Here is a 1,153,433-nt window from a genome sequence, read left to right as displayed (position 1 = left end):
TTTACATTTTGTTTAGAAAAGATATATGGATTGACTTCAATTTTAAGATTGAAATAACCAACTATAGAAGATGAAGGTTATAATTTGGAACATCGGTCAATTTCGTTACCATTAGTCACTCTGCGTTATTAGGGAAGTTCCTTTTGAGATCTTGAAAGCCGGCACTGACGACATTCGGATAACAATTTGGAGCCTCACATACAAATCTATTTCGACTTACTTCAGTAGTGATAATCCCTCTCCTTTTCTACTTTTAAAGCAGTAATATGAGCATGCCATGAAGCCCTCAAGCTTCTGCATCCAATAATGTTACAAATTGTTTGATACACCAAATTTAAGATACAGCCACTAGTCCAGTATAAAAACAGGTACTTGAATATCAATAATTTCGGTCGCTTATTTCAAAAATGCTTCGAAAGGTATATAATGCTGCAAGCGTTCGGTGAAGTTTCAAAATCTCAATCCCATCCTGCTAGTCTTCCTGTCAGGTAATTTCGTAAGACCTGTCTCTACTCTATGATTATATACAAGGGAGCTGGATACTAGAGATGAGGATGGCGTATTTCTCTGAGGAGCGACATATGCGTTTCAAGCTATCAAAAACGATATAGGTCTGTTCGAACCCAATTTCTGCGACTGTAGCCCAGGAGTCCGCGCTCATTCGTAATTTTTTACTCATTTCTAGTGTAAACGTACGCACTAAATGTAGATTGTGATGCGCTGAATACTATAAAATGGGTCAATGATAGTCGTAATGTTCGAAGGTTTTTTTTGTATTTTGATCCACACTCAAGATAGAAAGATAGTAATGAACAGATGTGGTTATATCGAAGCTAGAGATTACGGTATTTTATAATTAATATTGATATTGCAATTATGATCTCATAGCGACGTCGTTCGCATTAAACCGCTGATAATCTAGTGCCCGATGTAACAGTGTTCGATATTTGTCTTCGTGCTGTCATGCCTAACACGCTTTCTCTCGATCTTATCATTATATCCTTTGTATTTGCCGAACAGGTGTTCTCGGGGCTTTTTGTAACCAGCGATAGAGGAGACTCCAGACAAACCACCAACGCTTCGGAGCACGTCACAGTTGAGAATCCAACCGCGATCTCTCTCGTCGATGGCGTTGAATCTATATTTGCTAGATATGATGTGATTCCAGTTATGTGATATTTTACTTGTATTGCTTCTTTGGTGGAATTGCTAATGAAAATTGTAGCCGTTTGGTATTAGTTCTGCCGATATGTTAGAAGAGGACGGTTACTGTCCTCCAGGAACTTCTGGAGCCAGATGCATTGTAGTTAGCATATCACAACGAAGGCAGGCGCAATTATACACATCAACCAATTCAAGTCCGATCAGCATCATAATTCCTTTGGTTCCCAGCCAATCCAAGAATATTACAAGGTAATGAATGAAATTGCACTTTGGCTTCAGAATGCTGTACACAGTACACATGACTTATCTTTCCATCTGTGGTCACACCTGGGCGGTAAACAATGTTCCCTCCAAGCTGCGCACGTGCGCGAATGCGCAGTGCTAAAACGATCTCTGCGCACAGAAAATCTACGCTACGCACAAAATATAAGAAATGATGTTTTTTTTTTATAGTTGTTGCGTACTGTTGTCCAATGGACCACGCAGGCGCGCAGATTCGTGAAAATTAAGATGGAACATTGCCAGGGCCAAATACTGTTATCACTGAAGTCTGAAACCGAGGTACAAGTGCGCCCCGCAAAGGTAACTATTGCGCTCCGTGAAGAAATGAGTTCACAATCACCTGCGCCTCACGGAAGATATTTTTTTAGTATGGCCTCGTACACGTGAGCGATACTGATATCATTTCAATAGCGCATTATTTTCTGGGAATGGCGAAATAACATGGTTTAACAAAGTTATAAATAACAATGGGCTAGCTCAGTGGTTCTCAACCGCTGTGCCGCGGCACACTAGTGTGCCAATTGGACTGCTCAGGTGTGCCGCGAGCAAATGTGGTAAATATGTCGAAGTATAAGAAAATCCAAATTTTGAGTGTGTCATTGTTTTATTATTATTGAATTTACCCGATCAAGACACGCGTTGCACAATCCGATGCAGTGAACAGATATAAGGATGTCGAGGCGACCGTAGTTACGGTATCTCAATTTAGTATGTCAATCTGACATCCCCAGCATTAATGCATTAGGTCATGGATTGGGTCTCTCTCTGGGCTTTTTATTGTTGAGACGCTCTGAACACAGCAGCGTATAGGGGCGGAGAATCTAATAAAGCTGCGACGCTTCATAACTAGCTACAGCACTGCCATGAATCAGACAGGGGCCTCCATCGTCAATAGGTGTGATACGCTAGTTTGCCCAGTGCCCACACATAGTAGCATTTAGGACGGTGATAACTAAACCTGGGCAATTGAGGTGTTGCCGAAGTGTTCACCTTTTACTTGCCACCCCCACCAGAACCGGAGGCAGAACAGGGACGTGACACAGGTTGATGAACTAATTTTTGTTTCTATTTCTACTCCTATTCTTGTCATGTCTTCGTCATCGACGATCATTTTACCCCATACCGATATTACTTATTGCACGGCCCACTTTTTGTAAGACACTGCTTTTGCAGATCGGGGGACTAGTAGTAGGCTTACCATATTTTGGAAATGTAAAAAGAGGACACTTTTTCAGAAATTTGCAAGATGCAAAACCCGAGTAGAAATTTTCCCCACTTTGTGATCGGTTGACTAAAAAAAAAAGGTCATCTCTTCCGCTCAGAGCTCAAAATACCGTTTTTCTCTCCACATTGTCAGGTGGATGATTAAAAAAAAGAACAGGTCATCTTTTCGCTCAGAGATTAAATCATCGTTTTTCACTCCGAATTACCCGCCGGAGCTTCACTTCTGTGCTAATTTGCGGCATATCACTTGCAATTTGCTCTGAATCTTACCTAAACTTTCAAAAAAGAGGACAAAATCTCAAAAAAGAGGACAAAAGGGCGTCCTCCGAGGACACTTTCATAAAAGTCAAAAAAGAGGACAAATCCTCTTAAAAGAGGACGTATGGTAAGCCTAACTAGTAGGAGCCTACATAAACCTAGGAAGGTATTCTCACCACCGAGAAATGAACTCATTTGGAGGTGATGTTCACGTTTACAAATTAGAATTGCCAACACAGCCATTCACATGGCGATTGTTAGGTAGCGTGCCAGTGCAGTAAATTGATCACATTATATCAGTTACAAATTTACCCGCCGCTGAGGTTTATAATCCCGGTTTATTGGAACTACAATTGAACTGCGGGTGGCTGCCAGTAACACTATTGAGGTATGCTATGCTCAAAGGTGCTATTACACGATCTGCGCCTCCTCGCCACCTCATCCCGTCAGCGGTGTCTTACAAAAAGCCTAGAGGTGGGCCGTGCTATAAGTCGGCAGTTACGGAAATTAAGAAGAATATCGGCCTGGTGTAAATGACCATAGTAGTCGAAAAACACCATGAACACCCCAAAACAAACATAAACACGATCTGCGTGGAAATGCGTTTGGCATCCATATATAATACACCTCTACGCCTTTGTATTTGTTAGTTGCGAATGTGATTGGACTCTTCGAAGCGACTGTTAATTACATCGACAACGACAACGCGGTAGTGGGCAGACTTTAGTGTCAAGCGAAGCCAATCTTATGAAATTAAGCTCAGCCTGAAGTTCAAACGAGATCTCAGCAGGTCAGTTATTTGGTTACAGAGATAATAGTTGATAATTCAAAACCTCACACGGAAGCGAAGAAAGTTCTTCTTCCGGCCTGCAATAAAATTGTAAAAAAATGTTTGAGGAGAATTGAAAACGATTCCCATGTCAAATGATACCATTCGTAGACGTGTGACATGTCCGCAGAAATAAAAGGAAACTCAAGCAGAGAAAAGCCTACTTATGTGCTCCGAAAAGGTAGAAGCACTTCGTCAGTGACCACCTCTGTAAGATTATGGTTGCTGCTATACGCATTCTGGTAGTTTGCCTGTGCCGTAAGCCAAAAGAGTTCAGAACCACTGTGCTAGTGTGCCGCGAACTATTTCTCATTGCCAAAGTGTGCCGCGAGGTCAAAAAGGTTGAGAACCACTGGGCTAGCTCGTAGTTAATCTGCGAGAAACTAACGAATGATAGTCTTATCCGCGTGGAATGAACATTGCGTAAGATTTACTCAGGACCGTAACTTTCGCACCCCAAACCCCCCAATTGGAGGGGCCGAGCTCGAATGGGATCCAAAATTATTTCGAGAATTAGCATAAATCATGGTGTATTTTTTTTAAATTTTTCATGATTTTTTTTACGCGCTACACGCGTTTTATTGTTGCGAGATATCTGGTTATTGGGTACCCTTTCCCAACAAAAATTAGGCATGATTTATAGAAATGGGCAGTTGGGCGTCGGCCATTACCGCACCATGACGCGCCAAGACATATGAAGTTAAAGGCTATGTAACATGCGAATCCAAGAAGTGCGCCAGAACGATCAGCAGCGAGAAAACCTTGTCCGAAAAAGACTGCCCCGGTGCTGACCGAAAACTTCGATATATACAAATATATGTGTAATTGTCCATGTCCATGGGCGCCTAAATGGCTGGCGCCGAATGTTCCTGTCCTGGCGATCCGAGTCCCAAAACAAGACAAATGCCATATCGAGGGAACATTATTTTCCAGTTAATAAATACCAATTTGAAATCGTGTACGTCTTTTACTTTAGTACGTTTTGTCGATTCCAATATCTTTCGACATTGCAGATAGGCGGTCACGACATAGCATCATGTATAACGAAGTCATTATATCAACGGGTACCCCCGAAGATGTTTTATTATTATTTAGAGGGCCTATCTATTCCAACACACCTCACTGGATCAGCTCTACCGGTAAATCTGATTATGTGAGCAGGGAGGGGATAAAAATTGATAGCAATATATATATGTAATTTCCGATCATATTGGCCGATGCAATCATGAATTAAAGAATTTTTTTCGCGCCTGGCGCGTTTAGGGACGCTACTACTAAATGGCCACCCAACGTACATGATGAGTACCGGAAGAAGCCTAGAGACGTAGGGGAGCCAGTACTTAATTTTATCACCCTATTGGGGGGTGGTTGCGCACTGTTGTCCGAGGGCCTGCGCAGTGAGTTGGCGTGTTTGCGCAGACTCTTGAAAAATTAGAGGGAACATTGGCGGTGACCCAATGTTACTATGACTTTTTTTAAATAATAAGCACTTTTTCCAATAGAATTTTTACCTTGACAATGCTGATTGCTCCAGATACTTAAAAGGGTCGTTAGGTCTGAATAAAAAGTACTTCTCGCAACTCGCACGGCGCGCAGTAAAATTTGAAATAAACGTTTGGTCAAGTTTCAGACGGAGTCCCAGAGTAACCAACGTGATGTCGTTTGCTACAGCTCACGCACTTATTTGTAATGTATAATAAAATCATTGCGTTTTCTGGAATAATGGTAAACTTAGCTCAAAATGCCAAAGAGGCAAATCGTTAAGTGTGCCGTTACTGTTGGTATACCTTAGGTCAGGGGTGGGCAATTATTTTCCTCCGCGGGCCAAATTAGAAAAATAAACACGTTGGCGGGCCGAGTGAAAATTTTTAGCTATATTCTCCAGCGTATTTTAAATTTTATTTCTAAATTACATTGTTAATAAATGCTGCTCAGTGAATGTGTTGATATTAGGTAATGAGAAAGTGGCGGTTGATTAAAAAATATCTATTTGCTGTGACGATTCGAAACAATGTTAAACATGATACAGTTTACCCCTCTTTAAACCCCTATCCACGTTCTTCTATTAAGACTCCAAAACAGTGGTTCTCAAACTTTTTAGACACGCGTCCCTTTATGGTAGTGAACAATTTCGCGCCCCTTATCATGATATCACAAAATATGAAAAAGTGCAACCAGAATGCTAGCAATCCCAACGGATAGTTTGATGGCATGGAAGATTATGGCTGTTGATGAGAGAATTGCGAAATATAAGTCGGACAGTACACAGAGGACAAACTATAAGCTGAGGGTGTGGCGAGATAGCGCAGTGGTATAATCGGCGGCTGCAACACCAATGGGTGCGGGTTCGAGTCCGACCGAGGTCGACTTCCGAATTCCGATACCTAAGTGTTGGAGGTTTACCTAGGCTCCTCCTCGCCACCTCATCCGCGTCAGCGGTGTCTTACAAAAGCCTAGAGGTTGGCCGTGCTATAAGTCGGCAGTTACGGAAATAAGAAGAATATCGGCCTGGTGTAAATGACCATAGTAGTCGACAAACACCATGAATACCCCAAAACAAACAAATAAGCTGGGGGTATATCCCGCCAAGCGCGAAAATTTTTTTCAATAAACTTCGGCTTTTCGCCACCTTCTGATGCTTTCACGTCATCTAGTTCGAGAAATACTGCACTGAAATGTGTATGCATATGCAATAGTACAAAGCTTATTTTCTTGGTCGTTGCCTTCCGAGCAGTGCGCAGCTTAAATGGCCTTAATGTTAAGCGAAGCTTGCAATGTTTCTGGACTTTTCTCTCTCTTGACAGAGTGCTTCGTGTTATCGTCATAAAACCGCCATTAATTACAATTATTAATCTCTGCGACATACGGTACTCGGCAAAAACTGAAAGGACGGGTTTACCCCCGACTCCTTTACGGGTGATGGATATGATGAGGCATATAGTAATCGCGAACACTGATTGACTTGTTTTACGAAATAGAGATTTGGAAACATATCACATAATAAATTGAAACACATACAGTATAATGCGTGATGTGACAATGGCAACAAGGAAGGTTTGAACTAAACTATATGGAAAGAGGGATTTCCTGTGACTTCAATTTCTACTCATACTTTCCCGGATTGCCTTTATTTTGAATCTGGACTACGCATGTCAGGTACGTAGGCAGCGTAATCGTGGCATATTAATGAACAGGCTTCAAAGTAAACAAATTTCCCGTTCATTTGATACAGCCTATATGGTTTTAGTCATTCAAAATGCAAGTTTTATGTTCTGAATTTCAAGCAACCTTTCGCGGGCCGCACAGAATAGCTTCCCGGGCCGCATTTGGCCCGCGGGCCGCACTTTGCCCAGGTCTGCCTTAGGTGTTAGTTTTACCAATATTACGATGCGTTATTGATGGTTTTCTGAAACGCATAATACATCGTTCTAAGAATGCGTTCAAAACATTTGCTCCGTCTGTCCGCCATTGTCTGTGGTGACTTCCGCTTCACCTATAGGCGTTCAAAATGAGCTAACATTTGTGATAATTTGGTATTAAAGTGGGCTGCGAGACAGACCGAAATATGAAATGATTTGGCACTTCTTAGATTATTCCTTTCGAAGACCCAGAATTTTTAACGGTATATTTAATTTTTTATTGTCGGGGACTGTGACGGAATACAAGGAGATCGCGATGTCAGTTCTTGAAAAACTATTCATCGTCATCAGATCCGTATCACTGAGGTTCAATGCAGCAACATATTACATTAGCATTTTACATTCAAAGCGAAATTCGATGACAAATTTAGTTTACTCGTGGAAGTACACTCAGATTCCAGCAAACCATTTTCTGAGACACCGTGGGCAGTGTTTTGTTGTGGTAAATACCATCGCCCACTGGCGCAACAACCCTATTCCCGTTAGGGTACCTTCGAATAGCATAAAATAAAATGTTTCTGGGGAAGGAAAAATCATCGAAGAGGAATAATAGTTTATGAAATTAAATCATCCAAAATTCATTTATTTCAGCTTGCTTCAAAGTTACGAATAGGTGCAGTATATTAGGTAAAGAGCCACGGGATTCCAACCATGGGCTATAATTATACATACCTATACAATGGGCGATCGGCTCATAGGTAAACAAAATGTACAGTACACATATACTTTAATTCTACGCGCTAGCAATTCAAATCATGTGGATACATAATTAAGGCATTTGAAGAGACTTTTGGGGGTACAGAACTTTAATATACATTTTAATAATATATTCATATTAGAAATATATTAAAACCCGAAGCTTTTCGAGCCAACACTCTTCAGGGGTAATCGTCGGCATAAAGAGAATTTCAAAAACTTGCATATAACATTGCATATAGCCAATTGTGACGTCATAGAAACAAAACAACATCAAGTGCAGACAAACCGCGAGCGCAGCTAGTGGCCAATTTTTAGCTGAAGCAAACGTTCCTTCTGTTGGCATAAGCGTGGTTGATGGATCTTTATGAATGTCGATTCCAGCGCCGACAAGTGGAAAAGTGTGCGGCCTCTACCTAAAATTGAGAATCTGTTGTCACTATAGTTATTGGCGCAAGTAGCATGCTCAGCTAAATGCCTGCCAATGGCAGAGTTCATTGCCACGGCCTGATTGTGTTCCAAAACCCTTAGGTCAGTTTCAGTTTCAGCGGCCTGTCCCTGGGAATTTAATGTACGTAGTCTAATAACGCGCGGTACATGTTGTTTGATACGTTCCTGCAAGCGCTGAGTTGTTCTTCCTACGTACCGACAATAACAGTGGCACTTAAATTCGTAAACTATATTGCTTTGTTGAGAATGGTATATATTTGGCAAATACTTTGAGATCATGGAGTGTAGAAGTTCCGATTGTTGCAACTAATTAGAAATTCTAGAACGAGAAGAATAATGATTTTGCACCGTTGGGCATCCTAACTCGGCATGCAGCGAAACCGGTGTGAGATCAAATTATTTTTTCACATATCACTCCATTGCGTTTATAGTTTTTTTTTACATACGATGGCGTCTTTGAAAACAACTAGTAAAGTAATTGACTGAAATAGGCTGTCTCCAAATATCTGGCTAGCTCTGAATAAGTTTATTCGTAATTAACAAAAAACGCTCTCGGACTTGAAACATTTACGTCTGAAATTTGAAATAGTATCAGAAATAACTGACTCTATACACGGGAAATCCCAGTGGTGAGAAAACGTAGTCGCGCGGATAGAAATCAGGGCTGTGGAGTCGGTAAATTTTAGTACCGACTCCAACTTCAACTCTGACTCCACACATTTTTAATGGACCGTTTCCGACTCCGACTCATGAGTCTTTAAACCCAACGACACCGACTCCGACTCCAACCCCGACTCCAACAGTATCACCAATTTACTTCGAAAATTATATGCCACAGTAACGGGTAAATGACTATCATATAACCATTAAATATATGCAAACATATGATTAACGATGGCATGCAAAGTTGCTTCATTGTGGCGCAGCTCGAATTATTCACTGTGCATGACAAATAGCCTTTCTAAATATCCTTCCTTTTTTCATATTTTATCAGTTTTGATAACACGGACTCTCTAATGACCTAATATCTAAGAATCATTTAAACATAACATTAACCCCATCCTGTATGATTAAAATGCGGATGAAACAATCAAACTGTTGCTCATATCTACGATTTCGCAACTACTACACAGATTCGTACGCCCGATTTTATCCGACCCATGTGGGCTTTGGCCTTTCGCCTTTCGAAAAACTCCTCATCGTGAATGCCTCCCTATCAGGGCGGTCGCAACATATTCGCTATTTTTGAATACCTCGCTATCATGACAGTCGATGTTTTTGTTATGACATCGATATTTTAAATGGTTCGCAATGGTGACACTCAGGTATTACTGTTACTGTGAACTTCCAAGACCAACCAAAAATTTGATGAGACTGACCGCTAAATTTGGGATGCTGATGACTTACGTATACCAGCTCCGACGCATTGGCGAAGCCAGATGCCAGCAACATGTTTCGTGGATCTCCGTATATGACCATAAAGTAAAATATTTCGTGACATATTGATACGACTTCATATTTATCTTAGCATTTCCTGCGAATTACTGTCATTCAATTTCTCGCTTTTAGTACACGTCCATAACATTACAAATACGCCCGATGTACCTAATTGAGTTTGGCTAATATATTCGCAATTGTTGGAGAACGTGGCATACAACATCCGGCTTCGCTTCTGCACTCGCTGTGAGATGGTCGGCGACAAAACCTTGGCACAAAATGGTAGACGTATCTTCACCGAAATCTTCGATATTTATATGCCCGAATAATCCTGTGATTGCCATATGAGCCCAGCATTGGCATGCCGAGGCGACCCGCAATATATGCAAGTGACATTAGTATTGGCCGAACTCATTCATTAACTTTCAAAAAATTTCGCGCTTGGCGCTATTAGGACATCAGTGCACTAGGGCTTGGCAAAATCGAGTATCTGAGTGCTTCGATTCTGAATCACATAATATGCTTCGAGTTGAGTCGAGTAATCAGGTATCACTCAATATGACGTCATAACAGAATCTAATATGTCAAAGTTCAAATACGTACCGTTTATGCCACCACAAAGAATATAATGAATGTTATCCAACATATTATAGATAATTTGGTATTTTTTCGACCATACCGATTTCATTCCACTTGGTGACAATGTTGTGAGATGACCATGACTTCAGAAATGTGCTGTTTTCAGTAACGTTCGTAGCTTTGTACTATATGTTTCGTGTGCTACTATAGAGCCAATCAAGGTTTCAAGGCTTCAACAGTGAAAATTAGTATCAGAACAATAATTCTCGTTGATAAATTAGCTTTCAGTGAGGAGGAGCGTATAATTTCAGTACTCGAAAAAATCGCCTTTTATTACTTGACTCGAATCATTAAAATTAATACTCGATTCAGATTCGAGTACTCAAATCATTGTGCCCAGCGCTAGAGTGCACTATGCACACTGTCTTTTCATGACATAATTGTTATCGATTTTGATGCGTAGTAATTTAATTCTTGTTTTCATCGTTACCTAATCCGGTTCGGAAATATAAAAAAAAGTTCATCAAAATTTTGGTGGACCTTTTAAAGATTCGCAAATCTCATGCGGCCCTTTAGTCGAAAAGGTTGGCCGCACCTGATGTAAAACATTATTTAAAGCAGTGCGTCCCAACGTTTTTTGATTCGCCGTCCTCTTATCAATCTCAACATCTCTTTATCTCCGCCGTGAATACCTGGGGTTATCAGTATGGCTATCTTTCTTCTTTCCGTACTATCCAAGTAGGATGTATCAACTTACTCAAGTATTTTTACTTGTATACATATTACTACCATTCAACACCTCTCATACTTGCCCCTCGGGGACGACACTTCGGACACCACTGAGTTAAAGATCTCCCTTATTTGTACTATGTGGATCGATAATATATCGCTACTATTACCAATTCAGTAACAATAGCTTGGGTTGTCGCGGTTTTATTATCAGAGGATTCAAGCATTTCGTGTAAGACACGTGTTTGCAGTATTCTCTTCATCCTTAATCCTTACTGTAGGAGAATTCTTTGTATACGGGCCTACTTCATCTTATCATTTGTACATCATCCCGTGTCGTTTCGCCAAATACAATGTATTTCTAGAATGGGTCAAGTGATGCAATATAATGACATGGCGTCATAAGGCTGCGTGCTCGAGGGATTCTGTCCACCATAGACCCGTACATGATATAGGAATTCTCGGTACACGACTACTTATTCTTGTAATTCTGACATCGTCCAGGGTCGTTTCATCAAACATAAAGTGTTCCTATAGCTAGGATTATCCTAGTGATATGATATGACCGCATGACGTCATAGATTTGCTTCATCTCTATCGTGTTGAATACAATCAATCATAATTTTGCCGCTTATGAAATAACTACCATGTTCTCTGTGATGACGAGCCGTTCATAACGTTTGGTGCATTTGTAGGCAAGAGCATTACTAATCCAACTTCACCCCGGTTCAAGGATCGTCTCCCGGAATAAATAAACTACTTCAAAACATTTGAATTTGATTGCGTGTGTTACTGTAATTAAAAGACGTGCTTTGCAGCGAAGTTACAGTGATATTCGCATAGTTATTCGTATGTGTGTCCGTCATCATTGCGCGTCGATATTTTAATTGTTCTCCAATCCGTTACAACATCGTCGCCGTATTCGTTCCTCGATCTCTTTCTGATAGAGGCGTCCGGAGACACGTCGCCAATAGAATAGTTAATTCAATGCTGGGTTGAAAGGCAGATCAGTACGCTGTCGTTCTCGTTGTGGATTCCCTGTAAACGAGAGATATTAGCAAACTATAACTCGAGTATTATTGTTCGTCAAATGTGTGTGGATATTTAACCAACGGATGAATTGGTGAGAGGTAAATTCATATGGTGTATTACATTGCTCAAAATGAAAAAAAGGCAGATTCTCGTTATGCGAATATTATATGTGTGAATTATATCAAAATATGGACTTTTTATGGGGCAATTTTTAGCACCATAACAGGTTAAATTATGTATGGACTCAATAATACGATCCCACCTGTCTTTAACATAGGTTTACATTATTCTGACCGATTCTTGGCTGGACAGGGTGGAGTAGTATTTTAAAGTTTTCCTGGATATAAGTAACCCATATCTGTGATAATGAATAATGATTTTTATGGAAACTGTTATATTGCAATTGCGTAATGGCCAGGGCTTTGGAGCAGCCGTAAATTTAAACAGCTCCAGCTCCGGCTCCGGAGCTCTCTTCTATCATACATTAGCTCCGGCTCCAGCTCCGGAGCCGCATTATTACCACTGCTCCGGCTCCAGCTCCGGCTCCGGCTCTGAAATTATCGAATGGGCCTGTCTATATCAGGGGTGGCCAACCCGCGGGCCAAATGTGTTTGCGTTGCGCGTTTGCGCTCGCATAAAGATCGTCGACGGTGAAATGTAGGCACAACATGATTGTCGTATGTTATCGGAGACCTTATCGATGTGACCAGACGCCGAATAGTCGTGTCCTTGCAAACTGAGCCTAGTAGGCGGTATACAATAGACCCGCAATAGTCACGTAATAATATTATTGACCTAGTTTATTTATAAACTTAGAAAATTTTACCCGCTTGGCGCGGCTAGTGGACCGCACACTCGTTCGTCAATTGCATGTGCCACTTTAGCCGAAAAGGTTGGCCATCTCTGATCTATATAGATTACTAATCTACCCATAGGTTAGTTATCGATAGTAATCTAGAGTCTGTCAGCCGTCAGTAACATCCGATGTGCAACGAAGACATAAAAGTGCCGCCGTGCCGGCTTGTGACGTCATACTGAATACTTGTCAATTGTCGATAACATCATAGTTGTACTAGAACGCACACTATGCCATTGCTGTGTACAGCATTAAAATGCAGGTCTGCTGTTCAATAATGTTAAATCAGCAGATGTGGTTGTTGCATGTATATAATGGCATGTCAGGAAATAGGTCGGAGCCGGAGCTACTCCGCAAATAACGGGCTCCAGCTCCGGCTCCGGCTCCGGCTGAATTTTATATAGAGCTCCGGCTCCGGGCTCCGGCTCCGGCTCCAAAGCCCTGGTAATGGCCGCTTATATTAGTAAAATTGTGCACTGATTTCCAAACCTTACGCATTTATCATCCGTAAATCAATTTACTGGGTCTTGAGATAGCATCTCGAAAGCACCGTTTCATCGTGACATAACGTTACGTTGGACGACGAGTTTGTCGCGTTACAACCCATCAATTCTGCATAGGGTTATAACTGGACAAAATGGGATGTAATCATTCCAATTTCAGACTGTAGCGCGACGCTACTGGTAAATTATTATGGTAAAGACCGAAGTGACCAACTGTCAAATTTCAGATTGTCATATCATGTATTCCCGAGATACATGAATATCCGTCTTTTCAAAAAATATTTATGGACGTTCAAAATTTGTTGCTCGAACGTGTCATCGGTCCCCACCCGGTGGGTCCAATGACACACGACCCGGGGACCTATGACACATATACCCTAAAAACTCAAATGTGACTACTTTTCTAGTTCAGTATTATAATCTAAGCTACAGCAAGCCAGAGAAGAATATTTGGTCGTAACTGTCAAAAAATAGAATGAATATTAACTCAAATGTTGTCATAAAATCACGTTTCGTTTTAGGCTCGGACTTATAAATTTGAGGGTACATAATATTGCCCGAAAATCGACAGTGTGACTTCCAAAATACCTCGTTATAGCGATAAAACATCATATGCAATTATTACATGAAGATTTTCTGTACGTAGGCATGTTTCATTTGTTTCATGATTAGTATGCTTGATTATTTTGCTTGATTTGGCTATTGTATCATCGGTCCCCACCCTACGAAATTTATACATGAATCGAAAAAAGTCCACTCAAGGAAAGTACTGAAAAAAATAATAGGTGCAATTATATAGCCTGATACAAGCCCTACACTTCACAATAAAAATGATTGCTGGTTTGTTCGTGTTAAAGGTTACAAAGAAAAAGGTATATGTCGATCTAAATTTAGTTTACACCCCCTAAAACAAAAATCATCTGTGAGAGACCCCATTGCTCGCGCACGTCGAATTTTTTTGCATATGGGGAAAGATTTTGCCAGCATGCAATTGTAGACAAGTTCACGGAGTGTAATCATGGAGTTATCATAGAGAATTTTCAAAGTATTTTCGGTCCCAGTGATCCATCGGTACCACATCTCCCCTACCTTACCTTTACACGACGTTTTTGTAAAATGAATACTAATTTTAATGAAAAATAAAAATTATGTACTCAAGTAGGTTTTTGTCCCTACGTGACTCTACTAATTGTTTCGATTTATTCTGCCCGTTTTAATTTAAGATAAGGAAGCCCATTTCACTCAATGTATCGATGCCTACGGTACTCTACGAAATTTTCTGATTAATTCTCACTATGTTAATTTACCACAAGAAAGATAATTTGACTCCCAAAGTCCGAAATACTTGTTCGCTTGAGCTAAGCCGCAGCGCCTGGAGTGGAATTTTATAGTTCTTGTAAAAAGTTGTTTGTACACAATATATGTTTAAGGTAAGTCCTACACATTCATGATTTCGTCCGAATTTGTATTTTAGTAGTATATACTAATTTACGATACCGCATTTTTAATTTGTGCAAGTACAGGAATATCATAGTTTTTTGTAAAAAAGCTGTATGCGCACAATATATGTTTATCATAAGTCCTATACATTCATGATTTCGTCCTAGTTTGAGTTTTAGAAAATATTATACCGGCATCGCGACATCTTTCGAAAACAAAACCGTGGTCAATGCTTAAGAGACCATTTTTGCTATTTTTCATCGTCATAAGTCATTCTGGACCGCGAAAACGCATTGTACGATATAGATGAAACTTATGCAAATCCTAGGATCCTCATTTTCAAAGTAGCTTAGATCTCGAAATAAGATCTGACTCGCTATTCTCCTCAAAGCATGGAATCATCAAGAGTATCACCTTCGATCACTGAAGAAAAGGATGAAATTATATCCGAAGCATATTCCTTGACCAGGAATTTTATCATGTACGAACTCGACGGCTCATGGGTTAAGGTAAATACGAAAGCAGAGAGAACCTTACGTCGAGTTGGGGGTGAAATGTTCGAGCGACATCGAACTGTCTTAAACGCAGTCTCCAAACGTCTCCGCTATGGTGATGTCGAAGTCAATGAAAAATTTAAAGAATATTTACCCGATGAGCGAATGTTCCTGATGATAGCTGGTGAAATTTGCAAAGATACCAAAGAAAATTGGGGTAGGATTGTCTCCCTTTTTGTGGTCGGTAGCATTCTTGCTCGCAAGAACGAGGATGAACATCACGGGGAGCATATAGAAGCTATCATACAGACAGTCGGATATTACATTGCTAGCAAAAGACTAAAGTGGATAGTGCAAAATGGAGGATGGGTAGGTGATTTACATGCTTTGCTTAGGATTTATAAATTATCTTTTTGCATGAGATATATTGTGTATCTGCTCTCCAGAGCCCATATCATCTCTCGATGATGAAACTCAGCTTTACCTTCCAATTCGGTTCCCGATACGATAACTTTCCTCCGTACGATCATTGAAGCTTCTATTTTTTGTTGCAGGATGGCTTTGTAGGATTCTTTGATAATACCGCTCTCGACTACAATAAAGTTTGGAAGGGACTCGTGTTCGTCGGAATCGGACTGACATCTATAGCAATGGTATTATCAAGATAATGGATGTTCGCATGTTTTGTCTATGTAATATTTTAAGAATAAAATTTACTTATTCATGACATAATAATAATTCTACTTGTCCACTTTTTCACATTTTATAACACTTTAAATAGTACTTAGCAGTTTCAGTTTTAAATAAAATACGGAATATAAACTAATCGAAAAATTCGGTAACCAATTTCGCGTAGGCTATGCATACAAATGAGGAAAGTTACATCAACGCGTGTTAAACTAGTTGTATCGAGTTATCGAATGATTTTTTCCTTACATCAAACAACGAGAATGTGTAACTACATTAAAAACTTATCTAAATGAGCTCCAGGGCATGGGTATTCATTGAGTTGTATAAGCATAAAAAACATTCCCGCGCGCTTCTTAGGATTAGGTGGTAGGGTTAGGCAGAGTTAGGTTTAGGAGCGCGCGGGAATGTTTTTTATGGTTATACAACTCAATGAATACCCATCGGCATGCTTACTACATTTTAAATATTCTCTCCGCTATTGTGTACACAAGAATATACTTCTCTTAGTAACCAATTTCTCGTGAATTCCGAAACACATTGACCTACATCTTGGATATTATCCAAAACCACATAAAATTTCGCTTCGAACGAGGTATCCTTTAAAATAAGGTAGAAGTAGTCATTTCCGAGTAAGTAAAACGTTAGTACTCTAGGTCTATTTCTGTTCAATACTCTAGCTATCATGAAGTTGATGTACTCCAATATCATAAGGACTTGAGAGTATTTGGTGCATGTAGGCAAAAAACCTACTTGGGTATTCTCAAGAAGTACGAGTACTATACTTAACAACTCTGAAAGTTAGCGCAGTTTGCGGCATTTGTATGCCATCGAAATTTGCGTGCTTCTCACTTACCTTATGTTAATGGTTTTCCTTTTCTATCTACTTTACAAGATTCTGTGTAGAAGTTTACTGAAAGTGTAAGAGTTTAGCAAAGCAGTTATTGATAATAACACTTGTCAAGGTGATACAAACTTAACCTTAAACTATTTTAAAATATACAGTCCTAAAAGTAGGTAGTTTCTCCTGAAAAACCGTTAAGTAGAAGTGTACATATCCTACAAACATAACCACCTATATCAGTTACTTTTCATCCCTAATTATACTTGTATTCCAGCAAAATTACGAATCGTTGAGTATCGAGCGATAGCCTCTATCATACTTGCGGAAAATAGGGATTTGGTACACGAGTATCAAATTAGAGTAAATTGACTAAACTTGAGGGGTTATTAGCAGTGTTGGGATGACTCGAGTCATGACTTGACTCGAGTCATACTCGAGTCAAATTTTTCGCATGACTTGACTTGACTCGAGTCACTTTGGGAAATGACTCGACTTGACTTGACTCGGAGCTTCAAAACTGTGCATTGACTCGTGACTCGGAGCAAAATTTACGAGTCAATTTCAAGTCATCAAGTAAATGACGACGAGTAAATCACTGTATCTTGCGTATGTTCGGATGGTTCGAGATACGCCGGTGTCACTTGTGAGAGCAACCAGTCATTCACTGATTGTACGATACACGGATTCTCGATTGTTAGATCACAAATAAATTGACCGCAAAAAAAAATCAATCACAGCTTACGTTGTCGTAGTAGTAGGCCCAGTAGAAGATTAATCTAAATAGCAATGTGTCTCTGTTTCTTATATGGCTCTCAATGCTTGCGCTACGCAATGCTCACCTTTAACAACCATCCTGTATGATCTAAATCGAACAAATATAGTTTGCGCGTTTATATTCTCACGGATGTGTAGATGTTTAGTGTAGGCCATTTTGCCATATCAATTTCTTTCAACTTCTCGAAGCTTCGTATTAGGACCTATTTTTGCTGATAATAACTTACTATAGCATGTAGCTGCACACGTGCACAGTTACGCACTTATGTTATCACCAGTTCTACGTGTGCGTGAGGGATACAACGTCTTTTTGTATCTATATTTACCTAAATATTCGTTATGTGATTCAAGATAAATGATCAATTAATTTATCTTTCACACAGTTAGAAAAATGTAACGACTTTGAATCTTCACTCATACTTCGAAAATTCAATTTGACTTGAATTTTGACTTGATTCGTGACTTGACTTGACTTGACTCGACTTGACTCGAGTCACCTCCAAAAAACGAGTGACTTGACTTGACTCGAGTCACCTTTGAAAATCGATTGACTTGACTTGACTCGAGTCAAAATCTGCAATGACTCGAGATGACTCGTGACTCGAAGGTAGTGACTTGATCCCAACACTGGTTATTAGTGATTCTGCTGGAGTTTATATGAAGGGAAGTCCTGATAAAACCTTGATTATTTTAGTAAAGAATAGAGGGCTTCTTTCGATATTTTGATAGTCTCCGTCGTACTGTCGGATGTCATGAAATTGTATACAGGCCATCTAGTACTACGGAAAATGTCAAGGCTGGTACTCAATGGTCCTGTTAGCAGTGTTGGGATCAAGTCACTACCTTCGAGTCACGAGTCATCTCGAGTCATTGCAGATTTTGACTCGAGTCAAGTCAAGTCAATCGATTTTCAAAGGTGACTCGAGTCAAGTCAAGTCACTCGTTTTTTGGAGGTGACTCGAGTCAAGTCGAGTCAAGTCAAGTCAAGTCACGAGTCAAGTCACAATTCAAGTCAAATTGAATTTTTGAAGTACGAGTGATGATTCAAAGTCAATACATTTTGCTAGCTGTGTGAAAGACAGATTACTTGATCATTCATCTTGAATGAAATAACGAATATCTAGTTAAATATACATGCGAAAAGACGTTGTATCCCTCACACACACGTAGAACTGCCAATAAAATACGGGAGTAACTGTACAGCTACATGATACAGTCAGTTATCATCAGGCAAAATATAGGACCTAATGCGAAGCTTCGAGAAGTTGAAACAAATTGATATGATACAATAGCCTACACTACCCGTCTACACATCCCTGAGAATATAAACGCACAAACTATATCTGTTCGATTTAAATCATACAAGAGGGTTGGTAAATGTGAGCACTGCGCAACGTAAGCATTAAGCCGTCTAAGAAAAAAGACACATTGCTATTTAGATTAATCGAAAACTGTGATCAAACAATGGAGGATCAGTGTAACGTGAATCAGAGAATGACTGGTTGCTCTCACAAGTGACACCGGCGTATCTTGAACAATCCGAACATACATAAGATACAGTGATTTATTCGACAGCGTTTACTTGATGACTTGAAATTGACTCGTAAATTTTACTCCGAGTCACGAGTCAATGCACATTTTTGAAGCTCCGAGTCAAGTCAAGTCAAGTCATTTTTTCAAAGTGACTCGAGTCAAGTCAAGTCATACGAAAAAATTGACTCGAGTCTGACTCGAGTCAAGTCATGACTCGAGTCATCCCAACACTGCCTGTTAGTAATTATATGGAATTGGAGCGTAAAGTATACTCCTATGGCATAGAGCCCTACGAAATGAGTCCACATAAACCGTAAAATTTCACTCCAAGCGCTGCGGCTTAACTCAAGCGAACAAGTATTTCGTATTTTAGGTGTCAAATCATCTTTCTTGTGATAAATAAGCATAGGGAGAATTAATCAGAAAATTTTGTAGAGTACCGTAGGCATCGATACATTGATTGAAATGGGCTTCCTTATCTTACATCGAAACGGACAGAATAAATCGAAACAATTTGCAGAGTCCCATAGGCTTCAAGACATAGCTCAGGCTGAGATTACAGCCTAATAACGAGGGCATAGAGTGGGATGTTATAGGAAGCAAGACGAATCATTGTAAAAGTGTTGAAACTTAAATACATCTGTAATTCCATCACTAACGTTGATCACGTATAGGTACGTGCTACGCTCCCGCAAACAGATTCACGCGAAGTTGGTATAGAACTGCGTTAGTTTTAAAGGTGTTCCATCATGAAATGTGTGATGAATTTCCATTGTCATAATGTCCTACACCTGTGAACCAATCTTCAAGTTGCGCATTCAATGTTTAGCTCGGTAATTCCGTTATTAAAGTTGAGTATGCATAGGTACGTTCTACGCTCCCGCAAAAGTCGGCATGGAACTGCGTTAGTTTTAAAGTTGTTCAATCATGAAATGCGTAACAAAATTTGACATGGTGCATTGTCATAATGTCTTACAACTGCGTACCGAGTTTCAAGGTGGGGAGTCGATTTTTAACATGGTAATTCCGTTATTAAAGTTGGCTACGGAAAAACAGATTTAGCCAAAAGTCTGTATAGAACTGCGTTGGTTTTAAAGGTGTTACATCATGAAATGTCAGACGAAATTTGGTATGGTGCATTGTTATTATGTCCTACAACTGCGTGCCAACGTTCAAGGTGAGAATATAATGTTCAGAACGCTAATTCTGTTAATAAAATTGAGTATGTATGGGTATATGCTATGTTCACGAAAAACAGATATGCGTAAAAGTCGGTATTCGACTGCGATAGTTTCAAAGGTGTTCCATCATTAGATGTGTGATACTTCGAAAATTCTCTATGATAACTCCATGATTACACTCCGTGAACTTGTCTACAATTGCATGCTGGCAAAATCTTTCCTCATATGCAACAAAAATTCGACGTGCGCGAGCAATGGGGTCTCTCACAGATGATTTTTGTTTTAGGGGGTGTAGACTAAATTTAGATCGACATATACCTTTTTCTTTGTAACCTTTAACACGAACAAACCAGCAATCATTTTTATTGTGAAGTGTAGGGCTTGTATCAGGCTATATAATTGCACCTATTATTTTTTTCAGTACTTTCCTTGAGTGGACTTTTTTCGATTCATGTATAAAATTCGTAGGGTGGGGACCGATGATACAATAGCCAATTCAAGCAAAATAATCAAGCATACTAATCATGAAACAAATGAAACATGCCTACGTACAGAAAATCTTTATGTAATAATTGCATATGATGTTTTATCGCTATAACGAGGTATTTTGGAAGTCGCACTGTCGATTTTCGGGCAATATTATGTACCCTCAAATTTATAAGTCCGAGCCTAAAACGAAACGTGATTTTATGACAACATTTGAGTTAATATTTATTCTATTTTTTGACCGTTACGACCAAATATTCTTCTTTGGCTTGCTGTAGCTTAGATTATAATACTGAACAAGAAAAGTAGTCACATTTGAGTTTTTAGGGTATATGTGTCATAGGTCCCCGGGTCGTGTGTCATTGGACCCACCGGGTGGGGACCGATGACACGTTCGAGCAACAAATTTTGAACGTCCATAAATATTTTTTGAAAAGACGGATATTCATGTATATGTGCGCGATAGGTAGAGCTTGTATCAAAGTGCTGAGCCAGCAAAAGATCTGCTGTTTTTGGCTGAACATTTCAGGGCCAGCGATCATTTTCCGATTTTTGATCCATCGGTACCACATCTCACCTACTTGCACATTTCGGAGTACTCAAGTATAGGTATTGTCAGCTTATTATATGCTCAGTATATTATATGTCAAGAATTGTTGAGAATTTATGTGGATCTCCGGGGTGCTCTTCATTGAGTGTCCGTGTTGGGCGATAAGTTTAATTCGCAAAATTAGTGTGTTCAAATCAGGCCTGTCGCCAACATAGTGATGTCGCATTAGCCCTAAATACACATGATAGAATATCAAGGAAAGTATCATCTAACGCAGGGGTGGGCAAACTACGGCCCGCGGGCCGCATGCGGCCCGCAACACCGTTCTGTGCAGCCCGCGGAGTCTAAAAATTCTTATTAAAAATATTGATAAAACGCGTACTAAAAATCAAATTAATGCAGGGACTTGATTAAACTTTTTCTTAGTACATTTCACCATGATAATTATAAGGTAGTGGGTCTCAACCTGGGGTACGCGTGCCCTCCTTGGGTCATGAAAGCATCTAAAGGAGATCGCGAAGCTGAGCTCAACTGAAATTTTTTTCCGCGCTTCGCGCGATTCCCTTCCAATTCATATTCATTGCTCTGTATTTAGTATGAATTTCATATTTAAAATACTCTCATCAATAGTCGTAACCTCCCATGTCACCCAACTATCCGTTAAGTCTGCTATAGCATCCTGGTTGCGTTTTGTGATATGACAATAAGGGGGCGCGAAATCTACACATATAGTAGAATCGTGTTTGAAGCTAACATGGTTATGATGCTGTAAGCATTGTGTGTCCTGGAACTGAACCCAAAGCGGAATCAGTAAATCTATGAACAGATCACTGCTCAAGCTCACAGATTTAAATTTCAATCCTGTTCTAAGAATCGGGACAACAGTTTTGACAAATGGGATATTGAGGTCGACCAGCCTATGAAATCTCGCCATTATTTCTGGCGTGTGTACGACATCATCATAGCAATGTTTGGTTTGTTTCAAATAAGCATATATATTATCTCCATGTCCTCACTATATAATCAAATATTGCGTTTTGGTTTATGATCCCAATTTTATATAGTGCGGCCCGCGAATGGATTCAGATGTTGAATGCGGCCCGCGAGCTCAAAAGTTTGCCCACTCCTGATCTAACGTATAATGAATGTTATTTACTTCTCGGAAGCAAGTTATTATCAAAACATAGTGGTCAAAATTATCGCAGAGCAATACCGATTTTGCGTAAATTCCGTTATGCGTCTGACTACGTTGCTAGGGATTATGTAGTTAGTTAGGAAATTAGGAGTCATATCTTCCCAATCGGTATGGAACAACATCAAAATCATCACAAAGCAATATCGACTTTCGCATGAATTCTGTTATGCGTTTTACTACGGTAGTATGCGCACCTGCTTACAGGTGTCCAGACGTGGACTTTCTACTATATTCGCTCCTAACATTATAGCAGCACCCGACGCTGCTTACATTATTACGTTATAAGACGCCAGCGGCGTTTCACTGTCGATTTAATTACCCCCATTCTAGTGACATGAAAAGGACTGAATCGTATGAAATGTGGTCACTACAAGAATCGAGCGAAAGCGCTGTTTCACGCCGTCTTGCATCGGTCACGATCAGTTTTACATTTCAACTAACTTGTTTTCTGTCGTTATATTCATTAGACTCGCTTTCATGCGGCTAATTTGTCCCTATCATTATAACGTCGGGGATCGCGTACCTGCGGCGAAGGTGTTCGTTTAATTATAGCGACGAGAACCAGGCCCCTGCGGCTAGTCTGTTGGCATTTTAGTGCTGAGTTAAATACCCTTATCCTCGACATGCAAACATTATACTGCGAGCTGATAATAAGGCTTAAAATGTGGAGACCTCGGAAATCGAAACCGCGATCTGTCTGCACTCAAAATCGCATTTTATATTATTCTAGGGATTACTATTATCAAGTCGCATTTAGGTAATTAATTAGTGATGATGCATTTATCCGTGCGATATCGCAGTCTTCGTGAACATACATACTCTGACAACATCAAAATCATCACAAAGCAATATCGACTTTTGCGTGAAATCTGTTATGCGATGTCATTTCTCAAGTGTTCTCGTGAACATAGATAGCCTTAAATACACATACAATCATGCGAAGTTGATCGTGCGAAATGTGCGTGGGATTTTAATATATCATCATAAAAATCGCGCCTAGTTCAACATCGATGAGTGTTATCTGAGACGTCATATAATATCCGCGAAAATAAAAAGTCCTAAATACACATAATAGAATATCTGGCGAATATAGTCTTGTATAGACATCATAGTTTTCGAAATTTATGTATAATCTGAATGTTATTGAAGCATGGACCGGGCATAGTCCAACGTTAATTATATTATGAGAGTGTTTACATTCTAAATAGCCTGAGGGGCGGGGCGTATAAAACGGTTATAACACTACTACCCTCCTCCACCAAATATACTTAGACACATACCGACTTTGGTACCTTTTAGACCAGTGGTTCTCAACCTTTTTGTCTTCGCGGACCCCTTTTGTACCGTCACGGACCCCCGCGGTCCCCCGAAGTTATAGTTCAAATTTAGCTTAATTATCGTCCAATCGTCATCTGCTTTGTGCAAATATTAACTGTAGGCTAGCGATAAATAGCAACAAAATGACTTTTCGTGAAAATAACATAATACTATTCATGTAGAAATTGGGTTGACTTTTATTATTTCATAACGAATTCTAAGACTGCATTTCTTGTAAAACGTGGTCGTGTCTTTAAAATCCGCGCCTTCGATGTCATATGAACGACTGCTAAAATTCCATTTATACTGAGAAAGGTGGTGGCGAATGTAAACGCGTAACGCTTCGGACGACACATTTGGATATGATCGCAACAATTTTGAAGCCAAAATTGACCAACAATTTATTTTATATTGAACATATAACGTCAAGTCTGTTCATTTTTATCTAGCCGCTCATCTTGAAGTTATTATGGAAAACTAATTATGTATAGGCCTAGGCCCTGTATTTTTGTGAACATTTCGAAGTCACCGTGATTGACTTTACTAATTCAACTATTTATTTTTTACACAATCCCCAACAAAACATCTCTATGCAGCAAAATATTTGTATCAGTAGGCTATTGGCAATTTAGCAACTAAAATGAATCTGCACAGAAGGATATTTCATCTCCTACGGCCATTCTGTTGATGTGAGTTCTACTAGTAATGAGCAAAACTGCCTCGTGATCTCCCTAATTTAATAAACTACAAATTAGTTTATCAATTATTTTGTAAATTTAGTGGCTTCGCAGACCCCCTGAAAATGCTTCGTGGAGCCCGGTTGAGAACCACTGTCTTAGACCTTTCATTTCTTTTCTTCCATTTCGGAAAAGAAGTCCTTTACATCATGGCAATAAGGAAGAAAAATAGTTCAGAAACATATTTTCTTGATTCCGATAAAATGTGGCAGTATATCCTAACTGGACAAGAATTAGAATGATGAGCACACGCGTTCGAGTTGGCAGGACAAACAGAATAATGATGATAAACTCGTTCAATTTATCATGATAAACAGTTTGGTTCTTTGGAAAAGCCGGCATCCTGTGTCTTTTCATGTTTTAAAGCAAGCTTATAGGATGACACCTTGTGCGATAGTGAACGATTCTCTTCTACATTATATATGGACAATGTAATGTTTGTTGTTTTAACATTTTACGTTTCACGAAATAGCAGTGTGCTCTGTCACAAAATGTAATCGTCGATGAATTTTGCAGGGCAGATGTATAATGATAACGGTGGTACTAAGTTATGTATGAAACTACTGAACACAGTGTTTAACCAATAGTGATGTTTAAAAATAATACTGCTTTCAACAGTAAATTCATATTTATTGACTCGAAGAACTTTTCGCGTGCCTCCAATCAAGAGCAACTGGCACGATAAAGGATACAGAACAGAGATGGATTCAAAACCAAATGGCGAATTGTGACGCAATAATGAAAATTTATAAATAATATGAATGGAAATTCAACCATAGCAACAATGCGGCGTATATAGCAACATGCAACTTGAAGAAGTAGTGCCCGTGAGGAATAACATACAAATACAATGAGACAATGCAGCAACACAGAAGAATAGAATTGTACGGAAATACGGAATACGGTGTGAAATTTTAGGATTATACAAAAATTCTTTCTGGCGACAAAGGACCGGGTTGTTTAGTTTGATGAAAGTGGATTCCAAAGCTGTTAAATGAAATATGGATCTACCCTTGGATAAAACTGAAAACATGTCGTCTGAATATTTTGTTTGAGGCGCAATACGGGTTGTCGACCAAATGCTGGCCAATTGAAGAACTGCATGCCAACACTTGGCTGTACGATTGGGATTTTGATGCGTGTTTCTGTTTATATTGCTGAGTGATATTTACAGAATCAGGAGACTGCGAAGCCGATCTTATCCCTTTAGGAACATGCCATTTGATACGTTCTAGCAAGCGTTGGGATGTGCGTCCCACGTACCGACTGTCACATTGGCATTTGTATTCATATATTAACATACTTTGATGAAAAGCAGGCAGCACATCTTTTCGCGTGTTGGGCAAAATTTGTTTCGTTGTATATACAATCCTCGCATTAACAGTGTTGTAACATGATTCGACGCATGATCTGATTGATTTAGTGAAACGGCATGAAACGGCAACGTAATTGTTAATCCCATAGATGACGACCCGAGCGCTCAAATGTAATAATTTGATCTTATTTGAAAGCTACAGTCGCGCTGGATGTTGTATTGGATGTTGCAATGGGTGTTGTATTGAAAGCTGCTATATCTAGACCAGTGTAATCAGCTAAATGCGCCGGCTCAACCAACCAATTGACAGTGTAACGAAATTGATGAAGAGGATGCACCGTTGCATGAAGTAAAAATATTATACTTGTGCATAAATACACGAAGACGTCTGAGGACCTCAATACGCTTCAGACTGAGACTTAAAAACGCATCTATTTGGTGCCCCGAGTACTTTATAAATGTACACGCGTACCAGTGTTGGGATCAAGTCACTACCTTCGAGTCACGAGTCATTTCGAGTCATTGCACATTATGACTCGAGTCAAGTCAAGTCAATCGATTTTCGAAAGTGACTCGAGTCAAGTCAAGTCAGTCAATTTTTCGAGGTGACTCGAATCAAGTCGAGTCAAGTCAAGTCAAATCACGAGTCAAGTCACAATTCAAGTCAAATTGGCTTTTCGAGGTATGAGGCGTGATTACGTCATTGTATTTTGCTAGCTGTCTGAAATACAGATTGAGTGGTCATAGATTTTGAACCGATGAGCGAATTAGAGGTAAATATACACGCAAGTAAGGCGCTGTATCATTCACATATAAGTAGAACTAATTAACTACGTAAGTAATTGTACAGCCTCAGTTTATAGTTACCAGCAAAAATAGGGAATAGAGAAACGAATTGATACGATGCAATACATTACCCTTTTGGAAATTAATATGATGCAATTCGAGCCTGCGCCAATGGTTGAGGAATATATAAACTATTTTCTAATTTAATTTCAATAAAACAAGAGGTTTGGTTAAGTTAAGAACACAGAACAGAAATAGACGGTTTGCTATTAAATGACTTTACTATACTATAGTTTACGACAACGTAGGTTGTAAGCTTCGATCACTTCGTTTGCGATCAATATATTTATGAGAGAACAATGGAGGCTCACGGGTTACACCAGCGTTTTGCGAACAATCCGAACATATGCAAGGTACAGGGATTTTTATCGACACCGACTACTTGATGACTTGAAATTGACTCGTGAATTTTGCTCCGAGTCACGAGTCAATCCACATTCCTGATACGCCGAGTCAAGTCAAGTCATACGAAAAGGTGACTCGAGTCATTCCAACACTGACGCGTACACACTTATATCATTATGCAAACGCCGTGTTTGGAAATAGAATTGTGGGATTTGAGGTACGTGTTCATCTTCGCGTTCAAATCAAGTAGAACCTTTCAGGAGTTCGCGCCCTCCCCCATTTCCATTTACTCGTAATCGCGTAATCGATTACTGAGACATTTTGCTGCAACCGTGATTGGCGTTTCCGAAATAATCGTAGTAAGTAGCCTACTTATTTTTTACAGACCTCAACTCTGCTGTACCGATCAGGAATGACAAAACGTTCGAATCAATTTCAATGGCGTTCAGGATTTCCATCATCTTCGTCGTCATACAAGTACATGCTCATGTACGTGAGAAATGACGGTGGTTCATCTTTCGGAATATATAATGAACCAAAATCATATTTCTCTCATGGAGTGATGTGCGAGAAAGAGACCTGATCATTCGTTACAACTACAGACGAAACGCCGTCGACGATCCGCTGAACGGAGAAATCTGATCTAAATATGTACACCCTGTTATTAACGCGGTTTTGATGCAGAAAATAAAGTAATAAAGACATTCGCTCTGATGAGAGTCAGTCGAAAAGCTTCGAGTGGATTGAATTTGGTAATATGAACGTATTGTTTGCTGTACTAGTGAGGTTCTGTACTTCCAAAAGCCTATTAAAGAGAGATGCATCATAATGACGAATAAACGAGTCGAAGCTTCAAAATGTTCCAATTGCTTAATGTATACTTTGGAAATTCCTAATAATCAGACATGGTCAGTAACGAAGTACTTCTACCTTTTCGATGTACTCAACTAGCTTTACTCTACTTTTAGCACCGCCTCTTTAAAATGTGACATCATGTGCATATTACGCCTCACAATGCCTCAATTGTCCAACTTCAAAACGGACTGCTTGTCGTCGTAACGATGTTCATTGTAGCTACAACTCGCGCTAATATGTTGTATAAGCAGATAGCTATCGTGCAGTGACGGCTCGTGACAATATCGCATGGTGGTACAAGCGGTGCACGCGATGTTTGTTGTCAAAATGACGTCCCCTTCAGCTTCAGATCTTGTTAGGAGTGAGGTCAAATTTGTCTTCAAAAATTCTAGCAGCATCTACTCTAGTTCCACCCATAGAGTTGATAGAGGGTGAAAATATTATAATTTTTTCTTTATAAAATTACAATATGCTGATAACATACAACATTAAAATGTTAGAAAAAACTGAAATGCTGGTATTATTATTACAGCCACCGAAATTGGCGAAACAAAATAGACGTAATTTTGAAACTGTTTGCAGAAAGTCGAACAGCTCTCGGCGTCATAAACTACAGAGTATTCCTTCAAAATAGCATATTACTCGCTAAACTGTACCGTACATCTAGTTTTCACCCACCTCCCGTACCAGTTGCAATTCCAGCCTACAGCATTTACCATACACAACTGCAACCAAATTACCAGACTGCTATGTCGCGAATGGCGCGCGCCTAAAATTTCCAGAATAGTCTAGAAGTCACGCTTGGATATCCACGTATAGTAAAGTGCACCCATTTGATATATTTAGTTATATTTACTCGGAATGAAACTAGGATCCATGCTCAGCTAGCGAAATGGACGAGACTCACGAGACAGTGAATATAGGCGATATATAATGATGACAGAAACTCAGAAAATAAACTTTTCGATCGAGTAGCACGAATTTATACTGATGAGAACACCCTTTTTAAGCGCAACGCTATCTACAGGACCCAAAGTGCTTACCACATCAGAATACTTACCACCAAATTGGCATTTATCCCGAATAATTTGATCCTCAAGATCAGAGGTCTCAAACTCAAATGTGCTCGCGGGCCAGTTTTCCAGTTTTGACGACGCCGCGGGCCGCAGCATTTATAGGGTATGCTATGTCTTGCCAAGTAGGCCTTATTTGGCGGGAATGAATTGTCCTATTGAAAGTGAGCCGATCCAGCAGACTGACATTCAGCTCAGGCCATCGTTCACTGCCGTTTGCAATATGGTATTATTGTGTGGGGATCTGCAACCCAAACTATTTTGAAAGCACTGTAAGTACTGCAGAATAAAGCGATTCGGGCCATTGCTGGACTGACCATCTATCATCGCTTATCTCCATATTATAAGAAACTTCGCATTCTTAAAGTTGAAGACATATATATTTTTGAATTAGCAAAGTTCATGTACAAGTTTAACAAACAAGAAGTTCCAAATTCACTTGTAAACTACTTTGAATACTGCATGCATATACACAACTACGGTACTCGATCTAAGAGCTCTTCCAACCTATTTATGTCTAATTCCGACAATGCTTATCCTCCCTTGAAGCGTGCTGTAATCGATGTGTGGAATAAATTGCCCCCGCGACTGAAAAGTATATGAGTTTTCCGTCATTCAAGGCGGGGTTTTACAAACCACCATAACTAGTGAGCATGAGTGTATGTATCTATTCTATTCTATATACTTGTTTCTAATCTCCTAGGTTCCGGTTTGACATGAACATCGTAAGGATCATATCGCCGACACCCGTCTAATACCGTTATCAAGCCAGTTACATGCTATTATTACTGCGTATGTGTTGCTATTATTACTGTGTTCTTTTGTTTTGTTATGAGTACTATTTTTGCATACTCATTCTGTTTATTCCGGTTGACGAAGAAATGAATCTCTCTCTCACTCTCTCTTTCTCTCTCTCTCTCTCTCTCTCTCTCTCTCTCTCTCTGACAGTAAACACACATCGTCAAAATGTGATTTATTATTGTATTAATTCAGGCCTGGCACGAAAAGAATCATCACATTTATAACTATTTGAATAGAATCGTTGTTGTACTTGATATATATTAATTATAAGATATAGACACCATATGGGCGGAAAAATATATGATGCCATTATAGAAGCTATCGGGTCATAATTTTGCAGCTACTATTGAATATTTTGAATAACAGATTGATAATAGAGACTCATCTGATATCAAAACATTTTAGGTTGAGCTGTGATTCCAATCCAAGATTCGGGTATACTTCTGATAAGTGGGCCATTAATATCATGGTCAAATATCTTCAAATATAGGAGCAGAAAAAATATAAATATATTAATGAATGTGTCGTAGTTATTGAGATGTCGGAACGCCGAACGGCCCATTGTTGGTACATCGTTAGAGTGTATCACATACGGTACTCGGTACCTTTAAGTGGCCTTAATAACATGGTTTAGCGACCAAAGATGTAACTAACAGAATGCCAATGGTTGCCATAACCACTTGCTTAGTTAGCGAAATACCAATCTGCCACCTTCTGATCTATTATCCCCTGATACGCGATTAGTTTGTTGCGTCCATGATTCTAACAAATTCACGGCATTCCGAGTCACTCTGAGTAATTCTAAGAAAGGTCGCGTCAAAGTCAAACTCACAGATTTCAGTCACGAATCGTCTAAGGGTCAGGTTTTGTCATCATGAATGGGAAATGTGGCGAAATAGTGAATCTTTCACTGCATATGGTAGCGTTATTTGCAATTGATGCAATAGTGAAGTTAGCTGCATACCTTCAGGCTTTCGGAGCAATTTAAGAGGGAATTTTCACTTTATAACCTGAAAAGATATGTGACACTTACATATTGTCAAATTAATAAAAATCTAAAGTGTCGTCGCGGGCCGCACAAAATGCTCTGGCGGGCCGCGTGTTTGAGACCTCTGCTCAAGATCATCATTTCTACGTATTTTAAACATACGTCTGAAACATAAAATGGAAACCGTAAAAGAACCCTTCGAAACCATCACGAAAGGTTCTTTTACGGTTCTGCGTTTGCTTGGATTTCACTCACATAAAACAGCTTACAGGTTTGGAACCACTGATAAAGTAAGGTGGTGGGCCTCACCTTACAGAGTATTAAGAAATTGCACATTGTGCAGGGTGTCACGACTCATGTGAGCTGTATGAACAATTTGATTTGAACTGTGAAGCAAACTTACAAATACTTCCAACAGCTCTTTGTGACAGGAAATCACGACCAGGGTTGGGTAGTTAGGCAGAGCTTAGAAATGGCAACGCTGTCTTCGACACGTTTCGGAGGAGAGGTTTGCACGGGTGTTGCTGGATTCGAAACTCATATCTGAGTACAATGTAGCCTACAGTACATATATGTCTAAAAGTTGTCACATTATGCTGATTAATGAAAATCGTAAAAGTAGATATCTCTGTTACGTAAAACGGCTTACAAAAACAAATTGGTTCGAGAAATGCCGTTCTTCTCGGCACCAGCGGTGGAAGCACGATTGACTATAGCTGAAGTCGACATATGGAACGGATTATGCGGTAGCCACGTAACCATAACATGCAAACATACTCGTGAACAGCATATAACAAGTTAACAAAGCACTGACAACAAGGGGGATAATTTTCGATTTTAAAGTAATTGGAAACCGATCCAACATCAACAGGATCATGTGTCAATATGCGGTTCAAACGAGAGAGATAGGGATAGATATCATCAGCTACATAGTGCTATTATACACGGATATCGAGTGGCAGATGTACATTCGGAAGGAGGCAGACTAGGATGTAACCAATGATATATATACAATGATTAGCAAAAGCAACGGAATTGATAGGCTTCTTCGTTGCATAGCCTACTCTTATTTTTTTTGCGGCTCGCCGAAAACCCAGACCATCGTAGTCCCCTCTCCACATCTGTTATGGGCAGTGTTGGGATCAAGTCACTACCTTCGAGTCACGAGTCATCTCGAGTCATTGCACATTTTGACTCGAGTCAAGTCAAGTCAATCGATTTTCGAAGGTGACTCGAGTCAAGTCAAGTCACTGGTTTTTTGGAGGTGACTCGAGTCAAGTCGAGTCAATTCAAGTCAAGTCACGAGTCAAGTCACAATTCAAGTCAAATTGAATTTTCGAAGTACGAGTGATGATTCAAAGTCATTACATTTTGCTAGCTGTGTGAATGACAGATTGGTTGGTGATATCTCTTGAATCAAATAACGAGTATCAAGTTAAATATACGTGCAAAAAGGCGTTGTATCACTCACGAACTCTTAGAGCTGCTAATAAAATACGTGAGCCAAGATGGAGGATCGAATACGAAGCGGATAGAAGTTGAAACAAATTGATATGGTACAATACACTACCTATCAACACATCCGTGAGATTATAAACGCATAAACTATATTCGTTCGATTCAAATCATACTAGATGGTTGGCTAAGCTGGGCATTGAGCACTGAGCCGTCTTACAAACAGAGATACGTAGTTATTAGATTATTCTACAGCTAGTACATAAACGTAAGCTGTGATCATTTCGTTTTCGGTCAATATATTTGTGATGACATGCCGCCCTATTTCTTGTCGCTTTCTTTTTCTATACCATATTCTTTACTTTCATTCAGTGTGCATGCCTCCTCTTTACATCGCCTAGGCCAAGGTGGGTGTCAGATTCCATAGACTACTCCTTGTCGCTTCGACATCTTCCTGTCTTTTCATTGTATCGCATTTTTTGTGGTGTATTGAACTGATAAAATTGCTAATAAACCAATGATGATGATGATGATGATGTAACAATGGAGGATCAGTGAAAGTACAATCTGTGAATAACTGGTTGCTCTCACAAGTCACACCGGCGTATCGCGAACAATCCGAACATCAAAGAGATGCAGCGATTTAATTGACACCGTCTACTAGATGACTTGAAATTGACTCGTAAATTTTGCTCCGAGTCACGAGTCAATCCACATTTCTGAAGCGCCGAGTCAAGTCAAGTCAAGTCATTTTTGCAAAGTGACTCGAGTCAAGTCAAGTCACGCAAAAAATTGACTCGAGTCTGACTCGAGTCAAGTCATGACTCGAGTCATCTCAACACTGGTTATGGGGGCGTCCTCCGGTTTGGGGGTTTTATGTTCGTTCTTTTTTTTCTCAACTTTTAACGGATATATTTTTTTTTAATTGTTTTTTGATTACCTAACTCATATTTTATATATATGTTTTTTGTTTGCTCAACTCGTCTTTTATGTATAATTAATTTTTCTAGGCACTCGCTGGGCCCGATGATAACTTGTGTTGAAGATCGTTCAGGTCCTGTGGTAAATCGTTTTGGTGTGTTAGTCGTTTCCTTATTGAGTTGCAAGTTTTGTTGTATATTTCTTTTATCATAAATTCCTCGTTTATCTCTTTGATGTATTCGTGGTCCAATTTCATTCTGTGGTGAACGGCGAGTATTATTTTTGTTTGGTTCTTGTTTTTCTTTAGTTTCACTCACTTTCACAACATTCTCCGTTGTGAAGATTGTATGTTTTTGGTTTTTCTCAATCGTGAGGCGCTCGAGTCTTTCTAAAATCTTTTTTGCTGTTGGACAATCAAAGACGATGTGTTTTGATATTTCTGTGTTGTTTCCAAATTGTCGGCAGTTTGTTAGCGCTTTTGGCCCTGGCTTCATGTCTAGTAGACCGTTTTCTTTTCTTTTCACGTCAAAGAGGCCTCGTTTGCTATCCTGTAGCTCGCTATTTTCTCTTTGTTTGTGATTGTACCGTTCACGTAGATGTTGTAACGGTGTATGTTCAGCCAGTTCGCTTCGGCTTTGGGTTTTCTGTATGTTTCGTACTTTTTCTTCATATCTAGATATATTTGCTTCAATGTGCTTTCCGCCCACTGTTCTTTCGTCCACTCTAGTTTTTTTATCGATGTTTTTTAGTATTTTCCAATCTGTGGTGAGTGTCATTCTGTGTGGCATGCTGTTGGTGAATAGAGCTTGTTTCCATCTTTTAATTGTTGGCCCCAATTTGTACAGGTCGTGGTGGTGCCATAGCTCCACAAGCTCTTCCAGCATGGTGAGTATTTTCATCTTTTCAATTTTGCTTGCTCTAATTTTGCTTTCTATGTGGGAACGTCCATGCCCCCAGTTTTCTTGCTTCGTATGAGTTTTAGTCTTGTCATGATTTCAATTTTTTCTGGATGCCAGAGGAAGTTGAAAAAGAGTTTGTTAAACGTTCTTACAGTCTCTCTCGTTGGCGTGAGGGTTCTTGCTTGTTATATTATTTTAAGGGTTATGATCGTGTTTAGGACGAGTTGTTTCCCATACCACGTGAGATATCGTTTGGAGTGTTGGAACAGTTTCTTTCTGATGGATTTTTATTCTCGGCTTCATTTGACTTTCCAAGGATTTTTCCACGATGCAATGTTTTGTTTTATTGATGATGAGTATTTCGGTTTTATTTTCATTTAGTTCTTGTCCCGTTGCCTTCTTTAGTAATTTGAATACTTCAAGGATATCTTTTATTGATGTAAGATCTTTTGTCATTGTAGTGATATCGTCTGCGAATTGTTGAACTTTGGTTTCGTGTTTTCCGAATTTGTCTCTTTGGATGTTTTTGTTGTTTTAATTTTCTCCGCTATGGGTTCACCTGTGAATATGTGCAAATATGTGCTGAGGGAACATCCTTGTCGGATTCCCCTTTGCATTTCGATGTTTTCTGTTTGTGTCCCGTTTACGGATATCTTGTTGAAGGAGTTGCTGTATATCGTGCTTTTTAGTTTTATCGTGTTTGGCCCGAAATTCATTTTCTCCATTCTGGCAAAGAGGTAGTTGTGGGATACTAGGTCAAATGCCTTTCTTTGGTCAAAATTCGCAATGAAAATGGTTGTTCCTCTGTCTTCTGCTAGTTCTTTGGCTGCCATGACGTTCCGTAGAACGTCTGTCTGTGATTTGTCGGTCTGGGACAGAGCATTTTTGTGTATATCCCACAACATCACCAATATTTTGCTTTATTCTATTGGCGATGATTTTTGCCAGTATTTTAGAGTCTAAATTGCAGAGTGAGATCGGTCTCCAATTTTCTTGGAGTGCCGGGTCTCCCTTTTTGTGTATCAGTGTCACTAGGGTTTGGCCCCACGATTTAGCAATTTTTGCAAAGCAAATAACATCGTTGTAAAGCTGTAGAAGGTCTTCCTTGATGAGTGAGTAAAAGCTTTTGTAAAATTCACTGGATAATCCATCAGGCCCCTGGTGTGTGTTGGTTGTCCACCCATCGCTTCTTTGATTTCGTGTAGGGTTATTAGAACATCTTGCATGTCACTTTGTTCGTGCGTAAGTTGTTTCTTCACACAGGCAATTATTTTTTTTTGTGTTGGGTCGTTGTGTGCCCGTCCCCACAATTTGTGGTAGAAGTTCCACAAAGTGCCCAGTATTTGTTTTTCGCTTTCGGTTGTTTCTCCACTTTCGTTGGTTACTCTTTTTAGAGTTTTGTGGTTTTTGTTGATTTTCAACTCGGAGTAGAATTGGTGAGTTGGTTTCTCCTGATGTTCCATTGTTTCTCTGTAGTGTAATTTCACGAGAAACTCCGTCTTCTCCTTTTCGAGTTCTTTGAGCTCCTTTATTAGGAATTTCTTTTCTTCAGGTGTTGTGCTCGGGTCTTTTATTTTTCTTTTCTAGTTTGTTTGTGTTTGATTTCGTGTTTTTGATTCTTCAACCCCGTATGCGATTGATGCATCTTTTGTTTTTTGTTTGAAGGCATCCCAACATTCGTCTAGGCCAGTGGTTCTCAACCTGGGGGGCGTGAAAGTATCTGAAGGGGGCGCGAAGAAGCGGTCAACTGAAAAAATTTTCGCGCTCTGCGCGATCCACCTCCAATGCACCCACGTTTCTCTATATATAGAACGAATTTCAAATTTTTTAATTCTCTAATCAACAGTCATAACCTTCCATGCCATCAAACGATATGTTGGGGCTGCTATCATCCCGGTTGGATTTTTTGATATGACGATTAGGGGGGGGCGCGAGATTTTTCACTATCAAAAAGGGAGGCGTGTCTGAAAAAAGGTTGAGAACCCCTGATCTAGGCCATCGGTTCTCAACCTTTTTCGTCTCATTACCCCCCTATCCAGCACAAAACATTTTCATCGCCCCCATATAAGAAGGCGACCCAAATCTGAGTTTCATTGACATCTTGTGACCATTGTTCCCTGTAAGCTACGCGCGTGTGCAATTTTCGCAGTGCTGACACGGTCTCTGCGCACATAAAATCTAAGCTTCGCACAAAAATCCGAAGTGATGACCTTTTTTTAGTCAGGACCACAAATTTAACGAGAAAGGTGGATAATTCGGCATTCCAACCGCAGTGATGACCTTTTTTAGTCGTTAAGCACGGCTGTCCAAGGGACCGCGCACAGACTCGTGAAAAAATAGAGGGATCGTTGCTCGTGACTAAAGACTCGCAGTTAGTATATGCTACATTCCTACAGGCATGCATGACATAGAGGTGCTGACAACCATACACCCTACGCATCGGTTCATTACAAAAAATGTCGTCGGTTGAGATTGATGTCACTGAAATATCTCCTTTATAGTATTTTACATTTTTTTGCGCCTAACTTAGCTCGGCAACGTATCTAATCGTTCATCACTGCACGTGACGTATGCAACCAAAAGAATGTTGCCAAAGTATTTTATAAGATGTTTTTGCTGCCTTCAGTCAATATGTAACATCGTTTACGAATATGTGCGACTCTTAAAGTAAGTAAACTGGGTACGATAGTTTGATAATATAAAGCGGCACATTCTGAAATTATTTCGCTCTCAAGCATGTGCATATAAACGCGCAGCACTCGCACGCCAGTAGGCAAGCTGCAAAATCAGACAGCCACGATGATTTTCAAGGATCACTTCGTATATTGCAGTGGCTTCCAAACCTAATTTCTCGGCTTAACATCCCCTCACTCCAGATATGCGACTCCAAGAAGTGTGCCAGAACGATTGGCAGCGAGAAAACCTTGGCCGAAAAGGTCTATGCCCTTATGCCAGGGGTGGGCAAACTACGGCCCGCGGGCCGCATGCGGCCCGCAACACCATTCTGTGCGGCCCGCGAGAGTCTAAAGAAACTCATTAAAAATATTGATAAAATGCGTACTAAAAATCGAATTAATGCAGAAACTTGATTAAACTTTTTCTTCGTATATTCATCATTATAATTGTAAGGCAGTGGTCCTCAAACGGGGGGCTTTGGGGCATGAAAGCATCTGAAAGGGGCACGAAGCTGAGCTCAACTGAATTTTTTTTTGCGCTTCGCGCGATTTACCTCAAATTCATAACTATTGCTCTGTATTTAGTCTAAATTTCGTATTTGAAAATCTCTCATCCACAGTCGTAACTTTCTATGCCAACAAACTATCCGTTAGGTTTGCCAGCATCCTGGTTGCGTTTTGTGGTATGACGATAAGGAGCGCGCGAAATCTTTTCCCATCATAGGGGGGTGGGCGTGCCTTAAACAGTTTGAGAACCCTGCTCTAAGGTAAAAACTTCCTATGTTATTGTTTATGTTCAATTTCTGGCGCGACATCCCGATCTCGAGGCCCACGAAGTTTGAAAGGTTTCAACTAGGGATGGTGTGAACCTGAGGTTCACGTTCGCGTTCTGTGTGTGAACCTCGGAAATTTAGAGGTTCGCGTTCACAACAGAACCTTGGTAGGTTCTGCACTGTGAACCTTTTGGTAAATTGTAATTTTCACTCCATTATAAGATCTTTGGCTCAAATTTATTGCATTTCAACTGCGGGCCACTCCATGCATGGTGCTGGCAGCATAAAAAATCAAAGCTAAACGAGCATGCAGCATGCACCCCGACAACCTTAAAAGTTTTACTTGCTTTGTTGCAAAAATTTTCTCGGAAAAACCAGCTTTCCGTATGTGAATATTTAGTGACTCTCTGCTGTGAGCTTCACCCGCAATCACACAACAACACGAGCGATATATACGTAGTCAGCGAATGATGCTTTTTCAACCAATCAATGACATTGATATTGTCTTCTGATGTAAAAAATCGAACGGGCGTACGGAGTTAATCTTGACTTCATATCTTTACTGTATCATTAAAACCAAATCCGTGCGATGCTTGCTACTGCTTGCTACTGCTGCATAACTTGTTGTTGTTTGTGGTATCGGTAGCGAGTATAGAGACCCGTTGTATACTCTGCTCAATATAAATGTAGCAATACTCAGACTCCGAACACATTGTCCGGTCTGGCTAAGACCGTTAAGGCGTAAGCTTATATTCCTTGGTAAGTTCTCGTCGAAATTGTTGGCAAAGCGACGGAATGTATTGATTTTATGCAATTATTATATCCTTTGATTACCGCGGTTGATACATTTAGCGACGTTTAAAACGCCAATATGTACTTCAGCATTGTGGCATTATGTGGACCGAGTCTTCGCTAGGTATCGTGTACATCAGAGGTCTCAAACACGCGGCCCGCGGGCCGCATGCGGCCCGCGAGAGCATTTTGTGCGGCCCGCGACGTCATTTTAGAATTTCAAGTTTTCAACAATATATTCAGGGCCATATATATATATATTAGATATAAGAGCTTAAAGTTCAATCTAAACTACTATAAAAATCACTGGAATCTCAACAAACTTCACTATCACATCACTTTTAAAAGCTACCATCCGGTAGAAGATCAGCTATTACGTCACATTTCTAGTTCATGGCGATAGAACATGACCCGTTGCTAATTCGTGACTGCAAATTGTGATTTAGTTTGGTGCGACCTTCTCGTAAAATTACTCGATTTCGGATTGACTGGGTCATTAAATAAAAATGACTCGAGTTGAGTCGGGTCAAACGTTAAAATCAGACAAGGACTTGCGAATCGGAACGGTGGCTTGTTAATCCTACGGACGCAACAATCTATCAAACTGTCATGGAGAACAGTAATATATCAAAAGGCCGTAGCTTGCGCTGCTTAGGGTATATAACTATCTAATCAGGTCAGTGTGGTAACCATTGGTATTCTATGACCCCCGTGACGTATAGTTGGTTACATGCTGGGTGTTGTTTGTTCTCTTTATCCATGTTATTATCGGTGGCGAGTAGGGTAGCAGTACGGTCTACAGCTGTAACACCAATAAATTATTCGCAGATTGGACATTTCTATTCCAGGGATTCTTAACCAGGGTCCGTAGACCTCATCGGGGTACGAAGCACCACACCAGGGTGTGCAAGATGCATTGTGGAATTAGGCCCATATGCTGTGGACTATTTTCTTGGCCAATTTATTGAACTGGAAAATAGTCTTATGTGAATGGGCTTTCTGATTTTAATATAGGTAGCCTACCATCAGAAATTGTGTTGAAATGGATAGTCGCTACGAGAAATCTCATTGGAAGCACAAGGGGAACGATCGCTAAAAAGGCTAAGAAGCAATGCTATTACTATGGCTCAATAATTATTATATTTAAGTTGTTATTGATATGTTCCAATAATAATCGAAGGCAAAATCTAGAGCTGATTTAATTGGACTTTGGCAATGACAATAAAAATAGCCTATATTTATCACGACTTTATCAAAACCAGGATTAGGCTACACCGCTCAAATGCTCCGATATAAGATCAATCTTCAGTATATTTAAAAATATTCTACATAAAATTCTGCCACGTCAAAGGTCCACTAGCTGCAATATTATATCCCGACAATTTTACGATGTCATGATTCATCCTCTCGTGCGATGTCTATAACTTATTAATAAGAAAAATTATGCCCGGCAAAAAAAATTATTCAAATATTTGAATATGTGATTTTTTTCGTGTAAAGCGTGAATAATGCAATAGTAACTTACATTTCCACGATGTTTGTGGAATGCCTGTCTGCAAGGTCCCGTCAAGTAAGGCCTTGGAAATTACACATTGAATATCCCTATTATTGATGCTGCGGCCCGCGGCGTCATCAAAAACTAGGAAATGGCCCGCGAGCACATTTGAGTTTGAGACCTCTGGTGTACATTAATATAGGCCAGGGGTCTCCAACACGCGGCCCGCGGGCCGCATGCGGCCCGCGAGGTCATATTTTGCGGCCCGCGACCTGATTTTGAAAATTCGGAAGAACGCTTGGTAAAGCATTTTGAAATGCATAAATTGATTTCAGTTTAAACATATTGTTGTTGTTGTTCAGAGTAAGCAATATCACTATTCGTCAATGGCTGATACGGCTTGGGGTACGTTAATATCATTCCATGGATGAAGAACTTGCCGATATGAATGGGCATATTGCCTTGACTTGCCAAGACCGAGACGCTTAGAAAACGACTTCAGGCCCCCCAAAACACCAAGCTTTACGAGGAGATAGTTTTCCGGCAAGTACCATGTCTAGCTAACGTAACCCCAATATTGATTCTTAGTCCAGGGGTGGCAAATCTGCGACAGTAGAAGGAAAATTATGCGGCCGTCGACACTCATGTCGATTAGGATGTGATGGCGGCCGTCAACAGGCAAATTAAATTTGCGAATTGACTCCCTAATTAGTGAAAATTTTCTTCGCGCTCGGCGCGGTTCAATACGAGTGGATTTTCGATATAAATATAGTAGTGTCCTTTGTAATCTAATCCGCACAGTACAGATAAGAACAGCAGAGGAAATTGATGCGCCACGTAAAGAAATACCAATTTGTGATCGTGTGTTTGGGAAAATCCGATGTAGTTCCAATATACTCACAATGCTGAAGGGATGTCAAGAAATAACAACATGCAGGCAACAAAGAGGACTAGGCTGATAACAATTGGCCAACTCAAAGATGCAGCACAGTATTTATAACTTCCCTGAATTTTCGAAGACACCCCCTGCATCAACTCTAGTGGTGAATTTGAGCACATGGGCTTACAAAGGATAAATATCTGATGGTAATATGTGAAACTATACCTGTATTAATGACGAAATTCACTCAAGAATATAAAAACATTTTAGCGCTTCGCGCGACTAGACGACGGATGCCTGTGCTTATTCTTAACATAGCTACTCACGATTTGGGTGCGCACAGTAAGCCGATATCAGTAAATAGATTAGTCCGGAGTTTACCGGCAATGGACATGGGCAGTTTAACGTGGGTATTTGGCCTCCAGTAGTTCATTACGACTATGCACTAGAATGCAGCCGTAGTCAACACAAGTAATCGAAATGCGGCCGTGAATAGCAAAAAGGTTGGCCACATCTGCTTTGTATATGGTTGCTGACGCGTGTTGTCAGGTATCGTGCGGAGCTCATATCGCTAAAAATAGATGAAAGCAATGATCATCATTTATTTGTTCTAAGGCTATTTGTATTATTAAAAATATGATTTCTTTTTGCGGTAACTATACCCGTCGCCCATGTTAGAGAGAACAGCGTTGTACTGACGTAGAGTTATCATAACGTGGCTGTTAAACTATGCATTTCCTATTATATCTCGACATTGAAGACATGCGGCCCGCGGGCTCTACGAATTTTGAAAAGTGGCCCGCGACCCCATTTGAGTTGGCGACCCCTGATATAGGCTATCACTTCAATAGAAGATAGGGTTGGAATTAGCAATATGACGTCACGTGACGTCACGAGGTTCACGCTCGTGTTCACACAGAACCTTTCAAAAAGGTTCGCGTTCACACGAACCTGAACCTTTCAGAGGTTCACACCATCCCTAGTTTCAACTGCTAAACATCACAGAAATCCTAACAGCAGCGGTCAACTTGAATTTTTTTTTGCGCTACGCGCGATTAACCTCAAATTCATGGTTATTGCTCTGTGTATATAGTCCGAATTTCATATTTCTGAATTATCTCATAAACAGTCATAACCCTCCATGTCATCAAACTGTCCGTTGGGATTGCTAGCATTCTGGTTGCATTTTGCGACATGACGAAAAGGGGGCGCCAAATTTTTCACGATCCCCGGGCGTGTCTAAATAAGTTTGAGAACCACTGAATTAGGGTATTTATATTTTATCTACACATAGTAAAATCGTGTTTGAAGCTAACATGGTTATGATGCTGTCATTATTGCATGTCCTGGAACTGAACCAAAAGTGGAATTAGTAAATCTATGAACAGATCGCTGCTCACAGATTTAAATTTTAATCCTGTTCTAGGAATCGGGACAACCGACTTTCATCTCTATAGTTTGACAAATTGGTTATTGAGGTTTACCAGCCTATAAAATCTCGCCACTATTTCTGACGCGTGTACGATATCATCAAAGCAATATTCAGTTTGTTTTAAGTAAGCATATATATTATTCCCATGTCCTCACTATATAATCAAATACCAATATTGCGCGTTGGTTTATAATCCCAAATTTATATAATGCGGCCCGCGAATGGATTCAGATGTTGAATGCGGCCCGCGAGCTCAAAAGTTTGCCCACCCCTGCCTTGTGCTGACCGAAGAATTCGTTATATAAACAAAATACATATAGGTTTAATTGCGTCCATAGGTGCATAAATGACTGGCGCCGAATGTTCCTGTCTTTGCAATCTAAACCTCACAAGACAAATACCATCCCACTGGGAAAAATTTTATGCCAGTGAAGAAATACCAATTTGAAATCGTGTGCGTCTCTTAGTTTAGAAGCCTACGTTTGGGCGATTCTATATTTTTTGATATAGCAGAATGAAAGTCACGAAATAACATCATGTAACGAAGTCATATCAACGGGTCCGCCCGCCCGAAGATGTTTAAATATTATTTACGGTCCCTCCCGTTTTCAAGACACTTCACTCAGCTCTACTGGTAAATTTAATTACGTGAGTAGAGAGTACAATAAATTGATAACATAATATAGATGCAATCGCCGATCTGATTGACCGATTTTATCATAATTTATCGAAAATTTTCGCGCTTGGCGCTGGCTCACAATACAGTACAGATGACTTCGTGACGAACGCGAACAACGTGATGGGGGGGGGGGTCGTTTTATCACCCTATGGTAGCCCAAGACCCATGTTTCTGGGGGCCTGACGAGGTGCTGTTTCGTTCCTGCCAACGAGTATACGCCCGAAGATGTTTAATTATTATTGAGTGGTCCTACCTTTTCGAACACACCTCACTCAGCTCTACCGGCAAATCTGATGACGTGAGCAGAGAGAAGATAAAAATTGATAACAATATATATGCAATTCCCGATCATACTGACCGATTCAATCATGAATTCTATAAATTTTCCGCGCTTCGCGCGCTTAGGCGACGAAAGCTGAATCACAAAACGAACCCCTTATTGCAATGATGAATAGCGATAAACAGTGTACGGTCGGAGGGGGGTCTGGGGGGCGAGGCCCCCCAGAAGTTCGGTCTATAACCCTATGGGGGGCCCAAGAACAAAGTTTTTTTGGGGGCCTGACGAAGTGCTGTTACGGCCCTGGCAGTGATACATTGTCATCCAGGCACTGGCAGTGATACATTGTCATCCAAAATAAATTCATCTATTTGTAGTGAATGTTCAACCACAGACAAAATTGCAACAAGTTGTTGAAGAACTTCAGAGCTCATGTCATCAATACGACGCTGAACTATACCATTGCTAAGCGATACAGTACCTAAAACCAAGGATGCATTTTGTTTCATGACTGTTTCAATGATTTTTCTTGCAGCCGGCAGCACAAGCTCTTCGCCAATAGTGTGTGGCTGGGCCGTTTTTGTTATCATCAATGAGATATTGTAAGAGGCAATCAGACCATTTACTTGCCTTATGTCAGTTTTGAAAACGAGACTTCGAATTGTTGGTTGGTTGTTCAATTTTTAATTTCTAAGCTTCTAGAAGTCGCTACCAATTTTATTGGGATGCATCCTTTTGAGGTGGTCTTTCAGCCGACTAGGCTTCATTGCCTCATTAGACATAACAGAGCTGCACACAAGGCACATTAGTCGAGTGGAATCATGTGGAGCAATACCAAAACCAAATTTTAAATATACAATTAAATAGTATATTCATATTGAAATGAGCCCGAATATTTTCGGCTGACACTCGTCAGGGGTAATCGTCAGCAACTAGTAGAGAATTGGAAAGAACATTGTATATCAACAATCGTATCACAAAATACGACGTCACCAGCATGAAATTTTGAATGAGAGAGCGTTCAATGTACTATTTTTAGGTGGTACACGAACTCCTTTTGTTGACAGAGTTTTGGTTGGTGTATTTTGATAAAAGTTGATTCCAAGGCACACAAATGGAATTGTGAACGGCATCGCCCCACGATTCGAAATCGGTCGTCTCGATAATTATTCGCACAAATCGGATTATCCAACAGATATTTGCCGATGGCAGAATTAATGGCCTTTGATCGATCACCATCAATCTTAAGTGGATGAGTTAAGGGTGAGCTTTTCACATCGCGTGACGCACGTGTTCTGATAAATCTGGGGACATGTTGGTTTATGCGGTCCTGCAGACGTCTTGACGTTCTTCCCACGTAGCCACAATCACAGTGGCACCTATATTCGTACACTACATTACTTTGTTGAAGTGCAGGAAGCACGTCTTTGCGTGTTGAAGGGAGCAGTTGTGTTGTTGTAAAAATCACATTGGTTTTGACTGTGTCGTAACATTTACCGACAGCAGAAATCAATTGTTTTTCAAAGCGGGTGGAAATAAGGCCAATCCAAGGTAGATGGATATAAACATCTGTTATTGTTCGTGCGGTGGGCTCTGTTCGTTTTTCTTCTGTCCGCTGCATGAGACTATTGATATTTGTGCCAACGCGCTGTACGGTGGTAAGTTACCACCACCATCAATCCCGCGTAACGTCTTTTGCCCTTTTCATACCGGATTTACGAAACTCTTTCGGGAACAAGTTCCGAAACAGGCGATGTTCACATAGAGATAAAATTACCGAAACAGTTCCGGGAAACGAGCGCGTTCATACCTATTTAGAGTTACCGCGAACTTATGTTCATACAGGTCGTTTTTTCGGTAAATTCGCGGGAAATTATGGCCAGTATGAACGCGATTCTCCGTAAGTGTTGACAGTTACGAAACCATGTCTGTGGGGTGTTCCAGTTGTAATATGCTTGTGGAAAACGATATGAAAGAGGCATATTCGTGAGATGCGGAGAAATTGGCTCCAACTTTTTGCTATGGGATGTTGCGGATATGCCTTCTCGATGTGTATGGGGCTCTATTACTCAATATACCTGACCTGCATCAGTAATAGAGCCGACTGCCCGAGCATGTTCATGGCTTGTATATGATCAACCGAAGCTGTGAGCAGAAACTGAAAGCCAGCAAAGAGGATAGAGTCCTGGAATGAAAAGAACCACCGATCACATCTGCGTACGACAAAGTCAGTTTATCTTTGTGATTGCTGTATAATAATAATGGTTTTGGTAAATCTAATCTTATGTATACTGTACAGAGAAACCAGGGAATTCTAGAAATCCGTGATAGAAACATTTGGTATACTCAACAACAAGCTCCGAGACCATAACGAAAAGCAGCCAGCAAATTATTGGAACTCAATTTCTCTTGATTGCTGAGTAGCTGTCGCTCTTTGGATGCTAGCCAATGAAGCCAATCGTTTATAGATCCAGGTAAACATCAGATGTATTTTATGAAGGCAACTGTCACAAGTTCATTTTAATAAAAATAATTGCTGGTGCCTAGAAGGGCTAGCCACAATGATTCGAGTATACTCGAATCTGAATCGAGCATTAACTTTATTGATTCGGGTCGAGTAGTAAAAAACTATTTTTCGAGTACTGAATTTATACTGAAAGTTGATTTACTAATGAGAATTATACCGTAGTTTTGATACTATTTTCCACTGAGTAAGCCTTGTAACCTTGATTGGCCGTGTTGCAACATACGAGATATAGTACAAATCTACGAACGTTGCTGGAAATAACACATTTCCGAAGTCATGATCATCCCATAACACTGTCAAGCAGTGCAATGAAATCGGTATGGTCGAAAAAACACCAAAGTATCTTTAATGTGACGGACAGTAGGCATTATGTTCTTTGTGGTGGCATAAAAGGTAGCCTACACATTTGAATTTTGGCATAGTACATTGTGTTGTGATGTCATCATGATGATACTTGACTCAAAGCGTAATAAGTGATTCGGAAGCGAATCACTCAGGTACCCGATTTTGCCATCCCTAGTGCATTGTAATATTTCTATATTTGTCATGGCATGGCGGAACATCAGCCAGTTTTTGAATAGCATACCGTAGCATACCACTACAAGAATTGATGGAAAATAGACTTAAACTGGAAACTGAGCAGTCAACACAATGACTTGGACTCGGACTCGAGTCTTAAAACCATGACTCGAACTCAACGCTCTGCTTGATGAGTTGGTCTCGGATTTGACTCGGTGGTGAATTCTAAATGACTTGACTTGAATCTAGTCAAAACTATTATAGACTTGTGACCCTGCTCACTCATTAAGTTGGTTTTAGCCACTAAAACTAAGTAGTTCTAGTTGTTGATTTGAAAAAGTGAATACTTTCTGGTTTTAGTTGCGGAAATTTGAAAGTGAGTAGTTCTAGCTCTAATTGCAGATTTCGAAAAGTTGATAGTTCTAGTTCAGGGCCAGCCTACCCGTGGCCTGCGAGTTAATTTCCGAAATAAGTAGTATCATCAAAAATGGATTGCACAGATTGTGAACTTGCAAGGCCAATCAAAAATTTGATTAGTCTGGCCGCAACACTTAAGATATGATGACTGAAATATCAGTTCCGACGCATTGGTAGATCCATGAGCCGGTCACATTTTGGTAGATCTTCGTACACTACAATAAAGCAGAGTACTTTGCGATAGATTTGTCAAAAGTAAAAATTTTCTACACGCTTAGCGCAACATCTTGTAACTCGATTTCTTGCTTTTAATCTTGTTACCTCTTTGTGAAAATGAAAAAAACGCCTAGTGTATCAGATTGAGTCTAACTATATATATTCGCGACCTCCCGATTACGCTCGCAGAAATACCGTCGACTATGAAACCTAGGCAAAAAATGATTGACGCATGTTGGACGAAGCTTTCGATATCGATATGTCCAGGTGCCGAATAGTCCAGTCCTTGCAAACTTAGCCCAGCAATATACAGCAAGCTTGCAATATAGTCAAGTGACAATATTATTATTTTATCAACTTAAAAAAATTTTCGCGCCTGGTGCGCGCCTAGTGGCCCGCAGAATAGTTTGTCATCGAATGTGGCCCTTTGACTGAAAAGGCTGACCACCCCTGTTCTAGTTGCTAGTTCGAAAAATTGGGTAGTTCTAGTTGAAGTTGCGCATTTTAAAATTCCGATACTTTGTAAAAGTCTGAGTGCTGTGGGTGGGTAAAAAATTACCACAGCAACATTTGTACCAAGCATGCATTTGCTGCATTCAAGTTTGTCAGGATGACTTCATGATTGGAAGCCAGAGGTTTCCGTACTAGCCTAAACTGATGACGCAGCCTATCCCTTTCATCCTCGGCTCATGAAGCCTTTTCCCTGAAACACAGCTGAAGCTAATTTCAAATATGTAATATAAATTTCCTTTCTGCTGCCCTTAAAATTCACAATTGCTTTTTCAGAAACTTAGCAAAGCACACATGAAGGTTGAAAGATTTTGGTCGGCTGAAGGCGCGGTGTCTGGCTTCTCTCAGAAACTGCAATCCGCTAAGGCCAGAATGATACAGAGGATGGTATACGCAATGAAGTACTGGTGGTGATCCAAGTATCGCTGGCCCAGACGTTGGAAATGCCCTGTGTGACTTTCTCAATAAACAATGCTCTTGCTTAACCAGATGTGTTTGTGCTGTTTCATTTTATTCACGAGAGAAACTTTACTGCACACTTGCACAGTTCCACCTTTTTCATCAGTATCCTCCATCTAGACCTGCGGAATAATCAGATTAAGTTACACTTGCCTAGCATTGCATAACAAAGGAATGACATGGTTGTAACAAGAAAATGAAGGCATAGGTGAAAACCAAATTATGGCTTGGATGATGCACGACCGTTGGTACAATTTGAATTTTGGTTAGTGAGTCAGAGCTAAGGACATCATTCTCTGCTGTGCTGCCACTATCAAAGCAGATGTTACTAAATCCTCTTCAGTAGGCGTATATGACGGTGACTAACCTACGCACAACATATCCGTGGTTAGAAACTTGCCTTTGATGTAACAAATTTGGTTAGGGTTAAGATCACCTACCAAATTAGTGTTGAAGTCCTAAAGTTTTCAGGCAACTCACCCAATGCTGCATCATTTGGAGTTGGAGATGGTATTCTACCTTATTAGCCGTGCTCTGTTTACAAAACCACAGCAAAAAGAAGCTGACTAGTAGTCAGTGACTACGTATTGTGAGCATACAGGATAGAAATCCAAGAATAATACATTCCCAACACCATTACACTAGAAGATCAAAATACCGCAGGTAGCTGACCTCGAAATAAAGGCAGTCGGAATGAACAGCACGTTACCGTAACTAAAAGTTTGATTGACAGCGTTCCGGGAACCCAGCTGGGCCATTCGTGTTCATACTTAGTCGGTCCCGTAAAAATCTCCGAAAATAAGTGCGTTCATACCGCCCCGAAACACCAGTGTTACGTTCACATAGAGGGGTTCCGGTAAACATTTTCGAGAAATGTAATTCCCGGAACCCCGGTATGAAAAGGGCCTTTGTTGAACTTTTACAAGCGGCAACTTGCTCCGTGGAATTTAGCTTTAACGAGGTCATGTTTCGCCAAATAGACGGCTTAGCCATGGGTAGTCCCCTGGGACCTATTTTGGCCAACATTTTCGTAGGGTATTACGAGGGCGAGCTTCTCTCCCAGCGTGAGTCCGCCAAACCACTATTGTACCGCCGATACGTAGACGATACATTTGTGATATTCAGGAATGAATCGGAGTGTGACCAATTTTTCATTCGCTTAAACTCGCCTCACCCGGCATTGCAATTCACAATAGAAAAAGAACGCAATAACTCATTATCATTTCTGGACGTATTAGTTGAAAAGCGCAATGCCAACAAATTTGAAACGTCTGTTTTCAGGAAACCGACATTCACAGGCCAATACCTTCGCTGGAATTCATTCAGTCCTCGACGCAGAAAAATTAACCTCATAGGCACACTCGTGCATAGAGCGTTGGTGATATGTTCGGGTAACAAACTGAGTTTAGAACTTGACTACATCCGAAAAATCTTACTTGATAACGGTTACCCTGAACACGTCATCAGCCGCGGCATGGAGAGGAAATTAACGCAATTCAACGCAGAAAAACGAACAGAGCCCACAGCACGAACAATACAAGATGTTTATATCCATCTACCTTGGATTGGCCCCATTTCCACCCGCTTTGAAAAACAATTGATTTCTGCTGTCGGTAAATGTTACGACACAGTCAAAACCAATGTGATTTTTACAACAACACAACTGCTCCCTTCAACACGCAAAGACGTGCTTCCTGCACTTCAACAAAGTAATGTAGTGTACGAATATAGGTGCCACTGTGATTGTGGCTACGTGGGAAGAACGTCAAGACGTCTGCAGGACCGCATAAACCAGTGGTTCCCAAACGGTGGGGAAATCCCCACCGGTGGAGAATTCAATGGTTTCAGGTGGGGAATAGACGCATTTGTTCAAAATTATATACAGGACAGTCTACATATTCACGGAGACACATGCGCAATCACCGTTACCAGTTAACTGCTCTGGAATGTATGTATCGAAAATTATACTGCGTGTTGTTCACAAAACCTCATTTTTAACTCTGGGGGGCCAATGATGGCGTCACAAACGCATCCAGCACGACTATAGTTTGACGTGAAATAACACTATCTTGAAATTTTGAGCGTTACTGGTATCGGTTCACAATGCGTTTTATGTTGCAGTTACAGGCGATTGACCTACGTACTGATGTGGTTGGGTGTCTTGTGTAGTCAAACCAGCAAATAGCTGCTCTGTGATGACAAAGTGATGGGTAGTGGGGAGCAGGACCGTAACTGCCGCACCCCAAACCCCCCAATTAGGGGGGCGAGCTCGAAGGGGCCTAAAATTATTTCGTGAATCAACATAAATTAAAGTATTTTTTAAATTTATGCCACTTTTACAAAAAAAATTCGCGCTTGGTGCGCGATTTAATATTGCCGAATATCTGATTATTGGGTACCTTTCCCCCACGAAAATACGTAGAATTTATAGAAATGGAGACTTCGGCGTCGGCCATTATTGCGCCACGACGCACCAAGGCATGTAAAGTTATAGGCCATGTAACATGCAATTCCGAGAAGTGTGCCAGAAGGATCAGCAACGAGAAGACCTTGACCGAGAAGGAATGCCCTTGATATATATACAATACACATATATGTTCAATTGGCTAAATGGCTGGCGCCGAATGTTCCTGTCTCGGCGATCTGAGCCCCAAAGGACAAATGCCATCCCGCAGGGAAAAATTATTTGCCAGTAAAGCAATACCAATTTGAAATCGTGTGTGCCTTTTACTTTTGGCGATTTCCATATCTTTTGACATAGCAGATTTAGGAGGTCACGAATAGCATAATGCAACGAAGTCAATATACCAACGGGTCCGCCCGAGGATGTTCAATTCTTATTTAGGGGTCCTTCCTTTTCCAACACACCTCACTCAGCTCTACCGGTAAATCTGATTACGTGAGCAGAGAGGGAATAAAAAATTGATAGCAAAATATATGCAATTCCCGATCATATTGGCCGATTCAAACACGAGTTATATAAATCTTTCGCGCTTCGCGCGTTTAGTCGAAGTAATGCGACGCACTAAACAGTAGACCCAATGTAGCTTATAAGTTACAGGGAAAAAGCTTACAGGCTCAGCGGGGCTGAGGTGGTTCTGGGGGCCCAATACCAACGTTTTTTTGGCGGGGCTAACACAGTGCTCTTACGGTCCTGGTGGGGAATGAAGGCTCGGAATAGATCTGAAGTGGGGAATGAAGACAAAAAGGTTGGGAACCACTGGCATAAACCAACATGTCCCCAGATTTATCAGAACACGTGCGTCACGCGATGTGAAAAGCTCACCCTCAACTCATCCACTTAAGATTGATGGTGATCGATCAAAGGCCATTAATTCTGCCATCGGCAAATATCTGTTGGATAATCCGATTTGTGCGAATAATTATCGAGACGACCGATTTCGAATCGTGGGGCGAGGCCGTTCACAATTCCATTTGTGTGCCTTAGAATCAACTTTTATTAAAATACACCAACAATAGTACATTGAACGCTCTCTCTCATTCGAAATTTCATGCTGGTGACGTCATATTTTGTGATACGATTGTTGATATACAATGTTCTTTCCAATTCTCTACTAGTTGCTGATGATTACCCCTGACGAGTGTCAGCCGAAAATATTCGGGTTAATTTCAATATGAATATACTATTTAATTGTATATTGAAGTTCTGTACCTCCAAGAAGCTCATCTTCAAATTTTAAATAGCTACTGTCGTATTGCCGCACTTTTGTCTTTACGATCTTCTACAACTTCGGAGGGGTTTGGGAGGAGCTATCGTCGTGAGATGATGCCGACGACATGCTTTGATACTTGGACCTCAATAACCTAACAGCGTTTTGCCTAAATCCTGAACGTTCGACGATAAGTTAGATGGCCATTACAGTGCTATTCGGTATCATAACAACTTAATGTCCTTCACAAATCTAACCGCACAGGATTAGCAACGTTTTGGCATTGAAGTAACAAGTAGGCTATACAAATTAGGCTACTACTAGTAGGCTATAAAATAAGGCTACTCTAAGAAGCAATGCTATTGTGTTAATTTTAAAAAGTAGACCAATTACAACTAGATCGGTGATTGAAAATCAACTGTTTCGCTTCGTTCAGATGTCGTCGTTCAGATGTCAATCATAAGTTTCCTACAGCGGGAAGGCTCTCCTGGGAGTCAAATATTTCATAACATGATGCCAAACTGACTGAGATATAACCAAATTATCTTCATCGTTCGAGGTGTCTTTACGTGGTAATAGAAATCAGTTTCAATGGTTCATTTACGCAATTACGCTGCAAGAAAATAGGCCGCACTATGATGGAATTCATTTCCGTGCGCATAAGGTCAATTTACATTTACAGACGTCCTAAATTCTACGACAAAGTCGCATGAAAACGAACCAGCAAATCTTCCAATATATCAGCTTGCTTAGATACATCACGAATTATATATACGTCTTCAAGATCTAGACTCGGGGCGGATTCATAAATCCCAGCTAGAGGGTGGTTGGTAGCCTGAATGATAACATGAATAGCAAATCGGCTTTTGCAGTGGGTAGCAGATGAAGTGACTCAGGACTTATAAGATCGATGTAATATAGGACAACGATTTATAGGGAGTAATACCCTAGTATGCCTACTGCAGGCCTAAATTATGTTAAGTAACCTCAAATAGTTCCTTGCGTGCGAGAGTACGTAGCACTTGATACTCATCTAATATGCTGAAGACAAATTTTCACAGTGAGGATAGCTGAAGAAAATCGAAGGAGCGAAAATAGTGCCAACGTGCCAAACTCGAAATTCTGGTGCCCACTAACGTGAAATGTGTCAATATTCCCAAATTTGGCCGTGATCTGCGCCAATTAGCAACACTGGATACCCCGCTACGACACACAAATTAGTAGTTTCAACAGAAAGTGTTTGTGCTTGCTGGGTCACGCAGAAACAGCTGGTATTTGATTAGGATGTAACAACTGCGGTAATCCATTGAGGATAAACGTACGCCAATAGCCCGATGGTACGAGGTTGAGAGAGTTCGTAAACAAGTGAAATTGGTGTAGTATGAGGCGAATTTACGTGACTTGAAATCCTTTTCACGTATTGCAGGCTGGAATGGGTCAAGTATTGAGCCACTTTTCTATCAATATCGATCTCACATAAATTGAACAGAGCAATAAACCAAGCATAAAATGAATCATATTTGACTTACAGTTCCAACGTTTTCGCCCTCCTATCGCCCCTTTGTCCGTTTTCGCCCCCTTCGTTATTTTCGGCCTTCTATATCGCCAAATCGCCCCCTGGGAGGCGATATCGCCCACGTTGGGAACCACTGGTCTAGGCTTTGGTACTTCGCCTTCTGTAGGTCATGTTCGCCGTATATGTTTTCAACGTACGCTCTATATTTATCATGCTGAAAGTGTGATTTGTTGTTTTTCCAGCTTCCCGGTCCCCATTTACGATGTTTCTTGGGTTTGATGGTGATAAGTGATCACCATGTAGTAGTTGTGGTCGCCTAGATAGTTGATTTTATATTCGCAGTTTGTTACGTTCATCGCAAGGTTTTTAAATGGGTATATTCAGTCTATTCGTCTAAGGCCGGGGTCGGCAACCTTTTGCTAGTCGCGGGCCAAACTTCGGGTGTACAACCTTTTGTCGGGCCAGATTTTTTCTTAGTACTATATTTTACGCTCACTTCGGTATATTATCCTACATTGCTGCAATCGCAATCATACCAATCCGAAGACACATGTATTTACACTTCAACGACACAGAATAATTGTGACAATTGACGCAGCTTGCTTTGTGAAAGGTTTTCAACTTCTGGTAACAAGTCAGATGAAACAAGAATCAGGCCCTATTCAAAATGGACGTCCGAAATACGTGATCATAGCTTGCTCTTCGTGAATTTCATTGTTCAAAACTATTGTTCACATGCGTACGTGCTTCCAAAAATCGATGCAATTTCTTTTGCATTGCTGGTCAAGCTGGGATGAAGACCAATTTCAAGAACGTACTCTTTGTCGAAGTCATGCAACGATATGCTCTTTGTATGAAATTTGTCATTCAATTCAACTGCATCGCATTTCAGAAAAGCCCATTTGAAATTTTCAGGCAATGGTATTGGCGTCCACATTAAACAGAGTACTGAATAGTCAGAATTCATTTTGTAGAGAAGGAATGTCGGAAAAGCGGGTGAATATTCAGTAGTTAAATTTCGTATCACAGTAACAAACGTAATGTTGGTACTAGGTTCTCTCCTCCAGTATAGGAAAGTGAGCATAATTTTCTGTGTACTGTTGACATTTCCAGAGTCACAGATTTGTTTTGAATGCGCCTCAACATCTCATGTATGTAGTTGTTTTCCCCCTGAAGTTGCAAGTTCAATTTGTTCAGATGTGACGTTAAATGTACCAGGAAAGCAAGATGAGATACCCATTTTCGATTACAAGATTACGAGTCGGCGATATTTGTATTTTCGAGGAAAGTTGCTATTTCATTTCTCAGTTCATACACTCGTGTAAGCATAGCTGCTCGACTCAATGAGCGAACATGACAGATATAGGCCTACATGACATCGCCATATTGATTCTCTGCTTCTAGTAATATCTGGCGTAACTGATTCAGTTGATGAGACAAAAATCTTATTAACAGTTTTCCCCATTGTGACCAAAACACTATTCAGGTTTTTTGTCTTGGCACACAATGCCTTCTGGAAAATCAAACCATAGACAGGCTATCTAACATACGGAGGCTAGTTATCTATAATTGAATAGTTTGAGATTCCGTCATTGCGTCTGAGATGCTCCAAGCGTTTTTGAAGCAAAGGAAGAACACCTTTATTGTCACACCCCGTTAGAGTGATTAGCCCTTTAAAAAATCATGGAACACCTTCGGTTGCGAGATACACCCGATTGATAAGCATAAGCACTGATCCAGTCTAGTCTATCTCCATTCTCGATCTCCTACTTCAACGAACTTCGTTTTATGGCGTAACATTAGACTAATACGATGTAGGCTACTATAATATCATAGCAATGCCGCATTTTTTCATGCAGCGCTGCACTGCAGATTGAAACTCATTATGAAGCGGCGGGCCGTATTCTCGTGATAACTAATTATTATGTCGCGAGCCGGACGATTTCGCTTGGCGGGCCGGATCCGGCCCGCGGGCCGTAGGTTGCCGACCCTTGGTCTAAGGTATATCCTGTCTATTCGACCAGAGTTGAGGGGCTTCGTGGAGGTATATATTTAGGTGTGTGGTTGTCTCGTGATCTAAATATGTAAACGTAATTGTTTACATGTGTGCAGTTTTTCCATATGACTGCTGCTTGTGTTGGTTTCGAGTTGCTTTTTCTCATGGCATCAATTTCGGCTGTGATCATGCTGAAGTCTCCGGCTATAATTGTCGGTTCTTCTTTGTTCATTTCCTGTGTGAGTTTGTTGTAGAATGCTGTTTACGTTAATTTGCTCGGTTGTGCGTAGAGGTTCCAAATGTTAAGTTTTGACGAGTTTTCTTCACGACACTTATTTGATGAGCCCTGTGAGGTGTTTGGGTGAAATGTCTTATGTTTGTTGGATGAAATGTCATATGTTTGTGTTTTCTGGTATCCAACTTTCCTTGACTAAAATTAGGGTTCCCTGGAAGTAGAGTTTTGTTTTATCGCACCACTCGTCTGATTTATTGAGATGGATGCTAAAAACATTGTAGTTGTTTACGGTGGCCCAACTACGAAGTTTGGTTTCCTCAACTCAGTGCGTCTCTTGGACGCAATAGGTGTCATGTTGATGTTTTTTAACAAAGACTTTAAAATCATTCCAATGCCTTTCTGGACCGTTGATATTTATAGAGACGAGGCGGGTGGGATGCATTTTGAACATTTTGCTTATTCGGGGGATGAGGTTATATTACTTGACTGGTGCCGCCTTTCCTTCTAAGGTGTTTCGGTTTGGGCAGGGCATTTGGTTTGTTTGCCTTGTCGTCATTTGGTTCCGGGCTGCTCTCGTAGGGTCTTTTTACCGGAGAGGCTGCAAGGCATTCGAATAGGTTTTTGGAGTGCCTTTCAGGTATGGAGTGGGCTGTTCTACCTCTGAGGTTGGATTGTAGAGGAGGTGATGTAGTTATAGGTGTTGGATCTGAGGTGGTCGTTTCGGTTAAGTCCGTCCACATCGATGTTTGGTTGTGGCTTCGGGATTGTACCTCTTGTTTCATTATGTTTCTAGTCATTTGTGTTGGTAGGTTTTCTTCATCAACGTCTTCTTCTTCTCCCACATATTCTACTCCTTCTTCTTCGTTGTGTCCTGATTTGTCTGATTTGTCTACATGCCTTGTTTTCATCGAGGGAAAGCAAAGGCGCTTATGAAAGTGGCGCACGTATTCCGTGTTTCAGAAGGGATCCATCATCATTGAATACAAATATAAAGCTTAACAATGTCTCTATAATTTGTGTGGTCTTATTGGGCTCAGGTTGTACTATACTGTTGAAGCGTTGAATGCTCTATAGCAGTGGTTCCCAACGTGGGCGATATCGCCCCCCCCCCCCAGGTGGCGATTTGGCGGTCTATTGGGCGAAAATGACGAAGGGGCGAAAATGGACAAAGGGGGCGACGGGGGCGAAAATTAGCGAAGGGGGCGATATGGGGGCGACGACGCGTCAAAACGGCTGACCTTTTTTTTAGTCAACCCACGGAAATTTAGTTACAAAAGGGTGTCAAATTGGACATCGAGCCGAAAATTTGACCTTTTTTTCAGTCAACCCGCCGGTGATTACAGTTTGTACGCCCAATTTTAGGTACACAAAATTTGGGGGGCGATGATAGGTGTTGACCTTGAAAAGGGGGCGATGGGTCGAGAAAGGTTGGGAACCACTGCTCTATAGGAATCGGCTGAATCAGCCGGTTATGCTTGGCACCTTCATCAAAATGAATTCCCTTGCAAGTATTGTCCTAAATGATGACGCAGAAAAGAGGTGCAAAAGTAAGAACATACTATGCCGGATATGATAAGTCAAAGTCCCTAATGATTGTGCGACAAAGAGATGTAAAGGTAAGCAGTAGGCACATACTTTGCTGCATAGTATCCAGCATAGTTTGGATATCATATCCAACATAGTCTGTGCTTACATGTACACCTCCTTTCTGCAGCATCATTAAGGACTTTGAGAAACACTTACAAGTGAATTGAAATTGCTGTAAGCATCTGATAAGTGCCAAGAATAACCGGCTGATTCAGCCGATCCAAAACTTCAACTATATAGTACAACCTGAGCCCAATAAGATCACACAAATTATAGAGACATTGTTAAGCTTTATATTTGTATTCAATGATGATGGATCCCTTCTGAAACAGAGAATACGTTCACAACTTTCATAAGCGCCTTTGCTTTCCCTCGATGAGAACAAGGCATGTTGGCTACAGCGCTTTCCTTCACAATAAACGGTCACGCTTTAGACGATTTTGTGCAGCAGCTGTAGTTTGGTCATTATGTATTTCGTACCTCAACATGCCCTCATGTATTTCGTACCTCAACATGCCCTGAATTAATCCTAAATCATTATCCGCCAACCTACCCACAATGCGCCGCCGGTAGCAGACTTCTCGATCACCTAATCAACCAGCTGCTGCTGTCGTGATCATTGAAGCATTGCCGATTAGCCAATAAAGAGCCGTGATTTCGTGATTACTAGTCTTCTCGCCGTTCTATGGGCAGTTGCACGCCCATGCTTCGGTAGCTACTTTCAAACGCTTTGCACGAAATCTTAACGACTTTCCTGTGAGCTACTTTTCGGCTCATTGCTGTTTTTTTTAATCAATAATCTATAGAATCAGACATTACAACGGAGCATTTGTATGATTTTCCAAATTATGGACAACCCTAGTATACATATTCAATTCAATGTATGATAGAAAAGCTATTACGTCGCCGTACGATGGTTCAATAATTTACAAGTTGTGGAGACACAGAAATAGGAGGGTTGTCCGTGTGATCTTCGAATACGTGTGCTAGACAGGCTTCGTGGTACGTCAGTCAACCAGCCGTCCAGGCTGGGACGCCGGTCCGATCGGAAGATATACGCAACGAATGCTTCAAGTAACTTTCTAGAGTCAGATTACACAAGTACAACATCAACTAACATTCGCTCTGCGTTAAAGTGAATGTACGAATAACGCTTCCGACGACACTTTTCGGTAGGATCGCAAGATATATGGCAACGAGATTGAGAAGCAGATTTTTGTAATGAACATATAATGACCCTGCTAGCCATTTCCATCCATAGCAGCTCCTCATGAAGGTATTCTGGAATAGTGGTTATATGTATATTGCAGTAGAAAATTGATTTTCTTTAATGCATTTTAAATTGACCGTTATCGATCTTACTACTCCAACTTATTTTTCCACAAACGCAAACAAGACATCTCTGAACTAAAATAGGTTTGCATCAGTTCGCAAATTTGCAATTAAAATAAGTTTGCATAGTAGGAGATTTACTCTCAGACTACCATAATGTTGATGTCAGTAATGAAGTGAAACCACCTATAGTGATTTTCTTGATTTAGAAAATGAAATATTAGGTTATCAACCATTTTGCAAAATCTGAGCTTTTGCGGAATCCCGGAAAAAGCTTTGTGGACCCTCGGTAAAGAACCACTATAATTGCGCCAGATATTATCACAAAAATAATTTGTACAGTAGGGGTATGACTCGAAAAAAAAATTGCCAGTAGCAGGAATTAATGAAAACTTTGGTATAAATTAATAAAATTATAATAATTTTGTTCGAATCGAAAAATATGTCCCGCAATCATTTTGTTCAAATCGCAAAAAATGTCCCGCACAAACTAACTTCAATTTTCGACACTGGTCCAAATATTGTAAAAATTTACAATTCAAAGGTATTCTTTGCTACAAGTTTAATCTTCAAATATGTCCTTTTGCACTTCTGGTGAAGTTCATCCATCAATTTGACTTCCCTTTCCGTTATTATGTTAGTGTCATGGATATCTACAGCTGAAATATCGGACTTCCAATGGATTCTTAAGGCACTTTATCGCTGCAGGACATTCGAGCGCAAGGATAGCAGCAAATAATCATTGGCATATTCAAGAGCCCAACCGATATTAGATTTTTGGGTCGATACCAATAGAACTGATATTTCACACCTTGACCGAGAACCCCAATACATTCAGCCGATATTCAAAAGAAGTTGGATATACATATGCACCTTTTCAAAGCTTCAGATTATTCATTTGAACATCTTCACAGCCATCGTTATACTTGAACATGAAAAAAACTAGAAAGGCTACATCTGGACACCTGTTAAGTGTAAGCTATGTGAAATATATCAATATTCTCAGTCTAACGGTCAATGATTATAATTTTCCGACTTCCTACCGCCAAGTTGTGACGTCACGAAAATTGCCGATAATTTTTCAGCTTCAATAGCCGATAACGATAATTCTTTCAAAGTGTGATATCGTCTCGATATTATCGGTGAACCGATAATCGGTCGGGCACCAGTATATTCTATCTATAGACATCTGGTTAGAATACCAGACTTCCTGACGCGCATTTTCGATGAATAAGCATGATAGCTCATGAGTTACTCTCCACATGGGGACTTGGCAGTATGGAATTATAACCCTTGAGCTCCATCTCGCATTGGGTAGAGATGGAAGTTTATGCCATTTGATTAGTGGTAAGCTACTATTTTCTCTGAAAGAGCGGCATGCGCTTCACAGCAAATAGATAAACTTAAAATCATCCCTCCGTCCTCGGTTTTTTAATATTTTCATTTGAAATTTTGGTTTGATGAATTGTACCAAGTTTTCGTAGTGTTTTACCATGTCATCTACAAATTTGTAACTGAGAGTTGGATTTGTTGGGAATGTTGGATTGAAGAACTCTGATATATGCTTTAAGAATCGATAATGTTATGTAGGCAACCAATATATATTGTGACTTATGGAAACCCTTGCTGATCATTGCATTTTGCAGTTTCACAACAATGTCATTCCACCACCCAGTATCAACAGATGCTGAGTCACATATGATATGACATTTTCAAATTTTCATCATATTCCTCTATTCGGTTTTCTAGACCGCTGAATATATGTTCAGTTGTTCTACTTTCGCCTTTTCGAACAACCATTTCGATTTGTGTCAGACAAATTGAAATTATAAGATATTTACATTCTAAATCTAAAATAATATTTATTTATTAAATATTTAATTTAGACTGTAAGCAAGAAAACGATCGAATTAATCCAATCTGGTCAATCACAATTTACCAAAATACTATTTTTAACCTTCGCAATTGGAAATTTGTCAGTTAAATTCAAATCAATCGGTATAGATATCATATAATCTGTATCTACAAACAAGCCTATCATTCATACAGTGAAAACTGGAAACGTTTTGTGCGGGGGGTCTTAACTTTTGTTAATTTTGAAATCAGGACACAAAAGTCCATCGTTTGTGACTACAGGACACAAAAAATTTCGAATTTTTTTTCCAGTCATAACCAACATCACAATCGGACGAATTTGGTTTTCATTGTACAATAAGGATATCAAATTTATATAGTTCCCGTACGCCTGACAAGTTTTTTACAGTAGACATCGATGCATTCTTGAGATCAATTTCTACCATATAAATAATCGATTGGTTGACGAAGCGTAATTCGATGATTTCCTGCTTGTAGTGTATCTCGTACTCATGATTGTGGGCAAAGATCACCGCAGAGAGCCGTAAAGATTCACGAACGGGAAGCTTAATATTCCGAACAAATTTTCGAGAAAATAAAATTAGAAATTGGCCAGGTGCGTGCTCGTTGAATAGAAAATTTCTTTTGATGCTGCCAAGAACTTCAACTACAGGCGATTTGATGACGTGACAAATTGTAACACATGAAAAAGGTTCACAGTGCAGAAACTACCAAGGATCGTTTGTGAACGCCAAATTTCCGAGGTTCACACAAAGAACGCGAACGTGAACCTCATGTTCACGCCATCCATAGAAACTGGTATCACGGTCCTACTGGCATCTGTCACCCATGTATGACAAAAGATTAGCACGTTATATATTTACTTGAACGAGTAACTCCGTAATATCCTGGGGTACATTTTCACCCATATTATGGGTCAACTGTAATACCTAAGAAAGTTCCACCGTTCTTGCACGGATTATCATTGGCCTGGCAATAATGATTGTAAAGAATAGGCCTACATTTCAGTATTGTTAGAATTTCACATAGCTTTCGCCATCATGCAGTGACAGGCGATCTTCCTCGGTGTACTTTTCAATGAGCTTCCCGCGTGTGTACTGCTGATTCCGGGGTAGAAAATATTAGCGAAAGTATACTCAGTATTAGTTTTATTCTCCGCTATATCTATGGTTTTATTTAGAAAATACAGGTTTTCATTAGGAATATGTAGATTCATTGCCCTTTTAAATTTGTATCAATCATACAATCATGCTGGATTCAATAGACCCTCAATTCCTCACCCCTGAGAACGTGGAAGGAAATCTGCAAATGATCCACAGCGAGCCAAATATTTGAATTGCAATACCAACGCAGTATTGTGGTTAAACCTTGCGGGAGATATGCGTAGTGTACGTAGGTAAAATAGTGCGACTTTTTTGTATCTGGAAAGATAATGTCGAAATCAAGAATATTGACGACATATTTTCAGATTCGCATATACATTTAATTGCCATGTTGGTAACTTCCAACATTCTGATACAGCTTCTTTTTAGCGATTCCTCGAAACAATACTTTAATGGTATTTGGAATATCACCGCTAGAGTGAAGACTACATAATATTATTTGGAATATCACCGCTAGAGTGAAGACTGTTGAGCCAAATATGAAACCTCGCGGAATTAGGTAATAGTAATTGTAAACAGACAACCAAATGTCATAATTCAAATGAAAACCCATGAAAAATATTTAACGTCGCCATAATGTATTCGTAGTTAGTGATTCCCGTCTTGCGTCGGCGCGAAATTAATTGAATATGATCATTACATTTTGTTAACCCTTGGTATCTTTGTTTTATAACTTTCTCCCTGAAACTCCATCATTGATTAATATTGAAGGTGTCATTCGACTTTTATTGATATTGATATTCAGCTTACTGCTGCATGTGTCTCCGTAAAATCCATCGACGCATTGGCACGAGTAGGCTACCTTGAAATTTCCTCTGCGGTACATGTTCCGCCATCCATGCATTCAGGCGAACAGTATTGATCCGAAACAATTAATATACATTTTGACACAATATTGTTAGAGAGATAGATAGATGAGATTTATTTCGACTGTACTATCGAGATGCTTTGAAGATGGCGATGCGATGCTCTTTAAGCAAGGTCCGCTAGTTAAATATTTGAAGTTCATATCAAATCAACTGGCATTTGGTTTTATGTATGGATACAGATGCGTACATCATTTCGAGTGGCTGGATCTCGCTCAACTCCAAGCTCTTTCTAAACTAATGAGATGACATGAGTCTTGTTATGTTCTTGATCTTGTATGAACAATAACTCATACGACGAGGTTGCAATATGAAAACAGTATATTATCAGCAGAATAACTTTAAGACAGGCGACACGATCCAGAGTGCAGTTAAATGAAAAGACCGGTAGACAACAGAACACAGGGTATAAATACGAAGCACGACACACGAAGAAATAATGATTGGCGGTAATTACTAATCCTAGACAAATAAGAGGCAAACGCTACCAACGTAAAATTCATGAACATAACAGTCCTCTTCTGTACGTTAGGAGTACGAGGTAATTTACGTTGGGCGATAGAAATCAGTTTGGGTCCTTATTCTAAGCGGATAACGTCTGCCCGACGTTCGAGCAGGACTAGCTGCAGGGCGTTGTGCCCTATTCCTGACCAATGGTTGCTCAATACTCAGCTTGGGGCTGTTGAGGCTGAGCAACTTCCTGTGTGGCTGTATCATTACTTGTGGAAATCAATCGTGGTTGGAGTTGGTTTTTATGCCTTCTCCAATACCCATGATCTGTTTTTATAATGTACGCAACACGCCCCAGTATTTCCGTCACCACACCAGCAACCCACTTTGGTCCGCGTCGGTAACTGCGAGCGTAAACAGAGGAACCAATCTCGAAATGAGTGACGGATTGTCTAGGCGTGACGGGTTTCGATTTATCGAAGGGCGAGCACAAACTTAACGAATTGCGCGGCTGCCGACCATGTAAAATCTCAGCAGGCGTTTTCCAGTCTATGCCCGAATGCGGTGCACATCAGTAAGTAGCGAGAAGTGTTTGGAGCGCGAAGTTGAGATCTTTTCCCTCGTCGCAATTTTTTATCAATCCAGCTTTTAAAGTCTGGACGAATCGCTCCGCTTCCCCGTTCGAGGTAGGGTGAAAAGACGGTGATACGATATGGCTGATTGCCAAATTAGAACAAAACGTATCGAATTCATTCGATGTGAATTGAGGTCCGCCATCCGTGACAATTGTTATGGGCAAGCCTTCAATAGAGAAGACTTCCCTCAAAGCGTTGACTACACACAAGGTCGTGGTAGAACCGACATTCATTACTTTAACGAAAGGATATTTCGAATGCGCATCGACGATGACAAGAAACATTTTATTGTTTATTGGACCTGCGAAATCCAAGTGAATTCGTTCAAAGCTTTCAGAATTGTTGGCCATCCGCGATACTGACGATCAGGCGCTTTCATCACTTTGCGGCAAGCGTCGCAACTCTTCACGAGATTTTCAATGTCGCGATTAATGGAAGGCCATGCGATGCAACGTCGAGCCATCTGCTTCATTTTCGCGATACCCCAATGTCCTTCGTGCAACAATGATAAGGCTCGCGAGCGAAGTGACTGCGGAATTACTGCGCGTTGAAAACCATCAATATTGAGCATGACTATGTCTTCGTGCGGAGAAAGCGAATGTTTGCGAGTCGAAAACCAAGAAAAATCATCTATGTGCGTCGTTGGATTCCAATTGCCATGAGTGACAGATAATTTTACTAGTTTCATGGTTTTGTCCTTCAGCGTCGCGTGGCGAATTTCATTGCGAGTTAACGGCAAGCCATCGAATGCCATATTAATAGCGTGAACGATCTCCGCGTTTTCACGAATTTCCAGTTCGTCAAACTCAGGGTCTGGACCCTTTGGTAGGCGAGATAAACCGTCGGCGTTTCCGTGCTGATTAGTCGGTTTATAGCGAATATCGTATTGGTAAGCCATGAGCGTTGGTGCCCATCGCTGTAAGCGTTGCGCTGTAATCATGGGAATCTTCTTGTCCGGCGAGAAAATAGCTAAAAGCGGTTTGTGGTCCGTTACGAGCGTAATTTTTCTACCATACAAGAACTGACGAAATCTAGTGACTCGGTAAATGATTGACAGAGCTTCCTTCTCTATTTGAGAGTAGGATTTTTGCGAATCGGAAAGCATTTTCGATGCGTGCGCGTGCGCGATCGGTCTCTCTTCGCCATTGTGCTAGATTGAGACAGGGATAGAAAGTTTTAGAAATCCCTGGATTGAGAGGACCGCGCCGATTCCGAATTGAGAAGCATCAGTTGACAAAATGAGCTGCTTGTTTACATCATAATGAGCTAACTGCGTAGCGTCGATTACGTCGTTTTTGAGAATGCGAAAAGCTGCGTCACAGTCCGCATTCCAAATGAATTCCGCGTCTTTTTGAAGAAGACGGTACAAGGCAGCGGCTTTATTCGTGAAATTAGGAATAAACGCGCGATAATAATTGACTTTGCCCAGGAATGCCTGTAGCTGGCGAACATCCTGAGGTTTAGGCAACTGCTTGATTGCTTCAACGGATTTGTTAGACGGGCGTTTGCCATCCTCGTCAATTATGTGACCAAGATACTCGATACTACTTTTGAAAAATTCGCATTTCGCGAAGTTGACGGTGAAACCGTATTCGGTGAGGCGCTCAAATAGTAGCGATAAGTTGCGAAAATGATCGCGTTCATCAATGCCAGTAACGATTATGTCATCGATAAAACTAGTAACACCGGGTAAGCCGGTGATCATGGCATCAATACAGCGTTGAAAATTTGCGAGACTAGATGCGACTCCGAAACACATGCGTCGATAACGGAATAGACCGAATTGCGTGTTGATGACACACAAATACTTCGCATCATCATCTAATTCTAGCTGAAAATAGGCATCGGCAAGATCAATTTTCGTGAAAATACAACCACCCTGTAACTTGTGAAGGATTTCATCCAAGGAGGGCAGGGGATGTTGATCTATCTGAATTTGTTGATTCAATGCTTTGAAGTCACCACAAATGTGTACTGATCCATTAGACTCAGTGACGGCAACAATTGGTGCTGCCCAATCACTGTAATTGATTGGTTCGAGAATACCTTGATTGACTAATCTATTCAATTCGGTTTGAACAGCGATTTGCCTTGCGAAAGGAAAAGGACGTGGCTTGTTAAATACGGGCTTGGCATTAGGTTTCAAGTGAATTGTCACCTTTGTCTTCGTGCATCGTCCTAACACATTAGAGAAAACGGAGGAAAATTTGGACTGAAAAGATACCAATTTGTCGTTCGAATCAGAAATGTCAATAGTATTACATGATTGCGATTTGACCATCTGCGAGGAAATTGCATCCAAAGCAGACGTCCCCTTAGCGGTTATGGAGAAAGCATCGCTCCTATCGAGACCAAAAATGTTTTGCCCACGGTGTTCGTCGAGAACCACCAATTTTAAGCCAACTCGAACTTCAGAACCCACCTGCACGCTTACAGTGCAAATACCTTTCACTTTCAGTGGCTTGTCGCCATACGCTACGATAGAGCAATGGTATGCTGAGAGTTTCGGAGAGCATAAAGTTTTGTACCCAGTCAATCCCACCATGGCGGAGGGTGCATCAGTGTCCCACTGTGTCGGCAACGGAATGCCGTTGATGCTGGAGTTCATCCAGACCTGGTTTCCTACTCGTCGATATAGTTGATCGATGTCGAAGGAGAGGAGTGGCACTAAGCAGAAATTGACGGATGTGACCTGTTGCGTGATGGTAGGTTTTATTAGACATGCACACAGGTTTGATATGACCTTTACGACCACATTTCTGACATATTGCATGTCGATATTGACAGTCTTTTCTCTGGTGATCGATGAAACAGCGGCTGCAGGATTTCAGTCTTTCCGGGAAGTTGCCCTGGGTGGATTTGGAAGGTTTTCTCCCCTTCTGATAACTTCCCGTCATTTTGTTGACGATGGAAGTGTCTTTACCGCTACTTTCGCCCTGGATAACCATATCAGTTTCCAGCGTTCTCACGTGTGTTGCGGCTACTTTGAGAACGTCGTCAAGGGATGTATTGGTTTGAGTTAGACAATGCCGTCTCACATCCGCGTGCGGCGTTTCCTTAATGATGAGATCGCGCATTAGCTCATCAACGTAGCTCTGATCACAGCCTTCTCTTGAGCATGTGAAGATGCAATCCTTGGAGATTCCCCGTAGAGTAGCGATCCAATCGGCGTATGACTGTCCCGGCTGCATTTTGCAATTGTAACATTCGTACCTGGCAGCTTGCACATGAATTGAATCCTTGAAGTGTGTAGACAACTTCTCAGTCAACGCGTCGAAGGATTGCGCACTGACATCAGCAGTCCCAAACAAATTACGTAGGAGCGAGTACGTTTCAGGTCCGACCCATGAGAGTAGACACGCTCTTTTCTTCTCCATGTTGGAAATGCCGTAAATTGCAAGGTGATGATTGAATCCCATTTCTCCTTTGATTTTACAAACGAATCAAACTTTGGAGCGGTAGCTTCAGATGTTGACGCACCAGGACTCAACCTCTGCGTTAACTGTGCCATTTCTTCTTTGTGTTTTTTTTTTGCTGTTCCAACCCAGCCATGACTTTCGCCATTGCTTCGTCATGCTGTGCGCGTTGTTGCTCCAAATCTTCTCTGTGCCGAGCATTCTGCTGCTCCATATCTTCTTTACGCTGTGCGCGTTGTTCCGCCATCATTTCCTGCTGCTTCTCCAGAAGCTTCAAAATACCCGATTCCATGATATATATTCGTCGCAGAAATAACTATGAATCCGACTTCTGACACCAATTGTTATGTTCTAGATCTTTTTTGAACAATAACTCAATGCGACGAGGTTGCAATACAGAATCAGTATATTATCAGCAGAATAACTTTACGGCAGCGACACGATCCAGAGTGCAGTTAAATGAAAAAGACCACGAGGCAACAGAACACAGGGTATAAATACGAAGCACGACACACGAGGAAATAATGATTGGCGGTAATTACTAATCCTAGACAAATAAGAGACCAACGTAAAATGCACGAACATAACACAATAACTCCGCTTCCACTGCTTGGAATTGAGCCAAATCGGTTGAGCATTGTTTCTATAGACAACCTAACAATTTAATGGGTGAACAGAAAATTTTAATTTTTTTTTATTCATGTTCATATAGGCCTAATAAGTAAAAAACTTTCTTCTCCTGTAGCAATGCGGATACTGGTTGGAATCGAACCAAATTTGGTGTGCAGGCTTCAATTAGGTAACCTAACAATTTTATCAGTAGCCACACTGTAAATATTTTAGTGTCTTCAAAAGCATAAAAGATATCACGTTTCATGTTCAAAAAGATATCACAATAAAATGTGCTTGATGCTGTGTATATTGTGATTTAAGATTTATGTGCTATATATATAGTGCTTCATGATTCTAGCGCTATCTGAGCTGTGCTACGGCTTGATATGGATTACTAAATAATCTGGCGTACTCGACGACTTATCCTCTTCGAAACCAGCAATATATGAACATTTTATTATGAACGAAACAATGATGTTCTTGCTTTCAAGAAAACATGTTATCAAAAAAATGCACTTGTAGACATTAAACGAAATTTACAAATCTTGCACATATACCTGAATGTATAGCATATACAGGCCAAGATTGAAGAACAAACTTAAAAATCAACGGGCTAAGCAGCACTGAACTATTTGACAATACTTCCATTATGTCATGTCAAGTCATGCCAGACGTAGAACTTCAGAGGTGCAAATAAGTTATAGTACTTACTGATATCTAGATGTCATGGCCAAAGTGGAACAAGTATAGACAAAAGATAAGGGACACCGAACCATCAAGTTCCTGGGATACTTTCCATACTAGATTGCTTGTACAAGCCAGCACTAGAACTTCAATAAGTACGAGGTGGTGCAAATTCAAAAGTATTGACTGCCTTCACAGTTAGATGCCAAGCTAAAAGTAGGAACTAGCATAACGAAAAGATAAGCGACACTGCTGGAATATTTGCAATGTCAGATTACTTGAACATTATATGACAAGACATGAGTAGAATTGCCAACTTCAAATGCGAATGGACCAACGAATGATTGTAAAACCTAATGGAATGCTAACAAAGGTCTTCTGCTGCAGCAGACTGTCCGAATTTATGAAAAAAATCAGTTAGTTTGGTAGATACATATTGATTATTCTTGTCACCGACAACGACATACTGCATGAACTCCAGGAGCTGGAATTCTTTGGGCTAAGACAGGTCCCAATATAGATATATCGCCTTTCCATTAAATAAAAGGGCAAAAGAGCATGAAGATAATCAGTTTTGGGCCCTTGTTAAGCGCCTCCAGCGTGGACGATCGTGGGCGTCTTCAGGCGATAGCCCGCGATGCGCTAGCTCGTTCTCTATTGTCGAGCGCCATGTGGTTCTATTCCAGCCACCTCTGCGCCATGGCTACGTCGGAATGTGGTTGATGATGGCGGCAACTTGTTGGTCGTCTTGATGCCGCACTAGATGACCGATTAGGCGGAAGCGTTGTTCAGCAGCCAGCAAACGACATGGGACCGTTTTTGTGAGTTTGCGCAGTGCATTGGTGGATATGTGCTCCGGGTGGTGGATGCCGAGAGTGCGTAGCGGAGGAGTACATCGTAGTTGGCGTTGAGCGTCTTAGCCAGCTTTTCTGTCAGCGTGAGTGCTTCTATTCCGTAGAGAAGAGCCTGCTCGACAGTGGCACAGAAAATGCGGGTCTTGAGATGATGTGAGGCACTTGAGTGGAAGAGGCAATGTAGCCGTGTTGCGCCCCAGGCCTTTGCTCGTTTGGCCATCAGCCAGAATCCATCCCTGTATCTTTCAATTTCCATGCTTTGAAACCACCAAATGTGGAGCTTGGGACGTTTTGCTGTTGATGTGAATGTCATGGGCCTGAAATGTAGGCAAATTTTTTATTGTAACTACTCCAAACCATTTCGAGGGCCACGGGTTTACCGCCCCTGGTCTGCACAATTAACAGAAGGTGCTACGAAACTCATTGACATAACAACAATAATGCTCACAATAAAAACCTTCTTAAGGTCATCATTAGGGGCTAGGGCAATTTTTTTTTGACATGTAAAAAAAAGTCTAAATTAGGTCAAAATTGTAGCGTTAGGTCAAAATTGTTTACAAAGTCAAACATTTTTTCACCTCTGCATTTCGTTTGTATCGTAGATTTTGCGCTGTCAGTGAACTTATCATTTGATATTTTACAGCTTGTAGCCTACTTTATAGGCCTACCGTTGTAAACGGACCATCGTCTGCTCATTGTGAATCATAAATGGTCAAATGAAACAAATAGTGACATGGTTTATGGTCAACGTACCGCAATATCCTAGCTGAAGCAAGACTCCTTGGACATTGCATGGTTCTTATATCAAGAAGCGCAAGCTGAAAAATTGTGATATAGACAACATTGTCAGAATGAAGCAACACGGTTTGTCACCAGCAGTGTGCGCACAACTTGAGTGCTGTCAGCCAACAAATGCTGCTGTTGAACGTTCTTGGCAAGCTACGTAGTAAGGACAGACACTTTCTACCCGAGAATGTAGGAAAGGATCTTTCGTGTACTACAACAAATTTTAATTATTTCCACCAGAATACGTAATGTAACTACTGGAATTCTTCATTAGGGCCAGATTTCGTTAAAATACTAGTTTTTCATGTAAAAATCTGTCAGTTTTTGAGCCAAAAACGTTTTTTCATGCCAATCTACTTTGTAAGGACAGACAGTTCCAACCAGAAATGAAGATAAGTAGTACAATTTTAACAATAAACGCGAAAACACCTAATTTGCATACATGAGGTCAAAATTCGGTCAAATTTCAGTTTTTTTAGGTCAAAATCTTCCGTTTTTTAGGTAAAAAAAAATTGCTCTAGTCATCATAGTTATCAAGCTATTGCATGATTTTAAAATCATACATTCGTTATAAACTGAAAGTTATATTAATCTTATAAACAAGTACCTGTTGTACTGATAACGCAGATATTGCGGTCTTCTTTTTCGAGTTTATTCTCAGATCGGTAACTTGTGATTGTAATTGTTGCAGCTTCACTTCATTAGTATTGGACTGAAAACATTGAATAATTGAGGGGTTATTATCAATCAAATTTAATTCAGAATGGAATTGCGAGTCCGCATTTACCTAAAATATCTTATCCAATATGAGCATCATTCTTTCGTAGTATGTTCTGATCTCTTCAACTGTGGTTGGTGCGATCAAATTCCACTTATCTTCCCTTACCTGTGAGAGAATGCATGTGTCTAAAAGAATGATTAGAATATGATCAGATCTATGAATATAGTCATACAACGGGGTTGTAATGACTCGAGTCATGACTCTATTCGAGTCGGACTCGAGTCACGATTTTCTGATGACTCGACTTGACTCGAGTCAATATGTGTATCGACTCGACTTGAACTCGAGTCATTACGCATGACTCGAACCAAGTCATATGACTAGAGACTCCAACGGCCAAGAGCGACGTTTCCATGTAATCTCGAGAGTAGTGAAGTATAACCACCCAATTGAGAGTTCATCTATTGGTACTTGAAAATGTAACCAGATAGATACCAGTGTTGGGATCAAGTCACTACCTTCAAGTCACGAGTCATTGCAGATTTTGACTCGAGTCAAGTATAGTCAATCGATTTTCAAAGGTGACTCAAGTTAAGTAAAGGCACTCGATATTTGGCGGTGCCTCGACTCAAGTCACATTTCAAAAGTCGCCTTTTCGAAGTATGAGGCATGATTACATCATTGCATTTTGCTAGCTGTCTGAAATACAGATTGAAAGTGAAATTTTCGGCGGTCTCGCCTGGGCGTTACCGAAATGGGAAACTGTCTCAAATTTAGGCGACATGAATTAATGAGGCGATCAATTTATATAATGTTGGACGCGGTCGTGCTTGGCAGGGGTAGCTGAACTTCTTGCTTGCAAGCCATTGTGTCATAGATAACTTTGAGATGCAGATAAACCATCATATAGTGCCACTTTGTTATTTGAACCAAATAGAATAGAACCATACTAGAAATAGTTTATAGCATTATCAAAGCACTCCTTCCCATTTTTCTCATTATTTGATCAAAGCGGCAGTAAAAATTGGTATGAAAACGAGAGAAAAGTTGCAATATAAAATCCCTCCAAACATTATCTAGGAAGCTGTCGGAATCTGTAAAAAAACTTGCACTAGTGATCATTGATTCCGAACCGATGAACGAATATAGAGTTGAATATACCGGCAAGAATGCGCTGTATCGCTCACATAAACGGAGAACTGTTGAACTACGTAGATAATTGCATAGCCTCAGTTTATATAGTTAACAGCAAAAATAGAGAAACGAATTGATAAGATGCAATACATTACTCATTTACAAATAGATACGATACAATTCGAGCATGCGCTAATGGTTGAGGACAATATAAACTATGTTCAAATTCAATTTCAATAAAACAAGAGGTTTGGTAAAGGTATGAACAGAGAACAGAAATAGACATTTTTCTATTTTATTGGTTTACTACTAGAGTTTACGACAATGTAGCTGTAAGCTTCGATCACTCTGTTTGCGGTCAATCTATTTGTGAGAGAACAATCGAGGCTAAGTGAAACGCTCGACCATTGAATGATTGGTCACTTTCAAGGGTTACACAAGCGTTTCGCGAACCATCCGAGCATATGCAAGATACAGTGATAAATATCGACACCGATTACTTGATGACTTGAAATTGGCTAGTGAATTTTGCTCACGAGTCAAGAGTCAATCCGCATTTCTGATACGCCGAGTCAAGTCAAGTCATTTTAGCAAAGTGACTCGAGTCAAGTCATGACTCTATTCATCCCAACACTGCAAGATACTATTAAAAGTGAGGAAAATTAGTATATCATAAATGCGAACCATTCGATATCACCAAACAGAGTTGTAACAGTGGGTTTAACAAGACGTTATCTGGAAACTGAGCAGTCAACACAATGACTCAGACTTGAGTCATAATTCCCATGACCCAGACTCGAACCTCTGCTTGATGACTTTGACTCGGTGGTGGCAATTGAAAATGACTCGACTGGACTCGAGTCAAAACTAAAAAAGTGACATTGACTTGCGACTCGGAGCCTTGTGACTTGGTTACAACCCTGCCATACACATACAGTGAAGAAACAGCCTTGGCACATAATCTCTATAACAAAGCAATAAGAAGTTGTCATAATTGCATGCATACTAGGGATGGTGTGAACCTCTGAAAGGTTCAGGTTCGTGTGAACGCGAACCTTTTTGAAAGGTTCTGTGTGAACGCGAACGTGAACCTCATGACGTCACGTGACGTCATATTGCTAATTCCAGCCCTATATTTGAATGAAGTGATAGCCTATATTAATGTACACGATACATAGCGACGACTCGGGTCACATAATGGCACAATGCTGAAGTACATATAGACATTTTAATCATCGCTAAATGTATCAACTGAGGCAATCAAATGATATAATAATCCCATAAATCAATATCATCCGTCGCTTTGCCGACAACTTCGACGAGGACTTGCCAGGGAATATAAGCTTACGCCTTAACGGTCCAGGCCAGACCGGAAAATGTATTCGGCGCCTGAGTATTGCTACACGGATATTGAGCTGAGAGTAAAAACTATACTTGCTACCGCTATTACCCCACTAACAAGTTATACAACAATAGCCAACACCCCAATCGCACGAATGTCGTTTTTATGATACAGTAAACATATGAAGACAAGATTGACCACGTATAAGCTAGCTATATTTTTACATCAGAAAACGATATCAATTGAATAAGCATCATTCGCTATCTACATGTAGTGTGTTTCGCTCTTGATGTTGTGTGATTGCCGGTCAAGCTCACAGCAGAGAGTCACTAAATATTCATAAACGGAAAGTTGGATATTTCGAGCAAACTTTTGTTAGAGAGCAAATGAAATTTTTGAAATTGTTAAGGTGTTGATTGTTTATGCTGCCAGTGCCATGCATAGAGTGGTCCACAGTTGAAATGCAATGAATTTTAACCTAATCAGTTATAACGAAGTGAAAATTGTAATATATATGAAAAAGGTTCACAGTGCAGAACCTACCAAGGTTCTGTTGTGAACGTGAACCTCAAAATTTCCGAGGTTCACACACAGAACGCGAACGTGAACCTCACGTTCACACCATCCCTAATGCATACTCACTAGTCTGATGTCGCCCATTGTAGGGAACGTTCCAAGAAATCTCTTTCTTCGTTAGCTGAGAAAGCCGGAGTCCGTATTGATGCTTGAATAGAGACAAGCCTTTGTGCCAATTGCGGTCTACATAAGCTGTACGAGTGTACGTGATTCGATCGCTTGCTGAACTTTGAAGCTGAATACCAGCAAGGGCATTGGAGCAATGAGTTCAGGGTCTTTGGGACTGCACGACGGCTGCAATATTGATGGAAATATAAGATAGATTCTTACTAGAATTATGCGGATAAATACCATAACATCCACATGGAGATCTGCATTGGTTGCTCCGGCATCTCCCCGAGATACGAGCTGCAGACACAGACAGGTAAACTCAATTCATAGCAAAATATTACAAAATAATGATTACCGGTATTGGCGTGGCTGAAGGTCCAATATCCTCCCGGACTGATGGCTCTATGGGTAGGGTGGTATCTGACTGCGCGAGTGATTCTACATCAATACGGAGCGACTCATCCACAGGCAACGTGGTGTCCGACTCTGCGAGTGACGCTGATTCACCGCACGGATTGTTTGGGTCTGCGACTGAGAAAGATTCATGGCGTGTATTGTCTGGACCTCCATTAGTTGCTAGTTTATCCCATAACTGTAACAACAAGATTTAGTTGCATGAACGGAGCTTCCATAGTTAATTAGCTCGTACATCTTGCAGTCTCAATAGACGCCAGACGGTACGTCATTTGCCAAAGGTCTTTATCACGAAGCTTGGTGAAAATATCTGAATCTATGTCATTCTCTGAGATATGAAATAATTTTGAACATAACATTAATTGACAGAGCTTGCATGTATAAATCAGACTTGACGTTTCAGCAAATGTTTTGTAAGCCGATCTGAACTCCCAACAAAGGGGCACAACCAGTAACAAGACTGTCCGTTAGACATTTATCAAAAGTACACGCTAATAATAACCTAAGCTGCATAGTAACCATTCTAATAAATCACAATTGGCACCAGCATTCAACCAACTCCACACAAGATGTACTGAATATAACTGCACAAGCTGTCTCGATTAGCTAGTTAACAGGGCACATTGCTGAAGCTATATTACTTATATACTTACCGTCCAATTTCTGGATGTGCTGCCATGCAATACCGTTACTCGCCAAGAAAGCTTTAAAATCCGCATGCTGATTCCCTGTCATCGCGATCACACCACATCGCAAAAGAGCGAGAAACGGCCGAGAAAAGAGGAAGTTGAAGAACAGCACTAAAGGTCACTCCCGGTCGTGGCGCTTTAGCACGATATTGTGCTGCCACAAGCGGCAGATTTGGCGATTGCACTTTATCTCATTTACAGTGCAGTACGATTTGAGAAAGAAAGTCATTTTTGAAGACCCTAGTGCACATATCAGATGACTTGAGAGTTTAGAATCCAATCCAAATTGTCAACTAAACGTTAATACCTCATGGTTATTTTTTAAATTTTAGGATGCTATTATACAAGATCATTGTCAGGGCATATCAACCCAGTCGACGTCGCATTGAACCGTAAAACCGTATGCTGCGAAACAATGATGGATCTTTATCAAACAGCACATATTGCAAGGTAATCATCAGCAACCAGCTAATTTGCTAATTTTCATGTATGAGGCAAGTCAAGGTTTTCTAATCAGACCAGTATCTGTGGTCGCTTTGAATCCATTCTGAAAGTTAATATTACCCAACCAGGAAACGTTTCGTGTTTTGGATTAATACCAAGTAGTCAAATTTAAATCAAGTCCATGCATCTCTTTCTCTGATTTTCTTCAAATTTTAGGATGCTGCTTAAAGACTGCATGCTGCAAGAGCAAGATTATATCACAGGAACTAACCGAGTTTAAGAGTTTGCTGCGAAAACCGAAAGACTCGTTATCAAGCCAGCAGGTACGACAACTTTATTAGCTACACCTGATGTCAACTTTCGTAGTCGCATATATGAGGTAAACCAAAGCAGAGATGGTCAAAGTTACCAGCGTTGCTACTCAAGTCGATGTAGAAATACCGTCGTCAATTTATACTCGATTACAAGTAGATGCAACAGTTCCCAATACAAGTCAAAGCTACGTCAAGTAGAAGTAGAATACGAAATGTCGGAGAAATAGACAAGTATGGTAAGCAGTTTTTCGGAGGTTTCTAGTTTGAAAATTGCGATATGAATCTTCGCAACTAATATAAAATTACTAATGGCATATGACACTACTAACAGAAAGAATCTTCAAAATATATTCAGTTATTCCTGATACACGCGGTGTTGTCAGACTTGGACAACTATAGATATTCTAGTTGTCTAATTATACTAATTGAAGCTATTCTAATTTGTGAAATGTTTCTAAGCTCTAATTCCAATTCTAATCGAATGTATGAAATCTTTCTATGGCCTAGTTTTAATTCTAATCTAATGTCTGGTTTTCCTGGAAATGCTACAGGAGAACTGCATAGTGCGAAACAGGCCAAGCTTGCTGTACAGTAGGGGTGTTAAAAATGACTTTATTTTCAAATTCTACTGGCTACATGATAAAATTGTTAGATTACCGAATTGAAGCCTACACACCAAATATGGTTCAATTCCAACCAGTAGCCGCATTGCTGCAGAAGAAAGTTTTTTTATTTATTATTTAAAAATGAGTGAAAAAATTCAAAATTTTCTGTTCACCCTGGAAACTGTAAGGTTGTCTATAGAAACGATGCCCACCAAATTTGGCTCAATTCAAACCAGCCGAAGCGGAGTTATTGATGTCGAAAAATTTGGAATTGAATAAAATAGTATTTACGGGGGCAGAATTGTAATTAGGGCTGGGCAAAATCGAGTATCTGAGTGATTCGATTCTGAATCACGTATTATGCTTCGAGTCGAGTCGAGTATTCGAGTACCACTCGTTATGACGTCATAACAGAATGTAATACGTCAAAGTTCAAATATGTACCTCTTATGCCACCACAAAGAATATAATGCCTGTTATTCATCACATTAAAGATACTCAGATATATTTTCGACCATACTGATTTCATTGCACTTTGTGACAATGTTGTCGCATTATCATGACTTCGTTAATGTGCTATTTCTAGTAACGTTCCTAGTTTTTTACTATGTTTTGTATGCTGCGATACGGAAAATCATGGATTCATGGCCACCACAGTGGAAAATCGTATCTTAATTTTAATTCTCGTTAATAAATTAACTCTCAGTTGCGAAGAGCGTATAATTTCAGTATTCGAAAAAACGGTATTCTACTACTCGACTCGAATCATCAAAATTAATACTCGATTCAGATTCGAGTACTCGAGTCGATGTGCCCAGCCCTAATTGTAATAAATGATCAAAGAATCGGCCCCCGTAAATGCTATTTTATTCAAATCCAAAATTTTGCGACGGCAATAACTCCGCTTCCACTAGTTGGAATTGAGCCAAATCGGTTGAGCATTGTTTCTACAGACAACCTAACGATTTGATGGGGTGAACAGAAAATTGATATTTTTTTTTATTCTCATATAATAAATAAAAAACTTTCTTCTCCTGTAGCAATGCGGCTACTGGTTGGAATCGAACCAAATTTGGTGTGCAGCAGGGGTGGGCAAACTTTTCAGCTCGCGGGCCGCATTCAACATCTGAACTGATTCGCAGGCCGCACTATATGAAAATTGTAATTCTAAGCTAAAAGGTAATTTTTTATTTGATTATATGAAGCAGTGGTTCTCAAACCACTTTGACAGCGACCCAAATTCTAGTTTTAGTGGCATCTCGCGACCAAAGCCTCACACATCAAGTCGTGTGCATTTTTAATATAATTATGCTGCATTTCACGGGCATGTATACGATATAGAGAACGTTCAGACTTCCGTCGTACGCAATGCAGCTCTATGGAGCATGCCTGACTCACGGGATTTCAAACTAGAGTGTATTATTTGACGACGCGTCGCATTTATACTAGTTTTCTACTCAGACTATTATCGGTACCAACCATTTCGACAACCGGACATATCAATATCGAAGGTATTAGCCAACCTGCGACGCTCATTTAGGTTTTATCGCCGGCAATGTTTGGCACCGTACTTCACTTATCGATATGCAGGCCAAAACATAATGCCTTCATGTGTGCTGGTGCGGTAGGGGTTGACCTCCCAAGTCCCCTCTCTCTTATAGTCCCGCACCCGATCGTTTCATACCCCTATATACATTAAAGAAGCGGTTCTCACACTTTTTAAGACACGCCCCCTTTATGCTAGTGACAAATTTCGCGCCCCCTTTATCACAAAATATTAAAAAGAGCAAACAGAATGCTAGCAACCCCAACGGTTAGTTTAATGTCGTGGAAGGTTATGGCTGTTGATGCGAGAGTTCATTGATATGAAATTCGGACTACACACAGAAGTAAGTCGCGCGGAGCGCGAAAGAATTTTCAGTTGACTGCGGCTTCGTGACACCTTCAGATGCTTCCACTACCCAAGTTTGAGAACCACTGCACTAAAGCATCCCAACGATCCCCGACAGTGTACTTCATAGAAACCATAACAAATCTTGTGGTGGATTCAAACTAATACAAAGTTCGGCAAATTTTTATTGTCAAGCCAAGTTGTTGTGATGACTTTTCTACGCGTCTCGCTGATTGACCTATAGTTAAAATAAATTCAACAAATATTACATATTAAAAATTCGCTCAGATGCCATCGCGACCCAAAATTATAACCATCGCGACCCATACTTTCAGGACCCTGATACAAAGTAACCGAAGACGTGGAGATAATACATATCTATACATATGAATGTATATTGAAACAATTTAAATGTCGACTTGATGATAACGCACATATGCGTCTGAAACATTACCAGGATTTTGAAGAGCTTCTTGGAGGTACAGAACTTCAATATACAATTAAATAGTATATTCATATTGAAATGAACCCGAATATTTTCGGCTGACACTCGTCAGGGGTAATCGTCAGCAACTAGTAGAGAATTGGAAAGAACATTGTATATCAACAATCGATTGTTTTACTATTTACTATTGTCTCAAACAATTCCGTTGATTTGTTTCGCACCTCATTATTTGATAAATTGTGCCGATAATTCGGATGTTTGGATTCAAATGGTGTTTTGAATTGCAGCAGTCAATTCATTATAATAATGTCATATTATGACAAGTAATATATATTGCCTTGCCATCGACGCCGGAACAGAAGTAGGTCTACTTATAAGTTGATTCTTTATTGATGTCAGCACCATTCATCTTCAACTTTCGGATTTTTGTATTGCTTTGGACTCTCGTTATGGATGAGTTGCGACCGAATGATTTGCAACTAACGGCGCATATAGAGATCGAATCTATCAACACACGCATGAATCGATTTTTCCAATTACAGTACTGGAAATTCTACTCTAAAATCACAATTGGGATCCGAGCTCACTCATTTCCGTTTTGATTGTCTTTAATATTTAGCAACCGAAGCATTTCAAAATGCTTAGGCCCCTAGGTTGGGCTGGGCTATTGTACTAACAATAAATAAGAAAATGCAATATTAGGATTTTAACTTCATCAATTTCATGATGAAATGCATTAAAAAAAGTTCTATATAGTCGCTCTAGTAATTGGATTTTTTACTGAACATTTTCATCAATATTTCCATTACGTTTTTCGACTCCTTCGCGGGCCGCACAAAATGTTGTCGCGGGCCGCATGCGGCCCGCGGGCCGTAGTTTGCCCAACCCTGGTGTGCAGGCTTCAATTAGGTAACCTATCAATTTTATCATGTAGCCAGTAGAATTTGAAAAAGTCATTTTTGAACACACCTATTCGACAGTAGGGTTGTTCAAAAAAAAAACTTTTTTTCCAAATCTCACTCACTTACTGACTAAATTATCAGGTTGTCTAAGAAAACGATGCACACCAAATTGACTCAATTCCGACCAGTAAAGGCCGTGCAATCTTGAATTGAAAGTAGAAGCAGAGCTATTTGAGTTTTTCGTTTCGAATTATCAACGAAAAACTCAAATAGCTCTGCTTCTACTAGTTGGAATAGAGTCAAATTTGTTTTGCATCATCTTTGGAGACAACCCAACAATTTCATGATGTTGGCAGGAAATTTTTAATTTTTTTAATTTTTTTCCTAATAAATTAAAAATTTCAATTCAAGATTCCACGGCCTTTACTGGTCGGAATTGAGTCAAATTTGGTGTGCATCGTTTTCTTAGACAACCTGATAATTTAGTCATTAAGCGAGTGAGATTTGGAAAAAAAGTCTTTTTTGAACAACCCTACTGTAATGTGTACAGACATTTGCTATTCTCATGCTCATAAGATGAACTATGATTTGATATTAACGGAGTTTTATTTAACTTTTCGCGATTTCAGTAATGCTAATTCTAATCTAATTTGAAAAAAAAAACAGTTAGAATTATAATTTTATTCTAATTTCAAACTGTGTAGCTATAATTTTAATTCTACTTTAATTCGAAAAAAATCTAATTTGGAAAAAGGGAACGTTTTCTAGTTGTCCAAGTCTGCCTGGTACATGCGGTTTATCCATAAATTTCCATCTTGTCAATGCCTAATTGCCCACACATACAGTGATCGTGTGTGAATGTGTTTCCTATAGCGGTAAGTTCACCATAGCGGGCCACAGTCTGTACTGCAATGCCTTAGCAAGTGAAACATCTGATTTTTTGTAAATACTTTGTGAAAATATATATACTTGGTGGACTTTCGTTAAGTTATCAATCTTCCAGTTTATGCATGTTAGCATATGTGCCTGTGTTTGGGTTGTGAATATGTATTTTGATTTTAGGATGATGCCACAAGTTCTTGCTGAAGATAATGACTCCCAATATTACAGGGGCAATGTTCTTCGAGCAGTATTTTCAGTGAATTTTTTTCTCCGTCGCTGGGATCTCTGTTTTTCTTATTTCACGAAATATGTTTCCATTTTATGTTATTATGGTTCAATTGATATCGAATATATGCAATCAAGAATGTTTATTTGCAATAGTGTGCCATTTGGAAGAAGATACAGGGTTTCAAGTAGGGTGTATCTGTATATATTGAAATTACGCCCCTATCAATTCTAATGGCTAGGGTGAAATATCCGATGTACACCGCAAGGAATGGGGTGGATTCTGGTCATATACACCCGCAGGGTTACGTAAGTTCTGTTTTCGTATACCACCTATTGGGGCGTGTATACCCACTCTTTTCGCTAAGAGTGTAGTAGGAAAATTTGTACGATATTATTTTTTTCTACAAGCAACTCGACAGGTATCATGTCTACAGTACAGTCATTTTGGAGTAAAATATGTCTCACTTAAAATTCTCGTTGAAACTAGAGGCCACGGGTCGCTAACTTAAAACGGGTCGCGGGCCACTTTTCAAATTTCTTAGAAGACCGCATGAATTAAATATCGAGGTAAAATATGCCGCACATCTTAACAACCACTTTTTAATAAATGTACGTATAAGAACAAGGCTGTGCTCTGTAATATGGGAAGCGGACATAGTTACTGCAAATGAAATAATATTTTGATAAAGGAATACAAATACAACTAATATATCATGATCATCACTTTCATTCGATTTTGAACTATGAGTTGCGCACTATACCTGACAAAACTTTCCAGCGACTAATAATCGATGTTGGGGTTAGTTAGACAGGGTACACTCGCTGGAAAACTATTTTCTAGAAATGCTTCAACTTAGGGTGAATAAGTCCCAGATCGTTTTCTACGCGTCTTGATCAGTGTCTGGGCAATTGCACGCCGAGACGATATGCCCATTCATATCAGCTAATTCGTCCTCCGTGGGATGCTATCACGATCGCAAGAGGCGCATCACCTAATGAGAAATAGTGATGTTGCACGCAGAAGAATATAGCTTTTTTGAACAATAAGAACAACAATATATTTAGACTGAAATCGATTCCAGCATCTCAAAACGATTTAAGCTTTCTTCCGAAGTCTCAGGTGGCGGGTGCAAAATATGACCTCGCGGGCCGCGTGTTGGTGACTCCTGGTATAGGCAAACAGAAATACACGACATCTGGGCGACCTCGGAAAAACGTTCACTTTACGTGATAAAAAGAGGAAAAATCCTCATAAAAAAATAACAAGCCGACAAACGAATCAAGGAGTCTTCCCACCAGGCATTGGTGGATCATTTAATTAATTCAATTATTTGAAATGTTCATAACAGATAGCCTGCTTTCCGTGCGCTTAGCAATCAAGTAGGTCTACGAACTCAATCTTCACGGTGCTCCTCACAACTATTGGTTACTTAATGGACTTCAAGGGATGATTGATAAGGCTCGCCTTCGCTGTTACCTATTCCGACGGAAATATAGGTTCTTAGTGTTATTTTTGTGTCTGCAACTACTACAGAAAACCCATGATGCACATTGCGATATATCTAGTTTGAGCCATATGTTAACAGATACCATCTGAATTGCCGTGAACGTAGGGTATTTGTAAACCTCTCTCGTCTGGAGCTAATTCGATAAACATTGTAAATATCTAATGCCGTATTCGCCGGTTAAAGTCAATAAACACTAGACTCGTGAGCATAGGTTCAAGCAAAATCGAAAACCAGAGACACTTTATGCGTCCACGATGAATATATCGCCAGTTCTACATCGCATTCAAGAATATTTGATATTCCCCGACGATATCTATTTTATAGCACTTTGAGACAATGCTGTGGGTCGGCCACAACTTTGCAGATATGTCATTTACAGCAACGTAGCGTAGGTTTTTACTAAATGATTCGTATGCTGCTTTACGACCAATCGCAGTTTACAGCCTTCCGCAGTGAAAAATAGTATCGAAACTACAATTCTCGATAGTATATTAACTTAGTGGCAAGTAGCGAATAATGTTAATAATAAAAAAAACATATCAGTCGACTTGAATCGTTAGACGCAATACTCCATTCAGAATACAGTAATCAAATCATTGTGTCCTGTCCTATTTACTCACGGTAATCTACGCCATCACTGCTAATCTTTACATCACAAAGCGATGCTAATTATCGAACACAATCGACTAACTGGAACCAACATCTCAGAACAAAACTACAGCATATCAATTAAGCTGTAATTCTACACATCAGAGCCGATGTATCCCTGTTGCTAATTCAAGGTCGGCCTATTTACCCAGACTGGCACAGGACCTATTTTGGAAGCTGATAATGTTCAACATCTTCGCGAACCCACGAATAAAGGCAAACCACCCCCAGGTTTAAAACCACTACCTTTGTTTTTAGAGCATCCAAACGACCTAAACCGACTCTATGAATATACCGTTATCATGTAATTGTGATTACAATTATACTTATCCTTTATTTCATGTATGCATTGTATCGCTGACTTCACGCCGTCAACACCTAAGCTCCACATTTTACCCACTTTGGCTCGCAACAGAAATATATTTTGTCGCCCAATACACTGAGACCATGATGGGAAGATCGGAAACTTTCTGCGGGCCGCTCAAAATCTCGTAGCGGGCCACATGTTGCCCGCCTTTGATCTACACAATCGTAGGACGCTATCGTAAGCCACCAACTTGTGCTTTCGCGGTTTTATTTTCATAGTATGCAACATGCAAGTGCTTATTGTAAGGCACCGGATTCGGCGTAGAATACGCATGCACGCAGTATTTTCTTCATCCTGGATCCTTCTTGTTGATGAATTCCATGTATAGGGGGCTTCTTCATATTACGATTTGGACATCATCCGGGGTCGTTTCGTCAAATACGTATTTCTATAATTGGCCCAGTGACGTGATGTGATGTAATGTAATGACATGGCGTCATAAGATTGCGTGTTCGACGGATTCTGTCCACCCTACTCTCTCACACAGTATAGGAATTCTCTGTACGGGGCTACTTAATCTCGTAATTCTGACATTGACCAGGGTCGTTTCATCAAGCATAAAGTGTTCCTAGCTAGGATTATCCTGGTGATATGATATGACCGCACGACGTCATAGATTTGCTTCATCTCTATCGTGTTGAATACAGTCAATCATAATGTTGTCGCTTGTGAAAAAACTACCATGTTCTCTGTAATGACAGCCGTCAATAACGTTTGGTGATTCTGTAGGCTAGGAATTTGTAATTCATCTTCACCCCAGTTTATGGATCGTCTCCCGGAATGAATAAACTACTTCAAAACATTTGAATTTGATTGCGTGTGTACTGTGATTAAAACACATGCTTTGCAGCGATGTTACAGTGATTTTAATATAGTTGTCGATAAGTGTCCTTGTCATCATTGCGCGTCGATATTTTTAATTGTTCTCCAATCCGTTACAACATCGGCACCGTATTCGTTTCGATATCTCTTTCTGATAGAGGCGTCCGGAGACACGTCGCCGACAGAATTTGCGTACTCCATTCTTGAAGGGTGCGGGCTGGAACGAATGTCAGTGAATTCTATGCTGGGTTGAAAGGCAGATCCGTACGCTGTCGTTCGCGTTGTAGATTCCCTGTGAACGAGAAATATTAGCCAATAATAACAACTCTCTGGTTACTGTGAGTCAAGTATGTGTGTATATTTAACTAACGGGGGCACTATGGTGAGAGGTACATTTAAATATTGCAATACATTCTCAAAACGAAAAAGGACCGATTCTTATACGAATATTATATATGGGAATATATCAAGGTATGGACTTTCTTATGGGACAATCTTTACCCCCCTAACTGGCTAAATTATCATTTAGTCAAGTCAATGTGATTCCGCCTGTCTTTGCCATATGCTTCCATTATTCTAAGTCAGTGGTTCTTAACCTTTATTCATCCAGCGCCCCCTTTCGAAAATTTTCGTGCTCCAGCGCCCCCCACTTCATATTGTAAGGACTGTAATAATGACAACGGGTGAGAGGGAGGGCCGTAACAGCACTTCGTCAGCCCCCCTAAAAACGATTGTCCTGGGCACCCATAGCGTGATAAACCAAACTCATGAGGCTTCGCCCCCCAAGAACCCCGTCGCGTGATTTCGAGGGTCAGCATCTTTATGTGGCCTGGTCGCCCTAGGAGCCAAGATTTTGTATAACGCAAGGATGAAATAGGTTGTAAATGCATATATATGTCTATATAAACTTTTTATTCTCTCAGCCCACGTAATTAGATTTACCAGTAGTGCTATATGAACTGTTGTATTGGAAAATGAAGGCCTCGTGATTAATAATTGAACATATTCGGGCGTACCCTTTGGTACAATTAAATTGTTACATGTTATTTTGTTACCTCACGTCAGCTATATATAGTCAAAAGATATTGAAACGCATAAACGAATTGGACTAAAGTAAGCACACGATTCACGATTGGTATTTTGTCACTGGCAAATCATTTTCTCTGATGGATGTTATTTGTCGTATGGGGTGCAGATTGCGACGACATGATTATTCGGCACGAGCGATTTAGCACCTATGGAAAAGGAGACTTATAAACATCGAAGTTTACGCTCAACATAGGGCAATCCTATTCGGCTAAGGTTTTCTCGCTGGCGATCTTTTTGACACACTTCTCAGAGTCCCTTATTCACCGGAACTTCATGTCTTCGTGCATCGAGGCGTGGTAATGCCCGGCGCCGAAATGCCTCTTTTTATTTTCTGTAATTATGCTTATTCTTCCGTGGGGGAGTCGTCAACACATGATGTTTAATTTATTTTCATTCCCTGAAATAATTTAGGGCCCCCTTCGAGCTAACCGATTGGGGGTTTGGGTTGCAGCAGTTTTGGTCATGGTAAGATGTCAAAGTTCAGTCGGTCTTTTTGGGACTTTGGTATTGGAAATATTCCGCGCTTTAATCGCGCTCGATGACCAGCCGTCTATAATAAACCGTATATAAATTATGTGTTGTGTATTCAGGGTCAAATCCAGGTTGTTATAACAACAATCGGGTACGGTCTCATAGCCTGTGGTTCGAACCCTCCCGAATTCACATCGGCGATTGGAGATATGGGGAAATTAGAGGTATTAGATTTTGTCTTAGTGCTTTCTGTAACTATAACTAAGTCAACTAAGAATGGGATGCATATATCTGCTCACATTGAATTTAGTACTCTATACCCAGTTATTAATTTTACCATGAATGTATTCCAAACAAAGCAACTCATATTATGTAACGTTCATGTGAGGTTGTGAAACACAACACGAGATAGTATCATCCTTTATGATACGATGAAGAGATATTCTGATGATTTAATTTTGTAGCTCTCAAACCTATTTTATGTACAAGGGGCTGTCACTATCAAAATTGATATACAGTTCCTCCTTCTTCGATTTTCACACGCTGTGCGCTGCGGGATATAATACCTAATCCGAAATATTTTGTTGAAAATAACCCTAGCAGGCGTGACGGCGGTGTTTTAACATAACGGGAATTTGGCGATCTAAAAGTACGCGCAATTCGTTGTATATGAATTATAATAACCCAATGTAGTCCTCTACATTTATGAAAACATATGTAGCAAACATCGTCGCGTAGCGCAACCACAAATTTCGGTATTTGACATGTTTTGTGGAATGTTAATTTGTTCAGAATACTCATTAAGGATATTTCCTACTATCACATTATCTACGGTGAAGCCATTTTTCTTCAGCGCCCCCTTATCGCCCCCCTGAGCCCAGCGCCCCCCATATCGCCCCCTGAGCGTTTCCGCCCCCTTCAAAATCGCCAGCGCCCCCTGGGGGGCGCTGGTGGCAAGGTTAAGAACCACTGTTCTAACTGAATCTAGGCTCTCTACAGCAATGGTTCTCATTCTCTATCGGGGGTCGGCGAAGCATTTTAACGGAGTCCGCGAAGCCTCAAAATAGTTGATAACCTAATTTGTATTTTTTTTAATTCGGAAAATCACGAGGCAGTTTCGCTTCATTACTAGTAAAACACCAGAGATCACATCAACTGGATGGCCATCTGAGATGAAATATCCTACTGCTGAGCACACTCCACACTATTTTTATTGCTAAATTGTCAATAGCCTACTGATAGAAACAATTTGCTGTCTAGAGATATTTTGTAGTTGTTGTTGTTCCATCTTCTCCTGTGATATACATAACCATTCTTCCATAATAACTTCAAGATAAGCTGCTAGATTGAAATGACCAGGCTTGACGCTATATGATCATTGAAAAAAATTGCTTGTCAATTTTGGTTGTATATTTGCTGTGATCAACACAAATGTGTCGTCTGAAGCGTTACGCGTTATTATTACATTCGTCACCACCTAGTTGTGGAAATGGATTTCGGTACTCTTTCATATCCAATCTAAGGAGCGGATTTTCAAGACACGACCACGTATTTCAAGAAATGCAGTTGCAGAATTCGCTTTGAAATCATAGAGGTCGATCCAATTTCTACATGAATAGTATGATCTTGTTTTCAAGAAGAGTCATTTTGTTGCTGTTTATCACTAATCCTACAGTTATCATTTGCACGTGTCTGATGACAATTGCACGATAATCGAGCTACATTTGAACTGAAAATTCGTGGGGGTCCGCGGTGTATGTGACGGTCCGAAAGGGGTCCGAGAGCACAAAAAGGTTGAGAACCACGGCTCTACAGTGTTTTAAAGTTATCGTGGATATGAGTATCCCATGTTTGCGCAAAGTAATTATGAACTATATTGAAACTGCTATATCGCGATATCATTATGACTGGTTATGTAGTTAAATTGTGCACAAATTTCAAAACTCTACGCGCCGGGAAACATTTGAGCACCACCGTAAATTGCAACGCTCTTACTCTCACCTGCTTCGCTTTGATTCTTTGCTGCTACCAAACCCAAGTTTGTCATAAATGGTTGAAAGCTCCCTTCGCACTGTGAGACGGGCTTCGTTATTTCTCATCACGTACAGTATCAGGAGAAAGAAACCTGAAATATTAAATGGGACACGAGAATGAAGTCCAATTTCATTGATTGGATTTAAATTCAATTTCTAAATACCGTTACCATGACACAAATATCATTATATGTTCTTATAAAGGACTCATTGGTTATCCCGGTGTGACCAGACAATATACCGATTTTAAAACCCACAGCCACGATCAGTCAACCTAGAACTTCCAATCCAATATTTGAGGATGGACGCACAATACAACAATAGAGAAAGTATGGCGGTTAGGAGTCCTCGAGATTGGATCATAAAGTTCTATATGGTGTGGACTAGGGATGGCGTGAACGTAAGGTTCACGTTCGCGTTCTGTGTGCGCACCTCGGAAATTTATAGGTTCACGTTCACAAACGAAACTTGATAGGTTCTGCGCTGTGAACCTTTTCCTATATTACAATTTTTCCTTCATTATAACATCTTTGGTTGAGATTTATTGCATTTCAACTGCGGGTGACTCTAAGCATGGCGATGGCCACATAAAAAAAATAGAACACTAGACGAGCATGCACCTTGACAATGACCAAAATCTTGCTTGCTTTGTCACAAAGGTTTGCTCGAACATAGTGACTCTCCGCAGTGAGCTTGACCCGCAATCAATCACACAACATCACAGCGAAACAGCTAAATACGCTACATGTAGGACTGTAGGTAGTTAGCGAATGATGGTTATTCAACCAATTAATGAAATTGATATCGTTGTCCGATGTAAAAATAAATCTAGCATGCGTACGGGGTCAATATTGATTTCATACGTTTAATGTATCATGAAACCAAATTCGTGCGATTGGAGTGTTGGCCACTACTGTCCAACTTGTTAATGGGTTAATATCGGTAGCAAGTCTATAACACGTTTTACAATCTCCATAAACCAACGTAGCAATACTCAAACGCCAAATACATAATCCGGTCTGGCCTAGACCGTAATCTTATATTCCTTGAAAGTCCTGGTACAAATTGTTGGCAAAGCGACGGAAGATATTGATTTTATGGGATTAATATGATATCATATGATTGCCCCAGTTGATACATTTGGCGACATTTAAAATATTTACATGTACTTCAGCTTGTGGCATTATGTGGCCCTAGTCGTCGCTAGGTATCGTGTACACTGTACATTAATATAGGCTATCAATACACTGAAATGTAGGGTTGGAATCATCAATATCAGTGGTTCTCAACCTTTTTCACCTCGCGGACCGGTAAAATTTCAAAAAATGTCTTGGCGGACCGGTGAAATTTCAAAATTGAAATGAAGCCAAAATGCTAAGTATGCAACTGTTTTCTGCAATTATATGGTACTAGAGAGAGGGATATTTAAACGGTTTTGATCGTAATTAATTATCTTAATGGTGGCATCCATGTGATTTTATGGTAGTCAGTCTGATGAGCCGAGGGTAAAATTGCCTTGTTCAGTTAAACGTGCTCTCGCTGAGAGTCGTTAACAGTCTTTCGCGCCGAAGGCCGTGGGTTTAACCAACCTCACCAACTAGAATAATATCCTTCTCTTTGACAATATCAAGAGAAAAAGCGTTTCGGAGTCTAACCAAGCATCTTGTCGTGCTACCTTGTTCATTGCCCACCGCCACCCGACGCATAGGCTACACTGGCAACTACGAATACAATGCGTGCCGCAAGAAAATACCTTACAGCAACTATACCGGCCATCCGCCAATCCGTGTCGAAAAAGCACTTCGTCAACCCTCCTCCAAAACGTTGGTTTGGAGCCCTCACAGAGCGATAAGCCAAACTTCCAGGAGCTTCGCACCCATACCCTACAGTTGGGTGGATGTTTTCATCTGTAGGCTACTTGTGAGCACACTCATTCTACTCAGTGTAAGCAGAGAGTTTATGTAGCTTAATCGCACCAATAGCGAAAATTTTCCATCATTCATGACTGAATCGGTTTTCTCGCTGCCGAATTTTTGGCACACCTTTCGGAGTCCCATGTTAGCCTGAACTTCATTATGTGTTGGTACGTCGTGGCGTGGTAACGGCTGACGCCGAAATGCCTATTTCTATAAATCAAGCGTATTTCTCGGAGAAGGTCACCTAATAAGCAATAGACAGTTAGTGACACTAAATTGCGCAAAGCGCGAAAAGAAACGGAAAAATGTTGGAAAAAGTTTCAATAAAATACGCTATGATTTATGTTCATTTGCATTATAATTTTGGGCTCTTTCCAAGATCCGCCCCTCTCCAATTGGGCGGTTTTGGGTGCCCCGGTCACGGTCCAGCACAAAATGAATGAATCGAAAATGAATGAATCGAAAACGAATGATCGCGCAAACTGCGCTGTTTAGCGATGAGTCAGCTCATACCTGTACTGTACTTGTCGCTCGCATGTTGTCAAATGACACGTCTTGAACTTTAAGTCAAATCGAACATGTGTCCAGCCCTAATGTTACCTCACAAAGTTTTGAATCAGTTTACAATTTCATGTTTTGTTTATTTTATCAATGGACAAGTCTTCAACATTGCATCTTGAATTTAAGGTATAGAATTGTAATATACCTGGCGGACCGGCAGGAATGTTGTCGCGGACCGGCACCGGTCCGCGGACCGGCGGTTGAGAACCACTGATCAATATGACGTCATGAGGTTCACGTTCGCGTTCACACAGAACCTTTTAAAAAGGTTCGCGTGCACACGAACCGGAACCTTTCAGAGGTTAACAACATCCCTAGTGTGGACCCCAGCAAATCTCACAGCTCAATGAAATTGGTCTACATCACACTTTTCATTCGGCCATGGGCAATCAGACGGTAAGCTTTTACCGGCTTGTCGAGCATTAAATTTGCTAAAACGGATATCAATGGAAAGCTATCGCTGTACTGATTACGGAAATATAAATTTTATCCTGCTCGTGGTTCTCCTCGTGCCCCCCCCCAAATCAGCCCCGAATGTTTTATTGTAGCGAAGTTTGGTATCGTGATGCAACGATGCCGTCTCGGCAGCTGAGGAGCAAGTGCGCACAAGAGTGAGAATGTGAATGCCTAATCGGTTGCGCAACAATGACCAATACGTTTGCGGTTTGCGCTGCTTCTCACTTGCTCCTATACGGCACGGTTGCGTCACAATACCAAACTCCGTTGCAATGCAGCTGATTTTGGGGGCCCCAGGACCACAAGCAGAATGAAACTTATATTTTCGCAATCAGTACCGCGGTAGCTTTCTATTGATACCCGTTTTATCAAATTTCCTGCTCGGAAAGCCGGTCAAAATTACCGTCAAATTGCCTTTGACCAAATGGACTGGGTGACATAGATCAATTTCACTGAGCCGCGATGTTTGCTTGTATCCACACCATATAGGACACTATGGTTGAATACTCGTCAGAGTTTGGGAGAATCACTGAGAAACAGCTTTTTCCCAAAATGTGTACATCTGCACAATGACCATTACCTACTCTGATTACACCGCGATGATATATTCAATGCAATATGATATATTTCTTGCGTAGCGGAGGCTGTTGATTAGTTTTAATGTGTTTCGACATATATGGTAATTGATCATTCATACTACGTCACATGCTCCTTCTTGGACTCCCGACTCAATTCCACGTCAGGGCCCAACTTCCTTCTTGTCTTCTGTAACACCTCGGACCCCCGAGGACCAATGTTCCCTCTAATTTTTCACGAGTCTGCGCAAACACGTTAACTCACTGCGCAGGCCATTGGACAATAGTGCGCAACCAGCCCCCCACATAAGGTGATAAACCGAAATTCTGGGGGGCTGCGCCCCCCAGACCCCTCTGTCGGGCTCTACGCTTTTTGTCGATACTTATTATCTACATCGGGGGACGCTTTGGTGGTTGTGTCGTCTGAACGCACGAAGCGCGAAAATTCTATATGATTCATGATTGAATCGGCCAATATGATCGGGAATTGCATATATCTATTGCTATCCATTTTTATCCTCTCTCTGCTCACATAATCAGATTTACCGGTAAAGCTGATCGAGTGGGGTGTGTTAGAAAAGGTAGGTCCTCGAAATATTAATTAAACATCTTCGGGCGCATCCGTTGGTATATTGACTTCGTTACATGATGCTATTTCGTGACCTCCTATCGGCTATGTCAAAAAATATTGAAATCGCTCAAACGAACTAAACTAAAACACGAACACGATTCAAAATTTGTATTTCTCTACTGGCAAATAATGTTCCCTCGACATCATGGCATTTGTCTTGTTGTGGGACTCGGATCGCTAGCCATTTACGCGCCTATGGACAATTAAACTTTTATATGTATGAATCGAAGTTTTCGGTCAGCATATAGGTCAGTCCTTTTCGGCCAAGGTTTTCTCGCTGCTGATCGTTTTGGCGCACTTCTCGGACTTGCAAGTCACATAGCCTTTAACTTCATATGTCTTGGTGCGTCGTGGCAAGGTAATGGCCGACGCCCAAGTGCTCATTTCTCTTAATCACGCGTATTTTTTGTTCTGGGAAGGGTACCCAATAATCAAGATATTTGACAAAATTAATTCGAAAAATGTTTTGAAAACTCCCCAAAAATTACACCATGATTTATGTTAATTCACGAAATAATTTTGGGCTCCCTTCGATCTCGGCCCCCTAATTGAGAGTTTGGGGTGCGCCAGTTACGGTCCTGAGGAAATCTTACGCAATGTTCATGACACGCGGAGAAGACTATGCGCTAGTTTCTCACAGATTAACTTCGAGCTAGCCCATTGTTATTTATAACTTTATTAAACCATGTTATTTCGCCATTCCAAGAAAATAATGCGCTATTGACATGATGTAAGTATCGCTCACGCGTACGAGTCCCTACTAAAAGAAAAGATTTTTCGTTAGGCGCTCGTGATTGCAAAGTCTCATTTCTTCAAAGAGCGCAATATTTACCTTTGCGAACCGCACTTGTACCTCGGTGTAAGACTTCAGCGATAACACAATTTACCCCTGGCAATGTTCCCTCTAATTTTTGACGAGTTTGCGCGCCTGCGTGGTCTCTTGGACAACAGTGCGCAACGACTTGATAAAAAACATCACTTCGGATTTTTTGTGCGCAACTTAGATTTTCTGTGCGCAGAGACCGGTTCAGCACTGCGCATTTGCGCACGTGCGCAGCTTCGAGGGAACATTGCCGAGGACCCCCACGAATTTTTAGTTCAAATTTATCCCAATCATCGTGCAATCGTCATCGGTCTTGTGGAAACTGGTAACTGTATAGCCTCACTGATGAACATCAACAAAATGGCTTATCTTGAAAATAAGATCATACTATTCACGTGGAGTTCTAATTTTTCAAAGCGAATTCTACAACTGCATTTCTTGAAATAACTAGTCGCGTCTTGAAAATCCGCGCCTTCGACTTGACTAGAGCGAGTGCATAAAATCCATTTACACCAATATAGATGGTGGCGAATGTATATTAATAACGCGGAACGCTTCCGATGATACATTTCGCTATGATCAAAACAAATATGGCACCAAAATTGACAAACAATTTTTTTTTAAATAAAAATCTAACGTCAAGCCGAATGATTTTTATCTAGAAGCTTATCTTGAAGTTATTATGGAAAAATGTATGTAACTATGTATGTATCACAGGAGAAAATGAATTTCTGTAAACTTTTCGAAGATGCCGTGATTGACCTTACACATCCTAGTTTTTTTCCCACAATCACCAACAAAACATCTCTAAACAGCAAAATGTTTGAATCGGTAGGCTCTTGGCAATTTAGCAATGAAAATGAGTCTACAGAGCGGGATATTTCATCTCAGACGGCCATCCTGTTGATGTGAGCTCTGGAGTTTTACTAATAATGAAGCGAAACTTCCTCGTGATTTTCCGAATTGAAAAAAATACAAATTAGGTTATCAATATTTTGAAGCTTCGCAGACCCCCTGAAAATGCGTTGCGGACCTCCAGGGGTCCGCTGACCTAGAATATATGCATTGAATACTTACTTTTGATTTACTTTAGAATTGCTACTTTTATTTTACTTGAGTATGAAGTGATGGCGTTACTTCTACTTCCACCTTGAGTATGGACGATGAGTAGTTTGACCACATCTGGCTATATGAGAGTTGCCGAGTCAACCTCGGTGCGTCAGCATGAGTCCGTGACCCAATGATATTGCAGTACTGGAACATAATACTGCCAGGCTAAGGGACGAGAGACACGCATTTTGTAACGGAAAAGATGGATTGGTTGGAAATACGTTATGCTACCTTGCAACGAATTCAGTACTGTGAAAATGTACGCGAATACGAGGGCCGTCGTTTCGTCTGCAATGCCTGCCAGGAAAAATCCAAAGACCCACGTCAGTCCCAGCAACGTCACAATGCTGAGGTTGATTCCTAGCTTCCTCTTCTGAGATTGCCTGGTTGCTCGCCAAGACTTGCCCTTTAAATATTATCAAAATATTTCTAAATTTGCGCCACGGCTACCCTTGCTAAGAGACGGAATACGAAGAAAGTTATCTTATACTTCGCCTTGCATGTCTACATCACAAGGGCGTGTGCAAGCCACAGTGTGTTTTCTGTTCAAACTGAGCAAAGCGCACCCTAAGATTCATGAGATTGTCACGCCATAGATGTTGCCTGTTCCATCAAAATATCTGTGTGAATGCGGGTTCTCAACGATGTTATTTCGAACGACAAAGCAGTGCAATGTCTGGAATATTCAACATCACATGCGAGTGACTGTTTTCACAATCACCGCAGCAATTACGACATTATCAGGGCCAAACCTAACTCAACAAGCACATTAACTTAATATGTAATAAGCCTAACTACTTAAAGTATGCTATCTTGTGCGTTATTGTTGTCGGTGTTGGTGGTATTGTAATATCGTACTCGGCATCAATGGCCTTGTCCATCAGGTCGATTCTATTTACATTATGCGATTAAATATCACTTCGGGTTGGCAAAACAAATTATATTTCTAGGGAAATAGTGGTGGGATAGCTTGTCGGCTGTATTAACATCATTTAAGCATTCTAACAGTATGTTACTATATCAGCTATTTTCAGTTGAAATATTATTTTTTAACTTTGTTCAGCTAAAAGTTGAAAATAATGCGGGGCCATTGACGCTTCGAAATTCAAATGTACAATAAAATTAAAAATTACAATGGTATGAAGAAACGGCGGTGAACAAGTGGTCTTAATCATGATCAAAAATAAACTCTAAGGCAGCGTCCATGAATGTTTTACCCTGTTATACGCCTTTAAACTCACATATCCAACCTACAGAGTTAAATTATCTTACAATATTACAATCTCATTTTCATATGACATCACTAATTAATAACTGATTACTCACCCAACCAGATTCACGATTTCTGCATAGATGATACGATAGCACGATGTAGGCGATGAGATTGCCGCTAATCATTATGGCGGTCGGTATGACAGCAAGGTAAATAATATAGTTTGGCTGAATCCAGCATCTGGGTGAGATACACAGTACGTTGCTTTTTACGGTTGCAAGACTTTGAAATGCATTACTTACGTCACTGTGGCTCCTTGGTCGTATGGATATTCGTAGAGACCGTAATCCGAGATTGCAACTATCCCCACAAATATTGCCGGCATAGCCCACCCCCATGCAACTGACGCCCAAACCAACTTTTGATTTCTCAAACGTGTTCTTGCCCATAGAGGCTGATAAATGTATAAATAAATTCATTATACATTAGGATAGCATACAGAGTTAGTCCGTATACATTTAAATTGTTTTCGTTATATTCGTATACTTGTCATTGCCAAAATTGTCCGGCACATTTCACCTTTTCTTCATACTTAAGATCTTCTACATCACGGAGGAGTTAGCAGAACATTTGACGTTTGTACAACCACGTACACGTCACAAAAATGCAAAATTCGTGGTTTTCGTGATATCATTACATCATGACAGTACGAGACATATTTCTAAGAGGATGTTAGCATCAGGATCAGCATCTGAGGAACCTAGGTAGTCCTCCGATGCGGAGCAGATAGGTGAAACTATCTCGGAATGGTGTCATGGCGATTGTGTTTTACAATTACACCTTTCGCCACCGTAATAAAACTGAGACAATATAGATTTTGACACTGCATGGCGTTTAAAACACGGAAACAGTGCTATTTGACTCATTCGATTTACTCAGGCGGCAATGACACAAATACATCTCTCACCTTCACCACCGCCATGCAAAGAGTCGACGCTTCGCAGTTCATCCATGCGCACGAGGCAAGCAGGAAGAAATGTAATATGGCCGCTATGGCGATGCACGAGGAAGCTATGTCGTCGTAGTTTACCGGATTAGCGATGAACGGCATCTCGCTAATCAGTAAAGTGATGTTGAGTCCGAGAAGGGCGAGAGATAGGTTTACCAGCAAGAATGCAGCTTGGAATTTGCGTCCTGAGCGGGTTTTTCTGATTAAGAAAGAGATTATGTGTTTGTTATATCGTGTGTCGGGCTTGGCAAAATCGAGTACCTGAGTGATTCGATTCTGAATAAAGTATTTTGATTCGAGTCGAGTATTACTCATTATGATGTCATAACAGAATGCAATATCTCAAAGTCCAGATATGAACCTTTTATGCCACCATAAGAATATGATGTCTGTTATCCATCACCTTAAAGATACTTTGGTAATTTTTCGACCATACCGATTTCATTGAACTTTGTGACAATGTTGTGCGATGATCAGTACTTCGGAAATGTTATTTCCAGCAACGTTCCTAGCTTTTTAATATATGTTTCGCATGCTGGGACACGACTAATCGAGCTTTCAAGGCTTCTACGATGGAAAATACTATCGAAACTATAATCCTCGTTGAGAAATTTACTTTTAGTGACGGGGTTTATAATTTCAGCACTCGAAAATATTGTAATCTACTACTCGACTCAAATCAATAAAATTAGTATTCGATTCAGATTCGACTGCTCGAATCATTGTGCCCAACCCTAATTGTGCGATGAGATTAGTGAAATCACGAGGCAGTTTCGCTAAATAGCCGATACAACTTCAGGGATGGCATAAACAGAATAGCCCTCTGAGATGAAATATTCTACTGTGTGAACTCATTTTAAATGCCAAATTGCCAATAGCCCACCAATACAAACATAATGTTGTTTCGAGATGTTTTGTTAAGTTTTTTGAAAATTTTGTTCACAAAAATCCATTTTGTTTAGTGTTATACATAGCCGCTATTCCAGAATAACTTCAAGATTCGCTGCAAGATAGAAATGACTAGGCTATATGTTCATTATAATCTGTTTCTAAATTTTAGAGCCATATATGTCGCGATCATACCCAACGGTGTCGTCAGAAGCGTTAAGCGTCGTCTTCACTCATTAATATCAAATACACGGCTTGGATTTTCAAAACATGACCACGTATTTCAAGAAACGCACCTGCAGAATTCGCTTTGAAATAAAAGCTTCCCAATTTGTAAATAAACAGTATGATGCTATTTTCGAGAAAATTGATTTTATTTCTGTTTATCACTAGCCTACAAATAAAATTTGCACAGGACAGATGACGGTTGCACAATATTTGAGCTAAAACTGAACTAAAACTTGTGGGAGAGGCCCACGGGGTCCGTGACGGTGCAAAGTGGGTCCACGAAGACAAAAAGGTTGATAACCATTGACTTAGTGGTTTAGCCCGTGGTTAGTCGGCATCAGTTGAAACTTCTCAAAGTGAGCACATTTCTTACCGCTGTGGACGTTCCGCCTTATTCCGGTAAATCCACCTTCAATATAGATAGCTGCCACCGACGAATTTACCAACATAAGTCTGAGATCCCTCATCTCGAAATACTGCTTCAGTTCAAACTAATGATTTAAGTAGTTTTAAGTAACGATCATTTTCTACCTGTATTAGTATTATTTGCAAATTTCTGCTTTTTGTGATTCAACCGATATTCACGGCAATATATTTATTTGTACATTGGTATCATTAAAACTACTAAGTTCATCTCGGCATTTTTAGCTAAATATCAATTAAAATCTAATCGGGTATGAAAACCTAAAATCAGGGTTGTAATGACTCGAGTTGCGGTTTTCCGATGACTCGACTTGACTCGAATCATTTTCTGAAAATACGGAAATGACTCGACTCAACTCGAGTCAATCTGTGTGTTGGCTCGACTTGGACTCGAGTCATTGCGCATGACTCGAACCGAGTCACATGACTAAAGACTCACATTGCCAAGACCAACATTTCATTGTAATTTCGAAGAATAGTAAAGTAATCACACTATTGAGATTTCGTCTAGTGGTACTGGTACTTGAAAATGCGATCAGAAACTGCCCAGAGGAAAATTAGTATATTATAATTGCGAACCATTCTATATCACCAAACAGAGTTATAAAAAGTGGGTTCAACAAGACTTTGACTGAAGTATTTGGTTGTATTAAGTTAAGAGGCCTTGATTGGTTACTAATTAGTACTAATTACTGGTGGAAAGGTGTATGAGTTACGCCTGAACGGTAACCTTACGACGGAATAAAAGCTGTGTGTGAGCTACGCATGAAAGGTAGCGAGGTAGCGACAGGTACGACGGAAGAATTGGACATCGAGTAATCACTAATTGTCGTACACTGGCATCTCTGCCTCACAATTCATAAGTGATAGCTGCATACAACGAAAGAGCTGGACATTGTATAAAGACACTGTATTATCACAAATTGTTGCACACTGGCACCTCTGCCTGACAATTTACAAGTGATACTAACGATATAGTTGACCCGTATAGAGGCCATTGTGTCTTCACAATCTATACGCTGCTGTCATAGCTATATACTCAGGTGTAAACCCTGTTCACAATGACTTGGTCTCGGAGTCACGTCATAATACCATGACTCGGACTCGACCCTCAGCTCGCTGACTTGGACTCGGTGGTGAATTTAAAATGACTCGACTTGACTCGAGTCAAAACTAAAAAAGTCAGATTGACTTGTGACTCGGAGCCTTGTGACTTGGTTACGACCCTGCCTAAATCTATCCATGATATGATGACTCTCATCGCTATGAATTTGCATTTTGGATTAGTAATTTCTACAGTAAAATGGACGGATATATATGCCAGATTAGCGGTGCTTTGCAGCAAATCACTCCGACATCAATTCTACTGAAATAATAAATAAAATGTACTTACGGAACGCACAAAAATATCATGACGAGTATGAGGAGAGCGCAAGTGGAAATAGAGCATCCAACAATGGTAATAACGTTGAGCGCTTTTGCCGCGGGTAAATCAAGCGGTCTCTGCAAAATACCCAAAAATATTAACGTGGTCGCTTCAAATTCTCGAACCATCGAAATAGTGGGTCGGATTCAGATAAACACTGATCGACCGAAGGTTCTCTGAAATTCATTTAAGAAGATATCAATCGAATGGTTTTGTGGCGCGATTTCAAAATATCATTCACTAAAATTAGTCCTTTATACCATAAGCGTCTCAGATTCAAAGAAGTTCGAAGTTGGATTCGAGTGAATGTTCATTCACCCTGGTCAAGAGTAGAGAAGAGCAACAACAGCAACCTCAAGAGCAGATTAGTAATGTAATAATGTAGCGTGGATTTAAAATAACGAGCGTCAAAACAGATACATTCAAAATAGTTCTGGGCTAGATAGGGTAAGGGGTTCGTTTGTTGGGTTCGAGGGTTAGGTTAGGGTACAAGTCAGGTTAAAGCTGAATTATAATTAGAGGGGATGTATTACAGATGGATTATATTTCGGGTTGCATTTATAACATATGATGTTTTAAAAAAACGTGGTTATAAACATATTTTGAACCGTGTTTTAAAAACCTGTCATTAAAAAAATCGTTTTCCAAGTTGTATTATTATACCATATAGGTGTAAATAAATACGAAAAAAACATCTAGTATGAGCGATTTGCATCCAATATAGTCGACCAAATATGTGATATGGAATGGCTCAAACACATTTTTATTCTGTTTAAGACAAGAGTCGCAAGCCTTTTTCGTTAAAGCAGTCATCTTCACCCTATATATATTCAATTATCAATGTCACTCCATTGTGCCCGCACAATTAAAATTCTCGTGACGCCATTGGTAAAAAACACAACAAAGACGTGTTCTAAATCGATTTTTGTTTTAAATCAGGGGCGTCAAACATACGGCCTGCGGGCCGCACCCAGCACGCCAAGCGGTTTCATCCAGCCCAAGAAGCAATTCAGAGATTTTAAGTAACAATATTATCATTAAATAATCCCACAATATGGCAATTGTCGAGCATGCTCATACGCCGCATTATAACCATCAGCGAGCGGCGTTGTGGTTTCACTGTAGTTCCCATTAGGAGCAAGTCGGTGGTATTGACACCCAATTCCAAGAAAACAAAATGGACTCACCGAGTTCAGACTTTTATAGAAATATGGATCAAAACGTAGTTGTTCGCAGATGCGAAAACGCCACTACGAAACCGTTATATGCCGGCTACATAGAGACTGGAACAGTTATACAAAATACAAACAAAATATGCGTGGTCGCACTATGTTTATAATATTTCTCACAATACATACGCAGGGCTAACGCGAGGGCAAAGAGAGCACAGAAATATGCAAACTCACATCGTCGTTAGAACCACTATTTTTAACCAGCCAATTACCTTATTTTGCCAATTACCTTATTTCCAAATCACGGTGTGGCTATAGAATAGAATCCCCATGATCCTTTATATGAAAAACAAGGGCTTGGAATCATTTGATTGGTCTGGCCCGCGAGCTGTCTGAAGGTTTGAATCCGGCCCGCGACTACAGTTGAGTTTGACACCCTTGTTTTAAATGAAACCCTAATTATATTACTTCCATTCTGAATGACTCTTCATTATGACATTTACTCTTTCCATACCCATCATTTAGAAGGCTGGTCTTCTACTAAGGTGTGTTGGCACCAGGGCTTTGGAGCCGGAACCGGAGCCCGGAGCCGGAGCCGTGCATTTTCACCGGAGCTGGATCCGGAGCTCTATATAAAATTCAGCCGGAGCCGGAGCCGGAGCTGGAGCCCGTTATTTGAGGAGTAGCTCCGGCTCCGACCTATTTCCTAATATGCCATTATATATATGCAACAACCACATCTGCTGATTTATCATAATTGAACAGCAGGCCGGAATTTTAATGGCGTGCACAGCAATGGCATAGAGCAGTGGTTCTCAACCGCCGGTCCGCGGACCGGTGCCGGTCCGCGACGACATTCCTGCCGGTCCGCGAGGAATATTTCAATTTTATACTTTAATTTCAAGATGCATGTTGAAGGCTTGTCTTTTGATAAAATAAATAAAACATCTAATTTTAAACTGATTCAAAACTTCGTGAGGTAACATTCGGGCTAGAAACATGTTCGATTTGACTTAAAGTTTAAGACGTTTTATTTGACGACATGCGAGCAACAAATACTGAACAGATACGAGCTCACTCATCGATAAGCAGAGCAGTTTGATCACTGGTTTTCGATTCATTTATTTTGTGCAGGACCGTAACTGGGGCACCCCAAACCGCCCAATTGAAAAGGGGCCGAGCTTGAAAAAGGCCAAAAATTATTTCGCAAATGAATATAAATCATAGCGTTTTATTTGAAACTTTTTCAAACATTTTTCCATTTCTTTTCGGGCTTTGCACGATTTAGTGTCCCTAAATGTCTTGCTTATTAGGTGCCCTTCTCCGAGAAATACGCATGATTTATAGGCATTTCGGCGTCAGCCATTGCCGCACCACGACGTATCCACACATAATGAAGTTTAGGTTAACATATGGGATTCCGAAATTTGGGCCTAAAATTCGACCGCGAGAAAAGCGCTTCAGTCGTGAATGATCGAAAATTGTCGCCATTGTCACGATAAGCTATACGTAAACTCTCTGCTTACGCTGAGTAGAATGGATGTGATCACAAGTACAGGTGAAAGCATCCACTCAAGTGCAGGGTCTTGGGGCGAAGCCCCCGGAAGTTTGACTTATCGTTCTGTGGGGGCCCCAAGATCAACGTTTTTAAGGGTGGGCTGACGAAGTGCTTTTTCGGCCCGTATTTGCGGATGGCCGGTTATAGCTGCTGTAATGTGTTTTCTGGCGGCACGCACTGTATTCGCAGTTGCTGGAATAGCCTGCGTCTGGTGGCAGTGGGCAATGAGCAAGGTAGCACGACAAGGTGCTTGGTCCGACTCCGATAAGCTTCTTCTCTTGATATTGTCGGTCGGTATTGAGTTGGCGTGGCCGTTTAAACCCACGGCCTTTGGCGCGAAAGACTGTAAACGACACTCAGCGGGAGCACGTTTATCTGGACAAGGCAATTTAACCTCGACTTGGCAGACTCACTATCATAAAATCACATGGATGCCATCATTAATATTATTAAATACAATCAAAACCCTCCAAATGTCACTCTCTAGCATCATATAATTGCCAAAAACGGTTGCATACTTTACATTTTGGCTTTATTTCAATTTTGACAGTTCACCGGTCCGCCAGACATTTTTTAAAATTTTACCGGTCCGCGAGGCGAAAAAGGTTGAGAACCACTGGCATAGAGTAAAAAGCAATCTAGTGCAACTATGATGTTGTCGACAATTGACAAGTATTCAGTATGACGTCACAAGCCGGCACGGCGGCACCTATATGTCTTCGTTGTTATATCGGATGTTACTGACGGCTGACAGACTCTAGATTACTATGAGTAGATTAGTAATCTATATAGACCAGGAATGGCCAGCCTTTTCAGCTAAAGTGGCACATGCAATTGACGAACGAGTGTGCGGTCCACTAGCCGCGCCAAGCGGGTAAAATTTTCTAAGTTTATAAATAAACTAGGTCAATAATATTATTACGTGAGTATTGCGGGTCTATTGTATACCGCCCACTAGGCTCAGTTTGCAAGGACACGACTATTCGGCGTCTGGTCACATCGATATGGAAGGACTCCGATAATATGCGACAATCATGTTGTGCCTACATTTCACCGTCGACGATCTTTATGCGAGCGCAAACGCGAAAACCCTTTCTCCCGTAATTACGAATACAGTTAGACTCAATCGGGTAAATTAGGCGTTTTTTTTCATTTTCGGTAGGAGGTAGGCTACCAAGCAAGAAATCGTGTGACAATTAAACATGCGAAGCGTGAAGACAAATTTCGCTACTATTTTAGTTTATTGTAATGTACGACGTTTTACTGAAAATGTGACTGGACCCTGGATCTGCCAATGAGTCGGAAGTCGGAACTGATATTTTAGTCAGCAACATCCCAAGTGTCGCAGCCAGAATTGTAATTTTTGGTTGGCATTGCAAGTTCAAAACCTGAGCAATTCGTTTTCGATAATATAACAGGAAATTACCTCGCAGGGGCCACGCAAAACCTCTCGCGGGCCACATTTGGCCCGCGGGTTGGCCACCCCTGATATAGACAGGCCCATTCGATAAATTCAGAGCCGGAGCCGGAGCTGGAGCCGGAGCAGTGGTAATAATGAGGCTCCGGAGCTGGAGCCGGAGCTAATGTATAATAGAAGAGAGCTCCAGAGCCGGAGCTGGAGCAGTTTAAATTTACGGCTGCTCCAAAGCCCTGGTTGGCACCGGAGACACTTTTATTTTAACTGGATCAGATAGACCAGTGGTTCCCAACCTTTTTCGACACATCGCCCCCTTTTGAAGCTCCAGACCGATCATCGCCCCCAAAATATTAGGAGCCGAAAAACAGCACTTCGTCTGCCCCCTCCCCCCCGAAAAAAAACGTTGGACTTTGGTCCCATAGGGTGATAAACCAAACCTCAGACCCCCTCAGCCAGTGGGCTTTTTTCGCTACATATCAGCTATACCAGGGGTTCTCAACCGCCGGTCCGCGGACCGGTGCCGGTCCGCGACGACATTCCTGCCGGTCCTTCAGGTAAATACAATTTTATACCTTAAATTCAAGATGCAATGTAAAAGGCTTGTCCATTGATCAAATAAATAAAACATGTAATTTTAAACTGATTCAGAACTTCTTGAGGTAACACTAGGGATGGAAACGTGTTCGATTTGACTTAAAGTTCAAGAAGTGTCATTTGACGACATGCGAGCGACATGTACCGAACAGGTACGAGCTGACTCATCGCTAAACAGCGCAGTTTGCGCGATCATTCGTCTTCGATTCATTCATTTTGTGCACGACCGTAACCGGGGCACCCCAAACCGCCTAATTGGAGAAGGGCTGAGCTTGAAAAGAACCCGAAATTATTTTGCAAGTGAACATCATGGTTGTAACCAAGTCAAAAGGTTCCGAGGCACAAGTCAATCTCACTTTTTTAGTTTTGACTCGAGTCAAGTCGAGTCATTTTCAATTCCCCCCGAGTCAAGTCCGAGACCAAGTCACTGAGTAGACTGTCGAGTCCGAGTCATAGTGTTTTGACTCGAGTCCGAGTCCAAGCCATTGTGTGGACCTTTCAGTTTCGAGTTAATGTCATGTGAGACCCACTTTTCACAACTCTACTCGGTGATATCGAGTGTTTCTCATTCATAATATTTTCATTTTCGATACTTTTAACAGTTTCAGGTAGCATTTTAAGTACCAGTATGGATAGACGAAATAGTATCAGCGTATAATAACTTTACTATTCTCCGAAATTGCAATGAAATGCCTGTCTGGTAGACCCAGTCTCGAGTCACGTGCAATGATAGGAGTACAAGTCGAGTCAATACACAAATTGACTCGAGTCATTACAACCATGATGACCATAAATCATAGCGTATTTATTTGAAACTTTTCCCAACATTTTTCAATTTCTTTTCGCTCTTTGCGCGATTTAGTGTCACTAAATGTCTTGCATATTATAATATGTCTATAGGGCTATAGGTGCCCTTCTCAGAGAAATACGCATGATTTATAGAAATAGGCATTTGGGCGTCAGCCATTACCCCGCCATGACGTACCAACACATAATAATTGAAGATTAGGCTAACATAGAACTCCGAAAGGCGTGCCAAAAATACGGCAGCGAGAAAACCGATTCAGTCATGAATGGTGGAAACTTTTCGCTATTGACGCGATTAAACTACTTAAACTCTTTGCTTACACTGAGTAGAATGAATGTGCTCACAAGTACAGGTGAAAACATCCGCCCAACTGTGGCTTTATCGACCTGTGGGGCACAAGATCAACGCTTTTCGGGGTGGGCTGACGAAGTGCTTTTTCGGCACGGATTGCCGGTATAGTTGGCGTGGTCGGTTAAACCCAGCACGACCTTCGGCACGAAAGACTGTAAACGACTCTCGGCGGTAGCACGTTTATCTGGATAAGGCAATTTTACATCGACTCAGCATCAGACTGACTACTATAAAATCACATGGATGCCATCGTGAAGATAATTAATTACGATCAAAACCATCTAAATGTCACTCTCTAGCATCATATAACTGCAAAAACGGCTGCATGCTTTACATATTGGCTTAATTTCAATTTTGAAAGTTCACCGGTCCGCCAGTCATTTTGTTGAAATTTTACCGGTCCGCGAGGTGAAAAAGGTTGAGAACCACTGAGCTATACCCTATTTCATGTACTGTTTGGTGAGTCACCGTGTTTCGCGTAAACGCGTGATGCGCGAAAATATGGTCGATGTGATATGTTGGAAAAGTTAGGACCCCTAAATAATAATTGAACATCTTCGGCTGAATCGTTGTTATACTGAATTCTTTACATGATGCTATTTCGTGACCTCTTATATCTGCTATGTCTGAAGATATGGAAATCGTCAAAATGTACCAAACTAAAAGATGCACATGATTTCATGTTGGCATTTCTTTACTGTCAAATAATTTTTTCCTTGCGGGATGGCATATGTTCTGTAGGGTTAATATCACCAGGACAGCAACATTCGACGCCAGCCATTGAGGCGCCTATGGACAATTAAACATATCTGTATATATATCGAAGTTTTCGGTCAGCACAAGGGCATTCATTTCGGACAAGGTCTTCTCGCTGCTGATCGTTCTAGCACACTTCTCGGAGTCGCATGTTACATGGCCTCTAACTCCACATGTATTGGTGCGTCGTGGGCTCGTGGCGCAGCAATGGCCGACGCCGAAGTCTCCCATTTCCATAAATCATGCGTATTTTTGTTGGGTGACGGGGACCCCAACATCAAGATACATGAAAATAATAAATCGAGCGCAGCGCGAAAACTTTTGAAAAAGTCGCATGAATTTTAAAAAAATTACTCTATCATTCATGTTAATTCACGAAATAAATTTGGGCTTCCTTCGATTTCGGGCCCCCCACTCCCAATTAGGGGGTTTGGAGTGCGGTAGTTACGGTCCCGACTCCAAGACATAGCCGTTTTAACGCGCCATCGCCCCCCTATCGCCCCTTCGTTGTTTTCGCCCCCCATCGCCCCCTCCTTGCGTTTTCGCCCCCCTATCGCCCCCTTCGTTATTTTCGCCCCCCTAGACCGCCAAATCGCCCCCTGGGGGGCGATATCGCCCACGTTGGGAACCACTGAGATAGACAATCCTCATATAGACCACAATGATTCAACAATAAAATTCTCACCAGCAGGGCAGCGAAATTTGTTAAATGATCACATTCGCAAGACACCGTCGCCTCGGAACTATTCGTTAAGAAACATCCAATATCGCTCCATTCGTTCGTCGACTCATTCCAAAACTCGCACGAGATAGCCTTGTTCTCCAGATTGTTCGGCAAGGGCAGCTGTGTTACACATTAGTTGAAATGATACGTGTAGATCAAAATAGCTTATGCATGCCACAAAAATGCAAGAACACTGCGCTGATGTATAACCCTTGTGTTATGCTTAAAGATTGCTCACAATACATCTCTGGCAGCATTACTATAAGACGCACGTGGTGGAAACAGTAAATTCATTACTAACGTACGTGAAATGTGGGATTTTATGTTCGGTACCATAACGACCGATGCGTTTTAAGGAAAATGCACACAATACCTTAAAGGGTGACTCACCGAGTATGTCAAACGGTTGTCTACTGCCAAATTTGAAATAGATTGATTTTCGACTGTGGCCGAAACAATAATGTCTGATACGTCTGCGCCACTGGATTCGTTACTTGCGAATAACTTGTTGTTGCCGAAAACGTAGAATGAAGATTTGGACGCTGAAGGACAAGATTAATAAAAATTTAGAATTTAATATCATATTAAATGAATAGGCCTATATACTTACATTTCTCGAGCGCAATTTGAGGGATAAAAACCGCAGACTGCACCCTCTGGCCATCCACTACACTTCCCGACGACACAGATGAATTACTACTCGTGGTGCTAAATTGATCGCTTCGAAATCCAACGGAACTTGTATTCGGTCGTACAAACATTTGCAGACTCATTCCGCCTAGCGCTGGGTTGCCTATATAGAGATATTATGAATAAATGAGAATATTTAATGGTAACAGAGCATTTGATCGTTGGTAGCGGTGCAATCACAAGTGCTAGTATATAAATTCATGACGAACGAATCTCGAAACTTCCGCGCCAACAGAGGTCTTCATCTGTAAGGAACTGCTACTAGACTGCTTGGATTTCACTTTCAGAAAATTCCTGCCCGTGGTCTCAGCAATATGACACTGGCATAAAGCATTTTAAACAGTTTACATTGATTCAGAAGACTATCGTGAATTTAAGAAATACAATTTATGTCAAGGGCTCCAAACTAGGGGTCACGGCCTCAATGGCGTCGTTCGCCTATTCTTTGGGATCGTTGTGACGAAAGTTAAATATCAATGACTATTACAGGAATGCCAATTAAGCATATGGTATCGGCGGCTGATTTCTGAATATTTTACTTCATTTTTCAAAATAGAAGAAACACGGCCACTGTTGAATGTAGACCCGGTAAACAAGGTTAACGTTGGTTTCTGGTCACTAGATTAAGTGTGTGCAGATTAACACTAAAGTGTGAGGAGCATAAAAAAAGTTCAAAATTGTTCCTCACAGGAAAACTGCAGTGACTGGTACTGTTATGTGTTAATGGTATAATACATACACCCACACTCGGCGAGTCCAATTAACTCACAGATCGTTATCTGCATTACGCGCGGCGCCTACATGACTACACCCGATTGAATACAGATGGAAATCATTACACGTAGCTAAAATCTCGATTGAGTTTCCTAAACTGTAATGGCGGAGGAAGACGAGTTCATACCGTAATTGCTATTGCTGAGCAAATAGTCGCCAGATCCACACATAGACCGTGAGTAGGTTTTGGCGAAGGTGCTGACAATTTTTAGTAACCAGCAAGCCAAATCAAGAAGTGTGGTCGCGCAACATTTTCAAATTGAAATTTGGGGTCGCGACGCTCTGATTTATGACCAATAACCAGTCTTTATTTTGTAAGGTAATGTTCTTCGAATGGTCATATTTCACGTATGCACGAGTCATTATTATGATCGTATTTGAATCATTAGAAATTGCTTCAATTGCTCCGTGAGTCAGCGTTTATGTCACGGCAAGAAGTCGAATCAGGCAAGTAGCTTTTAGATAAATAAAGCCAACTATAATATTGAATATATTGATGTATGATGTCTTCTTCATCAACAACTGTCTGTAGTTGGTCGCTGTAGGAATTATCATTATTTGAAGACATTCTTAGATGTACATTGTACATAATAAATCGGAGGTACATTATCATTACCATTGATGTTAGTTAGCCATTGCAGCTCGACTTGACCTTATAATTATGGTCCTCGATATAACAGGTCTCAATATTGATACCAGAACAACGGAAACAAGAAGATCGCTCAATATCGACGATACTCACTTTGTGTCACCACCATGGAAATGTTATTATTGACCGCGAAATATGGCTCTTCGTTATCTAATGTCACGAGGGACGCCACAATATCCAGCTGCGTGAGTAACCTGAATCGAGAAAATTGTTTTTGGCCAAGTTCATGACAATACAACATATACTCACCAGAGATCGCATTCAATAATGAGGAGATTGCGCAATTAGACTAAAGTAGCATTTCATAATAATCGACCGTCATCAGTATTCCATTATTTTCATTTTTAGTTTTTCAACGCACGAAGTAATTTATTGTTTAAGTTAAATAGTGCCAGCAAATATTACAATTCAGATTACTTCATTCAGCAACTAACTTTCATTCTCTTGCTCGGGTTTACTTCAATTTTTACTCGGATCACGTATTGAAAACTTTACTTACTGGGATGCTTGACCACTGCTGGAAAGTCCGGGGGATTCCATAACGTTGCTGATAGTCGCCACCACGGAAGTTGCGGTCTGAATTGAAGAGGATATTAGACCGTCGTAAATCGATGTGAACGAGATTAAGGGCGGGCTAGGTTTTCGGCTTGGTGGTCCAAATGCGAAAGGGTAAAGAGTAACATAGTTATTGCATCTATTCTGAGTAATAAAGTTTTTTTTATCACAAACCACTTACTTGGTGGGTAACGTTTATAATATGCCTCTGATGTATTTTGCTTGACAGTCTGGATTTTATTTATTATCAATTTCAAACGTGAATGAAAGTTACATATCCAATAATATTGTCCATGACAGAAATCGCCTTATGGTTCAGCGTAGAACTAACGGACTGTAACCAGTAAGGTACTGCCAGTTTATTATTCATGGTTTTTCGATATTCGGCAACCATAGTAATTTACACAACCTTGATTTTATTACTATATGATCATTGATCATGGTACTGTCGGTGAATATAGCGAGGCACAATTCCATTTTAGGCTTTGTGTAAGCGGTGGGACTCGAATCCGGAACCCATATAGGTATGCAGCCGTGGAACGTACCATTAGATACTCGCCACCGGCAGTAAATTAAATGTACTAATCAGTCCAGCCGTGTTAATTTTGCTCGTTTCAATTAGGTGAAGTGATCTCTGAATATATTGGGAAGTAGAAATATAAATGTACTGTTTAGGGCCGAGGAAATAATTTTAATTTTTTTTAGTCCGTAACAAAACCCTGATACGTGACACAATACAAACACACACATTATCCACCTGATGGATATCTGCAGAAAAGTGATTTTGAAGTTCATTTCCTGCTATACCAGCAGCGACATCAAACCGAAAGCTACTATTCTTTTGACGTCCGTTTTCGGATTAAAATGGCAACCATTAGCTGCATTCGCTATTGAAGTCGCGTGGTAAATCACTACGAAAATATTCACTCACAGTCGTTGTGATATTGGTTGTGTTTGTCACACTGGCGATTGCTTGGGTCGTTGACATCACGTCCGTGCTGTCAATGTTCTGTGGATCTGAGGTCAGGATTTGTAAGTTTGCGGACACGGACTGCCTCTGCTCTTCAGTGTCAATGGGCTGAGTTGCTATTGCCTGAACATAACAATTATTTCATGGAAAATGGAATTGAAAAATGGTCCATCGCGACGTAGCAATTAGTTGACATCGTTGTATGGTTCTGTGGGAATAACAATTGAAACGTAGGGCGGACAAAAGCAGACTTGTACAAACTACCAAACTACTCATTTGACTGATCAACTAACTACTGGCTTTTTTCAGTAGTACCAGTTCAGTTTTAGTGCGGATTTTAAAAATGAAGTAGTTCTAATTCTAGTTCTAGTTGATCAGAGCAGTAGTGGTCAAACTGCGGCCGTAGAATTTAATTCATGCGGCCGTCGACACGTAATTCAATTACTATGTGTTGGTTGCCGTCGACATGCAAATTGAATTTACTAATTTACTCCAGAAATTTGGAGAGATTTTCATTATTCTTGAAATTTTCTTTGCGCTAGGCAGGGCATGGTATGGTATGGTATGGAACGAGAATTTTCCATACTCCATACTTGCCTTACTCTCTCCATACCATACTTGCAATTTTCCATACCATACCAACATTGTTCCATACCATACTTGATACATTTTCCATACTTTCAAATACTTCAATATCATAAGATATAGTACCTTTTATAGCACCTATATTATTGATATTTCGGATGTCATTATTGCTTAAACTAGCCATGATGCGAATCTAATTCTGGTTATAGTTTTACAGAGTCTGTTTAGATGAGGTTTAGTTCACGGTGGTTAAGTGCCGTGTGCGTCTACTCTACAGCTTCCTCGAGCAAAATGAGACAGTCAGCAGATTGTTATCTAGGTCCGTCCATAAAAGGGACTGGCAACATACGGCCTTGGCTTTGAAGTGTCATTGCTGTCGATAAAATACAATCATTAAATACGATTTATTTCTTGTATATATGGGCGAGTAATTTATCCATTCAGCAATCCCGCCAGCCAAGCCCCTGCTCCATCAGAATATCATCGCATTTCCGGTACATTGGCATGAGGCACATGTAAGTCTGAAGTAAATACTCGAAAAATAATTTATAATATAGGCGCACCCATAAAATATCCCAGCTGCAGGCGATCAATACTGCAGCGATCTGCGTGATTGTTAATACAGTATTTGGTTGGGGTTAGCGTGGCGAGAATTCCAAACTATATCTACCTCACTCCCTGCTCTATAATTTTAATGCGAGAGCGTTTGAAATATGACCAATAAGATATCTCGGTATGTAAATAATTTAAATGTGCGGACAATGTTTCAGAAAAAATGTAATTATCAATCACTTTGAGCATTTATTACGTTGCATCATGATTGCCTGTAAGCTGTCGTCACTCAAGGAATGAGGTAGTTGGAGTAGCCTACATTACCAATTATTGCGTCACATGATAGACTATGCTCGGAGACGTCGTGTCTCGACACGAAAGAATATCGAATCGACTTTACTGTTGTCATTATTACATCACAAAATCATGTCATTCCTAGTGCTCCTAAAACCGTTGCACAAGCGTGTATTTGTTCCAACACAGCTTTTAATAGTTCATGTTCTGTTCACACAAAACACAAGCGATCGTATTCCGTGAACAGCGAACAACATACGCTTCATGAAGCTTGCACAGATCACGATAAAATGTATAAAACACCAAAGTATGGAAGTATGGAACTGTCGTTCCATACCATAGATTAAAATCTTCCATTCCATACCATACTTGCATTGTTCCATATTCCATACCAAAATATCGATCCATACCATACCATACCATGCCCTGGCGCTAGGTGCGATTCAATGCGACTTCATTTTTGGAATTTAATTAGTAGCGCCCTTTTTAACACTAGAACGATCAAGTGGCTTTTTTGACGCATTTTCATATTTGAAGAGCTGGCATTCAGTCAAATCTTACGCTGTTCGGCTGAAACTTCTTGACTTTTATTTATTTTATGTAGGTCACCTTGTAACAGACCTCCGTCTGTAGTTGTTCACACACGATTCAACAACTGCTGCAGAGACTTTATTATACGTCTGTCCGCCGAAGCGGCCAGAAGCAAAAGAGGAAGTGAAAGCACGATGCGATAATACTAAAACTGACGTAAGGGGCAGTATAGAGCACGGCTGTCACACTATTCCCCACCAAACTTGAGAAGTGCCTATAAAAGCACTCTCACAAACTACAATAAATAAAAAAAAACAGCAACATTAAAACCGACAAGTTCAAAATCACCAACAAAATCGCAAACATCCGCATGACCGCATCACATTAGCAGAACACTAACCCTAAACTAACATCAATGAACAATTCCCTAAACTAAAACCCTAACAACGCCGCGCCACATTAACGGGAGAGTCACATGCTCCATCCCCTCTTCATAACATCGGACAGGGAGAGTCACAAGCTCCATCCCCTCCACGCGCGCTCACATCAGTTCCGCCAGTGAAACAGTCATTACGAAGTGAAGCCATCAGTCAAGTCTTCAAACTTCTCACATCGATGCAAAACTGCTTCTTCAATGAGTTCAAATAGCCAATGCCGTAATCGAATTTCCGCCCATCTTTCAGCATACTGGTACTGTCCAGGAATCTTCAGAATTGCAGCCAAATTAATGAAGTAACGTTTTTAGCGTGCTCGCCATTGTAAAAGACCTCCGTCTGTAGTTGTTCACACACGATTCAACAACTGCTGCAGAGACTTTATTATACGTCTGTCCGCCGAAGCGGCCAGAAGCAAAAGAGGAAGTGAAAGCACGAGGCGATAATACTACAACTGACGTAAGGGGCAGTATAGAGCACGGCTGTCACAACCTTACCTGTGATTTTCATCACTCATCTAGTACAAATCAAAAAGTTATACTCAGAACTACCTAGAACTACCGAGTGGCTTTTTTGACGCATTACAGTTTTTGTACCTTCAGGCATCGCGGTTTCATATTCTTGAAAGTGGTCATGTATCTGATAAACGTAGAAAAGCCGTTTGTAACAACAGAACTTTGTTAATATCGACTTGGTCTAACTGTGTTAGCAACAACATCCCTTGTAAAAGAAGGCCCTGGATCTTCCTCGTTCCGAGTCAACAAAACTCTGTAATATTATATTTCTGAAGCTCAGCGTGTTACAGGACATGACATTTGAAATGTACCATTGGACCAAGCCGACATCTGTATTGTCCATACTAATATACTAAGGTTGTACAAGGGCAAAGGGCCTTTGCTCCGGTATATGAGATGGATCTTCGGGGGGAGAGTGAGCTGAATCTAGTGAATTGAATGCATATGAGGACTGAGGGCATGGGTGCATTATGTTCAGTCAGGCCCTCTCGAAGAACAGGTTTATGGAAGTCATGAGCTTTCTATTGACATAAGGAGTAAAAAAAGGGTGTGGACTCGATAAAGATAATATTGTTTTCGTTCATTCCATGGTCGAATTGGCAGCAAATATTTGGGGTAAAATGTCAGATGGTGGACGCTGCTGCTACCAAGTATCTGTACAAGGGCGTCTCATATTTAGGCAAGGATAGCACAGGACACCTCTTCCATAATCTATACATTTGCCAAGCATAGTAATATGAAGAATCTGATGTAATCCATCTCGAAACGATGTTACGTGAATGTGACAAGCATTGAATACCCACTATGCTGCGTTCATAACGGATGACAAAAACAGCGAGCGAGCCTCCTACAAGCCGTGGAAGATCACCGGAACAGATATGCAGATTTCTCGAAATCAACCATTTCATCCACCTGATTTATGTAATATTTTGCCAAGTTGATCTCTTTCTTTGCCTCATTTTTACGTTTCCTGCGATGTTTATTATGTGGCTGTGAGTGGATGTTACATTTACAGTTGTATTCTTGCACATGGGGATCCAGGAAATTGATGAACAGAGCCGGGTAGGTTTGAGGAGTGTAGAATATGTGATCCAAGAAAATGACTATCAGTTTTAGGTAGTTTTGAGCAGTTCTACACTGTAAAAAATAAACCGTGTATTTAACGTGTTTTTTGCATGTTTTTTCCAATAACACGTTAAACGACGGAAAACGCCGACGTGTTTTTGAAATAAACAAGTTTAAAACCGAAAACGCGACGTGTTTTCCAATTAATCAAGTTCAAAACTGAAACGTAACATGTTATGTAAAAAACATGTTGCGTTTCAGTTTGGAATAACGTTGCTCTGATTTGAAAGCTACTGTCGCACTGATTCCGAAAATATGCAATAAAATCTAATCAGGGCAATGGAACGCCTTCGAAATACACCCAAAAGTATGAAATTCGGCATTATTCCGAACCACGCGTTATAGGGCTGCGTCGCTGCGATTGTCTGGAACAATGCTGATTTTCAGATTTTGAAGGCTACTTCGGGGTAATTCCATTGCCCTATTGAAATTTTAATGTATATTTTCAGACGGACACGGAAATAGTGTCAGGGACAGGGATTCTGCGCAATGTTGATACAGTGCATGGGACCAGATTCGGATTTTATTGCAACATAATTGCAACATAATTGCTAATCCTATCGCTGACGATCCGAGCACTCAAATTAAAAAAAGTTGAGCTTATTTATAGGCTACTGTCGCATTGATTCCGAAATATACCTTAAAATCTTATCGGGGCAATGGAACCCCCTCGAAATGCACCCCAAAAGTCTGCAAATCGGCATTGTTCTGAACGATCGCAACAACGCAAAGGCCGTTGTTATGGTGATTGTGCTGCATCGCTGCACGATGCCGATTTTCAGATTTTTAGGCTATTTGGGGTTAGTTCCATTGTCCTAATGAAATTTTAATGTATTATTTTCAGAATCAGCGTGACGGTAGCTTTCAAATAAGATCAACTTTATTTAATTTGAGGGTTCGGGTCTTCAGCTATTGATAACCGATCATGCTGCGTTCATATTGCTGAGCACTTCAGTAGTCAATTCCTCACGACGAGCAAGGGTGATGATGGGTGGTGCGAATCTATGCGTAGGTTAGTTATCTATAAAAAAAAAAGACATTTGAGTATTGGTCTTGATTGGTTGAAAAACTGAGGTATAATTTCAGTTCACAGCTCACACGATTTCCGAATCCGTGGTCGGAAAACAGGAAATTTTAGTTCACGGTCCTCGATTTCAGTCTCCGTCGTGATTGGTTGCAGAACGACGGTAAAATTTCAGTTCACCACTCACACTATTTCACGATCCGACGTGATTGGTTAAAAAAACGGAAGTTCTACTTCACTGCTCACGTGATTGCCGTATGCGATTATGCCGCATATGATATGTGATTGGTTAAAAAAACGGAAGTTCTACTTCACTGCTCACGTGATTGCCGTATGCGATTGGTTTGAAAAACTTTCAGTGCCGGGAAGCCACTTCCATCGGCGATCACTACGCGTCCAGCAAAGTTGGCGAAACTGAGTGTAGAGTTTATTACCGGCTGACGGTTATTGATCGTATTTGTCCAGTTAGTAGAGGATGCATTTCACATCAGTTTTCATCGGGAAAAGTCTTTCCGATTCATATGCGCGCCTACGGGGTGTGCATAGTTGGTGTGCTGCATTTAACTGCAGTACGGTAACGTGTGGCGTGTGGAGGCAGCATATCGTTTAGCACTTACCATATATAGCTTCAGAGTGCATACGGTAACCAGTCGATTACAGTATATCATGTTGGGGAATGTCTTAGCTTAACTATGTAAATAATGAACCTAAGAAAGTTGAGCCAGTTGATATGTTAGGAGGATGTGTATACCATGCCAATATGTTGCATTTTGTCGAATGCAAGATATGGAGGGACAAGTTTGCTCTGTAAAATTATGTGACAAATACGGCAAAAAAGAATTCCTGTTGTCAAACAGGATCAAGATGGTAAAATATTTTTCTATGAAGATTTTGACGGGCACTGTCACATTTGTGGTATCCTCAAGTCAGGCTTTGGGCGATATTTACACTGTTATTCCTGTGAGGCTATGACAGAAACCGGTTTCCTTTGTGTTTTACAACCTGGTGAAATATTTTACGAGAGACTCCATAATTTACCGGTATACTGTATTGGTAAATTACAGTATGGTGAGCAATGTTCCCTCTAATTTTTGACGAGTCTGCGCACACTCACGAACTCACTGCGCAGACCCTTGGACAACAGTGCGTAAAGACTAAAAAAAAGGTCATCATATCGGATTTTTTGTGCGCAGAGACCGTGTTAGCACTGTGCATTGGTGCGTGTGCGCAGCTTAGAGGGAACATTGATGGTGAGATCGCTACATTAGACTGCATCATAGAATATGTTTCGAAGTTTATTAGTGAACTATATGCCGATAGAGAAAAGTACCGGTAATTAAAATGCGTAATTTTGAACATGACGTTCTATTTTTCAGATTCATCAGACTGGTTAGCGATTTATTACTCTTGTGCTATTAAATATGAAAATGCTGATCATCCATGGTAATATTAGAAAGGTGATCACAGTTGATCACCTATCTGAGATTTATGATGTTGTGAGATGTGCAGTTCGTAGTACCATCTAGGACAGAAATTTCACTACGGAATATTACGACAAGTCGCTTGAATTGAACGGCGATTTCTTTGAATTGTCTGCCAAAGATCTGGGACAATATGACTGGTTTGACGATGGAAGTGAGTAATTATATTCTATGCATGTCAACAGAATTATCGTCATAAAGCGATGATCATGGTAATCATACTGTACTAAAATTATCTTGTCTTGTTCGATATCTGTAATAGAAACGAATATAGATTTTTAGCCAAAATCACGCCGTATTATGCAGGGCTTTAGAGCAGCCGCAAATTTAAACTGCTCCTGCTCTAGCTGCTGCTCCGGCTCTGAAATGATCGCATTGGCCTGTCTATATCAGGGGTGACCAACCCGTGGGCCAAATATGGCCAGCGAGAGGGTTTTGCGTGACCCGTGAGCTAATTTCCTATTATATTATCGAAAATGAATTGCTCAGATTGTGAACTTGCAATGCCAACCAAAAATTACAATTCTTGCTGCGACACTTGGGATGTTGATGACTAAAATATCAGTTCCGACGCATTGGCAGATCCAGGGTCTAGTCACCTTTTCAGTAAGTCGTCGTACATTACAATAAAGTAAAATAGCAGCGAAATTTTTCTTCACGCATCGCGTGTTTAATTTTCGCACGATTTCTTGCTTGGTAGCCTCCCCCCTACTGAAAACGAAAAAAAAACGCCTATTTTATCCGATTGAGTCTAACTGTATTCGCAATTACGGGAGAAAGTCTTTTCGCGTTTGCGCTCGCATAAAGATCGTCAATGGTGAAATGGCGATATCGATGTGGCCAGACGCCAAATAGTCGTGTCCTTGCAAACTGAGTCTAGCGGGCGGTATACAATAGATCCGCAATACTCGAGTAATAATATTATTGACCTTGTTTATTTATAAATTTCGAAAATTTTATCTGCTTGGCGTGGCTAGTGGACCGCGAACTCGTTCGTCAGTTGCATGTGGCTCTTCAGCCGAAAAGGTTGGCCATTCCTGGTCTATATAGATTACTAATCTACCATAGGTTAGTACTTTTTTGTTTCCCGAATAGAATATGTTGGAATATGTTGATATGAACTTCTTCAACGAATATGTGATGTTCTCCTAGGGTGATTTTATTTTTATCTAAAAACCGAAGATTTTGACCGATAAAATCTGACATTCTGTCAATTTTGACATTTTTAACCCTAAAAATCTTAATTTTGATGAAATTGTGATCTCGTATATGTAAATTGCCTGTTTTCCCCCATTACCTTAGAATTTTAGGCTACTGCTTATCTTCATTTCTGGTCGGAACTGTCTGTTCTTACGAAATAGTTAGGCCTAAAAAAACTTTTGCTCTTTCTGCAATAAATTGACTCGCTATTACCGGCAAGCTGATAATTTGCTGGGCTTTAATGAAGATATTTATTACAGAGTCAACCTGCATCGGTATATTCTCCAGAAGACGAGCGCAGCATCGAGGTACAGCAAAAAGCAATAAGTGTCAAGTGGACGAAAAGACTGCGTCACAAGAAAAGATTCAGGTTAGGATGAAAAGAACATTTGAATCGTGTCATGAGGCCATTTTGAATGGGATATCAACACAAAGTCTGTTTGAGATTTAGCCGATGTTGATCGATGCGCATTGGGCAGGTATAAAGCAGTGTTGGGATCAAGTCACTGATAATGACATCCCCTTACCACGTTCATGCAATAGGCTAGTCCTACAACGTATGCAATGCATGCACCAATTATTGACGATTATTATCAATGTGTAATATCATACAGCAGGGGCGGCATTAGATTCCAATTTTTCAATGTTGGTGACACACATCTCAGAAGTTTGTCCAAACTTAATCCAAACCTTTCTTCAACTATTCCACATTGCAGGGATCATGGAAAGACAAGCTCTGCAACAAGTTGAGGGAATGGAGAAGACACCATGAAAAAGAAGTTCTCGTCTTAAACTTGGAATAGCAGAAGCATGGACGCTGCGGTAAACGGAAATCTCAGCAGCTTGTGGAAAAATCTAGTCAACGCTGCAAGAATTCTCGAGTCACAACATCCAATGTGAGCATTTTAGTATCTTGCTTTCTTGATCTAGATATCTTCAATATGAATATTTTTATATGATACTGATAACGCCAACAGACAATGTTACGTCTAATTTTTCTCGTGTCTGTGCGCATGCGAGCAGCTTAGAAGGAACATTGGCAAGAAGTAGCACCTTGCACCGATAACCGGTCATGTTTTGATTAGGATCTATTTTGTCCTACAGAGTCAACATGTATACTCTCCACAGACGACGAGCGCAGCATCGAGATACATCAAAACGCAATAAGAGGCAAGTGGAGAATACCTCACAAGGAAACGATTCTGGATAGGATGAAAAGAACATTCGAATCGCGTCGCGAGGCCATTCTGAATGGGATGTCAACACAGTCTGCTGGAGATTTACCCGATCTTGATCGATGCGCATTGGGTACCGTAGGTATAAAGCAGTGTTATGATCAAGTCACTGACGGCACAATCCCTCGGCATGTGTGGCATGCGCAATCATTTTTCATGACACAACAAATGACATATATATTATAACTAGGGCCATTTTTATATGACCTTAGAAAATCAATAATATGACTTTATTTTTTGGAAAATATGAATTTATGTGAAAATGGTGTATTTTTACATGCAAATATCGGCACTGACGGAACTAAAGAGTAAAACCTATGCAACAACAGTTATACACGTCCATTTTTTATTCTAAATCACTGTTGCAGTACAGTAGTAGTGTGAAATGTTAAAGTCTTTGAAGTTACGATTCGGACGTAAAATGACTTTGGTAAGGAAAGTGAGAGCTCCACAGACGCTGATGTGGGTTGCCACTTCTGCAGGGGTGCATAAAGCGCTAATGAAATGTCTTGTATTTGCAGCTCCATTATTTGTTAAACCTCGTTTTTGTCCAATCGCTTCTTGATGTAAATTTTGAGCTTTATGACCTAATCAGGAAAATGTGACTTCATAGCTTTAATATAGCTCAAAGGGATACGGTTTTGTGTTGAAATTGATTTCACGACTTGCTGATGCATAGAACAAAATATGGCTTTGAATGGCCCTAATTATTACCATGGGTTAGCAAAAAGTGAAGTCAGTTTTCAAAATGTATAAAACTCGTCGGTGACCTAAAGATACTTTTTAAATTAACATACATTGTCATTTTGGGCAGATTTTAGTTTTCTTGAATTTTTTAATCGCACATACTTCCAGACGTAGACATTTCTTCCTTAGATATAAGGGCGACCAACCCTCGGGCTGCAAGGCGATTCTAGAAATTGATTATAATATTTATTAGTACTCGCAGAAATATTGTCAGCGGTGAAACCTTTGCACAACGCGATGTACGCAGCCTCGCCGCAACCTTGATATTCATATGTCCAAGCTTTGAATAATCCTTGTCAAATGAGCCCAGAGGTATACAAAGGCGACGTGCAACTCCTTGCAGGACATGACTGCACACTTGGTTGTCGTAACATAATTGTCATCGAATTTGCTGCGTAGTAATATATGTCATGTTTTCACCCTTGCCCAACCGTGTTACCTCCTGTCGGATGACTGAAAATCTTTATCAACATTAGAGCGGCCCGCGCAAGGTTTCAAAGTCGCTGATTTACTTTACGACGTCGCAGTCGCGTCAAAACATACATTGAGTTGATTTCTGACACCACTCGTTCAGGTCGTCAAAAACTGGGGTGGATGGTCGGGATCCCAACGATCTTCAATTCTTCAATGACAACTATGGCAGCTTCCTGTTTGTTGACAAAGTAAGTTGTTTGGTGTATGTGTAAGCATTATGTCACTGTGTTGTGGACACAAGCAAATCGCATGGCTCACTGCCATCAGGCTACATCATTCACATCATACAAAAAAGGCAATTTATGGCACTATTACCACTGTATTGCTGTATTAACACTGTATTTGATAAAAATTGGTATCTCGACAGGTCACTGTAAATCTTTAAGAATGATGTAATCCAATATCAGTGAGTAACGAGATTTTCCCGTGTCCATGCTACTGTAGGACACTATGGTGAAATTGTCACTAGTATATGGCGTCCAATCAAAGAAGATGATGTGAAACCAATATTGGCCCCTCCTATTTCACTTAGAAAGTTGCAGTGTTACGACTGATGCTAAAATCATTCCACTCTGGGTACCATTATGCTCGCTCGATATCCTTGAAAGCACCATCACGTACGATCGTTTTCTTACCTCTTTGCATGACCCCGACTCGCGCGGTAATGACTTATTAGGTAGGCTTACCATATTTTGGAAATCTAAAAAGAGGACACTTTTTCAGAAATTTGAGACTTGCAAAACCGGAGAAGAATTCTCAAAAATCGGTGAATTTTGCCCACTTTGTGACCGGTTGACTAAAAAATTTTTAAAGAAGGTCAACTTTTCGCTCAGAGCTCCAATCACCGTTTTTCACTCCGAAATACCCGCAATAGAGTCACTTCTGTGCTAATTTACGGCATATCACTCGCATTTCGCTCTAAATGTGACCTAAATTTTCAAAAAAGAGGACAAAAGGGCGTCCTCCGAGGACACTTTTAAAAAAGTCAAGAAAGAGGACAAATCCTATTGAAAGAGGACGCATGGTAACCCTATTATTAGGCCTCATACTCAACTCAATTCTTGATCTCAGACCACATCGATAGTACTAAGCTAATATCATTTTTATTTATCAGGAGCCAAAGAATTATATCCGACGATCAAGTACAATACGATCCTGAATGAATGGAAAGTTCTCTTCTATGGCAAAGTTATCAAAGGGGTCAGAAGCTTCCATCATGCTATGGCCATAATACTGGCAATATACTGGCTGTTCAACATCAAGTTCGCTCCATCAGCCTCTAATTCATGGTCCGTCGTCATGAACTCTCCTTCGAAACTTCCAAACGTTAAGTACACTGCGGCTGTCTCGAAACTTTGTAACGTTAGGTAGACTTTGGCTGTTCGTAGTAAATTGATTTGAATAATTCACCAAGGACAGGTCAATATTTTTAGCCGTTATAATTCTTGTGTCATTGCATTAGGTACTCGGCGCCTTTCACTGTGACAATTTGTAATAACTTAATTAATCGAGGACCGGTCAATGTTTCAAGCCGGTATATTAATTCTTGTTTCATTACATACGTTTCGAAACTTTCTAACGTTAGGTGTGGCTGACTGTGGCTGTTCATTGTAATATAATTTGATTAATTTATTGAGGACGGGTCAATGATTTTAGCCGTTAATATAATTCTGGTTTCATTACATATGTCCAAAACTTCAAAACATTAGGTACTAGGCGGCTTACACTGTGGCTTTTTGTAGTAAATTAATTCATTGATGACGGGTCAATATTTTTAGCTGTTGTTGTAACAATTCTTCTTTCATTGTATAAATTCCAAAACTTCTTAACGTTAGGCTCTCTGCGGCTTACACTGTGGCTTTTTGTAGTAAATTAATTAATTTATGAGGGGCCAATATTTTTAGCCATTGTTGTATATAACTCTTCTTTATTGCATAAGTTCCAAAACTTCTTAACGTTAGGTACTCTGTGGCTTTTTGTAGTAAATTAATTCATTGATGACGGGCCAATGTTTTTAGCCGTTGTTGTAATAATTCTTCATTATCATTGCATAAGTTTCAAAACTTCTTAACGTTAGGCACTCTGCGGCTTACACTGTGGCTTTTTGTAGTAAATTAATTCATTGATGACGGGCATATATTTTTAGCCATTGTTGGAATAATTCTGGTTTCATTACATATGTCCAAAACTTCGAAAAATTAGGTACTATAGGCGGCTTTCACTGTGGCTTTTTGTAGTAAATTAATTCATTGATGACGGGTCAATATTTTTAGCTGTTGTTGTAATAATTCTTCATTCATTGCATAAGTTCCAAAACTTCTTAACGTTAGGCACTTTGCGGCTTACACTGTTGCTTTTTGTAGTAAATTAATTCATTGATGACGGGCCAATATTTTTAGCCGTTGTTGTAATAATTCTTCATTCATTGCATAAGTTCCAAAACTTCTTAACGTTAGGCACTCTGCGGCTCACACTGTGGCTTTTTGTAGTAAATTAATTCATTGATGACGGGCCAATATTTTTAGCCATTGTTGTATATAACTCTTCTTTATTGCATAAGTTCCAAAACTTCTTGACGTTCGGTACTCTTCGACTTACACTGTGGCTGTTAGTAGTAAATTAATTGCGCCATGACATGTCAATATTTTTAGCCGTTATAGTAATTCTTATTTCATTACGTATTATCCGAAACTCTCGCCATTTCAGAATTTTTCTTGTTTTGATGCATTTGTTCTCAATATACCATCATTTGATCCAACACTGATTTGCTTGTTTTAATTCATATCCTGGCTACAGATTTTGTGCCAGTCGGTCCAAGGTGAAAGGTCAATTGAAGTCTCAGGTCAGACGTGTTTTCGAGATTACATGACGGGCAGAAACATGTTAGGCAACAGGTGGAACTAAACCTGTCGTATGGTTTTACATGACGGACATGTATTAAGAGGTACCAGGTGTAAACATGTCTATGGACACCTTTATTTTTTACAGTGTAAGGCAGTGTGGGACATGGAAATGATATCCTGAACTAGGAATGCCTTATATAGTGGGGTTTTGTAGCACTCCAAACCGCAACAGCTGCATAAATCCATGTTATATGTCACTTTAACTAGGCTAGGTAAAATCGTGACACTCAGATTTTAGGGGAATCCCCTATTTTCAGCTGCTATTCTTCCAGCTCAATGTGCACACGGATGCAGGGGACGAGTTACAAAAAAAAGTAGCCAGAATATGTTTTTAAGGTATAAGGCATGGGAATCGGACTGAAAACCTGGACTTTTTGAAAGTCGGTCAATTCTGAACAACCCTAATGCATGATAAGGCATTTTTGTTTTACTTCTAATCCAATTCCTGGTTTTCCTGTAAAGGCTACTGCAGACCTATTGTGTGATACAAGCCAAGTTTGCTGTACGGTACAGACATTTGCTATTCTCATCTCCATAATAAGAATGGACCATGATTTGGAACTTGATGCGATGTCCAAGTTTTCTCGAATTTAGTCGTTTTAATCTAATTTGTATACAAACTGTAGCTATAATTCTAATTTAAATTTAATTTGCAGACAACTGCTGTGTAGCTATAATCCTTATTCTACTCTGATTCGGAAATATATCTAACTGTAATTCCAATCTAATCAGGAAAAGCTAAAATATTTCTAGTTGTCCAAGTCTTTTTGTAAAGTCCTTGCCGGGTATGATCGTTGCACTTGAATAATTCTGTTTGTATATTATGATTTCAGATAGCTGAATTCAGCTCAGTTGGAGGCGACGCAATTGGCCAATCTGTCAGATCCATCATGAAAAGGGTCGCTACTACCCGTGTTTGGAGCAGTTACAGCCGTGTTGGGAAATGTGGAAAGGAGGCTTTTAACGAGCTCGCGTTGTACAAGATCATATATAGTGAGCAACATTTATGTTTACCTTCGAACCTATCCATATGTGTTCAGTACAGTACACCCCATGTAAATGTTGAGCTAGCTCAGTGGTTCTCAAACTTTTTTGACACGCTACCTTGACAATAGCTAAAATTTATGCCACCGCCCCTTTATCGTCATATCAAAAATATTAAAACGAGCAGCCAGAATATTAGCGAATGTTATGTTATATTGGCATGAGACTGACATAGGGAAACTCATTTCAAGCCCAAAAAACATCGAATATCTCGATGGGCATCGCGCCTGCCCTGTGATGCTTTCACACCTCTCAGTTTGAGGACCACTGAGGATTTACACTAAATATGAATACTTTTGTGATTTTTAAATAGTACCAGTAATGTTCGTGATATAGCTTTTTAAGGACCTTGTAAAAGGATCCATGGTGAGGCTGTGACCGAAAAATCTTACATTCATGTTGTCATGGAGGCGCTGCGCCACTTCTCTCATCAGAAAGGCGGATGTCAATGGAAGGTATGATTTCCATATGCATACTTGACATGGTCCATGGACTACTGAGATGTTACAGTTCTTAGGCTTGACTGGTATTCATTCAAGTACGGCAGGCCGAAATAAGTTATAATATCAACAACAAATAAATTACCCGGGTAATTTATCGTTAACTCGCAAGACCAACCGCAAATTTGATTAGCCTCACCGCGGACTTTAGTCTGTTAATGACTAAAATATCAGTTCCGACATGTAGGCGTAGCCAGGAGCCATTTTCGTAGATCTTCGTATATGACCATAAAGTAGAACATCTCGTAACGGATTTATTTGTCTTGATATTTTTTTAGCGCTGCACTCGATTTATTGCCAATCGATTTCTTGCTTTTAGTATTGGTGTCTCCTCCTGAAACGTCTTATTTACGGAATTGATATTAGCTTTATTGGCAATTATGCGAGAGCGTGTCGTCCGACATGCGACTTCGCGTCTGCACTCGCGAAAAGATCGTCGGCGATGAAATCTTTGCACAAAGTGATAGACGCACTTTCACTGAGCTCTTCGATATTGATATGTCCAAGCGTTGATTAATCATGTCCTGGCCAAATGAGCCCAGCGGTTTACAGCGTCGACCCACAATATATGCTACTAACAATGTTTTATTGACCTAATTCTTTCATTAACTTGAATAATATTTTTGCGCGACTAGGACATGTTTTCATGACATAATTGTTAACGATTTTGATGTGTGGTAATATGAGTCCTTTTTTATCGTTACCTATAGTCCGGTTCGCTCCTATCGAACGACTTAAAAAGGACATCAACATTCAAGTGGTCCGCACAATGGTTCGCAAATCTCGTGTGGCCCATTGGCCGAAAAGGTTGGCCACCGCTGATGTACGGTATCAATAAATTTTTGTCAATCATTATTAAACCGATTAACCAATTCAATGTCATGGTTCAATTATTCAAATGTGATACGATGCAATGTTATTCAACAGAATATTATGTAATTTAACATTGCAAGTCTATTATGGTTAGTGCAGCGGTGGCCAACCTTTTTCAGAAAGTATATTATGGTTTGTGCGGGGGTGGCCATTGGCCAACCTTTTTCAAATTTTTTCAAAGTTCATGAAAGAATTCAGTCAATGAAATAATGTTGGTTGCATATATGTGGGTCGCCGCTGTATACCGCTGGGCTCATTTGGCCAGGACATGATTAATCAACGCTTGGACATATCAATATCGAAGTGTTCAGTGAAAGCGCGTCTATCACTTTGTGCAAAGGTTTCATCGCCGTCGATCTTTTCGCGAGTGCAGACGCAAAGTCGGATGACATGTTCTCGCATAATTGCCAGTATAGCTAATATCAATTCCGTAAATTAGACGTTTCAGGAGGAGGCACCAATACCGAAAGCAAAAAATCGATTGGCAATAAATCGAGCGGAGCGCTAAAAAACATCAAGACGAATAAATCTCTTACAAGATATTCTAATTTATGGTAATATACAAAGATCTACGAAATGTGCTCCTGGCTACGTCAATATGTCGGAACTGCTATTTTAGTAATCAACAGCCTAAAGTCTGCGGTGAGGCTAATCTAATTTTCGGTTGGTCTTGCAAGTTAACGATAAATTACCTGGGTAGTTTATTTGTTGTTGATATTATAACTAATTTCGAGAATTGCCTCGCGTGCCACTGAAAACGTTCTTGCGAGCCACATTTTTCCGGTCCCGGGTTAGTGCCGGATTCACAGTGTACCCAGTCTTGGGGCAGAGATAATAAAGTTGGGTGATCTATCAAGTCAGTCATCGCATTCCTCAGGATTTAACAACCCGGGATTTTTAATAACGGTTGATTTAGCAAACCTGAGCACACTACAGATAACTAGTTATCTATAAACGGACTGTACAGAGTACAATGCCTAACATTCGTACTCGCTAATATATCCAATAATGACCGTAACAATCTAACCTAACAGTCATAGGTGATGACTTCACTTACCAATCAGCCAATCATGCACAGTTGCACACACAATTGCAGAGCGATGTATCTATATTCTGTAAACACTTTTGTCGCCATATAACAGGCGAGCCTACCCGTGACCCGCGAGGTTTTGAGTGGCCCACGAAATTCTTGAAATTAGTTATATTTCGTAAAAATTATTACCAATGTAATTTATTGTGAATTCGCCGACCAACAATTTCATTTGCTTGAGCGAGAAATTTGGGATGTCAATGACTAAAATATCAGTTCTGACGTACTAACGAAGCCAGGACTTTTTGTGCGCAGCTTAGATTTTGTGTGCGCAGAGCACCGCACATTTGCGGGAGGGAACGTTACTTGTAAGCGCCTTAACCGAAAGTGTAGATGTTTATACGTCCAAGTGCTGAAGACTCCTGTCCTTGCCAAATAATCCCAACGTTTTATAGAGGCTACCACAATATATGCAAGTAGCACTGCTTTTCGCCGAATTCATTAATTAACTTTGAAGAACTTTTGCGCTTAGCTTGGTCAAGACATAAATGCACATTGCACATTGACTTTTCACACTTACTGATTTAGATGCATAGTACCAGTGTTGGGATCACGTCATTACCCTCGAGTCACAAGTCATTTAGTCGTTGCAGATTTTGACTCGAGTCAAGTCAATCGATTTTCGGAGGTAACTCGACTCAAGTCAAGTCACGATTCAAGTCAAATTGAATTTGCCAAGTATGAGTGCTGGGTAAAAGACGGATTAATCGGTCATTTATCTTCAATCAAATAATGTAAAGTTAAATATAAATGTAAAAGGCGTTGTAGAACTGCTAATAGCATATGTGAGTAACTTTATATCTACAGTTCTACACGCTACGGTCTATTATCAGCCAAAATAGAGGATCGAATACGAAGCCTCGAGAAGTTGCAATAAATTGATATGGTACAATATACTACCCATCCGTGAGAATAGAGACGCATAAACTATATTCGTTCGATTTAAATTATACAAGCGGGTTGGTAAAAGATAGCACTGCACAATTTAAGCACTGTGCTGTCTGAGAAACAAAGATACCTTGCTAACAGAATAAACTACTACTACGACGACAACGCAAGCATAAGCTGTGACCGTTTCGTTTGCGGTCAATTAAATTATTATGTAAGAATGGAGGATCAGTGAAATGTGCGATCAGTGAATGGCTGTTTGCTCTCACAAGTGACACCGGCATATCGCAAAAAATCCGAACGCACAAAAGATATAGGGTTATTTAATTGACACCGTTTACTTGATTACTTGAAATTGACTCGTAAATTTTGCTCCGAGTCGCGAGTCAATCCACATATCTGGAGCGCCGAGTCGAGTCAAGTCATTTTTGCAAAGAGACTCGAGTCAAGTCGAGTCATACGAAAGAGTTGACTTGAGTCTGACTCGAATCTAGTCAAGAGTCGAGTCATCCCAACACTGCGTAGTACTAAGAACTATCTAAACAGGATCGAGCATGTCTTTAACATTCAATGTTGTTGTTTCTCTGTAGGGTTCTATGGGGAAAAAGGCAGAATGCAGCTTCTTGTCCTCGTCGTCAGAAGATGAATAAGACACTCACTCAGTTGGATTTTGGACCATGATTATTGTTTCGTTCTATTATTTTTTCATTCGTTTCGTTCTGAGTTTCTTTGACACTGTTTTCTATATGAATTATAAGTTCATCAAATGCAATGTTTAGTGTGATACGTGTATGTGTCCGCAGCCAGCCTCAGGTATGCCTAAATATGGGAATACAGTGATGTTAGTATGCCGGGATGTTTTTTTGACCATCGATTGTACGTTCTAAAGCATTGTAGATACAGAGTTTTATCTACGTTTTATTAACGATCCCGATTTGCGTGAAGAACGCGTTAAAACGCGTCGACACAAAAACCCACTTAAAACTAACCTGCCAGTCTTTAATATGAACTAAATAAAAACGTTTTTTTTTTTACCTCAATGGGCTGTTTCGTGTATAGTGTTAATCCGCCCCGCAGTACAGATGCCAACAGCAGAGGAAATGATGCGCCCAATATAGATATACCAACTCCGAATCGTGTGCTCCTCACGAAGTAAAATTGTGGTTCTGTTATGTTTGGGCGATTCCAATATATTACCACTATAGCGACAATCCGGATGGGAGGTCAAGAAATGCATACAACAAAGTGAACAATAACAATTGGTCCACCCAAACATGCATCATCATTTAAACCTTGCAGTAAATTCTGAAGACACCCCTTGCATCAATTCTAGCGATGAATCTGATCACGTGGGTTAAGAACGGCTAGATATTTGAAAGTAATGATTGAAACTACTAATTTAATAACGAAATTCATATGTGAAGCTATAAAATGTTCGCGCCTTGCGCGATTTCGATGCGTACAGTATGCCGTTATCAATTATTAGATTAGTCCAGAGTTCACCGGAAATGGACATGGACAGTTTAACGGTTATTTGGCGCTCCCCTAGCTCATTTCGACTATTTCCTGAAGTGCGGCTGTAGGCTACATGACTAATCGAAATGCGACCGTGAATAGTAAAAAGGTTGGCCACCCCTGGATTAGATACCACGTGATGCAGTTTGGCGTGAATGGTGATGCCAGTGTTATGTTGTTGTGATGTCTTTCGAGGAATACCTAACAGCTCAGAGTCATTCTACTAAAGGTGACGTAGTCAGGGGATGGATCTTGGGGGTGGAAGCTATTGTATTGATGCTCATGTGACAAGCCGATCCGATTCCGATAAAATGAAAATAAATGAGTTCATTCAGTAATGAAGCTAGTAAGTTGGGTTCTAGTAAGTTCGTTGCTAGCTTTTAAACATCGTTTCTCATTCTAGTTCTAGTTATATTTGCGCCTTCTGAAAGTCCAGCAGTTTGTACAAGTCTGCCAATGACTCTTTTGACGAAACAGGTTCTCGTCCCAGTTGTATAGTGTTATAGAAAACCTATTAAGTTGCAACTTCCGATACTGTTTAGTATCGACGTTTTGTGCTGAGATTTTCATATTAAATGTTTCAAATATGTTTTATAAAATTGGATTGGATTAAGAGTCCAACGCTCTACCGACTGAGCAAACCGGGCTAGTGGCAACTTACAGGTTCAGTCTGAATATGTTGAAGTGCTATTTTCTGATGATCACAATCGCTTTATTGAAAACGGAATTGAAAGTTATCGCAAAATGCATATCGTGAAATAATGCCGAATTAGCACACAACAATCCATGACAATATACCGTCATCCCGATTTTCTTGCAGCATGTTGGCAAGTGTCAACGAAAGTGCGAATTAATGGGTTCTTGCTTTTGAACATTTATACCAAACTGCACCCTTTGATTAGTTTATCACAGTAGATTTGGTAACTTAACGATGTAATCAGTGGGGTGTTTGAATACGATCGACATATCGCACATTTAGATTACGCGTTTCCTGAACTATATTCAGTACAATGTTGTCGGTAATAATGACTGGTGATATACCGGGTGCCGATATAGCAATGCCTGATCAAAGTAGTAAACATTGCTATCCGAAAAGATGAAGTAGAAAAACGCGGTAAATTTCAAATCAATCACAAATTGAAATAGCTATTTTCAAGACATGTCATAAGTACTTTAATTAAAAAAACACAGCGAAGGGTGTGAGCAGTAATAAACTCAGCAGTATGAATAAGTTATATTTGGTCGATTTGTAACAGCTTATATCATTACTCGACCAGTGTCGTTATTTGTGGAATTTATTACTTTGTAATCGATTTCGTTGTGATTCCTTATCTTTGTGCTATGTTTAGTCTCCACTTAATAGGATAAAGGGAGTTCGTATTACCCGTAAGTCAATTAGATCCGTGTAAATTTGAGCGCTAGACACTTTAAGTATGCGTTACTAGGGAAGGGTTACCATATTTCAGCAACCCAAATTCCGGACACTCTTTAGCGCCCACTAGTGGATTTCAAAATGAGTTTATGATGTCACACTAGCAAAGCTTTGCTCATAGACCAGTGGTGGTCACGATCCGCTTCATGAGTATGTGGCTGTGTGTTGTGAAACCGGGACCGAAAGCACATGTTTTCAGCCCCCTCCCGCCCAATTAAACAATGATTTTGAGCCCACACATAAGGGTAATCGGATGCAACTTCTGGGGGGGGGGGTGCTTGCTATATGAATCTGGTTGCTATATGCATCTGGTCGTTAAATTATTTGAATGAATTCTGTCAATAATATTGGTCGTTCCATATTTTACTATATAGATACTACTCTCCGCCCACATGATCATAGTTAGCGGTAGAGCTGGTGGATGATGATGAGTTCGAAAATACGGGGAGCGTGATTTCTTCATAAACACCCCACATCCACTGGTTTCCAACCTTTTATGGTCGCGACTATATCTCCAATTTTAAAATGTTCCGTGACCCCGATCAAAATTTGACGAGCTGATTACTAAAAGAAGTCAGCACCTTTGCCCTGACTTACTCACGGGCTATTTTGAAAGCTGATTACGTTCAACATATTCGCAAACCCCAGAACAAAGGCAAACGAGCCCCCGTTTGGAACCACTATCCTTGAATAAAGCATTTAAACGGCCTTAACGATCTCTAGGAATATACTGTTCTCCTATAATTGCGATGACAATTATAGGCTTACTCCAGTAAATGAAGGTTGTTTTTATTTATATTTTATTGCAGTTTTTGCGATGGTGGTAGTCTCCGTAATAAAATTTATCAATGTGATAGTAAATCGCGCGCAGCGCGAAGAAAAATATCATGCATCAACATAAATATTCCCAAAAAATGTTGTTTTTATGCTGATTTACGAAAAAATTATGAGCCTACTTCAAGTTTGCAAAATTCCGGACATTTGGCATATTTTAGAAATTCCTACCGGACGCTAGTTTGAACAGTGAAATCCCGGACATGTCCGGGAAATTCCAGACGTATGGCAACCCTATACTAGGGCATGAGAGACTTGTATACACGTGGTTTTAAGTTAGCGTTAGGGTTGAGTTGCGTTAGGTCTCGGATCAGGTTAGGGATCGCGTTCTGGTTTATGTAGGAGTGGATGTCGATGTCAGGTTTAGTTTTGGAGTGAAGAAGTCACATGCCTAAGTGACGCATTCTTGAATGCCGTTTATCACTGCGTCGCATGACAATTGTTTGAATTAAAATACTTGAAGATGCCAATATTCGAATTTTGCGGTGGTTGTGTTCTGGTGATCTATTAGTGGAATTTCCTATTTTACACTAATATCTCACATTTTATGGGGTATGGTGAACAATGAACGTATCTGTAAATAGTCTTACCGATAATCCTTCTCCACACGATTGCAGCCACGTTACCGCTGCCCACGAACCATCAAGATTGCAAGCTCTGGATCCCAAAGGTCTTCCGTCTGTGTCACAGTATTGGCCGTTATCAGCGTTAACGAATTTATGAGTAACAAAAGAAATATACCATTTGTGGTACCAGACCCACATGTAGTGTCTGAAGTTGATGTAAAACCGCCCAAAGTTTCGGGAAACGTGACATTCGTGAGTCCTGTGATGTTTGCGCTATAGCAAAGTTCAAAAGGTAGCGTGTTGCATTGAATAGCCACAATTGGACACTCGACTGTAATGAAAGAGCAACGTTGATGGTACAACTTTTCTATAAATTGCTAATTTCCTTTGTATTTTTTATTAATGAAAAATTACTGATTTAAATTCACATTAGCTTTGGATACATTATGGGCATGACATCCGCTGTTACTCTACTCGTTCCTATAGAACCTGCTACATTCGTCTTCAGTGCTAACAGTATATAAGTTACTGTTTCCATTCAAACTTTTATCTACAACTACCAAGGAAATGTATATTCCTTATATTTACTTGCCGGCAAAATGTCCTCTTTTTGGGTGCCGAGAATATGGTAGGCCTATACCAGGGGCGGGCAACATACGGCTCGCGAGCCGGATCCGGCCCGCGAAGTGATTTTGTCCGGCCCGCGGACAGTTTTCCGTCTTACATGATAATGTGGCCCGCGGCCCCAGTCTACCGAGATTCCCCACTACTTGCTTACTACGTTAAATTTTAGTGACTGTAATTTAGCAACTGTATGTAGAATGTAGCGTGCGAGAGTGCAGCTTACGCGAAAGTTCGTCGAAGCGAGAAGACTTGCATTATCAGCATTTACGATGTACTCAACCCTAAAGTCGGTAGTGGTAATCGTGGTGTTCGTCGACTAAAATGGTCATTTACACCAGGCTGATATTTCTTAATTTTGATTCCGTAACCGCCGAATTGTAGCACGACACACTTCTAGGCTTTTGTAAGGCACCGCTTATGTCAGGGGTCGCCGACTCAAAACGGCCCGCGGGACACTTTTCAAATTTCGCAGAGGACGCGGGCCGCATGAATTTCACATCGAGATTAATATTAGGCCACACAGTTGAACAACGTCGCTATTTCGTAACCCACTCAACCAAAATGAATTGATATCTTGGTAAATTTGGGGTACCGGGCCCATCTAACGCCATGAAATCTTAATTACGGATTGCACCGTGTGTTGGTTGATAAGAGAGATGCAGACATGACGGCGCCTGTATGACAATGCTGTTCTCAAATCCACATTGCCTTCGTCAATTTCGGCGTGAAATGGCTTTGAAGTAACATTGCTGCAGGGTTGTAACCAAGTCACATGGTTCCGAGTCACGAGTCAATCTGACTTTTGTGGTTTTGACTCGAGTCGAGTCGAGTCATTTTCAATTCATCACCGACTCGAGTCCGAGTCCAAGTCACCGTTTTAAGGGCCAAGTCCGAGTCATAGTGTTATGACTCGAGTCGAGTCCAAGTCACAGTATTGAAGTCATGTTCAACTTATGTTTTCAATCTTGCTTGGGTGATATCGAATTCCTTGCTTGCCAAACATGCTTATTTTGTCCCTATCATAGTCTTGGCACATGTTTATTGTTTATTTAGGCAGATAACGGACAGTTCCTGGCCTCATTTACCGATGCTACAGACACACGAGACAGGCCGCCAATACGATCATTTTACTAATCTTAGAACTTTAAATCAAATATCTGTCAGTCTGATATATCACAAATGCAAGCACTCAGTTTTTATTACTAGCACATCGACGACCGATCACAAATAGCTTATAGAGAATTAACGAATTCACGTCTACATACTATCTGATAGAGAACCTACGAATTCACGTCTAGATACAAGCTGGTAGAGAATCAACAAATAAACGTTTATGTAGAGGTACTGTTTTTCTTTCACATTAAATCAGGTGGTTGACCAGAAAAATGTCAACTTTCCTGCTCAGCTCCCGAAGTAGTCGCCGGAGCGTTACTTTAGTGCTGATTTACTGTTATCTTAGTCGAATTTTCCGTACATTTACCAAAAATTCTCAGAAATGAGGGCAGAATCTTAAAAAGGAGGCTACTTCTTAAAATTGTTAGATTATCTGAAAGAACTTAAATTTGGCTCAATTCCAACCAGTAGAAAGCAATGCTAAGAGAAAATATTTTGAATTAATTACAAAGAGACTTTCGAATTTTACCGGCTACCTCATGATATTGTTAGATTGTGTAAAAGTATGATTCATAGCAAATTTGGCTCAATTCCAACTAGAAGAAGCGAAGTTATTAGAGTGGAATATTTTGAATATGAAAAAATAGTCGACTTACCACTAGTATGTAATTATATTATATGAAATCATTTCTCACTAAAAATACTCCATGTATTTTCAAATCCAATATTTTCTCCTCTCATATCATTGATTCCACTATTTAAAATTAAGCAAGATTCAGTGTTCTTTTTATGCAACGTAACAATTTTATCAAGTAGCCACCATGTAGAATAAAAAATAAGTAGCTTTTGATCGGCCCTATTGTACAAACATCACAAAACATTAGCCATTCATTATTAATCACGTGCACGATGCACATATCTAACAATACGTCAAATGGACGGAGGGTATTGTGTGTTTAATAAACACTGTTTATACAGACAGCAGATCAAATCAATGAGTTATACTTGAAAAATACTAAAGTGGAAAGGAGATTCTCATATATGTTGAGGCGGCATGACCTTAGAATAAATCCACATCCACTGGATACACGTTCCGCTGGTGCATAAGATGCAGGAGTTGAAAAGCAATTTTGAACCACACTGAAGAGCATTAGATACTCATCCATTCTAGTCGCCCAAAAATACAAAGAATCATCGCCTTCAAATCTACACATGAGCTTATCAGTCTCTTCCAAGTAGGCTACTTGACCATCTGAGTCATTTCATTGGCTCTAATTGGACTTTGGTTCGATTGTTTGCTTGTATAATTGAAAAGTCTTGAGTATTATTACCTCTTCACCACGGGATTATTTTGTACAATGCACTGCTCTTTGCTACTATGTACCATTGTCTTTTGTTTTTACGGCGGCATATCTGATATCAGACGAGTGCAACGAAAGCAGTGGTGACAAATAGCGATGTCGACAGAATTCGTCACATGCGTTGATCTAATCATTGTAATTCCCAAATTTCTTCACCTTCAAGTCATATAAAATAAGCCGAGTCAATGACTTGAGTCGAGTCATGCGTAATGACTCGAGTACAAGTCGAGTCAATCCAAATATTGACTCGAGTCGAGTCGAGTCATTTTCCAATTTCAAGAAAATGACTCGAGTCAAGTCGAGTCACAAAAAAATCGTGACTCGAGTCTGACTCGAGTCGAGTCATGACTCGAGTCATTACAACCCTGCATTGCTGTCGTTAAAATATATTCATTAAGTACGATTTATTCCTGGTATATGTGGATAAATGGGTCAATATCGTATCGATTCAGTAATCCGGCCCGCCAAGTACCTAATTTTCCCATATCCGGCCCGCCGACTGGAGAAGTTGCCCGCCCCTGGCCTATACTATACCATCGGTAAGGTCAATGTTCCAATATTTTTCTCAGTTGCATAAAACTATGCCGTAGCACATAACAGCAGAAGCTGTTGCGACTCAAAGATATTGAAAATCGATTATAGATGATTAGACCACGACAATACTGTGCACAGATATTTGCTGTGACTTTAAGACCAGGAAAATTAGACTGCAACAGGAAATATATCCTCACTTGGTACGCACACGCCTTCACTTGACTTCGTGTAGCCGGCGATACAATCACAGATATAGGATCCAACTGTGTTCACACAGCGTTCAGCATCCGTGCACACTGGTACTGGTTGTACGCATTCGTCGATATCTGAAAAAAGAAATGAATTGGAATGGTATGAATTGTCTAGCACATTGTTTAACTGGAAATTAGCCGGCTTTCACCCCAATTTGAGACAATGTTTTAATTGCTGTTTTGTTGGTGCAGGGAAGAAAGTAAACTCAAGATTAAGAAGCAGATTGTTGATGCACCAATACTTTTACTATACGGTGATTCATTTCTATTCCTATATTGGAGTAGACCAAAGGATGATACGTTTATACAAGTTTTCTTATCGCCCGTCTATGAAAAGGGATCATGTCCCACAGTTGATAATCAACTGTGCTATTTTGATGAAGCCCATCACAAGTTACGGCATGGTCATCTAACCTGCGTTTCGGGTAACGTACAGATCGATCTGCGACCGATCAACTTAATTGTCCGGAAGAGTATCAGCATATTATATAAGTAAGATATTGGAAAACAAATACATTCAACTCCGCTTAGTTCAGACAGTTTGATCTCGCTCTATGTCTGCCGAATCAGCGGAGAAACGGCATTTTTTCGATTTAAGCGGAAATCAACTGATAGCCTCATGGTCTTGATTGAATCCAGATAACGCATTCAAAATGTGGTGTGCTTCGCAATAAATAATTTGCTGCTGCGCGATACCGCAGTAATTGCCACATATCGCATGAAACTTACATTTTTGATACTTCCAGGTTAGTTGCAATGTCAATATTTTCGATACTTAACCATTCAACAAATACTCTATGCTGTAGGCCTATTACTGTGTTACACACGCATATAGGCCAATCGGTCAAATAGTAGGCTATTCTGTCGACTAAAGCGTTTGTCTGGATTATCCGGTGTCCGAATTAATCGGTGTTGAGTGTACGAACAAATACTAACCAGAACATTGTTGGCTTGGATCTCCCGAATAACCAGGAACACATGAACATTCGGTAGCGCTATCATAGCACCCGGCGTTATCACCACAGTTCTCCGATGAGCAGCGATTTTCTAGACCGACGAAAGTGGAATAAGTTGCAGGAATCTAGTGCTGGAAGAATTCTAACCTGTGCATGTTCCGTCTGCTTCCCGTATATACCCGGGGATGCAAGTACACTCGTATGTGCCAGGGAGATTAACACAAGATTGCCCATTTCCAGTGCAAGTTTGGTTCGTATCGCAGTCATTTATGTCTGTAAAAGGAATGCGGATTATGAACAGGAATGCAGAGGCAGCTGTGTGAAGGCGAGTCGAATCTAGTTACTGAAGTCGCTGTACTAAAGTGTGCCTTCAAAGACACTTTTTATCTACACAAAGAATGATAGGCTCCTGGATTGGAATTATGGAAATTCAGTATACAATTGAGTAACGCGTTCATATTGAAATTTATCTGTGAGGGGTAATCGTCGGCAACTAGTAGAGAATTGCAAAGGACATTGTATATCAACGACCGTGTCACAAATGTGGCTGTATTATCTTGTATTATTAAATACAAGATAATAGTGACACAAAATCCCTTATTCCCTTCAGCAATCGTGTTACACGGAAGTCATATTCGGCAGTGGACGTGATGATTGAGTCAAAAATACAATACTTCCCAATTATCAAAAGAAGTATCCACCGTATGTAGCTAACACCTTTTCTGATGCAGACAGGAAATGAGATTAAGTTGGCTGCTAATGTATAGTTTTAGATGAGAGCAATATAAAGCTATTTACAGTGAAAAATTTGTCATGGCTCCACCCACGCGTTCCATTCCACTGGTATACCAGTAGGGCAGATGTGGTACCGATGAGACACTGGGACAGAAATACTTGAAAAATTTTCTGTGATAATCCCATTAATTACAGTACGCGAATTTCTTTGCGATGGCATGCTTGCAGAATCTTTCCTGACACACAAAAAACGTCGACCTGAGTGAGATATGGGTTTTGTGACAAATGATTTACGTTTTAGGGGGTGTAAAGTAGATTTGGATCGACATATACATTTTCCTGTATCACCTTCCAGACTAACAAACCCGCCATAATTTTTGATTTGAAGTATAGGGCTTGTATGACGGTACATAATGGCACATATTTTTTGAAGCAATACCATCCTCGAGTGAACTATTTTCAATTCAATTACAATATTTATACGGTGGGGGACCTACGGTACCGTAGCCAAATACAGCAAATTAGATGAAACAACTAATCACTTAACATCAGAAACACGCCTACATATATAGAAGCTGTAAAGCATTTACCTGTGGTGATTTGTCGCTATTACGAGGTATTTGAAAGTCAAAATGTCGATTTGCGGGTAATATGTATGGGACATTATTTTAAAAGTTTGGGCGTAAATCAAAACGTGATTTCATAACACTATTTGAGCTGTTATATCCTATTTTATTCTTGAAGGTGGCGACGAAACATTCTTGATTGGCACTGTAGCAGGGATTATATTGCTCAACAAATTTTTTTTTTACAAATTTGAGTTTTTGAGTGTATATGTCCAATAGGTCCCGTGACCGTGTGCCTTTAGACTCACCGGGTGGGGCCAATGATACGTTCGAGCAACAAACTTTAAACTTTTATAAATATTTTTTGAAAATGCGGATATTCTTGTAACTGTCCGCGATAGGCAGAGCTTGTATCGAAGTGTTGAGACAGCAAAAGATCTGCTATTCTCGGCTGAAGATTCGAGGGCAAGAGATCATTTTGCAATTTCTGATCCATCGGTACCACATCTCCCCTATACAACTGTATAACCGTTACATCCCGTATTGTTCCGAATAAATAAGTGAAAACACTGCGTTGTGAACAATATTTACCATTTTGGAAAAATAATCTGCTCGGTGCTAAATATATAAAGCTGTCTTACCAACGCAATTTGTTTGGTCTCCACCTAGTGGTGCCTCGTATCCGAATTCACATCTGCATTGCAAGTTCACGCACTCGGAGTTATTTCCGCACAGGGGACAAACTGAGAACGGACACAGAGTCAAACTTGATTACACGTTAGACCAGTGGTTCTTAACCTTGCCCCCAGCCCCCCCCCCCAGGGGGCGCTGGCGATCTTGAAGGGGGGCGGAAACGCTCAGGGGGCGATATGGGGGACGCTGAGCTCAGGGGGGCGGTATGAGGGGCGCTGGAGGAAAATGGCTTCGCAGTAGACGATGTGGTGATAGGACATATCCTTAATAAGTATTCAGAGCAAATTAACACCGAAAACTTCGTTACATATAGCCTTAAGAATACATATAGGTTTAATTGTCCATGGGCGCCTAAATGACTGACACCGAATGTTCCTGTCTTGGCAATCTGAACCCCAGAAGACGAATTCCATCTGGCAGGGAAAAATTATATGTCAGTGAAGAAATACCAATCTGAAATCGTGTGCGTCTTTTAGTTTAGTACGACTGGGCGACAGGGATATTCCTGTTAAGCGATATCCCTGTTGAGCGATTTTATATTTTTTGATATTGCAGACGGGGGGTCACGAAATAACATCATGCAACGAAGTCATACCAACGGTTCGCCCGCACGAATATGTTTAATTATTAGTAACGGGCCCTACAGTTTCCAAGAAACCTCACAATGTTCGCTTTAAGTTTTGATGAGTCTGCGCTGCGCACACTCAACAACTCACTGCGCTGACCCTTCGACAACAGTGCGTAATGACTAGAAAAAGGTAATAACTCCGGATTTGGTGTGCGCAACGCAAATTTTCTGTGTGCAGAGACCGTGTCAGCACTGCGCACGTGCGCAGCTTAGAGGGAACATTGCATCTCACTCAGCTCTACCGGTAAATGTGTTTACGTGAGCAGAGAGAGGATAGAAGTTGAATAGGCGAGAATAGCTGCCTCAGTAAATGGACACCGAATGTAGATACCTATTAGGCTATCAGCAAATAGCGGACAGCCTAATAAGGGTCTTGGAGTGAAGTCCCCCGGAAGTTTGGTTTATAACCCGATTGGGGCCCAGGACCAACGTTTTTTTGTTTGTGTGTGTGGGGGGGGGGGCTGACGAAGTGCTGTTACGGCCCTGGTAACGAATAATTGTACCTATGCGGGCACGCCCGAATATGTTTAATTAGTAATTACGTGTCCTGTATTTTCCTATACAACAGCTCACTCAGTGGTACTGGAAAATCTGATGACGTGGGCTGAGAGGATAAAAAGTTTATAGCGACTTATATATGTAATTACCACCTATTCATTCATGCATTATGGAAAATTTTGGTACCTAGGGCGACCAGGCCACACAAACTTTGCTGACCATCCAAATCACGATACGGGGTTCGTGGGGGCGAAGCCCTCAGAAGTTCGGTTTATGACGCTATGGGTGCACAAGGGAATCGTTTTTAAGGGGGTTAACGAAGTGCTGTTACGGCCCACCCTCTTACTCATTGTCTTTATTACATTCTTTACAATATGAAGTTGGGGGGGGGGCTGGAGAACGATAATTTTTGAAAGGGGGCGCTGGAAGAAAAAAGGTTAAGAACCACTGCGTTAGACTATACTAAACGAAAGCTTATACCTTCAGTACAAATGTCACTGATACATGAGCAGGTGTAATTCTCTCTACAGGTATCATCACAAGTGTCTGCGCACGAAGGAGCTGTAACATCATAGTAAAACTTCACGTTAAACCAGTGGCTCCTAAAGTAGGCACCAGCCCTTCCTGGGGATGTTCGCGATCGTGAAGGTGGCGATGGTTATGAAATGGGCGATTGGGGGCGGTGGCTATAAAATTTGGCGGAGACGGGGCGCTAAGAGCATATGGGGCGGTGTAAGTTTAGAACGCAACTGCTGCGTAATGTTGGAACGAGTGATGAATAAAGCAGCTAAATATGCAGTTTAAATGCTAATTCGATTCACTCAGGGCAATTTAGAGTCATCCGTCCATTTGATAAGCGGTACCGGAAAAGCCCATCATAATGTCGATCCTGACCATCAATGGACTAATTTTGCACCGAGACAGAATCCTTACGAAGTATTTGAGCAGTTGTTGCTCACTTCACGGTGTGATGAATTTTCGAGGGAAATTGTCTTGCGTGATTATAATCTTTGCTTCAAACGATCGTGGCTTATCCACAGTGTTGCGACTGCGACTAGGGTTGTGTTTAAAATAAAAATCAATTTAAAGCAGACATGTTTAAAGCAAGGCCCCTGTTTAAAACATGGTATTTTTGTTTTGTATTAAGCCATGGCATCACGCATATTAAATTGTGACATCATAGTGGATGAATATTCGCAATTGAATAAATTCGGTAAATATAGCTCCTTTGACGGAATAAGCTTCACACCCGTGTTGTATTAGGGTGGAGTGAAAATGATTTTTTTTAAATCGAAAAATGGGGATTCCTAAATCCCGACAAATGACCTGAAACTTCAATAAAAATTAAATTAAAGGGATTGGCCCATTTTCCAGCCGGCTACCCCCAATTTCTGCGCGCCAGGGGGTAACTCTGCATATCTCGGCAACCGCTGGTCGTATAGTCATGAGATATAGCTCAAAATATGCAGAAACAAACATAATGTTTATATAAGTTCTAAAAGGAAAGTTTTCTCTATTGTTAACACAAAACTAGTTATAGCAAAAAAAAGAGTAAACTGCGAGTACATAGCGGGAGTAACTACATTGTCAAATAAGTTTGGGCTGCGGGGAGCCCATCTTGGTGACGTGAGGTACCAGTGATTTGCAACCGAGGTAAATATAAGGCTGCAATAAGAAGATCCTTGCCTAACAGGGATACTCGGTGGGTTGCAGTCAACAGGCCGGGGAGTGCCGCTGACAACATCCGATTGGTTGATGTAGCTAGAATATGGCTTTGGAAGAGGGCCCTGAGTAGTCGTCGGACACCCTTGAGTGTGGCCTCCCAACCCCCTGGGACTGTATTAGTCCTTGAACTGAGCTCAGGGACTAAGCGTTCAAAGGTACGTACAAGATGCGCAAGGCATGGGACGTAACGAGGTGTGTGGGCGTTGTCGTGCGCCAAATCAGTAAAATGGGCTGCGGTATCGAATATATCGGGTCAGCCATGGCATCCTACCCTCGTCTAAGGAAGAGTTAGTCTCTGATGGAAACGGAATAAGGTCTAAAATAAAGCCGGAAGGGGGAAACAAACGTGGCCCCGCTTGTAAGATGAATTAAGGTGTCACGATGTCGGCTCGGCCGGCAATATGGAGGTCATCGGAGTGCGGACGCAGGCAGGGGTCGGATGCCTATTAGGCCAACTACGATTTCATGAAGATTGCCAAGCCCTGGGTGGAAACCAGTGGGACCCGCAGCGGGTCTGGACTTGCGTTGCGACTGTGTCCTGCCACCCCACTCGAAGGGGGTCTGATGAAAATTCAAGGTCTCCTACCACAGCCATATTCTAGCTAGATTAACCAATCGGGCATCGCCAGCCTCACTCCTCCGCCCGCTGACGGCAACCCGTCGAGTATACCTGTTGGACAGGGACCTTTTAATTGCAACCGTGTATTCACCTCGGTTGCAAACAACTGGTACCTCACGTCACCAAGATGGGCTCCCCGCAGCCCCAAGACACTTGAGTATGTAGTTACTCCCGCTGTTTACCCGTATTTTTTACTGTAACTAGATTTTTTTTTTCACAATGGGAGAAAACTTATTTTAGGACTTAAACATGATGTTTCTGCATTTTTTGAGCTCAATCTCATGACTCTAAGACGAGCGGTTGCTGAGATATGCAAATTTGCACCCTCGCGTGCAGAAATTGGGGGGTTGCCGGCTGGAAAATTGGGGTAATCCCCTAAATTCAATTTATATTGCAGTTTCGGGTCATTTGTCGAGATTTAAGAACACCTTTTTCCGATTTAAAAAATATCATTTTCACTCCACCCTACTGACCCAAAATATCTGAACTCAGGACTACAGTGGCGTGTAGCATTTTTACGGTTGGCGGTCATCATCGTCAGAGCATTCATTTCGTATCAATGATCTATACCCACGCGCAATATAGATGTTGAACCGACTATTTCGCAGGCTCCAACCATACGTCGTATACGTCGACTGTATCCGGTGATAATCGTGGTCGTGGTCAGTTATTGCATAATTATACAACTTGAAAAAACACAATTTTTTTAAAGCCGTTGTATAAAACATGTTTTGAACAAAGTGTTTCAAACAACCATTTGTTTTAAATGCAACCCTAGCTGCGACCGAAGCCTTCAACACGACGTTCTGGTTGCGAGAAACGATACCATTACGATACCATACGATACTATTCTAGGTATCCTTGACGAGCGTATTCACCAAAATTTACGAGTAGGATATTTCCGTTCCCAGTAATAATGAAACCTGATAAGGATGAAAACGGCACTCTCTGGATTCAGAGATAAGCCCGTGATGTTTCACCATAATTTTGCGAGACGTGAACTGCTGTAATTTTCAACTTGAATGAGCTACCGGTCCAGCTAGAATACCCGATTTTGACCAAGACGCATAAATCAATCATCTTCGAAAACTGCTCAAAGACATGGTGTTTTGATTCCAGGATATATTTCAAGTATACATTCCGTACCGGATTATCAATCCTTTCGGTAACGTTTCGGAACATGAAGTGATTGAGGACCTGATTACATTATAGTGTTGGTAGGACAATTTTGAGTTCAATCTGGAGCTCAATATCTCCAATCGATCGTTGTGAATACGCAATCAAATCAAACAGACAACTCTCACTGGAGTCGGGTCGAATTTTTTGTCGCTGTCCTTCCCCGCTCACATGTAATGTTTTCAGTGCCGTGACAAGGTTTCTTACCCGCAGCATGAACTGACTTTACAATACGGAACGTGGAGACTGGGTATTTTCGAAAAAGATTGTTCTTATCAAGACTCAAACCCTAGATAATATTACACCAGCTTGACCCGTGTCATAATTAGCCGCAATAAATGCAAATAACTTTTGTTTCATTTAGATGTGGTGCGGGAGGGTCGGGGGCGCATGCCCTTTATTCATTGTCTAGGGTGGCGGTAGCTTAAAAAAGTTTGGGAAACACTGCATTAGACCGTGACAATATTCCAGGAGCGGTATGCCAATGCGTCGTATGGCTCTTGGTATATTTTATATATTTATTATCTAAATTTTCAAAACTTTTTATTTACCTTCCGTAGTCGGCGATGGGGTTGTAGTTGATTCTGTAAATACAGAATGTATCCTGTTTAAAATTGACCATACTCAAGGATCAACTGAGCGGTCATATAATATCAATGAAATTAGGAATATAGCGTCAGAAAACATCAATCCATTGCGCGGAAGGTCCCGTTATTTTCGAAGGTACATAAAATAAAAATATCTTAGGGGTTGGACGGTATGGGTATGCGAAATAATCCCGAAATCCACCATTACTGATCATGAGTAGTTTTAATATGGGAAAACTCCGCATTAAGGTAGGTCAGATTCGTTAAGTTGTCGTGAAACGTCGGAAGACCCTTCCAAATGACGCTCTAGTACAGCGGTCACCCGCGGTTTGATTCCAGATTTTGGAAAAACGCTAGGTAAAGCATTTTGAAATGCTGAGATTGATTTCAGTCTTAAAATGTTGTTCTTTTTGTTTCAAAATAACCTACTATCATCCGCCCAACATCGAATTCCGCACTAACGAAAACGGCTACTGCGATGGCAACAGCATGCCATCAAAGGAACATCAGCTGACGTGTTTAGACACATTGCAGTGACGCGCAATTTACCAGAAACTGCCAAGATCGAGACGCTTAACGCTTCCCAACAAGATCAAGTTTTACGATTAGATACAGTACAGTGTTTCTGCAGCCCCGGTGTCGATTCATCAAGTCCCTGAAAAGCGTTGTCAGATATTGTACGCAGTTCATAGTTCAAAATAAAATGAAATTGATGGTAGTGATATTTGTTGTTGTATTTGTATTTCTTCAAGAAACGATTATTTCATATGTGTTAACTATGCCCGTCGCCCATGTTAAAGAGCACAGCGTTGTACTGACCGAAAGATTTAAAAACACGTTTTGCAAAAGGGTGGCCGATTTGTTTCGATAATTCCAATCCTCCTTATTGTTGATTCTCCAAACTGTATGCGTTCAGTTCACATAGACCGTGTAGTCACCTACGGGTTATTATGCAAACTGACACTAGTATTTCTTTAGTAATTAGCTTGTAGGTTCGTCCTAAAAGAGATATAATTGTGTAAATCAATTTCTCCTAATGCTCGCGTTTATATAAACATATTTATTATAATAACGCTAATAACCCTTTTACCAGAAAACGAATCCGACTGTGTATTTATTTCAGTGACTGTTGTGAATGAAGCAGTGAATGTGGTAGAAAAATCTTCTGCAAACAAATATAACAGGATTAAACTGACGTCGTATTATCCAGTCCTAAAATTATTTGAAGAATGAATTCAAAAATGAATCATTCATTTAAGATCTTCTTAAAATTGCGTTCTGTAACTCTGAAAGTTCTGACTTGATATTAGGAAAATACCAACCATCCGTTGTGAGTTGCGGTGTACTTGTCCCAATAAATGTTGTAGAACCTGGAAGGGATCAAAATCGGTATCAGATCAACGATATTTAACTGCTACACGTCTTCTTATCCAATTCCTCTAAACCTTAATTATAGGTGTGGCTCATCCGCGTCCCGCGGGTCGCATGTAGCTCACAATACAATGTTCATATTGAAATGAACCCGAATATTATCGGCTGTCACTCGTCACGGGTACTCGTCAGCAACTAAAGTAGAGAATTGGAAAGAATATTATACATCAACAATCGTATCATAAAATCTCGTTCGTGTACCATATAAAAATACTACATTGAACTTCCTCTTATGCGAAATTTCATGCTGGTGACGTCATATTTTGTGATACGATTGTTGATATAAAATGCTCTTTTCCACTCTCTAGTCAGTCTCTACTAATTGCTGACGATTCCCCCTGACTAGTGTGAGCCGAAAATATTCGGATTCATTTCAATATGAATATTGTATATTAAAGTTCTGTACCTACAAGCAGCTCTTCAAATATCGGCAAAAATAAATTACGCATACAATTTATTGTTAACTTGCAAGGTTAACGAAACCTTTGATTAGCCTGACCGCGAAATGCAAGATGATCATGACTGGAAAAGCAACAGTTTCGACGTACAAATTACCATATAGTATAGTATTTAACGGTGGCTTGATTTCGCTGAAATTTTGAGCACTTTACGAGAATATATGACACCTCCTGATTTCTTGCTTTCAGTAACCGTCCGATAAGATGAATATACAGAATTGAGTATAACTGCATTCGCAATTATCAGAGAACGCAATAATTCCGGTATCATTTTCGACATGCATGGCCCGGCAACGATACCGGCATTTCAGTGACAGCCATCTCCTAGCCAGGTGAGTGAGCTCCCAGTAGGATCGTCAACGATTTAATTTTGGACCACAATGATGAAAGTGGGATGGTCTTTCCAGGCAGCCAATACCCCCATACATTGCAATCTGAGTCAACCTGTACAAATGCCAGTAGCAGTACATGCGGTACCTACGATATAATTGACCGATTTATTTTGTTAACTTTGAAATGTGTTCGACCTTCCCATGAATGGTACATGTACGCACACTTATTCTTAGGAGATAAATGCCAACAATTTCAGTGCGTAGTGAGGTAACTTGTAGCCCATCGCATTAATCAGTCTCCCTGAATTAACTCTTGGTTTCAAAACTGTTGGTGACCCCTGGTCTATACACATATGTAGTCATGAAGCATAGAATTCTAATATTCCACTGGAGTACAGTGAGCATAGTAGTCACTATACTCCTAGCTAGGTATGTTATCACGATAATACTTTTTTTTAAATAATTGGAAAGAGATGATGATATCGGACCGATCCTCATGTTGAAGCGAAAGTATAAATCTCGGTAACGCGTATATGCCACAATTTAGTAGCCTTGGCGAAATCGGAATTTTACCTGTGATATTAGACGATGTAGTTGGCGCAAAAGTTGTTTCTGCAATCAGAAAACGCATTCGCTTTTCAGTCTATAATGACCACCCAATGTACTATGAATATTATGACCAGTACAATGTTTTAACAGGTCGGGAGAGCCCCAGCGAAGGATAAACGTTGAATGATGAATATTGACGCGTTAGAATGAAAATTTGTACAATATTCTCACCCGTTGACGTATCAGACTGCGTACTCAAACCAGTGACTGTGGTATCTGTTAAAGTTTCACAAGTGACACTAACAACATGGAATATGAGGAAGTTAAACCAAATCATTCTGAAATCAATAGCGAAAAACAACATGCGAAATACATATACAACACTTGAATAAAAGATGTCACCAACCTATTTCAGGATATTCCGTTGTGTTATACGTTTCTGAAAATATTGCAAATGAATAGAAACGTGTATTTTTTAGAGAATTCCATCGGATTTGACGTCAAACTTGTAAAAATGGGTGAACCATGAACACACTGATACGTCAATGTTGAGCAGGAGCATATATGCAATGCTAGTAAATAATTTTTAGTCACTTTGAGTCGATTTTGGATCGACTGATAAGGTTTTAATACAGGTTTAACTATACGCAGTAACGCCTTATGGTACGGAATGGTACGCCCTAAGTGTTTGAGGTTGATCTAGACTCGCCATCGCATCCGCGTAAGCGGTGTCGTAGAAAAACCTAGCAGTGGGCGGTGCTACAAATCGCAATCAAAAATAAGGAATATCGGCCTGGTGTAAATAGCCATAGTAGTCAACAAACACAATGAGTACCACCAACAACTGAAAAGAATCCCTCATCAAGTACGCGATTCCATTTAGCCAAAACGTGTTGATTTACACCAGTGGTTCTTGACCTTGTCTCCAGTACCCCCCAGGGGAAAAATGGGCGGGCGCTGGGCTCAGGGGGGCGGTAAGGGGCGCTGAAGAAAAATGGCCGCGTAGTAGGTGGTGAAGTAAGGACAGCTCTATATATCCCTGAGTTCTCATTGCAGACTAACATTCGACAAAATCTGTCAAATCACAACGTTTTTCGTTGCGTTAATCGCGAAATACCCACCGGCGATGTTTCCATGAATGCGGTGGTTTATTTTAATTCATGTAAAATGAATTTGGCTTACTTTTGGATTGCCTATTCCCCGTTCGAACACTCCCATAACGCTAGCTACTCCAAGTCGTTTCGAAACCTTCCTATCTTTACATTGTATCTCAGTTTTGTGGTGTTTTGAAATAATGAAAATAGTAATAAACTGATACTTATACTGATAGCACGGATTATTTTCCGCAAAATGTTTTTTAATTAGGTATTGTTACCTGCAGCACACTGCGTGTCGAAATCGAAAAGGCAGTGTACAGTTTTTGAGAGTGATGCCTTCTGTACATTAAAGGTGTTTTGAAGCTTTTTGGCCAAAAATGATACTTGTATTTGAGAGCTACAAAATTAAATCGTCAGAATATTTCTTCATCGTATCATAAAGGATGATACTGCTTAGTATTTTGGTCTGAATTCATGTTAAAGTTAAGAGCTTGGCGCAGTACTGAATTTAATGTGAGCATAAAGATCTCTACCTCATTCTCAAATGATTTAGTGGTCACACAAAGCAATAAAACGAAACCCAATACAATTAACTTCACGATGCTGCCAGTCGCACAGGAGAATTCGGGATGTGTACAACTCTACATCGATCTCGAACCAAATGCTATGACCCATTACTCGATGGTTGTTACAACAACCTGGATATTATCCCGAAATTAGCACATGCAATTTATCAAGTCGCTGATAAGCGTTCACAGTTATTTTACGCAGTTCATAAGTTGAAAATGAAATGAAATTGATAGTGGTATTTTTGTTGTATTCGTATTTCTTTAATAGAAGATTATTTATTTTGTGGTAACTATGCTCGTTGCCCATGTTAAAGAGCACAGCGTTGTACCGACCGAAATATTTAAAAACACGTTTTGCAAAAGGGTGGTCGAGTTGTTTCCATAATTCCAGTTCTCCTTATTGTGGATTCTCCAAACTGTATGAGTTCAGTTCACATAGACCGTGTGGTCACCTACTGGTTATTATGTAAACTGACACTAGTATTTCTTTAGTAATTAGCATGTAGGTTCGTCCTGAAAGAGACATAATTGTGTAAATAAGTTTCTCCTAATGCTCACGTTTATATAAATATATTTATAATTATAACGCTAATAACTAGGGCCATTTTTATATGACCTTAAAAAATCAATTATATGACTTTATTTTTGGGAAAATTTAACTTTGTGTGACTTCATGTGAAAATCGTGTATTTTACATGCGAACAACGTCACTCGCGGAACTAAAGAGTAAAACATACGCAACATCACAGTGTTACACATCCATTTTTATTTTAAATCACTGTTGTAGTATAGTTTCATGTAGTGTGGAGTATTAGCGTAGGCCTATTTGAAGCTACGATTGGGGCGTAAATGACATCAGTAAGGAAGATGAGCGCTCCACAGACGCTGGTGTGGGTTGACACTTCTGTAGTTTTGCATAAAGCGCTGGTGCAATGTCTTGTCTTTGTAGCTCCATAATTTGTTTCCGATCGTTTTTGTCCAATCGCTTCTTAACGTAATTTTTGAACTCAAGCGGATCTTTTCCGAAATTAAGGGCATTTAGATCACCATAGGTCTCTTTGATGGTGTACGTACAACATTCCATTTTGAGTATTAAGTTTGAAATATTGTTATAGTAGAGGCAACTGAATTTTTGACATTCTTTACAATACCTCGTACGCCTTCCTATTCATGGGCTATTTCCTTCACTTGTGGAAGTCACTCAGCATAATATTGAGCAGCATTCATAACCAGCTACCCCAACGAGTAACTGCCTTACTTTCTTAGTGCTTAATTGCTTCACCGCTAAATTGGTACTTTTAATTTAAACTAAACAACGATATGAATTTATAACTCAAAAATATAACTATATAACTTGAAAATCTGATTTATGACCTAACCATAGGAAAATATGACTTTATATGATTTCATAACTTTCTTAATATACCTCACAGGGATGCAGTTTTCCCATTAAAATGGATTTCACGACTTACTGATGCATAGAAAAAAATATGACTTTAATGTCTTTAAATGGCCCTACTAATAACCCTTTTACCTGAAAACGAATCGGACTGTGTACTTATTTTAGTGATTGTTGTGTCTGTAGCAGTGAATGGGGTAGAAAAATCTTCTGCAAACAAATATAACATGATTAAACTGACGTCGTATTATCCAGTCCTAAAATTGTTTGAAGAACGAATACAAAAGTGGATCACTAATTTAAGATCTTCTTAAAATTGCGTTGTGTTACTCTGAAAGTTCTGACTTGAAATTAGGAAATACGCACCGTCCGTTGTGAGTTGCGGTGTACTTGTCACAATATATGTTGTAGAACCTGGAAGGGATCAAAATCGGTGGCAGATCAACGATATTTAACTAGTACACGTCTTCTTATTCAATTCCTCAAAACCTTAGTTATAGGTGTGGCTCACAATACAATATACATATTGAAATGAACCCAAATATTTTCGGCTGACACTCGTCAAGGGTAATCGTGATCAAATAGTAGAGAATTGGAAAGAAAATTGTATATCAACAATCGTATCACAAAATCTCGTTCGTGTAGCATATAAAAATAGTACATTAAACTTTCTCTTATTTGAAATTTCATGCTGGTGACATCATATTTTGTGATACGATTGTTGATATAAAATCCTTGGTTGGTGGATAATCCAAGAATTATCATCGAAAAACTTGAATAACTCCGCTTCTACGACTTGGAATTGAGTCAAATTTGTTTTGCATAGTCTTTGAAGACAGCCCAACAATTTCATGAGGTTGGCAGAAAAATTAAAAAACAAAATTATTTTGCGTTTTTGGGCAAATTCAAAATTTTCAAACTCTACGAAAACCGCGAATATTGGTTGGAACCTTGGAATGAATTCAAATTTGCTGTGCGTCGTTATTTAAGGTGACCTAGCGATTTAATCACGTATAGCCAGCAAGATTCAGGAAGCAAGGTTATTTTTGAACAGCCCTAATGAATATACAGAATTGAGTATAACCACATTCGCAATTATCAGAGAACGCAATAATTTCGGTATCATTTTCGACATGCACGGCCGGGCGACGATATCGGCATTTCGGTGACAGCCATCTCTTAGCTAGAACACAATAAGATATTCAAAATGTCAGCAAACATACGAATCCACGAGTGAGTCCCCAGTAGCATCGTCAGCGATTTAATTTTGGACCACAATGATAAAAGTGGGATGGCCTTTTCAGGCAGCCAATACCCCAATACATCGCAATCTGATTCAAGCTGTACAAATGACAGCAGCAATACATGCGGTACATACGATATAATTGACCGAATTATTTAGTTCACTTTGAAGAAATATATTCGAGCTTCGCGTGAATGGTACATGTACGCACGCTTAATCTTCATGAGATAAATGCCAACAATTTCAGTGCGTAGTGAGATAACTTGTAGCCCACCGCATTAATCAGTCGCCCTGAACAAACTCTTAGTTTCAAAACTGTTGGTGACCCCTGGTCTATACACATATGTAGTCATGAAACATAGAATCCTAATATTCCACATACTGGAGTACTGTGGGCTAAGTAGCGAGTATACTCCTAGCTAGGTATGTTATCACGATATAACCGACTTTTATCATAATTGGAAAGAGATAATGATATCGGACCGATCTCCATGTTGAAACGAAAGTATAAATCTAGGTAATGCGTATATGCCACAATCTAATAGCCTCGGCGAAATTGGAATTTTACCTGTGATATTAGACGATGTAGTTGGCGCAAATGTTGTTTCTGCAATCAGAAAACGCATTCGCTTTTCAGTCTATAATGAGTAATGACCACCCAATGATCAGTGTTGGGATGACTCGAGTCATGACTTGACTCGAGTCAGACTCGAGTCACCTTTTTCGTATGACTTGACTTGACTCGAGTCACTTTGTAAAAATGACTTGACTTGACTTGACTCGACGCCTCAGAAATGCGGATTGACTCGTGACTCGGAGCAAAATTCACGAGTCAATTTCAAGTCACTAAGTAAACGGTGTCGATTAAATCACCCTTATGTATGTTTTGGTTGTCAGCGATACGCCGGTGTCACTTGCGATAGCAACCAGTCTTCAATCATTGTAAGTTTCACTGATCATCCATTGTTACATCACAAATAAATTGACCGCTTACGAAACCATCACACCTACATTGTCGTAGTAGCTAGGGATGGTGTGAACCTCTGAAAGGTTCAGGTTCGTGTGAACGCGAACCTTATTGAAAGGTTCTGTGTGAACACGAACGTGAACCTCATGACGTCACGTTACGTCATATTGCTAATTCCAACCCTATCTTTCATTGAAGTGATAGCGTATATTAATGTAGGCTACATGGTACCTAGCGACGACTCGGGCCACATCATGCCACAGTGCCGAAGTACATGTTGCCGTTTTAAACGTCGCTAAATGTATCAACTGAAGCAATCGAAGGTATGATACTCCAATAAATCAAGATCATCTGTCGCTTTGCCTACAATTTCGACGAGGACTTACCAGGGAATATAAGCTTACACCTTAAGGGTCTAGGCCAGACCGGACAATGTATTCGTCGTCTGAGTATCGCTACATTAATATTGAGTAGCGTGTAAACGGGTTTCTATACTTGATGCCGATACTACCCCATTAACAAGTTATCCAGCAGTAGCCAACACCTCAGTCGCGAGGATTTGATTTTAATGATGCAGTAACGATATGAAGTCAAGATTGACCCCGTATGCCTGCTAGATTTTTTTGCATCAAAAACGATATCAATCTCATTGATTGCTTGAATAAGCATCATTCGCTGACTACGTATTTCGCTAGGTATATTGTGTGATTGCGGGTCAAACTCACAGCAGAGAGTCACTACATATTCACAAACGGAAAGCTGGATATTTCGAGCAAATTGTTGTTACAAAGCAAGTAAGACTTTGAGATAGTCAAGGTGCATGCTCGTTTAGTGTTGATTTTTAATGCTGCCAGATCCATGCATAGAGTGGCCCACGGTTGGAATGCAATAAATATGGACCAAAGATGTTAAAATGAAGTGAAAATTTTAATATATGAAAAAGGTTCACAGTGCAGAACCTACCAAGGTTCTGTTGTGAACGCGAACCTTCTAAATTTCCGAGGTTCACACACAGAACGCGAACGTGAACCTCACGTTCACACCATCCCAAGTAGTAGCAGTAGATTTGTCTAATCGCATCGTATCTCTGTTTCTTAGGCAGCTTAGTGCTTACATTGCGCAGTGCTCACCTTTACCAACACTCTTGTATGGTTTAAATCGAACGAATATGGTTTATGCCTTTATATTCTCACAGAGGTATAGGTCGGTAGTGCCTATTGTACCATATCAATTTGTTCAACTTCTCGAGGCTTCGAATTCGATCCTTTATATTGGCTGATAAAATCAAACTGTAGCATGTAGCTCACGTTACTCACGTATTTTATTATCAGTTCTACGTGTGCGTGAGCGATAAAACACCTTTTTGAATGAATATTTAACTTTATAATCGTCATTTGATTCAAGATAAATGGCCAATTAATCTATCCTTCACACAGTTAGCACACAGTCACACAGTTGGGTCATCACATATACTTCGAAAATTCAATTTGACTCGAATCGTGACTTGACTCGTGACTTGACTTGACTTGACTCGACTTGACTCGAGTCACCTCCAAAAAACGAGTGACTTGACTTGACTCGAGTCACCTTTGAAAATCGATTGACTTGACTTGACTCGAGTCAAAATGTGCAATGACTCGAGATGACTCGTGACTCGAAGGTAGTGACTTGATCCCAACACTGCCAATGATACTATCAATATTATGACTAGTAGGCCTACTATGTTTTAACAGGTCAGGAGATAGGATAAACGGATAGGATAAACGTTGAATGATGAATATTAACGCGTTAAAATGAAGATTTGTACAATATGCTCACCCGTTGACGTATCAGGCTGCGTACTCAAACCAGTGACTGTGGTATCTGTAAAAGTTTCACAAGTGACACTAACAACATGGAATATCAGGAAGTTAAACCAAATCATTCTGAAATCAATAGCGAAAAACAACATGCGAAATACATATACAACACTTGAATAAAAGATGTCACCAACCTATTTCAGGATATTCCGTTGTGTTATACGTTTCTGAAAATATTGCACATGAATAGAAACGTGTATTTCTCAGATAATTCCATCGGATTTGACGTCAAACTTGTAAAAATGGGTAAACCATGATCACACTGATACGTCAATGTTGAGCAGGAACATATATACAATGCTCGTAAAGAATTTTTAGTCACTTTGAGTCCATTTTGAATCGACTAATCAGGTTTTATTACAGGTTTTACTTTACGCAGTGAGGCCGAGTTTAAAATCGAATTACGTTCAGGAGGTGCGATCGATGTTCCCCATTTCTCTATCCTATACCGAGCGAGATAGTGTAATGGTTATGCGTCCGGCTTCTCGAGCGGTAGGCCGTGGGTTCGATTCCCAGCCGGGTCATACCAAAGACTCGAAAAATGGTATCCGCAGCTATCCTCCTAGGCGCTCACGGATAGCATGGAGGAGAAAAAAAACGGGGGCGCAGACTAGATGACCTCATGGGGCCGTATCGCAACTCCGTCGCCAAAGCATCTCGATGGTGCAGGCGAGAGAGAGAGAGAGAGAGAGAGAGAGAGAGAGAGAGAGAGAGAGAGAGATATGATATTCTTTCTCGCCTGCACCATCGAGATGCTTTGGCGACGGAGTTGCGATACGGCCCCATGAGGTCATCTAGTCTGCGCCCCAGTTTTTTACTCCTCCATGCTATCCGTGATTGCTGAGCACCTAGCAGGATAGCTGCGGATACCAGAAAGAATATCATATCTCTCTCTCTCTCTCTCAGATGTGGCGTGGCATTAATCGCTATTCCCAATCCGACAACGTATATGCAAATCCCACAGTGTGTCATTCAAGAAATAGAATGTGAATATTTGGTAATCCTGCTCTCTTTAACGGGTGAAAACGTACTTGTTGTATCACGACCACGATACCTGGACTCCAGAATTCCTACCTAAGGGTGGAGATAATAGAGTTAGCTCATCCGGGAGCATGCTAATCATGTGATGAAAAACTGCTCATCGGGACGCTGTTAGGCGAAGATAATAAAGTTAGCTGTTCCAGAAGAATGCTAATCGTGTGAATAAATATCGCGATGCATACAGTTGAAAAAGGTTACGCGCGATGGTTAGTCGAGGTGTCCCGAGTTTTCAATTAAATGGCGTTATCTGTTGCATCATAATGTGAAAACGCGTTATGGGCTGTCAGTTGTCAATTTGTTGAATGAAACAGCAGCCTGTGATAGGTAGAATTATCATCATCGCGAATGAACGGCGAGTCCAATTAGCACGGTACAGCTAAGAAACAGATTATAATATTGATATCGTTCTGCAATGGTGGGTGCATAATTCATTGATTGTTTAGTGAAGCCATTACTTAGGGGACAGTCGGCACGGTCATTATCGGGAATATTTGTGCGTAGGAATGGACATGGTGTGCATTTTACGTAGTTTTTATAGCTTACTAGTTGCCATTTGACAAATCATGACTTTAACTCCAACTTCATGCGCTGCAATCAACCGGTTCCCTTAATCCTGGGTTGATATATCTTGACGAACGCGACAATCGACTTTACTGCTAATACAACTTTATTATCTCCCCCGTAAGTGTTTGAGGTTTATGTAGACTCGCCATCTCATCCGGGTAAGCGGTGTCTTACAAAAAACCTAGCAGTGAGCGGTGCTACAAGTCAGAATCAAAAATAAGGAATATCGGACCGATGTAAATGACCATATTAGTCAACAAACACCATGAATACCACAAACAAACGAACATAACTCCTCCTCGAGTACGCGACTGGATTCAGCGAAAACGTATCGAGTTACACGGGTCCTTCGATAGCTCAGTTGGTAGAGCGGTGGACTGTAGTGTCAAACAGCGGTAATCCATAGGTCGCTGGTTCGAATCCGGCTCGAAGGATTTTTTTAGTTAGAATTCGAAATTTTACCGCATTATGCAATATTATGACATTTTCCTTCATGTCAGGAGTTAGAAATTACGTGAGTACGCAAGAAACGTCTTTCTTCTAGCACGGTAACAATATTATGCCTCAACGATTCATAACAACGTTTATGTGCGAAGCGAGAAAAAGTTTAAGGTTACTAAATGTCGCTGCTTGACGTAATACATGAGCCTATGCATTGCCGCGTAATGTGTGACGTGTAACGTGTAACGGCACTTGTGTCGTGCATAGGATGTATCACCAACTACACATTTCTCAAAAACTAGGGACACTGCAGAATTTTTTTTGTGTTTCAGTGATTGGTTTGGAATGGCAAAACACAATACATACAAATTTTACTCAACTAAAATTTTGCAAAATTTTGTTACATGGTGTTATTTTTGGTCCATGATAAGAGAAGACTTCTCAATTCACAGATGCAAGTCATGCAAACAAAACCACTTCTGACGATTTTTAAAGTGTTGCAGCGTTGCATGATGCATGAGTAAGCTATATTTGTTCATAGTATTTTTTCATTAGCGTTTTCTTACGTCCAATACAGAATTATTGGGACTAATACGGAGCAATTGTGACTAAAATCAAAAATTAGAAAAATTGACATTTCTCAAAAAATTGGGACACTTCAGGAAAAATTTTGTTATTTCGGTAATTAGTTTGGAATACTAAAACATAGTACATGAAAATTTTCAGCCAACTACAATTTTTGCAAAATTGTTTTACATGGTGTAATCTATGAGACAGGTGTTTTTCATGAAATTCATTGCAAAGTTAGCGGTCAAGTGCCAGAGATTCTTTTGGCCAAAAATTATTTTTAGAGTTAAAACTAGTTATGACTGCCAGCAGAAGGTCGCACATTAACTTATGTTTTACATTGGTAATAAGGAGTACGCTAGTGGTTCTCAACCGGTGAGCACCGGGACATGATCGTTTCAATTGGACTGCTCAGGGGTGCCACGAGATAATGGGGCAAACGAGGTCGACGTAGAGCAAAAATTACGGAATACAAATTCTGACACTATGGCATATTCACCGGTTCTATTATTTTATCCGCTCAAGACGCGCAATGCATAGCTGGATGTGATGAGCAGCTAGAAGAATATCGTTACGACCGAGTACGGTCTCTCGATCTGGCATCCTCTCATATGTATTCCCTATCTAATGGTGTCCGATCTAGGACTCGACTGTTCAAGGCTTCCTCGCTCTTTTCATTTTCTTTCTACAATACGTTCTTGATCGGCTTTATCTCTGGGCATTCGTTGTAAGTCCAATGTACGCTCAGGGATGTGTGGTATGAAAATCTCCGCTAAACGTGCGACGCAACGGGGCGTACTAGTGCCAAGAATCAGACCTGGGTCCCCGCTGTGGAACGCCAACTCACGCACATATCATGGTGACATTTAGAAGGTGATAACTCGGACAAGTTTTTGCAACATTTTGACAGATTCCCGCAGCTTCCTAGATACTCAGACGTTATGTAGAATGGTGTTTTAAGCTGTTTGAAGGATTCTTATATCGCAACTTTTTGCAACTTTTCGCAGTTTTTTTCATGCAACTTTTGCAAGTTTTTTTTCAGATTTTTGATTCAATCAACGTTTTACTGGCAATATTTGGCACTATATGTAAATAAATCGCTTGGTCATTTCACTGTCGTTTCAATTTGAGGACCTTTCTGATATGACGTACATTCAGGCTAGACCACCGAAAATCATATTTCCATCGGGTCAACTCTTTCAGGCTATGGATTCTCTTTGAAGTCGCCAACACTAAGTTTTGCTACATTGCTTTGGATACGCATCGATTCGAGTATCTGATACCCTAATAAGTTCAAGCAAATTGTCCATAAATGCAACTTTCTAGTGCAATTTTTGTGAAAAATAAATGCAACTTTAACTGCAACTTTTGTGAAAAATAAGTGCAACTTTCTAGGAATTTGACCGCAACAAAAACTTGCCCTAGTGGTAACTAAACAATTTGTCATCACCCGGGTAATTGGGTCGTGATGTTGAGGTCTGGTAATAGTGTTGACCTTTTTTTCTCGTCACTATAGCCATAAGAATCTCGGGCTTAACAATGACATGACGGAATTAGATTATCCCTTTGTCTTTTACACTCGTCATCTTGCCAACTTTTGCACTCGGGGTAGCCAACTCGGACTCGGACTCGACCACGCAACCAGTTTGTATTACAGCGGTGCAACGTATCATTAGTTCACTACGCAGTATCCTCAGACATGAAATTCGAAGTGCTGGGGGTCCGCGAACTACGTTTCCATTTCAGAGGGTGCCGCGAGATCAAAAAGTCAGAGAACCACTGGTGTACGCCATGAATGTTTTGAAATCAAAACAGTAGGCAGTTACTAAAAGTTAGAGAACCTATGTTCTATGTGCTCGCACTTCGTTCGATAACTTTAAATCAGTGGTCACTAACTCAAGGCGGATCGCGGGACACGTTTCATGAATTCAATATCGATTTCTAATAGGCAACCACGTTTTGAAACTCTACGTCAGTACAGCGCCGCACTACCTAACATAGGCGATGGGCATAGTGACCACAAAGGAAGTAATATTTTAATAAAGGAATACTAATACAACAGAAAATCATCATCATGAATTTCCTTTTATTTTGAGCTCTGAGGTGTGAAAGACACCTGGAAAAGCTTTTCAGCGACTAAGGAATCGATATCGGGGCTAGCAAAATACGTTACTTGCTGAAAGACCATCTCCACGTAAATCTTGATCTTGTGGGGAAGTCAGTGGTTCTCAAACTTTTTAAGACATGCTTCCTTTAATGATACTGAAACATTTCGCTCCCCTTTATCGTCATATCACAAAATGCAACCAGAATGCACGCAGTCCTTAACCACCTTTACCACAAACACATTTGCAGTGAGGTTTATTTTTATGTGATATTGATCAAGTGGCAGAAACTGGGAAAACTGAATGCGTTTTATTGCCCGTTGCTTACTACAACTATCGCATTAAGCTTCCTTTATAAATTTGGTAATAGAACAAAATACTTACCACTTGTTCCAATTCCTGTTGTATTCTGCGTTGCGTAAAACGTTGTTATGCCTGTCAACATACGAGAATCATTCGGATACTGTAATCTCTGTGATCTGAGACATATATATGGCCATATTCAAACAATCGCTTAGATTGGGAGTGGTACATGACAATATTGAGTCCCACTAAATATCCGGACCAAGGGTCTTCCTATTTCCGAAAGTTATCAGATACAGAGACCCGCTGACATATTGACCCGTCTGTCGCGGATGTGCCTCTTATCATAAAAGGATTGTAAGCGATGCGGTGTGATCATAACGTTGTAATGGCCCCGTATTTAATTATAGCGTGCCAACACATGTTAGGAGCAACCTTTGATAGCTCAGTTGGTAGAGCGGTGGACTGTAGCGGCTTAGTGCGGTTATCCATAGGTCGCTGGTTCGAATCCGGCTCGAAGGACTTCATTTTAGTCATATCCAAGTCGTGTTGCATTCAAAGCAAATGGGGTTTGAAGACTTTCTTTAAACATGTTTTGAGCAATATTTTAAACGAAGGCCTATAAAAAATTGTTGTTTTTTTTTTCAAGTTTTATAATTATGCCATGACTGTTTAAATACTTTCAAAAACGTTATGTATGAGCGTACGGACGACGATTACGACCCGATATAGCCGAAGTAACGTAATCGGATTGTTGGAACTCTCGAAATAGACGCGGTTTTACTGCTATAATACGTCGATATATGTCATTGGCACGGAATGAATGTTCAATATATTTGAGAATCCTAATCCAAGAAAATCTGCATCCCCAATCTAACCCTGATTTTCCACCGTCTGGATGATGTCTTCAACAAAGTTTAGTGAGTGACATATTTAGTTTTGCTGATACAGTGTCCATTTCAATCTTGTAAAATAGAGATTTTACGAGCAAAGGGCAACATATAATATAAAACCGACGTTAAGACGTTAAATAAAATATTTATATGCTTTTTGTTCCATCCTTTTCGTTAAGAAATCTGTATATAACCTAGTACTTCACCGAAGGAAAAATTTAAATGTGTATGGTAAAATGTATAATTGCAATGGTTAGCAGAATGCAATGTAAACCCTTTCGCCTACCTGTTTCTTTTGCTGCTGCTATTCACATAATTGTTTATTTTTATCTGGTACTTTACGTGTGTGTGTGTGTGTGTGCGGAGGGGGTTGGGTGTCAGTGCCTCATCTGCCATGAAACTCACAGCACGCCACTGAATTTGTATATTTAAAACAAACCAAAATTGATTTGATGATAAAATACACTCGCCATAAACATTGACGAGTATTAATCAGATAGTCGTCCTCATTGTTCAAATTAGGGATGAAATCGATTGTCCCGATTCTTAGAACTGAGAGTAAAGTTAAGTTTGTTAGCAGCGATATTTTCATAGATTTGCTGATTGTAATTTTGGTTGAACTCCAGAAAGGAAAGGAAAGGACGTAGTTTATTTTTGTCCTTGATGTTTTTGCGGCATATACACCGACGCATGATACACATACAGGCGATCTGCGCATATGCATACCATGATTACATGATGTGCATATGCCGCTGGACAAGGAAGTGCAGATATAGCCTTTACCGCTTTCTAAGTCATGCACCACCCCTCCATGCTGTCCCAGTAATGCATGAGCGCCAAGCAGGGAAGCCATGGATACCAGTGTTACCAATCAGGTCTTTGGTCTGACCCCGGCCGGGAATCGAACCCACGACCTACCGATCAAGAAGCGGGACGCTTAACCATTACGCTATCTTGTCGGTGATTACACACGGAACACACAGAACACACAATGCTGACTGCATCATAACCAATTTTCCAATTTAACCAATTCCATCGATGGAAACCATTTATAGCAGACCTGGCTAAAGTGCGGCCCGCCAAAGGTTGTTTGGAATTCAAAACATAAAACCTGCTTTTTGAATGTTAATGCATGGACTAAAACCATAGGCTGTATCAACTGAACAGAAAATTCGTTTACTTTTAATCCTGTTCAAAGTTCATTATTACGCCACCATTACGCTGCCTACGTACCTCGCACGCCTAGTCCAGATTCAAAATGAAGTCAATGTAGCAAAGTATGAGTAGCAATTACAGTCGCAATGTAGCAAAGTACGAGTAGCAATTAAAGTCACAAGAAATCACTCTTTCCATATAGTTTAGTTCAAACCTACTTTGCTGCCATGGTCACATTGCGCATTATACGGTCTCTGTGTTCAAATTGTAACGTGGCACGTTTCCGAATCACTAATTCGTGAAACAAGTCAATCAGTGCTCGCGATTACCATATGACTTATCATATCTATCACTTATATAGGATGAACGGGCATGTCAAAGAAAGGATGCCGGAAGCTGAAATTCAAAGAAGGTTTAGTAGAGCACTAAATATTTCTTTACTGTAGACCAGGGGTGGCCAACCTTTTCGGTAAAAAGGCCACATGCACTTGAGGAAAAATTTCTCGCACCACTAGCCGCGCTAAGCGCGAAAAACTTTCGAAGTTTACAAGGACCGAACTATTCCACGCCTATGGATAAATCGATATCGAAAGCTTCGGTCAAGGCTGGCTCATGGATCTGCCAATGCGTCAGAACTTATATTTTAGTCATCACATCTCAAGTGTTGCGGCCCGCGGACAACGGGTTGGCCGGTCCTGCTGTGGAGAGAGGTAAACATTTTAGTTTGTGTCGCGCACGTCGCAAAGAATAATGATTTTAAATAAAGTCGGTCTTATGACAAAAACACGAAGACAAACACTCGGCCAAGGGAAGGCGAATTTAAAAAAAACAGCAAGTTCGCTCATCATCATGGCTGCCTAATCTGCACACTGCTCGCTGCACGCTGCGCTCTACTTTGTACTATCCCAAATACATTTAGGTTCAGTGGTTCTCGAACCGGGGGGATTAGGTCATGATTTTCCCCTACTTGTGGAAACCCCCTCATAGATGACATCATTTTTCGTTTGAAATCTGGACATTGCCAATTGGACGCCCATTTGTTTAAAATTGGAATAACTGAATCTCCTTGTTATAGTCACTGGCGATACCCCGTAACCGTCGAACACTTTTTAATATGTTGTCCAAAATATGCTTTTCGTCCTGAATTTCTTATAGATAAACGTGCGCAATTGAAAGTGAATTTTTTTTATTGCCGATTTACTCCTTGATCCTCAAATAACTCTTTATGTCATTGAAATTGTGTTATCGGGCAACCGCAATTTGTAACTTGAGTTTATCATAGTATTCAGATATTTGATTTGTTTTCTTCTGTAATCGCCTTACCCTTGTGTTCCTGTGAAACCACCTGTTATGATTTTAGTGTATCCAATTTATTCCGTTTCCGCCATTATTCATGTACAATGTTATTGGCCGTGGCGCAAAAGGCCGTCAGGCGATAAGAGTCATTCTTTATGTTTAATAAACAACAACAACAACAACAACAGATGATGTAGCTGACACAAAAGTAGTTTCTACGAACAAAGAAAACATTCGCTTTACAGTCGATAATAACCACCGATGATACCATGAATATTATGACCGGTAAAATGTTTTAACAGGTCTGGAGCCGCTCAGCGAAGGATAAACGTGGAATGACCAATATTGGACGCGCTAAAATAAAGATCTGTATAATATTCTCACCCGTTGACGTATCCGGCTGCGTACTCAAACGAGGGACTGTGGTATCTGCAAAGTTTAACAAGTGACACTTACAACATGCAACACGAGGGCGTTAAACCACATCATTCTGCGATCAATAGCGACAAAACAACATCCGAACTATACAAACAACACAGGAATGGAAGAGGCCACAAACCGTATCCAGAATATTCCGCTGTGTGATCCGTTTCTGAAAAATTGCAAATGAATAGAAACTTGTATTTTTTCCAATAATTCCATCGCATTTGACGTCAAACTTGTAAAAACTGGTAAACCATGAAGACACTTATACGTCAATGTTGAGCAGGAGCATATATGCAACGCTCGTAAAGAATGTATCATCAATTTGTCTCGATTTTGGATCGACTGATTTGGTTTTATTACAGTTTTTACTTTACGCTGTAACGCAGAGTTTAAATTCCAATTAGGGGAGATGTGGTACCGATGGATCAAAAATTGGAAAATGATCGCTGGCCCCGAAATGTTTAGCCGAAAAGAGCAGATCTTTTGCTGGTTCAGCACTTTTATAAAAGCTCTACCTATCGCGCACATACACATGAATATCCGTCTTCTCAAAAAATATTGATGGACGTTTAAAAGTTGTTGCTCGAACGTTTCATCGGTCCCCACCCGGTGGGTCCAATGGCACACGACCCGGGGACCTATGACACATATACCCTAAAAAAACTCAGATGTGACAACTTTTCTTGCTCAGTATTATAATCTAAGCTACAGCAAGCCGAAGAAGAATTTTCGGTCGCAACCGTCAAAAAATAGATTAAATATTGACGCAAATGTCGTCATAAAATCACGTTTCGATTTAGGCTCGGACTTATAAATTTGAGGGTACATACATATTGCCCGAAAATCGACAGTGTGACTTCCAATGACCTCGTTAGAGCGATAAAACATCATATGCAATTATTACATAAAGATTTTCTGTATGTAGTCATGTTTCATTTGTTTCATGATTAGTAGGCCTACGCTTGATTATTTTGCTTGATTTGGCTATTGTATCATCGGTCCCCACCCTACGAATTTTGTACATGAATCGAAAAAAATTCCACTCAAGGAAGTACTGAAAAAATAATAGGTTCCATTATATAGCCTGATACAAGCCCTAGACTTCACAATAAAAATGATTGCAGGTTTGTTCGTGTTGAAGGTTACAAAGAAAAATGTATATGTCGATCTAAATTTAGTTTACACCCCCAAAACAAAAAACATCTGTGAGAGACCCCATAGTTCGCGCACGTCGAATTTTTTTGTATGTGAGGAAAGATGTTGCCAGCATGCAATTGTAGAAAAGTTCACGGAGTGTAATCATAGAATTATCATAGAGAATTTTCAAAGTATTTTCGGTCCCAGTGATCCATCGGTACCACATCTCCCCCGTGCAGGATGTGCGGTCGCTTTCCCCATTTTTCTATCCTCAGATGGGGCGTGGCATTTTAATCGTTAGTCCCTATCTTACAACGTATATGCGAATCCCCCAGTGTGTAATTCAAGAAATGGAATATTGAATATTTGGTGGGCCTGCTCTCTTTAACGGATGAAAACGTACTTGTTGTGTCACGAACAGGATACCTCGACTTCATAATTCCTACCTAAGTGTTTGAGGTTTATCTAGATCAGAGGTCTCAAACACATGTATGCTCGCGGGCCAATTTCCTACATTTTGATGGCACCACGGGCCGTAGCACCAATAATAGGGGAATTCAATGTATTTCAAAGTGTGCCTTACTTCCGGTTTTCGAGCAGAGGCCTACTCCTGATAACTAGACTATATTGATCATGCCATTACCGAAGTCAAATAGAATCAGCGTTTAATTTTACCTACGAATGTTGGAACAGATGTGCCATTACGATAGAAATGTGCAATCGCCGAAGAATCCATAGGTGTTACAGCTGTGAAGCGGAGGCTACGACTAGTTAATATTCGCCAAATTAAATTTAAATGAACATATATAAAGATACCCAAGATTACACAGGATGTAACCAACTATGCATCGAAGGGGCAACATAATCCCAATGACGGTTGCCATACCTACCTGCTTACATATCTAAATAAGCTACGCGACCCAAGCTACGACCTTTTGATATTTTACTATTTCTCCTACCAGTTTGATAGTTTGTTCATAGTGTCCTAGATGGTGTTGACACAAGCAAGTCTCACGGCACAGGGAAATTGGTCTACGTCACACTTTCCATTTGGTCAAAGGCAATTTGACGGTAATTTCTGACCGGCTTGTCCGGCATTAAATTTGATAAAACGGATATCAATGGAAACCAACCACGGTCTGATTGCGAAAATATAAATTTTATTCTGTTCATGGCCCTGAAACTCGCCAAAATAAGCCTCGAATGTTCCATTGTAAGTGAGTTTGGTATTGTGACGCAGCCATGCTGTCTGAGGAACTCAGGAGCAATTGCACAAGAGAGTGAGAGTGTGAATGATCATTGCTCAATGCTCAATCACCTACGCAACAATGGCCAATACGCTTTCAGCTTGCGGTGCTCATCGCCTGCTCTCAGACGTCATTGCTGCGTCACAATACCAAACTCACTTACAATGCAACATTCGACGCTTATTTTGGTGAGTTCAAGGACCTCGAGCAGAATAAATGTAGATTTGTGCAATTAGTACCACGGTAGCTTTCGATTGATACCCATTTTATCAAATTTCATGCTCGACAAGTCGGTCAAAAATTACCGTCAAATAATCTTTGACCAAATGTAAAGTGTGACGTACACCAATTTCACTGAGCCATGGTATTTGCTTGTGTCCACACCATATAGGACACCACGATTTGTTGCGTGCGTGGTTGTACGAAGTCGCGGCATTCCGAGTAACAAAATTCCTTCTCTGATGTAACGTTTAACGTGACGAGTACGAGTACGAGTACGAGTAATTCTACAGAAGGTTGCGCTCAAGTCCAAACACAATTTTCAGTCACGAATCATTAACGGGTCATGTTTTATCATCATAAACAAGTGATGTCTAATAATAGTTGATCTTCCACAACGTGGCGACTTTTTTCAAGTGAAAGAGGCCTATTAGTAAAGTTTGATGAGTAGATCCAGGCTTCTGAAGTAGTTTTAGAGCGAATGTTAAGTTCTCAAATTTAAAAAAAATGGGTAGTTAAATATTGTCGAATACTTCGAAATCCGAAATGCCGTCGCGGGCCGCACAAAATGGTCTCGCGGGCCGCGTGTTTGAGACCTCTGATCTAGATTCTAGACTCTTCCCCGCCATCTCATCCGCGTAAGCGGTTTGTTACAAAAAGCCTAGAAGTGGGCCGTGCTACAGGTCGGAAAATACGGAATCAAAAATAAGTAATTTCGGCCTGGTTTAAATGACCTTAGTAGTCTACAAAGACCATGAATACCACACACAAACGAACATAATTCCTCATCAAGTACGCAATTTCATTTACGGAAAACGTGTTGATTTACGCGATGAAGGGTCATTCGATAGCTCAGTTGATAGAGCGGTGGACTGTAGTGTCAACCAGCGGTAATCAATAGATCGCTGGTTCGAATCCGGCTCGAAGAATGTGTTAGTTATAGTTCGAAATTTAACGCATCATGTACTATTATGCTTTATGTCAGGGGTCAGAAATTACGTGAGTACGCGACAAAAGTCCTTCTTCCAATAACACTGTAAAAATATTCTACCGCAACGATTTATTACAATGTGTATGCGCGAAGCGAGAAAAAGTTTAATGTTACTAAATATAGCTTTTATTGCTTAATAACCATGTGACGTAATACATGACCCTGTGCATTGCCGTGTAATGTGTGACGTGTAACGTGTAACGACACTTGTGTCGTGAACAGGATATGCCTCATCAACTCCGCGATTCCATTTACTGAAAACGTGTTGATTTGCCAAAATGAGGGCATTGCCGTGTAACTTTACTTGCCTCAGCTACAGTGATTTTGACTAATTGCTGTTTCTCTACAGACACGGGTATGAGAGTTGTTCGTAGCCCACTGCATATCTCGGATTATTTCTACCAGAACCATAGTTATTTGCTTACAATCAATCATCCTTGATTAGCAATATTACAATCGTCTGTGTTTTACTTGTGTACAGGGATGAGTGCAGTTTATGGGACTATCGACGATCTGTGCGAAGCGGTTTTTCTTGCAAAGTGATTTTGTATTGCTCTAGACCAGAGTCACTTTCGCGGGGACCAATAGCACGATACCTCTATTCATTGTAATAATCTACTAGACAGGTGTTTTTAGAGAAATTCGATGCAAAGAAAGCTCTAATTGGACTGCCCAATGGTTCTGCGGGAGGATGTTGCAAACGAGGTCTGTGTATAGCAAAATTAGTGAATCCAAACTCTGACTATAGTCAGCTATGGCATATTCATCGGTTCTATTATTTTATCCGCTCAAGACGCAAGAGGTGCAACGCAGTGTGAGAGAACACATAGGAGAATATTGAAACGATCAAGTACATTCTGTCAATCCGGCGCCCCTCAGTTGTATTCTAGATGTAACGGTGTTCTATCTTAATCTCTCTTGTTTTAGACTTCCTCGCACCTTTAATTTTCTTTCTGCAATACGCTCTTGATCAGAGGTCTCACACACGCGGCCCGCGGGCCGCATGCGGCCCACGAGAACATTTTGTGCGGCCCGCGAAGGCATTTTTCAATTTCAAGTATTCGAAAATATAATCTAGTGTCATATATCTTTTTTTAGATTTAGGAACTTTAAGTTCACTCTAAAACTACTACAAAAACCTGAAATCTAAACAAACTTCACCATCACATGACTTCCTAAAATCTACCATGCAGCGGAAGATCGCTATTCCGTCACAGTTCTGGTTCATGATGACAAAACACGAACCGTTGATGATTCGTGACTGAAACTTGTGATTTTGTTTGGTGCGGCCTTTCGTCAAATTACTCGATTTTGGATTGACTGGGTGATAAACTAAAAATGACTCGAGTTGAGTAGGGTCGAACGTTGAAATCAGAGAAGGACTTGCCTGTCGGAGTAGTGACTTGGCAATCCTACGGACGCAAAAATCTAGGAAGCTGTCGTGGGGAATAGTAATATATCAAAAGCCCGTAGCTTGCGTTGCGTAGGATATAGAAATCTAATCTAGTCTGCATGGAAACCATTGGCATTATGTGCCCCCGTGACGTAGGCCTATACTTGGTTACATCCTGGATGTTGTTTGTTCTCTCTGTCCATGTTATTATCGGTGGCGAGTGAGATAGTGGTACGCTCCACAGTCCACAACTGTAACACCATTGGATTCTTCGGTGATTAGTCATTTCTATTCCAGGGGTTCTTAACCAGGGGTCCGTATCCCCTTCGTGGTACAAAGAACCACATCAGGGGGTACCAGATGCATTGTGGAAATTGGCCTATATGCTGTGGAATATTTTCTGTGCTAATTTATTCAACTGGGAAATATTATTCGCGCTACGCGCGTTTATGTGAATGGGCTTTCTAATTTTTAGAGGTCCCATCAGAAATTGTGTTGAAAATCAACAGGGGTCACCGGAAATCTTAATAAAAGTACAAGGGGCACGATCGCTAAAACGGTTAAGAAACAATACTATTACTATGGAACAATAATGATTATATTTAAGTTGTTATTGATCTGTTCCCAGTGGTGGCTTTTGGGGTGGGCGAGTTGGGCGGTCGCCCGGGCCTCCCTGGTTGAAGGGCCGCGCTATTCGGATTAAGCGCTTTTTTCAAGAATAATAACGAATAAACACGGAAATCCGTGTACCAAGCAAGAATATGATTCCATCATCATCAAATCTCTGCATTTGTTAGAAAAGTCCCATATCCCGATAATTATCACGTCTCTGCATGCGGTAGAATTACTTAGTTTTGATGTAGTCTATCCTTGTACACATGGAATAATAGATATGGCCAGCCCCTGGCCAACCTCGCCGTGGTGAAAGATCGATAATAATAACAGATGCTAAAGGGGGGTCTGGGGGGGGCGGACCCCCCAGAAGTTACGGTTGGATATTTATATCCCCCCCGGTAAGTCTCGCCCAGGGCCCCCGGTTCGTAGGCCCACCACTTTCTGTTCCAATATTAATCAAAGAAAACCTAACGCTGGTAACGCTGACTTTGGCAATGACAGTAACAATAGCCTACTTATCACGAGTATATCAGAAATCCCGATTAGGCTACACCGCTCACATGCTTTGATATCAGATCAATCTTTAGTGAATTCTAAAATATTCTACTTCAAATTATGGCATTTAAAAGGTCCAATAGCTGCAATATTACAATTCGACAGCTTTTACGATATCATCATGCGCCTCTCGCATGATGTCTAAACTCATTCCCTAACAAATTATGCCCGGCACAAAAACTATTTTATTCAAATATTTGAAAGTGTGATATAATAGTAAATTACATTTTCTCTATGGTTGTGGAATGCTTGTCTGCAATGTGCCGTTAAATAAGGCCTGGTTGCATATTATAAATTGAATACTCTATTTATTGATGCTGCGGTCCGCGGGTTATCACAAATTGGGAAATTTACCCGAGAGCACATTTGAGTTTGAGACCTCTGCTCTTGATCGAGTCCATCTCTGGGCCTTTGTTGTTAGTCCAATGTAAGCTCAGGAACGTGTGGTAGAAAAATCTCAGATAAACATTCGGCGCTTCGAAACGTGCTAGTGCCAAGAATCAATCCAGGGCATCCACTGTCATTGGCAATAGAACGCCAACTCACGCAGATATAGTAGCCTTTAGAAGTGGTTCCAGAGCGGTGGGGAATGCAATGGTTTCTGGTGGGGAATGGACGTTTTTGTTTAAAATTATCTAAAGGACAATCTTCATTTTCATGGAGACACATGCGCAATTACCGCTACCAGTTAACTGCTCTGGTATGTATGTATCGAAAATTATATTGCGCGGTGTTCACAAAACCTCATTTCAACTCTGGATGGCCAATTATGGCGTTACAAACGCATCCAGCACGACTAGTTTGACGCGAGATAACGCTTTCGCGAAATTTTGAGCGATACTGGTATCGGTTCACAATACATTTTACGTTGCAGTTATAGGCGATTGTCTGATTGATTGATTGTGGTTGTGTGTCTTGTGTAGTCAAGCCAGCAAGTAGCTGCTCTGTGATGACAAAAGTGTTGGGTAGTAGGGAACAGGGCCGTGACTGACGCACCCCAAACCCGTAAATCTGATTACGTGACCAGAAAGGGGATGAAAAATTGATAGCAAGATATATGCAATTCCCGATCATATTGTCCGATTGAAACATGAAATATATAAATGAAGGCTCGGAATAAATCTGGAGTGGGGAATGAAGACAAAAAGGCTGGAAACCACTGATTTAGAAGGTGATAACCATACAAAACGTCATCACGCGGGAAAGTGAGTCGTGGTGTTGAGGTCTGGCGACTCCTTCTTTAAGTCGCTATAACCATAAAAATCTAGGGCCGAACAGTGACATATCGGATTTATATTACCCTTTTTCTTTTTACAACCTTAATCTTGCGAAGTTTCGCACTCGGGTTAGCCTACTCATTGTTTGTTCCTGGCATTTCGGTATCTATGGTCATTTTACATCATTGCTTATCATGATTCCTGAGTGGCCATTTTAAAGCGTGAACCAGTTTCCTTCCAGACTTTTTGTTTATCGGATGACGCGAAGGAGCCTATAGAATAGATAAACCACCAGCACAAAGGAAGGGATTCTGCAGCACTCGGCCACCAAACCCGTTGGTAATTACAGCGGTGCAACGTATCATTAGTTCATTATGCTGCATCCCCAGGCATGAAACTCGAGGTGCTAGGGTCCCGCGAAATATGTTCCCTTTCAGAGGGTACCGCGAGATCAAAAAGGCTGAGAACTACTAGTATACGCTATAAATACTTGTAAATCAAAATGGGTACGCAGTTACTAAAGGTTTCAGAACATTTGCCCGGTGTACCCGCAATTCGTTCGATCACCTTAAATGGTGCATTCTTCAGGTAACTGACTTAGAGGCTCAAAACGTGTGAGCACCGCTGTTTGACGGTATCACCAACTTCGGATATAAACTCTATGTACCTTGTCATGGTAATTGTATTATTGTTGGTCGGGTTGCGGCAATGAGCGCACAGGATTATCATACAGTATATTTGGTCAGATTTGTTAATTCATATTAAGTCAATAATATTAAAGTCACCCGTAGTTGCCCTGGTTTTTACTTTGTGAATATTCAGCGTCTTTGCCACAAACACATCTATGGTGAGGTATAATTTTATGTGATATTGAGCAATTCGGGCTGAATCTGGGAAACTGAATGTGTTTTATTTGCAGTTACTTTCTATCACTATTGAGCTAAGATTCCTTTATACCAGGGGTCGGCAACCTTTTGCTAGTCGCGGCCAAATTTCGGGTGTACAACCTTTCGGCGGGCCGGATTTTTTCTTAGTACTATATTTTACGCTCACTTCGGTATATTATCCTACATTGCTGCAATCTCAATCATACCAATCCGAAGACACATGTATTTACACTTCAACGACACAGAATAATTGTGACAATTGACGCAGCTTACTTTGTGAAAGGTTTTCAACTTCTGGTAACAAGTCGGATAAAACAATAATCAGACCCTATCCAAAATGGACGTCCGAAATACGTGATCTCAGCTTGCTCTTCGTGAATTTAATTGTTCAAAACTATTGTTGACATGCGTACGTGCTTTTAAAAATCGATGCAATTTTTTTTGCATTGCTGGTCAAGCTGGGATAAAGACCAATTTCAAGAACGCACTCTTTGTCAAAATCATGCAGCGATATGCTCTTTGTATGAAATTTGTCATTCAATTCAACTGCATCGCATTTCAGAAAGGCCCATTTGAAATTTTCAGGCAATGGTATTGGCGTCCATATTAAACAGAGTACTGAATAGTCAGCATTCATTTTGTAGACAAGGAATGTCGGAAAAGCGGGTGAATATTCAGTAGTTAAATTTCGTATCACAGTTACAAATGTAGTGTTGGTACTAGGTTTTCTCTCCTCCAGTATATAAAAGTGAGCATAATTTTCGTTGTGCGGTAGACATTTCCAGAGTCACAGATTTGTTTTGAATGCGCCTCAACATCTCATGTATGTAGTTGTTTCCCCCTGAAGTTGCAAGTTCAATTTGTTCAGATGTGACGTTAAATGTACCAGGAAAGCAAGATGAGATACCCATTTTCGATTACAAGATTATGAGTCCGCGATATTTGTATTTTCGAGGAAAGTTGCTATTTCATTTCGCAGATCATACACTCGTGTAAGCATAGCTGCTCGACTCAATGAGCAAACATGACAGATATAGGCCTACATGACATTGCCATATTGATTTTCTGCATCTGGTGATATATGGCGTAACTGATACAGTTGATGAGACAAAAATCATATTAACAGTTTTCACCATTGTGGCCAAAACACTATTCAGGTTTTTCGTCTTGGCACACAATGCCTTCTGGAAAATCAAACTATAGACAGGCTAACTAACAAACGGAGGCTAGTCATCTATAATTGAATAGCTTGAGATTCCGTCATTGCGTCTGAGATGCTCCAAGCGCTTTTGAAGCTAAGGAAGAACACCTTTATTGTCACACCCCGTTAGAGTGATCAGCCCTTCAAAAAGCATGGAACACCTTCGGTTGCGAGATACACCCGATTGATAAGCACTGATCCAGTATAGTCTATCTCCGTCTCCTACTACAACCACCTTCGTTTTATGGCGTAACGATTGACTAATACGATGTAGGCTACTATTATATCGTAGCAATGCCGCATTTTATTTTCATGCAGCGCTGCACTGCAGATTGAAACTCATTAGGAAGCGGCGGGCCGTATTGTTGTGATAACTAATTATCATGTCGCGGGCCGGACGATTTCGCTTGGCGGGCCGGATCCGACCCGCGGGCCGTAGATTGCCGACCCTTGCTTTATACAATTGGTAATAGTATAAAATACTCGCCACCTGTTCCAATCTGTGTTGTATTCTGCGTAGCGTAAAACGTTGTTGTACCTGCAAACATATGGAATTCATTCACATACTAAAATCTATGATATCTACATGCATATGGCCATATTCAAACTATCGCTTGGATCGGAGTTCATGATATTTTTTAGTCGTGCGAAATATCCGGACAAAGGATCTTCCTATTTCCGAAAGTTATCATATACAGAGATCCGTTGACACATTGCCAGGTCTGTCGCGGATGTACCTCTTATCATGTAAGGATTGTAAGCGATACGGTGTAATGATAACGTGGTAATAGTCCCATGTGGGATTACAGCGTACTAACAGCTGCTCGCAGCGTCCTTCAATAGCTCAGTTGGTAGAGCGGAGGACTATAAAATCTAATGTAGAAATCCATAGGCCGCTGATTCGAATGCGACTCGAAGGATTTCGTTTTCACTCCAATCCAAGGGTGGGCAATTATTTCTCCCGGCGTGTCAAATATGAATCTGAAAATACGTTGGCGGGCCGTGACACCATTTTAGACTATATTTTACTGGCGAATTGATGGAATTGTTGGGTTGACAACAAAAGATACTGCGCGTCAAATTTGGTTCTTTTTTAAGTTGTAGGAGCGGCGCTAAAATAGTAAAATATGGATTTGTGTTTTCAAAAAAACTTTTAATTTGTTTATTTTATTTCTAATTTTACTGACTACTCCATGAACTAATCACGTTATCTGCAAAAACGATGCGTAACAAATTTGGATCAATTCCAGCCCATCAAGGTGAAGTTCTGTGACATGAAAATTTACGATTTGATATAAAATAATATTTACGGTGGCATTTAGCTATGCTTCTCCAATAAATTCTCTTCTTCGGTTTAGAAATTAGTCAGATTTGCTACGTATCGTTTTTTAGATAACGAAGCAATTTCATGGTGTGAAGTTTGAAAAAATTGTAAAATTTAAAAAATAGAATTGTAACAGACCTATAATGTCCTGCCAAGCTAACACGCATGCAATGTCAGTTAGAAAAATGTAAGCTACTCACTACTCGTGGCGACCAATGTTGTATTCACCGTAGTGAAAGGTGTAGTTGTACCTGTAACACAACATCCCCATCAGCGTAGTGTCGGCATAAGGGTTGTGTGAGAGAATGGGGAATTAATTTTAATGATTCGAAATGAATCATGAGACATGATATTTTCTAGTACCGAAGTGATATGTCTCTTGCCACTATGGGGGAAATTATATCAATCAGAATTGTGCTATCCCTATTTTCATTGTACCGTTCGGGCCCTCAAACATCAATTGGCAAGTTCGTATCATTCACAATCACAGCAGCCAGGGTTGCACCAAGTCACAGGGTTACTTGCTTTGATTCTAGTCAAATCGATTCAATTCTAATCCACCACCGAATCAAGCACTGGGTCAAGTACGGAGGGAAGGGGTCTAGTCCAGACTTGGACAACGTTATGATTCTAGTTGTCCAATTTCACTAAAGTAGAGCGAAATGACAGTAATCTAATTCTAATCTAATTTGGAAAGTTTCTAGACTCTATAATTTTAATTCTTATCTAATTTATTGTTTTCCCGAAAATGCCATTGTCCGAGGCATTTTGCAGCGAGTTAACAAGAATATCAATCTTGCGGAGGGAAATCCGGTGCCAAGCCGCCGTCTCCTTACTTAGTAGTTATTGTGACGGATAACAGCCTGCTAGCATAGTAGCTTGTAGTCTCTGCGAGCAACATTCTAGTTTTAAATACTTTATATTAGTACAATGCCGTGCTGACTAACATGGGCGTTACTCATGATAAGCACAAAAGAAGTAATATTAAAGTAGTGCAAATACAACAGGAAATAGCCTATCATGATCAAAAACGTCATTTATTTTGAACTATGAGCCGCGCGCGTTACCCGACAACGCATTCCGCCGACTAATGAATAGATATTAGGGCTTGCCAGACATGATACTAGCTCAGGAGTTCTCAAACAGGTGGGCGCGAAGCTGCGGTCAACTGATAATTTTTACCGCTCCGCGCGAATAACCTCCCATTCATAGTTATTGCTTTGTGTACTGTACAGTCCTAGTTTAATATTTGACAATTCTTTTAACAGTCATAACCTTCCACGCCATCAAACTATCCGTTGGGATTGCTAAGATTCTGATTGCATTATGTGATATGACGATAAGGAGGCGCGCAATTTCTTCACTATCATAAAGGGGGGCGTATCCAAAAAAAAATTCAGAACCACTGTACTAGCTGAAAGACTATCTCATCTTAAAGATTGATATTGTGGGGGCGTCCTATGCCGTTTTCTAATCGTCTCGGTCTTGGCAATGTCCGGGCCATTGCACGTCAAGGCAATATGCTAATTATAATCAGCTAACTCTCCATCGATGGAATGCTGTTGCCATCGCCGAAGCCGTTTCCCCAAGTGTGGAATAGTGTTGTTATGGACACAGGCGATTAGGTCAATTTGAAACAGAGTTGGATCAATTACATTATTTCAGTTTAATTACAATTACAATTACAATTACTTTCATGCATGTTTCAATTACATTACAATTACAATTACTCCATGCTAAAAATATCAAATTACAATTACAATTACAATTACTCCTTGCATGCTTTAATTACATTACAATTACAATTACAATTGCTGCTGTTGAACATGTAATTCAATAATCATAAATTCAACCGTGCTCCTTAACAACCGTAGCGTCGTAATTAACAACAATTCAAGTATTCATGTTTCATTCATGATGCGCAAATACCCGTTAATTATTAAAAAGAAAAAACGTTTTCGAACTATTCCAGTATGCAGTATGTCGTTGAAAAAAAGTATTATAATATATACACGTGTTGGATTTGCGTATATAGTATATAATTAAATAAATATTATTATTTTTATCGAGGGACGTTGGAATTAGGATGAGGAGTAAAAACAAAACCGTGCTTTGTCAGATAAGACGTTATATAATATCCAGTGGTCTGGTTAGTTAGCCAGACGAAGTAACGATGCAGCATCGTGATCTGAAATCGTATTGTAGATTGCCAACCCATGGATAGATGCGCAAGATGTGAGTCACATATGAATGCACCGACAAACGTACTGCAGAGCCGGCTAAAAGCAGCAAACTTTGTAGTCCTAGAGCTGGCGATCCAAATTTGATGCATCTGGTCTTTATCGTAAGCTATTGATGCACTAATTCCGAAAATACAAATTACAATCTCGTCAGGGCAATGTAACTGCTCCAAAATAACCGTTTAAGGCTGACTGTTCTGAAAAGTGAGAGCGCCGCAGCAGCATGACCACAACAATGACCAATTACGCCCAGCGATTGTTCAGAACAATGCCGATTCCCAGACTTTCACGACTATTTTGGGATGGTACCATTGCCTGGAAATATACTTTTATTGCGGAATCAGTGCGATTAGGACCATACATATCAATTTCGACGCTTGGATCGCCAGCAATTGGACTATCAATTCTGCTGCTTTTAGCCGGCTCAGCAGTGCGTATCTCGGCGTATTCAATCGTGAGTCACGTGTTACGAATCCATCCGTTGGTTAGTAATCTAATAATTGTATACAATGGCAGCCGAGGCCAGCATAGCGGTAAAATAAAAAAAACTTCGCCTGCAAGGGCGCAGTCAAGGGCTTCCGCGAATGGATCCATCAAACCCCTTGTCGACATTTAAAGAGAATGCATTATAAGTCAATTATTTCATGTTGTGCTTGTCAGGTCTCAATAGCAATTTAATGTAATTGAAATTGTAATTGAGCAAAATTTTTGTAAAATTACAAATACAATTACAATTACACAAAATAAAAATGCTTCCATTATAATTACATTGAAAATGTAATTAATTACATTCAATTACAAGTACAAATTACAATTGATCCAACTCTGATTTGAAACAACAACAACAACAATATTAGTAATAATTTGAAACTGAAATCAATTTTAGCACTTCCAAGGCTTTGTTTCGCGCTCTTCCTAATCACAAATCATATCGCAGGCCGTGATTGCGGTGACTCCTTGAATAGTACAAAACGAGCCAAGATTGGTGTAGAGACATTAACCATTCTCATTGTTATGGGAATGAATTGTAATTTGATATGAATTTTGCTGTATTTATTTCACATTCACACTTTCATTCAATTTCCAAGGTTTTCGGAACTCGGTTTCTTCAATTCCAACCTAACTACTAAAAAACGTGCAGCTCTAATTCTAATTCTAATCTAATTTGGAAAAACTGTGTAGCGCTAATTCTAAGTCTAATCTAATTTGAAAAAAAAACTGTGTAGCTCTAATTCTAATTCTAATCTAATTAGAAAACGCTGTAAATTTTCTGGTTCTCCAAGTCTGGTTTAGTCCGAGTCGTAGTGTCCACTGTGCAATTCACGTTATGAATTCTTGGGATCAAAGGCCTTGCATTCATGACGTACTCATTCTTACTCTCAACACGTTTATTCAAGCACGGTAAAGACATTCTTTGGGCCTATGTTCAAGCACCGGCTCTGACGAACGAGACTTGAATTCAGTCATACGGAATGTTTTGAGTCATAGGAATTGATCAAGTCATGTGCAATGACTCGAATACTAGTCAAGTCAACACACAAAGTGACTAAGTCGCGACGAGTCATTTTCCGTTTTTAATAACAATAACATGATTCGAGTCAAGTCAAGTCAACGAAAAATTGCGACTCGAGTCATTGCAACCTTGTTCACAACGTATAGCCCGATCCTATACCCACATTCGCGAAAGCGATGCTTCTGCAAATTACTGATCGATCTTCCGCATTGCTAAAAAAACGATCTGCAATAGGTATATTGTTGAAAACTCGATTGGAAGCTTGATATATTAGGTTCCGATTCGATCTAAATAGCTATATGAATATCTCCTGTCATACATAGTAAATGTGAGGGAGACTTGAAAGGGGGGTTAGTTACCAATCAGGCCTATTCCTACACTGAATTGTTTCGTACACTAGCAGCTGCATTCACAGCTTATTTATGCGGTTGTTCAGGATCTGCGTTCGGTGAGAACGCGGGGGCAGAACATACAAAAGACGAAATTAAAACAAAGTTAACGGTATAAAAATATCAACGAGAGCTCGAATTTGGTTACAGTCGAACTGAATTACCTGCGGCAGTAGGGTTTTGGACAGTCGGAAACGTTGTGTTGGACCCTGCATTGACAGAAACGTTGCATGAGAATGCATTGGCTATATCAAAATTTACTGCACAGTACTGATGACGTAGCTAATTTTACTGGTGTGGCTGGTCAGTTCCGTCTTCGCGAAGTGTAGGCCTATCTTACTGCCATAAAGGCATAAATCGGGGTGGGCACAGGTACACTATAGCCAAGCTACTCCTGCAATACCCGTATACTGCCTTGTAACGATATACCAAGGAGCTTTCGGTGGGAGCTATCAAACAACCCTATGAGGACGCCTTGAAAGTATCCTCATGGAGGTTCGAATCATCCCTTTTAAAATTGAATTTGTGTTACCCTGCAACCGTAATTTGTGATTAGCCGTGAATGCGTCCTTTTCAACTGCTCTGTAAATTCCCTTTTCTCGCCTTGATATATATTCTTTCGTATCACTGAAATGCTACTTTTTTAAATGTCTATCCAATACGTACTCCATCATAGACTGATTTTCATTTACTACGCAATTCTTGGTCGTGGTGCAAAAGACCAACAGGTGATCAGCGCCAAATCTTTCTTTTTAATAAACAACAACAACAACCCTATAAGGTAATGGAATAATTATTTACCTTCTGCGCTAGTTAACGCTTGGGTGGTCTCGGCAGTAGGTCCTGTAAAATAACAATTATATAATAGCTTGAGAAATAGATAGCATCTGTTAAAAATGTCCACTTCCATTACACGAGATCTTTGTCAAAGGGAGATATCTAATTACCTCCACACAATAGCAACCTAGCTAAGAACTCTATCGACTACTCAGGACCTATCATCTGGAATGCATTACCTCAACATATCCGTGAATTGCCCTATAATGGATTAAAAATGACCTACTTAATCACCTCTTGTCATTATATTAACACTGTTGTCCTACCTCGCCCAGACATTGTTTCTTAGATCAATTGCTACCATCGTTAACTATTCTTTTTTATTTTCGTAATTACCTAACATTTATTACGGCCAGACGGCCAGAATACATAGAGCAGTGGTTCCCAACCGGTGGGGAATTCAGCGGTTTCTGGTGGGGAATAGACGCATTTGTTAAACATTATTTACATGTACAGGATAGTCTACATATTTACAGAAATACAGTTAACTGCTCTGGAATGTGCGTATCGAAAATTATTTTGCGTGTTGTTCATCTCTCTCTCTCTCTCTCTCTCTCTCACACACACACACTCTCTCTCACCGACTCAGGGCTACAACCATGGGCTCTTCCTCATCGATATTGTTGAATATATATTGAGACCGTAAGTATGTATTCAAGTGCAAATAAAGTGAACAAACAAACATTTTGATGGCCTCTTTTTTGAATAAATTGATGTTGCGTCCGTCGGATGAAGCATATCAGTCGCATAGACACCGAATGGTCATGTCCGAATTCTGTAATACTATAACGCCGATGTCATGACGGCGTGCCAAAAACCGCTGTTCGTATCCTTCGATAGCTCAGTTGGTAGAGCGGTGGACTGTAGTGGTCAACTGGCGGTGATCCATAGGTCGCTGGTTCGAATCCGGCTCGAAGGAGTTAATTATATTTCGGCCGAGATTGGAACTCTGATGCGATCGGTTACGGATATTGCGGTATTGGTAGCTCACTACCGATCCGTCCATATGGTTAATCAATGACCGTCGACATTAACCGAAACGGTAATCTATCATAATTAAGAAAAAACTAAATCCGTTAGAGTTCGGAAAATTCGGGCGCTATGACAAAATCAAAAAATAATATTAAACATTATCCGGTGGCTACTGGCCTATGTAAAATGTACATATAGCTCCGTTATGAAAATATCTAGCGTTTGCCCAATGTAGTAAAGGAAGCTGTGGTCTCGGAAGTATTAAACCCTGCAAATATATCACCTTTGTCAGTGCTTTACACAATTCACTATAACGCGTATGATAATCATACCGCAACTCATCGTAATGAATAAACTTATACGTTTGTTGTCGCTTTTGGTATCCATTGTGATTCAACTAACCGTGGCCATTTAGACTAGACCGATCTTCCTTATCATGCTCCATGATCCCCACTCACTTTTGTTCTAAGCTTTTTGTAAGACGTGGCGACGACGAGCGTAGGAATAGATAAACCTGACCAGCGCTTGTCGAACTTCAACCCGTCACTCATTGAAAATGTGGAACGTGCCGCTGCGCTATCTCACCCCTCGTACGTGGTTACGTTTAAAAGCTAGCCGTGGACCTCAATACCCTGCAACCCAACTGTCACATTACACGGGTATAGGGATTTATGCTTAGAATGTTATTCAGGACCATGGTTATATATTGATCTCGAAATTGCTGTGTATAGGCCTACGATAGCATCGCTACCGTATTGGCATATCTGAAAGCTACACTAGGGCATAAAGCTATCACCGCGGTGCTAGTTTTAAGCTTTCAATATTCATAGGGAATTCATCAAAATCTTGATTAGGGGACGAGACAGATTGCTAACTCATGTCAGCTAACCTGCACGGTATTCCATGGTATCTGTTAACAGTAAATCAACTTCTACCGTTGCGACTCGCGCACACGACTGTAAGAACTGCGCTATCGAAGGATACATAACGAGTAACGATAATATGAGATCCCAATAATCACATCACTGATAGGTAGTTATTACAAGAATTTGGTTCTACGTAAGACTACGAATCTGGGATCAACAATGGTGGTTTCTGAATAACGAAAGTGAATAAAATTGCTTGCGCCATGTCCATAAATACCACCTGAGAGAAATGAATGCGCTAAGCCATATATGTCCACCATTTATGTCAAATTTGACCATTGATAACGTACATCAGATGGACATTTTAACTACGCGCCGCTTTCGTATTAGTGCCGGTATAGTTATATCCGCCATATCGATCAATCAATGTATAGTGAGAATTGCCCAATTTGTTACAAGTTGTTTTACGAAGGACCCTACCTATTTAACATTTACCCTCCAAATAATATAGATATGTGCATTCTCATTTAAATCTAACAACTTGTGAGTTGGTTTCGGTGAGCTATCAAATTCCAGTAGACATGACTTTGACATGTGAACAAATTAGATTTAAATGGTGGGCATGCGCTTTAGTGCGTTCGCTTCCCTCCAATATTCTTTTTCGCAGGGGTATGGCTCAGGCAATTTCAATCACTTGAGCCACCTAAACACACGAAGGAAAATGACTGCATTTCAATCAACATCTACTACTACTATCCTCTTATCGCATATTTTTGTCGCAAGCATATAGTCAACACGTACTACGAGAATCATGGATGAGCCAATTATCACCAATATCACTATAATGTTGTGATACGGCAGACCTATATCCTTCGATAGCTCAGTTGGTAGAGCGGTGGACTGTAGAGCGAGAATGCGGTTATCCATAGGTCGCTGGTTCGAATCCGGCTCGAAGGACATTATTGTATGTATTATCGAGACCGATATTTGGTACCTTCCCGATTATCGATATCGGCGTATCACGGTCGATATTTTATATATGAAAAAATTCAAAAATATTAGAAATTCAATGTTCCGTGTTTTCAATCTCAAGAAATCGATATGTGACAGATTTAGCCTTGCAGGACGAGATTAAGTGGGTGAACATGCAGAGACACTATGCTTCCTGCATTACAATCTACCTTTACTGGACTGAACTGCAATTATGTATCACGTTTTGCTTTTTGGGCTATCTCAGATTTCAATGAATGTGCACAATTAAACAAAATTCTTTTTAATTTCAGATTTCTCGTTTGTTGTTCAGCTTTCTGTGGCATGTACAAGTGCCATCCTGCCTAATATATAATATTTTTAGCGAAATGGTTCTCTTCTCTTTCCATATTTATACCGGCCCATGATGTCGGTTATCGGCCTTGTCAATGCGTCGATAATCGGTATCGTTATCGGCCTGCAAAACTCAATATCGGTCGACATCTACGTTGAAACTGGTTTGACAGGTCAGGATCAGTATAATGATTGATGAGCGCTTGGCGAATCGATGTCACTTCAGTTAGGTATGCACAACGTCGTAGCCTCAAGAGGAACAATCTTCCTTAATTAGAGATTGAGGAGCAGTTCTGCATTACCAACACATTACGAATATCTTACCAGCGTTCGAGTACTAGTATCCTAATTGAGTATCAATTGTAATTATTCGGTTCGTTATTGAGAGTATCGAAAATATACGTCATTCTCAATAATAGATATTTCATCAATGCAAAATGGGGTTAGATAAACCTATACTTAGCCTACTTCACTCTGTTAAGGCCGCCAACCCTGGTTTGGTCGTAGTTCGACACCCAAAACATTTTGCAAAATCCCAAGAACATTCATGAAAACCTCAGTTTTGAGAAGTATAATGATCGACCCGCGTGATTGTCACAAAGCGTTATGAAATATTCAGCATTATCCAAAAATATGAATTGATGATGACGTTTACAGGGCATTATATTCCCTTAGGGCGCAAAAAAGGTAAACTGTGGAACTTTTCAGGACATTGTTACTGTTATCAAGTCATAATAGAGTATTCGTATATTCGGCTCAACTCGAAGCTAAATACGCTAGTCGGAATCGGATTCCGCGAAAGCTTACAGATTAGCGTAAATGTGTCCGCAAGTAAGTATAGGTTACGAACCAACCATTATTACTCAAAAAATTGCCTTTCAAATAACATAGCGTACTCACCACCCGTTGTGATTTCCGTTGCGTTGTCGCTAGCGGAGGGTGTCGATGTACCTGTGATTTTTTTACGATCGTTGTCAGCATGTACACTGTATGCCACGATATGGAATGGTGCAAGTCTTAGAAATTATTACTGTTTAAATTAGATAAAAAGTTTCGAGATTGTAAAACGAACATGTGATAAAGTGGAATAAATTCAATTGCGAGATAACAATAAAGTATTTCTACATTAAGTTATATGATTTCTTGATAATATTTTTACTCAGGAAATAGGCAGGAAATCTTATATGATTTGTTGTAGCTGGATCAGTAATGTTCACGATTTAGTAATATTGGAGTTGCAACAGCAAACCGTGCAGATATTCAGTCTTAAACCCATATCCATTATCATAACATATGACGCAGGGAGGCATGGCACTATCGGGAAGAAGTATTATTACAAGGTCAATGTGCATGTACTGTACGATGTACATGTACATATAGGAATCTCACCTGGGGAGGAAACAGACTGAGTGCTGATCTCAGTGACCGTGGTACCTGTAAATAGTAAAATTACTTGTATCAGTTCGACAACCGGCACGTGGAATGCTAGCTTGACGTCTGTCGTTCCAAGGTTGCAATAGGAACGACTGACGCAGATGGGCTTACCAAACTTTATCGGCCGGCGACCCCATATTGAAGCGGTACAACGAAAGGCGAATTTCACGCGTATAGCCAATATCCATATGGGGATGGGAATAATTCTTGACCCATAAAAGTTTATTTACGATAGAGGTGTTAAGGTGTTAGCCCAAGTATTTAGCTTTTCGGAACACTTCATGCCTGTCAAGCTTATCGGACTATGTCGCATGCTAAATTTATGGACAACCTAGCTTTCAATGCAAATCTGGTACACTGGTTTCACCAATCCACCGTTCCCACAACAAGTAATGGCATAACGACTTTGACATCATCAATATCTTCGTAGAGAGTAATACCTAAGCCATTCATGCAAAGAACAACTTGTTATGGCGCGACTGGTCTCGATAACGGTTCACAACGTTGTCACTTCTTAGTTATACAAGTGGTCGACTATCGATTTTATTCGTGGTTTAACAGCGGATAATGTTTGATTTCATCATTGTTTAGTAATCCGTGATTAAAGTATACACAATATAGCAGAATCAGTGAAATTTGGCACAAACCGAAGCCTGAATATTCCGATGCAGTCTCCGTTTCTGGAAAATATTGAGAAATACTTGGTCAATGGGAATTTTGTGAACTTCTTCGCGTTTCACAGAGAAATTCGATAGCTCAAGCAATAGACAGGGCCTAAACGAACACCATAATCGTTATATTTAGATTCGAACCCTTGTATCTATAATTTGAGAGAGTATACCTACTGAGACAGGAGCACAATAGCAGCTCCTAGTTAACGACGATCCGTGTTTAAAACAAAAATCAATTTAAATCAAACATGTTTAAATCAAGGCCCTTGTTTAAAACATTTTTGTAAACCATGACGTCACGCACATTGAATTGTGATGTCATAGTGGATTGATATTCACAAAATATAGGGTAAATATCAGTGTTGGGATGAATCGAGTCATGACTTGACTCGAGTCAGACTCGAGGGTCACCTTTTTCGTATGACTTGACTTGACTCGACTTTGCTGAAATGACTTGACTTGACTTAACTCGGCGTATCAGAAATGTGGATTGACTCGTGACTCGGAGAAAATTCACGAGTCAATTTCAACTCATCAAGTAATCGGTGTCGATAAAAATCACTGTGTCTTGCATATGTTCGGATTCTTCACGAAACGCTGGTGTAACCCGTGAGAGCGACCAATCATTCAATGATCGTGCGTTTTACTGAGCCTCCATTGTTCTCTCTCAAATAAACTGACCACAACCGAGGTGATCGAAGCTTACGACATACTTTGTCGTAAATTAGTAGTAAAGTAATTTAGAAGCAAAATATATATTTCTTTTCTCTGTTCTTACCTTAACCATACCTCTTGTTTTATTGAAATTGAATTCGGATATGTGTATTTTATAGTCCCCAACCATTGGCGCAGGGTTGAATTGTAACATATCAATTTCTAAATGGGTAGTGCATGGCATCTTATCAATTCCTTTCTCTATGCTCATATTCTGACAGGTAACTATGAACTGAGGCTATGCAATTACTTACGTAGTTTCGCAGTTCTACGTATAGGCGCCCATGTGAGCGTTGCAGCGCCTTCTTGCGTGCATATTTAACTTCATATTCGTTCATCGGTTCTAAATCAAAGACCACTCAATCTGTATTTCAAACAGCTAGCAAAATGCAATGACTTAATCATGCCTCATACTTCGAAAAGGCAACCTGACTTGAATTGTGACTTGACTCGTGACTTGACTTGACTTGACTCGACTCGCCTTGAATCGAGTTGCCTTCAGAACTCGAGTGACTTGACTTGACTCGAGTCACCTCCAAAAATCGATTGACTTGACTTGGCTCGAGTCAAAATGTGCAATGACTCGAAATGACTGGTGACTCGAAGGTAGTGACTTGATCTCAACACTGGTAAATATAGCTCTTTTGACGAAATAGTCTTCCAACCCCTGTCATATAGCTGACGGATCAAAAATATCATAACCAGGACTACAACGTCTTGCAGCATTTTACGGTCGTTGGCGGTAATCATCATCAATACAGCATTTATTCCGTGCCAATGATCTATATCTACGTACTATAGCTGTTGAAGCGACTATTTCGAAGGTTCCAACCATCTCATATCGTATACGTCGGCTATATCGGCTGGTATATAATCATCGTCCGCAGGCTCATACAACTTGTTTTTGAAAGTATATAGACCATTATGGCATAATTATACAACTTTAAAAAAAATTGTTTTTATAAGGCGTTTGTTTAAAACACTGTTTAAAACATGTTGTAAACAAAGTGTTTAAACCATTTGTTTGAAATGCAACCCTAATGTTAGACATGCGGTGTGGTACGCTTGACTCTTTCCGATGCTTCATTTCCGACACCATCTACTTGTGATAGTAAAGCGATGGAAGTAAGACTTATGACCATCCACTATCCCATATTTGTGGGGACAAGTTTAGGATTTACGCACGACGAGATTCGTTGATGACCTACTTACGAACAATGATCTATGACGTTTTTATGCGGCAAATAGTCATCCTTCGATAGCTCAGTTGGTAGAGCGGTGGACTGTAGAGGCTGTATGCGGTAATCCATAGGTCGCTGGTTCGAATCCGGCTCGAAGGACATTTTTAATCTTGATCGGTCCACTCATAGCGAAGTGACCTCATGCACATCTATATGGCGATCGGACATTTTTATACTATTTTCGGTGTTATTCTGCTATTTTTAGTCTTCAGCTGTATTGCAATGATGAAATCGTGGGAAATAAATTAAATTGAATTACAGCCTTAATCTGTACTTAGCTTGCAATTGAAGCACAATTCCGCAACATTATCCAATTGTGCGAGGCTTAAAAATGGTAGATGTTGAAATGAGATGAAACATCCCGGTTCGACAAACGCATGTGCCATCAAGCACAACAAATATAAATTGATGTGAGCAGCACCACAAACGCAGGAATCTTCATTGATCAGTCATATAACGCGGTAGTAAAGAAAGGACGTGCTATTCAGACCAGGGCAAAGCGCGCCCCGAGGGCCAAATGCGACCCCCAAAGTAATTCTGTGCGGCCCTCGAAAGGTTGCTTGGAATTCATAACATTAAACCTGCTTTTTGAATGTTGATGCGCGGACTAAAACTATAGGCTGTATCAACTAAACCGGAAATTCGTCTACGTTCAAGCCTGTTCAATGATATGCCTCGATTACGCTGCCTACGTACCTCGAATACGTAATCCGAATTCAAAATAAAGACATTGTCGCAAAGTATGAGTAATAATGAAACTCGCAAGAAATCACCATTTCCATATAGTTTAGGTCAAACCTTCTTTGTTGCCATTGTCACATTACACATTCTACGGCACGTGATTCAAATTGTTACGTGATGACTTTCCAAATCCCTAGTTCGTAAAACAAGTAATTCAGTGCTCGCGATTATTCTGTGACTCGTCATATCTATCACCCATAAAGGCGATGAACGGGCATGTCAAAAAGAGAAACCATAAGCTGAAATTCAAATAAGGTTTAAAGCACTAAAAATTTGTATACTGGAGTTTGTTGCAAACCCGTCCTTTTAGTTTTTACCGAGCATGTCACGGAGATTAGGGATTTTAATTATGACAAAAAACTAAACAATCGACCAAGGGAGGTCGAATTTCAGAAAAACTGCAAACTTCGCTCAATATCAAGTCCATTTGAGCTGCACACTGCTTGGAATGCAGCGACCAAGACAAGCATTGTAATTTCCCATATTCCATTGCAGTTGTTCTCGAACTGGGGGACGTGACAGCTTCTGAAGAGAGACGCGAAGCTGACGATAAATAAATAAAAAATCGCGGTCTGCGCGATTTACCCCCAGCTTATATGCAGCAACGTTATCGCTATGTGTATTGTTCGACTTTGATATTACTGAATTCTGTCATCAACAACCATAACCTTCCATACCATCAAACTATCCTTCGGGATATCTAGCATTGTGGTTGCTCTTTTTGATATGTTGTGATATCTTGATAGTGCGGTTCGGTCACTGGGTGCGAAATTTTTCATTATGATAAAGGGGGCGTGTCTAATAAAAGTTTTAGAACCACTGTTTTAGTGTCATAATAGAAGAAAGTGAATAGGTGTTTTGACATTGTTTCGAATCATGGCGGCAAATAGTTATTTTTTTAATTAACCGCCATTTTATCATTAGCTAACATCAACACAATCACTTAGAAGCATTTATTGCCCAGGTCATTTAGAAATAAAATTAAAATTTGCTGGAGAATATAGCTTAAATTTTTCACTCGGCCCGCCAACGTATTTTCTACTTCTGATTTGGCTTGCGGAGGAAAATAATCCCCCCCTGAATTCAAATGTTTTTATCTCTCTCGTAGTCCCAGATGGTCTAGGGGTGAGGATTCCTGCCTTTCACCAAGGGGGGCCGGGTACACTTCAACCACACTTGTCGCAATTAGCAATTATCAACGTGTGAGAATCGCTGGCTGTCGCCAAAGCGCCCCGTGAGTTATGCCCGATATGGAAATTATTATTATTATTGGCATTGCGAAACAATACCATTCATGCAAGAACGATTCGTACAAATATTTGTGCATTCTGAATTCGACCCACGGATTTCATAGTGCATTTTAGACCAATGAAATCATGAATTGGGAATAGGTTTGCAATAGGTCTGCTATAGGTCAGCACCTTCTTACGCATCCAGAGTGCGCAAAATCGTATAACGATAACAGATTTTCAATTCTTGCTCGTGGACGTAGTCAGTTCCATTCAAAGGTTCTCGAATCGACTATAATAAAACTCGAGCAACCGATTCTTTGTCGGCAAAAGGAACGACTCTATTCTCTCCGTGTATTTCATTATTGTTGCGTCTCTGGCTATATATTATAGCTTATTTGTATTGCACTAATTGCATTTTCGCTTAACGTTCTCGTTTTGTGAAATCTCTCGTTGTTGTTGTTATACCATTCTTACGTCACACGACCTATTTTATCTTTACATTTCGAATTGCAATCGCCGTATTATACTGACGGCCACTACCGATGAGGGTCAGTTGAAAAGCTTATAGTGAATAAATTGCGAACATGTCGCTTCCTTTTTCTATACTATCTTCTTTACTTTCATTCAGTGTGCATACCTCCTCTTTACATCGCCTAGGCCAGTGGTTCCCAACCGGGGGGGGAGGGGGGGGTTTTGAAATTTTTAGGGGGGAATCAGGCTTTGGCTTTGTATCGGAAGATACACTGGGTTCGCATAGTGTGGTGAGATAGCGCAGTGGTAAATTCAACGGCTGCAACACCAATGGGTTCTGGGTTCGAGTCCGACCGAGGTCGACTCAAGAATTCGTATCTATGTGTTGGGGGTTTATCTAAGCTCCTCCTTGCCATCTCATCCGTGTAAGCGGTGTCTTATAAAAGCTTAGATGTGGCCCGTGCTATAAGTTGGCCGCTACGGAATAAAAAAAATGGAGGAAATTGGCCTGGTGTAAATGACCATAGTAGTCAACACACACTACGAACACCTCAAATAACCGAACTGGGTTCACAAGGTTTTTAGATTTTTATGGTAGAACTGTTATGTATAAAATAATTTTTTACAACTGTGTGTTTCTTTGGTGGATTTTCAGCTGAGTGTATGTTTAAATGCCTTCCGTAGATATTACACCCCTGATAAAGTGAGGCTCGCGAGACGATTTCGTGGGGCCCGCGACAGCCTCCCGACCAATTGCTACTAAGCAGGAAAAAGTCAAGCCGAATTCAGCACAAGGCCGCTGATGAAATTGTTTACCTTTTCAAGTCAACATATGAGCTAATGTGAAAAGCATATCAGATTTTTTCTGCCAGTGAAGCGGACCTAGTGATTTAGTTTTCGTCATCGGCTACCCGACCGTTAAAAAACAGGTCAAATTTGTCTGTAATTCACCACAGTGTAGTGCAGTCCGCATTCGACATATCTGAATATGATTGTCCAGTAATTGCTCAATCAACAAATGGTTGTGCGTTAAAAAGCACCTTTTTCAGTCACACGCAAATTTGTCACAGGAGGGGGGGATTTCGGCTCAAATATCGGCCAAGGGGGTCACGAGACTAAAAAGTTTGTGAACCACTGGTCTAGGCCAAGGTGGGTGTCCGATTCCATAGACAACTCCTAGTCGCTTCGACATCTTCTTTCTTTTCATTGTATCGCATTTTTTGTGGTGTATTGAACTGATAAAATTGCTAATAAACCAATGATGATGATGTTGATGATGAATGTGTTGTTCGTTGCAATATTCAAATTCTGTACCACAAGGAACCTATTTGAATTGGGAATTCTACTCCTCTCACGTATTCCCAGATGGTCTAGGGGCCAGGATTCCTGGCTCTCACCCAGGCGGCCCGGGTTCGATTCCCGGTCTGGGAATTATTATTTTTCGATTTCACGATACGATGTATTAGATGTGGGTATTTTTATCTCGCAATGTAGGGTGATGCCCATCCTAAACAGAACAATCTGCGAATTCAGTAAAAATTAATAGCGCATCGTGGCCATTCATCCACGCAACGTATAGTTCCACCATTTCCCCACATAATCCATCCTGATATCAATCAATCAATCAATCGACAGATTATATTTTCATCTACTCAAGACACACACACAATGTACAATGCGATATACAAGACACACAATGCGATGTAATGAACAAATAGGGGGATGCCGAACGACCAACAAGTTAGGGTCTCTTGAACTGGTATCTACCTCGACCTATAGTGTCCGGTGTCATTCTTTTTTTGTCGGTATTTTTTTTAAGTTATTGCTTGCTCTTTTTGTTCCTTTACCGGGACTTTTTTCTGGGCTTTTTTGTCACCGGAAGAACAATTACAAAACAATGTCAATGCTGAAAATTCTTTTAACAATGTTCAGGACGATACGAATCGGAAATAGAATATATTAAATATCCATTACATTTCTTATAACTAGGGCGATTTTTTAACCTAAAAATTGGAAGATTTTGAACGAAAAAAATAAAATTTTTGATATTTTCTTACCTTAGCAAAGTTCATTTTGACAACATTTTGACCTCGTGTATGAGAATTAGGTGTTTTGGCGTATACTGTTAGAACTGTACTACTTGGCTTGGCTGTCCTTACGAAATAGTTTTGCCTGGAAAAGCTTTTTTGACTTGAAAATTGACCAATTTTTACATGAAAAAACTTTCACCTATGAAGAATTTCAGGAGTTAGTCAACGGATGATGGTAGGAATAATAAAAAAAAAATTGTAGTACAACGAAAGATACTTTCCTGAACTTCCGGGTAGAAAGTGTCTGTCCTAAGTAGCTTGCCAAGAATGGAGAAAGATCATTCAACAGCAGCAGTTGTGGGATGGCAACACTGAAGTTGTGCGTACACTGCCGGTGACACACCGTGCTGCTTCATTCTCACAATGTTGTCCACAACACAATGTTTCATCATGCGCTTTTTGATATAAGAACCAATGCCCACGCAGTCTTGCTTCAGTTAGGATATTGCGGTACGTTGAGCATAAAACCATGTTAACTTATTTGTTTCATTTGAACGTTTATGATTCACAATGAACAGATAATGTGCCGTCTACAGCCGTAGACCTGTAAAGTAGGCTGCAAGCTGATAAATGTAAAATATTAGGATCACCGACAGTGCAAACATGTACGATACAAATCAAATGCAGGTTTCCAAAACACCCCGTCGTAATCCCAGATGGTCTAGGGGTCAGGATTCCTGGCTTTCACCCAGGCGGCCCGGGTTCGCACATATGCTAAAGCCAGTAATTAAGATACTGGGCTTATACCACGGAGAAAGCGAACTGCAAATGAACTTCGACAGACTCTGGCAAGGAGTCGAGAAAAGCGTAAGGCATATTAAATCAAAACGGCTTTCGTGGATCGGTAAAATAACGGCGATTAAGGCATACATAATTAGCAAAATAACTTATACATATGCCAACAAGCAAATTCCAGACGACAAGCTCAAGCAACTCGAACGCCTCGTCTACGGCCTACTGTGGAGTCCTGAGAAACTCGAGCAAAAAAGCAGAATGCAACTGATCAGACCTATAAGCCAGAAGGAGGGATTGATATGCCAGATATCGAATCTGCAACACACGCAAAGAGAGCAAAAAGACTACAACAACTTAGTCGACTCGAGCACCCGATTGATATCTGGCATGCAGAAGCGATATACAATCTGACAACGAAGGTGAGCGATATAAATTGCAATTTATACAACAACCTCTACCCTCACAGAAATACATTGACGGAGAAATGGAAGAAAGAAAAGGAAATATTCGACGTAATTAAAAGTCAATCACAGGATATACAAGAACTAAGCCAGAAAGAAATGTACCAGATCCTTGTTAAAACAAAGACGCAACAAGAAGGAAGCCGCATGGCGGACTGGAAAGAGATATGGCTATACCAGCCCAATATCAAAGATCACATTGACAACAAGAAACGTGAGATTTCCTATCGCATTAACACTGAGAGCTACTTTACAGGCTCCAGAAAAACCAACGCAGGCTGGGTACGAAGAAAAGACGCCTACTTGAAAAACAAATGCAAATTCTGCCAACACGCCGAAGATACTCTGCGTCACACCTTCGCCGAATGCGCAACTTACAAAAAACTGTTCTCTCTTGTAATACAGGATCTCGAGAACGACCTGCAAACGACTATTGACGCTACACCCGACGAGATCATACGCAACGTCTACGACGGACCGCAAGCTCCGACTATAATAAAAGCTTTTATGAACGTGAAAACCCTTGTGTGGGAATGGAAAAACGCACTCGACATACAAAATGAATACGCCCAAAATATTGACCAACGCATCTACGATATAAGAAGTAAAATATACCGAATAATTTAGGCGAGCCATTTAAACGCTCGCGCGATAAATCATATTGCATTTATCGACCCACAATACGAAACCAATCCACCTACAACCTATCCAAACCACCAAACCTCCCATCCCACTCTACCCCACCCCTAATCCAACACCTACTCCCCAAATCTACCCTGTCCACCACCCCCAATGCCCTATTCCTACCCACCCACCCCTACCCTATTCCTACCCCACCCTCCACCACTCCACCAAATTTATATGAAAATCACACGCAAACGAGCGCCAAGTACTGGTGGCTCCTTCTACGAACGCGACCACGAATCGACATCGACTGCTGCGATGAGATGAGATGAGCCGAGCGACTACGAGCGCCAACTTACGACGGCGTCTACTACGACCGCGTATACAAATCCTACTTCGGCAACGGCTGAGACGAGATGACCCGATGATGGGGAAAGATTCTCTTTATGAAATTTTTGAAATTTTATGTACATATTTGAATAAACATCACAAAAACGGTTCGATTCCCGGTCTGGGAATTTTTATATTTGATGTCGTGATAGAACAAGGGTCGGCAACCTACGGCCCGCGGGCCGGATCCGGCCCGCCAAGCGAAATCGTCCGGCCCGCGACATAATAATTAGTTTTCACAAGAATGCGGCCCGCCGCTTCTCTATGAGTTTCAATCAGCAGTGCAGCCCTGCTTGGAAAGAATGCGGCATTGATACGATATAAGTTGCCCAAATCGTATTAGTCTATTATTGTGACGCCACAAAACGAAGGCGGTTGAAGTAGGAAATGGAGATTGTTTAGAGTAGACTAGATCAGTGCTTATCAATCGGGTATATCTCGCAACCGAAGGTGTACCATACTTTTTGAAGGGTTTACCGATGGGGTGTAACAATAAAGGTGACCTTCCTCTGCTACAAAAACGCTTGGAACATCTCAGACGCAATGAAAAAATATCAAACTTGAACTGTTTAATTACAGATAACTAGCCTCCGTAGGCTAGTTATTCATAGTTTAATTCACCAGAAGGCATTGTGCGCCAATACTACAAACCTGAAGTGTTTTACCACAATGATTAAAACTGAAAATATGATTTTGTCTCACATACTGAATCACCAACATTGTTACGACAGATAACTAGAAGCATAGAACCAATATGGCGATGTAATGTATTTCTGCCAAGTTCGCGCATTAAGTCGAGCAGCTATGCTTGCACGAGTCTATGAACTGAGAAACGAAATAGCATCTTTCCCCGAAAATACAAATGTCACCGACTCATAATCTTGTAATCGAAAATGGGTATCTAATCTTGCTCTCCTGAACTGATCTGAACTGAACTGAACTGAACGTCACATCTGAACAAATTGAATTTGCAACTTCGGGGGGGGGGGGGCAACTGAATACATGAGGTGTCGAGGCGCATTTGACACAAATCTGGGAATGTCAGCAGTACAGAGTAAATTATGCTCACTTTCCTATACTGGAGGAGAGAAAACCGAGTACCAACACTATATTTGTAACTGTGATACGAAATTTAATTACTGAATATCCACCCGCTTTTCCGACATTCCTTCTATACAAAATAAATTCTGATTATTCAGTACTCCATTTAATGTGGACGCCAATACCGTTGTCTGAAAATTTCAAATGGCCCTTTTTGAAATGCGATGCAGTTGGATTGAATGACAAATTTCATACAAAGAGCATATCGCTGCATGACTTTGACAAAGAGTACGTTCTTGAAATTGATCTTTATCCCAGCTTATCAAACGATGCGAAAGACATCGCATCGATTTTCGGTACCACGTACGCATGTGAGCAATAGTTTTGAACAATGAAATTCACGAATAGAAAGCCAAGATCACGTATATCGGACGTCCCTTTAGAATATGGTCTGATTCTTGCTTCATCTGACTGTTACCAGAAGTTGAAAACCTTTCACAAAGCAAGCTGCGTCAATTGTCATATTTATTCTGCGTTGTTGAAGTGTAAATACTTGTGTTTTATGATTGGTATGATTGAGATTGCAGCAATGTAGGATAATATACCGAAGTGAGCGAAAAATATGATATTAAGAAAAATTCCGGCCCGCCAAAAAGTTGTGCACTCGAAATTTGGCCCGTGACTAGCAAAAGGTTGCCGACCCCTGTGATAGAATGTCATAGATGTTTATCTCGCAATGTAGGTTGATAGTTATCCTAATTATAACATTCCACGGATTCAGTAATTTTTTAATAGTGCATCGTAATAGTTCACCGATGCAACGTAGATTTTCACCTAGGCGACGCGGGTTCGAGTACCGTTCCAGGAAATACCATTTTTCGATCGAAACAATGCCAAGGACTTAGATTCTTTTCACACAATATAGAGGGATTGATATCGAATTAGAACATATTATTTATCCATTAAAGTTCTGATAGCGCATTTTAAGAATAATTCATTTATGAATTCTACAATTACGTGTCTCTCTCGTAATCCCAGATGGTCTAGGGCAGGGCTGTGGAGTCGGAGTCGGAGTCGGTGGAGTCGGAGTCGGAGTCTGGGTAATTTTCGCTTGATGGAGTCGGAGTCGGAGTCGGAGTCGTGAAAACTATAATAGCTGGAGTCGGAGTCGGAGTCGGAGTCAGTGGAAAATACTGACTGGAGTCGGAGTCGGAGTTTGTGAGAATGACCCTGACTTCGACTCCGACTCCGACTCCAACTTCTCTATCATGAAAACATTTGCTTTCAAAGAATTTTCAATATAATTTTTATGTACCACTTATCACTGTTATTAATAACCATACAGATCACGTGCGGCAAGCCCATGGAACGCAGGCCAAATTTGGCACACGAGACGGTTAGGTGTGGCCTGTGAGGTAATTCTCGAAATTATTTATGACATCAGGTACAATTGCAAGGCCAACCAAAATTTGATTAGCATGACCGCGAAATTTGATGATGACTAAAGCAACAGTTCTGACGCATTGACGTATCCAGGGGCCAGCCACATTCATCCCAGATCTTCGTATATGACCATAAAGTAGAATGTTTCATAGCTGATTTATTTGACGTGAAATTTTTCTCTATACTTCGCGTGATTCATTGTCACTAGATTTCTTGCATTCATTAGGCCTATTTGAGCCCCCTTCTGAAAATTATAAATACATATTATTCACAGAATTGAGTCTAACTATATTCGCAAAAAGGAGATACGGTTTCGCTTGTGCACTCGCAGCAAGATCGTCGACAAAACATTTGCACAAAATGATGGAGGCATGTTCACTGAAACCGTCGATTTTTCTATGTCTAAACATCGAATAATTCTGTCCTTGCCAAGTGAGCCCAGTGGTATAAAAATGCGACCCCCAATGTATGTTAGCAACATATTTATTGATATAATTCAGACATTATATTGCAAAAAATTTCGCGCTTCGCGCGACAAGGGCCTGATTGCGGACTACACAGTTGCATGACATATTATCAATTTTAGAGCGTAACTATTGTTTGCAATGTTACCTAATTCGGTTTGCTCATATCGGACGACTAAAACAAGGTTATCAACATTCCAGTTGCCCGCGCAATGGTTCGTAAATCTCATGTGTCCCTTTGGCCGACAAAGTTGCCCACCCCTGATATAGATAAAATTAGACATTACTTACTACATTAATTACAACTCGGTTGCACAGGGGAAGAAAATCGCAAAATGCGTTTTCGCGATGCAGTCGAAATTGATGCAATTATTGGAATTATACCATGATACTGTGACAGAGCAAATTCATCGGCTGAGTTTGTAAAATTGTAAAAATGATGTAAATATGACCAAACGATGCTTCCCGCTTGACAAAATGAAAAATATTTGTAGCGTAGCTTAGCTGTTTGCGTCGAACAAATGATCAAGAAAGACTGCAAGTCCCAATCCTTGAATACTTGATTAAGTACGTGTAGACTAGAAATAGGCTATGGTCTTTGACTACTTAACTAAATTCCATTTATGACCAATGTCTATTAGTAGTTAGAGTGTGTGTGTTTTTAATCAGGATAGTGTGCAATGACAAAATTAGTAAGTTCAATCTCTTTTATTAGTTGCTACCTCATACACAAGAGCTACACTTGGATTTTTTATCTACATTTTATCATACATTATTGGATATCTGTCATATTTGAATGATTCATACATTTCAGGATATTAGAGAGTCCACGTTATAAAAACTTGAAAAGGGAAGGATATTTAGCAAATCTTTCTTTCATGTTAATTGCATAGTGGATAATTCGAGCTGTTCCACAATGAAACAATTTAGCATGCCACCGTTATTCATATGTTTGAATATGTTTAATGGTTATATGATAGTCATTCAACCGACAATGTGGCATATCATTTTCGAAGTAAATTGGTAATATTGCTGGAGTCGGAGTCGGAGTTGGGAGTCGGAGTCGGTACGTTTAAAGACCCAGGAGTCGGAGTCGGAGTCGGAGTCGGTACGTTCGAAGACTCAGGAGTCGGAGTCGGAGTCGGAGTCGGTATATTGAAAATGTGTGGAGTCGGAGTCGGATCCGGAGTCGGTGGTAAAATTTACCGACTCCACAGCCCTGGTCTAGGGGCCAGGATTCCTGGCTTTCACCCAGACTGCCCGGGTTCGATTCCTGGTCTGGGAAGCACCCTGGTCGTTCGGGATTCCCCTGTCTGTTCGTTACATCGCCTCGTATATCGCATTCTACATTATGTGTGTGCCTTGTTCAGATGAAAATATAATCTGTCCATTGATTGATTGATTGATTGAATATGCTCCGATAAAGTAGTTAATAACGATGGACCCGACCCGACCGAAGCTAACCAGCGAGAACCTCATGCATGAACATGGATTGTACGATTAAGAACTATGTGCGATATGTATTCGAAGACACCACTACAGGCAGTTCCACGTGTTAAATCTGATCACGCGGGGTTACAAAGTATAAAAGATTATTAGTAACATATGCAAGTACCATGGTCATTGACAAAATAATCACTATCCGTGCGGCTAAGGCAAAGGTGACAGAAGAGCGAAATGGTTGAACTTATACCAGTTATATTAAAATTCGGAAATCTATCACATTACGGGAAAGCGATTTCAGTCCGTTATTGAGGCGAGTTATTTTGAGGTGCAAATAGATTTACACGTCGAGTAGCTTCCAGCTCTTTCATTCACTGCATGCAGTGAAAAGATGTGTTAGATTGTAAATGTTTTGTTATGTCATGTTATGCATTTCAATTACTTATACTAGGGGTGCCAAACATACGGCCCGCATAGCGATTCTGAATAGATTGAAAAATCATGTGTTTTTCCCCACATCGGCGACAATTGTTGAGATTTTCAGTGATAAATACATCCAATAAATAATCTCTCAAGATGGCAAATGTCGAGTATATTCATAGACGGTATTATAACTTCCATACAGCGGAGTTCAGGTGTAATTCTGTTCACCATTAGGAACAAGTCAAAAGAAAATTGACCAAAAAGGAGTTATTCACAGCAGCGGAAACGCCAATGAGAGACCGTCATATAAGGCTACATAAAGAATAAAAATGGTTACACGAAGGTATACTTCAAATATATGTGGTCGCACTGCGGTATTACTTTCTGACTAAAAATATTACGGATTCCAGCAGTGACACCAGGATCGCGATTAAATAATAATGAAACAATTCCTACGTCCGCTCTTACAGTGAAATCTTTCGCATATACGCAGGGCTAAAGCCAAGAGTACGACTAAAACAAAGGAAACACAGAAATATTCCAGCTGTTCTCTACAGGTCAATCGTCGTATTCTTGCCGATTTCATTGTTTGCAAACATAGGCGCTGCTAGAATAGAACCCCTGGTATCCGTAATAGAATGCAATTTACGATTGTGTGTACAGGATTAATAATAAAGTCGACCTATATAAGTGAAAAACGGGCACGGATTTTGATGCCCGACGTCGAAAACATTTGACTGGTCTGGCCGGCGAGCGATCTGAAGGTTTGAATCAGGCCCGCGACGCCAGTTGCGTTTGACATATCTTGCGTATACTTTATGCAGGGTTGTAACCAAGTCACAAGGTTCCGAGTCAGAAGTCAATTTCACTTTTATAGTTTTGACTCGAGTCAAGCCGAGTCATTTTCAATTCACCCTCGAGTCAAGTCCGAGTCCAAGTCACGGAGTAGCTATCGATTCCGAGTCATAGTGTTTCGACTCGAGTCCGAGTCCAAGTCATTGTTTTGACTGTTCAGTTCCGAGTTAAAAAATCGCGACTCAAGTCATTACAACACTGACTTTATGTAACATTATTTGTAAGGGCCATACATGCAGATAAGTCGAATGGGATACACAATTGAAAAAATGTATGAGATATCCTACCGTCCTATACTGTACAATGTGTACATCGTATCTACATTGCGGGATGAGGATTCCGCCATACATTGTATTGTATAGCTATACCGAAAATGCTGCTCCCAGTCCTGGAATCGAACCCGGGCCGCCTGGGTGCAAGCGAGGAGTCGTCCTGACCCCTAGACCATCTGGGACGACGGCAGAGAGAGAGAGAGGGACAAAATGGCCAAACTAATAAGTGTATTGCTTTTGAATGCGCTAGAAGTTTTAATGGATATTTAGAATGTTCTAATTCCGATATGTCTCCTCCTACATTATGTGAAAATCATTTTAGTTCTTGGCATTGTCTTGCGATGCCGAAAAATAGTATTTCCTACACTGCGATCTAACAATACCCGCATTAGGGTTGTTCAGAATTAACCGACTTTCAAAAAGTCTAGGTTTTCAGTCCGTTTCCCATGCCTTATACCTTAAAAACAAATTCTGGCAACTTTTTTTTGTAATTCATCCCCTGCATCCGTGTGCACATTGCCGTTTTCTCATGCACCTAAAAATTTCTTTGGAATTAGGGAATTCCCCCGTTGTCAGTGACTCGACAGGAATGGCGTGTGTTCTCATTGACGTGACGCGTATGTTTTAGCGCTGATGAAGCGCTGAGCGCGGCTGTGAAACGGGGATCATTGATTAGTCAGGTGCCTTGCTGCTTTGTTGTTGATGGACTGTGTTTACGATTGAGGTGCAGGACTTATCAGGCGGCGTTTTGACTCATGCTATTAGCGAGTTTAGCGCGTGATTAGTGAACATAGTATTATAGCAGTATACAACTATTTGATATAATAGACCTGATACTCTTTTCCTTTCTACTGGGATAGAAACAAAGCTTGCAAATGTCTATTCCAGTGACTGGGGAAAACCGCCAGTCGGTTGCTCTAAATTGTTTGTTACGGTATATCCCAAGATATCAATATCCTGGTATGAGTTTTTCCAATTTAGGAATAACTAACTGGATCTAATCTGGCTACTCCTGTGCAAGTTATGCAGTATGTGTTCAACCTAAAACTCTAAAAGAGCTGAAATGTTTTCCACTATTCTTCGTTGCTCGACTGAGTTTATGTATATCTGTTTTTCTAGGATTAGCTGTAGTGCGAAATGTCTGAAAAAAAAAGAAAATCGTCATCTAGTGCAGCAGTACCGAAGCAAACTAGAAGAACACGATCGCAGACACAGCATTTCTTAGTTGGGCCATCTGAGGAAGCCATTACGGGATCGAAGTTGCCCACTCTGAGGCAAGTTATGCAATATGTGCTACACCTGAGAGAGCATTCATTTTTAAAAAATGAACCAGTCAAGTCACACATCCAGATCGCAGTAGATGAAGTGATCGGTTTTTGGTTACTTGCTGGCATAAAGACTATCACAAAAGTCAATGCCACTAAAAGATTAGAAACAGTATGGAAACAATGGCTGTAACTAAAGAAAACTGCAGGCCGGAAATATGTATCAAAAAAACAAAGCGACTTTGAAGCCAAACTGAGTAAGCTATGGGATATAGGAGCCCCTGACGCGATAGCGACAATTGAAGCAAGTAGACTTCTTTCTGACGATAAAAAACGTGAAGACATAGCATTTTATCAGGATCAAAGGGGTCCAAGATTAGCAACGATCGGTGGCAAAGATAAAGTGTTGAAAGCGAAAATCATGCAACAAAAGAGACGGACCATGAGTGCAAGAGAGTCTGCACCAGCATCAAGTAGCGAAGGTGAATTTACAGAGAGCTCATCTATATCTTCACAGGTAGCTGACACTTCTCACAGCACTGATTTTGAACTTGGCACAGTCGCATCTGGTCATTCCGCTAAATTTGTGACTCTAAAAGCTCCTGTAAACCTATTCAGCGACGAAGACCTATGCTAGGTTTTTGATCGCTTGAAAGTCAGTGATAATGTCGCTACCATGATAACTGCGGCACTGATTAAAGCTTGCGATGGCAACCCTAATGACTTCCATCTTTCAAGATCTGGGACCTATCGACGACGCATTGCAAATCGTTTGAAAATTTCCGAATCTATCTTTGAAAAAATATCCACCAATCCACCAGAGCACATTGCATTGCACTGGGATGGAAAGCTCACTAAGAGTCGTCTAGGATATCACTTTGAGGCCTTGGCAGTGCTCGCATCGTCTGCGTATTCCGGCGCATTTAAGAAAGGGAAACTTGGCATTCAAACTCTGGAAAGTGCTACAGGAAAAGCACAGGCTGATGCATCATTTGAACTGCTGGAACTTTGGAATTTAACAAAATCTGTTAGAGCTCTTGTGTTTGACACAACATCCTCAAACACGGTAAAAACAAAGGTGCGGTTCCGTTACTTGAAGAATTGATTAACAGGAAAGTTTTCTACAATGCCTGTCGCCATCATATTTATGAACTGATCATTCGAGAGGTTTGGAAGTGTTTGTTTGGATCGACAACCACAGGCCCTGAAAACACGGATTTTAATACCTTGAAGAAGAAGTGGAAACATATTGATAAATCAAGAAGCTATAAAACGCGGAAGTTTATTGAAGGCAGCTGGTTGGCGATGAAAGCTGATGAAGCAAGGCAAGAAATAATTTCACTGATGAAACCCAATGATGGAAAGCAGAAAGAAGTCTTGATAAGAGATGACTACAGAGAATGTGCAACAGGCACCTTGGCGATTTTGGATGACAAATATGTTGATCATCGTTTTCGCAAGCCTGGTGCTACTCATAGCGCTAGATGGATGAGTCAAGTCCTGTACTGTCAAAAAATGTTCATGTGGAGTGAGCAAATGGACTATTCTGAAGAGTTCATTGAAAAGTTGGAACGAATCAATACATTCATTGCTTTGTTTTATGTTCCAGCTTGGTTGAAAACTGATATTGCATGTGACGCACCTTGGAATGATCTCAAATTCCTTCATGACATGAAAAACTTTTCATTATGCGATCTCACTGTTGCTGATGTGGCATACAAGAAATTGCGAAAACATCATTGGTATGTAACTGAGGAAATGGTGGTATTTACCATGTTCTCGGCTAATCCAAAGATTCCTGACAAACTGAAGGAAGCGATGGCTGCTAAATTGCTGAAAATGCCAATCCCTGAAAAATTTCGCAGAGGTATGCCTCTCAGTCTGATCTCTGACTCTGTCTCTGAGTCAATGAGTATGGTCGATTTGATTTTGCCAGAATCGTGGTTTCTATTTGATGCTATACATGTGGAACATGATTGGTTGAGTCTTCCAGTTTCGGAATGGCATACTGATCCGGATTTCGTGACTGCTCAAGAATTTGTGAATACTGTTGAAGTAGTTAATGATGCAGCAGAGCGTGTGGTAAAATTGAATACCGACTATGCTGCGTTCATAACGGATGACAAAAAACTGCGAGCGAGCCTCCTACAAGCTGTGGAAGATCACCGGAACAGATATGCAGATTTTTTGAAAGCAACCATTTCATCCACCTGATTTATGTAATATTTTGCCAAGTTGATCTCTTTCTTTGCCTTATTTTTTCGCTTCCTGTGATGTTTATTATGTGGCTGTGAGTGGATGTTACATTTACAGTTGTATTTCTGCACATGGGGATCCAGGAAATTGATGAACAGTGCCGGGTAGGTTTGAGGGGTGGAGGATATGTGATCCAACAAAATGACTATCAGTTTTAGGTAGTTTTGAGCAGTTCTAAGGCAGTGTGGGACATGGAAATGATATCCTGAACTAGGAATGCCTTATATAGTGGGGTTTTGTAGGACTCCAAACCGCAACAGCTGCATAAATCCATGTTATATGTCACTTTAACTAGGCTAGGTAAAATCGTGACACTCAGATTTTAGGGGAATTCCCTATTTTCAGCTGCTATTCTTCCAGCTCAATGTGCACACGGATGCAGGGGACGAGTTACAAAAAAAAGTAGCCAGAATATGTTTTTAAGGTATAAGGCATGGTAATCGGACTGAAAACTTGGACTTTTTGAAAGTCGGTCAATTCTGAACAACCCTAACCCGCATCTATGGCATTGTATCGCGATATCGAAAAATATTAACTCCCAGACCGGGAATCGAAACCGGGCCGCCTGGGTAAAAGCCAGGAATCCTGACCCCTGGACCATCTGGGATTACGAGAGAACGGAAGAATGATTGATTTCATACATGTATTGTTCTTAAATGTATTGTAAGAAATTCAATAGATATTTAGTATTATTTCCGATATGTATCGTCCTGAAAATTGTTAATAGAATTTTAGTCCTTCACATTGTTTGGGGATATGTGGTGAAATTCTATGTTGTGTGGATGAATTACTACGATGCAGTAGAGATAATTACAGAATTCGCAGATTGTTCTGATTGGGATAGGCATCATCCTACATTGCGAGATAAACATACCCACATCTATGGCATAGTACTGCGATATCGAAAAATAATAATTGTCAGACCGGGAATCGAACCGTTTTTGTGATTTTTATTCAATTATGTATACATAAAATAGCAATAATTTATTAAATGCAATTCTCTCGGTTTGGTTCGTCCCCATCATCAGGTCATCCTGACCCCTAGACCATCTGGGATTACAAGAGAGACAAAAATAATTGAATACCAACAGCACGTCTCGCCCTTTACTTTTATCTGCTACTGTGTCATATCACTTCTCCATGACGATTCCTTCCTTCACCGTGCTGTTCGCATCAATTTATATTTTATCGAACGTATGTTTTTCGAACCGCGACTTTCTCATCTCATTTCATCATCAACCATTTCTATCCCTCGCATAATTGCATAATGTTGTCAAAGTGTGCTTTAATTGCTAGCTAAGTAAACATTAAGGATCAGACGCGTTGAATAACACTGAAAATAGTATCAAAACGTCCGATCGACATAAAGATGTGCAGGAGGTCACTCAGTCTACGTTGCGAGTTGATCGATCGAGATTAAAAACGTCCTTCGAGCCGGATTCGAACCAGCGACCTATGGATTACCGCACTCTGCCCCTACAGTCCACCGCTCTACCAACTGAGCTATCGAAGGATGAGTATCGACTGTATCAGGACGTCATCATTTGGTAGTTGCTAAGTAGGTCCTCAACGAGTCTCGTCGTACGTGTTGCTTAAACTTGTCACCACAAGTATGGGATAGTCCCTTCGATCGTGGATCGCGTTATCTTAATTCCATTGCTTAAATATAAAAATTCGCTTGAAATCTGGAATGGAGCATCGGAGAAAAGCGAACGTATAGTAAGTCGCATGCCCAACGTCTGAATTGAATTTGAGCACTGATATCATACATCAGACAGTCGTCAACTAGGCGCTGCTATTGTGTTCCTCTCCGGATCGGTATACCGTATCAAATAGTAAAGATGTGTAAGGGAGGAGTGAAAATGACTTTTTTTTTCAAATCCAAAAAAGGCCTTCCTCAATCCTGACAAATGACCTAAAACTTCAGGAAAAAGTGACTTCAGGGGATTACCCCCATTTTCCAGCCGGCAACCCCCCGATTTCTGTTCGTGGGGGGGGGGGGTAAAATGGCTCATCTCGGCAACCGATGGTCGTAAAGTCATGATATATAGCTCAAAATCTGCGGAAACATCATGTTTTTATCTGTCTTAAGAGGAAAGTTTTCTCTATAGTGAACATAAAGCGATTTATAGCCAAAAAACAGTAAAATCGCCATTTTTCCAAATTTTGAAGTTGTACAGTGCAGTTATTTACTCTTAATAAGCCATGTTTTGTTTTTAAAGATTGTTACGCTACACCTAGATACTTTACAAAGTAGCCTATCGTAGGATTTATTGGATTTATGATCACAATTATGGTGCGAATTAGACGAAGTGGAGAACATATCAAGATTTTGCATGGTGGCGAAAAGTTTACTGGCTGTGAAAAGTTTCCACCTGGTTTACTGCCCACAAAACGGCAAGTGATAGAGAGAATGCTCCACTTTAAGAACTTTCGCACTAAAAAGCTGCGTCAAAAGTTGCGAAAGAAATCTATGACATATGGGTGTTTTGCAATGTTTATCCTTTGCACCAACGTAGCATAACCCGAAGGATTCAATCGCTGGTCATAGATTTTAGTGAACTCGACCGGTGGCCAAAAAGCAAACGTACTGAATCGTACTTGGAAAAGCAAGCAATTTTTTTTATCCAATGTAGATGAATTGTATGACATCTTCTGTACAGACGAGGATCAACGAAAAGAGTTGGAAAAACAGCATAAGTTGCGAATGACTGAGGAGGATTGGAAATTTTACAATGATCAAAAGGGGCCACGTGCTGGAAGGTGTCTGGATAGTATCGTGCCTTTGGACTCATCTGACCAAATGTTTGCACGCCGGTTAACATCACAACTGAACGCCAGAACTTCCGCACCCGCAGCCCAAAGTGAAATGGAGGTCGAACTGTATGCTTGGCATGCCTCAGAGTTTGAATCAACAAGCACAGATTCTTCCACAATTCACAGTCACCTTTCCAATATTTCCAGCTCTTCATCCAAATCAACTGAATTCCCAACCCAGAATCGAAAAAAATGGCTGAATCTTGCCAGAATGTGTGAAAGATTTCAAATATCGGACCGAGCTGCAGCTGCAGTTGCTAACAGCGTTTTGGTAGATGTTGGATTGGTTACCGATCATGATAAAAATTTGGTGATTGACCGAAGCAAGTTGCGAAGAGAACGTGACAGATGCAGAGAGGCACTACGGCAAGAAGAGCAACAAAACTTCAGTATGGTGGATGGTATGTACTTTGATGGTCGCAAAGATGCCACACAAATGGTTATGCACGGTCCAAACGAGAAGTACTACAGATCTCTTCAATTGGAAGAATACTATACTGTAGTTGGTGAGCCAGGGAGTTATTACCTCACCCACCTTTCTCCTGAAGATGGAAAGGGCATAACCATAGCTCAACATCTATTCAATGCAATAAAAGATACAGAATTGCAAGATAAACTGGCAGTTGTCGGTACTGATGGCACTGCATCCATGACAGGAAAACATAATGGATGCATAAGAAGCCTGGAAGAGTTGCTGAATAAGCCACTTCAATGGATAGTATGTCTGCTTCATGCTAATGAATTGCCTTTGCGGCACGTGTTTGCAAGTCTCGACGGTCTTACAAGTGGCCCAGATACATTTGCCGGTCCAATTGAAAAAAAAACTACATGGAAGTGTATCTTGTTGGCCAGTTACTCAATTCAAAAAGCTCTCGCCACCACTTTTGGCCTTTCCAAAGCTCCCACCCGAAGTTGTGAATGACTTAAGTACGGACCAGTTATATGCTTATAAAATGTGCTGGGCAATTATTCAAGGAAACGTTGATGATGATCTCGCTTATTTGGAGGTTGGACCAGTTGTGCATTCAAGATGGCTAACTTTGGGATCCAGAGTTTTACGGCATTGTGTGACAGTTGATGAACCGTCTTTGAACCTGCAGATTCTGGCTCGTTTTTTTTGCCTTGAAGTATATTTCCCGACTTGGTTTGAGATCAAGCTAAACAAATATATAACACATGGATCCAGAAACTTCTTCAACTTGATTCAAAAGGTTTTGAATTTCTCTGACCAAAACGTTCGGAAAATTGCCTTGAATGTCGTGATAAGAAACGGGTATTTCGCACACCCCGAAAATATTATGATTGCAATGCTGGCAGATGATAATGCAGACATACGAATTAAGGGTGTGACCAAGGTGCTTGCGATTCGAAAACATGCCGCTGAACAAAATTCACTTATGGACATTGAAAGTCAGAGCAGTTCCAACCAATTGAACTGCGGTCCTATTCGTTTATTCTATGTCCCTAAGTTGAACTTGGAAGCAAAGGCATACCACGAGTTGGTTAATATTGAAGCTTATCAACAACTTCCTCCAGCGATTGAGCACTTAACTGATGCAGAGTTGGAAGAATGCCGCGAGAAGCCCCTGATTTTGCTTCATCCATGTCACAATCAAACAGTGGAACGACATGTAAAGCTGGTAACAGAAGCATCAGCACAAGTCTCCGAATTTGAAAGACTAGATGGCCTCATTCGCCAAAAAATCAAATCTCGTAAACTGATGAAAAAATTTGACACAAAAATGCATTTTTAATATGTCGTTAAATGTGAATGTTTTGTTATGATGTTTGGAACCGATTTAAAAAAAAAAACTGTGTTGTGAATATATTTGTGTTATGGGCCCAATATTCGGTATTGTCAGTGTATTACTTTTCTTTTCAAAAAAACTGATGACGGATCAGAATTCGTCAAAATAAATGCTGAATTTCAACAAAAATGTGCTTATATATTGTTTTTTGGCTATAACTCATTTTGTGTTCACAATAGAGAAAACTTTCCTCTTAAGACAGATAAAAACATGATGTTTCCGCAGATTTTGAGCTATATATCATGACTCTATGGCCAGCGGTTGCCCAGATGGGCCATTTACCCCCCCCCCCCCCCCCACGCACAGAAATTGGGGGGTTGCCGGCTGGAAAATGGGGGTAATCCCCTGAAGTCACTTTTTCCTGAAGTTTTAGGTCATTTGTCAGGATTGAGGAAGGCCTTTTTTGGATTTGAAAAAAAAAAGCCATTTTCACTCCACCCTTGTGTGTTTTCAGGGATAGGGAATTGGACAGAACATAGTATATCAAATATCGTATCACAAAATATGACTTCAACGGCATGGAATTTCAAATATTCGAGGCGTACAAATGGCTTAAGGAAGAGAAATTCCACTTTCGCGGCTGCACCATCGCCAAATAAATGACTACTGGCATATCCGGGGTACGCATCACCATAATAACACCCAACTTACCTGTTGATATGGCTGTAAATGTCGTTACGTCAATGGCGGTTGTGGAGTCTGCGTCAGTTGTCATTCCTAAATTCACGAAATTCGATGCAAACTTAATATCAACCCATCCCTTTCGTCACCATAAGTTGAATAGAAAAGATATTATAACATTCAATACTCACCAGATCCCGAAAACGTTGTTGCACCTGTCATACCTGTTGAGGAGAAGCGTGTATTTAAAAAATAATCAAACGTAATCATTCGCTAATATGACTGAAGTGTGGTGGTCAAACTACATACAACAGGAGCGCCAAACTCAATTTCAGAGCGGGTCACATCAGAATAAAGCTGACGTTATATATTCTGATATATTACTTAACGTAAGATAACACAGATGTAACAATGACTGCTTGATAAACAAGCTCGGAATCATTCTTGCTACGGTACCATCTTTCTGCCTTGAACCAGGGGCTCTACAATAGAGGTACGCGAGCAACTTCATTTTTCTGGTACTGTGACAATTCTCTGCAACAACGCTTTTAACGTGCATGGGACAAGCAGAAAAGAAGTCTGAGCTTACCAAATGCTGCGTTAAAGGCTTAAAACACGATGCTTTTACATTGATCCAGTTACAGTTGTGAGCAAGGATTCTCAAGCGTGTGCAATAGGCATAGTGCATGATATGGAACAAATTTCTTGCCAGTCGTTTGGTTGAACAATATATATCACGTCTTTGCGCCATTCGATAATGCTGTCAAGGACATATTTACTCTTACGACCCAAACGTGTGAAAAGATATATGAAAGTATTCGTCTTTTCAGTTGCGTACACTCTGTGCTACATCATTTTGAAGGGGTACGCCATTCATGCAGATAAATAGAAAAAGTACGGGGTTCGAAAAAGTTTGAATACCCTCCCCCTCCCCCCTTAATAAACCGTTCAGTTTTGGCATCTGAGGTACATAGGATAGCATGAGGTACACATGAGCACATATCATGAGTGATTCTGCAGGTTTCCAAAACTTTAGGACAGTTGTTTTCAGAGATAGTTTATTGTCGGCATCCACCTTAAGATGCTCAGATGAGAAGTGACATGTCTTGCGTCCACCAAGCGTTCATTAACAGTTCTAGTATTAGACGCTTGATAGACGAAATAGTAGTCCATATAAATCAGGGCTGGCCAACCTTTTCAGCCAAAGGGCCACATTCGATCGACGAAATATTGCGCGGGCCACTAGCCGCGCGAAGCGCGAAAATTTTTAGAAGTTCATAGTTTGTCACTTGACTATATTGCGGGCCTGCAGTATATCGCTGGGCTCAGTTTGCCAGGACTGGACTATTCAGCGCCTTGACATATCAATTTCGAAAGTTTCGACCAACATGCGTCAATCGTTTTGTGCCTAGGTTTCATAATCAACGGCCTTTCTGCGAGCGCAAACGCTAGGTCGCATGTATGTTGAACGACACTGTCTCGTAATCGATAATATAGTTAGACTCAATCTGATGCATTGGGCGTTTTTTCATTTTCACAAAGGGGTAACAATATTAAAAGCAAGAAATCGAGTGACAACATGTTGCGCGAATCGTGTAGAAAATATTTACTTTTGATAAATTTATCGCAAATTATTCTGCTTTATTGTAGTGTACGAAGATCTACCAAAGTGTGACTGGCTCATGGAAATGCCAATGCGTCGTAACTGATATTTTAGTCTTAACATCTCAAGTGTTGCTTCCAGACTAATCAAATTTTTGGTTGGCCTTGCAAGATCACAGTCTGTGCAATTCATCTTTTATAAAATTACCAATTTTGGAAATTACCACGCGGGCCACTCAAAACCTTCTCGCGGGCCACATGTGGCCCGCGGGCCACGGGTTGGCCGGCCCTGATATAAATGCACCCCTAATAGGTGTGATTTCACAGCCAGCACCAAATTTTGTTCTTGTTAAGAATAACGTTAAAAATTATGAAACAGGCGTGCACTTAAACATTTGATACTGACCCTAATTATTAATTTCGCAAAACACAAATATCGATGCAATTTGATCTGGATCTCGTACAGCCCACGCCGCAATTGAATTTTTATGTATTTGTACTTAATAGCAGAATTAACGACATAATCTTAACAAGGATGTTAATCATTGATTTGAAATTTTCCACACTTGTGCCAATATTTGTACGCGCTTTTTGATAATTTTATTAGTCATATATTTTCGCATATCTTCATTGATTTTTCGTGGATTGTTAGAGATTAGTATCGCAATCTCAAACATTGAGTAGTACATACATATTCCTGTTTTAGGTCAACTTATTTGAGTGAATGTGTGTTTTCTTTTATGGCTGACTGTCTTCTTATAACTCGTAACCACAATCGCCACTCTTATCACTGACTCGTTCGCGAATGACAATCATTCGAAATCATTAATGCCAGCATTGCGACGCAACGATGAAACTCAAAGGTGAAAGCCTCAGTGGCATGAGAATTTAACATCGCGCGTGAGCAGACATTAGCACATAATATGCTGTACAAATAGGCTTTCATACGAATATGAAAGTAAGACACCCGCAATGTAAACAATTTCGTGTGCAAACCAAATACCTTCAAGCTCCCGCTAGTCCAAGTTCCTGCTAGGCACGTGCATAGCATGATAGTGACCCTTATTGAAAGTTTTGGCAAGGAGTGTGCAAATATTTTCACGCGGCGAAATGAGAATAACTTCGTGAAAGCATAGGACGAAGATCCGAAACTATTTTTAATAGTTTAATAGACCACCATCTCATTCGGAATTGATGACTGTGATGACAAGACGACTGAATGAAAAAATCAGTGATGTCTACTCAAAACAATGTGAACACCTGAAGGGAAATCACGCAAAAAGAGAAATACAGTTTCAGGTTGTCATCCAATTTTCTTAAACAAACATTCAACTGCAAAGTAGGTAAATGAATACTTCAGTGAATTTAACGTTATTTTGGCCGTGACGAAACATCGATATCGGCAATTACAGGTAAAAAATATCGTCGATTTTGGTAACGTCATAGCATGGTAATGAAGAATCATAGAACTATAATCTGTGACTGCGAGACCGAAAATAATGATTTTTTTAATTCAGCTTACAGAACGAGACCGTCCAAGTAGTCGTACAGTTTCTACTCGTGTAGAAGTAGTAGAAGAGGGTATTACCAAAGCAAGTTTTAAATAATACCCACCTGAGTGAGATAGTGCCCGTAGGAAAAACCTACCAAGTAGCCTACATCCTTACTGACCACATCTGCTTACAAGTATGAAGATACAGTCTTTCTCGTTTATTTCCTGTATAACCAAGCATAGCAATTGCTGCACAGCTGTTCAAATAAATGCTTCCAAGTTTTTTACATGTACCTTCGCATATATGCGATATCCGTTGAATAGCATAGCATATATATTTTGGCGCTATTGGTGAAGGCAGGACCGTAACTGCCGCACCCCAAACCTCCCGATTGTGGGGGGAGCTCAAAGGGGGACCAAAATTATTTCGTGAATTATTATAAATTATTTTCTATTTTTTTGAAGATTTATGGAACTTTGTACATTTTTTCTGCGATCGCGATTTGCTGTGAGCAAGCATATATATCTTGAATATTGGGGACCCTTAACCCAAGAAAAGAAAACGCGTGATTTATAGAAACGGGTATTTCTGCGTCGGCCACCACCGCGCCACGACGCACCAATACATGAAGTTTTACACCATGTAATATGCGATCTCGAAAAGTGTGCCAGAACGATCGGCAGCTAGAAAAGCTTGGTCGAAAACTACTGCCCTCACGCTGACCGAAAACTTCGATTTATATGCATAAATGTTTGATCGTTCATAAGCGCCTAAATGGGTGGCGCCGAATGTTCCTGTACTGGCAATCGGAACCACACAAGACAAATGTCATCTCGCAGAGAAAAATATTAATTTGCCACTGAAAAAGTACCAATTTGAATTCGTGTCCGTCTCTTAGTTTAGTAGCCTACGTTTGGGCGAGTTCAATATCTTGTGATATAGCAGACAGGGGGTCACGAAATAACATCATGTAACGATGTCATTATGCCAGCCGGCTCGCTCGAATTTGTTTAATTATTGTTTACAGACCCTACATTTTCCATGACAACACCCCCCTCAGTTCTACCGGTAAATATGATAACGTAGGCAGACACAAAATAAAAAAGTTCATAGCAATAAATATATGCAATTCCTGGTATTAGTGACCGAGTCAAACATGGTTATAGAACAGGTTCGCGCGTCAAACAAGCTGACACGCTAACTAATATAACTGATCACGGTGACAAGAGGCGGCAAAAACGTATGCCAAGATGGGTGGAGGGAGGGGTCTGGGAGCCGAAAGCCCCCAGAAGTTTGGTTTATCATGGCGTGGGGAGTCCAAGACCAACGTTTTTTTTTGGGGGGGGGGGTGACGAAGTGCTATTTTGGGCCTAGGTGAAGGTACTAGATATCGGTTTATCGGTATCGGCTCAGCAATACGATATTGGTCGGGATCTATTCTCGACCACACCAAATCAGAAACCAAACGTCACATGTAGGTTTTTCGGGAGCAAGAACAATCTGAACGACAGCGGCAAGATTTACCTTCATATCGTAAATTTATGACACCTGCTGAAATTGATTCCGTATGCTTAAAATATGGCTTTCAGAAGCAAAACATGATCATAACGGAGATCAAGATGATCAGCGTATTAAGCCAGAATGATGTATTTCGGGATGCGTGCTATCTCAAAACTATATGACGCAAATATCAACGGATGAGAAATAAAAATCTCCTAGCCGTCAATAATGATCCTAACCCGACGAACCAAACAACAAGATTACGATGTGATATGAATTACTCGTAATACAGAACCACTGGCGTAGCCAGAGAAGGGCGAACGGGGCGATCGCTCCCCTCAAATTTTCCATAAAGTAATATAAAGTAGATTTTCTGAGGCAGATTTGCAATTACTGATATAACTATACCAATGCGAGGTGCGATATTAAAGGAATCTCTACAGGCCACATGCCACCGCACCTTTACAGCGATGCCATTAGTTTAATTAATTATGTATGTATATGGTTCGCTGAGCGCGACCGCAGACTCTTAGAGATGGGGATCTTTGTTGGGTATAATCGGTATAATTGGCGGTTCTATTATTTTAACCCGCTCAAGACATACATGGTACAATGAGCTACACGCAGCAATGCTACGTAATGACTTTAGGTTATATTGAAGTGGATGGGTATCACATATTAGTACATTTATCTGATGGGCAGTTTAAATGGTGGGTTTGTTGTGGCGAGGTATTTTGTTTACAATAGATCACGAAGCAACTTGCTTGCCGTGTAGATAGGAGGTGTGAAGCATTCGTTGCCGTGTAGAGAGGCCTTGAGGATTGTAATTGATTTGGATTCCGCATTACGTTTCAATGTCAAAATCGAAACAAGCAAGACTTGACAGCTTTTTCTCTGCAAGGAGTCGGGATGCGCAGCCAACAGAAGGAATAGTAAGTTGTGTTCCTTCGCTAGTAGAAGCGGCAGATATAATTGCCGATACACAAGAGCCCCAGAAATCATATGAGGTGGGAAAAGCAAACGATATTGGATATATTCTTGAGCACCATTCGCAGCTTCGCGATGCTGAGAGATATAGACTTCTGACTTCGGATGCTTTGAGAAACGTGCCACTTCTTGATACCATCAGGCAAGATCGTCGCAAGTTTCTTAAAGTGTGGCTTGATGATGATGATGATGATAGATATTCCAAATGGTTGGTCTATACCAGGGGCGGGCAACTTCTTCAGTCGGCGGGCCGGATATAGGAAAATTAAGAACTTGGCGGGCCGGATTGCTGAATCGATACATTATTCGCCCATTTATCCACATATACAAGGAATAAATCGTATTTCATGAATATATTTTAACGACAGCAATGTAACTTCAAAGCAATTTCTCGCCAATATAATGACGAGGACAATGTGGATTTGAGAACAGTATTGTCATACAGGTACCGCCATGTCTGCTTCTCTCTGATCAATCAACACACGGTGCAATTCTTAATTAAGATTTTAAGGCGTTCGATAAGCCCGCGGTATCCCACATTTACCAAGAGTAGGGTTCATTCGGGTTTGGTAGGTGACGAGATAGCGTGGTTGTTCAACTATGTGGCCTATTTTTATCTCGATATTGAATTCATGCGGCCCGCGGCCTCCAGAAATTTGAAAGTGGCCCCCGACCCGTTTTGTGTCGGCGACCTCTGGCATAAGCGGGGTCTTACAGAAGCCCAGAAGTGTGCCGTGCTACAAAGTCGACGGTTACTGAATCAAAAATAAGAAATATCGGCCTGGTGTGAATGACCATAGTAGTCGACAAACACCATGATTACCACACAAATGACATTAGGGTTGAGTACATCGTGAATGCCACTAGTGCAATAAGTCTTCTCACTTCGACGGATTTGCGCGTAAGCTCCACCCTCACTCGCTACGCAGTGCGCATTAGGGTTGTTCAGATTTGAAAATTTTTCTGGAATCCTCGTTCGCCGTATTCCAAATGATAGTTTAGTACATAAAAACACTCGTCCTGATCTTCTTTCCGCTCAAAGCCCCCAAAGATCGAGGGGGCAATTCTCCTTACTACGTGATATGTAGTGTTGACCATGTCACCGGTTTATTGCTTTGTGACGTTATCAGTTGAAAACAGCCGCGTGGAGATGGGATTTTGCAATAAAATATATATGTTTTCAATACTGTACTTGAATGCAGTCCTATAAAGTGCCATATGCATCTTCATTTTGATCTGCACAACCTGTATGTCATGGAAAGAATGTATTGGTCGCACGGTTGACATCGATTTGTTTTGGATCGTACATTAAAGAAGCGCCGGAGGGTTGCAAGTCGAGAACAAATGCGGATATTACCTGCTAGTTTTCAGCAAGAAGATATTAATAATATTTTCCAAGCTTCAAATCAACCATAAAATACCCAGTTATCTTATTGTATGGTAGACTGGCCGGCATCAGGTCAGAACTTCCCAGATTATTATGAGACAAATAACACTAAAGCAATCACTGATGTTTTACTGAGAAGAAAGATCACTATCTTTTCAAGTAGCAACATTTTCGAGACCGCAATCAGAGTTCACCCGAAGTCATAAAACAAACTTACCAAAGAAAACTAAATATTGTGAAACAGACCATAGCCCGATGCAGTGGCGGCTCGTGACAATATCGGGTGGTGGGGCAAGGGATGCAAACGACTTTTTATCAAGATGACGCCACAATGGCGTTTTCCAACGTAAACAAGTAACTTAATGATGGTACGGTAACATGAATTTCCCGACATCAGTAATTTTAACGTATGTGCCGCGAGAGGTCTGCCGGAGAGCTGTGACTTGAAGTGTGGTAACTGCGTAAACGGGGTATGGAACAAAGATTGAACACGGTTCATGTTCGCACTTGACCTGACTAATTATCTGCAGAAATGGAAGTGACTATAACCAGAGAGATTGCCTAAGTAAGTCTAACTGAAAAGGTCAACGAGTTCGGACGAATAGGCTGATCAAGTGATCACCTGTTAGCCGTCATCGCGCTTGACAGGGGGTTGTAAGCAAATGGCTTGAAGGCCAAGACATTTGAGAATATAAAATAAAAGTAAATATTTGAATGCAAACCGAGAATGTTAGTACACTGTTTCATGATATCATCATCTCATCACTTATCTCAGTATGGAACACAGTTAACGTTAGTACAGATACACCGGCTTTTGCGTGAAATCCGCAATGCGTTAGGTAGGCTAAAGTGTCAGATCAGCGCATATCTCTACCATACTCGGCCTTGATAACACAATTGCTGCCCTAATCATTGAGTGTCAACCTTGAGACTTGGCACAGCGTTCGATACTAAAATCAAGACATACCGTACAAAAGCTCATGACGGATCTAGGTATAAGGAGCATCGTTAAAATCAATAGAGACCAATACCGCCTTTGCGTAAAATCTGTTAGCGATAAATGACCAGTCAGCTCTCACTCGACTTAGGAAACGGAATTACTACTAACATAGTCAGTGACAAACTTAAAACTTGGTACAGCGTTCGATACTAACATTAAGACTTACCGTGCCAAATGTCATGACCTATCTCGGTATGGAACATCGTCAAAATCAATGGATACCAATACCGGCTTTTGAGTAAAATCTGTTTGCGATACATGACGGATCAGCACACACTCAACTTCGGAAACGAAATTACTACCCTAATCTTTAAGTAGAAACCCTGAAACTTGGGGCAGTGTTAAATACCACCATCACGACATAACAAACCAAGTTTCAAGAATGATCATGGTGTGAAACACCATCAAAATCGACCTATACAACAAAGGTCGACTCAACGCATATGACGGTAACGAAGTTCAGATATAGATACGATTGTAACATTACATCTTAAGGGCAACAAGGCTATGTTGCCCCACCTGCTCGGTAATTTTATGAATAGTAGAGAGTAAATCACCGTTTCTTTATTGTGCGCGGCTTTGAGAGAATAGACAGTGAAAGCTTGTTTTGAGCGCTACCGGGGCATGCCCCGGCTAGGCATTCGCAAAGCGAAAACACGGAAGAGACGATTTTCGCAGAGACTTCGCTATATATGGGCATTTACAAGCCAAAGCCAAAGAAGAATGCGATTTTCGCTGTGACTTCTGTATATATTGATTGCTGTGCGTCTATAAATGATAAATAATTGTTATTGAACAGAATTTTAGCTGGGGCAATGCCCCAGTTGCCCTATAGGACGAGCCGCCACTGGCCCGATGATACCTCTTGCGGCTGGCTGTTTAAATGGCGTAATAGTCTAGACTCTAGAGAGCGATATCTTTAATCTTTTTTTACTACGATACTCCGTACACGCCGCGATAAAGCATGCAATTTTAGTGAACCGACTCAAATTCGAGGAAAAGTAAGAGATTTCAAAAGGGAGGTATATTTGTCTATAGGCTCCTACATCAGATGGTGGTATCTTATAACAAACACTCTGTAGCTCCCTTTGACTCATCAAAAACTTCGCCCCCCTATTTTTTTTTTGGCTACGCCCTTGTACAGAACGGCTATAATATTCATTTTAAATTATTTTGTAGTGTCAATAGTCTACCATCTAATTCAGGGGTGGGCAACCTGTGGCCATGGAGGCGAAATTGTGCGGCCGTGAGCGCGTGATGTAAAATGCATGTGTTGGCGGCCGTGCGTTGATGGTCATATGCTGAATGTATGGTAAAACTTATACGACTTTGAAGGGTATAATTAATTCAGTGTACTACTCTCCTTCACTGCATAGTCTGTGACTACGTTTCCAGTGACTTCAAGCGACATCATATGATACTATAGCGACTAAAAGACGGACCTGCCGGTGTCGTGCACTTTCGGATCAAACTCACTACAGTCTTACGAAGAAAATGTGTTTTTGGCCCGAAAGTGCACGAGCCCCGTCCAGGTCCGGGTTCGTAAAATTAAAATTTGCCTATTAAGCTTCCGGCACTACGCATATGCGACGATCTTGCCCGTCAATATCTTCGACATACACTGACATATGACTGTTTCATAAATGAAAGTGGTACGACTAATGTGGTTCAATTACTTAAAAGTTTGGAAGTAGATGAAGCCATACAAGAGAGTATAGTATAATATCGGTTTATCTATCGAACATTCGTATTATTGTAATGTGTGACTGGCCGTAATACTTTAATATTTCTTTCAAAACTACATTCATCGCCGCAGAATTTATCTACTCCAAGACTTCCGTGTGCGCCTTATCAAGAGTTAACGGCACAATAATGCAGTCAACTATCATAAAATTGACTAATCCTTATTCATGTGGGCAGAAAGAGTTTCAATACAATCTTGAAACTTTCCATTAATATATACCGCCAATTGTCTGTGTAACGCGTTACGTGAATTGGATAATTTTATTTCCTGTCGTCTCTTGTTATGACCACCGGTGATACAGCTGACTTTGCCTAGTTCCATTTTAATATTGCAGTATTACGACACAGTTTGCCAATTTAGGTTTCGCTCGAACCTCTTTCCATAATTATGCTTTTGTGCCGTTAAGTAGGCTTACCATACGTCCTCTTTTAAGAGGATTTGTCCTCTTTTTTGACTTTTTTGAAAGTGTCCTCGGAGGACGCCCTTTTGTCCTATTTTTTGAGATTTAGAGCAGATTTAGAGCAAATTGTCAGTGATATGCCGCATATCAGCACAGAAGTGAAGCTCCGACGGGTATTTCGGAGTGAAAAACGGTGATTTTAGCTCTGGGCGAAAAGATGATTTTTTTTTTTTTTTAGTCATCCACCTGGCAATGTGGAGTAAAAAATGTTATTTTGAGCTCTGAGCGGAAAAGATGACTTTTTTTTTTAGTCAACCGATCACAAAGTGGGGAAAATTAACCGGTTTTTGAGAATTTCACTCCGGTTTTGCAAGTTGCAAATTTCTGAAAAAGTGTCCTCTTTTTTGATTTCCAAAATATGGTAAGCCTACCGTTAAGGGACACACGGAAAGTCTTCAAGTTAATAAATGCTGCAATTAATGCAGTTCTGAAAGCAATATTTCTATTATTGTCGAGTATGTGGAGGGACTAAGCTTAGTCAACCTTGTCACGGAGTCTAAATGTTGGTAGGTTATTGGCGTTACTGCGACAGGTTGAGCCGTAGTCATAATAAAGCAATGGTAAACGAATAACATTGTGTGGGTGTGTTGAGCAAATGGAAAGAGAGTAGGCTACATTGAGACAAAACCTTTTCATCAGCCCAATTACATTATAAAGTTAGTCTACATTGTATTAGGTTCGTAAAACGCAAAAGAACAGTAACAGAGGAGAGAAGGGCATTTAATCCCAAATGAGAGTTGGATTATTTCATGGTACGAGTGTCAGGTTTCCAATTTGCAAGTTTGTCTTCTCGTAGTCAAAATCAAGGAGGTCACTGATTTCAATGTTACAGACTTTCATCGCTAAAATCATTTAAAAACGGGTTTGATATTCATTAGATTAGATATTATAAGATTACTAGCTATTAAGCAATGAAGTATTCACGATTGGAATACCTTACGACATACGTCCTCCTTTAGGAGAAATTTCCTCGTTTTTTAATAAAGCTAAAATGCCATCCTAGGACAGCCAACTGTCGTCATTTTTGGCAATTCGTCCTCCTTTATGCCAGGGGATTGGACAAATAATGCCATAGTTGAAATGTAGATTTCGGTGCTAACGCGGGCAATGGGGCATGGGGCATGGTTGACTTGGTCAATCCAAGTTAACCGGACCTGTAAACGTAAATTTCGGACTTTGAGCGGGGAAATGACCTTTTTAGTCAGCTCACCTACGACTGGCGGCCGTATGCTGTCGAAATATTCGAAATGCGGCCGTGGACAACAAAACGGTTGCCCGCCCCTGATCTAACTGATCCAGTTGAGACTTTGCTTTTCGTGGTTTGGTAAGATCTACACGAGGGGTCTTTAGCCAGGCACCAAACAAAGGGGCAGGTACAACATTTATGTGACATTATACGCTTTTTAGGCTTTTTCCTTATGGATATATGTAACAAAGCATTTATCAACAAGCATCGTTTCAAGTTGGTTAAAGGTCAACAATAGTCGACTTTCCAACTGAATGTTGAATATATCTGTGCGTTGTTAATTGCGTGTAACGCTCTTTTTAACATCCATCAAGACATTCAGTGTTGCTTATAATTAATCGACTGGCCCTCGATACAACACGCAAATATATCGTTATTCTAAAACAATCGTACGTTTTATTGGTGCTACAAATTCCTATATGCAATCTGCCATAGAGCCCGGGATAGATTCAGACACCTCAGATGCTCAGATAATAATTCAATTGCGCGGGTGGAGCGCCAGATATAGTTTCACCGAAACGAATGCATTGAATGAATTTATACTATATATGGTTATAATGGTATTATGATGTCAAGACCGTTATGATGGCAATTAAGGGCATACCGATGGTATCTTGTATGTGATGTTACAGCTGATGTAATTATATAACCGTATTGAAAACGTGAATGAGAATGAAATCAAGCAACTGAATGATTATTATTGGACATGTGGTCACTTCTCGGTGTGTCTGATAAGATCATAATTATTGGGGGAGGGGACATATGCTAAAATTTTGACTCCCAGTCATGAGTCGTTATTGTTTGTGATATTAGTGGTATTTTTATGGTGCAATGGTCATTTACACCAGGCCGACGTGCTTGATGATGCCTGATTTGCCGACTTGAAGCACGGGCAATCGGGCATGTTCAAGGATTTTTAAGACACCGCTTACGAGGATCAGGTGACCAGGAGGAGCCTAGATAAACCTTCACAATTATAGGCCACGAATAAATTCACATTTCTCGTAAGACCAGTGTCAAGTGAGTCAAGTCAAGTCAACTCATTTTGGGGCAGTGACTCGATTCAAATCAAGTCGTTCGAAAAATGAGACTTGGGTCACGTCATTACTCGAGGCATCCCACCACTGAATAAAATACTGTTTGTAATCCAGGAATTGAGATTGATTGCTATTATTGCAATGGTATTTACGGCCGCAAGGCATTATAGTGAGCGCCAGAAAATATCATAAACTCTCGAAGGACATACGAAAACTAAAAAGGTTAAGGAGCACTAATCTACGTTGCAGTGAATCGCTAATTTGTTATTGGAAGCCATAACGGTATACTTCGTGATACTTGATGTTATCATTTCGAACCAAGCCTATTTTGTATGCTTTGAGTTGGCGAAAGCCCCTCCTGAGATTATTCTTTCTATTGTGTTACTGTCTGTGACCTGTATTTCTAACATATCATTATACCTATACAGAATAATTTTTCTAACACAATTGACGCATCTGGTATTCATTAACGATTAGCATAACTTCACAATGTTCATTGTGAGGAGGTCAACATGAATTTCCCAAGTGTTTTGGCGGTATAAATATGTACTGAGCGAACGCAACGTGGTTCTTTGTCCGTTCAGAATAATTATTTGCCTCTCGACAACAATTCTGCTCAGATATTATGACAGGTTTTGCAGACACTACTCAAATACATTTACCCATTCCCAAGGTCGGAAAAAATAGATCAAGTGAAATCAAAACAAGACAATGATAGTTTTGAATTAATTCAAGTGGATTTAAAATGTATACCGCGTAACGGGGTTTCCCTAACTGCATATCAACAGCCAGTCATGTACACTGCAGACGGATTTCGTATTTATTCACTAATTTGTACAATAGCCCAATAAATTTCGATTTCTGATGCAGAGTTTTTCTGTTACACTTAATTTAAGTGGGTTCAAACGAGACAAACACACCGATCCGTTGGGATATATATCCAGCGGATGAAGCTGGTTCCGTTCTCGTGTACTATCCCGAACAAGACGCCAAAAGGTGCTATACGTCGTAAACTGAACCCAGCTTTTTAGTCATCTGTCAACTGTTTTTTTTCGTATCGGGATGAATTTCGACTGCAATATTGGTAAAATGGGTTTGTGGGGCCAGGGAACAAGGGAGCAAGTGGCCTGAATGTAATTAAAGTTTGAAGATTCAATAAAATGGAAACGCTTGGCAATACGATATGAATTATAGCTACACAATTTCTTTTCAAATTACAGTAAAATAAGACGTATATAAACACAAATAATTCCAAGTACGTTCAGAATTTGAATGACCGAATTCGCGTAAACATTGAGTTGAAGCAAGTTCAACTCCGATCATTTCAGAGGTAATTCTCATCAGCATAAGAACGGCGAATGTCCGTATATCAAGTTAGGCTCGTTTTGCACGATACAGTTCTTCTGCAGGATATTCAAGAAACCCAGAAAGTACATTCGAATTAATGTTTGAGCATAGAAACAATTCACAAATGAGATTACAATTAGATTATCGACTTTTCGCTCTAATTAGTCTAATTAGCATGATAAAATAATATCTATTCTCATCGTAATTACGTGTCCGTGCCGCAAGTGGGAATTAAACGGAAATTTCACACTTTTCGCGGTCTAGCCCATACAAAAATCTACAAGCCGGAATTTCATATATGATCGTAAATCGCCTCATGAGTAATATACTAAATATTCACGCTCGTTGCGCGGTAACAGAGACCTTAATTGTTGCACAGATACCGAATTTAATAAACTTGGACGACCATGGATACTGTCAAGGCCGTGTTTAAATTAATCAGAATATTCGATGCGTAATTATCTCCGTTAGGCCGAGACTAAACCAGCATTAAACCACCATATATCTGTAATGCAACATTCTTAATAACATACACGGAATTAATCTACTTAGTATATCAGACACATCATGATCCGTATAACCTGAATAATAAAAACAGATACATATACTAAGAATCATACTGTCGATATAATGAAAAACTTACCTTGACAATATGAACAAATTAGCAGTATCTTCACCCAAGATGACACACGACAAAAGTACTCCATACTTCCCACTTCAATAATCAGCTCGTAAATCAGAATTATGAGTACATCAGAGTCTTGGTATGGTCGTAATGTCCAACTGATTGGTAAAGTACAGAGCGATGTATAAATACATTGTCTACATCTAAACTCGATTTGAAAAGCGGAATTGGCAAAAATATTTTTTCAAGGAAACAATACCATGTTCTGACTAACACAGATACTCAGTAATAATCAGCAACGCTGCCTATTGTTACACTTGCTATTGTCCATTAATAATATACTTCACTTCAACCGAGTATAGCGGCCATCAAGCACGCGTGACTAGCTTGTATGGTTTTTCCCGGGTCTCAAGAAATCTCAACTACCTTAACAAAAGGGGTATTTTATGACATGGGCTACAACCTTACAAATCAGCTCTTCGAATTCGTATTGTACGAGCATACGAGTCGGCTGTGGATCTGATCTGCTCTCCGTACAAATAAGAATGGGCATGTACACACAATCTAAGTATCGAGAGTATTAGTTTCACTTCACTGATATGACAGTATACAGCAGGGGTGGGCAAACTACGGCCCGCGGGCCGCATGCGGCCCGCGAGAGTCTGAACAAACTTTATAAAAATATTGATTAAATGCGTACTAAAAATCGAATTAATGCCGGGAGTGATGAAACTTTTTCTTAGTCTATTTCACCATGATGATTCTAAGGCAAGAGTTTTCAAATTGGGGGTCGCGAAGCTGAGCTCAACTTCATAATTATATTGCTCTGTATTTATTCTGAATTTCATTTTAAAAAATCTCTTATTCACAGTCGTAACCTTCCATGCCATCAAACTATCCGTTAGGTTCGCTAGCATCCTGGTTGCGTTTTGTGATATGACGATAAGGGGGAAGGGCGAAATCTTGCATCATCATAAGTTGGGCGTGTCTTAAAAAGTTTGAGTACCACTGTTCTGAGGTAATTACTTCCCATAATAATATTTGTTCTTGTTTTCTGGTGCGACAGCCCGATCTCAAGGCCCACGAAGTTTGAAAGGTTTCAACTGCCAAACATCACAGAAATCCTAAACGAGATTGACATAATTCGGATTACAAGTGTGATTCCAGATTGGCTTCTCCACTTTTAATTATTTCAGTGATGTGCTTACAAAATACGATTCATGCGTGTCCTAGGTAGATTCGGTCTCTCTATATTCGTAGCATTAGGGTATTTATATTTCATCTACATATAGTAGAAGGGCGTTTGAAACTAACATGGTTATGATGCTGTCAGCATTGTGTGTCCTAGAACTGAAACAAAAGCGGAATTAGTAAATCTAGTAACAGACCAACATTGCGTTTTGCTTTATAATCCCAATTTTATATAGTGCGGCCCGCGAATGGGTTCAAATGTTGAATGCGGCCCGTGGGCTCAAAAGTTTGTCCACCCCTGGTATACAGTGTCTCGTAATGATTTTGTATTCCAACAATGATTATAATGTTGCAACGATGCAATGACGTGAAAATGCAAGCCAAGCCTTCCGATTCAACTTGTAGTTACGGATTTAAAAAAAATGACTTTAGTTGTCGAATAACAAGAAAGCGATGGTAGTCGTTCGGGGTGAATCGTGATACCCGTGTTCTGTTTTGTGAGTCAGCTGCTATCTCAGAGTCACCACTACTAACGGGGACGCAGCAAGGAGGATATCGTAAGGTCGAAAGGCCTCCCATTGTAAACTTGTACTTTTGTTCATGTTGAACGCAGATCCGCAGAAATAAACTGGTTCAGAATTGAATCTAGTTAGATGTGTTTTAGGTAAATTTTGCGGATTAATAAATGTCGTGCTAGTTCTAGTTGCTAGTTTTGAAAAATTAGTAGATCTAGTTCTAGTTGCGCATACTGAAATCCCTATAATTTGTGCAAGTCTCGATGCGTTAGTCATCTGTCATATATAGGTCTGTGTACACTGGGTCTACTTCCATCTACTTCAACCGCACACTATGTCGGATTTAGTTTGCAGTACCATGGAGTTAAAGAATATAACTATAACTCTCATATGAACTGCGTTAGGACAACATGCGACTATAGGGATGGTCACAATGAATCGGGTTTTAAGAATAATTTGAGTGAAGTAGCGAGAGATAATTCCTACGAGTGCTGAATTTACGTTTGTTGCCCCTACGAATTAATTTATCAACGAATGATAGCTTCGATAGTATATTGTCTACTGTGAAAACCTTGAAACTAGAACTATACTTAAAGTTCCGTCAAAGTTAGTGCAACCGTCATCTAACTAAATGTGTAGTTTGTACATGGCTGATCCAAAGCATTGTCACAAAGTGCATTGAAACAATCATTGTCGCGAAAATACTAAATTATCTTTAATGTTATGTAGAATTGACTTGACTAGACTAGAAGTCTGAAACTCAATTCAAAATCGAATCCCTCAAGTACTCGATCTTGTCCAGTCCCATATAAGACATGTGGGCAGTTTTGGGAATAATGTGATATGTGACAAGAGGTTACATTTCGACGCAACCGCCCGCCGCCTGTTCAATAATCCAGTGGTTGGTGTTACGGTATGTTGCGACAATACTGGCCTTCCTATTTGTTTGTGGTTTATTGCTTTAATCAGCTTAACTTAAAAAACCAATACAGTAAGTTCATGGTCTGCTGAGGTAGACAAAGTAGTCATCGTTGTAACTCAAGCAGATGTAAAAGTAGTGTCGTAAATTGATACTAAGTACAAGTAGAAGTATTAATTTCCAAGTAATGAAAAAGTAAGTATCCCAGGTCCATATTTTTTTGCATAACATATTGGAGATGGGTAGTAGAGGTGGAAGTAATCTAATATCGTAACCACTTGAGTAAGTAATCTACTTGAGCACTACGAAAAAGTGTAAGTACTCAGTCACTAATAATAGACTCCGGTATTCCCAGAGACGGGTTTATTTCGTATCTATACGTACACTTGTGAGCAACCATTTTCCTCCAAGCCAACTGATAGGCTATGCACCCTTAGGGTTTCTGCGTTCTACATGCCGTTTGTGTTGTAATTACATATTGAAAGCCTTGAGTGGCCACAGATGTCAATGGGAATTTATTGAAGTACGCTATGCTTTGATAAATTCATAAAATTACACTATATATTAATGGAAACATGATGTGTACATAAAACAAGACTGCTTCCTTGTATAGGCTACATAGGCTACGTGATTAAATAAGAGTTATATATCAATTGCGGAATGCGGCATCGAGACGCTTCAGTTTCCATCGTCCGCCTGCCAAATTAAAACGTTGCACACCGCTGCTATGATAGAGATAGAATGATGATGTGAAAAATCAACTTGTATCTGCACGCGCTGTAAATACAAAGGATAATTCCCGCATTTATCAGATTTTCACCATCGCGCGGGGTGTAAATAATGCCATCGGCACTTCCTGGTATGCATATTTTGCTCCTAACTACTACATCTAATGGAGATATATCCAACGGGTGAATCACCTTTTCGGGACTTCTTGGGGAGGTTCACAAAACAGATGCCACTGCTCGATTTCCGTTTACGGTGCGGAATAGAGATGATATGATATACATTACAAATTAAATATGAAAACGAATTCTAAACGATAAAGCGACGTCCGATACAAATACGACGTAAACCAAATTATATAGTCACATTGCTACATGTCAATATCCACGGGGCCAAAAAGCATTACTGTTCTTGTTAAGCTATACTTGTTTAACCACTGCGCTTCATATAACGCAATCCCTTGACCGCTATATAAACAGCAACGCCTCACTAATAAATATAGGAGTTGGAATTAGCATTTTTGAAACAGTCCATCGAGAAACATTATTCCTAATACTAATATATGTGTACAGTGCACATTCTACGTTGTACAGTTTTAATATTGTTCTATACACGTGCTCCGTTTTCGAGTGCTCGGATTCTGCTGCAAACCAGTTGCGTGGAATTACACTGATATGAGCTTCCTCACTGCATATGGAGATTACGATGAGGCTATCCACAACAGAACAGTAATAGAATTATTAGCTGTGCTTACGGACGCAACTTAGTCAATGTATAACAGAAATGCTCCATATATTATTCCTTTGTACGGAGGTTTCTTCCATCGTAATAACTGAGATTTATTCGTTGGACATTGCCCGATTTAATTTATGTGATAGTATAGTTCGGCAATTTAATGATAAGTCGTAGACTGGACAAAGTAAATAGGAACGTGTAGCTGTAGACAATGTTGAGCTTCAAATTCATTGTATTCCAATATTTGTCTACAGCAGTCGCAGAGAACCATGAGACCATTAGTAACTTCTATAGTTATATCGTGAGTTGTGTTTGGTAACATTCATGTTGAAATTGTGATACTATACGATAGTACGCCTACACTACAGTGCTTTCCAGTAATCGTATTTGGGACGGGTTACATATGAAATAATTACAAAGCAGTCGAAAACGATTAATTTAACCCTTTTAAAATCTCGAGCCTCTGAAGGAGTTTAACAACTTCATATGGTCATATCCTAATTTGTGTGCGTGCTAGAGGCCTCGTATTGGTTTGTACGAAAAGCTAGCAATCTTCTGATTTATATGATACCTAATTCGAACGTATAAGGCATGAAAATTTTCGAGTACCGACTATCTTACATGGTACCGACGATCTTGCAGTAATTGCTGAAGAGATAAAAGACTATTTTCCCCTGATAGATTACGCCACAAAACAGTAGAAAATCTATAGCAAAAAGCTTTTAGCTAGGCAGAACACTTTTCGGTACCATTTTGTTCTACACAACGGACGCAATAGTAAAGAAATAAAAGCGACTATAAGGCTGACACGGCCTTATATGAGTTAATTGTGCATGGATCGACATTTTAATTTGCAATAGAATAGAGTTAACTAATTTTGGGAATCTGAGAAGAGGACATATTTACAAAATGTTCAGACTTATAATACCGGAGTGAAATCGTGAAATTGGTAAAATTATTCCGACTTTGTAGTTGGTTGACTAAAAAATAGGTCGTCTTTCTGGATCAATTCACGAAAGACCCGCCGGATCGTAACTTGAGTGTTCATTTCCTATATCTCAGTTCAATTTTGATCTACATTTAAACAAAATTTAAAAAAAGGACAATTTGGCGTCCTCCGGGGAGACTTTCAAAAAAGTCCAAAAAGAGCACTTAAGGTAACCCTATAGGCTATGATAGAGCGAACAAAGTACTGTTTATTGTGCCATAACCGAACGATAGGGATTGCGAGCATGCATCCGAGTTAACCAGAGTTTTTACGTGCAATTTTGACGTACGTTCATTCCGTTCCTGAGCGTTTTCGCCGAATAATGCGGCTGTGAGGACTATCCGGAGTCAAAATTAAGCGGAGTCGACTGTAATCGTAATCCTGACCGAACACTACGAGAAAATTCCAAAGAAGCCTACTCGTATCGAATTGCGTGATCAGTCAGTTGACTTTCTGAATAAACATGCCTATCACGTTTTTCCAGATGTGAATTGTCCGGGCTTCAACCCTTTGCTTGTAGCCCAGCTGTCTTACTTGAAGCTAATGTGAAATCGTGTCACAGCACTGGAAATCCTTCAAATATCTCTCAAAGTTGGAAGTGAACATTGTTACGATTAGGGCTTGGCAAATTCGAGTACCCGAGTGATTTGATTCTGAATCACGTTGCTTCGAGTCGAGTATTCGAGTATTACTCATTGTGACGTCATAACAGGATGTAATATGACCAAGGTCGAATATGTACCTTATTTTATGCCACCACAATGAATATAATGCCTGTTATCCATCACATTAACCATACTTAGCATATTTCGACCATACCGATTTCATTGCACTTTGTGACAATGTTGTGGGATGACCATAACTTCGGAAATGTGGTATTTTAAGCTTTGTACTAGTATTTTATACCCTGTTTTGTATGCTGCGGTACGGCCAATCAAGGTTTCATGGCTTACACAGTGGACAATATTATCGAAGCTATAATCTTCGTTGATAAATTACCTTTCAGTGGCGAGGAACGTATAATTTTGGAACTCGAAAAATGGTATTTTACTACTCGACACGAATCATTAAAATTAATACTCGATTCAGATTCGAGTACTCGAATCATTGTGCCCAGCCGTAGTTACGATTGATCGCAGCGTGCTATAATGCACTATTGACGCAGCGTGTCGATTGTTTCCTCTCAATGTCGTTAGAAAAAGTCAACATTTATCGTGACAGTTGCTCAGTAAAAACAGCAAATGCAGTATGAACTATTTAAGTTTCGAAAACATCGGTCCAAATCTGCTTGATCGGTATGATTTCAGTTGAGCTCGTCAAGCCCCTGAACACATTCACGTATGTAGATCGTAGTAATGTATGTGGGATTGATGGATATTAGCCTGCACTTCCGAGTCCACTTGCTGAAGTTCTAGCTTCCATCCGGATTGCGTTTGCTAATTTCCGGTATTTTAATCGTCATTTTCGAAAAGAATAGCAATGCAAAGCGACTTCGTTTCAGTCTGAGGATATTGAAGTTCTCTAATAGCTGCACGTATTGTGTAACAGAACATTCTACGACACATTCACTTCATCGATTTCCATTAATTTCCAATTGATCGGTTGAGCCACCGCAGTGCCAACGTTTTTCACGCGTACGCGCGCTTAGCATTCAAGTAGTTTTACCTAGCTCTATCTTCCAGGTGCTACGCGCAATCACGGCTCATACTTGATCGGGTCCAAGTGCTGACTAATAACGCTCGCTGTTCTGAGTGAAATGTAGGTTGTTATTACAAATTTTGCGTATGCAACTACACTACAAAAAACACCATGCTGCACCGTATTATATATATATATCTATACTTCTATGGCCCGTGCCATATGGTAACAGATTCCAATAGAATGTCTGGTAACGAACAGTATTGGCTAGGGTGCTTTCCTCGTCTGGAGCTAGTTGGTTTATTTTACGCTAAGACTCTTACCGTTACTCAGTGTAAACATTAGTTGCAGAGAGTGAATAATTCAAATACCCCATAAAACCATTTCACTCGACTCGAATCGCTAGAATTAACAGGCCAACTCCATTCAGAATACAGTACTCAAGTCATCTTATTCACGCACTGTAATGTACACCATCACTGCTAGTCGTTACAAATCCAACATGATACAGAGAAACAGCCTCATCGCAAAGCGATGCTAATTACCGAACGCAATCGATTAACTGGAACCATCATACCAGAACAATGCTACCACATATCAATGAAGGTGTAATCCTACACATTATAGCTAATGTATCCCTATTCTAGCAGCTACTCGCGATGGCACAACGCCGTTACGTAACTTTCACCATCTCACAAGAGGGGATTACAAAGGCGACAACTCAATCGCTTAAAATGACTGTATATTCAACAGGGACAATAGAACTTGAAATAATAACACTGACGTATCGGACAAAAGCACTTCGACGACGCGTACGCCATCGCACATTCGGATAAGCGTGAGGATATCAGATAAAAATCGAGGTGTCGGCTCGCTCCTCTTCGTTTCGTCGTAGTTCCGTGCGGGCTTTGAACAGTTGTTGGACAAGCGCGGATTTTTCCTGCTCCAGTTGCCTTATCACATCAGCCTTTTCGGACACTTCCTACGCACCGAAATATAATGTGGAATTAGCAAGGAAATGTTGTATTAATAATAGCAAGGTACAGACTTGTACAAACTATCAATCTAGTTAATCTGTGAGTCTGTGGTTAACTGACTACTGTTTTTGAGTGGTTCTAGTTTAACTCGAGGAATATATAAAGTAACAAGTTCAAATTTTATTTATAGTTTTGCAATAAACTAGAATTAGTTACCCAACAACTATAAAACACGTGTCTTCGTCCGGCGTGAATCCCAATACCGGTATTCTGTTGTCTGAGTTCCTACTGAACTCAAAAGTCACGATTAACACTGACGAAGCCTGGCAGTCGGATTTCAAACTCGAAACCCCATTCTTCTGAAATGCCAATTCTAAATGCAATATCTCTTACTTCATTCACAATTCAGGTCATAATCTAGTTCAGCGGTTCTCAAGCGGGGGTCCGCGAAGCATTTTCAGGGGGTCCGCGAAGCCTCCAATAATTTGCGAAATTGTTAATGACCTAATTTGTATTCTACAAATTGATGAAATCACGAGGAAGAATCGCTTCATAAATGCAAAAACTTAGTACTCACATAACTAACCAGAGTGGCCGTCTGAGACGGAATATTCTGTCGTGCACACTCATTTCAGTTTTTAAGCTGCCAAATTTCTAAATTACCTACTGATACAAACATATGGCTGTGATTAGAGATGTTTTGGTGGGGTTTAGTTTCAATAAATCCATTTCTTCTGGGGTATAACCACTATTCCGGAATAACGCCAGGATGAGCTGCGAGGTATAGACGAGACTCGGCGTTATTTGTTGATTTAAAATCTGATTCTCAATTTTGGTGCCATATATGTTGCAATCATACCCAAAGGTGACGTCGGAAGCGCTCCCCGTTATTACTACATTCGACTCCATCTATCTTTGTGGAAATGGGTTTTCGGCAATCATTCATATCAAATCCATGACGCAGATTTTCAAGGCACGACTGCGTATTTCAAGTCATACAACTACAAAATTCGCTATGAGAAGATAAAATTCTTCCCAATTTCTACGTACGTGGTAAGGTGGTATGTTTAGGAAACGTCATTTTGTTGCTGTGTAGCACTAGCCTACAGTTAATAATTGCACAAGGCAGATGACGGTTACACGATAATTGAGCTAACTTTGAACTAAAACGGGAGAAGGTCCGCAGTGCTCCATGACGGTCCAAAGGGGGCCAGCGAAGACAAAAAGGTTAAGAACCACTGTTAGTTGCACATTTATCAAGTTCGTCAATTCTGCGGATTTTGAAAGCGAGTAATTCCAGTTTTAGTTGCTAGTTTTGAAAAATGAGTAGGTCTAGTTTGGTTCGAAGATGCTAGATATGAAGTGAGTGTCTATCGGTGTAGTTGCGAGTTTTGTAACGAGAATAGTCCTACCGCTAGTTATAGATGTAGTTGCGAGTTTTGAAAAGCGAGTGGTTCTTGTTCTAGTTCGGGGGTCACCAACACGTGGCCCGTGGGGTCATTTTTTGCGACCCGAGACCTGATTTGAAATTTCGGAAGAACGCTTCGTAAAACATTTTTAAACGCAGAATTCAGTTTAAAATATTGTTGTTGTTGTTCTAAGTAAGCTACTTTTCTGTGCGCAATATCGTCATTCCAGTTGATCTATTGCTGGTTGGACACCCCTGCCTTAGTTCTGAAGGGTGTTGCCAGGTATCGTGCGCATATAATAGTTTAAAATAGAATGAAAGTGATTGTCATGTATTTTTTGTTGTATTTGTATTTTTTCAGTTTGTGGTAACTATGCCCCTCGCCCATGTTAGAGAGCACAGCGTTGTTCTGACGTTGAGTTAGCCAAACGCGGTTGGTAAATTGTCTATTTTTATCGCGATATATAAGTCATGCGGCCTGTGGCCTCGACGAATTCTCAAAAGTGACCCGCGACCCTTTTGAGTTGATAGATCCCTGTTCCTGTTCATGCTCCTGTTGCGAGCTCAGAATTGGTTCTAGTTCTAGTTCTAGTTCCAAGTTGATCGTTTTTAAAAGTTATTGGTTCTAGTTCCAGTATTGAGTTTTGAAAAGTGAGTAGTTCTGGTTGCGTGTTCGGAAAAGCGAGTTGCTCTAGTTCTAGATGAGAATTATCGGCATCCAGTAGTTTGTACAAGTCTGGCGAGACCACGTTACCCGAGTCAGCCTGGTGTTGTTCTCTTGAACGACTGCAAGCGAGTGAAAAGCCGCAGTGGATTCCGGATTCCTTTTCTGAAAAACGTTTGTTGATACGGTTGTAAAAAGACTGATATACTGGACAAAACGGGTAAGAGGGACGCGCGTCATTGGTTAACCGTAATATAATAACTGGGGCTCGAGGATTTGATCTCGAAGCGGGCAGTCAGTAGGATTGGATAGAGTCGGGTATACGAGAATCTTTGATTATGACGCCGGAGCAGTATGAAATGATTGTATAGTTCAAATATGTGCCATTTATACGACCGCAAGGAACATGATGCCTGTTCTAAATCGCGTTGAACCTATTTTGTATTTTCCGATACATTCCTACTTCATTAGTTCATGGCACTTGTGACAATGCTGTGGGTTGATCACAACTTCAGATATGTATTTCCACTAACGTATGTAGCTTTGAAACGAATCTTATGATGCGAGACCACGAATCGGGGTTTCGGCGCTTCCGCAGTAGAAAATAATGATACTCGTTTGAGATTTCAAAGTCTGATTTGTTAGGCCGTAGGAGTAACCACAAACCACTAAGCTAGTTGGTTGAAGGCTAAATAACTACTGTTTTTAGTAGTTTTAGTTATAATTCGGGATTTTGAATAGTGATTAGTTCCAACACTAGTCCTAGTTGCGCATATTGAAAATATGGTAGTATGCAATAGTCTGGTAACCACCCAGCTTCGGTGACTGTTGGCTATAAGATAACTTGATTTAAGGTTGAAATACTTTGAGCTGCAACGAATGTGATTTGAAATCGATTCACTTTCAGAATATGCCACTACCTTGAGCCGCAGCGCCAACGTGTGTTTATACATAATACTAACAGCATTCAATTCCCTATATTTTTCCAATCCAGATTCCTCGGTCATAAAAGCATCAAAAGGCGACATATGGCGTATGATGCACAAAGAAAACACGTTTCCTTGAATGCGGAACGGCTGCTCAGATCTATAGCTTGTTTACCTGTGAACTCATTTCCAGCGATTGAAACTCGTTAATGATCAGCTCTAAATTTTCCATGGCTGCCATCACCGAAGGACTGACGGCGGACTGATCCTTGAGTCCCGATTGTGCTGCCCCACCTGCTTTGTAATTGAAGCTTTGGCATGGTATAGCGCTAATTTACAACAGATTTACAAAAGTTCAATTCAGTTCAAATTATTCCTAGAAATTTCATGATTTCAATACACCACAACACTGCGATACAATCATAGACAGGTAGGTGTCGAAACGACTTGGATTGATCTTCGAAATCAGACACGGCCTGGCGCAGACGAAATAAAAAAGGCATTCACACTGAATGAAAAGTAAAAGAAGATATTATAAAAAGACAGGCGACAAAAAAGGTGGCATGTGTCGTAAGGGAATATTGATATGACAGGTCGTGTCCCGGTAAATTAGAGGGCTAACTAGTATTGATTCGGTAGAAATTGTTTGTATTTCGACTTGAATGTGGACAACTAGAAAAAAAAAATCCGTTTCCACAAATTAGATTAGAAATAGAATGATAGGAACCGATTTTGTTTCAGATAAGAATAGAACTACTGAATTCGTAAAAACTTGGAGAATGAATTCAATTGCCGAATGATTAAAAAAATACAACAAAAATAAAGTTCAGTTCATGTCAAATCCGAGTTTATTGTTCGAAGAACGAGTATGGCAAATGTCTGTGCAGGCTTTGCTGCTTTCACACTATACGGTTCTCCCGCAGTATTTCCAGGAAAACTTGAAATTATACTAGAATTAAAATGACATAATAGAAACCATTTTACAAAATAGATTACCGACATGTTGCTCAATTAGTCTATTCAGTCAACTAGAATAATCTAATAAATTATTTAGTTAGCATCTAAACTAGATTGGTAGTTTGTATAACTCAGATGCTTACACCATGTTCTTTGGTAAAAGGGAGCAGTATTGCTCGACAAGAATCAGTCGAAATTCCTACAACAACTATTAGCGAATATGATACAGAATTATATATATACATTCTACGTAAGCCTACATACCTCCCTACGTCCCTACGTGCAAGCGGCATTTGGAATAAAATACTGTGTCTGATTTAGACCGCGGTGAAACTTTGAGGTGGGTTCTTGTTTAGTGTACCATGAATGTATATTCACAAGCGTATATCATGCGTGGCACTAGGGCGCGAATACACACTCTATTCGCTAAATGTGTAGGCTCAGACGCTATGCAACATACCTGCGTTTTCGGAGTTGAAAGTCGCCATCATCGAGTTGATCTGTTCGCGTTCGACCTCGACCATTTTCAACGCGTGCGTGATAGCGTTTTTTATTCCGTCAGTGGTCGCCAGTCCCTTGCGCAACAGCTCCTCTTTTTGCTGGATGTTTTTCATCCGCTTCATCTGCGGGAAGAGGATTATTGCAGTGGGTAATGACTGCATAGCGCTCACTGCTTATTAACGGAGTATCTCATGATTCATTGAGATAAGACCCTATCATCCAGTTCGATTAAATTCCGAGCAAACAGGTATTCCGTTCTTTGAACTAAATTCTTGGGCTGCTTATGCGGACGATTATATCAAGTTCAAAGCTCAGTATGCGCAATCTGTTGTGATGTCATCGTCACGTTTTATCGCTGTCATATCCAAAGGGCCTTCAAGGCAGTGCTTGACAATTAAAGTATTCAATAAACAACATGCCACGACAACAGCGGTGTTTCTATTAAACCAGAATTTCAGCAACGGATCCGAAGACTTGGGCACTATTCTGACGGCGAAACGGCCTTTTAATTGGTGCGGATACTAACAAATATCTCGAATATTCTCGTGCCATGCCGAATTTTACGGCCTCTCTATATATGAACGTGAGAGTCCAACATTTATGTGAAGAAAATTCATTTCTAGCATTGAGTATCAAAGTTTACACGCCTATAAAATGGATCTAACTTTAAACTTTAAAAGACGCCCAATCAGATGGACTTAAATGATGAAACCATTGCATTTTACTATTTGAGCGTAAGCATTAACGGATGAAATTCGATTGGAAAACAAAACCTAAACAATCACGAGATATACAAAACAATTGTCGAATGACCATGAATCCTGTTGAACTACTCATGTTCATCAGTTTGAAAACATTTACTTTTGAGGTGGCAGAGCAGAAAACATCATTCATTCTGGAGGATGCGCAAAGCATCGCACTAAACTATATATTGATATTTCCAAATGTATTCCACCCCAAGCTTTTCGACTGACTCTCGTCAGGAAAGAACGCTCGTACATGCTTCCAACCAAATGCGAAATATGCAAAGTGAAAGTACAATTTTTGCTTGCTAGTATTGATATTATTGGCGAATGCATGCCCACTGTACAGGGCCAGTGGTCCTTGATTTGATTTGAATTTGAGAAATACAAGGTTTTCAAAATTCAGGCTATATCCCACTCTTTACAATTTCTACCAAACGGATCGGGATACGGTCACGGAAATACAAAGTTTCATGGGTTTTCCGGATGAATTTGAGTCATTGGGGTTGTGAATTTGTCATTTTCAAACTAAAAAACTGAGCAATATTCGAAAGGAATAATAAAATAATTCATATCAGAGGAATCAGGATGCATATAAACATACGCTCTACTGATTCGCAAAAGCTTTCAACCGCACGTGTTACCTAACCGCACGACCCTATAGTCGAAAATATTCTCAAATCTAATTATTACGACGGCATGCGAATCGGCTTCATGAAGCCAAACAGTTACGATACTTGTTCCGGATCGAGACGATTTCGAGAAAAGCACATCAAAAGGCGCCGAATACATGATTCGAACCGCACGGAATTTAGTTCAAAAGCGCGACTTCACGCACCTGCACACGGACTCGCAGGTAATCCAAACAGACTGAACTCACCAGAGGCGTGTCGAACGCAGCTACCGTTGTATTCCATCGGGGACTCCGTCTTTTTGGATTAGTGTTGCGCCGCGGCGCCATTTCCGAGCTAAAATCTCCGTGATATACGCAATCGCCATTCGGGAATGCTGAAGTATCGTAGCAACCATTCAAAGATGGTATCACCTTCCTACAACGTGAAATCGTCACGCATTATATTTTACTGCATGGATTAAACAGATGAAATCAGTAACGATTCAAGTCGACTCTTCTGGTGTGTAAAATTGGTTACGCCAAATTAGTTTTGCTCAAGACTGCTTCCACTTATTCTCAAACAGTTTTTTTTTTTGGGGGGGGGCTAACCCGAAAGTCTACTGATATTTTACTATCAGGATTTGGAAAGACATAAATTTTGACATAAGTTTGTAACACTTGTCTGGGTAAAATTGTCATAAAAACTGCGTGAAAAAGCTCCTGTACCGCGGTAACCTGATAGATATTTGAAGATTGCACCTGTGTAGTGTTCTAAGTCGTTTTGGGCAGCTAAGAAGATGCGTACCGCAATTTCGAAAATATACAGTATATAGTATACACCACCGGCTTACTGTTACCTGTTACTGATACCTCGACCAAATCAACTATAGGAAAGTACGTTTCGGACCTTTATTTTCGTCTTTCACTCAACTATAGTAGAAATTGCAACGTTACCTAATCTTCTTATCAGGAAGTGCCAATGCTTACTACTTTGACAGCCTCTGGGATATCTGAAGGGCGTCCGGGGTATCATCGTTTGGACTGATAAACTGTGATTATAATAAGCCAAATTACTCACTTTTCATTATCCATAACCAGAACTAGGGACTACACACTTCTCTACTCGATTTTCAAAATCTGCAACTAGAACTAGAACTACTAAAAGAAGTTAGTTGGTTGATCAACCAACTGAACGAGTAGGCCTACTTACTACAAGTCTGGTGTGAAATCTGTATCGTGTTTCAAGCAATTGCCCATAATGATGACATATTTACATTCACAGATATAATAATCCCACCTCGCCGCTTTTTCAACAGGCACATCGGGCGGCGATTGATTCGCCACGCTGCGGTCGGGCTTGTCTCCATGACGACGGGAGTCGGAGGATTTGAACATGTTCATAACCTTCGCAACAGCCCGTTTCCGGTGATGAGGATCAGGTATCTTGCTGTCCCTAAATCAAATAACTTCTGAGATCATGCTTAACAGTACATCGACTAGGGCTTGGCAATATCGTGTATCTCAGTGATTTGACTCGGAATCAAGTATTAATGTAGAGTAGAGTTTTCAAGTATCACTCATTATACGACAGTATGTAAATATAGTTCAAATATAAACATTGTTTGCCACCACAATGAATACAATGCCAGTTCTACTATATTGACCATGCCTATCTCATTGCACGTCGTGAATCACTACTACACAGATATGTCATTTCCACCAACGTGCGTAGCATAGCTTTACATGTTTCGTGCAGTGTGATACGGTCAATCAAGGTTTACAGTCTTCCACAGTGGAAAATAGCACTTCAAGGAAAACTATATCTCTCGTTGATAAATTAGCTTACCGGCAAGGATCATATAACAATATTACTAGAATCATTGTGCCCAACTCGAATTGCAAGCATGTATATCTATACCTCTGCTCATGTGTGTCGTCGATTTGACAAGCCGTTTCGCATGCTCTCAAGTTTTCAGTTGACAAAGTGTGCTGCTTTTTCGTTTTAGACGACTTGGACATAAACCGCGGCAGGCTTGCAAAACGTTTTTGGGCTACCGACGCCAATGACTTGGTTCGCTTCAAAGTCCCGGTTATACCGATGTACTTCCCAGACACAAGCACAGGCCTGACTGATATAGTGTGGGTATTTTCGTCTCCGCTAGATGCCTGATCCGATCTTAGAGTGTCCGCGGTAGCCTGATCAAGTCCAACATTGTTACTTGGTCCGTATTCTTCATCGTTTAACATTGGAAGTTCTGAATCGGGTGAATGCGAAGCCGAGGTACCCGACGGAGAACCGCGAGCTTCCATATTTGTCGCATCACAGAGGGGATTGTATCTGTTATTATTGACGGAGCAATCGCCGTATGAGGTTGTCAGTATCTTTCTGGCATGTCTTTGAGCGAATTGTAGTTTTCTTCTCGGCGAAGTACGTTTAATTCGACGTCGAGAATCTATGATTGCATCGTCAACGGCCGTTATACCGTGCAGATTGGAAGCTTCGTTGATGGTGCTCTGTAAAATACTTTGTGGATGTAGATCAGCGGGCAGATTTGTAAAAACTATTTATTAATCCAAACGTGTCCGACGATCTTGCAGCAGTTGCATGCTCCGGGTCGTCACTACTGTATAGCCAGGGTAGGTTTTAGGAGTCTAACTCATTCCATTCAAACTTGAAAGCGACCTGGAATCTGGAATCTTATTATTTTGAGATTGTACGAGGGAGTTATATAGAACAACATTAGAATTACCGGGTGAAAAAAATTTAGGACACGCCACCATAAATTTACGGGGCGATACTGCATGTAGAGCGTAGAAATCTGTTATCGGGAATTGTGGTGCCCCTGGGACGTCGCAAGCATTGTAAATGTTGAAACTGTTAATTGCATTATGACATGAAGCGTATCTATTAGGTCGATATAGGTCTATATATTAGTCTTGTCTTACACTCCCGAGACCGGCAATCAATAATTATTACTGTATCTTACAACTTTTACGTTGTCCATTGATTTTCTTAACTACAGTGTTGCTGTAGCGCAAATCAAGTTTAATCCTATAAGCTATGGTCGCGTGTGGCGCCCTAAACACGGGTTGTGAACGACAGGCCAAGAAACATTTGTTAATTTTGATTAGGAGAGCGTCTTGAAGGTACAAAACTTCAGTTAATATGTAAAATTACATGATCTGATATATTCATATTAAAATCAACCCGACGATTTTGGGCTGACACTCGACAGGGGTAATCGTCAGGAACTAGTAGAGAAATCAACAGTCGTATCATCAAAGGAAACTCGAGTAATCGAGGCGAACAGATGGCTCAAGCTCGAAGCACTATTTTTAGGTTATAGGACGAACTGCTTTTTAGTTGGCGTATTTTGATAAAATTCGATTTGAGTTTATCGTGTTTACCAGTAAACCTTAACATATTTGCTACGGATGAGGTGGTAATTAAATTTGAGCTCAGCACCACGAAAATGCACGCTAACCCCGCAAAAGCCGAAACGCACCTTCCCGTGTAGGATAGGCCCGCTGTTGGACCGGCGGTGTTTCCCGCGTGACTTCCGAATAGAGTAATCGTCATAGTGAAACGTAGTGTTCCCACTGCTAATACTCCTCTCGTAACGGTGTCTTCTTTCACCCATACGGGCCTGTTCACTGAAACCTTGCGTATGACTGCCCCGCTCGTCCGGGTGTGCGAACTTCGTCACGTTGACTTTCAGCGTGTTGTGACAGGTCGCGTGCTGCGAGTGACCTGCCATTGTAAGTATATGCAAATATGTCTTTCGACTGCCACCAACTGCAGACTTCTAGTTGTATATCGTGGCCACCTATAGAACGAAAGGCCGGTAATTTTATTCGCGCAATGTATCTTGCTCTCTTTTTTATTCCAATCTAATTTAATGCTTCCAGAGAATGCTACAGGAGAACTATATCTAACTGTGGTCCAACCTTTTCGTCTTTGCGAACCCCTAACTAAATTTTATTTCAAATTAAGCCGAATTACGTGCAACTGCCATCCGTCATGGGCAAGTTTTAACAGTATAGGATTGTGATAAACAATAACAATGACTTTTAATGAAATTAACATCATGCTATATATAGAAATTACGGACACTTTTATTATTTCAAAGCGAAATCTACAGAAGATTTCTCGACATACTTGTTCGTCTTTGTATATCCGCGCGGTACATTTAATATCAACAAGAACGCAAAATCAATTTTCATAAAGATATGGGTGGAGGTAAATAACGGTTTCAATCCCTTTGGTGCAGATTAGGAAACACCCCGGTCCCCGGCAAAACATTTCTGAACCGGATCATGTTTCTATCAGTAGGTCTGCCCGTTGTCAATGTAAGTGAGTTTTCACAGTATAGGATATTCGATCTCAAGACAAGACGACCATTCTGCTGATGTGAATTCTGAAGTTTATAGCAGTCGAAACATCCTTATGACTTCCATAGATACAGCGTATAAAACTACAAATTAGGTCATCAATCATATTGCACATTTTTGCGCACTCAGGTTTTGCAGACCCTATGAAAATGCTTCGAGGACTCCCGGCTGAGAACCACTGATAAATAGTGTATGATATGAACTCGACTTTATTTTTGTTGTGTTTCTTTCTAATTCGGAATCCAATTCTACCTGCTAGATTTCGCGAATTCAATAATAATTATTATAATGCAATTTATTGGGGCTGATAATTTGAGTCCAAATCTGACTACGGGTAACTAGTTCTTCGTTTCATATTAATCCCATTACGTCAACAAAATATATTGACGAGCCCCGGTGAGAATGGCGACAAGTTATTTTCAGGTCTTTCTGTTATGATACGCAACAAACATGATAATCCAATTATTGCTAATTATACGCGCATCGCGCAATTTACCGGTAAGATACTGAAAACCAAGATATTCTTAAAATTATAGCAAGAGACACCCGCCTGGCTACGCCTCTCACTTGCGACATCTTGGAATATGTAGTATATCGCGGACGAACACAACATGTAGAGATTTTACAGAGTACACCTATGGCTGCTTCGATGTCATCAGTAGGTGCATGCCTGCATGGCATTGTGATACTGAGATTTTAACATTTTCCAATATTATAGACATGTGGACATCAATATCACAATCTCTTTTCTGAACGCTGCCCGTCACTGACCGCCCGATCACTCACCATAACACCGGTGGCGTTATATAATACACATGAAAACCAAGAATATGTAAAATCGGGAATATGATACAAGTCCATCTTGAAAAATTATTCGTTTGCGTTTGGGTATCTGATATTGGCAGTGCCGTAGCCACGGAAGAGTTCAAGGGGCCGGGTCAAAACTCGAGCCATTTCTAATCGGGAAACCCATCCGTTTGAAATGCCTATTCTATATCCAATATGTCTTGCAATTCTATTATCCGTATTACCAGCAGGGTTGTAACCAAGTCGCAAGGCTCCGAGTCACAAGGCAATCTCACTTTTATAGTATTGACTCGAGTCATGTCGAATTATTTTCAATTCACCACCGAGTCAAGTCCGAGTACAAGTCAGCGAGCAGAGAGTCGAGTCCGGGTCATGGTATTATCATCATTGGTTTATTAGCAATTTTATCAGTTCAATACACCACAAAAATGCGATACAATGAAAGAAAGGAAGATGTCGAAGCGACTAGGTTGTCTATGGAATCTGACACCCACCTTGGGTGACTCGATTCCGAGTCCAAGTCATCGTGGTGACTGCTCAGTTTTCAGTTGAACGCACTTTTTATAACTGTTTGGTGATATCGAATGGTTCGTATTCATAATATACCAATTAACCTCACTTTTAGCAGTTTCTAGTCGCATTTCGAGTACCAATACCAATAGACGAAATCCCAATGATGTGGTTACTTCACTGTTCTTCGAAATTACCAAGAAATGTCGGTCTTGGCAGTCTCGGTCTCGAGTCATATGACTTGGTTCGAGTCGAGTCATCCGAAAATCGTGACTCGAGTCGAGTCATTACAACCCCGATTACCAGTGCTCCCAATCATCGAGTTGTGTTTTGGACAGTCAGTTGCGGATTTTTAAGATCTTAGTTCTAGTTATTTAGTCATGTTAGTTGCTAGTTTTGAAAAGTGAGTATTAGTTCAAGTTCTAGTTGCGCAGTTTGAAAATCCAATAATTTTTACAAATCTCCGTAGCCTAGATCTTACCTAACGTCTTGTTCATGACATCGTTTCCTCTCGTTAGATGCTGTGCTCTAGCGCGACGCAACGCCAGACTCAACCCGTTCACGAAATCCTCGAAGGTAAGCAGCTGTTCGCCCGGCGCGACGACGCGTAACGCTTCCAAAACACCGGGAAGATTTGGAACGGCGTCGTCACGCCAGCGACGCTCTATCTCTGAAAAGGCAACTCTGCCAGTACTGGTGTCGTCCATCATGTCAAACAGCGTCCGCATAGACTTCACGAATTCAAACGGTAATCCGGAAGATGTTCCGAATTCGAACGCATATCCATTCGACTTCAGATAACTCTCCGTCTCTATCATTTTAGGGTACGAGATCTAGCATTACAGCATTGAAGATATCATGAGAAATGCGCAGTAGCGAAGCAAGCCGTATACACGATGTTACGGGCGAGTGTAGAAGTGGATTTTGGCAATAATTTTCGAATTAGGTGCCTAATACACGTAACAGTCGGGCCGGACACAATGATTGAAGTACTCAAATCTGAACCGAGCATTAATTCTAATGATTGGAGACGAATAATGAGATGATTCATTCGAGTAACGTATCGTATCGTAGAAATTGCCAAGTTTATGTATCAACCCCATTGCGGTTACTGTCCCGAAAACTGCAATGACTTCTTCACCTCGTTATCAAAAGTGCATAAGAGCCTACGACACACGCGCGTCCACTTTCAACTACCAAATGGTTGACAACAAAGATAATCGCCCTATCAAATATTCCGGATCTGCATTGTGGTCGGGCTATCCGACAGTTATCGAGCATTTCCAGTTGTCCCCACGTCCCCCCATTTAAGTCGAAATACAAACGCTTTTTACCGAATCAATACTAATCAGCCCTCTAGTTTACCGGACCACGACCTGGCATATCGATCTCGGCTTCCGAGATGCCACCTCTTGCCACCTCTTTTTGTAGCCTGTCCTTTCTGAGCGAACACAAACAATGAGGCGATAACGTGCCTGTAAACAGATTAGTACCATGAATGCAGGAATCAAAGTCAACCTGTCTCGATTCCTTCAACAAGCTTTCCCTGCGAATACCCCACTAAAACGCTGTATCACGAACTAGGGAAACATGTCGAATTGCTCTATCTCTCCCGTGTAAACAATGAAGACATTACCACAGCAATGAGGAATTTCCACTATCGCTTTCGGGCATTAACACGCCTCGACAATAGCGACTTAACACCGGTTTTAGTGTTACACACACAGTACATATACGTGCAACGCTGAACTACAGGACTATTAGTCCAGTTCTAGAAGCTCAGCTTTAAAGGAATATTCCCATTCGAAGTGGCGTCACTGGTTTATTGAATGATTCAAATTGAAAACTCTCGACTGTTAAGTGTTGCTAAACCACGCATAATACATGCTAGCGACTGGTATCGAGAAGCTAGACTCAACAATAAATATTTGTTACTCTACCTGCCCGATGACGCGAACACGTGTCTGACTGGAAAGCGCCGAGCGATTGAAGACTTTGCGTACATTATACATAGCTATAAGTCGGTATTTCTTCGGTGACCTCGCGAACTCGGTATATCGTATTTCGCTTGAACAGTTTCTTGCACACGCTGACACTGTCGGCTTCTGGCCGAGGCCCGAGATGCGTGTTGCAGCTAATAGCTGGTGTGTTGCTTGCTCGCTATTTGGCAACGAACAATCGGATTTGTTCAAACTAGCTTACTGGATTGTCAAAACTATCTCGACAACTAAAAGACGAACAGTCTTTAAAAGACTAACTAACTAGATTCACTTTTGGAGCAACTAATACGAATTAGTAAACAGTATATTAGGTAAGAAATATTTGATATAGAATCGGGACTTTCGAAAGGACGCGGTTTCCAATTTGAAGTGGAGATATTTTGAACCTCACAACCCACCCGTGGCTGCGCCACTGTTAACAGTGATGAGCTAGCATGGTTACAAGAACATCACACAAAAGAACGCATGTATCACGATCACGTATTAAGCTGTTCAGCAACGATTTTTGAAACGCACATGACCTAGAACTACTCACTTTTCAAGTTCAGCATTTAGAACTACCCCCGTTGCAAAATTCTCAACTAGAACTACTGCAAAAACCTTCAACCTACTACAAAAGTAGTTTTTACACGTCTGATCACAATACCGGCCGAACACTGAGAACGAACATCCCCCAATAACTGATTGATTCCTTTGATTAGAAACACAACAAAATGCACTCCTTGCAAAGCTAACATACCTTCAAGAGAGCAGTAAATGTAATAAGCTATCAACATAATCAATACTAAAGTCGATAAATTTCGTCAAAGACAATAAACTGTACGACCCAAATTTCATATGTTCTTACATTAAGACTCGCCATTAAAGATTACATCGCGATATTTCCCATATTAACTAATCACCCCTGCCCGCTTTGCAGAAATGCTATCAAAGCACAACTGTCTATTCTCTCCCCGACGTTGCGCGGGATTAAGGTCTTACGAACAATACACGAAACACGTTATCCTGCAAATTAGGATTTCGTTTCATAGACTATAATTGGCACAAGCGTTTATTATCACTCTCGCGCCAGCTGATTTCGACTTAATCCTGAAACCGGTATATAGTCGTTGGATCCAATCCCTGTGTCTTTCCATTGTTACAAGTTTGAATTCAATTATATGTGATTATTCTATTCTTATTAAATTGCCATACAGAAATATAATGCGAACTACATATATTACAATAGGAACTATTGCCACAATAATCAAGACCATCAGCATTCTCTCATTGGTTGCCAGTGAACCCGTCCCTCGGTGAACCCGTCCCGTGAACCCGTCCCTCGGTGAACCCGTCCCTCGGTGAACCCGTCCCTCGGTGAACCCGGCCCTCGATGAACTCGGCCCTCGGTGAATTCCGCCCTCGGAAAATTTTGAAATTAAGTGTATTAACAAGTATTAATATGAATTATTAAACTAATAATGTTATTATCAACTGATTTGTCGATCTTGTAAGGTGGTCAGGGCATGCGTAGATCACGCAGTCACGGAGTGATCAGATCACGTGATCACGATTGCGTGGTCGGCTCATTGTTGAATTGACTTGGCGAGGGGCGGACGTGCGACGTTCGACATCCTCGTATCTGTTCATGACATCGCATTGGGTCTTATCGCATTGTATATTGTGTGTGACTTGTTCTGATGAAAAATATATCCCAACGATTGTTATTGCTCACATATCAACCACGCGTGGTCTGCTCGTTATTGCAACTGTAGGTTGAGGTGGAGTGTTAGGGTTGGGTAGGGTAGGAGGGAGGGAGACATTAGGGTTCGGGGAGTGGGACATTGGGTTCTGTTAGGATACTAGGGTTGGGGGAGGTGGGATATTAGGGTTAGGGTTAGGATATTAGGGTTGCCGGAGGTGGGATATTAGGGTTGGGGGAGGGGGGATATTAGGGTTAGGGTTAGGATATTAGGGTTGCCGGAGATGGGATATTGGGGTTGGGGAGGGGGATATTAGGGTTGGGGGAGGGAGGATATTAAGGTCGGGGTAGGATATTAGGGTTAGGGTTAGGGTTGGGATAATAGGGTTGCCGGAGGTGGTATATTATGGTTGCCGGAGGTGGGATATTAGGGTTGGGGTGGGGGGATATTAGGGTTAGAGTTAGGACATTAGGGTTGCCGGAGGTGGGATACTAGGGTTGCCGGAGGTGGGATATTAGGGTTGCCGGAGGTGGGATATTAGGGTTGGGGGAGGGGGGATATTAGGGATGGGGGATGAGGGATATTAGGGTTAGGGTTAGGATATTAGGGTTGCCGGAGATGGGATATTAGGGTTGGGGGAGGGGGGACATTAAGGTTGGGGTAGGATATTAGGGTTAGGGTTAGGACATTAGGGTTACCGGAGGTGAGATATTAGGGTTGGGGGTGGGGGGACATTAGGGTTGGGGAAGGATATTAGGGTTGCCGGTGAATACAAAATTTCCCGAGGGCCGGGTTCACCGAGGGACGGGTTCACCGAGGGACGGGTTCACGGGACGGGTTCACTGGTAATCCTCTCAATAACTGTCTTTGGAATTGCATGTAGGATTTGTGGCGTTACATTTATCCGTTAGGTGTCTACGTTCTCTTCATTTCCGCTAGAACAGTGGTTCTCACCCGGGGGTCCGCGAAGCTTTTAGATTTGTAAAATGAACGACAACCAAATTTTTATTTTGTTTTTGATCAGGAAAAGCATGAGCCTGTTTCGCTTCATAATAGCTAGAACTACTTTAGGAGTCACATCATTGAAATGGTCGTCTGAGATGAAATATCCGACTTTACAAACTCATTTATATGTCAAATTGCCAATAGCCCGCGGAAGCAAACATATTGCTGTTTAGAGATGTTTTGTCGGGGTTTGTGGAAAAATGAAATGATGGAGATAGCAATGTCAAACAGGCAATAAACATTTCGGATTTGGAGGTGTCAGTCTCAGCAAATTAGTAAACAGACGTTTGAAATAGAAATTCCAGATTTTCTCCGAATCTGTCCCAATGAAGGAATTAAAACGCCTCCACGAAATCCATTTTTCTTGTGATATAACCGCCACATATAAATTCAATATGAGATGCTGGATAGAAATGACTACACTGGTTGCGACTCACACCAAAAGCTGTCGTTAGAAGTGTTACGCGTTAATATTACATTCGCCACCAATATATCTTTGTGTAAATGTATTTTTGGCACTCATTCATATCACATCGAAGACGAGGATTTTCAAGACCATAAATACAGCTGGAAAATTCTCTTCAAAATAATAAAAGTATACCCTATTTCAACAAATAGTGTGCTGTTATTGTCAATGAAAGTCATTTTGCGGCTGTTTATCACAAGACAGTTGACGGTTGCACGATAATTGAGCTAATTTTTGAACGAAAACTTGAGGGGGTCCGCGGGGCTCCGTGACGGTCCAAAAGGGGTCCGCGAAGACAAAAAGGTTGAGAACCACTGCACTAGAAACTGCATTTCGTCTATTTGTCTATCAGTTAGCTCTTCATTCTGGATTTCTGGTGTAGGGAGTTCTGAGAGCAGCATGTTTTCCCAGATTAACTTCTGTTTTACCGTTTATATTCATTGTGGCATAGTCTACATTTTTAGTGAATAAAAGCCTAGAAATCCGTATCTATCTATTGGTGGGTTTACCTCGAAAGTTCGTCACAATTATATTCACTAAATCAGAAGATCATGGCTGGTTTTCAGGAAAAGTATATTCGAGTGCCAATACTCCAAATTTGTCCAAGTGCTCAGGATTCCCTAAAGGTCTTAAATTACTGGAAATAGATGCGCAACAATTTCATCACTGCAGTTGAGACTTCGACTACGCCGTCTCCGAACTCTGACGAAATCCCTCCCGCACCTGTCATCGATAAGTTGGCGATTACTGGTCTAGACTCATCAGCTATTCGTCTGCGATTACTAGAACATGACGCTTTGACGCTGGAAAATACCATCAAAATTGCGAAGTCTCTTGAACAAGCGCAGGAATTTTCTAGTTCTAATGAGCCACCAAAGCAACCGGTTCTGAATTTCAATAGCGAGCAATCTATCGATGATTCCAGTTTAGCGGCTTTCAAGAAAAATTCCCTAGCAGCTAATAAATTAACGAAGAGTTGTATATTCTGCGAAGGCATTCATGAAAGAACGAAGAAATCTTGCCCCGTGAAATAGGCCTTATGCTTTCATTGTGGCGTGTAAGGGCATTTCATGAAAGTATGTAGATTTCGTCGAGTAGCATGCTGGCTCATATAGGACTCTCTAGTCTCGGGCTCGATACTTGCCGTAATACCCGACTCTCTTCCGTATTCTTGCCTTGACATCTCCATTGAAAGATATGAAGTGAAGGCCGTGGTGGACTCTAATACGTAAAATACTATATCAGTAAATCCATCGAAACCTCTCGATCTCCTCCTGTTTGGTCGAATCGAAAGTAGTCCATAACACTCGCCGATAAGAAGTCCATAACAACTGTTGTTCGATGCGTTGAAGCTTCACTCCAGATACTGCGGTGGAACTATGTTGTAATAAAATTAAATGTCGTACAAGATCTTAGACCCAGCGAGATAGTGTAATGGTTGTGCGTCCGGCTTCTCGATCGGTACGTCTTAGGTTCGATCCCCGACCGGGTCAGAACAAAGTCTCGAAAACTGGTTTCCGCGGCTATCATGCTAGGCGCACAGCAAACTCTCTCTCTCTCTTATTGTCGATGTGATCATGGGATTGGAATTCATAAAAAAGTAATATTTGAATTCGGTGGGCCATTGAAGGATTTGGATATCTCTAAAGGATTCCGTTGCGCCGTAGCAGCTGGGATAGTAGCTGAACCTCCTCAAATATTCGAATTCGCCGACCTCAATGTACGACCTGTGACGGTGAAATCAATAAATTATAGTTCGGAAGACAGGAAGTTCTTTGCGAGCGAGTTGTCCAAGCTGCTGCGTGACGGTGTAGTAGAATGTTCCGTTCCGCGTCTCCCTGGCGAGCCCTTTGCCCAAAATAGAGAATATCGTGAATGACGTGTCGAAAGGAATGGTATATAGCAGAGATGAGCGGATTTGAAATTTCTATGTCCTAATCCAATCCAAATCCGAACCTTCAAATCCAAATCCAAATCCTAATCCATAACTTTTTCATATTCAAGTCCATGTCCAATCCTAATCCGATTCCAACTGGAAATTCAGAAAAAAAATTAATTTATGCAATGGAGGGATTCGAAAATTTTCTTTCATAACCAACGATTCACTTGATTCAAGATAACCTAGTAACTATAAGTGCATTAATAACTGATCTGAATAAATTTTGTCGCCATTCGCCACACGACATTTCATTCTCCCAGAAAATACATAAATCCAATCCAAATCCTAATCCGTTCCGAAAAAAATGTCTAATCCAAATCCAATCCAAATCCGACAAAATTTCACAAATCCTGTTTTTTCAAAACCTAATCCTAATCCGTGCTCATCTCTGGTATATAGCACCGTTGATTTGAAATCTGCTCACCACCAAGTGCCGCTATAGATATATCTGTACCAAATACCATATACTGCTTTTGAAGCTGGTGAAACACTGTATCAATTTTGTCGTCTGATATTCAGAATAACCAATGGTGTAGCGGCGTTTCAGCGGTTCATTGACTATTTCATTGCTGAGCACAAACTAAATAGTACTGTTGCCTACCTTAATATCGCCACGATTTATGGGGAAATCAAAATAGCACGATGAAAGGCTTCAAGCCTTCATGTCTACTGCGACAAATTGGAGAATGACTCTCAATCAAGATAAATGTCTGTTTTCCGTGTCGAAACTCACATGACTTGGACATGAACATTCATCCAGATCCTGATCATCTCAAACCATCACTCGAAATGCCTGTTCCTAAGGACAATCGCAGTTTGAAACGTTTCATGGGGATGTTGGCTTACTATTCAAAGTGGATCCCTTCTTTCTTCGGGCAAAATCAAACAAATATGTCAAAATTGCAAATTCTAGTTGATTGGTTATTGTCAGCTAGCCATTAGTAGGCTACTCGGGAAGCGAGCGTATTACGGGTTTGTCCAAGTTCTATTTATGATGAAAAGCCTTTCCAAGTCGAAGTGATGCTTCAGACCAAGCCCTCGGGGCCATTCTAGGCCAAGGTGGCAGACCAGTCGCCTTCATGTCCCGAACCTTGTCTAAAATCGGGATCAAATATCCGACTGTTGAGAAAGAGGCGTTGGCAATTATAGAATCGGTCAGAAAATGGGTTGTCCGTTGAACAGAAACGAGTTCCAACTAATCACATACAAGAAGGCGCTTTCATTTATTTTCCGAAAAAGTCAACCGAACAAAATTAAGAACGGCAAGTTTTTTCAGGTATTCATGGTGTTTGTCAACTACTGTTGTCATTTACACCAGGCCAATTTCTTCAGTTTTCTTCTGTAGCTGCCGACTTGCAGCACGACCCACTTCTAGGCAATTTATAAGACACCGCTTACGCGGATGATATGGCGATGAGGAGCCTAGATAAACCCCCAACACTTTGGGAAGGAATTGTGGAGTCGACCTCGGTCGGACTTAAACCCGCAAGCCATCGTTGTTGCAGCTGTGGATTACACCGCTACGCTCTCACGCCACACTACAACAGCAAGTTATCTATATGACAATTAGAACTAAGCTTGTTGAAATATGAAATTATTCGTATAGTCCCGGTAAGAAACATCTGGGTGCTGATGGACTTTCTCGTTTGTGTTCTATTTCGTCGTCGTCTGGAATGTATTTGCAACAGGTCCATGAAGAGCTGAGTCACCGTGGAATCCGTCGACTACATGACTTCGTTCGACCGAAAAATCTGCCATTCACCATTGCGGACGCCAAAAAGATCTGTTCTACTTGTTCGGTTAGCGCCGAATGTAAACCGAGCATTTTCAAATCCAACCAAGTGAATCATCTCGTCAGATCCATCAGACCCTGGGAACGTATAAGCAATTGATTTTAAAGGACCTCTTTCGAGCATAGGTGTATGGGAGCAAAAACTTTTGAATTCGCCCCTATAGACAATGAATCACAAAAGAAGTTATCATGCACTTATACGTGCCGATGTCGCACTGCGAAAAACTTTTCATATATTCAGGATATACTGAAATACACTGAAAGCAAATATGCTAACACTGAAACCACGTCCAAAATTAATCTAGGCTGTTGTTAGGTTTATTAGCAATTTTTATCAGTTCAATACACCACAAAAATTGCGATAAGATGAAAAGATAGGAACGTGTCGAAACTACTTGGGGTAGTCTTTGAAATCAGATACCCATCTTTGCCTATGCCAGTGGTTTTTAATATTTTTGCACACGCCCCAATTTATGATGCTGAAAGATTTCGCGCCCTCCCTCCCCCCAATGCAGCCAAAATGCTAGCAGTCTCAACGGATAGTTTGATGACATGGAAGGTCTTAACTGTTAATGAGAGAATTCTCAAATATAAAATTCAGACTAAGAGCAAAACTAAAAAATTGGAGGTCAATCGCGCGTAGCGCGGAAAAAAATCCAGTTGACCGTGCCTCCCTCTGATGCTTTCACGCTCCCAGTTTGCGAACAACTGGCCCATGCCAAGTAAAGAGGAGGCATGCACACTGAATGAAAAGTAAAACATAGTATAGAAAAAGCAAGCGACAAAAAATGGGCTGGCATGACATGGAAGGCCAAATCGATATTTGACATTACAAGGGTTTCAAAATTCAGAACAGATGACGAAGCATCATCACTGGACGCTATCAAAGGTGCTTCTGGCACTGAAGGACAAGACACTTGCAAAACATTCACTGCCACAGTAGGTATATCAGGTTCAGGAGAGCAGGAGTTTACATCTGCTGCACTGTCAATTGGCACCAGCACCGACTGCTGTGAATGTTCAATTCCAATTGGCCGAGCAATCGGTTTAAATGTTAGCTTGCTTTGTTTAAGATGACCACGATATTTTACACCGCAATTCGCTGCGAATAAAGTCAGCATATTGAAAATCTATCACAGAGCTATGGCGCTAGCGGCGAGTGCACGCTGGGTTCACTCACGACACCTTAAAACAGTGGTTCTCAACCTTTTTCACCTCGCGGACCGGTAAAATTACAAAAAAATGCCTGGCGGACCGGTGAACTTTCAAAATTGAAATGAAGCCAAAATGTGAAGTATGCAACCATTTTTTGCAATTATATTGTGCCAGAGAGTGATATTTAACGGGTTTTGGTCGTAATTGATTATCTTCATATGAGTTTATGGTAGTGACTAGTGAGTCTGATGAGTCGAGGTTAAATTGGCTTGTCCAGATAAACGTGATACCACCGACAGTCGTTTAGCCAACAGTCTTTCGCGCCGAAGGCCGTGGGTTTAACCGACCACGCCAACTCGAATAATATTCTTCTCTTTGGCAATATCGAGAGAAGAAGCATTGCGGAATCGAACCGGGCACCTTGACATGCTACCTTGCTCATTGCCCCCTGTCACCAGGCACAGGCTGCTCTGGCAACTACGAATACAATGCGTGCCGCAAGAAAACACCTTACAGCAGATATACGGGCCATTCGCAAATCTAAACTGAAAAAAAGCACTTCGTCAGCCCATCCCCAAAAACGTTGATTTTGGACCCCACATGGCGAAAAGTCAAACTTCCGGGGGCTTCGTCCCCAGACCCTACTATTGTGTGGATATTTTCACATGTACTAGTGAGCACATTTATTCTACTCAGTCTAAGCAGAGAGTTTATGTAGTTTAATCGCGGCAATAGCGGAAATTTTCGATCATTCATCCCTGAATCGGTTTCGCGCTGCCGAATTATTGGCACACCTTTCGGATTCCCATATTGGCCTAAAATTCATTTTGTGTTGGTATACGTTGTGGCGCGGTAATAGCTGACACAGAAATGCCTATTTCTATAAATCATGCGCATTTCTCAGAGAAGGGCACCAAATAAGCAAGACATTTAGTGACACTGAATCGCGCAAAGCGTGAAAAAAATTGAAAAATGTTGGAAAAGTTTTTAAAAAATACGCTATGATTTATGTTCAATTGCAAAATAATTTTGGGCCCCTTTCAAGCTCGGCCCCTCTCCAATTTGGTGGTTTGGGGTGCCCCAGTTACGGTCTTGCAAAAAATGAATGAATCGAAAACGAATGTTCGCGCAAAGTTCGCAGATTTGCGATGAGTCAGCTCGATCTGTTCTGTACTTGTCGCTAGCATGTCGACAAATGACACGTCGTGAACTTTAAGTCAAATCGAACATGTTCCAGCTCTCATGTTACTTCACGAAGTAATGAATCAGCATAAAATTTGATGTTGTATATATTTTTATCAATGGACAAGCCTTCAACTTTGCATCTTGAAATTAGGGTATATAATTGTAATATCTCTGGCGGACCGGCAGGAATGTCGTCGCGGACCGGCACCGGTCCGCGGACCGGCGGTTGAGAACCACTGCCTTAAAAAACAAACACACAGTGTGCAATGAACCAAAGCCGTGTTTAAGATATGACTTTAAAATATGATTTCATTTTTATTCTATGCAGGAATTATTTCTTGTATACGTCTGTCTGTCTCTGTTTGTCCTATTGATATCCGGATACTCTGAATATGTTAACCTATGACCTCAATGTTTTGTTTCAACCCAGTGACCATGACAACAATAGGCCTTTTGCAGGACTTCGATCACGTGACTAGATACGCATAGCAACAACAAATTGGTTAGCAAGCTACTTTCTCGCGCACCTGCTTCAGTGCTAAATATCGCATTGTGTACTGTTGATTTCTGGTTATGAACGTTTCGGAAATTTGTTGTAGAAGTCATCAGAGTTTTACCTGTGCTAGATGTCAATCCTGTACAAAGCATTTAGAATGATATCGTCAGAATTACGCAGAAATCCATCGGTAACGTAGTCGTATTACGGTACTCAACTCTGATCATATGTACTTGAATTTATGCATTTGAAGTAAAGCGATTGGCTTATATTCTGGTACGAGTATTTTTTAGTTCAAGCAGTACTATTTGTCTGTTGTGGAGCCTGATTTTGGATGGAAGATATGGCTGAAGCAACCGGGACCCGCAAGCATCAGGATATACTGTCTGCTGGTTTGGGTGCTGGCGTGCTGCTATAAAACAAATGTCGCTGAACACTTCGGAAGTATCTTTTGGGAGAACCTGCCGTCAAGACTAAGCAAATCAGTGCACTTTATTGTTGCCTTATACAATGCCAATTTTATTACCACTACTTCGCAACTGCGATTGAAGTGGATTTGGCAAATCACACTCGATTTTGATAAATAGTTGATGTCACATATGTGCGATATTTAGCGAACTAAGGGAAGTAACTATCATATAACTCTTAGAGCAGCTCAAACGCAGTGACAAGATCGGTCATCCTATACCGAGAGGTGGTCAACGTGGTCATTGTTGGGAACCGAGTAGAAGTAATGCCTTAATTTATACTCCAGTACAAGTAGCACTAATTACTTCCAGGACATGTCCAAAGTACTTCAAGTGGCAGTAGAAATGAATTTCTGAAAAGCGGCCAAGAAATTCGTTACATGAAGTAGATTTGGTTGAGGGTCAATGAGTTTTAGAAATTGATGCCATGTGACAACTGTAAACATTGCATGTTGCATCTTCTTGATCAACGCAAAAGGGTGATGACACCACAAATAAGTGCAATTTTCGAAAATTAATTTAGTTAGCGTGGTACTGGGGCTATTTTGCCCAGTTGTTATGACAACCTCACGCTTGAAGGGGATGCAATCATGCGCCAAAGCTACTTTCTAGTTGACAAATTCCCAAACCTGACAAAAAAGTACTACCTAAAAAGTGTCAAGTAGAAGTGCTGGAAGTAGCCTAAACTCGCTAGTACTCAAGTAAAATAGTACTTCGTTGCTGACCCCCTCTGTGTATTGGCTCAACCAACTCAGAAACATCCTCTAAAGACGACTAACAATGTTTCTTTCGCATTGACTCCGTAATATTCTGAACTTATGATATTCTTTGATTCATTGAATTTACAAATAAACTTGCAAAGAAGATCGATTTATTAATTTTTGTGCATTCGATACCCAGAGCATAAGAAATAGTTGAAGAAAAATGGATGGTAACCTTATCAAGTTCAATAACTGCCGAGACTGTTATGCCTATGTATTTTCCTCTACCTCCATAGCCACTTGTCTAGACATATTCAGAGCATCCACGGAAGAGCGCTTGTCTTGCTGTACACATATGAAATATCATTTTCAAAGCAGACATCAACATCGGGAAAGAAGTTCAGGACAGTTAGTCAGTGGTCAGATCATCTGCTGACATTTTCTGTTGGCATGAAACCACGCTGCCTTCCACCGCATGACCAAATTTTATGTGGTGATAATAATTGGCTCCAGGCTGAATTCTTGACGAGGGCATCATCGATTTCTTAGTTGCCTATGTTCGGCTCTCTTGGGATAATTCATCGGATCATTAATCCGTATGCATGTGGTATAGTAATATGTCTTGAAACTCAAGATATTTGCACTGTGCCATAGAGTGAAGTAATCCAATCCAGGCAATCAATCAAGTAATCCAGGCCCGGGACAGTTTGTTTCACCCTCAATTGGCGCTGATGATCATTTTCCTTCGGGTAGTGGCACTTGACAGCATGACAGAATGATCAATAACTTGTAATATAGGTGTAGAGTAGGGTTATGACTAAAAAAAAAAAAATTCGCCTGTAGCAGGAATTGATGAGCATTTTGGTATAGATTAAAAAAATTATAATCATTTTGTTCAAATCGAAAAAAATGTCCCGCACAAACCAACTTCAATTTTCGACACTGGTACAAATATAGAAAAAATTTACAATTTAAAGGTATTCTTTGCTACAAATTTAATCTTCATATATATGTCCTCTTGTACTTCTGGTAAAGTTCATCCATCAATTTGACTTCTCTTTCTGTTATTATGTTAGTGCCAGGGACATCTACAACGGAAATATCCGACTTCCAATGGGATTTTAAGGCACTTTATCGCCGGAGGACATTCGAGCGCAAAAATAGCAGCAAATAATCTTTGGTATACTCTAGAGCCCGATCGATATTGGATTTTTGGGTCGGTACCGATAAAACCGATATCTCACACCTTGACCGAGAACCCCAATACATTCAGCCGATATTCGAAAGAAGTTGGATATACATAAGCACATTTTCAAAGCTCCAGAGCATTTATTTGAACATCTTCACAGCCATTGTTATATTTGAACATGAAATAATTAGAGAGGCTACATCTGGACACCTGTTAAGTGTAAGCTTGTGACATATATCAAAATTCTCAATCTAGCAGTCAAAGATTATAGGTTTTTGACTTCCTACCGCCATGTTGTGATGTCACGAGAATTGCCGATAATTTTTCAGCTTCAACGGCTGATACCGATAATTCTGTCGAAGTGTGATATCGTCCCGATATTATCGGCGAACCGATAAACGGTCGGGCTCCAGTATATTCCTATATTTCTATAGGCATCTGGTTAGAATACCAGGCTTCCTGACATGCATTTGCGAGGAATAAGCATCATATCTCAAGAGTTACTCTCCATCTGGGGACTTGGAAGTACGGAATTATAGCCCTTGAGCTCCATCTCGCATTGCGTAGAGATGGAAGTTTATGTCATTTGATTAGTGGTAATCTACTATTTTCTCTGATAGAGCGGCATGCTCTGCACAGCACATAGATAAACTTAAAATCATCCCTCTATCCTCGGTTTTCTAATATTTTCATTTGAAATCCTGGCTTGATGGATTGTACCAAGTTTTCGTAGTATTATACCATATCATCCCCAAATTTGTAGCTGTGAGTTGGATTTGTTGAGGATGTTGGATTGAAGAACTCTGATATATGCTTTAGGAATCGATAATATTATGTTGGCAACCAATGTATTGTGGTTTATGAAAACCCTTGCTCATCACTGCAATTTGCAGTTTCACAACAACGCCATTCCGCCGCCCAGTATCAACAGATGCTGAGTCACATGTGATATGACATTTTCAAATTTTCATCATATTCCTCTAATCGGTTTTCTAGACCGCTGAAAATATGTTGAGTTGTTCTACTTTCGCCTTTTCGAACAACCAGTTCGATTTGTGTCAGACAAATTAAAATTATACGATCTATACAGTCTACATCTAAAATCGAAATTAATAATTATTTATTAATTATTTAATTTTGACTGTAAGCAAGAAAACGACAGGAATAATTCAATATAAGCGATTAAAATTCACCAAAATACTATTTTAAATCTTCGCAATTGGAATTGTGTCAGTTAAATTCAAATCAGTCGGTATATATATTATATAGTCTGTATCTACAAAAAAAAGCCTATCCTTCATACCGTGAAAACTGGAAAATTTTTGTGCGGGAGGTTTTTGTTTAACCAGTCTTAACTTTTGGTAATTTTGCAATCAGGACACAAAAGCTCATCGTTTGTGACTACAGGCCACACAAAATTTTGAATTTTTTTTTCTAGTCATAACCCTAGTGTAGAGGTCTAAATATTTTGAATTGTTTAACTGAGAAGTCATACTATAGCTTAGGATATTTAATATATATATGGTATGTAGCACATTGCATGAATTCATAACACATCAACGTACTGGCACTGGCAGTCATTGTCTCTATTAGGCTTAAAAATAGCAGTATCCTATATATATTGCAATCGATATCAATCATCAAAATGCTGCAATGATTACCAACTACCGCTACAATACAACTATAGTTTACTATCCACACCTAACTTAATGCTGCAATAAATATCACGCAGTCAATGTCCTGCAATGTCGAATTTTGTGTCATAAAATCATAGTTGACTGCCAAATAACGGCTACAATGTTGATCATTTTGACGCAAGGAGTTTACATTGTTCATGAATCAAAGACATCCAACATATTTGAATCCTTGCGCATCTCCATGACACTTGCGAACGTTTACAGCCCGAAAACGATAATATACTGTATCCGAAATACGGCTACGTTAACGACGGATTTCTGCGTAATTCTGACGATATCATTCTATGTGCTTTGTACAGGATTGACATCTAGCATAGGTAAATCTCTGATGACTTCTACAACAAATTTCCGAAACGTTTACAACCAGAAATCAACAGTACACTATGCGATATTTAGCACTGAAGCAGGTGCGCGAGAAAGTAGCTTGCTAACCAATTTGTTGTTGCTATGCGTATCTAGTCACGTGATCGAAGTCCTGCAAAAGGCCTATTGACAGGGGTTCATCTTCAGCGTCTAACTTGTCGTTTGGTTGTTGGCGATGGCCAATGATGGTTGATAAACAATAAGAAATTTAGCAAGTTACAAATTTAGCTAATCAATGAGTTGAATTACTTTGGATTTTTAAATTTATTGCTTAGCAAGAAAGTGTGGGTACCGTCATTGTTTCGCGGGAAAATGCAGACTAAGTACCGTAATAACTACCGGTATAGGAATGGACTGGGCAAAATCCGAGTGATTCGATTCCCGATGAGTTTTCGGTTTCAAGCCGAATATAAATCATTAGAATTTCATAACAGTTCAAATATGAATATTTTATGCCATAGAAAAGGAAGAGGCGGAAATTTTTTTCGTTATCCTATGTCAAACCAATGATATATAATATACAACGATTGGAAACTCCAGTGAGCTCTGCGTTTGAGCGCGTCGCGAGTCATGCTTCACTACAGGAATGAAATCGATGTAAACAAACGGTTCGCCAGCAATCTTTCTTCAGGAACTGGCGTTAACGTAGTGAAAAGTTTTTTATCGAGACCTTTTTTGCACGTGAAATGTGTGCATACTGTACAGGTTTTGGCCGATTCCAGTAGCATGGCTTAATATTCAGACGAAACTGATGTACCAGTGTGCCTACGTGATGAACATTGTGATCGGCGGTGGTCTCGCAGTATCAAATAAAGGTGGATACTTCATAGTACGAGCTAGAGTTGGGATCAGGTCACTATCTTCAAGTCATTGCAAATTTTTAATCAAGTCACGAAGTCATTTATAAATTTTTCAAGTCAATTCAGGCAGGTTCTAAAACTGACTTTGAAGTCAGGCCTTCTGAAGTTGTGAAAGTAGGCAAAACCTACTTGAGGATATCGCAAAAAGCATCGCGTTTTTGAAGTAATAATAGTCATTATTCCTTTGTTGCAGAGATTCATCTTGTGATCCGAATGCTCATATATACAATTGAATAAAAATAAAAATATTTTTATTTGATACATATCAGGAGTAATCGTCAGCAGCTTGTAGATACAGTATACAATTGACTAACAGATGTATACAAAGTAAAGTCTAACTCATTTCTTCATACTACTCGAGTACTTTTCAGACCGTTCATTTTCTGCTTCAACAAGTAGATTTCAATATTCAATTGACTAAGAAACGTCTGCAAAACCTGGTCTTAACCTACTTTTTCAAACTACGGTACTTCATGAGCAATGTTCCCTCTAAGCTGCGGACGTGCGCAAATGCGCAGTGCTGAAGCGGTCCCTGCGCACAGAAAATCTAGGTTGCGCACAGAAAATCCGAAGTGATGTTTTTTTTGAAGTCGTTGCGCACTGTTGTCCAAGGCACCACGCAGGCGCGCAAACTCGTGAAAAATTAGAGGGAACATTGCCAGGGGCAAATAGTGTTATCGCTGAAGTCTTACATTGAGGTACAAGTGCGGCCAGCAAAGGTAAATACTGCACTCCGTGAAGAAGTGAGACTTTGCAATCACGAGCGCCTAACGAAAAATCTTTTCTTTTTGTATGGTCTCGTACGCGTGAGCGATACTGATATCATTTCAATAGCGCATTATTTTCCGGGAATGGCGAAATAACATGGTTTAACATAGTTATAAATAACAATGGGCGAGCTCGAAGTTAATCTGCGAGAAACTAGCGCATAGTCTTCTCCGCGTGTCATAAACATTGCGTAAGATTTCCTCAGGACCGTATCTGCCGCACCCAAACCCTCAATTAGGGGGCCGAGATCGAAAGGAACCCAAAATTATTTCGTGAATTAACATAAATCATGGTGTATTTTTTGGGAATTTTTCAAAATATTTATCGCGCCGTGCGCGAATTAATTTTGTCAAGTGTCTTGATTATTGGGTACCTGTCCCACAACAAAAATAGGCGTGATTAAGAGAAATGGGCATTGGGCGTCGGCCATTACCTTATGCCACGGCGCACCAAGACATAGATGAAGTTATAGGCTATGTGACATGCGACTCCGAGAAGTGTGCCAAAACGATCAGCAGCGAGAAAAGCTTGGCCGAAAAGGACTGCCCTATATGCTGACCGAAAACTTCGATTCATACATATAAGTTTAATTGTCCACAGGTGCGTAAATGGCTGGCGCTGAATGTTCATGTGCTGGCGATCCGAGTCCCACAACAAGACAAATGCCATGTCGAGGGAACATTATTTGCCAGTTGAGAAATACCAATTTTAAATCGTGTTCGTGTTTTAGTTTAGTACGTTTGAGCGATTTCAATGTCTTTTGACATAGCCGATGGGAGGTCACGAAATAGCACCATATAACCAAGTCATTATACCAACGAGTGCGCGCGAAGATGTTTAATTAATATTTAGAGGACCTACCTTTTCTAACACACATCACTTGATCAGCTTTACCGGTAAATCTGATTATGTGAGCAGAGAGATGATAAAAATGGATAGCAATAGATATATGCTATGTAATTCCCGATCATATTGACCGATTCAATCATGAATCATATAGAATTTTCACGCTTCGCGCGTTCAGGCGAGATAGCCACTAAGCCCCCCCCCCCCGACGTAGATGATATCGGCAAAAAGCGCAGAGCCCGATAGGGGGTCTGGGGGACTTCGCCCCCGAAAAGTTCGGTTTGTCACCTTATGTGGGGGGCTGGTTGCGCACTATTGTCCAAGGGCCTGCGCAGTGAGTTAACGTGTTTGCGCAGATTCGTGAAAAATTAGAGGGAACATTGTTCATGAGTACAATTTAACATGATATGATGGTATATCTTATAAGTGTATGTGTGCGCAAGAGCGACCCACAATATGTAGAAAGTTCCTGCCACTGTCCATGTCAGGTTTGATAGACTTGTGCACAGCCAATGATCTATAAATGATTGTTCACAGCATATGCTTTGTATGGTCATTAAATTGTAATGTTGTCCATGTCCAGTCCAGTTTGTCAACTCTTACAATCATAGTTGACTTGCAAGATGGTGACTTCGAAGAATGGGACGGAATAGAGACTATCCAACAATCCCCTTCACTTACAAATCTCCGAACTTACACATCACCATCTATTCCCTCAACGGTCGAGGTGATCATGGAAGAAGTTGGTCGAATCCGAGCATCATAACAATGTGTCATCGCATGGGTATTACAGAAGAAGGATTTTGAACAGCTTAAATACCTCACCTCTTCATGGACTCCTAAATAATGCTCTGATACTAGTCGTGTCTAAATTTCAATGAGGATACCAACACCATAATATCATCATCATCATCATTGGTTTATTAGCAATTTTATCAGTTCAATACACCACAAAAATGCGATACAATGAAAGAAGGGAAGATGTCGAAGCGACTAGGTTGTCTATGGAATCTGACACCCACCTTGGCCTAGGCGATGTAAAGAGGAGGCATGCACACTGAATGAAAGTAAAGAAGATAGTATAGAAAAAGAAAGCGACAAGAAATAGGGCGGCATGTCATGGGAAGCGAGATCGATAGGTCAGTCGTGGTCCGGTAATCTTGAGGATGGAATGTATCATTGAGAATTTTATACAGGGTATGGATATTTCATTTACTATAACACTTGAATACTGCATAAACAACTTTTGTTATCATGTCAGACTTGTTGTCATCTAAATTCAGAATAACAAGAACCAAAATCCTAGTCAACGGAAAGCATTTAAGTCAAGTGAATATGTAGCAAAAGAGGATTTTCATGTTTATGCAAATTACAATATCAGATGTACCTATGTTTAAGCCACTCGATAAATGTACTGTCTGCATCTATTTTTGTTGTAATTTATGAAACTGTGCTGTGCTATTATGAACAATCGAATAACTGTGCCTAGTAGTTGATAACGTCAATGTTTCTTGTCACGTAACAAAAATATATATTCTCAAATGTTATTTATTCGAGCATTTTTATCCTCTCTTAATGACAATAACAGGACAGCAGTTGGATGGTAGAGCAGCGATCTCACATGACGTTGAACATCGGAGGGCATTCAATCATCAAGTACCATGGCATTTGAACACTAGTATGTTTCAAGCCGTTCAGTCAGTTCATAGTCTTTCAGCAAGATTATTTTTCTCTGCATCAATCGATCCAATGAGTATCAATCCAATCCGGCACCATTCGTCAAAGTATTATTCATTTTGACTACAATCTTTGGAAATATCTCAATGTCTGAAGCAAAGTGGAACATGACATGGTTGCTTCTCATGGACGGCCTGGCGTGCCGAAATCCCATAATATAATGATTTGCACTTTTATTAAGATCCCTGAATCTTTTTCAATTTCCTCGCGGCTGTGGGTTGCTTTGCGGCTGTTTCAATACACGAACAATCTTTTCTTGAAAGTTTGAATGGACTATAATTTATAAAAAATGTTAACGATCCTGTAAAAAATTTATGCATTAGACATTTACAGAATGGGAATTTCTTATGTCACAGTTTTGCCAGTCAACTACAATTGAAATCAAGTTATTTATTCAATCCGTCAAGTATTTTCCGTACAGCCACATATGCAATATATATGAGCAATATGCATATTCAAGAGAGAGATTTTGCATTGGATGATTGTGGAGTTACATTGCTGGAAAAATAACCTGAGTATTTGAGGCAGCAGCACATACAATGCAAGTTGATGCTCATGCTCAGGTCATAAAGCGTGATGCAAATGGCGAAAAGTTATGAAAGTTATACATAAAAAACCATAGACGTACACACTATACAATGACGAAGGTTACAAAATCATTTCCTAACCTTTCAATGAATAAGACACCATAGAATGTTGCTCGCAAATGCATAAATCATTTATTTTGTACAATCCGTCCAGCTATCAATCTTAACGAGTACTCCATGTTAATTTTCAAGGTTTACAGGCAATTCATGTGGAACACTTCACAACGGGTAGTTCATATCAAATAAGTGCCAAAACGTTTACCAGGTATATTTTGAATAAATGGGCATTGGTAGACGCTTTCGGACACCCCGGTGTGAAAGATTCAACTATTGAGAGTAGTCACATATCACGCCAGGTCGATGTGCACAATACCAACTATGGAGTGATTATCCTCAATGTCATTCTAGTGCATTGTTTTGCCGATGGAATATTGTTTGGAACAATGCCGATTCTCATCATTCATGTGGAATGTGGATTTAGCAGCCTGACCCGGTAAAAAGTTATATCTGTTAGCATTTTACCAATCAGTACAATGTTAGTTTCCGGTTATTTCCGATTTTATATTATGAAGGTACAATCGCTATACTGATACCATGGTTGCCAGTGAACTCGGCCCTACAATATTACAACATATACTATATAAAACAACTTAGTTGCTCACACAATTATCGTAATCAACCCTTCTCTTTTAAAAAATCAGGTGACATAAATGCTGCCAGAATATTTTAAAATCCTCTTTTAACAATCCTTCTAGGTTCTGCACATCTATATTGACGCTCACCCACAGTATCTATTAATTTTTTTGGCTGTGTCGTACATGCATGGTTGCAACCGATGCTAAAATGCCTCACAGCTTGTCGGTACTTTGATAAATGTGCATTGTTAAAAGTTATATTAGATCCTAGTATGCAGCACTGCCTCACTATGCTCAAGAATCCAACAAAAACTAAACCAATTGGGGAAAAGCAGTGAATTAGTACCCCAGAAAGGTCGATTGCAGCACTCCCCCACAGTCGACATACGCAATTCCGTACCTCTACTCAAGCATATCCCGCGACGGACTGATTTCGCCGGGAATCTATCTTATAGCGTTAAGGGGCGTGGCAGTTTCCAATCATTGTATATATATCATTGGTCAAACAGATGGCAACTTTAAAACGTGGAAGAGGCGGAAAATGTATAGACTTTACGGCCTTTAAAGATGATGGTGAGTTTAGTGCAAATAACCCATCGATGACCTAGCGGACTTTGATCCGGTCAAAATATGCCGAAACCAGGATCTAATTAAGTGGAAACTATTTCTAAGAGTGGAAAAGCCAACCATGCAAGTTCCAGGCTGATTTGGCGGAAGATTGCCAACGCCCATCGATGATATATCGTACAGAGATACAGTCATAATATGCGGAAACCAGGATCTAAATATGTGGAAACATTTCTGAAGAGCAGAAAAGCCAACTATTCGTGTTCCAGACTAATCTGGAGGAAGATGCCCAATATCCATCCATGACACAACCGACAGTGATGCGGTCGTAATATGATGAAACCAGCATCTGAATATGTGGAAAGATTTCTAAAGAGCAGAAAAGCCAGCCATGCGTGTTCCAGACTAATCTGGAGGAAGATGCCCAATGTCCATCCATGACACAACCGACAGTGAAGCGGTCGTAATATGCCGAAACCGGCATCTGAATATGTGGAAAGATTTCTAAAGAGCAGAAAAGCAAACCATGCGTGTTCGAGGCTAATCTGGAGGAAGATTGCCTAATGACGATCGATGACATAGACATAGCGGACATACGTCGTACAGTCATAATATGCTTGAACCGGAATCTAAATAAGCCGATAATGGAGAAACTGTTCTGAGATTCTCTATTCGTAAACTTGTCATGGTGTTGCTAACTCCATAAGAATCTCATGTCATCGAGTTGATAACTTATACTGCAATGAATGTAGTCTTCAAACAAATATACCCATTACTATAAATAACCGGTGCTCCGTGTATATTGTATGCACGCGCATACGCCGCATCATACTCCCATACGCTGGTGCTTTCGAGACCAAGGAGGTTTATAATCGTTTTAATCGATGAACATGATGGTTTTCCATTCACTTATGCACGTCGTGACATGAACTCTGCTACTGCAATCAATTGCCTGTATTCTTTGTTTCCTCATGTTGGACTCCCAGAATACATCCAGAGTGACCGGGGAACTTCATTCCTATCAAAAGACATAACGGTTTTTCTAACGCGTAAAGGTGTTGCGACAAGCAAATCAACTCACTATCATCCAACGGGTAATGCTCATTGTGAACGTTTGAACCAAACCCCCTGGAAAGCAGTAAAACTTCGTTTACCTATTCAAAGGTAGCCTGTGAACGGTTCTTGGGTAAAGTCCTACCATATGCCTTACATTCGAACAGGGTTTCTACTCAGCACATCCACAAACTGTTTTCCTCATGACCGATTTTTCAGCTTCGAGCACAGATCCATGCTGGGTGTGTCGATACCTTATTGGTGGCACTGTTCAGAGTTTGATACAAATATGGACCAAAAAGTAGGTATTCACAGAAGCGACAACGCCAATGCGACACCGCTATACGCAGTTTACATGGAAAATGTATTTTTGGAACAAATAACTGAAATATCTATGTTCGCTCTGCTATGTCACTTTCGACCGAATAGATCACCAGACATGAGAGAAACAGGCCTGGCGGCTACCAAATTCCAACGACCGCGTTGCCAATTAAATATCTTGTATTCCTCACAACGGATATGCAGAGCTAACGCCAGAATAAGAATAAATCAAAGGGAGCTTAGAATATGCCAACTTATATCGTCGTTAACGCCACTGTTTTAGCGGTTCTTTTTCTTTACTGTATCCAACCGGAAAATCATCGTATTCTCTATTATTCTGTTGTTTCTGTTTCTGTTGTGAATAAAGGAGTTAGGACTCGCTACTTTAAAAACCTATCAGCCGTCTATATATATGCTATATATGCTTTTAAGGTATTGAAGTGAAAAGCAAGGGCACGAGGTAACATTTTATAATCAGTCCGGCCCGCGGGCGATTTGAAAGCTTGAATCCGGCCGGCGACACAGTTTGAGTTTGACACCCCTGGTGTAGCCTAATTCGTGTTTCTGGTATAGTCCTGATAAGTAGGCTATTGCTCATGTCATTGCCGAAGTTGAATTAAATCAGCACTAAATTCCCCTTCATTTGGAACTAATCAATAACAACATGAACATATTAAACATTTTTTTCATAGTAATAACAGTGTTTATTGACCTTTTTATCAATCGCACCCTTTGTGCCTTCAATAAGACTTCTCGTACTTCCAGTCCAGCCCATTTGATACGCTATTTCGGATGGTCCTGTATGTAGCCGCGAAAGAGAGGTGGAATCTTCCACGTATACACAAAAGAGATATAACTGTCCTATCCAACACCCCAAGATGACGCGTTTCTGCCTGCTTCGTTGGATTTTATTTTACACAGACGAAAAACGGTTTTCTAAGAGCATTAATACACGGCAAATTAACACAAATTGTTAAGTACCGGATAAATCGTTATATATATTTACTTGGCGGTGTTTCCTTGAGGACAGTTACAAATTTCAAATCAGACTATTCATAATAATTATTTAGGGATCTATAAAAATTGCGATATAAATACGATTGAATAAGATTGATGATCCAAATATTAGCAACTGATACATCGCGATTTCATCCTGGCCCATTGAAAATTGAAAATTTGAATTTATGCAAGTTTGACAATTTTTACACAACTGCAAATTCACAATAAAAACACAAAGAAACGAAAGGTTGCATTACTCAAAAAACTGTAACAAATTTCAGCTCTCAACAATCAGGATCTTCACAGAGAAGCACCAATTTGTTTATGGGTCGTTTCAAAATATTCGTCTAGGTAAAGATTCTCACGCTTTTTACCAACCCAGACTTGTCAGGTAGGGTTTCAATCACACGACCTAGCAACCACATTTTACGAGGTAGGTTTTGATCCAACACAAGCACAACTTCACCTATAGTGATATTTCTGTTCTTTTCATTCCATTTTTGGCGAATCTGAAGTAGTGAAAGGTATTGTTTTTTTCACCTTGTCCAAAAAAGATCAGTCTAGTACTGGACTTGTCTCCATCTTTTTCGGGAGTAAACATATTAGACATTGAACACACCAGGTGGTAGCATGGCTTTATCTTTCAACAACAATATACTGTTAGGGGTTATTGGGGTCAAATCATGAGGATCACTAGACGCGGTTGAAATGGGGCGATTATTCATAATTGATTCACATTCGCACATCAATGTTAATAGAGATTCATCAGACAACATTTGTTCATCACATAAAGAACCCAAAATCTTTCGCGCTGTTCGAATTCGTCTTTCAAATACACCACCATGATTGGACGCACAAGGAGTCTGAAACAACCAAGTTATTTGTTTTTGGACCAAGAAATCTTGTATTTTTGTGTAATTCCAAGTTAAAATGTTTTGTCTCAACTCTTTCTCACCTGATGTGAAGTTGTTCCCATTATCTGACCCTATCAAACTGATTTGTCCACGGCGTGCAATACAGCGACGCTGTGCCATAATGAAAGAATCAGTGTCCAAACTATTCGCAATTTCGATATTAACAGCGCGAGTGGTTAGGCAAGTTTCATGAGATTCAAGATCGCCGCTATTACATCATTTCAAACCAAAAATATGCAGGTATTTTTTCCATCCCAGCTCTACCAATAGAAGTCAGAAGTCGGTGAACACATTTCAACCAGGAAGTGTCTGTACGTAAACATTTATGACTTAACAAACTAAAATGACGTCACAACCAATTTCCCTATAATTTTCAGGGTACTGCGCAACATCACCAACTCACTGCGCGGTCCCTAGGAAAGAGTGCGTGAAACAGTGTTACCACAGATGTACGCCCGACTTACCCGCATTTTCCGGTAATATGTGGTGCTGACCAACAAATAAGATCATCACTTCGTCTCGGCGTCCGATTCTCCCGAGTTTTTCAAAACTAACGTTCACTGCGACGGGCTCGAGTTTTGTATCGCATTTTAAAACATTTTCTACAAAAAGAGATTGTGTCGCTTCGTCTGATTGCGAATTACTAATTACAAATTAGTGATGTACATTTGTACATCTGAAATGTTCGTCAATTTGGTCTGATGGTCATCAGTGCGTTCTGCGAAAGATATGCTAATTTTTGCCGAACCACAAGTGTTTTGTGCGTAGCACACATTTGTCTGTGCCCACAGCTTAGTACGAACATTGGCTGTTAGTTACAGTTGAAATAACCACTGATTTACATGCTTTTCCTCTTCGAGATATTTAGATGCTTCCTGTGTAGCGTTAACTCATGAAGAACAGGAAATTATATAATACGATGAATGTGGACCTAGAAAAAGAATTCAAAATATCCCTTCCAGCAACCTATACACTTATTTATTTGCATTGCAATCCATTCGAATATTATGCTAATCTATTCCTAGTTGACCATCAAGCTTGATCTCAAATAACGACTCAGACGTCAGGCGTATGAATTAGGCCTATACAAGCATTTTATTCCTACTTTATGTGGTCATTTACGATGATAGAAACCCTTTAATTTGCGTGCGTGGATTTGCGTGCGAATTTTCGTTTATCTTTCGAGCGGAACATCTGAATAAACGATGGCAAACGATATAATTATTTCGACGATTAATCTCATAAATGGGCGAGGTTATTGATATTTATTCAGAAATTAAGCATCGATAGTTATTTCACGAGCCATGATTTGATGAAGGGCGGATCTTACAGGTAGTCTTGCCATCGGAAAGTATTTTGGCTCTGTTTTCTGTAGTCTTCTGTCGTGGGACTTTGGTCAGCATCAGTGATACATCCTAATAGCTAAGGCATTCTTTGGATGCCCAATAGCTCACCTCATTATATTGATTTATATCGGCAATTGTGAACATGTGAAAAATGGAATTAATATGGAGCGAACTCGCGGAATATGGTAAATACTGCAATTCATTTGTTAGATTTTGGTATGCTTATCCAACTTTTATTATTATATAGTGCATAGCTATGTCTGATTCAGAGATATCTGAATAGAGATACTGCTACTGCAACCAGTTTAGCAATGGGATGCCCATATAATCCCTTTGGCTCATAAATGAATGAGCTGATCTGTATCTAGTAGCCAGTTTTATTCACTCGACTCGACTCGATTTCCAGGATGCAAAAGAACAGGGGATGAGTCTTCACGAAGAAACTACATCGCACCTTGAGAGATGATATGAACGCTTTGATCATCAGCTGTATATGATTTTTGTTGCATTCTTAATTCTCACAAGTTCCATTCATATCATACCGAAGTGGAGTTTCACAATTTTGTAACACTAATTTATGAAATTTCACAGTCACTAAGTTCCTTAATACCAATATAGGTTACTGGATATATTTTTCTCGGTGATGACTGAAATGGAGGTGAGACAAAATGGATGCTCTCTTCGTGCCCTCTATGGGATGACACTATTATTATCTCTGATATTCACACCGTCCTTAGGTAAGTTATTATTACACAATTTTTGCAGGTAGCGATATCACTAGAATATCAAAGCGCTTTAAAATCTGCGGTGTTTTCCTTTCAATACATGTTTATTGGGCATGCTTCACATCGTATTTGATATCCGAATAATTTGTTACCCAGCAACAAAAACAATAACCCTGCAAACAAGACATCGCATCAGATTTCTACCGGACATTGGATTTTCTGAATGCGCAACTTGCAGTGCACCGAGAAATAGTCACTTTTCAAACTCCGCAACTGAAGCTAGAACTAGAACTGCTCAAAATCCGTTAGATATTTCGCCGATTGGTAGTTGGTACAAGTTTGCATCGCATGTAGGCTAATGTCAACCCCTGGTATCACAAAATACCCGAGTTGACGCAGTAAGCAAAGAACATGTCAGCCGGAAGGGGATTATATGGTGTTTTGGTACAGATAGTCCGTTCCCGTCTTTAGTATTGATGAACATATCCCGATTTATTCTTCCATACCTGCCTGATCCGTCAAGTAAGATCTCAAAGAAAACTAAATCTGGTCAGCATTTCGTAATTATTTTACCACAAACAAAAATGATCGCATATCAACCCTAAATCATTAAATTTTGGCCAGTAAATGCGTAATATGCGATCATCTGCGTAGACCTTGCATGGTTTGACCGTATTATTCGCCATCACTCTAATTTTAATTAATCACTGACTGTATCTCGCTATGTAAATTTGAGAACGATAAATCACATTTTTTAATTTAGGTTCATGTCCACTAGACTGGAAGCAGTTCAAATCAAAATGTTATTACATTGTGTCGACGGGTTCGACCTGGCAGCATGGCCAAGAAACTTGCGAAAATATGGAATCACATCTTGTTACTGTGGACGACGCTTCAGAAAACGTAATACCTGCTAAAATTAATTGTAATCAATATATTGAATAAGTCATGTATATCGAGGTTTGCGTTCCCAATTGAATTACCATCTTCCCTTCTCTTGTCGCTTGTATCAGAAATATAATGACATAATGTGAATTAATACCGCATGGTTAGTACATTGTGGAATCAGTGAGGTTTATCTGTAAACTTATAAACCGATTATTGGAAACATGATTACCCTATTCTTATCTCACAGTAGCATTATTTTCAGGAGTATTTGAGCTCCGAGAAGGGCGACCACAACTCATGGATTGGTCTGAATAATCGCCGAACGGGAGGCAAAATGGAATGGGTCGATGGATCTCCAGTTGATTACACGTTAGAAAGTCATTATGTTTTCTGAATGCACTTATATAAAAGCACCGTTTCTCGGAGGTACAGAACTTTTATATACAATTGAATAGTATATTCACCTTGAAATAAAAAATAGCATGGTATAATACACCAGCCAATGCTGTGTCAACAAAAAGAGTTCGTGTACCATCTAAAATAGTACATTGAACGCTCTCGTATTCGATAATTCATACTGTTGACGTCATATTTTGCGACACGATTGTTGATATACCATGTGCTTTTGAATACTCGACTAGTTGCTGGCAGACGATTACCACTGACGAGTGTTAGCTGAAAATATTCGGTTTCAAATCAATATCACTATACTATTCAACTTATATATTAATAGGCAGTGCTGCTTTTATGGCGTGTTGCCGAAGCCAACTAATGTTTCTCGAATAATCAAGGCATTCATAAACATTGGAATCGAATGATTTTTACTTTTTATTACTACATTTGTCGTTACTTTTTTACGATTCTGAAGGATATTGTAAATGACTCGTTGCGGCTGCATTTTCTGTACTATTGCTCAGATGTCACAGCAGCTAGCTGTATATAATTGAATAGTATATTCATATTGAAATGAACCCAAATATTTTCGGCTGACACTCGTCAGGGGTAATCGTCAGCAACTAGTAGAGAATTGGAAAGAACATTGTATATCAACAATCGTATCACAAAATATGACGTCACCCGCATGAAAGAGAGAGCATTCAATGTACTATTTTTAGGTGGTACACGAACTCCTTTTGTTGACCGCTTAAACTCGCTCCACCCGGCCTTGCAATTCACAATTGGAAAAGAACGCAATAACTCATTATCATTTCTCGACGTTTTAGTCGAAAAGCGCGATACCTGCAAATTTGAAAAGTCTGTTATCAGGAAACCGACATTCACAGGCCAATACCTTCGCTGGAATTCATTTAGTCCTCGACGCAGAAAAATTAACCTCATAGGCAGTTAGGCACCCTCGTGAATAGAAAGTTGATGATATGGACGGGTAACAAACTGAGTTTAGAACTTGACAACATCCGAAAAATCCTACTTGATAACGGTTACCTTGAACACGTCATCCACCGTGGCATAGAGAGGAAATTAACGCAATTCAACGCGGAAAAACAAACAGAGCCCACCGAACGAACAATAAAAGATGTTTATATCTATCTACATTGGATTGGCCCCATTTCCACCCGCTTTGAAAAACAATTGATTTCTGCGGTCAGTAAGTGTTACGACACAGTCAAAACCAATGTGATTTTTACAACAATACAACTGCTCCCTTCAACGCGCAAAGACGTTCTCCCTGCCCTTCAACAAAGTAATGTAGTGTACGAATATAAGTGCCACTGTGATTGTGGCTACGTGGGAAGAACTTCAAAACGTCCGCTGGAACGCAAAAACCAGCATGTCCCCAGATTTATCAGAACATGTGCATCACGCTCAGTGAAAAGCTCACCTTTAACTCATCCGCTTAAGATTGATGCTGACCGATCAAAGGCCATTAATTCTGCCATCGGCAAACATCTGTTTGATAATCCGATTTGTGCGAAAAATTATCGAGACGACCGATTTCGAATCGTTGGGCGGGGCCGCTCACAATTCCATTTGTGTGCCTTGGACTCAACTTTTATCAAAATACACCAACCAAAACTCTGCCAACAAAAGGAGTTCGTGAGCTACCTAAAAATAGTACATTAAATGCTCTCTCTTTCATGCTGGTGACGTCATATTCTAGGATACGATTGTTGATATATAATGTTCTTTTCAATTCTCTACTAGTTGCCGAAGATTACCCCTGACGAGTGTCAGCCGAAAATATTCGGGTTCATTTCAAAATGAATATACTATTCAATTGTATATTGAAGTTCTGTACCTCCAAGAAGCTCTTCTAGCTGTATATGTAAGATGGCTAAGAAACGTTAGTGCTGAATCAATTACTCAGCTTCGTGCAGTCGTCTGCGCAGTTGTGGAAGCTAGCGATAGCCCCAAGTTCTCACAGCTCACTCTCAGTACATCTTCCTCTATTTCATTTCCCCTTCCTGTCTCTCTCTCTCTCCCTTTCTCTTTCTCTCTCTCTTTCTCTTTCTCTCTCTCTTTCTCTTTCTCTCTTACTCTCTGACTCTTTCCCTCTCTCTCACACCCTCTCTCTCTCTCTTTCTCTCTAGTGGAATGTAAGTAAGACTCAAAATAGTTGTGAAAGTTGCATAATATTACGTTTATTTATGTAAGTCCTATCAGTAGAGAACACCATTTCAGTTTAACGAAAATAGATGAAATTCATTAGTTATAACAAGGATCCCGCTTACAAATTTGTTTGTGTGCTCATTTCCACCATGCTCAGGTGTCCCATTTTTATTGCTAGGTCAATCTTCTGTCTCGCTTATATGAACAATCTTCGCATGTTCGAACTTCGCTTGCTGTTGCGTTAGATGCGAATATGTTCGATGTCACCTGCTGCTTCTGAATGCGGATTTACAAAGCGGAACAATAAAAGTCGCTATAATTTTAATTTTCATTCAAATAGTATTCGTGAACCACAGATTTGATCACAACAAAAATTTAATTTCCGTGTAGAGGGATTAGGCTACAACGTTTCATGATTATTTTCATACATCATTTTTTTAAAACAGTCGGTATAATTGAACGACTACTCCATGAAGTTGCAATGATTGGTATCAAAAGCAAACTGATTCACTGACTTTATTAAGGCCGTCGAAGCCACAATAATAACAATTGATGCGTCATTGAATGATGCTGATTGGCATTCCAGGAATTGGAATGTTGATGAAACGGACAACACAGACGTGGCAGCACATTGCGCCATGATTACTTCTGGATCCTCTGGGCTATGGATCAATGTCTCATGCTCCGATGCTGCCGAATTATGCATTTGTGAAACAGGTAGAGCCAATTCAGGTTTTCTCAAGATTTTATTACCACGCTGTGAGTTGGACGGGTGAACATATCAGAGAATGAAAGAAAGACCTTCAATATAAAATTTATTTTCTAACACCTTTGAATATCAGTAATGTTCAGGTCACGCCGATAACCAAACACAGAATTCACGAGTAATGAGTCAGTGTCCAGTGTTTAAATTGAGTAATTAAGACTACGAATATATGCGCACGATATTATTTTATTCGAGCAATCTACGTGGGCGCGGTGCAGCTGTTTCCATACAAGGCACAACGAGCCTTATATCTGAGGACAATTTTCAGGGATGTAATGACTCGAGTCAGACTCGAGTCACAATTTTCTGATGACTCGACTTGACTCGAGTCATTTTCTCAAAGTACGAAAATGACGCGACTCGACTCGAGTCAATCTGTGTATTGGTACTAGCACGTTTATTGGTACTAGCACGTGAGAATTCGATCAGAACCTGCTTAAAGTGAGGAAAATTACTATATTATGAATGCGAACCATTCAAAATCACCAAACAGAGCTATAAAAAGCAAGTTTAACAAGATTTTAGCTGGGAACTGAGCAGTCAACGTACTGGCGTGGACTCGACTCAAGTCATAATACCATGACATGGACTCGACCCTCTGATCGATGACTTAGACTAAGACTTGACTCGGTGGTGAGTTGAAAATGACTCGACTTGACTCGAGTCAAAATTATAAAAGTGAAATTGACTTGTGACTCGGAGCCTTGTGACTTGGTTACAACCCTGACAATTATCTAGAGGTGATTTAACCCTTGCATTTTAATAGTAATTTTTTGAAATAGTTTATTGATGCAAAATACCTTGAGATGTGTTGCCAGTAGACTCATTTATCCTATAGCAGATTTATAAAATCGGCTGTAGGGACACTGGTCCATGGAAACACTGAAACGTTGCCTACCTGAAACCATGCAACTTTATTGCTGTACTGACTGCACTGAAAATGACGTTCACCGAATCTTGTTATTCGGCAGGGTGCACAACCTGGAAATTATCTCATGTCGCATAGTTCTGTTGTGTCTTGAACATTTAAAAATGTAAAGTAGTCTGCATATTGCACCAAATAATTGTGTTCTTCCGAAGGTTAAATGATTCGAACTTTTAAAACAGGAGTGGATTATATTCTATATTCTACAGTCGGTGTGCCTGATATGAAAAATGAAATGCGTGGCGGGCCAGATTCATGATGCAATTCATAAATCGCGTATTCATCCTCATAGAATGAATATATATCTATTTATTGTAAAGCACTATTTCATGGTATATATCGAGGTAATACACTTCCATAACTGTTGAAGTCAAAGAGACATCTGCGGTCGATCAAGTTATCAAAAAATTATTTTACTTCTGACTGCATGTGGGACGTAAAAAACTTTAATAAAGACTGCACGTGAACATCAGTTTATTTGAAACGTTGCTATGTCTTGGTAATGGACATGGGCTAAAATATTTGTTCGTAAATATATGGAGACTCGAGGGCCACGCATCATCTTCGGGCGCGGCCGAGCTATTTTTTACTGGTATTTTTGTTCCGAAGTGCTAAACAGACATATTGGCAATGCCTTTTTCTCATTACATCACAATTATTTACCTGTTATTTGATGAATAGTCGCGCCATTTCGGTGTATTCCAAATATTATCAGTAGTACCAAGAAAAATATTTACCGTAGTGGTGGCAATGAAGCCAGATTCTTATAAGGACCAGTGCATCTCAACAATATGCTTGTGTATGCCTTTGTCGACGATTTATTTTTCCATCATTCTAATATTTCTTACATGATAAGTTTGTGCATTTCTCATATGGATGCCATGGTGTGACGCAAAAGGCTTTAATGTGAAAAGCGTCACTATCTTTTCATCGTTTTGACCAATAATAATAATAATCTCAACAATGAAGTAGAAGGATATAATCGTTATCATTACTTTTTAACCAGTGATCTGTCTACCGCTTAGGGCAGGACTGGGCAAAGTGCGGCCCGCGAAGCTATTTTGTGCGGCCCGCGAAAGGTTGCTTGGAATTCAAACTTGGTTCTTGAATGACTAAAACCATGGACGGTATCAAATTAAAAGGAAATTCGTATATTTTGAAGCCTGTTCATTAATATGCCAATATTACGTGGCTTACGTACCTGGCATGCGTGATCCAGATTCAAAATAAAGGCAATGTGGCAAAGTATGAGTAGCAATTGAAATCACTCTTTCCATATAGTTTAGTTCAAACCTTCCTTGTTGCATGCCATTGTCACATTACGCATTATAAGGCATGTTTCCAAATCTCAATTCGTAAAACAAGTCAATCAGTGCTCGCGATTACTATATAACTCATCATATCTATCTCCTCAAAAAGATTATCGGGCATGCCTAAAAAGGAATGCCGAAAACTGAAGTTCAAATAAGATTTAGGATTAGAATTTAGAGCACTAAATATTTGCATAGTGGAGTCAGGGCTAAACCGGTCCTTTCAGTTTTTGCCGAGCATGTCGACGAGAATAAGGATTTTATTTAAAGTCGGTCTTATGACAAAAACACGAAACACTCGGTCAAAGGAGGGCGGAGTTCAGAACAAGCTGCTGAACACTGCTCGGAAGAAAGCGACCATGAAAATAAGCTTTGTACTGCATATACATTTCAGTGCAGTGGTTCTCGAACTGGGAGACGTGAAAGCATCAGAAGAGTGGTGCGAAGCCGGGTTTATTGAAAATAATTTCCGGCTCATAATTTTTGCTCTGTGTGCTCTGCGATAATCGTCCATGCCATCAAACTATCCGTTGGGATTGCTAGCATTCTGGTTGCAGGTTTTAATGTTTTGTGATATCATGATAAAGGGGCGCGACATTGTTCACTATCATAAAAGGGAGGCGTGCCTAAAAAAGTTTGCGAACCACTGTTTTTGAGTCTTAATAGAATAACGTGGATGAGGGTTTAAAGAGAGCTAAAATGTATCATGTTAATATTGTTTCGATTCATGACAGCAAATGGATAGTTTTTTAAATAAAGCGCCACCTGCTCATTACCTGATATCAACACATTCACTGAGCAGCATTTATGAACAATGTAGTTTAAAAATAAAAGTGAAATACTCTGGAGATTATAACTAAATTTTTTAACTCGGCATGCTAACGTATTTGTTTTTCTCACTTGGCCCGCGAAGAAAAATAATTGCTCACCCCTGGCTTAAGGGTACGACGCACCAAATCACGAGAAATCAAATAATTGTGGAATCAAGTCTGTGCGCTATCTAGAGCCCAAAATTATGCTTCAATCAACTAAAACTGGAATATTTTATAGCGAGAACTATTGAACTAAAAAAAATTTCGTGCTGAGCATGATTTGATTATAGATCTTTTTTTTTAAATTTTGTAAGAGTTTCCATCATAAGTGGTGCTATAAATGGAAAGTAAGAAAAATTAATTAATAACCGAGCGCGATATATACATATATCGACTTTTTCTATTAGATAAAATAAAAAAGGGCAAAAGAAAACAGGATACAAAAGAACATCGAGATAATCAGTTTTAGGCTCGTGTTGAGCGTCTCCAGCGTAGACGGTCGTGGGCGTCTTCAAGCGACAGCCCGCGTTGCGCTAGATCAGTCTCCATTGTCGAGCGCCATGTTCTCCGATTCCAGCCACCTCTGCGCCATGGCTCCGTGGGAATGTGATTGTGCGATATGGTGTTTTCCTTTTTTTTACTTCAGCGCGCTTTTCGTAGCGTTTCACAACATCCCTCCACATCATAGCAGTTCTATACGACAGTGTGGGGGTGGGGTTAATACAGTAAATGTATGTAGCCGTGATATATGTTTTATTGATATACATGAGTGCGTAATAAAATGTTTTGCCCTCTTTCCCCTCTGGTAAATCAACGATCATGTTAGATACGCGATCGATTCGCACAGCCGAATGCCCGAATTTCGACTTATTTTTCACAAACGCTGTAAAAATATGGAACTACCGCGAATTCTCACTCCAACGTAATTGCATGACTAGGACTCCACACCGGCATTTCGCTCTGTATCAGTGCTTCTTCAACTTGACAATATAACTGACGAAACGGTCCGTTGACAATTTTCAAAGGACTCACTGTCCCTTTTCAGATCAACACAGAACAACATGTTTGATTTGATGGTGTCAATGCGACAGGTGTAGCCGATGTTGGGAACCAGCTCCAATACGTTTTGTTACGTGAAAGCAACTCTAATAACGTGTATCATATTCGATTCGAATCAACATTCAACCCCAGCAATAGGTGGTGTTGGCGCGAATGGTGCGATAATCTGTGGCGGACGAATCGTTCAGGCATAATTTTGTCAGTGACCTTTATACATACAGTGACACTGAAGCACCTGAAGCACGCGTAGCGCGACTAGTGACTAATATTGGACAATTCTGCACCACAATAGGCCTACTTTACTTTATGTTGTATAAAAATCTGGCGACCATCGAGTATTTTAAAAGTAATTTGACTGAAACTATCATATTCCAAAAATTTGCTGTTTTATTTGGCCCTTTGAATCTTTTGAAGAGTGGTTCGCGATCCCAATTTGAGACGCCAGTTTTGGAACCACTGTTCTATTCGAAACCACACCTAACCATGGTATGCCCTGGTAGATGCTGATGCAGATGAATGCGAACAAGATACGATTACGTCTTCCGGTGCTCAGTTATGTCGAAATGTTTCCGGTTCCGAGTGCATGGCTGGGTACACAGAGTCTGAAAGTGGCATTTGCACTGCTAGTGAGTATGAATTATACCTCATAGACATTCTTTTTATATTTGCGTGTAGTTTGGCTGGTACTGATATCGATTACTATGGATAACATGTTCATGTATTCACGTGATATTGTTTTCCGTTGTTCTTTGCAATGTACCAATGTACTACCGTAAATTTCACCACGATCCTGACTTAAAATCACGATATACGTAAATGTTCTAAACATAACACTGTGAAGGCTTCGATTTCGTACCTATCAATACGATTTTGAATATTTTACCCAGTGCGTGGAGTAAGTGTTGTATTGTAAGTGAGCACATGATGTGTTGCATAAAATGTCCCTGATAATCGGTATACTCACATTTTGGAAAACTCATTGCAGTCGAATGTAAATCGGTTAACGTGAAATGTGAGATCCTCCCTTCCGGTCTCTGTAAGAGCGCGGCGGATGGCGTTTCAAACGTTACCTTTCCTCGAACGCTAGCAGGATATTCGGCGATATCAAGCACAGTCTGCGGAGAATATACAACTAACGGTGAGTCTAAAAATCTTAAGATTGCGTGTAATTGGCGCTGCTTACCAAGTCCGGATGTTTAAACTGGACCATTCTATATGGCCGGCTACTTTAGTGACTACAAGTATCCTTTCTGCTGTGGAATCCTAAGAGGTGGTAAAAACTATCAAGAAAGCTAGCTACTCAAGTAGAAGTAGAAGTACTTCTTATTTAAGCAACCTAAAACTACTTGAAGCAGAAGTAGAATTGACTGATTTTAAATCTACCCAAGAAAGTAAGTAGTTGTGAAAACGATCGTAATTCTTTCGCATGGACTGTCGAAACCTGCAAATGGAGCTATGCTGAAGATGTAGAAAGCTTGATTCATATTGACGTATTAAAGAAGGTGTCGATTTTTGACAGAATAAGCATTTGTTCACATCATGGGATGTAAACGATAGTATTGATATGGAAATGCTATACTATATAATCCTTTGTTTACTGGAACACCCCGTTTTAGAGAATATCATGGCGTGGCGCCCCCCTCCCATATTATAAGGCCACTAGTTCAGTCGAGGAGCAATACGGAGAAGTTGTGTCGGATACGTCTTTAACACTTTGCGCAATTAGTATACTCTAATTAAAAATATGGCAGATCGTAACAATGCTATATAGTGTATAGCTTTATTTTCGGAAAATGTAAGGCATTACTACACTTGCCATCATACTTCAACATGTGTGTTCTCCAGACAAAATAACTGAAACTGTACTTAGAATTAGGGATGGTGTGAACGCGAGGTTCACGTTCGTGTTCTGTGTGTGAACCTCGGAAAATTTGACGTTCGCGTTCACAACAGAACCTTGGTAGGTTCTGCACTGTGAACCTTTTTCATATATTGCAATTTTCACACTTCATTGTAACATCTTTTGTTCAAATTTATTGACTTTCAATTGCGGGCCACTCTATGCATGGGGCTGGCAGCATAAACATTCAACACTAAACGAGCATGCCCTTGACAATCTCAAAAACTTACTTGTATTGTTACAATAGTTTGCTCGAAATATCCAGCCTTCCGTTTGTGCATATTTAGTGTTTGTGTGCTGTGAGCTTGACCCGCAATCACATGACATCAAAAGTGAAATATATACTGTATTTTATCAGCAAATGATCCTTATTCAACCAATCAATGAGATTGATATCGTCTTCTGATGTAAAAATCTAGCAGGCGTACGGGGTCAATCTTGACTACATATGTATACTGTATCATAAAAACCAAATCCGTGCGACTGGGGTGTTGGCTATACTGCTGTATAACTTGTTAATCGGTAGCAAGTATAGAAACCCATTTTACACTCTGCTCAACATCCATGTGGCAATACTCAGACGCCGAATACATTGTCCGATCAGGTCGAAATTGCTGGAATAGCGACGCAACATACTGATTTTATGGGATTATTATATCATTTGATTGCCCCAGTTGATACATTTGGCGACGTTTCAAACGTCAATATGTACTTAAGTACTGAGCTATTATGTGGCCCCGAGTCGTCGCTCGGTATCGTGTACAGTAGATTATTATATGCAATCACCTAATTGAAATATGGGGTTTAAATTAGCAATATGACGTCACGTGACGTCATGAGGTTCACGTTCGTGTTCACACAGAACCTTTCAAAAAGGTTCACACGAACCTGAACCTTTCAGAGGTTCACACCATCCCTACTTAGAATTCAACGTATGATACTCGTAATTAAAAGAAAAATACAAACGCTACTTCGAAAAAGCGGAAAATATATTTCATGTCTTTTGTGCAGAAGTTTCAACGGTAGTCAGCTAAAATAGGTGTAACGTTAAAAAAGTCTAAGTCCACTTTTCTAGATTAGGACACGTCATGGGCAGCCAGGTATAATAATAGGTAGGGATGGTGTGAACGTGAGGTTCACGTTCGCGTCCTATGTGTGAGCCTCGGAAATTTAGAGGTTCGCGTTTACAACAGAACCTTGGTAGGTTCTGCACTGTGAACCTTTTTCATATATTAGAATTTTCACTTCGTTATGACATCTTTGGTTCGAATTTATTGCATTTCAACTGCGGGCCAGTCTATGGCATGGGGCTGGCATCATAAGAAATCAACACAAAACGAGCATGCACCTTGGCAATCTCAAAGATATATAGCTTATATAGCTTTCCGTTCGTGAATGTTTATTGTTTAGTGACTCCTCTGCTGTGAGCTTGGCCTCCAATCACACAACATCACGAGCGACATGCCCTATACATGTAGTCAGCGAATGATGCTTATTCAACCAATCAATGGAATTGATATCGTTTTGTGATGTAACAAATCTTGCAGGCGTACGGGGTCAATCTTGACTTCATATGTTTACTGTATGTGTATATCATTAAAACTAAATCCGTCCGAGCAAGGTGTTGGCTTCAACTGTATAACTTGTGGGGTAGCCGGTATCAAGTGCAAAAACTTGTTTTACACTCTGCTCAATATAAATGAAGCAATACTCAGACGCCGACTACATTGTCCGGTCTGACCAATACCGTTAGGGCGTAAGCTTATATTCCCTGGCAAGTCCTCGTCGAAATTGTTGGCAAAGCGACGGATGATATTCATTCTATGGAAGCATTATATCATTTTATTGCCTCAGTTGATACATTTAGCGACGTTTAAAACGTCAATATTTACTTCAGCATTGTGGCATTATGTGGCCGGAGTCGTCGCTAGGTATCGTGTACATTAATATCGGCTATCCCTACATTGAAAGATAGGCTGGGAATTAGCAGTATGACGTCACGTGACGTCATGAGGTTTACGTTCGCGTTCGCACAGAACCTTTCAAAAAGGTTCGCGTTCAGACGAACCTGAACCTTCAGAGGTTCACACCATCCCTAATAATAGGTAATTGCTAGATGGCGATACGGTTTTTTCAAATGTTATGGGGACCATATTTACTGTGATGAAATATTTAATATAGGCGACAATGAGGTGTGAACGGAACCACGCAACCTGGTATCTAAGTTATATTCAGCGATACTTTCGGTAAAACAAATTTGTCACTCCATATCTACTGTCCGTAATGCACAACGAAAATTCTTGGTATTACATGACTTTAATAAAATTCATTGTTGGTACTACGTGAAAACAGCCCCGAAATACCTGGAGCTATCTTTCTTATTGGGGGATTAAACTATTTCTACTTGACAAACTGAAAATAGCGAAAAGTAAGTAAGTAGTTCACAAAATATTACGAAGTAGAAGTAGCGTAAAAAATATCTACTTGAGTAAGTACCAGAAGTAGAGGAAGAATACTTGAGTACATCGAAAAAGTAGAAGTACTTCGTTACTGATCACCTCTGGGAATCCTTTATCTTTTCAATTAGATCGCATTTGTCTGGTTAGCATGTTTGTGCATGTGCAGTTTATACTGAGTTGTAAGTCATGCAGTATCCATCCATGTTATCCCAGTAATGCTGAGTGCCGAGCAAGGAAAGGCCATTTACATCAGTGTTACAAATTGGGTATTTCCTCTTACCCGGGTTGGATTTGAACATGCGACCTACTGATCAAGAGGCCGAATGCCCCACCATTCTGTCATATAGTTGAGAAGCAAGTAAATCAACCGATCAGTGTACTTCAAATACTCGTCAATCATCAGGAAGTAAGGTGACAGACCTGAAGCACCGAGCACAACAATTGATTTTTCGCGCAACTATGAATATTAACATGTCAGATTTTGTTACAGCCAACACTCCACTGGGATCAAAAGTATGTGCACTTAATGGGACATGGACAACTTCTACATGGCTGATGTCATGTGACATTGGTCTTTCGGTAAGAAAAAATATTTATAATATTACTAAGCAGTGGGCAACAGTTAGGTCCAACTACTGTTTTTTCATTATTCCATCATACCATCGAAATAAAAAGTACGGACGGTGTGATGGTCACGTACAAGTTTCATTTCTGTATGCCTCCTTTGACGATTCAGAAGGTCAAGATCGCAAAAGAACCTGTTCGGGTTTTACAGTACCAACATCTTTCATAACTATCATAATTTTACAACAAACTCAATAGTTTCCATCGAACCAAGTGGAATTGCAACCATAGCGATAACTCGCGCCGCCACAGTTGTCACAAGAAGGGAAAGACTAAGGTAAGCCGAGTGCGTCAAAATTTATAATTTAAACTGCCTACGACAGGGGTGGGCAAGATACGGCCCGCGGGCCGGATCCGGCCCGCGAAGGGATTTTGTCCGGCCCGCGGACAGTTTTCCGTTTTACATGATAATGTGGCCCGCGGCCCTAGTCAGACGAGATTTCCCACTACTTGCTTACAACGTCAAATTTTAGTGACTGCATAGTGCATGTTATTATATACGTATATGCGCAGCGTGCTACAGTGGAGCGTACGCGTAATTTCGTCGAAGCGAGAAGACTTGCATTATCGGCATTTGCGATGTACTCAACCCTAATGTCGTTTGTGGTAATCATGGTGTTTGTCGACTACAATGGTCAATTACACCAGGCTGATATTTCTTATTTTTCATTCTGTAACCGCCGACTTGTAGCACGGCACACTTCTAGGCTTTTGTAAGACGAGAACACTGTTTATACCAGGGGTCGCCAACTCAAAACGGGTCGCGGGCCACTTTTCAAATTTCGTAGAGGTCGCGGACCGCATGAATTCATTATCGAGATTTCTCAGGCCACACAGTTGAACAACGATGCTATCTCGTCACCTACTCAACCCGAACGAATAGATGTGTTGGTAAATTAGGGGTACCGGGGTTGTCGAACTCCTTGAAATCTTAATTGAGGAATGCACCGTGTGTTGATTGATCAGATAGAAGCAGACACGGCGGCGCCTGTATGACAATGCTATTCTCAAATCCACATTGTCTTCGTCATTATCGGCGAGAAATGGCTTTGAAGTGACATTACTGTCGTTAAAATGTATTCATTAAATGCGATTTATTCCTTGTATATGTGGAATGTGGATAAATGGGTGAATATCGTCTCGATTCAGCAATCCGGCCCGCCAAGTACTTAATTTTCCTATATCCGGCCCGCCGACTCGAGAAGTTTGCCCGCCCCTGGCCTACGACATTCATTATCGTTAGTCTATTTTTCTGGCGTTACTATTAGCGCGGAAAATTGTCAAATGGGTTATCTACTGCCGACAGTAATTCCAGTACAATTCCCACGAGGTAAATAATTCGTCCATGTACGATTCAAGGAAAGATTGCACACACATAAAACAGTAACTGAATGAATGCAATAACCTAGGGACCAACGTAAGATTTACAATTAATGTTGTGAAATCGTAAATAAATACCACATAATGGTTCAAATGCATGGTTCATGGTAGAAACCTGAAGTTTGTTTCATTTAAACATCCATCAACATTTATTTGAAATCGCATAATTTCCGGTTGCGTTTTTCTAGTCGGTAGCATAATAATGAGGTAAGCATGTCCGGCGTGGCTCAGTTACTAGTGAATGATAAGTGCGCTAACAAAGGCTCTAAATTACCACGCGCAATCGGCAACAGCCAAACCTCGCGTACCGCAGAAGAGTGAGCTATGGGCGATGCGAGCGCAAATGATATTGGGACCTGTGGTGCAACATTGCTCTTCAGCTGAGAAGATCCTCTCAACAGCACATCAATACTGGGTTCACATAAAAGCCCCATATGCATCAAAAATAATCCATATATCACTAGGCTTTTACCAACATGCCGTTATATTTTTTTCTCATTTTCTTACTGTGACTGTTCTACATTGTAACTTCTGCAAAACATGGAATGCTTCGAAAGTAATACTTGCTTTAGTGAGGGAATTGCCTTTTTCCCTGCATTCAAGAAATATTTTCAGGTGTCATCATCGTCTTATTTTATTCCAGGGGTCGGCAACTCCGGCGAGCGTGCCATTTGTTGCAGGCGAGATGATTTTTCATGGCACGCGAAATGGTTTTGCGCACATGATATATTATTACCATAGTTGCTGGAAATCATGTGACATAAGTTTTCGAAATGGAGAAAGCTCGTAGGCGACCGAAAATTATTTCGTAATCAACACAAAACAGAGTCTTTCGGGTTGGTTTTACTCATCGTTAAAAATCATTTGCGCGCGGTGCGCGATGTACTGGGACCTAGTTTCTTGATTTTAATGTCGGAAAGTCCAAAACATGTATGTGTGGCTATACAGTATGAAACCGTTTGGATGCTTTATTCTAGGGGTGCGCACTGTGCAGCCTATTGGCGTGCGACTATTTTATGAACCAGCATTTTGGAGCTGGGCATTTTCACGCTACAAGACACACGTTTCGGCAACATGCGACCCCATGCGCTGTGTAAGGTGCCAAAACGAATGGCGGTGATAAAACTTTGAAATACTATAACCACCGCATGTTGGCCAAAACGTTCGATATTAATATGTTCACTGTCCAGACCCCGTAACCCGAAATGATCGGCCCTGAACAGTCCAGCGCCGGCAGCTTGAGCCGCACGTATCTAATGAGACTAGTAGCAGAGGGAAAGAATGTGTCCCATGTTGAAATGCAAATTTCGAATCGTTGACGTCTCACAAGACGATATATTGATTTGAATTTGTCTGATACATGTATGCGATTACAATATATCTCGAGCAACGACAAAGTTTACCGCGATCTTCAGAGCTTTGCATACAAATCAAGAGACATCAAACCGACTTGTAGGCCATGATAAAGAGGTGGGAACATTCCCTATCGTAGGGCTATATCATCGTAACATATTTGATGAGTTTGTCACTTATTGGCTACGGTACCAAACACAGACTTGGAAACGGCCTAAGCAACTACTGAAGATCGGTCATTATACGCGACTAAAATTAAATCCTGCGAGTGTTACGTACATTGGGCGATAGGTCTAGTGCTGTGCAACCAATACTGTAAAAATCACAGGCGTAACCGATTCCGATGCCATTGCGAGGTGCAGATATCAGCGGTTGGTGAAATTCCTTACTTGAAACGCTAGATATGACAAAATTTAAAGTATTTGACACGCCAGTTGTTAATATTTTGACGTATTTTAATATTTTGGCACAGTGCACACGAAAGCCCCTGTTCTATTCTGTAATGCGGGCAGTATCTATCCATCTTGATATTCCTAATATAATCTACGATATCACCAATAATACAGTTATGCATGTGGAAAGCGCAAACATTTCACTCCTTAATAATAATCTTAAAAAAAGTTGCTTTCCATTTTTCAAATATCGGCACAGATACACGAGACATGAATCAAGTAATACAGAAGGTCTCGGTGCAAATGACGCAAATTTTCGTTGACTCAAGTCACGCTCCTGAAAACGTAAAATTACTCGACTACAAGTTGTTTTAATACAAGTCGCGTCGAGTCATTTTGTTTTCAAGTCAGGTCACTTTTGTCCAGTCGAGAGTTTTGTTGAGTCATACCACTCGGACATATACCCTGTATGACATAATTGATTGCATATGAGAAGTAGGTCAGCTATTTTCAATGTAAGTTGACCTCACGCGGTCAAGATATAAGATCTTTCTGAAATATATAGACAATTTATAGATTATAAATCGAGACTTAAAAGGAACGAGTTTAATTTGAAAGTATTTGAACAGCTTCTTAGAGGTATAGAACTTCAATAAACAATTGAATAGTATGTTCATATTCATATTGAAATGAACCTGAATATTGTCGGCTGACACTCGTCAGGGGTAATCGCCAGCAATAGTAGAGAATTCAAAACAACATTGATATACGATGCTCTTTTGGATTCTTTACTAGTTGCTGGCGATTACCCCAGACGATTGTCAGCCGGAAATATTCGGGTTCATTTCAATATGAATATACTAATCAATTGAAGGTATTTGTCTACTACTCTACAAAATCGTTTGAAATATATCTTAAACCAGCATCTTTGAAAACATTCATTATTAAATGCAATCGTAACTATACTGTTCGTGCGCATTATGAAGAGTTGAACATGAACGGCAAAGATGTTCGAGATTCAGGATATTAGTGAGAAACACCCATTTCCTCTGTGGCCAAATATTTGCATGAAACCGCAATAACCAGAGGTGGTCAGTAACGAAGTACCTCTACTTTTTCGAGGTACTCAAGTAGTTTTCCTCTTCTTCTGGTAGTTACTCAAGTAGATCTGATTTTCGCTACTTTTATTTCTACTGCGTAATATTTTGTGATCTACTTACTTACTTTTCGCTATTTTCAGTCTGTCAAGTAGAAGTAGTTCAATCTTCAATCAGGAAGATAGCCTGAGAAATTTCGGGGCTGTTTTCACGGAGTATCAACATTTAATTATCATAAAAGTTGAGTAAAGCCAAGAATTTTCGTCGCGCTTCGCGAGCAGTGAATACGGGGTGTCCAGTATGACTTCACGAAAGTATCGGTGAATAGAATTTAGGTCGCGGGTTGTCGTAGTTCCGTTTACACCACATTGTCGCCCGTCGCCCATGTGAATTAATTCATCACGGTATATATGGCTCATCATAACGTTTGAAACTGATGTTTCGCAATCTAGCATTTACTTGTCATATCGTAATCTAGCATGTCCATGGCATGTCCTAATCTGGAAAAGTGGACATTGACTTTTTTTAAGTTTTAGAGCTGTTTTAGCATACCACCTTTGAAACTTTCTGGACGAAAGGCATGAAATACATGTTCCCCTTTTAGAAGTAGTATTTATTTTTTTACTTTCAATTCCAAGTATCATATGCTTTGAGCTATAATTAATATCAGTTCTTTTGTCTGGATAACATATATGTTGAAGTATAAAGGCAAGCGTAGTAATGTCTTTAATTTCCGGAAATAAAGTACACAATATGGCATTTTACGGTCCACCATATTTATTATTAAGCTTTACTATTCGCGCCAAGTGTTTACACCGTATCCTTTACAACTTCTCCGTATTGCTCTTCGACTAAACTACGGGCTTCATAATATGGAGAATGGCGCCGTGCCATGCTGTTTTCTGAAACCTGCTGTTCAAGAAAACAGAGGATTAGTAACGCATTTCCATATAAATACAATCTTGATGTGGAACAACGCTTATGCTGTCGAAAATTGGATACTTGTTGGTATGCATCAATATGAATCAAGCTCGTCACCTTTCGCAGAGCTCAATTTATACTTTTTTACAATCCATGTGAACGAATTAGGATCGTTTACACAATTACTTACTTACTTGAGTACTTTTAAAGTCAGTCCATTCTACTTCTACTTCACGTAGTTTTACGATGCTTATGGAAGATGTACTTCTACTCGTACTTGATTAGATATATTCGTCGCTACTTCTACTTCTACTTGAGTAGCTTTCTTGACTACTTTGACCACCTCTGGCAATAACGCGGATTAACTACGTCGGATAAACTTGCAGGACGTTGCGAACGAGCCAATTGAGAACGAAAAGAAGCGACAAGAAGTGTCTTCCACTTTACAACTCTTGACATCTAATCCTGGCGATCTCGATACCGATGATGTGATCTTAGCGTTGGACGCCTTGGAAAACGTCATTAAAACAGCTTATTTTATTACAGAATATGTGAGTGATTTTAACATTCATACATCGCATTAATCTGGTGTGTGCATTGTGATACCGCCGACCATCAGCGTCAGGAATTGACTGAAATGGTGCGACCCGTTCCGAATTTCAATTGTATTTAGCCCTCGATAAAGATTTCTAATTTATCCAAAAGTGTGATCGGCTGTGGATGTAAATTTTATCGGGGTTAGAGAACACAAAAAAGACATCCATCAATTTCATCTCGATATGTGACCTCCGAGCACCAATGGTTGTCTCACACTGAGATGGAATTGACATTGTTTACAATAATCTAAGCATTGAGTTATTAAATTACAATTGATCTCATGTTATCATCCTAATGTAACAGATTGCAACCGCTTCCATATCCACTATAAGCAATGTGATGGAATCAGCAGCTTTGGCAAAGAGTGGTCAAGCGAAAAGGTGGGGCATCTAATTGCATAGTTGCATTCTACTGACAAATCAAGTTATTATCAATGTTTATACATTATAAGAATGCTTGAACTGTTGGATCGAGTTGCTGTCCTTGTGGATATGAACAATACTGCTGTATTTGAAGCTGTGAGCAAAAATGTTTCAGTCTTGGCAACTTCAAGTGAGTTCAATGACAATATTTATTTGGATGTTGAATTAAAATTGGACTGGATTTATCTTGCTTTTATAACCGTAATCATGCAGGAGAATATTTCATGACTTGTGGCTGACATTTACATTTCGAATAGGTGAATGCCCGCCAACAATACAAAAGACGTTAGTAGAACCAGCATATCAACTCCAGTATCATTCATAACAAAGATATCAATGCTTAAACGTAATAAATGACGGTTCTAGAATGTGTATTGGGCAGTACCATCTACCTTACAAAACAAATATTGGAACTTTATATGGAAACATAACAAGCACCCAAATCCTTTTGCACGTCGACTTGGTTTTAAATTTTGAATTGCATTTTACATACGGACCGTTTCAGTGTTTATCCCGACAAACGTTCCAAATGATAATCATGCTTCTCGGAGATTATATGTGGACATTCTTAAGTCTCGAACTACTTATCACTGTAAGTCAGCGTTTTCAAACATGATCATGGCAAATAACATAATTCCAGTCTGTACGATAAACACGTCCACCCCTGCTCGCCCTCGCCCCTTCAAAAACAGGATTTGAAGAACTAGCGACATGCTAACTATGACTAACAGAACAATAAATACATTTCGATTATTACATATGTTGATACAGGTTTACCGTATTTTGACAATAGTTATACCGGGGCGTGATTCTGTATACTTAAGATTTTATTTTGGTCAGTTTTGGCTTCGTCATGAATTCATACTCGTTGACTCGAATGAACAATACAAAGCGCTTTAGTCAAGCCTTTCATGTCAAACGAAAGTCAGAAATCTTGTTTTATCGACTCCGTTCCACCAAAGTACGAGTTTAAAACACAATTGAAAACGGCGTTGTAGAGCGAATTCGTCACATATAAAAACGACTGCTTGTGCAATATTTAATCTCAATGGTAGACTCGATTTTCTTAATAATTTACCTGAATTTATAGCTAGATCATAATACCACGTATGATAACAATTCAAAAGGATTGCTGGTCACAGCCTTCACTACCTAACCTATGGTTAGTAATCATTAATTTGCTTTTGTATTCAATATAATATAAAAACAATATCTAACCGGAAAGAAAATCTAGGAAATGAGTGAATGTATGCAAACAATATGCACGTATGCATGTATTATACGGTACGCGTTGATGGGGTTTATGCGTCTTGTCGTCTGAGGATCGGTACTGTGTATGTTCATTGATGAAACTACGTCCTTATTGTTCAACATGACACAGTCCCTTATTGTTCAACATGACACAGTCCCTCATTGAGTGAACCATGCAGACATTTTTCAATATTTATATACGCATTGAGCTAAGTGCAGCATGGGTCGTGCTTATTGATCTAATGATGTAACAAATTGAACGATTGGTGGCAATTGGCAATTTTCTATAGTCGTTGAGCTAGTTTCCAAAAAATAAGGCTCTAATTCACGGATTCCAAAGTATGTTAATTATTAACGTAACCCTGCTGTTGCCGACGAGGACCATCTGCTGCCTGATCGCTGGATATAATCTACAATGTATTCTATGGATTAGTCAATCGACAGATTCGACATAAATGGAAATTTCATTACTCGACTTTTTAGCCATTACCATTAAGATTTTCATTTCCCTTTCAAGGATCCCTTGTAAGGTAGTCCGCGGTCCCCTAATGATTCACGGACCCAAAGTTTTGAATTTTGTTTAGCACACTTGTTCTATCGCCTCATACAAACTTCTTCAAATCTTGTTGAGATTTTGAATAAAAATATTTTTGAAAATCAATATTTTTGAAATCCCTATTTTTGAATTTTAGAAATCTTATTTTCGACAGGATTTTCTTATCGTTTCCGAAATGTTCAAAATAACCATGCCTTGTTAAAACGAATTAAATTCGCAAGACTACAAAATATAGGGAGAGATACACCAAACCTAATCGAATTTTGATGAAGATTATGGAGAGTGGGAAAGGCTACATATCCTGTAATATTGTACATTTCCGGAAACGTAATTATTATAGTAGAATGCTGGAAATGGAGCGATGTCATCCCAATAAATGACACATTTTAGCGCCGGGACGGGTAAATCGTATTTAGTACAGAGGCTTACAAACCGGAATCATATTGTATAGCACACATTTTATCATGGTATACTCGGATTTATACCAGTGTTGGGATGACTCGAGTCATGACTTGACTCGAGTCAGACTCGAGTCACCTTTTTCGTATGACTTGACTTGACTCGAGTCACTTTGCAAAAATGACTTGACTTGACTTGACTCGACGCCTCAGAAATGCGGATTGACTCGTGACTCGGAGCAAAATTCACGAGTCAATTTCAAGTCATTAAGTAAACGGTGTCGATTAAATCACCCTATATTATGTATGTTTTGGTTGTCAGCGACACGCCGGTGTCACTTGCGAGAGCAACCAGTCTTCAATCATTATAAGTTTCACTGATCATCGATTGTTACATCACAAATAAATTGACCGCTTACGAAACCATCACACCTACATTGTCGTAGTAGCAGTAGATTTATCTAATCGCATCGTATTTCTGTTTCTTAGGCAGCTTAGTGCTTACATTGCGCAGTGCTCACCTTTACCAACACTCTTGTATGATTTAAATCGAACGAATATAGTCTATGCCTTTATATTCTCACAGAGGTGTAGGTCGGTAGTGCCTATTGTACCATATCAATTTGTTCAACTTCTCGAGGCTTCGTATTCGATCCTTTATATTGGCTGATAAAATCAGACTGTAGCATGTAGCTCACGTTACTCACGTATTTTAGTATCAGTTCTACGTGTGCGTGAGCGATAAAACACCTTTTTGAATGAATAGTTAACTTTATAATCGTCATTTGATTCAAGATAAATGGTCAATTAATCTATCCTTCACACAGTTAGCACACAGTCACACAGTTGGGTCATCACATATACTTCGAAAATTCAATTTGACTCGAATCGTGACTTGACTCGTGACTTGACTTGACTTGACTCGACTTGACTCGAGTCACCTCCAAAAAACGAGTGACTTGACTTGACTCGAGTCACCTTTGAAAATCGATTGACTTGACTTGACTCGAGTCAAAATGTGCAATGACTCGAGATGACTCGTGACTCGAAGGTAGTGACTTGATCCCAACACTGATTTATACCACTGAACTTCCAGGTCATGTGACGGGAACAAGTGCCGGTATCGTCGTGGTAGTCAGACCGAACACAACTAAACTCGGATTCCGAGAGGATCAAATCAAATTTACGAATTCGTCAGTGTCGGCAGGAACCGTCGTGAACGGAGAATTGATACAGGGTCACATTCACGTGCCGAAACTTGAATCAGAAAATGGTAAAATAATATTTGATTGAGATGGCTAACTGCTATATTTCTTAATATTTCTCAGGAATATACCCCTACCATCATTTTTTGTTGTTGCATGAACCCCGTAATCACGCAATGTCATGGTCTCATTTTGGATTTCCATCAGGTCCAGTCGCCCCTTAAATATAGTTCCTAATGCCGAAAGCTAAGACAACGTAAGGAATTTAGTAAGCTATATCAAAAGATGTATTGGAAGGCAATATTGTTTTTTGTCTCGTTTTAACACTGGCTTTTCATGGACCCCAATAAAATCAGTATGGGTGGCAACCTGGAGGAAAGAGAAAAGACAATGAGGGAATCAGTCATCCATGTCCTTATAAAAACCAGTCGTTCACAATTCAATCTATGAAGGCCAGGGGTGAGTAGCCTGCTGCCGTTGAAGGAAAATTGTGCGGCCATCGACACTATTTCAATTAGTATGTGATGGCGGCCGTATAAATGCAAATTGAATTTACCAACTGATATTTTAAGTAATTTTAAAGTTTTCCTCGTGCCGGGCTCGATTCAATACGTGTTCATTTTCAATATCAATATCGCAGAGGACTTTGCAATATGAGCCCCATAGAGTAGTTGCAAGCAGCACAGGAAATAAGATGTTTTGCATCGGTTTTATAGGCAAGTTAGAAATTTCATGGTCATCTGCCAAGACTAGATCAATTTGCACTGCCAAGTAAAATAGCTGGCGATGCCAGTGTTTCAAGCTTCGTTGAAACGATTGGTTAGCAAAGCTACGACTGACAAAAGCTTAATATCGTATTCCGATCAAAATGTCAGGTCATTATCAAGATTAGAGAGAGAGAGATTTATGTCGTCAACCGATGACGCCAAAATAAATGGAGCTCATATAAGTATGCAATATTTAACAGACACAAACAGTAGTTTATCGGTATTGACTGGTACCGGCTACGTGATCATGACGATCTTCGTGTCAGCCGGAACCAGAGCTATATCGCCGTCTGTATCTTATACTTGATATAAATTAATAAATTTAATCTAGGAACCTATATATTCTGTGCTGCAAACTAAATTGATGCCTACGTGCACCTTATATATGGCAATATAAAACCGACAAAATGCTTTTCCCCTTCGCGATATTTCACAAAAACAGTAACGCAGAAAAGTCCGCGCTGTGTCAAGAGATTCTTCGTTTCCAAGCACCCAGTACATATAGCTTGATTGATCTAACAGTCTTTGCTTTATCTTTTCAGCACCGAGAGTATATTTCAAAGTTTTCGGGAACTCGAATTTGTTTCGAGAAAACAAAGATATAGCAATGCCGGTGCTTTCAGCCACGGTCGAAAACCGAACGATAACTAATCTCCCGTCAGATGAACGTCTAATCTACTCGGTATGTTATTATTATATAAGTGCGGTATCACAAAACATATAGTATATAAAACACTCTTACAAATAGGTGTCTTCTACATAAAAATACACAATGAAGTTGAAGCGGTAGTTTTGGACACCGCGATGGTATAATTGTAACTGCACGGGCTTTAGTCAATCACATCTCACGCCTCATTGGTCATAGTGTGATGCCTACTCGTTTCCTACGACAAAATATAGTTTGTTATATGGAGTGTAGTAGGTACAACGAATTTTTCGTCAACCCTACCGCGTATTTAAGTAATAATCTACCACTTTTACATGAATGGGAGCTGATAGCATGCAGTTGATTATCACACTGCTCCAAACCGGTGTTACGTCAAACACTGGTGTATCGGAATGCTTTTTAGGTGGGTCACTAAAAATTTATCGAAGTATACAGTTTCCTATTCAATTTGGAAACTATGCCAATCTTCTCACAATAGGCCATTTGCAGGAATTCGATCACGTGACTAGATACGCATAGCAACCACAAATTGGTTAGCAAGCTACTTTCTCGCGCACCTGCTTCAGTGCTAAATATCGCATAGTGTACTGTTGATTTCTGGTTGTAAACGTTTCGGAAATTTGTTGTAGAAGTCATCAGAGATTAACCTATGCTAGATGTCAATCCTGTACAAAGCACATAGAATGATATCGTCAGAATTACGCAGAAATCCGTAGTTAACGTAGCCGTATTCCGGATACAGTAGATTATCGTTTTCGGGCTATAAACGTTTCATATAAAACGTAGGTGTCATGGAAATGCGCAAGGATTCAAATATGTTGGATGTCTTTGATTCATGAACTACACTGTTAAAAATATTCTATGCCAAATTACTGGTCTGGTCCTGGCAGCAGTTTTACGACTCTGAGACCGGTAAATTTGAAAAATATTTTCCCGTAAATAATATTGACCGTAATTTATTTGTACAAAGACCGACTGTTAAAATTTCTACGGAAAATTCCCGTTACATGACGTAACGGAAAACGGCTGTAATACCAAGTACTGGTCTGGTCCAGTGCAGCAGTTTTACGCTGATGAGACCAGTAAATTCGAAATAACTCTCCTCGTAATATGATTTTACATATGCTGACCGTAGAAAATTTTACGGAAAACTTCCGTAACTAAAGGTAACAGAAATCTGCTGTAATATCAATATACTCGTCTGGTCCCTTGCAGCAGTTTTACGTTCCTGAGACCAGTAAATTTGAATCAGGTTTATTTGTTGCGGGAACACGTAAAAAAAGTAAGTGTGGATTATGACGAAAATCCAGTCTTTCTTGTGGAGATCATCAGTCCACAACCGCCTGAATGAAGAGGGCTTCATCAAAACTTCAGCAGCAGCTGAAAGACTGTGCTTTGGGCCATGCTCTTTTGTATGTTCTTCTATAATCTGAACAAAAATTATGCAGTCATCCACACAGTTACAATTTTGAAAATTTGAGACGCTATAGTATGACATGCTGCGACTTTTCATATTCTTGTCAATTTCTCGAATAATGATGGCCTAGGATAGGGGTGTCGAACATACGGTTCGCAGGCGGCTTGCGAAGCAATTCTGAGTAGTTTGAAAAACCCCTGTATTACCCAGCACATTTTCTAACAAATGTTGAGATATTATTGTAAGAAATATTTCCCGTGAGGCCACAAATGTCAAGATCATAGACCGTAATATAATTATCCGACAGTGGTGTTATGGTTTCACTCTAGTCATCATTAGGACCAAGTTGGTGATACTGACATCCAATTCCCCAAACTCCAAAATGTGCACACTGAGTTCAGATTTTTATGAAAAAATGAGACAAAAAGTAGTTATTCGTGAAGTGAAAAAGAAACTGTTATATGCAGGTCGCATGGATAATATAATAGTTACAAAAAATAAAATTCAAATATATTTGGTCGCACTGCTGTATCACTTCTACTCAAAGGCCCCAGACAGACAGAGAAACCCGAATGACGATTAATAATGAGCCAAATTCTAACGTCTGCGTTTACAATTAAATCGCTTGTGTTCCTTAAAGCGCATACGCCGAGTTAACGGCAGATTACGAATAAAACAAAGGGAGCATACAAATATGTCAGCTTATTGCGTCGTTAGAGTCAGTGTTTTAGCGGTTGAATTCAAACGATCAATCTTTCAATTTTTGCCAAAATTCCGTTGTTTGCGAGTAAAGGTGCTGCTAGAATATATCCATGTGATATGATCGTGAATGTTATGTAATATACCAAAATGTATACAGGATCATAGGCGCCGACTTACGCGGTTACGAGGTGGCGCAGCCACCTCGTGACCATATTTACGAGGTGGCGGCCACCTCGTACACAATGCTCGAACGTCCAAGTGATTAGTGACCAATAATTAATAATCAAGCGAATCGACGCGACCTCGTTAGGGACGTCGTCGAGTTCGATACGCGCGTGTGCCAGGCGCGAAGCCAGGGGGATTTCGGGGACCGAAACCTTTTGAAACGCGAAACCAAATCATTTTGAAACGACCATTCTAACTCTAATATTGAGTTGCAATTCAATAATTGTATTATCATTGTTCCGCGGGGCCGATTTACGAGAAGCATGTTGTCAATTAGTGAGAAGATTCTGTGATGATCTCCCGCTGAGATGGTCGCTAAATTAGGTCATTCATTCCCGTGCGCGTGGCAATCGTCGCTAGCCCGATTTATCGCGTCTCGAACAAGCCTGCCTCTGAAATAGGCTCAGTTCACACTAAACCAGAGGTCTCAAACTCAAATGTGCTCGCGGGCCAATTTCCTATTTTTGATGGCACCGCGGGCCGCACCACTAATAATAGGAGAATTCAATGTATTTCAAAGTAGGCCTTATTTCCGGGTTTCGAGCATAGGTCTACTCCTGATAACTAGGCTATATTGACATGTCATTACGGAAGTCAAATATAATCAGCGTTTGATTTTACCTTCGAATGTTGGAACAGATCAATAACAACTTGAACATAATGGATCTGTGCAATAACAATAGAAATGTGCAATCGCCGAAGAATCCGCAGGTGTTACAGCAGCTGTGAAGCGTAAGCTACGACTATATAGTTAATGCTCGCCACATTAAATCGGCGACAATAATATATATAAAGATACCCAAGATGACAGGGGATGTAGCCAACTATATCAAAAGGGCAACATAATGCCAATGTCGGTTGTCATACCTACATGCTTAGATATCTAAATAAGCTACGCAACGCAAAGCTACGGCTTTTTGATATTTTAATATTTCTCCTACCAGTTTGATAGTTTGTTCATAGTGTCCTGTATGGTGTGGACACAAGCAAATCTCACGGCTCAGTGAAATTGGTCTTTGTCACACTTTGGTCAAAGGCAATTTGACGGTAATTTTTGACCGGCTTGTCCTGCATTAGCCTAAATTTGATAAAACGGGTATCAATGGAATGCTACCACGGTACTGATTGCGAAAATATCAATTTTATTCTGTTCGTGGCCCTGGAACTCGCCAAAATAAGCCTCAAATATTGCATTGTAAGTGGGTTTGGTATTGTGACGCAGCCATGCCGCCGTCTGAGCAGCTCAAGAGCAAATGCGCACGAGAGTGAGAGTGCTCAATCGCTTGCGTAACAATGGCCAATACGCTTGCATCTTGCGGTGCTCCTCGCCTGCTCCCAGACGTCATTGCTGCATCACAATACCAAACTCACATACAATGTAACATTCGAGGCTTATTTTGGGGACTTGCAGGACCACGAACAGAATAAATTTATATTTTCGCAATAAGTACCGTGGTAGCATTCCATTGATACCAGTTTTATCAAATTTAGGCTAATGCAGGACAAGCCGGTCAAAAATTACCGTCAAATTGCCTTTGACCAAAGTGTGACAAAGACCAATTTCACTGAGCCGTGAGATTTGCTTGTGTCCACACCATATAGGACACCATGCTTTGTTGCGTGCGTGGTTGTACCAAGTCACGGCATTCCGAGTCACAAAAGTCCTTCTCTGATTGTAACGTTTGACGTGACGAGTACGAGTACGAGTAATTCTACAGAGGGTCGCGCTCAAGTTCAAATCACAATTTTCAGTCACGAATCATCAACGGGTCATGTTTTACCATATTAAAGAAGTAATGTCAAGTAATAGTTGATCTTCCACTGAGTGGTAACTTTTGAAAGTGATGTATTAGTGAAGTTTGATGAGTAGTTTCAGGCTTCTGGAGTAGAATTTGAAGTTCTCAAAAATTGGTAGTAAAATATTGTCGAATACTTCGAAATCCCAAACGCCGTCGTGGGCCGCACAAAATGGTCTCGCGGGCCGCATGCGGCCCGCGGGCTGCGTGTTTGAGACCTCTGCACTAAACCATCGCTTGCCTGCGCAATCGCATCTGTATTGGCGGCTTCGGCCTGGCGTACACGATATCATCGCTGGCATATACATGAGCATTGAGCAATGAGCATCTGCGATAGGCCTGGTGCGAAAGATACCATTGCTGGCTTACCTATCGCGTCTCGGACCTAGCATGCTTTGGCTTCTAACTCTCGCTGGTTTGGAGACAATGCGGTCGAGTTTACGCTAATTGGTGATTGTTTTATGTTACATTGGTTAAAGAGCGACATCGCAAAACTGAATAACATCGAATCGCTGCAAAGAGACTTTAACGTGCGTAATTGATTCCCGCTAATATTTTAACGTAATATTTTAACGTAACGTGGCTTGAGTTCTAAAAGACTACACAGGTCTGAACCACCTGAAATCAGTGCCGTCAAGTTCGGACATTTTGATTTGCCAAAACTGTCATTGAGGCTGCGTAATACGCGCGCGTATTTAATTGTTCACCAGAGATCAGGGACTCTCTAATTGACAGCACTTCCGGACTATTTGGCAAGCTTATCATACGCGTAAAATCGTCAACATGAACACCATCCTAGATCTCCTCTCCCGACCATCCGCCCAAATAGACGATCTGCTTTTCTAAAATCTAAATGATGTGCGCCCACATTCGTTTACAAAACCATTCTTAAGCTAGCTAGCTTCGTGCGATAGTCTTCGTAATCGTAGCGCGAAATTGGAGGGTGCGTTGGTGTGTGCCTCCACATTGGAATTCATTTCTGCGCATATTCGTTTTTCTAAGAAGGCTTTGCCAGTGAGATCAATCGGAAAATGCAGCAATACAATACCGATATAATGAGAAAACAATTGACGCGACGAATACTACTCAATACTATGTCAAACTCAAAACCCATTCGTAGCGATACTGATTAGAATACACGCTTTCTCGTTTGCAACCATCCATATTTTTTGTTTTCTACTTGATACATTCGTACTCCGAAATTGTCGCACGAAGTCATTTTTCAGTGTTCCTTTCGTTATTAACGTGCAGTAGGCGATGCCATGCCACTGTCAAATATTGACGCATAACGAGATTCTGGGTGGTACAAATTCTGATTTTATTCGATTCGTTTGAACAGGCAACCTTCTATATTCCGATCAACTTGATTGCTGGATGTACTCGTATTGAGAACAACAATATCGAATATTAAACTATTGGGCATTTGGTAGCCGGTGAATTTCTATTGATAAGATCACGGCATGCGCACGGAAGTGGAATTAGTTCTAGCCCAGGGGTAGCCAACCAGCGGCCGTAGAAGGAAATTTGTGCAGTTGTCAACACGTAAGTCAATTAGTATGTGTTGGCGGCCATCGACATGCAAATTGAATTTACAAATTGACCGATGTACTCCCAAAATGCTTCACGAACGTAAAGCGGAAATGTACAATGCCGCCAAAATCGCTGTTTTAATCTGCAAACAATTGCCGCGATGCGAGCTAATCAACGCGAAGCCAGCAATCGCAAGAGACAACTATTGATTGGCTGCGCGATTTCGCGTTTGTAATCATCATTATTGTCTGCTTGAAACCTCATGTTCGAGAGTTGTTATGTGTTAATTGCGAACTTGCCAGGCCAGTGTGTAGCGTATTCAGTTACTCACACCACAGCGCATTACGCGTGAATAACATTGATACAACTCCAAATTCTCAGTGACGTAAATTCTGATTTCGGTTCGGTGCATTCCGTCGGACAGACTAGTTGCGCAGTTATATTTTCGCACGATCGCACTCGTACCGTTTAAGATTCCATTCAATAACTCGACTGCATGGTTTGATACTAATGATCACAGGGCCGGTATTAAAACGCAACACGAATAGTTTAACGCTGCACGTAAACCAGCGGCATGTAGTAAAGTGCGTTTTAGTGCGACGATGACGTCATCGATATGGAACAATTATGACGTCACAAGACTTCGCCACCTCGTAAAAAAATAAAAGTCGGCGCCTATGTACAGGATTGATAATAAACTATTCAAGAGAAAAGTAAGAGCGGGCGTTTTGAGGTACCGTAACATTTTGGAATTATTTGACTGATCCGGCCCGCGAGCGGTTTGAAAGTTTGAATCCGGCCAGCGACGCAAGTTGAGTTTGATACCCCTGGCCTAGGACTTCGTACCTGAATCATCTTTTCCAGCGTGATTGCAAACTTTTCTGGCAATATTCCTTTGCATCGCACGTCCGATGTATTTCGCACGACACCGTGCTAGAAGCGAGAGGCGAAATGATCCCTTTCTATCACATAAGCATTCGACGTCATGATTCATAATGCCATAACGCTTCCATTTTCGTGTAGTTCAATGTCAGAAAATGTAATACATTCTTATAAGCCATAGCTACTGTTCACCATTAAACTGTAACGAAAATAGATACGTCTTCAGAAACAGGACTGAGAATAACTTGCCAGGTTTGAGCTCGGATACTGCTATCAACACCTACGATATTCTAAAGCTGAAGTTAAGCTGTGGCTTCGAAACCCTCAATATCTTACAGCAACGTATCGCGTCGATATTATACCTATCTCGGAACATTCAGCTGCACGTGCTCAGGCTCCGATATGTGTGACGTCCAAGGCCGCTATGTCCGGATATGTATGACGTCATAATGTACTGTTCGCTCGAGCAGCTACGAATTCATGATCAAACAATACATAAGACCAGTGATTCCCAAGTGCGGCCCCTAGATAGCCTTCTTGCGGCCCCCAAAATATATTATGAAATCGATTAATGACAAAAAATAAAATTTATATTTATAAAATACTCTTGCTTGGCTTGGCCTCTGTAGTTTTTAATTATAGAATTGCAGGAAAGTTGAGAGTATAGACTGCTAACGTTACGTCACTGCTGTTTCATTGCAATGTGCCCTAACTTTCCAGTTGAACGAGCAGTAGCTATAGATATAAATAGGTATTGATAACTTTCAAACCCCGAGGAAAATCCTTAAAAATTGGTAAATTTTTCCCATTTCGTGGTCGCTTGACTAAAAAAGAAAAAGAGGTTCAGAATATTACGGAGTCAATGCAAAAGAAACAATGTTAGTCGTCTTTAGAGGATGTTTTTGAGTTGGTTGAACCAATACACAGAGGGGGTCAGCAACGAAGTACTATTTTACCTCTGAGTACTAGCGTCATTATGAGTTTAGGCTACTTCCATTTCTACTTGACACTTCTTAGGTAGTACTTTTTTGTCAGGTTTGGGATTTTGTCAACTAGAAAGTAACTTTGGCGCATGATTGCATCCCCTTCAAGCGTGAGGATGTCATAACAACTGGGCAAAATAGCCCCAGTTCCACGGTAACTAAATTAATTTTTGAAAATTGCACCTATTTGTGGTGGCATCACCCTTTTGCGTTGATCAAGAAGATGCAACATGCAATGTTTACAGTTGTCACATGGCATCAATTTCTAAAACTAAGTGACCCTCAACCAAATCTACTGCATGTAACGAATTTCTTGACTACTTTTCAGAAATTCATTTCTACTTCCACTTGAAGTACTTTGGACATGTCCTGGAAGTAATTATTGCTACTTGTACTGGAGTATAGATTAAGGCATTACTTCTACTCGGTTCCCAACAATGACCACGTTGACCACCTCTGGGTATAGGATGACCGATCTTGTCACTGCGTTTGAGCTGCTCTAAGAGTTATTTGATAGTTACTTCCCTTAGTTCGCTAAATAGCACACACATGTGACATCAACTATTTATCAAAATCGGGTGTGATTTGTCAAATCCACTTCAATCGCAGTTGCGAAGTATAGTGCTAATAAAATCGGCATTGTATAAGGCTTTGCTTAGTCTTGATGGCAGGTTCTCCCAAAAGATACTTCCGATGTGTTCAGCGACATTTGTTCTATAGCAGCACGCCAGCACCCAAACTAGCAGACAGTATATCCTGATCCTTGCGGGTCCCGGCGGCTTCAGTCATATCTTCCATCCAAAACCAGGCTCCACAACAGACAAATAGTACTGCTTGAACTCAGGGCCGTAACAGCACTTCGTCAGGCCCCCCCAAAAAACTTTGGTCTTTGGCCCCCCATAAGGTTATAGACCGTACGTCTGGGGGGCGAAGCCCCCCAAACCCCCCTCCGGCGATACACTGTTTACCACTATTCATCATTTTCATTAGGAGTTTCATTAGTGGATCGGCTTTTGTCGCCTAAGCGCGCGAAGCGAGCAAAATTTCTAGAATTCATGATTTCATCGGGCAGTATGATCGAGAATTGCATACATTGTTATCAATTTTTATCTTCTCTCTTCTCACGTATCAGATTTGCCGGTAGAGCTGAGTGAGGTGTGTTTGAAAAGGTAGGAACACTCAATAATAATTAAACATCTTCGGGCGTATACCCGTTGGTAGGAACGAAACAGCACCTCATCAGGCCCCTAAAAACGTGGGACTTGGGCTCTCATAGGGTGATAAAACGAACCCCTCCCATCACGTTGTTCGCGTTTGTAACGAAATTACCTGTACTGTATTGCGAGCCAGCGCCAAGCGCGAAAATTTTCGATAATTTATGATAAAATCGGTCAATCAGATCGGCAATTGCATATATAATATGCTATCAATTCATTGTCCTCTCCACTCACGTAATTAGATTTACCGATAGAGCTGCGTGAAATGTCTTGAAAACGGGAGGGCCCGTAAATAATGATTAAACATCTTCGGGCGGGCGGAACCGTTGATATGACTTCGTTACATGATGTTATTTCGTGACTGCCAGTCTGCTATATCAAAAAATATTGAACCGCCCAAACGTAGGCTTCTAAACTAAGAGACGCACACGATTTCAAATTGGTATTTCTTCACTGGCATAAAATTTTTCCCAGCGGGATGGTAGGCCTATTTGTCTTGTGAGGTTCAGATTGCAAAGACAACATTCGGCACCAGTCATTTAGGCGCTTATGGGCAATTAAACCTATATGTATTTTGTATATATAGCGAAGTCTTTGGTCTGTATAAGGGCATAGACCTTTTCGTCAAAGCTTTTCTCGCTGCCAATCGTTCTGGCACACTTCTTGGAGTCGCATGTTATATGGCCTAAAACTTGATTGTATGTATTGGTGGGTCGTGGCGCGGTAATGGCCCAATACCCAATAATAAAGAAAAATGGCTACTTGAATTCGCGCGCAGCGCGGCAGTCACAGTGCTACTTAAACTAACAAATACTCTTACCAGAATATAAACCAATCGCTTTACTTCAAATGCATAAATTTAAGTACATATGATTAGAGTTGAGTACCGTAATACAACTACGTTACCGATGGATTTCTGCGTAATTCTGACGATATCATTCTAAATGCTTTGTACAGGATTGACATCAAGCATAGGTGAATCTCTGATGACTTCTACAACAAATTTCCGAAACGTTTACAACCAGAAATCAACAGTACACTATGCGATATTTAGCACTGAAGCAGGTGCGCGAGAAAGTATAGCTTGCTAACCAATTTGTGGTTGCTATGCGTATCTAGTCACGTGTTCGAAGTCCTGCAAAAGGCCTATTCAACGAGCAGATAGACGCTCTCCTCCAACTCTAGGTCCCTAACGGCACAACCGCAAACATGAAGTTGTGGTGGCGAACTCGAAGGAGCCCAATATTATTACATAAATAAACCTAAATTATAGAGTATTTGTAAGGACAATTGTAAAAACTGCGTGATTCGATATCGCAAGGTATCTTCATTTCAATATGAGTGCTCCTCCCTCGAGAGGATATCGATATGCTGCAGTACATTATCAAATAGTATGTTTACGTCAGCTGCTAGTACTGCACGATAATCGAACACAAAATCCCGAATGCGTTTTCTGGGTGAAATCAGCTAACAGTTGGAGCGATGAAGGATGCAATGTTGTTAGAGAAAGTCTCGAAGCATTGACTCGCTCCTGTGATCATTTGACGAATTTCGCCGCTTTACTGGTAAGAATTCTCAACTCTATTTTTTCGCCAACTGAATGACTGGGTTGCATCATAAATCGAATTCACCTGATATTATAGTTTGATTGATGGTATTAATATTTTGTGAATGTGTTATTGATTCAAACTATGGCGATCTGCTTATCGCCTGACATTGGAATACGTGAGGCCAGTAGTCATTTTCCTGGGGGTATTGTGACTGTGATTCCCCATCAAGGTGTTGCCGCAAAGGTTTTATCCTTTAGCGAGCTCAAAGGCCTCTTTCGCCGCTTTACGAGAATGTTATGTATTTAGTTTGAGGCGACGTTGAGGTTCGTGACTGACATATCGAAATACAGCCATGTGTTGATTTTTAAGCGACCACAGTCCTATTGAAAAATTGGTAAAAGACTATTTTTTAAATTCTTCGCTTCGTTACACAGAGGCCCATGAATGAAAAATTGCTCAATCAACTAACCATAGTTGGATGTTCGATCTCCACTTGTTCGCTGCTCCTTCTCGTGATGATCTTCGTGTGTTTTCCGTGAGTACATTGTATTTGACACTTCATAAGATAAAATAACGACTTAATGATCGCCAAAAAATCATGTCCTTTCACTTTCCTACACCCATAGATAGGTAGATGTTCTTGTCTTGCCAAACTGTGTTCCATACATACTGCAGGTTTCCACCTAGATGCGAGACGTGGAGTACTATATCATTACATTGTTTATTTGAGATAGTCGGCTACGATGCCTTATCAATATAATGAAATAGAAGCTGAATTAAGCAACGAAGCCATTATGCGATTTTTAATGGGGGGAAATGTCGTGTAGAGTATAGACGCTTCCTAAAAATTTTTATTCCACTGCTTTTAAACCTTTGTGAGCATCATCCGCAATTTTCCTGCAGACAAATCATATTTGGGATTTGTGTGCATTGCAAGATCTTCTCGTGGTCAACAGGGCATTTGATAGACCTAGGCAAAGCTAAGCTGGCTACATTATATTGGTAAAGCATTGAATACCAAGCTAAGCATGTACTATGTTTCGTATAAAAGGTTTTAGGTGCTTGATTACTGAGGTCTTGTGCTTCAGACCTGAGATAGCTATAGTGAAGTCAGATGTGTCAACTCAGTACAACATATTTTACGACAGGAATAATCATGTGCGGACCGTATACAGGTATTTCAAATTCAAGCTTACTTGATAACTTTCAGCTATGTTTTTTTTTTAATATTGTCTTTTGTGAACGTATAGCGAACACGTCATTAAAAATGTTCGATCATGTGCTGTCATAGTATACTGCGTTGTTATTTCTGCAGTAGATATAGAGTGAAAGACATGTCAAAACTACTTTATTGACAAGAAGTAGAATGTGAATGTCTGAACAGTAGGCCTACTGACGCAAGTAGTTTTAAAAAAGTAGAAATTGGTAGTACATCTTCGCGACTAATGCAAAATGACCAATGACACTATAAATATGGTGACAATTTCTCTACAATATCTTCGCTTAGCCTGATGCAAGGATCTTCCGTCCATTTTCATTGCGACTTCACTCATAACAGTGATTTACGCATTTACGAAGTATAGTTTCTACTTAACAAAATGCAAATTTAAGAAGTAAGGTGTTTCGCCTGAAACTGTTCAGTAGAAGAGGAATAATTCAAAAAACATAACCACTTTAATATTGTAAATATTGCAAATAGTCAAAACTTAATTGAGTGCTCTGTACTGTAGAATCATTCAGTTACTGACCGCAGTATGCACCGCCGTGAGAGTGATTTTCACAATATTCAACAGAGACAGTCTCCCGCATTCATACCGGAGTTTGCAGTCAGGGTAAAATCAGAGGTGGTCAGTAACGAAGTACTTCTACTTTTTCGAAGTACTCAAGTAGTTTTCCTCTACTTCTGGTACTTACTCAAGTAGATCTGAATTTCACTACTTCTACTTCTACTTCATAATTTTTTGTTATCTACTTACTTACTTTTCGCTATTTTCAGTTTGTCAAGTAGAAGTAGTTTAATCCTCCAATCAGGAAGATAGCTTGAGTAATTTCGGGGCTGTTTTCACGGAGTATCAACATTTCATTTTCATGAAAGTTGAGTTAAGCCTAGAATTTTGGTCGCGCTTCGCGCGCAGTGAAAGCGGAGTATCCAGTATGATTTCACGAAAGTATCGTTGAATATAATTTAGGTAGCGGGTGGGCGTGGTTCCGTTCACACCGCATTGTCACACTTCGCCATATCAAATATTTCATCATAGTATATATGGCTTATCATAATGTTTGAAACTGATGTTTCGCAATCTAGCATTCACTTATCATATCGTAATCTAGCTGTCCATGGCGTGTCCTAATCTGGAAACGTGGACTCTGACTTTTCTTTAGTTTTAGAGCTGTTTCAGCATACCAACCTTCGAAACTTTCTGGACTAAAGACATTAAATACATGTTCCGTTTTTAGATTTAGATTTCACTTGCAATTCCCAGTACCATATATTTTGGTTTCTAATTAATATCACTTCTTTTATCTGGATAACATACATGTTGAAGTATAAAAGCAAGTGTAGTAATGCCTCCAATTTCCAGAAATAAAGCTTGTAGCAAACAATACGTTCATATTGCCAAATTTATTCCACTGGAAGCTTTACGACAGAGGTCTCAAACACGCGGCCCGCGGGCCGCATGCGGCCCGCCAGAGCGTTTTGTGCGGCCCGCGACGACATTTTAGATTTTTATCAATTTTACAAAATATAAGTGTCACATATATATTTTCAGGTTATAAAGTGAAGATTCCCTCTTAAATTGCTCCGAAAGCCTTAAACGATTCATCAAACGTCACTATCACGTCAATTGCAAACGCTACCATGCAGTGGAACATTCACTATTTCGCTAATTTCCCATTCATGATGATAAAACCAGACCCTTAGACGATTCTAGACTGAAATTTGTGAGTTGGACTTGGACGCGACCTTTCTTAGAATTGCTCAGACTCGGGCTAACTCGATGGCAAAATGAAAATGACTCGAGTGGACTTGAAGTGACTCGGAATACCGTGAATTTGTTAGAACCATGGACCCAACAAACTCGTCGCGTATCAGGGGATTAGTAATATAGATCAGAAGGTCGCAGCTTGGTATTCCGCTAACTAAGCAAGTATAGTTATGGCAACCATTGGCAATCTGTTAGTTACGTCTTTGGTCGCTAAACCATGTTATTAAAGGCCACTGAAAGGTACCGAGTACCGTAGTGGTACGCTCCAACGATGTAACAGCAATGGGCCGTTCGGCGTTCCGACATTTCAATCACTTGGACACATTCATTAATATATTTATATTATATTTGAAGATATTTGGCCATGAGATAAATAGCCTACTTATCAGAAGTATACACGAATCCTGGATTGGAATTACAATGCTCAACTTGAAAATGTTTTGATATCAGATCAGTCTCTATTATCAGTCTGTTGGATTCAAAATATTCATAGTAGCTGAAAATTATAACCTGATAGCTTTTATGATGGCATCATACATTTGTCCACCCATATGGTGTCTATATCTTATAGTTAATAAATATATCAAGTACAACAACAATTATATTCAAATAGATATAAATGTGATGATTCTTTTCGTGCCAGGCCTAAATTGATACAAACGTAAATCACACTTTGACGATGTGTGTTTACTGTCAGTCTGCTGGATCGGCTCACTTTCAATAGGAAAATTCATTCCCGCCAAATAAGGCCTACTTGGAAAGACATAGAATACCCCTATAAATGCTGCGGCCCGCGGCGTCGTCAAAACTGGAAAAATGGCCCGCAAGCACATTTGAGTTTGAGACCTCTGCTTTACGACTTGCTCTCTTCAGCAGTGAACGCCAGTAAATGAGGTTAATCAAGTTCGAAATATAGAAAGAATTCTGTCCTTGTGACATAATAATAACAAGTACACAGAGTCGCTAACGGCAGTAATCAGTAGGGATAGTGTGAACGTGAGGTTCACGTTCGCGTTCTGTGTGTGAACCTCGGAAATTTATAGGTTCACGTTCACAACAGAACCTTGGTAGGTTTTGCACTGTGAACCTTTTTCATATATTACAATTTTCACGTACTTCATTATGACATATTCCGTTCAAATTTATTGCATTTCAACAGCGGGATACTCTATTTATGGCGCTGGCAGTATAAAAATCTACAGTAAACGAGCATGCACCTTGACAATCTCAAAAAGTTTTACTTGCTTTGTTACTAAAGTTTGCTCGAAATATCCAGCTTAATAACCGTTTGTGACTCTCTGCTGTAAGCTTGACTCGCAACAGGGATATCTATATGTACATAAGTATATAAGTACTTCTATAGACTAGTCTAGATATCCCTGACTCGCAATCACACAACATCACGAACGAAATGCGTAGTCAGCAATGATGCTTACCCGAACAATCAATGAGATTGATATCGTTCTCTGAAGTAAAAAATCTAGCAGGTGTTCGGGGTCAATCTTGACTTCATAGGTTCACTGTATCATTAAAACCTAATCCGTACGATTGAGGTGTTGGCTACTGCTGTATAACTTGTTAATGGAGTAAAATCGGTAGCAAGTATAGAAACCCGTTTTACACTCTGCCTGATATCAATGTAGCAATACTCAAACGCCGAATACATTGTCCGGTCTGGGCTAGACCGTTATGGCGTAAGTTTTTATTCCCTGGTAAGTCGTCGTCGAAATTGTTGGCTAAGCGACGGAAAATATTGATTTTATGGGATTATTATATCCTTTGATTGCCTCAGTTGATACATTTAGCGACGTTAAAAACGCCAATATGTACCTCAGCATTGTGGCATGACGTGGCCCAAGTCGTCGCTAGGTATCGTGTACGCTGTACAAGTGTACAATGTACATTGTACACTGTACATTGATATAGGCTATCACTTCACTGAAAGATAAGATTGGAATTAGCAATAAAACGTCACGTAACGTCATGAGGTTCGCGTTCGCGTTCACACAGAACCTTTCAAAAAGGTTCGCGTTCACACCATCCCTAGTAATCAGCGCCTGGTTACGGTACAGCACACACAAAATCAGCTGTAAAACTATAGATAACTAACCTACGGAGGTTAGTTATCTCTAGTAAAACAGCCGAATGACAAAACAACACTAATGGAAGATTCCCAGCGTGTAGAGACGTTCCTTCTGGCGACACAATATAGCATTTTTACGGTCGACCATATTTTTTATTAACGTTTACTAATCGCACAATGTGTTTACACCGTATCCAACACACCATCTCCGTATTGCTCTACGACTAAACTTAGGGCCTTATAGTATGGGGGAGTGCGCAATACCCTGATATTTTCTAAAACGTGCTGTTTGAGTAAACAGAGGATTATTATCGCATTTCCATATCAATACTATCATTTTCATCCCATAATCTGAACGAATGCTTATCCTTACGATTTCGAAAATTGGACACCTGCTGGTATGCATCAATATGAATCAAGCTCGTCACCTTTCGCATAGCTCAATTTGCACTTTTTTACAATCCATATGAACGAATTAGGATCGTTTTCACAACTACTTACTTACTTGAGTACTTTTAAAGTCAGTCAATTCTACTTCTACTTCAAGTAGTTTTAGGTTGCTCATGGAAGAAGTACTTCTACTTGTACTTGAGTAGATTTTTTCGTCACTACTTCTACTTCTACTTGAGTAGCTTTCTTGACTACTTTGACCACCTCTGGGTAAAATATACATACTCATTTTACTATAGCCAGACCACTGTGTATGTGTCAATGAAATCACGAAGAATATTTGTAGCAGATGAGCTATCCAGTTGTACGACTGATCCTGCTTCAAAACTGTAAGAATCAAGGATAGCTTCAGGACTTCATCATATATTATTTTGCGTTTGGCGCAGATGACATCGCTATACTATCATGCATGTTATAATAACGTCAGGGTTTGCTTGGAGCAATTTTTGAACATAGAATGTTGTCATGAAATATGCATTATTCACCTCAAATTTGGGTCTATTTGTGGCGAATCCTAAGACAGACGTTAATGAAGGAAACTAGAATAGAGCAGCAGTTCTGGTGACGACAGTTTGTTTTGTTATGACGCAACAGCCGAAAAAATGATTGAATTCCAGGATCAGATATCGAAAGTCAGGATATCTTAATCTGAAATACTAGCATAATTGAAATATGGGAACTATGGATTTGGTAGTTGTGAAGCTGCATATGATATTATTAGAAACCGGAAAACAGTTTTGCAGTACTAGATTCCTCATATTGATCGAACCAACGATCCGTTCTGAAAGCTGTGTGCCGATTTGCAATTTAGGCTGACTTGGCGCACTGTGTAATTCAAGAAGCTACTAAATACTGAAAATCGTGACATTATATACATGAAAGTAAACATGAAGGTGAAGGCGGGTAACCTCGCCCCTCGCCATTGTTCGTTTCGGGGGCATTAATGACATTTAGGCCCACTTCCGCATTGATTATATCAGTGATTCTTCAATGCACGTACATTTCCAAAACTTTCTATCCGTTTATGATTTCAATTATAGCTAGCCATGGAATTAGCCATTGCGTACTACTTGTGAAACTGTTTAGCTGAAATTTAACCCCTTCCTGTATTGCCAGCTCCAAATACCCCAAACTTTCATGACGAAGGCTATTACAACGATGTCTTGCAGAAGAGGCCCGATATACATGTACATTGCACACTTTTAGCGTAGCATCAAAGGATTTTAACATCAATTTCACGGTAACTACACAATGCACTGTATTGTTGCCACGCACTTGAGATAGCTACATTGGGGACACAATCGTACTCACGGTGAAATTTTAGTTAACGCACGTGTAACTCAGTGTGCGATAATTTGAATTCGATTCCTCTTTTACATTGATGTAGCACAAAAATTGAGGAGAAGAATGACTCTTATCCCTGAGGGTGATAGACCTAGGTGAATTTACTTCATGAAACGGGACCAAATCCACAATGATTGATGTAATATTCAAAATACCCAAAAGGTATGGAACAGATAAGAACAACGATTAATTGGGAAAAACATCGCGTTATGGTTAGTAATTCGCCGCAAACGAGAATACCCTATATAGCTTACCTGATTAAAAAGAGCTGCTGCAGCGGATCATTGCTTAGTGACCGACATCAAGGTTTAACTGTGTTTTTAAGACGGATGCCCCACCTGCCTCCATCTGCCAGTATGCTCAACACGCCGATAACTTTTTTCCAGACGGACGTCAGGGCAGATTAAACCCTATTTTATTGCATCTTTTCAAAGTTGTCCTCTTTTCGGAGTTTAAAATATGGTAGCCCTAAATATATGCATACATGTATCATATTGTACCGCTAAATATTATTCATTCGGTTATTTTCACAGGAACACGCGTTCAGGGGAAACTTTTCAATGTTCGTTTTTGCTATTAAACCTGTCACTCACTTTACTCGGACTTAACGTCACCTTATTGATCAGTGAGATGTCATTCATAAACGATCAATGGAAGTATGACGACTTATATTCCCCGTGCATTGTCATCGCGGCGGTTTTACATTTCTTTCTACTTGCTTCGTGTGCGTGGATGAACTGTATGGGCGCAATGCTTGTCTTGGCAATTCTAAAGGTGGGCGAATAAATTATTGCCTGCGCTTAGTTTGACAATTTTCGCCTCGATCTATTCATATGCGGCCGCATTTCCAGGAAATAATCAACCCATCACTGTTTTCAATCTTTGCTCTCTAAGAGCACGTGAAATAACTGCCCACTGTGCAGCTAACATGTGTCATACAATGTTAAAGGTTTATAGTGCTGCTTCCCAGCCGTTTTCTATTCGCGACCCACCATGAAATTGACCGAACGAGTAAGACCGTAATGCGCCATACAATGAGTCGATTGCGTAACGAGTTGAATTAGACCCCGACACGTGAAATTGCGCGAAAATTTTAGACTATAAATTTATCAAGAAGAATAGAATACAGGCCTGTACGTATTCTAACCAGTAAAATGTCGCGCAGAGCCAATTGAAATTATATAATTTGTTGAAAAAGTTTTTAAAATGTTTCTTTCAAATTTTACTGTCAACCCCACAAAATCGTCAAGTTGTCTAAAAAACGATGCGGACGATATTTGACATAATTCAAGAACGTAGAAGCGAAGTTGTTTGAGTCTTTATATCAATAATTCTGGAATTACCCACTTTGCAAATCGAAAACTTTCAAATGCAATAAATTCGCTTCTACCGGTTGGAAGCGAGCAAAACTTTTTTGCGTTGATCGTTTAAGCAACTTCACAATTTCAGGTGGTTGACGGTAAAATTCGAGAAAAATTCAATGGGCTCTGCGACGGTTTGTACTGGTTGGAATTGAGCTAAATTTGGTGTGCAACGTCGTTTGTTTTGGGTAATCTAACAATTGAATTAGTAAATGCCCGGCTTCCGAAAAAAAGGGTATTTTTGAAGAATTTCAGTGACCAACTTTGCAAATGATTAGTTTTGTGGGTGGTGATTTCAGGTGAACTATAATATGAATTGGCAATCCTCTGCAAAAAAACACTGAAAAAGAAAAAGCGGCATGACAAACAGATTAGGAACTGATCATTCTTTGGGTAGGGGAAGATATCCTGAAAAAAATCACATGAATATATTTCATAAATCCCGCTACTGTTCCATTTGATAATGAAAAGTAGAACATATCTTACGGTATTTATTCTTTCACCATCAGACCATAAACGTTTTATGGAGTAACTAAATACCGATGAACGAAAATGCATTCCCTCCGAAATTTGGAATAAGTATCCGCAGCTCAAATGACTTGATGGGTTGGTTATAGGTCGCTAAACAGTGAATGTTTATATCATGTATTCAACGCTTCGCCATGCTGCACGCATCGTCGTATTTATTTAATATTTGTAATCGGCCCACCATTCATAAATGCTCTTGACCCGTGTATCTATATATGACTATCTTATTTAGCCTATATGGACAAGGACATGTTTAAGTGACCGTATGGTAATTTTGGCTTCGATATCATGGGGTTGGACTATGCCGGCAATCTTCGTGGGAGCTGTGGCTATTGTGGATTATAGCGTGTATGAATATCCACATGAAGAAAATGAGATAGTGACGTAACTATTAATAAATCAAAGAAATGAGTGTGAAAAGGATTTGCGGGATTGTTATCTTTTGCAGATGTTGGATTCATCCAAGTTATATCTTTTGCCTCGCCGTCGTACCGACTACCATAATGATCGCCTCGAATCTCGTCGCTTACGTCATCCTATCGTATCAGCTATGCAGAAAACGACAATCCAGCCGGGTAATATTAGTCCGCAAACATCGCCATTTTATGTTAAATAACACATGATACGTAATATTGTCATGTTGACCCGTGTTTTTGATTTCCAACCTGGGGTTCGCGGTCTTTTCGGGGTCAGCGAGACAACTTTTGGAACCACAAAGCATCTTCCAAAAAATCCAGGCCATCCAAAATGTTTGAAATTTTGATTTCCGCAATATGAAAATTTTCACGAAACCTAATGTCCGAATCAAACTCGAAGCCGGTATAAAATTATTTCGTTACTCAACATTGAAATTACAGTCGTGATTTATTGCCACTACATTTCTTGATATCATCATGCGTATACATGCTCGAATAAAATACGCATAACTTTACAGAAACAAATCTAATTGTATTCGCAATTATCGCTTAAGGTCGTTGTGAAACTTAAATGTAGGAGTGTTCAACCTGAGGGTGCATCATCGTTATTTCAGTGTTCACCACTTCCGAACCAGGACACACAAAGACATGTGACGCATTTTCTAACGTGCCACTCAAGAAGTGCGATGCCAAAAAGTTCAGCGTGGATAAAACCACGACTCGAAACAATCACTGCGTGTTGGCCCAACGATCGATATTGATATACCCAAGCACCAAATCTATTCCACGTGCGGTACAAATCCGACCTGTGTTGGAGCATGAATTGAAAAGAATTTTATTTGTACTCGTACGGGTCAGCGATTATAATTCCTTTCGGGTAGCGACAATTACCTTTAGCGAAGTAATAGCATACTTCTACAATCAAATGAGTAATTATTACCATTGAACTGTCTGAGACTAACACGCATAAAACTTTATGACATCTTAACTGTGAGGCATGAACACTACTAAGAATATTCTCTGTTTTAGGTGTATTACGCCTTAATTCAACTGTAAATCTGATCGAAGCGATGACAAAGGATCGATATTTCATGCAAAACAGATACAATTGCAAAATTCGAAGTTTAACTCAAGATAACTACTGCACGCTGATTTTTCAAAACGCTGTTTGGCTTCTATTTAAACTCGTTCGTGAATCGTTTAGCACGGTATGATAATTGAATATATGAAGGGCAGGGAACAAATTACTTGTATGATGTCAGAGCGGACCGAAGTATGCATATTCCAGAAGTTAGGTTGATCACTCTCTGGAGGACCGGAGTAGCGTTTTCGCGATTGATGTGATTTTGAGCCGGTTAAATGTGATTCCAGATATTATGGTTGCGTTGTGAAAAACGCTATCTAGCATAGCCGAGCTGCTCGGAAATATCAGATGCATTGTTTTCATTGACACGAGGAAATGAAACGCGATTGCGTTGATTTGGTAAGGCACAGAGAGTCAATTAAAATAATTGGCAAGGGAGCGTTTCGTGAATTTTCGGGAAAAGTTTAGGAACCGCTGGTGTATGCAACAATATTCCTTGTGAACTTAAAGGTATGCACTGTGCATTAAATCCATATTCATCTAGATGAGTGGTCGGGAACCTTTTTCGTCCGAAGAGCCATATTGGCCCAATTTTTTCCATTTTAACTCCCAAAGAGCCATACACGTCGATCAACTGTTACGTCACAATTGAAAATTTGTGACGTCATGGTAGCACATGGGATTCGTCGCGTGCGCCTCATTTTCTCTGTAAAAAATTCGTACTAATCATGCTGGTAACCGTATTCAAGCGTGCGAAATTTGAGTTAAGAGAACGTAGCTTACTGCGACAACCCATGATCACATCCGTAAATGCAGCCAAACACGATCACTTCAGCCGTATATACCCAATGTAAGGTGTGATACATCAGTGACATGGGGTCGGGGGAGGCAAGCGAGGCAGTTCGTCACCTGTCGCTACGATGAGTGAACGAAAATTGTGAAAATTTCAATTACTATTGGTATTTTCTATCGATGTTAATGAATGACTGAATTTTGAACATTTTCCTCCCAAAATTAGGCGACTTGCATATTTATTATTCGAAAATACAGCCTGATGCGATAGGTAAGGCACAGACGGGCGAAACTTCGCCATTGATACCGCAATTCATCGTAAATAGCTTAGAATTTATAATAACTGATGTGAACTGAATGTAACTGTTGCACTGATTGCGAAAATCTAAATACTGATCGACTTCTCAATTCTGAAAGTATTTGGCGAGAACATAACGTTGCGCTATACATGCCTATGTTTTATCGCTGGTGTCACAAAGCGACATACCAATCAAGAACGTGGATAGCTATGGCGTTGTTTGTAATTGCGAATGTCACTTCCACGGTAGTTCATTTCAGGAAAACGGAGCGTATGTATATTTGATAACTACGTTGTCATTTATGGGCATCACCATGTCTGCTATTCTCTTTGATCAATCAACGTATCGTTCAATCCAAGATTTCGAGTCGGGTACATCGAATTCGCGCCGGTACATCGTCGCCGGCGCGACAGTAACTTCAATTGGGGGATTTTGAAAAGGGCTGTCCGAGCCCCTAACCCTGAAGACGGCATTGTCTTTACCTCTCAAAGACATGTTTATACGCTCACGAGAATAATTATTGTGGTTGTGATGAAATTTTACTAACAAGTTGCTGCAATATTGATCAATTCAGTAACAAAAAATATTTATTTGGCAAAGAGCCATGTCTTATACCCAAAAGAGCCATATATGGCTCGCGAGCCATAGGTTCCCGACCGCTGATCTAGATGGTGAATGTCAGGCAAAGTTCATAGGAAAGAGTTTAACTCCTTAATTAAGTAACGGTGTGGAAGACCTACTCAACCAAAAATAACATAATCGCCATACAAGGCATCGTTCACAGGGCTTGCTTTTGTGGAATATCCTCGCCAGTTGAAAAATACCTATTTTTCTATGATAATAATAAATACATTACTAAATAAATAAATGAATAATAATTAAATCGTCAATAATCAATATTAAATTATGATACTAAACGAAGTGATAATTTCAGATACCTTAACCTCATAGAGGAGAGCAGTAGGTAATGATTTGATTGTACAGTACATAATAGTCTCTCGATTTGAGTTAATATTCTATTATTTATTTTTGTCTCTGTACTTCGTTATTTATATTGCAGAGCGGGTTCATGCGTTCCACGACGCAACGTCAAAAGCGAAAATTATTATTGAACATCAGCTTTGTTACGTTGTTGGGAATTACCTGGATTTTCGGATTCTTTCTAGTCGACATTCCAGACGAAACAACAGCCCTCATCTTTGCGTATATTTTCATAATCTTCAATTCGCTGCAAGGTAACATGTACTACTTTATTTTGATTCACTACCCTGCGAAATCCGATGCCACTGTTGGTGTTCAGTTACGTATTATATAAATCAGTGTCTCCCAAACTTTTTTGAGCTACCGCCCCCCTGGACAGCGAATAAAGTGCCACCGCCCCCCGACACCCCATTCACCACGCCAAATCATAAAACGAAACTTGTTCTGCAATTAATACAGCTAATAATGAGACGGATGAAGCTAGTGTATCAATATCATCATTCTCGTCATATTGGGTTCAAGTTTTGATAGTAACAATATCAGTCTAAAACCTCCAGTGTTCACTTCATGTAGGCCTATTGGCAAATCGGTTTCTGCTGTGAGTCAGAAACTTGGACATGACGCTGAGAACACGTTCTATCAAATATGAGCGGGGAAGGGTAACGACGAACAAGCCAACCCGACTTCAGTGAGAGTGTTTAGTTTTTATTCAATTGTGTACCCAGAACGACGGATTGGAGATATTGAATTTTTGGTTGAACTCAAAATTGTTGTACACTACAATTGGGGTTACCATATTTTGGGAATCTGAAAAGATGACGCTTTTTCAAAATTTTCAGACTTACAATGATGTAGTAAAATCCGGAAAATATGGTAACTTTTTCCCGAGTTTGTGGCTACTTGACTAAAAAAGGTCATTATTCTGGCTCAGGTTCCGAAAAACCCACCAGACCGTTACTCGGGTGCTGATTTCCTCTATCTCAGTCCAATTTCCACGTACATTTAACCAAATTTTCAAAATAGAGGAAAAATTCTCAAGAAAGAGGACGTTTAGGCATCCTCAGAGGACACTTTCAAAAAAGGGGACGTATGGTAACCTTGACTACAATGTAATCAGCTGCTTAAACATTTCATGCCCGGTCACTTCACAGAATGGATTGATTATCCGGTGAGGAATTTCTAATTGGAACATATCCTGGAACCAAATCACCACCCTCGTTCAATTTTGTGAGATGATTTATTCATGTTTCTCCATCAAAATATGGTATTCGGGTTGGAACGGCAGCTCAAAGCCAAGTTTGAGAATTAGAACAGTCGGTGTCTCGTAAAATTCCGGTAAATTGTCCAACTGACTTGCCAGCGAATACGGACAGTGCCATGTTCACGTTTATCAGGTTTCATCAATACCGTGGACGGATATATTCTGCCCTTAAATTTTGAAAAATACGACCATCAAGTAGGAGTGTTGTCGTTTCACGCAACCAGAACGCCGTGTCGAAGGCCACGGTGACAGCGTTGTTGAAAATGCACGATACAGATAATAAAATCACGCAAGACAGTTTTTCTTAAAAAGCCATCACATCTTGCAGTGAGCAATAACTGATCAAATATACTTCGTAGTTCTCGCAGCAGCACACAATGAACCACGCCTTTCGGGGATGCTGCCAACTGCTAAATTAGCTCATTGATGAGCAGGAATAACATTGTCAAGTAACAATGGATTTTTCCGGTACTGCGAATCTACCCTCTTTATTAATTAATCGTTTCAACACTATACGCAGCAATTGACTTCTAAATCTACACCACCCGCATTCGCTCTCAGCGCCCCCCTACCGCCCAATTTTCTAGCCAGCGCCCCCCAATCGCCCATTTCATGGCCAGCGCCCCCTTCAGGCTCGCGCACGCCACCAGATGGCGCTGGCGCCCACTTTGGGAACCATTGATATAAATTATGCAGCCTTCAGCATTAAAACGAAGTCTTTTTATATCAAATGTAAGTACGATGTAGCCTACATATCGTATTTGGAGAAAGAATTCCAAACGTCCAGAATTTCCCGGATATGTCCGGAATTTGAGTGTTCAAACTGCATCCAGGAGGAAATACTACAATATACCTAAGTGTGCGGAATTTTGACTACTCGAAAGGTGCTTAAAATTATTTAGTGAATCCAAATAAGCAACACCATTTTTTGGTTCAAAATAATGCTACTTGAAATTTATCTTCGCTCTGGGCGATTAGAGTGACATATTGCACCATCGAAAGATACCATAGTTTGGATAATGTAAATCAGTGATTCCCAACCACAACCCCGAGGGCCGCATGCGGCCCCCAGCTAGCCTTTTTGTGGCTCCCAAAAATATTAAGATATCGATTTATGACAAAAATAAAATTTATATTTATAAAACACTCCTGCTTGGCTTGGAGTCTGGAGTTTTTAATTAGGATTGCGGGACAGTTGTGAGTAGAGTACTAACGTTACGTCCCTGCTGTTGCAATGCAATGTGCCCTAACTTTCCAGTCGAACGAATAGTAGCTATATATATTGGTTTAGATATAGATAGGTATTAATAACCTGCAAAACTGATGGAAAATCCTGAAAAAATGGCAAATTTTCCCACTTCGTGGTCGGTTGACTAAAAAATAATAAAAAAAGGCTTGACTCGCGGACAATAGAGTTTTTCTTTCACATTAACAGGTGGTTGACTTAAAAAAGGTCAACTTTCCGGCCCGGCTTTCGAAATAGCTGCCGGAGCGTTACTACAGTGCTGACTTAATGTATATCATTCTAATTTGGCCCTATATTTTTCCAAAATTCGGAACAAAGAGGACATTGGTGCGTCCCCCGAGGACACTTTTAAAAAAGAGGGAAAATCCTCTTAAAAGAGGACGTATGGTAATAGTGTAATCCTATGATAACTATATGTAGGCCTACAACGCGTGACTCACGGTTGAATACGCCGAGATGCGTACTGCCTAGCCAGCAAAAAGCAGCATAATTTTTAGTCCTGTAGCTCGCGACCGAAGCGTCCGAATAATTTGATAGGCCCGGTCTTTATCGAAAGCTAGTGTCGCACTGATTCCAAAAATACGAATTGGAATCTCGCCAGGGTAATGAAACTACTCCGAAATGGCCACCAAAGGTTGATTGTTCTGAATCATGGGAGCGCGGCAACACAATGACAATAACAATGGCCAACGGCGTCGAGCGATTGATCGGAACAATGCCAATTTTCATATTTTGATGACTATTCAGCGTTCGTTTCATTGTCCTGGTATTCGTGCGGGCCCGACCGTACTCTGAAATTTTAAATTTGGCTAAAAAGGTTGGGGACGACTGATTTAAATCATTGTCCCGATAAACACCCGTGTTTGCTGTAAAATATATATTTCGAGTGAAGCTGACTTCTTCCTACAGATATTGATTGTAGTTATCCAGCAGTAGCCTACGTCACAGTATATTTCTCCCCTGTCTGGAATTCTCGGTACTTGGGATAAGCCGGTGATTGTATCGATTAGAATCAGTTAAGGAGTTATAAACGATGTGATTAGCCACCTTGGCATTTCACAATTTTTTGAATAAACATTGCGGGGACGGCAGGATTGAATCAACATATCAATATGGGTCGATATGAAAATGCTCAGCTAAAGTGTCCTACCGTTGACAAGGAAAAACTTGAGCGTTGATCTTTTATTGAACTTAATATAGTCGAGCGATCCAAATTGAATATTGATTCTTGATACACATTGGTAGAAACTTGAAGTGGAAATCGCAATAAGGGCAAAAATGAATGACAGATGTCCATCGTATTAGAGGCTATACAACCTCTGATCCCCTGGACTTTCACTATGTCACTTGAATGATAAAGCGGCGTTCTGCAACCCTACTAGTGCAAACAAATCACCCCAAAATGGAAGAGGTGCTCAGCAAGTCTATACTATTTATTAAATCACCTTCAATCGTACAGATGCTTTCAACAGATTCCTTCAAATGGTAGAGAGGGGTTCCGCGAGTCTACAAGTGGTGAGTCATGCCGAGGCATCATGTCAATAAACAAGGGCAAAGATGCTAAATATATATTGGAAGCTATACAACCTTCGATCCCACGAACGTGTTCAGCTACCTTACTGGCGAGAACAAATTATATTAAAATGGCAAAGAAGCGATAACAATGAATCATATTCAACAGTAGGGACGCGTGCAGCAAACAGCCAGGATTAAAATCAGACAATTACAATGATTAGAAAAACGTATAAAAATAAAGGATATTTGAATTGGTAACTGATCCCTCTAAAAAGTTCAGCAAATAAAGAATAACAAATAACATGGATTTGTTTCGAGATACCATTAAAAGGGTTGTTATCATATATACAGTAACAAAACTGTACGTACGGCTCGCTGAGGGATTTCGACCGGCCCGCAGAGAGTTTCTATCCTGAAAGGGAAATTATGTTCTGCAAGTATTGACAAATTTTATGCGTCACAGAGTAAATCCAAGTTTCTCAACCTGAGAAAAATGAACATTAAACTGCTTGCTCTGTTCGGGTGTAGCCCACATATATTTTCGACCATGAGCATTTACGAGTAAAAGCTGCGTTCCAATATAACTGATGTTCACGTGCAATCTTTACTAAGGGTTTCTACATGCGACATTCATTCAGAGTTCAAAGAACTTGTTGACAACTTTGATCGATCACTGATCTCTGCTTGACTTCAACAGCTACTGTTAATAAATTCATTAAATACTGTTTTTGGTCTCTGCTTTAAACTTAAAGTTTACATTAAAGACTGTGGATAAATGCGCAATTATTGTATATATTATGTAATACGGCCCATCAAGTACTTCATTTTCCCGTGATAGATATTCAGTAATATTGTTTCACTCATTCAAACGAATTCAACCAACCCGAAAGTGACTTATTTGTCAATAAAATAGCATGATTGCTATTCAAATGAACTGTTACTTGCATGAATTCGTCAATCGTGAACTTGAATCAGTTAATTTTCAAATGAACACGAATTTTATTTGTAACTCAAATGAATAGTCATACAGATACTTACGTCTATATTATGTGTTAAGCAGTCATGGCCATCAAAGTTCTGTTATATATAGGCCTACCCATATTTATAACGGATACTAGCGGCTTGTTGACGATATTTTCTCAATGTCCAGGTGCATGGCGTGCCGTATTGAATTGAGGTCTGGTAGAAATAGCACGTTAAATAATATCCTAGTAAATATACTGTAGGCTACTGTACTGTACTCTACCTTTTCAATTTCAGGCTTCTTCCTTCTCATTCTGTACGTGCTGAGAAATCCGGAAGTGCGGCTTACATTGAGAAAACGGCTAACGACTATATGTGATACAGTGTGTATCAAAAGCGGATATGTGGACTCGAAAACTGAGAGGTATGGGTGTAAAATAGTTTTAAAAATAACTTTTAATGATACTTATGGCAAATGGTATTATATGGACATATGTAGGACCATATAAATCATACATTGATAAAAATGGCTAAAATACATCAAATTGTTGTAATGTTATTTTAAAAAGCGATGTTTTACGGTAGAGCTCAAACATGGCACGGAAATTATCTAGACCACATCGGTGGTTCTTGCATATTTTCTTGATACAACCCAAAATCGTGAATAAATAGCACAAAAATGTCAGAGTTGGAACTCCCATTCCTAAGGCCAAGAGTTCTTAACCTTTCTCCTATAGCGTGGCTACTGAATCTTTTTGTGTGGCTTCACGGAGTCCCTTACCACGAAATGTCGGAGGGTTGCGGTCTATGGCCGAGGTGATGACATATCATCATTTTACTGCACTAATGGAGCAAGTCCTAACAGTGGTCTACCTACAGACGGAGTTAAACTTAGTTGTCATATATTACAGACCGCAAGTTGCAGCAGTAGCGCACGGTGACTGCATTGGAGACGCGCCGTCAGGCGCATCGATTATAAGGCGACCGGAAGATTGATATAGAGATGATGTTGCAGTGGAAAGGCGAACTGTAAAATGCCAATGTACATTCATAGTAATAATGAACCTTCACACATATCCCCAGTCCCACATTTGGTATACCAACAATTGAATACGATATTTAAGTGTTGGAGGTTTACCTAGGCTCCTCCTCGCCACCTCATCCGCGTCAGCGGTGTCTTACAAAAGCCTAGAGGTGGGCCGTGCTATAAGTCGGCAGTTACGGAAAATAAGAAGAATATCGGCCTGGTGTAAATGACCATAGTAGTCGACAAATACCCCAAAAACAAACAAAAAAATTGAATACGAACATGTTCTGCTGGATATCTGGATATTAAATCAATCACTGTCCTGGAGCGGAATGAAATGTAAATAATCGTGCTTTGTAGTATGTGTAGCCTATCATTCCACGCCAAATTCTATCATGTTCGACGATCCGTAGATGTACACTATACGCTTTTTTTGTGACTGTAAAAGTACGAATATCGAAAATGTGCTGACAAAAATAGTCTAATGATCATCCAAATACCAATATCAGACTAAAATTCACACTGAGGATGATGTGTTGCCCATGTATTATGAGCCACATTCCCGTTATTACTAATAAATTATTTAATAGTTGGAGATATTGTATTTTAACAACATGCAAGATAGGCATAATTGAACCAGATGTATTTGCACAGTACGATGACTTTCACTTTTGAATGGTGAGCCCAACATCTAATATATACATTGTGTATTGTTTGGTTTCAAAGTTGTTTATTCGCCATATAACAGGGAAAAGTGACACAGCCTTTAACAGGTTGTTAGCAAGCTCCCAAGGACATACGGGCCGAGTTGTATAGCTCTCGAGAGCTCACTTCATTGTTAGAGTTTTCTTCAGGTTAGACCCCTAATCCTCCGTCAATCAGTCCCGCTCGAGGTGTTTGTGATGTATCCTCTTGGACTCTGTTAGTTATCTTTTCTTCGCGTCCCTCCGCTTCCAATTTCTTTCTCTTTCCTATATTCTCTGCTGGCATGACCTCAGCATCCACTCGACTTGGATTACACTGGTCAACAAAATAAAAATATTTCTTAGTTGTTTTTTTTTGGGGGGGGGGGCAGAACATCTAGGAACAGTTTCTGGGGTTGTCAAGGTTGCTGATTACGATTATCACATTAGTTTTGCTGGATTGGCTCTAGAAAAGAAGATATTTATATCCCTAAAAAAGCCTAAAATCACTGTATTTGCACTTGAATATTTTACTTGTTAGGAAGAAAATCTTAGATTTTTCTACTTTTCTACTGCACATAAATAGTTATTGACTATGATGAACACTCACGTCGTTCTCAGTTATTCTATCAATATTAACAGGATCTGATGCGAGAACTTTGTCTGTTAAAATGGCAGTTTGTCAAGCGTACAAATTGTACTTTTGCACCACGAAAATAATATTTTCTCCTGTTCCAATTAGACATTCTACCATGATGACAGAGGAGTATAAAGCTATCAGGTTTTTCCATGGAAAGCTTAACTAAAATACTCATATGCGTTTCATCTCTTTTCACGCGTAAATGAATCATTTTCCGTAAAGCCAACAAACTGGGTAGGCTATATCTAATATCCATATCAAAGGAGTGGGGCTGGGCAAAATCGAATACTTGAGTGATTCGATTCTAATTCACGTAATATGCTTCGAGTCGAGTCGAGTAATCGAGTATTTATTACATAATAGCAGAATGTAATATGTCAAAGTTCAAATATGTACCTTTTATGGGACCACAAAGAACATAAGGCTTGTTATCCATCACATTAAAGATACTTTGTTATTTTGCCGACCATACCGATTTCATTGCACTTGGTGACAATGTTGTGGGATGATCATGGCTTCGGAAATATGCTATTTCCAGCAACGTTCGTAGCTTTGTACTATATGTTTCGTATGCTACGAATCCTACGGTCCGGCCAATCAAGGTTTCAAGGCTTCAACAGTGAAAGTTAGTATCGAAGCCATAATTGTCGTTGATAAATTAACTGTCAATGGCGATGAGCGTGTAATTTCACTACTTGAAAAAAATCGTCTGGTACTACTCGACTCGAATCATTAAAATTGATACTCGATTCAGATTCGAGTACTCGAATCATTGTGTCCAGCCCTACAAAGGAGAAGCTTAAATCTGGAATCGTTGATGGATCTCAGATTCGAAAACGGACTAAGGATTACAATGTCATATTAAGAAAGGTGCTCACTACATGGAATCCCTTCTAGAATGTAGTAAATAATACTTTTTGGTAGATCACAAAGCACTTAACTACAAACAGTTGGTCCGAGAATTGGTATCTGCGTATGGAAACCTTGGAGATAACATGAGCATTAATTCCCAATTCCTGTTCAGTCATCTTGATATATTTTCTGATAATATTGTTGATTAGAGGGAATAGAAAGGGGAAAGGCTCCACCAATACGTTAAAACAACAAAAGAAAGATATCAGTGCAGATGCGACGAACTTATTATGGCAGACTATTGCTGGAAACTTTTGAAGAACTTCACTAAATTGCTTACAACCGAAAATAGTATAAAAACCAAGTTTGCCTTAAGATAAGCTATTATTATTATATTCCAACTGATTATTTTGAATTTAAAATAGGTGGTTGACATAAAACTGATTCAATTATTGCAACGCTAATTGAGTATTTAGGTAAATACTTATAACCATGATTGAATTTTATTTATGTACATGATATCCGTGGAAGTCTCCGATTATGATGAATCTATATATAGCCCGAAAAGTAATTACGTTGATGTATTTTGATTTAAACAGTCTTCAGCGTGTCAAAATAACAAGTAGATTGAATTTTTGATATTTATAGTACGACGGAGCCGATTTTCTATCTATCCCATACAGTGAAAATATAAGATTTTATTCAAAATAGACCCATGCATTATCTCAAGAAATTGAGCCAATTTGAAAAAACGAAGGTCATATTCGTAATCAGTGCCCTCCAGAACCCTCCCCCAAACCACTCGTACTTTGTCGTCCTAAAAATATATGTTTACCAGTGTTATTTTCCCCTCGTATTTTCTGACGCTGATACCTTTCCATGTGGTCTGTTTGTGAACAGAGATTAGAATTAGTATGAGACTTCATCATCCCGTGTTGAAGATGTGTCGGTGGCCATGGTCTGTATTATCTTCACATATATGAAATGCGATAATAATTTTAGAAAAGGGACAGGGTAGGACGGGGCCAGGTCGTCGGAAGAACATGAAACACAGACAAGGCCCCCACCGAAAACGACACGATATATGGTGTTGAGAACCGACAAACAGTACCGAAAAGCGTCGAAGTGGCAAGGTTCGACTGCCGGCATTGTAAAAGTAACAATTGTAGGACTGAATTGGTCTGTCTGGGACGGGTTATGGTGGGGTACTGCTCCCCGTAATGTTTGGGTACCACACTGTTTAAACTACTAATCACTACCAACCATACTAAAAAAGTCCACAGTAGGACGGATGATTTCAACTCCAAATAAATATTTTTGTTTTTCTCTTGAATGCTATATTGTGCAACATGTTCATGATAGCCCTATGCATTTTATTGTTGTTCATAGGTGCTCAATTCTACCAACTCCTTTCTTTACAACCAATGAAATTGTCAAATGTACATTGATTGACCAGTTGAACACAATTATAAGCCGCTAAAACAGGATCTCGACCGCCGATGTAATTTGACATTTATGCTCCCTTTGTTATAGCCGTGATGTGGCATTGACCATGTGTATGTGTTACGATAGTTTTTCGCGAATTTTTTTTCCGATGACGTACCAGTCATATTTTTATCTAGCTATATCGCACACCACCAGGGCCCGAAACGACTCATTTTACTCAAATGCGCGAGTAGCCTATTTATTCGTTTTCGGCGATATCATTATACCACAACAAAAATGAATTGCAATAAAAAGCACAAGTTCATGTGATGTATACAACTATTTCTTCCGTGTGCTAGGCATAACAACACTCACAGCACATCGGAGATCAAGCCCAATGATGTCGGGCAGGGGTCTCGTATTGATGCATAGTTTGAATCAACGATATGTATTGCTTCAAGGTGTCAGATGATATTCATAAATAATTTTCCAAGCATACCTCATGTGTTTGAGGATATTATTTTATACCTCTTAAAATTGTTCCATCTCAAAATGCATTATCCGCGCCCGAGGAAAACATCTACTTGCCCCTAACTAATAGTCGTTTAGCTGAGATATACATTAACCACACCCGCCCCATGATTTTGAGCTCACTATCATATCGTATGCGTGAATTGCCATATCATAAATTGAATAAAACATCTTTAATTTATTGCCCATACCACACCTAATAAAGATAATCCTCGAAAATGTTTGATGCTATTGATTACACCGAGTTACTAATAATTATTTGTTTGAATAACATTGGCTGCAACCAGATCCTCCTGAGACACCTTACCTCTTTGATGCAGGCGTGATCAAAGTAGTTGACCTCCAAGGAACTACCGATCATTCCTCCCCGATACTAAATACTTTACCGCATCATGGACCACGGTAACATTGTTTGAACCTACATAATCTGGGACATTGAAACGCAGTACAGCCCTAATCAACGCATTATTTGTTGCGATGTTGAAGTATTTCAGCCCATGAAGCCCATTTAAAATATCACTCGAGCATGAACTGAACTTCCAGCGTCACATTCCACAGTCCTAGTATGCATTAATATTTATATGATTAGGATTTCTGACATAGATCATATTTATTGGCGGCCGCTGGTTTAGTACAGGTCCTACAAACTGCTGAACAATATCCGTTACGCCATTGTTACGGTCATAGGTCAATCATTATATAGGGAAGAGATAGGCCAGACACGTCATCGTCAAGTGACTGCTACTTCGCGAGGATTTACCACCACTTTCGATAATGCCATTGACTAGCATTCGAGTACTCAAATTATAAGCGAATATTAAATTGTGAGGAATCGGGTGAAGCAGGGAAAGACAATAATTGTAAATATACGCAGTTTTCTACTAAAAGTTATGTTATGACGGAGAATACATTTCTTTACCCGTGGAAGTCTGAAGGCCCTCAGCCCCACATGTTCGCGTTACAAAATTGAGATTTACCTCACAAAGTTTGGGCCTACGTACGTGTGCTGTATTTCATTGGCTATCTTCTGAAGATATATGATCGAACTACGACATTGACAACAGGGTAAATGAAAATGGTTGAAAATACCAAATCATCTTAAATCTGAGATAGACCAAGCATTAATTTATTTGCTACTCCTCAAAGAATATCCACATTACTTATAATCTTATTATTCACAATAAGTGATACGAAAATGCCCGCCCCAAAGCTTGATACACCAATCACAATCATTCAAATACTCGACGTTGTCCAGCCATACCATCAGAGTAGTCCACATGACATCATTATACTGCTTCTTCACATTTGGTCCGCGCGTCGTTAAATGCCATGAACAGATTCAGTACGCTGAATGAATTGTTAAATCATAAATGTGCGATATACTCTTGAGTCTTGATCATCATACCCTATTCTCGATGATGAATAGCACCGGGAAAATTAACGACCACCCTCTCGAGTGAAATGAAACTGCGGTAATCAATTACAATACCTTCTTTAAATAATTGCTTTGCGATAAGCTGTAAAAAGACCATAATCATTCATATGAAATATTACACGAAAGATCAAAGAAATTGTTCTCTACTGTAGGTATGCTCAACATCGCAATTTGTATATTGTAATGTAAGCTTTGCCATGGTCCCAATATTCTTGATCGAAATTACCGAGTTTCTGTGAACGTGATATCAATATTTGTCCCGCATGAGATTGAATTTAAGTTGTAACTTAACATGAGTATTTGGCGTCCAATTAGTTCAGTACGGCTCTGCCCTCGAATAAATCTGTAGTCTACACTACCCAAGTAATCAAAATGCGGCCGTGAATAACACAACGGTTGCTAGCCCCTGACCAAGAGTGTAGCAGCGTATATAGGGCTTTTAGAACGATTTCTACCTATAACCAGTTGAAGTACTGCTACGTAAAATTATACGTTAACCAAAATAGGATAACAATCCATAAGTTATTTGGCCGCGCCGAGCTCGCGTGTATGTATCATATTTATAGTGTTAAGACATAGCACTACTGGTCACTTGTAGTATTCTTGAAGGATCAAATTCCCGTTCTGTTGATTTTCATCATCTCTTCATAGTGATGGCCAGACTCAACCTTATGCTGCAGTAGGTGACGCCTTAAACTGACACTTCGACTGATCTGATATCGTATTTGTCGGATTCGCATTCCTCAGGGGGCGTATTTTGTATGACTGCTAACTTAGCAAGAAGAATGTTATGATTAATGGTATCACACGGCTTCTTGAGGTGGATGAATGAATACATTACATGTCACTTAGTATCCCTCTATAGCCTTGTTATATATCTCCGTCACATCGAGAATTACCTGGGAAGTATTGAATCCTCCCGGAAGCCAAATCGATATTTTGACCGAATTTCTTCCTTTTTTCCTTTTTCGCTAATTTTAAAGGATTTGGAAATATTCCGTTATTTAAACAAATGTTAAAGATCTTGCAAACTAGTAAAGAGACGGACGCACGCAGGACCGTAACTGCCGCACCCCAAACCCCCCAATCCGGGGGGGGAGCAAAATTTTTTTTGTATTTCTTTGAAAATTTATGCAATTTTTTGCGCTGCGCACGATTTAATGGTGTCAATTATCTTTAGTATTGGGTACCCTTCGTCCGAGAAAAAAATACGCATTATTTATAGAAATGAGCATTTCGGCGTCGGCCATTACCGCGCCACGACGCACCAAAAATATGAAGCTTCAGGCCATATGACATGCCACTCCTAAAAGTGTGCCATAACGATCGACAGCGAGAAAACCTTGGCCTAAAAGGACTGCTCTTCTCATGCTGACCGAAAACTCGATATATACATATATCTTTATTTGTCCATAGGCTCCAAAATGGGTGTCCGATCAATACCGAAAAAAACATTACCGAAAATGGACACCACCGAGAATGGGCATTACCGAGAATGGACACCACATAGAATGGGCATCGCCGAGAATGGACGCCACCGAGAATGAACATTGCCGAGAATGCAATATATGCAATGCAGTCATGTTATGCATATGTACAGGTCATGTGTATGTGCATCACGGCGTTACCACATTCGGTGTGGATTTTCGGTTATCAATATCGACATCGTCCGTCCCAGTATGTTAGATTATTTTCATTAGCAATTCTCGGTAATATCCATTCTCGGTGGTGTCCATTCTCGGTAATGACCATTCTCGGTGAAGTCCATTCTCGCTAATGTCTATTCTTTTAAATTTGCATCCTCGGTGATGCCCATTCTCGATCCTGGTTTTCTTCTCGGTATTGGTATGGAACCGCCTAAATGGCTGCCGCCGAATGTTCCTGTCCTGGCAATCTGAGCCCCACGAGACAAATACCATACCGCAGGGAAAAATTATTTGCCCTTGCAGGAATACCAATATGAAATCGCGTGCGTCTTATAGTTTAGTACGTTTGGGCGATTTCAATGTCTTTTGACATAGCAGACAGGAGATCTGATCTCCAAAGACTACTCCTAGTCGTCCCGGCGTCTTCCGGCCATTCGTTGTATTGCAGTCGTGTGATGTTTTGAAAAGATGAATTTTATGAATAAACTTGATCTTGGACTTGTGGTCACGAAATAACATCATGTAACCGTGTCTTTATACCTTACCAACGCGTCCGCCCGAATATGTTTAATTTTTGTTTACGGGCCCTACATTTTCCGAAATATCTCACTCAGCTCTACCGGTAAATCTGATTGTGTGACACAGAGAGGATAAAATTTGATAGCAATATATATGCATTTTCTCGATCATATTAGCCGATTAAATCATGAATTCCATTTTTTCGCGCTTCGCGCGTTGTTCTGCAGCATACAAACAGTTAAAGAAATTCCGGTGCAAAAACAGAGAAACGGATGGGGGTCTGGATGGCGTAGCGTTGGATTTATCACCATATGGGGGCCCAAGACCAACGTTTTGGGGGGGGCTGACGATGTGCTGTTACGATCCTGTACAGACATATTAGTTTCAGAAAAGCGGCACCGTACAATCAAAACCGTTTGCTTTATTGTTTCGAAGACCAACTATGACCTGTGCAATTTCTCTTTCAGACGCGGATCTCAAATAAATAGATACCAAAGGATTCGAGGCAAATACCAAGCGCTCGGGAAATTCGAGTGCCAACAATGGACTTGGCCAGCAAAAAAGTCATTAAGGATTGACCAATATCACCCAGATTAATCATGATCTCGCCATTCTAATCAGCGATGCTCAAAGGCTTACTCATGGTATTAGAATCGCTATAAATGATACTATTGGTCATTTGCCACAACTGTTTAGGATGCTTTTAATCAGTGAGAAGGCGACACCACCTCCGAGTGAAATCGCCAGATTGTTGAAGGTAAATCGAGTCAGTTAACCTGATTTTTGGTGTTGACTCGAGTCGGGTCTAGTCGAATTCGAAATCATTGAACTTTACGAGATGTTTGACGGACAAGCTGAGTCAGCATTTATTCAGATTCGGCGAAAGAGTATCGAGTAAATTATATATGTAAAATGGCGGTGTATCGCAGCAGTAACTGCTAAACTAATTAGAGAACTGCATACCCTCAGTCTATCAGCAAAAATGTAGGGTGCAATGCAAAGCCTCATAACTTTTAAACAAACTGGTATGATACTGTACGGTAGGCTACATATCCAAAAGATACAGTTTAATCTTGCAGCAAGGGTTGAATATTAATAATAACATATAAACTATATTCGATCGATTCGGCAACGTCAATTCTGATCACTTCATTGGTGGCCACTTCATTTATGGTATAAAAATGAAAGCTCAGTTAGCATGATTGCAATAATATCAACACCGATTCCTTGATGATGTGCAATTGACTCGAAAATATCACTTGATGTCAAGTCGTTTTTGCAAGGCCACTCAAGTCAACACAAGTCATTTGAAAAACACTTCAGCCTTTTAAGAGAATTTCAACTTTTTCCCTTAATTGATCAAGATGAAGATTGTTATGCGATGGGGTGACTTTATTTCGATTAGTCCATTAATTGGGTCTCAGCGTGCATGGAATTCTTATGCTTGATATGCACTTTCAGCGATTTCGATTCCCATCCACTGTGTCATGATATTGCTTGGCAGCACCGTTGCGGCTTCATGCAGATCAATCACGGCATGAGTATGCATTCTCACGGAAAGTTCAAGAAAGAATTCATTCGTTTATTGCACATACTTCAACCTCGTAAATATGCACGCTGGACGACGGTAAATTAATTATTGTAATTTCCTGCCATCCTGTACCAGCAACTATACTCATGATCCTCAATTGGACACTGTGGAATCAATGTAGCCTGTGTCTATTTTACACATTTCGAGAGAATTAAGTTGATGAAAATTTTTCATTTTCTCCCGGCAAAATCTTGGCCATCGTTACCTTTAAAATCATGTGAAAAAACATACAAACTGACTAGATGTCCTTAATAAATTAAAATTTGACGTGTCCATAATTTTCGAAAAGTTTTAATAATAGACCTCAAAATTTGAAAAATTGACAGGAGCTGCTTTGATTTCATCGCGACAACATTCCCGTTTAGACGTATTTGACGAAGAATCTCCAATTGCTTCCGTCAGATTTACAGCTCTGAAAACAAAAAATGTCTTGAAGCCTATAAAAAATTTGATCTGATTTCATAAATAACTAAGATTGCACCGTTTGTGACGGCTTTCATATATGAGATTATTTATCATCATTATATTATTCCTCACACATATTCGAACGTTTAAATATGACTCAATTTGGTAATGGAATAAATGTATATTATAGTAGAAATGATAATCAATGGAACAGATCTATACCGTTTTTGCGTATCAAACATAAAAAATTGCTATGCTTTGTGTGATATATGTTCCGCACAAGTATAGATAAACGAATTCAATAGTAGGCTATATACATATTTAAAAACCGTATATTTTTGACTTATAGCCTACTCGTCAGGGTCAATGGTCATCAACTAGCAGAGAATAGCTAAGGATATTGTTTAAAACGCAATCTTGTCACCAAATATGACGTCATCGGCATTCACTTTCGCTTAATCTCCATGTAATATTTTCGCTGGTCCACGAACTCCTTATACTGGCATAAACTTGGTATTACTATGCTAGGTCCACATAGTTTTACTGCTTTACAAGAAAAACTATAGAAGTTTTCTCGTCTTTTAATAAGGAGATAATAAATATGCTTCACGCTTGTATTTTCGTACAGTGGCAGTGTTGAGTCAGTTATTTATTTTGATAACTTGTGTCAATTTGAGACAACAGAATGGGTATGCAGATCGATATTTCAGATGCGCTACGTTTAAGTTATAGCATTCCTTGGTTTGATTGCAAAGCTAGGCTTCGAATACATATATGCTATGATGCTTTCCTTGGTGTTAAAGGCTGGTCCCTGCTGTTGATACAGAATCATTGAAGAAAAGCAAATGGTCCTAAATACGTTGGAAAGTAGCTGTACACTGTCCAGTGTCCAGTACATGGTGTAGTTATTTCTATTAAATCTCACCCGCTTTGATCTGATAAAGTAGAGGTTGCACTATTGACACCGAATATCTCGGATATAGTTGAAAGCTTGATTCGAAATGATTGACGAACATCTTCATTTCTCAACACGAAGAGCAGTAGTAGAAAAAAACCTGTAAATATATGTTTTCATCAAGCCTTACGCAGAAACATCTAAGAGTAGGCTAAAGCTATACCAATTTAGCATCAGTAATCACATTGGCTGGAAAGGTTTATTTTGTTATAGGCATCTGATTAAATATGGCGAAGCAATTGAGCTTTAAGTGATGAAGATAATTTATCTCATTTTGATTAATGTAAGACTGCGATCGACACCTATAGATTACAATGGGTGATATTATTGCAACCTTTTCTCGTGCCATTTAACGATACGGCTATTGCTACCATTGAAACTGAGCTTCCCAATCTAATTGTGGAAAACTTGCTATATAGCCCGCTGCTCTTAACAAGATGAAATATGCGAAACAGATCTTTCAGCGACTTTTCAAGTAGCGCCTGATTGTAGTAGACAAGAAAACTGCCGAGTACAATATGCTTCCGACGTTACTGTTATACGTACAGTAAGTTGAATCAAATTCGGTGACCTGAAAAAAACTCGGGTAAAAATTCGGAGAATATTCCTTTTGGGATATAGTAAAACATCCTGAATATACTGTTTACCCGGGAATTTAAAATACCGCAATGCATATTGTTCATTACAGTAATATAGAGAAATATATACAATTTGCATTGCGGTATTTTAAATCAACTTGACATAGGGATGGGATAAATCATCGGATCAGGGTGAAAATGTGTTTCCGGAACCATTATACATATTACATGCGAATATTTCGTAGTATATTAATGAAGCTAAATAGATGTTATACCTTGCAACGAATTTAAAATGGTGAATATATAGGCAAAGGGCATTGCTGCAGTTCCATTTTCGATTACGGGCAAGAAGAAGCCGAATATCCAAGTCAACCCCAATAGCATCAGAATACTGAAATTTATTCCTAGTTTTCGTTGATAAGTGGCTTTGAAGCTGTTCCGCGATTTTCCCTGTGAAGGAATGTATCACAAAATGTTGCATTAACAATCGGCAAGGCATTTGACATCGGCAACTAGTTAACAATTTTACAGCCATACAATCATACAGCCATTTCGAATAGACAATTAGACATAGTATTTGAAAACCCAAACCTCCAAGATCAGAGGTTACAAAACTAAAGTACGCGGGCCATCGATTTTTCAGGTGGTACGCCAGTATCCTCTTTTTCATGAATAGATGGGTTAGCAACTTTATGTATCAAGCTTTGTTTGCCAAAACATTATTGATTTGGTTGAAACGAACACACGAACTAACGAACTGCGTTGCAGTGAGTCCTTGAGATCACGCATGGAGACATCCGGATATAGTGATAAAATGAAAGTCATAAATATAGTTGTGGTGTTCTAGTGTTATATTAGTAGATCAATATTAATTTCATTTGATGCAATATCATGATTGCATCGAATGAGCTGTTCTACAAGAACTGTTACGCGCGACGGTACATAGTGTGTTGTGTTACGAGACAATAAAACGGTTGAGATACCCTGCTGGTAACGGACGTATATACCAGGGCAAACTGCGGTTAGCGAGCCTCATGCAACTCTTCAGCCTTTGACTGCGGCTCTTTAATGATTGCACCGCAGATGTGTTTCGCCATTTTGTTAGGGAGGTTCAACTTGATCGTGAATTGATGCATTTTATCGAGTATTAACAGTATGCGTATTGTTTCTTTCCTTATGGTTTACGGAAGACTTGTAACATATAGCGGTAGGTGACACTACAGGACTAGAACTTTAAAATCGAACTCTCGAATCGAGTTTACATAAACGTTTCAACAATGGTGCATGGTCATCAATCAATGATAAGTCATTGTGTTCAACAATGAAATTGATAATTCATCACGCCAGCGTAGATCACAATAATTTCCGGCTAGCAATGTCAATGCGCTGTTCTATTTGTATTGTAGAAGCTAAAAATAACTGCATAGTTTGGGCGATAATTTTTTTCAGACGATAATGCAAGTAAAGAAAGTAAAAACAGTAACTTTTGACAAAACTCCAAAACCTTGCCACGAGTTGCCCATCGAAAACAGATTTGCGGACTAATAAGATTACCGAGCTGAAATCTTCCTTAAATGCTTAAAAGCACTTGAAAGAACTATCCCGATTGCTTTGGCGTCAATTCAGAATGAGACAGTCCGGGTGAAGACGCACCGTATCACCGACGTACACGCTGGTATCACCTTACAAGAATAAACCTCATTCGATAGTCTATATTTCATTGTGACGTGTTAAATGCGTATTTTTGAATTTTTGCGTTTTGGCTCCTTTAAAGCTAGGATTTTCGATATGCGGCTCGCGCATGACGCACGTCCATCCAACCCTGCTATATACCAAGTACCAACCCAGCATACACCTATACTCATTACTGACAAGCTAATATTTCAACACTGCAGTTGCTGTTGTATAAGATTTTATGAATTGAATGATCACCTAACTAAAGTATAGCGCTTAACTTACCAGTTTGGCGTTTTTCTTTATACACAATTGATACGTCAGGATGGCATACGCAATTAGATTGGCACTGATCATTAGGACAACTGGAATAACTGCTAGGTAGATGATGTGTTTAGAAGAAGCAATCCAACATCTATGTTAAAAAATATACATGAATTGCAATGGCAGTTAATCAATCTCGCATTGAGACTTACGTTACCGGGGATCCAGCTACGTTAAGATATTCATAGACTCCGTTACCGACAAGAGCAACGATAGCCACGAATATCGTGGGCATGAGCCATCCCCAACATACTGACGCCACAACAACCTTCACATCTTTCAGGCACTGCGCTGTGTAGATAGGCTGAAATATATAATACACTTAATATCCAAATCACCTGCTCCGATTGAATCATTAATTGGGAGTTAGAAAGATTGGAAATATATAGAATATATAATTTCGCTTCCCCTTGAACTAGGGCCATGAATGAATCAGAGAGGGACGTAGGTTGGTGTAGGCCTGGGGTGGGCTATATTTTCCTCCGCGGGCCCAATGAGAAGCAGAAAATACGTTGGCGGGCCGAGTGAAAAATTCTAGCTATATCTCCAGGTTATTTCAATTTAATTTTCAATTTACATTGTTGATAAATGCTGCTCAGTGAATGTGTTGATATTAAGTAATGAGAAATTGATGGCTAATTAAAAAAATATCTATTCGCCGTCATGATTGGAAACAATGTTAAACATGATACATTTTTAACTCTCCTTAAACCCCTATCCACGTTCTTTTATTAAGACCCTAAAACAGTGGTTCTCAAGCATTTTTAGGCACGCTTTCCTTTATGATAGTGAAGAATTTAGCGCGCCCCTTATCATGTTATTACAAAATAATAAAATGTGTAACAAGAATGCTAGCAATCCCAACGAATAGTTTGATGTCATGGAAGGTTCTGGCTGTTGATGAGAGAATTCTGAAATATCAAAGTCGGAGAATACACAGAGCAAAAACGACATGCTGGGGGTAAATCGCGAATTTTTTTTTATTAAACTTCGGCTTCGCGCCATCCTTCTGATGCTTTAACGCCCCCCAGTTCGAGAACCATTGCTTTGAAATGTATATGCCATAGTACAAATCCTGGTTTCGCTACCTTCGCTACCTTCCGAGCTGTGTGCAGCTTAATAGCCTTTATGTTAAGCTATAGATAACTAACCTACGGATAGATACGCAACACCCGTCGTCACGCTTGCTTGCCCGGAGTAAATTACTGCTCAGCAATCTGAACGCAACGTAATTGCTAATCCCATAGCTGACGACCCGCGCGCCTAAATTCCATAAAGTTGGTCTTATTTGAAAGCTACTGTCACACTGATTCCGGAAATATACATTAAATTCTAATCAGGGCAATGGAACCCCTTGAAACACACCTCGAAATCTGAAAATCGGCATTGTTCTAAACAATCGCAGCGACGCAACACAATGACCACAACGATGGCCCTTGCGTGGTTGCGATTGTTCTGAACAATGCCGATTGGGGTTCCATTGCCCTTATTAGATTCAAATGTATATTTCCGGAATCAGTGTGACCTGCCCGGCCACGATTTACAGACGAATCAGATATCACAACACCGAGAAACCACAAGTCGCTATTATTATGTTCATTATAGAGTTCCTGAATAACCGTTTTCAATGCCGAATCAGTGTTTCCACAGTAGATGCCAGTAGGGTACGATATACGTCCATGTGTCTAATGAATGGCTTATAAAATGATTCAACAATGCAACCCCAACTATGAACTGTACTATGTTGGTTAGCAACTCGTGATATGAACTGACGTACCTAATATGTTCCGTAAACATGACTATATGTAGTAGTTATAAAAACGGACCTGGGTAACTGCTAAGTCAAAGTAATGGCGCAGAATTCAGGTAAATTTCGTACAGAAATATCATTCTGTTGTGCAGCAATATCAATTACCTTGACCACCGCTAGAACTAGCAATAAACCCTCGCAATTCATCCACGCGCACGCGGCAAGTAGAAAGGCATGCAGAAAGGCTGCTATCGTCCGACATGAAGTTGAAATGTCGCTATGGTCCTTAGGGAATACAATAAACGGCATTTCGCTGATGAGCAACGTGATGTTCAGTCCGAGAAGAGCAAGTGACAGATTGAGCAGCAGAAATGAACTCTTGAATTTTTTTCCGGTGCGAGTTGTTCTAAAATGAATACCATACAAAATCAATCACAACAACCCCGACGCAATGTGCTGAAACTTCAGAGCGAATCATGCAGCAGCTATTATCAAATGCCGGTGAGCGACTGTTAGGCAGTGGAATTTCTCATAACTTGATGTGTTCAAGTTTTGTATCCGTTATCGCAGTTTCGTATTATTTCGGAAGCTTTTCTTTGAATCAATCAAAAAATCAAAATGATGTAAATTCCTGCAGGAGCTGATATGAAATATTTTTCGATTACAACAGGTCATGAGACTAGAGTAAAACGGGCCTTGTTGTGGTCAAGGCATGGTTCGGATGATAACTAGTATTGATTATATACATCACGGTGAATGTAAAGACAAATAAAGGGTATCGACAGTGATACACTTTTGTATGGTGGCCTTTCTGCCAATAGTAGTATTATTGCAGACTCGATGCATTTCTCCTAACTCATCAGACTAAAAACGCGATTCGTCGTAACACATAACTCACGGAATGCACAAGAACAACAACACCAGAATCAGCAGGGCAAATGTAGATATCGAGCATCCAACGATTGTTACGACACGAAGCCCTTTGGATGTGGTCGTATCATTCTGTTGTCTCTGTAACAATACTTGAAGTCACCATGTCTCGTAGGTGTAGGCTACGCTGCAACGAGACTAACCCAAAGCGTTCGTCGAATCACGACAACTAATATCTACCATAATACACACTGCTGCACAATACGAACTGTGCAGCAAAAGTAGTGCAAATAGTAGCTATCATCGTATTCAAAAGATTTTAATAATCTTTTATGTTGACTAATATTAGATTCGCATAGTTTATTGCAGTGGTTCTCAACTGGTGTGAAGCGGCACACTAGTGTGCCATTTACATCTCGCAAGTGTGCCGCGAGCGATTTCTACGGGATTTTGAAATAATGTGCAAAATAATTCTAGTCTATTGCAAACGGTCAATATTCTAAATTGAGCTTGATAGGAAGTTTGTACATTTGACAAATCAAAATTGATATTATGCCCGCAATCAATATCCCCCCTCGAATTGTCTTTACCGGGCAGATTGCGTGCCTTGAAGGCTGAATTCAGTTTTGCACAATACGTTGATTGATTGATCACACGAAGGGAAGAGCAGACATGGCGGCGACTGTATGACGATGCAGTTTTCTAATCCTCACCGTCTCTCCACTCACCAGCAAGAAATGAACTCCTTAGAAATTGACGTTCGCGTTTACAAATTCGAATTTCAAACGTGGCAATTCACATTGTGATTGTTAGGTATCGTGCCGGCACTTCTGTTGAAATGTCGGCTAGTAGCACAACGGTGTGTTACTGTCGACGAATATGAGTAGCCTATGTACTGAGAAGTAAGGTTGATCAAATTACAACAGTTTGTTGGAAGTATCAATGAAATGCGGGTGGCAGCCAGTAGAACTATTGAGGTAGGGCTATCCTCATGTATATGACTGTTGGTATCTCCAATGGTCGAGAGGATATTTCAACCTTATATTTCCCACCTCAACTCAGCCGTGTTTTTACCGAATACTACACAAAAGCTACAAACATGCAGTGGTGAATTGTCAGTAGTGGGGTGAATTGGCCCGTTGATCTCTGGGGGTTTTGCGGGCAATGAAGATCGCAATGAAGATGACCAATATCGCCTGTAAACGTGTTTTTATGTACTAAACTATCATTTGTAATTACCCGAAACAAGTTTCCCAAACAAGTTTCCCAAACAAATTTTCCAATGGTAATCCGCACGCGTGTTACACAATCTGCGTGAAAATGTATTGTAGATGCTTCGGTAATCGTTACGGTAATCGTGCTTGACCTCTTCGACCCAATGTGGGCAATGTGGGCAGGTTTATTGTCAAACAAATCTTATGAAATCGTATCTAAGGGCGGAACGAATTTTCGTATATCAAAATGGCCCTTTTTACTTTCGTCAGAACACTTTCAGAATTATTGAAATGTATGAGTTTTTTTAAAGGAAGTATAGAAACATTTTGGATCGACTGCGGATGTGGTCACATTAGTCAGCGTTACCACTGAAGTGGGTGCTGCTAAGTATGCTGGCAGTTAACAGGTGCCGTAAGCCAAAAATGTGCTGAATCACTGTGACGGTGTGCCGCGAACTATTTCTAATTTGCAAAGGGTGCCTCGAGGTCAAAAAGGTTGAGAACCACAGGTTTAATGTCAAAGACACACTCACACATATTATGATGAGAAATGTAGATATTCATTATTAGTATTCACTCACCAATAAAGCAGCAAAATTTGTTAAATGATCGCACGAGCAAGTCAATGTGTTAGGTGTGCTTCCTGTCATATAACATCCTCCGTCGTCCCAATTCCTTGCTGATTCCAACCAAAAAACACACTCCAGATCCTGTGTTTCATTGTCATATTGCAGTGGCACCTGGTGTAAACATTGTGCATGCTTATTGGTGAGGGATACCAACTGAAACAACAGAAACGCCTAGTTATATTGGTCTACATCAGGAATCTCCTGAAAACACCAAACAACACATTTTTGTTTGAATTTACGTAGTCATTGCGGGTTGACATCCAAACTATAGTTGGAGTTTTAAACTTGCTCTGTTAACCAAATAAAATAAGAAAACAGTAAATCGTTAAATTCAAATAGCACATTGATCAAATAATTAGATTCTATTCTCAGTAAATATACTATAACCCAGTGATTCCCAAACTGTGTGCCGCGTCACACTACTGTGTCGCCACAGGTTATTGCAGGTGTGCCGCAAACATTTGGTATAGCTGAAAGTTCTGCTTCTTCCGAACTTGTTTGATAAACTGAACAGTTTGAATCCTAGTCTTTTTAGTTCCACTGAAAATACTATTACAGCAACATCAGCACTACGATCATCAAGCAAAAAGTTGTAACCGCGCAAAACCATTGCCTTCGATCCGTTAGCTGCTGAATCAAAACATGAACATAAAATCCTTCCGCGTATCATGTACACAGTATCACGACTTCAACTTGTACCGCAACATTGCATTCCCTAATTCAAGGTTACCAACTTATACTGGTTGTTGTTCGATTGGTAAGGAATGAATCAAGGAATCTTTTCACAAAAGAAGAACATCTCATTGATTTGCAAAACATGCAGATTTTTAAAACCCTGTATTCACAAAATATTAGATGACTTCTTTGACCGTTTGCTTCCAAATGCTATCCTGTGATTTGCGAAAGGGCAACGAAATGTATATGGTGATTTGCATATGCACCGCTTTTCTGTTTTGACTGAAATTAAAAGAAATTGTAAACGAAATATGGGTATATTTTTGAACAAAACAAATTCGTTTCTCTCGTAAATGATGGTCGAATAAACAAGCACATCCATCGCCTTAGGACGTGGAAATACTTATGAAGCAATTTATATTTTATTGTAGATGTGCCGCGAGTATTTAATAATTTTTCTATTGTTATGATAGTTTAAAAAGTTTGGAAACCACTGATCTAATCCCTCGAGTATATGTGGTGACGTTCAGGGCTGTGGAGCCGGAGTTTCATTCAATTTTCTAATGTTGGAGTCGGACTCACAGAAAATTTGTAGCACTCGTTGAAGTCGGAGTCGTAGTTGGAGAAGCACATACTGGTTGGAGACTGAGTCGGAGTTATTTAAAATGCTATGACTCCGACTCCATGTACTTTAACATCGAACCAAACGTTGCCACGAAGTGCCGTTGCAGTTGCAGAAGTCATCTAGTGTATACATTTTCGGACAATCAGCAACTTCATTTCTTTTTGTGAGCACAGCTTTCAACATTTCTGTGAGCCGTACATGTCGCAAAAATGAGATAGAGGTTTAATTATCGAATTATATTTACAGGGATGTCGGAATCGGTGAATTGAAAGTTCCCTGAATCGGAGCTAGAGTCGGAGTGGGTTTATTGGAAACGCCTGGAATCGGAGTCGCAGTTGGACTCTGTGGTAGAAGGAACCAACTCCACAGCTCAGGTGACGTTGCATATGTCACTTCGTAAGTATTGTTATTTATCATTTACGACTGGCAAACGTTAGCCTATTTTAAATTGTCCAGCATTACCGCAGTGCTCCAACAATATTTTGCCACATCAAATAATTCAATAATTCAAACATACTGAATATGTCAAACGTCCGTCTGTCGGAAGATTAGTTATATTTCTGTTTTCCACCGTGGCTGAAAGCACCAGCATTGATACGTTGATCTTGTTATCCGCCTCAGGAGTCAAAACTGATTCTTTCGTGCTGTTCGTTGAAAATAGATTCGTGTTCCCAAACACGTTGAAAGATAATTTCGACGCTGAAAGAAAAGAACGCTCAGAACATCCTCAGAGACATTAGTAGCTTGGAAGCGAGAACACTTTTCACAATCTTCAAGTTGTGAATTTTGAAAATTATCAAGTCACAATGAGTTCGAGTTTAAGAGGTACATCAAGAGCAATCTCATCACGGTAGTTCTCGGAAACGTATTCATAATATCTTCGAAACATATGCACGGCAAACCGAACAGTGGAACCAAGAACTGCACCGGTCTAAATAACCAGAAGGATACTTAATTTGTGTATGCCATGGCGATTAACATTTATAACGCAGCATCCACGGAAAGTTACATTGTTTCGGGAGCGTTATCGACGAAAATAAACTTTTTTCACACATTCAAATACGAAAACTTATTTACAAAAGGCGCATTTTCTTCTCCGGTTCTGTAACTTGTCTAACTTGCCAAAGTTTTTTTTTCGGATCGTAAAATATGGTATTCTAGATTCATAAAATAACTTATTACAGTTTCGTGATGCAGGTTCGGGAATGTGAATGGTTGCTTGTATCCGTTGTCCATTGATGAGGCTTCCAGCTACTTCTAACGACGTTGTGAGCGTGAATTGGTCGCTTCTGAAACCAATCGTAGTTGAGTTTGGTCTCACCAGCATTGTGACTCCAACACCGCCTTCCATGGAGGTACCTGTATAACCATAAGATGTTTATCTGGAGTAGCTCGCATTATTTATACTAGATCTGACGTTGCCACAGGATAATCGTCGTACGAATTGTATAATTAGGCATACATGTGTTTATTGTATTTGTCATATCTGCGAATGTATTTTCATTCTCTCTTCTATTCATCAACCCCTGATTGATTTGCTGCTAACGAAGTAAACTTGATCCGAGCTCATTTTGGTAATTTGGCGGCCTTTTTCGCGTTGTAGTTATAGTTGAAGAGTTCAGATATAGCACCGACACTCGGAAGATTCGCAGAGCGAATAATAGCAACTGGGTTGCGTTAATTCCGTGGTGGTGATGTCAGATAAAATCATTTGTCGTCGGCAAACAGTGTCTTATCTATAGGATATGAACTCACTTGCAGCTCCAGACAAAATTTGATTGGTAATTTTCGAATTCTCTTGGCGACATAACTTTGGGTCTGTGTAAATTCTACTGCGGGAGTTTCCAACCCTTGCCTCCGGGGTCGCAGAGACGCAATTTAAATACTATTGACTATCTCAAGAATCTTAATCAACTGCGGTCCGTTTCTGAAGATTTCAGTTCATTTTTTAAAACAAGTAAACAACGACTTTTGAGGAACGTGAACCAGGAAAACAAGGTGTCACATTAGTTTAGGAGTCATTCCACAGAGCCACTTTCAATAGCGTAAGGATGGTGTGTGGCCATCACAATGTTTGTTTCTTTGTATTCATGATATTTCGACTGCAATGGTCATTTTACACAAGGCCGATATCTTCATTGTTATTCCGTTTGTTACGGACTTATAGCACGGACACTTTTAGCCTTCGATAATACACCTTACGCGGATTACATGGCGAGGAGGAGCCTAGATACACCTCCAACAAATAGGTACGAGTTCTGGAACGTACCACTACGCTATCCCCCACATAGGCCATCGCAATGGAGTCTAGAGCAGTGATTCCCAACCACGGCCCCCACAAAAATATTGAGAAATCGATTTACGAAAAAATTATATTTATAAAATACTCTTGCTTGGCTTGGAGTCTGGAGTTTTCAATTAGGATTGCAGGAAAGCTGTGACTCACCGCTAAGATTACGTCACTGCTGTTTCAATGCAATGTGCCCTAACTTTCCAGTTGAACGGGCAGTACCTATAGATATAGGTATAGATATAGGTATTGACAGGACCGTAACTGCCGCACCCCAAGCCCCCCAATTGGGGGAGTGAGCTCGAAGGGGGCCCAAAATTATTTAGTGAATTAGCACAAATTATAGCGTATTTTATGTAACTTTTCAAAGATTTTTCGCGCCGCGCGAAACTTTTCAAGTTTCCAAGTACCATAATTATTGGATACTCTTCGACCAAGAAAAAAATCGCAAGATTTATAGAAGTGGGCATATCGGTGTTGGCCATTATCGCGCCACGACGCACGAAGACATATAAAGTTTTAAGCCATGTTACATGCGACTCCAAGAAGTGTGCCAAAACGATCCGCAGCGAGAGAACCTTGGCCGAAAAGGACTGCCCTTACGCTGACCGAAAACTTCGTTATGTATATTCAAAATACATTGGCGCCTAAATGACTGGCGCCGAATGTTCCTGTCTTGCAATCTGAACGCCACGAGACAAATAGGCTACCATCCCGCAGGGAAGAATTACATGCCAGTGAAAAATTACTTATTTGAAATCGTGTGCATCTTATAGTTTAGTATGTTTGGGCGATTCTATATTTCTTGATATAGCAGACTGGGGGTCACGAAATAACAAATAACATCATGTAACGAAGTCGTACCAACGGATCCGCCCGTCCGAATATGTTTAATTATTATTTACGGGCCCTACAGTTTCCAAGACACCTCACTCAGCTCCACCGGTAAATCTGACTACGTGAGCAGAGAGGACAAGTAATTGATAGCAATATATATGCAATTCCCCATCTTATTGACCTCGCGCTCTACGCTGGCTCACTAAACGGGGATCCTGATTTCGTGGCAGAAGCGAACAACGGCACGGGGGGGTCGGTTTATCACCCTATGGGAGCTCAAGACTTAAGTATTTTGGCGGGCCTGACGAAGTGCTGTTTCGTTCCTGCCAACGTGTATACGCCCGAAGATGTTTAATTATTATTGAGTGATCCTACCTTTTCAAACACAACTCACTCAGCTCAACCGATCAACCTGATTACGTGAGCAGAGAGAGGATAAAAATTGATACCAATATATATGCCCGTATATTCCCAATTATATTGACCGATTCAATCATTAATTATAGAATTTTTTCGCGCTTCGTGCGATTAGTTGAGAGAAGCTGCCTAAAACGGACACCCGATTTAGATGATAAATAGCGGTAAACAGCCATCTAGCCTGAGGGGGTCTGGGGGCTTCGAAGTTCTGTCTATCACCCTATGGGGGGGGGGGGGCAAGAGAAACGTTGTTTTTTGGGGGGCGCTGACGAAGTGCTGTTACGACCTAGGGTATTAATAACTAATTTACGGTTAGATGTGCAACAAGTGACTCACGATTGAATACGCCGAGATGCGTACTGCTTAGCCGGCAAAAAGCAGCATAATTGGTAGTCCTATAGCTCGCGACCCAAGCGTCCGAATAATTTGATATGTCGGTGTTTATCGAAAGCAAGTTTCGCACTGATTCCAAAAATACGAATTGAAATCTCGCCAGGGCAATAAAACTACTCCGAAATAGCCAGCAAAGGTTTATTGTTCTGAACAACGGGAGCGAGGCAACACAATGGCCAATGGCGTCAAGCAAATGATCGGAACAATGCCAATTTTCGTATTTCGGTGACTATTTAGGGTTCCTTTCATTGCTTTGATATTCGTGCGGCCCAGGCCGTACTCTGAAATTCTAAATTTGGCCCTGCCACCGAAAAAGGTTGGGAATCACTGGTCTAGAGGGTCCGATACATAACAATCAATAGGACGGGAACTCCTCCTTTCAGGAAAACTACCCATGAGCTAGAACTTCTATGCATTAACGGTATGCATAGACACACGCTAGGCCAGTGGTTCCCAAACGGTGGGGAATTCAATGGTTCTCGGAGGGGAATAGAAGCATTTGTTCAAAATTATACACAGGAAAGTCTACATATTCACGGAGACACATGCGCAATTGCCGTTACCAGTTAACTGCTCTGGAATGTCAATGTATGTATAGAAAATGATATTGCGTGTTGTTCACAAAACCTCATTTTTAACTCTGGATGGCAAATGATGGCGTCACAAACGCATCCAGCACGACTAGTTTGTGACGTGAAATAACGCTTTCGCTGCGTGGGCGATTTAATATTGCCGAATGTCTGATTATTGGGTACTCTTCCCCCACGAAAATACGAATAACTTATAGAAACGGAGACTTCGGCGTCGGCCATTACTGCGCCACGACGCACCAAGGCATATGAAGTTATAGAATAGGCCATGTAACATGCAACTCCGAGAAGTGTGCCACAACGATCAGCAGCGAGAAGACCTTGGCCGAGAAGGAATGACCTTGTGGTGACCGAAAACTTCGATACATATACAATATACATATATGTTTAATTGTCCATAGGCGGCTAAATGGCTGGCGCCGAATGTTCCTGTCCTGGCGATTTGAACCCCTCGGGAGAAATGCCATCCCGCAGCGAAAAATTATTTGCCAGTAAAGCAATACCAATGTGAAATCGTGTGTGTCTTTTAGTTTCGGCGATTTCCATATCTTTTAACATAGTTGATATAGGAGATCACGAAATAGCATAATAACGTAGTCAATATACCAACGGGTCTGACCGAAGATGTTTAATTCTTATTTAGGGGTCCTACCTTTTCCTACACACCTCACTCAGCTCTACCGGTAACTCTGATGACGGGAGCAGAGAGGGGATAAAAAATTGATAGCAAAATATATGCAAATCCCGATCATATTGACAGATTCAAACACGAATTGTATAAATTTTTCGCGCTTCGCGCGTTTAGTCGAACTGATGTGACGCACTAAACCAGGGGTGGGCAAACTTTTGAGCTCGCGGGCCGCATTCAACATCTGAATCCATTCGCGGGCCGCACTATATAAAATTGGGATTATAATCCAAAATGCAATATTGGTATTTGAATATATAGTGAGGACAAGGAGATATTATATATGCTTAAAGAAAACCAGACATTGCTTTGATGATATTGTACACGCGCCAGAAACAGTGGCGAGATTTCATAGGCTGATCGACCTCAATAACCAATTTTTCAAAACTATAAAGATGAAAGTCGGCTGTCCTGATCTTAAAACCGGATTGAAATTTTAATCTGTGAGCAGCGATCTGTTCATAGATTTACTAATTCCACTTTTGGTTCGGTTCCAGGACACACAATGCTGACAGCATCATAACCATGTTGGCTTCAAACACGCTTCCACTATGTGTAGATAAAATATAAATACTAGGGCTGGGCAAAATCGAGTACCTGAGTGATTCGATTCTGAATCACGTAATATGCTTCGAGTCGAGTCGAGTAATCGAGTATCACTCATTATGACGTCACAACAGGATGTAGTATGTCGAAGTCTAAATATGAACCTTTTATGCCACCACAAAGAACGTAATGCCTGTTATCCATCACATTAAAGATGCTTTGGTATTTTTTCGACCATACCGATTTCCTTGCACTTCTTAACAATTTTGTTGGATGATAATGACTTCGGAAATGGGTTATTTCCACTAACGTTCGTAGCTTTGTACTGTGCCTGGTAGGCTAAAACACGGCCAATCAAGGTTTCACGGCTTCCTCAGTGGAAAATAGTATCAAAACTATAATTCTCGTCAGTAAATTAACTTTCAGTTGCGAGGACCGTATAATTTCAGTACTCGAAAAAATCGTATTTTACTACTCGACTCGAATCATTAAAATTACTACTCGATTCAGATTCGAGTACTCGAATCATTTTGCCCAGCCCTAATAAATACCCTAATTCTACGCATACAGAGAACGAATTTACCTAAGACACCCGCGAATCGTTGCATCACTGAAATAATTAAAACAGGAGTGGCCAATCTGAAATCACACTCGTGATCCGAAATATGTAAATGCCGTTTAGGATTTCTGTGTTGCTTAGCTGTTGAACTCTCTCAAACTGCGTGGGTCTTGAGATCGGGCTGCCGGAAGTTTTTACATTTTATCAGTGGTTCTCAAACTTTGTAAGCGCCCCTCCCCCCTATATGATGGTAAAAGACTTCGCGCCCTCCTTAGCTAGAAAACCTAACGGATAGTTGAATGGCATGGAAAGTTACGACTGTGGATGATAGATTCTTAAATATGAAATTGAGGCTAACTAACGAGCAATAACTCTAAATAGGCTGAAAATCTTTTGAGTTGAGCTCAGCTTTGCGCCCCCATTCAGATGCCTTCACGCCCTCCAGTTTAAGAACCACTGCTTTAGAATTATCATGGTGAAATGTACTAAGAATTCGATTTTTAGTACGCATTTCATCAATATTTTTAATAAGTTTCTTTAGACTCTCGCGGGCCGCACAGAACGGTGTTGCGGGCCGTAGTTTGCCCACCCCTGCACTAAACAGTAGACCTAACGTAGCTGATACGTAGCGGGGAAAAGCGTACAGGCTCAGCAGCTTCACCCCCAGAAGTTTGATTTTTCACCCTGTGGGGGCCCAAGACCAACGTTTTCTTGGCGGGACTGACGAAGTGCTGTTACGGTCCTGGTGGGGAATGAAGGCTCGGAATAAATCTAAAGTGGAGAATGAAGACAAAAAGGTTGGGAACCACTGCGCTATTCGGAACCGAATAAGATATCTATCGTTATCTGAGTTTCGAATGGGGCAGGATTTCACGTAGATGGAAATCGTTCCAAATGACCTATTTACGTTGCAATAGCGTTGATAAGCGGGGGTTGAAGAATTTATGATTGCATGATTGCTATTACTGGACATATAGTAGCCAGCTTTCCACATAGACCGTGGGTTGGTTTAATCGACGGTGTGGTGACTATTTTGATCGCTCCACGAATAGGTCTCATGATTCCTAAACAACCAATTTATTCATTGATTGATGTATTGATTTTTATTCAAAGATACGAAGATCCACAGCAAAGACATTGATAAGCCGTAGGTTGGCGACCCTGGTGGTAAACAGTATAATCACATAGCAGTTCTAATATTTAGATTCCTACTCAACGAAAACTCCTGTTTCCCGGGACCCGTATATGACGGGAACGCTTGGCTACGACTCACTTTCTATAATTAGGTACGAATTATGGAGGCGAACCCGGTCGCACTCGAAATTCCAATTCATCAGTGTTGCATATGTTGAACAACACATAGTATTTTATTATGTTGTCAATGTTCCCTTTAATTTTTCACGAGTCTGCGCGCACTCACCAATTCACTGCGCGGTTCCTTGGATAACAGTGCGTAACCACTAAACAAATGACATCACTTCATTTTTTGTGCGCAGAGACTGTGTCAGCACTGCGTAATTGCGCGCACCGCAGCTTAGAGGGAACAGTGATGTTGTACCATAAATATTATTACTCAGCCATATGTGGTCGACTGTCGCCAACTCCCTGACAGGCTAACCCGAATATCCAATATTACATAGAGCGATTAATTACAGTATGACATTAAAAATGTATTCATCATTTGAATAATGTCGTTCAACTCACTTGATATTACCACCACTGATACATTTCTGCTCGCACTTGTATATACGTCGCTCTTGTTCAATACCAAGAGTGACGCAACAAGATCCAACTGCACAAGGAGTCTATAACGATAAACTTGATTACGGGCATCTCTGTATGTCTATTTCTATTTCTATTTCTTACTCTGCTGACTGGCCACTCTCTTCCAATCCTGGTGACTCCATCACGTTGCTTATAGTGGAGATGAGAGAAGTTGCAGTCTGCGATTGGATCGAGATGACAATTTTTCCGAGAAATAAATACATTATAATATAATGGAGATTGCAGAAATGTTAGTGACAAAGAAACGTTAATTAGGGTTGCATATTAGAATTTAGAACACCGGGATGACGTGTTTCAATGCTTACCTACGGCAAGTAAAACTGTATAACAAAAGAGCGTATACAATGTAGGTGTATTTGGCATACATGGATAGTGGAAAATAATATACTATTTTTTGTTGGCATCATATCCGCCGGCAAAGTTATAGCACACACAAAAATTTCAGCTTTTACTGATTAGATTAGATTTAAAATTATTGAATTAATAACAACCTGAAAATTGAAATTTGAGATGGGCGGTGTTATTGTCAAGAATTATAATTAGAGCGTGGACGCATTTCAGAATTGAGATTAGATTTATATTACAAAAATTTTGAAATTTTGCTCTGATAGTCTTATCATAAATCCTAGTCAGCCCGTGTATCCGCTTTAGTAAGCCTACAATTTGAATAGTCGGAAATACCCACAATTTCTGTGATGCCAGTAGCTGAATTGGTGATATTTTTTATGGCACCTGATGTCAGAGCCACATCACTGCTATTGAGGTTTTCAGGATTAGATGTTAGGATTTGTAGACTTGCTGCAATTTTTTGTCGTTGCTCCTCGCTGTCAATGGACTGACTCGCGACTACCTGAAATACAATTTCATTTGATGTGATGTTTCGGCTTGTATTTACTCTGATAATCTTTCAACAGCCGCTATGGTGGTGAAAAGATGAATTATCCAGTACTGCGCCACTTTTCTCAAGAAAAACTACTTTCACAGCGATATGTCGTGAAAAAGGCAACAGCAATGGCAGAGCAATTTCAGTAATCTTTAGTACGATTCGCTAAGTTTTGTAAAACATAGTAAGTATACTTGAGACCGAAAACTAGCTTATTTCTTCTTCAGTGTCTGCACAATGGTGCAGTAGACTTAAAGATGATAAATTTTTCAAGTATTTTCATCATATTTAAAAAAGGTCACCTAGGAGAAAACGGTCCACAGATTGGAAACCCCTGCCTTAACGATTACATTAGAACTGCGGGATTGTGAGTACAAGTAAATGTCGCAGTAGACGGTTCGATTACGAGGACATGGAATGATGATAAAGATTTTCATATTTAAATTGAGATTGCTACCTAGCAGTTGAGTATTGAGCTATTGGATGAGACTCTAGGAGTAACTCTCTACCTGGAAATTTATTCGAACACAATATAATTATAGTTATCGAGATGAAATAGCATCATTTTCTTTATACGTGACAATTACTCTGTCTATTGCGCAACACTAGAGTTAGCATATTTTGAAAACCGAAAAAAGACGGTTTTTAGAACTCACAATAGGGAACATGTGAACGCCAAAATTTTACGGATAGTATCGTGATCGGTGGTGGGATGACTAAAACAGGGATGAAATAGAATAGGGCATTTGGGTGTCCTCGGACTACATTATATTTTTAGTAATTGCCACACCCGAAGTATTTAAATTCGGGGGCTAGCTCGGAAGTGAATCAATAATTGTTTGTTGGATCGACATGAGTTGAAGTCTTTTGGTGCAGATGTTATTTATGTTTAAAATTCTGTTCGCACTTCGCCCAATTTAATTTAGTCGAATGTCTTGATTTTAACAGGGGTACATAAGAATGTGGGAACATTAAAGATAATATACCTGTATACATATAAAGGACTTGAACCGCACCAGCCATTATTATCAGACGGCATCCTACTATAGCATAAGTCAGATGGGATACTTCAGTCGGTTGGGTACAATCTATCTACTACCGGAATCGGGATTTATATGCAAGAAATGAAGCAAAAACCATGCACATGATAACGTGGCGACCAAAATTCCTCCCCTTCTCGCCCCATACTTTAATATCACTGGCATAAACGATGCCGTTGACAGCCGCTAATAAGCATTTCGTGGGATTCCCTGCTTCAAAGCACGTGTGTCAGTATCTGCTTGATTGTTGTTCTCAGCATTAATGTAAATTACTCGTTACACATTTCCACTATTTGTAGGATAATTGTTTGCAATATTTCAGATTGGAAAACCGCAAATGTTAACCTCAATATTATTACTAATGTTATTAATGGCTTAGTTCTTACAGATAGTCCAGTTTCGCAAGATGCCAGCCATGTCACTGTGGACCATGTCCCGTCAAGTTCGCATGCTCTTGATCCCAGTGCTGTATTGGCTGAAACAAAATCGCAACTAAAATTTATAACTCTAGAGATGCTGTGAAATGAGACATATAGAATGTTTATGTGAGGTATGTGCCCGGTTTGATCGCGGATATGCAATACGGGTCTTCAAAATATCCGGGCGAATACTTTAACAGTTTTTGAAGTCAGACTTGAACGTTTTGTATTTTTGTCATTGTCTGTCTTGGAGAGAAAGAGACCATTGACGAAGAAACCTTTACCGTGCCTCGTCGTAATTGTTTATGGTGTAATGGATGATTTTCATTTTCCTAGCAAATACATGGAATCAAACATTAATAGTGTTACATTAGCCAAAAATAATCCTTCTACGGTAAAGCGTCTCCAAAAGAGAAAAAACGAATGTAATAGTGCAGCCTACAATGTAACTCTTACGTAGGTGAAATCACAACCGCCTGCCCTCAATTAGAGTCACTGAAGCAGTGAGAATCGTCCGTCGACCAGATTAGATAGAGTCTTTTTGCTACTTGTAATTCACAAAAAACTAATGAATGTTATCTAACTGGTGATGGTAAAAAGCGAACAGCAAAATGTAAATTCTACTGAGTTAGGAATTGATGGACTTCATCCCGAACAGGTTCAAATTGTTTGGTGAAGTAGCCTATTACAAAACGCAAACTATCTCGTGGCATCTGTAAGCTTTCCAAGTGCAAGCTTATTAGTGTCACGGTGCCCAGGTTGGAAACCAACGTAGAAAGGCTTTTTGGCTTCAAACACAAACTCAACATTTTTCACGCAATATCATCATATTCTAATAATTTATAGATTAGATCAGCCTACCACTGTCTGCATTTTCACCACAAGTCGTTTCTGATATCGTGGAATATCCAGCTAAAGTTGAAGGGAACGTGATATTTGTGACGTCATCCATTGCGCTGTCGCAAAGATCAATCAGGATATTGAGACTGCTACACTGGATGACATCAGATGGACACGTATCTGCAATAAATTTTACAAACATCATATATACATATATGTGTGTACATCTTTAATCGAGGGTTACAGTTTTATGTGGACAAAGGGTATATGCAGTTTTTCAGAATGCTTTCTGACTGCTGTATCGACAAAAGACATTATTGTTATATCCACTCAACTTACCCTGGAATTACCGGAATTACCGGAATTACCTGGAATCTAAGATAATCGGGTTCATAGAACCAAAAGGAATGGACTGAAATTGATTTTATGATGTTGTTTACTATATTACCCCAAGTATTTAAGATGCAATACAAGTACACCTATTGATAAATTCGGTTCCTTCAAAACGATGGTACACGCGACGACAATATCGTGCAAAAATAAATAAAATGTTTTACCATAAACAAAAACTATATGTCCTAAGCTTCTTCAATATCTTGAAAACTGTCAATGTCAGAAAAGCGGGTGTCAAAAACATCGTAGCATTCAAAATTGCGACTGATTCCAAATCGCAATGTGTACAAAATAGCGAGGTATTCAAAACAGCAGGCGCCCTTATTACGACGTCTTCCACATAGCAATTGTAAAAACTGGGAGTTTAAATTATGTGATTTATGTGGAATTGGCAGGGCATTTTCGTGGGTATAGCTCTCCCGACCGCTGCAGCAACAATATGAAAGTCTGTCGTAATTACATTACGAGTTTTCATATTATTGATGGCTCATCACTCGATCATCATCAGCAACATATTTATGGTCGAAAAACACGAGCACAATAAACTTTCGGTAGTGTACGATAAGTACTCACTTGGAATGCAAACATCACTTGCAGACCTTGTGTATCCAACGATACACTCGCAGTAATAGGAACCGATCGTATTGTGACAGATTTCAGCATCGGAGCACGCGAACACATCTTCTTCGCATTCATTCACGTCTATGGAAATCTCAATTGTTAATAACAATACCGTCAGGTCGATAGCACTTCAAATCCCGGTGGTCAAATACATAGGTGGTCAGTAAAGAAGTACATCTACCGCTGGAAGTTACAAGTACTTCCCCAAGTGGTTAGGATTTTAAATAATCTCCAATTCTACTAGACAATAGTCATGTTTAGGTAAAACTAGGCCTAAAATACTTACTTAATTACTTACTTAAAAATCGCTAATGCTACATCTTCTGGAGTATAAAATGACGGTGACACTTCTATATCTACTTTGGAACCAACGATGAGCGCTTTGACTACCTCAACCGATCGTTACACATACCAACACTAAAGGATCCTGACGGTCTGAGAAAGTGTTTTTTTATTTTTATTTTAGAGAAACTAATGTAGAACAAATCTCATCGTGAATTCAAACAAATTTGTTTAATACAAAAGTCGTCACATTTTGATGATAATGCCATGTGGCAGCCACGACTTTTTCACGTGATTTGCTTATCGTCTACAGTTCACAACACAACACAGTGTCATCCAATATGGGTAAACTATTCATAGAAAATCGCGCGAAGCACAGTTTTTCACAATTTCCATGCAAGAAATTGGAAAAATATTATATACATATTTGTTGATCCCTCTGATGATGTCGCGACTCAAAATGATACCCATCTCGATCCATGTTTGGGTCGCGACCCGGTTATAAATCATTAAGACACCCGTAAATCAGATATTTGCAAATTGCGAATCGGGTCCCATGTGCTTCCAAAATGAAACGGTAATTGACCGTGAATAGAAATATTGCGTTTGGAATTGATACACCTTATTCGGAGGGCGCTAGGAAAGTTATAGATGGCAGGGAAAATTTCCCATGTGTTTATGGAAGTCGAAATACATAATAAAGCGTATCGAATAGCTTTTTCTTACCAAAGCATTCATATTCTGGATGACCAGTGAATCCGACGAGACACGAACATGTGGAACCATTATAACAGCCTGCATTTTCTACACAGTCAGTAGGCTCACAAAGGTTTGCTAAATTAAATAAAACAACAATCAACTTCGATATTTTGTTTGGTTTTAGTGGTTCTCAGATACCTCTGCACTCATCTCGATTTTCCGATGGCAAGTAGCCTTCATTGCAGATGCATCGGTAAGTTCCAGGTAGGTTTTGACAAGATTGCCCCATCGCAGCGCAAGTTTTGTTATTCAAACACTCGTCGATATCTTTCAATAACAAAATGAAAATGAATTCAAACTGTTGCTGATGCATGACGAGAAGTTATCACATTACACACACATAGGGTTACCATATGCTCTTTCTCTTTTTTTTTATCCAACCAACCGAAAATCTGAAGGAAGTGGGTAATTCGGGTGTCGAACCGGAAAGTTACCCTTTTTTTTAGTCAACACACTATAAACTTCAAGTAATATCAGCTATTTTTCCGGATTTTTCTCGGTTGTCGTAACTCTGAAAATTTGGAAAAGGTGTCCTCTTTTGAGATTTTTAAAGTATGGCAACCCTACACGCACACACCATACATATATATAGTTTATTTAGTTCCGCGAAAAAGATCATCTCACCACGTGAGTCACGCGCTGGTTCAAGTTCAAGTTTATTCATAAAATTTCATCACTTCAAAACATCTCAATACTGCCGTACAATGAAAGATTGGAAGCTGCCAAAACGACAAGGTCGTTGAAATCAGACACCCACCTGGGCCTAGGCGATGTGAATGGAAGGCATGCACACCGAATGAAAGTAAAAGAAGAATGGGACAAGCGACAAAATCAGGTGGCATGTAAGAGAAGGCTAGATCGATATGTCAGGTCGTGGTCCGGTAAATGTTGAGGACTGACTAGTATTCATTCGGAAGAAATTGCTTGTATTTCAACTTGAATATGAACATGCAGCTTGACAGTAGACACCCCATCGGCAGAGTAGTTTTGATATACATTGAATCAAGATTTGAACTGGAAATTTACAATATCTTCCGGATATAGGTTGTCCAAAGATTTCTAGCAATGAATTTGATGGGAATTTGAGAAATCGGACTTCAATTCGAAACTAAAATCATAGAGGAATTGAAATAAGAAAAATGTTTAAATGTTCAATATAATGGTAATGCAACTAATGAATGTCGGTACAAATGTCACGTTCCAAAGAACGTCTCGAAATAGGTAATATTGATTTATAGGTATTACCTTTTCAAATGCCCTAATAATTGGGGCATAATTATTAGTTGTTTTTAGATTACAAAATCTGAGTTTAGGAAGAGATCCACGTCTGCACCGTTGTTTGATTTTATCGAGTAATATTAGTGGTAGTGTTCCCCAAAATATTGTGGGAAAGGTTGCACGCTATTTTGCCATAGTTCATGCGTTGGTTATTTTATGTGGAATATATCATTCCGTTATTAGCAACCATACCAGTGTGATGTACAGGGGAATGTATTGACGGGGGCACAAAAGGAAGACTTTTTACCGAAGCAGTTGGTTTCATCGCCGTCGATACCTTGATATCCTTTCTTGCATCTACATTGCAACTCCAAGCATTCCGAATTGTTTCCACACGAAGGGCATACTATCGAGAAGAAAAGTATCATAAAAGTTTAAAACTTACAGAAAAATGCGAAAAAAAACTACATACATCGTGATTGAAATGAATCTGATGTTACAGTGAATACCTTTTCACGCCGAAATATGTTCTAAGTCAAGCGTAGCTACCATTACAAGCGTCAAAATTGATAAAGTCAAACAGTGAATCTTTGACGCTCACTGTTATAATCATCGTTAGATTTACTGACCCGCTGGTATCACACATGCTATTTCGAACGAGGGCCATATCCGTAATGGAGTCCATTTTCATATCAGTTATAATCGAATATTGAATTTTAAAACGTGACATTTCTGTAATGTAAAGTAGTCTAAAATGCCGTTGGAAAGTCCAGAAATAATTTTTTTTAATAAATTCATATCATCTGTCATATTTTTAATTATTTGAACTTAAATATAGTCGAAGTAGTGAATGTTTATGTACGTTTTTATTTTTCCAGCATATTTAAGTTGATAGTTCAGACATACCTTCAGTGCAGATTTCATCTATGCATAGGCAACTTCGATTGTCCCTGCATTCAGATGAACAAATGTCATCACATGGATATGCTGCAAGAAAACAAATAGTTAAATTGATTGACTATGTTATATAAAGCGTTAGCAACGTCATGTTGCATGCTACTCTGAACCATCGGCACTCTTCATTGAAATGAAAACATTTTAAAGGTGTTGCTGTTGTTGTCGTTTGTGGTATTCATGGTGTTTGTCGACCACTATGCTCATTTACACCAGGTCGGTATTCCTTGATTTTGATTCCGTATCGGCCGACTTGTTGCACGGCCCATTTCTAGGCTTTTTGTAAAACACCGCCTACGCGAATGAGATGGCGAGGAGGGGCCTAGATAAACCTGCAACACTTAGGTAGGAATTCCGCAGTCGACCTCGGTCAGACTCGAACCCACAACCCATTGGTGTTGTAGCTGTGGATTATACCACTACCCTATCTCGGCACACATTTTATCGATGTATTAACAACATTTTAACCATATAGAATGGTGGGAATGTAACCACGGTCATTATGCTTCCGTAGCCATTCTGACGAGTGTCACGTCCTGATTAGGGAATATTCCGGGGTTTCGCGGGTACTGTATGTGTGTACCATCTCTTTGTGCTTATACTGGAAGTGGTACAGGAAACAAAGCCCAATTCACCTCTAGATTCTATATTTAGCCATAAGTATTTTCGTTTACACTTGTACAATGTACATTAAACACTCACTGGTACACAGGGACTATCTTGAAAGTTAAAGGAACACATGTTCCGGAGTTTACAACGAACCACGCCAGAGTAATTTTTTAATAGTCAGCGAGAACGCAGAAGGTTAACATGTGTAGAGCCATGATTATTTTGCACCCATCCCCTAACTACTTAATAATTTAATGATAATATTAGCGGAAGTCTTCTACAAACCTAGGCACCAAGTTCACTGTACAAATAAAGTGGATCTACTCGAGTATAGTCACTGTGGATGAAAAGGGCGGAATTTGATCCCATTAAATGTATTGCAGACGTACAAAAATCACGAACTGGTCACGAACTGGTGGCCGGCCATCATGAATTCATATGCCCGGCTATGAAATTCACTGTGGCCGGCCACAAGACAACGCTTTTTCGTGACCGCCCACAACAATTCTGTGGCCAGTTTGGTGACGGGAAAGAAGAGACCCCTACTGATATTTTGCGTTGCGTCAATATTTAAGATTTACATTTCAACTTCAATACTTGACTTCCATGATCATAATATTATAATGAGTTCGTATCCGACCGCTATATATTTTTATGAATGTTCATCTTATCGGTAGTAACATGACAATAGAGAGCTAGAAAATTCAATGCAGAACAGAAGAAACTTAATACAAAGACTATGACTATATTTGCTAATATTGCGTGAGCAACCGCATCGTCCTCAAAGTGATGTGTTTGGTATCTAGATGAAAATCTGAATATTACATACCAGACTTGCAGATATCCATATTCTAAACCAAGGGTCGGCAACCTACGGCCCGCGGGCCGGATCCGGCCCGCCAAGCGAAATCGTCCGGCCCGCGGCATAATAATTAGTTAACACAAGAATACGGCCCGCCGTTTCACAATGAGTTTCAATCAGCAGTGCAGCACTGCTTGGAAAGAATGTGGCATCGCCAAGATATAAGTTGACTACATCATATTAGTCTATTGTGAACTAGGAAATGGAGGTTGTCTAGAGTAGACTAGATCAGTGCTTTTCAATCGGCTGTATCTCGCAACCAAACGAAGGTGTACCATACTTTCTAAAGGGTTTACCGATGGGGTGTGACAGTAAAGGTGTCCTTGCTCTGCTTCAAAAACGCTTGGAATATCTCGGCCGCAATGACAAAATCTCAAACTTACACTGTTTAATTACAGATAGCCTAATTATAGCATCCGTTGGTTAGTTATTCATAGTTTAATTCATCTGAAGGCATTGTGCGCCAAGACAACAAACCTGAAAAGTTTTGGCCACAATGATTAAAACTGTAAATATGATTTTGTCTCACAAACTGAATCACCAACATTGTTACGCCAGATATTACTATAAGCATAGAATCAATATGGCGATATAATGTATATCTGCCATGTTCGCGCATTAAGTCGAGCAGCTATGCTTGCATGAGTCCATGAACTGAGAAATTGATAGCAACATTCCTCGAAAATACAAGTATCGCCGACTCATAATCTTGTAATTGAAAATGGGCATCTAATCTTGCTCTCCTGGTACATTTAACGCCATATCTGAACAAATTGAATTTGCATTTTCGGGGGGGGGGGGCAACTGAATACATGAGATGTTGAGGTGCATTCGAAACAAATCTGCGTCTCGGGGAATGTCAACTAAAGTGAGAATATTATGCTCACTTTCCTATACTGGAGGAGAGAAATCCTAGTACCAACACTATATTTGTAACTGTGATACGAATTATAATTACTGAATATTCAACCGCTTTGCCGACATTCCTTCTATACGAAACAAATTCTGACTATTCAGTACTTCATTTAATGTGGACGCCAATACCATTGCCTGAAAATTTCAACTGGGCCTTTTTGAAATGCGATGCAGTTGGATTGAATGACAAATTTCATACAAAGAGCATATCGATGCATGACTTTGACAAGGAGTACGTTCTTGAAATTAATCTTTATCCCAGCTTGTCCAACGATGCAAAAGACATTGCATCGATTTTTGGTAGCACGTAGGCTATACATGTGAGCATTGGTTTTGAGCAATGAAATTCACGAAGAGCAAGCCAAGATCACGTATTTCGGACGCCCACTTAGAATATGGTCTGATTCTTGCTTCATCTGACTTGTTACCAGAAGTCGAAAACCTTTCAAAAAGCAAACTATACGTCAATTGGCACATTAATTCTGCGTTGTTGAAGTGTAAATACTTGTGTTTTACCATTGGTATGATTGAGATTGTAGCAATGTAGGATAATGTACCGAAGTGAACGTAAAATATAGTATTAAGAAAAATTCCGGCCCGCCAAAAGTTGTACACTCGAAATTTGGCCCGTGACTAGCAAAAGGTTGCCGACCCCTGTTCTAAACCAAAATTCATGTCGATCTACCTACAACATGGTATTTGGGCGGGAGCGAGGAGAGAACATATTTTGACAACAGTGTCTTGTTATGATAGACAATTCATGATTAAGCGAAAGGTAACGGATTAGGATTTTGAATGATCAATACAATTGCATGGACTCACGTATGCATTCAGTATCCCCGTAGTCCCATTGTCCGTCGAAATTAGTAAGATTAGTCGTATGAGAGTCGACGCATGTCGCGCGAGATATGCCGTCCACATAATATCCGTCATTGCACGTTATGTTACATGAGGTACCCACAGAACTATTTGCAACGCACCCAAAACCAATATTAGCGTTAGGAATATCTGGAGCTTCACCGCATGTCACAGCTAAAGAAAATAAGAATTGATTAAGATGACGGTCGGAAAAAACAATCATTTCAATAACTAAACTTTCTTGGTTTGCTTTTAATCAATGAAAAATGATTGCCTTCGAAATAAAGTTTTCAACAAGGTTGGAATAATAATACTGTGAATCTAATATCCACACAACTTCGACACATTTCCATCACACATCACTCTAGTCCAGTGGTTCCCAAACGGTGGGGACTTCCCCACTGGTGGGGTATTCGATGGTTTCTGGTGGGAAATAGACGCATTTGTTCAAAGTTATATACAGGACAGTCTACATATTCACGAGACACATGCGCAATTACCGTTACTAGTTAACTGCTCTGGAATGTAAGTACCGAAAATTATATTGCGTGTTGTTCACAAAACCTCATTGTTAACTCTGGATGGCCAATGATGGCGTCACAAACGCATCCAGCACGGCTAGTTCGACGTAGAATAACGCAATCGCAAAATTTTTAGCGTTACCGGTTCACAGTACGTTTTATATTGCAGTTATAGGCGATTGTCTTGCGTACTGATGTGGTTGTGTAGTCAAACCAGCGTGTACTCAAAGGTGGTGTGGACAGTCGGAAACTCACGTGACTGTGACGCCCAAATACCTTTGTTAACTTTGTTATTATCGATCCGTCCGCAGCAGTAATTAAAGGCGAAGTCGCTATTGGTCTTTGTAGATTTTGACTGTGTTCCATATCGAGTTGGGTAACAGGATTTGGTATGGTACATTTTGATGCTGTCATCTAGCACTGTACCAAGTTTCAAGGCTGTGACTCAATCATTAACGTAATAATTTCTCTAGCAATGTCGAGTATCTGGTAGATGAGCGAGCACCGATATATTGCCGACTTTGATAACGGAATTACTATGCTAATCATTGAGTGACAATCCTGAAACTTACTGCAAAGTTGTATAACACAACCAAGATATACCATATCGAATTTCGTCATCCATCTCGGTATGGAACACTTTGAAAATTCACATATACCAATATCAAATTTCGCGAAAATTCCTTTATGCGGTAGGCTCAATGCCAAATCAGCGCACGCAGACCCTGGAAACTAGACTTCGATAACGTACTTACTACTGTAATTATCGAGTCACAGCCTTGAAACTTGGTACAGTGTTAGATTCCCTCATCAAGGTATATAATACAAAATTTTGGTTTCCATCACCGTATAGAACACAATCAAAATCTACATACAATACTCTCTTTCCCGAAGAATCTGTTATGCGGTAGGCTGAAGGCCAGATTATTGCATCTTACACTGAACAAATTTTTAAGGGTGTGAGTCGATGACTAGGATAGTAATTTCGATATCATATTCGAGTATATCAGGTTGAGCGCTGAGTTGAAATCCAGCCTACCGCATGACAGATTTTTCACAAAAGCTAGAATTGCTATATGTAGATTTTGAATGTATTTTATTCCGCGATGGATAACAGAATTGCGTAATGTAGATCTGTATCGAGTTTTATGGCTGTAACTCAATGATTACGGTAGCAATTTCGTTATCAAAGTCGTGTATGTCAGGGTGCGCGCTGATCTGGCATTCAGCCTATACCGCATAGCAGATTTTTCGCAAAAGCCGGTATTGGCATGTGTACAATTTGAATGACTTTTATACGGCGATGGATAACAAAATTTCGTATTATATGCTTTGATGAGGAAATCTAACACTCAATGGTGGCTTTTGGTGTGGGCGAGCTGGGCGGTCGCCCGGGGCCCCCCGGTCGAAGGGCCCCCCCTCTTTGGTTTATGCGCTTTTTTTCAGGGACAATAGCGAATAAACATGGGAATCCGTGTACCAAGCAAGAATATGATTTCCTACAGATGTGTCAATGATCAACAAATCGTCTCTGAAGTTGTTAAAAAAGTCCCGTATCCCTATAATCATCACGTCTATGCATGCGGTAGAATAGACTACTTTTGATGTAGTCTATTCTTGCACACATGTAATAATAGATATGGCGGAATCCAGCATGTGGCCAAACCTTGACGCGGTGAAAGATAGATAATTACAACAGATGCGAAAGGGGGGACTGGGGAGCTCCCCGGTAGTTACGGTTAGATACTTATAGGGGGCCCCCGGTAAGTCTCCCCCCCGTTCATACGGCCACCACTGCTAACACTGTACCAAGTTTCAAGGCTGTGACTGGATAATTACTGTAGTAAGTACCAGGGCTGTGGAGTCGGTAAATTTTACCACCGACTCCGGCTCCGACTCCGACTCCACACATTTTCATTATACCGACTCCGACTCCTGACTCTTTGAACGTACCGACTCCGACTCCGGCTCCGACTCCTGGGTCTTTAAACGTACTGACTCCGACTCCGATTCCAACATTATTACCAATTTACTTCGAAAATTATATGCCTCATTGTCGGTTGAACGACTATCATACAACCATTAAACATATGCAAACATATGATTAACGGTGGTATGCAAAATTGTTTCATTGTGACACAGCTCGAATTATCCACTATGCAATTAACATGATAGACAGATTTGCTAAATATCCTTCCTTTTTCAAGTTTTTATAACATGGACTCCCTAATATCCTGAAATGTATGAATCATTCAAATATGGCAGATATCCAATCCTATATAATAAAAATGTAGATAAAAATCCTGGTGTTATAGCTCTTGTGTATGAGTCAGCAACTAATAAAGAGATTGAACTTACTAATTTTGTCATTGCACACACTATACTGATTACCAGGGCCGTGACAGCCCTTCGCCAGCCCCTTCGTCTTGGGCCCCCCACAGGGTGATAAAGCGAGCTTCGGGGGGGGGGGGTTCGCCCCCCATACCCCCCTTTGCCTATCCGCTTTTTGCCGCAATTTGACATCTGTATTGGGTTCCTGAGTCAGCTTTTCCCGCTTAGACGTGCGAAGCGCGAAAAATTTCAGTAACTCATGATTGAATCGGTCGATATGGTCGGGAGTTACATCTATATTGCTATTAATTTTGATCCTCTCTCTGCTCACGTAATCAGATTTACCGGTGTGTACTGAGGTGTGTTTGAAAACATATGAATGCCAAATAATAATTAAACATCTTCGGGCGTATACCCGTTGGCAGGAACGAAACAGCACTTCGTCAACACGCACACAAAAACTTGCGTTTTGGGTTCTCATAGGGCAGGGGTGGGCAACATACGGCCCGCGGGCCGGATCCGGCCCGCGAAGGGATTTTGTCCGGCCCGCGGACAGTTTTCCGTTTTACATGATAATGTGGCCCGCGGCCCTATAGTCTGCCGAGATTTCCCACTACTTGCTTACAACGTCAAATTTTAGTGACTGCATAGTGCATGTTATTATATACGTATATGCGCAGCGTGCTAGAGTGGAGCTTACGCGTAATTTCGTCGAAGCGAGAAGACTTGCATTATCGGCATTTGCGATGTACTCAACCCTAATGTCGTTTGTGGTAATCATGGTGTTTGTCGACTACAATGGTCAATTACACCAGGCTGATATATCCTATTTTTCATTCTGTAACCGCCGACTTGTAGCACGGCACACTTCTAGGCTTTTGTAAGACGAAAACACTGCTTATACCAGGGGTCGCCAACTCAAAACGGGTCGCGGGCCACTTTTCAAATTTCGTAGAGGTCGCGGACCGCATGAATTCATTATCGAGATTTCTCAGGCCACACAGTTGAACAACGATGCTATCTCGTCACCTACTCAACCCTAACGAATATATGTGTTGGTAAATTAGGGGTACCGGGGTTATCGAGCTCCTTGAAATCTTAATTGAGGATTGCACCGTGTGTTGATTGGTCAGATAGAAGCAGACATGGCGGCGCCTGTATGACAATGCTATTCTCAAATCCACATTGTCTTCGTCATTATCGGCGAGAAATGGCTTTGAAGTGACATTACTGTCGTTAAAATGTATTCATTAAATGCGATTTATTCCTTGTATATGTGGAATGTGGATAAATGGGCGAATATTGTATCGATTCAGCAATCTGGCCCGCCAAGTACTTAATTTTCCTATATCCGGCCCGCCGACTCGAGAAGTTGCCCGCCCCTGTCATATGGTGATAAACCGACCCCCTGATCACAGTGTTCGCTTTTGCAACGAAATTAGCTGAACTGTTTAGTGAGCCAGCGCGATGCGCGCAAATTTTCGATAATTCATGATAGAATCGGTCAATGAGATCGGGAATTGCATACATATTGCTACCAATTTCTTGTCCTCTCTGCTCACGTTATCAAATTTACCGGAAACTGTAGGGCCCGTAAACAATAATTAAACATCTTCGGGCGGGCGGATCCGTTGGTATGACTTCGTTACATGATTTTATTTCGTTACCACCTGTCTGCTGTATCAAAATTATAGAATCGCTCAAACGTACTGAACCTGAAGACGCACACAATTTGTCTTCTGAGGCTCATATTGCCAAGACAGGAACATATAGCGCCAGTCATTTAGGCGCCTATGGACAATTAAGGCTATTATTTTGTAGATATAACGAAGTTTTCGGTCTGCGTAAGCGCGGTCCTTTTCGGCCAAGCTTTTCGCGCTGCCGATCGTTCTGGCACACTTCTTCCAGTGTTGGGATCACTCAAGTCATGACTTGACTCGAGTCAGACTCGAGTCAACTTTTTCGTATGACTTGACTTGACTCAAGTCACTTTGGGAAAATGACTTTACTTGACTTGACTCGGAGCTTCAAAAATAGGCATTGACTCGTGACTCGGAGTAAAATTTACGAGTCAATTTCAAGTCATCAAGTAAACGGTGTCGAATAAATCACTGTATCTTGTGTATGTTAACCAGTCATTCACTGATTCTATGTTACACTGATCCTCCATTATTACATCACAAATAAATTGACCGCAAACTAAACGATCACAGCTTACGTTGTCGAAGTAGTAGTAGAAGATTAATCTAAATAGAAATGTGCCTCTGTTTCTTAGACGGCTCAATGCTTACGTTGCGCAGTGCTCATATTTATCAACCCTCTTGTATGATATAGTTCGTGCGTTTATATTCTCACGGATGTGTAGACGGGTAGTGTAGGCTATTGTACCATATCAATTTGTTTCAACTTCTCGAAGCTTCGCATCAGGTCCTATATTTTGAATGATAATAACTGATTGTATCATGTAGCTGTATAGTTACTCCCGTATTTTATTAGCAGTTCTACGTGTGCGTGAGGGAGGCAGCGTCTTTTTGTATGTATGTCTAGCTAGATATTCGGTATTTGATTCAAGAAAAATGGTTGATTGATTAATCTGTCTTTCCACTGCTAGCAAAATGTAATGACTTTGAATCATCCCTCGTACTTCAAAAACTCAATTTGACTTGAATTGTGACTTGACTAGTGACTTGACTTTACTTGACTCGACTTGACTCGAGTCACCTCCAAAAAACGAGTGACTTGACTTGACTCAAGTCACCTTTAAAAATCGATTGATTTGACTTGACTCAAGTCACCTTTAAAAATCGATTGACTTGACTTGACTCGAGTCAAAATCTGCAATGACTCGAGATGACTCGTGACTCGAAGGTAGTGACTTGATCCCAACACTGACTTCTTCGAGTCGCATGTAATATGTTTTAAATCGTTATATATCTTGGTGCGTAGTGGCGTGGTAATGGCCAACGCCGATATGTCCATTTCTATAAATCTTGCGTGTTTTTTCTTGGGGTAATAGTACCAAATAATTAAGAAATTTGGCCTCTTTAAATCGCGCGCAGCGCGAAATATTTTTGAAAAAGTTGCATAAATTTTCAAAAAATACTCTATAATTTATGTTAATTCACCAAATAATTTGGGGCCCCCTTCGAGCTCCGCCCCCCCCCCAATTGGGGGGTTTGGGGTGTGGCAGTTACGGTCCTGCTGATTACAAGCACAAACACTCTTACTACCAATAGACATTGGTCATAAATGGAATTTAGTTAAGTAGTCAAAGATCATAGCCTATGTCTAGTCTCCATTTACTTAATCAAGTATTCAAGGATAGGGACTTGCAGTATTTCTTAATCATTTGTTCGACCCAAACAGCTAAGCTACACTACAAATATTTTTAATTTTGTCAAGTGAGAGCATCGTTTGGCCATATCTACATCATTTTTACAATTTTACAAAACCAGCCGATGCATTTGCTCTGTCACAGTATCATGGTATAATTCCAAAAATTGCATCAATTTTGACAGCATCGCGAAAATGCATATTGCGATTTTATTCCCCTGTGCAACTGAGTTGTAATTTGCAAGTGATGTTTAATTTTATCGATATCAGGGGTGGGCAACTTTTTCGGCCAAAGGGGCACATGAGATTTACGAACCATTGCGCGGGCAACTGAAATGTTGATAACCATTTTTTAGCCGTCTGATAGGAGCGAACTTAATTATAGGTAACATTGCAAACAAGACTTATATGACTACGCTCTAAAATTGATAACAATATGTTATGCAACTGTGCAGTGTGCAATCAGACCCTGGTCGCGCCAAGCGCGAAATTTTTTTGCAAGATAATGACTGAATTATATCAATAAATATGTTGCTAACATCCATTGGGGGTCGCATCTGTATACCACTGGGCTCATTTGGCAAGCACAGGATTATTCGACGTTTAGACATAGCAAAATCGACGGTATCAGTGAACATGCCTCTATCATTTTGTGCAAATATTTTGTCGATGATCTCGCTGCGAGTGCACAAGCAAAGCCGCATGTTGGACGACACGTTATCTCCTAATAGCGAATATAGTTGGACTCAATTGTGTGAATAACATGTATTTACAATTTCCAGAAGGGGGCTCAAATACTGAATGCAAGAAATCTAGTGACAATGAATCATGCGAAGTACCGAGAAAAAGTCAAATAAATCTGCTATGAAATATTCTACGAAGATCTATGGGATAAATGTGGCTGGATCCTGGATATGTCAATGCGTCAGAACTGTTGTTTTAGTCATCATCAAATTTCGCGGTCATGCTAAGCAAATTTTGGTTGGCTTTGCAATTGTACCTGATGTTATAAATAATTTCGGGAATTACCTCGCAAGCCACACCTAACCTTCTCGTGTGTCAAATTTGGCCTGCCTGCCTCGGGCTGGCCGCACCTGATCTGTATGGTTATTAATAACAGTGATTGGTGGTACATAAAAATTCTATTTAAAATTATTTGAAACCAAATGTTTCCATGAGAGAGAAGTTGGATTCGGAGTCGGTGTCGAAGTCAGGGTCATTCTCACAAACTCCGACTCCGATTCCAGTCAGCATTTTCCCCACGAATCCGACTCCAGCTATTATAGTTTTCACGACTCCGACTCCATCAAGCGAAAATTAGCCAGACTCTGACTCCTCCGACTCCGACTCCACAGCCCTGGTAAGTACGTTATCGAAGTCTAGTTTCTAGGGTCTGCGTACGCCGACTTGGCATTGAGTCGACCGCATAAAAGAATTTTCGCGAAATTTGATATTGTTATATGTGAATTTTCAAAGTGTTCCATACCGAGATGGATGACGAAATTCGGTATGATATATCTTGGTTGTGTTATACAACTTCGCAGTAAGTTTCAGGATTGTCACTCAATGATTAGCATAGTAATTCCGTTATCAAAGTCGGCAATATATCGGTGCTCGCTCATCTACCAGATACTCGACTTTGACAGAGAAATTATCACGCTAATCATTGAGTCACAGCATTGAAACTTTGTACAGTGCTAGATGACAGCATCAAAATGTACCATACCAAATCCTGTTACCCAACTCGATATGGAACACAGTCGAAACCTACAAAGACCAATAGCGACTCCGCCTTTAATTACTGCTGCAGACGGATCGATAATAACGAAGTTATCAAAGGTATCTGGGCGTGACAGTCGCGTGATTTCCCGAGTGGTCACGCTGGTCAAACCAGCAAATAGCTGCTCTGTGCTGACAAAAGTGCCGGGTAGTGGGGAACAGGACCGTAACTGCCGCACCCACAACCTCCCAATTGGGGGGGCGAGCTCGAAGGGGCCCAAAATTATTTCGTGAATTAACATAAATTAAAGTATTTTTTAAAATTTATGCCACTTTTTCAAAAATTTTTCGCGCTGGGTGCGCGATTCAATATTTCCGAATATCTGATTATTGGGTACCCTTCTCTCACGAAAATACGTAGAATTTATAGATATTTATATATAGATATGGGCGTCGGCCATTACTGCGCCACGACGCACCAAGGCATATGAAAATTATAGGCCATGTAACATGCAACTCCTAGAAGTATGCTAGTTAAAATTATTTGTCAGTAAAGCAATACCAATTTGAAATCGAGTGTCACTTTTAGTTCTGGCGATTTCCATATCTTTTGACATAACAGATATAGGAAGTCACGAAATATCATAATGTAACAAAGTCAATATACCAACGGGTCCATCCGAGGATGTTCAATTCTGATTTATGGGTCCTACCGTTTCCAACACACCTCACTCAGCTCTTCCGGTAAATCTGATTACGTGAGTAGAGAGGGGATAAAAAATTGATGGCAAAATATATGCAATTCCCGATCATATTGGCCGATTCAAACACGAATTATATAAATTTTCTGCGCTTAGCGCGTTTAGTCGAAATAAGTCGACGCACTGAACAGTAGACCCAATGTAGCTGATAAGTTGCAGTGAAAAAGCGTACAGGCTCAGCAAGGATGAGGGGGTTCTGGGTGCCCAAGACCAACGATTTTTTGGCGGGGCCAACAAAGTGCTGTTACGGTACTGGTGGGGAATGAAGGCTCGGAATGAATCTGAAGTGGGGAATGAAGACAAAAAGGTTGGGAATCACTGCTCTAGTCTATATATAGCATCCGATGGGGGGGGGGGGATAAATACTTATATGACCCAATAGCATTTGAGAAATATGCCTGTGCATGGTATATCGAGACGCCCTTCAATCGCAACCTTCGTACGGACGAAGAAACTAGTCGTTTTTGAATGACATTTAAACGTGGGATCGATTTAGAACAACTCATGTCAAATATATTGTGATCATATGTGGAGTGCGATATTTGTATTCATCGTTTTTTAGGCATATTGAATATGTCGGCATTACCTTACTCGAAAATGTATATGCTCGCGGTCTGTCCATAGTCGTCACGCGTTTCGACAAATTCATATAATCCAGAATCTAACTCCAAATTGCCAAATTGCCGATTCATATGGCTTGGGAAAGGAATATGGAAGGAAAGGTTCATGCTTGGTGAACCACTCACCTTTTTAGAGTCACACATACAAACATATTAATACAAAAAACAAGCTGATTCAATACAACTACCATCTTTTAAAAGAGGAAATATATTTTGTGTCCTTTTTCCATAAAATTATTAATGGCGGCCAAACATGGGCAAATTCTCGAAAGTCAATCACCTCTATTTTCCATATTATTACATGTCACGTGCTGCTAAATCACGATACCTTCGGATCCAAACGTTATGCTAAGCCATATTTATTGTGATGATTATGTCATATGGCAGACAATGCGATGTGAGAGAAATCACGAAACCCTCTGCATAAATTATCTTAACCGATACTTTGATAAAAGATATTGGCAATTCCGCAGCAATTCCGTACGAAGAGCGACAACTCTCGAATGACTAAAGGTCCCTGGTAATAATTTAAAATTGTGATATTTCATAAACTGTAGAGTCTAAATCCTCAAAAAAAATGTTTATTAAGCTACTCCCACTCAAATGGGTGTACTGCAATGCTTTTCAGCCTTTTTGGGCATCATCCGCCATTTTTTTGGAAAAAAACTTCAACCGATTTGGCATCTCGTGACCCAAGCCTTACCACTCCAAAAGAATCCAATTTTCATATTATCGAAAATTTGAATGGTTCGAAAGAAGGTGCAAATAGACGAAAAACTCCGTTTGGCCGCTGACCATTTTAATTGGTTAATTGTCTCTCTTCAGACCCAATTAAAGCCATTGAAATTTTCTTAAAATGAACAATTTTATGGGATTTTAGCGACCATATTATTCAGGAAACTGCAGCAAAAGAGACGCAGAGCAAAGTCCTTGAAGTAAAGTGCAACGCAGTGGTAGCTAATTACCTTTTACAAGCCTTCTGGAGACGTGATGCTTATCTAGGGACGCCTCAAAATTCTAAGTTATTCTCCATAAAGTGACATGAGGCCTCTAAAAAAACCTGCAGAACGCCTTGAGACTCTGGATTACTCGGGAAATTTTACTAAATATTTGTTTCGTTCGAATACGTTTTATTTTTTATTTCTGTGGAAATTCAGATCGTAAGCAGCTAACTAAAACTCTCGTAGGAAATGCAATAAAAAGACAGTAGCAGTGAAACATGAACCCAGTATATTCGGATATACGATTGTTATGAAACTGCCGACACGACAAGCTTGCAATTTCATTTTGCGTTGAATGCCAGTAGTAATTACATACAGTTGGGTGACTTTAGAGCAGGGGTTCTCAACCTGGGGGGGCGCGAGAAATTTTTGTCAATTTTGTAAATGTCTGTATAAATTGGGACTAAACATGTGTTTCACAACTATTCTGAAGAGACGATTATTGAAGATTAAACTTAATTCGTATTCTAGAAAGCTTGCCAAACTCAAACTCCAGCAGTCGCGCTCAACGGAATATAGGCTGACTTCAACTTCATTTGAGCAAATTTTTGATATTCTTTAAAGATTTAGAGAAATTCCTGCGTGCAAGTCATTCATTACTTTATAGCTTTGGTAGTAGCCTAAATCTCTGTGCGCTAGGTAGCTGTTATTGATAGCTGGCGAACTGCACTACCTAAGACAGACTTAGATGCAATATAGGTTGCCCGGTTTCGCCCTCAATTTGGCTATAAATCAACACCATTTAATTCATTTCCAAAACTGATCAAATTTAGCGTGGCAGGACAGAACGATGCCGTGATCTCTGTAGTCACTACCAGCATCAGGATTAGTCTCAGTGCAACCTACCTGGAAATGAATTGATGTCCTTCTCAATGTTTTTTTGTTATTTTCAAACAAGTTTGGGGAAGTTTGTCAACAACTGGAATGCGGATTCAAAATTGGCGTAAGATATACCTCATGTATGCTATTAGATCAGGGGTTGGCAGCCCGTACGGCAGCATGCGGTCGTAGAAGGGAATTTGTGTGGCCGTCGACGCCTAATTCAATTAGTATGTGTTGGCAGCCGTAGACATGCAAATTGCAATTACGAATTCACTCCCGAATTTTCGAGAGATTTTATTTATCTTGAAATTTTCTTCGCGCTCCGCGCAATTCAACCAGACCTCATTTTTCGATTTTAATGCAGTAGCGCCCTTCTTACTTGGAGCAAGAATGGGAATCCTCAAGAAATAACAATTCATTCGCGGCTCTGAAAAATTTTCGCGCCCCGCGCGACAATATGCACTCCTAGCAACTATTCATAATATTGCCACAGTAGAATAGTCCGGAGTTCACCGGGAATGGATATGGACAGTTTACCATATGTATTTTGCGACCAGATCGTTCATTGCGGCTATGCCTTGGAATGTGGCCTTAGGCTACATAAGTAATCGAAATGCGGCCATGATTAGCAAGAAGGTTGCCCACCTCTGTATTAGATGATGTGCTCTTTTTGACATGACGATAAATGTAAGGGGGGTCAGGGGCGCGATTTTTTTGACCATCGCCAAGGGGGGCGCGTGTCAAAAAAGGTTGAGAGCCGCTGCTTTAGAGGTATCGATATGTGAACAGCCTAGTATATCACTGATGTGTTGTTATCAAGGTAATATATTTTTTAATATTGGCTATGATGTATATTAAAAGAAAAGAAAAGCGTCTTCGAAAATAGAAATACGCATTTTAGTGTACAAATAAATGTTGGCTTGCACACCTTTCTGAAATATATTATCGCGTTTCTTCAGAAATAAATAAATGTCATAACTCGAAATAGCAAATAACAGGTCTAAGAATTGCAAGTATACATTGACATACGTGTACATGTAGTATCACCGTATTCCCACACTCCATAGACATTAGTATCGTCGGTTTGATTGGCGTCAACACACGTCGCCCTTGCGACGCCGCTTAGAGAGTATCCTTCATTGCATGTTACGTTACACCAGGAACTGAAGGGACTACCGCTAACGCATCCAGGAGAAATTTCACCATTCGGAAAATTCGGTTCTTCGTCGCATATGACGGCTAAAAACAGTGAAAATATATTTACCGGTCATTGGAAAGGCAAACCTCCTCCGCTTGGATTGTTCTTATAATCTTTATAGGAAGCTATTGCTTAAACAACGTTCTACGACCCAGTATTGACCGTATGTAGAGGTATGCAATGATGATAAAACGCTGGTTAAATGCGAAATGATCGACAGAGACAGATGTAGCTGCCTTCGCTGCGCTGAGGTCTACATTTTGGACACGGTCTTTTAGCATTCCCGTTTCCACCAACTGGCCATGAATTTTTTTCGTAGCTGGCCATGAAACTTACTTAGCTGGTCACGGCAAACTCGTTTTCATGACTGGCCACGAATGAATTGAATGATTTTTTTTAGACAGCCCAAATGCATAGTTAATAGAAGTTGGAATGTTTCCTCCACTAAATCTCCAGGACGAATCTTTTGGACGCAGATGATTTCCAATCGCGCGATATAGTTCAACTGAATGCAGTACAAATACTTATCGTCCCCTAAAGTGCATAAGACCATTCAAGCATCTATTCGACATATTACATTTATAACTACTTGCAGATGGAGAATTGTCTTCATATCTATACTAGCTTTCGATATGTGAAGTTGCTCCCGGAGTAAACGAAGGGTTCGAAGCAAATTAGGATAATTTCTTTTCGTAGAAAATGAAGGAGTATATGGAGACATATCTTCGTTTGCACCACTGACGGGTGTTGCAGAAACTCGTTCGTAAATTTCCAAAACTGTCAGAATAATTATTCTCGTGGCAAAATAAAGGTGTATTTTAGAGCTCGAGACAGTGGCGAACCCCCTCCCCTTCCGAAATCGTCAACAGTTAGTTGCTGTCCCGTCGGCGACCAATATAACCAGGCCGTGTTATTTTTGGCATTTCAGGAGTCAGATGCCAAAACTGCCAAAATAAAAATTTGAAAATGCCAAAAATAAGCAAATTTTGGCATATGCCAAAAATAACACGGCCTGCTAAATAGTGTATTTCGTTCATGGTGTTGTGTTAACAGGACCGCGTTACAAGCGAGAAGAGTGAAAGGCAGGTTTCTTAATCTGGGTCCAGCCCAACCATTAGGGGTGAAAGCATGGTGTCCTAAATGGTGTGGGCACAGCGTGATTGAACGGCTGACTGCATTTGGTTTACGTCATACTTTCCATTTGTCCAAAGGCAATTTTACGACCATTTTCGACCGGCTTGTCGAGCGCTAAATTTGATAAAACGGGTATCAATGAGAAGCTGCCGCAGTACTGATTAATAAAATATAAATTATATTCTGCTCATGGAACTGGAACCCCCGAAATCAACCACGATTTTTGCATTGCGTTCGAGTTGAACATTGTGACGCAACAAACTGTCTGGCTATTTCTGAGCTGCATGGGTCTCGTTTTGCCAGACAGTCTTGTTGCGTCAATGTTCTTCGACATGCCTACGTTTTAACTGCGGTAGCCTACTGGAAAGTATTTATCAACCCGATAACATGAATAGCTAATTTAGGCGTTGTTTGTAATTTGAATATGTATTTGTGAATGTCACTCCCGAAGCAGTTCATTTCTCGCGTTAGATCAGGAAGACAATGTGTATTTGAAAACTGCATTGTCGTATAGCCGTCGATATGTCTGCTGTTATCTTTGATCAATTAATATAGCGTGCAATCCAAGATCATTTTGAGGCGTGCGATGTCGATTATATCGAACTCATGGGTTATATTCAGGCCGTGTTATTTTTGGCATATGCCAAAACTGCCAAAAATAACTTATTTTTGACATTTTTCGATTTTTAATTTTGGCAGTTTTGGCATCGTCCTCTAACTAGATAGTTTCAGCCTCGAATTAGTCACAAAAACGCTTTATTTGGGATAGTTTGTCAAAAGACACCACAAAATGTGCAGCATCCACGTATATAATCAGTGCCAAAAAACAATAAGAAGAAAAAAAATAACGATTTCATAGGTTAATTATATCAAACGGAACCACGAAATGTGCAGTATTCATCGGAATCGGTGCCAATGAAAGAAAAGCCTAACAAACACACTCAACAGCTGATTGTTACAGCTGTTGAATAGACTTAAATCGCTTCCATGCATCATGAAACGAGATCACTTCGCCAGTGCCATCGATCTCATCGTGTTGTCTCTCAACACATTCTATTTAGTAGCCCGACTATCATTTCTCCTTCAGTCTACCGATATATTTTCGGAGGACTTTTGTCACTTCAGGTGGCTTTATTATCACCAACTCGCATGGAAGAGTCCTGGGAAGGTTTGCTTGCAATCCTATGTTACCGACGAATACTTTGAGAATTGAGAAGTTGATCAATATTTCGATTTTCGGAATCAGTGCGACAATTACATTCGAAAATATCAGTTATTGCAAACTCTAAGCTAATTACGATGAATTGCCCTATTATGGGGTAAGCATATAGCCGGTCTGCGCCTTACTTTTGCCTTACCTCTCCTCTCGCGCATCATTTTCGCACAAGAAATTTGCAAATTGCGTGATATTGACAGTGCAAAGGTGATAAATCTTGTCATTTATGAACATAGATAGAAAATACCTCTGTAGTTATTATAATCATTGGAGTATTCACGATTTTCCTTCACTCATCCCCACGACAGGTAAGTCCCTACCTCACTTGCCTCTCCCGAGTCCTGACCCCACGTCACTACCTACCATTCATATGAGCTGATGTAGTGATCATGTTTGGATCCACCTATGCACACGCGAGCAGTTAACCTCGCCTTTAAAAACGATCAAGACGAATCGAGGATCTCGTTTAACTGACGAAAGTTTCAACTTATGTATGAAGCATAATCAAAAAACGCATTAACTTTAAAAATCGGGAAAATATAGTTAATATTCGGACTTATACTGTTGTCTACATCTGTTGGAAATCTAACTGTTAATTGTCTCAAACTTCGAAAATATTAAATGCCTCTCACTGAAATACAATTAAAAATATGTAACTTGCAAGAGATACATGTAACGTTTCGCATGCTCAAATAAGGCTGCCAGGATGATTAGTACGAGTTGTTAGAGAAAAAATATGGCGCACATGACGAATCCCATGTACTGACTTCGAATTAGTGCTACTATGCCGTCACATATTTTCAACTGTGACGCAACACTAGATTGACATGTATGGCTCTTCGGGAGTTACAATGGAAAATGCGGGGCCAATATGGCTCTTCGGACGAAAAAGGCTTCCTTTCCCTGCTCTACATCAACTATCTCGAAGGTTTAAGTTTAACACATGTTTCGGAGTTAGCTTACAACATACCGAGCCAGAGTATTTTTTAAATTTATTTCTACAGAGACCGTATAGAAGATAAACATGTATGGAGGCGTAGTAATTTAGCCGCCATCCCCAAACTACTCAATAAACTGGAGTGGTAATATTAGTGGAAGTCGTCTACAAACCTAGCCACCAAGTTCGTAGTACAAATAAGGAAGATATACTCGAGTATAGTCAAAGTGGATGAAAAGGGAGGGATTTGATCCGATTAAAATGTATTGTAGATGTGCGAAAACCACGAACTGGTCATAAACTGGTGGTCGGTCATCATGAATTCGTATGTCGGCTTTGAAATTCACTGTAGTCGATCACGAGACAACGCTTTTTCGTGGCTGGCCACAGCAAAATATGCGGCCAATTAGAAACCACGGAAATGCTGAGACTCCTACTAATATTTTGTGTTTTACCAATGTTAGAGATTTTCATTTCAGCTTCAATACTTGACTTCAATCAACATATGATGAGTTCATATGCGATGTTTATATATTTTTCTAGAATGTTTCTCTTATCGTGAGTATCATAACAACGGCGAACTACAAGATTTCGTGCAGAACGGAAGAAACTAAATATAAAGACTATCCATATATGCTCATATTGCGTGAGCAACTATATGGTCCTAAAAGTGATGTGTTTGATACCGAAAAGAAAATCTGTATATTACATACCAGACTTGCAGATATCCATATTCTATACCAAAATTATTGTCGATCTACAACATGCTATCCATCCAGACTATACCAATCCATGCTATACTCTAGTTAGGCGTGCGCGAAGAGAGCACATATGTATTGATAATAACAGGTCTAGTTAATTCATGATTTAGCGTAAGGTAACGGATTAGGAGTTTGAATTACCACTACAATCGAATGGACTCACGTATGCATTCAGTATCCCCGTAGTCCCATTCTCCATCGAAATTGGTTAGGTTACTCGGATGAGAGTTGGCACATGTCACGCGAGAAATGCCGTCCACATAATAACCGTCATTGCACGTTACGTTACATGAGGTACCCAAAGAACTATTTGCAACGCACCCGAAACCAATATTGGCGTTAGGAAAATCTGGAGCTTCACCGCATGTCATAGCTAAAGAAAAAAGGACGCAGTAAGAATGACTTTCGAAAACAAAAATCAGTTCTAAATAACGAATTTTCATTCAATTCAATTCATCAATGAAAAATGATTGCCTTTGAAACAAAGTTTTCAGCTAATGTGAAGTAAAAAAAGCTGCGCAAATAATATCCACTTAACCTAACACATTTTCATCACACATTACTCAATTTATAGCATCTGATGGACGGGGATAATGCACTTATATGACCGAATAACATCTGTGAAATACGCGTGTGATATATTGAGATGCCCTACAAACGCATCCTCTTTAAGGACGAAGAAAAATTGTGAATGATTTTCAAATGTGGGATATAACTAAAACAACTCATATCGAATAGACTGTTAACATCTAGGAGGAGTGAGATATTTATAGTATCATTTTTCTCAAGCATAATAAAAATTAATCATATTAATCACAAAAAAGAAGCTGATTCAATACAATTGCAAACTTTCAAAAGCGGAAATATATTTTAGGTATTTTCCCATAAAATTTTTAATGTTGGACAAACTTGGTCTAATTCTCGAAAGTCAACCACCACTATTTTCCATATTATTCCATGCTACGTCACGATCCCTTCGGATCCAAACGTTATGATGAGCCATATTTATTGTGGCTTTGATGGCATGACAATGCGACACGAAAGAAACCACACAATCCGCCGCATAAATTATATTGACTGATACTTTGTGAAAAGATATGGATTACTCCCCCGTTATTCCGCGAGAAGAGCGACGACAATTTTCGACTAGACTAAAGTTTCCTGGTAGTTATTTTTATCTAGCCTCTCATCCTGAAGTTATTCTGGAATAGTGGTTATGTATATCACAGGATGACGAGGATTTCGTGGCGAGGTTTTAATCCCTTCATTGGGAAAAATTAGGAGGAATACTTCAGTTTTTATTTTAAACGACTTTAACTAATTCGGTGACACGGACTATGAAGTCACCCTGATTTATCTCATTATCTCCATAGTTTTATTTTTCCCACAAGCCCCAACAAAACGACTAGAAAGAGCAATATGTGTGTATCAGTGAGTTATTAGAAATTTGGCAATTAAAATGAATTTGCATAGTAGGATATTTCATGTCAGACGATTTATTCTGATAATGTGAGTAATGAGAATTTAGCAGTTGTGGAGGAAAACTGCCTCGTGCTTTCCCTAATTTAAAAAATTACAAATCAGGTTATCAATCATTTTGCAAATTTCGAGGTCTCGTGGACACCCTGAAATTGCTTCCCGGGGTCCCGGTTGAGAACCACTGCTCGAATCTCAAAAGTGGGTATTTAAGCTACTTCTATCAAACTTGATATAGGCTACTGAAGTGCTTTCATGTTTTTTGAGAATCATCCGCCCTTTTCTGCAAAAAACATCAACGGATTTGCAACTGCTCAAACGGTTTATAGTCCATCAATTGCCTCCTTAAAAAGAAAACTCTTTTTCCTTGTTTTAATTTTTAACTGTAGTGCACTAAAACATTTTTCGGATAAATTATTGTTAAGTGTTGTACAAGAACCTTTAGTACTTCGTTGTTGAGGTCTTTATGAGAACCATCTAATACTCTTCTCCAAACTACTGCGTATTTGATGCGAGTGAAAAATGCTTGCTGGCAGAAATGACCCAACGGTGTCGGAGGGTTTAGTTCGTCGATGGGGTGCAAAACCCATATTTCCTTTCTAATATCTCTGCTTCCTGGCTTTTAAAATAGGCTCCAAAACTACCACCGATCCATGGGTACCTTTTTAAATCTTCTAATATTTATCTCGGGATTAAATAGAAGAGAAAAAATCACTATGCAGTGTGTTCGGCTCTTCAGCCTAATCTAACTTGACAATCCGTGCTGCTTAAACTTTTAAACTGTGACTAAAATCCGAGTTTAATGGCATCTGGCAACCCAAGCCTCACAACTCAAAAAGAAAACAATTTTCTTTTTATCCATATTATCGAAAGTTTGAAAGGTTCGAAAGAATGTACAAAATGGCCGAATAACAGCAGAACCCGTGTTGGAATAGAGGATCTTCTATTGCCGTAGTCAAAGATATTAGGGTGCTACATCTGCACAGTGAAGTGAAAATCGTTTTGTTAGAATAAATAAATTGCCTGGTTGAAACATTGTAGAAAAGCTGCACAGTGCATATGGTTGCTTTTCGGAATCATTACGTGTGGCAATATACATAAATATATGGTCGCTGACCATCCTAATTGGTTGGTTGCCTGTCTTGAGAACCAATTATCTTTGGTTACAGTAATCATAAAACCTCCTCTCTATAATAGTCAATACACAATCTTATTCTTACAGTTGCACATTATTTCGCACAATTCTAGTTTCTGAATTAATTTTGAAAGCCGTCGAAATCTTGAAAATTGAGTAATTTTATGCGGTTTCAACAACCCTAATTTAATCAGGAAACTGTGAAGCAGCAGAAGGCACGCAGAACAATGTCCTTGCAATAAAGTGTAATCAAGCGGTAGCTTATGACCTGTTAAAGCCTTCTGGTGACGCGATGCTTCTGTCGGGAACGATGAGCAACGAACTTATGCAGATTTTCGATGTAAACTTTTTTGGTGACTGTAGATAAAGATTTTTTGCCGGTACTGTACAGCACTATAATCTGTATTTTCATTCGCACTGCATTTATTTTCAACCACACAAGTGCGTATCATCCCCCAGGTTGAAAAGCACATATATACTGTGTCAATTTCAGCATTTCACAATAATCCCTTAGGACAAAATTGGGGCCGATTGGACGGTTGGCAAAGAGTAAAATTTGTCTCATCGAGAGACGCTGCGAAATTCTGAGTAATCGGTTATAAAGTGACCTCAGGCATGTCAGAACCACCTGCTCAACGCCTTGAAACTCCAGAGTATTCGGGAAATTTTGCGGAATATTTGTTGGTACTAATGCGTATTATTTTTTATTTTTGTGGAAATTCAGATCATAAGTAGCTAAATAATACTCCTGCAAGAAATACAATGCGTTTAGCAGATAGAACAGGTATATTGTTAGCATTAACCCAGGTTTGATTAGGATTGAAAATCATATGATATCACAACTTCTTGTCCTGGTGACACCATATTACGGAAAACTAAAAATAGGCGAAAAAGAACTTTGAAAATTAAAACACTATTTCGGTGAAAAAGTATAGCAGTTATATGAAATGTGTTTCCACATCCATAACCTAAAAGAGTAGCAGTAGAACATGGGGTCAGTAGATTCGAATATACGATTACTATGGAACTGCCGATCCCATAATAAAGCTTCCTTAAAGGATCACAGAGTACAATTATTCATATACGGACGAATCAAAAGTCATGAGTTTGCAATATCATTATGTTCAGTTTAAACTCCAGTATAGTAATTACAGGGAGTAGGGTAATTTGAGAGTTATTGATAATAGAGCAATCGGAGCTCACCTTCCTAATATATCACTGATGTGTTGTTTTCCGGGTATTATATTTGGAATATTGGCTAAATGTACAATAAAATAAAATAAAACCATATTCGAAAAACTACAAATAAATGTTATCTTGAACACCTTTCTCGATTGTAGTATCTTCTTTGCTCTTAAATAAATTATTAACATTACCCGAAATAACAAATAACAAGTCAAAGAAGTGCAAGTAAATCTACATACGTGTACATAAAGTATCACCGTAATCCCACACTCCATAAACATTGTTATCGTCAGTTTGATTGAAGTCAACACAGGTAGCCCTTGCGATGCCGCTCAGACTGTATCCTTCATTGCAGGTTACGTTACACGAGGTACTGAAGGGACTACCGCTAACACATCCATGAGCAACTTCACCATTCTGAAAATTCGGTTCTTCGTCGCATATGACGGCTGAACAAAAACAAAAGATAGTTTATCCGTCACTGGAAAAGCAAACTTCCTCTCCTAGGATTGTTCTTATATGTTTATAGGAAGATATTGGCTGAACAATGAACATCATTCTACGATCCTGTATTGGCCGCATGCAGAAGTATTAGTGCGGAGCGGATTGACAAATTCTCTGGTCCGACTCCGATCGTGTTTTTCAATTCTCTGATTCGGATCCGGCTGTATCAAGAAAAGTACTGCTCTGGCTCCGATCCGGCTACGGCTAAAAATGAAAAAGTCCGGCCGGATATCCAATCTGGCTCTGGTCCATGCTCCACTCTCCATGGTACGGTGCTTCCGTCAATTAATAAATATGGCTCGTTTATTTTTGCACTGACTTGGCGGTGACTTGCGTGTGGTTGGTTGGTTGGTAGTTATTTAGTTACAAATTTCATGCTTATCAATCAAGATTCTAGCTGGATCAAAAAGGTACTGATCCGGCTCCGGCCAACATTGAAAAAATCCGGCCTGATATCCAATCAGTTCCTGGCCCATGCTACGCACTAAGAAGAATAGAGAGGTATGCAATTGTGATATAACGTATGAAAAAACGATAGGCCCACTGACCATGAAACGTGCTATTCAATGGCCTGTCACATCGAAATTTCATGGCTCGAATCGTAGTCAAATGTATGATCAATAATGTTATATTATGGACGTATAGTAAGGTTGTTTAAAAATAACTTTTTTTTCTGGATGATAGCCATTCACTGATTCAATTGTCAGGTTACCTTAAAAACGTTTCTGATTTTTTTTCAATTTTTCATAATAAATTAAAAACTTAAATTGGCTCTGCGGCGGTTTATACTTGTTAGAGTTGAACCAAATTTAGTGTACAGCGTTTTTCAGGGTAACCTGACAATATAATCAGTTAATAACTGGAATCTGAAAAAACGGTTATTTTTTAACAGCCCAAGCGTACAGTCAATAGAACTAGGTGAGAGCGAAAAGGTTTAGCTCAGTTGATAAGCATTTTCATCGTAAATACCAGGGCAATGGCAATACAATGACACCAAGGATATATAGAACAGTTCTATATATTCCTGAATGAAACAATACTTCAAAAGTAGAAACGATCTAGTAGAGTCTCTATATCAGTGGTTCCCAAAGTGGGCGCCAGCGCCCCCCTGGGGGCGTTCGCTGGCGTGAAGGGGGCGCTAGACATGAAATGGGCGATTGGGGGGCGATGGCTAGAAAATTGGGCGGTAGGGGGGCGCTGAGAGCAAATGCAGGCGATGAAGGTTTAGAAGGCAACTGCTGAGTATAGTGTTGAAACGATTGATTGATTAATAAAGCAGCTAGATTCGAAGTAAAATGCATAATAGATTCAGTAAGGGCAATTTAGGGCCGCCCGTCTATTTATTCAGCTGTGCGGGAAAAGTCTATTGTTACTTGACAATGTTATTCTTGCTCATCAATGGACTAACTTAGCATTCGGCAGCATCACTGAAAAGCGTGGTTTATTGTATGCTGCTTTGAGAACTACGAAGTATATTTGAGCAGTTATTGCACACTGCAAGATGTGATGCTTATCTGTTTCAAACGATCGTGGATTTTCCACAGCGCTGTCACAGTGGCCTTTGACACGGCGTTCTGGTTGCGAGAAACGACATCGCTCCTACTTGACGGTCGTATTTCTCAAAATATAAGGGTAGAATATATCCGTTCTTAGTAATGATGAAACCTGATAAAGGTCATCATGGCACTGTCCGTATTCGGTGACAAGTCAGTGATAATTCGCCAGAATTTTACGACACGTCAACTGTTCCAATTCTCAAGCTTGCTTTGAGCTACCAATCCATCTCGAATTCCTGATTTTGATGGAGAAACATGAATCAATCATCTCACAAAATTACACGATCATTACACATCAACGGTCATCTGGTTCCAGGATATATTCCGAAGATTAGAAATTCCTCACCGGATAATGTGATGTTCCCAGCCATGAAATGTTTCATCAGCTAATTACATTGTTCTTAGGGTTACCATACGTCCTCTTATTTCAGGATAAGTCCTCTTCGTTTACTTTTCTGAAAGTGTCCTCGGAGGACGCATAAATGTCCTCTTTTTTGAAAATTTTCGGTGAATGTACGTGTAAATTAGACTTGAGATATAGGAAATCTACGCTCGAGTAACGGAATGGCGGGTTTTTCGGGACCTGAGCCAGATAAATGACCTTTTTTTAGTCAACCAGCCACAAACTTGGTGAAAATTTGCCATCTTTTCCGGATTTTACTCCAGTATTGTAAGTCGGAAATTTTTTAAAAAGCGTCCTCTTTTCAGATTCCCGAAATATGTTAATCCTAATTGTAGTGCATAACAATTTTGAGTTCAACAAAAGTTCAATATCTCCAATCAATCGTTCTGGATACAGAATTGAATAAAAAATAAACACTCTCACTGGAGTCGGATTGACTTTTTCTTCGTTGCCCTTACCAGCTCATATTTGATAAAACGTGTTCTCAGCGCCGGGACCAAGTTTCCGACTCACAGCAGAACCGACTTGCCAGTAGCCCTACGTGAATTGAACACTGGAGATTTGAGACTGGTATTGTTCCTATCAAAACTCAAACCCAATACGCCGAGAATGGTGATAATGATACACCAGCTTCAACCTATTCGAAATAGGTTACGCCGACTCCCCCCTTTGTAACGTGTGTTACGTGCCCGACACGGTTGACCACATACTCTTGCATTGCGAAAAATATGACTTTCACCGAACATTTCTTGCCGACGCATGTACCAAGCTTAATGTACCGTTTACTTTAACCAATTTACTTACTATGCCGCAATTATTTACGCCGGTCGCCGAGTTTATTACTTCATGTAACTTGTATATATAGTTTGAAAGTTTATATAGTTTGAAATTTATTATAAGCCTATGTCCCAGAGCACGAAAACTCGATCCTTGATTACATATTTTGTCCGTGGTGCACAAGGCTGGAAACGGCGACACGCGCCACTTAAATCTCCTCATTAATAATAATAATAATAACAACCGCCCGGATATAATCGTCAAACTAAAAAAGAAAAGAGAATGCTTATTAGGGTTGTTCAGATTTGAAAAATTGTCAGGAAACTTCGACCATTGTGATCCAAATGATGGTGTAGTACACAAAAACACTTTTATGAGCAATTTTGGCCATTTTCATCGTGATCTTCTATTTCCTCAAAGCCCCCAAAGATCAGAGGCCAATTCTCCTAATTATTGGGGATTCCCCAGACTGTGTTTACCTAGCTCATATTGAAAAGCGGTTCTTAGCGGTGATGATTATACCTTTAGTGGAGTTTGCAGTTGAAAATGACCGTCTATATGTGAGAAATATCAAGTTAATATATATATATTTGACAATTGCACTGAACTACTACGTCAGGCTGACCTTCTGGAATATGTGTTGTAATCTGTAGGCCTACTACTGCAACTAGTCAGGTTGTATGAATGAAACAAATGCATGCATTTCCAGGTGGTTTTTACTTCGTGAATGTTGGTGAAAGATCAGTTAAGTAGGAATGTGATGTGCAATGTCAGTGTCTCCGCCTCAATTCCAGTTCATTTGCAAAATACTGTGTAATCACTTTCTGCCCGAAGACGGCGAAAACGCAGGACTCTCCTGTTCAAACTGTCTAAGAGGTTGCCATAGTGTGGAAGTGTGGAATATGACAAGGATATCTACGGAGTAACATTGTGAAAGCACTACAAGTTCATGATACCAGGCTTGCTCTTAAAACAAGACGAGAGTCAAGTGAGGAAGATGTATGTTTCTGAAACTCAATGAATTTATTGCGAGAACATTTTGCATAATCAAACTTATGAAGCAGATTATGGCAAAAAAATATTCAGCACGCTATAACATTTTCGTGGCTTGCGACAATTGTTATTATTGAAAATATGTTTAGAATTCCAAGTAATTTTTCATCTGTATGCTGAGGATAAGACAATATCACAGCCAATGCTTCATAGTTTGTTCCAAATCTGTCTTCTGTCAACTTTCCATCCCAGTGTATAGCAGCATGATTGGGTAGGTCTTGTTTGAATGATTCAAATATATCATGCGAAACCCAAGGCCATTAGCCGCTCTATGTCTCTTTATACTTGATCTGGATAGCACAAAGTCGTTAATATCCCATCTGCATGCATGTATGAAAGCACTAAGTAGCATAGTTGCTTGGTTATCAGTCAATTTTAGACGGTCCAGCACATCAGTAACATGTTTGTGATCTAACAAGTTTCTTGGAGCTTGATGTTTAATAAATGAAGGATATGTGATTGCAGCATCATATTTAGAGGGTCGAGTACTGGTTTCCTCCCCAGATGACGAGGACATTAAGGTGACAAATTCATCACTAAAACCTGTGCTCGCAGAGTCACAGATGCTGAAATAGGTTTGTCACTGATCTCAGTTGGAATCTGTGCCTGACTTCTTTCAAAGATCTCATATTTTCCTGCGAGTTGTGAGCTGCGAGAATGCTGTTGGTCCTCATAAAATGAGACGTCTTCATTCTTCTAAGTGAATTGCGTCGCAATGTCCCACAACTTATCGAGTTTATCACAAAATGCTTGGCGCTTTTCCCCAACATCACCTGACCGATCCATGTTCTTTTTGGGATCATACCAAGTGTCATGAACTTTTCGCAGCATCGAAACAATGTCCTGCATTTCTTCCATAGGTATTCTGGCCATATTCCATACTTTGGCAACCTCTTTAACAGTTTGAAGAAAAAATTCCTGTGTTGTGGTATTCTTGGGGCAGTTTTCTTTCAGACATAGCAAATACTGTAGAAGCTGACGTAGAGTCAGAAACTTGGAGTGACTAATACACTCAGATAAATATCTGATCAAATAGAGACCCGACTTCGATCATGTTTTGGTGGATCCGGCACAACCTTTCCCCGCTTTTGTTCAGACATTCTTCTTCAACTAAGTTGCACTATACCATCAAATGAGATAACTTTTTATTTTACAGATGCACTAAAATTGAGACAAATATTACTGACATTACATATTACACACCTTTCAATAACATTAACTGGCAAAAAAAACTAGCTGCAAATAACTGCCTTAGTTCTCGACTTGTAACCCAACGGCGCACACTCGATGTACGGTCCATAACAAACAAGTGTCACCCGTGCAACTAATACATGCTTCCCATGAACACGATAGACAGGTTTTGAAAAGGATAACGGAGATACAACTGACATTTATAAGCCAGCAATCAAGTACAGTTTTGTAAACAGATATATTACCTGGCAATTTCCCATCTCTACACGACCGTTTTCAACGGCTAAATTCACAAATGCTACGAACTGGCTACACGGACAACACTACAGAGCAGTACTTCAGGATAAGATCAAGGTAAACACTCTGGCATATCAGTTGTAGTAAGGAGAAATGGCCCCCGGATCTTTGGGGGCTTTGAGGAAATAGAAGATCACGATGAAGTTAACCAAAATTGCTCAAAAAAGTGTTTTTGTGTACTAAACCATCATTTGGATCACAATGGTCGAAGTTTCCGGACAATTTTTCAAATCTGAACAACCCTAATGCTTATTCATTGAACTGGCTGTCCCAGCTGATCACAACCTACTGCAAAAAGAATCAGAAAAATACTCCAAATACGCAGACCTCAAAATGGAATGTGAGAAAATGTGGCGATGCAAAATAAACATTGTACCGATAGTCATTGGTGCTACAGGGGTCGTGAGCAAAAAACTCATGAGACATATCCAACAAATTCCGGGTAACGTTCGATTCGACATGATCCAAAAGATCACATTATTGGGCACTGTGCACATTCTTCGGAAGGCCTTGAATGCACCACTGGACTAAAATTACGCTTGTGAATCACAGCATAATTTCTGTAATTTCGATTCTTCATCTTCAATCATCTCTACCTCTGCTCTGTAACCCTTGCCAATTCTTCATCTGCTGCAATTCTGTAATCTGACTTCTCCGTGTATTGCATAGGAATAACAATTTGAATGTATTACTGAAATTTTAAAAATTTACTCCAATCTCGCCATTTTCCTTTGGGGGCAGGTTGCTCCCCGGATTATGTGTGTATCTACCAGTTTAACTGTGAATAAAGAATATAAATAATAATAATAACCGAGTCGTTATTATCAGTATTAAATGAAGGGATATCTCTGATTAAATACGGAACAACTTTAGTTTTATGATTAGGTGTGGTGAGGGGGTGTCGGGGGGCGGTGGCACTTTATTCGTTTTCCAGGGGGGGGGGCGGTAGCTCAAAAAAGTTTGGGAGACACTGCTCTATATCAATCAGACAGAAAAATCGATGGTAGTATACATTAAAAAGAGGTATGCCCGCTACATGAAAGAGGAAATACATAGCATAGAAATCTAGAAGCAACGAAGATAGTATCGACACGGTGGTAACTGGTAACTGTTGATTTTGATGTCTTTTTATATGGAAATGGGCCCATAATATTCGGCTGACACTCGTCATGGGTAATCGTTATCGATTGTAGATAATTGGAAAGAACATTGTATACCAAATATGTGTCGAAAAATCTTTATATGTTCACAAAAGCTGTGTAATTCCCATGACATTTTGTGGCCGGCCACGGAGCAGCTTGACTAATCAATATGCGGTCATATTAGAAATTGTTCCAATTTTCAGTTTGTCATTTCTAAATCTCGAACGTAGAAGGTAAACAGAGCCGTGGTAATATAGCACCATGCCCGAACTACTTAATAAACTTAAATGGTAATATCAGTGGAAGTCGTCTACAAACCTAGTCACTAGGTTCGTAGTACAAATAAAGAAGGTCTCTTCGAGTATAATCAAAGTGGATGGAAAGGGCCTAATTTGTTCCAACTAAATGTATTGCAGATGTGCAAAAATCATGAACTGGTCATGAACTGGTGCTCGGCTATGATGAATTCGTATGGCCGGCCATGAAATTTACTGTTGCCGGCCGCGAGATATTTGTGTCTGACCACATATAAATCTGTGGCCAGATAGTGGTCACTGGAAAGCTGAAACCCCTACCAATATTTCGTAGTATGCCAATATTTGAGATTTTCATTTCAGATTCAATACTTGACTTCAATAAACATAAGTCGAGTTCATATCCGTTCTCTATAAATTTCCTGAATTTTTCTTATCGTGATTGCCTTGACAATGGCAAACAATAACATTCAATTCAGAGCGTATGAAAGTAAATATAAAGACTATTCATATTTGCTCATATTGCTCGAGCAACCGCATCGTCTTCAAATGGGTGTGTTTGGTATCAAAATAAAATCTGTATATTACAGACTTACAGATATCCATGTTCGTCATCAAAATTAATTTCAATCTACAACATGCCATGTTATACTCTTGTTTGGCGTGAACGAAGAGAGAACACATGTATTGAAAATAACAGGTCCTGTCGACAAATTCATGATTCAGCGTAAGGTGACGGATCACGATTTTAGATGACCACTACAATTGCATGGACTCACGTATGCACTCAGTATCCCCGTAGTCCCATTCTCCGACGAAATTGGTAGAATTGCTTGGATGAGAGTCGACACATGTGGCGCGAGAAATGCCGACCACATAATAACCGTCATTGCACGTTATCTTACATGAGGTATCCAAATCACTATCTGCAGCGCACTCAGGACCAATATTGGCGTTTAGAAAATATGGAGCTTCAACGCATGTCTCAGCTAAAGAAAATAGGAAACGATTTAGGTGGCCGTCGAAAACAAGAATCCTTCCAATAATTAATTTTCCTTTGTTTCTTTTTCATCAATGAAAATGATTTCCTTCGAAGCAAAGTTTTCAACAAGGTTGAAATGATAAAGCTGTGAAAATATAATATCCACACATCTTCGACACCTCTCTATCACACATTAGCCTACTCTATTCAGGCCCTACGAATCGGGGGAGGCTGGTCGATACTTTCCGGTGGGGCCCTAGAAATATGTAATCGTAACTCATCTTTCGTATCTATTATTGTTATTATCTATCTATCACCACGTCACGGTTTGAGCCAGGTGCTGGATTTGGCCATCTCTAATATTACATGTGTGCAAGGATAGACTACATCAAAACTAAGTTGATGAAGGTGATGATTATCGGGATATGGGACTTTTCTAACGAATGCAGAGATTTAATGATAATTGACACATCTGCGCGGTATTATCTTCTTGATTGGTACACGGATTTTCACGTTTACTTGCTATAATCCATGAAAAAAGCACTTAAAATAAGGAGGGGGGTCTTCGACCAGCACGGGAGCTCCGGACGACTGCCCACCACGCCCACCCCAAAAGCCACCACTGACTCTATATATAGCACCCGATGGACGGGAATAATACACTTATGCCACCGGATAACCTTTGCGAAAATGTCTATGGTGCATGGAGACGCCCTTCAATCGCAACCTCCTCAAGGACGAAGAAACTACTCATTTGTAAATGAGAATTTAATGTGGGATCGATCCAAAACACCTCATATCAAATAGACTATCATCAGCTGTACAAAGCTGTGCGATATTCATATTGATCGTTTTTAAGTATGTTAAGTATGCCAACATTACCTAGCATGAAAATGTATGTGCTCGCGGTCCGGCTATAGTCGTCACGCGTTCCGACAAATTCATATAATCCAGTCTCGAACTCCAATTCTATTCGATGAATTTGCGTTTCAAAGAGCTTGGGATAAGAATGAAAATGGTTTCCGTCTTGGTACACAGTAATATTCACTGGGCCATCGATGCTTCGAATCGCGAGGTTCAGATAATTATTTTCGCCGAATTTCATATATATTTCTTCGAACTCAGTTTGCACAGTAAGCAGGTCTACAATAAAGAGCACAGTTGACATCACATTTGTTATAAGATTGCAAATCCGTCTACTTGTTTCGCAAATGAACCATTGCGACCAATCGTCATCAGCTGCAGCTATCCATGTCCGATTGTTAGGTACGACACAGGCACTACTGTCATAACTTTCACCGCCTTCCCCGGTGTCCCTAAAATAACTTTATAATGATAGCCGCCGCTATTTCCGGTCCATGTGTCAGAACAGCATAGGTTCAGATCTTCAAAATAGTTTGAATATCACGTTTGACATTACATTGAAATTACCCGATCATAAAATGACGCATCACCTATGAAAATTAATGCATCAAGAAATTTGCACGAATACATAAGGTCCATAGGAAAAGAAAGGAAATGACGTAGTTGATTTTTGTCCTTGATGTTTTTGCGGCATATATACCGACTCATGATAAACATACACGATACACGATATGTGCATAACTGCATATGCATACCATCAGAGCATGATGTGCATATGCCGCTGGACAAGGAAGGTGCAGATACAGCCATTGTACGGCTTTCTAAGACTAAGTCTTGCACCATACCTTCATGCTATCGTAGTAATGCATGAGCACCAAGCGCGGAAGTCATGGATACCAGTGTTACTAATCAGACCCGGCCGAGGATCGAACCCACGACCAAGAAGCCGGACGCTTCATCATTACGTCATCTTGTCGGTGATAGTACAAAAATTATTTAGGTCAAGAAAATATCCCGGTTTTGAAGTAGTGTTGGCCTATGTATTGAATTGTATTACACATTAACCAAGAAACATTGCAGTCAATATTACCATCTTGATTCATCTTCTGACAAGAGCTGCGGGTCGACTGTGTAGTAGTAGTAGTAATAGTATGAGAAACCGATCCAGTACCATCCCGATCCATTTACACCGGTGTCATACTCCAAACCGAACCGAAAGGATTGGTCGCATCCCCTAAATTCAATGTGTACCACTACATTTCAGAAAGTGTCGCATGTCGTTATTTTGTATATTTTCAGCTATAATATTCAATATTTGATTAGTTTTCACCTTAACAGTGGCACCCAGGCTTTTTTGAGCTACCGAACAGTGTTTTAATAAAATGCCTTTTAAAAACAAACAAAATTGTTTTTTTTAAGATGTAAAATCATGCCACAATTGTTTAAATACCTTCCAAAAACATGATGAATGATCCTACGGACAATTGCCACCTGATTTAACCGACGTATATCGATATGGGATGGTTGGAACCCTCAAAATAGTCGGTTCAACAGTTATAGCGCAGATATTTCTTCAAAGGAGCTATATCTACCCTATATTTTCAATTGTCGATGTCAATCCATTATGACGTCACAATGAATATTCTTGACGTCATGGCTTTAAAACAAAAGAAATATAAAATCATGTTTTAAAATTAGGGCCTTGTTTTAAACATGTTTGTTTTTAATTGATTTTTGTTTCAAATTCAGCCCTAATCCAAACCGATTGTTAGGAGATATTGAACTTTGGTGTGAGCACAAAAATTCTGCAATGTAGTCGGCTCCTCAATCATTTCATGCTCGGAAATTTAACGAAATTGAATGCTAATACACACCTAAATGAACATAACAATAAGTGTTCAAGTAGGCCTACATCGCAGTTCTCGCCACGCAATGGACCACGTTTTCTGGTTTCTGCTGAATCAGTCCATTGGTGGCCACCTCAGGATATACATTGTCGAGTAAAATGAACTTTTACGGTACAGCTGCTTGAACAGACCGACGCTTAGATCGATCATAAATTATTTTGACTTGGTCGATTTTGTACTTTACTGCGTGTTTTTCTGTTAAACTCCCCAATTGCTTCAACACTACATAGCAGTTGCCCTCTAAACCTACACAGCCCCAATTTGCCATCAGCGCCCTGCCACCTAGTTTACAGTGTTGGGATCAAGTCACTACCTTCGAGTCACGAGTCATTTCGAGTCATTGCTCATTTTGACTCGAGTCAAGTCGAGTCAATCGATTTTCGAACGTGACTCGAGTCAAGTCAAGTCACTTGATTTTTGGAGGTGACTCGAGTCAAGTCGAGTTAAGTCAACTCAAGTCACGAGTCAAGTCACAATTCAAGTCAAGTTGCCTTTTCGAAGTATGAGGCACGATTACGTCATTGCATTTTGCTAGATGTGTGAAATACAGATTGAGTGGTCATTGATTCTGAACGGATGAACGAATACAGAGTTAAATATACACGTAAGAAGGCGCTGTATTGCTCACATATACGTAGAACTGTTCAACTACGTAAGTAATTGCATAGCCTAAGTTTATAGTTACCAGCCAAAATAGAGAAACGAATTGATAAGATGCAACACATTCCCCATCTACATATTGATATGATACAATTCGAGCCTGCGCCGATGGTTGAGGATTATATAAACCATATTCGAATTCAATTGCAATAAAACAAGAGGTTTGGTTGAGGTGAGAACAGAGAACAGAAATTGATATTTTGCTATTAAATTACTTTACCACTAGTTTACGACAACGTGAGCTTTAAGTTTCGATCACTTCGTTTGTGGTCAAATTATTTGTGAGAGAACAGTGGAGGCTCAGTAAAACTTTCGAATGTTTACATTCAATAGTAAAACACATGATCATTGAATGATTGGTCGCTCTCACGGGGTACACCAGCGTTTCGCGAACAATCCGAACATACGGAAGACGCATTGATTTTTATCGATACCGATTACTTAATGACTTGAAATTGACTCATGAATTTTGGTTCGAGTCACGAGTCAATCCAAATTTCTGATACGCCGAGTCAAGTCATGTCAAGTCATTTTAGCAAAGTGACTCGAGTGAAGTCAAGTCATACGAAAAATGGGACTCGAGTCTGACTCAAGTCAAGTCATGACTCGAGTCATCCCGACAGTGCTAGTTTATAGACAGCGTCCACTATCAACCCATTTCATGGGCAGCGCCCCTTTCTCAAGCGAGATAGCATAAAACTGCAACTTTTCTGGATCCAAAAGCGTTTAGTTTACTAACCTTCGTTGTTTCACGTTAACGAACAAAGTAAAGGTTATAACGGCGTGATCATGTTAATCAACTTTTCTTTCGTGTAATGCAGGTCAGTTTCTAATAATTAGTCGGAATTACCTCGTTAATTGATCCACAGCTTGTGACACGGTGTCCGACTTTATGTGAGCTAAATACCCACCATCCACATTATTATCGCAATATCCGGACGCTTCACTAAAAGATTTTTGCTGCAAAATGTTTGTGTAACGATAGCCGTCAACGATTACCGAAGCTGATGTACCTATATGCCGATGAGTGGAATTCAAGTCAATATTCTTCAACGGGCAGTTCACTATACTTTACTTACACACTGAAAAGGCTTTCTTCACCAGAAATACGGCAGTAATAAAGCACAACACAGTTTTCATCTTTTTAAAACCTTTCACGAGACGAGTCTACTAAATTATCAGTTGTATGTCTTATATAAGTTAATAACATTTGCTGTAAAAGTACAATATATGTTTGGGTGCTGTAATGTCACGTGAGCAAAACCGTCAATTCGACTTGAAAACTGTAAAACGATTTCTCCATCTTATTTGAACGTCAATTGTAGCCGATTACATATACGGTTTTGCATAGATATTATGTTTAACAGAGGTCTCACACTCAAATGTGCTCGCGGGCCAATTTCCTAGTTTTGATGACGCCGCAAGCCGCCGCATCAATAATCGGGATATTCAATGACCGTAGTTGACGGGAACTTGCAGACAGGCATTCCACAAACATCGTGGAAATGTCATTTACTATATAGTATATATATGAGTATAAGCTATTGTTATTGTCATTGCCAAACTCAAATTAAATAAGCATAAAATTTTGCAACAACTTGAATATAAACATTATTGAGCCATAATAATAGCATTGAGCCATAGCACTAGCATTGCTTCTTAACCTTTTTAGCGATCGTACCCCTTGTGCTTACAATAAGATTTCTCGTATAGCCCGTGTCCATTTTCAACACAATTTCGGATGGTACCTATATTAAAATCAGAAAGCCCATTCACAAAATCGCGTGTAGTGCGAAGACTATTTTCCTGTTGAATAAATTGGCCAAGAAAATATTCCACAGCATATAGGCCTACAAATTCTACAATGCATCTCGTACACCCTGATGTGGTGCTTCGTACCACGTTGGGGTCTACGGACCCTAACCCCCGGAATAGAGATGTCCAATCGGCGAAGAATTCGTTGGTGTTACAGCTGTAGAGCGTACTGCTACCTTACTCACCACTGATAATAACATGGGTGAAGAGAACAAACAACATACAGCATGTAACCAACTATACGTCACTGGGGTCACAGAATATCAAAGATTGCCATACTGACCTGATTAGATACCTACATACCCTACGCAACGCAAGCTACGACCTTTTGATATATTACTATTCCCCTTGAAAGTTTGCGTCCGTAGAATTACCAAGTCACCATTCCGAGTCGCAAGTCCTCCCATTTCAGCGTTTGACCCGACTCAACTCGAGTCATTTTTATTTAATTGCCAGTCAATCCGAAATCGAGTAATTTTACGACAAGGTCGCACCAAACCAAATCACAATATTCAGTCACGAATCATCAACGGGTCCCGTTTTATCATCATGAACTAGAAATGTGACGTAATAGCTGATCTTCTACCTCATGGTAGCTTTTAAAAGTGATGTTTGTTAAAATTTCAGTGATTTTTGTATTGGTTTTAGCGAGAACTTTGAGTTCTTATATCTAAAAAAGATATATGGCACTTGAATATATTGGTGAATACTTAAAATTCCCAAATGCTGTCGCGGGCCGCACAAAATGCTCTCGCGGGCCGCGTGTTTGAGACCTCTGATGTATAACAAATGCAATGGCGGATAAACAATCACGATGACGTCGCATACGACGACGCATAGCGTAGTGTTCTCCGTCTTAGAAATCACGCATACTGGTCATGTTCAAGTAGTGTGGTTGGTCGAAACTCGCATACACGAGCGTGTATACAGGCTATGCCATACCATAACACGAGACAAATACCATAGGCAAGGGGTTCTCAAAGGGTGGGCCATGGCCCACTGGTGGGCCACAGGAGCATTTGAGGTGGGCCACAGAGCTATTTGGGATATTGTAGAACTAGTGAAAAGTTGGTTATATTTGTTCTGTTATTCGCTCAAAAATATATTCATATTATCAAATTTTACGTAGGCTGCCGTAAGTTTTTCATCCGACTCTGAAGGGACGTAAAGGCGTTTATCCCCCGGTTACGACAACCTACGGCTAAAGTCAACGAAAATAATTTCAATTATATATTAACTTGAACTTAGTGCTGAAGTGACCAAGTATACCAGCAGTGTCGTATGTCGTATGCCGTTGAAAGGGGTGTTCATTAAACTCGGACAGAAGTGCTGTATTTGATATAGATTGACGGTACTTTGGCAGGTCGTATTATTGTAATATAAGAATAGCCATAATCGCAATTTATTATTAATTCAACTTCCTATCGAAGTATACGGCACCACCGCAACGAATCGTGATGCATTGAGGAGTTAGAGCAGCACATTAATGTTTGGAGTCGGTTCAAAATTTTCGGCCTTGAAATCATCGTACATAATGTAAGAGTCACATGAAATGATTCTACCATTGGACTGATCGACTTCGCAACTTCAATAGATACAGGACATATATGTAGGCTACATTGTACAGCTTGAACATTGAAATATTCTTTCTCTACATCTGTGCAGCAGTATCACCAAAGAATTGTTTGAGGCTGGCCCAGCCCCAATCCGCACCATAGTGGAACTAAAACCCCAATCACACCGTGGATACGGGGATTAGATTATTGAGTTTCGCGACGTGAGTGGAACAGCGGCCATATTAATGTACGCATGAGTTACACGATCTACCAGGACCGCAACCGCCGCACCTAAAACTCCCAATTGGGGGAGCTCAAAGGGGCCCAAATTTCTTTGGTCGTTTGTTTGTTGAAGGAGATTTATTCAACTTTAAAATTTTCGTCGCGCTTGGCGCGATTTCATTGCTTTGAAGATCTACATTTGTAATGATCAGTAAGAGAAAAATGCGCATATTTTAGAGAAATAGGCATATCGGCGCCAGCGATGACCACGCCTTGAACCGGACTATGAATCTAGGATAAGAGGTGGGCCACAGAACATTTTCAAACCGGAAAATGGGCCACGGGCAAAGATCGGCTGAGAACCCCTGCCATAGGCCTTTATTTCCGACAACTTAAAATCCCTCTATTCCAGCACCTTGAAAATGCTCGGTTCAATAAAATTTGCGAAGACTTTCTATTGTCAGTAAATACTCTCTGCATTGATAGTGGCGACTCGCATGAATAACACCAATGGCTGTGGCAGTTGCTCGTACGTTTTCTGCAGAAACGTGAATCCGATTCGATTTGACTAAGATCCTACTTACGTCTTTTTACTTTAGGCATTACGTTTTATCCAACTTAAAGTTTAGCAGAGGTCTATGCCGGGTGTAACGGACAATATATTTGCTCGTTTGTGTACATTCAATATTAGGATTACCATGTTTTGAGCTCCAAAGAAAAGGACACTTCTCACAAGTAGTGAATGTTACAATTCCGGAGCAGAAATCGTGTTATTTGAAACAAGTTGCGAATAAAAGTAGTGGCCTGGCTACAAAAAGGTCATATACGAGAATTGACTCCCGAAATGCCCGTTTCTTCCGACAATGCATGTGTCGACTTGACAAACGGCCGTTTTTCCGGTCTAGCTCCAGACATAGTCGTCGTAGCATGATCTTTTATATTGTTATTTGGCTGACCCTGCCATTCCGTACTTCGGAGTCCAGTTTTGGCAAATATTTGAGCACTTTTAACAAACTCCATAAAAGACGACATTTAGACGGCCTCCGAGGAAAGTTTCGATTTCTAGAGAAAAGAATACAAATTTTCCTGAAAGGGTACCTATGACAACCATACTCAATATTCTTGGGACGTCTGCCAGTAACGATTAGTGATAGCCTTTTATTGCAACAGAAACTTCTTGTGTACCATTATCCCGTGCAATTCTGCGAAAGCGTTATTGCACGTCACGGTGCTCATACTACGTTTTTGTGACCGCAATATTGGTTATCCAGAATTTAAAATGAGTTCTTGTGAACAAAACACGGTAAATTTAGCGACCCATACAGTACAGACTAGTAAGCATGTATTTAAATGGCGGTGTTATGCCACCGCACATAGGCGAAGGTTGTCAGTAACGATGTACTTCTACTTTTTCGAAGTACTCAAGTTGTTTTCCGCTGCTTCCGATACTTTCTCAAATAAGTCTAATTTTCCGGTACTTCTACTTCGTAATATTTTGTGATCTACATACTTACTTTTCGCTATTTTCAGTTTGTCAAATAAAAGTAGTTTAATCCTCCAATCAGAAAGATAGCATGAGAAATTTCGGGGCTGTTTTCGCCGAATACCAACACTTGATTTTCATAAAAGTAAAGTTCAGAATTTTCCTCGCGCTTTGCCCACAGTAGGTATGTGTAACAAATATGTTTTCACGAAATTGTCGGTGAATATAATTTAGGTAGCGGGTTGCATTGTCCCGTTCACACCGCATTGTTGCCCACATGAAATATTTAATCACAGAAAATATGGCCCATCATAACTTTTGAAAGTATCGTTTCGCAATCTAGCACTTACCTATCATATCGTAATCTAGCAGCCCATGGTGTTCCGAAAATTGTTACCTCCTGAGATGCATCAATATGCATCGCATAGCTCAATTTGCAGCTTTTGACACTCCATGCTAACGAATTACAACCGACTACTTGAGCCAGAAAATGACATTTTTTAGTCAACCAACCACAAAGTCGGGATGAATATACCATTTTTCCGGATTGCACTCCAGTATTATAAGTATGAAAATTTTGAAAAAGTGCCCTCTTTTCAGATTTCCAAAATATGGTAGCCCTACAGAGTCGGATCTTCATTTCCATATTTTATATTTTGACAGGATATCGACTTATCGTCTCTGTGACCGTAAGATTGATGCGGTTAAAAGCGACTCCTAATTAATTTGACGAATATATATGATGTGGTTTGGTGACGCAGATTTCGTTGATTACTTCGCAATATTGTTTTCCGAATTAGCTAGCAATATCGTCTCTCGAAAAATAATTGACTGTTCATACTATTTTCAAACAGAAATATTCAATCATATTTACCGTCTCCTCTCGTACATTTCAACGGTGAATCGAAATCATACCATGAGATAACTTAGCAAAGACAACGCTTTAACGGCGCGACAAAAATAAAGTCTTGAATCCGGAGACAGAAGTTTTTCATCGTCATCGAATATCACTGAACTAGTGCCTAAGGAACGAGAGGAATCTCAAATCGATTTTGACAAAATGTCAAAGCATGTGCCGATAAGGGTTGAAAGCGAATCCTGCTTGATATACGGTATGTATCTATGTGACACACTTAAAAGAGACGGTTGAACATGCGACACTTTATCATGTTACATAACTACCAAGAAACCAACTCGAACGTCAACCCTCATCGTGGAATTTACCCCACAATATATTATAACCCTAACTCTACCCTATCCAGAATATTTACGCACATGGTCAAGTGTCTCGTGTAGGGTTGTATTTAAAACAAACGGTGTTTTAAAACACTTTGTTTAAAACATGTTTTAAACAGTGTTTTAAACAAATGCCTTTTAAAAGCCACATAATTGTGTTTTTTTCAAGTTGTAAACTCATGTCATCATTGTGTAAATATTTTCCAAAAACATGATGTATGAGCCTACAGACAATTACCACTCGATAGGGCCGACGTGTACGATATTGAAGGGTTGGAAACCTCAAAATAGTCGGTCCAACAGCTATAGTAAGTAGATATTTCGTCAAAGGAGCTATATTTGCCCTATATTTTCAATTGTCAAAATCAATCCTCTTTGACGTCACAGGTAAATATTCGTGACGTCATGGCAAAAAAACTTCAAAAAACAACAATAAAAAAACATGTTTTAAACAATGGCCTTGTCTGTTTGTTTTTGACAGATTTTTGTGGGGAAGCGAGTAGCGCAGTTGGTGAAGCACCGGCGTCACGACACCACTGGCAGTGGTTCGAATCCCGGTTAGGACCAACTTCTGTGTGTCGGAGGTTTCTCTGGGCTCCTCACCGCCGACCTCACTGCAATTGAATTGCATTGGATAAGTCCAGACTGAAATTGAGCTGTGCTAGAAGTTGGCAGCAGTGACCTCGACGGGGACCCATGAGTGCGAGAAACACTGACGTCTGAATGTGCGAATGATTGAAGAAGTCGTCCCCAAGATTACCGAAAAGACAAAGACTCATGTACATAAAAAGGACAGAAGCACCACTGTAAAATGTGAAATAATATTAATAATAATAATAATTGATTTTTGCAACCCTAGTCGCATGCTGATGCTGACATGGCCACATACCGAATATTACATGCAATAAAGGACAATGGATGTCGTTTGTATCCGGATTAAGAGCTGCTCAAACAAAAACAATTCGAATAGCAAACATCCTATACGTCCAACTATCTCGTAAAAGCGTGTCAATCTAGTCAAATATAGGCGGTAGGGGGATATTACCGAAAGGTATGGTCATATTTTCACTGGTCAGTAAATATATGGCGGAAGATTTTTCAGGTGGATGAGGTTGAATGATTCGAATTCAGATACAATACTATATAGGCTACTTGTGAAAATGATGTGTGTTCAATCTCCGCAATTCTATTACATCGGAATAATGATAAAATGATGGTCTTTCAAATATGGTGCCTAGATGCTATATGGTATGAAATCCTAATCATCCAACCCTACAAGCTGTTACCGGCACTTAAGCTTCGACCTTTCCTACATTACGATGAATCTCAAACAACGAAATACGCGACATAGCCTACGTCAGGTGCCTTGACGTCGAACAAAGATATTTGCGTGGTTCTCGTCAAAGAAAAATTATAAACAACCAACAACAATCCTTCACGTCTCAGTACCACAGGTGGTATAATGGCACTGGATGTACCAAATGCCTTAGTTCAGTGAAGTTCGTGTTTTAAAATAAAAAAGCCTCACAAGGCCAAACATATCTTCATCTAAACTCAATCAAGCTGCACTATCGACGAACGTTTCATCATCGATTACTAAGCGCCTTAAGGTTGAAAGAAATTAAGTTACAACATCCATATAGGAATAACGCAAATAGCTCTTCTCAGCTTCGTGTGCAGGGCTCGATTGTCACCAAATTCACTCGTACCGTTAACTCCCTAGTGTAGAGGAGATGTGGTACCGATGAGACACTAGAACCGAAAATACTTGAAAAATTATGATGATTCCATGATTACTCTACGCGACTTTGTATACAATGGCATGCTGGCAGAATCTTTCCTCACATGCAAAAGCAAGTTGAAAAATTCGAGTTCTGAGCGTATGGCTCATAGGTCCCAGGGTCGTGTGCCATTGGACCAACCGGGTGGGTACCGAGGATACGTTCGAGCAACAAATTTTAAACGTTTAAAAATATTTTTTGAAAAGGAGGATATCCATGTAGATGCCCGCAATAGTTAAAGCTTGTATCAAAGTGTTGCGACAGCAAAAGATCCGCTATTCTCGGCAGAAGATTTGAGGGCCAGAGATCATTTTTCAATTTGTGATCCATCGGTACGACATCTTCCCTACCTCCACAATAAAAAAATTGAAACTGGTCGAAGCATCCCACCAACGTGCCTGCCTTATTAACACTTACTCAACACTTTTTCCATAAGCTATAGCTGGAACGATACTGACAATTGTATGGTGTGATTTTGCTAATATAATTCATTCATCTCAAAATATGTTAGGTAATCGTCATGTAAACTGTATGGTTGCAGTTCTCATACAAAATCCAAACTAGCCATGATCGCAACTATTTATTCAATCTTGATTTATCGAAAGATCAACAGCGACTGGTGATTGTCATGTTATCCGCGTCAGAGCTGTCTCGGAAATCCCCAAAACCAAAGTGGGCCGTGATTTCTCATAAAAAAATCCTGACTAGCCATGATTGCAAATATTTATACAATGTTGATTTCTCGAAAGATCAACAGCGACTAATGATCGTCATGTGGTCCGCATCAGAGCTGTGTCGTAAATCCGCAAAACCAAAGTGGGCCGTGGTGCAAGTCGACTAATCAGAAATCATATAATAAGACATATCGGTCTGATGTACATGATTATAGTAGTCGAAACACAAGTGACATTAAAACAACAACGAAATATCGATCCCAATTTGGTTCGGTCGAAGTACCATAAACTGTAGATAACTAATATACAGAGAGATACGCAACGCCCGTCGTCACGCTTGCTTGGCCGGAGGAAATTACTAGGGATGGTGTGAACCTCTGAAAGGTTCAGGTTCGTGTGAACGCGAACCTTTTTGAAAGGTTCTGTGTGAACGCGAACGTGAACCTCATGACGTCACATGACGTCATATTGCTAATTCCAACCCTACATTTCAGTGTTGTGATAGTCACGATACCAACCCACGACTCGCCCCGCATAATGCCACAATGCTGAAGTACATATTGACGCTTTAAAAGTCGTCAAATGTATCAACTGGGGCAATCACATGATATAATAATCCCATAAAATAAAGATCTTCCGTCGCTTTGCCAACAATTCCGACGCGGATTTGCAACGGAATATAAGCTTACGCCTTAACGGTGTATAAACCAGACCGGACAATGTATTCGGCGTCTGAGTACTGCTACATCGGGGCATACGAATATCGCAGGCCCCGGCGACGTTGATATTGAGCGGAGTGTAAAACACGGGTTTCTATACTCGCTACCGATAATACCCATTAACAAGTTATACAGCAGTAGCCAACACCGCAATCGAATGGATTTGGGTTTTATGATACAATAAACATAATGAAATCAAGATTGATCCCGTATATTTCGAGCCAACTTTTGTAACAAAGCAAGTAAAATTTCTCAGATTGCCAAGGTGCATGCTCGTATAGTGTTGATTTTTTAATGTTGCCAACGCCATGCATAGAGTGGCCCGCAGGTGAAATGCAATAAATTTCAACCAAAGATGTTATAATGAAGTGAAAATTGTAATATATGAAAAAGGTTCACAGTGCAGAACCTACCAAGGTTCGTTTGTGAACGTGAACCTCTAAATTTCGGAGGTTCACACCCAGAACGCGAACGTGAACCTCACGTTCACACCATCCCTAGAAATTACTGCCCGGCAATCCGAACGCAACATAATTGCTAATCCCATAGCTGACGACCCGCGCGCTTAAATTCAATAAAGTTGATTTTATTTGAAAGCTACTGTCGCACTGATTCCGAAAATATACATTAAAATCTAATCAGGGCAATGAAACCCCTTGAAATACACCTCAAAGTTGAAAATCAGCATTGTTCTAAACAATCGCAGCGATGCAGCACAATGATCATATCAATGTCGCTTGCGTGGTTGCGATTGTTCAGAACAATGCGAATTTTCAGACTTTGAGGTGTATTTCAAGGGGGTTTCATTGCCCTGATTAGATGTTAATGTAAATTTTCGAAATGAGTGCGACAGTATCTTTCAACTAAAATCAACTTTATTGAATTTAAGCGCGCGGGTCGTCAGCTATGGGATTAGCAATTATGTTGCGTTTAGATTGCTGAGCAGTAATTCCCACTGGGCAAGCAAGCGTGACGACGGGTGTTCCCGCGTATCTATCCGTAGGTTGTTTGTTTGTTTGTTTGTTTTGGGGTATTCATGGTGTTTGTCGACTACTATGGTCATTTACACCAGGCCGATATTCTTCTTATTTTTCCGTAATTGCCGAATTATAGCATGGCCCACCTCTAGGCTTTTGTAAGACACCGCTGGCGCGGATGAGGTGGCGAGGAGGAGCCTCGGTAAATCCGTATGTCAGTAGGTTATCCGTAGGTTAGATATGTATAAATAAACCAACATTCTGCCTGAAAGGCATTTCGTGTGATTTATTTGCAAGAAAACTTCTTCCTGGCAATCTGATGATTACACTTCGTGAATTTGTTATAATTGCATATTGGCAGAATCCTTTCACACGTGCACTTAAATCGGACTTTGAAGAAATTATTTGGTCTGCGACAAAAAATTTCTGTTTCGAATGGTGTAAAGTAGTATTTCCTGACCCTGTCGCTATCGCTCCCTCGAGGCGATTTCAATTTCGAAGGGGGCGGAAACAATCAGGGGACGATATAGGGACGCTGGAACGCTATTGGGGCGCCGAAGAAAATGACGTAGCAGTATAGATTGTGTAGTAGTAATGGTAGTTGCTATTGGGATACAAAGTTTTGTAGCATAACTATTAGCTCTATATGTTATTCACAACCAAATACCAGGGTTACCCTATTTTGGAGTCAGTAAAAAAGGACACTTTTTCAAAAGTTTCAGACTTAGAATTGTGGAGTAAAATTCGGGAAAAATGGTAAATTTTCCCGATTTTGTAGTTGGTTAACCAAAAAAATAAAAAAAATATCGTCACTTTCGTTCAACCACGAATTTCCTATTTAGCGTCATTTATGCCCATTTCTGAGCTCTAGAACAGCGGTTCTCAACCTTTTTCTGACACGCGCCCCCCTTGACGATGGTCAAAAAAATCGCACCCCCCTGACTCCCCTTACATTTATCGTCATGTCAAAAAGAGCACATCATCTAATACAGAGGTGGGAAACCTTCTTCCTAATCATGGCCGCATTTCGATTACTTATTTAACCTAGGGCCTCATTCCAGGGCATAGCCGCAATGAACGATCTGGACGCAAAATACCTATGGTAAATGTCCATATCCATTCCCTGTGAACTCCGGACTATTCTACTTTTCACAACGGCCTGTTGTACGCACCGAAGTCGCGAGTGGCAATGTTATAAATACTTGCTAGGAGTGCATATTGTCGCGTGGGGCGCGAAAATTTTTCAGAGTCATGAATCAATTGTTATTTCTTTGGGATTCCCATTCCTGCTCCAATTACGAAGGGCGCTACTGCATTAAAATCGAAAAATGAAGTCTTGTTGAATTGCGTGGAGCGCGAAGAAAATTTCAAGATGAATAAAATTTCTCGAATTCGCGAGTGAATTCGTAATTGCAATTTGCATGTCTACGGCTGCCAACACATACTAATTGAATTAGGCGTCGACGGCCGCACAAATTCCCTTCTACGGCCGCATGCGGCCGTACGAGCTGCCTAACCCTGATCTAATAGTATACATGAGGATCTTACGCAAATTTTGATTCCGCATTCCAGTTGTTTAGTCTTTTACATTGCTGACAAACTTCCCCAAACTTGTTTGGAAATAACAAAAAAACATTGAAAAGGACATCAATTCATTTCCAGGTAGGTTGCACTGAGACTAATCCTGATGCTGGTAGTGACTACAGAGAGCACGGCGTCATTCTGTCCTGCCATGCTAAATGTGATTAGTTTTGGAAATGAATTAAATTCTGTTGAATTATAGCCAAATTGAGGGCGAAACCGGGCAACCTATATTGCATCTAAGTCTGTCTTAGGCAGTGCAGTTCGCCAGCTCTCAACAACAGCTACCTCGCACACAGAGATTTAGGCTACTGCCAAAGCTATAAATTAATGAATGACTTGCACGTGGGAATTTCTCTTAATCTTCAAAGAATATCAAAATGCTGCTAAAATGAAGTTGAAGTCAGCCTGTACTCCGTTGAGCGCGGCTGCTGGAGTTTGAGTTTGTCAAGCTTTCTAGAACACGAATTAAGTTTAATCTTCAATAATCGTATCTTCAGAATGGTTGTGAAACACATGTTTAGTCACAATTTATACAGACATTGATAAAATTGACAAAAATTTCAAAATATCATAGCACTAGACTGTTGCTTTGATCGTGCTATATTTTGAAGCGGAATTCTGCATGACATCGCAAAGTCACAAGCACGGTCTTCACGGCCATAATGAAATTCGAGGAGTCGCTAATGATATAGGCAGGCCAGTATGCACTATATTACCATTGCCGCCTCTCGTCACACCACTTACAACACGAGTGCATGTAGGTATACTTAGATAACAATACATTTACTGTAGCTTTCTTCCAAGCTACGAAGAGTCGCAGCAAATTTGTGAAAAAGACGCGGGTTGCAAAGCCTACTACTGGACAACATAACTATGGAATTCAATGGCTGACCGCCCCACTGGTCGACAGCCAGCGGGTTTATGCTTAAAACAAAACTATACTTTTTGTAACGTTTGGCATCCCATTTAGACATGCCGCTAACCAGGTGTGAGGTCAAATTACTTGTTCGCATATCACTCCATTGCGTCTATCGGTTTTGGGGGCATTGCAAACATAGAATCTCCTGCCACCACCACTTTTCACGACCATAGTCATATAACTATAAGACGAAAGACTTGAAGGATTTGTAGGATCGTAAAGTTGTCCCCACGTCAATTGATCTGGATGTAGTTCTTTTCCCGATCTGTACACCAACCTTGAACGCTGTTAACATGAAGATAAATAGTTATTAGGTAGCTTCCACTTCGAGTGCCGCATTCGACGCCTCGAGCTTGATGCTGGCCGTTTGACAACACTGGTCAAAAAAATGAAGAAGAAAAAATTGGCAGAACATTCGAGATCCGTTTCTGTTCAAGGGTTGCTGATTACGAACATCACATTAGATTTGCCAGATTGGTTCTTGTTCAGAAGATATTTATACCCCTAATAAAGCCCGAAATTACTTTATTTACCCTGGAATATTTCACTTGATAGAAAAAAAACATAGTTTTTTTCTAATTTAATACTGCGCATAAACAGATGATTGACTATGAAGAACCCTCATGTCATTCTCAGTCATTCTATCAATATTAACATGACCTGGTGCGAAATATTTGTTTGTCAAAACTGCACTTTGTCATGCCTAAAAATTGTACTTTTGCATAACGGAAATACATATTCTCCTGTATCAATTGCTCATTCTACCAACATTAAAGAGAAGTATAAGCAAACATAATTTGTCCTTGAAAAACCTAACTACAATACTCATATGCGTCTCATTTCATTTGACTTGTAAATAGATAATTATCCGCTGAGTCAGTCAATAAAGTGGGTATACCTATAGTATCCATATCAAACGATAAGCATAAATTCGGTATCTTTGATTGATTTCAGATTTTAATACGGATGAAAAATTCCAATTATATATAAGGAAGGAGTTCTCTGCTTGGTATTTATCCTAAGATGTAGTAAATAAAACTTTACAGATGATCACAAAGCACCCAACTACAAGCAGTTTGTCCTGAAATTCGTATCTGCATATGGAAAACTTGGAACAAACATGAGCATAAAAGTTCACTGCCTGCTCAAGTGCTCATTCATCTTGATCTATTTCCTGATGATCTTGTTGATTAGCAAGGGGAGAGGCTCCATCAAGAAATCAAAACAACAAAAGAAAGATATAAGGGAAGATGAGATGAACATATTATGGCAGACCATTGCTGGAGCCTTTCGAGAAACTGCACTAATGTGCTTACAAGCGAAAATCATACTAAAAAACAATTGTGCTTTACAAGAAATGAATAATATTATATTTCAACTCATTATTTCAAATTTACAATTGGTGGTTGACGTAAAACTGATTGAATTATTGCCTATTGGAGAATTTAGGTAAACCTACTTATATACATGACTCGGGTTTATTTATGTAGGCTTACATGATATCCGTGAAAGTCTATAACTATGATAACTCTAGTACCCCCAAATATAGTGCTGTTGCGGTATTTTGATTTAAAATAGTGTTATGTGTGTAAAAATAACGAGTAGATTGAATTTATAAACTTTATAGTACGACTGAGCCAATTCTTTATCTAGCCATTACAGCGACAACGGAAGTTTTTGAGTAAAATATCCCCAGGAGTTATCTCCAAAACAAGAGCCAATTTGAAAAAAAAAACAAGGTCATATTCGGAATTAGTGCCCTTCAGAACCCCAAAAACTACTCTAACGTTGTCTGCCTAAAGATGTGTTGACCAGTGTAATAGAATCGGCAATTCATAGATCAAAACACCCATTGGAAATGGGCATAGTATTAAATTATAATCGCGATTACATCTCCATTTAATCAACGAAGGTCGTGGGTGCACTTCAAAGATTCCCACTTGTTCGCTCGGTATGAAGCACGCCTAGTTTGAGGTCGAGTGGTGCTGCGAGTTAGCGGCGTACCCAAAATCACATATAACTACAATCGATACGTTGAGTTCTGGGCTTTCTGGATCTAATCCAGAGTTATGAGCTCACCCTCATATGCACTTTTTAATCCGAATAATGCAATGACATTATTCGTTTGAGATTGTAATGGGCTGAAATACTCAAACGCAACTGTTATTGTCAAAAAAGGCATCGGGTAGACGTTTTATGTGGCCTAGTGGTGCTTGTTACAACCACCAGGGCCGTAACTGCCGCACCCCAAACCCCCCAATTGGGGGGGGGCGAGCTCGAAGGGGGCCCAAAATTATTTCGCGAATTAACATAAATTATAGAGTATTTTTTGAAAATTTAAGCAACTTTATCAAAAAATTTTCGCGCTGGGCGCGATTTCAAGTTGCCAAGTATCTTAAATGTTGGGTACTCTTCCCACAAGGAAAAATACGCAAGATTTATAGAAATGACGTATAAAGTTTTAGGCCATGTAACATGCGACTGCAAGAAGTGTGCCAGAACGATCGGCAGCAAGATAACCTTGGCCGAAAAGGAATGCCCTTATGCTGACCGAAAACTTCGTTATATATACAAAATACATGTGGGTTTAATAGTCCACAGGCGCCTAAATGATTGGCACCAAAATGTTCCTGTTTTGGCAATCTGAACCTCACAAGACAAATACCACCCCGCAGGGAAAAATTATATGCCAGTGAAGAAATACCAATTTGAAATTACGAGATCTTTTAGTTTAGTACGTTTGGGCGTATATTTTTGATATAGCAGACAGGAGGTCACGAAATAACATCATGTAACGAAGTCATACCAACGGGTCCACCTGCCCGAAGATGTTTAATTATTATTTACGGGCTCTACATTTTCCAAGAAAACACCTGACTCAGCTCTACCGGTAAATCTGATTACGTGAGCAACTGAGCATAGAGGACAAGAAATTGATAGCAATATATATGCAATTCCCGATATTATTGACCGATTTTATCTTGAATTATCGAAAATTTTCGCGCTTCGCGCTGGCTTACTGCGCAATACATCTATAATTTCGTGGCAAAGTGAACAACGTGGTTGCAGCCTGGCGTGTCGGTTTGTCACCCTATGGGAGCCCAAGACTCCAGTTTTTTGGGGCCTGACGAAGTGCTGTTTCGTTCCTGCCAACAGGTATACAATACACCCCGAGATGTTTATTTATTATTGAGGGGTCCCACCCTTTCAAACACACCTCTCTCTGCTATACCGGTAAATCTGATTACGTGAGCAGAGAAAGGATAAAAATTGATAGCAATATATATGCAATTCCTGATCATATCAGTCATGAATTATATAAATCTTTCGCGCCTCGCGCGTTTAGGCGATAAAAATTGACTCACTAAACGGACACCCAATATAGATGATCAGCAGCGGTAAACAACGTACAGCCTAATGGGGGGTCTGGGGGGCGAAGCCCCCCAGAAGTTAGGTTTATCACCCTATGGGGGGTCCGGGACCAACGTTTGGGGGGGGCTGACGAAGTGCTGTTACGGCCCTGACAACCACAATACCATTATAATCCACAATGCTAATTGTGTTAGTGTTGCATGCTTTCATGTTAAACTGAGTAGCACCCACAAGAAACTGTTTACAGCTTGTGATGATTGTAAATGTGTTATGTAGACAGACAGTCGCAATCCTCTTTATATTTAGTAATAATTCACCTACCGGTTTCCGATATCTAATTCCCAACCATAAGTTGAGAGCAGTTGAAGTTTTTGGCATCATTTTGACAACGAAGTTATATAGAAGTTTTTGTTGCTTTCGGTCATGAATTTCAGCCAACAAAGCTCCCTTCTTTGCACATTCCGCAACTGCTTGGTCGTAATTCAAATGTAGTGATGATGACAAACCGAGAACTATGAAGCATATTCCGGAATTGTACAGTCCTTCTTGTTGTGTGCAGACAGCTTCTGTAAGTGACGGCCTTCCATAGTAAACCTCATAGCACACGATTCTAATAGAATAAGCTTAGATAAGATGGTAGCGAACTGGGATAGCCGACATATCTACCTCGCATCTTAGTCTTTGTAACCCCAGTAAAGCGGCCAGAACACGATTCGTGTTGCCTATATACGGAGTAAGTTCAAGAAGGAGTCTAGTATTCGACAATAGGAACGGTTTATATTTGATGTACTTGTTTTTATGGTCCATTATGCATGTTAGTTCAATCTTTACAACACTAGGCGCTTGTATGAGACGCAAGGTTCATTCGACATCACCCGACGAATAATTGAAGAATTATAGACAATAATCGGTGTAAAACTCAAATCTGAAATTCAAACCAAACCTGCTACTTCTTCCTTTCTTTGCAATGCGGCAAGGAACGACTGAATGTTTTTCAAATCTGAAAATTTGAGTTCATGTCACTTCATCATTAATGTATCTAAATTGCAGCGAAGCGGTGTAGGTGCGCGTTTCATACATTTAATTCAGCCAAAGTATAGTTGGTAGTCAAATCTAAGTTCACTGGACATGCGACGGATTATTTCATAATACTAAAATACGAAAATTACCCGTCACCGACGTTTAGGACACAAATTCGTGAAAATTTAACCCAAGAACACAAAAATTAGATATATATGTACTAACCAACAAGCCATTTAAGTACGTTACAGATAAGGGTACACCGTATATCAATGCCATAAACAGGTTTTGCTTTTATCACAACAGGCCATTTTTTAATATTTCACTACTCAGGTATGGTTCTGATCAAGATCTAGTTCAATAGATACTAATTTATCAACAAACCAGGCGAGCAGAGTATGCTGATTCCAGTGTCTGTTCATCTCATTACGCAACTCGGACAGGGTTTCGCCCATAATACTGTTCGCATAGCAATGATTAAAACGAAATTCCAGTGAAAATTGAAACGTAAAGAATTTCTCTGTTGCGATAAATTCAGCAAATGTCATATAATGACACGATCGCGACCTAAATGTTTCCCGCTGCGCCGAATACCTTGATAACCCCTTCTCTAGAGAAATATATCCGAAAGTAAGCGACCCAAAATACAATCATCCAATCTTGTCAGAATACACTAGTGCGGAGCGGATCGAAAAATTCTCTGGTCCGGCTCCGGCCGTGTCAGGAAAAAGTACTGATCCGGCTCCAATCCGGATCCGGCCAAAAATCCGGCCCTACAAGGTAGCCTACGGGAGTTCCGTGAATTGATAAATATGTCTCGTTTATGTTCGCAATGGCTTGGCGGTTACTTGCGTATGGTTGGTTGGTTGGTAGTTATTTAGTTATAAAAGTCATGCTTATCCATAAAGATTCTGGCCGTAGCAGAAAAAGTACTGATCCGGTTCCGATCCGGTCCGGCCAGAATTAAAAAATCCGGCAGGATATACAATCCGGCTCCAGTCCATGTTCCGCACTATAATACACCAACGTGGCGCTACACTATAACTATTTCGCGAACCGTCTTATGTAGTAGAGTTTCCTGTCGGACGACTAAGAAAAAAAGTCATCAAAATTCATGTGTGGTCCGCGCTGTGGTTCATAAATCTAATGTGGCCAGTTGACTGAAACGATTGGTCGCCTCTGCCTCAGACCATCCACCCAATTCTGTGACGAGGCTTCATTGATTGATTCAGAGAAGTTTAAGTTCGCGCAAAGTTATGCAAGGCATATATACATATAGTTTATGTAAGAACATTTCAGAAACACCTATGCGGCCCATTCTGTGTCGTGCCGTCCCGCGGGCATGATTTGGTCCATTTGTCACCGACTGGACGGTCTTATTACCTTTCTGAATACTTGTAAGCTGTTCGTACAATTCTTCATATTCCGCTTTGGTGACGGACAGATTTATTGGTCATTTATCTTGAATGAAATAACGAATATAAAAATAAATATACATGCAAAAAGGTATTGTGTCACTCACGCACACGAAGAACTGCTAATAAAATAAGTGAGTAACTGTATAGCTGCATGCTACCTACAGCATGTTCTTAGCATAGGGTTGTCATATTTTCTGAAGCAAATTCCGGACACTCTTTAGCGCCCACTAACGGATTTTAAAATGAGGTGTAAAACATTGACCTTCAATATGACGTCACACTAGCAAAGCATTGCCCAGCGACTGCATACACTATGCAGGAATGAAGTGGAACATAGGTCATGAATTGGGCCATCTGTAATGTGAGCTCTGGTGATTGCAACTTGTCAGGGTTTGCAATAGATTCCTCCACGGGCCGGATGGAATCATCTGGCAGGCCGTGTTTGGCATCCACAGTTAGGTCGGTGCAGCTATCTGTTTATATGTTTTAATCAGGTCCGAAACAACATTCCACCCCCACCCCCATTTCGCCAAAAAAGCACTGATCTTGGGCCCACCATAGGGTAGTCGATGTAACTTGTTGGGCACTTTCTATATGCACTTGGCTGTTTAATTTTATGTATGAATTCTGTCAATAATATTGATTCTTCGATATATTAGGCTACTATAAAATGCACCAGCAGGTTGCACATCCGGTGATTTCCCACCTTTTATGATCGCGACCGCATTTCCCACTTGAAAATGTTCCGTGGCAAAGCTCAAAACTTGATAAGCTGATTACTAAAAAAATTCAGCTTGCCCAAACTTACTCACGGCCTAGGAAGCTGATTACGTCCAAGATCATCGCGATCTCCAGATAAAGGCGGACGGCCCCAAGATTTGGAACCACTGTCAGTGATTGAAGCATCCAATCGACCTTAACAAACTCTAGGCCAGGGGTTCTCAGCCCTTTCTTGGCCGTGGCCCATTTTCCGGTTTAAAAATGTGCTGTGGCCCACCTGATATCTTGGAGTCATAATCCTGTTTAATTTGTGGTCATGGACAGTGCCGATATGCCTATTCCTCTAAAATATGCGCATTTTTCTGTAACTGATGTTATTTGAATCTCGATCTCCCGGGATATAAGTCGCGCGAAGCGCGAAAAAAAAATTCAAGTTGAATAAATATCCTTCAACAAACGACCAACGAAATAATCTTGGGCCCCTTCGAGCTCCCCCAATTGGGGATGTGGGTGCGGCAGTTCCGGCCCTGGTAGATCATAAGCTAAAACTCCTAAGTAGATTATTTTCGTCCGCTGCTCCATTCGCGTCGCGAAACACAATGATCAGATCCCCGCACTGTATAATTGGGACTTTAGTGATACTATTGTGGGGAATATTATAATCATTCTGGGCCTGCATCGAACAATTCATTAGTGAATGGGTTACTACAGAGAAGTGGAGAAAGATTTTTCAATATGCATGATGTAGGCCTACTTCGTATGTCTTGTACCAAAACAACTGATGAAGTTGCGATGTCAGAACATTCAATCCAATGATACAATCAATGCCCGTGACTCTTTCAGTATGTACAATGATTTCCAGACCGGACATTTTAAACCGGCTTCAACGATTAAAACGCTCCGATAAATCCTCAATCCATTAAGATTCGTTGTCGCGGTGGTGCAGTATACCTCCGCCAGAAGTTGCTAATAATTTGCAATTGTTGCTATGTTTAGCTTGCAATAATACGGCCTGCCGAAGTACGGTAAATCTGTACATCAATTGCACTTCATTGCGAGTTCATTGCATACCACTTTCAACGGCATACGACATATGACCCTGCCGGAATACTTGGTTACTTCAGCATTCTCTTCCAGTTATTATACGCTTGAAATTATTTTAGTTGCTGTTAGCCGTAGGTTGTCATAGCCAGTAGAAAAAACCACCGTTTCTCCCTAACGTTTTCAATTTGTACATGGTGACTTCATGCGTACCAGGGCTTTGGAGCCGGAGCCGGAGCCCGGAGCCGGAGCCCCGGAGCCAGGCATTTTCACCGGAGCTGGAGTCGGAGCCGGAGCTCTACATAAAATTCAGCCGGAGCCGGAGCCGGAGCTGGAGCCCGTTATTTGAGGAGTAGCTCCGGCTCCGACGTATTTCATTAGATGCTATTATATATTGAACAACCACATCTGCTGATTTATCATAATTGAACAGCAGGCCTTAATATTATTGCTGTGCGCAGCAATGGCATAGAATTAAGTGCGTTCTAGTGCAACTATGATGTTATCGACAAGTGACAAGTATTCATTATGACGTCACAAGCCGGCAAGGCGGCACCTATGTCTTCGTTGCTACATCGGATGTTACTGACGGCTGACAAACTCTTAGATTACTATGGATAACTAACCTATGGGTAGATTAGTAATCTGTATAGACCAGGAAGGGGCAACCTTCTGGTTTATAAGGGACACATGAAATTGACGATCGAGCGCGCGGTCCACTAGCCGCGCCATGCGGGTAAAATTTACAAAGTTTATAAATAAACCAGGTCAATAATATTATTACTTGAGTATATTGCGGGTTTACTGCATAGTATACCGCCTGCTAGGCTCAGTTTGCAAGGACACGACTAATCGGCGTCTGGCCACATTTATATCGAAGGTCTCCGATAATATCCGATAATCATTTTTTGCCTACATTTTAACGTCGACGATCTTTATGCGAGCGCAAACGCGAAAAGACTTTCTCCGTAATTGCGAATACAGTTAGACTCAATCGGGTAATTTAGGCTTTTTTTTCATTTTCAGTAGGGGGTAGGCAGCAAGAAATCATGTGACAATTAAACACGCGAAGCGCGAAGAAAAATTTCACTACTATTTTAGTTTATTGTAATGTATGACGATTTACTGAAAATTTGACTGGACCCTGGACCTGCCAATGCGTCGGAACTGATATTTTAGTCATCAACATCCCAAATGTCGCAGCCAGAGTTGTAATTTATGGTTGGCATTGCAATTTTTGCTTGGCATTGCAATTTTTGCTTGGCATTGCAATTTCAAAATCTGAGCAATTCATTTTCGATAATAATAGGAAGGAAATTACATTGCGGGCCACGCAAAACCCTCTCGGGCGGGCCACATTTTGACCACTGGTTGGCTACCCCTGATATAGACAGGCCCATTCCATAATTTCAGAGCCGGAGCCGGAGCTGGAGCCGGAGCAGTGGTAATAATGCCGCTCCGGAGCCGGAGCCGGAGCTAATGTATGATAGAAGAAAGCTCCGGAGCCGGAGCAGTTTAAATTTCCGGCTGCTCCAAAGCCCTGATGCGTACCACTACGTCTAATCAGAGTCGGATGAAAAGCTTTATGTAGCCTACGTATAATTAGATAATCCAAATATATTTTTAGCGAATAACATAAGAAATATACGATAACGTACATTAATTCTGAAATTTTCTAAATGGCTCTGTGGCCCACCTCAAAATGCTCCGTGTCCCACCCTTTGAGAACCCCTGCTCTAGGCAGAGATGAGCGGAATTGGAATTTCTATGTCCTAATCCAATCCAAATTCGAACCTTCAAATCCATATCCAAATCCTAATCCATAACTTTTTCATATTCAAGTCCATATCCAATCCTAATCCGATTCTAACTGGAAATTCAGAAAAAAAAATGCTAATTTATGCAAGAGAAGAATTGGAAACTTTTCTTTCACAACCAACGATTCCCTTGATTCAAGATAACTGTAACCATAAGTACATTAATAACTGATATGAATAAAGTTTGTCGCCATTCACGATTCATCACACGACATATCGATCTCCCAGAAAATAGGTAAATCCAATCCAAATGCTAATCCGTTCAGAAAAAAATCCCTAATCCTAATCCAATCCCAATCCGACAAAATTTTACAAATCCTGTTTTTTTCAAATCCTAATCCTAATCCATGCTCATCTCTGACTCTATAGGAATATACCGTTATCTTATATTTGCGATTACAATCAGACTTATTTCAGTAAATGATGGTTATTTATATTTATTTTGATTGCATTTTTGGCAAGGGTGGTGCCTGGAGCCTATACTGATATCATTATACGTTACATTAACTCGCGCGCGGCGCAACGAACAATTTTGAATTGTTTTGAATATTGTTTATGTTGATTTACGAAAAACTTTTTAGCCTGCTTCAAGCCTTCAAAATTCCGAACATGTAGGCATATTTTAGAAATTCCTCACGGACGCGGGTTTTTCAGTGAAATTCCGGACATGTCCGGGAAATTCCGGACGTATGTCAACCTTATCTTAGCAGCCAACATAGGGGATCGAATACGAGACTAGAGAAGTTGAAAAAATTGATATGGTCAATACACAACCCGTCTACACATCCGTGAGAATGTAAAAGCATAAGCTATTTATTCGTTGGATTTAAATCATACAGGAGTGTTGGCAGGGCCGTAACAGCACTTCGTCAGCCCCCCCCCCCCCAATAAAAAACTTTGGTCTTGGGCCCCCTATAGGGATATAGGGGAGACCGGGGACAAATGTAACTAGGGGCAAATGTAACAATCGACCTCACCGCTAGTAGGATGGAGAAATCAGCTCGATACTTTAAGTGCGCATGCAGTAGTTATCTCTCCTATTATACCTGGAGTTACGTTGAGCTACGATGCGAAACCCCGGAATAATTTGCAAAAAACGAAATTTTTGACCCTTGAGTAAAGTTTTTCTGGTCTGGAATAATTTGTCTAGACGAATAGTACCTCAAGTAGTTACAACGTAATATCTGTAGCTGGAACAATGTTACTATAGTCTACCGTGGTGATGGAAAGAATATGACTTGCATCGCCGGGAAGGTACCATACTGAGACGCTAATCATGGTCGAGCGTGTCAGGGGCAATCGTAACACTCTGTTACTTTTGCCCCGTTACAATATGTTATCAATTCTGAATGTCTTTGTTCATATGTTGGTATTACAATTCATCTAGTGCAGAATAATCTTGCTACAGCCAGAAGTTCAACAGAACAGATACTGCCTTGCTATACCAATTCTAACAGGATCATCTGGCGAAACGGCCATACAATAGTGGTGATGTGAATCTGACGGTTCGGTTATTTTCGTGATTCAACCACCCTTTCTCATGTTGATCGACTTTTGGTGTGTCGAACTTCAATATTCATGGCTTAATTCTCGTCCTCTGACTATGATCATGGCCCACTTACATTTTGATATTTGATGTGAACAATTTATGTTAATTTTCTACAGCACAGATAAATGTCATTATAGCTTTGACACCACATAATGTTGCGTACTCGTTATACTATAATATCATCGGCCCATTCAACCAAGATATGTTAGCCAGGTCGGTTTCGCACCTTCGCAGGAGACCGAATGACCAACCCATTACGCCCACTGAACAACAGAGCCTTGGTAGAAGAGGCCGAATATGTGTAGGAAGATGATGGAATGAATGTGTCTCTTGTACACTTAAAGCTTGAACAAGACCCGAAGGGTGATATTGCATTCAGATGCCATAAATGCGATGGGGCGTAGCCTGGAAGCGTTCAAACGTCTCTTCCTTTAGTTTCATGCAATATTACAATTTGTGCTTTCGTTTTCGTTGTTCATTTAGTTTCTGTTTAGTTATAAATAACACTGTTACAATTGCCCCGCAAGGGTGGTACAATTGCCCCTGGGTACGGGGCGCTTGTAACATTTGAGCAGCGATTTTTGCGACCCAAAATTTCCATGATTGATTGTTGATTGAGTTCCAATTTCGTTTTCATATCAACTATCGAGTTGTTGGCTTCTTTATACAAAACTTTGGAAGTGAAATTTCCACGAGAAAAACACGTAATGTTGGAAAATACGAAAAGTGTTACAATTGTTCCCGGTCTCCCCTAGACCTAACTTCTGGGGGTTATAGACCCCCTTCCGGCGATACACTGTTTACCGCTATTCAATATTCATCTTATTCATTGGGACTTTGTTTAGTGAATCAGCTTTTGTCGTCTAAGAGCGCGGAGCGCGGAAAATTGCTAGAATTCATGATTTCATCGGTCAGTATGATCGGGAATTGCATATTTTGTTATCAATTTTTATCTTCTCCCTGCTCATGTGATCAGATTTGCCGGTAGAGCTGAGTGAGGTGTGTTTGAAAAGGTAGGGCCACTCAATAATAATTGAACATCTTCGGGCGTATACCCGTTAGCAGGAACAAAACAGCACCTCGTCAGGCCCCCAAAATGGTGGGTCTTGGGCTCCCATTGGGTGATAAAACGACCCCCCGTTTGTCACGAAATTATCTGTACTGAATCGTGAGCCAGCGCCAGGCGCGAAAATTTTCGATAATTTATGATAAAATCCGTCAATCAGATCGGCGATTGCATATATATTATGCTATCAATTTATTGTCCTCTCTACTCACGTAATTAGATTCACCGGTAGAGCTGAGTAAAGTGTCTTGAAAACGGGAGGGCCCGTAAATAATGATTAAACATCTTCGGGCGGGCGGACCCGTTGATATGACTTCATTACATGATGTTATTTCGTGACTTCCAGTCTGCTATATCAAAAAATATAGAATCGCCCAAACGTAGGCTTCTAAACTAAGAGACTCACACGATTTCAAATTGGTATTTCTTCACTGGCATAAAATTTTTCCCAGCGGGATGGTATTTGTCTTGCGAGGTTCAGATTGCAAAGACAGGAACATTCGGCGCCAGTCATTTAGGCGCCTATGGGCAATTACATTTCGAATTTGATTCACCCCATCACTAACGTTCGCTACTGATGAGAGTTAGTCGAAAAGCTTTTAGCGAATAAATTAACAATATGAAGTTATTGTTTCGCGTTATTTTTATTTTGTATATATAACGAAGTCTTTGGTCAGCATAAGGGCATAGACCCTTTCGGCCAAGGTTTTCTCGCTGCCGATCGTTCTGGCACACTTCTTGGAGTCGCATTTTATATGGCCTAAAACTTACTTGTATGTCTTGGTGGGTCGTGGCGCGGTAATGGCCCAGTACCCAATAATAAAGATACATGGGTATACTTGAATTCGCACACAGCGCGAAATTTTTTTGAAAAAATTGCATAAATTTTCAAAAAATACTTTATGATTTATACTAATTCACGAAAAAATTTGGGCCCCCTTCGAGCTCGCCCCCCCCCCCCAATTGGGGGGTTTGGTGTGCGGCAGTTACGGTGCTGCATATAAGTCAAGTCAATATGTAGCAAGAGCAATATGAGCCATTCAATTAATGTAGGCTACTATGTGAATTTTGCATCTATTTTTGTTGCAATTTATGAAACTGTGCTGTGATATAATGACCAATCGGACAAATGTGGCTAATAGTTGATAACGTCAATATTTCTTGTCACGCAACAAAAATATGTATTCTCCAGTGTTATTTCTTTGAACGTTCCTGTTCTCTCTTAATGACAATAACAGCACGGCAGTTGGATGGAAGAGCAGGGATTTTACATGGCGTGGAGCATGGGTGTGCACTGTACATTGAAACATCAAGTAGCCTACCATGCCATTTGAACCCATAGTATGTTAATGTTTCTTAAAGCCTCTTTAGAAATCAATTACGGTACTCTTTACAAACTACCATATCGCAAGTACGACCAGATTTCCTGATCTGGCAAAAAATGATTCCATTAACGGATCCAGACACAATCTCTTGGTGTTAATGAGGTAGTCTGCTTGATGGACTGCCAAAAATGTCTGCACCAAATTTAATATTGCTGTTGTTTTCTTGTCGCCTTGATATTTTTCCCTGCTCACGAGTTTCGTTGCTTTGGGCGTTGCCGTTTCCGCGGCGTAAGAATATCTCCAGTTTTGCAGTAGCGTCAGTAAATATTTTTCGAGGTAGTACAGGTGAAACAAGAATATTCATTTGAAATGCAATTTGGCTTAAATGGCAGTTGGAACATTACATGGTTGCTTCCCATGGACTGCCAGCCGTGCCAGGATTCCAGAAGATAATGATTTGCAGTTTTATTGAGACCCCTAAATTCTTGTGTTAAAGAGCACTTTCCAATTTCCTATCGGTTGTGGGTTGCTTTGCAGCTGTTTCATTACACGGACAATCTTTTCTTGAAAGTTAGAATGTATTACAATTTTGAAATTGGTTATTAATGGTCCTGTAAAAAATTATGCATTAGACTGATTACAAAGTGGAATTTGTTATATCACAGTTTTGCCAGTCAACTACAATTGAAATCAAAGTAAATATTCAAGCCGTCAAGTAATTTCCGTAATACCACATATGCAATATACATGAGCATATTCAAGAGAGAGTTTTTGCATTGGAGGATTGTGGAGATACATTGCTGGAAAATATCCTGGGTATTTGACGCGGTATATACATACAAATACAAGTTGCTGCTCATGCTTAGGTCATAGTGTGTGATGCAAATAGCGAACAATCTTGAAGGTTATACATAAAATACCATAGACGTACACGTCGTACACACAAAATCATTTCCTAACCTTTCAATGAATAAGATGCAATAAAAGGTTGCACGAAAATGCCAAAATCATCTATTTTGTACAATTCTTGACGAATACTCCTTCTCAATTTTCAAGGTTTACAGACAATTCATGAGGAACACTTCACGACGTGTAGTTTATATCGAAGAAGTTCCAAAACGTTTACCAGGTATATTTTGAATAAATGGGCATTGGTAGAGGTTTTTGCCCACGCCGGTGTGAAACACTACCTCGCTATGCTGACGCAACCAGCTATTGAGAAGAGCACAACATATCAAGCCAGGTCGATGTAAACAATACCAACTATGAAGTGCTTATCCTCAATGTAATTCGAGTGCATTGTTTTGCCGATGCAATATAGTTCGGAACAATGCCTATTCTCATCATTGATGGGAATTCAACGTTCTTAATCGGAAAAAAGTTATATATGTTAACATTCAGCAATCAGTAGCCTACAATGATAGTTTTCGGCTAGTTCTGATTTTATATTATGAAGGTACTATCGCTATATTGATACTATACCATATAAAAGTACTTTGTTGCTCACACAATCATCGTAGTCAACCCTTCTCTTTTAATAAATCAGGGGACGTAAATTATGCCAGAAAATTTTCAAATCCTCTTTTACCAATCATTGCAGGTTCTGCACTCTATGTTGACACTCGCCCACAGTATCTATTAGTTTTTTAGGCTGTGCCTTACATGCATGTATTCCATCCATGCTTAACTGCCTAGCAGCTAGTCGTTACCTTGATAAATGTGCAATTGTGCATCGTCAAAAGTTTTGAATATTTATTTCGAAATAAACCTGGATATTATCGGCTGACACTCGTCAGGAATAATTGTCAGCCACTGGAGGAGAATTAGAAATAACATAGTATATCAACAATCGAATTTATGATGGACAGACTTATCATGATAACAGTCGCGTTACGCAGGTTGAAATAGGATTACCCACACGGTAGTCACAGAAGATGGCTTGATATAAATGAAGCCTAAATCTGGTTAGAAATACACATGCTCCAAATCACGGTCACAACACATCGCTGCTTACACCTAGTCTAAAGGTACCGAATCAATCATCAGCCTCATCACTCCATGACTGCACCCAAGTGGGATGGTTCATCTCCCTTTCCGTAACTGCGCAAGAGCTGCCGACCACGTTTTCCACCACTTTCAAGACTTGCTTCAGATATTCCTCGGCCAGATGCAACATGCAGAGAGCGTCACGATCAGATTGGAACTTTGCCGACACATCCGTCGTATCTGTTCGTTACCACTCCGATGTAGCTGTGCAGAGATTTATTTTGAATTTATTTGTTTCACGGTGACCAATAAGCTTTTGGCTGGGCAAAATCGATTTACTCAGTGATTTTTGAATGAAGCACTAGGCTTCGTGTCGAGTATTCTATCATCGCTTGTTATCACGTCAACATAATATGAATGATGTGGAAAGTTCAAATACCTGAAATAGGTAACTTTTAACTCAACATCACATTAATGATAATTTGGAGTTTTCTCAACCATATACCTATTTCATTACACTTTGTGACAATGCTGTGGGTCGACCATGACTTCATAGATAACCCAACAACATGTATAGATTTGTACTGCATGTTTTGTGTGCTGCGATACGACCAATCGAAGTTTACAGTCTTTCAGAGTGGCAAATAGCGCCAGATCTATAATTCTCATTGATAAATCAACACTTTCACTACTGGTACCCGAAAAAATCCTCTCTCATGACTAGGGCTGGGCAAAATCGAGTACCTCAGTGATTCGATTCTGAATCACGCAACATGCTTCGAGTCGAGTCGAGTAATCGAGTATCACTCATTATGACGTCATAAAAGAATGTAATGCATCAAAGTTCAAATATGTAACGTTTATGCCACCACGAAAAATACAAAGCCTGTTATCCATCTCATAAATGTACTTTGGTATTTTTTCGACCATACCGATTTCATTCCACTTGGTGACAATGTTGTGGGATAATCACGACTTCGGAAATTTGCTACGTCCAGTAACCTTCGTAGCTTTGTGCTGTATGTTTCGTATGCTACTATAATGCCAAGCAAGGTTTCAAGGCTTCAACAGTGAAAATTAGTATCGAGACTATAATTCTCGTAGATAAATTAACTGTCAGTGGTGAGAAGCGTATAATTTTAGTACTCGAAAAAATCGTCTTTTACTACTCGACTCGAATCATTAAAATTAATACTCGATTCAGATTCGAGTACTCGAATCATTGTGCCCAGCCCTACTCATGACTCAATCAGTAGAATCGACACTCGATTCAGAATAGGGTGCTGGAATCATTGTGGCCAGTCGTAGTCAAGATCAATTTGGGGTTGCGGTGGTGACTAGGGGGTGGGCAAAACCGGGTGATTCAATACCAAATCAAGTATTAGGCGTTGAGCAGATTACTCACACACCAGTTGGGCAGTTGCTATGATGCTCGATGATAACGTAATATTAGTGGTAAGGAAAGTATACTTTCAGTACTCAAATCATTGATCGCAGAGTAAGCGGTGACCGGATACGCTGTGATCATTGCACTAATGTAGTCGATTGCGATTACAATTAGGCCTACTTCTGAAACGTAGATATCGCTGGCAATTTGTGGCTTCCGCCAATTTTCGTTTTACAGCTACGACGCACGCTAACATGATATAAGCGCGTGACTGATTTTTGGTGAAAGAACGGTCATTAAGTAGCACACATTTGGCTTTTCAGTGATGATTTTACTGAAATCACTTACCACCGAATACCAGCTCGTCAGTGGTTAAGATGCGGGGTGACTACTGTCAATGCGATTCGAACCCCGGCAGTCAGATTGCGAGCCAAGTGTTCTAGGCGCTGAGCTACGAAGGCTATCATTTGCACTATTGGTACACATAGAAATGTATTATTTACTTTTTCTCCGACAAACCCTTCCTATCGTAAACTAGAAATGAGCATGGATTTGGATTTGCGATTAGCCTATTATAATTATTAGAAGGTGAATTCAAATTTGGACTTGATTATTGCAGTTAACTTTCAATCTTGTTGCTATCAATAAATTGGGGACGTTTCAATTGACCCTATTTTAAGGTGGGAGGCAACTGGTCTCTGTTGCATAATTGTCACCATGATTGTCGAAAAAGCGTACCATAATATAATAGGTTTGAGAAGCCACAACATACGGCCTTCAAAGATGCAAATACAATACCTGTTCCTCCGTGTAATGCCATCATGAAATTGGAAATCCGCAACAGAATCAGCACGTTGTCGGCTTCCTGAGTCGCTTTGACCTTTCCGAAAATAAATGATATCTATAACGGCAGCTCGGGATCCTTCTTTCGCGGATGTATGACGAACATGTCACCTTTCAATCCTGTTTTCCGAAATTACACAAGAATTATACCTACACAATTTCGTCTCCTAGTTAGATTACAATTGGAATTACTGAATTCACAACACCTTGGCAATTGAATCAAGTTCCTAATTATAAAGAAATACAACGAAACTTGAGTTCCGATCATATCAAATCAGAATTCATTCCCATAATATGTCAACCAAGCTTGGTTCATTTTGTCTTTATAAAGTTCTCCTGCAGCATTTTCAGACGAACAAGAAACTAATAAGAACTACATTTTCGGCATTTGCACTAATTAGTCTAATAGACAACTGGAATTATCTAGCTGCTTGGCCGGGAAAGTAAGGCTGAAGTGCTCATGGATATTAAATCACGAAAATCGGACATCAGAGGAGAGTTATGAGCAGACTTGGTATCAGATACAAATTATTGTCAAGCGTTTGTGCAAAATAGTGAGATGCAACATAAATGCTTTGATTATTGACGCTGGAGTCCTTTCTAAATTCTAATGCAGAACAGAAATACTACCAACAAGACAGGAAAGGTTTCAGTTTACAAAGTCACCTAGGTAGCAGCATTTGATCGTATTGTAATCGAATAGATGAAGATCTGCTTAATCAGAACTGAGGTCGTGCCTGAAAAATGAACTTGAAAGCACCATGTCCAGTCACCCACGCTACTTTCAGAAACTTCTCAAGAGAAACGCAATTGACCGTCAATCAAACCAAAAATCAGCAGTAAATTTTTCGTCTTACGATAACGAAGTGGGAAGCGACACCCAACGGCATATTCAATTCACTTAATATTTCGATATCCAAAAACGCTGCAGCTATGTTGGGGTTTTCGTGTCAAAATAATGACGACAAGTGACATGAATATGTTCCGCAGTCGCAAACCTTCGAAACTCTCCAACCAAGGAGTCCTGCGCCATGAAATGGCCGTTGATTTGCGACAGGTTGTCAATAATGATATGCTGTATATCGTCTACGTAGGCAGCCTGAAAATACCGCATATGAGACATTAGGTTTGTGGTTCATAACTCATAAGCATCATTAATCTGCCGAAACCTTATTTAACTAATTTAAGCGGAATACCAGTAATCTAATTCAATCTAATTTTTGGAATGTTTCTTTGTTTCAATTCAAATTGTGATCTAATTTGTGACATGTTTGCTGATGCCATATGCCAGGGTTGTAATTACTCGAGTCATGACTCAACTCGAGTCCGACTCGAGTAAACGTTCTGATGACTCGACTTGACTCGAGTCATTTTCGCAAAATTCGGAAATGCCTCGACTCGAGTCAACCTGCGTATTGACTCGACTTGGACTCAAGTCATTGCGCATGACTCGAACCAAGTCATAAGACTCGAGACTCAGACGGCCAAGACCGACATTGCATAGTAATTTCGAAGAATAGTAAAGTTACCACACTATTTGGATTTCTACTAGTACTGGTACTTGAAAATGCGACCAGAAACTGCTAAAAGTAAGGAAAATTAGTATAATATAAATGCGAACCATTCGATATCACCAAACAGAGTTATAAAAAGTGGGTTAACAAGACTTGGACTCGAGTCGTAATACCAAGACTCGAACTCGACCCTCTGATCGCTGACTTGGACTTGACTTGGTGGTGAATTGAAAATGACTCTACTTGACTCGAGTCAAAAGTATAAAAGTGAGATTGACTTGGTTACTACCCTGACGTATGTGTATCATATTATAAACAAAACACTCCGTTTGCCATACAAATGAACAGTGAACACTCACACATCCCCACAGCAGATCAAGATTGCAACGCGATCTCCAGCTGTGCAGCGCACTTTTGAATTTTCATTCTTGTTAATTAAAAGCATTTAGTCCAACGGAGAGATGAATTTCCAGCGTGTGTAGAAATCAATTTCTCAGATACATCAAGGTTGCAGTTGCAGTCTTGTTATCTCGCGTCACATCGTCTAATTACTCACGCTCAAGTACTTATGCTCACTGAATTTGTTGCTAATTTGCTCACATAGCAGCACCATGCACACTAAGAATCGCAGAATTCACCAGCTAGTTTGAGCAGAATCATGCCTAACGAAATTGTGCTTATGTCACATACCCAAAAAATTTGCTAGTCAAGCGCGGCTTACCTGCATCCAGCACCAATGTATATAGGCTACTATTCATTGCATCACTGTGTAACACACACATATGGCATTAAAATAGTATAGGAGTTCTTCAAACATACTTCAAAGCTGGGTTGACCTGGTACTAAAATTTAGTACTGTTGCGTGATACGTATAAATACTCGGAACCTTTTTTATATCCTATGTGTCTTATAGTTGAAAAATTGTCGTAAGGATACTTACTTATGATTTTGCTAAAAATATCTTCGTTGCAAGTAGGCCTATAGTTGCTTTTAAATTTTGGTTTGAAATGAAACCAAACGCCGCTCTGATCCATTATGGAATAATGGACAAACAGAGCATTACCATCTCTACATTTATTAAGTATTTTCCAATTATTAACAGCCTATTCATTGTTCTGAAATGTACAAAGGTAACAGGGGTAATGTGGTCAATTCAAAACCATCAGATTACTGATTTCACAATATTTATACCTATATATAAGTATGGTATAACATAAGTAAGAGCAATAGCATGAACGATGAACATCAATCCAGTGTTGGGATGACTCGAGTCACCTTTTTCGTATGACTTGACGACTTGACTCGAGTCACTTTGCTAAAATGACTTGACTCGTTGTATCAGAAATGTGGATTGACTCGTGACTCGGAGCAAAATTCTCGAGTCAATTTCAAGTCATCAAGTAATCGGTGTTGATAAAAATCACTGTATCACGCATATCTTCGGATTGTTTGTGAAACGCTGGTGTAACCCGTGAGAGCGACCAATCATTCAATGATTGTGCGTTTCACTGAGCATCCATTGTTATCTCACAAATAAATTGACCGCAAACGAAGTGATTGAAGCTTACAGCCTACGTTGTCGTAAACTAGTATAGTAAAGTAATTTAATAGAAAAATGTCTATTTCTGTTCCCTGTTCTTACCTTAACCAAACCTCTTGTTTTATTGAAATTGAATTCGAATATAGTTTATATAGTCCTCAACCATTGGCGCTGGCTCGCATTGTATTATATCAATTTGTAAATGGGTAATGTATTGCATCTTATCAATTCGTTTCTCTATTCTCTATTTCGGCTGGTAACTATAAACTGAGGGTATGCAATTAGCAGTTTTACATATATGTGAGCGATACAATGCCTTTTTGCGTGTATATTCAACTCTATATTCGTTCATGTGTTCAATCAATGACCACACAATCGGTATTTCAGACAGCTAGCAAAATGCAATGACGTAATCATGCCTCATAATTCGAAAAGACAACTTGACTTAAATTGTGACTTGACTTGACTCGAGTCACCTCCAAAAATCGAGAGACTTGACTTGACTCGGGTCAAAATTTGCAATGACTCGTGACTCGAAGGTTATGACTTGATTCCGACGCTGCATCAATCAGCTACTGATATAAATATACGTACAAAGCAGAAAGCTACGTGTTATAAAATTATTCACATTATCAAGTTATTTTCATTTTAGAGAAGCCATAGAATAAGCACCAGACTGCATCAATATTTATATATAATAATTGCATGAAATCAGAATCAATGTAGAAACTAAGATGGTTGATTTCTGGATGGATATTAATATGAAGAACATCCATATTGAAGAAGGCGCGACATCAATGTTAAAATCGATGACAATTTCCGACAGGATAACACTCAAAAGTGGTCAGAGTCGCCTTGCATGCTACAGAGTCGATGTCTGCAAAAGTAGTACAGCGTTTCTCAAACTTTTTTGGACTACCGCCACCCAGACAACGAATAAAATGCCCGCTTTTTAGCCAGCCACTTTCCTGAGATGATTGATTTATGTTTGTCCATCAAAATCGGGTATTCGAGCTGCACCAGTAGATCATGCAAGCTTGATAAATGGAACAGTTCATGTGTCGCAAAATTTCGGTGAAATATCACGGGCTTATCACTGAATCCGGACGGTGCCATTTTCACCTTTACAAGGTTTCATCATTACTATAAGAACAGATATATCGTCCTCATACATTTTAGAAATATGCCCGTCAAGTTGAAGCGATATCGTTTCTCGCAACCAGAATACCGTGTCGAAGGCCACGGTTGCAGCACTGTCGAAATTCCACAATCGTTTCAAACAGAATATTAAAATCACGCAAGACAGTTTCTCTTGAAAAGCCATTACACCTTGCAGTGAGCAATAATTGCTCAAATTCCAGTAAAGCTGATTAAATAGACAGACGACCCTATACCTATACCATAGTTTGGAATCACTCCCAAAAAAGAGTTAATTCTCATTATCAGTCGTTGGCAAAAAAAGGTCGACTTATCTGCTCAGCTCCCGAAATATCCGCCCGACAGTGAGTTCAGTGCTGTTTTACAGTATCTCTGTCGAATTTTTCCCTAGATGTTGGGCGTATGGACGTTTGGTAACCCCACTTAAATTGCCCTGACTGAATCGATTTTGCATTTTTACTGCGTATTTAGCCGCTTAATTTATCAATCGTTTCAACACTACGCAGCAATTGCCTTCTAAACCTACATCGCCCACATTTGCCGTCAAAGCCCCCCTACCGCCCAGTTATTATGTTCTCTATGGGTGTAGGTTGCCATATTCAATTCATATTACATACTGGCATCGTGTGGCGAGATAGCGCAGTGGTATAATCCGCGGCTGCAGCCCGAATGGGTGCGGGTTCGAGTTTGACCGAGGTCGACTTCAGAATTCCGATAGGCCTACCTAAGTTGTGGAGGTTTACCTAGGCTCCTTCTTGCCACCTCATCCGCGCAAGCGGTGACTTACAAAAAGCCTAGAGGTGGGCCGTGCTATAAGTCGGCAGTTACGGAAAATACTGAAGAATATCGGCCTGGTGTAAATGACCATGACCATAGTAGTCGTCAAACACCGTGAATACCACAAACAACACAACACAACATATCGGCATGCGATCGCTACAACTTGACAATAGCACCTTCGTAAAGACGAAACTCTTTAGTTAGTTCTAGTTCCACTTTATACCATTTGTTGCTTAGTGCATCGTATTTCTCAATAACATGAGAGTTCTCTCCATGTCCAACTGCAAAAATCCAGTTTCAACAGTGATAAGCAATGATAAAAGCATAACTACCATTCATAGATGACAGTGAAGTCCACTGCGCTGAAGTAACGTCGTAACATTTTACGCTGCTGAGATTCTCCGATCCTACCCGCACACCGACCACAAATATCTTTTGACCAACTGCAGCAACACCATTACCAAACACAGGATATCTCATTGGTTGGAGATCAATCCACTCTGATAAGGATGGAGTGAATCTGCTTGAGTGAATGTATTAGTAAGCATGAGTGTATGTATCTATATACTTGTTTCTAATCTCCTAGGTTCCGGCTTGACATGAAGATCGTAAGGATCATATCGCCGGCACCCGTCTATACCGTTACAGAGCCAATTACACACTATTATTACTGTGTATGTGTTTTTGTTTTGAGCATTTTTCATGCATACTCATTCTGTTTATTCCGGTTGACGAAGAAATAAATCTCTCTCTCTCTCTCTCTCTCTGCAGAATGAAGAAACTGTCTTATAATCTTGGTCCATACCTCCGATACAATAAATGGAATCGTTCAATGTTACAAGACTTGGTGATGAAATTGCTTTCGGTTTGCCTTCTAGTTGAAACCAATCATCTACCGAGGGGTCAAATCTTTCGACAATATCGTTTGGTTCTAAAACACTTCCTCCAATCACGAATATCGATCCCGACAAAACAACTGAGCGAGGACACACTCCATGGTCAAAAATCATTTCTTCCAATATTTCCCATTGTGAGTTTTTGCTTCGGAAATTGAGTCGATGAACAGATTTATTCTTACATAAAGCATAGATGTATGTGTCGAGACAAATTGGGACGAAATTATTCAAATGCACGAACTTTTCATCATAGAACTTCTCCACTTTTTCAGTCATGGGATGGAAGGATCGGATACAATCTGTGTTCCTATCAAAAAGAAGAATCAATTTATCACCCTCTTTCTCTTTGTTCGCCTTTACTGTTGATTTCATAAGATGACCATTGATCAACTTGTACAGCTCAAAGTCATTGCTGACAATGGAATGTGTTTCTAACAGATTTTTTAAAAATGAAGCCGGCATCTCATCAAAGCTGAGTAATTCAAGACAATCATGCAAACTCTGATTATTCTTTGGATTTTTCTCCACCCACTTTAGTAATACCATCAGCTTATCTTCCTCACTCAATTTTGATTTTTCTGACTTCGTAGCACTAAGGATATCGTTCTTTTCCGCACATCCAAACTGTGACAGGTCTGAAATTTCCATGATATTTTCAAGAAAGAATATTCTGCAATTTGAGCTAACGGCATCCAGTCCATACATATCAGCCACCTTTCTTATAGAGAAGTAATTTTGAATGGTAATTGATTCGGCCAAACTATCAGATACGGCTTGTTTTACATTTTCCAACTGCATCATTATTGCGACATGAAGAAGATCATTGATCTTGTCTTCCGGAATCTCAAATTTACCAGAATATATGAAGTCTATCCAATTTTTCACACAATGTGAATCGACATCTTTAAAAACGACTCTTCCTTCACGACTTTCTTTCGTGTCATGTTTCAGAATGGCTCTAAAATAATCCGAGCCAGCCGACAATACATTTTTGTGGGTGTAAAAGACATCACTTCCAGCTTCAATTATGAAATCGCAATGATCATTTTCCTGTTTCATTCGATATAATTCTGTCATCATCTTCATTGAATGTTTCTCCACATTTGCGCACACAATCTGCACCATGATTAACGATTACCAGCAATCAACAGCGCAGAGTAGACCTGTTGTTGAAGTAAAGATGACTACACTCAACATAAGTAATAAAATCATGTTGAAAGTGCCATAATACTGTGTGCATCAAACAATGTGCATGGAATGTGACTTGGACACTGAAGAAATATATTACTATTACTCTGCAGGCAACTGCATCCTGACAAGGCCATTAGTGTCTAGGCCAGGGGTTCCCAGCCTTTTTATGGTCATGACCCGAAAAAGAGGATACTAAGCGTCAACCATCATCGCTTTGACTCAATTGAAGATTACCGTACTCAATTAATACTTGTAATACGTCTGTGGTGTTGACTGAAAACAAAGTAAACGGTCATCACTTTTTCTAGACTCCCGAATTACTTGCTTTTTACGATACTTCTGTGGTGTCGACCTCGTATGGAATCGGTGTCATGTGCTCACACAATTATTTATTGTATTTTTTATTAAATTAACTTGGAGAATAATCGCTGCCAACCTGTTATATTAGGCAAAACGTACCGAGATTCGAGATTTCAGTACTGATGTTGACCCGGCCGGAATCTTGTGACGTTTTGCCTAATAGAACAGTTGAGTAGTAGCCTAGTAGGGCTGTTCGAAAATAACTTTTTTTTCTGGATTCCAGCCATTCAGTAATTAACTTGTCAGGTTACCATAAAAATGCTGCACGCCAAATTTGGTTCAATCCTAACAAGTGCAAGTTCCGCAGTTAAAATAAAATTTTAAATAATTAAGGAAAATTAAAAAAAATTTGAAAAAAATGTTATTTTTGAACAGCCCTAGTGAGCAGCGATGATTCTCCAAATTAAAGTAAATCAATAAAAAATAATTTAAAATGGACTTAGTTTTCCATCTCTTCTCCCGAGTCCCGAAATACGCATATTTCATTGACTGACCTTAGGTTTACCTTAGTTTTCTATACAGAAACCGAATAGGCATTTTAAATAAACGTATGCATTATAGCGCCCCCACACGAATGAAATATCAATAATAAACGATAGCACTTATTGAGGTCGAGATAACATTTTCTTCACAATCAATTACCCAGAACAACCTTTGCATAAACGCCTCGAAATCGCAATTGCTGACAGTAAATTCAAAAAATAATCTAATCGTTAATATCGCTGGTCAGCCCGCTTCCAACACAGATAATGCCAAATATCTCGGAGTTTTACTGGACTCGAACATGTCCTGGAAGAGTCATATTCAGTCCCTAGAAACTAAATTATCACCGAAGTGCGGCCTGTTCTACAGCCTTGGGCGCTTCATGCCAGCATGGGTTCTTCTGATACTCTTTAAATCCTTAATCCAATCGAAGTTACATTATGGCATCCTCTGTTGGGGGGCTGCCAGTAAAACTGCACTCAAGCCACTGCAGAAACTACAGCATAAAGTAGTCCGAATCATAGCTAGGGCCCCAAAGTGGCCTGGCTTCCCATCCAATAAGTCGCTGCTGAAGAGATTCGGCGTCCTAAACATAGAACATATGCGGAAACTAGAAATCGCCAAGTTTATGTATCAGTTTCACTGCGGTCGTTGCCCCGAATATTTCAATGACTTCTTTACCCCTGAATCAAAAGCGCACAAGTACAACACACGCGCGTCCACGTCGTCCAAATATCATATGATCGACCGAAAAGATCATCGCTTTATCAAATATGCCGGACCTGATGTGTGGAACAGTATCCCGCCGGCCATCCGACAGTCGACGAGCATGTCCACATTCAAGTCGAAATACAAGCAATTACTACTAAATAAATACAGTCCATCCTCAAGATTACCGGACCACGACTGACCTATCCATGACATGCCGCCCTATTTCTTGTCGCTTTCTTTTTCTATACTATCTTCTTTACTTTCATTCAGTGTGCATGCCTCCTCTTTACATCGCCTAGGCCAATAAAGTGGGTGTCAGATTCCATAGACAACCTAGTCGCTTCGACATCTTCCTTTCTTTCATTGTATCGCATTTTTTGTGGTGTATTGAACTGATAAAATTGCTAATAAACCAATGATGATGAATGATGATGATGATTTATTATTCATTCAAATTTTTTATTCTTTACATATTAACGTACCCGGATCAGTTGTTAAACCTCTTCATTTTGTAATGACACGGATCATCGGCTTCTAATAATAATAAAACAACGATTCCGGAAATTCCCGAACCCGGGACTCAAGTTTTGTTCTTGCTGCATGCCAGAGATGAGCATGGATTAGGATTAGGTTTTGAAAAAACAGGATTTGTGAAATTTTGTCGGATTTGGATTAGAAATTTTTTGCAGAACGGATTAGGATTTGGATTGGATTTACCTATTTTCTGGGAGATTGAAATGTCGTGTGGCGAATGGCGACAAACTTTATTCAGATCAGGTATTAATGTAATTATGGTTACCAAGTTATCTTGAATCAAGTGAATCATTGGTTGTGAAAGAAAATTTTCGAATCCCTCCATTGCATAAATTAGTATTTTTTCTGAATTTCCAGTTGGAATCGGATTAGGATTGGACATGGACTTGAATATGAAAAAGTTATGGATTAGGATTTGGATTTGGATTTGAAGGTTCGGAATTGGATTGGATTAGGACATAGAAATTTCAAATCCGCTCATCTCTGCTGCATGCATAGTTTAGTTGCATAGTGTAGGGCAGAGGTCTCAAACTCAAATGTGCTCGCGGGCCAGTTTTCCTGTTTTGACGACGCCGCGGGCCGCAGCATTTATAGGGGTATTCTATGTCTTTCCAAGTAGGTATTATTTTGCGGGAATGAATCGTCCAATTGAAAGTGAGCCGATCCAACAGACTGACATTGAACAGTTCAATGAACAGTTCAATGAACACACATCGTCAAAATGTGATTTACTCTTGTATCAATTTAGGCATGGCACGAATAGAATGATCACATTTATAACTATTTGAATAGAATTGTTGTTGTACTTGATATATATTAATTATAAGATATAGACACCATATGGCGGACAAATGTATGATACCCTCATAAAAGCTATCGGGTTAATATTTTTCAGCTACTATGAATATTTTGAATTTAACAGCTTGATAATAGAGACTGATCTGATATCAAAACATTTTCAAGTTCAGCATTGTAATTCCAATCCATGATTCGGGTATACTTCTGATAAGTAGGCTAGGCTATTAATCTCATGGCCATATATCTTCAAATTAGGAGCAGAAAAAAATGTAAATATAATATAAATATATTAGTGAATGTGTCCTAGTGATTGAATTGTCGGAACGCCGAACAGCCCATTGCTGTTACATCGTTGGAGCGTCCCACTACGGTACTCGATACCTTTAAGTGGTCATGGTTTAGCGACCGAAGATGTAACTACTAACTAACACATTGCCTATGGTTGCCATAACAACTTGATCAGTTAGCGAAATACCAAGCTGTAACCTTCTATATTACTCCCTTGATACGCGATTAGTTTGTTGCGTCCATGGTTCTAACAAATTCACGGCATTCCGAGTCACCCCAAGTTCACTCGAGTCATTTCCATTTTGCCATCGAGTTAGCCCGAGTCTGAGTAATATAGGAAAGGTCGCGTTTAAGTCCAATTCACAAATTCCAGTCACGAATCGTCTAAAGGTCACGATATGTCATCATGAATTGGAAATGTGGCGAAATAGTGAATCTTCCACTGCATGGTAGCGTTTGCAATTGATGTGATAGAGAAGTTTGATGAATAGTTTGAGGCTTTCGGAGCAATTTAAGAGGGCATTTTCCCTTTATAACCTGAAAAGATATATGTGACACTTATATATTGTCAAAGTAATAAAAATCTAAAATGTCGTCGCGGGCCGCACAAAATACGCAAGCGGGCCGCATGCGGCCCGCGTGTTTGAGACCTCTGGTGTAGGGTTACCACCTACCAGACATGGGGTGATTACTTTATGAATGTAATCGATTGCGATTACGATTACTTCGGAATCACGCGATTACGATTACGATTACGATTACAGCAAAATCACGAAGTAGTCGATTACGATTACGATTACATTGGAAAAGTAATCACGATTACATTTGTTTTGCTTCTTAGGACTATAATCTTCAATGATATATTGGAAGACAATACAAGGATTGCGATGAAAAGGTTTAATGAGACATCAACTCTCTTCATACGTCATTTGCTTATTACGTCATGATATACCAATTGCCCAACTTTATAGTGGATGATTTATCGCATCCAACGATTTGCATTATTGCCAGGTCTTTACCTGCCGCACCCCAAATTCCTTAATAGGGTGGGGAGCGTGCTCGAAGGGGACTCAAAAGTATTTCGTAAACCAACATAAATTATAGAGTATTTTCGAGAATTTAATTAATTCTTAAAAATGTTTTTCGAGCTTTGCGATTCAAATGTCTCTAGTACAGGGGTCACCAACGCGGACCAAATGAGTCGCCCGCGGTTGCTGTAGCAAATATCCAAATGAGAGATTTGAAAGTTGAAGCTGGTTTTATATGAGCAGCAGTTGAACATGGGTCGGCCGACCCCAAGGAAGATACGAACGCAGTCGCTCGGGGAATTGCTTGTCTTCGCCTACGCGGCGGCGCAACGGGAATCTATAGTTAATATTCTCGAGTCTCGACGTGGAGATTGGCGCTTCGGCGCGCATCTGCAGCAACGCAACTGAGCCCAGAGGAGCTGGTGTGAGTCCCAGCGAGTGAGCGTTTTTTGTTCTTGGTAAGGGGCGGAAACCCGGCCCAGTGCTCTGATTGTCTTACTCTAAGTGGAGAAATCCAACTGGACGCGGATAAACGGCGGGAGTAGGTGGCAACCCGTCGGTCGTCGCAATAATCAGTACACACTACACAAGAAGTAGCTTTTTGTTTCAAAACGGTTGGTGACCCCTGCTCCAGTAGATAGCTGGGTTTGAAATGCATACCTCTTCCCCTCAACAAAAAACATGCATAGGCTATTTTATGGGAACAGGCATTTCGGAGCCGGTCATTACCGCGCCACGATCCCACAACACACCAAAAGACATATGCAGTTTCGGCCAACACGCAACTCCACGGGATGTGATACCAAAGAAATACCTTGGCCGAAACTTAGGGTATTCGTCCATTGTCAGTAGCCGCGCTGGGTGGGCGTGACTAATAACTCCTGTCATTCCAATCTGGGCCCACAATGCAAATGCCACCCGGCGCATCCACAAAGGAATAAAGCCATGACAACTTGTGTGTGCGTCTCATAAAAGATATTCTTTTAGTCTGCTACGTTTGGGCGAGTGCAATATCTTTTGATTATACAACAGACTGGAGGTCGCGAATTAACAATATACAATAAAGTAATTATAACAACATGCCAGATGCTATGATTATGAATTACGTGCCCCAGCTCTACAGGTAAATCTGACACTCGGGGCTGAGAGAGGTTATAAATGAATAGTAATATAATGCAATTACCAATATTATTGATTAAATTCAGTTTTGAAAATTGATCAACGGTTGGACAGGGGGACGAATTGCACTACAATGTCCATCGCATGTCTGTTTACTATGTGTGGATTAGGGTTGGATTATCCGGATAACGGTTAACCGGTTAACCGGTTAACCGCAGGTTTTTTTATTATCCGAGATCCGGATATAAATATGCCGGTTAACCGGATAAAATAGTATCGTTAATAATGTGTTTTAAACTTTTAGGATTCTTCAATAAGTCGTATTATCAGTGTTTCGCGCGGCCAATTAGCGGGATACGTCAATTAGCGGGATACGTCAATGCACTGCGTAACGCGACGCAATCTCCCGCTGAGAAGATCGCCAAATTATAGGTCATTGATTGCCGCGATCTCGGCTATCGTCACTGGCCTGATTTTTCGAGTCTTCAACAAGCCTATAGTTCCGCTGGCAGAATCACATCTGCAATAGGCTCTGTGGACATTATACCATCACTGGCCTACATAATCGCATCTGCATTGGCTTGGTGCTCACGATATTATCGCTGGCCTGCACAATCGCATCTGCAATAGGCATGGTACGAACAATATCATCGCTGGCGTAACCATAGTCTCGGGTCTGGCATGCGTTGGCTCCTATCTCTTGGTGGCTTGGAGACAATATGCCGCTGAGATTATTATGATCAGCGATTGTGATTAATGAGTGAGATTGCGAAACTGAATGACATCGAATGTTCGCATTCCGGAAACATGTTCGTGTTCGTGCGTGCAAGCGTAATTGATTTCCGCTGATACTAAATTCGAAAAAAATCTGAACCACCTCGTTTTATTTAAAACACCCCCCTTATTTTTCGGCTGGCTACGGGCCTGATCATGTGAATTTCTCATGGAGGAATAAGAGCGAGCTAGCATGTCGGCCTCAATTCCGGTATCAGCTACTCGACCTTCCAGTACTGGACACCTAAACAGAAGAATGGGCAAAAAGGAAGCACTGCTTACTATATTCCGCCTTGCTTACTATAATTCAGCCCATTTTGTGGAAGCAGAAAGAGCATTTAATACGTCTGGACTCTTTGTTACAAAACTCGGTCCCGGCTACAGGATGCCACTATTGATGCGGTGTGCTTTATAAGGAGGGAGCTGCAAATACACTGTGCAATGATTTTGCGATCCATTTTTCATGCAGACCTCGTGAAATCGATTATCTCACTTAGGATTCACTATCCGGTTAACCGGTGAGCTAAATTCCAAATATACGGATATATCCGTTATCCGGATAGTGAAAATTATTAATATCCGAACTAACCCTAGTGTGGATACTTCTTACGCAATGACGAGCGGAGCTAATACTTCTGACGTAATAATGAGTCAGTGGCGTTGGAAAACAGACGTTTGTGCTATCGCTAACGTGGTATATTATCTCATTCTTGTTCACGAATATTCAGTTTATGTCATAGTCCTTGTACAAACAAAAAGTAATCGTTCTTTCACAAAAAATCGATTAGATATGGGAAGTAGTCGATTACGATGACGATTACTTCGGATTTTTTTTCGAATGTAATCGATTGCGATTACGATTACTTCAAAATGCTGTAATCGTCGTAATCGATTACGATTACTAATCGCGATTACCCCATGTCTGCCACCTACCATAGTCCTCTTCTAAGAGGATTTGTCGTCTTTTTTGACTATTTTGAAAGTGTCCTCGGAGGACGCCCTTTTGTCCTCATTTTTTAAATTTTGCCCTCTTTTTTGAGAAAGTTGTTCAAATTTACGGCCAAATTCGACTGAGATGCCGTAAATCGTCAGCACCGAAGTCGGGCGAAGTGACGCTCCCGCGGGCATTTCGGGAGCTGAGCTGGAATGTTGACCATTTTTTTAGTCCACCGACAACGAAGTGGGAAATTTACCATTTTTTCAGAATTCTCCTCTGGTTTTGCATGTCTGCAAATTCTGAAAAGTGTCCTCTTTTCAGATCTCCAAAATATGGTAACCATAATATAGTGTAAAGGTCCATATTATTGGAAAAGTAGTAGGACGTTATATTTTTTGTCCTTGATAAACTGACTGACCCTTCAGCCTTTATGCTACCCCAGAAATGCCGAGCGGGGAAGGTACAGATACCAGTTTTAGTAATCAGGTCTTTGGTCTAAGCCGACCGGCGATTTAAACGCACGATATATTATTACTTGGTATCTCATAACCGACACATATTTACATACGTGATCAGAGGTGGTCAGTAACGAAGTACTTCTACTTTTTCGAAGTACTCAAGTAGTTTTCCTCCACTTCTGGTACTTACTCAAGTAGATCAAGTTTTCGCTACTTCTACTTCTTAATATTTAGTGATCTACTTACTTACTTTTCGCTGTTTTAAGTTTGTCAAGTAGAAGTAGTTCAATCTTCCAATCAGGAAGACAGCCTGAGAAATTTCGGAGCTGTTTTCACGGAGTATTAACATTTAATTTTCATAAAAGTTTGGTAAAGCCCGGAATTTTCGTCACGCTTCGCGCGCAGTGGATACGGAGTGACCAATATGATTGCACGAAATTATCGGTGAATATACAATTTAGGCGGAGGGTTGGCGTGGTTGCGTTTACACCACATTGTCGCCCTTCGCCCATATTAAATAATTCATCACAGTATATGGCTCATCATACCGTTTGAAACTGTTTCGCAATCTAGCATTTTCTTGTCATATCGTAATCTAACATGTCCATGGCGTGTCCTAATCTGGAAGAGATGGACTTTGGCTTTTTTTAGTTTTAGGGCTCTTTTAGCGTACCACCTTTGAAACTTTCTGGACTAAAAACATGAAATAAATATTCTGCTTTTAGAAGTAGTATTTCACTTTCAATTCCCAGTATCATATACTTCGAGTTATAATCAATATCAGTTCTTTTGTCTGGATAACATACATGTTGAAGTATGCCTTTAATTTCTGGAAATAAAGCTACACAATATGGCATTTTTACGGTCAACCATATTATTTTTTATTAACGTTTACTAATCGCGCAAAGTGTTTACACCGTATCCTATACAACTTCTCCATATTGCTCTTCGACTAAACTACGGCCCTTATAATACGGGGGATGGCGCCATACCATGCTGTTTTCCAAAACGTGCTGTTCGAGAAAACAGAGGATTAGCATCGCATTTCTTATCAATACAATCATTTTCATTCATCCCATGATGTGGACGAATGCTTATGCTATCGAAAATTGGATACCTGCTGGTATGCATCAATATAAATCAAGCTCGTCACCTATCACATAACTCAATTTGCACCTTTTTATAATCCATCCAATCAGGATCGTTTTCACAACTACTTACTTACTTGAGTACTTTTAAAGTCAGCCAAATCTACTTCTACTTCAAGTAGTTTCAGGTTGCTCATGTAAGAAGTACTTCTACTAGTACTTGAGTAGATTTTTTCGTCGCTACTTCTACTTGAGCAGCTTTCTTGACTACTTTGACCACCTCTGTACGTGATAGACTCAAGCTACCGTTGGTGCTCAAGTAGAAGTAAGCATTGTGAATTTCTACTCTACTATAAGTAGCAGAAGTAGCAATCTGCGAGTATATATAGTAGGCTTACCATATTTTCGAAATGTAAAAAGAGGACACTTTTTCAGAAATTTCAGACATGCAAAACTGGAGAAGAATTCTCAAAAACCGGTAAATTTTTCCCACTTCGTGATCGGTTGACTAAATGAAAAAAAAAAAAAGGTCATCACTTCCGCTCAGAGCTCAAAATAACATTTTTTTCTCCACATTGCCAGGTTGATGACTAAAAAAAAGGTCTTCTTTTCGCTCAGAGCTAAAATCACCGCTTTTCCCTCCGAAATACCCGCCGGAGCTTCACTTCATCTGCGCTAATTTGCGGCATATCACTCGCAATTTCCTCTAAATCTGGCCTAAATTCTCAAAAAAGAGGACAAAATCTCAAAAAAGAGGACCAAAAGGCGTCCTCCGAGGACACTTTCAAAAAAGTCAAAAAAGAGGACAAATCCTCTTAAAAGAGGACGTATGGTAAGCCTAATATATAGAGGTAAGTGTTGTATTTCTACAGTACAGTAGGCCTACCCCCTAAAAAACTGATCACTGTTAAGTATAGAAGCCCACAATCACAACCACTGGAGTAAGTTATATATACCCGAGTAATTTAAAAAAGTACAAGTACTTCGTTACTGACCACCGGTGTTGGGCTTGACTTGGCATATCAGAAATGTCGATTGACTCGTGACTCGGAGCAAAATTCACGAGTCAATTTCAAGTCATCACATAATCGATAAAAGTCACTGTATCTTGCATATGGTCGGATTGTTCGCGTATGTTTACCTGAGATTACCGGAGCACGACTGACCTATCGATCTCGCTTCCCATGACATGCCGCCCAATATTTTGTCTCTTTCTTTTTCTATACTTTCGTTCAGTGTGCATGCCTCCTCTTTACATCGCCTAGGCCAAGGTGGGTGTCTGATTCCATAGACTACTCCTAGTCGCTTCGACATCTTCCTGTCTTTTCATTGTATCGCATTTTTGTGGTGTATTGAACTGATAAAATTGCTAATAAATCAATGATGATGATGAGTCTCCATTACTCTTTCACAAATAAATTGACTACAAACAAAGTGATCGAAGCTTACAGCTTAGTATAGTAATGTAATTTAATATGAAAATGTCCTTGTCTTTTCTTATCTCAATCAAACCTCTAGTTTTATTGAAATTGAATCAGGGTTGTAATGACTCGAGTCATGACTCGACTCGAGTCACGATTTTCTGATGACTCGAGTCATTTTTTCAAAACACGGAAATGACTCGACTTGGACACCTATTATACACATACAGACACACACATATTGACTCGACTTGGACTCGAGTCATTGCGCATGACTCGACACTCAGACGGCCAAGACCGACATTTCCTTGTAATTCCGAAGCCAACGCACTATTGGGATTTCGTCTGTTGGTACTGGTACTTGAATATGCGACCAGAAACTGCTAAAAGTTAGGAAAATTGGTATATTATAAATGCGAAACATTCGATATCACCAAACAGACTTAATAAAAGTGAGTTTACCAAGACTTTAACTGGAAATTGAGCATTCTATACAATGACTTGGACTCAAGTCATAATTCCATGACTCGGACTCGACCCTCTGGTCGCTGACTTGGACTCGGTGGTGAATTGAAATGACTCGACTTGACTCAAAGCCTTGTGACTTGGTCACAACCCTGAATTGAATTCAAATATAGTTTATATACTTCTCAATCGTTGAAGCAGGCTCGAATTGAATCATATCAATTTGTAAATGGGTAATGTATTGCATCTTATTAATTCGTTTCTCTATTCTCTATTTTTGCTGATAACTAAACTGAGGCTATGCAATTACTCAAGTAGTTCAACAGTTATATGGATATGTGAGCGATACAGCGCATTCTTGCGTGTATATCTCATTTCAGACATCTAGCAAAATGCAATGCCGTAACCATGCCTCATACTTCGAAAAGGCAACTTGACTTGACTGAGTCAACTCCAAATATCCAGTGACTTGACTTGACTCGAGTCACCTTAGAAAATCGATTCCTCCGCAGACCTCCCAAAAGAAAACACCACATTTCTTACAAATATGCAAATTGCTGGCGAAGATGACAATTATACTGCGAATATGAGCTGGAAGCACAAAACAGTAACAACAAAATCGAATGAACAGTGGAATCTTCAATGATACGGCTGACATACTTCAAAAGAAAGGGAGCTTAAAAATGGTGATTGGAAGTCAACCAGTTGAAAATGATAAAGCAAGATCAACACGATTATCTCAATTAAAAAACACACTATAGTAACAACAAAGATGACTGACAAGAGGGAGTGCAATCGACAATGCTCGTACCACAATGGCTACCTGCACCTGGTAAGGCAACAAGTGATCAGTAGGGCAAGTTTTTGCAACTTTTTTTACAGCTTCCTAGATACTCAGAATTTATGTACAATGTTTTAAGCTGTTTGAAGGGATTTTATAGCGCAACTTTTCTCTTATTTTTCAGACCAATTTATAGTGCTACTTTTATCAAACACTGCCTCAAAATGTAAAGAATTAGGTTAAAAACATGGTATAAACTATTTCTAGTATGTTTCTATTTTCTTTGATTTGCATAACAAATCATATAGATGGGTTTGCTGCATCTCACTGTGTTATCTATAACACAATGGCTTGCAAGCAAGAAGTTCAACTACCCCTACACTATACATACACCAAATCACGGCCCACAACACATCACTGCTTAGTGCTTATACCCAGCGCAAAGGTGCCGAATTAATCATCAGCCTCGCCACTCCACAGCCGTATCCAAGCGTGATAATTCACATTTCTTTCTGTAACCGAGCCAGAGCCGCCGTTGAGTTTGAAGACGTTTTCGGTTTCCACCACTTTCAAGACTAGGTTCAGTTCCTCCTCGGCCGGATCGATATTGGGAGGTAGCGACATAGAGAGAGTGTCGCGATCGAAGCTTATCCATACTTTGCCGAGACATTCGTCGTATCTGTTCTTCACCACTTCCACGTAACTGTGCAGAAATCAGAACTGTACAAATCGATCTGATGACCGACGGCCGACTAACAACAGGTTATTGAGTAGTTCTGGAGGTCTAGTTGCTCATTCAAAATTAAGTTTAGTCGAGAACAACTAGAAAATGCGTGTCGTCAGACTTGGACCAAGTACTGGATTTTCAGAATGCGCAACTAGAACAAACGACCTTTAAAAATGCACATCCGACTCTCTAACACAGAACTAACTAGATTATTTCCGACAAACCTCATTCATTTTTATTACATCGGAATAGGATTGGCTTTCCCCATGGAAATCGTCCGTACAATTAGAAAATGCGGAGGCAACGAACGATCCTGCAAGACTTGTTCAAAACACCAATCTGGTGAACTAACGGTCAACTAACCACTGGTTTTTGGAGTAGTTCTAGTTCTAGGTGCGGATTTTAAATAGTAATTCTAGTTCTGGATTGTGCAAATTGAGTAGGCCTAATTCTGGTCCTAGTTCTAGTTGCTGATTTTGTAAGGGAGTACCGGTAGTAGGCTACCAGTTTCGTATTTTGAAAAGTGAATAATGCGAGTTCAAGTTGCGATTTTTGAAGAGTGAGTAGCTCTAGTTCTAGTCGCTGATTTTCAAAAGTGAGTGCCGATAGTTCTAGTTCTAGTTGTGTGTTTGGAAAATCCAGTAGTTTGTCCAACAGGGATACTCGGCCATATTCTAGCTAGGTCAGCGGCACTCCCTCGTCCGCTGATGGCAATCCGCCGAGTATCCCTGTTGGACAAGGATCTTCTTATTGCATACTTGTATTCACCTCGGTTGCAAACGACTGGTACCTCACGTCACTAGGATGGGCTCCCCGCAGCCCCAACACATATGATTATGTAGTTACTTCCGCCGTTTACCCGCATTTTTTACTGATTTTTTGATATAAGTAGTTTTGTGTACACAATAGAGAAAACTTTCTTCTTAGTACCTATATAAACATGACGTTTCTGCAGATTTTGAGCTATATATCATGACTGTACGACCAGCGGTTGCAGAGATGTGCAATTTTACCTCCATCGCGCGCAGAAATTGGGAGGTTGCCGGCTGGAAAATGGGGGCAATCCCCTAAATTCAGTTTTTATTGAAGTTTCAGGTCATTTTTTGGGATTTCAGAGCCCCCTTTTTTTGATTTAAAAAAGTCATTTTCACTCCACTTTATTGCACAAGTCTGGGAGAGATTGAATTTGAATTTCTTAACGAAGCAATCGATTTGAAGTTGCGATGGCGGCCAGACATGGGGCGATTACTGCAGTTCGTGGAGATACGATCATGCGACACTTCTACTTGTGATATTTAAACGCGTTCGTCACAGTTGAGGATAGGTTTAGGGTTAAGTTATGCATCATTACAAAGTCACATGTTAGGTCTTGAACGTTAAACTGTCGTTTTTTATGGTGTCGCATGCTCCGATGTCGGGCAACGGATTACTGCATCCATGTTAGCGATTGCGATTACGATACTTTTGAAGTGGTTGAATATAACTATAATCACATTCAGCAGCAATCATGATTATTCACATTAGTTCTATTTGTTTTGCTTCCTCGAATTCGAACATGTAATATTAGGGTTGTCCAAAATTTGGAAAATCTCAAAAAGTCTCCGTGATTGTGTCTCATTCTATAGATTATTGATAAAAAACAACAATTAGCCTGAAAGAAGCTTACAGGAAAGCCGTTAAGATTTCGGCCAAAGCGTTTGAAAGTAGCTGCTCAAGAATGGGCGTGCCACTGACCATAGAACGGCGAGAAGACTAGTAATCAAATAACCACGGCGCTTGATTGGCTATTCGGCTATGCTTCAATGACCACGGCAGCAGCAGCTTGCTTATTAGGTGTTCAAGAAGTCTGCTACCGGCGGGGATTCTGAGTGCGCATTGTTAGTAGTTTGGCAGGTGATGAGTTAAGATCAATTCAGGACATGTTGAGGTACGAAATACATGATGAACAAACAACACCTGCTTCACAGAAGCTTTTACAGCATGACTGCTTTATTGGGAAGGAAACGGCTGAAGCCTACATGTCGTGTTTTCTTCGAGAGAAAGCAAAGGCGCTTATGCAAGTGTTGAGCGAATTCACCGTTTCAGTACGGATCCACCATCAGTGAATACAAATATATAAAGCTTAACAATGACACTATACTTTGTGTGATCTTATTGGACCCAAGTTGTAGTATATAGTCGAAGTATTAAAGGTTCTAGGGATCGACTGAATCGGCCGGTTATGCTTGGCAGTTATACTTACAGCAAATTGAATTCACTTATAAGAGTTGTCAAAGTCCTTAATGGTGCTGCAGAAAAGAGGTGTAAGGTAAGCACAGGCTATGCTGAATATGATATCCAAACTATGCCGGATACTAAATGCAGCATAGTCTGTGCTTTTCTTTACACCTCTTTTCTGCAGGATCAATAAGGCCTTTGACATACCATATCCAGCACAGCCTGTGCTAATGTTCGTACATTACCACCTCTTTTCTGCGTTATCATTAAGGACTTTAACAACGCCTACAAGTGCATTCAATTTGTTGTAGGCATCTGATAAGTACCAAGCATAACCGGCTGATTCCGCCGATCCCTAGAGCATTCAAAACGTCACCTATACTACAGCTTCAGCCCAATAAGATCATACAAAGTATAGTGTCATTGTTAAGCTTTATATATTTGCATTCCCTGATGGTGGATCCGTACTGAAACGGTGAATTCGCTCAACACTTGCATAAGCGCCTTTGCTTTCTCTCGGAGAAAACACGACATGTAGGCTTCAGCCGTTTCCTTCACAATAAAGCAGTCATGCTGTAAAAGCTTCTGTGAAGCAGGTGTTGTTTGTTCATCATGTATTTCGTACCTCAACATGTCCTGAATTGATCTTAACTCATCACCTGCCAAACTACTAACAATGCGCACTCAGAATCCCCGCCGGTAGCAGACTTCTTGAACACCTAATAAGCAAGCTGCTGCGGCCGTGGTCATTGAAGCATAGCCTAATAGCCAATCAAGAGCCGTGGTTATTTGATTACTAGTCTTCTCGCCGTTCTATGGTCAGTGGCACGCCCATTCTTGAGCAGCTACTTTCAAACGCTTTGGCCGAAATCTTAACGGCTTTCCTGTAAGCTTCTTTCAGGCTAATTGTTGTTTTTTATCAATAATCTATAGAATAAGACACAATCACGGAGACTTGTTGAGATTTTCCAAATTTTGGACAACCCTAATGTAATATATATTCGCTCAAAGCGCTGCGCCTTGGCGATGGGCATTAGCACTATGGCTACATATCAAAATGTATAAAGATATTACCGCTTTCTTTAACGATCATCTCTCTGCACACTTGAGACGAGCATGGATTCTGATTACAAGTAACCCATTATCGTAATTCTGGTATGATTTCGGTCGAATACGAATTTACGGTTATTTCAAAGTTAGAATAGGATTTGGACACAAAGTTTCAGATATATTTCAATCTTCATGACATCAATGAATTGCGATCCTTCTACTTGAACAAATTCTGAGGTGGAAACAAGCATTCTTAATCGCATAATCATTATTGCGTTTGCTAAGAAAAAGTGTTAAAATAAAATTCAGTTGAGAAGCCACGATTCAGCGCCTTCAAAAATACAAATGATCAAAAAAAGGTACCTGTTCTTCCCGGTAACACCGTTGTGAACATTGGAAACTTGATAAGAAATCAGCACGTTGTCAACTGTCCGAATCGCCTTGCCCGTTCTGAAAATAGACGATATCTCGAAGACTGTAAACCAGTGTAACGACAATCCGGGATCTTCCTTTCGTGGATGTATGACGATTGCCACTGGTCGGCTTCCTCGGATTGGTCGAATTCGTCCTCGAATTGTGTTTGAGTGAACTGCTTAAGGCTTGATCATCGTCTTCAACAATCTGACAAGCACACGGACAGACTTGGATAAAGAGATAACTCTAGATGGCTAATTACAGCGAAACGTCGACAACCTATTTCCCATTTAATTTGTGGAATGTTTCCCCGCTCCAACTTCAATTCTCATCTAATTACTGGTTTTCCTCAACATGCTACATGAGTACTCACATTCTCACACATATCAGAATAAACTCTGATCTGATATCCCTTGAACTTGTTTTTTGTCTATTTCTAATTCAAAATTTAATTCAATGTCCAAGCTTTTTTCAATGATTATAATTCCATTCTAATTTGAAAAAACACTGTAGCTACATGTGCAGCTCCAAGGGACAACAATGCAGGGGTAACAAATTTGTGGAATAAGGCTTGGTCCCACCAAAATGCAGTTAAGGTAAACAGTGAAATACCCTGATCAATTAATTTGCACACATCAGTTTGACACTGAATCAGATAACAATGAATAACTGCATTAGGTGAGCAGTTCATACCACCGTTACATGAAGTGTCAAATATCAAGTACGGTATACTTATATTAAGCACAATGGAGGAAAATACATCGTCGATGTGGAATCAGGGTAGGCTAATGCCCATTTTACAATTCGATTTTCATCTTCTTTGGCAAAATACGAATTCAGAATCGTGTTCATCTCACGATAGACGATTTTCTTCTAGTATCGACTGGAAGGTGTAAGCGATTCCAATAGCCTATATTTTGGACAGTGGAAATCTGTAACGCAATCTTCAGAGCTTTGTGACATTGAACCGAGTTGTATGATACAGGGGTGGGCAAATTCATCATCAAGCCAAATCGTTGTAAAACTTTGGTGCGTGTCTCAGTTATTGCCTATGGCAGCCTACCGAGCACAGTGGATTTGGAAACTACCAATACAATCACTGAAGATTGATTTTAGTGCAGAAATTTTTTTTGCAATATCATAAGCAAATATTACATGAATCAAATTTATACCTTTTTGAGCCACACTGCTAGGACAACTGGCATAACCGATGCCATTGCCAGCTTCAGAAGCAGCTGCTGGGAATGATTGCTTGAAATGATAAATATAACAAAACTAAAAGATTTTCTGATGATTCGACTCGACTCGAGTCATTTTCGCAAAATCCGGAAATGACTCAAACCAAGTCATATGACTCGAGACTCAGACGGCCAAGGCCAACATTTCCTTGTAATTTCGAAGAATAGTAAATTTACCACACTATTTGGATTTCGTCTAAATTGGTACTGGTACTTGAAAATGCAACCAGAAACTGCTAAAAGTAAGGAAAATTAGTATATTATAAATGCGAACCATTCGATATCACCAAACAGAGTTATAAAAAGTGGGTTAACAATGCTTTAACTAGAAACCGAGCAGTAAACACAATGACTTGCACTCAGACTCGAGTCATAATACCAAGACTCGAACTCGACCCTCTGATTGCTGACTTCGACTTGACTCGGTGGTGAATTGAAAATGACTCGACTTGACTCGAGTCAAAAGTATAAAAGTGTGATTGGCTACCCTGCCATATGCGTATCATATTATAAACAAAACACTCCTTCTGCCATACAAATGAACAGTGAACACTCACACATCCCCACAGGAGATCAAGATTGCAACGAGATCTCCAGCTGTGCAGAGCACTTTTGAATTTTCATTCTTATTAATTAAAAGCATTTAGTCCAACAGAGAGATGAATTTCCAGCGCGACTAGAAATCAACGTCTCAGATATATCAAGGTTGCAGTTGCAGTCTTGTTATCTCGCGTCACATCTTCGAATTACTCACGCTCAAGTACTTATGCTCACTGAATTTGTTACTAACTTGCTCACATAGCAGCAGCATGCACACTAAAATACATTGCTTAACTCTGAATCGCATAATTCACCAGCTAGTTTGAGCAGAATCATGCCTAACAAAATTGTGGTTATGCCGCATACCCAAAAAATTTACTAGTTAGGCGCGGCATACCTGCATCCAGCACCAATGTATATAGGCTACTATTCATTGCATTGCTGTGTAACACACACATATGCCATTAAATTAATATAGGATTTCTTCAAATACACTTCAAAGCTGGGTTGACCTGGTACTAAAATTTAGTACTGTTGCGTGATACGTATAAATACTCGGAAGCTTATTTAAATCCTATGTGTCTTATTGTTGAAAAATTGTCGTAAGGATACTTACATTTGATTTTGCGAAAAATATCTTCGTTGCAAATAGTTGCTTTTAAATTATGGTTTGAAATAAAACCAAACGCCGCTCTGATCCATTATGAAATAATGGACAAACAGAGCATTACCATCTCTACAGTTATGAAGTAATTTCCAAATATTCACAGTCTATTCATTGTTATGAAATGTACAAAAGTAACAGGGGTAATGCAGTCGATTCAAAACCATCAGATTACTGATTTCAATATATTTATACCTATATATAAGTATGGTATAACCTAAGAAAGAGCATTAGCATAAACAATGAGCATCAATCAGCTACTGATTGAAATATGTACAAAGCAGAAAGCTACTTGTTATAAAATTTCCCACATAATCCAGTTACGGTATATACATTTTAAAGAAGCAATAGAATAAGCACCAGACTGCATCAATATTTATACATAATAATTGCATGAAATCAGAATTAATGTTGAAACTAAGATGGTTAATTTCTGGATGGATACTCATAAGAACATCAATATTGAAGGAAGCGCAACTTCATTGTTAAAATCAAAGAAAATTTGCGACAGGATCACGCCCAAAAGTGGTCAGAGTCACCTTGCATGCTACTGTAGTGCAAGTTCGTTGAATGCAGATTACCGCAAAGTAGTGCTTAGTACAAGTGTTTCATAAACTTTTTTGAGTTAACACCCCTCTAAAGAAGAATAAAGTGCCAACTTTTTTGCCAGCGAGTTTTCTGAGATGATTGATTTATGTTTCTCCATCAAATCGGGCATTCGAGCTGCACCAGTAGATCATGCTAGCTTGATGAACGGAACAGTTCATGTGTCGCAAAGCTTTGGGTGAAATATCACGGGCTTATCACTGAATCCGGACAGTTCCATTTTCACCTTTACCAGGTTTTATCATTGCTAAGGATATATTCTATTCATAAGTCAAGTAGAAGCGATATCGTTTCTCGCAACCAGAACGCCGTGTAGAAGGCCGCTATCACAGCACTGTCGAAATTTCACGATTGTTTGTAACAGTTATTACAATCATGCAAGACATATTGTCTTGAAAAGCCATCACACCTTGCAGGGATCAATAGCTGTTCAAATTCAAGTACAGCTAATTAAACGACAGACTACCCTAACCCTGGCTGAAACGATTTTGCATTTTTACTGCGTATTTAGCTGCTTAATTTATCAATCGTTTCAACACTACGCAGCAGTTGCCTTCTAAACCTACATCGCCCCCATTTGCCCGCAGCCGCCCCCCTACCGCCCAATTTTATATACTTTATACCGTATTCAATTCATATTATGTATTGGTATGCACCAGGGGCGTAGCCAGCCGAGATGAAAAGGGGGTAGAACTGAATAAAGGGGGCAGAATGAGCCTCTATGCGCCATACCTTTAGCGATAGAGACTTCTGTATTCCGTACGCTTTTGAAAGCGTAACTAATTGGCCGATGTAATTACTGAAAGCGAGTTAGCAATCAACAACTTGCACGGGATCGTGTTAGCAATCAACAACTTGCACGGGGATCATGTTACGATGATGCGCACGGGATCTTATTTGTATTCAAATAAGTAATCGGCCTTGAAACAATACCAGAACAACATTTCACGACGAACAATCTATACAGCCCAGAATCTGTTATATCTTCATGAATTTTGACATGATTCAATTCGCGTGTAAGAGTAACGTCTTCTGGGCGTTTTAATTCCATTCATTTCTAACATGGCGCATATACTAATTGTACCGGCGTGTGAATAATGACTTATTCGCAAAGCGAGGGAATCGCCAACAGCCAACAAGTTTCGGCGCGGCTATTGAAGGCTGAATCCGTCCCGGTGGGATACCGATCACGAAAGGCATAATCTAGTATGACGTATAGATGGTCATTGAGGTCAAGACAATCCACAACAATGGCGTCAAAAATAAAATGCGAATCGAATGCATTGTGTCTTGACGCTGTTTTGGGGAACAGGCTTGAGTTCGGCAAAGCACGAATCAGATGCGATTGCTTTAAAACATGATTTCATTCAGTCATAAGTTGTTATTTTCATGTTATTAATGTTCGTTATCGTTTACAATGAACTGTTGATGAGAAAACAGACCATTAACGACACATCTCACATAATCGAAAACCTAGACCTGTACAGGGTCAGATGGTAAAAGCCTAACGGGTATCCGTTCTGAGAATACAGAATCGTGTTTACTGACTTGGCATACACTCTTTGGTGTAGTGAAATCTACAATTCGTATATGCAAATAATAACCTGCATCCAAGGTTGTAACCGAGTCACAAGTTAATATCACTTTTGTAGTTTGGACTTGTGTCAGGTCCGAGTCTAAGTCAGGAGGAGAATTGGAAAGAACATTGTATACCAACAATCGAATTTATGGCACGCAGACTTATCGCAATAACACTTCTCAAATTAGGCAGGTTGAAATAGGATTAACAAAACAGTGGTCACAGATGACGGCTTGATGTAAACGAAGCATAAATCTGACTAGAAATACGCATGCACCAAATCACGGCCTCGACACATCACTGCTTATACCCAGTCTGAAGGAATCGAATCAATCATTTGGCTCGTCACTCCATGACTGCACCCAAGTGGGATAGTTCACATCGCTTTCCATAACCATGTCTGAGCCGCCGTTGCGTTTGACAACGTTTTCGTTTTCCACCACTTTCAAGACTTGCTTCAGCTCTTCCTCGGCCGGGTCGACATTGGGAGGTAGCGACATGCAGAGAGTATCTCGATCGAACCTTATGGGGACTTTGCCGAGACATCCGTCGTATCTGTTCTTCACGACCTCGATGTAGCTGCGCAGGGATCAGAATTATACAGATCGATCAAATTAGTTGACGATCAACGAACTACTGGGTAGGGCTGGGCAAAATCGAGTACCCGAGTGATTCGATTCTGAATCAGACACGTAACGTCGCCGGGATTTTCAAAATGCGCAACTAGAACTAGAAATAGAACTACTCGGAAAAACGCAAATTTCAGATAACCAGCATTTCAAAGGACGGGGTTTCGAGTTTGAAATGGACGGGATTACGATCCTCGAAACCCACACCACTGGTAGCAGTGATGATTCTAAGCTAGCTATGGCTGCAACTGTCCTACAACTAAATCATTTTTAAAATGCAGAACTAGAGCTACTCGCGCTTTTCACAGATTGGCACCGGCGGGTTTTCCGAAAAATTTCGCTTCACTTTTCAAAACTGCAAAACACAACCTCAATGGGATGCAATACCAAGGAATATAACGTTGGACTCTGACGCACGACTCAGACTGCAGTTATGGTGAAACGCTCTACAGTTACAGGCAATGTTCCCTCTAAGCTGCGCACGTGCACATATGCGCAGTGCTGAAACGGTCTCTGCGCACAGAAAATCTACGCTGCGCACAAAAAATCAGAAATGATGTTTTTTTATAGTTGTTGCGCCCTGTTGTCCAATGGACCACGCAGGCGCGCAGATTCGTGAAAATTAGGCTGTAACTTTGCCAAGGCCAAATAGTGTTATCGCCGAAGTCTGAAACCGAGGTACAAGCGCGCCCCGCAAAGGTAAATATTGCGCTCCGTGCAGAAATTATAGTTCACAATCACCTGCGCCTCACGGAAGTTATTTTTTTATTATGGCCTCGTACACGTGAGCGATACTGATATCATTTCAATAGCGCATTACTTTCTGGGAATGGCGAAATAACATGGTTTACCAAAGTTATAAATAACAATGGGCTAGCTCGAAGTTAATCTGCGAGAAACTAGCGAATGATAGTCTTCCTCGCGTGGCATGAACATTGCGTAAGATTTACTCAGGACCGTAACTTTCGCACCCCAAACCCTCAAATTGGAGGGGTCGAGCTCGAAGGGGGTCCAAAATTATTTCGAGAATTAACATAAATCATGGTGTATTTTTTGAAATTTTTCAGGAATTTTTTTTCACGGTAGGCGCATTTTATTATTGTAAGATATCTGATTATTGGGTACCCTTTCCCAACAAAAATTAGGCATGATTTATAGAAATGGGCAGTTGGGGGTCGGCCATTACCGCACCATGACGCGCCAAGCCATATGAAGTTAAAGGCTATGTAACATGCGAATCCAAGAAGTGTGCCAGAACGATCAGCAGCGAGAAAACCTTGGCCGAAAAAGACTGCCCCGGTGCTGACCGAAAACTTCGATATATACAAATATATGTGTAATTGTCCATGTCCATGGGCGCCGAAATGGCTGGTGCCGAATGTTCCTGTCCTGGCGATCCGAGTACCGCAACAAGACAAATGCCATATCGAGGGAACATTATTTTCCAGTTAAGAAATACCAATTTGAAATCGTGTACGTATTTCACTTTAGTACGTTTTGGCGATTTCAATATCTTTTGACATAGCAGATAGGGTGTCATGAAATAGCATCATGTAACGAAGTCATTATATCAACGGGTACGCCCGAAGATATTTCATTATCATTTAAAGTTAGTTTTATCACCCTATTGGAGGGTGGTTGCGCACTGTTGTCCGAGGGCCTGCGCAGTGAGTTGGCGTGTTTGCGCAGACTCTTGAAAAATTAGAGGGAACATTGGTTACAGGGTCATAATAACTCGAGTCACGGTTTTCTGATGACTCTACTTGACTCGAGTCATTTTTTTTAAATACGGAAATGACTCGATTTGGATTCGAATCATTGCGCATGACTAGAGACTGGGACGGCCAAGAGCGACATTTCATTTTAATTTCAAAGAATGGTAAAGTAACCAAAATATTGGGATTTCATCTATTGGTACTGGTACTTGAAAATACGACCAGAAACTGCTAAAATGAGGAAAATTAGTATATTATAATTGGCAAACTCCTTGATCACATAATCAGCAAGCTGCTGCTGCCGTGGTCATTGAAGCATAGCCAATTAGCCAATCAAGAGCCGTGGTTTCTTGATTACTAGTCTTCTCGCTGTTCTATGGTCGGTGGCACGCCCATTCTTCGGCAGCTACTTTCAAACGATTTGTACGAAATCATAACGGCCTTCCTGTGAGCTTCTTTTAAGCCTAGTGTCGATTTTCCAAATTTTGGGCAACCCTAATGTACACGCTCTGTCAACCTGCTCTCGTCTCGCTTCTTGGCGTAGTTGGTAAGGCGTTGACATTGTGATTCCAACCATATTTTACTTGTTGGTTTCGCATCCCATTGAGGTCGTGTTTTACAGTTTAGAAAAGTGATGCAAAATTTTACGAAAAAACCCGTCGGTGACAATCCGTTAAAAGCCGCAACTAGAACTGTAACAACCAACTAAAAAAACAGCAGTTACTTGACTGTCGACGAACTAGATTGGTTATTTGTACAAGTCTGGGAAACTAGCAATTTCCGTTTCATAATCGTTATCGTGATTGTTAAGAAAGCGTACCATAATATAATAGGTTTCAGAAGTCACGATATAGTCTTCAAAGCTACAAATACTTAACTACCTGTTCCTTCGCGTGACGCCGTCGTGAACGTTGGAAACTTGCTGCAGAATCAGCACGTTGTCGGCTTCCTGAGTGGCTTTGGCCGTTCCGAAAATAGAAGATATCTGTAACGGCAGCCCGGGATCTTCCTTAGATGTATGACGATTGTTACCTGTCCATTAAAAAGCGGATACTAGAAAGGCTGGGCTAGAAGGCTAGTTGGACAACTAGTGGATTGTTGACTTTTCCTAATTAGATTAGAATTACTGAATTCAGAAAACGTGGAAATTAAAGTAAGTTCCGAATTAGAACAAATACAACAAAAATCAAGTTTAGTTTCTATTAAACAAGATTTCATTTTCAGAAACATGAGAACGGCAAATGTCTGTACACCAAGCGTGGATCGTTTCGCAGAATACAGGTGTGACATTAACATTTTCATGGAAAGCACAGATTAAAATCGAGTTAGAATTAGAGCGTAGAAACATTTAACAAATAAGATTAGAATTAGATTACCAGCATCTCACTACAATCAGTCTGATACGACCAACTAGAATTATCTAATCCTTAGAATTACCTTATCCAAGTCTGGTCAGAAAGGTAAGGATAAAGTGGTCATTTATATTAATTCACTTGTATTGGACACACTTCAAGCATTTTGTGCTGAAGAATGCAATGCATTATAAACGATTTCATCTGAAAAACGTTGCAGCACTAGTGCTTTATAATGCAGAACAAATTCTTCCAACAAGATAACGTAATGGTGGAGCGTCCGGTTTATTAATCAGTAGGCCGTGGGTTCAATCCCCGGCCGGGTCAGACCAAAGACATGCATTAAAAATGGCATCCGTGGCTTCCCCACTTGGCTATTAGCATTCCTGGGATAGCGTGGAGGGGTGGTGCGAGTCTTAAAAAGCGTTACAAGGCTGCATCCGCATCTTCTTGTACAGCGGCATATCCACATCATGCATTAATGGTATGCATATGTGCAGATCGTGTGGAAATATATCATGAGTCTGTGTATAGGCCTATGCCACAGAAACATGAAGGACAGAACTATATAATGTCATATTCGTAGTATGTCCATTATCATGCTGGCAACTCTTTATAAGAGGCACACGAAAAGTCCTTTGAGTAAATAAACATTAATGTCAACGTACTGTCGTCTTCAATATTTAAATTCTCTACCACCAATCAGATATCAATAAGAAATTACACAAGGCAGTTTTGCAACTCACGTGAATATGTTCTGCGATCGCGAACCTTCGAAACTCTCCGATCAAGAGGTCCTGCGCCATGAAACGATCGTTGCTCTGCAACATAGCGCCCATCATGAATTGCAAGTTGTCGATAATGATGTACTGTATATCGTGCACGTAGGCAGCCTAAAACATGGCACAAGACATTAGGCTTGGTTTTCTTAGCTACTACTAATCTGAGGAACCCTGTGGTTCGTAACAGGGGTTCCCGGAAGGTCATAACAGCTCCTACATATAGTATTGGGGATTTGATTCTTCAATTATTGTATAGTAGTGATGTTTATGTGGAAGGTCAATCTGATTGGCCGTAGGTCGAACCTCTTGAGCTGTAATTAATGTTTCTCGTACCCCCTATCTAGAATCGAGACAGGACAGGCCAAACGACTCGAATTGTACTCGAGTCATTGTGCATGACTCAAACCAAGTCATATGACACGAGACTAGAACGGCCAAGACAGACATTTCGTTGTAACTTCTAAGAATAGTAAAGTTACCACATGATTGGTATTTCGTCTATCGGTCCTGATCCTTGGAGAATAGGGCCAGAAATTATGAAGACTGAGAAAATTACGATATTATGAATGCGAGCCATTCTATATCACTCGAGCAGATTCACAAATGTGGGTTGAACCGATTTAAACTGAACAGTGAACATAATGACTTGGACTCGGACTCGAGTCAAAACACTATGACTCGGACTCGACGCACAACTAGCAGACTTGGACTCGCTGGTGAATTGAAAATGACTCGAGTCAAAACTATAAAAGTCAGATTGACTTGTGACTCAGAACCTTGCGACTTGGTTACAACCATGCTTGGGTCCCCGTACGGCTTTCCACACAATTTCTGTGAATTTCAGGGACAGGAACTATTTCATCGACTGTAGATATCAATAAATTGAAAGTTTCGCTAACGTGATGTGTACTTAGGGTTCAAATGTTTATCGCCGCAGATCTCTTTGCCAATGCAGTTTACTTAGTCGCATGTGTGCCAAAATGTCAAAGATCTTGGTGTGTGCTCCGGGACGGATTTTACGGCCGGCGCCAAAAGTCGGGTGTGTGATAGTCACCATTCTCTCATAATTACGAATAGGCAGGACAGCACTCATTTACTTAACACTACTATTATTAGCCTACTATCATTATAATTATCTTGCGGAAGGCGACCAAATTGGAAGCAACCATTCTCCTTCAACGAAAGATATCCGATCAATAATATTAAACTATGTTGATTTTCAAAATAATTTGGGTCATTAAATAGCGTATAAATACACACTGCATCTCGTACCCCTACTTTAGTCATTCATACCAGGGTTGTAATGACTCGAGGCTATCTGTGTATTGACTCGACTTGGACTCGAGCCATTGCGCATGACTCGGACCAAGCCATACGACTCGAGACACAGACGGCCAAGACCGACATTTCATTATAATTTCGAAGAATAGTTAAGTAACCACCCAATTGGGATTTCGTCTATTGGAACTGGTACTTGAAAACGCGACCAGAAACTGCTAAAAGCGAGGAAAGTTAGTATTATATTATAAACGCGAACCATCCAATATCATCAAACAGAGTTATAGAAAATTGAGTTTAACAAGATTGTAACTGGAAACTGAGCAGTCAACACATTGACTTGGACTCGGACTCGAGTCACAATACCATGACTCGGACTTGACTCGAGTCAAAAATATAGAAGTTAGATTGACTTGTGACTCGGTTACAACCCTGATTCGTACTCCCAAGGGATCCATGGATCCGTGGTCAAGAACCACTGCATTAGGTCCATATGCTGCAAATACTCTTACTTGTCGCATGGTGTGAATGACGTCTTTGATCGTCTGCGGTCCGTTGTATGTCATGAAGTGCAACAGTACGGCCTGGAATTTTTCTGCGGCTTCCTCACACTTGTCGAATTCGTCCTCGAATTTTGTTCTCGCAAACTGCTTCATCATCGTCTTCAACAATCTGTCAATAACACAGAGAGACTTGGAAAACTACATAATTCGAGTTGTATAGTTTGACTAATTAGAGTAAATTGTTGGTTTTATTTCATATTTCGTTGACGTTTAATTACCTTCGATGATACTGATACTAATACTGATACTAAGACTAATCTTAACGTAAAAAAGACTCATGTTAGCTGACCGTAGATAGCTGGTCAATGTTACCCCAGACATTTAATAGCCTAAAAATGAAAAAATTGATCGACGAGAGTATTTTGTGAATTTTTAGATAACGAACTGTAATTTCGAACAGGAAACCCAATAAATGCTGTCATGTGCATAGTCTTTGTCGGCGAAAGAAAGGAACACGCCTCAAATGCTTCATTTCTATGTACACCAAACAAAAGTTACAGCATACAAAATTTAGGGTGGAATTTCTTACCTCACCCGTTATGATAATAATAATTATGTTCAAGTATGTTAAAATGTTGTGTTAAAGATCGAATTTGCCATAAAAGCACTCTACTGATGCAGATCATTCATAAACAACAGCTCGAAATACTCATACATTGATATGTTGTTCGATACTGGCAATAGAAACAAACATTGGTTTTTGGTCAGAGTCACCGTGTTACGGTCATCTAATTCTAATATAATTTTTGGAACCTGTAACTATGCTCTCATTGTAATTCTAATCTAATTCAGGTATTCCGAAATTGCTGCAAGAGATCTGCGCACTGAGAAAAGAGCCTAGCTCGCTGGACAGACATTTGCTATTCTCATGCTTCTGAGAATGAAGTCCAATTTGACGTGAACTGAACATGATTTTTGTACTTTGTAAATCGAAATTTTATTTAATTTTCAAAATTTTGCGAATTCAGTAATTCTGAATTTGGATCTATTTTGTAAAAAATGTGCAGAAAAAATCATAATTCTACTCTAATTTGGAGCGGATAAAAATCTTCTTGTTTCTTCCTATTCTAATTTGAAAAAAACTGTAGCTATATGTGCAGCTCCAAGGGACAACAATGCAGGGATAATCAATTTGTGGAATAAGGCTTGGTCCCACCAAAATACAGTTTATCGAAAACAGTGAAATACCCTGATCAATTAATCTGCGCACATCAGTTTGACACTGAAAGAGTGAACAATGACCAACTGTATATGTTGAACTACTGATGTACGAATCAACTTTAGTTACATTAGGTGAACAATTCGTACCACTGTTACATGAAGTATCAAATATCAACTACCGGTACTTATATTAAGCATAACGGAAGATGAGAATATATCGTCGATGTGAAATCAGAGTAGGCTAGATAATGTTCATTTTGCAATTCAATTTTCATCTTCTTTGGCAGGGCTGTGGAGTCGGAAGTATTTCTTTTGAAACATCCTTTCTTTTTTCATATTTTATAAGTTTATATATCATAGACTCTAATATGTACGACTCATTCAAATATGATATATATCTCATCCGGTATAGTTAAAATGTGGATCAAACAATAAAGTGTAGCTCTTGTGTGGTGTATTAATCAGCAACTATTACAGAGACGTCCAAATTTTATCACTACACACTATGCTGTTGACAAGCATACACTCTCTCTCACTACTAACAAACGGTGGTCAGAAACGAAATTCACGGCGTAATCAAATAGCCTATGTCCACATGCATTTAGTCAAGCATTCATGGACTGGGACTGTGTTTACACTCTTCATCAAATATTTGTTCGACCCTAGCGTCCGAGCTACTTATTAATAAAATTGCACTGATTTCTGATTGTATCAGCAATTTTACGTTGGTCACAAAGATGCATCTTGCAATGTTCATCCTCAACGCAACTGAAGTGCAATTTGCCAATTATGTCCAATGTTACCAATATTGTTACTAATAACAGTGATTGTTGAGTTGGTACATACAAATCCTATATCAATTTGTATTACCGGCATGAGTAATTTTAAGAGATCTTTGCAAGTACTTAAGTTCATATTAAAGAAGTTGAAGTTGGAGTCGGGAGCATTTTCACAAACTCTGACCCCCACTCCAGCTAGTATTTATTTCACGACTCCGAGTCCAAGGAAGACTAAAAGATTTTTGAGACTCCGACTCCATTAAGGAAAAAGTTAGCGAAACTCCGACTACAAAGCCCTGTTCTTTGGTTCACTTATTTGTCATGATTTTGTTTGCCACATTTCTTTGAACATAACCATGCCAAAAGATTTGATTTACTCAAAATGTGAAAAATGGACCTAAGCTAATCTGATCCTACAACGACAATATATCTGAATTTCGAGAATTAGAATCAAAAGGAAATCCAAATCATACATTAAATCAAAGGATGAAGATATAAATCAACTATACATTAGGGTGGAGTGAAAAAAAGAAAATTTTGACTTTCAAAAAGTGCCTTTGATATTTGGTCCCAAATCTCAAATGAATTACTTCCATCATAATTTCAGGTTCTTGCACCCTCTAGTGGCCGTGCAATTTCTCCGAACGAGCCGAAAATAGCTAATTTTGCCATATCTAGATAACCGCTTATGCTAGAAAGCTAATATTGGGCTTAAAAGCTGCGGAAGCAGCATGTTTCTATCTCACTTCAATAGAACTTTGTCTTGAAAATGTACAGAAAAAAAGTTACAAGCTAATTATTGATTTTTAGACCGCCATTAAAATGTTGGTTGATTTTACCTAGGTTGCAATGCCAATTTGCATGTTACAATTTGTTACATTGCTGCTTTAACAACAAAATCTTGTTTGGTGGACCAATGGGTTGATTTTTATACCAACCTAGCATAATTTTGATCAGTAGAGAGAATGATTGAACTTTCATCATATTACATGATATGATGATTTATGATATGAAGTTGGTGAAAGGGGTATCTTCCTGTTCAACTCTACAACAAACGATAGGCCAAGATTCAAAAAGTGAATCACTTGCAGTAAATCAGCTATATAATTTATATATTCATGTATGCTTTGTTGAAAATGATGATTTTCATATCACTTGAGACATTGTCAAACTGTTTATACATATTGTTCAAGCTGATCTACTCATCTTTGGAATATTCTGGAACTTTCATAGTCAACCTCAAGTCTCCCAGTAGAAGTGATGATAACTAAGTTTGAAAGTGTTCTGGTTTCTGGTGTATCTTGGAGTTGATCATAAAATACTCTGGTTTATTGATGTTAAAACTGACTCCTCCATGTGTAGTATCATAGGCCGCTGCCTGTATGAAAAGGTATCTGTAATATACATTGCTATGTGTGTGAATTGAACTGATATTGTCTAGTATAAGTACAGATTCAGAATTTCATCATGTTCTACTTACAGCAGATTGTGGTTTATCATATGTACAAGTACTACAAGTAATTGACATATTGTTATCAGGAAAAAGATCCAAGTCTGTTGTTGCTTGCAAGAAGTTGCACTGTGGAGAAACTTTTCAAAGTGTTGATGGTTTTCCTTCTGGAATACTCCCAACTGAAGACAGTTGAAGACAGTGGTTTGATCACAACTTAAGTGATCAAAGTTGAGCATACCCTCATTCACTTGTCCTTTAGTTGGAAGTATTCCAGAAGGAAAACCATCAACACTTCGAAAAGTTTCTCCACAGTGCAACTTCTTGCAAGCAACAGCAGATTTGGATCTTTTTCTTGTTATTACTTGTACATAAACCACAATCTGCTATAAGTCGAACATGATGAAATTCTGAATCTGTACTTATACTAGACAATAAAGGTTCAATTCACACACAAAGCAGCGTATATTGCAGCAACCTGTTCTGTTCATTCAGTCAGCGACCTTTGACACTGCACAGTGCTCAAGGAGGAGTCAGTTTTAATGCCGATATACCAGATAATTATATGATAAACTCCAAGATATCCCAGAACACTTTTAAAATGAGTTATCATCACTCCTACTGTCACACTTGAGGTTGACTATCAAAGTTCCAGAATATTCCAAAGATGAGTACAGAAGCTTGCACAATATGTAGGCTATAATATATAAAACAGTTTACTATGTCTCAAGTGTTATGGAAAATCATCATTTTCAACAAAACATACAGGTATTTTCAACAAAACATACAGGTATGAGGTATATATATATTATATAGCTGATTTACTGTAACTGATTCACATTTTGAACAATCTAGGCCTATCATTTGTTGTAGAGTTGAACGGAAGATACCCGTTCCACCAAGTTCATGACATAAAGGTTTGTGAAGATGTAATATGATAAAAGTTCAATCATTCTCTCTTCCTCATCAAAATGATGCTGGGCTGATATAAAAATTAACTGGTAGGTCCGGCCAAACAAGATTTTGTTATTAAAGCTCTAATGTAACAAATTGTAAAAGGCAAATTATCATTGCAAACTTGGTAAAACAAACCGACATTTTGAATGGCGGTCTAAAAATCAATCATTTGCTTGTAACTTTTTTTCTGTACATTTTCAAGACAAAGTTCTATGGAAGTGAGATAGAAACAGGCTGCTTTCGCAGATTTTAAGCCGAAAATTAGCCTTCCAGCATAAGCGGTTATTAAGATATGGCAAAATTAGCTATTTTCGGCTCGTTCGGTGAAATTGCACGGCCACTAGAGGGTGCAAGAACCTGAAATTATGATAGAAGTAATTCATTCGAGATTTGGGACCAAATGTCAAAGGCACTTTTTGAAATTCAAATTTTTCTTTTTTGCACTCCACCCTACTATACATTGTACTGTGCACACCTACCTCACATTATCTATTTCAAAACTATTCCACAGAGCGGAAACCAATTGCATCGCCAAGTCCAGCTACTCGCAGACGCGTACTCAGCAGTACCTAGTCAAGAAAGAAAGGAGGTTGGAAATATGTTCAAATATAGCAAGTAACATCCATTTATTAGGGTCAAGGACATGCTGACAATGCCCATCCTCGGATCATGCAAATTTACTTGTGTTGTTAAACCAACATATATATGACGTAGCCTATATCAGGGGTTGGTTGGCACACGAGATGATTTGACACACACGACATTTTATAGTCGTGTTTGTATCAAAAAATTGCACAGGAGTTTTCAAAATGTACGAAGCTCAGCTCAGCATTCGCAAATCATACAATAGAGTCTTACAAAATGATACAATCTGTGCTTATTATACAGAAATGATTGCAAATGTATTAGCAATTGTGTGAGGACGGCACTATAATATCATATGTGTATGTTGGGAGAGTTTAGTCTAGGGGTGTGCACTCTGCAGCCTGTTGGTGCGCGACTAATAGGAACCAGCATTTCGGCACAGGGTGTTTCCAAGCTTGTTGAGACACCAAGACATATAACGTTGCGAGTAACATACGACTATGTCAAGTGCGCTGCTAAAATGATTGTCGATGATAGAATCTTAAAATTAATTCTGCGGTATAGTGGCTGCAATGTTTGATATTTATATATCCAGGCTTTGAAATGACTGTCGCTGAATAGTCTTGTACACACAGCCTGGGTCGCACGGGGCAATTGACATGTGCAGAAGAAAATAATGAGCCGAAATACAACGAAATACAATTTGGAATCGTGTTCATCTCACGATGAAAGACTTTTTTTAGTATCGACTGGAAGGTTTTAGGCGCGGCATACCTGCATCCAGCACCAATGTATATAGGCTACTATTAATTGCATTACTGTGTAACACACACATATGGCATTAAAATAGTATAGGAGTTCTTCAAACACACAACAAAGCAGGGTTGACCTGGTACTAAAAATTAGTACTGTTGCGTAATGCGTATAAATACTCGGACGCTTATTTAAATCCTATGTGACTTATAGTTGAAAAATTGTCATAAGTATAATTACATTTGATTTTGCGAAAATATCTTCGTTGCAAATAGTTGCTTTTAAATTTTGGTTTGAAATAAAACCAAATGCCGCTATGATCCATTATGGAATAAAAAAAACGGAGCATTACCATACGATATCTACATTTTCGAAGTATTTTCCAAATATTAGCAGCTATTCATTGTTCTGAAATGTACAAAGGTAACAGGGTCAATTCAAAACCATCAGATTACTGATTTCAAAATATTACCACCAATATATAAGTATGGTATAAGCTAAGTAAGGGCAATAGCATGAACGAGGAACATCAATCAGCTACTGATAGAAATATATGTAGGCTACAAAGCAGAAAACTACTTGTTATAAAATTTCCTACATGATCAAGTTATATTGATTTTAAAGCACCATACTGCATCAATATTTATATATAATAATTGCATGAAATCAGAATTAATGTTGAGACTGAGATGGTTGATTGATGGATGAATATTGATATGAAGTACATCCATATTGAAGAAGGCGCAACATCAATGTCAAAATCAATGAGAATTTCCAACAGGATTATGCTCAAAAGCAGCCAGAGTCGCCTTGCATGCTACCGCAGTGAAAGTATGTGGAGTGTAGCAGGTTTCCGCAATAGTGTTTCACAAACAAACAAACATCACGGGCTTATCACTGAATCCAGACAGTTCCACTTTCACCTTTACCAGGTTTCATCATTGCTTAGAACGGATATATTCTACTCATAGGTTTCAGAAAAGATGCCCGTCAAGTAGAAGCGATATCGTTTCTCGCAACCAGAACGCCGTGCCTAAGGCCACAGTTGCAGCACTGTCGAAATTCCACGATCGTCTGAAACAGATATTATAATCACGCAAGACAGTTTGTCCTGAAAAGCCGTCACACCTTGCAGTGAACAATAACTGTTCAAATTCCAGTACTGCCGATTAAATAGAGAGACGACCCTAAATTGCCCTGACTAAATGGATTTTGCATTTTTAGCTCCTATATTTATCAATAGTTTCAACACTACGTTAGAAGTTTCCTACTAAACCTACATCACCCCCATTTGCCTTCAGCGCCCCCCTACCGCCCAATTTTATATACTTTATAGTAGGCTAAAATATTCAATTCATATTTGTACCAGTATACGATCGCTACAACTTAACAATTGCGCTTTTGTAAAGAGTGAAGTTTTTCGCCAGTTCTAGTTCCACTTTATACCATTTGTTGTGTAGTACATCGTATTTCTCAATATGATGAGAGTTCTTTCCAAGTCTAACCGCAAAAATCCAGTTTCCCATGTGATAAGCAATGGTAGCAGCATAGCTACAATTCATAGATGACAGTGAAGTCCACTGTGCTGAAGTAACGTCGTAACATTCTACGTTGTTGAGATACTTCGATCCTACCCACCCACCGACCACAAATATCTTTTGATCAACTGCAGCAACACCGTTCGCATACACAGAATATCTCATTGGTTGGAGGTCAACCCACTCTGATGAGGATGGAGTGAATCTGGAGAATGATGAAACCGGCTTATAATTTTGTCCCAGACCTCCAATACAATAGATGGAATCATTCAATGCTACGAGACTTGTTGAACGAATTGCTTTCGGTAACCATTCTAATCGGAACCATTGATTTACTGAGGGGTCAAATCTTTCGAAAATGCTGTCTGGTTTACAGCCAGCACTTCCTCCAATAACGAATATCGATCCCGACAAAACAACTGAGCAAGGATACATTCCATGGGTAAAAATCATTTCTTTCATACTTTCCCATTGTGAGTTTTTGCTTCGGAAATTGAGTCGATGAACAGATTTATCCTGACATAAAGCATAGATGTATGTGTCGAGACAAATCGAGACGAAATTCTCCAAATGCATGAACTTTTCATCATGGAACTTCTCCACTTTTTCGGTCATGGGATTGAAGGATCGGATACAATTTGTGTTCGTATCAAATAGAAGAATCAATTCATCACCCTCTTTCTCTTTGTTCGCCTTTACTGTTGCTTTCATAAGATGACCATTAATCAACTTATACAGCTCAAAGTCATTGCTGATAATGGAATGCGTTTCTAACAGATTTTTCAACAATGAAGCGGGCATCTCATCAAAGCTGAGTAATTCGAGACAATCATGCAGACTATGATTATTCTTTAGATCTTTCTCCACCCACTTTAGTAATACCATCAGCTTATCTTCCTCACTCAATTTTGATTTTTCTGACTTTGTAACACTAATGATATCATTCTTTTCCGCACACCCAAACTGAGACAGGTCTGAAATTTCCATGATATTATCGCGAAAAAATGTTTTGCAATTTAAGCAAACGGCATCCAGCCCATACATGTCAGCAACTTTTCTCATAGACAAGTAATTTTGAATCGTAATTGATCCGGCCAAACTATCAGACACGGCTTGTTTCACATCGTCCAACTGCATCATGATTGCGACATACAGAAAATCATTGACCTTGTCATCCGGAACCACAAATTTACCAGAATATATGAAGTCTATGCAATTTTTTACACAATGAGAATCGACATCTTTGAAAACGACTTTTCCTTCACGACTTTCTTTCGTGTCATGTTTCAACATGGCTCTAAAATAATCTGAGCCAGCCGACAATACATTTTTGTGTGTGTAATAGACATCATTTCCAGCTTCAATTATGAAATCGCAATGATCATTTTCCCGTTTCATTCGATTTAATTCCGCCATCATCTTCACCGCATGTTTCTCCACATTCGCACACTCAATTTGCACCATGATCAACGATTACCTACAATATACAGAGTAGACCTGTAATTTGTAAGTTGAAAAATATACCGAAGGATCTGTGCGCAATCCGCATGATCATCATTCATCATCATTATAGGCCTACGTGTTTCTTTTTAGTTTGAGGGCGGAGATAATAAAGTTGGATTAGCAATAAAGTCGATTATCGCGTTCGTCAGGATTTATCAACCCAGGATTAAGGAAATCGCGGCGCATAAAAATTTAGTGTTAATCTCATGATTTAACAAACTGGAACAAACCATAAATAACTAGTTATCTATAAAACTGCATACACTGCGTACCATAGGCGCCGAACCTGGGTATGCCACGCATACCTAGACATTTTCTTAGGTATGCGGTATACCTAGAATTCGGTTTGGTATGTATCGGCATAAACCCCGCAGGCCCGCATTGTGTTGTTTAGAACAAATCGCAATGTATTTCCGTTAACGACATTACCTGCTACTGCTATGTGAGAGAGATAACCCGTTGCGCGGGTTGAATTGGATTCGTGTATGCATGGCAATACATTCATCTGATTCACGGATTCGGATGGCGGCAAACTTTTTTATAAACGAACTCGTGACTCTTCACTATGGCAGCATTGCATCAAACCAGATATCCGAATACTAAGCCGATTGCATATTTGCATTTATATGCGAAAAACGACGACTGTCAACCGAAAATATTCGGGTTCCTTTCCAATATGAATACTCTATTCAAATTCAATTGTACACTGAAGTTCTGTGCGACCGTGCCTCCGACTCCAAGAAGCCCCTCCTTCCTTCCGCACTCAATGTTTTGATAGAGAACCAGCGATGCATGTGATGCACATGAGCCTCCACAGTCCACACGAATGAAATGTCAGTGCTAAGCAGAGGTGGTCAAAGTAGTCAAGAAAGCTACTCAAGTAGAAGTAGAAGTAGCGACGAAAAAATCTACTCAAGTACGAGTAGAAGTACTTCTTCCACGAGCAACCTAAAACTACTTGAAGTAGAAGTAGAATTGACTGACTTTAAATCTACTCGAGTAAGTAAGTAGTTGCGAAAACGATCGTAATTCATTCGCATGGATTGTCAAAAGCTGCAAATTTAGCTCTGCGAAAGGTGCAGAGCTTTATTCATTTTGATGCATACCAGCCAATTTTTGACAGCACAAGCTTTCGTCCGCATCATGGGATGAAAATGACAGTATTGATATGGAAATGCGATACTAATCCTCTGTCTACTCGAACAGCCCCCTTTAGAAAATATCATGGTATGGTGCCCTCCCCCATATTCTAAAGCCCGTATTTTAGTCGAAGAGCAATACGGAGAAGTTGTATAGGATACGGTGCAAATACTTTGCACGATTAGTAAACGTTAATAAAAAATATGTTGGATCGTAAAAATGCCATATTGTGTAGCTTTATTTACGGAAATTCAGGCATTTCTACTCTTGCTTTCATATTTCAACATGTATATTCCCGAGACAAGAGAACTGAAACTAATTGGAACTCAAAGTATGATACTGGGAATTGAAAGAGAAATATAAATATGCTACTTTTAAAAGCGGAAAATGTTTTTCATGTCTTTAATCCAGAAAGTTTCAAAGGTGGTATGCTAAAACAGGTCTAAAGCTAAAAAAGAGTCAGAGTCTACTTTTCCAGATTAGGACACGCCATGGACTGCTAGATTACTATATTATAAATAAATACTAGATTGCGAAACATCAGTTTCAAACGTTATGATGGGCTGTGATGAAATATTTCATATGGGTGGCAATGCGGTGTGAACGGAACCACGCAACCCGCTACTCAAATTCTATTCACCGATAATTTCGTGAAATCATATTGATCCCTACATATCCACTGTGCGCGACGATAATTTTGGGTTTTACTCAACTTTACTCAAATTATATTCAGTGATACTTTCGTTAAAACATATCTGTCACTCCATAACTACTGTGCGCCAAGCGCGACGAAAATTCTGGGTAGCCTATTTCATGACTTTTATGCAAATTAAATGTTGATACTCCGTTAAAACAGCCCCAAAATTGCTCAGGCTATCTTCCTGATTGGAGGATTAAACTACTTCTACTGAAAATAACGAAAAGTAAGTAAGTAGTGCAGCTATCCAGCTGTGATCACTCGCCCATGATATTTCGCTATGTCTCGGATAAGAAACTACTTCTTGTTGTGATTACTCGAGAGTCGAGACTTCTATATAAGTGTATGTAACACGTGTTAGAGGATTACTTTACTAGGATTATTGATTGAGACTCTATACGCTACTTACTGCATCAACGTTTGAATAAACCGATTGTATTGAGCATATATCTGTTACGAAGAACTTCACCCAAGGCAACAGCTTCTCGAAATAAGTATTGTATAGCCGAGCACCAAGACGATTGGTTAGCTGTACTTTATCCAGATCATCAGAGACAATAAGCTCTAATTGCTGCAGTAGATCACAAAATATTACGATTACGATTTGATAAGCAAATGCTAGATTGCGAAACATTTGTTTCAAACGTTATGATGAGCCATATATACTGTGATTTGATATTTGCGAAGGGCGACAATGCGGTGTGATCGGAACCACGCCAACCCGCCACCTAAATTATATTCACCGATACTTTCGTGAAATCATGCTGGCCACTCCGTATCCACTGAGCGCGAAGCGCGACGAAAATTCTGGGCGTTGCTCAACTTTTATAAAAATTAAATGTTGATATTCCATGAAAACAACCCCGAAACTCTTTAGGCTATCTTCCTGATTAGAGGGTTAATCTACTTCTACTTGACAAACTGATAATAGCGAAAAGTAAGTAAGTGGATTACAAAATATTACGAAGTAGAAGTAGCGAAAATTAGATGTACTTGAGTAAGTACCAGAAGTAGAGGAAAACTACTTGAGTACTTCGAAAAAGTAGAAGTACTTCGTTACTGACCACCTCTGGTGCTAAGTCGATTACACTTATTAAGGTCGAGATAGCATTTACTTCACAATCAATTTACTTCTATTATCCTTCAAAAATTTGGGTATCTTGTACATATTAATGTTCGCAGATCAGTTGAAAAAAGCCTTCAATTTGACACGATACGGATCATGGTTTTTGAATAAGGATATCTATTCAGTGAATTCCCTAACATGACACTCAAGTCTTATTTTTGCTGCATAAGTCTAGGCATGGAAAACTGAAACCCATTCAGTTTTCCATGGTCTAGGCCTAGATTACTAACCGACGTAGATTAGTCATGTATGCTATAAGTCCGCAAAGTAGGGTTACCATACGTCAGGGGTGGGCAAACTTTTGAGCTCGCGGGCCGCATTCAACATCTGAATCCATTCGCGGGCCGCACTATATAAAATTGGGATTATAAACCAAAACGCAATATTGGTATTTGATTATATAGTGAGGGCATGGATATAGTATATGTGCTTATTTAAAACAAAACAAACATTGCTTTGGTGATATCGTACACGCGTCAGAAACATAGTCACGAGATTTCATAGGCTGGCTGGCCGACCTCAATAACCAATTTGTCAAAACTATAGAGATGAAAGTCGGTTATCCCGATTCTTAGAACGGGATTGAAATTTAAATCTGTGAGCAACGATCTGTTCATAAATTTACTGATTCCACTTTTGCCTAAATTCCAGAACACACAATGCTGACAGCACCATAACCATGTTTGCTTCAAACACGCAGGTGTAGATAAAATAATAATACCCCAATTATACGCATACACAGAACGAATCTACCTCTAAGACTCGAGCGAATCGTTTTTTATAAGCGCATCCCTGAAATAATTAAAACAGGAGTAGCCAATCTGAAATCTCACTCGCGATCCGAGTTACGTCAATCTCGTTGAGGATTTCTGTGATGTTTAGCAGTTGAAACCTTTTAAACTGCGTGGGCCTTGAGATCGGGCTGTCGCGCAGCAAAATTAAACATAAAAAATAATATAGGAAGTATTAACTTGGAACAGTGGTTCTCAAACTTTTTAAGACGCGCCCCCCCCCTTATGATGGTGAAAGATTTCGCGCATCCCTCATCGTCATATCACAAAACGCAGCCAGGATGCTAGCAAACCTAATGGATAGTTTAATGACATGGAAGGTTACGACTGTGGATGAGAGATTTGAAAATGTGAAATTCATACTAAAGACAGAGCAAAAACGATGAATTGTACGTAAATCGCGCGTAGCGCGAAAATTTTTTCAGTTGAGCTTAGCTTCACGCCCCCTTCAGATGCTTTCACGCCCCCAAGGGGGTGCCCCCAGTTTGAGAACCACTGAATTATCATGGTGAAATATACTAAGATAAAGTTTAATCAAGTCTCTGCATTATTTCGATTTTTAGTACGCATTTTATCAATATTTAAAAAAAGTTTCTTTAGACTCTCGCGGGCCGCACAGAACGGTCTTGCGGGCCGTAGTTTGCCCACCCCTGCCATACGTACTCCTTTTCAGGTTTTGGGAAATGTCCTCCTTTTTGTCCTCTTTTTTGGAGAATTTTGATCAAATTCGACTGAAATACCGAAAATCAGCACCGAAGTAACGCTGCGGCGGGTATTTCGGGAGCTGAGCGGAAAAGTTGACCTTTTTTTATTAGTCAACCGACCACGTAGTCAGAGAAAAATTTACCATTTTTTCAAGATTTCCCTCCGGCATTGTAGGTTTGAAAATTTTGAAAAAGTGTCCTCCTTTCCCGATTCCAAAACACGGTAATGACCCTACCATAAGGTCCATGGCAGTTCACAGTATAAGAATGGCAGGAGGACTTTATATATTTTGGAGCATGTCACACCATACACCCTCTCACGATCTGTGAATAAGCATGAAGTGTCTGTCTATACGCCGCCGGACAACGAAGGTGCAGACTGTAAATATAACCTTGTAAGGCTAGCACGACCCTTCTATGCAATCCCGAGCACAAAGCGGGGAACGTACATTACCAGTTTTACTGATCAGGCTTTTGGTCTTACACGGCCGGGGATTGAATCCACGTCTTAGGTTTTATGGTGACTCGATATCTCCCAAACAAAACTTATTTACAGTCACGGTCGAATAGTCATCATTGGTAATCAAGTAAGTGTAAATCTACACCTAGTTTGGCCCAAAAACTGATATCTTTGTAGTAGAAGTCTAAAATAACAATCACTTGACTATGAGTAAGCTATATCTATGCAAGTACAGTACCTAAAAAAGTAGAAGTATTTAGTTACTGACTACCTGTGCAGTGTGCAAATGTATCCTCCGCAGACCTCCCATTAAAACCAAAACAACACCAAATTTCTTTCAAACGTATGCAAATTGCTGGCAAAGATGACAATCATACTGCGAAAATGAGCTGGAAGAAGAAAACAGTGACAACAAAATTGCAAGAGCAGTGGAATCGTCAACCCTGGCATACTTCAGAAGAAGGAGCTTACAAATGATGGTTGGAAACGAATCGGTTAGAAAGAACGAGGCAAGATCATCACGATTACCTCAAGTCAAACAATAAAACATGATAGCAGCAAGAGAAACAAAGATGACTAAGTGAGAGCGCAATCAAAAAATGCTATTATTACAATGTCTACCTGAAAACCTGGCAAGGTAACAGGCATTCGGCCGACATTCAAACTTCGGGCCAGACTTGCACATATTAATTAGTGGATGGCCAACCAACAACTAAGTACTGTTTTTCAGGTCTAGTTTTAGTTGTCTTCTGAAATCCGATTCGATTAAAATAACCGGTTGTTACGGAATTGAATCCATAGATGGTTGTATTTTGATTTGTTCGTTGCAGATTCAAAGGTCATCAGTTTTAATTGCGAGGCTTGCAAAGTGAGTGCTTCGAGGAACAGTTGCGTATTTTAAAAATCGAGTAGTAGGTAGTGCAAGTCTGTTGTGGAAGTAGCAATAAATACCTTGTGTGTGACATTGGTACCATGAGGGACTGAGGGTGCTTGATTTTTTCTGATATTACATCACAAATATCAGAAAAGCATACAAGAACAGTGGTCGGTGAATGATCAAAATGATTGATGGACAACAAACAGTTTTGCGCACAACTCATTATCATACAGTCTGCGCGTACTCACCAACTCACTGCGCGGTGCCTTGGACAGACAGCATAAACTATATACAAAATCAATGCCAGACCATTAACGACACATCTCACATAATCGAAAACCTAGACCTGTACAGGGTCAGATGGTAAAAGCGTAACAGGTATCAGTTCTGAGAATACAGAAGCGTGTTTACTGACTTGGCATACACTCTTTGGTGTAGTGAAATCTACAATTCGTATATGCAAATAATAACCTGCATTCAAGGTTGTAACTGAGTCACAAGGTTCCGAGTCACAAGTTAATATCACTTTTGTAGTTTAAACCTGTGTCAGGTCCGAGTCTAAGTCAGGAGGAGAATTGGAAAGAACATTGTATACCAACAATCGAATTTATGGCACGCAGACTTATCGCAATAACACTTCTCAAATTAGGCAGGTTGAAAAAACAGTGGTCACAGATGACGGCTTGATGTAAACGAAGCATAAATCTGACTAGAAATACACATGCACCAAATCACGGTCACAACACATCACTGCTTATACCCAGTCTGAAGGAATCGAATCAATCATTCGGCTCGTCATTCCATGACTGCACCCAAGTGGGATAGTTTACATCGCTTTCCATAACCATGTCTGAGACGCAGTTGAGTTTGACGACATTTTCGTTCTCCACCATTTTCAAGACTTGCTTCAGCTCTTCCTCGGCCGGGTCGACATTGGGTGGTAGCGACATGCAGAGAGTGTCTCGATCGAACCTTATTGGGACTTTGCCGAGACATCCGTCGTATCTGTTCTTCACGACCTCGATGTAGCTGCGCAGAGATCAGAATTATACAGATTGATCTAATTAGTTGACGATCAACGAACTACTGGGTAGGGCTGGGCAAAATCGAGTGATTCGATTCTGAATCAGTAACTAATAGACACGTAACGTCGCCAGGATTTTCAAAATGCGCAACTAGAACTAGAAATAGAACTATTCCGAAAAACGCAAATTTCAGATAACCAGCATTTCAAAGGACAGGGTTTCGAGTTTGAAATGGAAGGGATTATAACCCCTGAAACCCACAACACTGGTAGTAGTGATGATTCTAAGCTAGCAATGGCTGCAACTGTCCTACAACTAAATCATTTTGAAAATGCAGAACTAGAACGACTCGCGCTTTTCGCCGATTGGCACTGGCGGGTTTTCCAAAAAATTTCGCTTCCCTTTTCAAAACTGTAAAACACAACCTCAATGAAGAGCTTCTTGGAGGTACAGAACTTCAATATACAATTAAATAGTATATTCATATTGAAATGAACCCGAATATTTTCGGCTGACACTCGTCAGGGGTAATCGTCAGCAACTAGTAGAGAATTGGAAAGAACATTGTATATCAACAATCGTATCACAAAATATGACGTCACCAGCATGAAATTTCGAATGAGAGAGAGTTCAATGTACTATTTTTAGGTGGTACACGAACTCCTTTTGTTGACAGAGTTTCGGTTGGTGTATTTTGATAAAAGTTGATTCCAAGGCACACAAATGGAATTGTGAACGGCCTCGCCCTACGATTCGAAATCGGTCGTCTCGATAATTATTCGCACAAATCGGATTATCCAACAGATGTTTGCCGATGGCAGAATTAATGGCCTTTGATCGATCAGCATCAATCTTAAGTGGATGAGTTAAGGGTGAGCTTTTCACATCGCGTGACGCACGTGTTCTGATAAATCTGGGGACATGTTGGTTTATGCGGTCCTGCAGACGTCTTGACGTTCTTCCCACGTAGCCACAATCACAGTGGCACCTATATTCGTACACTACATTACTTTGTTGACGAATATAGGTGCCACTGTGATTGTGGCTACGTGGGAAGAACGTCAAGACGTCTGCAGGACCGCATAAACCAACATGACTTTAACTGGAAACTGAGCAGTCAACACAATGACTTGGACTCGACTCAAGTCATAATACCATGACTCGTACTCAACCGTCTGCTTACTGACTTGGACTCGGTGGTGAATTGAAAGTGACTCGACTTGACTCGAGTCAAAACTATAAAGGTGAGATTGACTTGTGACTTGGTTACAACCCTGATTTTGATAGTATCGATCGAATAAGTTGAGCAAAAGCGGTCACAGGTCACTCATGGCTTGTTTGAAAGATGTTATCGCTGTCGCAGCGAATAGCACGTGCGTATTCGCATTAGGTATACGTTGTGGACTCTTATAAGGAAGTAACCAAAACATGTACATTTTTACAAGGTTATCTCGTCTTCTTGATTATATACATGCTCGGTCAACCTGCTCTCGTCTGGCTTTTTGGCGTAGTTGGTAAGGCGTTGACATTCTGATTCCAGCGATATATTGCTTGTTGGTTTCGCATCCCATTATGGCCGTGTTTTACCGTTTAGAAAAGTGATGCAAAATTGTTCGAAAAAACCCGTCGGTGCCAATCAGTTAAAAGCCGCAACTAGAACTATAACAACCAACTAAAAAACAGCAGTTACTTGACTGTCAACAAACTAGATTGGTTATTTGTACAAATCTGGGAAACAAGCATTTTCTGTTGCATAATCGTTATCGCGATTGTTAAGAAAGCGCACCATAATCTAATAGGTTTCAGAAGCCACGATATACAGCTTTCAAAGATACAAATACTTGAATACCTGTTCCTCCGCGTGACGCCGTCGTGAACGTTGGACACTTGCTGCAGAATCAGCACGTTATCGGCTTCCTGAGTGGCTTTGGCCGTTCCGAAAATAGAAGATATCTGTAACGGCAGCCCGGGATCTTCCTTTCGCGGATGTATGACGATTGTCACCTGTCCATTAAAAATGCGGATGCTAGAAAGGCTTGTTTGGAGGACTAGTTGGACAACTAGAAAATTGTTGACTTTTGTAAATCAGACTGGTAGTAGAATAACTGAATTTGCAAAACTCGAAAATTGAAGTAAGTTCCGAATTAGAAAAAATACAGAAGTTGAGTTTATATTAAACCACAGTTCATCCTCATAAGAATAGAAAATGTCTGTACACCAAGCTTGGCTCGTTTCGCAGTATATAGGTCTGCCAGCAGCATTATCATGGAAACCTCAACTTAAATTAGAGTTAGAATTAGAACAGTGGTTCTCAACCGGAGATCCGTGGACCCCTAGGGGTCCGCAAAGTCTCTAAAACTTACAACATGATTGATAGCCTATTTCTATTTCATTTGTGTATTTCATTGGTGTTGCGTCTCTGGCTATATTTTATAGTCAATTTGTATTGCAGTAATTGCATTTTTGCTTAACGTTCTCGTTTTGTGATTTCTCTCGTTGTTGTTGTTGTTATACCATTCTTACGTCACACTACCTATTTCATCTTTATATTTCGAATTGCAATCTCCGTATTATAATGACGGCCACTACCGACGAGGGTCAGTTGAAAAGCTTATAGTGAATAAATTGCGAATATGAATGTGTTGTTCGTTGCAATAGAGAAATTGCGAGGCAGTTTCGCGTCATTACTGCTACAACTTCATGACTCGCATCAACAAAATTACCAGCTGAGATGAAATATCATACTCTGCAAACTCATTTTAAATGCCAAGAGTCTATTTCTACTGATGCAAACATATTGCTGTTTGGAGATGTTTTGTTGGGGTTTGTGGAAATATAATAAAGTAGGAATAGTAAGAGGTCGACCAGCGTGACTTCAAATGTTTGCCAAAATCAATTTTTCCTTGTGATATAGGCCTACATACCAATATTCCAGAAAAACTACGAGTTGAGCTGCTAGATAGAAATGATGAGGATGGACGTTATATGTTCAATAAAAAATATGCGTCTCAATTTTGGCAGCATATATGTTGCAATCATACCCAAAGGGGTCTTCGGAAGCGTTGCCCGTTATCATACCCTTCGCCACCACCTAAATATGTGGAAATAAATCTTGGGCACTCGTTCATATCAAATCGAAGGCGTGGATTTTCAAGACACGACCACATATTTCAAGAAATGCAGTTGCAGATTTCGCTACCGACTGCCCAATATGCACATAAACAGTGTGATGTTATTTTCAAAAATATTCATTTTGCTGCTGTTTGTCATTTGTCTACAGTCACTATTCGTCAAACGCAGATGACGGTTGCACGATAATTGAGCTAAATTTGAACCAAAACTTCGGGGTCTACAGAGGTCCTTGACGGTCCAAAAGGGGTCCGCGAAGACAAAAAGATCAAGCACCACTGAATTAGAGCATAGAAATATTTCACAAATTAGTTAAATATTAAACTACCGGCATTTCGCACCAATTAGTCTAATAAGACCAACTAGAATCATCCAGTTGTCCAGGTCTGGCGGGAAAGATAAGGATAAAGGGGTCATTGATTTCGATATTAATTCACGAAAATCACACTTCGGAGGGAGTATCGAGCAGACTTGCATTGGACTCAAACTTATCTTCAAGCGTTTTGTGCTGAACAATGCGATGCATTATAAATGCTTTGATCTGAAAAATCGTTGACGCACTGGTGCTTTCTAATGCAGGATGCAGAACAAACTCTTCCGAAAAGATAGGTCGTGGGTTCGATCCCCGGCCTAGACCGAAGACCAGCAGTAAAACTGGTATCCATGGCTTCCCCTCTTGGCGGTCAACATTCCTATCAGGCTACATCTGAACCTTCCTTGTTCAGCGGCATACGCACATCATGCACTCATCGTATGCATATGCACAGATTGTGTGTATGTATACCATGAGACGGCGTATACCGCAAAAACATCAAGGACAGAAATATATTACATTATATTCCTATTATGTCCTTCATCGTTTCGGCACACGAAAACTTCTTTGAGTAAATATACGTTAATATGAACGCACTTTGGCAAGTAATGAGCAATTCTGCACCACCAATCAGTTATTTATACAAAATTACACAAGGCATTTTTGCAGCTCACGTGAATATGTTCCGCGGTCGCGAACCTTCGAAACTCTCCGATCAACAGATCCTGCGCCATGAAACGATCATTGCTTTGCGACATTGCGCCCATCATAAATTGCAGGTTGTCGATAATGATGTGCTGAATATCGTGCACGTAGGCAGCCTGGAAACACCGCACGATACATATTAGCCTTGCGGTTCTTAACAATTACTAATCTGGGGAACCCGGTGGTTCTTGACCAGGATTTTCAGGAGGTCACGATAGCTCATATGATTTGTGATTATGTTTTGGGGATCTGAATCCACAGACATTTTATTGTACTGATGTTCATTTGGAAGGTCAAGCTGATCGGTCATGGGTGTGACTCTGACTCCTGGAGCTGCCATTGAATATTTCTCGTACCCCCTACCGAGGATCGAGACAGATCAAGACAGGCTTGACTAGTGACTGGGAACCTTGTGACTTGGTTACAACACTACTTGGGTCCCCGCAGGGTTTTCAACGCAATAATTTCTGGGACAGGAAATATTTCAGCGACTGTATATATCAATATTGAAGGTTTTGCTGATGTGCCGTGTTTTTAGGGGCCAAGTGTTTATCGCCGCCGATCTTTTTTTCAATGCAGTTTACTTGGTCGCAGACGGAAACGTTAGAGGTCTTGGTGTGATTTGGGACCGACTTTACGGCCGGCGCCAAATATCCGGTGTGTGATAGTCCCGCACCAGCCGGATTCAGACCCTTGGAATAAAAGCACCGAAACGGCCTCAAGCCACCATTATCTCATAATTAAAAAAACAGGCTACAGCTGTTTACCGAACTTTTTTATCGTCAGCCTACTATCATTTCATCGGAGAGGATGGCATCGAAATTTGAAGCAACAATTGTCCGATCGATAATATTCAATTCTATGTTGATTTGCAAAATAAAATGGGTCATTAAATAGCGTATAATTTCACACTGCATCTCGTACCCCTACTTTAGTGATTCATACTCACAAGGGGTCCCTCCCTGGACCCGCTGCATTAGGTCCAACGTCTTACGGTGCAAATAATCTTACCTGTCGCATGGTGTGAATGACGTCTTTGATCGTCTGCGGTCCGTTATACGTCATGAAATGCAGCGGTACGGCCTGGAATTTTTCGGCCGCCTCCTCAAACTTGTCGAACTCGTCCTCGAATTTTGTCCTCGCAAACTGCTTTATCATCGTCTTCAACAATCTGTCAATAACACAGAGAGACTAGGAAAACTAGATAATTCGAATGGTATAATTTGACCAAGTAGAGTAAAATGTGGGTTTTATTTCATATTTCCTTGGCGTTTAATTACCTTCGATGATACTGATACCAAGACTAATCTTAACGTAAAAATACTCATGTTAGCTGACCGTAGATAGCTGGTCAATGTTGCCCCAGAAATTTAAAAAAAAGGAAAAAATTGATCGGCGAAAGTGTTTTGTGAATTTTTAGATAACGTACTGTAATTTCGAACAGGAAACCCAACAAATGCTGCCATATGCATAGTCTTTGTCGGCAAATGAAAGGAAAACGCCTCAAATGCTTCCTTTCTATGTACCGTACACCAAACAAAAGTTACAGCATACAAAATTTGGGGTGGAATTTCTTATCTCACCTGTCATTATAAAAATATGTTCAAGTATGTTAAAATGTAGTGTTAAAGATCGAATTTGCCATAAAAGCACTCTACTGATGCAGATCATTCATAAAAAACAGCTCAAAATACTCATACACTGATATGTTGTTCGATACTGGCAATAGAAACAAACATTCGTTTTTGGTCAAAAGTCACCCGGCAGTTTCAAATGTAATTCTAATATAATTTTTGAAACGTTCAACTATGCTCTCATTGTAATTCTAATCTAATTTCAGGTATTCCCGAAATTGTTGCAAGAGAACTGCGCACTGAGAAATGAGCCTAGCTCCCTGGACAGACATTTGCTGTTCTCATGCTTCTGATAATTAACTCCGATTCGACGTGAAAAGAACATGAATTTTGTTGTATTACTTTGTAATTCGAAATTTTAGTCAATTTCCAAAATTTTGCGAATTCAGTAATTCTAATTTGGATCTGTTTCGCAAAAAATGCGCAGAAAAAATTATAATTCTACTCTAATTTGGAACGGATGACAATCTTCTTGTTGTCCAACTCCGTTTCCAATCATGTCTAGCATCCGCTTCGTTCATGGACGGTGGACCCGAGATCTCTCCATCAAAGCTAATGTCATGCAGATTCCGAAATTAAAAATTAAAATCTGGTCAGGGCAATGAAACCACTGTGAGATATCCGTCAAAGACTAAAATTCGGCGATGTTCCGAACAATCGACAGACGCAATTGGCCACTGTTATGTTCATTGTGTTGCGGCTTTTGGAGTCTATTTAAGAGTGATTCCATTGCCCTGGCCAGATTTTAATGTGTATTTTCGCAATCAGACACTAGCTTTCGAATAAGACCAGTTTCGTTAAATTTCAACGCTCGTGTCGCCACCTGTAGGAGTAGCAGTTATCCTGCATTTAGATTGCTCAGCAGTAAACCTCTCTTAGTATTCAAGCGCAAGTTAGGCTACTCAAATTGAGTTACGCATCTATCCGTAGTAGGCTAATAATATATAGTCGTACATGATACATCCACACTAACGTCAGATGCGGCAGAAGACCAGTATAAATTCTATTCTGAGTTTTGATGATTATAATTGCAAGAAGTACTACGACAAAAACAAAGATCACAGTGTGCTGTGCACAACACCTACCTCACGTTCTTTATTTCGAAACTACCCCACAGCGTGGAAACCCCTTGCATCGCCAAATCCAGCGAGTATTCGCTCATGAAAGTAGTCTTCCCAGTGCCCGTCGGGCCCGTTAATACCGTCAGCTCCCCGCGACGATGTCCTTTTAGTTTCGCGCAGAGTTTCGGAAAGCGTTTCCACTTCACACCAGACACCGATTCTGGAATTTGATTGAAAGTTCACTTCAAGTATATAACAAATAAAGATAATAAAAAATGGAATAGATCTGTACTCTGAGGATGAAGATGGAGTATAGGCTATTAGAGTTTATAAATAAGGCTAGGCACCATGATTGGAGTACGTTACTCTAATCTGAATCTAGCATTAATTCAAATGATTCGAGTCGAGTACTTGGAGATGATTTTTACAAGTACTTTTATTACACGCTCCTTTCCGCCAAGAGTTGATTTATCAACGAAAATTACAGTTTCAATACTATTGAACATTGGATACCATGAAACCTTAGTTGGTCATATCGCAGCATACGAAATATGTAGTACAAAATTACACACGTTAGCCTACTGGAAATGACTTATTTGTGACATTGTCATAAAGTGCAATGAAATAGGTATGGATGAAAAAATACCAAACTATCTTTAATGTGATGGAGGATTGACATTGTATTCTCTGTGGTCGCATAAAAAAAAAGCCTACATACTTGTTATTCATATGGTTATTGGCGTCATAATGAGTAATACTTGACTAGGCCCTAATAACCAGGTACCGTACTCGATTTTGCCGAGCACTGCAAATACCTTCCAACTCTGGGTAATGTTTACCACATCTTATATTGAATACTTACCACTGTTGAAGAGCTCATCCTTAACAAAGCCTTTCAGCTCATTAAAAGACACGATATGTTTGATTTCAGCAGAGACGGAGGACGAGATGATGTCGTCGATGGCCAGGTTTTGAGAGATTGCCTTCAGCGCATTTGGGGCGTTTGTCTGGGGTCTCACCAGTCGGCATCTGACAAATGAGAAGTAAACTTTCAGCCGGACAGAGTGACTATTACTGCATTTCGTTAAATTAGTTAGGTTGGATAAAAGTATACTGTACTATACCACACGTAAAGAGATTAAAACTTGATTCAAATTACGGTAAGTAGCAGTACATGAAATTGTCCTGCTATGATGTTGCCTTCCCCATCAACATATTGTTGTGAACGAGGGATACCAAAAATGTTACTCTTGACGACAAAGCAGCTTAATGGCTTGGATGTTCAGCTCTTACCACCACCATACCAGCAATTAAGGTATTTTCAGAGCAAAATCAAGTTAAGCGACCACATCAACTGAATGTGTGATTATTAGGGCGGTTTTTTTTTGACCTAAAAAAAAGAAAATTTTGACCTAAAAAATCAAAATTTTGACTTTTTTTGACCTAAAAAAAACTGAATTTTGACCAAATTTTGACCTAACGTATGCAAATTAGGTGTTTTCCCAAATAATGTCAAAATTGTACCAGTTATCTACATTTCCGGTTGTATCTGGCTGTCCAAACAAAGTAGTTTGGCCTGAAAAAACGTTTTCGGCATAGAGACAGGCAACTTCGTACATATAAAAAACAATATTTTAACGAAATCTGGCCCTATGAAGAATTCCAGTGGTTGCAATACGTATTATAGTGGAAATAATTTTAAAAAAATTGTAGTACAACGAGAGATACTTTCCTATATTCTTGGGTAAAAAGTGCATGTCCTTACTTTCCAAGGACGTTCAACAGCAGCAGTTGTTGGCTGACAACACTCAAGTTGTGCATACACTACTGGTGACACACCATGTTGCTTCATTCTGACAATGTTGTCTATTACAATTTTTCATCATGCGCTTCTCAATATAAGAATGATGTCCCAGTTAGGATATTGCGGTACGTTGACCATAATACCATGTCCACCAATTTGTTTTATTTGACCGTTGATGATTCAGTATGAGCAGACAATTAGCCCTTTACAACAGAGGCCTATAAAGTAGGCTACAAGCTGTAAAATATCAAATGATACGTTCACCGACAGTGCAAAATCTACGATACAAACGAAATAAAGACGTCAAAAAAATTTTGACTTTATGAACAATTTTGACAAATTTTGACCTAACGCTACAATTTTGACAAAATTTTGACAAATTTTGACATGTCAAAAAAAAACCGCCCTAGTGATTATTGATTAATGTACTATCATGTTTATGGTGTGTTGTAATTATATCATTTATTCATTCCAGCTACCAGTTACTGAATAAACCATTTTTATAATCAAAATAACGTTTCCCAAGGTTGAAAATAATAGGGGAGGGGGCATTGACTTTCCAAACAATTCATGGGGGGCAACTGTGCATAAAAAAGGTTACGAACAGAATGGCAACAACTACCAATCTAATTAGTTGACGGTCAACTAACAAGCCCACTCTTTTTTAGTAGTTCTAGTTGTGGATTTCGGAATATGTATAGTTCTAGTTCCGGCAGTGGGTTTTCAATAGTTAGTAGTTCTGATCGTGCATTCAAAAAAATTTAATTGCCGAGTAACTAGTCGACACGTGCCGTCGCTTGGCGTGAACTGTGATGTTCCTGCAGCGATTGCTATGGCTCTGAGTCATTACTGTTAGCAATGGCGTTGCCAGGGGTGAGTTTGCGTGTTGGAACACTAGAAATCCGCCCCCCATTTCAGACGAAAAGATAAAATGAAAACTAGTGATTTGCTTCAGAAATGAATCTATTTAGACGTGTTCAAGTTGATTTTAAATAGCTGGTTCGTGGTACGGAACTTGAATATAGCTATCAATACAATATCCATTGTATAATCATTAGTGCATGTGTTTATGTACGAATTGCGTTGCTATTACAGTACCGTATGTCCGTATACTTCATAGTTTGTTATTATTGCCACTGGTACAATGCGAATTTCATGGTTTTGCTTTTAAATCTGTTTAAATCCCTTTAGTGTGCCGTTAACTCTTGATAAGGCACCCGAAAAGTCTTCGAGTTAATAAATATTATTATACAATGGATATTGTATTGAAAGCTATATTCAAGTTAATTTGTTGCGGATTTTTGAAAGTCGTTAGTTCTGGTTGTGCATTTTTGAAATTCTAGTCGTTTGCTTGAGTCTTCAACTGTTGTAATTCAATGTAAAAAAAAAAAAACTGTACCTTACCTCTTTTCGTCCAACTTCCTAGCAAACTGACGCGCTGCTTCCCAAGACACCTGCTGATCATCAAACCACAGCACAATTTCAGAAAATGGTTCCAAATACGGTAGGACCTCGATGGGCAAGTTTGTAATGCCGCAAGGCAATGACACAGCCTTGTACTTAGACCCTGAAGAATTGACCGCGATCGCGTCGAATTCATTCATGGTCAACACTACTTTTTTAGTCCCGGCAGGGACAAGAGACAGACCCAACATGCAATAATAGTTCTTTACAGGCCACCGATTAATATCACTACCGTCTTTGTGAATGGTGATCTGTTTGATTCCTATAGGGGTGCCTTTAATCGCACGTTTTCCGCAACCCATTATATTCGTGTGATTGAACCAGGGTATTATTAACGAAGTATCAGACTCGCCCTTTTTGATACGTAGATCATAATATTCGAGATCAAAAGTAGAGATTATGTCCAGTCCGAACTTGGATAGCTCTTCTTCCCTGACTAGCTCCGACAGTTCATTCAAAGGTGTTGAATTTTGCCATAAGTCGACGATTTTCTGTTCTTCACTGCCGAATACTTTTGTGAATTTTGACGGTATTTCTGAAACGGCTTTAAACGATGTGCTTTCAGTGAAATCGCGTAAATCTTGCCAAGAGCCGCTTCTGCCAGTGTCGACACACAGGAAATCGCCCGTGGTTTTATTTATGAACATGTTCATCGAGTCATTTTTCTTGGATTTCGACGCAGACTTCGCCCGGGGGAAGATACTCTCGCACTTGAAACACGTGTGACCTGACATGGCTTTCACATTTTTTGAGTATAAATAGTTCCGTATCTCATGGGAGAGGCAAGTCGTAGTTTGTCTGTAAGCGTAATTTGATGAATTATTCCGGTTGGAACACAATATCCTATTCCATTTTGATGGCGTTTGCTTGGAAATCTTCGACGCATGCTTCAACGATGAGAACATGGCATTCATAACACATCTATCTCTGGTACATGATGGATAAAAACAAGTTATTGGGATAAGCCATAATCGAATGCCCTATTGGTAAAGGAAATAAAACTACCGTATCTGACCACTGGCTAGAGCAGAGCTTCTCAACCTGTGGGATGGTACGCACTTGTGAAATGAAAAAATTACAATGCGGATGAAACATGTTAATATCTTTTACTTTTTATGTGGAATAATTTGAATTTTCTGGGATAAGTAGGCCTGCAGTGGTTCCCTAACTTTTGTTGCCACACACTTGCAAAAACTTGTTCAATACGGTGGGATGCACCGGTAAACGTTTGTCTCGCACTAGGCCAAGTGATTTAATAAATGAGTAGGCCCTACTATGATAATAATGTACCCACGTAAAAAACGCATATGCCTGCCTATAGTATAGTAAGTTCAAGTTTATTCATAAAATTTCATCACTTCAAAACATCACAAGACTGCAATACAATCAATGATAGGAAGATGCCGAAACGACTTAGGAGTAGTCTTAAGATCAGACACCCACCTGGGCCTAGGCGATGTTAAGAGGAGGCATGTGATAATATACAGTGGCAAGTGACGGAAGGCGAGATCGATATGTCAGGTCGTGGTCCGGTAAATGGTGAGGACTGACTAGTATTCATTCAGCAGAAATTGCTTGTATTTCGACTTGAATGCGGACATGCTCGATGACTGGTTCATCATATAAATCAGTGATTCCCATGCGGCCCCCAGCTAGCCTTCTTGCGGCCCCCACAAAGATATTGAGAAATCGCTTTATGAAGAAAAAAATTATATTTATAAAATACTCTTGCTTGGCTTGGAGTCTGGAGTTGTCAATAAGGATTGCAGGAAAGTTGTGAGTACACTGCTAAGATTGCGTCACTGCTGTTTCAATGCAATGTGTCCTACCTTTCCAGTTGAACGAGCAGTAGGCCTACCTATAGATATAGGTTTACATAAAGGTGTTAACAGGACCGTAACTGCCGCACACCAAACCCCCCTATTGGGGGGGGCGAGCTCGAAGGGGGCCAAAAATAATTAAGTGAATTAGCAAAAATTATAGAGTATTTTATGAAATTTTTTCAAAAAATTTTCGCGCTGGGCGCGATTTCAAGTTTACAAGTATCTTAATAATTGGGTACTCTTCCACCAAGATAAAATATGCAAGATTTATAGAAGTGGGCATATCGGCGTTGACCATTACCGTGCCACGACGCACGAAGACATATAAAGTTTTAGGCCATGCAACATGCGACTCCAAGAAGTGTGCCAGAACGATCGGCAGCGAAAAAACCTTGGCCGAAAAGGACTGCCCTTACGCTGACCGAAAACGTCGTTATTTATACCAAATACATATAGATATAATCGACCATAGGCGCCCAAATGACTGGCAACGAATGTTCCTGTCTTGGCAATCTGAACCTCACAATACAAATAGGCTACCATCACGCAGGGAAGAATTATATGCCAGTGAAGAACTACCAATTTGAAATCGTGTGCATCTTTTAGTTAAGTACGTTTGGGCGATTCCATATTTTTTGATATAGCAGACTGCAGGTCACGAAATGACATCATGTAATGAAGTTGTACCAACGGGTCCGCCCGTTCAAATATGTTAAATTATTATTGACTACCCTACAGTTTCCACATCACCTCACTCAGCTCTGCCGGTAAATCTGATTACGTGAGCAGAGAGGACAAGAAATTGATAGCAATATATATGCAATTTCCAATCTTATTGACCTATTTTGTTTTGAATTACCGAAAATTTTCGCGCCTAGCGCTGGCTCACTAAACTGTGATCCTGATTTCATGGCAGAAGCGAACAACGGGACGGGGGGTCGGTTTATCACCCTATTGGAGCTCAAGACATAAGTGTTTTGGGGGGCCTGACGAAGTGCTGTTTCGTTCCTGCCAACGCCCAACTGGCATACGCCCGAAGATGTTTAATTATTATTGAGTGGTCTTACCTTTTCAAACACAACTCACTCGGCTCAACCAGTCAATCTGATTACGCGTGCAGAGAGAGGATAAAAATTGATAGCAATATATATGCAAGTCCCGATTATATTGACTGATTCGACCATGAATTATAGAAATTTTTCACCCTTCGCGCGATTAGTCGAGAAAAGCTGCCTAATATGGACACCCGATTTGGATGATAAATAGCGGTAAACATGCGTCTAGACTGAGGTGGGTCTGTGGGGCTTCGGTTCGGTTTATCACCCTATGGGGAGCCCAAGAGCAACGTTTTTGGGGGGAGAGGCTGACGTAGTGCTGTTACGGCCCTGGGTATTGATAACTAATTTACGGATAGATGTGCAACAAGTGACTCGCGATTGAATACGCCGAGATGTGTACTGGTTAGACGGTTAAAAGCAGTATAATTGGTAGTCCTAGCTCGCGACGCAAGCGTATGAATAATTTGATATGTTGGTGTTTATCGAAAGCGAGTGTAGCACTGATTCCAAAAATACTAATTGAAATCTCGCCATGGCAATAAAACTACTCCGAAATAGCAACCAAAGGTTGATCGTTCTGAACAATGGGAGCGCGGCAACACAATGGCCAATGGTGTCAAGCGAATGATCGCAATAATGCCAATTTTCATATTTTGGTGACTATGTTGCGTTATTCCTTTCATTGTCCTGATATTCGTGCGGCCCCGACAGTACTCTGAAATTCTAAATTTGGCCCTGCCACCGAAAAACATTTGGGAACCACTGATATAAATAGTCTTTTCTCGAGTCCTCTGAACAAAATCAGCAAACTCACGTGTTGTAATTTCGATTAAAATGCCGCGCTGCGCGACCCGCAATAATATTTACAATTTGCACATCACCTGTCACTCACCAAAGCACGTGAGAGAGAGAGAGAGATTTATTGATTCATCCGATCATGGATAACTGAATTCAACCAGCCGGTCCACCCGAAAAGAGCATCACATTAGAGTGTGAAAAATAATAACAGTATAATTACCGGTGTATGACATGGTTTGATTATAGATAACTAAGGTTAACCGGTTTACCTTAGTTATCTATAGTTTGATCGAGATGACTCTGCTAGAATACACAGGTCTGATCACCCCTGCAATCTGCATTCATGCAAATGTTATTTAGTGTTTTTTTGTAATAATGTTGAGTTATATTTTCATCCGAACAAGACACACACAATGTACAATGCGATAAGACACAATGCGATGCGATGAAGAGATAGTAGGATGCCGAACGACGCGCAGTTTCGGTCTTTTATGCTGACATCCACCTCGGCCTGGAGTGCCCGATGCCACAGTTCTTTTCGATGTTGATCTTTTTTTGATGCTTTTTGAAGCCGCGGTTCTTTCTAGTACTCTCCATTCCTTGTGAGTGCTTTCTTTCGTTGGGTCGTTTTCTGGGCTTTTTGTCGCTGTAAGAAGGGCGACGGCGGGGGAAGAGGAGCCCAGATTAACCTCCGACGGGAATCGAACCGGGGCCGGCCGAATAGGCTCTTATCGTCACTACTACGTTATTTCCCCCTTCTAAGTAATGTGGTTGTGGTTAGATGATATAGGCCGATCGTGTTTTAACTCAGCATACAGAAATACAGAAAATTGAGGTGGGAAAAGGGGTCGGTGAGGGGAGGCGACGGAACAGATATTCTGTTTTTCTAGGAGTGACACGGCAGGTCCGGTCTACATATTGGTATATTGAGTTCCAAATACCAGGACCTGCACACTGCGTGCATAGTCGATTGACTTCTTTATGAGGATGCTGGTGGGGGGATAGGTATGTAGTAGGACTATATGGCAGTGTTTCGAGGACGCGAGTAAAGCCAGACTCGGTTCAACTTTTCCTGGTGATCTGTCTTGACTAGAAAGTCACGCTGGAAAACTGACTTCAATTCAATCAACATTTCAGAATTGTAGATCGACTATTATACGTTTATGACTCGTCAACAATAGGTGGACATTTAACTTACATGACATAGATGGTGCAAGTAGATTGTGAACCATATCAATCAGGTTGAACTTCAAAACAATTCTCTATTTGGCTGATGACTGCTGATATGACGTAATAGTCTACAGCAGTTCTACGTATTTGTGAGCCACTTTTAGCCATTTGGATGTATTAATAACTTGATAATCGTACCTCGATTCAGAATTATTAGCGACTAAATCCGCACTTCAATCATATTGAAGAATGCAATGACTTTAATCGTAGTGCTTCAAAAATTCGACCGAAATTGACTTATCTCGAATGAAAAATCTGCAATGACCCTATAAAACTTGTGACTCGAAGGCAGTAGGCTACTTGATCCGAAAACTGCTATATGGATGTTACCCCTGAGCAGAAATCGAGTCATTGTGTGTGTGAGTGAACTCTTTGAGAATGTTAAATGCAGTACGTAAAAGTCATTGGAAAATATTGATGCATGAATTTAGCTACTTCAATTATGAAAACATCTTCAAATTTCAAGATTCTCTGTTTGCCGTAGAACGGAAATAGTCTGTTATGAAGTCGCGCTAAAAACTCCAGTGCTACTACTGCCAACTTTATTCGCATTAAATTTTCCAAAATTCACACACTCATTCAATTGTTAATTGGTCTTTTTTAGTTAGTTGCACTCGCATTGATACAACACAACCCATACGGTGGCGTAGTAGGGTCTAATTTGACATAAAAATTCATATGAATCTAGCGTTATTCAATAATTGCAAAATGTATCATGTTTTAGTTGTGCTGCAACTGTTTATCGCGTTAAAAAGTGTTTGATGTTTCAAGTAAGTGCATGATGACTGGTGATCAGGCACCATTATTGATTTGAATCATTTACTGACAAAATAATTCTTGGTTTGTGTATGTACCTCTTACATACGCATTATTTGCAGTAGTCCGTCCAGCTGTATTCGCTATCGCAAAAATGTAGCGTATGTAGGCGAATGAGTTTCTACACAGGCTACTCCTTATCTCCTTAGGCAGCGCCTATCTAAGACAATGACAGCTCCTCCCAAATATCAACTTTATACTTATCCTACAAGTTTATCGACTACGGATAGTAAAACTCCTTATTGCTTCACCCTAAGTAGGTCTACGTATCGACGTGCTTCCGTGGTCGAAAAGCATTGGTATATAGCTTGTTGTGGTCGGCCACAAGTACTTCCTACACATCAGATGAAGTTGACTTTCCTTCTGTTTCAAATATTGAGGACTACAATTTTGCTTCATTCTCATCACATACAGCATACAATATATATTCAGCGGCCATAATCGGACAAATAACTACTCCTCACATTTTACCAACAAATCTAAATGATTTGTACTTATACTATACCACCTCCGGCATGACTGACAATGTATGATACGCTGATATTCACAGAATTATATTATTATCAATCATTTTACAGAAAAATATTCACAGATGCGAGGTCGAGTCTACAAACCGCGTGTTCATGTAAATCTCAGTAACCATTGGGATTTAACATTGGTAGCTAGGAAACTTAAAGATGTCTGCAGCATAAACACGGCTTGAGGAGATAAGGTTAGGGATGAGGCGATTGTATATTCAATCTATACGTAGCCATGATTCAAGACTCGGAATGTCTATTCAGTTTTTGGAAACACAAAGCATCATATTTGGGTTGCATTCCATATTAATGAAAGTGACAAATTATTAACGTTTGGAATAGCAATACGCTTAAGCTATGTGAAAGACGGGATATGTTCTTCCCTTTACGATGGTTCCTAAACTATTATACTCTGATGTGCAAATTTGCCATTGAATTATTGCGAAACTACAGCACCAAATTCTACACCTGTTCAGTTGTAGTATAGCAGATTTGACCCAAATATGTTTCTCTAAACATTTTATTAGTATAACAACGATTTTGGTTAGTGTTATGTATATTGTCAATTTAGTACGTAACAACGGAATAAGTAAGATCACAATAATTTAAAATGCTCGTGTGACATTGACCTTGACTTTGTCAAGTTTGGAATGCTTGGGTCTGATGATGCGCTGTACAGGCTACATCGTATAGGAACGTGAAAGGGGAATGTGTCGCACTGTGTCATACGTCACGTAAACAGTATACAAGTAATAAGAAAGGATAATAGAAGCAAAATCAATGAATCAAAGCGAGTTGGAATGAGCGTAAGGGGTTTTAAATACAAAGTTTAAGTAGAATGTAGTGAAGGTGTGAGAAATATATATTTTATACACTGCTCGGGCGGCCAGAGTCGTCACTATCCAGGTCACTGCCGGAATCGCGATGGTTACGGCTGTAGTCTCCCGAGAGGATGTCATCTTCGCTAGAGCATTGATGCTGTTTAGCTGAGTGACTAATTTTTGCAGATTTCGTACTGCTCTCGTGTGTATTTTGATCCAACGCTCCCAGAAGCAGCTTTCGTTTTCTTTGGTGGTAATCTACGCGGTTGTCGGTGCATTGCTTGGTACTTTCTAGACGTATGGGGCTGTTATGGTCGGCTGTCGGAGGTTTTGAAAAGGAAGAATACATTGAATTGTTAAAGTCTTTTCGGCCAGTAAGACGTATTTCGCGATTGTCACATTTCGGCTTTGGATCAACTCCATTCTTTTGGCTGGTAGCGGGAACAAATGCAGGACGGGACAGGTTTATCGGCGAGTCTTGTGCAGTATAGAGTTCGTCCGATGAGTCCCGTTTTGTTGTCGATTGTGAAGCTAACAACCTCAAGTCTTTTCCGTGAAGTGAGTTAGTGTCGACATCAGAATGATTGTTGCGATTCAACTTGCGTCTCGTGGAGCGGTGGGATCTAAACGTAGGACTTGTAGGTGTGTCGTCTTCTGTGCTGTCTGTCGCAGACATGTGTTGATGCAAATCCGATCCCTTGACTAGTCTAAAGTCAGAGGATCCAGTCGGGTAGACTGGCAAACCCAACGCAGTGGCTTGCGCGACTTGCCACAGATTCCTGCAATCTATAAGTTGCGGAACGTTATGGGGTCGCGCGTTATCAACCGTGACGTTCTCAATGGTATTCGGCGAGGAATAGGTGGTCATTTGAGGCTTGTTGTTCAACGAGCGAGATATATCGCCCCACGATGCGTTAGTCTTGTTCATATGAGCTCTTCGTTCGTGATAGGTAAACGGACGTCCGGCTAATGTGTTAGGCTCTTGCGTACGAAAAATCGAGCGCATCTTTCCGGCTTCTATAAGCGGCATGTTGCGATCCAAGTCGTCATAATCGATTGTGAGTGGGTAATCGAAGGGTATTTTCTCGTGCGCATGGTCAGGTGGATATAAAGGCTGTTCTCGTCTGTTGCGTCTTGCACCGGATCCGATCAATGTGGCGTAGTCTGATTGACCGCTTCTCTTCGTTGGGTTGTACCGAACAGCCGTGTAATCGGCGTGTGTGTCCTTGCGCCGTCTATAGGTTCCTGGAATAGACAAAGTCGTTTTAAATCGAAACCTAATATAATACATATGTGAACCTACAAAGTGTTAAGCGATTTAAGAAATGTTAATACGACAAGGTTGGAACGTATATGTTCCGTACATACGCTATACTGCTGGGGGTGGAGTGGCTTCCGTATCGTGAACCGGCCAAGGAATGCGCTAAATGGTGGCACAGTTACAGTGGTACATGTACACATAAGTGACATAACCCACTAGGCCACTACACTCTGGGATATATCTCGATAAGGATTATTGTATTCAACTCGATTTCACCAATGCATCGCTTGTGAAAGCTAAATTTGTTACCAAATAGTCTGATTTGCACTTTACGCTGAGTGGAAATTTGGTAATTACACTTATTTTCCACTCATGAATTAGCATTGTGTGAATTAAGTTCGTTTAAACGTGAAATGAGTCTACCGCGCAATATGCAACGTGCCTGCACGGTCCGGTTGAATATCGAGACAAATATCGCTGCAATAACAAATCGTCAGAGAAATGTAACAAATGAAACAAGTCTAGGCGGATTTTGTCGTGGTTATGTCATTCCTGAAATTACCGGTTTAACGCGAGTGTGAAGATTGTAACGGAGATATTGGTCATTAAATTAGTAACTTCTAAATCTTGCTCGATGACTGGAAAATACCGTGACCAACTTCAAATTATTAGTCATCCAGAAATAAAATTCCAATCAAGAGGTCGTTAGTCCGTAGACGTGATTAAAATATTGATGAGCACGGTTGAAACGGAGTCACAAGCTGCGCGGTCAGTATCAAAAGTGCCTTATCGGCTTTATATATCAAAACTTCCATCAAATCTGAGAACTGAGCGTGTTGCCGCGAAATGACGTAATTGCCGCTCAATCTGTCGGTGCGTTTCGCGCCGTTTGAACGGCAGGAAAATGAAGGATGTTGTTGATAAATTTATCGCTATGACTCAAGACAAAGACATGTAATGTGGCACGTAAATTCGTGATGATCGAAAATGTACTTGTTTTTAAATAAATATCCTAGTTTGTGCGCGTTGAATGTACCATATGTCTGCCGCATTGTCGTGTTAAGCACAATCTCCATGCCCACGCGGATTCAATCACATCTTAAATATTTTTCGGTCGGTTTCTTATCAGACTTACAACCTATTAATCTAGTTAAATAGTGTACGGGAGACTAATAGTGTTTTTCGAGTAGTTATAGTGCTAGTTTAAATAAGATTAGTTGCCAAATAACTAAAAAACAGGGGTAGCCGTTTGGCGTAAATCGCGATACCGGTGTTCTGTGATGTGATGTTCTTGCAGCCATTGATAGCTCAGAGTCATCACTACCGACAGTGGCGTAACCAGGGGATGAGTTTTTGCGATCGAAACCCCTCGCATTTCAAAATTATACAGATATTCATGTGGGTAAAATAGAATCTTATGAGTTGCTTCCGAATCGAATCTAGCTAGTTGTTAGTTGGTTAGTTGTGGGTTTTAATGGTCATTAGTTCTAGTTCTATTTCGAGTTTCAAGTTTTGAAAAGTGAGTATTTCTAGTTTTAGTTCTAGTTACACATTTTCAAAATCCCGTGGTTTGTACAAGACTGTTTCTCACAGCAAGAGATGAACTGAACGCGGGGAATTCACTGAATATCTTACGCCATATCGTGTCACGAAATCACGAGATGATTATTGAAATAACAACACTCGTCGCGGATGTGGCTTCGCGTCATAGTCGCTGCGGTCCAGCGGCGAGCGCACTTGTTTCAAAATCGTTATGGGATAGTCGCGGTAGCTGCATTGACCAAGACACCGCAATTATCCCGCTTACAAGATGATGTTTCGGCCGAGTCACAACAATGTTTTATTATTGTGAAGCGACCGTAATTTCCAGTAATTATTCAAACGATTTGGAATGCCGCACGTGACCATTCAGATACTGAGCTGGTCAAAGTAGTCGGTGTTTGCACTCAAGCAGAAGCGACGTCGTAATTTTCTGCGCAATTACGAGTATAGGAGCACGGATTTCCGAAACATATCACAACTGTTTCAAGCGGAAGCAAGAAATATATGTCTGGAAGTATTCTAGTAGTTTCAAAAAGTAGGTGGATGCCGGTTTATGAGACCTAACTAGTCGCATTGTGCATTGTGTGTGTCTTGATCAGATGAAAATATAATCTGACGATTATTGATTATTGGTATTGGGTTTGATCGAAGGCTCCAATATCTTTAGCAGTTAATATGGGTAGCTTAGCTATCTAGAGCATACTAGCGACTGACGCATAGAAGTAATTACACTCCCAATGTGCCATGTTGGAAATATGTTAGGTTACGGTGATACAGCTGCCCCTAATTGCCATGGCGATTTTACCCATAAAAATTATGGAAACATGTCCTAAAACTATCATCTACGTTCAAAATGTACAGAGTAAGTATGGTTTTGCCTCAAAAAGTACAAAGGAATTGGCGAAAATAGCCTTGAAACAAAACCATTTGATTAAGAATTGCAATGAGACAAAATCTACATAAGTAATCCGAAACAGAAGAAGTACACAAAGTTGCTGAACACGTAACATCCATGTTCAGACCATGTCTTCCAAAGAGGTGAAGCAAAGTAAAGCATTCCTGATTCACACAGTATAAATATGCGTTTTCCTTATTCGCAAATTATTTTCTCGAAACGCGACTAATATCTAGGTCGCGCGATTCGAAACGGACTCATTACGTCGAGGATGAATTAATCACAGTGATTATGTCAATAAAATTGTCATTTCCCGAATATGGAGACTAGCGCAGGTGCCTTTGGGCGCCAGGTCCTTGCGTGATTACGAAAACATTTGTTTAAGATATCAGTCGGAAAATTGCGCCGATATTGCGCGACCGCGCTTTGCGACCCGTTATGAAATTGATAGCGCATTTTCCACAATTCGTACACATGAAAGTACCGGCGCCTTCAATTAGAATATTATTCTCCCAAAGCTCGCTTTGATCTTTGAATAAATCATTATGAGTATCTCGACAAGAATAGGAACAGTTTGACTTCAAGTGGATCGAGTTAACTCCAAGTGAGCAATTGTAGAGTTATATCACAAACCGTCGATGGCCCCTATCGAATATACCGTGTCATGCCTTCGCGAAACACGTTAAACAAGTCTATCACATCACTTCCAATTTATCGCAAGCGTGCTGTTAGAAGGCGTTCGCTCGCTAGGCGCCCTCCAATTTCCAGTCGCGAATGAACCTGCCGTTTCTATTCCGGTTCTTAGCGGCTGTCTAAACCGCGCGCTTTGCGGAATTAGCGAATTAAACGAATGGGATTGTGACAACCCGCTGATTGATAGAGAACTCGACTCCCGCGGCGATTGAGGGTAAGAATTAAGCAGTAGAGATTTACACTTTGTACACAAAAATATAGGATACGCCGCTCCTTTCTCGTTGAAAACTATGCATATCAATCTTTACACCATGGCTCCTCTGATTGAAAATATCCTACCCACAAGTTGCGATATATAGCTGGTACAACACGGTATGTATTAGTCTTATAGGTCTGATTCAAAAGACCATTAGAAGTCAAGCACCAATAATAAACTCATCCAATATGTACAGGGTCAGGCTTCTGTATTCTATCCCGACATGAATCCGACAAGTTTTCCTGAATCTAGATAGGTTCCAGACTCAATTTATTGTCCCAGTTCCTGATCAGGGCATGTTTCTATATTTCTAATACACGAAAGGGAATTTAGGCGTGTTACTTCGACTGTTCCGTACACTATGTGAATCCACGGGTGGAAAGAAAATGTGTCTATCAGATTTTCACCATAGTGCGGTGGGTAATTCAGGTAAACTGCATTTTCAGGCACCAAATTATGCTTTAACACCCATGCTAACGCGTGAAAATGAGTCAAATAATCAAATTACTACGAAGAGATATATCCCATACATGTGTTTACGTTTGCCACCATTTTGGGATGGAACCCACTGGCATATATGTCCATGACAATTGGTGTATATGACTCATTCCCACTCGTTGGAAGTATGTGAAGGCATGATTTAGTGCATGAAAGCTCCGTTTAACAGATTTGCAATGTGAAAATCGGCGAATACACGATGTTCGTCTGCAACGTATGATCTCAGACTCGGCTACTTTTTGCATTGTACCACAATTCGGAGGAATCCATCATAACCAAAGTTCAATAACAATTATAACCTAAAAGATATGGATCACGAGGGCAATAAAAGCTTAATTGCCCAAATGCAAGATTTTTCGGATCTGGATGTTCAAGTTAAAAACTGAAACAGGATCCGGATTGAATTGGGATTACGTTTTATCAAACAGGATTGAGTCCAGAGCCAGGTACGTAAATGACAGTACATCTCCAGTAAGCAGATACTGTTTGCAAGCCAGGAGATCCACCTATTAAAATGGACGCCGGTCGCGTATCTCGGATGCGCGTTTTTCTCGCCAACGGAAGGAAAAAATATGGAATGTACCGTAAAATCACGAACTAACCAAAAACATACATGAGTCACAAACTACTTAATCGCGTAAGAGAGGCGTGTCGCGTTGGGGTTTCTGTTTTACCAAAACGCATACAGCAATAGTGTGCTCATTTGTTGCGTCGCACTAATGTTGTTAATGTTTTGGTATTCGTGGCGTTTCGACTGTTTTCATTACTGCTCTTTATTGTATCCCAATATTGTGGTGTTACTGAAAGGGTACCATGATTAATAGACGCATGAAGACAATCCATATTCTTATAAATCATTTCACCGCAATCTTGTAGTGTTTGTGAAAGGATAAAATGATTAATAAGCTAATGATGATGTTGGACATTCTTTGTTGCTGTCGACTTGCGATGAAGTCTATACCTTCGTTTTAGGCGAGAAGCACCCTATCGGTTATTAACTGTCACGAAATATACCTGTCTGTTTATTTTCGTGTTTGCCGTTAATCCATCCGCTTCCAAGATTTCGTCCTCTACGCCGGGGCCTGCTGTTAAAACATGAAATAGGTTTAGCGTTGATTAGCACGTCATATAGTGGCAATTGAAAAAAATGGTGTGTCAATACAACCGGCTGGAATTTCTTTTTTTCGAATCCCACGCGTTTCACAACGCCCATAAACTTGCTTATCGCCTCCAACGGATCAGTTGACACCGAAAATTCGGCGGTAAATAAAAACGCGCGGAAAACTGGTTTTTTAATCGTCATCACGGAAACGGCATAATTGCGATGGCGGTTTTTATCTTCTTCGAATCAAAAAATCGACATGGCAAATGTCGAAATTAAGTCGCGACCGTAAAGAGCTCAAGTGGCCCAAATTGCTTGGCTTAATCACAGGCGGGCGCCGTGTTTTGGACGTCGACGCCCGTTAAGTAGGCGACAATTGCGCCTCGCGTATGGAAATCGATTTTCCGTAGAACAAAACCGTGACACTTACGGCTACAGCCCGACCGATATCGTGTATTTCAGTCTATATCGATCAGGGTTGTAACCAAGTCACAAGGTTCCGAGTCACAAGTCAATCTCACTTTTATATTTTTGACTCGAGTCAAGTCGAGTCATTTTCAATTCCCACCGAGTCAAGTCCGAGTCCAAGTCAGCGAACAGAGGATCGAGTCCGAGTCATAGTATTATGACTCGAGTCCGAGTCCAAGTCATTGTGTTGGCTGCTCAGTTTCCAGTTAAAGTCTTCCTAAACCCACTTTTTACCTCTGTTTGGTGACATTGAATGGTTCGCATTTATAATATATCAATTTTCCTCACTTTTAGCAGTTTCTGGTCGCATTTTCAAGCACCAGTACCAACAAACGAAATCTCAATAGTGTGTTGGCTTCGAAATTACAATGGAATGTCGGTCTTCGCCGTCTGAATCTCGAGTCAATGACTTGCTTCGAGTCATGCGCAATGACTCGAGTCCAAGTCGAGTCAATACACAGATAGACTCGAGTCGAGTCGAGTCATTTCCGTATTTTGAGAAAATGACTCGAGTCGAGTCATGACTCGAGTCATTACAACCCTGATATCGATAATACCGATATATTCAGGCCGATATTCATCAGTTGGTTAGGGCACATTTCAAAAACTTATGAGTATTAATTTAAACACGTTTTACAACCATCGCAACGCTTGGGCATGGAATAAGCTAGAAAGGTCCCATTAGGACACTTCTAATTAGATTATCATGCTATTCTCTCTCTACAACTACAATCTATCTTTAGATATGTGTAATAAATCAAGTTAAACAAAACATAGTTGTTTCTTTATGACTAGTAGCTTAATACCACCAAATACTCCAAGAAAACTATTAGAAACGCATCAATATTCCAGTCGAGCAGTTGCAGATTATAGTGCAATGAGTCCCTACAACCTATATTTCAACCAATATGTGATTCAAAGTGTGTATATCCGAATTGATATAGTCGGGCTTTGCTTACGATTCGTGTGCAGCTGGCTTCCCTCCGTTTGTGGCCCACGTCACAGCGGTCGGGTTTACAGGCGCTGGGTCTTTGCGAGATTGCAAGCCGTTGCGAACGAAATTGGTGATTCTCGCCGAGACCAACGGCGACTTCCAGTTGGGCTGTTTACACATTACCTCCGCGCAGAATTCGATTACCGAAGTCACCTGCGAGACAAGCGGAAGTTCGAATTATATATATTGGTAATAATTCGCTATATCGCCTCAATCGATTACGCATGATTAAGAAACAAATGTCCGAAAAACGTGGTAAACTGTTTTTATTATCAGTGCCGTGGTGCACAAAGACTCAAATGGCTATAAGCCCAAGTGTTGTGGCATATAATATCATATTACAAATATTTGAAGAAACTCTTGGAGGTATATAACTTGAGTATAGTTGCGACGCGGGCACACCATTTTCGTGTCGTATCCGTGAATATTCGTTACCGTGAATTTATTCCGCGCCGTGTCTTAAAAGGTGTTTAGTTGCGATAAAAGTAGCTGTACATGTACACTAATCTACACTTACGTTATTGCGAAAATAATGTTATTAAACGCGGCGGTTTTCGTATATATTATTCAATTTTTGCCTCTAAAAGTGTCCTCAAATATATATTAAAACCAAGGGAGGTATAGACGCGGGGAATATGGATATAGGTCAACTTTACAATGACGTCAGAAACCCCGAATCTTAGAAAAGAAAAGGTCACTTGCGCACATCGCCTGCTCGTTGGTAATCTACTACATCACACTAAATGTAACACTGAATTTAATATATACTCATTTATATCTATCACATGACATAATCACCTGTAACAGACACGCCACCAGGAGTATTTCGTTAATATTTTCCGCCTTCAATTCCAGCGTAGACGTGTACATGTACTCTAAGATCGGTTCCAGCTCGATGGAATTGATCCCCGGCAGGTGAACGGTGCTCAACGCCGGCCCGGTGTTCTTATTGGCCGCGTCGCGGTGCGAGGTAGTGTCGTTTTCCTTCTCGCCCTCTCCAAAATAGGTCCTGAAGAAGTCGCTGTACGAGACGAGGACTATCTTGTGCGCGTAGTGCTTCATATTGTTCGCCAGCAGGACCACTTCGCAACTGCCCGGCCCGTTCGTCTTTCTTTGCTGGTTCATGTAGCTCAGTATGTTTTTTTCGACTCCTTCCAACTTCATGGTGTAGTGCGGCGGGTTAATAACGTCGGTCATGGTCACGAATTTGCTGCTTTCCTATCAAAATCACGGGCAACTAATGAACATACGTCATAGCTGATGACTTCACTGCGAAATACATAACGGAATACACGTTAGTATAAACGAAAATATACATTGCTAAGATGTTCCCAAAGGGGGTTTGCTAAAAAATACCGCGGCCTTCTTACAAAGTCGAAGACAACTATAATGAAGGAACGTCACATCTAATGACTTCTCCACAAAATATATAACAAAACACACTTTGAAGAGATTCTTTGAGGAAGAGAACTTCAGTTTCCAAGTGGACAATATATTTATGTCGAAATAAAACCATGTATTCTCGACCGAAACTCGTCAGGGGTAATCGACAGCACACCAGAATACGTATATATTCGGGTTTATTGCGACATTATAGTGTAAAATTCACTTAAAATAAACTTAAGAATCATTTCAGCTTTATTTGATAATGTATCAAAGAAAATACCCGCTACTGATTTGTTCCTTCCTTAACCGAAATCGTGGTACCACCATTATTACCTATCTGCCTGCGCCTCAGCCTGCTTGCAAAAACAAGCAATGATTCATCAAGCGGTGCGTTTCAAAGGTACGCCGCCAAGCTTTGCCACACCTTCGATTCGACTGGCTACTCCGCCCAAGTACATCGAATAATATTCTTCTCCGAAAAAATACGAGCGTGTTCTTCGTATGAGCGCCGCAAGACAGGAAAATACTACGCGCGGCGGGCTTTCCAAACAAACACACGCGCCGCCTTTCTCTCGTTTTGGCAATCTCGAAAATCGAGTTTCATTAACAAGAAAGTCACGTAAGAACCTGACTGGCAACTCCAGCGGGAGTATTTCCATAATCGCTTGTGACGCATACGCGGCGCCAAGGGATCATTTATCTTGCTTCTTATCTACTACGACACGCAAAATACCCTTCAGCATGCAATAACCATCAAGGCTGGGCAACCTGATTCGAATACGCGCTTGTGAATCGTATATTAATTCTAATGCTTCGACTCGAGTACTGAAAAATGATCATTGACTCCAATTATGAGTCAATTTATAAACTAAAGTTATAGTTTCGATAATATTCTCCACTGTGGAAGCCTTGGAACCTCTAGTGCTCGTACCGCAGCGTGCAAAGCACGTGTTACAAAGCTACGCTACGCTACGTTATTGGAAATGACATATCTGTGGAGTCACAAATAAGTGTTGTGAAATCATGGTGTCATGGTTGGAAAATAATAAATATTCTTTAATGTGATGGAGAACTGGCGAAATATTCCTTGTGGTCGCGTGAAAGGTACACTCGGCATTCCGGGATAGCGCGGAGGAGAAAAATCATGATGGTACAGACTATTGATAACCTTACCTAAAAGGTTGTATCGCATCTCCTTCGTCAATGCATCGAGGTGGTGCAGACGAGAATAATCCGATCTCTCTCTCTCCCTCTTTCTCGATTTTTCCCAGCCCCATTAATCGTACGTCGAAAACTTGGGAGCATACGGCGATATCTTTACTGTACTGTTTATTTGTACGTAGAGAGTCCACCTAAGGTTTTCTAAGTGTAGAACATATTTTGCGCCGCGATTGCGACCCAGATTAACCTTGAACGCACGATCAGCGGATATGATCCGACGCAGTTCTAACGATTTGGCTTGCGGGCTTATCACTGGTTTTTCAGGTATATCTGCGGGTTGGAGGCTTGGATCGAGATCGATACCTGAATGGGTAGGGTTGTAACAAACATATTGCAGACGATGAACTTGATCTCAGTGGATTGCGTACACTTTCAAATCGAACTGGTAGAGCCAGTTACAGTTTTCTACTATACATTTATAACAGCTTGCTAGACACCTTCGACCTTCGTATTGTGTGGTATGTGATCCCCGCGATATCTTCACTCGATATAGCCAATTTGGATAACAGTTTCGAAGGAAACCCGATTTTCTTTACATTTCAGCCGTATACGGCAACCTTTCTTCGCCGAGTAATCTTACAGCAAATTGCACCCTTGATTTTCACGCACAACTGGTTTTTAATGTCTCTGAATAACGGTTACTCGAATGTAACTAGAACGACAACAATTAGGCAATCGCTTGAAATATTATATTGGATATGAAGTCTGATAATCGTTTTGTACAATGTACAATTACAGTTGTTACTGGAAATGTTTTCCAACATATATTGATACCCACTGCTGCTGAACTTGTGAGAATTTCTTCCCACGTTTCAATGTCAAGTGGTAGGTTTTGAGCAAAAATGAGTCGTTCTACAATCAGCCGACAGCACAGGAATGGCTCGAATAATCTAATAGTGCGACTCTGACGAACATGAGAGCATGGTTGTCCAACAATCGTAGCATTTTGATAGCATATTCCTGGAAAACATTGACTATAGAATATAGATAGGGTTGCATTTGAAACAAAAATCAATTCAAAACAAGCAATTTTAAGCCATGACGTAACGAATATTTAATTGTGACGTCATAGTGGATTATCATTGACAATAGAATATATAGGGTAAATATAGCTCCTTTGACGAAATATCTGCTCTATTGCTGTTGAACCGACTATTTTGAGGATTCCAACCATTCCATATCGATATACGTCGGCTATATCGGGTGGTAATTGTCCGTAGGCTCGGACAACATGTTTCTCGGAAAGTATTTACACAATTGTGGCATAATTTTGCAACTTAAAAAAACACAATTTTGGTTATTTTAATAAAGGCCTTTGTTTAAAACACTGTTTCAAACATGTTTTTAACAAAGTGTTTTGCAACACCGTTTGTTTCAAATGCAACCCTAACTATAGAGCTGAGTGTAGTGTCGATTGGAAGACATAGCCTAGATCAGTGGTTCTCGAACTGTTTTGACTCATCAGAATCACCCCTTATCAAGTTAAATATAGGCCTACCTTTATCGCCCCTATAAAGACTAGATGTCATCAGTAAGATAATCTCTTCCGTAGCACCCAAGTAGGCTGCATCCACTTACTCAAGTAGTTTTTGATTTCATATTACTTCCACTTCAACACTTTTTCTTGCCATCTGCTCTCGAAATCGCCCCCTTTAGGAACTACTGACATTGATACTATATTGCATGAAAATTTTCCAATCGCAATGCTCGATTTTAGCCCGTAAACTTTATATTCCCATCACAAAATCATATAGGTCCACGACTCCGCGTGATAACAAACGCTGACGCGAATCAAAAACTTTTACTCTTTTCGCTGTACCGCGCGAGATTTGGCAAGTTAAAAGTGAACCCGCAGCGGAAAAACGGACTTCAGATTCGTAAATAATTGTGCCTTTCTCACAAATACAAAATAATGACACCATGCGAGAATCGTAGTGATTTACGAAGAGGCGCGTCACGACTTCGTAAATACTTTTCTCTCGGAATGCCTGATTTTTGCGATTCGATACTCATCTCTCGTTGACCGATGGCGATCTTTCAAGCCATAAAAATAAACATACCATCAATTTTGAATTCACAATCAACTTGAATATTGCCAATAAATCATTAGCTTTCACGAAATAGCAGGTTTATTACAATAAACCCCTCTTCAGAACAGAAGTATAGGCAGCAGACATGATGTTTGGGTCAATTTACATTGTCAGGCTATTAAAATCAATTCAATTGCTTATCAATCTCGCCTCCACAATCAACCTGAATATCACTAATAAATCATTATCTTTCACGAAATAGCAAGTTTAATAAAATATACCCCCTTTTCACGAATATGAACCGTAGAAGCAGGTGGCAAACATGATATCTCGGGTCAATTTACATTGGCAAGCCATTAAAAGTGATACATTGCATCAATTTCACGTCCACAATAAACCTGAATATCAGTAATAAATCATTATCTTTTACGAAATAACAAACTTATTAAATTAGACCCTATTTTAGAACAGATGACCCGTAGAAGCATAGCTGGCACACATAATGTTTCGTGTCAATTTACATTGTCAAGCCATAAAAAAAATTAACGCATCAATTTTGCATTCTCAATCAAATTGATCATCGTTAATAAATCATTCACATCCCCGAAATAGTAAATTTATTAAAAGAAACATCTTCGTGGGCCGCTGACCCGTAGAGTAGCTGGCAGATATGATGTTTTGGGTCGATTTGCGTTGATCTCCGCGATTTTGATCCGTATCAAAGACTTCTTTATTTGAGCAGATACGAATCTATGCGTTGAGAATTTCCGAAATTTGAGCGAGACGTGACAAAAACTGAAAGTCGTCCGCATTCATGGGACCTATTACTCACAGGTATGTTTAGCAAAATGCACCGCCTATCTAGCGCTCAGATCTTACGCCGCGATTCGATATCACAAATAACGAGGAAAACTGGAATGCGCCGTTCGAAAGCTATGCAGATTTGTACACAATACGAGGCGTAATTACACGCTGCTCTGAGGAAACACATAATATCGATGAATTACTTCCTTCGGGCAAAATGCTTGTGGTGAATACTCACATTAGGTGAGATCCACAAGGGTGCAAATTTAGTCATTATCCGATATCCCCGTTAGTGTATTTCTGTAACACGGCAACAGTTCGGTTTGTGTTTGCTATTCAAAACGAATTAATGGATATCGTTAATGTTGATGATTCCATTTTGGACTATATTCACCAGTGCTTTTATTTTGTGTCATGTGTGATGACCTCACCGGCTGCAAAACCAGTAGGCCTACCTTCTGCATCAGTGGGTTCCAACATTGGTTCAAGGCACGTTAATTTCACCAAAAGTCATTGTCTTGGGCCTGTCATGAAGTTTGAAGAATTTGCACGGTATATTCAATCCTGCTCAGACCCGAAATGAAAAATAAATCCGTCGGATATCCGGTCAATGGTTAATTCCTGTCCCGCACTAGTAGCTAGCACCCCTTTCCCAAATTTCCTATCTTATTTTATAATTGCCGACCCCTGGTCTCGAACCAGACATCCAATTTCACAGTAGATCTCGCCCTACATCGGGTTCGCAAGGATCAAGTCGTGTTGAAGGTTCATCCGTGGATCGCACGACAATTGCCGAAGCGATTCTTACCAAAACCCGGATGTCTAGACCAAAAATATAAGCAGTGTATGAATCAGCAACGAAACCGATAACCTAGTTGTTGTTGTTGTACTTGTATGTTGGGTTGATGGCGTATAACTGCAACAGTTTTGTGCACCATAGACCAGTCGTTCCCAACCTTTTTCGACCCGTCGCCCCCTTTTCAAGCTCAACACCGATCATCGCCCCCCAAATTTTGTGTACCGAAAAATGGGGATACAAAATGTAATCACCGGCGGGTTGACTAAAAAAAAAGGTCAACTTCTCGGCTCGATGTCGAATTTGACACTTTTATGTGGGTTGACTAAAAAAAAAGGTCAGCCGTTTTGACGCGTCATCGCCCCCTATCGCCCCCTTCGCTACTTCCGCCCCCTATCGCCCCTTTGTCCATGTTCGCCCCCTATCGCTCTCTTCGTCATTTTTGCCCCCCAAGACCGCCAAATCGCCCCCTGGGGGGCGATATCGCCCACGTTGGGAACCACTGCCACAGACCAATTCGAACTTGACAATTCGCTAACTAGATTACCCGGCTCACTAATACGAATTTAACAGTCGGTATAGTGCATGGATCCGTGCTGTAATGTCGACATGATCCTGTCTTGCTACATTTTCCAAATATCTTCTTTTAGAGGCGTAGATTTGACACACAATCATGCATTTGCGCTAGCGATAATATTGCCTTACCGAACCCCGTATGGCTGTATCATAAATGTAAGCAGCAGATGAATCAGTAACAAAACCGATAACCTGGCTGGTCAAGTCTACGAGCATGATTTTGTACGACATATTCATTTTGAACTCATACGTAATTATGTTCATAGTTTTGGTGCATACGAATGTATATTTTTTCGGTCGCTTTACTACATCTTGTCGGGGGTTGTTGCAATTTGTGAAGATTGTAAATTGCTGCTGTTTACATTCAACTGAATTTTTGCACCTTCGAATCTGAAGCTGCCAAAGAATTCAATCACAGAGAAGTGGCATTTCTACCTTTCTCCAAACTTTGCTATATATATTTTTTATTTGTCAATCTAAAGTTATGATGTTTTGCAGTAAGATATTCCTGGTCTGGGCGGCCAGACTTTGAGGACTCTGTTATATCGAGCCTGTATGTTAGTAATTTAGGGATGGTGTGAACGTGAGGTTCACGTTCGCGTTCTGTGTGTGAACCTCAGATATTTAGAGGTTCACGTTCACAAACGAACCTTGGTAGGTTCTGCACTGTGAACCTTTTTCATATATCATAATTTTCACTTCATTATAACATATTTGTATGAAATTTATTGCATTTCAACAGCGGGCCACTCTATGCATGGCGCTGCCATCATAAAAAATTAGCATCAAACGAGCATGCACCCTGACAATCTCAAAAATTTTACTTGCTTTGTTACAAAATTTTGCTCGAAATATCCCCCCTTTCCGTTTGTGACTCTCTGCTGTGAGCTAGACTCGCAATCACACAACAGCAAACGCGATATACACTACATGTAGTCAGCGAATAATGCTTATTCAACCAATCAATGAAATTGATATCGTCGTCTGCATTGAAAAATGTAGCAGGCCTACGGGGTTAATCTTGACTTCATGTGTTTAGTGTATCATAAAAACCGAATCCGTTCGATCGGGGTGTTGGCTACTGCTGTATAACTTGCTAATGGGGGCAATATCGGTAGCAAGTATAGAAACCCGTTTTACACATTCTGCTCAATATCAACGTAGCAATATAGGCTACTCAGACGCCGAATACACTGTCCATTGTCCATATACAGACCGTTAAAGGGTAAGCTTATATTCTCTTGCAAGCCCTCGTCGAAACTGTTGCAAAGCGACGGAAGATATCGATTTTATGGTATCATTATATCATTTGATTGCCCCAGTTGAAACATTTGGCGACGTTCAAAACGTCAATATGTACCTCAGCATTGTGTCATGATTATGTGGCCCGAGTCATCGCTATAGGTATCGTGTACATTAATATAGGCCAGTGCTTTTCAACCTGTGTGACGGTTCGCACTTGTGCGAATGAAAAAATTTGCAGTGCGAATGACGAACATGGTGCGAACAGTGCGAATGAAAATCCCGGATGAGTGCGAATGACGAAGGTGGTGCGAACGGTGCGAATGAAAATCCCGGATGAGTGCGAATGAAAATCGTGAATAATAATTGCTTTTCAAATAAACATAATACGAAATTCAAGGGCAGTGTAACTTTAGTTGTTGCGACGCAGTTGTAAAAACTTGTTTAACTTACGACGCACCACTACTCCACTATAGTCGTAGCTCTCACAAGCCGTAGTGAATTGATATTTTCGCACTATAATTATTACGTAACCAAACCCTGGTTTGGAAGCTGGTGTAGTGACAGACATATAGCAGCCCGTCAGAGGCTGGGAAAATGACGGTAAATTCACTTTCTGCTTATTTTCGCTAAACAATCATCAATACTTCCGTAATACCTGTTCGATTAATGCTAGGCACAAGGACAGTAGTAAATACTATCATTACAGACTGCCATTTGCAAGTTACAGTAACGCAAAGTTTACCCTTTCAGGGGTTATTAAAGTATAGAGAGAGAGAGAGAGAGAGAGAGAGAGAGATATGATATTCTTTCTCGCCTGCACCATCGAGATGCTTTGGCGACGGAGTTGCGATACGGCCCCATGAGGTCATCTAGTCTGCGCCCCCGTTTTTTTTCTCCTCCATGCTATTCGTGATTGCTGAGCGCCTAGCAGGATAGCTGCGGATACCATTTTTCGAGTCTTTGGTTTGACCCGGCCGGGGATCGAACCCACGACCTACCGCTCGAGAAGCCGGACGCATAACCATTACACTATCTCGCTCACTAGACCGCAAAGGGTATAATTTTGGGTCGACACAGTGCCAGGACTATCTGTCTGTTCGGCGTAGCCAGCCGAAAAAAAGGGGAGGGTGGTTGAAATAAAAGGGCGGGTTCGATTTTTACCAAATTTAGTAATATACAGCACTTCGTCAGCCCCCCAAAACGTTGGTCCTGGGCCCCCATATGGTGATAAACCGAACTTCAGTGAGCCAGCGCTAAGCGCGAAAATTCTCGATAATTCATGATAAAATCGGTCAATAAGATTGGGAATTGCATATATATATATTGCTATCAATGTCTTGTTCTCTCTGCTCACGTAATGAGTTTTTTGAGATAATTTTTTCCTGCAGGATGGTATTTGTCTTGTGTGTTTGTCGTGCTGCGATCGTTCTGGCACACTTCTTGGAGTCGCATGTTTCACGGCCTAAAACGTTATATGTCTTCGTGCTTCGTGCCGCGGTAATGGCTAACGCCGATATGCCCATTTCTATAAATCTTGCGTATTTTTTCTTGGGGGAAGAGCACCCAATAATCAAGATATTTGGCGACTTGAAATTACGCCTATAGCGCGAAATATTTTTGAAAATAATACATACATTGGGATTCAGGTGCGGCAGTTACGGCCCTGGTGGTAATATAGCATCAATTCATTAGGGTTAAGTACATGCGTAAATAACGATTATACAACATCCTCCTGTTGACGATGATACGCGTATGATAAGCTTATCGACGAGTCCGAAAGAGCTGTTAATTAGCGAATTCCTGATCCGTCGTGAACAATTGAATACCCGCGCTTATCAAGGCATCGAACAATAAAATACGAGCGCTGACCAATGCGTCTTATACGTAGCCCCGGCCAGAGTATGGTAGGCCCAAGACAGGGTTGCCAGATTGGCCCTTTCGGGGCCAAATTCGTGAAATTTGACCCTTTGTAGAGGCAGTTGGCCCCAAAATAATAATTTGGCTCCTTGGACCTTCATTTTCAATTTTTGGCAATTTTTGGAAGCAGTTGAGACATACCGTCAAACTAACTATTAAAATAAATCCGTCTCGCAAATTGAGCTGACAATGTTTATGCCAATGTCAAAGATTCGAGTGGAAACACTGTAGAAGATTTGGATTTGTTTTTGTAGAATGTATACTGTGTTGGAATTGTAAATACAGATTTGTGAACAGGTGGACGAAAAAGCAGCGAACATGGCTGGAAGCTAGGCCTATGTAGCAGAAAAAGTCTGAAGAAGAGCACCCTTATAGTACTTAATGATTGATAGAAATTTCAAAGAAAAAAATTCAACATAACCGTAGAGTTTTTCGGTGAAAAACCTAAAAATTAGATATATAAGTTGGATAAATTTCAAATGTAAAGAAACTTATTCAGTCGGAGAAGGCTTGAAATAATGAAGCAGTTATTGTAGTTGGATCCAGTGTAGTTGCAGGTAGTGGATTTGGTGTCCTACAACAGTATCAACAATACAAAACTGGAATTCCAGGTGTCTATGGGTAATGTTGCAACGTTATTGACGTTATTGAACAATTTGGCCCTTTTTGGCCCTTTTCCGGCGCTGTTTGGCCCTTTTTCGCAAAAGATGTCTGGCAACCCTGGCCCAAGACGCAGTAGTTAGGCTAGCGATATCTTTCGTATACTAGGCAAATGCAGATGCAGATTGCAGATTGTGCAGGCCAGCGATGATATCGTGCGCACCAAGCCAATGCAGATGCGATTGTGTAGAGCAACGATGATATCGTGCACACACGGCCAATTGCAGATGCGATTATTCAAGCCAGTGGAACTAGGCTTGTTGGAGACGCGATAAATCAGGCTAGCAACGATTGCCGAGCGCGCGGCAATCAATGGCCTGATTTCGCAATTATTTTAGCGGGAGATCGTGTCACTCGTGTCACGTTACATTTGCAGTGCAATGCGCAATGACTAATCTCGCTAATTGGTATCACGTCTTCCGTTGGCCGCGCGCAACACTGATAATACGACTTATTGAATTGCAACCGAGTATTAGGGTCTGAAGGGCCATTTCAAAAGTATGGGGTTTCACGTTTAGGGAGGGGGCTTCCCGTGTCTACAGGGAGAATAGCACATTTTGAACAACGTCGACAATATTTTTAAACAGAAATGAATTTCAGTACTGGGCGTTCTTCTGAAAACAGATCCCGGGCCGCAAAAGATGACATCGCGGGCCTCATGCGACCAACGGGCCGCATGTTGGTGACCCCTGCTTTAAGACCTGACCATTCAAGCACTAGTTAACTAGTAGAAGGGTTTTAGTGAAATAGCTGAAATCAAAACGAGCGAAAATAGTAGCATTTTTCATGAGACACTTGATAGCTTATGATACATAGTAGCCAATTTGTTGCACATCTGAGCAAATAAATGTTGTATTTTCATCTTCTTTTTGTATATCAGTATTCGGTTAGTTTGTGCGAATGAAATTTATTTTACAAAAAAAGTGCGAATGAAGCTCAAAAAGGTTGAAAAGCACTGATATAGGCTATCACCTTACTGAAATGTAGGGTTGGAATTAGTCAGATGACGTCAGGTGACGTGATGAGGTTCACGTTCGCGTTCACACAGAACCTTTCAATAAGGTTCGCGTTCACACGAACCTGAACCTTTCAGAGGTTCACACCGTATGTTATTGATTCGTAAAATTTACAAAAAATGATTCTCTCTTTCTCTCGTTCTCGCTCTCTCTGTGTTTTCAACCTTGACCACGCCCCCTTTCTGGTTCTAACCGACTTTGATGTTCAGTTGTACATGCCAAGCCACTGTTACTCAACAGTCGTTTGTTTTATGTTTATTATTGATAGTGTTTCAACATCAATGGTCATTATCGATTTATATTGTTTATTGTGATTCCTGAGCTTTCAACTTATAGCGCGATCCGCTTTCGTTGTTGGCGCTGCTTATGCATATGAGATGGGTGTTATGTTCGTGTATTTACGTTGGTATCGTTTGACTCTATCCTGTTTAGGACTAGTGTAATTAGCGCCAATCAATATTTCCTCGTGTGCCTTGCGTTGTATTTATACCCTGTGTTCTGTTGTCTCGTTGTCTTTTCATTTAACTGCACTCTGGATCGTGTCGCTGCCTTAAAGTCATTCTGTTGATAATATACTGATTCTGTATTGCAACCTCGTCGCATTGAGTTATTGTTCAAACAAGATCAAGAACATAACAATTGGTGTCAGAAGTCGGATTCATAGTAATATCTGCGACGAACATATAGCATGGATTCAGGTATACTGAAGCTGCTCGAGAAGCAGCAGGAAATGATGGCGGAACAACGCGCACAGCACAAAGAAGAAATGGCACAGCACAAAGAAGAGTTGAAGCAACAAGCGAAGCAGCAAGCAAAGCATGACGAAGCAATGGCAAAAGTCATGACAGAAATGGCGCAATTAACGCAGAGATTGAATCCCGGTGCATCAACATCTGAAGCTACCGCTCCCAAGTTCGATTCGTTCGTAAAATCAAAGGAGAAATGGGACCAGTATCTGCAGCGATTCAACCATCACCTTGCAATTTACGGCATTTCCAACATGGAGAAGAAAAGAGCGTGTCTACTATCATGGGTTGGACCTGAAACGTACTCGCTCCTACGTAATTTGTTTGGTGCTGCTGATGTCAGTGCGCAAACTTTCGACGCGTTGACTGAGAAGTTGTCTACACACTTCAAGGATTCAATTCATGTGCAAGCAGCCAGGTACGAATTTTACAACTGTAAAATGCAACCGGGACAGTCATACGCCGATTGGATCGCTACTCTACGCGGAATCTCCAAGGATTGCAACTTCATATGCTCAAGAGATGGCTGTGATCAGAGCTACGTTGATGAGCTAATGCGCGATCTCATCATTAAAGAAACGCCGCACGCGGATGTGAGACGGCATTGTCTAACACAAACCAATCCATCCCTAGACGACGTTCTCAAAGTAGCCGCAACATACGTGAGAACGCTGGAAACTGATAGGGTTATCCAGGGCGAGAGTAGCAGTAAAGACAATTCTATCGTCAACAAGATGACGGGAAGTTACCAGAAGGGGAAAAAAACTTCCAAATCCAACCAAGGCAACTTCCCGGAAAGACTGAAATCCTGCAGCCGCTGTTTCATCGATCACCAGAGAAAAGACTGTCAATATCGACATTCAGTATGTCAGAAATGTGGTCGTAAAGGTCATATCAAACCTGTGTGCATGTCTACCAAATCTAGTATCACGCAACAGGTCACATCCGTCAATTTCTGCTCAGTGCCACTCCTCTCCTTCGACATCGATCAACTATATCGACGCGTAGGAAACCAGCTCTGGATCAACTCCAGCATCAACGGCATTCCGTTGCCGACACAGTGGGACACTGGTGCACCCTCCGCCATGGTGGGATTGACTGGGTACAGAACTTTGGGCTCTCCGAAACTCTCAGCATACCATTGCTCTTTCGTAGCGTATGGCGACAAGCCACTGAAAGTGAAAGGTATTTGCACTGTAACCGTGCAGGTGGGTTCGGAAGTTCGAGTTGGCTTAAAATTGGTGGTTCTTGACGAACACCGTGGGCAAAACATTTTTGGTCTCGATTGGAGCGATGCTTTCTCCATGACCGCTAAGGGAACGTCTGCTTTGGATGCAATTTCCTCGCAGATGGTCGAATCGCAATCATGTAATACTATTAACATTTCTGATTCGAACGACAAATTGGTATCTTTTCAGTCCAAATTTCCCTCCGTTTTCTCTAATGTATTAGGACGATGCACCAAGACAAAGGTGACAATTCACTTGAAACCTAATGCCAAGCCCGTATTCAACAAGCCACGCCCTTTGCCTTTCGCAAGGCAAATCGCTGTTCAAACCGAATTGGATAGATTAGTCAATCAAGGTATTCTCGAACCAATCAATTACAGTGATTGGGCAGCACCAATTGTTGCCGTCACTAAGTCTAATGGATCAGTACGCATTTGTGGTGACTTTAAAGCATTGAATCAACAAATTCAGATAGATCAACATCCCCTGCCCTCCTTGGATGAAATCCTTCACAAGTTACAGGGTGGTTGTATTTTCACGAAAATTGATCTTGCCGATGCTTATTTTCAGCTAGAATTAGATGATGATGCGAAGAATTTGTGTGTCATCAACACGCAATTCGGTCTATTCCGGTATCGACGCATGTGTTTCGGAGTCGCATCTAGTCCCGCAAATTTTCAACGCTGTATTGATGCCATGATCGCCGGCTTACCCGGTGTTGCTAGTTTTATCGATGACATAATCGTTACTGGCATTGATGAACGCGATCATTTCCGCAACTTATCGCTACTCTTTGAGCGCCTCACCGAATACGGTTTCACCGTCAACTTCGCTAAATGTGAATTTTTCAAAAGTAGTATCGAGTACCTTGGTCATATAATCGACAAGGACGGCAAACGCCCGTCTCAGAAATCCGTTGAAGCAATCAAACAGTTGCCTAAACCTCAGGATGTTCGCCAGCTACAGGCATTCCTGGGCAAAGTCAATTATTATCGCGCGTTTATTCCTAATTTCACGAATAAAGCCGCTGCCTTGTACCGTCTTCTTCAAAAAGACGCGAAATTCATTTGGAATGCGGACTGTGATGCAGCTTTTCGCATTCTCAAAAACGACGTAATCGACGCTACGCAGTTAGCTCATTATGATGTAAACAAGCAGCTCATTTTGTCAACTGATGCTTCTCAATTCGGAATCGGCGCTGTCCTCTCAATCGAGCACAATGGCGAAGAGAGACCGATCGCACACGCGTCGAAAACACTTTCCGATTCGCAGAAATCCTACTCTCAAATCGAGAAGGAAGCTCTGTCAATCATTTACGGAGTCACTAAATTTCGTCAATTCTTGTATGGCAGAAAATTTACGCTCGTGACGGACCACAAACCGCTTTTAGCTATTTTCTCGCCGGACAAGAAAATTCCCGTGATTACAGCGCAACGCTTACAGCGATGGGCACTAACGCTCATGGCTTACCAATACGATATTCGCTATAAACCGACTGATCAGCACGGAAACGCCGACGGTTTATCTCGCCTACCAAAGGGTCCAGACCCTGAGTTTGACGAACTGGAAATTCGTGAAAACGCGGAGATCGTTCACGCTATTAATATGGCATTCGATGGCTTACCGTTAACTCGCAATGAAATTCGCGACGCGACGCTGAAGGACAAAACCATGAAACTAGTAAAATTATCTGTCACTCATGGTAATTGGAATCCAAAGGTGCACATTGATGATTTTTCTTGGTTTTCGACTCGCAAACATTCGCTTTTTCTGCACGAAGACATAGTCATTCTCAATATTGACGGTTTTCAGCGCGTAGTAATTCCGCAGTCACTTCGCTCGCGAGTCTTATCATTGTTGCACGAAGGACATTGGGGTATCGCGAAAATGAAGCAGATGGCTCGACGTTACATCGCATGGCCTTCCATTAACCGCGACATTGAAAATCTCGTTAAGAGTTGCGACGCTTGCCGTAAGGTAATGAAAGCGCCTGATCGTCAGTACCGCGAATGGCCTAAAACTTCTGAAAGCTTTGAACGAATTCACTTGGATTTCGCAGGTCCAATGAACAATAAAATGTTTCTTGTCATCGTCGATGCGCATTCGAAATATCCTTTCGTTAAAGTAATGAATATCGGTTCTACCACAACCTTGTGTGTGGTCAACGCTTTAAGGGAAGTCTTCTCTATCGAAGGCTTGCCCATAACAATTGTCACAGATGGCGGGCCGCAATTCACATCGAATGAATTCGATACGTTTTGCTCTAATTTGGCAATCAGCCATATCGTATCACCGTCTTTTCACCCTGCCTCTAACGGGGAAGCGGAGCGTTTCGTCCAGACTCTGAAAACTGGATTGATAAAAAATTGCGACGGGGGAAAAGATCTCAACTTTGCGCTCCAAACACTTCTCGCTACGTACCGATGTGCACCGCACCCGGGCATAGACTGGAAAACGCCTGCCGAGATTTTACATGGTCGACAGCCGCGCAATTTGTTAAGTTTGTGCTCGCCCTTCGACAAATCGAAACCCGTTACGCCTGGACAAACAGTCACTCATTTCGAGATTGGTTCCTCGGTTTACGCTCGCAGTTACCGAAGCGGACCAAAGTGGGTTGCTGGCGTGGTGACGGAAATACTGGGGCGTGTTGTGTACATTATAAAAACGGATCATGGGTATTGGAGGAGGCACAAAAACCAACTCCAACCACGCTTAATTTCAGCTGGCAATGATACAGCCACACAGGAAGGTGCTCAGCCTCAACAGTCCCAAGCTGAGCAACCATTGGCCAGGAATAGGGCACAACGTCATGCAGCTAGTCCTGCTCCTACGTCGGGTAGACGTTACCCCGTTAGAAATAGAAAACAAACAGATTTCTATCGGCCGACGTGAATCTCCTTGTACCCTTTAACTTACAGGGGAGGACTGTTATGTTCGTGTATTTACGTTGGTATCGTTTGACTCTATCCTGTTTAGGACTAGTGTAATTAGCGCCAATCAATATTTCCTCGTGTGCCTTGCGTTGTATTTATACCCTGTGTTCTGTTGTCTCGTTGTCTTTTCATTTAACTGCACTCTGGATCGTGTCGCTGCCTTAAAGTCATTCTGTTGATAATATACTGATTCTGTATTGCAACCTCGTCGCATTGAGTTATTGTTCAAACAAGATCAAGAACATAACAATGGGGATGACGAGCCGGCACGAACCTCCAACACTTCGCAATGAGCTCTCTAGTCCAGGCGTGTCAAACTAAAATTGCGCCGCGGGCCGGATTGAAACCTTCAGATCGCTCGCGGGCCGCACCAGTCAAATGATTTCAAAATGATATTTCGAAATCCACGGCCTTGTTTTTTACCGGAATACTTTATTATCAGGCATTATATTTTATTAAGAATCACAGTAGGGGTACTATTCAAGCAACACCGTTACTCGCAAACAACGGAATTGGCACAAATACGATGATTGGCACTTTGGCAGGTTCAATACAGTCATAAACCACTAAAGCAGTGGATCTAACGGTGATATAAGTTGGCACATTCATTTCCTGCGCTCCCTTTGTCTTAGTCGTAATCTGCCGTCAGTCTTGCGTATGCGTTGTGGGGAATACAAGACAAATTAACCGTGAAGGGTGACGTTGAAATTTGGTTCATTATCATGAAATTGCGCTACGCGTTTCTCCTGAAGCCGTGAACTTTTGAGTAAGAAGTGACACTGTACTGCATATAACGGTTGTGCACTGGCGTTTTGGCTTCTATGCATATAACTACTTTCCGGTAATTTTCTCCACAAAACTCCCAATACAGTGTGCTATTTTTGCCTTCTCGGAATTGGGTGTCAATGTCACCGACTTGCTTTTGATGGTGAGTAGAGTGAAACTACAATAACATTGTCGGATAATTTATAGTTATAATGTGGTCATGAACACGGTCTACATTTGCTGTCTTGAGGGATTATTTATTGGAATTAAAGTTCCTATTAAAATTTCAACATTTGTAGGAAATATACTGGATGATACATAATTTTTCAATATACGCCGAATTGCTTCGCGGGCAAGATGAAATCGTTTGACTGGCCGTATGTTTGAACCCCCTGCTCTAGTCGATTTTGGATGTACTCAAACCTATAATCAAGTTATAAGGTTCCTACATTTCTAGTCACAAGTCAATGTTACAGTTATAGTTTTGACTCGAGTCTATTCGAGATATTTTCAACTCACCACCGAGTCAAGTCTGACTCCAAGCATCGGATCGATTACGAGTCACAGTGTTGAGTCTCTAGATTGCGTCCAAGTCATAGAGTTTACTGATCATTATCAAGTTCACGCCAAGTTCAACTCATTTCTGTGAAACTATTGGGCGATAGCGAAGGCCTCGCACTCGTAATATTCTCATTTTTCTCATTCTTATAATAATTATTTAAACAAATAAAACACAGTTTATGAGCCTATTTTTCAAGTATCAGTACTGTTGCACGACACTTGAATGAAATCATGTCGAAGTCGAGTCACGCGCCTCGACTCGTGTACGAGTCGTGTCAATACACAAATTGACTCGAGTCGGGTCATTTTCAACTAATAAAAAATGACCCAAGTCCAGTCGAGTAAACGAGAACTTGCGACTCAAGTCATTACAACCGTACCTATACCTGCAACGCATTCGCATTGCCGCGGTTGAACCTACTACTTTACGCCACCCGGCACCACACTAAGCACTCGTATTTTAATAGAAATTAGAAATATCACGAGGACTCCAATTAGGTCGCAAAAATAGCAATTCGAAATTAGGAGACAAGTGCTAGGTTCAATCTGTTGTTTTTTGCCCGGCATACCTAGGAAAAAATTATAATCCGATAAACAGATTTTACGTGTACCAACGGTAAATCCTGGGCATGTCTCGGGCATTCATTTGCATTTAAAGAAAGATAAATTGACGGATAGGAAGAAAAACCGCCACGGGGCAGTTCGAAGTCGAGGCGGGAACGCGAGGTGAAGTTTTCCAATATTATTTTTTGTTTTTCACCGCTATGCGTACATGTCCGTTTGCAGAAAATCAAACTACGTGCGAACGTGACTATTATTTAAAAGGCGTAAATGAGATAGAGAGAGAGAGAGAGAGAGAGAAAGTGTTTTAATCTTGTCAAATATGAAATACAGTTGAAAATGGTAACAATCGGTCACATGATGAAAAGCAACAATATTGTAATCGTCAAAGTGATATTATATGGTGTTGGTATGGTATCGCACAAGCGTTCAAGGTCAGAGTTATTCGTACATGTTGTACTAATCAAATTCTTCCCTCACTTTAGTAGGAAAATAAAATGAACATAGAAACGACCACAAAACCAAAATGAAGGAACAGCTGTGTGAACTTATGTGCATCATATCGTAACAATTCAACCAAAGTGCACAGTGCGGATTCTAGTGTCAAATATCAATCAAACCAACAATCACATTTGTTTAATGTACATTTACCAACACCAGAATGCTGATATGATATATTTTTAGTATAGTTGGATAAGATTTGGTTTCAATAGCTAGTAATAAACTTATTGAATGAAACCTAATGAATGCCGCGTGATTATGTCAGAGCAGAAGAAATACGCAAGGAATGAACTCGAAATAAAATAGCTAACAGCGTCGTAAAACATTTTATAACATGGCCATAAAAACAATCGACGTTAATATTCCCGAAATTGTTTTAAAGCGCATATTTACCGGGCGTCATTTAAGAGGTGATGATCTCTGATACCGGACTAGCCTGGTTTAAATCAAGATTGACCGGTCGTTGTACGTCTTAAATCAATTTTGTGACAATGTGCAGGCCCAGGGATATCCCTGGCGGGCCCTACACATTTTTAAATCGACTCAACGGCGCCTTCGAGCATCATCCTGACTTTGGAGCACCGTAATTGATGCGATGTTGCATAAAACACACGTAGACAAGTGGGGTAGTCATATGTAATGACTAAATCAAGCGAACTTATTCCTCTGGTGCAACGAGACGTCGGGTAAATGCCACAGGTGCCACACAAATGGTATATGACTGCATCGGGAGATAGCGTAGTGGTGACGAAAAGCGTCTACTATTCGGGCGGCCTCGGTTCGATCCCTGTCGGAGGTTTATCTGCATTTTAAAATCAACTCAACGGTGCCTTCGTCGATCATCCTGACTTTGGAGCCTCCCTTAATTGATGCAACGCTGCATAAAACACACGTAGACCAGCGGAGTAGTCATATTTAATGACTAAATCAAGCTAACTTATTCCTCTGGTGCAACGGGACGCCGGGTAAATACCACCGATGTCACATCAATGGTATACCAATGGTATATATGTATTAGCCTACTACATGAATTAGCTCTTCTCAATTGGCGGACCGTTGTCCGAATGCGGACCTTTTTACTTTTGAAACCGCATATTGTCCGTATCAGTGTCTACTTCGATTTTTACCAAAACCAATTTATCGTTGAATAGTATCAACATTGAATTTACGAAGAATCGATTTCGCATTTGTATGACGATTGAAAACCTTCACCCCCACCACTCACTCGCTCTCACCACTTTAGAACCAAGATGTAAGAACCCAGAAATACATAAAAAGTCAATTCTCCCACCAGCTATATGACGAATAACAGAACAATAAATACATTTCGATTATTGCTTATGTTAATATGACTTACCGGTTATTGTATAGGCCTATAGTCCTACCGTATTGCGTTTGCATGACTGTAAATTATTTCACGAGTGGTACAACGCACCTAATAAGCAAATTTTAAACTTTTGTAAATGGACTTTTGCTAAACAGATGAGTAACCTGTTATAGATCGTTCCAGTCTCTGTTCTGCGTTTCCGCCAGGGTTGTAACCAAGTCGCAAGGCTCCGAGTCACAAGTCAATCTCACTTTTATATTTTTGACTCGAGTCAAGTCGAGTCATTTTCAATTCCCACCTAGTCAAGTCCGAGTCCAAGTCAGCGAACAGAGGATCGAGTCCAAGTCATGGTATTATGACTCGAGTCCGAGTCCAAGTCAATGTCTTGACTGCTCAGTTTCCAGTTAAAGTCTTCCAAAACCAACTTTTTAAACTCTGTTTGGTGATATTGAATGGTTCGAATTTATAATATATCAATTTTCCTCACTTTTAGCAGTTTCTGGTCGCATTTTAGGGCACCAGTACCAACAAACGAAATCCCAATAGTGTGTGGGCTTCGAAATTACAATAAAATGTCGGTCTTGGCCGTCTGAATCTCGAGTCAATGACTTGCTTCGAGTCATGCGCAATGACTCGAGTCCAAGTCGAGTCAATACACAGATTGACTAGAGTCGAGTCGAGTCATTTTCGTATTTTGAGAAAATGACTCGAGTCGAGTCATCCGAAAATCGTGACTCAAGTCGGACTCGAGTCATTACAACCCTGGTTTCCGCTTAGGGGTGGGAGGTTATTTGAACGCTTTACTCCAATCGAGAGAGAGAGAATGCCTTCCTGAAAAGGAGACAGCAAGGAAGACGCCCAAAGAAATCGATTTGATTTCACTGTTACACCAGTGTGTACCACAGTGTGCGCCACCATCAATGGCTATTATCGCCACCAACATGTTGAGTATAACATTAATAATAAAAGTCCACTGCAGCGCCCTGAGAAAGTGTATGCGTTTTCAACCACTACGCACTGTACAGTGTACGTACACAGTACACGCGTATCATTGCTTGGTGGGACGTCGATATGAAGTGCATGCGTATGAGTTGAATACTTATTTTGGGGCTAGGAGACTTTGAGATTTTGACATAGGCCCAAAAAGGCAGCTGAATATGTATTGAAAAATTAACCGTTTGAAAGAGCTACTGCCTTTTATTTTGTTGTGTTTTCCCGTCGCAACTCATACAGGATAACATACGCAGCGTGATATCTCGCAGCTTTTAAAAATTGGATTAGAATTAGAATTACAGCCATGCAGTTTTTTTTCCAAATTCGATGATAATTAGAATGATAGAATTTGCGAAAACTTTTGACGTTGAATGAAGTTCAGTTCGTAAAAAAGTCAGAGTTGACTCCCATGAGAATGACAAATACCCGCAGAGCAAGCTTGAGTCGTTTCGCACAGTAGTTCTTCCTTAGCATTTCAGGAAAACCAGAAATTAGATTAGAATTAAAATTAGAAAAAATTTACAAATTAGATTACCGGTATTTCGCTCTAATTAGTCTAAGTACACAACTAGAATCATCCAGTTGTCCAAATCTGATATGTGGTGCAATTTCCTGTGTCAAGCAGGATATTTACGCGCTTCGCTGTCGATGATGTATCGTTTCTGCCAATTTAATACCAAATCGAAGCTTGTCATTTGATATGGGTAGTATACGCACATTCCTTGCGGGATGTACGCGATTGGAAACAGACTATACAGCGGGATGCTGGTTTGAAACAGGTATAGACAACTTCCTTGATTCGTACCGAGATTTATTATGATCATAATCAACATTACACTCGGCGCACGTGTAACATATATTCCTCGGGCGAAAACGTGATGCCAGTAATCGCCCATTCCCCGTGAGTCACATAAACAGAAAGAGTACGACAATGAGGCTGCTGAATTCCAATTGGAAAGCATAAAGTAGATAATAGACCTATTTTCAAAACAACATTGATGAATCGAAAGTGCTCTAATCAAATCCCATATCCTTTCATAATAGTGAATCGAACTTATACGAGCAAAATCAATTGATAAGATTGACATTCGCCAAACGAAATGACATCACTCGGTCAATATTGAATATTTATAAACATATATAATATACTATCACTATTGGTTGCGTCATTAACGCATAATTCTCTGAATAACCGCGAGCGTGACGTTTATCAACCGATTTTAATGCGATCTTGGTGTAATAAAAATCCAAGATAACCATAGAGCCGCAAAGCCCAGCAGTCTTCTTGTATAGCTGTGCTACACAAGAAGCACACTCACCCTAGGAGAATAGTCAGGAACGCATATTGAGGTGGTTGGGTTTATATGGCGCATTCATAGAGCTATTGCGAAGTTGGTAGCGTTTCTGTGTGGCTAAGTGTTACAGGAAGGCGCAGCAAGGCGACTATCATCCCAGTGTTTTATTGGTCCCAATACTGATTGGAATTCTTATCAGAGACTAGCACGGGATACACGCCCGTTGCTGCTAAGAATTAATTCAAGCAGATTTAATATGCCGCATAAATTCTATATATCCTTTTTTACTGTTAAGGGACACGTTAAGAGAGCTATGGTCGCTTCAATTTCAGCACATCAGCGAAACATGATGCTTAAGGCGAGTTAGATTTATGAGAACGATATATCTGTCAATGTGAAGTAGTCTCTGACACACAGAATTGGCTGCCATATAACGAAGTTTGAAGAATGCATGCTGAATCTCGCGTGACAAGCCTTTTCTGGCAACTGCTTTATTACCTATAAAATATACAAAATTAAGATAAAAGCTCTTTTTTTCAAGCAATAAGTGGTGGAATACCCATACCTAACAGTTTAAAATCGACTCGAAATCGAATACGTATGGTATATACCATGGCCTTTTAGTAGGCCATGGGTATACTTATAGGCTGCATCAAGTCTTTCACTATAGAAATTAAACATGGATCGGCAACGACGGATTTTGCAGCTTCGTTCCGCTTCGCTGAGGCTGGAGTGGAGAATTGGTATGCGTAAGCGACTGTAGGATTTCTGGCAATCGAAAAGTTATATTCCAGAGCGCAGAAATTACTGAATCTGGTCTTGATCGAAAGCCATTGTCGCACTGATTCCAAAAATATGAATAAAAATATGGCCATGCTCCAGTCTTTGACGAAAAACCACCCTTAATATCTGAAATGTGCATTGTTCAGAGCAATCGGGTAACCGCGACACAATGGCCATAACAATGACCCGTTGCGACTCTCCGATTGTTCGAACAATGCCGATATTTCAGACTTGGAGGGCGGATTCTAGGTGGATCAGTGCCTGATCATATTTTAATTTTAATTTTCGAAATCGGTGCAACAGTAGCTTTCGATCAAGACCAGATTCAGTAATTTCTGCACTCGGGAAGATAGCTTTTGGATTGCCAGGAATCCTACAGTCGCTTACGCAAAACAATTCTCCACTCCAGCCTCAGCGAAGCGGAACGAAGCTGCAAAATCCGTCTTTGCCGTTCCATGTTTAATTTCTACACTTTCACGAATGTCGCTACAATGTTCGTGTACTGATGGCCGTGAAATACTCTCGACAAAGAACAAATGGGTTCGTCAGGTTGAGCTGACTAACAAAACTAAATCATAGAAAATGGGATATGCTTGACTGAAAATTAAAGAGAGAATATCCGTAATTCCAGCTCCTCATGCCGCGATGAATCGTTGTTGTTGTGGTGCAGTATTTTCGTTGTTTTGAAACTTATGGTATTTTATACCAGGCAGATATTCATTATTATGATTACTGAGCTGCCTACTTGATACAAGGCCCACTATCGTTCTGGGCCAGGGCTACTCAACTGTTGTTTAGCAAATGTCCAGTTACAAAAGATTAAAATTTGCTTACATGGTCCGTTGTAACTCTAATGAAATAATTTTACAGTCATACCAATGTAATACAACTATATAGAAAATCCGGTATAGCAAAATCAATAACCGAAATGTATTTATTGTTCTGTTAGTCACAGATAGTGGGAGATTTGTAAGCTTTCATTTCTTGCGATTTCTTTAACTCTTGGGTTTAAAGTGGAGAGAGTGAGTCTAAGGCAGTGGCAAAGGTTTGCAGTGTATGATCTATATTTTACAAAGTTAGTGTTTAGAAACGCTTGCTCGCAGTTGCAAGTATATACCCAAACATAGTTAGAATTTGCGCTGGTAAATTATTAGGGAACCCTTCCTTTGACTTCTATAGATATGGCGCGGATTCCATACTGAAAATTAGGACTGTTCTAGGCTTTTGTGAGACACCTGTCACGCGGATAGGATGGCGAAATTGACTATAGAATGAGGCGCGATGGTCAGATTGAACTCCAAGCCGCCATTTTGTAAACTACATCCAGAAATAGTTATTTATGTAATGCGATGTTGCTGTGCGTGCAGCGCCTTGAAGACGCCCGAAATGCTTCGACGCTATTAATTATATACAAGGGTATATCGAAGCTTACGGATGGAGACAGGTAACGCCTAGTGTAATTGTTTACGGGATTTGTATCAAGAGTTTTACAAGTCAAGTGGAAAAGCGAGGGGATTTCTTTCTAGCCTGTAGCGGGATACTTTTGATATTGTGGTATTACCTGATTTCGCGATGATTAAGCAGAAACACACTGCAAATTTGATAGAAGTTGAATCTTGCTGGATTTAATATGTACGCGAGGTTGCGGAATGTGATAATTCACCTTCGTAATAATGTTTCTAATTATACATAACAGGTTTCTCGCGAATTTTGCATACATATCAAGATCGTTGATGATTGGTTTGGAAACTCAATATACTCAAATCATGACGAGACAAAATGCACCTAGTCGCCACGCAAATTGAGTTAATCGCATTATTCGTGTGCATTTGTGGTTTAATTGGTGATTATGATTTATTTCTGGTGTACCGTGCTGTAAATCATTGACACGGTTGATACTGTTGAAATGTTTTAATTCGTGGTAAACCGGTAACGCGCAATGCGACGAGAATGCTGTTGGGCGAGAAAAATATCTTGAATTTCAGAGCAGCCAATGTATTGCTACGCGATATGTAAGTATTACACTGATAAGTCAATACATATGATAGAATTGATCCTCAATCTCATACATTTTACTCTTTCTGTGCCATGTGGTGACGTGAATTATTATCATAGCATCGTATCAGTATGATATATTCGAAATTGCTTTTGTTTTAATATTGAAGGTCATTTTACACCAAGCCGATATTCTTTATCATGATTTTAATCTGCCGACTATTTGCACGGCCCACGTTCGTTCTATGCATTTTAAGATACAGCCCACGCGGACCACATGGCGAGGAGGAGCCTAAATAAATCTTCCATATTTGGGTAGGAATTTTGGAGTCGACCAAGGTCCATTGGCGTTGCAGCCGTGGAACTTTGAATAGCGATTGAAACAAGACTGACATCAAACAAAATCATCAACATCATGACAACTCACATGTATGAAGAGTGGAACTCGAGATTCACAGGCCTCAAAACTGCTTAACATCTCAAAAAGTTGTTTCTAGTGTTTATTCAACTGACAATCTCTTTGAAATGTCGATCAATCAATTCTATTCAAACCGGTTATTGTGGATTAAAAGCACATTAAAATGGAACTGTACTGACGGATTCTCTAAATTGCAATGCGTGTAATAAGGTAGAAGACGTATCAGGCTCTATACCGAAGTATGAAAAGTAGTCGCTTCAAAGGAAAGCGCAATTTAAAAGATGCTCATGCCACAATTTAAATAATATATACATATTGAAAAAAAACCTGAATATTTTCAGCAGGGGTTATCGTCAGCAACTATATGAGAATTCAAAATAACTTTGTATAGTTTTGTATACCTACAAGAGTCTCTACAAATAACCTATATTACCAATGAAACATATGAATTATAACCTCTTAGTAATCCTACTGCCCGATTTATTAACCTGCGTGGCCGAGTTTGTGATATCATGTCACAGATTCCTTTAATTTTGTTCAGCATAGTCGAAACTAAATTGTGTTCCAACGTAACTTCTAACAGAAGTAATTACAGACCGTAATAGCAAACCAGACCCTTATGGGAGATAAGCGCCTTTTACAATCGTCACCAATGCAACTGGAAATCTTACTAACGAACCCACGCCTCTTAACGTATGTCATCGAGCTCACTCTGTCAACGAATGCATAAGTCATAAAAATTACAGGGAATATGGCGAGCAAAACGTTTGAGTTCAAAACACCAAGCAAATCATATCCAACAAACACCAACCATGATTGCGAGACTGCCGATTCGGAAAATCGCATCGTGTGCAGCGCATCAAAATGGAGGTTCCGTTATATCGCTATTACATTCTGCAGAGTCAATACCTCGCAAAGCGATAGTTCGTTTCGATTGCCGTTTCAATGCCGTGGTGATTTATGCGGCATATGGTGCTTCGAGGAAATGCAATCAAATTTAACAGTCTTTTCTTAGCACACAAGAAAATTAGGCTCGCCTATAGACGGGTGTACCCAGGCTTTGGAAATTACATTGCACGATAGCATGTGTAATGTGTATTCTATATTAAGTGGTAATGTTAAAGTATTCGCAATAACAACGAATCAATAATTTAAAAATGATCTGAATGGCGAATATTACAATAACTGATTCATAATTTACTAGCATTATCAGTAGAGCTCGACCGATATCGTGATTTCAAGCCGATACCAATATGATTGTTATCTCGTTTTTCTGATTAACAGGTATTTTCTCCCAGTGTCAAAATGGAAAATTTTCCAACTAAAACTTCTAAATAGTGACACAGTATTCTGGAAATGTAGGCTATCACATATGAACTCCATTTATTTGCAATCAAACTCCGTATGAATAATATTTTTTTATATCCACTCTGACAAGCGTATATCTTGTAGTTCAGAATCGACTGGTGTGATAAGATGCCAAATCCCCGAGACAGTGTATCAATTCCTCATGGTACGCTCAAAGTACGGTAGTCATCGACAATTATAATTGATTTATGTTTGATCCTAAACGTAATATTCACAACATATAATCTTGCGGTGCGGCCAGAACTTCTATCCCCCTCATTCAGTTCTTGCTATAGCCAGCAATACGATAATTTAACTGGGGATGGACGGACACAATGATTCGAGTCGAGTTTACTCGAGTAGTCAGAGATGAGTTTCCCGGGTACTGAATTTATACGCCCTTTCATCTTTGAGATGTATTCTCAACGACGATTACAGATTCGATGCTTGTTCCCCATCCTGCATGCCTTGAAACCTCGATTGGTGGTATCTCACCACTCACAACATGCAGTACAAATTTACGCACGTTATGGGAAATGACATTTACTGATGTGAAGTCGTGATGAACCCACAGCATTGGTACTTAGTGCAATGACGTACCAAATTATCTTAAATGTGGCGTAGAACCGACGTTATTTTCATTTTAGGTCGCATAAAGGGTACATACTCGAACTCCCATATCATCCATGCAGCTATAACGATATAATGAGCGATACTCGAATACTCCAAAAGACTCGGAGCCTAGTATTCGATTAGGAAACGAATCACTGGGATATTCGATTTTGCTATTCCCTAAATTCAACTCATAATATAATTATAATACATTATTAAGTTGACCGTTACGGACTACCTAAATTCCTACGGAGGCAGATATAGATCGGGAATCAGAATATTATTGCCACGTTTAATCTAATGCAGAAACATCTACATGACAAATCATATGCAATTCGCAGTTATTAAACCATGTTTGCTCGAATGAAGTCTATTGTAGCCGATTACGTTACTGCTGTGTTGCACTACACTTCGATGTTAGGCTTACACACACGCTAAGTCAGGGGTCCGTAAACGTTTGTGATCGCGGACTCTTTCATGTTTCCTGGGCGTTTGTGTCTACCCCAAAAATACATTTCAGAAATCTATTAATAAAAAGATGTTCGCGTTGTGACTCTATATCGATTTAGGCAATTTGATGCCAAAAAAAAGTCATCACGTCATAATAAAGTCGATTGCGACGGCATTTCGAATCGATCGCAAAACTGCAAAATGCAAATGATCCATTGTAAAATTGTTTCTTAGTTACGCCTAATTTTCTGCGGCCAAGATGGATGACTCTTGTTGAACCAATCAATCGCGGGTTTAACCGGAATTTGAAAGCCGATCTCTCGGAGCGATTTAGGTTAACTGTCCCTGAATTAGACGAACGTGCTGTAGGCGTATGTATATGTTGTTCTGCAGTCACGCCTTGCCGAAGTTCCAAGCCCGTCACAACATGAACTCTGCCTGTAATTACACCCTATACATTTTAAAAGTAATATTTTCCAGAGTCGATTGATCGCACAAGATATTAAGTGACTTATATTGATAGAATGTTGCAAAGGAATAAAACATAGGGTCGACAATCATACGTTTAATGTACATGAGAAAGGCAATCTGATACAGCGTAATGGTTTCTCATAGATCCATATTATCAGTAGCTGGCTGCTGGCGAATCGTGATCAATATTAGATTGCATCAAGAATCATACAACAATGAACCTACAGATTACGAAATGATCAACAACAAATACTATGACAATTACTACCTCTCTCTCTCTCTCTCTCATGCCCAGATAACGCTATGTCTAGCAGACGATAGTCAAAGAAGCATGCGTTTCATAGTAAGTGTCATCATATACCGGCTGTATTGTTTCAAAACGGGAACGTGTGGTCCGCTCTATCTATAGTGGCGAGATAGCGCAGTGGTGTAATCCGCGGCTGCAACACCAATGGGTGCGGGTTCGAGTCCGACCGAGGTCGACTTCCGAATTCCGACACCTCATCCGCGTCAGCGGTGTCTTACAAAAAGCCTAGAGGTGGGCCGTGCTGTAAGTCGGCAGTTACGGAAAATAAGAAGAATATCGGCCTGGTGTAAATGACCATAGGAGTCGACAAACACCATGAATACCCCCCAAAAAAACAAACAAATAGTGGTCACACGTATCGGGTATTTTCTCCCAACCTTGCGATTCTGGAAACCAGTATACAGTATATAGCCTCCATTCAATGAAGCATTTCGTGACATATATAGGCCTACCGCATGAGAAAACTACGCGCATGTCGACATCATCTCTAATGACCAAAGTATGATTTCGACCAAAATTTCAAACACCAAATGGAAGAGTTTAAAGTCCGTGCATCTAATTAGGCATACATAAGTACATTTGTAATGAATATTTCAATCTAGTTTTCCAATGCAACGACCGCTTCGTAGAGTCTGTTGAGGTTCACAAATATTCATCAGGTGCACAAGATTAATAGTTATTAGCATGTTCAATTACAGTCATAAAAGCCGATAATTCGATGGCTGTTGGGGTTGGCATTTGCTGGTAGTTTTCATAAAAGGTCTTGACCGCTAAAGTGTAAATGTTTACGATCTCTCACGGTTCTCTATCTCTGCCCGCCATAATGTTAAATCAATGGGTGTGTGATTTAAAAGACTAGTCCAAGTCATTTCGAAGCCTTCCAAACTTTTCATTGTATCATCATCTCATCTTGTGGTGTTTTTGATCTGACGCATGGCCTACTAGTAGGCCATGTCTGACGGAATTATTAATAAACCGATACTATATTATTGATACATTGATCAAATACAACCTCATCGCATCTAACGACTTTCCATGTCGTTACTGGTTATAAACTAGGATATGTCCATATGTCCTCCTTTAGGAGGATTTGTCCTTTTTAGGAGTTACAAACGCGCGCAACCGTGTATTTCGCTTTCAATAGAAATATATCGATAGAATCTCTAATCTCGCGGGCAATCTCAAATTTAGTTTGCTAATAAGACGGCTTATATAGCAGGCTAGGGTCAGCGCTCAGTCAGTTCGTGGTTTTAGCTAAAGACGAAAAAGCGGCATGCGCGATAAAAAATCGCTATCGCACAAGTTTCGAGCGATAAATACTTATAGAATGCTGATTGGTGTCCTGCGCTAATAAATATGGCATATGCAATTCATGCCTTTCGTTTCATGTAGACTTGGACAACAAAAATTAGATTAGAATTAGAACTATAGCTATTCTGCATTAGACTAGAAATAGAGCAAAGAAACATTTAACAAACTAGATTAGAATTGGATTACCGGCATGATGACGTAACCCAATCCCAAAGGATTATACTGGGAAAAAGAAGGTGTCTTTAGCGTGAGGAAATAATTCTGTTCTGTCCTACTGATGCTGCGAAAACGAATCGGGGATCAATTCCAGCTCCCGAAAGCTACGATAAGACCGGCCATACCGGTTTTAACTAACGCGACGTAGAAGAGAAGCGTCGGATCACGCGATGAAAATGAATACCGTGCACATTCTTGGTTGTTTTGTCAACGAGAATATATGGGGTTTGGTAATTCACCAGATACTTGAATATGTATATGTAAATACATATATATAAACGCAATCCTTTGCAGAGGCAATAAATTTAGATTAATATATTTATGAAAATTAGCATGTTCAAGTACTATAGGCTAATCGCTCCATTCCCAGACTTGTATAAACTACTGTAATTTCAAAACAGGTAACAAGAAATAGAACTACTGACTAGCAACTACAGCTAGTACTAGAGCTGACAAACTTTAAAAACCCTTGATTACCTAATTCAAACACAACCAACCAGATTAATTCCTGTAACTCGGTAATGTTTATTTTATCGGAATCGGATCGGCTTTCGCATGGACATCAGCACAAGTGTTGAAAGGAAGGGGTTTCGACTCCAAAAATCCACCCCTGCCTACGCCACGGTTATTAGCGATGACTCTGAGCTAACAATGACTGCAAGAACATCACTCAACAGAACTTGATATCACAATTCAAGCAAAACGATAACACTTGTTGTCTAGTTGTTCAGCAGCTACCTTTTTCACTTGCGCTTACTAGAACTAGAACTAGAACTACTCACTTGCAACAATCCGCAACTAGAAATAGAACTACTTAACAATCAAGACAAACCAAACACTTTTCAAATGACAGGGGTCAAGAACCTTCCTCGGAAAGTTGAACAACAATCAAAGTACAGTGATAAATATTGATCAGCAGTAAAATTTGAATTCTGATATAACGATTCAAATGATGACAACAACAATAAGAATACCACTGCGATAATATACAATTGGACTCAAAAATCAGAGCATAGCTCTATAATATCGATTCATCTATTCAATGATCCCTTGCCAATTTTCCATCTATTCTGTATAATAACCTTCTCATGTAATGCATATTGGAATAATAATTTGGCTTCTATTACTGAAATATCAATTTCGACATTGTCCTTAGGAGGAAGGTCGCTCCCAGGATTGTGAGTAGATTACCAGTTTTACTATGATTAGGAATATTATAATAAAGAAATATAATCCGGACGCATGTGAAATATCGAGGCAACATTGATTTTAGTATCATCAAGCATCAATCAACGTAACCTTCCACCCAGGGACATTAAGATATTTCTGGCATCGAGGATATTGCGCAAGTAATGCGAAATGATCAAATATCTCACATGACGTGAGTGTGTACGTCTAGGCGTACACATGGCCAACCATAAAAACTAGTTCTATGTGATATAATATGCGCTGTAGTCGGAGAGAAGCCTGAAGCCGATATGCTGCTATATTAATAAACAGATCGCACATTTCCACGTGTGCCGGTGTAAAAGAGAACACATGCTCTACCCAGTGATAGGATACGTCGCTCAGAAAATGCTCAGAGGGTTCAAGCGTAAGATCAATCGCATGACCTATAAAAAACTACAAAGACTAAAACAAATTTCGAATTTTCAAGTCGTAATGTAATTCAAAGGCATCGAGAGAAGCAAGAAAGTTTTTTATATCAATAAGAGTAGTCAGAGTAACGCGAAACCAGTTCGGCAACTACGTAACATCCCATCTATACGCGCCGTAATCCGCGCCACGACGATTTCCCGCGATTAAGGTAATTGCGGCCACATCATCCTAGTTTGAACTGGATTGACACTCGACGAATTTGATGGTGGGGATTTCCCATCAATTTTAAATCCACAAATACCTACTCAGGATATACAGAGTGACAAGAACGACAATACCCTGTATTCCCTAAAAGCCGCTATCCTGGTTCAAACCAGATTTTTGTTGTATTTCTGTATAATTAATAATTTAATTTAATTTCCAAGTTTTTGCGATTTCAGTAATTTTTATTCTAAACTAATTTGGAAAACTACTGTGGAACTGTACTTGTAATTACAATATATGTTGGAAATGCTTGGAATTTTATAACTAACCAAGTTTGATCTCGTTACGTACAATATGCCCATATGCCCACGCATACAGACCGAATAAATCTACTTCATACAAAACCTTTTTTCAAAAGTAACATACTGTATTACGTTATTGATATTCACAGTGCTAGAAATTGTTATGGAAGACACGATCACACTAAAAGTCTTTGCAACGACTCGCTATATCAGTACATCACGTTAAATCTATATAATCAGGATTTACCTGGAAAGGTTCAAGAGACTGTTGACAGCGCAGGCATGTGAAATGGAAAAGCAAAGTGTTGGCAAGATAATCCAAATATGAAATGCCTTTCAGAAATCCTAACCGGTCGAACTGGTCCGGCATATAGATTTATAATGGATCTCTGGAAATCGTTCCAATCCAAGCATTTTCTCAGCGATATAAGATGTTTCAATGACGGTACAGAATTTGTGAGCTTCTTTAAAGCAGTAACGTTACGTGGCGGTACACAAAACCGGTTTGTTACGGAGTTCTCATGCGATGGGTTACTCTAGACGCGGTTAATATGTATCCCACATGCTCTCGTGTGATTTTGGGTGTCACGCCTGCGAGCTAAGTAGGCCTAAGTATTAGCACGTACACGCATATCGAAAAGGGTGCTTTATCTCTTTCGGCAGTATCAACATTTTTAGGTTCATCATTTACATACAGTGATGTTAAAAGTTCCGGTAATTAACTACGAAAGTGTATGCTAACACACACACATACACACACACTCTCATACACTCATACTCATACAGACACACACACTTACGTAATGACATACATACATACATATATACATACATACATACATACATACATACATACATACATACATACATACATACATACATACATACATACATACATACATACATACATACATACATACATACATATACACACACACACACACACACACACACACACACACACACACACACACACACAGACACACGCACGCATGGGTACATACATACATACTTACATACATACATACTTACATACATACATACATACATACATACACATACATACATACATACATATGAATTCCATACTTCAGCTAGTATGAGCGTTAGGGCGACTATATATGCAGCATCTGAGATAGAACCAGGAGTTTTCCCCTATTGCTCATCGTCAGATTCATCAGGGATTAGTATTAAAACAATTTACGGCTATGTGCGAGTCATCATATCAACTCTCGCTATGCTAAAGGGCACATCACCGCGTGCATAAATTCCGTCCGTGTGGTAAGCGATATCTGTGATTTTGTTTTGGTATTATGTGAATAATATACCTGAATTTGAAGTATTTGAGCATTTGGCAACGTCGGACGTGAATACTGCGGTATGTATAATCATGTGTTCATTTGCACAATATATGTATATACTGAAACCCCGAGACAGCATTTGCAGGATCGCTTCCTAAATTTCTATCTCATATTTGCAACATTATTTTACTTATATGTCTAGCAATCTTTCGACCCAAGCCAGCAAAGCATTGGAAATAAAACTATATTCATCGACGTAACGTATTTCAGACGGAGCCATTCTGCCCTGGGAAGATTAATAGCTGAGTTGTGATAATTTCAAGGCGTTCGGATTCGGTTCTTTCCGAAAAATTCGTCTCCGTGGTGTACGAGATAGCGCATTAACCTCCATTAAACAGGAGAGAATTCAGTATATTCACGTCTGCAACATCGAGATACATAAATGATATCAAATCGTACTGGTACTTTGAAACATCTGAGCAACTCTCCACACACTGCTATATAATAGAATATGTCGATGTCGTACTCACAGTCACAGGTCGCGATATATAGTATAAAATTACAGATAATACTCATATAGGTCAGGTGCAAAAGACCATTATAGCAGCCGATCATCAAGAATAAACTCATAAAACAGTAACAGTGACACTGCTAAGATTTCATTCGAATTAAATGTTGCTGTTAAAACAAAAACTTTGCATTTATAACAAAAAAATTTTTATTGTTTTTTTAAAGTCATGCCGTCACTAATATTCAATTGTGACTTCATAGTGGATTGACATTGACAATTGAAAATATAGGCTAAATATAGGTCCTTCGACGAAATATCTACGTAGCCTACTATAGCTGTTGAAACGACCCACCCCGACCCCGAGCATCCCTTATCGTATACGTCGGGTGTTAATTGTCCGTAGCCTCATACAACATGTTTTTTGAGAAGTTTTCACACAATTATGGCAGAATTTTACAACAAAAAGGCAAAATGCAACATGTTTTAAACAAAGTGTTTTAAACGACTATTTGTTTTAAATGCAACCATATCGGTAACCATTATTATAGATTTTACGGATTACCAATATCAATAAGTAGCCTCGTGCTTGTAGGAGATATAAGAATCTGGGTTCGGATGCAGTGTTCTGAAATTTAGTCGTAGACTGGCGGGAAAATCACAGTGACATTTTGAAAATATGGCCGTGCTTATCTTTGTAACACGAAACCAACTCTATTCCAAATCTGACGCCCAGATGCGATACATTTGGTATGTGTGCGTACAACGTGATATCTTATATTGCAGGAACGAGTTTAGATAGAGATCATTAAAGTATTTTACATCTTTCGGAACAATGATCGCCTGTAAATATATCTATATGAGCATTGATATCAGTCGTTCAGATTCAAAAGTTACACTTGATATTTCAGACTTACAATACCGGTTCCGCAACATACCAAGTTGGATTGACAAATTGAATGAAACGCTGGAACGCATTCAGAGGGTGACTTCCTTGGAATGTAAAGTGACACTCACACTATAAGGCTGCCACTTGGTGATAATGTATTATCGGATGCTCCAAAGTAATAAAATATGTCACGAAGCTTAGGAATTCAGAGGATACATTTCATCGGAGAAAAGACCGTGTACCAAGACGAATGAAGATATGCAACATAAATGGAAAACCAACTCAAAAGTGAACTTGAGTTAGCATTTATCTTCGTAATACATATCTAAATATCACGAACTCGCGGGGTTAAGGTAATGTACATCAAAAAACTTAGGGAAATTCGTTATTTCTATCTGTCCAGATGAAAACAGATTAGGAATCGAATTACTTGAATTTCACTTGGAATTTACAGTTTCTCAGCTCAAACTTATAATATTAACTTATCACTTGACATTGGAATACACAGCTAAAAGTCATGAACTCATCGGGTTGCAGGTAACGTATATCATCCTATGAAAACAACTGATGGATCAAATTACTCAAATTACACATGCAGTTAACAGTTTATAGTCCAAATGCTAACATTAGCAGTCGTGAAATAAACATTATCGCGCTACGGGCGACGATTGATATAGTTTTCGTTACAGAATACAAAATGGCGGCAGGAATGCCGACCGTCGCAGAAGAAAAGATTATTTGCCAACTATGAATAGCAAGTACGAAATGGAACGGTTTTAACGTATCGAAGACAAGTTTCACGGGAATACCAACGCAAGACTAAAAACGAGGCTGTCTTGACATGGACATTGGCGAAGTTTTGCGGGAACATTGCACTACCATCGTTCGAATGCCACAAGTATAAAGACTTGTCCATACTCATATTTGTGGTTTATTTCTCCAATTCTCAATGTGAAACATCTAACACGACTAGACATAAATATCCACTATGTTACGACTCCCAACTCTGGAAGAAATTAATGGGAAAATTGAAACTGCAGAAATCGCAGGTTTACTTTATCCCCCAGAACAGGAAATATCATACACGTCGCAGGAAAACGTCTGAATGTTATCGCCAATGAATAAAAATCGTAAAAGAAAAGTAGTCATTGTACAAGGATGTGCAAAAAGTCTTCAAACCGATCAATGACAAAACCATGAAACTTGCGATGCCTTTAGTCATTATTTTCCCACTCATTCGATCTATCAGCCAAACATGATTTTTCTCTAAACAGTATTTGTGGGATGGCGATTAACGACCGTACAACCCGAATTCACAATACAACTGGCGGGGCAATGCGCAGAAAATAAACCATTGGCATACGGGATTATTATCGCAAGTTGTTGTCATGGACCAAATGGCCAAGTAGCTAAGCCCCATAAGGAATCCTTTTCAACTGGGGTCCGCATACTAGTTTAGGAGTTATCCATACTATCTTTGGAGGATGACGTAGTGAATGGGACTGTGACAACCTTGTCTTGTGATTAATTATATTATATTAAGATTTTTATCCATGGATTAACCGAAATAGCGCTAAGCTTGATGCGATGACCCTTCTCTTTTATTCTAGTTATCGACGTACGCATCATTATCGTGGTACGAGCAACCGCTCACAAAACTTGAAATATTCCGCGGTCAAAATATTTAGAACCCTGTCTCTACCTATGTAGTACGACACTAAAAGAACAAGCTGTACTGGCATCGCAGTGACACTATTTTCATGGTGAACCGATGTATTATCATGTCCTAGTGATAAGCGCCACTCTATTCACTGTTTTATCTTTACTAATGTCAATAGCAATGATCTCCAAATGAGGGAATATCGTCCTTTTTGTTCTTATACTTGCGCGATCCAGTGCCTCCATGACAAATGAAGGCCGATCACATAAGCTTCCTTGGCGCGTTCTGAAGTAACGTCCAACGGATCTGCGTTTTACGCAAACCCGAGAAATTACTGCCAATTTCTCACAAAATAAGTTCACCAGTTTAGCACGCCACTTCGGAATCATGAAGAAGATAATCGGCATGATGTAATGACCATTGAAGACGAAAAACACCAACAAATACGAAAAGCAAAAACAGCAATCACTTCGGAAGGATATGTGCACCAAACATCGATAACGAAATTTTCTACATTGTCCTCACCCAAACAAGGTCGTATACTCGTCCACAGACGGTCTGCTATTGGGCATTTGGTTGGGTTAATTCAAGACAAGACCGCAGAATTACCGATGGGTCAGATCGAACTACGACACTACTCGGGAGAGGACGTACCAATAGGAATTCAGTTGACAGTCGCTGTTCCTAAGGATGTAAGTTTATCACTGTCCTAATGCAGACTAAGAGCATCCTCGTCGGGGTGACAGAAACATCCATCAATAAAGAGCATCAACGATTTACAGTTATAGATAATATTCCCGTGATATTGCGAATTTTGAAAATGTCTGATGTCGAACCGATTCATAACATCACTGTCGCAGAGGCGTCTCCATAAAAAGAATCCAATGAAAACAGCAAAGAATTAGCGTCTAAAAAGACAGTTAAAAGATCAAGCTTGAACACTCTGACATCGGGCATTGTGCCGAAGCGGATGTTAAATTGAGAGACCGTACCTATGGTCGTTACACTGGATTGGTATCTTGTGTATTGCATTGTACATTGTGTGTCTTGAGCGGATAAAAATAATAGAACCGGCGATTATGATTATGATAACACGATGCTACACCTGCTTGAGATTTATGCAGCAGGAAATTCAACATCCACAGGGCTGTGAATCATATCAACCTATTACACGCAGTATATCTGCCGCACGACTCGTTTGAGGTGCTCATCGCATCCCGCAAAGCGAATCCAAACGCATTAAATAAACCACGATTCTTGTTCAAATAAAACACAGAAAATCAGAAGTAACACGTCGAATGACTGGGAAAGTAGCACCACCAACGCCGCTGACATTAACGTGACTTAATGGTAGTAACGTGATCTTTATTGCGCAGAAAATTGTGCTTTCGGCCTTTGAGATAGATCTGGGTTTGAAGAGCCTCTTGGAGGTACAGAATCGAATGGTATAGCCTACTCATATTGAAATAAACCCGAATATTTTCGTCTGACACTCGTCAGGCATAATCGTCAGCAACTAATAGAGAATTGAGGAAAAACATATCTGAGTTCCTGTATCAGAGCGGCATGTTTGTTTCACGATGTCGCTTTTAGCAAAATGGACGACGGATCGCCTTGTTTTGCTCGCGTGATACATCAATAGCTGACTCATAAAACGATCGTTCGCTCGGCAATAACAAACGCGATAACCTGCAAAAGGTGCAGCGCGAGAACGGAAAACAAAGCGAGGCCGGATTGAACCGGATGGAAGCAAACTTTCGACCGTACAGTAGGCGTTTCGTGTACGTCACGGGCTATCGTGGGCTGTTCTTCAGATAATAAACCACCCGTAAATATGCGCGTTGGAGCGCATCGGATATGTCAGGTATGGGTTCAGTAAAGAAAGAGAAAAGGTGTCACTACAACAGCACGAGCAAACTTGTACAAACTACTTGATTTTCAAAATTCCCAACAGGAACTACAACCAGCATTGCTCACTTGTCAAAAGTCGCTTGTCAAGTCGCTACTTACTTTTCAAAATAAGCAAAAATAATAGCACTATAGGAATACTCACTTTTCATGATACGCAACTATAACTATAACTACTCAACATACCGGACCGTCAGCTAACTAGATGGGTAGGTTGGTACAAGAACGAGCACAAGATGTAGATTCTGAATATATTTTTTAGAATTTCTCTCTCTCGCTCGCTCTCTCTCTCTCTCTCTCTCTCTCTCTTTCTCTCTCTTTATGTGTTCACCATCTATGACGACTCGATCGAGCATGTCATAACTTTGCTGAGGTTACCATAATTATTGTCATATTCTTTATTCATATTTAACCTCCAGCGAGCAACCGCGAGGAAATGTCGAGATTAAATTAAAGTTTAAATAATAAACTCTATTCGTCAATCCTACGCAAGACATGAAGTGGCTCGATTACAGAATTGCGGTAGATGTAGAGTTGCCAACTAAGATAATGATGTTATTGAGCTTCTAATGAAACAAATGTATTTTGCATCACAAGCTGATCTATTTCATCAACTATCATAAGTTAATTTATTGTTAATTTTCGTAATGTACTATAAGACTAATGGTCACTAATGGTTGATTATGGGTAATGGTTACTGCTTTACTCGCGTGACCTAATTTTGTGGCACATTATGCTAATTTGTGTCTCACCTTATCAATACAGTGTTAAATTGGACTGTAATATACCCCACTGAACATAACATGAACAATTATAATATAGAATTGAAATCTTACGTTCATATTGACCGAAACTCAAATATTCTCGGCTGAAACTCGTCAGGGGTAAGTGTAGCGACAGTAGAGAAATAGAAAGAACATGCATGTCAACATTCGAATCACTAAATATGAATATATTATTCAATTGTATATAGTTAAGTTGCGTACATCCGAAAGTGATTTTATACACAGTATAGTAGCGGGAAAGTATATAATAAAAAAGTGATTGTGATTTCAAGTGTCCCGCAGCTTTACCTCCGGACCCAACGCGAGGTACAAATGGTTCCAATAGAGATAGACAGTCGCTATTCAATTCACCGTCATCGATCAGCTGTTGCTAGTATAAGATATAACAGAGCATCTTTTTAGCAAGGCTCGTGGGGTATAATCACAAGGATTGAAACCTTTGCAACAAGATTGGGACATCTAGATAATTTTAGTCGCCTAATTAGACTAATTAGATGGAGATACTGATAATTTAATTTGTGAGATGTTTCTATGCTCCAACTTCAGTTCTCGTCCAAGTTATGGTTCTCCTGAAAATGCTACAGAAGGACAATATCGTGCGAAACGAGCTTGACGCACAGACCTTTGCTGTTCTCATGTTTATGAAAAAGAACCGAGAGTTGACACGAACTGAATTTGACTACTTTTGTATTTCTTTTGCGAATTCTGTAATTCTAATTCTGATTGTGAAGCTATAATTTTGATTTTACGGCTGGAATATTCTAGTTTCTGTTTGCAGCTATTGCATTTGCAAGCTCGATCGAGTCAAGATCGTACGTCATGTGATTCGACACCGATATAGCGTGACGCATCGGCGTTACCAAAATCATGACGATACGAATTGTGGAAATGCCGCTTCCAAAAATGGTACGACCTCTAGTGGAAACAGTACAAACGCTCTCCTGAATATTCCAGAACATACCGTCCGTAATTGGGTTTCCGCTGCACCCACTCGCAGCATTCGCGTCTCGATTCGGTCTTGATATGAGCAATTTCAGAGTTTCGATATCGATTTAAAGCTAAAATGTGTCAAGATGAAAACAGTCTCATTCCGTCAAGATGTTGTCACGGATGAACTCGGATCTGCGGCAAACAATCATATTCAGCGTGTCGAATGTGTCACACAATGCGGTATTCCTGTAGCATCTGTTTACTACAGTTTTACTCAACAACTGAAATCTTGACATACGTTGTGAAGGGCAATTAAACAACTCAATCAGTAACAGCAGCATGTTAAATAAAAGAAGAATTGGAAACTAATTATTAAGAGAGCAATGATTATCGGATACATAATAACCTGATTAGGTCGGGGTATAAGGCACACTGCAATTTCCGGATCTCAGCTAAAACAAAGAATATAATAGTATATAAACTTGTTCGTCTATACGTTAACACTGAATCTGATGTTATAATTTAGGTTTACACACTTTAAGCGTAATTGTAGCATCTGCAAAATTATAGTTGTTGTTTGTGGTATTCATGGTGTTTGTCGACCACTATGGTCATTCACACCACCAGACCGACTGTCTTCATGTTAAACCTGCAGATGCCGACTTGTAGCACGGCCCACTTCTAGGCTTTTTAAAAAGACACCGCAAACACAGATCATATGGCGAGGAGGAATGGATAACCTCCACAACACTTCGGTAGGAATTCTGGAGTCGGACTTGGTCGGACTCGAGTACGAAACCTATTGGTGTTGCAGCTGCGGTTTATACTGCTACGCTATCTCGTCAGTGGCCACACGCGACTACGTACGTTAGTAGAAATGATATTTCAGTGAAGTCGCGATCGACCGGTAGAATTTTCACGTGGTGCAATAAAGTATGTATGATCGACAAATAACCAAAATATCTTTAACGCGATGTGAAAATGGCATTGTCGCGTAAAATGTACATACTTGATCTTTCCATATCGTTCAACCGTTGTGGTGCATCATGAGTGATAGGCCTACTTGAGTAGCCTACTCGACTCGAATCATTCACGTACTCTATTTTGCTCAGCCCTAGTTGTTAGAAAATATTCGTGTCGCTTCCTTGTTCCATCTGTTACAACAATCATGTACTTCATAAATTCCGTTTTAAGTATTCGCGATAATAGCAATCGCTATTCGTTCGGCAGCAGTGTATTCGAAGAGTTTTCAAAAACGACAAAAATCGTTATTATCTTTATTTCGAAAAGCGTGACTGTGTGTGTAACCGAGGAATGTTGTATAATCCTTGAACCGAAGATCAACATGACTTTACTGCGATGCTGCAAGCTTGCACTGGAGTTGTGGTTTTGATGATAACGTATATCGTGTAATGATCGCGCTCGGCAATTAATGAAATTCGTGCAGCTCAAAATATCACACGCCACGTTGCTGACTGGTGCCGTACCTCTTCGAAGGCAAAACTCCAGCGCTCACTAACCGCAATCCACTTCAAAACTGGTTTTAAGTGGATATCACGAGTGTCGGTACAAAGTACACAGGAAACTGCGGGCTGGCCATGACCCGAATGTTACGAACTGAGCAGTTGTTGTTACGCATTGAGCGAGTCGAAATATCACGATGAAAATTTCGATTTTGCGATAATTAAAATAAATTTAAAAAACGTGCGAGACCTCCAGTATCTACAATTATACATATCATAGACCAGGGCCGGCCAACCCGCGGTCAGCGGGCCACATGTGGCCCGCGAGAAGGTTTTGAGTGGCCCGCGAGGTAATTTCCGAAATTAATGATATTATCAAAAATGAATTGCACAGATTGTGAACTTGCAAAATATCAGTTTCGACGCATTGGCAGATCCATGAGCAAGTCACATTTTGGTAGATCTTTGTACACTACAATAAAGCAGAATAATTTGCGATAGATTTATCAAAAGTAAAAATTTTCTAGACGCTACGCGCAACATGTTGTCACTCGATTTGTTGCTTTTATTATTGTTACCCATTTGTGAAACTGAAAGACCGTCTAATGTATCAGATGGAGTTTAACTATATTCGCTATTGCGAGACAAAGTGTCGTTCAACATATGCAACCTTCGTTTGCGCTCGCAGATAGACCGTCGACTATGAAACCTAGGCACAAAATGACTGACGCATGTTGGTCGAAGCTTTCGATATCGATATGTCCAGGCGCCGAATAGTCCAGTCCTTGCGAACTGATCCCAGCGATATACAGCAGACCCGCAATATATTCAAGTGACAATATCATTGACCTATGAACTTTGAAAAAATTTTGCGCTTCGCGCGGCTAGTGGCCCGCGCCGTAGTTCGTCAATCGAATGTGGCCCTTTGGTTGAAAAGGTTGGCCACCCCTGTCATAGACACATATATAAATATATATTGTTGTTATATTATTGCATTTATAACATATTTTCATATCTATATCATATTGATTTATATACATTATCCCTACGTAACGTTAGTTTTCTTGGATCCAATTTTTGGATGTCACTTGATGTTACATGGGGAGCTAAGTTGAAAGTTGAATGTTGTGTCATCGGCACTTTTCAATTTCTCACCATCTTTTCTATGACTTGGCAATGAAAAATAGCTAATTTTATAGGTTTTGTGCTAAGCAGTTTATACCAACTTTGAATCTAATATTAAGGACTAAAAATGTCAGTTAGAAGTAGGACTTCAGATGATATGTTACTCGGCAATTTTAACGTCGACAAAATCACGCTAGAAAGATTTGAAATAAATGCTGCGCATGACTGATTTTGCAAAGTATTGGGTGAAAAACCCTAATTTAACCCCTGATCTCATTTGATTGTGGTAAGGATTATTATATTATTTCGGAATTGATGATCTAACGGTCGAATCATTCGACACTACCATCACTTTACGACGAAAAAGTTTCTAATATTTCTGAAAATATCGTTTTTTTATCCAAATTAGACTCAATTCGCTAAAGTTTGGAAACTGAACCAAGTTCACTTCATATCAATCAGAGCTCAGTCTCGTAATCACGAGAATAGCAAATGTATGTACAGCAAGCATGGCTCGTCCCGAGCTGTACACGTACAGAGATTAGAGTTAAAATTAAAGCAAGGAGTATTTCACAAATTAGATTAGAATTAGATTACCGGTATTTCGCTTTAATTAGTCTGATATAACTAGAAAACTAAAATTATATAGTTGTCCAACGCTGATCTCTGATATCTTGTCGAGGTTATTCGACTTTGCATGGATTTCGGTCATTACCTGATTTGGAATTGGAATTATAGACACAATTCGAAAGATATTATGATTTAGATTTAGACCTGGACTTGAATCTCCAATCAGAAACAGGTGTTGGTATCACTTTAGCTCAATTCTAGATATTGCACGAGGATGAGGCATTGCCTGAATTACCAATTCTCGAACCATGTCCAATTCTCGAACCACGCACGTTTAATAATGATAAGTCAGCGCATTTCTTCTGCACAGTTACATCATGTAAATCCGTTCATGATCTCTTTAATCTACGTTAGTATGGAGTTCGATCCATAACGTCATTAAAAACATAAATACAAACACAGGGCTTGGAACGCATGTTGCAAAAATCACGCATGAATTGATCATGATATGTGCATTCCTGTTGGTTTATTAAGGCATCGCCAACAAGCGATAACTGCTCGATTACCACGCGTGTCAAAATGCAACGAGCCCGTTTCTAAACATAGGCTATCTTACGGTGTGGCGAGATATAGCAGCTTTGATATGAGCCGCCGCGACCGGATTCCAAACTTTCCAACAAGTTTCGATTTTGAGTCATATCCGTGCTCACGGAGATCTCAATCACGAGAGGATCAATAAAACAATGAACCGTTATTCTGTACACTGTTTATAATGATGATACGTCAAACGCAGCGGTATACGGTATGCTGAAAACTTGCGGCCTCGTATTTAATCCAAACGGTTTCAACAACGCAACTGTTGTTTATCACCAAACTTCGGATCCCTGCAGACTTCGCCAACTAGATAATTCTTGTTGTCTAATTAGACCATGGGCGGCCAACCTACGGTCGTAGGAGGGAATTTGTGCGGCCGTGGAGACGTAATTCAATAAGTATGCCTTGTCGGCCGTCGACTTGCAATTTGAATTTACGTATTAATTCCCGATTTCTTCATGGGTTTTATTAAATCTCGAAATTTTCTTCGGGCATCACACAAAAAAATCTGGTAGATTTACAAAGAAATTTCTGTAAATTTTACAACGAATTACCGGTCGCAGCCAATAGCAGCGTGTAGTTTGTCATTTTACATTTTGATATGTAATATTACATTAATTTAACTGCTAAGTCAAGTTACCAGAATTTCTTCGCAAGGTTACTGACAGTTACTCGCTACGGCATTTTACCAAGCTATTGGCAAAATTGATTAGCTTCCAAGCCCCAGCAACCAGTGGATACGTGGAAGTGCATGTCACTGTGATATCATTCTCGTTGCGATTTGACCAGATTCAACCTCGTTCGCGAGACGGATTAGGTCACACGGAACTGGTTGACCCTAGTACCAATTTCGGTATAGTGCATAGTTGGGTGCAAGAAGCAGCTGATAATGTAGTTACACCATAGACATTATATTAAGGCTATGGCTACACGGTGGGTCTCGGCGGTTAGATTTGTTGTAACAGATAGGGCTAATGAGCTACAAAAATCAGTTTAGGATATATAATCTTATTCCTGAAACTAGAAATATCAGCACATCAGGCTCAGTTGACCATTTCTTAATGGCGGACACGGCGACCTATAAAAGGTTACCTTAGGTTGCGCGTTGCGGGTTTTTCTGAGATTCGTAGTAAACAACCAACAATCAACTGTGACATCACAAATAGCGTCCGGTTAGGTAAGTAAGTAGGGAACCACACGTGGAGCAATAAATATCAATATATACGAAATTAGATGCAAAAGAAAGGGACTATAGGTGTTGATAGATGTTTCTGTATGAAAAACCAACCTGGATTGAACATTATAACGTGGGCAGTAAATATTATTGGTGGCATATGTGAGCGGATGAATATCACTTATTTCAAAGTCGTCTGCGTGTCGAGCCGAGTAGCCGACTAGTCGGCCATTAATATTGAGCTTTGGGCATGCAAATGCTGACGGTGCGAAGCTTGTGACTTGTGATTGAAGAAAGTAGAGACTTTCGTTAAAGATTCCCAGGACTGATGAATGGGATGCGCATCGTAAAAGGTACAGTAGCCTACTGTATAGTATTAGTTACCGTGAATATCTACGACTGTGCACACCACCCGGATGACTTTAGTTTCATGATTTAAATATTTCAGTCGCCCCATTCTCTGTTTTGGGATATTGGTCGACTTGTATAATGACCTGCGACACCACATCATACTCTACCGCGGAGTTGTTGAAACTGTTAGCTTGTTATTGACATTTATCGGGTCATAGCTTAGATATGTTTTCATCCACTGCTCGGTATGTTTGGCTCACATGCCGCATCAAATGAGGCACCTTTTCTTTCAATACATTGATCATTTAAGTCATGAATCTCTGCTATATCATCTCAAATGAGGAGTCGTCAACTCACAATGTACCAGTACCGGTACTTCAAGACTTGTTATATTTTTGTTAGCCTATTTGTCTTGGTCTTTATAAGTCATGTCTAGGTTAGCAACTTGGCTTAGTATAGCGACTTACGCATGAATTATTTTTAGTGGAACTGCAAGATACTAGTCACACAGAAGGAATGAAGACGAGAAAAAGAAACAATTGGAAGTTTATCCGGCGTTGGAATTAATTCACCTTTTCTTGGGACCACTCGTGCTATATTTGCATGCCTCCTAAACAAGAATTATACCTCCAGCAGCAATACTTTTTCATCGTGAATCATGAATGCATACTGTATACAGTTGTCCTAATGTCCTCTTGAGAGCGTGAAGAAACTTTTGCGGTATTTTGGCATCGCGTTGCTTTGGATAGGTATGGATGTAGGCTGAGACGTGAATTTACAAGCTGGCATGTAATCTGATTTACAAGGACAGCATGTAGGGTTGTAGGTAGGTAGGTAAGGCGGTAAAATTACAGTCTCGGTGGTAAATGTACAGAAGAAAATGTAGACTGAATATACCAGAGGTGACTGTAACATTACAGTCTGACATGTAAAGTTAGATCACCGGACGGGTGTAAGTTAAATTTACATTGAGTGACGGTAATGTTATATTACTGCCAAGTGGCTGGCCACCCTGCTTCCAGACATTTCGCGGTAAATCGAGGTAATTTTTTTTTTCAGTGCACGGGGCACACGGAGCCCTTTGCAATTAGAGCCCCACATTACAGATTCGAACATCAGAGGAAAACGATACGCCCCATATATAAATACCGACTCGGAATCGTGTACTCCAGCCTATACCTGTATTCCGGATGAGAGGTCAAGAAATAACAGCATGCAACAAAGTAACAAATAACAATTGTCCCACCCGAAGATGCATCATCATTTATAACTTGCCCTAAACTTTCGAAAGCCCCTCATCAACTCACCCGGTTATTCTGATCTCATACATGGGCTGAGAAAGGATAAATGTTGGATAGTAATATGGAAAACTACTAATATTAATCTCGAAATTCGTTGGTGAATCTTGAAAGATTTTCGCACTTCGCGCGACACTGTCCAGACCCATAACCTGACCAGTAACACTCGCGATTTCGGTGCGTATAGCTAGCCTATATATGAATAAATCGATTTCTGCAAAGTTAACCAGAAATGGACATAGACACTCTAACATGGGCATTTGGTGTCCAGCTAGTTTATTACCACTATGCACTGGACTGCGGTCGTAGGCTACATGAGTAGTCGAAATGCTGCCGTGAATGACAAAAAGGTTGACCAACCCTGAATTAGACCATAGCACTATTCTAATATGTGAAATGTTTCTATCTTCTAATTTTAATTGTAATCTATTTTTGGTTTTGGTTTTCCCGAAAACGCTACAGGATATACTTATAGTGCGAAACGAGCCACACTTGGTGCGAGGACATTTTTCATTCCCATGCTCGTGGTAATGAACTAAGATTTGATATGAAGTGTACTGATTTTTGTTATATTTCATTCGCGAATTAAGTAATTCTAATTAGAATCTAATTTGCAAAATGTTTCTATGCTGTTTCTATGGAAACGCTACGGGAGAACTGTAGAGTGTGAAACGAGTCAAGCTTGGTGTAAGTACGTATGCCATTCTGACACTTGTAAGAATGAACTCTGGTTTGCTATGAACTGAGCTAGATTGTTGTTGTTGTTTCATTTCTTTTGCGAATTCAGTAATTCTAATTCTAGTCTAACTTGAAAAAAAAACTGCGTAGCTATAATTCTAATTCTAGTCTACTTTCGAAAAAAACCTTGATAGCTGTACTCCGAAGTCTATACACTTATTTGGAAAAAATGTGTGGCTATAATTCCAATTCTAATCTAATTTGGAACACCTGAAAATTTTCTAGTTACCAAACTCTGAATGGAGCAGTTGTTTATCACCAACCACTGAATCCGTGACAGCGCATATCGAAGTTTCCATTTCCCCGATTATGGAGCTCACTAGAATGCCACAACCGTTCATGGTTAATACCCAAGCATTTTAATCGCATTACAGTTTTCATCGGTATACATAACTGCGTCACGCAATCATGTATTATTGCCGCGCGTTTATCTGCGGTGGGCTTCATAGATTATGGAACGAACAGAAATGATCAGGCAGTTCCTGTTACAGCCAGCGATCCGCAAAACAGATACAATTGTTTTCAATCAAATAAAAATCAGTTTTATTTACGCATGCATTCCAACCACAGTATAGCGCTGATACTTTCCCTACAACCATACACTCCGTATTTTATACATATCAATATACCTTCAATACTGTATTACCCGTGTGTACAGCGGCCTAGTGTAGGGATGATATATTGCAGTGGTTCCCAACGAGGGCAATACCCCCCTCCCTAGGTGACGATTTTGAGAAACAACGGGGTGAAATACCAAAGGAAGCGATTGGGGGGATATGGGGGCGAAGATGTTAGAACGCCCAGTAAGATATATTCAAATAACACCGTCAAAAATGCACGTGAATACGGTTTATTCCGCATATGACGAGAACAATAAGCCACCCCAACGGAATTTAGACGCGGAAACCGGTTTTCCGAGCATATCACTTCGGAAAAGTCGCATATTTTTGGTAAATTCAGAATTTTGTGAATTAAGCTCCCATTTATATGTCCTATTTTTTGGATTCGTAGATACGGGGGGCGAAAATTAGGGGGCGATGAGTCGAAAAAAAGTTGGAAACCACTGATATTGTTACATTCGGCGCTCTATGAAATATTGTGTTAATGTTACTATATTATAAACTGCAGTGTCATTGCTTGCATTGGTGCGGTAACTGTTATTTTTACACTTGGGCCACCGATGTACCTTCGAAATTCTGACGGTAATCATTGCATGCTTTCATGATGTCATGCCAAGTTTGTCACTTCAGCTAGTTTGTTTTTTCAAATGCTATCGTATATTCCCTCCCAGTGGTACTTCAACAGTTTCTTGCGATTGGGCCAAATTGCTACAGTCATATCGTAATGCTATATGTACGGATCTGCAGATATTTCCAGAATATCAAACGAGGAAAACATCTCACGACCGTGGAAGTATGCTTTAATTACTATTTTATATTACTCGCAAACCACAGTGTTTAATATCTGCTCAGCCCAAATGTTTTGAGTCACTTTTTGCAGATCATCGTCACCTGTAACGCAGAGAACTTTTCTATCCAGATACATGAATCTCTTGTAATACCAGAGTCACATTACTCAACTCGTAGTTGTAGTTATTACACAACTCCCAGAACCGCTGAAAGGTGAATAGTTTCACAGGCTGAGAGTCATACCTCCGTTCGCCGACATTTGATGGCATCTTACCAAACTACCAAATTAATCTCAGTTAAAGCTGTGAAATGTCCCAGGCATTTCTATGTTCGCGCAGAGTTGGAATGACTCGAGTCAACTTTTTCGTATGACTTGACTTGCCTCGGCGCATAAAAAATGCGGATTGACTCGTGACTCGGAGCAAAATTTACGAGTCAATTTCAAGTCATCAACTAAACGGTGTTGATTAAATCACTCTATTTTGTGTATATTCGTACAGTTCGTGATACGCCTGTATCACTTGTGAGAGTAACCGGTCATTCACTGATTGTACGTTTCACTGATCCTCCATTGTTACATCACAAATAAATTGACCACAAACGAAATGATCACAGCCTATATGTTGTCGTAGTTACGTGGTAGCAGTAGCTTTATCTAATAGCAACGTGTCTCTGTTTCTTTGACAACTCAGTGCTTACATTGCGCAGTCATCACCTATACCAACCCTCTTGTATATGATTTAAATCGAGTGAATATAGTTGATGCGTTCATTTACACACGGATGTGTAGATGGGTTTCTGGGGTAGTGTGTATTGAATCATATTAATTTGTTTCAACTTCTCGAGGATTCGTATTCGATCCCATTGGCTGATAATAACAGACTGTAGCATGTAGCTCTACAGTTACTGGCGTATTTTATTTGCAGTTATATACGTGTGCGTGATTGATACAGCGCCTTTTTGCATGTATTTGTAACTTTTTATTCGTTATTTGATTCAAGATAAATGGCCAATTACTCTGTCTTTCACACAGCTAGCAAAATGTAATGACTTTCAATCGTCACCGATACTTCCAAAATTCAATTTGAATTGAATTGTGACTTGACTCGTGACTCGACTTGACTTGACTTGAGTTGACTCGAGTCACCTTCAAAAATCGATTGACTTGACTTGACTCCAGTCAAAATGTGCGATGACTCGAGATGACTTGTGACTCGAAGGTCCTGACTTGATCCCAACACTGTGCTCGCGACACAGGACGTATTGTAGGTGATTACCATTAATAATGCGAAGTTATACTCAAATTAGTCCTTATTTGATGAATATTAGACAATGTGGGCTTGACCAACAACATTCCGAAATTGTTTGTGTAACCATGCAGATGATTGATGCACGGTATATTCAAATCAACATACCATCGACTTATTTATGTTAATTCATATATACTATTAAGGCTCACATATATTTCTGTTTACAATTGAATAATATATTCATATTGAAATGAACCCGAATATTTTCGGCTGACACTCGTCAGGGGTAATCGTCAGCAACTAGTAGAGAATTGGAAGGAACATTGTATATCAACAATCGTATCACAAAATATGACGTCACAAGCATGAAATTTCGAATGAAAGAGCGTTCAATGTACTATTTTTAGGTGGTACACGAACTCCTTTTGTTGACAGAGTTTTGGTTGGTGTATTTTGATAAAAGTCGACTCCAAGGCACACAAATGGAATTGTGAACGAATTGTATATTGAAGTTCTGTACCTCCAAGAAGCACTTCTGTTTGTTTAATGCAACGATGCCCGAATGACCGCTGCCGCCGTATCACAGGAAAGGCTTGCATGTGCCTGGACTCGAAAATGACGATTCAGTAAGAACAAGGCAATGGTATTGAACGGAAGCAACTGATTCCCAGGGATACACAAGTATACAAACTACCACGTGACAGAGATAGAGAGTATATAGGAATGAAGGACGCGATGGGAGTGTTTTTCATCTGTTTTTATTTCTGACGTTTTATTGACGACAGGTCTTCCACAACTGTCTGTATACGAATGTATATAGTTTGTGGTATCGTGTATGTGATATCGTTACAATAAAGGTCCTACTAACTGTAACTATATTAAACCCAGCCCAATAGATTGAGCCTAATGAGTGAAGTTGTCCGTGAATAGCCGGTTGCTGTAACTAAAGCTATGGTATAGGGTCGCCAGATCAAAACGAAGATCAATATTTTACTAAATATCTTCTAAAACCTATACACTTGTTAGGCATATAAGCTGTTTTTGCAGTCCAAACGAATACCAGAACCGAACTATTTGTCGCGCCGTTGCTACAGCATTTCCAAATTTTGGACATGGAATATGATGCATAGGCTACTCATTACTCATAAAAGAGCACCTCCAATTCCAACTGATTGCTCCGAACTCCTAGCCTTTTCTGTCTACTTACAGCACGGATACACGCTTTTATAAGGCGCTTACTGCGCGCCATGTCTGATATTCTGGATTAGTAGTATTATGCAAAGGTGTACCGGAACCTATGAATATCGTAGGCCCCGGGTGCACGATAGTAATATGAGTTAACGTTCGCCGTGCGAGTATGGCGGATTCGAAGTAGATAACATTATACTCACACTATCAAACGTGGAACGATATCGCCTATATTTCTTTAATTCAGAAGGAGTTGACGCATTTTTATCTTCATATCAAAACTCGAAACGATGTGAGGTTCTTGTCGTCTGTGTCGGTCGGTCGATAGGTCGATCAATCACTCCTCATCCCACTTCCTCCCTGAATAGTATGCTCTAGTAATTTCAAAAATACCGCGTAACATGAACATCTTGAACATTGTTTTATCGAAAAATAATCGTTGTCGTTGTGTTTATATTTTCTCAGCGATCCACTTGGAGATATCAGGTTGAAAACGCGTCGCTATTGCAGTATCAGCGGGCCTAAATAACGATCACTGATCTATACTGCTGAGCATACAGTAAGGGGTGTATGGAGCCACATTCGTGAAGATTCGTGGCAATTCGGCTGTGTAGACTTTACGAATGTGAAATTAAGCGAGATGTAACCAGCCATTACCGATACATGTACGCATATACATTGTAAATCATGATGACACCCAGTTTATTTCTTAGAGATCCTCGCATCAGCCTAGGTCGGCATAAAAGCGCACGCGATACATATTACAAACTCCGGAAATCCAACCGTAATCCGGCTATTGAGTTGGTTATGCCCGAGCATTACGATAGGGATAATAATTAATTGCTGGAACATTTTACCAATATCTGAAGCTGTTTTTTTGGAATGTAACATAAAGAGAATACGCCCATCGCAATCTGATATGGAGGCAATTGAGAATTACTTAATCCTCGTGTACAGTAATCACGTGAGACTAAAATGGACTTGACTTAATTGATATCGATCGTCCAGTCGTGACTCTAGTAACGTAGCAGAGAATTTTCCCTCCTTGTGCGATTAAATCATTGGTCCTCCGATGCCCACACACACAACTCAAAATACTATAGGGCCTGAGGGGCTAATAGATTATGAAAAAATACGTAATCAACTACATTCTTTTGGAATATTGTTGCGGCCATAAAACATAGTTATTTAAAATTGCAGGGACATTACAGCTAGCGTTTGGATCTGTCAAATATTCCATAATATGATATTCGAATCTGTAAGTACCGCGCGCACTGCCATCACATATTCTCAAGCCCTGTACTCTCCATTTCAATCTACACCTCAATTACACCCACACATGATAATCGCACTCAAACACAATAAAATTCAGTTACTTCTTGGTTCATTATGCTATCCAATTGATAATATCCGTAATATACCTATCCGAGAATTTGTCTTGACCACTTGATCCCCGTGATATACCTTAATATGAGTTGAAGCAATGTTTCGACTCTCTGGTCGCAAATCACTGATCAGTTATTTTTGCAATGACTTTATTTTATTCATTTAAATTCTATAATTTTTCTACGATGCTGTGTGGTGCTGTTGTATTTTTATTTTCCCTGTGTTTTATTTATTTTATATACTTTACTTTTAGTTGACCTACAGTTTTGTGGGTAACAAGTTGAAGGTAATGACTTCTGTGTATGGTGCTCTTGGCCTGGGTGACTCGGCGTTTATGACTATGTCTTATCGAGTCTCTGCACCAGTGATTCCCAAACTGGGTGCCGCGGCAGATTCTCTGTGTGGGCCGCGAGTCTTTCTGGCGATTTCAAAGCGGCCAGACTTCTCCAATAGCTGGTTGACATGTGTTTTGTGAAATTGTGCATGAAACCAATCATGGCATTGCCGATGAGTGGGGTAATAGACTGCTATGTCGCGACGAAATTATTTTATTTGTTTGAAATCAACACACATTATCTGAACTTCAACTTACACTTCAACAATACTTCTCAGGATTTGCTGTAAAGAAGTATAGGGATGGGTATATTTTAGGGTCACCATACGTCCTCTTTTGAGAGGATTTGTCCTCTTCTTTGACAAAACTGAAAGTGTCCTCGGACGACGCCTGAATGTCCTCTTTTTTGGGAATTTGTCCTCTATTTTCAGAAAAAGTGGTAAAATTTCATCAAAAAGTCGACATAACTGCAGTATCGGTAAGCAGAATTGTAGAAAAGTGGGTAATGCGGGAGTCCATAAAAGTGATGACTACTTTTTAGTCAACACAGTGGAATTGATAAAAAAAAATTCAAATTTACCAGTTTTCTTGGACGGAATCACAGCTTTCAGAATTTTTGAGAAGTGACCTCTTTTTTCGGATCTCAAAATATGGTAACACTAAGTCTATGCGAACATATTTTCATTAAAAGCTGCAACCGAGAGGCAATGCTTGGAAAACAACGAAATGCGGATATTTTTGTCAACAACTAATCATCATTTTAGTCGAATATATGTTCAAGCAATTAGTAGGCTATACCTATTACCAAGTGATTAGATTTTGAGGCATCTCTTTTGTAAATGTGTCGAGAGAGTTTTATAATTTTTCTTGCGTGCCACAAGCCGAAAGGGTTTGGGAATAACTGCTCTACACCTTGCTTATAAGTACATTAGTACATCACATTTCGCCTAATTGCATTTTTGTTATATATGTTTTAGAATTGGACGGATGGCAAATAAATGTGCTCTCCATCTATGGATTTTATCCCCCGTGCACAATGTGTGCTTCAGGGTTACTCCGCATTCGTCGAATGTAAAATATCGTTGGAAATGCACCAATACTGGTTTGCATATATGCAATAACGCACGATCCCTTAGGCTTAGTGGCTTATGTGTTTCAATATGAATGATGTGAACAGTTGAAATATGTATTTTTTACGCGACCACAAAGAATATAATGCCAGTTTTATATCACATTAAAGATAATTTGGCATTATTTGAGCGCTTAATTCATTGCTCTTTGTGACAATGTTGTAGGTTGATCATGACTTCACAATATGTCATTTCCACAAACGTTCGTAGCTTTATACTACACGATTCGTATGCTGCGATACGCCGAATCGATAGCCTTCCTCAGTGGGAAAATAGTATGGAAGGCATAGTTCTCATTGATAACTTGACTCTTAATTTTAAGGAGCGTATAATTTCAGTACTGGAAAAATCCTCTCTCGCTACCCTACTCGAGGCATTAGAATTAATGCTCGGTTCATATTATTAGAGTACAGGAATCATTTCGCCCAATCCTCCGTATGACACGCGGTGACAGACTTGAGAAGACGGCCATTTTGTTCCAACAACATCACCGAGACGAATCAACCACAAGCCGCGTGAAATTCTGTTAACGGACTGTATACACTACACAGCATTCGAAATTCCGCTTTTTGTTTTGATCGTAAACAGCAAGCTACAAGAGCACGAAGTTCGTTAGCCTCTCGACAATCCAGGATGGCGGGAGAAAGCTAATCGACTATAAGAAGGATCTCCTTTAATTAGGATGCAGAAGTCACCAAACCGGATTGGCAGCGTATAGCTCCAGTCGAGTTTAGTTTAATTATGTGAAACGGTGATTAAGTCATACCTTCGATTAAGATTGAGCTATCATTAAAATTGCAGAGGACTAATCTTGCAGATTTCGGAAGACTTGTCAGGGTGGATACCGCGAGGCTGTAATCAGCAATCTGCAAACAAATCGCAACGCTCTGATAACGATTCTAAGAATAGAAACGATCACAAAATCTCTAAAATCTATAGATAATCTGGAGCTTCTCGCGCGCCATCCAGAGTTGTACAAATTACCGGATTTTTAAACTGCGCAACTAGAACTAAAAGTTGATCTACTCACTTTTCAAAACTAGCAACAAAAACTAGAACTAAAACTAAAGACTAAATCCCCAACTAACTGACTAACTAGATTTAATTATAAAGAGAAACATTAATACTTATTTTATCGGAATCGGATCGGCTCAACACGAATATCAGTAGGTTACAACAAAACCAGACAGATCCACGACAATTTCTAGTTTAAAATGGAGGGGGGTAGACCTCAAAACACACCCTATGGCTACGCCACTGTTGGTAATAATGAGCTATGCAAGAGCAGCACAAAACATAACACCGGTATCACGATTCCCGCCAAAAGACGACACGTGTTTTCTAGTTGTTCGGCAACTATTTTTAAGAACTAGAACTACTCACTTTTCAAAATGCATAATTACAACTAGAACTACTCACTTATCAAAAACTAGTTAGTATAAGACTGACATAGACTCAATGATAATGCACGTACTGTCATATCAACATGGTACCGTCTGGCTAGTGTCAAAATATTCCAAATATCTTCCTCAGTAATTGTATTTACGCTCCGAATCTCCATACGTGCGATAACCAAAAAGTCTCGACTGCTGCTGTAAGGCAGTCAAAAATCAGACGAATGACATAGCAATAAAAAATTTGCTTGAAGGGGAAACCGGTATCATCGACTTGACTCAATTGCGGAGTTTCCCATTACGTTATCTGCGTTCGATTGTAAACATGTTTTACAACTTTTTCTCCGCATTTTGATTTTTTAATCCACGCATGGATTTATCAAGTACATATACGACGTTTGGATTTATCAAGTACAATACAAAGTATTTGTAGCAACATCAACATTATTCCAATCTTCATCTGTCATTAGTTTCGATGTGTTAATTACCAACTTCACGATGCATAGTTATCAATCGTGTTGATTGACTTGTTATGCATATTATACTGGCTTTTCATTTCAATCAACATGCTCATTAGTTTCATCGTAAAAAAAGCAGGCACCCATCAGTAACATATCGCCTCGTCTAGATGAATTCTAGTTTTGACACCTCCCGAAGCTAAATGTTGTACGAATGTACATCGGCACAGTACTCGTAATACCTGGCAAACTCATGTCACTATATGACACTCATGTTGGGCATCGGTATATATTTATGTAGAGGAGGGAAAGGGGTGCTGCTCGGTAAGTAAGGCCTTTCAACCATGGCTGTTTATTCATGGAGCTATATATGTACCATACTGGCCAATATAACAAAGTATATCAGTGATTGTACCGTAGTATCATGGACATAGATACCATACGGTTATATCACATCAGCATAGGTTGTCAGTAACGAGGAACTTCTACTGTTTTGGAGTAGTTAAGTAAGTCTTGCCTACCAGATATACTTACGCGAGTGATTATGTTTGTAGACTTCTTCCACTTCTTCTAGACATTTTAATGCTAATAAACCGTATACTTATTTTTTGACTTGAGGTTTTGTAAAGTAGAATGCAGTGTTGGCATACCGGTATATTTCCATTGAGATTGTAAGCGAAATTGTCGTAACTACCGGTCGAAATACACCGTGTATCAAGGTATAGCTGATTTTATTTGACATTGGCAAATCGCGTTCATTTCTAGTGGCATTAGTTGTTTGTCGTCAAAAGGGATGATATACATTTTGCAATTTGGGAAGAAGCCATTTCGATCAACCGAATCTACGTTTTGAAACGACTTACTTACTGTTTTCGGATATTCATTGACTACTAGGGATGGTGTGAACGTGAGGTTCACGTTCGCGTTCTGTGTGCGAACCTCTGAATTTTAGAGGTTCACGTTCACAAACGAACCTTGGTAGGTTCTGCACTGTGAAACTTTTTCACATATTACAATTTTCACTTTATTATAACATCTTTGGTTGAAATTTATTGCATTTCAACTGCGGGCTACAATATATGGATGGCGCTGGTATCATAAAAAAAACACTAAACGAGCATGCACCTTGACAATCTCAAAAATTTTACTTGCTTTGTTACAAAAGTTTGCTCGAATATTTAGTGACTCGCTGCTGCGAGCTTGACCCGCAATCACTCAACATCAAGAGCAAAATACACTGCATGTAGGTAGACAGCGAATGATGCTTAAATTCAACCACTCAATGAAGTTGATATATTTGTCTGATGTAGAAAATCTATGAGACGTACAGGGTCAATCATGATTTCATATGTATAGGCTATGTTAATTGTATCATAAAAACCAAATCCGAGAGATTTGGGTGTTGGCTACTGCTGCATAACTTGTTAATGGGGTAATATCGGTAGCAAGTATAGAAACCAGTGTTACACTCTGCTCTATATCAACGTAGCAATACTTAGACGCCGAATACATTGTCCGGTCTGGCCTAGACCGTTGAGGCGTTAGCTTATATTCCCTTGCAAGTCCTCGTCGAAATTGGATTATTATATCATTTGATTGCCCCAGTTGATACATTTGGCGACGTTTAAAACGTCAATATGTAATTCAGCATTGTGGCATTATGTGGCCCGAGTCGTCGTTGAGTATCGTGTACAATAATATAGGCTATCGCTTTACTGAAATGCAGGGTTGAAATTAGCAATATGACGTCACGTGGCGTAATGAGGTTCTCGTTCGCGTTCACACAGAATCTTTCAAAAAGGTTCGCGTTCACACGAACCTGAACCTCTCAGAGGTTCACACCATCCCTATTGACTTAGTCCACTTCAAGTAGCTTGGATGCGTCTCGGAAATCTCAACTCCTACCGGCAATTGAGCAGAATATTATGGCGTGAATTCTACTTTCTACGATAACAAGTTTGACCACCTCCGCATATCAGATCTCTCGAATATCTGTACAAAGTTGAACATTCCTCCTTGCAATAATTGCTATATATTAATAACGAAACCAGACTCTACAAAATACCAACCTAGTTAGCTGAAGGTCAACTAAACACTGGCTGAAGCCCGTACCATTTATTGTTCATGTTAAGTTTATGTGGAAAGCCGATCCGATTCCGATAAAAGAAAAAGTAATGAGTTGCTTTTGAATTGAATTTATAGTTTGCTGTATTATGGATAGGTTGTTGGTTTTGGAAAGATCGATAGTTGTAGTTCTAGTTCTTGTTCCAGTTGCGCATTCTGAAATCCAGGAGTTTGTACGAGTTGTGACCAGGGAATGTTAGCATTTATAAATCTACATACGGTCACCTGCATATTTTCTCAAATGTGCTTGATTCATGAAGACGCGAAAAGCCCCAACTCGCATCGTTCCCGGCTGTCGAAGCAATAGTTGGACTCCTGAAATATCGTAATGTATTAAATTGCACAATGCACATCGATGTCTGATAGACCTATGCGAACAGACGCCCATATCTTTTAATAACACTGGTCAACACATATTTTTAGACAGACAAAGTAAGAGTGGTTTGGGGGGTTATGGAGGGCATTGATTACGAATATGAACTCAGTTTTTCAAATTGTCTTTTGTTTTAGAGATAACACATTGGGATATTTTGACAAAAATCTCCCATTTTTGCTGTAATGGGTAGATAGAAAATCGGCTCAGTCGTACTATAAAGTTTAGGAATTCAATCTACTTGTTATTTTTACACACAGAAGACTCTTTTAATTCAAAATACAGCAACAGCACTATATTTAGAGGTATTCGATTTATCATAGTTATAAACTTCAGAAATAAACTTCCGTCATATATATAAGTATTTACCTAGATACTCAAATAACGTGGCATTAATTCGATCAGTTTTACGTCAACCACCTATTGTAAATTTGAAATAAATAGTTAGAATATAATACTATTAATTTATTTTAAATCACAATTGTTTTTTGTACGATTTTCTCCTGTAAGCAATTTAGTGCAGTTTCTCGAAAGGTTCCAGTAATGGTCTGCCATAATATGGTCATCTCATCTGCCCTGATATCTTTCTTTTTTTGTTTTGATGTCTTGGCGAAACCTCTCCCCTTGCTAATCAACAAGATGATCAGGAAATATATCAAGATGACTGAACAGGAAGTGAACTTCTATGCTCGTGTTTATTCCAAGTTTTCCATATGCATACGAATTTTCGGACCAACTTTTTGTAGTTGGGTACTTTGTGATCATCCAAAAAGTTTTATTTACTACATCTTAGGAGAAATTCATGCAGTGAACTCCTTCCTAATATGAAATTGGAATGTTCCATCCGTATTCGAATCTGAAATCTATCAAAGATACCAGATTTAAGCTTCTCGTTTGATATGGATAAGGTATACCCACTTTGTTGACTAAGCGGAAAATTATCCATTTACAAGTAAAAAGAAATGAGACGCATATGAGTATTGTAGTTAAGCTTTTCAACGACAAATTTTACAGCTTCATACTCCTCTTTAATCTTGGTAGAATGACCTATTAATACAGAAGAATGTTTTATTTCCGTTGTGCAAAAGTACAATTGTTAGGCGTGACAAACTGCTTTGTTGACAAACAAATATTTCGCATCGGGTCATGTTAATATTGATAGAATGACTGAAATAGACATGAGGGTTCTTCATAGTCAATTATCTATTTATGGGCAGTATAAACTTAAAAAGAACTACGATTCTCTTCCTATCAAGTGATATATTCAATGGTAAATATAGTAATTTTGTGCTTTTTTAGTGGTATAAATTTCTTCTGAGCAAGAGCCAATCTGGCAAAACTAATGTGATATTCGTAATCTCTCTAATTACCTATATGCCGGTTGCACGTGCTGAAATGCTACTGATCTTTCAGTGAGAATGCTAGTGCTTGATTCATTGGTAGACAAGATTTTCGAAGACCTCGATAATTTGAAAAATCGATTGTGCAAATAACCGATCATATAGTTCCGCCTTGGAAGCTTTTCCGAAACAACGTAATTTCGCAGAAATTGCGCATTCTTACGTCAAAGCTATATTTGGGTTGAACTCGGCACCGCTCACCGTCCATTCACCGTAAGACGAACAATTCTACCTCGTTATACTGTAATATGATACAAAATGGTTTTTGATAAACTATTCACAGTTCGCCTGACTCATGACGCATATCAATATACACCGGTATGATATTTCATATGGAATATATTGTTTCTAACATTGGAGCCAGGTGGTGAAGGTATAAGAGTCGAAACAGTACGTGGTCTTATTAAGCTTACCAGAGTCACAGACCCACTCTACATGTATATTATCTTTGCAAAATTCTGCAGAACGTATTACATTGAAATATTGCAAAATATGTACATATGTGCATATGTAGTTATGTACACATGTGCAATATGTACATATGCACATTGGTATCATTGGTTTGTCATGCATGAATGACCCCAACACTATCGGTTAATTTCACTGTCTACGTCTTCATATCTTCCTAGACTCGGCGACGGTCGTGAAATATAAATTCTGTCAGTCTTGAAATTTATTTTGTCCTGTTAGTTTGTTGCCAGGAAATAATTGTGTGTTGCTATAGTCGGTGCACCGTAAGATTTCAGGCCACGGTCATCTACTAATAAAATGGTTTCTGGAGGTTACCTCTCGCGCTGAGTTCCGCGCGTAGACCGAAGTACACACATATTACTAATACTCAGCATAATAGTCGATTAGTATTCGATTAGATATGCATCACTGCATCTCAGCAAGTAAACAGGCCAGAGGCCAGTGTTTCTCAGCCTGTCGTACAATTCCTTCCATTTGAGGATAAATGTGAACTATCGAAGAGCTATAGATTACTAAAGTAACAGTCAAATACCAATCAAAGGTGATTTAACACCAGCGAAATGAAATAATAAATGGAAAAATCGACTCCTACTGTCAGGCAATGTCAAGACGTCTTCTCTAACCCAAAGATATTTCTAGGTATTGCTGCTGGATTTAAATTGTATTATCATCGGGTCGATTTATATATTAAAGCTATCTGCTAGACACGCATAAATATATATGGGTGCGTGGATCTATGTATGTTAGTTTGTCTGATTCCGTATATTTAATGTACCGACCATGTCACTAAGACCAGACGATGTAGGCCTATATTGGAATTCCCTATAATGGAGTTCCCTATAATACCTCTTGTAGATGTGGCGCACAAAACGTGTGATCAGATAAGGAACATTACCAGGATGTCACTAATAATAATATAATTGACACTAATAATAATATTAGTGTCAAGCGAAACGATTTTATTTCCTACTCTTTCACTATGCTGCACCAATCAATCGCGACTTTAAAATTCCAACCGGCTTCGCATGCTTCACGTCTTCACATGGTCTAATTTAGTAAGGAAGAGTGGGTAACTAATTTGCGTATTTGATGTGGAATGAATGTAGACTTTGGAGGATGGGCTGAATGATTTCCCGAGATTCTGAATGTATGATCATGACATGATCAGACTTGTGAGGAGCAGGCTGAAAATGGTGTGTGTGTAGACTGTGTACGTGTGTGTGTGTAACTGTGTATGTGTGTGTGCGCGCGTAGTTATGGTAGGGGTACCATATTTTTAGAGCCGAAAAGAGGACACTTTTTCAAGTTATATTAACCAACATAATAACGGGGACTTTATACAGATAATCGTGATTCTAGCTGAGTTGACCTTTGTTTAGTCAATATTCACGGTATTGCCTGAAAAACACGTTCCACGGATAGTTTGTGGCGGTTTTTTAGTTAACCTTCCCGGCAGTTCCAGAAAAACGCGGTTTACACGTTTAGTTTTAGACTTCGCTGTCAAATCGCATTAAAATCAAGACAGAAAGGAGGACGGCATTCGACATTTTGGCGTGGGAGGAGGACATTTTACTTTTATACATTTGTTGAAACAAGAGGTCAAATCCTCCGAAAAGAGAACAAATGGCATCCCTAGCTTGTATGGGTTCACGTCAATTGTGTGATCTTGTGGAAAATTATGATGGTAGACTGTCTCAAGCGGTTTCGTTAAGGTACAAAGATATATGTTAATAGCCCAGGATTGCTAAAACATCGAGGAAAATCGATCACATTGACGAATATCAAAATCAAAACCAAAATGATGTTGCTGTTAGCGGTATTCATTGTGTTTTTCCACTATAACGGTCATTTACACCAGGTCGATATTCTTTACATTGATTCTTTATCTACCAACTGTACAGCAATTGTAGCACGGCTATGGCTTTTTAAGACACCGCTTACGCGGATCAGGGGGGTCTTTGCATGCTCATTCGTGATCGTGTTCGTAATCGCGTTCGTGATAGCGTTCGTAATCGCGTTCGTGTTCAGGACTTTGCTCAACCGAACAGAATATTTATCTTCGGTATACGTATTACACGTTTTGTACGTACTCGTGATTTCTGTTCGTGATGAGTTGGAAATTGGAAGTGGGAAACTTATCACTTCGTTTCGTATACATATACATCAATGAGCTGAGAAGGATTCCTTGATTGCTTGACTACCCATCTAAATTTGTTAACGGCAAATTCTGGGAATTGATATTGAAGTGCAAGCAGAGGTCCAGACAATATACTCAGAATTTGCGTATTGATGATTTATTTATGACTTGATTAATGATGACGTGAAACGAATCAAAGACTTTTTGAGACCTGTATTTTCCTTATGGCAGCCCGATTATGACATGGCAATTACCCTGCGCTGTCGGCAATGCCATAATGGTTTTCATCGTCACGGCTATCTAGCAGCTATTGAAACAGTAAGGGTGCTTTCTAATCGCAAACGCTTGTCTGCAAGCCAGTTTAAAATTTTATAAAATTCTTTATTGCAGCGTTTTGCGGCAACGACTTCCATGTTATTTTTTGGGATGTAAATGAAATTTGGAGCTATAGATAGCACTGTATCTCAAAATGCGCTCAATACTTTACTCACAGTTGGCTGGGATACTTTTAAGATATCTTTGCTGCAATTCTGAAAGCCTCCTGAACCGAGCGCTTTAAGAAATACTAAAACTTTGCGCTGTATGCCGGACGATGACCTAATGGCCCATGCGTATACTATATAACATTCATTAACAGTATATCATGATAATAAAAAATATTTAATAGTTAATATAATTATAGCACGATCATAAATAATATCACTCTGGTGTAACTGGCCGTTGCAGTTGAAAGGAAACATGAATATTACAAACAACAACAGTATACGGTGGCGAGATAGCGTAGTGGTGTAATCCACATAGCTGCAACACCAATGGTTTGCGGGGTCGAGTCCGACCGAGGTCGACTCCAGAATTCCTACCTCAGTGTTGAAGGTTTATCTAGGCTCCTCCTCGCCATCTCATCCGTGTAAGCGGTGTCTGATAAAATCCTAGAAGTGGGCGGTGCTACGAGTCGGTAGCTATGGAATAAAAACGAAGAAAATCGGTCTGGTGTAAATGACCATTAATTGCAATCGACAAACACCATGAATATCGCAAAACAACAACAACAACAACACATTCCGATAGGTGTAAACAAGTCAAATACACTATATTTTGTGGAAATGACCTATACATGGGTTTTGTCTAGGTTAGGTGCGCTACTTTTTAAGCTTACTATGCGTGACATGCGAAACGGAATTTTCTTTCTCGATGATTCGTAATTCGTGCCGGGTCACGCTGTTTTACAGATGTAGAGCAATATTTATAGAAGTCGCTCATTTAACAATTGATATCTGAGTTACAATCTTCATACTCGTACAAAACCGATAATTTTAGTAATGACATCAGTACAACAAAATGTGACCATAGGCTTGTTCCAATTGTTACATTTCTCTGACTATATGCGTCAGTCAAACTTCGACAACTAGATAATTCTAGTTGCCTGATTGCTGGGGCCATTTTTATATGACCTTAAAAAATCAATAATATGACTTTATTCTTTTTTGAAAATATGACTTTATATGACTTTATGTGAAAATCGTGTATTTTTACATGCGAGCAACGTCCCCCACGCAACTAAAGAGTAAAACATACGCAACATAACAGTAATACACATCCATCTTTATTTTAAACCAATGTTGTAGTACAGTTTCATTAGCGTGGAATGTTAGAGTCTTTGAAGTTACGATTTGAACGTAAAAATGACTTTAGTAAGGAAAATGAGCGCTCCACAGACGCTGATGTGGGTTGACACTTCTGCAGTTTTACATAAAGCGCTGGGGTGTAATGTCTTGTCTTTGTAGCTCCATAATTTGTCTCTCATCGTTTTTGTCCAATCGCTTCCTAATGTAATATTTGAGCTCAAGCGGATCTTTTCCGACATCAAGGACATATAGATCAGCATGAGCCTCTTTGATTTCCATTTTGAGTATTAAGTTTGAAATATTGCTGTAATGGAGGCATATTTCTGTAAACTGACTAGTCAACTTCGGATCGTTGACTGAATTTGTGACCCTCTTTACTACTCCTTCACCTTCCCATGCATTGACTATTTCTTTCACTCTCGGCATAATATTGAGCAGCATTTAACCAGCTGCCCCAACGAGTAACTATGGGCTGTGGTGGTGGTACTTTTTATATAAAGTATACCACGATATGACTTGATAACTCAAAAATATGACTTTATAACCTCAAAAGCTGATTTATGACAAAACCAGCAAAATATGACTTTATATGACTTCATAACTTTCTTAATATATACCCCATAGGGATGCGTTAAAATTGATTTCACGACTTACTGATGCATTGAAAAAAATATGACTTTAATGACTCTAAATGGCACTACTGATTACACTAATTTGAGCGGAATGCCCGTAATGTAATTCTAATCTAATTCGGCAAATCTATATGCTATCATGTTAATTCGAATGTAATTTCTGGTTTTCCTGAAAATATTAAATGAGAACTGTGTCGTGCGAAACGAGCCACGCTCGGTGTGCGGTACAAGCATTTGCCATTTTCATGCTTTTGGAGTGAACACTGATTTGATATGAACTTTCATTTGATTGTTGTTGGAACTTCCTTCTTTCGCTATTGAATGCAATTTCGATGTTTTTGCAAATTTAGTCATTCCACGCACAAATACGACTCGACATTCCACAGGAAGGTGCAGACACATTGAATATCGTGCGTTAGACTCATATCACATGTAAAGCAATAAATTTAGTGCAATTTAAATACATGGCTGGAAAATAAGTAGGCCTCTTTACCGGATTTCCATCACAGCGTACGGTGCGAATCAGGCCCTCTGCAATTTTTAGTACCAAATGCAGCTTTCCATTCCAATGTAATTAGGCGAAAACGAATAAAATACACTAATTCTTGTGTAGATATGTTCCAGGGGTCTATAGCGGGTTCTGTTCACTAGTGTCAAAATTTGAACATTCTTGTGGTGTACCCGAAAACAGAACCCTCTCCAACCCTCGGATATCTCTCCATCGTAAACATTGACGTGTTTGGCGCGTTGCAATGGGTTGAAAGCAAAATATTTTACTAGATAGAGCAGTTTACCTGATTCGCATCTTACTCTTCGGTGCAAATAAGTGAGATACTCAATCAATAGTTATATGGTTCCTGAAGTTTATAGTTGAAAATATATAGGCCCAATAGGGATATTTTAATGAAAATGTTTTTCCGGCCCATGTCATCATCATTAGAATATCCATTCCGTTCCAGTGATCTATAACTACGTGCCATAACTGCATGTCGAAGCGATGGTGATGCCGAGAGTTCCAACCATTCCATAACGTATAACACGACTATATCTTGAGCGTATGTCGTCCCCGGGCTCATAGGACTTCTTTTTCCTAAAGTATTTATACAATTAGGACATAATTATACATAAAACGGAATTTTTTCAATACACCGTTTAGAACAAAATGTTTTAAAACTTTGAATGCAACTCTAAGTTCATGTGTAAGCGATATCAGATAAATAGTCATTTGTGCAGAAAAGATTGAGTACTGCTGAAATCGACTGGTGTTCGTGAGAAGCGCGCAGCAGTAACGTGAACGCTGCCTTGATTGTACGAGGCCACGCTTGAAAGGAAGCAGTTGGTATCCGTGCAAAAGTTTAGGAAAGAAATGTTTCTTACCTGCATTCTATCGATACGGCAGCTGGATTACGACCTTGAACGGATAACAGCTGCCGGCCGGCTGCACACTCACGAAGGATCAGCAGAGTATTCTATAATGTCATCTGAAATTAAACGTAAAACATTGATCCCAGTGATATGGACTATTGTGGATGGCCGCGAAGTGTTTATGATAAATACCATTCTACAAATATTGTACTTCGACTATTTGATAGGCCTACCATATTTTCAGCACCCAAAAGCAGGGCATTTTTGCTGGCAAGCAAAACGCATATGCAGAGCACATGTAAAACCACTAACTTGTCGAAACGACCCGCATGAAAAAAGGCCCAGATGTTACAGATACCGTCGAACAATGCTTGCAATAGCAATCAATAAGCTACCGGGCTGGTAGGCTACATAGAGAAAGTTGTTGAAAACATTTTCATACTAGAAATTCAGCACGTTTAATGGCTACAGTCATAGGCACCGAGTTATGGGGTGGCAGGGGGGCACAGTCACCCCATGACATAATTATGGGGTGGCGGCCACCCCATACAAAATGCTTGAACGCCCGCCGTCTGTGCTGTCAATTAGCGAGTCTGTGATTATCGCGTAACTGCCAACTATTTACTATTAGCCGATACGCGCGCGACTAATTGTATACGCAGCTTAAACTAGTCCTCATAACGCCCCAATAAATTGTAATCCGTGATTAGTAATCATACAATCGAAGCGACCTCGTTTACGACGTCGATTTCGACACGCGTGCTCTGAGAAACAACAGCTCTCTCTACCGGACGCGCGAATTCACGTTCTACTTCTCTCAACTAAATTGTATTTGCACGAATATTCCTTTACAAAATAATTCTTGAGTTAGTTTCGTGATAGTCATTTTAATTGGAGCGCGAAATAGGACAGTGTGTTTGTGTATGCCTGCGAATTGAAAGTCATTCCTGCGCTAAGTGCGCATATTCAATTGCAAACAATTGTCGCGATGTCAGGACTCGGAACTCCGTTGTGCCATACGCAAGTTGAGGAATTACAGATTAGATGCGCGCTTTCTCGTTTGCTATCATCTCTAGGCTTTTAATTATTGTCTGCTCTATACACTCGTATTCCCTCGAAGAAACTTATCAGTGTTTGATTTGTTATTAATACTGCGCATTGTGCAGTGCACGGCATTGAATTATGTTGTCAAATATTGATGCAACAAGGGATTCTCGGAGGCGGATATTCTGAATTTATTCATTTAGTTTGAGCGGGAACCTTCTGAGTTCCAATAAACTTCATTGCTGGACGGACTCTATCGGGCACAACCGTGTCGCGGATCGAATTTCGAACCATCGGGATTTGTATTTCTATTGATAAGGTTGCGGCATCCGTCCATAATGCTCTTGCTGCAATGACACCTGGATAATTAAAATCGCACCATTTCACGATCAAATTCCACTGGCTGATCGGGACTTGCGTAGGCCGCAGGTTCCGGGCTGATATTAACCAGCACGTTGTCGGTATTAAAACCCTAGGTGCGTAGCCAGTGATTTTCTCATTTAAAACTAGAAATCCAGTCCTTTTAAAATGCCAATTCACTAATTCGTATATTATCGATACTGCGTACTGAAAATTAGCGAGAATCATTTGTATGCGAAATGGGTCATCGATGTCTCATTGGCACCATCGGCGGCGGTATGATTTAGCGCAGTGGTTCCCAACGTGGGCTATATCGCCCCCCAGGGGGCGATTTGGCGGTCTAGGGGGGCGAAAATAACGAAGGGGGCGATAGGGGGGCGAAAACGGACGAAGGGGGCGATAGGGGCGAAAACAATGAAGGGGGGCGATAGGGGGGCGATGGCGCGTTAAAACGGCTGTATTGGAGTCGGGACCGTAACTACCGCACCCCAAACCCCCCAATTAGAGGTGGGGGCCCGAAGTCGAAGGAAGTCGAAAATTATTTCGGGAATTAACATGAATGATCGAGTAATGTTTTAGAAATTCATGCGACTTTTTCAAAAATTAAATATTAATTAAATATTTTCATGTATCTTGATTTTGGGGTCCCCGTCACCCAACAAAAATACGCATGATTTATGTAAATGGTAGACGTCGGCCATTACTGCGCCACGACGCACCAAGACATATGAAGTTAGAGGCCATGTGACATGCGACTGCGAGAAGTGTGCCAGAACGATCAGCAGCGAGGAAACCTTGGCCGAAAAGGAATGCCCTTGTGCTGACCGAAAACTTCGATATATATACCATACATATATGTGTAATTGCCCATAGGCACCTCAATGGCTGGCGTCGAATGTTCCTGTCCTGGTGACCTTAACCCTACAGGACAAATGCCATCCCGCAAGGAAAAAATTATTTGCCAGTAAAGAAATACCATTATGAAATCATGTGCGTCTTTTAGTTTGGTACGTTTTGTCGATTTCCATATCTTCTGACATAGCAGATATAGGAGGTCACGAAATAGCATCATGTAAAGAAGTCAATATAACAACGATTCCGCCCGAATATGTTTAATTATTATTTAGGGGTCCTACCTTTTCCAACATACCACATCGACCATATTGACCGATTCAAACATGAATTATATAAATTTGTCGCGCTTCGTGCGTTTAGACGGAATACGGTGACTCACCAAACAGTACATGAAATTGGGTATATCTGATATGTAGCGACAAAAAGCCCACTGGATGAGGGGGTCTGAGGTTTGGTTTATCACCCTATGGCAGTGCTCTTCAACCAGGGTTGTCGTACACCCTAGGGCTGTGCTTTTCAACCTGTGTGACGGTTCGCACTTGTGCGAATGAAAAAAATTGCAGTGCGAATGACGAAGGTGGTGCGAATAGTGCGAATGAAAATCCGGATCAAGTGCGAATGACGAAGGTGGTGCGAATGGTGCGAATCAAAATCCGGATCAAGTGCGAATGAAAATCGTGATTAATTGTTAACTTTTCTGACGTGGAATAATCCAAATGAACCTAATAGGAAATTTTAGATCAGTGTAACATTTGTAGTTGCGACGCAATTGTAAAAACTTAATACGACGCACCTCTAATCGTATAGCTCTCACAAGCTGTAGTGAATTAATATTCCCGCACTGTAATTATTACGTAATCAAAAGCCTGGTTTTGAAGCTGGTGTAGGGGCAGTATAGTGATCTCTACAAACAATATAGTGGCAGACATAGAGTATATCAGGCTGATAAAATTACGTCAAATTGACTTTCTGCTTTCTTTCGCTAAACAATCATCATATTTTCGTAATAACTGTTCGATTAGCGCGAGGCACGAGGATAGTAGTAAATACCATCATTACAGACTCAAATTTGCAAGTTACTGTTACGAAAAATTTTACCCCTTCAAGGGTTATTAAAGTTTGGACAGCAAAGGGTATAATTTCGGGTCAACACGGTGCCAGAGCTACTGTAGCAGAGGGTACTGTAGCCAAGAAGCGAGACACGCATTAAATACGGCTTCATCATGAGAATTCATGATAAGATTGGTTCGACTGTTTTTTTCTGGAAAACATGGTCGAAGACCGTTGGGATGAACTAATGTGTAGACTGTAGGGGTGTGCAACGAGTGAGTTCAGGCCTATGAGACTCATTCATTTCGAGGCCAACCGCTTCTGCGTCGGGGCACATGAAGACGTAAAGTTTTGGCAAACAACCCGATGATAAAGTGCGGTGCCAAAAACATAAGCGCCGACAAAACCTCGGTATAAAAATGACCGATGCTGGATGGCCAAACATTTCGAGATGGATTGGATATGCTCCGTTATCGGCACGGAATAGTAATGTTCTTGCATCTGAGTAGACAGTAGTACAACTGCGATACGCAGAGGAATTTAATTCGCCCTAATTTGAAATTGCGTGCGTCAGACATGTTTTGTAGAGCTGTGAAGGTAGAAGTGCGGTGTGCGCGTTCTGTATGTCATACATGCCCGTAATATCGTAGCATACATCTGTAATATTAAAAATAAATTCCTTTTCATGGGTGAGGCTCGGGTCGCGAGATGCCACAAAAACTCAGATTTTGGTGGTAGTCTAAAAGCTGCTTTATCGTCATAAACTGTCATGCATTCTCAAGTTAAATTGAGCTAAAGAGTAGAACACACAGTATCGTGGGTTATTTGCTATTCTCATAAACTTGCGAGACAGAAGTTGGAGCAACGTATCATAATGTAGCGAGCTCTAATGTGCCTACTCTCCTTGATCGTTTGCACCTTATGTTCCAAAGACACAATGCAAAAGCCTCAACACAAACATGTGGGTTTTTCATCCTTTCGACAACCCTTCGCGGGACCTTTGTGTCAACTCTCATGAACGATTTTTGCCAGCAACCATTTTTCACTCGCGAAAAATACGCTACGTTTTGGATAGGAGTGCAGAACAGATTTTAAGACCCGGCCATTCAATCACTAGTATACGTTGTTGTACAAATTCACAACAACATTGTGTGGCCGAGAAGGGTTTCATTGAAATAATTGAAAGCAATATGAGCGAAAAAAGTTGCCTTTTTAATGAGACACTTATGATAGCTTGAGCTACATAGTAGCCAATTTGCTGCACATCTGAACAAAATGTTGGTAAGTAGGCCTATCTTAACCTTCTTTTTGTATAACAATTTTCGATTAGTTTGTGCGAATGAAATTTATTTTACAAAAAAAGTGCGAACGGAGCTCAAAAAGGTTGAAAAGCACTGCCCTAGGGTGTACCAGAATTTGCAAAGGGTGTACCACTCGGATGGGGTGTACAGGGGTGTACCAGATCCGAATTACAATGAACCGATGACTAGCTATCACAAAGGCAGGTTTAAGGGTCAGTACAGGTTGACGCACAGGTTAATGAGCAATATGGTACGATGCTATCTCAAGTGTAATGCTGTACACAGCTTGATTGTGATGTCATAAGCAAATATTAGCCGTCGGCAATAGACCAATGGTTCCGTTTGGTGTTGGAAAGTATGCAGTTAACAAACATGTGTTTAGCTAGTCATTTGTCTTTTAGTGATTTTTGAGGAAACCGCCGCGATAATTCAGACTTTTTGAATCCGCACTTCCTATCCGACCTTAATAAATACCGCAATGCACATAAATGAAGTGACAGGGTCGAAACAGCTTCCATGTTGAAATCGAAACACTTTTGTTTTAAAATGCCGATTGTATGTCCAATATTTCGCCATATACATTTGCAATTTAGTATTTTGTTATTAATTAGTGATTTAAATCAGCGACAATAGACTGTGTATAGTGGTATATGATCTGGGGTTACTGACATCTCTTGCAGCCCATGTGCTACTATCGACTGTGTGTGGTGTGGGGCAGGCCTGATACGCAGTAGGCTGGTGTGCCTGCTATCATCACTGATCTGAATTACCGCTTCTGCAGCAGTAGCTTTAGCTACTCTTTCCCCAATACTGTTACATTTAGGTTGATTATCGTTCGTAATGTCATGCTATTTTTGCTCTGACACGAAAGAAATTCCAATTTGCGTGGCGGGGGCATAACTGGCTGCGAATAGACTCTATGACCAAATACTATTTTATTCAAATCCAAATATTTTGACGGCAATAACTCCGCTTCTACTGGTCGAAATTGAACCAAATTTGAAGAACATCGTTTTCATAGACAACCTAATACTTTCATGAGGTGAACAGAAAAGTTTCAAATTTTTCGTTATTTATTTTTATATAATAAATAGAAACTTTCTTCTCCCGTAGCAAGGCGGCTACTGGTTGGAATTGAACCAAATTTGGTGTGTAGGCTTAAGTTAGGTAACCTAACAATTTTATCAAGTAGCCAGTACGATTTGAGAAATTGAGTAATTTTTGCAGACCCCTAATGAACAGGGGTGTACGAGTTTTGAGCAAACGTTAAGAGTGTGTACCACGTCGAAAAAGGTTGAAGAGCACTGCCCTATGGGGCCAAAGACCATGACCTTTTATTTCGGGGGGGGGGGTTCTGACGAAGTGTTGTTTTTCGGTACCCAATATTTGGGGCGCGATGATCGGTGTGGAGCTTCAAAAGGGGGCGATGAGTCGAAAAAGGTTGGGAACCACTGATTTAGCGCCTCCGCATGCAGTCCTACTACCGTCTGCAGAATCAATTTCGCTAAACAGTAACAATCTTTGAGTGTAATATTGTTTGTGTTTATGTATCTTTTTCATTAAAACTTATGCCCGCGTCAGAACAAATTGTGCTCGTTGCCATTGCCGAATTTGGGTATGTAGGTATGACTAGCGCACCCTGTAATTGTAATTATTGCAGGTTTGCGGCATGTCTGCAATTTCGTTATCAGCGCAACCGTGCAGGCCTATTGTACAGTCCAATAAAATTGATCACTACTATGTCTTTCGCACAGCGTACTTATGCTGATTTCAGCAAACCAACGATCGTTATTAGATGTACAAATTCGACCTCATCGTTAGAAACGTAGATTTCATCGCGCGCTCTGAGAAACAACATCTCCTATCGCGATTTGACGATCAAATATACGTTCACCTTTTACAAATTAAAGTGCATTATTTGCATCGATGAGGGCCGCGAGCCGCGTTTAAAATATTTTGTGAACCATTTTTGTGATAAATATTCTCGTAGCGCAAAGTTGAACAGTGTTTTATTGTGTGTGCCTGCTAGTTGGAATTTATTCCAGTGCCCATAATATTAATCCAATTATGCTTTGCGAACGTAAATCGGGAAATGCAGCAATGCAGTCAAAATCGATGTTTTAATCAGCAACCGAATGTCGCGATGTGAGCTACTCCATACTAAGTAAAAACCCATTGCCTTGACGGTAAGGGATAATTACTGATTGGCCGCACGCGTTTGTAATCATCATTCTTGCCTGTCTTTCGTGTTCCAGAATTGTCGCGCCGTGTTTCTGCTCAGTCCAGCGACGAATGCCGAGTGCGCGGCAATCAATGACCTACTTTCGCAACCATCTCAGCGGGAGATCGCGTCGCGTTACGCAGTGCGATGCGATATGCGTGCACAGAATAATCTCGCTAATTGGCCCCGCGTAACACTGATAACACGGCTTGTTGAATTGCAACTGAATATTAGCGTCAGAATGGTTATTTCAAAAGGAAGTGGTTTTGCGTTTCAAAAGCGGGGGGGGGGTGTTTCGACACCCTCTGGCTACGCGCCTGCCGCCACCCCATGCAAAAAAAGCTTTTACAATACTAATAATAATAATATTGAATGCGGATGATGTGAGTTGGCGGAAATATCTATTTGCCAAACTGCTCTCGGCACAAGTACCGCAAATAAATTTACAAATCGGAAAATAGTTCGAAGCGAGATTTGCAACAGTTTTATACTGTAATATCAATCGCAACGCATGTAAATTATTTGTTTTGTCGTATTCAATATTATTCTGCCTTCAATTTGTGTCATCATCACACCATGGTGAACTCACGCTCACAGTCCCTTGTGGAGCGGAGTACCGATGGTAGCAGCTCCAGTACTGCGCAGTAACTTTGATTTATTGAAGCCTACAGAGATTCCTACATATGCTAGCAACAGTGCGACACCCAACGCCAGAGCATAAGTTTAAAGTTTAAACCAATGGTTACCGACCTTTCTCGGTATCGGAGCCGCATGAAAATATTCAAGTACTTTAAACGAGCTTTTTAAAGCATTCACCTTTGGATTTTACCATCCGGCTAATTTAAAAGCATGCACATAAACTTCTATAGATTCTGTATCGGTTATTTTAGCATTGATGAACGCAGATTGGGTAGCGCTATCGATTGAAACAAACTGCAAATGCATATCGTTACTACAGCGTAATATATGGTCACCATATTTTTGAATCGGAAATGGAGGACACTTTTATCAAATCATAAAAGTTGGTTTACCGAGATCAAAAATAACTGATTTTGACATATTTATTGGAAATCTTGCTGTGTTGACTCCACTACCAAATTAATTACCCGCATTTCTGTGGTGTTAACTAAAAAATGGTCCTCACACTGACTCGACTCCCGAATGACCCGCTTTAACGTCCGCGTTACTTATATCACGTCATTTATGTCGATTTTTAGTAGACCCCGACCATTAGCCTAGCTGGCAAAGCTGTAAAGTATGACGAATTTTCAAAAAGGACGACATTTAGTTGCCATCGGAGGAAATTTTCGATTTCCGGAGAAAGGAGGACAAATCCTCCTAAAGGAAGACATATGGTAACCCTAATATAGATCTATGTATCTCGTTATGTGCAAGCTCTTCACATACATACATGCATGCACTTATTGCACAAGTTGGCGGGGGAATATACACTGAGTAAAATTGCACTTATTGCGATTAATAGTTGTTTATTAGCCATTATTTTGATGTTAGTAAACTCATATACAAGCATATACAGAAATGGACGGGAACTGTTCATTGAAACAAACAACAACTGTTTATCGGAATCTTTGGGGCATATGCATACGTCAATGAGAGCTGCGGCTGGGAATCACTGGTTTCAACTATTAGAGCACCCTGTTCGTTTCAGAAGCAATCCAATGAAGATAATATAGCCATTACTTCCACCTACCGTGGGCATTCTTTCGCCATAAGAGCGTATTGCAATGGTGATCGCACTTCAGCAGGAGTCCCATGACATTCTAGTGACACCACTTCGTCAATAGATGCACCAAACAGAAGGATAGTCTACGATGCCTAATTATGCAGGCCAAATAAGCTGCAATTTGTAGCAATTTTTAACACGAATGGATGTTTTTCTTTAAAATTGAAATTTAATTGAATATCAAATCAAATTGTTTCATAATAAGTCTTTTAAAACCCGTTTTGTAACCAAACCCGTCACGACCGAATGAGTTACTGAAAAGGTACTCGGGAGGGATTGAGCTTATAGTCGAAGCATGTCCTATCAAACCCGATGTCATAACCTAAGCTACAACTGAGCCGGAATCCTTCGAATGCCCGACTAGTAAACAATTCGCTCGAAATAACGTTTTAAGAAACGGATTTGCAAATGACAGAGAGAATCTTTATTTTTCAACCTTGTAAATCGATAACATACATAACGAAAATGAAATTTGGCGATAAAACAGAGCTACCCAGGTTAGAAGCATCTTACACAGAAGTTGTTACCCTCAAAACTTTATAATAATTCAAACAAAAGCAACAACAGCCCACCAGCATCGCGAAGAAATCAGAAATTTCATGAATAAAATAAAGCCATCGCAAATACTTGCATGGCTTGACAGCAGAGAGTTTTTGCTGAGACAGGGACAACCTAAAGGAAAATTTGATTTGAAGCTCGTGAGTATTCGAATGCGTGTAGAACAAATTATCAAAATATAATGAATGAATGTTTAATAGCAGTTAAGTATTTGACAGGCAACATACAGTCATCGGTGGATATGAGCTTAAATATTGGCAGGACTTCTGAAAACCGCAGTTGTAATCTCGATCCCAAAATATTTATTCGATATTAGCGCGTACCAGTCGTGTGTAGTGTGTACTGTGTGGCCAATCAGCCAGGCTTCGACCATGGAGCGCCATCTAATGGGAGATAAATTGGAATCACCATCGCCATTAAATGTACGCAAGGGTAGATAGTATTAGTAGACATAGTAGATAGGGACTCTTTGGCGAAAGTGCTTGTCGAAAAAATATTAAAATACTGTCGTAAGACTATATCTTATCGGTAGGGATAGTGCGAAGGTGAGATATGTGAAACTCATAAATTGTGGGATTCGCATTCGCAAGCGAACCTTGGTAGGTTCTGCGCTGTGAACCTTTTCGTATAGAACCTTGTAAAAAGGTTGGCGTTCACACGAACCAGAGCCTTTCAGAAGTTCACACCATTCATACTTATCACTATCATGGTGAAATATTCAATTTCAATTCAGTTTATTGCTAACAATTTCATCATTTCCATGCACCACAAGACTGTGACACAATGAAAGATAGGAAGGTGTCGAAACGACTTGGAGTCATTCAGAACAAGCTACGCACGTTAGTGAAAGTGAGATATCTGTGAAAGTGAAGTCATGATCAACTCACAGCATTGTCACACAGTGCAATGAAATAGGTATGGGTCAACAAAAGCCAATCATCTTCAATGTGTGGTAGAACCGGCATTATTCTTTGCGGTCGCATAAAAAGTACATTTTTGAAATTTCCGAATCGTGCATATACTGCTGCGACGCCAAAATGAGTGTCGACTCAAACTCTAAAATACTCGGTTCAGAATCGAAATCTCAGGTACTCGATTTTCAACAGTCCTAGTTTTCATTCAGCCAAATTTTCATTTTCACTCCAACGCGGGTGAGATACTGTGGCGTCGAATCAAACGTAAATGCAGCAAAGTGTTGCATTGTTGTCTACAACTATAGTATTTCCGACAGTCTGAAAGTTGCACGTTTCTGCGTATAGCTATATGCTTCTATGATTCTTGCTATTGTTGCATGAATATGCAATATGCATATATGAACAGTGAACACTGAACAGCGGAATTCATGATGTCCCATACACAAAAATTACAAGTCACGTGAAATTTGATTTCAGCACATTTTCCGTCATATTTGCAATCGTACAAGTCTTGCAAATTTGACACACTCACAGCCGGCAATGTTATGGCAATTCCTATACGTGACCACGGGTACCCGAGTCCGCCAGACTTGTATCAAATATCACACCTTTCAAGACTCGCAACTACAAATAGAACTAGAACAAACGATCTTTAGTAATCCGCAACTAACTAACTAAAACACAAATAACCATATTCAATTCAAAAGCAGCTCATTAATTGCAAAAAGCAGCTAGAAAAATATTGGAGATAGAATCGGTATTTCAAAAGGAAGGGGTTTCGAGTTTGAAATGATAGCAGTTTCGACTAGAGATCGACCGATATCGATTTTTGCAGGCCGATATTGATTATCGACACACTCACAAGGCCGATAACCGATAACACAGGCCGATTTTATTATGGAAGGAGAAGAGAACCATTTCCCCCCAAAATATTATATGTTAGGCAAGACGGCACTTGTACATGCCACAGAAAGGTGAAACACAAACTTGCAAACTGAAGTTAAAAAGAATTATTGCTGAATTGCGCACAGTCATTGAAATTAGGCTAACCCAAAATGCAAAACGGGAGGTGGATTGTAATGCAGGAAGCACAGTTACTCCGCATGATCACAAGAAAAACTTGTCCTGCAAGCATCAATCTGTCACTTATCGTCGATTTCCTGAGATTGAGAACATGGAGCATTGAATTTCCAATCTTTTTTTGATCTAAAATATCGGTCGCGATGACGGCCTTCACAGGCCGATATCGATGATCCAGAAAGTTCCCATTATTTGCCCCGATCATCGGCCATCTCGATAATCGGTCGATCTCTAGTTTCGACCCCCATGATCAACATGGGCTACGCTATCTGTTAGTATTGATGACTCTAAGCTAGCAATGGGCGCAACAAAATCGTACAGCAGGACACCGGTATCACGATTCACGCCAAACGGCGACACGTGTTTTCCAGTTGTTTGTCTAGAACAGAGGTCTCAAACACGCGGCCCGCGAGGGCATTTTGTGCGGCCCGCGACGGCATTTGGGAATTTCAAGCATTCAAGTGCCATATCTCTTTTTATAGATATAAGAACTTAAAGTTCACGCTAAAACTACTATAAAAATCACAGCAAACTTCTTTATCACATCACTTCTAAATGTTACCATGAGGTATGGAAGATCAGCTATTACATCACATTTGTAGTTCATGATGATAAAACCTGACCCGTTGATGATTCTTGACTGAAAATTATGATTTGGTTTGATGCGACCTTTCGTAAATTACTCGATTTCGGATTGACTGTGTGATTAAATAAAAATGACTCGAGTTGAGTCGGGTCAAATGTTAAAATCAGAGAAGGACTTGTGGCTCGGAACGGGGACTTGGTGATCCTACGGACGAAAAAACCTATGAAATTTTCATGGAGACTAGTAATATATCAAGAGGTCGTATCAGGGATATATAGAGCTCTATATATCCCTGGGTCGTATATAGCTTGCGTTGCGCATGGTATATAGTTATCTAATCAGGTCAGTATGGCAACCATTGGTATTCTGTGACCGCCGTGACGTATAGTTGGTTACATGCTGGATGTTGTTTGTTCTCTTTATGCATGTAATTATCAGTGGCGAGTAAGGTAGTAGTAGGCTACGCTCTACAGCTTTAACACCAATGAATTCTTCGGCGATTGGACAGTTCTATTCTAGGGGTTCTTAACCAGGGTCCGTAGACCCCATCGGAGTACGAAGCACCACATCAGGGTGTACGAGATGCATTGTGGAATTAGGCCTATATGCTGTGGAATATTTCCTTGCTAATTTGTTAAACTGGAAAATAGTCTTCAAGCTACGCGCGATTTTATGTGAATGGGATTACTGATTTTAATATAGGCACTATCGGAAATTGTGTTGAAAATGGACAGGAACTCCGTGAAATCTTATTGGAAGCACAAGGGTACGATCGCTAAAAAGGTTAAGAAGCAATGTTATTACTATGGCTCAATAATTATTATATTTAGGTTGTTGTTGATGTGTTCCAATAATAATCGAAAGCAAAATCTAACGCTGATTTAAGTTTTGACTTTGGTGATGACAGTAACAATAGCATATGCTTATCACGACTATATCAAAACTAGGATTAGGCTAAACCGCTCAAATGCTCTGATATCAGATCAATCTTCATTAGATTTTAAAATGTTCTAAATAAAATTCTGGCTCGTAAAAGGTCCACTAGCTGCAATATTATAACCCGACAGTTTTACGATTTCATGATGCATCCTCTCGCATGATGGCTAATAACTTAATAACTCACTAATTAAACAAAATTATGCCTGGCACAAAAACAATTTTATTCAAATATTTGAAAATGTAATATTTTTCCGTGTCAAGCGTGAATAGTACAATAGTAAGTTACATTTCCGCGATGTTTGTGGAATGCCTGTCCGCAAGGTCCTGTCAAATAAGGCCTACTTGGAAATTATACATTGAATATCCGTATTATTGATGCTGCGGCCCGCGACGCCATCAAAACTAGGAAATTGGCCCGCAAGAACATTTGAGTTTGAGACCTCTGGTCTAGAACTACTCACTTTTCAAAATGCGCGACTAGAAATAGAACTAGAACTACTCAAAATCAGTAGTTATAGTTGACCGTTAACTAACAAGGTTGGTGGTTTGTACAAGTCTGTTCTCGATATTAGACCAATTCTTTCGTAATACTGCGCCTTTTCGGGGCGATATTATATTACATCAAATCCAATATATCAGAGATACGAGCTCTATAAGATTCCGTAACGACCTGACGATCGTAATTCTACGCATATGACTTCAACGCCCATTAAAACACGTGCACGTAATTACTAATTACATAGGCCTACCTGATAATGAAGCATCATAACTGTACGTACATTTTGATATGCAATCCTAACACATTTCTTTAGACTTCACATTGCAAAAACATAATCATACTGATTGCTACTGGTTGCAAAGCTGTCTATGTACGAGAACTGAGAGAGATAATGAAAACATGACGACTGTTTGTCTCATTGCAGAGCGTAGTCACCTCGTATAACCTGATCGCACTCGCCCGACAAGTATCTTCATCACGCACGCGACGCCTGGTATTGCTACAAAATAACAATCATGATTGCATCAACTCACGAAGGATCTTTGCGACCGACCCTGCGGGAACTTTTGCGGGGAAATATACCCAGCTCTAGTAATTGCGTGTAAATCGTTGATGGATTGTATCGCGACGTAGATACAATTATGTATCATATGATACAATTATGTATCGGCCCGTATTCAAGAAACCTTACTCAGTGCTCAAACTCACTTTGCGTCAAAATTGCGTAGCAATCGGTATTCAGAGAGAGCAACTCAAGAATGAGTTTGAGCACGGCTGGAGTCGGACTTCGCGGTCTGTCGAGCTCGACCTCGAGCTGTTTGGTATTCAGAGACGATGCGCGGCAGCTGGCGAGCTGAGAATTTGGCAGTGGAGTGCGCGTTTTCCGAGTCAAGCCGGGGGCAGTCTCAAGGCTTTACTCGAACACTTTGCACTGACTTTTCTGGTAGTATGCTGCGGGATGATGGGCTGTGCACATAGATCAATCTTATTTATGATCTTAATGGTAAACTATACCGGTATAGAACATTGTAAAGTCCACAGAGTTCGATCATTTTCATGTAATATCTGGCTTTAATAAGCTGTATAATGGTGTACTGTATATCAATGAAATGCTAGTTGTGAAGTATGGCAGTGATGTGGTAGTATTCATACAAGCCTTGCTTTTTCGCAGTTTTCTCGATGTGTCTGCCACATGATAATGTTTAGGTAAAGCAAACTGTAAGAGCCGTCTTATGACTCTTGTAAGCGCAAAGCTGGATATACTTGAGGATAAAAGAAATGATGGAAATTCTATCCAAAGGAAAAATGCTGCATGGGAAGATCTTGCCGTTCAATACAATTCCTTCCCTGATGCTCAAAAAGTATCATCCAAGCAGCTTAAAAAATGTTGGACAAACATGAAGGCGAGGTAAGATTTTTGATGAAATTCTAGGAATATGCCGAGGTCAGTTCTAACTTCTAATGCGTAGCATATGCATTTCAACAGATCGAAAGAAGATATTACAGAGGAACGTGCCCACCTGGCTGCAACTGGCGGAGGTCCTCCAACCAAGGCAGTACCAGAGATGTCACAGATAATCCATAGCATGATACCAGAACAATTCGAGCCACTCCAGAACAATTTTGATTCTGATCAAGTGATGTTTGTGGACCTTTCCGTTGCATTGACATCTTCAGGTACGGTATACCATAATAATGGACACTTCATTGATAAAAGCACCATATCAAGCACTGATCCCCCACAATTAGTAGTCAACGGTATTCGCTGTTGACATTTGAGCATCGTTGACTCTGGTTATGTAGGTTTTGCTGCGTGTTGGGTTACCGCTTAGCTGTGACTCCTCTACATACCAAATTTGTGTCATACCTTAAAAATCGCTCCGTAAAGCCATATATTCGCAAACCCGAAAGCTAACACTGACCAGAATTAGCAATGCGCATTGATTGATAGTCATGAGGACCATAGCCAGTCAATGGTGATCGATAGGGCAAGTTTTTGCAACTTTTTTACACCTTCCGGCAGCTTCCTACATACTCAGAAGTTACGTAGGATGCTGTTTTAAGCTGTTTGAAGGAAACTTATTGTGTAACTTTTTGCAACTTTTCTCCATTTTTTTCAAGCAACTTTTGCAAATTTTTCGATTTTTCATGAAACTCCTTGCAAATTTTTGATGCGACCAACTTTTTACTAGAATTATTTGGCACTATATATAAATAGATCGCTTGATTATGTCCCTGTCGTTTAAATTTGACGTCCTTTCTGAGTTGACGTACATTCAGGCTAGACCGACGAAAATTATATTTTTACTGGGTCAATTTTTTCTGGCGATTGATTTTGCTGAAGTCGCTAACACTGAGGGCGGAGATAATAAAGTTAGCTGATCCGGGAGAATGCTAATCATGTGATTAAAAACTGCTAATCGGGACACATTTTAGGCGGAGATAATAAAGTCAGCTGATCCGGAAAAATGCTAATCGTGTGATTAAATACTGCTAATCGCGACGCGAAGAAGTTGAAAGTTGCGAGTTTTCAATCAAGTGGCGTTATCTGTTGCCTCATAATGCGGAAACGCGTAATAGGCTGTCAGTTGTCAAGTTGTTGAATGAAACAGCAGCCTGCTGACAACCATACTCCCACTGTAATAGGTAGAATTATCATCATCGCCAAACGAAAGTCGTGTCCAATTAGTACGGTACAGCTAAGAAACGGATTATAGAACATTGATATCGCTCTGCAATGGTGGGTATTTAATTCATTGATTGTTTGGTGAAGCCATTACCTAGTTGACAATCGGTACGGTCATTATCGGAAATATTTGTGCGTAGGAATGGTACGCAGTTATCGATAGTTTAATCCGGTTTGTTAAATCATGAGATCAACACCAACTTTATAAGCTGCGATCAACCGGTTTCCTTAATCCTGGGTTGATGAATCCTGAGGAACGCGACTTCAAGGCTAATCCAACTTTATTATCGCTGCCCTGAGTTTTGCTACAGTACCTTGGATACAGATTCATTCGAGCATCCCATAACCTAATATTTTGAAGGAAATTTATCGTCCATAAATGCAACGTTTTAGTACATCTTTTCTGAAAAATAAATGCAACTTTCCACGGATTTGACTGCAACAAAAACTTGCCCTAGTGATCAGGGTCTGGGACATATCCACGATGTGATGTTGACATCGATATTGTTCATTATTAATGAGCGTTAACTAAAATCCGTGTAAATATATACAGATACATGACTAACATTCTGAGCAAAGCTTTATAAGCATATATAAGATATTTAGAATTTATACGCATTTGCTATGCAATGAGGGCTTTCTATATCATATGTCCCTATTTCAGATGTAACTTCAAGACTGCAACTCCGGCTTCAAGGGCGGTGATGAAAGAAACGGAAAAGACAGGGTTGTCAAGAAAGAAACCAAAAAGAGCTGAAGTTATTAACTTCATATCGGATGCCATGCTCTTGGAGCATGAGCTGAAAGTGGAAAAGATTAAATTGGAAATTGACTGCTTGCAACAGCAAAGGCTCTTAGTAGAGAAGCAGCAGTCCGTTGCTGATCTGCAGTCGTTACTTGTGACCAAGCAGCTGTTGATAGCAGATGTAAGGCAAAAGCTTGAAGGCTTGCCTGCACCAGACCCACTAGAAACTGGTCTACCTACTTTATAAAAGCTTTCAATTAAGATTCATTGCTTCTGCTTGCAGCACCGTGATGCAAATATTTTTTGTGCTATTTCCATTTACCTGCGCATTATTGATGTTAATATACTAATACTTGCAGCAATGTGACATGAATGCTTTCCTTGTGCCATACCCATTTAACTGTGGAATATTGATAGTTACTATGCTTGTACTTGCAGCAATGTGACATGAATGCTTTCCTTGTGCCATACCCATTTAACTGTGGAATATTGATAGTTACTATGCTTGTACTTGCAGCAATGTGACATGAATGCTTTCCTTGTGCCATACCCATTTAACTGTGGAATATTGATAGTTACTATGCTTGTACTTGCAGCTATGTGACATGAATGCTTTCCGTGTGCTATACCCATTTAACTGTGGAATATTGATACCTGCTATGCTCGTACTTGCAGCAATGTGACATGAATGCTTTCTTGTGCCATACCCGTTTAACTGTTGGATATTGATAGTTTCTATGCTTGTACTTGCAGCAATGTGACGCAAATACTCTTTTTGGCTATTCCTATTTGCCTGCGCCTTATTGATGCTGCCATGCTTGTATTTGCAGCAATGCGACATGAATGCTTCTCTTGTACCATACCCTTTTAACCATGCATTATTTACCATACCCTTTTAACCGTGCATTATTGCTAGTTACTATGCCTCTAATTGCAGCACCGTGACATCAATACGTTTCTTTTGCTATGCCCGTTTAACTGCACAAGCCTTGACTTGCAACACCGCACCGTGATATTTATGCTTTTTTCGCTATGCTCATGTAACCATGGATTATTGATAGTTACTGTTCCACTTCTTTTCTTTCTACCCTGTACCATTTCGTTCGGTTCCATACAAGTGATACAGCAGTTTCTTTATTTGTGATAACAAATTAAATTTCATTCGTAAAGTGGGTTTCTACGATCCGTCGTCTCCGAGCTAGGCCTCTCAGGGAGCCTCATACAACTTCTTGTGGGATGACAGGGACATCAGTTTCATTGTTGATGATGCACCTATATTTGAAGGGAGTTAAACGCTTGATATTAAAAATATCAAGAAATATATTACCTGTGCTTTCTGGCATAGTTGTATAACACTGCTGTTAACATCACAGTCATTGATGTGTCGCCCGTAGACCCAGTGATAAGTAGGGGAACATCCTCTTCCACAATCCAAAAGTCCTCTCTATAGTTATTCTGGAGTATATTAGAACCTTGTTCAGCAGCTGTTTGTCGTAAAATCGTGTGGCCTCATTGGGTGCCACTTCACCTTGTGGGAATTTGATGTATGCTGAAGCTGAGCTTTTATGAGCTATGGCAATACTGTCCAGCTTCACCAATCCACCAACCAACGGTGAGCTGGGAGACATGTCCCAGTTCCCCAGCAACAACTTGAAAGCTTCCTGTGGCGTTAAAGCGCAAAACAACAAGGAACTTCAACAACGGGGTCAGGGCAGGCCTTTGTTGGATGGGCTGGTAAGGTCATGTAGGATCTCCATAATCCACTAACACCGGCTTTCGTAAGCCTATAGCGATCAGAACACAGTTCCTCAGTGATGTATTCCACGGGATTATCAAAAATCTGTAAGGTACTTCCGTACTTGCTGCAGCCTGTTTCCATTCACTTGCATGTAATATTGTAACATATCTATGTCAATAGCTATTTTATCTGAAAGGAATGAAACAAGTACCGTATACGTATCTGCCAATATGGAATCGGTGTCTCGTGCTGTCGTGCACACCAAAGATTCTACTAACTGTCCTCACGGCGTGATACTGCACACCAACTATATTACGCTAAACGTACCGGGATTCCAACCCGGCATCTTAACAGTTCATACCGAGCGAGCGCACGGCGCACAGTTGCGAACGATGCCAGACGCGTCGAGTAAGACTCGAAACTGAGCAAAGCTAGAAAATGTCTTTGAATACCAAGGAGCTACTCCAATGGAGTTGAACTCCGCCTTTACTCCGTCGAGCAAGCCTTGAGTTTGAGTTCGAGGCGTCTCTTTGAATACGGGCTGATATCTGCGTAGGCACTTATTGTTATTACCGTAGACTTGAGTTCTTTTTGAGAGAAGGTGCCTTCATAAATCAATGTCACCTAACTACCCCGAATGATCTCTCACGTCTAGCTGCAACTAACCGGTAATTATATAGCATTCACGTGATATTGTATTGATGACAAGTAGATTAGCGACCGGTATAAGGTCGAGACTTATAAAGCTAGATATTTTCAGTCGTCTTACTATTGACTAATTAGATAAAAATGCCGGCAATCTAATTCTAATTTAATTTGGGAAATGTTACAATGCTCTGATTTTAATTCTTAACTTAACTAATATCTGGTTTTCACGAAAATGATACAGGCGATCTGTATAGTGCGAAAATAAACAGGTTTGTTGTACAGACATTCGCCATGCGCTTGTTCGAGGTTAGGAGAATGAATTCTGATTTCATACGAACTGAACTTGATTTTTGTTGTCATCGTTACATTATTATGTTCATCAAATCACTACACCACACGGTTGCGATATAATGAAAAGATAGGAGGATGCCGAAACGACTTGCAGTAGTCTTTTAATCAGACACCCGTTTTTGCCTACAGCACGGAAATAAGAGTAATGCACACTATATAAAAGAAAGGATAGCATATAAGTAATCGACAAAAATGAATGCTGTATGTGTCGCGAGGCGAGGTCGATAGCCTATGTCAGATTGTGATCCGGTAATCTTGAGGGCAGACTATAGTATTGATTCAGTAGAAATTGCTTGTATTTCTTTTTAAACTGTAATTTACCTCAATTCACATTTTTTTCGAACTCAGTAATTCTAATTCAATCTAATTTAGAAAAGGACTGTGTAGCAACAATTCTAATACTAATCCTATTTAGAAGAGCTGAAAATTTTTCGAGTTGTCCACTCTGCTCATATTTAGGTCACTAACTGGAAATGAAAAGCAGTTTCGTGGTAAGTACCACTGCTGTGAGTCAAATCGATTTTTAGCTTCGAGTCTAACCGATTTCCACTCCAGAGCGATCAAGTATGGATACATCTTCGCTAACTAACGTAATCTGGCACTGTTATTCGTCTCATAGCTCGTGTTACCCCTTCGTTGTGATTCGAGTGTTGATCGTCGTCGCGACAGGACGCATCATCGTAGTACCTGTATCGGTAACGTCGATTCAGTCGTATTCGCAAAGACAAGTCAAAGTTTAGGGAAGTGTTTGCAGTTTATCGTCATATCGGCTTCTAGATTATAGATTCAGCAATAACCACAGCTATATTAGGTAATACCGTGAAATGCCAGGAAGTGGCGGAGCGCATAAGCGTTCCGCAAATTCGGAGTTGAATGGGCCCGCTTCAAAGGAAATGGCTTCAGATTCAAATAGAGTTAATGGTGATCTTTCTGTTATCATCAAAGGGGTTAAGAAAACTATGCGGCAATGCAATCCATTAACTATTAATAAAGCTTTGTTCAAAGTGCTTGGTGGCAACTACAGTGATAATAGAATACTTCCTTCGTGGGACATTCTAGTCAAATGCGCGAACAGTGATCAGGTCAAGAAATTGCTCGCTTGCGATAATTTAGGTACCACGTCGACACCAATCGAGGTTAAAACCGAGCGCCATATAGTCAGACCTTCTGAGGTTAAAGGAGTGATAACGAATGTGCCGCTTGAAATGTCGGACGACGAGATTAAAGAAAAGAAGCGCTGACCGAACAACACGTCACATTCGCGCGGCGATTCTCGTACAAATCAGATGATGTGGTTAAGTATAACAAATCGGTCTTACTGTGTTTCGCGTCTACAATTCTGCCCACTGTAGTGAGGATTGGATACATGCAATTTCGAACACGGGTTTACAATCCGCCACCCGTGAGATGTTATAATTATAACAGATTTGGTCATAAGTCGAAGCATTGCCGCAGTGCTCAACGCTGTGCGAAATGTGGGAATCGACATAACGCTGATAAATGCGAGAATAATCCATGGTGTGTGAATTGTGGAGAGTCTCATTCGGCTTGTTATACGGGTTGCCCGAGATACCGCCAGGAAGCTAAAATCCAAGTAATCATGGCTAAAACGGGGGTCAATTATTGGAGTGCCAGACAGACAGAGCAACAGGATACTGAAAGTCTTCAGCCCTTCTCGCCTACTGAATTTCCCCCCTTGCCTAAGTCACTCCATGTCAGTAGTGCAGGCGGCGAACAAAGTTATTCCGATAACGCTCGTGCTGGCATCAATGAAAGTAGTTCGCGCAATCCTCATCCAAGTTCTGATGACAATCTGGTAACCATCCCGCTGACAGCATTATTCAATTTCATAGCGGAAGTCATCAAAAACACAATAGTCAGTTTCGGAGCAGGTCAAGAGGTACGCATAGACGAAATTATTGCAAAATCGGCCGGTGAAAAGCTAGGAATATCGGTGCCAAAGAATTGTTTCGGTGATCAGGCGACTCAAAACTATGAAATGTCGAATGTAACATCGAACAGTGGAGACCCCTGGATCTATTGGCTGGTAACGAGAGAACCAACAACCAATCCGCATATGATCATGATCATGGTGACAACAATGTCCTCGAGCATACACCGACATCTTCAATATAGTCCAATGGAACTGTCGAGGCTTGTATCGTAAACTCAACGAATTGAAATATTTTCTTGAAAATTGTATGTTGGAAAAGCCAGAGATCATAGCCTTACAGGAAACGCACTTGATTAACCGATATGTTCCAAAAATTCCTGAGTATAATCTAATACGTAAAGATCGCAACATCCACGGCGGAGGAGTTTGTTTGTTCATGAAAGAAAATATAAGTCACCAGGAAATCGAAGTTCCCAATATTTTCCCGATAGAGGCGCAACTCATAAAGTTGGATTAAATTTTCATCATGAATATCTAGATTATCTACATACCACCGAATAAAGCAGTCTCTCTGCAGCTTATGAAAAAGTGTTTTTCTTTCTGCGATTCTAAATTCGTAGCGGTGGGCGACTTCAATGCGCACCACTCCTTGTGGGGTGCCAAGAATGGTAATCGGTATGGAAAACATCTGTAGAGGTATTAGACGACAAAGATGTGGTAGTCATAAACACCAATATAGGAACAAGACTAAACATATCGTATGATGCTGGCGCAACATCACTGCTTGACTTAACAATTGCTTCCAAGGACATAGGACACACGATTGAGACAGTGGTCACGGATCATCTTTTAGGAAGTGACCATTTTTTGATCTTCAATCATATTTCGATCTCACCAAAGGTGGCGGCGCAACATTATGAATCTTGGGCTATACACAAAGCAAAATGGTCTGAATTTCGATGGTCAGCTAATCGGAATCTCTCTCTGTTGTGTAATAATGAACGAGTGACAATACAAGACATCACAGAAGCAAGAATCGCAGCAGCTCGAATCAGTATTCCAATCACGAAACCTCATAAAAAATGTAGCATTCCCTGGTAGAATGAAGCGTGTGCCCGAGCTATTCGTCTGAAACGAGCTGCTTACTTGAAAATGAAGACCTCGTTTCACATTGACCTTGTTGTAGCGTTCAAAAAGCAGAGAGCGGAAACTAGAAGGGTGATACAATCCGCTAAAAAGTCCTGTTGGGAATCATTTTGCTTATCTCTAAATATTACAATCAAGTTATCCAAGGTCTGGAGAGTCGTCCGATCGATGTCCGGATCCAGATCATGGAATACGATTAGTAGTCTTACATCTGGAAATCACATACTTACAAGCAATAAGGACATAACAAATGCATTAGCGTGTAGATTCACCTCATTCAGTAGCGATGATAACGTCGATCCTGAATCCGTGGCCAGACGGAAAGCATTCGAAAGAGAAACGCTTCAACCGATATTGGTACAAACCGATCAAGCTTCAGACATGAATAATCCCTTCACAATGAGGGAATTGAAGAAAGCGCTGAAGGCGAAGAAAAGTGCATCTCCTGGACCAGACGGCGTATGTTATCAGATGATCTACAATCTGGACCAACTCTGTCTCCATCGCATGCTTTCATCGTTCAATGCTTCAAGGAGTAATGGAAATTGTCCTGCCAGCTGGCGTCACTCAGCAGTTATACCATTACTAAAAGGAAACAAAAGACCTAGTGATCCGGACTCCTATCGCCCAATATCCCTAACAAGCAATATGTGTAAAATAATGGAAAGGATGATATCTAATAGACTACGTTGGTGGTTAGAGAGTACAAAACAAATTTCGCCAGTTCAATGCGGCTATAGGACTTAACGCTCATCCACGGATTGTATTTTAGCCCTGCATGACGATATCTACAAAGGCATCTGGAACAAACGATCTACAGTTGGAACTTTTCTAGACTTAGAAAAAGCTTATGACACCGTTTGGAGAGAAGGCGTTATCTTCAAGCTCCACAAACTGGGCATTTCTGGTAACATGCTCAGATGGATTTACTCATTCATCTGTAACCGTACTTTCCAAGTTCGGGTAGGTGACAGCTTATCCGATTCATTTTCCTTAGATAATGGGATTCCACAAGGCAGTGTTCTCAGTCCGATAATTTTTACTGTTATGGTGAATGACCTCCCCGATGAAATCGATACTAGTATCAATCTATTTGCGGATGACGCTTGCCTATGGGAAACTGGCTTAGATGTAATGACAATCTCGTCAAAATTGCAGAATTCTTTAAACAACCTGTATCAATGGTGTGAAAAATGGGGTTTGAGGGTCAATGTCAAGAAGTCTGCCGCAATTATATTCACAAAACGCAGAAAACTGCCACCTGTTCAATTTTCAATAGGTATGACAGAACTGCCAATAAAGAAAAGTTGTAAATATACTTGGGAATTATCTTCGATTCTAAACTGAGTTATCGTTTGCACAAAGATGCTGTTGTTGAAAAATGCCTAAAAAGAATGAACTTACTACGAATGCTCGGTGGCACAACATGGGGTGCCTCCACACCTTGCTTGCTAGCGGTCTGCAGATCTATGATCCGATCGGTAATTGAGTACGGATTCGAGGCGCATTTGTTTTCACCTTTATATGTCATGAATTCCATCCAAAAAATTCAGAATACCGCTCTACGGTTATGCAACGGGGCAATGAAGAGTACTCCATCCTTCGCTCTTCAACATTCCTGCGCCGATCCACCCATACCAATGAGGCATCTGCAAGCGTGCTACAATTATCGAACTGTTATAGCGTCATTGCTGAACCACCCGTGCGCAACAGTCATTGAGGATTCTTGGCACGAAATCTTCCCGGACTCGACGTTATTTATGACCCTTAACATGACAACTAAAAATGCGAAACGCATGCAAATTAATTCACAGAACCATGAAGTAGTTCCTTTCCCGCCATGGCAGGAAATATGTTGTCGAATAGATTTGCACCTAAAATCAAGAAATGTAAAGTCTGACCTAACCACAATTGCTAAGTCAAAGTGTAATCTATCGAGAGATCTATCGACTACTCGGGACCTATCATCTGGAATGCATTACCACCACATATCCGTGAATTGCCTTATAATAGATTAAAAAAAGCCTTACTTGACCACCTCTTGTCGTTACACTAACACTGTTGCCCTACCTCGCCCAGACATTGCTTCATTGATCATTTGCCACCATTGTTTAATTTTTTTTTTCTATTTTCCTTTAACTAAACATTTCCTTACAGCCAGACTGTTCAGAGTCAAGTGTACCTGTTTGATGCTGGTGTGATCAGACTAGATGACCTTCACGGTCTTATCGATCATTCCTATCTAATACCGAATACTGTGCATGCATATTTTCTGTACCACCATCACTGCCGTTTGTTATGTATTTTGGTTCGATGAAAAAATGAAGACTCTCTCTCTCTCTCTAATCGTTACATCACAGAAACGTACTCGAACCATGTCAAAATATACACCGATGGGTCGAAAACTATTCATCGATGTGGTGCAGCCTTCGTAGTCGAAGAAATTCCGTTTTCTCACAGCGAATCTCTCAGTAAATATTCATCAGTATTCTCATCCGAATTAGTTGCAATTCTGCGTGGCTTAACCTGGGCAAAAGAAAATGTAGGTTCTCGAAAACTCGCCATCCTATCGGACAGCCATTACAGCCATTACCACCGGTTCTACTAATAACAAACTAATATATGATAGTATTATGTTATGCGCAAATCTCGAAAGAAAAGGAGTGGAGACAAATTTGGTATGGATCCCTGGCCACATGGGAGTTGGACAAAATGAAACGGCTGACGAACTAGCAAGAGCGGCTGCATCCACGGATTACGTAGATGACATTGGAGAACCAGTCGAACTGTCTAATTCAGAAGTGAAAACGCTCATAGCATCCATATGCCGCGAGAAATGGATTGAAGACTTCAACTCGTCATATGACGGGTCCGCATATCACAAAATACACGCATCCATCGCAGAAACTCCTGCGCCGCTGAATTTTTCACGAAGGCACTCCTCCATTATATTGAGGTTGAAATCGGGACATTGTCGGTTGAATTCTCATCTTCATCGTATAAAGGACCACGAAAATGGCCTGTGCCACACGTGCAAGGCCGAAGAGACGGTCGAACACTTTCTGCTTGTGTGCCCAGTATATGCTTCTCAGAGACAATATTTGAAGAGTGCGGCTAGACGGAACCATGTCGACATGACAGTACGGGCCTTATTATCCAGTCCCTATACAATTCAGACTGTCATTGAATTCGTATTGGCTACCCGATTAATCTAATCATTTGCGGATATATTATTTTCGACGTGGTCTGGTGCACAAGACCTTAGTAGTTGAGCACCATTAACCCCACATACAACAACAACCCCTTCGTTGTGGCGGTATATATATTTATTGCTCAGAAGTAATAAGAATCTTTCAACGAAATCAAAAACAACATAGAGAATGATAACATGCCACGAATAATATTACAGCTGTGCCACTGTAAAGTCCGTGAAGATACGTTCCATTTTAATCACAGTAGGATCGATAAAGTATCTCATGGATTGTGAAATAAAGACTGAGAAAATCACCCGACTGCATCTTTGTGAACAGACATATTTCTGTAAATCTTGGCGTTGTTGTTCCCAAGTCAATTTTCGAGCAAATTCATCCCCGGTTGTGCGATTGGAAAATATTGTTAAAGTGCGTAATTACAATATTCATACACATTACACCATCACACGGAAATAAAAGGTTATCCCAGCGAGTCATGGTGATGTTATGGAGACATGCTAGGATGAAACGAATGACCGTAATCCCTAAACACTCTCTATGATGGTACGGTGCGCCTCTGGGATATCCCTGGGTGCACCTACAGGAAGTGTAGCATGCACAATTGAGATGAAAATAAGTTCAGGAACTTAAAAAAAAAAGAATTCCAATAAATTGACTGGAATCGAAATTACGACTATACGCGAAGCAGGGTTGGGATTCGGACACTGAACTTAAATAGATTTTTGGATCTAAACTTTTTGAGCTCATACGAATTGAGGGTAAACTTGATATGGATCGGGGTATACAATCATTTCAAAACACTAAATCCAAAAGAGTGTCTGATGCACATACCGACACAAACTACCATCTCACTTGCAAGGTGAGCAATGCTCATCCGAAATACCGCGTGCAGAATCCTATATTTCATACAGCGCTTCATGACTGCATATTACACATACATTGCGACAATAGGAATTTCCTACAAATTATAGCATTCAAGAATATTACAGTGAAAAAGTCGTGCCAAGGAAACGATACAATTGAACTTACAATCTAGAAAACGTGAAATTTCGTGACGTCCAAATAGTTAATATATACTCATTACTCAAACACAGCGCTTCAGGAGTATATATTACGAATAATAGGAATTAATCTACAAAACACTAACATTCATGACTATTACAGTGAACAAGGCGTGCTGAAGAAAATATACAGTTGAACTTAAAACCAGGTAATCGTGATATTTAGCATATGACGCCCAAATAATTAATTCATACTCAAATACAACGCTTCGATAGTATATATTATATATATATATTACAAATAATATGTATTAATCTACGAAACATCCAAGACTATTACAGTTAACAAGCCGTGTCAGAGCAGGATTCGATTGAACTCACTACACAATACAAAAAAACGCGAAACAGGTGAAAAGTGCAGTTGAAGCATTCTATGTGTAACGAATATAACACATCGTAATTATGTTCGACTTCTGTATTCGCCGCTTGCGTAGATTAATTGGTAAAGTCGCTCCTCGTCGGCGGGCCTCGCCTTGTATCCAGCGTATTCCTCGCTGTTTGTCATTACGAGCTGAATATAAAATATAACGATGTTCGGAATCAGACATGCCAGACTTACGTTAGGAACGACACATCGTTAGCAATTCTCATACATTCTGCAATGCGTACATGTCTGATAATCCCACCCTTACCTTTTGCGTTGGTCTGGTCCAGTCGACTCTATCTTCGGGGAGCTTCTTGGCCCAGCGATTAAATCTGAAAATGTTGGAAATATAACATTCTACGAATACACCTCAAAGCGATGCGGGATAAGTTTTCCTCGAAAAATGTGTATCAGTACTCCAAGCAAGACTTTGAACGCCTTCTGCGTGCATTGGTTATGAAGCGCAAATAAACAAAAACATCAGTATAAACTTACACAACGTCGGTTTTGTTTTTAGCCGTATATCCCATCGTGAAAATCCCAATACTCCCGGAGAAAGCACACGCGCCAAGAAGGGGTATTATCTGAAATAAAAATGTTACCGAATAGTTCACCGGTCAGACGCTGCATTACATATTTTGAATCAATTCTAACTCACAATATCACCATGTTATATGTCTTATAAGGTTAGCAGCCCGGAATCTATCGGTAATATGCATCAGGCATATCGCGTTAATACGACCAATACAGGGTTGTAATGACTCGAGTTGCGATTTTTTGGACACTCGACTTGACTCGAGTCATTTTCTTAAAAATGAGAAATGACTCGACTCGAGTCAATTTGTGTATCGACTCGACTTGTACTCGATTCATTGCGCATGACTCTGACCAAGTCATATGACTTGAGACACGGGTGTACCAAGACAGGAATTTCATTGTAATTTCGAAGAATAGTAAAGTTATCACACTATAATTATTTTGTCTATCAGTAGTAATAATTGTAAATGCTACCAGAAACTGTTAAAAGTGAGGAAAATTAGCATATTATAAATGCGAACCATTCGATATCAGCAAACAGAGTTATAAAAAGTGGGTTCAACAAGACTTCAGCTGGAAACAGAGCAGTCAACACAATGACTTGGACTCGGACTCGAGTCAAAACTAAAAAAGTGATATTGACTTGTGACTTGGAACCTTGTGACTTGGTTACTACCCTCGACCAATAACGCTGCGATTCAGACGTTTTTGGTTTGGTGGAAACGATATATTTCAGTGTAATCAGTGACTAAATGTAAGTTTCATGTCCTTGTATTCTATATTATAAGCCGCGTTATTCATCATTCCGTCACACGTCATTTGCATGAACAAAGTAGGTAAAGACACCTATGATACCCCTCATTGCCGCCACTGTCCCGTAAAATTCAACGACTTCTTGACTCCGGATTCCAATACACAACACACGATGCAACCAACATCCAACTACCATATAATTAGCAACGGAACGCAACGCGCTATATCAGTGATTCCCAACTGCAGCTCCAAGCTATCCTTCATTCGGCTCTCCTTGACCATTGGAAATCCCATAAAAATATGACAGACACGCATGGATATAGGTGTACTTTATTTATATGAATGGTTCTCGTCAATTTCTGTAACTTTTATATTTCTGTACGCTAAAATAAAGAATATTAGTTGGGTGTAAGTCGCTTAAGGCCGCATCCAGGATTGTAACCCAGTCACAAGTCCATCTCACTTTAGTTTTGACTCGAGTCAAGTCGAGTCATTTTCAATTCGCCACCGAGTTCAAGTCATTGTGTTGACCGCTCAGTTCCCAGTTAAAGTCTTGTTTACCCACTCTTTATAACTCTGTTTGGTGATATCGACTGGTTCGCATTTATAATATACTAATTTTCCTCACTTTTAGCAGTTTCTGGTCGCATTTTCAAGTACCAGTACCAATATGCGAAATCCCAATCACGTGGACACTTGACTATTCATCGAAATTACAATGAAATGTCGGTCTTGGCCGTCTGAGTCTCGAGTCATGCGCAATGACTCGAGTCCAAGTCGAGTCAATACACAGATTAACCCGAGTCGAGTCGAGTCATTTCCGTATTTTGAGAAAATGACTCGAGTCAAGTCGAGTAATGACTCGAGTCATTACAGCCCTGGCCGCTTCTGAAAACCGCGAAGAGGATCCCTGCTGACTACCGTTCTGGTGTTCTACTGAAGTACCGATGGGTGAGTGGTTGCACGGCTGAAACGAGGATCTCAAGAAAACTGGCCTATATTTAGCAATCTACCGCGCATCTCGACCGCGTAAAACGTTGTCTCAGGCGACACTAGTCTATCTCCTTTACTACATTCAATCGGTGGTCAACTCATATACAGACATAAACTGTGAAATTTAGATAAACGCGGGAACCTAGGTCTTACATCTTTATCGTGAATTGGTAGAATATTCAGGTCGCCAAAAATTTGTATACTGGGTCTGGGCACAATGATTCGAGTACTCGGATCTGGATTGAGAGTTAATTCTAATAAGCCGACTAGTGCGAGGTGATTTTCGAGTACATAAAATTGTGCAAGAATTATAGTTTCGACATCGTTTTCCTCGGTATCAAAAGTTCATAAGTACAACACACGCGCATCCACGTCTTGCAACTATCATATGGTCGACAAATAAGATCGTCGCTCTGTCAAATATGCCGGACCCGCAGTGAGGAACATTATCTCGCTGGCTTTACGACAGTCACCGAACATGACCACATCATTCAAGTCAACATACAAACAATTTCTACTAAATCAATACTATAGTTAGCCCTCTAGTTTACCGGACCTGATGTATCGATCTCGCCTTCCGACACATGCGACCTTTTTTGTCACCTGTTCTTTTATATTAACTTCTTTTACTTTTCATTCAGTGTGCATGCCTCCTTTTTTACATCGCCTAGGCCAGGTTTGTGTCTGATTTCGAAGACTACTCCAAGTCGTTTCGACCACTTCCTTTTTTTCACTGTATCACAGCCTTGTGGTGTTTTGAAATGATGAAGTTTTTAGCAATAAATTGCATTGAATTAAAAATTGCTGAATGCTGTAAATCTCTATTGGTCGTAGCGAAGCATACGAAACGTGAAATACAAAGATACGCGCGTTTTTGGAAATGACATAGCTGATCGACCCACAGCATTGTCAAAAAGTTCAATGAAATAGTCATGGTCAAAAATACTTGATTATCTTTACCGCGGAGTAGAACCGTCATTATATTGTTTGTGGTCGAATAAAAGGTAGCCTACATATGTTTCAACTTTCCACATCATTCATACCGCTGTGACGTCGTAATGAATAAAACTCGAATTCGAATCCGACTCGACTCGAATGCCTGATACTCGATTCAAAACGGAATCATTCAGTTACTTGATTTTGCCCAACCGTGCTAAATACACTGGAAATCAAATTGCAAAAGTACATAATTTCTATGTTCTTAACATGTTCTGCTTACTTACATAAAATTTTTCCTTCAAAAACTTGACCGATTGACGAAGAGCTGCCATTTCGAGTACAATGCACTAAACCGCTTACTTTTCTTATTTCCTTCAAAGCTTCCGTTGAAATGCGTTGCCGTTGCGCGGACCGGGTTATTTATGAGCTGCGAGAGAAGCTATAGGTGATTCCCCTCTGTTCTGCGATATATCACACGTGAATACTGATTGAAGAGTCATCGTGTGTACGTGACTGCCGAAACGTAACGCAGTACGGCTCAATCTGTCTATCAACCTTGTACTGAGAAGTAAGAATTTGGACAATATGCAGTCCCACCTGAAATACAAATGTTTCATTTCGATGTCCCTTTGTTTTGGAGTTGACCTGAAAGAATATGCATGTTCGCGATGCAAACAATAGCTCACCACAACTGCAAATAGAATGTTAGTTAGTGGGCGTGGACGGTCACTACTGTTTTATTTTTAGTAGTTGTAGTTCTAGTTCTAGTTGCACATTAAAAAAAATAGTTATTGCACAATTACAAAACACGTGTCGTCGTTTGGAGGGAATTGTGATACCGGTGTTGTGTTGTGTGATGCTCTTGCAGCCATTGTCAGCGCGGAGTCATCGTTACTAACAGTGGCGTAGTCAGGGGGTGGATTTGGGGGTCGCTAGTAGTAGTTGTATTTCTAGTTGCTAGTTTTGAAAAGTGAGTAGTTCTGGTTGTGGTCCTAGTTACGAGTTTTGATCAGTGATTACTTTTAATATAGTTCTAGGTGCGAGTTTTGGAAAGTGAGTAGTTCTATTCCTAGTTCCAGTTGCGCATTTTGAATGTCCAGTAGTTTCTACAAGTCTGGTGTCGACAGATAGCCACGCGATTATTAATTCACAAAAGCTAGCTTGTCACGTTTGTCGGTAGTGCGTGAACGACGTTTTCCCGCACACCTCATCCTGAAAAGAAGTTTTCAAAACAGCCGCAGTAGTCCAAGTAAAACGCATTCGAATTCAAGGTATAACGATAGACATGGAACTTGATGCATATTAATACAGCATCACATCCAAGTCTGAAAATGAACGCGATTTTCGAAAAATCCTTCACATCAGTTGCTTAGCTAGATCCCAAGCAATGTTCCCTCTAAGCTGCGCACGTGCGCAAATGCGCAGTGCTGACACGGTCTGTGCACAGAAAATCTAAGTTGCGCACAAAAAATCCTTTTTTTTTGTCGTTACGCACTGTTGTCCAAGGGTCTGCGCAGTGAGTTGGTGAGTGTGTGCAGACTCGTCGAAAATTAGAGGGAACATTGATCACAAGCACTGCCAATATTCTAAACTGACAGCTGCAGTGGAGCAGCTCCCGACTGAAAGAGGAAATCATATCAAAACTTTGAATTGGTATGTAGAAAACCCGACCTATATAGGCTGCAGTTGCAATAACATTCAACTTCCAACATTGTCATGCGCGATTGCATGAAAATATATAGGCGTGTGAGTCAACAACAACAAACGGTCCCTTTCGATAGCTATTTCGACTTATATCCTATGCAGCACATGATATAGACAAGTCAAAACATTTTATTTGTCTGATCTCACCAAAACTCAATATTAACTTCCAATATCGCGCCAGGCCATATATTTATCCAGTGAAATTAGCTTCTACACACACACGACGTTATAGGAAGGATCGCTATCGATTCAGTTTATATAATTCTATATCGTTCGTAATTAATTACTCAAGTTGTCATTATCTAGTAGCATAGAAACCTCACGGGATATCACAAGATTTCTAATGCTAATAGCAACCATTGATCTCATGTATTTAAAAGACAGTGATACTGCATTCTATAATCATGATTGGGTGATCGCCAATGTTAGGGTTCACTTAGTCAGTTGCTTATAATACCTGTGTTAAGTTTATTGAATTATAACGGATAAAACAACATTCATAATGAGGATCCAGAGCAATTTCCGCAAGGCACATCTCAACATCCAAACATTGTAACATGAATAAGTCCTTTTGCGCTCAGTTAATTACGGTAGTTTGAAAATGTACGTTCGGAACATTCTTCCTTCATCACGCCTATGTCGGCTATTTGTACATACGCAATACGCATATGTCTCGCGAGGTCTGTCTACGAAAGAGAGACGCTAGCGTAGTCACGTAGGCACCTTTACTCAGCAAATTTGCTTCGTCCAATAAGGGGAATACCGGGTTACTTCATTCGAAATTATTCGAGTGACAGAATCGACTACGTCACTTCGACGTTTTTCGCCGCACAGACGCGTGCCCTTCGTGAATCAAGCTTGAGGGTGGGATTTCAGCGTCATATAGGCTACAATGAATCCTGTTAGAAATATAGTCGGAAATATTAAAAACTACCGATTATATTGGCTTTCAGGATAACAGCTTGAACACGATGCTGACATAAATGCAACTACGGTGGATAAACTATTCACGTTTAATCGCAACGCTAGATTCATTAGTTGGTAATATTTCGATTCTTCATTTACAAACTCATATACCAGACTCAAACACTGACACACACCGCTTGAATTCCATGAGCTTTATACATTAATCAGATTATTGAACGATGCTAATCGGAAGGGTATATAAATGCTATACATAAATTAATGCCGAGGTGCCATTTCTTTGTATCACAATCTTGTGGTATTTTGAAATGATAAAATTGTTAACAGTAAACTCAACTTTACATACTCAAACTCACGGCAAAGAAAAGTCTCAGGAATTCCCGTAAACAGTGTATACTTTGACCAACCAATCCGAATAATGAAATCATTCGTAAAAATCCGAAGGTTGAACAGTACGAGGCATACTCGAAAGGGTTGCTATTACAAATACCAACACCGCCGATGTGGTTTTGAGGATATGTTTGCCGTAAAAAACAATCACATCATAGTAGCAAAATTATAACAGTAGGTTGCATTCTCGGCCATTGTATGCGTCGTAATGCAGTTGGGTGACTATTATTCATCAGTAGATCTCCATGTTTTGCAATGTCTCCCCTTCTATGAAATATATTCTCAACTGACTTTAAGCCGGCATAGTTGGTTACTCTGTTTCGAAAAGGTCTCGCTGAAATGGATTCTTCATGATTGAGGGCCGTATGCACCAACATTGAACACGTTCAAGTCTGATCGTCTGTTCGCTCGAACATAACTCAAACGAAACATCTGTTCAAAATATCTCGCGATGCACCATCAATATTTAAACGCCGTTCAGACGAACTGATGATCATTGAGACGAGCTAGCGTTCAGTAAATAGATGCTCAATTTTCGCTCTGAAAAGCTACTCAAGGCCGACCGAATAGTAAACAAAACAAGTGTTTTGTGGAACTCATCGGTCGCTAGCGCGATGTCTATTTCAATGATGAATAGCTGAGCACATTCACAAAACTCCGGCTATATTTCTGTAAACATTTTTGAATCAAATACCATTGCTAGCTTTGCCATCATGCTTTTCAAGTTCCAAAATAGTTCCAGATTAGTGAAACGCTTCATCGTTGTGAGAACATGTATATATTTCACTCATGTAACCTAAAACCTGTAAAATTACTATAATATAGAGATTTGCAAGACATGCGGCTCCAAAACAGCCGACCGCGAGCGCAAATCACGGGACCACGATTCCTGACGTCTAGTACAAATCCCTACAACTTCTGCGTCCACTACTCAATCGACAACCTACATCATTAGCAAGCAAATCAACTTTCAGTTTTGTCTTAGGTCCATTTTACTAAATTCCGTACTCATACTTCATACACAAAAGAGGATTCGGCAATTCGCAGAGGATTCGCAGCCGGCAACTACGTGCTTTCCATTTCACCAATGTCATGGAATCGGTGTGTCGTGCACATCAAAGATTCCACTAATACACGCAGGTGTGACGCTGAAAACCGTCTTGACACACCAAATATATTACGCTAAACGTACCGGGATTCCAACGCGGTCATTTGGGCTATGATGACAATCTACTGTAATATCGGCTGTACTGTCATAGCTTCAATGATGGTGCAATATATCAAACTTTATAGGGAAAACGCCTCATCAATGGCACCACGCAGGGTAGGCTACTTCAAAAACTGTACACTGTCAGACGTCAGCATGGGTCATAATTTTCATTCATTTTTGACCCGAAGGTCTTTCATTCAATTTGTGATTCAAACCTACAAGGCGCAAGTCAAGAATATCGCATCTTCATTATACCGGTACCTTGAGACAGTCATATGGATTTCCTGGTTCACCACTACACTCGCTAATACCGGTATACCGATCAAGGATCAGCTAGCCATTCGGCCTCCCATTGGTGAAACTCTAGTTCTGGGTTCGGAAACATATAAAATCTATTCCTACAGCTTAGAAAGTCTGCTGATATACGGAAAGATAGAAAATAGTGCACCTACGTCTTCAACATGAACCAATTTACAGTCAACCAGCCGCGAGAAACAGGAGACCACGATCAGCGACAACCATGCCAATGCACTGAACTACATTTTAAACAACATCCCGCGGTTGTTTACTTTTCGATCAAATTCGGCGCGAGTGAACGCTAGATCATTGACGTTTCAGTGATGGTGCTTTGGAAATATCTCCTGAACCCCTGTTTGAGCTCCAGTTTGGGTTCAAAACATGTTGGTGCATACGGCCCTTATCAATCAAGTTCAAATCAAGCTCCAAAAATGCACGCCATAAATGACGCAAAATCTGTATTGCGGTCGTTCGAGCGGTGGGGCGTTCGTGAGTAGGACTGGCAAAATGACCTTTTTTAGTCAACATCACACTGACCACAGCAGTATAGTTAAAAAGTGGGTAATTCGTGAGTCGAGTCGGAAACATGACCAGACTATCGACTACACTAAACAATGCAAGTAACATAAAAACAAGTGTCTCCTTTTGTTACAATATTATTTGATATCAAACGCTACATATGTTGCTATACGGATAACGGATAAAGTATGGTAGGTTTCACTAATAGGCTACAAAGCCCTGTACAGTAGGGCTCTTCAAAATGACTTTTTTTCTCAAATCGTACTGGCTGCTTGATAAAGTTGTTAGGTTACCTAATTTAAGCCTACACACAAAATTTGGTTCAATTCCAGCCAGTAACCGCTTTGCTACAGGAGAAGAAAGTTTCTATTTATTATAAAAAATAGATAATAAAAAATTTGAAAATTTTCTGTTCACCCCATGAAAGTGTTAGGCTGTCTATAGAAACGATGCTCACCAAATTTGGTTCAATTCCAACCACTGGAAGCGGAGTTATTGCCGTCGAAAAATTTGGATTTGAATAAAATAGTATTTACGGTGACCGATTCTTTGTTTATTTAATATAGTTGTGCTCACCGTAAATACTATTTTATTCAAATCAAAATTTTTCGACGGCAATAACTCCGCTTCCACTGGTTGGAATTGAACCATATTACATACAATCTAAAAGGTGCTTTACTCTTCATGTCACGTTGTAAATTAATTATGATGTATACATAACTTCCCATACCAGTCCGAAATGGACTTCTAACATTTTGGATTTATATAGGACACGCTACGCATGTATAGTAGGCTATAATAAAGAATACTGTAAACGTACACGTACGGGACCCCTGAAACGAATCATGCGTGTTGAAGCAAAATATGTAAACAAAGAATATGTCGCAAAAACGACGCGCATATTACATAGTAAATATTTTTGAATTAGCCTAACACAATCCGTTTCGTGTATTGTATCGTAATATTGCACCTTAAAACTAATTGAAAGAGTCCTGTAAGATGTTAGGCTCTACAACTACACTGGTAACTCAACCCATTCCAACTATACCCAAATTCGGATGCACTACCGTAATATCGAATTCTTAATTTGTGAACAGGTACATTTTCATGATCATATCATTAACCAATTGACCATGTATAGCAGACTATTAACATTGTATACCCGCCAGTTCATAGGCTCGCAAGTCGGATGATGTGATGGAGGACGGTTTGATATATTTTGCGATGCAGAGAATTGTTCATATTGAAGTGCCACGGGAGCAAAATCGAGTATCGTCTTTTGTCTAATTCAGTGGTTCCCAACCTTCACTATTTATTGGGTAACACTTACGCTAATCTGCAAGCCTTCGAGAATCCCAAATTTTCTCTGAGAGATAAACAGAAATCGACCAAGTTACACATCTAACTACCACGCCAGCACGGTTTCTATGTCGGGTAACAAACTTGGACTCTTCAAAACACTATCGTATAGGGCAGGGGCGGCCAACCCGCAGAGATGAGCATGGATTAGGATTAGGTTTTGAAAATACAGGATTTGTGAAATTTTGTCGGATTTGGATTAGACATTTTTTTTTCAGAACGGATTAGGATTTGGATTGGATTGAACTATTTTCTGGGAGATTGAAATGTCATCATCATTGGTTTATTAGCAATTTTATCAGTTCAATACACCACAAAAATGCGATACAATGAAAAGAAAGGAAGATGTCGAAGCGACTAGGAGTTGTCTATGGAATCGGACACCCACCTTGGCCTAGGCGATGTAAAGAGGAGGCATGCACACTGAATGAAAGTAAAGAAGATAGTATAGAAAAAGGAAGCGTCAAGAAATAGGGCGGCATGTCAGGGGAAGCGAGATCGATAGGTCAGTCGTGGTCCGGTAATCTTGAGGATGGACTGTATTTATTTAGTAGTAATTGCTTGTATTTCGACTTGAATGTGGACATGCTCGTCGACTGCCTGATGGCCGGCGGGATACTGTTCCACACATCAGGTCCGGCATATTTGATGGAGCGATGATCTTTTCGGTCGATCATATGATATTTGGACGACGTGGACGCGCGTGTGTTGTACTTGTGCGCTTTTGATTCAGAGGTAAAGAAGTCATTGAAGTATTTGGGGCAACGACCGCAGTGAAACTGATACATAAACTTGACGATTTCTAGTTTCCGCATATCTTCTATGTTTAGGACGCCGAATCTCTTCAGCAGCGACTTATTGGATGGGCAGCCAGGTCCCTTTGGGGCCCTAGCTATGATTCGGAGTACTTTATGCTGTAGTTTCTGCAGTGGCTTGAGTCTAGTTATACTGGCAGCCCCCCAACAGAGGACGCCATAATGTAGCTTCGATTGGATTAAGGATTTAAAGAGTATCAGAAGAACCCATGCTGGCATGAAGCGCCCAAGGCGTGTGGCGAATGGCGACAAACTTTATTCAGATCAGTTATTATTGTGCTTATGGTTACTTAGTTATTTTGAATCAAGTGAATCGTTGGTTGTGAAAGAAAAATTTCGAATCCGTTCATTGCATAAATTAGTATTTTTACTGAATTTCCAGTTGGAATCGGATTAGGATTGGACATGGACTTGAATACGAAAAAGTTATGGATTAGGATTTGGATTTGGATTTGGATTTGAACGTTCGGATTTGGATTGGATTAGGACATAGAAATTTCAAATCCGCTCATCTATGCTGCACAGTTGCACACAGAGTTTTTATAATCCGGTTGGCCACTCCTGGTATAACGAATACACGTAGCTATTTTTATCGTTTGCGGCGAAAACAACCTGCAATTTGGTGAAACAAGTCGCTTCACGAAAAACCGGATGATGTGGGACGTAGTAATGAGGAATCATATAAATTTTATCCAATTCCGCTTGCGACAATTTTCGACCGAAACCATTGTCAACGTAAGCCATGATTGCGTGATCGTAATGAGCCATAATCTGTCAGCGTTTTCCCGCAGAGAGCCTTCTATGTTATAGCAAACGAGAACACGCTTGCGCGAAATTAGGCTGGAACTCAAATTGCATCGCGCATGGCAACATCACGCAATACTTATTACCGTCGAACGACACTGAATCATTGTATTGTACACTTGCGGCAACCTCGTCGGAAGTATTAACTATAGAGCAGGGGTGTCAAACTCAAATTACGACGCGGGCCGGATTCAAACCTTGATATCGCTCGCAAGCCGGACTAGTCGACTGATTCGGAAATGTTACCTCATGCCCCTGCTTTTCACTTGAATACTTTATAACCAAGAATATAATTATGAACAATATTACACTGTATCAGGGGCAATAGGGGTTTTATTCGCGAACAATGGAATTGGTAAACATGATGATTGGCCGGTTGAATACATATATTAGGGTTGCCATTAGGGTTAGTTCGGATGTCAATAATTTTCACTATCCGGATAACGGATATATCCGGATATTTGGAATTTATCTAACCGGTTAACCGGATAATAACTGCCAAGTGAGATAATCGATTTCATGAGGTCTGCATGAAAAACGGATCGCAAAATCATTACACCGTGTTATTGTAGAATACCTATACCTATTGGTTCTATACCAATACCGAGAAAACCATTACCGAGAACGGACATTACCGAGAACGCTATTACCGAGAATGGGCATTACAGAGAATGGACACCACAGAGAATGGACATTACCGAGAATTGACACCACAGAGAATGGACATTACCGAGAATGGACACCACAGAGAATGGACACAACCGAGAATTGACACCACAGAGAATGGACATTACCGAGAATTGACACCACCGAGAATGGACATTACCGAGAATGGACACCGCCGAGAATTGACATTACCGAGAATTGACACCACAGAGAATGGACATTACCGAGAATTGACACCACCGAGAATAGACATTACCGAGAATTGACACCACAGAGAATGGACATTACCGAGAATTGACACCACAGAGAATGGACATTACCGAGAATTGACACCACCGAGAATAGACATTACCGAGAATTGACACCACAGAGAATGGACATTACCGAGAATTGACACCACCGAGAATGGACATTACCGAGAATGGACACAACAGAGAATGAACATTACCGAGAATTGACACAACAGAGAATGGACATTACCGAGAATGGACACCACCGAGAATGGACATTACCGAGAATGTACATTACCGAGAATGGACACCACCGAGAATGGTCATTACCGAGAACATGGACTATACCGAGAACATGGACAATACCGAGAATGGACAGTGGACACTACCGAGAATGGACATTACCGAGAATTGCCAATGTCGAGAATCTAACTTACTGAGACGGACGTTGTCGGGAAAATTATACCTGAGAATTGACACCGAATGTGGCAACGCCGTGATGCACATACACGCGATCTGTACCTACATATGCATGACATGCCTGCATGAGTGCATGCATAAATTGTACACGTGAACTTATAGTCCTTGTTTCGACGCGGCACTCCGATGTAAATGAGTGCCGATTTAGCAGGCGTCGAACCCTGTCTGCTTCGCTGAATCTGCTCATGGACTCGCTAACCTTGCGTATCAGTCTTGTATTTCAACAGAATCAAGCAATCCAAATCGAATATTAAACAATGAGAACTTCCGAATTGCTTTGAAAGTACTAAGATGGTAATACAAGCAATTGTGAGATTCGCAATAGTGCTCGCTCGTCCGTTGCTCGATGGTATGGAGGACGAGACAACGGTAGCGAGGGCAATTTATACTGGGGAAAAAAGACAATTTAAAACAGTAATCAAACAATTAAATCACTAAAATCGTAGAAATACAATTAGTACAAACACGAAATACAAATAAGGACAGTTGAAAGACGAACTGATTCCTCTAAAAACGTTATCAAATATAGGATAGAAAAATCATGCGCAATCGCAAACACTCCCCCATTTGACTGAACCCAGTCAACAGAATTGCACCAATGGAGTAAGTGTACTCAGTTCACGCTCAGAGCAGTTAATACTCGGGAAGCGTGCATCAATCTAACCCTTGACCACATAAATTCGGAATCAAACGTTCCTGCGTGGTGGTTTAACATCTTCCGAGAACCATGGGGTTTAGAGTGAAAAGGAATGTCAATCGAGTCTGCATATCACGTCCAGTCAATTTCGAAACAAAGAATAGTTCGATGGAAGTCATCAAGATAAGCGACTCGGTCAGAGAAATGTGGTCTAACGGCGTACGGACGATTCCATCTCAACTAATGCCAGAGTAATAATCATTTCAGTAATTGAAGGCAAAGATAAATGAAAAATGTCCATCGTATTGGATCGTACGGACGTTCGAAAAATCACTTAAAATGGCAAAGCAGCGTTCAGCAACCCTACTGGCGAGAACAAATCACATTAAAATGGAAGAGGCGTTCAGCAAATCTATATCAGTGATCAGAATAAATCACATTCAATCATACAGAGGCGTCCAGCAACTCTACTAGTGATGAGAATAAGTCACCTTTAAATGGTAGAGAGGCGTCCAGCAGCTCTACAAGTGTTCAGAACTGCCGAGTCATGATGTCAATACACAAGGGCATAGTTAGATGGCAAATATCTTTCGCATTAGAAGCTATAACCTCCGATAACACGAACGTTCAATAAATCACTTTGAATGGTGAAGCAGCGTTCACCAACCCTACAGGCGAGAACCAATCACATAAAATGGCAGAGAAGCGTTCAGCAAATCTATACTAGTGATAAGAATAAATCACATTCAATCGTACAGAGGCATCCAGCAAATCTGCTAGTGACGAGAATAAATCACCTTGAATAGTAGGGAGGCGTCCGGCAGCTCTACAAGTGTCGAGAACGTTGGTGAGACGGAGAATCGAATGCGGCTTCAACGCGAACGTTTTACTCAAGTGCTTGATGACAGCTATAGTTGTCGGGAGAATCGTGTTACTGTCGCAAAACTTCGTTGAGGCGTCGCTGACAGCATTCAACTTTGTTAGACCGTAAGATGTAGCAGATTCGATGCGAAGCAGAGGTGATCAATCCAGGACGGGCAGCAGAGTCCTGAATGTAGACTGAATGCCTGCGCCCGAGCCGATGAGAGTCATGAGCTTGAATTCGCTTCAATGCGTATCGCTTCCAGACTCACTGGCGAATTGATTCCGGACAACCTTATTGCGAATTGTTTCGACGCGGCACTCCGATGTAAATGAGTGCCGATTTAGCAGGCGTCGAACCCTGTCTGCTTCGCTGAATCTGCTCATGGACTCGCTAACCTTGCGTATCAGTCTTGTATTTCAACAGAATCAAGCAATCCAAATCGAATATTAAACAATGAGAACTTCCGAATTGCTTTGAAAGTACTAAGATGGTAATACAAGCAATTGTGAGATTCGCAATAGTGCTCGCTCGTCCGTTGCTCGATGGTATGGAGGACGAGACAACGGTAGCGAGGGCAATTTATACTAGCGAAAAAAGACAATTTAAAACAGTAATCAAACAATTAAATCACTAAAATCGTAGAAATACAATTAGTACAAACACGAAATACAAATAAGGACAGTTGAAAGACGAACTGATTCCTCTAAAAACGTTATCAAATATAGGATAGAAAAATCATGCGCAATCGCAAACAGTCCTAAAGCATGTGATCATCGATCAATAGGGTTGGTTTCAAAGCGGTTTTACAATATCAGCTGATTGTCTACAATGTTTCCGATTCGTGTACCAACCATGATATACGAATTAGCCTACTCCGCTTCACTGATACGGATATCTATAGCATCCAGCTGTCATGCATATCTCAAAAGAGTATAATATGGTTGAAATCGAGAAGGCATCAACTCTCACAGAGCTCGCAAAGGGAGTAACAAATATGCTGGCAAATCATGGTCTGCATTTTTCATTTGCGGCATGGGCCTACTCATTTTCAGTAGACGGTTAGTCATTCTATACATTGATCAACATATATGTTAAGGCTGACGCGATAATTCGGGAATAGAGTGTATCAAGTAGACAAGAATTAATATTGGTAGCAGAAGATTACTATGGAGAAAGTGCGTATTCAATCAGTAGTGACCGAAAATCTAGCTCACGAAATATTGTAAGAGAACGTGTCTTGTGGTGATTCTGGGCGCAAACACAATTTAATGTAGGGCGTAGATAATATAGTTGGGTTGATTAAAAAGTCTATTATCGCGTTCATCAGGATTTAACAACACAAGATAAAGAAACTTCGTTGATCGCTGCGGACACAATTGATCGAGGTACATTTTTCATCTAAAGCAGTTAGCAAACCTAGACAAACTGTACACTGCGTAATATTCCTACGCAGAAATATATTCGATTATGACCGTGACGATTCTGATTCCTAGGTAATGGCTTCGCTCAACAATCGGACAATCGACGAATTATGCACTTACCTTCGTAATGCAATATATCATATCTATATTCAATGATACGTTGCGTCGCTGTACCGTACTAATTGGACCCGAATTTCATTTCGCGATGATGATAATTCTACCTGTTACAATCGCAGAATATTTTATCAGTAGGCTGCCGTTTTACTCAGCAACCTGACAACTGACCGCCAACCATTACGCTATCTTGCAGATAGTCACGCTATATTTCCTTGTCGCTCCTTTCCTACTGTTTTAAAGCTTCTACGGCTCGCAAAAATAAGAGACTGAGAAGTTATGAATTTACTGTAAGCCCAGAAACTCTAGTTCCAACATTATAAGCAATCATGTTCCAGGTTATTTGCATTTTATTACTTGTCTGTGGCATGCTAAAATGAAAGACACTCAAAGTTTTTAATGTACACGAAACATCCAGAGGATAAAGGTACAGCGGTGATCACCAACACAGACTTGGCGTTTCTTCATCAGAAAGGATGCTAAATAAGTGGTGATCGCTATTATCTATTTATTCACTTAGATTGTATGCCAATGCCACTCTTGGCAGAAAATCTGTAGTCATGTCGGTTGACCACGCTTCATCACAAAGCCGCTTCAATTTGTCGCTAATGTCGACGTATTTTTTCTTTCTTTTAGGCGTTGCCTGGCCTGTGGAAGTTTGTAACAGCTGCACTCGATTTTGCATGACATCTATCATCCTTCAAAAATATATGTATATTCAAGTTGAAACCAAGTACACATGTACATCTTCCAATGTTTATACTCACTTGATACACTCTAAAAATTTCCAAATGGTTACGTGACACCCCCCAGCTAGAACGCGGAAGCCGTGATGTCATCCTTCAACAGAATTGTTGGTTCGGTGCATGCCATCGATGGTACGTTGTCGCACATTCCAAATGCTGGGTGGGAACAGCGGCCGCCTATTACTGCCTTGTTGATCATTCGTGATACCTAAGGCAGAAACAATAATGAGTTAAATACTTCATATATTCGCGAAGCAAATCCGTACTATCAATGTTTGATATGATGTGGTAATGAAAAGACGTTAGTCATGGACAATTCGCAAAAGTGTCATCGATCTTCAGAGGTGAATCAAAAGGGGGAGAGGTGTGCTTTTTTGCAATCAGGCAATATTTTAAATTGTAGTAGATTATTCGGGTTAAATCCATGTACGTACAAATGCCAGTTCGCGTTTACGTCTCTACACGCATAAACATATGCCAGTTAAGTTATATATTAAAATATGGAGTTAGATGGATTATTTTATTCAATTCAGTAGGCTGATATGTGAATAATGACTTGGTCACAAAGCGGCGAAAGCGAATCGCAAACAAATTTCGGCGCCGCTATTGATGACTTAATGTGCGAATCGATTAGTGTTGTTGGTATAGAAACGCATCGCAGGCATAATCTAGTCTGACGGGTGGTAATTATAAAGATTTAGGTGGTTAAGATAGAACAACAAGGTCGTGAAGATACCATAATAACAATATGAACATCGTTAGAGTAGTCTTCGATTCTACCCCATAGTTTGAGACATCCAATCCAATCCGCAACAGTGACAAAGATTGCATCTGTTAATATAGCCTACCTATACATGTATCCCTGAAATAATTAGCCAAGTCTTCGGCAAAACTTGGCCAGCCCGAGTTGGAAGAAGTCAATATTTCGAAGCACTGTTTGACGTCGCACTCGGGCACAAAAGCAAGGGTCGTCAAGCACTTCACCTGAAAGTAATCATCCCGTTTTACACTTAGCGTTGACGTCGTAGCTAAAATGAACGCTTACCTGAGCGGAGAAACCGGAATTAGATTGATACTCAGTTTTCAAACCTAATTCCTGGACCTTTCTCTGCACATTTTGGCTCAAATGAAATAGGCAGCCCGTGATTTTAATGTTCGGAAATACTTCCGAAAATGCTCGAATCGCTGAGGATTCAAAGTCGTGCATAAGTGTTGTCGGATTCAAGTCTGGCCTTCTTTGTTTTTGCACCTGTTGATATAGGAATAGCATAATCAGTAGGGCCATTTAAAGTCATTAAAGTCATATTTTTTCTATGCATCGGTAAGTCGTGAAATCAATTTTAACGCAACAACCGCATCCATATGGGGTATATTAAGAAAGTTATAAAGTCATATTTCCCTGGTTAGGTAATATTTGAATTATAAAGTCATATTGTGGTATACTTTAAATAAAAAGTTCCAATTGAAGCAATTATGCACTAAGAAAGTCAGGCAATTTCTGATTGAACGAAGGCAAACTGTAGAATTAGCCTACATAACATTACAGTCGCAGACCTATGAGGTCACACATTGCATAATGAGGTCACACATTGCATTGTGTTGTTACTAGGGTTAGTTCGGATATCAATAATTTTCACTATCCGGATAACGGATATATCCGGATATTTTGGAATTTATCTAACCGGTTAACCGGATAATAACTGCTAAGTGAGACAATCGATTTCATTAGGTCTGCATGTAAAACGGATCGCAAAATCATTACACACTTACACAGTGTTATTGTAGAGTACCTACCTACGCGCGCAGTATGAGCGAATACGAGAAAACCACGCAAATTTAATGTTCACTGCTTCTGCAATGCCCTCTTTATAAAGCACAGATGCATCGATTGTGGGATCCTGTAGCCGGGACCTGAATTTTGTAACAAAGAGTCCACGTTCATTGAATGCTTTTTCACGGCTTTTAACAGTATATTCATATTTATTGACTCGAAGAACTTTTCGCGTGCCTCTTATCAAGAGCAACCGGCACGATAAAGGATACAGAACAGAGATGGATTCAAAACCAAATGGCGAATGGTGACGCAATCATGCAAATTTATAAATAACATGAATGGAAATTCAGCCATAGCAATAATGCAGCGTATATAGCAACAAGCAACTTGAAAAGTAGAGCGCGTGAGGCATAAAATACAAAAACAATGAGACAATGCAGCAACACAGAGGAAAAAATTGAACAAAAACACGGACGAACAGCTAAGCAACGACAATAAGTGTGAAATTTTAAGATTATACAAAAATTCTTTCTGGCGACAAAGGACCGGGTTGTTTAGTTTGATGAAAGTGGATTCCAAAGCAGTTAAATGAAACATTGATCTACCCTTGGATAAAACTGAAAACATGTCATCTGAATAGTTCAAGGCGAATATTTTTGTTGGGTTCCATGAGAATAAGTTAATCTCGGGCCCTGATAAACCTTTTATGTATTATCGATACGTTGATGATACGTTTGTAGTTTTTCAAAGTGAGCGACAGTGTGATGCCTTTTTCGATACGTTAAATTCAATGCACCAATCCCTTAATTTCACAGTAGATAAAGAACAAAATAGTTCCCTACCATTTCTTGATGTATTGGTGGAAAAAACGGGTCACCAATTCACCACATCAGTCTATCGGAAGCCAACATTCACCGGTCATTATGTTAGGTGGAACTCCTTTTGCCCGAAAAAGCGTAAATTAAATTTGATCTCCACCCTTGTGCATCGAGCACTTATGATTTGCTCTAAAAACAAATTGCCCACAGAATTAGATTGGATTAGATCCATTCTGTCCAAAAATGGATATCCCGATTGCATCATTGACTCTGCTATTGCGGAGAAAATGCGCAAATTCTGACAACCTACAGTTTTCGGCCCAAACAAATGCCCGGTGTACATACACCTTCCTTGGCTTGGCTCTGTTTCTAATAGATTCACCAAATCAATCAGATCATGCGTCGAATCTTGTTACAACACTGTTAATGCGAGGATTGTGTATACAACAAAACAAATTTTGCCAAACACGCGAAAGGATGTGCTGCCTGCTTTTCATCAAAGTATGGTAATATATGAATACAAATGCCACTGTGATAGTCGGTACGTGGGACGCACATCCCAACGCTTGCTAGAACGTATCAAACAGCACGTTCCTAAGAGGATAAGATCGGCATCGCAGTCCCCTGATTCTGAAAGTGTCACTCAGCAATGCAAACACGCATCAAAATCCCAATCGTACAGCCAAGTGTTGACAAGCAGTTCTTCAGTTGGCCAGCATTTGATCGACAACCCGTCCTGCGCCTTGAACTATTCAGACGACATGGTTTCAGTTTTATCCAAGGGTAGATCAATGTTTCATTTAACTGCTTTGGAATCCACTTTCATCAAACTAAATAACCCGGTCCTTTGTCGCCAGAAAGAATTTTTGTATTATCTTAAAATTTCACACTAGTTGTCGTTGCTTAGCTGTTCGTCCGTGTTTTTGTTCAATTTTTTCCTCTGTGTTGCTGCATTGTCTCGTTGTTTTTGTATTTTATGCCTCACGCGCTCTACTTTTCAAGTTGCTTGTTGCTATATACGCTGCATTGTTGCTATGGCTGAATTTCCATTCATATTATTTAGAAATTTGCATTATTGCGTCACCATTCGCCATTTGGTTTTGAATCCATCTCTGTTCTGTATCCTTTATCGTGCCGGTTGCTCTTGATAAGAGGCACGCGAAAAGTTCTTCGAGTCAATAAATATGAATATACTGTTAAAAGCCGTGTTCAAGTTCTGTACCACCAACCAGTTATTCAATGCTTTTTCAGCTTCCACAGAAGTGGGCTGAATAGATAGCAGCGCTTCGCAGAGAGTCAAAAGGTTGGCAGGTCGTACGCCGGAAACTTCAACGGCTTTACATCCTTTTGACCATCCTTATGTTTCGGTTTGGAGTACTAGAAGGACGACTAGCTGATACTGGAATTGATGCCGACATGATACCTCGCTCTAATAACATTGAATAATTTCGCTTCACTGGATCACAAATCTGTAACAACCTGCTGTGATTCTAATCTTAAAAGAGCATAATATGATTAAGAGCCACTAAAGAAACTATGGTTCGATAAGGAATTCCGTAGCTTCACTGGCATGGATACCTCTAATAACCCATCAACCTGCTGTGATTCGTATCTCAATTCGTTTTATCTGCTTGAAAGCGAAAAGGCAAACTATGACATAATAGTTTTCTTCAAAGGAACGGATATCTATAATACTAGCGGAACTCATCGAGCTGCTGTGATTGGTATGAAGCAAGAAAGCCAATGATGATGAGAAGGCATCAATTCTTTCAAATCTCGAAAAGGGGATAAACAAGTATCTAGGCGGATCATGGCCTACATTTTCGGTTGATGCAGCTTGGTCATTTTCAGTAAACGGTTGCATTTAGGCTACTAGTAATGTGCTCTCAATAATGTTTACTTTGCTCGACTTAGAAAGCCTTATAAGGCTGTTCTGCACCTTCCCCTTCCAGCAGCATATTGTTATTATTAATTGTTAATTGTTGAGAAGGAAACAATGCGACGCTTATCACCTTATCGGTGGCAGAAAATAGTACGAGACATTTTACAGCAAACGGGTTAGATTACCACATTTCTGTCCTGTCTCGTATGCACAATGCCTATAATGCACGCATGTTATGCATATGCACATTGCACATTGCGCAAACACAAATCGTATGTGCATCACTCACTAATTTTTCACGAGGCTGCGCGCACTCCCCAACTCGATGCGCGGTCCCTTGGACAACAGCGCGTAACAACTATAAATAACATTGATCCCAACGTCGGTATATTAGGTATTTTCTGGTTTAGATTTCACGACATTCTTCATATTCGGAAATATACATTCTCGGTAATGGCCATTCTCGGTGGTGTCCATTCTCTGTAATGTCCATTCTCGGTATTGTCCATATTCTCGGTAATGACCATTCTCGGTGGTGTCCATTCTCGGTAATGTACATTCTCTGTAATGTCAATATTCTCGGTAATGTCCATTCTCTGTAGTGTCGATTCTCGGTGGTGTCCATCCTCGGTAATAACCATTCTCGGTAATGTCCATTCCCGGTATTGTCAATATTCTCGGTAATGTCCATTCTCTGTGGTGTCAATTCTCGGTAGCGTCCATTCTCTGTGGTGTCAATTCTCGGTTGTGTCCATTCTCTGTGGTGTCAATTCTCGGTAATGTCCATTCTCTGTGGTGTCAATTCTCGGTAATGTCCATTATCTGTGGTGTCAATTCTCGGTAATGTCAATTCTCGGCGGTGTCCATTCTCGGTAGCGTCCATTCTCTGTGGTGTCAATTCTCGGTTGTGTCCATTCTCGGTGGTGTCAATTCTCGGTAATGTCCATTCTCGGTGGTGTCAATTCTCGGTGATGTTCATTCTCGGTAATGTGTCAATTCTCGATAATGTCCATTCTCTGTGGTGTCAATTCTCGGTAGCGTCCATTCTCTGTGGTGTCCATTCTCGGTGGTGTCAATTCTCGGTGGTGTCAATTCTCGGTAATGTCAATTCTCGGTGGTGTCCATTCTCGGTAATGGCATTCTCGGTAATGGTTTTCTCGGTATTGTCCGGACACCAACATAAGAATGGTCAAAAGGAATGTAGAGTCGTGGAAGTTTCCGGGAAACGACCTGCCAACCTTTAGACTCTCTACGAAGCGCTGCTTGTTACTGTAGGCATTTCATGTTAATCTTGGGGGGTTCAATAATTTAGGAGCCATACTTGTATTCGCTAGATGGCGTATGCTTGACGATACTTCCTGGTCTGGTCTAAGGGAATATTCTGAATATAGCTGTGATAGGGTACAGTTTGTCAATAGTAATTGGCCCACCGGACGTTCCCCCACTGTATTTACCGATCTTGTTGGGACAATATCTTATTCGTGCTACTACTTTGTCGTATTATAATTTGGATATAAGGAAATTCGATCAATTGGAACTTCAAGCAATATACTTTTCTACCGTACTTCAAGATCGCGTATATTTACATCGGGAAACTTATAGGACTTTGTGGCGCTGTAAGTTCAAGGGAAGACAGCTTACACAGAATCACATAGGCAGTTCAGCGACCGCAACAGTAAATACAGCTAAAGGTCCGGTCGTGGAGTAAATACGATCAAAGGTCCGTTTGTGGAGTATTGGAATATACAGTGCAACGCCTGGAAGCGGAACTAAACAAAGGACAGGACGGCTATCGGTACATAAGGAAAGGACAATTCCATATTGTGTGGGTTGGTGCCGGTAATAGGACTTGCTTCATTTATACTAATATTGGAGAAAAGGACACACTTCTGTTGAAGAAAACACTAAGTTGGTGTACTCTGGTTCATGACTCCTGGAAGAAATAAGAAGAAGTCTGGAAAGGCTTCAGGTGGTGGCCGAAATGGTTCTAATTAAAGGAATTCTACTTTGGTGGGTGAAGATAACGTAGATTCGGATCCTAATAGAATTATGGCCGAGGATTACAAGCATGGCCACACCGTGATATCGGACAGGAGAACTAGAGGAACCTCTGCTTATATTGAAAACATGAAGCAAGAGTTTGACTTCCATGTCAAAGAGGTATTGCGACAGTGCAAATGTTTGAATGACCTACTAGAGTCACGGGACGGTCGGGAATATGTTTCAAAAGCATATTTAGATATGCGAAAGAAGTTTGCTCTACTACAAGATTTTTGGATTGATCTTGAGCCTCGTCTTAGGCCAGAGGAATCGGAAGCAATTTCTTGTTCATTCAAGGATATACAAGATCGGGTAGAAGAGACTGGCTACAACGCAAAGGATTATTTGGATGAGTACAATGGCGAAACGAAGGCTAAGTTCTCTGAGCCCACTGCGAGTCGAAATAGGCTTGTTGTACTAGAAGATTCAAACTCTCCTGATAGAGAGACACCTCTGCTGCTTGAACAGAACCAACGTGACTACGAGCAGAAGATGAAGGACCTGTCGGCTCAGAATCAACGAGACATACAAAGGCTAATGGATAGAGGGCGGAAGTCGAAACCGAGTAGTGTACTGGATAACACCGAAAATGTAATGGATAGAGCTCCTAATAACGATGGTGCTCATGGGATATATCATGTTAATGCAAATCTGGATCAGGTTTTGAAGGAATTGGCTGTTTCGAATGCTATGTTGGCACGATCCTGTGGTCTACCAGAAATTAAGGTTGGTGTTTTTGATGGCAATATTCTTGAATATTTAGCCTGGGAAACTTCGTTTGATGCATTGATTCAATCGAAGACATGCAATGTGCATGAGCTCTTGAACTATCTAGAGTCGCATCTATCTGGTGAGCCTAAGGAAATGATAAAGGGTTTACTGCTCTTGCAGAATAGAGATGCCTATGAAAGAGCACGTAAGAGATTGAAAACTAGATACGGCAACGACAATGTAATTGGAAATGCATTTTTGAATCGACTATCCTCTTGGCCAAAAATCAATGTCAAAGATGGGATTGGTCTAAGAAAATTTGCAGACTTTTTGGATCAAATAGCGGCAGCTGAGCAGAAAATACCTGCGCTTGGTGTTTTGAACTATGCCGTTGAGAGTAATAAAATCATTGGAAAACTACCGCAATTTCTGAGAGGTAAATGGCGGGATGAAGTTTACAAATGGCAAAGTAAATATGGTGAGGCGTCATATCCACCATTGAAAGAAGTGGCAGGATTTGTCGATGTCTGTGCCGAAAAGATGAATATTCCAGAATTGGATGATCTGGATTCGCCAAATGACAAAGGGAAAATTGGCTATCCTGAAGTAGTGAGCTATAAAGACTCTTACAAAAGAAAATTTAAGGTCACATCGTTCTCGACAGAATGTCAGGACGACACGAGTGCTACAAGGACAAAGTGTTATTTTTGTGAAGAACTACATCACATTGATGATTGTGAAGGCTTTGGAAAGCTATCCCATATGGAGAAACGGGAATTTATAATGAAACGAGGACTATGTTTTGGTTGTGGCTCATCGCAAGACCACATGGCCAAGTTCTGCACAGCAAGAATAACTTGCAGGATATGTAAAAGGAGGCATATGACATCGCTGCATATAGAAACTGATGAGGTGGACTCGAAATGTACGCAAGTGTGCTCCAAGGAAGGACAGAAGGGAGGTAAGCAAAATACTATGATCGTTCCGGTTTATGTGAGTACTGCTGCCAATCCATCCAAGAAGGTCAAATGTTATTGTGCGCTAGATGGTCAATGTAATCGGACTTTCATGGTTGATGATCTGAAGGAAAGTTTAGGACTGGAATCTGTCAATACTAAGTTGCAGATGTCCACATTGTACAAATCTGGTGCAGTCATTAACTCAAGCAGGATCACTGGAATTATAGTTTCAAGTATCGATGAAACTTCTTCTGTCACTATTCCTCAAGTGTACACAAGAGCAGAAATTCCAGTTGAAATTTCACAAATCCCCAAACCTCAGGTTGCAAGAGAGTGGGCTCATCTTCGGAGCATTGCGGATAAAATTATGCCCTACGACCCATCTATGAAGGTTGGAATATTAATTGGTGCTGATGTTCCCAACGCGTTACGTCCTCGTGAGATTGTAGCCGGTGGTGATTCGGATCCATATGGTCAACTATCAATGTTTGGTTGGGGAATTGTTGGTAATGTTTGTAAAGACTTGACGGGTGAATCACCTAGCGTGGTATCGCATCATACTATTGTGAGAGATGCACAAATGGAAGAAGGCTTTGAAACTTCAGAAGTTGTTGCTGACGGGAATACCGCCTTTGTATACATGTCAAAGGCGAAGGAAGTTATGTGTCCACAGAATATCAATCATTTGCTAGAAATGGATTTCTTAGAACATAGGAATTTGGAAGCTTCTTTGTCGGTTGAGGACAAGCGTTTTATGGACATCCTCTCAAAAGGTGTTGCAAGGAGAGAGGATGGGCATTACGAATTCCCTCTGCCATTGAAATACGACAATGTTAGAGTGCCAAACAACAGAGCTTTGGCTGCGAAAAGAGCGGAGCAGGTCAAAAGAAGATTGAGTAAAAACCAGAATCTTCATGAGGAGTATAAGGATCAAATGAATCTGACTATTGAAAAGTATGTGGAAAAGGTTCCAGAAGACATACTTGATTTAAAGAATGGTCGTATCAACTACATACCTCATTCTCCTGTTTTTCATAACAAGAAAGGAAGTCTTCGTATTGTAAATGATATGAGTGCCAAGTACGGTGGTCTGTGCATTAATGACGTACTATTGAGTGGACCAAATTTGATGGACAATATGACGGGAATCTTGTTGAGATTCAGAAAGAACGAAGTAGCCATCATGGCGGACATTGAAAAAATGTTTTTTCAATTTTATGTCAATGAAAAGGATCGTGATATGCTGAGATTTCTGTGGTGGAAAGATGGAGATATTTCAAGGGAACTTTTAGAGTATCGTATGAAGGTATTTCCCTTTGGAAGTGTCTCATCGCCAGGCGCGGCCATGTATGGCATGAAGTTGGCCGCTGATGATGGAGAGCAAGAGTTCGGCTCCAAGGCTGCAGAATTTGTTCGATCCAATTTCTACGTGGATGATGGATTAACCTCGGTAGAAAATGTGGATGAAGCTGTTGAATTGGTGAAAAACAGCGTGGGTATATGTGGAAAGGCTGGATTGAGACTGCATAAATTTGTGTCGAACAAAATGCAAGTATTGGAATCGATTGATAAATCGGAAAGGGCGAAGGGATTGCAGGACATTGACTTCGATACTATGTCATCGTTGACAGAGAGGTCTTTGGGAATTTTATGGAATCCATCATTGGATGTGTTTCGGTTCCACAGGGAATTGGTGGATAAACCAGTAACAAGACGAACAGTATTGGGTGTCGTATCGTCTATCTTTGATCCGATGGGTTTTCTAGCCCCTGTTCTGCTGGTTGGAAAGGTATTATTGCAAGAATTGTGCAAAATGAAACATGATTGGGACACTGCGCTACCAGAAAGTTATGCTCGTAGATGGGAGGATTGGTTAAATGATTTGAACAATTTGGATAAAATTCAAATCAAAAGATGTGTGAAACCTGATGAATTCGGCACCGTTGAGGAAGTGGAGCTTCACCATTTTTCCGACGCATGTGAGTATGGATACGGGCAATGCTCATATCTCCGCTTGGTTGATGATAAAGGGAAAGTGCATTGCACTCTCATTATGTCAAAATCGAGAGTTGCACCCTTGAAGCAAGTGTCAATTCCTAGGATGGAACTGACTGCGGCTGTGGTATCAGCCAAGATGAGCAAATTTCTCAACACAGAGTTGCGGTATGAAAATTTGAAAGAGTATTTTTGGACTGACAGCAATGTTGTTTTGGGATATATAAATAACGTAGCGAGGCGAATTCATGTTTTCGTGGCAAACAGAGTTCAACTGATACATGATTTGACAGACTCTTCTGCATGGATGCATGTGGCAGGACATGATAATCCAAGTGACATTGCAAGCAGAGGTACGTCGCTGGAAAATCTTTTATTACTTTCGTTATGGTGGGATGGACCGCAATTCTTGTGGAAAGAGGGAAGATTTGAAATACCAAAGGACGCTCATCCATCAGGCGAAGCTGTGGATGACTTGGTAGATGTGGAAGTCAGAAAGGCTGTGTCACTCAGTACAACTTCCAATGAAAATTCGGGATCTAAATCTTGGAATACAAACTTGAAACAGTTTTCGTTGTGGTTCAAGGCAAAACGGGCTGTTGCAAACTGCCTGCAATTCAAAGACAGATTGAAGGGTTTGCCCATAAACAGTTCTCTCACTATTGAAAGGTTATCAGTGGCAGAAAGGATCATCTTGAAAGACTTACAGAGTGAATTCTTTCCTGATGACATGGAACGTCTTGATCCTGCATCAAAGTCGAAGAGTTCTTCCGTAAAGAAAGGCAGTCCTTTGTACAAACTAGATCCATTTGTGGACAGAGATGGCTTGATAAGAGTTGGCGGAAGAATCCGTAATAGCTCTTTGTCTTCTGAAGTCAAGAATCCAATTTTGCTGCCTCGGAAATCTCACGTAACGGACTTGATTATTCGCCATTTTCATGGAAAGGTCAATCATATGGGACGTGGAATCACGCACAATGAGATACGTCAACATGGATATTGGATTATAGGTGGTGTGAGTGCTGTCTCTCAGCACATCCACCAATGCATAACTTGTCGGAAATTACGGAAACCATTATCGGCACAAAAGATGTGCGAATTACCAGAGTCGAGAATGGCTGAGCAAGGTCCATTCACATTTTGCTCGTGCGATTTCTTCGGGCCATTTGAAATCAAAGAAAGGCGATCCGTATTGAAAAGGTACGGAGTTATTTTCTCTTGTTTGTCATCCAGAGCTATACACTTGGAGACAACAAACTCTATGGACTTGGATTCATTTATTAATGCACTGAGAAGATTTCTTGCAAGGAGAGGACCGATAAAATCACTGTTGAGTGATTGCGGAAGCAACATCATTGGGGGAAAGAATGCTTTCCAAAAGGCGATGGGTGAGATGAATCAGAAAAAGGTCAGAGATTATCTATTGTCTGAAAATTGTGATCTGATAGAATTCAACTTTCACGTGCCCAAAGCTAGTCATATGAATGGGAATGTCGAACGCCAAATTCTTACGGTGCGTCGTGTTTTGGAACCATTGCTTTGTCAAATAGGTTCACATTTGGATGATGAATCACTCAGAACCTTTTTCGCAGAAGTGGAAAATGTGGTAAATTCAAGACCACTAACTGTTATCAATTTGGGTGATGTCAATGCGCCAGAACCATTGACACCAAATCATCTGTTAACGATGAAACCAAAAATTTTGTTGTCACCTCCAGGGGAATTTGGCAAGCCAGATCTCTATGCAAGAAGGCGCTGGAGAAGAACACAATACGCTGTGAATCAATTTTGGTTCAGATGGAGAAGGGAGTTTTTACCTGGCATGCAACAACGCACTAAATGGAGCAAAGTTAGTCGAAATGTTCGAGTGGGAGATATTGTTATCGTTCATGATGATGACCTTCCGCGAAACTCTTGGAAATGGGAATCGTACACTCGGTTTCGAATTCGACAGATGGGCTGGTGCGAAAGGCTAAGATACGCATCGCCGACCGTACTATTGATCAGTACGGAAGAAGAATCAACGATGTGCAGTTTTTGGAGCGACCTATCCACAAACTGGTCGTGCTTCTCGCTGCAGAGGAAGTTACCGAGGATTCCACCGACGAGGAACCACTAATGGACTAATGTTTTACTTAATTTGCAAAAAAGTTCTTTGTCATTTTATAACTTTTTTGGGGGGGTATGTTACTGTAGGCATTTCATGTTAATCTTGGGGGGTTCAATAATTTAGGAGCCATACTTGCATTCGCTAGATGGCGTATGCTTGACGATACTTCCTGGTCTGGTCTAAGGGAATATTCTGGATATAGCTGTGATAGGGTACAGTTTGTCAATAGTAATTGGCCCACCGGACGTTCCCCCACTGTATTTACCGATCTTGTTGGGACAATATCTTATTCGTGCTACTACTTTGTCGTATTATAATTTGGATATAAGGAAATTCGATCAATTGGAACTTCAAGCAATATACTTTTCTACCGTACTTCAAGATCGCGTATATTTACATCGGGAAACTTATAGGACTTTGCGGCGCTGTAAGTTCAAGGGAAGACAGCTTACACAGAATCACATAGGCAGTTCAGCGACCGCAACACTGCTTACTATTCAGCCCACTTCAGTGGAAGCTGAAAGAGCATTCAATGCACGAGGACTCTTTGTTACAAAATTCCGGTCCCGGCTACAGGATGTCACAATTGATGCATTGTGCTTTATAAGGAAGGTGTTGCAGAAGCAGTGAACATTAAATTTGCGTGGTTTTTCTCGTATTCGCTCGCGTGTATAGGTATGGTGTCCGGACAATACCGAGAAAACCATTACCGAGAATGCCATCACCGAGAATGGACACCACCGAGAATTGACATTACCGAGAATTGACACCACCGAGAATTGACACCACCGAGAATGGACACCACAGAGAATGGACGCTACCGAGAATTGACACCACAGAGAATGGACATTATCGAGAATTGACACCACCGAGAATAAACATCACCGAGAATTGACACCACCGAGAATGGACATTACCGAGAATTGACACCACCGAGAATGGACACAACCGAGAATTGACACCACTTAGAATGGACGCTACCGAGAATGGACACCGCCGAGAATTGACATTACCGAGAATTGACACCACAGAGAATGGACATTACCGAGAATTGACACCACCGAGAATGGACACAACCGAGAATTGACACCACAGAGAATGGACGCTACCGAGAATGGACACCGCCGAGAATTGACATTACCGAGAATTGACACCACAGAGAATGGACATTACCGAGAATTGACACCACAGAGAATGGACATTACCGAGAATTGACACCACAGAGAATGGACGCTACCGAGAATTGACACCACCGAGAATGGACACAACCGAGAATTGACACCACTTAGAATGGACGCTACCGAGAATGGACACCGCCGAGAATTGACATTACCGAGAATTGACACCACAGAGAATGGACATTACCGAGAATTGACACCACCGAGAATGGACACAACCGAGAATTGACACCACAGAGAATGGACGCTACCGAGAATGGACACCGCCGAGAATTGACATTACCGAGAATTGACACCACAGAGAATTGACATTACCGAGAATTGACACCACAGAGAATGGACATTACCGAGAATTGACACCACCGAGAATGGACACAACCGAGAATTGACACCACAGAGAATGGACGCTACCGAGAATGGACACCGCCGAGAATTGACATTACCGAGAATTGACACCACAGAGAATGGACATTACCGAGAATTGACACCACAGAGAATGGACATTACCGAGAATTGACACCACAGAGAATGGACGCTACCGAGAATTGACACCACCGAGAATGGACACAACCGAGAATTGACACCACTTAGAATGGACGCTACCGAGAATGGACACCGCCGAGAATTGACATTACCGAGAATTGACACCACAGAGAATGGACATTACCGAGAATTGACACCACCGAGAATGGACACAACCGAGAATTGACACCACAGAGAATGGACGCTACCGAGAATGGACACCGCCGAGAATTGACATTACCGAGAATTGACACCACAGAGAATGGACATTACCGAGAATTGACACCACAGAGAATGGACATTACCGAGAATTGACACCACAGAGAATGGACGCTACCGAGAATTGACACCACAGAGAATGGACGCTACCGAGAATGGACACCGCCGAGAATTGACATTACCGAGAATTGACACCACAGAGAATGGACATTACCGAGAATTGACACCACCGAGAATGGACACAACCGAGAATTGACACCACAGAGAATGGACGCTACCGAGAATGGACACCGCCGAGAATTGACATTACCGAGAATTGACACCACAGAGAATGGACATTACCGAGAATTGACACCACAGAGAATGGACATTACCGAGAATTGACACCACAGAGAATGGACGCTACCGAGAATTGACACCACAGAGAATGGACATTACCGAGAATATTGACAATACCGAGAATGGACATTACCGAGAATGGTTATTACTATAAGGACGAGTAGCTGATACTGGAATCGATGCCGACATGATACGTAGCTTTTTTTCGAATGAATTATCAGCGGAAATCAATTACGCTTGCACGCACGCACATGTTTGCGAACATTCGATGTCATTCAGTTTCGCGGTGTCACTTCCAGAATCACTAATTAGAATACACTTAACGGCATATCGTCACCAAGCCACCGAGAGATAGGAGCCAACGCATGCTAGATCCGAGACGCGATGGTTAGGCCAGCGATGATATCTTTCGTAGGCCTATTGCAGATGCGATTGTGTAGGTCAGCGATAATATCGTGAGCACCAAGCTAATGCAGATGCGATTGTACAGGCCAGCGATGGAATAGTGTGCACACTGCACAGGGCCTATTGCAGATGCTATTCTTCAATCCAGCGGAACTATATGCTTGTTGAAGACGCGATAAATCGGGCCAGAGACGATAGCCTAGTGTGCGGCAATCAATGACCTAATCGTCCTAATGTAACGATCTTCTCAGCGGGAGAACGCGTCGCGTTACATTATGCAATGTGCACAGACGCTTCTCGCTAATCGGCCTCGCACAACACTGAATACGACTTATTGAAGCTTACTAAAAAGTGTAAAACGCATTAGCAACGATTCTTTTTTATCAGGTAACCGGCAGAATTATATCCGGATATCAGATAGTAAAAATACCTGCGGTTAACCGTTATCCGGATAATCCAACCCTAGTTGCCATACGTCCGGAATTTCCCGGACATATCTGAAATTTCACTGTTCAAACTGCGTCCGGGAGGAATTTCTAAAATATGCCTAAATGTCCGGAATTTTGAAGGTTTGAAATAGCATCAAAATGTTTTCGTAAATCAACACAAACGATATTATTTTTGGGCAGATTTATGCCACTTGAAATTGTTCTTCGCCGATCGCATTCAATTTCGACACGCAGCTTTGACCTGGCTAGAGGAAGGTTAGTTATATAGACTTGAGTAGCAGCTTTCAAACCATCAAGATTCTCCGGTTTCAAGTCCATATCTTCCAATAGATCAATTTTGTCATACGTAGGATTTCAAATCGGTCATGGACATCTCGACTGATTCCACGTAGTCCTACACTTCAATTTCTTCGACAGAGTTGGAAGTCGTGTAGGCTACTTGAGTGCGAGCGCCTACAATAACTGTAGAAAGTCTTTGTCTATTCGCTTAACACTTTAGCTGCCAAGGCCTATTATGGAAATTGCCAGTAAACGCCAGCAAACAATAAATTTTCTACTAGTTGGATATTTAGCTGGAATCGGGCGTGCTGACAAGTGTAAACCTTGTGCATCTTATCAATAATTTTTTTTTCAATATCAAAATCAATATCAAAATCAAAATATTGCAATTTTTTGGCTGCTCATTTTATGAAAATGACCACCTAGTGGTCAAACCAGAAAAATGTTGACCTATTGTATACAGATGTGATTTTGAAAAAATACTTCCGGTAACGAAAATGGTTGTTTCTGACAACAAGCCTATTGAGTATCGTCGAATACACCCGAAATCCGGGGATAGAGCCGATTCCAGACTTTACTGTAGGCATTTGAAAAATATCTTAAATATAGCATCGCTGGCACTTTCTGGGATTGAGTAAAATCCTAAATTTAGGATCGTTGGCAGTCAAAGTGTCAAAAATCGCTTACAGCAGTGGTTCTGAAACTTTTTTAGACATGCCCCCTTTATGATAGTGAAAAAATTTCGCGCCACCCTTTTATCGTCATATCATAAAATGCAACGAGAATGCTAGCAATCCCAACGGATAGTTTGATAGCATGGAAGGTTATGACTGTTGATGAGATAATTCTCAAATATGAGATTAGGACTATACGCAGAGCAATAACTTTGAATTGTATGGAAATTTCAGTTGACCGCAGTTTCGCGCCGCTTCAGATACTCTCACGCCCACAAGGGGGCACCCCCCCCAGTTTGAGAACCGCTGGCTTTTGCAGGGACTGATCGAATTACTTTGTCTTGCTTGTTCCTGAAGCACTTGTTGCTGCGCGGCACGCGAAATGAACGTGTTTCGACCATAAACGCAGAAGCCTGTCCAGTGTCCAGTTGGTGACACTGGTATAAATCAAACACAGCGTTGTACTCTAAATGATTGAGTAAAATGACACAAAGTAGGCAAAAAGTAGGACAATTATTGCTATTGTGACAATTATTGCTTAACCACGAATCGTCAACCGTCCTCACCGCAAGCCGCCAACAAAAACTAAACTAGCAATTCAATATATAGAGAATGAAATGATTGAAAGGAAACGCGCGGTAATTAACTCGTTCAGTCGCGAACAACCAGCTCTGCCTTCTTGAAATGTTATTGCAAACGTTGTTCGACGTTCTCTGTAACATTTGGACCTTTCTACATGCGAGTTGATATCACTTATCGGTACGAGCCATCAGAGTTAAAAAAATATTGACAATATTCGCGACTTCATCGCACGGTGGTAGGGAGTCAGAGAACTATCATCACTGCAGACTTGGAGTATTCATCTATTCTTTATAGTTACAGGCAGCAGTCGTCCTCGTTGGTGCACGGGCAGAATTTACCATTTTCACGCAAGTAAAAACCGAATATTCTACGCCCAGCTTTTCCTAAAAAAAACTGCAGCAGTCTAGAATTAGTCTACTCGTGTACGCAAACCTGAATACTATGAGAGTAGACAACCTCTGACTTACAGGCATTCAGATGCAGTCCTCGTGTAGTTTTTGAAATGTGCCGTTATAAGTTGGATGCAGTATCTTTTGAATATCGGCTGAATATATTGTGGTTATCGGTGATCGGGCTGGGAATAGGTATCGACTCAAAAATCTTTTAATACTGTTACACTCCCCAATCCGTACCCCTCATCAAAAATATCGCAGTCAAACGTCAAAAACAGTCTCACTTTATTTCATCGAGTTTTCAAACACTGTGCGACAGCCGAGGCAGGCCGCCACTTAAAAATAAATATGTGTTCCACGTTTCACAGCAAAAATATTAAAAGAAACCCAATTACCAGACTGTACCAAACTTGATTTTTCAGCAGAAAAAGGCACGATTACTAAAACGTGATTGAATTGCTCAAGAATTGAAAAATCGTTTTCCTTAATTGGTCCAACAGTTTCGAATTTACGAGTTTGATGAAATAGGCACTTGCTATAATAAATTGAAACCACACGACACCGTATTTATCCTAAATTGCTCTAATAGATTCGAGACATTTTATTTTGTCAAAATAGGCACAGGCTAAGAGAAAAATAGGTCGTAGCTTAAAACTAATACCCCGCAATAGGTAGAAAGGCGAAAAAGACTAGCCCTAAACGGCCGATTCATTGATGGCCGTTTGCAGAGCGTCGCAAGACTTCTTGGCGTCCCCCAGAAGCATGGATGTGTTCTCTTTGTAAAAGATTGGGTTGTCGACGGCCGCGTAACCGACGCCCATGGTCCTCTTCATGACGATAACCTGAACAAAGCACACGAGACATTGCTAGATTGAAAGGCGTATTGTAAGGACCAAGATAGTACCAAGTAGTGGGTTCTCAATATGCAAAGCTAAAACTAGAACTACCGGTATGCAATTTTCAAAACTAGCAACCTACTCCATTTTCAAAAGTTGCAACTACAACCAGAACTACCCAATTTTCAAAACGAGTAACTAGATCTCGAACTACTGAATTTTCAAAATGCCCAATTACCAGGGGTGGTCAGTAACAAAGTACTTCTACTTTTTGAAGTACTTGAAGTAGATTTTTTCTACCCACACTACTTTTTAAGTAGTTATGATTTTAGACTACTTCTACTTCTACTTGACAGTTTTCAGTTTTGTAGGCACAAATAAGCGTAAAATACCTACTTACTTGTGAACCACCACTTCTACTTCTACTTGAGTAGAAATTCCGGCGTTACTTCTACTTCTACTTGAGTAGCGACGGTGACTACTTTGACCACCTCTGCCAATTACAACCAGAACTAGTCACTTTTTAAAACTAACAACGGCTAGAATCATAACTAATCGTCACTTTTCTGAAAGCGGAGCAACCCGGTTTTCAAAACTCACAACTTCAAGTAGAATTACAAACACCCGCCACTTTTCAGAAATCACCACTAGAACCAGAACCAGACATGGGGTAATCGATTACGACGATTACAGCATTTTCAAGTAATCGTAATCGCAATCGATTACATTCGAAAAAAATCCAAAGTAATCGTAATCGTAATCGACTACTTCCCATATCTAATCGATTTCTTTGTGAAAGAACGATTACTTTTCATTTGTACAATGAATATGACATTACCGAACATTCGTGAACAAGGAAGAGATGTTATACCAGGTTATTGATAGCGCGAACGGTTAATTTTCAAACGCCACTGCTCATTATTACGTCAGAAGTATTAGCTTTGCCCGTCCTTGCGTAAGAAGTATCCACACGTAGTAAATATATATTCGATGGTCATTGCTGTGTGATTGTCAGAACAGTGTAAGCCATACTGCATACCAGGTTATCAATACGCTCCAGACGCCACTACCTTGCAGCAAGATAATAATCACCACTCTGCCTAGTTTCAAATAGTAGCTTAAGTATTGATGTTTGGTTATGCTTAGTTAAACGCAGTTTGACCGTTGCTGCTTGGCGAGCAGTAGGCCTATCTACGTAGTATACGTATGTATTGTACGTACCCAGACAAAGATTTGAAATTTCGTACTCAAAGAAAACATTACGATGGTTAAAATCAACAGCTGCTGATATATATCATAACCGACCCGTTCTTTGCTGTTTCTCGTAACGGCAGCTTTCAGTATCTGTATTAAGTGTAAAGTAGAATTTTAGGTTCACTTTATCTTATTCTCATATGACTCTACTTGAAACGGGCGCCGATCGTTATTTCATAGTTCTTCACTCGAGATTTATACCTGTCGCCATGGCCATCCGCTTATACACCATGTTAGCGTGGGTTGTAGGCACAATCAGGACCAAAACAGCAATTCGTGCCCCACTCCCGACGTTGGTATTGGTAGGGTTGTAACCAAGTCACAATGTTCCGAGTCACAAGTCAATCGCACGAGTCAAGTCGAGTCATTTTCAATTCACCCCCCAGTCAAGTCCGAGTCCAAGTCAGCTAGTATATGGACGAGTCGGAGTCATGGTGTTTGGCTCGTGTGCGATGTCGCAAGTCGTTATATTCACAGAACAGTTTTAGATCAATCCGGTTCAACCACCTTTTTTCAACTCTACTCGAGTGATATAGAATGGCTCGTATCCATAATATCGTAATTTTCCTCAGTTTTCACCGTTTACGGGCCCTATTTCCAAGTATCAGGACTGATAGACGAAATACAAATAATGTGGTAACTTTACTATTCTTCGAAGTTACGTGGAATGTCTGTCTTGGCCGTTCTAGTCTCGAGTCATATGACTTAGCTCGAGTCATGCAAAATGACTCTAGTACAAGTCGAGTCAATACAAAAAATGACTCGAGTCAAGTCTAGTCACCAAAACATCGCGAATCGAGTCGAGTCATGACTCGAGTCATTACAATTCTGGGTATTGGGGCCCCATAGGGTGGTCAGTTTTCAAGTTGATCACTGAATTTCGTCAATGATATTGGTAATTACATTATATTGCTATTAATTCAGATTTACCGGTAGAGCTGGGGGCACGTAATTCATAATTATAGCATCTGGTAAGTTGTTATAATTACTTTATTTTATGTTGCTGATTCGTGTCCTCCCGTTTTTTATATAATCAAAGATACTGTAGTCGCCCAAACGTAGCAGACTAAAAAAAAACTTTCGCGAGACGCACACACAAATTGTCACGTCTTCATTCCTCCGTGAGTACCCCGGGTGGCATTTCCATTATTGGGGCTCAGATTGGAAGGAACGGACTATTCGTCACGCCCACAGAGCGCGGCTACTGGCAGCGGACACATACCAAAAGTTGTGGCACGAAGGTCATTCTTTGGTAGCACACTTTGTGGAGTTGTATGTTGGCCGAAATTGCATACGTCTTTTGGTGTGTCGTGGCGGAGCAATAACCGCCACCGAAATGCCTATTCCTATAAATTATGCTTGCTTTTTTTCTTGGGGGGGAGAGGTAAGAATTTCAAAATCAAGCTATCTAGAGACATTAAATCCCAAAGCTCGAAGAAAATTTTCAAGGTAATTAACTCTCTTGAAAATACTCCATAATAATTTATGTTGATTTACGAAATACTTTTGAGTCCCCTTGAAGCTCGCTCCCGGTCCTATTGGTAAGTTTGGGGTGTGGCAATTACGGACCTGGCAATGCCTGGCAATTACGGACCTGGCAATGCAAATCGTTGGGTGCGACGAATAGTCCTGCGTAGAGTTGGGCAATGGGTGCATTATGACGAAACAAGCAAATGACTATGATTTATAAAGAAAGTTGTTAACTCATTAGACCTTTTCATCGCAAGCCTTGTATTGTCTTCCAATATCTCTTCTGAAATTAGTTCCAAGAAGCAAAACAAATGTAATCGTGCGTAATCGTGATTTCTTTTGAAATGCAATCGTAATCGTAATCGACTACTTCCTGATTTTGCTGTAATCGTAATCGTAATCGTAATCGTAATCGCGGGATTCACAAGTAATCGTAATCGCAATCGATTACATTCGTGAAGTAATCACCCCATGTCCGACCAGAACTACCCACTTTTCAAAACTCCCTACTGCAACTAGAATTGCAAGTATTCACCAATCTTCATAACCCGCAACCAGCACTAGAAATACTCACTTTTCGAAATTTGCAACTAGAATTAGAGCTAGACTAACTGCCGTAAAAATCCGCAACTAACTGACTAAAGCACATCTAACTAGATGCAATTCCGAATCAGCTCGCTAATTGACAGCACTGCTAATTCGAATTACTGAACTGTAAACAAGCCAACAAATATTGAAGATAGGATCCGCATTTCAAATGGTTGGTAGTGTGAAATGGAATGGGTTTCGACCCCCTCCCCCCCCAAAAAAAACACCTCTGGCTACGCCACAATTAGTAGTGATGACTCTGAGTTAGCAATGTCCGCAAGAACATCACACAACATAACACCTGTGTCATGCTCCACGCCAAGTGTTGTCTAGTGGTTCGACAACTGAATTTCTCTCTAAATTCTCAATCAGACTAGAACTACTCACATAACTAGGCTGGTAGTTTGTACCAGTCAGGCAGAGACAAACGCAACTTACCTTCTTAGACTTCCATACTTCGAGAACCGGCATACCGGCGATGATGGAATTGGGGTCTTCCTGTGCGGCTGAGTTTACGGTATCGTTGGCACCCACGACAAGGACCAGGTCGGTTTCTGCGCACAAAACAACGAAAACGATTACATAAGAGCCTCACACTCAGAGTCAAATATTTGAATATCATTCACTATTACAGTATGAATAATATAATGCGGAAAGTTCAAATAGTATGTATCTTTTATGAAACCACAAAAAATATTGATCGTTCTACACCACATTGAACATGATTTGGTATTTTTTAATATCTTACTGCACGCTATGATTCTCATGGCAATTATGAGATTTGATCACGACTTGACAGGTATGTCATTTTCACTAACGTGTGTAGCTTTGTAATACATGTTTCGCATGCTGCCATACGATCCATCGAGATTTTCAGACTGTCGGCGGAAAATACATCAGAAACAATGAACCTTGAGAGTATAATTTCAGTTGAGAAGGTGGAAAATTAATCTCCCACTACTTGATTCGAATCATTGAAATTAATGCTCGATTCAGATTAGAGAACTCGAATGATAGTGCAAAGCCCTAGCCATAACAAATATATTCCTGTGATGTATATTGTGGTAAAAGCAATAAATCCGGCTGCTACATACCCGGGAAGTCATCGTTGATCTCGTCCATCTCCAAAACGACGTCGTAAGGGACGCCGGCTTCAGCCAGAAGCACGTTCAGCTGTCCCGGCATTCTTCCCGCGACCGGGTGGATGCCGAATCTAAAACACAATGGCGTCACGGCACGATAATAGGAAGGCAGATAACTAAAATCTGTGACTGCTATACTGGGAATATTCATCTATTTGTTACAGGTGCCAAGATGCAGCTTTTCTCGTTTATCTCATGTCCATAGCAATTGCTATAGAGCTGTTCAAGGGACTAGCAACTGTAAACTTTGATAAAGTATCAAAATTTTCAAATTATCATTTTTTGACTGGAAATGTTAACATGGTACCTCTGTTTTTATGTCACGGCCTATTCTCATCAAAAACTAGGTAAACATTACAAAATTTATATTTTACTGGGCATACCGTTAGTACTTTCTTCTACTGCGAAAATGTTCAATAGCGTTTTTCTCCATCGTAAAATTTCGTTACATTGCTTCTGCCTCTACAGTCACCGAAAATATGTAGGTATACCATGGTGAGTTATGGAACTTACGTAAAAATATTTGAATTTCTAAATTTTCAAATTGAAATTTCTCCAAGTTGAGTTGCGTATAAACGTCCGAATTTTAGCAACATGCAGGACTGTCCTAGTACTCCCTAAAACAGACGTTAAATAAAAAAATTTGAGGTACGGTATTTTGCGCGTTGGAGCACTATTTCTCTCGTCAAATCCAAATTCTGTGGGCTAGAACTACGACATGAGATATTTTGTTTACAGCATAGCGAAACCTAGCAGCTGTGAAAATTTCACTGTGATGGGGGTTGCCGTTTGCGAGATAGCGATGTTGAGTTGGTAGTCCCCTCAAGCTAGATGCCATATCTTTTGAATATCAACTTACAATATTGGGGTTATCAGTGAAAGGGCTAATTTTTGGTTTTATTGCTATCGACACGACTCTGATATTGATTGACATGTCATTTCGCTACCTGCAAACAAAGTCAGCACTCACACGAAACCAACCACAGCACTCACCTGACATTTTTGCCAGCCGCCGTCAATTTGGTGACCATGTCCGCGATCGGGTACTGTGCCTTCGCCACGCACAGGCCGTATCCTGTGTGAATAACAGATTCAAATACTCGTCTCCATTATCCTGTGTGAATAACAGATTCAAATACTCGTCTCCATAACGGGAAATGGCCCCTTTGAAATCAGATTTACAAACATATGAACCCTAAAGGGTAGCAGGTTCAATTGCCCATCGTCGTTTCATATCTCATCAGCATCTCATCACACAAAGGAACTACATATCAGCAATTGAAGATAGGTATGGAAAATACATGTAGTCATTCGATCCTGCCTCCCTTGCCTCCTCTGACCACGCGTAGCTGGCCCACCGCTAACAAATGCATCCCACAGACTCTGTGGTGCATTTCATCAAACTATTGAATAACAAAAAGGTAAAACTAACAACCTGGTACAATGATGATGTTTTCGGCGTCCCTGATCAATTGCGCAGTGTCGTCGGTAGAAACCTCCGTGTGAGTACCGGTGATCTCCATGGGCTTTCCTGACCCCGTGCTTGAAGTACCGAACCCTCCCAGGATAACGTTGGCCAGGGATCTGTTCATGGCCTGTTTGAAAGCAGAGCGAGAAAATTATTATCCAACATTACAACTCCAATACATAGATAGATTCAAATGTTTTGTCGCACTAGTGAAAATCCAGCACAGACAAGCTGAAAACTATGGCCCAGATCTGAGCATGAACTTGGATAATGAATATATTTTGACTGGATTGGGGTCAAATTTGGAATTCATGAAATTTCTTCAATAGTCAAGCAACATTCAAACAAGCGTTAATCATGTCAGGACTAGGAGATGACAAGTATTAAATTTTGGATTTTAATTCAGTGCTGCTACTCCCGTGCAATGACCAGTAATCCCCCAAATGACAACTGAATTACACACTTGAACTATCTAAAGCAAGAGCAGAAAATGAAAGTCTAAAAAAGAAGCCTACTCAAGTACTTTTGAAAGAGATTTGGATGGTGCAATACTTTTGAAATGGGAAAACGCATCTGTGCTGTAACGAAAAATGATTTGACGGCACAACACTACGCTTGCTCGATACGATACTTAACTCAAACCCAATCCCCCAAAATACTTTCCAATTTACACAAGCTGAAATACAGTCACATTTAACAATTTCGTCACGAGAACGGACAAATGACAATCGCAGCGCAAGAAGCCTAACTTGCTCGAGTGCTCCAAAAAAGCAGAACCAATCCATTACCGACTGTTTCACACACGATGAAGTATTACTCACCACACACATGATATAAGACAAGATAGCACCGGACGATCCGATAAGAGCACCGACGATTGTGAGCAGGTTGTTATCGAGCAAGAAGCCTTCCGCACAGAGAGCCCATCCCGAGTAGCTGTTCAACACGGTGATAACGACGGGCATGTCCGCCCCTCCGATGGCCGCAGTCAAGGTGACACCCTGTTTCGAAATGAAATTTCAAACGTCAATAACAGATGTGTACAAACTAGCAACCAAGTTGTTCAATGGTCAACTAACTAATGTAGTAGTTGTAACTTTGAACAGTTGGATGATTCTAGTTCTAGTTGTGCAATTTGAAAAGTGAGCAGTTCTAGTTCGAGTTCTTGTTTTAGTTCTAGTTCTGGAATTTGAAAAGTAAGTAGTTCTAGTTCTAGTTCTAGTTGCATCTTTTCAAAAGCGAGTACTTCAAGTTCTAGTTCTAGTTCTCAAAAGTGTGTAGTTGAAGTTGTATTTTTAGTTCTAGTTACGAGTATTGAGAAGTGATTAGTTCTAGTTCTAGTTGCAACTTTTCAAAAGCGAGTAATTCAAGTTCTAGTTCTAGTTCTAAAAAGTGTGTAGTTTTAGTTTTAGTTCTAGTTACGAGTATTGAAAAGTGAGTAGTTCTAGTTCTAGTTGCAACTTATCAAAAGCGAGTACTTCAAGTTCTAGTTCTAGTTCTCAAAAGTGTGTAGTTTTAGTTCTAGTTACGAGTATTGAGAAGTGATTAGTTCTAGTTCTAGTTGCAACTTTTCAAAAGCGAGTAATTCAAGTTCTAGTTCTAGTTCTAAAAAGTGTGTAGTTTTAGTTTTAGTTCTAGTTACAAGTATTGAAAAGTGAGTAGTTCTAGTTCTAGTTGCAACATTTCAAAAGCGAGTACTTCAAGTTCTAGTTCTAGTTCTCAAAAGTGTGTAGTTTTAGTTTTAGTTCTAGTTACAAGTATTGAAAAGTGAGTAGTTCTAGTTCTAGTTGCAACTTTTCAAAAGCGAGTACTTCAAGTTCTAGTTCTAGTTCTCAAAAGTGTGTAGTTTTAGTTCTAGTTACGAGTATTGAAAAGTGAGTAGTTCTAGTTCTAGTTGCAACTTTTCAAAAGCGAGTACTTCAAGTTCTAGTTCTAGTTCTCAAAAGTGTGTAGTTTTAGTTTTAGTTCTAGTTACAAGTATTGAAAAGTGAGTAGTTCTAGTTCTAGTTGCAACTTTTCGAAAGCGAGTACTTCAAGTTCTAGTTCTAGTTCTCAAAAGTGTGTAGTTTTAGTTTTAGTTCTAGTTACAAGTATTGAAAAGTGAGTAGTTCTAGTTCTAGTTGCAACTTTTCAAAAGCGAGTACTTCAAGTTCTAGTTCTCAAAAGTGTGTAGTTTTAGTTCTAGTTACGAGTATTGAAAAGTGAGTAGTTCTAGTTCTAGTTGCAACTTTTCAAAAGCGAGTACTTCAAGTTCTAGTTCTAGTTCTCAAAAGTGTGTAGTTTTAGTTTTAGTTCTAGTTACAAGTATTGAAAAGTGAGTAGTTCTAGTTCTAGTTGCAACTTTTCAAAAGCGAGTACTTCAAGTTCTAGTTCTAGTTCTCAAAAGTGTGTAGTTTTAGTTCTAGTTACGAGTATTGAAAAGTGAGTAGTTCTAGTTCTAGTTGCAACTTTTCAAAAGCGAGTACTTCAAGTTCTAGTTCTAGTTCTCAAAAGTGTGTAGTTACGTAGTTCTAGTTACGAGTATTGAAAAGTGAGTAGTTCTAGTTTTGCAAGTTGGTTGGGGACCGATAGTTCTAGTTCTACCTGCGAGTATTAAAACGCGAGTACTTTTAGTTTTAGATCTAGCCGCGAGCTCTGCAAAGTGAGTAGTCCTAGTTGAAGTTGCGCATTTTGAAAAACAGGAAGTTTGTACAAGTCTGCTCCTATAGCACGTTTAGAGTATTAATAATACTAGGACAAAATACGAAGTCTCCGAACCATACTCACCATAATAGTGGAAAGAGTGGCGGTACTCCCGAGAGCCATCAGTCCCGTTGTCATCGAGGGGTCCATCATGTACGGCACGATAGGCAGGAAACTGCCGGCCAGGAGGCCCGCATTGATGGCGTGCCGTCCAGGCAGCAACAGGGCGGCCGAATTGAGAACGCCTGAAAAGTCAATCCTGCGTTATTACCCCTGTTAAAGTATACAGTGAAATCTTGACATTAATGTGATACATCGTCAATAAAATCAGTGAATCATGGTATCTGCAAACATGTTTCAAAGTGATTTTTTTTCACACAAACCTGTCTCCGAAAAACACACATGTTTGACACTGACAATTTATTGTAGCTCGTACACTAAAAGTACAGATAACTAACCTACAGATAGACGTTCAACATGGGACTGCATGGTTGCCCAACAAGATAGGCATTGTTGCCAACAATCCGATCCCCTTAACAGGTCATTGTATTGCGGCGCTGATCTTGTTCGCAAAAATGAGGATTTTAAACTTTCAAGGGCAATTTTGGAGTAAGTTGCAAGGCCGTAATCCGATTTGAATTTATATTTTCGGAGTTAGTGCGAAACTGCAACCATGTAGCAAGCCACAAGAATCCCATAACTGCTTACTGAGCTACCAGAACATGCTATGTGTCTCTGGTTGGTCAGCCATGCAGTTAGGTTAGACTTCTACAAACTGCCAATCTAGTTGACCATCAACGAACTAATATTTTTAAGTATTTCCCGTTCCAGTTGCTAATTTTGAACAATGAATAGTTCTACGTATTTAAAAAGTGTAGTTGCAGAACAATTAGAAAGCACTTGCCGTGAATCGTGATAAGATAACGGTGTCTGTCGTGTGATGTTTTTGAAGCCATTGCTAGCTCAAAGTCATCACTTCTGACAGAGGTGTAGTGCAGCCTGAGGGGCGAGTCTTGTGGGGTCAAAACCCTTCCCATTTCAGACGCAAAACTGAAGTTTATCCTGTATTCTGGTAGTTCGCCCTGACAGATTTTTCAGTAATTTGTTGCAATTATGTTCATACAGAACCTGGTAGGATTCCTTTTGAAATGCCGATTCTATCTCAAATATTTCTTAGCTCATTTGCAATTCAGTGATTTGTATTATCGGTGCCGCCAAGCAGAAAGATGCTGCAGAATTGATTCTGGTCAGTTGCGTTTCATTTAGTTACGGATTTCAAAAGGTCGTTAGTTCTAGTTGCTGGTTTTGAAAAGCGAGTAGTTTGACCTCTAGTTCTAGTTACAAGTTCTGTAAATGTGGATAGTTCTATTTGCGCATTTTGAAAATCCTCTCGGTAACATATTCCGCATCCCACTGTAAGTTAGTTCTCTATAGCCCGACCCCCAAAAGTCACCCGTACATACCTTGCAGTTTTCCATACGCGATCAGCGACCCGCTGAAAGTCACCCCGCCGATGTACGTCCCGAGATACGCCACCACCTTGATAATATCGCCCATCACGTTAGTAGCCAAATGGGGCTGTTCGATCATAAACTCCGCTATGCAAGTCATAACCGCAGCCAGCCCGACCAGGCTGTGAAACGCGGCGACCAGCTGGGGCAGGTCCGTGATCTGGATCCTTTTCGCTATTACCGCACCAATGCTGCCTCCTACTGCCATAGACGTCAGCATCTGTCCAAGGAGGGCCGTGTCCGGGTTGAGGTTGCCCAGAGTGGCTAAGATGCCACCCGAGACACCGATCATGCCCAGTGCATTACCGATTCTGGCGGAGGACTGCTGGGAGAGTCCGGCCAGAGCGCCAATGCAGGCCAGGCCCGATGCAAAGTACATCATCTGCCGAGAAAAAATGTGGAATATTCAGCTCAGCTGGCTGCTAGGATTTGGAAAGAGCTGAGTTTGTCAGCTATTCCCCAGTAGATTAAAATTATCATTATTGCCACACACATTTTCCATTTAGATTCAAATTAGATTGGGAAAAATCAAATACCGGAGTGATATGGCTGTGTACAGTATCAGGCTATACACTATGATGTCATGAGAGTATGAATGATGCGTAAAGTTAAAATATGTAGGCTGTATTCGATCGCAAAGAAAATTATGCCAGTTCTATACCACGTCATTGATGACTTGGTATTTTACGACCATTTTCCGATCTCATTGCACTTTGTGACAATGCCGTGGGCTGGTCACGACTTCACAGATATGAATTTCCACTAGCGTGCATAGTGGGGCTGTTCAAAAATAACGTCTTTCCCCGATTCCAGCGATTCACTGATCAAATTGTCAGGCTACCCTAAAATTTTTTCAAATTTATCGCAGTTGAAAGTTCTGGATTTGCATTGACGGTGGGTAATCCCAGAATTTTTAATGTAAAACTCAAATAACTTCGCTTCTACGGGTTGGAATCGAGTCAAATTTGTTTTGCACCATTTTTGAAGACAACTCAACAATTTCATGGGGTTGACAGAAAAATTTGAAAATGTTTTATTAAATTATTATATTATATTATTATATTTAAATTGGCTCTGCGGTGGCTCATACTTGTTAGAATTGAACAAAATTTTGTGTGGAGTGTTTTTTAGGGTAACCTGACAATTTAATCAGTGAATCACTGGAGTCTGGAAAAAAAAGTTATTGTTGAACAGCCCTAGTGCATAGCTTTGTACTACGTGTTTCGAATACTGTGATACCATCAATCGAGTACTAAAATCATTGTGCGTACTGCCTAGGTCTAGTTATCACGCAGAACATGGCTCTTTAATGCTTCTCCATCCCTATCAGAATTCATTTTCAGTGACATGGAGCTGAGTATAGTTCTTAGAATTACCGCAGCCCATGCAAAAATACAAAAATCTCGCAGACCAGCTTTTTAATACAAACCTGATGCAAATGATCGTAGCCGTTCATGAACCCGTATCCGTAGGCGCCCAGATACGCCGACCCGGCAATGCCGTACAGGTAGTTGTATTCGGGCGGGTCGGTGGGCCGCTTGAACATGTCCAGCATCCTCTGCGTCACGATGAAGCCTCCGATGATGTTGATCGACGAGATGAACGCGGACGCCGCCGCCAGAGCCTGACAAAATCACACGTTTTACAGATTTGAATTGTTCAATACACTCCTATAATTACGTCTTTTCAAAAACTTTTAAATAATTACCAAAAATACAATATTTTTTTCAAAACACTGGCCTAATTTATTTAAAAAATATATTTTATCATTTAATTTTAGGAGCACTTCGAAAAATTCTCAAAACACTCTTATATTTTTTGAAAAGACTCCCATAAATTCTTTCTAACACTCCCATGATCGGTTTACTTACAACTTAATCTTTTATTATACTCTATCATATGTTTAAAAACGACAAGCCTAAATAAAAACACTCCCAAACAACCGTTCTTTAGAAGCACTTCCCCAATTATTTTAAAATCACTCTATCATATTTTTTTTCAAATTACTCCGACTCTTATTATTTTCTTTCAACACTCATATTTTGTTCAAATACCCCGTAATTTCATTATAAATAAATTGTAAATTTTTTCATCAAACATTGCCGTAATTTTACATAAATTTAAAAACGCTTCCATAATTCTTTGCTAATGAATCAAAACGTTTTTAAAACACTCGTATACCCTTTTAAAAAAAATCAGTCCCATTAGAAAAAATATTCCCATTACTTCATATGCACTTCGTACTCACATAAGGGGTCTGCTCCACGTTGTTCTGTCCCATGAGCGCAATGCCACCCACGGCGGTCAGCCCAGAGATGGCATTGGTGACCGACATGAGCGGCGAATGCAGAGCGGGCGACACTCCCCACACGGTATGGTAGCCGACGATAACGCTCACCCCGAAGGTGGTCACCATCTGGGTGAATGCCGGGGTGGGCGAAAGCATGCCCAGACCCACGAGACCGCCGAATCCTAAAAAGAAAGCACATCACGGTCACGGGGTGTAAACTAGAAATTGGAAACTAGTAAACTTTTAGCTTTTTCGTATTAGATTAGAACTATACTTGCAGTCTTTTCCAAATTAGTTTAGAATAAAATTATAGACACAGCACACAGTTATTTCCTAATTAGACTATAATTAGAATTACTGAATTAGCAAAAACGTGGATATTGAATTAATTTACAAATTAAAAAGTTTAGTTAATGTTAAATGTCTGTACAATAGGGCTGTTCAAAGAAAACTTTTTCTTGAGATTTCACTGGCTACTTGATAAAATTGTTAGGTTGGTTAAAACAACGCTGCACACCAACTTTGGCTCCATTCCAACCAATAGAAGCAAAATTATTGCAGTAGAATAATTTCCAATTCCATGATATTATAATAAATTACACTGGTCAACAAAATTAAAAAAATTTTCATAGGCAGAACATCTGAGAGCTGTTTCTGGGGTTTGTGAGGTTGCTGACTACGAATATACCATTCGTTTTGTCAGATTGGCTCTTCGTCAGAAGATATTTATACCCCTAAAAAAGTCCAAAATTACTGTATTTACCCTTAAATATTTCACTTGCTAGGAAGAAAATCGTAGTTTTTTCTAATTTTACACTGCGCATAAATAACAAATTGACTATGAAGAACCCTCATGTCATTCTCAGTCATTCTATCAATATTAACATGGCATGATGCGAAATATTTGTTTGTCTAAAAACCAGTTTGTCAAGCCTGAAAATTGTGCTTTTGCACAACGAAAATACATCTTCTCCTGTATCAATTGGTCATTCTACCAAGATTAAAGAGGAGTATAAAACTATAAAATTTGTCCTTGGAAGGCTTAATTACAATACTCATATGCGTCACCTTTCTTTTGACAGGTAAATTGATAATTTTCCACTGAGTCAACAAAGTGGGTATACCTAGTAACCATATCAAATGAGAAGCTTGAATCTGGTAATTGGTATATTCGAATACCGATGAAAGATTTCAATTTCACATTAAGAAGGAGTTCACTGCATGTAATTTCTCCCAAGATGTAGTAAATAAAACTTTTTAGATGATCATAAAGCACCCAACCACAAACAGTTGGTCCGAAAATTCATATCTGCATATCGAACACTTGAGCACAAACATGAGCATAAAAGTTCACTTCCTGTTCAGAAATCTTGATATATTTCCCAATCATCTTGTTGATTAGCAAGGGGACAAGACATCAGAACAAGACATCAGAACAACAACAAAAAAGATATCAAGGCAGATGAGATGAACAATTGAACATATTATGTCAGACCATTGCCGCAACCTTTCAAGAAACGGCACTAAAGCTTACAGGCGAAAATCTTACAAAAAAACAATTGTGATTTAAAATCGATCAAAAATATTAAATCCCAACCGATTATTTCAAATTTACAATGGGTGGTTGACGTAAAACCGATTGAATTAATGCCACGTTATTTGAGTATCTAGGTAAATACCTATGTACACGACTGGAGTTTATTTATGTACATTGTACATGATATCCGTGAAAATCTGGAATTATGATAAATCTATTACCCCTAAATATAGTGCTGTTGCTGTATTTTGATTTAAAAGAGTCTTTTGCGTGTAAAAATAACAAGTAGATTGATTTTCTAAACTTTATAGTACGACTGAGCCGATTTGATATCTAGTCATTACCGCGAAAATGGGAGATTTTGGTCAAAATATCCCCATGGGTTATCTCCACAACAAGAGCCAATTTGAAAAAACTAAGGTCATATTCGGAATCAGTGCCCTTCAGAACCCCCAAAACCACTATTACTTTGTCTGCCTAAAAATATGTGTTGACCAGTGTTATCAAAGAGTTAGCCACTGTAAATATTATTTTTTTCTAATCCAAATTTTTCTACTGTAATAACTTCACTTAACAAAACAGAATCCATACGTTATGACTCTTATGAGCACGGAAGTCTTTACACAAAGGCTGACGCTTTTATTTTGAGCGCGAGACACGCAGAAATCAGCATTATAAAAAAACAGAGAAAGATGACAAATAGCAACCATCAGGTCGACTTGGAATGAACATGTTCAAATTTCATCCCAAGGACATCCAAAGCTAGTTAATAATTGAAAATGTTCGATTTGATAAAGCCATCAAAGCACACATTGCTGAAGTAACTCAATAAAATACTTGATCAAGGCTTGGCAAAATCGAGTGCCCGAGTCATCCGATTCTAATCGAGTATTAGTCTTCCAGTTTAGCATTCCGGTATTTATTATGATGTCATAAAAGTATGAACGATGTGGAAAGTTCGAATGCGCACCTTTCATGCGGCCACAAATAATATGATCCAGTTTTACATGATATTGAAGATCATTTTGAATGTTTTCGACTATTCCTATTTCATTGCACTTTGTGACAATGCTGTGGGTTGACATGACTACACACAGATATGACAATTTCATTCTCATGAGTAGCTTTGTATTACGTTTCGTGTGCTGCAATTCCTCTAAAATGAGGTTGAAAGTGGAAAATAGCATGGGAAATCTAATTTTTGTAGATAAATTTACTCTTAGTAACAAGGATCGTATCATTTCAGCACTCTAAAAAGCATCGTTCCTTATTTATCTCGAATCATTACAATACTTCTTCCAGATTCGAGTGTTGTGTACTACTCTTCATATACAATTTAAGAGCACTTTAGAATATCATAGATGGAAAACTTTTCAACACGGGCTATTAATAGTTACAATTCTACAGTTGGAATGCGGTACTATTCATACACACTATCAATTCAGATTATAATCCAAAGTACAGGAGTACAACCTACGAGTTTAGCACAGGCAGGTATCGGGTAAGCTTACCTATTGTCAAAATACATGTGGCGACATAATAGCGAAACACAATCCCACAATATAGAGACAATGGTGTCGGTTCAAACCTGTCGTCAATAGCGCATTGTTCTTCATTGTTACGCTGAAATTGCTGGGTGGCTCGACGACCACAGGTTCTGGCTTTGGCGCCGGTGGTTTTGGTGGTTCAGGCATCGTTTTAGGTGGCGGAGGTGGAAAAGATATGTTGCCTTCGTTGACCACGCAAGATCCCCGAACCTACAATGCAGATATAGGGTGGATTTGGACAGCATATATATTCCTCAATCCTTATTACAACATTATCATGTAATGATGATTGACTGTATTTCGAATAAAATCAAAAACATAATAGATCACTAATCTTTTTTTTTTATTCCAGGATGTGTGATGCTATTCATAGAAAGTAACTGCTACAGTCTACAAAAACTAAAACCGAATATATTGTACTTTATATAGGAGTATTGTGAGAGGCAGTATGCATTGAAACAGTCTTTGACATCGAGTTTTTACATCACAGACATAATTAATATCGAATATGAAGATATCTATGAACTCGTGTGAGCATTTTTGAGCAACAGCTATGTCGAGAAATAAACCACAACGGTCTAGCGCTAATAGAACAGAAAATATAGCGCTTTATGTGAGACTGATCAGAGTGGTCTAGGACAGTGGTCTCAACCGCAGGTCAGAGGTAAATTTCCTGCCCGTCCGCCAATTATATTAGAATTTTATAACTCAATTCTGATATGCAAGAAGTTGGATGCTTATCCATTTATTTGAGTAATAAAACATCATATTTATAATTGAATTATAGCAGTTTGGAACTTGCTTTTCGGCATGTTGCCCTAACATAGAGTATGGTCTACTTTGAATGTATGTCACTTGTCACAATGATGCAAATATTGTGCAGAATTGTTTGTAAGTAGCCTACAACCCATTTTAAACAAGTTATATGTGAAAGCTACCGAGACTTTTAAACAAATTTCGTTACATTTCTGCAGTGCCATCAAGTGACACTTGCCAGTATATTTGAGGCTATAGAAAACATTTCTTTCAAAGGGTACGAAGCAATTGCAATCACAAACAAGTTAGTGGTCTTAAACAGGACATCACTAGCTTCCCTTACAGAAACTTCAACAGAACCACATATAAATATATGATATAAAAAAGTAGCATTAAATGAAGTTTCCAATATTACATTAGAGTTACACACATTTGTCATATTCAAATTTACGATTGATTTTGATTCCTGAAGGTTGTATCTGAAGACAATTGTATTTACAATTAAGTTTATGATATACTCACCACATGATCAATATTTCCGTGGTCGTATTCCTCCTTGTACTCGTAGTTGAAGATCTCCTTGTCTGTGCTCATGCCTTTGATGAGTTTCACCATGTTGTTCGAAAACAGTGTTGACGACACAGTCGGCAGCTGGCTCGGCAAATCCGTGTAACCAATCACTTTCACACCCTGTCAAGTTGGAGTATTGAAAATTCAGAATTTTTTACAAAATCAACATATTGCAGCAAACAATACGTTCATATTGTTTAATTTATTCCACTGGAAGCTTTTTGACTGGCTCTCTTTAGCAGTGAACACCAGTAAATGAGGTTAACCAAGTTCGAAATAAAGAATTTTGTCGTTGTGACGTAATAATGACAAGTACACAAGTCGCGAACGGCAGTAAACAGTGCACATATTGTTTGCTGCAATATTGAAGTTCTGTACTTCGAAAAGCCTATTAAAATCAACATAGGGACAACATACATTGTAATCTATTCAACTCAAAGAATTTTTGTCCATTTCTTATCAAGAGTCAACCACACAATAACAAGCATAATAATATTTCTAATTAAAACCAATTTGGAAACTTAGGACATAACAATATAATAACTTTAAATTCAAGTAAGCAGTAATTATAACTATGCAGTCGTCATTATTGAGCTAACTACCACCTACCCTGACAACCTAGTTTACTCGACAAATATTCAAAAGATATGCCATCTAGCTTTCTAAATCTTCATCGCAATTATCTGAACAGCTTTGCTATTTATAGGCACGAAATAAACTAGAAAGGCCGCATCCGAAAACCTGCAAGATGTAACAAATATAATGATATTCGCTACCTGGCATTCCCAAATTACAGCTCTCTGACTACACTTTCTGTGACATCACGAAGATTGCTAATATTTTTTACCTCTAATGGCCAAAATTGATCATTCTTTAAAAGTGAGATATAGACTCGATATTATCGGCAGAGACCAAGGGTCAGGGTCTAGTCATAACAAACAAAACGTGTCACACAATACACTGAAAAAGGTTGAACAATACATATTAACCTAATGAAATATCTCAAGATTGTAAAGCCACCCCTTATGTCGACATAAATCTGGATTACCTTGTGTTCAATCATTTCCCCGGGTCGTGTGACGTCACAATTTCCGCCGGCTTCAGATGCCAGGTCCACGATGACCGAGCCGTCCTTCATGGATTCGACCATGGCCTGCGTGATGAGCTTTGGCGCGGGTTTGCCTGGACAGATGCGAGGATGCATTGAGAAACTTGCCGGAATATCGACAATCGTTGGAAAATTTGACAGCTTAAATTTTAGCGTGAAGCGTTCATGTAACAGAAGACCGAGATGCATTGGCACCAGAAGCTAATTTTCAGTAGGTATGCAGGCGCGATGACGTCATGACACGACATAATTGACAAACGTACAGTTTATATGCAGAATAATTACTATTAGACCGACTCGCAAGCGTTGAACACCCCCAATAGTTCAGCAGTAATACGTTCATGTGAGCGATACAGCGTCTTCTTGCGTGTATATTTAACTCTATAATCGTTCATCCGTTCACAATGACGTAATCATGCTTCATACTTCGAAAAAGCAACTTGACTTGAATTATGACTTGACTCGTGACTTGACTCGACTTGACTCGAGTCCCCTCCGAAAATCGAGTACCTTGACTTGACTCAATGACTCGTGACTCAAAGGTAGTGACTTGATCTCAACACTGGTACGTGGCGACAAAATTACGATACTATCAAGAAGGCGTTCACCCAGCCGAGACAAAAAGGGTTGGAGAAAAAAGATGAGGTTTGAAAAATTCCCAATTTACCAAGGTAGCATCCATTTATTAGGGTTAAGTACGTATCAGGCTATCATATACGGATCAGATAAGCTTGCTCGTGCGGATGAACTTACCGCAAGCATCATGTACATTGTACATATATAAGCACCACTTTTGTAGGTATGCTATAACCACTAAGAGAAACGCATCAGATTACCAGTGTGATGCATGTCAGCAACAACCGCTCCATATTCCCTACAAATGAACACAAGTTGATTGTCGCTAACTGAATACACTTTGCTGAATCGAGTGACGCAAGCCCAAAGCACATGGAAATCAAGGTCTTTATCATTGAGGTCGCATTCAATTGACGTGTCGCAATTTGCACATACAGCAGCGGCATGTAAACGTAAATACAATCACCATCTGTGCAGTTACATGCCAAAAGGAACGGTGGATATGTCGCATACCCAGCATAACTGCGTCTATGCCTATGCAACTTCAACGACATGCCAAAACTATTGCTGAATTTCAATGTACAAACCGGGAATGAGGGCAGTGGTAATAATGATGTCGACATCTTTGGCTTGTTCGGCGAAGAGAGCCATTTCGGCCTCGATGAATTCTTTGGACATTTCTTTGGCGTAACCTCCGGTGCCCTCGCCAGACTCTTCTATCTCGACCTGCAAGGTAGGGGCATCGTCAAAGAGTAGCCTAGCTTGTTTCGGATAGAACACAAAAACGGCAGTCTTGAGCACAATCATTCGAAATATAACAATTAGATGGCGGGAACATGTGCTTCTTGAGTCTACGAGATTCTGTATGTCATTTCATACTGCTTTAGACCAGATGTCAAACCCAATTTGGGTAGAGGGTCGCATTCACACATTTGATTACTTTTGAGCAAGACCAGTTCCAAACAGTAAAAAGCAAGTGCCAGAAGTCTAATGATGTCAAAATGGTACCTCTAAGTCAATGCCTTCGTTCCTAGTGGGATGCTTTGCTAGCAAGCCTGCATGTACTATATAATATTACCCATCTTCAGATCTCTATTCTAGAAACACCTTTGTTGGCAAACAATGGAATTAGAAATATTACAATGAACGGCCGATTTATGCCAACTATAAACTGCTGAAACAATGGCTCTCATTTCATGTTCCTCTTGTTTTGTTTGTGTTACGTTGTGGGCCCTGCCATTAAACTATGAGAAACACAGCTGGTTTCAGATGTATACGCACAGATGCTTCTAATTTGGTGTCATTAGCCTGCAGAAAATTAGCAATATTCCCAAATAAGATCATAATTATGGCTACGCAGTACGGCTGTTCGAAAAATAAACTTTTTTTCAGATTTCACTGGCTACTTGATGAAATTTTTAGGTTGGTGAAAACAACGCTGCACATCAACTTTGGCTCAATTCCAACCAGTACAAGCGATTTTCTTGCAGTAGGAAGTTTTGAATTTATCATGAAAAAATCAAAAAAATAAATTTTCAAAATTTGTCTGTCAATCCCACGAAATTGTTAGGCTGTCAGTAGAGCTGATGCACACCAACTTTGGCTCAATTCCAACCACTTGAAGCGAAGTTATTGCAGTAGAAAAATTTGGATTTGAATAAAATAGTATTTACGGTGGCTAACTCTTCAATTATTATAAAATCATTAAATTGGAAAATTTTTAACTGCAATAACTTCGCTTCTAGTGGTTGGAATTGAGCCAAATTTGGTGTGCATCATCTCTACTGATAGCTCAACAATTTTATGGGATTGACAGAAAAATTTTGAAAATTAATTTTTTTGGTTTTTCATGATAAATTCAAAACTTTCTAGTGCAAGAATCTAGCTTCTACTGGTTGGAATTGAGCCAAAGTTGGTGTGCAGCGTTGCTTTCACCAACCTAAAAATTTTATGAACTAGCCAATGAAATCTGAAGAAAAAGTTTTTTTCGGATAGCCACACAGGTTATTCCAACTTGGACTAGAACTAGTATTATATCAAAACAGTTTTTTTTTCATAATAGATTAGGATTAGAATGACAGTTACAGTTATTTTTTCTAAATTATATAAAAATTACAATTATTGAATTTGCAAAAACTTAGAATTTGAATCAGGTTAAGTTCATATCAAATCATATTTCATTATCACAAGACTCAGAATAACAAATGTCTGTACAGCAAGCTCGGCTTGTTTCGCATTATACCAGGGGTCACCAACACGCGGGCCCACGAGGTCATATTTTGCGGCCCGCGACTTGATTTGAGATTTTGAAAGAAAGCTAAGAAAAACATTTTGAAATGCTGAAGTTTACAACAGTTTCAACATATTGTTGTTGTTGTTGTTTCAAAATAAGCTATTTTCCTGTGCCCAGCATCACTATTCGTCACTAGCTAAAACGTCTTTGGCGATGGAAACAGCATTGCAACGAGGGAGAATAATCAGCTGATATGAATGGGCTGGGCATATTGCCTTAACGTGCAATGGCCAAACACTGCCAAGACTGAGACGCTTGGAGAACGGCATATAGTGCAGTGGTGTGCACCTCTAGTAGCGTGAAATCATCTAAAAGGGGCGCGGAGCTGCGATGAATTGAAAATTTTTCCGCGCTCGGCGCGAGTTACATGACATTCATATTTTGTGTGTAATCCGGAATTCTTATTGTAGAATTCTCTCATCAACAGTCATAACTTTCCATGCCATCAAACTATCCTTTGGGGTTGCTAGCATTCTGGTTGCATTTTGTGATATGACGATACGGGGAGAGCGAAATTTTTCAATATCACATAGAGGGGCGTGTCTAAAAAAGTTTAGAGTAACACTGGCGTAGGGCTTCCCCACAAGATCGAGCTTTACGTGGAGGTGGTCTTTCAGCTAGTAACGTATCTCGCTAGCCCTAATATCGATTCCTTAGTCGCTGAAAAGCGTTTTCATGTATCGTGCACAGCTCAGAGTTCAAAATAAAATGAAATTGATGATTAAATTTTTTGTTGTATTTGTATTCCTTTAATATAATATTACTTCTTTTGCCTATGTTAGGTAGTACGGCGTTGTACTAACGTAGAGTTTTAAAACGCGGTTGCCTGGTTTATATCGATATTGAATTCATGCGGCCCGCGGCCGCTACGAAATGTGAAAAGTGGCCCGCGACCTGTTTTGAGTTGGCGACCCCTGCATTATACTGTTCTCCTGAAGCATTTTCAGGAACACCGCAAATTAGATTAGAACTAAAATGAGAGAATAGAAAGTAGAAACAGTTCACGAATTAGATTACAGGCATTTCACTTTAATTAGTCTAATTAGCAGGGTTGTAACGACTCGAGTCGCGATCTTTTGGCGACTCGACTTGACTCGAGTCATTTTCCTAAAATAAAAAGTGACTCGACTCGAGTCAATTTATGTATTGACTCGACATGTACTCGAGTCATTGCGCATGACTCGGACAAAGTCATATAGCTCGAGACTGGTTCTACTAAGACCGGCATTTCATTGTAATTTCGAAGAATAGTAAAGTTATCACACTATTATTATTTTGTCTATCAGCACTAGTAGGCTACTTGAAAATGATACCAGAAACTGTTAAAAGTGAGGAAAATTAGTAACTTATGAATGCGAGGCGTTCTATATCCCGAGCAGAGAGGTAAAAAGTGGGTTTCACAGGACAGTAACTCGGAACGGAACAGTCAACACAATGACTTGGACTCGGACTCGAGTCAAAACACTATGACTCGGACTCGACCCTCTACTCCGTGACTTGGACGCGGACTTGACTCGGTGGTGAATTGAAAATGACTCGACTTGACTCGAGTCAAAACTATAAAAGTGGGATTGTCTTGTGACTCGGAACCTTTTGATTTAGTTACAACCCTGCTAATTAGACTTAGAACAATCTAGCTGTCCAAGCCTGCTCATATGCAAAAAGGCCCAGATCTTACAGAGTCTGTACAAAGTCTGTCATAAAGTACACCAACACGAAAAACACACCTTCAAAGGCTCTGCGCCCAGAGATTTGAATTGCTCCAACGCAGCTTCCCTAGTATCGAACCCTCTCACGATAGCTCCCATCGATTTCGCGGTTCCCGCAGCCGCCAGACCGGCCACGCCACCGCCTATGATGAGGACCTGCAAAGTATACCGTGTTGCAACCCCTGCCGAATTAAACTTTGCTCAAATCCAAGCGTTATACCTTGGCAGGGGGCACTTTGCCGGCCGCAGTAATCTGCCCGGTGAAGAACCGTCCGAAATTGTTGGCGGCCAACACCACAGATTTGTAACCCGCGATGTTAGCCATGGAGCTGAGAACGTCGTAACTCTGTCAAAAAATAAAAACTCAATTAATAGAAGTTGGATTTGAAGAGACTTGTTGGGAGTACGGACTTCAACATAGAATTAAATAATATTTTTATTGCAAAATATACCTGCAACACTTTCGGCTGACAGTCGTCAGGGTTAATTCTCAGCAACTAGCAGAGATTTGAAAAGAACATTTTATATTAATTCAATTCTCGACTAGTCGCTGACGATTACCCCTGACGAGTGTCAGCCAAGAATATTTGGGTTTATTTCAATATAAATTATATTATTCTATACTGACGTTCTGTACCTCCAAGACATTCACAGTTCTTTTGAATTCTCTACTAGTTGCTGACGATTACACCTGACGAGTGTCAGCCGAAAACATTCGAGTTTATTCCAATGTCAATGTAGTAGGCTGTGAATTGTATATTGAATTTCTGTATCACCCCAAGATACATCCAAAGTTCTTTTGAATTCTTTACTAATTGCAGACAAGGCTGATCGTGAAAAAAAATAAAAAATGACATACCTGTGCGATGGTAACTCTAGGGACCTGATCCATGGCGAAAACCGTGGCCTGTTTCCCCGCTAATTGCTGCAATAAATCGGGGTTCTGCGCCGGGTAGATGTTGCTGAACAGTGTCGCTTTGTCTTTCAAGAGAGACACTTCGTCGTTTGAAGGCGCTCGGACCTGGAAACACAATATTTCAGAAATCACTGGATAATTCGGGGATTCTTAAATCCTTGGGGTGTCCGCAAACTAGTTCCAAGGGGTCCGTGACCAGGTCAATGTTGAAGCTACCACTAAAAACCCCAGAATGTGGACATTGTCCAAAATATTTGCCCGAACTTTGACCTTAACTGATTGTGGCATAGGTAGCTCTTCAATTAGTATCATATTCCCATTTAATGTCAATGAAGGCCATTGGCGAAAGTAATGCCCTTTTTCAGTCTTCAGGTAGCTCAAAGTGATGCCACTTTATTTTAGTTCATCTGCCCAGATTTATGCTCTGATTTTTGTGAAGGTATCCTAGAATAAATTCGTCCACACAACCTACCAAAATAATTCAGGGTACGGTGCTTAAAAATAATCCAAGATCCCATAGGACGAGCGAATAACTCGAATATAATTCAACTATTTGTCAGATCTAAATAATCAATACATATTTGTTTCTTAGAACGTGCAAACTATTAATTATATTAATATGTATTGCATACAACGGAGAGCCTCCAAAGCTCAGTGGTTGGAGAGCTGGACTTGCAATCCATGGGCCCAGGTTTAAATCGTATCGTCAGCCATCACCCGAAGATCCATTCGCTAACAATCAAAATCCATACCAGTGCAAGACTCAAGCCGAGTAAAATGGGTAGTCCTAGAGTGGGGTCAGTCAAACTCATGGTAAAATTAAATGAGCAACCAATGAAAAAATCAAAGGACGATAATAACGTGTCACGCAAAAAAGGGATCTAGCTATTTTGGAATCAAAACACCTGCCACATGGGTATCAACTGACATTTTACATGTAGGCTACCAGTATACAGTTATCACGCATTGACAGGTCCACATAACACCTAGTTTCCGGACAGCCTTTATTTACTGAAACCGGACTTACCTTCAAGACTATATCCGATCCAAAAACGGCCGGTTTGTCCGAGATTTTAGCGCCCGCGCTCGTGTAATCGGCGTCGGAAAACTTTGCCATTTCCCCGGCCCCCTTTTCCACTTGCACCCCGAATCCCATTTTGACCAAAGTCTGCACGCCGGCGGGCGATATCGCGACACGCTTTTCATTTTGAAAGCTTTCCTTCGGCACGCCGACCAGGATGTCTGGGTAAGGTTTGCCTGAAAAAAAGATGGTGTGATTCTTACTGGGTTGAAACCAAGTCACAAGAGAATTTTACTAATGTAATTTTAACTCCAGTTAAGTCAAGTCAATTTTAATTCAGCACTAGTCAAATCTGTGTCATAAACTAACGGGGTCAAGTCCGAGACATAGTGTTGACTTGAGTCATTACGTTAGCTTTACAATTTCGAATTAAGTCATATTCAACCAACTTTTTACGACTCAGCTCGGGTGACATTGAATGATGTGTGTTCAAAATCTACTAATTTTAATAACTCTGAACAGTTTCATGCTCTACTTTCAAGTACCAATACTGATAAACGAATCACCAATAATGTGGTAACTTTACTACTCTTCGAAGTTGCAATGAAAAGTCCGTCTCGTTACTCCGAGTCTCAATGACTCATGCCCAAGTCGAGTCATCGAGCAAGTCAAATTGACTCAACGCACATTCAAACCAAACGAATCCACCGCGCATGATTTTAAGCCATGCAATTTGTACAGTGCAGATTGACAGGTCAAACTCGGTTTGATAATTTGTCTTGCATACTAGCATGATTACTCAATACTGGTGAACAGAGTAGCCTAAAGGTTGATTTTGAGAACTAACAAAAATACTGAATAAAGAAGCTAGTGTACGGCATGCAATAAGCCACTTTGCTCATTTCGTAGAACCACTTTTTTCACCGACTACCATTATTTAGTATTGAAGCTGTCCAACAGATTTCGGCTGACGAGTTGCCATGCGTGGGTCATACTTTCATAGATTGCTGCAGGTAAACAAAGATTTACTGGCCGGCTGCAGCTCGCTGGCGGGGTGAATTTTGGAGAGCCCTGGCCTAAATATATATATACGGTATCTCGTGTATTGAAAGTAATAAAATGCAAAAATAAAAACTCTCTCGGTTCGAGTGTCAGTTGTTTTGAATTGCTAGATCCCCACAAGCCCTCACTAACAACTTATGGGTAAACAAACAGCTTCAACTAAAAAAGCTTATTAGCGAATAAATAAGCTGCGTCTGAATACACCTGACGCACACCTACTGTGAATAAATATTTATTATTGACAAACCCATCCAGACCTAAGGGTCAGATTGAAAAAATCCAAAAATAGGCGTCTCTGGGAGACTGAATAATTAAAGGATCTCAGTCAATAGCACATCCATGTCAGCCTATATAGTTGTTGATGATGGCGCTGATCCATCATAACCAAAACAAACAACTTCATTGCATGTAATGAGTCTTGGGTGTGCGAACAAATTGTTTATTTCATCGTATCATAAACTGAACCCAAGGTTAGAGTCTGAAATTCATTTATGAATACTCACTAATATTCTATATAATAATGAATTAGTTTTTAACTGAGAATTATATTATATAGGCTATATTCTCATATTCCAAGAATTAAATTTACTATAAGATCGTATCGCTACAAAATTTTGATTAGTACAGTTATTGTTGAATTGTTTGAAACCAGAAAGTTATGCGGCTCAAAATTCTTTACGGGTGATGTATTTTAGACATGAAATTTCAACCTTGTGTCACACATCAATAACTTGTTGCCCGCTATGCAGGCTTATCAAATATGTGATGGTCTCGAAAATCATAATATGAGAGATATAAACGTCGATCGAACAGTACCTTTTTGTAAGCGCTTGGAGCTTTGGTTGAATGAACGTCTACAAGAGTAGTTGTAGCTATTCCTCAAGGTCGTGGGTCCTCTTAGGTGTGAATTACGGGTCGCTAACTTAATCAATCCCGACATTTTTAGAATTAGGATTGACCAAGACTACAATTTTATGAAACGATACCTAAAATGGAATAATATATTCATAATGAAATCATACCAGCACCCGCATATTTTCAGCTGACACTTGTCACTTGTCAGGGCCTCAGGCAGGGGTAATCATCAGAAACAATTATATCAAATACGACGTATGAAAAGATAGGACGGTGTCGAAGCGACTTGGAGTACGGTAGTCTATGGAATCAGACACCCACCTTGGCCTCAGAGGTGATGTAAAGAGGAGGCATGCATACTGAATGAAAAGTAAGAGAAGAAATAGAAAAAAGCAAGCGACAAAAATGGGGTGGCATGTCACAGAAGGCGAGATTGACAGGTCAGGTGGTGGTCCGGTAATCTTGAGGATGGACTAGTATTCATTTAGTAGCAATTGCTTGTATTTGGATTTGAATGTGGATATGCTCGTCGACTGTCGGAGTCGGAGGGCCGGCCGGACCTCGGAATCAATCATTTCAAAAGTGCAAAAGTACAACACACGCATCGCGTCCACGTCGTTTAAATATTATATGATCAACCGAGGAGATCATCGCTCTATCAAATGACCTGACGTGTGGAACAGTATCCCGCACCCGCAGACCGTCCGACAGTCGACGAGCATGTCCACATTCAAGTCGATATAATACAAACAATTACATACGATAGAGTCCATGCTCAAGATTACCGGACCACAACCTGACCTATCGATCTCGACTTCCATGACATGCCACCATATTTTTTGCCGCTTGCTTTTTTCTATACTATATCTTCTTTTGGTTGCCGGAGAGCCCGGACCTCGGAGAACCCGGCCTTCTTTTACTTTTCATTCAGTGTGCATGCCTCCTCTTTGCATAGCCTAGGCCAAGCGAAGGTGGGTATCTGATACCATTGACTACTCCAAGTCGCTTCGACACCTTCCTATCTTCCATTGCATCGCATTTTTGTGGTGCATTGAACTAATAAAAATTGCTATTAAAACCAATGATGATGATGGACACAATACAATACAATATAAACAATGTCGAAGGGCAAAATGACCGCAACCGCTCGACACGAAACACGCGAAAAACACGTAGTGTTTACTTCTTGCCAGATTCACTGAACCGGCGTTGGTAGGGCTTCATGCTCGAATGCAATTTTTAACTTCATCTACAGCAGGGGTTCTCAACCCGCGGCCCGCAGACGTGTATTTTGCGGCCCGCGACATCTTTCATTATAAACGCAATTACAAATGACACGGTATTGTTACAAATTAATTTTGATACTTAAGCTCTTTTATCGCACCGTCTTTGTTTCGTTTGACTGCTCATTCTTGAAGGCAGTGGTTTTCAAACTGAGGGGCGCGCTCCTTTTGGGGCGTGAAAGCATCTGAAGGGGGCGCAAAGCTGCGGTGAACTGAAAGAAATTTTGCGCTGCGCGCAAATTATCCCCAATTCATAGTTATTTCTCTGTGTATAGTCTGAATTTCATATTTGAGAATTCTCTAATCAACGTCCATAACCTTCCATGCCATCAAACTAGTCGTTTGTACTGCTAGAATTCTGGTTGCATTTTGCTATATGACGATAAGGGGGCACGAAATTTTTCCCTATAAAAAAGGGGGGGCGTGTCTGAAAAAAGTTTGAGAACCACTGCTTTAATGCGTTCTCGTTTCTTGATATATGCTCGACTTCAGATTGTTATTGTTTTGAATCGTTATTCGGCTTGACTCTGGTTCAAGAGAATCCCGCCACGTAGTATGCCTACACTTTTAAAGAGTGTTTGACTCCCTGCGAACGGTTGTTGAGATTGCCGACGACGTTACAGACGCATCGTTTAAAATTGCTTCGAATATCACTAAACCCAAGAAATCTGATATATAAGGTGTGACTTCAATAAAACCGTAACATACTTTGCGAATATTTGCTGTTTGCGGAACTTAGCAGCAAGGACAACATCACCTGACAACTTTCGAAGATACAGTCGTCTGATTCAATCGTGACCAGACGAGTAACATCAAATATCAGTCAATCTTTTATCGCATGTTCTGAAACACGTTGCCGCGTAGACTACTTTAACCCAGCCTTGGACGAATCCACCGACATTGCATAACTAATTATAATTATCTGGTTGAATTTTATCAGAGTGGACATATATACAGAGGACATACTGGCTGGGCAAACGTGGGGAGGGGACCAACGAAAAATATCAACTTGACAAATATGACTTCTGTAACTATTGGTGCAGGGCCCCAGGCATGGGCGGAAAGGAGAAGGGTTGATTGGTTTGCTCAGAAATGGCCTCAAACAATAGACGTATTCTCATATCACTCAGAGCTCAATGTGATAATGGCCTCTGTAACGGAAAAGCTATCGTAATTTTATACTTGCTCGCCCACGCATTGGAACAGAGAGTTCGGCTCTCTGGTGGAAGGATTTGAAGTTCCATATACCATACCAACTTGGCAACGAATGTAATGCACGCTCCATGAAGGGATTTACATGCGCCGCTAAAAGATACATATTCTCACAAGCAGCAGATGCAAACTTACGAACGCTGTCCATTAATGCTTTATAATGCATAAAAATGTACTAAATGCCCGTATACGACTGGTAAATAGGCTACAATAGCCTAAATTTAATAGTAGCCCATGAATACAAGGTAATATTGTTCTGCGGCCCGCAGCGTCTTTTGCTGTTAAAATGCGGCCCGTTATACAAGGAAAGTTGAGAACCCCTGATCTACAGGGCCTAGCTCACTGAGATGTATAAACTATAAAAAGCTAAGCCTGTCTGGCGAAACGAGAGATTGGCATTGGGACGCAACAATGCTGTCTGGCGAAACGAGAGAGTTACTCTCTCGTTACTCTCTCGTTTCGCCAGACAGCATTGTTGCGTCCCAATGCCAATCTCCATAACAATGAAAAATTCGAGGCTCATTGTGGGAGTTCCAGGGCCACGAGCGGAATAAAACTTATATTTTCGTAATCAGTGCTGAGTCAGCTTTCGATTGATACCAGTTTTACCAAATTTAATGGTCGGCAAGCCGGTCAAACATGACTGTCAAATTGCCTGTAGCCAAATGGAAATTGTGACGTGATACAATTTCATTGAGGCGTGAGATTTGCTTGTGTCGACACCATATAGGACACTATGATCCGACAGTCGTCGAGCATGTCCGCAAGTCGAAATACAAGCAATTTATTCTAAATGAATACTAGTCAGAGTGCAGGATTACCGGACCACGACCGAACATAGGCCTATCGTTCTCGCCTTCCGCCACATGCCACCTCATTTTGTCGCTTGCGTCTTATATTCTCTGCATTACTTTTCATTCAGTGTGCAATGTGCATGCCTCTTCTTTACCTCGCCTAGGCCAGGGGTTCTCAAAGGGTGGGCCATTGCCCACTGGTGGGCAAAAGGAGCATTTGAGGTGGGCCACAGAGCTATTTGGAATATTGTAGAGCTAGTGCAAATTTGGTTATATTTGTTTTGTTATTCGCGCAACAATATATTCATATTATCAAATTATACGTATGCTACCTTAAGTTTTTCATCGGACTCTGATGGGACGTAATGGCACGTCCTATGGAGTCACAATCTACAAGTCGAAAATGGGTGGGGCTAACGGCAACTAAAATAATTTCGATTATATATTAACTTAAAGTTAGTGCTGAAGTGATCAAGTATTCTAGCAGGGTCGTGTGCCGTTGAAATGGGTGTGCATTAAACTCGGACAGAAGTGTATTTGATGCAGATTTACGGTACCTTGTCAGGTCGTATTATTGCAACATAAAAATAGCCACAATCGCAATTTATTAACAATTCAACTCTCTATCGAAGTATACGGCACCACCGCAACGAATCGTAATGTATTGAGAATTTAGAGCAGCACATTAATGTTTGTAATCGGTTGAAAATATCCGGCCTTGTACATAATGAAGGGGTGACATGAAATTACGGTTACCATATTTTTGAATCGGAAAAGGAGGACACTTTTTCAAAATTTTTAAACCCAGAATTCCGGAGAAAGATCAAAGTGAATACGGGGATTAGATTATATTGAGTTTCGCGACGTGGGTGGAACAGCGGCCATATTAATGTACATAAGAGTTATACGATCTATTCTATGAGGACCGTAACTGCCGCACCTAAAACTCCCAATTGGGGGAAGCTCAAAGGGGCCCACATTTCTTTGATCGTTTGTTTGTTGTTGGAGATTTATTCAACTTGAAAATTTTCGTCACGCCTTGAACAGCACTATGACTCTAGTATAGGAGGTGGGCCGCAGAACATTTTCAAACCGGAAAATGGGCCACGGGCAATGAACGGCTGAGAACCCCTGGCCTAGGCTATGGTGGGTGTCCGATCTTTAAGGATACTGCAAGTCGTTTCGACACTTTGCCGTTCTTACGGCGACAAAAAAGCCCAGCAAAAGACCCGACGAAAGAAAGCACTCACAACGCACAAGGAATGGAAAGAACTAGTAGAAAAGGCCTTGGCTTCAAGAAAAGATCAACATCGAAAAGAACTGTGACATCGGGCACTCTAGAGCAGTGGTTCTCAAGCTTTTTCACTGTGGGAGCCATTTTATGAACCTCAACTCTGTCGGGAGCCGCATGATGGCACGAATAACGTAATTTATTGAGAATAGAAAAATATCATCAAAAATGGTATCAACGAAATGGTGTACGGCTAAAATAGCGACGGCCTTAATAGCGACGGCCAAAACACCGACTGGCCACAACAGCGACGGCCATAACAGCGACGGCCAAAACCGCGATTGGCTCAAACAGCGACGGCCAAAACAAATACGACAATTTCCCCAGACGACACTGTGACAGCGGGCACTCCCCATACGGACAACTTCCGAAACGACGTTACCCAGCCACGTCCCTTCACCGATGGTATACCGAGGTATACCCTTCACCGTTGAAGCCGATCGCGGATGATTTACAATTTACATTCTTCCAGATAGTAAATAGATAGTGATCACCACAGATTTAGCGTCACAACATGTTTATTGAGACTTAATCCACAATCTTTCTGAGTTCCGAGAGCATGTGAATTGAGTTTGGATGAACAAGGCGTGACGCTAAATCTGTGGTGATCACTATCTATTTTGCAACTTAGTGCGAAACTTGAAATTGAATTTGATTTTTCACAAGTTTGTCATAACGAGGTTTCATCGTGGAGGAAGCTGTGCACAAGAGCTGTTTCAGATGACGATCAGTCAATCGGTTGCGATATTTGCTTTTGATCCTCACTAATTTGCTGAAAAGGGCTTCACATACATAGGTTGAACCGAACATGCAGGCATTCTTCGATGCGTTAGCTATCAGGTTGGGGTATTTTTCTTCAGGAACAGCACCCCAAAATTCAAGGAGTCCATTGCTTTGAAACAACAGTCGCAATTCTATATCGGACTGCAAGTCCAGCAGTTCCATCTGAAAAATATCAGGGGCAGTGGCGGCATCTACTGCCATTGGGTTTGAAAATATATTCATCAGGGGTACGGAATGATGCATTCCCTCTATTCGACGTTTAAACCCGTCAATCAAGGTACTAATAACCTGGTCATATGTTTTGAATGATCCATTCTGTCGGTGGTTTGAAAGCGTTACAAAATGTGTCGTAACACCCTCCTCTAGGTGCTTTCTCCAAAGACAAAATTTCTCAATGAAACCAGACACTGTCCCGTACCAGGCGTGACAGAGCTTGTTATTTCCTTGTAAGTTCCGATTTAGTGACGACAGGTGTGAGGTAATATCCACCATGAACGCCAAGTCAGCAACCCAGTGTTCGTTTCCCAACTGAGGGATGTCTTTCTTTCCTTCGACAAATATTTTAATCTCAGGAAGTAGCGCGTAAAATCTTTTGAGGCATGCAGCTCGGCTTAGCCATCGTACAGCGGTGAACATGATCAAGTCTCCATGGTCAGCATCAATATCGGTGAGAAAAGCCTTGAATTTTCGATGGTTAAGTGCGTTTGCTCGAATCCAATTTACGGTCGATATTACTATATCTGTCACATTGGACATCTTTAATGATTTAGCAACAAGACTTTCCTGGTGTATAATGCAGTGTTGCCAAGTCACAGCGTCAAGATTCTGTTCAGCACGCCATTTGTTGACGAGTCCTTGAAGACCTAGATTTTTGCCGAGCATTGCTGGGCAGCCATCTGTCGCCAATGAATATAATTTCGATGGGTCTAAATGCGCTTCTTGAAGAGTAGCATGAAATTCACGAAACATGTCGGTTCCCTTCGTTGTGCCATGAATAGATCGCAAAGTAAGAAACTCCTCGCAAATCTTGAAATCTGGCATGACTCCCCGGATGAATACAGCTAATTGCTCTATGTCGGTAATGTCGTTAGTGCTGTCAAGAGCAAGCGAGTAGTAAGAAAAATCTTGCGACTTGTGAATAAGTTGCTCATGCAGATCTTGGGATATGCAATCGACACGACGCGTTACTGTATCATTGCTAAGCTGCAATTTTTTAGCTTTCTGCTGAATGGCAGGAGAACAATTGTCTTCGGTAAACAAAACAATAGCCTGCTTCGTAATTTCGCCATCAGAATATGGCTTCATATTGCTGGCCAATAGATGACTGATCTTATATGTTATTGTTACCTCTTCGGGTTCTTTTTTTTTAAAAACATTTTTCCTTGTTTGCTACGCTCTGCTTTCAGACATTCTAACTTCCGTTTCCTTGATTCACCTTGATAGACGTCGTATTTTCCCGCATGTGTTTTATAATGCCTCTTAACGTTGAAAGATTTTACACCGTTTATTATTATAGGGCACAGAAGGCATTTCGCTTTGCCGTTTTCCTCAATTTGAAAATACGCCTCTTCCCATTCACTTTGAAAGGCCCGATTTTCTTGCACAAGGGTGCGAGATTTCTTTGCAGGTTGATCTGAACCTGACATTATCATTGAACCAAAGTCTCCGATATTTTCTAACGCTATCAAGATCAAAGCAAAGAGTAAGAAAATAAAGTACCTGCAGTTACCCCAAACGTTGATTGTCTTATTGACCGAGTCTCTTGTCACCCGTATTCTAATATGAGCCGCCGTCTCGAGCGAAATAAACTTCGCCCGTCTCATTACAGACACCTGATTAGGCTTAGGTCAGACGGTCAGAGCCTTCAGTAAAGCAGTAAAGGTTCGGATTTAAAGCCTACCGAAATTACTATCGGTAATGTTACGTCACAACCCGTACAACTTGTATTACGTAGGATTCTATTGTGATCAGGGAATGACCTTCGCGTCAGTAAACGTGAACATAAACGTACATTTGTTGTGTTGAAGGCGCGATTTATTTATGATCATGAATAATTAGAATTTCCGTAGAAGCATCAATGATTTCACATCGTTAGTGAGAGCCGCACGGAGAGCAGTCGAGAGCCGCATGCGGCTCGGAGAGCCGCGGTTGAGAATCACTGCTCTAGAGTAAAGGATCGCTGCCGATGCGTGTCGTTCGACATCCTCCTATCTGTTCATGACATCGTATTGTGTCTTATCGCATTGTATATTGTGTGTGACTTATTGTTCAGATGAAAAATATGACTCAGCGATGTTATGTTATGAATGATATTCAAGCAGGCGGCGCAGGTTCGATTCGCGCCGTCGGAGGTTATTCTGGGTCCCACGTGTCACTGTTCTTATACGGCGACAAAAAATAACAGAAAAAAGACCCGCTAAAGAAAGAAAAAGAGCAAAAAAGAGCTTCTAAAAAGGACCGACGAAGAAAGAATAATATCGAAGAAGACTGTGCCATCGCGGGGACTAGGTCGAGGTGGATGCCAGTTCAAGAGACCCCAACTGGTTGGTCGTTCCGCAACCCCCTATCTGTTCATTACATCGCATTGTGTGTCTGGTATATCGCATTGTGTCTCGTGCAAATGAAAATAAATCTGACTATTGGACGCCTGGACGCACCTGGGTTTTGGCGATGTAAAGAAAAAGCATACACACTGGAGAAAAGTAAAGCGGAGAATATAAAAGGCGAACAACAAAATTTCCTGATAGGCCGAAAATCCGATCTGCAGAAGGTGTAAGGAAACTGAACGAACCTTAATAACTGCATGCCGAAACAAAAACGCGGCAACGCAGAAATCTTAATCAACGATTACTTGAACGAGGTCTGCGTAGTGTGATAACAAATCCTGGTTCCAGCTGCATCTTATCAATAATCGTTTCTCATTCCGTCACAGCGCGCGAGATGCCCGAGGCTATCGAGAAAGTTATTGAACAGGATAATCAGATTCTTTTCTGCCGACTCGGTATGTTAGACGAGGCTGTCCGAAAGGAAGTTACGCAACTTGGATTATGATTTTTCAGTCAGGGGTACTCAAACCGGGAGTAGCCAAGAGAATTTTCGGCGATACGCGAGCAACTGGACTGTGAAAATTTTTTTACAGAGACTTTAGCAAATATGTGACAATTTAGAATAAATTTAAGCTCATCAAATGCAGCGTTCAAGTCAGGTTCAGGTCACTTTTTTAAAACTCTTGGGTGATATCGGAGATGCTGCAGATTCATAATCTATTCACTTTTCACACTCTAAGCATGTTTATTCAAACAGATAAAAAACAAGTTTCTGGGCCTATTTTTCAATTATCGGCCCTTGAGCAAGTCCTATATAGAATGTGTCGAGTCATATGACTTGGTCGAGTCAGGCGCAATGCAGGGTTGTCACCAAGTCACAGGGCTCCCAGTCACAAGTCAATCTCACTTTCATAGTTTTGAATCGAGTCAAGTCGAGTCACTTTCAATTCACCACCGTGTCAAGTCCGAGTCCAAGCAGAGGGCCGAGTCCGAGTCATAGCATTATGACTCGAGTCCGAGTCCCAGTCATTGTGTTGACTGCTCAGCTTCCAGTTAAAGTCCTGTTAAACCCACTTTTTTAACTCCGTTTGATGATATCGGATGGTTCGCATTTATAGTATACTAATTTTCCTCACTTTTAGCAGATTCTGGTCGCATTTTCAAGTACCATAGTACCAATGGACGAAATCCCAATAGTGTGGTTACGTTACTAGTCTTCGAAATTACAATGAAATGTCGGTCCTGGCCGTCCCAGTCTCGAGTCATAAGCAATGACTCGAGTCCAAGTCAATATACACAGTCGAGTCATTAGAAAATCGTGACTCGAGTCATTACAACCCTGGCGCAATGACCGAAGTACGATTCCAGTCAATAAACAAAATTGAATCGAGTTGATTCATTTCCAGTTCGAAGAAAAAGACTCGAGTCAAGTTGAGTCAACGAAATATTCCGACTCGAGTCGCCATTACACCTGCATCATTTGTTTGCATCGCATGTTGTGGTGTTTTAGAAAGGATAAATTTATAAACTATAAACCTCATCTTGGAATTTGCCGAATCGGTTAGCTTGAAATCAAAGCTTCCCAGTTCCGTCCCAGATCAGAATTTAAAGAAATGATCAAAAACCTGAAGGCTCTGATCCCTCGACCGAAGCAAGAAAACAAAAAAGATAAATCGAAGCCGAAAAGTTAGAACCTCGAATCGGACAACTGGGACCATAAATAATAACGTCGTGTTGTTTTTCCGTAGTGTTGAAGCGTATCAGAGAGGCGATCGGAAACGTCGCTAGTTCGATTCTCCAGAATCGGCATTTCATCGAGAACTTCGACGAACGCGCGACCAAAGTTATGCTAGAATTGGACAGGATGCGTGGTGATCGCACTCTGTGTGACATCACGTACAATAAAGAAGACGGCACGTCGATTTCCGCGCACAAAATCGTCGTTTCCTTCAATGAGGAGCTATTTCAGGTCAGGTTGTCATGTATTTTACGCCAAAATGTGTTCCGAACGCATTTCTTTTCGTAGCTCGTCAAAAGCTCCAGTACTGGTCACACGCCGGTCAAAGACGAGGAGGTAGATATTTCTTAGAACTTGAACTTTGAAGCTATTCATCTTATTTTGATATTTTTTTAGTAACTTTTATTTACTTCATTAAAGATAATCTCAAAATCCAGTGAAGAGGAGGTTGACACTTCTTGCATTTCTTCCGCGACCAGCGAAGGAGATTTAGTGAAAGGGTTGGCGGGTTGTGACGTCATACAGCGACCTGACCGTCCTGAATGCGAGCAAGAAAAACCCGATATCGTTATTGATGATGGCGTTCCAGTCGAAAAATTGGAGGACGATAATAACGTTACAGTAAAAAAATTGGAGGACGATGATAGTGTTATAGTGGAAAAATTGGACGACGATGATAACGTTACAGTCGAAAAATCGGAGGACGATAATAACGTTACAGTAAAAAAATTGGAGGACGATGATAGCGTTATAGTGGAAAAATTGGACGACGATAATAACGTTACAGTCGAAAAATCGGAGGACGATGATAACGTTACAGAAAAAAAATTGGAGAACGAGGATAACGTTACAGTCGAAAAATTGGAGGACGATGATAACGTTTCACTCGAAAAATCGAAAAAGATTGGCGCGAATAAAACTCTCGAAAATGAACTGTCCGGACTCGTCGAAGAACTCGCTGAGTCGCGTGGTGACGTCACTATCGACGTTTGTGAGGTCCCTTTCGTACAGGAAACGTCATTCGCGGACCCGGTCGAGATTCTTATCCACTTTTTCTACACTTCCCATATCGACATCACGCGAGAAAACGTCGCAATGCTGCGTTCTGTGTCGAAGCAATGCGGCATGACCGACGTCGCGATGGCTTGCGACACGTTCGAGGAGTTGGCGAGCACCGGAGGAAATATCCGGCACCGGTATTCGGACCCGCAGATGCCGCTTAAAATGCTGGAGCATTTCAACAAAATTCGTACCGATTTAAAGCACGATGACGTCACGGTGGTTACATCGTCTGACAAGTCGTTCAGAGCGCATAAAGCAGTTCTAGCGTCTGCCAGTACTTACTTCCATCACTTGATCATCGATAACGGTAACATATCCGATACAATCTCAGTCTCAGACGTATCCGAGCCAGTTTTCCAAACATCGCTCACTTTTCTCTACACCGCGTCCATCCCGGTTTCCATAAACTCTGTCAAAAATATACTAGATTTCGCCCATACTTTGGGACTTACAGACGTCACGGAGGGATGCGCGGAGTTCATGGAAGGACAAATTAATTTGTGCAACGCCATCGAGTATCAGAAAATAGCGGAAAAATATCAATGTGAAAAACTCAAGGTAAGGAGCTTGTTTGTGTTGATTTGCTATCAGTTAGATGTATAGTGTACGCCAGGGGTGTCAAAATCGAATTACGTCGCGGGTCGGATTCAAACCGTCAATTTGCTCGGTGGCCGCACCCAGGGAATTTTATCTGAATACTTTATTATCAATCATACATGGATAATAGTATAACTGTATCTCGGGTCGTGCTATAAGTGGGCATAGTTACGAAAAATAATGAACAATATCGGCCTGGTGTAAATGACCATAGTAGTCGACAAACACCACGAATAACTAAAAACAATCAAAACAAACAAACTGTATCTCGGGTCATAAGGATAGTATTCCAACGAGTAGCAAACACCTTCAATTGAGAACAAGGGAATTGAGGAATATGATTGGTCGATTGAATACAGTTACGAACCGCTGCGAAAAAAGTGGCAGTAATGACGATAAAGGTTCGAATATTTCTATGCCCCCTTTGCTTTAGTCGTAATCTGGCGTTCGTCTTGGGTATGCGTTGTGAGAAATGCAAAAGATTGAACTGTAAACGCGGACATTGGACTTTGTTTTATTCTTATTAAATCACTATTCAGGTTTCTCTGGATTCCTGGGACCTTTTCAATCGGGAGTGACACAGCAGCACGACCAATAATATTTGAATTATATGGATATTACGGTTAAGCATTAGTATTTACGCTTATGTGAATAACTACATTTGGGCTCCTTTTTCAAAAAACTCTTAACTCAGTGCGCATTTTTTAGCCTTCCTTAATTTGGTGTCAATGTTACCGATTTGTTCCTAGTGGTAACTCTACTCTTAGCGAGAAAGGTGCGTATTCACACCTGTGTACAATCCGTGGTATTTGGGTGTGTTTATACACTCGTGGCTCACGAAACCAAAACCTTCCTCAATACTTACACCACGGTATAAATCAAACCCAACATTTTAACCCAAATGATGCTTGCACGGAGGGACGAAGGAAGGTCGCCCCGTAGGCAGGTATAGGATTTATAACCGCGATATAATTATGAGTTACCGGTATGTTTTTTTCGTCTACTACCAGTTGGGTGTGAATGCACATTCTTTTCGCGAAGACCGTAAATTAAACCACAACAACGCAGTCGGCTGGACTATAAACATTAGGGCTCTTCAAAAATGACTTTTTTTCTCAAATCCTGCTGACTACTTGATAAAATTGTTAGGTTACCTCATTTAAGCCTACACACCAAATTTGGTTCAATTCCAACCAGTAGCCGCATTGCTACAGGAGAAGAAAGTTTCGATTTATTATAAAAAAATAAATAATAAAAAAATTGAAAATTTTCTGTTCGCCCCATGAATGTGTTACGTTGCCTATAGGAACGATGTTCACCAAATTAGGTTCAATTCCAACCAGTGGAAGCGGAATTATTGCCGTCGAAAAATTTTGGATTTGAATAAAATAGTATTTACGGTGACCGATTCTTTGTTTATTTATTATAGTTGTGCTCACCGTAAATACTATTCTATTCAAATCAAAATTTTTCGACGGCAATAACTCCGCTTCCACTGGTTGGAATTAAGCCAAATTTTGTGAACATCGTTTCTATAGACAACCTAACACTTTCATGCTGTGTACAGAAAATTTTCGAATTTTTTGTTATTTATTGTTATATGATAAATAGAAACTTTCTTCTCCTGTAGCAATGCGGCTACTGGTTGGAATTGAGCCAAATTTGGTGTGTAGGCTTAAATTAGGTAACCTAACAATTTCATCAAGTAGCGAGTTCGATTGGAGAAAAAAGGTCATTTTTCTAGCCCTAATAAACATACCTGACATTTGCTGTCTTGAGCAAATATTTAACGGAAGTATTTCCTTCAAAACATCTTAACATTAAGCATTTTTCAATCTACTCAGAATTGCTTCGCGAGCGGTATATTTGACACCTCTGGTGTTCGCATAGGTTCAGTCTTTTTCATTATCTGAAGCTCAGGCATAGATTTGAGTTCGATCTTGTCAATAAATATGCACTGTGCAGTGTGCATTGTGCAAGATTCATCTCCACAGAACCCCTGGCTCAATACTACCAAATCAGGGTTATAACTAAGTCATAAGGTTCCGAGTCACAAATCAATTTGACTTTTATAGTTTTGAATCGAGTCAAGACGAGTCATTTTTTATTCGACACCGATTCAAGTCCGAGTCTAAGTCAGGGTTCACAGGTTCGAGTCCGAGTCACAGTGTTGAGACTCGAGTAGATGGCCAATAAGTCATTTGTTCACTGTTCATTTTCGAGCTCAATACTGTTCAACTCACTTTTTGCTAGTGTTGAGACAACTCGAGTCAACGTTTTCAGATGACTTGACCTGACTTGACTCGGCGTCTAACGAATGTGGATTGACTCGTGACTCGAAGCCAAATTGTCGTGACAACTTCAAGTCATCAAGTAATCAGTGTCGACTAGGTCGCTGTACCAGTGTAGACCTACCTGTACGTTCATGTACCAGGGTTGTAATGACTCAACTCGAGTCTGACACGAGTCGCGATTTTCTGATGAATCGACTTGACTCGAGACATTTTCTCAAAATACGGAAATGACTCGACTAAAGTCAATCTGTGTATTGACTCATCGACTTGGACTCGAGTCATTGCGCATGACTCGAGACTGGGACGGCCAAAACCGACATTTCATTGTAAGTAACCACACTGTTGGTATTTCGCCTGTTGGTACTGCGACCAGAAACTGTTAAAGTGAAGAAAATTAGTATATTTTAAGTGCGAACCATTCGATATGACCAAACGTAGTTATAAAAAGTGGTTTTAACAAGACTTTGACTCGAAACTGAGCAGTCAACACAATGACTTGGACTTGGACTCGTTCCTCTGCCCACTGACTTGGACTCGGACTTGACTCGGTTGTGAATTGAAAATGACTCGACTTGACCCGAGTCAAAACTATAAAAGTGAGATTGACTTGTGTCTCAGAGCCTTGTGACTTGGTTACAACCCTGTCATGTTCTCGGTACGCTGATATATGATCTTTGTGAGCAACCGCAGTTATTCAACGATTGCGCAGCGGCCCTGGTTTTATTCAGCCTCGATCGCCAAGTCGAAAATAAATTGACTGCGAACGTAGTAATTGGTGCTTGACTGCTTGCGTTATCGTAGATTAGTAGTGGTCTATCAATAGCAGTGTCATTACTGCTCAGTACTAATCTTAACGAGCCTCTTGCATAATTTAAATTTGACTTGTTTGGTTTAAACATATATAACACCCGTCAACAATCGGTAAAGGCTTAAATTGAGTCGTATGGACGTGAAGGTGGATTGTGAATTGCACCATATCAATTTGTTGAAACTTTCCGATATTTCATATCATATGTCATCTATTCGGAGGACAGTTACCGACAGGATCCAGTAGTTGTACGTATATGCGAGCCATACAATGCCCCGTTGAAGGTGTAATTAACTCGATATTCGTTACTCGATTCATAATAAGTATTCCTAGAACTTAGAAAATTCGACATGACTTTGTGAATTGACTCGTGACTTGACAAGATTTGATTTGAATTGACTTGCCTTGACTCGAGTCATCTCCAAAAATTGAGTGACTTGAATTGACTCGAATTGCCTTAAAAATCGAGTGACTTGACTAGACTCGAGTCAAAATGTGCAATAAAATGACTTGTGACTCGAAGGTTTAGGGACTTGATCCCAACACGCTGTTAAGAATCCCTGGCTCAATCCCACGAAATACTCCGATTGTTAACTTGAGTTTCGTTTTTCAGAACGTGGCCACGAGCTTCATTCGGCGCAATTTTCTGTCTCTCAGCAACACTCCTGAATTCCTGAGTGTGTCTGCTAGTTGGCTGAACGACATTTTAGTTTCGGACGACATGACTGTGGGCCTGCCCGCTGCGGAATACGAATATTGCCTCTTCGCGGCCGTGCGGAAATGGGTCTCCCACGACTTGCAGTCCCGGAAAAAGGATCTCTACGAGGTATAGTACACAGCGGAGGTGCTCTTATTCAAGTACATACTTTACTTAATAGAGATGTATAGGATCAGGGAGGGGATAGTTCGGTTTCTTGGGGTCGACTTGACTCATTTTCTCTAAATATCGAAGTGACTCGACTAGACTCGACTTGTGTCAATTTTGTGTATTGACTCGACTTGTGCTCGAGTCTTTGCGCATGACTTCACGAAGTGCCAAGACAGGCATTTCATTGTAACATCGACGAATAGCAAAGTAACCACATTTTTGTATTTCGTGTATCAGTATTGGTAGCTGAAAAATAGTCAGGCCGAGTCATCGAAAAATTGCGACGGGAGTCCGACTCTAGTGGAGTCATGACTCGAATCATTGCAACCCTGTCCTCCCTGACCTTGACCAGTTTATGAATTGAAAATAAAACCAAATCGAAACCATAAAAGTGAGATTGACTTGTGAGTTGTGACTCGGAACCTTGTGACTTGCGAATCGAATCCGACTCGAGTCGAGTCATTATGGCCCTGTTTGTACTTAATTCGAAATTCATTAAACAATCTTATTCGAAATTTTATTGAATTACTTTATTACAAAAAAAAGTAGCAATGCTGACTGCTTTCACGATCTTTCGTGTCGCAGGCGATGCGCGAGGTCAGACTCCCACTGCTGAGTGCATCTCGTCTTCTCGACAACGTTAGCACTGACCAGCTGGTGATGGAAGATGACTCAATGTGCGAAAGAGTGACTCAAGCTATCGGTGGGAAAGCACAGTGTCGTTCTTCTGAGCAAGTCTCGATGCGAGGATCTAATCGCCTGTTGCTCATTGGCGGGAGCGCTCCACTTGATGACGAAACAAGCGACGGACAAGGTGAGGGTCAGGGTTGGACAGAGTTGGACATGATGATTTGTCTTCTTCCAAATTATAAATTAATATTAGACCTGTAGCTACACAGTTTTGTGTTCAAATTAGATTAGAATTAAAATCATTGAATCCGTAAAAGCTGGGAAATTGAATTCAATTCCGAATTAGTTGGAACGAAATGCGGTTGCCCGAAATATGAGCATGCTACATAATGAAAAATGACAGGGAGCAATGAGCATGGGACACATTAGCATGCGCCACCTCAGCATGTAACTATATAACCCAAAAACTAACCCTAACCCCAGCCGTATCCAAGAAGTCAACCCTTATCCTAACCACAACCATAACCTTATCCCAACCCTAAATGCAAATCTACCCCAACACTAACTTGTAATTTAACACAATGCTCATCTTTCGCACATGCTCATATGTCCACCGATCGAGAAATACACAAAAATCAACTTCGTGAATATGTAAAGTTTTTGTATCTCGAAAAGTATCTTCTTTATCTAAAACAGCAAATCTTTCAAACCAAACACTTTCGCAGGTTACCAGGCGGTTGCTTTCAACGATCACGTCACGCTCTATAACGTCACAAGCGGCCGGATGTCCGAATTGTCCGCGCTTCCTGAAACTCGATCCCTGCATTGCGCCATCGCCGTCGATAATTACGTCATAGTGGCCGGAGGATATGACAAGTATTCCTGTATCACAAACGATGTAATGTGCCTCGATCTCGCCTGTCTGTCTTGGAAAGAACTTCCTCCGATGAAGGTGATGATATTGCACTTGTTTCCCTCAGGGATGTGACCAAGTCGCAAGGTTACGAGTCAAAAGTCAATCTTACTTTAATAGTTTTGACTCGAGCCAGGTCGAGTCATTTTAATTTACCACCGAGTCAAGTCCAAGCTCACGTCGAGGAGTACACGGTCGAGTTCGGGTGATTGTGTTGTGACTTGAGTCCAACGCATTATGTTTTCTGTCCAGTTTTAAGTTCAATTCACGATGTACCCACTTTTCACAACTCACATTGTGTGATATTGAATGCCTAACATTAATAATATAGTAATTTCCGTCACTCTTCACGGTTTCTGGCGCTATTTTCCAAGTACCAGTTCCGATGGACAAAATAATAACAATGTCGTCACTTCAATATTCTTCGAATTTACAATGATAAGCCTGTCTTGATTTTTTTACTTAAAAACGAAATATTTATCCAACTTTTGACAATTTTTGATTTTGGAAAACTTAATTTTGACAAGATTTTGACCTCATGTATGTAAATTAGGTATTTCCCCACATAATGTTAGAATTGTACTACTTATCTTCATTTCTGGTTGGAACTGTCTGTCTTTACCAAGTAGTTTGGCCTGAAAAAAAACTTTTTCTTGACTTGAAAACTGAGAAATTTAGGCCAGAAAAAAACTTTATTGGGACGAAATCTGGACCTATGAAGAATTTCAGTAGTTACGTCACGCTTTATGGTAGAAACACTTAAAATTTGTTGTGGTACAACGAAAAATACTTTCCTACATTCTCGGGTAGAAAGTGTCTGTCCTTACTAAGTAGCTTGCCAAGAATGGAGAAAGAACGTTCAACAGCAGCAGTTGGATGGCAAGACTGAAGCTGTGCGTACACTGCTGCTGACACATCGTATTGCTTCATTTTGACAATGTTGTCTACATCACATTTTTTTTATCATGCGCTTCTTCATATAAGAACCAATGCCCACGCAGTCTTGCTTTAGTCCGGATTGTGTGGTACGTTGAACATAACACCATGTCAACCTACTTGTTTCCTTTGACCGATTATGATTCACAATGAGCAGACAATGGGCCGTCTACAACGGTAGGCCCATAGAGTAGGCTACATCTGGAAAAAGGCAAATGATAAGCTCATCCATAGCCTTTATATAGGCTATGGTTCATCGACAGTGCAAACATCCACGATACAAACGAGGTGCAGTGTGCAAAAAATTTCTGACTTTGTAAACAATTTTGACAATTTTTGGACCTAACGCTACAATTTTGACGAGCTTTTGACTTATTTTGACATGTCAGAAGAAATCGCCCTGCATATGACTTAATACACAAATTAACTCGAGCCGAGTTAAGTCTTTAGAACCCTGATTTCTATACTTACAATTCTTTAATATACTTTATAGTATCAGTTTAATTCACGCACAGCACAGTATATTACTACAGACATTTTCAGTGTTCATATAGCGAGGGACGTATCGTTCTACACACAGCTGACATGCACTAGCCGTGATTAAGGGGGTATATATACTATCCAGGGTTGAAATGACTCGAGTAGGGCGCGAATTGCAATTTCTCGTTGACTCGACTTGACCTGAGTCAAAACTGTAAAAGTAAAATTGACTTGTCACTCGGAACCTTCAGACGTGGTTACAACCCTGACACTACCCATCCAATTTAAAAATCAGCGAAACACCCATGACTTTGAAACTAACGACACGATCTTTTTGACACAATCCCAAGTTTAGTGAAAGTTTGGTGGGAAATTGTCGACGTTCTTTTGAGTATTTGAGATTCCATGCAATTTTGTAAACAAAGAATTTTCATGAAATTATACAGCGAGATTATTTGCGCTCTTTATGGATTCAAGCCAACCTCAAAATGAGATGAAATGCTTTTTATCCGAACAGAGATAAATATCAATTTTTATTGTTTTAATGAACCTACAAGGATGAAACGAGCCCCTTACTTATACACAAATTTAGTTAGTTCTTGCACTCGAAACTTACAATAAATATTATTTGCAGTAGATAGATCTATACAATAAATAGTCAGTGAATTTGCCTACGTAAATACTGTTTTTTTTACGAATCTGAATTTTTCCACTGCAATCAATTCGCTTCCACTGATTGGAATTTAACCGAATTCGATATACATCGTTTTACTAGGCGAGCAAACTGTGAAATATATATATTGATACTTTTATTTAGTAAACCCGCTTTAAAAGATAGGAATTGAGCCATATTTGGTGTGCAGCGTCATTTAGGTAGCCCAACAATTTTATCAATTAGATAGCAAAATTTGAAAAAACTTTTTTTGAACAGCCCTAATGTACTTCATATGCAACAGTTATACGAAATCATAATTTTTAACAGGTGAAAAGATCTTTATTCGTTCTGCAATACTTGTCTGGCCGCGTTTACGCGGTGGGAGGACTGACTCCTAAAGGATATTCGTCGAAAGTGGAACGATACGACAAGGAACGCATGAAATGGGAATTTGTAGCTTCATTGCCACAGACCTTCTACAAGTGAGCTGCTTTTCGCGACTCGACACTTTACTTCCGTCCGTAACCAAGTCACAGGACACTCGAGTCAAGTAGAGTCATTTTTGATTCGCTACCGAGTCAGGACCGAGTCCAAGTCGGGGAGCAAAGGGTTGAGTCCAATTCGTAGTGTTGAGATTTTAGTCCGAGTCCAAGTCATACTGTTTATTACTGCGCAGCAGAGTTGTAATGAATCGAGTCTCGAATTTTTGATGACCCGACTTGACTCGACAGATTTCGCATACTCGGAAAGGATGGGTCACACTTTCATTTGTGTGCCTTGGAGTCGACTTTTATCAAAATACACCCGGCAAGGCTGTGTCAACAAAACGAGTTCGTGTACCATCTAAAAATAGTACGTTGAACGCTCTCGTACTCGACATTTCATGCTGGTGACGTCATATTTTATGCTACGATTGTTGATATACGATGTTCTTTTGAATTCTCTACTAGTTGCTTACGATTACCCCTGACGAGTGTCAGCCGAAAATATTCGGCTTCATTTCAATATGAATATACGATTCAATTGTATATTGAAGTTCTGTACCTCCAAGAAGCTGTTCATACCTACTTGTAAATCGCTAATTCTCATTTTACTGGGGTAGAAGCTTACGTCTTTACTTTTCCTACTTCTACTTGTGTACCGACGGGGGCTACCTTGACCACCTGTAGCCTCACTCTTCACCCTGAATAGTCAGGCGTTACCGTTGACCAAGCAGTCTTTTGCAGAGCAATCCGAAATCAGCATAATTGGTACTGATATAGCTGGCAACCTGAGCGATAAAATTTGATCTAACTGGCCTTAATCGAAAGCTAGTTTGGTGCTTTTTCCGAAAACATAAATTCTAATCTGGTTGGGTAATGCAATTATCCCGAAATACTTCTTAAAGTCTGAGAATCGTCATTTTTCAAGAATAGGTCCGATAAACGAGGCATGAATCAAGTCATCTAAATTAGTGGTAACCAACGTTTTTTCGACTCATCGCCACCTTATCAAGCTCTTAACAAATTTTCGCCCAATATTTACGGATCGGAAAAACGGGGCACATCAACGGGAAATTTATTCACCTGGTCGAATGATGATTTGACTAAAAAATAAAGGTCATTTTCCGAGTAAGTGCTCGCAAAACCGGTTACCGCGCGTTTACTTTCCATTGAGTTGACCTTTCTTTAATCAACTTTCGTGTCATATGCAGAATAAGCCATCTTCACGTGCATTTTTTGTCCCTGTTAATTAAATATATCTCACCGGACGTTCCAACATTTTCGCCCCCCGTCTTCCCCTTTGATATTTCCTGCCCCTTGTTGCTCAACATCGCCCACGTTGGGATTGCGAACCACTGATCTATATTGTCTCGAGTCATATGACTAGGTTAAGCCATAGCAGTGACTGGAGTACAAGTCGAGTTGATACATAAATAGACTCGAGTCGAGGCACCTTCGATTTTTAAGAAAATGGCTAGGATGAAGTCGAGTCAAGGCAAATTCGTGACACGTGTCCGAATCGAGTCGAGTCATGACTCGAGTCATTATAACCCTGACCAACCATCCATACAATGCTCATCTGTATATCGCATTTCAGTCTACTATATTTTTGTTACGCCTGTTATTAATTTTCACGGCTGAGAAATAAAGCTTATCTCTCACTCTCTTACCTGTCTATGACAGGCATGCGGGCTGCGTGTATCAAGAGGAGCTAGTCGTGACAGGAGGCAACGACAAAGCTAGAGACGCGCTCGCCTACAACCCAGAAGCTAATTCCTGGAGGAATCTCAAACCTATGAATGTCGGGAGGGATTCGCACGCCGCTGTCACGGCCAAGGACAAAATCTTCGTTATAGGTGCGAATGAATTCGACTCACACACATTAGGCTACTGACTTTTTGAGTAGTTCTAGTTCTAATTCTAGCTCTAGGTTCGGATTTCAAAAAGTGTGTATAGCTGTAGTTCTAGTTCGAGTTGCAGTTTTTGAAAAGTGATTAGCTCTAGTTCTAGTTGACGTGGCGGATTTTTAAAAGTGAGCAGTTCGAGTTCGAGTTCTGGTTGCTAGTTTTGAAAAGTGAGAAGGTCTAGTTATAGTTATAGTTGCATATTTTAGAAAAGTGAGTAGTTCTAGTTCCAGTTCTGATTGCGGGTATTGAAAAATGAGTAGTTCTTGTTCCAGTTCTGGTTACGGGTTTTGAAAAGTGAGTAGTTTTAGTTATAGTTATAGTTGCAGATTAGCAAAAGGGAGTAGTTCTAGTTGCGTGTTTTGAAAAGTGAGTAGTTCTAGTTTTGGTGATAGTTGCAGGTTTTGAAAAGTGAGTAGTTTTGTGATACCTTTGCATTACTTTACAAATGAAATCCCTGGGCAGTGATCAAGAACTTCAACTTTTGTGAACTATTCAAGTAAGTTTTGCCCACTTACCATGCATACTTGAGTGGTCACTGGTCATGTTTTAGAATACACGTACTTCTTCTACTCAAGATATCAGTCTGATTCGTTGACGTTCAGCTAAATAATGATTTTTGAGTATCTGTAGCTCTAGTTCTAGTTGAACATTTAAAATAATACAACTAAAACAGATGTTGTCGTTTGGGGTTTGGCGTGAAACGTGATACCGATATGCTATTGTGTGATGTTCTTGCAGCCATTGCTATAACTCGGAGTTATCACTGCCAACAGTGGCGTAACCCGTGGAGGGTTTGGGGGTCGATTTACACGTGGAAAGCCATTTCGATTTAATCTAAGATTAAAGGTATGATGAAGTATACTTCGGAATCTAATCTAGTTTGTTGGATTTTAGTTAATTAGTTAGTTAGTATCAGAATTTTAAAGGTCGTTATAGTTCAAGTCATAGTTATAGTAATTCTTAAAATACAGTAGTTCGAAATGTCTGATCTGAACAATACGAGCCATATCGTGTGTGCTATCGATTCGATAAGAGCGGATGAAAATATATAATAAGACAGTTACGATTACGATTATTGCGATAGGTGGCGACATCAAGCATTTCTCAATGGAGGAGTTCAATTCCGGTTCAGAATGTTGGCAGGTTCTGCCGGAAGTTTACAAAGAACCGGTGTATCTTTGTGGCTCTTCTGTGATCGAAAATAAAATATTCCTGGTCGGAGGCTGGCAAGCGGATGATGACGCACTCTTTGACGTTAGGTAGGTGGCTTGTTATGCTCTAGTGTTCAAATATGATGCTGTTGGGGGTAGGTGTAGTGCTGTGTTTCTTATCCGGGGCTCACACGAACTGCGGGGGCTCCCTGAGCCTAGACTTACCATATTTCAGGACCAAAGTAGAATTGTTATTTACGGTTGAGTTTCATGGTGTTTTACATTTCTTTGGTAATTAAAAGCAAAAGTTACAAAGACAGACACATAAAAAAACAGCACATGGATACTTTGCGGTTCCTTTAACCTTTGCCAAATCTGGAATGATAATTTATAATAAGATCGTGAAATTATTAACACGAAATATCATTGAAATTATATACAAGAGTCAAGATGCTCGAAACTGATCCAACCAATATCTCTGACTTGGACTCGGACTCGGGTCATGATAGCATGACTCGGACTCGACCCTCTGCTCACTGACTTGGACACGGACTTGACTCGGTGGTGAATTTTAAATGACTCGACTTGACTCGAGTCAAAACTGTAAAAGTGAGATTGACTTGTGACTAGGAACCTTGTGACTTGGTTACAACCCTGAATTGTGGTATGCGATAGCTGCTTACATAGCCAGAGTTGTTGTTGTCTTTGGCGTTCACTGTGTTTTCGACTGCAATGGTCATTTACACCAGGTCGATATTCCATGTACTATGATTCCATATCTGCCGACTAGTAGCACGACCCACTTCAAAGCCTTTGTAAGGAACCGCTTATACGCGGATCAGATGGACAGAAGAGCTTTGATAGCCTGCGTCTGAACATGGCTAATGTGAAGAAACTAGTCCCCAGCTCGATTATTTGCGAATATTATCGAATCTGTATCCCCAATCATGGATATAACACTGATTTTCTGCACTCTGAATGATGTTTTCAACTATTTTAGTTTGCTGCTAGAGAGTGACATATTTATAATTTTGCTGATACAGTATCCGTTTCAATCTTGTAAAAAAAGGAGAATGGGAGGGCAAAGGTCAATAGAAAACCGAAATTAGGACCATAAATCTCATATATATTTTTCGGTTTTCCTTTCATCCTTTCCGTAGAGCAATCCGAAGTAAATCGATTAAAACAGTGCTTTTCAACCTTTTTGAGCTCCATTTTCACTTGAAAAAAAATTGTATTCGAAGAGCTTCTTGGAGTTCATTATTTTACATTGAGAGTATCGTTTTATTGATTAATCAAGTGCTAAAATCCCTGCAGTAGAAAAAGCACAGATATCGCACTCCTGTTGTTCTCGAGGTGTTCGTTGCATTTTTCCGGGGATATCGTTAAGTGATTACCGTCGAAGTTGAACGGGCAAACCCAAGAACAATATTCACTCGCAACAATATCAGTTTTCCACTAAATCGACATGTTACGTCATCGTGATGAGAATGTGTTCGCATTTAGACCTCACAAATAAGGGATATTAAGGAATAAGTTTCAACAGTCTAATTAAGCTTAAATCAGGCTACAGAAGGTATATCGAAAGACATATACGTCTTGGTGGATTTGATTTTGCTCTGCAGAGGGGGCTCAAGGTAAATCGGTAGAATTCGCAATATTACAGAAAGTTTGTAGTACAAACAAAAGTGGTACGAATATTAAACCAGGCAATTTTTTCCTATGTATCAGCAAGATTAGTGGCATCACCAATTATTTACATATAGGCCTATGCCTTAACGATCTAGACTCGGCCTGAGATCATCAGTCCAGGAACAGGAAAGCGTGTCTAAGCCTAAATGGCGTGGTTCGGATTACAAACAGGCTATTGCGATGGTCAGTAGAGAAACTGCCCAGTGACTTAATAATTCGATGTGATGCAAGATAGAGATTCATCAGACGTAAGACACCAATGTGCTTACTCTAATGTTATTTTTAACAGGCCCTAATACTTGGTTAGGTACACTAGTAAACAAAACGTTTTACATATCCAATGTGCTAATTGTTATAGTTGAAGGAAGTCGAAAGTGCCAACGTGATAAACGCAAAATACTGGTGGTAACCAACATGAATATGTGCCAGAATTCCAATACTTTGCATTCAAAAATGCCAAATGTCAATACTGGCATCGGCTGCTATTACCTACAAGGTCCATACACGGCGGATGTTTCCGAGCAACTGCATACCGATTCCAGTACTTTTTTCTATGCTCTCGCGCGGAAAAATTCTCTTAAACTTAAACGCATCGGGAGCGTTCCTCACTTGTGAACTAGGAAAACACAGCTACCAACAAGTTTTTAGAATTGCGTCAAAACGACAAAAGTAACGGACTCACTGTACTTAATATCCTATCAAGTTAATTTGAATAATTCCACGTCAGAAAAAGTGATAAATATGGACGATTTTCATTCGTACACATCCGGGATTTTCATTCGCACCACGCTTGTCATTCACTCGGAAATTTTTTTCATTCGCACAAGTGCGAGCCGTCACACAGGTTGTAAAGCACTGGATTAAAATAATTGAATATTTCCATAAAGGAAGAAATGAAACATGTATTGTGGGATGTAGAATTGTAACGGCTAACAAGGTGCAGAGAAAATGATCTCGCCGACCCGCTTTCTCTTGCTGCAGTTGTTATTCACACCCTTTTTATGAAGTACTATATACGCGCGCGCGCGCGCGTGTGTGTGTGTGCGGTTAGTGCCTCACCAGCCATGAACTTCACCGCAAGTTACTGCTCAGAATTGTATCGCTGGTATAAATCTTACGTGTCTATGTGAATACCTTCCTAAGTCCCCTACGTGCAAGCGTCATTTGGAATTTACCGTGGTTTAAGCCGAGGTAAATTCTGGTTTTGGGTACCATGGGTGTATAGTCACACCCGTATATCACGCGTGGTGCACGGGTGTGAATACAAACTTTTTCGCGACGAGTGCAAGTGTTCGCATGAATTGGGCATTAGAAATACTATACCTGTTATTATTATTAGGGAAATACATAAATATCGTATTAAAATTAAATTCGATAAAGGAATGATCCCCTGAATATCAGCGTGCATTGCACTCGGCACTTGTTATCTTGCTGTGAAATTATTAATGTGTTCGGGTAAGGGGTTAGGTTAGGGTTAGGCATTAGGGCAGGGGCGGGCAACTTCTGCAGTCGGCGGGCCGTAGATGGGGAAATGAAGTACTTGACGGGCCGGATTCCTAAAGCGATACATTGAACGCGTATTTATCCACCTATGTCGTGGGATTAATAGTATTTAATGTAAACTTCAAGTTTGAAGCATAGAGACCAAAACATTATTCAATGAATTTATTAACGTAATGCACTTCAATAGCTGTTGAAGTCAATGAGACATCTGTGGTCGATCAAATTTGTGAACAGGTTCTTTGAACTCTGGCTGTAGGTAGGACACACTAAAAAGCAAAGAACTAAAGATTAATTAAGAATCACTCCGGGGCCTACGATATTCACGGCCTTATCTGGTAATTGCGCTTGCAAGAGCTAACAGGCCGATGGTCGCCGAACTGAAATTCGCGTTTATGCACGATTTTGCTTCTCTCTACCAGACGCCTCGCCTCAAATAAGCTGTTTGTATTCTTATAACAGGCCAAATCATTATCTTACCGCGAGAAAGTGACAAGAGACGTCGTCGCAGATGCAGTTATCCACCGAACGCAGAAGTAGGCTAAGTAGTGAGAAAACACCGACTTGCTCAAGAACTCTTTTATTGCATGGTAAAATCAATTCGAGTATGTGAAGAAGAATTGGTACAAATGTCATATGAAAAACTGCTTGCAAAAACAAACATGTACATACAAACATACAAGCTTCGACCACAAGTAGGCTACTGCGAATGAAATGCATCACATGCAAGCTACGTCTTGCTCAACTATTGTTTTTAATGTCCTTCACGGCATCTTTTCTCACAGAAGCATTTACCAGCATCTGATTCCTATTGTAACACATATTCACAATAATTTTGATTGTCAATTGCAAAGATCGATCTCGATGATCATACCACGCAAAGGGCCACGAAAATGATGCTAAACATATTCACTAGCTTCCCTCACTGCAAAGTGGGGGTGAGATCAGATGATTTTATCAGAACCATCTAGGATTGAAAAACTGGATGCAACAAACTTGGCGAGTCGTTCTGAGGGAGCAAGCAGTCCCCCACGAGCGAGTAAGCTGAAAAAGTGTGAACTTGCACCACCGGACTGATCAAAAAATAACTTGGAACATTTCTGTCAAGCCGATATTTGAGGACCTTCTTACCAATGTACCCAGAAACAACATACAACACCTCCTCACTGTCAGGAGATAGAACTGATCCGGTAATTTAAATCACCATATCATCAATTTACTTGTTTGAAATATCATGCGCCCAGTAATTTATGCCAATTTATTTGTGTTAGAAAGAAAAGAAGAATAAACTAATGGCAATATAATTTGACGTAGTAAGCAAGTAGTGGAGAATTGCGGAAGACTGTGACCGTTGGCCATATAGGCCTAATATCATGTAACACCGACAACTGTCTGCGGGCCGCTTAAAATCCATTCGAGGACCGTATGTTGCGCACCGCTGGCAAAATGTATTGTATACGACCGAGGAGTTTGGTTTATTTTCAAATTTCCAAGATATAAAATCATTCTGGTTGAGTTCATGCGTAAATGCCGGTAATCCAAGTCTTCTCGTGTTGACGAACTTACACGTAAGATCCACTCTCGCACGCTATACACACTCGCACGCTAAAGAATAACCTACAGTCACTAAAATTTGACGTATTAAGCAAGTAGTGAGGGATTGCGGAAGACTGTGGCCATGGGCCACATTATTATGTACGACCGGAAACTGTCTGTGGCCCGCTAAAAATCACGTCGCGGGCCGTTTGTTGCCCGTCCCTGATGCATTAGGGTAAGGGTAGGCTAGGTGTGTGGACTATGAATATTCACCAAGTGTCCAATTCACTGGTAACCACACAATAAAGCGAACGAAAAAGAAAGACCGTCTTTACTCCATACTAGAAATCCAGCACGAAGATGAAGATCGAAAAATGTAACACCGGCCACCATAAGCCGAGGCGAATGTTTAATTGATAGAACATACTTGAACTTTTCTGCATGCTCCTATCTGTACATTACATCACCCTGTATCTTGTAGAATATATATCGCATTGTAGGCGACATTCTGTGAGTGTCTTTGGTAGGTGAATTAAATTGAACCGCTTATTATGATGATATTGCTATGGTATGCATGAGTGATGCGACATCAATGGTCATTTCACAACAGACAGATAACATTATCATGTTTCCTTCGCAGATGGTTCGACACATCGACAGAGACTTGGGACGAAAAAGTCGGAATTCTTCCTTATCCACGAGGATCTCTCACGGCGACCACAGTCAGAGTTCCGGACGCTTACTTCTGAAATAACGGCAGAGTCGGACAACCAGAAGATTTTCAGCAATTCAAACTTAGATTGTAATAAAAATTATAGCAACGATTTTTTTCGGAAAATTGGAAATTCCAAATTAAAAAGATCTCAACATCATATGGAATCACAGCCATAAAAGTCAACCCTCAAGATTACGGAGCCTCGATCTGACATAGCGACCTCGCCTATCGACACATGCGTCATTCATTTTCATCACTCGTTCTTTTATGTTATGACTTATTTTATCTCTTTTCATCAATTGTACATACTTTTTATTTACATCGCCTGATGAGCCCAGGTGGGTGTCTGATTTCAAGTACTAAAGTCGAAAACTAGATTTATCTATATTTGTCCAAGTCTGCGTTACAGACAGACGCGAGACTTTTCATTGAACGGGTATGTCCTCAACCTCGTACAGCAGGAAGGAATGAATCAATCAATCAAATCAATTCCTATATTTCTTTTTGCATGTTTTACCAGGTGGATATAAGATTATATTCTTGCTGTTGGAACTTTGTGCTGGGCTTGCCATAACTAAAACCATTAAAATGTAACTGTCACATAAAATAAAAACATGATAGTGAATATCCATTGTAAATCAGTATGACTTACTTCCCTTCCAGATACCATCTTGAATGCGCCATCGTGTTGTTCAGTGTGAACGCAACAACGTGATACAAATTACTTAAATGCAAATGAGCTAGTAAATATCGGCAGTTTAGAAGGGCGTGGTTTCTATTTGGAACGCCAACTTCGCCTGGGTACGCCACGACATAAGACGTACCACCGCAACAGTCACAATTTCACTTCTTTTTAGTTGAAGTTTATTCATAAAATTTCATCATTTCAAAAATCACAAGACTGCGATGCAATGAAAGATAAGGAGGTGCGAAATGACTTGGAGTAGTCTTTGAGGTCATACACCCGCCTGGGCCTAGGCCAGTGGTTCTCAAACTGGGGGGGGGGGCGAAAGCATCTGAAGGGGGCGCGATGTTGCGGCCAACTGAAAACATTGTTCGCACTCAGCACGATTTATATCCAGTTCATAGCTATTGCTCTGTTTATACTCCGAATTTCATATTTGAGAATCCTCTCATCAACAGTCATAACCTTCCGCGCAATCAAACTATCCGTTGGGATTGCTAGCATTCTGGTTGCATTTTGTGATATGACGATAAGGGGCGCGAAATTTCCCACTATCATAAAAAGGGGGGAGGCGTGTCCAAAAAAGTTTGAGAACCATTGGCCTAGGCGAAGTAAATAGGAGGCATGCAAACTTAAATGAAAGTAAAGAAGATCTAATAAAATGATAAGCGACAAAATCAGGGGGCATGTGACTGAAGGCGAGATCGATAGGTCAGGGACGGCGACGCGCGTGTGTTGTAGGCTACTTTTGATACGGAGGTAAAGAAGTCATTGAAAGTTTCGAGGCAGTGACCACAATGGAACTAATACATAAACTTGGCGATTTCTAATTTCCGCATATCTTTTATGTTTAAGTCACCGAATCTGTTGTGCAGTTATTTGATGGACTCCCAACCTGGCTCCGAAGGGACGATGGCTATGACTCGAAGGACCTGGTGGTGAAGTTTTGCAGTGGTTTTAGAGCGCTAACACTGGAAGTTCCCCAGCAGATAATGCCATATTGTAATTTCTATTAGAATAAGGATTTAAAGAGTATCAGACGGACCCAGCGCGGCATGAAGCGTCTAAGGTTGTAGAACAGACCACGGTTCCGTGATAACTTTGTTTTAGCGACTGGATGTGACTCTTCCAGGACATGTTCGGGTCAAGTAAAACCCCGAGGTATTTGACATTTTCCGTTTCGGAAATTGATTGACCAGCGATGTTAACGGCTAGGTTTGTTTTGGAATTTATGACCAATAATTGGGATTTCGCGGCGTTGACGCGAAGGTTATTATGGGCCGTCCACTCATGCACTTTGGGCATTTGATCATTGGTCAAGGCCTTTAACTTTTCGTTAGAGGATGCGTAAGAGAGGAGGTGAGTATCATCAGCGAACAGTGTGGTATTCAATGAAGAGGATTCAAAATGTCGTTGACATATAAAGTGAAGAGGACCTGCTGATCTGACTTAATTGACTGCAATCAATGCTGGCCAAGACGAGGAGGTCAACCTTGTTGTTATTCATGACCGCATTTCGATTACATATATAGCCTATACGGCCGCATTCCAGCGCATAATCGTAATGAACTAACTGGACGCCAAATGTCCATTTTAAACTGTACAAGTGTAGCCTGCATGTCTATGTCCGGTCAACTACTGACTCATCAATTTATTCGAACATATATTGGGATTCCTTGTCTAGTTGCGCGAAGCACGAACAGTTTTTCAAATTCATGACCGAATTTCGTCGTTACTATTATATTTGTTTACTAGAGTCGGGGGTGGACCCGTCATTTCAGTTTGTGACGAGCGGGTCGCCATGGAGTACAACTTAATAAGTCGGTGTTATGGCAAAAAACACGATAATAGGCACCCGGTTAAGGAAGGGCGAATTTCGGAAGCACTGCTAGTTTCCATCAACAACAAAGGCTTTTTCACCAAACTGTACATAGTGTACACTGCTCGGGAGGCAGCGACCAAGACAAGCTTTGTAGTATCCTAAATAAATTTTATCATCTTATTAAAAAACGTTTCTGTGGGTTACAAAAGAGTTTTAAATATACCATGTCTTCTATTGTTTTGAATTATACCGGCGAATAAATATTATTTCTGTTATTTACCCGTCACTCATTGCCCAATATCAATGCATCCTTCTTAGCACCATGTATCAACAATGTAATTCACTACTTTCAATTTACAAATACAATTATTTCGCCGCAGATTATAGTTAAAAATTTTGACTCGGCCCGCCGATGTATTTTCTGCTTTCATTTGGCCCGCGGGGAAAAATAATTATACCCACACCTGTTGAATAGTGACAGCGCAGTGAAACAATGCAAGGTGAGACACGAATTAATTTGCTTCACCATTCGTTGACCTGACAGTACGGGAACCGCAGCGCAGTGATCAAGAATAGCAACTAAAATATCCTCCTCGCCACCTCATCCGCGTCAGCGGTGTCTTACAAAAGCCTAGAGGTGGGCCGTGCTATAAGTCGGCAGTTACGGAAAATATGAAGAATATCGGCCATAGCAGTCGACAAACACCATGAATACCCCCAAAACAAACAAACAAACTAAAATACCGTTTGAGTCAATGCGCACTCACCCAAATCAGTATAATTTAAGGTTTCTCCTGTCTTTGTTGTTTTATTTCCTTTCTTGTTGCCATCGTGATTCAATTGAAATTTAAGGACTGTGTCTATATTACTTGTGCAACATTGGCCGGTCCTTTAAAAGCGATCGGACCTCTTGCTACAGTGATGTGACTTGGAAGCGAATAGGGAGAATATCCTCGTTTCATCATTTCATCATCGCATTGCTGAATGTGTGATTATCTCTTACCACTATCTCTCTCTCTAGATGGCAGCCCGAGGAGAGTTGTTGACTTCCAATCGCTGAACCGCTTCTGCTCTCGAGAAACGCACCATGTTGTGCCTCCTTTCAAACAAGCACGCTCGATACCTCCAAACACTTACAGGTCTGTCACAGATGGCTGGAATGGCTACCATTCCGTGCCCGTGCGTGAAGAGGATAGACACCTTCTGACATTCATCACTGAGTTCGGGAGATATCGGTATAGAGTAGCCCCGCAGGGATACCTGGCCAGTGGCGACGGGTACGCTTACCGCAACGACAGCATCATTGCCGACACACCACGCGAAACGAAGTGCGTGGACGACAAGGTCCTCTGGGACGATGACCTTGCCACGCACTGGTGGAGGATGATTGACTATCTGGAATTAATGGGCCGTGAAGGTATCATCCTAAACGCCTCCAAGTTCCAGTTCTGCCGCAGACATATCGAGTTCGCCGGCTTCGAAATTACTGCCGAGAATGTTCGCCCTATGCCCAAGTACTTGGAAGCAATACAGTGCTTCCCACGGCCAACAAAAATAGCAGAATCACAACAACAAGAAGACGAGATCGCTCATGCGTTTAGGGAAACTACTAGAGAGAGAGATAGTAGTAAGAGATAATCACACACTGAACACACTCATTCGGTTTTGTTATGAAGATGTATTGAATGCAATAGATCCGTCATAACATTTCGTGTGCCTGCAAAGTGCAAATTGCCGTCTGCATTGTTCATCTTTACCACACGATATTCAGCCTATGTTGTGTTTGTGATATTCAGTATAGTGAAGTCGCCCTGTCAGTCTTGACACGTAATTTTGAAATATAAATTGATGGTGTGTTTTTAAGTTGATATTCGTGACCTGGATTTATGCAATTACTGTCCTTCCTGTGTCACTATCATCAACGGCTTATTTTGTATCTGAGCTCAATACTGTCCGATATCAAGCTATGGCCCCTAATAAAACTTGAACAAACCCAGGTTTGGGTGTTTACATGGTTGGTATTTCATCGCAACACCTAGGTCAAGGATTAATCGCCAATATGAAACGGAAAATGAAACTGATCGAAAAGATAACATGGACGGCGATCCTAGTATAATTTATTTTGAACGAATCTGGTGTGACATTGCTCCATCTACTTTCAAATAAGCTCGAGCCAATGTTGCAAATATATTCCCTATACGCGTCTGCCACACGCGACCTATACTATATTATATTTTGGCAAGGTAAGGTAATTTTCATGCTTTTGTACAGGACAAATCAACGTCTATCCATCGTTGCAGGAATCGACATTCTCTCTCAATTGGAACCCAAGAATACCAAGTAGCCTATGTTCCAACAACTTCACCTCTTACGAGTATTAAGCTACTCGGACAGAAATAGGACTACGGCTCCAAGATCTTACCGAAATACTTCGAAAATCTATGCCCCGCACTAGTAGCCATCCGTGATTCTGGTGACATTATCGATATAAATGCACTTCGCAATTGAACAGTTATGTAGCGAGTTGGCGGATAGGTTGATGTGAGATGCAGTAACGACAAGGCTGTTTTGAAACACGGCTAATAGCACTAATCATATAATACCTCCATTATGGACTATTTATAATTAGTGAAGATCGATGAAGATGATAACGAACTTCCCTAACCGCAGGAACATTCGACAATTAGCTTCCAACAGGGGTCGCCTACTCAAAATGGGTCGCGGGACACTTTTCAAAATTCGTAGAGGCCGCGGGCCGCATGACTTCAATATCGAAATAAAAATAGGTAATGCAGTTTAACAACCAAGTTTTCATAACTGTACGTCATAACTTGAAGCCAAAATCCTCGTTAAACTGTCCTTGTCCATTGCCAGTGTACTCCGAACTAATCTATTTACTCATATCGGCTTGCTATTATGCGCACCGAAATCGTGTGTAGTCATGTAACGAATAGGCCTGGGCAAAATCGAGTACATGAGTGATTAGATTCTGAATCACGTATTAGATATTACGCTTCGAGTCGAGTATTCGAGTATCACTCGTTATGACGTCACAACAGAATGTACTATGACAAAGTTGAAATATGTATCTTTTATGACACCACAAAGAACATAGTACCTGTTATCCGTCACATTAAAAGATACTTTAGTATTTTTTCGACCATACCGATTTCATTGCACTTCTTGACAATGTTGTGGAATGATCATGACTTCGGAAATATGTTATTTCCAGTAACGTTCGTAGCTTGGTACTATGTCTCGTATGCTACGACACGGCCAATCAAGGTTTCAAGGCTTCCTCAGTGGAAAATAGTATCAAAACCATAATTCTCGCTAATAAATTAACTTTCAGCTGCAAGGAGCGTATAATTTCAGTACTCAAAAAATCGTATTTTACTACTCGACTCAAATCATTAAAACTAATACTCGATTCAGATTCGAGTACTCGAATCATTGTGGCCAGCCCTAGTAATGAACAGCCACAGAGATTCGTTCTGTAATTTTTTCGTATCCATTAGTGAATTTCTTCATTATTATTATTACAGTTTCACATATTACAATCAGATATTTCACCGGTATAGTCGATGCAGAGGAGTAGTAGGGTTTGGTCAAATATACGCCGGCCAATGGTTTTGCGCCCACGTTATCCTAATTGCCACGCCCATATCACGCACAACCCACATCAACATTTTTTAAAATTTCACGCTGATATTCTACCAAGGACGAGCTTACGAGTAAAGTTTACGTCGACAATGTGAATTAGAATTTTTAATTTTCACCTAAAGCAATTTGAGCGGTCAAGAGAATACACATTTCTGTTACATTAACTTTCACTTCAGATTAAGATATAGCAACGTACAGGTTTTGTAAAATATATTATTTTAGGTAGCGAATAAGGCAGCCATCGCATGTACTGTACAGCTGATGACGCAGGCATTAAAGCCCAGATCCAGTTACGTCACATTTTCGTATTAAAAGTATCCTTTCGCAGATTTGCACTAAGTTTGGTTGAGTATCATTTCACAACTCAAGTGGGTATGCATTTCTGATTAAGATATAGCAACGTAAATATTATATAAAATGTATTATTTCAGGTCGCAAATAACGCCGGCATCAAATGTCTACCCGATAACGCATGAGTTCGAGCGATTTCGCTTTGTTCTCGGAAAGAATACTTCGATCTGATATTTGAACATAAGAGAAAATCGAATTCTCGGAGCTGCGTCTGATGAAATCACGCGCGACCTACTCGCGACATCAATTGGCATGCAATCAATTAACGCGATTAGACGTCATTTGAATAGATTGACGTCCTTAATTACTCTGGCAACAATTCAGTCTACATCTGTTACCACTACGAATCGCTGCATCATGGAATTAAAACATTGCGGTCTATAATTAGTTTGCATCGTAAATGCGCCTGAACATGTGCGTAAAAAGTGCATGAGCAATGCTAGTCATGCTCGGTTTTCACTACGGTGATCACTGATCAGTCCAATTGGCAGGTATGACGGAGACTTGATATTAGAACGTATACGTTATCATTAATAGAAAATGCCATCATAGGCGGGCACTGGGCATGGGAACTGTATATATACAACATTCTCAAAGTATTCGGCGATAATATAACGTTGCGCTACACGCATACATTTTATCGCCGGTACTACACAGAGACAGAGCTATACCTACCAATCACCTACTACCTACGTGGATAGTTATGGCGTTGTTTGTAATTCGAGTTTGTAATTGTGAATTTCACATCCACAACAGTTCATTTCGCGCCGTAGATCAGAAAGACAATGTGTATTTGAAAACTGCGTTTTCAAATGGGCGTCGCCATATCTGTTATGCTCTTTGATTAATCATTCTATCGCACAATTCAAGATTTCGAGTCGGGTACATAGAATTCGCGAGTGATATTGACCGCCGGCGTGGCAGTAACTTAAATTTGATGATTTTGAAAAGAGGGGGTCCGAGCCCCTAAACCTGAAGACGGCATTGTCTTTATCTCTCAAAGACATGGTTATACTACCACGAGAATAATTATTCTGGCCGTGATGAAAATTTCGAAACAAGTCGCTGCAATATTGATCAATTCAGAACAAAAATGAATATTTGGCAAAGAGCCATATCTTATACACAAAAGAGCCATATATGACTCGCGAAACATAGGTTCCCAACCGCTGTTCTATATCATTACAGCTACGGTTGTGCCGTACTCGTCTGGAAAATACAAGACCACGCGTTTACAGTGTAGCCTACACTGTACAGCTGTCGGTAAAGAATGGTGAGTGTCTCAATATTCTAGTTTCGCAATACAATTACAAATTGGCTAAAAAGAGCATTGGGCTTGTCCAACTCATATTGGAAAAAGTGGTTTCTATCTACTTCAAAAAATTCAGTGTAAAACTGTTCGGCGGTTGAATATAATCAGTATTTATTTTACAAAATCCGTAATGTAAAGGTCTTTAATACATCGGAAAAAGTAGTTTCTATCTACTTTACAAAATTCAGTGTAAAAGTGTTGGGTGGTTTAATAAAATTAGTGGTTATTTTACGAGATTCGTAGTGTAAAAGTCTTTACCAAATCTAGTTGAGTACTATGAAAAATAGAAGTACTCCTTTACTAACCACCTTTGCTTACAGACGTTCAGATGTAGCCTTCTTAGTATATTTCATGTCATGAATTGCATCACATTTTATGTGAGCAGCGTTACAGTTTTTATTTTCGACTGAACGTATAAGAACCCTAAGTTTACGAGTGTTGTTATACTAAGTAGTTTCCTATCTACTTTACGAAATTAAGCGTAAAAGTGCTCAGTGGTTTATTAAAAGTAATATTTATTTTACAAAATAAATAGTGTAACAGTCTTTAGTACATCGGAAAAAAAATGTATTCTATCTAAAATTCTAAAAGTGTTCAGTTGCCTATTAGAAGTATGATTTATTTTACCAATTCCATAGTTTTTTAGTACACTGGAAAACGTGGTCAGTGCCGTTCGTACACCCGATCGTCTTCGGGTCACTTGTTCCGGCGAGTTCCGACCTAGACGAACGCGAAGACACTTTCAAGAGGTGTGTACCGGAGTTGGATCAATTGTATCAATTGAGTTCAATTACAATTACAATTACTTCCTGGCACGTTTCAATTACATTACAATTACAATTACTCAATACTAAAAAACATTAATTACAATTACAATTACTCAATGCTAAAAATATCAAATTACAATTACAATTACTGTTGAACACGTAATTGATTCGGTAGAGGTGCTCTTTGACAACCGTAGAGACGTAATTAGCAAAAATCTCAAGCTATTCATGTTTCATTCATGATACGTAGAATACCGTTTAATTAAAAAACTCGAACGTATTCGAACTATTATTCCTAATCATGGGTACTGAAAACAACAAACACAGAAAAAAATTTCAAGCGACTATTAACAATCAAAAGTTTGAGCTACTGGCAACGACTGACAGCGAATAGGCTGCAAGACAGTCAGTGAAATATAATCAAACGAATACTCAGAGCTGAGTAAGGCGAATGAAAAGTAATTGGTAAGGCGTCAGCAATAAGGATGATACCGAGAAGGTTTGTAAAATTATAATAAATGCAAAAGGAAAGAAGCTCCTGATCATTACGAATTACAAAATTTTGGTTCGCATTTACATTTTCACTTGCTCAAAAACTGTTTGATTGCATTTGATGAACATTAGGGTGCGGAAAGTTTCTGGCCACAGTAAATTTGGCTAAGACTGGAGGTCAGGTTGGGATAACATCTCTACAAATGCGTGATCAAGTTTATTGAAGACTTGGTTGGAAACTTGTTCTTTTTGCAATTGTTGCACCAAACCTCAGTACTGGTCAGAGATAAAAAAAAAACGCGACCGTGGTGTAGGAAAAGGCTCAACACAAGTTTCAGAAGAGTTTATTTGCTGTTCGTCCATTTTTAAAATATTAAGATTTAGTTTAGCCCACTGGTTCTCAAACTTTTTTAGACGCGGCCCCCTTTATGACAGTGAAATTATTCGTGCTCCCCTTATCGTCATACCACACAATGAAACCAGAATGTTAGCAATCCGTACAGATGATTTGATGGTATGGAAGGTTATGACTGTTGATGAGAGAATTCTTCTACATGAAATTCAGACTATACACAGAGCAATAACTATGAAATGGAGGTATACCGCGCAAAGCGTGGAAAATCTTTTCACTCCATCGGAGCTTCGCGCTCCCTTCAGATGCTTTCACGTCTTCCAAGGGGGCACGCCGCCCAGTTTGAGAACCACTGGTTTAGCGTATATTGTAATTCATTAAGTTTTCTGCTGCTACTAAAGTATGGGAAACAGTTTAGCATGGCTGAATTATCTAGTTAACGAGGCACGCATGGAACACCGATGTAAATAGGCTAAGTATTTTATGTTGTGATTGTGAGGTTTCAATAATAATATCATTGAAATTGTAATTCGGCAAATTTTTTATCAAATTGCAACTGCAATTACAATTACACAAAATAGAAATGCTTCAATTACAATTGCAATTACATGAAAAAATGTAATTATTTACATTCAGCTCAATTAAAAACTCCAATTGATCCCACTCTGGTGTCTACGACCCAGACCGGTTTAGCATTGATCCGGTAAAATCTTTGAGTTTAACAAAATTTCGAAATTTTCGGTTTTTATAACCGCGTTTGCGAGACCCCTATACGTGGTGCTATATCCGATTTAGGAGATATACGTTTTCTACAGCATAAGGATTCCACCGCACTACGATAACTTTGCTATAGAACAGTGTTTCTATGCCTTTTTACTGCTGAAACTCTTCCAGAAAGTGAGACGGTATGACGCCTTCTTTAGTAGGCCCTGTTTCAAGGCCTGTTGCTAATAAGACGATGAGTGATACGGATGATTTGGTATGGATACTACATTAGCGCTTGGCGGAATTACGAAGGGACTGAATATGCGGCTGTAATATCTTCTCGAGGTACATTGTCTATCGATTTCTTAGGTATATCAAGCCTACAATCCCAGTAGAAAACGTAAATATTGCCCTACAAAGTCTTGGGATATATCAATACATCAAAACGTGAAACTTTTCATCGTGGTCTCGATTCGTGACAGTCTGGATATATATGCGTGTAACCGCCTAACCGGCAGTCGGGCGGTTATTTGGGGGGCGGATAAGTTGCGCCGTGGTTGTGTGATGCAGAAAGGCAAGGCTGTTTTGGAACAAGGCGGTATATCACCGACTCATATAATACTTCTTTTATGATTAATTATAAAAATTCAAGTTCGGTACAGATGATAACGAACTCTTCTGTACATTCTATAATTAAACTATCTTTCCCATATCCAAATGGTGCGCAGATGTTTTGCCTATAAGAAGTCTAGGCTGGTCAGTGTTTTTAATCAATGTGATGTTTGGGGTGCGACAATCTTCGTCGACAGAGGCACGTCAAAGCTTATAAAGTCCGACAACACTTTTTGTTTTGCCATTCTAGCCATATTGGGATAGTTGCTTTGGCAAAAAATAACAATACGTTTTTGATATTCATCTATATATTCAGGTTACCACAATACATTCAGGTCGCTGACTGCTAAAAATATTCAGAATGTTGCGACAAGCAATCGCCGTGGTTGGATTTTTTCTGCTGACATCGTTTTCAGCGATTCGAGGTAACGATTTCGAATTGTTAATTTTTTGTGATGTTTTGCTCTTCATTTTCTATCGTAGATTCTTTTTGCACTTGCAAGCATGTTTTACGCTCGCCAACCGGCATCATTTTGGTATTAGAAGTTGTAAAAAAGATGAAGACTTTCCGGAACCACAGCCGCTAATGAGACAGCAATTGATGAAATATTGTTAAAATTCGGAACAGTAATTTTTGAAACTGAACCTGAACAGTAGGACGCATTCGTACCTTATGACAGTGATGTCAGTATAGAAAATTATCATTAGAAATCGAGATGTTTCGCACTTGACAACAGCTCGCTTCGCAGAACATCAACTTTGTAGTCCACTATCAGCATCCAAGCGCTTATGTATTGAAGTAGTACAAAACAATTAATGTGGCTATACCAGACTAACAGAATTCTGCGTAATATCCATATATATTGATCCCATAGCTGGATAGCACATGTGATTAACACATGACCCTTGTTTTTGTTATTGTTTGTTAGCCATAATTTCCTACAGAAGAAAAATAGCATCTTAAGATATAATACAGTGATTAGGGCGAGTGCATATATCTGTACAACATTGAATGCTCCACCGCATGTTCTTTCCCACATTCCGATATACTTTAACCACTTTAGTTGAATGAACATGTGAATTTATTTGCAGCGGAAATGAGCGACGGCTTGTGCTGTCAACTTGGCCTGCAGAGTTGCTGCAATCAATGATGGACGAATTTATAACGAATTACATCTGATGCAGGCAATCTATAGCATATACTTTTGCACGTGTAACGTTTGAACCGTTATTAATTTTGACATTCAATAAAAAGAACAGAACTGTTACTTCTACTTCTACATGAGTACCGAGGACCAGTTCTGCCTGTAAGCTAAGAAATAAATCAATATTTCCAGTCTAGCAGTGTCAGATTATAGTTCTCTGACTCTCTACTGCAGGGGTCGGCAACCTGTGGCGCGCGAGATTAATATAATTACACATCAACGACGTTGGCGCGTATCGCCCGTTCAGGCCTTATGCGCCCCGACAACGCTCTCGCTTTCATGCGTCCACTTGTGAGTCTCTGCTGTCAACTTTACAGCTACGCTCACTCTTCCTCTGGGATTTTCGAGACGTTGCGTAACAGCGGTATCGGTAGGGTTGTCTTATTTTGGAATCGGGGAAGGTGGAAACTTTTTTCAAGTCACAAAAGTTACGTTATCGGAATTGAAAACAGCTGATAAATATACAAAGAAAAGTTCAAAAAACAAAGAATCCAACTAGAGATTGAAAACAAGATGGAAGAACAGTCAAGGGAATATGTAATCAAGATGTACAAAAGCACCTGCGCTACAGCTAGAGCGAGACTAACGGACACGGGGATACCACTACCAATGGGCCTCTCTCGTATGAGAGACTACCTGTGAAGAACGCCAAATACCAACACTGACATCGCGATATTTCATAAATATGCGTCAGTTCCTTGATAAGTTAGCATCAACTTACTCTTTCTATATATACTTCTCGCTAGGCCTAAACTGCTTTCACGAAATGAAACCAATAAATACGTATGCATAGGAAGCAATGACGAAACACGAAACCTGCCAATATGCAAACATGGTAAAACAGGAGTTATACGAGCACAGAAACGGGAAAAAATGCATGACTTCTAAGATGAGCATAACATATATACAGGCAACAACTGAGCTTAAAAAATCAGAAGTTTTAAAAATGGAATATCTTCACGTCCCCACGAAGTGAATTTATCTGCTGTTATTTTGTTAGCGAGTCGATATGCTACACTACACCATGCGCGGCGAAGTGCGGTTTATCGTTACTTCTAAGCCAGTGGTTCCCAAACTGGGGGCGTGAAAGCATCTGAAGGGGGACGCGAAGCTGTGGTCAACTGAAAAAAATGTTCGCGTTCTTCGTGATTTACCTCCAATTTATAGTTATTGCTCTGTGTATAGTCCGAATTTCATTTTTCAGAAATTTTCATCAACAGGAATAACCTTCCATGCCATCAAACTATCCGTTGGGATTGCTAACATTCTGGCTTCATTTTGTGATATGACGATAAGGGGACGCGAAATTTTTTACTATCATAAATGGGGCGTGTATAAAAAAGTTTGAGAACCACTGTTCTAAGCCAATACGTGTTCAACTTTTCTCGAATAACTTTTCCCTAGTTATCTTGGAAGCTAGTCCGAAGAGATTCAAAACGTATGTGGGAAAGTGGCATGAGCCCGTTGGTTCTGAAACTCTTTGTACACTACCCGTATGTGTGTTTTATTTACATATCGCGAATAGTGGCGAGATAGCGCAGTGGTTAAATCCACGGCTGCAACACCAATGGGTTGCGGGTTCGAATCCGACCGAGGTCGACTCCAAAATTCCTATCTAAGTATCGGAGGTTTATCTAGAGTACTCCTCGCCGTCTAATCCGTGCAAGCGGTGTCTTATAAAAACCTAGAAGTGAGACGCGGGCCGTCGGCAGCTAGAGATTACAATTAAGAAAGAAAATTGGTCCGGTGTAAATGACTACAGTAGCCGACAAAAACCATGAGTACCACAAATGATTACAAACCAGAGGTGGTCGGTAACGAACAACTTCTATTTTTTGAAGTACTTGAAGTAGACTTTTCTCACTCACATTACTTTTTAAGTAGTTATGATTTTAGAATACTTCTACTTGACAGTTTTCAGTTTTGTAGGCAAAAATAAGCGTAGCATGCCTACTTACTTGCTTACTTGTGAACCCTAACTCCTACTTCTACTTGAGTAGAAATTCCGGTGTTACTTCTACTTCTACTTGAGTAATGACAGTGAGTACTTTGACCACCTCTGTTACAAACATATCGCGATTCAAGCATCAAGGGTGCGTTTATCAAATAGAGAAGATGCAGACAACCATTTCCACGCTTCACAGTTCTATGAAACATGATTCATTACAAGAAAATCATAGATTCATTGAGGTTAATGTCATTGACATTTCCGTCTCTCAATGTATTTTTAGGGTTGCATTTAAAACAAAAATCAATTTAAAACATACATGTTCAAAACAAGGTCTTGTTTAAAACATGTTTTTTTTTATGTTTTTTAGCCATGACGTCAGGAAAATGATCAATTGTGACGTCATAGTGGATTGACATTGACAATTGAAAATGTAGGGTAAATGTAGCTTCTTGAATGTACTATAGCTGTTGAACCGACTATTTTAAGGTTTCCAATCATCGCATATCGTATATGCCGGCTCTATCGGGTGGTAATCGTCCGTAGGCTCATGCAACATGTTTTTGGAAAGTATTTACACATTTATGGCAAAATTATATAAATTGAAAAAAAAAAGTTTAAAGGCCTTCGTTTAAAACACTATATTAAACATGTTTTAAACTAAGTATTTTAAACAACCGTTTGTTTTAAATGCAACTCTAATTGCACGACTCTCTTTTTATTCTGCGCAATGCTTACATTTATGATTTCCAACCTTTTCTTATCTTTCCGTATGCTTGCAGAAACTTTACAAACACACAGTTTATCTCAACAACACTTGACCTCGAAAAGCCAATAGACACAACTTGTTTCCGTTTGTGTGGGCTTAGTCAAAGGCCAAGTCATACTTCCACTTCTAATTCAGTCGGAACTATAGTGCCCGGCTGGTGTTGTTGAACCTCTACCTTGCAAGCCAACTGTCGCGTAACATAGATAACATTGAGGTCCGGCAACTATATATCTAATAGAATAGAACCATACCAGAATTAGTTTTATAGCATGTTTTAATCACTTCTTTACATTTAGCGCAATACTTGACAAAAGTTGCAGTATAAACTTAAGTGAAAAATAGAAAAGGGTGCAAAAAATTGCAATATAAAATTCCTACAAACAGCTTGAAACATCATACTACATAAATTCTGAATATTTAGGAAGCTTCCGGAAGCAGTATAAAAAGTTGCAAACGTGTCCTAGTCATGACTATATAAAGTGGAAATTATACCCTGTGTAGTAAAATGCTCCTGGCCTGAGTGGCTCGGCTTTGGTGAGTCAGTTATATCGATCCTCCCGTCTATACCTTGCTTAACTGTATATCTATCTCCTCCTCCGATCTGCGTAAGCGTTATCTCAGTGGTTCTCAACCGGGGGTCCGCGAAGCATTTTCAGGGGTCCACGAGACCTCTAAATTTGCAAAATGATTGATAACCTTATTTGAAATTTTTAAAATCGGGAAAATCACGAGGAAGATGTGCTTCATAACTGTTGAAACTTCCGGACATACATCAACCGTATTATTGTCTTTTAAAATTGAAACCTGGTCACGAAATCCATTTTCTCCTTTGGTGCCATATATGCTGCGATCATACCGAAATGTGTTGTCGGAAGCGTTACGCGCAATTATATTATCTCCGCTAACTCCCATCTTTTCACCAAATCGAAGACGAGGATTTTCAAGACACGACTATGTATTTCAAGAAATGCAGCTTCAGACTTTGCTTCGAAATGATAAAAGTCTACCCAATTCTAAATATGTAGTAAAATTTTGTTTTCAGGACAAGACATTTTGTCAGTGGCGGCTCGTCCTATAGGGCAACTGGGGCATTGCCTCACCTAATATTCTGTTCAATAACAATTCTTTACCATTTATAGACGCACACCAATCTATATATACCGAAATCACAGCGAAAATCGTATTCTTCTTGTCCTTTCGCTTGTAAATGCCTAATTGCCCATATATAGCGAAGTCTCTGCGAAAATCGAATTTCTTCCGTGTTTTCGCTTTGCGAATGCCTAGCCGGGGCATGCCCCGGTAGCGCTCGTAACAAGCTTTCACTGTCTATTCTCTCAATGCCGCGCACAATAAAGAAACGGTAATTTACTATCTCCCATTAGTAAAAAGGCCGAGCAAGCGGGGCAAATAGGCCTGGTCGCCCCTAAGGTGTGATGTAACAATCGTATCTATATCTGAACTCGATTACCGTAATACGTGTTTAGTCGACCTTTGCTGGTATAGGTCGATTTTGATGGTGTTTCACACCATGAAAGCTCTTGAAACTTGGTATGTCATGTCGTGATGGTGGTATTCAACACTGCCCCCAGTTTCAGGGTTTCTCTATTAGGGTAGTAATTCTGTTTCCGAAGTTGAATTTGACTCAATTCTAAGCAGTAGAAGTGGAGTTATATCAGTTTTTCTTCGATAATTCTGGGATTATCCTTGATCGGTGGATAATCCAAAAATTTTCATCGAAAAACTGGAATAACTCCGTTTCTACGGCTTGGAATTGAGTAAAATTTGTTTTGCATAGTCTTTGAAGACAGCCCAACAATTTCATGGGGTTGGCAGAAAAATTTGAAAAAAAATTTTTTTGCGTTTCTGGGCAAATTCAAAATTTTCAAACTCTACGTAAACCGCGAATATTGGTTGGATTGAATTCAAATTTGGTGTGCGTCGTTTTTTAAGGTAACCTGACGATTTAATCATGTAGCCGTAAGATTAAGGAAAAAATGTTATTTTTGAACCGCCCTACTGTACCGTGTCCAGTTCAACAAACTCGTAAAAATCCTGAACTATTGACCCTCAACACAATAGGAGTAATCACAATCATGCTGACCCAATGTAATGTGCTATACAAGGTCCGATATATGAATTCTTTACGACCACGTAGCACTGGTAAAAGGCGACTATATCGCTATCCGTACCAAATTCTATCGGGATCCAATGGGGGAACGGGGTTCAAATCGCCCTCCCCCACATTACTTGAATGCAGAGTTTTCTATTCGATTCGCGTAAGATAAATGAAATCAAAATATACGATTTGTTATAATATTGATCAGATGGATGGATCGGTAACTAGAAATGTAATTGGATGGTTCCAGCCGCTGTAGGTAGTGGCAGCACCGGAACTGCCTCACCCAAACCCCCAATTGGGGAGGGGACGAGCTCGAAGGGGGGCAAAATCATTTCGTGAATGAATATAAATTACAGAGTATTTTTTTGAAAATTTGTGCAACTTTTTTCAAACTCTTTTCGCACTCCGCGTGATTTAGATTTTAGGCTTATTACTATATATTAATAATAAAATACATTTCGGCGAGGGCCATTACCGCGCCACGTTGCTACAATCTATTTAAAGTTTAGGCCGACATGGGACGCTGAGAAGTGTAAAAGTTCGGCAGCGTCAAAACCTTGGCCCAAAAGACTGGCCTTATGTTGACCGAAAACTTCGATGTAGACATGTCTAATTGTGCATTGCCGGTGCCGAATCTTCCTGTCCTGCCAATCTGAACCCCAGAGGACAAATGCCATCCCGCAGCGAATAATTATTTGGCAATTCAGAAATACCAATTTAGAATCGTGTGCGTCTTTTAGTTTAGTTGCCCACTTATGGGCGATTTCAATATCTTTTCATATAGCAGACAGCAGGAGGTCGTGAAATAACAACATCTTAAGAAGTAATCATGCCAACGGGCCAGCCCGAATATTTTCAATTACAATTTTACGTTGTGCTATCACCCTAGGGGGGGGGGGGTCAAGACTAATATTCTTTTTTTTGGGGGGGGGTGACGAAGTGCTATTTCGGTCCTGGGTAGTGGTATGTCCTCAGCGCGTCGGCCCTTCGTAATTTTCTAAAGTGTGCGTCGCTACGTGGGTTTCAAACTCTGTGCATGTCGTTTTCGAGTGTTCCTTCCCAGTTAAGGCAAGGCAAGATCCTTTCCGCAATCATCGGTATATCGCATTACGTATTCACGGACTCATTGAGCAAGGAACATGTATACCTAGGATGCTTTTCATCTCATGTTCCCTTTCAGCGGCAGTTCGTGTCACGCCTATGCAGTTACTGGTCATGGCCGTAAATCTGGTTACGCTGGGCAGACATTGCGCGGAGCGATCTTTTTTGTTGAAATACCGCACATCAGTCATGTTTTGAGATTACCGTCATGAATATTGCGTATTACGAACTAGAAATATGATAAGTGCCATTTGAAACAGACGACCAACACACACCAGACGAGAGTGGATATGGATATGGATATTCTGGTTCAACCTATCATTTTTGTGAATTGATGCAGATTTAGCGACATTTTTTAGCGATTTTGATTCAGGATTTAGTGACATCTAGCGATTTTCCACACCAGTTTTAGTGATTTCTGTCCGTCCCGAGTTGGCAGGCTTACGCTATCTCTCGAGTTATAGTCATTTCCAGGTCTAGTGCGAACATGAACCGTGTTGAATCCTTCTTCCATACGCCGTTTACGCAGTTACCACACTTCAAGTTACAGCTCACCGGCGGACCTCTCGTGGCACAATGGCACATACCTTAAAATCCTTGTTGCCGGCAAATTCATGTTACCGTACCATCATTAAGTTACTTGTTTACGTTGAAAAACGCCATTGTGACGTCATCATAATAAAAAGTCGCTTGCAGCCCTTGCCCCACCACCCGAAATTGTCACGAGCCGCCACTGCATTTTGTTGGTGTTTATCACTAGCCTGCAGTTAATATTTGCACAAGACAGATGACTGTTGCACGATAATGGAGATGAATTTGCACTAAAACATGAGGGGGTTCGTGACGGCCCAAGAGGGGTCCGCGAAGCCGCAAAGGTTGAGAACCACTGCGTTATCTTAAAAAATCAATCTAGAAGTTGGCCGTGCTGGAAGTCCGCAGATATCAATGATAATAAAGAATATCGAGCTGTTGTAATATTACCTTTGTAGTGACCACGTGTACCAAAACATCAGCATTTTATTTTTCCGCCATTTGCGCAAAAGTTCGACGGACAAACCGCGATTCTGCAGAATATAAAACTTTTAAATAGAAATAAAATCTTCCATTTTTACAACAGCCCGAGTTTCACGCGACTGCTATGTCCTCAGATGCGCATCAGTAACCGAATTGAACCTGAAATTCGACGAATCGTCATAGAGACTGTTCCAAAAGATTTATTTCAAATTTCACTGATTATTATTTGATAAAATTATTAGGTTACCTAAAAACGTTACGCATCAATTCCAGCCTGTGTAGAATATTTGATATCGGGGGAGAAAGTTTCGGATGTATCAAATAAAAATTAAATATGTCAAATTTCACTGGTTGCCCCATGAAAAACGACACACACCTAATTTGATTCAATTCCAACCCTTAGAAGCGAAGTTAATAGGGTAGAAATTTTGGATTTGGAAAAAATACAGTATTTACCGTATTCTTTCAGTAATTTTTATATAATTAGCCATTTAAAATACTATAATTTCATATCAAAAAATTTACTACGGAAATAACTCCGCTTCTACTGGTTGGAATTGAGCAAGATTTGGTGTTCATATTTTTTTAAACTACCTAACGACTTCATGACGAAGTCAGTGAAATTTGAAAATTTTGTATTTATATTTTTATTATTATATCCAAATCTTTCTCCTCTAATAGAAATGATTCTACAGGTTGGAAATGAGCCAAATGTGGTTTTTACGCAACCTTACAATTTTATCAAGTATAGTCAGTAACATATGATAACAGAGTGGAGTTAGAAAACTCACTCGTTTCGACGTCCGGTGTCCGTTACGAATCAATTCATGGGGAGGTTGGCGATTGAATGTCGCTGTACCGGAACATGGAGAGTGTTAAGTTCTAGGCATTGGTATGGCGGTAAACGTATACGACGAACTTCCAATAAGTATCCAATGTATTTACAAGAGAACGACTAGATCACAGAACACGGGGTATAGGGCAAGGCAAGGCGCGCAATTATGATTGGCACTATAATTACCAGTACTACACCAGTGTTTCTTAACCCGTGTTCCATTTAACACTAAGGGTTCTGTGAGTCAGTCTCAGGGGTTCCCTCGAGGTCAAGACATACACTCAACTCATAGATATGATTTGTGGCGATAAGTCTGTATTTGCCATTGTTTGTTGCAGGTAATTAGGCCCGATAGGTGTAGTTTAATCGTGACTGCTGTGGTGGTACGTCATGTGCGGTGGCGTAGGCTACGCACGCAGGGGGGTTTGGGATTTGAGGTCGAAGCCCCGTCCTTCTGAAATGCCAATATTTATAAGCTCAGTTGTAGTTAAGCAATAGTATCGCGCTTTTCCGTTACGACTGAACACTACGATGACACTTTTAAAGGTGAAGCGTCGCATTTCAGGACTTGTATCTGAAAGGGGACGGCATAAGTCGCACTGATTTGAACTTAAATATTCATTATAACGTTTCCTTTTTGCGTGAAAATAATATTTTATTGGCTTTTTCGTTAATCATTCGGTTAATGAACAGTTCATTTTGCGCACCAGTAATCTATAGCAATGAATCAGATGTGTAGTTAGATGTGTACTGTCGTAGACTTTTCTTTTTATGACTCTACAAAAATTTTGGGTTCTCAAAGGCTTGCGGGTTACCGATAGTAAAGGTTAAGAACCACTGGCCTATATAAATGAGACTCGAACGATACCAACGTAAATGCTAGAACATAACACGTTGGAATGAGCGATAAATGTGCCAGAAATATAAAAAGTGATTTTCTACCTTCGTTCGACATTCTTCGTCGCTGGTCGTCGTTGCGCGGGCGGGCGAATCTCGGGCGCTCCTTTTCGAAGAAAGTGCATTTTCAGGTCAAGGAGGACATTACGAGTGAACGTACACAATTTAAAGTGGTAAAAACATCGGTTTTGTGACCGTGACTGACCATTCTGCTTAACGGTGTTTGTTTTTTAAGCAAAACAGGGCCTAGAAATCTCGACTTGTACTCAAGTAAGATGTACGACGTTGCTTCTGCTAATGTTCAAATATTGGCAACTACTTCGACCTTATCGTGACTTCTTTTGGCTTACGACCAGTTAACAACTATTAAACACGTGTCGTCTTTCACACGTTTCTTTGTGTGATGTTCTTGTTGCCATTGCTAATTCAAAAGTTATCACTACTAACAGTGGCGTCGCCAGGTGAGTAGGAGGGTGAGGAACTCCTCTCATTTCAAACCTGAAACCACGTCGTTTTGAAATGCCGGTTCCATCTCTAATAATTCTGAGTTTATTTGCAAATCAGTAATTCGTATTACCAGTGCTGTAAATTAGAGAGTTGCGTCTGGTTTGTATCTAGTTTATTGTATTTTAGTTAGGTAACTGCGGAATAGGAGTAGGAGTAGGACGTTATATTCTTGTCCTTGACGAGTTTGCGGCATATACACCGATTCATGAAATACTTACATGCGATCTGAGCATAAGCATACCATGAATGCATATACCGTTGTACAAGGAAGGTGCAGGTGTGCGGCTCTCTAAGTCTTGCAACACCCCTCCATGCTATCGCCGAACGGGGAAGTTATGGATACCAGTGTTACTTATGAGGTCTTTAGTCTGATCCGGCCGAATCTTAGTTCTAGTTGCTCATTTCGAGAAGGAAGCACTTCTAATTCTAGTTGCACATTTTGAAATGTGGATAGTTCTAGTTCTAGTTGCACATTTTGAAAACAAGCCTGACCATCGACTCCACGTATCTCCTCCTAATCCTCTCCAGTTTCGGGTCTTCCGTCTCTCGTTCTTCGGGGGGAGACACTTCCCTGGCGCGTTCCCGCCTTTTCCTTAGCTCTCCCTCGTGGAAACTCTCTCTCGTCTCCATCTCTTCCTCGCACGAGGAGCAATCGCACGAATCTGGATGCTCCATCTCGTACGGATCTATACCATCGATGATGTCATCCCGGACATGACGTAGATTGCGCTTGTTTCTCGCGACAGGCCTCCCGCTGTCTGGTAAGTTGAAGTCTACAGAGTCTGCGATGAAATAATATATAGATATTGAAATATACCCTGCTGATGTTAGTTGATACTCGACAGGGGTAATGGTCAGCAACTAGCTGAGAATTCCGAAGAAATTTGTATCCGACTGGGACAACTAGAAAATAGTAAGTTTTTCTAAATTATATTAGAATTAGAATTACAATTACACTGTCTATTTGTAAAATAAGGCTAGTACTAGAATTATAACTACAGTTTCCTTCCTAATTAGGATTAGAATTAGAGCTAAACAATTAGACTAGTATTAGAATTGTAGTTGCACAGTGTTTCCAAATGAGACTAGGATTAAAACCAGAACTGCAGTTTTTTCCAAATTAGATTAGAATTATAATGATTGCTACGCAGATCTTTCCAAATTAGACTAGAATTAGAAACTCTGAATTCAACTTGACATTGAATGATGTTCAGTTCATAGCCAATGGCTGTACAGCAAGCTTGTCTCGTTTCGCACAGTATGGGTCTCCTGTAGCATTTTAAGGAAAACTACAAATTAGATTAGAATTAAAATGAGAGCAAAAAAACGTCGCGAATTAGCTTAGAATTAGATTACAGGAATTCCGCTCCAATTTGTTTAATTAGGCAACTAGAATTAGCCGTGTGACGCCACAGGGATGAAATTTCGAATACCGGAAGCGAGAATTGCTCACTCACTTAGAAATACCTGAAATCATTCTGTCGGCACAAACTAGGTTGGCGTATCTTGATAAAAATCGACCCCAACTGTCCATTTACGCACCCTTCAATTTCTAATCTGACCAACTCCGAGTCACTGCCGAAGTATGTGACCCCTCGTTCAAATCTACTGTATCGGTATCATTTCACAGAGATCAATGAAAAATTATCTATACATGTATAATACACAATGTCAAGTATATATAAGGACTGTTTAAAAAATAACTTTTATTTTCAAATGATACAGACGAGTAGATAAAAGTCGACAACATGGCACGTAAAAACCTGACGTCTATGAAATATTCCGCACAAATAGGATTGTCCAATACATGTTTGTAAATTGTAGAATTCATTCAAGCTTCAAGTCATACAACTGTTGATATGCAATGTTACTTTGAAATCTCCACCAGTTACTGACAAGTGACATCCGATAATATTCAAGTAGGCCTACATCTGAACATGAATATAGTATAGTTCTGTACCTCCCAGAGTATCTTCAAAAGAGTCTGCATCCAGGCTGGATCGATTTAACCTGGCCTTAGAACGACCCCTGGTCGGCGATACGATCCTATCCAGGGTCACGTCACGTTGTGTGCGTTTTGAATCCGCAGCAAGAGCTTTCCTGATGTCACCCAGCTCCACGTTGTCGGGAAGTTCCTCCATCCGTCCCGTTTGAATGGCGCGTCTAAGCTTGAGCAGCATCTGACTCTCCTCGTCCTCTGAACAAAGGGACAGGGGGCTTGAGATATGCTCTGTTCTAACTAGAAGCTGGCCTGTATTGGATTTGTGAATCGATAAAACCGATAACTAGCCACTTCACCGATAATCCAAATACATTTAACCGGTATTTAAAAGATATGGCATCCAGTTTTAAGCGCATTTCGTAAACCCCACAGCAATTTTCAAAGTAGTCAAGTAGTGTTTGCTTATTTTCACTAAATACTCGAGTGGTAATGATTTAAGCTACTACTACCTCCACTTAACAGTTTCTGTGGGTTTTTTTTCGGAAAAGCTATAGGTCTCGATTACTTCGTTTTTTACTTACTTTCAAATCACGAATTTTACTTGTAATGGAGTAAAAATCTATGGTCTTATTTCTACTCCGACTTCTACTTGAGTATCAACGATGACTACTTTGACCACCTCTGAGTCCAATTAAATGGGGGTTGCCCAGAGACGGTAGCCTGGGGAAGTCTTTCGAGTCATCACAAAGCCTGTAGTTATCCCGCCAAAGCACCTACCTTCCTGAGAGACTTCCGTGAAAGTCTGCATCGCGTCTTTCATAGCCGCTCGATACCCTTCGATGTACGATTGACCGATCAGGTTACGGTCACGTACGGGCGAGGGGGATCGCGATAAAATCGTATCTTCATCACTCCAAGACGTAGGATTCGCGTTATGTCTATGATGAGATCGGAACGGGTGTCGCTGTGGACGCGGACCGTAATTCCCGGGCATCCAGGGAGGTCTATGGTCGAAACGGGGTCGGTTTTGCGCCCAAGGTGCGTTTTCAGTGTGTCTTGGGTCGAAACGCGGTCGATTTTGGGCCCAGGGACCGTTCTCAGGGGGTATAGGGTCGAAATGGGGTCGGTTTTGAGCCCAGGGTACATTTTCATGGGGCCGCAGGCCGGGAAATCGACTCCCAATGCCGAAACGAGGGTCGTGAAAGGGAAGCGGGTGTCTAAACTGGGGGGCGTCGTAATGTGGAAAGGCAGGTCTTGAGGGATAGTGCCCGGGTTGGTGTTGAAAAGGAACTTGCGGTATCTCCGGAAATTGGACAGTGGTAGCAGGCAACGTGGAGGCCTCGGATTCCGGATAGTCGGGGATGTTGATCGTGCAATCGCTCCACTCGCTGCAAACTGATCCTGGGCGACTTGGGGCCCGGCCGTACGGGTCCGGTGGCGCTGTGACATTAGAAGAAAGGGTCAGTAACGAAGTACTTCCACTTCTTCAATCGTTTACGTTGTTAAACCACTTCCCTTGCTACTTGGCTGTTTTCAGTTTTCTAGACAAGACCAACAGCCCTACAGGACTTACTTTTTTACTTATTTGGAAATTGCTACTTCTACTTCTACCTGAGTACCAACGGTTACTACTTCCTCAAGCAGCCATGTTTTAGATAACTTCTACGTGTACGTGAAAGGTTCCAGTTTACAGAGTCATTTGACTCAAATGACTCGCTTTATTACAACCCTGCTGTTTGTAGCCGAAAACTGGAATGGCCTAATGGCCGACATGTGGTTCACAAAGAAATGGTCAGTGACGAAGTACTTCTACTTCAAGTAGGATTGGTCGTTTTGCACTACTTACTCAAATGGTTATGATTTAGACTACTTTTACATAACGGTTTTCATTTCTATAGGAAAATCCTAACCTGGATTACCTACGATTTTTCATACTTGGAAATATCTACTTCTACTTGTACTCCAGTAGAAATTCACGTTACTTTACCCATCTCTGGACGTTTGATGGTGTGAAGTAGGAGGCAAGTAAGTATGAAGCGTGTTCGAATACCTGGCGGTTTGCTTCCGTCGTCAAACGAGACCGACTTGACGCTTCTGTTGTCATCGAACGGGTTTTCTCCGGAAAGTTCTTTGCCGAAGAGGTGATACATCAGGTCCAGGGCACCCCTAGACACGTTCGTGGGAGTTTCCATACTGTTGAGTGAGGAAATAAGAGATTCGGGATCGCGAGTAAGGGATAGCATAAAACAAGGTGATCACGAATAAAAGATAAGATGAGTTAGATCAGTGGTTCTTAACCTTTTTTTCTCCAGCGCCCCTTTCAAAAATTGCCTGGGTCTGGCGCCTCCCTCTTTTATGGACTGTAGTAAAAACAATGGGTAAGCGGCCGAAGTCTGGTGTCGGGTTGGGACTTCACTATTAGAACACTTGACTAATTAACGGTCTAATTGTATGTGCTATTTTCGGGCATCAAATCCAGGTTCTTCTTATAATAGGGTTGCCATACGTCCGGAATTTCCCGGACATGTCCGAAATTTCACTGAAAAATCTGCGTCCGTGAGGAATTTCTAAAATATGCCTAAATGTCCGGAATTTTGAAGGCTTGAAGGAGGCTCAAAAGTTTTTCGTAAATCAACATAAACAATATTATTTTAAAGCTGATTTATGCTATTCAAAATTGTTCTTCGCGCCGCGCCCGAGTTAATGCAACGTATAATGATATTAGTATGGGCACCAGGCACCACCCTCGCCAAAAGATGCTATCAAAATAAATATAAATACCCATCATTTACTGAGAGAAGTCTGATTGCAATCGCAATTATAAGCCAACGGTATATTCCTAGAGTTAGTTAAGGCCGATTGGATGCTTTAGTCAAAGACGGTGGTTCCAAATCTTGGGGTCGTTCGCCTTTATCTGGGGATCGCGATGATGTTGGACGTAACCAGCTTGCTAGACCGTGAGTAAGTTTGGGCAAGCTGAATTTTTTTAGTAATCTGCTTATCAAGTTTTGAGCTTTGTCACGGAACATTTTCAAGTCGGAAATGAGGTCGCGACCATAAAAGGTTGGAAATCACCGAATGTGCAAACTGCTGGTGTATTTTATAGTAGCCTAATATATGGAAGAATCAATATTATTGACAGAATTCATACATAAAATTTTAACAGCCAAATGCATATAGTAAGTGCCCAACAACTTACATCGACTACCCTATGGTGGGCCCAAGATCAGTGCTTTTTTGGGTGGAAGGGGGCAGAAAACATGATGTTTCGGACCTGATTAAAACACATAAATAGATAGCCACGCCGACAGGGCTGTCAAACACAATTATTTGCAGATCCTAGCAAGTAGCAATCAGCAGAGCTCACATTACAGATGGCCCAATTCATGACCTATGTTCCACTCCATTCCTGCATAGTGTATACAGTCGATGGGCAATGTTTTGCTAGTGTGACGTCATATTGACGATCAATGTGTTACACCTCATTTTAAAATCCGCTAGTGGGCGCTAAAGATTGTCCAGAATTTGCTTCATAGAAATATGGTAACCCTATCTTATAACAACCATCGGGTAAGGCTTACGGGCCCACAGCATTTGGTTCAAAATCGATGTACACTTGTATACATCCCGAATTTTCCACCGCTATTGACAATACGGAAAAGTTAATTGTATTGGGTTTTATTGCTTTGTGTAACTGTTAAATCAACTGAGAATGTGGTAGCGATTTGTTCACATTAAATTTAGTACTGCACCAAGCTCGTAACTTTAACATGAATTGGGGTAACAACACTAAATAGTATCATCCTTTACGACATGATGAAGAAATATTCTGACGACTTAATTTTGTTGAATGTTAGTTTGCAATGAGTTGAGTTCTCAGGGATATATAGGCCTACCACTGTTGTTCTAGCCTACTATATAACAATATGTCCTTACTAGCCTACACCATGTACTGTGGGGCTATATTTCTTTAGCGCCCCCCATACCGCCCCCTGATCCCAGCACCCCACCCCCCATTTCGCTCCCTGAACGTTTCAGCCCCCGTTAAAATTCAAATCGCCCCGTGGGGATGCTGTTGAACCACTGAGTTAGATAATCACGAATCTGGATGCTCTTTAGCGCCTACTAGCGGATTTCGCAATGAAGTATGAGCAGTGAGCACATTGCTGATCGATATGTCGTCAGACCAGCAAAGGTTTCCCCATCGACTAGAGGTGGTCACGATCTGGTTCAGGAGTATGTGATTGTGTGTTGTAAGTTGTAACCAGGACCGAAGCCACATTTTCGGCCCCCTCCCGCCCAAATAAACACTAATCTTGAGCCCACCGTAGGGTAATCGATGCAACTTCCGGGGGTTTGCTATATCCCTCTGGTCGTTAAATGATTTGTTTGTATTATATCAATAATATTGGTTCTTCCATATATTACTATATAATTTTGATCCTCTCTCCACCCACATGATCAGAGTTATAGCGACAATGGTGTGTAGCAGCCACTTGGCGAATATGGCTCTGTGCCATTGGCGGCAGGCTACTAGGGGGCGGAAAAATGTGAGGTTATGGCCTTTTTTGATAAACACAAGATTTCCAATAACTAAAATTGAATAGATCGAAACTATTTCAAAATGTGGGCGGCATTTTCAACGAAAGCCATGGGCGGCAGCCTATGCTGCTACGCCACTGGTTAGCGGTAGAGCTGGTGCAGGGGAATGACTTCAAAAATACAAGTAGCGTAATCGTACATCGTTAAGTCATGTTCATGTCACACCAATAAGATTATTTATCAGTATAATGCAGGTACGCACCGCACCACTGAGCTATATAAACACCGCACATGCGGTGGTTTTCAACCTATTATGGTCGCGACTCTATTTCCAATTTGTAAATGTTCCGTGGCTCAGCTCAAAATTTGATGAGCTGATTACTAATTAAAGGTCGGCAGATTTGCCCAGATTAACTCACGGCCTATTTTGGAAGCTGATTACGTTCAACATCTTCGCGAATCCCAGAATAAAGGCAAATTACCCCAGGTTTAGAACCACTATCTTTGAATAAAGCATCCAAACGGCCTAAACCGACTCTGTGAAACTACCGTTATCCTGTAATTGCGATTGCAATTAGACTTGAAATCAATATCATTTTTAAGTATTTTCAGCGCAGTTTTTGCGAGGGTGGTAGTCCCCATATTAGAACCGATATAAGAGAAGATAACAAAATAACGATATAACATAAATTGAGTGACCAGGGACCACGAATCGTAACGAGACACGCACCGCTTGTCCGGAGTTTGTAAGTTGCGAACCGGATCCGGGGGAGGTTGGAACACCGGAACCGAAATCACCTTCCGCTTTTTGTCGCTTTCGTCCGTGACGTCCCGAGGGGCGTCGTCTGTGGCAGAGATGAGAATGGAGCAGTGCTCTTTTTAACCGGTGTGCACCAAAATGTTTACGGGGCGCACCATTACGAAATGCTGGTATAGAGGGGTTCAATGCAAACTTGTCCTCCTACACTTGGGTGTTAATTACTGGGGTTCATGGACGAATTTGGGTGTTCGTGAAAGGTCGGAGACAAGAAATCCGATAATCCTGAATTTATAGCCAATACGTGGATTCACAAATCCAGCGATTATAACGTAGACGATCATCTCACCAAAGAGTAGGTTTTCTAGGAGGATTAAGCATTTTTGGAGCCGTGAAAGAGATCCCTAATATGAGGATGTATCACAATGACTATAAATTTTCCTGCTGTCACCGACGCGATTTCGTCAGATTTAGTCCCAGTCCAAAACTTTCCTTTGATGCGTGGATATACATTTTTCACAATACATCGAATTATGAAGCCACTCAGGATTGGGCGTTAGCTGTGAGCTAATCCTTTACAATTGTTATGATAAGTTGTATGGTGATCTGTTTCTACAAGTTTGGCATGCGCATCGAATCTAAATCAAATCAACATCGATGTATAAAGTATTCAAGCTCTGTAACACAGAATGTCTTTTCATATACAAATATTATTATACACGTCATAAATATTATTATACATATTTATGCGCACACATCATGTGAACACAAGGTCATGGGGTGCATGCAGACTAGTACGAACTTATAATCTAGTTACTTGACATCCATAACTACTGTTGTGTTGAGTAGTTCTGGTTCTAGTTGCGGATTTTGAAAAGTGAGTAGTTTGTTCAAGTATGAGTGCATGAGTTCGTCACAACAACTTTTTGGGTTTACCAAGTTACGAAGACTGACCAGCACTCGCTGAGAGAATAGTGTAGCAAACTTACATTTGTTGTCTACGATGCTCTTGGTGAGCGACAACGCGTTGAGAGCCGCTTCCGCTAACTGCTGGGCGTTCGAGCTTTCTTCTCTCTACGAAAAAGGCAATAAAATCATCAAAGATAATCGTAAACATCACCAATTCGTGCGCAGTCTCAAGGTTCTGGGTCACCAGTCAATGTTGCTTTTTCAGCTTTAACTCGAGTTAAGTCGAGTCATTCTCAACTCACTACCGAGTCCAGTCCGAGTCCAAGTTATGGTGCAAAGGATCAAGTCCGAGTCCTAGTGTGGGGACTCAAGTGAGTCCAAGTCATAGTGTTTACTACTGTTCAATCTCCAGTTTCAAGTTATGTTCAACTCACTTTTACAGCTCTGATTTGGTGAGACGAATCGCTCGCGTTCGTGCTGAACTCATTTGTCTCTGTTAACCGGAGATGACCAGCAAAGAGACACTTCTACTTTTTCGAAGTACTCTAATACTAGTTCCTCAGGTGGTTATGATTTTATAAAACTATACTTCACGGTTTTCAGGTTTTAAGCAACACCTAGACTACAAAATTTATTACTTACTTGGAAATCGTTACTTTTAGCCTTTAGTGTGAATTCAGGTCATTAGTTGTAAACTTGAGTACCAACGATAGCTACTTTGACAATCTCTGCTCTTGACTGGTTCATTCACACAGATAAACGATAGTTTCTGACTCGATTTGTCATACGAATTGGTCGAGTCAATACACAAATGGACTCACATGACGTCGAGTCGTTTTCCAAAATTAGGAAATTTATTTTCCAAAATTCCCCCCTACATTAAGAAAACGACTCGATTCAAGACGAATCACCGAATAATTGCGACCCAGTTCGTGCATAACAGACACCGAGATCACTGCAAACATCACCGTCACACTGTAACCTCTGAATATGTTACGCTTTTAGTAGGTGAGGTACAGGCCGATGGATAAGTCACGAACGCGATGTTGTAGAAATGGGAGCGGTTACTAACTTCGTCAATGGATGAAGCTCGAGAGTTGACAGCGATCCCGGAATCGGCATCGGAAGCAGTTGTAGCGTGGAACCTGAAACAAGCTTACATATATTATGTGTCTTGGGACCTGTCGATGCAAACATCAGGCTGTGGACAATAGACATGTGAGCTCGTGGATGAAATTTCCGTTTGGGGCTGCGTTGGATCATAGTGTTACCACGTCACAAGGTTCCGAGGCACTAGTCAATCTTGCTTCTTGACTTTGTAGTTTTGACTCGAGTCAAGTCGATTCATTTTCAACTCACCACTAAGGTGCGAGTCCAGGTCATAAAGTTTACTGTTCATTATCGAGTTCAAGTCAGGATCAACAGACTGTTTTGAAAGTCATGGATGATAGGCCAACTGAAAGCATCGCATTCATAATGTAGCCAACTCATTTTACTTTCTCTGAACATGTTTATTCGAGCAGATTAATGACAGTGTCTGATCCAAAGTAGATTATTTTCTGGATATATCTATTCCACCTGAAAAGTTTCTTCGCGCAGCGCGCGATCCGCGTCATCGGTTATTTTATTTTACGATATAGGCCTAGGTACAATGAGAATTTTTTGTTGAAATGGGCCAGGGGCTACGAGAAATATTATTGAAAGCTGCAGGGGCTTTGTGAAGGCGAAATACGTTAAGAAACTCTGCGTTTGATCCTTGATGGGCGAGATACCTTGTGAGATCTAACCAATTTAGGATATATTTATGAGAGTGATATTCGAATTGATAATTATCAGTTCAATTTATGGGTTAAGGTTTGTTATTGGATTATGAAGCCACATGCTCGATTGTCGTTTTTCATTGTGCCACATGCTCAAATGCTGGGCAACAGTCAAAATCCTTACGATTTTGAGTCCGAACTGCCGATACTTGACGTCCGCTCACGAGAAGGTGGTCGCGAGCATCTCTCCCCGGGTGGATTTTCAGCTTCCCCGGGCGTTTCCTCCTCCTGAGGTGTGTTCGATTGATCTAAAAAACATCAGGTATGCGACTCATATTCATTTTTAGCATAACATTCTGTCGCGACTCATTTTAGCTCACGATGCAATTCGTAAAGTCAAAGCAAATCGTTCAGTATTAGATGAAGAAAGGCTTGAAGAACTGCTCAACACTGATTTGACGTCATGTCGGCCCAATTCCTAACACATTGCAGCAGGGTTGCATTGACTCGAGTCAATTTGTATATTGACTCGACTTGTGCTCGAGACATTGCGCATGACTCTGCAAGTCATATGACTCGAGACATTCTATAGACTTGTTGAAGTCTCTTTTATCATGGCCGATAATTGTAAAATAGGCCCCAAAACTGTCTTTAATTTGTTGGAATAAACATGCTTAGAGTGAGATAATGAGTATGTTATGAATCCGAGACATTTGATATACAAAAGAGTCTTACAGAAGTTGAACCTGACTTTGACTAAGAGTCAAGTAGGCCTATTACTATAGATAACTAAGGTAAACCGTAGATGCGACACTCGCGAGCATTACGTAACGTCACGCTCCAATTATACTCTACGGCACTGTTGTTGTTTTGCTTGGCGCTTATGCAGCAGGAGGCAGATTTCAGCATTATGATGGTAATATCTATCCATGGGGTATGTTTAGCGAGTAGCTGCTCCGTATGGTTACTAACCAAGGTTGTTGGATCCATGCTACACAATCTGTGCTAGGAAAACGAGCAATCGAATACAACTTTGAAGCCATTAAATACGGCTGCCCGAAGCGTGTTTCTTGTTTCCCTATAGAAGTTCCGAGGTGTCGTATTGAAAGTAATTATACTACTAATGACGTGTTGGTATAATATCAATCAGAATAAGAAACCGCATTTCAGTTAACGCGGGCTCGGTCCCTTCAAATTCTGTAGATACCGTCATGCCGCTTAGCATGGAATCGCGCCTTGTAGTAATAGGAATTATTGTTACTTGACAGAGGATAAATTCTTTGAATCTACTTGTAACCGTTGTGACTTGGCCGATGAAGGTGGATTTGATTGAAAGTCACTGCTCACTGACCATGTTATCTGCTGTATAATGTCCAATGACATAGAGGACAATGATGGCAAAGAAGCAAGTGGTTGCTGGATATGAAATTTATACAAGGGTCACTATCATACCCCCTACCAGCTATCTTCAGTCAAGAAGTCAGTAATGGAATCACGCTATCCGAATACGACAACCGAAAGATTGATGGATTTTGGTACGAATTTTAGTCAAAGCTGGTGATCTCACCAAGCATTTCATGCATGGGACTATTTCGATGAAAATTTATCAAGGACCAAGTTTCTTCTCGACAAAATGAAACTAAATGACGATGCTGAGTCCAGTCGAAGAGGATGAAAGTAAAGGTTGTGAAATTTGTGTGACATAAGACCTACGTAACATCATTGATGATCCCTCTATTATTGCACAGCTTTGCCAAAGAGACTCTATGAATGCCTGCATGATGGAGTGACTAGCGTAACTCCACAGTCAGATATCCAAATCACCGCTGGAATTTATCTCAGAAGCACAAAACTCCATAAAATCAGCGCAATGTCAATTTCATCTTTTAAGCTGCCAGTGAAATGATTTTTCACATTTGACATAATTTAACTGGATGATTTGTTACCGTAAGGCGGCTTCTATTTGCCACATTTTTGACACCCAGTATTTTCAAAACATGCAGTTCAACCAGCGGGATTCGCAGCCCATCTGCTTTCAGATGTAGGAGCACCTCTACGTACCAGATTGTCACCTACCCTCATTAAGCATTGAATTCTACAAGATAATAGTTACACACAAATATTTTCACTCTCATACTACAAGATCCCTGTCAACGGGCAAACTATAGTTATCTGCATCTAATAGTAACCTGGCTCGAAATCTATTTTCCACTCAGGGTCTCTCATTTGTAATTCACTGTCACAACATATATCCGTGAACACTGTGAACAGTCGTATGATGGATCTAGGAAATCTTCATCTTGTCGTCATATCATTACTGTTAACCTACTTAATCCTTACATTATTCTAATCATATATGTTTACGACTAGTTATACAATCAGATGAGACAGTGTGCAACATGTTTGATGTGGGTGTGATCCGACAAGTTGAATGCGAAGGTCTGATCACTCATTCCTATCCTAGTATTGCGCATGTGTAGGCTATATTTTCCATGTCATTATTGATGCTGCCTTATTGTTATGTATTTCGGTTTGATGGAAATATAGACACTCCCTTACTCTGTGACTTATGACCATTGATTCGGTTCTCTAATCCTTGTTAGGCTCTCCCAGGTGAGACAAATTTGGTAAAATCGCATTTTATTGCTTCCTTCTTCATGATGATATAGAAAATAAATCACGAAATATGGCACATAAAACAGAAACACATGGACTGTTGGTTATGTCACAGTCAGATATATTTTGGCAGATTCCAACAGGTGGATAGTCACGAAATACTTCTACTTTTTCAAAGTACTCAAGTAACCTACTTGTAAGACTTACTAGCATGGTTATGATATTTGACTACTTCTAAACTCAGCCTTATTGGAAATCGCTACTTTTACTTGCGTTTGAGATGAAATTAACATCATTTCTACTTCAGTATCGGGTTTGTTTGCCTCCAAAATATGAATATTTGGCCAAGCCTTCCTCTTCATAAATGAAATGAAGGAGCCACGTGGTTGGAAATTGCAATGCAGATTTTACAATTTCCAAACCGCGGTGTTCTCCTCCGAGAGGGCCACGTGTGTTGTTGAAAGTGCCCATGCAATGTACTGAGGACTTTTGCTCACAACGCACAAAATTTTCCTCCTTGAAGTTTCTTCTTCTTTGACTGGACTCATTAGCTTCACTGTTCCGAGCAAAACGTTTGATAAATTTGATCCTTGATAAACTTTCATAGAAATAGTCCCATGTGTGAAATGCTTCTGCGTTATCACCTGCTTCGACTGAAATTCACATCGACTTCCATCAATCTTCTGCTTGCCGCATTGGGACAGCCTGATTCCATTACAGACTTATTGAATGAAGATAGATGGTAGGCAGTAGTATTGTGGCTATTTTGAGCAATGCACTGGGTTCCAGAGTCTTATCACCAGTTGCCACTTGCTTCCTTGTCGTCACTCTCCTGTCCTCCATATCATTGTACATTATTCAGCAGATCTTGAATAAGATCAGCAGTGAGTAGTCTCAATCAAATCTGCCTGTCTAGGCCAAGTCGCAACAGTTGCAATTAGATTCAAACAAATAATCGTCTGTCAAGTAATAAAAATTCCTATTGTTATTAGATACGGCGTGATTCCATGTTAAGTAACATACCGGTATCTACAGAATTTGAAGGGATCGAGACCGCGTCAGCTGAAATGCGGATAGATTATTAAACGTCCGAGTGACGTCCGACACCTTACACCAAGGAACTTCAATCTTGAGATACTGGAAATCCGCTTCGGGCAGCCGTATTTATTGACTTTAAAATTGTATTCGATTGCTCGTTTTCCTAGCACAGATTGTGTAGTATGGATCCAATAAGCTCTGTTAGTAACCATACGGAGCAGCTACTCGCTAAACATACCCCATGGATAGATATTACGATCCTAATGCTGAAATCTGCCTCCTGCTGCATAGGCGCCAAGCAAAACAACAACAGTGCCGTAGAGTATAATTGGAGCGTGACGTTACGTCATGCTCGCGAGTGTCGCATCCACGGCTTACCTTAGTTATCTATACTATTACCACTATATGCCTCGGACTCAGCCCATCGCTTCCTTACTTGAACTCGGACTTGATTAGGTGGTGAATTGAAACTGACTCGACTTATTGAATCGAGTCAAAACTATAAACGTCAAATTAAATTGTGACTTGGTCACAGCCCTGCCTTTCATTCGACTAGCGCAGTGGTTCTTAACCTTGCCTCCAGCGCCCCCCAGGGGGCGCTGGCGATTTTGAAGGGGGGCGGAAACGCTCAGGGGGCGATATGGGGGGCGCTGGGCTCAGGGGGGCGGTATGGGGGGCGCTGGAGAAAAATGGCTTCGCAGTAGATGATGTGGTAGTAGGACATATCCTTAATGAGTATATTCAGAGCGAATTAACACCGAAAACTTCGTTATTTATAGCCTACAAAAGACATATAGGTTTAATTGTCCATAGGCGCCTAAATGACTGACACCGAATGTTCCTGTCTTGGCAATCTGAACCTCAGAAGACGAATTCCATCTGGCAGGGAAAAATAATATGCCAGTGAAGAAATACCGATTTGAAATCGTGTGCGTCTTTTAGTTTAGTACGATTGGACGACAGGGATATATAGAACTAGATATCCCCGTTGGGCGATATCCCTGTTGGGCGATTCTATATTTTTTGATATAGCAGACTGGAGGTCACGAAATAACATCATGCTACGAAGTCATATCAACGGGTCCGCCCGCCCGGCTATGTTTAATTATTACTTACGGGCCCTACAGTTTCCAAGACACCTCACAATGTTCCCTCTACGTTTCGACGAGTCTGCGCACACTCACAAACTCACTGCGCAGACCCTTGGACAACAGTGCGTAACGACTAAAATAAGGTCATAACTTCGGATTTGTTGTGCGCAACGTAGATTTTTTTGTGCGCAGAGACCGTGTCAGCACTGCGCACGTGCGCAGCTTAGAGGGAACATTGCACCTCACTCAGCTCTACCGGTAAATCTGGTAACGTGAGCGGAGAGGACAAGAAATTGATAGCAATATATATGCAATTCCCGATCTTATTGACCGATTTTATCGTGAATTATCGAAAATTTTCGCGCTTTGCACTGTCTCGCTAAACAGTACAGCTGATTTCGTGGCAAAAGCGAACAACGTGATGGGGGGGGGGCGGTCGGTTTATCACCCTATGGAAGCCCAAGACCCAAGTTTTTTCGGCGGGCCTGACGAAGTGTCGTTTCGTTCCTGCCAACGGGTATACGCCCTAAGATGTATAATTATTATTGAGGGGTCCTACCCTTTCGATCACACATCACTCAGCTCTACCTGTAAATCTGTTTACGTGAGCAGAGAAAGGATAAAAATTGATATTAATATATATGCACTTCCCGATCATATTGACCAATTCAATCAATAATTATTGAATTTTTCGCGCTTCGCGCGTCTAGGCGAGAATAGCTGGCTCAGTAAATGCACACCCAATGTAGATGACCAGTATCAATAAATAGCGGATAGCCGAAGGGGGCTCTGAGGGCAGAGCCCCCCGGAAGTTTGGTTTATCTCTCTACGGGGGACTCAAGACCAACGTTTTTTGGGGGGCTGACGAAGTGCTGTTACGGCCCTGGCAACGAATTAATTGTACCTACGGGCACGCCCGAATATGTTTATTATTAATTACGTGCCGTTTATTTTCCAATACAACAGCTCAGCGCTACTGGTAAATCTGATTACGTGGGCTGAGAGGATAAAAAGTTTATAGCGACTTATATATGTGATTACCACCTATTCATTTATGGAATATAGAATATTTTGGCACCTAAAGCGACCAGGCCTAGGCCACACAAACTTTGCTGACCATCGAAATCACGCTATACGGGGTTCTTGGGGCGAAGCCCTCAGAAGTTTGGTTTATCGCGCTATGGGTGCGCAAGGCAATCGTTTTTAGGGGAGTTGACGAAGTTCTGTTACGACCCTCCCTCTTACTCATTGTCTTTGGTACATTCCTTACAATATGAGGTTGGGGGGCGCTGGAGCCCGATAATCATTGAAAGGGGGCGCTGGAGGAAAAAAGGTTAAGAACCACTGGACTAGCGTATCTCATTGGGGTGAATAAATTGGTGTTTGGCTTGATTTGGTGTTTATTTTTGTATTACGGCTCTTTTAAAACCAAGTTTTGTGATATATGGCTCGAGCATAAAGCAAGCCTGGCCACCCATGTTCTATTTTATTCGAGAGAAAGCAACTCACTCGTTTTCCGTGGCCTAAAAACGAACGGCTCCTGACTGACCGCGTACTTCCCCCTCGGCTTCGCGATGTTCTGTCTCCGGAGCCACGGCTTCGGACCGATCCGGCTCGTCTCCGGCATCTCTGTTTCCTCCTGCATGATCTCATCCAAGACCTCCGTGAAGCTCTGCGTCTTTCCGTTCTTGTCCAGCGGCTTGTCGTACATAGGGAGCGGAGTTAGAATCGGCCTTTCGTCATCACTAGACGACGAGTCATCGATTCCGTCGTCTTTCTGATTCCTGTGAAGACACTCGATTACGGTTTGATGCAAGGTTGTCACGCATTCACAATGTTCCGAGTCACAAGTTCATCTTACTTTTATAGGCCCACTCGAGTCAAGTCGAGTCATTTTAAATTCACAACCAAGTTAAGTCCAAGTCATAGTGCAAAGTGTCAAGTCCTATTTGTAGTGTAGAGAATTTATTTCGAGTCCAAGTCATAATGTTTATTACTGTTCGGTATCAAGTTCAAGTCGTGTTCAACTCTACTTTTTAACCCTGCTCGAGTGAAACGAATTATTCGGATTTATAATACTATCATTTGTCTAACTCAGTGGTTCTTAACCTTGCCTTCAGCGCCCCCAAAGGGGCGCTGGCGATTTTGAAGGGGGCGGAAACGCTCAGGGGGCGATATGGGGGCGCTGGGCACAGGGTGGCGATAAGGGGGCGCTGAAGAAAAATAGCTTCGCCGTAGATAATGTGGTAGTAGGACATATCCTTAATGAGTATTCAGAATAAATTAACATTCCACAAAACGTGTCAAATCCCGAAATTTTTGGTCGCGATACGCGACTATGTTTGCTACATATGTTTTTCTAAATTATAATTCTTATAAAACGAATTGCACGTACTTTTAGATCGTCAATTTCCCGTTATTTAAAACACTGCCGTCACGCTTGCCAGGGTTATTTTCAACAAAATGTTTCGAATTAGGTATTATATCCCGCAGCGCACAGCGTGTGAAAATCGAAGAAGGAGGCACGGTATATCACGTTTGATTGAGAGTGAGAGCCCCTTGTACATAAAATAAGTTTTGAAGCTTTGTGCACGAAATGAATCACTAAATATACTTGTATTTAAGAGCTACAAAATTAAATCGTCAGAATATTTATTTGAACATCTTATCCTAAAGGATGATACTATCTCGTGTTGTGGTTCATATAACCTCACATGAACGTTGTATAATATGAGTTGCTTTGTTTGGAATACATTCATGTTAAAATAAATAACTTAATACAGTACTAAATTCAATGTGAGCAGGTATATGCATCCCATTCTCAGTTGACTTACTTATAGCAACACAAAAACTAAGACAAAATCCAATACCATTAATTTCCCCGTATTGCCAATCGCCGATATGAATTCGGGAGGGTTCGAACCACTGGGTATGAGACCGTACCCGATTGTTGTTATAACAACCTTGATTTGACCGTAAATATACCACACCCAATTGTTATATGGTTTATTATAGTCGAATGGTCCTCGAGCGCGATTAAAACGCGAAATATTTCCAATACCAAAGTTCTAAAATGACCGACTGAACTTTGACCTCTTACCAAGGCCGAAACTGCTGCAACTCAAACCCGTAATCGGTTAGCTCAAAGGATGCCCTAAATTATTTCGGTGAATGAACATAAATTAAACATCATGTTTTGACGACTCCTTCACGAAGAATACGCATAATTATGGAAAATAGAAATAGGCATTTTGGCGGTGGCGATTACCACGCCACGATGCACGAAGACATATGAAGTTCCGGTGAATATGGGACTCCGAGAAGTGTGTCAAAAAAGTCGTCAGCGAGAAAACCTTATAGCCGAAGAGGATTGCCCTTATGTTGAGCGTAAACTTCGATGTATATAAGTCTAATTGTCCATAGATACTTGAATCGCTCGTGTCGAATTATCATGTCGTCGCAATCTGCACCTCCACAGGACAAATAACATCCATCAGAGAATATTATTTGCCAGTGACAAAATACAAATTTTGAATCGTGTGCTTACTTTAGTTTATTACGTTTATGCGTTTCAATATCTTTTGACTATTTAGCGGACAAGAGGTAACAAAATAACATATAACGATTTAATTGTATCAACGGGCACGCCCGAATATGCTCAATTATTGATTACGTGGACTTCATTTTCCATTACAACAGATCACTCAACGCTACTGGTAAATCTGATTACGTGGGATGAGTGAATAAAAAGTTTATAGTGACGTATATATGCAATTACAACCTATTTCATTCATGCATTATAGAAAATATTGGCTCCTAGAGCGACCAGGCCACAAAAACGTTGCTGACCATCGAAATCACGCGACGGGGTTCTTGTGGGAGAAGCCTTCATGAGTTAGGTTTATCACGCTATGGGTGCCCAAGACAATCGTTTTTAGGGGGCTGATGAAGTGCTATAACGGCCCTCCCTTTCACCCATTTTCCTAATTACAGTCCTTACAATATGAGGTGGGGGGCGCTGGAGCACGATAATTTTTGAAAGGGGGCGCTGGAAGAAAAAAGGTTAAGAACCACTGGTCTAACTCTTCACTAGACATGGTTGGAAAAGAAGTACTCCTTCCTTGTAGAAGTACTCAAGTATTGCTTCCTCAAGTGGTTTTAATTTCAGACAAATTATGTTTGTACTCACAGCTTTCAGTTTATAATGCACAACTAGGACTAGATCGCTAACTTTTTACTTACTTGGAAATCGGTACTCGTAGTAGTAGTTGAGTGTGATTTTACGTCGTAACTTCTACTTCTACTTGAATATCACCGATGACAACTTTCATAATTTCATTCAAACACATTAAAGATGGTTTCTGACCGGATTTGTCTCGTGTCACATGAGTTGCTCGATTCAAGCATAATGACTCGATTACAAGTCGAGTTAATATACAATTTGACTCGACTCGAGTCGATTCATATTCCAAAACTAAATAAATGACTCGAGTCAAGTCGAGTCACCGGTAAATTGCGACTCGAGCTATGACTCGAATTATTACACCCTTAGTTCGATGACGATTCCCGATTTGGGTCGGTTACATAGTTAGAAATGGCCGGCTCATGGTACAGGCCTTGAAGATTACTTTCATTACAACATCCATTGCAATGAGAAATTGTTATAACTCATTGTGTTACTGTTATATCGAGTCTCAGCACTATATGACTCGGACACGACCCTTTACTTCCTGACTTGGACTCAGACGTGGCTCGGTAAATTGAAAATAACTCGATACGACTCGAGTCAAAACTGTAAAAGTAAGATTGATTTGTGACAAGGAACCTTGTGGCTACAATGGATATTTTAATGAATGCAGGGTAACCATATGCTACCATATGAAGATTTGTTCCCATTTTTCGGGGAATCAAAAATGTGATTCGATGACGCCCCAATGTCCTCCAGTTTGCAAATTAGTCCTCCTTTACAGCCTTGACAGCTAGGTTAATGGACTGGGTCCACTGAAAATCGCTATAAACGACGCGATATACGTAATAGGGACGTGTTTTTTGGTTTTTGATATCTATGGTGTATCGACTAAATTGGTCATTTTACTCTAGGCTGATATTCTTTTATATTTGATTTCGTATTTACCGACTCGTAGCACGGCTCACTTCTAGGGTTTTTATAAGACACCGCTCACGTGGAAGTTCGAGCGGGTCATTTGGTAGTCGAGTCGGAGTGATGACCTTTTTTAGTCAAAACAACAAGATTTACAGTATATATTTCAAAATCAGATGTTATCAATTTTGGTAAACTAACAGTTATGATTCGATAAAAGTATCCTTCTTTCGCGATTCCAGAATACGGTAACCTTAAATCAGTGGTTCTCAACCGGTGTGCCGCGTCACACTATAGTGTGCCATTTATGTCTCGCAAGTGTGCCGCGAACGATTTCTTCGAAATTTCAAAATTATGCGCAAAATAATTCTACTCTAGAGCAAATGATCAATAAATATTCTAAATCGTGCTTAATGTGAAGTTTGTACATTTGACAAATCAAAATTGATGTCATGCCCCCAATCAACATCCCCCGCGAAACCGCTTTACCCGACATATCGTGTGCCTTGAAGGATGAATTCAGTTTTGCACAATGCGTCCTCGCCACTAAGGTTATTATCTCGATTAGTTGGATGTATAATTGAACTGCGAGTGGCTCCCAGTAGACTTGTCGAGGTATGGTTAATTGGTTAATGGTTATACTCATTCCTCACAAGCGTGCAAAACGATCTGCGTGGAATTGCATTGCATGGCCTTACGCGTTTACGCCTCCGTATTCGGTAGTGGTGGTAGCATAGTGTCCTATATGGTGTCGACACAAGCAAATCTCACGGTTCAATGAAATTGTATCACGTCACAATTTCCATTTGGCTACAGTCAATTTACCGGTCATTTTTGACCGGCTTGCCGAGCATTAAATTTGATGAGTCGGGTATCAATCGAAAGCTGACTCGGCACTGATTACGAAAATATAAATTTTATTCCACTCATGGCCCAGGAACCCCCACAATCAGCCCCAAATTATTCCTTGTTAAGTAGGTTGGCAGTGTGACGCAACAATGCTGTCTGGCGAGACGAGAGACTAGCTCAAGAGCAAGGATGCGGCCGAGCGTCGAGAGTGGGATCAGCTGACGTCGTGGCAATAGCAATGAGCAATCGCGTCGCAGAGAAACGCTGCGCTGTTGATACTTTTCTATGCGCTTCGGTACAAGCGAGCACGCCTTATCAGCCTTTCCTTGACTTTTAAGGGTAGAACTGGGTCCACAGAATGTATTAGGGCCCTACCAATTTTCGCGCATTATCCTTCAACTGATAGAGATATTTAGGCTACGTCTAAATAGTCTACATTGGATATGTAACATTATTATGATATCGATTGCCTTAGCCCGCTAGTTGCGTAGGGCTCCGGAGACGCGTGGCGCTTTTGATACTTTCTATAGGCGCTTCGCTAAAAGCGAGCACACACCAGCCTTTCCTTGACTTGTAAGGGTAGAACTGGGTCCACAGAATGTTTTTGGTCCCTACCAATTTTCGCGCAATATCCTTCAGCTGATAGATATATGTAGGCTACGTCTAAATAGTCTACATTGGATATGTCACATTATTATGATATCGATTGCCTTAGCCCGCTCGTTGCGTAGGGCTCCAGAGACGCGTGGCGCTGTTGATACTTTCTATAGGCGCTTCGCTAAAAGCGAGCACACACCAGCCATCCCTTGACTTGTAAGGGTAGAACTGGGTCCACAGAATGTTTTTGGTCCCTACCAATTTTCGCGCAATATCCTTCAGCTGATAGAGATATGTAGGCTACGTTTAAGTAGTCTACATTGAATATGTCAGGTTATTATGATATCGATTACCTTAGCCGCTTGTTGCGTAGGGCTCCAAAGATGCGTGGCGCTGTTGATGGCGGGTGTCGATACTTTCTATAGTCGCTTTTATGGTTAAGTGTGAGCAATGAGCATTGAGCATGGGCATACATTACAAGCTTTTATTTGATCCGTAAGGGTAGGACTTGGTCCGCGAATGCAGCAGGTAAAATGTTGATTGTTGAATAAAGTTTAACAGCAGGAGTGTCGAATTAAACTGAGATCGCTGTCCGGATTAAATCCGTTATTGGAAAGCTTGAGGGCCAGACCTGCCAAATGACTCCAAAATGTTACCACCAAATCCATACCTTTGTTTTTCACTGGAATATATCTGATATCACTATAAACATTGACGTTGGAATTTGGTTTATCATTTTTCAATCACCAAACAGTTTTTTTGAATGCCGGGGACCTTTTGCGTCAAAAGTAATACAGTGGGATCACAGATATTTGAATTATATTCATTCTGTAGCCTGTATTTATATTCCTAATGTAACTTACGTAAAACGGATTTGCATTAATTTTTTCGCATCTGTGAATAACTGAATGTCCATTGTCCATTCGGCCCAACAGAGTTTGCACTTTTTCTTGGAATTTGGTGTCAAGGTCACAGACGTGGTGCTAATGGGGACTAGAATGAAAACTCAACACTGTAGTTGTATTACTACGATATGATATATTTACATTATCTAAATTTGCTGTCTTGAGTGAATCTTATTACTTGAAACTATATTTTTCTTACTAGAAATTCAAACTTCTGTTTGAAATGTACTGGGTAATACAAACATTTTTCCAGTTACTTGGAATTTCTTTGCGGGTCTGATGAAGTACTACACTACACTATCTCCCCCGCAAATTTTAATTTGACACTCCTGCTGTTAAACTTTATTCAACAATCAACATTTTACCTGCTGCATTCGCGGACCAAGTCCTACCCTTACGGATCAAATAAAAGCTTGTAATGTATGCCCAATTGCCCATGCCCATGCTCAATGCTCATTACTCACACTTAACCATAAAAGCGACTATAGAAAGTATCGACACCCGCCATCAACAGCGCCACGCATCTGCAACAAGCGGCTAAGGTAATCGATATCATAATAATCTGACATATTCAATGTAGACTACTTAAACGTAGCCTACATATCTCTATCAGCTGAAGGATATCGCGCGAAAATTGGTAGGGACCAAAAACGTTCTGTGGACCCAGTTCTACCCTTACAAGTCAAGGAAAGGCTGGTGTGTGCTCCCTTTTAGCGAAGCGCCTATAGAAAGTATCATCAGCGCCACCCGTCTCCGGAGCCCTACGCAACTAGCGGGCTAAGGCAATCGATATCGTAATAATGTGACATATCCAATGTAGACTATTTCATTTAGACGTAGCCTAAATATCTCTATCAGTTGAAGGATAATGCGCGAAAATTGGTAGGGCCCTAAGACATTCTGTGGACCCAGTTCTACCCTTAAAAGTCAAGGAAAGGCTGATAAGGCGTGCTCGCTTGTACCGAAGCGCATAGAAAAAGTATCAACAGCGCAGCGTTTCTCTGCGACGCGATTGCTTATTGCTATTGCCGCGACGTCAGCTGATCCCACTCTCGCCGCTCGGCCGCATCCTTGCTCTTGAGCTAGTCTCTCGTTTCGCCAGACAGCACTGTTGCGTCACACTGCCAATCTACTTGACAATGAATAATTTGGGGCTGATTGTGGGGGTTCCAGGGCCACGAGTGGAATAAAATTTATATTTTCGTAATCAGTGCAGAGTCAGCTTTCGATTGATACCCGATTCATCAAATTTAATGCTCGGCAAGCCGGTCAAAAATGACTGTTAAATTGCCTGTAGCCAAATGGAAATTGTGACGTGATACAATTTCATTGAACCGTGAGATTTGCTTGTGTCGACACCATATAGGACACTATGGTGGTAGTGAAGTTGGCATTATTCAATGTGCGTCCAGACATTGAAAGGATATGCGCTAGACGCCAAGCGCAAATTTCGCACTGACCTTGTTTGTGATGAAATTTAACAAATTGTTTTTTTCGCGAGAACTGTTCGATTTCATACAGAAACATTTCTGATCGGCTGCAGAGATAATAACATTAGTCAGCGTTACTACTGAAGTGGGTGCTGCTTCAGTATTCTGGTAGTTTGCAGGTAACGTCAGCTGAAACAGTTCAGAGAGAGAGAGAGAGATATGGTATTCTTTTTCGACTGCACCATCGAGATGCTTTGACGAAGGAGTTGCGATACGACCCCATGAGGTCATTTAGTCTGCGCCCCCGTTTTTTTCTCTCCTCCATGATATCCGTGATTGCTGAGCGCCTAGCAGGATAGCTGCGAATACCAATTTTTGAGTCTTTGGTATGACCCGGCCGGGGATCGAACCCACGACCTACCGCTCGAGAAGCGGGACGCATAACCATTACACTATCTCGCTCGGAACCACTGTACTCAGTGTACTGGTGTGCCACGAACTATTTTTCCGCGAGGTCAAAAAGGTTGAGAACCACTGCCCTAAATGAAGCAATCTTCAAGAGCTCGATATGAAACTTACCCGTCAGTCATCCTTTCGCTCCGTTCTGGAAGCGAGCAAGTTTTGATATCCGAAATCCGCTTACTACTTTTCAAAGTCAACAGAGTGTAAATTAAGTAGATCTATATGAAAGACTGTCAATTAGAAATGGAAGTGGACGAGAATCATCAGATGTGGTCACAGTGTCCTCTTCGACAGACTTGTACAAATTATACCGGAATTCCAACTGGTTTACCAACTACAACTAGTGCTGCCAGAATCCCTTTCCAAGTGTCAGAGGTTTATTTTGGCTCCTCCTCGCCATCTGATTCGCGTTGGGGAGATGTGGTACCGATGAGACAGTGGGACCGGAAATACTTGAAAAATTTTCTGTGATAATCCTATGATTACAGTACGCGAATTTGTCTTCAATTGCATGCTGGCAGAATCTTTCCTCACATGCTTATAAAAACTTGAACCTGCGTGAGTTATAGGGTCTGTGACAGATGAATTATGTTTTGGGGGGTGTAAAATTAATTTACATCGACGTAACATTTTTCGATATCACCTTACACACTAACAGCCGCCACTGTTTGCAACATGTTTCCATGTATGCTGTGGTTTATTACAATTCATGTAAAATGAATTGTGCGTACTTTTAGATCGTCAATTCCTCGTTAAAATACCACCGTCGCGCTACCTCACGTTATTTACCACAAAATGTCTCGAACTAGGTATTTTATCCCGCAGCGAACAACGTGTCGAAATCGAAGAAAGAGGTACTGTACCACATTTAACATTAAACATGCTTTGAAGCTTTTTGGTCAGAATGATTAACTAGATATATCTGTATTTGAGAGTTACAAAATTAAATCTTCAAAATATTTCTTAATCGTATCATAAATGACGATACTGTTTAGTGTTGTGACCGCAACCTTGGATGAACGTTAAAAATATGGGTTGCTTTGTTTGGAATACATTCATGTTAAAGTGAATCGACCAGATTGTATGAACCCGTACCCAATGGTTGTTATAACAACCTTGATTTGATTCCGAGCATAGCACATACAACTATCATAGCGACAATTTGTCGAGTGGTCCTCAGGCCCGATTCAAGCTGTTTCGAATATCGAAGTCCCAACCCGAAAGAACCGACCGGACTTCGAACTCTCGCCCCTTGTTTTGGTACCGTCCTTAAAATGTGAGGGGCGCCAGACCCAGGCAATTTTCGAAAGGGGGAACTGCAGGAAAAAAGGTCAAGAACCACTGTCCTAGTTCATTGCACCTTGTAACAATGCACATACATGTCATTTCCGCTACCGTGCGTAGCTTTATACTACATGATTTGTCTGCTGCGATGCGACCAATCGAGGTATGAATCCTTCCACAGTGGAAGATGGTAGCGAAAGTATAATTCTCGTTTATAAATGAAATCTTCGTGGCAAGGAGCGTGTCATTGCAACAGTCGAAATAATCGTATTTCGCTACACCACTCGAATCATTAGAATTAATACTAGCTTAAGATTCGACGACCTGAATCAACGTGGCCAGCCTTAACTCGGAGTCGCTCCGTCTCTGTCCCATACTGAAATTCAGCTTCTTGGCCGACTTCCCTGTGCCCTAATGATCGCATACAGCAGAGTCAGTCTTATCTGATCTCGACGCAAAACTATGTCGAAGTGATCCAATTCCTGTCGAACGTGTTCCTCGCCTCAGGCTACAGAGTAGACACGCTTTATCGCGCACTACTTTGCTGATTTGCAGCCGATGGAATAGGAATAGGACGCTCTATATATTCATCGCTGATGTTTTTGCGGCATACACACCGACTCATGATATACATACACATACGATCTGTGCATATATGCATACCTTGAGTACTTGATGTGATTATGCCACATGATTCTCAGGTGCATAAATATCCTTGCAAGGCTTTCTATGTCTTGCACACCCCTTCATGCTATTCCGGTCGCACTCAGTGCTAAGCGGAGACTCGACTTGTGTTCGAGTAACTGCGTATGACCCGATCAAGGCATAGGACTTTAGACAAAGAGGACCAAAAACTGTGCTTATATTATTTTTTTTGAATAAGCCAGTGAAGAGGAGTATGACAAGTAGGGGAGATGTGGTGCCGATGGAACAAAAATTGCAAAATGATCTCTGGCCCTAAAATCTTCAGCCGAGGACGGCGGAATTTTGCTCTCTCAACACTTTGATACAAGCTCTAACTATCGCGGGCATTTACATGGATAACCTCCTTTTCAAAAAATATTTATTAACGTTTAAAATTTGTTGCTCAAACGTGTCATCGGTCCTCACCCATTGGGTCCAATGGAACACGACCATGGGACCTATAAGACCTACGCTCAAAACTCAAATTTTTCAACTTGTTGTGTTGTGTACTGTAATTCAAGCTACAGCATGTCAATGAAGAATGTTCTGTCGCCCCCTACAAGAATAAAATAGATTATATCAATTCAAATGTTGGGATATAATCACGTTTTGATTTCCGCCGAAACTTACAAAATTAATGCCACATACATATTACCGGAAAATCGACATTTTGACTTTCGAATACCTCGTAATAGCGATAAAACACCACAGGTAACTCTGATTTACAGCCTCTATATATGTAGGCGTGTTGCTGTTGTTACGTGATTAGTTGGTCCAACTATTTTGCTTCATCTGGCTATGGTACCATACGCCCTCACCCTATGAATATTGTAATTGAATTGAAAATAGTCTACTCGAGGACAGTATTGATTCAAAAAATATGTGCCATTATATACCCTGATACAAGCACTATAATTCACATCAAAAATTATTGCGGGTTTGTTAGTCTGGAAGGTGATATAGAAAAATGTATATGTCGATTCAAATTTACTTCCACCCCCTAAAGCAGTGGTTCCCAACCTGTGGTACGCGTACCACTAGTGGTACGCGAAGGTCTTCCAGGTGGTACGCGAGCAGATTCTGTTTTTTTTACGACCGAAGGGATTTTGAGTTTTTTGAAGCCGTCGTCTCACGCTATTCCCCATCAGATGCTAATTTTCCCTTATATGTGGGAATGCGAGCAAGGATTTTCATCCCTGATGACTATATCAAGTCGAAGAAACGAAACCGACTTGTTGCGCCCATACAGGACTTTCGATGCGCTGTAAGCAAACGTATACCAGGCATCGACAAGCTAGTGGAAAATAAACAAATGCAGCCATCACATTAAATAAATTGACTTTTGAATGTGTGTTGTTATTTCATTATGTTGTTCTTCTTGTGACTGGCGGTGAAAAAACAATTCCATACATCACATCAACAATTGCATAGGTGATAATGCCTAGTTCAGGGGTGCCAATCTCAAATTGCATCGCGGGCCGGATCGAAGTCATGAAATCGCTCGCGGGCCGGACGAGTCAACGGAATCCCAAATGTTGCCTCGTGCCATTGCTTCTCGCTGGAATACTTTATTAGACACGCGATTCAATTAGTATGTGTTGGCGGCCGTCGACTTGCAATTCGAATTTGAGAATTGACTCCCGATTTCTTGAAAGATTTTAATTAATCTTGAAATTTTCTTCGCGCATTGCGCGATTCAATGCGATTACGTTTTTCGATTTTAATATAGTAGCACCCTTTGCAATTAGAGCCCCACAACACAGATGCGAACATCAATGGAAAATGATGCGCCTCACATGGAAATATCAGCTCGGAATCGTGTGCTCCTCACTATACTAACAATCCTGATGGGAGGTCAAGAAATAACAGCTTGCTAAAGTGACTATTACCAATTGACCCCCCCAATACCAGTGAATCTGATCACACGGGATGAGAAAGGATAAATGTTTGATGGTAATATGTAAAACTACTAATATCAATCACGAAATTCATTGGTGAATCTGAATTTTTTTTCGCGCTACGCGCGACTATGAGCACTTCCTTCCTTAACATTACCAGAAATAGACATAGACACTTTAACCTGGGTATTGGGCGTCCAGCTCGTTCATTACGACTATGCCCACGAATGCGGCCGTAGGCTACACGAGTAGTCGAAATGTGAATGGCCAAAAGGTTCGCCACCCCTGCTTTAGTCATAATCTGGCGTTATCTCTGCGTATGCGTTGTGATGAATAAAAGACATTTAACTGTCAACGCGGACTTTGTAATTTGGTTTATTACTGGGGATGTGATGGATAATATAATCTTTTTTCAATGTACTCAGAATTGCTATGCGGGCCGGATGAAATCGTCTGGCGGGCCGGATCCGGTCCACGGGCCGTATGTTTGACACCCCTGGCCTAGTTTAACAGAATTTGTTAATACACCTCGCATAGGTCAAATACGTGAGTATGACGTCATCAATGGTGGAAACGTGCGTAACTTATATAGGTGGTACGCGAGCACTGCATAAAACCTCAAAATGGTACGTGGGTGGAAAAAGGTTGGGAACCACTGCCCTAAAGCGTAAATCATTTGTCACAGACCCCATAACTCTCGCAGGTCGAAGTTTTTTGCATGAGAGGAAAGATTCTGCCGACATGCCATTGTAGACAAAGTCGCGGATTGTAATCATAGGATTATCACAGAGAATTTTTCAAGTATTTTCGGTCCCAGTGTCTCATCGGTACCATCATCATCATCATCATTCATCATATGTTTATTACAAATTTTATCAGTTCAATACACCACAAAAAATGCGATATAATGAAAAGACAGGAAGATGTCGAAGCGTCAAGGAGTAGTGTCTATGGAATCTGACACCCACCTTGGCCTAGGCGATGTAAAGAGGAGGCATGCACACTGAATGAAAGTAAAGAAGATAGTATAGAAAAAGAAAGCGACAAGAAATAGGGCGGCATGTCATGGGAAGCGAGATCGATAGGTCAGTCGCGGTCCGGTAATTTTGAGGATGGACTGTATTTATTTAGTAGTAATTGCTTGTATTTCGACTTGAATGTGGACATGCTCGTCGACTGCCGGATGGCCGGCGGGATACTGTTCCACACATCAGGTCCAGCATATTTGATAGAGCGATGATCTTTTCGGTCGATCATATGATATTTGGACGACGTGGACGCGCGTGTGTTGTACTTGTGCGCTTTTGATTCCGAGGTAAAGAAGTCATTGAAATATTCGGGACAACGACCGCAGTGGAACTGATACATACCACATCTCCCCTAGTCCTCGTTGGCACTCAAGTAGATGTAGAAGTAGCGACGTATATTCACACTCGGGCACAAGTAGAATAGTGAATTCAAAGCAAACTATAGCGAGAGCAATTCGTCACTGACCGTCTCATGAGGCGAGAGTGAGACAGATGATTGTATTTTGAATACCAGGGATTCGCTTCATCCACGCAGAGTTGAAACAAACGAGTTGCACATGACCTGACCTCGAGACAGAACTGTAATTGACAATATGACGGGACTCGGACTCGAGCCTCAATGGTACACAGATGCCATGTTTCAACATCGTAATACGAATTGATGAACTGCAAATAAGCCTAAAATATTGGTGATAGAATCGGCATTTTAAAAGGACGGTTTTGATTTCGATCTCCAACCTTCACTACGTACACCACTGCGTACCGCAACAGTAACAATTTAACTACTGAAGAACCCGTTTTATTGCTTGCAGCCAATAATGGACCGGCATGTCATCATGATTCAGATGAATCGGCTGCATGCCGTGAACTACTGCGAACCCCTGAGACCGGTTTAGCCAACCTCAGTTAAGAACCGCAGGATTTGAATTAAGGGTTGTCTGGTGACTACAGAGAGGTCATCACTTCTGTCCGAACCTCGTCACGGTATATGATGTCACAAAATGGGACATATCTCATTAATAGGTAGGCTATAATAATATAATATATTATATAATTGAAGTTTCAACACGGGCCTTTCATGTATCCCGTAAAAACATCCAGTCCGCGAACCCCCAGGGGGTCTGTGGAGCCCAGTTCAAGAACCCCTGGCTAAATATTATGCAATAGCGGGTGAGTATTTTGGGAATCCCCATCGACGTCGAGAGATCCTGGTTCTGGTCTCGGTTGTAGCACATTGCAGTAGGCTGCTTTAGTAGTCTGTTTGTGTTATGCTCTTATGCAGTCACAAATTATGGTTTGTGAATTGGAGCGACTGATACCGGTTTGTATTCGTGACTTGGAATCATGATATTGCTTCCCTAGACTTCGTATGTCATCACTGTCATTGGCATCACGGTTTCTCTAGCTTTAGAGCTCGAAACCGTCTGATGCAGAGCCTTGATTTCTTGGTAAACCTGAAGAATCCACGGTGCATGTCTGCATTTTTGGTTTTTCATCATAACACATGTAACGGATTCAATCGTCAGCATAGCAATCGAAGTGCAAAAATATAACTTTCCATACTTACTGCAGAAATAACCTCAAAATTAATTTATACATTAGGCTAGCCAACACCCCAATCTGCCATATTGTTTTTTTATGATACAATAAATATATCAAATCAAGATAGATCTCGTACGCCTTCTATATTTTTTACATCAGACAACGATGCATGTCAATTCCGTGGATGTAAATCATTAATGATGGCCAAGCTCGCGCAGCACAGAGTGACTGTAACAAACGGAAAGCTGAATATTTCGAGCAAATTTTCTAACGAAGCAAATGAAATCTTTGAAATTGGCAAGGTGCGTGCTCGTTTAATGGTGAATTTATTTTTTCGCTCCCAGCACTATGCTCTGGAGTGGTCCGAAGTTGAAATAGAAAGAATTTCAACCAAAAATGTTATTATAATACCGTGGAAAGTTGTGATACATGAAAAAGGTTCGCAGTGGAGAACCTACCAAGGTTCGTTTGCGAACGTGAACTTGCAGATTTTGGAGGTTTCCACACCAAACGCGAACGTTATCCTCACGTTCGCCCCATACCAAGTAACCAAGTACTTCCACTCTTTCGAGGAACTCGAGCACTCTTCTTGTGGCATTTACTCAGGTAAATCTGATTTCCCGCTACTTCTACTTCGACGTGTACATAAGTTGTGATTTGATACTTTGACCACCTGTCTGAAAGTGCTATGCACTTATGCCGTCACAATTATGAAATGTTAATTGATGCGTTTGATTTTGGTTTGTATTCGTAACTTGGAATTCTGATATTACTGCACTTCATGCAAGCATGTTATCTCATTACTGTCATTGGCATCACGGTTTCGTTTGCGTTAGGGATCAATATCATCTGGTGCCAAGTAAACATGAAGAACCAACGGTGCAGCAGTCTGCATTGTAGGTGTTTCATCACAAAGGATATAACGGATTCAATCGTCAGCATCCCAATAAAACCGAAAAAGACAACTTGACGTTTTTCGTCGTATTTATCCTGCAGCGAATCCCGAGTGACATTGCTACATCAAAATCTCTATTTACATCAATATGCGCTTGGATCGTTGTTGTGAATATATGTTCATTTCTTCCGGACGCCACCTGTAATGTAGCTTACTATACGCATACTTGACAAAGAACTTTATTCGTTATGAGTTTGCAAAGGATGGCTCCCAGTCCCAGTATGTCCTTCGTTCGAGGAATCCACATTATCTTACTATTGTAATCGATGAACAGCAACCAACACCGCACGAGAAAGCTACCTGACCGGAAAATAGAATTAAGTCATAGACATTCCACTAAAGTACATTAAATATCGATTTCTTACGTATAGCAAGATCGCCCGAAGGTCAGTACAAAAATTATAGATGTTCGCAATTAGCCGTGATATAAATCAATGGTATGGTCTAATGATATTTTTTCGAGTACGGTCAAGTTAATAACGAATAACTCTCCTAACCCCATAGGCCACGCTCTGTAATTACATTAACGTTACCGCATAGCGAATTAATGTGTAGTGTGTACAGTGTACCCACTACACATTAATTCTACACAACAACACTGTACACAACTACACATTAAATTCTCAAGATTAAGCATGTAGGCTACTGTACACTGTACAGTAGCCGACATGCTTAATCTTGAGAAGTTTTAGCAAGCGAGGCACTGCCTCATTTACCTCCCCGACCACATGTCCATGGGCGTGTGCGAACTGCGAATACATTCCATATGTACCAGATATATAGGCTAACACATATGACGTTTCAATGACCAGCACCGTAACTGCCGCACCCCAAACCCCCCAATTGGGGGGGGCCGAGCTCGAAGGGGGCCCAAAATTATTTCGTGAATTAGCATAAATCATAAAGTATTTTTTGAAAATTCATGCAACTTTTTAAAAAATTTTTCGCGCTGCGCGCGAATTCAAGTAGCCATGTATCTTTATTATTGAGCATTGGGCCATTACCGCGCCACGACCCACCAAGACAGACAATCAAGTTTTAGACCATATAACTTGCGACTCCAGGAAGTGTGCCAGAACGATAGACAGCGAAAAAACCTTGGCCGAAAAGGTCTATCTATGCCCTTATGCTGACCAAATACTTTGTTATATATACAAAATACATATAGGTTTAATTGTCCATTGGCGCCTAAATGGCGCCTATATTTTTTGATATAGCACACTGAAAGTCACGAAATAACATCATGTAACGAAGTCATATCAACGGGTCCGCCCGCCCGAAGATGTTTAATTATTATTTACGGGCCCTCCCGTTTTCAAGACACTTCACTCAGCTCTACCGGTAAATCTAATTACGTGAGTAGAGAGGACAATAAATTGATAGCATAATATATATGCAATCGCTGATCTGATTGATCGATTTTATCACAAATTATCGAAAATTTTCGCGCTGGCTCACAATACAGTACAGATGATTTCGTGACAAACGCGAACAACGTGATGGAGGGGTCGTTTCATCACCCTATGGGAGCCCAAGACTCACGTTTTTCGGGGCCTGACGAGGTGCTGTTTCGTTCCTACCAACGGGCATACGCCCGAAGATGTTTAATTATTATTGAGTGGTCCTACCTTTTCAAACACACCTCACTCAGCTCTACCGGCAAATCTGATTACGTGAGCAGAGAGAAGATAAAAATTTGATAACAAGATATATGCAATTCCCGATCATACTAACCGATTCAGTCATGAATTCTAGAAATTTCCCGCGCTTCGCGCGTTTAGGGCGATTAACTAAACAAAGTCCCAACGCATATCATAAATAGCGGTAAACAGGGTACCACCGGAGGGGGGTCTGGGGGGCGAAGCCCCCCCAGAAGTTCGGTCTATAACCCTATGGGGGGCCCACGACCAAAGTTTTGGGGGGGCTGGCGAAGTGCTGTTACGGCCCTGTCAATGACCAAGTGCAAAATTGGCCGGAGAGGAAAAAAGCGTTACTAGAACTAATCTAAAGTAATTCTAAACTAAACTTTTTCTTGGCGATCTTTATAAACCTGTGGTTCTCAACCTTTTTCGAGTCATCGCCCCCTTACAAAGCTGGACACAAATTAGATCCCCCCCCCCCACAATATTTACAGATCCGAAAAAGAGGTCATATAGTTGGGATATTTATTCACCGAACTCTGATCGCCGGTGAATTCACTAAAAAAGTCATTCTTTCGAGTAGGTGCTCGTAAAAACCGTCTTCCGCGTCTATACTTTCAGTTGAGTTGACCTTTATTGACAGTCAACTTTTGCGTCATGTTAAGAATAAGCCGCCTTCACGTGCATTTTTGACCGTGTCATCATCATGGATTCGATGTTTTGTGTGCGGGCGTTGATGTCGCGAACCTTGTTTCGTAAATTCGGTATTCGGTTCTGTACGTTTTACACGCGGTCCGCCAGCGCTACTAGTTCGTCCTGTGAAAAAATCCATCATGCAACGGTACGACGTTATGCAAAAGAGAGAACTTATCCGTCATCGCAAAAATTCAAACGTGCAATTAGGATTGCGTTGCCACGCTTTTACAACTACTGCATTTTCAAAACTACCAGCTACATTTAGAACTGCTGGATTTTGCAATGCCCACCCACAACTAGAACTATTCACTTTTCTCAACTCGTAACTAGTACTAAAACTAGACAGTTTTTAAAACTAACAGCTAGAACTAGACCTGCAGCTAAGACTACTTACTTTTCAAATCTAGCAATTCGAACTAAAACTGTAAATGCTGGATTTTCAAAACAAGCAACTAGAACTAAAACTGGTCACTTTTCAAAACTTGCAACTAGAACTAGGGGAATTTCAAAATGCGCAACTAGAACTAGAGCTACTCACTTTTCAAAGCTCGCAACTAGAACTAGAACTACTCACTTTCTAAAACTAGAACTAGAACTACTGGATTCTCAAAATGTACAATTACAACTAGAACTACTCACTTTCTAAAACTAGAACTAGAACTACTGGATTCTCAAAATGTACAATTACAACTAGAACTACTCACTTCTGAAACTGGAACTAGAAATACTGGATTATCAAAATGTACAATTACAACTAGAACTACTCACTTTCTAAAACTAGAACTAGAACTACTGGATTCTCAAAATGTACAATAACAACTAGAACTACTCACTTTCTAAAACTGGAACTAGAAATACTGGATTATCAAAATGTACAATTACAACTAGAACTACTCACTTTCTAAAACTAGAACTAGAACTACTGGATTCTCAAAATGTACAATTACAACTAGAACTACTCACTTTCTAAAACTAGAACTAGTACTACTGGATTCTCGAAATGTACAATTACAACTAGAACTACTCACTTTCTAAAACTAGAACTAGAACTACTGGATTCTCAAAATGTACAATTACAACTAAAACTACTCACTTTCTAAAACTAGAACTAGAACTACTAGATTCTCAAAATGTACAATTACAACTAGAACTACTCACTTTCTAAAACTAGAACTGGAACTACTGGATTCTCAAAATGTACAATTACATCTAGAACTACTCACTTTCTAAAACTAGAACTAGAACTACTGGATTCTCAAAATGTACAATTACAACTAGAACTACTCACTTTTTAAAACTAGAACTAGAACTACTGGATTCTCAAAATGTACAATTACAACTAGAACTACTCACTTTCTAAAACTAGAACTAGAACTACTGGATTCTCAAAATGTACAATTACAACTAGAACTACTCACTTTCTAAAACTAGAACTAGAACTAATGGATTCTCAAAATGTACAATTACAACTAGAACTACTCACTTTCTAAAACTAGAACTAGTACTACTGGATTCTCGAAATGTACAATTACAACTAGAACTACTCACTTTCTAAAACTAGAACTAGAACTACTGGATTCTCAAAATGTACAATTACAACTAAAACTACTCACTTTCTAAAACTAGAACTAGAACTACTAGATTCTCAAAATGTACAATTACAACTAGAACTACTCACTTTCTAAAACTAGAACTGGAACTACTGGATTCTCAAAATGTACAATTACATCTAGAACTACTCACTTTCTAAAACTAGAACTAGAACTACTGGATTCTCAAAATGTACAATTACAACTAGAACTACTCACTTTCTAAAACTAGAACTAGAATTACTCATTTTTCAAAACTCGCAACTAGAACTAGAACTACTCACTTTCTAAAACTAGAACTAGAACTACTGGATTCTCAAAATGTACAATTACAACTAGAACTACTCACTTTCTAAAACTTGAACTAGAACTAATGGATTCTCAAAATGTACAATTACAACTAGAACTACTCACTTTCTAAAACTAGAACTAGAACTACTAGATTCTCAAAATGTACAATTACAACTAGAACTACTCACTTTCTAAAACTAGAACTAGAACTACTAGATTCTCAAAATGTACAATTACAACTAGAACTACTCACTTTCTAAAACTAGAACTAGAACTACTAGATTCTCAAAATGTACAATTACAACTAGAACTACTCACTTTCTAAAACTAGAACTGGAACTACTGGATTCTCAAAATGTACAATTACAACTAGAACTACTCACTTTCTAAAACTAGAACTAGAACTACTGGATTCTCAAAATGTACAATTACAACTAGAACTACTCACTTTCTAAAACTAGAACTAGAACTACTGGATTCTCAAAATGTACAATTACAGCTAGAACTACTCACTTTCTAAAACTAGAACTAGAACTACTGGATTCTCAAAATGTACAATTACAACTAGAACTACTCACTTTCTAAAACTAGAACTAGAATTACTCATTTTTCAAAACTCGCAACTAGAACTAGAACTACTCACTTTCTAAAACTAGAACTAGAACTACTGGATTCTCAAAATGTACAATTACAACTAGAACTACTCACTTTCTAAAACTAGAACTAGAACTACTGGATTCTCAAAATGTACAATTACAACTAGAACTACTCACTTTATAAAACTAGAACTAGAACTACTGGATTCTCAAAATGTACAATTACAACTAGAACTACTCACTTTCTAAAACTAGAACTAGAATTACTCATTTTTCAAAACTCGCAACTAGAACTAGAACTACTCACTTTCTAAAACTAGAACTAGAAATACTGGATTCTCAAAATGTACAATTAGAACTAGAACTACTCACTTTTCACAACTAGAACTAGAACTACTCACTTTCTAAAACTAGAACTACTGGATTCTCAAAATGTACAATTACAACTAGAACTACTCACTTTCTAAAACTAGAACTAGAATTACTCATTTTTCAAAACTCGCAACTAGAACTAGAACTACTCACTTTCTAAAACTAGAACTAGAACTACTGGATTCTCAAAATGTACAATTACAACTAGAACTACTCACTTTCTAAAACTAGAACTAGAACTACTGGATTCTCAAAATGTACAATTACAACTAGAACTACTCACTTTTCAAAACTAGAACTAGAATTACTCATTTTTCAAAACTCGCAACTAGAACTAGAACTACTCACTTTCTAAAACTAGAACTAGAAATACTGGATTCTCAAAATGTACAATTAGAACTAGAACTACTCACTTTTCACAACTAGAACTAGAACTACTCACTTTCTAAAACTAGAACTACTGGATTCTCAAAATGTACAATTACAACTAGAACTACTCACTTTCTAAAACTAGAACTAGAATTACTCATTTTTCAAAACTCGCAACTAGAACTAGAACTACTCACTTTCTAAAACTAGAACTAGAACTACTGGATTCTCAAAATGTACAATTACAACTAGAACTACTCACTTTCTAAAACTAGAACTAGAACTACTGGATTCTCAAAATGTACAATTACAACTAGAACTACTCACTTTCTAAAACTAGAACTGGAACTACTGGATTCTCAAAATGTACAATTACAACTAGAACTACTCACTTTCTAAAACTAGAACTAGAACTACTGGATTCTCAAAATGTACAATCACAACTATAACTACTCACTTTCTAAAACTAGAACTAGAACTACTGGATTCTCAAAATGTACAATTACAACTAGAACTACTCACTTTCTAAAACTAGAACTAGAACTACTGGATTCTCAAAATGTACAATTACAACTAGAACTACTCACTTTCTAAAACTAGAACTAGAACTACTGGATTCTCAAAATGTACAATTACAACTAGAACTACTCACTTTCTAAAACTAGAACTAGAATTACTCATTTTTCAAAACTCGCAACTAGAACTAGAACTACTCACTTTCTAAAACTAGAACTAGAACTACTGGATTCTCAAAATGTACAATTACAACTAGAACTACTCACTTTCTAAAACTAGAACTAGAACTACTGGATTCTCAAAATGTACAATTACAACTAGAACTACTCACTTTCTAAAACTAGAACTAGAACTACTGGATTCTCAAAATGTACAATTACAACTAGAACTACTCACTTTCTAAAACTAGAACTAGAATTACTCATTTTTCAAAACTCGCAACTAGAACTAGAACTACTCACTTTCTAAAACGAGAACTAGAACTACTGGATTCTCAAAATGTACAATTACAACTAGGACTACTCACTTTCTATAACTAGAACTAGAACTACTGGATTCTCAAAATGTACAATTAGAACTAGAACTACTCACTTTTCACAACTAGAACTAGAACTACTCACTTTCTAAAACTAGAACTACTGGATTCTCAAAATGTACAATTACAACTAGAACTACACACTTTCTAAAACTAGAACTAGAATTACTCACTTTCTAAAACTAGAACTAGAACTACTGGATTCTAAAAATGTACAATTACAACTAGAACTACTCACTTTCTAAAACTAGAACTAGAACTACTGGATTCTCAAAATGTACAATTACAACTAGAACTACTCACTTTCTAAAACTAGAACTAGAATTACTCATTTTTCAAAACTCGCAACTAGAACTAGAACTACTCACTTTCTAAAACTAGAACTAGAAATACTGGATTCTCAAAATGTACAATTAGAACTAGAACTACTCACTTTTCACAACTAGAACTAGAACTACTCACTTTCTAAAACTAGAACTACTGGATTCTCAAAATGTACAATTACAACTAGAACTACTCACTTTCTAAAACTAGAACTAGAATTACTCATTTTTCAAAACTCGCAACTAGAACTAGAACTACTCACTTTCTAAAACTAGAACTAGAACTACTGGATTCTCAAAATGTACAATTACAACTAGAACTACTCACTTTCTAAAACTAGAACTCTACTCATTTTTCAAAACTCGCAACTAGAACTAGAACTACTCACTTTCTAAAACTAGAACTAGAAATACTGGATTCTCAAAATGTACAATTAGAACTAGAACTACTCACTTTTCACAACTAGAACTAGAACTACTCACTTTCTAAAACTAGAACTACTGGACTCTCAAAATGTACAATTACAACTAGAACTACTCACTTTCTAAAACTAGAACTAGAATTACTCATTTTTCAAAACATTGCAACTAGAACTAGAACTACTCACTTTCTAAAACTAGAACTAGAAATACTGGATTCTCAAAATGTACAATTAGAACTAGAACTACTCACTTTTCACAACTAGAACTAGAACTACTCACTTTCTAAAACTAGAACTACTGGATTCTCAAAATGTACAATTACAACTAGAACTACTCACTTTCTAAAACTAGAACTAGAACTACTCATTTTTCAAAACTCGCAACGAGAACTAGAACTACTCACTTTCTACAACTAGAACTAGAAATACTGGATACTCAAAATGTACAATTAGAACTAGAACTACTCACTTTTCACAACTAGAACTAGCACTACTCACTTTCTAAAACTAGAACTACTGGATTCTCAAAATGTACAATTAGAACTAGAATACTCACTTTTCCCAACTAGAACTAGAACTACACATTTTTCAAAACTCGCAACTAGAACTAGAACCACTCACTTTTTAAAACTAGAACCAGAATTACTGGATTCTCAAAATGAACAATTGGAACTAGAACTACTCACTTTCCACAACTAGAACTAGAACTGCTCACTTTATCAAACTAGAACTAAAACTACTCAATTTTCAAAACTCGCAACTAGAACTAGAACCACTCACTTTCTAAAACTAGAAATACTGGATTTTCAAAATGTGTGACTAGAACTAGAACTATCTTCGTTTAAAAATATGCAACTAACAAGTTGAAGTACAACTAACTAAATTCAATTCCGAAGAAACTCATTTATATTTATTTTATGGGAATCCGATTGACTTGGATTCTCAGACTGCGGGGCGTGAGACCATATGAAGGGGTCGCGAACAATGTTCCCTCTAATTTTTCGCGAGTCTGCGCAAACATGCCAACTCACTGCGCAGGCCCTTTGACAACAGTGCGCAACCAGGCCCCCATAAGGTGATAAGCCGGACTTCTGGGGGGCTTCACCCCCCAGACCCCCCTCAGGCTGTACGCTATTTCCCGCTACTTATCTGCTTCATTGGGTCTACGTTTACTGAGTCACCTTTTCTCGCCTGAACCGCGAAGCGCGAGAAATATTTAAAATTCATGACTGAATCGGTCAATATGATCGGGAATTGCGTATATATTGCTATCAATTTTTATCCTCTCTCTGCTCACGTAATATGATTTACCGGTAGAGCTGAGGGGGTGTATTTGAAAAGGTAGGACCCCTCCATAATAATTTAACATCTCCCGGTGTATATACCCGTTGGCAGGAACGAAACAGCACTTCGTTAGCCCCCCCCCCCCACCAAAAAAAACTTGAGTCTTGGGCTCTCATAGGGTGATAAACTGCCCCCCCCCCCCATTACATTGTTCGCTTTTGCCACAAAATTATAGTTTTACTGTTTAGTGAACCAGCGCGAAGCGTGAAAATTTTCGATAATTCATGATAATATCGGTCAATAAGATCGGGAAATGCATATTTTTTGCTATCAATTCCTTGTCCTCTCTGCTCACGTATAATCAGATTTACCGGTAGAGCTGAGTGAGGTGTCTTTGAAACTGCAGAGCCCGTAAATAATAATTGGACATTTTCGGGCGGGCAGACCCGTTGGTATGACTTCGTTACATGATGTTATTTCGTGACCTCCTGTCTGTTATATCAAAAAATATAGAATCGCCCAAACGTACTAAACTGAAAGATCACACGATTTCGGATTGGTATTTCTTCACTGGTATATAATTTTTTCCTGCGGGATGGTATTTGTCTTGTGAGGTTCAGATTGCCAAGACAGGAACATTTGGCGCCAGTCATTTAGGATCCTATATGGACGATTAAACCTATATGTATTTTGTATATATAACGAAGTTTTCGGTCAGCATAGGGCAGTCCTTTACGGCCAAGGTTTTCTCGCTGCCGATCGTTCTGGCACACTTCTTGGAATCGCATGTTACATGGCCTAAAACTTTATATGTCTTAGTACGTCGTGGCGCGGTAATGGCCAACGCCGATATGCCCATTTCTTTAAATCTAGGGTATTTTTTATTGGGGGAAGAGTACCCAATGATCAAGATATTTGGCGACTTGAAATCGCGCACAGTGCGAAAAATTTTTGAAAAGTTGAATAAATTTTTGAAACATACCCTGTAATTTATGCTAATTCACAAAATAATTTTGGTCCCCCTTCGAGCTCGCCCTCCCCCCCAAATTGGGGGGTTTGGGGTGCGGCAGTTACGGCCGTGCGACTACGAAGTGGGAACAATTCACCATTTTTCAGTATTTTCCTGCGGTATTGCAAAAGTGTCCTCTTTTCAGATTTCCAAAATGTGGTAATCTTAGGTATTACCTTATCGACAGAAAACTCCCGTTCAAACGAATTGAACAATATCAGTGCACAGTTGCCGCGTTTCCAGATCAACGTGAGCAAGGGGATGGATTTTTCAACAATGTTGGGGCTTGCACTTGCATATTCTGCATATTATCCTATCTCACCATACGTGATCAGATTTGCCTGATGAAAGTGATGACTTCGAAAATTCACGGCATGTAATTGTACAGTAAATCTTACGCAATGTTCATGCCACACGGAGAAGGCTATTCGTTAGTTTCTCGCAGATTAACTTCGCGCTAGCCCATTGTTATTTAGTTCAACCATGTTATTTCGCCATTCCCAGAAAAGATTGTGCTACTGAAATGATATCAGTATCGCTCACGCGTACGAGACCATACTAAAAGAAAAATCTCTTTCGTGAGGCGCACGTCATTGCAAATTATCATTTCTTCACAGAGCGCAATATTTACCTTTACTGGCCTCACTTATACCTCGGTTTCAGACTTCACCGATAACACTATTGGCCCCTGGCAATGTTCCCTCTGATTTTTCACGAGTTTGTGCGCTTGCGCGGTCCCTTGGAGAACAACAATTAAAAAAAATCATCCCTACGGATTTTATGTGCGCAGCCAAGATTTTCTGTGCGCAGAGACCGGTTCAGCACTGCGCATTTGCGCACGTGCGCAGCTTAGAGGGAACATTGGTCGCGAAGCTGCGGTCAACTCAAAGAAAATTCTCGTTCCGCGTGATTTACCTCCAATTCATTATTATTGCTCTGTGTATAGTCCGAATTTCACATTTGAGAATTCGCTCATCAACAGTCATTACCTTCCATACCATCAAACTAACCGTTTGGATTTGTAGCATTCTGGTTGCGTTTTGTGATATGACGATAAAAGGAGGCGCGAATTCTTCACTATCATAAAGAGGTGGGGGGGGGCGTGACTAAAAAAGTTTGAAAACCACCGATCTAAGTAATATTGGAGATAGAATCGTCAAGCTTCAAGGCTACCACAGTGGAAAATAGGATCGAAACTGTAATTTTCATCGATTAATCGAATCATCAATACTCAATTCAGATTTTAGCGCTCAAATCATTGTAGCCAGCGCCAGGCGCGTAGCCAGCCGAAAAATAAGAAGGGGTTTTGAAATGAAAGGGAGGGGTTTCGATTTTTTCGAATTTACTAATATAGCATCAACTCATTAGGGTTAAGTTAGGGTTACCATATTTTGCAACCTAAATTACGGACACTCTTTAGCGCCCACTAGTGGATTTGAAAATGAGTTATGGCGTCACACTAGCAAAGCTTGCTCATAGACCAGAGGTGGTCAGGATCCGGTTCAGGAGTATGTGGCGTGTGTTGTGTAACCGGTATAGAAAGCACATGTTTTCAGCCCCTTCCCGCCCAAGGGTGCTTGCAATATGAATCTGGTTTCTATATGCATCTGGCCGGTAAATTATTTGAATGAATTCTGTCAGTAATATTGGTTGTTCCATATATAGCTATATAAATACTAATCCCCGCCCACATGATCAGAGTTAGCGGTAGAGCTGGTGGAGGATGATGAGTTCGAAAATACAGGGAGCGTAATTGCACGTCGTTAAGTCATGTTCATGTCCTACCGATATGATTGTTTATCAGCCTTATGCCGGTGCGCACCATGGAGCTTTATAAACACCCCACATCCAGTGGTTTCCAACATTTTATGGTCGCGACTTCATCACCAATTTGAAAATGTTCCGTGGCCCAGATCAAAATTTGGCGAGCTGATCACTATAAGTCAGCACCTTTGCCCAGACTTACTCACGGGCTATTTTGGAAGCTGATTACGGTCCCAGAATAAAGGCAAACGACACCCGTTTGGAACCACTATCTTTGAATTAAGCATTTAAACGGCCTTGACGATCTCTGGGAATATACCGTTCTCCTATAAATTCGATTACAATTAGGCTTATTCCAGTAAATAAAGGTTGTTTCTATTTATATTTTATTAAAATCGATAAATGTGATGGTAAATCGCGCGCGGCGCGAAGAAAAATATCATGCGTCAGCATAAATATTCCCAAAAAATATTATTTTTAAGCTGATTTACTAAAAAATTATGAGCCTACGTCAAGTCTTCAAAATTCCGGACATTTGGCATATCTTAGAAATTCCTCCCGGACGCTAGTTTGAACAGCGAAATACCGGACATGTCCGGGAAATTCCGGACGTATGGCAACCCCAGGTTAAATACATGCGTATATGACCATTAAACAATCTCCTCGTGTTGACGATTAGGCTATACGCGTATGGTAAGCTTGTCGACGAGTCCGGAAGTGCTATTAATTGGTGACTTGGCGATCGCTTATCAACGCGTCGAACCATTGAATAGGCTACTCTCGCTTATCAACGCGTCGAACAATTAAATACGAGCGCTTATCAATGCGACTCAGCGACGATTTTTGCAAGTCAAAATGTACGAGTTTTTATGGAATATGTCCTATAATGACGCCGATTTCAGGGCTTGACACTCATCTTCTGATGGTTATGTTTAAGTATTAGCGAAAATCAATTACGCATGTACGTACGTACATGTACATTTGTACATTGTACTACACGTACGCATCGCACATGTTTGCGGACATTCGACGTCATTCAGTTTCGCGATGTCACTCGTTAATCACCATCGCTAATCAGTATATAATTACCGGCATTGTCTCCAAGCCGTCGGGAGATAGGGGCCAATGCATGCTAGGCCCGAGACGCGATAGTGAGGCCAGCGATGATATCTTTCGTACTAGGCCTATTGCAGATGCGATTGTGCAGGCTAGCGATGATATCGTGCGCACTAGACAAATGCAGATGCAATCATAAAGGCCATCGATGGTATTGGGCCCATCCTGGGGCGTAGCCAGCTGAGAATAAAGAGGGGTGTTCTAAAGTAGAGGGGGTGTTTCGTCAACAAAGAATGTTCTGCATTATACCCGATTTATCGGGCTAATCGTATGCACAAATGCTTCTACTACGATAATCGGATAATCTAGCTCGAATAAACAATCATATACGCATATACATAGCCCTGTTATATTAAAATATAACGCCAATGTCGTACGCTACGATCGATAGCAGCCAGAGATGAGCGGATTTGAAATTTCTATGTCCTAATCCAATCCAAATCCGAACCTTGAAATCCAAATCCTAATCCATAACTTTTTCTTATTCAAGTCCATGTCCAATCCTAATCCGATTCCAACTGGAAATTCAGAAAAAATACTAATTTATGCAATGGAGGGATTTGAAATTTTTCTTTCACAACCAACAATTCACTTGATTCAAGATAACTTAGTAACCATAAGTACATTAATAACTGATCTGAATAAAGTTTGTCGCCATTCGCCACACGACATTTCAATCTCCCAGAAAATAGGTAAATCCAATCCAAATCCTAATCCGTTCTGAAAAAAATGTCTAATCCAAATCCAATCCAAATCCGACAAAATTTCACAAATCCTGTTTTTTCAAAACCTAATCCTAATCCATGCTCATCTCTGATAGCAGCCCGAATACGTCTCTTCGTAGGCGCGCTTCTAATTACTGAGAGCGAGTTACATCTACAACACGCGCGCGCAGATCAGATTTAAGTCAACGTAGCAGCGGGAGATCTTTTAATTTCGCATTGAGATAAGTAACGGCCTCGACTTGATATGGTACCATAATCAGATTCACGAATGTTATTATATGCAGTCGGAATCTGATATATCGTGACTGATAACTTGTGACAAGATTCAGTTCGATGTAACGCCCGCCCGACTTTCCGATCTTTTTTAAATCATCCACATACCTCACTTGTATTAGCGTATTACGATATAGCAACAGCACCACAACTGGTAAGCTGAAATAACAGCAGAAACAGATATAACTTGCCCTTAATTACCAAAATTGAGCAGTGTGATCAAGTTACAATACAGTCAGAGATATTGCCATTTCGCGCTCAGCATATAAGATCGCGACCTCGAGTCGGGTATCATAACAGATTTCAAAAATGATAATGTCGAATGCGGAATCTCTTATTTATTGATGAAATTGACGATGAATTGGCTCGGTTGTTGGTGTAACGACTGCCTGTCTTGCTAATCGTTACTCGGCCTCTATAGCACATCTCCTGATTGATACGGTTTAATATTCACGCAAATACACCTTCGCCTTTTTTCAAGCTCAATGAACTATCTTAGATGGTACACAAACTCTTTCTGTAGGCACAGGCTTAGTTGGCGTATTTTGATAAAAGTAAATTTTGTGATACGATTGGTGATAGAGGCCTACAATGTTCTTTCCAATTCTCTACTAGTTGCTGACGATTACCCCTGACGAGTAGGGTTGTTCAAAAAAAACTTTTTTTTCTAAATCTCACTCGCTTAATGACTAAATCGTCAGGTTGTCCAAGAAAAGGATGCACACCAAATTTGACTCAATTCCAACCAGTAAAGACCGTGCAATCTTTAATTGAAATATTTAAATTATTAATAAAAATAAAAAAATAAAAATTCTCAGATTTTCTGTCAACCCCATGAAATTGTTGAGCTGTCTTCAAAGACGATGCAAAACAAATTTGAGCCAATTCCGACTAGTAGAAGCGGAGTTATTCGAGTTTTTCGTTGATAATTCTCGAATTATCCTTGATCCGGGGATTGTCAACGAAAAACTCAAATAGTTCCGCTTCTACTAGTCGGAATTGACTCAAATTTGTTTTGCATATTCATATTATTGATTTTTTAAGGTCATATAAAAATGGCCCTAACTATCACTCTCGCAGAAATAAGCGCCAGCAGCATGTCACAGTGAATCACCAGTCCGATAGTCTTTTCTACACTCAACACAAATTGCTGTTTTTTTTGACTAAGCATTATCTAAAAAAACAAAAACTGACCATAGTAAGTGAACTATAACATAATAATGTTATAACGGACGACAGCTCTACTGCCCCCTCCCTGTCCTGCTCACTCTTACACCCTGAAACATATATATAATTCTATTTTTATTTTCATTTATACCTTTTGCATCTATATCCTGCTTTCTGCTGATATTTCATTAGTTTCTAGCCTTTTGTTCATATTTTTATGTTAATTTTTTTCTCAAATTTCAATTTTTACCTATTGGCACGTTTCTGGTCATAACTTTTTCCCCAAGGTAAAAAAATAACAAAACCTAACATTGAAAAGCTGATAAAATTATTTTCCAACGGTATATATTACGTCTTTATAAGATTTCTTTCTAGGTTGACCCATTTTTGACCAAATTTTACAGGACTATTAGATATGCCGTGATGATTACCTAGGGTAACATTACGTCCTCTTTTAAGAGGATTTGTCCTCATTTTTGAAAGTGTCCTTGGAGGATGCCCAAATGTCCTATTTTTTGAGAATTCTGGTCAAATTTACGGTTCGACTGAGATGCCGTAAATCAGCACCGAAGTAACGCTCCGGCTGGTATTTCAGGCGCTGAGCCGGGAAGTTGACTTTTTTAGTCAACTACCTAATAATGTGTAGGAAAAACTGTATTTTGGGCACGAGTTGACCTTATTTTTAGTCAACCGACTACAAAGTGAGAAAAATTTACCATTTTTTCTCCGGTTTTACACGTCTGAAAATTCTGAAAAAGTGTCCTCTCGTCAGATTTCCAAAATATGGTAACCCTAGATTACCCGGTAAATACTATATTGAGGGAATTCTTCATACCCTAAATTTCGTCATCAACACAACAACGATGGCCAATTGTGCGGTTCGAAAAATAATGATCACCGTGCATTTCGAAATAATGACTGATACTTACGTGAGCTCAGCAAGTAATCAGGCAAATATATATAAGCGACGCCAGATAATAAAAAGATGACCTTGCTGCACATATCGATTTGTAGACGCGCACGCCGCACACCGAGTAATATCGCCTCCTCACTGAATTAGAGGAGCAAATGCACGTACTTTGGTGATAGTTTTGTGATGGACCAAAATTGAACAGTGCGATTTTTTTATATGCCTAGGAATTGAAATTTCATTTCAGCGCATGATCGTTCGGTCTAGTAAATATTTGCGAACGTAAATAGCGAAATACATCAAATCAGACCAGAATACCATTGTAGTCCGCATACAATTGTCGCGATGAGAGCTATAAACTCGATGTCAGAACCCCCTGGTGCTATATATAAAAGGGTAATTACCTATTCGTTGCGCGATTTACAGTTTTCATCATCAGTTTTGTGTATTCATTCTTTTGTGCTTGATACAGTCGTATTCTTGAATTATCGCGCAATGTCACTTTTGAGCATATAATTTAATTCGCTGCTGTATTTATAGTTACTGACACGTTGCATTGTGCACTGTACGTGTACAGGTGCAAGTACAAGTACACTGTACAGTGCACAGCGTTGAATCAAGTTGTCAAATTTTTATGTAACACCACATTCTCAGTGGCTCTAATTCTTAGATCAAGAAGCGTGCCAAGGGTAACCTTCAATATTCCATTAAACTAGATCGACGTCGGACGAGCGCCACGATGTCGAATATCAAACAGTTGAATATTGGGTAGAAAGCGAACTTCTACTGATGGCTCGCGACGTGCGCTCATTTCGCTCTTTCTGCAGTTAGGCCTGAATAATCACACCGTTAGAATACCAAATCCGACCGTATTGCTTGATATTCAACGAGTGCATCGCCGGTATTGAAACGTTCCATCGCTGTTTAATGAGCAATGACATGGAGTAAAGTGAGTTCTCGTCTGGCTATAATTTTAACTGACGACACGGAGTAATCATCACGTGACAACTGCAACTGTAGTTACGACTAGGCTACTGACTTAGCAATTCGATAGCTTTCGGGCACGGAGCCGAATGTGGAGCCGGAGCTGGAGCAGTGGCATCAATAAGCTTCAAGAGCTTCAGAGCTGGAGCTGGTGCAGTGTAGAATTTACCACTGCTCCAAAGCCCTGGTTGAAGGTAGGCTACAACAAATGTGCGTTCCATGCGATCAGTGACAATCACTGCAGTATATCGCAGCCGCATTTCATAAATACGCACCATGAGAGTATTTGAATGCGTTGTCTGCCACTACGCATGAGAATGAAACGAACAATTGATTTGATATCCGCCTAATTCGACCAAAAGGGAGCGGAAACAAAGCCTCCAAATCAAGCGGGGTTGACTGTATTTGCAAATGACAACAACCATGCAGTTTATTCATCTTTCGGGATATAGATATTCTCTATCTGTTGAGTATCAAGCAACGCAACGCCGCAAACTCGTACTAGGAAGATACTGGGACGGAAAATAGAAATATCGGTAAGATACGAAACTTTCCGAGGTTGACTGAATTGATTTTCGAATTTTCAGTCCTATCAATACTGCGATCTGTGACAACAGAAAAACGTTTACATTCCTTGTGAGATGAATCAATAAATCAAGATTGTACTTGAACGTAGCCTTGATGTTCGTGATTCTGATTCATGACAATATGCATAAATACAATCGACAATTGAGCAGTTGGTGCAGTGACGGCAAGGCGTTTTTCAAAAGAAGACGCTATGGTAGGCTTACCATACGTCCTCTTTTAAGAGGATTTGTCCTCTTTTTTGACTTTTTTGAAAGTGTCCTCGGAGGTTGCCCTTTTGTCCTCTTTTTTGAGCTTTTGTCCTCTTTTCTGAAAATTTAGGTCAGATTTAGAGCAAATTGCGAGTGATATGCCGCAAATTAGCACAGAAGTGACGCTCCGGCGGCTATTTTGGAGTGAAAAACGGTGAATTTAGCTCTGAACGAAAAGATGACCTTTTTTTTAGCCATTTGAGCTCTGAGCGGAAGTGATGACCTTTTTTTTTAGTCAACCGATCACAAAGTGGGAAAATTCACCAGTTTTGGAGAATTCTACTCCGGTTTTGCATCTTGCAAATTTCTGAATAAGTGTCCTCTTTTTACATTTTCAAAATATGGTAAGCCTACGCTATGGCAATAACAAATAAGAATCGTATATTACTGCCTTTATCGTTTAGTTGTGATATTCAACTTGGGTGTAGGTGTAGTGTAGATGTTGAATTTAACTTTCAGAAAACCGCAGGCATATTATGCGATTAACGCCGAGATAGCTAATGATTCGCGTATGCTTGTCATATGGGAATTCTATGAGGATCCGTCTGTAATTCTATTTCAAATGATGTATGCAGGCAGTTCGCGGACTTGTCGGTTTCATAAAATATTAAGGGATATTAAGTTTTGGCCACCATGGTAAAATCGTTTGATATTCTACCACTTTTTGATAGCTTATACTGCGTTAATAACCAGGGCTTTGGATCAGCCGTAAATTTGCATTGCTCGAGCTCCGGCTCCGGAGCTTTCTTCTAGCATACACTAGCTCCGGCTCCAGCTCCGGAGCCGCATTATTACTACTGCTCCGGTTCCAGCTCCGGCTCCGGCTCTGAAAACTATCGAAGGTGGCTGTCTATATCAGGGTTGGGCAACCCGCGGCCTGCGGCCCGCTAGCTAATTTCCTAATACATTATCGAAATCCTGTAATATTATCGAAATTGAATTGTTCTGTCTTTCCAAACTGAGCTCAGCGGCCGGTATACAGTCGATCCGCAATTTACCCAAGTAATCATAATAGTAACTTTGAAATTTTTACGCGGCTAGTGGACAGCACACTCGTTAGTCAATTTCATGTGGCCCTCATCCGAAATGGTTGGCCACCCCTAGTCTGTATAGATTACTAATTTACCCGTAGGTTAGTTATCTATAGTAATCTGTCAGCCGTCAGTAACATCGGATGCATCAACGAAGACATAGGTGCCGTCATGTTGGCTTGTGACGCCATATACTTGTCAATTGTCGATAACATCATAGTTGCACCAGAACGCACTTTACTCCATGCCATTGCCGTGTACAGTATGAAAAGTCTGATGCGGCGTTTTAACACTGACACTGTACTCGTTAACATTTTACCATACAGCTCAATTCAATCTTTAAATAAGCGATTATCATTCAACTGTAATTGTAGTTAGAGCAATATGGGCGGACATCACGAGCTGATCAATAGAAATTCGATTTGTACCAAATGGCCAATGGTTTGACATTCGATATTGGTGCACTCGTTACCAGTCCATCCGGTATCGATCAAGTTTATCGGAATATAATATATTCCCGTTGAAACGAATCGAATAATCGAATTAAACACTGTGCAATGCACATTGCGCCATGCCGATAACGAATTAAACTATATGCATTATGCAGATTGCACATTTACGAGTCACAGTGCGCGATAATCTGGGAATACTAGAGTATCAAGCAGACATCAAGAACAAATTTACGAAACAGATGATTACAAATTGGAAATCGCGAATCAAATCAGTAATTTGTCTCCAACATGAAATACCATGGGGTCCTGAGCCTGACATCGCATTGAATGACTCGCACCGCGACAATTGTTCGCTGAGTGTAACGGCGTTTTGGGCTACTCTTCTGCCATCCCCTATTCACGCTCGAAAATCCTTACTGGAGTAAATGACGATCGTGCGCAGTAATGAATTCCAATTCGCATGCATAATTGCATACGCAACAACACTGTCCAATTTCGCGGCCCGATTAAAGAACTATCATGAAAGAACGGATATTTGCTCATCCGATTCATATATGAATATATGCCATAGCAACGATGAGATGGAATTTCTCGGCTCGTGTTCGTCATATCGACATGTGCAACGAAATCACGTTTTTATCCTCTCTCCCATTTCGCGTAATACATAGTGATCATTATTTTAGAGTCGTTCAATTGGCCAAAAAGGTTGTGCTGATGATGAAATTGCGGGTATGCCGAATACCCACATTATTCACAGGCATATCTAGCATAGGGCTGCCATACGTCCGGAATTTCCCGGACATGTCCGGAATTTCACTGAAAAATCTGCGTCCGGGAGGAATTTCTGAAATATGCCTAAATGTCCGGAATTTTGAAGGCTTAAAGCAGGCTCAAAAGTTTTTCGTAAATCAACATAAACAACATTATTTTCAGACAGATTTATGCTATTCAAAATTGTTCTTCGCGCCGCGCGCGAGTTAATGCAACGTGTAATGATATTAATATGGGCTCCAGGCACCACCCTCGCCAAAAAATGCAATCAAAGCAAATATAAATAACGTTCATTCACTGAAATAAGTCTGATTGTAATCGCGATTATAAGCTAACGGTACATTCCTAGAGTTGGTTAAGGCCAATTGGATGCTTCAATCTCAGACAGAGGCTCCAAATCTTGGGATCGTCCGCCTTTATCTGGAGATCGCGATGGTGTTGGACGTAATCAGCTTCCTAGGCCGTGAGTAAGTTTGGGCAAGCAGAATTTTTTTAGTAATCAGCTTATCAAGTTTTGAGCTTTGCCACGGAACATTTTCAAGTGGGAAATGAGGTCGCGAGCATAAAAGGTTGGAAATCACCGGATGTGCAACCTGCTGGTGCATTTTATAGTAGCCTAAATTATCGAAGAATCAACATTATTGACAGAATTCATACATAAAATTCAACAGCCAAATGCATATAGTAAGTGCCCAACAAGTTACATCGACTACCCTATGGTCGGCCCAAGATCAGTGCTTTTTGGGCGGAAGGGGGGGGGGGAGAAAAAATGCTGTTTCGGACCTGATTAAAACACATAAACAGATAGCCGCACCGACCTAACTGTATAGAAGGGCTGTCAAACACAATCCTTACAGGCCAGACACGGCCCGCCATAGATGATTTCATCCGGCCCGCTCAGGAATCTATTGCGAACCCTAGCAAGTAGCAATCATCAGAGCTCATATAACAGATGGCCCAATTCACGACCTATGTTCTACTTCATTCCTGTATAGCAGGCCTGGGCAAAATGCGGCCCGCGGGCCAAATGCAGCCCGCGAAGCTATTCTGTGCGGCCCGCGAAAGGTTCCTTGGAATTCAAAATATAAAACTTGCTTCTTGAATGACTAAAACCATAGGCTGAATCAAATGAACAGGAAATTCGTATACTTTAAAGCCTGTTCATTAATATGCCAAGATTACGTGGCCTACGTACCTGACATACGTGATCCAGATTCATAATAAAGGCAATGTGACAAAGTATGAGTAGCAATTAAAGTCACAAGAAATCACTCTTTCCATATAATTTAGTTCCAACTTTCCCTGTTGCCATTGCCACATTACGCACTATAAAAGGTATGTTTCAATTTGTTACGTTATATGTTTCCAAATCCCAATTCGGAAAACAAGTCAATCAGTGCTCGCGATTACAATATAACTCATCATATTTATCTCCCCTAAAGGATTAACGGACATGCCTAAAAAAGAATGCCGAAAACTGAAATTCAAAGAAGATTCAGGTTTAGAGTTTAGAGCACTAAATATTTGCATACTGAAGTCAGGGCTGAACCCGTCCTTTCGGTATTTGCCGAGCATGTCACCAAGATTAAGGATTTGATTTAAAGTCGGTCTTATGACAAAAACACGAAACACTCGGTCAAGGGAGGGCGAAGTTCAGAAAAAACTGCAAGCTTCGCTAAACATGAAGGCTATTTAAGCTGCTGCACACTGCTCGGAAGGCAGCGACCAAGAAAATAAGCTGTGTCCTGCATATACATTTCAGTGCAATGATTCTCGAACTGGGAGACGTGAAAGCATCAGAAGGGTGGCGCGAAGCCGAGTTTATTTAAAACAAATTTCGCGCCCCGCGCGATATACCACTCGGTTATAGTTTTTTCACTATCATAAAGGAAGGCGTGCCTAAAAAAGTTTGAGAACCACTGTTTTTGAGTCCTAATAGAATAACGTGGATACGGGTTTAAAGAGAGCTATAAAATGTATCATGTTTAACATTGTTTCGAATCATGACAGCAAATGGATATTTTTTTAATCAAGCGCCACTTTCTCATTACCTGATATCAACACATTCACTGAGCAGCATTTATCAACAATGTAATTTAAAAATAAAATTGAAATACTCTGGAGAATATAGCTAATATTTGCACCAGAGTTGGATCAATTACATTATTTCAGTTCAATTACAATTACAATTACAATTACTTTCATTCAACTTTCAATTACATTACAATTACAATTACTCCATGCTAAAAATATCAAATTACAATTACAATTACAATTACTCCTTGCATGCTTCAATTACATTACAATTACAATTACAATTGCTGCTGTTGAACATGTAATTGAATAATCATAAATTCAACCGTGCTCCTTGACAACCGTAGCGTCGTAATTAACAACAATTCAAGTATTCATGTTTCATTCATGATGCGTAAATACCCGGTAATTAATAAAAAGAAAAAACGTTTTCGAACTATATGCAGTATGTCGTTGAAAAAAGTATTATAATATATGCAAGTGTTGGATTTGCGTATATAGTATATAATTAAAGAAATAATATCATTTTTATCGAGGGACGTAGGAATTAGGATGAGGAGTAAAAACAAAACCGTGCTTTGTCAGATAAGACGTTATATAATATCCAGTGATCTGGTTAGTTAGCCAGACGAAGTAACGATGCAGCATCGTGATCTGAAATCGTATTGTAGATTGCCAACCCACGGATAGATGCGCAAGATGTGAGTCACGGATGAATGCACCGACAAACGTACTGCAGAGCCGGCTAAAAGCAGCAAACCTTGTAGTCCTAGAGCTGGCGATCCAAGCGTCTAAATTTGATGCATCTGGTCTTTATCGTACGCTATCGATGCACTAATTCCGAAAATACAAATTAAAATCTCGTCAGGGCAATTTAACTGCTCCAAAATAGCCGTTTAAGGCCGACTGTTTTGAAAAGTGAGAGCGCCGCAGCAGCATGACCACAACAATGACCAATTGCGCCCAGCGATTGTTCAGAACAATGCCGATTCCCAGACTTTCACGACTATTTTGGGATGGTACCATTGCCTGGAAATATACTTTTATTGCGGAATCAGTGCGACACTAGCTTCCGATTAGGACCATACATATCAAATTTTGACGCTTGGATCGCCAGGTATGGGACTATCAATTCTGCTGCTTTTAGCCGGCTCAGCAGTTCGCTTCTCGGCGTATTCAATCGTGAGTCACGTGTTGAGAATCCATCCGTTGGTTAGTAAGCTAATAATTGTATACAATGGCAGCCGAGGCCAGCATAGCGGTAAAAATAAATAAAAAATTCGCCCGCAAGGGCGCAGTCAAGGGCTTCCGCAAATGGATCCATCAAATTCCTTGTCGACATTTAAAGAGAATGCATTATAAGTCAATTATTTTATGTTGGGCTTGTCAGGTCTCAATACCAATTTAATGTAATTGAAATTGTAATTGAGCAAAATTTTTGTCAAATTACAATTACAATTACAATTACACAAAATAAAAATGCTTCAATTACAATTACATTGAAAAATGTAATTAATTACATTCAATTACAATTACAAATTACAATTGATCCAACTCTGATTTGCACTCGGCCCGCCAACGTATTTATTTTTCTCATTTGGCCCGCGGAGGAAAATAATTGCCCACCCCTGCAGTATTGGGCTCGAAAGTCACGTGACTTCTGGTTCGCTGGGGCCAAACAACTATCTTAGATAGCCGCTGCCTGTGTTAATTTGTGGTATTGGTCTGTTTTTAAATCGTATTTTCTGTCTCAGTGAGGTTGTTTGAAGTACAGTTCTGGGTTTTATGTTATCTTCTATGACTTATTAGCTAGTTTCAGGACTTTTAGATACTAACTAGGTAGGATTATGTTGTTTTGCAGCCGCGCAAAATGCCAGGGTATAACGTGCCAATTTGTTATAATGGATGAGAAAACAATTCGGAGTAGTCTTTCCATCGACTTCTGAATTGCCAGAAAACGACAGGAAAGTGACTGAAATTAATAAAGCTAGTGAGAATGATAAATATAATTAACATTTGAACTATGTTGACTTGTTTGTTTGGTGGTATCAAATGTCATACCGGTATCTCGTGTGCCCCAAGACAGCGTAATCGAGTCAGCTTCAATAGCAAATGATTTAAGATAAGCCACAATTATTAGATTTTTTAAAAGTGTTTATGTAGTGAAAGTGGCCTAAGAATAGATGCATCAACTGCAGGCATCGGTTAGCTTTTAAGATATCTGTGCCATTTATCGAAAAAGATAATCAAGAATTTCGGTCAGCCAAATTTATATTCAACCATGCCAATCAGAAGGAAGTTATTGATTGTTTCAAGGATAGTGCTGAGAAGACTGCTATTGCCGGACAAGGATAAGAGTACCGTACTTTCGACTTGGTTTTTTTGATGATGCAGCGATTTACAATTTGGTATCATTCTAACTGGAATGTAAATATTCTTTTAATGGGAGACCAGGTCTTGCTGTTACTCATGACACTACTTCCTATAATTTAGTACTGGCACTGTTGCCAATGTTTTTCTAAATTTTGGTCAAGTTTCTATACATCAGTGTTGTTCAAAAATAACTTTTTTTCCAAATTTCACTGGCTCATGAACAAAATTGTTAGGTGGCTTGAAAAAAGGTTGCACACTAGATTTGGCTCAATTCCAACATGCAGAAGTGAAGCTATCAGATTTTAAAAAAATTGAATTAATTGAAAAAATAAAATAGTTTTATTAAATTTTACTGGCTATGCCATGAAATTGTTGAGTTTTCAAAAAATGTTTAGCAAATTTGGCTAGTTGAGCCAAATTAAAAATTTTCTACTTTCAGTAGCTTTTGCATTGCTCTATACAAAATTTACACAAATTTCTTGAACAAAAATCAGAGGGTAATTCATAACTATTTTATTCTCTTTATAGATACTTATAGATGTTTAACAAATCAATGCAAACATTGATGCTAGCCTCACTAATCTGTACCTGATTGCTGTGCTAGTGAAGTTGCACTGTGCGCTATATGTAAACCATATCCGGGGCATCTTTGATCCCGGCATCTTGTATGATGCAATTGGTATCTCTGCCAAAAACTGCTCTCCAGAAGACACCATCTCCATCATCGCAAGAACGAGAAGCACACGCACGCTATTTACCCCTTGAACTGTGAGAAAATGCAGCTCAACTGTCTATGGAATGACGTCACCGTAGGGAGGTGGAGCGACACACTTCAAGACGCTACCGGCCTTAAAAGTCGGGACCACATATACTTCCTGAACTTGTAGAAATCCACCCAAAACGCTGGGAAGGAACTGACATTGTTGTCGACATATGGTACATCAATGCCACCAGTAGGTCATTTGTGAGACCAGCCTCGTAACCATGCGGACCCAACAACACTGGTATCCCTTACCGTCGTTCTCAGGGCCAGAGCACCGTGAATTTACACAAACGCCGTTCAGGATCTTGGCTTGTCAATGGAAGATACTTACGTCGACGCGATGCAGAAACGCAATAACTACAGATTGCCATGGAGTGCTCACAGTTACACTGCTTGCTGTTATTCTCGTCAATTTCGATATACCAACACAGTCCTATCAATTGTATTGCTTATGACTGCCCATTTTCAAGCCAACTCTGTGTGTTTAAGTGAGTCGTCAGTTTAAGACTACCTCCACAGTAGCAGTGTATAGCTTAAGTCAAAACTGCATCCGTTTATGGCAAGTTGGCAACATTAATCAGGAATACCTAATCTGTGACCAATACCTACATTCTATCTGTTTCATTCTCGGTACAAAGGAAAAACATTCTCAAGTTGTGAATTTTTAACACTGTTGGGTTATTATTTTTATCTGAACAAGTCACACACAATGTACAATGCGATAAGACACAATGCGATGTCATGAACAGATAGGAGGATGTCGAACGACACGCATCAGTAGCGATCCTTTACTCTAACATCCACCTCGGCCTAGAGTGCCCGATGCTACAGTTCGTTTTCGATGTTGATCTTCTTTGAAGCCGGGTCCCTTTCTACTAGTTCTTTCCATTCCTTGTGAGTACTTTCTTTCGTCGGGTCTTTTACTGGGCTTTTTTGTCGCCGTAAGAACGGCAACGGCGGGGGAAGAGGAGCCCAGATAAACCTCCGACGGGAATCGAACCCGGTTCTCCTGCGTGCTGGGCGCTTATCGTAACCACTACACTATCTCCCCCGACTGTCGAATTTATTGGCCAGTTATTGATTTCGTCAGCACTCTTAGAATTTTGTAAAATCAAGCGAGAGTATGCAACTATGCAAGATTAAGAAAGTATTGTTGTGGAAATATAGTTATATCAGAATTAGGTAGTTCTTCTATTCAGAATCTCGAGGGAATCGTCGGGTCCAAAACGAAGAAATGGCATAAGTTTTGAGTATGCAATGCACAAGCTGCCCTGCACTTGTCAAAGTACTTGTGATGCTGGGCAAGTACTACAGTATCACCGACTCATTTCAAAATGAAGACTTTCTTCTAAACGCTCAAGTCTATTAATGATCTTGATTTGGTAGAATAGGGACACTTGATATCTGTCAATACACACATTACAAAAGTGCCGCAAACATGTCCTAAAACTACTTTAAAAAATATAACACTCCGGCAAGTATGCAATATTACATAGTACTCTGAAAAGGTGGAAATACTATCTTCTTTACTTTCATTCAGTGTGCATGCCTCCTCTTTACATCGCCTAGGTCAAGATGGGTGTCTGATTCCATAGACTACTCCAAGTCGCTTCGACATCTTCCTGTCTTTTCATTGTATCGCATTTTGTGGTGTTTTGAACTGATAAAATTGCTAATAAACCAATGATGATGATGATGATCGTCTGTTTGCACCACAACATAAATGCTTTAAAGTTCAAGGGTCTCTTTGCTTTTTGATAAGCTTTTTCTTTCTTTCTTCTCTTGCTTGCTTCCATATGTCCTCGTCAGTGGTGCCGATTTTCGAGCCTCATCGGCTTTACTTAGCCATCTGGGCTTGATTACATGACGCTGCTCATGTAGTTAGGTGAGCAGTGGGTAGTCCAGATAAGCCTCCGACCCACTTGCGTCAAGTGGGATTCGAACTCAATTCCAACGCTTCCCCAATCTTTCAGGTAATTTTGCAGTTACCAACCTCTACGTCATAAACTTTCATTATACTCATGGCTGAACTGAATATTTCCCAATTCTTTGCCATCACCACCATACATTGCTGATATTGGATGGTCGTTGTCTGAATCATTTTGACTTCTTTTGACCAGATTCGGATTATTTTTGAAGAACTCGCAAATCGTAAAAGTAGCTTAACCAAAACCATCTGAAATTAAATTTAACACGGTACGGTAATGTTACAATATTAATAATCTCCGATGTTGACTGATCACTGTCTCCGTGTCGATAAGTATACACTTGAAGCATAATAATGCTGCAGCCATACGATGAATAGTTAGTAGGTCCAGATGAAAGTACTAAACCTTGGAATTACTTGTTTGAAATAGGCTATCTTAAACTGCTCTATACTCCATCATGTTAATTGAATACTATACATTGTCATCTATCTGCACGAAAAAAATCAATCCTGTAACACAAACACATAATGTGGCAGCAAAGACCAGCGCAGTAGCAGAAATTGCGACATACAAATGCATTACTGTCGCAGAGAAGATGATAGCAGAAACGCGCTTGGCTCCAGACGGTGGTTGCTATGCTGAAAAGTCACGTGACTTTCGAGCCCAATAGTGTATACAGTCGATGGGCAATGCTTTGCTAGTGTGACGTCATATTGACGGTCAATGTGTTACAGCTCATTTTAAAATTCGCTAGTGGGCGCTAAAGAGTGTCCGGAATTTGCTTCACAAAAATATGGCAACCCTAATCTAACATACCTAGGTTCGGCACTCATGTATGAAAATTGAACATCGAGTAGCCTATATGACTGCTCTGCTCTTAAATCCACAGGAACATGGTTACTGGTTAGTCGGAAAAGGCAGCGCCAAAGAGGAAAAGATTTTTAATTTCGCGAAGGCCTGCTGTTGAATTATGTGAACTCAGCAGATATGGTTGTTGCATATATAATAGCATCTTATGAAATACGTCGGAGCCGGAGCTACCCCTCATATAACCAGCTCTAGCTCCGGCTACGGCTAAATTTTATGTAGAGCTCCGGCTCCGGCTCCGGCTCCGGCTCCAGCTCCGGTAAAAATGTACGGCTCCGGGGCTCTGGCTCCGGCTCCTGCTCCAAAGACCTGTTAATAACACCTCAATTGAATATTGATCTTTAGTCAGGTTTGTGGAATACATTCCAAGTTGCTAACACCTATAAATAAGTCAAAATGTTGCGACAAGCAATCACCGTGCTTGGTTTTGTCCTACTGACAGCGTTCTCCGTGACTCAAGGTAAAGGTTTACATTTTATAATTATTGTTTAAGCAAGTATCGAAGTACCGAGGCGGTACACGGTAAGAAAAAGTTTGAGAACCGTATTACACTAGCTACTAGCTAGATTAACGGACACATAATACACATTGTATTGTATTAATGGGGCACAACACAGTGGAGCTTACCGCCTTTTTAGGCCTTGTGCTCCACGACACAAATTTGATAATGTTCCTCGGTCTTTAAATTCTTGTATTCTCGGGAACGGTTTTCAGCCCGTCTCGCTGTCATTCCTCAGTCGCTCTCACTCCCATGCGTCAGCTCACTTTTTACGTCTGAGGTTTTCAATGCACTGCGGTTGGAGTGAGGTAGGGTTGCTTTTAAAACAAAAACTAATTTAAAACAAACATATTTAAAAACAAGGCCCTTATTTAAAACAGGTTTTTTATTGTTCTTTTGCTTGTTTTTTCAGCCATGACGTCGCGAATATTTAATTGTGACGTCATGGTGGATATGTAGCCACAATTGAAATATAGGGTATATATAGCACCTTTGACAAAATATCTACGTACTATAGCTGTTGAACCGACCATTTTGAGGGTTCCAATCATCCCATATCGTATACGTCGGCTATATCGGGTGGGCTCATACAACATGTTTTTTAGAAAGTATTTATACACAACTAAGGCATAATTATACAACTTGAAAAAACACAATTACACAATTTTGTTTTTTAAAAAAGGCCTTTGGCGACGAGGAAACCAGATAAACCTCCGACATGTAGAAGTTGGTCAGAAACAGGATTCGAAACCACTTTCATTGGTGTCGTAGCACTGGTATTTAACCAACTGCACCACTCGCTTTCCGACATCATGCACACCTTCACCTTTATAGGACAGCGCGAGATATTTTCACATCACAACAACGCTTGCACAGCACATGTAAACTACGTCCGTAATATTGTAACCACTATTATATACAAATCTATGAATTTATTTGCAGCGAAAATGAAAGTGTGCGGCGCAAATTATCCCGCATGCGGTTTCTTTAGAGGGGATTCCTGTTGAAGAGAATAAGATGTCGTCACTAAAGGAAGAACATATAACAACTTGTATCTGATGCGGGAAACTTGTAATTCTATAATCTATACATGTATGACAATATCATTATAGCGTGCATACAAATATATTTATGAAGAATGCACGTACTTGACTTCCAGAATCCCATAGTGTCGAAACTCCTTACCTGCGTATTTTTACAACATCGATGCGCTTGAATTGTTGTCAACTTTCATGTGCAGGAAAAAGTACGTGTAAAAACCGTTGCAGGAGCATTTACTATACCCATTGGTGAATATCAGTGTGAACAACGACAAAATCTGTACAAATATATGATCCTGATGCTCGGTAGACTATTTGACCCAGGGCCAGGACCGTAACTGCCGCACCCCAAACCCCCCAATTGGGGGGCCCGAGCTCGACGGGGGCCCAAAATTATTTCGTGAATTATCATAAATTTTTGAGTAATTTTTGAAAATTTATGCAGCTTTTTCCAAATTTTTTCGGGCTCGGCGCGATTTCAAGTTGCCAAAATTCCTAATTATTGGGTACTCTTCACCCAAGAAAAAATACGCAAAATTTATAGAAATAGGCATATCGGCGTCGGCCATTGCCGCGCCACGACGCACCAAGATATAAAGTTTTAGGCCATGTAACATGCGACTCCAAGAAGTGTGCCCGAACGATCGGAAGCGAGAAAGCCTTCGCCGAAAAGGACTGCGCTTATGCTGATATATATAGGTTTAATTGCCCATAGGCGGCTAAATGACTGGCGACGAATGGTCCTGTCTTGGCAATCTGAACCTCACAAGAAAAATACCACCCCGCACGGAAAAATTATATGCCGGTGAAGAAATACCAATTTGAAATCGTGTGCGTCTTTTAGTTTAGTACGTTTATGCGATTCAACATTTTTTGATATTGCTGAGGTCACGAAATAATATCATGTAACGAACTCATACCAACGGGTCCGCCCGCCCGAAGATGCTTAATTATTATTTACGGGCCCTACAGTTTCCAAGACACCTCAGTCAGCTCTACCGGTAAATCCGATTACGCGAGCAGAGTGGACAAGAAATTGATAGCAATATGCAATTCCCGATTTTATTGACCGATTTTATTTTGAATCATCGAAAATTTTCGCGCTTCGCGCATGCTCACTGAATAGGCTACCACTAATTTTGTGGTAAAAGCGAACAACGTGATGGGGGGGAGTCGGTTTATCATCCTATGGGAGCCCAAGACCCAAGTTTTTTGGGAGGCCTGACGAAGTGCTCTTTCGTTCCTGCCAACAGGTATACGCCCGCAGATGTTTAATTATTATTATTGAGTGGTACTACCTTTTCAAACACACCTCACTCCGCTCTACCGGTAAATTTAATTACATGAGCTGAGAGAGGATAAAAATTGATAGCAATATATATGAAATGCTCGATCATATTGACCGATTCAATCATGAATTATACAAATATTTCGCGCTCCGCGCGGTTAATCGAAATCCTACTCAGCCAACGGACAGCCAATATAGATTAGTAGCGTTAAGCTACGTACAGCCTGAGGGGGCCTGGGGGCGAAGACCCCAGAAGTCCGGTTTATAAAATACAGTCCATCCTCAAGATTACCGGACCACGACTGACCTATCGATCTCGCTTCCCATGACATGCCGCCCTATTTCTTGTCGCATTCTTTTTCTATACTATCTTCTTTAGCCTACTTTCATTCAGTGTGCATGCCTCCTCTTTACATCGCCTAGGCCAAGGTGGGTGTCCGATTCCATAGACTACTCCTTGTCGCTTCGACATCTTCCTGTCTTTTCATTGTATGGCATTTTTGTGGTGTATTGAACTGATAAAATTGCTAATAAACCAATGATGATGATGATCACTCTATGGGGGGCCCAAGACCAACGTTTTTGGGGGGCTGACGAAGTGCTGTTACGGCCCTGCCCAGGGCCAGGTAGGTTCTGTCTCCTAGCGGCAAAATCGCAGTATGAACGTAGAAATTGAGCCGCCAATAGTTGCGACAATACGATGGTGGGTCTCGGAAGAACATTTTTTCGACAGAGCCGCATTGCCAGAGCACGGTCGAGGTGAACAGCACAATATGGTTAGCTGAACCCAACTTCCGGCTGAAATCTCGAGTCAATTAAAAGTCTACATCTGAAACCCTATCGAATTTGATCTTGAGCCCACTTTGCCACCCGATCTACACCTGGAAACGCTATCGCATGCTACGCGTAATGATAACATTCTAAAATGCGATGTACAACAGTTAAGGAAACAGTCTACATTCGTCGTAATAAAAATACTCGATTGTCAGTTGAAATTTGAGGAAATGAAAAAATCCCCACCGAAATATTCTCTGCGCGCTTCACGCGATTTAGTGTCACTAGAAAACTAGATATGAAAAATAACTTGGGTCATTCCATTACAACCCGACCCGAGAAGACCCGACGAAAGAAAGTACTCACAAGGAATGGAAAGAACTAGTAGAAAGGGACCCGGCTTCAAAGAAGATCAACATCGAAAAGAACTGTAGCATCGGGCACTCTAGGCCGAGGTGGATGTTAGAGTAAAAGGATCGCTACTGATGCGTGTCGTTCGACATCCTCCTATCTGTTCATGACATCGCATTGTGTCTTATCGCATTGTACATTGTGTGTGACTTGTTCAGATAAAAATAATAACCCAACAATGTTATGTTATGTTATGTTAACCCTAACCTACGCTACCTGTTCCGAGATAGGAAATGAACACACTGATATCGAGAAAGGCCACCACTCTTCCTTACATACACATACTTTTTGAACAATATTTAATTCGTGGGAAACCAACAAATGATAGACATATATGTAGTGTAGAAATCGCAATAGTTCACTTGCACCAAAAAGCATCAAATATCCATGCAGCATTGAATAGTCTTCATAATACCATAATTACTGAGAATCAAATCACTTTCAAACCGCCGCAGGACCAATAAGTAAAAAAATCAATATCAGAAACTCGAAGATCAACGAGAACATGTTCTACAATCATCACAGGAAAAATATCAGCATATGCTATAAGATAAACAGGAACTTGAATGCGATATAAGAAAGTATCTCCATGATTACCCCGATATTCGTAAACGAGCCAATTCCACAGAAAAATATGATAAAAATGATATGTAAGATTCCATACAATATCAAGACACGTTCAAATCAAAAATGGTTCATGAATAAAGTGCCAAGTAATGTATCAAAGAACTTGGACTGAAAAATAGCAAAAATTTGACATCGAAGCAGTCTGCAATTGATATGACGCAAGGATAAATGATCAAAAAACATTTTGCCCCACAGGCCAGGGCAGACTTGAACAACTAGATAATTCTAGTTGTCTAAATGGACTAATTGGAGCAAAAGGCCAATAATGTAGCTCTAATCTTACTTGTTACATGTTTATTTGCTGTCATTCTAATTCTAATCGAATTTGTGAATATTATCTATTTTTATCAAATAGCCTCAAAAACTTGAAGAACGCTATTGTAAACCCCTGACATACGCAATAACACATGCGACTCAGAAAACGTGGGAACATACTGCCTAAGATTATATCTAAGATCAAATAGTGATGGTGTGCAACATATCATTATAGAATAGATTGCTTCTTTTTACCTAAAAAGTGCACAGTATACGAGTCCCGAACGGGATAGTAACATCAGAAAGAGAACGTAAATCGAAGGTTAAAAGCTTCATGCATTTGGTTGAATATAGGCATAAATAGTATTTTCTTGATGTGCATGATTAGTACCAATATCTGGCTATAGATACAACACGCTTGAAGAGACACTTGCGATAAGAGGCATGAGTGATATGAGAAGTCACAAACAATATTCCTTCACACAGGCATAGCGGTCAAGTGCACACAAGACTCGAAACGTTCGCAAACTTGATCAATAGTAACTTGAAAAATATTAATTGAGTAAAATGCGTCCCAGACTGATATTCATCGCCACTTGGAAACCACATTCAACATTTTGAAACAAATTTTTGCGAAAATCAAACCGGTATACACAGTGGCCAAAGGACTTCCGTTGCGACAACCAAATAATCTATAATATGAAATAGAACTGGCAATATGTGATTTGCGGACGCATAAAAGGTAGATATTTGATTTTTCCACTTTTTTCATGCTATCGTGACGTTGTAATGAGTTAGGCGATTCCTTTAAAAAGTCAAAATTTTGTCGAAATTGTAGCGTCACGTCAAAAAATTGTCAAAACTGTTTACAAAGAAAAGAAAACATGGTGTTATGCTTTCGTTGTACTACAACAAATTTTAATTATTTCGACCATAATGCGTGATGTAACTACTGGAATTCTTCATAGGGCCAGATTTCGTTAAAACAAAATGTCTTCGTGTAAAAATTTGTCAGTTTTTACGTCAAAAAATTTTTTCAGGACAAACTACTTCATAAGGACATACAGTTCATACCAGAAATGAAGATAAGTAAGTACATTTCTAAAATTATGTGCGAAAACGCCTAATTTACATAGATTAGTGCAAAATTTTGTTTAAATTAAGTTTTCGAAGTCATGCCAAGATTTTCATTTTTTAGGTTAAAATCAATCGCCCTGATAATTGACGAAATTTCACATGATAGGAAATAAGTATGGACTTCAAAATTTAATAAGAAAAAATCGCTACCAGTAAATATAGTGCACAGTAGATGGATGCAACTCTTTTCACATGATCAACTATGCGCGAGGTAATATCGTGATGGCACTTGACGCCAGGGTTGTATGCGAGTCACAATTACACTGTTGAGTCACGTCAAGTCGAGTCAATTTAAAACAAGTCCGAGTCCAAGTCACAGCGCTCACTGATCACCATTGATTTATGTCAGGTTCAGGTCACTTTTTTTAAACTCTTGGGTTATATCCAAAATATCGCATTCATATTATACTCATTTTTCTCACTCTTAACATGATTATTCAAACAGATTAGACTCAGTTTCTATTGGGAAAATGACTCGGGTCAAGTCGGGTCGATGAAAAATTGTGGCGACTCGAGTACCAGTCGAGTCAATATACAAGATGATTGAAGGCTAGTCATTTTCCATGTTTTAAAAACTTAGTAGAGTCAAGTTGACTCAATGAATAACTGCGATTCCAGTCGAGTCATTAAGACCCTGCCTGGCACTAAAGGTAGACACTATCAACCGTCCCTGGTTTAAGAGTCCTGGTCATCTTGGTCGTCGTTCCAGCTGATTTTCAAGTGCTCCATGACGGCCTTCATCATGGACTCGATGTTTTGTGTGCGCGCGTTGACGTCGCGTACCTTGTTGCGTAAATTCTGTATGCGGTTCTGTACGTTTTCCACGCGGTCCTCCAGCGCCACCAGTTCGTCCTGTGAGAGAAAATCCACAAATGCTACGCTACGGTGTTATGCGGGAGAGAGAAATTATCCATCATCACAAAAATTCAAGCATGGAATTAACCTTACTTGACCAGGCTTGTACTGTACAACAGCAGGCTTTCAAAACTAGCAACTACAACTACAACTAGAACCTCGCAACTAGAAATATAATTACTGCATTTTCAGAATCTACAACTAGAACTAGGGGAGAGGAGGCCACGATGAGACACTTCTCTGATAATTCAATGCCACTCGACGAGTAATGCCTTTGAGGATTAATTTTGGTACCCATGGAAAGCCTGTGATCTGTACTATCTCTGACGATGGCTTGATTTATATTGAACAACATACTGATGGATTTCTTGGTCGTCAAAAATCCTTGCTCAAATGTCTCAACTCACCCCCAGGTGAGGGTAGGATGAGACACACTGTGTTCAAGATGAGACACCAAGCATTTCACGCTCATTACACCACCAATTCATCCCAAATGATGAATCAACTAGCAGCATCGTGAATAAAATATAATCATCATGAAATAATTTACTTTTAAAAAAAATAGTACATCATATATAAATTTAAATGACGTCGTAAGCCAATTATCCATGGCATCCAGCAACAATGAGAGTTTCGTTATTATTTTGTCTTGTAATGCAACATCTGGTAAAATACTAGATAAATAATACATTTTCGTGCCTCCTGAATCTTGCGAGGCCTTCAATAGAAAAGCCCTCTGATACCCATGTCTCAACTTACCCCAACGGTTTTGTCTCAGCTTACCCGCACACCTCAATTATTGTATAAACTTGAATCAAAAAATATCTGTCTATTACTTTTCAGAGGTAAGTGCATGGTTACACTGCTAATATTGAACTCGACCAGCCCCAGTAATGTTGTTTTATAATATCAAGTACTATGATAGGAACATGATAGAACAATCTGCGTTTAAAAATCAGCAACTAACAATCTGAAATACACGGAACTACATTCAATTCCGAAGAAACTCATTCACATTCATTTTATCGGAATCAGATAGGCTTTCTCACGAACATCTAAGAAATCTTGGAGATAGAATCGTCAGGCTTCGAGGCTACCACGGAGGAAAATAGTATTGAAACTGGAATTTTCATTGATAAATATTGTCAAAGCGGCAAGTTTTTTAGTACTTGAAAAATTATTTTCAATACTTGAATCGAATCATTATTACTACATTCGGATTTTAGCACTGAAATCATTATAGCCAGCGCTACAAAACAGCAAATCGTACCTTTTTATCGGAGAGCGCGGTGGATATGCTTTCCGCGCTCAACTTCTCGTCGCGCAGGAAATACTTGAGCACTCTGTTGAACTGGCGATAATCGTTCGGGCAGTAGTCGTGAAACTTCTTCATGAAACGCTTACGCCAGAACGCGGGGACCGAATATTCCACGTCCAGCGCCAGTTGGACCTACGACAAGAAACGTCTTAACGGGGGAGAGAGAGTTTGCCGGGGTTCTGAAGTCGATGGTGTGGGTCAGGGGTCAGTTGGACAGCTAGAAAACTCTAAGCTATTCCAAATAATTATAATTATGGCTACATAGTTTTAGAATATGAATTAGGGAATTCGCGAAACCTAAATATACGAGTATTTGTTATGCGTAAAACTAATATCTAATGAAGCTATAGTTGAGGTTATCTGCATAATCTGCCACAATGTAAACGTAGATCGACTGCAAATGGCACATATTTATCGAGCGGTTACAATATATGACTTCATAATCACCTGCATTGCAAGAGCTTCCAGTTCGGCGTGGTCCTGAACATCTTTGATGTCGTCGACAGCAAGACCGACCTAAACGATACATGCTTGTAACATGGAAATAGTGAAATTGTAGGAAACAGGTGAATATCGACATATTGGATACGGCAGCAGTCAAATAACTACTGCTTTTCGGCTACCGTAAACGGGGTAACTTTGGACTTCGGAGCTCTGAAAAGTGGCTGCTTCATCTGTGTCACAGTGTATCGTCAACTATAGTCCTTATGACCAGCCTGATGGCTTTTTGAGATGGAATGAGAAGGTCAACAAATTAAGAGTTTGCAAAATATGAAAAATGGGTAGGCAATGAGTTGAGAGATTGTAATCGGGCGTAAGCTACTTCAAAAACTTATCACATACTTCTAAAGATGTGCCTGCTGAATATGGGATATCGTAAATTATGACAAATTATCCATCAGAGGGCATAAGAAAGGGAAAGTGATTCTTTTAAAGAACAGTAGCATATTTGAAATCGGCAATAATTCACGGTAACATGCTTAATGTTTGCTGTCGATTGCTGACACTGCCAGTGGGATACTCCTCATCACCATATGTTATTTATAAATCCCAATTGGCGAAGGCATGAGGGAAAATTGAGATAAGGGGTGAATAAGGGGGCATTACCCTTCATAAACTACCTAATTTTTTTATTTTTTGTTGGGGGGGGGGGGGGGGTGGATTAGGTAAAAATCATGCAATAGGCCAGACATTAACTATTTTGTTTCAGTTTTAGCCGCTGCTCTCATCAACTCTTACCAAATAAGCCTCATTTACGAGGTTTCATAAACAATAGAGTGTAAAGGCATACAAAAATCTTCATTGTCCAAAGTTACCCCACATGCCGGGGTAACTTTGGACACAGATAATTTACGAAAATAAGGTACTTATTTATGACCACGAAGATTTTGGATTAGGTAATTCTAATCTTTGCTCCATGACCCATGAAAAACACAAAACTTCCCTCCCCTGCACCCTAGCATTTGCAAGATACAGAGCGGAATTGTCGAAAATTGTCCAAAGTTACCCCGGTTTACGGTACTTTTAGCTCTAGTTACCAGTTTTGAATAGTGAGTAGGTCCAATTCTAGTTCTAGCTACGAGTTTCGAAAGTGAGTACGGTAGCTTCCGTTGCTGTTGCGCATTTTGAAAAGTGAGTAGTTCCAGTTCCGGTTGCAGGCGGCAATTTGAGAATCCAGTACTTTCTACAAGTCTGAGGCGAAGGCCTCCGAAACAGTCGCCAGTAACTCCATGCAGGGGTGCATTAGGACGATGTACTGGTACAGATTTCGACATTATCGCTACTGAATTACCGATCCTTTAAAAGGAATTTGGTGTAAATTTACTGGCTATTTTCTCACACTTTCACTTTTAAATAACATACAATGACGAAACACGGTCGACAGCCATTCTGGGAATACCCACCAGTAAGTTCATGATGATAATGCTGACCATGATCATGAAGAGAACGAAAATGATGTAAGAAACAGCTTCGTATTGAATCTGAAAGCGATACAGCGTTATAAGTAGCAGGCCTGCACACTTGACTTGACTTGACTTACCACTAGGGCTTGGCCCAACAATTCACGCACTAAAACCTTGTATCGACACTCATTTCACTACATTGCAGGCCAAATAGGTTTTTGGTAATTCCGATCACTGCCGGTGGCATTCACAATTTAACGTATACCCACTTACCTGATCTTCATAATTGCTGCTCGTAAACATGGTATTGAACAAGGCGTCGTACTCAAATTCACCAATCATCATCACGGTGGTTTTGATGATGGAATTCCACCAATAAGTGAAAGCAAACTGTGAAGACAAGGGAAAAAGTTCAATTGGGAGTTTACCAATCATCTAGTACTAATTTCCAAGACATTTCGAAGTTAGAAAATGGTTTCTAAACACTCAAGTACATTAATTCAGAGGGTAGATTGCATTGTCAGATCGCATACAGTTGATCAGAGACGGGACATCTCGAAATCGCAAGATGCATTTTCGTGGCCAACACAAAATGACTACCGAGCCGACGGTGAGCTGAAATTTTTGTTCATGTTCAGTTACCGTGATGGAGGGACTATTTCGCCTAGTTTTGTGGCCATTTAATGCACAAAAAGGGCGCAAACATATCCTAAAACCACTTTCTACATCACAAAACAACACAGAGTAGCTTTGCCTGAAATGTTGTATTATTTGATAACAAATTGAACAATAATAATTACCATGACTTTATAATTTGAATAGATGACTTGATGAACTAATGGCTGTATTGCTGGCCTCCATTTCACTAAATTATACATCTCATTTTGGAAATGAATTGATCTCAAGTGGCTGCTCCGAATTACCTAACAATTCTAACACTCCGACCCACCTGGTTTTGAAACAACGCATGAAAGCTGAACGCAAAGGCAAAAATGAACAGCATGAATATGGTGAAGAAAGTGGAGAAGGTCTTGAAGATGTCGGTGAACATGAGCACGTAGATACCGAAGCGCGGAAAATTCTGCATGAAAAGCAGCAGCCCGAGCCACGATAGAAACACGGCGATCGCCCCGCACTGCCACTGCCAAGCCTGGATGTCAAAAACAAAATCACAATACATATATATACACTTCAAATGTAAAATGTTTTTGTGCACAACAAGCTACCAGGCTAATTATTCACCAAGCAGCGCACTGCACACAAAAAAGACCAGCGAGTTGAACGCAGGCTTGTGCAAACAGCAGGTTTTTTCTTACTGTACAAGCTATAAATTCCAAAAAGCAACACAATTATTGAAGAAAAATTGGGATTTTACACATTTATTCTGCATGTGTATTGCAAAGTGATTCATGATTTCTTTAAAAATGTTTGTGGCTAGCGAATTAAAATGGGATATTGCCATTTCGCAAGACTGCCTTGCAAGCGTTCATTTGCAGATGTTCAATTAGAAGCACGTGTAGTAGGGCTCTTCAAAAATAACTTTTTTTTTCTCAAATCGTACTGGCTACTTGATAAAATTTTTAGGTTACCTAATTCAAGCCTACACACAAAATTTGGTTCGATTCCAACCAGTAGCCGCATTGTTACAGGAGAAGAAAGTTTCTATTTATTATATAAAAATGAATAAAAAAAAATTTGAAAATTTTCTGTTCACCCCATGACAGTGGAAGTGGAGTTATTGCCGTCGAAAAATTTGGATTATGATTAAAATAGTATATACGTTTACCAATTCTTGTATTATATATTTATATATTATATGTGTGCTCACTGTAAATACTATTTTATTGACAATCCAAATTTTTCGACGGCAATAACTCTGCTTCCACTGTTTGGAATTGAACCAAATTTGGTGAACATCGTTTCTATAGACAACCCAACACTTTGATGGGGTGAACAGAAAATTTTCATATTTTTTCGTTATTTATTTCATGTAATAAATAGAAACTTTCTTCTCCTGTAGCAATGCGGTTACTGGCTGGAATCAAACCAAATTTTGTGTGAAGGCTTAAATTAGGTTAGCTAACGATTTTATCAAGTAGCCAGTACGATTTGAGAAAAAATGTCATTTTTGAAGAACCCTAATGTGCAGTGTGCACTTATTAAATATATAAAAAGGAAGTATTGCATATTGATATTCATCAGTTTCTAAATGTAACTATTGTGAAATCACGAAGACAATCATTCTTTCCCAAAAAATAAATATTAATTATAAATAATAACATACATGGAACAAATTGGCTATTTCTGACAATTTATGTAAGCAGTATCAAACTACTGCCCTTCGCATTAATAATTCCCCAAAAAGTAGAACTTGGTTTCGAGAGGTCGGTGTCTACTCTATCAAAGAAGCCCCATAACCCAAACCTTGAAATTGACCTTTATATAGATCATAACTCTAACTCCAACACAAACTTACCTTAAATCTAATCCTAACCCAACCGTGAATCACGACTCAGGCTCAAGCGTCGCATCCTCACACATTCACGAACCTCCCTAGCCCTTGCGTGACAATTTGCAACATAACGTGCAATTAACACAGCAACAGCCCGCTCTAGTTCTAGTTCACCCACCTCGCGAACCCCGGTATTTCGAGAGTAATCGCTGAAATCTAGCACAGTCAGAATGCACAAAATGTAAAGTGTGATCTCAATGAAGTTGGTGAGACTCGAGAAATAGCGCGACCGCTCGCTCAGCATCTGGAATATCTGGAATGAAAGAAGTTAGACATAGTTAAGAGGGTCACATTTAAACTGCCGAATAGGTCTTTGCGAAGGCTATGTCCTTTTTACTGCGGCTGGTCAAAATAGATTATCCGTGCAGAGCCAGACACAATAATTCGTTTACATAGTATATTCATATTGAAATAAGCCCAAAACACTGCATATCACGTCACCTGCATGAAATTTAGAATAATTGAGGCCCAGGCGACGTCATATTTTGTGATACGATTGTTGATATACAATGTTCTTTCCGGTTCTCTACGAGTCGCCGACGATTACCCCTGACGAGTGTCAGCCGAAAATATTTGTGTTTATTTCAATATCAATATGCCGTTAAACTGTAGTTTACAGCACAGTTCACAGTAATTCGCAGGGTTGTAAGGACTCGAGTCCCGATTTCTTGGTGACTAGGACTGCCAAGACTAACTTGTAATAGTGAAGTCACCGCATGATTGGTAAATTTCGTCTGTCAGTCCTGATACTTCGAAAATAGGGCCAGAAACTGTTGGGAATAAGGAAAATTCCGAGTCATTCTAAATCATTCAAGCAGACTTGAAAAGTGAGTTGAACTGGTTTGAACTCAAACTGGACAGCGAACACAATTTTAATGGCTATTTCATAAAATTTTCAGAGCGCATAAAAATGCCCCGTGTCGAATTTGGCACCCTTTCCACCCGTAGAAGCAAAACAATACGCGTAAACACTTTGGGCGTGTTGATCATTTTTACGTTATTCCGCATTTTCTACAAAAACGATTCACGGCAATGTTCAATTCCGACCCATCAAAGGAAGGTATTGGATTCGAAAGAGCTTCTTGGAGGTACAAAACTTCAATATACAATTGAATAATATATTGATATTGGAATGAGCCCGAATATTTTCGGCTGACACTCGTCAGGGGTAATCGCCAGCAACAAGTAGAGGGGGTAACACTTGTCAGTCGAAAATATCTGGCTTCATTTCAATATGAATATACTATTCAATCCTAACAAATTTATTAAATAGCCACTAAAAAGAAAGCATCTACTACTGAGACTCTAGATAGAGTCTACCAATAAATCATATCACATCTCCTCACCTCTTTCACTAAGCTTATGCCAGCCAGCGCTACGATAATCCACTGAGCGATCGGTTGCCAAAAAGCGTGCTGCAGCGTACAAGACGATCCCCATACCACTTGGGCTGCGTCGACCACCTGCACGCACGATCCATCCGCTAACGTCGTGGTCCTATCTGGATTAAATCAGAACGTTTACGGTTCACATTCTAGCGTTTGCACAATTAAAAAGCTAAGATAAGATCGCAATAAGCGATGAATCGGTATTGGAGTTTGAACGCGACTGACTAGAACCACTCCCAGCAGATTTGCACAAACTACTGGATTTTCAAAATGCGCAACAAAAGCTATAAGTAATCACTTTTTAAAACTCCCAACTAGAACTAGACACAAGATCCAGTAGTTTGCACAAGCCCGACTCAGTAAGTAAGATGTAAGTCTTACAGCATCAACACCTTAGCAACCTTACTAATAGCATACGGCGCAGGCACGGTCAGCATATACGAATTGAACACCGCCATGAACACAGTGTAGAGCAGCAGCATGCTGTAGTAAACCACGCGACCGTACGACCGCCATTTGTACCTCAAAAGGCTGGCGACAAGAGGGTGCCGGAGAAGATTTTCTCTCTTCGATTTCACCTGAACAAGAAACCAATCGCTAGCATGGCAAAGAGTTCGCGAATCCGACATTAGCAACAACATTAATGAATTGAGTGCGGGAGTTGACTACCAATTTTAATGATTTGGGTGGTAAAATCGAACTTTGAGTATCAATTCAATGATTAGAGAATGGGAATCTGAGTTCAGCACCACTACCAATTTTAACAATTTGGCTTTACAAATCTGTGCTGATTTCCTCTATCAATTACATCAATTGAGAAAGTTTTTTTAATGATTTGGGAACACGTTTCCGAGTTGGTCACCAATTTTGACGAAAATGGAGTTCGAAATATTGATCGTTGATATCGATGTGTGAATCTCACCATAACCATGAGGCAGTGGTTGTTTCGAAGCGTTTCCGCGTCTGTCGTATAAGCGTCGGCGTCGGGGTTGAGTTTCCCGTTGTCGTCGTACAGCTGAAAAAATGAATAGCAAAGATATCAAAGCCAGCTGTCGGAACTAGAATGCACGCCGTAAATATTTACTAAATTCAAACACTTTTCGCGCAACTTATAGAACTTAAAAGCGCGGCAAAAAGTATATAAACCAGCACAACCTTCAGCTGGTATAATATATAAAAAAAATTGTGTAGCAATAATTCTAATTGTAATGTAATTTGGAAAAAAACTGTACCTATTATTTTAATTCTACTCCACTTTGGTAGGGCTGAAAGTTTACTAGGCCGGACAAGTTTCAAAGACCGCAGGCCCGTACCTGATAATTCCCGTCTGAAGACACAGTGACGCTGGACTCGGACAGTATGTCGCTCTGCTCGATCCAGTTTGCGCACGCGTACTCGTCGTCCAGGAATTCAAAATCGAAACGAACCTGTCGACAAAAATGATAGTTTCGATATTATTTTCAACTGAAACCCGAAACCTTGAAACCGAAATTGCTTGTATCACAACATAACAAACATATAATACAGTGGTTCACAACCTTTTTGTCTTTGGCGACTGCTTTAGCACCATCACGGACCCCCCCTAAGTTTTAGCACAATTATCGTGCAGCTGTCATCTGTGTTGTGCAAATATGAACTTAAGGGTAGTGAAAAAGAGCAATAAAATGAATTTTCTTGAAAACGACATCATACTATTTATGTATAAATTGGGAAAACTTTTTATTACCGTATTTTAAAGCGAATTCTGTAGCTGCATTTCTTGAAATATGCGGTCCAGTCTTAAAAACCTGTGCTGTTGATTTGATATGAACTATGGCTGAAAATCTTTTCACAAAGATGGCCGCGAATATAATAATAACGCTTCCGACGACACCTTCAGGCGTGATCGCAATTCGCAACATATATGGAACCAAAATTGTGAAACACATTTGTAAAGAACATATAACGTGCATCCTGGTCATTTCTGTCTAGCAGCTCATCTTGAAGTTATTCTGGAATAGCGGTTATGTATATCACAGGAGAAAATGGATTTTTGCAAACAAATTTATTCCGAACTCCCAACAAAAACATCTCGAAACATCAATATGTTCAGGCTATTGGCAATCAAGATGTGTTTACACAGTAGAATAGTTCATCTCTGATCGCAAGGGCAAGTTTTTTCAACTTTTGCAACTATTTTTTACAGCTTCTGGCAGCTTCCTAAATACTTGTAAGATATGTAGAATGCTGTTTTGAGCTGATTGAAGGAATCTTATAGTGCAACTTTTTGCAGCTTTTGTCCATTTTTTTTCATGCAACTTTTTGCAACTTCTTCAATTTTTCATGAAAGTATTTTTGATTTTGGTGAAATACACGGCCAAATTCGACTGAAATACCATAAATCAGCACTGAAGTGACGCTCTTACGGGTATTTAGGGAGCTGAGCTGGAAAGTTGACCTTTTTTTAGTGAAACTAGGAATTTGACCTTTTTTTTAGTCAATTGAGCAAAATGTGGTCTTTTAGTGCAACTTTTGTGAAAAAAATAAATGCAACTTTTTACTGCTACTTTTGTCAAAGATCAAATGCAACTTCCCACGGATTTAAGTGCAACAAAAACTTGTTTTACTGAACGCCCTTCTGTTTACATGGGTTCGGGGTTATATCAGTATGGAGCGAAACAGCCTCGTGATTTCTTCTATTTAAAAAAATTGACCTGCCATTCTAAAGCAACTTGTCGTGATAACCAAACGCAGACACCTTATAATTTGGATGTTCCGGCTGCTTCTTGTTGGCGTCCAAGCAATTTTTGAATACGGCTTCCGCTACATCTGGCATTTTTCTAATCAGTTTCCGCATCGGCGTCTGAGTGAATTCACCTGGGACATCGAAATCAAGATAATAATAATTTCTACGTAACTCTACAGTAATTGTCGACTATGTTTTTCTGGATTGTTCAAAAATAACTTTCTTATTCATTTTAATGACTATTTGACAGAATTTTTGGGTTGCCGGAAAGATAATAAAATCTTCGATGCATAGAAAAAAAATTTTAGTCACGATTTACTGGCTCAGTTCCGTTTATTAATATTTTCATAATTTCAAAACATCACAAGATGGCGATACAATGAAAAGATAGGCTACGCCACGATATTGGTGAGTTGTCTCATAAAATGATGAATAACAAATATGGCTTAATTCAAATCCGTGGAAGCAAAGACAATGGATCATAAAATGTTCAATTTCGGGAAATTCTTCAATTACTTGTCATAATTTTGGAACCACCATTTCTGCCGGGTGGAATTGAGCCGAATTTACTATGATTCGTTTTCTTAAACATCTTAATAATATCGTGGCATAGCCAGCAAAAATTTCAAAAATTAATTTGACTACATGCTGAGATTGAGCCAAATTCGGGGTGCAGCATTTTTTTTTACATCTCAACAATTTTAAAAATACAAAATTATCTTTGATGTGAATTAAAACAGGGATACGTTCTTTGTGGCCGCATAAAAGGTACAGATTTGAACTATCCACGTCATAAATACTGATACAGACGCGTCATAAATACAGCCCCAGTCACCTGTAGCGATGTTTTTCGAACGGTTCTGCAACGCTTCTCTCCACTGCGCGCTCTCTACGATAGCCATGGCGCAATTTTCTCGTCCGTAATCAGCCGCAAAATCAAGAGCGTTCCTCCCGTCGCTGGAACGAATCGTAACGTCAGCTTCCCACCTGAAATACAGCAATAAAAAGGATAAGATTATTTACGAATTTTCCACCGCGGCAGCAGGGGCGTAGACAGGGGGGTAGAATTGAAGAACGTTCTACCCCCTTCCAGGCTCGATTCTATCCCGAAAATCTCAAGTCAACGCTATTGCTATAACAACATTTCTACAGCTTCTTTGAGGTACAGAACTTCAATATACAATTGAATAGCATATTCATATTAAAATGAACCCGAATATTTTCGGCTGACACTCGTCAGGGGTAATCATCGCTGTTCTTTCGAATTCTCTACTAGTTGCTGACGATTACCCCTGACGAGTGTCAGCCGAAAATATTCGGGTTCATTTTAATATGAATATGCTATTCAACAACATTTCTTCACGTTATCGCCTAATTTCAATTTGCTGCGCGCGACGCCGATCGCCGACGCTGATTACATGCCTTTTTCTCGTCGATCTCTCGTCTATGGAAGCGCGTCTATGCAAGCGTGAAAGGGGCATTGTTACATTTTTCTCTTGGCGAGGGTTAGCGATCAGCTTAATCCCTTTATTCTGAATGCAGTCGTCGCAATAATAACATTTGTCTTGTCGTTCACGCGTTGTTTTCTCATCAACAGTTCATTGTAAACGATAACGAACATTAATAACATGAAAATAACAACTTATAACTGAATGAAATCATGTTTTAAAGCAATCGCATCTGATTCGTGCTTTGCCGAACTCAAGCCTGTTCCCCAAAACAGCGTGAAGACACAATACATTCCATTCGCATTTTATATTTGACGCCATTGTTGTGCATTGTCCTGACCTCAATGACCATGTATACGTCATACTAGATTATGCCTTTCGTGATCGGTATCCCACTGGGACGCATTCAGCCTTCAATAGCCGCTGCCGAAACTTGTTTGAGATTCCCTCGCTTTGCGAATAAGTCATTATTCACACGCCGGTACAATTAGTATGTGCGCCATGTTCGAAATGAATGGAATTAAAACGCCGAGAAGACGTTACTCTTACACGCGAATTGAATCATGTCAAAATTCATGAAGATATAACAGATTTTGCGCTGTATAGATTGTTCGTCGTGAAATGTTGTTCTGGTATTGTTTCAAGGTCGATTACTTATTTGAATACAAATAAGATCTCCGGCACTGCACGGGATGAGCGCGTGCGCATCGTAACATGATCCCCGTGCAAGTTGTTGATTGCTAACTCGCTTTCAGTGATTAGATCCGCCAATTAGTTACGCTTGCTTTCAAAAGCGTATGGAATACAGAAGTCGCTATAGTTAAGGTATGACGCATAGAGGCTCATTCTGCCCCCTTTATTCAGTTCTACCCCCTTTTTATCTCGGCTGGCTACGCCCCTGCGCGGCAGTATCGGAAAACTTGATAATTTTTGATAATTTTCACCTTTTCCAGATTAGAGTAATCTGATTTGGAGAAAATGTGTAGCTGTCATTCTAACTCGAATCTAATTTAGAAAAAAACTGTGTAGCTATAATTCTAATTTTAATCTAATTTGGAAAAAACTGTGTAGCAATAATTCTAATTCTAATCTAATTTGGAAAAACTGTAGCTATAATTCTAATTTTAATCTAATTTGGAAAAAAACTGTGTAGCAATAATTCTAATTTTAATCTAATTTGGAAAAACTGTGTAGCTATAATTCTAATTTTAATCTAATTTTTCAGCTTTCGCGCGTTTATTCGGTAGAAGCCGACTCTAATTTGGAAATCTAATTTGGAAAAAAACTGAGTGGCTATAATCCCAATTTTCATCTAATTTGGAAAAAACTGTGTAGCTATAATTCTAATTTTAATCTAATTTGGAAAAAAACTGAGTAGCTATAATCCTAATTTTAATCTAATTTGGAAAAAACTGAGTAGCTATAATTCTAATTTTATTCTAATTTGGCAAAAACTGTGTAGCTATAATTCTAATTTTAATCTAATTTGGAAAAAAACTGTGTAGCTATAATTCTAATTTTAATCTAATTTGGAAAAAACTGAGTAGCTATAATCCTAATTTTATTCTAATTTGGCAAAAACTGTGTAGCTATAATTCTAATTTTAATCTAATTTGGAAAAAAACTGTGTAGCTATAATTCTAATTTTAATCTAATTTGGAAAAAAACTGAGTAGCTATAATCCTAATTTTAATCTAATTTGGAAAAAACTGAGTAGCTATAATTCTAATTTTATTCTAATTTGGCAAAAACTGTGTAGCTATAATTCTAATTTTAATCTAATTTGGAAAAAAACTGTGTAGCTATAATTCTAATTTTAATCTAATTTGGAAAAAAACTGTGTAGCTATAATTCTAATTTTAATCTAATTTGGAAAAAACTGAGTAGCTATAATCCTAATTTTAATCTAATTTTGAAAAAAACTATAGCTATCATTCTAATTCTAATCGACTTTTGAAAAAAACTGTAGCCGACATTTTAATTCATGTCTAGTTTTGAAAAATGTGCAGCTCTTATTGGAATTCTAAACTAATTTGGTAAAAAACTGTAGCTATCATTCTAATTCCAACGTAATTTGGAAAAGATGAAAATTTGCAGTTGTCCGATTCTTCCTCGCAGACCGTAAAATCTCACTTCAACAGCAGCTTGACCATGTCGTCATGGCCGTTTTGGCACGCCAGATGCAGCGGTGTGATGCTTCTTTTGTCTTTCGGGTCGACCGGCGAATCGCCTTCCAGCAGCACCGTGGCGCAACGCACGTGACCTTTCGAAGCGCTACAATCCAACGGCGTCCATTGCTTCACGTTTCTGCACGAGTGAAAAAATCACACGATTCAGTAAGAAATTGATATTGGAATAAACTCAAATATTGTCGACTGGGTCGATACTATATCCCGCGGTAAAATTCTGCGGACTTCGATTGGCAGTGTGGCAGCATGCGAATGTGATTGGAAATGACATTTATGTGAAGTTTTGATCGACCCACGACATTGTTACAAAGTGCAATGAAATAGTTATGATGGAAAAAACACATTGCTTCAATGTGATGGAAGACTAGCATTCTATTATTCACGGTTGCATAGTAGGTACAATGGCACATATTAAAACTTTCAATGGCACATTCATACCCTTATGAATTCGAAATTATTGATACTTGAAAGCTAGACTTGTCTCGAAGCCCAACAGAATCAGAATAAAATCACTCAGGTACACGGTTTCTCCCACAGACCGACCTCAACCCCGTGGCTCACCTGGCGCCGATATTAGCCCCGGAATTGATCAGCTCCAAAACGCATTTATCCTTCCCTTCCAACGCGGCCAAATGCAAGGCCGTGTTCGCATCTTCATCATCGTCATGAATAATTCTCTTATCGTGCGCCAGCAACGCCCGTATCACTTTAACCCGTCCGTTAGCGGCGGCCAAGTGCAACGGCGTTTGTTCGTCTTCGTTTTTCAAGTCTACCGAGGCGTCGGACTCGAGCAGGACTTTGAGCACGGAGAAGTGTCCGCGTTTGGCCGCGTTGTGCAGGGGAGTGTTGCCGTACTTGTCGGGCATGTTCATGAGTCCGCGCGCTTCCTTGTAGTCGCTGAGCATTTTCTGGAAATATTTACAAAGGTGTGATTGTTTCAGGACAATGTTCAGATCTCCACAACGAGGTCAAAAAAATGTCGAAATTTTTTGCAACCTGCATTTCGTTTGCATCGTAGATGTTTGTTCTGTCGATGAACCATAAATCTCTATATAAAGGCTATGGATGAACTTATCATTTGACATTTTACCGCTTGTGGTCTACTTTACAAGCATGCCGTTTTAGACGGCCGGTTGCCTGCTCATTGTGAATCATAAACGGTCAAACGAAACAAATAGGTTGACATGGTATTATGGCCAGCGTACCGCAATATCCTAACTAAAGCAAGACTGTGTGGGCATTGGTTCATATATCAAGAAGTGCATGATGAAAAATTGTGATGTAGACAACATTGTCAGAATGAAGCAACACGGTGTGTCACCAGGCACCAGCTATGTAGTGTACACACAACTTGAGTGTTGTCAGCCGATAACTGCTACTGTTGAACGTTGTTTCTTCATTCTTGGCAAGTTACTTAGTAAGGACAGACACTTCCTACCGAAAATGTAGGAAAATATCTTTTGTTGTACTACAACAAATTTTAACATCTCTGCCATAATGCGTGATGCAGCTACTGCAATTCTTCATGTGTCAAGATTTCGTTGAAATGAAGTTTTTGCATGTAAAATTTGTCAGTTTTAAAGTAAAAAAGTTTTTCAGGTCAAGGTCAGGTCAGGACTGACAGTTCCAACCAGAAATGAAGATAAGTAGTAGCCCACAAATCTTACATTATGTGGGGAAAGCACCTATTTTACATGGTAAAAATAAGTTTTTCAAGGTAAAAACCGTCAACGTTTTGGAATTTTTAGGTCAAAATGTTGCGTTTATGAAGCAAAAAATCGCCCTTACAATGAGTATTTGCAATGAAAGGCTTTCGACCCCCAAAACCCAGCCCCTGATCATGATTCACGCCATTATCACGACATACATTTAGTAATTGTTCCATAAGTAAATTATTTTATAAAATGCGCAACGAGAACTAGGACTACCCAAAAAACAGTATTATTATGCTGCCCATCAAATAAGTAGATTGGTGGTTTGTAAAAGTCTGCCGTCAACAAAAAAATCTCCACTGGTTTGACTTGTACCCTTCCAATCGATATATAACCTAACCTAATTATGAGCACACCTTTATCAGTAATTTTCCAAAATCCGACAGACAACCTACCAGTAACGCATCAATTCTCTCTTCGTCTGAACACTGATGCAAAACATTCTTCTCTTGCTTGTCGACAGCAGTGAAATCTGCCCCGTTTTCGACAAGCAGCTGTATCGATTCTGGATGTCCGTAATTGGCGGCGATCAGCAAAGCCGTGTAATCGTCCAAGTCTCTGGCGTTGATTTTTGCTCCGCTGAAAAAAAGTGTTTGCGACTTTTACCTCTGCATTCTCTGCATTTCATCCAGTGGTTGTCGGATACGCGGCAACTGGTCAGCCGGTTCTCAAAAATATTTCAATTTCATTTTTAACCGCACAATCTAACAGGTTGAAGGCTTGTCTATGAAGTAGTGGGTCCTATTCCTAAAGGATCCTACAACTAGCTTAAGACTAGTAGGCCTACTATGTGAAAGCTAAGAAGAATGAAGTCTTTTGGATAGGTTAGCGTGGTGTTATAGAATTAGCTGCACATCAAATTAGGCTCGATTTCAACAGGTGGAAGTGAAGGCACTGGCGTTTGAAAAATTTTGATTATAAAAAATCAAAAAAATATTCAAATTTTACTGTCAACCCCATGAAATTGTTGAGTTGTCTGAGAGAATGACGATTCGCAATTTTTGCTCACTTCCAACTGGTAGAAGCAAAGTTATTGCAGTTGAAAATTATGGATTTGCAAAAATGCCATTAATGGTTGGTAATACCAAAATTATGAATGAAACGCTCAAATAACTTGACTTCTACAGGTTGGAATTAAGTTAAATTTGTTTTGCATCGTTGTTGTAGACAACTCGACCATTTCATGGGGTTTCACAGTACAATTTGAAATTTTTCTTCAAATTTTTTTCAAATAAATACAAAATTTTCGAACTCCTGAGCATTAACATCTACCAGCTGTAATTTAGACACGGGTCGCAATTTTCTCGCGACTCAACTTGACTCAAAACATTTTCTTAAAATTTTTAAATGACTCGACTCGAGTCAAATTGTATATAGACTGACTTGCACTCTGGTCATAACGCATGACCTGACCAAGTCCCAAGACTCTACAGATTCTATGTCACTTATCGAAGTATCGCACACCAGGACTGATCATTGAAAAATAGGCCCAGAAATTGTCTGTTATTTGTTTGAATAAGCATGTTTGCGGTGAGAGAAACGTCTATATCATGAATACGACGCCTTCGATATCACAAGAGTTTCACAGAAGTGAGTTTGAGCCCGACTTCGATGTTTAAGTGTAAACAGACTTGAGTCTGTGGTGAATTGAAAATGACTTGACTCGAGTCAAAACTATAAGCGGGAAATTGACTTGTGACTAGAGCCCGACCGATATTTGATTTCTGAGCCGATACCGATAAGACCGATATCGAGTACCTCCACCGATAACCCCGATATATTCAGCCGATATTCAAAAGATATGGAATCTAGCTCAAGGCCCATATTCAACACCTCAGCGCATTTCTTTCAACAACTTTACAGCCATTGATATGCTTCAACATGAAATAAATGATCAAGAAACTATAAAAATATATCAAAAGCACCAATCCAGCAGTTGCAGATTACAGTTCACGAAGCACAATTTCTCGGCCCTTTCTCCAAGAAGTGAACTTCTGTGGTCTTCCATAGATGATGTATATAGTACTAAACACAGTGAGCTGTCTTTCACTTGGTACCATAGTTAGTGGCACAGCAAGAATTGGAAATCTTTCTTCATTTCGGTTCCACCACTCCCTTGCAGGGGATCTTTCCTTCAATGGTTTCACCAAATATTGATATTAATATTGATATTCTTCTGGCATTGCACCCGGAGCCTTCAGCACATCATCAACAAATAGCTGAAGAGAATGTGCAACACAATTCAAATTGTCGACGTCTTGAACTGCTCCACCCATCCCCCTTAGGCCTTGACCATGACGAGCATTTCAACAATCAATTGATCAATCATTATTTTACGCTCTTTTGTCGGAATAGGTCAATGTCGTCATGGAATCAAAAATTTTCTTATCAATTATTGGCTTTAATCCACGTTTGCTTGATTTTCTTGCCCTCTATGCTCGCATATTTCATATCATGGTGGCCTCGCAGCCGTAGGGCTCAGGCCTCAGACGACTTCCTACACTGGTATAATTAGCTCTGTTGGTACCGAGCTGCGAAATGTTTCGACGCGATGCTTTTCTCTATCATTATGAGGGTCAGTCCAGCATGATTGAAGTTCTCATTTCTCTTACTGATTGAAATCTTCTGCAGACAACTATCCATCCGGCTGCTCTCTGTCTTTGGTGATCGATTACTGCAGGGGGATTCCCACGCAGTCAGTGGAGCGTAACGGTGGCTAGTTATCCCTATTATTTTTCAGATAGGCACGCCTACTGCCCTGTATGCAGTACGCACTATTTATGCAGCTAAGCAGCTTGGCCATTTATTTATTTAATTTACCGTGCTCACGTCTTCTATCGACTTCTCTGACTCCCTGCCACCATGTTGTGACGTCACGAAAAAGGCCGATATTTTTTACCTTCAATGGCCGATACCGATATTTCCGATACCGGGCTCTACTTGTGACTTGGTTATAACCCGGTTTCAACTTTATGACAGTGTCATCATTCTTGGTGAGATTTAACATCATAAAACTATGGGAAATCAAACGTGGCTCACCAGTCGAGTAAATACTTTTGGACGAGCGTGTGATTGAACTTGGCCGATAATATGAGCGGAGTCGACCCGCTGTCGTCTCGCTTATCGATTTTTGCGCCGTTCGACACCAAGAGCCGTGCGATTTGCAGGTGGCCGTTGCTGGCGGCCAGATGAAGCGGGGTTTGTTTGTCGCCTCTCTGCAAGTTTAGCAGCTTGAAATTTCCTAGAAATAAGAATGAAAATGATAACCGCTACCGTCACAGAATCCTCAATTTTATCAATCCCAGGTTGCTAGTAGGGATGGGCATGATGATTTGAATAATTGAATATGAATTCACTATTAATTCTAATGATTAGGGCAGAGGCAGACAATTGGTGTATCTTCAGCTTTTCCAAATTATATTTGAATAATAATTATAGCCATCATTTACTAGAATTATAACTACAGTTATTTTTTCATTTTCACAACCTTTACACCAGTGGTTCTTAACCTGGGGGTAATTACCCCCAAAGGGGTAATTTGCCAATTTTCGGGGGGTAATTCGAAGTGACATTTCTCATAAACTTATGACGCTGCACTTATAACGAAAATATTAATGTAGGCTAACGTATATTTTTGTGAGCTTGTAGGGCGGTAGGCTATATATTTTGTTTCACTTAACATGCCATGCCTGCTCTGATATCATAGTAACCAGAACCAATAGTGATTATGAATAACAGGGTCGAATGTAGTTTGGTATAATACTAGGTGAGTCCATTTTATTTTGCAGTAGTTAGGATCATATATTGTTACATATGCAGGCAAGTTGAAAGACAACAAGGGCCGTCTAAGTTCAGCTTTACGCCTATAATGCATTAACAATATCGTGAAAATATAGTTGTTAGGATTGAAAAGTGTAGTGGTCTAGTCCAGTCAGAAAAATTATGTCTGACATCATCGAAATGCCTTCCAAGAAAATAGGGGAAGATGTTGGAACCTTTTTGGTTCACCTTCAAAATGAATAACCATTTTTCGTCATAATAGCGTTGAACTTTCTGATTGAATTTCCTTCAATGGTATCCATCAAAACGAAATAAGTTTGTGATTGACAATTGCAGGAGATGCTATCTATTATCCTCCCCTTTTCCTAGATGTGACCACTGGATAACACAAAAACAGCATCAGCCTTCACATTGATTTAATCATCTTAACAGGCATTTCAGTGTACATTATGATGTCACTTTGAGTGCAAGCTGTAATTTGTTATTTTTTGAAAAGGGCTAATTGCATCCTGTCATTTTCTTCTTGGGGGTAACGGTATGAAAAAGGTTAAGAACCACTGCTTTACACAATAATTACCTAGTTCTTTGGCTTTGTCGAGTAGAAACCTTGTGATGGGCATGTGCCCGCTGTCCACCGCCAGATGCAACGCCGTATTGCCGTCATTGTCTTTGTCCGTCATCATGTCCGCGATATCAACCGTGTGTCTCTTCTCTGCTTCGGCTAGTAAAAGTTCAACGATCTGGAATATTTACATTCCCAGTTTGAGCGAAAAATTATCGAGACGACAGATTTCGCGTTGTCGGGAGTAGCCGTTCACACTTTCATTTATGCGCCTTGGAGTCGACGTTTGTCAAAATATGCTAACCAAGGCGGTGTCAACAAAAAGAGATCGTGTAGAATCTAAAAATAATACATTGTACGCTCTCTTATTTGAAATTTCATGCTGGTAACGTCATATTTTCAATTCAATTCTGTAATAGTTGCTGACGATTACCCTTGACGAGTGTCAGCCGAAAGTATTCCGGTTCGTTTCCATATAAATATACTATTCAATTCCCAATTTGTGAATATAAAGTGTCTCACGCCAGTAATAATTCTCGGATTGTTTCTTAGAAATACCAGGTAGAAATGAAGTAAAGTGGGGGCCACGCTGGATATTCCCGTCATGGAAAAAGCATTTTATTAAATGGATGATACCAGATACCACGAGACAATTTGACTTTACAGTTTAGGCTTGAGACTTTCAATTCATCACCGAATCAAGTCCAAGTCAGAGAGCAATAAATCGTGTCAGAGTCATGGTGTTAAGACTCGAGCCCAAGTCCAAGCTATTGTCTTCACATTTTAATTTCGAGTCCAAGTCAGGTTAAATCTGTTCATTACAAATCTGCTTGGTGATATCGAAAGTCTCACTTCCATAACATACTCATTTTCATTCTTAACATGCTTATTCAAATAGATTAAAGACAGTTTCTGGGACTATTTTTCAAGTATTGGTCCCGGGACACAAGACTTGAATTAAGTCATATTGAATGTTACTGTGAAGAAGACACGAAAATAAAACTTTTTCAAATATTTTCATGGCCCTCCCTCTTAAAAAGGCTCCTGGGCCCCAGGTTAGAAACCGCTGTTATACGGTTTTGACACCTCACGGATTCAAGTAGAAGTGAAACCCACCGTCAAATTCCCATCGCCAGACGCCAAATGCAAAGGAGTTCCGTTTTCCTCGTCCTTCGGTCGAATGTTGGCGCCGTGCGCCAAAAGCCGTTCAGTGATTCTGTTGTGGCCGTACACTGCGGCTAAGTGTAACGGCGTCATCTCTTGCTTGTCGCGAGCCTGTGAGCAGTTAAGGTTGTTCAAAAATCAAAAAAATTCAAATCTTATTGGTTCGCAGATAAAATTGTAAGGTTGGCTAAAAACACTGCACAATAAACTGGGCTCAATTCTAACATGTTGACGTGAAGTAAGTTGAATTTCTTTTTGATAACTTCAAATGCATAACAAATTCGGCTCAATTCCAACTGGTATAAGCAAATATATTTGAGTAGAGAATTTTGGGTTTGAGAAATAGTATACACAACGGGTAGTTCTACAACCATTAATATAAGGATCCACCGTAAATACTATTTTTTCAAATACAAAATTTTCTACCGTACTCCCAAACCTTTGCTTCCAATGGTTAGAATTAAGCCTAATTGGTTTTGAATGTGGATTTAGGACGGGTGATGTGATTCTGACAGGGGTTGATTCCAATACGTAGTCATTAAATCGTCCACACTCAAAATTACAATGTTGCACAACCAATCGATTAAGTTTCATCCAAAGAAATGTTATGAGTCCATTTTCAGCAAGGTTCAAATTTGGCCAAATATCCGATGTAAAATGCCATCCAACGTTTATTTTGACAAACATGACGCCACGTTTGACCTTATCTCGGGACCATTTGGTATTGTTTGAACGAGTCTATTGTTACTCCGCATCGAAGCCTTTTTAACGCACAGAGCAAATATATGAACTAAAGTCAGTAGCGAACGCTTGTGACTGCTTTGCGTCATAAATAGAATCGGAGCTAGGTACATCATTTTGTGGCATTTTAAACAGAAATAATTACGCTTCATTCAGACTTGTACAAACTGCTAATCTAGTTTAGTTGACAGTCAAAAAACTACTGTTTTTTTTAGTAGTTCTAGTTTTAGTTCAAGTTGCGGATTTTGAAAAGTAAATGGTTGTAGTCGGCTACTAGTTGCATTATAAGTTATTAGTAGGGCGGTTTTTTTTTACTTAAAAAAAAGAAAATTTTGACCTAAGAAATCCAAATTTTGACTTTTTTGGACCTAAAAAAACTGAATTTTGACCAAATTTTGACCTAACGTATATGCAAATTAGGTGTTTTCCCACATAATGTTAAAATTGTACCACTTATCTTCATTTCTGGTTGGAACTGACTGTCCTAACGAAGTAGTTTGGCCTGAAAAGGCGTTTTTGGCTTAGAAACAGGCAACTTTTTAAATGAAAAAAACACTATTTTAACGAAATCTGGCCCTATGAAGAATTCCAGTGGTTACAATATAGCTGGTTCGTGGTACAGAACTTGAATATAGCTTTCAATACAACATCCATTGTAGCAGTATATTTATTAAACTCGAAGACTTTTCGGGTGCCTCTTTTCAAGGGCTTTTAAATCTGTTTAAATCCCTTCAGTGTGCCGATAACTCTTGAAAAGAGGCACCCGAAAAGTCTTCGAGTTCAATAAATATACTGCTACAATGGATGTTGTATTGAAAGCTATGGTTACAATATGTATTATGGTAGAAATAATTGAAATATTTTGTAGTACAACGAGAGATACTTTCCTACATTCTTGGGTAGAAAATGCACGTCCTTACTAAGAAGCTTGCCAAGGACGTTCAACAGCAGCAGTTGTTGACTGACATCACTCAAGTTGTGCGTACACTGCTGTTGCTGGTGACACACCGTGTTGCTTCACTATGGCAATGTTGTCTACATCACAAATTTTCATCATGCGCTTCTTATTATAAGAATGATGCAACGCACAAGAAGTCGTTCTTCAGTTAGGATATTGCGGCACGTTGACCATAACACCATGCCTACCTATTATTCGTTTTATTTGACCGTTTATGATTCACAATGAGCAGACGATTGGCCGTTTACAACGGTAGGCCTATAAAATAGGCTAACGCTACAATTTTGACAAAATTTTGACAAATTTTGACATGTCAAAAAAAAACCGCCCTAGTTATTAGTTAGTTGTGTTTTAGTTAGTTAGTTACGAATTTTAGGTGTTGTTAGATCTTGTTCCAGTTGTACTTGACAGTTTTGCAAACTAATTAGCTCTAGTTGTAGTTTTAGTTGCACGTTTTCGAAAGTGAGTAGTTCTAGTTCTGGTTGCATGTTTTGAAAAGCGAGTAGTTTTAATTCTAGTTTAGCGAGTTTTGAGAAGTGAGTATTTGTAGGTTCAGTTGTGAGTTTTGAAAAATGAGTAGTTTTAGTTTCAGTTTCGAGTTTTGACAAGCGAGTGGTTCTGGTTCCATTTATGCATTTTGAAATTCCCGTAAACAGCAACATTACTAGCCTTGATTTCATACGGTCAACACCGAAATTATCACCATCCCGAAAAGCCTACTCGCTACAGGCTTGGCTGTAGCACACCTCTGCGTGTTTAACGTGAGCAAACATTGCACCAATCCATCATCCACACACAATACAACCGTTCAACTATTCATCTCGACATCAAAAAAAAACCTTCAGCATGAATCGAGCATTTTCCAACATCCTACCACAGAAGCACCACTAAAGTATACAAAAGCAGTGGCCCATGACCTGTGTTCCAACCTGAGTTACCTAAAGCTAAGTTCGTTAATAGTCAGAAGCAAATGGTTAGTATACTTTTACTAGTTTAGTGAAGGTTCAGAGTGACAGCCGTCAAGATCAATGATGACAAATGTTACTGGAGTACTGGGCACCAGACTCGTACAAACTAAGGAATTTTCAAAAGTAACAACTAGAACTAAAACTACTCGCTTTTCAAAGCTAGCAAATAGAATTAGAACTACTGAATTTTATTAAGTCGCAACTGGAACTAGAACTGGAACCACTCAATTTTATAAGTCGTAACTAGCACTAGAACTAATCACTTTTCAAAGCTAGCAAATAGAACTAGAACCACTCAATTTTATAAGCCGCAACTAGAACTAGAACTACTCGCTTTTCAAGACTAGTAACTAGAACTACAACCACTCACTTTTCCAAAGCCGCAGCTAGAACTAGAACTAACCGAAGCCGATTCAATTCCGAAGCATTAGTTTTTATTTTAATGAAATCGGATCTGCTTTCTACATGAACATCGGTACAAATTTAAAATGGGAGGGGTTTCGGCCCAAAAAATCCCCTCCCTGGCAACGCCACTGTAAGTAGCGATGACTCTGAGTTAGCCATAGCAAGAACATCACACAACGGAATGCCAGTATAACGATTCACAACAAATGACGACAGTGTTTTCTAGTTGTTCGGCATTAAATTTTTTTAGAAATGTGCAACTAGAACTAGAACTAGAACTACCCACTTTTCAAAATCGCAACAAAAACTAGAACATGAAATACTCAAATAACCGGTAGCCTAGTTAGTTTCAGACTCGAGTCAACACAGGCCTGGTACGTACCTCAATCACAATGCCGGGCCTCTCCAAGAGCGCGTTCAATACCCTCACGTTTCCACGCAAGCAGGCGTGGTGCAGTGGCGCCATACCGTAGAAATCACGCTGATTCACGCTGGCACCGCTCTGGACCAGCAGCTCGAAAATCTCCAGGTTTGTGTCTTCAGCCAGTTTTGACACCTCGTCTGAATCATCATCCTGAATCAGACATATTGCGTTAGTGTCAAGTTGAAGTTGTCCCGCAAGAAGTGGTAGTGCGGCTGTAAATTTTTACTCTACTACAAGAAGCAACGCATATACTTTTGGCGCATGGGCTTTACCAGCTTTCAGTAACCTAAGAAACACATATGCTACTCTGCAAGCTTTTGAGAGCCTCAAATTTCCGAAGAGCGATAAAATCAAAAATTGACCACAAAACACATCTAATACATTACCGGTACTGTACATTAACAGAGTTCTGAAAGAGCAAGACCATTGAATTATGACTTGTAAACAAAAAGAAAACAGTAGCCTATATACATCATAGCAAATCAGAACGGCTTCTGCTGTTAAGATATTTGAAACATCGCCTTGCAAAGTAGCATCGTATTGTTCGGTCATAATGAAACAGCGAGATACCAATTGTTTAATTGCAAATGCGATAATAAATATTAGAGATGGAATTATCATTTCAGAAGGATGGGGTTTCGAACAGGTGTCTGAAAGGAAAGAGCAGAAGTTAATTTGCCACAAATATACATGATGTTTTTGTTTTGTGTGAAAATTATAGATTATTGAGTTTGTTCTCTTAATGCTCCGTCGACGCAAAGTTTAATTTGTGCGCGAGTAATATATAGCAAGCAATGTTTTAGATGTCTAGGCTAATACTCAACAAACATTTCGGGTTCGGGCAGATTAGCATTATTAGTGTTTTTCTAGGTTAGTAAAGGTCATGAACGACTGATTTATGGGTATATCAGAGGCGCTGGGTTTTGGAAATGCCTTAACATAAGCGTGATTAATAATTATTTTTAAAAGCACCAGCAAAAGTTTTTACCGCATCGCCCGTCATGGACTTTGTTCGATATTTGTATTTGGCTGCGAGATGCAAAGGAGTCATGTCGTCTTCACCTCTAGCGTGAACATCTGCAAGATAAAAATGTCAAGTTGAAAATTTAGAATGATAGCAATTTGGAAGACATAGGTAACTGGAACTGTTCTGATGTTTGATGTTCGTGTGGAAAGTCGATCCAATTGCGATAAAATAAAAATTAATGAGTTGCTTGGGAATTGAATCTAATTGGTCGAGTTTTAGTTGATTAGATGAGGCTTTTAATGATCGTTAGTTCTAGTTCTAAATCTAGTTGAGAATATGAAAAAGTAGTAGTTACAGCTCTAGTTCAGTTGCTAATTTTGAAAATGCTGTAGTGTGTTAAGTCTGTCGATTCCTCATATTCCAAGAGTGTTTGTCTCTCTGCATCAATTACTAGAGCAAAAACAGTTAGTGTCGAGTTGTTTCCTTTTAAGCAAGACCTACTAAATTAAGACTTTATGATTGTTCATAAGCTCAACTGCGTTCATCTCGTAGCTTCTGCCGTTTAGGCCACATTGTCATACCAAGCACTGCACAGGCAAATTGCTGCCAAAAGTGACAATGGTTAAGTTTAAGGAAAATATAAAATTGCAGTGTCTCAAATTGGAGAGGAAAGTGAATGTTTGCTGATTAAAAATTCAATACCCACAAAATTTGAGGGGGTAGACAACTGGGTAAATTAACCAAGTAAATAAACACTGCTAGTTGCCTGCTACTGTGGTAAGGTTGAGGTTGATTCCACATCAGCTAAATTTGGGGAGGTAAATAATGCAAGGACCCAATTAACCAAGGAGACCTAGAGTGAAACTAGGATTTGACTGCTGCTGTGGTCAGGTTGTGTAAGAGATTCTATAAACAAGTTAGGAATGGTTATCAGATGATTTGCAGTAGTGCAGGGTGTTCTGTAGACTAACCAGTACGGTAACCTACTACTTTGGTTTAGTTTCTAAGCTTTCAATATTGGATGAGACTGTTAGCAACTGCTCATTCCGGCCAGTTATGATGCAAGCCACCACATATTCCTCATGGCAATAAAATATGATAAGGGGCACACAAAAAGTCTGCCTGTTCAATAATCATCAGTATCACTGTCCCATTATATTGATTTTGACTTTTTTATCTAGTTAGATTTTGAAACGTTTACAATATTACGAAATGAAAGCCCTCGTGTTGTTGATATGAAAAACATGAATGATGATGTCACATTTCCTGCAGATTTGCCATAAGACACTGCTTCACAAGTTTGATGTTTGATCAATAAATATATGGAAATATTCGTCCAGGAAAGCATTTGCTGCACTGGGAATATATAGGCTACAAAGACTTGATGATTTTGCCAAAAGTACTAAATCTGTGTTAGCACGATCATAAACAAGTCCACAACATGTAAGTTTGAGGGGTTGACAGAGCTATGTACACTGTGTGCATAGTGTCCTATGTAGGTATAACAGATTAAATATACGAACAGACTTCTTTGAGTTAGTGTGATAGCAATCTATAAAGATGTAACTGTTTTATTCGAAATGCACTGAAATTTTTATAAAGGAAGCAATGATCGACTCTATTGGTTTAAATGGGCAATAGGAAAGGAAAGGACGTAGTTTATTTTTGTCCTTGATGTTTTTTGCGGCATATACACCGACTCATGATACACATACACACGATCTGCGCGTATGCAGATCGTATGCATAAGTCTGACGGCACAAGCATCAGATTGTGATCTTTTCCAAAAATAGAACAATTCTCAATAAAATTTATTTCCCAAAAAGTAGACCTACTTTCCAGAGTTGGATAAATAGATATCTTCAGCTTTTCCAAATTAGAATAGAATTAGAATTATAGGTAGTTTTTTTTCCTAATTAAACTACTAGAATTATCTAGTTCTTCAAGTCTGCTACGGTCAGTAACCCATAAGTTACACTTGTGCACGGACTTCAGATTTTATGTTGTAATATTTTGCTAAAAAAATACACACATTACCTGCCCCTTTTTCGATGAGGAAGGAACACATGTACAAGTTATTGTAACGGACCGCATAATGCAACGGCGTCAATTTGTCGGCGTCTTTGGTGAGCAGCCTCTTTTTGATCTGACCAGGTCTCAAGTGGCTATAGCTGAACTTCTTTTCCATCAAATCGACATCTCCTTCCTTGGCGATCTAGTACCAAGAGAGAAGTACAATGTTTACATTTTAAAATTTAACTTTGTTTAGGCTACCACTTAAATTGTGCAACGTGTGTAGTAGGACTGTTCGAAAATAACTTTTTTAAATGTTATTGACTACTTGATACTACTGCGAAGTTACCTGAAGACACTCTGCACACCAAATTTGGCTGGCTTTCTCTGTATGTTAAGATCCAAAGGATAATATACATGGATATTTAATAGCCTATTGCAAATAGGCAAAGTGAATAAACTTCAAGCCGATTAAGCTATAAACAGCGGATTTACCCAAGACCGAGTTTCCAAGATTATCTATCACAAGGCACAAAAGGTTTTCAAAACAATTCGCGCAAACATCAAATGCTAACCTGATGTATCGTTAGATCCAAAAGATCCTGATCGCGGATAAGGTCTTCCATCCGTATCGAAGGCTTTTGTGGAATCCTAGGCATAAGAAATTTCACTTCACTAAACTGAAAGGCATCGGGTATTCTATGTATAAAACAGAGAGGAAAACACCTTTCAACTATGTGACGAGTAATATCATCATTTTCCCTCGCTTAATGAGTGCTGTTACCCACTATGGGGGAGCTGTGAGCAACAACAAAAAACAGGTTTTGGAGTAAATAACATTTTAACAGTCAGAAATAACAGATTGCTTGTTGAAGAAGACTTGTACAAACCACTGGATTCACAAAATGCGCAACTAGAGCTAGAACTAGCAAATTTCAAAAATATGCATCTAACTAACCAAAAGAACTATCTAAAACTGATTATGCCAATTGCTAACTTGCAGACGAGCGAACAAATATTGGAGATAGAATTGAAAAGGGCGAGTTTCCAGTTGGAAATGGGAACGGCTCCGAACCACAAAACTACTGGCAACTCCACTGTTAGTAGTGATAACTATGAGTTAGCAATAGCCGAGAGAACATCCCCATGAGAGCACCCGTGTCCCAATTCACACCAAACTACGGTATACTGGATGTTCTACAACTATATTATTTTTAAAATGTAGAACTAGAACTACTCGCATCTCAAAAACCGCAAAACTATTCAAATATTCGTCAACCAACAAGAATGGTAGTTTGTACAATTGTGGTTGAGAGTAGTAAAATATAACGAATTTATTAGCTTAAAACCGAGATGCCGGCTTCTTTAGTTAAAAAATAAACTCCCGATGGTATCTCAACTACAAGTCTACAAGACACAACAGTCGAGCAAATCTCAGGACATGTAAATACTGCATCACCATTTCCTTCCGAGCTGAAAATCTCCCCGATTCAAAATTGAAATGAGACTTTCCTACATAATTGGCCCCAGGCAATTGTATAACAGTATTCAAAACATGCCTTCAAATTTACTCATTTTAGCGTACGTTTTCACGTTAGATGAAAGCATTGAAGGATCAGGTATTATTTTATAGGATGTTAAGAACATTATTATCACACATTTTAGAAATAAAACTTTCATGATCAGCAATTCTATTGATTTCATCCACCCAAAGTCACACAATGCACAATGCAATACTCAAGACGCAATGCTATGTAATCATTAGATAGCTGGACAGGAGGTTAATTTTTGAAGATATGATATGAGTATTGGACTACGATCAAAAATCATCTGGCCAACTGATAATAATGTCAATGATATAGAACTACAGGCTGGGTACAGATCAATATTACATATGTGCTTACGCGACATCTTCCGTGATAGCTGGGTTTGTGAACGACGTAATCTCTCGACTTTCATCCTGTCAGGGAAATCGTAATTAAGATATTGTTTATCATATCAAATTAGGAAGCACTGGGGCTTTGCCCTACCTTGACGAAGAAAGTGTCTGAATTCACATACTCAGAGATGGATAGCAATAAAGTGATTTTATATACCGCTCCTGTGAGTATGCTATGTCACTTGCACAGTTGCACAGCTTTTGTGAGAAAATTATATCATTCTATGCAAAAATTTTTCACGAATTTTAAAGCGGAATCACGTAATGAGACAGCCAGATTCCAGTCTAGAAAGTTTTGCAAATATTACGCAGTTACCCTGGTTGACCACTGTAAGTGGAAAATAGCTAAGGGAGATGTTAACGCCACTTTCATGGGGAAATTATCATAACAACCAGACGAAATATCTCCTGTATCACAGAACCTGAATATATCTTCGAAAATTCAGCTATTTGTAATGTCAATAGTCATACTATGATGGCCACGAAAATGCTTTTTGCTAAAATTATACAAACCCATGGATAGATCTACTTTTTGAAAGTAACTACTTGGCATACTTCGCATACCTTCATTTTGTACTTCCACTTGAAGTAGCGTTGATATGTCAAGTTATTACAGATATTATTACAGATATTATTACATACATGTGGACCGACATGCTACCAATCACTAGCCTATGTTTGCCAAGGCATTGAAAAATTCATTATGATATCAAACACAACGAGTAAGCTTCAACTTTTTGAATTATTGAATTATATGAAAATATAAAAGTTTCTTAACAAGACTCTGATTTTTGTAGGTGAAAAGTTAACACATATTTCCTGCAAAAAAGCAAGAAATTTCACACTTATCAGTTGATGTCGGGGTCGTAAACAAGTTGAGAGGTTCGGAGTCACAAGTCAATCCTACTTTCAAAGTTTTTGCTCGAGTCATTTTCAATTTATAACCGAGTCAAGTCTGAGTCAGGGTGTGGATGGTTAAGTAAGAGTGATAGTGTTAAGACTCGAGTCCGAGTCTCAAGTCATTGTGTTCCCTGCTTAGTTTCCATTTCAAGTCATGTTCAATACACTTTTTAAAACACTGATTTAGTGATATAGAATCCCTAGTAGCATATTCATAAATATTATTATTTTACCGATTCTTAACATTTTCTGGCGCTAATATTCATGTAAAATACTGATAGACGTGATACGGTACCAATAATGTGGAACTTAACTATTCTTCAAAATCACAATGAAATGCTTGTCGCGGCCATCCGAGTATCGAGTCATGTGACTTGGTTCGAGTCAATACACAATTTGACTCGAGTTAAGTCATTTTCCATTTTTAAGTCTTAAAGTCTTGTGAAGTCATTGCAAAAACATGATAAATGACAACAACATACCGCCATCGCGTTTTGATCGTCCAAAACTGAGCCAGGTAATAAGATATCTTGAGACGAAACCGAGCCTTTGTCTCTCCTGTATTGGTTTCCACCGATTTCGTCAATTCTCAGCTCGACTGCATCGTGATTAATAGTAGAGGAAGAACCAGGAGAATCTATACAGGAAAAGGTAGAGATTGATAAATTGTAAAGATGAGTCCTTCCCTGCACATAATTTTCAAACTCATATCTACAGAGAGGGAGAGACAAATTTGGACAACTAGAAAATGTTCATTTAATCCAAATAAGATTGAGATTATAACTATATAAATCGAATAGTATATTCATATTGAAATAAACCCAAATATTTTCGGCTGAGACTCGTCAGGGGTAAATGTCAGCAACTAGTACAGAATTGGAAAGAGCACAGTTGCTGACGATTACCCCTGACGAGTGTCAGCCGAAAATATTTGGGTTTATTTTAACATGAATATACTATTCAATTTTACATTGAAGTTGTGTACCTCCAAGAAGCTCTTCAACTATATAAATACATTTTTTTCCAAATTAGACTAGAATATTTTTTGCACTGTACATTTCTTCTGTAGTATTTTCAAGAAAAGCAGAAATTATATAACAATTATAATTAGAGCGAAGAAGCATTTCACAAATTAGAATATACCAGTAACTAGATTGCTGGCATTTGGCTGTAATTAATCTAGGTATTACTGGAATTATCTAGTTAACCAAGCCTTCCCTACATGATCTGGCTGTTGGTTTAAAAAAATCAGAAAAAAAAAATAATAATAGCAGTCGAATGAAGCCATGTCCAGACGAGGTAAGGCAACAGTGTTAATATGACAATAAGATGTCATCAAGTAATTCATTTTTAAATTCATCATATGGGCAATTCAAGGATATTCTGTGATAATGCATTTCAAGTGATAGGTCTCTGCATTAGTTAGATTCAGTGAAGGCGTTAATTCATTTCAGACCACTGCACAACACATGAAACACTTGCACAACACAATGCCGCGCAACTAAGAAAAGGATCCAAAAGGATGAATCACTTCCTAAACTGGTAGAGTGTTATCTCTTTACTGAAAAGCATTACACCGAGCCTACGCAACATGTTCATTAGGGCTGTTCAAAAAAAAAATTTTTTTCCTGAATCTTGCTGGTTAGGCCTACGTGATTAAACCGTTAGGTTGCCTTAAAAAACGACGCACACCAAATTTTAATTCATTCCAACCAATAATCGCGGATTTCGCACAGTTTGAAAATTTTGAATTTACCCAATGATGCAAACAATTTATGGTGCTACTTAACAAAATTTGTTGATTTAAACTAATGCTAAGTTTTGAGTTCATAATTATCACGGAGAAGCAATGCAAAAGTGATGCCCAGGTACAAAGGTTTAGTAACAATTCTGGTGATCAATTTTCCATCATTCATATACTAAAGGAAGCCTGAAATACAGTGTCAACAAACACACACGTAAGCACACACCCAAAAAAAACAGAATACTGGTATCACAACTAAATTATTTGATAACTGCACCACAAGAACTAGAACTGGAACTACTCACGTTACAAAATACGAAACTAGAACTAGAATGAGAACTACTAGAAAGACATTAAATTGTTGACCGTTAATTAACTGGATCAGTAGTTTCTACAAGACTGATTGGTAAAGCACGACTACCGCTTTGCAGCTCATCCCTTGGGACATATTTCACGGACGAGCTGTCACGTGGTTCTATCAATAAATCAACCAGTCATTTTATTGAAAGTTTCATCAAATCAAAACACCCTGCAAGATTGCGATATAACGGAAAGATAGGAGGGTGACCATACGACTTGGATTAGACTTTTAATCAGACACCCCCTGGGCCTAGAGCGTGTAAATAAGATGAACGCGCACTTGATTCAAGAAAGGATAACATAAAAGACAGCGACAAAATGAATGTGCCATGTGTCGGTAGGCGAGCTTGATTTGTCAGATCATGGCCCGTTAATCTTTAGGGCTGAATAGCCTAATATTCATGTCGCTATATATACACATTTCACAGTAGGGTCGTTCGAAAATACAAAATTTTCAACACAAATAACCTTGTTCTACCAGTTGGAATTAGAACAAAATATCAATATATGTATCGTATTTTTTAGATAGAAGTTCTCAAATTCATAGGGTTACCAGTCAAATTTGAGAAAATAGCGTATGTTTACTTTTTTTCATAAATTCAAAGTTTCTAGGCTCTAACAGACTAGCTTCTATCCGTGGGAATAGAGTCAGATTTGGTGTGCAGCGTCTTTTTTTAGCTAAGGTAACAATTTTATGGAATAGCCAATAAAATTTGAAGAAAAAAGATATTTTTGAACAACACTAACCCACAGTCATGTGAGGAAAATTTCGATCACTTGCATCTAATTACGGAAAGGGAACCATTAACAGCTATGCTACTGAAGTTGTACGGCCTAATTCTTTCATTTTGCAAGAGACATGAATAGGATCTTTCACACGATTCACAATCTTTGCACATCGTGTGATTAGTTTGTTTCTGTTCTCAGTCTAATATTATGAGCATTCAGGCAAAAACATTGGTGAACCATCTGATAACTTCTCAAGGCTTCAGAGCGACATTCTGCAACAAGGATATGATAACTAGGAAATTATCAGCTTCTACTAATTCATTTAGAATTAGAATTATAGCTACAGTTTTTTTTCAAATTAGATTGCAGAATTTGCAAAAAAAAACAAGTTCAGCTGATATCGAATCATAGTTCGTTGTCATAAGCATGAGGATGACAAATGTCTGTACACCAAGCTTTAATCGTTTCGCACAATACAGTTCTGATGTTGTATTTTTTCAGGAAACTCAGAAATAGAATTACAATATGAGCATTGAGCATGGAAGCATTTCACAAATTAGATTAGAATTATATTACCGGGATTTTGCTTTAATTATTGTTCTTAAGCAATTGTAATTAGCCTATCTAGTTGCCCAAGTCTGGCTGAAACGCCTCTATGCTATTGACCAAGCAACTACTGGAGAGGAGGCAAAGATAAGACACTTTTCTGATAATTCAACGCCACTCAAAGAGTAATGCCTTCTGAGGATTAATTTTGGTACCCATGGAAAGCCTGTGATCGGTACTATTTATGACCATGGCTCGAGTTATATTGAGCAACATTCTTATGGATTTCCTGGCCCTCAAAAATCCTTGCTCAAATGTCTGAACTTACTCCCGGGTGAGGGTAGGATGAGACACACTGTGTTCAAGGTGAGACACCAAGCAATTCTTGCTTATTACACCACCAATTCATCCCAAATGATGAATCAACTAGCACTAGCAACATCGTGAATAAAATATAATCATCATGAAATAATTCACTTTTAAAAAGAATTTGTACATCATATTCAAATTTAAATGACATCAAAAACCAAGTATCCATGAGATCCAGCAACAATAAGAGTTTTGTTATTATTTTGACTTGTAATGTAACATCTGGTAAACTACTAGATAAATAATACATTTTGTGTGCCTTCAACAGTAAATTTCCAATATTACGAGGCCTCGAATAGGAAAGCCCTCTGATACCCATGTTCCAACTTACCCCATGGTTTTGTCTCATCTTACCCCCACACATCAATCATCGTATAAACTTGAATAAAAAATTTTCCGTCTGTTACTTTTCAACTAGGTAAGTGTGTGATTACACTGCTAACATTGGACTCAAGCAGCTTCAGTAATGTTGTTTTAACATGAATTCACATAACTGACATGGACTATGAAAATAATTATAGTTTTGGGAATTTTTCTGCCCAACCTAAAATCTCTTTGCCTTTTTAATATGGTAGGACTGTAGAATGAAATTGGGAACAACATAGTTGAAGGGATCTGTCCATTAGAAAAATTTTCTATAAAAAAATTGCATGTTTCATCTTGCTCCGGGTCTCATCTTGGCCTCCTCTCCCCCTATATATGTTCTGATGGCTCATTCAAATGCAAAACAGTAGCCGTCTTCCTAAAATTGATGAATAGAATAACAGGACAACATTGAACATCTAGAACATAACCACAATCCCCGCCACCTAATAGATATACAATAATCGACAACAAACCGCAATTACAGTGCAGTGCTATCAATCAAGGAAAGGAATTGTTGACAGAGTTGAAGAATACATCAAATGTGCACTTAGCAAACAGATATGTGCACGATGCATATCGTCAAACAACAGCCTGCATGACATAGGACCTACCTGCTTGTCTGCCTGCAGTTGAATCTCTGTTTACCACCATGTGCACGCTATCTCCATCTCCGTCACAGGCGTGACCGTTGTTGACTGAATTCATTCCGAAATTCGCCGTCACAAAGCACGCATTCCGTCAACGATGAAAGAATTCACATACAATGGGCCGAGTTAACAAAAGACCCCGCGCTAAAAGTAAATATTAACTCTCATGATATGGGTTGGATTATAAAGTCGGCGTCTATATCGTTATAGCAACTGGACATAAAGATGTAGGTGTGATCACAACAATAATGTGCGGGTATTTTCTCTGAATAATAATGACAGTGACAACCAAATAGTACAACTACATACTTTCATATCATGCCATCAAACCGGATTGTGCCATGCACCGGTACCAATATACCAATGTATGACTGCGGCAATGGCCCTCACTCACTCACTCTAGTGCGGCTTGTAGCGTGCAAATAGCGTTGGCCCTTGGCCGCTACCGGCACCGCCTATGCAACACCTTTACGCCATCACAAGAAAACTATTGATGCATATTAAAGAGCAAAAATCAAAACAATCACGCAAGTGTCTACTCCAATACGAGTCAAATTCGTGAATCTTATGAATTCTGCGCCAAAATTAACACTATATTGCCATTATTTTACAAGGGATATTTATCCTTTCGATATGATATACTTTCTTTGCAACGCGGTAGCCTTGAAGAAGGAAGGTGAGGGCGATTACATGGGCATGATTTGATTGCACCTGGGAGCAGGATGTGCAACTGATAAATCGCAACTGCAAAGATTTCGTGTTCTAGATCAAGACATAGAAGATATGCGGAAGCTAGAAATTTCCAAGTTTATTTATCAGTTCTATTGCAACTTTTCACGACTTTCATCTAGGAATCATAAGCGCAACAATCGCACGCGTCCTCAACGCACAGTCGTGGGTTCGATCCCCGGCCGGGTCAGACCAAAGACCTGATTAGTAACACTGGTATCCATGACTTCCCTGCTTGGCGCTCATGCAATATGCATTACTGAGATAGCATGGAGGGGTGGTGCAAGACTTTAGCCGTAAAAAGGCTATATCTGCACCTTCCTTGTCCTGCGGCATATGCACATCACGCGTTCATGATATGCATGATAGTCACATTCGATAGTTTCACCAAAATCGAGAATATTTTCATGAAAAATCGAGAAAGTTGCAAAGTGTTGCAAAAAGTTGCCCCTGTTCCGGTTGACGAACCCACAGTACGGTATCTCTCTCTCTCCCTTTCTCTCTCTCTCTCGCACACTGTAAGATTCGTTTTAGCCGGGATTGATTGATGAGTGTTTGAGAATTGTTCGAGAAGTGGTTTATAAAATGAGGGGAAACTTCAGTCAATCGGAAAAATATCGAATACTGGAACTAGTTGAAGCTAATCTACATATCGTGGAGAACAAGAAGACGGATGGCGCTACTTGTCAGCGAAAAGAGAAAGCCTGGCAAGCAATATTTGAGCAGTATGAAGCTTCAAACACGGGTTATCAGAGAACGATTGGCCAAATCCAAAATGTATGGAAAAATCTGAAGCAGAGAACGAAAAAAGTGTATTCTCTTCTGCAAACTGGGGGCGGACCTCCTCCGTCAGAGATTGATGAAATACTACGGAAAGTTCACCGTAAGTATTTGTGTGAATACAAGCCCTACTGGAATCTCGGTACGTTTTGCCTGATATAACAGGTGAGCTGGGGTAGGTAAAATTAGCCTACATTATGAATGCGAGGCTTTCGATATCACCTGAGCAGAGTTGTGTGTTGGATAACCACACCATATCCGATTTCTAATCAGACGTAACATCATTACCCCTGTACGTTTGGTTTAAGAATGAGATGCAATTGCCGGTTACGGGTAAAACTAGGTTGTGTCTAAGGGTTAGGTTGGGGGGCAAGTTGCTTGGGTTACAGGTGAGGTTGATCATATATAGAACTCAATATATTTAAGTATTCCTGGATGTGCAAATTTTACCATTGTTTTATGTTAACATGTTTCGTTTCAGGTCTCATCACATATCAGTCACAATCTTCATATGACAGCTTTGACAGTGACTCTGCACCAGACAAGGGTGCGAATGAGTGTGAAGAGGCAGCTGGTGGTGAGTAAGGTATATTCTATGGCAGGGGTCGGGAACCTTTATTGACCGAGAGCCATATTGACCCTATATTTTCAATTGTAGCTGGGTCAGTACATTTCAGGTGCTCCATGCCATATTCCCACCTTCTCGAAACGTCATGAAAATTGGCATGCTTACAGAGCTTTGTTTTCTGATTTCAGAAATCCAAATTTCATCAAAAAAGGTCGACTAGAACCGAAGGTATGACTGTCCAAAAATTGATATTTTTGTGATCGCTCAAGTGGAAAAAATGGCAGAAATATATACATGTAACTTAAATTTGCCATAATTGGATCAAATTAAGGCTGTTGAGGGCGAAACTTTCACACTAGGTCATTTATAGCACACTCAATGCATTTTCACCTTCTTTGACACCTGGGGCCGCCTAGTTTGACCTTTGAACCCATGCTTTTACTTATAAGTTTCAAAGGCACTCATGCATGACGTCAGTTTTAATTGCAGATATCTCATGGCTAACAGGTGGTGTCATCAAGTGTAAGTTATCATTGGAAAGCTCTTGGAAAGTACTTTCAAAATCAACAATAGAATTAGTGGATATTTCATCGTCACATTAGAAAATTTTTTTGTGAACAAGTGTTGAAAAAATTGTTTAATTTCGAAATATCCAATATCCAGTCCTTGTCAAGAGCTTTCTAATGACACCTTACACTTGATGACACAACCTCTTAGTCAAAATATATTTGCAATTAAAAACGACGTCACGTGTGAGCAATTTTTCAAGACATGAACAAAATCACAGGGTTAAAGGTTGTACTACGCAACCCCAGGTGTCAAAGAAGGGGACAAAGTATCAAGTAGGATGTAAATGAACATGTGTGAAAGTGTCACCCTCAACAACCCTAATTTGACCAAAATATAGCAAATTTAAATTGCATGTATAAATTTCTGACGTTTTTTCCGTTTGAGCGAACACAAAAACAGCAATTTTTGAACGTCCACATCTTCGGCTGTACTTGACTGATTTTTATAAAATTTGTTTTTCTGAAATCAGAAAGAATAGTTTTCCAGGCTTATCAATTTTCATGAAAATCTGAGATTGTGGGGGGCACATTTTAAATTTTTCTGGAGCCCCTGGCATAATATTACCCAGCTCTCAAACAGCCATACTTGCCAATCAACTGTTACGTCGCAATTGAAAATACGTGATGTATTGGTAGCACTATATTGGGATTCGTAGTGTGCCCGCATGCGTAGGTGGAGTCAAACATAGTCACTGCAGCAGCACATACCCACTGCAGGGTATGATATGTCAGTGACGTGCGATTAGGGGAGGCAAGTGAGGAAGTGCCTCACATGTTGTCAGGGAGGAGTGAAGGAAAATTGTGAAACCTGCAATGATGGTTATGAATGACTAGATTTTGAACATTTTTATTCCCAAAATCACTCAATTTTCATATTTATTGTTCGAAAATAAGGCGCGAAAAGAGAGGTAAGGCACAGACGGGCTAAGCTTCACCTGTGATAGCGCAACTCATTGTAAGTAGCATAAAATTGACAATCACAAATATTAAAGGGGCACTGCGCTCTAAAAATGATGTGGTCTCAAATTGAAGGTAAAAACGAACAAAAATTTTTGGCCGCGGCCATTTCCTTCAGAACGCCACCGTAATGGAGCTACAATTTATTGAAATTTCTACGAGACCAGCTGCCGCGGCTGCTTAACCCGTTACATGGCACGATATCTTCACCGTCGCACTTGCTCGACGCGATTTACCTTCAATTTGAGACCACATCATTTTTAGAGCGCAGTGCCCCTTTAATGAAATGTAATTGTCACGCTGATTTCGAAAATCTAAATATTGATTGACACCTACATTTTGTTACCCATAAAGAACATGGATACCTGTGCCGTTGTTTTTAATTTGGATTTGTAATTGTGAATATCACTTGCGAGGCAGTTTATTTCTTGGCGTGGATCAGGAAGATATAATTTGTATTTGAAAACTGTGTTGTCCTATAGGCTAAGCGTCGCCACATCTGCTATTCTCTGTAATCAATCAAGGTATCGTGCAAACCAAGATATCGAGGCGTGCGATGGCGGATACATCGAAATTGCGAGTGGTGTTAGTCGCTGGCGCTACAGCAACTTAAATTAGGGGATTTTGAAAAGGATGGTATTAGCCCCTAACCCTGGATACCCCATTGTCCTGACCTCTCAAAGACATGTTTATGCCGCCACACGAATAATTATCCTGGCGGTCAAACAAGTTGCTCTAATATTGATAAATTAAGTAGAAAATTAAAAATTTGTCAAAGAGCCATATCTTGCACCTGAAAGAGCCAGATATGCCTCGCGAGCCATAGCTTCCCGACCACTGTTCTATGTCATTGGGGTTGTTAAAAAACAACCTATTTCACCTCATATTTGAGTGGCTAGCTGATAAAACGCTGCCCAACAAATTTGTCTTATTACCAACCTGTAGAAAAAATTCTAATATATTTAAAAAAAAATAAAAAAATATGAATTTACTGACAACCCCATGAAATTATCAAGTTGTAGCAAATCTGGCTCAATTTCGACCAGTAAAATTGAAGTAAAGTGTTCAATAACTTCGAATGTAGTGGTCGAAATTGAGCCAAACTGCTATGCATCATTTTTTTTTTGGACAACTTGGAAATTTCGTAGGGCACAACTACAATTTGGCAACCAAATATTATTTCACTTTTACAGGGTGTCATTGGATCAAATTTGGTGTGCTGGTGTGCAGTGTTTTTTTAGCCAACCTAAAACTTGTATCGTATTGCCAGTAAAATTTGAGCAGAAAAGTTATTTTTGAAAAACCGTACTCTTCATAGACGTTAATATTAATCGTCAAATTGTGTCTGCAGATTCCCCGCCTACTGAGCCTTTTGACATCAACCCAGGTAAATTATGAATATCTTGCACCTATATTGGTTCGAAAAATCTCATTCAGCCCTAATGCAGATGACTGGACTGCCTTCTTAGGCACAGGCGTGGAACCCACTGCTAGCAAAATGAATGAATCTGCTGCATGTGATACGAATGAAGGTTAGTAGTTCTATAAATCACGCGTGTGGCTGTGAAATGGATCTCAAAATGCAATCCATATACAGATATTGCGACAGTTGATACACCAATAGGATGCACAGCTATTGCCGAGAAGAAGTCAGGAGCACACAAGTCCAGTATAAAGCCAGGTTTGTGCAGAAGTGGTCGGCAATGAAGTACTTGAATTTTTTCAAATTACTCAATTGATTTCGCTCACTGCTTCTTAAGTGCAGACTCGGACAACTAGATAATTCTGATCTAATTTGTGAAATATTTTTATGCTCTAATCTTAATTCTAATCTAATGCCTGGTTTTTCTACAGACAGAACTGTATCGTGCCAAACGAGCCAAGCTTACTGTACAGACATTTTCCGCGGCAGCTGGTCTTGTAGTAATTTCTATAAATTGCAGCTCCATTACGGTGGCGTTCTGACGAAAATGGCCGCGGCCACAAATTTTTGTTCGTTTTTATCTTCAATTTGAGACCACATCATTTTTAGAGCGCAGTGCCCCTTTAACGTTTCCTGGCTCTATTTTCCAAGTGTCAGGAATGATAGACGGAATGCCAATGATAAGGTAACGTTAACTATTTTTCGAAGTTACAGTCTCAAAGTCATGTGACTTGGTTCGAGTCTTGGACAATGACTAGAGTACAAGTCAAGTCATCCCAAAAATTGACTCGAGTCCCGTCATGTTACACATTTGAAAAAATGACTCGAGTCACAAAAATATCACCAGTCGAGTCATTACAACCACTTCTACAAGCCTAGTTTCAATTATTATAAGCAATATGCATGGAATATTCCAATCAGTAAATAAAGCCACCAGCAACTACATGAAATAGTTTTGCCTCCTATCTCACAAGCTCTGTGTTCATTTCAGATGACTGCATAGTCGATATGGCGAAGAAGGAGCATAACCTAAATGTGAAATATGTTGAAATGAAGATGGAGGTGAAGCGAAGAAAACTGGAGCTGGTCAAGAGGAAACTGGAAATGGCCGAAGAATTACATGCGGCGAAAATGAAGAAGTTAACTAGTTCGTAGTGCTGGGCACAATGACTCGGGTACTCAAATCTGAATCGAGTGTTAATTCTATCAAGTCGAGTCATGAGAGGATTTTTTCTTTTACTGAAATGATACTCAATTTTTCAATGAAAATTATACTATCCATACTATTTGCCACCGTAATGGCCTTGAAACGCACGTTATTGGAAATGACATGACTGTGAAGCCGCGATCGGCCCACAGCATTGTTGCTAAAGTGCAATGAAAGAATATCTTCTTTGTTATCGCATAAACGGTGCTTATTAGAACTTTGCGCACCATTCATACTATCTCGCCGTCATGAAGAGTCACCAGTTTTTTTGTTAGGTTTGGTTTGGGTGACAGCCAATGTTCCCTCTAAGCTGCGCACGTGCGTAAATGCGCAGTGCTGAAACGGTCTCTGTGCATTGCAAATCTAAGTTGCGCACAGAAAATCCGTAGTGATGACCTTTCTTTTAGTCGTTACGCACTGTTGTTCAAGGGTCCGCGCAGTAAGTTGGTGAGTGTGCGCAGACTCGTCAAAAATTAGAGGGAACATTGGTGACAGCCAAGTAGTTTCAAGAGACCGCAACTGTTTCATTTGAATATTAAAAACCAGCCGTATTTGCTTGAACGAATCGTTTAATTAGGCAACTGGCATCATAAGCTTCATAACATTCAGTTTAAGTTAGCAAAGAGTCCAGAAGGAATAGAATTACCTCGAATCTAGGTTTCGTAAGAAAAGCAATTATTTCTGGTTTACTTGGGACAAACATTAATCCCTCTACGGCACAAACCTAGGCATTTAAACTACAACGCAACACAAAATGCATTATTTGATGAAGCACGGCTTAAATGACTGAGACCAAACAGCCTGCCCAACACTCCCGTCAAACAGGTTTGCCGCACAATCAAACAAAGTGCTTGTTGACTTCTGCTCGTCATGTATCCACACGTAAAAACTGATCATTATGTGCCATAAATCAGCAATAAACATTGACGAGTATGGAAGGTGCACTTCTTTTGTGACTAACTAACTCATTGATTCGTCTGTTAGCTGTACCTCCACATATTTTTTTCGTAGGCTATATTCGTATTATCGATAAGACATGGCGAGCAACAACCATCACTTTTCTACTGTAGTAGCAAGTCCAAATTTTATGAAATTTTGGGCATTGACTTGGTCCTACAAAACTCCTTGAAATAAACACGGAGTGACACTCGACTTGACTTGGAGCCTAATATTTGATTCAGCATCGAATCACTGCAGTACTTGATTTCGCCCAGCCCAGTGTCTACCACCTCCAATACGAGCGTGCATTCAAGGTTTGCGGATTTCGTGTTGTTTTAGACATGCTGATTTCTCATGAACCTTGTATAAACCCGTGACTCATTATATTACTTGCTGATTTTGTGCTTCATTTCCACTGCTGTTTTTCTCTATTTTACGTTTAGTGTGCATGATTCTTTAACCTCGCGGAAAAATTCAAGGAGTTTTTGCTCATTAACAAAGTACGGTACTTTACAATCTTTGAAGTAATCGAGTATGTTTTTCTACTTCTGCAATTCGATTGTTCATGTTTTCACCATATCCATTTTACTCACAGTTTGGAAGCCCTGCTACATGGTTGTTACCTTTGACACTCTCAATTAGAGCATAGAATTTGTATGGCTTTACATAACTTTTCATCAGTGAAATCACCACGTCTTGTATGATGTAACTGAAAATGATTATGAAAAATGCACCTGTTTTCATTGTCATTAGGCTTCCTGCATAAGTTGCTGTTCAATCTTGTCATCAACTGACCAGTAAAATACAAAAATTCCAGTAACGTATGAAAAACATGATTTTTCACTTAACCCTATGATTTATCACTATCGAATCAAAATTCAAACAGTTTCTACTAAATGGATACTTGCCTGCCTTTTACACTGCCGCATCCTGCTTATTTGAAATCATTGATTATGCCTACCTTGTCTCTTTTGCTACGTCTCTCAATAAAGTGTTGTTTTGTAGGTGGGCGCAACGTATTTGTACTGGCAGGGAATTTGGTCGGAAAAATTTTCGAAGATAGCCATAGCAGAAATTTTTCATGTGTTTTTTGACAGGGTTGTAATGGCTAGCTAGACTCATGTCATTCTATTGAATATGGAAAAAGGCCCGGCTTGGCCTGAACTGTTTAGAGAGGAAAATTAGTACATATGAATACGAGACATTCGATATCACCCAAACAGAATCGCAAAAGACGGGTGTAACATAATTTGAACTCAAAACTGATCAGTGACTTGCACTCGGACTCAAGTCACTACACTATGACTAGGACTCGGCCCTATGCCTATCTACCTGGTGATGAATTGAAAATGACTCAAATCATGATTGACTGGTGACTTGGTTACAACACTGCTTTTTGACATAGTGCACAGTGCCAACATTACTGACAAGTTCAACCGTGCCATACCACCTATAAAAAACATATATATTGCGGAAAATGGCAGCTAAACAATGAAATAATCCAGGTGTGTGGATGTGCTGCCAACAGTGAAAAACTTGTATTTCATTATTGCAACTTCCAGGAAGAGATCAGCACAAAATTTTGGTACGCCTCAAAACGGTGTTGGTACGACTTGAGTCAACTTAGACAGATGACTTGATATAACTCGAGTCACTTTACAAAAATGACTTCAAACATGCCCCGTACTTCGAAAATTCAACATCACTTTGTGACTTGACAGGAGTCAAAATGTGCAATGAATGGATTTGAATTGTGACTCCAAGGTGGTCACTTGATCATAAGACTGCTACAAAATGCAATATATTCAACTAAAATGATTACAGACTATATCTCTGCGTTTAGCAAGACCAGCACTGGAACTTTGAGGCGTGTCAAAGTCCGTTGATCCAATGTCACCAGTCTCGACAGTTTTGTATTGTTCTGCCAAATCCACCTCGCCATGTCTAATAGAATAGTTATGCAGGCAAGCAGTTGCAACTATGATAGGCAAGGTATTTTCAAGCTTATTACGGAGGCCGAGTTGGAGGCAAAGGTATCTCTGTTTCCAAACTTCACACGATCTTACTATTTTTATCCTGGTGGCTATGTGCGATTCATTATACCTCTTTTCGGCTGGAGATAAGGGGTTTGAGAAGGGTGTCATCAGATATGGAACGCAAGAATAAGCACTGTCTCCAAGTAGAACACTGCCGGTGTTGTCCATGAGCATTGGAACGGTGCTGTTCATCATCACCCTGTTGTCAGATGTAGAGCCAGACCATCTGGCAACTATATGTGTAAATTCCATGTTTGCATTGCACACAAGTTGCACATTTAGAGAATAGAGTCCATTTCGATTGCGGTACAGTTGTGCATTATCCCCTCCTGGGTTTGATATTGGTATGTGTGTTGCATCAACAAGACCCAACACTGCTGGAAACTGGTGCTGTCCATAAAATGAAGTTATTTGCGCGGTTATTTCTTGAGCTGTCGTTGGAAATCTCATAAATTGGCTCCTTCTGCGAGCAATAGCTCTGGAAACTTGATTCACAATTCTGCACACGGTGCTTTTGTTCATGTACAAAGGGTCCCCGACCTCAAGTTGATGCTGGCCCGAAGCATAGAAACGCAGAGCAACCAGCAGTCTGATATGAGGCGGGATCGCATGACAACGGCGGCTGGGGAATGATAGTTCTTCCTCAACAATTTCAAGAAGCTCAAAGGTTGACGATTTAGACAGCCTGTAACGTTTCAAGAACTCATCATCGTCAAGGGTTTCCAGAGGATTTGATCTGTCTCTTAACATCCTCCTGGGAATTCTTTCTTGTTGTCTTACCCTTTTCAGTGTTTGAAGCACATGAACATACCGGTATATATCCATTTCTAAAACCAGTACTGCGTAGCGCGCACTCAACGCATACCAATCTACTATAGAGAGGTTAGTTATCTTATCTATAAGGCAGTGGCTATTCGTCCGGAACCGGATGAATAGCCCGCAGCTATAGTCCAGGCTATTCGTCCGGAACCGTGTGACGTAACTATCCGAAATAAATGTTTCGTGTGACGTAACTGTTAAAAACCAACATACTGCATACTGGCATTATTGAGTATTGACGGACTTTGGCTGTTTATGTGTTTAGGTCATCGGTACACAATAGCGCCATGCTTTGTGTGGAACAGTATCCCGCCGGCCATCCGGCAGTCGACGAGCATGTCCACATTCAAGTCGAAATACAAGCAATTACTACTAAATAAATACAGTCCGTCCTCAAGATTACCGGACCACGACTGACCTATCGATCTCGCTTCCTATGACATGCCGCCCTATTTCTTGTCGCTTCCTTTTTCTATACTATCTTCTTTACTTTCATTTAGTGTGCATGCCTCCTCTTTACATCGCCTAGGCCAAGGTGGGTGTCCGATTCCATAGACAACTCCTAGTCGTTTCGACATCTTCCTTTCTTTTCATTGTATCGCATTGAACTGATAAAATTGCTAATAAACCAATGATGATGATGATGATGATGCTCTTAAATATATCGAATACATTATTGTTTGTAATCCCAAAGACGCAGTACACGATGCGTGAGCATGAGCAGTGAGCACGCGGTACATTGGGTAGTGCAATGATTTCCAGTCCAGCATTGTCCACTGCTATGCGATGGTACCATCCGAAGAAAAATTTAAGCAAAGTACCGCATCTCTGCTATGCTACCTCTGCTTTGCAGACTTAACAATAAATAATCGCCGTCTTCTCCCAAAAGCAATTTTTGTGGTGCATTGAACTGATAAAAAATGCTAATAAACCGAACTGAACTGATATTAGACCTCCCCGCAAACAAAAATACGTATACTCGACGTATATATTTGGTGGAAATTGGGGACCGTAACGATACGCTGTATCGTCCCCTCGACGTAATTCTGTGCATACATAGGAACGTCGCTAAGACGTTACAGTGATTCGTTACGGAGACGTACAGATTTCCTCCATGTCGGTCCTGAGCTACGTTCCTGATACGTCACCTTTCCACCAATTCCTACCTTCTGGCTGAGTCACAATGATTGCGGTAGAAAATTTCAGGAAAATGAATTTATTACCAAACGTTCAAGATAAGCACGAGAAATATGGCCCAGTTCTGCACGCAATAAATAATGGTACAAAGAGTGAAAGGCAAGCATTGTGCAGTCAATTATAATTAAGGTACCGAACTCGGAGGTATAGAATTAAAATATTACAGAATACAGGCTCATGGTATTAGATAAAAATCACAGGACCACAGTATCAAGGCGTAATAACACTAGGGTTGCAATTACTGAAATATAACACACATGCATATTCATCAGAGGTGGACAGTACCAAAGAGCTTTTACTTTTTGAAGAACATAATTTTTTGGCTACTTGTACTGCTTACTCAAGTAGCTATGTTTTATAATTTCTTTTACTTACATTTTACATTGATGATTTTGAAAATTAGAATTAGTTTTGGGACATATTTGTATGGTTCTCTGAATAACTGGTCTAAATTTTCTCCCTACCACAGTAATATATGTAACTGAATGTATTTTCGAGAGTAGCCAACTCTTATCAATTGCAACACCTAGGCCGACTCTCAAGTTCCTAAAATTACCCCCTTGAGTAATTTTAATACCTCCTTTTTTATTTCTACTTGACTTAACTTGACCATGCCTTGGCACTACTTGAGCAGTAGTTCCTACACTTCTTCGACATGCCATGTTTTGTGATAGTAAAAATTCTCACGCCCCCTCATCTTCATATCAAAAAATATTAAATATTGCAATCAGATTGCTAGTAAGCCCAACGGACTACTTTGACAACCTCAGACGATCGAATCAAGGAATGTTAGGAAAATCGGTTATTTATACTTTTTACCAAGCAGAAACTTGAAGAAACGCTTTACATTGAGCCAATCGCACGTTACTGATACATGAAGAAATGTTATCAAAATCAGCTATTTAAATTTTTTACCGAGCAGAAACTTGAAGAAACGCTTTACATTGAGCCAATCGCACGTTACTGATACATGAAGAAATGTTATCAAAATCAGTTATTTAAATTTTTTACCGAGCAGAAACGTGAAGAAACGCTTTACATTGAGCCAATCGCACGTTACTGATACATGAAGAAATGTTATCAAAATCAGTTATTTAAATTTTTTACCGAGCAGAAACTTGAAGAAACGCTTTACCCTGTGCCAATCACACGTTACCGATACATGAAAAATGAAGAAACAGCACGTCTTCTCAGTAACTACAAAACCTAACTTTCAAGTTCACTCGTCCACCTCAATCTTCTTAATATGACAGCAAGCTCACCAAAACTTATCATTTTCATTCCTGAAATAAATAAGCGATCATTGGTAATTTAGAAATTGGCAGTGTTGGGATGACTCGAGTCAACTTTTTCGTACGACTGGACTCAAGTGACTTTGGAGAATCACTTGACTTGACTTAGAGCATCAAAACTGTGCATTGACTTGTGACTCTGAGTACAATTTACAAGTCAATTTCAAGTCTACAAGTCTAGCAATGTATATCACATTTCCCAACCCCTTGTATGATTTAAATCGAACAAATATAGTTTTCGTTTCTATTCTCACGGATGTGTAGACGGGTAGTGTGGGCTATTGCACCACATCAATTTGTTTCAACTTCTCGAATCTTCACATTAGGTCCTATATTTTGGATGCTAATAACTGACTGTAGCATGTAGCTGTACAGTTACTCCCCTATTTTATTAGCAGTTCTACGTCTACGTGAGGGATACAGCGTCTTTTTGCATGTTTATTCAACTAGATTCGTTATTTGATTATCAAGATAAATGATATATTAATCTGTGTTTGACACAGCTAGCAAAATGTACTGACTATGAATCATCAATCATACTTCAAAAATTCAAATTGACTTGACACGAGCTTTCGAAATGCCGCTCCTTTTTCAGGTGTTGAAGTGCAAAAATGACCAACATTGTAAAATTCCTCATGATTTCATATTAAAACCAGGGTTAAACAATGCATACCTCATCCACCACTATTTCTTCATCAGCAATGTTTCCATTAGGTGAGCTTGATTTCTGCAAGAAGTTCATTGTTACGGACTAGCACTTCGTAGAACAGTATATATCAGGGGTGAGCAACATACGGCCCGCGAAGGGATTTTGTCCGGCCTGCGGACAGTTTTACTTCTTACATGATAATGTGGCCTGCAGCCCCAGCCTGCCGAGGTTCCTCACTACTTGCTTACTACGTCAAATTTTAGTGACTGTATGTTATTATATACGTGCATCTGCAGCGTGCGAGTTTGGAGCTTACGGGATAAGTTCGTCGAAGCGAGAAGATTCGCATTATCGGCATTTACGATGTTCTCAACCCTAATGTCGTTTGTGGTAATCATGGTGTTCGTCGACTACAATTACCATTTACACCATGCTGATATATCTTATTTTTGATTCCGTAACCGCCGACTTGTAGCACGGCACACTTCTAGGCTTTGAAGTGATATTGTTGTCGATAAAATACATTGATTAAATACGATATATTCCTTGTATACGTGGATAAAAATGGGCGAATAATGTATCGATTCAGCAATCCGGCCCGCTGACTGGAGAAGTTGCCCGCCCCTGGTATATATGACCTAAATCTTGTGTACAGCTCAATTAATTCAGTACTATCGAGCACCAACGAACATAATATTAATTGTAATTTAATGCACTCAACACCAGCACAATGACTGATGAATTTGTAATAGTTGAGGTATAACAGAATGATTAAGCAACAGCGAACTACGTACCTTCTTGAAAAAACGATTGTACGACTTCAGGACTTCACTAATTGCAGTTTCTATTTCTTGCAGTGTTGCTTTGCCGTGGGCCTTTCTGCATGTACCTACAGTGATAGGAATATAGGGTTAGAGCTGCTTAATAACAACTCCCGCTGTCTGGGACTCTTACCCTAAAAATTCAATACTTACATAGCAAAAGGCTAAAGATGATCTTGTGGTCTTTAAAGCGTTTCTTTCCTTTCTGTCCATTCTTGGAATATTGAACGAGTAGATGTTTTGTTGCAATCTTTTTCAGCACCTCTCGGATTGTAGCCTTTACATTTCGTCCGCCAACCAGTGACAAATATAATATCTGGCAAAACAAGTAATGGAAAAAATGATGAAAATAGTTGGTAACATCACTCAAATTATATCCTTGGAAATTGAAGTTGTAGTAGTATTTTCCAGTGAATGAACAATTACACGAAGAGACATTTTGTAAATTGATCAGTTGACAAATACGTTAGCAATTGCATGTTTTTTTGAAAATCAGTGGCTCTGGTAATTATAGCAGCTACTTACTGCAGCATCTTTCACTGCTTTCTCCTCAAGTTTCTCCTCGATACCTTTCAATTCCTCTGTACTAGTTGCAGGTTGCTTGATAATGCATTCCAAATTCTGTGTTCTGGAGTGCGCTGGCATACACTTTCCAAGTTCAAGTCGAACGAGATGCGCCTTATTTTCTTCTACCTTTTCCAAGATGGTTTGCATGCAGATCAAAATTTTCTTCAAGATTTCTAAATAAAATCAAAAATTAACTATCGGGCCACTGAGAACGTTCTCACAGACCAGGGGTAGGGCTGGGCAAAAACGAGTACCCAATCACGTATAACGCTTCGAGTCGAGTAATCAAGTATTGCTCGTTATGACGTCACAACAGAATGTACTATGTCAAAGTTCAAATATGTACCTTTTATGCGACCACAAGGAACAAAATGCCAGTTATTCGTCACAGTAAAGATAATTTGGTATTTTTTGATCATACCGATTTGATTGCACTTCTTGACAATGTTGCGAGGTGATCATAACTTCGGAAATGTGTTATTTCCAGTTACGTTCGTTGCTTTGTACTATGTCTGGTATGCTGCGACAGGGCCAATCAAGGTTTGAAGAGTTCCACAATGGAAAATATTATCAAAACTATAATTATCGTTTGTAAATTGACTTTCAGTAGCGAGAAGCGTATAATTTCAGTACCTGAAAGAATCTTCTTTGACTACTCGACTCGAATCGTTAAAATTAACACTCGATTCAGATTCAAGTACTCAAATCATTGTGCCCAGCCCAAACCACGGGTTGGCCATTCATCTTAAATCTAGCCCCGCATGATATAAAATTAAGTTCGGGGAGTCTTCGTTTGTGAAAAGTTAACAAATGTCACTTTCTATGGATAAATCATGGAACATACCACCATCCGCAGAGTTTGGCCTGTCAGATACCCCAGCGCTTGACATTGCAAACGAAGAGCAACCTACAATAGATGAACAAACAATACTAGATATTTAATAATTTTACAAAGCAAGTAAACTGCTCAGGAATAGAAAAATTTTAAACAAACCTTCCAACATCGCTTCTATTCGGTGGCGATCAGTACGTCTTGGTGTTGAGGTGACTGAAGAAAGTACACAGTCGCATATCGAATGATTTTTCAACAAATATTATAACACAAACCTCTCCACTTCTCCTTGGAGGGAAACTGTGAGCTTTGCTTTGAAGTATCAACAGGAGCTACTTCATTGCCAGGATCTTCATCATCTGGAATAACACTGACATTAGGTATTCATTATTTATACTACAAATGAAGGTAGAGCCATAGAAGCATAAAATCAAAAATAATACAATTTTAGCATACCAGCACCGCTATCTAGAATTTCTGCATCTCCCGAAGAATTCATTTTTCTCTGTTTCATCTCTGGTTCACTGATGCTTTCAGGTAGCTGAGGCCATATCAGTGCCGCACTATCAGATAAGTCAGCAGTATTCTTGCGCTCAAGTGGCAAAGGTTGCTGGTTGGCTTCCTCGTTATCTACATCTGAACATTTTAAATGAAGATAAAATATAAAGATAAAATGTAAATTTCATTGTAATCCAGGCTGTGGTGAGTAATTTTTATAGGATTTGAAGGTGGTTCAACTGCGAAACTGGCCTATTGATAAGAATACCACAAACCTACTCATAGGGAGTTGAATCAGACAGAGTGACGATAGGAACAGCAGGCTCAGCATGTAATGGAGTGACAGCATGAAATTGACCAGATGGTGGACTCTCACTACCTGTAGATAAAGTAACACATGGTAATTTCAAGCATTTATCTACATAAATGTTTACAACAACTGAAGAGCTATTGCAAGAATGAGCACCTAAGACGGTACATTTATCTCAAGTAAATGTGTTGTCACTCAATTTCTTGCTTTTAATATTGTTAGCCCCTCCTGCGACCTCACGTTTGCGCTCGTAGAAAGACCGTCGACGATGAAACTTATGCACAAAATGAATGACGCATGTTGGCCGAAGCTTTCGATATCAATATGTCCGGGCGCCAAATAGTCCTGTCCTTGCAAACTCAGTCTGCAGCAATATACTGCAGACCAGCAATCTACCCAAGTATTAATATAATTGACCTATATACTTGAAGGCGAGGCCACTACATTTGAATGAGAAATTATAAGATCTCCTGATGCTGCGTTGATTGATCTGCGCGCGCTCGCATTGACGATGTCGTGACTCGAAGAGACATACTCGGGATGCTGTTAATCGTAGAGTACGACATTCGCGTTATATTTTAATAGAACATGGATATGTATATGCGTATAGAGTTGTTAACACGGGCGAGATTATCTGATTATTGTAGAAGCATTTGAGCATACAATTAGCCCGATAAATCGGGTAGAATTCAGAACATGCCTTGTTGACGAACACCGCCTTTACTTTAGAACACCCCCCTTTATCCTCGGCTGGCTATGCCCTGTAGCCCTGATCTATGGGTAGGGAGAAAACAGTTTCATTCCTAAATTGACACAAGTGATTTCATACCACAATAAAAAATGATCAATAACAATACGTCAATACAGTGCCAATATCAGTTGGTTCATAGAACTTGAATCGTTATTTGCAGAAACACAGAATAAAAATCAACACTTACTTGATACTTGATACTCTTCACACTGTGAAATGTCATTCTTGTTGTTAGCAGAAGACTGCTTCAGTAATCTAGTAGCAGCAGTCCATCTCCTTCTGTAGGCTAAATGGTATCTTTTCCGACATTTATGCATACTAAACTGTAGGTGATTCAACAGAGTAGAGCAAGCGTGGCATTCGTGCGACAGCGAATATACGGCGTAACCCTAGTCCAGCGTATACCAGGTCATTTTAGCACATTGTGTTGTTTAATAAGTAATTCAGTATCGAATCGGAGCAAAAGATATTTCCGTCAGGCGGATGAAATTTTCCAATCACGCGAGAAATCCGTCCGTCACGCACAACATGTTGCCGAAAACAACCACTGATTCTCGTCTGGCCACTACCTATATTTGTGGAAATGGATTCGAAGAGGCGTATTTTCAAGACAATAAATACAACTCGTGTCGAAATATTAAAAGTCTAACCAATTTCAATATAGTGTGGTGTTATTTTCAAGGGAAGTCATTCTGTGGCGTTTATCACTAGCCTACAATTAACATTTGCACAGACCAAATGACGGTTGCACGATAAATTGAGCAAATTTTGAACAGAAACTTTAGGGGGGTCCGAAACGGTCCAAAAAGGGTTTACAAAGATTCAAAGGTTTAGAACCACCGTACAAGAAGTTATTCACAGTCAAGTTATTCACAATGACAACTAGCTCTCTAGCCTTATTCAATCAGTCTCGATACATCATTGCGCAAAATTCCCACTTCAGTCTTCACTGACGCAGGCTGGCAGAGAGAGTAACAGCTGCGCCCCTACAAGCTGACTGGTACCGCTAGATTCTAATCAGGCCAAGATTCAAAGTTCAAAATACTTCTTGGAGTGAAAATGCCTATAGCAGGCAGCAGGTTGGACATCCCTGCCTTTGGCTGTCATTTCAACAGATTTTGCTCCGTACTTGGAAGAAAACGAATGCACTTTCACAGACACACAATTCAGGGATATCTTAATAAAACTCGACAGCAAAATACTAGAAATTATTGACAATCATTGTTACCGGTATGTCGAAAAGACTATGATTTTCAATGAAGTTTTGAAACAATGTAAGGGCCTTCTAATACTATGCGAGTACAAAACGACACAAGCAACTCACCTTCCCTGCGGCCTGCAGTACTGTGCCTATACAGCTCGTGTGAGCGACAGTATATTTTAATGTCTATACTATACCGAAGTTACCGAACTATTTTTTCATTCGAAGAATATATAAACTACTGTAGCATGTACCGTTCACTTTCCGGCATTACTTAATAGCTAAATGCTTGCTTGAGCAGCAATACCTGCGATTAATCCCTGAACGCAACTAAAACCAAACCCACACACAGAACTGCTGCAAGACGCCGTTGTAAGACCGCGCTCTTCGTCTGGCGGCATCAAACCTGCGCGCCAAAATTGTTCGCGCGGGAATAATGCCTTACGTCACTCAGCAACAAAGCGTGAAATCGGATAAGAATTTCAACGATGGTCGCCGTGGATCTCGGGTTGGTGTATGAGATCGTCGATTTTCGAAGCCGGCGTTCAGTGAATTGAATCTGAATACTACAATTGCAATGGAGTGGAATGGAATGAGTTATTACTTATCGTCTAAAGGAAAAATATTGCGCCTTCCATATAGGCTGCGCAAACACTAGCGCCATGTGACTCGAATCATGATTATACCGTAATGTCACTTCCGGATGACATGCGTGCTAATTAACACCCCCTCGAATAGATATTTACATGAATTTATGCTCCGCAAGCCTCACAGTTTGAATTAGCTACCAACGAAATATCCGTCACCATTTTCCCCGTTTGGCCACCTTTTTTGTAACGTGACAAAACGAACATATACGTAAATTGTTTGCGGGGCTGGTATTTGGACACTGCTGGTTCAACTCGCCCTATTTTCATCTCTAACTTTCCAGCACGTCTTCTAGAAGATGAAGATATATATATCGTAACCCGGGATATATGGTGTTGTGGATGGCTGTATTCTGTACCTCATGTACAACGACTAATTCCTTTTCATTGACTGCTATGCTACCTCTGCTTTGCAGACTTAACAATAAATAATCGCCGTCTTCTCCCAAAAGCAATTTTTGTGGTGCATTGAACTGATAAAAAATGCTAATAAACCGAACTGAACTGATATTAGACCTGGTATTTGGACACTGCTGGTTCAACTCGCCCTGTTTTCATCTCTAACTTTCCAGCACGTCTTCTATAGAAGATGAAGATATATATATCGTAACCCGGGATATATGGTGTTGTGGATGGCTGTATTCTGTACCTCATGTACAACGACTAATTCCTTTTCATTGACTGATGAAGGCATCTCGATGGTATTACAGACACGTTGCAATACAATTACACATTAGGATCAACAAAAAGTATACAAAAACTACAGCAAGCAAGGACAAAAGTCTACATCAGTCGCGCTGTAGCGAAAGGATCGGGAGATCATCATAGAAACGAATGCGAAATGATCAGTGTTCAGTTCATGCAGGAGTAATTTGATGGTATTGTGATAGAGAGCAACTGCGATAACTGCCAGAGTCTTCTTACTACTCGTAGTCTACCTACGTGGAATAACGTGGATCCTCCAATCGCCAATCCAATCTGTCAATTTTATGAAGTATAGAATGTACGTTACATTTGATCACGGCGCTTGTAATTGAATTTCGTAGTGATTATCGTCGGGTCATACATTTTCAAATACGCACACGTAAAATGCGATACAGGACATAATACGATGTATTGACGGAACAGAATGATCAGAACAGACATTGGGATGCCGGAAGACCATAGTATCTCTATCCGATTTCCACCTCAGCTTCGTGCAGGTTCGATCTTGATCTTGTCGCGTCTTCCATTTTCAGACAGCCCTTACTTTCTTGTTTTCATTCGATTCTTTGTTCCGGTATAGAGATTGTAGGATCGTACAATCTCTATAGTTCCGGTCCTTCAACTAGTCTCTGTCTGCGCTTATCGACGACTTCGGACCGAGTAAAACTGGGCTAAAGTAGCCCAGATAATCCTCTGGTCATTAAATTCAAGCCGCTAGCGTTGTAGGTGGCGGAAGTCACCATTACCCTAGAGTTCCCTTGTTTGGATATTAGTAGAGATAGGTAACCAGCGACGGTATTATGTTCCGGTAATATACGGCGATAAACTAAACAAAACATGCAAACGTTAAACAGCCGAAGTCCGTCAAGGAGTCAACTCAGCAACGTCAGTATGCTGGCGGCGCATAATTACGTCACACATCAAATGCTGGCCGTGCTTAGTTACGTCACACAGTTCCGGACGAATAGCCTGGACTGTGGCTGCGGGCTATTCATCCGGTTCCGGACGAATAGCCACTGCCTATCTATAAATCTACCTCAGTAAAGTCAAAGTCACTCAACTATGACATAGTTGAGTGACTTTGAGTAAAGTCTGGGACTCTCCCCTTTCCCGCCACCTGCCGATACGCTACATTAGCAGAAGTTGGTAACCCTAGCCATTAACCCAAGTTGTCAACCCTAGCCATATCATATATAATTCGCAATGATAACCTATGACTATATACAGGGTCGTAACAGCACTTCGCTTCGCCCCCCCCCCCCTCAGGCTATATACGCGTTTACCGCTACTTAATTATCATATACATTGGGTTTCCGTTTAGGAAGTCAGCTTTCCTTGCCTAATCGCGCGAGAGATTTCTATAATAATTCATGATTGAATCGGTCAATATGATCGGGAATTGCATATATTATGATGCTACCTATTTTCATCCTCTCTCTGCTCACGTAATCTGATTTACCGTTAGAGCTGAGTACGGTGTTGCGATGGGTATATGGCCGTCCGTTAGTCTGCGATGGTATACGGCAAGTCCGTTGTCTACGGATATCAGCTTACAGTTTATACTTAACTGGCACTTCCGCAGTAGCTGACACGAACGTCCTGTGTTCTGTGTAGTTCTTGGCTGGCAGTTCAATAGAGACGACAACAATTGCCTTTTTCAGATATATTGTACGGGTCGATAGTAATTTGGATAGTTTAAGCAGTAAGTACAGCGTACATGAATCTCGTAATAATCTGAGTCAATTATACGATATGCGCTAGGTAATATACCAGCGATAAGTCACGTGATATAGCATTATACCATAACAGATAGGAGAGAGATGGAGCCAGAGCTCCCACAATACCCCCTTCAAAGAGGCGTGATTAGCGACAATACAAAATGACAGTTACATGCAATAAATGGTAGTGATACGATTTTGAAATTTAATTTTGCAACATAACACTGTAGTGAAGTCGTGAGGAAACGCGGTAAGGTCGAAATATAAAATCGATAAGTTCTGGGGAAAAAGAGATGATCTGGCTTGGAAAAGGCAAAGTTTATTGAATTAATATAAGAAACAAAGAAAAAAAGGAAATGGCGAGTTGCGTCATAACCACCGCGCCATGCGTGCGTAAAGTTAATGAGTACGGCGTGGCATACTTGAAAGATGGTTTTAAGGAGTCATCGGAAATCCCGTATCTGCGAGTCTGGGACGATTTGGAGTTAAAAAGCCGAATTACCCAACTCGTTAATCGACAATAGACACTTACGTGACCTTTGACACGAACCAATCAGGTTGCTGCAGGATGTAAACAAACATCAAGCCCGGGCAAGCTTACTATGAGCTCTTATGGAAAAGGGTTGAAAAATGAAGGTTTTTAGCAAAATTACATTGAATTGGGGATGGCTGGACCTGATGAATAGTAATAGCGCAGAGCTAGTATGTAGATGCAGCGTTTTAATCTAGAATGAACATGAATGGTGGCAAGTACGCATCAGCATGGTGTGTCCAAATGCATGGAGTTTTGACAACTTTTAGGATTAAGCAACGATTGATGTATACTCAGAGGTGGTCAAAGTAGTCAAGAAATCTACTCAAGTAGAAGTAGAAGTAGCGACGAAAAAATCTACTCAAGTACGAGTAGAAGTACTTCTTCCATGAGCAACCTAAAACTACTTGAAGTAGAAGTAGAATTGACTGACTTTAAAAGTACTGAAGTAAGTAAGTAGTTATGAAAACGATCCCAATTCGTTCAAGTTGATTGTAAAAAGGTGCAAATTGAGCTATGCGATAGGTGACGAGCTTGATTCATATTGATGCATACCAGCTGGTATCCAATTGTCGATAGCATAAGTATTCGTCCACATCATGGGATGGAAATGATAGTATTGATATGGAAATGTGATGCTAATCCTCTATTTTCTCGAACAGCACGTTTTAGAAAATGGCATGGTATGGCGCCATTCCCCATATGATAAGGCCCGTAGTTTAGTCGAAGAGCAATACGGAGAAGTTGTATAGGATACGGTCAAGGATATATAGTTCTATATAGTTCTATATATCCCTGGATACGGTGTAAATACTTTGCGCGATTAGTAAACGTTAATAAAAAAATATGGTGGACCGTAAAAATGCCATATTGTGTAGCTTTATTTCCAGAAATTAAAGGCATTACTGCACCTGCTTTCATACTTCAACATGTATGTTATCCAGACAAAAGAATTGATAATAATTATAACTCAAAGTATGTGATACTGGGAATTGAAAGTGAAATATAAATACTAGGCTACTTCTAAAAACAGAACATGCATTTCATGTTTTAGTCCAGAAAGTTTCAAAGGTGGTATGCTAAAATAGCTTCAAAACTAAAAAAAAGTCAGAGTCCACTTTTCCAGATTTGGACACGCCATGGACAAGCTAGATTACGATATGACAAGTAAATGCTAAATTGCAAAACATCAGTTTCAAACGTTATGATGAGCCATATATACTGTGATGAATTATTTGATATGAACGAAGGGCGACAATGTGGTGTGAACGGAACCATGCCAACCCTCTTACCTAAATTATATTCACCGGTACTTTCGTGAAATCATACTGGTGACTCCGTATCCAGCACTACGCGCGAAGCGCGACGAGAATTCTCTGCTTTACCAAACTTTTATGAAAATTATATGTTAATACTCCGTGAAAACAGCCCCAAAACTCCTCAGGCTACCTTCCTGATTGTAAGATTGAACTACTTCTACTTGACAAACTGAAAATAGCGAAAAGTAAGTAAGTAGATCACAAAATATTACGAAGTAGAAGTAGGAGTAGCAAAAATCAGATCTACTTGAGTAAGTAACAGAAGTAGAGGAAAACTACTTGAGTACTTCGAAAAAGTAGAAGTACTTCGTTACTGACCACCTCTGTGTATACTATACTATCGGATTGTGGTAATGCATACTTGACGATTTCATAGGCTCAGGTCACGAGTAAAATCTCCAAGCATAATATCTCCTGTTCAGAAATATATGTTAGAAAAATATAGCCGCTGCCACACAGTACAATTTTGGTATATATTGATTGGAAGCTATGGATATTCTATCGGATTTTCGGATTTGAGTGGACAGTATTTTCTTCTAACACCGCGGAGAAAGCTACGAAGCTACGTACACGACTTAGGGATAAAGATTGAGGAGACAATCCACTCTTATTGTGGAAGCAATATTCTAGTGAACAGCCAATGTTGTCGCGGAAAAAACTTGCAGAAAAGTGAGATACCACACCTGATGGAAATATCTCGTAAAATCTAATATTGATTCGTCTTGCACTTGTAAGACAGGGTAAGTAAGGAAAAAGCCATTTCTTCAGAGACTCATGCAATAGATATTGTAACCATGGTTTTATTTTCAGATTAGGTTCTGATATGCTCTCATGCATATGCAGTTATGCACGGATCAAGACAATCCAACACCTGAAGCTACAAGGGCTGAAAGACATACATTGTGATTTGCGTCAGCATCAGTGAGCTCGATCGTGATTGCCAAGCCATCTCTTGACCGTACTCGCAACCCATCAACTCCTGCCTCTAGGTAGATTTTGATGTGTCTGGTGTTTCTGGTGTCTTCGATTTTATAACATTACACCAAACACAAATAATCCTACAACATCTGTACCTGGAGAACTGTTTATTCAACAAATTGGGCATCTAAATGAGATTCAATGCACACCACACCACTGGAATATAGTATGTATAGACCAGTGTTGGGATGACTCGAGTCATGACTTGACTCGAGTCAGACTCGAGTCACCTTTTTCGCATGACTTGACTTGACTCGAGTCACTTTGCCAAAATGACTTGACTTGACTCGGCGTATCAGAAATGTGGATTGACTCGTGACTCGGAGCAAAATTCACGAGTCAATTTCAAGTCATCAAGTAATCGGTGTCGATAAAAATCACTGTATCTTGGATATGTTCGGATTGTTCGCGAAACGCTTGTGTAACCCGTGTGACTGAGAGCGACCAATCATTCAATAAGCGTGCATTTCACCGAGCCTCGATTGTTCTTTCACAAATAGATTGACTGCAAACGAAGTGATCGAAGCTTAAAGCTTACGTTGTCGTAACTCTAGTGGTAAAGTAATAGAATAGCAAAATGTCTGTTTCTGTTCTCATCTTACCTTAACCAAACCGATTGTTTTATTGAAATTGAAGTCGAATATAGTTTATATAGTCCTCAACCATGCGCACAGGCTCGAATGGTATCATATCTATTTGTAAATGGGTAACGTATTGCATCTTATCAATTCGTTTCCCTATTCTCTATTTTGGCTGGTAACTATAAACTGAGGCTATGCAATTACGTAGTTTCACAGTTCTACGTATATGTGAGCGATAAAGCGCCTTCTTGCGTGTATATTTAACTCTATATTCGTTCATCGGTTCGAAATCAATGACCAATGACCACTCAAACTGTATTTCAGACAGCTAGCAAATTGCAGTGACGTAATCATTCCTCATACATACATCGAAAAGGCAACTTGACTTGAAATGTGACTTGACTCGTGACTTGACTTGACTTGACTCGACTTGACTCGAGTCACCTCCAAAAATCGAGTGACTTGACTTGACTCGAGTCACCTTTGAAAATCGATTGACTTGACTTGACTTGACTCGAGTCAAAATGTGCAATGACTCGTGACTCGAAGGTAGTGACTTGACCCCAACACTGGTATAGACGTGCATTGTTGGCACACACTGACCATGGCACCATGCAATTAGGATCTGTAGCATGCTATTAGTCATTACGATATTCACAATCGAACTGAATTTGCACAAATGCTGAATATGTTGCGTCATTCATTTCTAATCTTGAATTAGAGTAAGCAATTAGTCCATATTCGGTTAGTTGATAGACAATGCTGCATATTATGACACCGGACAAAATTTCACACTCCTTGATTCTTCCGATCAGTTGTTTAATATGAATATGATGTCTCGTCATCTTTCTTGTTGCGGAACAGTTTGGCCCCGGCATTTGACGATGTGCCAAATCATGTGCAGGAATATAAAATCTAGATTTAATTTCTTGATTTCAGGCTCAATTGCGAATCCCTTTTCTGCCATGATAGCATCTCTTAGTGCACCATAGCTCCATGTGAATAGTTCTCGCCAGTGTTGGGATCAAGTCACTACCTTCGAGTCACAAGTCATTTCGAGTCATTGCACATTTTGACTCGAGTCAAGTCGAGCCACGAGTCAAGTCACACACACCAATGAACGAATACAGAGTTATACACACAAGAAGGCGCTGTGTCGCTCACGTATACGTAGAACTGCTAAACTACGTGATTGCATAGCCTCAGTTTATAGTTAACATCCAAAATAGAGAATAGAGAAATGAAATGATAAGATGCAATACATTACCCATTTACAAATTGATATGATACAATTCGAGCCTTCGTCAATGGTTAAGGACTATATAAACTAGCCTATATTCCAATCAATTTCAATAAAACAAGACATTTGGTTACGGTAAAAATGTAGAACAGAAATAGACATTTTGCTATTAAATTACTTTACTACGGTATACTAGTTTACGACAACGTAAGCTGTAAGATTCGTTTGCGATAAAAATATATTTGTGAGAGAACAATGAAGGCTCAGTAAAACGCTCGATCATTGAATGGTTGGTCACTCTCACGGGTTGGTTGGTCACTCTCACCAGCGTTTCGTGAACAGTCCGAACATACAGTGTGCAAGATACGGTGGTTTTTATTGACACCGATTACTTGAGGACTTGAAATTGACTCATGAATTTTGCTCCGAGTCACTAGTCAATCCACATTTCTGACATGCCGAGTCAAGTCAAGTCATTTTAGCAAAGTGTCATGACTCGAGTCATACCAACACTGGTTCTCGCACAAAAGTTAGTAGGCTACACCACAATCCATCAATCCTTTCAAAGTTGTATGTGATTTATAGACAGAAAGATATTGTGAGCACGGCGGGGTTTGTCTTCATCAGTTCAGTACAGTCAATAATCATTCTAGATTTGAGAATTCGCGAATGGATGCAAATGCTGCATTTTTAAGAACCACATCTCTACATAGCCAAATCGAAATTTAATGAAGCAGTTACATACGATTCACCTAATGGTTTAATACTATGCTTACTACAATAATAGGAATTTGACGTCAGTAGGATAAGTCGCGGGCAATTCAGAAAGAATTTAATGTAGTCCAGTATAAAATTTCATCAGCTTCTCCACATCTTTTGACACTATGGTGCTCTGAGAGCTGAACTTCACTAGCAATAATTGTCCGTCAATTTGTAATTTTCCTGGAAGAGTTTCCTGTTTTGTGCTTCTATACTTCTTCCAGAAATTTGATTTTCTTGCGTTTTATCCCTCGACTTTCTCTTTCTGCAGCGTCATAAAGGATAGCCATCACGCCTGCATAAAATATATAATATGTTTATTTTACAGAGCAACAACACTGCTGTACAGGCACCCATCAAGGCGTGCTCGTGCGACTCATGTCGACCCCTACCAATGTCATCAACTATCCATCTTATCATTGAATATATTGCTTTCAACATTTTCAATCCATTTTACACCATCAAGCAACAACACTGGAGCGGAATAATATGAGACACACACCAAGTCGATTGTGGCATCAACAACGAAAGCGGTTTGACTGCATATCAGTTTGGACTCATTGTTCTATCTACTAAATTATGTGACGATTCAATATTTTTGGTACAATAATACATACGTCATTTTATCAATAAAATGAGAATTCAGATGACTATAAGGAAGTCCACATGCCTTTATCCAGATTTTACATTCTTCCATGCATGTTATTGGCTCTGGGAAAGGTAGAAGCGCACACCAGGAACGTTCTGGGTAGCAATCTCCAAGTTTCACCCGTAGGTAGGCTATTAGCAGTTTAGCTGCTGTGTTTATCCGGCATTTATCCTGATGGATTCAATACATGAGCTAGAACAAAAAATGGCAATTTCAGCTGTGGTCGGATCATGTTGCCTAACACATATATTATAGTAACATGTTGATTATAGAATATGCAGACAAGTGTCCAGTGTAACCAGGGTTGTAACCGAGTCACAAGTCAATCACACGTTTATAGTTTTGACTCGAGTCATTTTCAATTCACCACCGAGTCAAGTCCAAGTCAGCGATCAGAGGGCCGAGTCCACCATGACTCGAGTCGAGTCCAAGTTATTGTGTCGACAGATCAGTTGCTAAATCTTGCTGAATGCACTTTTTATAACTCAGTTTGGTGATATCGAATGGTTCGCATTTATAATACTAATTTTCCTCATTTTTAGCAGTTTCTGGTCGCGTTTTCAAGTATCAGTACCAATAGACGAAATCCCAATAGTGTGGTTACTTTACTATTCTTCGAAATTACAATGAAATGTCGGTCTTGGCCGTCAGAGTCTCGAGTCATGCACAATGACTCGAGTCCAAGTCAAGTCAATACACAGATTGATTCGAGTCGAGTCATTTCCGTATTTTAAGAAAACGAGTCGAGTCATCATAAAATCGTGACTCGAGTCGAGTCATGACTCGAGTCATTACAACCCTGAGTGTAACAGTATAATTTGCTAGATAGTGATACAGACTGTTCCGTATATGATTCCCTAAATAGAACGCATAAAACACCGAGCACACATAATGAATATACCCCACCTATCCTGACTCAAGATTCCTCTAATACATGCTATTCGGTACGACAATCCTATAGTATTGTTTACGACTAATGATAACACCGCAATAGTTGTTTCATCCGAAAAGTTGTCAGAAATCCATTCATTTGGACATACCGTGCTGATGGTTGCTTGCCACAATTCAGGTTTATTCTAGGTTATAACACTGCAAATACGTACTAGCTCAACGTTATTACCATTCACCAAAGCCAGCTATCCCCAATTAAATGTCATTTTGCTAAAAACCTTCATTTTTCAACCCTTTTCCATAAGAGCTCATAGTAAGTTTGCCCGGGCTTGATGTTTGTTTACATCCTGCTGCAACGTGATTGGTTCGTGTCAAAGGTCACGTAAGTGTCTATTACTATTACTTTTCGGAGTGATGTAAGGGGACGGAGACATGATGAAGTACTATTATGCGAATTTTATGCCAGAGTTGTGAGAATTCGTTTACAGTAAAATCTGTAGCTTGAGAAATCGGCGTGCACAATGCCGTGTTTGAGTCTAGTCATAACTAAAAAAAGCCGAAACCAAATCCTATTAATGACGCGGGAATGCCAACAAAGGGGCGGTAGTTATGGTCGCTAAGCAAAATACATGCAAGCATAAAAAGGGGAATAATAAAACATATTGCAGTTGTTCCTCTGAGGGATAAATCAATGTCCAGCCATCCGGCATCATTAGGGCAGTGGTTCCCAACCTTTTTTCACCCACGAACCATTTCGAGGTTTTATGCGGTGCTCGCGTACCACCTACATAAGTTACGCGCGCTGCAGGCGGTCAAAAACGTTTCCGTCACTCATGACGTCATAATGACATATTTGACCTATTCTAGCCGTAATAGCAAATACTATTAAACCAGGCATTATCAGCCAGGGTTAATGGGATGCATGGAATTGTGTTTTCACCACCAATCGCCAGAAGAAGAACAACATAATGAAAAACAGCAAACCAAAAACGTCAATTGTTTTAATGCTGCGATGGCTGCATTTGCTTATTTTCCACTAGCTCAGCGGTTCTCAAACTTTTTTAGACACGTCTCCGTTTATGATAGTGGAAAATTTCTCGCCCCGCTTATCGTCATATCACAAAATGCAACCAGAATGCTAGCGATCCCAACGAATAATTTGAAGGCATGGAAGATTAGCCTATGACAGTTGATAAGAGAATTCTCAAATATGCTATTAGGACTATACACAGAGTAGAAACAATGAATTGAAAGTAAATCGTGCGAAGCGCGAAAAAAAAATTGCAGTTGGCCGCAGCTTCACGCCTTCCTTCAAATGCTTTCACGCCCCTCAGTTGGAGAACCACTGCACTAGCTGGTCGATGCGTGGCATATGTTTGCTCACAGCGCATCGAAAGTCATGCATGGGCGGAACAAGTCGGTCATCAGAGATGAAAATCCTTGGTCGCACTCCCACGTAGAAGGAAAAATTAGCAGCTGGGGAGTGAGAAACTAGAGTCAAGTACAAGGAGGCCATGCTAAGCCTGAAGTTTATTGGAGAACAATGTGACTCAGCAAAATATCTCGGTGTCACTATTGATGCTAAAATGTCTTGGAAGCAGCATATTGAATGCACAATATCAAAACTAGCTCGGTGTGTGGGAATAATGACCCGTCTGCAATCTTTGGTTTCCAGATCAATGCTACGAACCATATATTTTTCTCTTTTCCACTCTCACCTGCAATATGGAATCGTAGTATGGGGAAGTGCATGCAAAACATTTCTGTGCAGAATTCGAACCCTGCAAAACCGTGCGATACGGCTGATCTCATCTGTACCTTTACGTACCAATTTATCGCCTTACTACCGTAAGCATCGAATTTTGCGAGTTGATGAGCTATATCGCTTCGAAGTATCAAAAGTTGTTCACAAATATTTTTCCAATAGTCTGCCTCCTGTGTTTGATGACTTTTTCATACCTGCTAAAAATGTCCATTCCCATTACACGAGATCCTCGTCAAAGGGGAATATCTACTTACCCCCACCCAATAGCAACCTAACTAAGAGATCTATCGACTACTCGGGACCTATCATTTGGAATGCATTACCGCCACATATCCGTGAATTGCCTTATGATAGATTCAAAAAAGCCCTACTTGATCACCTCTTATCGCTACACTAACACTGTTGCCCTACCTCGCCCAGACATTGCTTCATTGATCATTTGCTACCATCGTTTAATTTTTCTTCTATTTTATTTTTTTAACTACTGTAACTTTTTTTACAGCCAGACTGTTTAGAGTCAAGTGTACCTGTTTGATGCTGGTGTGATCAGACTAGATGACCCTCACGGTCTTATCGATCATTCCTATCTAATACCGAATACTGTGCATGCATATTTTCTGTACCACCACCACTGCCGTGTGTTATGTATTTTGGTTTGATGAAAAATAAAGACTCTCTCTCTCTCTCTCTCTTTGTGTTCAACCCCACCTTAACTATTAATAACTCCCTTCGGTCGAAAAAAAAAACAGAATCTACTCGCGTACCACCTGGAAGACCTGGAAGACACAGGTTGGGAACCACTGCATTAGGGGATGTGACGATCACGTGTGCCGCTTATGGCGCGAACGGGAAAGTCAGTCTGTCATGTTAAGCGAAAGAACGAAGTTATTTAACAAAGCCGTGTGGGAAAAACCCGCCAAATTGCCGAAATATTTACAGAAGTCCATGCTCATTTCATGTATTGATAACCCTGCCAATGTAATGGCCTTATATAATCGCGATATGGCATTAAAGACCAACCAGGTTTGTAGATTTTCGATGCGCGAGCGCGAAGCGGAAATGGTGTGGTAAGATTCCGGTTGAAACAGCATCCTTAGAACCGCGCGTTGTAATCGTGAATGGGATTCATTTCGCCAGGTAGGTCGCTCTTGAGATAAGCGATTCAGCGCGTCTTTTTGGTCATCGCGGCAGGCAACGAGTAATGTCTTTCGTGAGCATGAGCATTTGGTGATCGGCAATTTGGTGCGGTCACGGCGGCGTGAATACGATTTCTGGAAGATAGGTCGGCAGCAGTATCAATGAAACCAATACATGCTCGCGCCGTAAACACGAGTAATAATAAGAACATAATAACAACAAAGGCATGCAAACAATAATAGGCAACAAATTAAGCAACGTGTGGCCGGCAGCGAAACAGATGATGGATGGCTCCTTCCTTTAGGTAGGAGTATTTGGTTGTATTAAGTTGGTTGTATTAAGATTTAAAGTAATCTAGGCTATAATCTAGGCTATACCCATCCAAGAAACAAAATGACAAAGCCCGGAACAAACGAAGATGACATCTTGCTGAGACTGAAAAAGATGGAGAGTAAACTGGATAATACGCTCGCTGAAGTCAAAGTGTTAAAGGAAGAAAACAAGGAACTGCGCAACATCATCTCAGAACTGCAGACTACAGCTGAAGATATCAAAAAATCTGGTTCTGCCGTAGAAGAACTGCGAGAAGAGATAGAATCTTGCAAGACTGGTATGGAATTCATGAATGCAGAATTTGAGGACACCAAAAAAAATCTAGAACGCGCCTCACAAGAATCCATGCTCAACGAGCACGACAAATTTGAGTCAACTATGAGATTCCTGAACAAAAAAATATCTGACCTAGAACGCACCAACGACAACCTGGAGCAGCAATCTCGAAACAACAACCTGGAATTTCATGGTGTTCCCCACTCCGAAAAAGAGAATCTGCCTGAAACTATCATGAAAATAGCTAACGCCTTGAAAGCTGAGATAACTGCGCCACAAATTGTGCAGTGTTATAGAGTGCGCTTCAGAAATAAGGACAAAACAGGACCCGTTATAGCCAAATTCTCTTCAGAGCAACCAAAAAAAGAATTCCTCAAAGTGAAAAAGGCCAAAAGGGATATCAAGGACTTTGGTGTAGAAGGAATGAAACAACTCTTCCTAAACGAAAATTTAACAAATTACAGAAGAGATGTTTTCTTTGAAGCGCGAGCTGCGAAACAAAAAAAAAGCTTCAAATACCTCTGGACTGCAAATGGAAATATCTACATGAAAAAGAATGATGGTGCACCCAGAATCCACATTGAGTCAAAGGATGACCTCGATAAACTCAAATAGAAACTGCTATACTGCTCTCTCACTGCAAACGCAACCCACACTAAAAAATGGCTCAAAACTTTTTCAACGTGAGCAACTGCAGATCTATCAATTCAACGAATAGTAGTGATATCCCATCATCCCAAGGAATTTTACTTGCACACTTAAACACAAGATCCCTCCAAGCTCATCTAGATGAAATTCCCCCCCTGTTTGAAATGTTCAATTGCTCACCAACCATCATCGGAATCTCTGAGACCAAGTTGAAAGAACATCCAACGACTAATGTTAACCTGACAGGTTTCAACTTTTTGCACTCGCCATCCAAAACGAACGCTGGAGGTGTTGGACTATACATCAACGAAGGTCTGAGATATGACATGATGCCCGACGTGAAATTTGAAACCGAAGGCGTAGAATATATATTTGTCAGAGTACATGTACAAAAAGCTCTCACAGTGGCAGTCATCTACAAACACCCAGGAACAAAGCAAGAGACTTTTCTTGACGAATTCTCAAATATTCTGGAAACGCTAACGGCAGCTAACGAACAAATATTTATCATGGGAGACATAAATATTGATTTGCTGAAGACCACCAACTTTAACACAAGGTACCGTGAAATGCTTGATTCTTATGGAATAGCTCAGATAATTACTGAACCCACCAGAATAACTGATCAATCCAAAACTCTACTAGATCACTTCTACTGCAACACTCATCAATATCACCTGTCCCCTTTTGTGCTCCAACACAGTATGACTGATCACTATCCCATCATCTGCCACATGAAATTGGCCCTGCCACATTGTGCTAAAGAATTTGAATCTCGAACGCCCTTAAACCCACGCGGTATAGAAGAGTATATTGAAATTGTCAGCAATACCTTCAACAACTACAAAATTCCGCCACTCACAACTGACAACTACAACTGCCATTTTGAAAAATTTATTGAGGAACTGCGGGCAGCCCTCGACACATCTTTCCCAATTAGGAAAGTCAACCGCAATGCAAGGCGCTTGAAATCGAAACCCTGGATTGGTCATGACATACTAGTTGCAATCAAAACAAGGGATTGGATGCATAAGCACTTCTATCTGCAAGGCACCATCGAAGGCAAAAAAGTGTACAAAAAATATGCAAACCAAGTGACGCATATGAAAGGAAATGCCAAAAAAGCATACTTCCAAAAAAGATTCGAAGAGTGCTCCAAAGATCCCAAGAACACATGGAAAACCATTGGAGAAATTATCAACCTAACTAAAGGTAATGCTCCCAAGAGTACTGATGACATCGAGCTACTCGAGAATGGCTGCATCATCAAAGACCAGCTTGCAGTAGCAGAAAAGTTCAATCAGTATTTTTGCAACATTGGTCCGGATCTTGCAGCTTCAATACCAGACTCCTCCGATGACTTTCTCTCGTACTTGAGTCCTGGCCCTCAGAAATCCATTTTTCTTGAGCCGACAAGTGAAGGAGAAGTTGCGATCGTATTATCTGAAATGAAAAGTAACAAAGCAGTAGGACCCGATCTCATCCCAACTCACTTTCTGAAGCTAGTATTTAATATTATTGGTGATGTTATATGCATTTTCTTTAATGAGTCGATACGTCTAGGCATATTCCCAGATGCACTGAAAACTGCCAGAGTAATGCCAGTGTTTAAGAAAGGCTGTAAAAAGCTAATTTCTAACTACCGACCAATATCTGTTTTGCCAAATCTTGCCACGGTTTTTGAGAAACTGATTGACTGCCGACTTAAGAACTTTTTTGAATTGAATGCAGTACTGTCTCCGACCCAGCATGGATTCAGATCCAACCACAACACCAACCATGCAATACTATCAATTGTAACGGACTATTACAAAACCATCAAGCAAAAAGAAAGTGGCTGCAGCATTTTTATCGATCTCCGCAAAGCTTTCGACACAGTTAACCACAGAATCTTAAGATACAAGCTAGAACACTATGGAATCAGGGGTATTGCAGCAACTCTACTTGAAAGCTACCTGGCAAACCGCAAGCAATTTGTTAAACTTGGGACATTAAGAACGACTACCAGAGATATAACTTGTGGAGTGCCACAAGGCTCAGTCCTTGGACCGACTTTTTTCCTCATTTATATTAACGACATTGTTAATGCATCCTTATTCCGCACAACGCTATTTGCTGATGATACTCACCTCTTCATAACCTCCAACACTGTCGATGATTTGCATGCATCTGTGAATAGGGAACTCCCAAAAGTGTCGAGATGGCTGCAAGCAAACAAACTAAGTTTGAATGCAGATAAAACCGAGATGCTCGTTTTAAATAATGCCAGTCATAATTTCACTGTGAACATCAATCATAAACAAATCTCAATGTGTGACTCAGCAAAATATCTTGGCGTCACCATTGATTCCAAATTGTCTTGGAAGCAGCATATTGAATGCACAATATCAAAACTAGCTCGGTGTGTGGGAATAATGACCCGTCTCCAATCTTTGGTTTCCAGATCAGTACTACGAACCATCTACTTCTCTCTTTTCCACTCGCACCTGCAATATGGAATCGTAGTGTGGGGAAATGCATGTACAACATTTTTGTGCAGAATTCGAACCCTGCAAAACCGTGCGATACGGCTGATCTCATCTGTACCTTTACGTACCAATTTATCGCCTTACTACCGTAAGCATCGAATTTTGCGAGTTGATGAACTGTATCGCTTCGAAGTATCAAAAGTTGTTCACAAATATTTTTCCAATAGTCTCCCTCCTGTGTTTGATGACTTTTTCATACCTGCTAAACATGTCCATTCCCATTACACGAGATCTTCGTCTAAAGGAAACGTCTACTTACCCCAACCCAATAGCAACCTAACTAAGAGATCTATCGACTACTCGGGACCTATCATCTGGAATGCATTACCATCACATATCCGTGAATTGCCTTATAATAGATTCAAAAAAGCCCTACTTGATCGCCTCTTGTCGTTACACTAACACTGTTGCCCTACCTCGCCCAGACATTGCTTCATTGATCATTTGCTACCATTGTTTAATTTTTTTTTTATATTTTCCTTTCCTAACTAAACATTTTTTCACAGCCAGACTGTTCTGAGTCAAGTGTACCTGTTTGATGCTGGTGTGATCAGACTAGATGACCTTCACGGTCTTATCGATCATTCCTATCTAATACCGAATACTGTGCACGCATATTTTCTGTACCACCATCACTGCCGTTTGTTATGTATTTTGGTTCGATGAAAATAAAGACTCTCTCTCTCTCTCTCTCTCTATCTGCCGATTTCAATTCAAGTGGTGGGGGTGACGTCATCTATGTGACGTAGGCAACCACTCGTAAAAACAATGAAAAAGAAAGATAAGAGAGAAATCAACTGGTCGACAAAGGCATATCAAAACACGTGTATTGTGTTAACAAGTTAAATCTAGTGTCGATATAAGATCAACGGGATTAGTAATATTAACGTGGTTTAATCAAGAATTTGGTCCACCAACGGATCGAAAGAAGGGATAACAATAGCAAATAATCATCACTGCACGCCACTTACATATCGCAAGTGTAAGAACGTGCGCCCGCTACTTCAATAATTTGCTTCGAAGACTTACACATGGCGATGCCTTACATAAAAATGACGTATCGACCGGTAAGATACATCTTAAAACAGTAAGCATTAGGTCAAATTCCCCAACACTGGATAAATAATTTATCCAAAAACTGTATATACACTAATAGTGTCCGATCGTGGATCATTTCGATAAAAAAAGCGTACGGGCGAGACGCGAGTCGACTGAACTTCACCTCAACTTCGTTATGCAATGATGAAAGTTTATAGCATGAGTTAAAATCGCAGGTTTACAACCCATAGATCCCATGGCCGGTAGAATCGCTGAGTCACGCACAAGCAATTCCCATGTCTAAAAACGATTTGGCGAGATGTCAAAGCCAGACCGAGGAATATAGCGTGGACACGTAAATCCCTCAAAATCACACATTACACACGACCGCGCGAGCAAAAGCGAAGTCGTAGAACCGGTACTTCGACCATAACATTAAATAACGAGTTCATCTAAGTAGCGCTAATGGGCAACGTGGTATTCAAAATTAACAGATTCGTGACTATACAAACGTTTCACGGATCTAGGTGACTAGATGTCAGTAATAGGTAGCCATGCCATGAAATGTACTATGTACAAAGGAAAACAAGCCAATAAGCAGGCCTAAGTAAATACGTAAGTAAATAAGTTAGGAATAAGTATAGGATATTCCTTGACACGTCATCTGCGTAAGCGGTGTATTACAAAAAGATCAGAAGTGAGCCGCGCTACAAGGTGGCAACCACGGAATAGAAAAACGAAGAATATCGGCCTGGGGTAAATGACCATAGTAGTCGACAAACACCATGAATACCGCGGAACAAACAAATAATTAATAATGGGTTAGAACAAAAAAAGGGAAGAAACTAAGGCTACGCGATGTAATCAAGACGATCATCGCGAAGTTAACGAAGCAAAACTTAAATGAAAAAGAAGCTAATTTTCTGCGAAAATGAATGACAGGTCATACTCTTGCAAATTCCGAGGCGCCGTCAAGCGTTCCAGAAGTCGAATAAGTTTTGTGCGCGTCGGATTGAACGATCCAAAAAATTACGCGTCGTGTGTCAAATGTATATCAAATTAGAATACCTACAAATGCGGTCTGCCGAGTTCGGAGTCAAAAAGCACTTATTGGTAGCGTGATAGCACGCAGCGATACGGTCATTCACACAATATGAAGTTACGTTAGATAGCATATCGCCGTATGGGCGTCTGAAAAAGCTGAGATCGTTGTCTGATTGTATTCGAATGTTTAAAATAACGAAGGAAGTCAGAGGCAATTATTCAATAGGGTAGCGATGCGATCTCAAAAATGCATTTGTATACAAACGACGAACTAATAAATGACAATTTATGACATCATCAATTCCGATCATTTGGGCAGCAGAACGCAACGGTGTGATTACCACACAAATCAGTCAGAGCTTTTATGAAGCTCGTTTCAATTCCCGAATGAATTAGGAATACTCGTTTAGTTCCATAATCAAAACAAATATCAAGTAAAATGCATTAGATTAGTGTAATGTAGAGCGTGCGAACTGTGATGTAATATTGAAATTTCCGAACAACCTTTTTAAATTAATGAAGTACAAAGTGGACGAATTTTAATCAAAAGTTGCATCTATAAAATAAGTAAAAGCGAGTCCAGCAATCAAATTAGTTGGCTAGATATCGGATCACGGGTATAGGCCGTGTATTCTGGGGAATTTCACCGTTCGCTCCGCGGGAAACGACATCATTATCGCCGGCGTCTGCCAGATGGGCGGACTGATTAACATTTTGATTTTCGTGATATAAGCCTATATCGGTTTCTACATTATCATCGGTTAGGCTGAAGCCAATAGCAGGTTCATCCCCGCAGAATTTAAGATCGAAATTATGCGCTATTTTGTGAGCCTCACTCGCATCTGATTCGCTGTCGGATGCCATAATAGCAAATACCGCAATAAAGGTACGAATATAATTGAAATGGCAGAACGCGAAAATGTATAACACGGAAAATTACACTGAAAGGTATGCGCGGACTGCTTAGCCGACAAACAAATCCAGAAATCGTATAGAAGGGGTAAATACCGGATGTGTCTTGCAGTCCTGGTGTTTTCGTGAATTTCCGTATCGTTACAGGTGAATGCTAATAGTCCGATGATGGAGCGGCAAAGAGTATTTTCGTTTGAACTAAGTCACGTACTCGAGGGGCGCAGTGCGATGGGTAGGGGAGATGTGGTACCGATGGATCACTGGGACCGAAAATACTTTAAAAATTCTCCATGATAATTCCATGATTACACTCCATGAATTTGTCTACAATTGCATGCTGGCAGAATCGTTCCTCACATGCAAAAAAAATCGACCGGCGTGAGTGATGGGGTCTGTGACGTATGGTTTACGTTTTAGGGGGTGTAAAGTAAATTTGGATCGACATTTGCATTTTTCTATATAACCTTTCAGACTAACAAACCCGCCATAATTTTTGATGTGAAGTATAGGGCTTGTATCAGGCTATATAATGGCACATATTTTTTTAATCAATACCATCCTCGAGTGGACTATATTCAAGTCAATTACAATATTTATGGGGTGGGGGACCTATGTTACCATGGACAAATCAAGCAAAATAGACGGACCAACTAATCCCGTAACAACAGAAACTCGCCTGCATATAAATAGGCTGTAAATCATAGTTACCTGTGGTGTTTTATCGCTATTACGAGGTATTTGAAAGTCAAAATGTCGATTTGCGGGTAATATTTATGTGGCATTAATTTTGTAAATTTTAGCGTAAATCAAAACAAGATTTTATGCCAACATTTGAGTTGATATATTCTAATTTATTTTTGAAGGTAGCGACGAAACATTCTTCATTGACTTGCTGTAGCTTAGCTTATAGGACACAACATAACAAGTGAACTAATTTGAGTTTTTGAGTGTACGTCTCATAGATCCCATGGTCGTGTGCCTTTGGACCCACCGGTTGGGGACCGATGACACGTTCGAGCAACAAATTTTAAACGTTTATAAATATTTTTTGAAAAGGCGGATATTCATGTAAATGTCTGCGATAGGTAGAGCTTGTATCGAAGTGTTGAGACGGCAAAAGATCTGCTATTCTCGGCTGAAGATTTGAGGGCCAGAGATCATTTTACAATTTTTGATCCATCGGTACCACATCTCCCCTATATGGCCGTCCGTTAGTCTGCGATGGTATACGGCAAGTCCGTTGTCTACGGATATCATCTTACAGTTTATACTTAACTGGCACTTCCGCAGTAGCTGACACGAACGTCCTGTGTTCTGTGTAGTTCTTGGCTGGCAGTTCAATAGAGACGACAACAATTGCCTTTTTCAGATATATTGTACGGGTTGATAGTAATTTGGATAGTTTAAGCAGTAAGTACAGCGTACATGAGTCTCGTAATAATCTGAGTCAATTATACGATATGCGCTAGGTAATATACCAGCGATAAGTCACGTGATATAGCATTATACCATAACAGATAGGAGAGAGATGGAGCCAGAGCTCCCACAGTGTGTTTGAAAAGGACCCCTCGATAATAATTAAACATCTCCGGGTGTATACCCGTTGGCAGGAACGAAACAGCACTTCGTCAGGCCCCCCCCCAAAAAAAATTGAGTCTTGGTCTCCCATAGGGTGATAAACTAGGGTTACCATATTTACGTGAAACAAATTCCGGACACTCTTTAGCGCCAACTAGCGGATTCAAAAATGAACGGTGACCCGTTGTCTGACCATAGTGTCCTATAGTCTGACAGTAAGACGTCACACTAGCAAAGCATTCCCTATCGACTGTATGCGAATGGAGCGGAACATAGGTCATGAATTGGGCCATCTGTAATGTGAGCTCTGGTGATTGCTACTTGGATACTGGATATCTTGCAGCTACCACAACCTGACGAATTTTGCTGAGCAGTGAATCTACCTGTCTCATTTTCAAGCCATCGCGGATTGCGTTGCGAGTTGTAGTGTATGGGCTGCACATCGCATATGCGACATGTATTGAAACTCTGACTGGTATGCAAAAGCAAACGTATAGTAATCTGATCTAATGTTGGAATCCCCTCTATCATCATCATCATCATTGGTTTATTAGCAATTTTATCAGTTCAATACACCACAAAAATGCGATACAATGAAAAGACAGGAAGACGTCGAAGCGACAAGGAGTAGTCTATGGAATCTGACACCCACCTTGGCCTAGGCGATGTAAAGAGGAGGCATGCACACTGAATGAAAGTAAAGAAGATAGTATAGAAAAAGAATGCGACAAGAAATAGGGCGGCATGTCATGGGAAGCGAGATCGATAGGTCAGTCGTGGTCCGGTAATCTTGAGGATGGACTGTACTCTACTTCGACGTAATCCTCATTTTCCTCGACGACACAGTCTCCAGACAATTTCTCAACTGCTAGAGTCATGTTGGAAGCATTGTCTGTTACTACTGCCAGTACCTGTTTCTTGGGTATATCAAAGTCACTGCGAACATCTTCAACCACCCTTTTGATAAAATCGCTGAAGTGTTGGTCGTCTGTGTCTTTTACTGCTAACGTAAAGATACTCACTTCGTTTCTAGAGTTAACAAACTCAGCATTTACGGCAATAGTTGATTCTGTGTCTTGTGCATGCATCCAATTTCAAAAACAAAAATTTATCTCGTAAATCTTCTTTTAATTGGTCTCTCATCTCTACTTCTCGGCTTCACATAGAATCATAGTTCTCACACTCGATAGTGAAACACCAAGTTTTTCAGCCATTTCTCCGTGCAAACCTGCGAATGCTGATGAAGAGAAAAGTGTAAGAACTACACCCGTTATCCGCAACCAATTGAATGAGAAGACGTTTGTATTTTTCTTTCGTCATCGACACATTGATTTTTTCACTTTCAAAGTATTTCGAAAGCCTTTGTTGTTTATTTGTACCGCTATCTTGTATATCTTCTTTCTTCTTTGGTTGCTCTTCAAGGGTATTTTTGAAAATATCTGGCAGATACCGTTCTATATGTGAAGTCTCAAATCGTACATTTTTAATCCTAATTTCGCTGCACATATATCTTCGTTTTTCTGAATCTGGCATATATAACCAGCTCCATCCACTCTATCAAATGTTAATATAGCTTTGAGTTCTGTAAACGTTGGTCTGAAATACTGAAGTATTAATTCGAACTGAATAGAAAATCTAACCACTAACCCATGGGAAAGGAAGCATGGTAGCTAGCTAGTAGCTACAGTATACACTAAAGCCGTGGTTCTGTTCCTTCACTAAGCCACGGAACACTTACGCTTATCTGCCAGCCTCCGCAGAACCCCAAAATCAACCACAGAACACTTCTAACGGCACATCTAATAGGCTAATACTATAGATTACTGGTGCTCAAAATGAACTGTGCAGAGCCGAGTGGTTATAAAGAATATTACCAATAAATTTTAAGTTTCAGACAAAATGAAAACATTATAATGAATAATAAATATAAATTGCGAAGCAGTATGACTTCTCATGTTCCGTTTCAGATACTAGTTAAGAAATGCATGGCTTCTCGGCATTACCGAGAACGAGATCTATACCTGACATCTGACTATAGATTAAAAGCCTACAGATAGATGTACACTTGTACAGTGCATTGTGCAGCTTTCGGGCCTACACTGCTGAGCTGGTGGCTAATATCAGCGTCAGCTAATCTTATAGCTGGCGACTCGAGTGCTCAAATTTAATAAAACTAGTACCAATCGAAAGCTAGTGTTGCACTGATTCTGAAAATAGAAATTAAAATCTGGTCAGGGCAAAGGAACAACCCTGAACTAGCCGTCAAAGTATGAAATTAGGCCAGCGGTTCCCAAACGGTGGGGAATTCCCCACTGGTGGGGAATTCAATGGTTTCCGGTGGGGAATAGACGCATTTGTTCAAAATTATATACAGGAAAGTTTACATATTCACGGAGAGACATGCGCAATAACCGCTACCAGTTAACTGCGTGTTGTACACAAAACCTCATTTTAACTCTGAATGGCCAATGATGGCGTCACAAACGCCGTGAAATAACGCCTTCGCGAAATTTTGAGCGTTGCTGGTATCGGTTCACAATACGTTTTATGTTGCTGTTACAGGCGATTGTCTTGCTTACTGGCGTGGTCGTGTGTCTTGTGTAGTCAAACCAGAAAATAACTGCTCTGTGATGAGAAAAGGGCTTGGTAGTGGAGGAAATGGGTAGTGCTGGGCCGAGCTCGAAGTTTGTTTGTTTTTGGAAATTTATGCCACTTTTTCAAAAAATATTTAGCGCTTGGTGCGCGATTTAATATTTGCCGGATATCTGATTATTGGGTACCCTTACCCTACGAAAATACGTAGAATTTATAGAAATGGAGACTTCGGCGTCGAACATTACTGTGCCACGACGCACCAATGCATATGAAGTTATAGGCCATGTAACATGCAACTCCGAGAAGTGTGTCAGAACGATCAGCAGCGAGAAGGCGTTGGCCGAGAAGGAATGTCCTTGTGGTGACCCAAGACTTCGATATATATACAAATAATATACATATATGTTTAATTGGCTAAATGGCTGGCGCTGAATGTACCTGTACTAGCGATCTGAACCCCACAGGACAAATGCCATCCCGCTGGAAAAAAACTAGTTGCCAGTAAAACAATACCAATTTGAAATCGTGTGTGCCTTTTAGTTTTGGCGATTTCCATATCTTTTGACATAGCATATATAGTAGGTCACGAAATAGCATAATGTAATGAAGTCAATATACCAACGGGTCCGCCCGAATATGTTTAGTTCTTATTTAGGGTTCTTATTTTTTCCGACACACCTCACTCAGCTCTACCGGAAAATCTGATTTCGAGAGCAGAGAGGGGATAAAAAATTGATAGCAAAATATATGCAATTCCCGATAATATTGGCCGATTCAAACACGAATTATATAAATTTTTCGCGCTTCGCGCATCTAGTCGAAGTAAGGAGACGCCCTATACAGTAGACCCAATGTAGCTGATAAGTTGCAGGGAAAAAACGTATAGGCCCAGCGGGGCTGAGGATGTTCTAGGGGTGCAAGACCAACGTTTTTCTGGCGGGGCTCAGTCAGTCTGTTTTATTAAAACTTACATCATTTCAACACACCACAAAACTGCGATACAATGAAAAGATAGGAAGGTGTCGAAACAACTTGGAGTAGTCTTTGAGATCAGAAACCCACCTTGGCTGACAAAGAGCTGTTACGATCCTGGTGGGAAATAAAGGCTCGGAATAAATCTGAAGTGGGGAATGAAGACAAAAAGGTTGGGAACCACTGAATTAGGCCTTGTTCCGAACACTCGCTTGACGCATTCGGACATTCTTATGGCCATTGTGTTTCGCCGCTCCGATTGTTCGGAGCCATGGGCTTTGGAAAAATTCATTGTTGATCACTTTGCACCATTGTCGTGTATGAAATGTTCCACTCGGATATGAAATGTTGAAGAGAACTCGCTCTCGAAGTTCACTGACCAATCTTGCATAATCTTCTTATTGTAACGAATGCTTAAGACAAGGATTAGCACGAATACGATACACGCTTCTTTATTAAAAACGAAACCACAATCCGCTAGCCACAACTTGTTTTGTGCCTCGGAGTTACCGGAATCCAGTTACAGCCAGGGCCGTAACAGCACTTCGTCAGGCCCCCCAAAACGTTGGTCCTGGGCCCCCCATATGGCGATAAACCAAACTTCTGGGGGGCTTCGCCCCCCAGACCACCCTCACGGTCGACCCTTTTAACCGCTAATTATCTGTTACATTGGTTGTCCGTTTAGTCGGTCGGCTTTCCTAGCCTAAACGCGCGAAGCGCGAGAATTTCCTTTAATTCATGACTGAATCGGTCAATATGATCGAGAATTGCATATATATTGCTATCAATTTTTATCCTATCTCTGCTCACGTAATCTGATTTACCGGTAGAGCTGAGTGAGGTGTGTTTGAAAAGGACCCCTTAATAATAATTAAACATCTCCTGGTGTATACCCGTTGGCAGGAACGAAACAGCACTTCGTCAGCCCCCCCCCCCAAAAAAAAAAACTTGAGTCTTGGGCTCCCATAAGGTGATAAACTGACCCCCCATCACGTTGTTCACTTTTGCCACGAAATTATTGTTGGACCGTTCAGTGAGACAGCGCGAAGCGCGAAAATTTTCGATAATTCATGATAAAATCTGTCAATAATATCGGGAATTAAGTATATCTTGCTATCAAGGATCAACGTCTTGTCCTCTCTGCTCATGTGATCAGATTTACCGGTAGAGTTGAGTGAGGTGTCTTTGAAACTGTACAGCCCGTATTTTGTATATATAACGAAGTTTTGGGTCAGCATAAGGGCAGTCCTTTACGGCCAAGGTTTTCTCGCGGCCGATCGTTCTGGCACACTTCTTGGAGTCGCGTGTTGCATGGCCTAAAACGTTATATTTGTTGGTGCGTCGTGGCGCGGTAATGGCCAACGCCGATATTCCCATTTCTATAAATCTTGCGTATTTTTTCTTGGGGGAAGAGTACCCAATAAACAAGATGGTTGGCGCATTGAAATCGCGGCCAGCTCGAAAATTTTTTGAAAAGTTGCAACAATATTAAAAAAATACTCTCTAATTTATGCTAATTCACAAAATAATTTTGGGCCCCCTTCGAGCTAGGGCCCCCTCCATTTGGGGGGTTTGGGGTGCGGCAGTTACGGCCCTGGTTACAGCAATACCCGGGTACCATGTTACATTATAACGCACTTGTTCATATTAAAGACTGCATAGTGTGTAGTGCATAACTCAGTTATATTATGTAGATCCGGCGTCGTATGTGACCGGGTCTGTGCCTCTAGTTACCGAAAGCAAGTTACGATACCCTCATCATACGTTAATTCGATGCAGGAGATCTCATCGACTGGCCCGATTTCGTAATAATCAAAGCCCCGTGTCATGGATGATAATATAATATTTAAGACGACGGGATCCGATAATATTAATTATAAATTTTAACATGATTTAGTTCGCTTGCAAGATATACGTCTGTCTGACGCTTTAATCTTGTTTTATTGTATTACTGATCGTCCTGTCCTAATATGCGGGCAAATGAATTATACGCAATTATGTTAGCGCAACAATGGTTCAAATATCAGGAACCAATGCCAGGCAGCACTGAGCGTGCGTCACGTCTCGTCAATGATCTAAATTTCATCATTTTAAATTAGTGTCCACTCTCAACCGTGTCTAACTGTCTATCTTGTTAATGTTCATTCTCGGTAATATACATTCTTGGTAGGTTGTTTATCTATAGTCAAATCCCTAGCAAAGTGTTAGTTAGCAAGGTGCCGCCAAAGGCAGGGCTTTGGAGCCGGAGACGGAGCTCTACATAAAATTCAGCCAGAGCTGGAGCTGAAGCCAGTTATTTGAGGGGTAGCTCCGGCTCCGACGTATTTCATAAGATGCTATTATATATTTGCAACAACCTAGAAACTACTAGAAACTACTAGAGATAGAGATAGTAGTAAGAGATAATCACACATCCCCCCCAACTCCTAACGAAATCAACGAGTATTGAGTGAGGAGTTCAAAATACAGCGTGTAGAGAACGTCCAACCAAACACTCTAATGGCGATTGAAGCGGGAATCAACATAAAACTTGTGCTCCAAATAACGTAGTCCTTGTGCCATACTGGCGGGGTAACATTTCTGCCTGAGCGCTGGCGTCTATCGTTAGACGGTGCGGCAACACTAGTGTCGTCGATCGGTACTTCAACTGGTAGATGATCTTCTGCAATCAATTCGGTGGATCTCAGCAAGCCAGGGTCTACCTCATTCGACTGTCCACTTCGAGCGGGTGGCGAAACGACTTGAGGTGACGTAGCTGTGCCGGGAGACGAGACCGTTGGCTGAAAATATGTGTGCTTTTGGTTCGGGAAGTACGGCTCAATCTTGCGTAGAAATTTCCTGTTACGTAGCGTCAATCTGCCGGAACCGTCCACTTTCACGAGGTACTGCCCAGCAAACACGAAACAGCCCATTGAGGTAAAAAAAACGTTTCTATTTAGTTCATATTAAAGACTGGCAGGTTAGTTTTAAGTGGGTTTTTGTGTCGACGCGTTCTTCACGCAAATCGGGATCGTTAATAAAACGTAGATAAAACTCTGTATCTACAATGCTTTAGAATGTACAATCGATGGTCAAAAAAACATCCTGGCATACTAACATCACTGTATTCCCATATTTAGGCATACCTGAGGCTGGCTGCGGACACATACACGTATCACACTAAACATTGCATTTGATGAACTTATAATTCATATAGAAAACAGTGTCAAAGAAACTTAGAACGAAACGAATGAAAAAATAATAGAACGAAACAATGAAAAAATAATCATGGTCCAAAATCCAACTGAGTGTCTTATTCATCTTCTGACGACGAGGACAAGAAGCTGCGTTCTGCCTTTTTCCCCATAGAACCCTACAGAGAAACAACAACATTGAATGTTAAAGACATGCTCGATCCTGTTTAGATAGTTCTTAGTACTACGCAGTGTTGGGATGACTCGACTCTTGACTTGACTCGAGTCAGACTCAAGTCAACTCTTTCGTATGACTCGACTTGACTCGAGTCTCTTTGCAAAAATGACTTGACTCGACTCGGCGCTCCAGATATGTGGATTGACTCGTGACTCGGAGCAAAATTTACGAGTCAATTTCAAGTAATCAAGTAAACGGTGTCAATTAAATAACCCTATATCTTTTGTGCGTTCGGATTTTTTGCGATATGCAGGTGTCACTTGTGAGAGCAAACAGCCATTCACTGATCGCACATTTCATTGATCCTCCATTCTTACATAATAATTTAATTGACCGCAAACGAAACGGTCACAGCTTATGCTTGCGTTGTCGTCGTAGTACAGGGGTTCTCAACTTCGCATGCACAACGGGCCGCATTTTGCCCGCAAAACACGCTGCGGGCCGCAAAACAATATTACCATGCATTTGTGAGCTTTTATCAAATGTAGGCTACTGGAGCCTATTTATTAGTCGTATACGGGCGTCTATAGTCCATTTATATGCATTTCAAAGCATTAATGGTCACTTGGACAGCGTTCGTATGTTTTCAATCGCTGTTTTTTGTGAGAATATGCATCTTCTGGCGTCGCAAGTAAATCATTTCATTTAGAGTGCATTGCATTCATTTCCAAGTCGGTATATGTACCTTATTATTATTATTATTACACACGGTATTACTGTGACGCTTATCGCCGTTTAGGCCTTGTGCGTCACAACACACGCACTTTTTTGTTACAACAGAGGCCATTATCACTTTGAGCTATCAGTGAAATGAGAAGTCTGGCGTTTCGAGGTCATTTCAGAGCAAACCAATTAACCCATGTCTTTTCCTTCCATAGCTGGAGCCCTCCACCACTAGTTACAGAAGTCAACTTTGTCAAGTTGATGTTTTTCGCTGGCCACCTCCCCACGTTTGCCATGTCAGCATTCCTTCTGCAAATATTTCCACTCTGATAAAATGCACCAAGAAAATTAGCCATGCAATGTCTGTGAAGTCGGCGGATTCGTCCAATGCTAGGCTAAAGTAGTATACGCGGCAACGTGTTTCAGAACATGCGATAAAATGTAGGCGTGCTACTCTTCTGGTCACGGTTGAATCGGACAAATTTAGCTTCAAAATTTGTCAGGTAATGTTGTCCTTGCTGCTAAGCAGAGTTCCCTCTAAATTTTGACGAGTCTGCGCACACTCACCAACTTAATGCGCAGACCCTTGGATAATCGTGCGTAAAGACTATAAAAATGTCACTATTTCGGATTTTTGTGCGCAACTTAGATATTCTGTGCGCACAGATCGTGTCAGCACTGCGCATTTGCGCACGTGCCCAGCTTGGAGGAAACATTGTTGCTAAGTCCCGGAAACAGCGAATATTCGCACAGTATGTTAAAGTATTAGTGAAATCACAACCTTCTCTAGCAGATTTCTTGGGTTTAGCGATATTCCAAAGCGTCTGTAACGTCGTCGGCAATTTTAATATTTTTCCTCGAACTACGGATTACTGGGCTTGACGCCTAGGTGGTAACGTTTTTTCTAAGATCAGGTGATATGTAACCTAGAATAAATTTTAGTGGTATCGTTTTGAGCTTCTACGCGTCGTTACGACAACTGTTCTTCAATTAATATGACAAGTATAGGTTTTCTATTTATATATGAGAAAGCAAATTCATCAAATTCAAGCTGCGCGCGTGCGCAGCCGCACACTGCTGACAAAGTCGCCACGCACAGAAAATCGGTGCGGCGCACAAAAAAGCCGATGTGATGACCTTTCTTTCAGTCGTTACGCACTGTTGTTCAAGGGAGCGCGCGGTGAGTTGGTGAGTGCGCGCAGACTAGTGAAAAATTAAAGGTCCATACCAATACTGATTCAGAACAATAACAATCTAAACTCGAGTACATATCAAGAGACCAGAACACGTCAAAGAATGGGATTCAAACGAAACAGCGACGGTGCGATAAGAGAGCTAAGTAGCTAAATTAATATGCAATATTGCTGGGCCAGTAGTAATTGCGTCCGTAATGAACGATGGCCGCGGGCCGCAAAATAGACCTCTGCTGGCCGCATGCGGCCCGCGGGCCGCGGGTTGAGAACCCCTGTCGTAGTAGTAGTTTATTCTGTTAGCAGGGTATCTTTGTTTCTCAAACAGCACAGTGCTTAAATTGTGCAGTGCTATCTTTTACCAACCCTCTTGTATAATTTAAATCGAACGAATATAGTTTATGCGTCTCTATTCTCACGGATGGGTAGCATATTGTACCATATCAATTTATTGCAACTTCTCGAGGCTTCGTATTCGATCCTCTATTTTGGCTGATAATAGACCGTAGCGTGTAGATATAAAGTTACTCACATATGATATTAGCAGTTCTACAACGCATTTTACATTTATATTTAACTTTATATTATTTGATTGAAAATAAATGACCGATTAATCCGTCTTTTACCCAGCACTCATACTTCGCAAATTCAATTTGACTTGAATCGTGACTTGACTTGAGTCGAGTTACCTCCGAAAATCTATTGACTTGACTCGAGTCAAAATCTGCAACGACTCTAAATGACTTGTGACTCGAGGGTAATGACGTGATCCCAACACTGGTACTATGCATCTTAATCAGTAAGTGTGAAAAGTCAATGTGCAATGTGCATTTATGTCTTGACCAAGCTAAGCGCAAAATTTCTTCAAAGTTAATTAATGAATTCGGCGAAAAGCAGTGCCACTTGCATATATTGTGGTCATCATCATCATCATTGGTTTATTAGCAATTTTATCAGTTCAATACACCACAAAAATGCGATACAGTGAAAAGACAGGAAGATGTCGAAGCGACAAGGAGTAGTCTATGGAATCTGACACCCACCTTGGCCTAGGCGATGTAAAAGAGGAGGCATGCACACTGAATGAAAGTGAAGAAGATAGTATAGAAAAAGAATGCGACAAGAAATAGGGCGGCATGTCATGGGAAGCGAGATCGATAGGTCAGTCGTGGTCCGGTAATCTTGAGGATGGACTGTATTTATTTAGTAGTAATTGCTTGTATTTCGACTTGAATGTGGACATGCTCGTCGACTGTCGGATGGCCGGCGGGATACTGTTCCACACATCAGGTCCGGCATATTTGATGGAGCGATGATCTTTTCGGTCGATCATATGATATTTGGACGACGTGGACGCGCGTGTGTTGTACTTGTGCGCTTTTGATTCAGAGGTAAAGAAGTCATTGAAATATTCGGGGCAACGACCGCAGTGAAACTGATACATAAACTTGGCGATTTCTAATTTCCGCATATCTTCTATGTTTAGGACACCGAATCTCTTCAGCAGCGACTTATTGGATGGGCAGCCAGGCCCTTTTGGGGCCCTAGCTATGATTCGGAGTACTTTATGCTGTAGTTTCTGCAGTGGCTTGAGTGCAGTTTTACTGGCAGCCCCCCAACAGAGGATGCCATAATGTAACTTCGATTGGATTAAGGATTTAAAGAGTATCAGAAGAACCCATGCTGGCATGAAGCGCCCAAGGCTGTAGAACAGGCCGCACTTCGGTGATAATTTAGTTTCTAGGGACTGTAACTTGTAGTTTCTGTAAACTGTAGTTTCTAGCGTCTATAAAACGTTGGGATTATTTGGCAAGGACAGGAGTCTTCAGCACTTGGACGTATAAACATCTACACTTTCGGTTAAGGCCCTTACAAGTAATGTTCCCTCCCGCAAATGTGCGGTGCTCTGCGCACACAAAATCTAAGCTGCGCACAAAAAATCCAGGCTTCGTTAGTACGTCAGCACTGATATTTTAGTCATTGACATCCCAAATTTCTCGCTCAAGCAAATGAAATTGTTGGTCGGCGAATTCACAATAAATTACATTGGTAATAATTTTTACGAAATATAACTAATTTCAAGAATTTCGTGGGCCACTCAAAACCTCGCGTGTCACGGGTAGGCTCGCCTGTTATATGGCGACAAAAGTGTTTACAGAATATAGATACATCGCTCTGCAATTGTGTGTGCAACTGTGCATAATTGGCTGATTGGTGAGTGAAGTCATCACCTATGACTGTTAGGAGACGATTGTTACGGTTATTATTGGATATATTAGCGAGTACGAATGTTAGGCATTGTACTCTGTACAGTCGGTTTATAGATAACTAGTTATCTGTAGTTTGCTCAGGTTTGCTAAATCAACCGTTTTTAAAAATCCTGGGTTGTTAAATCCTGAGGAATGCGATGATTGACTTGATAGATCTCCCAACTTTATTATCTCTGCCCCAAGACTGGGTACACTGTGAATCCGGCACTAACCCGGGCCGGAAAAATGTGGCTCGCAAGAAGGTTTTCAGTGGCCCGCGAGGCAATTCTCGAAATTAGTTATAATATCAACAACAAATAAACTACCCAGGTAATTTATCGTTAACTTGCAAGACCAACCGAAAATTAGATTAGCCTCACCACAGACTTTAGGCTGTTGATTACTAAAATAGCAGTTCCGACATATTGACGTAGCCAGGAGCACATTTCGTAGATCTTTGTATATTACCATAAATTAGAATGTAAGAGATTTATTCGTCTTGATGTTTTTTAGCGACCCGCTCGATTTATTGCCAATCGATTTTTTGCTTTCAGTATTGGTGCCTCCTCCTGAAACGTCTAATTTACGGAGTTGATATTAGCTATATTGGCAATTATGCGAGAACATGTCGTCCGACATCCGACTGCACTCGCGAAAAGATCGTCGGCGATGAAACCTTTGCACAAAGTGATAGACGCGCTTTCACTAACTCTTCGATATTGATATGTCCAAGCGTTGATTAATCATGTCCTGGGGCACCATCAGACTTAAGTGTCAATTTTCACGGTCGAGCAGCCAACCGTAGACCGTAACCTTAGCGACTCCCGCCGCTAGTTATCCGAGATACACCAAATCCCATAAACCACTGCCGGGTGAAGTCGCGGCATTGCATTTTGTTTACTGACCCTAAAATGGATTTTTATACGCAGGATCAACGTATATGTACTCTGTAAAATTCATGCTTATCATAATCAAACTTGATGAGCATGTCCAAGATAAAGTTATATATAGAGTGCAGAGGTGGTCAGTAACGAAGTACTTCTACTTTTTTGAAGTACTCAAGTAATTTTCCTCTACTTCTGGTACTTACTCAAGTAGATCTGATTTTCTCTACTTCTACTTCTATTTCATAATATTTTGTGATCTACTTACTTACTTTTCGCTATTTTCAGTTTGTCAAGTAAAAGTAGTTTAATCCCCCAATACTAAAGAGAGCCTGAGGAATTTCGGGGCTGTTTTCACGCAATATCAACATTTAATATTCTTGAAAGTCAAGTAAAGTCCAGAAATTTTGTTGGGCTTCGCGCACAAGTGACAAATATGTTTTCACGAGAGTACCAGTGAATATAATTTAGGTACTGGATTGCTTGGCTCCGCTCACACCGCATTGTCGCCCATATCAAATATTTCATCACCGTATATATGGCCCACCATAACGTGTGAAACTACCGTTCCGCAATCTAGCAATTACCTATCACATCGTAATCTAGCAGCCCATGACGTGTCCTGCTAATCTGGAAAATGTGACTTTTTTTAACGTTACACCGGTTTTAGCAGATCACCTTTGAAGCTTTATGGACAAAAGACATGAAATATATTTTCCGCTTTCAAGAAGTGGTATTTGTATTTCACTTGTAATTCTGAGTATCATACTTTGAGTTCTATAGTTACTTTCAGTTCTTTTGTCTGAAGAACACAGGCCTAGATGTTGAAACATAAAAGCAAGTGTGTAGTAATGCCTCTATCTTCCGAAAATAAAGCTACACGAAATATAGATTTTATGATCCATAATATTTGTTATTAACGTATACTAATCGCGCAAAGTCTTGAAATCGTACCCGATACAACTTTTCCGTAATGCTCTTCGCTCAAACTTGTGGCCTTATAATATGGGGTAGAGCGCCATGCTATTATATTCTCTAAAACGGGGTCTTCTAATAAACAAAGGGTTAGTATCACATTTTCATATCAATGCTATAATTTGCATCTCATCTCCTCGGATGCATCAATACGAATCAAGCTCTCTGCACCTTCTACATAGTTCGATTTGCAGCTTACAGTCCGTGCGAACGAATTAAGACTGTTTTCAAAACTACTTACTTACTTGAGTAGATTTAAAGTCAGTCAATTCTACTTCTACTTCAAGTAGTTTTAGGTTGCTTATGGAAGAAGTACTTCTACTTGTACTTGAGTATATTTTTTCGTCGCTACTTCTACTTCTACTTGAGTAGCTTTCTTGACTACTTTGACCACCTCTGATAGAGTGTATTCATTAGTTTTGTGTATAATGGGTGCTTTTTGTGACAGATACAAAAATGGCCACAAACGATTTCGAAAAAAGCGTCAAAAGGGAGCCTAACTTTCTTCCGAGAGAAAAAGCTCTTCTTTTGGAGCTGATCAAGCAAAATCCTATTGTCGAAAATAAAAAAACAGACAAGGTCTGTGCAGCGGCCAAAGACCGCGCATGGGAGCTTTTGGCTCTTGAGTTTAATGCTGTCGGCATCAGCTGCCAGAGAACGGTCAAATGCTTGAAAAAGCGATGGCAAAATATGAAAGACCGTTCTAAGGCTGATGCCGCGCAGCTAAAGAAAGAGCGCCGAAAGACTGGAGGAGGGATGATTGATGTCAATATGGACCCCCTTAGTGAGGGAGTGGCATGTATGTTTTGAATTCAAGGATGTGTGGGGCAGATTGAAATGAAAATTTGTTTTATAGCAGTCGTCCCGGGTCAAATCCACGACCTAGGCAATCCCTTCGACGACGATGGCCAAACGTCTTGTGAGTTATCGGAAATGATACATCTGATATAGTAAAGAATTTTCAAATGTCATTGTCTAATTAATAGACGTAGTGCTCCACTCGGAGACGGGCGAGGAAGGGGATAACGATGAACATTATCATCATGTAATGCACCCCGACATGAACCTCAGCTCCAGCTCCAGTTGCCGTGGTGAGTTAATAATTCTGATGCGCAGTCCAACGAACTTTAATTTTTTTTTAATTTAGACAAGCGTACGTACGGTACCGAATTTGAGTTGTCAAAGACTCAATACCTACAGGAAAAAATGAAGGAAGCAATGTGGCTGAAAGAACTGAGAATGAGAGAAAGCAAAATGATGGAGGAGGAGAGTGAACTGAGAAAAGAAGAACTTAGGCTAAAAATAGTATACTTGAAATTGAAAATTGGAAAATTACAAGACTCCTAAAATATGTCTACTTCAATGTGCTAATAATCGTACATAACGGATAAATTGAAGGCAGCAGAATTGAGTGGAGATAGATTAGGCACTGGGTGGAGGAGCAGATTGAGTTGCGAGAGAAATTGCTCGCACATGTCATTCTTCTTGGCGGTGGCCGTGCGGTGAGCAGCTTGGGTAATTGGAGTGTGTGGAAGGAAGTCATTTCACCGACGGTTAAATTTTATGTTTTCTTGTACGTCGCTCCATTATGTTCAGCATTGCAATAAAGACCTGTTATATTTTGAAAAGTCCTTGCCAAAACAATCTAGTAAACTTCATATCATCGCCAATATTTTAACTTCATCATCGTAGCTTCTTCGATATAGATTCACGATTTTTCGTGTCATCCTTACGCAGGGGCCATGCTAATCTTCTTTGATACGGACATTTTGTTGGAGGTCGATAACGTTGAAATATTGATGTCTACAGAAAGCAAAACTTCCCCATTTGCACTCAACAACTGTGATATGTGACTAACATAATGTGACTATATAAGCCAGCACTCGTTTAAAGAGAGATATGGTTTTCTTTTTCGCTTGCACCATCGAGATGCTTCGACGATGGAGATGTGATACGGCCTTTATAGCATGGTCATCTAGTCTGAACCCCGTTTTTTTCTCCATGCTATACGTGATTGCAGGATAGCCGCGTCGCGTACCGGTACCAGTTTTCGAGTCCTCGATCTGACCCAGCCGGGGATCAAACCCACAACCTACCGATCGAGAAGTGGGACGCATAACCATTATACTATCTCACTCGGTTATGCAGCATATTCTTTCGAGCAAACTTCTCAAAACAGATTTCAGTTTATGTCTAACACATCTTATATTTATCAGGGTTTGCGCGATATGTGGATACTTGGTACGTCGACCATGAGTGCAGTGCGTATACAATAAGGTATGTCATAGTTTTATTCCAATTATTACTACATCGTTGTTGATTTCCGTCATAGCAGTCATGTGTATAAGAAAGTAAGCGTTTCTTTGATGGCATGCAGCCAGACATCGAACAATGTTTACCATGATCTGATCACCAATGTTTCTCGTCTACCATAACATCCCTAATCCGAAAAGGGAAAATAATTAGACGCCTAGAAATTTTGACATTTTCAGAGGCATCTATTGGGGATTATGGTTAACTACGGAAAAAGCGCCAGAAAGTGGACCAGATGGAACCACACCGTATCACACAATAAACTTGATGTGCAACTCCCTGTTATTGCGAGTTATTCACTTACTACATGTTCTCGTGCTAGTAACGTTACAACGTGATCAATAATATATTTGTTGAATCAAATGAACGGAATAAATAAGGCAATATAGAACAGAATTAACTGATTGAAATAAAGGAAATATGAAAACGAATATATCTATGTGAATGCTGTGCTACAGCTCACAGTTGTGCAATGAAGCCCTGCCTCACTGCCCTCCCAGAAGCTGTATCGCCAGTGTTCAAATGTAAATCTGTGGTTTCAATTTCCAAATTTTCTTCTAGGAACTGATTCCTTGTTATTGCTGCATTATGGAGGCAAGCAATGGCGATGATGATCGTCAACGAATTGTCAAATCTCGTTCGTAATGGGATGCTGAGGGCCAGGAATTTGCGCTTTAGCACCCCGAAGCAGTGCTCCACGCGCGACCTTGTTGCTATATGCATTTTGTTGTAGCGCTTTTCCTGGCGAGTTGTTGGATTGATCAATGGTGTCATTAAGTACGGCAGGCGGGCATAGCCGTTATCACCCAGTAGGACACCATCGATCAACCCACTCTCAAAGTCGTCCTTAATGGCACTGTTGTTGAAAATCCGGGAGTCGTGAGTAGAACCAGGCCACTGGGCAACAATGTTCAAAATTTTCCTGTTTCTGTCAGTAGTAGTATAGTAGATCGGTCGTGACGGGCTATTGTGGCTTATGGGCCCGCTGGTGATGTGCCTGGAAACTCGTGTTGGTGATGGTACCCTTTTGACCCCCCCCCCCTTCCGCTCGTGATGTGCCATGTGTTCTTATGGGATCTCTGGTGATGGTACCCTTTCGGGTAAAGGCTGCGTCGGTGATGTGCCGTGAAAACTCGTATTGGTGATGGTACCCTTTCAGACCCCCTTCCGCTCGTGATGTGCCATGTGTTCTTATGGGTGCGGTCGTGATTCGCCCTTTCGGGTATAGGTCGCGGTCGTGATTCGCCGTGAAAACTCGGGGTCGTGACTCGCCTTTTTTGCTATAGGTGGTGGCGGTGATTCGCCTGTCGTGTATTCTTACGGGATCTGTGGTGATTCGCCATGTGTTCTTATGGGTGCGGTGGCAAGCGGGTCTTATTTCTTATGGCAGAGGTCGCAAGCGGCTGGGAAACCCGGGATGGCGAGCGGCTTTTATGTCTTATGGGTGCGGTGGCGAGCGGTTATTGCGTCTTATGGGTGCGGTGACAAGCGGTTCTTATTTCTTATGGCGGCGGTCGCAAGCGGCTTCGTTGTTGGCATGCCGTACTTCGTGTTGAATATGTATCAAGTAAATAGTCATGCGAATGAACCTTTGTTAATGTGTATATCGTCGTGTATTATTACAGGGTCTCTACTGATTCGCCATGTGTTCTTATGGGTGCGCTCGCACGTCGTACTTTCAAGTATAGGCATCTCTCGCCTATCGCATTGAAAACTCGTGTTGACACATCGTACTTTTAGGTATAGACATCCCTCGCATATCATACTTTCGGGTATAGGCATCACTAAACAGGAAATTCACTAATCCGCAGTGCATTGTGCGATTTTGAAAACCAGATGTTGGCGGTTTTGTGTGACCCACTAAATACGTCCGTTTTGGAAATTCGGAGCGCGCACTATCGTATCGATTATTACACTAATCCAGTCAGCGCTATTACATTCAGGAGTATTCAGTATTCAGCAGCGACACGAAAAGCAACCAACAAATAACCGCGCTCGTAAATTAACACTTCAAAAAGTGTAAAATAGATTGCAAAACCCGCGATCGCTAACAAGATAATGTCTCGGGTATAACCATTTTAGTGACTTGGTGTTAAAGACATACCGATCGCATACAAGGTAATATTTCCGTAATTAGTTTGTCACAGAGTCGTCGCAGACGGTGATTCGAAAACCAACAATTTGACACTTTCTGGTGGTCGCTATACGTTTTGACACTTCGAACAGCGGCTGACTTTAGTTGCACGATAAGAATTATGAGAATATTCAATCAATGTATCAATTTGTCAACTCGAAATGAAATTCACTACACAAACCGAGTTGATTCGTATTTGAATGTGTTAATTCGGTACAATTCTAATTATTTTGAGAAATCTTTTCGTGATCTTTTGATTCGACCATAACCCGAATATTACTGACGCCGACTTTCAGCCACAGCGAATTATTCGCACATTCCGCGTCGCTGTTTTCACACTTATAGAATCAATACCAACTAAACTCTACAAGAATCACAAGTATGTGCATTATACAGTTATTGTCTTTATCAACATGAAATCAAAATCTTAACAAAAACACGCAACTAATAATTTACCAACTCTAGCATTACCAAAAAATTCAGGTATTGTTGATTAAAAATCCTTGAACCCGTATTATTAAGAGTGTTATAGCACGACGTCGGAATCCACTCACGAGATGTACTAAAGGTAAATCCAGATAATCCAAAATGAAATAATTGGACTTTGACATAGTCTGAATTGAAATAGATTGACAAACATGACTAACAGCTTTCAACCCAGTCATATTTAGAGATTATACGCACATTGATTCGAAACAAGTAATGAAACATTACAACTCTATTCGCGACCTGCCTTTACGTTTGTCAAAGAGAGTTTCAGAAATATTATCACTATGACATCTCAACATTTTAACATCTTGCCATCAACAAAAGAGCAAAATCCAAAAACCTTGTCAAGTCAATCCGTTTGTAACTCATCGAACCAAAGCAAAAAGTGTCCATACGAAAGGTAGACAAGACTACGCAAGTAATCACTACAACCCACAAACATATCAAGTTCGGTTTTAGGCATATACCACCAACTCGTCTTTTTTGTTCAACTGTAAAAGTCGTTACTATGCCGCAAGACCAAGAAATTACTATGCGGTATATTTTGTAAGACAAAAATAATTACTTCTCGGTGTCGGCGACTTGAGATTAACATAATATATTTGAGTATACGACATTTGAAAGTATGATCATCGTAGTTTCTTACAATCGAACGCAGGTGTTATATCGAAAATTATCGTGATGTAAACATAAGGATTGTCACATCGATTTAACATATGAGATTTTGTAACGGTCTATCATGACTTGATTATTAAATTATTCGCGTTAATTAGACCCGACGTTGTGGTAAAGGTTATTATGACGCAACAAACTTTTCAGTACCGCTGTTATTAACATATTGAGTTGTAAAACTATGCGTGTCTGAAATGTTCTTGAATGGGAAATTATTCCGCCTTGGTGCATATCACTCTGCGTATCGCGGATATCAGAAAATATTTTACAAATGTAATTGTCTCCACTAACCAAGACTAAAGATGAAACAACAATTTCCTTTGTTAAACAATAACCGGTACAATACTTTATCATCGTAATCAGCAGTGAGAATTGAAACACTTTCGCACATTATCCGGTGTCAAGATATCACACTGGGTGAATTGACATACAGCCGCTTGATTAATACCTAATCCATTCGCACCATTTCACATACTTTGATCATTACAAAAGTAAATTGGAATAGGGTAGAGTGGGGTAAAACGCCCCTGTGAGGTAAGACGCCCACCATCGCTATTACCAAACAAAGTGATTTTTGAAGGAGTCACAATAGCCTATAGTATGCCTAATGGTCAGACGAAGCTGTCACCTTAATTTCTGAAGTTGAAAGAGAACTTGGTGGGTTTTACGATAATATATTACTTTTTGACTTGTTTCTTACAAAAATAACCGCAATATAATTGGATGAAACGTAACTATTGAGGTCGCCGAATGAATATTTCTTATTTTATTTAGGATCCTACTATGTTCGATGTCAGTTTAGTATAATTTCATCGTCAGATACACAAAATAACCACCTTGTTAGTGTTTCGAAAGTAATGGCGGCCTCGTGGCTAAAACGCCCACCCTATACGCGGGGTGAAACGCCGCTAGTGGGCGTTTTACCCCTTGAAGTGATTCGCATTCGTATTATTACCCAGGAGATCAAAATCATGTTATTTGATAAGGAATTTCCAATAATATCCAATACAGTACCGGTAAGGTGTTTTTAAATGGTTATGGTCTGTAAATGAATCACTCTTTATTTAAATGACGTGCAAAGACGCGAGATGAGTGTGAAATCTCAAACAGGAACTCTGGCGAGTTTGATCAAGAATCAACTAAATGTGTTCACTGATCAGTCTAATCAAAACATACAATTATTATGTACCTGCAGAACAAAAACATGGTGAGGACTTATAAAAGGAAAACATCCAGGGCCTCATACTCTGAAGAAAACTTTCGCAAAGCTATGGACGCCGTGCAAGGCGGCGCGGCGTTGAAGACAACGGCAATATATTACAATTACGGGATACGTCCTAGAACGCTCCGTCGACATACGAATAAACAAGTATCCAACCCGGGTTCTATTTCACTGGGGAGGTTTAAACCAGACATAAATCTTCAATATGAAATTGAAATAGTATCGAAGGTTAAAGACATGGAAAAGGCCTTATTTGGTACGAAGGACGTACGCCGTCTGGCTTATGACTTTGCCACAAAGATGGGAATGAAACATCGGTTCAATGACGACGTTAATATGGCTGGCAAAGACTGGCTACGTGGTGTCTTATCACGTCATCAAGAATTATCAATTCGAAAGCCGGGAGCTACCAGTATAGCACGGGCAGAGGGATTTAATAAGCCGCAAGTGGAAAAGTTTTACACGGCTTATATTGGGGCGTTTTAAACTCACACTGTTTCGTGCCAACTCGTATTTGGAATATGGACGAAACCGGAATTACCAATGTCCAAAAGCCTGACAACATCATTGCGACGAAAGGTGCACGGGAAGTTGGGAAAATGCGAGCGGGGAAAGAGGGAAAACGGTCACGATAATTTGCTCAACCAATGCGGTGGGAGCATAAATACCACCTATGATTATATTTCCAAGAAAACGAATGACGGACGGGCTAATGAAAAATGCACCCATTGGATCAATTGGCCACTGCACTGCAAACGGCTGGACCGATGAAGGAAGTTTCTTAGTTTGGCTAAAACATTTCGTTTCAATTGCAAAACCCACAATTGATGAAAAACATTTAATCATCTTGGATGGTCACCATAGCCATAAAACCCTTGCTGCAATCGACTATGCCCGTTCGAAAGGAATCGAACTTTTGACGTTACCACCTCACTGCACCCACAAAATGCAACCACTCGATAAAACGTTTTTTAAATCTTTAAAATCTAGTTATAATTCATCGGTGGACAATTGGATGGTAACAAATCCAGGAAAGAGGATCCAATATTTCGATATGGCCGGGATTTTTGCTGTTGCTTACAACAGATGTGCTACGGTAGAGAAATCCGTCAATGGCTTCAGGGCCTGTGGACTTTGGCCATTCAATAAAGATATATTCTCGGACGAAGACTTCATCGCGTCCGAAATGACCGATGAGCCAGACCCACATGCCGGAAATGCTGAGAACTGCCAAGATAATTCCTCCACTACCGACCCAAGTATAGTTGAAGTGGGAGGAACCGCCAATAACACGAATTGTGAGGTAGTTAAATCAACTACCATGGCTTCAACTTCAAAACATTCAGAGGCAAGGGAAGATATAGACGAGTTATGTTCGCCGGTTAAATCAGACACAAAACGAAAAAGATCCAGGAAAGCAGAAAACTCAGAAGTGCTTAGGTCATCACCTTGTAAAAACGCTCTGCAATAAAAATTAAATCACCGAAGCCGGTTACAAAGAGATTGAAAAATGAGAAGGTGCCTAAGGATAAATGTCCACCCAAAAACAAAAGAGATGACGAAGAATGGCCTTGCTTGATTTGCGTTGAGCCGTTCCGTAATAGTAGGCCCGGGGAAAAATGGATTCAGTGTCTGATTTGCCATTTATGGGCACATCAACAATGTACGCTTGGAGATCGCCATTTCATTTGTCAAAATTGTGATTCTGAGGACGACGACCTTTCTGACTGACTTCAGCACAATATTTGCCTTCGCACGTCTGGTTTTAGATTTTCGTTCATTAGCTTGTTTTTTGTTCATTACATGTTTGGGTTGCAACATTTGTACAGGATCCAATTTATAGTGGGCTAGTAAGCATGTATAATTGTATACGAATGAAAAAAAATCCGTAACAGAGTATCAGTGGGTAAATTGTAAGACCTAGTAGGGCAAAACACCTTCGTGTGAGTTTTGCCCCACCCATGGGGCAAAACGGCATTTTGACGAACATGGATGAATCATGATTTTACTGCTGATAAACGATACATAAGCTTTCCATACATTCATATTGGATAAGGTACGACATCTCGCGTTGATACTATGAAATTTAGACCAACTCGAATAGCACGGATGATTTTATGGCGTTTCTCCCTTACGATAGGCGTTTTGCCCCACTCTACCCTATGTTTGCTAGATGCATTCAATTCAGTTAGAAATATCTGGTACACAACAATCGTAATATCAAGGAAGTACTTGCTACGCTGTAATTCACTTAACGTGTTTTGTATTGTTGTTCATTTGTAGTATTGGTTGTTTTTGAACCCCTAAATAATAATTCCCGACATGAAACCAAACCGCTGAAAGTCGTTACCATCACAACGAAACAATTTGTACGATGTTTGCCAAATGTACCCTATAGTTAGGTTTACTAGAATTATTTGTCCAACACACACACACCGACAATGCAACCGAAAATTTTTCCGTTATCATTCGCTAAAGTAAATGTCATCACAATACTCTGTCACTAAAAGACGGTACTTGCATGTGATTGAATCCCTAGCAACTCACTAAACCGAACGGTAAACAAGGCACTGTTGGGATGACTCGAGTCAGACTCCAGTCGCCTTTTTCGTATGACTTGACTCGATTCTGCCAGCATGCCATTGTGGACAAATTCGCGTACTGTAATCATGGGATTATCAACAGATAATTTTCCGAGTATTTTCGGTCCCAGTGTCTCATTGGTACCACATCTTCCCTATGTATGGTTGCCCGACATATGAGCATGCATCATAATTAGAGCCCGACCGATATTGGATTTCTGAGCCGATACCGATAAGACCGATATCCAGTACCTCCACCGATAACCCCGATATATTCAGCCGATATTCAAAAGATGTGGAATCTAGCTCAAGGCCCATATTTAACACCTCAGAGTATTTATTTCAACAACTTTAAAGCCATTGATATGCTTGAACATGAAATAAATGATTTAGGGACTATAAAAATATATCAAAAAAGCACCAATCCAGCAGTTGCAGATTACAGTTCACGAAGCACAATTTCTCGGCCCTTTCTCCAAGGAGTGAACTTCTGTGGTCTTCCATAAATGATGTATATAGTACCAAACACAGTGAGCAGTCTTTCACTTGGTACCATAGTTAGTGGCACAGCAAGAATTGGAAATCTTTCTTCATTTCGGTTCCACCGCTCCATTGCAGGGGATCTTTCCTTCAAGGTTTCACTAAATATTGATATTCTTCTGGCAGTGCACCTGGAGCCTTCAGCACATCATTAACAAATAGCTGAAGAGGATGAGCAAATCAACTCAAATTGTCCACGTCTGCAACTGCTCCACCCATCCCCTTGCCCTTAGGCCTTGACCATGACCAGCATTTCAACAATCAATTGATCAATAATAATTGGCCAATGTCATCATGGAATCAAATATTTTCGTATCAATTATTGGCTTTACTCCACGTTTGCTTGATTTTCTTTCCCTCTATGCTCGCATATTTCCTATCATGGTGGCCCCGCAGGCCTCAGTCAGACGACTTCACATAACTGGTATAAATAGCTCTGTTGGTCTTGGTACGGAACCAATAGCACTATCTTCAGAGAAACGTTCCGAGTCGACGCGACGCTTTTCTCTTATCATCACGAGGGTCAGTCCAGCATGATTGAAGTTCTCATTTCTCTTACTGATTGAAATCTTCTGGAGACAACTATCCATCCAGCTGCTCTCTGTCTTCATGGTGATGGTGATCGATTACTGCAGGGGGATTCCCACGAAGTCAGTGGGGCATAACGGTAGTTAGTTATCTAAAATATTTTTAAGATAGGCACGCCGACTTCCTGTATGCAGTATGCATTATATGCAGCCATTTGGCCATTTATTTTTATAATTTACCGTCCTCACGTCTTCTATCGACTTCTCGGACTCCCTGCTACCATGTTGTGACGTCACGAAAATGGCCGATATTTTTTTACCTTCAATGGCCGATACCGATATTTCTCTCCAAGCGTGATATCGACTCGGTATTATCGGCGAGCCGATAATCGGTCGGGCTCTAATCATAATGGAAAGCGGCAGTTGAACACATAGGAGAGAGAGAGAGAGAGAGGTATGATATTCTTTCTCGCCTGCACCATCGAGATGCTTTGGCGACAGAGTTGCGATACGGCCCCATGAGGTCATTTAGTCTGCGCCCCCGTTTTTTTTCTCCTCCATGCTATCCGTGATTGCTGAGCGCCTAGCAGGATAGCTGCGGATACGATTTTTCGAGTCTTTGGTATGACCCGGCCGGGGATCGAACCCACGACCTACCGCTCGAGAAGCCGGACGCATAACCATTACACTATCTCGCTCGGTGGACACTTAAGCATGCGTCATTTCAGCATGATGTGACTTTATATAACCCCCAAACTAACCCCAACCCGAAACACATCCATAAAAGTAACCACTATATATCCTAGCCTAGTGCCCGATGTCACAGTTCGTTTTCCCGCGCCCCTTTCTTGCTTTTTTTCATCCCTTGTGAGTGCGCTCTTTCACCGGGTCTTCGTGTTTTTCGAGATCGTTGCCGCTTTCTTACGTACTGTTTTCTGGTCTCTGCCGCCATCTTTCTTGAGTTCGGCTCTCTCTTCTCTTCTGGACTTGTGAAGGCGCTATATTTATCAACGGGATCGGCGATGAGGAGCCCAGATAAACCTCCAACACATCGAAGCATGGCAGAGACGAGACTCGAAACCAAGGGCGTAGCCACAAGAAATATTTCGGGGGGGGGGGGCGAAAAATTCGATGAATGTTTTTGAATAAATGAAAGAATTTGATGAATAATATTGGTGCGTGTATTTCAGCAAGTGGATTCCAGTAATTATAGGCGCCGTTATTTAGTAACCTCTGGTAAAAGTTGACGCTACGGCCTACTTTAAAGATTGGAATTGCTGATAGGCCTACATACCAGACCAAATTAAAAATATCCTTTGATCATAGACTCGTGCGATTCCAAATTAGCACTTTTTAACGGGAGGTGCGCCAGTCGCATTTATGCCGGAGGGGTCTGATTGCAGGGACAGGATCATCAGGCGCCATGCAGCCATCTAAGCACCGGAAAATCTATTTCGAAGGCTTCGGAATACAGCATGCGTCGGTTTTATAGTTGTCAATCATTTTAAGAGCGCACTGCGGATCTCATGTGCCCTACTTTAAATGTCTTCGTGTGTCCCGGTACGGAAATTACCGTGACTAACAGTCCCCAACCCCCATACTGAACTGACACCCCTATAGACTCAATCAACCCAATGACCTTGGGCTACTCTGGTGTATCTAATGGTACTGTTGTATTCTCATGAAAATGCAGCTAAATTCAATTATGGGTATTTGCGGAATTTTTTTTTGCGGGATACCGATAAGAAAAACAAGACGTGTATGTTGAACACTAAATCGCGCGAAGCGCGGATATATTTTTCAGGTTGCATTCATCTGCCCCATTCATCGCCCCTCTCTGGCTACGCCAGTGCTCCAACCTGCAGTCAGCGATCACTGCGCCATTCGCTTCCCCAACTGGCTCGGTGTTATTCATCCTTCACAGCAGCGACGTATTAAGGGAGTTGGAGCCTAGATGAACTCTCGGCGTCACGGCACTCCAGAACATCCTACTTTCGAGGAATGAACTGCCAATTCCCACCAATTACAACCCGGCCAACGAACCAACCAACCGACCAACAAACCCCTTCGGCAGCGACTCTTCTCCATCTGGGGATGCGTTTAAAACAAACGGCGCTATAAAACACTTCGTATAATACATGTTTTGAACAGCAGTGTTTTACAAAAAAATTCTTTTAAAAAATTGTGTTTTTTAAGTTGTAAAATTAGGCCATAATTGTGTAAGTACTTTTCAAAAAGCATGTTGTATGAGCTTTACGGACAATTACCACCCAATATAGCCGACGTATAGGCTATCGATATGGGACGGTTGGACCCCTCACGAAAGCCGCTTCACAAGCAATAGTACATATATTTCGTAAAAGGAGCTATTATATTTATTCTATATTTTCAATTGTCAATGTGAATCTACTATGACATCACAATTGAATATTCGCGACGGCTTAACAAACAAAAACAATAAAATACATGTTTCAACCAAAGGCCTTGTTTTAAACATGTTTTGTTTCAAAATTTAAATGCAACCCCCATCTCCGTCCATGCTATTTCTATTGAACTCTTAAATTAGATGTATATCTAAGGCTGGTAAAATGACGAAAAATATTCATGCGCAAAGTGGTGAAACATGCATGCATTCACTCACCCCCGGTACAGTAACACTGAGAGAGAAAAAACGGACGTATGTCTAGCTCTAACAGTATGAAATGACAAGGGCAACCACGAATATAGAAAATCATATTGCTGATATATTCGACTCCCCATCATCGAGAATTGATGCTCGATAATAACAACTTGTCAATGAAATTCATGTTTTCTTCCGATTACAATACTTTCGTTGATGTTATTCTATATGTAGACTATTCGGTAGAATTTGAGTCTCCCGCAGTTTCTTCGTTTTCTAGATCATATTTCCCACGAGGGCAGATTGTTCGTGTATGTATAATGGTCAGTGACCGAATGTCTGAACCTCAGATACTTCATGAGTTCAGTTTTTAACTATTGTACGACAATCCTCTGGTGTTTATGGGGCCTAATTCAGCTTATACTCGAAATTTAGGGTGTTCCACAGTTTCCGCGTTTTCTAGATATTTTCCACCAGGCCATGTTCAGCGCTTTTACAAGGCTAAGTGACCCAATATGTTTAACCATCAGATACCTCATATATTCAATTTTTACCTATTACGACAGTTCTCGGCCCCTTGTGAGGCCAAACTTGTCTTAAACTCGAAATTTATAGGGTGTCCCGCGGTTTCGCGTTTTCTAGATGTTTGCCACGAGGCCATGCTGGGCGTGTATAATCGTTATAGTAACCGAATATTTAGCACTCAGATACTTCATAAGTTCGATTTCTAACCATCAGAAAAGTTCGCGGCCGGTGGTGTGGTTAAATCTGCGTTGTACTCGAAAAGTAGGATGTCTTGCAGTTTCCGCGTTTTCTAGATATATTCCGCCAGGCTATTTTCAGCGTCTATTAGGGTCAGTGATCGAATCCGTAACCCTCAGATACTTCATAAGTTCGATTTTGTAACTATCACGACAGTTCGCGGTCGTTTGTGAGGTTAAATCTGCCTTATAATCGAAATTTTGGGTGTCCCGCAGTTTCCTCGTTATCAAGGTATGTTCAGCGAGGTCAGGTTTATAATCGTTAGTGAACGACTGTCTGACTCTCAGATACCTAATAATTTCAATTTTCAACTATTACGACAGTTCTCTGCCATTTATGAGGCCTAATTCACCTCACTCTAAAATTGGTGTCCCGCGGTGTCATCGTTTTAGGCTTTAGAATTCCTTCTATGAGATCTACAAATGTCAATGACCGACTGTCCCGCGTTCCGCCTTTTCCGCTGTTTACTCGTTTTAGTGCCTACTTTGTGATCTATAGGGGTCAATGACCGACTGTTCCGCGTCCCGCGTTTTCCTCTGTTTCAGCGCTTTAGGAATCTAGGTTTCCCGCTTTTTCCGCAGTTTCCGCGTTTTAGGGGCCATTTCCGCGAGTTCCGCGTTTTCCGCAGTTTCCGCGTTCCCTCCTTTTAGGGTTACCCTCTCTCACCACTATACTCAGAGTGCAGTAAATTTCTTCACCGACGACAGTAATCACAAACTAGGGATATTCAGGCTTAGTGATTGTCCCTGATAACATGCTACATGATAATGTTATAAATATCTGAAAATGCTTGTATTATTATTATTATTACAGCCACCGAAACAAAATAGACGTAATTTTCGAACTGTTTGCAGCAAGTCAAACAGCTCTCGGAGTCATAAACTACAGGGTATTCCTTCAAAATAGCATATTACTGGCTAACCTATGTACCGTACACCTAGTTTTTACCCACATCCCGTACCAGTGGCAATTCCAGCTTCCAGAATTTAACATACACAATTACAACAACATTCCGAAACAGTTAACCCGCGAACGAAGCGCGAAGCGCGGTTCAAATTTCCAGAATTATCTAGAAGTCACGCTCGGATAACCACGTACAGTTAAGTGCACCTATTCGACTTATTTAGTTATATTTACTCGGAATAAAACTGGGATTCATGCTCAGTTAGCGAAACAGACGAGACTCACGAGACAATGATTATAGGCTGTATATAATGATGACCGTAAATCAGAAAATAAGGTTTTCGAACAAGTAACACGAATTTATACTGATGACAGCACTCTATCAAAGCGCAACGGTATCTACAGGTTCCAAATAACTTCCCACATCAGAATACTTACCACCAAATTGGAATTCATACCGAATATTTTGATCCTCAAGATCATCATTCCTACGTTTTTTAAACATACCTCTGAAACATAAAAATCGAAACCCTAAAATAACCATTCGAAACCATCCCGAAAGTTTTTTTTTACGGTTCTGTGTTTGCTGGGTGGTCATGGTCTCGGCACTGAACCACAGTGCCGGTTCTGTCCCAGCGAAGGGGATAACGACCGTTTTGGTTTTGAATGCGACAGACATCACCTTCAAGAAGTGGTGATTATGGCTTAGTGTTCAACGACAGAGATTCCAGCTGCTTCGCAAATCTGGTACGTAACGTTTGCTCGCGACTCTGCCAGAGATTCCTCCATAATGGCCTGATGTTGCGCTGTGTGAAAACTGGAACCCATGCTTTGATCGGCAACGCATCTTTCAAAGTCCTGCCAAATACTATTTCTGCAGGGGAGAGTCCATTCGCGGGGTCGGGGCAATTGCGAAACTGTAGCAATGCCCGAGTAATTGCATCGGTCCGGATGCTGCCATCCTGCGAAATGTTGACGAGAAGGAGTCGTTTCATCGATTTCACCGCAGCCTCCGCGCGGCCATTTGACCTGGAGTGGTAGACTGACGACAACCTGTGGCGCACCCCCCATTTTCGAAAAAATTCCCGAGTGCTGTGCGCAGCAAATTCGGGTCCCCCGTCACTGCTAAGTTCTTCAGCCACACCAAACGTGCCGAAGTAACTTCGTAATGCATCTTGGAGTCCGAGGGCTCCAGACGTTTGCCCACCGTGCTTCACATGGAATATCTCTGGCCAGTTGCTGAAGCGGTCAACAGCGACTAAATAGTGGTGGCCTGCGGCGGTGCAATAATCAGCGGCAACAGCTTGGAAAGGGTAGGTCGATATGAATGGCTCGGCCGGAGGCATGTATGCTTGACTCGGTGCCATTTTACTGCAGTTGTCACAACGTGCTCGTGTACGTGCTATACACTCAGTCATCCTAGGCCAAAATACTGTGGCCTGCGCCCTCTGTGACATGGCAGCAGTCCCTTGGTGTGCCGAGTGTAAGATTTCACAGATAACCCCTCGCAGCGGCGGGGGAACGACAATCCGGTCATTATACATTACAATATCGTCTACGATCGAAAGGTCGTCGCGGTACCGCCAATATGATTGTAGTTGAAAAGGCAGTTTGTCCGATTTGTCTGGGAATCCTGATATGATGTGATTTTTTACCTCACTGAGAACAGGATCGTATGCAGTACTGCGCTTTACATCGTCCCAGGAGACAACTTCAATGGCATTCAATGATGCTCGGGAGGCGGCCACGATGCTGATTTCAATCAGATTGGTGTCCTCATGAGAAGCCACGATACTGTCGCAGTGATCCAATGGCATGTCATCCACTGGAGTCGAGGAAGCAGGGTGCCTGGAGAACGCATCTGATGCAGGAATGAGTTTGCCAGGAACATGGACGACACGGAAGCGCCATGACAATGTGCGCTGCTTCAGACGAAAAATCCTTGTGTTAGTAATTTCATCAAGGGAGCGGTCCCCAAAGATTTTTACCAAAGGTTTGTGGTCAGTGCAGATGATAAGATCGTCACATCCGAGGGTGAAGAACTTCGTATCTTCTAATGCCCATGCGATTCCAAGCGCCTCGCCCTCTATAGAACAATAACGTTGTTCGGCGGATCGGAGGAACCTTGAGCCAGCGAGAGTGATTTTCCACCCATGGACGCAACAGTCAGGGGTCAAGGAAACGCATTTGCAGTACTTCTGTCGCAGCCAGTAGCCAATGCCGGACCTTGACCAGTCCGGGGTCAGGTACGTTCTTCTAGTGGGGTCAAAGATACGTACTCCATCTTTGATTGCGTTGATGAGCTCGAGCTTGGAGTTCGCGAATGCATCATCAAGTTCGGAAGTCCAGCAAAGTGGAGTTTTCACGCTTAGTAACGGTTTGAATGGTGCCATAATGGTAGAAAGCCGGCCATAATGAGAAACCTGGTTGACCAGCCCAAACCATGCACGTATATCTGCTATTTTTGATGGCCGTGGGAAGCACTGTATTGCTTCCAAGTATTTGGGCAGAGGGCGAACATTCTCGGCAGTAATTTCGAAGCCGGCGAACTCGATATGTCTGCGGCAGAACTGGAACTTGGAGGCGTTTAGGATGATACCTTCACGGCCCATTAATTCTAGATGGTCAATCTTCCTCCACCAGTGCGTGGCAAGGTCATCGTCCCAGAGGACCGTGTCGTCCACGCACTTCGTTTTGCGTGGTGTGTCGGCAATGATGCTGTCGTAGCGGTAAGCGTACCCGTCGCCACTGGCCAGGTATCCCTGCGGGGCCACTCTATACCGATATCTCCCGAACTCAGTGATGAATGTCAGAAGGTGTCTATCCTCTTCACGCACGGGCACGGAATGGTAGCCATTCCAGGCATCTGTGACAGACCTGTAAGTGTTTGGAGGTATCGAGCGTGCTTGTTTGAAAGGAGGCACAACATGGTGTGTTTCTCGAGAGCAGAAGCGGTTCAGCGATTGGAAGTCAACAACTCTCCTCGGGCTGCCATCTGCCTTGCGTACCCATATGGCCCTATGACACCAGGTCGTTGGCGTGTTCGGCTCCACTTTTTCAATCACCCCTAATTTTACGTCCGCCTCCAACTGCTTCTCGATTTCCTCTTTCCAATGAAGTGGAATGGCAGCCGGTGTGTGGACTGCAGTCGGTGTCGCCGACGGATCAATATGAATGGAAATAGGCGGCCCAGTCATGGTTGGTAGTGGGCTGTGTTTGCACTTGTTGAATGTGGATGATGCATACCTCTCAAGTAACCACTGCTTCATTTTATCCACATTCTCTGCACAAGGCTGGAATGGCAGCTGCTGGGGGCGTGGAGGAGGCGTGGACGTCCGTGGGCAGCTACATGTTTGATGCGGGTTACCCTCAAGGGTTGACTCTCGTGTCGCGTGGAGTGCCGCTGCCCCAATTTGAGGAAAATCGGGCCCAATGATGCCCAACTTCTGCATGGCATCTCGACTAAGGTAGAAGAGTTTCGTAGAATCCGTAATGTATACCATCTCAGCGGTTTCTATGACATCGCCAGAAACTGCTGCACCCGAAAGTCGCAGAAACACAGGGCCCAGGATGTGGATACACTCATCATTAGCTGCAACCAAGCGTTTCTTTACCGGGATGAGATGCTGGTCCTTGAAGCCGCATGCTCGAAACAGTTTCAATCCCATCAAGGATGATTGCGCACCAGTGTCTGATATCGCCTTTATCTTCTTGGGCGATATTTTGGGACGCTGGATATTGAACTGGGCATAATCGGCTTGCCGGGTGGAGACCAAAAGATCAATGGTCGGTTGTGCCTTGCAGTCTTTCAGCAACCATCCGTATGTGCCATCGAATATGTGGTGGTCCAATATGACTTCCGAAGCATGAGATTCTACAGTGTTATTGGTACGGTTTGATACTGAAGCGATATTGATACTAGAAGCGGTGCCAGTACTAGGTGTCTTCGATTGGTTGCTTTGTCTCCAGCAGGCTAGACATTGTTTAAACTCGCGCAACCTCGGCTTACCAAACTTCCCATGCAAGTATTCATACTTCTTCATGACACTGCCACATTTGCCACATTTGATGACTTGAGAGAGATCGGGCAACGGCGTGCCAGTAGAAGTGCTGGCCGCAACGCTAGATTCATGCTGATTTCTCAATGTGGAGGAGGTGGCACGTAGAGCTAATTCCTTGTTTTCAATAATCTGGACAGTTTCGTCTAGCGATTTTGCATCGAGATTTGCAACACTAAGGACTTGCCGCTGAACCTCATCATCAGCCAGGCCGGCGATGACAATATGCTTAACAATTCTATCAGAAAAGTCATTGACTTGGGTGCAGTCAGGCTTCGTGCAATTCATTTGAAATGAGCAAATTCTTGCAGACGCTTTCACCTCGGCTAGAAATGCACTGAAGGACTGTCCTTGATCCTGCTGGGCCGAAAATAGAGCAACGGTGCGCATGCTTGTGGCGATTTTGACAACTGCTAGAGATTCAATAGCTTTCAGCATATCACCTTCACTGACCTGATTGAAGTCACCAACTTGTTTGAAGAGGTCGTTCGATAAAGTTATCTCGCAGCATTGCCAAAGGTGGCTGGCTCTTGATTAGCTTGTCGGGTATCTCGGTCCCTTTTTTAAAATCGTCCCATTTTCTGAGGAATATTTGCCATTCCTCGGCAGTGGAGCCAGGCGAAATGACGGGTCGTTCCATGACAGGGGGTCTCGAACGCGAGACATGAGGACCTGTTGTGTGGATTGTAGCATGGATAGTGAGCTGTGTGACGGCGCCGGCCGTATCTTCGGATTCAGTCTCATAATTGCAGTCTTGGATTAGGCAAGAAAGCTTCGGCATGGTTGTATTTCAGTTTGATCATTTATTACGGTATTTAACCTATGAATAAATGCAAAGTTGCACATGATCAAACTGAAATACAAAAGAACAGTTGCATCGACTAGCCTAATCCCTATTGCTTCAACAACCCACAAGACGTGGGTGCTGATACGATTACCAGAGAACCCGTCCCTTGGAGAACCCGTCCCTACCAACTCGGCCCTCGGAGAACCCGGCCCTTGGAGAACCCGGCCCTCGGGAAATTTTGCATATCAAGCACGCGTGGTCTACTTGTTGTGGTATTCACGGTGTTTTTCGACTACTCTGGACCTCGGAGAATGCGGCCCGCGAACAATTTTGTATTAAAAATGCATTAAATGTAAAGCCGGCCCTCGGGAAATATTGTATTCACCGGCAAACCTAATATCCCACCTCCACCAACCCTAATATCCCACCCCCGGCAACCCTAATATCCTAACCCTAATATCCTCCCCCAGCCCTAATATCCCCCTCCCCCAACCCTAACATCCCCCTCCCCCAACCCTAATATCCCACCTCCGGCAACCCTAATATCCCACCTCCACCAACCCTAATATCCCACCCCCGGCAACCCTAATATCCTAACCCTTACCCTAATATCCTCCCCCAACCCTAATATCCCCCTCCCCCAACCCTAATATCCCCCTCCCCCAACCCTAATATCCCACCTCCGGCAACCCTAATATCCCACCTCCACCAACCCTAATATCCCACCCCCGGCAACCCTAATATCCTAACCCTAACCCTAATATCCTCCCCCAACCCTAATATCCCACCTCCGGCAACCCTAATATCCCACCTCCACCAACCCTAATATCCCACCCCCGGCAACCCTAATATCCCACCCCCGGCAACCCTAATATCCCACCCCCGGACACCCTGATATCCCACCCCCGGCAACCCTAATATCCCACCCCGGCAACCCTAATATCTTACCCCGGCAACCCTAATATCCCACCCTAACCCTAATATCCTCCCCCAACCCTAATATCCCCCTCCCCCAACCCTAATATCCCACCCCCGGCAACCCTAATATCCTAACCCTAACCCTAATATCCTCCCCCCACCCTAATATCCCACCCCCGGCAACCCTAATATCCTAACCCTAACCCTAATATCCTCCGCCAACCCTAATATCCCCCTCCCCCAACCCTAATATCCCACCTCCGGCAACCCTAATATCCTAACCCTAACCCTAATATCCTCCCCCAACCCTAATATCCCCCTCCCCCAACCCTAATATCCCACCTCCGGCAACCCTAATATCCCACCTCCACCAACCCTAATATCCCACCCCCGGCAACCCTAATATCCCACCCCCGGCAACCCTAATATCCCACCCCCGGCAACCCTAATATCCCACCCCGGCAACCCTAATATCTTACCCCGGCAACCCTAATATCCCACTCCCGGCAGCCCTAATATCCTCCCCCAACCCTAATATCCCCCTCCCCCAACCCTAATATCCCCCTCCCCAACCCTAATATCCCACCCCCGGCAACCCTAATATCCTAACACTAACCCTAATATCCTCCCCCCACCCTAATATCCCACCCCCGGCAACCCTAATATCCTAAATCTAACCCTAATATCCTCCGCCAACCCTAATATCCCCCTCCCCCAACCCTAATATCCCACCTCCGGCAACCCTAATATCCCACCTCCACCAACCCTAATATCCCACCCCCGGCAACCCTAATATCCCACCCCCGGCAACCCTAATATCCCACCCCCGGCAACCCTAATATCCCACCCCCGGCAACCCTAATATCCCACCCCGGCAACCCTAATATCCCACCCCGGCAACCCTAATATCCCACCCCGGCAACCCTAATATCCCACGCATGCCCTGATCTCCTTACAAGACCGACAAATCAGTTGATAATAACATTATTACTTTATTAATTCATATTAATACTTGTGAATACACTTAATTTCTAAATTTCCCGAGGAATTCACCGAGGGCCGGGTTCTCCAAGGGACGGGTTCTCCGGCAACCGCTGATACATACATGCACGCACGTCGCACAATCACAACAACAAGAAGACGAGATCGCTCATGCGTTTAGGGAAACTACTATAAACTACTAGAGAGAGAGATAGTAGTAAGAGATAATCACACACCGTTACCTTTTCCGACTAACCATATTCCTGGGGATTTAACAAAGAGCAGTCATATGTTCAATGTTTAATTTTCATACATAGGTGCCGAACCTCGGTATGCGAAATATGCCTGTGAATATTGTGGGTATTATCGGCATACCCGCAATTTCATGATCAGCACAGCCTTGTTGGCCAATTGTATACGATTCGAAAATAATGATCAGTGTGTATAGCGCGAAATGGGAGAGAGAATAAAAACGTGATTTCGTTGCACATGTCGATGACGAGAACGAGCCTAAAAATTCTATCTTATCGTTGCTATGAATTGGATGCGCAAATACTCATTCTTTCGTGATAGTTCTTTAACGGGTCGCGAAATCGGACAGTGTTATTGAGTATTCAATTATGCATGCTAATCGGAATTCATTACTGCGCATCATCGTCATCCACTCCAGTAAGGATTTTCGAGCGTAAATAGAGGATGGCAGAAGAGTAGCCCAATGCCTCATGGTATTTTATGTTGCAGACAAATTACTGATTTGATACGCGATTTCCAATTTGTAATCATCTGTTTCTTTAATTCATTCTTGATGTCTGCTTGATACTCTAGTATAGAGCCCGACCGATATTGGATTTTTGGCCCGATACCGATAAAACCGATATCCAACACCTTCACCGATAACACCGCTATCTTCAGCCGATATTTAAATAAGGTGGAATCTATCTCAAAAGGCGTAATTTCAAAGCTTCAGAGCATTTCTTTTAGTAGCTTTACAGCCATTGTCATACTTGAAAATGAAATAAACTAGAAAGGCTGCATCTGCACACCTTGAAAGTGTAAGAAATATGAAATATAACAACATTCTAAATCTAGCAGTCATGTTGTGACGTCACGAAAATTGCCGATATTTGTTCACCGCAAATTACCGATACCGATAATTCTTTCAAAGTCTAATATCGACTCGATATTATCGGCGAACCGATAATCGGTCGGGCTCTACTCTAGTATCCCCGGATTATCGCGCACTGTGACTTGTAAATGTGCAATGTGCCTACTGCATAGTTTAATTCGTTATGGGCACGGCGCAATGTAGCCTACATGGCACAGTGTTTAATTCGATTATTCGATTTGTATCAGCCGGAAAATGCTATATTCAGATGAACTTGATCGACACCGGATGGACTGGTAACGAGTGCACCAATATAGAACGTGAAACCATTGACCATTTGGCACAAATCGAATTTTTATTGATCACGTGGTTACATCCGCCCATATTGCTCTTACTACAGTTACAGTTGAATAATAATCGCACATTTGAAAATTGAATTGAGCTGTATGGCTTAATGTTAACGAGTACAGTGCCAGTGTTAAAACGCCGCATCAGAATTTCAATGCTGTACACAGCAATGGCACGGAGGAAAGTGCGTTCTGGTGCAACTATGATGTTATCGACAATTGACAAGTATTCATTATGTCGTCACAAGCCGGTACGTCGGCACCTCTGTCTTCGTTGCTGCATCCGATGTTACTGACGGCTGACAGACTCTAGATTACTATAGATAACTAACCTACGGGTAAATTAGTAATCTATATAGACTAGGGGTGGCCAACCTTATCGGCTAAAGGGCCACATGAAATTGACGAGCGTGTGTGCTGCCCACTAGACGCGCCAGGCGCGTAAAATTTTCAAAGATAATATTATTATTACTCGGGTATATTGCGGGTCGACTGTATACCGCCCGCTGGGCTCAGTTTGCAAGGACAGGACTATTCGGCATCTGGACATATCGACATCGAAGTTTCCGCTAATATACGACAATCATTTTGTGCCTAAATTTCATCGCCGACGATCTTTCTGCGAGCGCAAACGCGAAAATACTTTCTCGCGTAATTACGAATATAGTTAGACTCAATCGGCTAAATCAGGCGTTTTTTTCATATTCAAGTGGGGATAGGCTACGAATGAAATCGTGTGACAATTAAACACGCGAAGCGTGAAGAAAAATTTTACTACTATTTTAGTTTATTGTAATGTACGACGATTTACTAAAAATGTGACTGGGCCCTGGATCTGCCAATGCGTCGAAATTGATATTTTAGTCATCAACATCCCAAGTGTCGCGGCCTTACTAGTCATATTTTTGGTTGGCCTTGCAAGTCCACAATCTGAGCAATTCAATTTCGATAATATAATAGAATTTCGATAATATAATGGGAAATTAGCTCACGGGCTACTCAAAACCTTCTCGCGGGCCACATATGGCTCGCAGGCCACGCGCCGCCCACCCCTGATATAGACAGACACCTTCGAAAGTTTTCAGAGATGGAGCCGGATCTGGAGCCGGAGCAGTGGTAATAATGCGGCTCCGGAGCTGGAGCAGGAGCTAATGTATGATAGAAGAAAGCTCCGGATCCGGAGCTGGAGCAATGCAAATTTACAGCTGCTCCAAAGCCCTGGCCAAAGGGGCATCAGTACCAAATTTAAAGAAACTAAATTCCAAATTTAGGGAATTTTAGTAGCACATCATCTTATAAAAGACACCGGAGCCGGAGCTATTTTCCTAACATCGGGCTCCAGCTCCGGCTCCGGCTCCTTTAAAATATCAAATAGAGCTCCGGCTCCGCTGGAATTGCACGGCTCTGGGGCTCCGGCTCCGGCTTCGGCTCCAAAGCCCTGGTTGAAACCTCTTTTTATAACTCTCTTTGGTGATATGGAATGGTTCGCATTTAAAATATACTCATTTCCCTCACTTTTAACAGTTTCTGGTCGCATTTTCAATTAGGCTACCACTACCAATAGGCGAAATACCAGCAGCGTGGTTGCTTGACTATTCTTAGAAATTACAATGGAATGTATAGGTCTTGGCCGTCTGATACTCGAGTCATATGACTTGGTCCGAGTCATGCGCAATGAATCGAGTACAAGTCGAGTCAATAGTGACACATTTTGACTCGAGTCAAGTCGAGTCATTTTTGTATTTTGAGAAAATGACTCGAGTCAAGTCGAGTCATCAGAAAATCGCGACTCCAGTCGGACTCGAGTGTCGAGTCGAGTCATGAATCGGAGTCATTACAACCCTGATTTATTCCACTGAAAATTTTTCTCGCTCCACGTGATTTATCGCCAGCTGCTATATATTGCTTTTTGTATTAAGTTCAATTCTTTAATTATTTATTGTAGTTGCGTCCCCACCGATAGCGAGAAAAATAAAACGGGGGTGCAGACTAGGTGACTAGGTGACTAGACGTATCGCATCTCCGTCGTCAAAAGCATCTCGATGGTGCAGGCGACAATAAATATCATCTCTCTCTCTCTCTCTCTCTCTTCATCTACTATACTTAGGACCTATCATCTGAAATTACCACAATATATACTATCTGTGAATTGCCTTATGATAAATTAGAAAGAGCTACTTAATTACCTCTTTTCGTCATACTAACACTGCCACGGTGCCGCCCTACATCGCCTAGATATTGCTTCATTGATTTGCTACCATCTATCAGATTATCTTTCTTTTTTAAATTTCTTTTTTAACTAACATTTGTTAGAACCAGACGGTGTAGCCGAGACAATAATGTAGGGCTACTTGTTTGATGCGTGTGTGATCAGACTAGTTGACCTCCAAGGTCGTATCGATCAGTCCTATCTGATACCGAATACCGTACACGCGTATTTTCTGTACCACTATTATTGCTGTCTGTCTGTTATGCATTTCGGTGGATGAAAAATAAAGACTCTCTTTCATCCGTAAAATTACGGAACAAATGTATGCTCTGCTGGCGCCCGCGTCACAGCCAGGAGAAAAGCACTTCAAGTCAAGTGCGGAGTATTGAGTTTTGAGTACTGCTGGTCGCGAGGAATGACTGCGAAGCGATTTACCTTTTCTGTGTGGTTTTAGCAGTCAATTTCGCATTTTTATCGAGGTTCATTTACCAACTACGTTATCAACAGTATTTGATACATCGTACGACAGTTGTGCGCGAACTGCAGGTAGTTTTTCTCAGTCAAGGGAATAGATAGCGATAAAGAACAGTTAGCTGTCAATTTTCTATTTGTCAATGTCATCAATAAAAAAAAAGGATTTAGTCAGTAAATTGGTGTCGCCTCTCATTAATTTTGTCCTGATTGGCGGACCTGCAAAGTGTCTTTTGTTCAAAATAAGCCTGCATGATTGAGAGCCGATATTTTAAGCTCATTTTAACAGTAGGTCATTAGCAATAATTTATTGCAACTTACCCGGTGCATATCGATACATTGGTTCTGTGTAACTGTGATATCTTCTCTTAATATTGCTGCTCCATGAATATTGCATTTTGTCTGACATATTTTGTTACCCTGTTCAGTTGTCAGTTTATGACATTATTTTCTTTAGTTGTTTTAGTTTGTGACGTTATTTTCTTTGAATAACCATTTACTCCGGTACCGGTTGACTCGAAGATCTTTATGATCATATCACCGGTACCAGTCAATACCGATACCGAAGCACTGTTTGTCTGTTGCATATTTATACTTTCATTTTGCCGATATCGGTTGACGAAATAAATCTCTCTCTCTCTCTCTCATTTTAACAGTAGGTCATTAGCAATAATTTATTGCAACTTACCCGGATGAGATGTCTGCACCAGTAACACATACGATCCTATGCTAATATATTGAATATTTGACGTGTTCTGGTGACAGTATGACTTTACTATCTGTGTCTTGTCTGTACTGTAGTTATGCTAATTTTACATTTCAATTTATGAGGTCGCCGGTGAAACTTTAACACTGCACAATGTACATCTTAGCCTATACAGTATATAGGCCTACTTATCCTGGAGCAGGGTTGTAATCAAGTCACAAGGCTCCGAGTCACAAGTCAATCTAACTTTTATAGTTTTGACTCTAGTCGGGTCGAGTCATTTTCAATTCCCCACCAAGTCAAGTCCAAGTCAGCGAGCAGAGCGTTGAGTCTGAGTCATGGTATTATGACTCGAGTCCGAGTCCAAGTCATTATGTTGACTGCTCAGTTTCCAGTTAAAGTCTTGTTAAATCCATTTTTTATAACTCTGTTTGGTGATATCGAATGGCGCGTATTTATAATATAGGCTACTAATTTTCCTCACTTTTAGCAGTTTTTTGTCTCATTTTCAAAGTACCAGTATCAATAGATGAAAACCAAATAGTTTGGTTACTTTACTATTCTTCGAAATTACCATGAAATGTCGGTCTTTGCCGTATGAGTCTCGAGTCATATGACTTGGTTTGTGTCGTGCGCAATGACTCAAGTCCAAGTCGAGTCTATACACAGATTGACTCGAGTCGAGTCATGAATCGAGTCATTACAACCCTGTTCAGCTTCCTTCCTATCTTATCAGTGCTTCAAGGGCAGAGGCATTGGCAATTGAAGGTTTTGCAATTGTACTATAATTGCACTGCTACGTTCATCATTTAATGCCAATTACATTGCAACCACCTGGATTACTGAAGTAGTGCTATTTATAGAGAACAAAATGATTGCACCGGCGGGTTTTTCCGAAAAATGTTGCCTCAACTTTCATGACTGTAAAACACGACCTCAATGAGATGCGAAACCAACAAGTCATATATCGTTGGATTCAGGATTTCAACGCCTAACCAACCATGCCATGAAACTAGACGAGAGACTGGCAACCGAGCGCGTATATAATCCAGAGTGGAATTGGTGGCAACGTCACGCAGAACTTTCTGTTTAATTACGGTACTCAATTATTCTATGCAGAAAAAAAAGCTCTCATCACGCAGGATTTATTTCAAAAAAGAACAGAGATTCCATAGGGGTATATAATCAAGACGAGACAACCTTGTAAAAATGGACAAGTTTTATTCACTTCCTTACTTGAATCATTGTGCTCAATGTGCTCAGCCCTAATTGACACTAAATTTGAAGCATAGTATGCTACTGCGTCAGTACATCTGTGTGTGCTGCAAATGCTCGTTCTTTCTCAGGTCTCGTGTGAAGTAGTGAAAATACCCAACTGCAGTCGGACTAGTTACTGGTACTTTGTATGTAATATGGTGCTCTAACTCATTCCATCTTTAATACGTTTCTGTTACAGGGATAAGTTCAGTTCACAGTGGGTGTGTTTTAGTCATCAGTGTTTAGCTATTAGTAAAAGGCTTACAAAAGGCCAATAACGATGTAAATTAGATGTGGATATAGCCAATACATCAAATTGATTTCACCGTTCAAACTCACAGCTTATCTGGTAATAATATGTTGAAGTCAAATGTTATAATACATATATTATGATGTACGATCTTCCTTTTATAATACCATTGAGTATGAGTGTAAATAGAAATTGTTCAAATTGAATTTGTACAGTTTGATTGCCATTTAATGAATCTCACACAGGATTTGATTGTGTCAATTAGACAGCGATTTTGGCCCACAATTGTCCACCTTTATTGGTACTTGATTTGGATTTGACGGGTTGATTGATGCACCTCTTCCCTGGTAGTTCTTCTCTTGAGTAACGAAACAATCTTTTCGCCTGTGGCCAACTATTAATTATTATTATTGTACTTTGAGGTCTTCTGAGGTATAAATCACATCATGAAAATTGTTTAAAACGAAATAGAAGTAACTGTCATACAATAACATCAAGAATGATTGGTCACAGTGAAATTCAAATTGCGTAGAAAAGGCAGGATGATATGTTTGCACTGTGTGGTGTGAGCCATATTTTTTTGTCAAATGTCCTTAACTGTGATTTGCTAATGATAGACAATGATATGTCCTGATGTTTTAAAAGTAATATGGCCTGTGCTATGGTGAATGTTTGTGGTACATTGTATGTAGTATAATATCTTTGATCGATTTGATCCACCTATTTAGTCAAAGACCAACTTTTGTGAATTCAACTTCAAAAAAGGCAAGATAAGTTTTGGTAATTATTATATTCATGTGTCTAGATTCGTCCAAACTACTAAGGTACCGGTAGTGAGTCAACTAACTACTGATTTTTTTGTGTAATTTTAGTTGCGGATTTTGACTACCGGTAGTTACTAAATCTATTTGTGGCTCTATTTGTATATAGATTTAGAAATGTGTACAGTTCTAAGTTGTAATTCTAGTTGCTCATTCTGGGAATATAGTAGTTTGTAGCAGTCTGTCTGTCATCAATATGATTATTGACCATAATATGGTCGCCCGCAATAATTCTTTTGAAGTGGAAATCGTGTTTCGCCAGTTCGTACATACCGGTAATACATATCCTAAAAGTGGAAATTGAAACATGAACAATAATACCTAACCAGGAACTATTGATTGGGTAATCAGGATCATCAAGTTAGCCAATGCTTGTTTGAAGAATTGTCTATAAATATATTTTATAGAGATCGTAGTAAGGTAACGAAAGTAATGTAGGCCTACTAGGCTAGGGGTTTTAGCCTTTTTGTGTTTGCGGGCCCCTGTGGACTAACCAAGGTTTCATTCCAAATTTGGATCAAATATTCTACAGCCGTCATCTGTCCTGTTTAAACATTAACTGTTGGCTAAAGTGTAAACTGCAAAATATGTGCTTTTCGTGGAAACCATCATATACAATGTGCAATTTGTGAAGACTGTTATATTTTCAAACTGACTTCAGTTGGCGTGATTTCAGATAACATATAAAATAATTAGGCATTGGATTAGAAAAATGGTACAAAGTCACTCTATTTGGCAGTATATGTAAATGATCGCTTGAATATGTCACTGTTTTTTGAGACTTTTGGTGAAATCCACGGCCAACTTCTACAGAAATACCATAAATCAGCACTGAAGTAACGCTATAACGGGTATTTCGGGAGCTGAGCCGGAAAGTTGACCTTTTTTTTTAGTCAACCAATCGAGAATGTGGAAGGAAAACTGTATTCCGAGAGTGGAACTGGGAAGTTGACTCTTTTTTTTAGTCAACTGACCAAATTGTGTTTTTTAGTGCAACATTTGTGAAAAAATAAATGCAACTATCCATGGATTTAACTTCAACAAAAACTTACCCTAGTGAACAGTGGCATAAGTTTAGTCTTGAATCGTATGTAACATGTAGGCCTAGATTTGTGACCATATCCCTACTCCCTAGTAACCTCTTTGGCTATTGACCAACTTAGTTTTCCTATATAGTTTTAATAATCCAATAATGTACTTTGGATTTTTGATGTGATTTTATCAACAGGGACAGATTCGTTATTGAATGCTATTTTTCGGTCTCGTATTGAGGCTTAAATCAAGCTCTAATTAGATTCTAATATCACAGTTGCGTTCATGTCGGGTTTGCGTCCCTTGTACACCACCTGAGATTACGCATATGGACCATTGAAGTAGGCTACTAAGCCTTGCTATTGGATTAAGACCATGTTTTGTAAGCTATAAGGATATAGCCATATCTTCCCATTCTTATTCACAGCCGTGAACAATATTAAAGCTATGTTTGACCGTATGGTTTGAAATTCCTTTCATACCAACATCTTACTAGGAAGTCATAAAATAATGGCTGTTTGATTTGTAGGCACACTCAGTCTAGTAGACGATGAGCTATTCCCGGGTATGTGTCAGTAAGCCTACATTATATGTGTTTAAATTAAGTGCTTATCTACCATGTTATCATTCTTGAATTAGCATAACTGTTTGTGGAGTGTGAGTAATCTTGGGTTATTCATTGTCTGAGTCTTCCAGATCTGATGTACAGTTATTTAGTACAACTTCAAATAAATCTGATGGATGGTAAAGGCTCTCAGCTCCGTCTTTATCTGTAATGTTCAAGGAGGTTGTTTCCGCTTCAGTGGATGAACTAAACAGAAGAGTGAATCCAGCAATGAACATTTACAGTTATGCTAAATCTAGGGCAGATTAGCTTTGGTATGTTTCACTGCCTTGGGTCTTTTCACTTCATATTCAAGAATTCATAGTGGAATAGAAGATGTGATCAGCTATATCATTTCTGCAGATTTAACATTTGAAGAGCATGATATTCAGATTTGATACTGGTCAATGCCAAATTGCCAATGCTTCAGCACTCTTAGTTTGGTTGATCCATAACATCAACCTAATCAGGGTTGTTCTGTAAACGTGTCAAAATTTATAGCGTGTATATATAATTTGTTTAGGGTTAGTGCATTGTAGGAGCATTCATTAATAGAGCTCAGGGTTGTAATGACTCGCAAATGGAATATGACTCGATTCAACTCGAATCAATTTGTGTAATGACTCAACCTGTACTCGAGTCATTTCGCATGACTTCGACCAAGTCATGTGACTGGACACATTCTATATGGCTTATTCAAGTCTCGTATATCAGGACCAATGATTGAAAAATAGGCCAGAAACAGTCTTTTATCTGTTTGAAAAAGCATGTTTAGAGCGAGAAAAATGAGTAGGGGAGAGGAGGCCAAGATGAGACACTTTTCTGATAATTCAAGGCCACTCGAAGAGTAATGCCTTCTGAGGATTAATTTTGGTACCAATGGAGAGCCTGTGATCTCTACTTTCTATGACGATGGCTTGAGTTATATTGAACAACATACTGATGGATTTCTTGGCCCTCAAAAATCCTTGCTCAAATGTCTCAACTTACCCCCAGGTGAGGGTAAGATGAGACAGACTGTGTTTAAGATGAGACACCAAGCAATTTATGCTCATTACACCACCAATTAATCCCAAATGATGCATCAACCAGCAACATTGTGAATAAAATATAATAATCATGAAATAATTCATTTTTAAAAAGAATTGGTACATCATATACAAATATAAATGACATTGAAAACCAATGAGATAAGAGTTTCGTTATCATTTTGTCTTGTAATGTCACATCTGGTAAACTACTAGATAAATAATACATTTTGTGTGCCTTCAACAGTAAATTTTTAATCTTCCGAGGCCTTCAATAGAGAAGCCCTCTGATACCCATGTCTCATCTTACCCCAATGATTTTGTCTCATCTTACCCCCACACCTAAATTTACATATAAATTTGAATAAAAAAATTTCTGTCCGTTACTTTTCAGATGTAAGCACATGATTACACTGCTAATATTGCACTCAACCAGCTCCAGTATTCTTGTTTTATAATATTAAGTACTATCATAGATATGCCCTTACAAACATGAATTCACATAACTGACATAGGCTATGAAAATATAGTTTTTGGCATTTTTCTGCCCAACCTCAAATCTGTTTGCCTTGTCAATATGGTAGGACTATGGAATGGCATTATGGGAACAACATAGTTGAAGGAATCTGTCCATCAGCAATTTTTTCTATGAAAAAATTGCATGTCTCATCTTGCCCCGTGTCTCATCTTGGCCTCCTCTCCCCTATGTTATGAATCCGAAGCCTTCGATTCCACTGAAGAGTTTTGCAGAAGTGACTTGAACTCGATACAGAACATTCTATGACCCAGACTCGCGCCGTTGCTCCCTCACTTGGACTCGGACTTTACTTGTTGGTGAATTGAAAATGACTCGACTCGACTTGACTTGAGTCAAAATGATAAAAGGCAAATTGACTTGTTTCTTGAAACCTTGTGCCGATAATCCAGATATATTCAGCCGATATGCAAAGTTATGACATAGCTAGCTTAACGTGCATACCCAAAACTCTTAGGAGCGTTTACTTGAACAGCTTCACAGCCATTGCTATGCTTGGAAATAAATGAAAAAAACTAGACACCGGTAAGCAGATGTGGTCAGTAACAAAGTACTTCTACTTTTTAGAGACTTCCTCAAAGTACCCTTACCCCAAACCAAACCCCAATTCTACAATACTTGACCTCACTCTTTACCCCAACCTTGGTCTTATGACATGACACCCCAACCCCAATTTGAAATTGCCCCAACGTAATCCTACGATACTGCAAACCTAATTCAATAACAAATGCCGTCAATTTTGACATGTTTATGGTGACCGCTGATTGGTGGTGGTCATACCTTTATGGTTGTCAAAGTAGATCCTGAATTTTTTATGTAAATAAATGGTGTTACGGTAATTGTGTTGGTCGCAAAATTTTAATTTCATTCAACTCAATTCAGATTTTATCTTCGAGCCAATGTAGGTGTCACTAGACTCATGTTTGGAGATCGGAGTTACTAATGGCAAACGTATCCATTGTGTTGATGGTGGTTGCCATCCTCGGATGTTCCGCGGCATTCGGGACAGAACCTAGAGAGCGCCAATTGAAGGAAAAATTGAATGCATGTCGTGAACAACATGGATCGCATTGGTACTATATGGAGCACGTTGACTATTGCTGTCCTTGTACGTCGTGCAATGACCAGTCTGGTCGCCGGTTAGGCGAAAGAACTGTGGAGTGTTTAAATAAGGGCGAGGGCGAGTGCAAGGCTCGTTCTTATGGTCAGTGCCGGTATCTATCATTTCCTAGCAAGACCTTGTCCACTTCGGCCAGTGTAAATGTCACCACGGTTAGTTCAACATCAAAAAGCAGCCTACAGAATGACGGACTGTCCATGGAGATTGTGATCATTGTATCTGTGGCGGTGTTCTGTACCGCTGTGCTTTTGGCTTGCGCGTGCTGTCTGGCCAGTCGTACCCATGTCTGCGGGCTATTGAAGAAAGTAGGCCTGTCGAAATTGCAAAGTCAGTCGAAAAGCAGCAAATCAAAAAATTACGGGCAGGAAAGTGGGGGTTCTGCAGAAAGCAAGACGCTAATTCAAGAAAATGCGGAATCTAAGAACGGAATACAGCCTTCGTTTTCGGACAGTAATTACACGGCTTCCATCGAGTCCAGTAATGGTCCTCCTGGAATTATGAATGCACAGTTAGTCCGTCATGCTTCACAAGAGTCCGATTACAGTTCTGAGAACAGCCGCGTTGATATGCCAGACTATACGGCTGGTTCGCGAGCCCACCAAGCCTTAGTCCGTAGTGGAATGCCCCAGGACAGCTTCTCAATTCGGGACTGCAATGGTATCGGAGTAGTCGCGGCGCCTCACTCGCAAGTGGTTATACATCATCTCACTGTTGGCAGTAATCCCGAGCGTGATAATATCGGAAATCATTTACCCAGAGTGGAAAGTCGGCCTACGGCACCACCAACTAAGACTTTCAGCACGTCAAATGGAATAAACAGGAGAGATAGGAATTTACACCGGCAATCGTCGGAGATGTCCTCTGCTTCGAGCGGCCCTGTCGAAAACGAAACCCATCCCGCCGCCGTATGGCATCATTCGGACGCGCGTCAAGATCAGATCAGTGCTCTCGAGACGTACTCGCAGGACAGTTGCGGTAGGGCAAGCGGTCCAGCCATGCAAAACGGCGGGGCATCGTTCCGCAGATTGAACTCTGACATGTCGAGCTGTTCATCGCGTAGCACCCAGAGCTCGGGATTGCCCCCTGAATGTGACATGGAGCCTTTTGGGAAAGACGGGAGAGTATGACCCCTGGTATTGAATGACGACTGTACATTTCAAATCGGGGTTCTTGAACTTGGGGTATGCGTTGAGGGATCCGTGAAATTGCAATCTATGTTGAAACCGTAGAACTATAAAACTAGATTGTCTCAATGAGATCTGACCTTGGTGAAACTCATCAAGGTACAGATCTGCAATATAATCAAAGTAGCTTGTGTCCGTTTTTGAAAATTTACCGTCAATTTTTCAAACTCTGAGAAATTGAAGTTTTTGTGAAATTTTATTTTGGCGATATTTTTGTCATGGTTGTGTGTTCCTCGTTGTTTCAAGATATGGCCATAAGTAAACGAAAATTTTACATAACCTGGTTCTCTTAAAATATGTAAAATTGACGTCCCAAGCTACTCTTGATTCCGCCGCGACAATGACGATACTATTAAATACTGTAATGTATTTATCTTGAAATAAACATGAATATTTTCGGCTGGCACTCGTTACAATTGTAGATAAGTCCTTATTTTTGACCTGCGTCCATTCTTATCCTCGCTGCACTCCACGGGTCACAAGCACTATTAATTGCAAAAAGCTGGCCGAAAGTGATCACCTTTTTTTCAGTCACCAGTTGCCCAAATTTGCTCGGACTTTTTTGCTGCCCTTACTTTTTGTTCCGGGTCGCTGACTTCTCAGAGTAGGTCCGAGTGCAGGGTTTCACGTAACTGCTCGACAAAAATCTCGGGGTCTGCGCTCAAAATAGTTCAAGAACCCCTCCTGTAGCCTAAACGGCCGTTCTGTACATTTTATTGGCCTCGGTTTCATGTCGTCATAATCGGGATTGCTTCTGTTCTGCCCTCGTCATACTGACGCAAGCCTTTCAAAGTGCCGTCTAGTTGAGAAGTGGCCAAGTATCAATGAGGTGTAACATTGTATATTATACACGGACGTCACAGGTGTTGTGTGTTAAAAAGATGTCCCATGCCTTACAATTGACTACTTCCTGTTGCCTAATAATTTATGCTGCAGTTAAATCTGCCAATGTTATTCTGTTAGTGGCCTGGAATACAACTATATTCGGTAAGGTGATGTGGTGGCCATACATGTTGATGCCTTTGTCTGAAGGCAGTGGACTGTAAATATTGCTACATTCCTGCACACTGTCAGTGGAGTGTGAAGTTGACACTCGAAACATTGTGCGGAATATGAGTAAACAAGGCACTTGTTACGTTTAGAATTATCGCAGACGCTCTGGATAGGCCTCGCTGATGATGGAGTGTCATCAAGCTTAACTCTGTCTAGTAAAGTTCATGGTGCTGTTCGGAATATTGCTGAATCTGTCTTTTAGTCTAAAAGTTGTATTGAACCGTGTTTCAATCACTTCAAGTGTAATTGTGTGAACTCCACATACAATGAAAACTTGCTGGTTAGCGTAAGCTTCAAATTGGTTTGTCCAATCATGCGTCAAACTGCTTCCACGAATGATGCAACATCAGACGATAAATCTTTCCGATGCGGTCCTTTTGATACTGTTATGAAGATAATATGTCGAGACTAGTATGCTTTGTCAGGGAACTGGTCTATCTATGTATGAATTCATGAATGTTTTATACCCTGTACCATCATTTTTTATGCCTTCCTGTCCGCAAAAGCTCAAGTTTTGTGAAATCAAAGCTATAAATTTGGTGTACGAAAACAAATATTTACCCTGGCAAAAGTGCGGCGCTTACCTCGTCTACTCAAAAAATCCCAATCCTTGACCGTTATTACTTGACCAAAGTGCAAATAGGAAGCAGTAATTGCTCTGCCCTACTTTGCCAATTGATGTTCGCCACTGTTGGTAGGCCCTATGTTTCATTTATCAGTCTTCCATATGAGAAATTCTCTGTACCATGTAGCCTATCGCTAAAGCGACAGCAACTTGATCCATTTTCTGAATGAACCACACTGATTATGTATATGTGCTTTTTGTCCGTGATAGGAAGACTTGTACAAACTACCAATCTTTTTAGTTGGCGATCAACTAATTTCTGGCATTAGTTCTAGTTCTAGTTGTTGATTTTGAAAGTAAGTAGTTATAGTTCCAGTTGTGTACGGTATTTGCAGGGAAATTAGTTGCAAAACAACCAAAAAACATGTGTCGTCGTTTGGCCGGAATGGTGTTGCAGGTGTTCTGTTGTGGGATGTTCTTGCAGCCATTGCTAGCTCAGTGTCATCGCCACTAGCCCGGGGGTGAGTTTTGAGGATCGAAAACTCTTCCATTTCAAATTTGAAACCGCGTCCTGTACCGATGTTGGTGCGGAAAGCCGTTCCGATAAAATAAAAAGTAATGAGTTGCTTTGGAAGCTGATCTAGTTGACTGTGTTTTAGTTAATTGTGGATTTTTAAATGTCGTTAGTTCTAGTTCTAGTTACACATTTTCAAATCCAGTAGTTTGTACAAGTCTGGTTACATGCCTGTTATATTTTGTTTACTGTACAGCAGAATGTTTTTTTTACCATTTTTCCAATACGCTTTCGGGCCATTGATGTGTCACAGCATTAGAATTACGGAAGGCACAATTGAAACTAATAGTTTCGTCACATTAGTGTGTTTTATTCTTCATATCGTTTTTCTTCACAGTCGATCATTGAATTGTAGACTGTTCCATTTCACTGAGTATGTTCCGATGGCGCTCTCGATTTTACCAGCATTTTTTATATTGTGCTCCTGTTTCAGCTGCATTCATATGTATAGACTTTGTGCACTCTTTCTCAATTTTTGACTCTTTCTTTTTCTTGTTGCTGTATCTAATTCCGTAGGCTCGGTCAATTCTTCTGTCACGATGATTGAAACGTACCTGTTAGTTTTAGATGTACTCCGGTTGCCAATTACCATGTAAGGTACTGTCGAAATTCCGCTAAGAAATAGACTCTTGGAGGTACAGAAATTCAGTATACGCTTGAATCGTATATTCCTATTGAAGAAAACCGGAATATTTTCAGATGACCCCTGACGAGTGTTATTGTGGTTTATGTCCAAGTTCCGCAAGGAAATACATTTTAAAACCCGGCCGCGTTTATGGAAATATTTCCTGTTGAAAAATGTAAATATAATGCATATTTGGTGACCTTTCGTGATGTGATATTCATATATTGGATAAGATCCGAAATACAATTGACACAGTGAATCGGTTTTGCATTAGGTATGATAAGTATCAGTTTATTGGTAGCTCCATCAGATCAGAATGCCATAAGATTACGATGCAACTCTTTCTGATGTATTTTTCGTTATTAGGCGCGATGTAGTGCGTATTATTTCGTGTCGATATTTCCACTATGGTAATTCAATACAAGTGATGGATGAAACGTGGCACTTCTTGCGCCCAGTGTGTTGTTTAGTCAGTATCGCAGCGAGATTGTTTGTACAGCGCCGTTCCATTGTTTGTCTCATCGCTCGGGTGCGTATATAGGCCGTGATCAATTCTAGGTGTGTGTGTGTTACCTTGACGCACATTCGTGGGCGCGCGCCGATAAGCTCACGACAAGCGAAGTGGAAGTTGATTTAGTTCCGCGAACCCAGCAATCGATCAGGTTTGAGCTGTTTATCGCCACCCCATGGCGGCGGCACCTCATCAGATCAATTCAGTTTAAGAATTTTCATCAATTCAAAATAAAGACTGCGATGCAATGAAAAGATAGCTGTCGAAACGACTTGGAGTAGTCTTTGAAATCAGACACCCACCCGGACCTAGGCGATCTAAAGGAAGGCATGCACACAGACTGAATAGTAGAAGAAGATAAGACAAGCAGCAAAATGTGGTGGTATATTGGAGGTTTATCTGGCCTCCTCTTTCCGCGCCGTAGCCGTTCTTACGGCGACAAAAAAAGTCCAGAAAAAGACCCGACGAAAGAAAGCACTCACAAGCAATGGAAATAACTAGTAGAAACCAGAAAGGGCCGCGGCTTCAAAAAGATCAACATCGAAAAGAACTGTGACATATCGGGCACTAACTTCAACCTCGCCCTGCGCCACACTCCACCTCATTTTGTCGCTTGCGTCTTATATTCTCTGCATTACTTTTCATTCAGTGTGCATGCCTCCTATTTACTTCGCCTAGGGCAGGGGCGGGCAACATACGGCCCGCGACGGGATTTTGTGCGGCCCGCCGACAGTTTGCGGTCTTTACTTGATGAAGAGGCCTGTGTCGCCGTCTACAGGCATTTAGGCGCAAACATATTCGAGCATGAACATTAGCAAGACAAAGCGACATTCCAATAGGCCTACAACTGATGTTCATCGCATTGACGTAGCCAGGGGCGAATGGGGCCATGCCATTCCCAATTTCTTCGAGAATATTCGTAATATCTATAAATAGTGGAATATTTTCGGGCAGATGGATTCAAACTAAAATATTTTCGTGCGATTTAATGTCTCTACGTACGTATCTGATTATGAGAATACAGTAGAATAGGGTTACCATACGTACTCCTTTAGGAGGATTTGTCCTCTTTTTTCGGGTTTTTGAAAATGTCCTCCGAGACGCCTAAATGTCCTCCTTTTTGAGATTTTGTCCTCTTTTTTAGAATTTTTGTTAAACACAGGGCAAAATTCGAGATACCATAAAATATCACTGAGGCTGGTATTTCGGGAGCTGAGCGAAAGTTGACTAATTTTTCAGGATTTCCCACCGGTATTCAGAGTTTGAAAATTTTTACAAAGTCTCCACCAAAATATGATAACCTTACACTAAAAGAGGCCGAGGCCGTTGGGTTGCAGGAGTTTTCAACGAAGTAATTGATAGAAGAACCTGCCCCAGGTGAATAATCTGCGATAAGCTCATGAATGTATAATTGTATATTCCTATGCCAGTGGCGGCTCGTGACAATATCGGGTGGTGGGGCAAGGGCCGCAAGCGACTTGTTATCAATATGACGTCACAGTAGCGTTTTCAACGTTCATGATGGTCACATGAATTTCCCGTAAACAATGATTTTTAACGTAGGTGCCGCGAGAGGTTTGCCGGCGGCGTGACTTGAAGTGCGGTAACAAATGTTTTATTCATTGTTTTTTATTCAAATGATTATTTTACAAAATGTACGCGAACTAAGAATCGTTCCCATGCCACGAATCAATCATCAGGGTATCCTTAGTAGCATGCGTTATGATTTCGTGGTAGAGATTACGCAAGCGCCGAGTAAGACTATACCAAAAAATACACAGACCAACTACCTACAAAGAGCATTCGCATGACACCTTGTGGTGTTTTAATCGTTCCATGCTCAGCGATTCTGTAAAGTGCTGCAGCGCCTCCGACCCGATTTGTATATGGTAGGATTCTCGTCCCGAAAGCGAGTCAAATCGATTTGCCCTCGTTTTTCTAAGCCCGTCCGAAAGTGTTTGGTACACGATCCTGATGCGTTACGACCAGGGGATAGGCAATCAAAGCGGTGGCACGAGTGCGTTGTCCTCCGGCGTACGATTGGACCAATGGGCAATTTCTAGGCTGATACGGACCTAGTCGCTTTACCTCTAATTTTTGCTCTAAAGGCAGCTGGCTAAACGGCGTACGGAGCAAAGATTCAACACGATTCATGTTCGCACTTGACCTGACTACTTATCTGCAGAAATGGAAATGACTATAAATCGAGAGATTGCGTATGCCTTACTGGAAAGGTCAACGAGTTCGGACACATACGCAATTGTTATCTCATAGATTGGACAAGGAAATGTCATATTGAATCCAAAACATCATTCTGAAGAACTACGGATAGCATCCTCGGAAATTCGGCCTCGGTACAGCTTGGGAGATTTGGACCTTGAGGCTGGAGATTGTCACACGGCACATACGGCTTACGGTCTATAGTGTCTACTGTCTATATGTCTGCTGCAAAATCGCCTTCGGAAAATATATTACCGAATAAATACGTGGATGAAAGCCGAAAACTTGGTACACTGTTACATGAAATCATCGAGAAGTAGCCTCATGACCGTTTTCGGTATGGTACACTGACAAAATTAATACGAATTGATCAACGCCGAATTTTGCGTAAAATTTACTGAGGTATATAGACTGATCAAGCGATAAGCTGTTAGCCGCCATCGAAAACGAAACAGCTATCGCGCTTGACAGGGGTTGTAATTGTGAGCAAATGGCCCGAAGGCCACCATTCCACGGTGAAATTGACATTGGAGAATATAAAATAAAACTAAATATTTGAATGCAAACCGAGGATGTTAGTAAACTGTTTCATGATATCATCTTCTCATCACCTATCTCAGTATGGAACACAGATACACCGGCTTTTGCGTGAAATCCGCAATGCGTTAGGTAGGCTAAGTGTCAGATCAGCGCTAATCTCTACCATACTCGAACTTGATAACGAAATTGCTGCCCTAATCATTGAGTGCCAACCTTGAGACTTGGCACAGCGTTCGATACTAAAATCAAGACATACCATGTAAAAGCTCATGACGGATCTAGCTAAGGAGCATCGTTAAAATTAATGGAGACCAATACCGGCTTTGCGTGAAATATGTTTGCGATACATGACGGATCATTGGTTTATTAGCAATTTTATCAGTTCAATACACCACAAAAATGCGATACAATGAAAAGACAGGAAGATGTCGAAGCGAGAAGGAGTAGTCTATGGAATCTGACACCCACCTTGGCCTAGGCGATGTAAAAGAGGAGGCATGCACACTGAATGAAAGTGAAGAAGATAGTATAGAAAAAGAATGCAACAAGAAATAGGGCGGCATGTCATGGGAAGCGAGATCGATAGGTCAGTCGTGGTCCGGTAATCTTGAGGATGGACTGTATTTATTTAGTAGTAATTGCTTGTATTTCGACTTGAATGTGGACATGCTCGTCGACTGTCGGATGGCCGGCGGGATACTGTTCCACACATCAGGTCCGGCATATTTGATGGAGCGATGATCTTTTCGGTCGATCATATGATATTTGGACGACGTGGACGCGCGTGTGTTGTACTTGTGCGCTTTTGATTCAGAGGTAAAGAAGTCATTGAAATATTCGGGGCAACGACCGCAGTGAAACTGATACATAAACTTGGCGATTTCTAGTTTCCGTATATCTTCTATGTTTAGGACGCCGAATCTCTTCAGCAGCGACTTATTGGATGGGCAGCCAGGCCCTTTTGGGGCCCTAGCTATGATTCGGAGTACTTTATGCTGTAGTTTCTGCAGTGGCTTGAGTGCAGTTTTACTGGCAGCCCCCCAACAGAGGATGCCATAATGTAACTTCGATTGGATTAAGGATTTAAAGAGTATCAGAAGAACCCATGCTGGCATGAAGCGCCCAAGGCTGTAGAACAGGCCGCACTTCGGTGATAATTTAGTTTCTAGGGACTGAATATGACTCTTCCAGGACATGTTCGAGTCCAATAAAACTCCGAGATATTTGGCATTATCTGTGTTGGAAACGGGCTGACCAGCGATATTAACGGTTAGGTTATTTTTTGAATTTACTGTCAGCAATTGCGATTTCGAGGCGTTTATGCAAAGGTTGTTCTGGGCCGTCCACTCATGGACTTTGGGCATTTGGTCGCCAGTTAGGGCATCCAGCTCTGCCGTCGAAGATGCGGAAGAGAGAAGGTGATAGTATCATCAGCGAACAGTGTGGTGTTCAATGAGGAGGTTTCAAAAATGTCGTTGACATATAAGGTGAAAAGGACCGGTCCAAGTACTGAGCCCTGGGGCACACCACAGGTCACCGGGTGAGGAGAGGACAAGGTGTCTGAGATCGCAACCATTTGTTGGCGTCCAGTGAGGTAACTTTTCATGAGCTCAAGTTGTGGGCCCCGAAGTCCGTAACGCGCCAGCACACACTCGACTTTGGAAACGGAATTACTACCCTAAACTTTGAGTAGAAACCCTGAAACTTAGGACAGTGTTAAATACCACCATCACGACATGACATACCAAGTTTCAAGAATTATCAGAAACACCATCAATATCGACCTATACCAGCAAAGGTCGACTCAACGCATATCACGGTATCCGAGTTCAGATATAGATACGATTGTTACATCACACCTTAGGGGCGACAGGCATATATGCCCCGGTTGCTCGGCCATTTTACGAATAGGAGAGAGTATATCACCGTTTCTTACTTGTGCGCGGCTTTGAGAGAATAGATAGTGAAAGCTTGTTATGAGCGCTACCGGGGCAAGCCCCGGCTAGGCATTCACAAAGCGAAAACACAGAAGAGAATTCGATTTTCGCCGAGACTTCGCTATATATGGGCATTTGCAAGCGAAAGCACAAGAAGAACGCGGGTTTCGCTGTGATCTCGGTATATATTGAGCGCTGTGCGTCTATAAATGGTTAAATTGTTATTGAACAGAATTTTAGGTGGGGCAATGCCGCAGTTGCCCTATAGGACGAGCCGCCACTGTCCTATGCCATGATCAATGTTCAAAATGATAGTTATACGTGCTGCACGTGCCCGTCAATCGGTCGCGCAATCCAGACATAGTTTGCAACTCCAGGAATGTGTGCGTCTGTAAATTGTATGTACAAAGCAGTGGCGGCTCGTCCTATAGGGCAACTGGGGCATTGCCCCACCTAAAATTCTGTTCAATAACAATTCTTCACCATTTATAGACGCACACCTATCTATATAAACCGAAATCACAGCGAAAATCGTATACTTCTTGTCCTTTCGCTTGTAAATGCCCATATATAGCGAAGTCTCTGCAAAAATCGAATTCTCTTCTGTGTTTTCGCTTTGCGAATGCCTAGCCGGCGCTTGACCCGGTAGCGCTCATAACAAGCTTTCGCTGTCTATTCTCTCAAAGCCGCGCACAATAAAGAAAGGGTGATTTACTCTCTCCTATTCATAAAATTGCCGAGCAACCGGGCACGATAGCTCTGTGCCCTTAAGGTGTGATGTAACAATCGTATCTATAGCTGAACTCTGTTACCGTCATATGCGTTTAGTCGACCTTTGCTGGTATAGGTCGATTTTAATGGGGTTTCACACCATGAAAACTCTTGAAACTTGTTATGTCATGTCGTGATGGTGGTATTTAACACTGCCCCAAGTTTCAGGGTTTCTACTTAAAGTTTAGGGTAGTAATTCCGTTTCTGAAGTTGAGTGTGTGCTGATCCGTCATGTATCGCAAACAGATTTTACTCAAAAGCCGGTATTGGTATCCATTGGTTTTGACGATGTTCAATACTGAGATCGGTTATGACATTTGGCACGGTAAGTCTTAATGTTAGTATCGAACGCTGTACCAAGTTTTAAGTTTGTCACTTAACTGTGTTAGTGGTAATTTCGTTTCCTAATTCGAGTGAGAGCTGACTCGTCATTTTTCGCTAACAGATTATACGCAAAGCCGGTATTGGTCTCTATTGATTTTAACGATGCTCCTTACCTAGATCCGTCATAAGCTTTTGTAAGGTATGTCTTGATTTTAGTATCGAACGCTGTGCCAAGTCTCAAGGTTGACACTCAATGATTAGGGCAGTAATTTCGTTATCAAGGTCGAGTATGGTAAAGATGTGCTCCGATCTGACACTTTAGCCTACAACACATTGCGGATTTCACGCAAAAGCCGGTGTATCTGCGGTAACGTTAACTGAGATGATGATATCATTCTCAGTTTGCATTCAAATGTCAATTTCACCGTGGAATTGTGGCCTTCAAGCCATTTGCTTACAACCCCCTGTCAAGCGCAATAGGTACCGTATTTCGTTTTTGATGGCGGCTAACAGCTGATCACTTGATCAGCCTATTCCTCAGTAAAATTTACGCAAAATTCGGTGTTGGTCTGTTCGCATTAATTTTGACAGTGTACCATACCGAAAAGGGCCATGAGGCCACTTCTCGATAATGTCATGTAATAGTGTACCAAGTTCAAGGCTTTCATCCACGTATTTATTCGGTAATATATTTTCCAAAGGCGATTTCGCAGCAGACCTATAAGACAGTAATAAAAACGTATGTGTCGTGTTACAGTCTCCAGTTTCAAGGCCAAAATCTCTTATGCTGTACCGACTACCGAGACCAAATTTCCGAGGCTGCTATTCTTAGTTCTTTAGAATGACGTTTTGGATTCAATAGGACAGGCCCAATCTATGAGATAACAATTGCGTATCTGTCCGAATTCGTTGACCTTTCCAATTAGGCTTACGCTATCTCTCGAGTTATAGTCATTTCCATTTCTGCAGATAATTAGTCAGGTCTAATGCGAACCTGAGCCGTGTTGAATCTTTGTTCTGTACGCCGTTTACGCAGTTACCACACTTTCAAGTCAGAGCTCACCAGCGGACCTCTCGTGGCACATACGTTAAAATCACTGTTGCCGGGAAATTCATGTTACCGTACCATCATTAAGTTACTTGTTTACGTTGGAAAACGCCATTGTGACGTCATCTTGATAAAAAGTCGCTTGCAGCCCTTGCCCCACCACCCGATATTGTCACGAGCCGCCACTGGTACAAAGTAGTAGTGCAGGGTAGTTCCCCTAAATTCATTAAAAAAATTCAGGAATCTGGCCCGCCTCATGTTCATGTTCTCCTGTCCGGCCCGCCGGATGGAGAAGTTGCCCGCCCCTGGCCTAGGGCCTAGGCTAAGGTGGGTGTCTGATCTTAAAGGCTCCTCCACTTTGATACCACTGCGACGATATACTATCTGTGAATTGCCTTCTGATAAATTATTATATTCTCTGCATTACTTTTCATTTAATGTGCATGCCTAGGCTTACCATATTTTGGAAATCTAAAAGGGGGACACTTTTTCAGACATTTAGGACTTGCAAAACCGGAGACGAATTCTCAAAAACCGGCCCGCTCAGATCTCAAAATACCGTTTTTCACTCCACATTGCCAGGTGGATGACTAAAAAAAAGGTCATCACTTCTGCTCAGAGCTCAAAATTACGTTTTTTACTCCACATTGCCAGGTGGATGACTAAAAAAAAAAAAAAGCTAAAATCACAGTTTTTCGCTCCGAAATTCTCGCCGGAGCGTCACTTCGGTGCTAATTTGCGGCATATCACTCGCTATTTGCTCTAAATCTGACCTAAATTTAAAAAAAAAGTAAGCCTATACCTTACGGCCTTAAAAAGCGGGACGTTTGGCTGACTGGTCGGGACGCCGGGACAAGACGTTAAAAGGCGGGACTGTCCCGCCTAAAACGGGACGTATGGTAAGCCTATGCATGCCTCTTGTTCACTTCGCCTAGGCTAAGGTGGGTGTCTGATCTTAATGGCTTCTCCAAGTTGTTTCGACACCTTCCTATCTTTTCACTGTATCGCAGTCTTGTGATCTTTTGAAACGATAAAAATATTGATAAACCTGATTGATTGAAACGTTTTATGCAATAAGCACAAAATATTAAAGGCGGTAATTTTACGTGAATTATATGAGACAATGTGGTGGGTGGCTAACCCAAAATACTTGACGTGATGTAGAAAAACCGAAGTCCTTTTTAAGTTCAGTACACAAAAGTTAGTCAAAAACAATTGTCGGATTGAAGCAGTGTCGGGACGACTCGAGTCACTTTTTCGTGTGACTTGACTTGACTCGAATCACCTTTGAATATTGATTGACTTAACTCAAAATGTGAAATGACTTGTGACTCGAAGGTAGTGACTTGATCCCAACACTGGATCGAATTCAATAAAAATTGTGTCCCCCAGTGTTATATTCGCCGCTCTATATCTTATCACAGTAAAACTGGTAAATATATGCACATAATCTTGGGAGCAGCCTGCCCCCTATTATTATTACAGCCATAGGCGCCGACTTTTTTTTCACGAGGTGGCGAAGTCTTGTGACCTCATAATTGTTCAATATCGATGAAGTCATCGTCGCACTAAAACGCACTTTACTACATGCCGCTGGTGTATACCTGCAGCGTTAAACCATTCGCGTGACGTTTTAATATCCGCACTGCAATCATTAATATCAAACCATGCAGTCGAATTAATCAATCAATTAATCAATGTTACGCGCGACGCGCCGTGTGAGTAACGATATACTATAGAAATTAAGTCGCAACGGGTCATTGTTATGACCATTGTGTTGCGGTTACCCGATTGTTCTGAACAATGCCGATATTACAGACTTAGAGGACAGATTCTAGGTGGATCAGTGCCTGATAAATATTTTAATTTATATTTTCGGAATCGGTGCAATAGTAGCTTTCGATCAAGACCAGATTCAATAATTTCTGCGCTCGGGAAGATAGCTATTGGATTGCCAGAAACCCCACAGTCGATTACGCAAAACAATTCTCCACTCCAGCCTCGGCGAAGCGGCACGAAGCTGCAAAATCGGTCGTTGCCGTTCCATGTTTCATTTCTATAGATCAGTGGTTCTCAACCTTTTTGTCTTTGCGGACCCCTTTTGGACCGTCAATGACCCCGCGGACCCCCGAAGTTTTGTTTCAAATTTAGCTCAATTATCGTGATATCGTCATCTGTCTTGTGCAAATTATATCTGTATATAGGCTAGTGATAAACTGCAACATAATGAGTTGTCTTTAAAATAACATCATATATATACTATTTATGTATAGAAATTAGGTCGACTTTTATTATTTCCAAATGAAATTTGCAACTGCATTTCATAAAACACATGGTCGCTACTTGAAAATCCGCGCCTTCGATTTAATATGAACGAGTGCCGAAAATTCATTTCCACAGAGATAGGGGGTGCATAATGTAATAAAAACGCACAACGCTTCCGACGACACATTTGGGTATGATCGAAACAAATATAGCAATTTTTGAATGAACATATAAAGTCAAGCCTGGTTATTTCTATCAAGCAGATCGTCTTGAAGTTATCATGAAAAAAAGGTTATGTGAATCACGGGAGAAAATGGATTTTTGTAAACATTTCGAAGTCACCGTGATTGACCTTGCTAATCCAACTTTTTATTTTTTCTACAATACGAAACAAAATATCTCTAATCAGCGTATATATGTATCAGTAGCCTATTGGTATTAGGCAATTCAAATGAGTCTGCACAGTAAGACATTTCCTGTGAGACGGCCATTCTGTTGATGTGAATTCTGGAGTTTTACCAGTAGGCTAATGAAGCGAAACTGCCTCGCTATTTTCCTCGCTTAATAAATACAAATTAGGTTATCAACTATTTTCTATATTGTACATTTAGAGGCTTCGCGGACCCCCTGAAAATGCCTCGCGGACCCCCGGTTGAGAACCACTGCTATAGATATACACTACGCACTGGCCTGCCGAGTAACATAAGACAACTCTCGAATATTCCAAGCAGACAATAATGATGATTACAAATGCGAAATCTCGCAGCCAATCAGCAATTGTGTGTTGCGGTTTCTTGCTTCGCGTTGACCAACTCGCATCGCGGCATTATTTGCAGAATAAAAGAGCGATTTCGGCGGCATTGGTGCATTTCCCGATTTACGTTCGCGAAGCATTTCGGGAGTGCATCGGTCAATTCGTAAATACAATTTGCATGTCGACGGCCGCCTACTCATACTAATTGAATTGCGTGTTGACGGCAGCACAAATTTCCTTCTACGGCCGCAGGTTGGCCACCCCTGGGCTAAAATTAATTCCCCTTCCGGGCGCATGTCGCGATCTTATCAATAGAAATCCACTGCCTATCTAATGCCTAATAGTTTAATATTCGATATTGTTGTTCTCGATACGAGTACATCCAGCAATCAAGTTTAACAGAATGTAGAAGGTTCCCTGTTCAAACGAATCGATTAAAATCAGAATTTGCGCCACCCAGAATCTTGTGATGCATCAATATTTGACAATAGCATGGCATGGCCTACTGCACGTTAATAATGAAAGGAACGCTGAAAAATGACTTTGTGCGACAATTTCGGAGTACGAATGTATCAAGTAGATCACAAGAAGTATGGATGATGGCAAATGAGAAAGCGTGTATTCCAATCAGTATCGCCACGGCATCAGTATCGGTTTTGAGTCTGACATCGCATTGAGTTGCTTTCGTCGCGACAATTGTTTTCTCATTATATTGGTGTTTAAGCTGTATTGCTGCATTTCCCGAATAATGTCACCAGCAAAGCCTTGTTGAGAAACGAATCTGCGCCGAAATGGATTGCAATTTGCAGGCACACACCAACACACCCTCCAATTTCGCGTTCCGATTACCAAGACTATCACGAAGCTAGCTAGCTCACGAATGGTTTTGTAAACGAATATGGGCGGGGCGCACATAATTTAGATTTCGGAAAAGCAGAACGTCTATTTGGGCGCCTGATCGGGAGAGGAGATCTAGGATGTGTGCTTCTCAGCACACGCCAGGCGCGGAGCCAATCGAAAAATTAGGGGGATTCGGATTGATATTTTCAAATTTACCAATACCAATTCAATTCGGGCTGAGTACATGTGTAAACGGCGATCATATAATCTCTTCATATTGACGATTTTAGGCGTATGATAAGCTTACCAAAGAGTTGGGGAGTGCTGTCAATTAGCGAGTCCCTGATCTCTGCTGAACAATTAAATATGCGCGCGTGTTTCGCAGTCTCGGCGACAGTTTTCGCAAATCAAAATGTGCGAACTTGATGGCACCGATTTCAAACCTTTGTCGTTTTTCAGAACTCAAGCCATGATACACATCTATAACCGAATATATTGTTAACGCCATTTTAAGATTTGATCAACGAGGACTGAGGAGTCTTGTCTACAATGCTTAATTCCATGAAGTGAAATTCCCGATAAGAACATTTGTGGTACCTGGTAATCTATATATGCCGTTTGAAATATAGAGATAATAGGGATGGTGTGAACCTCTGAAAGATTCAGGTTCATGTGAACGCGAACCTTTTTAAAAGGTTCTGTGTGAACGCGAACGTGAACCCCATGACATCACGTGACGTCATATTGCTACACGATACCTAGCGACGACTCTGGCCACATAATACCACAATGCTGAAGTACATATTGACGTTTTAAACGTCGCCAAATGTATCAACTGGGGCAATCAAATGATATAATATTCCCAATAAATTAATATCCTCCGTCGCTTTGCCAACAATTTCGACGAGGACTTGCAAGGGAATATAAGCTTACACATTAACGGCCCCGTCAAACCGTACAATGTATTCGGCGTTGATATTGAGCAGAGTGTAAAACGGGTTTCTATAATTGCTACCGGTATTACCCCATTAATCTAGTTATACAACAGTAGCCAACACTCCAATCGCACGGATTTGGTTTTCATGATACAATAAACATATAAAATCAAGATTGACCTCGCGCGCCTGCTAGATTTTTTACATCAGGCCACGATATCAATTTCATTTATTGGTTGATAAGCATCATTAGTTGACTACCTATATTTCGCTCTTGATGTTGTGTGATTGCGGGTCAAGCTCACAGCAGATAATCACTAAATGTTCACAAACAGAAAGCTGGATATTACAAGCAAACTTTCCTAGCAAAGCAAGTACAATTTTTGAGATTGTCAAGGTGCCTACTCGTTTAGTTTTGATTTTTTTTTATGCTGCCAGCGCCATGCACAGAGTGGCCCGCAGTTGAAATGCAATAAATTTCAACCAATAATGATCTTATAATAAATTGAAAATTGTCATATATGAAGAAGGTTCACAGTGCAGAACCTACCAACTACCAAGGTTCGTTTGTGAACGTGAAACTCTAAATTTCTGAGGTTCACACACAGAACGCGAACGTGAACCTCACGTTCACACCATCCCTAAGAGATAAGCTGTAATAAATGGTACGATGTTTTGTTCATGTATTCTCTCATGGCTATGATATATATACGAATGTGATACAGCGTATACATACATCCAATTCAATTTATGATCGGAAAGATATTACGTCGTCGTACGTTGATTCAATAAATTTACAAGTCGTGGAGACAGAAACAAAACAGTCGTCCGTGTGATCTTCGAATACGTGTGCACTAGACAGGCTTCGTGGTACGTCAGCCAACGACCATCCACTGGCGTGGACACCGGTCCGTGACGCTCTGCGTTATATGGTTTATTTCCGACGTTCAATCAATCACAACCGACCGACCGAGCAACCACGAGCCACGCAGAAGACAATATAAAGAATAAAGATGCGCCTTACACAATAACGGAGAGAAATACCATTCAGAGAAAACGACGAGACGTTACTACCAGGAAGAAATGCAGCGCGGGGTTGTGATTTCGACGATCAATACGCCGGAACAAAGACAATAATGAAGACAACGTCTGCAGTGTCAGAAAATTCTCGGAAATCGCAGAAGTTTGGCAGATTTTCGGACAATGGTGATCCTAGCATGCATCACACGGATTAGAAAAATATAAGGTAGATCGATTTTATTCTCTTGCACTACGACGTTAGTTGGTTACTGTTATTGGGATATTGACAAAGTATAGTTTAGTAAAGTAACTTGCAATCATTGTTTTCTAAACCCAAGTAGGGGTCGCATTTCCTGCGAGTCAAATCCTTCGCTACTGGAAGCTGTAGGATACACAGGTACTTATATAGCATGATGTTTTGATAAGAGAGGTGTGCGGGTAAAAACCTGTAGCAGGAAGGCTACCCTATTTATTCGATGCCATGATGCATCCAATAGCTGAATAGCTTGATATGTATGTGCAGAGGTGGTCAAAGTAGTCAAGAAATCTACTCAAGTAGAAGTAGCGACGAAAAAATCTACTCAAGTACGAGTAGAAGTACTTCTTCCATAAGCAACCTAAAACAACTTGAAGTAGAAGTAGAATTGACTGACTTTAAAAGTACTCAAGTAAGTAAGTAGTTATGAAAACGATCCTAATTCGTTCACATGGATTGTAAAATGGTGCAGATTGAGCTATGCGATAGGTGACGAGCTTGATTCATATTGATGCATACCAGCAGGTATCCAATTTTCGATAGCATAAGTATTCGTCCACATCATGGGATGAAAATGATTGTATTGATATGGAAATGCGATGCTAATCCTCTGTTTTCTCGAACAGCAAGTTTTAGAAAATAGCATGGTATGGCGCCATTCCCCATATTATAAGGCCCGTAGTTTAGTCGAAGAGCAACACGGAGATGTTGTATAGGATACGGTGTAAACACTTTGCGCAATTAGAAAACGTTAATAAAAAATATGGTGGACCGTAAAAACGCCATATTGTGTAGCTTTATTTCCAGAAATTAAAGGCATTACTACACTTGCTTTTATACTTCAACATGTAGGCTATGTTATCCAAACAAAAGAACTGATAATAATTATAACTCAAAGTATATGATACTGGGAATTGAAAGTGAAATATAAATACTACTTCTAAAAGCAGAACATGTATTTCATGTTTTTAGTCCAGAAAGGTTCAAAGGTGGTATGCTAAAACTGCTCTAAAACTAAAAAAAAGTCTGGACACGCCATGGACATGCTAGATTACGATATGACAAGTAAATGCTAGATTGCGAAACATCAGTTTCAAACGTTATGATGGAGCCATATATACTGAGATGAATTATTTGATATGGACGAAGGGCGACAATGTGGTGTGAACGGAACCACGCCAACCCTCCACCTAAATTATATTCACCGATAATTTCGTGAAATCATAGTGGTCACTCCGTATCCAGCACTGCGCGCGAAGCGCAACGAAAATTCTGGGATTTACTAAACTTTTATGAAAATTTAATGACGATATTCCGTGAAAACAGCCACGAAATTCCTCAAGCTATCTTCCTGATTGGAAGATTGAACTACTTCTACTTGACAAACTGAAAACAACGAAAAGTAAGTAAGTAGATCACAAAATATTACGAAGTAGAAGTAGAAAAATCAGATCTACTTGAGTAAGTACCAGAAGTAGAGGAAAACTATTTGAGTACTTCGAAAAAGTAGAAGTACTTCGTTACTGACCACCTCTGTGTATGTGTGATGAATGATGATATATTGCAAGCCTTTTGAAGAGATATTAGGCCTCTGCCATACAACGATACCCTTATGTTGAGTATATCATTGAGAAAAATATGCACTACTGCGGTAGTGCATGATATTTGCAAACATTGCTTTGCATGTAATACAATAAATAGGGCCCATTCTCGTCCTGTTGGAATATACCAATGTTAAATGCTACGTGATGCGAATTAGGAAGTTTCATATCAATTTAGAATAAAATGATTGCAAGTGAAATTTAGGCCTTTTGAAATACCCATAACAATGTCTTGCTAATTAGGTTGCATGCGAGTGATATTATCGGTGTCCTGAATGCTGAATGTCATGTATCATTTATTGTTGCCGTAATATCGTGTATGTATTGTTTTAAGGTCTTAAGTGATGTTTGTGTTTTTTGGAGCGCCCTACGTTGTTGATTTGTATTTCAGTAGTCTGCATAAACAGAATGATGCTACTTCGAGTCATTTCAAGATCAGCCGAATACTATGTTATGATGGTTCAAGTCGAAATATAAGCAATTTCTTTTAAATCAATACTAGCCAGTCTTCAGGATTACTGGACCACGACCTAACATCGACCTCGCCCTCCGCCACATGCCACCTCATTTTGTCGCTTGCGTCTTATATTCTCTGCATTACTTTTCATTGAGTGTGCATGCCTCTTATTTACTTCGCTTAGGCTAAGGTGGGTGTCTGATCTTAATGGCTACTCCAAGTTGTTTCGACACCATCCTATCTTTTCATTGTATCGCAGTCTTGTGATGTTTTGAAACGATTAAAATATTATTAAACCTGATTGATTAATTGATTGATTGGTATTTCGTTTTATTAGTTTACTTTTGTCCCTGCATATAAAATTGTTACCTGTCTCCATTCCCTATGATTAGTTATGACCAGACATGGGGTAATCGCGATCAGTAATCGTAATCGATTACGACGATTACAGCATTCTGAAGTAATCGTAATCGCAATCGATTACATTCGAAAAAAATCCGAAGTAATCGTAATCGTAACCGACTACTTCCTATATCTAATCGATTTCTTTGTGAAAGAACGATTACTTTTTGTTTGTACAACCACTATGACATAAACTGAATATTCGTGAACAAGAATGAGATAATATACCACGTTAGCGATAGCACAAACGTCTGATTTTCAAACGCCACTGCTCATTATTACGTCAGAAGTATTAGCTCCGCTCGTCATTGCGTAAGAAGTATCATCCACTCATAGTAAACAGACATGCGATGGACATTGTAGTGATTGTAAGAACACCCCCCGTGGTGTATATCAGGTTATCAATACACTACAGAAGCCCCTACCTCGCAGCAGAATATTGATCACTGATCACCACTCTGCCCATAGTTTCAAATAGTAACTTATGTATTGATGTTTGGTTGTGCTTAGTTAAACGCAGTTTCAACGTTGCTGCTTGGCGAGCAGTAGGCCTACGTACGCACGTACACCTGACAAAAATTCGGAATTTTGTACTCGTCGAATAAAACATTGCAGTTTCCACAACGAAGCATTACAAATAAACAGCTGCTTGTGTGATTATCTCTTACTACTATCTCTCTCTCTAGTAGTTTCCCTAAACGCATGAGCGATCTCGTCTTCTTGTTGTTGTGATTGTGCAACGTGCGTGCATTTATGTATTAGCACCCACGTCTTGTGAGTTGTTGGAGCAATAGGGATTAGGCTAGTCGATGCAACTGTTATTTTGTATTTCAGTTTGATCATTTATTACGGTATTTAACCTATGAATAAATGCAAAGTTGCACACTGCTGATATATATCATAACCGAGCCGGGCTTAGCCGTTTCTCGTAACAGCAGCTCGCAGTATCTGTATTAAGTTGAAGGCAGAATTTTTATGTTCACTATATCTTATTCTCATATAACTACTTGAAACGGGCGCCAATCGTTATTTCACAGTTCGTTACTCAGCATTTGGACCTGCCGCAATAACCATCCGCTTATATAGCCTGACATGTTAGCGTGGGTTGTAGCTAGAATCAGAACCAACAGCAATTCGTCCTACAGTCCAACCGTTGGACAATTTTCAAAACTGAATTTCGTCAATAATATTGGTTATTGCATTAGATTACTATTCATTTTTAACCTCTCTAGGCCCCAGAGTCAGATTCACCTGTAGAGCTGGGGCGCGTAATTCATAATTATAGCATCTGGTATGTCGTTATAATTACTTTATTGTATGTTGTTAATTCGTGACCTCCAGTCTGTTGATTTATCAAAAGATATTGTTCTCGCTCAAACGTAGCAGACTAAAAGAATATCTTTCGTGACACACACACACAAATTGTCATTGCTTCATTACTATGTGGATGGGACGGGTGGCATTTGCATTGTGGGCTCAGATTGGAAGGACAGGACTATTATTATTCACGCCCACCCAGCGCGGCTATTGACAATGGACGAATACCCTAAGTTTCGGCCAAGGTATTTCTTTTGTATCACATCCCGTGGAGTTGCGTGTTGGCTGAAACTGCATAGTCTTTTGGTGTGTTGTGGGATCGTGGCGCGGTAATGACCGGCTCCGAAATGCCTGTTCCCATACAATAGCCTATGCATGTTTTTTCTTGAGGGGGAGAGGTATGCATTTCAAAACCAGCTATCTACTGGAGCAGGGGTCACCAACCGTTTTGAAACAAAAAGATACTTCTTGTGTAGTGTGTACCGATTATTGCGACGACCGACGGGCTACCACTTACTCCCACCGTTTATCCGTCCTCAGTTGGATTTCTACACTTAGAGTAAGACAATCAGAGCACTGGGCCGAGTTTCCGCCCCTTACCAAGACCAAAAAACGCTCACTCGCCGGGACTCACACCAGCTCCTCCGGGCTCAGTTGCGTTGCTGCAGTGCGCGCCAAAGCGCTAATCTCCGCGTCGAGACTCGGGAATATTAACTATAAATTCCCGTTGAGCCGCCGCGTGGGCGAAGACGAGCAATGCCCCGAGCGACTGCGTTCGTATGTTCCTCGGGGTCGGCCGACCCATGTTCAACTGCTGCTCATATGAAACCAGCTTCAACTTTCAAATCTTTCATTTGAATATTTGCTACAGCGACCGCGGGCGACTCATTTGGTCCGCGTTGGTGACCCCTGTACTAGAGACATTTGCATCGCGAAGCTCGAAGAACATTTTAAAGAATTACTTAATTCTCGAAAATACTCTATATAATTTATGTTGGTTTACGAAATACTTTTGAGTCCCTTCGAGCACTCTCCCCACGCTATTAAGGAATTTGGGGTGCGACAGGTAAAGACCTGGCAATAATGCAAATCGTTGGGTGCGATAAATCATCCCAATAAAGTTGGGCAATTGGTATATTATGACGTAATAAGCAAATGACGCATGATATATGAAGAGAGTTGATATCTCAGCCTTTTCATCGTAATCCTGTCTTCCAATATATCCTATAAGAATATAGTCCTAAGAAGCAAAACAAATGTAATCGTGAGTACTTTTCCAATGTAATCGTAATCGACTACTTCCTGATTTTGCTGTAATCGTAATCGCGTGATTCTGAAATAATCGTAATCGCAATCGATTACATTCACGAAGTAATCACCCCATGGCTGGTTATGACCCTAGGTATAACGTTTTGAACGATATCTTCGGTTTTTCTACACGAAGTTCTTTGGATGAAAGGGGGAATTTATAACCGTACATATTGTTAATGCCATTTTAAGATTTGATCAATGAGCACTGAGCACTCTTGCCAACAATGCTTAATTCCATGAAGTGAAATTCCCGATAAGAACATTTGTGCTACCTGGTAATCTATATGCCGTGTGAAGTAGAGATAAGCTGTAATAAATGGTACGATGTTTTGAGTAAGTAATCTCTCGTGGCTATGATATATATACGAATGTGATACAGCGTATACTATACATACATTCAATTTATGATCGGAAAGATATTACGTCGTCATACGTGGATTCAATAAATTTACAAGTCGTGGAGACAGAAACAAAATATTCGTCCGTGTGATCTTCGAATACGTGTGCACTAAACAGGCATCGTGGTACGTCAGCCAACGAACCGCTGCGGCGTGGGACGCCGGTCCGTCGAAGGGAAGACTTACGCAACGAATGCTATACGGTAACCTTCTGGAGTCAGATTACACAAGTACAACATCTACAGAGGGTTGTAATGACTCGAGTCATGACTCGACCCGAGTCAGACTCGAGTCACGATATTTTTGTGACTCGAGTCATTTTCTTGAAATGGGAAAATGACTCGACTCGAGTCAATATTTGGATTGACTCGACTTGTACTCGAGTCATTACGCATGACCCGACCCAAGTCATTGACTCGGCTTATTTTATATGACTAGAAGATGAAGAAATTTGCGAATCGTAATGGTTAGATCAACGCATCTTTCGAATTCTACCGACATCGCTATTTGTCGCCACTGCTTTCGTTGCACTCGACTGATATCAGATATGCCGCCGTAAAAACAGCAGACAATAGTACATATAGTAGCAATATTGTACAAAATCATCCTGTGATGAAAGGTATAATAGATCCTCCGCAATCAAAGTACTCAAGACATTTCAATTATACAAGCAAACAATCGCAGCAAAGTTCAGTTAGAGCCGATGAAATGACTCAGATGGTCAAGTACTTGTAAGAGACTGATAAGCTCATGAGTAGATTTGAAGGCGAGGATTCTTTGCATTTTTGTACAATAGGGCTGTTCAAAAATAACTTCTTTTTTATTTTACTGGGTGGCTACTAATAAAATTGTTATGTTGCATAGAAAGAACACTGAATCTGGCTTAATTTTAAAAAGTAGAATCAATGATATGAGAGGAGAAAATTTTATATTTGAAAATAAATGGAGTGTTTTTAGTGAGAAATTCTTGCATATAATCTAATTACATAGGCTACTATTTTTTCGTATCCAAAGTATTCCACTCTAATAAATTCGCTTTTGCTAGTTGGAATTGAGCCCAATTTGCTATGAATCATATTTTACACAATATAACAATTTCATGCGGTAGCCGGTAAAATTCGAAAATCTCTATTTGTAATTAATCCAAAATTTTCCTTGATAGTAGTAACGCTCCGGCGGCTATTTTGGCAGCTGAGCAGGAAAGCTGACCTATTCTTAGTCATCTACCTGATAATAATGTGAAAGAAAAACTGTACCTCTACATAAACATGCATCTGTTGATTCTCTATCAGTTGGTATCTAGACGTGAATTCGTTGGTTCTATATCAGCTATAAGCTAATTCAGGATTGAAAACATAAGTTGAACATGACTTCAATGCTATGACTTGGACTCGGACTCGAGTCATAACACTATGACTCGGACTTGACCCTTTAAACGGTGACTTGGACTCGGACTCGACTCGGTGATGAATTGAAAATGACTCGACTTGACTCGAGTCAATACCACAAAAGTAAGATTGACTCGTGACTCGGAACCATGTGAGTTGGTTACAACCCTGCATCTACAAACATTCGCTATGCAAACGTCTATTTGGGCGCCTGACCGAGAGATGAGATCTAGGATGTGTGCTTCTCAGCACACGCCAGGCGCGGAGCCAGTCGAAAAATTAGGGGGATTCGGATTTTCATTTTCAAATTTACCAAGATAGCATCAATTCAATTCGGGGTGAGTACATGTGTAAATGGCGATCATATAATCTCTTGGTATTGACGTTTTTAGGCGTATGATAAGCTTGCCAAAGAGTCGGGAGTGCTGTCAATTAGGGCGAGTTCCTGATCTCTGCTGAACAATTAAATATGCGCGCGTGTTACGTAGTCTCGGCGACAGTTTTCGCAAATCAAAATGTCCGAACTTGATGGCACCGATTTCAAACCTTCGTCGTCTTTCAGAACTCAAGCCACGATACACATCTTCTGATCGTTACATTCAAGTATTAGCGAGAATCAATTACACAAGTTAAGTCTGTTTGTAGCGATTCGATGTTATTCAGTTTTGCGATGTCGCTGTTTAACCAATATGACATAAAACAATCACTAATTAGCGTAAACTCGACCAGCGAGAGATAGAAGCCATAGCATGCTAGGCCCGAGACGCGATAGTTAGGCCAGCAATGATATATTTCAAACCAGGCCTATTGCAGATGCTATCGTGTAGGCCAGCGATGATATCGTGCACACCAGGGCGAAGCCGCCAATGCAGATGCGATGATGGTGAACTGAGCCTATTAGATTGTTCAAGCTTGCGGTACCAGGCATTTTCGAGGCGCGATAAAGCAGGCTATCGACGATTGCCACGCGCACGGTAATGAATGACCTAATTTCGCGACCATCTCAGCGGGAGATCATCACAGAATCTTCTTGCTAATTGACAACACGTTTCTTGCAAATCGGCCGCACGGAACACTGATAACACAATTATTGCATTTCAACTGAATGTAAGAGTTAGAAAAGGATCATTTCAAAATGACGGGGTTTCGCGACGACCTTTTTTTAGTCAACCAACGGAAAATGTGTATTTCAGGAGTTGAGACGGAAAGTTGACATTTTTTTAGTCAACCAACCACAATTTCGTGGTAAATTTACGATTTTTTCCGGATTTTACTCAAGTATTGTAAGTCTGAAAATTTTGAAAAAGTGTCCTCCTATCCCTGTCCCAAAATATGGTAGCCTAACCCTAGGTTCAACCCAATGTTTTCAACTCGGTTCGAGTGATGTAGAATGGCTCGCATTCAAAATATAGTAATTTTTCTCAGTCTCAACAGTTTCTGGCCCTATTTGCCAAGTATCAGGACTGATAACTGTGTAACTTTGCCATTCTTCGAGGTGACAATGAAATGTCTGTCTTGGCCGTCTTAGTCTCAAGCCATATGACTTGGTTCGAGTCATGCACAATGACACGAACACAAGTCGAGTCAATACCAAAATTCAGTCGAGTCGAGTCATTTTGCGTAATTGGAAAAAATGACTCGAGTCGTGACTCAAGTCATTACAACCCTGCTAGTACGCAACGCATGCTTACTTCAATACTTCAGTACTCCGAAAAAGTAGTACTTTGGTACCAATTCCGCTTACGAATATACCTTGGTTTACTTTGTAGTTCCACTGCTGATGGAGCGTACAATTGTTCCGATAAAGGCTTCAAAATAGAACTATTTGAATGATGACAGGACCTCCCACATTTAGGGCTCAATATACAATTGAATAGTATATTCCTATTTGAACAGCTTCTTTGAGGTACAGAACTTCAATATACAATTGAATAGCATATTCATATTAAAATGAACCCGAATATTTTCGGCTGACACTCGTCAGGGGTAATACAAATTTTCCACTTAATATCATCAAAGACGATGGCACCAAGATTACTGACCCTCGCAGTATCTCACAATCACTCAATGAACATTTCGTTTCCATAGGTGACAAGTTGGCCTCTTCTTGTGCCAATTGCGCTGATATATCCCCAGTGGCTTACTGCAGGTCAAGCTTAGATTCGTTTTTCATAACTGACACAAGTGAGGAAGAGATCTATGAAATAGTTAGAGATATGAAAACTGGAAAAGCAGAGGGTCATGATGGAATTTCTACCGACCTACTAAAAACTCTCATTCCTGCCATTGGGCCCACGTTAGCGTATTACTTCAACCAATGTGTAAAATTGGCCATTTTCCCAGCTGCTTTGAAAATAGCTAAAATTACTCCTGTTCACAAATCCGGAGCTAAAACTGACATGAATAATTACAGGCCTATCTCAGTCCTACCGTGTATTGCTATTTTATTTGAGAAACTCATCTATAAAAGAATGGTGACATTCTTTGAACGAAATTCCCTGATATCGAGTAGCCAATTTGGCTTTCGACACAACACCGACACAAATCAAGCCATCACTGATCTCATTACTAAACATTATTCAACTCTAGGCTCTAACGATGTTTGCTGCAGTATATTTTTAGATTTGAAAAAAGCTTTTGACACGATCAACCATTCTTTATTGCTTGAAAAATTACAGCGTCACGGTATTAGAGGTAAATCTCTGGAATTATTTCGTTCCTATCTTTCAAACCGCTTACAGTACATTGACCATCACATGTCATCTCCCTTTCACTATGGAAAAATCGAGACCGGTGTTCCCCAAGGCTCAACTTTAGGTCCAATTCTTTTCATAATGTACATTAATGATCTGCCAAACGCATCAAAGTTCCACACTACTCTCTTTGCAGACGATACATGCTTATTTGCTCGCGATTCTGACCTAGCTTCTCTCCAGCATACAGTCAACTCTGAAATGGAAAACATTATCACCTGGATGAATGTCAACAAACTAGTAATAAACCCTGCCAAAACTCAGCTGTTGATTAGCAACAACAAGGCACCGCCCACTCACACACCCCATTTTGCAATAACAATACTTGGCGTCACTGTGAAACCAACCTCCACTGTGAAATATCTAGGGATACACATTGACAATGATATGTCTTGGAGATCCCATATCGAATTGCTAGTGTCAAAAGTTTCTCGTGCTTGCGGTGTGCTGTCACGGGTATCTCGTTTACTTCCCAGATCAGTTCTAAGAACTCTATACTTTTCCATAATTCATCCTCATCTGTTATATGGTATTATTTTTTGGGGCACAACTTTCAAAACGTACTTGCAAGCCTTATCTGTTCAACAAAATAGAGCTATCCGCTCAATATGCCGTCTAGGGTCACGGGACAGTGTTCAGCAAGCATACAGATCCCTCAACATATTAACAGTTCCTAAAATGTGCTCTCTAGAAATTGCAAAGTTGATGCATAGATACCATAATGGCAATATTTCCGATGCATTGCTAGGCCTATTTCTTCTCCAAAAAGACGTCCATACTTATAATACCAGATCTGCTTCTTCTAACAACTATTTTATTCCACGTGTGTCTTCAATGGCTCAAAGATCCATTGTCTTTTTAGGACCAAAACTATGGGGTGAGATTCCAACTGAATTGAAAAATATGTCTTTTAACGAATTTAAATATCATTATAAAAAGCAGCTCTTGCAATCATAACCTTATGGCTACTGTTTAGTTTCTTCATTCTCTTACCATTGAGAGTTTGGTACCGTTTGTATTGTTTACTTGTTATTTTACCATCTGTTTAGTTACTTGTTATTATATAGCTAGATTGACAGCAGTGAAATGCCAAATCATTAACTATAGATATACATATATGGGTTATATGTAATTGGTATTGCATGTTGACCTATATATGACTGTCTGTTTAATGTATGAGGTGACCAGCTGACTTGAAGGCCTGAAGGTCGTATCGCTGGCCACCATTTCACAGCATTACTTTTTTACACATGAAAATAAACTTCTGTCTGTCTGTCTGTCTGTCGTCAGCAACTAGTAGAGAATTCGAAAGAACAGCGTATATCAACAATCGTAACACAAAATATGACGTCACCAGCACGAAATGTCGAATACGAGAGCGTTCAATGTACTATTTTTAGATGATACACGAACTCTTTTTTTGTTGACGCAGCCTTGGCTGGTGTATTTTGATAAAAGTCGACTCCAATTCCTATTGAAATAAACCGAATATTTTCGGCTGACATTCGTAAGTGGTGACACTTGTCAGCAAACTAGTAGAGGATTACCAGTGAACTCGGCACTTGGTGAATTCGGCCAGACGAACTCGGCACTTGGTGAATTCGGCCATTGTTTAATTCGGCCATTGTTGAACTCGGCCATTGGGAAATTTTGTAATAAAAATGCATTGAATATATATCTCAGATAAAGAAGAATCACGTGCCGTGGTAGATCGCGTAGCGGTACCGGTCACCATGATTGGTTACTGGAATGTTTGCCGGTGAACTCGGCACTAATCTCGGGATATCCCAACCCCAACTTTGACCCTAACCCACCTCCAATCACCCTTTCCCCCAACCTGATGTCCCCCTTCCCCAATCTTGGGATACCCTAACCCAGTTCCGATCCCCCTTTCCCCCAAGCTCCAATCCCCCTTTCCCCCAACCTAGTATCACCCCTTCCCTAATCTTGGGATACCCTAATCCACCTCCAATCCCCAACCTAGTATCCCCCATTCCCTAATCTTGGGATACCCTAACCCACCTCCAGCCTAATATCCCCACTTCCCTAACATCCCCAACCCTAATCTTGGGATACCCTAACCCACCTCCAATCTTCCTTTCCCCGAACCCTAATATCCCCCTTACCCCAACCCTAATATCCCCCTTTCCCCAACCCTAATATCCCTCTTTGCCCCAACCCTAACATCCCTCTTTCAAACCCTAATATCCCCCTTTCCCCAACCCTAATATCCCTCTTTGCCCCAACCCTAACACCCCCCTTCCAAACCCGAGTATCCCCCTTTTCCCAACCCTAATATCCGTCTCTCCAAAGGCACAAAAAAAACAATTTATTTTGATGTTTATAAATGTCTGTTCATATTCGTGGGAAACGTTTATTGGTGATCCTTTAAAACTTCGTTATTGCATAAAACACAGATATCCATCTTCTCAAAAGCCGTCCATCCATCCCACGCCAAGTCAAAACTGAGCCGACCACGCGAGGTCAATGTGCGAACGTCGCGTTATCTCCCGCGGTTGCGCAATCCGTGATCACGTGATCTAATCACGCCGTGACTGCGTGATCTACGCATGCCCTGACCTCCTTACAATATTGCCAATCACTCGATAATACTATTATTAGTTTAATAATTCATATTAATAGCTGTTAATACACTTTATTACAAAATTTCCCGATGTCCGAGTTCACCAATGGCCGAATTCACCAAGTGCCGAGTTCACCAAGTGCCGGGTTCGTCCGGCCGAATTCACCAAGTGCCGAGTTCACCGGCAACCTAGTAGAGAATTGCAAAAAAATATATATCAACATTCGCATCACGAAATATGACGTCACTGACATGAAAGTTTGAATAATTGGTGCTCAATGTACTATTTTTAGATGGTATTCGAACTTCATCTGTTGGCACAGACTTGGTTGGCGTACTTCGAGAATAGTCGACTAGCGCTGAGGAATTAACAGCAACAATCGTTTCACATACTTACAAACCAGTTTTGAAATTAGTTCTACATTGGTGGTCATAGTAGTAAGCGTTGATACCCAAAGACTGCATCAAGTGGAAGTAGAAATTGAAGGACTGAAAGTTATCAAGTTGTTTCAAAACGCATATTCGGCCGTGGGGCTCGCATGTTTTTAGCAGTTAATTAGGAGGTGCTTTAGAAATGGCATGATGTAACTTTGCAGCTACCCTAATGCAAAAGAAACTGAGACTACAAATAGGTGCAATTATCAAAAACCAACCATCCTGCAGGTGCTGTTAGGCCACGTTGATCTGACAATCTTGTGCATAAAAACCCAAAACTAATGCAATGCAAAGTGAAAAAATTAGGTAGTTTTGACAAAAAACCAGTCAAGTAAAAGTTGAATGAGTCAAAACTATTACCAGCCTTTTTAGCCAAAGGGCCACATGTGGTTTTTCGGACGTTTATAGTCGTCCTATTTGGGAAAGCCGGATAAGGTAATGTTGGACGCAAGATTTATCTTACTATGTAGTAAAATTGCTGACATTTATGACATGAAAAATGAGTGTGCATACATGTTCTAGCCGTGCGAAGTGAGAGAATATTTTAAAGTTTACGAATGAATTCGGTCAGTGGTATTGATAATTGCATATACTGTGGGTCGCATTTGTACCACGGTGCTCAGCAGGGTTGTAATGACTCGACTCGAGTCACGATTTCCTGATGACTCAACTTGACTATATTACTAATGCGAACTATTCGATATCACCAAACAGAGTTATAATAAGTGGCGTTAACAAGACTTTAACTGGAAACTGAGCAGTCAACACAATGACATGTGTCATTTATTTTGTGCCAGGTTTCAGGGACTACAACTGTAATGGGAGCTCATGGCCTCATGCACTCGCAAAGTCACATGTGTACCGACAATTAAGAGATATTGGCATGGTGCGTGCTGGCTCGGAGATGGCTGTCGCCGAAATGATGGTTCCCCGGGCTGCACACCACTACTGAAGTATCTCGATGGCCTCAAGCGATACCAGGAATATTCCGACTCATTATTGCGAATACAGTTTGACTCAATTCTGTAAATTATGTGTATATTTTTGTTTTTGAAGAAGGGTATAAAAGCAACAAATCTAGTGCCATCAAATAGCAAAGAAAAAAAATTTATGTTACAAAATCTTCCGCGGCATACTCTACTTTATGAAAATTTCGAAAACATTTACGAAAAATGTGGGGGGAGGCACGGCCCATTCTGCTTACCCTAGCTATGAAAACGTGTTGGAACTGTTCTCGCGCTCATGCTGATCAAATTTTTGGTTGACCTTGCAAGTTCACAATAAATTATGTGGGCATTTCTGTTTTTGATATTGTAACTCATTTCTAAAATTACTGGGCGGGCCGCAGGTTGGCCACCCTGGCACTGGAATAAGCAGTACGATTGAAACAAAACCTGCCCGAGTACTCCTGACAACTTCTGGATCTCCAATAATGACCTAGATACGGAGTCAGATCGACTACTATGAAATAGTGCATTTATATTGCATCATAAAATCTTTGAACTTTTAAAATAATTACTCAACAACAAGTCACACGCTAGACCCGGCGTAATTTCGCAATTTTTAACCCGCCCCTCTAATACCGGAAGCGCTCTCGCCACGTTACTATTCGACGCGAAAACCTCTAACACACTCTCCCGTATATGATTCCACATCCAAATGGCGCGCTGTTCTTTACGGAGTTTAGTCAACTCAGCGCTGGAGGACATGAGTTCATAAAAATCTTTGATCATCGACCACAAGTCGGAAATCCCGTCCCCGCTAATCGAAGACACCCTGCGCACCTTTTGCTTCCAAAGTGTATGTTTTCGTGGCACGAATTTCATAGCGCTGGTGTATTCGGCTTGTAGGCGTCTCGCGGCTGGTAGTAAATCACCGTCTGCCTTGTTTATAATCACCATATCCACCAATTCTACGATTCCACGCTTAATTCCCTGTAATTCATCGCCGCTGGCCGGTGGAATTAGCAATAGGAATATGTCGGTCATGTCCGATACGGCAACCTCGCTCTGTCCGACACCAACTGTTTCAACAATGACAACATCATACCCGGCAGTTTCACAAAGCATCATCGCTTCCGTCGTAGTTCGCGTTACGCCTCCGAGTGTGCCTTGAGCTGGAGAAGGTCGAATGTACGCTTTCGGATTGCGAGAAAGATAAGTCATCCTTGTTTTGTCTCCCAGTAGAGAACCTCCCGTTCGGTTTGATGACGGATCCACGGCTAAAACCGCTACTTTTAAATCGTGATGTTCCGTTAAATACGTGCCGAATGTTTCGATGAACGTGGATTTCCCAGCGCCGGGCGGTCCGGACAGACCGATTCGTAGAGTATTCGATTTCGACGTAGACAAATCAGTGATGACGTACTGCAAGAGTATCTGCCCTAAAAGCTTTTTTCTCCGGTGAGTCGATTCGACCAGTGTTATGGCTCTCGCTAAAGTAGCACGGTCTTGCTTGACAAGACCATCGTGCAGTTTCCGAACTAATGCTTTTTCTTGGTCAGTAATTGGAAAAGCTTTGGACACGTCATATTTTCCCGATATGATGTCGTTGTATGATAATGAAGAAAAATTCCGTACGCGTTTTTGAAGGTGACGGAGCTGATAGTTTCTTAAATGAAGCATAACCTATCTTTCAGAGCTGATTTTTATGGTTTACGCTACTGTACTATTTCCATCATGCGACGCTAAAAATAAAAACATGGTTCAGCTTCAGCAAAATACATTCAAATATACGGCTTCTGTTACTGCAGATCAGTGGTTCCCAACCTTTTTGTCTTCATTCCCCACTTCAGATTTATTCCGAGCCGCCATTCCCCAACAGAACCGTAAACGCACAAAGCGGAAAGCGCGAAAAAATTATATAATTCATGTTTGATTCGGTCTATATGATCGGGTGTGGCCTATAATTTATTCCCTCTCTGCTCACGTGATCAGATTTACCGATAGAGCTGAGTGAGGTGTCTTGGAAAAGGTACGACCCCTAAATATAAATTGAACATCTTGGGGCAGACCCGTTGATATATTGACTTCGTTACATGATGCTATTTCGTGACCTCCTATATCTGCTATGTCAAAAGATATGGAAATCGTCAAAAGTAAAAGGCACGCACGATTTCAAATTTGTATTGTTTTACTGGCAAATAATTTTTCCCTGTGGGATGGGATTTGTCCTGTGTGGGGTTCAGATCGCCAGGATAGGAACATTCGGCGCCAGCCATTTAGCCGCCTATGGACAATTAAACATATATGTATAATTGTATATTGTATATATATAGAAGTTTGCGGTCACCACAAGGGCATTCCTTCTCGGCCGAGGTCTACTCGCTGCTGATCGTTCTGGCACACACGCATGTTACATGGCCTATAACTTCATATGTCTTGGTCCGTCGTGGCGCAGTAATAACAGACGCCGAAGTCTCCATTTCTATAGATTCTACGTATTTTCGTGGGGGATGAGTACCCAATAATCATTAATCAAGATATTTGTCAATATTGAATCGCGCGCGCAGCGCAAAAAAAAAAATTTGAAAAAGTGACATAAATTTCCAAAAAAATACTCTATAATTTATGTTAATTTGCGAAATCATTTTGGGCCGCTTCGAGCTCCCTACCCCAAATGGGGGGTTTGGCGTGGGGCAGTTACGGTCCTGTTCCCCAATCCCCACTACCGGACTACCCAACGCTTTTGTCATCACAGAGCAGCTATTTGCTGGTTTGACTACACAAGTCACACAACCACACCAGTACGCAAGACAATCGCTTATAACTGCAACGTAAAACGTATTGTGAACGGATACCAGTAAGGCAGTAACGCTCACAATTTCGCGAAAGCGTTATTTCACGTCAAACTAGTCGTGCTGGAAGTGTTTGTGACGCCATCATTGGCCATCCAGAGTTCAAAATGAGGTTTTGTGAACAACACGCAATATAATGTTCGATACATACATTCCTGAGCAGTTATAACTGGTAACGGTAATTGCGCATGTGTCTACGTGAATATGAAAACTGTCCTGTGGATAATTTTGAACAAATGCGTCTATTCCCCGCCGGACTGAAGTGGTCCTGGCGGAATTCTAGTGGGAATCTTCGCTCTAACGTGTAAATCACATGTATCACTATTTCTGGGATTAACCCCGAGCGTATCGTGTATTCAGGAAATATCGACTACGGTTGATTTTTTCTTTATTCGGGTCTAATTTGGAAAAAATCAGGATTACGAGGCTTAATTTAATGCAACATCGTCACTCGCTCATTGCTATCTGAAATAAATCGAGGAATAATAGTCGATACCGTCCGATATCCGTTCTCCCATGCATCGGGGTTGTATTCGAAAAGTTGCTCCTCTCCCGCCTGTCCTCATTCCTCGCCAAAATGTCTGTCATTTCCCCTCAACAATTTGGCTTCCGAAACAAACACCAAACCGCACATGCCCTCCTAACAGTGGCCGAACAGTATTATGATATCTCAGAGAAGCGAAATGTGGGATGTAGCATTTTTCTCGATCTAAAAAAAGCGTTTGACTGCGTAGATCATAAAATTCTCATCTCGAAATTGGCGCGCTACGGACTTCGGGGCCCACAACTTGAGCTCATGAAAAATTACCTCACTGGACGCCAACAAATGGTTGCGATCTCAGACACCTTGTCCTCTCCTCACCTGGTGACCTGTGGTGTGCCCCAAGGCTCAGTACTTGGACCGGTCCTTTTCACCTTATATGTCAACGACATTTTTGAAACCTCCTCATTGAACACCACACTGTTCGCTGATGATACTCACCTCCTCTCTTCAGCATCTTCGACGGCAGAGCTGGATGCCCTGACTGGTGACCAAATGCCCAAAGTCCATGAGTGGACGGCCCAGAACAACCTCTGCATAAACGCCTCGAAATCGCAATTGCTGACAGTGAATTCAAAAAATAACCTAACCGTTAATATCGCTGGTCAGCCTGTTTCCAACACAGATAATGCCAAATATCTCGGAGTTTTACTGGACTCGAACATGTCCTGGAAGAGTCATATTCAGTCCCTAGAAACTAAATTATCACCGAAGTGCGGCCTGTTCTACAGCCTTAGGCGCTTCATGCCAGCATGGGTTCTTCTGATACTCTTTAAATCCTTAATCCAATCGAAGTTACACTATGGCATCCTCTGTTGGGGGGCTGCCAGAAAAACTGCACTCAAGCCACTGCAAAAACTACAGCATAAAGTACTCCGAATCATAGCTAGGGCCCCAACGGGGCCTGGCTGCCCATCCAACAAGTCGCTGCTGAAGAGATTCGGCGTCCTAAACATAGAAGATATGCGGAAACTAGAAATCGCCAAGTTTATGTATCAGTTCCACTGCGGTCGTTGCCCCGAATATTTCAATGACTTCTTTACCTCGGAATCAAAAGCACACAGGTACAACACACGCGCGTCCACGTCGTCCAAATATCATATGATCGACCGAAAAGATCATCGCTCTATCAAATATGCCGGACCTGATGTGTGGAACAGTATCCCGCCGGCCATCCGACAGTCGACGAGCATGTCCACATTCAAGTCGAAATACAAGCAATTACTACTAAATAAATACAGTCCACCCTCAAGATTACCGGACCACGACTGACCTATCGATCTCGCTTCCCATGACATGCCGCCCTATTTATTGTCGCTTTCTTTTTTCTATACTATCTTCTTTACTTTCATTCAGTGTGCATGCCTCCTCTTTAGATCGCCTAGGCCAAGGTGGGTGTCAGATTCCATAGACTGCTCCTTGTCGCTTCGACATCTTCCTGTCTTTTCATTGTATCGCATTTTTTGTGGTGTATTGAACTGATAAAATTGCTAATAAACCAATGATGATGATGATGACTTGATTCGTAACATATTCTTCGCTATAGCGAAATTATCGAATGCAACCAGAAGCGCCGACTAGAATATATCATCATGGAAAACTGAATGGGATAGAACGGTAACTGCGTGGCCTGTCAATCATTTCCGGCCGGGTAACAGTTACCTCACGAGTTGAGCAAATTTGCGCCAGTCACAAAACCTTAGCATTGAGAAAGTGTCTGTTTTCTGTTAGTGATCTTTCGGGGCATTTGACCTTATAGTAGGTGTTTTGCAGATATGTATTAGTGATTAATTACAACTATCGAATATTGGAAATGCCTGCAAACAGTTGTGCCTTCCCTGGTTGTAATACTAGTCGGTAAAATAGTAATTCAGTACTGTCATGGGATCTGTCTTATTATTATCATTAATATTTTAATGAATGCTCATTTATACAGTATATCTATTGAAATTATGGCCTCGAAAGTCAGTGATGTTGTTGAGGAATGGTACGATATTCCTCCAGAAATTGTCAATGAACTTCTCTTCAACGACTTTGATCGAAGCAAGGACACCATATCTGTTCCAAATATTATTCAGCAACCTGTTGATCTTGCACCGTTGCTGCACTCCATTTGACCATATATCTATGTGTTTTGCAGATCTGTATTGGTGATTAATTACAACAATTGAATATCGGAAATGCCTACAAACCGTTGTGCCGTCCCTGGTTGTAATACTAGTCGGAAGAATAGTAATTCAGCACTCTTTGTCATTTACAGGGTGGATCTCGCGAAGAACGAACAGGAAAGGCAGCACCGATCGCAACTACGTCGTTTTATATTGTCCAATGTCCATACGCGATTCTACTGATAGAAGAGATAAATAATCAGTCAGCTCGATAGAGAATCGTGAGTTACGGTATTTACATTGTTGTAACAGAAAATGATCTACATATATCTATTGGTGGTATGGGAGGTGTACGGCTATATTGCCGGCATGATATCAAAGCTGGTAGCTGCAATCCTGTGACTGATAGGCTACGTTGTTACTGGCATCATGCTATGATTCTTTTATGGACGATTTATTGTGTTTTCAAGAGCCCAAATATGTGATCGACATTTCCGGCCAGAAGATATTATAGCGGCAGGTGCTTCTGGGAAACGTCGGCTGAAATTGGGAGCGACACCTTGCCTCAATTTGCCTAAAAAGTCTGCACCATTCTCTTCCCCGCCAAGGAAAGAGCCAGCGCCCAGAAACACAGTTGATAAAAAACTATATTATCAAAATGTTGCACAGTTGAAAAAGGACGCATCTCATATTCAAGGTAGGTCAAATTTAGAATAAAGTTGAATGCTAATTTGTGATTCAATCACTCTTCAATAGGTGGCTGGGTATCATATGAGAAGAAAGGAGAGCTTCATCTTGATTTGGAGGAATCTGGTCATATTCAACCTAAAATTAGGTCAGTTTTGAATTTACCAGACTAAGACCTGCATAAATCTACAAATAAGGAAATTACCAAAATTCTTGAGCTACTCTGAATTACAAATTTACAAATTGCAAACAGCCCGCACTTTTTGCAATGCTGTACGAGTAGCCTACATAGTGCGGTGAAAGGAGCTGTCTGTCCGATATTCTGCGATGGCATATGCCGCAAGTCCGTATGTTGCGGATAGCGGCTTACAATATCCTTAGCTGGCAGTAGCGGATACGAGCGTCCTGCGTGTAGCTCTTGACTGGTAGTTCAATAGACAACAGTTGCCTTTTCCATATGTATTGGACGGATGGTTACTTCAAGCAGTAGGTTATACGGCGTACATTGAATCTCATATCAAAAGGGGCTAATATGCGATATGCGCTCGGTTATAACTATGCGATAAGTCACGTGATGTAGTATTTCTCCATACCGATAGGAGAGAGGGAGCTAGAGCTACCACACTGTCCCATCTAAAAGGGAGTGATAGCGATAATCAAATCGTATAGGTTACTAAATGTAACAGGGGATGCAAGTACAAAATGAAATAATCGCAATACAGTAAATACATGATGTGCGGGTTGATTGTAGCAGATGGTTATCATGTGAGGTCAAATCCCGTGGTCTGGGATACAATTTCATAACTACATGATGGTTGGAAAAGGCAACAAAAAAAAGTTTTTTTGGTGTTTTATTTAAATGAGAAAAGAAAAAGGTAAGGGCAAGGGAAGCGAGTGGCGGAGATCAACAAGGGATTAGAAGTTGCCGCCAACCGATGTAATATAGGGCAGTGCTCTTCAACCGGGGTGGTCGTACACCCTAGGGTGTACCAGAATTTGCAAAGGGTGTACCACTCGGATGGGGTGTACAGGGGTGTACCAGATCCGAATTACAATGAGCCGATGGCTAGCTATCAAAAAGACAGGTTTATGGGTCAGTACAGGTAGACGCACAGGTTAATGAGCAATACGGTACGATGTTATCACAATCACAAGTGTACAAGTGTACTGTACACCGCTTGATTGTGATGTCATAAGCAAATATTTCTTCTATTCATTTAGCCGTCGGCAATAGACCAATGGTTCCGTTTGGTGTTGGAAAGTATGCAGTTAACAAACATGTGATCTGCTAGTCATTTGTCTTTTATTGATTTTTGAGGAAACCGCCGCGATAGCTCAGACTTCTTGAATCGGTACTTCCTACCCGACGTTAATAAATACCGCAATGCTCATAAATGAAGTGACGTAGCCAGCCAGGGTCGAAACAGCTTCCATGTTGAAATCGAAACCCTTTTGTTTTAAAATGCCGATTTTATGTCCAATATTTTGCCATACATTTGCAATTTAGTATTTTGTTATTAGTGATGCAAATTAGCGACAATAGACTGTGTATAGCGGCATACGATCTGAGGTTACTGACATCTCTTGCAGCCCACGTGCTACTATCGAGTGTGTGTGGTGTGGGGCAGGCCTGATACGCATAGGCTGGTGCGCCTGCTGCCCTGCTATCATCGCTGATCAGAATATCTGCAGCAGTAGCTTTACCTACTCTCTCCCCAATACTGTTACATCTAGGTTGATTATCGTTCGTAATGGCATGCTGTTTTGGGGCTGACACGAAATAAATTCCAATTTGCTTGGCGGGCGGCCTAACTGGCTGCGAATAGACTGTGACCAAGTACTATTTTATTCAAATCCAAAATTTTTGACGGCAATAACTCCGCTTCTACAGGTTGGAATTGAACCAAATTTGAAGAACATCATTTTTATAGACGACCTAATACTTTCATGGGATGAACAGAAAAATTTCACATTTTTCTTTCTTTATTTTTATATTAGAAATAGAAACTTTCTTCTTCCGTAGCCATGCGGCTACTGGTTGGAATTGAACCAAATTTGGTGTGTAGGCTTTAGTTAGGTAGGCTTACCATATTTTGGAAATCTAAAAAGAGGACACTTTTTCAGAAATTAGAGACGTGCAAAACCGGAGTAGAATTCTCAAAAACCGGTGAATTTTTCCCACTTTGCGACCAGTTGACTGAAAAAAGGTCATCTTTCCGCTCGGACCTCAAATTAGCGTTTTTCACTCCGAAATACCCTCCGGAGCGGCACTTCTGTGCTCATTTACGGCATATCGGTCGCAATTGGCTCTAAATCTGACCTAAATTTTCAAAAAAGAGGACAAAAGGGCGTCCTCCGAGGACACTTTCAAAAAAGTCAAAAAAGAGGACAAATCCTCTTAAAAGAGGACGTATGGTAAGCCTATAGTTAGGTAACCTAACAATTTTATTCAGTAGCCAGTACGATTTGAGGAAAAAAGTCATTTTTGAAGACCCCTAATGAACAGGGGTGTACGAGTTTTGAGCAAACGTTAAAAGGGTGTACCACGTCGAAAAAGGTTGAAGAGCACTGATATAGGGCACTACCGCCGCACTTAATTCATAATCGACTGAGACGAATGGATAATTAGTGTGGGAAGGATGTGGTGACCCTATTTACGAACGAAAAATAGAGCAACCAGATGTGTGTTATTGTGAACCACCAACGTTCTAATTTCCATAACCGCTGGGAGTTAATAATCGAATAAAGCTTACGGGAGCGGCGGTAAGTGTTAATGCGATGGGAGAAAAATTGTAAAAAGCGATGGGAAATATCCAGGCAGAACAAAGACATGCTGCGAAATGGTTGCGAGAAACGTCTGTTAATCAAAATTCCATTCGAGTGTGCCGCAGTCGAGCACGCAAAATGTTCTTTCCACGTGGGATAGGCGAAAATAAAAATATCTCAACGTGGTGGGGTCGCGAGGATGCCGGGTTGTACCAATGTCAATGCTCATCGTAATATTTCATAACACCGCCGATGGCGGGAACCTGCCTGCAGGAACTGCTCAGATGCCTTTTCACGACCCTCGATCGGAGGTGGTCGATTTTCGTTAAATGCGAAAACCGTCGCGGAAGCCGTAATAATCTTCTGGTACGAAACGCATTCGTAGCCAGCGCGCGATCGGCTATAGGACGCAATCGGTGTAGCGTTCCAATTCGAAGTGATGATGCAGTTTCTGGTATCGGCAGCAGGTGAAAGTTCGTATGAGCGTGTCCGGCATCCGGTACTCTAGCGCGACTCTCGGCGGGGCGGCACGAATGTCGGGTACGAGTTTCTGGAATTGTGAGACAAGCCGGCAGCAGTCGCAAATTGGATACTAACAACAGGCGAGCAAAATAAAATGTTAAACACACTGGTAGCAATCAAACGTATACACAAAATTGCGAAATGCACATATGGCAGGCAGCGAAGCAGATTGCGGATCAGCTCTGTAGGTGGAATCCTAGCACCGCTATATGTTGCAATTACTTCTACTTGTAGTAGTGACGTCATACACATGACGCAGAATAAAAATGAAAACCAAACGGGTCAACAAGGCATGTCGAAACACGTGCATTGTGCTGGCGAACTAAATCGAGTGTCGATATCAAATCGCCATGTCGACGCGGGCTAATCAATAACTCGGTCAGTTAACGAATCGAAAGATTAGGAATAACAAATAAGTAATAATCACAGCACGCACACCTAACACATCGCAAATGTAAACGTGCGCCCAGCTACTTTCGTGTGCTTCGAAGGCTGATTAATAATAATAATGGCGTATCGACCGGTGGAATACGCCTTGATAACTGTGTGTTAGGTATAATTTGCCTAAACGCTGGATAATTATTTTATCCAAAAACCGTATGATAATGTCCGGTCAGTGGATCATTTCGAGAAAATGGCGCACGGGCGAGACGCAAGTCGGAGGAACTCTACTTCTGCTTCGTTATGCAATCGTGAAAGTAAATAGTATGAGTTTAAACTGGGGGGTTGCAAATCATAAATTCCATGCGCATTAGAATTGTTGAATCGCGCACCAGCAGTCCCCATATCTAAAAACAGATTGGCGAGATATCACAGCCAGTAAAAGGAAAATTACTTGGAAGCATAAGTTCGCCGTGCTCACGGCATTACATATACGACCCGGGAGCCGAAGCGAAGACCTACAGACCCCGTGCTTCAACCGTACCCCAAATTCACGAGTTCCCCAAGTAGCTGTAAAATGGGCATAGGTAATGTTAAGAGAATCGTGAGTATACAAAAATGTTTCACGGATCTCTGTGACCAGATATCAGTAACCATGCGCTAAAATGGCATGGCGACCACATCTGCACAATGAAAAATCAAGCGAGGTAGCCGAATAATGAATATAGCGCTAGAACAAAAGATGAAAGAAAACCGAGACCACGCTATTGTCATCAAGACAATGACGAAGTCATTGAGGCAAAATTGATATAAAATGTGCAGCTAGTTTTCTGCGAAAATTAATGACAGATCATATTCTTGCAAATTCCGAGGCGCCGTCAAGCGTCGTCCGGAAGTCGAAATTTTGTGTACAACAGTCATCCTTAGTTTTATTCAGGTAACACGTTTAGTACAATAGCGTAAAGCGAATCGGCAGATTAAACGATCCAACAAATGACTCGTAATGTGTTAACTGTATATCAAATTCAAATTCATGTAGAGGCGGTCTGTCGAGTTCAGAATCAAAAAGTGATTGGCAGCGTGACAGCAGTGCTGCGATGTGGTCATTTGTACAACATGATGTCACGTTAGATACCAAACCTGCCTTCTGAACGTCCGAAACGGCTGAGATCGTTATATGATTGTGCTCATCCCTAATCGTGCGCTCGCGCATGTTTACAGTCCAACCAAAATGGCGAAGGAAGTCCGCGCCAATTATGCAATAGGGCAGCGATGCGATCTCAAAACTGAACGTATATTCGACCGAAGAACCGATTGAAAGCGTCAATTGCGATTGACCATAGCCGAGAAGTATCGTGTCATTGGGACAACGGGACGCGACCGAAGGACTACCCAATGAATCAGTCAGGGCTTTTATGAAGCTCTTTTCACTTCCCGAGTAATTTAAAAATACATGTTTAGTTCCGTAGTCAAAAACAAACCGCAAATAGGAGGCATTAGGTTAGGTTAGGCATTAGGTTAGGTTAGGCATTAGTATTGTAAAGAATTATCGACGGCTTTAGCGTCTGAAAGCAATGTGGCCATTCGTACTAGTTCACTCATGGAAGCGGATTCGCAATGCATTAGCAGGGAGTATCGTAAGTAATCGGGCAATATACTGAGGAAAATACGTTTCATTTGACCAACCGGGCGATGCGCTGGTGCTACAGAACTGTAAAAGTTGACTACCGCGACGTGAGCTTGCAACGGCGATAGAAGGCCTTTTTGTTCATAAAGCGTGCGAATATCTTGACCCCCCATATCAATGCTCTTTTGAAAAGCTTTTAAAAGCGCGGATTTCACGATGTCAAAGGCATCCGGTAACCAGGGATCAGTATCGTCTACTTCAGCAACCGACATACGCACATCGATCGGCGTAACACTCGCTAGAAATGTACAGCGCGCGTACTGTGATGTAATTTTGAAATTTTCAAACAATCTATTCAAATTAATGAAGTATAAAGCGGGCGCGTTTCGATCAAAAGTTGCATCTTTAAACAAACTAATAGCGCGTCCAGCTTCCTCTATGCACATGTCACGATATTCCTTTGTCAAGCCGAATGAGCGAATTTGCCGGTTCTCGCGTGGGCGAGAAGCGTATTGATGGTGTGGTTCAACAACTAAATTCATGCGAACCGGATCACGGGTAGGCGGTGCATTCCGGGGAATCTCACTACTCGCGCCCCGGGATACCTCATCATTATCCTCGGCGTCCGTCTGAGAGACAGGCCCGTTAATTTCGGTGACATCGACATTTTGATTTTCACGAAGTAGGCCTATGTTAACTTGAACATTATCATCGGATAGGCCGGATCCAGTAGCAGGTTCATCCCTGCGGTTTTCAAGATCGTAATTATGCAATTTATTTTGAGCTTCACTTGCGTCTGTTTCGCTGCTGGTTGCCATATTAATATATATCGTAATAAATGTACGAAAATGGTAATAGGCAAAGCGCGGAATAAATAACACGGAAAATTAAACTGAAAGGTATGTGCGAACTGCTGACCGACAAACAATTCCAGAAATCGTATAAAAGGGTAAATACCGGATGTGTCTTGCAGTCCTGGTGCTCTCAGTGAGTTTCCGTATCGTCGCAGGTGAGTATTAATGGTCCGTTGATGGAGTAGCGAAGAGTCTTTTCGTTTGAACTAAGTCATTCACTCGTGGGCATCATGCGGTAAAAGGAGCTGTCTGTCCGATATTCTGCGATGGCATATGCCGCAAGTCCGTATGTTGCGGATAGCGGCTTACAATATCCTTAGCTGGCAGTAGCGGATACGAGCGTCCTGCGTGTAGCTCTTGACTGGTAGTTCAATAGACAACAGTTGCCTTTTCCATATGTATTGGACGGATGGTTACTTCAAGCAGTAGGTTATACGGCGTACGTTGAATCTCATATCAAAAGGGGCTAATATGCGATATGCGCTCGGTTATAACTATGCGATAAGTCACGTGATGTAGTATTTCTCCATACCGATAGGAGAGAGGGAGCTAGAGCTTCCACAATAGTTGAAGCGCATTAGATTCTATACCAATTTGTATATTTATTTTGAAAATGTGACGAGCTTATGACAACTCTGATCACCTTTGTCTTACAGAATAGTGTTTGCCGATGACGCTAGTATGAAATCAATATCTTTTTTTGGATGGCCAGCATCTATTGCAACTTGTCTCGATGTTGATCATCGTTGCCAAAGGTTGAAGACTACTTTGGGTAAATTTGGATCTGTGTAGGCGATAAGAATTTCTCATTTTAATTCATTGTGGGTTCAGAGAATTTGCAAAGCCTGAAACTATGTGATGGTATTCATTCAAGTAGTGACAGCAGTGTCAACCGTCATGCTATACTGAGCTGGGAGGTAGGGAGTATGTCAGTACAAGACATTTTCAGGGCCCCCAGTTGCAATGCCATGGGTAAAATAGCATCCAATTTAAATTGTGTTTTATATTTCAATTATTATCTTGAGAGCAGTTTCAGGTGATAGTCCATTCTCCAATTGTGTGAAGTGTTTGGAATATGACAGAGCACGAGACAGTTGGTTGAATGAAGATGAAGTTGTTCATGGAGGGGTTGCAGAAGGGGATAAGATGATTAGCATAGATGAGGAAATTTATACTGCAGTTATGGTGTGTTCCTAGTACCGGCATTTGAATTTGGATGTTGATGAAGGCTAGAACAAACAGTTTTGATGAGGATATTATATCTGAATAGATTGCAACAATTGGTTAACCTAGTAGTCTCGCTAATAATGTGTGTCATATCTTTTGCAGGGTGTTTGCGAACATTCCAAGTTGAACGACTGGCAAAAACTGTTTTTTGAAGAACAAAAAAAAAATTCTGTACGCACCCCACAGGGAAGACGTTTTCACCCAGACATAATCCGTTGGGCAATTGAGTTTTACTCTCGGTCTCCTGCGGCATATGAACATGTCACTGCGAGTGAAGTCTTGACTCTTCCTTCACGACGGAGTATCAGACTTTACAGGTAAGAACGACTCATTTTTCAATAACTAGGGGAGTATTGATTTTGGTTAATTTGATAGGAACGCCATCACCCCACAGCCTGGCATATGCCCCCTTGCCGTGAAAGAACTGCAACGAGTTGAAAAAACTGGAGTCAGACTGATGGGATATGTTACCTTGGATGAAATGAAGAGTAAGTTAACACATGTGAATACAATGCACTGCTACTTGTTCATATGAAATGGTGCAGTTAAAGAGAATCTTGTTCTGAAAAATGGAAAATTGGTTGGGCTGGTTGATGCTGGATGTGGCAACGATGCAGAGCTGGCAAGTTCTATTCTCGGCAAGTGTTGCTAACTCAAATAATATTTTTTTGGCTTATCCTGACTATTTATTCGAACAGTATTTTATATTCGCACAATCGATCGGAAGATTTCTCAACCTTTTGCCTGGTACTCAACTAAATCAATTAAAGCTTGGAAACTGGCAAATTTGACATGGCGTGTGATCATGGAGTGCGAATCAAACGGCTTTGAGGTTCATGCTGTTGTTGCTGATGGCCATCCAACCAATCGTAAAATGTTCAAAATCATGAGTGGTAGTAAGGAAATTCCAATGGGGAAATTGTTCATGACACCGAATCCAGCTTCTGCTGACAGGAACATTTACTTTTTGTCCGATCCTTCCCACTTACTCAAGGTAAGCTGGGTTGTTTGGCATTCATTCATAACTCATGAATATGTAGCTTTGTATTCTCGATAGACTGTACGAAACTCTCTACAATTCGCGGCCAGGTGGGTCAAAATTTCTGTGTTGGAGTGGACAGCATATCCTATGGACATACGTTGAGGACCTCTTCTATAAAGACGCTGCTTCACTTTTGAGTGAATCGAGACTCACAGAGTCTCATATTCACCTGACGCCTTACACCAAGGTTGGTTTACCTTCAGTTGACGCCCTATAAAATATTTTATAATATAGTTTATGGCCCTATTGTCCCTCAGATGAAAGTAGTTGAATTGGAAGTTGAATTGGAAAGTCGGAAATTGTCTCTCGAAGATTGCTGGAGCTGAAGGAACTTCAAAGTTTATTCTTCTTTTTTTCCAAGTAAATTTCTCTATTTTCATTTTTTCATTTTTCGTTATTATTGACTGTATTCAGGTGGTTTGAGATAATCAACTGTGGCTACAAATGTCCGGTAAAAAAAACGACAAACGGCTGACATGGCTTCAGAATGAGTTTGTGACATCGCTGGTGGATTGGGAAGTAAGTAGCCTACGTCTTGATGAATTTAGCAATTTAATTTAATTTTGTTGAATGTTTCAAGGAGGATGTATCCAAGCATCACAGAGGAGAGAGAAGAAGGATAATAGCTCGTCCAACTCTTGAAGGACTCATTTTCACTACATTGAATCTGGTCAAATTAGCTGAAATATTTCTCGAAGTAATGCCCCGTTTATGGCTCAAGTCCTTTACTCAGGACATTCTGGAGGCTTGTTTTGGAAATCTGGTCTGTGTCAATTTTACATTATATGGCATAATTTGATTTCTAATGCATCCTCTAACTAACAGAGAATGCAAGCATATCGATCTCGGCATCCTGATGCTTCGCAGGCATACTATGGGCTGCAACACCAGACTCAGCGAAAGTCCATAAAAAAGATCAAAGGGTCCAATGCCGGTTCCTCTTCCACGCATGGCACCAGTAACGTTTGGACTACCATCTATGAAGAACCCATCGCCAAGAAGAAGAAAGCGTAGTTCATAATCATTCCAACACAGGGTGAGATAGTTGTAGACTCATTAATACTAGCACAGAGCGAGATATGCATACACAATATTTACTCCCTTTTCCACGCATGCATACATAATATTTACTCCCTTTTCCACGCAGAGCATTGCATATGCATAAATGTGATCATTTTTAGACCAAGGATTGTCACAGTAGCCATGATAGATGATCATCTTGGATGAAGGTGCAGGGGGCTGTCAATCTAAGGTACTTTCATTTTTCTCAACATATATTAGTAAAACTGTAATCCCCATATATTAGTAAAACTGTAATCCCCACGCCATATGTTCCACCCAGTTCAACCTTGTCTTATGGCTTGCTCCGATCCTAACCCTTGTCCAGTCCACTGATTTACAACCACACCATATGCTGCCGTAGATATTTATTTTTCAGATGCAGTTGGAAACGGTCAATATTGACAAGCCGCGACACCACGGACCATGCAACAATGGATGATGAAATCGGATGAATATCTTGAAACTGTCACTGATATGAAACCCATTTGCTAGATATGAAAGGGTCATGGCGACCTGGAGATCTTTCATTTTAACCGGGTTTACACTTTGGTCTCCACGGTGTCTTCATGCACCAAGCAGTCACTTCCAGTTGTGCCCCAGATAGTTTTGCATAACTGGCTAACATCTAGCAAATGGTCGATGATGGTCAATACACAATACCACAAATAACTGTTGAAATGTGTTCATTTCTTGAAAGGATTGCATGAAGTGAGATAGCAGTTAACAATGCCTTATGACTACATAGCCGGAATATAGTAATATTGTGCCCTCCATTTCATATGGTAGAGGGTTAGCTGATATACGCATCGTCATTGAACCGTCATACTTGTAATAACGTTTCTTAATGACCTGCGATGTAAAATGTTAGCACGAGAGAGAGAGTCAGCGGTGCAGGCAGAATGTGTAACCTGAAAAATAATGCATAGCGTACTAGAAAGCATAAATGCCACTGGTGCTAATCTTAGGTCATATTCATAGAAACTAGATGGGAAGTAATTAAAAGGCGAGTTACATGCTAATAACTATGAAATTGCAAACAAAACAATTCATCATTCTTTACTCAAGATTGGTTTTCCCTTCAAATCACCACGAGGACCCTGGCTTCCTTTATTCGATTCTCTTCCCTTTCTAAGTTTACTAACTAGCTTTTTCGTGAAGGAGTGACCCAACACTCTGAGAAATAAGCCAATGATATAACCCAGCAAACACTCGATGTCCAGTTGACTTCCGGTGGAATAGGTGGCAGGACATCCGGTTACTTCCGGCCGTTACCTCCCTGGAGTGGGTTTGTCGACAACTAAAGACGTCCTGTCCACTCGCTGAGTACGTCCGCAATGACGTGCTGTGGACATGGAGAGACTCGTCATGGACGCGTCTGACCTAGCCTGGACGTCACGTGGTTACCTATGGACGCGCCTGCCGTACTGTGGACATGACGCCACTTCCTATGGACACGCTTGACGTACTGTGGACATGACGTCACTTCCTATGGACACGCCTGACGTACTGTGGACATGACGTCACTCCCTATGGACACGCCTGACGTACTGTGAATATGACGCCACTTCCTATGGAAGTGTCATTCGCCCCCTTTATCATCTCCACTCCATACCTGGTTCAACGCCTCACGACTAACAACATGCATTCGTGTGTTGAGCGCCGTCGAGATAGGACGTCTCATCGTGATCTCGTATAGTGACTCGCCTAATTAACGACTAGCCGCGTAGTCGACAGTCGCGTAGCAGTAGGCTTATATCAGCTGAAGCGTTCTGTAGCTCTATATACAATAGTTGTATCGCATATTGGTGTGATATAAAACAGTCAAGTTATGTCAGGTAGTGGCGGGGCGCAGAAGCGCTCCGCAGATTCAGAACTTCCTGGGCCTTCCTCGAAGGAGGTAGCGACGGGGAATTCTACAAGATTTGGTATTGATGAGTCAGTGATTATAAAAGGTGTAAAAAAGCGCATTCGGCAATACAATCCGTTGACTATAAATAAATCGTTATACGCAGTTCTAGGCGGTAATTACAAGGATGTGAAAGTCCTTCCCTCTGGAGATATATGTGTGAAATGTGCGAATAGTGACCAAGTTTCGAAGTTACTGTCATGCACCGATCTCGGATCGAGCACAAATCCGATAGAGGTGCGAACGGAATTATACAATACCAGACCAGTAGAAGTGAAGGGAGTTATTACAAACGTGCCACTAGAAATGTCGGATGAGGAGATATTGCATTCGTTAACAAACCAACATGTTACGTTCGCGCGTAGATTCTCCTATCGCGCTGAGGGAGAAACTATACCCGGTTAATCAGTGCTTTTGTGCTTCGCGTCGACAATCTTGCCAGCCGTGGTTAAGATAGGATTCTTACGATTTAGGCCTCGCGTATACAATCAACCGCCCACTAGATGCTATAATTGCAATCGCTTCGGTCATAAATCGAAGCATTGTCGAAGCGCGCAGCGTTGCTCTAAATGCGGAAACCGCCACACCCATGACAAGTGTGACAGTAGTGTTCTCCACTGCGTTAATTGCGGTAATTCTCACTCTGCTCGATACACTGGTTGCCCAAGGTATCAACAGGAAATTAGGATTCAGAAAATAATGGCGAACACCAAGGTAGACTATTGGACTGCGCGGAATACGTTGCAAAACGAAGCTAGTGATCCGATAGTGCCACCTCTCAGTGAATTCCCACCATTGCCGAAACCGAACGCTACCTTGTATAGAATTGCGGACATTTCTACCGAAGTGTCGAATAAAAACGCCCTACCAGGCCTACCAGATGAAAACCAGTATCGCCAAAGAGTATCTCAGCAAAAACGTTCAACAGTGCAGAAGACAGGGGATCATATCACTATCCCAATTTCCGGTTTCTTTAATTTCATTGCCGAAGTCATGAAAAACACGCTAACAAGCTTTATAGAAAAAAAACGAATCGACATTGAAGCAATCATAGAAAAATTAGCGGGGGAAAATCTTGGTATCGCGGTGACAAATAATCACGCATTCAATCAGAGTAACGGCAACCAAGTTAACCAACTCAATGCCATGATGTCGACTCCTCAAGTCGATATTGGAGGTGCGATCGATCTGACCTTTAGTGGAGGAAATAAGATGGATAATTTAGAGTGTATGGAATCGCATAACAGTCAACAAACGTGCGAGTCAACAATCGAGAATACCACGAATGTGACTGAGGGTGGGGGTCCACTCCTCGCGAAAGACGTACAAGATGTTATAAAAAAGTCGGGTAGGGACAAAGGACGTTCTTCGCAATAATGCAATGGAATTGCCGCGGCATATATAGAAAGATCAATGAGCTGAAACATTTTTTAGAAGAGTTAGCGGAAGAGCCGCAGATAATAGCATTACAAGAGTCACACTTGTTGTCCCGTTACAAGCCGAAAATCCGGGGATATAAGCTCATTCGAAAAGACCGAGACATATATGGGGGTGGGGTCTGCTTATTTATCAAGGAACGGGTACAATACGAGGAAATTGAACTGACCGGATTGGACCCGATAGAAGCACAGCTTATCAAGGTTGAAGGGATCAACATCATGAACATTTACGCTCCACCAAATCGATCACTTTCTAAGGCCACTCTAGAAGCATGCATGAACTCTCTGTCTTCGAAATCAATTATTGTAGGCGATTTTAATGCGCATCATCCCTTATGGGGAAGCAGCAGCACAAACAGATATGGGCGGAACCTTTACGAAGTGATCGACAGCAATGATTTTGTGATTACCAACGTCACGGCAGGCACTCGCATCAACATCGCGTCGGATTTTGGTGCCATATCTCTGTTAGACTTATGCATTGTATCAAAAGACATCGCCCTCAAAATAGAAACCACGGTCACAGACCACTTACTTGGAAGCGATCACTTTGTCATATTTAACGCGATCAATATCCCAATCGCTATACCAGAAAATCACTTTCGGTCTTGGTCATTCCACAAAGCAGATTGGAATAGGTATAGGCGAATCGCTGAACACAAATTATTGTCTGGACTTCAAAAGGGTGATAATACCATTGAACATGCTGCCCAAGCAATCATACAAGCGGCAAGAACATGCATTCCTGTATCAAAACCCCACAGAAAGAGCTGTGTTCCATGGTGGAACGAATCGTGCTCCAGAGCAGTTCGTCGCAAACGAGCGGCGTTTTTGAAAATGAAGCTATCCTTTCATATCGATTCAGTGGTCGCGTTCAAGAAGCAACGCGCAGAAACAAGAAAAACAATTCAAGCTGCTAAGAAATCACACTGGGAAAATTTCTGCCTATCACTGAATAGCAATTCGAAATTAACAAAGGTTTGGCGAACAGTACGATCAATGACGGGAACCCGTACATGGAACGTCATAAATAGTCTCAAGTCCCAAGGCATTAAATTAACAGACAACGCTGATAAAGCAAACGCGCTTGCTGGACAATTTGCGTCGGTCAGTAGCGACCAAAATCTCGATTCGCAGTTCAAGGTCAGACGACAAGAGTTCAAAAACGAATACATCGTACCAATTATGGAGGCAGAAAATCCAGCAGGCGACGGTATTAATGAGCCTTACACCATGAATGAGCTGGAAAGGGCATTAAGTCGAGGGAAAAGTACATCTCCAGGACCCGATGAAATTTGTTATCAGATGATAAGAAATCTTAACCAACGTAGTCGAAATTATCTGCTGTCAATCTTCAATAGATATTGGAAAGATGGGTATTGCCCGGATCACTGGCGGCACGCGATAATCATTCCATTGCTAAAGGAGGGCAAAGTCACGTCCGACCCAGCGTCATATCGATCCATATCGTTAACGAACACCACGTGCAAAGTAATGGAGAGAATGATAGCGAATCGTCTGAATTGGTTTCTGGAGAACAAAGGTCTGATTACTCCCGTGCAAAGTGGTTTCCGGGCTCGAAGATCGACAACAGACTGCATAATGGCTCTCCATGATGAAATATACAAAGGAATCTGGAACAAACGCTCAACAATAGCAGTATTTCTTGATTTTCAGAAAGCTTATGACTTGGTATGGCGAGAAGGTGTGATCTATAAGCTCCACACGCTTGGAATATCCGGAAACATCTTGAAATGGATATATTCATTTATCAGCAATCGCACTTTCCAAGTACGCGTAGGACAGAGTCTATCCAATACCTACATTCTAGAAAATGGCACTCCCCAGGGTAGTGTGTTAAGTCCGACTTTGTTTAGCGTAATGATTAATGATCTCCCCACAGCAGTCAACAGCACAATGAATCTGTTTGCGGACGATGCATGTATATGGGAAACGGGACTCAATATTACAGCATCGGCGAAAAATATCCAAAAATCCTTGGATGAAGTGCTCAAGTGGACAACGAAATGGGGACTTCGTGTCAATGTGGAAAAATCAGCTGCGGTCATATTCTCCAAGCGTAGAAAACTACCTCAAGTAAATCTTCAGATAGGAGGTACACCGCTCTCAATAAATAAGCAACATAAATATCTTGGAATCAACTTTGATTCGCGCCTATCGTACCGACTCCACAAGGATGCGGTCGTGGACAAATGTATTAAAAGATTGAACATTTTGAGGGTATTAAGCGGGACATCATGGGGTGCGAGCAAGCCTTGCCTACTAGCTGTATATAGAGCACTAATTAGATCCGTCATTGAGTATGGCGGTGAAGCGTATTTATTGTCGCCGCTCTACATCATACAAGCAATACAGAAAATTCAGAACACAGCTCTGAGAATATGTTGCGGAGCTATGATGAGCACACCAGTCTACGCCCTTCAGCATTCCTGTGGGGAACCTCCAATCCACATAAGACAACTTCAAGCGTGTTATAAGTATCGCAGTATGATTCTGGCAACTCCAAACCACCCCTGCATATCATTAACTCGAGAATCTTGGCACGAATTTTTTCCCGACTCGCCTCAGTTTACAACGTTTCATATGAAAACCAGATCCGCTCCTATTCAAAATATTATTTTACAGTCTAGGAAACCGAGTGCATGGCCACCCTGGGTGAATCAACAGCTTGTTGTCGATTTTAAATTGACGCTGATCACCTCCGGGGCACACCATCCTGAATACATACGTCAGGAATGCGAACGTTACATAGCGACACGCTATCGCACGTATACGAAAGTATACACCGACGGTTCGAAAACTACTACGCGCGGCGGTGCAGCATTTTGGGTCGAAGAAGCTCAATATTCTCATTGGGCCTCACGTGACGCCAATCAATCAATATTTTCCTCGGAATTATACGCAATTATGTTAAGTCTAAAATGGACGAGCAGCGCATGTATGCCGACCAAACAGTTGGCAATATTCTCCGACAGTAAAAGCGCATTGATGTCGATCAAAAACAATGGCAATTCGAATAGCCTAATTGAAACTATTATCTTACTTTGCAGAGACTTGGCAACAAATGGAGTACAAGTCACGTTTACTTGGATTCCCGCCCACACAGGAATACGTGGCAATGAAAGGGCGGATAAACTCGCAAAACTGGCCGCTAGCACAGCCGGACCCAACGACGAAAGCGGAACGATTCTGTCACTTCCCGAAATGAAGTCGTACACCAATGGATTATGTGCTGAGAAGTGGTTGTCGGAATTGAATGGCATCGATCGAGACTCTGCGTACCTTCGTATGCACGCACCGTTCTCATTCATTCCCCGCCCACGAAATTTGTCGCGGAGGGAATCAGCAATTATATTGCGACTTCAAACTGGACACTGTAAATTGAACTCGCACCTCCAACGCATGGGTTGTCACGACAGTGGTCTCTGCGAAACATGCAGCGTACCAGAAACTGTTGAACATTTTCTACTGACGTGTCCTCGATACGATCACCAGAGACAATATTTAAAAAACGTAGCCGAACGTAACAGTGTGAGCTTTACGTTGGAATGTCTGTTAACTGATCCCCACATGGTTAATGCGATCGTAGAATTTTCTGTTTTGTGTAGGCATATCTGATTCAACTATAGCTCCCACAGGCCTGGTGCACAAGACCCTAGTAGTCGAGCACCATAAAACCCCTTATACATACATACATACTAACAACATGGGATACAACATCATATCAGCTCACACACAGCGTATATTGGGTGAGTGGGGAATGAAACTGGCAAAATACAAATACGATATTGGTTATTATCAACGAAACCACAACTATCTAATTTACGAAACACAAAATGTGAAATAAGGCGAGAACTACTACCACTTAACACAGTCAAGGCTGAAGTAAAAAATCATATTGCGACAAGCAATCACAGAAAATGTGTCACAGGAGTTTAGCAAACAGCAACTGCTAATACCACTCAAACTAATGACAAATAGTCAAAGTAAAAAAGCATTAATTACCTAAAAAAAGGTGTCACAGGAATATAAGACACTGCAACTGTTGGGACAACTCGAAGCTAATGGAACAGTCCATGTGCAAAAGATTGATGAAATGGAAGAACGGTATCGCAGGAATAAAGTAACCGCAACAATTTAAAACGAGCATTACAAAAAGCGTTCAGTAAAAATTCACTCTGCAAGAATTAAATCAATGCACCGTTTGCAGATGTCGAGTGCCTATTCTTTTTCTTCGTCAATCACAAGTGGCTGCACCAAAACGTTTTTTCTCGGCGCTTGTGGCTGAAATATATACAGCAATGTCAGTGAATTCCGTATGTTGCATATTTCTGCTCGAAGTAGTTATACAACGCCTTGGAAAGTGCTACATATGCTTCACTACAGATTTACGTTACTTAGCGGTGCATGTCTGCTTGAGAACTAACTCCTGTTCGACGAAGACCACTTCTCGGGTACTTATTAACTTATATTTCTACTTCCACTTGAAATAATGTTGACATACCTTGAAAATTGCTACTTCTACTTCAGTTGAAATTTATGATGTTACTTCTACTTCAGCTTAAGTACCAAAAACGACTACTTTTACTTCGGCTACCCATGTTCGGACCATTACATGGTAAAAGAATGAAACATTACAACCCAATCTACCATTTTTAAACAACTCGAGTACCTTTCAACTTCAATTTCAACTTTGGAGTAGTTTTAACATACTTCGTAAATCATTACATACTCCAGTATAAATTCCTGTTACTTCTACTTCCACTAGAGTCCCAACGTTGAATACTTCAATTTGTTAAATGCCACTTACGGTTATATGCAAAAATCAAGCGACACCTCGACCAAATTTACGACATCACACTAACGGCTTCCTTGAGGTAGGTTTAACATGTCTTGTAAACCACTACATATACTTCACTAGAAATTATGTATTACTTGAGCAGTACTAACTACTTTTACTTCGACTACCCATGTTGGCAAGAAGCCAAATTCCATTACATCAGGGCTGTCAAACATACAGACCGCCCAGCAATTCTGCATAGATTGAACAATGCTTGTTTGATGCAATGCAACGTTTGAAATTTCTGTAAGAAATACTTCCATTAAATAATCACTCAACACTGCAAATATCGATTGCGGAAAAAATGCATATTGCGTTCCGAGTTCTATGAAAAAATTACCAAAAACAGAAGCACAAACGCCAAAACGGAACTGATACATGCAAGTTACATGGTGAAGACAATAGTTTCACAAAAATATAATAACAATATCTGTTGTCGAACTAGTGCAGGGCTGGCCAACCTTTTCAGCCAAAGGGCCACATTCGAACGCCGAAATATTGCGGGCTACTAAGTTTTCGAAGTTCATAGGTCAATAATATTGTCACTTGACTATATTGCGGGCCTGCAGTATATCGCTGGGCTCAGTTTGCCAGGACTGGACTATTCAGCGCCTGGACATATCAATTTCGAAAGCTTCGACCAACATGCATCAATAATTTTGTGCCTAGGTTTCATAGTCGACGGTCTTTCTGCGAGCGCAAACGCTAGGTCGCATATGTTGAACGACACTTTGTCTCGTAATCGAGAGTATAGTTAGACTCAATCTGATACATTAGGCGTTCATTCATTTTCAAAAAGGGGTAACAATATTAAAAGCAAGAAATCGAATGACTACATGTTGCGCGAAGCGTGTAGAAAATATTTACTTTTCATAAAATTTATCGCAAATTATTCTGCTTTGTAGTGTACGAAGATCTACCAAAGTGTGACTGGCTCATGGAAATGCCAATGCGTCGTAACTGATATTTTAGTCATCACATCTCAAGTGTTGCGGCGAGACTAATCAAATATTTGGTTGGCCTTGCAAGTTCACAATCTGTGCAATTCATTTTTTTTAATAACATTACCAAGTTCGGAAATTACCTCGCGGGCCACGGGTTGGTTGGCCCTGCACTAGTGCATCACAAAAGACTCAAATGATCCCTGGCCTTGAGGGAAACCTGAATCACTATTTAAGACGATGAAGAAAATTTCAACGTCCGCGTTTACAGTAACATACTTTGTCTACCTCAACGCATACCCAGGTTTGCCGCAGTGTTCGAGTAAATTATTGGTAGCATAGTAAAATACCGACTTGCATCATTGTTAGAAGAGCTACTGTTTTATTGATTTTAACTGTATTTTTCCGCCAAATCACCATATTATTGACAATTCCATTGTTTGCGAATATAGGTGCAGCTAGAATAGAACCTATATGATCCGAAATCGCGAAATTTTTTCAGTTAATGAATGAATTCTGGCAATAATAATGTTGCATATATTGTGGGTCACCTCTGTATACCGCAGGGCTTAATTGACCAAGACACGAATAATCGAAGATTTCAGTGAACATGTGTCCATCATTTTGCGCAAAGGTTTCATCAACGACTATTTTTCAGCGAGTGCAGGCGCGAAGTCGCATGTGGGACAACAAGTTCTTACATAATTGCGAATATAGTTGAGCTCAATTCCGTAGATTAGGCGCATATTTAATTTTCATGAGGGAAACAATACTATAAAAGCTAGAAATCGAGTGACAATAAATCGCGCGAAGAGCTAAGAAAAATATCAAGTCAAATAAATCTGCGACAAAATATTCTACTTTATGTTCATATACGAAAATGTGGATGGCCCCTGGCTACGCCAATGCCTCGGAACTGATATTTTCGTCATCAACATCTCAAAGTTTGCGGTCAGGACAATCAAATTTTTGTTGGTCTTGCAAGCTCACAATAAATTACCTGCCAAATTTATTTTTTGATATTGCAATTTATTTCGATAATTAACTCGCGGGCCACTGAAAACCTTCTCGCGAGCCACGGGTTGGCTACTCCTGACCGAGATCAAATTTACTCTAAACAAATTACAAGATTTCTTTCTAACTCAATTTACTGCTTGTACTGGAAGCAGCTTTTACATGCCTTATAGATCTCTACATACACTCGATTAGAAATTTGATGCTTTGCTTGGGTTCCAATGCTGATCATCTTCAACATAAAGATACGCGCTAGTCAGCATGGATATACGTTGACTGCCTATATTCAGAAATAGTCACAATTTCGTGGCAAGATGATGGTAAAACCTTGACCAAATTTACTTCTCAAAATTTCTTGAAGACTTATCAACGCAATTTTTTATTTCCGCTTGTAGTTTCAACAGAAATTTAGGATATTACTTTCACCTTGACTATACCTATATTCGGAAATGGCCACTTACGATTACACTCTAAAGAATTCCACAATTCAGGCTAATCCACTTCTTGATGCTCGTGCAATTTTCTTAATTTTCTATTTCCACTTGAGCAATCGCTCACTACTGCTACTTGAACTTGAGCAGAAATGTATGATATGACGCTACGACTGATTGAGTACCAACACTAAATTCTTTAACACCTTCGGTTTTTTCAAATTGTATCGAAGCTATTTATTTTACCATCGTTTGCTCTCCAACTTTCTTGCCTGGGCCTGGCGCCACACTTCGCATTGTTGATGAATGGATTTCGCATCCGGTGCCTGAGAATAGATTCTGATTTTGAACATTGATTTTCGCATATCATAGGTAGGCCTACCATTCAACTTACAGAAAATGATATTATACAGGCACCACTTGTTCCGTGCTCTTTTTTGTCAAGTTGAAGCCCATGATGTAATTAAGTACTTCATTATGTTGACGGTACACTACACACTTTATAATGCATTCTTCGTGCAGTCTGCTTGACGTGGTCATCACCAACGGCGGACATTGCTGATATCTAGGTAAAAAATCAGAATGGTTGTATTCAAGTCATCTGACAGTACGCGAAACAAAAACAAACCGATGCGGGTGCAAGCATGCTGCCTATAGTACATTTACACACTAATCAGTTATCAGGTTACTGTTGGCGAGAATATTGGCTACTGTGAATCACCCAGAATATGATTACATCATCAATGGTAATTCGATAATTCATTTTGATAGCCGAGATTCGCTGGGCGATAAAGGCCAAACTGCGGCTCTGAGTTGAGGGTTTGATTGCGGCACATGCATTTCCTCAACTTGAAGAGGGAGTCAACATAATCTTAAATAATGCCTTCTATCACGTTTAGACAATATGCTTGTATATTAACATCAGTTGTCACGCGAGCATTTATATCTGATCACGCCGATTAATGAATTATTCACAAAGCGATATCATAGTCCAGATGCAGAATAAGGCGCTTGCGCTTTACAATGAACGCAAGCAACCGTGGCATTTGCGCAACAGCGAATATACGGTGTAACTTTAGTCCGGTGTATACCAAGTCTATTTCAGCACATATTGTCGTTCAAAAGTAATTCAGTATCGAATCAGAGCGAAAAATATTTCCTGTTTCGACGCGACACTCCGATCTAATGAGTGTCGATTTAGCAGGCGTCGAACCCTGTCTGCTGCACTAAAATCTGCTACCGTGGACTAGGCAAACCATTGCGTATCAGTCTTGTATTTAATCTACCACAACCATGAGCTCCATACTGATTGAGGCATAATGTGAAACACAAAGATGCGTAAGCGAGATTCACAATAGTGCTTGCTCGTCCGTTGCTCGATGTAAAGGAGAGCGAGACAACGGTAACGAGGGCTACTTATACACTTGGGAAAAGATAATTAAAGAGTAATCAAACAATCAAAATCACTAAAAATCGTACAAATCACTAAAATCGTAAATTTACAATGATTGGAAAAACCGAATACAAATAAGGACAGTTACATCGGCGAGCTGATTCCTCTAAAACGTACTCAAATATAGAGACTAGCAAATAACATGCGCAATCGCAAACACTCCCCCATTTGACTGAACCCAGTCAACAGAATTGCATCAATTAGTAAAACGATCTGAGGAGTCGGTACTCAGAAGCGTACACAAATCTGTGACCGCACAGGTCCGACGACTGTACAATACAGATATTAATTCGAAATGGCACGTTCCCACGTGGTCACGTAACAACTTCTGAGAACCAAGGGTTTCGAGGGCACAAATCAAAGAAGTGTAAGTAATAATTATATCACGTCCAGTCAACGTCGATACAAAATAGTTCGGTGGATCAGCCGATTAAAGCATTCAGGATAAGCGACTCGATCCCAGATCGACTGAATTTGGTCTGAAGGGGCGAACAGATGATGCAATTCCCGACAGTTACAGTTACATTTCAATACAATACACATGAGGTTAAATGACAAATGTCCATCGTATTAGAAGCTATACAACCTGCGATCATATCGACGTTCAATAAATCACTTCTGAATGGTAGATAGGCGTTCAGCAACTCTACTAGTGATGAGAACCAATCACTTTCAAATTGTAGAGAGGCGTTCAGCAAACTCTATACTAGTGATACTAATAAATCACCGGTAATCGTACGGAGGCGTCCAGCAACTCTACAAGTGACGAGAATAAACCACCTTAAAATGGTAGAGAGGCGTCCAGCAGATCTGAAAGTGCTGAGAACGTTGGAAGACGGAGAATAGGTACGCGGCTCCAAGGCGAACGCTTGACCAAAATGCTTGATGGCGGTAATCAATGTCAGAAGAATCCTGTCACTGTCGCAAAAACTTCCTTGCCGTTGGAGAAGATGAATCCATCGTCGCAATCGTGGAGGCGGCGCTGACGGCATTCAACTGTGTAACGATCTTGAGTATAGCAGTCAATCGAAACGACTGTTCACCAAACGTTGTATGACGAAAACGAATGAATCTTGATTGTCGCAACGGTAAACGTAGATTGGGAAATTGGTCGCAATCGTCCGTTCCGTTCAAATAGAAAACGACATCATTCAACCAAATGTAACAGAAGATATAGCAGATCGGTGCAAGCAGAGTCGACCAATCCTCGATGAGTAGCAGAGTCCTGAATACAGACTAAATGCCTGCGCGCGATTCGAGGAGAGTCTTGAAGAAATCGGCTTGAATGAGCTTTAAGGCGAATTGCTTCCAGACTCACTATGGCGAATTGATTCCAGACCAGCATTATTGTGAATTGTTTCGACGCGACACTCCGATCTAATGAGTGTCGATTTAGCAGGCGTCGAACCCTGTCTGCTGCACTAAAATCTGCTACCGTGGACTAGGCAAACCATTGCGTATCAGTCTTGTATTTAATCTACCACAACCATGAGCTCCATACTGATTGAGGCATAATGTGAAACACAAAGATGCGTAAGCGAGATTCACAATAGTGCTTGCTCGTCCGTTGCTCGATGTAAAGGAGAGCGAGACAACGGTAACGAGGGCTACTTATACACTTGGGAAAAGATAATTAAAGAGTAATCAAACAATCAAAATCACTAAAAATCGTACAAATCACTAAAATCGTAAATTTACAATGATTGGAAAAACCGAATACAAATAAGGACAGTTACATCGGCGAGCTGATTCCTCTAAAACGTACTCAAATATAGAGACTAGCAAATAACATGCGCAATCGCAAACATTTCCGCCACGCGAATGAAATTTTTCAATCACGCGTGAAATGTGTTTGTCACGCACAACATGTTGTCGAAAACAACCACCGATTCCAGTCTGGGGTGCGGCTATATATACAGGGTGAATTTGGCCACGGCAAGAGCGTATCATGTACTACAAAGGGGCATAGTCATTAATAATTAACTACATAATAATGCACATGATGGAAGTGAGAATAAGATCAACAAATCTTGATGAATAAAACTATGCCGCCGAATCAAATTTGAGCGGCCGTCGACACGTAATTCAATTAGTATGTGTTGGCGGCCGTCGACATGCAAATTGAAGTTACGGATTGAGAGATTTTAATTATTATAGAAATTTTCATCACGCTGTGCGCAATGCAATGCGTCTTCATTTTTCGACTTTAATATAGTAGTGACCTTTGCAAACTGAGCAGTACATAGTACAGACGTGAACAACAGGAGAAAATCATGCGCCTCATATATTAATACGATTTTGGAAGAAATATGTCGAGATAGTGTAGAGGTATGATCCACTACCACAACACCAATGGATTGTGGGCTCGAGTCCGACCGAGGTCGACGCCAGAATTCCTACCTAAGCGTTGAAAGTTTATTTAGGCTCCTCCTCGTCATCTCATCCGTGTAAGCAATGCTTTATAAAGGCCGAGAAGTGGCCCGTTAAATACGGAATAAAAATGAAGAATCTCAGCGTTCTGTAAAATGACCAATGTAGTCGAAACACCATGAATAACAAGCAAACAAAAAAAACATTTTGGAATTGTGTGCTCCTCACAACCGAAATTAGTTTCTGGTCCGTTAGGGCGATTCAAATATATTTCCAGAATACCGACAATCCTCATGGGAGGTCAAGAAATAACAGCATACAACAACATCACTAATAAAAATCGACCAACCCGAATACCCATTGTCATTTAAAACTTGTCCTACTTTTTCGAAAGCACCTCCTCCGTCCACGCATCGAACCTATCATTCTCGTTGATCAATTGACACTTAGTGACAAGGAACGTGTCATTTCAGTACTCAAAAAAATCATTTCTCACTATACTCTACTCGAATCATCATAATTGACACTAGACTCAGATTCGAGTCTTCAAATCATTGTGGGCAGCCCTGCTACGGATCGAGTATAGGCCTACTAGATTCCGAATTGAGCATGAATTGAAACGATTTGAACCGAGAAGTGATATGCAATTTATGAGAGTACAGAACTGATACACTATTTTCAAAACCAAAGTCAAACTTTGATTACCCGAATCATGACGACGGTAGGAAACCGTCGCGGATATGAGTCTTGACGCATTCACCAGATCGATGACGGAATTTGTCAGTTTGTCGTTCAAATAAATGCAATTTGAAGCGATCGAATCAATATCATCTGCAGCGCCATCGCACGATATTGCACTTTCGGGGCAGACAGAATTTGCCAGTACCTGAAAATAGGATTGTTGATATGCAATGTTTTCTCAATACTCTATACTAGTTGCTCAAAACAATTTCTTTTCAATAAATGTAAACAAAAGTGAATCAATATCACCGTTACTGGTCAGGTGGTCACATTTGTCGTACGTATGAACATATGTCTTAGGATTACATAGTGTCTCTACTTGAGCGACCTTCTTTACTATTTCCATACAGACTAATGGAGGTACAGATTTTCAATATACAACTGAATCATATATTCATATTGGAATAAACCCGAATATTTTCATCTGACACTCGTCAGGGGCACTGGCGTAGCAGCATGTGCTGCCGCCCCAGGCTCTCGCCTAAAATGCCGCTCCCTCCCCTAAGTAGACAGCAGCAAATTTCGACATAGATTCATGTTCAAGCAACCTTGTCAATAAAAATAATTACAAACAATATGCCGTGTCTCAGCCTCACCGTCCCAACGTTAATAAGGCCAAAAATAACAAAGACAAGAAATAGCGAACGATGGTATTGTGCAAATAGAAAATCAATAGCCGCATCAAAGCAAGATCAGCGATAATATCCTAAAATTCAAGTGTTTGAACGTAGTCTCTTTTTATAGACAGAATGGATAGAGCTGATAGCCGACCATCATTCATGGTAGAACGTAAATAAGACTTAATCAGTTTGAGCTTTGAGAAGCTCGCCTCACACAGCTTGCAATTGAAACACCAATGGTCAGATAAAGTTTCAGACACGGGCATAAATATGGTGTCGAATCAAGTAGCTTTGCATTAACTAACCACTGTAAAACATTAAACGCTGTTGCACTACGATCAAACGTGGTTTCACTGCTCCGCACCAGCCTCTTAACCCTTTTAAAATCTCAAATTGAATAACTTCATATAATCATATCTTAATTTGTGTTCGTCCTAGAGGCCTCATATTGGTTTGTACGAAAAGCTAGCAATCTTCTGATTTATATGATCCCTAATTCTAAGGTATAAGGCAAGACAATTTTCGCAGCCAACTCCAAAACGTCCACCTCGTTGTCATAAGTGCTTCTAAAATCGCTGGTGAATAAATTGTGACTTTCGCTTTGCAGCTGCGCGTGGGAATTCAAAAATCCAAACATATCATTTAAGTGGTGTATGTCGGTAAACCTATAGTTTTAGCTTCAAGTTTAAATCTGTCCGAAGCTTGAAACATGCATCGTTCAACTCAGTGGTTCTTAACCTTTTTTCCTCCAGCGCCCCCTTTAAAAAATTATCGTGCTCCAGCGCCCCCCAACTTCATATTGTAAGGAATGTAATAATGACAATGAGTAAGAGGGATGGTCGTAACAGCACTTCGTCAACCCCCCTAAAAACGATGCCCTGCGCGCCCATAGTGTGATAAACCAAACTTCTGAGGGCCTCTCCACCAAGAGCCCCGTAATTTGATTTCGATGGTCAGCAAAGTTTGTGTGGCCTGGTCGCCCTAGGTACCAAAATTTTATATAATGCATGAATGAATAGGTGGTAATGACATATATAAGTCGCTATAAACTTTTTATCCTCTCAGCCCACGTAATCAGATATACCAGTAGCGCTGAGTGAACTGTTGTATGGGAAAATAGAGGGCACGCAATTAATAATTAAACATATTCGGGCGTGCCCGTAGGTACAATTAATTCGTTACCAGGGCCGTAACAGCACTTCGTCAGCCCCCTCCCCCAAAAAATAACGTTGGTCTTGGGCCCCCCATCGGGTGATAAGCCAAACTACCGGGGGCTTCGCCCCCAGACCCCCCTTCGGCTATCCGCTATTAGCTGATACTAGTCATCTACACTGGGTGTCCATTTACTGAGCCAGCTATTCTCGCCTAGACGCGCCAAGCGCGAAAAATTTCAATTGTTAATGATTGAATTGGTCAATATGATCGGGAATTGCATGTATATTGATTTCAATTTTTCTCCTCTCTCTGCTCACGTAAACAGATTTGCCGGTATAGAGCTGAGTGATGTGTGATTGAAAAGGTAGGACCCCTCCATAATAATTATACATCTTCGGGCGTATACCCGTTGGCAGGAACGAAACGGCACTTCGTCAGGCCCCCCGAAAAATCTTGGGTCTTGGGCCCCCATAGGGTGATAAACCGACCGTCCCCCATCACGTTGTTCGCTTTTGCCACGAAATTAGTTGTACTGTTTAGCGAGCCATTGCGAAGCGCGAAAATTTTCGATAATTCATGATAAAATCGGTCAGTAAGATCGGGAATTGCATATATATTGCAATCAATTTCTTGTCCTCTCTGCTCACGTTACCAGATTTACCGGCAGAGCTGAGTGAGGTGCAATGTTCCCTCTAAGCTGCGCATGTGCGCAGTGCTGACACGGTCTCTGCGCACAGAAAATCTACGTTGCGCACAACAAATCCGCAGTTATGACCTTTTTTTAGTCGTTACGCACTGTTGTCCAAGGGTCTGCACAGTGAGTTGTTGAGTGTGCGCAGACTCGTCAAAACGTAGAGCGAACATTGTGAGGTGACTTGGAAACTATAGGGCCCGTAACTAATAATTAAACATATTCGGGCGGGCGAACCCGTTGGTATGACTTCGTTGCATGATGTTATTTCGTGACCTCCTGTCTGCTATATTAAAAAATATAGAATCCCCCAACAGGGATATCGCTCAACAGGAATATCTAGTTTTAGATATCCCTGTCGCCCAATCGTACTAAACTAAAATACGCACATGATATCAAATTGGTATTTCTTCACTGGCATATCATTTTTCCCTGCCAGATGGAATTCGTCTTCTGGGGTTCAGATTGCCAAGACAGGAACATTTGGTGCCAGTCATTTAGACGCCCATGGACAATTAAACATATTTGTCTTTTGTAGTCTATATATAACGAACTTTTCGGTGTTAATTTGCTCTGAGTACTCATTAAGGATATGTCCTACCACCACATCATCTACTGCGAAGCCATTTTTCTCCAGCGCCCCTCATACCGCCCCCCTGAGCCCAGCGCCCGCTATATCGCCCCCTGAGTGTTATCGCCCCCTTCAAAATCGCCAGCGCCCCTTGGGGGGCGCTGGAGGCATGGTTAAGAACCACTGGTCTAACTCCTAGCTTCCACAACACTGAGGCCAGCATCTTCTGATTGTTCGCCAGGCTTTCTCCTTTTTCTGCGAACTCTCCATACAATCGGCATTGACGGCTGTTTCGGAGTGGTTCCATCGCCATGTTAACATATTAATTCGTGTTTTCGGAATCAGCGCGACACTAGCTTTCGATTGAGACATGTTTGATCAAATTTCAGCTCACGGGACGCCAGCTATAGGACTACCAAAACGCTTCTTTTAGCCGACTGTGTACAAACCACACTGTGCCGAGCGAGATAATGTAATGGTGATGCGTCCGGCTTCTTGATCGGTAGGTCGTGGGTTCGATCCCCGGTCGGGTCAGACCAAAGACTCGAAAACTGGTATCCGCGGTTATCCCCACTAGGCGCTAAGCAATCACAGAGGGGAAAAACGGGGGTGCAGACCAGAGTTGGATCAATTACATTATTTCAGCTCAATTACAATTACAATTACAATTACTTTCATGCATGTTTCAATTACATTACAATTACCATTACTCCATGCTGAAAATATCAAATTACAATTACAATTACGATTACTCCTTGCCTGCTCCAATTACATTACAATTACAATTACAATTGCTGCTGTTGAACATGTAATTGAATAATCATAAATTCAACTGTGCTCCTTGACAACCGTAGCGTCGCAATTAACAACAATTCAAGTATTCATGTTTCATTCATGATGCATAAATACCCGTTAATTAATAAAAAGAAAAAACGTTTTCGAACTATTCCAGTATGCAGTATGTCGTTGAAAAATATTATAATATATGCACGTGTTGGATTTGCGTATGTAGTATATAATTAAAGAAATGTTAATATTTTTATCGAGGGACGTAGGAATTAGGATGAGGAGTAAAAACAAAACCGTGCTTTGTCAGTTAAGACGTTATATAATATCTACTATCCAGTGGTCTGGTTAGTTAGCCAGACGAAGTAACGATGCAGCATCGTGATTTGAAATCGTATTGTAGATGGCCAACCCACGGATAGATGCGCAAGATGTGAGTTACGGATGAATGCACCGACAAACGTACTGCAGAGCCGGCTAAAAGCAGCAAACTTTGTAGTCCTAGAGCTGGCGATCCAATGACCAATTACGCCTAGCGATTGTTCAGAGCAATGCCGATTCCCAGACTTTCACGACTATTTTGGGATGGTACCATTGCCCAGAAATATACTTTTATTGCGGAATCAGTGCGATTAGGACAATACATATCAAATTTCGACGCTTGGATCGCCAGCAATTGGACTATCTATTCTGCTGCTTTTAGCCGGCTCAGCAGTTCGCTTCTCGGCGTATTCAATCGTGAATCACGTGTTGCGAATCCATCCGTTGGTTAGTAATCTAATAATTGTATACAATGGCAGCCGAGGCCAGCATAACGGTAAAAATAAAAAACTTCGCCTGCAAGGGTGCAGTCAGGGCTTCCGCGAATGGATCCATCAAATTCCTTGTCGACATTTAAAGAGAATGCATTATAAGTCAATTATTTTATGTTGTGCTTGTCAGGTCTCAATAGCAATTTATTGTAATTGAAATTGTAATTGAGCAACATTTTTGTCAAATTACAATTACAATTACAATTACACAAAATAAAAATGCTTCAATTACAATTACATTACAATTACATTGAAAAATGTAATAATTACATCCAATTACAATTACAAATTACAATTGATCCAACTATGGTGCAGACTAGATACCTTATTATAAAAAAAAGTCCGTATCGCATCTCCGTCGTCAAAGCATCTCGATGGTGCAGGCGAAAAAGAATACCATACCATATCTCTCTCTCTCTCTGTGAAGCCACATTTTGCCGCCCGCTTGGAGACTGCCGCCCCTGGCGCAGAGCCAGAACCGCCAAGTGGCTGCTACGCCACTGGTCAGGGGTAATCGTCAGCAACAAGCAGTGGAATGAATATTGTATATCAACAATCGTATCAGAAATTATGACGTCATCTGCTTAGTACAGTGCACAGTGATTCGTGTATTCCAGTCTGAATCGAGTATTATTTCTAATGATCCGAGTCATGCAGTGTGTGAGGTTTTCCCTTTCACTGAAATGATCCTTTTCACCAAGAGTTCATTTATCATCGACAATTATAGTTTCGATGCTATATTTCCCTGTAAAAACTTCCATTATTTGGTTTATGAACCAAAATCATAGTTTCGAAAGCATCTGTATCGCGGTAACTCAATTTATATTGAAAAATCTCCCCTTTGGTATCGACATTACTCAGTTTCCTTTCGTCGCAAAGATACAAAACGGCCACCCTTGATAAACCGCTACAAGAAATATGACACATCTCGACCAAATCTACTAATTTAAACCCCTTAATAGAGTACTTTTACAAGTTTCTTCTCTACTTCCACTCGATGCAGTTTTGACATGTCTTTGATATTGTTACTTCAACTTGTACTCGAGTAGACATTTAATATACTTACTTCAGCACCATGACTACTCTGAACTCCACTGCATATAAGTGACCGATGATAGAAGTTAGAAAGATCTCACATATCTTGATATATTTACGATGGTCGTTTCCTTGCAGGGCTAGACGTGAGAAAACCTGGATATGCAAGCCACAAGGAGGTGGATCGCCATGGACTCGGAGGTCGTGATTTCTCGAATGCGGATTCATGGCTGCTTCGAGCAATTGTTGTTTGCCAGAAAACGACGCAGAGTCACGGACGGCGGCTTAGGCAGATAAGGCTCAAACCGTAGATTGAGAATGGATCCTGGAAATAAGATGTCTTCAATCTTATTTACAAAAATGTACACAGAAGCAGTCAAAGTAATCATCGTGGAACACAAGTAGAATAAAGTTGTAAATTTTTTGCTCATATGCAAGTAAAGTAGCCAAATACAAGTAAGTAAAAAAGTGAGTATTCTAGGCCTATAGTTTTGCCTGAAACGTTGAAAATGTGAAGATTGAGAATCTGAAAATAAAGATACATGCAATCTTATACCGTTACACAAATATTATATACAGAGGTAGTCATTGGTTAAATTAGTCATGGTTGTTACACCAGTAGTACTTGAGTACTTTTAAAGAGTAGAAGTACTTCACCACGTAATCATAACCACTCGAGCGCAGTTGGAAAACTAGAAAATTTTCAGTTTTCCCAAATTAGATTAGAATTAAAATGATTGCAACACAGTTTTTGGAGTAATACAAAAAATCGATTTCAGGTCATATCACATCATCGCTCCTGCTCATACGCACGAGAAGGGAAAACGTCTGCAGAGCAGTGCTTCTCAACCTGTGGGATGATATGTGCCCTTGTGCGAATGAAAAAATTTGCTGTGCGAATGACGAAGGGGGTTGGAATGAAAATCCGGATGAGTGCGGATGAAAATCGTAAATAATTGGTAATTTTTCAGACGTGGAATAATTCGAATGAACCTAATAGGAAATTCAAGGGCAATGTCTCCTTAACTGTTGTAGTAACGACGCAATTGTAAAAACTTGTTTGATTTACGACGCACCACTAATCGTAGCTTTGACAATAACTTTGTCTCTCACAAGCAGTAGTGAATTAATATTTTTGCACTGTAATTATTACGTAACCAAAAACCAGGTTTGAAAGCCGGTTCAATGGCAGACATACAGTGTAACAACCCGTCTGGGACAGCAACGGGCTGGACAAATGACGTCAAATTACCTTTCTGCTTTCTTCCGCTGAACAATCATCATCATATTTCGTAATAAGAGTACTATAAGCGGGAGACACGAGGGAGGCACATTTGCAAGTTACTGTACCGCAAACTTTTACCCAAGCAAGGCTTATTAAAGTATGGGCCACAAGGGGTATAATTTTGGGTCGACACGGTTTCACAGCTATTTGTTATTCTTGAATTTATTGCAAAAATCCTGCGATCGGTTTTACATATCCAAGCTCACTGTGTTTGGGTACTATATAGCCAATAAGCGAGACACGCACAAAATGTGGCTTGATCATGATAATCTGCCGAAGTTTGGTTTGCATTAATGAGAAGATTTGGTTATTCTGGAATAGATGGTCGGAGACCGTTGGGATGAGCTAGTGTAGGGGTGTACAACGAGCGAGTTCGGGCCTATGAGACTAATTCATTTCGAGGCCAGCCCCTTCTTCGGCGGGGCACATGACGACGTAAGTTTCGGCCAATTTATCGCTGATAAAATACGGGGCCAAAAATGACCGTCGCTATGGCCAAAACCTTTCGATATGCATATGCTCCGTTGTTAGCAGTCGACACCGAATAGTCCCATTCTTGCAATCTGAGTAGACAGTATATTACAAATGCGACGCGCAGAGGAATTTTATTCGCCGAAATTTGAAATGGCGTAGAGTTTTCGTATAGAGCTGTGTTGGGTACAATTGTGATGCATGTGTGCGTTCTGTATGTCATACATGTTCGTAAAATCGTAACGCACTACTGGAATATTAAAAATAAATTATTTTTCGTGAGTGAGGTACGGTCGCGATATGCCACAAAAACTCAGATTTGGGTCGGAGTCTAAAAATCTGCTTGAAGGTTATTGAACTGTTGGTTGGTATGGGTTTATATTGATGCACCAGACCGAAAGCTAGATTAGAACACAAGACTTCTAAACTATTCGATTCGACAGAATTGCGAATTCTATAATGGGCGTTGCAGTGAAACGGCTACTAAAAATTTCTTATAATATAGTGTTGACGCCATGGTTCCTTGCAGCTTCGGTGATTAGCTTCGGCTATTAGTTGAATATCTCGGACATTTCAGCAGGAAATGTTCTACTGATTCTGGCTGTGCGCACAGTGTGCACATAATCCATTGTCATGGCATCAGATCCTGTGCAAATGTTCGTTCGGCCTTCAATGGTCAGTTTGGAGTCGGATCAAGATCGACGACTCACGTCGTGAGAGGCAAGAAATTCCGCGAAATTCTGCATTAGTGCGCATGAGCCCTTGGTATTGTGAGTCTTCGTTGACTAGTTCAGACTTCCACTTATTCCATCAATAGTCAGTAACGATGGATTTGCATTCTTTCGGGGTGAGACTTTGGGTCTGTTCGATGTCAAAACTTTCGTCTGATGCTGCGGATTTTGCGAGCCGATCTGCCGCTTCGTTTCGACCAACGTCCCTGTGCCCTGAATCCAGATAACGGTGACTCGTACTGAACGCTCAGAAAGGCTTCTGTAAAGCATAATTATATCGGATACAATCTGATTATAACGTTGTTGGGATTGTAGAGCGAGACTTAGACTATCTGATAGTAAAGCTATATTTGACTGTTTTGGACACTCGCTACGCACCCAATTTAGGCTATTTAGAATATTCACAATGAGCTCTGTGGAGAAAACTGATAGATTCCCATCCAAGGAAATACGGGAATCGACTCCGAGTCCTTTTACGTGGAAACCTGCCCCACATCTAAATTTCGTTTTCGATCCATTAGTAAATATTTGTATACAAGAACCGTATATAGACAGAATATAGTGTCTGGATTGAACTGTTATGAGCTTTCAAGTTAGATTGAACTAAAAAGAACTAAAAAGCCGAACACACGGTATCGTGACTTACTGGCGAGTCAGAAAATGAGAAATCGATCAAAAAAGAACACAAGTGAAACAACATATTGTAAGGTAACGAGCTCTTATGTGCCTATAGTCTCCTTGATGGTGTTGGAGCTTATTTCCTAAGATATCAGGCGAAATCCTCAAAAATATAATGAGGATTTTTCACCCTTTCGACCAGGGCTTTGGAGCCGGAGCCGGAGCCCCGGAGCTGGAGCCGGAGCCGGAGCTCAACATAAAATTCAGCTGGAGCCGGAGCCCGTTATTTGAGGAGTAGCTCCGGCTCCGACGTATTTCATAAGATGCTATTATATATGCAACAACCGCATCTGCTGATTTATCATAATTGAATAGCAGGCCTGAATTTTAATGCTGTGCACAGCAATGGCATAGAGCAGTGATTCCCAAGCGCGGTCCCCAGATAGCCTTCTTGCGGCCCCAAAAATATATTAAGAAATCGATGTATGACAAAAAATAAAATTTATATTTCTAAAATACTCTTGCTTGGCTTGGCCTATGTAGTTTTTAATTATAGAATTGCAGGAAAGTTGTGAGTATAGACTGCTAACGTTACGTCACCGCTGTTTCAATGCAATGTGTCCTAACTTTCCAGTTGAACGAGCAGTAGCTATATATATAGATAGGTACTGATAACTTTCAAAACTAGAGGAAAATCCTGAAAAATGGTATATTTTTCCACTTCGTGGTCGCTTGACTAAAAATGAAAAAGAGGCTCAACACCCGGAAAATACAGTTTTTCTTTCACATTAACAGGTGGTTGACTGTAAAAAGAGGTCAACTTTCCGGTTCAACTCCCGAAATAGCCGCCGTAGCGTTCCTACAGTGCTGACTTAATGTATAGCAGTCGAATTTGGCCCCCATATGTGACCTGTTATGTTCGTGCATTTACGTTCGGTGTCGTACAACTCTTTCTTTCTATAGGATTAGTAATTACCGCCAATCATTATTTCCTCGTGTGTCGTGCTTGTATTTATATCCTGTGTTCTGTTGTCTCGGGGTCTTTCATTTAACTGCACTCTGGATCGTGTCGCCTGTCTTAAAGTTATACTGCTGATAATATACTGATTTCTTATTGCAACCTCGTCGCATTGAGTTATTGTTCAAACAAGATCAAGAACATAACAATTGGTGTCAGAAGTCGGATTCAAAGTTATTTCTGCGACGAATACTGTATATATGATGGAATCGGGTATTTTGAAGCTTCTCGAGAAGCAGCAGGAAATGATGGAGCAACAACGCGCACAGCATGACGAAGCAATGGCGAAAGTGATGGCTGGGTTGGAACAGCAAAAAACCCAACACAAAGAAGACATGAAGCAACAAAATGCTCAGCACAAGGAAGAAATGGCGCAATTAACGCAGAGATTGAATCCCGGTGCATCAACATCTGAAGCTGCCGCTCCCAAGTTTGATTCGTTTGTAAAATCAAAGGAGAAGTGGGACCAATATCTGCAACGATTCAACCATCACCTTGCAATTTACGGCATTTCCAACCAGTGTTGGGATGACTCGAGTCATGACTTGACTCGAGTCAGACTCGAGTCACCTTTTTCGCATGACTTGACTTGACTCGAGTCACGTTGCTAAAATGACTTGACTTGACTTGACTCGGCGTATCAGAAATGTGGATTGACTCGTGACTCGGACCAAAATTCACGAGTCAATTTCAAGTCATCAAGTAATCGGTGTGGATAAAAATCACTGTATCTTGCATATATATATCCGGATTGTTCGCGAAACGCTGGTGTAACCCGTGAGAGCGAATAATCATTCAAATATTGTGCTTTTCACTAATCTCGACTGTTCTCTCACAAATAAATTGACCGCAAACGAAGTGATTGAAGCTTACAGCTTACGTTGTCGCAACTTGAGTACTAAATTAATAAAATAGCGAAATGTCTATTTCTGTTCTCTGTTCTTACCTTAACCAAACCAAACCTTTTGTCTTCTTGAAATCTAATATAGTTTATATAGTTCTCAATCATTGGCGCAGGCTCGAATTGTATCATCAATTTGTAAATGGGTAATGTGTTGCATCTTATAATTAAGTTGGTCTATTCTCTATTTAGGCTGGTAACTATAAACTGAGGCTATGCAAATACGTAGTTTAACAGTTCTACGTATATGTGAACGATACAGCGTCTTCTTGCGAGTATATTTAACTCTGTATTCGTTCATCGGTTCGGAAGTCATGACCACTCGATCTGTATTTCAGACAGCTAGCAAATTGCAATGACGTAATAATGCATCATACTTCGAAAAGACTTGAAATGTGACTTGACTCGTGACTTGACTTGACTTGACTCGACTTGACTCGAGTCACCTTCAAAAATCGAGTGACTTGACTTGACTCGAGTCACCTTTGAAAATCGATTGACTTGACTTGACTCGAGTCAAAATGTGCAATGACTCGAAATGACTCGTGACTCGAAGGTAGTGACTTGATCCCAACACTGTTTCCAACATGGAGAAGAAAAGAGCGTGTCTACTCTCATGGGTTGGACCTGAAACGTACTCGCTCCTACGTAATTTGTTTGGTGCTGCTGATGTCAGTGCACAAACCTCCGACGCGTTGACCGAGAAGTTGTCTACACACTTCAAGGACTCAATTCATGTGCAAGCGGCCAGGTACGAATTTTACAATTGCAAAATGCAGCCGGGACAATCGTACGCCGATTGGATCGCAACTCTACGCGGAATCTCCAAGGATTGCAACTTCATATGCTCAAGAGATGGCTGTGATCAGAGCTACGTTGATGAGCTAATGCGCGATCTCATCATTAAAGAAACGCCGCACGCGGATGTGAGACGGCATTGTCTAACACAAACCAATCCATCCCTTGACGACGTTCTCAAAGTAGCCGCAACATACGTGAGAACGCTGGAAACCGATAGGGTTATCCAGGGCGAGAGTAGCGGTAAAGACACTTCCGTCGTCAACAAAATGACAGGAAGTTATCAGAAGGGGAAAAGACCTTCCCAATCCATCCAAGGCAACTTCCCGGAAAGACTGAAATCCTGCAGCCGCTGTTTCATCGATCACCAGAGAAAAGACTGTCAGTATCGACATTCAGTATGTCAGAAATGTGGTCGTAAAGGTCATATCAAACCTGTGTGCATGTCTACCAAACCTAGTATCACGCAACAGGTCACATCCGTCAATTTCTGCTCAGTGCCACTCCTCTCCTTCGACATCAATCAACTATATCGACGCGTAGGAAACCAGCTCTGGATCAACTCCAGCATCAACGGCATTCCGTTGCCGACACAGTGGGACACTGGTGCACCCTCCGCCATGGTGGGATTGACTGGGTACAAAACTTTGGGCTCTCCGAAACTCTCAGCATACCATTGCTCTTTCGTAGCGAATGGCGACAAGCCACTGAAAGTGAAAGGTATTTGCACTGTAAGCGTGCAGGTGGGTTCTGAAGTTCTAGTTGGCTTAAAATTGGTGGTTCTTGACGAACACCGTGGGCAAAACATTTTTGGTCTCGATTGGAGCGATGCTTTCTCCATGACCGCTAAGGGAACGTCTGCTTTGGATGCAATTTCCTCGCAGATGGTCAAATCGCAATCATGTAATACTATTGACATTTGTGATTCGAACGACAAATTGGTATCTTTTCAGTCCAAATTTCCCTCCGTTTTCTCTAATGTATTAGGACGATGCACCAAGACAAAGGTGACTATTCACTTGAAACCTAATGCCAAGCCCGTATTTAACAAGCCACGCCCTTTGCCTTTCGCAAGGCAAATCACTGTTCAATCCGAATTGGATAGATTAGTCAATCAAGGTATCCTCGAACCAATCAATTACAGTGATTGGGCAGCACCAATTGTTGCCGTCACTAAATCAAATGGATCAGTACGCATTTGTGGTGACTTCAAAGCATTGAATCAACAAATTCAGATAGATCAACATCCCCTGCCGTCCTTGGATGAAATTCTTCACAAGTTACAGGGTGGTTGTATTTTCACGAAAATTGATCTTGCCGATGCTTATTTTCAGCTAGAATTAGATGATGATGCGAAGAATGTGTGTGTCATCAACACGCAATTCGGTCTATTCCGTTATCGACGCATGTGTTTCGGAGTCGCATCTAGTCCCGCAAATTTTCAACGCTGTATTGATGCCATGATCGCCGGCTTACCCGGTGTTGCTAGTTTTATCGATGACATAATCGTTACTGGCATTGATGAACGCGATCATTTTCGCAACTTTTCGCTACTCTTTGAGCGCCTCACCGAATACGGTTTCACCGTCAACTTCGCTAAATGTGAATTTTTCAAAAGTAGCATCGAGTATCTTGGTCATATAATCGACAAGGACGGCAAACGCCCGTCTAACAAATCCGTTGAAGCAATCAAACAGTTGCCTAAACCTCAGGATGTTCGCCAGCTACAGGCATTCCTGGGCAAAGTCAATTATTATCGCGCGTTTATTCCTAATTTCACGAATAAAGCCGCTGCCTTGTACCGTCTTCTTCAAAAAGACGCGAAATTCATTTGGAATACGGACTGTGACGCAGCTTTTCGCATTCTCAAAAACGGCGTAATCGACGCTACGCAGTTAGCTCATTATGATGAAAACAAGCAGCTCATTTTGTCAACGGATGCTTCTCAATTCGGAATCGGCGCTGTCCTCTCAATCGAGCACAATGGCGAAGAGAGACCGATCGCGCACGCATCGAAAACGCTTTCCGATTCGCAAAAATCCTACTCTCAAATCGAGAAGGAAGCTCTGTCAATCATTTACGGAGTCACTAAATTTCGTCAGTTCTTGTATGGTAGAAAATTTACGCTCGTTACGGACCACAAACCGCTTTTAGCTATTTTCTCGCCAGACAAGAAAATTCCTGTGATTACAGCGCAACGCTTACAGCGATGGGCACTAACGCTCATGGCTTACCAATACGATATTCGCTATAAACCGACTAATCAGCACGGAAACGCCGACGGTTTATCTCGCCTACCAAATGGTCCAGACCCTGAGTTTGACGAACTGGAAATTCGTGAAAACGCTGAGAACGTTCACTAGGGTTGTTCAGAATTGACCGACTTTCAAAAAGTCTAGGTTTTCAGTCCGTTTCCCATGCCTTATACCTCAAAAACAAATTCTGGCAACTTTTTTTTGTAATCCATCCCTTGCATCCGTGTGCACATTGCCGTTTTCTCATGCACCTAAAAATTTCTTCGGAATTAGGGGATTCCCCCGTTGTCAGTGACTCGACAGGGATGGCGTGTGTTCTCATTGACGTGACGCGTATGTTCTAGCGCTGATGAAGCGCTGAGCACGGCTGTGAAACGGGGATCATTGATTAGTCAGGTGCCTTGCTGCTTTGTTGTTGATGGACTGTGTTTACGATTGAGGTGCAGGACTTATCAGGCGGCGTTTTGACTCATGCTATTAGCGAGTTTACCGCGTGATTAGTGAACATAGTATTATAGCAGTATACAACTATTTGATATAATAGACCTGATACTCTTTTCCTTTCTACTGGAATAGAAACAAAGCTTGCAAATGTCTATTCCAGTGACTGGGGAAAACCGCCAGTCGGTTGCTCTAAATTTTTTGCTATATCCCAAGATATCAATATACTGGTATGAGTTTTTCCAATTTAGGAATAACTATCTTCGATAATCTATAACTGGATCTAATCTGGCTACTCCTGTGCAAGTTATGCAGTATGTGTTCGACGTAAAACTCTAAAAGAACTGAAATGTTTTCCACTAAGATTCTTTGTTGCTTGACTGAGTTTCTGTATATCTGTTTTTCTAGGATTAGCTGTAGTGCGAAATGTCTGAAAAAAAAGAAAATCGTCATCTAGTGCAGCAGTACCGAAGAAAACTAGAAGAACACGATCGCAGACACAGCATTTCTTAGTGGGCCATCTGAGGAAGCCATTACGGGATCGAAGTTGCCCACTCTGAGGCAAGTTATGCAATATGTGCTACACCTGAGAGAGCATTCATTTTTTAAAAATGAACCAGTCAAGTTACACATCCAGATCGCAGTAGATGAAGTGATTGGTTTTTGGTTACTTGCTGTCATAAAGACTATCACAAAAGTCAATGCCACTAAAAGATTGGAAACAGTATGGAACAAATGGCTGTCACTAAAGAAGACTGCAGGCCGGCAATATGTATCAAAAAAACAAAGCGACTTTGAAGCCAAACTGAGTAAGCTATGGGATATAGGAGCCCCTGACGCGATAGCGACAATTGAAGCAAGTAGCAAGGGGTCCGAGATTAGCAACGATCGGTGGCAAAGATGAATTGTTGAAAGCGAAAATCATGCAACAAAAGAGACGGACCATGAGTGCAAGAGAGTCTGCACCAGCATCAAGTAGCGAAGGTGAATTTACAGAGAGCTCATCTATATCTTCACAGGTAGCTGACACTTCTCACAGCACTGATTTTGAACTTGCACAGTCGACATCTGGTGATTCCGCTAAATTTGTGACTCTAAAAGCTCCTGTAAACCTATTCAGCGACGAAGACCTATGCCAGGTTTTTGATCGCTTGAAAGTCAGTGATAAGGCCGCTACCATGATAACTGCAGCACTGATTAAAGCTTGCGATGGCAACCCTAATGACTTCCATCTTTCAAGATCTGGGACCTATCGACGACGCATTGCAAATCGTTTGAAAATTTCCGAATCTATCTTTGAAAAAATATCCACCAATCCACCAGAGCACATTGCATTGCACTTGGATGGAAAGCTCACTAAGAGTCGTCTAGGGTATCAATTTGAGGTCTTGGCAGTGCTCGCATCGTTTGCGTATTCCGGCGCAATTAAGAAAGGGAAACTCCTTGGCATTCAAACTCTGGAAAGTGCTACAAGAAAAGCACAGGCTGATGCATCATTTGAACTGCTGGAACTTTGGAATTCAACAAAATCTGTTAGAGCTCTTGTGTTCGACACAACATCCTCAAACACTGGTAAAAACAAAGGTGCGGTTCCGTTACTTGAAGAATTGATTAACAGGAAAGTTTTCTACAATGCCTGTCGCCATCATATTTATGAACTGGTCATTCGAGAGGTTTGGAAGTGTTTGTTTGGATCGACAACCACAGGCCCTGAAAACACGGATTTTAATACCTTCAAGAAGAAGTGGAAACATATTGATAAATCAAGAAGCTATAAAACGCTGAAGTTTATTGAAAGCAGCTGGTTGGCGATGCAAGCTGATGAAGCAAAGCAAGAAATAATTCCACTGATGTAACCCAATGATGGAAAGCAGAAAGAAGTCTTGATAAGAGATGACTACAGAGAATGTGCAACAGGCACCTTGGCGATTTTGGATGACAAATATGTTGATCATCATTTTCGCAAGCCTGGTGCTACTCAAAGCGCTAGATGGATGAGTCAAGTCCTGTACTGTCAAAAAATGTTCATGTGGAGTGAGCAAATGGACTATTCTGAAGAGTGCATTGAAAAGTTGGAACGAATCAATACATTCATTGCTTTGTTTTATGTTCCAGCTTGGTTGAAAACTGGTATTGCATGTGACGCACCTTGGAATGATCTCAAATTCCTTCATGACATGAAAAACTTTTCATTATGCGATCTCACTGTTGCTGATGTGGCATACAAGAAATTGCGAAAACATCATTGGTATCTAACTGAGGAAATGGTGGTATTTACCATGTTGTCGGCTAATCCAAAGGTTCCTGACAACCTGAAGGAAGCGATGGCTGCTAAATTGCTGAAAATGCTAATCCCTGAAAAATTTCGCAGAGGTATACCTCTCAGTCTGATCTCTGACTCTGTCTCTGAGTCAATGAGTTTGGTCGATTTGATTGGGCCAGAATCGTGGTTTCTATTTGATGCTATACATGTGGAACATGATTGGTTGAGTCTTCCAGTTTCAGAATGGCATACTGATCCGGATTTCGTGACTGCTCACGAATTTGTGAATACTGTTGAAGTAGTTAATGATGCAGCAGAGCGTATGGTAAAATTGAATACCGACTATGCTGCGTTCCTAACGAATGACAAAAAACAGCGAGCGAGCCTCCTACTAGCTGTGGAAGATCACCGGAACAGATATGCATATTTCTCGAATGCAACCATTTCATCCACCTGATTTATGTAATATTTTGCCAAGTTGATCTCTTTCTTTGCCTTATTTTTTCGTTTCCTGTGATGTTTATTATGTGGCTGTGAGTGGATGTTACATTTACAGTTGTATTCTTGCACATGGGGATCCAGGAAATTGATGAACAGTGCCGGGTAGGTTTGAGGGGTGTAGGATATGTGATCCAACAAAATGACTATCAGTTTTAGGTAGTTTTGAGCAGTTCCAAGGCAGTGTGGGACATGGAAATGATATCCTGAACTAGGAATGCCATATATAGTGGGGTTTTGTAGCACTCCAAACCGCAACAGCTGCCTAAATGTCACTTTAACTAGGCTAGGTAAAATCGTGACATTCAGATTTTAGGGGAATCCCCTATTTTCAGCTGCTATTCTTCCAGCTCAATGTGCACACGGATGCAGGGGATGAATTACAAAAAAAAGTTGCCAGAATTTGTTTTTAAGGTATAAGGCATGGGAAACGGACTGAAAACCTAGACTTTTTGAAAGTCGGTCAATTCTGAACAACCCTAACGTTCACGCTATTAATATGGCATTCGATGGCTTACCGTTAACTCGCAATGAAATTCGCGACGCGACGCTGAAGGACAAAACCATGAAACTAGTAAAATTATCTGTCACTCATGGTAATTGGAATCCAAAGACGCACATTGATGATTTTTCTTGGTTTTAGACTCGCAAACATTCGCTTTCTCTGCACGAAGACATAGTCATGCTCAATATTGATGGTTTTCAGCGCGTAGTAATTCCGCAGTCACTTCGCTCGCGAGCCTTATCATTGTTGCACGAAGGACATTGGGGTATCGCGAAAATGAAGCAGATGGCTCGACGTTACATCGCATGGCCTTCCATTAATCGCGACATTGAAAATCTCGTGAAGAGTTGCGACGCTTGCCGCAAGGTAATGAAAGCGCTTGATCGTCAGCATCGCGAATGGCCTAAAACTTCTGAAAGCTTTGAACGAATTCACTTGGATTTCGCAGGTCCAATAAACAATAAAATGTTTCTTGTCATCGTCGATGCGCATTCGAAATATCCTTTCGTTAAAGTAATGAATGTCGGTTCTACCACAACCTTGTGTGTGGTCAACGCTTTGAGGGAAGTCTTCTCTATCGAAGGCTTGCCCATAACTATTGTCACGGATGGCGGGCCACAATTCACATCGAATGAATTCGATACGTTTTGTTCTAATTTGGCAATCAGCCATGTCGTATCACCGTCTTTTCACCCTGCCTCTAACGGGGAAGCGGAGCGTTTCGTCCAGACTTTAAAAGCTGGATTAATAAAAAATTGCGACGGGGGAAAAGATCTCAACTTCGCGCTCCAAACACTTCTCGCTACGTACCGATGTGCACCGCACCCGGGCATAGACTGGAAAACGCCTGCCGAGATTTTACATGGTCGACAGCCGCGCAATTTGTTGAGTTTGTGCTCGCCCTTCGATAAATCGAAACCCGTTACGCCTAGACAATCAGTCACTCATTTTGAGATTGGTTCCTCGGTTTACGCTCGTAGTTACCGACGGGGACCAAAGTGGGTTGCTGGCGTGGTAACGGAAATACTGGGGCGTGTTGTATACATTGTAAAAACAGATCATGGGTATTGGAGAAGGCATAAGAACCAACTCCAACCACGCTTGATTTCAGCTGGCCATAATAATACAGCCACACAGGAAGTTGCTCAGCCTCCGCAGTCGCAAGCTGAGCAACCATTGGTTAGGAATAGGGCACAACGTCCTGCAGCTAGTCCTGCTCGATCGTCGGGCAGACGTTATCCTATTAGAAATAGAAAACCCACCGATTTCTATAGACCGTAAATGTGGGCAACCCTCTAACTTACAGTGGAGGACTGTTATGTTCGTGCATTTACGTTCGGTGTCGTACAACTCTTTCTTTCTATAGGATTAGTAATTCCGCCAATCATTATTTCCTCGTGTGTCGTGCTTGTATATATATCCTGTGTTCTGTTGTCTCGGGGTCTTTTATTTAACTGCACTCTGGATCGTGTCGCCTGTCTTAAAGTTATACTGCTGATAATATACTGATTTCTTATTGCAACCTCGTCGCATTGAGTTATTGTTCAAACAAGATCAAGAAAAAATCCATAAAAAAAAGACAAAATCTCATTAAAGAAGACATTTGGGCGTCCTCCGAGGACACTTTAAAAAAAATCAAAAAGGAGGACAAATCATCTTAGAAGAGGACGTTTGGTTACCCTATGAAAACTAGATTTGCAACGGTTGAATCAACTCACGGTTGAATACGTCGAGATGCATACTGCTTAGCCGGGTAAAAGCAGCATAATTGATAGTTCTATGGTAAGGGCCGTAACTGCCGCACCCCAAACTCCCCAATTGAGGGAGCCGAGCTCGATGGGGGCCCAAACTTATTTCGTGAATTAACATAAATTATAGTATTTTTTGAAAATTTACGCAACTTTTTCAAAAATTTTTCGCGATTCCAATTCGCCACATATCTTGATTATTGACTACTCTTCCCCAAGAAAAAATACGCAAGATGTATAGAAATGGGCATATCAGCGTTGGCCATGACCGCGCCACAACGCATCAAGACATATAAAATTCAGGCCATGTAACATGTGACTCCAAGAAGTGTGTCAGAACGATCGGCAGCGAGAAAGCCTTGGCCGTAAAGGACTGCTTTTATGCTGACCAAAAAGTTCGAAATGCCAAAAACTTCGGTATATATACAAAATACAGATAGGTTTAATCGTCCATATAGGCGCCTAAATGACTGGCGCCGAATGGTCTTGTCTTGGCAATCTAAACCTCACAAGACAAACACCATCCCGCAAGAAAGAAAATTATATGCCAGTGATAAAATACCAATCTGAAATCGTGTGATCTTTTAGTTTAGTAGGTCTGGACAATTCTACATTTTTTGATATAGCAGACAGGAGGTCACAAAATAACATCATGTAATGAAGTCATACCTAGGGGTACGCCCGCCCGAAGATGTTGCAGTTTCAAAGACACCTCTCACTCAGCTATACCGGTAAATCTGATTCCGTGGGCAAAGAGGACAACCATGCAATTCCCGATCTTATTCACCGATTTTATCATGAATTATCGAAATATTCTCGCGTCGCGCTGTCTCACTAAACAGTACAACTTTAATTTCGTGGCAAAAGCGAACAACGTGATGCGGTGTCAGTTTATCACCCTATGGGAGCTCGGGGTCCTGACGAAGTGCTGTTACGTTCCTGCCAACGGGTATACCCCCGGGGATGTTTAATTACTATTGAGGGGGCCTATACCTTTTCAAACACACCTCACTCAGCTCTGCCGATAAATCAGATTACGTGAACAGAGACAGGATGATAATTGATAGCAATACATGCAATTCTCGATCATATTGACCGATTCAGTCATGAAACTAAAGAAATTTCTCGCGCTTCGCGCGTTTAGGCGAGAAAAGCTGATTCACTCAACGGACACCCAATGCAGCAGTAAGTAGCGGCAAACAATGTACAGTTTTGAAATCTCGCCAGGGCTATAAAACTACTCCGAAATAGCCGTGGTGACTGTTTGGGTCCGTTTCCTAGCCGTAGCATTCGTGCGGCCACGACCGTACTCTGAAATTCTAAATTTGACCCTCACACCGAAAAAGTTTGGGAACCACTGGCATAGAGTAAAGTGCGTTCTAGTGCAACAATGTTGTTATCAACAATTGACAAGTATTCATTATGACGCCACAAGCTGGCACGGCGGCACCTATGTCTTCGTTGCGACGTCGGATGTTACTGACGGCTGACAGACTCTAGATTACTATAGATAACTAACCTATGGGTAGATTATTAATCTATATAGACTAGGAATGGCCTACCTTTTCGGCTAAAGGGGCAAATGCAATTGACGAACGAGTGCGCGGTCCACTAGCCGCGCCAAGCGGGTAAAATTTTCAAAGTTTATACATGAACTAGGTCAATAATATTATTACTTGAGTATATTGCGGGTCTACTGTATACCGCCCGCTAGGCTCAGTTTGCAAGGACACGACTATTCTGCGTCTGGCCACATCGATATCGAAGGTCTCCGATAATATGCAACAATCATTTTGTGCCTACATTTCACCGTCGACGATCTTTATGCGAGCGCAAACGCGAAAAGACTTTCTCCCGTAATTGCGAATACAGTTAGACTCAATCGGATAAATTAGGCGTTTATTTTCATTTTCAGTAGGGAGTAGGCTACCAAGCAAGAAATCGTGTGACAATTAAACACGCGAAGCGTGAAGAAAAATTTCTCTGCTATTTTAGTTTATTGTAATGTACAACGATTTCTGAAAATGTGACTGGACCCTGGATCTGCAAATGCGTCGGAACTGATATTTTAGTCATCAACATCCCAAGTGTTGCAGCCAGACTTGTAATTTTTGGTTGGCATTGCAAGTTCACAATCTGAGCAATTCATTTTCGATAATATAATAGGAAATTACACCGCGGGCCACGCAAAACCCTCTCGCGGGCCACATTCGGCCCGTGGGTGGGCCACCCCAGATTTAGACAGGCCCATTCGATAATTTCAGAGCCGGAGCTGGAGCCGGAGCAGTGGTAATAATGCGGCTCCGGAGCTGGAGCCGGAGCTAATGTATGATAGAAGAAAGCGCCGGAGCTGGAGCAGTTTAAATTTACGGCTGCTCCAAAGCCCTGCTTTCGAACAACTAAAGCCTCCCGGACCTTTGTGTCGTCTCTAAAAAACGATTTCTGCCAGCAAGCATTTTTCACACGCGGAAAATACGATGTATTTTTGATAGGAGTGAAAAACAGTTCAAAGACCTGGCCATCCAAGCACTCGTACACGTTCTTGTACAAAGCCCAACAACTGGTTTGGCCGAGAAGGGTTTTAGAGAAATAGTTGAAATAAAAACGATGGAAAAGAGTTGTCTTTTTAATGAGTCACTTGATGGCCTAAGCCAGGGGTTCTTAAAGTATTACAGTATGGGTCGCGACACAAACTTGGATCGCTAAGGGTATAAATTCCAACTGATTATTTCAAATTTGCAATAGGTGGTCGACGTAAAACTGATTGAATTAATGCCGCGTTATTTCAGTATCTAGGTACAATATACATACTTACATGCGTTACTGGAGTTTATTAATGCACATGATATCCGTGAAAGTCCGTAACTATGATAAATCTATTACTCATAAATATACTGCTGTTGCTGTATTTTGATTTGGAAAAGTCTTTTATGTGTAAAAATTACGAGTAGATTGAATTTCAAAACTTTATAGTACGACTGAGCTGATTTTATATCTAGTCATTACCGCGAAAATGGGAGATTTAGGCCAAAATATCCCCATGGGTTATCTCCACAACAAGAGCCAATTTGAAAAAAAACTGAGGTCATAATCGGAATCAGTGCCCCTCAGAACGCCCAGAACCACTCTTACTTTGTCTGCCTAAAAATATGTGTTGACCAGTGTAATTAATAACCAATTATTAACAATTACAAAACCTGACGGGCCCGTTGTTATTAATTACTTTGCTGCATGTTTTTTATTTATTTCGTGACCTAGTGCTTGTTGTATAGTGAAAAGATATCGGAATCACCCAAAACTTCCCGACTAGAATAAAGAAGAAATTCTTCCGTGGGTCGCAGATTCCAAATTGGCATTTCATCACGGAGCGAATCATTTTTTTCAGTGGGTGGTATTTGTCCGTTGGGATTAAGATTGCCAGGACAGCAGTATTTGCGTCGCGGCAATTGTTTGCTGAATATAACGATACATCCCTGTGAAAAATAGTATGTTAAAATTGAAAGAAAAAAGCAGAAAAAATTATCCATGGGCTAGATCAGAGGTCTAAAACACGCGGGCCGCATGCGGGCCGCAAGAACATTTTGTGCGGCCCGCGACGACATTTAGGAATTTCAAGTGTTCGATGATATATTCAAGTGCCATATATCTTTTTTAGATTTAGGAACTTGAAGTTCGCTCTAAAACTACTAAAAAAACTTGAAATCTTCACAAAATTCACCATCACATCACTTTTAACAGCTACCCTGCGGTAGAAGATCAGCTATTACATCACGTTTCTAGGACATGGGGATAAAACATGACCCGATAATGATTCGAGACTAGGGCTGGGCACAATGACTCGAGTGATCAAGTATGAATCGAGTATTAGTTCTAATGATCCGAGACGAGCAATAAAAGACCATTTTTCCGAGTACGGAAATTATACGCTTCTCACCACTGAAAGTTAATTTTTCAACGTTAATTATAGTTTCGATACTAATTTTCACTGTTGAGGCCCTGAAACCTTGATAGGCGGTATAGTAGCAAACGAATAATATAGTGCACAGCTATAGGTTACTGGACGTCGCTCATTTCCGAAGTCATGATTGTCCTACAACATTGTGACTAAGTGGAATAAAATCGGTAGGGCCGACAAAATACCGAAGCATCTTTTATGTGCTGGATAATAGGCATTATTTTCTTTGTGGTGGCATAAACGGTACATATTGGAACTTTGACGTACTACATTCTGTTATAACGTCATAATGAGTGATACTCGATGACTCTACTCAAATCATATTACGTGATTCAGAATCGAATCACTAAGGTACTCGATTTTGCCCAGCCCTATTCGTGACTGAAAATTACGATTTGGTTTGGTGCGACCTTTCGTAAAATTACTCCATTTCGGATTGACTGGGTTATTAAATAAAAATGACCCGAGTTGCGTCGGATCAAACGTTAAAATGAGAGAAAGACTTGCGACTCGGAACGGTGACTTGGTAATCGTACGGGCGCACCAATCTATGAAAGTCTCATGAGGAATAGTAATAAATCAAATGGTCGTAGCTTGCGTTGCGTAGGCTATATAGCTATCTAATCAGGTCAGGATGGAAACTATTGGCATTCTGTGGCTCCTGTGACGTATAGTTTGTTACATACTGGGTGTTGTTTGTTCTCTTTATCCATGTTATTATCGGTGGCGAGTAAGGTATAGTGGAATGCTCCACAGCTGCAACACGAATGGATTCCTCGGCGATTGGACATTTCTATTCTAGTAGTTCTCAACCGGAGGTCCGTAGACCCCTTTGGGGTACGAAGCGCCAAATCAGGGGGTACGAGATGCATTGTGAAATTAGGCCTATATGCTGTGGAATATTCTTCGCGCTATGCGCGATTTTATGTTAATAGGCTTTCTGATTTTAATATAGGTGCCATCGGAAATTGTGTTAAAAATGGACACGGGGTACGAGACACCTTATTGAAAGCATACGGGGTACGATCTTTAAAGAGGTTAGGAGACAATGCTATTACTATGGCACAATAATTATTATATTCAAGTTGTTATTGATCTGTTCCAATAAACTGGACCCCACAATACAAATGGCATTCCGCAGAGAAACAGTATATGTCAGTGAACAAATACTAATTGAAATCGTGTGCGTCTTTGTTGTTCAGTACGTTTGTGCGATATCAGTATCTTTTGTAGGAGCAGGCAGAATGTCACGAAATAACATCATGTAACGAAGTGACCACACTAACGGGCCCGCCGGAATGTGGTTAATTATTATTTACGGGCCCTACATTTACCAAGACAGCACCTCACTCAGCTCTACCGGTAATCTGAATACGTGCGGATGAGAAGGGAAAAGGTGGGTTAAGCTGATAGCAATATATCTGCAACTCTCTATCATATTGACCGATTCAATCATGAATTGTAGGAAATTTTCACGTTTGGCGCGATTATACGAAATAATCTTACTCAAAAACAGAGTACTATAAATCTCGCTGATAAGCGTAAAGCATGATGGAGCGTTTGGGGGAAGCCCCCAGAAGTTCGGTTTATCACCCTATGAGGGGGACTATGATCAACGTTTTGGGGGGGCTGACGAAGTGCTGTTTCGGTCACGCAACCTGCTACATAAATGACATTGCCCGATAATTTTGTGAAAGCACAAATGGCAATTCATATTCATTTTGTGCGAAGCACGATACAGACTCATGACTTTGCACTACATTTTTTGAAAATACAATTCTTGTGTGTGAGCCGTGAAAACCTGAAGCAAATAAATTTCTTCGTCTCAGACTTTCCATCTCGCTCGCTCTCTCTCTCCCTCACTGTCCCTATTTGTCTCCCTATCTCTTTCTTTCTCTCTCTCTCATAGGAAAAAATACTACTTCTAATTGACAAAAGAAAAGAACGTAGCGGAAAATTAGATTTATTCGAGTAAGTACTGCCAGGAGAGAAAAAAACGACTTGTGTACTTCGAAAAAGTAGAAGTACCTCGTTACGGACCATCTCTGATTACCACGAATTTCAAAAGTACACCTGAAGCAGTTAGAACATTTTAAAACTTCATGTCGTTTATTCACCGTTATGACGTATATTCACTTATTTTATTTTCTACATCAAGACTACATTGATGACAATATAACAATATCTACATAATTAAATCAAATTTCTCCTGGTCAACGTTTCATTGACGGCGTTTCTTCTGTATTGTAACGAATGATCATGTTTTTTTCTCGCACATCACTCCGTTATATGTTCTTGAGTTTGGGTTATTAAATAATCCGAAGTAGGAATCGCCGTCATTTCTCACGATCATGCCCATGTAGATGTGCGACAGCGTAGGGTCTGGATCTCCTGGATACCATTGAAATTGATCCGAATCTTTCTCTATTCCAGATCGGTACAGCAGAGTTGAAGTCTGTCAAACATGTACTTGGCTCGAATATTTCTGAATCGCGGCTCACGGTTGCAACAAAATGGCACGGTAGCAGGGGTGAGCATGGAATTGAATTATGCATTGAAAACGCGGATTCAATGATTTTGCCAGATTTTGATTGGGTATGAAATTACCATTATTTTCGATCAGGATTTTAATTCTGACTCGGATAAAAAGTTACCGCTACTTTTCAATTTTCATGCGACTTCTGAACAATGTTCAGTCATTATATGAGTTAAACGTGGATTGATAAAATGGGGCATATTTATTTCTGGAGTTGTATTTGAAACTTCAGATTTGAATGGGATTAGGATATACAAATTTAAAATCCGTAAATCTCTGCACTGTAGTCGATTACGGTTACAAGAATATGCAAATTACGGATGGTACGAATCGAGATCAGGGATAGTGCGGATAGGTTTTGATTCGTGTGAACACGTACGTAGACACTAACATCTGACGTCGCAATTCTAATTTCCACCACGACATTTACATAAGGATATAACAGGGTAGAGAACAACCGGGTACGTTAACGACTATTATGGATTGTTTACCAATTTATATGATTGCAATCACTTCATAATCGTGCAAATGCTGAAATCGATTACGATAACAAATTACGATCACCTCATGCCTGCCTCAACTCCACAAATATCGTACTTTGATGTCGGTGCTAAGTGCTGTAATGCGACCCAACATCAATAGTTATTCCTGCGTGTTGTTGCCGAGAAGAGTACCGACCATTTATGCAACAGACACATGCAACATGATCAAGTCTAAAATCACATGAGCGCAACTATTTGGTACATGAACAATCTTCAAAGGAATAAACTGAATTATAGTTTTAGCATCAGTACAGAAGCACAGCATAGTATCTTGCTAATCGGTCTACGATGTTGTTATATGCAAACAATCACGTGACACCCGCCCATCGAATAGCATATTCACGACAAATGGCGCTAGTATCCTGATTTGAGGACAATTAGGCAATTCTATTACTCTATTCATAAATTTATCCTTAAGTTTATTAAGTTTTGATTGATTACCGCGAGATACCATTGTTGCGCGGTCTTCAGAAACGATGAAAATCAAATTTGACTCAATTCCAACCCGTAGAAGTGGAGTTATTTCAGTTTCTCTTTGATAATTCTGGGATTATCCTTGATCGGCGGATCATCCCAGAATTACCATCTAAAAACTTGAAGAACTCCGCTTCTACAGCTTGGAATTGAGTCAAATTTGTTTTGCATCGTTTTTGAAGACAGCGCAGCAATTTTATGGGGTTGGCAGAAAAATTTGACAAAAAATTTTTTTGGCATTTTTGGGCAAATTCAAAATTTTCGAACTGTACGAAATCGGCGAATATTAGTTGGAATTAATTCAAATTTGGTGTGCGTCGCTTTTTAAGGCAACCTAACGATTTAATCACGTAGCTAGCAAGATTCAGGAAAAAGGTGATTTTTGAACAGCCCTGCCTGTATATACTTCGAAATGTATGCAAATACCGAGTGTTTGTATTCCATTCCAAACCATAAGTCGATGACCAATATACCAGCTGGCAACTTCGTGAGAGCGAACTTGTACAACGTGCTTTGTTGATCTCTATCATCAATTTCAGCCAATACAGATTCATGTTTTGCGCATTCCGCAATTGCTTGATCATGAGTCACATTCTCTGTTGATGACACGATAGTATTGAAACATTTTCCAGAATGAAGCAGTCCCCCTCGTCTTCTGCACTCATCTTCTGTAATGCAGAGTCAAGCTTTCGATTGGCAATGTCGTCACACTGATTATTTTAGAATTGAATTTAGTAGCACAAGTATATCATCGTATATTACGTCACACTGAATCAAGCTCAATAATCAGGCTAATTGAAGACGTGCAGTGTGCAAGTGCATTCCTCGAAGAAAGCATCCAAACGGTTTCATACGATGTTAAGTTGTCGTTCTTTCATAATTGCTAATTGGACTCATTTCTTTACACTATGCATTAGGGTTGTCCAAAATTTGAAAAATTTCGAAAATGCTGCGTTGTAATGTCTTATTCTATAGATTATTGATTAAAAACATCAACAAGCCTGAAAGAAGCTCTCAGGAACGTCGTTAAGATTTCTTACAAAGCGTTTGAAAGTAGCTGCCAAAGAGTGGGCGGGCCACCGACGGCGAAATTGCAACTAGGCGGGCAATGACGAAACCACGATTCTTGATTGGGTAATCGGTTATGCTTCAATGATGACGGCGGCTGTCAGCTCTGATTTGGGTGCTTCACCGTGTTTGACAGAAGGAGTAGGTTTTGCTGCTGCTGAGTCTGTTGGTGACGGCTGTAATACTGTAAAAGCGTGTTGTGGTTTGATGAGTCAATAGTAGTAATGTAACAGTGGTTCTTCGAATGTATCAGTTGTAGCAGTAGTTTCTGTTTTGCGGAGGTCGAGTCTGTTAGTAGAGACGGGAATTTGTAAAGCGCATTGTGGGTTGATGCATCAATAGTTGTAATGCAACACTTGTTCCTTGCTCAATGTTTTAGTTGCAGCAGCATTTTCTGTTCTGATGAGGTCGATTTTGTTAGTAGTGGTTGTGGTCATGTACAAGGGCATTGTGGGTTGGTGAGTTAATAGTCGTAATGTAACACTTGTTACTTAAATGTTTTAGGCGTAGCTGTAATTTATGATAGAAGGCAAAAATATTACTGTCATGGCAGAGGCAAAACGGCGGAAGACTGTGCACTTGCCACAGAGAAGAACAAGATCTCTATCTGAGCATTACTTGGTCGGATATGCTTGCGATTACATCTGTGGCTCGAGATTACCAACCTTGCGAGAAGTAATGAGTTACTTTCTGCATCTGAAAGACCATTGCCCTCAGTCAACCCCTACTCGTGAGCTATGTAATGTGGTGGTTCATGATGTCATGACAGTGTGGCAAATGGCGAGAATTGCCACAATACTTAAAGGAAATGCGGTGAAATTACTTGAAAAACTGAACAAAAAATATATTTTTCTGAAGGCGACCATGAAACGGGAAAGTGATCCCAAGGGTAAGAGGAAAACATTCACGGAAGATTTGGACAAGTTGTGGGATATTGGAAGTACAGATGCGATAGCAATAATACAAAATGACATTTATCTATCACATGATAGAAAGCTCGAAGACATTGCATTCTATGAAGATCAACAGCAATCTCGCAAATGCATAATGTTGGGAAGAGACAAGATTCTCGCTAAAGACATCGAAAAGAAAACAGCAACCATGGCGGATAGAACTGTTAAAAACATTCAACATGACTCAAGTGATGACTGACTATGTTGTTTTAGCATCTTCTTCATCTTCAAAAGAGGGTGATAGTTTGAGTTCAAGTTCTGATTATGATGCTGATGTTGGTCTTGGCACCTCGACAGCCATTAAGCTGATGGCACCTAAAAATATTATGAATAATACCCATGTGTCCCAAGCTCTGGATCGATTGCAACTAACAGACAACAAGGCAACAATGCTGATCGGAGCATTTATTACGGCTTGTGGCGGTGACATAGCAATGTTCTCTCTGTCAAGATCTTCGACAAAGAGAGCCAGGGAAACAAATCGTCTTGAAATTTCCAAGGATATTTCAGAAAAATTTGCAGAAAATAAACCTCAACATGTTGCTATTCATTGGGATGGAAAGCTCACAGAGGATAGATTAGGAAATCGGTATGAGGCTCTGTCAATTGTCCTATCTTGTCATCCTCAATACTCAGAAGGAAAACTACTTGGCATTCAAAAGATGCAAAATGCTGCAGGTCAGACGCAAGCAGAAACCACTTTCAACATAATTGAAAGTTGGAATATAAAAGATGCTGTAACAGCTTTGGTTTTTGACACTACAGCAAGCAACAGCGGCTGGAAGAAGGGTGCAGCAAAGATTCTTGAAGACCTTCTAGGAAGGAAGGTGTTCTACCATGCATGTCGGCACCATGTGTATGAGCTGGTAGTGAAAGACGTTTGGAAATCTTTATTTGGAAAGGCCACAACTGGACCAGAGAATGCATGGTTTGCCCACCTTAAAAGGAACTGGAGCAGTCTTGACAGGGAACAGCAATTCAAGACTCTGACTATTCCTCTATGTTTTGCTGAACGAGCTGCAATGATAGTTGATAAGTTCAAGCTACTGTTGAACAGAAAAGATTTTTTCACACGGGATGACTACAAGCAATGTGTGACTAATGCTCTTGCTCTTCTCGGTGCAGATGAAGATATACGTCATCACAAACCTGGTGCAGCACACCATGCGAGATGGATGGGTACAATTCTGTATGCTCAAAAGATGTTCATGTGGGCCGACCAATTAGATTACAAATCTGAAGAAGTTGAACTGCTGCGCCGCTTCAATTTATTTTTGGTTCTCTTTTATATCCCTGCGTGGGTGGATTCAAGCATTGGTCGTGATGCAGCTGGTAATGACTTGAGATTCGTTCAGCACATGTTGAGTTATAAGGAATATGATGAGCAAGTTTCCACAGCTGCTTCACGAAAGCTTTTGAAGCACGACTGGTATATTGTTGAGGAAACCGCTGTATACGCCTTGTTTTCACCGACGGAAAGCAAGGAAACCCGGGAAAATATGGCAAAGGCGCTCCTGCAAGTAGAGCGAACTTCCAGTTTCAGAAGGGGCCCACCCTCATTGAATGCAACTATACAGATCAACAAGGACAGTACGTTGTCTGACCTTATTGGGCCCCAGTCGTGGTACATATTTGAAGTTTTTGAATGCTCTGGGGATTGGCTGCGTCAACCGGTTGATGATTGGCACTTTTCAGATTCATTCGATAAAATGAATTGCTACGTTAGTTCTGTCAAAGTCGTTAATGATGCCGCAGAAAGAGGTGTCAAGCTAAGCACAGACTATGCTGCAATCTTGACTGACAATGAACAGCAAAGAGACAGTTTGCTTCAAGCTGTGGAACAGCATAGGAAGATTTTTGGAGACAGCAGGAAGTCTACTCTTATCAAAGGCCAGTGATCTGCAACACTGACCCTGCGATATACTTTTTAATGATGCCTTTTTTAAATAGCAGTTTTGCCTTTGTTAAATCTTGAATAAAAAGTGTAATATGCGTTCGTTTTAGAGAGAGACGTCGACTTACCATAACAAGCCATAAGGAGAAATTGACTACTGGTTTGCAATTTATGAGTTACAGTCGTTGTCAACTGGTATGTTTTAGAAGGCTCGAAGGTAGCACGATGCATGCATCTAGTTCATTCTTATCTTAATTGGCCAAGCTCCTGTGCAAGAAGTAACAAAACTGTTATACACAGTGTTCAGGTAGAAAATATATTACTGGATCGTTATGCTGTTGTCGATGGCAGCATTAACAACGTCAATTTACCATATCGCCAATGCCACGAACAGAAATGGCTGCAAACCAACACAACAGAGTAGAACGAAATCGTGACCAGCAATGATCACAAAATCAGTATTTCAGCCAATCAGTAGCTTATTATTACAGGTTCCAACCAATCAAAATTCTAGGTTCGTGATTGCCCGCCCACTTCATCGATTCCCCGCCCACATGCAGACGGCTACTTTCAAACGCTTTGTAAGAAATCTTAACGACGTTCCTGAGAGCTTCTTTCAGGCTTGTTGATGTTTTTAATCAATAATCTATAGAATAAGACATTACAACGCAGCATTTTCGAAATTTTTCAAATTTTGGACAACCCTACTATGCATGCATGTTTCATCTAGAAATCAGCTCCTAATAAATCGCGCGAAGAGCGGAAAATATTTCAAGATAATTAAAATCTGCCGCGAAAGACTCTATTTGATGTTGATTTGTGAAATAGTTTCGGGTCACCTACGAGCTTTGTACATTTTAAAAACGTCTGTTTCACCTTTCGCGAAAACATGGTTATAGGCTATTATCTCGTTTGCGTCAAATCATTTGGTGTGTCATGAAAAATCAATTCAAGTCGAGACCACATCATGTTTAGAGCGTAGTTCCCCTTCTTCACTCATAATGTGATTATCTGGTGTCATGCAATAAAACTAAATGTAAATGCTGTACTTTGATTCTATCAATGAATCATGTGACTCGAATGGATACACGCACGTCTGGGTTACGCACAGGACCCTAACTGCCGCACCTCAAACCCCCCAATTGGGGGACCCGATCTCAAAGAGGAGCCAAAATTAGTTCGTGAATAAACATGAATCATGGAGTATTTTTTTGGAAATTTATGCAACTTCTTCAAAGAAGAAATGACAATTTGAAACCGTGTACGTTAGGGTTGTTCAGAATTGACCGACTTTCAAAAAGTCTAGGTTTTCAGTCCGTTTCCCATGCCTTATACCTTAAAAACAAATTCTGGCAACTTTTTTTTGTAATTCATCCCCTGCATCCGTGTGCACATTGAGCTGGAAGAATGGCAGCTGAAAATAGGGGATTCCCCTAAAATCTGAGTGTCACGATTTTACCTAGCCTAGTTAAAGTGACATATAACATGGATTTATGCAGCTGCTGCGGTTTGGAGTGCTACAAAACCCTACTATATAAGGCATTCCTAGTTCAGGATATCATTTCCATGTCCCACACTGCCTTAGAACTGCTCAAAACTACCTAAAACTGATAGTCATTTTGTTGGATCACATATCCTACACCCCTCAAACCTACCCGGCACTGTTCATCAATTTCCTGGATCCCCATGTGCAAGAATACAACTGTAAATGTAACATCCACTCACAGCCACATAATAAACATCACAGGAAACGAAAAAATAAGGCAAAGAAAGAGATCAACTTGGCAAAATATTACATAAATCAGGTGGATGAAATGGTTGCTTTCGAGAAATCTGCATATCTGTTCCGGTGATCTTCCGCAGCTTGTAGGAGGCTCGCTCGCTGTTTTTTGTCATCCGTTATGAACGCAGCATAGTCGGTATTCAATTTTACCATACGCTCTGCTGCATCATTAACTACTTCAACAGTATTCACAAATTCTTGAGCAGTCACGAAATCCGGATCAGTATGCCATTCCGAAACTGGAAGACTCAACCAATCATGTTCCACATGTATAGCATCAAATAGAAACCACGATTCTGGCCCAATCAAATCGACCATACTCAATGACTCAGAGACAGAGTCAGAGATCAGACTGAGAGGCATACCTCTGCGAAATTTTTCAGGGATTGGCATTTTCAGCAATTTAGCAGCCATCGCTTCCTTCAGTTTGTCAGGAATCTTTGGATTAGCCGAGAACATGGTAAATACCACCATTTCCTCAGTTAGATACCAATGATGTTTTCGCAATTTCTTGTATGCCACATCAGCAACAGTGAGATCGCATAATGAAAAGTTTTTCATGTCATGAAGGAATTTGAGATCATTCCAAGGTGTGTCACATGCAATACCAGTTTTCAACCAAGCTGGAACATAAAACAAAGCAATGAATGTATTGATTCGGTCCAACTTTTCGATGAACTCTTCAGAATAGTCCATTTGCTCACTCCACATGAACATTTTTTGACAGTACCGGACTTGACTCATCCATCTAGCGCTATGAGTAGCACCAGGCTTGCGAAAACGATGATCAACATATTTGTCATCCAAAATCGCCAAGGTGCCTGTTGCACATTCTCTGTAGTCGTCATCTCTTATCAAGACTTCTTTCTGCTTTCCATCATTGGGTTTCATCAGTGGAATTATTTCTTGCTTTGCTTCGTCAGCTTTCATCGCCAACCAGCTGCCTTCAATAAACTTCAGCGTTTTATAGCTTCTTGATTTATCAATATGTTTCCACTTCTTCTAGAAGGTATTAAAATCCGCGTTTTCAGGGCCTGTGGTTGTGGATCCAAACAAACACTTCCAAACCTCTCGAATGACCAGTTCATAAATATGATGGCGACAGGCATTGTAGAAAACTTTCCTGTTAATCAATTCTTCAAGTAACGGAACCGCACCTTTGTTTTACCAGTGTTTGAGGATGTTGTGTCAAACACAAGAGCTCTAACAGATTTTGTTAAATTCCAAAGTTCCAGCAGTTCAAATGATGCATCAGCCTGTGCTTTTCCTGTAGCACTTTCCAGAGTTTGAATGCCAAGAAGTTTCCCTTTCTTAAATGCGCCGGAATACGCAGATGATGCGAGCACTGCCAAGGCCTCAAATTGATATCCTAGACGACTCTTAGTGAGCTTTCCATCCCAGTGCAATGCAATGTGCTCTGGTGGATTGGTGGATATTTTTTCAAAGATAGATTCGGAAATTTTCAAACGATTTGCAATGCGTCGTCGATAGGTCCCAGATCTTGAAAGATGCAAGTCATTAGGGTTGCTATCGCAAGCTTTAATCAGTGCTGCAGTTATCATGGTAGCGGCATTATCACTGACTTTCAAGCGATCAAAAACCTGGCATAGGTCTTCGTCGCTGAATAGGTTTACAGGAGCTTTTAGAGTCACAAATTTAGCGGAATGACCAGATGTCGACTGTGCAAGTTCAAAATCAGTGCTGTGAGAAGTGTCAGCTACCAGTGAAGATATAGATGAGCTCTCTGTAAATTCACCTTCGCTACTTGATGCTGGTGCAGACTCTCTTGCACTCATGGTCCGTCTCTTTTGTTGCATGATTTTCGCTTTCAACACTTTATCTTTGCCACCGATCGTTGCTAATCTCGGACCCCTTTGATCCTGATAAAATGCTATGTCTTCACGTTTTTTATCGTCAGAAAGAAGTCTACTTGCTTCAATTGTCGCTATCGCGTCAGGGGCTCCTATATCCCATAGCTTACTCAGTTTGGCTTCAAAGTCGCTTTGTTTTTTTGATACATATTGCCGGCCTGCAGTTTTCTTTAGTGACAGCCATTGTTTCCATGCTGTTTCCAATCTTTTAGTGGCATTGACTTTTGTGATAGTCTTTATGCCAGCAAGTAACCAAAAACCGATCACTTCATCTACTGCGATCTGGATGTGTGACTTGACTGGTTCATTTTTTTTTAATGAATGCTCTCTCAGGTGTAGCACATATTGCATAACTTGCCTCAGAGTGGGCAACTTCGATCCGGTAATGGCTTCCTCAGATGGCCCAACCAAGAAATGCTGTGTCTGCGATCGTGTTCTTCTAGTTTTCTTCGGTACTGCTGCACTAGATGACGATTTTCTTTCTTTTTTCAGACATTTCGCACTACAGCTAATCCTAGAAAAACAGATATACATAAACTCAGTCAAGCAACAAAGAATAGTGGAAAACATTTCAGTTCTTTTAGAGTTTAGGTCGAACACATACTGCATAACTTGCACAGGAGTAGCCAGATTAGATCCAGTTATAGATTATCGAAGATAGTTATTCCTAAATTGGAAAAACTCATACCAGTATATTGATATCTTGGGATATAACAAAAAATTTAGAGCAACCGACTGGCGGTTTTCCCCAGTCACTGGAATAGACATTTGCAAGCTTTGTTTCTATCCCAGTAGAATGGAAAAGAGTATCAGGTCTATTATATCAAATAGTTGTATACTGCTATAATACTATGTTCACTAATCACGCGCTAAACTCGCTAATAGCATGAGTCAAAACGCCGCCTGATAAGTCCTGCACGTCAATCGTAAACACAGTCCATCAACAACAAAGCAGCAAGGCACCTGACTAATCAATGATCCCCGTTTCACAGCCGTGCTCAGCACTTCATCAGCGCTAAAACATACGCGTCACGTCAATGAGAACACACGCCATTCCTGTCGAGTCACTGACAACGGGGGAATCCCCTAATTCCGAAGAAATTTTTAGGTTCATGAGAAAACGGCAATGTGCACACGGATGCAGGGGATGAATTACAAAAAAAAGTTGCCAGAATTTGTTTTTAAGGTATAAGGCATGGGAAACGGACTGAAAACCTAGACTTTTTGAAAGTCGGTCAATTCTGAACAACCCTAGTGTACGTCTTAGTTTAGTACGTTTGGGTGATTTCAATACCTTCTGACACAGCAGATAGGAGGATACGAAATAGCATCATGTACCGAAGTCATTATACCAACGGGTACGCCCGAATATGTTTGATTCTTATTTAAGGGTCCTACCTTTTCGAACACCCTTCACTTGATCAGCTCTACCGGTAAATCTGATTACGTGAGCAGAGAGAGGATAAGTATTAATAGCAATATATATGCAATTCCCGATCATATTGACCGATTCAATCATGAATTATATAAAATTTTCGCGCGTCTAGGCCATGTATACACTCACTAAGGGACACCCAATGTAGATGATAAGTTGCGGCAAAAAACGTAGGTGCCGAGGTTGGTCTGATCTGGTCCCCCAGAAGTTCGGCTTATCACCATATGATGGGCCTGGTTGCGCACTGTTGTTCATTGGCCTGCGCAGTAAGTTGACGTGTTTGCGCGGACTCGTGAAAAATTAGAGGGAACATTGCTCCTAACCGCCTTCTCTTCCACGTAAGCGGTGTCTTAAAAAAGCCTAGAAGTCGGCTGTGCTACATGTCGGCAAATACGGAATCAAAAATAAGGAAAATCGATCTGGTGTAGGCTAAATCAGTGGTTCTCAACCGCCGGTCCGCGAGGTATATTTAGATTTTATACCTTAATTTCAAGATGCAAGATGTTGAAGGCTTGTGCATTGGAAAAATAAATGAAACGTCAAATTTTAAACTGATGCAGAACTTCTTGAGGTAAATTAGGCCTGGAAACATGTTCGATTTGACTTAAAGTTCAAGCTGTCTCTGGTGAAGACATGTGAGCGACTCGCTAACTAAGAGCTGACTCGCTAAACCGCGCAATTCGTACGATCATTCGTTCTCGATTCATTAATTTTGTGGGTGATCAGGTATCGCTGTAATTGTTTTCTTGCAGGGCATTGTACTCGTAACAGGCGACGTCTGGTAGTAGTGGGAAATCAGCAAGATAGCTCGACAAGGTGCTTGGTTCTACTCCAAAACGCTTCATCTCTGGATATTGTAAGAGATAAGAATATTACTCCAATTAGCCCGGTCGGTTCATGCACGGCCGTCAGCTCAAAATTAGCCATGTTTATCTGGGCAAGTCAATTTTACCACGACTCAGCACTCAGCAGGCACTACCGTAAAATCAAATGAATACCATCATAAACATATTTAATTACGAACAAAATCCTCACAATTTCACTCTCTAGTACAGGGGTGGCCAACCTACGGCCGTAGAAGGAAATTTGCGCGGCCGTGGACACGTACTTACATTAGCATGTGTCGGCGGCCGTAAACATGAAAATTGAATTTACGAATTGTCTCCCGAACTTTTGAGAAATTTTATTTAATATTTAAATTTTCATCGCGCTACGCGCGATTCAGTGCGACTTCATTTTTCGAATTTAGTCGTAGCGCCCGTTGCAATGTAAGCCCCACAGTACAGATGGGAACAGTGGAGGAAAATGATGCACCCCATATAGAAATAACAATCTGGAATCATGCGCTGCTCACGAAATAACAACACGGCCCAAAGTAACTATATTAACAATTGGTCCACCCAAAGATGCATCCATTTGCTCTAAATTTTCGAAGTCACTTCCTCCATTAACTCTACCGATGAATCTGATCACTTTGGTTGAGAAAGGATCAATATTTCACAGTAATATGTGAAACTACGAATTTTAATGACGAAATTTATTCGTGAATCTAAAAAAATTTCCGCGCATGGCGCGACCATAACCGATCCCAGTTGTTAGTCATAACATTACCACTATATGTCGCGATTTCGATGACTATAGTCAGACGACATGAAAAAGTAGATTAGTCCGCTGTTCACCAGTAATTGACATGGACTTGGACGAGCACAGTTTAAAATGGGTATGGTGTCCCGTTAGTTCATTGCGACTATGTCCTGGATGCAGCCGTAGGCCATACAAGTAACCGATATGCGGCCGTGAATAGCAAAAGGTTGGCCACCCCTGCTCTAGTACGATACTTACAGAAAATCGGTTGAATACATTACATTTGGTGATGATTTTAATATTTTGAAGTTTACCGTTCCGCCAAATATCTTTTGAAATTTTACCGGTCCGCGAGGTGAAAAAGGTTGAGAACCACTGGGCTAAATGACCAATTGACCATAGTAGTCGAAAAACACCATGAATACCACGAACAACTGACTGTTGTGATCAATATGCTACTCAGCTACACTGTACTGTGTCTAATTGCCGTTCGACCGAATGAAAGTTGTATACACCATTGGCATAAAAATGAATACCGGTAAGAAATTGACATGATACTAAAATGAAGAAACATCTGCCCAGCATGGGAAGAGGACTAGAGGTGTATAGCATGTGTTGATCCTCGCCCTGTTGGGGCTAACATCAGTGATTCTCAAACTGTGTGCCCCAGCTTCTCATGTGTAACGCAAACTTTTTGGCAATTTAAGGGGACAATTGATTTATATTTTATTGAATCAATTCATCAACAAGAAATCTTTCCGCAAATTATGGGCATATTGTCTGGAGTTCCTTTCGAACTTCAGCAGTAGCCTACTTCACAGTAACTGCTGTCAATACTTTGGGTATAGGTAATCCATTGGGAAGCAATAGATAATCCAATCCTTTTGAAGAATGACCCGTTATAAAAGAAAGTTTGATGTATTGACTGTATGCTTTCAAATCCTATTCCATGATCGATGTAAAATCGAGCATAATTTATTCATATACAGCAATTGCATCTTCATTGCTGTGTGAACGGGCCGTGATTGCCTCGAAGTGGGCCCAAAATCAGTTCGAAAATCAAGACGAAGTAAAATATTTTTTGACACGTAAAAACATCTTGAAAATTTCTTTGCGATGCGGGAAATTGGGTGTAACTGACATTCCTGATATTTTATAGGGGAATCACCCCTGCAGGAGATGTAAGTTTTTTAAAAATACTCATAGTTTACAGCCACATTAGCAATTATAAGTGAACCAATACACTAGGTACCGGCATTTTGGCTCATGAATAGCTTAGAACGTGTGGCATTACGAATTGAACATGGTGATGTACCATTCCGTGCCTTAGATTTTCGATATCATCACCTCCATCTCCATTATCTCTACCAGTAAACACGACTCGTTCATGAATCGTGTAACACCGTCCTTCGTTCACTCTGTCATGAGTGTGCGTGTGTCTCCGAATCGCATGCATAAGGGATAGTGATTAAAGTACCCGCTGAGGGAGGGGGTTAGCTTATTGAACACCCAATTGGGGTTCCGGATCAGCGTTTTTAGGGGGCATGGTTGACAAACATAATACTGTCTCGGTCATGCATGCGAGCACTGAGCAGCGCATGAACCTTATTAAATTGACGACGAAATGCTCGTATGTTTAGCGACAATGTGGCATCGTGCACACAAGCCTGTCAAGCAAGTCTGGTGGTAATAATGTGGCCTATGGACAATTGGATACGCTCGACATTTGCTGTCACTATTGAGCGATCATTTAATAGAGTTATTTCCTGCAGAAAATCTCAACGTGTGTTATAAATGTCCGCGGGTCGTATGCTTGACACCTCGGGTGTAAAGTCAATGTGCATTGTACACACTGCAGGCGGCAGCATCATTTAATCTCAATACGTACCGGTAGAGTTTATATAGTCGCGTGTTTGAACTTGACACATGCATTCAAACAGAGAAATTAAAGTTGAAAGATCGCTTTTCGTTTTTTCTTAAAATTGATCGAGGTAATCACGGACCTCTAAATGCTCGGAGGGGATCCGTGGAACCACTGATGTAGATGAATTGGTATGGGACACTTCGAAGTGGTGTCACGGGGCCTACGACCCTTACGGCCTTATCAGGTACATTGCGTTTGCAAGAGCTAACAGGCCGATGTTCGCCAAACTGAAATTCGCCTTTATGCACGATTTCGCTTCTCGCTACCAGACGCTTCGCCTCAGATAAGCTGATTGTATTCGTATAGCTGGCCAAATCATTACCTTATAGTCGTGTCCAGCCTAATAGTATAAGACTTTAAAAACGACAGCATAAAACATCTCTGCCAGCCTTCTACTCGAGAACTCGCTTTAAAATGCGATGAGCATGAGCATTAGGGCTGTTCAAAAATAACTTTTTTTCCCGGATTCCAGCCATTCACTGATTAAATTGTCAGGTTACCCTAAAAAATGCTGCACACCAAATTTGGTTCAATTCTAACGAGTATAGGACTCCGCAGAACCAATTAAAATTTTTAATTTATTATGGAAGATTTAAAACAAAAATTTCAAATTTTTCTGCCAACCCCATGAAATTGTTGAGCTGTCTTTAAAGACGTTGCAAAACAAATTTGAGTCAATTCCGACCAGTAGAAGCGGAGTTATGTGAGTTTTTCGTTGATAAATCGCGGATTATCAACCAATCAAGGATAATGCGAGGATTATCATCGAAAAACACACATAACTCCGCTTCTACTGGTCGGAATTGACTCAAATTTGTTTTGCAACGTCTTTGAAGACAGCTCAACAATTTCATGGGGTTGGCAGAAAAATTTGAAAATTTTTTTTTAAATTTTCCATAATAAATTTGAAATTTTAATTGGATCTGCGGAGTCCTATACTTGATAGAATTGAACCAAATTTGGTGTGCAGCATTTTTTAGGGTAACCTGACAATTTAATCAGTGAATGGCTGGAATCCGGGAAAAAAAGTTATTTTTGAACAGTCCTAATGAGCAATGAGCATGCGTCTCGTCGTAAGAGAAGCGAAATCAAAACAATCGCCATTGTCACGTTGAGGGTAATCGTCCGATCAAAACAATCGTCCCTTGTTACGTCGAGAGTAAACGCGAATTCATGTTTTGTGAGAGTCCGCCTGTTAGTTCTTGCAAGTGTCATGTACCAGACAAGGCCGAGAATATCGTAGGCCCGGCTGTTTGACTAAGCTTTGCTCATTTTGCTTATCACGTCCGTCAATCTGGATCAACGTCATTAAAAAGCTTTACCGCTAAATTGCCATCGGTAAAGGCCGCATTCCTAATCCGCGAATGAGTGGGTGATCTCGAAGGTGCCAAACATATTTGACAAATTACGACGACTTAATTTATGATGCGGCGGATTCCACCACCCCTAATGTTTTAGGTCCGGTATAGTACCGTTAGAGCGCTGTATCCAAAGTATTGTGACTTGAAAGAAAGAGACTCTGAGACTTCCAATGGGGTTTCACACACGTGAAGCGACTCGAATTAGTGAAGTGTTTTATAGCAGTGCGTTTGCACTTGATACGGTTCTTTTGACTCGGATATCACGATGCTATCATACGCCGCGATGTAGTTATTTGGTCGTCAGCATTTCGGGACCTCCACTGAGTTGAATGACAATTTTTGACCAATCGATATGTTTTATTCACTGGTTGATTTTCATCAATTAGGAACCGTCCCATCTTTGATTCTACGAGCTTATGTAAAAACAAAAATATGCCCAGAACTTCGCATGAGTCATTTCGGACTTGGTGGCATATGTTCCTGAAATAATTGCTCTGTGAAGTGATTCGACGTAGAGTACGCACAGAAGACATCGACATATTTGGGCTGCCAATAGGGTAAACACATTTTACGAACATGTCTCGGTATAATAGCCATGAGAGCGTGATTTCAATACATATTCAGAATGTTGCATAAATTTAGATGAGGAAGCCCAATAGCCAAACAGTTTTGAAAATTTTAACCTGCTGCTGCTGTTGCTACTGCTTCTGCTGCGGCTTCTGCTTCTTCTGCTGCGGCTGCTGCTTCTTCTGCAGCAGCTTCAACTTCTTCTGCTGTTGCTGCAGCTTCTGTTGCTGCGGCTGCAGCTTTTTCTGCAGCTTCTTCTGCTGCTGCAACTGCTGCTGCATCTACCCTTTTCAATTCATCAATCGTTGGCTTGAATTGTTCCCATTCTAAAATTCCAATTGTAACTTTTATAATGTTTGCTGCGCATTAGATAAACCGTGATTTGGATCGCAGTTTTATCATTTCCCGTCCCAGGTGATTCATTTAGATTTTTAAGAAAACATATATCATTACTCGCACGACACCTTCCTATTTTTTCATTGTGGCGCAATTTTTGTGGTGTATTGAACTGATAAAATTGCTACTAAACCGCACCGAACCGAAACGATCAAGAGCGGATCGGATTTTATGAGTAAAATAATCAAGCTCTCGGAATTATGTTCGAAATCGGCATTCCATATCATTAGATGATGTAAAAATATACCAATGATTTATTAGCAATCCATGAATGTGAGTTGTTCTTATGATTATGTTCTTATGATAGCGAAGATAGCAAATTGAATGAAAGCAGTGTTAAGATCAACACTAACCCCCGAAGATCTACTACTTTATCGAATTCCTTCTTTTCATTGCGATATTACGGTAATACCTTACGCGAGACATTATCGAGATTTGGATTCGAGGCGCGCCCTCCTTGTGAACGTGAAACCATCTTAAGGGCGGCGCGAAACCGCCTCAGAGAAATTTTGTGTCTTGAACTGTCATTATTGCAGCATACAATACGTTTATGTTGCCAAATTTATTCCACTCGAAGCTTTTCGATGGGCTATCTTCGGGAGCGACCGCCAGTAAATGAGGTTAACAAAGTTCGTCAGTTGAACAGCTTATAGTGAATAAATTGCGAATATGAATGTGTTGTTCGTTGCAAAAGTTCGAAATGTGGAAAAAAATTCGTTATTGTGACGTAATAATGACAATAACACGGAGTCGCGAACGGCAGTAAACACCACACACAAAATCAGCTGGGCACTAGATTAGTAAATTGATGGAAAAATTCGCCGTTGTCAAGTAATCATGATGACCATGGTACAAATCCATAGATACGAAGTGTTCCACACATGAATTAGACGCATATGAATGATATACTGCATGATTATTCAACGAAAATCAATGAAACAAATTCAACAGAGTAAGAAAAAATCAAATATTGTCGCTTTCAAATCGTACGACATCAAAAAAATTATCTTTCGATTGTACACAACCCATCCAACATTAGTTTCTTGTGTGTGGCATCTTGCTCACTACCGTACATCTTCAACCAAACAATAGGGGGTTGTTCACTATCCATGTGCAGCATAGTTCATTTCTGCGCATGCAGTGGAATGCGGCAATGCCAAGAGATTCGCCATAAGCTTCCCTAGTAAAGGGAATTTTGATTTACCGAATCCATTGTGCACAGATTTGTCAAAATTCTGTTGGAGGGCATTGACTGATAACCTTCAGCTCATTTTGCGAATTTGCCAAAGCAGCCCACTCTTCCGACGAATCGTCAAATTCATCAAATAATATCACAGTGGGAAATTTGATTGATTTTACTTTTCTTTGTGTTGATAAGGATGTTGTAGTATAGATAACGTATAGGTTAGTTATCTATAGTTATAGCCGACGTACGGCCCTAAGGTGTCGCTATGGCTCCTTCACAGTCCCGCCGAGCAAGGAAGTGACCTCAGTGTCATTGTTACATCATTGCGGTAACTGGATCTGACGTATCGTGGTGCAATTCACTGTTCAGTGCACGGGCGTTAATGGTAGGACCGTCTTAGCATTAGTTCAGTTATTAGAATAGGATTAGTAAGGTTATTGCATTACTAGAATATGGTTAATTCATTCATTGTTTCACTGTTTTGATATCTAGTTACAGTCGAAGTAAATCTATAAATATATTAAACTAAGAAACCCGGTAGACACATTGTCAAGTAAGATGCTTTGTATTTGACTGGCTTAGGACGTATTTGTAAATGCTTATAGTATTTCATTTTTAATAGAAAACACGCACCAACAAAGCGAGTCTTTTTCTCTGTGCCGAAAGGGAATATAAGCAGTCAGATATTTCAATCCACCCTGTGGCTCGATCTGCGGGTTGCGGCTATAATACAGATGTTAATGGATTCAATACACTCAAGTACGAAACTATCCTGTTGTCGGCAAATGAAAATCTTGTCCGAATCTGCAGAGTGAGTTCAACAAGAAACGACAGACCATCAGAGCGAAATCGCTCTTCATTTTTCCGATAGCTCAAAAGTACAGATTCACAGCGCACCCTGTTACGTAATAATTGCTTGTTACTGAACCACCACATAGAGTTGTTGAAAACAAACACAGCCAGAGAGAGTCAGTCAGTCAGTATGCTTTTATTCATCTCACCAACAAACACAACATGTAAATTGGTATGGGTTGGGAGACGACGGGGGATCAGTAGGTCTTAGATTCAGTCGCCACCCAGCGGAATTATAAATGAGCAAATATGGCAAGATGTAAGTCTATCAAAACTAACGATTATGGCGGTTACCACTAACCAGTGGTCATAAAAATAACAAAAGAATGCGAATGCGAGTATGAACGGCGGCTTTTGTCGCCCGGGCTATGACAACCTGCGGCTAACAGCAACGAAATATTTTCGATTATGTAATAACTGGAAGTTATTACTGAAGTAATCAATTATTCCGGCGGGGTCGTTTGTCGTGTGTCGTTAAAAAGGTTGTGCATTAAATTCTGCATGAAGTGTATTTAACGTACATTTATGCTACTTCGGCAGGTCGTATTATTGTAACATAAAAATATACATAGCCTAATTGCAATTTATTATTAAATTATCAACTTGCTGTGGAAGTATAGGGCACCACCGAAACGAATCGTAAAATCGTAATGGATTAAGTACTTAGTGCAGCACATCAGTCTTTGGAAAGTCATCCGTGAAGTCATTGTACATTACATAGTGTAAGAGAACTATTTGAAGCTATCCCAGAATGGGTATATTATCCCCCCCACCTGGAACTAAAACCCCAATCACACAGTGGTCATGATGTACAGCAGATTTATACGATCTACCAAGTTCCCAATTGCTGGGGAGCTCGAAGGGGTTCAAAACTATTTCGTTAGTCGTTTCTATATGGGGAGATTTATTCAATTGAAAATTTCGTTTCGCTTCATATGTCCCTACCGGTCTCGATTTGAATATTAATGATGGTAACAAAAAAATGCGAATGTTTTAGAAGAATAGGCATATCGGCGCCAGCCTCTGATCTAGGTGCCGCAAATAATAATAGTCAAACATATTCGGGCGGACCCGTGGGTATAATGACTTCGTTACATGGTGTTATTTAGTGACCTCGTATATGCAATGATGACAAAAGGTAGTGAAATCGTCCAAACGTACTAAACTAAAAGACGCACATGCTTTAAAATTGGTATTTCCTCATTTTCTCTGTTTCCTGAAGTTCAGATTGCCGGGACAAGAACATTCGGCGCCAGCCATTAAGGCGCCTATGGAATATTAAACGTAGGTCTATATGTATTGAAGTTTTCTGTCAGCATAAGGGGAGTCTTTTTCGGCCAAGGGTTTCTCGCTGTCGATCGTTCCGGCACACTTCTCAGAGTCGCATGTTACATAACCTAAAACAGTGGTTCTTAACATTTTTCGACTCACCGCCTCCGAATCAATCTCGAAACAAATTTTCACCCCGCCCCCCCCCGTATTGAAGGAACCGAAAAAGAAGACATATAAACGGAATATTTGCTCACGTGAATTTCTTGGCCGTGTTAATTAAATATATCTCACTGCATATCCTAACATCTGGCCCTCCATCTCCCCCTGTCGCACCCCTTGGTATTTTTGCACCATTGGTTATCAAAATCGCCCACTGGGGGGGGGGAGGCGATATCGCCCACTTTGGGAACCACTGACCTAAAACTTTATACGTCTTGGTGTGAAGTGGCGTGCTAATGGCCATCGCCCATTTCTATAAATCATGCGTGTTTTTCTTGTGGATGGATACCCAATATACAAGATGATATAGGCAATTGTAAAAAGTTGCATAAAAAAAACACTAATTTATGTAAACTCACGAAATAATTTTGGGCCCCCTTGGCGCTCCCCTCCCCAAATAGTGACAGGCATACGAGTCCTGTTTAGTCGAATAATAAATTGCCAATCATGACTTCCAGAGTATATTCGAATTCGTTGCTATCAACTGATACTAACATTCAACTCTTAAAATCGTTTCAAATTGTAAGACAACAGTTCCAATGAGTTACGCTATGAGCCAACTATCTGCGACTTGGCGGTCAGTTTTCACTGAAGCTCCATCGCATCGCAAGACCTCTCATTATAGTAGTGAAACGGTCTCTGAAGACTCTGCCGCTACAATAAAAGCACAATCCACCGACAACTGGCGATCTGAAGTAGCCTACGTGCAATTCACGACATTGGGATACTACTAATTAATATATATAATTATTTTCGAGCGTAAGATTGACTTGACGAACATCATGTTGAAAAAATCCATATCTTAAGGACAAAAACCTAGAAACCCAGGTGATGCTCGAAAAACCCATATTTGGGTGGAAATACCACCCGATAGTGGGTGGCATATCTGAGCACTTGTTTTCTCAGTTCTCCTTTTTTATTTCTCGTGCATGAGGGAAAAATGAAGAGGGATTGTTCCGCAATATGATACCGAAACTGATTGAATGACGCTATCTGTGGTTCTCAACAGGGGGTCTGCGAACCATTTTCAGGGGAACCGCGAAACCTCTAAATTTGTAAAATGATTGCTAACCTAAATTGTATTTTTTTATTAGGTAAGGCATGGCACAGATTCGCTTCGTACTTGCTAAAACTTCAGGACTCAAATCATTAACATGGTTTGGTTGTCTAAGATGACATATCCATCTGTGCAAACTCCATTTCATTATCAAATTGCCAATAGCCTGCCGATAGAAACATATTGCTTTTTAGAGATGTTTTAATGGGGTTTGTGGAAAATGAAATGTTGGAGATAGCACGGTCAAACAGGGTGACTTCTAAATGTTCGCAAACCATTTGGGATTTGAAGATGTTCTCAGCAAATTAGTAAACAGCAGTCGTTTGAAATAAGAATCATTGAATTTTTTTCCTAATCCATCCCAATGAAGGAATTGAAACCTCGTCACGAAATCCTTTGTATCCGGTGATATATAACCACTATAAACAACTTCAAGATGATATGCTAGATAGCGATGACTATGCTGGACGTGATATATTCGTTAAAAACGGACACCAAAACTGTTGTCGGAAGGGTTACGCGGTAATATTACTTGCGCCACCACGTATCTTTGTGGAAATGGATTTTCGGCACTCTTAATACCAAATCGAAACGCGGAATTCTAAGACACTAAATACAGATTTTCGCTTCGAATTAATAAAAGCCTACACAATTTCTACATATAGTGTGATGTTTGTAGCTGTTTATCACTAGCCTACATTTAATATTTGCACAAGAGAGATGACGGCGGGACGATAATTGAGCTAATTTTGAACGAAAACATGAGGGGTCCGCGGGGATGCTGACGGTTCAAAGGGGGTCCGCGAAAACAGAAAGGTTGGGAACAGTGGTGGCCCTACGAACGGGGGGGGGGGGCGAGACTTACCGGGGGGCCCTATAAGTATCTAACCGTAACTTATGGGGGACTCCGCCCCCCAGACCCCCCTTTCGCATCTCTTATTATTATTATTATTATTATTATTGCATGTGTGCAAGGATAGACTAAATCAAAACTAAGGGATTCTACCGTATGCAGAGACGTGATGATTATCGGGATACGGGACTTTTCTAACAAATGCAGAGATTTGATGATGATTGACACCTCTGTACGGAATCATATTCTTGCTTGGTACACCGATTTCCATGTTTATTCGTTATTATCCTAAAAAAAACACATAATCCGAATAGGGGGGGCCCTTCAACCAGGGGGGCGGGCGACCGCCCACCTCGCCCACCCCAAAAGCCACCACTGGTTGGGAACCACTCGATTGAGTGACGGTTGCCGGATGGGACACTTGTTTTTATATCGCACTGTTAATTGATTCTTGTTGGTAATTTGCAACTTATGCATAAATGTAACTTTTGTTAAAATTGAGTGCGACTTTCTCACGATTTCACTGCAACAAAAACTTTTCCTAGTAATTAATCATTCTCGGACAGCAATATCTAGCGATGGCGAGTACTCTATTGGGTATCAGATCACTAAAACCATACGACTGTTGCCTGTGAAAAAATAGTTTCATCACGATTATGCACTAACCTGCTCGTAATTTCGCTTGAGACGAGACGCTAAATAAGAAAGTGCCGATAATGCCCAGCATTGTGAGCAAAATTGCGCCGAAGATCAAAATGACGAGTTTTGACCATTTACAGGTCAACCCCGGCTCCGTGCCGCGTGTCCGTCGCGGTGTTTCTATATGAAATTATAATAAAATTACGTTAACAAAGTTGTATTTAACGTATGGGGAGGTCATAGTTCAGTTATCACGGAGGGTTGTTCAAAAGTGTTTGCATATCATAGAAAGATTTTTCTAGGCTACTGTCGTTCTGGGAAAAGTCTCCCGTAGTAGAATTGAGAGGCGAGTATATTGTCTCGTGGCCGGCCACAGCATAGTGTCATATGGTGAGGAGGTGGACTCAAGCAAATCTCACGGCTCAGTGAAATTGGTTTACGTTACACTTTCCATTTGACTGAAGGCACTTTGAAGGTAGTTTTTTTACCGGCTTTCCGAGCATCAAAATTGAATAAACGGGTATCAATAGAAAGCTGCCGCTGTACTGATTACGAAAATAGAAATTTTATTTCGCTCGTGGCACTGGAACCCCCACAATCAGCCTCAAATTTTTCATTGTTATGGAGAATGCCATGGTGACGCAACAAGGCTGTCTGGCGAAACGAGAGCGTTTGTCAGGAGCAAATGATGGCTACGTGGCCAGAGTGAGTTCTAGAAATCCTTGGTATAGCAGTACGATAATCAGATATGCATATATAATAGGGTTGCCATACGTCCGGAATTTCCCGGACATGTCCGGAATTTCACTGTTAAAACTGCGTCCGGGAGGAATTTCTAAAATATGCCTAAATGTCCGGAATTTTGAAGTAAGTTCATAATTTTTTCCTAAAGCAACATAATCAATATAATTTTTGAGCAGATTTATGCTACATGAAATTTTTCTTCGCGCTGCGCGCGATTTAGTAACACATATATTGATTTTAATATGGGGACTACCACCCTCGCAAAAACTGCAATCAAAAATAAACAAAAATAACATTAAGTTACAGAAATAAGTTTAACTGTAATCGCAATTACAGGATAACGGTATATTTATAGAGTCGGTTTAGGCTGTTTGGACATATATGACTTAACGATGTACAAGATAGCGTAAACCGACATGACAGCGTAATGATGAAGTGTCCGGCTTCTTGGTCGGTAGGTCGTGGGTTCTATCCCCGGCCGGGTCAGACCAAAGACCTGATCAGTAACGCTGGTATCCATGACGCTGGTATCCATCCCGCTTGGCGCATTGCGATAGTATGGAGGGGTGGTGCAAGACTTAGAAAGCCGTGAAAGGCTATATCTGCACCTTCCTTGTCCAGCAGCATATGCTTATTGACATAATTCATTCAAGTCATTTAACGACCAGATGCATATAGTAAGCCCTCAGAAGTTGTATCGCTTACCCTACGATCGGCTCAAGATCAGTGTTTATTTGGGCGGGAGTGGGCTGGAAAATGTGGCTTCGGCCCTGGTTACAACTTACAACACACAACCACACACTCCTGAAGCTGAACCGGATCGTGACCACCTCTAGTCGATAGACAAAGCTTTTCTAGTGTGACGTCATATTGACCCATAATGTGCTCGATACCTCATTTTGAAATCCGCTAGTGGGCGCTAAAGAGCGTCCGGAATTTGTGTTCCAAAAATATGGTAACCCTAATATATAACCGTACATCGCGGACTCATCATAGACCTATATACAGAAATGAAGGATTGCATCAGCCAGGCATTATCCAATTCACAGCTATTCGGCTATACGAAAGATAACAAAGTATTGAATTGTTAGCAACTACATGTATATGGCATATATGGCTCTTTTGCGTATAACATATGGCTCTTTGCCAAATATTTATTTTTGTACTGAATTGATCAATATTGCAGCGACGTGTTGGTAAATTTTCATCATGGCCAAAATAATTATTCTCGTGGCAGTATAAACATGTCTTTGAGAGGTAAAGACAATGCCGTCTTCGGGTTTTGGGGCGCGGATCCCCTCTTTCCAAATTCACAAATTTAGGTAACTGTCACGCCGGCGGTCAATATCACTCGCGAATTCTATGTACCCGACTCGAAATCTCGAATTGTGCGATACGTAGATTAGACAAATTCAAAGAGCATAGTAGACATGGCGACGCCCATTTCTAAACGCAGTTTCCAAATACACGTTGTCTTCCTGATCTACGGCGCGAAACGAGCTGTTGTGGACAGGAAATTCACAATTACAAACTCGAATTACAAACAACGCCATAGCTATCCACGTTCTAGATTGGTAAGTATAGCTCTGTGTAGTACTGGCAATAAAATGTATGAGGTAGCGCAACGTTGTGTTACCGCCGAATGGTTTGAGAATCGAGAGGTCGATAAGTATTTAGATTTTCGGAATCAATGTGACAGTCACATTCGAGAAATATCAGTTATAATAAATTATAGCTACTTACGGTGAATTGCGTTATCAATGGCGGGGCTTGGCCCGTCTGTGCCTTACCTCTCGTTTCGAACGTTATTTTCGATCGATAAATAACAGTTTTTACAGAGAAAATAAGGCGCACACGAGAAATCCCTTGCTCATACCAGACAGTCACTATATATTCACAAACGGAAAGCTGGATATTTCAAGCAAATGTTTGTAGCAAAGCAAGTAAAACTTTTGAGATTGTCAAGGTGCATGCTCGTTTAGTGTTGATTTTTTATGCTGCTAGCGCCATGCATGGGGTGGCTCGTAGTTGAGCTGCAATAAATTTGAACCAAAGATGATATAATTAAGTGAAAATTGTAATATTTGAAAAATGTTTACAGTGCAGAACCTACCAAGGTTCTGTTGTGAGCACGAACCTCTAAATTTCCGAGGTTCACACACAGAACGCAAACGTGAAACCTCACGTTCACACCATCCCTACTGTATACTCGACTTCGAAAACGAAACTACTACCCTATTCAGTTAGTGACAATCTTGAAACTTACTGCAGTGTTAGATGACATCATAAACATATACAATTCGAAAGCTAGTCGCTCATCTGGGTATTCAACACAATCAAAATCAACATAGACCGATACCGGCTTTTGCGAAAAACCGTTATTGGCTAGGTTGCGCGGCGTGCGCACTGCGCACCTATACATTATCGACTCGCTAACGAAATTACTAATCCAACTGTGTAGGCACAGCCTTCAAACTTCGCACAGTATTAGAACGCATAATCCGAATAATGGATACGAAATCTCGTTATCTCTCCCGCTGTTGAAACACCTTCAAAATCTATAGAGCAATGCCGGCTTTTGCGTAAAATCTGTTACGCAGGTATAGGCTGGATGTTATATCAGCACACACTTCTATATTCCATATACAACTCGACTTCAATAACAAAATTACTGCCATAATTCTGGAGTAAAATATTTGACACCACGTACAGAGTTAGAATATCTAATCTGGATATTCCATACAAAATCTCGTTGTCTCTCGACGGGCAACACCTTCAGAATTCAAGGTTGTTACTCAAATGGTTAGTGCAGTAATTGCGTTTTCGAAGTTGCGTGTATGTGTATCTTGTATAGGTGTGTGCTAAGTGCGCTATCGCTTATTAGATTTACGCAACTGTCGGTATTGCCCGGTTTTGAGTTTGGCGGTGTTCCATACGTCCAATTTACGTACGAGCTATTTCAATTATTCGTGATCTAACTATGTGCGAAGTGTCAAGGTTGACACTCTATGACAGGGTAGCAATTCCGTTGTCGAAGTAGTCGAATATGCAATGCACATGTGCATATTATGCATAGGTGTGCGACGTGCTTTAATATGACATCTATCCTACCTGAGTAACAGATTTTACGCAAAAAAAGCAGATTTTACACAAACACAAACACAAACACAAAATGGAAGGGTGGGAGTGCGCGAGCATAAGTCCTCGGTACACAAATAGCCAAGAAAATGAACTTTACGAAATGCATTGTCCTATGGCGACCTGTCCGCCACTTCCGTTGTTGTTTGACAATAATATTGATACCATTCCCAGATAGAAAGTCAACCGCGCAAGGGACACCATTGGTGTACATGAGGAGAATGCGCGGGGGAATGAAGTCGAAAGTGAATGTCTTAAGTCAAAATCTATGAAATCAATCAATCAGGTTTATTAATATTTTCATCGTTTCGAAAACATCACAAGACTGCGATACAATGAAAAGATAGAAAGGTGTCGAAACAACTTGGAGTAGCCATTAAGATCAGACACCCACTTAATCTATGCGAAGTAAATGAGAGGCATGCACACTGAATGAAAAGTAATGCCGAGAATATAAGACGCAAGCGACAAAATGAGGTGTCAAGTGGCGGAGGGCGAGGTCGATGTTAGGTCGTGGTCCGGTAATTCTGAAGACTGGCTAGTATTGATTTAGAAGAAATTGCTTGTATTTCGACTTGAATTCGGACAAGAGCATTGATAACGCGTCGTAATTGAGTGTAAGCCTTCTTCAATAGGTGATAATCACCACTATTGTGTGTGCTATAATCAGGGTTGTCATACCGTCCTTATTTCTAAGATTTGTCCTTATTTTGAAGGGCCAGGTCTTAGAAAACTCAACTATCCTTATTTCTAAGAAATGTCCTTATTTTCGACTTGCGTCCTTATTTTGTCTTATTTTCAACAACTATACAGAACTTCAATCGTTTTTCTCTGGTATCTGTGTTGCATAATATTTCAAAATTATGCTTTTTCGTCGAGATTTTGTGACATCATAAAGGAAATGAGCTCCCGTGCCGTGCACATCACAGGATTTTACTTCTAAGGGGCGTGATAGCTAGGGCAGTGAGTGGTCGTATAGCTGTTTTGGCTGTACCAAGCTATCGTACCGGACGTCATTTTAGCAGTAAACAGCAGATTGCCGAGTTTCTGCTGTTTAGTCTACACTACAGCATAATAAGCTGTGAAGAAGGCAGCATTTATGGCGTATTAGTGAAAAAGCGCGCAGTGAGGTCGACCCTTGGGCAGTGTTGGGATGACTCGAGTCACCTTTTTCCAACGACTTGACTTGACTCGAGTCACTTTGCTAAAATGACTCGACTTGACTTGACTTGGCGTGTCAGAAAAGTGGATTGACTCGTGACTCGGAGCAAAATTCACGAGTCAATTTCAAGTCATCAAGTAATCGGTGTCGATAAAAATCACCGTATCTTGCATATGTTCGGGTAGTTCGCGAAACGCTGGTGTAAGCCGGGAGAGCGACCAATCATTCAAGGATCGTGCGTTTTACTGAGCCTCCAATGTTCTTTCACAAAACGAAGTGATCGAAGCTTACAGCTTACCTTGTCGTAAACTAGTAGTAGCCTAAAGTAATAGAATAGTATAATATCTATTTTTATTCTCTGTTCTTACCTTACCCAAACCTCTTGTTTTATTGAAATTGAATTCGAATATAATTTATCTACTCCTCAACCATCTTATTATATCATATCAATATGTAAATGGGTTATGTATTGCATCTCATCAATTTGTTTTTCTCTTCTCTATTTTGGTTGATAACTATAAACTGAGGCTATGCAATTACTTACGTAGTTCAGCAGTTCTACGTATATGTGAGCTATACTGCGCCTTCTTGGGTGTAACCCTATATTCGTTCATCGGTTCAGAATCAATGACTTCTCGATCTGTATTTCAGAAAGCTAGCAAAATGCAATGACGTAACCTTGCCTCATACTCCGAAAAGCCCACTTGACTTGAATTGTGACTTGACTCAACTTGAATCGAGTCACCTCCAAAAATCGAGTGACTTGACTTGACTCGAGTCACCTTCGAAAATCGATTGACTTGACTTGACTCGAGTCAAAATGTGCAATGACTCGAAATGACTCGTGACTCGAAGGTAGAGACTTGATCCCAACACTGCCCTTGGGGTAAAAAGTTTTAAATCATTGATAAAGTTATCTAAATTATATTGCACATATAGTTCTGGCTACTAATAAGGCTAAATCTGATTAGTTAAAATGAGCAGGCGTAAAAACGTTTTTCGTGACGATTATGAAAGATAATTCAAGGGTATCGCTCGAAGCTTGAAGGGCGAGTGTTTCGCACATTGCAAATTGCAATATCTGCTATTGTGGCATTTATCTGAAGGCCTCATAGAAAAGACCGTTATTTCAACTCACATTGGTACCCAAAAACACAAGTGTTCTATAATGATTTTTCGACTGTCCTTATTTTTGGGTCCATGTAATGATGTTGTCATCTTTACGACATGATTTAGGTGTTATGAAGTAATTTACGTCAGGTCTATCGGCGATTCGGAACTGATATGAGCAAGTATTATTATCATTGGCTGGGCGTTTTTATATTGTGACTAACATACATATGAGTGCCGTGAAAAAAGTGGCTTGAAATAAAGGCTTGTCTGTCGCAGAACTCCCCAAGTTGAACATAATTTATCATCGAAATGCCAATGAAATAGCCTACATAATTAACATACCTTCCAAACCTGTCGATCGCATTTCTGGCAGTGAGTTGCTCTTGTGAACTGCCTTCAATAAACCGTTATAAAACAACATCCAGTGCGAATTTTGTGGTCTGTAATTTGATTGTTACGTCATAGTGGAACAGTTTGTGGAGAAAAATTGACAGACTGCTGACTTCTGATTGATTGTTGAATTACTAAAAAGTTAGGGTGCGGGGGAAAATTCGAGACGGCGCATGTGTTCAACGGATTTTGCAGTATGAGAAGTGAATTTTTATGAATCCTTTGGAAGTATTCGAGATGGCGATAGCTGCTAGTGTATGCGATTGCGCATGTTTATTATTTATTGCGCATGTTTATCGTTTAGTTCAATCGTGCCCAACCTGTGGTACGCGCAGGTCTTCCAGGTGGTACGCGAGTAGATTCTGTTTTTTAGACCGAAGGGAGGTATTAGCTCGGGTTGGTTTTTTTTTGGTTTTTGAAGCTGTCGTCGTGGTACGTTCGTCGTCGTAGGTACGGCGCAATCCTACCGATGACGGCATACGGGGTAGATATCTAGTCGTAAAGCATTGGGATTCTTACCTTAACCAAATTCCGTTTTAATATATTTGGCCACAAGAATATAAAATAGATCCACTACAGAAATCATATACTGCGCCTTAAAATGAGCAGTTTATTTCCTGTTTCGCTGCCTTTGGCAGCTCAACGCATTTTTACCGCCTTTAGCGCGCGTAGCGTATGTCGGTGGTTCGCGAGCACTGTAAAAAACAGTGGTCGGGAACCTTTTTTGTCCGAAGAGCCATATTGACCCTATTTTTTCCATCTCGACTCCCAAATAGCCATACATGCCAATCAACTGTTACGTCACAATTGAAAATTCGTGACGCCATGGTAGCAATAAGTATTCGGCGGTAACATAACATTGCGCTACACGCATACATTTTATCGCCGGTGCGGTACTACAGTGCTATACTTAGTTGCCAATCAAGAACGTGGATAGCCATGGCGTTGTTTGTAATTCGAGTTTGTATAGTGAATGTCACATCCATAACAGTTCATTTCGAGCTGTAGATCACGAAGACAATGTGTTTTGAAAACTGCGTTTTGAAATGTGAGTGGAAAAGGTTGGGGACCACTGGTTTAGTTGATGACGTTTATAGAGGAATCAGTTCGCAATTTAACTGTACTGATTTGTGTTTGGTTTTTCTAGTCATTGTAATTGTACGGTTTTAGTCGATTTGATTGTTTGACAACTGTTAATTTGTGTTTCCGCTGTGCTGCAAATTGCCAATTGTTGAATTCTTGCCAAATGTTTAGGTATTTTGCACTAGTTTAATACAGAGCACGGCCAGCCATTTTTTAAATTTTGTACGGAATAGAAAGCCATGATTTGTAAAATTGGAAATTAGTTTTCATTAACTACCTCTTGCTAACATATTGTTGGTACACTGACTTTCCTTTTACCATATTCTTCATTCATTTTTTCGCTGAATTCTTGCCAAGTGCTTTGGTATTTTGTACTGATTTAATACACAACAAAGCCATGGAACATTTGTAAAATCATCAGTTATAGTCTTCATTGATTAGTGCAGTGCAGGGTATGGCAGGTAGGCTACTGCAGTGCCCTGCTCCCTCTCTCTTATCTGTTATGGGATATTACCACATCACGTGATTTCTATTCATCGCTGGTATAAAACCAAGTGGATATCGTATATTGGAGTCCTTGTGAATATGAGACATATGCGTAATACCATACCTACTGTTTGATTTATCCGTACACTATCTGGAAAAGGCAAATGGTCGTCTGTTGAACTGCTAGTCAAGAACTCATTCGTCAGGACATTCGTACCAGCTGTACCGCCGCAGTTGAGTATATTTGTATATCGTTATCCGTAGACAACGAACTCGCTGTATGTCCTCACAGGGTATTGGACGAATATTTGCACTTTTATTAATATCCCCAAATTCTTGAGTTAAACAGCACTTTCCAATTTCCTCTCGGTTGTGGGTTGATTTGCGGCAGTTTCATTACACGAACAAACTTTTATTGAAAGTTAAAATGGACTACAATTTTGAAATTGGTTAATAATGTGAAAAATGAAAAAAAATTATGCATTAGGCATTAGATATTACAAAATGGAATTTGTAATATCACAGTTTTGACGGTCAACTACATACAATTGAAATCTAGGTAAATATTGAAGCCGTCAAGTAATTTCCGTATTAGATCTATCACATATGCAATATATATGAGCATATTCCAGAGAGAGATTTTGCACTGGAGGATTGTGAAGATACATTGCTGGAAAAATGACCTTGCTATTTGAGACAGTATATACAAATACAAGTTGCTGCTCATGCTTAGGTCATAAAGCATGATGCAAATAGCGATAAATCTTGAAGGTTATACAAAAAATACCATAGACGTACACAACGATGAAGGCTGCAAAATCATTTCCTAACCTTTCAATGAATAAGTTTCCAAAAAGGTTGCTTGCAAATGCAAAACCCATCTATTTCTACAATTCTTCCAGCTATCAATCTTGACGACTACTCCTTGAGTCCTCGTCCATTTTCAAGGTTTACAGGCAATTCATGAGGAACACGTCACGACGCGTAGTTTATATCGAAGAAGTGCGAAATCGTTTACCAGGTATATTTTTAATAAATGGGCATTGGCCGACGTTTTCGCCCACTTTGTACAATTAGGCATTTATTAGTGAGTTATATACTCAAATAAATGATTAAGCTGTAAATAAAGCAACGAAAGACTTAACCGAAACTTGCACTTGTCACTACCTTCATCTCCATTGAGTTGACACAAAAGTCTTTGTCAGCATGAACACAAGTCATGCGTGACGGTATGAGCCATAACCATACACACTCCGGTGCGAAACATTACCTCGCCATGCTGACGCAACCAGCTATTGAAAGGAGCACAACATATCCCGCCTGGTCGAAGTGAACAATACCAACTATGGAGTGTTTATATTCTATGTAATTCTAGTGCTTTGTTTTCCCGATGCAATATAGTTCGGAACAATGCCGATTCTCATCATTGATGGGGATTCAGCGTTCTTAATCGGTTAAAAGTTATATATATTAGCATTTCATCTTTTCCACTCACTTAGATCCTAGTTTCAGCATATTATGGCCATATCAAAGTCCGCTATGTCATCGATGGACCATCTGCACCAAATTCTCATCTTCTTATGGCTGTAAAGTCGATATTTTCCACTTCTTCTATGGCATAAGATATTCATATTTATAAATCATACAAACTGTTATAAGATTATAATGATTGACATCAGACTTGCATTCTAATTCTTGAATAGAATCACTTCTAGATTTGGTCAGCCCCACGTACTAATAGAAAACGTTACCGGTACGGTACGTAACCTGCATTTTTCTTTGAAACAATTATTTTACCTACATTTTCTTGCAAACCAATAAGTTAAAAAATGTAAAGGATGTTTAATTCATGGATCTTCTAAGTATGCAGCTTCAAGGTTGAGCCTCATCGACAAATTTTACAACGCTACTATCCAAAGACATAGCCTATGGCGATGAGAAACAAGAGATTTCAATCCAACTCTTCAAAACGAAATCTCAAGTCTTCAAAACTCGTGCCTGGTTAACTTGTAACAAAAATGACAAGACTATGAAACGCTGTCCGTGCCTGAAATTCAACTAATCAAATGATGGATGCAAGTATTCGCAATGGAGGATGCCTCATAAATTGGTTAATCATGCAAAGTGAAAGACTCATCTTAGAGCGATGGAAAAATTCTGACTGCAGTTCTGAAAGTGCACTTTCGAAGTTGAAAAGACTAAAAAAACATATCTCAGATAAACTATGGGTCAGGCACCACTTACCAGAGGTGGTCAAAGTAGTCAAGAAGGCTACTCAAGTAGAAGTAGAAGTAGCGACGAAAAAATCTACTCAAGTACGAGTAGAAGTACTTCTTCCACAAGCTACCTAAAACTACTTGAAGTAGAAGTAGAATTGACTTACTTTAAATCTACTCAAGTAAGTAAGTAGTTCTGAAAACCGTCTTAATTCGTATACGCATGGACTGTCAAAAGCTGCAAATTGAGCTATGCAGAAGGTGCAGAGAGCTTGATTCGTATTGATGCATCCCAGGAGGTATCAATTTCAGACAGAATAAGCATTCTTTCGCATCATGGGATGCAAATTATAGTATTGATATGAAAATGCGATACCATCTCTTTGTTTACTAGAAGACCCCGTTTTAGAGAATATCAGGGCATGGCGCCCTACACCCATATATAAGGCCCCAAGTTTAGGCGAAGAGCAATACGGAGAAGTTGTATCGGATACGTCTTCAACACTTTGAGCGATTAGTATACGTTAATAACAAATATTGTGGATCGTTAAATTTATATTTAGTGTAGCTTTATTTTAGGAAAATAGAGGCATTACTATGCTTCAACATGTATGTACTGCAGACAAAAGAACTGAAAATGACTAGGACTCAAAGTATGATACTAGGAATTGAAAGTGAAATACAAATACCACTTCTAAAAAGCGAAAAATACATTTCATGTCTTTTGTCTATAAAGCTTCAGAGGTGATCTGCTAAAACAGGCGTAACAAAAAAGCGGATTTCCAGAGTAGCAGAACACGTCATGGGCTGCTAGATTACGATATGATAGGTAATTGCTATATTGCGAAACGGTATTTCCAGATGTTATGGTGGGCCATATTTACTGTGACGAGATATTTGATACGGGCGAGAATGCGGTGTGAGCGGAACCAAGCAATCTGATACCTAAATTATATTCACTGATACTTTCCTGAAAACATATCTTTCACTCCATAACTACTGTGCGCGAAGCGCAACAAATTCTTTTGGCTTTAATTGACTTTTATGAATATTAAATGTTGGTACTCTGTGAAAACAGCCCCGAAATTCCTCAGGTCAATTTCGTATTGGGGGATTAAACTACTTCTACTTGACAAACTGAAAATAGCGAAAAGTAAGTAAGTAGATCAGAAAATATTATAAAGTAGAAGTAGAAGTAGAGAAAATCAGATCCACTTGAGTAGGTACCAGAAGTAGAGGAAAACTACTTGAGTACTTCCAAAAAGTAGAAGTACTTCGTTACTGACCACCTCTGCGACTTACCAATATGGCGGTATTTTTTTACCTATCGTCGATATTGAGCACATCATTGATGTAGGCCTATTTGGTATGCATCATGGCAGAGACAAATACTTTTTTTGAATTGATGGTAATGCTGCCCATAAATGCACGAGCCTTGAAATAATTTCGGATTTCGCTTCAGTGATGGGTTATCATTGCTTTGGCTGTATTGCAGTTTGTCCTAAATATGGGTAAAGTTCTTCCCAGCGCGTCATTTACACTATTAGATGCTTTATAACTTAGGCTTATCATATTTTGGAAATCTAAAAAAGAGGACACTTTTTCAGAAATTTTAGACTTGCAAAACCGGAGAAGAATTTTCTCAACCGGTGAATTTTTCCCACTTTGTGATCGGTTGACTAAAAAAAAATGTCATCTTTTCCGCTCACTGCTCAAAATACCATTTTTCTTCCCGCATCGCTAGGTGGATGACTAAAAAAAAATACCCGCTGGAGCGTCAGTTCTGTGCTAATTTACGGCATATCACTCGCAATTTGTTCTAAATCTGACCTAAATTTCCTCCGAGGACAATTTCAAAAAAGGCAAAAAAGAGGACAAATCCTCTTAAAAGAGGACGTATGGTAACCCTATTATAACTACTTTCGTCGCTCACTGTCTATTCGGGAAAAAAAAATTCGCATCCCCAAAAGTTTTTCCTCCCATACACCTATGCTGGTGGGGAATAGCCCCATTTGTTAAACACTACATACAGTAGGCTTACCATATTTTGGAAATGTAAAAAGAGGACACTTTTTCAGAAATTTCCGACATGCAAAACTGGAGAAGAATTCTCAAAAACCGGTAAATTTTTCCCACTTCGTGATCGGTTGACTAAAAAAAAAAAAAAAAGGTCATCACTTTCGCTCACAGCTCAAAATAACGTTTTACTCTCCACATTGCTAGGTGAATGACTAAAAAAAAAAAAAGTTCTTCTTTACGCTCAGAGCTAAAATCACCGCTTTTCCCTCCGAAATACCCGCCGGAGCGTCACTTCTCGGCTAATTTGCGGCATATCGCTCGCAATTTGATCTAAATCTGACCTTAATTTTCAAAAATGAGGACGAAATCTCAAAAAAGAGGACAAAAGGGCGTCCTCCGAGGACACTTTCAAAAAAGTCAAAAAAGAGGACAAATCCTCTTAAAAGAGGACGTATGGTAAGCCCAACATGGAGGACAGTCTATCTATTTACGGAGACACATGCGCAATTACCGTAACCAGTAAACTGCTCTGGAATGTATGTATCGCAAATTATATTGCGTGTTGCTCACAAAAACTCATTCTTAACTCCGGATAACCAATTATGGCGTTACAAACGCATCCAGCACGACCAGTATGACGTAAAATACCGCGCTCGCTAAATTTTTAGGGTTACCGGTATCGATTCACAATACGTTTTACTATGGAGATTGTAGTATGGAGTGACGACTGATTTAAATGCCCCATTGATATTCATCCGCCACATATTTTGTTGGCGTGATTCTGCAGTAACTATCTTGTTAAAATATATATTTATGGTATTATTGCAGCTAATACTTTTATTATTTGATATTGTAATAGTACTAGTGCATATTCACACAGAAATACTCATAATAATAATTTAACAGCACTATTTACACTGCGCGCAATAACTTTCAACTTCGCTCCGCTTTGCGTAGTGAACAACGCATTGTTACGAGCACGACTATCAATCTCGTGTGGAATTTAGATGGTGAAAGTTGGAGAAGTTGTTGATAATAACGCATATTTCTCGATGGAAGAGGGTCGGCATAGAGGAGGTTGAATAGTTATAAAGGAATGTCATACAAATTCAATGTCTTAATACGGTCGTATAAGTGTAGGCTGATCTTGGATACATGCGTGAATGACTTGCATTTAATCTCGTGAATCTGCCATGTATTTTAACTTACCGACGAGAAAAAAGAAGTGATTATTACCGCATTCAAAGTTGTTGATCGTATAGCTGTTGCCTCCTTCGATTATATCTGCTAGCGGACATTGCTGTGATATTATCTAGAACCAGTGAGCCATCTTCTTGTACCGAGCCGGTATTGTAATTATTATTTGAGTAGCGCAACGGAAATAAAGTTCTGAATGTTGTGTTTGCACAGAAGTTTTGATTCCATTATAACCTATACTAAACGTGATAGTTATGGCCGAAAAATCATAGTGGGAGGATTGGGAATCAATCGACCAGGAGGAATTTCCCAATGCTTTGAAGGAATGGATGAGTGAAGTGGAATCAGTTGTGGCGTTTGTGGCATATTCCCCACCGTGAGGGAACTCAAGAAGCATGGGAAAGTGCATAAACTTCCGTCACCAACTGAGCATCGACATCAATCGAGTAATTGACATTTTGAAGATTGCTTACCACAATCGTCATTCTATTTCCAAGTTTAGGCCACGGCTTGAGGAATTGGATTTAAATCTTGTTGTTCCACTTGTCAGGCGCTTGAATGCTGTGTTCTGTGACATTGGTACAGATGGCATATCTACTTGTGATATCAGACCATTAGGCCTGATATACCCCAAATTTTGCTGTTCAAATTCGTAGCTGATTGAACCAAATCTGGAATATGTTTGTGCCTCTCTGTCACTGGCAACTCTTTTATTGGAAAATGGATCTTCCTTTGTTTTTATATGAATAAACATATCAATCGGAATCGTTTGGTGCATTGGTTTCTTGATCTGAGTGAGAGATACCACGCATACTTTTATGAATATGCTATATCTTTAAGGCAATCAATTTAGCTTAGGCAGAGCTCCCATTTTAAGTTGCTTTCTGGTTTTCAGCTGAATGATATCAAACTCCTCAAAATGATTCTCGCAGATCTCGGCTATATTGTAAATTGCTCCAGCAACTTCGGTTGAAGTTGAGACAGCTGCTAGCTTACGTCTCCAGCGACGTATTGATACGCGGATTATTCTCATAGCTACGACCAGGGATAGCGCAGTTGTTGACCAAGGCGGTTCTATTATTTTTATCTGCGTAAGACGCAAAACGTACAACGGGATATAAGGCAATGCGATGTAGCCTAGTGAACAGAAAGGAAGATGTCAAAACAAATAAGTACAATCTTCTAATGCAGTGGTTCTTAACCTTTTTTTACTCCAGCGCCCCCTTTCAAAAATTATCGTGCTCCAGCGCCCCCCAACCTCATATTGTAAGGAATGTGATAAAGGCAATGAGTAAGAGGGAGGGCCGTAACAGCACTTCGTCAACCCCCTTAAAAACGATTGCCTTGCGCACCCATAGCGTGATAAACTTCTGAGGGCTTCGCCCCCAAGATCCCGGTAGCGTGATTTCGATGGTCAGCAAAGTTTGTGTGGCCTGGTCGCCCTAGGTACCATTTCTATAATGCATGAATGAATTGGTGGTAATTACATATATAAGTCGCTATAAACTTTTTATCCTCTCAGCCCACGTAATCAGATTTACCAGTAGCGCTGAGTGAGCTGTTGTATTGGAAAATAAAGGGCAAGTAAATAATAATTAAACATATTCGGGCGTGTTCGTAGGTACAATTAATTCGTTACCAGGCCGTAACAGCACTTCGTCAGCCCCCCCCCCCAAAAAAACGTTGGTCTTGGGCCCCCCATCAGGTAATAAACCAAACTTCCGGGTGGCTTCACCCCCATACCCCCCTTCGGCTATCCGCTATTTGCTGATACTATAGTCATCTACATTGGGTGTCCATTTACTGAGCCAGCTATTCTCGCCTAGACGCGCGAAGCGCGAAAAATTTCAATAATTAATGATTGAATTGGTCAATATGATCGGAAATAGGCCTTTTGCAGGACTTCGATCACGTGACTAGATACGCATAGCAACCACAAATTGGTTAGCAAGCTACTTTCTCGCGCACCTGCTTCAGTGCTAAATATCGCATAGTGTACTGTTGATTTCTGGTTGTAAACGTTTCGGAAATTTGTTGTAGAAGTCATCAGAGATTCGCCTACGCTAGATGTCAAACATGTACAAAGCATTAATAATGATATCGTCAGAATTACGTAGAAATCCATCGGTAACGTAGTCGTATTACGGTACTCAACTCTGATCATATGTACTTAAATTTATGCATTTGAAGTAAAGCTATTGGTTTATATTCTGGTAAGAGTATTTGTTAGTTCAAGCATTACTACTTGTCTGTTGTGGAGCCTGATTTTGGATGAAAGATATGACTGAAGCAGCCGGGACCCGCAAGGATCAGGATATACTGTCTGCTGGTTTGGGTGCTGGCGTTCTGCTATAAAACAAATGTCGCTGAACACATCAGAAGTATCTTTTGGGAGAACCTGCCATCAAGACTAAGCAAAGCAGTGCACTTTATTGTTGCCTTATACAATGCCGATCTTATTAGCACTACTTCGCAACTGCGATTGAAGTGGATTTGGTAAATCACGCGCGATTTTGATAAATAGTTGATGTCACATATGTGCGCTATTTAGCGAACTAAGGGAAGTAACTATCAAATAACTCTTAAAGCAGCTCAAACGCAGTGACAAGATCGGTCATCCTTTCCCCAGAGGTGGTCATTGTTGGGAACCGAGTAGAAGTAATGCCTTAATTTATACTCCAGTACAAGTAGCACTAATTACTTCAAGGACATGTCCAAAGTACTTCAAGTGGAAGTAGAAATGAATTTGTGAAAAGCAGTCAAGAAATTCGTTACATGAAGTAGATTTGGTTGAGGGTCACTTAGTTTTAGAAACTAATGCCACATGACAACTGTAAACACTGCATGTTGCATCTTCTTGATCAACGCAAAATGGTGATGACACCACAAATTGGTGCAATTTTCAAAAATTAAGTTAGTTACCGTGGTACTGTGGCTATTTTGCCCAGTTGTTATGACAACCTCACGCTTGAATGGGATGCAATCATGCGCCAAAGCCACTTTCTAGTTGACAAAACCCCAAACCTGACAAAAAGTACTACCTAAAAAGTGTCAAGTAGAAGTGGAAGTAGCCTAAACTCATAATGACGATAGTACTCAGGTAGAATAGTACTTCGTTGCTGACCCCCTCCGTGTATTGGTTCAACCAACTCAGAAACATCCTCTTAAAGACGACGAACATTGTTTCTTTTGCATTGACTCCGTAATATTCTGAACCTATGATATTCTTTGATTCATTGAATTTACAAATAAACTTGGAAAGAAGTGCAATTTATTAATTTTTGTGCATTCGATACCCAGAGGATAAGAAATAGTTGAAGAAAAATGTATGTTAACCTTATCAAGTTCAATAGCTGCCGAGACTCTTATGCCTATGTATTATCCTCTACCTCCATAGCCACTTGTCTAGACAGATTCATAGCATCTACGGAAGAGCGCTTGTCTTGCTGTACACAAATGAAATATCATTTTCAAAGCAGCCATCAACATCGGGAAAGAAGTTCAGGACAGTTAGTCAGTGGTCAGATCATCTGCTGACATTTTCTGTTGGCATGAAACCACGCTGCCTTCTACCGCATGACCGAATTTTATGTGGTGATAATAATTGGCTCCAGGCTGAATTCTTGACGAGGGCATCATCAATTTCTTAGTTGCCTATGTTCGGCTCTCTTGGGATAATCCATCAGATCATTAATTCGTATACATGTGGTATAGCCATGTCTTGAAACTCAAGATATTTGCACTGTGCCAAAGAGTGAAGTAATCCAATCCAGGCAATCAATCAAGTAATCCAGGCCTCGGGACAGTTTGTTGCACCCTCAATTGGAGCTGATGATCATTTTTCTTCGGGTAGTGGCACTTGGCAGCATGACAGAATGATCAATAACTTGTAATATAGGTGTAGAGGTCTAAATATTTTGAATTGTTTAACTGAGAAGCCATACAATAGCATAGGATGTTTAATATATATATGGCATGTGGCACATTACATGAATTCCTAACACATCAACGTACTGGTACTGGCAGTCATTGTCTCTAGGCTTAAAAATAGCAGTATCCTATATATATTGCAATCGATATCAATCATCAAAATGCTGCAATGATTACCAACTACCACTACAATACAACTATAGTATAGTATAGGGTTGCCATACGTCCGGAATTTCAATGAAAAATCTGCGTCCGGGAGGAATTTCTAAAATATGCCTAAATGTCCGGAATTTTGACGGCTTGAAGCAGGCTCAAAGGTTTTTCGTAAATCAACGTAAGCAATATTATTTTCAAGCAGATTTATGCAATTCAAAATCGTTCTTCGCGCCGCGCGCGAGGTAATGCAACGTATATTGATATTAGTATGGGCACCAGGCACCATCCTCGCCAAAATGCAATCAAAATAAATATAAAATCCATCACTGACTGATATAAGTCAGATTGTAATAGCAATTATAAGCTATAACGGAATATTCCTAGAGTTGGTTAAGGCCGATCGGATGCTTTAGTCGCAGACAGCGGTTCCAAATCTTGGGGTCGTTCGCCTTTATCTGGAGATCGCGATGATGTTGGACGTAATCAGCTTCCTAGGCCGTGAGTAAGTTTGAGCAAACTGGATTGTTTTAGTAATCAGCTTATCAAGTTTTGAGCTTTGCCACGGAACATTTTCAAGTGGGAAATGAAGTCACGACCATGGAAGGTTGGATATCACCGGATGTGCAACCTGCTGGTGCATTTTATAGTGGCCTAATATATGGAAGAATCAATATTATTGACAGATTTCATACATAAAATTTAACAGCCAAATGCATATAGTAAGTGCCCAACAAGTTACATCGACTACCCTATGGTGGGCCCAAGATCAGTGCTTTTTGGACGGAAAAAATGAGAATCTATTGCAGACCCTAGCAAGTAGCAATCACCAGAGCTCACATTACAGATGGCCCAATTCATGACCTATGTTCCACTCCGTACCTGTATATAGTGTATGGTGTATACCAGTGGTTCTTAACCTTGCCCCCAGCGCCCCCTGGGGGGCGCTGGGGATTTTTAAGGGGAGCGGAAACGCTCAGGGGGCGATATGGGGGGCGCTGGGCTCAGGGGGGCGGTATGGGGGGCGCTGGAAAAAATGGCTTCGCAGTAGATGATGTGGTGATAGGACATATCCTTAATGAGTATTCAGAGCAAATTAACACCGAAAACTTCGTTACATACAGCCTTCAAAATACATACAGGTTTAATTGTCCATGGGCGCCTAAATGACTGACGCCGAATGTCCCTGTCTTGGCAATCTGAACCCCAGAAGACGTATGTCAGTGAAGAAATACCAATCTTTTAGTTTAGTACGATTGGGCGACAGGGATATTCCTGTTGGGCGATATCCCCGTTGAGCGATTCTATATTTTTTGATATTGCAGACAGGGGGTCACGAAATAACATCATGCAACGAAGTCGTACCAACGGGTTCGCCCGCCCGAATATGTTTAATTATTAGTAGCGGGCCCTACAGTTTCCAAGAAACCTCACAATGTTCGCTTTAAGTTTTGATGAGTCTGCGCACACTCCACAACTCACTGCGATGACCCATGGACAACAGTGCGTATCGACTAAAAAAGGTAATAACTTCGGATTTGTTGTGCGCAACGTAGATTTTCTGTGCGCAGAGACCGCAGAGACCAGAGGGAACATTGCACCTCACTCAGCTCTACCGGTAAATGTGTTTACGTGAGCAGAGAGAGGATAAAAATTAATCTCAATTTACATGCAATTCCCGATGATATTGACCAATTCAATCATTAATTAGTGAAATTTTTCGCGCTTCGCGCGACTAGGCGGGAATAGCTGCCTCAGTAAATGGACACCCAATGTAGATACCTAATAGACTTTCAGCAAATAAAGGACAGCCTAATGTGGGTCTGGGAGTGAAGTTCCCCGGAAGCTTGGTTTATCACCCGATGGGAGCCCAGGACCAACGTTTTTTGTTTGGGGGGGGGGCTGACGAAGTGCTGTTACGGCCCTGGTAACGAGTAATTGTACCTGCGGGCACGCCCGAATATGTTTAATTATTAATTACGTGCCCTTTATCTTCCTATACAACAGCTCACTCAGTTTATCGCGACTTATATATGTAATTATCACCTATTCATTCATGCATTATAGAAAATTTTGGTACCTAGGGCGACCAGGCCACACAAACTTTGCTGACCATCGAAATCACGATAGGGGGTTCGTGGGGGCGAAGCCCTCAGAAGTTCGGTTTATCACGCTATGGGTGCGCAAGGCAATAGTTTTTAGGGGGTTGACGAAGTGCTGTTACGGCCCTTCCTCTTACTCATTGTCTTTATTACATTCCTTACATTATGAAGTTGGAGGGGGGGCGCTGGAGCACGATAATTTTTGAAAGGGGGCGCTGGAGGAAAAAAGGTTAAGAACCACTGGTGTATACGGTCGATGGGCAATGCTTTGCTAGTGTGACGTCATATTGACGGTCAATGTGTTACACCTCATTTTAAAATCCGCTAGTGGGCGCTAATGAGTGTCCGGAATTTGCTTCACGAAAATATGGTAACCCTAGTATAAGTATAGTATACTACCCACACCTAACTTAATGCTGCAATAAATATCACGCAGTCAATGTCCTGCAATGTCGAATTTTGTGTCATAAAATCATAGTTGACTACCAAATAACGGCTACAATGTCGATCATTTTGACGCAAGGAATTTACATAGTTCATGAATCAAAGATATCCAACATATTTGAATCCTTGAGCATTTCCATGACACTTGCGTTTTATATAAAACGTTTACAGCCCGAAAACGATAATATACTGTATCCGAAATACGGCTATACGTTAACGACGGATTTCTGCGTAATTCTAACGATATCATTCTATATGCTTTGTACAGGAATGACATCTAGCATAGGTAAATCTCTGATGACTTCTACAACAAATTTCCGAAACGTTTACAACCAGAAATCAATGGGTGCCTTTATTTTGTACATGCAAGCTAATGAAAAGCTAATGCAGCTAATTAAGCTAATGAAAAGCTAATTAGGCTAATGAAAAGCTAATGAAAAGCTAATGAAGCTAATGAAAAGCTAATTCAGCTAATGAAAAGCTAATTAAGCTAATGAAAAGCTAATGAAAAGCTAATTAAGCTAATGAAAAGCTAATTAAGCTAATGAAAAAGTAAGCTAATGAAAAGTAAGCTAATGAAAAGCTAATTAAGCTAATGAAAAGCTAATGAAAAGCTAATTAAACTAATGAAAAGCTAATTAAGCTAATGAAAAAGTAAGCTAATGAAAAGTAAGCTAATGAAAAGCTAATGAAGCTAATGGAAAGCTAATGAAAAAGTAAGCTAATGAAAAGTAAGCTAATGAAAAGCTAATGAAGCTAATGGAAAGCTAATGAAAAAGTAAGCTAATGAAAAGTACGCTAATGAAAAGCTAATGAAGCTAAAAGCTAGTGACTCTAATAACTATATGCTGTAGCACGGGGGCCTTTCGACCCGCCTGGCGGGAGCAGACCTTGTAACGTGGCCCTGGCCCATGCATTTCAAAGGGGAGTTTGGACTTTGAAAATTTTCGAGCTCGCCTATACTTTAACGTGGGCGATATAACTGCCGCAACTTTGCCGCGCGTCGCCTACCTTAAAACACGCGGCCCTATGGCAAACCGGCTATACTTGCTCGGATCGGTCCCAGATTTCGTGTGAGCCTAGTCATGAGGGGTGTTTGGTCGAGAAATTTTTTAAAAAATTTTCCGAAAATTTTTTCGGACTTCAATTTTTTTTCAATTTCGTTGCCATGTTAAAGGACAGGGAAGTTGGAGTTGGTCGTTTTTTCGATAAAAAAAAACTAAATTTTTTTCTCGATCCCCACTTTTCTGGTATCGTTCGACGCAGCGGACGCAGTACACGTAGAACACGCCGGTACCCTCGGCGTGGCTTTAGGAGGTCGCAGAAATATTTCAGATTTTTATCCTCGTTCTGTGATCAGGAGCTCGAATCGACTAGTCGCTTAGCTTTACGACGCACAGGAGCCGAGATACGACGTTTCGTGTTATAGCTCGGCTCCTGTGATGCCCAGCCCCAAGCTCGACCCCTCGTTGGAAGTGCCGCAACGAGACGAAGCCGAAAGTTTTGGAAAATTAAAAAAAAAATTCTTGGCCGATGCAGACTGAAAATGATGACACCGACGACGAGGCTAGCGTAAGCAACGATTCTGCACCTGTCGAAAACAGCATCGTTTTTCATGGCTTTGCACAACTTCATAATAAAGTGTTTGAAGTTGAGGATCATTTGTTGTGTCCTGCCTTACAAGATCAAGCAGGAGATGCTTATGATAACCTCAAAAGCACATTTAATTGCATTCAGCGAAAACTGAGACAGGTGACATTGGAAGTCAAGCAACAAAGAATGCAAAATATGCATTAAATGACTTTGCACGATATGTTCAAGCAGTGTTTTCCTGACATTCAGTTATGGTGCTTGCTGTTGAAATAGCTGAACCCAGAAATTGTGAAGAATTTTTGCGTACTTATCTGGGATGCGAACTTAAACGGGTGCGTACTTGAGCGGTAGATTACTGTACTGCGTCCGCTGCGTCGAACGATACCAGAAAAGTGAGAATCGAGAAAAAAAATTAAAATTTTTTTTTAATCGAAAAAACGACCAACTCCAACTTCCCTATCCTTTAACAATTAACATGGCAACGAAATTGATAAAAAAAATTGAAGTCCGAAAAAAAATTCTCGGCAAAACACCCCCCACGACTAGGCTCACACGAAATCTGGGACCGATCCGAGCAAGAATAGCCGGTTTGCCATAGGGTCAAGTGTTTTGGGGTAGGCGACACGCGGCAAAGTTGCGGCAGTTATGTCGCCCACGTTAAAGTATAGGCGAGCTCGAAAATTTTCAAAGTCCAAACTCCCCTTTTAAATGCATGGGCCACGTTAAAAGGTCTGCTCCCGCCAGGCGGGTCGAAAGGCCCCCGTGCTACAGCATAGTTATTAGAGTCATTAGCTTTTAGCTTCATTAGCTTTTCATTAGCGTACTTTTCATTAGCTTACTTTTTCATTAGCTTTCCATTAGCTTCATTAGCTTTTCATTAGCTTACTTTTCATTAGCTTACTTTTTCATTAGCTTAATTAGCTTTTCATTAGCTTAATTAGCTTTTCATTAGCTTAATTAGCTTTTCATTAGCTTAATTAGCTTTTCATTAGCTGAATTAGCTTTTCATTAGCTTAGTTAGCTTTTCATTAGCTTACTTTTCAATAGCTTACTTTTTCATTAGCTTAATTAGCTTTTCATTAGCTTAATTAGCTTTTCATTAGCTTTTCATTAGCTTAATTAGCTTTTCATTAGCTTAATTAGCTTTTCATTAGCTTAATTAGCTGCATTAGCTTTTCATTAGCTTGCATGTACAAAATAAAGGCACCCAAATCAATAGTACACTATGCGATATTTAGCACTGAAGCAGGTGCGCGAGAAAGTAGCTTACTAACCAATTTGTTGTTGCTATGCGTATCTAGTCACGTGATCGAAGTCCTGCAAAAGGCCTATTGCATGTATATTGATATCAATTTTTATCCTCGCTCTGCTCACGTAAACAGATTTACCGGTAGCGCTGAGTGATGTGTGATTGAAAAAGTAGGACCCCTCAATAGTAATTATACATCTTCGGGCGTATACCCGTTGGCAGGAACGAAACGGCACTTCGTCGGGCCCCCCGAAAAAAACGGCGCTTCTTCGATAATCGATATACGCCCCAGATCGAAACAATGTTTCCCATGAACACGATCAAATTTTATAAACGTCAAAATAAATTGTTTTATTCATGATATTAGGGTTGGATGCGGGTTAGGGTAAAAGTTGGGGTAGGGGTATCCCAAGATTAGGTTTTGGGGAGGGGGTATTAAGGTAGGACGAGAAGAGGATATTGGGGTTGGGGGTAGGGGGGATATTAGGGTTGGGGGAGGGTTGATGTGGGTTAGGGTATTCCAAGATTAGTGTTGGGGAAGGGGGATATCAGGGTTGGAGGTGTGTTAGGGTCAAAGTTGGGGTTAGAGCATCCCAAGATTAGGGTTGGGGGATATTATAGTCTCTCTCTAACCCCTCTAACCCTCATATCCCTTCCCTAACCCTAATATCCCCCTCTCCTCCAACCCTAATATCGCCCTTTCCAAACCCTAATATCCATCATTCCTCGGACCCCAATATCCGCCCTCTCCAACTCCAATATCCCCCTCTCCTGCAACCCTAAAATCCTCCCTCCCCAGCATTAATATCCCCCTCTCCTCCAACCATAATATCCCCCTTCCACAAGACCACAACAAAGGCAAAAAACAATTTATTTTGACGTTTATAAAATTTATTGTGTTCATGTGAAACATTTCTTGGTTTCATGGGGAACACTGTTTCGATCTGGGGCGTATATCGAAGAAGCGCCAAAAAAACTTGGGTCTTGGGCTCCCATAGGGTGATAAACCGACCGCCCACCCACCCCCATCACGTTGTTCGCTTTTGCCACGAAATCAGTTGTACTGTTCAGCGAGCCAGTGCGAAGCGCGAAAATTTTCGATAATTCATTATAAAATCGGTCAATAAGATCGGGCATTGCATATATATTGCTATCAATTTCTTGTCCTCTCTGCTCACGTTACCAGATTTACCGGTAGAGCTGAGTGAGGAGCCATGTACCCTCTAAGCTGCGCACGTGCGCAGTGCTGACACGGTCTCTGTGCTCAGAAAATCTACGATGGGCACAACAAATCCGACGTCATGGCCTTTTTTTAGTCGTTACGCACTGTTGTCCAAGGGTCTGCGCAGTGAGTTGTTGAGTGTGCGCAGACTCGGTAAAACGTAGAGCGAACATTGTGAGGTGTCATGGAAACTGTAGGGCCCGTAACTAATAATTAGACATATTCGGGCGGGCGGACCCGTTGGTATGACTTCGTTTCATGATGTTATTTCGTGACCTCCTGTCTGCTATATCAAAAAAATGTAGAATCTCCCAACAGGGATATCGCCCAACAGGGATATCTAGTTTTATATATCCCTGTCGCCCAATCTTACTAGACTAAAAAACGCACTCGATTTCAAATTGGCATTTTTTCACTGGCATATAATTTTTTCCTGCCGGACGGAATTCGCCTTCTGAGGTTCAGATTGCCAAGACAGGAACATTCGGTGCCAGTCATTTAGGCGCCCATGGACAATTAAACCTGTATGTCTTTTGAAGGCTATATATAACGAAGTTTTCGGTGTTAATTTTCTCTGAATACTCATTAAGGATATGTCCTACCACCACATCATCTACTGCGAAGCCATTTTTCTCCAGCGCCCCCTGAGCGTTTCCTCCCCCTTCAAAATCGCCAGCACCCCTTGGGGGCACTGGAAGCAAGGTTAAGAACCACTGTCCTAATGTAACATCCACCTCGGCCTAATGCCCGACGAAACAGTGTACGATATTGATCTTTCGGAAGTGATAATTTTAAATTTGCTCTTTTTCATTCGCTTTCCGTGGCTAGGCTATCCGTTTTCTCATCGTTTGCGTATGCACAGAAAATAGTTTGGGTAGTTCTGTACCGATATCATCGACTGTCAACGGCCACTCAATTATTACCGCATAGAGCCTTATCAATTATGGCACTGTCTACGAGTTTACGGGATTCGAACATATAGTCGGCCGTGGAGAAATTATCGCTGAATATGGCATTACGGGGAATGGGAGACATTCACAAACCACTTGAGGCGCCAATAGCTCGTCCTGTCGTCGTAGTAGGTAGTACACATAAACAAAACCGGGCCACTCACAGAGATGCCACTCCTGGGTTTTCCACCCAGATCTGGGTTTTTCGAGCATGACCTGGGTTTCTGGGTTTTTGTGCTTGAAATCTGTTTTTTTTCAACATCATGTTTGTCAGGTCAATTTTACGGCGCAAAATTGATTATTAGATTAGTAAGATCTTTTAATGTCGACGGATTCCACTGTGATTGAAACGGCAGAGTCCAAAGAGACCCATTTACTATTAAAATGAGAGGTCTTGGCGTTATGCGATAGAGCAGTGCTCTTCAACCTTTTTCGACGTGGTACACCCTTTTAACGTTTGCTCAAAACTCGTATACACCCCTGTTCATTAGGGGTCTTCAAAAATGACTTTTTTTCTCAAATCGTACTGGCTACTTGATAAAATTGTTAGGTTACCTAACTTTAACCTACACACCAAATTTGGTTCAATTCCAACCAGTAGCCGCATTGCTACGGGAGAAGAAAGTTTCCATTTATTATATAAAAATAAATAACGCAAAATTTGAAATTTTTCTGCTCACCCCATGAAAGTATTAAGTTGTCTATAAAAACGATGTTCTTCAAATTTGGTTCAATTCCAACCAGTAGAAGCCGAGTTATTGCCGTCAATAAATTTGGATATGAATAAAATAGTATTTGGTCACAGAGTCTATTCGCAGCCAGTTAGGTCGCCCGCCACGCAAATTGGAATTTAGTTCGTGTCAGCCCAAAAACAGCATGGCATTGCGAACGATGATGAACCTAAATGTAACAGTATTGGGGAGAGAGTAGGTAAAGCTACTGCTGCAGAATCGGTAATTCAGATCAGCGATGATAGCAGGTGCATCAGCCTACTGCCTATCAGGCCTGCGTCACACCACACACAATCGATAGTAGCACATGGGTTGCTAGAGATGTCAGTAACCTCAGATCGTATGCCGCTATACACAGTATATTGTCGCTAATTTGCATCACTAATACCAAAATACTACATTGCAAATGTTGGTCGAAATATTGGACATGAAATCGGCATTTTAAAACAAAAGTGTTTCGATTTCAACATGGGAGCTGTTTCGACCCTGGCTGGCTACGTCACTTCATTTATGTGCATTGCGGTATTTATTAACGTCGGGTAGGAAGTACCGATTCAAGGAGTTTGAGCTATCGCGGCGGTTTCATCAAAAATCACTAAAAGACAAATGACTAGCCGAACACATGTTGTTAACTGCATACTTTCTGACACCAAATGGAACCATTGGTCTATTGCCGACGGCTAAATGAACAGGAGAAATATTTTCTTATGACATCACAATCATGCGGTGTACAGTATTACACTTGAGATAACATCGTACCATATTGCTCATTAACCTGTGCGTCAACCTGTACTTACCCATAAACTTGCCTTTGTGATAGCTAGCCATCGGCTCATTTTAATTCGGATCTGATACACCCCTGTACAGTAGGGCTCTTCAAAATGACTTTTTTTCTCAAATCGTACTGGCTACTTGATAAAATTGTTAGGTTACCTAATTTAAGCCTACACACACAATTTGGTTCAATTCCAGCCAGTAACCGCTTTGCTACAGGAGAAGAAAGTTTCTATTTATTATATAAAAATACATAATAAAAAATTTGAAAATTTTCTGTTCACCCCATGAAAGTGTTAAGCTGTCTATAGAAACGATGCTCACCAAATTTGGTTCAATTCCAACCAGTGGAAGCGGAGTTATTGCCGTCGAAAAATTTGGATTTGAATAAAATAGTATTTACGGTGACCGATTCTTTGTTTATTTATTATAGTTATGCTCACCGTAAATACTATTTTGTTCGAATCCAAATTTTTCGACGGCAATAACTCCGCATCCACTGGTTGGAATTGAACCAAATTTGGCGAGAATCGTATTTGGTTGTAATAAGGTAAGCATCGGCTTACTGGACGCTGGCCGGTGCGAAACCCTAGCGCAGGGGTGGGCAAACTTTTGAGCTCGCGGGCCGCATTCAACATCTGAATCCATTCGCGGGCCGCACCAAAACGCAATATTGGTATTTGATCATATAGGAAGGACATGGCTCTTATATATATGCTTATTTAAAACAAACCAAACATTGCTTTGATGGTATCGTACACGCGTCAGAAACAGTTGGCGAGATTGTATAATCTGGTCGACCTCAATAACCAATGTGTCAAAACTATAGTAATGAAAGTCGGTTGTCCCGATTCTTAGAACAGGATTGAAATTTAAATCTATGAGCAGCGAACTGTTCATAGATTTACTAATTCAACTTTTGGTTTAGTTCCAGGACACATAATGCTGACAGCATCATAACCATGTTAGCATCAATCACGCTTCTACTATGGGTAGATAAAATATAAATACCCTAATTCCACGCATACCGAGAACGAATCGAATAGTTTGATGGCATCAAAGATTACGACTGTGGATGAGAGATTTTTGAATATGAAATTCATACTGAATACAAAGCAATAACTGTGGATTAGATGTAAATCGCGCTGTGCGCGAAAAAAATTTCATTTGAGCTCAGCTTCGCGGCCCCCTTCAGATGCTTTCACGCCCCAAAGGTTGGGGGGAGGGAGGCGAGCCCCCAGTTTGAGAATCACTGCCTTAGAATCTTCATGTTGAAATATACTAATAAAAAGTTGCATTAATTCGATTTTTAGTAAGCATTTTATAAATATTTTTAATAAGTTTCTTTAGACTCTCGCGGGCCGCACAAAACGGTGTTGTGGGCCGCATGCGGCCCGCGGGCCGTAGTTTGCCCACATCTGCCCTAGCGGTACAATCGATACTTCCAATCACTTGCACACCCAGGAGAAGTATGGCCGTCAGGCCTTCATACTCCGAACCGGGATCTGAAACCGCTTGACGGGGCAGTATCCCAGGCACAAGTATGGTGGCGGCGGGACACGTGGCCGCAGACGCCCCCAGCTTAAGCCTACTTGTGCCAGCCGTTTGCACCTAAAAAGTGAAGAAACTTGAAGGTAAAGCGAAAACGGAAGCAACAAACCCTGATGGGTGCTTCTGAGTCCTATGACTCTTAAGTGCCCTATTACGGGCGCTTGTGGCGATAGCGACTGGTGTAGTGCCAATACCGCTGTCACAAGCGTCACGGGGGGGAGGTTTACTGCGGTTCCTCCCGGTTACCCCTAAAGAAAAAAAATGAGAATCGTTTCTATAGACAGCCTAACACTTTCATGGGGTGAACACAAAATTTTCAAATTTTTCATTATTTATTTTTATATAATAATTAGAAACTTTCTTCTCCTGTAGCAAAGCGGTTACTGGCTGGAATTGAACCAAATTTTGTGTGTAGGCTTAAATTAGGTAACCTAACAATTTTATCAAGTAGCCAGTACGATTTGAGAAAAAAAAAGTCATTTTTGAAGAGCCCTACTGTACACCCCATCCGAGTGGTACACCCTTCGAAAATTCTGGTACACCCTAGGGCAGGGGTGGGCAAACTTTTGGGCTCGCGGGCCGCATTCAACATCTAAACCTATTCGCGGGCCGCACTATCCTAAATTGAGATTATCAGGCAAAAGGCAATATTGTTATTTAATCATATACTAGTGGTTCCTAAACTGAAGCCCTCCTTTATGATAGTGAAAAACGAGAGAATTATCAAATATGAAATATGGACATTGGACAATAGACCGAGCAAGAACTATGAACTGGAGGCAAATCGCGCGAAGCGCGAAAAATTTCTCAGTTTACTGCGGCTTTGCGCCTCCTTTCAGATGCTTCCACCCCCCGCCCCCAGTTTGAGAACCACTGTCATATAGTGACCGAAGAAATATGGAGATAACATATAAGTGGATCGTCCTCATAACCAGTTTGTAAAGAAAAATATTGCTGGACCGAGCATTCAACATCTAAATCCATTCGCCTGCCGCACTATATAAAATTGGGATTATAAACCAAAACGCAATATTGGTATTTGATTATATAGTGAGGATGTGCAAGTTATATATATTTTTATTTAAAACAAACCAACCATTAATTTGAGAATATGGTACACGCATCAGAAACTCTGGCGAGATTTCATAAGGTGCTGGTCAACCTCAATATAACCTATCTTTTTAAAAACTAGGGATGAAAAGTCGTTAATCTCGATTCTTAGAACAGGATGTAGATTTGAATCTGTGTGCAGTGATCTGCTTGTAGATTTGCTGATTCTACTTTTGGTTCAACTCCAGGTCACACAATGCTGACAGCGTCATAACCATGTTAGCTTCAAATATGATATATAGAGATTTTATAGATATAAATACTTCTGCACATATAGAGAACGAATCTACCTACGACACGAACGAATCGGATTTTACAAGTAGGCTACAGCACGAAAAGTAATACACTTGCTGGAGTAACCAATGTAAAATTACACTCGTGATCTCATAGTCATTCCCATTTTGACTTTTTTTAATGTCTAGCAATTGAAACCTTTTAAAATGCGTGGACCTTTAGGTCGGGCTATCGCACCAGCAATGAAATAAGAATATACTAGTAAGGATATAACTTATAATTATCATGGTGAAATATAATGAGAAACAGTCCCTTCGAGTCCCTCCAAAAATTAGATCTTTACTGCGCATTTTCTCAATATTTTAAATATAATTCATGAGCCTTTGGCGGGCCGCACAAAATGGTGTCGCGGGCCGCATGCGGCCCGCGGGCCGTAGTTTGCCCACCCCTGCCCTAGGGTGTACGACAACCCCGGTTGAAGAGCACTGCGATAGAGCATTCATTGAATACTGACTACTAGGTCGCAGAAGGTCACGTTCACAGAGCAACTCTGATTTAGGACTTGAATGCTACCGGTAGCGCTGCAACAAATTCGTTGTGTGTCAGTAAATAGTATATGTAACTGCTGTAAAGTATGCAATTTATGCACATGGAAAGACCAATTGTTGATCTAACTAATTTACCGTGTTGACATCAGAGTATATTCACTTTCAACAGGGACACTCGAAGAGAGACATTTTCGGCAACCGAGCAAGTTATTCAGAGTGTAGTGTGAGGGGTTTGTTAAATGCAAATGTACTCTTAATCTCATGATTTGGCAGTTTCTTTTTCGACTAAACATCCCAGATAAAAGTGTTTGTCCCTGGATTAATGAATCGAAAGCTATTTTCAATCTATCTGGTCAGCTCGCAGTCACTGATAGAACTACCCTACAATCATCCTCACGATACATGGGGATTAGCATTGTTACTAACATTATGATTATATAATACAGTACCGAATACCTGGTAGCAATGTGTCGAGAAGAAAACATCATGTTTCGATAGATTTGCTCATTTAACTGAGCAGCATGCATATTATAGTTTGGAAATGAACCGTTGGGATTTCAATATCAAGGGCTAAAACTTCTTCTATGTCCGTATAACTGTCATTAATGACTCTCAGTCACTGTTTTACAGCTATATCATATAAATTTGAGAGAAATAGAGGATCTGGGTTTTCTGGTTTTTTTCAACGCCCCAATCTGGGTTTTTCCAAAATATCTCAGTGGCATCTCTGCCCCACTCATATAGCTTAATTGGTCGTCGTTGTTCATTAGAAACCAGGTCAGCGACTGCCTGTTGGATTCGGATAACAGAAATAATCTCTTGTATGTATGGCATATAAACATATTTACGCCTTTGAGTTCAGTGCAATTTATGAATTACTAGGTTACTTCACGTACCGGTATTTCATTTCAAGAAAGTGACGTTTGAATATTAGCTGAGGCTGAGTGACATATGTTTCATTTTATAGATTGTATTATCATCTATCCACGTTATAAAATGCCACGATATTGCTGTGTACCTGGTTGCAAGAGTCGGAGAGGTGGCCATTTATTTCCTACGTCACCTGCGAAGCTGAGGAAATGGAGAGTAGCAGTTGAGAGATCTGACCCAAAAACGAAACTGCTTTGGACGCCTGATTTGAGTAAAGAGATTGTTTGCTATGGTCATTTTCTTCCGAGTGATTATGAGCCGAAAATGAAATTTAAAAAACTGAAAAAGGAGGCAGTGCCTAGTGTCTTTGAACATGGTAAAAAAAACACCACTAAAAACTGCCAGGAAGACAAACAATTCAAACCCATTTAAACCAGAGCCTACTGAAATAATTTATCTCGGAACACATAGCGACCAGAAATTGACAACAGACTCGGAACATGTAGGCATTCAGTGCCAACCGGGTGCTTCGATTCCAACTTTCAGTTTACAAAATATCAAGGATGACAAGAAAGCAGTACAGTACTTCACTGGGTTTGATGACATCGAACAGTTTCTGCTTTTTAAGGACGTTGTAATGTATGATATGCATCGATTGGAGTCAGGGCCGTAACTGCCGCACCCCAAACCCCCCAATGGGGGGGGGGGGCGAGCTCGAGAGGGGGCCCCGAATTTTTTGGTGAATTAGCATAAATTTATAGGGTATTTTTTTAAACTTTATGCAACTTATTCAAAAATTTTTCGCGCTGGGCTTGATTTCAAGTTGCCAAATGTTATATGATTATTGGGTACTCTTCCCCCAAGACAAAATACGCAAGATTTATAGAAATGGGCATATCGGCGTTGGCCATTACCGCGCCATGACTCACCAAGACATATACAGTATTAGGCCATGTATCACGCGACTCCAAGAAGCGTGCCAGAACGATCGGCAGCGAGAAACCTTGGCCGAAAAGGACTGCCCTTATGGTGACCGAAAACTTCGTTATATATACGAAATACATATAGGTTTATTTATTCATAGGCGCCTAAATGTTCCTGTCTTGGTAGTCTGAACCTCACAAGACATATACCACCCCGCAGGGAAAAATTAGATGCCAGTGAATAAATACCATTTTGAAATCGTGTGATCTATTAGTTTAGTACGTTTGGGCGATCCTATACTTTTTGATATAGCAGACAGGAGGTCACGAAGTAACATCATGTAACGAAGTCATACCAAATAACGAGTCCACCCGTCAGAAGATGTTTAATTATTATTTACGGGCTCTACAGTTTCAAAGACACCTCACTCAGCTCTGCCGGTAAATCTGATTACGTGAGTAGAGAGGACAAGAAATTGATAGCAATATATATGCAATTCCCGATCTTATTGACCGATTTTATCATGAATTATCAACAATTTTCGCGCTTGGCGCTGGCTAACTGAACAATACAGTACAACTGTAATTTCGTGGCAAAAGCGAACAACGTGATTGGAAGGGGGGGTCGGTTTATCACCCTATGGAAGCCCTAAACTCAAGTTTTTTGGAGCCTGACGAAGTGCCGTTTCGTTCCTGCCAACGGGTGTACACCCGAAGATGTACAATTATTATTGAGGGGTCCTACTTTTTCAAGCACACCTTACTTAGCTCTGCCGGTAAATTAGATTACGGAAGCAGAGAGAAGTAGTATATAGGGTCGCTCAACCGGTGGCAGGGGCTCTTATGGCGGGGTGGCATGGTGCCGAGAAACCGGGGGTGGCATGGTGACCCTTATGTCTTATGGCGGGGGTGGCATGGTGCCATTGTGTCTTATGGCTGCGGTGGCATGGTTACCTTTTCGGGTATAGGCTGCGGCGGCATGGTGCCGTGAAACTCGTGGTGGCATGGTGACCCTTATAACTATAGGCTGCGGTCGCATGGTGCCACTGTGTCTTATGGGTGCGGCGACATGGTTACCTTTTCGGGTATAGACGGCGGCGGCATGCTAACGTGAAAACTCGTGGTGACATGCTAATGTTTTTTTGGTATATGTGCGGCGACATGCTAACGACGATAAATGTGCCTGTCGTGTATTCTTACGGGATCTGTGATGAGTCGCCATGTGTTCTTATGGGTGCGGTCGTGATGCGCACTTTCAACCATCTCTCGCGTGGTGTTGAATAGTCACCAACAATAACCGCACAAACGGAAACGTGGCTTGTTGTGAGGATTAAGCAGTGCGACCTATATTTCGAATGACCTGCGCGCTGAATTGTTTCACAGCCAACCGCGGTGGTCGTGACTCGCCTTTTTTACTATAGGTGGTGACGGTGATTCGCCTGTCGTGTATTCTTACGGGGTCTGTGGTGACTCGCCATGTGTTCTTATGGACGCGGTCGCATGCGGCTATTGCGTCTTATGGCGGGGGTGGTGAGCGGCTATTGATGCTAACACGAAACCCGGGGTGGCGAGCGGCACTTATTTCTTATGGCGGCGGGTCTTATTTCTTATGGGTGCGGTCGTGATTCGTACTTTCGGTATAGACTGCGGGCGGCATGTCGTACTTTCAGCAAAAAAGGTGTGAAATAGTTTGCCAAGTCTAGGAATCACTTGCAAGGTAATATTTTGGTATTTATTTTACCACAGAGCCGGCGTAGACGACGATTCGAATATCAACAATAACAACGCTCACGAATTAACACTTCAAATAACTGTGAAATAGTTTGCAAAACCCCGCGATCGCTGACAAGATAATGTCTCGGTCATAACCATCTTTCACGACTTGGTGTCATAACCATACCGATCGCTCACGCGGTGAAATTTTAGTAATCAGTTTGTCACAGAACTTGATATCGCTGGTAAGATTTAACAAGTAACGAATAACAGACCGCGGTAACTTGAATAGCGACAAATTGTCACTTATTTCCGCTCTAACCCTAATCCTTTGTGAAGTGAACGCTTATTCAAAAGGGTGTGATATAATTTTAAAATCCAACGACCACTCACCGGATAATGCTTCAGACATATAGCAATCCCTCATACCCGCTCACAAGGTAATATTTCGGTAATAAGTTTGTCACAGAGCCGTCGCAGACGGTGATTCGAAAACCAACAATTTGTCACTCGCCCGCGATCGCTATATGTTTCACGCCTCCAGAATAGTGGCTGACTTTAGTTGCGTGATAAGATCCATGAAAATATTCAATCAATGTGTTAGTTTATCAACTTGAAATGAAACTCACTACACAAATCAAGTCGATTCGTATCTGAATGTTTTAAATCGGTACAACTCTAATCCTTTGACAAATCCCTTAACGCGTTTTTGTTGAATCGAACGTAACCCGAATATTACTGACGCCGACTTTCAGCCGCGTCGGATTATTCGCACATTCCGCGCTGCTGTTTTCACGTCTATAGAATCAATACCAACTATAACTCTACAAGAATCAAGAATCACAAGTATGTGCATTATACAGTTATTGTCTTTATCAACTTGAAATCAATCCCTTAACAAAAACACACATCTTATCACTTGTCAACTCTATCATGAAAATCCTCGAACCCGTATTATTAAGAATGTTATAGTACGGCGTCGGAAATCCACTCGCGAGATGTACTAAAGGTAAATCCAAATAATCCAGAATGAAATATTTGGACTTGACATTGTGTGAATTGAAATAGGTTTGAAAAACATGACTACCAACTTTCAACCCAGTCATAGTTAGAGATTATACGCATATTGATTTGAAACAAGTAATGAAACCTTACAACTCTATTCACAGTTTTCCGTTTGTCAAATAGAGTTTCAGTAATTACTATCGCGATATTTTAATGTGTTACTACACACAATCAAGTCAATCAATGAAATCGCACCTGTTGTAAATATTTCACACTTGGGCAACCGCTTGCTCATAACACGATCGAGTTGCAATGCGATGAGTTGAATCGGAATATTTCAACCTACTTTGTCATATCGCGATTTGAAGTAGGATTGCCAGACAGGTTGGGTAAACTTTCACTCCACTACGTTTCAGATTAATTTATTCACACGATCACCATCTCGCTGTCCTCACACTTACACAATCGCGTACTGTTCCCACTCACAACTTCGGTACGACATTTCAACTTGTCACAATAACTGATTATTCACATGTTGATTTGAAACAAAAGAAGCCTTGACCAACTTATCTGGGTATTTTTTTTATCACAATTGAGTTAATGGAAATAGTATTACACCTCGAAATTTTAACATCTTACCATACTCAAAAGAGTCAATCATGAAAACCTTGTCAAGTAAATCCGTTTGTAACTCGGCCAACCAACTATACAGAAAGAAGAAGACAAGATTACGCGACTACATACAATCGCTACAATCTAAAACCCATAACAAGTTCGGTTGTAGTCATATACCACCAAATCATCTTTGTTCAACTGTAAAAGTCGTTACTATGCTGTAAGATAAAGTAATTACTACTCGGTAAATTTTATAAACCAAAGTAAATACTACTCGGTGTGTGGTTTGAGATTAACATATTGCATTTGAGTATACGAAATTTGAATGTCCGAACACGTAGTTGAGAATTCTTACGATCAAACGCGGGTGTTATATTGAAAATTTTCACGAATTGACACATTGATTTTGACATATGAGATTTTGTAATAGTCGATCATGACTTGGTTATTAAATTATGACATTATTAGATCAGGGTTGTGTAGAAGGTTATCACGACACCAACAAACTTTTCAGAAACATTGTTATTAACATATCGATTTGTGAAACTAGATTAACATATCTGAAATGTTTTGATTGGGAAGATTAAGCCGTGTTCGTAAAAACCACACAGCGTATTGTGGATATCAGGAAATATTTTACAAATGTAATTGTCTCCAGTAACCAAGACTAAAGATGAAACAACAATTTCCTTTGTTGAACAATAACCGGTACAATACTTTATCGTCGTAATCTGCGGTGGGAATTGAAACACGTTCACACATTATCCGCCGTCAAGATATCACACTAGACGAATTGTCATACCGCCGCCTGATTAATGCTTAATCCGTTCGAACCATTTCACGCACTTTGATCATTACAAAAGTAAATTGTGACATGTTTGTTAGATGCATCCAATTCAACTAGAATTGTCTAGTGCCCAACACTCGTAATATCAAAAGAGTACTTGCTACACTGTTATTTGCTACGTGTTATGCATTGTTGTTCATTTGTAGTATTGAATGAAATTGTTCTTGAACCCTCAAATAATAATTCCCGACATGAAACCAAGCCGCTGAAAGTCGTTACCATCACGAAGATACAATGTGTACGATGTTTGTCAAATGTGTCCTACCTGGCCAACAGAAAACAATTTTCACTAGCTTGGTAATGAAACCGAAGTCTCCATTCGATATATTGTTTGCGTCAAATACTTAACAACGAACACATTTGCGTGGTTGAGCTTTGCATCATCAGACTGTCATCTGTACATCAAGAATACATCCGACTTGTAACTGGATCGTTTACCTAACCGAGTTGTATGCACAGTTTGATATTTTTGTCATTTAGTGATTGCTGAACATACCACTTCGAAATACTGCGTTGATCTTAATTTCCATCATCGTGATAAGTGAAGTACATTTGTTTTGAATTCATAACAATAGGCTTTTCTACGACATGATAAATTATTGACAAGTTCTGCTTAGAAGATTGGTTGCATATCACGAAAAATAATATACCACACATATTATTACTGTTACTCCATTCATCGGTATTTTTTCCGTTGTCGATTTTCAAACGAGTAAAATTTATTACTTGAGTTGCTCTGCTTAATGTAAATGTAAACTCGCTCGTCTTTCAACAACAAACAATGTTAAAATAGTATGCAATCAAACACAACAAGTTTACGATACTAATTATTATCCCACATAACCCATTTCCTACCGAAGACATATGAAATATATTCATGTTACACGAAAATATTCGCTCATGCTACAAACCTGTACAATGATTGGTGGTGCTTTCAAACTGTTTCGATACCTCAAGAACTTTATTGTCTGAACGGTTGTTCATGTATCGTAATAATCAAGTAGTTCAACATAGAACTAGTATTAACAGAAACACCAGAGTTGTTTACACAAAAGTTTGTATGTGTACAGTATACGAATACCATTTGTAAGTCCAGCACAATTGTGGTATCCATACGAGTTCAGTTAACACAATTTACGACACCGAGGTCGCGTCATCTTTCGTAAGACAACAAACCAAGGCTTCAGGATATGTCCATGTCATAGCAATAAATCAGCTACTCCAACAACAGAGTGCATATGTTTCTAGTTACGGCGCTTACATCTTACACACAAATCAATCTACTTTGCTAACGAAAAGTGGTGAGTCATCATATGGTTGTCCTCACAACTAAAACATACTATCATACAAAATGGTCGTTATAGTCACCAGCGGTACATCGTACAAGTAACAAGTCTCGAGAATCCAGTTATTCAAAAAACGTGAAAGTATTTCTACACCAAGTCGTTATGTTGACGAAAGCGTATATTGTAATATCATGATCGATTTACATTCGTTGGTCACAAAATGTCACTACTCTAAATAATTATTTTTCACTCAAACACAAACGCATACTTGTCACCATTCGTTTTCATCAAGCACGAGTTCAAGAAACTTACTTACTACGATATGAATTTTTATTTTTATGTTGTGTAAATAGGTAATAATTAATTCAAGTAACACTATATCAACATCATCGAGTTGTGCTAATAGATTTACATGTGGTCTTGTGGTTTTCGTCGGGACATACAGCACGAACTAACTGTAGACTCCTCTCTGTTGTACAGCTACTCGGTAATCGAAATGCATTAACATGTAAACAACGATCTTGTTTCGTCACACCAAAAATATGTTCACTGTCGCGATACTCCGCACAAGACGTGCATAGCCTTTTCACACTCGTAATAGTATACCAACGTCAAGCGATAACGTTTAACAACACCAACGACACTAAACCCACGACGTTTACCTATGTAAAATTACCACTTTCACTTGTCAGTCCATCGTTTACCTGACTAAACATATTATTTTCCTTTGGAGATCTGACGTTTACCCAGAGTAAGAAACCATTTTCACTTGTAAATATTTTTTTTTCCTCGGCTAACAAACCTTTTTTCACTTGTAAATATATTTTTCCTCGGCTAACAAACCTTTTTTCACTTGGAAATATATTTTTTCTCTGGGTAACAAACCTTTTTCACTTGGAAATATATTTTTTCTCTAGGTAACAAACCTTTTTCCCCGGGTAACAAACCTTTTTCCCTGAGCAACAAACCATTTTCACTTGGTGGTCCGTCGTTTACCCGAGTAAAAATATCGTTTTCTTTTGGAGATCCGGTGTTTACCCAGTGTAACAATACATTTTCACTTGGAAAAATACTTTTACCTAGAGTAACTAATCATTTTCTCCTGGGTAACAATCCCTTTTCGTCTGGAAACTATCATTTACCTGAGTACCAATACAGTTTTCACTTGGAAATCTACCTTCTCCTTGGGTAACAATATCATTTTCGTTTTGAAAACTGACAACCACACCGGACAATTCGATATTTTTGTATATTGTTACAACGGACAGCGACAAAATATACACCAACAACGACCCCGATACATTTGTCTAATCAAATATTCACTTGCTCTGATGCATCCCATCAAAATCATTGGTTACTCACATGTAATGCACTGTACATCGATGTGAATGTTTTGGAAAATTGGACAATAGACTTCGATAGTTCTGTGATGTCCGGGTTCGTGCTTTGGGTTTTCCAGAGTCAAAATGTCTGAATAAAACACCTCCTCGACGATGGTTGGTATGTGGATAACGGTGTTCGGAAAACGGTTGGATTTATGTCGCCCATCGCGATAACAATTCCAGGTCGAGTTTTCCCCCCTGCATGTTTACTATATTGTGTCTTTATTGGTCAATGTATGTCTCGACATTCAGTTTGAAATCGGAAACCCTGATAAAGTATGTAACCGGATCCGGATATCAACTCTGAATCGATAAACCAATGAACAATATTCAAAGTAAACATGGTACACCCTGTGTTTCCACGAAAAATACCATCCAGACATACGTCGCGCTTGTTTGCCCACACCAGTATACACGCAAATGGAGGTGTGTGACATTGCATGCAATGTGTTGGTATACAAACATCGATCCACAGACATTATCATAGCCGGTAGTTTTGATGTAGATCGAATGTCATCACACCCGATAACAATGTCATACCAATAAGCCGCATTGCACTGACTCTGAGTCAATCTGAAGCAGGACATACAGACTCACAAACATGGAGCCGTAACATGGGTTATTCGCACGACAGTGAAAGTGAACTGTACAGTACATACCAATATTGTGATCACAGTCAAATATGCGAACCGTACACAATCATATACCCTGGTTTTTGTTGAATATGTACGAAACCAATAAATCGATACATTTCTTTTCCTTGGACATCAATAATACAATCGCCATTCAAATGCATCGCTCGAATGTGAGGTTCGTCTGGTGTAAAATCCATATCAAATAACACCAAAGTGTGCCTTCCGTGTTTTATAATTTCCACCGACGCTTCTTGTCTGTGTCGTAACACATCCCAGGCCAAAATACTGTGGCCTGCGCCCTCTGTGACATGGCAGCAGTCCCTTGGTGTGCCGAGTGTAAGATTTCACAGATAACCCCTCGCAGCGGCGGGGGAACGACAATCCGGTCATATGACAACATCGTCTACGATCGAAAGGTCGTCGCGGTACCGCCAATATGATTGTAGTTGAAAAAGCAGTTTGTCCGATTTGTCTGGGAATCCTGATATGATGTGATTTTGTAACTCACTGAGAACAGGATCGTATGCAGTACTGCGCTTTACATCGTCCCAGGAGACCACTTCAATGGCATTCAATGATGCTCGGGAGGCGGCCACGATGCTGATTTCAATCAGATTGGTGTCCTCATGAGAAGCCACGATACTGTCGCAGTGATCCAATGGCATGTCATCCACTGGAGTCGAGGAAGCAGGGTGCCTGGAGAACGCATCAGATGCAGGAATGAGTTTGCCAGGAACATGGACGACACGGAAGCGCCATGACAATGTGCGCTGCTTCAGACGAAAAATCCTTGTGTTAGTAATTTCATCAAGGGAGCGGTCCCCAAAGATTTTTACCAAAGGTTTGTGGTCAGTGCAGATGATAAGATCGTCACATCCGAGGGTGAAGAACTTCGTATCTTCCAATGCCCATGCGATTCCAAGCGCCTCGCCCTCTATAGAACAATAACGTTGTTCGGCGGATCGGAGGAACCTTGAGCCAGCGAGAGTGATTTTCCACCCATGGACGCAACAGACAGGGGTCAAGGAAACGCATTTGCAGTACTTCTGTCGCAGCCAGTAGCCAATGCCGGACTTTGACCAGTCCGGGGTCAGGCACGTTCTTCTAGTGGGGTCAAAGATACGTACTCCATCTTTGATTGCGTTGATGAGCTCGAGCTTGGAGTTCGCGAATGCATCATCAAGTTCGGAACTCCAGCAAAATGGAGTTTTCACGCTTAGTAACGGTTTGAATGGTGCCATAATGGTAGAAAGCCGGCCATAATGAGGAACCTGGTTGACCAGCCCAAACCATGCACGTATATCTGCTATTTTTGTTGGCCGTGGGAAGCACTGGTTTTTGGTTGTATTAAGTTTGATCATGTGCATCTTTGCATTTATTCATAGGTTAAATACCGTAATAAATGATCAAACTGAAATACAAAAGAACAGTTGCATCGATTAGCCTAATCCCTATTGCTCCAACAACTCACAAGACGTGGGTGCCAATTAGGGTTGTTCAGAATTGACCGACTTTCAAAAAGTCTAGGTTTTCAGTCCGTTTCCCATGCCTTATACCTTAAAAACAAATTCTGGCAACTTTTTTTTGTAATTCATCCCCTGCATCCGTGTGCACATTGAGCTGGAAGAATAGCAGCTGAAAATAGGGGATTCCCCTAAAATCTGAATGTCACGATTTTACCTAGCCTAGTTAAAGTGACATTTAGGCAGCTGTTGCGGTTTGGAGTGCTACAAAACCCCACTATATATGGCATTCCTAGTTCAGGATATCATTTCCATGTCCCACACTGCCTTGGAACTGCTCAAAACTACCTAAAACTGATAGTCATTTTGTTGGATCACATATCCTACACCCCTCAAACCTACCCGGCACTGTTCATCAATTTCCTGGATCCCCATGTGCAAGAATACAACTGTAAATGTAACATCCACTCACAGCCACATAATAAACATCACAGGAAACGAAAAAATAAGGCAAAGAAAGAGATCAACTTGGCAAAATATTACATAAATCAGGTGGATGAAATGGTTGCATTCGAGAAATATGCATATCTGTTCCGGTGATCTTCCACAGCTAGTAGGAGGCTCGCTCGCTGTTTTTTGTCATTCGTTAGGAACGCAGCATAGTCGGTATTCAATTTTACCATACGCTCTGCTGCATCATTAACTACTTCAACAGTATTCACAAATTCGTGAGCAGTCACGAAATCCGGATCAGTATGCCATTCTGAAACTGGAAGACTCAACCAATCATGTTCCACATGTATAGCATCAAATAGAAACCACGATTCTGGCCCAATCAAATCGACCAAACTCATTGACTCAGAGACAGAGTCAGAGATCAGACTGAGAGGTATACCTCTGCGAAATTTTTCAGGGATTAGCATTTTCAGCAATTTAGCAGCCATCGCTTCCTTCAGGTTGTCAGGAACCTTTGGATTAGCCGAGAACATGGTAAATACCACCATTTCCTCAGTTAGATACCAATGATGTTTTCGCAATTTCTTGTATGCCACATCAGCAACAGTGAGATCGCATAATGAAAAGTTTTTCATGTCATGAAGGAATTTGAGATCATTCCAAGGTGCGTCACATGCAATACCAGTTTTCAACCAAGCTGGAACATAAAACAAAGCAATGAATGTATTGATTCGTTCCAACTTTTCAATGCACTCTTCAGAATAGTCCATTTGCTCACTCCACATGAACATTTTTTGACAGTACAGGACTTGACTCATCCATCTAGCGCTTTGAGTAGCACCAGGCTTGCGAAAATGATGATCAACATATTTGTCATCCAAAATCGCCAAGGTGCCTGTTGCACATTCTCTGTAGTCATCTCTTATCAAGACTTCTTTCTGCTTTCCATCATTGGGTTACATCAGTGGAATTATTTCTTGCTTTGCTTCATCAGCTTGCATCGCCAACCAGCTGCTTTCAATAAACTTCAGCGTTTTATAGCTTCTTGATTTATCAATATGTTTCCACTTCTTCTTGAAGGTATTAAAATCCGTGTTTTCAGGGCCTGTGGTTGTCGATCCAAACAAACACTTCCAAACCTCTCGAATGACCAGTTCATAAATATGATGGCGACAGGCATTGTAGAAAACTTTCCTGTTAATCAATTCTTCAAGTAACGGAACCGCACCTTTGTTTTTACCAGTGTTTGAGGATGTTGTGTCGAACACAAGAGCTCTAACAGATTTTGTTGAATTCCAAAGTTCCAGCAGTTCAAATGATGCATCAGCCTGTGCTTTTCTTGTAGCACTTTCCAGAGTTTGAATGCCAAGGAGTTTCCCTTTCTTAATTGCGCCGGAATACGCAAACGATGCGAGCACTGCCAAGACCTCAAATTGATACCCTAGACGACTCTTAGTGAGCTTTCCATCCAAGTGCAATGCAATGTGCTCTGGTGGATTGGTGGATATTTTTTCAAAGATAGATTCGGAAATTTTCAAACGATTTGCAATGCGTCGTCGATAGGTCCCAGATCTTGAAAGATGGAAGTCATTAGGGTTGCCATCGCAAGCTTTAATCAGTGCTGCAGTTATCATGGTAGCGGCCTTATCACTGACTTTCAAGCGATCAAAAACCTGGCATAGGTCTTCGTCGCTGAATAGGTTTACAGGAGCTTTTAGAGTCACAAATTTAGCGGAATCACCAGATGTCGACTGTGCAAGTTCAAAATCAGTGCTGTGAGAAGTGTCAGCTACCTGTGAAGATATAGATGAGCTCTCTGTAAATTCACCTTCGCTACTTGATGCTGGTGCAGACTCTCTTGCACTCATGGTCCGTCTCTTTTGTTGCATGATTTTCGCTTTCAACAATTCATCTTTGCCACCGATCGTTGCTAATCTCGGACCCCTTTGATCCTGATAAAATGCCATGTCTTCACGTTTTTTATCGTCAGAAAGAAGTCTACTTGCTTCAATTGTCGCTATCGCGTCAGGGGCTCCTATATCCCATAGCTTACTCAGTTTGGCTTCAAAGTCGCTTTGTTTTTTTGATACATATTGCCGGCCTGCAGTCTTCTTTAGTGACAGCCATTTGTTCCATACTGTTTCCAATCTTTTAGTGGCATTGACTTTTGTGATAGTCTTTATGACAGCAAGTAACCAAAAACCAATCACTTCATCTACTGCGATCTGGATGTGTAACTTGACTGGTTCATTTTTAAAAAATGAATGCTCTCTCAGGTGTAGCACATATTGCATAACTTGCCTCAGAGTGGGCAACTTCGATCCCGTAATGGCTTCCTCAGATGGCCCACTAAGAAATGCTGTGTCTGCGATCGTGTTCTTCTAGTTTTCTTCGGTACTGCTGCACTAGATGACGATTTTCTTTTTTTTCAGACATTTCGCACTACAGCTAATCCTAGAAAAACAGATATACAGAAACTCAGTCAAGCAACAAAGAATCTTAGTGGAAAACATTTCAGTTCTTTTAGAGTTTTACGTCGAACACATACTGCATAACTTGCACAGGAGTAGCCAGATTAGATCCAGTTATAGATTATCGAAGATAGTTATTCCTAAATTGGAAAAACTCATACCAGTATATTGATATCTTGGGATATAGCAAAAAATTTAGAGCAACCGACTGGCGGTTTTCCCCAGTCACTGGAATAGACATTTGCAAGCTTTGTTTCTATTCCAGTAGAAAGGAAAAGAGTATCAGGTCTATTATATCAAATAGTTGTATACTGCTATAATACTATGTTCACTAATCACGCGGTAAACTCGCTAATAGCATGAGTCAAAACGCCGCCTGATAAGTCCTGCACCTCAATCGTAAACACAGTCCATCAACAACAAAGCAGCAAGGCACCTGACTAATCAATGATCCCCGTTTCACAGCCGTGCTCAGCGCTTCATCAGCGCTAGAACATACGCGTCACGTCAATGAGAACACACGCCATCCCTGTCGAGTCACTGACAACGGGGGAATCCCCTAATTCCGAAGAAATTTTTAGGTGCATGAGAAAACGGCAATGTGCACACGGATGCAAGGGATGGATTACAAAAAAAAGTTGCCAGAATTTGTTTTTGAGGTATAAGGCATGGGAAACGGACTGAAAACCTAGACTTTTTGAAAGTCGGTCAATTCTGAACAACCCTAGTGCCAATACATACATGCACGCACGTCGCACAATCACAACAACTAGAAGACGAGATCGCTCGTGCGTTTAGGGAAACTACTAGAGAGAGAGATAGTAGTAAGAGATAATCACACAACGTATAGATAAATAACCTATGGTTGGATACGCAATTCCCGTCGTCACGCTTGCTTGCCTAGAGTCATTCACTGCTGGTTGAAGCAATATAGTTGATAATCCTGTAACTAGCGACCCGAGCGTTCAAATGATATAAATATATGATCTTATTCGAAAGCTACTGTTACGCAGATTCAGAAAAATATACATTAAAATAGGATCAGGGCAATGGAACCACCCCGAAATAGCCGTCAAAGTCAGAAAATCTGCATTGTTTTGAACAATCGCAGTGACGCAACACAATGACCATCACGATGGCGTTTGCATCCTTGCCATTGTTCAGAACAATGTCGATTTTCAGACTTGGGAGGCTTTTTGGGGTGGTTCCATTGCTCTGATCAGATTTCGTTGCACATTTTCGAAATCAACGCGACAGTCGCTTTCGAATAAGATAAACTTTAACTATTTGGAGCGCTTGGGTCGCCAGCTATAAGATTAGAAATTATGTTCGTTTTAGATTGCTGAGTAGTATAACCTAGGCTTACCATACGTCCTCTTTTAAGAGGATTTGTCCTCTCTTTTGACTTATTTGAAAGTGTCCTCGGAGGACGCCCTTTTGTCCTCTTTTTTGAGATTTTGTCCTCTTTTTTGAAAATTTAGGTCAGATTAATTTAGAGCAAATTGCGAGTGATATGCTGCAAATTAGCACAAAAGTGACGCTCCGGCGGGTATTTCGGAGTGAAAAACGGTGATTTTAGCTCTGAGCGAAAAGATGACCTTTTTTTTTTAGTCATCCACCTGGCGATGTGGAGAGAAAAAAGTGGGAAAAGTGGGAAAAATTCACCGGTTTTTGAGAATTCTACTCCGGTTTTGCAAGTTGCAAATTTCTGAAAAAGTGTCCTCTTTTTAGATTTCCAAAATATGGTAAGCCTAGCTAGTATAACCCCCTGGACAAGCAAGCGTGAATACAGGAGCTGCGTATCTATTTATACGTAGGTAAGTTTTCTATATTTTATGTTGCTGTTATAGGCGATTGTCTTGAATAGGCCTACTGAATCAGTGTTGGGATCAAGTCACTACCTTCGAGTCACGAGTCATTTCGAGTCATTGCACATTTTGACTCGAGTCAAGTCAAGTCAATCGATTTTCAAAGGTGACTCGAGTCAAGTCAAGTCACTCGATTTTTGAAGGTGACTCGAGTCAAGTCGAGTCAAGTCAAGTCAAGTCACGAGTCAAGTCACATTTCAAGTCTTTTCGAAGTATGATGCATTATTACGTCATTGCAATTTGCTAGCTGTCTGAAATACAGATCGAGTGGTCATGACTTCCGAACCGATGAACGAATACAGAGTTAAATATACTCGCAAGAAGACGCTGTATCGTTCACATATACGTAGAACTGTTAAACTACGTATTTGCATAGCCTCAGTTTATAGTTACCAGCCTAAATAGAGAATAGACCAACTTAATTATAAGATGCAACACATTACCCATTTACAAATTGATGATACAATTCGAGCCTGCGCCAATGATTGAGAACTATATAAACTATATTAGATTTCAAGAAGACAAAAGGTTTGGTTTGGTTAAGGTAAGAACAGAGAACAGAAATAGACATTTCGCTATTTTATTAATTTAGTACTCAAGTTGCGACAACGTAAGCTGTAAGCTTCAATCACTTCGTTTGCGGTCAATTTATTTGTGAGAGAACAGTCGAGACTTAGTGAAAAGCACAATATTTGAATGATTATTCGCTCTCACGGGTTACACCAGCGTTTCGCGAACAATCCGGATATATATATGCAAGATACAGTGATTTTTATCCACACCGATTACTTGATGACTTGAAATTGACTCGTGAATTTTGGTCCGAGTCACGAGTCAATCCACATTTCTGATACGCCGAGTCAAGTCAAGTCAAGTCATTTTAGCAACGTGACTCGAGTCAAGTCAAGTCATGCGAAAAAGGTGACTCGAGTCTGACTCGAGTCAAGTCATGACTCGAGTCATCCCAACACTGCTACTGATATGGTTGTGTGTCTTGTGTACTGCAGCTATCCAGCTGTGATCACTGGCCCATGATATTTTGCTATGTCTCGAATAAGAAACTACATCTTGTTTTTAGTACTCGAGAGTCGAGACTCGTATATAAGTGTCTGTAACAAGTGTTTTAGAGGATTATTGATTGAGACTCCATACTCTACTTACTGCATCAACGTTTGAATAAACCGATTGTATTGAGCATATATCTGTCACGAAGAAACTTCACCCAAGGCAACAGCTTCTCGAGATAAGTATTGTTGAGCCGAGCACCAAGACGATTGGTTAGCTGTACTTTTATACAGATCATCAGAGACAATATGCTCTAATTGCTGAAGTACTCACACAAGCAATAGCTGCTCCGTAATGACAAAAGTTTTGGCTAGTGGGGAATCAAGGCTCGGAATATTCCACTATTTCAGGTTCGGCTTATTATTAGCAATTTTTATTAGTTCAATTATCAAATGTGACTAGTTAATTTACCACAAAAAATGCGATACGATGAAAAGATAAGAAGGTGCCGAAACGACTTGAAGTAGTCTTTGGAATCAGACAATCACCTTGGCCTAGGCGATGTAAAGAGGAGACATGCACACTCAAAGAAGAGTGAAAGAAGATAGTATATATCAGGGGTCACCAACGCGGTGCCCGCGGGCGTAATGGTAGCGTCCGTTTCCTTTCCCCTTTCCATTAGTGTGATGATACAATCGTTCATATCGCTACATTACACCTTTAGTAGGTAGTCCTTAATTTGCGTGATAGGATTTTTTGTGATATAAAAGATTGATAACTTCAGATAGTTGTGGACTTGTGGTAAACTTCGGATAGTTGTTGTATGATGTTCTTCTTACTTCTGCCAGCGATTCTGTTTGCCCCGTTTGGTTGTAAACTATATCAGAGTTGAGGGTGTGACACATAGAAGAGTCATACAAACAGGCACAATTTGGAATTAATGGTACCATGTATCACTGTAGAAGGCGTGCATGCTTACTTACTTTGTGTGTTTGAATTCACTGTCCGGACGGCTTGTATAATGTTGTATGATGAAGGCATGTTGTACATCAGGGGTGGCCAACCTGCGGCCTTTGGGCCGCATTTAACCGTAGAAGGAATAAGTTTGTGAATTTATGAATTGAGTCCCGGCTTATTGACAGATTTTAATTAATATTCTTGAAATTTTCTTCGCGCTATGCGCGATTGATTGATTCAATATGACATCGTTTCTCGATTTTAATATAGTAGCGCCCTTTGCAATTAGATTACCACAGCACAGATGCGAGCAGCTGAGGGAAATGATGTGCCTCACATATGACATCTGACATAGAAATACCAACTATCATCGTGTGCTCCTCCCTATACCGACGATCCTGATATGAGGCCAAAAGAAATAACAGCATGCAACAAAGTGACTAATAACAATTGGCCCAGCGGAAGATGCATCTTCATCATTTATAACTTGCGCTAAATTTTCTAAAACAGCCCGTCCAACTCTACTGGCGAATCTGATCTCATGTGCTGAGAAATGATAAATGTTTGATAGTAATATGTAAAACTACACTACAAAAAATAATAAGACAATTTTGGTCTTATTGTCTTAAAGTGACTTTTTATGAAAAAATGTCTTAAAGACCAATCGGTCTTAAAGACTAATCGGTCTTCTTAACAAGAATTTTTCGTCTCAAAATTAAGACCGAAATTGCTTGAAAATAAGACTTTTTTTTATAAAAAGTCACTTTAAGAATTTTTCGTCTCAAAATTAAGACCGAAATTGCTAGAAAATAAGACCGTTGTCACTTAAAATCAAGAGACAAATTACATCAAAATACTCCGAGTGCTTTGGGGGTATTCACATGTCAGTGTTAGGCTCTGCATGAAGGGAAGCCTAACATACCTGGATTTGCAATTCATTAGATACCTATTACATAACATTATCATTGTACATTCCACTTACCACTTTGTATACAATCCTCAAAACAATATATAGTTCAATTAGAGTATATAATAGTATTTGTGGTGGGTGCGACATGCCACCACCATTGTGTCAGTGAAAAGTGATAAGGTACAGTACTTTGAATTCTTGTTCTGGCGCAAATGCATTCTGCATTTGACTTATTTGAAGTGTGACATGTGACCAGCGAGAAATGGACAAACATGGTACCACCAAATACGTTTTGGCTCTCTGCTCTCAAGCCACCGCTAGATTGTATTTGCAATGACCTTTGATAGATCAAAATTTGTCTGATTTATAAGACCACGGACCATGATGTTTCTTGATTAGCAAAATTTGTCTTGAAAACAAGACCGGAAAAACTGATACATCAAAAACTGTCCCAATAAGCACAATGTGTCTTTTAAGAAGTGTTTATTGATCTCAGTTTTAAGACCGAATAATCTTGACAATTCAATATGGTCTTAAAAAGTTTGATCAGTCTTAATTTTAAGACAGAATAATCTTGACAATTCAATATGGTCTTATAAAGCTGAATCAGTCTTAATTTTAAGACCGAATAATCTTTACAATTCAATATGGTCTTATAAAGCTGAATCAGTCTTAATTTTAAGACCGAATAATCTCTACAATTTAAAATGGTCTTGAAAAGCTGAATCAGTCTCAATTTTAAGACTTCATTTGATCAGTAAGACTACATTTGCTGAAAATGAGAGCAAATCTTCTCAATGTCTTAAATTTGAGACCAAAATTACAAATTATTTTTTGTAGTGTACTAATATTAATGACAAATTTCATCAGCCACTTTCGACAATCCCATAGCATGACCACTGTCGACTCGCGATTTCGGTGCTGAAGCCTGATTATGACTAAAGCAGGGGCGGCTAACCTTTTTGCCATTCACGGCCGCATTTTAACTACTCGTGTAGCCTACAGCCGCATTCCAGGGCGTAGTCGTAATGAACGAGCTGCTGGACGCCAAATACCCAGGTTAAAGTGTCTATGTCCATTTCTGGTGAACTCCGGACTAATTTATTTATTGATAGACTTACTATGCGCACCAAAATCGCGAGTAGTCACTGGTAATGTTAAGGAAGGAAGATCTCCTAGTCGCGCGAAGCGCGAAAAAAAATCAGATTCACCAATGAATTTCGTCATTGATATTAGTAGTTCTACATATTATCATCAAACATTTATCTTTTCTCATCCCGTGTGATCAGATTCACTGGTATAGAGTTGATGTAGGGGTGTTTTCGTAAATTTAAAGCAAGTTATAAATTATGATGCATCTTCGGAGGGGCCAATTGGTATTATTCACTTTGTAGCATGCTGTTATTTCTTGACCTCTAATCAGAATTTTTAGTATAGTGAGGAGCAAACAATTCCGAGCTGATATTTCCATGTGAGTCGCATCATTTTCCACTGATGTTCGCATCTATATTGTGGGGCTTTGATTGCAAAGGGTGCTACTATGTTGAAATCGAAAAATGTAATCGCGTTGAATCGCGCGCAGCGGGAAGAAAATTTCTAGATTAATTAAAATCTTTCAAGAAATCGGGAGTCAATTCGTAAATTCTAATTGCAAGTCGACGGCCGCCAACACATAGCCTACTAATTGAATTGCGTGTCTAGGGCCACACAAATTCCCTCTTACGGCCGCAGGTTCACCACGTCTGGGCTGAGGCAAAGGGAACACGTAAATATGTCTACTTGTATTGCCGGTAATGCCATTGTTTTAGCGGTTCTTAACTGTATTCAACCGGACAAAAATCGTATTTTCGCATTACTCGCAAATAATGGTGTTGCGACTCGCTAGAATGAAACCCCTATGATCCGTGTATTATCTATATATGCTTGATAATGAAGTATTCCAGCGAAAAACAATGGCACGAGGCAACATTTTGGATTCCGTTGACCGGTCCGGCCCGCGAGCGATTTCATGACTTCGATCCGGCCCGCGAGGCAATTTGAGTTTGACACCCCTGAACTAGGCGTTATCAGCCAAGGTTGATGGGATGTATGGAATTGTATTTTTTCACCACCAGTCACAGGAAAACAGCGTAATGAACTAACAATAACACACAACAAAAGTCAATTTATTTAATGCGATGGCTGCATTTGTTTATTTACCACTAGCTTGTTGATGCGTGGCATACGTTTGCTTACAGCACATCGGAAGTCATGTATGGGAGCAACAAGTCGGTTTCGTTTCTTCGACTTGATAGTCATTAGGGATGAAAATCCTTGCTCGCATTCCCACGTATAAGGGAAAATTAGCAGCTGGGGAATAGCGTGAGACGACTGCTTCAAAAAACTCAAAATCAACCTCACCTGAACTAATAACTCCCTTCGATCGAAAAAGATAGAATCTACTCGCGTACCACCTGGAAGACCTTCGCGTACCACTAGTGGTACGCGTACCACAGGTTGGGAACCACTGCCGTAGCCCATATGAAAAATCCTACAAAAAGTCAACATATTGCTACCATTTAATAATATTATGTACCGTACCAATACGGCACCGGTAAGTCCAATGTTGGATACCTACCCTATGGGAAATTATAACATTGAAATCATTCACGATGTTATCAGCATGTTAGGTCTATAATATGTTCATAATATATGCAAAAGTATCCACACTGTCTGACCCATTTCAACCATAGACTATAAACTTATAATATCTTTTTAGAATGAATATTGTCAATCCATTTCATCGTAAGAATGAATTGCAAAAAACGTACTGAGATTCCATTCAAAAGATATGATCATACTATTTTGATATATCTATACCTTCGACACCAGTAATGATTTGTGTTTCCTTCTGTAGGCCTAGGCTAGTATAATGTTGTCCATGGCATGTGCAAACGCGTACGGTACTTTGTATATCCAATATCAGTTAGGGTGTGTCTGTCCATCATTTCAAAATAAAATTGTTGTATTTAATCCGTAGGTCTGACTGTTATAGGTGTGTGTATGACGAATATGCTCATATTGCATCCCAATATAAGTATGGTTGAAGAAGATAGATGATTCCCACATCAATTTAGTACATGTAAATGAAATGTTCAAAAACTATCTCAATTCACATTGTGTATATTTGGTGTGTCTGAATAGGCACGTGCCTACTATAGCTATAGTACGATGTAAATTAAGATATATGTAAATTAAGCTATAGCTCTTTCTCCAGGTCTAATCGAATTTCTTGTCAATAAAGATGACAATCACCAACCCAACTTTCCCGCCATCAGCATGGCAAATTTTATGGTCTTCATAATAGGTCTTGGGTTAGGATTGCGGTATCTTTATATTATAGTGTTGGGGGTTGCTGGATCAGGGCAGGATTACGAATTAGTTGGGATTCAAAGCGAGGGTATAGAGTTGAGGGTTAGGGTAATGCTGCTACAGGCGTATCGCAGGATTAATTTAGGGGTGAGAGTAATTGATGATCCAACGATATCCTAAACCAATTATAAACACAATCTATTTTGACGTGTTCGCGGGGAACCCTGATCGGTGCTAGTCATGTTTTTATGGATGACAAGGTATACTTCCATATTCACCTGTTTGTGCTTTTCTATAGTTTGCGGTGAATGCTTGCTTGCCAAACCCCACCTCCACATTATTGTAGACATGCTGTACTGCATTTCTTACTGCAATTTAATTATTCTATAGTTGTTGTGGTGTATTAGAAATATGTGACATCATAGCACAATGGAAAAATTGTCGAGTGAATCTGTGGATGAATGGTTCTCTCTATCAAGCGACAGTCACTTTAGGCGCAGCTCCCACTCCAGTCCGATCGTTCGATTGGAATATCTCTCGTCGATCAACGCGATTCTGAGTGTTTCATCCGAAAATGAGATCACTTTGTATGATGCAAACAGTGCGGAATTTTTACGGGAATACGAAAAAGGTACTGTTATCTGTAGTGGTGGGACAAAGTGTCTTGGTAAAGCCACACTAGTTTGTCTTCATATTCGCAATTTATTTACTCTGAGCTTTCAACTGACTTAATTGGAAGCATACTTCAGTACATTCCAAGATTGCAGTTCAAAGATGAATTAGATAGTGTAACATGAAAATTTGGTACATGTTCATTGTTCATAGGCTCGTGACAGAATAAATCCCAATTATTTTCTACTCCCAATTTAGTGTGCATAGGCTACCTATGACTTATCGCGCAAGAATGTCGACAAAAATATGAAATTTCTGTCTTTCCTGATACACGATCCAAAGTACACCTGAGCATAGGGTTACCATACGTCCTTTTTTAAGAGGATTTGTCCTCTTTTTTGACTTTTTCGAAAGTGTCCTCGGAGGACGCCCTTTTGTCCTCTCTTTTGAGATTTTGCCCTCTTTTTGAAAATTTAGGTCATATTTAGAGCAAAATGCGAGTGATATGCTGTAAATTAGCACAGAAGTGACGCTCCGGCTGAAAAGTTGACCTTCATTTTTTTTTGTATTTTGGGCTCTGAGCGTGAAAGTTGACCTTTTCTTTTAGTCAACCGATCACAAAGTGGGAAAAATTCACCCATTTTTGAGAATTCTTCTCCGGTTTTGCAAGTCTCAATTTTCTGAAAGTGTCCTTATTTTAGATTTCCAAAATATGGTAAGCCTGCCTTAGGATACGTAGAGAATTGAACAGAACATCGTTTATCAACCATGGTAGCCAATCTATACATTGTTATTTCCAATTGTCTACTACTTGCTGACGACCCAGAGTGGAATTGGTGGCAACATCACGCAGAACTTTCTGTTTAATAACCTAATTCTTTTATGCAGAAAAGCTCTCATCACGCCGGATTTATTTCAAAAAATGAACCGAGATCCCATAGGGCTGACAATTAGGCCTATCCATGCAAGTGTCAGCCGACATTATTCTGGACTGTTTCAATATGAATATACCATTCAATTGCATGTTGAAGTTTCGTGCTATCAATAGTTCCACCAAATTAATGTAGGCCCGGTAATCAGTGAATGCAGCATGTTTATTTTCAGAATCTGGTGCAGATGGAAATTTGCTTCTCTGCCACCATCCCTACACCGGCGGTGTCATTGTAAGCGATGGATGCTCGATGGGGTACCGATGTCACATTGACGGGGTTCTAATGATGAAGACAATACTTCAGACATCCATAACATCTGGAGATAAAATAGTGACTCTGGAGTTGCCATTCTCCCAAGTAAGGTTTTTCTGATATATCTGGAGCTATACAAAGTCACTGCTTCTATTCATGAATCATGATTGCTAGCTGTAACAGTCGCTGGGAATTGATAGGAATTCCGCTTCCCCATGCTTTCAAATAATTTAATGATAGGCTTTGTCCAGTTGATATTAATATGGTCAGATTGTACAAACTACAACTCTAGTTAGTTGGTGGTCAAGTAACTGCTATTTTTGTGAGTAGTTCTACTTCTAATTTCGCATTTTGAAATGTAAGCAGTTCTAGTTCTAGTTGCGCATTTAGAAGAAATATTTCAATTGTATAAAGAAGTAGTTGTGGAAGAAACAGAAAAATGTGTCTTCATTTGACATGAATTGTAGGCCTACATACAGCTGGCGTAGCCTGGGGCTGGGTTTTTGATATCGAGCCCCCCACATTTCAAACTGGTACTGATGTTCATGTGTAGAGCCGACATGATTCCGATTAAAATGAAAATAAAATGAATTAGTGGCCTCTGAATTGAAATCAGTTATTGCAGATATGTAAAGGTCGTTTGTTCTAGTTTTTGTTGGAAGTTTCGAAAAGTGAGTTGGTATTCCGGTACTGGTTGCTAGTTATGAAAAGTGGGTGTTTTTAAATCTGGTCCTAGTTGCGCATATGCTGACATTATGTGTTCTCATGATTATACTATGATTTGATATGAAATGAACTTGATTTTTGTTTCACTTTTTACGAATTTGGAATTCAATTCAATTTACAAGTTGTAACAGATGTAACATTACAAGACAAATAATAAAAAAACTCTTATCGTTTTAATTCGTATATATGTGATGTATAAATTCTTTTTAAAAGTGAATTATATCATGATGATTATGTTTTATTCATGATGTTGCTAGTTGATTCATCATTTGGGATGAATTGGCGGTGTAATGAACAAGAATTGCTTGGTGTCTCATCTTGACACATTTGGGCAAGGATTTTTGAGGGCCAAGAAATCCATAAGTATGTTTTTCAATATAACTCGAGAAATAGTCAAAGTCATAGATAGTACAGATCACAGGCTTTCCATTGGTACCAAAATTAATCCTCAGAAGGCATTAGGCTACTGTTTGAGTGGCGTTGAAATATCAGAAAAGTGTCTCACTTGGCCTCCTCTCCCCCTATGTCTAATTCGAATGGAATTTGAAATAAAAACTGTGTAGCCATCATTCTAATTCAAATCTAATTCGGAAAAGATGAATATGTTCGAGTTATCCAACTGGTTTTAGTCTGGTTGTATTGCCATAACGATATAAGCAATCACAATATTGTTAGCAGCAAAATATATTGGCTGTGGAGAACTTTTGTTGTATCATGCTGCGTTTACTGATGTATGGTCCAGCCATTTAAAAAGCTCTTGACGACAATTTGTAACTATATTTACCGCCGAGATTCAGTGAACACTTTAAATTTCCTATGTGCATTATGCAATTACTACAGGCGAAAAATCTGCTACAAGCTATCGAAATCAGCGACTATGTATCGCCAGCACAGGGAACGAAAGAACAAAATCCTGGTGACATGGACTGTATAAAGGAACTGGTCGCCTCATTATCAAAGGAAATAGACAAATGCCCACTTGGAGCATATTCTGTAAGTTCTTACCAGTTCAATAAAAATATTGGAAGTTTAGGGTTTTAGGACTTCATTTATCTGTCGGTAGGTAGGTCTGGGCAAATTCGAGCACCGATACTCCAGTGATTCAATCCTCAATCGAGCATCAGACTTTGAACGGAGTATTTTAGTATCACTCATTATGTCATCACACTGGTACGAATGGTGTGGTAGGCTGTTATGCGACCATAAAAATAGAATGCTAGTTTTACGTTAAAGGTTATCCGGCATTTTATCGATCATGCCTATTTCATTGCAATTTGTAACGATGCTGTGAGTTTTCATGACTTCGCGGATATATGTTAAGGGGCACTGCACTCTAAAATTGATGTGGTCTGAAATTGAAGGGCAAAACGAAAAAAAAATTGGCAGCCATTTTCTTCAGAACGCCACCGTAATGGAGCTGCAATTTATTGAAATTTCCATAAAAACATCACGCTCCAGCAGTCGCGCAGAGATCGATCTTTATATAGTTGTCAGCGGATGTTATGATGGAAATAAGTCGTGCACGCCAAGGTGGTTTAGATACCGTGTTCAACGGAAGATGTTCAGTCAGGAGATTTTTGTCAAAATCGGGCCTACTGTATTCTATTTCTTCTGGACAGAAATAGATCATGTCCTATTCTTATGTATAAAACATTATTTATGTATAAAACATTGTTAGACATGATCTATTTCTGTCCTGTCTGTCGTGAAACCCTTGTGTAAATTTCAAGAAATTGCAGATCCATCGCGGTGGCGTTCTGAAGAAAATGGCTGCGGCCAAAATTTTTTCTCGTTTTGCCCTTCAATTTGAGACCACATCATTTTTAGAGCGCAGTGCCCCTTTAATGGACGTATGTGATTCGAATGTGACGCTATGCCCAATTGACTAGCAACTTTCCACAATCAAAAATAGTATCAAAACTATATTTCTCATTGATTTATTAACTCACAGCAGCAATGATTATGTCATTTCAGTTAACGAAAAACTCTCTCACTACTCGAATCATTCGAAATAATACTCGATTCAGATTGTGAGTACTGGTATCATTGTGCCATGCCCTATTTGTTACAGTTAAATGTGGTATGATGTAGCAATTTTTCCTGTCACCTCCATGTTTTATATATTTGCACAAGATTCTTAGTGGTCCCTGTGTAGTGTGTACTTGCCATCCAGCTTAATCAATACACAATCACAGATGCAGCTAATCTATATTTATCAGAGTGGTAGGGTAATAAACATCTTGCTCACATCTGTTCCGGACATTCGGCTAAAATATGAGATGTGTGAGGTTGTTTTGCTCACTCTTGGGAAATTTTCAACAAAATCTCCCGTTAATGAGGGATTTGTATGTTTGTACGTATATGTTGCGAGTAGCTCTCGTTATAGATTTTCGACAGTCCCAGTGATGGTGTATTATCTTTTTTGCAGCCTGTCAATAAGTGGGCATCTTTACAACTGTCAATGAAATATTCCACATTGAAATCGGCTTGTAGCAGTCTCCTGCAGATACATCAAGAGTAAGTACTTGGGTATAGCTTAGGAAAGGTTGGATACAATTGCCTTGATATTTCCGATGGTGGAAAATTTTGGCCAACTTGAGTAAGTCGGTCGCATGATTTGAGATATCCGTGTACCACTATCAGGACGGTCATTACCACCATCCGGTTTTGAGGACATGCTTTCAGTCGACTCATGTAGCCTACGCTGCACAAGTCTACATAAGGGGTATTCAAAAATGAAATTTTTTCTCAAATCGTCCAGGCTACTTCATAAAATTATTAGGTTACCTAATTTAAGCCTATTCACCAAATTTGGTTCAATTCCAACCAGTGGAAGCGGAGTTATTGCCGTCGAAAAATTTGAATTATGAATAAAATAGTATTTACGGTGATCAATTCTTCAATTATTTATTATAGTGGTGCCCTCCGTAAATACTATTTTATTCAAATCTAAATTTTTCGACGACAATTACTCTGTTTTCACTGGTTGGAATTGGACCAAATTAGGTGAACATCGTTTCTATAGACCAGGGGTCACCAACCCGGTGCCCGCGGGCACCAGGTAGTCCTCGAGGACTAGATGAGTAGCCCGCGAGCCCATTCTAAAAATAGGTGGAATAGCAGCATTTACCAATATTCGTCAGATTATTACCAGTGAGCTTTTAAATATATAGATTGATTGATTCAGCTATTCTTGTTTAAGACACACTAACATGTGGATAAACACTTGAAGATATCTTCAATTACAATTAGTAATATAGATGCATGTGATAGAATCACCAGAAATTCAAGATACGGCGCATTGCCTATAGGTGACATGACGGAATGCGGTCCACGGTCTTCTTGAAATGGTGGGGGTTCCGTTACGATAGCTCGACGACCAGGACAATGCCAAAGTAGTAAACAATATTACTATTCGGACTCAGATAGCCGTGAAGTAGTAGCAGATTTTCAGTAACTGTATAGTGTATACCCATTACGTATTGCATCTTTTGGCACAGCTTGTTTTGTTACACTAAACGCAGTTTAATATACCATGTTTCTAACTTTGTGTAATCGTTGCTGCTGTCCGGTATAATGAAATCTTGTCATTTCTGGATGCTGAACAGTAGGAGATTGAAATTGTAACACTGCAAAATGACCCCCACCTCGCTGTGCAGAAAACGTTTGGTGCATTTTTGATACGGAAAACTACAGTGGTGTATGCGCAGCAACTATGAAGGTTGCAAGCGTGAAGCGTCTATTGTTCGACTTATCGTTGTGAATCAGCCTTTTCGGACATGAACTTCATCAAAAACAAACACAAAACACGCTTAATTATTGCACATCTGTAACACTAACTTAGAATTGCAGTGTCAAGTTCAACACCAGTGTACAACGCACTAGTTGATATCATACAATGCCAGGCTTTCCTCTGACTGCTATAGAAACAGATAACATGATGTCCAGTCCTGCCCAGTGCTATGAATATCAAAGCGGAAATTCAGTGTGGTACGGGTAAACGGCGGGAGTAAATAGTAGCCCGCCGCTTCAATCATTACGCAAAAGTAGCCCTCGGTTGCAAAAAGGTTGGTGACCCCTGCTATAGACAACCTAACACTTTTATAGGGTGAACAGAAAATTTTCAAATTTTAGTTACCGTATATAATAAATAGAAACCTTCGTCTACTGTAGTAATGCGGCTACTGATTGGAATTGAACAAAATTTGGTGTGTAGGCGTAAATTAGGTAACCTAACAATTTTATCAAGTAGCCAGGACGATTTGAGAACATAAAAAGTCATTTTTGAAGACCCCTAGTGTACATGGCCCTATGGATATACTCAGGTGTAGCAAATATCACAAGGCCAAGTACACACACAATAGTAGGCCCTACATGTAGTACCAGAGGTGTTCAAAGTAGTCAAAATTGCCACTCAAGTATAAGGAGAAGGAACAACTATAAATTACTTTTCAAATACCAGTAGAGATAGTCAGTTTCAAGGCATCTCAAAACTACTTCAATTAGAATTGGAAAAAGTATGAAAAATTGGTTGATTGGTCGAGTGGTGTCATACTAAAATGACATTACTTCTACTTGAGCGCCAATATTGACTGTTTCTTGACCACCTCTGTCTATCAGCTGCTCGTTAAACGATTCCATTTTCATTTCTCCCCTTTACCAAGCCATGTGATCTGTTAAGTTTCAGTAAAATGATGAAAGAGCAGTTGCAAATGGACTTGGTAGCCAAACGTAATCATATGCTCAATGGACTGTCTTTTCTCTCAACTATGCTTCATCAGCTGGTGCTGCTCGACCACACGGAAAATACAGGTTTGTGAAATATATGCCCGTTCCTTTCGTTTTTCATACCGACTTTACCAGTAGGATTGTTCAAAAATAACTTTTTATAAATTTTTCGGCCATTTCATAGATTGTTCGGTCGCCTGTGAACACGTCACGCATCAAATTTGACTCAATTCCAACTAGTTAAAGTGAAGTTATTCAAATTTTACTGATTACCAGTGAAATTGTTGAGCTGTCTAAAAAACGATGCACAACAATTTTGTCTCAATTCCGTCTAGTAAAGATGTTGTTGCAGTTGAAAATTTTGGATTTGAAAAAGTAGGATTTGACGGTGGGTAATCCCTGAATTATGAATGAAAAACTCAAATAAGTTTGCTTGTACGAGTAGGGATTGAGTCAGAATAGTTTGCATCGTTTTTGTGGACAACGTAAGAATTTCATAGGTTAGTCAGTAAAATTTGAATTTTTTTAAAAGTGTGATTGGATGGTATACCATAATTTTCCGAATATAGTACGCCCCCATGTATAATACGAACCCTCAAAATGGCATGCAAATTCTGGGTAAAAGCCTGTACCCAAGTATAGTACGCGCCCTGTATTCGCAGTACATGGATACATGGTAGCTGTGTTTTAGCGTTCGATGGCATTCTGCTTTGCGATGTCACTATTGAACAATTATGACATAACAATCGCTAATCATTACACACTTAACGGCATTGTCTATAAACGATATTAGATAGCTGCCAAAGCCTGCGAGGCTCGCACGCGACAGTTCAGGCCAGCAACATCTTGCGCACGAGGCCTATCACAGATGCGATTGTGCACTAGGCCTGTTGGAGATGCGACTATAGTGTTTAGGCCAGCGATTACATCTTGCACACATGGCGTGTTGTATATGCGATTGTCCAGGCCTGTCGTTGACGCGATGAATTAGCGAGGATTGCCGCGCACTCGCGTAGCTCGCATACAAACGGCAAACCGACTCAGTAGGAGATCGCTTGCTGTTGTGACGCTAATTGGCAAAACGCTTCTCGCTAATGGGCAGCGCGTAACACTGATAATACGAATTACGGGGCATGATGGCGAATGTGATACGGTACGCGAATAAAACAAACATCAAGAAAGGTGTAATTTCAAGTTATATTTCGAGAGAAATTTTTTCAAGGCTTGTTGTACCCATGCATAATACGCACCCCCGATTTTAGGACAAAAAATCAGGAAAATTTTGCGCATTATACATGGAAAATTACGGTATTCATATTGAAATGACCCCGAAAATTTACGGCTGACACTCGTCATGGGTAATACATGAATATAGCATACTAATCAATTGTTTATTGGAGTTCCGTATCTCCAAGAACCTCTATCGGCCTGAAGCTTTTTTTACAATAAATTCAAAATTTTCATACTACAATAGTTTCACTTCTAGTGGTTGAATTGGAAATGATCCGAATTTGGCGTGGATCGTTTTTTTACTCAATTTACCAATTTTATGAAATAGACACAAAGATTTAATAAGCAGCTATTTTTCACCAACTGTAATGCGCAATTTACAAACTATACAATACTCTGCAGACTGTGATTTTAACTTGTTATTTGCCTGTAGAATCATCGGATTTGTTGGATCGCCGCAAGATGTATTCGGAAATGAGTCGCAGAAAAAGCTTTTCGGCCTGGCCGCATGAAAACTACAAGTCAGTTGCTGCTTTGTAATTCATTCTTTGTTGATGTCATTTACATGATGTAAAATTTCTCAATGTAGCTTAAGGTACCCGATTTTTTTACAATTATTGTAGCTACCAAGTTTTTTTCAAATTATATTAGATTAGAATTGGAATTACCCAGTTTTGAAATCATTTCATATCAAATCTATAGTTGATTTGGTATTATGACTCGAGTCCGTGTACAAGTCTTGTTAAACCCACTTTTTATAACTCTGTTTGGTGATTTCGAATGGTCCGTATTTATAATACACCAATCTTCCTCACTTGCAGTTTCCAGTCGAATTTTCAAGTACCCGGTACCAATAGACGAAATACAAACAGTGTGGCTACTTTACTATTCTTCGAAATTACAATGAAATGTCACTGTTGGCCGTCTGAGTCTCCGGTTGTATGTCTTGGTTGCATGACTCGAGTCCAAGTCGAGTCAATACACAGATTGACTCGAGTCGTGCCATTTCCATATTTTGAGAGAATGACTCTAAAGTCGAGTCGAGTCATACGAAAATCGTGACTAGAGTCGAACTCGAGTCATTACAACCCTGAGTTCTACTGTAGTATTTCAGGAATACCAGCAATGAGAATAGAATTAAAATGAAAGCATGGAAAGATATACTCAATTAGATTACAACTAGATTACCGGCATTTCGCTGTAATTAAATTGGTTATACAACTATAATTTTCTTGTGGACGAAATGTGATGTCAATATTTGGATTGAAAAATACCCAATCTGATTTGCATTTTGTCCGCGTATCCGTCTCTGGCCGTCGTGTAGATGATGTGATGTGTGTCGGGTTGCAGATATGCCTCTTCCAAAGCCATGGCTGAAGCAGGCTTCTTTTATCAGCCCGCGGCTGCTGGAGACGATCGGGCCATTTGCTTTGCTTGCAGTGTGTGTTTGGTGTGCTGGGAGCCTTCGGACGAACCATGGTGAGTAGAGTATTGATTTCAAGATTTGCAGTCGGCACTACAGGCTTGTAATGGCTCGACTGAATTTTTCGTTAACACGAGTCAGTTCGTGTATTGATTCGACTTGTTCTGGGGTGATTGCACATGACTCGACGTATTCTATATCACTTATTCAAGTCCGGATGACTTGGATTCAGACTCGAGTCTGGACACTATGACTCTGACTTGAAACCTTAAAATCTGCATAATGATTGAAACCCTAATTATTTGTTTTCAATTCCGGAAATTACGAAGCAGTTTCGCTTCATATCTGTTGAAACTTCAGAACTCACATCAACAGAATTACCCACTGAGATGTCCTATCCTACTGTGCGCACTCATTTTGATACCCAAATTGCTAATAGCATACTGATCCAAACGTGTTGCTGTTACTAGATATTTTGTATACCCTTGTCGTAAAATTGAAAAATATCTCTAATGTCTAATCTATAAATGTCTTCACAACGTTATGGATTTGAACCTGTCAGTTTCAGCAAATCAGTGATCACTGTTCAAACAGTCTTATGAAATCGAAATTCCACAAGTTTTTTCCTAGTTTGTCCCAATAAAGGGATTGAAACCTCAAGACGGAATGCATCTTCTCTTGTGATATACATAACTACCTTTCCAAAATAACTTCTGGATGAGCCGCCAGATTGAAATGTCTGGACTTGACCTTCCTCAAAAAATCTGTCTCACAATTTTGGTGCCATATAGGCCTATGTTGCAGTCGGAAGCGTCGGATTTTCAAGACCACATATTTAAAAAAAGGAAGCTGCAGACTTCTCTTTGCAATAATTTGAGTTCACCCTATTATTACATATGATACAACGTTATTTTCAAGAAAATTTTGTTTTGTTGCGGTTTATCACTACCATACAGTTGTTTTTGCACCAAGACAGAGGACCATTGCAGCATAATCCGGCTAAATTTGAACTTTAGGGGTCCGCGGGGTTCCGTGACAGTACAAAAGGGGTCGACGTAGACAAAATGAGTTGACAACCACTGATTTAGAATGACTGAATTCCAACAAAATACCTGCCCATTGCTACCTGGGTTTTGGTGTTCGAAACCTTGCCCATTTCAAACTCGAAACCCCGTCCTTTCAAGATGCAGATTTAATCAAGAGGAAGGCCGTTCTGATTCGATAAACTAAAACTGAATGATTTTGATCTGTTGAGACAGGAGGTGCACAATAAGCAGCATTAAAAACTGCCAGGTTGATCGTTGATGGTTTTTCAGCTGATTTTATGGCTCATGGGTACAGCGCCCTAGTGCAGGAGCGGCCAACCCGTGGCCCGCGAGGTAATTCTCGAAATTAGTTATAACGCCAGGTAAAATTGCAAGGCCAACCAAAATTTGATTAGCCTGACCGCGAAATTTGATGATGACTAAAAAATAAGTTCCGACGCATTGGCAAAACTAGGGACGAGCCACATTTATTGCAGATTTTCGTATATGACCAATGACCATGCAGTAGAGTATTTCGTAGCAGATTTATTTGACTTGGAATTTTTCTTTGCACTTCGCATGATTTATTGTCACTCGATTTCTGGCATTTAGTATTGCAGCCCCCTCCATAAAATGACGAATATTCGTAATTTACAGAATTGAGTGTAGGAGATAATTTGTCTTCCAACATGCGACTTAGCTTGTGCGCTCGCAGCGAGATCGTCTGCGATGAAACATTTGCACAAAATGATAGAGGCATGTTCACCGAAACATTCGATAGTGCTATGTCTAAACGCCGAATAAGCCGGTCCTTGCCAAATGAGCCCAGTGATATACAGAGGTGACCCTCAATATATGCAAATAACATATTTATTGATCGAACTCACTCATTACCTTTGAAAAAGTTTCGTGCTTCGCGGGACCAGCACATGAATGCACACTGCACAGCTGCACACTGAGTTTCATGACATAATTGTTATCAATTTTAAAGCGTAATCATATAAGTCTGGTTTTGAACGTTACCTAATTCTGTTCGCTCCTATCGGACGACTAAAAAAATGTCATCAACATTCAAGTGGCCTGCGCAATGGTTCGTAAATCTCATGTAGCCCTTTGGCCGAAAAGGTTTGCCACCCCTGCCTTAGTGTGATGATATATCGGTGTTCCATAAATTATTGTAATATTATCATTTTTATTATTTTCACAGGTCTGAACATGAGAGACACTCGCCCACATGCCCATTTGTGCGTTGCGAGCCAACCATGAATGTGCCCATGGCGGTGACCCTGGCGTATCAACCTGCGTTGCCAAATCCGTTGATGAGGCTTAGCGACGAGCAGCTCGGTCATTCGAGCGGGATGCTGCAATTTCTCGCTGTTGGAAATCATTGCAGTCTGGTAGTCGGAGCTACCAAGTCCGGGCGTTTTGTGCTTTGGAATGTCTGTGACCGCAAGCCGCCGGTGAGTGAAAATGTTTCAAATCATATACCGTAAACCGGGGTCACTTTGGACACTAAGCAGTAAAACATTTCAATGGTTATTGAGGGAAAAGGGTTGCCGCTGAATGTGCCATTCTTTTTCATGAGGCAACAGTATCACAACTAGTCTCAATAAAGGCTGGATTCATTTCACTGCCAGATAAACTGGACCAAACATTGAGAAATTAATGGATGGAGTGGTCGATTTCATCAAAATTGATGGGTATTGAAATTCTTACAACCAAACATAGATACGGTAGCATGCGAGTCAAAACTTGGCAGCAGATACCTCCATGACATCCATGCCTTATCCATGGCAAAAGTCTCAGCAAGCTCACCCTTAGATCGACATAAGAAAATGTAATGTTCAAATTTACCCCCTCAAATTTTATCAAAACGGGGCAACTTTGGATGTGATCTTTGTCAAAGTCTATCGTCAACGTTATTCGTTATGACCTGCCTGATGGCTTTTTATATGGAATGAGAAGGTTATTAAATGAAGAGTTTGCCAAAATATGAAGAAAAATGGGTAGGCAATAAGCTGAGAGATTGTAAGCGGGCGGAAGCTAATTATCACATGCTGCCCGCTGCGCCCACATGCGCCCGCTGAATATGGCATGAACACGACAAAAGATATCTATAAGAGGACATGAGATAGGGCGAGTGCATAGGGCGAGAACACTAAAGTACTTGAAATCAGCGCTAAATCACGGTAACAAGCTTAATATCTTCTGGCGCCGCCAGTGAGATAACCTTATCACGATATGTTATTTCGTGATACTTGATACCTGCACTGCTCAACTCACTTGAGATGCTGCTGAACTACTCTTGATAGCGCCTTGCCCTGTTGTGTGTCATTTTTTAATGTCACTTTATTCCGTGACAGCTTCAAGGAATGTTACTCGTCGACAAGACTACTTTGCATTGTCAAGTACGGGATCAAGTGAAATGTGCAGAAAGCGCATTGTGGAAAAGTATTGATTCCGGTACGCCTTTGCGACTATTGATATCCGCCCCTTTCACTAACCATCTGCTTATTATTCCCAGATGATCTCTGCATAAAGGAATGGATTGTGACTAGCATCTGTGTTCTCGATAAGCTCGACAACCCGGATCTAATTGAAGTCATGGAGAAGAAATGCACACAAAAACCTCCCGTCATCGCTGTCGGTGCGGTGGTTGAATTCACATCGATGAATGAAGAATCTGGAACTTCACTGTTTTGCTCTGTCTTATTCTTTCTCGGTACTGAAGCAATATTGTCAAGGTAAAAAGAATGATATGCCAATATGTCTTTTGAAGAGTACTCATTTTGCACCTTCATGGTTAGCGCAAATTGAAATCGCATACATTAGAGATGTTTTGCTGATAGGCAAAAGCGAGCGCCTGAGTGATTCGATTCTGAATTGAGTATTCGAGTATAACCCATTGTGATGTTACAAATGTAGGAATGCTGTGGAAGTTTCATACTACCTTTTGCACGACCATGGTGGTCAGTACTTTTATTTTGTATTTCATTCGACCATGCCCATTTGATTTTACTTGGTGACAATGCTGTTGGTGCTGTGCGGATCTGGTTATCACTGTTTCGATCTACCAATATATGCAATGTTTAGGCTATTTCATATGGAATAACTTTATGGAGAGGCTGTGTCCAAGGAGGTCCATAATGAGATACGGCACGTTTTGGGAGTAGGCCTATTCAAGTTGGCTTTTGATACTTGTGCTACTCGCTGCAGCGGTTATGTTTTTCTGCTCACTTTTCAAACTCTTTCTCAGCATGGCACAGAAGGATGCAACAACTAGCGCTGCACAGGACGAGTCTTCCCAGTATTCTGACGACGGAGATCTAACCAGCGAGGAAGCGATGGTGAGGCGGCCTAACATTACTTTGTGCATAAAGAATCGAACCGGAAAAGTCACACATATAGCCTACTGATGAGATAGTTGACATACAATGTTATTTTGAAATCTCTGCTCGTTGCTCACGATGACTCCTGACGAGTGTCTGTCGAAGATATACGGGTTCATTTCAGTAACGCCGTATGATTCAACTGTACCTCTTACATATCTATTTTTGCAGCAAATTGGCAATCAAATGCCGGAACTGTTGGAATATGATATGCCGGACTCCATCATGCACATTCCTCCTGATGACAGTAACCAGGTTGGTACTTACCATGGCTACCTTTATTTGAATTAAACACTCCAGTCATGTGATTACGAATGCTGTTCGTCACACGTTACCTGACGAGCGCGATCGGAAAATATTCTTTCCTATTTTTATATGAATATAGTAGTAGGATAGACGTAGTTTTGACTAAAAAACGGAAAACGGTGTAGTAGAGAGCAGCCTAAAAGGATGGACACGCGAGAAAGTATTGTGAGTAGGCAGAACGCGTCGACTTCCGAATTCCCATACCTATTTGTTGGAACTTTATCTGGGCTCCTCCTTGACATCTCATCAGCGTAGGAAGTGTCCTACAAAAAGCCTAGGAGGTGGGCCGTGCTATAAGTCGGCAGTTGCGGTATAAGAATGACGAATATCGGCCTGGTGTAAATGACCATAGTAGTCGACAAACACCATGAATACCACAAACACACGCACACACAAACTTCATTACTGCAAGAAAATGGACTGGCGTTGTTCGATCTGGTGCAGATGTGGTCAAATTAGCCATCGTTTGTGCTCGTTCATCGAGGCCTAATCTAGCCTAAAACACTGAATACTGCCTAGTAGAAGTGGTATGACGTACTTGCCTAAAAAATGAAAACTCAGAAGCACCAGTGGTCACTTACTTTTCCATTGTTTGGAGTATTCATGGTGTTTGTCGACTACTATGGTCATTTACACCAGGCCGATATCCTTCTTATTTTTCCGTAATGCCGACTTATAGCACGGCCCACCTCTAGGCTTTTGCAAGACAACACTGACGCGGATGAGGTGGGGAGGAGGAGCCTAGGTAAACCTCCAACACTTAGATATCGGAATTCGGAGGTCGACCTCGGTCGGACTCGAACCCGCACCCGTTGGTATTGCAGCCGTGGATTATACCACTACGCTATCTCGTCACTGAGCCCTGGGTGTCTGAAAATGGGTCCTGTACTGCTTTGTAATATTGTGACAATTTGTGGATGTGACGTTCTCCTATTTTCATTTTAGAGCAAGATCCATGTTGTGCAGAACGCAGATGTTGGCTCGGATCTTCATCTGAAAGATACTAACAAAGAAAATAACCCACCGTCCGGTGACAAAGAGGTGGTCAACATAGGTGAGATTACACCCAGAGAAGGCCATGTACTTATATTTTGCAGAAGCACATTTACTTGATACTAATGAGTATTCAGCAATGCTGTGATTAAGAACTTGCGTGCTATTCTTTGTGGCCGCATAAAAATTTTGAGAGTCATACTGATCCATGAGTGGTACTCACTCGCATTCTAGCTAGACTTCAGGCATAATACTTCCTAGATTCACTAAGGTTCTTGTTTTCACCCAGCCGGTATGCTTTTGTATTTTAGATGAACCGACACCTGCCAAGATACTTGAAGTGGTTTTAGTGGATGTTGTCAGCCAAGATGAGTCTGGCAAGAAACTTCAAGTGATCAGCAATGTTTTGTTGACGAACAATGACAATCAATTTGTTGCTACGTCACATCCCACACTTTATTCGTCTGGAGTAAATACGAATTGCAGTGCTACGACTGAAACAAATCAAGAACAGCCAGAGGTTGGTAGTGTTATAACTAGAGAGTGGCCTGATTATTGTATCGCTGACAATATCGCGTCGATATCACACTTGGAGAGAAATATCGTTATCGGATACAACAGGTCAAATATATCGGCGATTTTCGTGACGTCACATCATGGTAGTAAAGAGTCCGAGTACTGTTATCTGTGACTTCCAATTCTGAATATTGATCGAAAGCTTTCAGCTGTGTAGAGGCAGCCTTTCTCGTTTCTTTCATGTCCAAGCATACCTAAAGCCGTTCAAATAAATGTTGTGAAGTTTTGGAAATGAGCTTTTCTGTGAAAAACGAGGCCTAGAATACTACAGAATTACTTTTACTGGAAATTTTTTCGTAACAATGAAGTACTTGTACTTTATCGGGCTACCCTGGCTGCTTGCACCACTTACTCCATGAATTTGGTTTTTATATATACTACTTCAATTCCACTCAGCGGTACTGAATTAAACAGTTTACGAGGCAAAACTAGTCGTAGAACACTTCGTTTTTACCTACTTGTGAATTACAACTCGTGCTTGGAGTAGCAACCATGACCGCTGTGCTTCGACCACGTCTGCATTTCACAAAGTAGATGATTGAATCTATGTCAAACTTTACATTCGATAAAAATTCAACAGTATTAAGTGATGATCTTGGAAAACGTACAAGATAATTGGAGCCTGGAGGTCCCATTCTAACTCGAGTAGAGAACCAAGATACTGACTAAGGTGTAAAAATACTTTGTTACTGACTAGATCTGTATGCAGCCACTCAAATTTGTAAACATATGTAGACAGTCACTAGCACATTCTGTTTTTAGAAGCTCAAAAGTGCCGAAATATCTCAAGAAACTACTTCTCCTGTTGAAGAATTTGGACGCGCCTATCGCTTTGCTATCTCGCCATCTCAGTCCGCGATATGTGTGGAACCTGCCATCGTGAATGATTCCGATGAAGGTAAAGGAAAAGAAAGGACGTAGTTTATTTTTGTCCTTCATATACACCGACTCATGATATGCATACACACGATCTGTGCATATTAGGGCTGTTCAAATAAGAAATTTTTCTTCAGATATCACTGGCTATGTGAAAAAATTGTTGAATTGGTGAAAACAAAGCTACACACCAACTTTGTCTCAATTCCAACCAGTAGAAGCTAGATTCTTGCAGTAGAAAGTTTTGAATTTATCATTAAAAAATGGGATTTCTAAATTATTCTGTCAACCCCATAAAATTGTGAGGCTGTCAGTAGAGACGATGCACACCAAATTTGGCTCGATTCCAACCACTAGAAGTGGAGTTATTGCGGTAGAAAAATTTGGATTTGAATAAAATAGTATTTACGATGGCTAACTCTTTAATTATTTGATATAAAATCATGGAATTAGAAATTTTGCTGCCGCAATAACTTGCTTCTAGTGGTTGGAATTGAGCCAAATTTGGTGTGCCTGATCCCTACTCACTGCCTAACAATTTTATTGGGGTTGACAAAAAAATTTTGAAATTGAATTTTGAAATTTTTTAATGATCAATTCAAAACTTTCTACTGCAAGAATCTCGCTTCTACTGGTTGGAATGGGGTCAAAGTTGGTGTGCAGCATTGTTTGAACCAACCTAACAATTTTATCAAGTAGCTAGTAAAATCTGAAGAGAAAGTTTTTTCGAACAGCCCTAGTGCATATGCACACCATGAGTGCCTGATGTGGATATGTTGCTGGATAAGGAAGGTGCAGATATAGCCTTAACGGCTTGTTAAGTCTTGCATCACCCCGCCACGCTATCCCAGTAATCCATGAGCGCCAAGCGGGGAAGTCGTGGATACCAGTTTTACTCATCGGGTTTTTTGTCTGACTCGGCCGGGGATCGAACGCAAGACCTACCGATCAAGAAGCCGGACGCTTCATCATTACGCTATCTTATTGACTTAAGCGGTTTTTTCCTCGTGGATGATATGAATTTCAAATTTGTTTCAGTAAATTGTACAAGAAAATGCTTACATTTTTAGAATAGATTAAAAATTACTTCAAATAGATTCGCTTATTCAAGTTTGGTGTGCAGAGTTTTTAGTATAGCCAGTAGAATCTGGAGAAAAAATTAAATTTTTAACAACCCCACGTGTGTATTGTAGCCGTACATTCTGTTCCAGGACGAGTATGGGTATCGACCCCGGCAAGTGTTGAAATTTGCGAATTGCCTGAGAAATTCTCTGACGCCGTGTCCAACGACGAAGCAGATACAGACAGTACGGACGGAGATTTTATCGAGACAGACATGGACATGGAAATGGAAGTGGATCGAGAAGAGGATGAGTCTCAGAGGTGGTTGGTTCTTTATGCCTTGCACTCTATACGATGCTAATTATCTGATTAGGATAATTACAGGGACATGCTGGTAATCTTAATTCTATTCTGGTTTGTGACGTGCTTCTTTGCACTCGCTTTCATTTAAATCTAATTTGTGGCATCCCGAAGACGCTAGAGGAGCACCATATCGTTCGAAACAAGGCAAGCTTGCTGGACAAACATTTGACATTCTCATTTCATATTAAATTTCCAAGTGTTCGCGAACTCAGTGATTCTAATTTTAACCGCTAAATCGGAAATGGGGACACCTATAATTGTAATTCTAATCTAATTTGAAAAAAACAACTTTTGTTATCGCTTCGAAGTATCAAAAGTGATCGACAAATATTTCTCCAGCATTTTGCCTCGTTTGTTCGATGACCTGCTAAAAATGTCTACTCCCATTACACGAGATCCTCGTCAAAGGGCAATATCTACTTACCCCCACCGAATAGCAACCTAAGTAAGTGAGCTGTTGGCTACTCAGGACCCATCATCTGGAATGCATTACCACAACGTGTCTGTGAATTGCCTTGGGATAGATTTCAAAAAGACCTACGCAATTAGCTCTAATCTAGTTTGAAAGAAAACTGTGTAGCTGTAAGTCTAGCTGCGGAAAAGCTGAATATTTCATATTTGTCGGCGGTACCAAATTTGATGTTCCTCTCAGAACTACATTCACTGCTAGTTAGTGATGCAATTGAATTGCAATTAACCCGAATATTTTCGGCTGACACTCTTCAGGGGCAATCGTCAGCAGCTAGCGGAGAATTAGAAAGAACCTTTTATATCAGCTATCCTATCACAAAAGAGAATGTCACCAGCATAGAATTTCAAATCATCAAGGCTGCATATTCTGAAATACCACAAGCTAACCAATATTACCAGTTTGCTTATTTCAAACACGTTTTGACTCGTGCATCTATATTCGCAGTGTGTCGAAGAATTCATATGTTCTGATGCTGGGAGATGATGGCATCCTACGATTACTGGACGTGACAGAGATGAAAACGGTGCTGGAAATCAAATCGGGTAACGTTGCCTTTATTAATGCATTGATTTGATAAAATGTAACTCAATTTTTTCTCTCTCTGTATTCAGAAGATGGGATCGGCGACAAGTTCGTCGCTTTTACATTCTGCGCCGATGCGGGTCAAATATGCACTGCTACCAAATCAGGAAAGCTTACATTTATTAAGGTATGGAAACATGCCAGTGTACTGTATCATTTGTAGTCGCGTTTATTCTATGGAAACAAGATCATTGCTAATTCATCGTTGAATGTGAAAGCCCCAGTGATCAGACTTGGACAACTAGGTAATTGTAGTTGTCCAATTAGGGTAATTAATCGGAATGCTGGTGTTGTAATTCTAATCTAATTAGTGAAATGTTTGTATGGTGTTATTTCATTGTGATCTTTGATTTTTCCTGGAAACGCTACAGAACAACTGTATATGCCTGGTGGGACATTTGCCATTCTCTTGCTCTGTTGATCACTATGATTTTTGTAAAGTGATTTCCATTCAATACCTTGGTTTTGGCAAATTAAGTAATTCTAATTCTAATCTAGTGTAGTAAAACTTGCATAGCTATCATTCTAGTTCTCGCATAATTAGTTATAACTGAGAATTTTCCAGTTCTCCAAGTATAGCAATGATAGCACAGATTATTTGCTACTGCAGCAATTGGAACTAGATGCAGAAGTATTTGTGTGTCAAAACTCGAACTGTAGAACTCCATAGAACTGTTGTGAATAGATGCGGTTATCGACAAAAATCGACGGAGTGATCTTTTGTAGCCATCCTACAAGTTATGATATGATTGGAATTAGGTTTGGGCACAATCGAGTAAATAGTGATTTTATTCTGAGCGATTTATAACCTCTTGGCTTGTCCAGCAAATTTCTTGTTCACATGTTTGCTGAACGGCAGTCTCCAAAACGTTGCGTCACCCAAGAAAACGCAAGAGCACACCTTTTAAATACCGTTGCAAAATCAAATGGTCAGAAAGACCGTATGGTTTAATGAACGTAATAACCTTGGTATTTTTATTACTACGATAAAATCTCAACCAATTGCCCGATTTCGATAAAATCAAGTTTTTTTTTTCTGATCAGGCGATGGCTATCTTGCTTTGAGTACGGGTTTAATAAAATCTATGATCACAAGTTTCACTTTGAAAAAAATGGAATGACCCTAGTTTTAGTTCTAGTTGAAGGTTTTGAAAGTGAGTAGTTGTAGTTCTAGTTGCATAATTGCGCATCTTTGAAATGTAGTAGTGTGTACAAGAGTGACCACAGGCGAATAATGGCAACGATCTAGTTTCATTGAGGTAGTTGATTTATGCTGATTGAGGCCGGGAAATGTGCTTGTTTTCGTTCTAATCTCTTTTTGTTGAATAGGTCGGAAGACAACCAGCTCCAAAGACTTGCGACGAGAGTAAATCTGCAGATTCTCATTCCGTGACGAAGGGGACCAAAGAAAATAAGCAAGAAATGGCGGAACAAGATTACATCGCCAACCAGCCACTCACGAAATCCACTTTGAACACTCTCTACCAGTTGACAAAGTGAGTATTCTAGAAATTGCTGAGGACTAATTTAGGCTGTTTTACGCTGAGCCGCGGCTCTCAGGATCGCAATGTTACAAAAAATTGAAAGTGGCGAAAAACTGAGCTGTTCAACGTAGTTAAGTTGCTTCTCATGTAGAAGTAAGGCATCTCTACTATATGCAAGTGCAAGTCAAACTTGCACCACTTGATATTTTTCATATTTGTTAAATTAGATTATGACGCGTATTACAGCTACAAAGTTTTTCACAAATTGAATTAAAATTAGAATGATAGCCGCACAGTTATTTCCAAATCAGATTTAAATTAGAATACTAGCAATACAGTTTTTTCCAAACTCAATTAGAATTTAAATGACTGAATTCGCGAAGACATGAAATCAAGTTCCGTTTATATCAAAGCAGAGTTCCTTCTTCTAGTCCTGTGATATTTTCGTATCACGCCTAATTCAGCACAATTCCTCACTCTGTCTAGCTTTCTGCGTTTATGTACATTTCTGTCTTTCGCTTGCAGATTTGAGCCTTTAAAGCCGAGATTCCATGCCAAGACGCCCCCGCATTGGGCGGAAGTGCCCCTCCACAACTTGAGTCCTTTGGACATGGGATCCCGCCTGTCGCTGATCGAAAGGTTCGACAACGTGGGAGGCAAAATGAAACGACATCCCGACGTCCCGCTGCAGGTGAAACAGCAACGTAGGCACCTGCGTCATCCGAACGAACATTATTCCTACGATTGCAATCTGCACACGAGAGCTTGGAAGTTACACGGGGAAAGGTGGGTGATTCTGTTAGCCGGAGCAAAATGTGGGTCCACCTGTGCTATGATCATGATAAATGAACAGGGATGTACGGTAGGTCTGTTCAAAAAGAAAACTTTTTCTTCATATTTCACTGGCTATGTGATAATGTTGTTAGGTTGGTGAAAACAACGCTGGACACCAAGTTCGGCTCAGTTCCAACTGCTAGAAGCAATGTTCTTGCAATAGAAAGTTTTTAATGTTGAAAAATAAAGAAATAAAATTTCCATATTTTTCTGTTAACCCTGTAAAATAGTTTGGCTGTCGGTAGAAATGCTGCACACCAAATTTGGCTCAATTCCAACCATCGGAAGCAAAGTTATTGCAGTGGAAAAATTTCCAATTCCATGGTTTTATAATAAATAATTAAAGAGTTAGCCACAGTAAATACTATTTTATTCAGATCCAAATTTTTCAACAGCAATAACTGCGCTTCTTGTGCTTGGAATTAAGCCAAATTTTGTGTGCAGCGTTATTTTCACCAACCTGACAATTTTATCACATAGCCATTGAAATCTGATGAAAAAGTTTTTTTTAAACAGCCCTAGTGCACACTGTTACAAACACTATTTTCCAAATAAGAGTAGGATTAAAATTAGTGTTTTACAGTTTTTTTCCAAAATGTATTAGAATTATAGTGATAGCTACACAGTTTATTTTTCGAATTCGATTACGATTCGAATCATAGCCACACATTCTTTTTGCAAATTAGTTTGAAATTATAGTTAGAGCTACAGTTTTTTCCATTTGTATGTAAATGATAGAGTGTGAAATATAAGTAACTATCGGCCGACGTTCTCAAATGATAACTCGCTCTATTCTTTCACAGCAACGGGAAAGAAATCTTTGAAATCTTCCTGCCCCGGCCCGCCAATTTGAGTCACATCGACCTGAAATTTGTGCTGAACAAAAGAATTAAGACCACCGATAACATCCAGGTATCGTCGCATTGGTTTTTTTAACATCACATGCATTTATAAGGCTAGATGCATGACGGTGATGCAAATTTTAATGATTTCAACTCACCAAATTCATTCATATTCATTCGGTTACATAGCATTGATGTTGGACAATATCTCTTTAAAATCCTGGTCTGCACCAACAGACTTACCTGTATAATTTTGTATATCATCAGAAAAGTAGTACATTGAACGCTCTCGTATTTGAAACTCCACGGCCATTATATTTTGTGATACGATTGTTGATATACGATGTTCTTTCCAATACTCTAATACAGTGGTTCCCAACCTTTTTCGACCCACCGCCCCCTTTTCAAGGTCAACACCAATCATCGCCCCCCAAAATTTTGTGCACCGATAATTGGGCATACAGACTGTAATCACCGGCGGGTTGACTAAAAAAAAAAAAAAAAAAAAGGTCATCTTTCTCCGCTCAGAGCTGCGAATATCGTTTTTTCTCTCCGAATTGCGAGGTGGATGACTAAAAAAAAAAAAAAAAAAAAAGGTCAGCCGTTTTGACGCGTCATCGCCCCCCTATCGCCCCCTTCGCTATTTTCGCCCCCCGTCGCCCCCTTTGTCCATTTTCGCCCCCCTATCGCCCCCTTCGTCATTTTCGCCCCCCTAGATCGCCAAATCGCCCCCTGGGGGGCGATATCGCCCACGTTGGGAACCACTGCTCTAATAGTTGCTGACGATTACCCATGGTGCGCGTTACCAGAAAATATTCTGGTTTATTTCAATAGGATTATATGATTCAATTGTAAATTGTATAGTTATGAAATGCAGCTGTATATTTCTTTTTCAAAGTCAGCTCACAAATTAACTACCAAACTTCCAATTGCTGACGATTTCCCCTGAAGAGTCTCAACCAAAAATATTCATGTTTATATCAATATGAATAATTGTTCAACTGTGATGTAGTCCATATTCAGCTTGCATTCTAATCATCCTTACTATTCATTGTTTGCAGTATGTTGTATAAGGATAATCTATTAGTTGGATATTCACCTAAAATTGTTCGATTCAGGTCACGCTTCTGAAGCATAAGGAACTGGGAAATAGAGGTTCTAATCCTTTAGGCTTTCATGCGAGTCGCTCCAATGAAAATATGGCTCACGGAAAGGATTTGGGTGAAGTCGCGAGTTTCCATGCAAAAATACAGCATTTGGTGAGTTGTGGATTGTTATTTGTAAGGCTTTGAGCGTTAGAGTCGATCAGTGACAAAGTACTTTTACTTTTCCAGAGTACTCAATTAGATTTTGCCTCGTTGCACTACTTACTTGGACTCAACTGGCTATGTTTTTATACTATTTTAACTTGTACTTGTGTTTGTGTTGACATTTACTGCATCGCTTGTAGTTCTAGTTGAGCATGGTTTGGTGTTACAGCTTTGCTACTCCAAACAAAAACAATTGATCGGCAAAATAAAATGTAAGATTATCGTGAAATGGCGTTGCATTGCAGCTCAGCAAGGATTTTGTGGACACGATGCTGGACAGGGATGTCTCGAACCCTGTTCTGCTGGTGGTGAGCACTGCATCCGGCGGATACTACATGATGGACGGCAGTGGAAAAACTGTGAGCTTGCTCATTCACACTTCTACGAAGTACTTTTTAAACTGGTCGTCAAACTGGAATCAATCACTTTTCAAAACTCGCAACTACAACTAAAACTAGAACTACACATTTTTCCAAACTTTCATCTACAACTAGAACATGAACCACTCACTTTTTAACTTTTGTAAACTCGCAACTACCATTATAACTAGAACCTCTTGTAACTAGCACTACCTGTACTCACTTTTCAGAATTTGGAAGGAACACATCCCACCGTCTGTCAAATCTTATATCTCGAAATCGCAGCATAACAACCCGCTTGTTCTCGAACATAATCAGGCCATGGGTCAACAGTCTTCTATTGGCAAACTTTTACTCGAAAATCATACATGTGCTGCTAATTATCAGGAGGACATGTCCTCTATATTGGCTAATAGTCGCATATTTATTTCATTTGTCTGTTCTTGAGTCCACCATCATCACTATGAGTAAACCTAGTTTATGCCAACAGAAAGAATTTGTGTATCATTTGAAAATCGCGCATTAACTTGTTTTGCTTCGCTATCTCCGTGCCAACGATACAGTTTTTCTAACTTTGTATATTTTCTGTGTGGCGTCATAATTAGCGATATATATTGTTGTTAAACATAATTATGTGAATTATCGCATTATTGCTGACGATATCCCCTGACGAGCGTCAGCCGAAAAGCTTTGGGAATAAATATGAATATATTATTCAAATAATGTTCCGTACTCCCAAACGTCTCTTTGCAACTAGAACTAGAAATACAACTTTTCACTTTCCAGAACTGGCAAGTAGAATTAGAATTTCTCACTTTTCAAACCTCGCAATTACAACTTGAAGTAGAACTACTCTAAAAAAACAGTTGTTAGTTGACCATCGACTAAATAGAGTGGGGGTTTGTACATAATGTACAAGTCTGCCGTCATTAGGTCTTCGCAGCATGTGCTAACGATAATGAAATCTCGTTCTTGCAGGTTCTCGTGTTTTGCAAGAGTGAAGCGGGCGTGCTACCCGTTTCTTCCATGGTGGAGCTCAACAGCTACATGCGGGTGAAAGTGGGCGGAAGCGATTTTCGCTTGTTGGCTAACTCGTTCAGAATTTGTACGAGAGACGATTTGGAACCAAGTGAGTGGGCTCAATACAGGATCATGCTTTTTGTACTCTGTGATAGTAGGTTATCATTCGGGCTCGCTACAATGATTCGAGCTTTCAAATCTTGCAATTTTTGTAATGAGTAAGGCGGGCTTTTTTGACATGTCAAAATTTATCAAATTTGTTCATAAAGTCTATTTTTTTGACGTCTGCATTTCGTTTGTATTGTAGATGTTGCACTGTCGGTGAACTTATCATTTGATATTTTATAGTTTGTGGCGTACTTTAAAGACCTACCCCGTTGTAGACGGCCCATTGTTTGCTCATTGTGAAGCATAAACGGTCAAATAAAACAAATAGGTTGACATGGTGTTATGGCCAACGTACCGCAATATCCTAACTGAAGAAAGACTTCTTGGGCATTGGTTCTTTGATCAATAAGCGCATGATGGAAAATTGTGATGTAGACAGTGTTGTCAGAATGAAGCAACATGGCGTGTCACCAGCAGTGTACGCACAACTATAGTGTTGTCAGCCAACAACTGCTGCTGTTGAACGTCCTTGGCAAGCTTCTTAGTAAGGACACGTACCTTTTTACCCAAGAATGTAGGAAAGTCACTCTCGTTGTACTACAACATTTTTTCCATTATTTCTACCATAATACGTATTGTAACCACTGGAATTCTTCATAGGGCCAGATTTCGTTAACATATTGGTTTTTTCATGTAAAAAATTGCCTGTTTCTTAGCCAAAATCGTTTTTTCCTGCCAAACTACTTCGTTAGGACAGCCAGTTCCAACCAGAAATGAAGATAAGTGGTACAATTTGAACATTATGTGGGAAAACACCTAATTTGCATTCGTTAGGTCAAAATTTGGTCTAAATTCAGTTTGTTCAGGTCAAAAAAAGTCAAAATTTTGGTTTTTTAGGTCAAAATCTTCCTTTTTCTAGGTAAAAAAAACCCGCCCTAGTAATAAACAATAAAGTTTTGATATTATTTTCCACTGTGGGAGGCTCTAAACCTCGATTCGTCGTATTGCAGCGCACAAAATATGAAGTACCGTACGAAGCTACACACGTTGGTGGGTAGTAGTTGGGATGAAGTAGACTGGGTGGGGGCGAAAAAATACCAAATATTCTATTGTATTCTTTGTGGTCGCATGCAAAGCACCCATCTGAACTTTCCGCATCCTCCATACTGCTGTGACGTCATGATCCAAAATCATTCAGGTGGTCGATTTTAACCAGCTCTACTTATCATTCGTTCCTAAGACAATGTTATTTTGAAGCGAGACAGAATAATGTCACTTCTGCAGCTTTTAAACCAAAAACTAGCTTCCCAATATAAGCGGCTATGAAGACATGATAAAATTAGGTATTATCACGTGTGTGTGTGTGGCACTTTTCTAATTATTTAATTGGTCTCGAATTTCCTGTGATCTCTTACCTTTTTTTGAATGTATTACAACCATTTTTGCAACAATATCTTTCTCATAACAGGCTGTTCTACGAAGGAGTCTGAAAAATCGGAAACTAATCTTTGTGGTAGCAGTGTGGACGCGGAAAACGATGAAAACACGGTTGGTATATTTGTTCTTTGGGTTCGGTTAGCTTTTTTTGCACGGAACCTTCATTTTTCGGAGATGTTTGTGGACCCCCTATTTTGACCTAGTACAAGAAATGTTTTTGAGCCTGGGTTGCCTTTGACATGATCAGAAATGACAAACGGTCCAAAATTCTGAGTAACCCACTCACAAAATGCTTTGCCGGCTTTATAGATTGTCAGTCTTACATTGTCAATTTCTTCTTGTCATTTTCTAGTCGTTGAAGCACGAACACGACCATGCTGCTGAAGAAAGCTGCGATTTTGGCAGGTAACGTTTGGTTATGCTCATTAGGGTTGTTCAGAAAAAAAACTTTTTCTTCAGAATTCACTGGCTACTAAAATTGTTACGTTGGTGAAAACAACGTTGCACACCAACTTTGAGTCAATTCCAACCAGTAGAAGTGATTTTCTTGCAGTAGAAAGTTTTGAATTTATCATTAAATAAAAAAATATTAAAAATTTTTCTGTCAACCCAATAAATTGTTAGCCTGTCAGTAGAGAGGATGCTCACCAGATTTGGCTCAATTCAAATCATCAGAAGCGAAGTTATTGCAGTAGAAAAATTTGGATTTGAATAAAATAGTATGTACGGTGGCAAACTCTGTAATTAATAAATATATAATCATAGAATTGGAAATTTTCCCACTGCAATAACTTCGCTTCCAGTGGTTGGAATTGAGCCAGATTCGATGTGCATCATCTCTACTGATAGCCTAACCATTTTATGGGGTTGACAGAAAAATTTTGAAATTTTATTTTTTAATGATAAATTCGAAACTTTCTACTGCAAGAAATCGCTTTTACTGGTTGGAATGGAGCCAAATTTGGTGTGCAGCGTTGTATTCACCACTACCTAACAATTTTATCACATAGCCAGTGAAATCTGAAGAAAAAGGTTTTTTTCAACAGCCCCAATGCTCATAGCTCATGGCAAATGATCATGCAATTTACTAGCATTTTACTAGCACTTTACTAGCAATTTTCAATTTTTTTTCGAAATAGTCACAAATCCACGTTTGTAGACTCTAATTCATTGCATTCATCACATCTTATTTTGACCATTCTCGAGCAAAAGCCGTAAAACGTGCAGATTTCATGTCTTTGGTGGAGCGAAATTTCATTTTCCCGTTAAAAATATTGAAGTAGGATTGTCAAAAGTGTAAATCTAAATGGAAAGATTTCCTCGCACAAAATCGGAGTCGAATGTGACACCTTTTTGGCAAATATGTGCTGGAAATAGTTTAGCCCTGGCGGCACGATACAGAATTTGCACGGGGGTGCTTTTTCTTGGCGCGGGTTCGTGGTTGAATCTGTTTGCTACGTTGGACAACTGCTACATATCCAGCTTATCCTAATAACAGTAGAATTGGATTGATAGCTATGCCGTTTTATTGAAATTATGTTAGAACTGGAATGACGAAATTTGGAACAGCTTCTTGGAGGTACAGAACTCCAATATACAATTGAATAGTATTTTCATATTGAAATGAGCCCGAATATTTTCGGCTGACACTCGTCGGCGGAAATCGTCAGCAGCTAGTAGAGAATTGGAAAATACATTGTATATCAGCAATTGTATCACAAAATATGACGTCACCAGCATGAAATTTCGAATGAAGAGCGTTCAATGTACTATTTTCAGGTGGTACACAAACTCTCTTTGATGACAGAGTTTGGATTGGTGTATTTTGATAAAGGTCGACTCTGTCAACAAAAGGAGTTCGTGTACCACATGAAAATAGTATATCGAATCAGGATGGCAAATGTCTGGGGCTGACTCGTTCACATTATACAGTTCTGCAGATTTTTTTGGAATCCAGATATAAGATTAGGAATAACATGAGAGCATTAAAACATGAGCCAAATTCGATTCGAATTAGATCACCAGCATTTCGTTGTTTAGTCCGATTGGACAAGCGTGTAATCCAATTATGTTTTCAAACACTCAGATCCGACGTTCTGTTCGGTCCTGCGCTGCTGTCGAACTGGACCGATTCTTCGGGGCTTGGAGGCGTCGTCACCATCGCTGGCAAGAAAATGATGGGGTGCGGGAGGCAGAAAGCACTGATTTTGCTCATTGAGGTTGGCAGGTTTTCGATGGCAGAAACAAGGTGGAAACACCTCATTCACTGTGCCAATTGCGCTGGGGCATTGGAATTTTTTTTAGAGAGATATTGTGTGTATGTGTCTTGGGCTTGGCGGATATTGGATTTCTTAAGCCGATACCATGACACTAATAAGCCAATAAAATCTGTCAGACTTAATGCTAACTCATTGATACCTTCCTATGTGATATTAGGTATGTTTAAAATGTTTAAGGACGTAAAAAGTTTGGAGCAACTTGCTCCATTATTACATGCTCTGAACCGTCCTAGGCCGTAGCAGTTTATTTTTATGTTTAGCGATTAATTATATATACTCGCGTCAAAACCAGAGCTGGTCCATGTTGGTATTTGAGTGGCAGTAGATGGAACACAGTGAAAAGGAAAATAAGTAGTTTTGGCATGAAAAATGTGGAAGCACGCATTGGTTCATTTCTGACTAACGTAGTTTGGGAGACATTAGCAGATTTCGAGATTTTTAGGGGTATGAAAATTCCAATTTGATCAAGATTTCTCTATGTTCCCAGGGGCCTACAGCTACAATTCTGGTATCAGATTGTATAACTCCCAGAGTTATATCGAAAGCATGCATTGGCTTATTCCTGGCTGATGTCGTTTAGGAGATATTAGCAGATTTCAAGATTTTTGGGGGTAGAAGTTGTCTTCAAACTACCCACCACTTTTCTGAGTCGTTCTAGTTGTAGGCCTACACTTTCAAAATCCGGTAGTTTGCACAAGTCTGAAATCAACTGGTCCTTGTACTCGAGCGGCATCTGATGCAGACTCACGCAACTACATAAACTTCCGTGCTGTGATTTTAATTCTGGCTAATTTCTGTTTTTCATGAAAAATCCTGTGAAACAAGCCAAATTATAATCCAATTTGGAAAAAAATACCATGTCGCTATTATTCTAATCAAAATCTAATTTCGAAAAGTTGTAGATTTTCTATTTTCTCACTCTGATCTGCTGACTGCATCGACAATCTGTGTCAAAACAAAATAATACTGAATCGTTTTTTTTTCTTCAGAATGTGAAAAAAGTGACTCCAGCCAGCAAGGAGCCGACAGGTAATCACCTTTATTGTAACTTACAAGGTTCTCAGTCACCGGTCCATTTTCCTTTTCAAGTATTGACTCGAGTCAAGTCGAGTCATTTTCAATTCTTCACCGAGTCCAAGTCATAATGTGTAAGCCGGGTTTAACTCGCCTGTGAAAATCTCGGTTGATGTCGAAGGCCTCAGTTTCACAATTAATTCAATTTTGTCACTCTTAGCATGTTTATTCAAACAGATCAAAGTCTGTTTTTGGGCCTGCTGTTCAAATCGCTACTTGTACACGAGTCTTGAGTCGAGTCGTGCACAAAGATTTGAGTACAAGTCGACTCAATATACAAACTGACTTAAGTCCAGTCGAGTCGTTTTGTATTTCCAAGAAAATGAATCAAGACAAGTCGTCTCATTACAACGCAACCTGTCAAAATGTGTTCGGCCTTCTACAATCTCCTCTGATTCTTCATCATGCTGAATGCTCAAATCAGCTGTGTATACATTTTTCCAGCAATTCCAAAAGAATTTCGATCTGCCGAAAATCTCGATCATCTTCAAGAAATATCGGTCACCATTTACAAACCAAGCCGTGTTCTGGTGAAACAGGAAAGGTGCGACGTATTACCTTGCTAGCTTCTACTCCATAGCCTTGTCACTAGGGCAAGTTTTTGTTGCGGTTCAATCCGTGGAAAGTTGCAATTACATTTTTGAAAAAAGTTGCCGAAGTTGCATTTTGACCACATTTTGCTCGGTTGACTAAAAAAAAGGTCAATTTTTCGGCTCAGCTCCCGAAATACCCGTAAAAGCGTTACTTTGGTGCTGATTTACGGTGTTTCAGTCGAATTTGGCCGTGTATTTCACCAAAATGAAAAATACTTTCATGAAAAATCGAAAAAGTTGCAAGAAAAATATGGACAAAAGTTGCAAAAAGTTGCACTATAAGAGTCCTTCAAAGAGCTTAAAACAGCATTCTACATATCTTACGAGTATTTAGGAAGCTGCCGGAAGCTGTAAAAAAAAGTTGCAAAGTTGCAAAAACTTGTCCTACTTATCCCACATGTATAGCAGCTTGATTTAATCCCGGAGAAGCTCCAAAAAGTGATTGTTGGCATTAGAGTAATACTAGAATACAAGCAGTAGCACTACAAGTACAAGTAAAGACAGACAGGTGAAAACTACTTGAAGTGTAAGTTGAAGATGAAGATATGAAAGCACTCGAGTATCTATCTTACTTATGGTATTCGATTGAAGGCTGCTTTTCAAATTGCAAGCTGTGCTAATGACGATAAAAAGACTTGCCATATTCCAAAATAAATTCGATTACTGCAAAATGGGCGCTACGGTTCTCGTGACAATTTCAATCATGAAAACGATGCAAACTTATCCAAAAACTATTTTCTAGTTGAAATTATTCTTACTCAACATACAAAAGTGTAGTCGTTTTGGCCAAACCTGTTCAAGTAGAAGTAGTTTAAACATCAAACCACTCGTGTACCGCTGGTTGGTGAAATTTACTGGATTCAGTACTCCAAAAAAGTAGAAATACTTGATAACTGACTACCTCTGGTGGTAATACATTTCTTCGTTATGTTATACGAGTGTTTTCCAGACGGTTTTCAAGGTGATCCATATAAAAAATGAGATCTTAGGATCTTGAGACCCAAATAAACAATCATAACATAATAGATTGAATTGTTTCATAATTTTGAAGTGAAATGGGTTGAAGCTGCGATTAACGTTTCTTAAATACGGGCCAATTATGTATTTTCGAGTATTATCAGATTTTTGTTTTCAACTACATTTAATGGTACTTTTCAAATTCCGGTACAATATCCGTAAAAACAAGCTGCCCATATGTTGGGAAACAATAGATTCTTGTTATTTAACAGTTTTCGTAGACACGCCATAAAAACCACTCGGTAGCCTATAATAGGGTTGTTCAAAAATAAGTTCTTTTTTCCGGATTCCCGGAATTCACCGATTGAATTGTCAGGTTGCCCCAAAAACGGTACACCAAATTTTGCTAAATTCCAATCACTAGAAGCCAACGCTGAGCCAGTTGAAATTTTTGATTTTATCGAAGAAACCCCAACCCCATGAAATTGTTAATTTGCCTCAAAAGAGCAATGCATACCAATTTTTGCCTACTTCAAATTGGTAGAAGCAGAGTTATTGCAGTAATAAAGTATTGCATTGATTGTGGCTAATCCCTGAATTGTGAATAAAAAAAACTGAAATAACCCCGCTTCTACAGTTTGGAATTGCGTCAAATTTGATTTCCGTTATTTTTGAAGACAATTTCATGGCATTGACAGTGGAATTTAGGAAAATTGTAATTTTGTATAATAAATTCAAAATTTCAATAGGCTCCGTGTTGATTTCTACTGGTTGGAATCGAGCCAAATTTGGTGTGCAGTGTTTTTCTAGGTATCCTCTCAATTTAATCGGTGAATCTCAGGAATCTGGAAAAAACCTATTTTTGAATGACCCCACTGTATCATGACGCTGCTATCTACTACCTTTGTGTAATTTCCCTGTTACAGGTTGCAAAGAATGCGCCTTCTACAATGCCGGCATTTGCACGCCAAGCTACTCTCTAGTTTGTGCCGGGAGTCTTCCGCCGCCGGGTGGTACGTGGCCGAGAGTCTTCCGGAAAAGATAGTAGCCCTTGAAATCCTGAATTGGGTGGCCGCCTTGTCACCAGCCACCCCGGTATCTTCACCACAGACTCCAAAGACGGACGTAACGTCGGAAACGCAAACCCTGAAACCTGATAGTGTAAAGAAACCTAATCTCTACACTATGGCGCATCTCATGTGCTATTTCGTACAGAGCAGAAAGTACTTTGTGGACAAACACGTTAAACAGGGTGCCGCGGTCGAGTTCGAGTTTAGTTTGAAGCAATTTTTGATGCAGTGTTTTCTGCAACAAGGTCGCGACGTGGCCAGCAGAGCCTACCGACTTGTCACCAACACTATATTGTCTTCACACGCGCGGGGATATCATGCGGTTGCTAAATTGGAAAAAGTCAACGCCAGAAACTACTTATGCGGTACCGTTATCGAATGCTTGAAGGCAGCTACAAAAATGAGCATAACATCGGCGTACGGTCTCAATGGTTTACACGAAATATTGAGTATTTTCATGAATACGGAATTGTATCGTGTGAAAAACTTGAAGGAGGCTTCGAAATGGAAGGCGCATCTAAACGAATGCTTCGCATTTGTGGCCAGCGCCTCTGAATTAATGCGCGACGCCATCAATCCTTTAGACAAGATTTTGAGAGCGAATCATGGACTTTACGCGTGTCCATTTGACAGCCCCCTCACGGTGACGGATTTGGAGTCGGCCGTGCAAAAACGTACCGTAAAAGACCCGAGTTACGTGAAGCACGACGCAGATTCGACGCAGTATTCGTGGGACGAGTATTTTAGCGGCGAGGAATTTGATTTGTACGAATTAGCGAACCCCCACGAGTTGAGTTGCGCGAAAGTGGTTTCTGTTTTTGATTCCATTGACGAATACTATATCAACGCCCGATTTAGCATCATGGAATGCCAACCTTTGCATTATACCTGCATAGAATCGAGCGAAAACTGCGTGTTTGGGTATGACGCGAACAGCGACGACGAATCTGTGATTTTGAAGGGATATCCGAAAAACAAACCGTCCGTTTCGACGGAAGCGTCGTCCCCTGAAGGGCTTCAAGATTCTGAGGTTTGCGCCCTTTTGGACTATTACATGGACTTTGGGAAGTTCGCCAACTCTAACACCGAATCGGGGCAAAAGGCAATACTGGCCGAATCCTACCAAATGGACATTTCCACCAGCAGTAATGATACGATGGAGACGACTCTTGAAGAAACGCCAGGTAATTTACGCTGAATTTTCTCAGCTATGCACCTAATTAAATACTTCCAACCAGTAGCCTCATTGCTACAAAAGAAATAAGTTTTCAATTTATATAATAATGAATAATTTTTTTTGCCATATTTTTCACCCCATTCAATTGTTGGATTGGCTATAGAAACGGTGCTCACCAAAATTTGGCTCAATTCCAACCAGTGGGAGAGGAGTTATTGCCGTCAAAAATTTAGATTTGAATAAAATAGTATGCACGGTGAGCTCAACTATTTCATTCACTTTCAAATTATTATAACAAACAACAAACTTTCTTCTGTAGCAATGCGGCTACTGGTTGGAATTGAACCGAAATCCGTGTGCAGGCTTAAATTAGGTAACCTAACATGTTTACCAAGTAGTCGGTGCAATTACAGAAAAAAATCATTTTTGAACCCCCCTACTATCAGGCGCGCAGCCAGGGGGGGTCGAAACCCCCACCTTTAGAAACACGAAACCCCCTCCGTTAATGCTGAACCTCGCCCTTTTTAGATGACCGCTCTGACGCTAATACTCGGTTGCAATTCATTAAGTCGTATTATCAGTATCGTGCGCGGCCAATTAACGAAAGGCTAATTAGCGAGATTCGTCCTTGCGCATTGCACTGCACTTGCACGATGTAGAGCGACACGATCTGCCGCTGAGATGAATGCGAAATCAGGTCATTCGTTCCGCAATCATTACTAGCCTGATTTACCGCGTCTCCAACAAGCCTGATTCCGCTGGCTTGAATAACCACATCTGCAATAGGCCCTGTGACTGTGTGCACGATATCTTCGATGGCCTACATAATCGCATCTGCAATAGGCCTAGTACTAAAGATATCGCTAGCCTAACTACCTCGTCTTGGGCCTACCATGCTTTGGCTCCTATAACGCGATGGCTTGGATAAAATGCTATCAAGTATATGCTGATTAGCGATTGTGATTAAAGTGTGACATCTCGTAACTGAATGACATCGAATGTCCGCAATCATGTTCAACGCGCACGCACATGCGTAATTGATTTCCACTAGTCTTCAGTTATAGTCCAGTAGGCTTGAGTAAGGTTTGGACCACCTGAAATCGGCGTCATTATAGCACATATTTTCCATAACAACTCGTACATTTTTACTTGTCCACATCGTCGCCGAGGCTACGTAAGACGCAACACGCATTGATAAGCGGGCGTATTTAATTGTTGGACGCTTTGATAAGAGCGCGAATTTCATTGTTCGACGCGTTGATGAGCGAGCGTATTCAAATGTTCGACGCGTGCGTATTTCATTGCTCACGACAGATCATGGAGTCGCTAATTAACTGCACTTCCGGACTCGTCGACAAGCTTATCATACCCCTATAATCGCGAACACTGGGATGTTGTATAATCGTTATTTACGCATCGTATGTACTTAACCCTGATGAATCAATGCTACGTTACTAAATTCGGATAAAATCGAACCCCCCCTTTTATTTCAAACCCCCCCCTTATTTTTCGACTGGCTACGCGCCTGCCTACTCTGCATGTGTGCTTGTATGTTAGGATTGTTCAACGCCACACACCAAATTTATTTCAATTCCAACCTGTACCAGTGAAGTTATTGGTACACAAAATTTTTGATTTGAAAAAGAGTAGTATAAGATGGCAAATTCTTTAAATGTTATTGATTGAAGATCTAGCCACCATGAATGCTATGGTTTCAAATCGTCGATTTTGAGCATCAATGACTTCGCTGCTACTAGTCTGAATTGAGCGAAATTTGCTATGCATCGTTTTTGTAGGCAACTTAACGATTCCGTGTGGTCGCAAGTTAAATTTAGAAAAATATTTTTAATAAATTGAAACTCACTTAGCTACGATTATACAAATTGGAATTGAGGTAAATTTGGTGTCCAGTAATTTTTAGCCAACCTAAATTGTGTCGAATAATCGGTAAAATTTGTAAAAAAAAGTCTTTTCGAGTTATTCTCTACTAGTTATGGTCAACAACCCCTTGCGAATTTTGCGTGAAAATAGACGGGTCTATTTTGATGTGAATGTATGGTCGAGAATCTCTGTACCACTGAGACACTTGCAAAGTCCCAATCCATGTACTCACGGTCATGTTTTATTGTAGAATCTTCAGCCCAGGGAGGCTCCAACAAAGAGGAACCGGAAGAAAATTCACATCACCGCTACCACATTCCGAACCTGAGTTTCTTGACCCCGCGCCAGTCCCACATCACCATATCGCGGCTTCATTCGGGCGCAAAACGTGGGGTCGTTCTCGATTTTTTTCATTTCATCGAGCTCACGGACATCATCATACCTTCGTGCAAAGAAATCTCGTCTCTGATCGTAGAGGCTTGGCCGGCGGAATCCAAAAGAAAACCGACCGTGAACACCCCTGGATTTGTAACTGTGGCCGTCAGTTTGGATATTAATGACCATCATTTCCACCTGACTAACGTGAGCCCGCCTTTGATCGCTCGATACCTTCGTATCACGGTGGCGGGACGTTTTGGATCCTCTAACCCGCAAACTGTTGTCAAACTGGGTCAGTATTTCGGACGGCCCTCGTTTGTGTCCAACGACAGGTCTTCCAGCGCCAACGAACCCATCAAACCGAGTAAAATATCTTCGATGAAAAGCACCGGCGACGCTACTTGTAGCAAAAAGAACGTGAAACAGTCCGTGTTTCATTGTGCCGATTTGGCGATGTTGGATAAAGGAAAATACGCCAGTCAGCAGTATTTGAAATGTTTGCGTAAATATATCGAAAACGTGAACTGCAAGTACGAATTGATGTGCTCCGAACTGAAATATTTGCTGTCTTTGAAAACGAAACTTGGCGATCACGCAGGTAAAGTGGGCGGGCGGCGTCAAAATTTATCGCAAGGACGCGTTTACAGAGCGTACAGAAAATGTGTGGGTTTGCAAGTGCGTAAAATCCGGGTGGAGCACGCCATCCGTTATCTCGAGTCTGTAGACGGCGTCTCGAGCGTGAAATCTGGAGACGTACCTTCGTTCTCGCAACTGGAGCTTCAAATCGAGCTCATGTTGAACACGATCGTCATGCTGCAACCCGCAATACTGCGAAAAGTTGCGATACACCGGATGCATGAAATTGAATTTCCTCGAGCTATGGCGGTCGACATGTTTCAAAATTTGATCGGATTCGGAAACCCGAGGGTACGCGTCCAGACTTGCAATCTTTTAATAGCTCACTGTTCCGCGTACGCGTGGTGGGGGTCTTTTTTGGCTGGTTTGCTGTCCGCGTATCTGATCGACGGTGCCCCGACGCCGTGTCTTACGAAGGCGCATCTCGTGTCTGTGTTTTTGGTGTTGGGTCAACGGACTCTCGTGATACCCGGAAAGGGTGAAGATATGATGAGAAACATTTTGAAACTGATTGAAAAATCTTTGCCGCCGCGTGACGGAAATAGCAGTGTAGCGGGAGGAAAGTACGGCCCGTTCGCGGTGTTACTGCTGATCGCCTCCCATTTGACCGAGAGTATATTGTGGATGAACGAAGCGTATGTGGACCGCGTCTCTCCGCGTCTGATGCGGTATTTTGGGGGCCGCGGACCCGTGCGGGATATTTTGGGGAAAATGGCAGATCCAGGGACGTCCAAGATGCAGATTTTGAAGAAAGAAACGCAGAAGCCCCCGAAATTGTTGCCCCCTCACTTGTGGCATCAGCCCACTTCAAAAGATGGACCTGCACAAGGTAGACATACATGGATTTCACAATGTTTGAAAGCAAAAAATAGATCAATGCAAAGCAAAGCCAAACTTTCCAAAATCACGTCAAGTCCTACCTGAGGAGTAAACGATGACAACTTTGCCCTCTTTTGTAGATTCCATACTGTCATATCCTAAATTATCAAGTAGGAACTTCAAATCAAAACTGCCACACATTTGGTTTTGACAGCTTTGCCGATAAAAATGGTAATGCAAGTGAAGTTTCACTGATTAGAAGAACTGTAAGTGAAAGGTATTATGAAAGTCTTTGCTTTCAAGTAAGTGTGCAACTAGAACACAAGTTGAGACATCTGTATGAAGTATATCCTTATTAACAACGACGGGATCAATCTCAATCTGTTGCTTAGGCATGTATTTGTAGGCTGTCCGTGCTTGAAATCATCAGGAATTACTTGGCCAACACGTTCTTTACTATATTTGTAAAGACGGATAGTTATTATCTGTTGTTTAACAGTATCTTGTTTCTACTGCAGGTCATGCAAACAAGCCTACCGGCGCACACAAGTGGTTTCCTGTGAAGAAGATCCCCGCCGTGCAATACAATCCCTGGGATTTCATCAATTTCAGAAGACATGAGAAGAAAAATGCAGATGTAACCTCTGGTTTTGTAAAGGTAATGCTTATGGTAACGCATTGTAATCATATTTACATAATGAATATATGATTACAAAGTATATCAAGGTCTGTCAAGTATGCATTTTCAATGTCTTCGTTTTGTAATGGAATTTCAAATGTTAACTCTGCTGTCATAATTATATTATGAATCCGTTGATATCACACCTCATAAGAAATAGTGGTATTGGCCATTAGATTAATGAAATTATTGGCCATGTCCGTGACAAGTCCGTATGGTAGCAGGGGACTCAGAGAACTGCATTCTGTGATTGCTGCATGGGAATATTGGTTGATTTCTTACAGATTCCCTGTGTCCAGATGCAGCCTTTTCTTGTTAATTTCATGTCTAACCATAGCAATGTCTTTAAAGCTGTTCAAATGAATGCTCTGAGGTTTTGGAAATGCGCATATCCTTTTGATATCAGGTGAACGTATCGGGGTTATCGATGAAGGTGCTAGCATCGTCTGTAAAATTTGACATCTGTCGGGCTCTAGTTGTAAACTTACGTTATTTTTTGTGACAGACTTTAACGTGGCTGGAGGCGGTTCGAGAAAAGATTTTGCGCTCCCGAAACGAGCTCGTACAGCTTGCAGAAAGAGAGAAGATTTTGAAAGAAAAATTGCACTCCGACAAAATAGGTGCCGAATTTTTCAAGTCTCCGTGATGATCTTGACGATCGGTATTTGTGTTTTCTCGAAGGAGTTGTTTCATGATATGTTATGTCTCAGTAAGATGTTGCGCTACATTGTCAAAATCTATAGCCTATCGGTATGAATTTGGCATCGTCCATCAACGGCACAATGTATTTTTCTTGCGATCCGAAAACCTTGATTTTCAATCAGTAGTTGTGGGTAATGAATACCTTTACTTTTTGCCTATTAACACTACTCAGTCAAGTGGTTATGCTTTTAGCCTTCCACAACTTCTACTTGACAGTTTATTCGAGCAACAGTACTTAGTTTTTGAAATTTTTATTTTGTCACATAGAAAGATAGTTTTTTATGGAAAACGGCTTGCTTCTTACATTTATAATACAAGTACAAAATTTCTCTCTCTTTCAAATAGTCCCGTTTGCAATGCTTCAAATGTTGTCATTCAGATACAGAAGAAAAGAACTTGATCGGGGTGGAACTGTCTAGAATCTCTGTAAAATCGTCCGAGCAATACAGAAGTATACTCAGCCATCGCAGGCAGCTGGACAGGAAGGCTTTGAACGCCATGTTGGTCAACGCCAACCCTGCAGAAATGAAAGTGCAAGGTATAGGTAAAAGAGATGCCTTAAACTATTGCGCATTCCACTGTCTTTTTCTGAGTGTGCCCACGAAACGTGCCCCATTTTGTCTCTTTCGTGACATTCTCGATCCATTTTTAACTTGAACTAAACATTACACTAGGACAGAGGTCTCAAACTCAAATGTGCTCGCGGGCCAATTTCCTACTTTTGATGGCGCCACGGGCCGCAGCACCAGTAATAAGGGAATTCAATGTATTTCCAAGTAGGCTAGGCCTTATATGACGGGACATTGCAGACTGACGTTCTACACACATTGCAAAAATGTTATATGGTATTGTGAATTCACGTCTGGCACGAAAAAATAACATTTTTTAGATATTTGAGTAAAGTTGTTGCTGTACTTGGAATAGTTTGTTAACATAATTAGTTGTAGACAACATGTGAGAGAAGAAATGCTGTCGCGTTTCCATACCAGTTTGATGGTCTGTTTCGTCCGTGGTTGTACCTAGTTACGGCGTTCCGTGTCACAAAAGTCTTTCTCCGCTTGTATCTTTTAGACGCGACTCGAGTCAATTTTATTTTATCACCCATCGAGTCTATGAGTTGAGTAATTCTACAAAATTTCGCGCCCAAGTACAAATCACAATTTTCAGGACGCATCATCAACTTGTCATGTTTAACCATCATAAAGAAATAATGTCACGTGATAGGTTATCTTCTACTGCGATGTAACTTTAGAAAGTGATGTAATAGTGAAGTTTGACGAGTAGTTTCTGGCTTCTGAAGAAGTTTTAGAGCGAATTGTTAGATCTCAAATTGAAAAATCAATGGCGGTTAAATATTGTCGAATACTTGGAAATCCAAAATGCCGTCGCGGGCCGCGTGTTTGAGACCTCTGCACTAGGATATGAAGGACAAAATGAACTTCTGAAACTACTCGAATACTTGTTAGCGTATCATTTTCTACCACGTCTAGATTTGATATGTCTTTGAAATTGCCAATTTCAGAAATTGATTGCATTTAGAATTAGAGTATTGAAACATTTCAAAATTAGATTATGATCAAATTACTGTCATTGCTCTCTAAACAATAATTAGACAAGCAGAACGACCTAGTTGTCCAAATCTGAAACTCTCAGTAATTTTAATTCAAATCTGCTTTGAAAAGTAATAATACAGATAAAATACCCATGAGGTTTTATTTTGCCTACCCTCTTGAACTGCTCTAAGGCTCATGTCAGGTGTAAGCAGTAGCACTCGTATTGTGCTGAATCAACATCTTTTACGCACCATAATTACTGCGTTTACTATTTTTGCATGCAATATTAATTAGTATAAACAAGCGTCCAGTAGTATGGTGGGGTATCAATATTAGCTACTAAATCATCATTTCTTTTATTCAGAAAACGTTCCATCGCTGAAATCCTTCATCAGAGTCTCCTTGGCGTTGTGCCAAGAAGTGACAAGGAAAATTCTGCTTCTACTTCTGAACGATAACACAACTTTACCGTCAGATTTGGTCGTTCTTATGTGCAAGGTACGTCCATCAAATTCGCTTGCCGCGTTGGAGAGTGGTTTTGGGAAATGCAGGTCTGGCAGACACGGCCTCTACGTTTCATCGCTTTCACGAGCCGTGTGAAATGACCCCTGCGTCACGGAAACTTGATATAGACCTGGAATAATGCAAATCACAGGCGCCGACTTTTATTTTTTTACGAGGTGGCGAAGTCTTGTGACGTCACAATTGTTCCCTGTCGATGACGTCATCGTCGCACTAAAACGCACTTTACTTCATGCCGCTGGTGTGCGTGCAGCGTTAAACCGTTCGCGTTTTACGTTACGTTACGTTTTAATACCGGCCCTGCACTCATTATTATCAAACCATGCAGTCGAGTTATTAAGTGGAATCTTGAAACGGTACGATCATCCGTCCGTCCGAGGAATGCATCGAACAAAAATCAGAATTTACGTCACTCAGAATTTGGAGTTTGTTATTAACCCGCAATGCGTCGAGTGTGTAACGAAATGCACAACGCACTGGGCTGGCAAGTTCGCAAGTAACACACGACAACTCTCGAATATGAGATTTCAAACAGACAATAATGATGATTACAAACGCGAAATCGCGCAGCCAATCAGCAATTGTCTTTTGCGGTTTCGGGCTTCGCGTTGGGAAGCTCGCATCGCGGCAATTGTTTGCAGATTGAAACATTGATTTTGGCAGCATTGGTTCATTTCCCGATTTACGTTCGCTAAGCATTTTTGGAGTACATCCAGGCGCATAGCCAGTGGGGTTTCGGGGGCCCCTCCTTAAAGCAAAACCCGTCCTTTTCCAAATAGCGCTCTGACGCTAATACTCGGTTGCAATTCAGTCGTATTATCAGCGTCACGCGCGGCCAATTAACGAAAGGCGTGTCGACAATAAGCGAGATTCGTCCGTCCGTACATGCACAATGTAACAGGACACGATCTCCCGCTGAGATAATTGCGAAATTAGGTCATTCATTGCCCCGCGCTCGGCAATTGTTGCTAGCCTGATTTATCGCGTCACCTACAAGCGTAATTCCGCTGGCTTCAATAATCGCATCTGCAATAGACCCCGTGCGCACGGTATCATCGTTGGCTTACAAAATCGCATCGGCATTGGCTTGGTGCACACGATATCATCACTGGCCTACACAATCGCATCTGCAATAGGCCTAGTACGAAAGATATCGCTAGCCTAACTGCCGCGTCTCGGGCCTACCATGCTTTGGCTCCTACTTCCCGATGGTTTGGATAAAATGCCGTTAAGTATATGCTGACTAGCGATTCTGATTAAAGAGTGTCATCTCCAAACTGAATGACATCGAATGTCCGCAAACATATGCGACATGTGCGTCCATGCGTAATTGATTTCTGCTAATACTTGAACATAACCATCAAAAGCTGTGTGTCAAGACTTGAGTTATAAAAGAGGTGAGGTTTGAACCACCTGAAATCGGCGTCATTATAGCACATATTCGATAAAAACTCGCACATTTTGACTTGCGCAAATCGTCGCCAAGGCTACATAACGTAGGATGCGTTAATAAGCGCGATATTTAATTGTTCGACGCGTTGATAAGCGCGTCGTATTTGATTGTTCACGACCGATAACGGCTAATTAACAGCACGTCCGGATTCGTCGACAAGCTTATCATACGCGTATAATCGTCAACATGATGATATCGTTCTCACCAGACAGAAGCCCCCAATGCAGACGTGATTGCGTAGACAAGCGATGATATAGTTTGAACTGGGCCTACTGCAGATGCGATTGTTCAAGCCAGCGGAATCAGGCTTGTTCGAGATACGATAAGTCAGGCTAGCGACGATTGCCACGCGCACGGCAATGACTGACCTAATTTCACGACCATGTCAGCGGGATATCATCACAGACTCTTCGCGCTAATTAAAAACTTGCCTCTCGCAAATCGGCCGCACCGAACACTGATAACACAATTATTGAATTGGAACTGAATATTGGAGTTACAATGGTCATTTCAAAATGACGGGGTTTCGCGTTTCAAACGGAGGGGTTCGAATCCCTTGGCTGCGCGCCTGGAACACGCGCGTAATAAAAACGAAGACGTTTCTAACGAGGTCGCATCGATTCGCCTGATTACTAATTACTGGTCACAAACAACTTGGCGTTTCAGCATTTCGTACGAGGTGGCCGCCACCTCGTAAATGTGGTGACGAGGTGGCTGCGCCACCTCGTAACCTCGTAAGTCGGCGCCTATGATGCAAATATTACAATTTTGAAAGGACGCGGCCCCTTAACCTAATTCACTTTTTCAAACTAATTACTCAAATGGAATTGCTACTTTTACTTCTACTTCTACCTGAGTAGTAAGCTGTGAAATGTGGTGAGGGATGGAAATGACTCGAGTATGTTCAAGATCTCATTTTTTAATTCTGCTCAAGTAGTTCTGACTGGATCTGAAATTGCTACATCCGCTCCTAAATCAGTATTAATTCGCGACGTTACTTGTACTTCAAGTAATTTTATGACGTTGCATTGACTTTTATTGAATGGCTACCTCTACTTATATTGGAATCAAAATCCATGATGTTACTTCAACTTGTGATAAAACGGCTACTCCGGCTCAAAAATGAGTAGAAATTCACATATGCCTAGGTATTCGCACTTATATTTGATAAGCAATGCTGGCTATTACAATAGCGCCAGTAACATTCCGTCTCATTTTTAGATGTGCAGTCAATTTTGCTACTGGACCAACCTACAATGCGTCCACTTCAACGGCCCGGCCAACAAGAGGCGCGCTGACCGTCCAGTCATCCTATCTCCACTGTCCCTGCCTCTACTCTTGTCCCAGGACGAAATCACGAGGCTGTTATTGGTGGCGTCCGGTGTGAGCGACGTGGCAACGCAAAACAACAGCCCGCCATTGCCCGTCAACTGCCGCGCCGGGCCTTGGGTGGAGCACGCGCTCAACCAGCTCTTGCAGGACATGTTCAAGTTTGAGAAGGCGGGTCTGATGAGCGCTTCCGCGGGGGACGCCGCCAAATGGGGGCAGGATAAAGGAGATGGCGATTCCGACCCGGCTGTTTCCAACGTGAGTTGTCCCATACCATTTTCGATCTGTTTTCTGGATCATCGTAGGTATCTAATTTGAATGATGAGTACAAAATGCGGCAATGAAATTCCAATCTGATTTGCTTTGTGAAATGTTTTTGTTCTCTCATCTATATTGTGATCTAATTTCTTGTTTTTCTGAAAATGCTACGAGAGAATTGTAGCCTATCGTCTGAATCGATCCAAGGTTGCTGTTATCGATAATTGGGAAATCTCTAAATATCGGCCTTGATAATCGGCCATGTCGATAATCGTTCGACCTCTAGTTACGATTCTAATTGTAATCTGATCTGACAACAACTGTAGTTATCATTCTAATTCTAGTGTAGTTTTGAATCAAGTTTTTTTGTTTTCCTGAAGCAAGCCTGCTGCGCAGACATTTACTGTTCTCATGCTCGCGGGATGGAATGAATGATTTGATATGAACTCAAGCTTGATTCAAATCCAAATTTTTGACCAATTCAGTAATTCTATTTTAATTTGGATATACTGGCCTTCTAATTGTAGTGTTATTTGGAAAAATGTAGCTGTCATTCTAGTTGTAGATTTGAAAGAAAAAGATCTAGTTGTGATTATAATGCTAGTCTAAATCGGGAAAACTGTATAAGTATCATTTTGATCGATTCCGATTTTTCATATTTCAGTAGAGACCTCATGGAATGATTAGGCTGCCTAAAACGACGATGATAAACAAATCCGGGTCATTTCCAACCTGCGAAAGCAAAGATTTTTAGGTCAACCGAACAATTTGATGGGGTAAAATTATAAAATGAAATCATTTCGAACAACCATAATCGAGCACTTTGAAAATATCCAGTAATGCTGTTGAAAAATAACGTTTTTCCTCCAATTCTACTGGCTATTCGATCAAATTGTTCGATTGGGTAAAATAACGCTTCACACCAAATTTGGCTGGACGCAACAATTGGGTTACTTTTTGTCGAATTGCCAGTGAACTTTGCCAAACAAAGTTATTTTTGTCTAGGTGCTGAGGTTAGATGTTTTAAATTCTTTGTTTCAGTTCATGAAATGGAGGTTGCAGTCCAAGTCTGACGTCGATAAAAAGCCAGAGAAAAGCCAGGACAATTCCGACACCAAAACTGCCGCCTCTAGCCAAGACACCCGACTGCAACTGGCCGACACATTTATCGGGTTTTGCGAGACTTTCATCAAAGAAATCAAGGACTTGTTGAAGCCGGAAGCAGCGCCGAATGAACTTTCAGGTTTGTAGGAGACGGTGGCATCGTTATAACTGGTGTTTTTCTGATTTGGCGCCACTTGGCAAAGTTTCAGCCGTCAAATACGCCTAATTTGGGCACCGGGTACCCTGGACAGGGTCGTAACCAAGTCACAAGGTTCCGAGTCGCAAGTCAATCTCACTTTCATAATTTTGACTCGAGTCAAGTCTGAGTCCAACGAGCAGAGTGCCGAGTTCGAGTCGTAGCATTTTGACTCGAGTCCGAGCCCAAGGCATTCTGTTCACTGTTCAATCCTATTCAACGCTCTTTTTTCAACTCTGCTCGAGTGATATAGAATGGCTCGCATTCATAATATAGTCATTTCCGTCAGTCCTAACACTTTCTGGCCCTATTTTCCAAGTATCAGGACTGATAGACGAAGTCCCAATCATCTGGTGACTTCACTATTTTTCCAAGTTACAATGAAATATCTGTCTTGCCGACCTAGTCTTGAGTCATATGACTTGCTTTGAGTCACACACAAAGACTCAAGTACAGGTCGAGTCAATACAAAAATTGACTCGAGTCAAGTCATTTTACGCAATTGAAATAATGACTCGAGTCAAGTCGAGTCACCAAAATAGCCGGACTCTAGTCGGTACAACCCTGGGACAACCGTTTTATTCAGCCAAAATGCTCAGAACAAAAGTAACACTCCCGTTATTTCGGATAATTCTATGTTCGATTCAGGCGCAGAGTCGCAGTTCTTATTGTTAGGTTGTGACTGGGGCGATTATTTTTTGACATGTAAAAAAATTGAATACCTAGTAGCCTATATTCATATTAAAATGAAGCCGAATATTTTCAGCTGACACTCGCCAGGGGTAATCGTCAGCAAGCAGTAGAGAATTGCAAAAAACACTGTATATCAACAATCGTATCACAAAATATGTTGAACAAGTCAAACTTTTGTCAAAATTGTAGTGTCAGGTCAAAAAATTGTCAAAATTGTTTGCGTATACAACATTTTTTTACAAGCCGAATGGTCTCTGTGTTGTGGTGATTGCACTGTCTGCTTTTCGCCTCCATGTGCTTATTTTGAATCTTTGCAATTTCAATAAATCGGTGACCAACTGACTATCAGAATATATAGCAAACTATCTCTACTTCAACCTTATCAGTTCTTCCTGAGTCAAATTCTCCAAAACAGTTTTTACTGCGATAAATGTCAAAATTTACAATTCTGGAGAAACATTTTGTGCTTGTCAAGTCAAAAATTAATCTCACTGCTAATGACACAATGCACACGACTTGATCCACATACGTCGAATACTTTGTGATGTTTTCAAATGTTTTATTCAGAACTTATGTTTGGAACGGACGATGACGAGCATTTTGCTCCCAAGTCGAAAAGCACGGTGCTGGAAACTGTGGAAGAAGTCATGTCCAAGATGGCACAAAACAGGCATCATCCTTGCTCTTATGTAAGTATATGGGATTACGGGATGAATCGGGGTACTTGAACTGTATGATACTGCTTATATCGGAGGGTTAGACTGAAATGTTATGCTCTGAATATTGAAAATGCATTACTCGAAGTGAAACTAGTACTCAGGGCCGTAGCCAGCCGAGATAAAAAGGGGGTAGAACTGAATAAAGGGGGCAGAATGAGCCTCTATGCGTCATACCTTTAGCGATAGCGACTTCTGTATTCCGTAGGCTTTTGAAAGCGTGACTAATTGGCGGATCTAATTACTGAAAGCGAGTTAGCAATCAACAGCTTGCATGGGATCGTGTTAGCAATCAACAACTTGCACGGGGATCATGTTACGATGCGCACGCGCTCATCCTGTGACAGTGCAGGAGATCTTATTTCAGTTATTTGTATTCAAATAAGTAATCGACCTTGAAACAATACCAGAACAACATTTCACTACGAACAATCTATACAGCGCAGAATCTGTTATATCTTCATTAATTTTGACATGATTCAATTCGCATGTAAAAGTAACGTCTTCTCAGCGGTTGAATTCCATTCATTTCGAACATGGCGCATATACTAATTGTACCGGCGTGTGAATAATGACTTATTCGCAAAGCGAGGGAATCTCAAATAAGTTTCCGTGCGGCTATTGAAGGCTGAATGCGTCCTGGTGGGATACCCATCACGAAAGGCATAATCTAGTATGACGTATATATGGTCATTGAGGTCAAGACAGTGCACAATAATGACATCAAAAATAAAATGGGAATCGAATTTATTGTGTCTTCACGCTGTTTTGGGGAACAGGCTTGAGTTCGGCAAAGCACGAATCAGATGCGATTGATTTCATTCAGTTATAAGTTGTTGTTTTCATGTTATTAATGTTCGTTATCGTTTACAATGAACTTTTGATGAGAAAACAACGCGTGAAAGACGCGACAAATGTCATTATTGCTCCACGACTGCATTCAGAATAAAGAGATTAAGCTGATCACTAACCCTCGCCAAGAGAAAAATGTAACAATGCCCCTTTCACGCTAGCATAGACGCGCTTCCATAGACGAGAGATCGACAAGAAAAAGGCATGTAATCAGCGTCGGCGATCGGCGTCGCGCTCAGCAAATTGAAATTAGGCGATAACGTGAAGAAATGTTATTATAGCGGTAGCTTTGACTTGGGATTTTCGGGATAGAATCGAGCCTGGAAGGGGGTAGAACGTTCTTCAATTCTACCCCCCTGTCTACGCCCCTGAGTACTACCCACTGCTTAAAATTACCAACTGGAACTAGAATGACTTATTTTCAAATTTGCAAGTAATATTACAACTATTCTATTTCCGAAATTCGCAACTAGAACTAGAAAACTCAACTAACCAGCCTCAATTCCGAAGCGAAGTCTTCATTTTAAAAAAATTTTATCGGTATCGAATCGACCCGCAAAACCCACCCTCTGGCTGCGCCACTGTTAGCAGGACGAGATTTTGTCCACGTGTGCATCGAATTTTGGTCGTCAGTAATGAACTACTTCTGTAATTTCGCAGTCCTCAAGTAGGTTTGTGAACTTGCATTATTTATGGGGTTATCATTTTGGACTATGTTCTCTATTAGTTAACAGTTTACAATTTTAGATATTAAAGAATAGTAATTATGGTGGCTGGTTCTATAGTAAATAATTGTAGTAGAATTTCTCCCCGTAAACACTATTTATTTCAAATTTAATATTTTGTATCCTAATAGCTTCGCTACTGCTGGTAGGAATTGAGCCAAATTCGGCAGGTATTGTGTTTTTAGCCAACTTAAGGGGTTCCATTTAATTGAATAGCCAGTAAAATTGAAAAAGAAGTACATTTTAAACAACCGCACTTCTTAGCCACATTTCGTCTACATAATCATGAGAGCAAGTTTTTGCAACTTTTTTTTACAGCTTACATCAGCTTCTAAATACTCACGAGTTGTGTAGTACGATGTTTTAAGCTAATTTGAAGAATCTTATATTTGCAACTTTTTTTCATTTTTCGTGCAACTTTTTGCAACTCTTCGATTTTTCATGCAATCTTTTGCAAGTTATTTCGATTTTCCAAGCAACCTACTTTTTATTGTGAATATTTGGCACTCTATCTAAATAGGTCGCTTGATTCTTTCACCGTCGTGTGAATTTCAGGTCCTTTTCTGAGTCGATGTATATTCAGGCTAGATCGCCGAAAATTAAATTTTCACTGGGTCATTTTTTCAGACTGTTGATTTTGGTGAAGCCGCCAACATTTAGTTAGCTACAGGGCCTTGGACACGGAACGATTCCAGTATCTGGTACCGTATTAATTTCGAAAAGCTTGGCCATAAAAGCAATTTTTAATGCAACTATTGTGAAAATAAAACACAACGTTTGTGAAAAATAAGTGCAACAAGTCATTATTATTTCCTCTACATTCTGTCAGGTATACGACTGTCGCAGCGTTCATGGGGTGGACAGAAAATACCCGATGTCCATGAAAAAGCGGGACTTTTCCCACATCAGAATGATGGCAGACTCCATCAGGACGCCACCCGTTGCACATGTACAAAATCAAGAAGAGACGTTTCCTAATAAAGGTAATTTCTTTTGGTCATGCCAGTTTTGAATGGGGAGCGTCTTCACTGTTTTTTCGGGTTTCATCCAGACTCTACCCACTTATAACAGCTACTTTTTCAGGCACTTGATTTTCCCCAGCCCTAGTAGTAATTCAGTTTGCTCAAAAATTTTTGTCACAAACGCGCGCACTTTCCATGATATTTCAGGCTGTGTAGAAGTGGCGGACTACATGAAGACCATCTCGGCCGTGCAGCGCAGTATCGATCAGATATTGCCGTGTTTCAGAAACAGCCACACGGCTTTCATTACCTTTTGCAAACTGATTCTCTCTCTTCAGGTACGCGGCTGCCTATTATTTTGTGTTGTATGGTCAGTACATGAACTTCTGGTTTTGAAACCTATGTGACCTGCTTGATGACTTGATTGAATAGATTTGTATGCGTGTGCTTTGATATGATGTTTATTATTATTATGAGTGACATTGTTGCAGATTTGAACCATTTGAAAATGTTCAGTTTCCTAATTAGATTACAACTAGAATGGTAACTGCACATTTTTTCTAAATCAGAAAGGGAATAAAATGATAGATACACAGTTATTTCCGAATTAAAATAGAAATTAGAATAATTGCTACGCATTTTCACCTAATTAAAATAGAATTAGTTTTTTTTCGAAATGCAACTTAAATTAGAATTACAGCTGCGCAGTGCACAGTTATTTCCATATTGTTGATATATAACGTTCTTTCCAATTCCTATTGGTTGCTGACGATTACCCCTGACTAGTGTCAGCCGAAAACATTCGGGTTCATTTCAATATCAATATACTATTCAATCTCATGATTTACAACTATGTCTAGTTCACGTACGACGAAGTGAAACCGGAAACCCTTTGTACGACGGGATGGCGACAGGATATCATCGAGGTCGGCACACTCAAGGAAATCCTGCGCGTGGCCACTTTCAATTCTCGACTGTCGCACAACAACACCCAGATGTGGAGCCTGGTGCTGAAGCTCTTGAATTGTGTTATCAGCGATAGAAATGTGAGCTGATCGTGATGATCTCTTCTGGGTTCACTTTTCATCTGTGCAATTTCTCAGCGTGGAATAATGAGAACTTGGGTGTTTTGATTCATAATCGAGTGTTAAGCGTTAAGTATCGCTGATTATGGCTTCGCAGTGGTATAAATGACGTGTAAAGCGGAAACATGTACCTTTTATGCGACCACAAAAAATGGCATGTCAGTTCCAGATCTCGTTAAAGAAGTAAAGCTTCTGTGAAGCCGCGATCAGCCCACAGCATTGTCACCAAGTGCAATGAAACAAGTATGGTTGATAAAATACAAAATTAGACTTGGTGTGAAGTGGAACTGACACAGGAAAAGTGTCTATTTCAACTTTCCATATCATTCTATACTTGTATGACGACGCGAGACGTGGTTCTCGACTTGAAGCCAAATAGGCCACTTGATTCTGAAGTGAATAACTTGATTTTGGCCAGTCCGTGCTCATTTATTTCCAAAACTGTCTGCTGTACTTACTGATATATCGACAGATTGATGTAGTCGCTCCGTGTTTAAAGAATTTTGAGATATGAAATCAGCCATGTCTAGCGTCGTTCCAGCTCTTGTGCGAAGCTGTCATGACTGATTTTTTTTTTCGCACCGACCAGATTGAAGCGACAAGCAACTTACCTTTGAAATCCACGGAGAAAGACGTCAACACTGTCGTGACGCTGCTGAAAGCAGATTTTGGAATGGTTGAATTTTTGGAAATGATATTTTCTGTCAAGGTAAATACACATGTCAATGTCTCATTGTCTTTAAACCCTATCCCGATTGTGTTTCTCTAGTATTTAGAACTTTATTAACACTTCTTCCTAGCAGTTTCGTCGGCAAAACTACTTCCTGTTATGATTCGGTTTTTATCAAGTAGATAGTATGTTGTGGATGTACTTGCATCATTTTTTATGCAGAATTGTCATCGAAACTGGCCGAAATAGCCATGATAACTGAAATTATTTTCAAAAAATTGCTAAAATTTGTAGTGTCATTGAAGATTTGGCAGTAATCTCGAACATGCGTTGTACAATTTTGCAAAAGTTGCCACCTTCGATTAACTGCTCAAGTATGCTGCTACCCGACCAAATCTACTTTTGGAAGTAGTTACTTGAAAATTTCTTAGATCTCGACTTTCAATTTCTACTTGGAGTAGTTTAAATATTTATTTGAAATTGCTACTTCTACTTACTCAAAATTTGTAGCTTTACTTGACTTGGGTAACAACGCTAATTTGGGTGACCACCTTCGATGATAACTGATACGCGACCTCAATTTATAATTTTTCTGGGACACCAATTTTGAGGATCCGGTTCTGGAATTAGATTCAAATTCAGGCCATGAATTTCAGTGCACTTGGATTTGGTTAAATTGATATTTTATATCGGTATAAATTTGAGGTTGAATTTAATATCATTTGTTTCTTTCAAAATTCGAATCTTCATACACCTAAAATGTCACCCAACAATCCTATTTGAAATGCAGTGACATTAGATTGACAGAGTGATTGTCAAGTTACTCTGACCCGCATATCGTGACTTGTTGACTCGTAATTGCCACTTTGACCTTTCAAGCTTGCTGCGTACGGTGTGAGCAACGCGTGCGTCCACAACTCCATGCCCGTTTTGGGGCCGTCTATCTGTGACCAACTTGAAACATTGTTTCAACGATTGGACGAGGTTTGTGGACTCGCCGATGAGAACAGTTTGTAAGTATCCTTGTAGTCGGACTTGTACTGTGCAAACTGCTTGAGCTTCCAAATTGCGCCACTGGAGCCAGGACTGAGCACTTTTCGAAACTAGTAACTGAAACAGGGGTGCACCATTATTTTTCTCCGCAGGCCAAATGAGAAGTAGAAAATACGTTGGCGGGCCGAGTTAACAAATTTACCTGTATTTGCCAGCGTATTTTAATTTTCTTACCAAATTACATTGTTAATAAACGCTGCTCCGTGATTGTAGTTATTAAAAAAATATCTGTTTGTCGTCATGATTCGAAGCAATGTTAATCATGATACTTTTTAACTCTCTTTATTTAAATCCCTGTCCACGTTATTCTATTAAGACGCTGAAACAGGTTTTCTAAAACATTTTTAGGCACACCTCCCTTATGATAGTGAAAAATTTCTCACGCCCCTCATCATGATATCACAAAACAAAAAGTACAACCTTAATGCTAGCAATCCCAACAGATAGTGTGATGACATGCAAGTTTATGGCTGTTGATGAGCGAATTCTGAGATATCAAAGTCGGAAGGTTTGAACTAAACTATATGGAAAGAGTCATTTCTGGGTAACTTTAATTGCTATCATACTTTGCCACATTGCATTTATTTCGAATCTGGATTACGCGTAATCGTGGCATATTAATGAACAGGCTTCTTGAGTTGGCCTATTGAGTTGATACAGCCTGTGTTTTAATCATTCAAAAAGCAAGTTTCATGTTTTGAATTCCAAGCAATCTTTCGCGGGCCGCACTTTGCCCATGTCTGAACTAGAACTACAACTAGAAGGGCTCACTTTTCAAAACTCGCTACTGGAACAGGAACTAAAACTTGCAATTAGCGGTAGGAACTACTCGGATTTCCAAATATGCAACTAGAACTACTTGTTTTTCCAAATCTGCAACTGCAACTAGAACTATTTAAAAAATAACAGTAGTTAGCTGAGCACAACTAACAAGATTGGCAGAATGTACAAGCTTAATGCTGTTCACATGTTAATTTTACAAATTTTATGTCAGGAAATTGCGGGTTGGTTTGCGGGACTCTTTACTCTGCATTGTGGAGTCGCTTGCTCAAAGCTCTTCGTTCAGCCACTTTGCGGACACGCCCACCGACGGACAGATTGTGCTCTTGCACGCTGTCACTGACCTTTGTTTGGAAACGAAACAGTGAGCTGACGCAGAACTATTTTTCTTTATCAAAATACCACAACCTAATGAGTGTCGAGATATGGAGTTTGTTTGTAATGTAAAAATAGTATGAGCTTGAACCATCTGTTCGCCTCTATCATTCAAATTTTTGTGCTTGTGCCATCATATTTTGTGATACGATTGTTGATATGCAATGTTCTTTCCAATCTTCTACTAGTTTTCTGACGAAATTATTTGAGTTTATTTCAACATCAATATCATATTCAATTATTTATGCAAGTTGTGTTCTTCCAAGGAGCTATTCAAATATACGAATAAGGTTCTGACTCGCAAATTGTAGAAACATAATTTATTGATTACGTCCTTATCGATCAAATGCCATACTGAACTTTCTAGAGACAATACATTATTGTGATGTGTGAAATGATGTTTTGTTGTGTGAGACCGTCTTTCTCATTGTCATTGTACCGCTATCGTGCAGAGTATTTACTGGCGAACGGCAATCCATGATTTCACTTGCGAGCAGTATTTCCAAGATGGCCTTCAACTATTTGATGTGGTCTAGCAGCAGCATCAAGAACAGAGATCCCACGATCGTGAGTTTTTCTTGGAATTTGCAGACCACTGGTATGTTTCTTAGAAACGCAACATTCACCAAATGTTTGATTTGTGTTGTCATATTGGATAAAATAATTGTAATTTTTCTTCATTAAAGCTAGTGCAACAAAATTAAATTCAGTTCGCATCCAACCAGAGTTTATTCCCATTTGCAGGAGAATAGCAAATTCCTGTTTTACGTTTTTTTTCTCAAATACTAGTGGTGACTTGATAAAGACATTTAGGTTGCCTGCAAAACGCTGCCCACCCATTTTGGCTCAATTCCAACTTACAGAAGCATAGGTATAATAGAAAAAAAGGTTTTGGATTTATTGAATAAAAATAAATATAACTTTGTTCAAATTTTACTGGCTATATAGAATTGTTTGGTTGTCCAGAGAAACGATGTATGTAGAATAGGGCTGTTCAAAAATAACCTTTTTTCCTGAATCTTGCTGGTTACTTGATTAAATCGTTAGGCTGCGTTAAAAAACGACGCACACCAAATTTGAAATCATTTCATCCTTGATTGGTGGATCATCCCAGAATTATCATCAAAAAACTTGAATAACTCCGCTTCTGCAGCTTGGAATTAGGTCAAATTTGTTTTCCATCGTTTTTGAAGACAGCGCAACAATTTCATAAGGTTGGAAGGAAAATTTGAAAAAAATTTTTTTTTGCATTTTTAGGCAAATTCAAAATTTTCCAACTCTACGAAATCCGCGAATATTGGCTGGAATGAATTCAAAGTTGATGTACGTCGTTTTTCAAGGCAACCTAACGATTTAATCAAGTAACCAGCAAGATTCAGGAAAAAAGGTTATTTTTCAACAGCCCTAATGTAGAATTTAGCTCCATTCCAACCAGTGAAAGCAAAGCTATTGCATTAGAAAACGTTGTATTTGAAAAAAAATAGTGTTTACGGTGGCAATTTCTTCGATTATATTTATATCATTATTTGATATAGACCTACCCCCGTAACTACTATTTTTTCAAATCTTTTCCATCAGCCAGTAAAATATGATAGAAAAGGTTATTTTAGAACATCCCTACTGCACACCCAGCTTGGATCGTTTCGCACGATACATTTCTACTGTAGCATTATCAGGAAAACCACAACTACAGTAGAATGAAATTAAGAGCATTTTACTAATCGGATTTGAATTAGATACTGGCATTTTACCGTAATTGGTCCAATTGTACGAATAAAATGACATTATTATCCAAATCTTACAAGCATCCAAATTTTACAGCTACCTGCGTGTGCGTTATACCAAGAGACAGAGCGCTATTCTTCTTTGATGAGAAACAGTCCACGTGACTACGTCATGGTCAAGTTGTTGAAGCTCATCTCCATACTTAGTGAGGTTGGTCTATGTCGAGCACATTCATTCTGAGTATTCTCTCCTAGCTCATTTTTTCAGTTCTCCATTTGCGATGGCAACGCTTCTGAGGATCAGGAAATAATGGAATATTCGGAGGAATTGGAAAGTGAACATGATTCTGAGCAGGTATTCTGGAATGAGTGTGCGCCCTACTTATGACACAATGTTCCAGTCACGCAGACCTTCCACGTATACCGATTCCTTTCAGTCCACAGAACTTGAAAACGATCCTTCTCAACCAAAGACGTGGAGCCATGTTATTTTTGAAGATAGTGATACCTTGCAAACTTTGCTTTCGGCCCTTGCTATCAGTACTGGGTAAGTGGCTAAGCTTTTTTACTCTTCACCTCACCAGGGATTTTACCTAGCGGCTTATAACTGCATGCAAACGTTTGTTGTCGGATAAAATGTGCAGTAATTTAGTGTCTCTCGAAGGGGCCCGTTCCTAGCTTCATACCATACCGTCCATAGCAGGGGTGGCCAACCTTTTTGCAACCGAGAGCTACTTCTTGCGCACTCATTCAAGCGGCTGGCTACCATTCAATGTTTCTGTTCTATTCACGAAGACTAACTGAGTGTGCAATCGTTACTGCATCTAAGACGTTGCCATTTTGGAGAATGCCACACTTTAGGATCCTTTTTGAGCTACTAATAGACATTTACCAGTCACTTGGAGTTGTAAATCGGGTTTCCTGACTCTTAGGGCGACCCATGGTAACAGTGTCATGTTCCGAATAGTTCTCTTCCAAGTCTCAAAGCCTATGTCAGATCATTAAATTTTTGTTGATGGACTACTCTTCGTTCTGATTCATCTTCGATTTCAAAATCTTCATCTTTATCCAAATTATCGAGCTTATTGGAGTTTCAGTAAAGTAGATGCCATGTTTATATTTTTCTTGCCATATCCCGCAGCTTGCATCAAACACGTGTATGAAATATCCTCGGTTGATTGCATTCTCAAACCAAAAATTGGGTGAAAGCATCGGCCTACATCGATACCAGTAATCGAATAAATCAATTAACCCCTTGGCTTTAAAACTTATTATATGATAAAAGTGTGGATTTCTGTATGGTACGGAAAAGCAATATGGCTAAATTTGTGAAAATTTGCATATTTTAAGCATATGTCGTATAGCAAAAAACTAGACGCGATATAAGAAAACCAGCGGAATTTTTGTTATCGGCGTACCAAGTCAATGAATTTTTTCGTTCAAAACTGTTGCCCTGGGTAATGCCGGGTTTTGGCTGCGAAACCATGTCAACTATGTCACAATACTGTTATTTGCAGAAGCCCGCCTGTCCATGACGTAAGACTCCTCACCGCGCAAGATCTCGATGATTTTGCGACTACCGTGATTGACGGAGTCTTTCTGTGGCTGGCTTCACTTTTTTCCTTTACCGACGATCAATCGATGAAAGTGGACGCGCTCATGAGATATTTCCGTGGGCCGGCAGACTCGTTCGGATTGCAGGTGGCCATTTTCTACTCTGAGCAGACTTGGACAATCAGCTTTTTCAAATTAGATTCAAGTCAGAATAATAGCTTCGCATTATTTTTTCAAAATTGGATTAAAATTACAATGATAGCTAAGCATTTTTTTTCAAGTTAGAGTACAATTACAGCTACAAAGTGTTTCCTAATTAGAGTAGCATTATAATGTTAGCTACAGTTTTTTCTAAAAGTAGCATAAAATTACAATGATACCTGTAACAATTTCCAGATCAGTTTAGAATTAGAATCATAGCTACACAGCTTTTCCATATTAGATTGGAATTAGAACGATTTCTATCAATTTATTCCCAAATTTGAATGATAGCTGCACAGTTTTCTTCACATAGGATGAAAATTCAAATTATGGTTACAGTTTTCCAAATTAAAATTTGCAAAAACTGGGTAATTGCATCATGTTACTTCGACTTGAGTAGAAATTTACTATGTTGCTTGTTCTTGAGTAGCATCCACTTTGGCCATATCTGGTTCAATGGAGCTCAACAAATCTATGTTTTTACCTATAATGAGTTATCTAACATCTATACATGACATGTAAGGATGTAATGTATTTGGCAGATGCCGGCTCACAGCACGTGCGCCATATCCTACCCACTATCCTTGTTTGTGGAGCGCGTCCTAAACAAGCCGGGCGACTTACTCAACGGATTTATGAATGGTGGCGGACTCGATCTGATTGTGACTTATCTCATCTCTTCCTCCAAGCTGGGTACCAATCCTACGCAAAGCGCAGCGTGTCAGGTTGGTGCGGTCTTGAAAATACCATCATTTGATCTTGGGTTTAACGCAGCCTGCGTAAAGCTTTTTGATGGTGTGCAATGTACAATGGACCGTCATACTGCAAAGCCTAAGGGATAATTATGGCATGGATCTATGGAACTGGTCTTGAAAACTGGCTTATGATTTAAAAAATAGGGCCTACATTCATGTACAACTGAATAATATGTTGATATTGAAATAAATCCGAATATTTCTGGCTGACACTCGTCAGGGGTAATTGTCAGCAGCTAGTAGTGATTTCAAAATAACTTTGTATATCAAATTCCATCACGTCGCTATGAAATCTCTACTAGCGAGTGGCATGTTCATTTCTATACCAATTATTCAATTGGACACTGCAGTTCTGCACCGTAAAGTCTCCGCGAATTCTCTGTTACTTATTTACGGTCACCCCTGACGAATGTCAGCCACAAGTATATTTGTTTATTTCGATATGATTCAATTTGATATTGCGCTTCCATACCAAGATACTCTTCTTTTGAACGTTCAAGCTTGGAGCAACAGAATCACCTGTAGGCATTCAATCAGCCAGAAATGCATTTTCTTGGGAATTCATAAATCAACTTGATATGTCACACTTTTGATTCGGCTCACCATATTCTATTCTCCTCCTCTTTTGGCTGCCTTGGGAAAATAATGACCCAACATGGAATGGCTTTTGACATGTTACTTTCCTGTCGCTAGATGATGCAGTATCTGAGAGCGGCTTCGGACCGGGCCGCGGCGTTTGCACCCAACCACAATCCGTTGCGGCAGCACGACGCCCATTGGCCCACTCTGAAAGGGAGCAAGTCGTTGATCAAAGTGAAGAACACGGGACAGAATTTCCATATCGCACAACAGATGGCCGAGGGCGTCCATATCTCTACGGCTGGGAAATATCGTGTGCCTTCTTTGAGAGAGGCGAATGATTTCGATTACGCTCAAATAGGTAAGCTGGAATCGCTGTTTCAATATGATTCGTATTCGATATCAGATCATATTATGTATTTTAGTATCTATATCATTATATATTTCTTTACTATTTATTTGGGCTACTATTTACTATTTATTAGTAAATATCTGACAATGACGTCTGATATTTCGCATGTGGTTGGTGTAGGAATTCCCAAGCTTCAAGTCGTGAAGACATGAACAGGGTGGCGACCCCAGACTTGCGCAACCAGTTGATTACATAATTTGAGAACAGGAGTATTGATTTGAGTAACTGTTTATTTACTAATGAAATAATATCCTATCATAAGCACCCTACAATTTTTTTTTAAATTCGAATTGGAACACCAAAAGCTTTGCTTCTACTGGCCGGAATCGAGCCAAATTTGTTTATACATCGGTATTTTAGACAAAATAATTTCACAAGTAGAATTTGATGAACATTTTTCAATCCAAAATTTTCATGTCTTCTAGCTATGCATTTACGTGTTGGAATAACAATTTCAATTACAATTTTTTCAAGTGGCTGGTAAAATTGAAAAAAGCCATGAGAAGCACTTCTGTGCATAACAGGAAGTTTTTTTTTCTGCGCTAATGGAAGCGTGTGACTTTTCAACGCAATCATGTTCATAAAGTGAAGCCATCCTTTGTCTTGCCAGCATCGATGGAATGTTCAGACCCCGCCGCTACACCCCCTGATGGGCTTTTAAAATCCAAGTCTCTACACCGACGCGCCCGAACTCCTGTCTGGTCCTATCACTACCTGGACAACGTGGATTGGGTGACCCTGACCATCAATTTCCCGACTGCGTTCCTCCTTAGAAGGGTGCAGATTGTACCAACTTCTCTTGGATATGGAGGTAAGTTTATAACTTGTGTGTGCGTATGGGTGGACAATATGTATTCTTAATGCCTAATTACAGCATTCCTTGGAATTGTAGTATATAACGAATCAAAACTCGAATCTGTTGGTCATTATTAGTGCAATTTTGACCCAGAAATTGAACATCTTGATGTTTTCTCATTGAAAACTTGATTTTCACAAAATTCTGACGCATAAACAAATCGTGTACTACATGGTCCGAAATATTTCACTTTTCTACATTTTCTCGTTTGAACGTTCTGTCCTTGGCAACTAGTCTGGCAAGAATGGAGAAGAGGAGAACAGTAATCAAACGATCGAACGACATTTTTTAACTTTGAAAAACTTGATTTTCACAAAATTTGATATTGTGAAGAACGCAGTGTCGCAAACCATGTAATTGGTAATGTAACAATGGCAACAAGCCAGGTTTGAACTATAGGATATGGAGGCAGTATAGTGAATTTTCATCCATGAAATGCATCATAAAACATGCAAAACTAGTGTGAGATTTGCAAGTTACAGTGAAAAAGTATATTCAAACAACCATTTGTGGTGTGCAACTACGGAATTATTCTCTATTATAGTTGAAGTAGAAGTAATTGAGTATGAATTTATGACTTTCCCTCCATGATGACTATGAATATCCGTTTCAGTAAGCCCATCCGCGATCATACTGGAGGTGAACCAGTCCGGATCCACGCACAAATTGGATTACCACCCGATATCTTCACCCATTCTCTCCTCCGCCAATGGGGACACTGTGCTGGTCCCCGCCTCAGAACATATCGTGTGCAGTTTACGTCTCGTGCTCAAGAAACCGGCGGATAGCTCCTGCATCGGTGAGATGTTATCGTTATATTGCTGCATGATGCGACAAGCGTGTAAAGCCAAACGTACTTGTAGACTCGAGGAGTACTTTTCAGACAATTCATTTATTATTGTCATGCTCAAATTTCGGTGAACTGTCATAATATTACGTTCAAAATTTGCCTACCTCTGTTCTAGATTGCCACGTGCTTATTTTTGCTGTACTTTAAATGGCTGCGTGTTTTAATGGGAGTCTTGTCAATTGTTACAGTTGTGTATTTACGCTTTCAATAATAATTACTTTTCTGTTTTGGTAATAGTCTTGAATACACAATTGTCTTAAAAAATTGCATTTAAAACCTTTATGTGGATAGATACCTCATTGAAATCAGAATTTTACATCAATCTTGAATTTCTCATCGTTCTGTACCAGTGATCCTTGATCTTGGCTCTGCAAACCATTTTCCAAGGGTCCATGAAATACCAATCTTAAAACTGCAACTATAATCTATATTGACTTGAAAGTTCCGTCCCTATTTTTGACTCATGTTCTTATTCAGTCTTATTTTCAGTATTCAATACATATCACAATAGTCACATGGACTAATTGAACACGGATAATTCTACACTAACCTGTAATCCAGGCTTTATTAGTCACGGGCTCCCTACATTGTTGGGTAAGGGGGCTTACGGAACCACCCAGTTCTATAGTGTGTGTAAGATTTTTGATTGAATTTTGTTTGTTTCTGTTTCCAGGGCTGTCTCGAATCGCAGTGCTGGGTGCCCCGGATTTTACAAATTACCAACCGTCGTCTTTGCTAGCTCAACAAAACGTAGCTGATCTACCTCAAAATCATGTCCCCGGATCTGACGATTCCTCCACCATTTGGATCATGTTTCTGCATCATTTCGTCTCTATGGACGATGAGTTTGTCACGAAAGAGGTGAGGATGGTCTGCACATGTTTTGATACCGGTTTCACGGACTTACAGTTACGTTATTGTGGCGCAAGATACTGCAATTCTGTGGTGAGGATACGTGCATTATTCCAAGATCACTTTTTCTCCAAATATTATTGACTGCCCCATAAAATTGTTAGGTTGCCTGAAAAACGTAACACATCAAATTTGGCTCAATTCTAAGCCTGTACTGTGTACAGTGTACAAGCTGTGTCATTCCAGTAGAAAATTGCTATTTAGTTTTAATAAAATGGTTTCGAATTTTATTGGCTACTCCAAAAAATTGTTAAATTACTGAAAAATCGTTTTTAAAGCAACTAGACAGCTTCAAGAAGTAGCCAATGAAATTGAAAAGTATGACGGATTTTCCCACCGTAATTGCAATTCATTTCCAATCCAAAATTTTCTTCTCCACGAAGTTCGCTTCGCTAGATATCATTTCCATCGTTTGATAGGCAACCTGACAATAAACCAGTCTCCTCTGAAATTTGAAAAGGATCAACTTTTTGAACAACCATAACACCAAGGTTGTGTTAGATTGCCCAACATACCGTAAGATCCACTTTTGGTCCGCCGTAGCCTTGTCTATTATGCTTTGAAGATTGTGAAAACGGCGTCAGCGTCTGATGAATTTATACCGACACTCTGCAAGCTGCTCAAATCGGAGGCCCACGCCAATATCGTCACTCAGGTCGAGTCCATTTTGCTTCGAATTGCGTCAGTCGTGGATTCCTCAAAACTGATCGATTGCATCCTGCATGGAGATGGCATCCAGCGGTGAGAGATGAATGTTTTTCATTGCAAGCCTATTTGAACAGAGCTGTAATGACTCTAATCGCAAGTATTTTTTGAATTGACTGGACTTGAGTCATTTTCTTGAAAATAAAACTGACTCGGCTTGTTAGAGTCAATTTCTCAATTTACTTCTATGACTCGTGATATCCTATATGAATGTTTCAAGTGTCGTGTGTCATGACCGATACTTGGAAAATAGGCCCAGAAACTGTCTTTTATCTGTTTTAATGAACTTGTTTTGATTGAATAATAAGATATATTATGAATCCTAGGACTTTGTTATCACCCGAGAGTCTTGCAGCACTAGCACTCTATCATAAACAGTAATCACGATCACTTGGTCTCCGACTCGAGTACTAACATGATGACTCGGACTCGATCTGTTGCTCCCTGACTTGGGCTTGACTCTGTGGTGAATTCGAAATGAGTCAAATTGTGACTTTAGGTTACAACCGTGCCTTTCAAAACCAAATTCTGCTCTGTGAGGTTCCTTGTCAAATTTGGCGGTTTCATAAAACTGCCTTTTTAAATTATGATATAAGTTACATCAAACCCCAGTGCAACGCAAAAACCTTGTCCTGTTGAAATTAGTTCATGTTTGAGTTCCTTACTTTTCTGCCAGCTATGACATGACCACTGTAGGGCTGTTCGAAAATGTCTTAGTAAAATAGTGAGGTTGGCTTAAAAAACGCTGCTTGTAAAATTTTGCTCAATTCCAACCCATGAAAGCCAAGTTATTGCAGCCAAAAAATTTTGATTTGAAAAAATATTGAACCAAATTTCGTATGCAGAGTTTTCTTGGCCAACCTAGCAATTTTATCCAGTAACCAGTGAAATTGAATAAAAATTAGTTATTTTCGACCAGCCATTATGAGCAGTGTAGACTAAATAATTCTCGTTGCCACGGAAATGCCGCTTCTACTTGTAATGGAGTAGAAATGAACGACGTTACTAGAAGAAGTTGTGACCTGTCTTGAAAATAGTTACCTCTACATTTAATTAAATTGAAATGATGGCAATGGAGTAGCAACGCTGACAGGTCACTAACTACCATTTCCAATGATAAATTTTCTGTTCAGGTATGAAGTGATATGTAACGAATCAACGACGGAAAGTATGAAAGCATTGACGGAAACCATCTATCAATTGAGCAGACGCAATGATGACCAGTTGCCTTTACGGTAGATTATTTTGAAAAATATCGCCGCAATTTGCTGCCGTTACCGTGAATCTCTATATTAGCCTGATGAAGATGATGGATTGGATTGCTGAATGCTCACACGCGGCCATCAGTCGGTTCAATTTTACGTCGGTGAATGTGGATCTCGTGCACGCGATATCTTGTGGACTCTGGCAATGCGCGCATTTGGAGAGTGTCAAACATTTGGCTTCTGTTCAACTCACAGAGGCTGTTTATAACTGGTCACAGGTAAGACTTGTGGACATACGGTTGGAATGCATTTTTTGCACTTGATCCCTGGACCTTAGAATTGTAGTTGTATAGTTGAGAGTAATTTCAGCAAAATAGCAGTTACGTAATTCTATTCAAATCTGTGAAATGTTTCTATGCTCTTACTTTAATTAGAATCGAATTTATGTTTTTTTTTCTAGAAAACCTTAATCTTAGAACTATGACCATTTTCCGCTAACTTGTTCCTGTTTGGTACTATTTCATAATTGGGTGGTTACCTATTTTTGATAATCCGTTTACATTAGGGCTGTTCAAAGATGAATTTTTCTTCCAATTTCACAGTCTACCGTAAACCAGGGTAACTTTGGACACTGAGCAGTAAAACATTTGGATGGTTATCGATGGATAAGGGTTGCCGCTGAATGTGCAATTCTTTTTCATGAGGCAACGGTACCACAAGTAGTCCCAATAAAAGGTGCATTCTTTTCACTACCAGATAAACTTGACCCAACATTGATAGATTAACGGCGTTGGTCAATTTCATCAAAATTGGTGGTTATTAAAATTCTTACAACCAAACATTGATAGCAGGTGTCCAGGTGAGCCATAGATTCACAACTTGGCAGCAGATACCTCTTACTAGTCTTGATCTGGGGTAGAAATATCAGCATGCTCCCCTTTAGATCAATATATGAAAATGTGATGTCTAAAGTTACCCCTTCATATTTTATCAATTTTTCAACACAGTTTTTCGATGATAATTCTTGGATTATCCATCGATCAAAAATAATCCCAGAATTATCAAAGAAAAACTCAAATTACTCTGCTTATACGAGTTGGAACTGAGTCAAATTTGGTGTGAGGTTTTTTAATGCAACCGGCCGATTTATTCACAGGGCCAGCAAGATTCAGGAAAAAAAAATTTTCAACAGCCTTATTGTGCATTTTAGTATGCAGTATTTTGATATTTGTATGTGTTATCGTTAGGTTGGTAGCATTATTATGTATTTCTGTAATGGCGGTTGCATCCATTTGAAAATTTGATATTATAGTGTATTTTACAATTTACATTCTCATCTACTTTTCACTTTTTCTACAGGCGTCGAAAGCAAATTCGAACATACATTCGCACGTGAATGCCATCCCACGCTTGAAGAATGCCCTGGATTGGCTTTTGTGTTCCTTGTGCCATGTCAATTTGGCACGTTATTATGCACTCCTGCAATTCATGGGTGATTTTGGCAATTTCACATTTTAATGGTGATCGCTGATCGCAACCCTTATCTATATTTATAATATATAGGTCTGAGTAATACCTTAAAGGCTAATATGACCAGTTGACTTGATAGCATAATGGACGTATCACTGGTCACTAAGTCACTTTCAGTATTTTCGCAGATGTTGGAAATAAACTTTCTCTCGAACAATGTCCTGTCCACTAGAAATCTGATTAAAAATTCTTCTGTAATGGTTATGAAATGTGTTTTCTGTCATATTTTTGTTTCCAGGGTTCGACAATGCAAATTCCACCGTGCCATGTCTGACAAGTAACCAGATCGAAACCCTGGCGTTTGCATCCCAAACAGAAGGAGCCGTCAATGTATGTGTATACGTGATTCGTTCTGTGGATGTATGCTGTTGAATAAAATATACCCGAATATGTCCTGCTGAAACACGTCAGGTCTAATCGTCAGCAGCTAGTAGAGACTTCAAAACATGCAGTTCGCGTCACTTTTCTAAATGAAATGGTAATAACTGGTCAAAAGTATCACAGTAACTGAATACATTTATTTCCAAATGAATAGATTATTGGATCGTATATTGAATTTATGTACCTCCGTTGGAGTTATGTACAGTCAAATCTTGTGAAAAGTATTGAAAATCAGTAATAATTTGAGCATGGAAAACATTCCTAAATACTCTTTGTTAACAGTTTTGTTCTTTCGCGAAATAAGGTGCTGTGTTTCAAAGCGGTTTCTCAAATACAATTAAGGTCCTCTTGGAGCAAGGAATCATTCATCTGTTTGCAAATGGCCTCCAACATTACTGCTGTACCTTGCTCGAGTCTGGAGAGGATTTTAACTTGCCCGGCAGAAGTATGGAAGTTACTTGCAATAATCTCATACCGGTTGTTGAGTTTTTCAGGTGAGAGGCGTAGGCCTATTCGGTGAAATAATTGCGTGTTATTATCACATCCAATTGCAGTCGATTCAATAATAAAATTTTGTAGTGTTGGGTTGTTCGAAAATGACGGTTTTTCAAATTTTACGGGCTATATGGTAAAACTTTTACTTTGGTTGAAAAATTTCCTTAATTCCATCTGTTAGAAGCGCAGTTATTGGAGTACAAGATTTTTGATTTCAAAAAAACTCGTGCTTACTGTGGCAAATTCGATTGATAATTATGGAACTACCCACCGTACATACTACGATTTCAAATCAGAAATGTTAAACACAAATACCTTTGCATTACATGGTTGGAATTGAGCCAAATTCGCTATGCATAGTTCGTTACAAGCCATACAAGCACAGAACTATCGTGAAACAATAACTTGATATTGGTAATTTATTCGCTAAAAGCTTTTCGGCTGTTCACAACTGTTACACAACTGAATAAATGATGTGGGTGATTTTTGAACAAACCTATTGGCCATGCTATCAATAGAAGGAGATGAACAGTACCAATACTACACTTTATTGCGAATTTACCGACTTCTCTGGTATTCCATATCACAGCACGCTGGCCAGTATATGTGCGGTGCAGCAATGGCTGGGATCAGAGGAAGGATCCAAATGTTGGAAAGTATTACTGAAGACGGTGGACCACATCATGTACTCTTTCACGCAAAAGGAAAATTTAGGTAACGCGCACACTCTGTTTTTATGATATATAATCTGTCGGACGATTTTTTTACCTAAAAAACGGAAGATTTTGATCTAAAAAAAATCAAAAATTTGACCTTGAAAATCTTAGTTTTGACCAAATTTCACCTACCGTATGCAAATTAGGTGTTTTCACACATGATGTTAGAAGTATTACTTATCTTATTTTAGTTGCACTACCGTACTTATCTTTATTTGTGGTTGGAACTGTCTGTCCTTACTAAGTAGTTGGGCCCGAAAAAAGCTTTTTTGCTTCAGAACTGACAAATTTTAACATGAAAAAACTATGTTTTTACGAAATCTGGCATTATGACGAATTCCAGTAGCTACAACACACAGTATGGTAGAAATATTGAAAATTTCCATTGCGCAGCGAAAGATACTTTCATACCTCCTCGGGTAGAAAATGTCTATCCTTACTAAGTAGCTTGCCAAGAATGGAGAAAGAACGTTCAACAGCAGCAGTTGTTGGCTGACAACACTCAAGTTGTGCGTACACTGCTGGCGACAAACCGTGTTGCTTCGTTCTGGCAATGTTGTCGACATCACAATTTTTCATCATGCGCTTCTTCATATAAGAACCAATGCCCAGATTGCCCATGCAGTCTTGCTTCAATTTGGATATTGCGGTATGTTGAGCATACACCATCCCAACCTATCTGTTTCATTTGAATGTTCACGATTCGTAATGCGCAGACAATGGGCCATCTACAACGGCAGGCCTATAAAGTAGGCTACAAGCTGTAAAATGTCAAATGATAAGTTCAACGACAGTATAAAATCCATGATATAAAACAAAATGCAGGTTGAAAAAAAATTTTTGACGTTTTTCGACCTAACGCCACAATTATGACCTAATTTGGACTTGTTGTGTCAAAAAATCGATCTAATGTAATCAGCTTTCACTCTTAACAATAAGATTTGAAAACACACGACCCCTTGACCAAATCTACTTTTGGAAGCCTATTATTTTAGTACAGTTTCTGCTTTCCTATTCTACTTCTACATAAAGTACTCTTGGTCTTATTTTAAATCACCAGCCTACTGGTACTTGTAACACAATTTCAAAAAGTAGCTACTATGCGACCCCTTGACCAAATTTAAATTTTGAAACCAGGCCTACTTGAGTACTTTTCAGATATTTCTTTTTCTGCTTCTACTTGAAGTAATATTGGTATTATTTTAAACCTCTTCTTATACTTGTGAGAGATATCTGGCAATTTTAAAAAGTAGGCCTCTCCGATTAACTCCACAAAGTCTACATCTAGAAACTATTGAATAGTATATTCATATTGGAAATGAACCCGAATATTTTCGGCTGACACTCGTCAGGGGTAATCGTCAGCAACCAGTAGAGAATTGGAAAGAACGTTGTATATCTACAATCGTATACAATCATCACAATATGAATGTACCAATCAATTGTATATTGAAGTTCTGTACCTCCAAGAACCTCTTCATTTAGAAACTAATTACTTGAGCACTTTACAGATAATATATTTCCCACTTAAGTAGTTTTGGCATGTCTTGAAAATCGCTACTTGTACTTGAGTAGAAAGGTTGATGCTGCTACAACAACTTCTACTTGAGCGCATTACCGGCTTTCCTATTCTACTTCTCTCAAAATTGAGTGTTAAATTGAAAAAAAGTTGAAAATATCTTCATGATATTTTTTTAAATCTTTTATCGTCGATTATAAACTGTGCCTGTTTCAGACACCGTACTTTGCCATTTTCCCGTTTCTTTACTCTTGGATCTTCAAGGATCCACCATTACTTTATTGAAGCAAATATGCAAGTGCAATGTCAGAAACCGCGGAGTGGTTTCCAGGGCAATCTGCAATGTCATCAGGTGAATGCATTTTTTCAATTAACTAAAAGTGTGAAGTAAAAAAATGCCAAATATGTCGCTTTCAAGGTTTCACCGTCTCACCGTTACGCTGTGAATATACTTTTATTAAAGTGTGAAATTTTAATGCAGAGCCTTCGCCATAATCAGCAACGGCTACCATTCATGTGACTACAAGGATTGTGTTTTGCATCTGTACCTGGAAATTTTTTGCCCGGCGTCCCTTTGAAACTTTGTATACCGTAGCAATTCTACATGCATCGGTCAATAAGATCGATTATTAACTTGATGTCGAAGCTTATTCATATCCTTGCGATAACTTGGACTGAGTCGAATAGTGGGAAATGATCTTTCCGAGTATTGAAATGATATGCTTCTAACCACTTTTCGGGGTTTCGGAAATGCGGGTTGACTCTTGACTCGAAGCTACGTTCTCGGGTCAATTTCAAGTTACCCGGTAATCTATGTAGACTGATTTTGTTTTATTCCAAGTAAGTAGCACTCGAATCATGCCTCGTACTTCGAATATTCGATTTGACTTCAATTCGACTCGAGTCACCTCCAAAAATCGAGTAACAAGACTTGACTGGAGTCAATATGTGCAACACAGGAGAAAGTGCTAGCCTCATTCGTGTAAATCGGGGGGTCACCCACCTTTTTGAAACCAAGAGCTGCATCTTGGGTATACTGCTTAATACGATAGATTACCTTTTATACCGTCCGTTTATCCGTGATTCACAATTCCAATTCAATCCAATATGACCTGATGGTGTTTGTCATTATTGTGCAGTGCTAATGCAAAGAGATTATCTTCCAACACGTTCACGGGATTTGCGCGATCTCTCTTGTTGAGAGTGATTCTGGAAGTGGAAGAGGTCACCATTCACGTTGAGGCCAAGGAGGGAGCTGCACTATGTTCCAGCTTGACTCGACTCAACCGGAAGTAAGCGACATCCTTGTTCTTATCGTAACACGTTATACTGTGTCGTGTAGTGCTTACCAACCAGCGAGCCGCGAAGATAGGTAAATCTCATTTTCAGGCATTTCTAGATGTTTTCTGAGCGAATCGATCATAAACTTGGTCTGATCATATGTATTATATGCTGGCTTAACGTCCACATTGATGATAAATTGCATGTATTGCATGTTAGTTGAAATTGTATGGTTGGCAAAAAAGTTGTGGCACACCCAATTTCGCTCGATTTAAACGAGTAGCAGTGCAGCTATTAGAGTTTGATAATTTTCAATCCATTTTTTAAAAATATGAAATACTGAAAAAATAAACTTACTGGCCATCCCACAAAAACCATTAAAACCAAATTTGACACAATTCCAGCTTGTAGAAGTGAAGCTATTCGAGTTTTTCAATAATAATTCTTGGATTACCCACATTAATTACTATTTTTTTCAAATACAAGATTGTCAACTTGAATAACTTAGCTTTCTACCAATTGGAATTGACCCAAATTTGCTGTGTATTGCTTTGCTGGACTACTTGTCAATTCCGTGGGGTGGATAGTAAAATTCGGAAAATAATTTTTTATAATGAATTCAAATATTTTCAACGCTGACAGCTTAACTTGTTCTATTTGGAAGTCGGTCAAATGGTGGGTGGGTCGCATGATAATACTGGCTTGCAAAGTGGCTTACGAATTGTTACATTTTAAGAAGCATGGGTTTAGTGTCTTTCAAAAATGCATTTCTTTTTCTTGTTAGCCTCACAATGAACCATCCTATGTATGGGTTCGGTCGTTCCAACTATGTGGAAACTGCGGGCGTGGATTCCCTCGTTGCAGATGTTCGTTCTGCGATCACAGGTCAGCAGTTTTATGCTGTATTGTCGTATGTTAGGACAGCGGCATTAATTACTATTTTTAATGAAGGAAAATTTCTGGGAAATCTAATAATTGATGTTCGTGTCTTTCTGCTATCAATCCAGACTTGTAGAGACTTTTTTTTAACTGTCATTCATCTGCTGGTTTTTTGAGTAGTTTATTTCTACTTCTATTTTCACATTTTGTAAAGTGAGTAGCTCTAGTTTTGGTTCTAGTTGTGAGTTAAGAAAACAGGGTAGTCGTAGTTGGGAATTTTTTGAATAGTTATAGTTCTAGTTGCGCGTTTTGAAAATCTAGTAGTGTGAATGTGTGTGTGAATGAATCTCTTGTCCAATACACTGTCAATATCTATGTCAAAATGGTTGCTATTATATCATGCTTGTCATCCAGCTTATCACTCGCTTGTAGTAACAGACTAGTAGGCCTAATCGACGATTTGGAATGTCTCTGGCTCTACGCAGATGCTGGCATCAAGTTAGTTGTGTGAAACAGTGGAATAACCCTATTTCGTATTTACAATTCCATATATCGGAAATAGTAGGTTATTCCTATCATTAGGATGAAAAGATGTGTCCTCTTATGTTCAGAAAGAGATGTCCGCAAGAAAATCTACAAGAAAAAGACCAAGGTAATTTAGATTATGTTCTTCTTCAGGGTCGGTGGCATTGTGTCGAATTGCGTAGCTTCTGTTCTTTTTTTTCGTCTCATTCAATTTTTAATAACCGCCAATCCATACTGTGAAAGTTAGGCTGTTGGTTGTTTCTCTGTTACTTGCTCAAATTAGATTCAAATTAGAATTACTGCTAAAAAGTTTTTTTTTTCTAATTGGAGGAGGATCAGAGTTATATCTGCGCAATTATTTACAAATTAGATTGAAATTGAAATGATAGCTACAGGTAGTCGAGTCGCCACACACGCTGACTGAAACAAGTCGAGTCAATTTCCATTTTTAGGAAGGTCAATCGAGTCAAGTTGAGTCGATGGTAAATTGCGACTCAAGTCATGACAACCTTGTGATATTTTTCCACATTTCCTAATCTGATTTTACTTTAACCCAGATCTTAAACCCTATCGTACATCCAAATGTAACACCATTCAAAGTCCCGCCTGTGCCTGGCGCCGCGACCAGCGTACCCATGTCCAGTTATGCTGCCATGTTGGAGCCTAACCAGAAGAAGATGATGCCAAAGCCGACCGATGGGTTGGAGGGTTGGTTGATGTCGGCCCGCATGTCCGGCAAACAAGCCCAGGACAAGAGAAAATCTCAGGTAACGCTGAGTCGCAATATTAACGGCAGGGTGGTTCAAAAAAAGGATTTTTGTCGAATCCAACTGTTTAGTTCACGTGTGAGATCACTGCAAGTAATGACTCGACTCTAGTACGGATTTTCTGATGACTTGACTTGACTTGAGTCATTGCTCATGACTCGAACCAAGTCATATGACTCGAGACTCAGACGGCCAAGACCGACATTTCATTGTCATTTCGAAGAATACTAAAGTGACCACACGATTAGGATTTCGCCTATTGGTACTGGGACTTGAAAATGCGACCAGAAACGGCTACGTGAGGAAAATTAGCGCATTTTAAATGCGAACCATTCGATATCACGAAACAGTTGTAAAAAGTGGGTTTAACAAGACTTTAAATAGAAACTTGAGTAGTCAACACAATGACTTGGACTCGGACTCGAGTCCTAATACACTGTCTTGTACTCGGACTTGACTCGGCGGAGAATTGAAAATGATTTGACTTGACTCGAGTCAAAACTATGAAAGGTAGGTTGACTTCTGACTTGGTTACAGCCCTGGTAGTTCTATAATTAATATTCAACAGTAGCACCGTAGCAGTCTCTAAACAGAGCTATGCTGTGAAAGTTGGCCATGCAAAACTACTTCCTTTTACAACTTGGATTTTGTCGAGAAAGTACTTATATACTACTCCAACTTCAATACACTGCAATCGCATCTCCATTGCTATAGCAAGACACGAATCAATTATTGTATATTGAAGGATTGCAAAAAGCTTTTCAAGTGAAGAATAGTAGGCCTCTATTCAAATGTCTGCAAATATGATCTTGACGTTTTGGTCGCTGTATTGGTTGTTTTACTTTGGAAATCATTCCTCGTTTTGGCATCTGTCAATTCCAACTGTTCTGGATCAATCATGTTGCAGATGATGAAAATGTACGGCGGTTTGGTGACGGAACACGTGGAATGCGTGTCGGACACAATAAGTATTGTGTGTCAGGACTTGCACATTGTGAAGCCGACACTTACTACATCGTTGTTGGAGATTGCGGCCGGATATCAGGTGTGTGTTTATAACAACTGAGGCAGAGCGGAATGATTCGCGTTGGAGGGTTAAGTTTTCGAGTACTGAAATCGTGTACTCCATGCCACGAAGAGTTGATATATCAAAGTGAAGTATAATTTTGATACTATTTTCCACTGATGCCGCAGTTGGTCATATCGCAGCATACAAAACATGTAGTGCAAAGTTACACAACGAAATATCTGTGAAGCCAGGATCAACCTACGGCATTGTCGCAAAGTGCAATGAAATGGGCTTGATCAAAAATTACCTAATTATCTTTCATGCGATGTAGAAGTGCCAGTAGTCCATTTTTTGTCAGCCCTAATCGTGACCAAAGGTGGTTTGTGACAAACCAGTATTTTCAGACATTTTTTTTATAACGAATGTAAAACTCCAGTTTCGCTTCTACAGGTTGGAATTGAGCTAAAATTGGCGTGCAGCGTTTTTCTAGCAAACCTAACCATTTTATCGAGTACCGGTAGCTAGTAAAATTTTCAAATCGTTTTTTTAAACAACCCTAATGTACAGTCATATGCAACCTGACATATGTAACTTCTGGAAATATGAATTTCTCATTTCAACGCGACAAATGTTAACCTATTTCGAATCCGATCATGATCGGCCATCCCATCATCTTACATCTTTTACATGCATGCCATTACTCATTTTTTCTTCTTGCAGTTTGAAAAGGTGCCCTTGTTCTTGAACCGGGTGAAATTGGAGGCCGTGCCATCGTCTGCGGAAGTAAACTGCCATAGTAAGACAGCTGGGCCAAGCGTCGTAAGTGAAGATCTTGTCCATTTTTTACATTGACAAAAATTTGGTTTTGGTGTTCAGGACCATACCGCGGGTCATGCAGATGAAATCAAAGACCACTCAAACACAATCTTGGAGGTAAGATTCATCTGCTATGTCTTGAACCTACTACCGCGGTCAGCCTCCCTTACCATGCCTGCACCAAAATGTTCATGATTGCGAACAGCGGGACTTGAAGCGACGCCCAATATGTCGCCGTAGTCAGGCAACAGCAGCTTAACCATCCGAGCTACTTCGAAAGCTTAGGTGAGAGAGATGACGGTGTTGTTCCAAGAAGTCTACGCGATTTCTTAAAGAGTAAAAGAGACATAAGTGTTCCGTTTTCACCCATCATATGATCATTATCTGATTAACACGAGAATGGCAAACATCTGTACAGCAAGCTTGGCTCGTTCCGCACTATGCAGTTCTCATGAGGCATTTGCACAAAAACAGAAATGAGATTGGAATTACAATGAGAGCATAGAAACATTTCATAAATTACAATTAGATTGAGAACAATGAAAGGTTTCACGAATTACATTACAATTAGATTACTGGCATTTTGCTCGGTTTAATCTAGTTCAGTGGTTCTTAACCTTGCCCCCAGCGCCCCCCAGGGGGCGCTGGCGATTTTGAAGGGGGCGGAAACGCTCAGGGGGCGCAATGGGGGGCGCTGGGCTCAGGGGGGCGCTGAAGAAAAATGGCTTCGCAGTAGATGATGTGGTGATAGGACATATCCTTAATGAGTATTCAGAGCAAATTAACACCGAAAACTTTGTTATATATAGCCTTCAAAATACATATAGGTTTAATTGTCCATGGGTGCCTAAATGACTGGCACCGAATCTTCCTGTCTTGCCAATCTGAACCCCAGAAAACGAATTCCATCTGTGAGGGAAAAAATATATGCCAGTGAAGAAATACCAATTTGAAATCGTGTGCGTCTTCTAGTTTAGTACAATTGGGCGTCAAGGATATTCCTGTTGGGCAATATCCCTGTTGGGCGATTCTATATTTTGTTGATATTGCAGACAGGAGGTCACGAAATAACATCATGCAACGAAGTCATGCCAACGGGTTCACCCGCCCGAATATGTTTAATTATTATAGTTACGGGTCCTACAGTTTCCAAGACACCTCTCAATGTTCGCTTTAAGTTTTAATGAGTCTGTGCACACTCAACAACTCAGTGCGTAACGACGAAAAAAAGGTCATAACTACGGATTTGTTGTGCGCAGCCAGGAATATATAGAAGTTCTATATATCCCTGTGCACAACGTAGATTTTCTACGCGCAGAGACCATGTCAGCACTGCGCACGTGCGCAGCTTAGAGGGAACATTGCACCTCACTCAGCTCTACTGGTAAATCTGGTAGCGTGAGCAGAGAGGACAAGAAATTGATAGCAATATATATGCAATCCCCGATCTTACTGACCGATTTTAGTATGAATTATCGAAAGTTTCCGCGCTTCGCACTGGCTCGCTGAACAGTACAGCTGATTCCGTGGCAAAAGCGAACAACGTGATGGGGGGCGGTTGATTTATCACCCTATGGGAGCCCAAGACCCAAGTTTTTTCGGCGGCCTGACGAAGTGACGTTTCATTCCTGCCAGCGGGTATACGCCCGAAGATGTATAATTATTATTGAGGGGTCCTACCTTTTCCAGCACACATCACTCAGCTTTACCGGTAAATCTGTTTACGTGAGCAAAGAGAGGATAAAAATTGATCTCAATTCACATGCAATTCCCTATCATATTGACCAATTCAATCATTAATTAGTGAAATTTTTCGCGTGTCGCGCGTCTAGGCGAGAATAGCTGCCTCAGTAAATGGTCACCCAATGTAGATACCTAGTATCAGCAAATAGCGGACAGCCATATGGGGGTCTGGGGGTCAAGTCCTCCGGAAGTTTGGTTTATCACCCGATGGGGGCCCAGGACGAACGTTGTTTGGGGGGGAGCTGACGCAGTGCTGTTACGGCTCTGGTAACGAATAATTGTACCTACGGGCACGCCCGAATATGTTTAATTATTAATTACGTGCCCTTTATTTTCCTATACAACAGCTCACTCAGCGCTACTGGTAAACCTGATTACATGGGCTGAGAGGATAAAAAGTTTATAGCGACTTATATATGTAATTACCACCTACTCATTCCTGTGTTATAGAAAATTTTGGTACCTAGGGCGACCTGGCCACACAAACTTTGCTGACCATCGAAATCACGCTATGGGGTTCGTGGGGGCGAAGCCCTCAGAAGTTTGGTTTATCACTCTATGGGTGCGCAAGGCAATCTTTTTTGTAGGGGGTTGACGAAGTGATGTTACGGCCCTCCCTCTTACTCATTGTCTTTATTACATTCCTTACAATATGAAGTTGGGGGGCGCTGGAGCACGATAATTTTTGAAAGGGGGCGCTGGAGGGAAAAAGGTTAAGAACCACTGATCTAGTTGGACAATTGGAGTTACGGTATCTAGTTGTGAAGTCAGGTATCAAGTCCTGTGTCTTAGTCGAGTCGCCCGCATGAGTCGATAGTCATGGACCCCAGTCAAGTCGAGTCATTACAACCTTTGATATCGCCTAGCCGTATTCATTACCCAACTATTCAAAAGTGTGCTACCTTGCTGTTCGCGATGCAGTTTCGTCAATAGACAATTTTAATTCAGGTGTTCGCACAATTGGACGGGTTGGCGCTGATCGCGTGTCATTTGCCTTCTTTGACCCTGGACGACGGTCCACCGCCCACCGACGATGTGGCCAAAGGGCGGGACCGCTCCAAAACGGGAGACTTGTCTGCCAGTCCTTTTTCATATTATGATTCAATCACCGATTGGACTGGATTTGATGATGAGGATTGCTTATACGGGGTATGTCGACGTGATTTTCTCAAATCTATTATGTTGCTTCTTTGTGGTAACTAGTACGGTGCACAATGACTCAAATCGGAATTGTTAGTGGTAATTGTTAATTGGTAATCAGTTACTTCTTACTTGTTAATCTTGTTAATTGTAATGATTAGTGTCGTGTAGTGAGAGATGAGTTTTATCAGGGTTGCAACCAAGCCATGAGGCTCCTAGTCACAAGTCAATCTCACTTTTGTAGTTTCGACTCTAGTCAAGTCGAGCCATCAGAAAATCGTGACTCAAGTCGGACTTGACTCGAGTCATCACAACCCTGTCCATGTCCATGGCTGAAACAATCAACTAGAACTAGAACGACCCACTTTTCAAAACTCACAACTACAAGTAAAACTAGTGCTATTCAACTTTCATCAGTCGCAACCGGAACCAGAAATAGAACTGTCCACTTTTCAAAACTCGCAACTAGAACTAGAAGTGGAGCTATTCAATTTTCAACAGTCATTACTAGAACTGAACTGGAACTACTCCATTCTCAAAAGTTGCAACTAAATCTACGACTAAAACGGCCCTCTTTGTAAAATTGGCAACTAGAACTGGAACTTTGGGTTGTTATCTATTTACGGAATGAATATATTATTAATACGTATAGTCAAGTTCTCTACCCGGATAAGTCTCCCCCATTTCTCATTTTGCCTCACACTACTCCATTTGATAGGGTCAATTCTTTCGTAAATATCAAACTATTTCTTCCAGCCGATGGACAAAAGTTGGATACCGCCGGGCATCGAACTACCACCCCTCTATGACAAGCATTACCCCGACCAAGCCAGCATGGAATTCCTTCATTCTGGAGGAGCGTCGCCCGACAAAATGCCTTCCATCACGCAACGGGCGTCGACCAGACCGTTGCAGCCCGGCAGCAAGTTGTGCGTGCCGCCATTCACGTTGTCCGCGTTGAGGGCCTTCTTGATGTTGCCCATGTACGCCGAATGTTTGTTGAGGGATTCCAACGCCGCAAGGTGTCTCTTGAGGATTGCTCTAGGGGTCGATACGGACGGAGGCGGGAGTAAGTGTTGTGCGCTTTACTTCTTTTCGGTACCCAAGTTGATTGTGCCTGTTTGCACCGACTACAAGAGTGCAAACTTGGACGACTAACTCTATTCATTTTTGTATGTAAGATTGCATGTATCTTATTTTCAGAATCCATTCTCAATCTGCGACTTGCGTCTTCTCTGCCTATGCTGCCGTTCGCGACTCTGCGTCGTCTTTTGGCAAACAACGATTGCTCCACCCGATCGGGAATCCGCATTCGGGAATCCATGACCTTCCAGTCCAACGCCACCCACATCCTAGTGGCTTGCATTTCCAGATTTTCTCACGTCGAACCCTGCAAGGAATCTACTACCGGGAAGATGTTGAGATCGGTGAGGCATCTATTTATTTATTGCGTGTAACGTTCAAATATGTACATTTACCCGACCTCAAAGAATATTATGATGCCACTTCTACATCTCGTTAAAGAAGATTTTGTATTTTGTCGACCATACCTAATTCGTTACACTTTTTGACGATGGATGACTTGAGCGATATGTCATTTGCACGAATGTGCTTTGTGCTAAGTTTTGTATTGTGCAATATCACCAATCGAGGTTTCAAGGATTCCACAATTGGAAATAGTATCGAAAGTCGAATTCTCATTCTCGACTCGAACCCTTAGCAATAACACTCGCTTCAGATAAGATTACTCGAATCATTGTGTCCAGCCCTACTGACATGCATCCATTGCAGATGATATTTGCGCAATTTCCTCCGTCTCCAACGCAAAAAAAGTCTTCTAGCAGCGACGAGAAGAATTACTGGGCCCGCGGGACCGGTTTCGGCACCGGCTCGACGTCTAGCGACTGGGATGCCGGTGACATGGTCAAGAAACAGATGAAAGACGAAGGATACTTGACCGAGTTTATAAAGGTAACCGCATATCGCCGCCATATTCATGGTCGTGCGATAACACTGGTCAACACACGATTTGTTGCCAGGAAAGTTTCAACGATTTTAGGGTATTGTTAGGTCGCTGAATCCAAAAATGACAGTAGTTTTTTTGAATTGACTCGATTTGTTTATATATTTCATATTTCTGGTTGGAAAAGTGCCAAAAATACGCAAATTGGGACATAGGTAAAATGCTGTTAGTATACTACGGGGCATTCTTAGGTCGCTGAATCCGAAAATGACATCAGTTTTTCCGAATAGGCCCTTTCCTTGAGATATTCCACATTTTTGTTTGGAAAAAGTACTCAAAATACGCAAATTTTGGCATAGGTAAATATCACTTTATGTACGACAACTTCGATGAGTTCACATCTGTCTCTTCAAGTGTGTGCTTACAGTATTAGTCTATTTCTGCGGCGTTATCGTTGAAGACGCAATCGTTAACAAAGAGAGCCCTCCATACGCGAGTCCTGTTTCCTGTGAAAATCAACAAATATTATGAAAATAAGGCGATATTAACGGTAAACAACAAAAATTTTTTGTAAATCAAAAACAGGTGCCGTCAAAGCCCAAACACTACGTTCCGTAACGCTCAAAGTTCAGTTAGTAAGCTGTCAAAGCAAGCTAATCAATCATATACCTCCATTTTCTGTAAAAGCCCTTCGACGTCTTTGCAGTAAAAAAGTTCATCTTGTTGGCTAAAATACGGAAGTAATTCTTTCTCTTTTGCACGGTAACATGTGATTCAAGCTTCAGTTCGAGGGCACTTTTTGTCTTCGAGTCGGATACTTCCTCAGAGTGAGGCACAGATCGCCCAGAATATTCTAAATCTGCGTAATTCCAAGTATTCTATTTACGACGAGTAGATAAAATAAATAAATAATATCGATATCTCAAAAAGTAGAGCCAATTCAGAGAAACGGATGTCATTTTCGGATTCAGCAGCCCAAACATACCTAGAAACCATTAAAATATCTTTCGTTGAGCCGATAGCAGACGATATAGATAATTATTACTTTGCAAGTGGACGTTAAATAAGGTGTGAAAGCAACCAGGATCTCATTAAAATATCTTTGGCACTCAAAAAATATTTTTATTTTTGTTGGCCAGTGTAATTGCAATTTTAAAACTCATTTTTTGCCCCGATATGTCACCTTGTTTTTGACGGAGGTGAGTCAGTAGGGCTGTTCAAATATATGTTTTTTTATTGGCTGCATGGCTGCACACCAAATTTGCTCCATTGCAACCAGTGGAGGCGATTTTATTGCAGTAGAATATCTTGGATTGGAAACAAATAGTATTTATGACTACAAATTCTTTTATTATGATTTACCCACCGTAATTAGCCTACTCTTTTTGCAGAGCAAAACTTTCTTCCTCTGGTGGGAATCTTGCAAAATTTTACATACATCGTTTTTCTAGACAGCCTAACCATAGCCAGTAAAATTTGTATAAATTTTATATTTACTATTGTTCAGTTCAGTTCACAATGCTCGCTAGGTTTCGCATACTTGCACTATTTACCCGTGTTGATTTTACTATACCGCAGTGGTACTTGACAGTTTTAGGCAAAACCCGGCCTAAAATACATAACTTTTTTAATTGTAAATAAATAATTACTTGGACTTGCGACATACTTCTGCTTCCTCTGAAGAGCCAACCATGATTACTTTGACAACTTCAGGTTTGTTGTTTTCGGGTGACGCTCGCCAGGGATGATCGTTAGCAACTAGTAAAGTAGCAACAATCGTATTTTGAGGTTCTCTCCAATTTTGTGTGCCCCGAAAGTGCAATATCGTGCGATGGCGCTGAAGATGATTTTGATTCGATCGCTGCAAAATGCATTTCTTGGAACGAAAAGCTGACAAACTCCATCATCGATCTGGTGAATGCGTCGGGTCTCATATCCGCGATGGCTTCCTATCTTCGTAACGATTCGGGTAGGAAGAGCTTGGTTTTGGTTTTAAAAAGGGTTATCATTTCAGTGCTTTGATGAATAGTCTATCACTACTCGATTCGAATCATTGCAATTCATGCCCAATTCGTAATCAAGTACTCAAATGCGTAGCACGGCTGACACGATGTCTCCAATCTGACTCGGATGTCAATCTGATGATTCGAGTTGAGTCGTGAGAAATTATTTTTCTAGCACTGCCACTAGGTGTCAACTTGTCAACGAGAACGATAGTTCCGGTGCTATTATCCACTGTAGAAGGCTGTAGACCTCGGTAGGTCGTATTACAGCATACGAAACGTGCGGCAAAAACCCTGTGAACGTGACTGCGAATGACGCATCTATGAAGTCGTGACCAACCTGTTACGAACTAGTTCTTCTTAGAACAGCAACTCACGCGACGAGCTTCCAATAGGCAATATGAAATCAATGTATTGACAGCAGAATAACTGGAGACGAGCGATCACGATCCAGGCAAAAGTGAAACAAAAGGGCCGTAGATCACAAAACGCGGGGTAGAAAGACAACACAAGGCACCCGAGTAAATAACGATGGGGCATCACGACTAGTTGTATATAAGTATGAGTGAAACGACGCCAACGTTAATACACAAACATTACACAAACCACAACATTGTCTAATAGTGTAATGATGACCTAGGAATCATTTTGAACGTGATGTACAACTGGCATTGTATTCTTTGTGGTCGCAAATAAAAAACGTGTTAATACCTATTTGCAGTTCTTGACATGTCCAGTCACGTGAGCCTCTACTGTGCGCTTCTCGGCGTGATAAGATCCTTTTCGCTTTGCCCCGCTCTGCGCCAACTTCTACTCAAGCCCGCCATCCATGTCGGCGGTTCGGACGACCCAGATTCGTCATCCATACTCACACTACTTGCAAAGATGAAGAAATGTATTGACACCTACTCCAGTAGGCTTGAGTAAGTGTTCTTTCGTTTACTTTACAGTATTGGTGGTGGAGATGATCTGTTTTCTAGATGCTGATAGACTGTCATTTTTGTTTGGTAAACAGATTCTCACTAGTTAGGTTGTTATGTTCAGAACAGTGTTGGATAACTATATAATTTTGATTCTATAATTAGACTGAATGGAGCCAAATCCTAGTAATCTAATTCTCATCTGATTTGTGGGATGTTTCATAATGTAATCTTAATTCTGCTTTTTCCGAAAATGCCAAAGTAGAGCTGTATCGTGCGAAACGCGCCAAGCTTGCTGCAAATACATTTGCGATTGTCGCGCTTATCAAATTCAACCTCGGTTTTGTTATGTTTCTTTTTAATCCGAAATCGAATTCCATTTCCAAGTTTTCTCGGATTCGGTGATTCTGATTGCAATCTAATTTGGAAGTAACTGTGTATAGCTATCATGCTAATTCTAGCAGAGAAAGCAAAGCAACTTTGTATATCAACAATCTTGTCACAAGATATTGAGCCTCCTTCATAAGAATTGGAATGACTGAGCTCAATGTACAATTTTTTAGAAGATACAAGAGTTCTGTTTGTTGTACTAACTAGGGTTGCTAAGAGTCCACAGATTAACAACTAGTTAGAAACTAGTGCATATTTTTTCTATCTAGTTCCATTCACCAATATTTTATTTTTGCTATTAAAGGACCTTGAACACAAGCATAGACGTACATGGCGAAGAAGGTTTTTCCACGTTCGTACAGGACGTCAAAAGAACAGAAGCTATGCTGCGTAAGATACTCGAAGGTAAACATGGCGCACTTTGGTTGGAATTGTCAACAGTGAAATGTTGTGTAGGAGATCGATATTTGTCCTGTGTTGGCAAGCCGTTACGGAAATTTGTCCGTAATTTCAAGGTATCGTGCAAAGAGTATGGGTTGTTCCATTTTTCAAGCTACACGAAACCATAATTTGATACCATTGATTTCTTCGCAAAAAGCTTTTCGACTGACTCAAAAATTTGAGTAATGCGGTGAATCTTTTGTTTTGTACTGTTCATGCTAGAGCCTGACACTACACTATGCTAGAAATATCGATATCGACCATGAGAGGTCAAATATATTGGTCATTTTCGTGACGCCTTACCATGATAGTTGGGAGTCAGAGAACTCTAATCTGCAAATGCTGGACTGGGAATATTGATCGATTTCTCATCGCTTACAGCTATGCAGATCCAGCCTTTCTAGTTGGTTTCATGTACAAGCATGGCAATGACTGTTCAAATAAATGCTGTGAAGTTTTGGGAATGCGCATTAACCCTTTGTAACCGGCCGGCCTACTGACCAAAATTTTGCTGCATCCACATAGAAAACGATAAAATGTCAACCATATGGCTCAAATCGACGCCCAATATATTGCCGTCAACCTGTAGTAGCCGCCTAGCGGTCTGAGATACTCTCACGGCTCAGACGCCAGAGGGAATAGCGTTATGCGAGAAAATGTTCGCTATTTCTTGAAAATAAATTACAATTTTGTTCTTCTATATCTCCTGACGTCATACCTAGGCCCTCTCTTAGTATATGACCACCTGATTGCCTTCCGCATGAATCTCTACGTTCCAACGAGACATTACATGCTACCATAGCGCTTCATAGCCCCGCGCTACGATCTTGGAAAGGTAGTGATGATGAGCACAATCACGCGGCCGCCGCCGATGAGTAATCGATTACGTAATCTCGTATTCTCGTTGAAGGCAACGCGCGTCCAGTTGTGCAGAACATAGGAACTGCCTTGGCAATGTTGCCGTTAGTATAGGCCTACATCTCCATGCTATTGAAGTGTTATCAACTCCAGTTGCTTGTTATATGTAACTTGCAGCTGCAAGGAATCCGTAAGTATACACATATTGCCTTATTCGACACTGCCCAGTGCCCATATACGCTCGGGAAGTCATTTCACGTGATACATTGCTTTATTTCGCATCAATTTGAACTGTATTCTACACGGCTAATGCTCCATGTATGATCAACAGTAGTCATACAAGCCAACAGTAACTTCGTGTGCCATCTAAAACAGATATATAACTGCCTCTATATGATGTTGTTATCACAGGCTCGGGTACAAAAATAGCCTAACTCGCACGCTTATTTGTGCGGTGTTAGGGCTGGTGTCGGCTTTCTTATACAAAACTAAGCTCCATGATATGGATATTGATGGATATGCCAGGATAATGGCTAATTATAGGTATAATTTGCTATTGCCTGAAGCAATTGTACATCTGTTTGAAACCGCAACGAGTCAGGTCATCTTACGCAGCCATGATTTTCACGTAATAAGGTATGCTTCTTTCACGTCAATTTGAAACATCTTCTACGTGCTAATCTTCTATATAAGGACTTTCATAGAATAGTATGACCAACAACAAGTCATAGAAGATAACTGTAATCGGTTATATGAAGTCTAGAACGGAAGATACAATGGTTTATATTTCAGGCGGTCACTCACGCGAACATCATTACAAATTCAATTTTGCGGGAAACCTTTTTGCGTGTTCAATCTGCATTTCAAGCAGTATATACATTGCAACATTAGGTTATACATGGTCTGATGTATGCGTATTTATAAGAGCTCTACATACCAACCGATTGCAATCGTTTATGACCAATACAGGTCTAGCTATCTTGGATTAAATATAGACTCCTCTGCGTTAAACAGTCGCGGTCTAGTATACTAGACCGCCGGTCGCAAAGGGTTAAGCAACGCGCAGTGTGTTTTAAATATCGGCCCAATATATCGGGGTTTCCGGTGAAGCTGCAACTGCTATATCTATTTCAAGCGTGTTGCAACGTTTCTTGTGTTCAGGTAGCGTCAAACATCAGGAAGACGTCACTCATTTCAGCACCGAACCGTCTCTGCTGCCTCCAACTCAATCGACAGAGGAAATTTATACAGAAACGATGAAAGAGCTTCAATTCGATACTGCCATGTTGGTTGAAGAGAACGAACCTGGTATGCAATACCTTTTGTCGGCAAATGTTACTGGTTACTTGCTGAAATTGTGCGCTTGTCTTGAAAATGATGCACATCAAATTTTGCTCAAATCAAACTTGCAATTTTGAATCTATGGATCATTGTCAGCGCTACTTTTCGGTTGAGATGAGATGGTAAGGTGCTTTGAAAAATGAAATATTCTGAATTTCAAAACGGACACTTGATATGTGGTGCCAAATAGCAAAACAAATAATTTCTATCATAATTTTGGGCTCTTTCACCGTCTAGTGGCCGTGCAATATCACCGAACGAGCCAAAAATAGCTAATTTCGCTTGCAATTGAAAATAAAATGCGAACTGCTCCCTTTTTCAAACTAGTGGCTGGCAGTGGAACGAACTGCCTTTAAAATCCGCAACGGACCGATTGGCATTTCAAAAGGACGAGGTTTCGAGTTTGAAATGGGAGAGCCTGGCTCCGTCACTATTCGTGGTGATGATTGTGAGCTGGCAATGGCTACAAGAATCAACAAAACAACATCACAATTCATGCCGAACGACAGAACGTGCTTTCTAGGTGTTTGGCAATTATTTATTTTTCAAATGCGTAACTGAAACCACTCACTTTTCAAAATCCGCACCTAGATCTAGAACTACTCACCTTTCAAAATGTGCAACTAAAAAGGCCCGTTGTCGGCTGAAACCCGACTAAATTGGTAGTTAGTACAATTCTGATTAGTTTTGCTGTTATTTTCGACAGGGAAATATCGCTTTCCGTCCAATCACCACTTTGGAAAGCAAATCAAAGAATGTGCCAACGTTTCCGACCCTTCCCGAGCACGGAGGCTCGCGCAAGAAGCCGTTACTTTATCAAACTCACTGCCACTTTCTCTTAGTTCAACGGTGTTCGTTCGGTAAGCATATATCTATACAAATAATCGCATTTGCATTTTGATGAGTGATAAAGAAGGCAATATCTGCTTCTCTTGGGCTTGAAATAAACTAGAAAGGCTGCATCCGGACGCATGTAAGCGATTAGAAACAGACCGATATTCCCATTCTAACGGTCCTGGTAATAGGTCTCTGACACTATTGCTGTGATGTCAACAAAATTACCTCCCAGTACACTTTTTTTTTTCCAAATTAGAATTACTCCAAATTCAGAGTTGAATATTGCTTTCACAACTACAATCATTGCAGTAAAGAATTTATTGTATTATTGTATAATTTTATTCTCTCTCGTCTCTTGTTACGACCACCGGTACAGATGACTTTGCCCATCGTTAATTTTTTTTATTGTTGTATTTTATTACAACATGCTTTGTAAATTTGGTTTTCGTTCGAATCTCTTTCTGTATGCTTGTTATTGTGCCGTTAACTTTCGGTAAGGGGGACGCGAAAAGTCTTTGAGTTTATAAATTCATTACGGCAATGAATGTAGTTGTGAAAGCAATACTCAAGTTGAGTACCGCCAACCATATTTTCAAATTTCGTTTTGCAGTACATAGTTCTCCTGTAGCGTTTTCCGGAAAACCTGAAATTCGATTACAGTCAAAATCAGAACATAAAAATAGTAGGATTAGGTTACCGCCATTCTACTCATTGATCTAGGCTAGAACTAAAGTTGCGTGTTTTGTCCAAGTCTGTCTTTTGCCTCAATCGTGTTGGATGTGCGATGTAACGTAGAACTCCGATTGCCCAGATGTGATGAAGAAAGATTGGACGTGATGAAAGTTCTGATCACGGGCCCCGTCGACACGCCGTACGCGAACGGATGTTTCGAATTCGACGTCTTCTTCCCGAGCGATTACAACAAGTCTCCGCCGTTAATCAACTTGCATACAACCGGCAATCACAGCGTTCGATTCAACCCAAACTTGTACAACGACGGCAAGGTATTGATAGGAATTTGTTTTAGAATCGGAATTAAGTTTAATGCAGTATCGCTAAACTCAGAGATTATGGCTATCATTCGCCGATTCAAATATCTGCTGATTGTTATCGAAAATCCTGCTTTACGACTCATTATTCATCTACTTGATCCACTGCCGTATCCAAGGGGGGGTAGGGGTTAGGGCGTCCGAAACCCTCCTTTTCACAATCCTAAAAAATGATGTCAAATAGAGCCTCTCATATTTGCTAATTTATCGGTTCAACGTAGTCCTTTTTTTGTATGATACGGAAAATATGGCGTCTTGAATGTTATTTCGGGTGTCGAAAACCCCTACAAAATATTGGAATGATGCGCGGAATTAGTCGAAAGGCTAAAAAAAGTCAATATATTTCGCTAATTTCGTCCGCATTCTGCGCTTGTTCAGCTACATTTCGGCCGTGGCAGTTTCTGAATTTCTCAACTTCTTTCCCTTGATTTCTCTCTCGCCTTGCAAAAACGAGCGGCGCATTTTATGAACATCTGATCCAATTGGTCGACGCGATATGTAATTGCAAAAACGAAGCTGTCGGCAATCAACATCACCCACGAATTCGCTGCACCCGTTCGCATTGAAACATTAATTAAGGATCGCATGGCGTGTTGATTGATCAGCCAGACGCAGACATGGCGGCGGCAGTAGGACAATGCTGTTCTCAAATCCACATTGTCTTCTCAGTGATCGACAAGAAATGGCCTACAATTGTCATTCACATTACAAAGTACAAGCCTAGCGATTCACATTGTTAGGTGGCTTGCTGTCTCTGAAATACAGGCCTATGTTGAACCAGGGTTGTAATGACTCGACTCGAGTCACCATTTTGTGATGACTCGACTTGACCTGAGTCATTTTCTCAAAATACGGAAATGACTCAACTTGACTCGAGCCAATCTGTGTATTGACGCGAGACTCAGACGGAGGAAAGTTAGTATAATATAAATGTGGACCATTCGATATCACCAAACAGAGTTATAAAAAGTGGGTTTAACAAGTACAGTAACTGGAAACTGAGCAGTCAACGCAATGACTTGGACTCGGAGTTGACTCGGCGGCGAACTGAATATGACTCGACTTGACTCAAGTCGAAACTATCAAAGTGAGATTGTCTTGTGACTCGGAGCCTTGGTTACAACCCTGCCGCTGAACAAGAGAATGGAGTAGGCCTAGTAGTAAAGTTAAGTTAATGATATTAGCTGACAAGTTTTTCTGTCGCTGAAGTTATTATCTCAGTGTGACCGTGTCGTAACTGACCGACTTGGCTTGCTAGCAATTAAGCTCTGGTAATGTTTGCGCGCAGCACACGCTCAGTCGTACGACGAAGGTTATCGAAAAGCACGCATTCGTGCAGACTGCACACCTCTCTGTGGCTATCTGTGCCATAGTTGATTACATCTCCCATGTGTCAACGTATGCTGTGTAGTGATAAACAAACCGTAAGAAATATGAGAATCCCCATCCCCCCCCTTCGATCTCGGCTGGATTCGCCGCCTCATTTTAAAATTTTATGATCTGATTTTTCAAAACATTTTTTTTTAATTTTCCAGGTTTTACTTTTGGCGTCTTATCCCTGAAATGGCTCCATTGTGAAGTGATTTGTCGCATTGCCTTTTTTATGAAATTTGTTTTCTGACTATGCGAATCGAAGTTAGTGCGATAAAGTCTCCACTTTCGAGTCGCCGAGGCTTGGTAAGGCCACTGAACAATAGCTAGATTCAAACTACTGTGTGGAATACGGAATCGCCGCCCTTGTATTACTGCATTTTCCAGATTGATCAACTCCTTACATTGCACGGTTCCATTTTAGGTGTGCCTCAGTGTGTTGAACACATGGCACGGACGTCCTGAGGAACGTTGGAACCCTCAAACCTCCAGTTTTCTGCAGGTGAGGCCGAATTTGATGGTACCTATCTTGAAACGGCAACATCAAACGGAGCAAGATACTTGATACTTTTGGTATCTTTTGGACATGTCTTGGGATTTGCTGCTTTGACTTGTATCGGAGTAGAAATTTTTGACATTACTTCTATTTGGAAGTAGTTTTGACATGATTTGTAATTGCCACTTGTACTTGCACGTAGTAGCAACGCAGATTACTTGACATCCGTGAACTGCTTTCAGATTCTGGTGTCGATTCAATCTCTGATCCTGGTGAAGGAGCCGTATTTCAACGAGCCGGGATACGAAAGGTCGCGGGGGACTCCTGCGGGGGAACAATGCAGCAAGGAGTACGACGCCAACATCCAACAGGCCACCGTCAAGTGGGGCATGCTCGAGCAGTTGCGGAAGCCATCGCCGTGCTTTAAAGAGGTCAGTCCCTTTCACAAGCAATATTCTGTGAAAGGCATTTTTGATATGAGAAGGAACGTGGAAAAGTGATGTAGCAGCTAATAGGGTTGGGTGCAATGAGTCGAGTGCTCTGGTCTGTAACGAGTATTCATTCTAATGCTGCCAGTCTAGAAGTGAGATATGATTTTTTCAGAATGAAAAGGATACGCTCCTTATTCCCACTAATTACCGCGATTCATCAACAAAAGATCGCTCTATCAAATATGCCAGACATGATGTGTGGAACAGTGTCCCACCGCCCACCCGACAGTCAACGAGCATGTCCATGTCCACATTCAAGTCGAAATACAAGCAATTTCTACTAAGTGAATACTAGTCCACCCCAAGATTACCAGACCACGACCTGACCTATCGACCTCACCTCTCGGGACACGACACCCCCATTTTTGTCGCTTGCTTCTTGATATTATCTTCTTTTACTTTTCATTCAGTGTGCAACTGTGCATGCCTCCTTTACATCGCCTAGGCCAGTGGTTCCCAACCTTTTTTGACCCATCGCCCCCCAAATTTTGTGAACCGAAAAATGGGCATACAAACTGTAATCACCGGCGGGTTGACTAGAAAAACAGGGGGGGGTCAACTTTTCGGCTCGATGTCAACGTTGACACTTTTGTAACTAAATTTCCGTGGGTTGACTAAAAAAAAATGAAAAAAAAGTCAGCCGTTTCGACGCATCATCGCCCCCTTCGTCATTTTCGCCCGCCTAGACCGCCAAATCGCCCCCTGGGGGGCGATATCGCACACGTTGGGAACCACTGGCCTAGGCCAAGGATCTGATCTCAAAGACAACGCCATGTCATTTCGACACCTTCCTATCTTTCCATTGTAGCAGAATTTTTTGTGTTCTATTGAACTGATAATATTGCTAATGAACCCAACCGAACCAGAATGATAGTTCGGAAACTAATTTCCGCTGTGTAAACCTCGATTACTTGTATCGCAGTATATGAAACATGTAGTACAAGGCTACAAGGCAACGCACGTGAATTTTCACACCAATTAGTCACATTTGGATGCGGGAATTAGCTTCATTTTAAATTCTTTGCCACTTTTACTGTAACGTCGGCCTTTCAACGTACTGTCGATCGTTCAGGTGATTCAAAGCCATTTCTGGATCAAAAAAGCCGAGATCTTGAAGCAGTGCGACGCTTGGCTGTCTGATATGAAAAAGCACATTCTGCTTTACAAGGGACGCAAAACCATACCACATAGCTGTGTTGCTCTACAGAAACATATTTCTCTTCTGCAAGGCGAGCTGGAGAAGTTGGAGAAACCGCAAGCCGCCAATAAAGAAAACTAGGTGGGGTGGAAATCTACTCTCGTCATGAAGATGAATATTTTTGATTTTGTAATGGCCTTGCGTTTTTAAAGTTTAGTCAAGTATGTCTTTGACATTTCTACTTCTATTTCTAGGTATTCTCATTTTGTCAGTGAACGTAAAATAAGGTTTGAAAGCTGATAAAATCTTAATCTTATCTGGAAAATTCAATTTGTCGAATCGCTATTTGTAGAGGAATTTCGCCTGGAATTCCTTGGATCTCTTTTGTTGATTTCGATAGATTTTTATTTTCTTTTTCAGCAAAACATCGGATTATGACTCCATCGGAATGGGACTTTTATTTCTCTGCGAACTTTTGCTGTCTTTTTTGTTTTGTTCTGTCATGGAATAGTAAGTGTGCAAATAAAATACAGAATCATTCAGTCGCTTGTTTATTGATTTTCTTGTATCGAAACATTGCGAGACAATGTGAAAAGATGGGTATCAGTATCAGTTTGTGAATCATTTCATCATTTCGAAACACCACAAGACCGCATTACAATGAAAAGAGAATGTAATTCCCGGCACAGAATGTATGTGCTACTTTCGTCATTAAGCAAAGCGCTAAGATTCAAATAATAGTTTTTAAGGCCGTAATATATAAACAAAACGAATGAATGTTTTGTCTGGGTATCACACAAATCTGGTTCGCTGACTATCATGGCGACAAATATCGGAATACAAGCATGAATACAATACATATATAACGAATAGAATTATGTGTGTAGCACGAATCGAGCAATAATGAGGAAATTAGCTGCTAGCTGATAAAGCCGAGTGAGATGAATCATTCCCACGGCAAAATGCATTCCCCAAATTCGAAGTCAAGTGAACTGATTTACCGTGTAAGGGTGGAAAAGTCCTGGATGGCTCCATAGCAGTTGTAGGTCCAATTGTGTAGGAGGCGATTCGCCCTTCGTTGAAGCTGAAATCATCTCAAGAGATTGCACCATATGGAAGGCGTATGTCGTCTGATCTGTAGTGATGTTGGTATTTTTGAGCCGGTAATAGCAGATGTTGATCATGGGGATAAGATTTTTGATATGGTGAATGACCAGGACGTTCCTGATAATATGTCTATACTACTAGGTCAGAACGTTTTGTCAGGCGTCCTAGGTATTTGTTTTGGATTACGAGTCATATTTATTGGTTTATTTTGTTAATTGTTGTCTTGTAGAGGTATATAGTAGGGTTGCCATCAGACATGGGGTGATTACTTCATGAATGTAATCGATTGCGATTACGATTACTTCTGAATCACGCGATTACGATTACGATTACAGCAAAACCGGGAAGTATTCGATTACGATTACATTGGAAAAGTAATCACGATTACTCACGATTACATTTATTTTGCATCGTAGTAGTTAGATTGGAAGACAAGACATGTTTTGCGCTGAAAAAGCCCAATGATATAACAACTGTATTTAAAAAAGATGGGACGCTTCCTTGTTACGTCATAATGTACCCATTGCCCATTTTATAGAGGACGGTTTATCGCACCCAATGATTTGCATTCTTACCAGGTCCATAACTGCCGCATCCCCAATTCCCCAATAGGGTGGGAAGCGTGGTTGGAGGGGACTCAAAAGTATTTTGTAAACCAACATAAATTATAGAGCATTTTCGAGAGATTTCAGTAACTTGGAATTTCTCTTTGAGCTTTGCGATTTAAATGTCTCTAGATAGCTTGATTTCGAAATGCATACGTCTCCCCCTCAAGAAATAAAGCACGCATAATTCATAGTAATACGCATTTAGGTGCCAGTCAATACCGCTCCTCGACACATTAAAAGACATATGCAGTTTCGGCCCACATGAGAGTCCACGAAGTGTGCTATTAAAGAAAGACATTGGCTATGTGTCCATTGTTAGTAGCCGCGCTGGGTGGGCGTGACTAATAGTCCATTCTTTTCAATCCGAACCCACGATGCAAATGCCACCCTGGCACCCAAAGAGCATTAGACATGACAATTTGTGTGTGCGTCTCACGCAAGTTTTTCTTTTAGTCTGCTCTTTGGGCCTCTACAATCAATATCTTTTGGCTATATAACAGACAGGAGGTCACGACTTAACAACATACAATAAAGTAATTATTGCAAGACACCAGATGTAAAAATTATGAATTACGCCCCCCCCCCCCCCCCCCTTCCCCGCTCTTCAGGTAAATCTGACCATCGGGCGCTGAGATAGGATTAGAAATGCAATATAATGTTATTACCAATATTATTGATGAAATTAAATCTTTAACTTCAAAATTGACTACCCTATGAGGGCCAAAGACCGAAGTTTGGTTGGGGGACGCTTTTGTTGTTTTGATCCTGATTCTAGCTATAACCCACGCTGACATGGTATATGAGCCGATGGCTATGGCGGCAGGTCCAAATGTTCAGTAAAGAATTGTGAAATAGCGACCCGTTTTGGGTAGAATATAATGAGAATAACAGAAAATGAACATAATACTCCGCTTTCAACTTTATCCAGATAATGTAATGCAGGCTGCCATTACGAGAAACGGCAAAACAACGGCCCAGTTATGATGATATATATCAGCAGCTGTTGATTTTAATGCTTCATTGTGGAAATCGCAATGTTTTATTTGGCGAGTACAGAATTTTAAACCTTTGTCCGCTGTACGTTCGTACCATACAGGCCTACTACTCGCCAGACAGCAACGGTGAAACTGCATTTAACTATAGAATTAGATTAGAACTATTACATTGTATAGTTTAACTAAGCATAACCAAACATCAATACAAAAGTTGCTATTTTAACTTAGGCAGAGAGGTGATTATGATTAATTATCATGATGCGAGGTAGTGGCGTCTGAAATGTATTGATAAACCGATATACAGCACGGTGGGTTTTCTTACAATCACACAAATGTACATCGAATATCTATTTACTATGTGTGGATACTTCCTACGCAAAGACGATCAAAGCTAATAGGCTACCTCTGACGTAATAATGAGCAGTGGTATTTGAAAATCAGACGTTTGTGCTCTCAATAACTGGTATAATACAGGGTTGTAATGACACGAGTCATGACTCAACTCGAGTCGGACTCGCGTTACGATTTTCTGATGACTCGACTTGACTCGAGTCATTTTCGCAATATTGAGAAATGACTCGACTCGACTCGAGTCAATTTGTGTATTGACTCGACTTGGACTCGGGTCATTGCGCATGACTCGAAACTCAGACAGCCACGACCGACATTTCATAGTAATTTCGAAGAATAGTAAAGTTAACACACTATTGGGACTTCATCTATTCGTACTTGGAACTTGAAAATGCAACCATAACCTGCTAAAAGTGAGCAAAATTAATATATTATAAATGCGAACAATTCGATATCACCAAACAGAGGTATAAAGAGTGGATTAACAAGACTTTAACTGGAAACTGAGCAGTCAACACAATGACTTGGACTCGGACTCGAGTCATAATACCATGACTCGGACTTGACCCTCTGATAGGCGACTTGGACTCGGACTTGACTCGGTGGTGAATTGAAAATGACTCGGGTCAAAACTATAAAAGTCAGATTGACTTGTGACTCGGAGCCCTGGTATAATATCTCTTCCTTGTTCACGAGTGTTCACTTTATGTCACAGTCCTTGTACAAATAAAAAGTAATCGTTCTTTCACAAAGAAATCGATTAAATATGGGAAGTAGTCGATTACGATTACGATTACTTCGGGATTTTTTCGGATGTAATCGATTGCGATTACGATTACTTGAAAATGCTATAATCGTCGTAATCGATTACGATTACTAATCGCGATTACCCCATGTCTGGTTGCCATACGTCCTCTTTTAAGAGGATTTGTCCTCTCTTTTGATTTTTTTGAAAGTGTCCTCGGAGGACGCGCTTTTGTCCTCTTTTTTGAAAATTTAGGTCAGATTTAGAGCAAATCGCGAGTGATATGCCGTAAATAAGCACAGAAGTGACGCTCCGGCGGGTATTTCGGAGTGAAAAACGGTGATTTCAGCCCTGGGCGGAAAAGACGACCTTTATTTTATTTTTATTTTTTTTAGTCAACCGATCACAAAGTGGGAAAAATTCACCAGTTTTTGAGAATTCTTTTCCGGTTTTGCAAGTCTCAAATTTCTTAAAAAGTGTCCTCTGTTTAGATTTCCAAAATATGGTAAGCCGAGTATATAGGAGTCGTGAAAAAAAATCACAATGCATTGCGAATAAAATAACCGCAACCTCGTCAAATCTACATATGCACAACAAAAGATACTTTCGGGTATCGATATTAACCTGAGAAATATATTTTGCTGTATTTTACCTGTGCGTCAGCTCATTTTCTCTTCATGGTGCCCGATTTCAGCCTTAAAAGTATTTTATTTGCTAATTTATCATAGGCTTACCATATTTTGGAAATCTTAAAAAAGGACACTTTTTCAGAAATTTGAGACTTTCAAAACCGGAGAAGAATTCTCAAAAATAGGTGAATTTTTCCCACTTTGTGATCGGTTGACTAAAGAAAAAAAAAAGGTCAACTTTTCGCTCAGAGCTCAAATCACCGTTTTTCACTCCGAAATACCCGCCGGAGCGTCACTTCTGTGCTAATTTACGGCATATCACTAGCATTTTGCTCTAAATGTCACCTAAATTTTCAATAAAGAGGAAAAAATCTTAAAAAAGAGGACAATAGGGCGTCCTCCGAGGACACTTTCAAAAATGTAATAAAAGAGGACAAATCATCTTAAAAGAGGACGTATGGCAAGGGTCGGCAACCTACGGCCCGCGGGCCGGATCCGGCCCGCAAATCGAAATCGTCCGGCCCGCGACATAATAATAATTAGTTATCACAAGAATACGGCCCGCCGCTTCATAATGAGTTTCAATCTGCAGTGCAGCGCTGCATGAAAAAAATGAGGCATTGCTACGATATAATAGTAGCCTACATCGTATTAGTCTATTGCAGGGCCGGCCAACCCGTGGCCCGCGGGCCATATGTGGCCCGCGAGAAGGTTTTGAGTGGCCCGCGAGGAAATTTCCGAAATTTCTAATATCAAAAATGAATTGCACAGATTGTGAGCTTGTGAGGCCAACCAAAAATTTGATTAGTCTGGCCGCAACGCTTGAGATGTGATGACTAAAATATCTGTTCCGACGCATTGGCAGATCCATGAGCCAGTCACATATTGATAGATCTTCGTACAGTACAATAAAGCAGAATAATTTGTGATAGATTTATTAAAAGTAAAACTTTTCTACACGCTTCGCGCAACATGTTATCACTCGATTTCTTACTTTTAATATTGTTGCCCCTTTGTGAAAATGAAAGAACGCCTAATGTATTCGCGATTACGAGACAGAGTGTCGTTCGACATATGCAATTTGCGTTTGCACTCGCAGAAAGACCGTCGACTATGGAACCTAGGCACAACATATTGGCGCATGTTGGCCGAAACTTTCGATATCCATATGTCCAGATGCCAATAGCGAATGGCCCACTCCTAGCAAACTGAGTCCAGCGATATAAGCAGGCCTGCAATATAGTCAGGTGACAATATTATTGACCTGTGAACTTCAAAAAAATTTCGCGCTTCGCGCGGCTAGTGGCCCGCGCAACAGTTCGTCAATCGAATGTGGCCCTTTGGCTGAAAAGGTTGGCCAGCCCTGGCCTATTGTTACGCCATAAAACGAAGGTGGTTGAATTAGGAGATGGAGATGGAGATAGACTAGACTGGATCAGTGCTTATATCAATCGGGTGTATCTCGCAACCGAAGGTGTTCCATGCTTTTTTAAAGGGTGAATCACTCTAACGGGGTGTGACAATAAAGGTGTTCTTCCTTTGCTTCAAAAAACGCTTGGAGCATCTCAGACACAATGACGGAATCTCAAACTATTCAATTATAGATAACTAGCCTCCGTATGTTAGTTAGCCTGTCTATAGTTTGATTTTCCAGAAGGCATTGTGTGCCAAGACAAAAAACCTGAATAGTGTTTTGGCCACAATGGTGAAAACTGTTAATATGATTTTTGTCTCATCAACTGAATCAGTTACGCCAGATATTACTAGAAGCAGAGAATCAATATGGCGATGTCATGTAGGCCTATCTCTGTCATGTTCGCTCATTGAGTCGAGCAGCTATGCTTACACGAGTGTATGAACTGAGAAATGAAATAGCAACTTTCCTCGAAAACACAAATATCGCCGACTCATAATCTTGTAATCGAAAATGGGTATCTCATCTTGCTTTCCTGGTACATTTAACGTCCCATCTGAACAAATTGAACTTGCAACTTCAGGGCGAAAACAACTACATACATGAGATGTTGAGGCGCATTCAAAACAAATCTGTGACTCTGGAAATGTCAACAGTACAAAGAAAATTATGCTCACTTTCCTATACTGGAGGAGAGAAAACCTAGTACCAACCAGAGGTGGTCAAAGTAGTCAAGAAAGCTACTCAAGTAGAAGTAGAAGTAGCGGTGAAGAAATCTACTCAAGTACGAGTAGAAGTACTTCTTTCATAAACAACCTAAAACTACTTGAAGTAGAAGTAGAATCGACTGACTTTAAATCTACTCAAGTAAGTAAGTAGTTTGAAAATGATCGTAATTCGTTCGCATGGACTGTCAAAAGCTTCAAACGGCGCTATGCGGAAGGTGTACATAGCCTGATTCCTATTGATGCATCCCAGGAGGTGTCATTTTAGACAGAATAAGCAGTCGTCCACATCATGGGATGTAAATGATAGTAGCCTATTGATATGAAAATGCGATACTAATCGTTTGTTTACTCGAACACTCGGTTTTAGGGAATATGATGGCATGGTGCCCTCTCCCATATTACAAGGCCCCTAGTTCAGCCGAAGAGCAATACGGAGAAGTTGTGTTGGATACGGCTTTAACACTTTCCGCGATTAGTATACGTTGATTAAAAATACGGCACATCGTAAAAATGCCATATAGTGTATAGATTTATTTTCGGAAAATATAAGTCACTAGAACACTTGCTTTTATACTTCAACATGAATGTTCTCCGGACAGAAGAACTGAAATTATAATTATAACTCAACGTATAATAGGCTACTCGTAATTGGAAGATAAATACAATTACTACTTTTAAGAAGCGGAACATAAATTTCATGTCTTTTGTCCAGAAAGTTTCAATGGTGGTCTGCTAAAACAGGTCTAACGTTTATAAAAAGTCAAAGACCACTTTTCCAGATTAGGACACGTCACGGGCTGCTGGGTATAATAGGTAATTGCTAGATTGTAAAACGGTAGTTTCAAACGTTATGGGGGCCATACTTACTGTGATGAAATATTTGATATAGGCGACAATGCGGTGTGAACGGCACCACGCAACCCGGTATCTTAAATTATATTCAGCGATACTTTCGTTAAAACGTATTTGTCACTCCATATCTACTGTGCGCGAAGCGCAACGAAAATTCTGGATATGTTGTGACTTTTATGAAAATTAAATGGTGGTACTATACGTGAAAACAGCCCCGAAATTCCTTATGCTATCTTTCTTATTGGGTGCTTAAACTACTTCTACTTGACAAACTGAAAATAGCGAAAAGTAAGTAAGTAGTTCACGAAATATTACGAAGTAGAAGTAAAAGTAGTGAAAAAAAGATCTACTTGAGTAAGTACCAGAAGTAGAGGAACTTCGAAAAAGTAGAAGTACTTCGTTACTGACCACCTCTGGTACCAACACTACACATTTGTAACTGTGATACGAAATTTAACTACTGAATATTCACCCGCTTTTCCGACATTCCTTCTCTACAAAATGAATTCTGACTATTCAGTACTCTGTTTAATGTGGACGCCAATATCATTGCCTGAAAATTTCAAATGGGCCTTTCTGAAATGCGATGCAGTTGAATTGAATGGCAAATTTCATACAAAGAGCATATCGTTGCATGACTTTGACAAAGAGTACGTTCTTGAAATCGGTCTTTATCCCAGCTTGACCAGCAATGCAAAAGAAATTGCATCGATTTTTGGAAGCACGTACGCATGTGAACAATAGTTTTGAACAATGAAATCAACGGAGAGCAAGCTAAGATCACGTGTTTCGGACGTCCATTTTGAATAGGGTCTGATTCTTGTTTCATCTGACTTGTTACCAGAAGTTGAAAACCTTTCACAAAGCAAGCTGCGTCAATTGTCACAATTATTCTGTGTCGTTGAAGTGTAAATACATGTGTCTTCGGATTGGTATGATTTTGATTGCAGCAATGTAGGATAATATACCGAAGTGAGCGTAAAATATAGTACTAAGAAAAAATCCGGCCCGCCAAAAGGTTTTACACCCGAAATTTGGCCCGCGACTAGCAAAAGGTTGCCGACCCCTGACGTATGGTAACCCTAATGTATCACCATAGTTTAAACCAGTGGTTCTTAACCTTTTTTCCTCCAGCGCCCCCCTTTCAAAAATTATCGTACTCCAGCGCCCCCCCAACTTCATAATGTAAGGAATGTAATAAAGACAATGAGTAAGAGGGAGGGCCGTAACAGCAATTCGTCAACCCCCTAAAAACGATTGCCTTGCGCACCCATAGCGTGATAAACCGAACTTCTGAGGGCTTCGCCCCACGAACCCCCTATCGTGATTTCGATGGTCAGCAAAGTTTGTGTGGCCTGGTCGCCCAGGTACCAAAATTTTCTATAATGCATGAATGAATAGGTGGTAATTACATATATACAAATATACATATACAAAATTTCACTAATTAATGATTGAATTGGTCAATATCATCGGGAATTGCATGTTAATTGAGATTAATTTTTATCCTCTCTCTGCTCACGTAAACACATTTACCGGTAGAGCTGAGTGAGGTGCAATGTTCCCTCTAAGCTGCACATGTGCGCAGTGCTGACACGGTCTCTGCGCACAGAAAATCTACGTTGCGCACAACAAATCCGAAGTTATTACCTTTTTTTAGTCGATACGCACTGTTGTCCAGGGGTCAGCGCAGTGAGTTGTTGAGTGTGCGCAGACTCATCAAAACTTAAAGCGAACATTGTGAGGTTTCTTGGAAACTGTAGGGCCCGTTACTAATAATTAAACATATTCGGACGGGTTTGGGCGGGCGAACCCGTTGGTATGACTTCGTTGCATGATGTTTTTTCGTGACCCCCTGTCTGCAATATCAAAAAATATAGAATCGCTCAACGGGGATATCGCCCAACAGGAATATCCCTGTCGCCCAATCGTACTAAACTAAAAGACGCACACGATTTCAGATTGGTATTTCTTCACTGACATATAATTTTTCCCTGCCAGATGGAATTCGTCTTCTGGGGTTCAGATTGCCAAGACAGGAACATTCGGTGTCAGTCATTTAGGCGCCTATGGACAATTAAACCTATATGTAATTTGAAGGCTATATGTAACGAAGTTTTCGGTGTTAATTTGCTCTGAATACTCATTAAGGATATGTCCTATCACCACATCATCTACTGCGAAGCCATTTTTCTCCAGCGCCCCCCATACCGCCCCCCTGATTCCAGCGCCCCCCATATCGCCCCCTGAGCGTTTCCGCCCCCCCCTTCAACATCGCCAGCGCCCCCTGGGGGGCGCTGGGGGCAAGGTTAAGAACCACTGGTTTAAACGATACTATTTAAATTTCGTTGACTCCTTGCCAGCTAATCAGTGTCATAAGTAGTCATAAGTAATGCATTGCATCCTATCAATTCGCATCTATTCTCTATTTTGGCTAGTAATTAAACTGAGGTTTAGCAGTTCTACGTATATGTGAGCGATACAGCGCCTTTTACGTGTATATTCAACTCTATATTCGTTCATCGGTTCAAAATCAATGACCGCTCGATCTGCATATCTCAGACAGCTAGCAAAATGCAATGACGTTATCATGCCTCATACTTCGAAAAGGCAACTTGACTGGAATTATGACTAGGCTCGTGACTTGACTTGACTCGACTTGACTCGAGTCACCTCCAAATATCGAGCGACTTGACTAGACTCGAGTCACCTTTGAAAATAGATTGACTTAACTTGACTCGAGTCAAAATGTGCAATGACTCGAAATGACTCGTGATTCGACGGTATAGTGCCTTGATTCCAACACTGGTAGGAATTGATCGAAATTTGGTCTGTGACGTATTTATAGGCAACCTGGCAATTTTTTCACTATACGAATGAAATTTGGAAAAAAAAGTTTTTGTTTCAAAAGTTTCGATAGCTCGCGGGCCGGACCAGTCAATGATTACAGATTACCTCCAAATCCTTACATTTGTTTTTCACGGCAATGTAGGCTCCGTTCGAGCAACACCGTTACACGCAATCAATGGAATTGACACAAATACGATGATTGGCCGATTGAATACATAGTTCTGAACCAATAATGCAGCGACTCCTCCGACGATACAAGTCGGAATATTTGTATGCTTCGCTATTGTTTTAATCGTTATGCGTCGTTGGCCCTGCGTATTCTTGGTGAGGAATACAAGAGATTGTAAACACGGGCCCTAATATTTTTATATCACCAACTCACCATTCCAGTGTCTCTGGAGACTGGGGCTCGGGATTTTTGGTCAGCGTCAGAGTAAGGTAAACAGCAGTGCGACCAGATATATTTGAAGATGAAGACTAGTAAGCCTTCAGGATTACCGGACCACGACCTAACACCGGTCACGCCTTCCGCCACTTGCCACCTCATTTTGACGCTTGCCTTTTATCTTCTCCGTTTTACTTTTTATTCGGTGTGCATGCCTCTTTTTCACTTCGCGCTAGGCCAAGGTGTGTGTCTGCTGATCCCAAAAACTTCTCCAAGTCGTTTCGACACCTATTTGCATTGTATCGCAGTTTTGTGCTATTTTAAAATAATGAAAATAATATTAAAACTGATTGATTGATTGATTATATTCTTCGTGTATTTTACATAGAGCGCTTTCGGATTGTCGTTTCTGCCCCTGTGGATAACTATTATTCGATCCATTTCTCCAAAAGGTTTCGACCTGAGTGTGCAATTTTTTGCCTTCTCAGTGTCAATGTCACCGACTTGTTCCTGATGGTTACTTGAGTGAGAACCCAACACTGGCGGCAGATGTTTGTGACCTATGAACATGTTCGACATTTACTGTTTTGATGGATTATAATTATTTACGTCAAAGTATTTATTATAAAAAAATTTCAACTTCTGATAGAAATGCGCTGGATTTTCAATTAACTCAAAATTGTCTCGCGGGCCGGATGAAATCGTGTGGCGGCCGCGGGCCGTATGTTCGATTGCCCTGGTGTACACAGCCGACTAAAAGCAGCGTATATGGTAGTCCTAGCTGGCGACCCGAGAGTAGTATATATGATCGGTCTAGGTGTGCCATTGTGGCTTATGGGCGGGGTGGCATGGTGCCGTGAAACGCGTGTTGCGGACCCCCCCCTTTAGACCCCCCCCCATATCGCTCAACCGGTGCCTTGTAAGTATAGGGATCGCTGATGAGGTGACCTCTCGCTGATGACTTTGGCGGTTGAAATCTGTGAGTTGGCGACACCCCCTATCGCTCAACCGGTGCCTGGTCTGGTGTAGGCATCTCTCGTACGGTAACCCTTTTCGGTGTAGGGATCGCTCAACCGGTGCCATTGTGTCTTATTTGCGCGGCGACATGGGTACATTTTCGGGTATGGGCATCTCTCACATGGTGTTGACCGATTCGAGGTAATCTTAACGTTTACGGTGAGTGCGACTTCAATATATCATTATATTCTTATGGCTACTACGGAGTAGTCGCAGACGGCGATTCGAAAACCAGCAATACTCGCGCTCGCAAACTAACACTTCAAAAAGGTGTGGAATAGTTTGCTAAATCTAGGAATCACGCCTCGAAATCGCAATTGCTGACAGTAAATTCAAAAAATAATCCAACCGTTAATATCGCTGGTCAGCCCGTTTCCAACACAGATAATGCCAAATATCTCGGAGTTTTACTGGACTCGAACATGTCCTGGAAGAGTCATATTCAGTCCCTAGAAACTAAATTATCACCGAAGTGCGGCCTGTTCTACAGCCTTGGGCGCTTCATGCCAGCATGGGTTCTTCTGATACTCTTTAAATCCTTAATCCAATCGAAGTTACATTATGGCATCCTCTGTTGGGGGGCTGCCAGTAAAACTGCACTCAAGCCACTGCAGAAACTACAGCATAAAGTACTCCGAATCATAGCTAGGGCCTCAAAGGGGCCTGGCTGCCCATCCAATAAGTCGCTGTTGAAGAGATTCGATCGGCGTCCTAAACATAGAAGATATGCGGAAACTAGAAATCGCCAAGTTTATGTATCAGTTTCACTGCGGTCGTTGCCCCGAATATTTCAATGACTTCTTCACCTCTGAATCAAAAGCGCACAAGTACAACACACGCGCGTCCACGTCGTCCAAATATCATATGATCGACCGAAAAGATCATCGCTCTATCAAATATGCCGGACCTGATGTGTGGAACAGTATCCCGCCGGCCATCCGACAGTCGACGAGCATGTCCACATTCAAGTCGAAATACAAGCAATTACTACTAAATAAATACAGTTCATCCTCAAGATTACCGGACCACGACTGACCTATCGATCTCGCTTCCCATGACATGCCGCCCTATGTCTTGTCGCTTTCTTTTCCTATACTATCTTCTTTACTTTCATCCAGTGTGCATGCCTCCTCTTTACATCGCCTAGGCCAAGGTGGGTGTCAGATTCCATAGACTACTCCTTGTCGCTTCGACATCTTCCTGTCTTTTCATTGTATGGCATTTTTTGTGGTGTATTGAACTGATAAAATTGCTAATAAACCAATGATGATGATGAAGTAATATTTTTGGTAATTAGTTTGTCACAGAGCCTTCGCAGACGGTGATTCTAAAACCAACATAGTCGCGTTCGCAAACTATCACTTCAAAAAGGCGTGAAATAATTGTAAAATCCTACGATCACTCACAAGATAACACCTCAGAAATAGCCATCTCTCGCGATTTGGTGTTACAGAGGTAGGAATCATTCTCAAGGTAATATTTTGGTAATTAGTTTGTCACAGAACCGTCGCAGACGGTGATTCGAAAACCAACAATTTGACACTTTCTGGCGATCGCTCCCAGCAAACACATTACGGCAAGCGGATATCCGTTGGATAAGTTGTCATTTGGCCCAGATTCATCCTAGTGCCATCCGGTCGTCGCACCGAGAATGTCGAATCTTGGTGTCATCCAGTGCGCGTCCACTGATCATCCCATCAAGTCATTTCCAGGCAACTGTAGGGACACGTCTGGTTGAGATTGATATTCATAGACTATCCACTGATCAACCCTCTGAACACTAGCTAGCTCCTGGACCTGCATATTCCCTTATACCACAGGTTAGGGGACGCAGAAATACACTTACACAAGATTGATTTTCAGGCAATAAGCTTATATATTATCAAATTTTCAACAATAAAAAGCAGCAACAAGTAAAATTAATAACTGCTGTAAATCACGTCAAAATCAATCACTCACTCAAGTTGAAGAGATACCATAAGCAGCAGGTGGACTGATATTCCAAATCTTCGTTTGCTGACCGGCGAACATCTTCCAACCTGAGAGAATAATCTGCTTCCTCAGCGTTTGCGTGGCGAATCGTACTCACATAAAATTTGCCGAAGTCACTACTATGTTCGTCGTCTTCGTCAGGAGCGTCTACTGGGTTCCTCGAAAACGCATCAGCAGCTTTGTTCTGGGCTCCTGGTATATATTCAACTGTGAAATTGAAATCCATCAATTTAATCAGCGATCTGAGAATTCTTACATTCTCGACTTCATCGAGTCGCTTCCTATTGCATAAGGCAACAAGAGGTCTGTGGTCAGTGAAGACCTTAAATTCTGTGCCCGCCAAAAATGTTTTACACTTTCTCGTAGCGTACACAACAGCAAAAAGTTCCAATTCGATTGGTGCATAACGCGTCTCAGCGTCCTGCAATGACCGTGATCCTGTTTGGATTACCTTCCACGTGCCATCTTTCTGCTTCTGTTTTAACCGATTGGCACCGGCTGCCATTTTCGAAAAATTTTACTTCCTTTTTCAAAATCGAAAAATGGTACGGTCCCGGGATCCGAATACTGTTACCGAGGTGTCGTTCGATTCAAAACATCAACGCGCAACCGACTGCGCCATCCAAATCGCTACCTACGAAGTGTCTGATTACTTATATGAAGAGCAAGCCGAGGAAACGTTGATTGGGAACAGACATGCTAAATTGCGTACTTTATGGACCTTAGTATAGGTATTCGACGACGATACAGTCTGTTGTGTTATATAGGCTCAGAATTCATCGTTCTAGAGAGCCCTGAGTCGACGGTCTACGTCTAACAGGCGCTAATTTCTAATCAAAACAATACCGACCGTTTTAGTCAGCTCGCGGCAGGCCGCCGAGAGAGTGCGTCATTGCGAGTGATGCGCGCGCGTATGGTAACTTCTGAGGCTTATAACTCAAACTGTTGTGACCAGGGCTTTGGAGCAGCTGTAAATTTAAACTGCTCCAGCTCCGGCTCCGGAGCTCTCTCCTATCATACATTAGCTCCGGCTCCAGCTCCGGAGCCGCATTATAACCACTGCTCCGGCTCCAGCTCCGGCTCCGACTCTGTAATTATCGAATGGTCCTGTCTATATCAGGGGTAGCCCGCAAATGTGGCCCGCGAGAGGGTTTTGCGTGACCCGCGAGGTAATGTCCTATTATATTATCGGAAATGAATTGCTCAGATTGTGAACTTGCAATGCCAACCAGACATGGGGTGATTACTTTGCGAATGTAGTCGATTGCGATTACGATTACTTGTGAATCCCGCGATTACGATTACGATTACGATTACAGCCAAATCAGTAAGTAGTCGATTACGATTACGATTACTTTTCAAAAGTAATCACGATTACTCACGATTACATTTGTTTTGCTTCTTAGAACTAATTTCAGAAGAGATATTGGAAGGCTTGCGATGAAAAGGTCTAATGAGATAACAACTTTCCTTATAAATCATACGTCATTTGTTTATTGCGTCATAATGCACCCATTGCCCACCTTTATGCAGGACTATTCGTCACACCCAACGATTTGCATTCTTGCCAGGTCCGTAACTGCCACACCCCAAACTCCCCAATAGGACTGGGAGCGAGTTCTAAGGGGACTTAAAAGTATTTCATAAATCAACATATTTTCAAGAGAGTTATTTAACTTGAAAATTTTCTTCGAGCTTCGGGATTTAATGTCTCTAAATAGCTTGATTTTGAAATGCATACCTCTCCTCAAGAAAATATGCATGCATAATTTATAGGAATAGGCATTTCGGTGGCGGTTATTACCTCGCCACGACACACCAAAAGACGTATGTAATTTCGGCCTACATGCAACTCCACAAAGTGTGCTACCAAAGAATGACCTTGGCCAAAACTTTGGGTATGCGTCCATTGTCAGTAGCCGCGCTCTGTGGGCGTGACGAATAGTCCGGTCCTTCAAATCTGAGCCCCAACAATGCAAATGCCACCCGGGGCACTCACAGAGGAATGAAGACATGACAATTTGTGTGTGCGTCTCGCGAATGTTTTTCCTTTAGTCTACTACAGTATCTTTTGATTATATAAAAGACGAGAGATCGCGCATTAACAACGTAAAATAATGAAATTATAACAACATACCAGATGCTATAATTATGAATTACTTGCCCCCAGCTCTACCGGTAAATCTGAATGAATAGCAATATAATGCAATTACCAATATTATTGACGAAATTCAGTCATCAACTTGAAAACTGACCCCCCCTTGGGGCCCCAATACCCAGGGTTGTAATGACTCGAGTCATGACTCGACTCGAGTAGCGATTTTTGGGTGACTAGACTTGACTCGAGTCATTTTTTGTATTGACTCGACTTGTACTCCGGTCATTTTGCGTGACTCGAACCAAGTCATATGACTCGAGACTAGAACGGCCAAGACAGACATTCCATGTAACTTCGAAGAATAGTAAAGTTACTACATTATTTGTATTTCGTCTATCACTCCTGATACTTGGAAATAGGGCCTTAAACTGTGAAAACTGATGAAAATTACTATATTATGAATACGAGCCATTCTATATCACTCGAGCAGAGTTGAAAAAAGTGGGTTGAACCGGATTGATCGGAAAACTGATATGTGAACATAACGACTTGGACTAGTACTCGAGTAAAAAAAATATGACTCGGACTCGACCCAATACCAGCTGACTTGGACTAGGACTTGAATCGGGAGTGAATTGAAAATGACTCGACTTGACTCGAGTCAAAACTATAAAAGTGAGATTGACTTGTGACTCGGAACATTGTGACTTGGTTACAACCTTACCAATACCAATGTTTGGAGTGGGGGACGAATTGCTGTTTTGGTCCTGCTGATTGTACCTACCACCCACGCTAACATGGTGTTAAGCGGACGACTATGGCGACAGGTATAAATGTCGAGTGAAGAATTGTGAAATAACGATTGGCGCCCGTTTCAAGTAATCATATGAGAATATGATAAACTGAACTTAAAATTCTACCTTCCACTTAATACAGATACTGCAAGCTGCCGTTATGCCGTTACGAGAAACGGCAAAGAACGGCTCGGTTATGATATATGAACGCAGCTGTTGATTTTAACCATCGTAATGTTTTATTTGACGAGTACAAAACTTCAAATCTTTGTCCGGTGTACGCACAATACATCGTATACTACATAGATAGGCCTACTGCTCGCCAAGCAGCAACGGTCAAACTGCGTTTAACTATAAGTATAACCAAACATCAATACATAAGTTACTATTTGAAACTAGGCAGAGTGGTGATTATTATATTGCTGCAAGGTAGTGGCGTCTAGAGTGTATTGATAAACTGATATACAGCATGGCTGACGCTGTTCTAACAATCACACAACAATGTACATCGAATATATATTTACTACGTGTAGATACTTCTTACGCAAGGACGAGCAAAGCTAATACTTATGGCGTAATAATGAGCAGTGGCGTTTGACAATCAGCCGCTTGCGCTATCAATAACCTGGTATAATATCTCTCCATTGTTCACGAATGTTCGGTTATGTGATATTCATTGTACAAATAAAAAGTAATCGTTCTTTCACGAAGAAATCGATTAGATATGTGAAGTAGTCGATTACGATTACGATTACTTTGGATTTTTTTCGAATGTAATCGATTGCGATTACGATTACTTGAAAATGCTGTAATCGTCGTAATCGATTACGATTACTAATCGCGATTACCCCATGTCTGATGCCAACCAAAAATTACAATTCTGGCTGCGACACTTGGGATGTTGATGACTAAAATATCAGTTCCGACGCATTGGCAGATCCAGGGTCCAGTCACATTTTCAGTAAATCGTCGTACAATGAAATAAACTAAAATAGTAGCGAAATTTTTCTTCACGCTACGCGTGTTTAATTGTCACACGACTTCTTGCTTGGTAGCCTACCCCCTACTGAAAATGAAAAAAACGCCTAATTTACCCATTTGAGTCTAACTGTAATCGCAATGACGGAAAAAAAGTCTTTTCGCGTTTACGCTCGCATAAAATCGTCGACGGTGAAATGTGGGCACAAAATGATTGTCGCATATTATCGGAGACCTTCGATATCGACGTGTCCAGACGCCGAATAGTCGTGTCCTTGCAAACTGAGCCTAGCGGGTGGTATACAATAGACCCGCAATACTCACCTAGTTTATTTATAAACTTAGAAAAATTTACCCGCTTGGCGTGGCTAGTGGACCGCGCACTCGTTCGTCAATTGCATTTGCCCCTTTAGCCGAAAAGGTTGGCCATTCCTGGTCATATATACATTACTAATCTACTAATAGGCTAGTTATCTATAGTAATCTAGAGTCCGTCAGCCGTCAGTAACATCCGATGTAGCAACAAAGACATATAGGTGCCGCCGTGCCGGCTTGTGACTCCATACTGAATACTTGTCAATTGTCATCAACATCATAGTTGCACTAGAACGCAATTTACTCCATGCCATTGCTCTGCACAGAATTAAAATTCAGGCCTGGTGTTCAATTATGATAAATCAGCAGATGTGGTTGTTGCATATATAATAGCATCTTATGAAATAGGTCGGAGCCGGAGCTACTCCTCAAATAACGGGCTCCAGCTCCGGCTCCGGCTCCGGCTAAATTTTATGTAGAGCTCCGGCTCCAGCTCCAGCTCCGGTGAAAATGCACGGCTCCGGGGCTCCGGCTCCGGGCTCCGGCTCCGGCTCCAAAGCCCTGGTGTGACCCTATATTAGTCATTTTAGTATTCGTAGACGGATATTTACAGT

The 1,153,433-nt window shown here is 40.4% G+C and overlaps 26 protein-coding genes, 16 long non-coding RNA genes, 9 other non-coding genes and 1 pseudogene across 98 annotated transcripts; 27 read left to right on the top strand and 25 right to left on the bottom strand.

Moving 5' to 3' along the window:
- Positions 1-70,092: 70,092 nt before the first annotated feature.
- On the bottom strand, positions 70,093-74,648 carry LOC145436827 (uncharacterized). 2 transcript variants are annotated; one of them, XM_080314044.1, is made up of 6 exons: positions 74,475-74,648; positions 73,763-73,938; positions 73,648-73,704; positions 73,363-73,590; positions 70,311-70,409; positions 70,093-70,235 (listed from the first exon to the last, which is right to left on the bottom strand). In XM_080314044.1, the coding sequence occupies exons 1-4, from the start codon at positions 74,554-74,556 to the stop codon at positions 73,480-73,482; spliced, it is 426 nt and encodes a 141-aa protein (XP_080170170.1). In that variant the 5' UTR covers positions 74,557-74,648; the 3' UTR covers positions 70,093-70,235; positions 70,311-70,409; positions 73,363-73,479. The 2 variants fall into 2 exon arrangements, with proteins under 2 accessions (XP_080170170.1, XP_080170169.1); XM_080314043.1 differs by having other exon boundaries at positions 73,763-73,999; positions 74,475-74,642.
- A 1,532-nt stretch (positions 74,649-76,180) lies between these two features.
- Positions 76,181-112,252, top strand: LOC145437875 (uncharacterized). The gene is made up of 2 exons (XR_013914765.1): positions 76,181-76,297; positions 111,472-112,252. It is a non-coding gene; the product is annotated as an uncharacterized LOC145437875 (long non-coding RNA).
- LOC145437839 (adhesion G protein-coupled receptor E5-like) lies at positions 82,935-221,100 on the bottom strand. Of its 30 annotated transcripts, none has more exons than XM_080315150.1 (44): positions 220,924-221,100; positions 206,669-206,701; positions 206,508-206,573; positions 183,047-183,079; positions 182,355-182,399; positions 181,866-181,916; positions 177,769-177,810; positions 177,132-177,176; positions 173,026-173,076; positions 171,989-172,039; positions 162,173-162,205; positions 161,998-162,042; positions 158,351-158,401; positions 153,383-153,415; positions 153,208-153,252; positions 150,991-151,029; positions 149,546-149,593; positions 149,315-149,389; positions 146,521-146,553; positions 146,346-146,390; positions 146,139-146,177; positions 144,667-144,714; positions 144,435-144,509; positions 143,309-143,341; positions 139,718-139,798; positions 138,060-138,161; positions 136,265-136,390; positions 136,098-136,208; positions 135,108-135,236; positions 131,454-131,609; positions 131,303-131,391; positions 109,398-109,559; positions 108,411-108,487; positions 108,005-108,105; positions 106,409-106,591; positions 106,189-106,340; positions 105,760-105,918; positions 98,386-98,495; positions 95,412-95,652; positions 94,747-94,898; positions 94,558-94,684; positions 93,463-93,637; positions 87,128-87,251; positions 82,935-83,858 (listed from the first exon to the last, which is right to left on the bottom strand). In XM_080315150.1, exons 1-44 carry the CDS (start codon positions 220,985-220,987, stop codon positions 83,642-83,644), a joined length of 3,897 nt encoding a protein of 1,298 aa, XP_080171276.1. In that variant the 5' UTR covers positions 220,988-221,100; the 3' UTR covers positions 82,935-83,641. The 30 variants fall into 30 exon arrangements, with proteins under 30 accessions (XP_080171276.1, XP_080171277.1, XP_080171288.1 ...); XM_080315151.1 differs by having other exon boundaries at positions 149,315-149,386; XM_080315162.1 differs by lacking the exon at positions 144,435-144,509.
- LOC145436826 (uncharacterized) lies at positions 114,839-122,391 on the top strand. Of its 2 annotated transcripts, XR_013914424.1 has the most exons (6): positions 114,839-116,131; positions 117,438-117,547; positions 117,894-118,073; positions 118,282-118,494; positions 119,734-119,821; positions 120,748-122,391. It is a non-coding gene; the product is annotated as an uncharacterized LOC145436826 (long non-coding RNA). The 2 variants fall into 2 exon arrangements; XR_013914423.1 differs by lacking the exon at positions 114,839-116,131 and having other exon boundaries at positions 116,984-117,547.
- LOC145438290 (uncharacterized) lies at positions 123,044-127,703 on the top strand. The gene is made up of 3 exons (XR_013914908.1): positions 123,044-123,529; positions 123,926-124,035; positions 127,522-127,703. It is a non-coding gene; the product is annotated as an uncharacterized LOC145438290 (long non-coding RNA).
- Positions 155,200-155,287, top strand: Trnay-gua (transfer RNA tyrosine (anticodon GUA)). The gene is given in 2 exon segments: positions 155,200-155,236; positions 155,252-155,287. It is a non-coding gene; the product is annotated as a tRNA-Tyr (tRNA).
- On the top strand, positions 158,704-158,791 carry Trnay-gua (transfer RNA tyrosine (anticodon GUA)). The gene is given in 2 exon segments: positions 158,704-158,740; positions 158,756-158,791. It is a non-coding gene; the product is annotated as a tRNA-Tyr (tRNA).
- Positions 165,483-165,571, top strand: Trnay-gua (transfer RNA tyrosine (anticodon GUA)). The gene is given in 2 exon segments: positions 165,483-165,520; positions 165,536-165,571. It is a non-coding gene; the product is annotated as a tRNA-Tyr (tRNA).
- Positions 178,635-178,723, top strand: Trnay-gua (transfer RNA tyrosine (anticodon GUA)). Its single transcript is given in 2 exon segments — positions 178,635-178,671; positions 178,688-178,723. It is a non-coding gene; the product is annotated as a tRNA-Tyr (tRNA).
- Positions 180,512-180,599, top strand: Trnay-gua (transfer RNA tyrosine (anticodon GUA)). Its single transcript is given in 2 exon segments — positions 180,512-180,548; positions 180,564-180,599. It is a non-coding gene; the product is annotated as a tRNA-Tyr (tRNA).
- Positions 185,037-185,124, top strand: Trnay-gua (transfer RNA tyrosine (anticodon GUA)). Its single transcript is given in 2 exon segments — positions 185,037-185,073; positions 185,089-185,124. It is a non-coding gene; the product is annotated as a tRNA-Tyr (tRNA).
- Trnae-cuc (transfer RNA glutamic acid (anticodon CUC)) lies at positions 188,829-188,900 on the top strand. The gene has a single exon. It is a non-coding gene; the product is annotated as a tRNA-Glu (tRNA).
- Positions 202,657-202,744, bottom strand: Trnay-gua (transfer RNA tyrosine (anticodon GUA)). Its single transcript is given in 2 exon segments — positions 202,657-202,692; positions 202,708-202,744. It is a non-coding gene; the product is annotated as a tRNA-Tyr (tRNA).
- A 7,242-nt stretch (positions 221,101-228,342) lies between the features above and the next one.
- LOC145436825 (uncharacterized) lies at positions 228,343-241,865 on the bottom strand. Of its 2 annotated transcripts, none has more exons than XM_080314041.1 (9): positions 240,597-241,865; positions 237,913-238,157; positions 236,325-236,920; positions 235,704-235,859; positions 234,674-234,842; positions 233,010-233,172; positions 231,768-231,889; positions 230,757-230,831; positions 228,343-228,599 (listed from the first exon to the last, which is right to left on the bottom strand). In XM_080314041.1, exons 1-9 carry the CDS (start codon positions 240,931-240,933, stop codon positions 228,465-228,467), a joined length of 1,998 nt encoding a protein of 665 aa, XP_080170167.1. In that variant the 5' UTR covers positions 240,934-241,865; the 3' UTR covers positions 228,343-228,464. The 2 variants fall into 2 exon arrangements, with proteins under 2 accessions (XP_080170167.1, XP_080170168.1); XM_080314042.1 differs by having other exon boundaries at positions 231,768-231,886; positions 240,597-241,857.
- A 20,318-nt stretch (positions 241,866-262,183) lies between these two features.
- Positions 262,184-321,161, top strand: LOC145437846 (adhesion G-protein coupled receptor G7-like). 2 transcript variants are annotated; one of them, XM_080315186.1, is made up of 20 exons: positions 262,184-267,622; positions 268,374-268,513; positions 268,761-268,867; positions 271,653-271,783; positions 276,439-276,564; positions 276,924-277,076; positions 280,788-280,876; positions 286,451-286,615; positions 286,965-287,041; positions 287,113-287,213; positions 290,385-290,561; positions 291,803-291,942; positions 302,086-302,244; positions 302,664-302,764; positions 309,627-309,867; positions 311,215-311,366; positions 311,431-311,557; positions 314,634-314,808; positions 319,837-319,963; positions 320,451-321,161. In XM_080315186.1, the coding sequence occupies exons 1-20, from the start codon at positions 267,529-267,531 to the stop codon at positions 320,533-320,535; spliced, it is 2,667 nt and encodes an 888-aa protein (XP_080171312.1). In that variant the 5' UTR covers positions 262,184-267,528; the 3' UTR covers positions 320,536-321,161. The 2 variants fall into 2 exon arrangements, with proteins under 2 accessions (XP_080171312.1, XP_080171313.1); XM_080315187.1 differs by lacking the exons at positions 309,627-309,867; positions 311,215-311,366.
- Positions 321,162-329,351: 8,190 nt separating this feature from the next.
- On the bottom strand, positions 329,352-392,171 carry LOC145437837 (uncharacterized). Of its 2 annotated transcripts, XM_080315148.1 has the most exons (30): positions 391,165-392,170; positions 390,936-391,098; positions 388,609-388,752; positions 387,855-387,970; positions 387,537-387,797; positions 386,452-386,661; positions 378,735-378,944; positions 374,863-375,072; positions 370,483-370,692; positions 358,310-358,519; positions 355,054-355,134; positions 354,455-354,553; positions 353,068-353,196; positions 352,897-353,004; positions 351,841-351,969; positions 350,896-351,054; positions 350,002-350,090; positions 348,378-348,542; positions 347,774-347,850; positions 347,612-347,712; positions 340,770-340,946; positions 340,105-340,286; positions 338,240-338,398; positions 336,473-336,585; positions 335,740-335,980; positions 333,977-334,128; positions 333,786-333,915; positions 332,102-332,276; positions 331,219-331,348; positions 329,352-330,300 (listed from the first exon to the last, which is right to left on the bottom strand). In XM_080315148.1, exons 1-30 carry the CDS (start codon positions 391,223-391,225, stop codon positions 330,180-330,182), a joined length of 4,512 nt encoding a protein of 1,503 aa, XP_080171274.1. In that variant the 5' UTR covers positions 391,226-392,170; the 3' UTR covers positions 329,352-330,179. The 2 variants fall into 2 exon arrangements, with proteins under 2 accessions (XP_080171274.1, XP_080171275.1); XM_080315149.1 differs by lacking the exons at positions 358,310-358,519; positions 370,483-370,692 and having other exon boundaries at positions 391,165-392,171.
- A 9,450-nt stretch (positions 392,172-401,621) lies between these two features.
- On the bottom strand, positions 401,622-418,555 carry LOC145437970 (uncharacterized). The gene is made up of 5 exons (XM_080315339.1): positions 418,435-418,555; positions 408,827-408,871; positions 407,367-407,423; positions 406,745-406,989; positions 401,622-403,336 (listed from the first exon to the last, which is right to left on the bottom strand). Exons 1-5 carry the CDS (start codon positions 418,553-418,555, stop codon positions 403,127-403,129), a joined length of 678 nt encoding a protein of 225 aa, XP_080171465.1. The 3' UTR covers positions 401,622-403,126.
- Positions 418,556-420,753: 2,198 nt separating this feature from the next.
- LOC145437871 (uncharacterized) lies at positions 420,754-423,065 on the bottom strand. Its single transcript, XR_013914761.1, has 3 exons — positions 423,050-423,065; positions 421,594-421,694; positions 420,754-421,332 (listed from the first exon to the last, which is right to left on the bottom strand). It is a non-coding gene; the product is annotated as an uncharacterized LOC145437871 (long non-coding RNA).
- Positions 423,066-423,219: 154 nt separating this feature from the next.
- On the bottom strand, positions 423,220-460,217 carry LOC145437859 (twinkle mtDNA helicase-like). The gene is made up of 8 exons (XM_080315210.1): positions 460,199-460,217; positions 459,100-459,189; positions 454,223-454,382; positions 452,393-452,543; positions 451,180-451,330; positions 446,602-448,533; positions 423,619-424,771; positions 423,220-423,471 (listed from the first exon to the last, which is right to left on the bottom strand). The coding sequence occupies exons 2-6, from the start codon at positions 459,147-459,149 to the stop codon at positions 448,284-448,286; spliced, it is 762 nt and encodes a 253-aa protein (XP_080171336.1). The 5' UTR covers positions 459,150-459,189; positions 460,199-460,217; the 3' UTR covers positions 423,220-423,471; positions 423,619-424,771; positions 446,602-448,283.
- Positions 426,307-427,608, bottom strand: LOC145437969 (kelch repeat and BTB domain-containing protein 12-like). Its single transcript, XM_080315337.1, has one exon. The coding sequence runs from the start codon at positions 427,606-427,608 to the stop codon at positions 426,307-426,309; it is 1,302 nt and encodes a 433-aa protein (XP_080171463.1).
- Positions 441,212-871,333, top strand: LOC145437866 (uncharacterized). Its single transcript, XR_013914756.1, has 2 exons — positions 441,212-441,829; positions 871,014-871,333. It is a non-coding gene; the product is annotated as an uncharacterized LOC145437866 (long non-coding RNA).
- LOC145437876 (uncharacterized) lies at positions 454,987-455,202 on the top strand. The gene is made up of 2 exons (XR_013914766.1): positions 454,987-455,065; positions 455,160-455,202. It is a non-coding gene; the product is annotated as an uncharacterized LOC145437876 (long non-coding RNA).
- LOC145437849 (kelch-like protein 31) lies at positions 460,448-463,009 on the bottom strand. Its single transcript, XM_080315190.1, has one exon. The coding sequence runs from the start codon at positions 462,958-462,960 to the stop codon at positions 461,338-461,340; it is 1,623 nt and encodes a 540-aa protein (XP_080171316.1). The 5' UTR covers positions 462,961-463,009; the 3' UTR covers positions 460,448-461,337.
- LOC145437848 (twinkle mtDNA helicase-like) lies at positions 468,227-483,616 on the bottom strand. The gene is made up of 7 exons (XM_080315189.1): positions 479,870-483,616; positions 477,524-477,690; positions 476,686-476,881; positions 474,978-475,137; positions 473,936-474,082; positions 471,669-471,823; positions 468,227-469,823 (listed from the first exon to the last, which is right to left on the bottom strand). Exons 1-7 carry the CDS (start codon positions 480,841-480,843, stop codon positions 469,574-469,576), a joined length of 2,049 nt encoding a protein of 682 aa, XP_080171315.1. The 5' UTR covers positions 480,844-483,616; the 3' UTR covers positions 468,227-469,573.
- On the bottom strand, positions 486,196-495,949 carry LOC145436824 (uncharacterized). Of its 2 annotated transcripts, none has more exons than XM_080314040.1 (4): positions 495,501-495,949; positions 494,668-494,855; positions 493,153-493,220; positions 486,196-488,238 (listed from the first exon to the last, which is right to left on the bottom strand). In XM_080314040.1, the coding sequence occupies exons 1-4, from the start codon at positions 495,897-495,899 to the stop codon at positions 487,040-487,042; spliced, it is 1,854 nt and encodes a 617-aa protein (XP_080170166.1). In that variant the 5' UTR covers positions 495,900-495,949; the 3' UTR covers positions 486,196-487,039. The 2 variants fall into 2 exon arrangements, with proteins under 2 accessions (XP_080170166.1, XP_080170165.1); XM_080314039.1 differs by having other exon boundaries at positions 493,153-493,223; positions 495,501-495,948.
- Positions 539,511-541,200, top strand: LOC145436823 (uncharacterized). The gene is made up of 2 exons (XR_013914422.1): positions 539,511-540,539; positions 541,022-541,200. It is a non-coding gene; the product is annotated as an uncharacterized LOC145436823 (long non-coding RNA).
- On the bottom strand, positions 549,212-570,474 carry LOC145436822 (uncharacterized). The gene is made up of 4 exons (XR_013914421.1): positions 569,792-570,474; positions 560,378-561,365; positions 553,472-553,561; positions 549,212-550,136 (listed from the first exon to the last, which is right to left on the bottom strand). It is a non-coding gene; the product is annotated as an uncharacterized LOC145436822 (long non-coding RNA).
- LOC145436820 (myb/SANT-like DNA-binding domain-containing protein 3) lies at positions 575,072-579,000 on the top strand. Its single transcript, XM_080314037.1, has 3 exons — positions 575,072-575,808; positions 575,887-576,077; positions 577,751-579,000. Exons 1-3 carry the CDS (start codon positions 575,633-575,635, stop codon positions 577,789-577,791), a joined length of 408 nt encoding a protein of 135 aa, XP_080170163.1. The 5' UTR covers positions 575,072-575,632; the 3' UTR covers positions 577,792-579,000.
- Positions 578,950-580,113, bottom strand: LOC145436821 (uncharacterized). Its single transcript, XR_013914420.1, has 2 exons — positions 579,159-580,113; positions 578,950-579,103 (listed from the first exon to the last, which is right to left on the bottom strand). It is a non-coding gene; the product is annotated as an uncharacterized LOC145436821 (long non-coding RNA).
- LOC145436819 (uncharacterized) lies at positions 588,243-591,992 on the bottom strand. Its single transcript, XM_080314036.1, has 4 exons — positions 591,752-591,992; positions 588,741-588,829; positions 588,514-588,577; positions 588,243-588,392 (listed from the first exon to the last, which is right to left on the bottom strand). Exons 1-4 carry the CDS (start codon positions 591,797-591,799, stop codon positions 588,282-588,284), a joined length of 312 nt encoding a protein of 103 aa, XP_080170162.1. The 5' UTR covers positions 591,800-591,992; the 3' UTR covers positions 588,243-588,281.
- On the bottom strand, positions 603,876-605,891 carry LOC145436818 (uncharacterized). The gene is made up of 3 exons (XM_080314035.1): positions 605,694-605,891; positions 605,497-605,632; positions 603,876-604,856 (listed from the first exon to the last, which is right to left on the bottom strand). Exons 1-3 carry the CDS (start codon positions 605,853-605,855, stop codon positions 604,738-604,740), a joined length of 417 nt encoding a protein of 138 aa, XP_080170161.1. The 5' UTR covers positions 605,856-605,891; the 3' UTR covers positions 603,876-604,737.
- On the top strand, positions 613,545-617,312 carry LOC145436817 (uncharacterized; annotated as a pseudogene).
- Positions 622,245-649,330, bottom strand: LOC145437844 (NAD(P) transhydrogenase, mitochondrial-like). The gene is made up of 19 exons (XM_080315183.1): positions 649,129-649,330; positions 647,257-647,486; positions 646,173-646,334; positions 645,534-645,659; positions 645,332-645,469; positions 641,899-642,037; positions 640,676-640,809; positions 639,580-639,747; positions 638,343-638,511; positions 635,176-635,399; positions 634,357-634,551; positions 632,880-633,309; positions 631,501-631,661; positions 629,556-629,735; positions 628,702-628,861; positions 628,260-628,341; positions 627,219-627,337; positions 626,563-626,678; positions 622,245-622,818 (listed from the first exon to the last, which is right to left on the bottom strand). The coding sequence occupies exons 1-19, from the start codon at positions 649,250-649,252 to the stop codon at positions 622,672-622,674; spliced, it is 3,204 nt and encodes a 1,067-aa protein (XP_080171309.1). The 5' UTR covers positions 649,253-649,330; the 3' UTR covers positions 622,245-622,671.
- LOC145436815 (kelch-like protein 26) lies at positions 658,369-677,332 on the top strand. The gene is made up of 11 exons (XM_080314033.1): positions 658,369-658,762; positions 658,825-659,045; positions 659,103-659,150; positions 659,235-660,434; positions 664,189-664,401; positions 665,029-665,257; positions 665,799-666,025; positions 668,385-668,539; positions 670,223-670,395; positions 671,531-671,705; positions 676,966-677,332. The coding sequence occupies exons 1-11, from the start codon at positions 658,690-658,692 to the stop codon at positions 677,072-677,074; spliced, it is 2,823 nt and encodes a 940-aa protein (XP_080170159.1). The 5' UTR covers positions 658,369-658,689; the 3' UTR covers positions 677,075-677,332.
- LOC145436814 (uncharacterized) lies at positions 687,411-689,142 on the top strand. Its single transcript, XR_013914418.1, has 3 exons — positions 687,411-687,534; positions 688,118-688,226; positions 688,894-689,142. It is a non-coding gene; the product is annotated as an uncharacterized LOC145436814 (long non-coding RNA).
- Positions 695,943-723,352, bottom strand: LOC145437847 (uncharacterized). Its single transcript, XM_080315188.1, has 13 exons — positions 722,313-723,352; positions 714,361-714,635; positions 708,291-708,414; positions 707,419-707,491; positions 706,427-706,511; positions 705,411-705,525; positions 702,189-702,331; positions 700,916-701,578; positions 700,157-700,393; positions 698,689-698,978; positions 697,735-697,795; positions 696,749-696,810; positions 695,943-696,116 (listed from the first exon to the last, which is right to left on the bottom strand). The coding sequence occupies exons 1-13, from the start codon at positions 722,321-722,323 to the stop codon at positions 696,099-696,101; spliced, it is 2,157 nt and encodes a 718-aa protein (XP_080171314.1). The 5' UTR covers positions 722,324-723,352; the 3' UTR covers positions 695,943-696,098.
- On the bottom strand, positions 710,730-712,139 carry LOC145437869 (uncharacterized). The gene is made up of 3 exons (XR_013914759.1): positions 711,835-712,139; positions 711,746-711,784; positions 710,730-711,681 (listed from the first exon to the last, which is right to left on the bottom strand). It is a non-coding gene; the product is annotated as an uncharacterized LOC145437869 (long non-coding RNA).
- On the top strand, positions 752,931-755,088 carry LOC145437868 (uncharacterized). Its single transcript, XR_013914758.1, has 2 exons — positions 752,931-754,617; positions 754,692-755,088. It is a non-coding gene; the product is annotated as an uncharacterized LOC145437868 (long non-coding RNA).
- LOC145437865 (uncharacterized) lies at positions 757,033-759,003 on the top strand. The gene is made up of 2 exons (XR_013914755.1): positions 757,033-757,682; positions 758,664-759,003. It is a non-coding gene; the product is annotated as an uncharacterized LOC145437865 (long non-coding RNA).
- LOC145437843 (uncharacterized) lies at positions 761,517-799,285 on the bottom strand. The gene is made up of 26 exons (XM_080315181.1): positions 798,851-799,285; positions 794,608-794,762; positions 793,191-793,246; positions 791,862-791,937; positions 791,311-791,488; positions 789,295-789,383; positions 788,265-788,456; positions 784,763-784,921; positions 783,662-783,824; positions 782,344-782,545; positions 779,700-779,883; positions 778,154-778,500; positions 777,537-777,710; positions 774,791-774,942; positions 773,968-774,086; positions 772,544-772,657; positions 772,153-772,245; positions 771,637-771,808; positions 771,189-771,343; positions 769,961-770,095; positions 768,280-768,480; positions 767,604-767,720; positions 767,331-767,408; positions 765,874-765,942; positions 765,379-765,558; positions 761,517-764,105 (listed from the first exon to the last, which is right to left on the bottom strand). Exons 1-26 carry the CDS (start codon positions 798,942-798,944, stop codon positions 763,929-763,931), a joined length of 3,831 nt encoding a protein of 1,276 aa, XP_080171307.1. The 5' UTR covers positions 798,945-799,285; the 3' UTR covers positions 761,517-763,928.
- On the top strand, positions 799,991-807,062 carry LOC145437858 (myb/SANT-like DNA-binding domain-containing protein 3). 4 transcript variants are annotated; one of them, XR_013914751.1, is made up of 7 exons: positions 800,012-800,498; positions 800,877-800,972; positions 803,841-803,876; positions 803,938-804,021; positions 804,087-804,170; positions 804,904-805,389; positions 805,599-807,062. XR_013914751.1 is itself a non-coding variant. In XM_080315209.1 (6 exons), exons 1-6 carry the CDS (start codon positions 800,201-800,203, stop codon positions 805,065-805,067), a joined length of 741 nt encoding a protein of 246 aa, XP_080171335.1. In that variant the 5' UTR covers positions 799,991-800,200; the 3' UTR covers positions 805,068-807,062. The 4 variants fall into 4 exon arrangements, 2 of the variants coding, with proteins under 2 accessions (XP_080171335.1, XP_080171333.1); XR_013914750.1 differs by having other exon boundaries at positions 804,904-805,417; positions 805,620-807,062; XM_080315209.1 differs by having other exon boundaries at positions 799,991-800,498; positions 803,959-804,021; positions 804,904-807,062.
- LOC145437855 (uncharacterized) lies at positions 810,114-817,901 on the bottom strand. Of its 2 annotated transcripts, XM_080315204.1 has the most exons (10): positions 816,018-817,901; positions 814,728-815,148; positions 814,547-814,630; positions 814,434-814,487; positions 814,284-814,346; positions 813,398-813,612; positions 813,026-813,188; positions 812,846-812,940; positions 812,076-812,129; positions 810,114-811,393 (listed from the first exon to the last, which is right to left on the bottom strand). In XM_080315204.1, exons 2-10 carry the CDS (start codon positions 814,783-814,785, stop codon positions 811,388-811,390), a joined length of 792 nt encoding a protein of 263 aa, XP_080171330.1. In that variant the 5' UTR covers positions 814,786-815,148; positions 816,018-817,901; the 3' UTR covers positions 810,114-811,387. The 2 variants fall into 2 exon arrangements, with proteins under 2 accessions (XP_080171330.1, XP_080171329.1); XM_080315203.1 differs by lacking the exon at positions 810,114-811,393 and having other exon boundaries at positions 811,438-812,129.
- On the top strand, positions 822,468-826,606 carry LOC145436813 (uncharacterized). Its single transcript, XR_013914417.1, has 3 exons — positions 822,468-822,692; positions 822,763-822,941; positions 825,839-826,606. It is a non-coding gene; the product is annotated as an uncharacterized LOC145436813 (long non-coding RNA).
- LOC145436891 (myb/SANT-like DNA-binding domain-containing protein 3) lies at positions 851,654-852,595 on the top strand. Its single transcript, XM_080314084.1, has 4 exons — positions 851,654-852,047; positions 852,105-852,167; positions 852,235-852,339; positions 852,396-852,595. The coding sequence occupies exons 1-4, from the start codon at positions 851,705-851,707 to the stop codon at positions 852,593-852,595; spliced, it is 711 nt and encodes a 236-aa protein (XP_080170210.1). The 5' UTR covers positions 851,654-851,704.
- On the bottom strand, positions 852,941-853,048 carry LOC145438410 (U6 spliceosomal RNA). The gene has a single exon (XR_013914939.1). It is a non-coding gene; the product is annotated as a U6 spliceosomal RNA (small nuclear RNA).
- A 44,435-nt stretch (positions 871,334-915,768) lies between the features above and the next one.
- LOC145437851 (methylmalonic aciduria type A protein, mitochondrial-like) lies at positions 915,769-917,133 on the bottom strand. The gene has a single exon (XM_080315191.1). It carries the CDS (start codon positions 916,931-916,933, stop codon positions 915,797-915,799), a length of 1,137 nt encoding a protein of 378 aa, XP_080171317.1. The 5' UTR covers positions 916,934-917,133; the 3' UTR covers positions 915,769-915,796.
- An 11,214-nt stretch (positions 917,134-928,347) lies between these two features.
- Positions 928,348-931,591, top strand: LOC145437852 (uncharacterized). Of its 4 annotated transcripts, none has more exons than XM_080315194.1 (13): positions 928,348-928,563; positions 928,622-928,776; positions 928,921-929,135; positions 929,194-929,306; positions 929,364-929,456; positions 929,517-929,812; positions 929,908-930,047; positions 930,118-930,220; positions 930,275-930,379; positions 930,441-930,623; positions 930,686-930,896; positions 931,042-931,112; positions 931,299-931,591. In XM_080315194.1, exons 1-7 carry the CDS (start codon positions 928,518-928,520, stop codon positions 929,995-929,997), a joined length of 1,008 nt encoding a protein of 335 aa, XP_080171320.1. In that variant the 5' UTR covers positions 928,348-928,517; the 3' UTR covers positions 929,998-930,047; positions 930,118-930,220; positions 930,275-930,379; positions 930,441-930,623; positions 930,686-930,896; positions 931,042-931,112; positions 931,299-931,591. The 4 variants fall into 4 exon arrangements, with proteins under 4 accessions (XP_080171320.1, XP_080171321.1, XP_080171318.1 ...); XM_080315195.1 differs by having other exon boundaries at positions 931,284-931,591; XM_080315192.1 differs by having other exon boundaries at positions 931,042-931,591.
- A 976-nt stretch (positions 931,592-932,567) lies between these two features.
- LOC145437860 (uncharacterized) lies at positions 932,568-934,253 on the top strand. The gene is made up of 2 exons (XM_080315211.1): positions 932,568-933,065; positions 933,515-934,253. The coding sequence occupies exon 2, from the start codon at positions 933,528-933,530 to the stop codon at positions 934,203-934,205; it is 678 nt and encodes a 225-aa protein (XP_080171337.1). The 5' UTR covers positions 932,568-933,065; positions 933,515-933,527; the 3' UTR covers positions 934,206-934,253.
- Positions 934,254-971,325: 37,072 nt separating this feature from the next.
- LOC145437854 (uncharacterized) lies at positions 971,326-1,000,294 on the bottom strand. Of its 3 annotated transcripts, none has more exons than XM_080315200.1 (5): positions 1,000,201-1,000,294; positions 993,729-993,881; positions 987,344-987,553; positions 973,214-973,458; positions 971,326-971,690 (listed from the first exon to the last, which is right to left on the bottom strand). In XM_080315200.1, exons 1-5 carry the CDS (start codon positions 1,000,277-1,000,279, stop codon positions 971,493-971,495), a joined length of 885 nt encoding a protein of 294 aa, XP_080171326.1. In that variant the 5' UTR covers positions 1,000,280-1,000,294; the 3' UTR covers positions 971,326-971,492. The 3 variants fall into 3 exon arrangements, with proteins under 3 accessions (XP_080171326.1, XP_080171327.1, XP_080171328.1); XM_080315201.1 differs by having other exon boundaries at positions 973,214-973,455; XM_080315202.1 differs by lacking the exon at positions 993,729-993,881.
- Positions 1,000,295-1,009,000: 8,706 nt separating this feature from the next.
- Positions 1,009,001-1,010,885, top strand: LOC145436812 (uncharacterized). The gene is made up of 2 exons (XR_013914416.1): positions 1,009,001-1,009,584; positions 1,009,629-1,010,885. It is a non-coding gene; the product is annotated as an uncharacterized LOC145436812 (long non-coding RNA).
- A 34,605-nt stretch (positions 1,010,886-1,045,490) lies between these two features.
- Positions 1,045,491-1,135,503, top strand: LOC145437835 (dual E2 ubiquitin-conjugating enzyme/E3 ubiquitin-protein ligase BIRC6-like). Of its 4 annotated transcripts, none has more exons than XM_080315141.1 (83): positions 1,045,491-1,046,228; positions 1,047,314-1,047,498; positions 1,048,960-1,049,112; positions 1,050,548-1,050,636; positions 1,052,807-1,052,931; positions 1,054,511-1,054,598; positions 1,055,428-1,055,556; positions 1,057,733-1,057,985; positions 1,058,889-1,058,988; positions 1,059,050-1,059,269; positions 1,059,782-1,059,872; positions 1,060,086-1,060,169; positions 1,061,166-1,061,274; positions 1,061,525-1,061,733; positions 1,062,552-1,062,687; positions 1,063,877-1,064,048; positions 1,065,007-1,065,104; positions 1,065,174-1,065,271; positions 1,066,474-1,066,640; positions 1,067,154-1,067,414; positions 1,068,266-1,068,374; positions 1,069,423-1,069,563; positions 1,069,860-1,069,973; positions 1,070,952-1,071,102; positions 1,072,570-1,072,649; positions 1,072,891-1,072,943; positions 1,074,625-1,074,757; positions 1,075,807-1,075,846; positions 1,076,336-1,076,435; positions 1,078,368-1,079,695; positions 1,081,820-1,083,412; positions 1,083,921-1,084,060; positions 1,084,587-1,084,701; positions 1,085,163-1,085,327; positions 1,086,701-1,086,834; positions 1,089,533-1,089,898; positions 1,090,940-1,091,141; positions 1,092,459-1,092,580; positions 1,095,014-1,095,167; positions 1,095,354-1,095,484; positions 1,096,007-1,096,192; positions 1,096,821-1,096,940; positions 1,097,781-1,097,914; positions 1,098,949-1,099,098; positions 1,099,562-1,099,676; positions 1,100,931-1,101,044; positions 1,101,102-1,101,188; positions 1,101,271-1,101,380; positions 1,102,351-1,102,534; positions 1,103,131-1,103,313; positions 1,104,037-1,104,283; positions 1,104,945-1,105,145; positions 1,105,804-1,105,989; positions 1,106,714-1,106,901; positions 1,107,518-1,107,693; positions 1,108,791-1,108,892; positions 1,108,954-1,109,140; positions 1,110,222-1,110,354; positions 1,110,631-1,110,722; positions 1,111,116-1,111,267; positions 1,111,858-1,111,982; positions 1,113,720-1,113,855; positions 1,114,643-1,114,795; positions 1,115,569-1,115,669; positions 1,116,275-1,116,315; positions 1,116,746-1,116,955; positions 1,117,863-1,118,000; positions 1,118,685-1,118,783; positions 1,118,841-1,118,897; positions 1,121,472-1,121,672; positions 1,122,420-1,122,732; positions 1,122,867-1,123,090; positions 1,123,455-1,123,634; positions 1,125,415-1,125,595; positions 1,126,351-1,126,552; positions 1,127,244-1,127,344; positions 1,129,400-1,129,546; positions 1,130,286-1,130,439; positions 1,131,228-1,131,420; positions 1,133,261-1,133,338; positions 1,133,575-1,133,763; positions 1,134,896-1,135,102; positions 1,135,382-1,135,503. In XM_080315141.1, exons 1-82 carry the CDS (start codon positions 1,046,027-1,046,029, stop codon positions 1,135,100-1,135,102), a joined length of 14,817 nt encoding a protein of 4,938 aa, XP_080171267.1. In that variant the 5' UTR covers positions 1,045,491-1,046,026; the 3' UTR covers positions 1,135,382-1,135,503. The 4 variants fall into 4 exon arrangements, with proteins under 4 accessions (XP_080171267.1, XP_080171264.1, XP_080171263.1 ...); XM_080315138.1 differs by having other exon boundaries at positions 1,052,801-1,052,931; positions 1,065,177-1,065,271; XM_080315137.1 differs by having other exon boundaries at positions 1,052,801-1,052,931.
- LOC145437874 (uncharacterized) lies at positions 1,123,829-1,124,764 on the bottom strand. The gene is made up of 2 exons (XR_013914764.1): positions 1,124,296-1,124,764; positions 1,123,829-1,124,132 (listed from the first exon to the last, which is right to left on the bottom strand). It is a non-coding gene; the product is annotated as an uncharacterized LOC145437874 (long non-coding RNA).
- Positions 1,135,504-1,153,433: the final 17,930 nt, after the last annotated feature.

This window comes from Botryllus schlosseri, chromosome 4, assembly GCF_051294905.1.
Source record: "Botryllus schlosseri isolate E-star chromosome 4, Bs_hap1, whole genome shotgun sequence".
NCBI classification, from domain to species: Eukaryota; Metazoa; Chordata; class Ascidiacea; order Stolidobranchia; family Styelidae; genus Botryllus; species Botryllus schlosseri.
Note: the sequence above shows the minus strand (reverse complement) of the source record. Positions and strands in the feature narration are given on the sequence as shown.

Excerpts from the sequence above, each read along its gene's own strand:
- LOC145437860 (XM_080315211.1), top strand. The coding sequence starts at position 933,528 with ATGGCGAACACCAAGGTAGACTATTGGACTGCGCGGAATACGTTGCAA.
- LOC145437849 (XM_080315190.1), bottom strand. The coding sequence starts at position 462,960 with ATGGTGCAAATTGAGTGTGCGAATGTGGAGAAACATGCGGTGAAGATG.
- LOC145437846 (XM_080315186.1), top strand. The coding sequence starts at position 267,529 with ATGACTGAAATGGAGGTGAGACAAAATGGATGCTCTCTTCGTGCCCTC. Across the intron at positions 286,616-286,964 it reads CTTATTTTATTACAGAATAT|ATTGCAACCGCTTCCATATC; the intron begins GTGAGTGATTTT and ends CTAATGTAACAG. Across the intron at positions 287,042-287,112 it reads AAGAGTGGTCAAGCGAAAAG|AATGCTTGAACTGTTGGATC; the intron begins GTGGGGCATCTA and ends ATACATTATAAG.
- LOC145437855 (XM_080315203.1), bottom strand. The coding sequence starts at position 814,785 with ATGAAACAGAGAAAAATGAATTCTTCGGGAGATGCAGAAATTCTAGAT. Across the intron at positions 814,488-814,546 it reads CTCCAAGGAGAAGTGGAGAG|TCACCTCAACACCAAGACGT; the intron begins GTTTGTGTTATA and ends TACTTTCTTCAG. Across the intron at positions 813,613-814,283 it reads GCCAAACTCTGCGGATGGTG|AAATCTTGAAGAAAATTTTG; the intron begins GTATGTTCCATG and ends GATTTTATTTAG.
- LOC145437859 (XM_080315210.1), bottom strand. The coding sequence starts at position 459,149 with ATGCAATTGGTTTCCGCTCTGTGGAATAGTTTTGAAATAGATAATGTG. Across the intron at positions 451,331-452,392 it reads CGCAGAACATATTCACGTGA|GTAACAATCGTCATACATCT; the intron begins GTTGCAAAACTG and ends TTTAATGGACAG. Across the intron at positions 448,534-451,179 it reads GGCGTCACGCGAAGGAACAG|CTACATCGAGGTCGTGAAGA; the intron begins GTAGTTAAGTAT and ends ATCCCTGCGCAG.
- LOC145437854 (XM_080315200.1), bottom strand. The coding sequence starts at position 1,000,279 with ATGTTGTTTTATAACGGTTTATTGAAGGCAGTTCACAAGAGCAACTCA. Across the intron at positions 973,459-987,343 it reads AGTAGCAACAGCAGCAGCAG|CAGAAGATGAGTGCAGAAGA; the intron begins GTTAAAATTTTC and ends GACTCTGCATTA. Across the intron at positions 971,691-973,213 it reads GAATGGAATACAAACACTCG|ACTTCAACTCTGCTGTACCG; the intron begins GTATTTGCATAC and ends CATGTTTGACAG.
- LOC145437969 (XM_080315337.1), bottom strand. The coding sequence starts at position 427,608 with ATGGTGCAGATTGTGTGCGCAAATGTGGAGAAACATTCAATGAAGATG.
- LOC145436820 (XM_080314037.1), top strand. The coding sequence starts at position 575,633 with ATGACTCTTGTAAGCGCAAAGCTGGATATACTTGAGGATAAAAGAAAT. Across the intron at positions 575,809-575,886 it reads TGGACAAACATGAAGGCGAG|ATCGAAAGAAGATATTACAG; the intron begins GTAAGATTTTTG and ends GCATTTCAACAG. Across the intron at positions 576,078-577,750 it reads CGTTGCATTGACATCTTCAG|ATGTAACTTCAAGACTGCAA; the intron begins GTACGGTATACC and ends TCCCTATTTCAG.
- LOC145436818 (XM_080314035.1), bottom strand. The coding sequence starts at position 605,855 with ATGCACGACTTTGAATCCTCAGCGATTCGAGCATTTTCGGAAGTATTT. Across the intron at positions 605,633-605,693 it reads ATTCCGGTTTCTCCGCTCAG|GTGAAGTGCTTGACGACCCT; the intron begins GTAAGCGTTCAT and ends GATTACTTTCAG. Across the intron at positions 604,857-605,496 it reads TTTCAGGGATACATGTATAG|GTATCACGAATGATCAACAA; the intron begins GTAGGCTATATT and ends TTTCTGCCTTAG.
- LOC145436824 (XM_080314039.1), bottom strand. The coding sequence starts at position 495,899 with ATGACCGACGTTATTAACCCGCCGCACTACACCATGAAGTTGGAAGGA. Across the intron at positions 493,224-494,667 it reads AAGCCAGCTGCACACGAATC|CAGGCCCCGGCGTAGAGGAC; the intron begins GTAAGCAAAGCC and ends ATGTTTTAACAG. Across the intron at positions 488,239-493,152 it reads ACACGAAAATAAACAGACAG|GAACCTATAGACGGCGCAAG; the intron begins GTATATTTCGTG and ends TGTCTATTCCAG.
- LOC145437970 (XM_080315339.1), bottom strand. The coding sequence starts at position 418,555 with ATGTTGCATCTGGCCGAGGAATATCTGAAGCAAGTCTTGAAAGTGGTG. Across the intron at positions 408,872-418,434 it reads CACTTGGGTGCAGTCATGGA|CGGAATATGAAGAATTGTAC; the intron begins GTGATGAGGCTG and ends CCGTCACCAAAG. Across the intron at positions 406,990-407,366 it reads AAGAAAGGAAGAAGTAGCAG|AAGCTGTCTGCACACAACAA; the intron begins GTTTGGTTTGAA and ends CGTCACTTACAG.
- LOC145437852 (XM_080315194.1), top strand. The coding sequence starts at position 928,518 with ATGTCAGTACAAGACATTTTCAGGGCCCCCAGTTGCAATGCCATGG. Across the intron at positions 929,307-929,363 it reads TACCTTGGATGAAATGAAGA|TTAAAGAGAATCTTGTTCTG; the intron begins GTAAGTTAACAC and ends GAAATGGTGCAG. Across the intron at positions 929,813-929,907 it reads ATCCTTCCCACTTACTCAAG|GTGGGTCAAAATTTCTGTGT; the intron begins GTAAGCTGGGTT and ends ATTCGCGGCCAG.
- LOC145436825 (XM_080314041.1), bottom strand. The coding sequence starts at position 240,933 with ATGATAGAGACGGAGAGTTATCTGAAGTCGAATGGATATGCGTTCGAA. Across the intron at positions 235,860-236,324 it reads GACGACACACATGAGCAGAG|GGACAGCAAGATACCTGATC; the intron begins GTATAGATATAC and ends TATTTGATTTAG. Across the intron at positions 231,890-233,009 it reads TTTCAACTCCGAAAACGCAG|CAGGTGGGGCAGCACAATCG; the intron begins GTATGTTGCATA and ends TCAATTACAAAG.
- LOC145436815 (XM_080314033.1), top strand. The coding sequence starts at position 658,690 with ATGATCAAAAACCTGAAGGCTCTGATCCCTCGACCGAAGCAAGAAAAC. Across the intron at positions 664,402-665,028 it reads GGAAAAAGGATCTCTACGAG|GCGATGCGCGAGGTCAGACT; the intron begins GTATAGTACACA and ends TTCGTGTCGCAG. Across the intron at positions 671,706-676,965 it reads GACGCACTCTTTGACGTTAG|ATGGTTCGACACATCGACAG; the intron begins GTAGGTGGCTTG and ends TTTCCTTCGCAG.
- LOC145437848 (XM_080315189.1), bottom strand. The coding sequence starts at position 480,843 with ATGAATGCCATGTTCTCATCGTTGAAGCATGCGTCGAAGATTTCCAAG. Across the intron at positions 477,691-479,869 it reads AGGAAGTTGGACGAAAAGAG|ATGCCGACTGGTGAGACCCC; the intron begins GTAAGGTACAGT and ends CTCATTTGTCAG. Across the intron at positions 474,083-474,977 it reads TCATTCACACCATGCGACAG|GCTGCCTACGTGCACGATAT; the intron begins GTAAGATTATTT and ends CGGTGTTTCCAG.
- LOC145437835 (XM_080315137.1), top strand. The coding sequence starts at position 1,046,027 with ATGGAAAAATTGTCGAGTGAATCTGTGGATGAATGGTTCTCTCTATCA. Across the intron at positions 1,050,637-1,052,800 it reads CTCCTGCAGATACATCAAGA|TTTCAGTAAAATGATGAAAG; the intron begins GTAAGTACTTGG and ends TGATCTGTTAAG. Across the intron at positions 1,118,001-1,118,684 it reads AGATTGCGGCCGGATATCAG|TTTGAAAAGGTGCCCTTGTT; the intron begins GTGTGTGTTTAT and ends TTCTTCTTGCAG.
- LOC145436819 (XM_080314036.1), bottom strand. The coding sequence starts at position 591,799 with ATGGCAGCTCTTCGTCAATCGGTCAAGTTTTTGAAGGAAAAATTTTAT. Across the intron at positions 588,830-591,751 it reads TTTTGAAGGAAAAATTTTAT|ATAATACCCCTTCTTGGCGC; the intron begins GTAAGTAAGCAG and ends TTTTTATTTCAG. Across the intron at positions 588,578-588,740 it reads AAAAACAAAACCGACGTTGT|ATTTAATCGCTGGGCCAAGA; the intron begins GTAAGTTTATAC and ends CAACATTTTCAG.
- LOC145437844 (XM_080315183.1), bottom strand. The coding sequence starts at position 649,252 with ATGTCGGGATTGATTAAGTTAGCGACCCGTAATTCACACCTAAGAGGA. Across the intron at positions 635,400-638,342 it reads CAATGCGCTATTGACGACAG|GATTCGGCGGTCTCGTGGGT; the intron begins GTTTGAACCGAC and ends CTTTCTTTTTAG. Across the intron at positions 634,552-635,175 it reads ACGTGGAGCAGACCCCTTAT|GCTCTGGCGGCGGCGTCCGC; the intron begins GTGAGTACGAAG and ends TGATTTTGTCAG.
- LOC145437858 (XM_080315207.1), top strand. The coding sequence starts at position 800,201 with ATGAGGGGAAACTTCAGTCAATCGGAAAAATATCGAATACTGGAACTA. Across the intron at positions 800,499-800,876 it reads AATACTACGGAAAGTTCACC|GTCTCATCACATATCAGTCA; the intron begins GTAAGTATTTGT and ends GTTTCGTTTCAG. Across the intron at positions 804,022-804,086 it reads TGCATGTGATACGAATGAAG|ATATTGCGACAGTTGATACA; the intron begins GTTAGTAGTTCT and ends ATCCATATACAG.
- LOC145437851 (XM_080315191.1), bottom strand. The coding sequence starts at position 916,933 with ATGCTTCATTTAAGAAACTATCAGCTCCGTCACCTTCAAAAACGCGTA.
- LOC145437847 (XM_080315188.1), bottom strand. Across the intron at positions 705,526-706,426 it reads GAGCATCGTAGACAACAAAT|ACGACGCCCCTCGGGACGTC; the intron begins GTAAGTTTGCTA and ends TCTCTGCCACAG. Across the intron at positions 698,979-700,156 it reads TTTTGAAGATACTCTGGGAG|ACTCTGTAGACTTCAACTTA; the intron begins GTACAGAACTAT and ends ATTTCATCGCAG.
- LOC145437843 (XM_080315181.1), bottom strand. The coding sequence starts at position 798,944 with ATGAATTCAGTCAACAACGGTCACGCCTGTGACGGAGATGGAGATAGC. Across the intron at positions 772,658-773,967 it reads CGGAACATCCAAATTATAAG|GTTCGTTTCGATTTTGAATT; the intron begins GTGTCTGCGTTT and ends TTTTGTCGACAG. Across the intron at positions 771,809-772,152 it reads ACCACTGCCTCATGGTTATG|GTGAAATCGAAGAGAGAAAA; the intron begins GTGAGATTCACA and ends TTTCTTGTTCAG.
- LOC145436827 (XM_080314043.1), bottom strand. The coding sequence starts at position 74,540 with ATGCGGATTTTAAAGCTTTCTTGGCGAGTAACGGTATTGCATGGCAGC. Across the intron at positions 74,000-74,474 it reads GCACATCCAGAAATTGGACG|TTATGGGATAAACTAGCAAC; the intron begins GTAAGTATATAA and ends TTGTTGTTACAG. Across the intron at positions 73,705-73,762 it reads CTTCAGCCACGCCAATACCG|CTCGTATCTCGGGGAGATGC; the intron begins GTAATCATTATT and ends CTGTGTCTGCAG.
- LOC145436891 (XM_080314084.1), top strand. The coding sequence starts at position 851,705 with ATGGCCACAAACGATTTCGAAAAAAGCGTCAAAAGGGAGCCTAACTTT. Across the intron at positions 852,048-852,104 it reads CCTTAGTGAGGGAGTGGCAT|CAGTCGTCCCGGGTCAAATC; the intron begins GTATGTTTTGAA and ends TTTGTTTTATAG. Across the intron at positions 852,168-852,234 it reads CGACGATGGCCAAACGTCTT|ACGTAGTGCTCCACTCGGAG; the intron begins GTGAGTTATCGG and ends TCTAATTAATAG.
- LOC145437839 (XM_080315150.1), bottom strand. The coding sequence starts at position 220,987 with ATGGAGTACTTTTGTCGTGTGTCATCTTGGGTGAAGATACTGCTAATT. Across the intron at positions 131,610-135,107 it reads TGAAGGCGTGTGCGTACCAA|TCGAGTGTCCAATTGTGGCT; the intron begins GTGAGGATATAT and ends CTTTCATTACAG. Across the intron at positions 95,653-98,385 it reads ATGATATTTTTGTGCGTTCC|AAAAACCCGCTCAGGACGCA; the intron begins GTAAGTACATTT and ends TTTCTTAATCAG.
- LOC145437837 (XM_080315148.1), bottom strand. The coding sequence starts at position 391,225 with ATGAAAACTGTGTTGTGCTTTATTACTGCCGTATTTCTGGTGAAGAAA. Across the intron at positions 370,693-374,862 it reads CGGGGATACTGAATGCATAC|CCGTCATATGCGACGAAGAA; the intron begins GTGAGTCCATTC and ends CACTGTTTTTAG. Across the intron at positions 334,129-335,739 it reads TAGTTCTAGCGGTGGTCAAG|CCTATCTACACAGCGCAGTG; the intron begins GTAATTGATATT and ends TATATATTTCAG.